Source organism: Lygodium microphyllum, chromosome 12 (assembly GCF_053477565.2).
Source record: "Lygodium microphyllum isolate KBCC chromosome 12, Lygodium_microphyllum_v1.1.10, whole genome shotgun sequence".
NCBI classification, from domain to species: domain Eukaryota; kingdom Viridiplantae; phylum Streptophyta; class Polypodiopsida; order Schizaeales; family Lygodiaceae; genus Lygodium; species Lygodium microphyllum.
This window is the reverse complement of record NC_141146.1, coordinates 142,073,442-143,226,874: the sequence shown is the minus strand read 5'-3', so window position 1 is coordinate 143,226,874 and position 1,153,433 is coordinate 142,073,442. Positions and strand designations below refer to the sequence as shown.

At 41.4% G+C, this 1,153,433-nt stretch overlaps 4 protein-coding genes and 1 pseudogene across 4 annotated transcripts; 2 read left to right on the top strand and 3 right to left on the bottom strand.

Moving 5' to 3' along the window:
- Positions 1–217,553: 217,553 nt before the first annotated feature.
- LOC148028376 (late embryogenesis abundant protein 31-like) lies at positions 217,554–219,452 on the top strand. Its single transcript, XM_087689043.1, has 3 exons — positions 217,554–218,093; positions 218,300–218,494; positions 219,097–219,452. The coding sequence occupies exons 1-3, from the start codon at positions 217,701–217,703 to the stop codon at positions 219,304–219,306; spliced, it is 798 nt and encodes a 265-aa protein (XP_087545169.1). The 5' UTR covers positions 217,554–217,700; the 3' UTR covers positions 219,307–219,452.
- A 223,426-nt stretch (positions 219,453–442,878) lies between these two features.
- Positions 442,879–446,011, top strand: LOC148028375 (protein ALTERED PHOSPHATE STARVATION RESPONSE 1-like). The gene is made up of 4 exons (XM_087690195.1): positions 442,879–443,993; positions 444,104–444,285; positions 444,383–444,606; positions 444,724–446,011. The coding sequence occupies exons 1-4, from the start codon at positions 443,126–443,128 to the stop codon at positions 445,745–445,747; spliced, it is 2,298 nt and encodes a 765-aa protein (XP_087546321.1). The 5' UTR covers positions 442,879–443,125; the 3' UTR covers positions 445,748–446,011.
- Positions 446,012–492,536: 46,525 nt separating this feature from the next.
- Positions 492,537–493,518, bottom strand: LOC148028374 (25S ribosomal RNA; annotated as a pseudogene; the record flags this gene model as incomplete).
- Positions 493,519–833,234: 339,716 nt separating this feature from the next.
- On the bottom strand, positions 833,235–836,549 carry LOC148028373 (pentatricopeptide repeat-containing protein At5g46580, chloroplastic-like). The gene has a single exon (XM_087690194.1). It carries the CDS (start codon positions 836,477–836,479, stop codon positions 834,323–834,325), a length of 2,157 nt encoding a protein of 718 aa, XP_087546320.1. The 5' UTR covers positions 836,480–836,549; the 3' UTR covers positions 833,235–834,322.
- Positions 836,550–1,017,374: 180,825 nt separating this feature from the next.
- On the bottom strand, positions 1,017,375–1,019,242 carry LOC148028372 (uncharacterized). Its single transcript, XM_087689042.1, has 2 exons — positions 1,018,751–1,019,242; positions 1,017,375–1,018,568 (listed from the first exon to the last, which is right to left on the bottom strand). The coding sequence occupies exons 1-2, from the start codon at positions 1,019,000–1,019,002 to the stop codon at positions 1,018,122–1,018,124; spliced, it is 699 nt and encodes a 232-aa protein (XP_087545168.1). The 5' UTR covers positions 1,019,003–1,019,242; the 3' UTR covers positions 1,017,375–1,018,121.
- Between the last annotated feature and the right edge of the window lie 134,191 nt (positions 1,019,243–1,153,433).

Here is a 1,153,433-nt window from a genome sequence, read left to right as displayed (position 1 = left end):
CAAAAAGGATATAGATGCTATAACCCTTCTACTCGTAAGTTTACAGTGAGCAGAGATGTTATTTTTGATGAGATGAGTAGCTAGTATAAACCAGTAAATGTGATTGATGATGTAGATGCACAAAATGGTAATGCTGCACAGAATTCACAGCACCAATCACAAAATATTAGTGGACCTGGAGTGTCCTCTAGCAGTGGTTCATATTCTTCGCCATGGACAGGCAGATTGAGATCAGGAGAATCTCCTCAAAACAATGCAGATAGTGGTATGCAGGTATCACGAAAAGGAAAAGAGAAGGTTGATCAGCCCATGTTTGACGTGAATGCAGGTCACTCTTATGTGGATGGTGAATCCAGTGGCTCAGAACAGAGCATTGATGATGAGTTGGGTATTCCTTCTATTGTTACACCTGGAGTAAGGAAGACCAGGGATGTTTTGAGAGCACCTGGGAGTGAACCTATTTTGCGTAGGTCTACGAGAGCTAGGTATCCTGTGGATAGGCTGAAATATGATGGATTTACAGCCATTCACTATGCATATATGGTCAAAGTGATACAGGAACCAGAACCCACTTCTTTTGAGCAAGCCATGGGAAAAGAAAAATGGGAGAAAGCCATGGATGAAGAAATGGATGCCTTGGAAGCAAATGCTACATGGGAGTTAGTACCTTTGCCTAAAGGTAAGAATGCAATTGGCTGTAAGTGGGTTTATAAGGTGAAGCACAATGCAGATGGTTCTGTGAACAGATACAAGGCAAGATTAGTAGTCAAGGGGTATGCACAAACATATGGCATTGACTATGAAGAAACATTCAGTCCGGTTGCAAGGATGGCAACCGTAAGAGCAGTCATTGCTATGGCTGCATCAAAGGGATGGTCTTTACATCAGATGGATGTAAAGAATGCCTTCTTGCATGGTGATTTGCAAGAAGAGGTCTATATGGAGGTTATGTGCATGCTGTTCATCCTGAGTTTGTTTGCAGGTTGAAGAAAGCCTTGTATGGCTTGAAGCAAGCACCTAGAAAATGGTCTGACAAGATAGGACAGTATCTTGTCACTATTGGCTTTCAGATTTCCAAGGCAGATTTCTCACTTTATGTGAGAAAAACAGAGAAAGGTATTATGCTACTTGTCATTTATGTTGATGATTTGATTATGACAGGTGACAGTGATGAAGATATCCTTCATGTGAAAATGCTATTGAAGCAGAAGTTTGAGATGAAGGATTTGGGAGAGCTGCGTTATTTCTTGGGCATTGAGGTGATTAGATCACCAAGTGGGATACAGCTCTTGCAGAGGTAGTATGGATTGGACATGCTGTCTAAATATGGGATGACAGGCTGTAAGCCTATTTCAGTTCCTTTGGAGCAGAATGTGAAGCTGAGCACAGATGCAGGTGAGCTTTTGGAAGACCCTACTATGTACAGACGCATAGTAGGGAGCTTGATTTATATGACTATTACCAGGCCAGATTTGAGCTATGCTGTTGGATTGGTAAGTCAGTTTATGCAGGCTCCAAGGAAACCGCATTTGGATGCGATTAGATGCATACTCAGGTATGTGAAGTCCACATTGCAGTATGGACTATTTTATGAGACTGGGGTTCAGATACAGCTGCATGGATACACTGATGCTGATTGGGATGGTAGTATTTTTGATAGACGATCTACCAGTGGATATGTGTTCTCTTTTGGGAGTGCTGCAGTCACTTGGAGCAGCAAGAAACAGCCTACAGTTGCCTTGTCGAGCACAGAGGCTGAGTACAGGGGTGCAGCAATGGCTGCATGTGAGGTAGCTTGGTTGCATAAGCTACTTTATGATATGCATCAGCCTACAGATGGGTCAGTTGTCATTTATTGTGACAACATGAGTAATATACACTTGGCAAATAACCCAGTCTATCATGCTAGAACAAAGCACATTGAGGTGCATTATCACTATGTGCGGGAGAGAGTTTTACTAGGTCTTATTGATCTAGTTTATGTCAGCACAGAGGATCAGGTAGCTGACATATTTACGAAGGCATTGGGCGCAGAGAAGCTGCGCAAGTTTAGAGACCTGCTTGGTGTGCAGGAATTGGGATTGAGCTCGAGGGGGAGTGTTGAGATATCAAGCTCCACTTGTGATATGACAGGGTGACCGTTGTGTATTTATGTCACCGACTTGTCAGTTGCAGATACAGGTCGTTCACCGCCCATGAATAATAGCTACATGATAGCTATCCTTATCTACTCTAGTTCGTGGCTCATTTAGTATGCCACCTTAGTTAGTTGAGTTTGGTTTGAGACCCATATATAGGGTTCTTCTATTTCTTTGTATGAGAGTTCTTTTGGCTTACACAACTAAGAAGAGGAAAACTGTTTTCAGCCTCCACCTTTGTGTGTATTCCCCCATTGTGCAAGCAAGAAAGCTACAAGTGAGACTCCTTCCTTCTCTCCCACACTCTTGACAATATATGGCTCTACGAATATCAAGAGTGAGAGAGGAGACGAATGCCCTGCAGTCAATAGCAAAAGCTATTTGAATCGATCAAAATCAATACAAATTATATATAAAATATACTTGAACTTATAAGCCTTACCTTAGGCAACAAAAAACAACGGAGTCAAATAGTTGGACATCCCTTTTCTCCAACATGGGCTTGTCCTCGAGAGATATACTAAGGTAATCCTCCTCAGGTTCTGCAGAAACATTCACAAGTATTTGCCCATACACTTTACCCATCCTCTCGTAGTTGATGGGACCAAGTGATGCAGCTTTCCTCTTGTGAACTTCGTCTTCAGTTTCCAAGACCTCCTGCCTTTTTTCTTTCAAGATAGACTCCTACTGAGTGGCACCCCTTGTAGAGTAAAGATGAGTGATATCCTCGACCTTTGGCTTTTTCCCTTTCCTGGACAATTTCGGGGGAATGTTAAGGATTTCATAGGCTTTTTAATCGGTGGAAGGCAAGGGCCTCAACACTTTATCAAACCTACACTTGATTCTGCTGATCATGCTGAAATCTTTATTCATTAGGATATTTCTATGAGCATGCGCAACAGCAATGTAAGCATCGTTCATGAAATCAATCAGAAAATCTTCTGCCGCCTCTTGTAGAGCAAGAATTGCTAAGAGTTGCCACTTTTTATGAAGACCAGAGACAGTTGCCACTCTAGACAATCTGTCAGAGATTTATTTTACAACTCTTATGAAAACAGCCTTTGGAATCACGTGCTCTGTGGCTCTCTAGGCTTTTCTAATCTCAATGAAACACCTCTACACTGTAGAAGAACCGAGACTTCCTCTTTTTCTTTTGTGGCTTGGGAGGCTCACTAGCTACAGTAGAAGTAGGCTCGGGTGCAATTGGAGGGGATGAATCCTTCACGGGGGAAGTCTCACCCTTTGCTTCTTCAACTTCAGGAGAAGAAACATTCTCTGCACTGAAATGCTTTAACTCCATGGAAGATGCCTAGCCAACACCTGGTGTAGGGGGGATCTTTGTGGCAAAATCCTCTGGGGCCTCTGATGGCCCAGCCTCAGCAATATTTGAAGGGAGTTTCTCCTCAGATTCATCAAATTGTAGCTTCCTTCTACCCCCAGTGTCCTTCCTATCTACATAAACTTTTCTTGCAGTTTGCCTTGTCCTTGCCATGTAGAGGAGGAAATAAAAGAGCCAGAAAGACAAAAGAGAGATAGGAATTTTCTAGAAAATTTGACAAGATAGCATTTGGTTGGTGGGCAACAGGCACGATACGACGCGAGGAGGAACAAACGCGCAAGATAGATCTTAGCATTCGCGCCGTATCGGAGATGAGCACAACAACGCCCGCGAGAAGATAGCAAGATATGACATGAGATGGCAATTACGTAGACCACCGAAGGATTCCCTCGCTCCGTATCGACCAAGCGGCCATGAAATGGCATGAAATAAGGAAACTGGGAAAAACTTTTTTGCACCTTTGCTCTGTATCGAACAACCAGCCACGAAACAGCGCAAAGTGATGAAACTGGGAAAGACGTTTTTGCACCTTTGCTCCGTATCGAACAACCAACCACAAAACGGTGCGAAGTGAGAAAAACGAGAAAGACGTAGAAGCACCCTCACTCCATATCGGGCGAGGGAAACCAATACAATGCGACAGGAGAGGAACACAATAGGCGCAACACTGGGATCGCTTCGTATCGGGCAAGCACGATGTGAGAGCTCGAGAGAATGTAAAGTGTACAAATAAGCAAAAGGTTCCCTTATATATCCTCATCAACCATGCCACGTGTCATGACACGTGTCTCGCATTAATTGTGCCACGTGTCTGCCTAACGTCTATATGCCACGTGTCGACTAACGATCGGGCCATGTGTTTGCCATGTGTTTCATCCCCAAACTTAAAACATGACATATACTTACAAGCAAAAGGGGTATGTTTAGAAAAACTTGGCCCAATTTACAGATGGTCGAGGTAAACCATCACTGGCATGTGAAGGATAGGGAGAAGGTACCACAACTCACTACATCATACTCATCCAGCATGGCAGGGACCATGCCACAACACCCATGGAGGTAGCATTGTTAATAAAGCTCTAATTTAGGTATCGATAAAGAATACGTCACTCATCTCAACATTCACTCGTGTGAAAATGATAGATCAAGCACTCACCCCATAACTTACGTCACTCGTGTCAAGATTGTGGGAGAGAAGGAAGGAGTCTCACTTGTAGCTTTCTTGCTTGCACAATGGGGGAATACACACAAAGGTGGAGGCTGAAAACAGTTTTCCTCTTCTTAGTTGTGTAAGCCAAAAAGAAGTCAAGTACATAGAAATAGAAGAACCCTATATATGGGTCTCAAACCAAACTCAACTAACTAAGGTGGCATACTAACTGAGCCACAAACTAGAGTAGATAAGGATAGCTGTCGTCTAGCTATTATTCATGGGCGGTGTACCAACCACATCTGCAACTGACAAGTCGGTGACATAAATGCACAACGGTCACCCTGGCATATCACGAGTGGAGCTCGATATCTCAACAACTCGATGGATAATAATTGAAACCCATATCTCACACCCGATTTAGAAATCAACAAGAGGGATGGCTCAAAAGGAGTATACCAATGTGCATAGTTGATGGTGCATCAGTGCGTCCCAACCAATCTAGCCTAAGTGCAAGAAGGAAGGCCAAGGAGCCTTATCGTGCAGTGGACCAAACAGAGTAAGGTGTGTAGTGATGATGAAGGATGCTCGTCCCTTGTGTGCATATGTGATGGCAGATCTTGTAAAATTATGTCAATCTTCCATAATCTTGTTGAGAAAGTGAGTGTCTCTATCATTGACTAGCTCTAGGGGACTGCCAAAATGGATAATCATGTTCTCGCATAGGAACAAGGCCACGTTGTTGCCATCATCTAGCTTCACACCACTTTGTCACATAGTCTATACACAAACCAAAATGTATCTGTTCTATTTCCTTCTAATTACAATTTTGATTAGAAAAATGGAAGCATCAGGAAGGTCAATATCATCTTGCTCCTCTTCGTTGCTCTAAGGGATTCGCAACAGATGATCAACCAGGACATGGGAGTGACCGATTTTGATAACCACTTCAAAGTCAAACTCCTAGAATAGAAGGAGCCATCTCGTCATTCTTTCCTTCTTATCTACTTTGGTCATCAGGAAGGATAGGGTCTCATGATCTACTTAGAATTTGAAGTGCATCGATAGTAGGTAGTATCAAAACTTCTATAAATACCATCACTAAGCATTTGAGCTCTGTCACTATATAGTTCCTTTCTCAATCAATTACTTTTTGGCTGGCATAATAAATGGTTGATCTAACTTTGAGGATCCCTTTTGGCATAAGGCTACTCCTAAGCCTTCAACTAACTCATCAATGTGCACATGGAACTCCTTCATCCAATCAAGAGGTTGCAAGATGGGTGCTTTAATCAGACACTATTTCAGGGTGTTGAATGCTTCATCATAATCAATAGTCCATGTAAACTCTACATCTTTCCTTAGGAGCTTATGCAAGGGGATTTCCTTTTGTTGCAAAATGTGCAATGAATCCTTTGTAGTAATAGCCCACATGCCCAAGAAATCCCCTCAATTGTTTGGGGTTGGTTGGCGTTATTAAAGTTGTAATCTTCTCAATCTTCATAGAGTCTGTTGCTATCCCTTGTGCAAAGACAATGTGGCCCAAAAAAACTCCTAAAAGAGACTCCAAAGTCACATTTTTTGGGGTTGAGAGAGATCCTATACTCTCAACATCTGTCAAAGCACTGTTCCAAGTGTCCCCAATGCTCACGGATTAGGCTATAGACAAAAAAATCATCTACGTATACCTCAATGAAATCATGTAGATGGTTTTGGAATGCAGCCATCATCACTCATTGAAAGATAGTGGGAGCATTACAGAGCCCAAACGACATTACTCTGTAAGTATAGGTTCCCCATTCTGTTATGAAGGTTGTTTTGGATTGATCTTCTTTTGTGATCTCAACTTGGTTGTATCCACTAAATCCATCCAAGAGGGAATAAAGCTCATGGCCTACCACTGTGTCCAAAAGTTGGTTTGTAAAAGGAATAGGAAAATGATAATTATTGGTCTTGGAGTTCAAGTTTTGAAATTCCACATATATTCGCAGCTTTCCATTCTTCTAGGGTACTGCCACAATGGGAAAAACCCATTCACTATTGGCCACTAGATAGATAAATGCAGCTTCAAGGATCTTCAACAATTCGGCTTTCACAAAGGCGGAGTAATTTGGATTCATGTGCCTCTATCTTTGCCTCACAAGCTTGGTATCAAGCTCTAGGTCGATGTGATGTTGACATACAGTGGGATCAATCCTTTTTAGATCTTTGTAGGACCATGCAAACATGTCCAAGTTCTCCTTCAAAAGGTCATGCAGGACTAATAGCTCTTCTTCTGGAAGACTGATACCCATCTTCACTCAATATCATTTGCACCCATGAATGTTAATTGCTTTTCACCTTCCACTTTGTAGATGAAGGTCCCATAAGCTGCTTCTGGGTAGAGATCCTGACTCCTTCAAGGGAGTGGTCTCCTCGTATGATGCTCTACTAGAACCAACTTCCTCTTTCGATGAGGGCTGGGCTGACTCCTTGGGATGTTGAAATGGTATCAAGGCTATTTTGGATCTGATGGGAGGGTTATTTATCTCGTAACTCAAGGACTCATCTTCTAAGGATGCCTCCAGGAATGTCACACACAAGAACCTTCAAAGGTTTGTTTCGGCAGGATTATTGGTGGCCATTGGCAAGGTGCATCGTCATCACCCTCTCTTGGGAAGGGTAGATTCGGGTGATAAGAGCCACTACTGAAGGAAGGTTTATTATGCTTAATCCATTTCTTATATATATTTTTCGTATGATGTGATTCATTAGTGAGTCCAAAGGGTACCATTGTCATTTTGTTTGATAACATGGAATCTTCTGCTTCTGTAGCCTCTGAAACTTCTTCCTCATCTATGCCTTCTGTGGGTAGAATAGATTCTTCCAACTCACTCTCATAGTCTTCTTCTTCATTGTCATCTTCATCCTCTTTAGACTCTATTTCCACCTCTGTAGGAGATTTATAAGAGAATAACAAATTCTATATGGTATCATGTGCCTCTACTTCTACATTTGTCTTTGCTTCTACCTCTGTCTTTGTCTATATTATTGCCATGTAATAGGGACAACACTACATCCATGACTCTATCCACTGTCAGAGGTGATTTCAAAATTCAATTTAGGTTCAGGGAGGAGATTTTCACCTATTGACAAAGACTTTTCTTCTTTCAAGACTTAGTTTATAGTGCCCATTGTCAGAGATAGTGCCTATCTTTTCTTGGAAAAGATCTTTTTGATACCTTCTTCATCTTTTAATGTGCCATATGTTAATTCATTGGAAGAGTTTGTGATGACTTCAATGGAAGTGGATCCATGACATTTTTGGGATCTTCAGCACCACTTTGTTAGGTCCTTTGCCTCGGGTTAGGGTTCCTTTAAACCAATCAGTCCATACCCTTGCTTCAAAAAGTCATGGTCTTCCCATAGCAAAGGGTATGAGGTCTTGTAGGAATTTGGTTTTACCACCAGATAGATCAATCAATAGTATCTTCCTACTACGAGGGTTTTCTTCACATATGGGAGAATGCCCAAAGGCTTAATTCTGCTTTGGTCTGCCAGTCTCATAAGCCACTACGTAGTTGCATACCTTATAAACCTAGATATCTCATTGTCACATCCATCATTATGTTTACTGATGAACCTCCATCAATCAATTCATGTGCAATAAAGTATCCTTCAATCCACATGCCAATCTTTGGGGTACCACGATCCAAGAAGGAATTAGCCACATCCACTTCTTTCACACACTCTAGGGCTTTGTTAGACTTAGTTGATGTTAAGGAAGAAATACTTAGGCCATGTCTTCTTGTCAGTATGCTTTTGACAGCTAGGAGACAACATCAACAACTGTCAGAATGTTAGGTTTGGTTTGAAGGTGTCTAGGTCCTTAACTAAGTCATATTTCTTAATATGATCCACAGGCTTATCCAATTGGCTAGGGAATGCGGTAACACCCACTCTTATCTTCTCTCTTTCCTCTAGAAGCAAAAATATATGCACTCCTCCTACTACTAGAGGTACTTCGGCATCCTCTATCTCTTGGACCTATGAACCTGTCTTTGCAACTATCTTTGTATCCTTCTATACTACTGGACGGCTCTATACTATATTGTTTTGCTCTGTATTGTTCTACTTCTCCTTGGGAAGATTGAACTTCACTATTTTGGTAGGGAAATGTTCTCTTTTGGAACTATGGGTTCTCCTTTATTGGCACATGTTATTGCAGCAACTTCCAATTCCACCAAATTGGAGGCAGGTTATTAGGTCATCTATTGGATATCAGGGGTCACAAGAGCCAAATTGGGGCAATCTTTTATAGTGTGCCCTTTTCCTTTGCATCAATGGCATAAGGGTTTGTAGTCCATAGACCTTCTAGGGTTTGGATAGTTTGGTGAGATATGTCCCTTTTCTCCACATTTGTAACACTCCACTTTTGATCTTTGGCCACCGCACTATTGTCCTCTCTGTAACTCTGAGAGGCAAACCACTTGGGTGAAAATTAGCACCAGAATCTCTAGGCTTGGGTCCGATATCTTGAGTTATCATCTTCGATTCCAAAAATTTGAATCTTGCTTCTTTATCATTTTTCCTTCTTTCATGCATCTCCTTTAGAGAGTAGATATCCTCTGTATGGTTCTTCCTTAAATAGTACAAATATAAGGCTCCAAGAATGGTTGGTTTCCAATACATTTAGTGGCTAAATGTCCCACTTTGATGGCACTTTTCACACCATGTATTAGATCTCATCACATCTCTTCCACCTCCTGTAGGACTAGATATGCTGGTGGTATTCACCTTCAGTGTCTACAGCTATTCTATAATCGCATCCATCAACTCCTTGATTTTTTGACTAAATTGGACAAGTAATCCTTCAGATTTTTGCCTTTTGGAGTACTTGTTGTAGGGTTTTGGGAAGCCTTTGTAATCATTGCATAAACTGGTTGCGTTGATCCAAAGTTTCCTTTGTTCTGATTCTAATTTAGAGCTCCTATTGAGACTAGTGGTTGTTGGTTGCAGTGGGTAGGGTTCCACTATTGTTGAGTCGCCATTGGGGGAACTATTTGAGCCCATTGTTGTTGTGGTTTATCATTTGGGGCAATGCCATCTCTACATCCATGGTGGATTTGGTGCACTATACTGCGGCACCATTTGCATTTGAGGGTAGGGGTAGGGAACTATCCTTGGTGCTGCATTTGGTGGGTATACCATTCCTAACATGGGAAGATGTAAGACTCCTCTTCTTGAGGTCATCGACATCCTTGCTTCAATTCATAATATAGTCTTGCACCTTTCACTACAACTTGTAGGTTAACTAGTCTTATTAATTCCACAAACTTATAAAACTCTAGTTGTAGGCCTCTAAAAAACTCCCTTTTGGATGTCTTCATCCAAGTGATGGTGTAATATCCCCATTACTTAGTTTATTTCAATAGACAATGTGCATATACATTCTAAAATTTGATTTATGTTGGAAAAAATTGCACATTTTTAAACTAACTCTAAATATGAAGATAATTGTTATTATTAATGAGGTATTTTATACCAGCTCATGGAAGAAAGACTTGGGAAGCCCTCCTAAGACTAGCTTATTAAAACTATGTTTGTAGTATAGAACAACAAAAAGAACTAGCCTAGTGGATAGTCACTTGGCAGTTAAGTGCACTTGGGTGACGACACTACTAGGATGGGTGGCCTCCCCCTTGAGAAAATTTTCCTACGAGGTAGTGGGAGCTTCTCATGCGCAGCCAACGGCGCCAACGAAGCCTTCATAGCCCATTGCCCGGTATGCCAAGGCCAAGATGCCAAGGTCTATGCCTTGATCACCACCTTGGTCGTGAGCCTTGGAGTGATTCCCCTACCTGACGGCGCGACACATGGTGCTCACCCATGTATTCATAAATTTTTATATTCACGCTACAAAAATGGAGCCCCCTCTCTAACATCATCAATGATGTCATCAAAAACACTAAAAAGCAAGTGTCCTCTCTTTACCCCCCCCCCCCCCCCCCCAAATTACTATATAAATAGGGGTAGAGCATCATGTCGAAACACACAATGACCTGTGCAGAAGTCTCTCTGTTGTTGACGTGACAAATCTCTATTGCAATCAATGAAGCCTCTCTCTCTCTCTCTCCACACCTACATGGAAGCACTGCTCAAATCCATCAAGCTTTTTCCATGGCTCCAAGAGACGTTAAGATGCTGAGCAAGGTCACGCTCAGAGAGCTCCCCAATGCAAGGAAGTAGTCATTGCTAAAGTGCAAGCAGAAGTTAACCCCAAATCCATTCAACTGGAAGGACCGATTATTTCACAACAAAGCCATAAACCGTAATCACGATGGATGACCGAACAGAGATAATCAGGTTTAGTACATAAGAAAAGGATTACTTTTAAGCTATTAACTCTACAATGTAATATTCCCATGGTCCCCCCCCCATGCCTCCCCCCCAATAGGAACACCCCCCCCCCCCCCCCCCCCCCCTTAATGAAAAAAAAAATTATCAACCTTAGTGCAAATTTTTTTATCACTCCCTCTCTCCCCGCCGACAACACGTCGGGGAGAGAGAAAGAGGGAGTGAAGTGAAGTGAGGGGGCATGCAGCCCCCCAGGTGTGGGAGGGGTGGCGGCCGTGCCACCCTCCTCCCCCTCCTATAAAGCATAGCCCTCCCTCCCCCCCAAGTACAGACAGCGCCCCCCTCCCTGCTTCATCAGCTTTTCCCCCCCTTCATTGCAGACTGCAGCAGCTGCGCTTCCTGTGCTTCCGACAGCGATCTTCCCCCCTCCGTTTGGAGTACCGCACACCTCCCCTGGCCATGTTCAAGGAGAACCCCCCTCCCCACTGTCATCCGTGGAACAGAGCCCCTTGGGCATGAGAGAGAAGGAGAGAGAGAAGTGTTGAGAATCAGCAATCACACTCACTAAACAGCCTCTTTGTATGGAGCTTCAGGGTCAAGGATATGCAGGCTAACCTATCCCATATGCACAATGGTGCCTACTGCAGTTTCCTACTTTCCTATAAAGCATTGTACTTGCTTCCTTTTCTTAATGGGATGATAGTACTCTTTTCTTTTCAGTGAAGTGTCAATGTCATTGTCCACATACACAAGATTGTGTTTATGAGTCCAAGTCTCAATCTTGGAACCTAATTCACTTGTGTAACAAACAGTGTCTTTGTCTTCTCCATCATGAGTCCACACTTCTCATTTCATCCTCCATAGCTTCCTGTTTTGCCATGCTCTAGATCCCGCATTTGTCACATGGTATCAGAGCCCAGTTGGGCATGGCATTGCTTCTCTAGCCTCTCTTGATTCCTCTCAACCTCAGTCTAGCTCAATGTCAGCTCATGACTTCATCTCCCAACTCTACTCTCACTGAAGCTTCCATGGCAGCCATAGCCAGCAACACCCTGTCAGATTGAGCTGCTTATATCTCACTCCACAGGTCAAATCTCTTGGAGCTTCCTTCTGGAAAAGTATTCTGCAACTCACAAAGCTTCCCTGTATCACATCAATCCAGGACATTGGACCATCTGGAGCTCAGCATTGTGAAAATCCTCAATCTCTGCTCTGTGTCTGCCATAGCCAGACAGGACCTACCTTACTTGGAGCTTCAATAACTCCTCAACCAGGCCATTTCAGCCCACGATTTCTTCTAGGGAGTTGCTCCTCTACTCAAGGCGATTCATCCTGGCACAAAAATCGACTGCATTACTGCGCCCTAACTCCAGCATTGTGGAAATTGCGGAAATCTGTCAGAATTGCACCTCCGCATAAACCACATGTTTCGCACGTCTGCCATGGCAAGCTTGACAACGTGGCATGTGCAGAATAGGTCCACGAATGGAGTGCAACGAATATCAGCAGATTCGCGTGCATGGAGCCACATTGACTCTACCTTCCCAGGCTTTGCGCGAGAGCCAAGGAATCTTCGGCTCGGTCTCGCCATGGATGGTGTGAACCCATTCGGTCTGCGCTTGACTTCTTACAGTGTGTGGCCTATAGTGCTTGTCAACTACAACATTCCTCCATGGCTTTCTACGAAGAAAGGACATCTCATCCTTAGCTTGCTCGTCCTGGGCCACTACAAAGTAAAAAATATGGACGCGTATCTTCGTCCATTAGTCGATGAGCTTAAGATTTTGTGGGAGGAGGGGGTCACGGTGCAAGATATGAGCAGGCGCGATGGTCGACGATCAGCCAACATTCGAGCCATTCTCATGTGGACGATGCATGACTTTTCGGGATTGGGAGAGTGCTCAGGTGAGCAGACCTTTGTTCTCGCCGGTAATATCTATATTTTATTTCATTCAATCAAGTATTCACTAGGTCGTGGATCGCCTTGCAGGTCTCGTTACCTTAGGTTATCATGCATGTCCATTGTGTGGGCCACAGTTAGACTCCCGAAGGTCACGAACCATGAAGAAGATGGTATATCAAGGACACGCCGCTTTCTTGCTGGAGGATCATGAACTCAGGGAAGGTTTTCTTGGACGACCTCCAGCACGTATGAATGCTGCAAGCTGGTACGAGCTGAAAATGGTAAACCTGGAATCACATCCAAATGGAATGCGACGGTTCTCAGTTTTCTACGAGTTGCCATATTGGACCCACTTACAGGTGAACCACTTGTTGGATCCCATGCATATTTTCAAAAATGTGGGTAGCTTGCTATGGGACCACATCACAGGAAAGAGAGACACTATAGGGTCACGAATGGATTTAAAGGAGGTAGGTAAGATGGAGGTGCTTTGGCCGCAGTCGAGTGCTGAAGGGGGAGTGCAGCTTCCTCGCGCTCCCTGGGTTTTGTCTACCAAAGAAGAGCGCATTGTGAAGCAAGTAATCAAGTCTATCCGCACTCTGACGGGTATGATGCGTTCTCTCAGGTCCGCATTTTCTAAAGATGACCAAATGTCTGGGCTAAAATCCCATGATTGGCATAAGATATGTCAGGTTTGTGAACAAAATGGATTTTCATTAGCGTGGACATTTTGAAATTTGAAAAGTGACCATTATTCTTAATGCTTTCTCATTTGTGGCAGTTTGTCCTACCGATCGCGATCGCGGGATGCCTAACTCCAGAAATTCGCAGGGCCATTTACAAGCTGTCGACTTTGGTGCAATGGATCTCACAGAAAGAGATTAAGACGTCCTCTATTGAATCCGCAAGGCGGGGAGCAGTTGAGACGGTCTGTCCCTTTGAGAAATACCTGCCCACTAGCATGTTCACGATACAAGTTCACCTTCTTGTGCATCTTGTGGACGAAGTGGAGATTGCTGGACCTGTCCATACGCGATGGATGTTCTTCCTGGAGCGCTTCATGAAAACCCTGAAAGGCTTTGTGCGACAACGAGCTCGTCCGGAAGGTAGCATGGCGGAAGGTTGGTTGGTGTCAGAGGTATTAGTGCATATCTCACAATGGCTACCAACGGTGGAACCAGACAATGAAATGCTATGGACGCTGAAGGACGATGACAGGCTGAGTGGAGATGTGGTGGTTGGAAATGGGGTAGAAAAAAGAATGGATGCCTCAATGGAAGAGAAGGTGAATCGATTTTGTATGTTGCACCATGCCTCCATGGAGACGTGGCTCGCCAAGTACCAGATTGCAAGGCAAGATCGAGAGGAAGCGTGAGCTGAATTCCGACGCAGTATGCATCACCGACCGATTCGATATCCCGAAGGCATGGAGGAGATGCCGCGGTTTATGTCAACACGATGGTTGCATGGAGCCTTGACCGCAGCATCCAACGAAGGGACAGAGGTCTCAATGGAGGAGTGGGAGTTCTCGAGGGGATGTAGTCCAAAGGTAATGAGGGGTTTAGAATGTGTCGTATCTAAATTTGCTTGCTACATCTAATTTGAGTGTTTCAATGTGCAGTACAAAATATATAGTGCAGCGTGGTCGCGCGGACGGCATTTTCGGGTGGATCATATTGACAAAATGCGCTCCACAATGGACTGTGGTGTCATGGCAAGGTTTGAGCAAGAGAGCCGGTGACGAGCAACGGATCCGAACACGATTGTGGATGAGATGGAGTATTTTGGGAACTTGTAAAGTATTATTACGGTGGATTACCGTAGCTTCTCCATGATAATATTCGATGTGCAGTGGTTCAAAGTGGTACTTGGACAAGGTCCATCTGGATTTCTCAAAATAGATTCCGAAAAAAATGGATGGATTTGCGCGACACCTTTGTGTTGCCGGCCCATTGTGAACAGGTACAACTAGTCATTTGCTTGCTAATTGTAATACGACATGGTTTATGTCACAATGGTTTGAAGCTGCTTTGTAAGTGTTTGTGAACATGTAATCTTCTATCCAAATCCCCGACAACCTCGATGGTGGTATGTTATACCTTCAACTCCTCGAGGTGCGAGAGTATACGATCAAAGCGATGTTCCAGGCATAGATGAAGAAAATATGCAAATAGAGGGATCGAAATTACAAGGGGTGGAGGCCACCACAAGCTTGGAGCCCGCATCGGCTAACAATGATGGAAATACAGAAGTCGTAGAATTTTTTAAGAATGAGGCAGACTCGTTCTTTTGTGGTGACATGTCTATCGACCTTCCAGTGTATGCAGAGTTGTGTTAGGAGATTAACATGGGACCATAGAATACTTCATTCTTGGAGAATTATATTACTCAATTCGTTGTTTAGATCTTCCATAAAGGTAGATAAGATATGCATTTTTAAGAGGGATTTTTCAAAAATGATTTATATTAATGTGCTTTGTATAGTTTAAATTGATTATTCTAACATCATTTTTTATCTGTGCAGGTATCGACATTTTCAGGATGAGTCGAGGGATGAGCGACGAGGAGTTTCAGGAGATGATGGCACGTATGTCTCCAGATCAGCTCGCGAGATTCAGAGAGATGGCAGATCAGGAGCTGTCTCGTTCTTCGTGAGGGCGCTCTGCTAGATCAGCTTCAGCGCGATCAGATGCTTCAACTTCGAGCAGACGATCTCGACGCTCGCGACTTGGGCCAGAGGGAGGGACTGCGACTGCAGGAGGATCAGGGGGTGCTGCTGTGGAGACACGGACACGGTGTCTCCGTCTCGTCGTTCAGCTGGAGCTCGGTCACCTCCAGGATTTGTCACACCTGTGGGGACGTCCACTCCAGTTACTCCAGCTTTTGCGCAGCCGTCGGCAGATGTCACGCCTTTTGGTGGCACTCCTTTTGGTGGCACCCCCTTTGGTGGCACCCCTTTGAGTGGCACTCCGGGAGAGGGTACCCCCGTTGGTACACCGGATGTACAGGGGTCTCCTGGATATGCCCAGGAGCGTGGACGGAGATGGGAGAGGGCCCATACAAGGCACACTCCTAGGGATTATGGATACCTAGTGGATGGCAGGTCAGGAGCCATCATCATGAATGATGAGGGGAGGAGGGTGGTGGCTCGCATGAGGGAGTTGTGCCAACAAGTTTTTCGGCACAACGTCCTGGATCATTGGAGGAACATACCGGAGGGGAGCAAGGAGTACATAGTAGCATCCTTGCACGAGGAGTTCCCGGTGCCAGCCGCAGTGGATAGATTCTCTATAGGCTGGATGATGGATTGCATGCGTGCATACATGTCACATAGACGATCCGACGCACGCAAGGCAATCAAGAGTGGGGCTCCAAAGCCCGAGTGGTTAGATGCAGACGACTGGCACCGACTGAGGGAGGAGGCTACAAATTCACCAGGACGTTGGAGTCAGCAGCGGGAGGCAGTGAGGGCACGAATCGAGGCCGGATCGGTACATCATCTTGGGAGTGGCGACCACAGGACATATTTGGAGGACTTTGTAAGTTTCTCTTTTGTTTTGCTTATTTGTTTTTTTGAGATATTCTTTGTACTGACAATCATGTTTCTAACAGTTAGCATTTTGTTTTCTTTGCAGCACTCCATTACAAATCGTGATCCGCAAGGCCTTGAGACTCGATATGCAGAGAGGCACGGTCTCAGATCATTGATCCACCGATTGTATAGATGCGGCGGCCCAGTAAGTCACTCATCTTTCTTGTCCGTAGTTACCATGAGATATTTGAATGCATTATTGTATGGTGGATTGATATGTTGTTTCTTTTTCTGCAGAATCTGTTTGATGCTCCTTTGCAGCGGGAAGAGCTTTCGGGGGACGAGGATTTGTAGCTTGCCCTTGGATCCTTAGAGCTCACATACCTTTAGTTTTTAGTCGCCCGATCTATGTAGACATTTTCTATGTATTAGTGATATTGTTTTATGATTGTACCAATCGCATTTTATGTGATATCATGTATTTATTTCATCTATCAGTTTTATGATTTCAGTATACATTCTTTTTGTTTGCAAACGCTTTGTATGCAGCAGTGCAGAAACTATTTTGTATGGCTCTCATACAGCACACAGTGCTATACGTGGCAGGGCAGCTTGCTGCCTTGCCACAAATTTTTTTTTTCTCTGTTACCGTCGCTATTTGCGTCGCAAATTTACTGCACACGTCGCTATATGCGTCGCTATAAGCATCGCAAATTCTCTGTAACCGTCGCTATATGCGCATTTGCGACGCATATAGCGACGTTTCTATGGCGTCGTCAATAACGACACTTTTTGCGACGACGGGGGCAAATTTTGTTGTTTGTATTTTCGTCGCTTTAAACGTCGCTATAAGGTCTATATCTTGTAGTGAGACCTGAGAAGATTGAAGAACGACCGAACGATCCCAAGCTCAAACATCAACACTGACATAGTGTATTTTCACACTGTCATTAACTGTGTCTCTTGACACACTGCATTCTGCTCTTCTACTGATAAAATCTCAGAATTCTGGTATTGATTTGCTGCTGCTCTTGCAACCTCAACATGGGAAAAGATTCTCCAAATGCTCTATTCAAAGGAGTCGGGTTTCACACCTGGCAAACCCGCATCAAGCTCATCTTGATGAAAAAGGGTCTCTGGGCCATCACAAATGGCAAAGAGCAGAAACCTCGGGACGCAGACCTTGCAACTACTTGGCAAAAGAATGATGACAGAGCCCAGGCCATTATCAAACTGGAGCTAGACGACAGTTATATCCATCATGTGGATAACTGTGAGACCTCACAGGATACATGGAAAAGACTTGACACCCTGTTCGGTGCACAATCTAAATCATCAAAGTATGGTCTCCTGATTGAGTTCTTCAGGCTTGAAATGAAGTCTAGTACATCACTTGCCACACATCTTAATTACATGGAAGGACTCCTAACCCAACTTGCAGGAATCAACATTAAAATGGATGAAGATGTTTGCATCGGTGTTCTACTTAAGAGTTTGCCTCCTGAATATAATAATGTATCAACAACTTTAATCAACATGCCAAATCCTGAACTTGTTGATATCCAGGCATCACTGTTAGAAGAAGAAAAGAAGCTAAAAACTAAAGAAGAACCAAGTACCTCTAGAGATGAGCATGCATTATATGTTGGCAACAGGTACAAAGGCAAGAAGGATCAGCTCTTCTGTGACTTCTGCAAAAGGACCGGACACACCGAGAAGTTCTGCCACGCAAGAAAGAGATCCCAAAAGGCCTATCTAGTCGCAGTCAAAGAAGAAGAAGAAAATGGAGCAAAGGAAGAAGAAGATGAAGATGAAGACCACTAGGATCGGAAGGACAAGACTCATCAGTCCTTGTACTCTCATAATTCTGATAGACTGTTTTAATAGCCTTGTATTTTCCTTGCCCTAATGCTTCCTGCCATAAGCTTTGTAAAACTCCTTATGTAACTTGGCATTACAGTCCCTGTACACTTTGTGAGGCCCCTGTTACAGCCTCTGGATGTCCATCATGTTTTGGTGCCCACACTTAGCCTTCTCTGCAACAGCCTCTGGTGTCTACCATGTTTGTGGTGTGCCCACACTTTGTAGGTGGTTCTCACTACAACCTCTACACACCTTGTGCCTTTTTAGTTGTGATTGAGGAGGGGTGTTGAGAATCAGCAATCACACTCACTAAACAGCCTCTTTGTATGGAGCTTCAGGGTCAAGGATATGCAGGCTAACCTATCCCATATGCACAATGGTGTCTACTGCAGTTTCCTACTTTCCTATAAAGCATTGTACTTGCTTCCTTTTCTTAATGGGATGATAGTACTCTTTTCTTTTCAGTGAAGTGTCAATGTCATTGTCCACATACACAAGATTGTGTTTATGAGTCCAAGTCTCAATCTTGGAACCTAATTCACTTGTGTAACAAACAGTGTCTTTGTCTTCTCCATCATGAGTCCACACTTCTCATTTCATCCTCCATAGCTTCCTGTTTTGCCATGCTCTAGATCCCGCATTTGTCACAAGAAGGAGAAGAAGAGAAGGAGAAGAAGGAGAGAAAGAGGGAGAGAGAGAAGGAGAAGAAGAAAAAGGAGAAGAAGAGGAAAAGAAGAAGGAGAGGAAGAAGAGAAGAGAAGGAGAGGGAGTGAGAGAAGGAGAAGAAGAGAAAAAGAAGAAGGAGAGGAATAAGAGAGGGAGAAGAGAAGAGAAGGAGAGGGAGAGAGAGAAGGAGAAGAAGAGAAAAAGAAGAAGAGGAAGAAGAGAGGGAGAGAGGGAAGGAGAAGAAGAGGAAAAGAAGAAGGAGAGGAAGAAGAGAGGGAGAGAAGAAGAGAAGGAGAGGGAGAGAGAGAAGGAGAAGAAGAAGGGAAGAAGAAGGGAAGAAGAAGAAGAAGAGGGAGAGAGAGAGAGTAGGAGAAGGAGAGAAGAAAAGAAGAAGAAGAGGGAGAGAGAGAGTAGGAGAAGAAGAGGAAGAGGAGAGAGAGAGAAGAAGAGAAGGAGAAGAAGAGGAGAGAGAGAGAGTAGGAGAAGAAGAGAAAAAGAAGAAGAAGAGGAAGAGGAGAGAGAGAGAAGAAGAGAAGGAGAGGGAGAGAGGGAAGGAGAAGAAGAGGAAAAGAAGAAGGAGAGGAAGAAGAGAGAGAGAGAAGAAGAGAAGGAGAGGGAGAGAGAGAAGGAGAAGAAGAAGTGAAGAGGAAGGAGAAGAGGGAGAGAGGGAGAAGGAGAAGGAGAAGAAAAAGAGAAGAAGAAGAAGAAGAGGGAGAGAGAGAGTAGGAGAAGGAGAAGGAGAGAAGAAAATAAGAAGAAGAGGGAGAGAGAGAGAAGGAGAAGAAGAAGAAGAAGAAGAAGAAGAAGAAGAAGAAGGAGAGAGAGAGAGAGAGAGAGAGGGTTGGTGAGTGGAGAAGGTGTCGAGGGCTGTGTTTGAGGAGCCGCATTCGAGGAGCCAATCTTCAAGCCACCCCCTCATCGGCGAGGGTCACCTTCTTACAGCCTTCCCTTCCCAAGCCTGTCATCTTGAAGGCCATTAAGGTTAGGACCATCGAAACTTCGCATGGAAAATGGCTCCCAGAAAAGAGAGTCATGGGAAGTGTAAGTGCCAAAGCTACCAATGGTACCGGTAATGCGGGAGAGGCGAGCGAAGCGACCAATGTAACAAATGCCCCTACGATCACGAATCAAACCCAGGTTTTTTAGATATCCTAAGCTTTATAATTAATTCTGTATTATTTCTTGAGGAAGAAATAAAGGGGTAGCTACATGCATGGAACAAGAACGAGTCTTAGGATTTATGTTTACTCTAAGTGCTAGGTTGCATGCATGAAATGGTAGAGTATGGAGTTCGCACAAGTTTATGTGCATGGAATGATAGCTTTTCACACATAGAATGATAAGGCTTTTGCATTATTTCACATAAAATAATAGTTTTTAAACTAGTTCAGTGCATGAATAGTCTTCTAGAATTCATACTTTGCAATCATGATTAAAATAAACACATGAAATGTTAGTTTCCGTTCATAGGATGCAATTGCACCGATGGAAAGAAACCTAGACTTTCATATACACAAGTCACATGAGATCCGATGCATTAGGAATAAGTATTCGTTGTCGGGTATGAAGAGACTTAAAGGTCATTTAGGATGTACAAATATATTAAATGCACCATGTGCATGATGGGTAAGTTTGATTGGAAAATTTTGCATATTACCGCATTAAGAGAAATGGAAGGAACACATGCATCTAGACTGTATCCTGAAGACCTAGATGGAAGTCTTGCATTGCCAAGTGTGTTAACTGAACTTGGTTAGAGGGAGATGAGTAGAGAACTAGATGAAAAAAAAAGACCCTTGGTTGGGTTGTGAATAAGGCATGTCTGTTGCCTTGGTTGACTAGTTAATGCTTTAAGTTAGGGTTAAGATACCATAAGGTAAAACCCAAGGGAAAGAGCAAGTCAAAATAAGTTAACTTGCCAAGAACATTTTCTTGCATGATCTTGTTTGAGATTATTGGGATCTCACCAAGTCGTGAACGATCCAGATCGGACACTGGGAGCATCTGGGAAAAAGATCCAGGATCAGATGCTGGGAGCATCCAGGAAAAAGGAATCATACCTTAGCAGTTGGTCGTACAAACGGCCTCCAAAATGTTTGTGATTGTACACTTAGGTACATTATTTGATCTCCTTTGCTCAAGGAACTAATTCAAGGAAAAACATTTAATGCTTCAGGTTAAAAGCCTGGAGGGAGAGGCAAGAACAGTTACCTCCGACTGTCTTCCTGGCCCTGTCCAAGGGGGTTGTTAGCCGCGCCGGGTATATGGACCTAACCCATCGCGAGAGGTCTCTCCATGGGTGCTGCTTGGAGCGGGAGGATGCTTGGGTGCCAGGGGAGGCTCTGGCTGTAAATTCCTTGCCTCCAAATCCCGCACAAGAGGCCGACGTGACTCGAGATGGGATCTCGAGGCTCGTGTACTAGTCTACGGGCGGAACTTGGAGCAACAATCCTGTAGATTGCTGGGATAGCCTTTGGGCATGATACTTGATGTACTCCGGGATTATGATAAATAAAGAACAAATATTTGAGAAAAAGGAACTTGCTTGACATTGTTTTTGTGTCATTGCCTAAGTTACGTGAAGGAACCAGTGATTAAATTGATTAATTAAGGAAGCTGCTTTTGCATGTCAAATATAATGTGGTAGGTCATTAGGTAACTAAGCAAACTAAGGAAAGTGCGGTGGACGTGACTTGGGTCCGTCCTACAGAAGGGTGGTCTCGGTTAGCTGGGAACTTTTCTCAAATGATGAGATATCGAGACTATGAAGACCTAGTATCAATAGATCTAGAATCCCGATTTATGTTGTTTTAGGGGAAAGGAATGGGACTATGCCCTATGGCGGAGAGATTGAGCTTCGCATCCCTCTCGTTTCCCATTCTCCATGAACCAAGTGCAGCATGAATCTGCTTTGACTCTGTTGTTCCCACACAAAGTGGTTCATCTGGAGCTCGATGCTAGCTACTTCCTAGAGACCTTGCTAATAGGAAAGGAACCCTGACTTCAAGTCGATCCTAAGTGGGAACGGCCAGACACTTCCACTCGGGGCAAGCTCGAGAAGACCTAGATTGCAAACCCTGTGACATTCCTTGCGAGTGCCAGGCGAAACTTTTTAGACCCTCCTCCCGATGGCCTGCTAAGACGTGTCCCACAAGCGGATGAGCAGACACGTTACATACAACTTTCTAATTAGGGATAAGTAAGTCTATTACATAGATTACGATCAATTAGAACACACTTAAACTTACAAAAACATGTTAGAATTATCAATTGCTTTTTAGAAAGGAACACAGGAATTGATGGTTGGAGGGGATAGATTCTATGCATCGCGTACATTGACAAGTGTGTTAAAAATGTCTTATGGTTATGACTACTTTGATTTTTGAATGATGAATTATGTCTCTTATGATTCCGAGCTTGGATAGATGGAGGAGTTATGGATGGTGGTGGTTCAGGACATTGGAGTCCCCAACCCAATGCTCCCTAACACTCTGTGGAGTGTGGAAAAACTCACTTGCCGGTGGGGGTCCTATGCTTCTGAGGGAGGTAGGTGTTTTGTGTGGAAAAACTCACCTACGGGTAGGGGTCCTACACTCCCGAGGGAGGTAGGTATTTTTGGTTTTCGATCACTCGAGCACTTGAGAGGGCAAAGGACTAAGTGATGAGTGCCCCTGTTATGTAGAACGGCTCCTAAGGCTCAAAGAAGCTTAGAGGGGCTCTAAGCTAGTAAATTCCCTATTCACCCCGCGGATAGAGTGCAATTACATACAGCCCAATCCCAAGGGATTGGAAGGTCATATCCCAGGTTGTGGGGGACGGTGTCTTTTGTACCACTCTGTGAAGTGATGGTTGTGGATGTTACTATGAAGTAAAGTATGTGATTTCCCAATTGTTTGTTATGTGCTAAAGATTGAGTTTAACGAACCCACTCTAACAGATTAATAAAAGGAAGATAATTTTATATGTCCAAATAGTGTAGTAGTATGCTTTGCTGATTAGAAAACTAAGAAAGCCCCATCAAGGAAAGTAGGAGGCTTCGATCCTAACGATCGAACACTATGACTAGGTGGATCTGATAAGTCGGGCAACACTAGATAGAGTTGATTAAATCGTGACTCTCCCAATACTGATAGGATTAGTTACCAAGTTTAACATCATTTTAGGGGGACCAGAGCTGAGATTTTACCTCATGGATAGGGGGATCGAGTTACACTCTCCCCTGTCTCTCACTCTCTTTGAACCAAGTGCGGTGCTAACCTCACTCCTACCTTTGATTGATTACAATGTGGTCTTTCTTAGGTAAGTGTTAGATTGTTGTTAGAGGTGACTTGTCCATGCTTCCCCTATGAAGTACAACTAAGATTCCCATGTTCAACTAAGTCACAGGTTTCCCATGGGGAGATGGAATGATGAGGTGCATGGATATGAATTTCAGTCAACTACTAAGAGGACTCCCACCCGGTTTAAGAGAGCTATCTTTATTTTGTTGGCAAGGCACACATCTAGACACAAAGTCTTTTACATCCTGCCATATGCCTTTCCAATGGAAGCTTTTTGAAACTCGATCATATGTTTTGAAGACCCCTAAGTGGCCAGCAATCGGTGAAGAATGCATCTCTTCAAGGATCCTTTGGGTGAAGGGAGAGGCATGGGGAATCACAATACGGCCATGGATCCAAATGAGGCCATTATGGAGCTCATATTGAGTGTTTGAAACTCCTTAATGTGGAGTTCTCCATCTTCTTCCGCTAACCCATGGAAAATGGGCAACGATGCTCCTAATGCTGGAAAATCCGATGTCCCTATTGGAATTGCGATAGGTTGTGCCATGGCTACAACCGAATTGAAAACAGGAGTTTGTGTAGGTATAACTACACCCCCACTTGTTGTGGGTTGATTAACTAGAAGTAGGGAAGTAATAGGACTTCCACTTGCACTCAAAGAGCTTCTTGTAACACTTACGTTACTAGAACCACTACCACTTATGCGCAACGGGCTGCTCCTTTGAGGAGAATAATGACTTACAATCTCCAGCCGCTGTCTAGCCCTCTCAGCATGTTCTGCTTTTTGTATTTCGGCTTGACGGTCCTTGTCAGAGGACATAAACCAACTATTTGGTCCCTAGAAACCCTAGATTCGAGAACCACCACTTGTTCGCGGCTCGCGGCAAACGCACCACTGATGGGACCTAAAATGGGTCGGCACTAACTACGGCACTAGCCGGACCTCATGCCCTCAATAGACAACTGCCTCACGGCCTCGCGAGCTAGGAGCATCTATCAAGGGATACACTATCCTAAACCCTAATTACTGCGTGTTTATATTTTGTAATCCAACGGATGTTTCCTTTCCCTCGTCTCCTTAGAGGGAGATTATACATATATTAGCAATAAATGCCACATATCACAGACACAAGGGCACCCCACCAGCTGATTGCCTTGGCCCTACTGCAACTCTCCTACATCTTGGGGATTGGCTCCTCGAAGCGTTGCTTCCACATGTAGACACATTCAAAACAAACTCCCCTCTTAGTGCCAATATATTTAACATTCCAAGAATGCACTTATCCGTCCCCTTGGACCCACCGTCTAGACCTACCGACAGGTTGCTCACTCTCTCCCTATGTGGGTCAAGTCCTAACGAAACCAAGTGCTATGCATCCATGAGTTTGTAATTGATACCATTTAACAATGCTTGATGTAAATGTGTATATGATTAAGTGCTCAAACAATTGGAAAATAGCCTTGTGCATTGTGCAAATCCATTCTTTTCATATTTCCATACACTAATGCGTAATTGCTGCGATGAGAGAAGATACCGAGCCTTACACTAGTGCCGTATTTCCCTTTATTTAACTTAACGTCATCCTATATGAGTATTTTCCCCTATTTTTCCTTACTTTTTCTTATTTATTATCATTAAAAATGAAAGAAAATTAGCATTATTTCAGAGCTGTGGCTCTTGAGTCCTTAAATAGCAAACATGTAGATTTTATTGGTGTTTTGTTTCATGCTTTTCCCATTTCAAGTCTAAAAAAGCCCATTTTTACTCTAAAAACCATGCTTTTCGGGGTTTTTCGCATTTATTTTCCACACTTTAAGTTTTTTTATTTTTTTTATTATGAAATACTAAAACCAGTAGCAAACAACATGTCCATCAATTTTCAGCCCATATGAACATTGCTAACCTCATCAAATGCAGAAAAAGAGCAATTTTCTTTTTAAAAATGTTATTACCGTGTATCTTTTATTATTTCGGGTTTTGAAACTTGTTGTAGGTCTGCAAATCAGGCCCCGTTTGATGCTTAACCCGTCTCCACATTGCCATCTTCAGCCTACCTTCGGTTTGGAAGCAATCTGGTACCACGTCGGATGAGCATTCATCAACTAGGCTTCATTCTTCTTCACACGCAGGAACTACCCCTTGCAGGAGAGAGAGGGAGGAGAGAGAAAGACTGAAATATGATCTCCACAATCATTTGACACGCAGTCTGGAGCGATGGAGAGCGAAGATCAAGCGTAGAGCAGGCATGTAATCTGTTGGGGGGTTGCTTACAGCCCCCATAACCCATCCTCAATGATGGGAGATGGCACCCTCTTCTTGCATGTCGCGTGAAAATCGGTCCCCCCCCAATAATTTTTTTTTTTTTTTGGGCTCCCTTTAGAGAGCCCCCAAAGGTCATAACCTTTTTGCTCTCCTAAAGTCCTTTCACACTTGACTTTGAACTTGGCCTCTCGGCCACTCCCTCTCCTACGTCCGGTACTCGAATTGAAGTCTGAAAAATCTTGGGCATCCGTCTTGAAGTCCTCCACTACCGAGCATCTCCTAGAGTCCCGTCTGACATGCCAAATAATTATGAAAATTCATCAACTGTTGTCAAGTGGGTCTTTTAAGCCTTTTTCGAGCATTGCCGCTTAAAATTGTACTGATTGCCACCGTCGCCTTCGACGAAGTCTATTTCCATGGATGCTTGGACATGTTCTAAGAGCCCTAATACACTCCGTATGAAGGGTAACATTCATGGAAAGGCTGTTTCATTCTGATAGATAGTGGCAGTACCCATAGTTCTATGAATAAGTCCATCATGGACAAGCTGAATTATATTCCCACAGATTTATAGCAGCCCATTAGAGTTCAAGTGGCCAATGGTGAAGAAGAAATCAGCACACAGATATGCCCACATGTTTCTTTACAGCTGGCTGAAAATTTTGAAGAAAAAATAAACCTAATTACTTTGGAAATGGGGCCCATAGACATTGTACTCGGTTGTGATTGGTTGATGACATTAGGCAGGGTCACTACGGATTTCTCACAGTTATATATGGAGTTTATCTTCAATGGACAACTCATCCATTTACAGGGAATTCCTAGTAGATCAAATTTTCAGCTTATTACTATTCAACAACTCAAAAGGGAGTACAAGAGGTGTTCACAAATATTTGTTTTGCATTTGAATAAAGAGATGCAAGATCAGCCCAATAATTCAGTAAACCATCTAGCCTTGACAGCTCTTCTTGCGGAGTATAGGGATTTGTTTGAGGTGCCTACTTCATTGCCTCCCAAGAGAGCAGTAGATCACCCTATTGATTTGGAGCCCAACTCAAAGACAATCAAAAAGCCACCTTACAGATTATCTAAGTGTGAACAAGAGAAAGTAGCCAAGCAAATCAAGGAACTTCTTGAGATGGGATTCATTGAACCAAGTTCTTCACCTTATGCATCTCCAGTTCTATTAGTCAAAAAGAAAGATGGATATTTTAGAATGTGCATTGACTACAAGGATCTTAATAAGATCACAATGAAGAACAGGTATCTAATACCTAGGATTGATGATTTGCTTGATGAGATCAAGGGGGCTTGATTCTTTACGAAGATTGATTTGAGGTCAGGATATCATCAAATTCTCATGCGAGAGGGTAATGAAGTCAAGACTTCTTTCAGGACACTAATCGAGGACTCTATCATTTCTTAGTGATGCCATTTGGGCTTACAAATGCTCCAGCTACCTTCCAGATCTTGATGAATAAGATTTTGCAGCCTTTCCTCTTTCAGTTTGTCTTAGTGTTCTTTGATGACATTCTGATCTACAGTAAGACTTTACAAGATCACTTAGCACATATGAGGAGGGTTTTTTATGTATTGAGACATCTATTGTTTTTTTGCTAAGGAGAAGAAATGTTCTTTCATGTAGACTGAAGTGGAATACTTGGGACATATTGGTAGTGAAAAAGGGATACAGGCTGATCCCAAGAAGGTGTAGTGTAAAAGATTGGCCAACAAAGATTGGACAACACCCACTACTACTACCTCTCTTAGAGGATTCCTTGGTCTATCTTCATTCCATCGTCGATTCATCAACCATTATGCGGCTATTGCAGCTCCTTTGATTGATAGGTTGAAGAACAAGGCTTTCTTTTGGGATGCTCTTACAGGTAGTAGCTTCAACCAGTTAAAGGGACTCCTTACCTCTGCTCCTATCATAGTATGCTCGGAGTTCTCCAAAGAATTTACCATACAGTGTGATGCTAGTGGCCGTGGCATTGGGGCTGATTTGTTACAGGAGCATGGAGTGATTGCCTTTGAGAGTCGTAAGCTTACAGATAAAGAAATGGCCATGAATGTTTATGACCAGGAGATGTTGGCTATCTTGTATGCAATTAAGAAATGGCACCATTACTTGTATGGCAGCCGATTCAGAGTCCAGAGTGATCACATGGTTATTAAGTATTTCCTCACTTAGTCCAATCTTACTCCTAAGCAGCGTCGATGGGTAGCTACACTACAGAATTATGATTTTGACATCACTCATATGAGGGGCAAAGACAATATAGTGGCTGATTCTCTTTCTCGTATGTGGGCTTGCAAAGTTTCAGCTATGACTAAATTGCATAATGATTGGATTGAAGAACTACAGGAGGCTTACCTTTTGGATGGAGAATTCAACCATATTTTTCAGAAATTACAGCAAGGTCTTATGGAAGAAAACTTGCATCATTAGTTCAAAAATGGCCTTATTTGGTTGAAAGGCAAGATTGTCATTCCTTCTACCTCTTCTTTTACACGGAAAATTATGGAGGAACTACATTCTTCGCCTTTAACTGGACATCTAGGAGTTTTCAAGACCTATGACAAGATCAATAAAAGCTTCTATTGGAAAGGACTATGAAAAGATGTCAAGGACTTTGTCATGAAGTGTATGCCTTGTCAGCAAAATAAGGACATCACCCATAAGCCAGGAGGTTTGTTACAGCCATTACCTATTCCTACAGGTAAATGGACTCACATTACTATGGATTTCATTACTAGCTTGCCTACTACCAAGAAGGGATGGAATAGTATATATGTGGTGGTAGATAGACTCACCAAGGCAGCCCATTTTATTCCAACCAAGATCCAATTTACTGCCTCTCAAGTGGCCAGCTAGTTTATGGAGCAGATTATTAGACTACATGATTACCGTAGGTGATTGTCCATGATAGAGACTCAAAGTTTATGAGTAACTTTTGGTAGGCGATATTTACATCTATGGACACTAAATTGGCTCCATCTACGGCCTATCATCCACAAATTGATGGACAAACAGAAAGAGTTAATAAATGGTTGGAGACTTCTCTTCGCCATTTCTGCTATGATGTCCAAACTTCATGGGATTCTTGGTTACACTTGGCTGAATTTGCTTACAACAACTCTACCCATGCTAGTATTGGATTTTCGCCCTTTGAGGCTCTGTATGGCTACAAGGTGCCCTTACCCACAGTCATCTTTAATGAAAGGATCAACCCTCATGGGAAGGAAGAGTTGGAAAGAATGCAAACCCTTCTTCAGCAATGTAAGATGAATATTAGAAAAGCTCAAGACCAAATGAAGATGCTGATGAAAAGAGGTAGCCTTTAGAGTTCCAAAAAGGAGAGCTCGTCTTACTAAAGGTGCCCAAGGCTGGGTACTCTACATTAAAAGATGGATCTAGTAATAAGCTTGCTCACAGGTTTTATGGCCCCTACCGGATCCTAAAGCGCATTGGAGACTTGGCATACAAATTAGAGCTTCATTCTTCCACAAAGATTCACAATTCTTTCATGTTAGTTAGCTCAAGCCTTTCTATGGTGATCCAGTGGATATAATTGATGAGCTGCCACCTGTTGATGAAGAAGGTCTTATTCAGTACATCCCCAGAGGCTATTATAGGTCAGTGTGACAAGAAGCTTCGATCTTGTTCTGTCATGGAATATTTGATCAAATGGAGAGGTTTACCACCTGAGGAAGCTTCTTCAAGGCCTGATTCTATATTGGATGAGTTTCCTTTCTTAAGGGATACATTAGTGGCTATAGCCTATTAATTATGGAGCTAGTTTTGGTGTAGACAGGATCAGGATAGCACGCTATTTTAGAATTTTTTTTATTATACCTAGTTTTCAGAATTAAGCTATCTACATAGGCTTAAAGTAATCTTCAAGAGCTACGTTTTGATATATGGCACGCCTCATTTGGACCCTTCCACTAGAAGTTATGGCAGATTTGGTCTAGTAGGGTCTATTTACACAGCAAGCTGTCTACTTCATTTTGAGATTATCTATTGAAGATTTTACGACTCCATATACTTTTGAAGTATTCCACATCATGTATATAGCTGAGGCCTACTCTTGTTCTTCAATTTTAGTCCATACGTTGGTCATTTTTCATTCATTTTCCCATTTGTAAAGCTTTAAAAACAGAGTATATATGGCACACCTCATTTGGACCCTTCTACTAGAAGTTATGGTAGATTTGGTCCAGCAGGGTCTATTTACACAGCAAGTTGTCTACTTCATTTTGAGATTATCTATTGAAGTTTTTACGACTCCATATACTTTTGAAGTATTCCACATCATGTATATAGCTAAGGCCTACTCTTGTTCTTCAATTTTAGTCCATATGTTGGTCATTTTTCATTCATTTTCCCATTTGTAAAGCTTTAAAAATAGAGTAGTACTCTATTCTATCCATCCTTTTCTAGTCTTTCAAGTTTGTTTTTTAGGGCAAAAACTTTTGGGAAGGGATGGATTGTAAGAAGCCGGGAATAAGGATTTAGTGTAAAAATAATATTGATGTTATGCCATGTCACACTGACATTGGTATAAAAGGAGAGGAAATGTAATTTTTCATATCTTTTGACACATTAATACAATTACTATCCTTCTCTCCCATCTTGCTCACAGCTTCTATGGCTTCTTTCTCTTTCCTGTCTTTCTCTCTCGAATTCTAGTCTTTCTCTCTCCTTGTCTCTCTCTTTCTGTAGTCTTTCTCTCTCTTCTGTAGTTTTCTCTCTCCTCTTTCTCTCTCTCTAGTTCTCTCTCTGACACCTTGGGTTAGATAGAGTAGCAACTTGAGGTACAATGCATCAAGTTGCAAGGTGTTTGGGGTGTGGAGGCCATGGAAGTGGCCCCTAGCTAGGTGATCTCAACGGGGCCAATGGCCCCACTAACAACAGTCCAAGAGCAACACCCCTAGCCTAACATGTTATAAAAAAGGGAGTGTTAGATGTTGATTACCCCAATAATTGAGACCATAATGATGCTTTAAATGCTAGTATAGCCACACTTTAACTTGATTCATCTCAAGTCTACATTTGATTGATCAAGCACTTGAGTGGCACACTCTTTAGCTCAACTATATGCAATTGTGTGTTCTAATATAAAAGCATAAATGCAAAAGTCAAGGTTACTCTTAATAGAGTTGAGAGTAAGAATGAGTCAAGAGTGAGAGAAAGAGTTTGTTGCCGATGAGAAAATGCCATAATCGAGGAGCCAAGACATGCCATAGTTGAGGAGTGATGGAATGAGCACCAAGGCAATGCATAGCACGTGGTATCACCACCACCACCATCATCTCTCTTATCATCATCACAAGCATGAGCCTTGCCTAGGAGCTGATGTAAGTGCAACTGCATCCTTTTCGTGTGCTCAATCCTAGTTCTATAACCATCAAGATTCCTCTCATAATATTGAGTTCCTTGTTTGAGTATTGGTACACATCTTCTTTGACCTATATGAGTATTAGTCAACATCATGGATTGACCTACCCTATCTCAGCATTGAAATTGTAGTTATTCAAGCCACTTGTGGAAAACCCAAGCCTTCACTCTTGACTCTAGCCTCATACTTGGGCATCTGGAAAGTCCCAAATCTCAATCTATAGTAAAGCACATTCAATCTAGACAAAATTGACCATTGGAATGTTCCTACTTGAGTTGCTCATAGAACCACACCCCATCAATTATAGAACCACTTGAGAGGTGTATTTTAGTTTTACACTTTTTTACATATGGAAGGGTCCCATATGAAGGGTTATTCATAGATTAAATAGGAAGGGATTTGTTTTATTTGGAAAAGAGTCATAAATAAAGATATTTAAATAGAAAAGGGGTGTTCTTTATTTAGGAAATATGGATAAAGGTTTCTTTAAATAGGCCTTGAATGCACGAGACATAGAGAGTTTTCATATAGTGAACCCTTTGAGATTCCTTGCCCTCTTAAGTATCCAACTACTGAAGGCACCATAGCCTACCACTCAAGTAAAGTACTCAATCTTGACCCTTAGGAACCACTAGATCAACTAGGGAAGCTCTTGTATGTCAATAGGACCCTACGCACACTTGCGGTGCAAAAACCCCTTAGGATCCCTACTAGCTTAGATATCTAAGTGACTAAGAGTCGATGCAAACTAATTGGGAATCAATAAGAGCAATAAGGGTGAGAACACATTAGCACAAAAGTCTGTGCACAATCACACTTCAATTGCAAAAGGAAGAAAGCTTGCTTGAGCATAAGGGGACAAATAGGGCTTTAGAAAAATTAATTGATTTATTGAATTTGTAAACAAAATATAACACCAAAAACACCTATAAGAACCAAGAAAGCCTAAGAAGAACCAAATATATCAAAACCTTTAATACAAAACCAACTCGATGAACATAAAAGGAGCCTCACACAGACCTCATTAAGACCCATGCATGCCAATGTAGTCATCAATGAACGTCACAAGATACAAGTAATTGCCAAAAGAGGACATTTGCATGGGACCACAAATATCACTATGCAGTTCTAGTTTATGAATAGCTCTCACTAAATCACCTTTTGAAAATGAAGCATGTTGCATTTTACCCAATATGAAATCTTCACAAATGTGTTTTCCAGGTGCCTCAAGAGTAGGCAATGAATACACCATTTTAGGTTTCTACAAGCACACCAAACTAGCAAAATTCATATGATCAAAATGTGTATGCTCAAGTTTTGCATTTGAAATTACCTACAAATCTACAATTGCACATGCCATGTCTTCCACACATTTACCATAGATGTTGAGCTTGAATGGTCTAGGGTATAGTAAACTAGATATAATAACTATATCACCATGTCAAGAGAGACTACAAACTATATAGAGGCAATCAATAAACTTTGCAATCAAGCCAATCTTGGCAAGTGTTAAAATTGATAGCAAATTATGCTTTTATCTCTATTACATTCAAAGCATCTATTAAGTTTGAAAGTACTACCATTAATAATAGTCACCATTTTTTTTAAACTTTGTTGGCAAGATAAGAGGATTTATTAACACATATCATATTAGAACCCTTAGGGAAAGGCTCAAGAGAGAAGTAAACTGATTATGTAGAGAACCACAAAAGACATGCAAGTAACATATAAAGAGTTACATTAAGTCGATCATGTCGCACTTGAAAAGTGAAGTCAAGGTTTGCAATTGCATTTGTTGTTGAAAAGTCATACTCTTACATTCTACCACTACATTCTCGAATTATGTATTGTTGTGTCACTCGTGATGGATACAATTAGACTAAAGTGCTTTCATAACTTAGATTAGATACATAAAATAGTTTAAGCTTTGTAATGAATGGGGATCACGGGAATATGGCATGGGAACATACCAATCACACTAACGGTATATAAGGTGTAAGAGGGTATTTTGAGGCAGCACAGAATTATCAAGAAACTCTCTTTTCACCTTCTCAAGCTTCCATGGCTTCCTCTTCTTCTTCCTCTTTCCCTCTTTCTCTCTCTTCTTCTTGCCTTTCTCTCTCCTCTCCCTCTTCTTTTGCAGTCCTTTTCTCTCTCTTTCTCCTTAGTTAGGACAGTTAGGTCTTCTTCATTACAAGTGGTATCAGAGCTTTGTCCTTGATCCTTCTCTTTCCTCATAGATTTAGGGCTCTCACAGTTTCCCACAGTTAGAAAGCTCCAGTTACATCTCTTTCATAGGTACACAGGAGTACTCAGGCAGGCTGTCAGCCCTCTTGAAGACTATGGCAGCCTTTCTTGGAGCTTTTCCAAGAACCATGGACAAATCTGGAGGCGCACAGACAAATTTGACAGGTCGTCACTAATTTTCATGCAAGTTTTTTAGGGTTTTGGGCAAAAAGGAGGGCAGCATAGTTAGAGAAGGCCAAAAACTCAGTTACTTTTCAAGAAGACCTTCTCTCTCCTCTTTTCCCAAGCTGCCATGGAAGCTCCAGGTCAAGAAATTTAGAAATTCTGCTCCCCCTCCTCTTCCTCAGCAAGATTTGCTAGTCCTAAGGTGTCCCCCTCAATGGGAGGAGCACATTGAGCAACAGCACCCCTGGTCTAACCCTGCTTGTGGCCCCTAGGAGCAGCCCAAAATTTGCGGCTCAAAAAACAGGCTGCTTCCTGGCCTGCAGGGCAGCCCTCCCAGCTCTCCCCTCCTTCCTAGGTTCAGTCCTGGCCCTTGGCAACTCTTTTGGGCAACATCAAGGACATTTTCCTCAGCCCTTGGACTCCCCTTTGGCACTCAAGAAACCCTGGTGTGGTGCAGTCCATGGCAGCCATGGAATCTTGGCATCAAGCTCAGAAATCTTGAAGATTTTGGCCTCTCCTTGGTCCCCAGGAGTCCATCTTCAACATTGCTCAAGATTTCAGCCATCAAGAAGAACGGGAAGAAGATTACAAGCAAGATTTGAAGGCATGCACTTGTGGGCAGCCATGGCTATGGAGTAGGACCTCAATTTCAGCAAGAACTCTCATGGGGAGGTCCTGAACCATCCTGCCCCAAGCTTGATTTCACCCTTTCTTGAGGAAGCATACCCATTTTGGAGCCATGGAGCATTCGGGATCAAATGGAGCTCTCATGGAGGACTAAGGTGGCATCAGTGGCTGCCTTCTTCTCCAAAAGACTCAAGGTAACTGATTCTTGGCTCTCATTCTCTCCGTTTAAGCCTCTTGTTGAATCCCATCCATTTGTTTGAGAGAATGTATGAGTCCAAGTAGATAATAGGACACCCAGACCTTGAATGCATGCTGATTAATTGTCCCACTCATTTCTCTTTAATCTTATAGTGTTGAAATGGATTTTACTCATGCTGAAGCTTCATTGTGATTATATTTTTCTTACCCATAACCCGTTTGGCTTCTTGTGAATTGGCTGAGCCAAGAAGTGATAAAAAAATCCATTGTATAAGGGTGAGTAGGCAGTGAGTCACTGCCAGTAAGCTCCCTATCCCTATTTCCCATTCCAATTCCATGCACTTCATGAAAAGCCCAAAATTTTGATTTTAGAAATGCATCTCATGTTGGTTGTTTAATTAATAAATGTCTGCCATGTATATTCCGGGTGAGAAAAATCCTGATGCCAGGCAAGGTGGCAAGACAAAAGAGGGGTGACCCCACCTTGCCATCAAAGACCCTGAAGGGGTGCACAACCCGGCCCGGGGGGAACTTTGCCCATCTCCCGGTGATCCGGAGCCCAAATAATTATTGCAGGTGCAAGTACAATCGATGGAATAGCCCGAACCCTGATCACTTGAGCCTACAAACCCCTACATGCATTGGTAATGTCATGAACCTCTTGGTAATGTATGGTGGATGCAATGCAAGAGGGCAGGGTATGCAGTGTGGAACTGGTCTCAGAAATGAGTTATGGATGCAAAGAATGTATGGCTTTATGGGGCATTGAGAGCCACCATTGAGGCCCTGGATGTCTTGGATAAGACCCTCACCATTGGGATAAAGTATGCTCCTTGAGGGAGCCTTTGTAGGATATTGCAGATAGCCAGTCCTATACAGTCAGCCCGCAAGAATTGATTACAGCAAAGACTTCTCATGTGATTGAGCACAAGCTCTATAGATTGATTTGAAGAGGGCATCTTCCCCTTCGATCTGAGCTAAAAATCTCCCCATTCCGCCTACGGTTTGGGAGATACACTCAGTTTTGTGCTCAGAGGTACTGTGGGACAGGTAGCAGTCCTACATAGTCAGCCCACAAAAAATGATTATAGAAAAGCCTTCTCGTGTGACTGAGCATGAGCTCTATAGCTTGATTCAAAGAGGGCATCTTCTCCTTCGATTTGAGCTAAAAATCTCCCCATTCCGCCCTACGGTTTGGGAGATACACTCAATTTTGTGCCCAGAGGTACTGTGGGACAGACAGCAGTCCTACACAGTCTGTCCACAAAAAGTGATTACAGCAAAGCCCTGATCATTTACTGTCGGAGATATTTTTACATAACCTCGTAGAGGGGATCGAGGGATTTCATTTGAATCATAAAGTTTGGCAATCGGAGTTCCCTAGCTCAAGTTATCATCATTTCTGTAACAAGGGGTCTGGTAGACTGCACTTGGGATGGCAGGCCATAAGGGTAAAACAAAGGCCCAGGAGGAATTTCAGCGTGAAATAAGGGACTCCCATGCCTCAATGAACGCTCCTAGCTCAGCCCAGGAGGATCGTGAAGACTTGTTTGAAGAAAGTGGCCCCGAGATAGATCGCTTGTCTCTGCTCAACCAAACCCTATGCCAACATGAGACCCGTCATGCTGAACGACATTGAGAGATGGAGCAACGCCACAAGGAGATGGAAACCCGCCAAGATCAACGTCATTCCGAGATGATGGCCAAGATGGATTTACTCATAGAGCACATGGGCGCCCTCATTCCCGCCATTGTCCCCCCCTCGGATCGACCCAAGGAGTATGTCTCTCCCCGTGAGGCTAACCGCCCTCCCCCCTTGGAGACCGGGCATAGCCCACAAGGTCTTGGTGGTACCCATGGCATCCCCCATAGCACTTATGAGACAGGTGAGCCCTCCACTCGACATGATGAGCCCCTCCTTCCCTCCCTCGTTACGAATCCTTCCAGCCCATCATCGGCACCCCAACTCCCTCGTAACGGAAGCTACTTGCACACTCAAGGGAATGGCTCCAATGCAAACCTTGGGCAGCATGGAATGCACGGAGCGCATGGGCAGCATGCATATGGCAATGGGCAGCATGCACATGGCAATGGGCAGCATGCATATGGCAATGGGCAGCATATATATGGTAATGGGCAGCATGGACATTTTGGACAGCAAGGTCCTAATGGGCAATTTGGTCCTCATGTAATGCATGGGCAGCATGGCCCCCATGGGAATTTTGGACAGCAAGGCATGTATGGGCAGCATGTAGCACATGGCATTCATGGGCAGCCATGCCCAAATGAGCTGCGTGACAAGATCATGTTTACAAAAATTCAATGGGCAATCCTCATCCCCAGCTGAACTAGAGGAATGGACCTCTAAATTGGAAGCCTATTTTCTCATCTACCCCCATACCGATGAAGCAAAGATCATTTTTGCCTCCCTTCACTTAGAAGGTTTTGCCCACACATGGTGGAGATTTGTTCAACGAGAAAACCAACAGTTTCGCGATTGGGAAGAGTTCAAGATGCACATGATCCAAGTTTTTGTCTCCCCGGTGGAAAAAGAACGCTTGGCTAGGCAATGGTATCAGTTTGATCAGCGAAATCTCACCGTGAGGGAGTACACCAACAGTTTATGAACCTATCCATGTATGTTGAGGCAGTTCATGATGAGGCCAAATTGCATAAATACATTTATGGGATGGATGCGCATCTCTCAGCTGATGTAATGGCTCAAAAGCCACCCACCCTATTTGCAGCCATAGAATTGGCCGAACGCTATGGTCGAAAGTACCACCGCAATGAGAGCACGCAGCCCATTGCCGGACAGCAAAGATACCCTATTAGGCAACCCCCATATGATAATAATTATCGCAGCAATAATGCAGGGAATGGCAGCCCCAAAATCCTTACTTACCCCACTTTTAATGCTGAAAGGAAATATGGCAGTTTTGGGACAGCACCACCTTTCAAAAGTGACCCAAAGTATGCTGAAAATAAGGCCAGGAATGGCTTCGGTCCCAACGGCCAAAAATTCATTCCTCTTGAAGTTGTCAAGGATAGAAAAGCCAAAGGCTTGTGTTTCAAATGCGGGGATAAGTACACGACTGATCATGCATCCAAATGCCCCTTTAAGAATGCCACTGTCAAGTTTAATAGCATGTATCTACTGGAAGATAGTGACAAGCTAGAAGAGGACATGCATAACAGCTCTCAAATGATGACACTTGCTGAAAATGCTGAATATGAGGAGGATATTGATCCCTATCAGTTTTATGACTCACCGAACGGGTTCCCTTTTGACCCCGGTGACTGCCCCATTGATGACACGCTTGGGAATGACCCTTGGCACCCCTCATTCACTGCTATATCAGCCTGTTCAATCTCCATGGATGCATGGACGGGCTCTAAGAGTCCGAACACCTTACGGGTGCATGGTAACATTGATGGCAAGAGTGTATACATCCTCATAGATAGTGGCAGCACACACAGCTTTGTAAATAAATCAACTATTAGCCGTTTGGCATGTGTTCCCACTGAATTACAGCAACCCCTTCGGGTTCAAGTGGCCAATGGAAATGAGGAAGTGAGCTCCCATGTATGCACACAAGTGTCTCTCATGCTGGCTGAAAATTACACAACAAAGGTAGACTTGATTACCCTTGATATGGACCCCGTGGATGTTGTATTGGGATGTGATTGGCTTCAGCAGTTGGGAAAAATCTCTATGGACTTCTCTCAGCTGTACATGGAGTTTGTAATGCATGGGCAGCTTGTACACTTGGAGGGAATCAAATAAAATGCAGATTTTCAGCTTATAACAGCAAGACAACTCAAAAAGGAATTCAAGAAGCACTCCCAAATCTTTGTCTTGCATTTGCATAAGGATAATGATGACCAATACACCTTGGGGAAGCAAAATGCAGCACTAAAAGCACTTTTGATTGAGTATGAGGATCTATTTCAGCCTCCCACTACCCTTCCCCCTAAAAGATTGGTGGATCACCCGATTGACTTGGAGCCCCATGCCAAGCCCATCAATAAACTCCCATATAGACTCTCTAAATTTGAGAGAGAGGAAGTAGCAAAGCAAGTCAAGGAGCTCACTGAGATGGGATTCATAGAGCCTAGCTCTTCCCCTTATGCCTCCCCGGTCCTATTGGTTAAGATAAAGGACGGATCTTTCCGGTTGTGCATTGACTACCGTGATCTCAATAAGATCACCGTCAAAAATAGATACCCCATCCCTCGAATTGATGACTTGCTTGATGAACTCAAGGGTGTACGCTACTTCACTAAGATTGATTTGCGATCCGGTTACCACCAAATCAGAATGCGGGCGGGTGATGAAGTCAAAACAGCCTTTCGGACTGTGACCGTGGCTTGTACCATTTCCTTGTCATGCCATTTGGGCTCATAAATGCCCCCGCCACATTTCAGAGCTTAATGAACAAGATATTGCAGCCATGGCTTTTCCAGTTTGTGTTGGTATTCTTTGATGATATACTCATTTATAGCAAGTCAATGCATGAGCACTTGAAGCATGTTAGACAGATTTTTGATGTACTGAGAGAACACTGCCTCTTTGCCAAAGAACGCAAGTGTGTCTTTATGCAAACGGAGATTGAGTACTTAGGACACATCGTTAGTGAAAAAGGCATCGAAGCTGATCCTAGAAAAGTGCAATGTGTCCGGGAGTGGCACACCCCCACTATCACTATCTCCTTGTGCAGTTTTCTTGGTCTCTCCTCCTTTTATAGGAGATTTATTTGCCATTATGCCACAATTGCAGCCCCATTAACAGACGAGCTGAAAAAAGAGGCTTTCCTATGGGATGAATTGGCTGCCCGCAGTTTTCAGGAGCTGAAAGACTTGCTCACTTCAGCCCCCATCCTCATATGCCCCGATTTTTCAAAGGATTTTACCATCCAGTGTGATGCTAGTGGACGGGGTATTGGTGCAGTTTTGCTGCAAGAACATGGGGTAATAGCATTTGAGAGTCGAAAATTGGATGATAAAGAGAGAGAGTTGCATGTCTATGATCAGGAGATGTTGGCAGTCATTCATGCTATCAAAAAGTGGCATCACTACTTCTATGGCAGCAGATTTAAGGTAAAAAGTGACCATCGTGTGCTCAAATATTTCTTGACTCAGCCCAACCTCACTCCCAAACAATGTAGATGGGTGGCGACACTACAAAACTATGACTTTGAGATTACCCACACCCGTGGAAACTATGACTTTGAGATTTCCCACACTACAAAACTATGACTTTGAGATTACCCACACCCATGGAAAGGACAATGTAGTGGCCGATGCACTCTCTCGCATGTGGGCATGTAAGGTCTCATCCATCACTGAACTCCACCATGATTGGATTGAAGAGCTCCAAGAGGCATATTTGCTTGATGCTGAATTCAGCCCTCTTTTCCAGAAATTACAGCAAGGTGTCTTGGATGAGAATCGAATTCAAGATGAAGGACACCTAATGATGTTCTTTAACATGACATTAAAAGGAAGAGCGGCAGTATGGTACCACAGTCTCAAAGCCGGAACTATAACTAGCAGTGCCCAATTCTTTACGGATTTCCATAGAGAGTTTGCCCCTAAGAAGGGTGGAAAATATTAGTTGCGTGTCTTGAATGTAACACGCCAAGAGCCAAATGAGAATGTCCACGCCTATACCAAGAAATTAAAGCAAGTTAAATACTTATATCCCCATTCCAGCGGGGTTGCCTAGTTACAATATTTCCTACATGGATTGGATTTTAATATCCAGGTGCACCTGAGTAGTGTTGCTTTGGCCGGCATTGACACTGCTATTACCCAAGCAAAAGGAGTAGAGTCGCACTTGCAAGTGGCTTATGCAGCAAGGATAAATTGGAATGGTAATAAATTGGCCTTGACCAATGGGAGTCAAGGGGATCCCATGTCAAACATGAATGGGAGAGGAGGGATCATGCCAAATTTGCCTATGTTACAAGCTCCTCCTAGCATGACTATACCCATGGCTAGTCAAGTGGCCTCACTAAATAGTGGGGGCCAACAATGAATCCTAATGTTGTCCTAGTAGGTCAACGGCCAATCCCTAATCAAGTGGTTAGGCCCATGGGATGACAAACTGACGATCCCGCTACAAGTCGAGTGCCTCCAATGTCCTTGGTGAAATTAAGGACATAATGAAGTACTACACCAATATGATCTCTGAACAATATCGAAAAATAGCTGTGGATGTCAAATTCCTTAAGAAGCAACATAATTTGATAGGGAGTCGACACCCTGAAGAGGGTGCCCCCTCAAGATTCAGCTGTAAGTGGTGTGGTGGCCAACATTTCCCTAGGAATTGCCCAAATGTCAAATGTGATATTTGCGGAAAGTCTGGCCACTTAGCTGCTACCTGTTGGAGTAAGATCGGTTCTCTCCAACAAGGAAGTAAACAACCTGGTCTAGTTAACCAACGTGCACAAAGGGAATAATCTCTAGCAAGATAAGGGACCAAGACAAATACTATAACGAGGAAAGGCTGTTGTAGAGGAGTTGCCTCATGGCAGTGGAGTCAGCCTTATTGAGGCTATAGGTGTCAATGATGCTGAAACTTCTAATCTACAAGCCGTAACAAGAGGGCAAAAGATTAAAGAGGGTGATAAAGGAACTGTAAAACCTATTGGGGGAAACCCTAAGCAGGATGCTAGGGAAAAGCGAGTCCAGAATTCGGATATGGAAGGTGGACCTCTAAGACCTGTTGACGGTAAAGTGGATCCTAAGAAGGATAGAGAGGTGCCAAGAAAGAAGACAAAAGTAAAAAAAAAGGCACTAAAATTGGTGGTCCAACGACCAAAGGAAAGAATGTTTGGCGCGAGAAGAGAACTTTGACTAACTACCATGACTTTGACCTAGCAAGTTCTCTTTGCGAAGTCAAACTAGATGTGAATCTCCTGCAATTGATTAAACTTTCTCTAGGAGTACGCAAGGAATTCAAGAAAATCCTGAGTATCGGGTATATAGTAGAATCGTTGGGCATAGCTAGAGTGGGAGAAGATTGGTTTGATCATGCTAAAAAGCATTGCCCTAGGGTTCCAGCGTATGTGGATGGAATATTAGTGGAGCACGCTATCGTGGACATTGGATCCTCTGTCAATATCATAAGTTCAAACTTGATGAAGTAGCTAGGTCTCGAAATTCAAAAAGATGACTCCACACTTCTTAGGATGGCGGATGATAGTCTAAGACAACTGGAAGGTTGCATCACTAAAGTCCACATTACTATTGCAAGAGTGGAATGCTGTCTAGACTTTAGGGTGATAAGGTTTGCAGGACGTCCTAGGTATCGAGTTTTGCTAGGAAGGCCCTAGATTTTACAAACAGACTGTCAAGTCAATATACCCGCTGGTTGAGTGTTTCTAGGTCAAGGTCCCCATCGTGTAATAGTGGATGCTTACCTTGAGTCTCCTCAGAGTAAGAGAGCTCCTTTATCCTCCACTGAACTAGAAACAGTAGATGATCCATCTAATAGTGAGATATCATCGAGCGATGGATCTAAGGAAGGGTCCACTACTACAGAGGATATTTATCAAATAACCTTGAATGAGTTGATAGAGCCTCATGATCGAATAAGAGACGTGGATGTTATTGAGCTGGACCTTGGTATGCCTAATGATTCGTGGCCAATCAAGTTGGGTTCTATGCTCAGTTCGGAAGAGAGAGAGGACTACGTGTCCCCGATTTAGGAGTTCCGTGACATCTTTGCTTGGAGCTATGACGAACTTAGGGGTATTCCTCCCAATCTAGCTGTGCATACTATTCTTGTAAAGGAAGCTACTTGCCTTGTACATCAGAAAGTAAGGCGTATGCCTTTTGAATTAAGGGACGGGTTGTTCGAGGAACTACAGAAGTTGCGGAAAGCGGGTTTGATCTTCCCTGTTTAGCATATTGAATGGTACTCACCAGTTGTGATCAGGAAGAAGAATAATAATTAGATCTGGCTTTGCGTAGATTTTAGAGAGTTGAATAAGCAAACTGTTAAAGATTACTACCCGTTGCCATTTATTGACCAAATTTTGGATCAACTAGCAAATAGGGAAATCTATTCGTTTATGGACTACTTTGCAGGGTAAAACCAAATGGCGATTGCTGAGCAAGACAAGCTAAAAATGACATTTATTACTGTCTTCGGTACCTTTGCGTACCATGTGATGGCATTTGGGTTATGTAATGCACCAGGTTTGTGGCAAAGAACAGCCGACAAGACCTTTGGTGACATTTCCCCTGAGGAATTGAAAGTATTCATTGATGATCTAGGGGGGCAGCTACCGTAAGGGATAGACAATTAATTATCTTACGAAAGTTTTTTTAGCATTGCAGACAATTCTGCATAGCTCTCAACCCACAAAAGTATGTCTTCGGAGTCCCTTATGGGCTCTTGTTAGGCCATGTGGTCAGTTCCATAGGGATTGCAACTGATCTTGAAAAGATCAAGGTCATAGTTGCCATGAGTCCACTGCGTACTCCAAAGGAAGTGCATAGCTTTTTGTCATCGGTAGGATATTATCGGAGGTTTATCAATGCCTTGGCAGAAAGAACGTTGCCACTGACGAAACTATTGTCCTTTAATTGTCAGTTTTCATGGAGTGATGCTTGCAAAGTGTCTTTTGACGATGTAAAGCAGGAGCTTGCCAAAGCATCTATTTTAAAAGTACCAAAAAGGGGTGAAATGTTCTATATATTTTAGCAGCAACTATGTATAGTATCAGCTACTTTTGGCCCAAATTTGGGAGGAAAAGTTGTACCATCTGATGGCTTTTTCTAGTTGGAAGTTGGGCATATCAAAAATTAACTACACCTATATGGAGAAGTTGTGTGTTGCGATGGTTTTTGCGACCAAGAAGTTCAGGAACTACATTCTTTATGAGAGGGTGGTTTTTTATACGAAGGGGGAAGGGCTTCGATTGTTGTTAACCCCAAATTGAGATGGCCCCAGGTCGAGATGGCGGAAAGAGGAAGAAAAAAAGCAGATAAACATGGAAAAAGAGCAAAGACAAGCAGGCGACCCCCAAAACCAAGCCAGGGCAAAAAAGCACAATTTTAAATGAAGGGTGTCTCAAAAAACTCGGAAAACTCTTGTAAAAGAGCGCTAGATCCCTCCTGTGCCAATTGTAAAATACTAGACGGGTGTAGGCTAGAGGCATAAGGATAGAAGAGGGAAATGGAAAAAGGACCTTGCCACAATGGCCGATCATGTAAAAAAACGGATGGGTGCCCATGGGATTTTAGGGTTTGTATATATAAAGTTCAAAAAGTGAATGAGAGCTCATTCTTTGGTGTGTGGCAACAAGAGTCTTCTTCTTCTTCTCTCCTTCTCATCTTCTTGCTTGTGTGTGCTCTTGAGAGAGGGAGTGTGAGAGTGTGAGGGAGTGATTGTGTGAGAGTGAGGGATCAAGAGGGTGAAGCTCTTCACCATCTCCTCTTCTCTTATTCTCTTCCCTTCTCTCTTCTTGCGCATGCGGCTATTGGAGGATGGAGCTTGGAGGTGGAGGAGGCTTGAGGATGCTTGAGCTTGCATTTAGGATCGTGGAGCTACCGGCATGTGTGAGAGAGGAGGCAACTCATATCGACATTAAGGTAAGCTCACTACACTCATAGGATCGACGGTGCGTGGGCTAGGTGAGAGATAGCCATTAGAGCTCGCTTGGAATGCTTGAAACAATAAGCAGTCCGTGGGTCTTGGTGGTTGAGTGAAAGCTCCCACATTTTGGTTCCGTTGTCGGGACCAATAGATTCAAGCTTGAGCACTTGCGCGCCTCATATCAAGCATCGAAGTAAGGGATTCATCCCCGAAATGGAGCTTGAGATAGGTAGGAAGTTTAGGTGTTTTTGATCTTCAAAACAAGTAAGTATTTTGGGTTATTTTGTTTGTTTGATGATTGGAAAACATGGAGAAATCATTTCAGTGTTTTGCTTTCGATTCTTGTTGCATTTAGAGTAGGCTAGGATTAGGAAATCGCACCGGAGAAGGGTAGGGTTTACTATTGCAAAACAGGGAAAAACAGGGCAAAAATCGTGCAAAAAATGACAAAAAGCTCACTTGTGATGCCTAAGATTGGCAAGTGAGTGATTGGAGGCACCAACACTATACCTAGGAAGGGGCATAAAAGCCAAGAGGCCAAGGGAGAGCTCATTTGTGACCATTTCAGTGAGAGAGAGAGAGAGAGAGAGAGAGAGAGAGAGAGAGAGAGAGAGAGAGAGAGAGAGAGAGAGAGAGAGAGAGAGAGAGAGAGAGAGAGAGAGAGAGAGAGAGAGAGAGAGAGAGGTATTGCCCGATTCGATCTGATCGCACCAATGACGAGCCCACCACTCTATCCAGGTATATGAATCCCTTCCCTTACCCCCTTAGGTAGGGTCTGGAGGTTTGTGCCTAATACGATTGAGTAAACCACAAGGAACGATCGAAATCAAACCCGCACTGTCAACGTGCGCCGCACTCGGCCCGTCCGAACGGTCACTTCTGGGCTGAGTCCCAGAATTGGCCCTCGGCCCTATTTCGTTCGGCCCACTCGGCCCAAACCCTAATTGGCCCACTCGGCCCAAACCTACTCGGCCCGCGCCGTCCGAGTCTACCATTCAAACCGTGGACCAATTCGGCCCTCTGCCACGTGTCAAACTCGACCCTCGGCCCACTTCCCTCGGCCCAATTGCCTCGGCCCGTCCAAGCGACCTCGTCCGAATTGACCACTCGGCCTGTCCGAGCCAATTTGTCCGAGTAACTTCGTCCAAGCCCACCTTGTCCAAGTTTCAAATTTGGCCCTCGGCCTATGCGCCTCGGCCCGTCCGAATGACCCACTCGGACCCTGCAATTCGGACCAGTTGGGCTGAGTGTAGAATTTTATCAAATTTTCAGAATTTGACCTGACCCGACTAGAACTCAGCAGTGCAAACTGTCGAAAGCCCTTAGGATGCTCAGAACTTGATTCTGGTACACGGAATAGGAAAAATTGTAGGACACAACCACTTAGCAGCTAGAAGTAGGCAGTCGCTAGACCGAAAGACTTAGACACAAACCGCTGAGTTGTAAAGCCTGATTGGACCAAAAACGAACGAGGCAACATATTAGGGAAACCCTAAACCCTACCAAGACGGCCAAAAAATTGACCAATAAGCCTATCCAGCCCGAAACAATGCGAGAGTGCATAAGACACCTAGAAATTGGTTGCTACACTCACCCTGAGTTTCCGCACTTAAAGTACACTTAAGGAAACTGAAAGCCTCATTGAGCACAAGTGCACAGGAAAAGACACAAACATTGAGTGGCTATAAATTGAGGATTGTATTCAATAATTGAAGGAACTCACCCAAATAAACCACTCAAGGAACCCACCAATAGGAGAGGACCCAAGACATAGACAAACCATCAACGCGCAAAGTAGGACCAAGCAAGGGGACCCAAGACATAGAAAAACCATCAACGTGCAAAGTAGGACCGAGCAAGGGGGGCCGACGAAGTGGATTTGACAAGTCTACTGAACCTGATCGATAGCTTGGTGGAGCATGAGAACTCGGCAATGGCAGAAGAAAGTTCAGACCGCAGATCTAACGAGGAATTCAACTTAGGAGTCTTTCCAGATGCTATTCAGCAGAGCTGGTCAGTAGTTACGAAGCTCATGCCCGGTATGAGCATCGCGGCTGGATAGTAGACACTATCATCACAGACATAGAAGAGGAGAGAAAGCTAGCCCGCAAAGCATTGCAAAGCATGGCTGAATACAATAGGGATCAGTAGGCTAGGAGCCAAAGGCAAAGCATGGAGTTGCGAGAGGTGCAGCGGGTGCTGAACTTGACTGGCAGAAATCGAATGTACTAGGAGAGAGCACTAGAAGGAGACTTAACACTGAGTGAGCTTCTCATGAAGCGGTTGCTCGATAACACGGCTCTGCAGAGCAAAGTGCCACGACTCTAGCGACATCGTTGCTCGTAGGATTAGGAGCAAACTAGGGCTCAAAGAGCCAGTCTAAAATCCCTATTGTTGCCAAGCAACTCGATAAGTACCAACCCCATGACGATCCATACAGCTTTGTTGAGCAGTTTGAGCAAGTCTGCAAAGCCAAAGGCCTCAACGACCTAAGTCAATGCTCTCAAGCATTCGGGCTTTGCTTGGGTGACAAGGGTAGGACGTGGTATATGCGCTTAGATACTGCAGAGCGAGCCAACTTTGATGGCCTCAAGGATCTCTTCATTAAGAGATTTGCCGAGCCCGGATACTCCGATAATCTACTAGTACGCTTGATGAACGTCAAGCAGAAAGAGAAGGAGGACATTCGCAATTACGTGACCCATGTGAGGAGTCTCTTCAAGAGAATCCCTACTGGAGAGCGGCTGACTGAAAGAGTAGTATCAATTGTATTCATCAGCGGGATTCGAAACGAGGAACTATATAAGGCTTTGGCAGGCAACTCGATCTTTCAGCGAGATGCGCTAGCTAAGGTCTTTGAGGAAGCCATCCGAGTTGACGATCAGTTGAAGGAACGAAGCTCTAAGAGCTCGAACTCTGAGCAAACCAACTCGCGAAATTCAGAGAGAGCGCCAGCCTCGAGTTAGCGATCAGCCCCATCATCCCAGGATAAGGGGAAAACCGACGTTGGCTGATGTTAAGATGGAATTAGCAAAGTTGCAAGACATGTTGAGATGACCAATGCACCCACACGTCCAATGCATGTACTATGGCGAAAACCACTTGCCAGCCGAGTATCAAGACCCTAGGTCAAGACCTTGCGCTAACTGTGGTAGGTTTGGTCATGACGTCACGCATTGTAGATTGCCAAGAAGACTTTTATACTCACAACCATACGACCAACCTTACCTAGCAAACAGGCCGCAGCCATTTTTCAAAAGGGGAGCCCCATTGGCCCTCCCTGTGCCTAATGACATCAAGCCGTCTGTTCCTAGGATGGAAATAAATCCTACAGGCATTCGTAGACTGCCTGGTCCTTACGTAACCCATCCACTGAGTGACACTCCTGTCCACTACGTGGAAGAACCAACTGAAGAAGAGACCTACATATACCATTACGTCTTGCATGATGATGAGGGCAACACAATCCTTATGGATTATCGACCAGTGCCGGTGATGGCGTTGGGAAGAGGGCGAGGTAGAGACCTAGGAGGGCAGATGCAGGATCCAATCATTTGTTAGACTTGTGGTCACCCAGGACATGTCTCGTCATGCTGCCCTGAAAGGGAGCAGCAAACAGAGACAAGGCTGACCAAAGATGTGCAAAGTGCGGAATCACTCATCTCTTCGTTGATTGCCCAAAGCGGAAGGCATCTTCTAGTTCAGCCAATGTGCCATCTGTCCCATTGGGGCTATTTGGTGTCGAGAACCTCGATGGGGAGACCACGCCTATCCCATTGCGGGTCATGACCCGTGCCCAAACAAAGCAGGCCGGCATCTCTCTGCCAGGATCTAGCAATCTCGATGCAGTCTCGATAGAAAAGAAGAGCCATACACGGAGGAGGAAGAGGTTGGAAGCTATAATCGCACTAAAAATGGAGAGTGCTACAACTCTACCTACTGGAAAGAAGGTCTTTGACGCAGAGGCAGAGACTTCAGCCCCTAAGATAGCTGCAAAGGGAAGTGCTAAGGTAGGGGAATACCCGCATCTAAAGCGACAGTTAGAGGCCATAGAAAAGGTGAAGGAATGGGTGAAGGAAGCCCAAGAGCATCTAAAAGACGCTGAGCCCATCCTAGAGGACGAAATTGATGACCTCTCTAGCATAAGTACGCCAACCTCACCTCCACAACCAAAGTCGTGAGAAGCAACTGCACCACAAGCAGTGCTGCTAAGGCCAAGCCTCAGTGCTATAGGGCCGCGGTTCAATCACGGCCACTGGTCAGGACGATCCAGGTTAGGAGAGAGACGAGCACCCAACGATCTCCTGACCACGTTGGTGACTACCCTCGTAACACTTAGCCTGGGAGATCTGCTTAGGCAGCATTCCACCCTACGGCAAGATCTTAAGCATTGGGTTGAAGGGTCACGAGAGCAGGTCACGGCAGACTCTCATGACCATGACGCAGAGATGCAAATACCAAGTTTGACGCTGCACTCTATGCCTAAATCCTTACACATCAATGCCTTCTGGGAAGGTTCCAAGATGCATGCGGTCTTACCGGTTGTAGCAGTTCTCCATTGACTTTATAGTCATGAAGGGAGTGGACTACGACATCCTATTAGGCCGACCCTGGATGCGCAACGCTAGAGTCATCGAAGATTGGGGTAACGGCTTGATCTTCCTTGGCAATAGGATGGACACCGTGAGAGTAGAGATGGACACCTAGAAGACCTCACCAGTTGACTTAGATGCCATCTCCGCTATGCTCAAGGGTAATGCTCAGGTCAAGAAGTCCTATGGGCCCTTGACCAAGTATATCCCATGCCCAAAGGATGAGCGGGATTGGATGCACATCCTCGCTACAATCGACCTGCCATTCTCAGATCATGAGGCTTATGAGCAAGCCATCAAAACAATCGGCAAGGATAACGACACACCCTCCGTACCAGTCTGCATGATGGCAGTAATCCTTCATGGGAAACTGAAGCCCGTCAACTTCTAAGTCCCAACCAACAAAAGGGAACTCCAGGAGATACTGGAATACCTAACGGACAAGCTAGTTGCCAATCCAGCTGCAAATTTCAAACCACTCCAGGATCTCTTAGATGAATCCAAGTGGCAATGGACCAGAGTGCATGACTTAAACCTCATGTATAACTGGGCCCTAGTTCCTGACCAACGACAAGAGATATACCAAGCCCTAGGAGATGAAGAGAAGTCTGATGAAGAGGATTCTAACGACGAATACAAAGACTGCCAATCCTTCAGTGATGAAAGTAAGGGTGAGGTAGATACCGTGGAATATGACACTGAAGGACAAGAAATAGAGCAAATACGCGCAGACTCCAAGCCTCAGAAAGAGAGTATCTTTAGGATGGAGCGAGGATTCATGTACATGGAGTGTGATCGCGCCTGGTTGGAACACGTAGGAGCCATAGACCTTGAGCAAGCAAGCCTAGCCCAGCTAGGAATGACATCAGTGCTTAGTACTGAATCACCATCTGAACTGCGCCCACCAGGGGAGACCACCTCTTCTAGCGAAGACGGAGGGTTTGACTCTGAATCGTGACTCTGAATCGGAGGTTAGTTCGGATAGTGATCCAGAAGTCCCTAGGCCGCCCAAAACCAGATGCACCAAGGGGGACCTACCCGTCCACTTGAGGTGCAAACAATTGAGGCAGGAAAAGGAAAAACAACCCAGGGATACACGAATGGAAGAACAGCGAAAACCGTAGGACCTCCCTAAACGATTTACGAAATTCAAAAAAGAGGATAGGATAGTAGTCCTGTTAGGTGCCAAACATCAAGTGCAGACGAGCGAACCAATCAAGGGACCAGCCAAGGTCAAGGAGGTGAACCTAGCCCACGAAGGGGAAACACCCCGACCAGTCTTCATTGCCGATGACTTGACTGATGAAGAAGAAATGAGTCTTGTCGCTCTCTTGCGAGAGTACATAGACATGTTTGCCTGGACTTTAGAAGAGCTTAAGGGGGTAGATCCGAGTGTCGTGACTCACAACATACCCATGATGCCAGACGCAATGCCGATCAAGCAGCGACCGTACCCTATGAATCCAAAACACGCTCATGCTATCAAGGAAGAGATTGCTAAGTTAATGAGAGTGGGATTCATTTATGAAATTGAGCACACAGACTGGGTATCGCCCATAGTCATCGTGATGAAGAAGAATGGAAAAATCCGAGTGTGCGTCAATTGTAAGAAGGTGAGCATTGCTACCAAGAGGGACAACTATCTGTTGCCGTACATCGAGCACATGCTTGAGAGAGTGGCAGGCAAGGAAGCCTACAGTTTTTTGGATGGCTTTTCAGGGTACAACTAGGTGCAAGTGCATCCTGTGGATAGGCCTTTGCCACTGAGTGGGGCGTCTTTGCTTACATAGTCATGCCCTTTGGGTTGACTAATGCACCTACCACTTTCCAATGCCTCATGTGCACCATCTTTAAGGACATGCTTCGCAAGGAGTTAAAAGTCTTTGTCGACGACCTCTGTGTCCACTCCACCTGGATCGAATACTTAGACAAACTCCGAGCAGTCTTGGAGCGGTGTCACTTATATCATCTCTCCTTGAACCCCTTAAAGTGCCAGTTTTGGGTGAAGCATGGATGCATCCTAGGGCATGTGGTGTCAAAGAACGGCATTTCCACTGACTTCTCAAAGGTCAGGGTTATTGTTGACCTTCCACCCCAAACAACTATAAGGGAGTTCAATGCTTCCTAGGCCATATTGGATACTATCGGCAGTTTGTATTGAATTATGCATTGATCGCCAGACCCCTATACAAGATGCTTATTGTCTTCGAATGGACCCAAGAATGCCAACGGGCATACAAAGAGTTGAAGAAGGCTCTAACCACAACACCAATCCTATGAGCCCCAGATTGGACCATTACTTTCCACGTGAATATTGATGCTTCTAAGTTTGCCGTGGGGGCAGTGTTGTGCCAACCTGGCGAACAAAATTTAGACTATCCAGTGAGCTTTGCTAGCAGACAACTCACTGAGACGGAAATGAACTACTCAACGACAGAAAGAGAGGGATTAGCCATGGTATTCGCTGTGAAGAAATTTTGGCATTATCTTTTGGCCACGCCCTTTACCTTCTTCGTGGACCATCAAGCCTTGCTCTATCTAGTAAATAAACCTTGTGCTACAGGACACATAGCTCGATGGCTCCTTCTGCTTCTAGAGTTTGACTTCTCCGTGGTGGTACAGAAGGGAAAACAACATAACATGGCTGATCACATGTCACGCATTCCCACCGGAGAAGCCACTAGACAAGGTGTGTCAAGATTGTGGGAGAGAAGGAAGGAGTCTCACTTGTAGCTTTCTTGCTTGCTCAATGGGGGAAGACACACAAGGGTGGAGGCTGAAAACAGTTTTCCTCTTCTTAGTTGTGTAAGCCAAAAGAACTCTCTTACAAAGAAATAACAGAACCCTATATGGGTCTCAAAACCAAACTCAACTAACTAAGGTGGCATACTAACTGAGCCACGAACTAGAGTAGATAAGGATAGCTATCATGTAGCTATTATTCATCGGCGGTGTACCAACCGCGTCTGCAACTGACAAGTCGGTGACATAAGTACTCAACGGTCACCCTGGCGTATCACGAGTGGAGCTCGATATCTCAACACTCCCCCTCGAGCTCAATCCCAATTCCTGCACACCAAGCAGGTCTCTGAACTTGCGCAGCTTCTCTGCGCCCAATGCCTTCGTGAATATGTCGGCTACCTGATCCTCTGTGCTGACATAAACTAGATCAATAAGACCTAGTAAAACCCTCTCCCGCACATAGTGATAATGCACCTCAATGTGCTTTGTTCTAGCATGATAGACTGGGTTATTTGCCAAATGTATACTGCTCATGTTGTCACAATAAATGACAACCGGCACATCTGTAGGCTGATGCATATCATAAAGTAGCTTATGCAACCAAGCTACCTCACATGCAGCCATTGCTGCACCCCTATACTCGGCCTCTGTGCTCGACAAGGCAACTCTAGGCTGTTTCTTGCTGCTCCAAGTGACTGCAGCACTCCCGAAAGAGAACACATATCCACTGGTAGATCGTCTATCAGAAATGCTACCAGCCCAATCAGCATCAGTGTATCCATGCAACTGTATCTGAACCCCAGTCTCATAAAATAGTCCATACTGCAATGTGGACTTCACATACCTGAGTATGCGTCTAGCCGCATCCAAATGCAGTTTCCTTGGAGCCTGCATAAACTGACTTACCAATCCAACAGCATAGCTCAAATCTGGCCTGGTAATAGTCATATAAATCAAACTTCCTACTATGCGTCTGTACATAGTAGGGTCTTCCAGAAGCTCACCTGCATCTGCGCTCAGCTTCACATTCTGCTCCAAAGGAACTGAAATAGGCTTACAGCCTGTCATCCCATATTTGGACAGCATGTCCAATCCATACTGCCTCTGCAAGAGCTGTATCCCACTTGGTGATCTAATCACCTCAATGCCCAAGAAATAACGCAGCTCTCCCAAATCCTTCATCTCAAACTTCTGCTTCAATAGCATTTTCACATGAAGGATATCTTCATCACTGTCACCTGTCATAATCAAATCATCAACATAAATGACAAGTGGCATAATACCTTTCTCTGTTTTTCTCACATAAAGTGAGAAATCTGCCTTGGAAATCTGAAAGCCAATAGTGACAAGATACTGTCCTATCTTGTCAGACCATGCTCTAGGTGCTTGCTTCAAGCCATACAAAGCTTTCTTCAACCTGCAAACAAACTCAGGATGAACAGCATGCACATAACCTGGTGGCTGCTCCATATAGACCTCTTCTTGCAAATCACCATGCAAGAAGGCATTCTTTACATCCATTTGATGTAAAGACCATCCCTTTGATGCAGCCATAGCAATGACTGCTCTTACGGTTGCCATCCTTGCAACCGGACTGAATGTTTCTTCATAGTCAATGCCATATGTTTGTGCATACCCCTTGACTACTAATCTTGCCTTGTATCTGTTCACAGAACCATCTGCATTGTGCTTCACCTTATAAACCCACTTACAGCCAATTGCATTCTTACCTTTAGGCAAAGGTACCAATTCCCATGTAGCATTTGCTTCCAAGGCATCCATTTCTTCATCCATGGCTTTCTCCCATTTTTCTTTTCCCATGGCTTGCTCAAAAGAAGTGGGTTCTGGTTCCTGTATCACCTTGACCATATATGCATAGTGAATGGCTGTAAATCCATCATATTTCAGCCTATCCACAGGATACCTAACTTTGGTAGACCTGCGCAAAGTGGGTTCACTCCCAGGTGCTCTCAAAACATCCCTGGTCTTCCTTACTCCAGGTGTAACAATAGAAGGAATACCCAACTCATCATCAATGCTCTGTTCTGAGCCACTGGATTCACCATCCACATAAGAGTGACCTGCATTCACATCAAATATGGGCTGATCAACCTTCTCTTTTCCTTTTCATGATACCTGCATACCACTATCTGCATTACTTTGAGAAGATTCTCCCGATCTCAATCTGCCTGTCCATGGCGAAGAATGTGAACCACTGCTAGAGGACGCTCCAGGTCCACTAATATTTTGTGACTGCTGTTGTGAATTCTGTGCAGCATTATCATTTTGTGCATCTACATCATCAATCACATTTACTGGTTTATACCAGCTACTCATCTCATCAAAAACAACATCTCTGCTCACTGTAAACTTACGAGTAGAAGGGTTATAGCATCTATACCCTTTTTGCTGCAGAGAGTAACCAATAAAGATGCACTTCTCAGCTTTTGGATCCAACTTGGATCTCAACTCATCTGGCACATGTACATAGGCAATGCAACCAAAAATTTTCAAATGAGAAATATCTGGTTTCCTACCAGTATACCTCTCCTCTAGAGTCACCTCATGTATTGCTGCAGTGGGAGTCCTGTTCATTATATAGACTGCTGTAGCAACTGCTTCAGCCCAATAAAAATCTGGCAGGTCTTTTTCATTGAGTATGGCACGAGATACCTCTCCAATATGCCTGTTTTTCCTTTCTGCAATTCCATTCTGTTGTGGGGTATGACTGCATGAATATTGCTGCTTTATGCCATGCTCCTGCAGGAACCTTGCAAACTCATTTGAGAGGTACTCTTCCCCTCCATCTGACCTTAGGCATTTTATTTGCAGGCCTGTTTCTTTTTCAACCATAGCTTTAAGAGTTTTGAAATGCCCAAAAACTTCACTTTTCTTTTTCATAAAATACACCCAAACTTTTCTGCTATAGTCATCAATAAAACTGACAAAATAATGATAGCCTCCAAGAGATGTAGCTTTAGTAGTCCACACATCAGAGTGGATTAATTCCAATGGCTTCTTACTCTCTTGAACATGTCTAGGAAATGGTTTCCTTGCCTGTTTTCCAAACTGACAGGCTTCACATACCTTATGCATTTCTGCAACCTTGAATTTAGGCAATCCTGCAACAATGTTTTGGGCCTGCATTGATTTAAGTCGCTGTACATTAACATGACCAATGCGTTTATGCCAAATATCAATATCTGCAACTACACCGGTCCCATGTGCAAACATTGCTGCACTCAATTCAGGCATGTCTGCATCCAATGTAAACATTCTGCCCTTCTTCTTTCCTTTTGCTATCAAGCGACCTTTATTTTTCATATCCTCAACAAAGCATCCATGAGGATTAAATCTGACCTGCAAGCCCTGCTCAACCATTTGACCAACAGAAACCAGATTCTTGGTGATATTCAGGACATGAAATACATCGGACATGTATTTCTTTTTCCCATCCTGCATAGACAAGGGAATTTTTCCAATCTGCACAATAGGATGTGCAGTATCATCACCAGTCTCCACAAATCCTGGTTTTTCCATTTTCCTTGCATCCTCCATCCATTCTGCATGACCTGTCATGTGGTTTGATGCACCTGAGTCAACATACCATACATCATTGCTTTCTTCTGCACTTGTCACAGAATTGTTCATGTGTTGTACAATGAACAAATGCTCATTTCTGTCATCCCCCTGTCTACTAGAAGATGCATAATTTTCTTATTGCAGTTTTCCATTCATGATGTCATTCTGCTTTTTATAGCAGTCTTTAGCCATATGACCCATTTTACCACAGTAGTAGCATTCAACATTACTGTTTGCATTTTGACCTCTTTGCCATCCACCACGACCTCTTTGGCTCCCCCTGCCTCTAGAGTTACCACGTCCTCCTCCATAGGACTAGTTTTCTTGAGTTTGCTGCATATTCTGATTTCTACCACGGCCTCCAAATCGGCCTCCTCTACCTCTGCCTCTACCTCTTCCAGCATTTGAGTAGAAGACAGCTTCTTTTGAAGTTCCTCCTGAAGAAGATGCACCACCATTTTTCTGCTCCTCAGAAATTAGAAGAGCAATCAACTCCTCAAAATCAGGAAATCTTTCACGGACAGAAATGGATGTTCGAAACTATGCATAATCCTTTCCTAGACCATTCAAGATCACAGAAACTAAATCATCATCTTCCACTGGAGACCCAATGGAAGCAAGTGCATCTGCAATCTTCTTTACCTTCATGTGGTAGTCATTGATGCTCATATTTTCTCTTTGCACATTATGCAACTCTTGCTTGAGCTGCATTTTCCTGGCTTGAGTATTTGTACTATACATTTTTGACAAAGTATCCCATGCCTCCTTTGGCGTACTTGCATCCTGAATATGCACAATCATAGAGTCTGAAATACTGATAGACAGCCAGTACATAACTTTCCTGGCTCTCTCATGCCATGCTTTAAATGCCTACATTTGCTGTTGATTGGGAACATCAGGAAGAACTGGTTCTTCTTCATTTCCTGCAACAAATTCCCAATATCCTTTTCCCATAAGGAAATTCGTCATTCTAAACTTCCATGCTTGGAAGTTGTTCTTGCCAAGCTTTTCAGTGACAATCTGTGAGAGAGAATCAGATGCCATTACAGAATACTGCAAAAAATTCTGTCACTGCAAAAAACACAGCTTCACCCTCACAAGGGCAAATCTGCAAAACTGGCGAAAGTGGTATTTGACCACACAGTCACTTCCTAGTGACGATTTTGCATCAACAGGAAACAGGGATGATTCTGTAACTCCCAATGTCTCTGCACACAAGCATACGATGCAATCTCTGTGGTAACTTTTCACCGACCTGTAGAACAGTGGTCGCACAGCATAAAACAGGGCCTTTTCCTGAGTGCGTGCAGAAAACTTCCGCCTTCAAAACAGGCCCCGAAAAAAAACAGGGTCGCCAAGAGCTAAAGCTCTTCCCGTAGCATATACTGCCCTCTTGCTTCAACGCGAAGGGCGTCTCAACCTGAGACAATGCACTCTTGCAATTTTCGGCTGTGCTACCTGCAGAGATCTGCTCCCAAAACAGAAAATGAAAGCAACACTGCTCCTCTTACCAGACCACCGTGAGCTTGGCTTGCTTTCTTGAGCTCCTTACCACGAACAAGGCTCTGATACCATGTCAAGATTGTGGGAGAGAAGGAAGGAGTCTCACTTGTAGCTTTCTTGCTTGCTCAATGGGGGAAGACACACAAGGGTGGAGGCTGAAAACAGTTTTCCTCTTCTTAGTTGTGTAAGCCAAAAGAACTCTCTTACAAAGAAATAGAAGAACCCTATATGGGTCTCAAAACCAAACTCAACTAACTAAGGTGGCATACTAACTGAGCCACGAACTAGAGTAAATAAGGATAGCTATCATGTAGCTATTATTCATCGGCGGTGTACCAACCGCGTCTGCACTGACAAGTCGGTGACATAAGTACTCAACGGTCACCCTGGCGTATCACGAGTGGAGCTCGATATCTCAACAAGGTGTTGATGAAATACTCGACACCCATCTATTTAACCTTTCTAGCGAGAGAGATCTATTTAAGGCTGATCTAACGCCATATTGGACAGATGACATAGTCCAAGTGCTTGAGCACGGACTGCCTGACCGACCGATAGAAAAGTCCGACTTAGGTGATTAATCCTAAACATCCAACCCTATCAGCTGATTGCAAGCCAAATCTATAGGCTGGGGCAAGATGGATTGCCGCGTAGATGTGTTTGCGAGTATGAGACACACGATGCGCTCTCAGAGGCACACAGCGGCATTGCTGGAGGGCACTTTAGCAGGGATACGACAACACAAAAGGTGCTGCAGTCTCAACTGTGGTGGCCCATGCTTTTCCGTGACGCAACACGATTTGTCAAGCACTGTGACGAGTGCGAGCGGACAAAGGTTCCGATTCACAAGGATAAAATGGAATTAACCGTAGTTATTGCTCGACAACCCTTCAAAAAATGGGAAATTGACTTCATTGGACCCATCAGTCCTGCGGCACAATATTTGCAGGCCAAGTACATCATTGTGGCACGGACTACCTCATAAAATGGGCAGAAGCGAGAGCAACACGAAAAAACGATGCTAGAATGAATGGTAAGTTCTTATGGGAGCAAGTGATTTTACGTTTCGGCTGCCCCATCGAACTGGTCAGTGACCAAGGCACACACTTCATCAATGAAGTGATCACGCATCTCCTGTCCACCTTTCTCATCATCCATCACAAATCCTCACCATACTACCCTCAGGCAAATGTCCAGGCCGAATCAATGAATAAGATTCTTGTCAATGTCCTAACCAAGGTTGTCTCTGCTTCACGCAGTGGCTGGGACAACAAGCTGATGGCAGCTTTATGGGCTTACCGCATAGCTTATAAAACGGCTGTTGGTCAAACCCTCTTTAGGCTGACATATGGAACATAAGTGATTCTACCATTAGAATTCTTCGTTCCTAGCCTGAGAATAGCGCTTCAAGAACGATGGAAAGGGAAGGAGGCATGGACACAATGCCTAGTTGAACTCGAATGCCTCTCGAAGACTCATCTTCTAGCCACCCATGCGCTGATCTGTGAGAAAGCCTGATCTAAGAGCTGGTTTGACCAACAGATCAAGTAGCGCGAGTTCGAACAGGGTGACTTAGTGCTCCTCTACTCAATTAAGGGGCATAAGCAAAAAATGAAATTTAGAGGTCTTGGCCCCTTCAAAGTTCGTGCGATCAACTGAACAGGCAATGTCGAACTTGAGACCCTAGACGGTGAAGGAATAGGCTTCTTCAATGGCAGTCATGTCAAGAAGTACTACCCTCCTACACATCCTTTGCATGAGCCATCGATGTTAGAAACGCTTGTCAAAGTACGAGTAGCCACAATCACTGAAATCGACGATGAGGATGAGGAAGCCGTAGAGCCCGCATATCTCCATATCATAGTCACTGCCAACCAAACATGCACTTTTAATGCCCTGATCGATGAGGGAGCAGACTGGAATGTCTTAACTCACGATCATTGGACCCAGCTTGGCAAACCATGACTTCAATGCACCACTGCCAAATTAAGCCCATATGGGGTCCACTCATACGCACTTCTGGGCAAGTGCAGAGCCACCGTCTCTATCGAGTCTGTGACTGTACCACTGATTTTTTACGTATTGCCAGACACTAAAGACGCGGGCACGAAGTCGCTGCTGGGGCGAACTTTCAAAAAGTAGACTCACTGCAATGTTGATTACGAGTTGTAGTGCATCCACCTTGCAATAGGCAACGTTCGCATTGTTACAGCTTTCAGCAAGGGCTGCGCGACCTCATCCAGGGCCACAAAGCCACCGATAGAAACATATGTAGTCAAGTCTAAGGAGGGGATAGTACGCGGTCACCACTCCCTGAATTTCAGAAATTGCAACCCATAGCAGCCAAAGCTAAGGCCCAATAGCCTCGCCTTCAATGGATGCCTAAACAGCCGCAATAGCCACCTAAGAGTCGACGCTCCTACCCTCATAAGACCAGAAACTCTAAACCTAGGAGGCCCAAATACAGTTACAACAATAGATGCGTAATCAGTCAAAGATGGGTCCCCAAAGCCCCCTTGCACGCACAAGGCTACTATGAGGGCAATGCTTGGATATGGATACCTAAGGCCCACATGGCCAAAGGCACCACTCATACGCCAACCTCAAGCTTGATCATCCCAAAAACCGTAATACCTCAAAACCACAAGCCGCAGAGCTTCCCTAATCCCCAACCATCAAGTTCGTCCACACATAAACCCAAGAGAGTCGCCCAAGCCTATAGACCCAAGCGACAACCATCGTCACAAGAGTCATCACCTGCCAAAGTCGATCCGACTTCCCAAATCCATCTTGAAAGCAGCAGGCCGTCACTTGAGGCTGCGGCTAACCCAACCATCGTCCCAACGACCCAATCACAAGATCAAGAACACTCACAACCATAACTTTTCATTGCCAAAGGCTCAAGTCCTACCAAACTCCAACCACTTGCAAGCCTTAGACCCTCTTACGAGAGGAAATCCTTTTTCACACTAGCAGCTGATTTAGTTGAGGAAACAGGGGATGACATGGTGGATTGCATTAAGCGACTGGAAGCCACTTTTGTGTCGCTAGCTCTCGACTGGACTTAGGCCTATTGGATGAATCCTTCGCAACCGAAGTTCAAATGATGCCTTGTTCTTGGGAAACGTTTGAATTTGCATTTGCAAAAGCCGCTACCTCTGTTGCTAAATTTTTCAGCAGTGAGATCTCCAAAGAGCAAGCAATCAAACAATGCCTCATCACGTCATATGATCAGCGAACCACTTTTGCCATCACTAACCAAGAAGTTACAGAGCTGTCAAGACTTGCTGAGACGGAATCCCAGTTCTCAAAGCATTGGTACACTCTTAGGTTGCAATGGGAAGTTGAAGGATACCGAATTATTACCAATGCTGAGCAACACCACACTATTAAAATAGCAGAGTACAACTCCACTTACATTGCGCAAACCTTGTATAGAGTGTTAACCACTCTTCGTGGTCGACCCATGGAAGAGCACATCAAAGGACACCCTTACCTCGATCGCTTGTTGACCGAGGAAGAGTTACACATTGCTAGCCGAGTCAACTCTAGTGACTTTCTAACAGATGTTCTCACATACATCACCCAAGTGGGGATTAAACCCTCTGATCTGGACCACGATGCTCACTTAGAGTACAACCCCCAATTCTATGATTGGCTCCTTCACAAGTAAATCCTACGTGGCCATGCCAAACGCCCTCGCCTTTCTAACTCTACATCCTAGGAAGGATTATTCTTAAGTTGGTGTAACACATAAACATATATTATGAAAAACAAGCAAAAAGTTAAAGGCTGAAAAGGAAAATCTACAGTGGTTCTTAATGAATTCATTCAAAAAGCATAGAGTTTCTCTTTTTTTTTTTCAGCAGTCAGTAATTTACTATGTGGAAAGCACTAATGAAAATTTCAGTTTATGACAAGAACGAAAAATGTCGCAGCAAGACCGAGCCCACCGACTCCCATTCACGGAAGAGGAGAGAACGCAGTACAACATCACCTTGGAGAGCTGCGCCTACAATCAATTGAAATTCCGAACTATTCACAATGTAGAAGGATTAGTGGCCAAGGAAGAGGTGGCCAGGAGAGTCGTGGAAAGTTGCAATTTCAAGAAGTACCTGAAAAGATTCGCACAAGAACCTGACCACATGAGCTATGTGGAATTCCTCAGGTCCTACAACCCTGACAGCGAATGCGGCACCGTCACAGTGGAAAGAGGACAGAATGCCAAGCAAGTATTGGTTCGCTTAACCCTGGCCTTGGTGGAGAAGGCACTAGGACTGGAACCGAAGGTGGAAAAGAAGAAGAAGAGGGATGTATACGCCATGTTAAGGATGAGAAAGGAGGACGTGCTGACAAACGACGGCATCAGTATCCAGGACATCCCCAATGCAGAGACCAGGTTACATGTGAAACTCATACATGCGCTCTTTTCCAGCCAGGACTACAACGCGTTGATGCACCGGATCAACGTATCGATACTGGAGAATGTGGCAGCCCATACCCTGCATGAAGTCGACTAGAATGGCTACGGCGCAAGACCATCGATCAAGCAGCTAGAGCGCTAGCCTTAGGAAGCATGCCCACAGGAGGAGAATCCCTAGCGTCGAAGGCCGTAGAAAGAAAGAGGGCCTCCTCCAAAGCCTCGTTCATCACCTATGGGAGCATCTTAATGGCACTTATCCAGGATGCTGTGAAGGAGGCAGAGGAGGGGGAGGGGGAAACACCCGACAGGTCACCTCCTCATCAACACCAGGAGAGGTCTAGTGATAGGATGAGACTGAGGAAGAAGGGGAAGAACAGAAAAGCAAAAAGCAGGTCAAGGAGACCAAGAAGAAGGCAGTACAAAAGAAAAAGAAAAAGAAAAAGGATGACGAGGGCCGTAGGAAAGAGAAAGAGGACTTAGAGAAGGCCAAGAGAGAGTCCCTTAGGGAGGCCAAGGAGAGGGAGAAGAAGAAAAAATAGGAAGAAGAAAAGAAAAATGAAGAATTACAAAAGGCTAAGAAGGCATCAAAACAGGAGGCAGAGGAGAGAAAAAGAAAGGAAAATGAAGAAAAAGAGAAAAAGAAGGAAGAGCAGAGAAAAGCAGAAGAGGAAAGGCGAAGAAAGGCTGATGAAGAAGAGGAAGAACTAAGAAGGAAGGAGGAAGAGGACCTGGATGAAGCTACATGCTGGTCCATCAAACAACAAAGCACAGCAGATGAACTGGGGAGTTTGAGCCCACATAGAGAAGAAAGGCCTGGGTCAAGCACACATGTGCCGCCCGCTGTCACCGAGGGCAAGGGCAAGGCCCCAATCCACCCAATTCCTACTCTATTGGTGCCTCCCACCAAGCCAACCACCATCACCCCCAGCATCCCCACCAGTGCAGACGTATCAAATCTTGTCACATGGATGCAGTACTTCATTAACAAGGAGATAGCCTAGGGGAAGAGCACCGAAACTACGGCTACAAAGCAAAAGCGGCCGGCCACAGACGCAGAGTCTAGGCAAGATCCTAAATGACAAAAGGTGGAGGCCTCAACAACACCCATCCAAACAATGATGACGTCGCCAGCTAATTACGATGAATACGTCGCCGAGCTACTCTCTCAGTTGGAGAGAGCTAAGGAGGAACGAAAGATAGCTATGACTAAGTTGGTAGCTGAGAAGGAATCAATAGCTACCTTCTAGCTTGACAAAACAAGGGTGATAGCCATGCAGCAAAGGGAGATCGCAGATCTCAAGCAAGAAATAAAGGCTAAGGATGGCAGAGAAGAGCACTGGAGGCAGCAGCTCAAGAATGAAACATAGGAGCTGGTGAAGATGCAAAGAGAACATAAGCTCCTGATAATGCAATATCAAGAGCTCATTGCAAAAACTGCTAAAGTTAAAGAGCTCATGGCTGAGCTCAACGCCAAGGATGAGAAAAGAAAGCAGGACATGGAGGAGCATCAAGAAGAGATTGAGTACCTAACCGATTAGTTGAACTCTGAAAAAGAAGAACAAGAGAGGCTGATCAAGGAATTGGAGGACAGCAAAGGCTCATGATACTAACCCTAAAGCAAGGGGAGAGCATGGAGGAAATGAATAAGAAAGCAGAGGAGTGGGCGGTGCATAATGAAAAGAGGGTGAAGGCACTAGCACGACGCCTTGCTCTGGTAGAAAAGGAAAAGATCATTGCAGAGAGCAAGGCAGAAGCTACCCAAGTGGCCTTCAGTGCCCAACAAAAAGCCTTTCTCAACACCATCATGGACACTATCCGCCTAGAGGAGGGAGAGTCATTGGAGGTGGCACAAAGGAAGCTCAACATTGCACACAGAGCCCTACATGCAGGACTGCAAATGCCACCCCAACCTGCGAAGGTTAGAGGCTGAGGACGAGCAACAAAAATACCTACTGCTGGCCGGCCTAACCCCCCAAGAAGTGGATGCCCTAGGATTTGAAGAGAGAGCACCACAGGGAAACCGGCAAGGGGAGGAAGCCAAACTCGAATTCGACATGCACAGATTCAGAGAAGATGTGATTCAACAACCCCCCTTGCCGCACATTCAAGAATAGCAACCACTTGACCCGCCCCTGGATAGACAAGCCATACTCAAGGAGAGACAGAAAAAATTGGTGGAAGAAGCCAGAAAAAGGCTACAAGCCAAGCCAGTCGTGCAGCCATCTAGATCCCTCCCACCATGCCCCGAGGACCTCCCAGCGCAATTCCACATGGAGCTGGTGGTCTGGGAATGGCAGGAAATCGAAAAGGACCCTTTCTCTTTCAGCTTCCTTATGCTTAATACCTGAGAAGGGTCCTACCGATCAAAGTAATGGAAGAGGTGATCTTGACTGGCAGCCGACTAGGCCAAAAATGGCTGGACGACAGGGCAAAGACCCCCACTCTGTGGAGCACGAAGGAAGCAAAATTTTTGCAAGACAAAGTGTACGAAGTGCCACACACCATAAGGGGCTACAATTGCCAACCCCTCTGGAAAAGGCGAATATGAAATATTAACATGCTCGCCTGGATGGCATTTTGCAACACCCTACCCTATGAGAGGAATGACCCCACATTCATGGTGTATCCTCATAGGGTAGGCGTGGATTTTGTCGCCACCCTCCATGGGCGGCATGACTTCCCCATCATCTACAATTCCAATGCCACCTCCTTCGAGAATGCCCTCCTTTTTGATTTAGGAAGCCTAACCGACTCCATGACGTGCTTCCTCGCAGAATTCTCCTCCTATCCTGACCCTGCTTTTATAACTACATGTAATTGCCTTAGGCTTCTTAAGCTCCTACTCAAGCAAGATCTGGCATTGCCTCCCCTCTTTTTTGATCCCAATGCTATTGATAGTTGTGCTATGGCACGCTTAATGATGAGAGCTAGCCTACTACCTTCCTTTTGCCTAGCTCTCCTAGAGGACATGAGTGACAGCCAATTCACTAGGTGTAATCACCCCTTCCTTTCTGCCACCTCTCTCCACGTCCGCATGAACCTGAAAGGGTACATGCAAAGCCACCAATTTTTGCACAAATCCATCCGCCCTCCTTCCCCCCCTCGTTCAAACAAAGAGGATTAGGCCTAGCTGTCATTCATTCAAAAAAAAAAAACTGACTGGTCAACATCACCCACTTGAAGAAGCACTTATCACCACAAACAGCATGATCACTGCACCTAGGGGTCCTTCAGTTAGGTGTGTCCGGTGGCTTCGGTCGGTCAGCTCCACTCCCAATCCCTAGCCCTTTTTTCTCCCCCACTTCATGCTTAGGGCACATCAAGGGCAGGACACACCTAGGGAGGTAACACTCACATATGGTTAGACCTGTCACCCTAAGCCACTGGCACCACACCCCCTTGCCACAAATGGGGTCCTCAAGTGTGGGACATCACCCAAGCTTGCCTGCGGTTAGACCCACCTCCCCATTCCACTAGCACGAGCACAATTCACCAATATGCTGAGGAAAGCACTCCCCTTAGATAGAGCACTGCACCTTCTCCTTCAAGCACCACAAAAGCGCCAAATCACCAACTTCGGAGGCCCTCGTCAACCCATGACATCCAGGTAGCTGCTCCGACAAACATCATTCTTAAGCTTCCACAAGCACTTGTGTTTACATGTGGCCCTCACCCTTACACCAACCCAACACCGAAGTGCCATGGGATCGGCACCCGTTTAAGAGGGGGTAAATGTTAACCCCAAATCGAGATGGCCCCAGGTCGAGATGGCAAAAAGAGGAAGAAAAAAAGCAGATAAACATGGAAAAAGAGCAAAGACACGCAAGCGACCTCCAAAACCAAGCCAGGGGAAAAAAGCACAATTTTAAATGAAGGGTGCCTCAAAAAACTCAGAAAACTCTTGTAAAAGAGCGCCAGGCTCCCTCCTGTGCCAATTGTAAAATACTAGATGGGTGTAGGCTAGAGGCATAAGGCTAGAAGAGGGAAATGGAAAAAGGACCTTGCCACAATGACTGGTCATGTAAAAAAGGGATGGGTGCCCATGGAATTTTAGGGTTTGTATATATAAAGTTCAAAAAGTGAATGAGAGCTCATTCTTTGGTGTGTGGCAACAAGAGTCTTCTTCTTCTTCTCTCCTTCTCATCTTCTTTCTTGTGTGTGCTCTTGAGAGAGGGAGTGTGAGAGTGTAAGGTAGTGAGTGTGTGAGAGTGAGGGATCAAGAGGGTGAAGCTCTTCACCATCTCCTCTTCTCTTCTTCTCTTCCCTTCTCTCTTCTTGCGTGTGCAGCTATGGAGGATGGAGCTTGGAGGTGGAGGAGGCTTGAGGATGCTTGAGCTTGCATCTAGGATCGTGGAGCTACCGGCATGTGTGAGAGAGAAGGCAACTCATATTGGCATTAAGGTAAGCTCACTACACTCTTAGGATCGAGGGCGTGTGGTCTAGGTGAGAGATAGCCATTAGAGCTCACTTGGAACGCTTGAAACAATAAGCAGTCCATGGGTCTTGGCGGTTGAGCGAAAGCTCTCACAATTGTTGTTGAATAAGTTACAGTCGCCTGATCGTTTAACAAATTGGTTAATCACTTTGCAGGAGTTTGATTACGAGATTTAAGAACAAGCCGCCGAATCTTCAGGGCATTGTCGAGTGTATTGTGGACTTCGGAGAGCCAAAAAAGGTCATGACTGAAGGAAGTGACGTGGAAACATTGTTTAAGATTGATACGACATCTATTCCCTCCTAGTATATTGCTATAATGCACCATCTTTCTACGGGAGAGACTAGAGCTACTCTATCAAAACCCAAGAAGAGGAAGATTAAACAACATGCATTGAAATTTTCCTTCATCGCAGGGACATTATATCAGCAAGGTGTTGATGATATCTATCGCCGATGTGTGATGCCTGATGAGGTTCCCTTCATTTTGGAAGAGTGCCATGACTCTACTTGTGGAGGGCACTTTGCTGGGCAATTGATGGCACAAAAGGCTTTACGAGTCGGTTATTGGTGGCCATCCATCTTCCAGGATTCATTTGACCATGTTAAGAGATGTGATACATGTCAAAGACATGACAACCGAGAGAATAGAAAGTGTCCACTTACGCCTATAATGGCTATCCTTCCATTTGAGAAGTGGGGAATCGATTTTGTGGGACCTATTACCCCATCGTCTACTACTCAGAAAAGATACATTATAGTAGCAATTGATTACTTTACAAAGTGGTCAAAAGCACGGGCGACAAGGTAGGACAATGCAAAAGAGATTGCTAGTTTCGTACTTGAGCAAATCATCTGCCGTTTTGGTCCCCTAAAAGAAATAGTATCGGACTGTGGAACTCACTTTTTGAATAAGGTAATTAGAAGCTTGACTGAAGCATGGATCATTAAGCATAACAAGACGACCTCCTATAAATTGCAAGCCAATGGACAGGTTGAAAGTACTAATAAGCAGCTTGTGGGTATCTTATCAAGATAGTCTCTAAAAAGAAACGGGACTGGGATACAAAATTATATGTGGCTATTTGGGCGTAGAATACAACGTCTAAATGAGCCATTGGCCACACCCCACTCAAATTATTTTACGGGGAGGAGTGTATCTTGCCCTTAGAAATTGAGTTACCGACCATAAGATTTGCAATCAATCATTCTTTGCTTGATGAAGATGCCTTATTTGAGCGGTCTACGACTATAGCCCACTTGGACGAGCTCAAATTGCAAAGTTTGTTTTACCAGGAGGTAGCTAAACGTCGAATGAAGCGGTTGCATGATCTAAAGGCGAAGAAGTATACATTTAAAAAAGGGCAATTAGTTCTATATTACGATGCGCGTAGGGAGCTATTTCCAAGAAAGCTGGAACCTAGATGGGATAGCCCTTATAAGATAGTTCGGATAGGTAAATTATTTCTAAATATGCTAACGCGCTAAATGCATTGCAGGTCCATGCTGGGGCTGATTTGAGACCTACATGAGAGCTTAAATAGATTGACGGGGTGGTTAATCCATTATTTGGAGAACCCATATCTAGAGCAAAGATATCATTAAGGGAGGCTTATCTGGTGGAGCAAGGGATACAAAGTGGTTGAGCAAGAAGACGGTACCTTTGTGTGGGAGATTAAAGTTTTTTGCCATCATTGTTTACAAATTTTGGCGAGCATCCCTATTGAGTTTAATGAAGAAGGTGCGATGGAGTTGTCAGTTCATCCTCTAAATATGTTGAATTTTGATTATCATACTTATGAATAGAGGAGTTCCTGATGGTTGGCTGTGTAAACCCATTGTGGTGGACGTACACGTTATACTTTGATGGAGCGTCCAGGGGGCCTCATAGAAAAGGGAGTGTTGGAGTAGTTATCTGAGATCCCTGACGTAGAGTTACAATGAAATTAGTTACTAATCTCGGTGGGATTCACTAACAACATGGCGGAGTATAAAGCCCTGATTATGGGATTGAATATTGCCAAGAAAGGTGGCATTAGGCAGTTGTTAGTAAAAGGGGATTCCCAGCTGATCTTAAATCAACTTAATGGGACATATACAGTCCGGAATCCTCTCTTTCGTATGTATCATCGCATTGCTATAACCCTGCTTGATGAATTTGAGAGCATATCTCTTTAGGTCATTCCACGTTATTGGAATCAGTTTTTGGATTCATTAGCCAATTTTGCTTATAAGGAGGACCTCTTTTTCCACAGTGGTCCTAGTCCGGATGTTATTGATAATAAGACGGGACATGGTCATTTGTGGGGAATGTTATCAGACCATGCGTTATATGGTAGGTGATGGTTGATATGGGTAATGAGGAGAGTAGCCGAGACCCATCTACCACTATTATCTTAGACCCATAGGTTGATTCGACGACATGTTATGTGTACGCCTCTTGCCGTATATGCAGGAGGTATGGGTCATAACTTGATGCATTTAGTTTAGGGCTAAGCGCCCTGTCTTTCCCCTTGGAGTGGAGCGTGTGTTTGTATATTTGCCTTCTTCCAAGGAGGGATCTCTATGAGGAGGTTTGCTTAATTTCTTTAGGCCAAGAGGGCCAGTTGTTTTTAGGTTTTAATGATCTATTTCCTTGGGCCAGGAGGGCTAGCTGCTTTAAAGTTGGTAATGTGTTATTTCTTTAGGCCAAGAGGGCCATTCGTCTATTTGGTGTGAGTACAATTAATGGTTTTTTGTTGTAGTGATTGCATAATACAGGTTAACAAAGTCGTTGGAGGGAGCCTTTGCTGCGAAGGAGCTTCTTGTGGCCATTCGAGGTGGTTTTATCCCCTTTTCGAGTCTTTTCCCTTAAGCAATTAATGATATATGCATGTGTAAGGGTTACTTTCTTTTGTTTGTTGGGGGACCGGCACTCGAGTCATGAAGTCCCAAGATTAGGCTCTGTATGTCTGGGGGAGGTCTGAGTAGTCGTTGCCTCCTGCAAGGCATTGTCAAGCATTATAAGACCTGTTCTAGATGGGAATTCCAATGACCCTGTTATACTAACCTGCTAGGCAGTTGTTCTAGGAGTTCCTGTTAGTTGTGAGGTAGTTAGAGAAGCCTACTAAAATAATGATGGAAAGAGACAAAACCCTAAATATCTGAAAGACAATATATGAATATACGGAGGTGTGTAAAAAGGGGTTCTAACCCCTATAAAAATAGATATGGAAAGAAAGAAAAATCCTTGAGCTATTGTTTAGCGCCTTGCAAAGGCCTGGTAGGTTCCTGGGGACAAGACAAGACCCGGGGCCGATGCCTTGTCTTTCGAGGGGTGGCATCTAGCTGAAAAACAAAGAATATATGAAGGTTGGAGCAAAAATAAAAGTGAGCGTTAGAAAAGGATTAAGTGTCACCTTGCGCAGGCTTGGTAGGTTTCTTGGGTACCGAGACAGGACCTAAGGCCGATGCCTTACTCTCCTTGGGTCACTACGCTCAGCTCCCTCCTTTTTACACGCCTGAGTATTGAAAATAAGAGGCTAAAGATCCAATGTGCTAAATGACAATATTTGTTGATCAAGCTATAGGAGTCCTCACCTAGTAGGAGCTCCTAGTTGCGTTGTCCTTGGTTAGGTAGGTAGTTCAGACCACCACTAGGAGGATGACCTCTTCGATAGATCTTTTTAGCTTGGTTGTGTTGGAGCAGTTGGTTACTGACTAGCTTTCGACTTTGTGTTAGATTATGCTAGGCCTACTCCTCGTAAAATGCCTTGGTTTTGACAAGGGGTAGGGTGAGAGCTGTGATGTGTTTTATTTTGTATCAATTTGATGCTCTTTGTGGTTGTGTTTATGTGCAAATTTGTTCGTAGAATTCGACGAGCTAAGTCACCCTATCCCATGGTCGCCAATGACACATGATTTTTTATGCTGAGAAGTGCTTAAAAATAGCCAAAAATTCTAAATTTCAGGGGAAAAATAGAATTCGTCGAAGGCAGCAATGGCAATCAGTACGATTTTAAGTGGCAATGCCCAGAAAAGGCTTAAGAGACCCACTTGATGATAGTTGATGAATTTTCATAATTATTTCGCATGTCAAATGGGACCCTAGGAGATGCCTGGCAATGGAGGACTTCAAGACAGACGCCCATGATTTTTTGGACTTCAATTCGAGTACCGGACGTGGAAGAGGGAGTGGCCGGGAGGTCAAGCTCAAAGTCAAGTGTGAAAGGACTTTAGGAGAGCGAAAAGGTTATGACCTTTGGGGGCTCCCAAAAAAAAAAACGAATTTGTGGGGGGGGGGGGGGGGGGGTGTGCCAATTTTCACACGACATGCAGGAAGAGGGCGCCATCTCCAAGCATTGAGGATGGGTTATGGGGGCTGTAAGAAACCCCCCAACCGATTACATGCCTGCTCTACACTTGATCATTGCTCTCCATCACTCCAGATTGTGCATCAAATGACTGCCTGGTTGTGGAGATCAGATTTTAGTATTTCTCTCTCCTCCCTCTCTCTCCTACAAGGGGCAATTCCTACGTGTGAAGAAGAATGAAGCCCGGTTGATGAATACTCGTCCGGCGTGGTACCGAATTGCTTCCAAACCGAAGGTAGGATGAAGATGGCAGCGTGGAGGCGGGCTGAGTATCAAATGGGGCCTGATTTGCAAACGTGCAACAAGTTTCAAAACCCAAAATAATAAAATATACACGATAATGATATTTTTACAAAGAAAATTGCTCTTTTTCCGCATTTGATGAGGTTAACAATGTTCATATGGGCTGAAAATTGATGGACATGTTTTTTTTTGCTGGTTTTAGTCTTTCATAATAAAAAAATCAGAAAATATACACTTAAAGTGTGGAAAATAAATGGAAAAAACTTGAAAAGCATGGTTTTTAGTGAGATTTTTTGGACTTGAAATGGGAAAAGCATGAAACAAAACACCAATAAAATCTACATGTTTGCTATTTTAGGACTCAAGAGCCATAACTCTGAAATAATGCTAATTTCCTTCTATTTTTAATGATAATAAATAAGGAAAAATAGGAAAAAATGCTTTTTAAAAGGGAAAAAAATAGAGAACGGACGATGAAAATTATGGAAAATTATGGATGTGTCTGTGAGTGTGTAATGAGGATAAAGCATGAGGGTTTGCCTTGGGTTATCCCCATTTATATGGTTTTGTGAGTATTTACTACTTATTTCGTGCGAAATACACATGAAATCACCCCTTTACCTATGCAAGGAGGCAAAACCTTTAATGGTAGGGGAGGAGGGAAGTTTGAGTGCTAAAATATGATATCAAATCTGATGTATTTGCTGCATTACTCATATAGGATGACGTTAAGTTAAATAAAGGGAAGTATAGCACGAGTGTAAGGCTCAGTGTTTTCTCTCATTGCAGCAATTACGCGTTAGTGTATGGAAACATGAAAAGAATGGATTTACACAATACACAAGGTTGTTTTCCAATTGTTTGAGCACTTAATCATATACACATTTACATCAAGCATCGTTAAATGGTATCAATTACAAACTCCTGGATGCATAGCACTTGGTTTCTTTAGGACTTGACCCATGTAGAGAGAGAGTGAGCAACCTGGCTATAGGTCTAGACGGTGGGTCCAAGGATGTACAATCTCCCTCTGAGGAGACGGGAAAAAGGGAACATCCATTGGATTACAGACTATAAACGTGCAATAATTAGTGTTTATGATAGTGTATCCCTCAATAGACGCTCCTGGCCCCACGAAGCCGTAGGCAGGGTTGTCTATTGAGGGTATGAGGTCTGGCTAGTGCCTTAGCCAGTGCCGGCCCATTTTAGGTCCCATCAATACTATGAAGCTTGGATTTGGCATTTTTATATACACACTTTGAGGCATGATTATGTGTATACTTTTCCCACACTTAAAACATAAGCCTTTCTCATTTCTTTCTTTGTAAAGATCCATAGGAATAGACTTAGGATTCATGTTGACTGAAATGGATTTAGGCTTGTTGTCCCCTTGTTTGAAGTCAACTCTAGGTCTATTTGCTATCCTAAAATTACTTTGAGGTCTAGAAGCATTGAATGGTGGATAAGTTGGCACCCTTGAGCTCCCATTTGGCACATGATTGCTGCCATAAGTGTTACCAACTTTCCCCTGTTTAAAAACAGTCCTTGGCTATCCAAAACCAGGCTGAAATGAAGATTCTCTTTTATATTTCCTTCCATAGCACTTTGCAAGCTCAATAGCCTTAAAAAGAGAAGTAGGGTTTTGTGCCATGACATTAGCTGATAAAGATGGCTCTAAACCAAACATGTACTTGTGGAGCTTAGCCTCATCACTGATACTTTCTACATACATGGTTGGGTTGAGAAATTGGTTAGTGTACTCTCTTACACTTAGGCCTCTTTGTTTCAAACCATACCATCTCTGTGCCAATTTTTTTTTTAAAGAGGGGAGACAAATACTTCAGCCATAAGTGCCTTGAAAGCTTCCCAATTCTCTACAAGTATGTTTTCCCTTTTTATATACCTCCACCGTGTGGAAAAATCCCTCCAAATTCAAAGAAGAAAAATGAATCTTCATGTCATCAATTTTGGGGAATATGTCAAAGTAAGATTCCATCTTAGAGGTCCACTCTTCTAAATCAGATGGTGAAGATGACTGACCATTAAACTTAGCTAAAATGATCTTGTCCTTCAGCTCTCTTTCATGGAATGGTTGCTATCCCAAAATAGACTGATGAACCCACAAATTGAGATGGAAATCTCCCAATAGGTGGCTGAGAACCACTATGCAATCTTCGTGCTGGTAGAGGACCCCTAAGAAGTTGAGTATTTAGCCCAAAAGCTTGAGAGTTGGCTCTATTTAAACTGCCTAAATAGTCATCATGCCTTTGTGAAGTCTAACATACTTCATATTAGCTATTTGGAATGCCTCTTTGTCCAATAATTCCATGATCATGACCATTTTGGTTAGATGGCTGAAATGGGACTGAAGGCTCACTGTTTGAATAGGCTTTCTCCTTGGCTTCTTTAGATCCCATTTGCATTTGCATTCATTGGGAGAATTGAGCCATAATTTGAGCATTAGATTCCACCAACTTGTCAATAGAAGCCTTTTTTTCAGTCGTTGAATTTACTAACTTCTCAATGGAAGACTTTGTTTGATCAGTAGACAAAACCATTTGCTCCATTCTTGATAGTAGGGCCTCACGACGTTCTCTATGCCTTTTGTTCATGTACGCACAAGGTATCATTGAATATATTGATCTTCCCTTATTGTTGAGGCTCTTCAAGGCTCTCTTGAGGTACATTATCCAACATGGAATCTGTGATTTGCTGAGCATAATCATCATGGACCTTATTTTTACCCTTATGCCCTGCCATAATAGTGCAGTCCTATAGTACCCCCTGTTAGAAAAATGGCTATAACTTTTTCTAGGAAACTCCGATTTCAAAAAATTTTGGTTCAAATTGAAGCTAAGAATGTCCTCTTCAAGATGAGCTATAGCATGCTATAAAAAATTTAGGACAAAAAATTATGGAACTCAATCTCTGTGTCTGAACTGTCTAGGCTTGCACCCTATTTTGACCTGTAAATGCCATGTTTTGACCCTGTAAGGTAAAATAGTAACCCCAAATGGTTACCAGACCTTGTAGAAGACTGATTAGAACCTGTGGGTACCCTGTAGTACCTGCATCTGTACTTCAGTAATGAAGGGTGTACCTATAACAACCTGTAAATGCCCTATAGTGCCCTGCAAAATCTTTGTTTTACCTTTTTTGATCCCGAAGATACTTGAGTCTTTGGAAACTCTTCAATCTTCAATTCTCCACTCACTGTACTTGTGTGATGGATAAAATAGCATGAAAGGCTCCCTACACAGGCTCCGAATCACTGGGAGATGGGCAAATTTATCCCCGTGTCAATTGGTTACACCCCTTCAGGATCTTTGATAGTGAGGGAGGGTCACCTCTCTTTTGTCCCATTATCTCCCCCGGCATCCACCTTTTTCCTTGGTAGGTATATCAACATGGCAATGGTATTCTATTCTAATCAACCAGTATGAAATGTATTGCTGAAATATTCATTCAGCCCTTTTCATGAGATGCAATTGAATGAAATTTGGAAAATTTGGATAAGGAAAGGGTCTTACCAATGCAATTCAGTGACTCACTGATTGCTTTAGTACTTACCCTTTTACAATATTTCAGCTTGGGCAAAAGAATTCAACCAAACAAGTCAAGGTTATGCATCAAACTTGGCAAATGACATCTATGATGAGGTTATGATTGAATCAATACTGAAATTCAATGGAATAGACTGAGATTAATGGAAATAACACTAATCTCTGATCTATTGATCAATTCAGATAATTAATTGATCAATAATCTCTCATCAACAATTGGAAAAGTATTAGCAAGTGGATTATTGAGAGATTTTAGAGATTAAGCAAGAGAAATACATTGATTAAGCTTGAAGAAGATGATAAATGTCAGCACCAATCCCGTTGATGGAAGAATTATTCAAAACCCACCATAAATCCACCATGAATCCACCATGAAGTTTGAAATATCCACTAAATTAGTCCATATGAGCTCCAATATGCTCAAATTTGTGAATAATCAATGCCTCGGGCTTGCTTAAACACTTGAATACCAAAGATTCAAGCCTCTTGAAGAAAAGCCCCAAAATAAACCTTCAATATGAGCTCCAATGTCCTCCACTGGTTGAAATCTTTACAATTTGTTGAACAATCCTCACTGAAATGATGCCATGGGCTGAATTGATGAAGAATCCTCAAGAAATTATTGAAGAATGAGAGCTTGGGCTGAAGTTTTCATGGCTACCCATGGACTATTCATGTAGGGTTTCAAGAGTGAGAGAGGATAAAGAATATAGCCCCATTTTGGAGTCTACACATCAGAGAGTTGAAGTAATCAATGCCAAAACCATTGAGAAGCATTAGTGCTAGAGATTGGCTAAAGATTAGTGAGAAACATGTTGAAAAACAATCAGCGCAAATTTCAGGCCGTTGTTCTGCACACGTGGCTGATCCTCCAGTTAAGAAAATGGTATGCAACCTGTAGCATTTGATGCCTAGAAGGCCATTATGCAAGCCATTGTTGAAGGAGAGCAAGGATCAATGAATAAGGAGAAGATCTTAGTAGCTGAAGGACTCCATGGAAGCTTGGCCAAAGCTTGGAGAAAGAGGAAAGGAAGACCTCTTTTGAAAAGTAACCACAATTTAACCCCAAACTAAGCGTGGTTAACTCTCATTTACCCTAGTTACCTCTAGTTTTGCATAAATTTTAATGACGACCTGCTACTTTAACCATCCCCCACCATATCTGACATTGGAGATCTCAAGATGTAGTCTCTTACTAACTATAGATGGTCTACAACATTCCACTAGTCACTGTCTTGTCCAATACTTGTCTGAAATTGATTTTGATGGAGGAAAATAGAACTGAAAATAGAAGGAAAAATGGATCAAAGACCAATGCTCTGATACCACTTGTCAGAGAGAGAACTACACAGAGAGAAAGAGGAGAGAGAAGACTACAGAAGAGAGAGAAAGAGAGAGAAAGAATACAAGAAGAAAAAGTGAGTGACAAGGAGAGAGAAAGACTAGAATTGGAGAGAGAATGACAAGAAAGAGAAAGAAGCCATAGAAGCTGAGCATGATGGGAGAGAAGGACATTAATTGTATTAATGTGTCAAAAGATATGAAAAATTACATGTCCTCTCCTTTTATACCAATGTCACTGTGACATGTCATAACATCAATATTATTTTTACATTAAATCCTTATTCCTAGTTTCTTACACAAGGCTAGATCCATAAAGGTCATCTTTTTTCCATTTGATCACATAGATCTCATCTGATATATAAGTCAAGACCCCACCAATGTCTAGGCTCGGACACATGGCTTCTCCTCATAATGGGAGCCTTACAACTAAGAGCACCATGGATCATTGGTGACACATTATGAGGGTGGGGCATTGAGCCTATCTAATACCTCCCATCAATGTCCACCCGTAGTAGATGAACTATATCCTTGGCCTAATGCTAAGTCTATGAAGATGAACTCAAAGCAAGTCCTTTGTAAGAGTTTTGGTGAAGATATCTACTCCATTCTCCTCTATTGGATAGTAGATAAGATTTATTATCCCATCCTTTGTCAAATCATCCACATAGTGATATTGGATTTTAACATATTTGATTCATGCATGAAACACTAGATTTTTGACAAATCATACACATAGTGATAGTAGATTTCAATGTGTTTGATTTGTGCATGAAACACAGGATTTTTGGCAATGGTGATGCAACTCTAATTGTCACATCTTAGTATTGTTGGATCTTCATACTACACTCCCATATTGCATAGGTTCCTCCCTAACCATACTACTTCACCATTAGGGAAAAAAACACCTCAAAAAATGAACTTTTGTTAATCATGGGATTAAGAAAAGGGCCAAAGAGAGTTTGCCACGTGTGCAAGAATATGGTATTCTTGTCTCCTCTTTTTTGGAGATAGTAGAGTCTACTTCATGATTCTCTCCTTTTTAGCCAAAATCTCCAAAGTCTGACATGTTTTGGTAGTCCCAAAGTCCTTATTTACTTATAAAATCTAACAAATGACATAATAAAGTTGTTGTGAAGTTAATAATGATTTTTTTGAAAGTCGAGAACTTTTTGGTGCCCGATATATTTTCATTAGTCTTCTTAATATTCATTTTTAGTTCATTCACATTTCTCGGTAAGCTTCTTTCTCTACTTTTTAGTTCATTCATCTTTCTTGATGAGCTTCTTTCTCTGCAAATTTAATTTAAGTATGGCACCTAGAAGACGCTCTTCTTGTTTAGTAAACTCTTGCGTTGTCTATAGCCATAGAGCTGACAAAAATTGGAAGCCAAAGATCTTTAGCATAAATGATTAGGTTGCCATGTGGCCCTCTTGTAAGGACTCTCACTAGGTGAAAAGAAAAAAATAAGAGGATATTAAACATCAGTGGAAGGGACATATCATTTCTTTCAAAATTATACATGAAGGGTGGTTTATCAAATTGCAACATGTTTACATGACAAAGGTTATACACTTGCCTCTCCAAATGAGCGTGTTTCGTAGCAAACACATTGCAAGACTTGACTTGATAACGTATGTATTTTTTTAAAATTTAAGCAAGTACTAATAATGAATTTTGGGTTGTAGATATATTTCTGTCAACAAGTATTGAATGCTAACCTATGGAAAGATTAAGTGGAACCTTCCATGTGATTCATAAGGTGTTCATAAACATTATCTATGCTGATCAAATTGTGGGTTCTTTTATTACTGAGGGAAGGTTTTTTTAATATATTATGCATGTTTCGTGGCTTTGTGGAGGGGAGTTGGAATCAATTAGTGTGATTACCCTATTCAAAATCAACTCAATACATTGCTCCCTTATCCACGACATATATGGGTTAAGGTAATCTTAGCACTACGAGAAAAAATGTAACAAGTTGGTAAACTAAAAAAGGTCCCTAAAAAAACCAACAATATGAAAGAGACTTACATTCACCCCAACTTGAGTATCTTTGAATCTATTGTCATGCAGACATTTGAAAGCACTCTCTTTCCATAAGTATATCTATGACTTTGCAATGGTACTTCTTGTTAGAGAGACTTATATGGTTTTTAAGGATCAACAATATCCTCATATGTGGTGTCCAAGAAGGTAGTCACGAGCCTGCCAGCACTACAAATGGAAACATGTAACTAAAATAGACAATCAAATAAAATAAATAATTAATCAAAAAACAAGAAGTATTCCATTCAACCCACATTCTTCCTCGATCGTGGATACCACTTAGAGAGTTCATGAGGATAATTTCTTTGATGAGTGTATCCGATGTAATGAAAGAAAATATGGTAGTTTGTGATGGAATCAAAAGCTTTGAAAGACATTGCTATGTTTGAACCAGATCTCGAAAATAATTCCACTGATAACAATGGATCAACAATACATACAATTTTAGAGATTTATTGGCTAAGAGATGCAATCAATGCCCTAAAGCTAGTAGCAAAAATAAAGGCATGTTATTTGCAATCAACATCACAATCATTCTATATACTAAAAATTTTGAGAGTCAAAATGTCTTACCTTATGCAACAATAAACTACATAATCTAACAATTAAATATCCTTTTTACAACTAGCATGGACTTGTCCTCAAGAGATATGCTAAGATAGTCCTCTTCCTCAGAAGTGCAAGAAACATTGAAAACCATTTATCCATACACCTCACCCATTCTCTTATAATTAACAAGGCCAAGCACATCGATTTTTCTCCTTGCAAACATCATTCTCGGTTTCTATGACCTCTTGTGTTTTGTCTTCTTGGACAAACTCTTGTTGGGATGTAGTCCTTGTTGGGTATAGATGTATCACTTCCTCGATCTTTGGCCCTTTTGCTTTCCTCGATAATTTTGGGGTTCGTTAAGGATCTCAAAGGCTTTTTTTATCAATAGTGGACAAGGGCCTCAATACCTTGTCGAACATGTACCTTATTTTGCTAATCATATTAAAATCTTTGTTCATCAGGGTGATCTTGTGAGCATAAGCAGCAACAATGTAAGCATAATTCATAAAGTCAATAACAAAGTCTTCAACTGCCTCTTAAAGAGAAAGAATCGCTGCAAGCTATCATTTCTTTTGTAGGCCAAATTTAGTCAACACTCTTGAAAATCTATCAGAATTATGCTCGATAACTTTGATAAAAGCTGTCTTTGGAATGACATGCTCTAAAGCTCTCTGGGCCTTCCTTATCTCAGTAAAACACATCTACATATTTCTCACTAAAATACTTCTACATATAGTAAAACCTATATCTTTTCTTTCTCCTTGGCTTGGAAGGCTCACTTCCTTGAGCACAAGAGGGTCTAAATTGATTTGTTGGCTAACTAAGTACTCTAGGGGAGATTGGAACCTCGGTAGTTGTCTGCTTTTTGTCATTGTCATCACTACTACCTGAGAGAAAATGATAGGAAGAGTAATAAAAAACTATTTGTTGGTATGGTCGATACGACATGGAGAGGATAAGTTGATACAAAATGAGAGCAGCAAAGCCAAATCTTCGCAGGATCCTATTCACGACGTATCATGGAGCAGCTGATACGGTGTGAGCGTGGCAAAGCATAATCTTTGGTACTAGACTTCTCGCTCCGTATCATGGATGAGCTGATATGGTGCAAGAGTGGCACAAAGAAATCTTCATACGGGTCCTCCTCGCTCCGTATCGTGGAGGAGTAAACATACGCGTGCAAAGTATAACCCCCTATAATGTCTTATTTTTTGTGGGACCTTAAACCTATCAAAAAAATTCCAAAAAACTTTCATAAATTTATTAGCCTTTGAAAAAAAATCAAAATTTTTAAAGAATTTTTTGAGCTTGTTTGCTATTTTAAAACTATTTTTAAGTAAAAAGGGCCTATAATGACAAAAAAAACACCCAAAAAACCCAAAATAGGGGTGTTCAGTGAGCTCGAATACCCCCTATTTGGGCCATATCATGATGTGCTATTTTTGGGTGATTTTTTGGTCATTTTAGGCCCTTTTTTGCTTAAAAATAGTTTTAAAATAGCAAACAAGCTCAAAAAAATATATTTTTTTTTAAATTTTTTCAAATCCTAATAACTTTATGGAAAAATTTTGGAAGTTTTTTTATAGGTTTAAGATCTCACAAAAAATAAGACATTACAGGGGGTTGTACTTTGTATGCGCATGTTTACTCCTCCACGATACGCAGTGAGGAGGACCCCTACGGAGATTTCGTTGTGACACTCTTGTGCCATATCAAGTCATCCATGATATGGAGCGAGAAATATAGTACCAAATATCATGCTTTGCCACACCTGCGCCGTATCAACTACTCCACGATACGACATGAATAGGACCTTGCGGAGATTTGGCTTTGCTGCTCTCACGTCGTATCAACTTATCCTCTCAATGTCGTATCGACCATACTAGTGAATAGTTTCTTATTACTCTTCCTGTCATTTTCTCTCAGGCAGCAGTGATGACAAGGACAAAACAGACAACTGCCAAGGTTTCATAGAGTACTTGATCAGCCAATAAATCAATCTAGATCCTCTTTTGCTCAAGGAAGTGATCCTTCCAAGCCAAGGAGAAAGAATATATATTGCATTTTATTGTAGATTGATTTATAAAGGAATCGTATTGTGGATTAAGGGGGAGCAACTTGTCATGCTTTGTAATCCAAAGTGGCATTGAGGTAGAGGGGGGAGGGGGGGAGGGGGTGTTGAGAGTGTATGCATGTGAATCTTCCTAATGCTATAGAGGATAAGAGGAGTTGAGTGTGAATGGTCTTGAGGGAAAGGGGAAATCTTAACCCAAAAAAAGCACAAAGAAATCACAAAAAAGGCCATCATGATATGGCACAAATGGGGAGGTTTGCTTGATGACCCAACCCCCCTATTTGCACCATATTATGATAGCCTATTTTTTGTGATTTTTAAATGCTTTTTTGGGTAGGGTTTCCCCTTTCCCCCTCAAGGCCACCAAAAAATAGGCCATCATGATATGGCACGAATAGGGGGGTTGGGTTGGGTCATCACCCATGGATCATCACCCAACCCCCCTATTCGTGCCATATCATAATGGCCTTTTTTTGGTGCTTTTTTGGGGTCAGGGTTTCCCCTTCCCCTCAAGACCATTCACACTCAGCTTCTCTTATCCCTTACAACATATAAGGAGGATTCTCTTTTCTTTTTTTTCTTAAAAATAGCTTTAAAATAACAAATGAGCTCAAAAATTTCTTAAAAACTTTCCAAAAACTTTTAGAGTATAATGCTTTTATGATTTTTTTTGGATTTTTTAAATAGATGTAAGGTCTTATTAAAAATAAAGATTATAACATTATCAGAGAGTCACATGTGACCATTATCCTAAAGCTTAAAATTTTTTGGGCTATTCCTTTTCTTTTTTTTCTACCTATCATTACATAATCTGGATCCAAAATAGTCTATCTTTTCGAATAGATATTGCATTAGTATATATTTGCTATAGAAATTCTATCTTCTTTAAGAGCTTTAAAAATATATAAGAGATATGAATAGTTATATAATATGTACTAGTGTTCAATGCTATCTTGCTCCCAGCAAGGTGCAAGGGAAGTGAAGCTACCGTGCTTCACTTCCCTATCGCATAGTGTGTAATGCTATCACGAAAATATCACATGCTTTACTCTCCTCTACTCGCAACCCCTCTATCTCTCACCCCTTTTACACCTCCCCCCTCTGTATCCACACTCACTCACTCAATCACTCTCTCCCTCCCTCTCTTGCCCCCTCTCTCTCTCTCTCTCTCTCTCTCTCTCTCTCTCTCTCTCTCTCTCTCTCTCTCTTATACACATGTATAAAAGGCCAGATATACATTTGCATCCAGGAGTACATAGACTCATATATACATGCAATGACCATGCAACAAACTTGTAAACTTGTATCCATACTTGCTCTACACAACAATTAGAAGCTGCTCTAGATGATCCTTGGATGCTACAATGAGAAATAACATTGCCACGATGAAATGAACAACAAATGAAAGATATATGAACCACACCACAAAGTTTAAGTCTATCCAAGCATTACATGTAAACTCTCAGTATTAATAACCAACACAGGTGAAGCAAAGCTTAAAACCAAACTTTGTTCCTAGAGGCTGCGCCAATGACCTTGCACCACAAATTCAAGTATCAACAAACCACAAAGTGTCACTCCTTGATTATGCCTATGCATCTACATCCAAATGTTACAAAATTTTTGAAAATTCCCTAGGGGCCTAACCAAAACAAAGCTTTCTTTTCTTTGAGAAATAACTGGGAAAATTTTCACTCTCTAATATAGCATGGCTAGGTGAAGCAAGCCCCATCGCCACTCTTCATCTTGTTGATGGTACAGGGGACATGATAGTCTTTCCTCTCTTTCTTGCACCTAAAATTTTAGAAGCCCACAACGTAAATGTAAGCACATCTAACAACCAACAAAGACTACTTAACATTAAAACAACAGTACCTAGCCTACCATCCGCAAACCACTCAATAGGCATTTTCATAGCTTGATGTAGCGTCACAAAATAATCAAGGTCTTTAGATTTATATACATCAATCACCCTCTTGGTACTCTATCAGTGTGAGATTGTTGAAACCTCTTATCCTATTCAGCTTCACCCATATACACTTGAAAACGCTAAGTATATCCACAATGTATTCCTCCCTCCCCTGGTGTATGCCTCTCCTTTGTTTGTGATCCCTCTCCCATATAATTTTCACATCTCGTCCTGTCTTTTCTCATACACACACACACACTCTCTCTCTCTCACACACACACACACACACACACACACTCTCTCTCTCTCTCTCTCTCTCTCTCTCTCTCTCTCTCTCTCTCTCTCTCTCTCTCTCTCTCTCTCTCTCTCTCTCTCTCTCTCTCTCTCTCTCTCTCGTATACACATGCATAAAAGGATAGACATGCATTTGCATCTAGGTGTATAGAGACTCACATATGTATGAAATGCCTTTTGTGCACCAAGCTTGTAAACTTTACCCATACATACTTTGCATAATATCTAGAAGCAGTTCTATACGATCCTTGAATGTTACAATTGGAAATAACATTGCATCAAACCATAAACAAAAGACATACGGAATACATATTTTGTATCCTTGAGTGTGACTCTTCTCTCGTATATTTGTTAACCATCCGTCTTTCTCACATCTATCATCCTCATTCCCTCCCTCCTCCCTTGTTATCTTTCTTCTCCCTCCGCAACCTCTATCACTTCCTCCCTCCCACCTTTTCACCTCTTCCTCCCTCCCCTCTTTTATCTCTCTCCTCTACTCTATCTCTCACCCCTTTTACACCTCTCCCCTCTCTATTCACACTCGCTCACTCCCTCCCTCCCTCCCTCCCTCTCTCCCTCTCTCTCTCTCTCTTACACACATATACAAAGGGCCAAATACGCATTTGCATCTAGGAGTACATAGACTCATATATGCATGCAATCAATATGTACCAATATTGTAGTTGCATCCATACTTGCTCTGCGCAAGAGTTAGAAGTAGCTCTACATGATCCTTGGATGTTACAATCAGAAATAACATTGTTACATTGAAACGAACCACAAAGTATCCAAGCATCAAATACAGACTCTCATCAGTATTAACAATCCACAGAAGTGAAGCAAAGCCCAAAACCAAAGCTTGCTCCAGAGCCGATAACTTTGTACCATAAATCCAAGTATCAACAAACCACAAAGTGTCACTTCTTGATTACGCTTATGCATTTACATCCAAATGCTACAAAAATGTTGAAACTTCCCATGGGGACTAACCAAAATGAAGCTTTCTTTTCTTTGAGGAATCACTGGGAAAATTTCCATTCTCCAACACAGTATGCCCAGGTGAAGCAAGTCCCATTGCCACTCTTCGTCTCGGTGATGGTATAGGGGACATAATAGTCTTTCCTTTCTTTCTTGCCCCTAAAATTTTAAAATCCCACAACGTAAATGTGAACACATCTAACAATTAACAAAGATTACTTAACATTAGAATGATTAATAAATGATTACTTAACATCCTTGTACACAATGTTTGTCGTGACATTCACAACGCTTCCATTCTCATCCAGTAAGACCCTCACACCGCATGAGGATTTCACCCTTAAAAATACAACATACAATTGTCTATGTGTAAATAATGGTGTCTTTAAGTAAAGACCAACAACAAACAACATCTGGCCTTGTGACTTATTGATCGTCATAGCAAACGCCAGTCGAACAGGAAATTGCAGGTGCTAGGAATAAAAGTGATCCTAGGAATGAAAACCCGTTCCCCTACATTTGTCCATGTTATTATCTTAGCATCTATCACCTTTTTATTGAATGGCTTACATATCAACCGTGTACCATTACACAAACTTTTTGCTCAATTTAAGTTTCTAAGCAAAATAATAGGTGCATTCATCTTTAGCAACAATAGATGGGGAGGAAATCCACCTCCAAGATATAGTGTATTTAAATACTCTACAGAGTATAAAAATGAGCTATCACCCGTCTCTGCAATTGAATCTGTACTATAGTACTGTATAACTTCTCCTAGCATTGATTGCAATGCACAATGATTCAAAGAAGTGTAATAAAGCATAAGTCACCTTAGTTTAGAGTAGGCTAGGGTTAAGTATAAAAGGTGGAGATGTAACTTGTGGGGGATATTTTTTCCATTTCAAGCAATACATGCTTTGAGGTTCCTTCCTCCCACCAAATAAGAGGCTGCATGCTCTTAGCCATCAAGAAATGGGGTGCATACCATGTCCCACCTTGACATGAGGTAAGGATTCATGTTGCAGCTTACATCTATGATTCTCAGCCTTCCATGGCAATACTATTTCATGCCTAGCTACCTTGGCTATGGCTTCCTTGCAAACATGGTGTATTTCTTGTATTTCTTTGCAAGCATGGTGTAATTCATAAATTTCTAGTTATTTGACTTGATATAAGAACTAGTATATTACATTGGTACCAAAGCATGGACTTTGATCCATGGGAATAGTCATTTTCTTGGAGAATTTAGTCACAGGGATAGGAAACATGTAATTGGAGTACCAAGATTTGGTCACAGGGTTTGGTACACTTCAAACCATAACTAGTGGAAGTGTTCTTCAGCAAGTCGAGACTAAGTTGGTGGAATTTGAAGGATTTTGAAGGAAAAATGGCGGTCTCAAGGCCATTTTAGCAAGTCGTGGTCCATTTGAAAGTCATTTTGGAGTCTTCTTGGACAAAAGGATAACGTACAATGACTAAATGAGGTAAAAGAAGAGTTACTTTTGAGAAGCATACTTTCTCTCTCCTCTTCTCAAGCTTTTCTCCAAGAATCCATGGCTTCCACTACTTCAATCTTCTTCCAATGATCTTTACTCATTTATTAGACACAAGGGCTTGATTCTTTATGCCACAAGTTTCATGTAGAGCAGCCTATCGCTTAGCTTAAGCAATCTTGATCATCCAGGACAAGAGGAACAGTTTGCACAAATTGCGTTGATTTTGAGCCTCTTCTACTCCATGAAAAATTGACCCATTAAGCCTAGCTATGGCTATGGCTATGGCGAGCTTCAACAGGGATTACTCAAGCATTTCAACGAGTATTCAATTCTATTTCCACTCTCTTGATCTTTCTTAACCTTCCAAACAATGGCTATGGCAGATTCATGACAGCAGTGAGTCTTCTTCGGAATTACTTCAACAGATTAGAGAGCTTTTGTTCTAACAAGCATCCTTGAGCTTCTTTAGCATTGAACCAACATTGAAGATTTCTTGCAAGATTAGAGCACTTCTTCTCTTGGAATGAGTCAAATCAAGGCAGCCACTTGAATTCTCAAAATTTTAAATCTTTGAAGCATGTTATCATGGGGCTTTTGGTTCTTGATGCATCCTAAAGCTTCTATGCATGGGATTATATCAAGAATTCATGGTCTTGTAGCAATATTGCAAGAATAGGGCATCTTCTTGGCATTGCAAGTGTATAGGCAGCATATACAAGCTTATGTGCTACAATGGAAGAGTTCTCCATCAATGATTGAAGTCTTCTACCCTTTTGGATACTCATTATTGATTCCCTTTCAAATTTCCAGCCACATTTAGGCTACAAGGATCATTTCTATCAATCTTTTGGATATTGGATCTTTCTTGAAGAGAAATTGGAGTCAATGAGCTACATATTCATTATGGGGATTGTAATTTGAGGATATTCTTGGCTATATCAAGTAGGACTTCAATAATTTCAAGTCTCATACGGGTATTGGAGCCTCCATAATCATTTACTTCAACAATGCAAGAGGTACTTTTTAATTTTTCTCTTAATTCCTTTATAATCCAATTGTTTAAGCCATCCATTTGTTGAAAAGGGATAATTAAGAGTAATCCCATTTGAGAATTACCATTTGATTGCATATAGACCCAACTTAGGGCTGAATGATGTCATGCTGAATTCTTTTCTTCTTACCCAATAAAAAATCAGTGGCCAAATGTTGCTAATTCCTTCCATTTGTTGGAAAATTTGTGCTGATCCTAACCCTGAATTGCTTGATGTGATTGAATGCAATATGGCTAAAAATAAGAATCAATAGGTAAGTGGAATAGAATTGTAAAGCAATGAGTCACTCCTATAGGTATTCCTTACCCATATCCATTTTAATTTAGTCCTATTCCGCATATCATGAAATGGCAAGATTTTGATTTAGCCATGCATATCATGCTTTGATTGATAGAATAATAGATCTTCCATGTATATTCTGACTAAGGAAAAAGGTCGAAGAAGCCGAACGAGATAGCAAGACAAAAGAGAGGTGACCCTCCCTTGCTATTTAGGTCTCCGTAGGGGTGCACAACCTGGCCTGGAAGGAACTTTGCATACCTTTCGGAGTTTCAAAGTCCATTTAGGTTCCTGTCCTGCTATTTTATCCCTCACCACAGGTGGTGGACCATAGAAGACCACTTGGAAAAGAGTGGACGAAGATTTGAAAACTAGGGGTACCAAATAGGGCAGTTTGTGACATCCTTGGGCAGATATAGAGGTCTTTCCAAAAGGTACCTATCAATTGTAGGTGTTTACTGGATACTTATAGGTGCCTTACAGCGCATCATAGGTATATTAATTTCTTTGGAGGTCTATAAGTGATACATGACTCATTTCAGGGGGAAACATGGCCTCTACAGGGTGTTGATAAGTTGTAGAAATTCACTTGACAGGTACACAATTTCTATTACAGAAAATTCTATCATGATCTGATTTTGGATCTTGATAGCTTATTTGAAGAGGGAATGTTAATATTTCATTTGAATCAAAAAATTTTGTAATTGGACATCGGGAGCAAAAGTTATAGCCAATTTTCTAACAGGGGGTCTAGTAGACTAAGGCTAATAGGGGTGCACTGTTTGAGTTGATTTTACCCATATACCCTATTGCAAGCTAAGATCTTGCTAAATTTGGAGTATCCTTGATATATAAGATTCATTTGGATCAATAAACCATTGGCATTGGTGAAACACTAAGCAAGTTATTGACAGCTTTCTTCCCCCATAGTCATTTTGACAGCACCTATCCTTAATGGCCAAACATAAGATAAAAGATCAAGTCATGGAGACCATTCAAGAAGATATCAAAGAATACATCAATGATCAAAACAACACTAATGAATCCCTCAATCATGACCAATAAGATGATGATGTAAGTGTTGGTAATGCTCATAGTGCACAATTGGGTAATGATGGAAATCCCTTGTCTCATGAACCTTTTGAAGATCACATGCTTTCAAGAGAGATGCGTATGCTGAACATTGGGATGCATGATCAATATGAGCAAATTTCCAAATCCTTGGGGAAGATTGAGAACACATCTAACAAAGTGGATAAAGGACTTCAGCAGCTGGTCAAGTTCATGAAGAGTGGATTTGAGGATATAGTAGCAGCTATCAAGGATTTGAAGACTCAAACCACATCTTTTACACCAAATGAACCCACTATTCATATTGAAAATACTTCATCCCAACTCTCCAATATGAAAGGAAAGAGGATTGATCAGCCTATTATGTCAACCTTTGAGAAAGGAGAGCCATCCACATTGAGGAGTACTCATTACCAACCACCAATATCATCAAAGCACCATGCCCATCCTCAATTCAATCCAAGGCGTGAGGCTACTTATGAAGAAGAGGAGGACATAAGAGAAGAAGAGAATGATCAAATAAAGCAAAACAATGCTCTTAAGTTTGTAACAAGCACAATCGTTTCCATTGGTCATTATTGTTGGCCAATTGCTAAGGAGTGAATCCTTCTTTCCGAATGCATGTAGCACTCGATCCGGGATGACTTGGGACTTGGCAAGATCCCCTATATCCTGGGTTAGGGCATACCCTATTAACCCGACTTGGTCAATACCTTAAGTTCATATGTATTCCAATTTATTGGTTTGTCCTTTGCTCCAAGCAATTATCTTTACCCCAGAAAGATACTATATTAGGGCGATTATTCATCCTCTTGCAAGATAACTTGTGTAAGAATCAGCCAACCTCATTCCGAGAATTGGCCATTCCCTTGTGATCCAATCACAATTGTGATCCAATCACAAGATCATACGACTCTGCACTTGTTGCACAAGTGTCCCATCGAACTATGGGACTATTCTACCCATCAAATGGACTCACAAAACAATCTGTTCCTGATTACATTAGGCTGACGTTGTCAGTCCTAGGGTTCCAAGTTCCATATTTTAGGGAAAGATTCTTAGGGACAAACCCTAGATCACTTCTCAAGTATGTTCCGTGTTCCCTACATTCGGTGAATGTGGGCAAGTATTTAGGGTACAGGAGTTTCGGTTTTAGCAATACGTGCGACTAGGTCACGTATTAAATCCTAGTTAGTTCTTTGGAATTGAGTTAACTCTTTCTAAAACGAGTACTCCACGGCTTTAGGTGTTTTAGGTTTATGCCAATTTAACCTATCTACTTTTGAAGATAATTATGCTATCATTTCCATAACACATGACTCATTGTCTACACGTAAATTGATTTTCAGCCTTAACTAAGATCAAAGCATAGGTTAGGTTATAACCTAATTCCAATTTATCATCAAAACTAAAATATTTGATAATTTCTTTTTCGAGGACTTGTGAACAAGATTCATGCTAAAACAGGCAACCTTTTACTAATAATTATGTAGTTGAAAAAATGATAATTGACTAGAGTTATGCAACGTAAGAATCATTTCATGCCTTGCAATTTCCTATGGATTCTTAGCACTTCCTATGATGACTCATTGCGAAGAAGATATGGCCTAATAATGTGACATGCAATTTTATACTTCCATGCCTAACCAGAGTGCACTATCTTAATTCTGTTTTTGTAAATATGGACTAAATGCATATCAAATTTCTGCTCACTTTATTTTTGTTCGTTTTATTGAAAATGCTAATGACTAAATTCCTCCATCGTGAGCTAATTTTTCTAAAGCATTTAAGAAGAAAAATGCATCCTATTTTCAACAATTATCCTCGCACGATTGAATTATAACAGTACCAAATATAAATATTAGGAAGGAAAACCTAGACTTGGGGTGAGATGTCCACGTGGATGCTAGGAGACGATCCTCCTGCAGTTGCGCCTCGGGCTTTCTTAGGAGCCATCGCAAATGCAGCCTCTCCGTCGTGGATGCAGCTTTGCGAACTCCCTTTTGAAATTCCACGGTCCTTTATGAGTTTTCTTTGTTTTTAAATTTCATTGACATTTCCCTCAACCACAAGTTGTTTCATCCTACTCTTGCAATGTGTGATTTTTCTTTACTATTTTTCTTATGTGTTTGGTTTGATTCACCTTACCCCCTCCCCCTCCTGAAATGAGAAGAATCCTTCCTAGGATTAAAGGGTTAGAGGATGTAGTGCCTTCAGTACATAATCGTAGTATTCTCCTTCTGCATGAGCCAAGTGTAGAAATTTGGATTATATTCTAAATTAGCATAACCATCTATATCAAAAGGCAGCTATCTACATGCGTAATGTAAGTGAGGACGTCAAGCAAGAAGTCACTAGAGTCCACTCAGCTAGCAACATGTAACTCCTCCTCAGTGAGGATGTGATCTAAATAAATATGTCCCTTAATGTGTTCTTTGAGGGGTCGATTACGGAGGGTAGTCAACACCCTACCTTCCTTTCGTAGAAGCTCTTTGAAGGGATACTTGTGGAGGAGGGAAGAACCCCACGGAAAGGGTTTTAAAACCTGAAAAGGGGGTATTTTAAAATCCTCCACGAGTAAGGCTCATTAAAGCCATGGGAAAGGGCTTAATGGCCTTTTAAAGATTTACAAGAAAGGGGAAAATGGAATTTGTAAAAGACCCTTATGAGGGCTTTTGGTATGGGGAAAGAAGGTGTCACAAAAAAAACCCTTAACACCCTCTTTTCTTTTACGTCTGGGGGGAAAAAAAACAAGGTATGAAAGGGCTAAAAAGGATATTTTTGCATGGGGAAAAAGGGCCTAAGGGGCCCTTAGGGGGATTTAAGATACGGGGAGAAAAAGGGCTTTTAAGGTAAAACCTTTTGGCGGGGGGGGGAGGGGCTTATAGAGCCCATGAGGGGGGGCTTCCCAAAGGCCTTTAGAAGCTTTCCAAAAGCTTCTGGGAAGCTTCTATGGCCCACGTGGAGGAAGGAGGAGATGCTATGTAATGATGTGTGCTGGCAGACTATAGTCGAATGAGGGCAGTGCGGCGGCAGATGGCGCATTCACGATCGAAGGGAGAGAGAGAGAGGTGGCACTCTGACTAGTAGCGGCTGCTCTATTCAATGACTCCTCCCTCCTCTCATAGCAATACGATGATGACCCGTCTAGCTCTCCCTCTCTACCATGGCCTGGCAGCGTTCTGGCCCTCCTCCATGGTGGTCGTGTCACGTCAACATCCTTCCCTTATGCTCTCACGGAAGCACCTCCGCCGTATCTCCTCAGCCTGCACACCCTCCATTTATATAGGTGGGGGGAGGGGGATTCTCCCCTCCCTGCATGGCATCACGCATGAGCCTCCTCCCTCTAGACCATCCAACAAGGATGCTTAGTCATCCACCCTTCCCTCCCTCTCCCCCAGCACGATAGTCGGCTGGGGGGAGGGAATAAAAAAATTTGTCTAGTTCAAAAAAATATTATACCTATGACCCCTTCTCAAGAGGGAATTCATATGTGGAATGGGTATTTATTTTGGAGTTGTTACATTCTCTCCCCCTCGGAGGAATCGAGATGTCCTCATCTCGAGATAAGCTGGGGATATTGATGGTTGAGAGTGCCTTCATCTATCCAAGTGGCATCCTCTTCGGGATAATCTTTCCACTGGACGAGGCATTCTCTCAAGGTTCTGGATCTCAATTGTCTCTCCCTAATATCTAAGATCCTGTCAGGCCTTAGGCCTTAGTTCAAGGACTCCTTGACTAGGCATTATAACTTGTTGGTCATCAAGTACATGGTTAGGATTAGGTACATACTTCTTCAATAGGCTGATATGGAATACATTATGAACCTTTAGGTTCTCAGGGAGTTGCAATTTATAAGCATATGGAATACCTTGGACTTAGCTTCTTGTAATCTCCTAAGGATAGGGAACTCTTCTTAGGGCGTACACGAATGAAGACCATGTCTCCTTATTTGAAGACTCTATCTTGATGCTTCAAATCCGCATATGCCTTCTGTCTATCCTTGGCAGCTTGGATGTCCTGTCTTATTGACTTTATTTGGTCATCCATCTCTTCCAACATCTACCTTGAAGCTTCAACCCTCAAGGTTGGATCTGAGAAGTTTAGGGGACTTCGATAGTCATGACCATACAATGCTTGGAAAGGGGTCATCTGAATGCTTTGTTGGTAAGAAGCATTGTAGGCAAATTCAACCAAAGGCAAGTATTGAATCCACCTTTTCGGCTCACGACAGCAGTGTGCCCTAAGCATATCCTTGATGACTTGATTTACTCGCTCTGTTTGGCCATCCGTTTGGGGATGGTAAGCTGTGCTAAAACAGAGTTGAGTCCCAATGGCCTCAAAGATAGCTCTCTAGAAGTGTGATGTGAAGAGAGAATCACGATCACTAATGATTCTTCTGGGTAGCCCATGTATCTTGAATATCTCCTTGATAAACAATCTTGCAATGTCTGAGGCTTTAAAGTTTGTCTTTACTGGAATAAGGTGTGCTATCTTAGTTAGCATGTCAACTACAACCATGATGGAGTTGTATCCTCCCTGAACTTGGGGTAGGCCAACAACAAATTCCAATACTGATGAATTCCCATTTCATTTGGGGAATATCAAGTGGTTGCAGCTTCCCTCGCATCTTGACATGTTCGGCTTTGATACGTTGACAAGACAAACACTCGATGACATATTTGAGAACATCACCTTTAAGCCTCTCCCAATGGTAGCTCTTCCTAACTGCATTGAGAGTCTTGGCATAGCCAAGATGTCCTGAGAAAGGGGAATCATGAGCTTCCCACAATATCTTCTGCTTAAGTGACTGGCTTGCTGGTATACACAGCCTCGTTCTATAGTAGACAAGTCCACTATTGATAGAGAATTCATGATACTTAGCCTACAGCTTTTGGCTCTGATCCTTGATAGAGATCTCCCTTAGCATTGTTTGGTAGGCTGGATCATGGCATGCATCCTCTCTAGCTAACTCAAGTATTGGATTGTTTGGCATAGACACTTTTGTAGCTAGAGATCTAGCTATTGATGGATTTTGCAAGATTAGGGAATTAAGAAATGTCTTACGATTGAGTGCATCGGCAACTACATTATCTTTTCCTGGTCGGTACTTGATTTCAAAGTCGTACTCTTCCAGCACTTCAATCCACCGACGTTGCCTCATGTTGAGCTCATTCTGGGTAAAGATCCACTTGAGACTCTTATGATCAGTCACTAGGGTAAACTTGTTACCCAACAGGTAGTGTCTCCAAAGCTTTAGAGCATGGATGACATCTAACAATTCCAGATCATGGGTAGCATAATTCTTCTCATGACTCTTCAGTTTCTTTGAAGAGTAAGCTACCGGGTGACCTTCCTGCATGAGCACACATCCTAAGGCAATTGTGCTAGCATCAATTACTACCTCGAACTCCTTATTGAGGTCTGGAAGCTTTAGGATAGGTGCTGATATCAAACTTTGCTTTAGTCTATCGAAGCTAGTTTGTTCGGGAGTTGACCATGCAATGGATGTTTGCTTCTTTAGTAAGTCCCGTCAAAGGTGCTGCAATCAAAGCATAGTTTTTGATGAAGACCCTATACCATCCTGTCAATCCAAGAAATCTGTGTATTTCTTTGACAGATGTTCGTATTGGCCATTCTAGCACATCTCAACCTTGACTGGGTCCACTGAGATTCCTTCCGCTGATATGATGAATCCCAGATATTCAATCTGACATTTGAAGAATGCACACTTCTTCATCTTAGCATACAGCTTATGTGACCTCATTGTCTCAAGGACAATCCGAAGTTGGGGTTCATGAACTTCTTCCTGTTTAGAATAGACTAGAGTGTTGTCGAAGAAGACGAGTACAAAATCATCAAGATATGGCCTAAAGATATCCTGCATTAACCTGTTCAAGGTGACAGGTGCATTCGTAAGTCCAAATGACATAACTAAGAACTCAAAGTGCCCATATCTTGTGTTGAAGGCTGTCTTTGGGATATCTTCTTCCTTGATCCTTATTTGATAGTAACCTGACCTGAGATCAATCTTGGAGAAGATCTTTACACCCTAAAGACGATCAAGAAGCTCATCTATTCTAGGAATAGGGTACTTGTTCTTGACCATTGATTGATTCAATCCTCTGTAATCAGTACATAGTCGAAGTGTTCCATCTTTCTTTTTCTAGAACAGTACTGGAGCTCCCCATGGTGAACTGCTAGGATGGATGTACCTCTGATCTAGCAGTTGCTTGAGTTGTTCCTTCAGCTCAATTGCTTCTGGTATAGACATTCTATAATGTCTCTTTGCAATTGGCGCAGCTCCTGGTACTAGCTTAATCTCATGATCCACTTCTCTTTGAGGTGGGAGTTCTGTCAACTCTTCAGGGAATATGACCGCGTATTCCTTTAGCCAAGAAGGTCCTTCACTAGACTCTTGCTTCTGATCTAACTTGTTGAGCTTAATCAAGTAGACAGGTAATCCTTTCCTGACTCCTTTTATGATTCGAGATGCTTTGGCCAATTGGATTTTTGGCACTCCAGCCTCACCTTGAGTTGTGACCAAATCCCCTTCAGAGTTTTGAAAGGAAATTTGGCCCTTTCCACAATGAATGTGGGTGTCATTAGGCTTAAGCCAATCCATTCCGAGTAGACACTCATGGATACCTAAATTCATGACTTTGAATTTGACTGAAGTCTTCTTTCCTCCCAGAAAGAATTCCACCTTAGCAGTTTGCCTGGTATAAGTAACCACACGACCATTTGCCAATTCCACAAGCAGGAAAGATGCTTCTACTGTGGCTATTCCTAATCTTTTTGCACAAGATAGTGAGATAAAGGAATGTATACTGCCACAATCAATCAAGGTCTTGAAATTGCTTGGACGGACCTGCCTCTCCCGTCAAATTCGGGCAGCTTAATCTGCTTGAGAAGAAACTTCTTCTCCTGGATTACAGCAATACTTGATGTAGGAGGTGAACTAGGAACCTATACTTGGGGTTGTGCCTGGATAAAGGTTTCTTAACGTTATTACACAATAATCGTTATTGATTTATATTACATCTTCAATTCCGCTATCACCCAAGCAATCTAACCACTTAACTTTTTATCAATTCTCATGCACAATTAGACATTGATAAAAAGAAGTCTTATTTGTATTTATATGGGCATAGCCCTTTCGGAATACAACATGTCTTGCGATGTTAAGCCAACTATTTACATTTAGTTTGGGGAGAATAATGTTGTATTACATTTATCTACAGGAACTGTATAATAGTATGGTTTCGATTCATGGATCTTTAGGAATCGGTAAGTCATTGGAAGTTCAGGGTATCCTTTCCTTTGGAACCCATTCTTCTCATGGCGTCCCAACACTTTAGTCCTGTTGACGGGGATTACATGGGTTACTTCCTCATATACATATGAGTTTAGTTCGACCCTCCGACCTCGAATATGTAAAGTTGAATTTACATGAGCTTCCACAAAAATGAATAGCTTCACGACTTTTGGGTCTTCCAACCACTTGATCCTCTTTAGGTTGATTTGTAGGTATGCAAACCGGTGGGCAGCTATATAGTAGATTCCTGAGACACATGTCCATCTTCGTTCCATGTACAAAGGCCTTGGATTATAGATTCGCTCTAAGATGTTCATCATCTCAACCCTTTGTCAATAATCCGGGGAATGCATCGCAGTCATAAACATGACGCGAAACACTAAGAACCTGTTCCATGCTTCGTAATTCTGCAAGATAGCATTGAAAGTAAGGAAATGTTTGGACAGTAACATTTGCTTTACTTTATCTTATTAAGATTTCATAAAAACAATTCCTTGTTGGTTGGCTCTGATACCAACTGTAACGTGTCCACTCGTATCTTCAAGACACGTCTTAGCAGTCCATCGGAAAGGATGTCTAGAAAGCTCCGCCCAGTACTCCCATGGAATGCTACGAGGTTTGCGATCTAGGACTTTCCGCATCTGCCACGTAGTAAAAGTATTCCGACCGTTCCCACTTAGGACCGACCTGAATTAGGGTTTTCCCTATTGGTCATTTCCTAAGAGCAACTAGCGTCGAACCTGAGCGAACTACTTTACGCAGAAACACCAGGTCCGAAGGGGATTCATGTTGCACTTGGTTCAAGGAGAATTTGAAATGAGAGGGATGCAAAGCTCAACCTCTCTGCCATAAGGTATAGTCCCATTCCGTTCCCCTAGAACAGCGTAAATCGGGATCAGTTAACTCTAGGTCAATGCTCTTGATGTTTGTATTCTCTGAGCGATCTTCTGGCTATCCTTCGTGATTTGAGAAAAGTTCCCGGCCAACCGAGACCACCCATTCAAAGGATGGACCTATGGCCCATCCATTGCACTTTCCTTGGGTTGTTTTAGTTATTTAATTACCTAACACATTTAGTTGGACAATCAGCTTCCTTACTTAACCCATTAAGCATTGGTTCCTTCACATAATCATATCACTTGACATGGAAAAGCAATGTCAAACAAGTTCCTTTTTAAGAGGTTATCACATTTATCTTTGAAATACATAAAGTCCAGCCCGTAGGCTTATCCACAATCCGCCCAAAGGCTATCCAGCAACCCACAGGGATTACCAATCCAAGATTCCATCTGTAGACTAGTATGCGGGCCTCAAGATCCAATCCTGAGTCACATTAGCCTCTTGTGTAGGGCCCGAAAGGCGAGGGATTTATGGCCAAATCCCCCCCGGCACCCAAGCATCCTCCTGCCCCAAGTAGTGCTCAATGGAGAGACCTCTCGCAGTGGGTTCGGTCCACCTTCCCGGCGCGGTTAACAACCCCCTTGGTTAGGGTCAGGCAGGCAATCGGGGGTAACTGAAGTTGCCTCTCCCTTCAGACTTTCAACCTGAAGCATTAGATATCCATTTAACCTTTAATTCTTTGATCAAACAAAGCAAAACAATGCTCTTAAATCTGTAACAAGCACAATCATTTCCATTGGTCGTTATTGTTGGCCAAACACTAAGGAGTGAATCCTTCTTTCCGAATGCATGCAGCACTCGATCCGGGATGACTTATGCCTTGGCAAGATCCCCTATATCCTGGGTTAGGGCATACCCTATTAACCCGACTTGGTCAATACCTTAAGTTCATATGTATTCCAATTTATTGGTTTGTCCTTTGCTCCAAGCAATTATCTTTACCCCAGAAAGATACTATATTAGGGCGATTATTCATCCTCTTGCAAGATAACTTGCGTAAGAATCGGCCAACCTCATTCCGAGAATTGGCCATTCCCTTGTGATCCAATCACAAGATCATACGACTCTACACTTGTTGCACAAGTGTCACATCGAACTATGGGACTATTCTACCCATCAAATGGACTCACAAAACAATCTGTTCCTAATTACATTAGGCTGACGTTGTCAGTCCTAGGGTTCCAAGTTCCATATTTTAGGGAAAGATTCTTAGGGACAAACCCTAGATCACTTCTCAAGTATGTTCCATGTTCTCTACATTCGGTGAATGTGGGCAAGTATTTAGGGTATAGGAGTTTTGCTTTTAGCAATACGTGCGACTAGGTCACGTATTAAATCCTAGTTAGTTCTTTGGAATTGAGTTAACTCTTTCTAAAACGAGTACTCCGCGGCTTTAGGTGTTTTAGGTTTATGCCAATTTAACCTATCTACTTTTGAAGATAATTATGCTATCATTTCCATAACACATGACTCATTGTCTATGCGTAAATTGATTTTCAGCCTTAAGAAAGATCGAGCATAGGTTAGGTTATAACCTAATTCCAATTTATCATCGAAACTAAAATATTTGATAATTTCTTTTTCGAGGGCTTGTGAACAAGATTCATGCTAAAACATGCAACCTTTTACTAATAATTATGTAGTTGAAAAAATGATAATTGACTAGAGTTATGTAACGTAAGAATCATTTCATGCCTTGCAATTTCCTATGGATTCTTAGCACTTCCCATGATGACTCATTGCAAAGAAGATATGGCCTAATAATGTGACATGCAATTTTATACTTCCATGCCTAAACGAAGTGCACTATCTTAATTCTGTTTTTTGTAAATATGGACTAAATGCATATCAATTTTTTGCTCACTTTATTTTTGTTCATTTTATTGAAAATACTAATGATTAAATTCCTCCATTGTGAGCTAATTTTTCTAAAGCATTTAAGAAGAAAAATGCATCCTATTTCCAACAATTATCCTCACACGATTGAATTATAACAGTACCAAATATAAAAATTAGGAAGGAAAACCTGGACTTGGGGTGAGATGTCCACGTGGATGCTAGGAGACGATCCTCCTGCAGTTGCGCCTCGGGCTTTCTTAGGAGCCATCGCAAATGCAGCCTCTCCGTCGTGGATGCAGCTTTGCGAACTCCCATTTGAAATTCCACGATCCTTTATGAGTTTTCTTTTCCTTCCTTTCGTAGAAGCTCTTTGAAGGGATACTTGTGGAGGAGAGAAGAACCCCACGAAAAGGGTTTTAAAACCTGGAAAGGGGGTATTTAAAAATCCTCTGCGCGAGTAAGGCTCATTAAAGCCACGGGAAAGGGGCTTAATGGCCTTTTAAAGATTTACAAGAAAGGGGAAAATGGAAAGTGTAAAAGACCCTTATGAGGGCTTTTGGTATGGGGGAAAGAAGGTGTCACAAAAAAAACCCTTAACACCCTCTTTTCATTTACGTGTGGGGGGAAAAAAAACAAGTTATAAAAGGGCTAAAAAGGGTATTTTTGCATGGGGAAAAAGGGCCTAAGGGGGCCCTTAGGGGGATTTAAGATACGGGGAGAAAAAGGGCTTTTAAGGTAAAACCTTTTGGGGGGCGGGGGGGGGGGGGGGAGGGCTTATATAGCCCATATGGGGGGGGGACTTCCCAAAGGCCTTTAAAAGCTTCCCAAAAGCTTATGGGAAGCTTTTGTGGCCCACGTGGAGGAAAGAGAAGATGCTATGTAATGACGTGTGCTGGCGGAATGAGGGCAGCGCGGCGGGCAGATTGCGTATTCACGATCGAAGGGAGAGAGAGAGGCGGCGCTCTGCCTGGCAGCGACCACTCTATTCAACGACTCCTCCATCCTCTCACAGCAATACGACGATGACCCTTCTAGCTCTCCCTCTCTACCATGGCCTAGCGGCGTTTGGCCCTCCTCCACGGTCGCGTCACGTCAACAGCCTTCCCTTATGCTCTCACGGCAGCGCCTCCGCCATATCTCCTCATCGTGCACACCCTCCATTTATATAGGTGGGGGGGAGGGGGATTCTCCCTTCCCTGTGTGGCATCACGCATGAGCCTCCTCCCTCTAGAGCATCCAACAAGGATGCTTAGATCCACCCTTCCCTCCCTCTCCCCCAACACGAAAGTCGCTGGGGAGAATTAGGGAATTAAAAAAATTGTCTAATTCAGAAAAATATTATCCCTATGACCCCTTTTCAAGAGGGAATTCATATGCGGAATGGGTATTTATTTTGGAGTTATTACAAACTGACAAGGCCAACATCATAGCTCAAGTCTGGCTTTGTGATAGTCATATAAATCAAACTCCCTACTATCCTCCTGAACATAGTAGGGTCTTCTATCTCATCCCCAATATCAGCATTTAGCTTCACATTTTGCTCTAATGGTACTGAAAGAGGCTTACATGCTGTCATACCATACTTGGATAATATATCCAAGCCATATTGCCTTTGGGATAGCTATATACCATCATCACATCTGATCACCTCAATACCAAGAAAGTATCTTAGCTCACCCAAATCTTTCATCTCAAACTTCTTCTTCAAGAAGTCCTTAACTTCAGCAATCCCATTGTCACTGTCACATGTAATAATCAAGTCATCCACATAGATGACTATGATGACCAAACCTACATCTTCCTTTCTTACATAAAGTGAGTGATCAGCATCAGAAATACAAAATCCAATATTGACAAGATACTCTCCAATCTTATCAAACCGTGCTCTAGGTGCTTGCTTTAGCCCATAGAGCACCTTCTTTAACCTGCACACATATGTGGAATGCTCTAAATCCTCATAACCTATTGGCTGCTCCATATACACTTCTTCTTGCAATTCACCATGCAAGAAGGCATTCTTAAGATCCATTTTCTGCAAACTCCAACCTTTGGCTACTACCAAGGCAATCACACACCTAACAGTTGCCATCCTAGCAACTGGACTAAATGTCTCTTCATAATCTATGCCATATGTTTGAGCATAGCCTTTTGCAACTAGCCTAGCCTTATACCTACTAATTAAACCATCTGTATACCTACTAACTCAACCATCTGCATTATGCTTGACTTTGTAAAACCACTTATAGCTAATAACTTTCTTACCCTTAGGTAAGGGCACCAAATCCCAAGTCTTATTGGCTTCTAATGCATCCATCTCCTCATCCATTGCTGCATCCCAATGAGCATGACCAACAGCATCCTCAAAACAAGTGGGCTCAACATCCTCAACTAGTTTCACCATATAAGCATAATGGTGAGCTGTATAACCTTCAAAACCAAATCTTTTAATAGGGTATCTGATCCTGCTAGATCTGCATACCACCGGATCACTCAATGGAGCCTTTACATTACTATGAGCTCTCTATACACCTGGCGTATTTTCTGAAGGAATGCCAAGCTCATCATCCAAACTCTCCGAACCACTAAAATCTCCATCAAATCCCAAATGGCTGGTAGATGTATCATTACCATCTAGCACTTTCTTCTTTCCTTTGTCCTTCCCTACAACACTTATAGATCCACCTGAAGGTGTGGGGGTACTCCTTAGTCTCCCAGACCAAGGGCTCACTGTAGGTGTAGTACCAGAGGATGTTTTTGGTCCACTAAGACTCCGTGATTCTTGTTTATCTTTCTACACATAGCTGTCCTTATCATTATCATAATCCAAAACATCACCAGCAGGTGTATACCAACTTCCCATCTCATCAAAGATAACATCCCTTCTCACTCTGAACTCACCTGTGAAAGGGTTATAACAGTGATACCCTTTCTGCTCTAAAGAGTATCCAATAAAAACTTTTCTGTCTTTGGATCAAGCTTCTTCTGTAGCTCATTTGGCACACAAACGTATGCAACACATCCAAATACTTTCAAGTGCGATATATCAAGCTTCTTGCCAGTGAAGCATTCTTTAGGAGTCATCCCATGAAGTGCAGCTGTGGGAGTTCTGTTCATAATGTAGACAACAGTATGGACAGCCTCGGACCAAAAATGTTTGGGCATATTCTTTTCAGCCATTAATGCCCATGCAACTTCTGCAATATGCCTGTTTTTTCTTTCTACAACACCATTTTGTTGTGGGATATACCTGCAAGTAAATTGCCTCTTTATCCCATGAGTCCTCAAGAAGCCACTGAACTCATTAGAGAGGTACTCTCCCCCTCCATCTGATCTAAAGTACTTTACTTTTAATCATGTTTCTGTTTCAATAGCTACCTTAAAAGATTTGAAATGCTCAAACACATCACTATTTTCCTTCATGAAGTATACCCATAGCTTCCTTGAACAGTCATCAATAAATGTGACAAAGTAATGTTGGGGGTAAAGGCGCCTCTGCCTAGCCGCCTGTGTATTACTACACTAACAGTCACCGCCACTGCACACTGCAGGTGGTGGGTGCCCATCACCATCACTTTATTCTTTATTCTTTTAGTAACAGTTTGAATAAAGGAAGGCCCGGTCACACATTGTGACTGTTGGAGTTCCCATTTCTAGTCTCTCCCTTTCTTGCTCTTGCTCTCTCGCCATAGCTCTCGAGTCCAACATTCGATCTATCACTCCCTTTCAACTAGTATCAAATCTTTGCTTTCCAACTCTTGAGCTTGGTTCATGGCATTCTTAGCATCCCATCAACTCCCTACTTGCATTGGGTCTCCTTCCCGGCAGCCATATCTGACTCCTTCGAGCTTCCGTCACTCCCTAGCTTCCTGAGCACCTTCCCGGCATTGTGGACACCTTCAAGGCATTACATCAGAGGTATTTGATCATTTTCTTCAGGGTTTACTTCAGTTCTCAGGTCTCACAGGCTGTAAACAAGATTGGGGTAGTCACCATTGAAGCTCCCTTGCTTCATATCTCACTTTCCTTTGAACAAGACTTGCTGGAGCTTGTTTGAGGCCTTCCTTGGCTTTAACTGGACCCCTCCAAAGCTTGGCCACCATTTTTTGCAGCCCTAGGACCAGCATTTGTAGTTGGCAGAATCACGCAGCCCTCCCTTATGTATTTTGAGCATTGATAGTCACAACAACAACTCTCCCCCTCCATTGGCACTTGGAAAGGGTCCATTTCGAGTATATGAACATGCTTTGATACTTGGTTTTGATGGTTGATGTGTTGGCATAGCATTTGGACTGATTTAACACTATTTTGGGACTGTCATAACAGTCCACAAGCAGTTTATGATAGTGTTACACTGACATTTGATGCTACAGCTTGTTTGGCATTGTCATTTGATGCTCGGTTGGTCCCGTTTGATGCCCGAATGTTAGGGGAATGTATGCCTATTGTTTGGCAACCATTTGGAGCTGATTTTGGTGCTAAAATTCTCAGTTTTGAACAGTAAATCACAGCCATACACAGTTTTGAAGTCATTTTACTCATGTATACTTATGCCTATGCTTTTCAGGCTATGTTTTGAGCATATATGGTGATGTATTGACACTTGGGGCTCCACATAGAGCTTGGTTTTGATTCGGGATCGTTGGTTGAGCTTGAGCTCACTTTCAAAGCATTTGGATGCTCCACCTTGGACGTACTTGATGTCTTACATGCTTGTGGATGCTACATACGGATGCTCTACTGCCTACATGTTTGGGATGTACTATTGATGTATTGTCTTGGATTTATGTCATTGGCACTGTTTCTTGCCTTGTCTTGAGCTCTTGAGCTCGTATATATAGCTTTTGTGCCAATGGGAGCATTCTTGAATGCTTATCAGACATTGAGCAGGTGGTACTTTTATGCATTGAGCTGTTACATGCTATTGAGCAGTTCCAGAAACTCGAGACTTTGGGACTTATTACCTTTTGGGATGATACATCATATGTCTTGGTTCAGTGTATGCTTATGAGCTAAGTCTCAGTTTTGGATCCGTATCTTTGTGAACTGACACCTACTTGTGTCAAGTCTTGGTAGTGGCAGGAACACTTTGCCCCGTTGCCTGGGGGGTGTGCCTACTCACTGGCAGATGTTTGTATGACATACTTGGGTGTTGGATTCATGCTTATCGACCATCATATGCTTATGCTATGCTCGCATGATGCCGGCTTTGGTCTTGGCAGTATCTGATTGCCTTAGGATCCGATTTTGGCACTGTTGGCTCTCTTTTACTGAAATCTCAAATTTATTACAACAAGCATATTTGTATGGATTGACATGGATTTTTCATGCTAAAACACTCTAAAATGATGTTTTCACTAGTACTTGGTGGGCAGTAGCTTTGGTTCTAATTTCTTCGCCATTTTTCCTCGATTTGGTGATTTTTTGGTCATTTTCTGCAGTAAACAGCAAGCAGTTTTGAACCGTCTACAGTCTTCCAGCCTGCATTATGGCGAGTTTGTCCACTGATCATGCTATTTCAACATCACTAAGCTTGATGGTATGAATTAACCTTATTGGAAGAGCCAGATTTGGCAGGTATTGGTGTAGAAATCGCAGATCAAACCTTTGAGGTTAAGCGGGCATCCACCTGGACTGCAACTATGCTAGATGAGGAATGGCTTGAGCTTGATGAGTTATGCAAGTCCACTATTGTATTGTCTCTCACAAAACAGGTTCACTATTTGAGGAAGAACAGAGTGCATGGAAGTTGTGGGAAAATATAAAAAATCTCTATGACAAGAAAAGTCCAGCGAGTCAGATGTATTGGCTGAAGCAGCTTATGGATCTGCACATGAAGGAGAATGTGACTATGTCTGCTCACTTGAGCCAGTTCCATGCTATACTCAAGAACTTGACTTCGTAGGACATCACTTTTGCAGAGGATGTCACTCCTCTTTTCTTGCTTGGTACTCTTAATGAGTCATGGGATGTATTCCGCACTACATTATGTGCCTCTACTGCTACCTTGAAATTATCTGATGTTGAGAGTGCTCTTCTGCAGGAAGAGGTTAACTGTAAGAATTTGGATGCCTCTCGTGTGTCTCATGCTATGACAGTTAGAGACAGGAATGATGGATATGGAAAGCATGGCAGTGGTAGTGGTCGTGGATGGGATTCTCAGAAATCTCGGTCCAAGTCTCATGGGAAGTCACGTAGCAAATCCCGTGGCAGGAATGCAGATGTTACTTGTCACCATTGTGGGAAAAAGGGTCATATCAGGCCACAATGCCATGAATTGCGCAATGAAAGGCACAAAAATTAGGGGAAAGAAAAAGTGCAGGATAAGTCTTCTGATCGCAGCATAGTACCTGCAAAGTCCAGTGTTAAAATTGAAGAGATCAATGTTATGAAGCCTGAGAATGTTGATGATGATGATTATATCCTAACAGCTTCTTCTAGTGCTTCGCAAATGACAGAGATACACTCTATGTATGCATAGCGTTGGCTCTTGGACTCAGGTGCGTCCTTTCATGTGACACCTTGCCGAGAGTGGTTTCATTCATATCGTACTGTTTCAGGTTCTGTGCGCTTGGGTGATGACAGCTCTCTTGATATTGTGGGCATTGGTGATGTTAGGTTGCAGTTTCCTTCTGGTAGCAATTTTGTTATGCAGGATGTACGTCATGTACCTGCTTTGACACGCAATCTCATGTCAGTTGGATAGCTTGATGATGCAGGATATCATGTATGTTTTGGAGACTTTGCATGGAAGATCACTCGTGGCAGACTTGTGATTGCGAGAGGTGCCAAGGCTGGCAGTCTCTACCCCTTGATTGTATCAGCTTCTTCCCTTGATCATGTTTTGTCTGTGGGTTCTATCCCACATGTGTCTCTTTGGCATGCCCGTTTGGGCTATATGTCTTTGAAGGGAATGAAAATGCTTTCTGGTTTGCAGTAGTTACTGCCCCTTGATTATGCATATTTTGATTCATGTGAGCATTGTCTTTATGGCAGGCAAACTAGGTCTACACATAAGAAGTCTGCTAGGCCACACATGAGTGAGCCCTTGGCATTGGTACATTCGAATGTCTGTGGGCCCATGCCTTGTCAATCTATGGGTGGTGCAAAGTATTTTGTTATGTTTATAGATGATTTTTCACGGAAAGTTTGGGCTTATCCCATTAAGCTGAAATCCGATGTCTTGGTTGTGTTTCAGAGATGGCTTGCATTGGTTGAGAACTAGTCTGGGTATAGTCTAAAATGCCTAAGGACAGATAATGGGGGTGAGTATGTCTCACATGCTTTTGAGCAGTTATGTGATGAGAGGGGTATTAAGCATCAATTGACCACCCCCTACACCCCCCCAGAATGGTTTGATTGAGCAGATGAATAGAACCATCCAGAAGCATGTACGCAGTATGCTTAGCCATGCAGGCCTACCACAGAGCTTTTGGGCTGAGGCAGTTAGTACAGCTATGCATGTCATAAATAGATCACCCTCTAGTGGTTTGGATTTCCAGGTTGCAGAGGAGGTATGGACTCAAAAACCTCCCTCTTATGTGCATCTCCTTGTCTTTGGATGTGAGGCATTTTGCCATGTGCCTAGGGACAAGAGAAGTAAGATGGATCCCAAGAGTGTCAAATGCATTTTCCTTGTTTATGGGGATGCAGGCGAGATGGGTTATCGTCTCTGGGATCCGCAAGCGCGAAAAGTCATCCGCAGTCATGATGTAGACTTCCATGAAGACAAAATGCATAGGCAGTCTGAGAGAGTTATTGAGATCCACAGGGTCATATTTCAGGAGGAGCCGAGGGCTCCTGCACAGCCAGTTGGATAGCCTATAGCTGCAGCAGATGTTCATGGTCAGGGTGTTGGACAGGCAATTGGGTAGGTAACAGAGCCTACCGTGAGATGGTCTACTAGAGACAGACGTCCACCTGATAGATTTTATCCCTCGATGCATTATGTCTTGGTTACAGATGCAGGAGAGCCTTTCACCTATGATGAGGCTATGCGCAGGGGTGACAGTCACTCCTGGGAGAGGGCTATGCAATCTGAGATAGACTCTCTGCATAAGAATGACACTTGGGATTTGGTTTCCTTGCCTACGGGCAAGAAGGCTTTGCCATGCAAGTGGGTGTACAAGCTAAAAAGTACAAGGCGGCATACAAGGCTAGATTGCTAGCAAAGGGTTTTAAGCAGGAGCATGGTGTGGACTTTGACGAGGTCTTTTCTCCTGTGGTTAAGATGACCACCCTGCGCTTAGTCTTGGCTTTGGTTGCTCAGCTTGACTTGGATTTATACCAGATGGATATCAAGATGGCTTTCTTACATGGGGACTTGCATAATGAGATTTATATGGAGCAGCCTAAGGGCTTTGCAGAACCTAGCAGGCAGCATCTAGTGTGCAAATTGAAGAAAAGTATTTATGGCTTGAAACATGCACCTAGGGAGTGGTATCATAAGTTTGATGCCGTTATGCAGTCAAAGGGCTATAATCGGAGTACTATAGATCTGTGTCTTTAAGCCCGTGATGGTTCTTTATTGATTTTGGTACTCTATGTGGATGATATGCTAATAGCACGGAAAGCTCATGATGAGCTAGATGCTCTTAAGGCTCAGCTCAAGAAGAGCTTTGAGATGAAAGATCTAGGACAAGTTGCTCACATACTTGGTATTCGCATTAGACGCGACAGGCATCAGGGACTCCTCTACTTGTCACAGAGGGAATACATTCATAAAGTCCTTGAGCGCTTCCACATGCAGGACGTAAAGCCTATTGGCAGTCTATTGCCTTCTTATGTGAAGGTATCACAGGCTGATTGTTCGTAGACAGATGAGCAAAGGGCTGAGATGGCCAAGATTCCCTATGCATCCACAGTGGGTAGTCTTATGTATGCCATGATAGCCACTCGTCTAGATATTGCCTTTGCAGTTGGTGTTGTGGCACGCTATATGGCTACACCTGGCAAGAAGCATTGGGATGCCGTGAAGGGTATCATAAGGTACTTGAAGGGAACTGTAGATATGTGCATATGCTATGGCAGCCAGGATACAAGAGTCATGGGGTACACTAACTCTGATTATGCAGGACATGCAGATAGTAGGAAGTCCACTTTCGGCTATGTATTCACCTATGCTAGAGGTGTTGTTTCTTGGATGTCTAGGGTGCAGAAATTCACGGCCCTTTCTACTATAGAGGCCAAGTATGTTGCAGTCACCACTGAGGCTTACAAGGAGGCCATTTGGTTGGGTTGTTTAGTTGCTGACCTTGGTATTGATGCTATCCCTACACTGCATTCAGATTCTATGAGTGCTATTTAGTTAGCCAAGAATCCGGTCTTCCATGCGAAGACGAAACACATTGGGGTGAGGTATCACTTCATACGTGGGGTCATTGAGGACAAGTCTGTTGATCTTGTCAAGATCTCGACTGATCAGAATCCTATAGATCTGCTCACAAAAAGCCTCTCTATAGAGAGCTTTGCCTTCCTCAGGAGGTTGATGGGCATGGGATGAGATGACGTCTTTCCTCATCTTGTTGTACATGTGTATATGTTGTACTGTCTTTTTTCTTTTTCTTTTCACTCCTCACTGGGGCAGATTTGCCTTTAAGTGGGAGGTTGTTGGGGGCAAAGGCGCCTTTGCCTAGCTGCCCATGTATCACTACACTGACAGTCACCGCCACTACACACTGCAGGTGGTGGGCGCCCATCACCGTCGCTTTATTCTTGATTCTTTTAGTGATAGTTTGAATAAAGGAAGGCTCGGTCACACATTGTGACTGTTGGAGTTCCCATTTCTAGTCTCTCCCTTTCTTGCTCTTGCTCTCTCGCCATAGCTCTCGAGTCCAACCTTCGATCCGTCGCTCCCTTTCAAGTATTTACTGCCATCAAGAGATACATTCTGTGTAGGCCCCTAAACATCTGTATGTACTACATCAAATATATTTCTACTCACTTGTCTATCATGTAAGAAGGGTTGTCTTGCCTGCTTACCAAACTGGCATGCTTCACAGACTTTATGCAATTTTGCAACTCTAAAAGAAGGAAACCCTGTAACCAATCCTTTGGACTGCATTAATTTCAGCCTTTGCACATTTGCATGTCCAATACCTTTATGCCATATTTCAATATCTGCAACTACTCCTTTTCCTTTAGCATACATAGCAGCATCCATTGTAGGAATTCCAGCATCTAAAGTGAACATTCGGCCAACTCTACTTCCTTTTGCGACCAACCTGCACTTATCATTAAAGTCTTCTACAAAACAACCTTTTGCATTGAATCGGACTTGCAATCCTTGCTCTACCATTTGGCCAACAAATACTAGATTCTTTGTAATTGATGGCACATGTAATACATCTGTCAGACTCTTTGTTTGGCCATCATACAAGGACAAGGAAACCTTTTCAATGTGTGAAATTGGGTGGCATGAATCATCACCCGTTTGCACATAACCTAGGTTTTGTAAGTCATGCATCTCTCCAAACCATTCAACATGACTGGTCATATGATTAGATGCACCTGAATCAACATGCCACACATCATCATGTGTCCCCTTTCCTGTAACTGCATTCATCATATGCTGCATAACAAACAGACACTCATTTTTGTCTTCATTTTGTCGTGAAGACGAGGCATAGTTTCCTTCCTGCAATTTACCACTGCGAATATCATCCTTCTTTGCATAGAAATGGGCTGCAATATGGCCTATTTTGCCACAATAATGGCAAACAATAGAAAATTTTCTAGAACCTCTATTCTGCCATCCAGCTCTTCCTCTAGAGCTCCCCCTACCTCTAAAGTTTCCTCTTTCTCTAGAAACCTGCATTTCACCAAACTGTTGATTGAACCTATTTTGCTAATTATCGCCAACACGTCCCATACCACGGCCTCTCGAAGAGGATCTACCACGTCCCCTTCTTGAACTTGAGTAAAATGCTTGGATCTGTTCACCATTTCTTTCAGACGAATCATCTTGCATATTGATCTCTTCAGTAATCATGAGAGAGATCAGCTCATCAAAATCTGGAAATGGCTTCCGTACATATACTGAAGTAGCAAATGATTTCCATGCCTTCTCATGTTAAGTCCACTCAGAGTGGATGAAACCAAATCATCATCATCCGGCATCGCATCAATCGTTGCTAAAGCATCTACAATGCTCATCACCTTCAACACATACTCATTGACAGACATTTTCCCTTTCTTCAAGGCATTCAACTCTTGCTTGAGTTGAATCTTTTGTGCCTTTGTATTTACTAAAAACATGCTCTCAAAAATTGTCCAAGCTGCATGTGAAGTTTCTGCATTCCTGATATGTCCCAGCATAGTATTATCAATGACTGCAGATAGCCAATACATCACCTTTTTGTCTTTCACATTCCACTCTTTCCATAATTTTAACTCATCTGCAGTCGCTCTGGCTCCTTTTCTTCACCTGAAACAAACTCATAGAGGCCCTTTCCAATGAGGAAGTTCGTCACACAGAACTTCAACGAAGGATAGTTGTTCTTGTCGAGCTTCTCAATAATAAGATTTCCACTGTTCTCTTCCATTATCACAAACAAGGATACAGCACAGCAAGCTAGTCTTCTGCAATCTTTCACAACACGTGCACAACACTACACCAAGCAACCTTTTTCACTGATTGCTCAATAGTACATGCAATCTGCAACCTGTTTGCAGATAAACCTTATGTTTGCTTCTTGCAAACACCTCAAAAATTGTAGATTTGCAATTTGTAACCCCCGCACCCACTTTCGGTCAATACAGTCGAAATCACAGTGTACCCTGAAACTGCTATTCGCAACCTTGCGGCTCTAAAATGGGGCTTGAAATAGCCTCAGACGCCCAAAATAACTGTGGGAAGGCCCTAAAGAGAAAATCTGCATAATATACAGTGATCTACTTGCACACCAAATCTCACAGCAATCTGAGATTTTTGCTCGACCGTGCTTTCGGTGCCTCCATAGGCACTATCTAAGAGAGAGAGTGAAAGAATGTGAGAGCTTCTTACCCGTTGATTGCTTGCTCGAACCTTGCTTCTTCTCCTTCAATTCAACCTTCGAAATCAGCCTCTCTCAGTGGTGGGGCTCTGATACCATATCAAGAATTGCGTGGTGGGAGGATTTGCTTGAGCTGCTGCGCCAAACACACACTATATACACAAGAGGAAGCTCACTCAAGAACATAAGAAGAGAGATGGAGACCAAAACGTTTTCTTGCTAGTTTCTTCTTCTTCTTCCACACACTATACAATGTACACAAAGTATAAATAAGATACAACATAAAGGAAAGTGGCCTACTAAGTCAAACAATGCATAACCGACTACACTAATCGAGTGGTGCTATGTCTTTGCCAGATGTAGGTAGGTGTAACAAACTAAATATAATAAGTGATAAGTCAGTGGCCATGTGAGTATCATAATGACCACCAATGTGCTAAGTATAGACGTGCCGACCCATCTAGCCAAGCGGTCTATCATCAATGTCCGCACGTGTTGAGCTTGCCATCTCAACACAGCCTCATACTGATCAAGTCCTCCTTAATTGTGACCGTTTATTTGACGACTCAATTGTTGTAGCAAGGCATTAAATCTATTAACATTCATTTGAAACTGCAAGAGCAATGTAATATTTTTGTTCAAAATATTAAGTCAACCCTAAACCCCGCACACCCTGTGCAATAAGGCACCCCAAAGTGATCTCCCACATCGTAAAATGTTGACAGTTAAATGCTTCACCCGCACGTGCGATAATAATCCCCATCCACATTGTGCAAATAAGGCCGAGGTTAAAATCCGCAAGCCACACGAGAATACCCCTTATGGAAAGGCAAATGGATAAATGATTAAAGTAGTGCAATTTTTTTTAATTAATTACCCCCTCCCCTCAGCCGATGCATGGTAGGGGGAGAGGGAGTGTGAGAGGGAGTGAGTTAAGTGGAGAAGCATGTGGAGGAGAAGGCATGCAATCATGCCAGGGGGGTGGCTATTCTCCCCCCCCTCCCTTAGCCTATATAACCTCCCCCTTAAGCTTGGGGGAAGGCACGAAGAGTGAGAAGAGGGAGACTCTCCCTGTCATGCAGCCGCCGCCGTCGCCCTGCAATGCCACTCAGCCCGCCAGGCTGCCACCTTCAATGCCACGATTGCCATCATCATCACCCTCATAATCATCATCTTCATCATCATCTTTCCCTTTCCCAATCATTCCCTCCTCCCACGTCATCCTGTAACTCAGAAGCATAGAAGCTTCTAAAAACAAGGTTTCTATAAGCCTTGTTCATCCTCACCACTGCGGGTTTTGCCTAAAACCACATTCTGTAAGGGCCGTGTCCTGCGCAAAATTAAAGATCTCAGGCAGAAAGGGATTCGATACGCGAAAGAGCCAAAGAGGAATTGGTGAACTAGAATTCGACTCATCAATGGCTCCCAAGAAAATGGCGAGAGGTGCTCACGTGGGAGTATCTATCCTGAGCATACACGTGGATATCCCTACGAGCCCCCAAGCCCAGGTTCTTAAAAGAACGATTCCACATTAAAGCAATGCATTAGGCACGTTTAACTTTCATGGAAAGAATGTATTTACGCATGTCTCTAATTCATGTAGTCAAGTTAAAATACATTTGGAAAATTTATCTCCTTGAACGATTTACAAGAGTTAGTGCATGTCGTGCAATTGGGTTGCTTGCATTTCCAAGTTGCAAATCCTAAGCGCATATTGCTTAGGTTTAAAAGATGAAATTGTTTAAATGCATCTTTGATTGGCCGCGAAAAAGAAAAGTGCATAAGGCATTTATGTAGTAATTTTAGGCTACTTGTGGATTCGTATGAGATAATCGTTATTGATGTTATCCAAGAAGTTGCATTGCATGGAAATGAAACCATGAACTTGGTTGTTGCATGTGATGATGCTTGCATTTTAAGACGGATTAAGTCAGCATTAGTCTTATGACATTCATCATACATGAACTTCATTTATCGAAGTTGTATCTAGAAAAGGTTGCATGTCATATTAAAGCCTGAAATTCAATTGCATTAAATGAAAGGTTGTAGGCAAATTTCTTGATGTAAATCTATGTAGGTTTTATGCAAGTTATTCCCCAAATTGTCAATCATCATGATTTTTGCACGAAAAAGAAATGGTCTTTGCAAACCTTATAGTTGCATAGAAGTAAAAGTCTATGATTCGCATACTTGCATGGAATGTTGCATCTTGAATTTATTTATTTGCATCTCTTAGGAAAAGTATTTGCATCTCTTTTAAGATCACTCTTGTTGCAAGACAATTAGATCTTTTTAGGTAGATCACTTGTAATGGTATAAGCCTCAAGGGATTCGTAAAAGCATAACTAGTTGGTACAATGAACACTTCAAAGTGCTAGGTAAGGTTTAGCACATTAAAAATTCTGCCTAGTATCGCACTTGGGATGCCAAGTCGAGACTTTCGAACCCAAAGGTCCTACCCACATTCATGGAATGTTTGGGTTAATTGGATGCCCATACAATAACGATCTAGGGTTTTACCCTAAGGATCGGTCGACCTAATACTAAACTTTCGATTAAGTTTAGAATCCCTAGGGCCAAACGTTATTGGCCTAGTAAGGTTAGGGATTGGGTTGGGTAAGAAGATACCCCAAACCCTACATCTTGACTAAACATACTTCTTGACCAAGGAACATCATTGATGGGAGATTGATCCCACAAGTTAGATGCAACTCCTATGCAACAAGTTGCAACGTTGCATGGCTTTGTGTTTAAGTCACAAGATGGATTTGCCACTCTTTAGAACAAGGGTTGGTAGGATCTAAGTACAAGATAATTTGCAAGGGGATGAGTAGTCATCCTGCTACATCGCCCTTCTTGGGCGGAGTTGCCAAGTTAGGGTAACTATGAATTGCCTAACAAGTTGTCAAATCAAGTTAGAGCGACAAAGTCACTAGGATCTACTGTCTTAGTTAGGGTACCTAAGGTGTTTGCTAATTTGGGTTAATAGGGTATAAACCCTAACCCAAGGATAAAAGGGTAAACAAACAAACCCTTGGGGATCTTGCTAAGTTGCAATCGATCCCGGATTGAATGCTGGATGCATTCGGAGAGAAGGATTCACTCCTTAGCAGTTGGCAAAATAAACGACCACCAGATTGATTGTGTTTGTACAGTTTAGGAGCACTGTTTGTATTGTTTTGCTCAAGGAACTAAAGATGGAAAGATAATTAATGCTTCAGGTTGAAGGCCTGGAGGGAGAGGCAGCATCAATTACCCTCGAATGTCTGCCTGACCCTAACCAAGGGGGTTGTTAGCCACGTCGGGAACGTGGACCGAACCCCCGTGAGAGGTCTCTCCGTTGGGCGCTACTTGGAGCAAGAGGACGCTTGGGTGCCAGGGGGGCTCTGGTCGTAAATCCCTTGCCTCCTGAGTCCTGCACAAGAGGCCGACGTGACTCGGGATTGGATCTTGAGGCCCGCATACTAGTCTACATGCGAAAACTTGGATTAGTAATCCCTGAGGATTGCTGGATTGCCTTCGGGCGGATTATGGATTGCCTTCGGGTGGATTATGGATTAGCCTATGAGCTGGATTATATGATGTATTCCAAAGATAAATAAGATCAATTGTTGTAAAGGAACTTGTTTGACATTGTTTTTCTATGTCAGTGCTAAGATTACGTGAAGGAACCGGTGACTAATTGGATAATTAAGGAAGCTATTTTATGCATGTCCAACTAAATGTGGTAGATAATTAGACAACTAAAGCAACCCTGAGGAAAGTGCGGCGGATGTGGCCATGGGTCCATCCTACGGATGGGTGGTCCCGGTTTGCCGGGCACTTTTCTCGAAGGAAGTCGACATCAAGGAACATTGACCTAGAATCTAGGATACTAAAGTCCCGGTTTATACTGTTTTAGGGGAACAGAATGGTACTATGTCTTATGGGCAGAGAGGTCGAGCTTTGTATCCCTCTCGTTTCCCATTCTCCTTGAACCAAGTCCAGCATGAATCTACTTTGACCTTGACGTTTCTGCGTAAAGTAGTTCGACGGTAGCTACCGCTCTAGGAATTTGACCACTAGGAGAACCCTGATTCAAGACGGTCCTAAGTGGGAACGGCCGGAATGCTTCCACTTCGTGGCAAACTCGGGAAGACCTAGATCGCAAACCCTGCGACATTCCGTGGGAGTGCCAGGTGGCGCTTTCTAGACTCTCTTCCCGATGGGCTGCTAATATGTGTCCTACAGGTGAACAGGTGGACATGTTACAGTTGGTATCAGAGCGAACCAACAAAGGATCTATCTTTTACAAGGAAACTTAATGAGGAGAAGTAGAGCAAATGTTGCTGTTAAGAACATTTCCTTACTTATTGATGCTGTCTTGCAGAGTCACGAAGCGTGGAACAAATTCTTGGTGTTCCAAATTATGTTTAGACCGCAATGCGTGCCTCGAATTATCGATGGAGGATCGATATGATGAATATTCTAGGCCGCATCTACAATCCTTCACCCCTATACGTGTGGAATGGAGATGGACGGGTGATTCAAAAATCTATTACATAGCTACCCACCAATTCGCGTACCTTCGAACCAACTTAAAGAGAATCAAGTGGTTGGAGGACTTAAAGATCGTGAAGCTGTTCATCTTTGTTGAGGCTCATGCAAACACAACCCTACATATCGATAGTCGAAAGGTCAAGCAGAACATGTATGTGTACAAGGAAGTGACCCGAATAATCCCTGCCGACAGGATCAAGGTGTTGGGACGTTAGGAGAAGAATGGGTACCAAAGGAAAGGATACCCTAATCTTCCTATGACCTATTGATTCCGAAAAATCCATGACCCTAATCCATACTATTACTCAATTCCCATAGCTGAATGTAACACAATCTTATTCTCCCTGAATTAATATATTAGCTTGTTCCATTTTCTCGAGAATAATTGTATCCGAAAGGGCTATGTCCATATGAATGAAATAAGACTTCTTTTTATCAATGATTGTCTTGATTGTGAATAAAGAAGTGAAGTGATTTGGTCACTTGGCTAAAAGCTGAAGTGGACATGTAATGTAATGAGAGAAGCGTTTAGCAAGTTTTTAACGTTAAGAATCTCATACCCAGGCACAACCTCAAGTGTAGATCCCTATTCCGACCCCTACACCAAGTACGGCTGTGATTCAGGAAAAGAAGTTTCTTCTCAAGCAAATCAAACCACCTGAATTTGATGGCAAGGGAAGGACCGTCCAAATTGATACGGAGATTTGCATCGAATCCATGGAGGATTACTTCGGAGCGGCAGGTACTGCACTCGCCAATGTGAGGTGTCTGCTAGTCTCAATCCATGGCACACCTTTTAGTAGTCTATCAGTAGGTTTTCCTGTAAATGATGCCGCCCGTGCTCCCTTGGAACATCACGGGGTTGTCACTTAGGCCCTACCGAGTCTACTTCGCAATGGGAGAGTTCCGGCCGAACCCACCTGAAGATTTGGGTTCCTAAAATCGGATGGCTCTCCTAGCAGCCAGCTAGCGTCAATAATTTTGAGTTCCACTTTTTAGAGGATTACTCGATCTGAAGCAGACTTGCCATTGCACTTGGTTCAAAGAGAATGGGAGACGGAGGGGAGTGCGGTACGTCAACCCTCCTGCCCATAAGGCAAAATCCCATTCTGGCCCCCTAAAGCAATGCAAGTTGGTTCTACCTAATGACTACTTGGTCAATTTATTGTCTTCCTATTTCTATTTTCGATGTAGAAAAGCTCCCAGCTAACCAGGACCACCCTTACGCCCACCCGCTTTCCTTTGATGATGGGTCATCTTTAGTTTTTAATTACCTACAACACATTTATTGGAACATATACAACCAGCTTCCTTAATTAGTCCATTAAGTCACATGTTTCTTCACATAATTTATCTCACTAACACGCGTACAATTCGAACAGTAAAGCAAACTTCTTTATTATATTGAAAGTTTATTACAATTTCCATCATTCCGTCCCAGCGAAAGATACACAGAATTCCATAAGGACATTCTGTCCACCAAGATTCCACCCTCATAACTAGTATTTAAGGTTCCAGGATCCCATCCTGGGTCACGAAGGGGCTCGTCAGATTCTTGGAACAATGTAGGATTTACAACCAGGGCCCCCTCTGGCACCTACAATTCCTACTACCCGAGACTATCCCTACTGACAGACCTTTCGCCTACGGAGCCGGTCCAAGCCTCTTGTAGCGATAATCATGACCCCCTTGGAGTAGGGTCTCGCTGCTAGCTTGGGGGTAGCCTAGCGCGATCCTTCCTTTTATTCTGTTTGACAATAATTTCAATCAAAAATCTAGATTCTAGCAAACACAAACAGTCCTTTCAAATATGTATCAAATAATGCAATGACAATCATCCCATCATGTAAATCACAGCTTCACATAGCCAAGGTAGACCTTATCCTAAGGTAACCTTACATTCTAATGAGGATTCTTCTCCCCATAAAGAAGTGTTAAGTACACCTCTTATAACATGTTAAGCAAGGCATGAGTTTTCCATTTGGATTCACTTATCCAACGTAAGCAAAATCCCTTAAGGAAATATATTGTGTCAATAACTCAACGAGATGATCTATAGGATTCCTAAATAGACAATCAGTTTCTATAACCATCACTAATCAATTCTTAACCTCGTCGCATTTTATCATAACTATATTGATTGCGCATAAAGACATATGTACAATAACCTTTGGCAATTAATTCTATCCTGATTCTATGCCTTAGAATCTCAACTATTCCAGCTACAAATCATAGTGATTAATTGTTTTATGCTTGTACTAATATGTTTTTCTAGATGAGTTATTAGTTTAATGTATAAGTGAAGAATATGGAAACTAATATCTTATGTAATTATCTTATATTGTAAAATAATAATCTAATAATGAATAACCTTGTTTGGTAGCATGACGAAATTAGGAACTTCATCTTTACTCGCGCTCGCATTAGCCACACCCGATGTTCCATTTGTAGTGGCAACTCCCGCAACCTCGGGCACTCCCGTATCATTGGCAATACCCGTTGCTTGACCGGTTGTGTTGATCTCCTTGGTTTTTCCACTTCATCGCTTTGGAGCCATCGTCCACGAGGGATTTGAGAGATAGGGAAGGTGGGATAGATTTTAGATGAGAGAGGGTAAGAGAATATGGCTTAGTTAAAGATCGAGACAAGGGATTTGAGCTAACTCTCTTCCTCTCTCTCTCTCTCTCTTTCTCTCTCTCTCTCTCTCTCTCTCTCTCTCTCTCTCTCTCTCTCTCTCTCTCTCTTTAGTTTCTCGCAGCCTCTTGAAGGAGTATTCTTCTTTCTCTCTTCTTTTCTCTCGCACCTCTCGGGGTCTCCTTATGTCTCCCTAAGTGCCCCCCATGCCTCTTATTTATAGTGAATTGGAGAAGAGAGCTTGTGGTTGAGAAGTGGAGCTCCTTGTGGAGGGGGATCTTGGAAAGATCAGTGATCTTATGCTCAGATCATAAATCTGATGGTTCCATTGGCTCTAAAAGAGGGGTAAAAGTCCAAGACACTTGCTTAGAAAGCTCTCAGTTCACTCCTTCTTCTTTTCTCTGTTCGAAGTGTTGTCTACTACCTGTAAATTGTGATAGCGGCGCGCGCAATTTTGCCAGTCACTTTTCTTTATTTTTCTTTTTATAAAATCTTCAAACTAACTAACACATCACTTGTTTTTTTCTTTTAAATGACACCTAGTTCTAGAAATCTCCATATCTCTTTTTTTTTAATTTATAAATTTAAGATAATCTCTAAAATATCTAAAATATTCTAGTCTTGTCCAAAAGTTTAATATTCTTAGACCATCCTTATTACGCATATTAACATTAGTGATTACTATAGCTCATATCTCTTGTTCACATTATAACTTCCATGAAGGGTGGCTACGGCCCTTGTTAATTCATAAGAAATATCGAGTTACAACTCTCGATTTTATTTATTTATTTATTTATTTTAGTTAGTTATTAATGCTAGTTAATTTTTTCTTTAGTTAGTAACCTTACTAACTTATTAATTGAATAACTAACTTTTGAACTAACCAACTAACTTTTATTACCCGGGAATATTACAACCAACCAGGCTATGCTCGCCAAGTTTAAGCTTACCAGCGAAGCAAGACTTTGGTGGAAGCAATGGTGTAGAGACCAAGGGATCTCAGAAGGGTCCATTACTTTTGTCTCTCTTTTGAAGTATGCACCACAAATGGACATGACACAACAGGTGTCGAAGTTTTGTGCCGGATTAAACCCACCCGTAAACACCCGCCTCGAGACAGTGTGCCCAACAGATTCCTTCTTAGGTCGTGGATGCACCTCCCAAGAGGTATGTTTGATATGAAGAGTCACCAGAGCCACTACAGTGACTCTTCATAGCTCACCACTGTCACTTCACTCCAGTCTTTACTTGAGTCTTCAACAGCTACTTCTTTGACTTCTTTTAGCTCTTTTGCACTTGTATTCACATCTTTCCAAGGCTAGAAAACTTTTCCAAGCTACACTCTCATCCAACAGAACACATACAGAGGCATACAGAAGGTCTACAGAAGCTCAACAGAGAGTTATAGAAGGTCAACAGAAAGCATCAGAACCACATAACTCATACCAAAACCATTCCAAACCATCAAAGATCACTCAATAATATTTCAAAAAATCTCAAACCCTATCAATCAATACTCCATCCTTCCATATAGAGAGAAAACAGAACAAAACAAAAGCTCAACAGAAGCTATCAGGACCAAACAGAACATATTAGAACATCAATAGAACTTCACATCTCTACTAATAAACATCATGAGCTTAATAAAACCATTCCAACCTATCCAAAACACTCTTAAACCACTTCCAAACCAATCAATCATCTCATAAAATCAACCATTCAGCTGACTTAGGTTGCTCCTTGAGATGTTGAAATGGGATTAGAGCCGTTTCGGGTTTGGTTTCACGATTAGTTACCTCTTGGCTTGAAGACTCATCTTCTGATGACGCGTCCAGGAATGTCACATAACAGGGACCCTCTGATGCCTGTTGGAATCGTGAGACTGGTGCTTGTTGGCACGGTGCATTATCATCATCTTTTCTTGGCAAGGATGGTTGAGGACGGCATGAGCCACTGCTGAAAGATGGCTTGGTCTTCTTTAACCATTTCTTATAAAGATTTTGCATATGAGAAAATCCATTTACCAGACCAAATGGTACCATCGCCATTCTATCCCACAGCATGAGCTCGTCTGCTTCCGATGCTTCTGGAACTTCTTCTTCATATATATCTTCTTCGGGTGGGATAGACTCTTCCATCTCGCTTTCATAACCTTCTTCTTCAATATCATCTCCATCCTCTTTAGTCTCAGTCTCTGTCTCTGTAGGAGCTCTGTAAGAGAAGAACAGGTTCTCTGTTTCATCTTCTACCTCTGTCTCTAGCTCTGTTATGGCCATGTAACAGGGAGAGCAGTACATCCATACTTCTATCTCACTGTCAGAAGTGATTTCGGAAATCATTCCTGGTTCAGGCAAGAAGTATTCACCCATTGACAGGGACTTTGCATCTTTTGGGAGTTGGCTTACAGTATCCACTGTTAAGGAACATGCCACTGTTTTCTTGGGAAGGATCTGTTTGACAACATCTTCGTCTGCTGATGTTCCATCTGTAGCCTCATTAGGGGAGTCAGAAGATAATTCCAAGGAGGTGGATCCATGTCCTTTTTGAGCACCATATAGCTTCAGCACCACTTTATTAGGTTCTCTACCCAAGGTCAAGGTTCCTTTGAACCAATCCATCCTTGCTCTGGCTTCAAAAAGCCATGGTCTGCCCAGTAATAGGGGGTAGGATGTACCATAAGAGTTTGGCTTCACCACCAGATAGGTTAGCCAATAATCTTTTCCAGCCACCACTGTAGTCTTCACATATGGGAGAATGCCCAAAGGCTTGATTCTGCTCTGATCCACCAGTCTTATGAGCCATTGGGTTGGTTGCACACCTTATAGGCCTAGATCCTTCATTGTCACATCCTCATAATGTTCACTGATGAACCACCATCAATCAGTGCATTTGCAATAAAGTAGCCTTCTATCCACACGCTAGTCTCTGGGGTACCTGGATCTATGAAGGCATTAGCCATGTCCACTTCTTTTACAAGCTCTGGAGCTTTGTTGGACTTTGTTGCTGTTGAGGGAGCAATCCTTAAGCCACGTCTTCTTGTCAGTATACTTTTGGACCTTTTTCAGCAACTGGGAGACAACATCAATAATTGTCGGAATGTGAGGTTTGGTTTAAAGGTATCTAGATCTTTGACCAGATCGTATTCCTTGATAGGATCCACTGGCTTCTCTAACCGGTTAGGGAATGGAGCAACACCCATTTTCATTTTCCTTTTTTCTTCCAACAGGGGCATCATGGGGACTTCTTCTGCCACTTCTGGCACTTCCTCCTCTTCTATCTCCTAGACCTATGGTCCTGTCTCTGGAATTATCTCTGTGACTCTCTGTGGCAATGTGGTGCTCTGTACGACACTGTCTGTTCTGTTCTGTTCTTCTGGTGGAAGATTGAACTTCACTGTTCTGGCAGGAGGATTATTTTCTTTCTGGATAGGTGGTTCCTTCTTCTTTGCACCCGTGATGGCAGTAACTTCCAATTTCACTAAATTGGAGGTAGGCTCTTGGGCCTTGGCCGGATTATCAGTAGCACTGTTTTTCACTGGGGCTGGGCTTGGACAGTCTTTTGCAGTGTGGCCTTCTCCTTTGCATCGACTACATAAGGGCTTGTAATCCACTAACCTTCTGGGATTTCTGTAAAGAGTTCCGCAAGGGCGTCAAAGGCGGCTTCTCCTGCGAGCTCGTTCTCGGCTTTGATTTTTGCTTTCTCTCTTCTCACGTACTTCTGGACTCGTTCTAACGCTTGCCTCTTTATTGCATCATTCATCAGGGGGTTGGCTCCACTATGTTGTTAGTGCTCCACAGAGGGATAACAGAAGGCTTCAATCTCTGGAGGAATCTCTTGCCAACATTTCTTCTACTTCTTCCTTTTCAACGTCTCTAAATTCTGCTTTCATGCCACTGCACAGAGGAAGGTATTCAGTTCTGAAGGTGTCAAAATGCATACGTCTAAGCATTGTAGTGGTATCATCATCATAGTAATGCCAGCTTCTGATGGTTTCAACAGTGTATGTTGTGAAAAACACTCTGTCTACCAACTTCCAGTGGGTTGCCAATTGAACAAACAGAAGATTATCAGTGCACCAAGCATCCCACGTATCTTGCTGTTGAGCATCCATGAACAAATCCCAGCTTTTTTCCTTCTTATTTTTGTGAACCTCCACAGACCAAGACTCCTGAAGCTTCTTCACAATCTCCCACTTGATGATGTCTGGAAACTTCTCAATGAATGCCAAATCTTCCATGGATGGTCATTCTCTCTGTTTCTGCTCTTTAGTTTGTTCCCAAACAGTTTGCCCCACCAAGACGCAAGTTTCTGCTGCTTCAATAGGAAGAGGAAACTGTCCACCACATAGAGCATGCATCATGATGGTGATGTGTTTCCGCCATTGTTGGATGAAATTCTTGTGGAAAGTGGCTTTGATTATGAGAAATTCTAACTCTTCAGTGGAAGAAGGAACTTTACAAACATCCATTGAATTCTTCTCTTCTTGGCAATGCCATTTCCTTCATTTTCAGCCTCTTCTGGTGCTTGTTGATGGCAAGTTTCCCCGGCTGCGCACCAAAAACATGGAGCCCCAAGAGGAACACCAAGGAAAAGGAAATTCCCTTGCAATAAAATCTATCTTGTAACATCAACAAGCTTTTTTATTAGGTTTTATATGATCACAATGAAGAAAAAAACACCAGGCACAACAAATCTTCATGCAACATCATGTAGATCTCCAACGGATTTGATAGAATCAACTATATTCTTCAATATCTTCATAAAATCCATCAATAGAACAAAGAACACAAGAGAATACACCATCTTTGAATGGAAATACATCACATAGTATTCATCTTCAATGTCTTCATAGTCTTCTCTCTCAATCTCTCATATACCATTACACTGTTTTGATAGATTTGACTATCTCTGACTCTCTCTCTCTCTCTCTCCATCAAGAGTACATCATATCCTCACTACAATCACTCAATAATAACCCTCAATAATCCTTCTTAGTTCTTGGATGCACCTCCCAAGAGGTATGTCTGATATGAAGAGTCACCAGAGCCACTACAATGACTCTTCATAGCTCACCACTGTCACTTCACTCCAGTCTTTACTTGAGTCTTCAACAGCTACTTCTTTGACTTCTTTTAGCTCTTTTGCACTTGTATTCATATCTTTCCAAGGCTAGAAAACTTTCCCAAGCTACACTCTCATCCAACAGAACACATACAGAGGCATACAGAGGGTCTACAAAGGCTCATAGAAGCTCAACAGAGAGTTACAGAAGGTCAACAAAAAGCATCAGAACCACACAACTCATATCAAAACCATTCCAAACCATCAAAAATCACTCAATAATCTTTCAAAAAATCCCAAACCCTATCAATCAATACTCCATACTTCCATACAGAGAGAAAACAGAACAAAACAGAAGCTCAACAGAAGCTATCAAGACCAAACAGAACATATCAGAACATCAACAGAACTTCACATCTCTACTAATAAACATCATGAGCTTAATAAAACCATTCCAACCTATCCAAAACACTCTCAAACCACTTCCAAATCAATCAATCATCTCATAAAATCAACCATTCAGCTCTCAAAAACAACAAAAATTAGCCAAAAAATAGGTCATTTCAACACTCAACAATAGTTGGATTACCCCTGGTACAAGGAGGAAATAACTCCATAATGGTAGTCATTGATATGCTAATAAAGTTGCACACCTTATTCTTGTAAAAAACCAATTACAAAGCTTTTGATATTGCTAGGCTTTTCATTAAGCAAAATTTTACGTTATATGGATTACCCCAAAGAATCATTAGTGATCGCGATTCTCTCTTCACCTCAAACTTTTGGAAGAGTTTTTTTGAAGCTCTAGGAACCCAACTCGGCTTCAATACTGCTTACCATCCCCAAACTGATGGTTAAATAGAGTGGGTCAACCAAGTTATTGAGGACATACTAGGGGCTTATTGTAATAGGGAACCCAAATGGTGGATCCAATATCTACCCTTAGTTGAATTTGCCTACAATCCATCATACCATCAAAGTATTCAAATGACTCCTTTTCAGGCACTATATGGGCAGGATTGTGTTACCCCATTGATATTTCCCAATCCTACCCTACGGGTAGAAGCATCTAGGCAAATGCTAGAAGAAATGGATCAACAAGTGAAAGCTATAAGGCAAGATATTCAAGCCGCCAAGGATCAACTGAAGGCATATGATGTCAATCAACAAAGGCAAGAACACATCTTCAAAGAAGGTGATATGGTTTTCCTATGAGTTCACCCAAAGAAAAATTCATTATCTTTGGGGGAATTCAAGAAGCTAAGTCCCATGTATTGTGGGTCACATAAGGTACTAAAGTGTATAGGGCCAAATGCCTACAAGCTAGAACTCCCTAACAACTTGAAAGTATATAATGTATTTCATGTCAGTCTATTAAAAGCATATGTCCCTAACCCAGACCATGTACTTAATGACCAACAAATTGTAATGCCAAGTCAGGGAGTCCCCAAACTTCAACCAGAAAAGATACTTGACATGTGAGAGAAGACTCTAAGAAACAAAACCCCTAGAGAATATCTCGTCTAGTGGAAAGACTACCCTAAAGAGGATGCCACTTGGATTGATCATGAATTGCTATGTAACCAATATCCCTAGTTTCATTCGAGATGGGGACATCTCGACTCCTCTAAGGGGGAAAGGATGTGATATTCTGACTTTAATTTAAAAATTTTCTAACTTTTCAACTCTAAAATCATTAAATAGAGAATACCTCGAGCAAAAAGACTTGAGGATCGTAACCCAACATTTTCTAGATTGACAAGGATTGTAGCTACTCATCACAAAAGTTACCACGTGAATGAGAATTATGAGCCATATTAGTCATTAGTGTCAATGTGTATAGTATGGATGGTCCAAAAATATTAGATTTTTGGACAAGGCTAGCATATTTTAGATATTATTTATTGTAAATATCCTAAAAAGATATGAAAATTTCTAGAACATGATGTCATGTTTAAAAAAAAGCAAGTGGTTTTTTTTCAGCATGTCTTGGAGATTTAATGGGAAAAAAGTGTAATGTGCCCTGTCCAAACATGTTTTAACGGTCCATTGAGAAACGAATCTAAGCGTTGCCACTCGGCACTCCCATGGAATATTCCGAGGTTTGTCACCTAGCATTTCCCGAGTCCGCATCGCAATGGAACGTTCACGGCCCAAACCCACTAGGATCGACATGAAATCCAGGTTCCTAGTGGTCAAGGTCTCTTGATAGCATTCTAACGTCAGGTTTTAGACATCCTACTTTACGCACAGATTACCCAATCCAAAGCAAATCCATACCACACTTGGTTCAAAGAGAATGGAAAGTGAGAGGGATGCGCCGCTCAACCTCTCTGCCCGTAGGGAATAGTCCCATTCCAGTCCCCTAAAACATCATGAATCGGGTTCTAACCTAGCAATGCCTAAGGTTGAATGATGGTAAAAGCTTGTGAGAAGCCTCCTAGTTCTCTGGGTCCACCTTGTTGTAGGATAGACCCATCAGGGGTTCCACCCACCCGCTTTCCTTGATAGCTATAGTTTTCTAATTAGTTCCTATTACATTTATGTGTGACAATCAAAATCAGCTTCTTTATTTAGGCCTTTTAGGGAATGGGGTTCACTTACATAATCTATGGTACAGACATGAATAGAAAGCAAGAAATCCTTTGAAAAAAAAGTTCAAGCAAATTCCTAAACTTATCTTCACATTAATCTTTGTCTCATGCCCATATAGGAGAAATTATGTATCCCTTATGTCCAAAAGAAGTACCCGATCCAAATCACATGGCACCATAATTTTCATCCTTTATCTAGAATAAAATCTTCCAACGCCCTAGACGTTGGGCTCACGGCAGAGTCTACAACTCCATTCCGTTCTAGGCAAGGGGTGTCCAGAGCTCCACTGATCCCAAGCGACCTAAGAGTGAGACACAACTTTTGTGGTTGGCCTTTTTACCACTCGACCTTCAACCCGTGAATCGAGCAGTGCCCTCTTGGGTTGAAATGCGATGCGACCTTGGAGATGATCCACCCACACAAAATATCCTTCCTTAATTAATCCAATTAAGAATCAAACACAATCAAGGAAATCAGCCCTAATATCATTTTCCAAGAAAACATTCCTTTATTCCCATGGAAACTTGTCATCACAGACCCCTACCATGAATTTTTCAACAATCACAAGCACTTGGAATAATCATCCAAACCGCAATGCAACAATCAATTGATTGTAAAAGCATTTAGGGTGTTGTTCAATCAGCCAACAAAACTAATTGTATTTTTTCCAAACAATACAAGAATAGATGCGATAAAAATTCCATCGCATATTCGCTCTCCCCCTTGGAATCAAAGAGCGATTCTATGCAAAATTGACACTAATGCCTTGGCCTGAAGCTTCGTTGCTGGTTGTAGGATTGCCATCCGCATGCAACATTCTTCGCTTGAGGGGCCATTGTCCGCAAGTAGATTCGAGAGATAAGGAATGAATAGATTTTGAGATGGAAGAGCGTAAGAGAAGAGGGCAAAGATTGGGATAGGGGGGAATTGAGCTAACTCTCTCCCTTGCAGCCTCTTGGGGTAACTCCTCTCTCTCTCTCTCTCTCTCTCTCTCTCTCTCTCTCTCTCTCTCTCAAGCCCCTTCTCACAATCTCTTGGAGGGGTATCCTTCTACCTCTCTCTTGCAACCTCTTGGGATCTCCTTGTGCTTCCTTGTGCCCCCCCATGCCTCATATTTATAGTGAATTATAGAAGAGGGGTTGTGGTAGAGAAAGAGAGCTCTTTGTGGATAGGATCTTGGAAAAATCAGTGATCTCATGCTCAAATCATAAATCGGATGGTTCCATTGGCTCCGAAAAGGGAGTAAAACACCAAAAAACTTCATTACTACAAACAATGATCTCAAAAGCTTAATGTGTTGTATGTTCAAGAGATTCAGAGAAATCACTTATTAGTTACTTCCATAACTGATCTTGGTCATAAAGTGAGGTTTACCAAGATAGCTGTGATATCCCAACTTTAATTTAAAAAATTTCTAATTTCTCGTTAAGAAGACAAGGAGTTATCAAGATTTTCTTAATCTTATTTAAACTAATCAAGATTTTCTTTTATTGCGGGCAAAGACCCATGAGACTCCAAGGGAGTTATCCTCAAGTATGAAATTCTTACTTAAATTCAATCCAAACTAATCCCCAAGGAAGAAGGAATCCATGAAGGCTATTGGAAGGTATTGCCACTTATGTTGATTTGTCTCGAAGTTATTTTGCCACTTAGGCTGATTTATCTCGAAGTTATTTTGTCACTTATAGTTATTTTGCTACTTATGCTAAATTTTCTCAATGTTATTATTTTTGGAAAGAAAAGATTTGTCTTGGAAATAAAATTGTTAAGAGTTTATGTATAATGCATTCTAAATAAGATGTCTATGATTGTAAGCTAGGTACTAATCTTTCCTAAAATCATCAGGTTAAAAGATGGATGACTGAGTATAGATCGCCGACTGAGACAGTATTCTGGTGATGAACACAGAATGCCGACTGAGACAATGTTTTTGATGGTGCTAGACCTCCCCAAGGCTAGCGTGAATAAAACCTACTCCAAGGGTTTTTTTTTTTTTCACATTAGTGAGTTTAGACCAATCATGACGTGAAAGGTCTTGTCGTAGGGAACTCTAGTCGGCAAGAGGAGGTGAGGATACCAGGGGGCTCTGGTCATAAACTCCTTAAGCTCTTATGAACTACCAACTATCCTTTGATTTTCAGATTGTGTTCTAGGGGTTCCTATACTAGTTGGGGGATGAAACTTTGAGAGAATAATACTTCGAACAGAAGACATTGTAAAAGTTATTTTTCTTAAAGGAACTATTAAGAAGAAATTTCTTTACTCTCTTTTTGTGGTGTAAATTAAAGGCATATAATGAATTTGTATCAAGAAATAATTCAAGGAAGATGATTTTATATGTTGAACCTAAAGTGATCGTTAATTAAATAACTAAAACTACTCTCTCAAGGGAAGTGGGAGGATGGGGATCCAGACCTATGGCTGGGTGGTCTCGGTAAGTCAAAAGCTTTCCTAAGAAGAAATAAAAATCACACTTGATGGATCATTAGAAACCAGAAAGACTGACTCACATCACTTTAGAATCCGTTAATATTAATTAGCCACTAGTAATAGATTTTACTAGAAAAACTCAAGTCGATCCTCGTGGGAGCGGCCTGAACTTCCACAGCAAAGGGTAGACTCAAGCAAGCCTAGTTAGCAAACTCTGAGGGTTTTATCATAATCCCAGACGGTGCTTTCTAGGACATCTCTTGATGGGCTACCAAGAACGTATCACTGAGGAATAGCTTAGGCAGCATGTTACAATAGCTCTAAAAATTTTGGATAGTGCTAGCAAAGAAGAAATAAGAAATAATATGTACAAGCTAAGTGCTCTTATAGCCACTATTAGTATGGGCATAAGTAAACTTTCACATAAAAGATTTGTTTACATTGCATTTGCAATGTCACCTACCTATAGTAACTTAAAGAAATTAACCACATGAAGCTTGTATGATGGGCAAGCATCAAAGAAAGGCATTTCCACAAGAAAGCTAGAATTGAGTAAATGCTTCATCAGAGTTGTTATATGATACTAACTTGTGTGGTAAAATACCTATTGAAGCCTTGGGGAGATCTTCTTATTTCATCTTGATTGTTGACAACTACAATACGAAGATGTGGGTGTACTTTATTTGTGATGTTAATAAATGATGCCTCATATACCTTAGCAGAACACTGAATTTGCACCATTTTGGAAATAGCAAGGTGCATGCTTAAGGGGATGGGAGTGCCAAGCTAATAATACTACAATAAAAATTCTCAATCAAAGTTACACAAAAACTCTTAATGCTAAAGCTCCTCACGAGGTCTATATTGGCAAGAAATCATCAATCTCTTACTTTAGAACTTTTGGATGTGAACATTATACACATGTTTCAAAGGATGAGTGAAACAAGTTGAAATCGAAAAACAAAAAATGCATCTTTTTGGGTTATAGTGATGGGCAAAAGGCTTACAAATTGTATGGCCAAGAGACAAAGAAGATCATAATGAGCCATGATATGTTGTTCAAGGGGAAACCACATACATTGGAGGAGAATAAAATTTCTTCCATTTTATCATTCAGCGAATAAATATTCCACTATGAACTTGTTCCAAGATTTTTCCCTACCTTCAGGAAGGATGAAGCATCATCTTTGGATGATAAAAAGAAATTCATCAACCTATAATCATGCCACCAAAAAGCCATTTCTATGATGGGTGAAGCAACTCTTTGATGGTAGTAATCCTATGCCCACAAGTGTTGAGGAAAAGCTAGATAAACCAAGGAGGTCTCAAAGAATAGAGGACCAAAGAAAGGCTTCTACTAACATAGTCAATATGGCCTTGGTGGTTTAGATTATGAGAGAAGTAAAGGAGCTAGGAGACTTACAAGAAGCACTTGTTGATCCACCATGGAGAGCAGCTATGAAAGGTGAGTTTGACAACATAATGAAGAATGACACTTGGGAGCTAGTGGATTGGCCAAAAAAGAGGAAGATTATTAGCACCAAATAGGTCTAGAAGGCAAATCATAAGGTTGATGGTAGCTTACAAAAGTACAAAGCTAGATTAGTTGCATAACGATTTTTCATAAGTTGAAGGACTTGATTCTCAAGAATCATATTTTTTAACTACTAAAATGACTACTATTTGTATAGTACTTATAATATAGCTGCTCAGAAGAAGTGGCAAGTTTACCAAATGGATGTTAACTTCATTTTCTTGCATGTTGACCTCAAGGGGGAGGTATATATGGCTCAACCATGAGGCTTTTAGGCTCCCCATTTTGAGAACAAAGTTTGTAAGCTAAAGAAGGAATTTTATGGGTTGAAATAAGGTCCTAGAGCATGGTACCATAGTGGATAGATGAATTCTTTTAAGACTTCAATTTCAATAGATATGCCTCAAATGGTAACTTGTATGTGTATAAGCATGGTGAAAAGTCTATAGTGATTGTCCTATATGTGGATAATCTTTTTATCACAAGTGACTACGACGATATGATCCATCAAACTCGAAAGGATTTGAGCTTTGAGTTTAAAATGATAGACTTGGGATGATTGCACTATTATTTGGGGACTGAAGTCTGGCAAGGTAGGGAAAATCATCATCTCTTAGAAGAAGTATACATGGGAGATCTTGAAAGCATTTTTCATGATCAAGTGTAAGGAGATAGCTATACCTATGGAGGTCAATGTGAAGTTATCCATTGAGGATACATCAATTACACTAGCAAACATTGGGAAGTACAAAAAGTTGGTCAAAATCTCATGTATTTGTACAACATTAGGCCCAGATATCAATTTTATTGTTGTTTTGAGTAAACAAACCATGAGAAAGTCATTGGAAAGATAGGATGCAGGTGCTCTAATACTTGAAGGGAACTCTTGACTATGGTATTACATATAGTTTTGGAAGTTCTCTTACAGGGAACTTTGACTCAAACTAGGTATGTGACACTAATTCTAGGAAATGAGTTTTTGAATATTACTTCTCTTTGGGTTTAGGATCTTCCCTTGGACCAATAAGAAGCAACCAACAATGGCATTGTCTTCCACTAAAGAAGAGTACAATGGAACTTGTTTTGTTCCATGCATTAGGGTGAAAAACGTTTCAAAAACGGAACTTGTAAGAAAATGATAGTTGAGGTTTTAAAAAATTGAACCCTCCAAAATTGGCCATTCAGACGTCATTTATGAGAGAATATATTATTCATTTAAGGGGTCGGCCATTAAATGCCTAAGGATGTTAACTCATGTCAGGGGTCACTTTTCGGCCATTATTCTTTCTTTTTGAATGGTTAAATATTCTACTATCACGTTTCCCACCAAAACCACGCTTCTTTTTTCGTCTGCATTCATTTGAATCATTGTTTTCTCCTCTTCACTTTGTTTCTTAGTTCTTAAAGCAAATTTTACTCTGTCATAAATTTTCTCACCAAAATCATGTCCAGTTCTTACCAGCAGTCTGCATTGGTCTCCCTTCGTCTCCTTTCACAAAATCTTGAGAAGGTGATCAACAATCAAAAGAGTCTCTACACAAAGGACCAACACCACTTACTTGCCAATTGAGCTATAGAGATATGGTCCTCCGTGGACTTGAAATGAGATCATCTCATTAGTTTTTAGCAAACCCAACTAGGTTGGGACATCCAAGCTGCATCTTTACTTTGATCCCTAAGATATCCATTCTGTAAGATTTTTTTTCAGCTAAATCCAATCTTTTTCTTCAATCTCTTCAATTTGATTAATAAGAAAATGGGTAAAAGAGTCCCATGGTGTTGACACAAATTGGTAGGGATAGATATACTAAGGATAAACCTTGATAGAATAGAAAGTGAAAATTTTCACCTTGATCTTGGCACTTGAAAATAGAATATCTTCATTATACAGTGTTGTAATATCAACTTTTTAGCAAGCACTAATGGATAAGACAAGGATAATATATTATAATTAGAAGAAAGGAAGTACTTTGATTTCTAGGAGACAAAAATGTTTCCCTAGTAATAGATTAAAAATGTTTATTATTCAATTTTTGGTCTCTTAAAATATAAAAAACATTAAACAAGTAATAGATAAAAGTATTAGTGATATTGTATATCATATCAACTTTAGGACTAAGAGGATTTTATGTGTGCACGATGCTTCGGAGAATATGAAGGATACAACTTCTTACTTAATATTAGCTCTTGGGAATCTTTTTCTCATCATACCCTCAACTATGATTCTTAATAGCAATATTGGGTTTCAATATCCTCAATTGTGATTCTTATTAGCACTATCAGATTTCAATACCTAAATGGTGGCTTGATGTCATGGGATGATACTACTCATGCTATCATATCTTGGCAAATCTCTTAAGATCTATTCCCTTAATTTGTAGAAAGAAATAGAAAGGACTTGACTCTATTTCTTTCTATCACAACTCTAATTCTAATGCAAACTGATTTTAAAATTGAAAGCATCACTACATTATTGATGCTTTATCCTTGTATATCTTTTTTCAAATGTAATATATCTCAATTTCACCAAAAAAATGACGATCAAAATAATCTTTGTGATTATAGATCTCCTTTACTCTATAGCATTCATGATCTTATTTATTTTTTTAAAATAGTTTAAAGAGTATTATATGATGTTATACAAAGTCCTCTACGTGAAGTAACATGAACTTTTGACAAGTCAATGGAGTTACATAAATAAATTATTAGTGAAGTCATTTATATAATAATATAAATTGTTGATAAATCAATGGAGTTGAATAAATAAGTCATTAGTAGTCAAATTCTTATATGAAACCCATGATAATAGATATAATTATTCAATATCTCTTCAATCTTTTCTATAGCTCAAAAGAATTGAATATACTATTTAGTAAAGATAAACTATATTCCATAATTTTTCAAGAAGATACTCTCTCTAAAATAAAAATATTTTAGTAAATTAATAGAATTATTAGAAAATAAATTATTAAAAATCTATTCTTCTTTGTTTTCGTTGTAGGCTTGCCAAACCTCCATTTTTGGCCTCGAACCTGTGCTCTCCCCAAACCTACATTTGAATTTAAATTTGAATTTGGAAATCATGACTTATTAAGGTCCTTCAATATTGCATGGCGAATGCATGCACAACGAAAATAAAGAAGAAAAAGAAGAGATGCATGACGAAGTTTATTCTAGGGAGTAGGGAGTAGGCGAGTCCAGGGAGCAAGTCACAGATGGTCCATGTGGAGTATGTGATCCAATTGTCCATGCAAGTCGCAGGTGGAGGTTGCAGGTTCTCTCTCTCTCTCTCTCTCTCTCTCTCTCTCTCTCTCTCTCTCTCTCTCTCTCTCTCTCTCTCGATTGATCGATGCCACGGGCCTTCTAACATACACACACACTCTCTCTCTCTCAATGCCCAGGAGAGGGACGAGCCTTCTCTCTCTCTCTCTCTCTCTCTCTCTCTCTCTCTCTCTCTCTCTCTCTCTCTCTCTCTCTCTTTCTCTCTCTTCGCCACATGCTACCTCCCCCACCACCCTGCCCCGCCCCCTGATCGACATGTTTCTCCCCGGAGATAGCCTCGTGGCCTTCCCCCCCTTCCAACACCCGCCCTACCTCGTGGCCCCCCCAAAATACTCATCGCGTCCACACCCCTCCTCGTGGCTCCCGTACCACCTCGCCTCGCCTCCCACACTGCCTTGCCCTGCCGTCCGGTGGACCCCAGTCGCGTCCACACCCCTCCTCGCCCCCCCCCCCCCCCCACGGCCTCGTGCCTCCTATCGTAGTATTATTATATTGATATTAAGTATTATATTATTTGTTATTGTTATTGTTATTATTATATTATTATATAGTTATTATTTTATTATTTTAATTAGTTTAGTTATTATTTAATTTTAGTTTATTTATTATGGTATTATTTTAATTAGATATTGTTAGTTGTATGTATTATTTTTTATTAGTTATATTATATTATATTTGTTATTATTATTCTCATTTTAATTAGTTTAGTTGTTATTTTTATTATTTTCTTAATTTTATTTCTTTAGTTGTTATTCAATTTATTATTATTTTATTAGTATAGATATATATAAAATATAATATAAAGATATTTATTAGTTATTATTATTATTATATTAGTATAGTTAGTATAGATATATATAAAGATAATAAGATGCTATTTTAACTAGTAATTATTATTGTTTTTGTTGTTGTTGTTGTTATTGTTATTGTTATTTTAATTTATTTACTTTAGTTGTTATTGTTATATTATTGTTAATTTCATTTCTTTAGTTGTTGTTCAATTTATTATTATTTTATTAGTATAGATATATATAGAAGATAATATAAATATAATTATTAGTTATTAGTTATTAGTTATTATTATTATTATATTAGTATAGTTAGTATAGATATATATATAAAGAATATATGATGTTATTTTTATTAGTTATTATTATTATTGTTGTTGTTTTTACTATTTTTTTAAATTTTTATTTTTAAAATTAGATTAGTTATTATTTTAATAATTATTTTTTATTTTTTTACTATTGGTATTTAGTTTATTATTAGTTGGTTATTTTATTAGTTATTATTATTATTATATATTTTTTTATTATATTAATATTATTGTTATTATTTGTTGTATTATTATCATATATTATATGTTATATTATATTGTATTTAGATTTAGATTAAATAGAATATAGATATAGATATTAGTTTATTGTTATTATTATTATTTTATATTGATTAATAGCAATTATATATATTAATATAGTTAGTATTAGTATAATTATTATTATTATTTGTTATTATAAAAATATAACTAATAATAATTAGGTATATTTATATATATTTTTAGTTAGTTTATCTTATTACTATTATTCTTGTTGTTATTATTATTCATGTTCGTTCAACTTACATTATTATAGATATAGATAGATATAGAATATATAAGAGAGGAAGATTTAATAATGGGGGAAATACTAACTACACTGTCTGGTATACAAGGTATTAGGGACTTCATTTTTGACCATCAGATTATAATACAAGTTTCCTTTCATCTTCACCTCTCTCTCCAAGCTTTCATGGCTTCTTCCTCTCTCTTTTTGTATTTCTCTCTCCTTTTCTAGTCTTTCTCTCTCCCCGTCACTCTCTTTCTCTCTCTTCTTGTAGTCTTTCGCTCTCTTCTGCACTCACACACACTCTCTTCTCGCTCTCTCTCTTCTCTCTCTCCTCTCCTCTTCTTGAATATAGATATAGATATTAGTTTAGTGTCACTGTTATTCGTTGTATATATTATTAGTTTATTTTATTTTATTAGTAATTAATATGATATGATATGATATTATATTATAATAATTATAATTATAATTAACATGATAAATAGATACTATAATATTAGTTGTATTGTACGTATTATTATGTTATATTTTTTATTATCCAAATTAGTTTATCTATATTTATATTTTATAGTTTATTCATTTAGATATAGATATAGATATATTACATACATACATACATACATACATACATACATACATACATAAATACATATATATATATATATATATATATATATATATATATATATAAGTTTTTAGTTTTTTATTATTATTTGTATCGTATTATTATTATTACTACTATTATTAGTTTTTTTAATTTATTGTATGATATAATATTGATTAATATTATATTATAATTAATATGATAGATATTAGTTAGGAATTATTACTTTAGTTTAATTATTTTAATAATTAGTAGTAATTAGTAATTAATAATATTATTAATTAAACATGATATTGATATAATATTATAATTATACAATATATATAATAGTAAATTAATATTACATTTTAATTTTAATGTAATAGATATCATTTAGTAATTAATTTAATTTAATAACTAATTAGTTAATAATGAATTATCTTATATTTTTTATTTTCTTAAAATATTAGTATTAGTGAATTAGATATTAGTGTTACATTGATTAGTATATATATTAGTATTAGATATTATACTATAATTATGATATAGTATAATAATTATAACATATATACTTTTAATTATTTTTTAAATAATTCGTATGTATATTTAGTTATAATTACTTATATTAGTGATTAGTGATTAGTGATTTTGATTAAGCCTTTGGTTGATGTTGTTGTTGGTGTCTTGGTTACATGTTCGTGAGCAGGCGAGTATTTTTTGCGGTCGTGTGTCTTTTAGGCTATTGTTTTTGTGGTGGTTGCTCAGGTTGGTGGTCTCTCTTCTTCAATGTTGGTTTATGTTAATTGGTTTTGTTACTGGGTTGGTTCATTACGTAGAGGAAGAGATAATGAGAAATTATTAATTATTAATTGAATTGATTATTATTTAATCAATAATAAATTATTAGTTTTGTTGATTGTTGCTTGGTTGTGGACTCTCTTTCTTTTGATGTAGGTGTGGGGGTAGATATATATATATATATATATATATATATATATATATATAAATTAATTGGTATTGATGTAATTGGTTTTGATGGCAACATAGGCGAAGGTTATTAATCAGTCAAATACGGGAAAGAAGGGAAGGGAGTGAGAACAAAGTTGATTGATTGATTAATCATGGAACATGCTCTCTTCTCTATCTATTTTATAATTTGGTAGGTTAGTTATTGGTGGGGTGGTATGTTAGTTTTGTTTATGTTGCTGATAAGTTATGAAGTGGGTTAGTTTTGTTAGTATGTTGCTTGGTTTGGAGAGAGAGAGAGGGGGGGGAGAGCACATCTGCTCTCTTGCTCTCTAATAGATAGGTCGTAGTGTATGAGACCTCTCTCTCTCTCTCTCTCTCTCTCCATTGTTTGAAAACAAATGGATATGGTGATATGTTGTATACATTCGAGTAAGGAAAATAGCTCTCTCTCTCTCTCTCTCTCTCTCTCTCTCCCCCCACTATTTGAAATTTTGATGCGAGTATGTTGCTTGGTTTGGAGAGAGAGAGAGAGAGAGTGTGTGTGTGTGTGTGGGGAGAGCACATCTGTCTCTCTTGCTCTCTAATAGATAGGTCGCAGTGTATGAGATGCGTCTCTCATTCTCTCTCTCTCTCTCTCTCTCTCTCTACCATTTGAAAAAAAATGGATATGGTGATATGTTGTATACATTCAAGTAAGGAAAGTAGCTCTCTCTCTCTCTCTCTCTCTCTCTCTCTCTCTCTCTCTCTCTCTATCATTTGAAAAAAAATGGATATGGTGATATGTTGTATACATTCAAGTAAGGAAAGTAGCTCTCTCTCTCTCTCTCTCTCTCTCTCTCTCTCTCTCTCTCTAGTGATATGGTGATATGTTGTATACATTCAAGTAAGGAAAGTAGCTCTCCCTCTCTCTATACATTTGAGTAAGGAAAGTTGCTCTCTCTCTCTCTCTCCACTGTTTGAAATTTTGATTTGAGTTTAAGATTTAAATTTGGTTTTTGTAGACAAACTCTACGTACATATGTATGTGTGTGTGTCTCTCTCTCTCTCTCTCTCTCTCTCTCTCTCTCTCTCTCTCTCTCTCTCTGCTTTTGAAACTGTGGGGTTTTTTATTAATGTTGGAATATCTTTTATGTTGATTTTTAAACATGGAGTGGAAGATTCTGTACTAACTTTATGATATATATTATATTGTCTATCCTTAAAGGTACGAGAGTGGAGCTAATTTATCATTATATTATAATGTATTGAGAGATAGAAATATCATTTGCCTCATTGATTGCAATTCATGGGGTATTATTAAAAACTTATATTGACACTTTTAAACTTAGGAAGTTGTTTAGTGTGTGAGCTATAGTTTTATCGGAAGGAGTGGGGAGTGTTGCATCATACTAGGGCATGATTTTCTAAGAAAGGATATTGTATGGTGCACACAATACAAACTTAGGTACAACAATTAAAAAGCCAACTCACTAGTCTAATGCACGTGTATTTTATGGAGTGGAAGGTTCTGTAGTAACTTTATAAGATATATGTATTATATTGTTAACCCCTAAAGGTACCAAAGTAGAGCTAAATTATATTATATATTATAATTATAATACTATTTATTTATTCATGATCATGACTTTCATTATTGAGAGGTACAACTATACTTTGCCTCGCTCGTTGTGATTCATGGGGTTAGCATGGATATAATAACACTTAATGGCATTAAAAATCTATTATTCACATTTTTAAACTTAGGAGGTTGTTTAGTGTGTGAACTATAGTTCTAATGGTAGGAGTGGGGATATTGTATGGCGTGCACCATGCAATGTTAGGTACACCAATTAAAAAGCCAACTCACTGGTCATTATGACATTGGGTTCACCAAAAGATCGATCCTCAACTTTGCTCATTGTAATTCATAAGAGGGTATAACTATAAGGATCTTATCTTTGAATTTGTTCACGTGAGGGGGGGTTTGCATCATGAAATGGATACATCCATTGTGACAAAAAAACTCCAAATGCACCTTGAAGACCCACTTGAGTCCTATGTGTGGGATAAACAAATTGAAACCTCACTCCAGATGCTATTTACTATAGCAAATCCTATTGTAATCAATCATATGGTCTAATGCACATGTGTTTTAAATTTAATGCTTTGGAAGTTAATCTAATGTCATCAACACAATATTAGTGAGTTTGGGAATCTCCCAATTCCCATTTTTTGAATACTAAAAAGGTGGCACCCAGATAACATGCCCATAAGTTTCTCAAAACCATATGATGTGACCTATCATTGGAAAGCACTTGAAAAATGGAATCTATTGAGCTATAGAGCACTTAATTTGGAGTTATATTGTTCAAGTTATGACAAATCCAAAGATTTGACCATGTGTCCCAAACTTGTGGAAAATTCCCATATTCCCCAATATGGTGTTCATCTAGGATTTTTCACTATTTCTAAATTTTAAGATAAGATAATAATAGTTTATATGTTGACGCATGTGTTTTGCACAGCATAGAGGACAAAATTGGTTTCTTGAGAGTCATTCATCGCTTGGATGGGCTTGAGAAGTAAGTGAAGGCACTATTTCGACGTCAAAGGGCTTCGATTTCTCTTGGGGAGAGCATTGGTAGTTGTCTACAAAAGGATTGAGAAAGTTTTGAAGGAGAAATACAAAGGGAACCTTTGTGATGGGGTGAGGATACAGGATGAGTTAGAAGAAATCAAGGGTTACATAGGGGAGATATATGACCATGTCTAAAAATATTTGCCACGTATTGGATCCTTGGATGATCATGATGAGAAGATGAAAGATCTTAGTGACATTGCTGGTCGTATAGAGGATGGCGTATGTGAGTTAATTGCTCACAAGAATGAGAGCTTGGTCGCATCGGAGATCGTTTTCCCTGATGTGCAACTTACTTCTTTGAAAGTTTGTCTTAATAGGTTTTTGGCAATGTTAACCCAGATGAATCACCGTGTGGGGTCATGCCCTTACACTCGAGAGCATTGCCCTTGATGTACAACTTGCTTCTTTCGAAGTTTATCTAGATGGGTTTTTGGCAATGTTAACTTGGATGAGTCATCGCATAAGCACATCCTTGAATCCATGCTTTACTTGATATATATAACCTCTGCAATACTTTTTAAATTGAATGAGTTTGTTGTATTTGATTCGATTGATGAAAATCTCCATTTTGAAAAACATTGTCTATCTCTTTCAAATTATTAAAAAATTTTGAACTCATTTTAACAGTTTATTTTTTCATATTTTCACCTTGGTATTCATTCATCTTTAAGCGTCGAACACCTTTGGATCTTCAACACATTCGAGCCTTTGGCAAGACCTGTGTACGGATGTAGACGAATGAACATCCATTAGCAGGGCTTGGAGAGAGAGAGAGAGAGAGAGAGAGAGAGAGAGAGAGAGAGAGAGAGAGAGAGAGAGAGAGAGAGAGAGAGAGAGAGAGAGAGAGAGAGGGGGCATGGGGGGAGAGCAGGTGCTTAGTCGGCCTTTGTTGAGCGATGTGTGCATGTGCTCAAGCCTAGCCATATATGCATTTGGTTATGCATGTTGGGCCTAATACATGTGCATTCTTTCACTTTCGAGTCTAGGATACCCTCGAGACTAACATATCTTCAAGTTTGAGTGATGCTTGCTGGGCCTTTAGTGAGTGTCATGTGCACATGTGGATGAATGGACATCCATTGGAGAGGAATCATTAATTGGATTTTGGCAAGCATTGTGTATGTATGTGCTCATGCATGGTTGTTTACACACGTGTTCATGCATGACTATTCTTTTATCTTTGAGTCCAAGACACTTTCGATTTAGGGTTTTCAGTTGCAAATGTGTTTATCGATTGTGTCTTCAATGGCTTTGAGATTTCTCTATTGGGACTCTTATACTCTATTGAAACTTTTGTGTAGTCATCATGGAACAAAGCAAAGCTATGGACGATGTTCTAGATATATTGCATTTGACTCCATTGAATGCAATCGATTCTATTGAATTAAAGAAAATAGCTACAACATCGTCTCTTCAATGCTTGCTTTCTTGGAGCTATTTGCATGGGTATGAGAGATAGTTATTTTATTTTTATTTGCATCAAGGTATTGTATAATTTTTGGGGAGATAGTCATTTGTGTATTTTGTTGTAGCCAAAATGTGGAGTTTAATAGAGTGAATAAAGTTAATGTGCGAAAGATGAAAGAAATGGCAAGGCAACAAGGAGGGCATGTTATTAAATCCACAAGGACAACAAGGATTCGAAGAAACATAGAGGCTGCTTCAAGTTCTTTGGAGTTTAAATGCCTCAAGACCAAGATGAATGAGTTGATGGAATTGTAGATGGGTTTATCCATACGTGTCAATCATGCACTTGCCATTTACTCTGCAAAGTTGCATGAACAAGCTAAAGGTTTGCATGTTGTTGTGCGTGAGACAAAGCACACCCAAAGTATTCTTCAACAAGTCTCGAGTGGTTTGGGTGGTGAAGTGAGGGAACTTTCAACAATTGTTCTGAGATAAGCAGGTTGATGAATTTGTTGCTGAATGATATGTGGGCATCGTTTTGGGGGCTTGGAGATGACCACGAGCCTGTGATTTGCCAGAGGGGTTGTCGATTATTGTTTGTAATGTGTTCACCTGTTCACTTGCAGGACACGTCTTAGCAGCCCATCGAGAAGAGAGTCTAGAAAGCGCCACCCGGCACTCCCATGGAATGTCACAGGGTTTGCAATCTAGGTCTTCTCGAGTCTACCACGAAGCGAAAGCATTCCGATAGTTCCCACTTAGGACCGACCTGAATCAGGGTTCTCCTACTTTACGCAAAAACGTTAGGGTTGAAGCAGATTCATGCTGCACTTGGTTCAAGGAGAATGGAAAACGAGAGGGATGCAAAGCTTGACCTCTCTGCCCATAAGGCATAGTCCCATTTCGTTCCCCTAAAACAGCATAAATCGGGACTTTAGTATCCTAGATTCTAGGTCAACGTTCCTTGCTGTCGACTTCCTTCGAGAAAAGTTCCTGGCCAACTGGGACCACCCATCCGTAGGACGGACCCATGGCCACATCCACCACACTTTCCTCAAGGTTGTTTTAGTTGTCTAATTACCTACCACATTTAGTTGGACACGCATAAAATAGCTTCCTTAATTATCCAATTAGTCACCGGTTCCTTCACATAATCTTAGCACTGATGTAGAAAAACAATGTCAAACAAGTTCCTTTACAACAATTGATCTTATTTATCTTTGAAATACATCATATAATCCAGCCCGTAGGCTAATCCATAATCTACCCAAAGGCAATCCATAATCCACCTGAAGGCAATCCAATAATCCTCACAGATTACTAATCCAAGTTTCTGCCCCTAGACTAGTATGCAGGCCTTGAGATCCAATCCGGAGTCACGTCGGCCTCTTGTGCAGGACCCAGAAGGCAAGGGATTTAGGGCCAGAGCCCCCCTGGCACCCAAGCATCCTTCTACTCCAAGTAGCGCCCAACTGAGAGATCTCTTGTGGCAGGTTCAGTCCACATTCTCGGCGCGGCTAACAACCCCCTTGGTTAGGGTCAGGCAAACAGTCAGGGGTAACTGATGCTGCCTCTCCCTCCAGGTCTTCAACCTGAAGCATTAATTATCTTTCCATCTTTAGTTCCTTGAGCAAAACAATACAAACAGTGCTCCCAAACTGTACAAACACAATCAATCTAGTGGTCATTTATTTTGCCAACTGCTAAGGAGTGAATCCTTCTCTCTGAATGCATCCAATATTCAATCCGGGATCGATTGCAACTTGGCAAGATCCCCAAGGGTTTTTTTGTTTACCCTTTTATCCTTGGTTTAGGGTTTATACCCTATTAACCCAAATTAGCAAACACCTTAGGTACCCTAGCTAAGAAAGTAGATCCTGGCGACTTTGTCGCTCTAACTTGATTTGTCAACTTGCTAGGCAATTCATAGTTACCCTAACTTGGCAACTCCGCCCAAGAAGGGCGATGTAGCAGGATGACTACTCATCCCCTTGCAAATTATCTTGTACTTAGATCCTACCAACCCTTGTTCTAAAGAGTGGCAAATCCATCTTGTGACTTAAAACAAAGCCATGCGATGTTGCAACTTGTTGCATAGGAGTTGCATCTAACTTGTGGGATCAATCTCCCATCAATGACGTTCCTTGGTCAAGAAGTATGTTTAGTCAAGATGTAGGGTTTGGGGTGTCTTCTTACCCAACCCAATCCCTAACCTTACTAGGCCAATAACGTTTGGCCCTAGGGGTTTTAAACTTAATCGAAAGTTTAGTATTAGGTCGAACGATCCTTAGGGTAAAACCCTAGATCGTTATTGTATGGGCGTCCAATTAACCCAAACATTCCGTGAATGTGGGTAGGACCTTTGGGTTCGAAAGTCTCGACTTGGCATCCCAAGTGTGATACTAGGCAGAATTTTTAACGTGCTAAACCCTACCTAGCACTTTGAAGTGTTCATCATACCGACAAGTTATGCTTTTACGAATCCCTTGAGGGTTATACCATTACAAGTGATCTACCTAAAATGATCTAATTGTCTTGCGACAAGAGTGATCTTAAAAGAGATGCGAATACTTTTCCTAAGAGATGCAAATAAATAAATTCAAGATGTAACATTCCATGCAAGTATGCGAACCATAGATTTTACTTCTATGCAACTATAAGGTTTGCAAAGACAATTTCTTTTCCTTGCAAAAATCATGATGATTGACAATTTGGGGGATAACTTGCATAAAACCTACATAGATTGACATCAAGAACTTTGCCTACAACCTTTCATTTAATGCAATTGAATTTCAGGCTTTAATATGACATGCAACCTTTTTTAGATACAACTTCGATAAATGAAGTTCATGTACGATGAATGTCATAAGACTAATGCTGACTTATTTCATTCTACGGCACTTAATCCGTCTTAAAATGCAAGCATCATCACATGCAACAACCAAGTTCATGGTTTCATTTCCATGCAATGCAACTTCTTGGACAACATCAATAACGATTATCTCATACGAATCCACAAGTAGCCTAAAATTACTACATAAATGCCTTATGCACTTTTCTTTTCCGCGGCCAATCAATGATGCATTTAAACAATTTCATCTTTTAAACCTAAGCAATATGTGCTTAGGATTTGCAACTTGGAAATGCAAGCAACCCAATTGCACGACATGCACTAACTCTTGTAAATCGTTCAAGGAGATAAATTTTCCAAATGTATTTTAACTTGACTACGTGAATTAGAGACATGCGTAAATACATTCTTTCCATGAAAGTTAAAGTGCCTAATGCATTGCTTTAATGCAGAATCGTTCTTTTAAGAACCTGGGCTTGGGGGCCCGTAGGGATGTCCACGCGTATGCTCGGGGTAGAAACTCCCGCGTGAGCGCCTCTCGCCATTTTCTTGGGAGCCATTGACGAGTCGAATTCTGGTTCACCAATTCCTCTTTGGCTCTTTCGCATATCGAATCCCTTTCTGCTCGAGATCTTCAATTTTGTGCAAGACACGGCCCTTACAGAATGTGGTTTTAGGCAAAACCCGCAGTGGTGAGGATGAACAAGGCTTATAGAAGCCTTGTTTTTAGAAGCTTCTATGCTTCTAAGTTACAGGATGACGTGGGAGGAGGGAATGATTGGGAAAGGGAAAGATGACGAAGAAGATGATGATTATGAGGGTGATGATGATGGCGATCGTGGCGTTGAAGGCAGCAGCCTGGCGGGCTGAATGGCATTGCAGTGCAACGATGGCGGCTGCATGATAGGGAGAGTCTCCTTCTTCTCACTCTTCGTGCCTCCCCCCAAGATTAAGGGGGAGGTTATATGGGCTAAGGGGGGGAGAATAGCCACCCCCGTGGCATGATTGCATGCCTTCTCCTCCACGCGCTTCTCCACTTAACTCACTCCCTCTCACACTCCCTCTCCCCCTGCCATGATTCAGCTGAGGGGAGGGGGTAATTAATAAAAAAATTTACACTACTTTAATCATTTATCCATTTGCCTTTTCGTAAGGGGTGTTCTCGTGCGGCTTGCGGATTTTAACCTCGGCCTTATTTGCACAATGCAGATGGGGATTATTATCACACGTGCGGGGTAAGTGTTTAACTGTCAACATTTTACAATGTGGGAGATCACTTTGGGGTACCTTATTGCATGGGGTGTGTGGGGTTTAAGTTTGAACTAATATTTCGAGCGGAAATATTACATTCTCTCCCCCTTAGAGGAATCGAGATGTCCTCATCTCGAGAAGAACTGGGGGTATTGTTGGTTGAGAGTACTTTCATCCATCCAAGTGGCATCCTCTTCGGGATAATCTTTCCACTTTATGAGGTATTCTCTCATGGTTCTGGATCTCAAATGCCTCTCCCTAACATCTAAGATCCTGTCAGGCCGTAGCTCAAGGACTCCTTAGCTAGGCATTACAACTTGTTGATCATCAAGTATGTGTCTAGGGTTAGGCATATACTTCTTCAATAGACTGATATGGAATACATTATGAACCTTTAGGTTCTCAAGGAGTTGCAGTCTATAAGCATTAGGCCCTAAGCACTTGAGAATCTTGTAGGGTCCATAATACCTTGGGACTTAGCTTCCTGCATTCACCTAAGGATAGGAAACTCTTCTTTGGGTGTACACGAATGAAAACCATATCTCCTTCAGCGAAGGATCTATCTTGACATTTCAAGTCCACATAAGCCTTCTGTCTATCCTTGGCGGCTTGGACGTCCTATCTTATTGATTTCATTTGGTCATCCATATCTTCTAGCATTTGTTTTGAGGCTTCAACCCTCAAGGTTGGATCCAAAAATTTTAAAGGACTTCGACAATCATGTCCATACAATGCTTGAAAAGGGGTCATTTGAATGCTTTGTTGATAGGAAGCATTGTAGGCAAACTCAACCAGCGGCAAATATTGGATCCACTTTTTGGGTTCACGGCAGCAGTGTGCCCTTAGCATATCCTCAATGACTTGGTTGACTCATTCCATTTGACCATCGGTTTGGGGATGGTAAGTTGTACTAAAACAGAGCTGAGTCCCAATGGCTTCGAAGATAGCCCTCTAGAAGAGTGATGTGAAGAGAGAGTCACAATCACTAATGATTCTTCTAGGTAACCCATGCAGTTTGAATATCTCCTTGATGAACAACCTTGCAATGTCTGAGGCTTTATAGTTTGTCTTAACAGGAATAAGATGTGCAACCTTGGTGAGCATATCCACCACAATCATAATGGAGTTGTATCCTCCCTGAACTTGGGGTAGGCCAACAACAAAATCCATACTAATGAATTCCCATTTCATTTGGGGAATGTCGAGTCGTTGCAATTTTCCTTGCATTTTGACATGTTCGTCGTTGATGCCTTGATAAGACAAACACTTAGTGACATATTTGAGAACGTTACCTTTAAGCCTTTCCCAATAATAGCTCTTTTTGACTGCATTGAGGGTCTTGGCATAGCCAGGATGTCCTGAAAAAGGGGAGTCATGATCTTCCCAAAGTATTTTCTGCTTGAGTAACTGGCTTGCTGGTATACATAATCTCGTTCTATAGTAGACAAGTCCACTATTGATAGAGAATTCTAGATACTTAGCCTGTAGCTTTGGGTCTTGATCCTTGATAGGGATCTCGTTTAGCATTTTCTGGTAGGTTGGATCATGGCATGCCTCTTCTCTAGCTAGCTCAAGTATTGGGTTGTTTGGCATGGATACCTTTGTGGCTAGAGATCTAGCTATTGATGGATCTTGCAAGATTAGAGAATTTAGAAATGCCTTGTGACTAAGTGCATCGGCAACTACATTCTCCTTTCCTAGCCGATATTTGATTTTAAAATCATATTCCTCTAGGACTTCAATCCATCGACATTGCCTCATATTGAGCTCATTCTGGGTAAAGATCCATTTGAGACTTTTATGATCTGTCATTAGGGTAAACTTGTTACCCAACAGGTAGTGTCTCCAAAGCTTGAGAGCATGGATGGCAGCTAACAACTCTAGATCGTGGGTAGCATAATTCTTCTCACAACTCTTCAGTTTCCTTGAAGATTATGCTACAGGATGACCTTCTTGCATAAGCACACATCCTAAGGCAAGTGTGCTAGCATCAGTTATCACTTCAAACTCCTTACCAAGATTCGGAAGTTTCAGGATAGGTGCTGATACCAAACTTTGCTTTAGTTTATCAAAGCTAGATTGTTCAGCAGTTGACCATACAATTGATGTTTTATTCTTCAGTAGATCGGTCAGTGGCGCTGCAATTAAAGCATAGTTTTTGATAAAGACCCTGTACCATCCTGCCAATCCAAGAAAACTATGTATTTCTTTGACAGTTGTTGGTATTGGCCATTCTAGAACGTCTTTGACCTTGGCCGGATCCACTGAGATTCCTTCCGCTGATACAATGAATCCCAGATATTCAATCTGTCGTTTGAAGAATGCACACTTCTTCTTTTTGGCATAAAGCTTGTGTGCCCTCATTGTCTCAAGGACAATGCGGAGCTAGGGTTCATGATCTTCTTCCTGTTTGGAGTAAACTAAGGTATTGTCGAAGAAGACGAGTACGAAGTCATCAAGATATGGCCTAAAGATATCCTGCATTAGCCTGTTGAAGGTGGCAGGAGCATTTGTCAGTCCGAATGACATGACCAAAAACTCAAAATGCCCATATCTTGTGCTGAATACCGTCTTTGGAATATCCTCTTCCTTGATCCTTATTTGATAATATCCAGATCTGAGATCAATCTTGGAGAAGGTCTTCGCTCCTTGAAGACAGTCAAGAAGTTCATCTATTCTTGGAATAGGATATTTGTTCTTAATGGTTGATTGATTCAACCCTCTATAATCAATACATAGCCGAAGCGTCCCATCTTTCTTCTTCTGGAACAACACTAGAACTCCCCATGGTGAACTGCTAGGATGAATGTAGCTTTGGTATAACAGTTGCTTGAGTTGCTCCTTCAGCTCAATCTCTTCCGGGATGGACATTTTATATGGTCTCTTTGCAATTGGTGTAGCTCTTGGCGCTAGCTTGATTTCATGATCAACTTCCCTTTGAGGTGGAAGTTCTGTCAGCTCTTCAGGAAATATGTCCTGCGTACTCCTTTAGCCATGAAGGTTCTTCACTAGACTCCTGATTCTGATCTAGCTTATTTAGCTTAATCAAATAGACATGTAGCCCTTTTCTAACTCCTTTTATTATCCAAGATGCTTTGGCCAGTTGAATTTTTGACTTACTAGCCTCTCCTTGAGTTGTGACCAATACCCCTTCATAATTTCGAAAGGAAATTTGGCCCTTTTCACAATGAATGTGGCATCATTAGGTTTAAGCCAATCCATTCCGAGCAAAGACTTGTGGATACCTAGGTTCATAACCCTGAATCTGACCGAAGTCGACTTTCCTCCCAGCAGGAATTCCACCTTAGCAGTTTGCCTAGTACAAGTGACCTCACGACCATTTGCTAATTCCACAAGCAAAGTAGGTGCATCTTTTGTGGCTATTCCTAATCTTTTTGCACAAATTGGTGAAATAAAGAAATGCATACTGCCACAATCAATCAAGGTTTTGAAGCCTTTACCTTGATAATCCGATGGTGTCTAAATCACCGAAAACTGGCGATTCGGGCCTTTCTTGTGAAGGGCGGCATGGACTGTTGCCCTCTCAAAGTGTGCTTCCATGGTCGGGTCTTCTTCATCGCACATCTCCCTGTTGGCAACACAAGTGGTTCTTCCTCTGCCCCAGGTGGCGGCTCCTTGGCCACTGGCGGTTCCTTGGAATGGTCCTTGACATTGTCCTCTACCAAGCTTGGGACATTGCCTTTTGAAATGACCGGGCTCATTGCAATGGAAGCAACGGACATTGTAGCCATTACCTTGGGTAGGAACAAAATTATTGACATTGCTAGTCCTAGCTTTCTTCCTTTGTCCCTGGTTTTGACCTTGAACTCTCTTTGCCTGGGATCTATACACTCCTTTGTTTTGATCCTTATAAGACCAAGTCTTGTTATTTCTTGGCCTGGTTTGCACCTCCTTGCAAAAGCTATGGAGTTTGAAAGAGAAAGAAGAAACTCATAAAGACATTGGCCCTGACAAAGAAAAATTGTTACACAAGTGAATTAGGTTCCAAGATTGAGACTTGGACTCATAAATACAATCTTGTGTATTGACAGTGACAAGACACTTTACTGGAAAGAAAAGAGTACTATCATTCCATTAGAAAAATAGTGCAAGTACAATGTTTTATAGGAATTGAGTGGTGGTACTTTCTCCTACTATGTGCATATGGGATTCTAGTGGTCATAAGCCCTCACTGCTCCTTACAAAGGGACTGAAGTAGGTGTGATTGTAAATATCTCAACACCCCTCCTCAATCACAACCAGAAGTACAAAGTGTGTAGAGGCTTTATTGAAAGCAACACCTCCAAAGTGTGGGCACACCATAAACATCGCAAAATGCCAAAGGTTGTCGCAGAAAAGACTAAGTGTGGGTTACCACAAACATGATGGTCATCCAGAGGCTATAACAGGGACCTCACAAAGTGTACAGAGGCTATAGTACAAGGCTAACTAAGGAGTTTACAATTTTATGTCTGAAGCATTAGGTCTAGGAAATACAAAGCTAAAAAAGTCTATCTAAATGGAAGGACTGATGAGGTTTGTCCTTCTCGTGGTGGTCTTCTTCTTCTTCTTCCTTTGCTTTGTTTTCTTCTTCTTCTTTGACTACAACTAGATATGCCTTTTGGGACCTTTTTGTCGCATGGCAAAACTTCTTGGTATGTCCAGTCCTTTTGTAGAAGTCACAAAAGAGCTGATCCCTCTTGCCTTTGTGCCTATTGCCAACATATAATGCATGTTCATCTCTAAAGGTGCTTGGTTATTCCTTAGTTTTTAGCTTCTTTTCCTCCTCTAACAGTGATGCCTGGATATCAACAAGTTTAGGGTTTGGCATGTTGATTAAGATTGTTGATAATCATTAAATTAAAGAGGCAGACTCATAAGTAGAACACCGATGCAAACATCTTCTTCCATTTTAATGTTGATTCCTACAAGTTGGGTTAGAAGTCCTTGCATGTAATTTAAATGTGTGACAAGTGATGTGCTAGACTTCATTTCAAGACTGAAAAACTCAATCAAGAGACCATACTTTGATGATTTATATTGTGCACCAAACAAGGTGTCAAGTCTCTTCCATGTATTTTGTGAAGTCTCACAGTTATCCACATGGTGGATATAGTTGTCATCTAGCTCCAGTTTGATAATGGCATGAGCCTTATCATCATTCTTTTGACCAGTGATAGCAAGGTCCGCATCATGAGGCTTCTTTTCTTTTCCAGTGGTAATGGCCCAAAGGCCCTTCTTCATCAGGATGAGTTTGATGCGGGTCTGCCAGGTGTGAAACCTGATTCCTTTGAAGCGAGAGATTGGAGAGTCATTGCCCATGTTAGATGGCTGAAGAAGCAGGAAATAACTCTAGAATTCTCAGATTTTATAAGTGGAAGAGCAAATTATAGTGTGTCAAGAGACACAAGTAATGACAATGTGAAAACACACTATGTAAAGACTATGTCTAGGTTTACGTCGAACTCAAAACTTCTTAGTTTGGGGTCTTTGATCTTCCTTCAATGAATCCAGGTTCTTCTCCTCCTTGATTTGATGCTGGGATAGTAGATCAGAGTGGCAGTGGTTTCAGATGGCAGGAGAGAGAAAATGATGAGATTTTTGAGCTTGGTGAAGTTTGGCTATGGCTTCATGGATTAGGTTTTTGACCTAGCCCTGGTTTTTTGTTGATTGTGGGAGCTATACTTGATCATTTTTAAACCTTTTTATATGAGGATGAAGCTTACTTAAAGGGCTATCATTGCCCTATGATGGCGACTGAAATCGCGCTGCGAAGAGATGGATCAAAGCATTCGATCAGCATGGGCACAGATTTTGACGGCATGACAAATCTTCAATAATGCTAAAGCATAGAATGGCCAATGTCACACTACCACAGAGAAGCACCTAATGTTGAGGAAGATTTCCTAAAAGACATCATGATGAATGGTGGCCTATAGTGTGAGATCCATAAGCTCTAAGATGCCTAGGTACTGCCTGGCTATGGAGGCCATAGAACAAAACGTAAGAAAACTAACAATGCTGAGTAGTGGATGGTGCAATGTCAAGTTCTGAGATGGTACAGAGAAGCATCAGTAGAAGCATAGGAACACTTCTCCATAAGGAAGCTCAATAAGATTTGATGTGTGGAGTGAGATACAAGAGCCTCAATCTGATAGGGTGCTGGTAGCTATGGTAGCCATGAAGGCAAGCTTGAAGGTGGAGATGGAAAGTGAGTTCATAAGCTGAGACTGAGCTGGGTAGAGATGGACTAGAGGTGAAGAGCTACTAAAATGAGTTAATCCAAGCTTAGATGCACTTTGATATCATGTAAAATATGTGGGAAATAGAGCATGGTAGATGCGGAAGCTATGAAGGTTGAAAGAGAAAGAAGAAACTCATGAAGGCATTGACCCTAACAAAGACAAGTTGTCACACAAGTGAATCAGGTTCCAAGATTGAGACTTGGACTAATAAACACAATCTTGTGTATTGACAGTGACAAGACACTTTACTGGAAAGAAAAGAGTACTATCATTCCATTAGAAAAAGAGTGCAAGTACAATGCTTTATAGGAATTGAGTGGTGGTACTTTCTCCTACTATGTGCATATGGGATTTTGATCCTGAGCCCTCACTGCTCCTTACAAAGGAATTGAAGTAGGTGTGATTGTAAATATCAACAATCATTGCTTGACTCCCTACACATCAAGATTTCTTTTCACTAATAAAATTATTGCATAACATTCACATAACAGATGTACATTAATCAAATACTCTGCATCTAGCTCAATTAAGTTGAGTTCAGTCATATAGCAATAATCAATAGCCCAGCTAGAGTCCCCAAAATCTTATCCAATTTGCATAGGCATACACCTTGCTAGACAATCTTATAGTAAAGAGTAGTAATATATTTGTAATAAAATATTCAGAGTTTGATTTATTTCAGTCAAGTAGCATAGGCATTTCCATAACACTAATGTGCATTTTGTCTAAAACATAGTGCCTGCATCATTATGTTCAAAATTCGACACAATTTTTGAGCAAGAGAGTCCAGCATACACCCCCGTCAGCAAGAGCTAAAAGAATAACACAACAAATGATATAGTTAATGTTGCTGGAATGCACTACATGTTGTATTTTTGCATCTTCAAGCACACCATTGTCCAAATATCTTAGAAGCTTGATTGCTTAAACATACACTGCAATTAATAACACCCTTTTACTATGCAAATAATATATGTTGGTTTTGGTCATTTTGTGTTACACAAATAAGAGCAATTTCCTCTATAAAAGTGAAACATCAAGATTGGCGCAGTATGCATTAGAGGATCAGGCCTATGTGATTAGCAAAGAGTGAGTCTAAAGGTAAGAAACTAAAGATTTTTCCAATTCTATTTTGTCCACTCCAATGGGTCCCATGAGCATAAATTGGCAATAGGGTGATTCTGATCAGCAAGCCCAACAGCTTGTGACCTTTGTACTAGTGCTTTCATTTCCTGATCTTGTCCATCAAACCCTCTTATGAAGCACATGCTATAGTCTTGCAAATGCTTTTCCTAGACCATTGCTCTAAAGGCCTTTGTATAAGCTAATTAGCCCACTAAAACAACAGATAAATGATTGTCACTCAAATGCAGGCCCCTTTTTTCAGTTGGCCTTTTCCAAAAGCTTGGAATAACCCCGAATTTCCTAATCTAGTTCAAGCCATCCCCAAATTTGTGACTTATGTAAGTGCTCTCTGATCAAAACCACCTTGCTTGACTGTAGGACCGGATTGGTCTATGATGTCATGATGATGATAACTATTTTGCTGAAGATGACTAGATGCAAAATAGCTTAGGAAACTTCACTATGTATAATCATGACCACCTACTCAAGTGCTTAAAAACCTCATAAGCTTCCCATCACCATTCATCAATCTGCAAGAAGCCACCCTCTTAGTACCAAAAGCCTCTTGTCTTCTTATCATGGCACCTAGCGTTGGACTACACACATCCTTTTCAACTTCTAGCTTGTTGCTACTATAGTCCCACTATAATACATTTTTTGTCTACTTTTAAATAGAAGCCTACAATCATGAATGACAATGAGAAGCCCTCTCTTGAGGCTTACAGTGACACTATGCCCAAGAAATCTCTCTTTGGGAGGTGGATATGGACCAAGAGCTTCAAGTACTAATTCAAGGCTATTACATATTTGTCACACAAAGAAGATATGCTTAGCAAGGAGTCAAGAACCCTTGAGATGTTGAGAGATTATCCAATGAGTGTGCATAGCTTGATCCTTCCACAAACATCTTTGCAATAGTTGATTAGCTTTGATACCATGATTGGAATCAAGAGAGACAAAGAGGCAAAGGGTTGGAGCAAGAGCTAAGAGTAGTGTGCTCTTTGTCAATCTTAATTCTTTCATCATTATTTATCTAAACACACACTAGTCTACAATACTGCAAAGGAGAGACAGGTCTAACGAATCATCATAGCTAACCATGGTTGAGCAATCAACTCACCTTATTGTAAACCACACATGTGTACAACTAGACTACAACTATAGAGAAGAGTTGGTGGAGCTTGATTCTCAACATGAGGTAGGGGTTGAATCTCTAGCGCGAGACAATAAAAAATTTGATAGCAGCCTTGACCTCTTTGGTCTAGAGGTGCCCCACATCCTCTCTTAAATGATAGGCTCTTATCAAGTACACTGCTCTACTCAACTATTGGTGTGACATCACCTTGTACCATTTGGACATCCTCTAGGGCCATAGGTTCAACCATAGGGTCAAAACTTTGAGAATGTGTTTCCTCAACCTTTGCAATAGACCTCTTGGATCCCATGCAAGGAACTTGATGCTTGTTGGGGGATGGAACATAATGGGTTCTCAATTTAGCAACGAGACGACATAACTTGTATGTGAGCATCAACATGGAATACATGTTTTGCATAAGCGTCTCCAAATGTTGATATATGAGAAGAATTAAGAATACATATCCCAAAAAATAATATCCCATATGTACTAAAGGTATTGGTCAAGAACTCATGCTCATCATCACAATCAATTTCAATGGATATAGTTGTTACTTTCTCTAAATTTAACACTCAAATGTAATGCTCATTCAATAACATGATGCAAATAGAAAGATAAATTTCATGAGCTATTTAGTCATAGACTTACCATTACTTTTATATTCACACTTTGTGTCTATAGTAGCCTAGTGAATATCCAACACACTGGTCATGAAGAATCTCCATGCAGCCCTCATGTGCACATTAGTGGGACTGAGTTCTCTCCACATGTGTGCAAAGCAAAACATGTGGTATGTGTATGCACCACAAGGCAAGGAAAAGAAATTGCATGCAACATTGTGGAAGGATCTTCAGTGCTGGAGGCCACTCTTCCTCCAAAAATTTCAACTTGTTGATCTATGTTTGTATTGATCTAATAACTAACCTCTTAATCTAGGATGGCCTTTGTGAAATCAAACTCCTACTTGGCCACATTTTTGAGCCAAATACACAATATTCAAGACTTTGGATAGAGTTCTATCGTTTCAAAAGCTATAACTTTCCTTAGATAACTATCCCTCACTTGGTCATCTCAACACTTTGTTCTAACCAACCATGCATTTTTCTCTCTAACCCTAGAAAGAAACATCATAAGATAAAATTGAGATGTAGTGAACTCTCCTATCTTTCCTTGAGGGCTCAGTGTTTGTTCCATGATCTATCACTAGAATTGTTGCCTATTAGAATTTGCAACTTGGCCTCTTTAACTTCCCTTCCTTAGGACTGTCCTTCCCTATTCTATTGTGCATCATAACTTTGACCATGACCACCACCTTGGCCTCTTCCATGACCTCTACCTCTGCTAGTAGAGAAAAATATATGTTTAGAATTGTTCTTACTTTTTGAAGAAGAGAAATCCAAGCCAAGTTTCTTATCCTCAAGTATCATCATAGAAATCAAGTTTGTAAACTCAGGTATATCATCCCTCTTATTCATAGATGACTTGAAGCTCTTGTATTCATCTCCAAGTCCATCTAAGCATTCATGCACAAAATCATCATCATCAACTACCACAATGATAGATTCAACAGCTTCCACACCCTTGATCTTCAAGGCATAATCATTAATGGATAGATTCCCTCTTTTCACTTAGTAACACAATATTAGTGAGTTTGGGAATCTCCCAATTCCCATTTTTTTAATACTAAAAAGGTGGCACCCGGATAACATGCCCATAAGTTTCTCAAAACCATATAATGTGACCTATCATTGAAAAGCGCTTGAAAAATGAAACCCATTGAGCTATAGAGTGCTAAATTTGGAGTTAGAATGTTCAAGTTATGAAATATCCAAAGATTTGACAACATGTCCCAAACTTATGAGAAATTCCCATATTCCCTAATATGGTGTTTAGTTCAACTTTGATTTGAGTTGCATCTTTTTGGCCTTTGTGTTTACTTTGAACAATCTTTCTAGATTCTTCCATGCAATAGTGGGGGTATCAAATTTGTGAAAAATAGGCCATCATGCTATCTTTGATACTGAAAGATAGTCAATACATGACTTTACTTTGTGTTTGCTCCTAATCTTTCTTAGCCTTTATTTGTTCTATAGTAGCATTTCATGTATAAACTTCAGGGTGCTACTACCAAGTAATTCCAAACACCTTTTTCCTTTAAGAAATTTATCATCATAGAATTTCATGTAGGATAATTGTTCTTATCAAGCCTCTTGTTGACAAGCTAGTTGAAGTTGTTAAAATTTTTGATAAAACAAATAACCTTGCAAAAAACTACAATTTGGAAGTAAGTTGATACTAGGTGCACCACAACTAAACATGTAGCCTTTTTCACTAACTACACAACAATAATTGTGATCTACAATCTATATGCAGACACCTTCTGTGTGTGTAACCCAACAAATACCTGAAGCCTTATAAATATGAGTTGCAATCTATACATCTATAAATAATTGACACAGCCAAAATTTTAGTATACCCAAAAACTATTATTGGACCACTTGCAGGTCTAAAACAAAGACCAAAATGATATTAAATGCCAAAAATGACAATGGAAAATCCCTAAGGGGCTAGGCCATAATATGTAGACTACTCTTCCTACTTGCTAAGTTTCATTGCAATCCAAGGCAAATCGAGCAAGGTGGAAGAGCTTCTTACCTATTGCTTACTTGCTTGTTTTCAGACTCCAATGCTTTTTTCTCAACCTTTAATCAAGCTTTGCACAACCATGGGATGGCTCTAATACTATGAAAATAAAAAAGGGGGGATAGAGGTGAAGAGACCAAGAGCACACATATAAAAACAATGGAGACTTGAGCACACAGAGAGATAGGGTTGAAATCTTTTCCTTTGTAACAACCCGAAAACAGCACACAAAGAGGGGCTAAAAAGGAAGATTAATAAGGTTGCTAAACCTTAAAATGAAAATAAATCATTGTCAAATTGTCGATGGACTGATCTTCGTTGCCACCTCCTCTCAATTTGTGCCGTCATCGTTTCAAACGATCAATATGCTCAATCCACAACCACAAAACATTACCAATCATCCACTGATGAGGTTGAATCCTCCATGCCACCATTCGTCCAAGGAAGCATTACTCTAGCTTGCGGGAGCTTTGTCCACCTTGCCTCTAACGACTCCTTCTTTTTGCAAGATCTCCATCTCACAAGGAACTCTCCTAGCGCCTCAAGTCTCTAATCAAGATCGATGAAGTTTGGGAGCTAGAGTATGAGGGCTCCATATTCGTGATGGCCCTAAAGAGACGATATTTTGGAGTGGGGAGCATGAAAAGTACTAATGCAATCGTGAATGTGGATAACACACCATCGCATGCAACACCCTTCCAAGTTCTTTTCAAGGTTAAATTCATTCAATATAAAGATTATAATGTAAGCAAAAAGACTTTTTGATATTTGATAAAGAATTTGTAGCTTAAAAAATAGGGAAAAAAATTCAATAGGAAAGGAGTAAAATAGGAACCATTAATTTAGAATTTTATTTTTTGAAAGATAGAATAAGATTGTACGACATCGTAAGGCATTGAATAGTTGCATATAAAATAAATTGATTTTTAAATTTAGAAAGGATCATTATAAAAATCTACAACAATTTAGAAATCAAGTAAACATAGAGAAATATTTTTGCAAACATAGAGAAATTATTTTCTCGACATTGATAAATAATGCAAACATAGAGAAATATTTTACAAACATAGAGAAATATTTTATTGGTATTGATGGGTCATGTAAATTGAATTAACAAAATTAAAGTGGATAATTAAGTTTTTTGAATTGAAGTACCCTCTTTAATAAGACAAAATTTTACCATCACTAATTAAGTCAAAATTATTACATTGTGTACTCATCCATTAGAAATTATCAAATGGGGGAAGTAGCTTTTAGAACCTAGATATTCGAATCAACTCACTTTGCCAACGTAACAAAGTGAAATACGAATCCTAGGTCACGAAGCAATCAAAAATACGATATAATCCTCCTTCTTTGGGAAAATAAAATCCTAAAATTCCTAGGAAAATACTCGCCCTGTTGACTTACATAGCTTTCAAAATTATATATATATTTTTTTGAGATTCCAAGGTTCCAACCTTGTTTCCACAATCTAAGATAAAGTTTAATTGTTTTCCAACACATAGGAGTATAGAAAATAGTCAAGACTCATAATAAGGTTAATTGACCAACCTTTGACAAAAATAGGTCAACGAAGATTACGAGCAAGGACCAAAACAAGTTAGAAAAATTAATACTAACCAAGGGAAGATCCAATGAAGGAAGTCTGATAAGAAGGAAACTTCAAAATTCCGAAGGGAGCTAGGAGAAATCCAAGAAGGGGATAAGAACAAGTTGGATAGAATTGGTGCTAATTGAAAGCCTTACTTTGATTGCCTTCCTATTTTGTATAGAATTATTGCTTGAAAAAGAAGTGCTTGTGTTTGTGAAAGGTGCATACAAGTTTACTTGATATACTTAGAAAGTTTAATTAAATTGATTAAAACCCTAAAGTACCAAATTTATAATACAATAAATGGAAATTGTGCTAGACCTCCCCCAAGGCTACTAGCTGCGGATCCATTTACTAAGAGGGATTGGTTTTGCCACCTCCTCGAAGAGTTCAGAACCTCAATGGCGAGAGGTTTCTCAATAAGGGGATACTTGGGCATGAGGAGTTGAGGCTGCCAAGGGGGCTCTGGCTAGTAAACTCTTAGACTCCTAAGATTCATCCAAACCCCTATGTGACTCAAGATAGACTTTTTGAGGGCCTGGATACTAGTTAGGGGTGAAACTCATGGTAAAGTAAAAGTCTCTAGGTCATTCTTTCATATGGATGTAAGGTGAACACTTGTATAAGATTCTCTATTAAATAAAAAAGTTATTTTTCAAATGATTGTTTCAAATTTTTATGTGTTGTGGCTTAAGTTACGTGAATGAACACTATTATTAAAAGGGAATAATCAAGAAAGTTAATTTTATGTATACAACATAAATATGTTAGGTAAGTAGACAACTAAAACTACACAATTGAGGGAAGTGGAAGGGCATGATTCTTGATGAATCCACCCTAAGGCAGGGTTGTCTCGGTAAGGTGAGAGCTTCTTACAATTTGACGCTTTATAGCATAAGAAACTTTGACCATATAGGATTAGTTAAAACCTTGACTTTGTATTGTTTTAAGAGAACTGAGTGAGAATTTTCCCTACAGGCAAAGGGGTCGATGTACCCATGCTCCCCCTTTTTTCTCACTATTTTTTAAGGGAACTGAGTGAGAATTTTCCCTACAGGCAAAGGGGTTGATGTACCCATGCTCCCCCTTTTTTCTCACTATTTTTGAACCAAGTGTGATACGAGTCAAGAAATCTAGCACAAGTAGTTGCTTGAAGACTGACGCTAGTGAATCTAGATAGGTGATCTTAGTTTACTTAGAACTCAAAATTTTGGTTGATCCTTGTGGGAACGGCCAAGACCTTCCATTGTGAAGTTGACTTGAGAGAGTCTAGGTAGCAAATCTCATGTTATTCAAAAGAGTACCAAGTACCGTCGTCTAGAAAATCATCTCGATGGACCACTAAATCATGCTGTTGAGGATGTCTCAAACATGCACATCAAACATGGCATGAAAGCAGAAGGGAAAAAAAAAAATCATAGATGGGATTTAGAGTTATGAATTTAGGAGCTTATGAGTGCTTGCTAGGGATAGATTGACTAACCCCCAATGACCCTCATATTCATTGCGGGAAACTTCAAATCACATTCCTAGATAAAAAAGGAGAGTTAGTAACCACTTAGGGAAAATCAAGAAATCCTAGAGTCCAACTAGCAAAAGCTTCTTGGATCGTGAAGGGGCTAAGAAAAGGACTATCTATCCACCTAATCAAACTCAATAAGATTGAGAAAGGAAAGGAAGATGAAGAAGAACCATCTTACTTAAGGGAATATGTAGATGTATTCCTCGAAGAGCTGACAAAACTTCCTCCACCAAGAGAAGTTGATCATGAGATTAAGCTAACACTAGGAGCTGCTGCAATAGCAAAGCAACCCTATCATATGTCCATTCTAGATGCCATTGAGTTAAAATAACAACTCAAGTAATTTTTGGACTAATGATACATCATGCCAAGTAATTCACCATGGGGAGTCCCAATGCTGTTCCAAAAGAAGAAGGATGAAACCCTTCATTTGTGCATCGACTACTATGGGCTAAACCAAGTGACAACCAAGAACAAATATCCAATTCCAGGGATAGAAAAATTACTTGACTGTCCTTAAGGTGCAAAGATATTCTCAAAGAGGCTATTATTAGATAAGAATCAAAGAAAAATACATTCCAAAAACTACATTTAACACAAGGTGTGGCCATTATGAATTCATTGTGATGCCTTTTGGATTAACTAATGCACCTGTGACTTTTAACAAGCTAATGCAAGAAATTTTTTGGCCCTATCTTGATGACTTTGTCCTTGTCTTCTTTGATGGCATCCTGACCTACTCAAAGAAAGATGAATATCATGAACCACAACTTTCAGTTGTCCTTGAAATAATGAGGATGCATAAGCTTTATGCCAAGAAGAATAAATGTGCCTTTTAGAGACAAATTGAGTAGCTTGGATTTATAATTTCTGACAAAGGAATTGTGGTAGATCCTATCAAGGTTAAAGATGTGCAAGAATGGTCACTCTCAACAACTATTAAGGAAGTCTGAAGTTTTTTGGGCTTGACAGGATGGTATAGGATTTTTATTAAGGACTATGCCTTGATTACCTTGACTAATTTACTCAATAAGCAGGTTGCCATAGTATGAACTCCCACTGAACAGTCTAGCTTTGAGAAGCTTAAATAGAGCTTGATCACAACTCCTATTTTGAAACTCTTCGACTTCAACCAATAATTTGAAGTTGTCATTGATGCAAGCTCTCTTGCATTAGGTTGTGTACTTGTGCAAGAAGGCCATCCAATATCCTATTCTTCTAGAAAGTTGAAGACTCATGAGAAGAAATATGCTACCCAAGCAAATGAGGAGTCTCTATCCTTGTTGGCTCTCCCCCCCCCACATGATGACATGGCCTGGGAGACTAGCTCTTTGGTAGCCTGGTCAAGTTAAGGCTTGAAACTGTACATTTTGGTATGGGTTTTTACATCGACTATGGAAAAAACATGATCCACTAAGGGAGATCCATTATGGAAAATTCTTTGTTTGTCAGAAATGGAAATTTCTTTATCTTCTTCTTGCTTCTTTGGCAACCTTTGGTGATCATGATCTTCTTGGTGTCTTTGATCTTCTTTGACTCCTTCGTGGTTTTGGTGCCCTCGTCCATTTTGTTGATGTGTGGTAATTCTCATTTAGTCTTCTTGACATAGTCTTTTTGCTTCATGATTTTATGATCGCTTTGACTTGACAAGCTCTCTTTGTTTATTTGTACGCCTTGGCTGGAAGGGTTCTATCTGCTTCCTACCTGAGGATCAAACAACCATCCTGAATAACTTGAGCGCTAGAGGTTCTTCAATGACATTTCTTCGTATGGCATCCCTACCTGTTAAGAAGAATACACTCCACTGATAGTCTATTAACTGGTTATATAAAGCCAAGATACTCCAACAAGCTACAATACTCTATCAATTGAGCCTGTAATTGCTCACTTATAGGTGCTTCATCAATTGCCATCTTTAACTTCTTCTTGCAAGGATCGCCTTTACTTTGAGAAAAGCAAAGAGACCTACGTTGATACCACTATTATAAGATTTGAGATACAGGCTCAAATTTCTTATATATTTAAAAGATATATGGTAAATATTATGCTGGCACAGAAAGAGAACATATGAGAGAAAAGAAAGATGTAGAGAGAGAGAGAGAGATTGAGATATTGACAACACACTAGGGACTGGAAGATGGGCCAGTCCCCCCCTTGTGGAGTTATATTATTGACAAGGAGCAAGCTCCTCCGTTACACATAAACCAATTCTTAACTTGTAGATCTTGGAAAAAAGATCATGATTCCTTGCATGGTATACAACCAACTAGCACTTGCATAACTTGGAAGTTGGCACCTTTTGATCCTTCTTGAGTCTCCCCTTCTCTCCTACACAATGTGTAGGACTTTCCTATTGGAGCTTGATTTCAGCAGAGCTTCTGCAGCACTTGCACCTTCTCTTCTCCTCTTGGAACTTGATTTCAACAGGGCTTCCGCAATACTTACACCTTCTCTTCTCCTTTTGGATGCATGCAAAGTGATGCTTCCTTCACCTCTCCCACACCTAAGGAGAGCCTCCTCTTTTATAGGCTTTCAAGAGCTTCTCTTCTTGGAGAGAGACTTGAGTACCAATATTGGAAAGGTTGATCTTCATGCAAGATGTGGTTGTTCTAGGACCTACTCTGTAGCACCAATTTTGAAATATCTCTCTATGCGTTGCTCAAATGGAAAAACGTCCAACACGAAAGTTGTAGATCTCGTTGTTTTTGATAACCCTAGCATGCCATTTTTAGAGATTGGCTTGCGGGCTATTTTTAGAGATCGACTTTCTATTGCGAGATATTTTAAAAATGGATTCGCCGTGTCTTTTATTTAAAAAAAAACTTTTTAAATTGTACTCTTAACTTGTGGTCCATGCAACCACCTTGAGCCATAGATAAGGAGAGTTCGTTAGATTGCCTTGGGCCTCAACCTTAAGATTGACTTCCCATAAAATCTTGTGTCATCTTTTTAGACCTTAGAAAGAGAAAATCACTTCTCCCCTCACTTCCAAAGGATCACATATCTTGTCTTTATGAGAGAATTACCTCTCTCATCTTTCTTAAAGAAAGAAAAGACCTTAAACCTTGACTTGTAAGGTAGAGGATGACCCCAAATTAATGCAATGCTCATTACACAAAAGTAAACGTTCCCAGACATACCCGGATGCACACATAGATACATATACACAATGCTAATGTCCTTCCTCTTCTTAGAACTCAATCCATCTTCATTTATGTGTAACTCCTTGGTTCTTGTATACACTCTTACACTTGGTAGACACTTCCTTTCCCCTTCATAAGTTGTACTGCATGTACCAAATATCCCCATCATAGTGCTCTGATCACCCCACTAAGTGATGCACTAGGAATACTTGTCTCTAAATGGTCTCATGGCCATGCTAGATCATCATCAATACTTAAAGAAAAGTGAGTCATTAATTTACGGACATAAATTTATTAAATAGAGAATGCATAATAAGCAATCAATTTAGTGACATCCCTCTGGCTTCTAAACAATTGACCTCAACTGTAGAGGGGATAGATAGTCCTTAAGACGATCTGGAAAGTCTTGTAGTTCTCTCTCAGTCATTAACTGAGCATCCAATGGGGGATAATTTAAAACTTAACCAGATACTTCTATAATATCTTACCTAAACTTAGAGTATTATCCTGATGGTGTAAAATTCTTTCAGGCACAAGGAATTCTTCTGTTTCTTGTATGTCAAGTAAATCTTCCTTGATTGGTTCCATTGGAGGTTCTTCAATATAGGGACGTAGAAAAATTATATGGAAAGCATTATGAATGTTCCAATGACTTGGTAGATCCAAAAAAAAAGTCACATAGTTTATCTTTTCTATGATCTTGAAAGGGCCATAATAGCAATTAGGAAGCTTAACCACTTTACACTTTTGACATTTTTGCTTCTTCAAGCGAGCCTTATCAAACTTAAGAAGAGCATACTGTCCCAACTTGAGATCGATGATTATCAGCTTCGTGTTTATGCTTCTCTTGTGTCCTTTGGATAGTAGCTTTTACTTGAGTGAAAGTTGTATCAATGTCTCTAACAAATTCATCTGCTGCAAAGATCTTATCCTTCATAAAAAGAATGGGTGGTAAATGAGGCTTACCATAGATGATCTCAAAGGGTGCCTTACCAGTACTAGAGTGCACCGTATTATTGTATGCAAACTATACTAAATGAAAAATTAACTTTTCCCATTCTCTTTGATTATTAGAGACATAGGATTTCAAAAGGTCCAAAACAATAGAATTAGCACTCTCACTCTGCCCATTTGTTTGAGGATGATAAGAGGATGAAAAATTTAACTTTGTCTCGAGGTTCTTGAAGAGAGCTTGCCAAAAGAGGTTGGTCATATGGGGATCTCGATCACTATAATGGACTTAGGCATGCCATGATGCTTGAAAATATGAGCAATAAATAACTTAGCCATATAATTGGCTTTGATTGTCTTTCACACAAGTGTAAAGTGAGCTTGCTTACTAAATCTATCAATGATAGTCCAGATTGCATCATTGCTTGCTTGTGTTCAAGGAAGCTCCATGAAAAAGTCCATGGCTATACTTTCCCAAGTCTCATTGGGAATAAGTAATGGCTTCAGTAGACTAGGTGGTTTATGCATGTCATACTTTACTTTTTGGCATATCTTTCACTCGTGGACATATCTTTCAATGTCAGCTCTACGAGTGGGCCAAAAGAAATATATTTCCAATGCTTGAATAGTGTGTAGAATACCCCTATGTCCAACATATGGAGATGCATGTGCTTCATCCATTACCTTGTGTCGCAATGGTAATGCTACACAAATTTCTTGATGATGATACAAATAACCATCACGAATCGAGTAAGGTGTAATTGACTAACCTGAGTTAAGCTAATCCCATATGGTTGAGAAGTTAGGATCAGTTTCATATATTTTGGGTAAATCCATGAACTCGTTATGGTAAATAGTTGTGATTGCATTCACTCGAGTTGTCGTGATAGAGCATCTGCTACCAGATTCTTAGTTCCAGATGTGTGAAGGATTTGAAAATGAAACATAGATAAGAAATTTGCCCAACGCATCTGTTTCTCTAAGAGCTTCTTCTAAGTGAGGAAGTATCTTAGACTTTGGTAATATGTTTTAATAACAAAATCTGCACCAAGTAAATAGTGTTTCCATACTTTAAGAGCATGTACCACTACCATAAGCTCTTTCTCATATATTGGAGCATGTAGCTCATGGTACTTGAGGCGTCGTCTCTCAAATGCTACTGCATGAAGCTCTTGGTTGAGCATGGCTCCAAAGAAATCCCCAAAAGCATCACAGTGAACCTCAAAAGGTTTTTGAAGATTTGAAACTATGAGAACTAGTTCTTGAGTCACAAGAAACTTAATTCTTTCAAAGGCTTGTAGTTGCCTTTGATCCCTAGCGAAAAGGCATTCGCTTCTTAGTAAGGGCATGTAGAGGAGATGCAACATATGCAAAACCTCGTATGAAACTCTTGTAGTATGAACATAAACCCAAGAAACTTCTAACTTCATGTACAGAAGTAGATGTAGGCCATTCAACAATGGCTCGAATCTTCTCAAGATCCATTCTCACAAAATTGTGAGAAACAATATGGCCCAAGTAATGAATTTCTGAAAGGAAAAATTCACTCTTCTTAGCATTGATATGTAGTCTATGCTTGCAAAGCTCTTGAAAAACAATAGATATATATTTTCTATGCCCTTCTTAAGACCGTGAAAACATTAAAATGTCATCAAAGAAGGCATCTGTGAACTTTGAGTGAGGTATGAAAATTTTCTCCATCATTCGATTGAATGTGGTAGGTGTATTAGTCAAACCAAATGGCATGACTAAGAACTCGTATAGTCCAAACGTTGTACAAAAAGCTATCTTATGAACATCTTCAAGTGCTATCTGTATCTAGTGATAGCCACTCTTGAGATCAATGTGACTAAATATACTAGCCCCTTGCAACTTATCCAAGATATCATCTATCCTTAGGATAGGAAAAAGATTCTTGATTGTGATCTTGTTCAAAGATCTATAGTCTATGCACATACGGAAAGAACTGTCTTTCTTTTGAACAAGTAAGATTGGAGAGCAGCATGGAGAAGAGCTAGGTTGAACTAACCCTTTTTCCAACAGTCCATTTACTTCTTTTAGGATCTCCTCTTGTTTGTTAACTTGCACTTGCTCGGTAAGGCGGTTGGTTAGGTGGTGAACTGCCTGGGATAATATTGATTGTGTGATCTTTCAGGCACTTAGGAGGTAACTCTCTTGGGAGTGAATCACTAAAACAATCTTCATATTGTTTAACAAAGTCATGTTTGGCTTGATCAATTAAAGAGAGGGGTTCTTTTAAAGTTTGAGACTTAGAAGCATTACTTGGTATTGTGTGTTCATTAGAGGCATCAAGTGCCCTTGAATCATTAGTTTCTTTTTACTCTCTCACAAAAATCATGCACGCAAAAATAACTTTCTTCATTTCTTTAGAAATACTAATATGGCTTACCATCTCTGGCATCAGCGATGCATACTATGTTTTGACCCTTGAATTGAAATGCAAGGGTCTTCTTAACAAAATCAGGAAGAGGTCTAATCTTCTAATGGCAAGGCATGCCTAAGATAACATCATAGTTACCTATGGGTGCAAGTAGAAAATATTCTTGGTCGCAGTAATCCCCAATTCTAAGATTCAACTTCCCTTGAATAAGAGTAGAATTGGTTGTAAGTCCTTCAAATGCCGAACCTGATCCAATTGGTGTTCCCAATTGATCTGGTGGAATTTGTAGCCTTTCAACAGTATCTGTTGACACAAAATTATCTATGGACCCTAGATCAAAGAGTATCAAAACTCATTGATTGTTGAGTGTCCCCCAACCCTTTAAAGTTTTCTTTTCTTCTCATTTGAATGAGTGCTAGCTTGCACATCTGGAATAGAATTTGAGGATGGCGGAGGAGGATCTTTAACCACATTTGCTTCCTTCCTTTTGTGAGGACAATCAAGCTTCATATGCCCTAACTCCCCACAAAGAAAGCACCTTCCTTCCTCTTTGTACTTTTGCATCTCAGAGGGTGAGAGATACTTGCACTTCTTGTTACCCTCTGACCTTGAATATTAGTCATGGGTAAAGGTAGGACTTCTTCAATTAGTTATGTCTCTTGGTTGATCATACAGCTACTCTTGTATAACTCTATAAGAACTCATCTCCAACTTTCGAGATGTAGAAGGTGTATGCAAACTTTCAGCTATGATGGCAGACTCCATCATGTGAGATAAGGTTTCATGTGGATACACCTTCATGGTTTTGTGTAAATGAGGGAGTAGGACAGCTTCAAACTTCCTTTTCTTCTCTTCATCATTGATTTCCATGAAAGAAGTAACCTTGAGAAGAGTAGACCAAAACTTGTCCACATAACTAGTGACCTTTTCATGCTCTTTCTAGCCTGGCCAATCCCACTCCTTCTTGACATCATTCTCAAAATCAGGAGGCAAGAATTGAGCATAAAGATTCTTCTTAAAAATTTCCCAAGTCGTAGGTTTCCTTCCCTCCAAAATGAGAGTCAACCACCAATTGCTAGTAGTGTCTTTCAAATGCATACCTATGTGCCTGAGCTTGGACTTTTATGAGAAATTACCATCAGAAAAAACAACTTCAAATTTCCTAACAAAGGCTAATGCCTTAGCACGATCTCTCTTATTGGAGTAAGAGTCAAACTTTATGTCCTTATCCCTAGAATTGAAAGTCTTAGTCTTCTTAAGCTTGCTCCTCTTATGGTCCCTCTTTGTCCATTTGTAGATTGCACGAGACTTAGAACCAAGAGAGTAGGAACTAGAAGTTGATGAGGAGGAGGAGGAACTTGAGTAATCAAGGGAGTAGCTGGTTGCTGCGGGAGATGACTCCCTCCTTATCCGCCTCACTTGAGGTGAGGTCTTTTTACTCTTCTTGACCCAAGATTCCTTCCTCCTTCTAGGAACCTTCTTAGCAATTGGATGCTTTACACATTCACCATCAATTTATGCAATGGTGTTTCCTCCAGTATCACCATCTTTTGGAGGATTTAGTCCTTCATAAGTATATTCTTCCCTTGCCCTTAAGTTGTCAATCAATTGAGTGCTTCGGGAATCTCCAACAAGCTACGATACTCTGTCAATTAAGCCTGTAATTGCTCACTTGTAGGTGCTTCATTAGTTGCCATCTTTAACTTCTTCTTGCAAGGATCGCCTTTACTTTGAGAAAAGCAAAGAGACCTGCACTGATACCACTGTTATAAGATCTGAGATACACGCTCAAGTTTCTTATATACTAAAAAGATATATGGTAAATATTATGCTAGCACAGAAAGAGAACATATGAGAGAAAAGAAAGATGTAGAGAGAGAGAGAGAGAGAGATTGACAACACACTAGGGACTAGAAGATGGGCTAGTCCCCCCCCTTGTGGAGTTATATTATTGACAAGTAGCAAGCTCCTCCGTTACACATAAACCAGTTCTTAACTTGTAGATCTTGGGAACAAGATCATGGTTCCTTGCACGGTATACAACCGACTAACACTTTCACAACTTGAAATTTGGCACATTTTGATCCTTCTTGAGTCTCCCCTTCTCTCCTACACAATATGTGTAGGGCTTTCCTCTTGGAACTTGATTTCAGCAAAGCTTCTGCAGCACTTGCACCTTCTCTTCTCCTCTTGGAACTTGATTTCAGCAGGGCTTTCGCAGCACTTACACCTTCTCTTCTCGTCTTGGATGCATGCAAAGTGATGCTTCCTTCACCTCTCCCGCACCCAAGGAGAGCCTCCTCTTTTATAGGCTTTCAAGAGCTTCTCTTCTTGGAGAGAGACTTGAGTACCAAGATTGGAAAGGTTGATCTTCATGCAAGATGTGGTTGTTCCAGAACCTACTTTGCAACAACAATTTTGAAATATCTATCAGTGTGTTGCCCGGATGGAAAAACATCCAACACAAAAGTTGTAGATCTCATTGTTTCCAATAACCCTAGCATGTCATTTTTAGATATTGGCTTTATATTGTGAGATATTTTAAAAATGGATTCACCATGTCTTTTTTTTTCAAAATAGCTTTTTAAATTGTACTCTTAACTTGTGGTCCATGCAACCACCTTGAGCCATAGATAAGGAGAGTTCATTAGATTGCCTTGGGCCTCAACCTTAAGATTGACTTCCCACAAAAGCTTACGTCATCTTCTTAGACCTTAGAAAGAGAAAATCGCTTCTCTCCTCACTTCCACATGTTAAGATTGTGGGAGAGAAGGAAGGAGTCTCACTTGTAGCTTTCTTGCTTGCACAATGGGGGAATACACACAAGGGTGGAGGCTGAAAACAGTTTTCCTCTTCTTAGTTGTGTAAGACAAAAGAACTCTCATACAAAGAAATAGAAGAACCCTATATATGGGTCTCAAACCAAACTCAAGTAACTAAGGTGGCATACTAACTGAGTCAGGAACTAGAGTAGATAAGGATAGCTGTCATCTAGCTATTATTCATGGGCGGTGTACCAACCGCATCTGCAACAACTGACAAGTCAGTGACATAAATGCACAACGATTACCCTGGCATATCACGAGTGGAGCTCGATATCTCAACACTCCCCCTCGAGCTCAATCCCAATTCCTGCACACCAAGCAGGTCTCTGAACTTGTGCAGCTTCTCTGCGCCCAATGCCTTCGTGAATATGTCAGCTACCTGATCCTCTGTGCTGACATAAACTAGATCAATAAGACCTAGTAAAACCCTCTCCCGCACATAGTGATAATGCACCTCAATGTGCTTTGTTCTACCATGATAGACTGGGTTATTTGCCAAGTGTATACTGCTCATGTTGTCACAATTAATGACAACTGGCCCATCTGTAGACTGATGCATATCATAAAGTAGCTTACGTAACCAAGCTACCTCACATGCAGCCATTGCTGCACCCCTGTACTCAGCCTCTGTGCTCGACAAGGCAACTGTAGGCTGTTTCTTGCTGCTCCAAGTGACTGCAGCACTCCCAAAAGAGAACACATATCCATTGGTAGATCGTCTATTAGAAATGCTACCAATCTCATAAAATAGTCCATATGCAATGTGGACTTCACATACCTGAGTATACGTCTAGCCGCATCCAAATGCAGTTTCCTTGGAGCCTGCATAAACTGACTTACCAATCCAACAGCATAGCTCAAATCTGGCCTGGTAATAGTCATATAAATCAAGCTTCCTACTATGCGTCTGTACATAGTAGGGTCTTCCAGAAGCTCACCTGCATCTGCGCTCAGCTTCACATTCTGCTCCAAAGGAACTGAAATAGGCTTACAGCCTGTCATCCCATATTTGGATAGCATGTCCAATCCATACTGCCTCTACAAGAGCTGTATCCCACTTGGTGATCTAATCACCTCAAAGCCCAAGAAATAACGCAGCTCTCCCAAATCCTTCATCTCAAACTTCTGCTTCAATAGCATTTTCACATGAAGGATATCTTCATCACTGTCACCTGTCATAATCAAATCATCAACATAAATGACAAGTAGCATAATACCTTTCTCTGTTTTTCTCACATAAAGTGAGAAATCTGCCTTGGAAATCTGAAAGCCAATAGTGACAAGATACTGTCCTATCTTGTCAGACCATGCTCTAAGTGCTTGCTTCAAGCCATACAAGGCTTTCTTCAACCTGCAAACAAACTCAGGATGAACATCATGCACATAACCTGGTGGCTGCTCCATATAGACCTCTTCTTACAAATCACCATGCAAGAAGGCATTCTTTACATCCATCTGATGTAAAGACCATCCCTTTGATGCAGCCATAGCAATGACTGCTCTTACGGTTGCCATCCTTGCAACCGGACTGAATGTTTCTTCATAGTCAATGCCATATGTTTGTGCATATCCCTTGACTACTAATGTTGCCTTGTATCTATTCACAGAACCATCTGCATTGTGCTTCACCTTATAAACCCACTTACAGCCAATTGCATTCTTACCTTTAGGCAAAGGTACCAATTCCCATGTAGCATTTGCTTCCAAGGCATCCATTTCTTCATCCATGGCTTTCTCCCATTTTTCTTTTCCCATGGCTTGCTCAAAAGAAGTGGGTTCTGGTTCCTGTATCACGTTGACCATATATGCATAGTGAATGGCTATAAATCCATCATATTTCAGCCTATCCACAGGATACCTAACTCTGGTTGACCTGCGTAAAGTAGGTTCACTCCCAGGTGCTCTCAAAACATCCCTGGTCTTCCTTACTCCAGGTGTAACAATAGAAGGAATACCCAACTCATCATCAATGCTCTATGCTGAGCCACTGGATTCACCATCCACATAAGAGTGACCTGCATTCACATCAAACATGGGCTGATCTACATTCTCTTTTCCTTTTCGTGACACTTGCATACCACTATTTGCACTGCCTTGAGAAGATTCTCCTGATCTCAATCTGCCTGTCCATGGCGAAGAATGTGAACCACTGTTATTTTGTGACTGCTGCTGTGAATTTTGTGCAGCATTACCATTTTGTGCATCTACATCATCTATCACATTTACTGGTTTATACCAGCTACTCATCTCATCAAAAACAACATCTTTGCTCACTGTAAACTTACGAGTAGAAGGGTTATAACATCTATACCCTTTTTGCTGTGCAGAGAGTAACCAATAAAGATGCACGTCTCAGCTTTTGGATCCAACTTGGATCTCAACTCATCTGGCACATGTACATAGGCAATGCAACCAAAAATTTTCAAATGAGAAATATCTGGTTTCCTACCAGTATACCTCTCCTCTGGAGTCATCCCATGTATTGCTGCAGTGGGAGTCCTGTTCATTATATAGACTGCTGTAGCAACTGCTTCAGCCCAATAAAAATCTGGCACGTCTTTTTCATTGAGCATGGCACGAGATACCTCTCCAATATGCCTGTTTTTCCTTTCTGCAACTCCATTTTGTTGTGGGGTATGACTGCATGAATATTGCTGCTTTATGCCATGCTCCTGTAGGAACCTTGCAAACTCATTTGAGAGGTACTCTCCCCCTCCATCTGACCTTAGGCATTTTATTTGCAGGCCTGTCTCTTTTTTAACCATAGCTTTAAGAGTTTTGAAATGCCCAAAAACTTCACTTTTCTTTTTCATAAAATACACCCAAACTTTTCTGCTATAGTCATCAATAAAACTGACAAAATAATGATAGCCTCCAAGAGATGCAGCTTTAGTAGTCCACACATCAGAGTGGATTAATTCCAATGGCTTCTTACTCTCTTGAACATGTCTAGGAAATGGTTTCCTTGCCTGTTTTCCAAACTGACAGGCTTCACATACCTTATGCATTTCTGCAACCTTGAATTTAGGCAATCCTACAACAATATTTTAGGCCTGCATTGATTTAAGTCGTTGTACATTAACATGACCAATGCGTTTATGCCAGATATCAATATCTGCAACTACACCGGTCCCATGTGCAAACATTGCTGCACTCAATTCAGACATGTCTGCATCCAATGTAAACATTCTGCCCTTCTTCTTTCCTTTTGCTATCAAGCGACCTTTATTTTTCATATCCTCAACAAAGCATCCATGAGGATTAAATCTGACCTGCAAGCCCTGCTCAACCATTTGACCAACAGAAACCAGATTCTTGGTGATATTCGGGACATTAAATACATCGGACATGTATTTCTTTTTCCCATCCTGCATAGACAAAGGAATTTTTCCAATCTGCATAATCAGATGTGCAGTATCATCACCAGTCTCCACAAATCCTGGTTTTTCCATTTTCCTTACATCCTCCATCCATTCTGCATGACCTGTCATGTGGTTTGATGCACCTGAGTCAACATACCATACATCGTTGCTTTCTTCTGCACTTGTCACAGAATTGTTCATGTGCTGCACCATAAACAAATGCTCATTTCTGTCATCACCCTGTCTACTAGAAGATGCATAATTCCCTTGTTGCAGTTTTCCATTCATTATGTCATTCTGCTTTTTATAGCAATCTTTAGCCATATGACCCATTTTACCACAGTAGTAGCATTCAACATTAGTGTTTGCATTTTGGCCTCTTTGCCATCCACCACGACCTCTTTGGCTCCCCTTGCCTCTAGAGTTACCACGTTCTCCTCCATAGGACTGGTTTTCTTGAGTTTGCTGCATATTCTGATTTCTACCATGGCCTCCAAATCGGCCTCCTCTACCTCTGCCTCTACCTCTTCTAGCATTTGAGTAGAAGACAGCTTCTTTTGAAGTTCCTCTGAAGAAGATGCACCACCATTTCTCTGCTCCTCAGAAATTATAAGAGCAATCAACTCCTCAAAATCATGAAATCTTTCACGGACTGAAATGGATGTCCGAAACCGTGCGTAATCCTTTCCTAGACCATTCAAGGTCACAGAAACTAAATCATCATCTTCCACTAGCGACCCAATGGAAGCAAGTGCATCTGCAATCTTCTTCACCTTCATGTGGTAGTCATTGATGCTCATACTTTCTCTTTGCACATTATGCAATTCTTGCTTGAGCTGCATTTTTCTGGCTTGCGTATTTGTGCTATACATTTTTGACAAAGTATCCCATGCCTCCTTTGGCGTACTTGCATCCTGAATATGCACAATCATAGAGTCTGAAATACTGATAGACAGCCAGTACATAACTTTCCTGGCTCTCTCATGCCATGCTTTGAATGCCTGCATTTGCTGTTGATTGGGAACATCAGGAAGAAGTGGTTCTTCTTCATTTCCTGCAACAAATTCCCAATATCCTTTTCCCATAAGGAAATTCGTCATTCTAAACTTCCATGCTTGGAAGTTGTTCTTGTCAAGCTTTTCAGTGACAATCTGTGAAAGAGAATCAGACGCCATTACAGAACACTGCAAAAAATTCTGTCACTGCAAAGAACACAGCTTCAGCCTCACAAGGGCAAATCTGCAAAACTGACGAAAGTGGTATTTGACCACACAGTCACTTCCTAGTGACGATTTTGCATCAACAGACAACAAGGATGATTCTGTAACTCCCAATGTCTCTGCGCACAGGCATACGATGCAATTTCTACAGTAACTTTTCACTGACCTGTAAAACAGTGGCTGCACAGCATAAAACTGGGCTTTTTCCTGAGTGCGTGTGCAGAAGAGTTCCGCCTCCAAAACAGGCCCCGAAATGGCCTCAAATAAAAAAAACCAGGTCGCCAAGGGCTAAAGCCCCCTCTCGCAATATATACTGCCCTCTTGCTTCACCGCAAAGGGCGTCTCAACCTGAGACAATGCACTCTTGTAATTTCTGGCTGTGCTACCTGCAGAGATTTCCTTCCAAAACAGAAAATGAAAGCAACACTGCTCCTCTTACCAGAACGCCGCGAGCTTGGCCTGCTTTCTTGAGCTCCTTACCACAAACAAGGCTCTGATACCATGTCAAGATTGTGGGAGAGAAGGAAGGAGTCTCACTTGTAGCTTTCTTGCTTGCACAATGGGGGAATACACACAAGGGTGGAGGCTGAAAACAGTTTTCCTATTCTTAGTTGTGTAAGCCAAAAGAACTCTCATACAAAGAAATAGAAGAACCCTATATATGGGTCTCAAACCAAACTCAACTAACTAAGGTGGCATACTAACTGAGTCAAGAACTAGAGTAGATAAGGATAGCTGTCATCTAGCTATTATTCATGGGCGGTGTACCAACCGCATCTGCAATTGACAAGTCGGTGACATAAATGCACAACGGTCACCCTGGCATATCACGAGTGGAGCTCGATATCTCAACACCAGAGGATCACATCTCCTGCCTTTCTTAGTGAGAGAATTACCTCTCTCGTCTTTCTTAATGAAAGCTTGACATGTAAGGGAGAGGATGACCCCAAATGAATGCAATGCTCATTACACACAAGTAAACGTTTCCAAGCATCCTTGGATGCACACATAGATACATATATACAATGCTAATGCACTTCCTCTTCTTAGAACTCAATCCATCTTCATTTATGTGTAACTCCTTGGTTCTTGTGTACACTCTTACACTTGGCAGACACTTCCTTCCCCCTTCATAACTTGTACTGCATGTACCAAATATCCCCGTCACAGTGTTTGATCACCCCATTAAGTGATGCACTAGGAATATTGGAATCTAAATGGTCTAGTGGCCATTCTAGATCATCATCAACTCTGAAAGAAAATTGAGTCATTAATTTACTAACATAAATTTATTAAAAAGAGAATGCATAATAAGCAATCAATTTAGTGACACTGTGGCTAATCCCCCTCGAGCATGTAGTTGCTCACATAATCCTCATAGTTTAGGGGGATGACAACCCAATCGATAATACTACCAATCTCTTCATTCAGCCTCCACCTCTCACATGAAAAGGATACACATTGCGTGGTGATATCAAAATAGTTGCTAGATATGGTGGAGACACTTGAAAACAAGAAAACAAAAAACAAAGAGATCCCCTTCATCTCTGTCAAAGTGAAGCAGCAACCAACAATGCATGCTTGTGTCAGGAGACTCTCAACTATTAGAAGATGATCCAAAGGCCATGGTGATGTGTGCCTATGCTAGGAAACCTAGGCCTATTAGAAGATGATCTGAAGAACAAAGAATGCCACATCAATGCACCTTTGTGACAAGGAAACTCTACTTGTCCAAATGGCAAAGAAGGTCACATCGATGCGTGCGTGAGGTATCGCAAACCTTGACTTATCACAAGAAGAAAGGTTTTGTGAATTTGAGAAAAAAAAAATTTCATTGGAGGAATGATGGAGGGACCAATTGTAGAGATTGCAAAGAAGAAGAAATCACACCATTAGCTACCTAGCTTAGCCATGGCTTTGATACCATGTTGAGAATCATGCATCTAGAACTAGATGAGCTATGGTGGATGCAAATCAAACACACAATACATGATTAGAATGAGAAATTGTAACTCAAGTGAATTAGGTTCCAATATAGATTAGCTTGGACTCATAAACACAATCTTGAGTGACTCAAACTGACTGTATCATTACATTGAAAGGAGTGTCAAGTACATGCTTATATAGCTTTTGGATAGTACCAGTGTTCCTCACTGTGCTTATGGGATTTTGGACATCTCTTCCTAGAGCATACATCATTTTTCTATCTTCTAACCTCTTTAGGGCATACATCTAGCCTCTATGGGCAAGCATCATTTGCTATTCTCATGTAACGTGTCCCCCTGTTCGCTTGTGGGACACGTCTTAGCAGCCCATTGGGAAGAGAGTTCAGAAAGCGCCGCCCGGCACTCCCAAGGAATGTCATGGGGTTTGAGATCTAGGTCTTCCCGAGTCTGCCACAAAGCGGAAGCATTCCGGCCGTTCCCACTTAGGACCGACCTGAATTAGGGTTTCCCTAATGGTCAAGTTCCTATGAGGTAGCTAGCGTCGAGCCCCAGATGAACTACTTTGCGCAGAAATGTCAGGGTCGAAGCGGATTTATACTGCACTTGGTTGAAGGAGAATGGGAAACGAGAGGGATGCAAAGCTTGACCTCTCTACCGTAAGGCATAGTCCCATTCCGTTCCCCTAAAACAGTATAAATCAGGACTCTAGCTCTAAAGATTCTAGGTCATTGTTACCTCGCTGTCAATTTCCTTTGAGAAAAATTCTCAACCAACCGGGACCACCCTTTCGTAGGATGGACACAATGTCACATCCACCACATGTTCCTCAGGTTGCTTTATTTATCTAATTACCTATCACATTTAGTTTGACAAGGAAAAACAGCTTCCTTAATTAACCAATTAATCACTGGTTCTTTCACATAACTTGGGTGCTGATATAGAAAAACAATGTCAAACAAGTTCCTTTCAACATTTGATCTTTATTTATCAGTCTTTGGAATACATCAAATAACCTGCCCGAAGGCTATTCCAGCAATCCTCAGGGATCGCTATTCCAAGTTCTGCCCGTTGACTAATATGCGGGCCTCGAGATCCCATCTCGAGTCACGTTGGCCTCTTTGCAGGATTCGGAGGCAAGGGATTTACGGCCAGAGCCCCTATTGGCACCCAAGAGTCCTCCTTCTCCAAATAGCACCCACGGAGAAACCTCTCGCGGCGGGTTCGGTCCACGTACCCGGCGCGGCTAACAACCCCCTTGGATAGGGTCAGGCAGACAGTCGGAGGTAACTGATGTTGCCTCTCCCTCCAGGCTTTCAACCTGAAGCATTAGTTATTTTTCTAGCTTTAGTTCCTTGAGCAAAGAAAATATAAAAAGTGCTCCTAAGTGTACAATCACGAGCATTCCAGTGGTCGTTTATATGGCCAACTGCTAAGGTGTGAATCCTTCTCTTTGAATACATCCAGCATTTGATCCGAGATCAATCGTGACTTGGCAAGATTCCAAGGGTTTCCTAAGCTAAGTTACTTGTTTACCCTTTTTCCTTGGGCTAGGGTTTATACCCTGTTGACTCAAATTGTCAATACCTTAGGTTTTCTTATATTAAGGTCAATAAATCCTGGACAACCCTGTTGTCCTCACTTGATTGGTCAATTGCTTGCTTGGCAACTCGTAACTCCCCTAACTTGGCAAATCAGCCCCAAGGAAGGGTGATGTAGCAGGATGACTGCTCATCCTTTAGAAAATTAGACTTATACTTAGAACTCGCCAAACTTGTTCTAAGGAGTGGCAATACCATTTTGTGATTTAGACACAAAACCATGCGACGTTGTAACTTGTTGCACGAGATAAGTGTCGCACCTAACTTGTGGGATTATTTCTCCCATCACACAGTATTCCTTGGTCAAGAATACCTTTGGTCAAGATGTAGGGTTTGCGAGTCCTCTTGACCCAATCCAACCCTAACCCTACTAGGCCGATAACGCTTTGGCCCTAGGGATCCTAAATTCATACAGAGGTTTGGAATTTGGTCAATTGATCCTTAGGGTGAGAACCCTAGTTTGTTCTTGCACGGGTTATTAGATAGTCCTAACATTTTCGAGAATGTGGGTAGGATCTTTGGGATCGAAAATATTAGGTCGGCAACCCAAGTGCGATGCTAGGCAGAATTTTAATGTAACTTAACCCTACCTAGCACTTTGAGGTGATCCTCATATGCAATCTAATTGTACCTTTATGATTTTCATGTGAGCTACTCAACCATAAGTGGATTACTTAGTTGATCCATCCAATCCATGATTTAAGATGATCTTTCTTTTAAGGATGCAAATACATTCTTCTAAATTTGCAAGTACTTTCCCCTAAAATATGTAAGTAATTGGAAGATAAGTGAGATACATCATTCCATGCAAGTATGCAACTTCAAACCATATACCTTTTGTTTTTATGCAACAGAGATTATTCTTTTCCTTGCCCTATACTATGTTGATCCAACGAAATCAAAGCTTTAATATTTTTAATGAAGATGCATTCAAACTTTGATAAAAGAACTCCATGCATGAGCGAATACCATGAGTCCATCATTAAATTAATCCTTCCTTTAGCACTTAACCTGATCCAAAATGTAACTATCATCGAATGCAATTTGCAAGGTACATAAATCCTTTCCATGCATTTCAACTATTTGAACATCATTTAATGTCCATCTATGATTACCTTAATCGCGAGACACAACCAAGAATTTATTACATAAATGGGTTACGAGTTATATGTCCTATCCTTTGTGTGATGCAACAAGGATGCCTTTGCACAATTCCATCTTTTTACTCATGCATCATGCGTTCAGGATTGCATCTTGGCCACGGAAGTGCAAGCAATTGCAAATGCACGACATGAAACTAAATTTTGTAATCGAGTGAGAAAATAAATTTCCAAATGTATTTAAACTTGCCTACGAGAATTGAACATGCCTAGTGCATCCTTTTGATGTGGAATTAATTTTAGGAACCTAGGCATTAGGAATCGGGGCGTTGTCCACTCGCGTACTTGAGGTGGAAGCTCCCGCGTGTGCTCCTCTCGCCCTTTTGCTTCGGAGCCATTTATGTAGTGAATTTTGTCGCAGCAACTCCCCCTTGGTTTACTCACGTGTTTCGAAGTCTCTCAGTCCGAGATCTCCTCTTCCGCGTAGGACACAGGCCTTGCAGTCACAATTTTTTAAAAATCGGGGAAGGCACGGGAGAACAAGGCTTATGGAGGCTTTAATACAAGCTTCTAATTAGAAGCTTCCAAGCTTCTATCACAAGGAAGTGAGGTGGAGAGAGAAAATGATGAGGGAGATGAAGACGACGATGCTGAAGATGATGATGATGATGGTAATGATGATGAAGATGATGGTGATGATGGTGGTGAAGGTGATGGCAGCAGCAGCGTGGCGGCAGCACGACAGTCCTGGCGATGGCGTGGCAGTGTGGCGGCCTGCACGATGCACGATCCTCTTCTCCCCTTCCCTCTCAAGCTTGAGAGGGGGGTCATATAGTTTGAAGGGGGGGAATAGCCACACACGTGGAAAGTTGCATGCCTCCTCCCCCCCATGCTCTCCTACTCCACACTCAAGCTCCTCTCACACTCCCTCTCCCCCGCCATGCAACGGCGGCTGAAGGGGAGGGGAGCTTATCCATAAAAAAATTTGCCAAAAATTTATCCATTATCCCTTTTTCCCCTTGAAGGGGTGTTCCTGAATGGGCTATGGTTTTTTTTAGCCATGGTCTCTTATGCACAACGCGGACTGGAGTTTGCTAGTGCATGTGGAGGGAGCACTTAGCCCAAAATTTTATTGTTGTGGGAGATTACTTTAAGTTGCTCTTGTGCGGGATGTGCGGGGTCTAGGATCATTAATATTTTATGTGAAAATATTACATTCTCTCCCCCTTAGAGGAATCGAGATGTCCTCATCTCGAAAAGAACTGGGGGTATTGTTGGTTGAGAGTACTTTCATCCATCCAAGTGGCATCCTCTTCAGGATAATCTTTCCACTAGATGAGGTATTGCCTCAAGGTCCTAGATCTCAAATGCCTCTCCCTAACATCTAAGATCTTGTTAGGCCATAGCTTAAGGACTCCTTGGCTAGGCGTTTCAACTTGTTGATCATCAAGCAGGTAACTAGGTTTAGGCACATACTTTTTCAGTAGGCTGATATGGAATACATTATGAACTTTTAGGTTTTCAGGGAGTTGCAGTCTGTAAGCATTAGGCCTTAGGCACTTGAGAATCTTGTAGGGTCCGCAAAACCTTGGACTTAGCTTTTTGCATTCACTCAAGGACAGGGAACTCTTCTTTGGACGTACGTGAATGAAGACCATATCACCTTCAACGAAGGATCTATCTTGACGTTTCAGGTCCGCGTAAGCCTTTTGTTTGTCCTTGCAGCTTGGATGTCCTGTCTTATTGATTTGATTTGGTCATCCATGTCTTCCAGCATCTACTTTGAAGCTTCAACCCTCAAGGTTGGATCTGAAAAGCTTAAAGGACTATGACAATCCTGCCCATACAATGCTTGAAAAGGGGTCATCTGAATGCTTTGTTGGTAGGATGCATTGTAGGCAAACTCGACCAGTGGCAAATATTGAATCCAGTTTTTGGGGTCGTGGCAGCAGTATGCCCTAAACATGTCCTCAATGACTTGGTTGACTCATTCCATTTGACCATCGATTTGGGGATGATAAGCTGTACTAAAATAGAGTTGAGTCCCAATGGCCTTGAAGATAGCCCTCCAGAAATGTGATGTGAAGAGAGAATCATGATCACTAATGATTATTCTGGGTAACCCATGTAGTTTTAATATTTCCTTGATGAATAGCCTTGCGATGTTTGAGGCTTTATAGTTTGTCTTAACAGGGATAAGATGTGCAACCTTGGAGAGCATATCTACTACAACCATAATGGAGTTGTATCCTCCCTGAGCTTGGGGCAGGCCAATAACAAAGTCCATACTAATGAATTCCCATTTCATTTGGGGAATGTCAAGTGGTTGCAATTTCCCTAGCATTTTGACATGTTCGGCCTTAATGTGTTGACAAGACAAACATTCCGTAACATATTTGAGAACATCACCTTTGAGCCTATCCCAATAATAGTTCTTTCTGACCGCATTGAGGGTCTTGGCATAGCCAGGATGTCCCGAGAAAGGGGAGTTATGGGCTTCCCAAAGTATCTTCTGCTTGAGTGATTGGCTTGTCGATATACATAATCTCGTTCTATAGTAGATAAGTCCACTATTGATAGAGAATTCTAGATACTTTTCCTGTAGCTTCGGGTCTTGATCTTTGATGGGGATCTCCCTTAGCAATTTTTGATAGGTTGGGTCATGGCATGCCTCTTCTTTAGCTAGCTCAAGAATTGGGTTGTTTGGCATGGATACCATTGTGGCTAGGGATCTGGCCGTTGATGGATCTTGCAAAATTAGAGAATTCAGAAATGCCTTGCGCTGAGTGCATCGGCAACTACATTCTCCTTTCCAAGCCAGTATTTGATTTCAAAATCATATTCTTCCAGCACTTCAATCCATCAATATTGCCTCATATTGAGCTCATTTTGGGTAAAAATCCATTTAAGACTCTTGTTACCCAGCAAGTAGTGTCTCCAAAGTTTGAGAGCATGTATGACAGCTAACAACTCTAGATCGTGGGTAGCATAGTTCCTTTCATGGCTCTTCAGTTTCCTTGAAGAGTATGCTACGGGATGACCTTCTTGCATAAGCACACATCCTAAGGCAAGTGTGCTAGCATCAGTTATCACTTCAAACTTCTTACTAAGATCTGGAAGTTTCAGGATGGATGTTGATACCAGGCTTTGCTTTAGTTTGTCAAAGTTGGTATGTTCAGCAAGTGACCATACAATTGATACTTGCTTCTTTAGTAGATCAGTCAAAGGCGCTGCAATCAAAGCATAATTTTTGATAAAGACCCTATACCATCATGTCAATCCAAGAAAACTATGTATTTCTTTGACAGTTGTTGGTGTTGGCCATTCCAGAATGTCTCGGATCTAATGAAATTCCTTCCGCTGATACAATGAATCCCAGATATTCAATTTGTCGCTTGAAAAATGCACACTTCTTTTTCTTAGCATAAAGCTTGTGCGCCCTCATTGTCTCAAGGACAATGCGAGCTAGGGTTCATGATCCTCTTCCTGTTTGGAGTAGACTAGGGTATTGTCAAAGAAGACGAGTATGAAGTCATCAAGATAGGGCCTAAAGATATCGTGCATTAACCTGTTGAAGGTAGCAGAAGCATTTGTGAGCCTGAATGACATGACCAGGAACTCAAAGTGTCCATACCTTGTGTTGAATGCCATCTTTGGGATATCTTCTTCCTTGATTCTTATCTGATAATATCCAGACCTGAGATCTATCTTAGAGAAGATATTTGCACCTTGAATACGCTCAAGAAGTTCATCTATTCTTGGAATGGGGTATTTGTTCTTAATGGTTGATTGATTCAACCCTCTGTAGTCAAGCGTTCCATCTTTCTTCTTTTGGAACAGCACTGGAGCTCCCCATGGTGAACTACTAGGACGAATGTAGCCTTGGTCTAATATTTGCTTGAGTTGCTCCTTCAACTCAATCGCTTCTGGGATGGACATCCTATATGGTCTCTTTGCGATTGGTGCAGCTTTTGGCGCTAGCTTGATTTCATGATCGACTTCCCTTTGAGGAGGAAGTTCTGTCAGCTCTTCAGGAAATACGTCTACGTATTCCTTTAACCATGATGGTTATTCCCTAGATTCCTGATTCTGATCTAGCTTATTTAATTTAATCAGATAGACAAGTAGCCCCTTTCTAACTCCTTTTATTATCTGTGTTACTTTGGCCAGTTGAATTTTTGGCTTATGAGCCTCTCCTTAAGTTATGACTAGCTCCCCTTCAAAATTTTGAAAGAAGACTTGGCCCTTTCCATATTGAATGTGGGCATCATTGGGTATTAGCCGATCCATTCCGAGAAAACACTCATGGACACCTAGGTTCATAACCCTGAATCTGACCAAAGTCGACTTTCCACCCAGTAGGAATCTCACCTTACCAGTTTGCCTGGTACAAGTGACCTCATGACCATTTGCTAATACCACAAGTAAGGTAGGTGCATCTGTTGTGGCTATTCCTAATCTTCTTGCACAGACTAGTGAAATGAAGGAATGAGTACTGCCACAATCAATCAAGGTTTTGAAGCTTTTACCTTGATAATCTGATGGGGTTTGAATCACCAAGAATTGGTGATTCGGGCCTTTCTTGTGAAGAGCAGCATGAACCGTTGCCCTCTCAATGTCTGCTTCTATGGATGGGTCTTCTTCATCACACAACCCCTTGTTGGCAACACTAGAGGTTCTCCCTCTGGCCATGATGGTGGCTCCTTGGCCATGGACGGCTCCTTGGAATGGCCCTTGACATTGTCCTTTGCTAAGCTTGGGACATTGCCTTTTAAAGTAACCAGGCTCTTTGCAATGGAAGCAACGGAGATTGCAGCCATTACCTTGGGTAGGAATGAAATTGTTAATAGTGTTGGCCCTAGCTTTCTTTCTCTCTCCTTGATTATGGCCCTGCGCTCTCTTAGCCTGAGACCTATACACTCCCTTGTTCTGATCCTTGTAAGACCAAGTCGTGTTTCTTGGCTTGGTTTGCACCTCCTGTATTATGGGTGCAGCTTGAATGAGCGTGTCTTGAAGGTCTGTTGGGCGCATTGATTCCAGGCGGGTGTTTATAGGTGGATTTAATCCGGCACAAAACTTTGACACCTATTATGTCATATCCATTTGTGGCGCATACTTCAAAAGAGAAACGAACTTTGAATAATGAGCATCAAGGGATAGTCCAAGATGATTTAATTCATAGAATTCATTCATCTTCTGTGTGCGGTAGGCAGGTGGTAGATATCTCCCTCGCACAGCCTTTTTAAGCTTCTCCCAAGTAACTGACCCTTCCGAGATCCCTTGGTCTCTGCACCATTGTTTCCACCAAAGTCTTGCTTCGCTGGTAAGCTTCAGCTTGGTGAGCATAGCTTGGTTAGCGGGTGCAGTACCTGCTGCTTCGAAATAATCCTCCATGGATTTTATCTAGATCTCGACATCAGTTTGGACGGTACCATCGAATTCTAGTGGCCATCCTTCAGATTTTGTCCAAACATTCAAAGTGTAGAAGATGGCATTGTAGTGACCCATTATCTTGCAAGCACTCAGTGATAGCCACACACAAAGAGGGTAGCTCTAACTCAATAGGGAAGATGGCTTGTCATACACTAACTAAAAAGGTGTCTCTTGTCCTGTAGTAGCCATATAAAAGGTTCTATATACCTAGAGGGCCTCAGTAAGTCAATTGCCCCAATCATGGCAATGTGTAGCAAATGTTCTTGTCAGGATTGAGCAGAGAATATGATTGGTAACTTCGACTTGGCTGTTGGCTCTAGAATAGTAGGGTGTGGACTTACGATGGCATATCTTGTAAAGCTTTGTCAACTCATCTATAATCTTGTTTTAGAAAGTGAGTACCTCTATCACTTACTAGCTCTAAGGGACTATCAAAGCAAGTGATGATATTCTCATACAAAAACAAGGCCATGCTATTACCATCATCTCGTTTGAGAGATTTGGCTTCACACCACTTCGTCACATAATCCGTACTACAGACTAAGATGTATTGGTTATACTTCCTTCTGGTTGGCGGGTTGATTGGGCCTATGAAATTGATGCCCCACTTCTTGAAAGGCTTTAGGGGAAGGACAAGTTGTAGTGGCATAGCATTAGATTTAGTAGGCTTTCCCTTTCACTGTGACAGGCATCATAGGGTTTCCAGTAGTCATAGGCATATTTGTGCAATGTAGGCCACAAGTATTCTCTTGCAAATGTCCACCACAGGGCTTGTCATGGCATGATTTTAAAACTATCTCGATCTCTTCTCTTGCAACACATCTCTGTAGCACTTCATCTTTGTCTCTCTTGTATAGAGCACCACCTAACAGAGTATAGGAGGGGAATAATTCCAACAGAAGCTTCTTCTTCCCTCTGTTAGAGATTTTAGGAGGATACTATTGAGTGGCCCAGAGGTTGGCTATATCTATGTACTAGAAAGGGAGTTACAGTTTCAACCAGAAATAGGAAAGCATCAAGGAGTTCTACATTATCTTGCATCTCTTCATCGCTCTAAGGGATACATGACAGATTTGGCCTTTCACATCTACCTTATTCATCTAGAAGGAGAGTGCCTCATGGTCCACATAAAACTTAAAATGCATAGATAGTAGGTCATGTCAAAAATTCTCTAAGGTAAATACCATTGCGAGACACTCTAACTTTGTCATTGTGTAGTTCCTTTCTCAATTAGTGACCTTACGTCTTGCATAGTAGATAGGTTGATCTAACTTTGAGGAACCTTTTTGACATAAGAGCACACCTAACCCTTCTATAGATGCATTAGTGTGCATGTGAAATTCCTCAAACACTACTTCAATAAGACAATGCTTCTTCAGAGTATTGAAAGCTTCTTCACAATTAGTAGTCCAAGTAAACTCTGCATCTTTCCTCAAAGCTTATGCAAGGGAACTTATTTGGTTGCAAAGTGCACAATGAACCATTTTTAATAGCCCATATGGCTAAGAAATCCCCTCAACCATTTGATGTTGATTGGCATAGTTAGAGCTACAATCTTCTCAATCTTGATAGGGTCTGTTTCTATCCCTTGTCTAGAGACAATATGGCCTAGAAGAAGTCCTAAAAAGAGACTTTGAATACACATTTTTTGGGGTTGAGAGAGATCCCATACTCTCGACATCTATCAAAGCACTGCTCTAGGTGTCCCTAATGCTCACAGATTAGGTTGTAAACATAGAAGTCATCGAGGTATACCTCAATAAAATAATACAAAATGGTTTTGGAATGTGGCCATCATCACTCTTTAAAACGTAGTAGGGGTGTTACAAAGCCCAAATGGCATCATTCTGTAAGCATAGGTTCCCCATTCTATCGTGAATTTTATTTTAGATTGATCTTCTTTTGCTATCTGGACTTGGTTGTACCCATTGAATCCATCCAAGAGGGAATAGAGCTCATGTCCAACCATTGTGTCCAACAATTACTCTATGAAAGGAATAGGAAAATGATATTTCTTTGTCTTGGAGTTCAGCTTTTGGAAGTGTACACATATTCACAGCTTTCCAGTCTTCTTGGGTACTACCATGATGGGCAAAACCCAATCACTAATGGCCACTAGATAAATAAAATCAGCTTCAAGGAGCTTCAATAATTCGGCTTTCACTAGGACTGAGTAATTTGTATTCATATGCCTCTATCGTTTCCTCTTAGGTTTGGCATCAAGCTCAAGGTCAATGTGATGGTGACATATCGTGGGATCAATCCCCTTTAGATCTTTATATGACCATGCAAACATTTCCAAGTTCTCCTTCAGTAAGTCATGCAAGACCAAAAACTCCTCTGTTGGAAGATTGATTACCACCTTCAGGTGACATTCAATACCATCTATATCCAGGAAAGTTAATTTCTTTTTACCACCTACTTCGAAGATAAAGGTCCCACAGAATTCTTTTGGGTATAGATCTAAATCCTTCAAGGGAGTGGCCTCCTTGTCTGATGCTCTACTTCTAAAAGAGACTTCTTCCTTCCATGGGGGCTCGTCTGACTCATTGGGATGCTGAAATGATATCATGATTATTTTGAATTTTATGGGAGATTTACTTGTCTTTTGACTCAAGGACTCATCTTCTGAGGAGGCCTCCAGGAGCGTCACATAACAGAAACCATCTGAGTTCTACTTGGGATGTAAGATTAGTGTTTGTTGGCTAGGTGCATTGTAATCATCCTTTCTTGAGAAGGAGAAATTAGGGCGACAAGAGAAACTACTGAAGGAAGGATTATTTTGCTTTTATTTTTACTCACTATATTTTTCTAGCAATAGGCTTTCATGTTGATTCTTACTATGATATCCATTTCTTTGTTAGGCATGTAATGCATGAGCTCCCCTTTGATATACAACAAAAAGTTGAGGTTCTTGATCCATCTATCTCATACTATATGAGAAGTGAGCTTGATGCAAGTGCATTTGACCATTGGTTCAATTCGATTGAGTTTAAAACTTTGGTGCTTCTTCTAATTTCATACAATGAAAAGTAAATAATTTGATATTTTGTTAGATTTTATGAAATCTTGTTTTGCTAGATTATTTAAATATTTTTGTTTTTAGTACTCATTGGAGCGTAATTGGAATAGACTATGTGGAGAGGCAATGTTTCCTCATCAATTCTATGAAAGGAAGCCATGGAAATGCCAAGTTGAAAGTTATATAATCCAAGATCTTATTGATATTTTGATCTTTCTTTTTGTAATTACTCTAAATTTATTGTCTTTCTGGTACAGAGCTATAAAAAGATTGATTGAAATACTAGAGAAAAAGCCTCCCATGCCTTTTGATTTACTTGCAACAATGCAATATAGACAAGAGGCTATAAGGTCTTGATTTGAATGGTTGGAATATAATAAGAAATTTTATTCTATAAACTACCATAAACAAGTTTCATAGTTTTACTTTATATTGTTGATTGCAGTGTCCTCATTAGGATGATAGTCACTCTTGTGGTTGGAGAGTAATTGCAAATACCAGAAGATTGGTTAGGTTTATTTATCTCAATGAAGATAAAATTATAAAGGTAATGTAAAAGATACTAAACTTTAAGATTGAGGTTTGTTGCAAAGTAGTCATTGATGATAATAATATAGTCCATTGTAAAAAATAACAATGAACTAAAAATCTTTTCTTACAAATGTATGATAGTTTACAAGGGATTGCTATACAAGTGAGCATGCTTGGTATATAAGAACAAAGGTCATGAAGTACATAATGGGTAATTGTATGCAACCAACAAGAATGGACAATAGTGGGGCCTTGGACATTGAAGGAGAGGAGATGCATGTAACTGTAGCAGGTGAAGCTATGCCTTCAACACCCAAGGCAACCAAAGCATCAAATAAAGGAAAAAGGACTCCTAAAAAGAATGTCCCTTCTCCTAAGCAAAGTTCTCAAAAAAAGAAGTAGTTATGCCTCATTACTTATAAGCCCATGTGTGTATAAGTCATGGAGATGGTTGTTAAAAATTTTCCACAAAATTTGTACATGTATTTTATATTGATAGTAAAGAGTTCTTTTCTTCAATATCCTTGCATTGTATATTTTTCTCTCTCATTGTTGATATTTGTAATTTTTTTTTTGTAAATGTTTAATAATTAGGAAGTGGAATTAGATATACACCTAAGTGGATATAATATGATATAAAAACTTACTCATTTGTTATTAAGTTGGAATACAAATGAGCATGGTAGTTCAATATCTTCATATTTAAAATCAATCCTCACATGATGTAGCGTACATGATGATCTAATCTTTAGGATTGCAATAATGTCCTCATTGAACCAAACATCAAGATCCACTATAGAATCTTTGCTAAAATTATCAAGATTTTGGTCTAAAGCAACAATACTACCATAATGCCATCTATTACAATAAAAGCAAAGGATCAAATTTTGAGTAGCAATACAGAGTCTTGATCTATATTACATATAATTTTTCCTTCTGTCCTAGTATCCCATCCCTCATCAACAAATTGTTTGACATGATCATATGAAAGCACTCAAAGCTTGGAAAAACGGGTAAAGGAAGGGGGATCCCCATTGGTTGCGCTATATGGGGACGATATAAGAATGATCATAAAAGAATATTCCATTCTCTGCAAGCTCTTTCTTCTCTCTACATTTGTACATTTCTTCTCCAATCAAACCATGCATCACATCAATAACATCAACAATAGACTTGATCGATTGCCATTCCTCAAGATCAGAGGGATAGACATCTACAAGACAAACAAACAAATGTTATAATGGAAAAACTTAAACCAAGTTCAAGAAAAGAAAGACTTTAAGAATCAAGTTCTTAAAATTTGGTCTATACTTTGGAAGATTTGAAGTTCCAGGTTCCAAATATGGCTCTCTATGCATAAATACATATTGCGCCAATATCTCTTTTATGCTATTCTTATTTACTCCAAGCTTGAAATCTCGGATTCTATCCTTCCAAGCAGAAATGAACGAGCTCTCATATCTTCACCTTTTTCCATGTTTTGCATGTTGCATAGTAATCTAACTACTTTTGCTAATGATTGTAGGAATCCATCTTCCATCTTTTTGGAATGAGTTAAATATTGATATGGATGTGATTTGGAAGCTTGGATGCCTTGTTGAAGGTCGAATGTCTGTATCCATAGCAGACAGAGAGAGAGAGAGAGAGAGAGAGAGAGAGAGAGAGAGAGAGAGAGAGAGAGAGAGAGAGAGAGAGAGAGAGAGCTTAGATGGCTTGTTGAAGGTCAAATGTCTGTATCCATAGCAGAGAGAGAGAGAGAGAGAGAGAGAAAGAGAGAGAGAGAGCTTAGATGGCTTATTGAAGGTCGAATGTCTGTATCCATAGCACACACACACAGAGAGAGAGAGAGAGAGAGAGAGAGAGAGAGAGAGAGAGAGAGAGAGAGAGAGAGAGAGAGAGAGAAGACACGAGAGGGACAAAAGAAAGGATGGGAAAAAATATGTGCCAAGCTTTTTACTAATTTGAATTTAGAGTAAACTTTTCATTATCATTAATTTAGACATATCATTAAATAAAAGTGGCCAGGACTGTATATCATTAATGCAAAGAATATCATAATCACAAATATAAGAGGCTAAAAATAGATATTGATAATACAAATTCCTAATATTATATATATATATATATAGTAAAATAATTTTTGCAATTTTTAAAATAGAAGTTCTGTTACAGAGGCTTTGCTCCTGTTGGTCTAGAGTACTCTCTTTTTATCTCCTAAAAGGCATTTTTGAGACCTCGAAACTCCCCTAATGTGTTGAGTGAATAAAGTACGGGAAATGCTGATGTTTCATGGTGCATACCATATAGAGTTCCTAGTTTTTTAAAATTAAAAAGGGACTAGTAGCATGAGGAACCTCGATGCTAGCCCTAAGCAATGAAGCACTATCGTAGGAAAAGAAAATCATGAAACGAATTGTTTTCACACTTTTACGTTGTTGATTTTTAATGAATATTTGTTTGTGCACGATGGTCATATTCACACTTGCATTGATGCACCATATGGTATCATATCTTGGATGCATACACATGTTTGTATGAGTGATGGTTGATGTTGTGAGAGGGTGAGGTATCCCAAGCCATAGGGTTAGATATTTAGTTCCTTAGGGTTTATTTGGTGAGGTCTATATATTATATCCTTGATCATTTAATTGAAAGAGTGGACTTTGTATTGAAAGTGTTTTATGTTCATGGCACATCTTGGGCCAATCCTCGGAGGTGTAGGATAGTCGTAGTGGAGCCGCAGTGATCAACAGAGGGGTGCTCCCTATGTGTATACTACATGGTGTATAACACCAATATGTTTAGGGATTCCCTCTAAGGAGGGGGGAAAGGAATATTTATTGGACTACAAAATCGTGCAAACCATGACTCAAGTCTTTGGATAACTTATACAGATTTGGTCAGAGTTATACACCTTTGTCAAAGAGTACACAAGAGCCTTTGATGACATCGTGAAGCTTTGGCCAAGGGAAGTCAGCCAGAAGATGTGCTTGGTGAACTCTTTGTCAATGACTTGGAAATAAATACGCTATTTTAGGATGAGAAACCCTAAGTCATTGAAGGAGACAAAGGTTCAAGCTGATGGTTATGAGAGGCATATTCAGAGGTGTTGGGAGAACTATTGGAGTTTTCCCCACACCCTTGAAATGCATAAGGATTGGCAACATTTACTGAATGTTAGATCTATTGGAGGTGAAAATGACATGTATACTAGGGAGAATATTAGCATTACACATTAACTATAGAGACCCCAAGGCCCAGGAATCCGGGCCGCCTACTGTAGCCAATCCCATGTTCCAAAGCCATGAGCTAGATGGAAATGGGTGTAGACCTAATAGGAGAAGCAGAGTGGTTAAGCAACCCCTCAGTGGCCTAAGTTTGAACCAAAATCATGTCAATGAGATGATGCCCCAAAACATAGCTGATATGTGCTACCATCTGGAGGCTATCTCAATTATTGAGAGCCAAGGTGATAGGAAACCTAGGGCTTACAATGGTGAAGCCCTAGCTAGAGTTGGATCTAGTAAAAGGATCTGATTTAGGGGAAGTGATAGGTAGCAAGTGAGCCGAGAAAGATTGGTCAACATGAAAGAATGTAAAAATAGAAGGAGTGGTGGCAACCAATCGAGCCATGCAAAGATTAAAAGAAGATGGGTTTTGAGGCCCAAAATATCTTAAAGTGTGGCTGGTGTGTTAGATGAAAGGCAAAGAGTTCCAAGTGGATATACCATGGTTGATTCCCAAGTGGATGAGACCAGAGGACATACTAATACATCTAGCAATGTGCATCACTCTGGGATGCATCATTGTGATGGGCCTAGGATTGAATCCCTACCTACTTTGGGTTGTAGCAATAACATATTCAAAAATCTAAATAGGGAAGGGTCAAATGAGCCAGAACCCATAGATCTCTCTACAGGACATGCCTTTGGGAAGCTCAAACAACTAGTCTATGTGGATGATAAGGCACTTGAGCCCAAAAAGGTTATTCATTTAGCTAATAGCACACAAAAAGGAATAGTCTATATTGATATTATATCAGTAGGGAGGCATGGACTTATGGGTATACAAACAACCCAAGACTAAAACTCAATGATAGAATTCTAGTGGGTTGGCATGCATATGTGGTATAAGGATAGCCCTCACACCTTATGTCACTTTGGTTTAGCTTGGTTAGTCTGATAAGATGCAATTTACATGCCAAATAGACCATATTTGGCTAGAGCGAATTGATCTATGAGGGCCGTTTCCTTTGTCGCAATATCATTTATTTTGTTAAGTCAAGAGGACCATGTGTCTGTCTAGTGCTGATGTAGTTAATGGTTTTTTATTTTAGTGTTGTACTAGACAGATTCAGAGAAACATAGTGGGGCCTTTTGTTGTGCAAAAGCTTTTTGTGGCCAGGTGATGTTCTGCCTTTATGAGTACTTTTCTTTTCTGTTATATGTGTTTATGTACTTAGGGAGAACTGTTCTTTTATTGGGGACCGCCATTCAAGGCATGAAGTCTTAGGTTAGGTTAGGCATATTTGAGGGAGTTTCAAGTAGTTGTCTACCTCCTGTTAAGACATTGTTAGGCAGGAAAGACCTATTTTAGAAGGCAATCCTAGTGACCCTATTCTACTAGCCTGCTAGGCAGATATTCTAGGAGTCTCTACTAGTGCTAGGTAGTTAGAGAAGCTTGCCAAAGTACAAAGAAGAGAAAAATCTGAATATACTTGAAAAATAAAACTACAGAGGTGTGTGAAAAGGGCTTCCAACCCCTCAAAAAAGAATAGAAAAGAAAGGAAAATCTCTAGAGCAGTTGATTATTGCCTTGCAGAGGCTTGGTGGGTTTCTGGGGGGATGAGTCAAATGCCTTGTCTTCCTAGGGGTAGCAGCTAGTCAAAAACAAATAAGGAAGGTTGTAGCGAAAATTAAAGTGAGCAAAAAAGAAATGGATTAAGTGTCACCTCACAAGAGCTTGGTAGATTCTTGGGTACCGAGTCATGACCTAAGGCCAATGCCCTATTCTCCTTGGGTCACTCAATTCTAGGCTCCCTCCTTTTTACACACCTGAGTATGGATATTTTGAAAGACCAATGTGTTACAAGGAACTATCTGATGACCAAGCTATGGGAGTCCTCGCCTAGTAGGAGTTCTTGGTCCAGTTGTCCTTAGTTGGGTAGGTAGTTTAGGGCCACCATTAGGATGACCTCTTTGATGGTTCTTTTTGGCAGTCTGTATTGGAGCAGTTAGTTAGCAACTTGCTCTAGATTTTTGTCAGATTATGCTGGGCCTATCCCTTTAGGATTTTCATACCTTGATTTTATCAAGGGGTAGGGTGAGTGTTGTTTTTATACTTTGTTGAGTTTTTTTTTTTGTGGCAGCTTGATGCTTTTTATAGTTGTTGTTTGTGTAGATCAGATTATGGGATTCAACAAGCTGAGTTGCCCTATCTTGTGGTCGCCAATGAGAGCAGAGTTTAAAGGATATTTTTGAAGTGAAAAAGAGCCCAAGAGGCCGTCAAAGACCAAAGTTTCATGCAAAATGAAACAGTTGCGGATCGATGAGCTAGAGTTTTCCTGGATGGAGTTTAATGCCAAAAACCCAACGCAAGTCTCGATTCATTGATCGGAGTCCGTTTGACCCCCCATTTAATCCCCACAAGGTTTCACATTATGAAGCATCTATATGATCTAGGAATTGAAAATGGCATGACGGTGACCAGGATTATAGATTTTGATGTCACGAAGCTAGTTGTCTAAATGAATCTTGAATCCGAGCTCGTTTGACCCTCCTAAAGCGAAAAAACCACTTATCAAAAAGTGTGAACACACAAATTTGAACCAATTATTTTGAAGCTTAAGTTTAAAGCTTTTTCAAGCTTTGTAGAATGAAAAGACACAAATTATCAAAATGGGGGGAGGGGTGCCGTTTTTTTGGGCCCCCTAAATTGATTGAAAAATGGATTTTTTGGCTGTGCACCATCTTGGGAATCATCAAAGTAGCAAGTTCCATCAATTCTTCACTCAACATTGCTTCATAAATGATCAAATTTGATGCATTCTACAATAAGATCTCATTTTAGTATTTCTCTCTCCTATCTCCTCTTGTGGTTTATTTTCATGAATCAATGTAAAAGAGAGAGAGATAGGCTGAGATAGACATTTTTGGTCGAACTAGGCTCCTTGGAAACCTCAATTCTAATTAGTCTTCTTTGTTGGATTCTTCCTTGGTTACTATGAATTTTTCTTAAATTTTATTAAAATATTTTCTCGCAATCTTTCTCGACCAAAACCTTTGTTCAAGGTTGGTTGATTGGCCTTATTATGCGTCTTGACTATTTTACTAGACTTCTATAGGATACAGTTAAGATTTGCGTTAACTTGTGGAAGCTATATTGGAAACCTTGGAATCTTAAATCCTACCTTCGACACTACGTAAACTAATAAGGGGAGTATTTTCTTTAAGAATTAAGGTTCTATTTCCTCGAAAGAGAATCATATTGGATTTTTCGATTACTTCTCAAACTAGGGTTTGTACTTCACTTCATTATGTTGACAAACCATGTTGATTCAAAAATCCTAGGCTTCTAATGGTTCCGTATGCAATTAAATAATTTCAACTTAACTAATAACAAGTGGGATCTTTTTTAATCAAAGAGGATACTTCTATCAACGAATTTTAATGACCTACTTTTAACTATCTTAATTCACATTTCCCTATGTTCACATGATTCGTAAATGGCAAGAAAGATATATTTGATGCAATTACTTGATTCCTGATTCCTATCAAATTTTGTTAAGGATTTTTTCAATGGACCTTTTTGAGTCAAAAATTGATTTATTTGATGCAATTTGCTTACATGCAATTAAAGTAAGAGTTTATTCAATACATTGTGATGTTGTGTAGTTTATCCTACCCTTCAAAAATTATAATCTAAATTAATAGTTCCTACTTTATTCTAACATTCCTTTCTTATCAAAATGTTAACTTTTCTAATTTGCTAATTAAATTTGGAAGAACATTTGATAAGCCTATAAAATAAACCTATAATTATGTTGCGAGAGATGGCATGTTGTCCACACTCATGACTCCATTTGTAACTCCCACACTCCTACTCCAGAGTATCATCTCTTCGGGACCATTGCGAATATGGAGTCTTCATGCATTAGCCTTTCAAGCTTTGTTGGTCTTGAAGATATGATTGGAAATCTCGAGTGGCTAGGTGGATTCCTTGCAAGATTGGAAAGAGTTGAATTATGGGTATATAAAAGGGAAAATGACATATGTATATGATATCAAATTTTTACACAATAATACAACTTTGTCCTTTATCTCTCTAGCTCTTCCTATCCTTTCATGGCTTCCAACCATCTCTCTCCTTCTTTCTTGTCTTTCGCTCTCCTTTTCTAGTATTTCTCTCTCCTCATCTTGACTTTCTCTCTCCTTGGTATCAAAACATTGCTATTTGATCCATTTTCTCCACTTTTTCTTCATATTCACTCCTAATTTTCATCATAAAAACCAATTTTAGACAAGTACTACAACTACAAGATATGGATAGTAACTAGTAGTGACTTGCAAGACACCTACAATTTGAAGAAGACAAATTTGGAGATATTTGAAGCTGGAAGTGACGTATATGGTAGTGGATGGAAAAAATAGCATGTTCTCATCAAAATCTTAGACCATTTTTAAAGGTATTTTTATTAGAAGAGTGGTAATAGGAGTTAGAGACAACAACAAAAAAGAGCTCTTCTTTTGAAAGTAGGGCTTTCACTTTACTTTTTAGGTTTTTCTCAGAGCTTTCATGAAGTATACTACAAAGATCTCTACTTCTCTTCTTCATCTTTTTTACCAACAATTGCTTGGTCTAATACCTTCTTAGTATCATATTGGAGCCCTAAGAGGAACACCAAGGAAACGGGGATTTTGCTGCAAGAAAATATATATTGTACTATCAACAACCATCTTTTTCATATTTGATACAATATCAACAAAGAAAACAACACCAAGAATAATAAATCTTCACACAACTTCATAGAAACAATTCTCCCACGACTTATTCAGTTGCAAGCATCAAGAAGGAGCTTATGGATGTGATTACAGAACAACTACATATATTGAAGGTGAATACCACCAATATATCCACTTTTGCGGGAGGTGGGAGAGATGTGATGTGTTCTAATACATGGTGTGGAAAGTGCCATCAAGTGGGACATTTAGCCACTAAATGTACCCAAAAATCAACCATCACTGGAGTATTCTGTTCATACTATTTGAGGAAGAACCATATAGAGGATATATACTCTCTAAAGGAGATGCACGATAGAAGAAAGAAAGATGAAGAAGCAAGATTCAACTTGTTGGAATCCAAGATGACCACCCAAGATATCAGACCAAAGCCCAAGGAGTTTGGTCCTAATTTTGATCCAAGGAGGTTTCCCTCTCCGAGTTATAGAGGACAACAGTTTGGCGATGGCCAAAGATCAAAGGTGGAGTATTACAGATGTGAAGAAAAGGGTCATATCTCACTGAATTTTCCAAACTCTAAAAGGTCCATGGACTACAAACCCTTATGCAGTCGATGCAAAGGAGAAGGCCACACTGCAAAAGACTATCCAAGTCCAGCTTCTCTAAAAGCTACTCCTGATACCCAATAGAAGACCCAAGAACTTGCTTCCAATTTGGTGGAATTGGAAGTTGCTGCAATAATGCATGCAAAGAAAGGAGAACCCGCAGTTCCAAAGGAGAACATTCCCTCTGCCAAGACAATGAAGTTCAGTCTTCCTAGGGAGAAACAAAATAGTGTGGTACATAACAATGTAGCATAGAGCACTACAGAGCCACAGAGAGATACAAAGGTAGTTGCAGAGACAGGACCAGAGGTCCAGGAGATAGAGGATGTCAAAGTACCTCCTCAAGGAGAAAAAGCATAGATGTTACTGCCTTTAGAAGAAAAAGGGAAGATAAAAGTGGGTGTGGCCCCATTCCCTAGCCGATTGGAGAAGCCTCTAGATCCTATCAAAGAATATGAAGTCGTCAAAGACCTAGACACTTTTAAACCAAACCTAACATTCTAATGGTTGCTAATGTTGTCTCCTAGCTATCGAAAGAAATTCAAAAGCATATTGACAAGAAAAAGAGGCCTACGGATTGCTCCCTCAATAGCAACCAAGTCCAACAAAGCCCTAGATCTTGGAACCCCAAAGATTGGAATATGGATTGAAGGATACTTTATAACATACACATTGATTGATGGAGACTCATCTCAGTAAATATAATGAAGGATGTGACAATGAAAGATCTTTGTTGCTAGGAAGACCTTGGCTCTTTGAAGCAAGAGCAAGGATGGATTGGTTTCAGAGGAACCCTAACCCTTGGCAGAGGAGCCAACAAAGTGGTGTTGAAGTTATATGGATCACAAAAAGGCAATGGATCCACATCCATCAAGGTCATAACAATCTCCTCCAATGAAGTTACAGATGGTACATTAGGAGATGAAGAAACTGTCAAGTAGTTCTTTCCCAAGAAAACAGAGACACGGTCCTTGACAGTGAGCATTGTAAGCCAACTACTGCCGAAGGAAGCAAAGTCTTTGCAATGGGTGAATACCTCTTGCCTAAAAACCCGAATTGACTTCTGAAATTACCTCTGACAACAAGATAGAAGCATGGATGTACTATTCCCCCTATTACATGGCCGTAGCAAGAGCCAGAGATAGATGTAGAGACTAAGACTGAAGTAGAGGCAGCGGACATAACAGAGTCTATTCTTCTCTTACAGAGCCCCCACAAAGGTAGAAATAGAATCTGAAGAGGATGAAGATAACAATACACAATAAGACTATGAAAGCAAGCTAGAAGAGTTTATTCTCCCTGTAGAAGGCAGAGATGAGAAAGTTCCAGAAGTTGCTGAAGCCTCAGAAGCAGAAAATCCCATGCTATTCGATAGAATGACTCTGGTACCCTTTTGATTGGCTAATGGGTCATGTCATATGCAAAGCCTCTATAAGAAATGGATTAAGAAGAATATGCCTTCCCTCAATAGTGTCTCTTGCAACCCTAATCCACCCCTCTTACAAGAAGATGATGATGATGCACCTTGCTAACAACCCCCAGTTCGACAGCTCAAACAAAACGCAAAATATTCCTATTATGTGATGTTCTTGGATGCATCCTGAGAAGAAGAGTCCTCAAGTCAATAAGTCCTTCAAATTTTTGCATAGGGTTTTGGAAGGCTTCTGTGATCACTATATACACTGGTTGAGTTGATCCAGAGGATCCTCTATTCTGGTTCTGATTCAAAGCTCTTGTTGAGACAAGGATTGTTGATTCTTGTTGGTAGGATTCCAATGTTGTTGAGTCACCATTGGGGTAACTGTCTGAGGCCACTATTGTTGTGGTTGAACCATCATTTGAGGCATTGTCATGTGCGGCCACTCTGGATTCGGTGCACTGTATTGCGGCACTATTTGGATCTGAGGATAGGGATGGGAAATTGTCCCTGGGATTACATTTGGTGGATATGCCATTCTTGGAATGGGAGGAGGTGTTAGAATATCAAGCTCATGCTATTATCCTGCTAGTATGCATGACCGACATTAGTCTTGTCTAGCTGTATCAGCAAGTGTGGGACATTAAATAAGTTGGTGGTCTTAGACCCAGTGTGAATGGTCCTACAAACCTTAGTACTATTGTATACACTTATATTATGTTAGTAGTCTATAAAATAATGGATGATGATGAACGACCTGAAGGTCAGGTTGCTGCTCCATTACATTGTCTCTCTCCCTCTCTCTTCCAATATGGTATCAGAGCCATCATGGATGGGCTCTTGAAGGCATGAAGCTGTGAGAAAGACCTACAACCTGAAGACTCAGGGCAGTGGTTGAAGAGAAGCAGGCTGATAGTGTGCATGCTGTCATTGTATCTGTGAAGGTATGCATTTTGTCATTTTGGGTTGTCATTATACAAGAGGGTTGTTCTGGCCTGTTTGAAGCATTGTAGAGGCTTCATTGAGCACTCAAGAGCAAGCATCAACTATCCTTGTGGAGTATACCTATTGCTGAAACCCCCAAGGCTGCTGGCGTGTTTGCGCCTGATCTTGAATGATCATTTTCTGCTGCTAATGAAGATATCAATCACTACCTAGTTGATCTCTAGCTTGAAAATGCTTCTTGGAAGGTTCTTTGATGCCTTGATGAGCCATTGCTTGGTCTGGAGCTGATGTATGAGCTGGAACGGTGAGCTTCAGATCTGAAATACAGTCCAGGTGTGTTACAAACAGGGAATACACAGCATGTATGTATCTCCAACATGAGATTTGAGCATAGATATGCTTATGCAGACATATGTATTGGTTGGTATGCTTATGAGCTGAAGTCTTCAAATATGGAATTTTTAAATGGCTGGAAACTGTCATTGAATAGGGTAGCATACACTAGAGTCCTCCTAAAGATTTGAAGCCATTTGATGAGCATTTTGAGCTCTACTGAAGTGAGTGTTCATTCAAGAAGCATATGTACTGAGTTTGATGCATTTGGGTTTTATTTTACTGATAAAATATTCAGATCTGAAATTTTATGACAGGCTGAAAACTGTCATAAAACTGTCATCAACATACGCTCATTGACTTGAAGAAATACATGCCTTTTGTTACCTACACGGAGTTGTATGGTATGGGATATGATTATTGAATGCTATGAGCATTGAGATGAGCATTGAAGGCTCTTAAAAACTGAAATATAAATTAGAGAACAAATGCTTTGACAGTGTATTGGCTGGTCATAAACAGTCCATGTACTTTTTGACATTACTTCTTGAAGACAGAGAGTCTGCGAATGCCCGTATGGTCATGTATTGACCTGTACACACAGTGGCATATGTATGAAGTGGCTTGAGGATTTCTTGGGATGAAATACATATTGGTTTGACAGTTTATTGGCTGTATACAATCTGTGAGCAGATTTATGTCACTTATACTTGCTGGATATGCATTGTTTTGTGCCCATATGACTATGTCTAGTTGCCTACATATACTAGCAAATGTCTGGGAAAGTTTGAGGAATGTATGACATGCTTTAAATTGGTTTTTGACAGTAAATTCACTGCTGGTTACTGAAAAATTGCAGGTTTCAGACTGTATATTCTCTTTACTGCAATAAGCTTGCATGACACAGAGTTACAGTACCTGTAAAGTCTATGTACTGAATGATGTACCTATAGGTTATACCACATGTTTATGGATGTTCTTGAGGTTGTAAAGGGCTGAAATTCCCTGGTTTTTTGCAGAGAATAGCTGCAAAAAACTATCATAAACAGTCAAGGACTGAAGTTGGTCTCAGAGTGACTTATTGGCTTGCAGGAAGTCAGGCAGTGTTGACATCATGGCAAATGCAGAAAGAACCGACAACATAACCCAGATTGTGGGTGAAAAGCTTGACAGTAACAATTATGCCATATGGAAGTTTCGCATGGAGAACTTCTTAATAGGGAAAGGCTATTGGGAGTTGGTGACTGGAGCGGAAGCTGAACCTGAGCTCCCAGATCGACCTACGGCTAATTAGAGACGATTACACCGAGCTTGGATAGAAAGAGCTCATAAAGTCTTGCACTGGCTCTCTTTATATATCTCAGATGCCATGGTAATGCAGATAATGAACTACAGCTATCCTAAGGATGCATGGGACATTTTGGTCAAGTATTATGGCGCAACCACAAGTGCTAGGAAGATACAGTTGAAGCAGAAGTTCAACAACATGGAGAGGAAGAGCAGATCTATACAGGATTATGTCACAGAGGTTAAGACCATTGCGGATCAGTTGGCATCTGTTGGTTCACAGGTTGAAGATGAAGACATGGTTGTTGTGACCTTGAATGGCTTGGGGCCTGAGTATAAGTCTTTTGACACTTCTATGTCTGTGTGGGCTGAAATGCCTGATTTCAATGAGCTAGTTGCATTGCTTATCCATGAAGAGGTTAAGATTGGTTTGGCTGCAGGATCTAGCAGTTCTAAAAACAAGGATGCAGTTTTCTATTCCAATCAACGTGGCTGTGGAAACCGTGGTAGAGGCTATGGATTTGGCAGAGGAGGCTAGCAAAATGCATCCTATGGCAATAACAATTAGCAGATATTGAATGCAAGAGGTGGTGGAAACTTTAGAGGCAGGGGGAGATCTAGCCCTAGAGGTAGAGGCTCCTGGCAACAGCAGCGTCCATCTGACAATCCGAACAAGGATAAGGATTGTCATTACTGCGGAAAGTATGGGCATATTGCCAAGGACTACTGGAAGAAGCAGGGCAATCAGAAAGGCAAACAACATGGGCATTTTGCTACATCTAGTCAGGCAGATGATACTTCAGGAGATAGATTGTTTGCCATGCAGTATGTAAAAGATAGAGTTGCTGAAAAATCCACTGATGATGCAGTTTGGTATATTGATTTAGGGGCATCGAACCATATGACTCCTCATGGTGATTGGTTCACTGATATGGTGGTTGAAAAAAATGGCTATGTCTGTACAGGTGATGACACGCAGCATAGCATTGAGCATAAAGGCAAAGTGCCTCTTGTGGTTCATGATGGCAAAAAGAAAAATTTGCATGATGTATTGCATGTTTCTTCGATTATGAAGAACCTACTATCTATTGGTCAAATGATGGAGCAGAACTTGCAGATTAGATTCAACAAGCATGATTGCTTTATTGAAGAGTTTGGTAATGGATGCAAGTTAATAGCTCGTGGTCACATGAATGGCAGAATGTTTACTCTTGATGCTACCTTGCCAGAGCTGAATTTAGCCATGTTTGCCCATGGTTCTAGCACTATCAGAGACTTGGAAATTTGGCACAAGAGAGTGGGGCATGTAAATTTGCAAAGGCTACAAATTATGCAGAAAAAACAGCTTGTTACAGGTTTACCCAAGTTCCAATATTCAGATATTGGTCATGTATGTAATGCTTGCCAGTTTGGTAAACAATCAAGGTTGCCATTTGTCAAGCATGTAAGGCAGAGTACATGTCCGTTGCAGTTAGTGCACTCTGATGTTTGGGGGCCAGCCCATAATGCATCCATGGGAGGCTCGAAGTATTATGTTACATTCATTGATGATTACAGTCGCTATACTTGGTTTTACATTCTGAAGACAAATGATGAGGTGTTTGTTGTTTTTCAGTAGTTTAAAAAGTAGGTTGAAAAGGAATTTGACTGTTATATCTCTTGCTTGAGGTCAGATAGCGGTGGGGAGTATGTGTCAAATGAGTTTGACAACTTTCTGGCTGAAAATGACATACGTAGGCAGCTTACCTGTAGCCACACCCCTCAGCAAAATGGGGTAGCTGAAAGAAAGAACAGGGTCTTGATGGAAGCTACTCGTGCCATGATGAATGAGAAGAAGATGCTACTCTATTATTGGGCTGAGGCTGTTATGACAGCCATGTATATCTTGAATCGGACTCCCACTGCAGGTATTCATGAGATGACACCGTTTGAGAAGCTATATGGCTATAAGCCGGATGTAAGTCACATGAAAGTCTTTGGATGTCTTGCTTATGTGCATATTCCAAATGAAAAAAGGAAGAATATGGATCCAAAAGTGCATAAGTGTGTCTTCATTGGATATTCGCAAGAGAAGAAGGCATACAAATGCTATGATCCCTCTACCAGGGAGACCTTGGTGAGCAGGGATGTTATTTTTGATGAGATGGGTTCTTGGTATGTATCAGCGGAAACAGTGCCATCGGATATGCCTTCCACTCATGTATCTACAGTTGATATGCAACAGAGCACTGCTATGACAGGACCTAGTAGTCAGACAGTATCTCCATGGATAGGGAGATTGAGGAACTCACCATCCACTGTCACCAGTATGTCAGTGAGGGGGAGATATGATGTCACGGACAAAGGAAAAGAGAAAGTTACTGAGGATGTATCTGGGATGATGACACCTAGTAGGATGACTTCTGGATATGAGTCTACTGACACTTTAGACAGTGAACTTGGTATTCCGACTGTCTATACGCCTGGCGCAAGGCAGAGCAGGTACATTCCGCCTCATGAGAGAGGGGAATTGAGCAGTGCACCACAACTTAGACGCTCACAGAGGGTTAGATACCTTGTTGACAGGTTGACATATAGTGGCTACACTACAAAGCATTATGCTTACATGAAAAAAGTGATGGAGATCAAAGGACCAGGTACATATGCTGAAACAGTGGAAAATGAGAACTGGTGTGCAGCTATGGATGAAGAAATGAATGCCTTGGCTAAAAATAAGACATGGGATCTTGTGCCACTGCCTGAAGGGAAAAAGACCATTGGTTGCAAATGGGTCTACAAAATCAAATGCAAGTCAGATGGCAGTGTGGAAAGGTACAAAGCCAGGCTGGTTGCTAAGGGGTATGCCCAACAGTATGGACTTGATTATGAGGAAACATTCACCCTTGTTGCCAAAATGGAAGCCATACGCACTGTGATTGCTTTGGTTGTTGCTAGAGGATGGAAATTACAGCAAATGGACATTAAGAATGCATTTCTTAATGGTGACTTAGCAGAGGATGTCTATATGGTTCAGCTAGAAGGGTATGTTCACCCTAATTTTCAGCATTATGTATGCAAGCTGAAAAAGGCGCTGTATGGGCTGAAGCAGGCTCCGAGAGCTTGTCATGCTAGAATCAGTAACTACTTGCAGAGGTTGGGTTTTACTATTGGTAGGGCTCATCATAGCCTATTTACAAAGAAGACCGACAGTGGCTTGGTAGTGCTGGTCATATATGTTGATGATTTGATCATCACTGGTGATGATGACTTGGGCATACAACATGTAATGAAGATGCTGAAATCTAAATTTGACATGAAAGATCTAGGTGAATTGAAATACTTTTTGGGTATTGAGGTAATCAAGGCTGAAAATGGTTTATGGCTGATGCAGAAACATTATTCTATGGAAATGCTCAAGAAGTATGGCATGGCTGAATGCAAACCATTGGATACACCCCTTGATCAGAATGTCAAGCTGGACATTAGCACTGGAGCTGAAATTCAGGATGTGACTATGTACAGGCAGATGGTTGGAAGTCTGATCTACTTGACCATCACTAGGCCGGATTTGAGTTATGCAGTTGGGCTCATAAGTCAGTTTATGCAGAAGCCCAGGAAGCCACATTTGGATGCTGTTAGGCAGATTATGAGATATGTTAAGTCCACTGTAGATTATGGGGTGTTCTATATGAGAGATAAGCCCTTGAAACTAGTTGGATACACAGATGCAGATTGGGCAGGATGCTCATATGATCGCAGATCTACAAGTGGTTATGCTTTTGGCCTTGGAAGTGGCATGATCAGCTGGAGCAGCAAGAAGCAACCAAAGGTTGCATTGTCTAGCACTGAGGCAGAGTACAGGGGTGCTGCATTGGCAGCATGTGAGATTTCATGGCTGCTCAAGCTTATGGCTGATTTGGATATTCATGTGGATGCTCCAGTGACCTTATTATGTGACAATCTCAGTAGTGTACTCTTGGCAACGAATCCAGTATACCATGCCAGGAAAAAACACATAGAGGTACACTACCATTTTATCAGAGAGATGGTTCTTGCAGGGAGAGTAGATCTTATGCATGTGAAGACTGATGAACAGGTTGCAGATATTTTTACCAAGTCTTTGGGTAAAGATAAGTTTAGTAGTTTTAGATAGCTACTTGGAGTTCATCAGATGATTTGAGCTTGAGGGGGAGTGTTAGAATATCAAGCTCATACTATTCTCTTGCTAGTATGCATGACCGACATTAGTCTTCTCCAGCTGTATCAACAAGTGTGGGACATTAAATAAGTCGGTGGTCTTAGACCCAGTGTGAATGGTCCTACAGACCTTAGTACTATTGTATACACTTATATTATGTTAGTAGTCTATAAAATAATGGATGATGATGAACGACCTGAAGGTCAGGTTGCTGCTCCATTACATTGTCTCTCTCCCTCTCTCTTCCAATAGGAGGTAGGACTCCTCTTCCTGAGGTCATTGACAGCCTTGCTTCAACTTCATCATACAATCTTGCACCTTCCACTGTAGCTTGCAGATTGATTGGTGTTCTCAATTCCACAAACTTGCAACCTTGTGGTTGTAGGCCTCTAAGGAAAACTCCCTTTTGGATGCCTTCATCCAAGTGATAGTTGGTCCATCTCTTCATTATGGATTCCATTCAGGAGACATAAGCTTCTACTCGTTCAACTTAGGTTCATGAACTCCTCTCGCATCTGCTCTTCAAAACCTTCACGTCTAAATTTAGTGAAGAAGGCCAACTTCATGTCATCCCATGTGCCAAAAGTTCCTACTTCTTGTCTCTCATACCATTGAAACGCCGTGCCTTTGAAAGTGGTGGGGAATATCGCCAACCAATGCTCATGGGTTCTAGCATTGTTAGCCACACATGCTACCATAAACTCTTCTACATGAAGATCATGGTTTTCATTGTACTCTCCCTTAAAAATGGAAAATGGGACTACATTTGATGGCCTATCCTCAATATTTCTAGGACGAATCTAACTAGAAAGGGGACCTTGAGTCACCATGGGGACTTCTATAAAGAGTGCTGCTGGGGTGTCAAAGGAGGCTTTACTACTTTCTCGTTCTTGGCATTGATTTTTGCCTTCTCTCTTCTCACGTAGCTTTGGACTCGTTCTAGTGCTTTCCTCTTGACTGTGTCATCATTCATCAGGGAGTTAGCTCCACCTAATTGGTCTATTCTGAACAAAATCAGGGGGGCTTCAATCTCTGGAGGACTCTCTTGCCAATATTTATTCTACTTCCTGCTTTTCTACGTCTTTGAATTCAACTTTCAATCTACTACGGAGAGGAAGATATTCCATTCTGAAAGTGTTAAAACTCATTCTTCTAAGGATTTTTGTGGTGCCATCATCATAGTAATACCAACTTCTGATGGTTTCAATAGTGTATGTTGTGAAGAAAACTCTGTCTACTAGCTTCCATTGGGTTGCTAATTGGACAAACAGGAGATTGTTAGTGAACCATGCGTCCCACGTGTCCTGCTGTTGAGCATCCACGAACAAATTCCAACTCTTTTCTTTCTTGCTTTTGTGAGCCTCCACTGACCACAACTCTCCTAAAGCTTCTTCACAATCTCTCGCTTGATGATAACTTCTCAATGAATGTCAAATCTCCCATGGATGATCATTCTCTCTGTTTCTGCACTTCAATTTTTTCTTGAACAATTTGCTACCAAGATGGATGGACTTCTTGTAAAAAGTGGCATTGGTAATGAGAATCTCCAATTCTTCAGTGATAGAAGGAACTTTGTAAGCATCCATTGAATTCTTCTCTTCTTGGCAATGCCATTTCCTTCATTTTTAGTCTCTTTTGATGCTTGTTGATGGCAATTTCTCTGGCTCCGCACCAAAAACATGGAGCCCCCAGAGGAACACCAATGAAACAGGGATTTTGCTGTAAGAAAATCTATATTTTACTATCAGCAACCATCTTTTTAATATTTGATATAATCTCAACAAAGAAAATAACACCAGGAATAAGAAATCTTCACATAGCTTCATAGAAACAATTCTCCCACGGCTTTAACTTTAACAAAATCCATCATTCTCTTCATATTCTTCATAGAATTATTTGATAGACATTGAAAACACAAAAGAATACTCCAATATTAATGAAAAGATATCACATATGATTCATCTTCAAAGATTCCATAGCTTTCTCTCACAATCTCTCATAGATAGATACATTGTTTAGCATAGAATTGGCCGTCTCTAACTCTCTCTCTCTCTCTCTCTCTATCTCTCTCTCTCTCTCTCTCAATAGTACATTATATCCTCACTAAAATACTCAATAATCACTCACAAGAACCCTTCTTTGGCCGTAAATACCCCTCCCAAGAGGTGTGTATTATATGAAAGGTCACTAGAGCCACTACAGTGACTCTTCACATCTCACTACTGTCACTTTACTCCAATCTTGTCTTGAGTCTTCATCAGCTACTACTTCCACTTCCTTGAGCTCTTTTGAACTTTCATTCACCTCTTTCCAAGGCTGGAAAACTTTCCCAAAGTCATATATACATTCCACATAACACTTACAGAAGTATACAAAACAGAACAAAACAGGAACAAAGGCTCTATAGAAGCTCAACAGAGGGTTACAGAAAGTCAACATAAAGCATAAGAACCACATAAGTCATACTAAAACCATTCCAAACCATCAAAAACCATTCAATGAGCTTTCAAACAGCCTCAAACTTCATCAATCATTACTCCAACCTTCCATACAGAAGAAAAACATAACAAAACAAAAGCTAAAGAAAAGCTATCAAAAACAAATAGAACCTCAACAAAACCTAACAAAGCCTCATCTCTCTACTGAAAAACATCATGAGCTTATCAAAACCATTCCTTCCTTTCCGAAACACTCTCAAACCACTTCCAAAAAAATCAATCATTATATAAAACCATCCATTCAGCCTAGGAAAACAACAAAAATCAACCCAAAAACACAGGTCATTTCAGCATTCAACACATATAGAAATATTGAGCACTATTGTTAAGACATATAACTCAAGATTTGGGACTACCTACCCAACACAATGTGCACTAATTCTATATCTTGTTTTTTCTTCATCTTCATATTTTAAATCATCATCTACTTGACTTTCTTGTAAGTGGACTTCATCTACAAGCCATTGATAACCAATGATGATGGTCCCTACTTCAACCTTTGCAAGCATTTTAGTTTGGAATAGTACACATATCTACAATTGATTAACAATGAGTTTGATCTTTGTTTATATCCTGGAGCTATAATTCTTGAAAAATTATCAATATTTAGACAATTTGATGCCTCAAAAGGCTTGGTCCTTGAGCTATTAGAAGGCATTATTCTGCTCTATAATACTTGTAGGCTACACTTAGACGATTTGATGTCTTAGAAGGCTTGGTTTTTGAGATGTTAGAAGCTTCAGCTTGCATATTTTCATTTTCCTTTACATTAAGCTTTACTTTGCTTCCTTGGCCTTGGTGGTGTGTACAAAAGTTGGCATGTCACTATTCAAAGTAGTAGATCTAATATGAACAACTCTAGGATCTAAAGCCACTAGTGAGATCACATGCTCATCTGAGGTGCATCTAGTTGCTTGCCTTGAATGAACTCTCTCTTCCTAAAGACAATGACAAGATCTTCTTCGATCAATCTATGAACATCCTGCCTAAAGACAATGAGACAGATGTAGAGAGAGAGAAATCGATGTCAAAGCTTCAAGAGACATAAGCGTAGCTATATGAATAAGAAAGCAATACTACAGGCCAACATTGATTGTAGATGATAAGGGACATCAGATGAAAGAAGAAAAGTCATTATTCTCCATATACAAGACCCTACAGGGACATCAGATGATAGAAGCAAATTCCTTCTCCATGTATAGGTCTACTAGCAACTTAACAACAATAATATCAGCTTTTGTAGGGTGCTCATCTATTAGGGTTGAAGGCATCTATTGTTGTGAGATATGACCTATGTTGAGACAACTTATTGCAAAGAATGATATGAATGAGACTTCATTGTGTCTATCTACTTCAAATGATTCTAAAAATGAGAAGGAAGACTCATGCTTGTCTACACCAATCAATAGTTGAATAAAGGAATTAGCATAGAAGCAACCAAGGCATTGGCATTAGAAATGTAGCTAGCATATGGAAAGTCTAAAGACTTGAAATGTGAGGTGACATAGAGAAAGTCAGTTGACCTTGTTTCTGTGGGTTGTGAAAGACAAGCCCATTATTGGTGGGTTCTTAGCTTTGTAAATAGGTCTCAGCACTCATCTTTGTTAACAAGTCTCAACACCAGACATTACAACTTGAGTCAGATTCACTTTCTTCCCTTAGATGTGTACCAACCTACTTCCCATGCTTATTATTGAAGGTTGTGCTAAGCTTGCATCCTCAAAGTTAATGAAAGCAAAACAAATACATACTTTTGATTTCAAAGATTCACTCCCCATGCTCTTAATGGTCCAAACTTACTAAATTCCACCTCTAGTTTAGAAACTGTCACATTGAGAGGAAGATTTTTGACATACATAGCCCTACCATCACCTTTAGCTTCAAGAGAATCTGTATTATCATGTGAGGAACCTATGCCATTTGAGAGTTGTGATATAGCTTATGAGGTTGTGTTCAATGAGGTTGAATGCTCAAGATGGGAAATAGATGACATCATATGCTCAGTATGAGTGGGCATGACTTTGGAACTTTGCACCCTTAGTATTGAAGCATAGGACTTTTTGGGTGCATCTTCTAGCATCTCCTCAGCTGGCTAACACTTGAACTTCCTTTGTTTATGAAAGGGAGACTATTACTTGCTGTGTTTATCTCTCCAAAATTTGACACATAAGACCCCAATTCAAGCCAGAGGAATCAGTCCACAAGCAAAGCTAAACTTGAACAAATTGGAGTAGGGATCTCTCAAGTTACTAAACCCTCAAAAAAAGGAAGAAGTTAGTGTCAAGCATCATTGAAAGGCTGCATAACTTGGAAAAAGGGAAGTTTCTAACCAAGATGTTGCCTAGAATTGTCTCATACATATTTGTTGTCTTGCTTGCCTACCCTGCCCAAATCCAAGCTTTTAGAAATTTCAATGTGTATTCTTTACTTCTCAGTGTCAAACATGACCCTGACACCCATTCCAAGTGTGGATTGTCCACAATCAAAATCCATATAGTGCACATACCGTTTCTCGAAGATGCTCTTTACTACAATAAGCATTCATTTCTCTCTTTCTAAAACTGGTGATCCCACAAAAGGGAAGTTGCGCTCTGAAAATGGTGTTGGGGATAAAGGCGCCTCTGCCTAGCCGCCCGTGTATTACTACACTGACAGTACCCGCCATTGCACATTGCAGGTGGCGGGCACCCGTCACAGTCACTTATTCTTTATTCTTTTAGTGACAGTTTGAATAAAGGAAGGCCCGACACACGTTGCTTGGCATTCTCTTCAGCCTGGATTTGAAGAGCTTCAACCCGAGCTTCAATGACAGCAATGGCACCTTCATTTGCAAGTACGTTTTGATCTCCGCCCTCCTCCCTGAGCTTTCGAACCTTCATCGGCTTCTTCTCGGTTGCATTGGAGCCCCCTTGACCTTGCCAAGTGCCCCTGAGGGCTGTTGTAGATCCCCCAACCCCCAGGAACAGCCATCAGCACAAGTTTTAGTGCATTTTTAGGGGGCTAGGCTGATATGATCCTCGGCATTTCCCTGCTTCTCCTTGGCTTCTCGAAACTCTTGGAAACCTTCCCAAGAATTACTTGACTCCCCCCAGCATTGGTGCTTGACTCCCGGTGATCGATTCGAGTGCTTTCCCCTTTAGCCCTTTTCTATATACATAGTCCCAGGACTATCAAAACAGGGTAGCACTTGACATTTATTGTTTAATGCTTCTTCGCATTGCCTGTTTGATGCCTATTGATGCTCGGTAATGCTCGAATGTTATGGGATGCTATGTCTATGCTTTGGACTGATTTGGAGGAGATTTGAGCATTGTTTGAGCTTCATTTAACAGTAAATTGCTTGCTGTAATACAATGGGATGAAGCTCATTTCCTTGGTGTATGCATTGGTTCATGGATACGGGGTCTTGGAGCTTTGAATGATCATACTGATGTATATGCAGGTTGTCAAATGCTTCTTCTTGGTTCTGGAATGCTTTTGAGCTTGGATTAGGCTCCGAATTGGTCGTATCCAAGCTCCAAATTGGTCGTTCTTCATTGGCATTTGGCTTTAGTTGGCATGCTTTGGACCGGTCTATGCCTTTTATCATGCTTGACATTTAGGCCTCTTACATTTACGCTTTGGTCAGATATGGATGCCACTTGGTTTGCCCATGCTTGACAGTTACTTGGAGCTTCATCTTCAGATATATTTGAGAATTTTGGATCTACTAGGCATTACAGTTGGTTGATAGTTACATGATCTTTGAATGCTTTTAGGCTTATGCTTTATGGTTCTGAGATAGCTTGGGATTTATGCTCCGGATGTACCCTAATGGGCTTTGGCATGTCTGATGCTATGTATTTGATGTATTAGAGTGTTGCTTGCTCTCTTTGCATCTGACTTCACTTCCAGTGGGAGCCTCTTGATATATTTGGATGTACATAGAGTCTTATTTACAGATGAACTTGAGCTTGTGGGACAATTACATGCATTTGCTCTCTTGAGAGATCTATGTCTACAGTTTGTCTATAGTGGGCTGATTTGATACGCCTATTGGGGCAAGCACCTATCCTTGTCACAGGTTTGTCAGTTTTGTATGTTCTTTTGTTTTGCATGATGTACGCCATGTACCTACGTTGACTCGCAGCCTTATGTCAACTAGATAGCTTGATGATGAAGGGTATATTGTGTCTTTTGGAGACTATATATGGAAGATTACTCGTGGCAGGCTTGTACTTGCAAGAGGTGCCAAGTCTGACAGCCTCTATCCCTTAATGGTATCTGGAGCTACATTGGATCATGTCTTGTCTATGGGTTCTATTCCCCATGTATCCCATTGGCATGCTCATTTGGGGCATATGTCTCTTAAAGGAATGAAAATGCTCCGTGCTTTGCAGTATCTTCCACCTTTTGACTCTTTGCATTTTGATTCTTGTGATCATTGTTTGTATGGCATGCAGACTAGAAATACGCATAAAAAGTCTGGTAAGAAACGCATGGGTGAGCCCTTGGCTCTTGTGCACTCAGATGTATGTGGGCCCATGCCCTATCCGTCACTTGGTGGGGCAAAGTACATTGTTACTTTCATAGATGATTACTCACGTAAGGTTTGGGCTTATCCCATAAAGAGAAAGTCCGATGTCTTAGACACATTTTTGCATTGGCTTGCATTGGCAAAGAACTAGTCTCGGAAAATCCTCTAATGCCTAAGGTTAGATAATGGGGATGAGTATGTATCACATGCTTTTGAGTAGTTTTGTGATAAGCGTGGTATTAAGCGTCAGTTGACTGCCCCTTACACCCCACCCCAGAATGGTATGGCAGCTGAGCGCATGAATAGGACCATTTAGGAAAGGGTCCATAGCATGCTTAGCCATGCTGGCTTACCGCAACACTTTTGGGTTGAGGCAGTTACTACTGTAGTGTATCTCATTAACAGGTCGCCTAGTAGTAGCATTGAATTTCAGGTTGCAGAGGAGGTATGGGTAGGCAAGCCCCCCTCTTACCGTCATTTGCGTGTCTTTGGATGTGAGGCATTCTTCCATGTGCCCAAGGACAAATGCAATAAGTTGGATCCTAAAAGTGTCAAATGCATTTTCATTGGTTATGGAGATGCAAGAGAGATGGGTTACCATCTATGGGATCCACAAGCGCAAAAAGTGATCCGCAGCCATGATGTCATCTTTCATGAGAACAAAATGCATATGCAGCCTGAGAAAGTGGTTGAAGTATGAAGAGTTATCTTTCAAGAGAAGCCACATGCTCCCGTTCAGCCTGCTCCACGGTCAGCTAGACAACGCGCAGCATCACTTGATGCTCATGGCCCGGATACTAGACATGCTGATGTTAGACAGGATGTCGGTTAGGCAGCAGAGCCTGGATTGAGACATTGTACTAGATATAGATGACCTCCTGACCGTTTTGCGCCCTCTATGGATCATGTACTGGTTACAGATGTAGGAGAGCCTCTCACTTATGATGAGGCTATGCGCAGGGGTGATTGTCACTCTTGGGAGAGGGCTATGCTGTTTGAGCTTGACTCATTGCATAAGAATCAGACTTGGGATTTTGTTTCCTTACCTCAGGGTAAGAAGTCTTTGCCATGCAAGTGGGTGTACAAGTTGAAAAGTACCCCTAAACACCCCAAGAGGGCATACAAGGCTCGATTGGTTGCTAAGGGCTTTAAGCAGAAGTATGGTGTTGACTTTGATGAAGTCTTTTCTCCTATGGTTGGCCTTGGTTGCACAGCTTGACCTGGACTTGTACCAGATGGATGTCGGCTTTGCAGACTCTAGCAGGGAACACCTAGTGTGCAAGCTAAAGAAGAGTTTATATGGCTTGAAGTAAGCACCTAGGGAATGGTACCATAAGTTTGATGCATTCATGCAGTCACAGGGCTACAATCGCAGTGCTATGGATCTGTGCTTATACACGAAGAAATCCCGTGATGGTTCTTTACTCATTTCAGTACTCTATGTGGATGACATGCTTTTAGCAAGGACAACTCATGAGGAGCTAGATGATTTTAAGGCTCATTCAAGAAGAGCTTTGAGATGAAAGATCTGGGGCAGGCCTCTCATATACTTGGTATGCACATTACATGCGATCAATCTCAAGGACTACTCTATCTGTCACAGAGGGAGTACATTCATAAAGTCCTTAAGCGCTTCTGCATGCATGATGGTAAGCCTATTGGCTGTCCATTACCTTCTCATGTGAAGGTTTCACAAGCTGATTTTCCGTAGAAAGATGACCAAAGGGCCGAGATGGCCAAGATTCCCTATGCATCAGTCGTGGGTAGTCTTATGTATGCCATGATAGCCACTTGTCGAGACATTACTTTTGCAGTTGGGATTGTGGCACGTTATATGGCTACACCTTGCAAGAAACATTGGGATGCCGTGAAGGGTATCATGAGGTACCTAAAGGGCACATCAAATATGTGTCTTTGTTATGGCAGCCAAGCTATAAGAGTTGTGGGATACACTGACTCTAATCATGCAAGACATGCAGATAGTAGGAAGTTCACCTCTAGCTATGTGTTTACTTATGCTGGAGGGGCTATCTCTTGGATGTCCAGGGTGCAGAAGTGTACAGCTCTTTCTACTACAGAGGCCGAGTATATTGCAGCCACAGAGGCTTGCAAGGAGGCTATCTGGTTAAGCCGTTTGATTGCAGACCTTGGTATGATAAATGCTAGGCCTACACTGCATTTGGATTCTATGAGGGCCATTCAGTTGGCCAAAATCCCGGTCTTCCATGTGAAGACAAAACATATTGAGGTGATGTATCACTTCATTCGTGAGGTTGTTGAGGACAGGTTTGTTGACCTTGTCAAGATTCCGATAGAGTAGAATCCTGCAGACTTGCTCACGAAAAGCCTCACTACTAAGCACTTTGCCTTCCTTAGGAGATTGATGGGCATTGGATGAGATGACATATTTTTCCTCATCCTGTTGTACATGTGTACATGTTGTACTATCTTTTCTTTCTTCTCTCTCACACTGGGGCAGATTCGCCTTTAAGTGGGAGATTGTTGGGGGTAAAGGCACCTCTGCCTAGCCACATGTATATTACTACACTGACAGTACCCACCATTGCACATTGCAGGTGGAAGGCGCCCATCACACTCACTTATTCTTTATTCTTCTAGTGACAGTTTGAATAAAGGAAGGCCCGGCCACACATTGTGGTTGTTGGTGTTCCCACTTTTGAGTCTCTCTCTCTCTTGGCTCTTGCTCTCCATCCGCCATAGCTCTTGCCACCAAGCTTCTTCCTCCTGGATTCCACTTTCCTTTCAAATGGGTTTACTCAACTATTTGATGGTTGATATATTGGCATAAGGAAAAGCTACTTGTGTTGGCCCGATTTTGAGTGATGCCATTTTTAAAGTATGTGAATTCGGAGCCAAAGTAGTACAGTTATAGAGAAGGGCTCAGATTGTGACAAGCCTTTCTAGCAATGTAGGTTGGCATGCCTGAGAATCTTAATACCATTTTTAAAGTATGTGAATTTGGAACCAGAAGAGAATAAGGAAATTGAGAAGAATTTATCATCACATTGGACCAATAGGGCATTTGAGAATTCTTCTTTGCACGATAAAATGTAGACCTATATAGAAAGGCATGGCTGTGATTTCAACCTAAGCACACACAATATTGGAGGAATGTTATTTTAGCACAAGAGTAGAGTCAATGCTTATTTTCCCAAGGTATTCCTACTAGAATTTAAGAAAACATCAAGGCATAAAAAGTAATGAGGGCATCAATTCTTAGCTTTGACACTTGCCATGGAGGAAGAGAAAATTGAACTTCAGGTTTCCAACATTGTAGCAACATATTGATGAAACATTACGGTAGCTTGATTGATCTAGTTGCTCTAGGTTATGCTTAGCTAAGGTTGAAGAAGACACAAGTGAAGATGCGGTGGATGGTGATGATGTAGTAGAAGTGTGGCCTAAATTAAAAGATGGCAATGAAGGGGAAGATAATTCTTCTAGTGGTTCAAATTGCTGCCATTAAAGTCTTGCATTCTTGCAAGCATATGTTTTGGCAGCAGATTGTTATGACTTGAAAGTTGAGATTAGAAGCAACACTATCTTGCATTCCATTTAACCTACAAGAATGAGAAAGGCTTTATTGTCAATGGTGTCAAAGGGATTTCAGGACCAAGACGAGAAACCACAAAGAAATAGGCTTACTACTAGATGTCTCTGAGAGATTTGAGGAAGCACAAAGTAGCACATTTATGCATCAATACCATGAATTGGACCTACAAAAATTATTCAACATCAGTTTTGATGATGCAAACTACCTATCTTTGATTGCAAAACTAGGCTTTGCAAAGTAGGTATATCTATAGTGGATGCCGTGAGAATGACCTTCACCAAAATTCAACCATCATTCTAATAGTTTGAGCTATTTGACCAAGCTCTCTAGAGAAGAAAGAGTATAGAGGGCAACTGAATTGCTAAACTTATTGCAAATATTTAGATTGTCAATACCTTTCTTTCCATTAAAGATTGGGAATAGTATTGTACCCTAGAAGACATTGGCATTGAAGGTCTTTGTGGTTCCTAAAAATACTTGAACTCCTTTGGTGAAGAAATCCAACTTCAATAGTAAAGTACTTGCTCCATAGCCTTGTTTTTACAACAATGATGGAAACATAATTTTATCAATGACAATGGATTATGATGCAGTAAATACCTTAGATAGCAAGAGCAATTCTCACATGGTTTTGCTCCTTATCATATGCCACGGGGAAATATTATGAGAACCATAAAAGAAATGGAATCCAATAGGTCAATTGCTCACATGGCTAGCATGATTGATGTATTGGCACATGCACTTATGGATTTCGATGCATCCATGATAGTAGCTGAAGTGATAGATGTCATTTGGATAGAACGAGCACTTGCCCAACACTTGACATCTCATATTGATCACTTGGTATAGCCATGCATCTTAGAACCGCTCATCAATCTTAAATTTTATGGTAATATTGTTTTGCAAGAGGGTTTAACACATGTATACGACAAGCATATGTTGCTTGCATCGATTGCTATGATTAATGCCAATACTCAACAAGACTTACTGCAATCATTGCTAAATTTGTAAATTAGTGAGTATAGATAATCACTCCCTTATGGGCAACATTATCAATATGGGTAGCAATATGACTATAAGCAGCATTTATTTCCTTCTCAGCCACATACTTATCATGAGTACCATGGACATTAGTATGATTATTCTATTGCTGATCTACATGGTGATGATGTGGGAAAATTTGTATCTACATCCAGTAAAGCTTGACATTTAATGAGTGATGAGATTAAAGAGTTGCATGCTCAAGGGTTATGTTATAGGTGTGCTGAACTAATGTACTCCAATTAGAAAGACGTATGCAGAGCAAAAAAATCACAGATATTCTTGGTACTTGAATATTCAAATGAAGAGGATGAAGACAATCATGTTGAAAAAAAAATTGATGTTCATCAAGAGGATGATAAAGAGTTTAAAGTTGTAGCCTATGAAGTTTTTGATGAGGAAGACCATGACCATGGGCTTCTATTTGACTCAATGCTTATGCTTTTGTGGATTTACAAGTACATGCATATTATTTCATGAGTGATAATGCCTATGATTTGGTCGTCATGACTTTAATGTATGGATAGGATGTCACCTTTCCTTTTGACCCAAGACGCTAAGGGCTAGACTTAGCTCTCTATGTGGACTAGCACTACTTTGGGAATAATGTCCTTAACTTCAAGAATTTTGAGTCAATATCATGCTAACTCTAGTAGGCTTTGTTTCACTATAAAATAGATCTGTGTTTTGGGCTAGATTTAATGTTGAATTAATATTAGAGATGTGTGATTATATGGGTTGAAAGTACTTAAAGAAAGCTTTGTCTAGAGCTATAGAATATTTGATTCAGATCGGCCAATCCAAACATGAGGTTTTACTTTGCAAGTGTAAATGTTATTAACATTATTTTGTGAAGGCTAAAGTCAAAGAAGATCAAAGCAAAAGCAAAGTGCAAGTACAAGATTTATTTGGTAGTGGATTATTACTTTAGAACACTTTATTATATTATTTTGGATACTTGTATATTATTTTTGTACGTCATGGACATTAGATTATCATGATTATATTATTTTGTGAGAGCTAGGCTCACTCCCATATATATATTGTATTAAAATTTTCACACTTTTTTAGACTGGCAACTATTGTGTGGATTGCATGTATGGATTTGTGACTAGATTAGTGTAGGTAAGGTCTACTAAATCTAAGGCACAAGTATGCTTCAAGGATTGACCAGCCTAGATCCCACAAAGAGGGTAGGATGCCCAAAAGAGGGTGCAAACCCTAATTCATAGTGGTGGAAACCCTATAATGCAAAATGAGACATAAACTAAACTCTAAAATGCAAAGTGGGGTGCAAACCTTAAAATACAAAGTAGGGTGCAAACCCTAAAATGCAAAAGGGATGCAAAGCTAATCCTAAAATGGTGCACCTAGAGAAATGACTCAACTCTGACCGTAATTTGTGTATATATAAAGGGGGTGGGAGAGTCAATGACTTAGGAGAAACCCTACATAGTGAAAGCCAATGTAGAGTCCAATTAGAAGCGTATGAACTAGTCATGGTGAAGCAACATGAGTTGTTCAAGAAAGCGGTAATGATAGCTTGCATGCCTTAACAGAGAGATTCGAAGAACTTAAGGCCCAATTAGGATTACTTTCCAAACTTTGGAAAGCATGGAGAAAATTCAAGGAATCACCTAATGGTAGAGGGGTTGAACCGAGAATACCTAATTTGGCAACTAACACAAAATGATTAATATGAACAAAAATGTAAGTAACTAATAGGGGCCATGAGCATAGTGGAACACAATATGTAGGGATTCTATAAGACCACCTTGACGAAGCTCACCAATGACTTAGGAGCAGCCCTATACAATGAAAGGTAACATAGATTCCAACTAGAAGCTTGCAAACTAATCATATTGAAGCAATAAGGGTTGTTGAGGAAAGCTGTAATGACAACCTACATGTTTTAGTCCAAGAGTGTTGAAGAACTCAAGGCTTGATTGAGATTGATTTTCAATACTTTGGCAAGCATGGAGAAAATTCAAGGAATCAAATTGATGGTAGAGAGACCAACCAAGAATACCTAATCAGGTAGCCTTGGGGAGTCCATCTATAAGAAATATTCTATATAATGTGCATTCAAAGGATATTAAGAAATACGCTTTCTTTACATGCTATAAGGCCTTAAAATGATCCCTTTTACTAAATTACTAAACTTACAAATTTTTTTCAAATTATAATTTAAAAACCATTTTTGTAAATATAATCTTGTAAATTTTATTAAATATAATACCCTTTCTTTTGAACTCACGTGGTATCTTACATGTTTTATATGGTGGACCCCTTGGATAGGTAGCTAACAAAAAAGGGATATCGAGAACATGAATTTAAGGCAAAGTGATTAATACAACCTAAGCAACTCCAGCAAACCTCTCCCATTGCCCTAGACCCACCTACAATCATGATACCCCCCATGGATCTATTTGATTTACCAAATATTAACATTGGGGAGTCAAAGGACTAGCCAATACCTAAAGAAAGGAAGTCCTACAACTAAAGAAGGCCTACATGCCAATTATATAGACCGTATGAGCTTAGCCACAAAAAGTGATTGAATATTTCATCCCCATGAGCTCTTACCACAACAAGAGGAAGAAAAATCCAAAGAAGACAGTATAGAAATATTAGGAGGGGTAGGAGGCCAATCCTACATTGAAGTTTGTCTTTAAAGTGAATGAGGAGAGCAGATTTAGGAAGCCACTTCCCTTGTGCACTATTTGGTTGCTCATCCCCAAACAGTTGAAAACATTACGGCAAAGTGGTTCAACCACTTAGATGTGGAAGCATATTAGAATTCATGTGAGATTCAAGGAAATAAGGGGAGCTATCTAAAATTGAAGCCTAAGGAAGTATGGCTAGGACTACTGAAATGGAGATACCCTCTTTTTGAAGGCAATACAATGGATTGGGAAACCTTAATCTATTCTTGAAAGAAGGAGTGGGCAAATCCATTCTTTTGTCCCTATCCAAGAAGACATAGACAAGATTATTTAAAAAAAGAACATGGAAGTATAAATTTCCAAGATCCCTAATATTGGAGCAACCCATGTTGATAGAAGGTACAAATTCCAACCTGTTAACCTAATCCCCTCATTTACACATTTTGTGTGAGAGTTTGTTAGCTACCTAGACTCTCCTTCATCACCACCTGCAACTACCTTTGCCTCCTCATCAAGCTCTTCTAGCAACCAGTAACTCCTTATTAAGACATGCTACTGCCACTCTTCTTTGACATCGATGCTACAATTGATATAGTGGCTATGGTTTGTCTTTATTTTTGGGCTCTATTATTGCCAACCTATTGTATCAAGTTACTAGAGGACATAGTGGATAGTAGATTTTCCATGCATTCACACCTATGCCTTCATGAGGCTTCATTGTAGCTACATGATTATGTCAAGGAGTACCTTCTTAGTAAGGGATGTCTTGAGCGCATGTTTAGGCCCATATTTGAGTGATCTATTTCTTTTTTGTGCCTAATCAACTGTTGTTGTGTATTTATTCAAAAAAATATGAGAAAAAGAAGAAAAAAAGAAGGAAAAAAATAAAATAAGAGCACATGCACATTCACTGCATCTAGGGCAACCCCCTAGCCCTTCCCTATGTCACACTCCATGATAGATGTGAGAAAGCACCACACCACAGTCTCCAACCAATTACATCATCAAGTGTGGAACAAGGTTCCAAGTATACTTGGAACTCAATCCATCTCCTAGTTGCATATTATACACACATCACTACCTAGACATGTAGACACACCCTGTAGGGAGAGTACAATAATATGACAAGTATAGTGGATCCCTAAAGGACCCATCAACATTTCTGGCTTGCAAGTACCCTAACGTCATCCATTGATGATAGCTACCAACCTACTCTTTGCTAGAACATGTGTAATTCTATACCACCCATTCATAGATATCTCTTCTTTACATGACCTCCTCATTTCAGGACCTCTCACCAATGACTGAGTTCATTTTGACAAGAGTGCCATGGAAGTGGCACTCAACTAGGAGAGGGACAAATGTTAACTACATGGGACGAGCATTCGATTAGGAGACTAGCACTTGATTAGGAGAGGGGCAAATGATAACCGCATGAAAACAAAGGGTATGAAGGAAAATAAGAAAACCCTAAAGGCCCAAATTCTTTGCAAAAAATTATCATGTTTTTAAATAAACCATTGTATGAAACTCTATAATGAGAGCTCGATTCCCTTCCTTGCAAGTTTTACTTATGATTAAAGGCTAGACTTGTGCAACTCAATTGTAATTGACTAGTGTAAGTTGCATATAAGAGGAATGCTTGATCACAAGGGCCATAAGAGGGCCTGATTGCCCAAGGGGGATAGAAAAATCCTATCCTTGAAAAAGTGTATTTATAGGATGGGATTGAATAGAACAAGCTATTCATGTGTGTGCAAACTACTTTTTCTTGCCTTTTTGCTTTTTGCCATTGTGTGTGTGTGTGTGTGTGTGTGTGTGTATGTGTGTGTGTGTCCTTGCCTTGTGCAACAACATCTTCTTGCACATCAATGGGAAAATGAGATTTGAGAAGGGTTTGGTTTTTCATCTCAAATTTATGCAATTGATCACATTTTATCAAAGGCATGAATTATTATTGATAAAGATAAAGTTACAGTTGAGAACAATGCTCATAGAAGTTGGTTCATAATGCAAAATTATTGGCTAAAATTTCAAAATCCTATGTTCAGGATGTGGCTCTTAAGTTTCAAGTTATTGAGCAATTAAATTTTCAATATCAATAACTCGTCAAAATTCATATCTTGATCCTAACTTGGTCTTTTTATATGGATACAGTAGGCATTTGTGCCCCTTATTTAGCTATACATATGTATATATATAAATATAAATATAAATATGTGTGTGTATGTATGTATGTATGTATGTATGTATGTATGTATGTATATATAAACATACATACATACAATGAGGGCACTTGGTTTGCTATGGTAAGCCACATATGTGGAGCAAAGACCTACCAATGGATGAATGCTTTGACATTTTCTCTCTCATCCTATTTGTCGTAGTGGGTGGGGTCCATTGCAGTAATAACATGTATATGGATTGCAAGTTGCCTTGGTACCAAAGTCCTAATGCAAGTTAATTGACTTGCACAAGGATATGCCCTCATTGAAGTTTTGAAACTAGTTGATTTTTGCGAATGTAAGGGCTATGTCATACGTACTGGTAATGGGGCCATGTCGCACCATAGGGGGGATGGGTGAGTAGGGGGAGGTGAAGTCATGTTACCCCCAATCCAAGCTTCCTAAGTAGATGATTGTAATTGGCATTTAGGGTGATCTCACACATGCTACTTGGCAACTTGATGTACTTTTGGCATGTGAATGCCTTATGGCACCTTGTTTAAGCCTCATACTTTCTAATAGCTATAAAAGGGGCTAGCTTTATGTGTAAGACATTGGAATTTGGCAAAACTTGGCAACGACCAATTTGTATATTGACCTGTAAAATTGTATGGTGGGTGTTTCCACGAAGCTTGTCCAACGCCCATGGTGTCAGCCGGGCGCAGGCATGGAGGTGGAACTTGAAAGCGTTGAGACTTGGAAAGCACGAGGCTCTAACACGTGGAAAGATGCAAGAAAGAATAATCTACCGGCGCGAGACATTTGGAGATACATGTGTCGAGACTGAACTGCTCGGGAGGACTGTACATATCGTGAGGTCGGGACTGCGATGAATCATCCTGGAAAACAGATGCATGAGAGGTTAAGGGAAGGGCATCAATTAATCAGAAGGTTGCACGAGGAGGTATAGTTGGAGATTAATCACGTTTGATCAGCAGCGCACCGTCGATTAGTCGCTGCAGTTTTAGAAAGAGAATATCAAGTTCTATAAGTTGGCCAGGATGAGCCAGCAGGAGCAGCCCCAACGAGCGGCGGCCACATACGGCGATGTGTTCGGAGACGGGGTGGTGAAGGGGGAGGTGGCGGCACAGCCGGTGACGGTGGAGGACGCGGCGCTGATGCAGAGCGCGGAGACGATGGCGCTGGGCGGGACGGACAAGGGCGGGGCGGCGGCGAGCATGCAGGCGGCCGCCGATCGGAACGTGCGCGACCACATCGTGGACCCGACCTCGCACTTCGACGCGGCGGAGCGCGGCTTTGGCATCCGCGAGACGCTGGTGGACGGCCGTGTCCGTCGACAGGAAATCGTTGGCGACCAACCCGTGACTGACCAAGTCTCCTTCGTGCCCACCATCCCGGAGATCGCCGCCTCCAAGGGCGTAACCATCGGCGAGGTACCATCATCATGATCATATCTGTGTATTAATTATTGATCAGCATCTTGCTTCTTCGTACTATCGTCGCCGTTATAATATCGTCGCCGCTTCTCCATACTAATACGTTTCGCCGCTTCTTCATACTGTTAATGTGGCTTCTTCATACTATCATCGCCGCTTCTTCATGCTAGTGATCGTCGTCGCTATCATACTGTGCATTGCAGGCCCTCGAGGAAGCAGCTTCCCACGCTCCCGACCACGTCCTCGACAAGGAGACAGCCCGCGCCATCCAGAGTGCCGAGTCTCGTGCCACCGGCATCCCTTTCGGCTTCAAGCAGGGCCTCGGCGCCACTGCTCAAGCAGCTGCACAGAAAAATGAGCAGCAAGGCCAGCATATCAAGCTGGGCGACGTGCTAGGGGTACTAGTTAAAACCGGCGTCCTGAAAATTCTTCTGCATGTGATCCGGTGTTGCTAATATCGACACAAGTTTTCGACATTGCCCCAAGTGGGCAAAGGGGCTCTTTTCCCTTTGTTTCCTATGTTCAATATCGCGATTCGCACCATTTATAAAGGAAAACATATCTAGCTAGGTAGGGTAAGGGGGCTTGCAACCTTTACCCCGAACTACACCTAGCTAGGTCTGTGGTCCCTTCTTCATAGAAGCTCACGATATTGTCATAGTTCACAATGTGAAAATTATTATAAGATTGTCAACAATTTTCGTATGATAGATGATCTTTGGTAATAGGAAATGGGATCTTATTTCAAAGCATCATGAACTTCTTTGAAGAAGCCACATCATTAATAGGAGGGAGGGGATTGGAAGCACAAAGTTGAACATCATAAGCTCCTTTCTTTTGTACCTAACTCGTAATTCATAGTGGGAAGCAGACCTTTGCATGTGTGATGACAAAATGTAACTAATACATAGGCAGTTAGGGACAAGCACCTTTGACCCCAATAACCTCCCACTTAAAGGTAAATGTTCCCCTAGTATTGATCCATGCCGTAATCATGCAGGATGCCACGAAGAGGATGTTGTTGGACAAGGTGGCCACCTCGGAGGATGTCCAAAAGATGCAGCGCATCGACAAGAAAGATGGGGCCATTGCATCAGCCCTACAAAGCGCTGTCGATGCCAACGCAAGTGCTGATCGTTACCTCGAAGCACAAGCTTATCCCACAGCCCAGCTGCATGAGGAGCAACACGGAACGAAGCATGTCGGCTAGCTTATTCACCCTTGAGCTAATTGGAGCGTTGAGTACTAAATAAACTATCATCCCTTTGTGTATGTTAATTATGGAGTGTACTACTTAATTTGTATGATTGAAATAAAGTCGAATCTTATTGTACTACCTTTGGATGACACAAATAAACTTCAATCTTATTGACATGTTAATTATTGGTCCTCCTATTTAGAGAAGGTCCATACTACTCCATAGTTTTCACCTAGCATGCTTAAAGTTAGTGAAGGAAAGTCGAAAGCCTTTTGCAAGTCTAGAGGATGACTCTTAGTTTTGTACCTTCTCCAGTTTATACTTTCTAAGGTTTTTAATCTTTCAATTCTACTCTCTTATGTATGGATATATATATATATATATATATATCCTTCTTCGTGAGGATGGAAGCTCATGACTCCTTTACAAAGAGCTTAATTCCTTGAAATCATAGGGTGAGCCTTAAATGGAGCATAAATGAATATGGAAAATTTATGCTTTAAACCTTATATTGGATATTAGAGAAAGGAAACAATGTTACATGAGACCTAATCTTGAGTTTGAACTAATAATCAAAGAGGCTCTATCTTAAATTTGAGCCTAAAGTTGTAGCTAGTAATGGGTGGAAATTTGTCCCTCCAAAATGGTGAGGGGTAGAAATAGGACACCCATGCATTTTCTATGGAGATCCAACATGGATCTCTTATACCAATGTTCAAGCTTGACATAGATAACTTTATTCAAAACATGCCTTAAGATTGTGCAAATAAAATGAATGAAGAAGGACGTTTGTCCTTTGAACCTCATAGTAACAAACTTGCATGTATGAGTAGATGCAATTGTACGGCTTGTTAATCGATCAATTGTTACCACAAAGCTCACCCTCAACATGAACCCCTCTAGTAGGCCATCACTCATCCTTGTAATCACCATCCTTGGATGAAGTATCTAAAATAAGTGGCCATAACCATGAGTTGCTTTTGAGTTGTTTACATAAAGCATATATTCCTTTATCGTAAAAATGTATGCTCACATTTCTTGATCACCATTTGTTGGGTGATCAGATTCTACAAAATAAGGTCAAGTAGTGAGATTGTACAAGATAACCTCAATCTCACCATCATCTTCTTGTTTTTCAATTTCATGTACTTTAGACATTTGTGTATTAGTGCACGTTAGCCCTAAGAAATATCCGTTGTCCAACTTGCCACATGTTTGGGGCCTCTAAAATAAATCTCAAAATCATAAAACATTTCCTACTTGGTGAAACTTAAAATGGAGAGCTAAAAGTAGTAAGATGCTGGATCCAAGTTACAACCTTTAGAATTTCCAAGTTCATTTGGAAACTTTCCTTGTTTCTATAGATTTTAAAATGAAGCTTACAAATATATGTCGAGAATTGGCTCTTGGAGTTCTATGCTTTGTGATAAAGAGAACGATGCAAAAATCTTGAAATTGTTGGCAAAATGACTAAATGTGACTACACTTTTTTTCTTTTCTTTTGTAGCGATATACCTCCTCACCCCTTCCCCCTTTTTTTCCACCATAGCTAGATAGCACACACACACCACACACAAACACATACACACACACACACATACACACACAAATCCTCTCTCTCTCTCTCTCTCTCTCTCTCTAAAACAAGACAAAATGGAAGAAAAATGATCAATAGAGAATGTAGCTCTAGTCTAAGAGCTACATAAAAACTCACACACACACACACACACACACACACACACACATCTCTCTCTCTCTCTCTCTCTCTCTCTCTCTCTCTCTCTCTCTCTCTCTCTCTCTCTCTCAACAAGTGTTTCTCTAAGCAAAGAGCTAAGAGATTATGAAACCTTGAAGTAATAGTAAAGATATAGAAGGTATGGGGGGGACTATGAATCTAAGCAAATTGAGGATAAGACAAAAATATCATTAGCTTTTCCTTCATCACAAACATATATATATATATATCATTGTCTTTGCACACTTATGTACGTGCCTCTTTTCCCATGCATTGTGCACCAAGTTACTTTCTCATCTCTCTCTATTCAGTTTTGGAGCTATTTTATAGGATATTTCTTGAAATATTAGGTAAAATTTAAAGCTTGTTATTAATGTTGTACCTTTTACTCTAGGTTAATCAATATACCATGAGCTAGAATATAAGTGTACTAGATGGAATCATAATGTAGCCAATTGTTGGAACATGTAGATTGTTTGACATGTAACTATGACTTATCATTTTCCAAACTATAATATTTAATACCAATTGATGATAAAAGGATAAGTAAGTGATTAGTAATGATTGCTAAGGTATACTCTTATCATTCCCATTCCAATTTCAATTCCATTTTCTTCATTAAAAGGCTTTTCCATTTTTGTCAATTCTTTGAGATGCTTTCATGGAATGCTTAGCCATTTACTCAAAGTAAGATGATTCCCACTGGGGTAAAAGGTGGATGCTACACTACAAAATAAAGGCCCTATCACTACAACAGAAACGAGGCATAGACGCGCATGTTAGATGCACAAAGTCGGGCGCATCTATCATTGCGTCTATATGTGCGTGTAAAAGAGCGTGTAAATAGACGCGAATTTTGCGTCTATATATCCGCGTAAATAGACGCGAATATAGACGCGTCTTCAGACGCGTAACTATTTAACCACCTGAAATTGGACTTAATATAATAACAAAACCAGAGTTAATAATTATTTTTGCATTGCTCTCTAATGAATGGCAGTTCCTCCAGTTGACAAGCCGGATATAAGTAATTAGCGGCAAGCGATAGAAACCTTATTATACAATTAGTAGCAAGCATTGCATGTATCTCGTAATTTCTCTACTTGAAGATGATAAAAAATACTTCATTTTTACTATGGAAAATTCAATTTAGCTTTAAACTTGACTATTGATTCTTGAGTATGCACGTGTGCGCATGATATTTTCCATAGAATGAAAAATACACATTGAATCATTAAGCAAATTAAGTATGTTACAGTGAATGATCCATCTCATCTTCAATGAGATCAGCCCTTGCTAAACTATCTACTTCTAGGTCTATGTTACCAAGAGGTAACGAAACAAATAAGTCTATCACACTATCAGATGTGTTGCTATATTGCTCAATAACTTCATCAATATCATCAATCACATTATTGTCCTCTTCTGTGTTTCCTTGAACATCCTCGCGAGGTTCATCTTGTACTATATTACGCATATCATCCATTATGGTGTCATCATGTACATCATAATTAATTGTTGGATTGTCATCTGCTATCTCTATGTCGATAATATTACCATATATTGATTTTGAACGATTAGATATAGGGATGACATACCACCATCGGTTATTGTTTACCATTGGATGATACACAACCTGTATTTGAAAAACAAAAGCAAGAAACTTAAATACTTATTATATTGTGTATGTGTATCACATGTATATATATATAAAAATTAGCTTTTGCATATATACCTGCTCGTATTGTTGAGGTAGTACTAATGTGTCATTCTTGTTTTGGTGAAATTTTGTAGAGTCAATGATTACAAAACCACTTAGATGACGTCTGATTGTGCGATGCTCACCATTTGTTACCACTTTTTTAAACCACTTCACATCCAGTACATATATAAAGAATCGTCTGAAGTCAAGCTTCAGAATATCTTGGATCAAGCCACGATAACCTTCCATGGTACCATTGGCATCCTCGAAGTGAGCAAGGACACCACAATCTTGGGTATTTCTCTTTTCATCTATACGTTGAGTTTGAAGATGTTTACCCTCACACCAAATAGCATTGAATAATGTGCACTAGTAGTAAAAGATTAAAATCAAACATGTCAATTTTTTATATAAAATATAACTTATAGAAACAAATTAATTGATAGTATGTCTCACCTTTGATAAGCAACCTTGTGCGTATTCCCACTCTTCTTGAGATATATTAATTTCCTCCTCTTTTTCCATTCTCTCCATTTCCTCATGTAACCAATCTATATCAATATGACGTGGGAGCGCATTTAGATGATCTGGAAATGAGACATTACGTCCATATCTGGTGCGAAATGCTTGTCTTTCACTTTTTCTTTTGCCCTTGCTTCATTATATACTGTCACCCATTTGCTCATTACATTACTATTGAGCACACAAAAACTATTTAACTTACGAAGTTCTTCTTTTGTTAGCACTTTACTCATTCCTTTTCCTTGAGGTATTATAGAGGTCATCCTCAAGTCTTCATCATCTTTCCATAGTCGTGGTTGAGAGGGGTCCACTTCAGCAAGATATTCCGAGATATAAACAAGGGATGATTGCACTAACCAACCCTCAACCATGCTTCCCTCAGGCCGTGCTTTTTGCCTCACAAAATCTTTCAAGGTTTTCATGAAGCGCTCAAGAAAAGACATCCACCTTGCATGAACTGCCCCACAAAGTGCGATCTCATCAATCAAATGTACGAGTAAATGTAATTGAGTAGTCAAAATGGATCGATGAAAAATTTCCTCCACCAAACAAACCACCTCAACAGATAATACTCGAGCATCTTGCAATGTGTTTGGATCAATTTCCTTCGAGCTTACGTATCTGTCAGGATGTATTTGACAATTGTTTATTTTTGTGTAGAAATTCAAATATATATAATGAAAAAATACAATGTATACACACCTCACAAGCTCTCCCATCTTGTAAATGATATCACGTACATCTTTGGATACACAATGGGATATGCTAGTAGGAAGTACGAACTGAATGTAAACAATATTCATATATCAAATGATTAGTTGAGGAAAAAGTCATCGTACCCCAAAGTTTACACATAGTTACTCCACTAATTACTATATTCATGGTTAGAGATACCCTTACTTGAATCATTTTGTGCCAATCGTGGGACTTCAAACCAGATAGTTGCTCCACACCTCTTTTCTTTTTCTTTATCAAGGCTCCCTTGAGGCATCTCATACATCCTGTGGGTGTTCAAAAGCTACATATTTGTTCCTTCACTATTTTTTCCTCGTTCTTTGACAACATCCAAGGTGCGTGGGGTAGCTCAATCTTTCCTTTGGGTCCAATGCGTGGCCAAGCTTGTCTCATGCGACCGATATTACGTAAATCCTCCCTTACATTGACTGAATCGCGAGCCCCTATCAAGTGATCCCATAATGTAGATACAACATTTTTAAATATGTGCATGGGGTCCAACAGGTGATTGATCTTGAGTTCAGCCCAATACGAAAGATAAAAAAATATAGAGAACCTAACAAACAAACAATATATTATGTAAACAATTCATCATGCTAAATACTTTAAAGTCAATCGAGAGAAATGCACTTCTTACTAACTCATGCCAAGTGGAGGGTGGCTGTCGGCATTAATCCATCTCTCCTTCCAATCTCGAATGGTTAGAGATTGTGGAGTCATTCCATTAGTAGGGAGAACATATTTGGGATGGTCAATAGGAAGAAATCGATAATGATTGTCGTAGATAACCTTCTTTAAATGTGCCAGCCTAGAGGAAACTAGAGAGGGACCGCAAATAGGACATGCATGATATCCTGATGTGGTTAAACCTGAACAAACAAGTAAATTAATAAAATGCAATTGATTCAAGTCTTGAATTTCAAATATAGAGTTATATACATGTACCTGAACACTCTCAATATCCTGGAAAGTCATGCATGGTCCACAACAACATGGCCTTCAACGTGAAATCTCTAGAGGATGTAGATGCGCTTGTATCTTGCACCTCAATACCTTTCCATAACATTTCTAACTCTTCAATCAAAGGCTCTAAGTAAATGTCCATGTTTTTTACCTTGTGCTTTCTAGGAATCAAAAGGGACAACATTACATGTCCCTTTTTAATTGCCATGGATGGAGGAATATTATAGTTCACCAATACCACTGGCCATACACTGTATGATGTGCTTTTAATGCCAAATGGATTGATTCCATCCATACCTAAACCAAATCTCAAATTTCTTGGCTCTTCTTTGAAAACGGGCCACAAATTATCTATATGTTGCCATGCCGGTGTGTTTGCAGGGATCCTCCATTTTCCATCACTTGAACGATGACTAGCATGCCATGACATGAGCTTTCCAATAGACTTACACTTGAACATAAGTTAAATACGTGGAACAATCGGAAAATGTTGCAAAACCTTACGAGGCACATCCATTGACTTCATCTCCACTTCGTATCTTGATTCGCCACAAATAGGACACTCTCGTGCGAACTCATGAATCCCATGAAATAAGACACATTGGTTTTTGGGAAGTAGTGCCATGCAAAGACGTCAGAGGCATTCTAGACATGACGCTGAATACCTCGTCTGCTGTGGGAGAGCGGCCAATGTGTCTGGTCATCTCTCCCATGAAATCTTCCTTACTAGGAAAACCTCCAAAAAATGCATTGACCCCTCTGCCGAACAAGCCTAATGTATCATTCATGCGATCCAAATCCAGTTCATTGCTAGATGAACCAGGATGCGACATCTGTAAAAAAAAACACAGAAAAAAGACAAATTCGTACAATTTCAAAAATAAAAAATTATTTTTTATCAGAGCTGGCTGGCACCTGTATAACCGCGTCTAAAATGCAGGATAGACGCACTCTCAGACGCATTCCTATAGTCAACCCTCTGGTCAGAGCGTGTGTATATCCGCATCTAAGATGCAGTATAGACACGCTATCAGATGCGATTCCTGAGTCAATGCTTCTCGCGCGCATGTATCCTCGCGTGTGAAATGGAGAATACACGTGCTTGGAGACGCGAATCTGAAGTCAAAGATTCTGGCTAGGGCATGTGTATTCCCGCATCTCACATGCAGGATACATGCGCCTGGAGACGTGACTCTGAAGTCAAAGCTTTTTCTGTGCAGAGCGCGTGTATTCTCGCATCTCTGACGCAGAATACGCGCGCTCTGAGATGCGGCCGCAAACGCAATGACAGCAAACTAGCTTCGCCTCTATCCCTACATCTGTACTGAAATTTAGATGCGCTGGCAAACGCGCTCAGTCAGCTGATTTCAGTCCGATGATCGCCATTCATGATTTATTTGTGCTATACAAAATGCAATCATAGATCCTAATACAGAGAGAGAGAGAGAGAGAGAGAGAGAGAGAGAGAGAGAGAGAGAGAAAGAGAGAGAGGACTCACCTTGGGTGTTTGGTGTGGTGGGTGGTGGCGCTTCTTCCTTCTCATTCTTTCTCTCCTTGGTGAGTTACTCTCCCTTGATGCTTGCTTGCTGCTTGTTGTCTCCTCCCTTTGCTTCTTCTTCCTCTTGTTCTCCTCTCTCTTGTTTTCTCTTTCTTCCTCTCCTTGGCTTTCCTTTTTTCCCTCTTGTCTCTTTGAAGTGAAAGAAGAGGTGAATCATGAGGAGATGAGGCATGAAGAGACTGCATGTCGGCTAAACTCGAGCTTCAGAATGCGCAAAAAATACAGGAAAGGAAAGGCGCAGTTTGAAAAGAAATGATTCAAGTATCTTTTGAATTTTGACGTTTGCGTCTATTTTCCATGTATATGCGCGTCTAAGTTTACGTAAACGCGCTGATAGACGTGAAGTTAGACGCGTAAATAGACGCAAATTTAGACACGTAGGTAAACACAGATATAGATGTGCATTTAGCTTTTGTAATGAATTTTTGTTTTTAAGATAAGTTTTGATAGTAAGTTCTTATCATAAGTTTTTATGTATTTATGATAAGTTTTGTGTATTTAAAATTGAGATCTTAGAATAATTAATACGCCAGCTTGAAGTTTTTATGTAAACATATGAATGACAAATATTTTGATGTTGTCATGAATTAGGTTTAATCATGTCGTCATCATCACCTAGTGCGGTGCATGCTGATGAGTCAACGAGCACATCCTCAAGTGAGGATGAAACATTACATCTTCATAATCGAGATGCATGGCTACGACAAAAAATTAAATGCATGTGTGATCATTGTCAAGGGTGTATTTTTCAAGCACGTCGAGTTGCAATGTCACACCTCAGCATGTATGGAGAATGGGACCGAGAAAAATCACCGGTATTCATTGTTTTTTTTTAACAGGATTGCTAGTCTATGTTACTCAATATATATCAACGTACATGAAACTCCCTTTTGTGGTTGAGCAGGATGCGGTGCCACATCCTCAGATGCTCCCTTCCAGGCGTCGAGAGGCTGCAAAATGTCGACACGAGGAGGCAGAGTCTTCAAGAAGAGTGGAGACTAACGACCATGATAGTAGCCCTCATGAAATGCCCCATCAAGTTGTAGAGGATGAGATTTTGGACAACATGGTACACCATCTATTTTCGCAACCGGTTCAGGGAGAAGGTCACTCTACAAAGCTAGATAATCCACTATACATAGCGTCATCTACTCCGTTGAATGAAGGTTGTACGTACTTCGTTCTTCGTGCGTCCCTCGAGATACTTAACTTGCAAACAATTTATGGATGGAGTAATGTCAGTTTGAATGCATTATTGAAGTAGGTATCAATTCAGTTTGGCTTATGAATCATAATATTAATTGTTCTATTTTGAAATCAGACACAAATATATGTTGGTGGTTTTTTTACTCACTTTTAAAAATATATGTAGGTTATTATCACAAATGCTTCCAAAAGGAAACAAATTGCCAACTAAGAGAGAGCAAGCAAGACATTACTTGACATCTCTGGGAGGCATCGATTATGTCAAGATCCATGCATATGTCATTTTTTGTCTAAACTCCAATTGCAGATACTCCATGTGCAGCACCTGTACATGCATCAGCTGAAGCACAAGCATAAGCCGACGCACGTGCATTTGCAGAAGCACGTACATCTAGCAAGGCAGAGGGTAGTCGACAGAGAGGGAGGAGGAAGAGTCGAGGGGAAGGACGAGGCTTGTGTGGGGGTTGCCTAGGAGGTGGTGAGCGATCACCCTCACCAGAAGATCACGTAGAGGAGCCTGTACGCCAGTACTATAGAGTTACAGATACTGGTGGCATCTTCCATGATGATGAAGGAAGGGATGTAATGGCGTACATGAGGAGCGTCGTGCATGCGACGTATAAAGATTGTTTCATTTACTTCAAAAATCAAAAAAGCAGCTTGTGGCAGGAGGTATTGAGAGCAGTCCATAGGAGGTATCCAAATCTTGAGGGTCAGCGATTCTCGAATGATTGGGGACGCACAAAAGTGAGGGATTTGCTTCACAACAAAAGATCCCACCTCATGACACGCGCCAGGGACTCACTGCGGAGACAGGAGGAGGGGCGTGGAGCCTATAGCCAACCACCTATGTGCCACCGCATAGAGTGGAAGAAAGCCAAGAAGAAAGCAGCAGAGAAAGTGAAGAGTCGCCAGCACGCAGAGGCGCGACGCATCCAAATGGAAACCATGGGATCTTCGCATTACGGATCGGGCGGCAGAGAGTCGTGGGAGGCAGAGTTTGTAAGTATATTTTGATTTCTAGTTTTTTAAAATTTATATTTCTTTCAATTCTTTATATAATTTTTTCTAATACATTGTGTCTCATAATTTTTTGTATATATCATAATTGTTTTGTAGACTACTATCGTTGGTAGGATACCTACTCCTAGAGAGGTAGGTTACTATCGAGGCCATAACTGCACAGCCACATGGCTTCACTTCCATGAGGAGGGTCTCATCACTGAGGACCAATACAACCGGGCTATAAGGATTCGACAGCCAGAGGAGGTATGTTTTTCTTACTTTCCTATTAAAAGTATAGCTAATTATAACTTTTTCTCCACCATGTGTACTTAAGAAACCTTGATCTTTTGTGTGTGTAGGCGAACCCCAATGTGGAGCATAGTGAGGAGGGGGATAGCGACGCTAGTAGCCATGGTGGTGCTAGCGAAGATGTTTCTTCTTCAAATTCGTAGAGGAGCACCATACCTCCTCTATGGCCTTGTTTTCTTGTATATCTATTATCCATCTTTGAGCCTATTACTTGCGTCCATGCTTTAGGTCGCAAGCACTTAAACTCCCCATGTAAATGCTTTTTATCTATAATGAATATATAGACTTTTGTTTCCAGTACATGGATTTTTTATCTGGTTTTTTTTATCTATAATGAATACATGGACTTTTTATCTATAATGTTTTTTATCTATAACGAATACATCTAGTATATATATAAAAAATCGCCTAAAGTCAAGCTTCAAAATATATTGGATCAAGCCACAATAACCTTCCATGGTGTCATTGGTATCCTGGAAGTTTGCAAGGATACCACAATCCTGGGTATTTCTCTTATCATCTATACGTTGAGTTCGAAAATGTTTGCCTTCACACCAAATAGCATTGAACAATGTGCACTAGTAGTACATTGTTGAGATCATATTAATGATTTAGTTAAAGATGAAACATGTGAAATTATTATATCATATATAACTAAAGATAATTTAATTATAAGTATGTCTCACCTTTGATAAGAAACCTCGTGATGCGTATTCCCACTCCTCTTGCGATATATCCATCGCCTCTTCTTTTTCCATCTTCTCCATTTCTTCATGTAGCCAATCTATATCAATATGACGTGGAAGCACACTTAAATGTTCTGGATATGGGACATTACGTCCATGTCTAGCACGAAATGCTTGCCTTTCGCTTACTCTTCTTGCCCTTGCTTCTTTATATAGTGTCACCCATTTGCTCATTACTTCGCTATTAAACACACAAAATACATTTAACTTATGAAGTTCCTCTTTCATTAGCACTTTGCTCCTTCCTTTTCCTTGAGGTATTATAGAGGTCATCCTCAAATCTTCATCATCTTTCCATAGTTGTGGTAAAGAGGGGTCCACTTTAGTAAGATATTCAGAGATTTGTACAAGGAATTATTGCACTAACCAACCCTCAGCCATGACTCCCTCGGGCCGTGCATTTTGCCTTACAAAATCTTTCAGGGTTTTCATAAAGCGCTCTAGAAAAAACATCCACCTTGCATGAACTACCCCACAAATTGCGATCTCATCAATCAGATGTACGAGTAAGTGTACTTGAGTAGTCAAAATGGAGTGAGAAAAAATTTCCTCCACCAAACAAACCACCTCAATGGACAATACTAGAGCCTCTTCAACGTATTTGGATTGATTTCCTTCAAACTCACAAATCTACCAACATGCAATTGAGAACGATGATTAGTTTTGTCCATAAATTCAAGCGGGTTTACTATGTGATATACGTAATATGTAAACTAAAAAATAAGTATAAAGTATACATACCTCGCGAGCTCACCCATCTTGTAAATGATATCACGCACATCTTTCGAAACACAATGGGATATGCTAGTAGGAAGGATGAACTGTATGTAAATATTCATACATTGTTAATTAGTCTACATAGTTACTCCACTAATTAATATATTTATGGCTATGAAAATCCTTACCTGAATCATTTTGTGCCAATCGTGAGACTTTAAACTGGATAGTTTCTTCACACCTCTTTTCTTTTTCTTTATGAAGGCTCCCTTGAGGCATCTCATATATCATGTGGGAGTTCGAAAGCTACATATCTGCTGCTTCACCATCTTTTCTTCGGTCTTCGACAACATCCAAGGTGCACGCGGTAACTCGATCTTTCCTCTGGGTCCGATGCGTGGCCAAGCTCGTCTCATACGTCCAATGCTACGTAAATCCTCCCTTACATTGACAGAATCACGAGCCCCGATTAAGTGATCCCATAATGTAGAGGCAACATTCTTGAATATATGTATGGGGTCCAACAGGTGATTGATCTTGAGTTCAGTCCAATATGGGAGACAAAAAAATATAGAGAATCTAAGGCACAAACTATATATTATTTCTTGTTCTCATAATGGAGTGTAGTTTAAAGACAAACAAAAGAAGTAAACTAGTTACCGACTCATGCTGAGTGGAGGATGATCATTGGCGTGTGTCCAAGTATCCTTCCAATCTTGAATGGTCAGAGATTGTGGAGTTCTTCCATTAGTGGGGGATGCATATTTGGGGTGGTCAATAGGAAGAAAACGATGATGATTATCATAGATAACCTTCTTCAAGCATGTCGGTCTAGAAGAAACCAGAGAGGGACCGCAAATTGGACATGCATGATATCTTGATCTAGTTAAACCTGTAAAAATAAGTGGATTAATGATGACATATATTTGATTAAGAGTAAGAATGAATAAAATAGAGTATGCAACTACCTGAACACTCTCCATAGCCTGGAAAGTCATGCATGGTCCACAATAACATGCCCTTTAAAGTGAAATCTCTAGAGGACAATGATGCACTCACATCTTGCACCTCAGTACCTCTCCATAGCATTTCTAGCTCCTCAATCAAAGGCTCTAAGTAAACGTCCATGTTTTTTACTTTGTGTTTTCCAAGAATCAAAAGGGACAACATTACATATCTTTTTTTTATTGCCATGGACGGAGGGATATTATAGTTCACCAATACCACTGGCCATACACTATATGAGGTGCTTTTGATGCCAAATGGATTTATTCCATCTAATCCTAGACCAAATCTCAAATTTCTAGGCTCTTCTTTGAAAGTTGGCCACAAATTGTCTACATGTTGCCAAGCTGGTGTGTCTGAAAGAATTCTCCACTTTCCATCACTTGAATGGTGACTAGCATGCCATGACATGAGTCTCGCAATAGATTCACACTTAAACATAAGTTGAATACATGGAATAATAGGAAAATGTCGCAAAACCTTACGAAGCACATCCATTGATTTCATCTCCTGGTTGTATCTTGGTTCACCACAAATAGGACACTATTGTGCAGATGTATGATCCCCACGAAACAAGATGCAATCATTGATACATGCATGGATTTTAACGTAATGGAGACCTCCAAGATATGTTAAGAAACACCTTGCTTGCTCCCTTCTAGTTGGTAATTTCTTTCCATTTTGAAGCATTTGTGACAATAACCTACATATATAGTGCAAACAGAGTTAATAAACTGCGAATATTGTCTAGAAGCATTTATGAATTAATATCAAATAATACATACTTCAATAATGCATTCAAGCTAGCATTACTCCATCCATAAATGGTTTGTAAGTTCAGTATCTTGAGAGATGCACGTAGAATGGAGTAGGTGCAACCTTCGTACAATGGAGTTTTCGACGCTATGTGTAGTGGGTCATCTGTCTCTCTAGTGGCGCCCTCCCCTCCAACCTCATGGGAAAATAAATGGTGCACTTTGTTGTCCAAAATCTCTTCCTCCAAAACTTGATGGGGCATTTGAAGAGGGCTTCTATCATCGTCATCAGTCTCTACTCTTCTTGAGGACTCTGCCTCCTTGTGTCGATGCTTCGCAGCCTCTCGACACCCTGGAGGGACCATTTGAGGATGTGTTACCGCATCCTACTCAATTAAAAAAAAGAAAGTTTCGTTTAATGGTGAAGACGCAACATAGACCAATAATATTTGTGCAAATAAATCAATAAAAATTACTGGGTCTTTTTCTTGGTCCCACTCTCCGTACATGCTGAGGTGTGACATTGTGATTCGACGTACTCGAAAAAAACATCCTCGACAACATTCACACATACATTTGATTTTCCATCATAGCCAAGCGTCTCGATTGTGAAGACACAATGTCTCATCCTCACTGGAGGATGTACTGTTTGTTGACTCAGCATGTCCCATACTAGTAGAAGATGACGACATAATTACACCTGAATCATAAGGACATATATGATTTCATTTTGTATATATGTCATATTCCCTAAATGCAGTGATACTTACAACATGGAGGCAAACATTTTGATATTGAAAGACTAGGAAAGTCATGTCATGTTGATCCAAAAACAACCAAAAGCTAGCATCTAATCAGTTTAATTGTAACTACGCGTCTATCAGCGCGTGTAATATGTCTTATCTGCGCATATACACGCCGGAAAGCGAAAACAACTTACTATTTTGACTCCGCAATTACACACGCTTACAGACGTGCCACGCAAATATTTTAAAAAAATTAAAAAATTATGGCTTTCTTTTCAAACCAGTGCTTTCCTGCATTTTTTGCGTGTTTTCTGCAGTTCGAGCTCGACATCACTAATCATGTCTATATATCACTTCATGAAGACAATGAGGAAAGGAAATAAGAATAAAAAGAGGATAGGAGGAAGGAAGAGCCAAAGAGTAAAGAACAAGAGCCAAACAGCAAGGAAGAGAAGAAGATTCAAGCAACTTACCAAGGGAAGGGAGAAGGAGGACAAGGAGCTTGCAACCTAGCTGCCACTTGTTGGAACAAGTAAAGAAGGTGAGTTGTTCTTCTCTCTCTCAATCTTGTTTGCTTTCTCTGTCTGTTTGTCTCTCTCTCTCTCTTTTTACATGCTATAGACTGTCATCTATGGAGGTTTTTTTGCGTGTTTTTTATAAAAGTTTGCAAAATATGGTCCGACTGTGCGCGTCTCAGCGCGTCTAGATGACAGTGTAGATGCAGGTATAGACGCGAAAATAGACGCGATGATAGACACACACAGAGACGCATATATAGATGCAGCATGTAATATGTTTTATCTGCACAGGGTAATATGATTTTTGCTTGTGTAGATGTGGAATCCTGGATCTTCCAGCACTGATCTTGAGTTGGAACGCATGAACAACACCTTAGCGGAGTTTTCTAGAGGTGTTAGTAGCTTTTTTGGAGGTTTTCCAAACAAGGAGCAATTCATGGGGGGAGATGACTAATTATCTTGGTCGCCCTCCCACTGTAGAGAAGGTTTTCAGTGTCATGTCTAGGACACCTATCACATCTTTACCTAGCACTGCCGCACAAACACCAAACCTTAGCAAACCAAACCTTGGTACACCTCTACTAACAGGTACTCCATGCATTATGCATACACATAGATCAGCTGATGCATAGGGATCAGCTGAAGTACATGGATCGGCCAAAGCACGTGCATCGAGTGAGGTAGAGGGTAGTGCCCGTCGAGGGAGGAGGGAGAGTCGTGCTGGAGGACGAGGAGGTCGAGGGCTTTGTGAGGGTTGCCTAGGAGATGGCTCTCGATCACCCTCACCGGGAAATGAGAGAGATGAGCCTCCACAAATGTACTACTTTGTCACTGATGTTGGTGGTATCTTGCATAACCCTGAGGGGAGGGAAGTGATAGCCTACTTGAGGAGTGTCGTGCATGCCACATACAAAGATTGCATGATTCCCTTCAAGCACCAAAAAAATGGTTTGTGGCAAGAGGTGCTACGGGCAGTACATAGAAGGTACCCTAATCTCGAGAATTCACGATTCTCAGATGATTGGGGACGGTCAAAGAGGTGAGAGACGCGCTTCATAACAAGAGGTCTCACCTTATGACGTGCGCCAAGGAGTCACTGTGCGGAGACAAGAGCAGGGGCGCCCTAGATATGGCCAACCACCCAATTGCCACCACAGGGAGTGGAAAGAGGCCAAGAAGAGAGCAGCAGAGAAAAGGACAAGTCGCCAACATGCAGAGACGCGACGTATCCAGATGGCAACCATGGGATCGTCGCATTATGGATCAGGTGGCAGGGAGTCACGGGAGGCTGAGTTTGTAAATATTATTTGATTTCTTTTTTTTAAATTAAGTTTTGTAATTTGTTTCAATTCATTATGTAGTGTGTTCTAATACGTTGTATGTTCAAATTGTTTTGTAGTATCATATCATTGGAAGGATGCCTACTCCTAGAGAGGTAGGCTACCATCGAGGTCATAACTGGGTGTTCACTTGGCAACATTTCTACGAGAAGGGACTCATCATGGAGGAGCAATATAATCGTGCCATGAGGATTCCACAACCAGAAGAGGTATGTTTTATTTTTTACATGAAAAGTATAGGTAACTCTAATTTATTGTTTGTAATGGTATTTATATACCTTAATCCTTTGTGTAGGCGAACCGTGATGCAGTTGAGGATAGCGAAGGGGGGACTAGCAGTAGCGGTGGTGGCAGTGGCAGTGGCACAGGCAGCGGTGGTGATAGCGACGATGATGCCTCTTCTGAGGAGATGTAGAGGAGCCCCATGCATGCATGCCTCCCCTTGGCTTGTAGTTTTCATTTTTGATATGTATTACTTTCAGCTAGTGCTTGTGACCATGACCATGCTTGAGGTCACAAGCACTAGAACTCATCATGTAAAAACGTTTCATCTATATATATGAAATTTCGTGTTCTACATACATTGTTTTGTTTTCAGTACAAAAATCTTCGAAATAATATTTCTCTATTTTCCCTAAGCATACAATTTGATGTTGATGGGGGGAAAAAAAAAACCATACCTCTGTTTTGCCGTCTAAATTGCAGAAAAAATACACATCTATTATCGTCAAAAACTTGCAGAGTACACGCTTTTTTAGATGCGCAGTTACATGCATGTATAGACGCATAATATGAATATATCCACTTTTTTATAAATATAATTATATATTTACGAAGCGCGTCAATAGGTGTGTCTATATGCACGTGTAGGTTTTACTATAAGCACACTTTTAGACGCGAAATTTTAGACGCGGTAATAAACGCGCCCGACATTTTTAAACACAGTTCAAATATTGCGTCCACAGGCGCGTCTATGGAGCCTTTTTGTTGTAGTGCTAGGGGAGAGACTGGAGAAAAGAAATTTAAACCTCTCTCACTCTTTAGGATCTCAAAGAGATGTAACAAATCGGCACTAGGGAAACTTTGCACATCTCCTAATGATTTAGAGCCCTTCATTACAGGGGAATGGGGACATAGTGACGCTGGTTTGCGATGAAAAATAGCGGCATCACTATTTTCATCGCAAATAGCGTGGCTAAATTAATTAGCCACACTAATAGCGACGCAGATAGCGACATCGACAAAAAACAAAGTGTTGAAAACCCGAGTGCAGACATTTTTGAGAGAGAGCGAAAGAGAGAGTGAGAAAGTTTGTCGCCTTGAGAGGGAGAGGGAGAGGAAGAGGAAAAGAGAGAGAATGAGAGCTCCTCACCATCGCCACCGCCACCACCACCATCGCCATACGACATGAAGAAGAGGGAGAAGTGCACAAGAAGGGAGAAAGAAGGGGCGTCGCGAAGAGATGGCAGAAAATAAGTCATCCTCAAGCCTTTGTGGTAGGTACATTACCTCTTCTTACTTTGTTTTTGTGTTTTCTTCCTTTCTTTTTTTGTTTTTCTTTATAATAAGATACATTGAAAGAGAGAGAGGAAGAGAGGAGAGAAGGGAGGGAGAAGAAGGAAGGAAGAGAATGAGAGAATGAGAGAGAGAAAATGAGAAAATGAGAGAGAGTGAGAGAGGAAAAGAGAAACAACATATGAAGGAAGGGAGATGAAGAGAGGAAGAGAGAGAGAAAGGGGGGAAGGATAACAAAGAGAGAGGAAGAGAGAAATGAGGAATGAAGAGAGGGAGAGAGGAAAATGAGTGAGAGAAACAACGAGGGGAGGAGAGAAACAAAGAGAGAGGCAACAAAGAAAGAGAAAGAGAGAAAGAAAGAGAGGGGGAGAGAAAAAGAAATGAAAAATGAAGAAAGAGGTGGAAGAAAAGAGTGGGTTAAGGAGAGGAAGGAGAGTGAAAAGAAAAGAAAGAGAGAAAGAGGGAGAAAAAGGAATGGAGCTAGGGAGAAAAAGAGAATAATAAATAGAGCAAGAGAGACGAAGAGAGAGGAATGGAAACAGTGAGAGAATTAGAGAGAATGTAATCATAGTAAAATAAAGGGAGACACAAAGAGAGGTGGGGAGAGAGGGTCTTTCAATGTCCTTATTTAATAAGTTTTTATTTTTTATCTTTCATTTTAATCATAACAAGACAGGTTGAGTGAGAGTGAAGAGGAAAAGAGAAAGAAACAAAGAGAAGAAGGGAGGGAAAGAAAAAGAAAAAAGAAGCGAGAGTGGGAGGAAATATGGGGGAGAGAAAGAAACATTGAGAGAGAGAGAGAGAGAGAGAGAGAGTGAGTGAGTGATGAAGGGAGGCAAATAGAAAAAGAGAAAGAGGGATACGGAGAGAAACAAAGAAGGATGAGGGAGCCAAATAGACAAAGAGAGATGGATGGAGGGAAGCAAATAAAGGGAAAGGGAGAGAAAGAGGAGTAGAGATTAAAATGGAGGAAGATCACCAATGAGGGAAACAAAAACCTATTGTTTGCCATAACATAGACCAAATGGAAAATGATGATGGTCGTGATGTCCCAGATCGCGAGGTGTATCTTAATCAACATATCCTGTGTCCTTGCACTCAATGCAAGCTGGCAATTAGATGAAAGTGTCACTTGTCTATGCAACACGTATGACTCTTTGGCAAGTTTCAATCGGAGATCATTGACGAGGTAATCTTAGACTTTGAGCGAACGATAAGAAAAGTGTGTATCAATCATGCTTTACATTCACAAAGTAATTGAATATCATATACAAAAATATTAGACGTCTCCACTTCGTTGATTTTTTGAACTCTATTATAAAATAAGAAACATTTCTTATGCTCTTCAACTGATTTTTATCAGGTTGCTAAAGTATCATATATTACCACCTAGAAACACAATGTTTGAGTCTTGTGATGATGATGTACAATTGGTGTTACAAAAGCTTGGCAACATGGACTACAACAACATTCATGCATGTGTCAATGATTGTGTGATGTTTCGAGGAGACTATGGGACTATGAAGACAAGTCCAAAGTGTGGTGCTCACAGGTACCAACACAACTTGCAAGGGCAAACCATCCCTCAGAAGTTTCTGAGACACTTTTCATTTATACCGTGTATACGTAACATGTTTCGTATGTCGGGAATGGCGAGCTTTTGACAACATGGCATGTGTAAAATAGATCCACAGATGGAGTCCAACGAATATCAATAGATTCACGCGAATGGAGCCACATTGACTCCACCTTTCTAGGCTTTGCACGAGAGCCAAGGAATCTTCGACTCGGTCTTACTATGGATGGCTTTCTACGAAGAAAGGACACCTGATCCTTAGCTTTCTCATTCTTGGGTACTACAAAGAACATGGACGTCTACCTCCATCCATTAGTTGATAAGCTTAAGTTTTTGTGGGAGAAGAGGGTCGCTGTGGAAGATATAAGCATGTATGATGGGCGATGATCCACCAATATATGAGCTATTCTTATATGGACTATGCATGACTTTTCAGGATTCGGGGAGTGCTCATGTAAGTGGACTCGTTCAAGTTTATGATATCTAACATAGCTCATTCAAGTTTGTGTTGACTAGATAGGGGTGATACAACAGGTCCAATTACCTTAGATTATCATGCATGTCCATTGTGTGGGCCACAGTTAGACTCCCAAAGATCACGGACCACGAAGAAGATGATATATCAAGGACATGTCGCTTTCTTACCGAAGGGTCATGAACTAAGGAAAGGTTTTCTTAGACGACCTCCAGCATGAATGAATGATCAAAGCTGATATGAGTTGAAAATGGTTCACAAGGAGTCACATCTAAGCAGAATGTGACGGTTCTCAATTTTCTACAAGTTGCTGTATTGGACACACTTAAAAATTAACCATTTGTTGGATCCCATGTGTATTTTGAAGAATTTGAGAAGTTTATTATAGAACCACATCATAGGAAAGAGAGACACTATAGGGACACGAATGGATTTGAAGGAGGCATACAAGATGGAGGCACTTTGGCCACAATCGAGCATCGATGGTCACTTGCAACTACCTTGCGCTCCTTGAGTCCTGTATACTAAAGAAGAGCGCAAATCGTGAAGCAAATTATCAGGTCTATCCACACCCCAATAGATATGATGTGTTTCCTCAGGTCTGCTTTCTCTAAAGACGACCAGCTCTATCAAGGCTAAAATCCCATGACTTGCATAAGTTATATCAGGTTTTTCTTGATGTTGATTGCAAGTAGCCTCAATATTTCAATATAAGTGTCTACTCGATGTTCATAATGCTTTTCCATCAATGTGACAATTTGTACTGCTGATCGCAATTGTGAGATGCCTCACTCCGAAAATATACAAGGTGATTCATAGGTTGTTGAATTTAGTGCAATGGATCTCATAGAAGGATGTCAAGACATCTTGTATTGAATCTACAAGGCGGGGAGTAGTGGAGACAGTCTGTTTCTTTGAGAGGTACCTGTCCACAAGCATGCTCACGACACAAACTCACCTCCTAGTGCATCTTGTAGATGAAGTGGATATTGAGAGACATGTCCATATGCGATGGATGTTCTTCGTGGAGCACTTCATGAAAACCCTGAAGGGGTTTGTACGACAACAAGCTCGGCCAAAAGGTAGCATGGTTGAAGGTTGGCTAGTGTCAGAGACATTAGTGCATATTTCAGAGTGGCTACGACGGTGGATTCAGACAATAGTATGATATGGTCACTGAAGGATGATGATAGCCCGATGATAGACTGATCAAAAATGTGGTGGTTGGAAATGAAGTAGAAAAAATGATGAATACTGCCATGGAGAAAGTGAATCGTTTTTGTATGTTGCATCATGCATCCTTGGAGAAGTGGCTCGCTAGGTACGAGCAGGCCAGAAATGATCGAGAAGAAGTACGATTGAAATTCTGACATAGTACATGCCATCGATCAATTCGATATCCTGAGAGCATGAAGTAGATCTCGTGGTTTATGTCTATACGAGCGGTGGTTACATGAAGCTTTGATCACAGCTTCTTGCGAACGGGTGGAGGTCTCTATTGAGGAGTGAGAATTCTTGAGGAAATGTAGTCTGAAGGTGACTGTATGCTTTATTTGTTGTCGTATCTAGATTTCATGCGCAAAAACTAATCTAACCATTTTGGTGTACAATATAAAATCTACAGAGTATGGCGTGGTCGCACAGGCAACATTTTCGTATTGAGCACATCGACAAAATGTGCTTCACAACGAATTGTGGTTTCATGGCAAAGTTCAAGCAAGAGAGTTGATAGCGGGCCATGGATCCGAATACCATGGTAGATGAGATGGAGTATTTTGGAAACTTGCGAAGTGTTATCTCTGTGGATTACTATAACTTCTCCGGGATCGTATTTGACGTATAGTGGTTTAAAGTGGTATTGGAAGGAGCTAGGGCAATCATTCGGCGAGGTCCATTTGGATTTCTCGAAATAGATTATGAGAAAAGATGGATGGATCTACACGACACGTTTGTCATACCACATCATTGTGAACAAGTGCATGACCTATTTTTTAAATTTTTCCACAACACGAAACAATAAAAAATTTTGATTTACTCTTATATGTCATATTGGAGAGGTAATCTTCTATCCAAATCCCCAACAATCTCGATGGTGGTATGTTGTGACATCAACACCTCGGAGTGCACGAGTGTATGACGAAAGCAATGTTCCCAGCGTAGATGTGGAGAGTATGCATGTGGAGGAGTCATTATTGCGGGGGGTGGAGGGCGAAGAGGGCTCGGAGCATGTAGGGGAGGCACGCACGGCTAACGTAGATAAAGAGACAAGAGACTAAGAAATGTTTGAGAATGAAGTGGACTCCTCTTTCTGTGGTGACCGATCTATAGACCTTCCAGTGTATGCCGAGCTATCCTAGGAGATTGATATGGGGCCATAAGCTGAGTCATATTTGCATTTGCTTACTCAATTAATTGATGATTCACTTTTAAGGGTACTTTAGTATATGTGTTTTGATTAGTAGCATTTTTTCTAGAGTTATATTTTCGTGCTTTACCTAAATCTTTATACTGATTATGCTAACATCATTTTTTGTTTGTGCAAGTTATCTTTGACGATACCCAAAGAACAAGATGAGTAGAGGGATGACCGATGAGGAGTTGCATGAGATATTTACACATATGTCTACGGATCAAATGGTCCGATTTAGAGATATGGCAGACCAGGAGAGCTGTCACGGACATTGTCAGGTCGTTCTGTGAGGTCTACTTTGACGCGCTCTGATGTTTCGATTTCCAATAGACGAGGTCGACGCTCTAGACTAGTCTCGGATGGAGGGAGTGGTTTTGGGGGGTGGTGCAAAGATATGGATGTTGTTAGCCCATGGTCGATTCTAGAGAGGGTTGCTACTCCTTGCTCTTGTACCAATTCTAGAGAGGGTGGCTTAGGTGGGTGTTGTGGAGGCACCGATGCAATATCTCCATCTAATCCCTCGATTTGGTAGATACTTGTTGCCTCCAAGATTTGTCATGCCTATAGTAGGAACATCTACTCCCACAACTTCAGGTTTTGTTTAGTTGTCCGTAGTAGGTAGGTGGCACCCCTATGGGTGCTACCCTGAGGGATACTACCCTTGCAGGCACGCCAAATATATAGGGGTCTCCTGGTTATGCCCATAAGTGTGGTCATAGCAGGTGGGAGAGGTCACACCTTAGACATATCCCAATAGGGGTCTCCTAGTTATGCCCATAAGTGTGGTCATAGCAAGTGGGAGAGGTCACACCTTAGACATATCCCAATAGGATACAGCTACCTCGTAGATGATAGGATAGGTGCTCTAATCATGAATGATGAGGGGAGGAGGGTGATGTCTCACATGAGGGAGTTGTGCCAACAAGTATTTAGGCACAAAATCCTGGACCATTGGAAGAATATACCCGAGGGGAGCAAGGACTATGTAGTGGCATCCTTGCATGAGGAGTTTCTAGTACCTGCGTTGATAGAGAGGTTCTCCACTAGGTGGATGATGGAGTGTATGCGTGCGTATATGTCACACAAACGATCAGATGCACACAAGGAAATTAAGAATGGTGCCTCATAACACAAGTGGCTAGATGCAAAGGATTGACAGAGACTCAAGGAGGAGGCCATAGATTCTCCGGGATGATGGCAGCAATAGGAGGCAACGTGAGGGCACGATTGGAGGCGGGGGTAGTGTATCATCTGGGGAGTGGCGGCCACAGGACTTATCTAGAGGACTTTGTAAGTTTTTTTTTGTTCTTATCGCTTTCTTATTTGGAATGTCACTTGTGCTAACAATCTTTTTTCTAACAATGCTATTCTATCACAGAGACTAAAGGAGGAGGCCATAGATTCTCCGAGATGATGGCAACAGGCAGCAGGAGGAGGCAACATGAGGGCACGATTGGAGGCATGGGTAGTGCATCATTTGGGAAGTGGCGGCCATAAGACTTATCTAGAGGACTTTATAAGTTTTCTTTTATTTATTCTTGCTTTTTTATTTAGAATGTCACTTGTGCTAACAATCTTGTTTCTAACAATGCTATTCTATTTTCTTTACATCACTCTATCACAAACTATGATTCCACAGGTTTGGAGACTCGATATGTAGAGAGACATGGTCTCACTATACTTATTGATAGATTATATGCACGTTGTCGTATTGTTGCGCATTCGAGGTGTGTAAACCACCCAAAAGTTGTGCATGGGATTTGGTACTTTGTACATATTTAGTTGTTGTGATTACATTTATTCTCTGCGTATGAGTATAGTAGCGAGTATGAAGGGTTGCTTTCAGTCTATGTTGAACAGGGTCAAGGAGAGAAGACATTACAATTATTCAAACAAATGCATGAGGAGGATATCTCTTTGGATAGTATCACACTTGTCTGTGCTTTAAAAGCTTGTGGCAACATGGTGGTTGTTGATAAAGGCCAGGAAGTCCATATGGAAATTGTAATGAAACATCTTGAGAATGACATTTTTATTGGCAACACTTTGGTTGACACGTATGCCAAATGTGATTCCCTTTCCAAGGCGTTAAACATTTTTGACAGTCTGCCAGTCCAAGATGTTGCATCTTTTAATGCAATGATAAAAGGATGTGGCACAAATTTAGATGGTAACCAAACCATAGATCTCTTCAAGTGTATGCAAGAAAAGGGATGTTGTCATGTTCACATGCTTGTTGGGTGCATGCAGTCATGCGAATTTGGTATGTGAGGGCCGAAATATTTTCAAGTTGACGACAAATAATTACGGCATTACACTCATAGTAGATCACTATACTTGTTTGGTTGAACTTCAGAGGGAATTCAAGAAATGATGTCTTCCTCACCTTCTAAAGATATGTGGATATGGGCTTTTTCTGGTTCATAAAAAGAAAACAAAAGGGGAAAAGAAAACATGAATGAAGAGGCTAAAGAGGGGATTTTGAAAAGCTAAAGAAGGAGGGAAAAGGAGGCTAATACTATGAGGAGTTCAGAGAGGGAACAGGGGAGCCACGCTTTAGGGAAAAGGAGCCCATTTTGGGGGGGGAAAAGCTAATCTGAAATGAAGAAAGGAGGATGATACTCTGCAGCTGAAAAAGGGGAATTACACTGGAAATAGAAAAGAAGAAAACGAAGACATCTATGGCAGAGGAGAAGAAAAAGCGCTGGAAGGCAAAGACAGAGTGCTAAAGTCGTAGCTCAAGAGAAGAGGAATTACGGATGGTAAATGTACATGTGGAAGGGATGAATCTCTCATGCATATAATTTGGAAAAATCTGTGTGGCAAAAGGGAGTATGGCGGCAGGTCTACCTCACCTTGGTTCTCTAGTGAATGAACAGGAGGCTATAGAATTCTGCATCTTTGATAGTATGCAACTCAGAAGCAGTCCAAGATACTTGCCTATCAATCCACACGACTCTTCACATTGCAAGCAATTTGAGAAGCTTGCACCAAATCGCCTTTTGATGAAGTTAGAGTGAGTCACTTGGTCAGAAATAGCTCGTAAGGTGCACTGGTTTTGGGGAGTGCTAAAGTCGGATAGAAGAGAGAGAGGATTGGAGGATTGAAACAGGGGTAGCAGGGAGCTTGCAGAACCGGCAATACATGGAGATATAGGATTGAGTAGAAAGAGTTAAAAGGACGAAGTATGGTCATGGCCATTCATCTGCAATGGTTGCCAACTATGATCGCAGATCTGTAGAGGATGGAATGTGGAGGAAGAGACGACGCTAGAAAAAGCGGGAGGAAGAGGGGACCCTTGTAAGGAAGAGGCAGATTCAGGTTATTGTCCAGTTCCAATCTTTGCAAGCTTTCATGGCACAACAGATCAAAGATTTATAGAATTACCCCAATCTGGACTATTTACAGAAACTTCCTTAATAAACAGTGGTGTTTCCATGACTTCACATTGGCATTCTAACAGCCTAAGATCTCAGTCTGGTGTTGTGGGCGAACATAGTAGAATTGCAGGGTGCACAAAGAGAAAAACGTCAAAACTGTGGGAACAGTGGACGAGCACCTTGGAATACTGTGTATGGTAGTGGTGACCAGATAGGATCCGTTCCAAACAGAATTATACATGAAGCTGAAAGGGCTTATCGTGGATCCTGATCTGGGCATACCCTTGGATCTGCTTGATATTAGTGTCTATAACCCTCCAAAGATGAAGATGCCTATGGATCCTGAGGATGAAGATTTACTTCGTGATGATGAAAAACTGCCATCTGAAAAATCTGAGAGCATACGGAATAAAAAAACAGGCTTGATAGAAAAGCAAGCAAAGGAGTCGAAGGATGATCCTCTGCCCTGAATAGAGGGGAAGAAAACGACGAAAGAGCTGAAGACTGTGAACCTAAGTAAATTGGTTAGTGAAGCTGTTTCTGCTATTTGTGAGGCAAAACTAAAAAGCTTAGACATCAATGCAACTGTACAGATGCAAATTTCTTGAGAAGTCTGGACTCTAGTATCAAGCGCAACACTGCCGTAATAAAGAGACTGAAACAAATCAATGAAGATCAGAGAGAGAGAGAGCTCGACCTCCTCTCATCTTCCTTTACATGAACAGGATGACGATAATAATGATGAAGCACGCAATGTTTATCATACAAAGATGAAGATGAAGGCAATCACTAGGCCATCAGAATTCCCTTCTGTATGAGGCCAAGGGTCTCTAACTCATCATTGTCTACCTGAACCATATTCCTCCTTGGAAGCCCTTCACACACAGAGGCAGGACACCATGGCATGATCTCTGATGGATGCCTTTATACGGATATTGGTGTTCACTTCGATTTTAGCACACACCTGTACTTCTCTGTCTGATCTATCTACTTGACTCTGAACTGAATAGTGCAGAATATTTGTAAAAACATAAACCCATAACTATAATACAGAACAGTCCAGAACTTGTTACTGTGTGGAAAATTGGACAATGTATGTGGAAATATGTCCATGGGATTTTATTCACTAAAGATCTTGAAACTGTTATCTACAGCTTAATCATTCATAAGAGTTAATGATGTTGCAAACTTATCGGATATAACAGAGGAAGATGTCATCCCTTGCTCTATTTCGGAGGGTGGATTTTGGATGCTTAATCGGAAAGTTCTGAATGTTGCTGTTATACAGTTACACTTTTATGCAACCATTATTGGCTGATTGTCAGGATTGCTGAAGAATAAAGACCTTTTTGTGGAAAGACACGGAAGGCCTTGGTCCAAAAAGTAAAACAGAGTTGACATCATTTTCTCATCTTGATTATTTTCTTGATTGATCTTCTATCCTGAAATTAGTCAGGATCCTCTATGGTTGCGACATTGCTTTCACAAACCCTTCGACATCTTTGGTGAACCCGACGTGAAAGCGTCGCAGAAATTTCAGGATGGGAGATACTTCAGCCTCTATTTCAGCTTCTTCTACAACTCCAGCTGTGTCTACTTCAGCTCCATCAATGACTGCTGCGTCAAGTACTTCAACGGAGGATCTAAAACAGATTTTGCAGAATATGTCCATGTATATGCAGCTCCAAAATCAGCAAACACAATTGTATATGCAGCAACAACAACAATTGCATCAACAGCAATTGTCTCAGCAAAGGCAACTCTATTCGGAGCAGGAGAATGCAAACAGTGCGACTAAGGCTATTGAAGCAGTTGAGAGTGAGAAGAAGCTATTTGACGGGCGTAATGTTTCAGCATATTTGAAGACATATGAGATCAAGATGGGGTTTTTTGGAGTTCCTGTTGGACTTATGAGTAAGTACTTCCTTCCTCTTGTCACACCTGCTTTGAGGACAAAGGTGACTGATCTTTTTATTCAAAATACAGATTGGCAAGATTTTAAGAAGGCTCTAAAAGAAGAATACTTCCTTGAGGACTTTGGTATGGCTACTCGGCGGTCATTCCGAGAGTGGGTCTACATGCCAAACAAAGGTCTTGCTGCTTCGGAGTTGATTCGAGAATTCGAAGAGAGGTATAGTCAGCTTGATGCTATTGAACAAAGAGCATTGGATGTTGGAAAAGTTGAGCTTTTCTTGCAAAGCTGCAGATCCTGCTCTTCAAGAAGAATTGGGTGAGCTTCTTGAAGATCGCACGAAGCCTATGGGTCTTAAAACTGATTGGCAGGATGCTCAGGATGCAGTCTCAACTTTGACCAAGAGGAGGATATGGAAGACTCGCCTACAGAATGGTTCCATGACACCTACACCATCATCTGCTCCTATGCCTACTTCTATCCCTGTTATTTCTTCTCCTCCTCAGCCAGTTTCTTGGCCTATGCCAGTGCCTACTGTTTCTACTCCACCTATTCCTCCTGTTCCACGACCAATGCCTACACCTTCTGCTCCAAAACCATCCGCTCCATCGGTGCCTACTTCTCTTGATGACATAATCAAAGGCATCACAGATTTGACACTTGAGTCAGTCAAAGCGGAGTTGGTGGGTAAGTTGAAGGAGCAGTTTGCTTCAACTGTGCCTACTACTTCTTCTAGTGCTCCTACTGCACCTAGGAGTGCTCCTAGTGCACCTAGGAGAGATCGGAGATGTATTTGGTGTGATAGTACGGAGCATCAGCATTGCAGGGATTGTGACTCTTTCCAGGATGCAAGGAGGCAGAATTTGGTATATTGGGGGCAAGATGGTAAGATTTGGTTGACTGAGACAGGAGCTCCACTTGCTACCAACTTTGGTAAAGGTGGAATGAAGAAGTTAGTGGAGGACATGGCTGCGCGTACTTCTTATGTGACAGCTAGAGGTGATGCTTCTGCATATGGAGTACAGATTGAGAAGGGATCAGAGACTCAGTCCGCACTATGGACTTATGCTATGGAGACTGCAAACAAGGGGAAAATTCAGCAAACTGTTTTGACTAGTGCAGGCTCTAGCATCAGATCAGAGATAGGTTGGGACTCGCCTGTTGACAGGTATTCTATTTATGCTTATTTGGCTAAATCTCATGGTGCAGATGTATTTGTTGAGGAGAAGCGTAAGAGGGATGAAGAAAATCCAAGTACAGCTAAGAAGACTAGAGGGGGTGAGTTTGTTACTCCACCTACTGCAGGACCGTCTTCAAGACCAGGGCCAGATCGACAGATGGAGGATGCTCAAAAGAGAGAAAAGAGGCAAGAGCCTAGAGAGAGAAAGCAACCAGGATTCAGATTGATGTCCGATATTGAGACATCTATAGATATGAAGAAAATCTTTAATGATAAGATACTTGGCAGTGAGGTGACTTTCACTATTTCTGAGATTTTGGGCATCTCAAAAAGAGAGTTTCAGGATCAGTTTCAGGAGGTCCTGAAGAGGAAAAGACATGCATTGGCTACCACTGATACACAGGGAGTTTTGATTGGAGAGTTGGATGACGATGATGATGAGGTTATGGTTGATAATGCTTCTGTTTTTCCGCAGGTAGAGAAGAGGGTTCAGCCTATGCATTATGCTGAAATTGATGAGCCTGTTTTGATACCGCGTAGTCACTTCTCGCGGAGCCATTGCGCTAGGGCAACTACAGAGACGATGGTAAAGGTTGGAGAGAAACAGGTGCCTTATGTTGCATTGGTTGATCATGGTTCAGAGATTAATCTCATTGTTCGTGGAGTTTATGAGAGTAACAGATGGCCTATGGATGTAGAGCATGGGTGGCGTATGAGAGCCGCCAATAATACTGCAGGTGATTTATATGCTGCTTGCCCTAGTGTCAGGGTTTCTATTGGTGATATAGAGGAGGATTTTCATTTCTTTGTGCAGGATTCATGCTCTTATCCCATAATTCTTGGTCAGCCATTCATTACAGAGATGCGCAAGGAAACAAAGGTTATGGATGATGGATCTGCTTATGCACGGATTCGCAGTAAAGATGGTATGAGAGCAGTTCAGTTTATGACTGTATGTGTGAACCATGTTAGAAACAGAGATACTCTCAGAGATGCACCCTTACCCACTGTTAGGGATTCGGGTTTTCATTAGGTACCGCCGTTTCGCGAGACGACGGTGGTACAGAGGAGAGGAGATTGGAGTTCTCGCCTCCTGGCAGCAGTGTTTTCTCCTCCGATTATGTTGGGATTTCAGCAAACAGTTCAATGAGTTATCAAAAGACTTCTAGGTTGCCTAGAGCTGCCAGGCAGTATATATGCAGGAAGGAGAAAAATTTTAAAAATGCAGGAATTTTGGAGGATGATGAGCACATAGATGGTATGTATGACAGTGTGATTTGTGCAGATACGATGACAGAGATGGGAGATATGCTGAAAACTGATATGCTGAATTGTCATGGTAATGTATTAGTGCAATCCCTGGACATGTTTCATGAAATTGCAGATTTTATGTCACAGATTGAGTCAGAGGCTGAGGTAACTCAGCAAAGAGTGTTGAGTGCTGAAGAAATTCAGCAAACAGAGTTTCCAGCTGGTTATGATCAGCTTTCAGAGAGACAGAGGGCTGAAAATTTTCAGCCAACAGAGTTTACTGCTGAAATATTTCAGCATTCAGAGTTTGGGGCTGTTTCTATGCAGTCCATAGAGCAGAGGGCTGAGAATATTCAGCCATTGGAGTGCAGAATTGCTGATTTACAGCAAGGTTTATGTAATGCAGAAGAGCATAATGAAGCCAGGGTTGACACAAAATACAAAACTGTGGATAAGAAGGTGAAGCCGGTTGCTGTACCGCTTCCACCTGACAGTGATCAGCAAATAGAGAGGGCTGCTAAACAGCAAATTTTGAGGAATCCGGAGAAATATTGGTCATAAATTTTCAGCAGAGACACTTGCTGAATTGAAAATTGGAAATGGTGATTTCTTGTTACCCATGGAGAAGCAATGCTTTCAGGATATGCTTGAGCGTCATGGAAGGGGATTTGCTTTTGTCCCACATGAGATTGGATGTGTGAATCCTGATATTGTTGCTCCTATGGTCATTTTTACTATTCCTCATATCCCATGGAATCTCCGACCTATTCCAGTGCCTAAAGCACATTTGCCAAAGCTGATTGATTTATTGAATGAGAAAATCAGAATGGGAATCCTTGAGCATTCATCTGCACCATACTCAAACAGGTGGTTTACAGTTCCAAAGAAGAATGGTACTCTCCGATTTATTCAGGACATGCAGCAAGTGAACAGAGTTACTATCAGGAATGTTGGTATAGGTCCAGTTGTGGATGAGTTTGCAGAGGCATTTGCTGGACGTGCCATCTATTCTTTGGGTGATTTGTATTCAGGATATGATCAATTTCAGCTGGTTTTGGAAAGCAGGGACATAACCACCATGAGAACTCCTATTGGGCTTGTGAGGATGTGTACCTTGCCTCAAGGTGCCACTAATTCTGTTGCGCATATGATGAATGCCATGCATAAGGTCCTTCGTGATTACATACCTCAGCTTACTATGCCTTTCTTGGATGATGTGCCCATTAAGGGGTGTGCAGAAGAAGAGAAGAATGAGAGCCTAAATGAGCAGGGATGCAGATACTTTGTGGCTGATCATATTTCAGCATGTGAGAAGATTTTGGCCAGGTTAGAAGAAGTGAACTTGACACTTTCAGGGCAAAAATCTGTTTTTGGAGTGAATGAGGTTGTCATTGTTGGGCATATGTGTGGATATTATGGCAGGAAACCCTCACCTGATAAGGTGAATGCTATAGGCAAGATTGCAGAGTATTGTTCTACCACTTCAGAGGTACGGAGATTCATTGGTGCTTGTGTGTTTTATATGATTTGGATACCTCATTTTGCACACATTGCAGATTGTTTGTATCAGCTGCTTCGAAAGGGGCAGAAATTCTATTGGGATGAGAGCCACACTAAAGCCATGCGGAAATTGAAGAAGTTATTGCAGAATGCTCCTACTCTCAAGAAAGCGGATTATAATTGTGATAGGCCTATTGTATTGACAGTTGACACTAGTCCAATTGGCATAGGTTGGGCTGTGGGTCAAGATGATGCAGATGGAAATAGGTATGCTATTCGGTTTGGGGCGAAAGTCCTAAACGAGAGACAGAGGAGATATCCGCAAATCAAGAGGGAGTTATTGGGGATTGTCACGGCTCTCAAATGTGACAAGGAGTACTTTATTGGAGCTTTAGTTGTGGTAGAGACAGATTGCTTGCCATTGATTGGTATGATCACGAGTTGCTCTACTCCGGATATAGCTATGTTGAGATGGATTGCATACATCAAGTCATTAAATCCGGAATTTAAACACATAGCAGGGAAGGATAATCCAGTGGCAGATATGTTGTCTAGAGCCAGATATGATGATGAGGAGACTCTACTTGCAGAAGAGGATGATGCAGAAATTTCAGCCACTATGGTTGATCATGTTTGTCATGTCTATGATATTGTGGCTTTCACAGAAGAACTTTATGTTGGAGATTGGTTGCAGATTGGCAGGTACCTTAGTACACTAAGCAAAAGAGATGAATGGACAGATGAAGAGTTCAAGAAGATCAGAAGGAAAGCCTATGGTTATTTTCTCAAGGACGGATTTCTTTGGAAGCATCCGAAGAAAAGAGGTGGATTACCTTTGCGGGTTGTCTACGATAGAGAGACACAGTTACAAGTGATGAGAGAGTTTCATGAGAGTCCTTGGGCTGGTCATAGAGGAGTATGGGCTACTTATGAGAAAATCAAGGAGAAATATTGGTGGAAAGGCATGTACAGAGATGTTTCTCACTTTGTTGAGACTTGCAGAGACTGCCAGATGTATTCAGTAGTGCGTCATAGAGATGAGCTTCATCCGACCTATCCGCTATGCATTCATTATAAGTGGGTAGTTGATTTGGTTACCATGCCTATGGGTCTATGGCAGATGAGATACATTGTTTTGGCTAGAGAGGATCTTACTAATCATGTTAAGGGCAGATCTTTGAGAACGAAGACCACTAGTGCAGTGTGTAAGTTCTTATTGGAGGAAATTTTCTGCAGGTATGGTTGTGTGGGTAAGATCACTGCGGATCGTGGTGAATTGGATGCAGATGAAGCTAGGGAGTTTTTCTCTCAGCTAGGAATTAAATTGGCTCTAACCACAGCATACAATCTAGAGGGAAATGGAAAGAGTGAAAGAGGGCATCCGCCGATAGTGAAAGCATTAGCCAAAGCATGCAGAGGACGGATTGGAGAATGGCCAAGACTTTTATCATTTGCTTTATGGGCTGATCGTACGACTCATAGTGTTACCACAGGATATATGCCTGCAGAGTTTATGTATGGTCAGAAACCTATTATTGTCAAGATTGTGGGAGAGAAGGAAGGAGTCTCGCTTAAAGCTTTCTTGCTTGCACAATGGGGGAAGACACACAAGGGTGGAGGCTGAAAACAGTTTTCCTCTTCTTAGTTGTGTAAGCCAAAAGAACTCAAGTACAAAGAAATAGAAGAACCCTATATATGGGTCTCAAACCAAACTCAACTAACTAAGGTGGCATACTAACTGAGCCACGAACTAGAGTAGATAAGGATAGCTATCATGTAGCTATTATTCATGGGCGGTGTACCAACCACGTCTGCAACTGACAAGTCGGTGACATAAATACACAACGGTCACCCTGGCGTATCACGAGTGGAGCTCGATATCTCAACACTCCCCCTCGAGCTCAATCCCAATTCCTGCACACCAAGCAGGTCTCTGAACTTGCGCAGCTTCTCTGCGCCCAATGCCTTCGTGAATATGTCAGCTACCTGATCTTCTGTGCTGACATAAACTAGATCAATAAGACCTAGTAAAACCCTCTCTCGCACATAGTGATAATGCACCTCAATGTGCTTTGTTCTAGCATGATAGACTGGGTTATTTGCCAAGTGTATACTACTCATGTTGTCACAATAAATGACAACTGGTCCATCTGTAGACTAATGCATATCATAAAGTAGCTTATGCAACCAAGCTACCTCACATGCAGCCATTGCTGCACCCCTGTACTCAGCCTCTGTGCTCGACAAGGTAACTGTAGGTTGTTTCTTGCTGCTCCAAGTGACTGCAGCACTCCCAAAAGAGAACACATATCCACTGGTAGATCGTCTATCAGAAATACTACCAGCCCAATCAGCATCAGTGTATCCATGCAACTGTATCTGAACCCCAGTCTCATAAAATAGTCCATACTGCAATGTGGACTTCACATACCTGAGTATGCGTCTAGCCGCATCCAAATGTGGTTTCCTTGGAGCCTGCATAAACTGACTTACCAATCCAACAACATAGCTCAAATCTGGCCTGGTAATAGTCATATAAATCAAACTTCCTACTATGCGTCTGTACATAGTAGGGTCTTCTAGAAGCTCACCTGCATCTGTGTTCAGCTTCACATTCTGCTCCAAAGGAACTGAAATAGGCTTACAGCCTGTCATCCCATATTTGGACAGCATGTCCAATCCATATTGCCTCTGCAAGAGCTGTATCCCACTTGGTGATCTAATCACCTCAATGCCCAAGAAATAACGCAGCTCTCCCAAATCCTTCATCTCAAACTTCTGCTTCAATAGCATTTTCACATGAAGGATATCTTCATCACTGTCACCTGTCATAATCAAATCATCAACATAAATGACAAGTAGCATAATACCTTTCTCTGTTTTTCTCACATAAAGTGAGAAATCTGCCTTGGAAATCTGAAAGCCAATAGTGACAAGATACTGTCCTATCTTGTCAGACCATGCTCTAGGTGCCTGCTTCAAGCCATACAAGGCTTTCTTCAACCTGCAAACAAACTCAGGATGAACAGCATGCACATAACCTGGTGGCTGCTCCATATATACCTCTTCTTGCAAATCACCATGCAAGAAGGCATTCTTTACATCCATCTGATGTAAAGACCATCCCTTTGATGCAGCCATAGCAATGACTGCTCTTACGGTTGCCATCCTTGCAACCGGACTAAATGTTTCTTCATAGTCAATGCCATATGTTTGTGCATACCCCTTGACTACTAATCTTGCCTTGTATCTATTCACAGAACCATCAGCATTGTGCTTCACCTTATAAACCCACTTACAGCCAATTGCATTCTTACCTTTAGGCAAAGGTACTAACTCCCATGTAGCATTTGCTTCCAAGGCATCCATTTCTTCATCCATGGCTTTCTCCCATTTTTCTTTTCCCATGGCTTGCTCAAAAGATGTGGGTTCTGGTTCCTGTATCACTTTGACCATATATGCATAGTGAATGGCTGTAAATCCATCATATTTCAGTCTATCCACAGGATACCTAGCTCTCGTAGACCTGCGCAAAGTAGGTTCACTCCCAGGTGCTCTCAAAACATCCCTGGTCTTCCTTACTCCAGGTGTAACAATAGAAGGAATACCCAACTCATCATCAATGCTCTGTTCTGAGCCACTGGATTCACCATCCACATAAGAGTGACCTGCATTCACATCAAACATGGGCTGATCAACCTTCTCTTTTCCTTTTCGTGATACCTGCATACCACTATCTGCATTACTTTGAGAAGATTCTCCTGATCTCAATCTGCCTGTCCATGGCGAAGAATGTGAACCACTACTAGAGGACGCTCCAGGTCCACTAATATTTTGTGACTGCTGCTGTGAATTTTGTGCAGCATTACCATTTTGTGCATCTTCATCATCAATCACATTTATTGGTTTATACCAGCTACTCATCTCATCAAAAATAACATCTCTGCTCACTGTAAACTTACGAGTAGAAGGGTTATAGCATCTATACCCTTTTTGCTGCAGAGAGTAACCAATAAAGATGCACTTATCAGCTTTTGGATCCAACTTGGATCTCAGCTCATCTGGCACATGTACATAGGCAATGCAACCAAAAATTTTCAAATGAGAAATATCTGGTTTCCTACCAGTATACCTCTCCTCTGGAGTCATTCCATGTATTGCTGCAGTGGGAGTCCTGTTCATTATGTAGACTGCTGTAGCAACTGCTTCAGCCCAATAAAAATCTGGCAAGTCTTTTTCATTGAGCATGGCACGAGATACCTCTCCAATATGCATGTTTTTCCTTTCTGCAATTCCATTCTGTTGTGGGGTATAACTGCATGAATATTGCTGCTTTATGCCATGCTCCTGCAGGAACCTTGCAAACTCATTTGAGAGGTACTCTCCCCCTCCATCTGACCTTAGGCATTTTATTTGCAGACCTGTTTCTTTTTCAGCCATAGCTTTAAGAGTTTTGAAATGCCCAAAAACTTCACTTTTCTTTTTCATAAAATACACCCAAACTTTTCTGCTATAGTCATCAATAAAAGTGACAAAATAATGACAGCCTCCAAGAGATGCAGCTTTAGTAGTCCACACATCAGAGTGGATTAATTCCAATGGCTTCTCACTCTCTTGAACATGTCTAGGAAATGGTTTCCTTGCCTGTTTTCCAAACTGACAGGCTTCACATACCTTATGCATTTCTGCAACCTTGAATTTCGGCAAACCTGCAACAATATTTTGGGCCTGCATTGATTTAAGTCGCTGTACATTAACATGACCAATGCGTTTATGCCAGATATCAATATCTGCAACTACACCGGTCCCATGTGCAAACATTGCTGCACTCAATTCAGACATGTCTGCATCCAACGTAAACATTCTGCCCTTCTTCTTTCCTTTTGCTATCAAGCAACCTTTATTTTTCATATCCTCAACAAAGCATCCATGAGGATTAAACCTGACCTGCAAGCCCTGCTCAACCATTTGACCAACAGAAACCAGATTCTTGGTGATATTCGGAACATGAAATACATCGGAGAGGTATTTCTTTTTCCCATCCTGCATAGACAAAGGAATTTTTCCAATCTGCACAATAGGATGTGCAGTATCATCACCAGTCTCCACAAATCCTGGTTTTTCCATTTTCCTTGCATCCTCCATCCATTCTGCATGACCTGTCATGTGGTTTGACGCACCTGAGTCGACATACCATACATCGTTGCTTTCTTCTGTACTTGTCACAGAATTGTTCATGTGCTGCACCATAAACAGATGCTCATTTCTGTCATCACCCTGTCTACTAGAAGATGCATAATTTCCTTGTTGCAGTTTTCCATTCATGATGTCATTCTTCTTTTTGTAGCAGTCTTTAGCCATATGATCCATTTTACCACAATAGTAGCATTCAACATTACTGTTTGCATTTTGGCCTCTTTGCCATCCACCACGACCTCTTTGGCTCCCCCTGCCTCTAGAGTTACCACGTCCTCCTCCATAGGACTGATTTTCTTGAGTTTGATGCATACTCTGATTTCTACCACGGCCTCCAAATCGGCCTCCTCTACCTCTGCCTCTACCTCTTCCAGCATTTGAGTAGAAGACAGCTTCTTTTGAAGTTCCTCCTGAAGAAGATGCACCACCATTTCTCTGCTCCTCAGAAATTAGAAGAGCAATCAACTCCTCAAAGTCAGGAAATCTTTCACGAACGGAAATGGATGTTCGAAACTGTGCATAATCCTTTCCTAGACCATTCAAGGTCACGGAAACTAAATCATCATCTTCCACTGGCGACCCAATGGAAGCAAGTGCATCTGCAATCTTCTTCACCTTCATGTGGTAGTCATTGATGCTCATATTTTCTCTTTGCACATTATGCAACTCTTGCTTGAGCTGCATTTTCCTGGCTTGTGTATTTGTGCTATACATTTTTGACAGAGTATCCCATGCCTCCTTTGGCGTACTTGCATCCTGAATATGCACAATCATAGAGTCTGAAATGCTGATAGACAGCCAGTACATAACTTTCCTGGCTCTCTCATGCCATGTTTTAAATGCCTGCATTTGCTGTTGATTGGGAACATCAGGAAGAACTGGTTCTTCTTCATTTCCTGCAACAAATTCCCAATATCCTTTTCCCATAAGGAAATTCGTCATTCTAAACTTCCATGCCTGGAAGTTGTTCTTGTCAAGCTTTTCTGTGACAATCTGTGAAAGAGAATCAGACGCCATTACAGAATACTGCAAGAAATTCTGTTACTGCAAAAAACACAGCTTCACCCTCACAAGGGCAAATCTGCAAAACTGGCGAAAGTGGTATTTGACCACACAGTCACTTCCTAGTGACGATTTTGCATAAACAGGAACCAAGGATGATTCTGAAACTCCCAATGTCTCTGTGCACAAGCATACGATGCAATTTCTACAGTAACTTTTCACCGACCTGTAGAACAGTGGCTGCACAGCATAAAACTGAGCCTTTTCCTGAGTGCGTGCAGAAAACTTCCGTCTGCAAAACAGGCCCCGAAATGGCCTCAAATCAAAAAAACAAGGTCGCCAAGGGCTAAAGCCCTTTCCCGCAGCATATACTGCTTTCTTGCTTCACCGCGAAGGGCGTCTCAACCTGAGACAATGCACTCCTACAATTTCCGGCTGTGCTACCTGCAGAGATCTGCTCCCAAAACAGAAAATGAAAGCAACACTGCTCCTCTTACCAGACCACCGCGAGCTTGGCTTGCTTTCTTGAGCTCCTTACCACGAACAAGGCTCTGATACCATGTCAAGATTGTGGGAGAGAAGGAAGGAGTCTCGCTTGAAGTTTTCTTGCTTGCACAATGGGGGAAGACATACAAGGGTGGAGGCTGAAAACAGTTTTCCTCTTCTTAGTTGTGTAAGCCAAAAGAACTCAAGTACAAAGAAATAGAAGAACCCTATATATGGGTCTCAAACCAAACTCAACTAACTAAGGTGGCATACTAACTGAGCCACAAACTAGAGTAGATAAGGATAGCTATCATGTAGCTATTATTCATGGGCGGTGTACCAACCGCGTCTGCAACTGACAAGTCGGTGACATAAATACACAACGGTCACCCTGGCGTATCACGAGTGGAGCTCGATATCTCAACAATTATGCCGATTGAGACTTGTTCTTTGACTTGGTCAGTTTTACCTTGGCAGGAGGATTTGACGAGAGAGGAGCTCTTAGCTCTTCGGATTCGACAGTTGGAGAGGAGACCTGAGGATATTCAGCTAGCTATTGACAGGTTGAAGGTTGCTAGACTAAGAAATAAGGACAAGTTTGACAGCAGGCATCGTTTGCGACCAAGAGCAATAGAAGAGGGAGATTGGGTATTGGTGTTTGATAGCAGTCTTGAAAATCAGCATACTGCACTTCGGAAGATGGTGAAAAGATGGTTTGGGCCATACATAGTTAGACATGTTTTTGATAATGCAACATATGAGCTGACTGAATTGGATGGGACAGTGCTTAGAGTGCCTATTGCTGGAAAAAGAATCAAGATTTTCAAGAAAAGAGATGATGAGGATTATGCATTGGAAGAATTTTCAAGAGAAGAGCAATGACAAGAAACTCCAATGGAAGAGACAGATGATATGGCTGATAATCTTGTTGATCTACCGAAAATGCATAACGAAGAGATTGATTTGTTTGTGGATCTTGATGATAATGATCATGGGTAGTTGGCCCATCCGGAGGATGCGCAGGATTAGAGGGGGTGGATGTCGTATTGTTGCGCATTCGAGGTGTGTAAACCACCCAAAAGTTGTGCATGGGATTTGGTACTTTGTACATATTTAGTTGTTGTGATTACATTTATTCTCTGCGTATGAGTATAGTAGCGAGTATGAAGGGTTGCTTTCAGTCTATGTTGAACAGGGTCAAGGAGAGAAGACATTACAATTATTCAAACAAATGCATGAGGAGGATATCTCTTTGGATAGTATCACACTTGTCTGTGCTTTAAAAGCTTGTGGCAACATGGTGGTTGTTGATAAAGGCCAGGAAGTCCATATGGAAATTGTAATGAAACATCTTGAGAATGACATTTTTATTGGCAACACTTTGGTTGACACGTATGCCAAATGTGATTCCCTTTCCAAGGCGTTAAACATTTTTGACAGTCTGCCAGTCCAAGATGTTGCATCTTTTAATGCAATGATAAAAGGATGTGGCACAAATTTAGATGGTAACCAAACCATAGATCTCTTCAAGTGTATGCAAGAAAAGGGATGTTGTCATGTTCACATGCTTGTTGGGTGCATGCAGTCATGCGAATTTGGTATGTGAGGGCCGAAATATTTTCAAGTTGACGACAAATAATTACGGCATTACACTCATAGTAGATCACTATACTTGTTTGGTTGAACTTCAGAGGGAATTCAGGAAATGATGTCTTCCTCACCTTCTAAAGATATGTGGATATGGGCTTTTTCTGGTTCATAAAAAGAAAACAAAAGGGGAAAAGAAAACATGAATGAAGAGGCTAAAGAGGGGATTTTGAAAAGCTAAAGAAGGAGGGAAAAGGAGGCTAATACTATGAGGAGTTCAGAGAGGGAACAGGGGAGCCACGCTTTAGGGAAAAGGAGCCCATTTTGGGGGGGGAAAAGCTAATCTGAAATGAAGAAAGGAGGATGATACTCTGCAGCTGAAAAAGGGGAATTACACTGGAAATAGAAAAGAAGAAAACGAAGACATCTATGGCAGAGGAGAAGAAAAAGCGCTGGAAGGCAAAGACAGAGTGCTAAAGTCGTAGCTCAAGAGAAGAGGAATTACGGATGGTAAATGTACATGTGGAAGGGATGAATCTCTCATGCATATAATTTGGAAAAATCTGTGTGGCAAAAGGGAGTATGGCGGCAGGTCTACCTCACCTTGGTTCTCTAGTGAATGAACAGGAGGCTATAGAATTCTGCATCTTTGATAGTATGCAACTCAGAAGCAGTCCAAGATACTTGCCTATCAATCCACACGACTCTTCACATTGCAAGCAATTTGAGAAGCTTGCACCAAATCGCCTTTTGATGAAGTTAGAGTGAGTCACTTGGTCAGAAATAGCTCGTAAGGTGCACTGGTTTTGGGGAGTGCTAAAGTCGGATAGAAGAGAGAGAGGATTGGAGGATTGAAACAGGGGTAGCAGGGAGCTTGCAGAACCGGCAATACATGGAGATATAGGATTGAGCAGAAAGAGTTAAAAGGACGAAGTATGGTCATGGCCATTCATCTGCAATGGTTGCCAACTATGATCGCAGATCTGTAGAGGATGGAATGTGGAGGAAGAGACGACGCTAGAAAAAGCGGGAGGAAGAGGGGACCCTTGTAAGGAAGAGGCAGATTCAGGTTATTGTCTAGTTCCAATCTTTGCAAGCTTTCATGGCACAACAGATCCAAGATTTATAGAATTACCCCAATCTGGACTATTTACAGAAACTTCCTTAATAAACAGTGGTGTTTCCATGACTTCACATTGGCATTCTAACAGCCTAAGATCTCAGTCTGGTGTTGTGGGCGAACATAGTAGAATTGCAGGGCGCACAAAGAGAAAAACGTCAAAACTGTGGGAACAGTGGACGAGCACCTTGGAATACTGTGTATGGTAGTGGTGACCAGATAGGATCCGTTCCAAACAGAATTATACATGAAGCTGAAAGGGCTTATCGTGGATCCTGATCTGGGCATACCCTTGGATCTGCTTGATATTAGTGTCTATAACCCTCCAAAGATGAAGATGCCTATGGATCCTGAGGATGAAGATTTACTTCGTGATGATGAAAAACTGCCATTTGAAAAATCTGAGAGCATACGGAATAAAAAAACAGGCTTGACAGAAAAGCAAGCAAAGGAGTCGAAGGACGATCCTCTGCGCTGAATAGAGGGGAAGAAAACGACGAAAGAGCTGAAGGCTGTGAACCTAAGTAAATTGGTTAGTGAAGCTGTTTTTGCTATTTGTGAGGCAAAACTAAAAAGCTCAGACATCAATGCAACTGTACAGATGCAAATTTCTTGAGAAGTCTGGACTCTAGTATCAAGCGCAACACTGCCGTAATAAAGAGACTGAAACAAATCAATGAAGATCAGAGAGAGAGAGAGCTCGACCTCCTCTCATCTTCCTTTACATGAACAGGATGACGATAATAATGATGAAGCACGCAATGTTTATCATACAAAGATGAAGATGAAGGCAATCACTAGGCCATCAGAATTCCCTTCTGTATGAGGCCAAGGGTCTCTAACTCATCATTGTCTACCTGAACCATATTCCTCCTTGGAAGCCCTTCACACACAGAGGCATGACACCATGGCATGATCTCTGATGGATGCCTTTATACGAATATTGGTGTTCACTTCGATTTTAGCACACACCTATACTTCTCTGTCTGATCTATCTACTTGACTCTGAACTGAATAGTGCAGAATATTTGTAAAAACATAAACCCATAACTATAATACAGAACAGTCCAGAACTTGTTACTGTGTGGAAAATTGGACAATGTATGTGGAAATATGTCCATGGGATTTTATTCACTGAAGATCTTGAAACTGTTATCTACAGCGTAATCATTCATAAGAGTTAATGATGTTGCAAACTTATCGGATATAACAGAGGAAGATGTCATCCCTTGCTCTATTTCGGAGGGTGGATTTTGGATTCTTAATCGGAAAGTTCTGAATGTTGCTGTTATACAGTTACACTTTTATGCAACCATTATTGGCTGATTGTCAGGATTGCTGAAGAATAAAGACCTTTTTGTGGAAAGACACGGAAGGCCTTGGTCCAAAAAGTAAAACAGAGTTGACATCATTTTCTCATCTTGATTATTTGCTTGATTGATCTTCTATCCTGAAATTAGTCAGGATCCTCTGTGGTTGCGACATTGCTTTCACAAACCCTTCGACAACGTGGCAACCCAATATGTCAATCCTCTTTCTTATTGGTAGTCAATAGGGGACTAATTGTCTAGCTATTCATTTTGCAGAGTCCATTTCGATGCTCCTTTGCGTCGGGACGAGCTTTCAGATATAGTGAGGATTTGTAGTTATCAGTCTTATGGTTTTAAGTAGTTTTTACACCCTCTTGACGACGATTGTGTATCCAACATGTAATTGCTTTGTAGAATATTACAAGGACATGGTGCTATAGGTGGTAAGGAAAGTTGCCCTGCCACAACTTTTTTTTTCTGTAACCATCGCTATTTGCATCGCAAATTTACTATACGCATTGTTATTAGCATTGCAAATAGTGTCACTTTTGTGACACTAATTATTACGATGTTAATTGTGACACTGATTGTGATGCTAATAGCAATGCAAATAGCGACACCCTCTACGACAAATTTGTAGGGATGCTTTTAGTGATGACAAGGGTAATTTTTTTTATAAACATTTGCGTTGCTTTGAATGTCGGTATGAGGCCTATATCATGTAGTTCTTGCAAATACCATCTCCTATCATTTTATCTCTCACACATGTACTTCAATGTGGCACATTCATCCTAATTGTGTTTGGAGCTGTAGAAGGTCAAACAAGGTAATTAACAATTTTTCATAAACATAAAAGAGAATCTATAAGTTTTTATGGCTTAATTTAAATGTAGAGCTTAAATGATTTTTTAAACACTTGTTGTGGCTTCAAAATGCACTAAAAATTTTTATAATCGAAGTTTTGTAGATCCATTAATAATCATTTTAGTGATTGGGTGGAGCTCTCTAGAGAACACTAAGCAAACTAGGAAAATATTGTAAGAAATTCTATCTTGTATCATCAACAAGCATGTCTTTTATTCTTCAAGAGACCACAAGAACAAAACAACACCAAGAACAAAAAATCTACATGCATCATCACAAAATGAATCTCCCATGGGTTTATCTTCAACAAAACATAGCATATTCTTCATACCAACCATAAACTAAGAATGAAATACACAAAGAAGTACTCATTGGTGAATGGAATCCATCACATAGTCTTCATTATTCATTATCATCTTGTCTCTATCTCTCTTATATATACAATGTTTTTTCATAAAAAATGGCTCTCTCTCATACAAGATCTCTTTCACATATACTCTCACTTAATAATGCATTAGATTACAATAGAATAACCCTCAATAATCCTCTCTTGGTCGTGGAATTTTCCTCCAAAAGGTATGTCTAATTGAAAGAGGCACAGGAGCCACTACAGTGACTCTTCACAGTCCACACTATAATTATCACTTCAACTCTTTATTCCAATCTCTTTATCAACTACTTTTTCATTCGAGCTAGCTAATTTTGAGCTTTTAATATTTTCCTTCCAAGATTGAAAAAATTTCACAAGGTAAGCATTCATCCCATAGAGTACTCACAAAAGCAAACAGAAGCCAACAAAAGACATACAGAAACTCAATAGTACAAAATCCTAATACATCATATCACTACTTTGCTAACTTGCTAGGATGTACATACTTTTTCTTAAATTTCATACTAAGCCTAAGTCTTTCCAATTATCTGTGCTCATCCATAAAGTATGTAGGAACATTGTGAAGAAACTGAAAATAGCACATGTGTTCCATCAAGATAACAAAGCGAGTAGGGAATGCTTGAGTAAAGTGATACAACACATCCATCTGAGCTATTGACACATCCGCATGAGGATTGATAAGAAGAGGAGGGATAGACTTCCTTGTGTTCATATGAAATTACTAGTACATAAAAGCCAAGTACTGATAAAAATGAGCATCCAAGCACATCGAAACATCTTCTGATTGGGCATATGCTCAAGCAAACTGGAGATAGAAAGTTGAATACGTGGACAAAGTCTCCCATGATCCTAAAATGTCAGACGAATTAAAAGTGGTCTTGGTAATGAATCTTTAAGGTCCACTACCGATGACAAAGTATATCATTATTGAACCCACTAGTACCCATAACTGATGGTGGATGAAGATTTATATAATCAATAGACTGAGATAATGGAATCATAGTCGAACAATGGAGATGGGGATAGAATAAATCATAAAAATTAGGAATGTGAAGAAATAGGAATGTTGGAAAGGGATGAAAAGAAAACAAAAATATTTGAAGAGATTCTATGAAAAAGGTGGATGGGACAGGCAGAGCAATAGGAGGACTAGGAGGAGTAGGTGTAACAGTAGGTTCAGAAATGAATGGGTAAGGGGTAAATACATGGATATGAGGAGGTGTTGCAGGGTTAAAGGTGAGCATAGGGATTGTATCATGATTAGTATTAACAAGGGAGATATAAATAGGGAGGAGTTGGAAAATCTTTTAATAGAAAAGAAGATCAACAAGATTGGATGGAGAAACAGAAGATCAATAGTGAAATTCTTAAAGAAGTCTAAGTGAATAAAGGATTTCTAGCAATATAGAAAAGAACTTTTGAGCATGCAAAGGCTTGATATTAGATTTATAGAATGTATTCCACCACCAAGATTGGACCATCACATCCTCCTCCAAAGATGAATACCAATTATGAACTTTATACCACAAGTCATTTGGATATATGTTTGCAAACCATATGAAAGGCTAAGCTCCATAGAGTGAACATAAAGGGATGCATATATAATAACATATCCTGCATAAAGGTTTATATCCTCCTTATAATTAAGGATTTGCAAGTCTCCTATGAGATACATGAATGGCATCAAGTATACCTCATGGTAAACTAGATCATCTATGGCATGATCAAAATTTGATTTAAGTAAATCAACTGACCAATGGTTATGCCATCCATCTTTTGGTGGTTCCAAGTCAATAGTGATCAAAGACATATACATGATGAACCTCTACTAATTGTCTTTTGATCCAAAAGGTAGAGGGAGGTGACACAAGATCAACATAGCGAAGAGAATTTGCATGTAAACAATCCATGCCCTACTAAAGACATTCCAAGTTAGCAGAAAGATCTTCACACAACTTGGCTTGCTGCTTTAAGTTTTGCAGCTCCTTGTGAAAGATGTAACAAAAGGGACTAGAGAAGCACAAGGAGGAACATAAAGTAGACGCTTTGCATTGTAACTTCTCAATTGTCTTTTGTTGTGATGCAACAATTTACTAGAATGTTGCAACTCACTCTCACAATTACTAAGTTTAGAAGCTAAAAGAACCATTTGAGACACAACAAAATCACACTCCTTTGTAAGTGAGCTTTGAACATTCTTTACACCAACTACCTTGTCCTATCAACAAACGAATACCATCTTTATGAGAATCTAATAGAGTTATAGCCTTGGTCATTTGTTTGTGAATGTCACTCAAGGCAGCTTGTTCTAAGGCTAACTCCTCCAAAGCTTTGCTTAGTTGACTAGTCAAGGAATCCACCTTGTCTTGTAAAGAGGTGTAAACTCTTATATATATAGCTTGGAGAGATGAAGTTATTGTTTTTTCTAAAGTAGCATGGACACTAGAGACCATCTGTGAGATCATTGGTCCAAATAACACTATTTGTAAGGATGTTGGAGTTTGAGGATCAAGTTTCCCTTCCATTTGTGTTGCAAACAAGTTGGTGTAGGAAAGGAATGAAGGAAGGGAACTAGTAGAAGCAACATGCATAGGAACCTATACAGTAGAAGGATTAGAAATAGGAGCAAAATAGGAAGGAACTTGTATTTGAGAATGCTCATCTTCATCATCAGAATTCTCTTACATTGGAGGAGAAGAAGGAACTGAAGATGGAGGTTGGGCAAGAATAGCAGCAAGATTAGGAACAAGGACTCCACCTGGGGAAGATGCAAAGGTGATTAGCTTATGAAAAAAAAACCCATAAGGTACATTAATCGGTTGGCCTTTTTGGACTTTTTGGAAATGGTGGTCTATCTTGGTGAGGAGAAATGCCCAATTAAATTTAGCTCCAGCCAAAATTTTGATAGAAGCAATGAACAACTATTTTAACATGCATTTGGGTGCTAGCTTACCAATCACAAAATGGTCTTGCAAGAATTGACAAAGTTGCTTTCATAAAGGGAAAGAAATCATAGCCAGTGATACACCTAAATTGCTAATGACCTTGCTTGGCATCAATGGTATAAGGGTTTCCTTTTCTAAGACCTCCACAATCTACTCATTAGATTACAGATGAGCACCAATAGGGATAGGTGGAGTAGAGTGGGGCAAGCAAAGACAACTCCTCATTGAGGTTATCAGAGGAGATATGAAAATCACGGCCATACACTAATCCTTGATGACACTTATAAGAAGCGAGAAAAGAATAACAAAGTTTCACACCCACTGACAGAAACTTTAGAGCCACAATATCACACAGACCTATGTGACGCATACAATCAGCCTCTAGCTAGAGATTATAATCGTGAATTGTCAATGGGATATACTAAACCGCGATCGGTGGGGGGAGGTGTTATTCAGACTACATAGGATATACCACACACACTCACACAAACCAAGAAGGGAAGGGAAATTTTCGCAAAAAAATAGACCACCATCAAGACAAAAATTAGAAGAAGATGAAAAGTAGGCAGGAATAGACCAAACATCCCCAGGCAATCTATAGTCTATATAAGAATTTTGATATGACCTATGCACATATGCGACTAAAAGCTTCATGCTGTGCAAACAATCAGTCACCATAATCCCCATAGTCAAACACTTAAAATCAAATAACGTAGAAGGCATACCACACCCCAAACACTCAGTAGACCATACATATCAAAATAAACTCACACTAGAATCACTAACTAAAAATTAGGGTGGACATGGACTGATAAGACTAACCTCAACGATGACTGGTAATCCCATCCCTGTATGTGTAGTTTGTAAGCCTATAGTGTGGTGTAGTGGATGAAGCTAATCAAATTAATTTTTTTGTGGAAAAAGTTATTCAATGGTTCATTTTAATTTAAACAAGTAATGCATAGTGAGTTCAAAATTAGCATATTCCAAACCCCACTCAGACTCAAACTCAACAAGGGTCTCTACAATGTTGTTCATTGTTACAATTTCATGATGTTTGGGCAAAGTATAAGCATGCATGATGGTGAGATGAATTTTATTTACAAATTTGTGTGTATGTAGCATGTGTACACGTGCACATGTAATAGTAGGGGTTTATTTCAATTTACAAAAATTACGTGGGTTATGGTGGTGCACTGTGCTTGTGCAATGGTGAGGGTTCCTTTTACAAATTAATGGTTGGGTTGATTTTAATTAAAACTTTAAAAGGTGCTTTCTGATAATTAGGTAGCACAATGGTTAGATGACTTTTATTTATAATTAAAATGTGTGTTATGATGCATGTGAAGGAATGAAAGAAAAAGAACATAGCGACATGTGAGACATGCATACATATTGACGGCACATCGGTAATGAAGATGCAAATCCCACAAACACACATCGTCCAAAAAATCTACGAAAAGGAAGAACATATGGATGAGTAGCAATTAGTCATCCTCGTGGATGGTAAACAAAAACAAAACAATGGCTAGTACAAATGTAAAAAAGAAAAGAAAAAAACCAATCGTGTGGTGGGTGTATGTGTAGTGATATGTGTTTTCATGTGTCTTGTATTTGGTTTCATGTGTCTTGTATTTGGCTTGGTTTTGTTTTGCGTATCTTTTTTCTTTGATTTTAAAATGTGAATTCATGATGTGGGTTTTGTTTTGTTTTTTTAAATAATGTTAAATATTCATGTCTTTGTAGTTTTTTCCCATTTGTATGTTTTTCTAAACTTACGTTGTTTAAGTTGGTTTATTTGTGGGTTTTTATTGTTAGTTTTTTTATTTTTTAAAAATTTTAATTTTTATGTTATTATTATTATTTGCTTTTTTCGTTACAAGTGAATTTTGAAAATTTTGAAAATGGACTAATATAGGGGACATATATGGGAATGTTGTTTTTTTAATAAAATGATTTTTTAAAGATTTTTTTTAAAAAATATATTGATTTCAACTTCTTTTTTAAAATTTTATGGTTTTTAATAGTCTTTCGTGATTTTTTCATTTATGGTTTTTGAATTTTTTTTCCAAAAACTTTTTGATTTGTATTTTTAAAATAATTGTATGCTTTTTTTATTTGTTTAAATGTGAAAAATATGTGACTTAATGGATTCCTCACCAGCTATCAGCGTGTGAAAGCATGATCAGACCAGACATGCGTCCTCACATTTGAATAACAACAAATCCACACACATGGATGACGGGAAGGAAATCCAAATCCCGCATGTGAATGAGCAATGAAAGAAAATCCACGGGTGGAACTATATGGGAACAGGAGCGCGCACACTACAAAGCATGCAAGCACGAATTCATATGAGCTACTACAGAGAATATCCCGACACATGGACAGGGGAGAGTTTGGTGACACATGCGGGTGTTGCCTGTTTGCAATCAAAACAGGGGTTGACAGGGGGTGGTTGTGTTTGCAGGTTGTGGTGATGGTGGGGGGAGGATGGCAGGAATAGGGTACCGGTGGGAGGGGTGGTGGGAATGGTGGAAGGTTGTTTTGGAGGGGAAGAGAGCGGTTTGGGAGAGGAGAGGGTGGTTGTGGAGGGTGGTGGAGGGAGGGAGGTTGAAGGCAGGGGGAGGAGCATATTGGTGGAGGTGGAGAAGATGGAGCAGCGGCGGTGTTGTGGTGGCATCCAGGGGCGACCGTACGGGTAGTGCAGATGGCAGCGACGTTGAGGTAGGCAATGTTGGTGGTCCTTGCGGGTTGGCAAGCCAGGAGGCACCCCAGGCAACGACAGGGCAGGGCGAGATGAGGGAGGAGGGAAGAGGGTAGGGAGGATGAGGTTGAAGGGGATCCATGGCGGTTTAGAGGGAGGTGGCTGGGAGGAGGGAGGCGAAGGAGGAGATGAGAAGAGGAAGTAGGAGGTGGAGATGGAGGGAGAAGAAGAGAATAAGGAAGGGACGAGAACGGAAGGGGTAGAGAGGGGAGTAGGCGAGCAACGCAGGGAGATGGGAGAAAGAGAGAGAAAGAGGGAGATGGAGGGACTCGGGGGGGAGGCGTGAAGGGACGAGAACGGAAGGGGTAGAGAGGGGAGTAGGCGAGCAACGCAGGGAGATGGGAGAAAGGGAGAGAAAGAGGGAGATGGAGGGACTCGGGGGGGGAGGCGTGTCGGACAGAGAGAGAGAGAGAGAGAGAGAGAGAGAGAGAGAGAGAGGAGGGGGGAGCCTCGAGGGTTGGTTATGGGTGGATGGGAGATTGTTTGCTTTTTCTTTAAAAGTTTTTTTTGGGTGTTTATTTTTTGTTGTGTTTTTTCAATCTTTTAAAGGCATGTCTCTCTTGGCTCCCCTTTGCATGTGTGATGCATAAGGCGGGGTAAAAAAATTTGCAATGGCAATATCAATACATAAGGTAGGGGCATGCACAAGGCATACACAATATGTCAGACATGACGACGTGTGATATGGGTGAAATACGATCATTCATGTGAGAACACGAGGAATCAACACACACAAAATCACAAAAATTTTAATTTTAAAAAATATGTCCATAAAGTGCAAAGAAAAGGAAAATGGGCATAGCAACAAGGTAAATGGCAGGGACAACTCGAACGATGCATCTGGCACCAAAAAGGTGCACTTGCATGGAAAATTGGTAAAGAATATGCACGTAAGTAAAATTAGATATTAATAATGGAAAACATGTTCGCTAGAATAGTATAAAAAAAGAAAAAATATCTAGTTTGATGAGCCACATATGCCTATCAAGTCAAAACACAGTTTTGATTAGAATATAGCTCACTCACATGGAAAAAAGGCATAGATGGAAAAGAAAAAGACCCATAAGCATGCAAAAATTAATAACAACCAATCCATGCATCGGAATTGTTGAGAAATCACTCTTTCAATCTAATTACTTCAATTAGGGTTTCATCACCTACTGATAGCCCCAAAAAGAGCTAGGTGCCCACATTCTAGAGTGCCATCCTAGAGTGAATAGTGGGGTGTGACTCTAGACTCGTGCCTATATATAGGCCTTTCTTCACTAAGTTCACCACATCTCTTGGTCACTTTTCCTCTCTCCACCCTCAATCATTCTTTTGAAACTTTCTCTCTCCCCATTCTTCTCTCCTCTCTCTAGCCCTTCCACTACCCTCACACCCCTTCAAGAGAACATTGTGGTTTGTGGCTCGTGGCTCTTCTCCATCACCATCTTCTCCCTTAGCTTCAGGTGCCATCACACTTTGTGTTTGAAGCTTCCCCAACTAGGCATCATCACCTCCATCCTAGGTGTTATCTTTCTCATCCTTTAGGCACCATTTATAATTCTATTTGGCTATCTGGAGAGTGCCTCCACATTTGTCATCATCTCTACCAACTTGGTGTCAACTACTCTCCTTCTTGGGATCACCCATAGGCATTTGACATCAAGATTTTCAGCCTCTGATCCTTGCCTTTGACTGTCAGGAGGCTTCCCCGCTTTGCATTTTCCACTCTCAGGCATATGCTCCACTCTAGCGACCTTCCTTCACATAGGCATAAGCGTTCTAACTCCTATACCTTGCCTTTTGTAGCTCACCACCTTTAGGGATTTGCACTTGTAGCCTTGGCCACTCCTGGCTCCAAAGGAATGTGCTTTGCTCCCTCCATAGCTAATGATCATCTTCTTCTTCCTTGATGGCATCAAAGGATTGCGCTTCACTCCCTCGACAACACCTATCCTACACCTTCTAGTGATTACTTTGATACCCCACTGCCTAGATGATTGTGTTTCACTCCCTTCACTATGCAAATTTCCTATAGGCATTGCCACTTGATTCAAACAGGCTAGTATAGTCATCTTCTAAGCTTCTACATCATTGGAGTATATGAATCTACCCCAAGGCATTGGTTGTGCCAACTCTCCCTTCTAGGCCACAAAGTTTATTCTAGAGATTCGGCTTTTAGATTTTTATGCTTAAGGTAATAAGATACATCCTAAGTCCTTTCGATCCATAGGAGGATCACTTGGTACCTCGAACTCCTTATGGACGACCACCACAATGCACTATGGAAGTTGGTTCTACTCTTCTAGGGTGTTAGGAATGCCACCTTGACAACTTGTGGTTCTGCAATTTTCTCCATCAAGAGACAATGATTGTTGGATATTGTCCCCTCAACAGTCTCCTCCTGAGAGACAATGGCTATTCGACTCCTTCCATTACTTCGGCTCTGCAGTTCACTCCATTGCGAGACACTGACTATTGCCCACCATTCGCTTAGCATAAGTCTCATCTTTCCCCACCCTCTACTCCTCAGGTTTGAGAGACCACCTCTACGATTTCTTCAACACCCCAGATACCTTCTTCTACACAATCAACGACCCTTCCTTTGTGATCAAATGATTTGGAATTTGTGATCCATGAGTTTTTAGATTCCCTATCTCTCACATAGGGGGATGTTCTTTCCATGCCCTTAGAGGTGGCTTCTACTTCTTCTTCAACTTTAGAGGGGGCCCCTCCCTCTCCACACTTAGAGGGGGTAACTACTCCTCATGAAGTTCTTCACCCACCATTTACTCTTTGGGGATGGCTATCTTTGAGTAGTCATTTCTCCTCTTGATACCCATGATCTTCATCAAGTACCGCCTAGATGGAGGCCTTGGAGATTTAGGAGTCACTTGTTGACAAGGCCTTCATATTCCTTCCAACATGGAGTTATGGAACTAGTGGTTTTTCTCTCAAGGTTGAGTTTCGAGTTCTTCAATTCATCTTGTCTACTGTTCTTTACTACATGTTACCTTTCAAGTGGGAATATTGGATCTTTAGGATCCTCTACATCTTCTCCTTACCTCTCTTTACTCCTCTTCTTTAATCCCATTTTGGGCATAGGAGGGGGTGAGAAACACTCTTTCGAGCTAGTCGCTTTAGTTAGGGTTTCAAGGCTATGCGCCTAAATTCTAAGGCACCATCCTAGAGTGATCAAAGGGGCACCACCCTAGATAGATTGTGCCCATATATAGGCCATCCCTCACAAAGTTCACCAAACCTCTTAGTCACTTTTTCTCTCTCCATCCTTAATCATTCTTTTGACACTTTCTCTCCCCCATTCTTCTCTTGTCGCTTTAGCCCTTCCATTTTTCACACCCCTTCAAGAGGACATTATGGTTTGTGGCTCGTGGCTCTTTTCCATCACCATCTTCTCCCTTAGTTTTAGGTGCCATCACCCTTTGTGTTTGGAGCTTCCCTAGCTAAGTGTCATCATGTCCATCCTAGGTGTCAGTAGGGATTAGCATATGATCTTGGGTTTTCTATAGGGTCAAATAGTTTAGGAAATCATAGGACATAGCATACTAAGGGTGGTGGTGTTAACGAGGTGTTAACCCTCCAACAAACAAGGTGGAAAATCCAAAAAATCTAAAGCAAAAGACAAGGCCAAGGCACAAGTGAAACAGAAGACAAAGGCACGCCAAGATGAATTTGGAAACACAAGAAGTGTAGAAAAATCCTAAATTAAGGAGAAAGGAGCACAAGAAAAAACACAAGTCAATACTTTTGTAAAAGAGTGCAAGGTGCACTATGATTTATTTTAAGAGCGTTGGGCTCTCACACATGCAAATTGTAAAGGTAGATGGGCGGTAGGGAAGGAAGCTAGAAAGATAGGAGGACAATGGGAAAAAGGGCCTAAGGCCACGACCGGCCATGTAAAAAAGGGGATAAGGGGACGACCGCCTAAAAGGGATTTAGGGTTTTGTATATAAAGTTCAAAAAGTGAATGAGAGCTCATTCTTTGGTGTGTGGCAAAGTGGACTCCTCTTCTTCTCTCCTTCTCTTCTCTTGCTTGCTTGCTTGTGAGGGTTTGAGGGAGGGAATGTGAGTGAGTGAGGAAGTAAGTGTGTGAGGGTGAGGGATCTTGGAGGTGAAGCCCTCCACCATCTCCTCTCTTCTTCTTCTTCTTCTTCTTCTTCTTCTTCTTCTCTCGTCTAGCACATGGCTATGGAGGATGGAGCTTGGAGGATGTTTGAGCTTGCATCATGAATCGTGGAGCTATCGGAGTGCTTGAGAGAGAAAGCAACTCAATCGGGTATCAAGGTAAGCTCACTACACTTGTAGAGAGGGAGAGCGCATCGGCTATGTGAGAGGTAGCCATTAGTGCTCGCTTGAAACACTTGAACGAATAAGCAGTCCATAGGTCTTGGTAGTTGAGGATGAGCTCCCAACATTTTGGTTCTAGTGCCAGGACAAACAGATTCAAGCTTGAGTAGTTGCGCGCTTCAAATCGAGCATCGAAGCAAGGGTTTCATCCCTGAACGGGAGCTTGAGATAGTTAGGAAGTTTGGGATTTTTAATCTTCATAGCAAGTAAGTATTTTGGTTATTTTGATGGTTGGATGAATAGGAGAGTAGGAGAAATCACTTCAGTACTTTGCTTTTGATTCTTGTTGTATTTAGAGTAGGTTAAGGTTAAGAGATCGGTTGGAAAAGCATAGGGTTTGATGTTATAAAATAGGCCCAAACATGGCATAAATCAAGAAAAATGGGAAGAAAGAGTGCTCAAGGGGACTAAGGTCGACGAGTGAGAGAGTGGGAGTGGCAAGAACTTTGCTGGGAAGGGGTTTAATAGCCAAGAGGCCAAGGGAGAGCTCATTTGAAACCCTGGTTGTGAGAGAGAGAGAGAGAGAGAGAGAGAGCTCCATTGCATGGATCCACTTTGATCTTGCCGTTGACAAGTTTGTTGCCCACTACAGGTATACCCACACCTTCTCCTTCATGGATAGATAGGATTTGAAAGTGTTTGGCAAGTGTGAAGCTCAGAATCACTCAATGTGACAAATTTTTCGTCATTTCAGAAAAAATGCACCACGTTCGGCCTGTCCAAGCAGCTCAACCCTGGGCCGCGAGTCCCAAAATCGGCCCTCAGCCCACTTGTCCTCAGCTGTTTGGCTCATGGGGGTACATTCAGACATATAGTCACTTGGCCTCGTCCGAGTCATCCACTTGGCCATACTAGGTACTCACCCCTCGGCCATTCGGCCTATCCAAACCCTATATTCGGCCTTGATCCACTCATACCTCATGCTATTCAACCCGGCCAATTCAGCCCACTTTCACTCGGTCTTTGGTCACTCGGCCCATTGGAGTCAATCACTCGACCCCCTGCAATTCGGACCTGTTGGGCCGAATCTGATTTTTTTCCAAATTTTTAAAATTTGGACCATACCCATCTAGGCACTGACCGTGCGAACCTTTGAAGGCCACACAGACACTTGAAACACGTTTCTGACACAAGAAATAGAGGAACCGAAAAAACACAAACATAAAGGCGATGCTAGTCAACTATCTAGCAACCCAATCTGTTAGCGGCATTAAGCGGAGTCATAGATCCCAAACGAATCTTGACTGAGCGGGAGGCATAGCGAAAACCCTATAAACTAATGAGGACGACCAGAAATTGAACATACAAGCCTATCACACCAAACCCATAAATGAGAGTGCAAGAGCCGCTCTTAGATACTTTGTTTTCTCACTTAGAAAAGCTAAAAGCCTGATTGTGCACAATGCACGGAAAAGAAGACACACACACGCACAGAGTGAGGGTAAGTTTAGGATTGTTTGTAATTAAGAAAAGGAACTCACTTAGACATAAAAGCTTGAAGCAACCCACAATTAAGAGAAGATCCCAAGACTTAGACGAGTGATCTAATTCCCAAAAAGTAGGACTGAGCGAAGGACACAACTGAAAAGCCGGACGTAGCAAGGACTGACACTATCGAGGAAGTGTATCTATCGGACCTCATCAACCTAATTGACAACTTGGCAGAACATGAAGTCTTAGACATGAAAGAGGGCAGCTCATGCTGTAGAAGCAATGAATAACTTGACCTGGGAGACTTTCCTGAGGCGATCCAGCAATTAGTGAGAAAATATGATGCTCAAACCTGGCTAGAACACTGTAGCAAACCTACAAAGGACATCATAGTAGATCTTGAGGAGGAGAGGAAGCTAGCATGCAAGGCTCTGCCAGGCATAGTCGTGTACAACCAGTATCAGAAAACTAGGAGCTTACGCTAGAGCATGGAAATGTGAGTGATCCAGAGAGTGCTAGCCCTTGCAGGCAGAAATCAGACAGAGAGCGAGAGAGCACTAGAAGGAGACCTCACGTTGAGCGACTTTTTGGACGAAGCAGCTACTAGATAACACGACAATGGAGTAGAGTGCTGCAGCGTTAGCAACATCTCTACTGGAAATGTTAGGATTCAACCAAGGCTCTAAGAGCCAATAAAAAATTCCCATGGTAGCAAAGCAAGTGGTGGACAAATACCAAGCAAACGACGACCCGTACAGTTTTGTGGAGCAATTCGAGCAGGTCTATGGTTGGGTGATAAGGGTCGAAGTTGGTACACGAGTCTGGATGCTACAAAGTGTGCCAATTTCAATGACCTAAAAAATCTCTTCATTAAGAGATTTTTCAAACCTAGATTCTCCAATAACCTGTTAGTACGACTTATGAATGTCAAGCAGAGAGAGAAAGAGGACATTCGAGATTACGTGACCCATGTGAGGAGCCTCTTCAAGAGGATCCCTATGGGCAAGAGGCCAACTAAAAGAGCAGTGTCCATGGTATTCATTAATGGAATACGAAGTGAAGAGCTCTACAAAGCCTTGCCCGGCAACTCAAGCTTGCAGCGAGATGCACTGACAAGGGTCTTTAAAGAAGCTATTAGAGTGGACAATTAGCTCAAGGAGAGAAGCTCAAACTGCTCGAATCTCGAGAAGAGTCCAGCGCCAAGAATTCCGAGAGGGCCTCAACGCCAAATCGCAAGAGATGATGAGTCGACCAATGCACCCACATGTCCAATGCATGCATTATGGCAAAAACCACATACCAGCCGAGTTTCAGGACCCTAGCTCACGACCTTGCACTAATTGTTGTAGATTTTTCCATGTTTCCATGCATTGTCGACTGCCTCGGAGACTCCCATACTCACAGCCTTACAGTCAACCCTACCTTGCGAACAAGTAGCCAAACTTCTTTGGAAGGGTAGCCCCATTGGCCCTCCTAGCACCTAACGACGCTAAGCCAACCATCCCTAGGATGGACATAAACCCTACAGGTATCTCTAGACCACCTTGACCCTACATAACCCATCCATCGAGTGATACTCCAGTCCACTATGTGGAGGAGCTGAAAGGCGATGAGCCTTATGTAAATCCTTATGTATCATATGATGAAGAAGGCAACACAATATGGAATACCGACCAATATCAGTGATGGTGTTAGGTAGAGGGAGGGGAAGAGGCCTAGGAGGGCAGACACGAGAGCCTCACGGTCACCTAGGACACATTTCTTCATGCTGCCCTGAGAGGGAGCAAGCTAATAGAGACAAGGCTGACCTAAGATGTGTGGAGTGTAGAGTCACTCATCTCTTTGTCGATTTCCCTAGAAGGAAGCCATCCTCTAGTTTGGCAAACAAGCCATCGATTCCATTGGGGTTGTTCGATGTTGAGGCACTCGATGGGGAGGCCACACCCATCTCATTGCATGTCATGATCTGTGCACAAACAAAGTAGGATGGCATATCATTGCCATGGCCTAGCAATCTTGATGCAACCTCAATCAAAAAAAAGAGTCAAAGATGGAGGAAGAGGAGACCAGATGCTAAGGTCACACTCAAAGCCGAAAGTGCCACGACATTACCTACTGGACAGAAGGTCACTGACAGAGAGGCAAAAACGTCAGCTCTGAAGACGGCTGCGATGGGAAGTGCTAGGGTTGGGGAGTACCCCAACCCAAAGTGCCAAATTGAAGCCATCAAAGGTGAAGGAGTGGGTGAAATAAGTCCAAGAGCACCTCAAAGACGCTGAGCCCATACTAGAAGATGAGATGGATGATCTCTCAAGCATAAGCACATCAGTCCCAACACCACAACTAAGATCGAGGGATGCGACTACACCTCAAGCAGTGCCACTTAACAAAGTCTAAATGCTACGGGCCAGAAAATTAGTCAGGGCAAGTAGCTAGTAACCTCCTTAATACATTGATGACCACCCCTATGACTCTAAGCTTAGGAGAAATGCTTAGGCAGCATCCAACGCTATGGCAAGAACTGAAATAGTGGGTTGAAGAATCGAATGAGCAAGCTACCGTAGACTTGCATGAGCATGACGTGAAAACACAAATACCTAGCCTAATGCTACACTCCGTACCTAAGTCCTTGCACGTGAGTGCCTTTTGGGAAGGTACAGAGATGCATGCAATCTTGGCAGTCTTAGCTCTTAGAGATGTCACAAGAAAGGGAATTGTAGACACAGGAGCAGGAGTTAGTGTGCTAAGCCATGTACTACTCCAAACTTGGGGTAACCTATCGGTCGAGACTGCTAGGTTTAACGTCACACTGGCCAACAAAATGAAGGTGAAACCATTCGGCGTGTTAAAAAATTGGCTAGTGAAGATAGCAGGAGTCCAATTCTCTATTGACTTTATAGTCACGAAGGGAGTGGACTACAACATCTTGCTAGGCTACTAACCCTAGATGCGCAACGTGAGAGTCATAGAAGACTAGGGCAATGGTCTCATCTTCTTAGGCAATTGAACAGAGGCTGTAAGAGTAGAGATGGACACTTGGAAGGCTATGCTGGTTGACCTAAATGCCATGTCTACCATGCTAAAGGGTGATGGCCAGATTAGGAAATCCTATGGGGCCTTAACCAAGTATATCCCATGCCGCCCTGAGGACGAGCGAGACTAGATGCATATTCTTGCTACCATCGACCTGCTGTTCTCAGACAATGAGGAGTACGAACAAGCCATCAAGGCAATTGGAAAGCCCAAGGACACACCCTTAGTACCAATCTGCATGATAGCTGGAAGCTTACATGAAAAGCCCAACCCTGTCACATTCCAAGTCTTGAACAATAGATGAGAGCTCCTGGAAATCCTAGGATATCTGACCGACAAGTCAGATGGCAATCCAACAACTAATCTCAAGTCACTCCACAATCTCTTCGACGAGCTTAAATGGTGATGGTCTAAGGTGCACAATTTAAACTTGAGGTACAATTGGGCTTTTGTCCCCGACCAACAAGAAGAGACGTACTAGAACTTGGAGAATGATGAGCAATTAGACAAAAATAGCTTTGACGAAAAATATGAAGACTGTTATTTCTTCAGTGATGAGAGCGAAGGGGAAATAGATACTATAGAATACGACACTGGGGTGTGTAATCGAAAAAATACGAGCTGACTCCAAATCACACAAGCAGAACGCCTTTAGGATAGAGAAAGGAGTCATGCGTAGGGACTATGATTGAACCTGGTTGGAGCACATAGGTGCAATTGACTATTAGTAGGCAAGCCTAGCCCAACCGAGTGATGCACCACTACTAAGAATGGACTCACCTTCTGAGATGCGACCACCAAGAGAGACTCCCTCTTCTAGCAAAGACAGAGAGTTTGATTTTGAGTCGGAAGTCATCTCAGATAGTGATCCTGAGATACCTCAAGCTAGGCGCACCAAGGGGAACCTATCTATCCACTTAAGACACTGACAATTAAGGGAGGAACAACGAAGGCTGCCTAATGAAATGCAGATGACAGAAGAGCAGCAAAACCTACAAGGCTTACCAAAGTGATTTATGAAATGCAAAAAAGGAGATAGGGTGGTGATCTTGCTAAATGACAAGGGCAAGCAAGCGAACCAATCAAAGGACCCACCAAGGTCAAAGAGGTCAATTTAGCCAGGGAAGGGAAGCTACCACAATCCGTCTTTATAGCCAATGACTTGACTGAGGAAGAGGAAGCAAGTCTCATTACTCTCTTACAAGAGTATGTAGATGTCTTTGCTTGGTCCCTAGAAGAGCTCAAAGGAGTAGACCCAAGTGTAGTGACTCACAACATACCCATGACACCTGATGCAACGCCGGTCAAGCAATGACCGTATCCCATGAATCCAAAGCATGCCCATGCCATCAAGGAAGAAATTGAAAAGCTAATGAGAGTAGGATTCATCTACCAAATTAAACACACGGACTAGGTTTCTCCCATAGTCATCGTATTAAAGAAGAATAGAAAGATTAGAGTGTGTGTCAATTACAAGAAGGTAAACACGACTATGAAGAGAGATAATTATCCATTGCCATACACCGAGCACATGCTCAAGAAAGTGGATGGCAAAGAGGCCTACAGTTTTCTAGACAGATTTTTGGGTACAATCAAGTGCAAGTGCATCCTAAGATCGCATTCACCACTAGATGGGGCGTCTTTGCCTACATAATCATGCCTTTTGTGTTGACTAACGTGCCAGCTACCTTCCAACGACTGATGTGTACGATATTCAAAGACATGCCTAGGAAGGAGTTAGAGGTCTTTGTGGATGACTTGTGTGTTCACTCTACTTGGAGGGAACACTTAGACGAGCGGTCTTTGAATAGAGTCAACTATATCGTCTCTCATTGAATCTCTTGAAGTGCCAGTTTTGGGTGAAGCATGGATGCATCCTAGGACACGTAGTGTCAAAGAACGGCATTGCCACATATTTCTCAAAGATCAGGGTCATTGTTGATCTTCCACCCCCAAGATTACAAGGGCGTTCAGTGCTTCCTAGGCCATACAGGGTATTATCACGACAATTCATGTTGAACTATGCATTGATTGCTAGACTCTATATAAGTTGTTGATCAAATTCGAATGAACCAAGGAATGCCAATGCACATATGAGGAATTGAAAAAGGCTCTGACCATGGCACCAATTCTACAAGCCCTAGATTGGACACTCACGTCCCATGTGCACATTGACGCTTCGAAATTTGCCGTAGGAATTGTGAGAGCAGAATTTTGATGCCGAGAAGTGCTTAAAAATAGCTAAAAATTACGAATATCAAAGGAAAAATATTCAACGTCGAAGGCGGTGGCTCGATCTAGGACGATTTTAAGCGGCAAAGTGCTTTAAAGGCGCCCGAGCCACACTTGTTGATTTTTCATAATTTTTCAGACTGTCTTGCAGGTTGACAAGAGTTACCGGCCAATGCGGGATGCAGAGTCAGACGCCCATGATTTTTCAGAGCTCAATTCGGAGTCCGGACGGGGAAGGAGTCAAGAAACCGGGCAAGATACGAAAAGGTGGACATTGGAGTGGCCAAATGTAAGTGACCTTTGGGGGGGAACATGCAATATTTTATGCCAAACCAAATCATGGCATTTCTTGGAGGCACAAAACCTGGGGAGAGGGCGCCATTAGAGAGTGCCAAAAATTGCGCTTGGAGGATGGGACATGGATCATGCTACCTGAATACAACCCCACCAAGTGATCATTGCCCTTTAATCCCCTCTAGATGCTGATCATTTCACCGTGCTTGGCTCCTCTGATGGTGGTCTCTATGAAGATCTCTGATTTCAGTCTTTCTCTCTCCTCCCTCTCTCTCCCCTAAGGGCAGATTCATATGGTGAAGAAGAAGAAGAAGAATGGATGACGGATGCTTATCCAATGAAGACCGGATTGCTCCGTGGTTTAAGAGGAATGAAGATTGCTGATTGTAGACTGTCATGGGCATTAATGGCTGCTGGAAATCAGTCTCGAGACATGGCAAATAAAAATTCGCAACCCGCAAAGAACAGTAATTTCATTTTTACAAAGGAAATTGATGTTTTATGCAATTTGCTTCATGAGTACTTGTTCCCATGGGATGATTATGCATTATGTTGTTGTTTGCTATGAGTTTGATCAGTTTATGCTCAGAAAATCAGAAAATCATAAGTGTTGTGACTGAAATTAATAGTGTAAAACCCATAAAACACGCGAAATATGGAAAAATTGGGTGTTTTTGGGATATAAATGGAAAATATATTGAGACACACCAACTAAATTTGTATTTTTGCTCCAAATGAACCTAAGGGCCACATCCCACAACTCATTTTGTATTTTTAGTTATTTAATATTGCAAAAAAATACAAGAAAAATAGGAAAAACCCATTGAAAATAGGGAAAAAATGGATTTTGAGTGCCGAAAATTAAGGAAAAATAAGAACCATGTTTGCGAATGTGTGTGGGGTCTGAAGTATGAGGTTTAGCCTCAGTTCAGCCCTACCTTTATGTTTTAGTGAGTTTTTATTACTTTTCATACAATAAAAACATGGAAATGAACCCTAAACCGATCAATAATGCACAACCTAAACGGGTGAGGGGGTAGAGTGTATAAAAGGTGTTTAAATGCTGAATGAAATGATGAAAATCTTGTTGGTTTTTATGCATACCATTTAGGTTGGTCGATAATTAAAAATTAAGAACCTAGTAGCACGAGGGTTTCTCGGTGCTAGGTTCATGCAACGTGGCAATTACGCGTCAGAGAAATTCATTGAAAGAATGCTTTTGCAATAAGCACAATGCTGATTTTTCTTTGTTTTGGCACATGGACATTCATAATTTGCATGAAGCATAAAATGATAAAAGGTATCAGACAATACCTCCTGGATGCATAGCACCTATATTCTCTAGATTGTGACCAACGTTGAGTGAGTAAGGTTGTCCTAAGCTGTAGGTAGACGTGGATCTAGGGGAAAGAAAGTGAGGAAAATCGTACATTCCTGAATACGATCAATTGGTATCTTGAGTGGAAATATGTGTGATATTGTTTTTATGTTTAGCGACACATCGAGGGGCCAATCCCCAAGGTGTAGGAGAGTCGCAATGAGGTAGCGGCAGTCAGCTGTGGGAGGACCTCCTATGTTTGTACTTCGTGCTATTAGGCAATGTGCTAGGGACTCCCTCTAAGGAGTGTTAATTGGGTTAGAGTTGGACTAGGAGACGTGATACAAACGCAAGATGTTTAGGAAGATGATGTATGTGTCATCCACGCTTCTGGCCGCGAGGCCGTGGGGTTGTTGAGCGCATGATAGAGGTCCGGCTAGTGCATGAGCCAGTGCCGGCCCGTTTTAGGTCCCATCAAATTGTGTTGTGACAACCTGGTGAACACGACCAAGACTACCCAGTAAGCTTTGATGGCAGCCAATTCACTGAGACCGAAATGAATTACTCAACAACGGAGAGAGAGGGTTTGGCCATGGTATCTGCTATAAAGAAATTTAGGCATTATATTTTGGCTACGTCTTTTACCTTCTTTAACGACCATCAAGCCTTGTTATATCTTGTTAATAAACCCTGTGCTACAGAATGCATCACTCGATGGCTACTTCTGCTTTTAGAATTTGACTTCTCTGTGGTGGTATGTAAAGGGAATCAACACTAGATGGCTAACCATATGTCTCGCATCCCCACGGGAGAAGCTGCTGGACAAGGCATTGTGGACAAACTGCCGGACGCGCATCTATTTCACTTATCCAACGAAAAAAAATTATTTAGGGCCGACATGACGCCGTATTGGGAAGATGACATAGTCCAAGTGCTTGAGCAGACTACTTGAATGACCAATAGAAAATGCCCCAACTTAGGCGGCTCATCCTGAAAATCCAACCCTATCAGCTCTGATAGTAGACCAACTCTACAGGTTGGGGCAAGATGGGTTGCTGCATAGATATGTGTGTGGGTATGAAATGCAGGATGAACTCACAGACGCACACAATGGAATCGCAGGAGAACACTTCAGTGGGACACACGACAGCATGTAAGGTGCTACAGTCCCAGCTGTGGTGGCCCACTCTTTTCCAAGATGCAACACGATTCGTAAGGTGTTGTGATGAGTGCCAACGAACCAAGGTCCCTATTCGTAAGGATCACATGGAGCTAACCCAATCATTGCAAGACAAGCCTTTGAGAAATGGGGAATTGATTTCATCGGACCCATTAGTCCCGGCACACAGTATTCACAAGCTAAATACATCATTGTTGCCATCGATTATCTAACAAAATGGACAAAAGCATGCACTACGAAAAGAAACAACACTTGGACCACTGCCAAGTTCTTATGGGAGCAAGTGTTCTCTTGATTCGGTTGCCCCATCGAACTTGTTAGTGACCAAGGCACACACTTCATCAACGAAGTGATAGCTCATCTCCTATCCACCTTCCTAATCATCTATAATTGGAAGTCTTCGCCTTATTACCCTCAAGAAAACAGCCAAGCTGAATCCACAAATAAAATATTTCTGAATGTCCTGACCAAGGTAGTCTCTCTGCTTCACGCAGTGACTGGGATAACAAGTTGATGGCGGCCTTGTGGGTCTACCGCATGGCTCATAAAACGACTGTGGGTCAGACTCCCTTTAGGCTGATATATGGAACTGAAGCAAATTTACCCTTAGAGTTATTTATCCCTAGCCTGAGGGTAGCCCTTCAAGAGAGATGGGATGGGAAGGAGGCATGGACGAAATGCCTGGTTGAGCTCAAACGCTTATCAGAAACTCGGCTTCTAGCCACCCATGTGCTAATATGCAAGAAGGCAAGATGCAAAAGCTAGTTTGATAAGCATGTCAAGCAGCGAGACTTTGAAAGAGGTGACTTAGTACTGCTATACTCAGTCAGACATATACTGCTATACTCAGTCAGACATAAACAAAAAATGAAATTTCGGAGGCTAGGTCCTTTCAAAGTTTGAACCATTAGTCGAACTAGCAACATAGAACTCGAAACCCTAGAAGGTGAGGGCACATGCTTCTTAAATGGCAATCACATAAAGAAGTACTTCCCTCCCATGGACCCACTATATGAGCCCCCAATTCTAGCATCCCCTGTCAAAGTATGAGTAGCCACTATCATTGAGATGGACGATGAGGATTAGGAAGCAATAGAACCAACTTACCTAAGCATAACAATCATTGCTAAGCACATATGCACCATCAATGCATTGATCGATGAGGGAGCCGACTGTAATGTCTTGACTTATGATCATTGGACCCAAATTTGCAAACCAAAGTTACATCCCACTAATGCTAAGCTCAGCTCATATGGGGGGGCCAATCATATGCACTCTTGGGAAAGTGCAAGCCTGTAGTTTCTATCGAGTCTAAAAGCATGCCAGTGATCTTCTATGTGCTGCCTCTAAGACTAAATATGTAGGCACAAAGTCGCTATTAGGATGAACCCTTAAGAAGCAAGCTCATTGCAATGTCGACTACGAGTTGCATCATATCCACTTAGCCACATGCAACATCCACATAGTTACAGCTTTTAGCAAGGGTGCCATGACTCCTTCCAAGTCCACAAAGCCACTAGTAGAGAACCCCACTTAGCCACATGCAACATCCACATAGTTACAGCTTTCAGCAAGGGTGCCATGACTCCTTCCAAGTGAGTGTGACATGAGTAGGTTGGTGTCAATGAGGTTTTAGTCAAGGGCTTAGTGTAACTGATTTGGAGAGGTAGAGTGTGAAAGATTTTAATGAAGTAGTTTGTGAAGAGGCTAGGTGTGAATGGACTCTATTGACTTAGCTTTTAACCTTAGTGATAAGGTTAATGAATAAGCTTTTGGATAAGATAAAAAATCTTATCACAACATGAATGGTCGTTTGACATTGATTTCGATAGCAGTATAGAGAACGGCGCCGATTTGCTGAAGTCGACCTCTGTAATAGCAACCCTTAGTAGGATCACCAAGCTTTAGAGCTTCAAGCTCTATCACTTCTTCTCTATCTCTTTCTATTATAGCTCATAATTTCGCCTAGTTGGATTAAGTTGCCAGGTCGCTGAAGCTCCTTATGGCTCTCTTTTGCCTCGTCTACACTTCTTTTTTGGAGTGGCCGTTGTGAAGATTGATTTGTTGTATGTATGCAACAACCAAACAATTACAAGATCCGAACTTGATGGTGATATTGAAGAGCTATGCTTCAAAGATGATGACCCTTTGTAATAAGCTTTGATCTCTTCTTCACAATTTCTTGAACTGCAACACTTCCAAAAACTTGTCAAAGCCTCAATACTTGAACCTCCTAATCTTGAAATGAAGAGCAAACATTGGATGACTTTGAGAGATGGAGAGAATGAGAGAATGAGAGAGAGGAAGATTGGGAAAGTGCACACACGCTAGCCAACTAGCTTGGTCGGCCATGGCTTTGATACCATGTTGAGAAACACAAATCTAGAACTAGTTAGCTATGGTGGACACAAATCAAAGCACATGATACATTATCAGAATGAGAGATTTTAACTCAAGTGAATTAGGTTCCAAGATAGATTAGCTTGGACTCATAAAGATAGTCTTGAGTAACTCAAATTAATAGTTCCATTTTTTTTAAATGAGTGTCAAGTACATGCCTTTATAGCTTTTTTGGATAGTAGCATTCTCCTCATGTGCATATGGGATTCTGAACATCTCTTCCTAGAGAATACCTCATTTGCCTATCTTCCATACAAAGCCACTTATGGGCAAGCCTCTTTTGGGCACACATTCAACCTCTATGGGCATACATCTGGCCTTTATGGCCAAGATTCATTTGCTATTCTCAACACTCATCACTTGTAATCAGATTCCAATATCCTTTTCTAGTAAAAAAATTCTCCATGCAAAATTTCCATACTGCATAATTATTGTTATCTAGCTTTTCACCCACTATCTGTGTGGTATTGTTTGTTCTATCAACATTTGCCATGTTTGCAGCTCTATGCCTTTAGTGAAATATTCAAGTTGTTAATGCCTGACTATGATAGATTATTTGGTCACTCCTCAAGTAATTGCTTGCAATATTTCTTTACCGATCCTAACTTTGATATGCACAGTGGGCATGGCAACAAGTATTTTGCTAGCTAATTTTGTTTATAACATCAGTGCCAACATTGTTCTAGATTGTGTAAAGAAGATCCTTTAACCTTGGGATTTTATCAATTCTATGATAACATCTACTAGTTTTTGAGTACTTATTTATATTGTGAGTTGTGCTTGGGGTCCTCAGAGGTCCCAAAGGTGTTGGGTGATCAACCAGATCAATAGTAGTCATTAGATCACTTCTCATCCATGATAGATATCATAGTGAGAGCAAGGTCTTTTCCATTAGTAAATCCATCCTTAATCTGAGTAAGGAGTTTCTCATTAGTCAAGAGTCTAAGGTCATCCTTAGTTCTACCATTTTCCATAAGAAGGGTCACAAATCCCTATCATCATGAAGATCATACTTGAGAGTGTCACTTGATTCCGAAGATGCATAGAAGATACACGATTCTTCTTGGTCTCCCTTGCTTCAAGAAATTGATAACATGTAAAAAAGTTGCTCCTAATTTCCCTTTCTTCAAGTGAAGAGAGTGACTAACAACCTATCCAAAAGATGCTCCTTAGCCCTATTACTACTCAAGAGATCAACCTGCGTCAATAGTGTTGAGACTCCCTTAATCCCTAGGATAGTTGTGGGTGCCTTGACAAAACTTCTTCAATACTTGGATACAAAGGTTGTAGAACATCCTTCACTTTATTTGAGTGGCTTAAGAAGAGGGGTAAGAAATAGACTCATGACTATTGAAGATCACGAGATTGAGTTAAGGAAATATAATGCTTCATGTGGAGCTTAAAGCACAAGGAGTTAAGTCTTGAATGCCATAAAGGCCATGGAAGACCAAAAGAAGGGATTGAAGCAAAGCCCTTCCATGAAAGCATTAGCCAATCTTATGACCACGTTTTGCAAAACTGCAACTCAATGGTAGTTGCCTTACTTAGGATGCTTTGAAGAATTAGGCCAAAAGAAGATTTTAGTCCATAGAAGCTAAGGAGGAGAGATTTTTTGTCCAAGACTGCAAGAAAGCTTCAAGAAAAAGCTTGGAAAGATTGTAGAAAAGGCTCTTCTTCAAAATGTGACCAAGATTAACACCTCTATATTCTTGTAACTTCTAATTTTGACCAAGTGCCTTCAAAATACCTTAAAATTGTAAAATGACCTACTATATTTGGTTATTTGTCTCCAACTTTTGTCCAAGAATCCATTAACGCCTTCAAGTCTCCAAATTTTTTCTAGGACTCCATTAATGCCTTCAAGTCTACTATCTTCTTTGCTTATAAGACCATTGGTCACTCAGATGCTTCTTGTCATGTCTATACCTACTATACCTGAAGGTCTATAGACTTTCTAAATGAAAAATGGAGAAATAAGCTTGAAAAAGGATTGAAAATGGATCCAAAACTTAGCTTTGATAATACTTGTAAAGGAGTGAACTAGAAGAGAGAGATAAAGAAATACTATATGAGAATAAAGAAAAGAAGATTGTAGAGGAGAGAATAAGTCTGGATGAGGAGAGAAATACTAGAACTAGAGAGAAAAAGACATGAAGAGAGAGAGAGAGAGAGAAGCCATGAAAGTTGAGAGAGAAGCTATAAGATTAAGAGACTTTTGTATTATTGAATGTCAAAAAATAAAATTCTATTACACCTTAAATATTAGCCAATGTAGCCAATATTATTCTCAATTATTATTTTTCCACTCTTGTATAAGGTGCTCATTTGAAGCCAATGTACATTGAATTTTCTTGTGCACTTATGTATTTGTAGATGGATGCTGTCGAGGTGTAGCATGTGGAGGCAGCTCAAGAACCTATGAGGAGTGAAGGCACTCCTAATGCTCCTCCACATGAGCCTAGGAGGAGTGAAGGTATCCCTAGTGATATGCTTTTAGATTTTCTTTCTCAAGTGGGACAAAAGCATCTAATACCATGAGTATCCTCGATGTTTTCCAATATTGTCTCTAATGGAGGAATGGATCAGGGCCTCACGAGAGTAGTTTAAGGAGCAAGAGCTCACTTTTGCAAAGAAGACATCTGCTAGAGAGGTTCATATTGAGGGCTTTCGGTATGTTCATATCAATGATGTATTTCCTAAAAAACCCCTAAGTAAAGGATTCAATAGGGTAGTGTTGAGGATTCACAAGGAAATGAAAAATGTAGATTTACAGTGCTCTACACATAATCAAAAGTACCATATCATGAAGTACTTTCATGGATTTGTTTGCTTTCTACATGTGTTGCAAGAGGATGATGAGAAAGAGCTTGTCCAAGACCCAGAAGGTACACAATAGCCTATTGAAATGAAGACTAATAGATATGGCTAGTGAGAGGGAGCAAAGTGATCAATTGGATGTTAAAGCTTTGAGAAGGAAGAACGTAGAGGTGGATTCAGTTAATAACAAGAAGAGGTTGAGGAGGATGATACTAGTGATATTTTTACCACTTTTCTATCCACCTTCCCTATTTTCAAAAGGTAGTATCTTCTTCTGTCTCATATCTAAGACCTTTTTAACATTAGGGAAGACTACTGTCTAGCCATCATTGCACAAAATCTGGAAACACATTCCAACATTAGGGTTGACTTAAACCCTAGACCGGGATAAGTATCTTCTTGTGGATTCAAATTTCAAGGATACAAAATACTACTCCATAGTAAAGACTTTGACCATGATATATAAGAATGCACTTCGATATAAGTCAACTCTTTCTTTAGAGGAAGAGTTTGAAGCAACACAGAGATAATTGAATGTAGCTCACTTGGGTAGAGCAGACAAGGACTTGACTCCTAAGTCTTTGCAAATTGGCCAATCAAGCATCTAGATATGGAGTGAGAAGTTGCTAGTTTTAGATGAAAATCAAAAGGTTTGTTTTATAAGTTATCTTCATTGGGATACCATATTGATTTCCATAAGAATTTAACTATAATTCACTAGATATGTTTGCTATTTTTTTAGCTTTTTTAATGCAAGGATGGGTTCTTTGGCCATGTATCCACCAAAGGAAGGGAGGTTTAGGCAAGGATTCTACCTTGGGCAATTATCAAAGACCTCACATTTCCAAAGTTTGTTGTTTTCCATCCAAAGTTCTCAAGGGACGATACAAAATTTCTTTTTTTACATTGAAGATTCTATCAAGATATCTTGGAGAGTATTTAGGTGGAACACAAATAAAATAATGTTTTTGGAGAAATGGGAAGATCCATGAATTTTAGTTCAAGGCCATGGTTGCCACGTGGGATGTGGTAAATATCACATAACATATGCAATCTTTGGCTTTATGAATAGGATCAAGGATCCAAAGTGTGCTTTTAAAATATGGAAAAAAAAACCTACTTAGAATTAGATCAATTCTAAAAATTGATGAACAAGCCTTAAAAGAACTAGAGCAACAATTACATAATGAAGATGGGCCATCTTCAAAGAGGCCACACGTAGAGGAGTGAGCTTGAGCATTGTATTGTCACTTTACCAAGAAGTTGTGTTTTTCAAAAAAATGAGATATGTTCTACTATATAAAGATCATCAAAAAATTTAATAAGTATTCCTTTGTGTCAATATCTCTCCACAACTCCTCAAGTATTTATTCTATTGTGTAAGGGCTTATGATAACAATTGTTTATAGGTATCTAAGCCTTTCCTTATCTTTGTCTCGTTTGTTGCTACATAGTGTGTTCCATTGTTGCATTATAATTCTCACATGATTCCTTTTTTCTTTGTCTCTCCAAACATTACATTGCTTTGTTGATTTTAGATGTTCTTAGTGCTTCTTTTTTGTTTGTTTGATGGATAAGCTTTCTATAGGTCCACTAACATGATTCTTACAAAATATTAGCTTTCTCTACTCCTCCACCATGTCTTGTATGGTTTAAATAACAAGTATGAGTTTGATAATGGGTTTTCTCCATACTTTGAGTTAACCACATTGATAGGCTACCATATTCTTTGTCAAACTAGGGGATGTGATTGTATATATAATGTGCTATCAAAGCATAAGAAAGCATGCTAGATTAGTGATACACTTTCAATTAAGTGATTATCAAACATTATGATGACAACATATCCTCAAGGGGTGCATCTATAAGAAATCATCTATATAATGTGCATTCAAAGGGTTTTAAGAAATACCCTTTATACCCTTTCTTTGCATGCTTTAGGCCATAAAATGGCTCCTTTTACTTTACTAAACTTATCTATTTATTACAAATTGTAGTTTAAATTTTATTTTTGTAATTATAATCTTGTAAAATTTTCCAAATAAAATACCCCTTCTTTTGTATCTTACATATTCTACAAGGTGCACCCCTTGAAACATACCATGTAGTGAGTAATGTATTGATCTATCCATACACTAACCATTGACTTTTTAAACTCCACCAATGATGTTTCAAAGGCTTGATAGTCATGTGAGTTCCATACCTGCATATTACAAAACTTAAATATTATATATAAAGACTTCCAAATGTTCGTCTTATGTGATCATGCTTCACTACTGTCACCATGGTCAATAACCACATTATGGATGCATTTCCACCTATCGAATTCTCTGAGTGAATGTGTTACTTGATAAGGATTATTTGAGGGCGGTATAGATAAAAAACTTTTTACTTTCATACATCCAATGGAAAGTTCCTTTGGCATGTCTCAACCATCTTTTTACATTTTCTCATCTTTTTCAATTTTCACGCTTTCACCATGTAAACCAATGTTTTCAACCAATGCAATTGCCTTAATCTACACAGACCTAGGTCACATTGTCCAAGCAAAATGTATATAGGAGAAAACTAATTTCCTAACAATCTTGTGCAGACCATGTATTGCACAAATATAGACTCTATACAAGGGAAGATCCAAAATTGCTCCAAGATCTAGATCTTTGAGGTGCTTATCATGCATCCTTTTCCAATTCTTTTATCAAGATCCTTTGTAGCACACATGCAATATATGCATGCATTCTTTGAATTGGCTCCTTTCAAGACATTGTATGTGCACTTTGGGGTTTTTTGATCACTTGTTAGATACCACTCTACGTTGAATCTTCTAAATCCTTCCATATCTAATACATGAGCCACATCATAATGCAAAGGAATAACATGAATATGGTGGATATAACATTTTAAATGCCACACTTTGTTAGCATGATACTAGGCATTCCATCAGATGTAATGATCTTGTTGTTGCAAAGTTAGATCAAGTGGTGGAGCAGATGGTTCAATCAAATGCTAAAACCAAGGAAGTCATGGAGCAAATGGCCCATTCTACTAGGAACTCCTTGGAGAAATTTTATTTTTCTACTAAAGGATCTTTGGATAAGCTTAGTGCTCAAATATCCATGCTTATGCCAACACAAAAGGAAGACAAAGAGAGTAGAGATAAACAATTGTTTCAATAGTCATTTCAGCCTTCACATCCCAATCCATAGCATGGTATCATTTGAAAGGACAATATCCCATGTACCACTTATGAGATTAGGGAGTCAACTTTTAGGGATGATGAGAAAATTTTGAGCATTCATGCATCTAACCCTCCCCCAAGATCTAAAAGTCAACCACCTATTCTTCCAAGGAGATTTCAAACTAACTATCACAAAAGTGCTTCTAATCTTTCACCTCCTATTGGTAGCTATATAGACACATATCCCCAAGAATCAAATAGACAATAAGGCTTTTTAGAAAGGGGGCTTTGTGATAAGATAATGATGACTAAATATAGTGGCCATTCATCTTCATCTATAGATTTGGAGGAGTGGACTTCAAAGTTAGAGTCTTACCTTGACATCTTCCCTAGCTTTGATGATTACAAGATCTACTTTACCTTGAGGGCTTTGCTTATACATGGTGGAGATACATAAAAAGAGAGGACTAGCAAGCTCATAGTTAGGAGGATTTCAAAGCAAAGATGGCTCAAGTGTTTGTATTTCCCATAGAGAAAGAGAAATTAGATAGGAGATGGTATCAGTTGGCACCAAAGAAGCATATCTATTAGAGAGTATGACAACCAATTCTTGAACCTTGCCATGTATATTGAGAGTGTGAGAAATTATGCAAAATTTCATAAGTACATTTATGGTGGTCTGAGGCTTATTTGTCAACTAATGCTATCATCCAAAATTTTGCCACATTATTCTAGGCTAAGCTAGCTTAGAGGTATGCTTGTTAAGTACAGGAAGGATATCCCTATGCAGGCTTCTTTTGGACAACAAAGGGCTATTAATAGATAGGGAAACTTTGGTGGCAATTATGGTGAGTCTAACACTTCATTTGGTAGACCCAAAGTTCCCACATATCCTACATTTAATCGGTGAGTAGACCTAAGAATAATTCAACAAATGGTATACCTATGGATTCTTTTAGAGAGTGCAAAGAGAAGGGTCTATGTTTCAACTATGGTGAAAGGTACATGGCTGACCATGCATCCAAGTGCACTTATAAGAATGCCAAAGATAATAACTATAACATGATTGTACTTGAGGATGTTGATGATAAAGTAATTGAGGAACCAATTGTGGATGCACAAGATGAATTTGAAGATCATGATGAGGATCTTGAGCAAATCAGTCTTATGACCTAACAAATGGATTTCAATTTGACCCTAGTAGAAATTCAAGGAGCTTCTAGAGATGGGTTTCATTGAGTCTAATTTTTCACAATATGCTTTATCAGTCTTGTTAATGAAGAAGAAAGATGGATCCTTTACGACATGTATAGACTTCATGGATCTAAACAAGATCACCCCATGAAGAACATGTATCCAAATCTTAGAGTGGATGATTTTCTTGATGAGATCAAGGGGCTAAGTTCTTTACCAAGATTGACTTGAGATTAGGATATCATTAGATTTGCATGCTAGAGGGTGAGATCAAGGGGGCTAAGTTATTTACCAAGATTGACTTGAGATCAAGATATCATTAGATATACATGCTAGAGGGTGATGAAATTCAAATAGCATATCATGGGTTCTATCATATCTTGGTAATGCCAATGAACAAGATTTTGCAGTCTTTCCTCTTTAAGTTTGGTCTAGTGTTCTTTGATGACATACTGATTTGCATTAAGACATTTGAGAACCATTTGTCACATATGATGAAGGTCTCTAATGTGTTAGATACTACAGACTCTTTGCTAAGGAGAAAAAGTGCTCATTTATGTAGATAGAGGTGGAGTACTTAGGCCACATTGTCAATGAGAAAGGGATAGAGGCTAACCCTAAGAAAGTGTAGTGTATTAGAGATTGCCCAACACCTACCAGTACTACTTCTCTTAGAAGATTTCTTAGTTTATCATCATTCTACTACAAGTACACAAAGCATTACGTGACTATATCAGCTCCTTTGATTGACAACTTGAAAAAGAAAGCTTTATTTTGGGACGTCCTTGTAGATAGATGCTTTAATTAGTTACAGAAACTTTCCACTTTTTCTCCTATTTTAGTATAGCAATATATTTCTAGGGAGTTTACCATATAGCGTGATACTAGTGGCAAAGGCATAGGGGTTGTATTGTTATAGGAGCATGTAGTCATTACCTTTGAGAGTCGTAAGCTCACAAATAAAGAGATGGCTATGAATGTGTATGATAAAGAGATGTTGGCTATTCTTCATGCGATTAAGAAGTGGTACCACTATTTGTATAGTGGCCATTTTAGATTCAAAAGTGATTATAGGGTCCTAAAGTACTTCCTTACCTAGTCAAAATTCACTCCTAAGCAGCACAATTGGGTGGCTATCCTACAAAATTATGATTTTGACATCACTCATACATGGACCAAGAATAACATAGTGGTTGATTCTCTTTCAAGGATGTGGGCATGCAAAGTTTCAGCTATGACTAAGCTAGATAGTGATTACATTAAAGAGATACAATAAGTCTAACTTTTGAATGAAGAGCTCAATGATATATTTTAGAAATTACAGTAAGTATTAATGGAGGAAAACTCATATTTCTAGCTTCAGAATAGCCTTCTCTAGCTCAATAGCAGGATTCTTATTCTCTCTACTTCTTCCTTCAAGCTAAAATTTAAAGAGAAGATGCATTATTTTTCTATAGTTGGATATTTTGGAGTGTTTAAAACCGATGATAAAATCAGTAAAAGCTATTATTGGAAGGGATTGTGGAAGGATATGAAGGATTATATCATAAAGTGCATTCCATGCTAATAGAATAATGTAATACTTCCGCACAATTAAAAATTAGTTGGTTAGTTCGAAAGTTAGTTAGTCATTTAATAAGTTAGTAAGGTTACTAACTAAAGTAAAAACTAATTAACATCAATAACTAACCATTTTTATTTAATTAAAATTTAAAAAATAAGAGTTGTAATTCGACTTTTTTCCTAAATTGACAAGGATTGTAGCCACTCTTCACGAAAGTTATAGGTGAACGAGAGTTATGAGCCATATAAATCACTAGTGTTAATGTGTATAGTATGAATGGTTCAAAAATATTGGATTTTTGGGCAAAACTAGCATATTTTATATATTTTAGATATTAATTATTGTAAATATCTTAAAAAGCTATGGAGATTTCTAGAACAGGATGTCATGTTTAAAAAAAATAAGTGGGTTTTTCATCTTGTTTTGGAGATTTACTACAAAAAAAGAAGGATTGGCAAAATCACGCGTGTCGCGATCGCAGTTTACAAGTAGTAAACACCACTTTGAATAGGGAGAAGAAGAAGGAGTGATTAGGAAGATTTCTAACCAAGTGTCTTGAAGTTTTACCCCCCTTTCAGAGCCAACAGAACTATCAAAATTGTGATTTGAGCATCAGATTGTTGATTTTTCCAAGATCCCCTCCACAAAGAGCTCTTCTTCTCAGTCATAACCCTTCTTCTCTTGTTTAGCTATAAATATGAGGCATGGGGAGCAGTTAGAAAAGCAGAAGGAGACCTGAAGAGGCTAGAGAGAGAGGTAGAGAGAGGAAATTAGAAGAATACCCCTCCAAGAGATTGAGAGAGAGAGAGAGAGAGAGAAAGAGAGAGGAGTTACCCCGAGAGGCTACGAGGGAGAGAGTTAGCTCAATTCCCCCTATCTCAGTCTTCGACTAAGCCATCTTCTCTTATGCTCTCCCATCTCAAATCCATTCTTCTTTGTTTATCTCTCGAATCCACTTGTGGATGATGGTCCCCCAAAGTGAAAGAGCTCTCCAAACGTTGAAACTCCCACCAGAATCAACGAGACCGTGAACCAAGGGACCACAACTACAAGAAATGCATCTATTATGAATCAGGTGTACCCCGTTGTATTAGGGAAAAGAAATCGGAAGAAAAGAACGTTTGTATTAATTATCGCAACTTAATTGAGCTTGTTTTGAGATAATGAGCATACTAGGAAAAATTTTTTCATTGCATTCATCTCAGGTGATCAATAAAAATTGCACTTAGAAGCTGTTAAATTGCATGGAAATTTCATGCTAATATATATATATATATATATATATACATATATATGTATATATATATATACATATATATGTATATATATATATACATATATATGTATATATATATATATATGAAAAGTTTCAAGAATACATATTAAACTGCAATTGCGCCATATAGATTTTATGCATCCGCATCCATTTGCTTGGTTGAAATAATAGGAAATCCTATTACATCTCACAAAACATAGATTGAAATTGTGATAGAATATGAGTTGGAAGGATTCTTCTCAAGGCCCATCTTGCTTGAAGTTGAAATGAATTCAAAGTTCTTAAGTAGCTTTATGAATTATGCGACAAATACATAGGGGTTCGTTACAGGGAAGCCAATGTCCCAAATTGCAATCAATATTACAAGGATAATCCTTCATTCAAAAGAATGAGGAAATTAAATTAGGTTATCTTTGGAAATCTCAGACGATAACGGGGATAAAGCCGAGAATAGATGTTATCTCGTCAAATCAAAATTTCCTTCGACAGAGAGAACAAACAATTGTCTAATATATATTGTGCACTTCTGCTTGTATTTGTACTTAGGAGAACCTGTTTGGAAAAGGAGTCATCTAACAAAGGAATTGATAAGAAGAAAATCTTTCAAATTGGATTCACGTTGAAACACCTGGGAAAGGCGTGTTGAGCACCCCCATCTAGCCACCAACCCTATCCAAGGGGGTTTTTGATAGCCACATCGGGAATGTGGACCGAACCTCTCATGAGAGGTCTCTTTGTAGAAACATCTGTTCGTCGGAGGATGCTCAGGTGCCATGGGGGCTTTGGCTATAAATCCCCCACCTCTAGGTCCTTCTCAAATGGTCTATGTGACTCCAGAAGGAATCTCAAGGCCCTGTAACTAGTGCAAGGGCTAAAACTTGGAGGAAAATAAGATGCATCCTTACAAATTGTGGGAATCGTCCTATGGATGAGATTTGTATCTCAGTTGAAATTTTAATATAAGTTTACTTTCAAGGAATTTGTCTAATATGTTTTTGTGCCAATGCATAAAATTACATAAAGGAAAATGTGACTAACATGTTAATTAAGGAAGCTACTTTATGTGTTACCACTAATGTGTGCTCTGATAAGTAAGAAACTAAAGCTATCAAGGGAAGCTGGTGGGTGGAACCCCTGACGGGTCCGTCCTATGGCAAGGTAGTCCTAGAGAACTGGGAGGCTTCTCAACATTCAAATCCCGATGACGCATTGACATTAGATAATGTAGGGTAAAACCCTGGCTCATATCATTTTAGGGGACCGGAATGGGACTTTACGCTATGGATAGAGAGGTCGAGCGATGCATCCCTCTCATTTTCGATTCTCTTTGAACCAAGTGCGATATGAGTCCGCCTTGGTTTAGATGCTCTACGCAAAGTAGACCGTCTAAAGACCAATGCTAGAAGGTTGTAGAATGACTTGTTGACCATTAGAAACCTAGGAAGATTCAGGTCGATTCTAATATGGTTGACCGATACATTTTGTTGCTGAGTAGGCTCGGGAGTCGCTAAATGACAAACCTTGTGACATTCATAGGAGTGCCAAGCATGTTAATTAAGGAAGCTACTTTATGTGTTACCACTAATGTGTGCTCTGATAAGTAAGAAACTAAAGCTATCAAGGGAAGCTGGTGGGTGGAACCCCTGACGGGTCCGTCCTATGGCAAGGTAGTCCTAGAGAACTGGGAGGCTTCTCAACATTCAAATCCCGATGACGCATTGACATTAGATAATGTAGGGTAAAACCCTGGCTCATATCATTTTAGGGGACCGGAATGGGACTTTACGCTATGGATAGAGAGGTCGAGCGATGCATCCCTCTCATTTTCGATTCTCTTTGAACCAAGTGCGATATGAGTCCGCCTTGGTTTAGATGCTCTACGCAAAGTAGACCGTCTGAAGACCAATGCTAGAAGGTTGTAGAATGACTTGTTGACCATTAGAAACCTAGGAAGATTCAGGTCGATTCTAATATGGTTGACCGATACATTTTGTTGCTGAATAGGCTCGGGAGTCGCTAAATGACAAACCTTGTGACATTCATAGGAGTGCCAAGCATGTTAATTAAGGAAGCTACTTTATGTGTTACCACTAATGTGTGCTCTAATAAGTAAGAAACTAAAGCTATCAAGGGAAGCTGGTGGGTGGAACCCCTGACGGGTCCGTCCTATGGCAAGGTAGTCCTAGAGAACTGGGAGGCTTCTCAACATTCAAATCCCGATGACGCATTGACATTAGATAATGTAGGGTAAAACCCTGGCTCATATCATTTTAGGGGACCGGAATGGGACTTTACGCTATGGATAGAGAGGTCGAGCGATGCATCCCTCTCATTTTCGATTCTCTTTGAACCAAGTGCGATATGAGTCCGCCTTGGTTTAGATGCTCTACGCAAAGTAGACCGTCTAAAGACCAATGCTAGAAGGTTGTAGAATGACTTGTTGACCATTAGAAACCTAGGAAGATTCAGGTCGATTCTAATATGGTTGACCGATACATTTTGTTGCTGAGTAGGCTCGGGAGTCGCTAAATGACAAACCTTGTGACATTCATAGGAGTGCCAAGCAGCATCTTTTAGATTAGACTCGCGATGGACTACTAAAACGTGTCACAAACTAGGCACATTACAAATAAGGATAGCACTCATAAGCCAAGTGGTTTATTATAGCTATTGCCTATTTGTGAAGGAAAGTGTACATATATAACCATGGTGTTATGAAGTGCATTGGGAGATAGTAGAATAGGAGAGAGAAGACTATAAATGAGAGAAAAATATCAGAAAAATAGAAAAAAAGTAGAGAGAAGTGAGAAACACTAGAATAAGAGAGAGAAACATAGAAAAGAAAAGAAGATTTAGTCATGAAAGTTGTGAGGAGAGAGATGAAACAAAAAAGACTTGGATTTATGTCCAAAGTGAGTACAAAATGATTAGTACCTTTACCTTTTATACTTTCCCTTATGTACCCTATTTCTCATCTCTTACATTCCATCCCCACTCAAAAGAAGTTTTTGTCCTAAAAAACATTGGTGGAATTTTTACAATGGCTGAATGTAAAGGGAATTAGAGTACTGCAATGTTACAAGTGGCTATAAAAATAGGAAAATCACTAGTATATACTAAGTAATGGATGGAATCAAAAGTGAAAAATTAAATAGAACATATGGACATCCACTCTTAATGATAAAACTAAGAACTATACTACCATAACTCCAAGAAAAGACATATGCAAACAATAGGTAGCACTACAAACCTTGCTATAGTAGAACCAAGATATCTTTTGATTGGCATATTCAAATCAAGTGTGCTATAAGTCAAAAGAAAGCTCATTGGAAAAACTTTAGTCCATATAGTGTTGCTACTCTATAATCAAATTAGAAGTGAAACTAAGACAAAGCAGAGAGTTGTCCACAAATTGTTTGTAGTAAAACAAGAGATAAAATGACTAGTTTTCAACCAAATAAACCTCTGAAAGATAAAGATGTGGATCCTAATATGGATGCTAGCCTAATGAAGATGAAAAAATCCATCCCATAACCTCCTAGATCAAAATTTATGCCATCATAAATAATGATCAAGAGGAGAAAACCTATCATCAAACTCATAATATTGACCATGCAGGTCAAACGGGTAGGAAGAAAGATCCCCATAATCATATCCATCATCCATTAGATTATAGCCATTATGAATCTCATGTATATCCATCCTCATTATTAGCATACCAATCATCAAAATCATTATTCAAGTCTTCACAACCATAATCATATGCATATCACTCATCTTCTAGTTGGTGTAGATCCTGATTGAGTGTGAGCTAAAGCATATTCTCAACTAATTTATCATAAGCGTGATCAAGAACTTCAGAGTCTTCATTTTCTTCATGCTCATATCCTTACACTAATGTTTCATAAGGATGCTCACTTATTAAGTGATCTTCATATACATTTTCTTCTTCTTGATGATCTTCTTGTTGCTGATCATCTTGGTCTTCTTCATATGGTTGGACTTCATGATCTTCATCTTGATCATTAGCCTCATTAGCCTCTTCAATGATCTTCCTCTTGCCCATCATAAAACCCATTGTCCACTTTAGCATCATCATTACTTGAAGAAACAAAGAATTTAGCACTGCATTTATTTATTTTCATTGACTTTCTATCCAAGATTAATGGAATAATCCTCTTCATCTTGGCTTTTTAAAAGTTTACTTATTGTCCATGGTTTAATTTTGCAGATTTAGACATAAGGCCATCATCTAAATGCCTCAAAGAAGTCATCACATCTTCTAGAGTAGGCTGAACACTATCCTTGAAGTGATTGCACCAAGTACCAATCAATGCAAGCATTTTCTTTTTCCATGCAACATGCTTCAACAGAAGATTTATAGCCATCTCTACACACTTGCAAATATCCTCATGGTAAATACAAAGACAGATCAAAATGTAGGTAACATATTCCTTTATTTTGGTAGAACATTCCTCTTGAAGTTTTACCAATGAAAGTATACTAATATCCAAAATTTCCCGTGCTAGCTATCTTTCTAATGAAGCCCATGATCGCCACCTAATAACTAGTGGAGATGTACGAACCATCATAGCCTAGTAATTAGCATCAATCTTAGCAAAGAGAGTGGAAAGCAGTACCAATATATATTCTAATTGCTAATCAAATGACTAATTAAGCAATGATACAAATCAATACATCCCTGCCTTTTGAAGAGACTAAAGAAGAGTAGTACCAATGCTGCAAAAATACTCCATTAATGCCCACAAATCAGCTTGAATCCCCAGTCGATCCATGGTTAGTAATCCCAACAACATTTTTTAAGCTTCCACATTACATATACATCCCTATAAGATACTATTATCATAGAGATTGATAAGACCTTGCATTACACCTTGCTGAACCAACTAAGATGTAGTTTTAACTCATGGATAAATACTTGCTCAATAAAACTCACATCTAGCACTTCCAATTCGATTTGAGAGTCATCATAAGTCGTGAAAGTATGTGCCAAAGTACCCATAATTTTTTCCAAAGGAATATCCATCCTATTAGATCCAGCATCTCTAACAAGATTCATAATACTCTATTTCCTTGCTTGTGAAGAGTGCAATCCTACAGTACTTATAGTTACTCAATCAACCATAACTTTTGACTAAAAGCTGCGATCAACAAAATTCTCAATTCAAATATAAGATAATGATTTCTCTTTGGAAAAGCACTTAATAGTAAATTTCAATGCATGTCAAAAAAGATATATTAGCCCAAAATTGGCTGACTAAAACTATCCACAACCTATCATATTTGAATGAGCTTGTAAGAGGTCTATAAATCAACATTTTTCCCTGTTTAATCTTATAAACTCATTGATAGAGTTGAGGGCACTCTGTAGAATATCAAATCATCAATTTATGATCAATTAAAATCAAATAACGTCCTAGACCACCCATTTTAATGATTGCAATGAAGGAGTAATGTCCTGAAATCACTATATGAATTGAATCACTGCCAAGATGAGTCAACCAATGTCAACATGAACATTTGCAATGCCAACATAAACATCATCTTAGCATAACAAGCAATGGTCTATCATTCAAGAGCTCAAAAAAGAGTAATGGCTTCCATCTTGATGCCATCAAGAGCCCCATAATGTTGCTTCAAAATTAAATCCCATGGCTCCATAATCTTCAATCTTACCAAGGTTGAAGAGCCTTACTCAAAGAAAGACAATAATGTTGTTGAACTGATAGCTATGGTTGAAGCTTATCATTGAGAATTCAGCATTAGAGAATGCCTCTTGATAGTTCAATTATTGAGAAATTTGAAAAAGAAAATATTTGATGATTCCCTACTTAATTAGCAAAAGAAGCTCTACGTTGCTTCAATGGAAGAGAACTAACCTTCAATCTTCAATGTATGAGCTCTAATGTTGGCCATGAAGAAGGAAACCATGTAGAATCCTTGTAATATAAATAATTTAGCTCTTTTTGTGCTTTACAAACAAATAATGTCAAGCTTGAAGAAGAATCCCCAAAGTTATCCTCCATGGAAGCTGGCAATGTTGAAGGAAGCTCCAATGTCTCTTATCTTGAGCAAATCTTGGAAAGACCTTACTGTAAGTAAATTCTGTGATAGTAAAGAAGTAAAACTCCCTTAAATATGTAGAGATTTACTGAAAATTTAATGGTTGTTCATGACTTGCACCATTAGGATTTCAAAGGAATAAGAGATGAAGAAAGGAGCTTGAATGAAGATTATTTTGGTCATGAAATGAGTGATTATCCCTGTTGAAGAAGGTATAGATCTTTGGAGCATGCCACATGACCTAAAATGGAAAGCTGTAGTGCTGGAAAACTAGCAAAATTTGCATTGAATTGCTACTGCACACATGGTAAGGATAGTCATTATCATTGGTTATCACTCAGATCCCTAGGGTGAGAAGAATCAATAGAGAACAATGGTTGATGGTCCTAATACCTAGGAAGAAGAATCTTGAACAAAATCAACCATGTCAATTGAAGGAAACTTGTAGGAAGAAGAAGAATTATCTTTCTCCACAAAGTAACCACAATTTATTCTCCTCTAAGTCTGATTAATCCCTATTTTACCAAGTTGCCTTCAAAATATCCTATAATGGATACACGATTTACCATTTTAGCCATAGTTTGGCTAAGATCTTTGTCAGAGCTCCAAATTAGTCTCTCCTTCAAGTAGAATGCTTGCACAAGTACCTGCCATCTAGCTCCTACACCTGCTATCCAAGATTAAATGGTGGAAAATTGGAGAAAATATGTCTGAAAATAAGAAAATCAAATGGATCAAAAGCCTCATCTCTAATACCACTTGTCATGAAGTGAATTAGGAGAGAGAAGATTGTTGAATGAGAGAGAAAGATTACAATAAGAGAGAGAAAGTAGAGAGAGGTGTGAGAAACACTACAAGAAGAGAGAGAAACACAGAAAAGGAAAGATGTTAGCCCATGAAAGCTGTGAGGAGAGAGATGAAACAAAAATAGACTTGTACTGATGTCAAAACTAAGTACAAAATGATTAGTACTTTCTCCTTTTATACATGTCCTTATGTACCCTATTTCCCATCTCTTACACATGGATTTTATTACTGGCTTAACTACAACTAAAAAGGGATAGAACAACATATATGTGGTGGTAGATAGACTTACCAAGGAAGCCCATTTTATTCCCACACGAAGACATAGTTCATTGCATCACATGTTGCTATTCAATTCACGAAGCTATCTTAAAATTACATGAATTACCACAGGTAATTGTGTTTAACAGGAATACAAAGTTCATGAGAAACTTTTGACATGCCGTATTCAACTTCATGGGTACTAAGTTGGCTCATCCTACAGCCTATCATCTTTGCAAACTAATGGCTAGATAAAAAGAGTAAATTAGTGGTTAGAGACCTACCTTCACCATTTTTATCATGATGTGCATCATGCATGGGATTCTTGGTTGTACTTTGCTAAGTTTGCTTATAATAGCTCTACCCATGCTAGTATCGAAGTTTCACCCTTTAAGGCTTTGTTTTGCTACAAAGTGTCCCTTTCCACAGTCATTTTGAGTAAGAAGATAAACCCTCATGGGAAAGAGAAATTACAGAGGATGCACACCCTTCTTCAGTAGTGCAAAGTGAATCTTAGGAGAGCCCAAGAGTAGATGAAGATGTATGTTGATGATGAGAAGAGATGCTACACAAAGTTTCAGGAAGGAGAGTCCTTAAAAGATGGTTCCAAAATAACAAACTTGTTCACAAGTTTTATGGATTCTATAGGATCTTAAAGTGTATAGGAGACTTCGCATATAGACTAGAACTACCATCTATCACTAAGATTCATAATGCGTTTCATGTCAATCAACTCAAACCATTTTATGGCACCCATGGGGATGTAGTAGATGAGTTGCCTTCCATTGATGAAGAAGATCTCATAATGTACATCTATGAGGAGATCATAGGACAACATAAGAAGAAGTTTTGCTTTAGATTTCTCACTGAGTAATTGATTAAATGGAGAGTTTTTCCACTTGAGGAAGCTTCTTAGAGGCCTAATTCTATTTTCAATGAGTTTCCATACTTACGAGATGCATTAGGACTAAAGCATAGCTCTACATGGGCCAGTTTTGGTGTTGATAGGAGTTAGATAGTTTTCTATTTTAGAATAATTTTTATTTTATCTCATTTGTAAAAAAATACCATCTAAATCATCAATGTAATTTTGGGACCTAAAACAAGCTCGACATTGGCTATAAGCACTAGCCGGTCCTCTCTATACTCAAAAAACCACACCCCCTTGGCCTCACGGCCAGGAGCGCATAAGGGACACACTGTCCGAACTGTTATCGATCATGAATCTCGCGTTTGGTTTGAATTCTAATCCAATGGTTAAGCCCCATACTCCTCAAAGGGAGTCCTTACACATAGATTGGTATAAAATACCTCATAAGTACAAACAAAAGGAGACACCCCTCTGGCTGAATGTCATGACTCCAACCACTACAGCTCTCATACACATCGAGGATTGGCCCCTTGATGTGCCGCTAACACAAATGACATAGGCATAAAAAACTCCACTCTTATTTTAGAATGTTCCATGAGATAAGATATTTTCTCACTTAATAGTTTCCCAAGGAACCCAAACACCTAACCCTACAACTTGGGTATCTCACAACTCAGTGTGGGTCATATGTATAAGAAACCAATTGCAATGCATCCATGAATTACCATGTGATATACACAATGCAAGTATGAATTCCATAGTGCTCAAACATTTTATGATTTATAAATCAGCATTGTGAAGTGCAACAACCATTTCTTTCAATGATTTTAGCCTACACGTCATGCTATGTTACTAAGGGTTAGCACCGAGCATCCTCGTGCTGCTTGACCCTCTTAAACTTAATTTATAAATGTCCTATATGGTATGCACAAACAAATATATTAGAATTTCCAATGTTCTTAGCAACTAATCAACATCAAAACCCCCCTTCACCCTATCATATAGGTTCTGCATCACTGATAGGTGTAAAGAGCAATTTTTTCATGTGTTTTTCTTGTAAAAAGTGGAAAATGTTGAACTGAGGCTTATCCCTCATGCTACAGCTATGCCATACATTCACGAACATAAAGCATATTTTTTCTTACTTTTCTAATGCAAAAAAACTAAAATTTCCCAATTTTTTACTATTTTTTATTTATTTAAATAAAAATTATATTTTTTGTTTGTGGATTGGGACTAATCGTAATTATTGAGCATTGATTTTATATTCATTTCCACTCCATATGAACCCCAAAATCACAACAAAACCAAAATTTATCATTTCTATAAAAATCGTATAATTGCAGGTTTTGTATTTTTCGATATAAATTGTTAAGTGACTAAATTTTTTGGTTTTCTTCAAAATTTCCAATAAATTTTAGCATTTTAAATCAAAGGAATCCATTTACAAACAATTTCATTAAACATATTTCATGAACCGAATGAAATGATTGCTTACACATAGAAACTCGATTTTGGAGGCGCGTATTTAATGTTTGAGAGCCTAGTGACACTCATTTATGGCTGCTGACACTCTCTCCAACTCTGATTTACAAAATTGGACAATTTTGGGGGAATGTTAAGGATCTCAAAGGCCTTTTTATTAGTAGTGGGCAAGGGCCTCAATACCTTGTGGAACCTATACCTGATTCTGCTGACCATACTAAAATCTTTGTTCATCAAGGTGATCCTATGAGCATGAGTAGCAACAATGTAAGCATCATTCATAACGTCAATAATGATATCTTTAGTTTCCTCTTGAAGACAAAGAAACGCTACAAGCTACCATTTCTTTTGAAGGCCAGTTTCAGTCGACACTTGATAATCTATTAGAAATATCCTTGATAACTCTAATAAAAGTTGTCTTTGGAATAACATGCTATGTAGCTCTTTGGGCCTTCCTTGTCTCATTAAAATAGTTCTGCATATAGTAAAACCTAGACCTTCTTTTTCTCCTTGGCTTGTAAGGCTCGCTTCCTTGAGTAGAAGAGGGTCTAGCTTGATAGGTTGGCTTATTAGATGCTTTAGGGGAGGTTGAAATGTTAGTAGTACTCACTATCAATCATGTACAAATTTTTTTTGAAGCACAAGACATGGAAAAGGATTTATGAAAAGCAATGCTCGTGATGAGCTATTCAATCAGTTTTTTTAATGACAGTTTCAAAAATGAATACTAAAGATGACAATGAAACTTGAGAATTCATAGTATTTTTTAAGATAGAAAAGTACAAAGCTATCTCTCAAGAGCTTTTACATATTTCTCCTTCTCAAGGATATTTCCTCTATAATAATGTAGAAATTTTATTCTTTTGTAGCCAACTATGTTTTCTATATCAGTTTGATATATGGCCAAAGCATAAGATGAGAGGGCCAAAAAATATCTTGCTCTAGAAGTAGAGAAATTAGGACCATAACCAAAAATCCTAATTGCTACTATCTTCTCCAAAGACATCACCTTGTGCACATTATATTGTAAACTAGAGAAACCAAGTAGCCTTGTTAGTGCCTTAATACATAGTATAGGCCATATTGCTTTCTCTAAGAAGATGTTATGGAATACTAAGAAAACATGAGGATTAATCCTTGCCAAGTAATGGCCAAGTGCAACATCTTTCAATGCACTACCACCATCTCTTGACCCTTTCTCATGTCCCAAGAAGTTATCAAAACCTTCCATATTTAACTACAAAAAAGATGAATATCAAATAAAAGTGAAAATCAAACATATCAATGTATCTTACAAAATTGGGGATAATAGTACCAATTGGTATTCATCATACTCTAGCTTAGTTGTATTCCATATATTAATTGTTGTGATGATGATGTCTCATTGGTATCTTACAATTCTTTAACATACTTTGATTGCTCTCTTCCAAAATTGGAAATTCCAAGTTGATCTTGAAGACAGTTAAACTCCTCATTAGTAATCCCTAACTCTTTCTCAACATCCTTTACCTTGTTGAAACAAAGAGAAAGGACATCCCTTGCATCAATAAACTTGTCATATGCAAATTTACTGTCTAGTTTAAGCAACTTTTCATTTGATTCATTTTCAACATCAACTTCTAGGGGCTGGCAACAGCATTGCTAATCAAGTGACAGCATTTTGGAGGTGTTTGGCAATAGGTGACTGCATTAAATGCAAGATGAGCAAGTAGTAGGCAGAATTTTGGATTTTCTCATGAAGAAAATCAGATTTCTCTCATCTTGGCTTTCTCTCACCTTCTCCAACCCATTCTCAGGAGATCTCAACATTTCTTAGTCATTTTGAACAAATCTCAACCAAATTTTGGTGGACAGCAAAGATATCTCTGCTTAAACCCTAAATTTTTGCAGAAATTAGGGTTTAGCAGCCACCTTGGGACCCATGCCAATAGGAGAAGGCATAATACGCTGCAATCAGCACCTAAAATTCATGGAATTGACAAGGATTTCAGATGCCACGCCATCCATTGTGCATTGGGCAACATTTGGCCAATTGGTGGTTCCATTTGTGCAATTCTTGGGTGAAAATAAAGGGGCAATTGGCCCAAATTGCTTGTTGATTGTATATACAACAAGGAGCATCAAAAGCCTCTGCAATGATTACTAAATAATAATCATCCCTAAGATTAAAGAGCCTTTGGATTTCTGATAGTAGTATGTATTTGTTGTCCTTAGTAGGAAAAGTTAGAAGAGAAGGAATAACATAGAAAGAAGAGGAGTCAATCACAATATCTACATTTGCATGGATTTCTTTAATAATGGTTTCACCTTTGAATTGGGTGACATGTAGTTTGTCAGCAATATATGCTTCTTGTTGAGGGTCCAAACATTCCTTTGCATCCTTCTCATTTGGCACCTCATCCAAAAGGCAAAAGCTAGAAGATTTTGCTACCTCCAATTTTTGTTCATTAGATTTAATAGGATATTTCACAAGTTTCTTTTGACATAAGCTTGCATTTCCTAGAATGAGCAGAACAAAACACATTTCTTGCACAAAACGTGTTGAGAGAATGAGCTTCGCACTTCCTTGTAAATAATGACTTCTCTGAAAGTGAGGTCCCAATAGGTATATGAACATATTCCTTTGTATCCTTTTCAACCACAGGCAATGCTAGACTTTCAAACTCGAAAAACTCCTCCACAAATTTTTTTTTGCAAGAATTCACCACATTGTCAATATCCCAATCAAGGTTAAAAATATCATTTGCAATTGCATAGTAAAATAACTCCATGCCATTCTAAAGAAGAAAGTCTAGGAGCCTTTCTGAGGGAGAAACCTCTTTGATTTGAGATAACCCAAGAACCCTCAATGGTGACTCACCTTTGCCTAGAATTTCTTAGGCATTCCCACACTTGCTATTGAGCAAGAAGAAGAAGTAGAGGGAATTTTAGGAGAAAAGGTAGCCCAAACTAAACCCCTTGACCCTGAAGACAACCTTCTTATTTTTCTCTTTAGTGTATCGACATTTGGAAAACCTTGAATATCTTTTGCATTAGACATCGTAGGGCCCACGATGATACACCACAAGAAGAAGAGCTTGACCACAAGGAAAATGTATTCTTGCTTTGTATTGTACAATGTCAATACGGTACAAAAACAAACTTGTGCGCCTAATGAACAACACTCCTTGCTTCATATCCTCCTTCAAAAAACAAGTGAAAGAAAAAATCAATTAAAATAGGAAAGAAGATTTGGAGATAGCTCAAAAGGACTAGGATAATTAAGGTGCAAGATCTAGTAAAAAAGCATATGAAGGCCTTGCCACTTGTATTTATATAAAACTAGGTGGCCTTGCCATGTGGACGGCCATGTGGATGGAGATAGAAAACCCTAGCCAATTATATAATGCCATGTGTCACGGGCCACATTAACTATATAAGATGAGCCGTGGTTTATGTGGCTCATTTTAGTCATCTAGCAATGGCATGCCCGATGAGCCATCCACAATACAATGTGAAGAGTCCTCCTATGAAGCTTCTCAACCTTGCCTCTCGCTGTGTATCCAAACCTCCATCCTTAGAAATGCAAGTTGCAGTGTGCTTGCAATGTTTCTTGTTATCCTAGACAGCTCTCTCCAATACTCCCAAGTAATGTTCACCTATTTTCCTATATGGTTTCCTAAAAAGTGTCTAGCTTTTGAGCCTCCCATTGAGACATCAACTAAGACATCTCTTATTTTTCCTAAAAGTGTTAGATCTTTTCTTAAGTGAACTTAACCTCAATGAAAACCCATTTTCAAGAGTATTGTCGCACATTTGTCAATACACTCATTTGATAAAGACAAGGGCTTAATTGAGTATGCATTGTTAAGATGCAACCTAAGAAGTTTGTCAATTATTCTAATCTTTGCATGCAAAGTACAAATATGTATGTGTCTAAGAGGAATTGAAAGAATGGGATCCCACATGTCTTCTATGTTTTTAAATTTACTAAATTGAGTATGCATTGTGTCGAGATGCAACCTAAGAAGTTTGTCAATTGTTATAATCTCTCCATGCAAAGTATAAATATGAACATTTCTAGGAGGAATTGAAAGAATGGGATCCTATACGTCTTCTATGTTTTTAAATTTACTTAAATCTATAGAGTCTCTAGTTGGGGCTCTGCTTGCAAGGTAAAGTTGCTCCGATCTTTAGACCCAAACTTTCTATGCAATAAACACAAGGATATTTTGCATTTGCCCCATTACATATTCCAAGCATACATTTGATAGTTTCTAAGTTAGCACTCATATTCCATTCCACATTAAGATTATGAACCCATCAACCAACAACATTTCTTCCTCACTTTGAGACTTAATAATGTTTGGAATACTTGTATGAGTAAGCAATCATTTCAATGTTTGATGATTCTCAATTAGTAACGTGAGTTGCACCAACCCACCAAATCTCCATCTTAGATTGGAACTTATGTATTGGTGCTTGGCCCCTACCATTGCTATAGTCCAATACCCTGTTCATGATGCAAATGCCGACTCTTTCAATCTTTTGTTCTTTTTGAATCCATGCTTCATCTAACTTCAAGGCAAACTTCAAAACATTGCGATATTCCTCTACTATGAGTCTATACATGTGGACCATTGCAATTTGTACTCTTTTTAGATCAACCCATATATTGTTAAATGCATTGTATTCAAAAATAGATTTTTTTTTTGGCTTTTCATATGGCATGGACCCTTTAATATGAATGTATTCCCCAAAAACATGTCAAATCTTACCATTTATAGTAGTCTTTACAATTGATATTGCAAGGGCTTGAGGCAATCCAAATATACTTATTCTATTATATTTAAGATTTTTAAATCATAATCTAGGCATAACACGATAACCTTTTCGATTAATACCCAAATATCACATATCTCTACAATTTCATTTGGTCTTATTGTATCCTTTAAGTCCTTTATTAATTCTTTGAGAGTTGGGCCTCTCAAATCCACATTCTGAGGTCACTTAAGTGTTGATAGCTATGCAAGTTCAGTCCATCATACCATATTTGAACCCCAACACATGACAGCTAGGTCCTTAGCTATCACTAGTGTGTGCTTTGTAAATAAGTGACCATGCATACTAACTCTAGTTAGTGTGTGCACGGTCACTTTAGACCTTCTTTAGTTGTCCTTTGATTTTCAATGTGTGATGGAATAATGAAGAGAAGAAGAGAGTATACTACTCTTTGAGCTTTTGCCCCTTCATCTATCTCTCTCTCAACTTGAACATGGTATTAGAGCCATGAATCCATGAGGCTTTGAAGCCTAAGTGTTGGGGGTAAAGGCACCTTCGCCTAGCTGCTCGTGTATTACTACACTAATAGTACCCCCTTCTGCACACTACAGGCAACAAGCATCCATCACCGTTACTTCATTCTTTATTCTTTTAGTGAGAGATGAATAAAGGGAAGGCCGGTCACACATTGTGACCATTGGAGTTTCCACATTGTGAGTCTCTCTCTCTCTCTTGCTCTTGCTCTCCCACCATAGCTCTCCTATGCAAGCTTCGATTCTTCTCACCTTTCAATTGGTATGATAGCATGGTTGCTTGAGCATTCAAGCTTGGTCCATGACTCCTTCAGCATTCATTGAATCCCTACACCATTTGTGCATTCTCCCGACAACCATATCCAACTCCTTCGAGCTCTGATTACTCTCTGGCTTCCCGAGCACCTACCCGGCCCATTTGGGTACCCTCAAGGCATTCCTTCAGAGGTATTGAAGCATTATTTTGAGTGTTTATCTCAGTTTGCAAAGTACAGTAGGAAGGGACAGCCATAACTCCAACCATTGGAGCTCCCCCATTTCATATCTTGGCTACTGCCTGATTAGGCTTGACAAGGCTTTGTGTAGGCCTTCTTTAGGCCCTACTTGAGCCCCCCTTCCACCCCATTAATGCCATGTGGACCATCAGCATACCAACAACATCAGCCCTATTTGTGCCAGTTTGAAGACCTGCCAAAAATTCTTTTTTTGCTTCAGCCCTCCCTTGGCACTCATTAGCAGCGTGAAAACACTTCATTTGGCACTTGGGAGCACCCCCTTGATGCTCGGCATTGGTGGTTATCATTGGCATTTATTTTTGGACTAATTTATCTCAGTCTAGGACTATTTTCCATAGTCCACAGGCAGCCACAAACAGTGTTAGATCAGCACTTTATGTTTATGCTTGGTTGGCATTGACATTTGATGCATGGTTGTTCCAAATGGTCCCCGAATGTTAGGGGAATGTATGCCTATTGATTGGCCATCATTTGGAGATGATTTAGAGGCCTAAAATGTTCAATTTTACACATAAATCATTGTTATACACTCCAGGGCTAAAGCTTATTTAGCCACTTTATGCTTTGCCTATTGGTCATGGGTACTTCTTGGGTGTTTCATATGACTATTGGGATGTAAATGAAGGTTGGAAAATGCTTTGGATGGTTCTAGAATGTATTTTGAGCCTTGTTTGAGCTCCATACTGGTTGGAATTTACTTGACATTGGTCTACACTAGCATTCTTTGTGACAGAGGTTATACCTATGGTCTATGTATGACCCGTTGGTACATGCATCAAAGATCAGTTGAAAATATTGACGAAGAGTGGTTATAAGAGATGGTGATGTGTTATTGAATATGATTTTTAATTTTTTATGTTAATGTTTGTATTACTGCATCATTTTATATAGATGCAAACATCCACCCCTTTACCGCCCATTGGCTAAAGAAGGAGTAGGACCCAATATAAGGTGGTCCATGATGCAGTTATAAAGGAGTAGGACCCCCATTGGCTAAAGAAGCATGAGGAGTTCGAGGTAGAAATTAGCAGCACTGATTGGGACTTTTTGTCAAATTGCATATTTTATGTTTAGGATAGTAACCACTATTCACAACATGAATGAATGAGATACACACATGTGAGTGGCCCTAAACCATAGGCCCTTAACATTTTCCAATGTGCTTATTGCCTCTATTGTCTCTAATATCTTTGATTGTTTGCAATAGCCTTTCCAAAAAAACGCGAGGCAATATGTGCACATTGATTGTCATCTCATGAAAATGACAAGCATGGTAGAGGAGGAGATTTTGTGAGCCATATCTTGTACAAACAGGTATGCAATTCACCATTTTCTCATATGTCTAGGATGCCTTTATGTGCTAAATGTTACCCTCCTGAATAAATGTATTTGAGACCTTGATATAGAATGTATATAGGTTGGCACAAAAGGGGTTGTCCATACCTCGTATCTAGACCTTGTTCGTGAAGCAAGAATGCTAGGATAGGCTAGCCACATATCTATTTTTGACAAGTTAACTAATGATACAAAGGCATGGGTGCAAGCACTCAGAAATCTAGCACCCATTCATGCATGGTACAAGGCTCTGTTGATTACTCTTACCAATGTCATGTGGAAGGTAGGTAGTTCTTCAAGATGATTTAATTGTTCAGTTCATCCTAAGGTATTTTTTCTCAATGCAATAATGTTGTTCGCAATTACCAAGTGGGGACAAGTATGATATGGCAGTGCAGCCAATCGAACAAAAACGGATGCACCTCTTTGACTTTGAGTTTAGAACTAAGTGGGGCAAAGCATACCATGGTGTTAAGGAAAATATTATTAAGAAAACTTGACATTGGTTAACAGTCGTAGAGCCTAGGCTTAGAGAGAAGTGGTATCAATAAGTTGTTACCTTTCTATACTTATCTATCATATATATTCAAACTACATTGGTCCAAAGTAGTAATACTTTTATAATTGCATAATTGTCTCATGGTTGGAGTGGGGTTCCAATTTTGGGAGTGTTTTGAATGAGGAGAGATTATACACATTGGCATCCTCAAAGCTACACTAGGCAGATCGTGTAAGGATATTGAAGGCAATGGATAATTTTGACAAGAAAATTCAAACATTGATGGGTATGCTGAATGCAAGTTATTCTTGTTCGTCTATACTATCTGCATTGTAAGTTCAATACATTATTTTTTTTAATGACATAACTTTGATTTGATAAAATGAAAACAAAAAGAGAAAATGTTTCACATCATCTTCCATGATTTCAAGCCAGATGAAGATATAAAGTCATAGAAGTCATCCAAGTTGGCAGCATGGAGAATTTTGTATAGGTAAATCACAATATCCTTCTCTAATAGCATATTTGTGATGCTATCTTGGCAATCCATTCTAAAAATATAATGGTGACTTTATTTCACATGTTCATGTATGAGAAAATGGAAAGGGGGGCTATACAAACTTTTTTGGGAGAATGCAAGGACTAGGTGGACATGCAGAATGATTGTTGCATGTTTGAGGATTACTAGATAGAGCTGGAGTGGGATGAGGAAGTGTACCAAAAATACCCTATCTTCCTCAACTACCCAGAAGGTGAATACCCCTCCAATGAGAAAGGTTTTTACTAGAAATACTCAAGGGGAAAAAAATGCAAGAGACACAAGGTTGCAAGGCCATGGTAAGTAAAATGACTTGCATTATTAGGAGTATATTGGCTTGTTGTCTCCTATCAAAGAGACTATGGTCAGTTTATAGGAAACTGATATCAGTAGTACGGTAGTCAAAAAAGGAAAACAAAAGAGTAATTAGACAACATTGTCAAAGAAAGGCCAAAGGGGAGATTGGCCCTCATCACCAATCAATTTGGTTTCTCCACACCCCAAGGGTTTGATGTTTTAAATAACTATAGCTAAGATATCTCTTGTATTCGTGTGGTGAAAATAAATCACTAAACATGAATCTTAACCACATGATCTTGTATGCCCCTTGATTAATACCATTGAAGAGCATGTCACAATCTCATCGGTGCAATGAACAACACACTTGAGTAGTAAAGGAAAGACAATTGGAGGTTGCAAGTTTACCGTCTATTAGATGTTCATCCAAATTGTTCTAAAGGATCTATATTATTCCATCTGGAGCCCCAAGAGAGACACCAAGGGGGTTTCTACTGCAAGAAAATCTATCTTGTAACATCAACAAGCTTTTGTTTCATTCTTTTGAGAACCACAACAAGGAAAATAACAAATCTTCACGCAGCATCATAGTAGATATCTCCCACAGATTTAATAGAATTAGCTATAATCTTCGACATCTTCATAGAATTCATCAATAGAACAAGAAACACAAAAGAATACACCATTTTTGAATGGAAATAATCACATAGTATTCATCTTCATTGTCTTCATATTTTTCTCTCTCAATCTCTCATTGACAAACACATTGTTTTGATAGATTTGGCTATCTCTGACTCTCTCTCTCTCTCTCTGTCAATAAATAGTACATCATCTCCTTACTAAAACACTCAATAATCACTCTCAATAAGCCTTCTTAGGTCATGTATGCACCTCCTAAGAGGCATGGGAGGTATGAAAGGGCACCAGAGCCACTACAATGTCTCTTCATAGCTCACTACTGTCACTTCACTTCAGTCTGCTCTTGAGTCTTCAACAACTGCTTCTTCCATTTGTTTTAGCTATTTTGAACTTAGATTCATCCTTTCCAAAAGTTAGAAAATTTTCCCAAAGTCACACATACATTCTATAGAACACTTACAGAAGATCTACAGAATAGAACAAAACAGAGATAGAGGCTCTACAGAAGCTCATCAGAGGGTTATAAAATGTCAATAGAGAACATTAGAACCTCATAACTCATACTAAAACCATTCCAAAATATAAAAAACTATTCAAAATATTTCAACATTCATCAATCATCAATCCATGCTTCATACAGAAGAAAATCAGAACAAAACAAAAGCTAAACAAAAGGTATCATAACCAATCAGAACCTATCAGAACGTCACAGAGCTTCATATTTCTACTAAAAATCATCATGAGCTTCCAAAACATAATCAATATCATCCAAAGAACTCTCAAACATTTTCAAAACAACTAATCATCACTCAAAATCCATCAAAATCAACCATTCAGGCCTTAAAAATAATAAAAATCAATTAAAAACTCTAGTCATTTCAGCATTCAACATATCCCCACAATTAGAAAGGAAGTGTCCTTGCGACCCAAGGAAAAGAAGAATATAAGTTCAGTAAAGATCTCAATTCAATCTTATGTCTTCAACAACACTTTATAAAATCATCCAATCACACGACCCCAACTTATCACCTGTATCTAAGAAAGAATACAACTAAAGGAAAACACCATTATGCATTAACACATTGTATAAACAATAGAAAGTCATGAAAAAATCGTAAAGGATATAAGAGGTTCCTCAGCTTTGCATCGTAGGCTTTCCATCCACCATCACCATCAGTGTCAATAGTCGAAAAGAGAGCTCTTGAACAAATCCATTATTCAACCAGCGTGAACTCATTTCATAAAAATTAATACAGCACAAACACAAAACAACCATCTGAATGGCACCTCCAAAAGAGAGATATAGCATTAAAAAGCATTAAAAATACATCCAGTGGTATCAGTGAAGATGATTCCTCTTGAAAGCTTGATGATTACGAAAATGATCCATGGATAAGGATTCATCTACAAAAGATTTTGGAGGATTCTGAAAGAATTGAAGGCAACACATCCTTTCTAGCAAAACGAGGTATTTGCTAGGTAGACAAAAGGCATGGAAATATAGGACATCTAGTTGTTGGGAATCAATGTTCGCATTGACATTCATACAAAGCTTGGGAATGACCTTTTGATCGTTAAGGGAATGCCTATGCATATATGCTAGGTACCAAGCAAAATGGGCTGTCAATCTCACAGAAGGATCTAGAGATTGTGAATATTGTTGGGAAAAATGGAGATAATTTTGGTACGCTTGACTAGCAGTTGTCAAGTCCCATGGAATTAATAGCCAATTAATCTGTGGTCCCGTAAGAGAATCAATTGAGCTCCATCCTCTTCTTCTTGGAATCTGCTGATCAAATCCTTCATACCCACTAACCAACTGAGGGGGTTGAGAAATAGAAGTGGTAGGAGATGGAAGAGGAATGAGTAAAAGAAGATGAAGAGATGGGTAGGCAAAATCATAAAATGAGGAATAAGCTAAAGAAGGATTAGCTGAAAATTTAGGCAAATTAGTTAAGAAAGGTGTTAGTTGATAAGTAGAAAAAGTAGAAGGTATATGGATAGATGGGGAAGGTAGATACATATAAGACAGCAGCATGGTATCCAAAGTTATAGAATCTTCAAAGACCATACGGACAACTTCTGTCAACAAATCAAAAGACCAGGCTCCACTCCAACCATCCTCTGGAAGACTTAGATCCATCGTTGAGAGCTTAATATAGAAGGCCAACTTCTGTAGCGCTGATAGTGGACAAAAAAGGAACATACTCCTGAAATTGCTCTAATGTAGACCATAATAAATCCATCCTCGATTGCAATCTTTCCACTTTAGCTTGAAACAATGGACATAACATGGCCTGTCTCTGGAGAACTGCCAAGTCCGCAAGGGTCAAAGAATGAACTAGTTGCACAATAGGGCTCTATGAAGAAGAACGTGGCTGGATCAATTGCTCGTTAAGGTGCTGAATTTGGTTTCGGCTTTGTTCTATGGTGGTATTGGCTATCTTAAGATCCTCTATCTGGGTGGCTAGCAAAGCTTGAAGCTCATGAGATTCTTTCAACAATCTATCTCGTTCCTTAGTTACATTAACCACTTGAGTGTTAGTGTCAGCCAACTGAGTGTGCAAACTAGAAATTTTCATTTTTTGAGCATCAATGATCTTATTCTATTGCTCCATTTGGGTACAAAGATCAAAAAAGCATTCATGAGTAGAAGGTAGCTCTGCATTTGCTTTTGTCAGCTCTTCTTTGGTTTGTTGGACTTCATCATAGCAAGAGGAATAGAGATGTTGGATACATGCAGTCACTGAGAGCTCAATAGAACAATGAACATCTTGGCATAGGAAGGGAATTGCATCTCCAGTTACCAAGCGTTGCATTGAAGGGATGAAAATCTCTAGAGTACCCTCACGATGTGCTTTGAAAATATTCGGCGTTGTGAGGAAAACTGGTAGGTGACTGCTAGATTGATCAGGAACAGAGGTTGGAGGAGGAGCTGGGGCGGATTCAACCACTCGTTTTAAGTGTTTCCTCTGAACTACCACAGGAGGGTTAGGATCAAGATCCTCAATGACGACATCAAAGTGTTCAGTGGGGGGAGGAGCATCCGGTGGATCAACTGTCAAGGTAGGAACTTCCTTCGAAGGGGCGACATATGCCAAAAAGACAGAAAGGTAGGAACCAAATGTAACATTAGTTACATTGCCCCTGGTAGCTCTGACAAAGTGTTGATCCATTTTGGACATAAGGAAGGAACTCCAATCAATCATTATGCCTTTTAACATGATTCTAGAACTCCTTTGAAAGGTAATTAGAGGGTGTCTTGGTAGGCATAAACCTATCCTGAAGGAACTGACATAGCTACTTCCACACAGGATTGGAGATCATGGGGACACTGATACCAGAAGTGGTAAGAACCTTCTTGGGATCCAACACATCCTGTGTCTGTTTTTGCAACAATTTAAGGATATTCTCATTTGAGAACAGTTGTCTAGAAGTAGGGAAAGAGTCTCCCTGATAGGGTAAAGACAGAGCCTTGCCCAAACTTTTAGGTGTCAATTGGACAATTGTTCCTCGAACAGGACCAGACCTCTTACTATAAGAGTCTAGAAACTGATCACAAGTATCAGTATCCTTTGGAATGAGTGGTAATGAGAGTGCGATGAACTTGGCTAAGCCTACTTTGCCAATAAGTTCGGACTCTAGCAATAAAGAATAATCGTGAGAGACCAATGGGATGTACTGGAGTGGAGGAGGAGCTTGAGGCTCCATTCAGATAGATTATACACACCACACATACAGAGACAATAATACGGAATGCATGCAAAACAACAAAATATCCATAAAAAAGAAATCGACCAGAATAAGCACACACAGACGTGACTAATCGACTGACCACCCCAAACAATCCACATCCTAGAAAAAATTCGGCATGACCTCTACACATGCGACCAAAAGCTTCAAGCTATGCAACAACATGCACGCGAGACCCTGTATCAGGCAAAAAAGAAAACTACAGATCGCATCCATAATCGTATCATACAATCAAACCATAATACCTCAATAATCCACTCAGGACGTAACCAGAACTTCTGTAAACAATGACAACGTTGTCGTCGTGTTAAGGGCTGAAGGTCTACCACCAGGGCTTAGTGCAGAAGAGGAGTATGGGATTCAAAGTTCAGGAAGGAGAAATAGATTGGGGTTTAATAAGATCCGGGATTTAGAAATGATTTAGATATGGAAGAAGAATTCAAGCTTTTTCTCTATGTATTTAACTTACATGAACGGAAGAAATAACTCTATCTTGATTACATCAAATGCTTCTGGATACATACATCATAACATAAAGGATAATTTCAGATTCTCAATCCAAATATGAATATCAAATGCAAGTTCTAATGGCTTTTATTTCAAGTACAAAGATGGATTTCAACTCTTTGGGACAAGTATTATGTTGATAGACTTCAAATACATTCAAGATTTGGGCCAATGGTACATGAAATGCATTGAAGGAGCATAATTTTAGCCTCAGCCCTGTTTTAAAACAGAAAATTCCAGCCCATAATCAAGCTCAAAATGAGTGTATAAACTCATGAAGAAGCACCTCTAATCATTAATGAACAAAATCCTGATGAAAAGAGGTCATTTCCTTCCATTACAACCACATAAATCTCTTGTTTGCTCATAAAAATGGACAAGAACAGTGGGCTGCCCTGTTTATGACTGGTTATTTCAGCCCATACACCTTCAAAATCCTCACCCTTTGCTTGCCCCAAAGTCACTCAAGTACTTGGGTACAAGTTGGGCTTCATTGGACCAAGAATGAGGTAGACAAAATGAGAGAAGTCGTGCATAAGAGCAGGCTGAATACTTTTCTCTCAGATTTTCCCCTTTTATAAACTGTTATAACATGCATTTTCGTCATGCCAAATGCACATATAAGTGGAGCTCTCACCGTGTTTACATCTTCAGCTTCTGGTCCTCTTGATCTCCAGTTTGCATGCTCCAAAGCATGCACCATAGCTTCAGCTTTCTCCAGTTGTGCTCAGGCTGTGTAGCCCGCTTTTTGTGCCGAAAAATGCAGGCTGCTCCTTGCTCAGGCCCAGGTCACTTTTTGACCTACTCAGGTCACTTGCTGGTCACTTTAGTCTATTACTTCAGGTCCCCTGTGGACCTAGTGGACTTTTGGCAACTTTTGGCAATTTTCTTGAGTTTTGATCATATTTTTGTTCCTGAATCAATGTGATTTATCCTGCAGACTGTCAATTACTTCCAAATGACCAAGTTGTAGGTTCCCATAGACTTATTTTTCATCAATATACATGGTATAAGTGAAAATTATATGCTAAATACAAAAGAACTTATGTAACTAAGTTGGTTTTTGGGTAACAATGTCTGAATTTTGTATGCAAATTCCTCATTTAACTCCTAGTGAAGTTCTTCTATGTTCATAAGAATCCCATGATTTATATGATGAACAGTAAACCCTTTGACAACGCGAAAGACTGCATGTACCCATCCCACGAAGCGCATTTATTGAAAAGGGAAAAAAAAGGGCAATGAGGGGAATGATTTTAATAAAGGGTTCGTTTTAATAAATTATTAATAATGGGTGAATTTTTATTAGGTTGTAAACCTTAATAAAAAAACGACGATTCCTTCTTAAAATATTAATTACAAATTATTAGGGTGAAACAATGATTTTAACGAATCCCGAACTTTGATACCCAGACTCAGGTCTCTAAATGCAGATTCATTAATTAAAAATTAAGTGTGTGTTTAGCACTTTTTGTGTAGTGCATGCACTTGTGACGGCGGGTTTATTTTAATAAACTTAGATGTGTCTGTAGCGCACAAAGCGCATGATAAGTGAACGGTTGGTTCATTTGTAATTATTTAAAAAAATGTGTGTTTAGTGTGAGTGCACGTGGAAAAGTGGGTGATTTAACTTCATTTTAACCATTAATCGTGGTTAAGGGGTGACCAAAAAAATACATAAAGTAAAAAATATAAATACCTAACAGGGGTGTGTATGCAAGAGACTGAGTGTGCACGAATGGATCCCAAGATGCAATGAGTCCAACAAAAAAGTAAAAGCCACTACTACTGAAAAAAAAATGAAACGCCTAATTCTTTAAAAAAAAGAAATATAAAGGCGAGGATAGTTGGGTCATATTTGTTTTGATTAATTTGGATTAGTGTTTGTTTGTTATTATCAATTTTATTGTTATTTATGTGTTTTTTTTCATGGTTTGTGTTTTTTTTTAAATTTTATGTTTAATTTATTATGCTTTTTTTAAAACACAAATTTAACAACTAGCTTTCAACAATCAACCCTGAGTGAAAATTGAACCATTAGGCTTCAACAATGGATCTATATTTTTCAGTAATTTTTTAGCTTATTTTTGAAATTTAAAATGAAATTTCTATGAATCTAGAGAAAAAATTAACATTTTGGCCTTAAAATAATAGGGTGATCATGTGTCAAGGCTTTTTCAACTTATAAAAATATTCAAAAAGTAGTCAAATGCATTTAAGATGGAATTTTCTAAATTTAATTTGATTTTTATTGTTTTTAATTGAATTTTTAATTAATTTAAAGGATTTAAATTTTTTGCAATTAATTCTCTGTATTATAACTAGCAAGATAAACCACAAAATTTTCCGATTTAGTGAGGAAAATTTTAGCTTTTTTTTATTGAATTTTTATGAATTTTTTAAGGATTTTAGGTGTTTTTTTTTCCTTTTTTTTCGTGTGTTGATGGATTTGTGAACAATAAAAGAAGATACCCGGGCTGCATGTGAACAGCTACATATGAACGGATGGGCGAACACCACCGCAAGAAGAAGACCGAACGCGTGTCCTCGCACGTGAAGACGTATGGATGATTCTCGGACATGACACGAGCGCACCTGCGACGCGCGCGAACACATGCACGAAGACCCGCAAGCAATGCGGGTGGACAAGGTGGCAGTGGGGACGCGTTGTGCACGAAAAGGGAGGTAGGGTGGGCGGCAGGGTGTCTACGGAAGTGGTAGAGATGTCAGTAGGGGAACGGGGGCTGAAGAGGAGGTCCTGCGAGTTGTTCCACGGAGAACGGTGGTTCGGCGGATGTCAATAGGGGAACGGGGGCTACCAGAGGGGGGGGATGGGAATAGGGGCTGAGGAGGGGGGTGTGAAGAGCGTGGGTAATGGGCAGGGTAGGGGCAAAGGGGGACAATGGGCAGGGGTCAAAGGGGAATGGGCAGGGGTCAAAGGGGGGGAATGTGGAGGCGTGGGCAGGGGTCAAAAAGGGACAATGGGGAGGGGTGGGCAAGGGCCAAAAAGGGACAATGGGGAGGGGTGGGTAGGGGTCAGAACGGACAACGGGGGGAAGGCAAAGACAACGGCCGCCTTTGGGGGGGGGGGGGGGGGGGGGGGGGGGGCGAAGATGGGGGGAGGGGAGGACAACGACCCCCAGGGGGTAGCGAGGAAGATGGCGGGGGGGAGGACAACAGCCGCCGGGGGGTGGCGAGGAAGATGGCGAGAGGGTGGTGGCGAATGGCAACACGATGGGGCGGTGGCGATGCTAGGGAGGCGATAGTGTGGCTGGGGAGGAGGATAAGGAGGAGAAGAAGAAGAAGAAGAAGAAGAAGAAGGAGAAAGAAGAAAGAGAAGAAGGAAGGAGAAGATGGTGAGAGAAGAAGAAGAAGCAGGGAGAGAGGGGAGAGAGAAGAAGAAGAGAGAGAGAAAGAAAAGGAGAGAGAGAAGAAGGGAAGGGGGGAACCGTCGAGAGGGAGGGTATTTTGAATTTTTTAAATTAAAAAAACAATAATGAAAAAATCATAAATAAAGAGAAAAATAATAATAATAAACCCCTCGTCTCGTGCTTATGCATGGGGCGAGGTAAAAAAATTTGCAGTGGCGGGAAGCAACGGGAGCGGGGACGGCGATGGGGAAGGCGCGGACACCACGGGGGCGGTGCGAGGCACATAAAAGCAAAAACACACGTGTTCACACGCGAGGCGAGGCGTGTGGGGACACAACAAAACAAAGAAATTTTAATAACATACAAACCATGAGCTGGAATGCAATGTGGTAAAAAGGAAAACTATGCCGAAAGGGGAGGGGGAGACTACAGAAAAGTACAACAGGGTGTTCGAGATCAAGTCAGGGTATTCACATGGAAAAAATGCAAAAATCAGGCTCGAAAATGCATACAACAAATAATATTGAAAAATCTGTTTGCCGAATTGAAACATGGAAAAAAGAAAAGTGGTGAGAAAAGTCATGCCGGATAGGCCTATCAGGGCAGAACATCGTTCCGACAGAGATAAGGCCCGGTCACCTAGAAAAAACCAAAAAAGGTCCCTCGAAACGGACGCGAAAATTAATAAAAAATATCTGGGCACCGAAACGAAGGGCAATAAAGAGGAAAAATGTCCACGGGAAGGGAATTTTTAGGGTGAGCACAATAAAATGCATATCCCAAGGGAATAAGGAGGGGTTCACATGCGAAAAAGGCAAAAATTGACCCCAAAAACGCATACGAAAATTAATATCGAAAAATCCATCAGCCAGAACGAAGTGAGGAAAGAAGAAAAAAGGTGCAAAAATTTGTGCCCAACAATCCTATCACATCAGAACATAGTGCCGAGCAAGAGAAACCCCGTGCGCATGGAAAAAAATCAAAAATCGAATCTGAAACGGGATTAAAAAATTAATAGCGAATGAGCCGTGCACTAGAATGGAGGGCAAGAAAAAGAAAAAATGTCAAGACGTATATAATTGTCAGGGATGTCACATCAAATTGCAGTTCGGATGGGGTTAGGAGGCATTCACATGGAAAAAAACCAAAAAAATGAGCTCGAAAACACCAATAAAAATTAATAACAAAAAATTTAGGGGGCAAAACAGGGCAGAGGGAAAAGAAGAAAGGTGCAAGAAGCGTGGACGGACAAGGCTATCCAGTCAGAATTGAATTCTGAGGAGAATAGGGCAGGTTCACATGGAAAAATGTCAAAAACGTATGCAAAAAAGGCACGAAATCACACAAAAATTAATTGCGTACAAACCGTACGTCAAAATGATAGGGTGAAAAAGGAAAAAATGTCATGTGGTAGGTGTAGAACAGGACTGTCACATCAGATTAGCATTCTGAAACAATAAAGGAGTGTTTTCATAGAAAACGACCAAAACACCGTTTTTTTTTTTAAACCATACAAACCGCCTCAAGGAAAGGTAGACAAGGGTTGGTGGGTGGGCAAGGGACCCATTAAGGTAAAAGGAAAATATGGGATAGACGCAAATTCTGTGAATCACAAATGCAAGATGTATGCTCGGTAGACGCATAGGGACGCGTTCCCATACTTAAAACCTGACTGGGCAAGGGTAAATGATGCTGCATGTGTTAAGATGGCAAGCTCAACACGTGCGGACATTGATGATGGACCGCCTAGCTAGATGGGTCCGCACATCTACACTTAGCACGTTGATGGTCATTATGATACTCACATGGCCACTAACTTATCACTTATTATATTTAGTTTGTTACACCTACCTACTGTAAGAAGTTGGGAATAGTTAGAATGTTGACAATATGCCATGTCACACAGACATTGGTATATAAGGAGAGAAGTTGTAATTTTTCATATCTTTTTGACATATCAATACAATTACAATCTTTCTCTCCCTTCTTGCTCACAGCTTCTATGGCTTCCTCATCTTTCCTGTCTTTCTCTCTCTAAATCTAGTCTTTCTCTCTCCTCGTCACTCTTATTCTTTCTCTTCATGCAGTCTTTCTCTCTCCTCAGCAGTCTTTCTCTCTCCTCTTTCTCTCTCCCTGGTTCTCTCTCTGACAAGTGGTATCAGAGCCTTGGTTCTTGGTCCCAGTTAGTCCCTCATTTTCACCTAGTTACAACTTTCTAGTTACGTGGAATTTTGAGTCACAGGTACACAAGTACGGAAGCAGTAGGGGAGTTTTCCAAAGCATCTCTGGACCACAAGGACTACATGCAGAAGCATTAATAACAGCTTTCTTGGACTCCACACAAGCTATGTCAGGAAGTTTGATCAAATTTGAAGGCATGGAGACAAAATGGCAGCTCGTTTTCCAACTTTGAGGTGAAATTTTAGGGTTCTTTTTGGGAAAAATCTACACAGGAGTTAAGGGAGAGTTAGACCACTGCTACTTTTCAAAGAGAAGTCTTCTTCTACCTCCTTCAAGATTTCTTGAGAGCTCCCATGGAGGACCTCTTGCTTCTATCTTTCTCCCATGACTCCCATGACCGAAAGGCAGTCGAAGAAGCCAATCGGAGCTCTCAACTGCATCGAGCAATCCGTGTCTCCTCTTTGTGTGCCAATGAGAACTGGTGCCATCACGTATAGACACTGGATTTACATACTCCACTACAGGAGAAACTTCAAGATCATCCTCGCCTTCTCTTGCAGCAGTACCTTCACAGTTGACTGCGCCTGATCCTACTGGTGCTGCTTCTGCATTGCCGAGATCATCCTCGCCTTCTCTTGCAGCAGTACCTCCGCACGTGTGACTGCACCTGATCCTGCTAGTGTTGCTTTTCTTGGTCATTTTGAGTTGGTGTGCGGTCCCTTATACTGAATTCAAACACAACGTTGAGAGTGCATTTATGCCAAGGCCTGAAACCCCAACAATGGCAAAGCCATGCTGCCTACTGTTCCTCTCCGATCCAGCACCTCTCTGTCCATCTGGTGAACTTCCTTCTGCGGCTGTTGGTGGGCTATCAGTAACCTCTTGAACATGCATCTCATAACGACACAAAGGACACGACCTGTGCAATGCCAACCATGGTAATATGCAATCAGAATGATACAGATGTTTACAAGGCATCTCTCTTACCTTCCCTCCGAGCTGAAAAGCTTCCTTGCAAACTGCACAGTGAAGTTCATCCACGTTCGTCAAGGAATTGATTTCTGGTAGCTGTGCAAGGCTGAAATCCACCAGCACGACATTGTCCCCTGCGTTCTTGAGCGCATCGTAGAACTCTTGAGAAGAGTTTATGTCAGTTCCAGGAGAGATTGACTTGGTATATGTCAGCACACATGATCAGATAGCTGACATTTTCACAAAGGCATTGTGTGCAGAGAAGCTTCGAAAGTTTTGAAGCTTACTTGGAGTTGCAGAGATAGAGTTGAGCTTGAGGGGGAGTGTTGAGATGGCAAGCTCAACACGTGCATACATTGATGATGGACCGCCTGGCTAGATGGGTCCGCACATCTACACTTAGCACGTTGGTGGTCATTATGATACTCACATGGCCACTGACTTATCACTTATTATATTTAGTTTGTTACACCTACCTAAAGCTAGCAAAGAATAGCATCAGTCGATTAGTATAGTTGGTTATACACTGTTTGACTTAGTAGGCCACTTTCATTTATGTTGTATCTTATCTATACTTTGTGTACATTGTATAGTGTGTGGAAGAAGCAGAAGAAACCAGCAAGAAAACGTTTTGGCCTCCATCTCTCTTCTTGTGTTCTTGAGTGAGCTTCCTCTTGTGTATACAGAGTGTGTTTGGCATCGGAGCTCAAGCAAATCCCCCCACCACGTGATTCTTGACAGCATGAACACAAGACCTTTCATCGGATTGTACTGTAACATCCCCACACTTAAAACATTTACCATCACGTACAAACAAAAAGGGTAGGGTTAGATAAACTTGGCCCGTTTTGCCCGGAGTTACAGTTGACCGTTGACGTTGCGTTCTGTGTCACAATCGATGGTAGGAGGTACACAGATGTCATCACAGCATATGTTCAACGGGGCAGGGACCACACAACAGCACCCAAGGAGGTAGCTTTGCTAATGAAAGCACAAGAAACCCGATGATGATGATGAAGGTTGCACTCAATGCACAGTCACTCAAATGGAAAGGGAGAAACAATCGCTCACCCCATAACTCATATCGCTCGAGTGAATAATGAAGAAAACCCGCATCCCACACCTGATTTAGAAATCGATAAGGAAAATGGGACAGAAGAAGTATGCCAGGGTGCACAGTTGATGGTGCATTTGTGCATCCAACCCCGTCTAGCATAGGTGCAAGCAGAAAGGTCGAGGAGCCTTGTTGTGAAGTGTATAGAAGAGGGTGGCATGTCCTGTGATGATGGCAGAGACCCGTCCCGTGTATGCATAGGAAAATAAAAATGTATATGACTTCAATTGTCGTAACATTCCTCAACCTCACCTCTTGGAATTGATTGAGGAGAAACACCAATCACACTCAGCCCATCCTTTGTCTCATGCTCTGTTGAAAGCTATAGAGGATAGGCCATTCCTGAAACCCATTGATGTAATCCTCATAGTCACTTGTACAAAGGTTGTATGCCGTGTGCACATTTGATGGTGCAACTATGCATCCCACCCTCTTGTGCCGACATACTGTGTGAGAAGGAAGGCCAGGGAGCCTTATAGTGCAGTGCACAGTAACAGGTCGTGCTTTGTGCCTTGAGAGGCCCATCCCATGCATGCAACACCCCATTCACACATTGCACCTCTCATTTGAATTGAAGGGAAAGGACTGGTCACTCATCCCACCCTCTGTCTCACACTCACTGATAGATACAAAGGGTAGACCATACTCACATCGCCATCCGGTTAGGATGAAAACTCACATCACTCAGGGGATTGTCGATGAAGTTCGATGCATCTATTGATGAAGAGGCATACCCAGGGAGGTAGCCAACAGATCGAAACTTGATTTTATCTATAGAGCATGTCGTCTTTGGAAAAGGTAGTATGTCTTAGGGAGTCAGTCCTTCGAATGAGACTGCTAATCCAGCGCACCAAGGGAGGTGGCTCTGGAAAGTTGCATCTGAAAAGGTTTAGCTAGTGATTCAATTGTTCTGGACTGCAGGGTGTTGCCACCTTTTCCACAGCCAACTTCTCGTCCAAGGGTGTTTATCGCCTTGTCTTGAAACGAGGCCTGCTATGATAGGGAATTGCTTCCTTTTCTCTCATAGCAATTTGTTTGTTTGTTTTTTATTTTTTCTTTTTCTTTTTTATTTTAATAAAGAGAATGGTAGAAATACCATATAACATTAGATAAGAGGGGAGGTGTCTGGTAGGGGCTAGCAGAACAAGATCGCCTCATGAGGAAGATCATAAGGGCTATCATAAGCACAAGGAGAAGGACAGTGCGATGCTCACAAGGAAAAGGGTGCGTCGACTGTGATTGTTAGGATCCCCACGGAGGGAAGTACTTCTTGAGGCAATAGCCATTGATCAGAAAGGGATCATCAGAGGCATCAACGGCCTGCACTTGGATAAAGCCATTAAGATTAACGGCAAGTACCTTATAGGGACCCATCCAACGTTGTTGAAGCTTGCTAGGAAACTTTCCAATTCATGAATCATAGGCCAGGACAATATCACCTTCTTTGAACTCCTTGTGCTTGATGAAGCTATCATGATAGGCCTTGCATCGTGCTTGAGTGGTTTCCATGCACTGCATGGCCATCCACCAAATCTAATTAAACATTCAAATTCAACAAGTGACACTGGAGGGACTCATAATCTCTGAGGCATTCTTTAACTGCCACTCGCAAAGAGAGCAACTCCAGCTCAACAAGGAAGACAGCTTCTGTGCCATACACCAACTGCAAAGGATCTTGTCCTGTAGCAACCTTGTAAGAGATTCTGTATGCCTAGAGGGCCTCTATACGTTGATCATCCCAATCGTAGCAATGTGCAGCAATCGTCCTTGTCAAGATCGAGCAGAGGATGCGATTCGTGACTTTAACTTGGCCATTGGCTCTGGGGTAATAAGAAGTGGACTTGGATGGTAGATCTTATACAATTCTATCAACTCCTCCATGATCTTGTCAAGGAAATGAGTATCTTGGTCACTTACACGAACAAGGCCACGCTATTAATATCATCCCGCTTCAGAGTTTAGCTTCACACCACTTTGTGACATAATCTGTACATACCATGATATATCTGTTCTGCTTCCATTTGGTGGGCGGATCAATGAGACCCACAAAATTAATCCCCCAATTCTTGAACGGTTTTAGGAAAAGGATAGGTTTCAGTGGCATGGCACTTGTTTTGGTGGGTTTTCCCATTCGCTGACAAGCATTGCATCTCTTGTAGTAGTCATAGGCATCCTTGTGGAGGATCAGCACCAACCAGTATCCTGGCGACCAGAGCCTTTCTGGATGTTGCTTCTCCTGCCCAACACATGGTTCATCATGGCATGCTTTCAATAGTATGCCGATTTCATCTCCTGCAACACATCTTCACAACACTTCATCTTTTCCTTTCTTGTACAGTGCACCGCCTCACAAGGTGTAGGGGGCTGATTCCAATAGAAGCTTCTTCTTCTCACAGCTTGAGATGCTAGGAGGATACTGTTGAGTTGCTAGGAGGTTGGCTATGTCTACATACCAAGGAGTAACTGTTTTGACTAGAAACAAGGAAGCATCAGGAAGGTCTGGACCATCATGTTCCTCTTCTACAGTTTGGGGATCCGTGACAGATGATCGGCTAGGACATGGGAACGGTCGGGCTTAGTGATCACTTCAAAATTGAACTCTTAGAACATGAGCAACTATCTCACCATTTTTCCTTTAACATCTACTTTGTTCATCAGGAAGGACAGGGCTTCATGGTCCATGTAGAACTCGAAATGCGTTGACAGTCGATAGCGTTGAAACTTCTCCAATGCAAACACCATTGCTAAGCACTCATGCTCTGTCATTGTGTAGTTTCGCTCTCGGTCAATTACTTTTCGACTTGCATAATATATTGGTTGATCTAATTTAGAGGGGCCCTTTTGACATAAGATAGCACCTAGCCCTTCAACTAATGCATCTGTGTGCACGTGGAACTCCTTTCTCCAATCAGGAGGCTGCAGGATGGGTGCTCTGATGAGGCACTGTTTTAGGGTATTAAAGGCTTCTTTGCAATCATCGGTCCGAAGGAAATCCACATCTTTCCTTAGGAGCTTGTGTAGAGGGGCTTCCTTGGTTGCAAAATGTGCAATAAATCTTCTGTAGTAGCCCACATGGCCAAGAAATCCTCTCAATTGCTTGAGGTTTGTTAGTGCTGTCAAGGCGGCAATCTTCTCAATCTTCATCAGGTTTGTTGCAATCCCTTGTGCGATAAAGACAATATGGCCGAGAAGAACTCCTGATGAGACGCCAAAGACACATTTTTCGAGGTTGAGAGAGATCCCATACTCTTGGCATCTGTCAAAACATTGCTCTAGGTGTCCCCAATACTCACAGATTAGGCTATAGACATAGAAGTCATCGAGATACACCTCAATGAAATCATGTAGATGGTTCTGGAAGGTAGCCATCATTACTCTTTGGAAGGTAGCAGGAGCATTACAGAACCCAAATTGCATCACTCTTTAGGCATAGGTCCCCCATTCTATGGTGAAGGTTGTTTTGGATTGGTCCTCCTCTGCGATTTGGACATCCGCTGAATCCATCCAAGAGGGAATAGAGCTCATGGCCTGCCACTGTGTCCAACAGTTGGTATGTGAAAGGGATAGGGAAATGATCCTTCTTTGTCTTTGAGTTGAACTTTCAAAAGTCCACACATATTCAAAGTTTCCTGTTCTTCTTGGGTACAACCACAATGAGCGAAACCCATTCACTATTAGCCATGGGATAAATGAACTCGGCTTCAAGAAGCTTCAATAATTCAGCCTTTACTAGAGCTGAATAATAAGGATTCATACGCTTTGTCTCTGCCTCACAAGTTTGGCATCAGACTCTAGATCGATGTGGTGTTGACAAACTGTAGGGTCAATCCCCTTTAGGTCTTTGTACGACCAAGTAAACATGTCTAAGTTCTCCTTTACTAGGTCTTGCAAGACCACTAGTTCTTCTTCTGGAAGATTGAGACCCACTTTCAGGTAACATTTAGTACCATCAATATCCAAGAATGTCACTTTCCTTTCACCTTCCACTTTGTGGATAAATGTCCCACGGATTGCTTCTGGATAGAGATCTGAATCTTTCAAGGGAGTAGTGTCATCATCTAATGTTCCACTAGAACTAGTCCCCTCCTTTTGAACAGATGACTCATTTTCTGTTGAGATTGCTAGAAGGGTATCAAAGCTTTGTTTGTTTCTATGTGAGTGGTGATTTCTTTTGGACTTAGGGATTCATCTTCAGAGGATGCGTCTAGGAATGTCACATAGCATGGACCTTCTATAGGCCATGGCTCTGATGGCTCTGGCTTCTATTGTGACAAGGGGCATCATCATCATCTTTTCTCCAGAATGAATGGCCAGGGCAACAGGAGCCACTGGTGAACTTAATTTTTATACCTTTGATCCATTGCTTATGTAGGTTTTGCATATTTTGTGGTCCATTGGTCAACCCAAATGGAACCATGGTCATTCCATCCAACACCTCGAGATCTTCGGCCTCCGAGTTCTTTGTAGGGACATTAATAAGATTGTCCGCTTTCAGAAGAACTTTTTCATTTGCACTTTTATAACCTACTTCATTTTCTTCCTCATCATTTTCATCCTCTTCCTCTAAAGTCTCTGTCTCTACTTTTGTAGAGGCTCTGTAGGAGAAGAACATATCCTCCAACTCTGTGTCTACTTCTGCTTTTGACTTTGTCTCTGGCTCTGTCCCTATCTTTGACTTTGCTTCTGCCTTTGTGACTACCATATAACAAGGAGAACAGTACATTCATGCTTCTATTTTGCTGTTAGAGGTGATTTCAGAAGTCAATTCGAGTCGAGGTAGGAGGTATTCTCCCATTGACAAAGACTTTGCTTCTCTTGGTAGTTGGCTTACAGTGCCCACTGTTAGGGACTGTGCCTCTGTTTTCTTGGGAAAGATCTGTTTAACAACCTCTTTGTCTCCTAATGTACCATCTGTTACTTCATTGGAGGAGTCTGTTATGACTTCGATGGATGTGAATCCATTACCTTTTTGCGATCCATACAATTTCAACACCGCTTTATTAGGTCCTCTGCCTAGGGTTAGGGTTCCTTTGAACTAGTCTGTCTTGGCCCTTTCTTCGAAAAGCCAAGATCTTCCCAGCACAGCAGAGGGTACAAGGTCCCATAAGAATTTGTTTTGACCACCAAATATGTTAGCCAATAGTCTCTTCTTGCAAGGGTCATTTTTATGTATGGGAGGATGCCCAACGGTTTGATTCTACTTTGATCTGCCAATCTAATAAGCCACTGGGTAGGTTGAATTCCTTGCAAACCTAGATCCTTCATTTTCATATCTATCATTATGTTTATTGATAAGCCTCTATCAATCATTGCATCTGAAATAAAGCATCCTTCTATCCATACACTAATCTCTAGGGTTCCAGGATCCAGGAAGGCGTTAGCCATATCTACTTCCTTCACAGGTTCTGAGGCTTTGTTGGACTTTGTTGTTGTTGGGGGAGCAATCCTTAGGTTGCGTCTTCTTATCAAGTTGCTTTTAAATCTCTTTCAACAACTAGGAGACAATAACTGTCGAAATGTTAGGTTTTGTTTAAAGGTGTCTAGGTCTTTGACCAAATCATACTCTTTGATAGGATCCACAGGCTTTTCCAATCAGCTAGGAAATGGGGCCACACCCACTTTTATCTTCCCTTTTTCTTCCAGAAGCGGAAACATATGGGCTTCTTCATAATGAAGAGGGACTTCCACATCCTCTATTTTCTGGACCTCTTGTCCTATCTCTGCTTCTGTCTCTGTAGCTCTCTATGGCTTTGTAGTGTTCTGTACTTCCTTATTCTAGATTGCATTGTTCTGTTTTTCCCGAGGGAGGTTGAACTTCACAGTCTTGGCAGAAGGAACGTTCTCTTTTTGAACTACGGGTTCTCCCTTCTTTGCTCGCGTTATTGCAGCCACTTTCAATTCCAGCAAATTGGAAGCAGGTTCTTGGGTCTTTTGTTGGGTATCAGAAGTAGATTTCACAGGGGCTGGACTTGGACAATCTTTTGTAGTGTGGTCTTCTCCTTTGCATCGATTGTGTAAGGACTTGTAATCCACATATCTTCTAGGGTTTGGACAATTCGGTGAGATATGACCATTTTCTCCACATCTTGTAACATTCCACCTTTGATCTTTGACCATCCCCAGTAGGCTGTCGTCCTCTGTAACTTTGAGAGGGAAAACTTCTTGGACCAAAATTAGGATGAAACTCCCTAGGCTTTGGTCCAATGTCCTACGTTGTCATTTTTTATTCTAGCAAGTTGAATCTTGCGTTTTCATCTTTCTGTCTTTGTTCCTGCATCTCTTTCAGAGGAGCAGATATCCTCTGTATGGTTCATCCTCAAATAGTATGAACAGAAGGCTCCAGGAATGGTTGGTTTTCAAGTACATTCAATGGCTAAATGTCCCTCTTGATGGCACTTTTTGCACCATGTATTAGAAAGCATCACATCTCTCCCACCTTTCGCAGGAGTGGATATATTGGTTGTATTCACCTTCAGCGTTTGTAGCTGCTCTGTAATCACATCCAAAGCTCTTTCTTGATACTTGCGATGGACAGGTAGTCCTTTAGATTTTCACCTCCTAGACTACTTGTAGTAGGGTTTTGGGAAGCTTCTGTAATTACTGCATACATGGGTCGGGTTGATCTAGGAGGTCCTCTCTTTTGATTGTGATTCAAAGCTCCTGTTGATACTTAAGGTTGTTGATTCCAGTCGGTAGGATTCCACTATTGTTGAGTCACCATTGGAGGAACTGTTTGAGACCATTGCTGTTGTGGTTGAACCATCATTTGAGGCATTGTTGTTTACGGCCACTGTGGATTAGGTACATTGTACTGCGGCACTGTTTGCATCTAGGGATAGGGGTAGGCACGAGGGGTTCACTCATAATAAAGAAGACATGTTACCTGCACTCAAGGACTTATTAAAAAACCCCTATTTATGAAGCTTGTAAGACTAATATATCCCCCTATTTAAGCTTATAAGATATATACATGTATGACTTTTTATGTATCTCCTTTCTTAAATGTAAGTTTTCATAGAACATATACTAACTTTCTTTTTAAAATTTGGAGTTATCCTAAGCAATTAAAAGTATCAAAATGGTCATATCACAAAGTGATTTATGTAGTGACACTTGGATACCATCAAAGTATGTGTCACAATGTTTTTGAGTGTCCGTGCCCCCTTACCACATGAGGAGAGAGAGTAGGGGAATCGAACCCCTTTATAATTAAAGTGACTACACCAAGCGAACACCAAGCTCTCTTTGGAAGAAGGGGAGTTGAATCTCTCTACCAAAACCATAGGAGAGTGCCAACTCCCTCCCTCCCACACTATGATTAATTCAATAACCCTACTAAGGTCTCTTGTATGCCATGGATAAACCAATCTATGGAGAGAGGTGATCAAATGCATCCCCCCTTCTTTTTTCCCTCTATCCCTTCCTTAAATTTAAGTTCAATACAGGAAATTAAGAGGGGTCTACCTCTAATGTATACGCTTAAGTGTCCCCTTCCAAAAAACCCCCTCCCTTACACTCACGTGATACCATACAATATCTATAGTGAACCCCCCGAGGGGGTAGGGAACTGTCCCTATGACTGCATTTGGGGAGTATAACATTCCTGGCATGGGAGGAGGTAAGACTCCTCTTCTTGTAGTCATTACAACCTTGCTTCAACTTCGTCATACAGTCTTGCACCTTCCACTGCAACTTTGCAAATTGACTGGTCTTCTTAATTCCATGAACTTGCGAACTTTTGGTTGTAGGCCTTTGAGGAATACTCCTTTCTGGATGCCTTCATCCAAATGATGATTGGTCCATCTCTTCAGGATGGATTCCATTCACAAGACATAAGCTTCTACTCTTTCTCTAGAGGACTTACTTAGGTTCATGAACTCCTCTCGCATCCGCTCCTCAAAACCTTCATGCCTGAATTTAGTGAGAAAGGCCAGTCCCGTGTGCCAAAAGTTCCTGCTGCTTGTCTGTCATACCATTGAGATACCACACCCTTGAAAGTGGCGGGGAATATCACTAACCAATGCTTAGGGGTTCTAGAATTATTAGCCACATATACTACCATAAATTCTCCTACATGAAGATCGGGGTTTTCATTGTACTCTCCCTTAAAAATTGTCAATGGGACTACATTTGTTGGCATGTCATCAATATTTCCAGGATGAATCTGACTAGGAAGGGAACCTTGAGTCGCCATAGGGACTTTTGTAAAGAGTGCTTTTAGGGTGTCAAAGGAGGCTTCTGCTGCAAGCTCATTCTCAGCCTTGATTCTTGCATTCTCTCTTCTCACGTACCTCTAGACTTGTTCTAATGCTTGCCTCTTGATTGCATCATTCATCAAGGGGTTGGCTCCAAATAGTTGGTTTGTACTCAATAGAATAGAATCAGAGAGGGGCTTCAGTCTCTGGAGGATTCTCTGGCCAACGTCTCTTCTACTTCCTTCTTTTTAGCATCTCTAAATTCAGCTTTCAAACCACTACAGAGGGGGAGATATTCCGTTCTGACAGTATCAAAACTCATTCTTCTTAGGATCATTGTTGTGCCATCATTATAATAATGCCAGCTTTTGATGGTTTCAATATTGTATGTTGTAAAGAACACTCTATCTACCAACTTCCAGTGGGTTACTAAATGGAAAAACAGAACACTAAGCATCCCACGTATCTTGCTATTGTCAGAACACTAAGCATCCCATGTATCTTGCTGTTGAGCATCCACGAACAAATTCCAACTCTTTTCTTTCTTGTTTTCGTGAACCTCCACTGACCATGACTCCTGAAGCTTCTTTACAATCTTCCACTTGATGATGTTTGGAAACTTCTCAATGAATGCCAAATCTTCCATGGATGGTTACTCTCTCTGTTTCTACTCTTCAGTTTGTTCCCAAACAATTTTCCACCAAGATGCACGTCTCTATTGCTTCAACATAAAGAGGAAATAGTCCACCACATAAAGCTTGCATCATGATGGTAATATGTTTCTGCTATTGTGGGATGAACTTCTTGTAGAAATTGGCTTTGATAATAAGAATCTCCAACTCTTCAGTGGAAGAAGGAACTTTGAAAGCGTCCATTAAATTTTCCTCTTCTTGGCAATGCCATTTCCTTCATTTTCAGCCTCTTCTGATGCTTGTTGATAGCAAGTTTCCCCGGCTGCACACCAAAAACATGGAGCCCCAAGAGAGACACCAAGGAAAATGGGTTTCTACTATAAGAAAATCTATCTTGTAACATCAACAAACTTTTGTTTCATTCTTTTGAGAACCACAACAAGGAAAAGAACAAATCTTCATGCAACATCATAGTAGATATCTCCCACGGATTTAATAGAATTAGTTATAATCTTTAACATCTTCATAGAATCCGTCAATAGCACAAGAAACACAAAGTAATATACCATTTTTGAATGGAAATAATCATATAGTATTCATCTTCATTGTCTTCATATTTTTCTCTCTCAATCTTTCATAGACAGACACATTGTTTTGATAGAATTGGATCTCTCTCTCTCTCTCTCTCTCTCTCTCTCTCTCTCTCTCTCTCTCTCTCTCAATCAATCAATCAATAGTGCATCATCTCCTTACTACAATGATCAATAATCACTCTCAATAGTCCTTCTTAGGTCATGGATGCACCTCCCAAGAGGCATGGGAGGTATGAAAGGGCACTAGTGCCACTATAGTGTCTCTTCATAGCTCACTACAGAGCCTTCAATAGTTGCTTCTTCCATTTGTTTTAGCTCTTTTGAACTTAGATTCATCCTTTCCAAAAGTTAGAAAACTTTCCCAAAGTCACACATACATTCTATAGAACACTTACGGAATATCTACAAAACAGAATAGAACAGAGACAGAGGCTCTATAGAAGCTCATCAAGCTCATCAGAGGGCTAGAAAAGGTCAACAGAGAACATCAGAACCTCATAACTCATACTAAAACCATTCCAAAATATCAAAAACTATTCAATAAGCTTTCAAAAGATTTCAACCTTCATCAATCATCAATCCATGCTTCATATAGAAGAAAATCAGAACAAAATAGAAGCTAAACAGAAGGTGTTAGAACCAATCAGAACCTCAACAGAACCTATCAGAACATCACAGAGCTTCATATTTCTACTAAAAATCATCATGAGCTTCCAAAACATAATCAATATCATCCAAAAAAACTCTCAAAAATTTCTAAAACAACTAATCATCACTCAAAATCCATCAAAATCAACCATTCAAGCCTCAAAAACAACAAAAATCAAATAAAAAATCTAGTCATTTCAGCATTCAACACCATCTCTTGACATGTCTCCAATAGAATTGATTTGTAATGAAATGCACCATCAAGGAGGTCCATATCATTGGCATGGATAGAAGGATAGAGCAGGTTTGTACAAATCTTGCGATGGATAGGCTTACCTTACACACCACTATAGAGAGATATGAAACAACAACAGGAAGCGATGAGGGGATAGCTGGGGACATGGCATTCCATTCCATTGAAACACATATTATAAAGCACCAAGATGGTAAGCTCGGTTCTACAAAAAACTCATTATGTGAAATAATTTAAACCTTCTTCATCATTAAAGCAACAACAACAATGTTTTGTACTGTGCAGAGGGTGAAAGAACTAAAGGTCTTGATCTGTAGTCATAGCAGATGTGGCTTGTATGCATAGAGGTAAAGAACAATGCTCCTGAATTTCACATGCTGTGATCTAATGACATGAGAGCTTATAAACATTCTATCATTACATGATATCAATAGTGATGTTTCTTCCTATGTAATAGGGAAGGAAAGAATGCAAGAACACGGACTAGCAGCACCAACAAGGGACGTGGAAGCTACCAGTAAACAAGCGTCACTCATGATTTTTTTCCCCATAATACAATTTCAATAAGGATTATCTACCTTTTTGTAGAGGGGATATAATTCAACATTATGAACCTACAATTGTGGAGGATGTGCCAGCCACACACATAGGTGAATAAATGTGTCTCAAGAATATTATCTATAGTAACATTCAAAAAGAAGAATATGTTGTTAATAGTGAGGTCTATGTGTAGAGGTTGATACTACTCATAGTCACTTGGAAGCCCCCTTGCAAAACATTGTCTCCCATGTCATTAGATGGTGAAGATGGAGTGGCATACTATTATCTATGACCCATTTGAGACAAGAAATGCATTATGAAGTGATCAGCTAGGCGATGCATTCTCCTAATTGGTAGAGGCTTTGGAGGAGGTCAACCAACACAAAATGATCAAGGTTTACGAAGAAACCACAAACACAATATGTGATATCATGGTGATTTGTCTCCCCAAAGATAGTGTCATGCATGGATTGGGGGATGAAATTCCATCATGGAACTCCCATACTGAGGCAGATTTAGTCGATGCCATGCATATGGCTGATCACGTACTCAAGGACACAAGGATGTTGATTTTCCTTGTCACAACACACTCCATGTTGGAGCTCATTGAGCACGTTCTAGAGGATGGACACTACCAAATGGAGTTAGAAGAAAAGTGTTGGGCCTTACACATGGTACAAGTTATTCATTGCGAGATACTATCTTGTCATTGGAGGTAGAGAGGTGAGAATTTTAAAGTCACAATATGGTCATGTTGGTTACTATTTACATATCACACTTACTAGCTCCATTCAGTAAGTGCAATTGCTACAATTAGTACTTCATGATTTAAATGCAAGTACATGTGATATATATTCTAACATAAATGTGATCAGATGTTAGTTATGATGGAATTATCCCTCTGTAATTCACAAAAGATGATATTACTATGGATGAATGGGTGCAAGATACATCAGAATCCCTAGTAAGAGGTTAGTATGAGATCCAAGGATGTTAATTTACTACAAAGATGTTTTATAGGCATTTAGTAGATTCTAAATCCCTTATACCAATACCACGTAGTACTTTAGGTGGCATGCAACATGGCAAGGTTTTTTGGAGCTCATTTTTTCTCGGGGAAGTTACTATATGTGTGTCCTCTACATCACGTGCATTCAAGGCCTATTTATAAATATCCTTATCTATAACTTTTTCATGAATAAAACATAACCCTTTTCTATTAAATCTCTAAATAACACTTTTATATTACACCCTTTTATATATAAAAAATGTATAAAATTGGTATTTTAAAAATACCTTATTTTGAACCCACGTGATGCAACATATATTCATGAGTAACTTACCCGAGCATTTTTGCAAACTTACACAAAGGAAGGGACATCATTTTAGATTGCAATTTTGGACATAGTGACCTTGTATTAGTAGCACTAGGTTGCAATAGATGAAAGTGCTCCACAAGTGTGTATGTCAACTATAATAAGGTATCTTGGATAGAAGTTGACATCATTTGATGGTTATATTGCTCTTGCCACTATGTATATATAGAAAATGTTGTGAGATTAGCTTGTAAAATACACATGTCTCCTTTAAATGAATGGGTACCAAAACTAAAAAGACTAATGCTAAGATTGATGAATAAGAGAAATTATTTATTACCATGATGACACGGTCACCATTTTCTCATCATCTGAACATCAATATCACTAGACTAATCTTCATTGTCATCATTGTGATTATCAACCTCCTCGAATGAGTCACATGCAGCATTGTTATCACCATCACCAGGACTCACAAATGAGGACATGAACTCCTTTATGAGAATCATATAGCTGCATTCATCAAAGTTGAGGGGGGAGAGAGGAGCATCGGTATGCTCAAGTGAATGTGGAAAAGGAAACATTACAAACAATGAATTCCAAGGCTGTATAAGAGCCTTAAACCATGGCTATTAAGGCTTTTATGTCTCATAATCAACCATTCATCACATTGCAAAGAGAGAGAGAGAGAGAGAGAGAGAGAGAGAGAGAGAGAGAGAGAGAGAGAGAGAGAGAGAGAGAGAGAGAGAGAGAGAGAGAGAGAGAGAGAGAGAGAGAGAGAGAGAGAGAGGGAGGGAAGAGGAAAGAGGAAAGAGAAGTAAGTAGGGAGAGAGAAAGAGAATCAAATATTTTGACTAAAATGAAAAGACAAAGAGAAGCCTTTGCCATGTACACCTGGATGCCTTCAAAATAGAATTTGAGCCTTGATCTTCAAGAAAAAGTCCCTACAATTGGTAGATAGCTTACTGCAAGAACAAGCCCTATTGAACAAAAAATACCATAACTCCTCATAGAGTAGTCCAAATGGGGCATGAAACATTGGTGGGTGAAAATGAGCAACCGGGCACATGATGCTACGTGGGGTCAAGTGGGGTAACATGTAAAGCTCATTTTTTTGTCTTTTTAACACCTACCCATAGTGGGAGTCAGGTTGATAGGTGGAAATCCCAAGTGGTACCATGCATGTTTGGCATGTGGTTGTGATATTTTAGTTTTGTGACACATGCCTCATGCAGAAAGAGGTATCCTCATACAGGGAACACGTTCTCGCTTCCAATTTTGAGTCCCTGAATGGAATTTTACGTGGTAGGGGGCATGTTTGCCATCTAGCAACTAAGGGGAAGTAGGGGGATAGCTTGGTAAAATAGGGGAAAAAGCAAAAACGTGAGGAGTTTTTTTTTTAGAAAAGAGAGGGAGAAGGGTTCTACACAAGACAATTAACGAGCAAGAGAGAGAGAGAGAGAGAGAGAGAGAGAGAGAGAGAGAGAGAGAGAGAGAGAGAGAGAGAGAGAGAGAGAGAGGAATCTTGCAGTCTGAAGTGAAGGGAGAAATTTGAAGAAAGAAGTCGTGCAGCGCTAAAGTTATCTGAGCCGTGAAGCATGATGGCAGTATATTAAAGATGGGGCTGTTGAAGCCAATTGGCTGATGCAAGTTCTCAGTTTTTAGATGATGGCAATAAGATTCTTCCTTTTATCTTGTTTTCTTCTACTGCTACATGGGGCACAAAGTATGCAAAGCTGTTTTGATGTATGGATATGAGTGAGAGACAGCAGAGGGCTGTTCTTCATCATGTTGAGAGTGATGTATGTTAGTTGTTTGTGTGAGGCGTCTTGTTAGGAGAGAAGAATGGAAGTAAAGGATCTCTACATCTAAAACTGGGTATGTGGCAAAGAATATGTATTATGGGTAGGTGTTGAATGCACGGACTTAAGTTAGTGGAAATTCGAAAGGATTTGCAGCTACTAGGAGAATGATGAATTAGAGCTCATAACGTTCGAAACTCCGCAACTCTTCATCAATGCAAGATATACTGAAATGTATCTGCTATTATGCTGAAATGATAATCTGAAATCAAAGAAAGTGTCCTTCCATTTGCAAGTTTGTGCTTCTTGGAGCAAAGGAGTTATGTGTTTGTTGTATAGAGCAGCAGTGTATTTCTACAGTGCTCTATGAGGAAACTTTGATGCTGTGTGAGGCAACATGTGAATTCAACAGCATCTACACCACCAACTTGGTGAATTTAGGAGCATCTACACCACCAACTTGGTTTCCCATGAAAGTCATCATGATTATCCATTGCTATATCAGTGTAAACTCTGTTTTGTTGCAGTAATGGAATGTCTACAACAGTGAAATGCTTGTAACAGCTGAATTGGCATGAAAATTCGCCGCATAAAGCTTTGGTTACCTACGTTTTTTGTTGTATTTATGTGTGCTCTGAGAACAGAAGAAGGGAAAGGATCTACGACTAATTTTACCCTGCTTGATGCAACCATGCTTTGTGGGGCAGTTTCTGCATGGGCTGCCATCCCTAAAAAATACGAGTTGGGTGAATCTGAAAGCTTGTGTTGTTAGAGTCTCAGCCATGGTTGTTTCCGCAGCATTAGATTCTCTCTAAACATGGTAAATTTTGAGCTTGAAGGTTTAAACTGCTTAAGCGTTGAGTTGAAGTCTCAATGAGGAGTGAGTGATCAGGATTACTTGACCATGTGTTCAGTGGTGCTATCTCGTGGGTTTTGTTGAGTGGAGATCCTCGGTCTTTATCTTGTGGTATTGTCTTGGGGGTTGTTAGAGGCCGACTACCTAATTCACCTACCAACGTGTCAAACCATAGCTCTCAAAGATTACTAAGAGCAGCCGATAAGTGCTAAAATGGAGCGGATTAATGCAAATTTTATGTGGGAATTTAAAGTCGACAGAAGCAGAACATGAAGTTTCGACAATTTTAGAGATCGAGGAAGACGAAATTGCAAAACTTCAGATGTTGTGGTGATTGCAGATTTTTTGTAAAAAAATTTTATAGCCGGATTGAAGAGAGAGAGTTTTTTGGCCATTCGGGATGTCAAGTCGGTCAAGCAAGATTTTACAGATTCAAAATTGGGCATCGATGGACGATGGACGATGGACGATGGACGTTGGACATTTCAAAGGTTGAAGTTTACCAACCAAATGGGCAAGTAAATTGGGCATGGCCCTTTGGGGGTCCAATGGCCTCCCAAAAATATTTCGTGATGAGGGGGGAGGGGGACGTTTTTTCAAACGGCGTTGAAAAAAAATGACATCCCCCCTCTTAGCGATGATTTGGGGGAGAGAGGGCTATGCAGCCTATGAAGAAACCTACCAATCAAAGCAAGGCAATGAATTCCTACAAATTTTCACTCCTCATTGCCGCTCTCAGATCAAACAATGGTTGCCCGGTGGAGAAGTTGAAAAATCAGCCTTTCTCTCTCCTCCCTCCTCTCTTCTCTTGATAGTTGTTCACATGCATGATTCTATAGAAGAAGGGGAAGGAGTTGGATGCAAGATGTTGATGGAATAATGGAATCGGAGCGGAGTAGATCATAGATCAGAGTTAGAGAGAGCGTCAACGTCCTCCCAACCATTAAGTACGCACCTCCAAAACCGAGTTTCTATACGTAAGCAATCATTTTATTTGGTTCATGAAAGATGTTTGATGAAATTGTTTGTAAACGGAGTCCTTTGATTGAAAATGCTGAAATTTATCAAAAAACATTGAAGAAAACCAAAAAACTTAGTCACTTAACAATTTATATCAAAACATGCAAAACCTACAATTATGCAGTTTTCATATAAATGATAAATTTTGGGGGTTTTGTTGAGATTTTGAAGTTCATATGGAGTGGAAATGAATATAAAATCAATGCTTAGTAATTGTGATCAATCCCAATCCATAAATCAAAAATATCAAAATTTTTATTTAAATAAATAAAAAATAGTGAAAAATTGAAAATTTTTAGTTTTTTGCGCTAAAATTTAAGGAAATATATGCTTTATGTTCGTGAACATATAACATGGTTGTAGCATGAGGAATAAGCCTCAATTTAGCCTTTTCTTCATGTTAAAGTCTGTAGTTTCCACTTTTTATAAGAAAAACACATGAAAAAACTGCTCTTTACACCTATCAATGATGCACAACCTAAACGATAGGGGGAAGGGGGGTTTTGATGCTAATTAGTTGCTGTGAATATTGGAAATTATGATCTATTTCTTTGTGCATACCATATAGGACATTTATAAATTAAGTTTAAGAGGGTCAAGCAGCACAAGGATGCTTGATGCTGACACTTAGCAACGCAGCATGACGTGTAGGTTGAAATCATTGAAAGAAATAGTTGTTGGACTTCACAACGTTGATTTATAAATCATAAAATGTTTGAGCAATATGGCATTCACACTTGCATTGCGCCTATCACATGGTAATTCATGGATGCATTGCAATTGGTTTCTTATACATATGACTCACGCTAAGTTGTGAGATACCTAAGCTATAGGGTTAGGCGTTAGGGTTCCTTGGAAAACTGTTAAGTAAGAAAATATCTTATCTCATGGACTGTTCTAAAATAAGAGTGGAGTTTGTAACGCCTGTGTTATTTGTGTCAGCGGTGCATAGCGGGGCCAATCCTTGAGGTGTAGGAGAGCTGCAGTGGAACCATTGCATTTAGTCGGAGGGGTGCCTCCTTTTGTTTGTGCTTACGAGGTATTTTATACCAATCTATGTGTAGGGATTCCCTCTGAGGAGTGTGAGGCTTAACCGTTGGACTACCATTCAAACCAAATGCAAGACTCACGATAATAGTTAGGACAGTGTGTCCCTTATACACTCCTAGTTGCGAGGCCGTGAGGGTGTGGTTTTTTGAGTATAGAGAGGCCCAGCTAGTGCTTATAGCTATGTTGGGTCCATTTTAGGTCCCGACACGTGGTGTGTTTGCTAGGAGCTGCTAATAAGTGGCGGCTTTCAAATCTCGGTCCATTGGGGACTCACAAGACCATCAAGCCAAGCTTCAAAAGCAAGAAAGAGTTGAGCGAGCTAGACGACATGCCAAAATAAATAGAAGATCTTAGTAACCTAGCTCAACGCATAGTCTGTTAGGGAGAGGAAGCTCTAGTACTTCCCCCCTTCCAATCAGTCTGTCCACTTTGAGTGGAGTGATGGCTTTAGTGAATCCGGTCGTTACCATTGCAGCGCAACCCATTGCAATTTCTGCTAGGACGGCGGACTTGTTAGCCTTAGGGTTTCCTCTACCCATTTTTAATGGGTTAGCAAAGGAAGATGCAAAACTTCACAAGAATGAATTCCAAAAGTTAATGTTTAACTGTCCAATTCAAGATGAGGGACACTTAATGATGTTCTTCAACATGACTCTGAAAGGATAATGAGTTGCAACGTGGTATCATAGCCTAGAGGTTGGAACCATAACTACGATTGACTTATTCTTTGTGGCCTTTGAAAGAGAGTTTGCCCCTGAAAGGGGAGGTCAACATTGGCTATGTGTCCTCAATGTTACATGTCAAGAACCTCGCGAGAATGTATGTGGGTATGCCAAGAATCTAAAAGAGGTATTTCGTAAGTTGAAAACATATATTCCTATTCCAGCTACTGCTCAATTGCAATACTTTTTGAATGGGCTAGACTTTAACATTCAAGTGTAGTTGAGCAGTATTGCTCTTGTCGACATTGATATGGCTATTACACGAGCAAAAGAGGTAGAATTGCGATTACAAGCGGCTTATGCCTCTAGGGAAAATTGGAATCCCAACTTAGGGTTTGGAAATACTTTAGTGGTGATGAATGGAGTTCAAGGGATGCCCATGAGTCCTCCTAATGGGAGAGGAAGCATAGTTCCAAATGTGCCCATGCTGCCAGGTCCTCCTAGTGTGACCATGCCTATGAGTAGTCATATGGCTACACCAACTGTTGGAAGCCCAATGATAAATCCTATCGTTGTTCCTAGGGAATCAACAATAAATCCCTAATCAAGTGATTAGGCCAATGGAACGATAGGTATACGATCGCGGCTATGAGTCAAATGCCTCAAATGTTCCTTTCGAAGTTAAGGATATGATGAAGCATTATACTAATATGATGAGCGAACAATATAGACAAATAGCTGTTGATGTCAATTTCATTAAGAAGAAGCAAAATTTGATGGGGACTCGACACCCTAAAGAGGATGACCCCTCAAGATTCAGCTGTAAGTGGTATGGTGGCCAACATTTCCCTAGGAATTGTCCAAATGTTAAGTGTGACATATTGGAAAATCTGGCCATTTAGCTAGTACCTATTGGAGTAAGATTAGCTCTCTATGGCAAGAAAGTAAAAAACTAGGTCCAATTAATCATTGAGCCCAAGGGAATGATCTCCAACAAGATGAAGGACCGAAACAAATATTACAAAGAGGGAAAGCTATGGTAGAGGAGCAACCTAGTGGCAGTGGAGTTAGCCTTATAGAAGTTGTTTGTGTCAATGGCATTAAAACTTCTAATCTACAAGTTATTAAGAGAGGTCAAAAGGGTAAAGAAGTCAAAAAAGCCAAGGCAAAACTTGTGGAGCGAAACCCCAAGCAAGATGATAAGGGGACACAAGTCCTTAATCCCAATATGGAAGGCGGGCCTCTCAAGACCGTAGATGGTAAAGTTGACACCAAGAAGGATAAGGAGTCGCCAAAGAAGAAGGCAAAAGCTAAGAAAGAAGCACCAAAGCCGATTCAAAGACCAAAGGAGAGAATGGTCTGGCGACAAAAATGAGCTCTTTCTAGCTATCATGAATTTGATTTAGCGAGTTCTCTTTGCGCAATTAAGTCGGATATAAATCTTTTACAGTTGATTAATTTGTCTCCAAGAGTGTGTAAGGAATTTAAGAAGATCCTATGCACTAGGTATATTGTTCAACCCTTGGGAATAACACAAGTAGGAGATGATTGGTTTGAGAATGTTGAAAAGTATTGCTCGAGGGTAGTAGCATATGTTGATGGAATATTAGTGGACCATGCTATTGTGTATCAAGATTGTGGGAGAGAAGGAACGAGTCTCACTTGTAGCTTTCTTGCTTGCACAATGGGGGAATACACACAGAGGTGGAGGCTGAAAACAGTTTTCCTCTTCTTAGTTGTGTAAGCCAAAAAGAACTTTTATACAAAGAAATAGAAGAACCCTATATATGGGTCTCAAACCAAACTCAACTAACTAAGGTGGCATACTAACTGAGCCACGAACTAGAGTAGATAAGGATAGCTGTCATCTAGCTATTATTCATGGGCGGTGTACCAACTGCATCTGCAACTAACAAGTCGGTGACATAAATGCACAACGGTCACCTTGGCATATCACGAGTGGAGCTCGATATCTCAACACTCCCCCTCGAGCTCAATCCCAATTCCTGCACACCAAGCAGGTCTCTGAACTTGCGCAGCTTCTCTGCGCCCAATGCCTTCGTAAATATGTCAGCTACCTAATCCTCTGTGCTGACATAAACTAGATCAATAAAACCTAGTAAAACCCTCTCCCGCACATAGTGATAATGCACCTCAATGTGCTTTGTTCTAGCATGATAGACTGGGTTATTTGCCAAGTGTATACTACTCATGTTGTCACAATAAATGACAACTGGCCCATCTGTAGGCTGATGCATATCATAAAGTAGCTTATGCAACCAAGCTACCTCATATGCAGCCATTGCTGCACCCCTGTACTCAGCCTCTATGCTCGACAAGGCAACTGTAGGCTGTTTCTTGCTGCTCCAAGTGACTGCAGTACTCCCAAAAGAGAACACATATCCACTAGTAGATCGTCTATCAGAAATACTACCAGCCCAATCAGCATCAGTGTATCCATGCAACTGTATCTGAACCCCAGTCTCATAAAGTAGTCCATACTGCAATGTGGACTTCACATACCTGAGTATGCATCTAGCCGCATCCAAATGCGGTTTCCTTGGAGCCTGCATAAACTGACTTACCAAACCAACAACATAGCTCAAATCTGGCCTAGTAATAGTCATATAAATCAAACTTCCTACTATGCGTCTGTACATAGTAGGGTCTTCCAAAAGCTTACCTGCATCTGCGCCGCTCAGCTTCACATTCTGCTCCAAAGGAACTGAAATAGGCTTACAGCCTGTCATCCCATATTTGGACAGCATGTCTAATCCATACTGCCTCTGCAAGAGCTGTATCCCACTTGGTGATCTAATCACCTCAATGCCCAAGAAATAACGCAACTCTCCCAAATCCTTCATCTCAAACTTCTGCTTCAATAGCATTTTCACATGAAGGATATCTTCATCACTGTCACCTGTCATAATCAAATCATCAACATAAATGACAAGTAGCATAATACATTTCTCTGTTTTTCTCACATAAAGTGAGAAATCTGCCTTGGAAATCTGAAAGCCAATAGTGACAAGATACTGTCCTATCTTGTCAGACCATGCTCTAGGTGCTTGCTTCAAGCCATACAATGCTTTCTTCAACCTGCAAACAAACTCAGGATGAAGAGCATGCACATAACCTGGTGGCTCCTCCATATATACCTCTTCTTGCAAATCACCATGCAAGAAGGCATTCTTTACATCCATCTGATGTAAAGACCATTCCTTTGATGCAGCCATAGCAATGACTGCTCTTATGGTTGCCATCCTTGTAATGGGACTGAATGTTTCTTCATAATCAATGCCATATGTTTGTGCATACCCCTTGACTACTAATCTTGCTTTGTATCTGTTCACAGAACCATTTGCATTGTGCTTCACCTTATAAACCCACTTACAGCCAATTGCATTCTTACCTTTAGGCAAAGGTACCAATTCCCATGTAGCATTTGCTTCCAAGGCATCCATTTCTTCATCCATGGATTTCTCTCATTTTTCTTTTCCCATGGCTTGCTCAAAAGAAGTGGGTTCTGGTTCCTGTATCACTTTGACCATACAAGCATAGTGAATGGCTGTAAATCCATCATATTTCAGCCTATCCATAGGATACCTAGCTCTGCTAGACCTGCGCAAAGTAGGTTCACTCCCAGGTGCTCTCAAAACATCCCTAATCTTCCTTACTCCAAGTGTAACAATAGAAGGAATACCCAACTCATCATCAATGCTATGTTCTGAGCCACTGGATTCACCATCCACATAAGAGTGACCTGCATTCACATCAAACATGGGCTGATCTACCTTCTCTTTTCCTTTTCGTGATACCTGTATACCACTATCTACATTGCTTTGAGAAGATTCTCCTGATCTCAATCTGCCTGTCCATGGCGAAGAATGTGAACCACTGCTAGAGGACGCTCCGGGTCCACTAATATTTTGTGACTGCTGCTGTGAATTCTGTGCAGCATTACCATTTTGTGCATCTACATCATTAATCACATTTACTGGTTTATACCAGCTACTCATCTCATCAAAAACAACATCTCTGCTCACTGTAAACTTACGAGTAGAAGGGTTATAGCATCTATACCCTTTCTGCTGCAAAGAGTAACCAATAAAGATGCACTTCTCAGCTTTTGGATCCAACTTGGATCTCAACTCATCTGGCACATGAACATAGGCAATGCAACCAAAAATTTTCAAATGAGAAATATCTGGTTTCCTACCAGTATACCTCTCCTCTGGAGTCATCCCATGTATTACTGCAGTGAGAGTCCTGTTCATTATGTAGACTGCTGTAGCAACTGCCTCAGCCCAATAAAAATTTGGCAGGTCTTTTTCATTGAGCATGGCACGAGATACCTCTCCAATATGCCTGTTTTTCCTTTCTGCAATTCCATTTTGTTGTGGGGTATGACTGCATGAATATTGCTGCTTTATGCCATGCTCCTGCAGGAACCTTGCAAACTCATTTCAGAGGTACTCTCCCCCTCCATCTGACCTTAGGCATTTTATTTGCAGGCCTGTTTCTTTTTCAACCATAGCTTTAAGAGTTTTGAAATACCCAAAAACTTCACTTTTCTTTTTCATAAAATACACCCAAACTTTTCTGCTATAGTCATCAATAAAAGTGACAAAATAATGATAGCCTCCAAGAGATGCAGCTTTAGTAGTCCACACATCAGAGTGGATTAATTCCAATGGCTTCTTACTCTCTTGAACACGTCTAGGAAATGGTTTCCTTGCCTGTTTTCCAAACTGACAAGCTTCACATACCTTATGCATTTCTGTAACCTTGAATTTAGGCAATCCTGCAACAATATTTTGGGCCTACATTGATTTAAGTCGCTGTACATTAACATGACCAATGCGTTAACATTCTGCCCTTCTTCTTTCATTTTGCTATCAAGCGACCTTTATTTTTCATATCCTCAACAAAGCATCCATGAGGATTAAATCTGACCTACAAGCCTTGCTCAACCATTTGACTAACAAAAACCAGATTTTTGGTGATATTCGGGACATGAAATACATCGGACAGGTATTTCTTTTTTCCATCATGCATAGACAAAGGAATTTTTCCAATCTGCACAATAGGATGTGCAGTATCATCACCAGTCTCCACAAATCCTGGTTTTTCCATTTTCCTTGCATCCTCCATCCATTCTGCATGATCTGTCATGTGGTTTGATGCACCTAAGTCAACATATCATACATCGTTGCTTTCTTCTGCACTTGTCACAGAATTATTCATGTGCTGCACCATAAACAAATGCTCATTTCTGTCATCACCCTGTCTACTAGAAGATGCATAATTCCCTTGTTGCAGTTTTCCATTCATGATGTCATTCTGCTTTTTATAGCAGTCTTTAGCCATGTGACCCATTTTACCACAGTAATAGCATTCAACATTACTGTTTGCATTTTGGCCTCTTTGCCATCCACCACGACCTCTTTGGCTTCCCCTGCCTCTAGAGTTACCACGTCCTCCTCCAGTTTGCTGCATATTCTGATTTCTACCATGGCCTCCAAATCGGCCTCCTCTACCTCTGCCTCTACCTCTTCCAGCATTTGAGTAGAAGACAGCTTCTTTTGAAGTTCCTCCTGAAGAAGATGCACCACCATTTCTCTGCTCCTCAGAAATTAGAAGAGCAATCAACTCCTCAAAATCAGGAAATCTTTCACGGATGGAAATGGATGTTCGGAACTGTGCATAATCCTTTCCTAGACCATTCAAGGTCACTGAGACTAAATCATCATCTTTCACTGGCGACCCAATGGAAGCAAGTGCATCTGCAATCTTCTTCACCTTCATGTGGTAGTCATTGATGCTCATACTTTCTCTTTGCACATTGTGCAACTCTTGCTTGAGCTGCATTTTCCTGGCTTGCGTATTTGTGCTATACATTTTTGACAAAGTATCCCATGCCTCCTTTAGCGTACTTGCATCATGAATATGCACAATCATAGAGTCTGAAATGCTGATAGACAGCCAATACATAACTTTCCTGGCTCTCTCATGCCATGCTTTAAATGCCTGCATTTGCTGTTGATTGGGAACATCAGGAAGAACTGGTTCTTCTTCATTTCCTGCAACAAATTTCCAATATCCTTTTCCCATACAGAAATTCGTCATTCTAAACTTCCATGCTTGGAAGTTTTTATGTCAAGCTTTTCAGTTACAATCTGTGAAAGAGAATCAGACGCCATTACAGAACACTGCAAAAAATTATGTCACTGCAAAAAACACAGCTTCACCCTCACAAGGGCAAATCTGCAAAACTGGCGAAAGTGGTATTTGACCACATAGTCACTTCCTAGTGACGATTTTGCATAAACAGGAACCAAGGATGATTCTGTAACTGCCAATGTCTCTGCACACAAGCATACGATGCAATTTCTGTGGTAACTTTTCACCGACCTGTAGAACAATGGTCGCACAGCATAAAACAGGGCATTTTCCTGAGTGCATGCAGAAAACTTCCGCCTCTAAAACAAGCCCCGAAATGGCCTCAAATCAAAAAAAAGGGTCAAAGAGCTAAAGCCCTTGCCCGCAGCATATACTGCCCTCTTGCTTCACCGCGAAGGGCGTATCAACGTGAGACAATGCACTCCTGCACTTTCCGGCTGTGCTACCTGTAGAGACTTGCTCCCAAACCAGAAAAATGAAAGCAACACTGGTCTTCTTACCAGAACACCGCGAACTTGGCTTGCTTTCTTGAGCTCCTTACCACGAACAAGACTCTGATACCATGTCAAGATTGTGGGAGAGAAGAGTCTCACTTGTAGCTTTCTTGCTTGCACAATGGGGGAATACACACAGAGGTGGAGGCTGAAAACAGTTTTCCTCTTCTTAGTTGTGTAAGCCAAAAAGAACTTTTATACAAAGAAATAGAAGAACCCTATATATGGGTCTCAAACCAAACTCAACTAACTAAGGTGGCATACTAACTGAGCCACGAACTAGAGTAGATAAGGATAGCTGTCATCTAGCTATTATTCATGGGCGGTGTACCAACTGCATCTGCAACTAACAAGTCGGTGACATAAATGCACAACGGTCACCCTGGCATATCACGAGTGGAGCTCGATATCTCAACATTGTGGACATAGGATTCTCTATCAACATTATGAGTTCAAAATTGATGGAGAGAATGAGATTAGAAATAAAAAAAGATGCCTCCACAATCCTCCGAATGGCTAATGACAGTTTAAGACAACCCGAAGGTTGCATTACTAAAGTCCATGTGACCATTTCCAATGTAGAATACATTCTGGACTTTAGGGTCATTAGGTTTGCAAGGTGACCTAGCTATCAAGTATTGCTAGGTAGGCCATGGATCTTACAAGCAAACTGTCAGGTTGATATACTTGTTGGTTGATTGATCTTTGGTCCAGGTGCTAAATGTGTAGTAGTAGATGCCTATCATCCTGAATCTCCTCAAAGTGAGAGAGTTCCTTTATCTTCGTCAAAGTTTGATACGCTAGATGCTCCATCTGCTAGTGAGATGTCATCAAGTGATGAATCCAATGAGGGGTCCACTACAAAAGAGATCTACCAAGTGACTTTGAATGAGCCAATAGAGGCTCAGGAGAGGATAAGGGATGCAGATGTAATTGAGCTCAACCTTGGTACGATGAATGATTCATGGCCAATTAAATTAGGGTCTATGCTTAGTTCAGAGAAAAGGAAGGACTATGTGTCCTTGATTCAAGAATTTCGCGATATTTTTGCTTGGAGTTATGATGAGCTAAGAGGCATTTCTCCCAGCCTTGCTATTCATACGATTCCTTTGAATCAAGGTAGCTGCCCTGTGCGACAGAAAGTAATGTGTATGCCTTTTGAATTAAGGGAAGGGCTATTCAAAGAATTGACAAAGCTATGAAAGGTTGGTCTGATATTTTCGCTTCAACAACACACAAAATGGTGTTCACTAGTTGTTATCAGGAAGAAGAATAATAATCAAATTCGGCTTTGCGTAGACTTCAGAGAGCTTAATAAGCAGATGGTTAAGGATTACTACCCGTTGCCTTTCATTGATTAGATTTTGGATCAGTTAGCGAGTAGGAAAATCTATTCGTTTATGGATTGCTTTGCTGGACATAACCAGATCGCTATTGCAAAGAAAGATAAATTGAAAACGACACTTATTACTATCTTCGATACCTTTGCATATCATGTGATGGCCTTTGGTCTCTATGCAATGCTCCTGGGTCTTGGCAACGAATGGCTAATAAAACCTTTGGTGATATCTCCCGAGAAGAGTTAAAAGTTTTTATTGATGATCTAGGGATAGCCACCACAAGGAACGACAACTGGTTATTTTGAGGAAATGTTTTGAGCATTGTAGATATTTTTGCTTTGTTATTAACCCTAGAAAGTGCGTATTTGGAGTGCCCTATGGGTTGTTACTCAGCCATGTGGTTAGTTTAGCTGGACTAACCCTGAAAAGATAAAGGTTATAGTCTCTATGAGCCCAACGTGTACTCGAAAAGAGGTGCATAACTTTCTGTCATAATGGGATATTATTGAAGATTTATCAATGCACTAGTGGAAAGAGTGTTGCCATTTTGACAAACCTCCTGCCTCTTAACTGTCTGTTTGAGTGGAATGAAGCCCATCAAGTATCCTTTGAGGATGTGAAGCAAGAATCAGCAAAAGTGCCAATCCTAAAAGCATCCAGAAGAGGTGAACTTTTCTACATATTTTTAACAGCCACAATACATAGTATAAGCTCTGTTTAGCTCAAATTTGGGAAGAGAAATGGTATCATCCAATTGCCTTTGCTAGTAGGAAGTTGGGGATATTTGAAGTTAACTATATGTACATGGAGAAATTGTGCCTTGGGATGGTCTTTGCAACAAAGAAATTTAGGCATAATATTCTCTATGAGAAGGTAGTATTCTTTATGAAGGTGGAAGGACTCAGATTGTTGCTGAACAAGTTGCAGCCGCCTAACCATTTAGCAAAGTGGTTAATCACTTTACAAGAGTTCAATTATGAGATTAGGAGCAAGCCACCAAAGCTATAGGGTATTGTGGAATGTCTTGTGGATTTCAGGGAGCCAAAGGAAATTCTGGCTGAGGGAAGTGATATTGAGGGTCTATTTAAAATTGATACAGCTTCCATCCCTTCCTGATATGCGGCTATAATGCATTATTTATCTACAGGAGGATTTGGGGCTGCTTTATCATAGTTTGAAAAGAGAAAGATCAAGAAACAAGCATTATGCTTTTCAATTATTGTAGGTGTCTTGTATCGGAGAGGAGTAGATAAAATCTATCATCGTTTTGTAGTACCCGATGAGATATCATTTATTCTTGAGGAGTGCCATGATTCAGTATGTGGGGGACACTTTGTTGGCCGGCTCATCGCCCAAAAAGCTCTCTGTGTGCTGGATATTGGTGGCCATCGATTTTCCAAGATGCTTTCAGTTATGTTAAGTGCTATGATGTCTGTCAAAGACACGATGTGAGGGAAAATCGTAGGCGACCTCTAAATCCCATTTTGGTTATATTACCCTTTGAAAAATTGGGTATTGATTCTGTGGGACCAATATACCCTTCATCAACTATGCAAAAGTGGTATATTATTGTAACGGACTACTTTACAAAGCAGTATGAAGCTCAAGCAATGGTGAAGGACAATGCTGCTAAGGAGACAGTTAGTTTCATTATGGAGCAAATTGTTTGCCTTTTCGGTCCACCGAAGGAGATTGTGTTTGATCGAGGGACACACGTCTTGAATAAGGTTATAGTGGCCATGACTGAAGCTTTGAAGATTAAGAACAATAAGACTACCCCATATAATCCTCAAGCGAACGGTCAGGTTGAGAGTACAAATAAACAACTGGTGGAAATCTTGTCGAAGATTGTATTAGAAAGCAAGCGCGATTGAGATAAGAAATTATATGTGGCAGTGTGGGCTTATAACATGACATTCAAGAGAGCCATATGCCACACCTCATTCAAGTTAGTATATGGGGAGGAGTGCATTTTTCCATTAGAAATAGAGCTCCCCATTGTGCATTTTTCCCTCAATCATTCCTTGGGAGAGGAAGAAGCATTATAGGAATGGCATACGTCTCTGGCACATCTTGATGAGATTCAGTTGCAAGCTTTACTACATCAAGAAGTAGGGAAGAGAAGAATGAAAGCCCTTCATGATCTTTGGGCTAAGAAGTACAAATTTGCGAAAGGTCAGTATATTTAGTGATGTATTACGATGCTCATTGGGAGCTCTTTCCAAGAAAATTAGAATCCAAATGGGATGGATCATAAAGATTGTATGTTTAGGAAAGAATGGCTCTACGACCCTTCTAGCAGATTTGTAGGGGGTAGAGTTTACGACTAAAGTTAACTTTAATAAGTTGAAGCCTTACTATGTGTAAGGGTTGACATTGGGCTTGGTGCACGTGCACGTCCTTCAAGATTCAGCTTTAACATGCAGTAGGTATCAAGACAAGCAGATGGGACGCATCATTCCCTATCTGAAGTATTCGTACCTTGAGCAATGGTACCATCAAGGTTGAGTGATCTGGTGGATCAAAGGGTATCAGGTTATTGAGTGGTAAGACAAATCCTTTATGTGGGAAATTAAGGTATATTGCCATCATTGTCAAAACAACTTCTGACTAGCATTTCTATCGAGTTCAACGAAGGAGCGATTGTGCATGTAACGCATCCTCTCTCTTGCCTTGATTTTGATTATCATAAGTACGAGTGAGCTTATTATTATGGTGTGGCCTATCAATGAAGCCTGAGTTTATACTCTGTATTTTGATGGAGCTTCTAGAGGGCCCCCTAAACACATGAGCATTGGTGTGGTCATTATATAGATTCCCGACGTAGGGTTGTCATGAAGATGGGAGTCTACTTAGGACCCTCTTTTACTAATAATATGGCAGAATACAAGGCCTTGATCATGGGGCTTAATGTAGCTCAATGTGGTGGTATCCGCTGATTATTGGTTAAAGGTGACTCGAAGTTAGTAATCAATCAACTAAATGGTACCTATAGTGTGTGGGATCCCATCTTACGGATGTATCGTCGTCCAGCCTTGGATATGTTACATATCTTTGAGACAGTGACTTGTCAGTTAGTTCCTCGACAATGGAATCACTTTGCGAATTCCTTGGCTAACTATGCAATGTACTTCGCTCCGGTTCCATTATCCCATCAGCATCTCACATCCAACTCCTTCCCCTACTTCCATAGAATCATGTGTGTGAATAGCCATCAAGAGAGGAGAAATGAGGGAGGAGAGAGAAAGATTGATTCTTCAACTTCTCCACCGGGGGTAGCCATTTTTCAATCTAAGACTAGTGATGAAGAGTGAAAATTTGTAGGAATTCATTGCCTTGCTCTAATTGGTAGGTTTCTTTAGCCCCCTCTCCCCCAAATCATCACCAAGAGGGGGGGTGTTGTTTTTTTTCAATGCCATTTGAAAAAACGCCCCTCTCATCAGAATTTTTTTTGGGAGGCCATTGGCCCCCTAAAGGTCCATGCCCAATTTACCTGCCCATTTGGTTGGTCAACTTCAACCTTTGAAATGTCCGACCTCTCACATCTCATTGTCGAACGCCCCATTTTGAGTCCATAAAATAAGGAACAAATGTCTAGAAGAGAGCAGGTTCAAATATGACCTATGGAGAGAGATCCAGGAGCTTCAAGTTGACAGGGTGCTGCTGGCTATGGCTGCCATGGAAGCTTCAGTGAGGATAGAGGTAAGAAATGGAACCATGAGCTGGACTTGAGCTGACCTGAGGTTAAGAGGGACTGAGAGAGCATATAAGGGAGTTATGCCATGCCCAACTGGGCTCTGATACCATGTGAGAAATGCGGGATCTAGAGCATGGCAAAGGCGGAAGCTATGGAGGATGGAATATGAAGATACTACTCATGTTGACATTGACAAGGAAGACAACTGTTACACAAGTGAATTAGGTTTCAAGATTGAGACTTGAACTCATAAATACAATCTTGTGTAGGACTGACAATGACACAGAGACTTGACAGAAAGAGACAAGTACTATTCTGCCACAAAAAATATACTCAACAAAACACAAGAACATTTCTCACCCTATCCCATGACAGAATCAAGGCATGAGAATCCACGAGGGATAGGCCCAACATAATCTGACAGAAATCGAGAGTGAGTCGCTAACCAATTGCTTTAACATGGACTAGCTAAAAAACTTATCAAAGAGGTGATCCTAGTGGTGGTCTGAACTTCCTACCTAACTTATGACAACTGGACCAAGACCTCCTACTAGGCGAGGACTCCTATAGCCTGGTCATCATATTTTTCTTGTAACACATTTCCTTCCAAGGTTTCCAGACTCAGGTGTGTAAAAAGGATGGAGCTGAGCATAGAGCAACCCAATGAGAATATGGTATTGGCCTCAGGTGTCTTGACTCGGCACCCAAGAACCTACCAAGCTCTCGCGAGATGACAATCCTTTTCTTTCTCTCACTTTTATTTTCGCTCCAACCTTCCTTATTTCTTTATTTCAGCTAGCTGCTACCCCTAGGAAGAGCAAGGCAGCATCAGACTCATCCATAGGAACCCACCAAGCCTCCGCAAGGCGATAATCAACTACTTGTAGGAATTTCCTTTCTTTTTCTTTTTCTTTTCTTATTGAGGGGTTAGAACCCCTTTTTACATACCTCTGTAATTTTTATCTTTAAATATATTCAGAACTTGCTCTTCTTTGCTATTTTAGCAGGCTTCTCTAACTGCCTCACACTAGCAGGGACTGCTCAGAGAGCTACCTAGCAAGCAAGAAGGACAGTGTCACAAAGACTACCCTCTATCACAGGTCTTTAATGCCTGACAATGTCCTAATAGGAGGTAGACTGCTACTCAAATCTCCCCCAAATATATCTAACCAACCCCTAGAACTTCATGCCTTGATTGTCGGCCCTCACAAACAAAAAGAAAATAACCCCCACATACACATATAACATTATCATCTTAAGGGAAAAACTCAAAGAGGCAACGATACCACCTGGAATGGCCACAAGAAGCTTCTCTGCAGCAAAGGCTCCCTCCAGGCACTTCATCCAACATGTGTGATGCAACCACTAAAACAAAAAACCATTAAGCATACATACACCAAACAGACGTATGGCCCTCTTGGCCTTATGAAATAAAAAATTTTACTACCATTCAACATAGCGTACTGCTAAACCAATCCCTTAGTCCTAACATTACTCTACTAAAGCACAAAACTAACCAAAGATAAAACCTCTTAGGCCCTACACTAAGTACATCAAGTTATTAGCTAACCCCCCTGCATAAATAGCAAGGAGTGTTCGATGAATATGACGATATACAATCATATACATCCATGACAAAGTAGGAAGGTGCTCACTTGCTACTACCTGAATCATAACCCAAACTAACCATCGACGGCCAAAATATGGCATGTCAACAAGAAGACCCCAAAGTAATCCAGGGCTAATGTTAGGAGGTAATTGTAAGGGATCCTCTGGACCACAATTGAAAAAGCAACATAAAGATGCAACATTGAAGAATAGACATAAAAAATAGTCATAAGCACAATATAAATATGAAGGAGCCAACTTTCTTACAATACATTTGGTTATATTAAAGAAAAAGGTATTGGCATTCCAAAAAAGAGGGATTAGACCATGTCCTTCAAAATTTGTGAGGGCCAACTTGTTTGGTTCATAGAATGAAAGAGATCACATCCTTAATTGCACAACTTGGTATAAGGAAATCCTTTTTGTTATTTTCCATAGAGTTCTTTGAAAGTTTTCCTTCTTTCATAGACTAGTTTTACAACATACGTGCCCTATCTAGGTCACCTTGTCTGGCTCATTTGAGTGGCTTAATTGTGAGTTGTAAGGTTGGTTGAGGCTGTGGACAAAAAGAATTTATGTTTCACTTGCTTCTTCTAATGGAATTTTGAAATCTAAGAGGAGAGTATATTGTGGATTATAAAAAATAATCTAGTTGTAGTAATCGTGATGAAGAGATTACATTTTTTTGGTCTCACAATAATAAGACATCATTGACATTGAGATTTTGCATTAATAAAATTGAAGATAATGCTAATGGGGTGAAACCTACTATACCAATTAACCATATGGATTTTTATGTATCCCTACAGGCCCATTGAGCATCTTCCAATGAAGCCTGATAGGCTTGCCAAGATATTGTCAAAATTTGACAGACTATGTAACCCTAGCAAAACCACTATATATATAAGACCCTAGCCACATTTTTCACTTTTCCAGCTTCCAAGTCAGTCTCTTGGGGAGTGCACTCTTCTTAGTTGAAGAACTCTCTTACATGACAAAACCTCAAGAGTATTTCAAGCATTAACTGCATGGTTCTAAGAATCTTTCAATAAGCCACCTTCCATTCTTTGCATATGGATACTTAAGGAACCAAAGCATATGCAAACAAGATTAGGTTACTTGTTCTAGTGAGAGAAAGAGATAATCCTTTATTGTGTGCTAGTCTTGGCTCTTGTTTTTAAATGAATGTTGGGCAATCACAAAGTGCTTTATATACTGAGTATTTGGTCCTTTCATGGACTCTATGTATCTTATATTAAGCATTGGGTTAGAGAATAACAATAAAACATATGTGAACTCTTTTTAGTGGGCTAACATCCTAACTTGGGTAATGCTAATTCATGGTAAGGTTATTGTTTGATGCTATTTGGACTATGTTATCGCTAACTGGGCAAAATTAGTTATTTAGCATTTTCTTATCATTTGTTTAAACATATGTTTTAATATTATGCTTATTGCTTGTAGTCTATATGCACAAATTGCTTATTAATTACTTATGCAAATTATGTGTCTATGCATATTCATGTGGTACAAAAGCTATCAATATTCATAGTATTATTGCATGTTTACTTATGTAATGCATATTCTTAAGGTATCAAAGCTATCAATATTCATATAATTATTGCATGTTTACTTATCTTTTTCATAATTCTTTCATATCACATGCATTATCCGTTCATTAAAAGTAGATAAAAAAATTCTTCTAAGTTTTCATTTTAACACAAAAATGAATCATGTTGTGTGTATTGTCAAAATGATATAGTATTGGCATATACATGTAAGTATATGTTGTTTATTTTTTATTACACTTAATTTTTATGTTTAAGATTGAGTGTTTAAATAATTGATCATTCCATGGATTGTTGTATGTGACATGCCCGCTATAAGACATCCTCAATAGCATGATGTAGTGGTCCATCAAGAGGGTTTTCTAGGCAACACCACCCAATACTCTTTCGAATAACATGAGTTTTGTTGCCTAGACTCTCTCAAGTCCACTTTGCAATTGAAGGTCTTGACTATTCCCATAAGAATCGACTTGAATTTTATGCTCTAAGTAAACTAAGGTCTCCTATTCAAATTAACTAGTGTTAGTCTTCAAGCATTTGCTTGCGCTAGATTGCCCATGACTCGTATTACACTTGGTTCAAGGAGAGTGAGAAATGAGAGGGAGTATGGTTGCGCCAATCCCTCTACCCTTAGGGAAAAGTCTCACTCCGTTCCCCCTAAAACGATACGGAGTCAAGGTTCTAATTGATTCCATGTAGTCAATGTTCTCTATACTATAATGCATCAAATCATAAAAAAGCTCTCGGCTTACCAAGATTACCTTGCCTTAGGGTGGATTTGTTAAGAATCTCATCCACTTGCTTCCTTCGATTAGATAGTTTTAGTTATCTACTTACCTAACACATTTATGTTGTACATATAAAATCAACTTTATTAAATAGTCCTCTTAGTCATAGTGTTTGTTTACGTAACTTAAGTCACTTTTTATACAAGCATTCACCCTTTGCCCATACAGAAGAACAACCCGAAGGCCTTTATTTTTACCAAGATTTCTACCCCTAACTAGTACTGGGGCCCCCAAGAAGTGCATCCTAAGTCACATAGGATTTTCGACTATTCCTAGGAGTCTAAGAGTTTTCTAGCCAGAGACCCCCTAGCACCATCAACTTCTCCTATCCAAGGATCCCCCTACAAAGTGACCTCTCACCATCAGAGTCAGTCCAAGCTATCTGAGGTGGAAAAACCAATCCCCCTTGGAAAAGGAATCCATATCTCACCTTGAGGAAGGTCTAGCATGTTTTTCTTTTATCCTGTTGTAAATTTGGTGTGTTGGGATTTTGATCAATCCAATCAAACTCCTAAGTGCATCAAATAAACTTGTATACACCAATTGCAAGCATAAGCAATTCTTTTGTTAGCAACATTTCCACATAAAAAGGGAGGCAATAAGAGTAAGATTTTAACCTAGTTGCAATCCTTTCCAACTTAGTTTTGTCCTCCTCCCTTGTCTCCCCCCTTTGATTTTTCCTAGTTTTCCTTTGGATTTTTCTAGCTTCCCTTTGAATTCTCAATCCCAATTAGTCGTTTTATTGGATCCTTCATTGGTTTTTTATTAATTTCTCCAAAATATTTTGGCATTTGCTCTCACAATCTTCTGCGGCCTAAGGTTGAGGTTGGTTGATTGACCGTATTATGAGTCTTAACTATTTTTCTAGACTCCCATGTGTTGGAAAATAGTTAAATTTTGCCTTAGCTTGTGAAAACTACATTGGAAGTTTTGCATTAGCTTGTGAAAATTACATTGGAAACTTGGAATCTTGATTTTTATTCTAGAAGCTATGTAAGTCAACAAGGATGAGTATTTTCCCTAGGAATGTTAGACTTCTATTTTCTCAAAGAATAATTATATTGTCTTTTCAATTACTTCATGAACTAGGGTTTGTACCTCACTTTATCAACTTGACAAACTAAGTTGATTTCAAATATCCTAGGCTACTAATAGCTACGTGTGCACCTCAATAATTTCTAATGATTATGTATATAAATTAATAATTTTGACTTAATTAATAATAATGAGATTTTCTCTATTAAAAAGGGTACTTCTACTCAATAAATTTGATGTCCTACTTTTAACTCTCTTAATTCACCTTTCTCTATATTTACATGACTTGTAAATGCCAAGAAAACTATTTCTCTATCTTTACATAATTTGTGAATGCCAAGAAAATGTTTCTCTATGTTAACATGATTTATCAATACTAAGAAAATCATTCCTAATGCAATTACTTGATTCCTAATTTATTGTGGATTTCTCTAATGGATCTCGATGCCCTTTATTTATATGCAACTAAAGAAGAGTTTAATTCAATTTAATTCAATGCATTGCGATGTCATGCAATTTATCTTATCTTTTAAAAATTAAAATCTAAATGAATCTTTTTCACTTTATTCTATCATTTCTTTCTTGTTGACTTTTTATTTTTTCCTATTTGTTAATCTATAGATTTTTCAACAAATATTAAAAGACCTTTTATTAAGGTTCCTAATCCTTATAATAAATGAATATTAACATATGAAAGAACCTAGGTTTGAGTTGTGTGCAACTATGTGTTATCCACATTCGTGACCGTATTTGTAACTCTCGTGCTTCTTGCTCTAGAGTATCGTCTTTTTGGGGTCATTGCCAATAGGGATCCTTGTATGCTAATTTCCGAGCTTTGTTGGTCTTGATCAAAAGCCTTGAGTAGCTAGGTGGGTTCCTTGTAAGACAGAGACTTCATAGAGGGAAGAAGGGGTCGCTCCATGGGTGCTAGAGGCAAGAGGGTGGACAAAGCTTCCACAAACTAGACTGGTGCTCTCCTATGAGGGGGTCATCAATGATGATGGTCTCTACTTGTTCTCCTTTCTCCTTCTCTTTATTATCCTTCCCTTTCTCCTCCCTCTTATCTCTTCTCGATTACTTCTTCCTATCCCCTTGTTCTTCTCTTATTTTCCTACTCTTCTTCTTCATTCCTCCTCCTCCTCCTCCTCCTCCTCCTCCTCCTCCTCCTCTCTCCTCTCTCCTCTCTCCTCTCTCCTCTCTCCTCTCTCCTATGCATTGTGGCTACTGAAAATATATAAAAAACCTCACCCCTTTTGGGTGCTTTTAGGACTGGCACTTTAGCCAATTCCTACTTCACATCCTCGAAGGATACTTAACATGGATCACTCCAAACAAACAGACAATTAAAAGATACTAGATTCGTCAATGGCAACATTCTTTCTGCCAATGCATTAATAAATCATCGACAATATCCCACTAATGACAAAAAGCTATGCACTTCTTTAGGAGTACATGGCGGACTCATAACAACAATAACCTTTATCTTTTCAAGATCGGTCACAATACTAGTTGAACTAACCACATGACCCATAGGGCACTCCAAAGATGCACTTCTTGGGTTAAGATCAATGCAAAACTGTTTGCAATGCTCAAAACACTTCCTTAAAATAATCAGCATTCTTTCCCTTATGGTGGCTACCCCCTGATCATCGATAAAGATTTTTAGCTCCTCGGGGGACATATCACCAAAAGTCTTATCAAATGTACGTTGGCAAGAACCCGGTGCATTGCATAGTCCAAATGCCATCACATGATATGCAAAGGTACCAAATACAACAATAAATGTCGTTTTCAGCTTATCTTCCTCTACAACAACCATTTGGTTATATCTAGCAAAGCAATCCATAAATGAATAGACATCCCTACCCACTAACTAATCTAGAATTTGATCAATGAATGGTAGCAAATAATAATCTTTAACTTTCTGTTTATTGAGCTCTCTAAAATCTATGCAAAGCCAGATTTATATTATTCTTTTTCCTGATAACCACTGGCAAACACCACTCTGTGTGTTGTACATGAAATATTAAGCTAGCCTTATGAAATTTTTGTAACTCCTCAAATAGTTTGTCCCTTAGCTCAAAAGGCATATGCCTCACTTTCTGCCACACAAGATGGCTACCTTCCTTCAAAGGAATAGTATGCACAACTAAACTAGGGGGAATACCCCTTAGCTCATCATAACTCCAAGCAAAGTTATCACGGAATTCTTAGATCAAGTACACATAGTCCCTCCTCTGTTCTAGACCAGAATAGCCCCTAATTTAATAGGTAGTGGATCATTCAACCTTTTGAGATCTAGCTCAATCACATCCGCATCTCTTATCCTATCTTGAGCTTCAATTGACTCATTTAGAGTCACCTAGTATATATCCTCTATAGTGAACCCCTCTTTTGATTCATCGCTTGATGAAGTCTCACTACCAGATGGTTCCTCTAATGCATCTAATTATGACGAGGGTAAAGGAGCTCTCTCACTTTGAGGTGACTCAGGACATGATCTACTACCACATGACTGGCACCTTTGCCAAAAATCAAACAACCAACAGGTATATTCACTTGACAATCGGATCGCAAGATCCATGGCCTTCCTAACAATACTTGATAGCTCGGTCGTCCTGCAAAAAGAAAAACCCTAAATTCTATAGTGCATTCCACACTCGTAACAGTCACATGGACTTTGGTAATGCAACCTTCAGGTTGTCTTAAACTGTCATCATCCATTTGAAGAATTGTGGAGGCATCCTTTCGGATTTCTAATCCCAGTCTTTTCATCAATTCCAAACTCATGATGTTGACGTAGGATCCCATGTCTACAATAGCATGATCTACTAATATTCCATCGACATATGCTGCTACCCATGGGCAATGCTTTTCAGCATGCTCGAACCAATCCTCTCCCACATGGGATATTGCCAAGGGCTCAATGATTTACCAATGCAAAGAACTTTTTAAAATTCTTTACGCACTTCTGGAGATAACTTGATCAATTGCAAGAGGTTCACATCATGCTTTACATCACAAAGAGAACTCACTAAATCAAACTCATAATAATTAGCAATGGTTCTCTTCTCCCGCCAGACCATTCTCTCCTTTGGCCTTTGAACTGGCTTTGGTGCTTCCTTCTTGGCTTTTACCTTCTTCGTTGGCAACTCGTTTTGAGGGTCACCTTTGCCATCAGCAACTTTTAGAGGACCGATTTTTACATTAGGGTTAAGGACTTGCATCCCTTTATCATCTTGTTTAGGGTTAAGGACTTGCATACCTTTATCATCTTGTTTAGGGTTTACCTCAGTAGGTTTTACATTATCCCTAATTCCTTCTTTAACATTTTTCCCTCTTGTAATGGCTCACAAATGAGAAGCTTTAATGTTATTGACACTCACAGCTTCAATAAGGCTGATACCACTACCACTAGGCAACTCTTCTATAGTAGCTTTCCCTCTTTGCAATATTTGCTTTGGTCCATCATCCTGCTGGAGATTATTCCCTTATGCTCGATGATTGATTGGACATGGATGCCTACTCCCTTGCTCGAGAGAACTAATCTTACTCCAACAAGTACTAGCTAGATGGTCAGACTTCCCACATATGTCACATTTAACATTAGGGCAATTCCTAGGGAAATGTTGGCCACCACACCACTTACAATTGAATCTTGAGGAGGTACCCTCTTCAGAGTGTCGACTCGCTATCGAATTCTGCTATTTTTTTAGAAAATTGACATCAATAGCTATTTTCCTTTATTGTTTAGTGATCATGTGGGTATAATGCTTCATCATATCCTTAACTTTGCTAAGGAAATTTGATGCACTAGATTCGTAGCCACCATCCATCAGCCTATTTATTATTTGACTTCCTTTATTTAGTGAAGCCATCTGACTAGCCATTGGCATGGTCACACTGGGAGGAGTTGGTAGCAAGGGCACATTTTGTATTATGCTTTCTCTCCCATTTGGGTTAGTCATAGCTATCCCTTGACTTCCATTGGTCAATGCCAAATTATTTCTAGGAACTAGACCTACATTAAGATTGGCTCTAGAGGCATAGACCGCTTGTAGTCGAGATTCTACTTCCTCTACTCATCTAATAGTAGTGTCTATATTTGGCAAGGTGACATTGCTCAGCTGCACATGAATATTGAAGTACAAACCATGCAAAAAATATTGCAATTGGGTAGCTAACGGGATAGGGATATAGGCTTGCAATTTGTGAAAGACCTCTTTTAATTTCTTGGCATATGCTCGGATATCCTCATGTGCTTTTGACATATCACATTTAGTACACATAGCCAATATTGACCACCCCTTTCAGGCACAAATTCCCTTCAAAAGGCTACGTAAAATAAATCAATAGTGGTTATGGTTCCGGCCTCTAGGCCCTGATACCATACTGCAGCTCTTCCCTTGAGAGTTATGTTAAAGAACATCATTAAATGACCTTCATCTTGGATACGACAATTGAATATCAACTTTTGAAACTCCCTAATGTGGAGATTCGCATCTTTCTCTACAAACCCATTAAATATGGGTAGGGGGAAACCTAAGGCTGAAAAATCCGACATTCCAACAGGAATTGCGATAGGCTGCACCATAACGACGATTGGATTTGCAATAGAATTTGGTGAACGTGGGTTCACACTCGCACTTGATATAAGCTGACTTACTGGGGGAAGGGGAGCACTAGAGCTTCCTCCTCCCAATGGACTACTTGTGGCTCTATGATCACTAGATCCACTCCCTCGTAGGAATATTGGACTACTACATTGTGAGGGGAATACCTCCTCAAGTTCTCAGCACGTCACCTAGCTTTTTCTTGCTTTTGGATTTCAATTAGATGGTGTTTATCAGTAAACAAGGGATCAATCTCAGTGTCCTTTGGTATAAACTAGCCAAATGGTCCCTAGATAACTGAGATTCGAGGACCAACACTTATAAGCAGCTCCCAACAAATGCACCACCTGTCGGGACCCAAAATGGGCCCGCCGACACTGACTCTCTAGGCACTAGCCAGGCATCTCTACACTCAAAGAGCACACCCTCTCAACCTCGCAACCACGAGCATCTAAGGGACACACTGCCCTAACTTCTATCATAAATTTTGCATTTGTTTTGGATTATAATCCAACGATTAAGCCTTCCCCACACTCCTCAAAGGGAGTCCCTACACATACCGGTGTAAAACACCATGTCAGCATAAACGAGGAGACACCCCTTGGCTGAATGTTGTGCCCCCATTGTGGCTCTCCTACACCTCAGTGATTGGCCCCTCGATGCACTGCTAATACAAATTGCATGTACGTCACAAAATCCACTCTTATTTTCAAACACTCCAAGAGATATAGATATTTTCCTCACTAAATAGTCCCTAAGGAAACCAATCGTCCAAACCTACAACTTAGGATATCTCACATACTCAACGTAGGTCATATGCATGAATACAATTGCAATGTATCCAGTAATGAAACCGTGAGTTGTGTGCAATGCAATTGTGTGTGAACCATAGTGCTCAATCATTTTATCATTTAGAAAGCAGCATTGTGAGGTGCAAAGACATTTCTTTCAATGATTTTAATCTACACGTAATGCTGCGTTGCTGAGGGTCAGCACTAAGCATTCTCATGCTGCTAGACCCTCTTAAACTTAAACCATAAATGTCCTATATGCCATGCATCAGCAAAATATCAGAATTTAAAATATTATCAGGAATTAGTCACCCTCAAAACCCCTCCTTCTCCCTATTGCTTAGGTTATGCATGCGTTGATAGGTGTATGAAGCATTTTTTATGTGGTTTTCTTTATAAAAGCGATAAAGACTCCACTTTAACACAAAGACAAGGCTGAACTGAGGCTCATCCCTCATGCTCCAGTCATGTCACACATCTACATACATAAATCTTTTTTTTTCGAATGCAAAAAGCTTAATTCTGTTCTCTTTTTTCTATTTTTTCTTATTTATTTATGCATAAAATATGATATTTTCTAGTTTGTACTAATCATATGTACTGAGAAATAATTTTATATCATTTTTTATTCCACACAAACCCCATAAACACCACAAAAGCCCCAAAATTAACCACTTTCCTTAAAACCGCATAGTCACGGGTTTTGCGGGTTTATGTATAAATTATTATGTGACTAATGTTTTTTATTTTCTTCAACATCTTTGATAGATTACAGCATTAACAACGAAAGACAACCATTTCCAAAAAAATTTAACTAAAATCTATCATAAAACAAGTACAACAATCGCTTATGCATAAGAACACACTTTTTGAGACTCGTATTTCAAGGTTGGAAAGCCGTTGATGCTATTTCTTGGCCACTGACTCTCTTCCACAGTTCGATCTACGATCCTTTGTGCTCCAACAACATCACTCCATCAGCATCTTTCATCAAGCCCCACCCCCTTCCCTCAAAGAATCAAGCATATGAACGGGCAGTAAGAGGAGAGAGGAAAGACAAAGTTTAAGAAATTAAATTTTCATTTTCTTGATCATATTTCACATTCTTACAGTCAAAATCTTGCTCTTGGCATGTAAATCAGGCTTCCATCTCTCTCTCTCTCTTGATCGGGGTGTATTGAAGAGGTACAAATCCATCCAAAAATTGGGCACAAAACAAAAAACGCCCCCTCCTCCTATCGGGCAAGAATTTGCATGTTTTTTTCATTTATATTTTATTTCATGTCATTTATTAAATGTCCAAATTGAAAAAATAACTTTCACACTACTTTGCGAGGGTTTTTGACTTGTTTAGAGGGGCAAATGGACTTGGAATTGCAATCCGACTGGATAGCTGGCTCCATGACATCAAAATCTATAATCCTTGATCCCATCATGCACTTTTCGACTCCTAAATCACATAGCTGCTTTAGAGTGCTAAACCTTGCTGGGATTAAATGGGGGGTCAAATGACCTTTGATCGACGAACAAAACTTGCATTGGATTCCTGGTGTCAAAGTCCACTTAGGAAAACTCTAGCTTGACCATTAGCCACTGCTCAATTTTCATGAAATTTTGGTCCTTGATGCTCTGTGGCCACTTTTTTGCTCCAAGAATGGGCTCAAACGCTTTAAAAACGGGTCTCTCTCTCTCTCTCTCTCTCTCTCTCTCTCTCTCTCTCTCTCTCTCTCTCTCTCTCTCTCTCTCTCTCTCTCTCTCTCTCTCTCTCTCTCTCTCTCTCTCTCTCTCTCTCTCTCTCTCTCTCTCTCTCTCTCTCTCTTGTGTAGCAATAACAATTGACATATGAAAGAATGAAAAGATTGACTGGCCTTTTGCCTAAGCCTTTGGCTAAGGCTTTGTAGCCTTAACTAAGGCTAATAATGGTCTTATCATTGCATACTTGGCTAGATTGGAGCCGTTGAGGAGCGGACAAGTGGTAGCATGAAGGCTTTGACTTTTTTAATGAAGGCAACATGCTGTTTATTGCATAGTGATTATTATGAAGGCAATCGTAATCAATTGATCAAGAGGGTTCGATCGCGATGATGATGAGGCAATTGGTGGCGACAAGTCTGAGATTGTTCGGTTCGATGACTAATCAATAGTTTGTTTTTTTTTTAAAGAAGCTGGGAATAAAAATTAGTGTTAATAACATTGATATTATGCCATGTCACACTGACATTGGTATAAAAGGAGAGAAGATGTAATTTTTCATATCTTTTTTTGACACAATAATACAATTACAGACTTTCTCTCCCTTCTTGCTCACAGCTTCTATGGCTGCCCCTTCTTTCCTGTCTTTCTCTCTCTAAATCTAATCTTTCTCTCTCCTCGTCACTCTTCTTCTCTCTCTTCCTGCAGTCTTTCTCTCTCTTCTGAAGTCTTCTCTCTCCTCTTTCTCTCTCCCTAGTTCTCTCTCTGACAAGTGGTATCAGAGCTTGAGTCTTTGATCCATTCTTTTCTTCCATTTTCAGTCCCATTTTCCTATTTCAAAATCAATTTTAGACAAAAATGGTACAAGGCAGTGACTAGTGGAGTGCTGAGGACATCTACAGTTAGTAAGAGACTGCATCTAGAGATATCCAAGGTCAGATATGGCAGATAATGGCTTAAATGGCAGGCCGTCATCAAATTTTATGCAAAATTGGAGGTAATTAGGGTAAAAGATGGTTAACCAGGCTTAGTTTGGGAACAAACTGTGGTTACTTTGAAAAGAGGGAGTTCTCTTTCCCCTTTCCTGGAGTTTCCTGCAGGTTTCATGGAAGTTCAGCACCAAGATCTGTTCATCTCTCTCAAACCCCTGATCTTCTTGGCCAACAATTACCTGGAATAGATCCCTCTCTTCATGAGCTTCAAGATGAGCACAAGATTGCTCCAGTTTGGCTCAGCTATGGAGCCAGGAACAGCCCCGAAAATTGTGGCGCAATTTTCAGGATGATTCCAATCTGCTCTCTGCTCAGGTTGCTCCTCCCTCAGGCCTTGGCACTCTCTCTGATCTTTTGGCAAGCATAAAGCTTCAGCAAAGTGGAGATATTCAGCCTTCTTCAAGGTTCTTCAACCCTTCCTAAACCCTAGGTAAACAGTCCATGGCAGCCATGAAAGCTTCAGCCCAACCTTCCAATTTTCAACAATTTCTTGAAGATTCTTCATCCTTTTAGCCCTGGGATCATCTCAGCAAGGATTCTTCAACAAATTGCAAGGATTAAGCACGAAATGGTTAAAGATTGAAGCTCAAGAGCTTCTATGGAGCAAAAATTTGGGGGAAACGTGTTTAATGCTTCAATTTCAAGCATTTGAGGCTCCAAGATTGTTCCTAAGTACCGAATAAACAAGCCTTGCGGATTATTTTACTAACATTGGACAACCGGGGGCTCTATCAAGCATATGAGATTGATCAAGTCATCCTCAGCCATGTCAAAGGTACTCTTTTTCAATTCTTAATCTCTCTCATTAATCCAATTGCTGAGCTTAATCCATTTGATTGAGAGATTAAAGAATTGAACATTATTCATCAAATTCTCAGCTAACCTTTGCTTGAATCCATCTATTCATGAATGCAATGCTTGCTTTATGCATATTAGTTCCAATCAGTGAATTAGAGGCTTCAATCTGAAATTTCAGCATAATACTTGAATCCCATTGACTGAATCCATTGATTGATGAATTTGTTTACTCTAATCCAATTGATTGGCTGAATTTCTTTTGCCCAAGTTGAAATATTGTAAAAGGGTAAGTAATAGCAATCAGTGAGTCACTGAATTGCATTGGTAAGACCCTTCTCCTATCCCAAATTTTCAAAATCTTATTCAATTGCATCTCATGAAAGGCTGAATGAATATTTCAGAAATGCATATCATGCTGATTGCTTAGAACACTAGCCTCTGCCATGTTGATATTACCACCAAGGAAAAAGGTGGATGCCGGGGGAGATAGTGGGACAAAAGAGAGGTGACCCTCCCTCACTATCGAAGATCCCGGACGGGTGCAACCAACCGACCCGAGGGGAACTTTGCCCACCTCCTGGTGATTCGGAGCCCGTGTAGGGAGCCTGTCATGCCGTTTTATCCCTCACACAGGTACAATGAGTGAAGAATTGAAGATTGAAGACTTTCCAAGGGCTCAAGTACCTACAGGACCAAAACAGGGTAAAACAGGGAATTTGCAGGTCACTTATAGGGTACTTACAGGTGGTTACAGGTACACCATTCATTACTGAAGCACAGGTGCAGGTACTACAAGGTACCAACAGGTCCTATATACCCTTTTGCAGGGTCTGGTAGCCATATGGGGTTACTATCTTGCATTACAAGGTCAAAACAGGGCACTTACAGGTCTAGACAGGGTGCAGGACTGGACAGTTTAGACTCTAAAATCCAGCTACAGAATTTTCTATCCTAAACATGTTATAGCGTGCTATAGCTCATCTTGAAGAGGGCATTCTTAGCTTCAATTTGCACTAAAAAGTTCTGAAATCAGAGCTTCCTATCAAAAGTTATAGCCGTTTTTCTGACAGGGGGTACTGCAGAACTGCACTAATATGGCAGGACATAAAGGCAAAAATAAGGTCCAGGAAGATTATGCTCAACAAATCAGGGATTCCATGATGGATAGTACACTTCAAGAGAACCCTGAAGAGCTTCAACAACAAGGAGAAGTCAGTATACTCAATAATACTTTGTGTGCCCATGAACAAAGACATAGGGAACGACATGAGGCCATCTTGTCAAGAATGGAGCAGATGGTTCTATCTACTGATCAAACCAAGGCTTCTATTGATAAGTTGGTGGAATCCAATGAACAACTTATGGCACAAATTTCTAAATTCATGCAGTTGCAAATGGCATCAAGAGAAGTTAATGAGAAGGCTTGTTCAAACAGTGGCCCTTCAGTCCCACTTCAGCCATCTAACCAAAATGGTCATGGAAATGGGATTATTGGAAGAAGAGGCATTCCAAATAGTCAGTATGAAGTAGGAGAAGCTTCACAGAGGCATGACGACTATTTGGGTAGTTTGAATGGGGCCAATACTCAAGCTTTTGGACTGCATACTCAAAATTCTAGGGGTGCTCTACCAGGAAGATTACATAGTAATTCTCAGCCACCTGTTAGAAGATTTCTGTCTCAATTTGGAGGCTCCGTACTTGGTAATCCTGATCAGCCAATTTTGGGATAGCAACCCTTTCATGAAAGGGAGTTTAAGGACAAAATTGTTTTAGTCAAATTTAATGGCCAGTCATCTTCACCATCTGATTTAGAGGAATGGACCTCTAAGATGGAGTCCTACTTTGATATATACCCTAAAACTGATGATATAAAGATTCACTTTGCTTCCTTGCATCTAGAAGGATTTGCCCATACTTGGTGGAGGTATATCAAGAAAGAAAATATACTTGTAGAGAATTGGGAAGCTTTCAAGGCACTTATGGCTGAAGTCTTTGTTTCGCCTCTTGAGAAAGAGAAGTTAGCATGGAGATGGTATGGTTTGGAACAAAGGGGCCTAAGTGTAAGAGAGTATACAAACCAATTCCTCAACTTGACCATGTATGTGGAAAGCTTCAGTGTCATGAGGCTAAGCTTCACAAGTTTATGTATGGTCTGGAGCCATCTTTATCAGCTGATGTTATGGCACAAAATCCTACTTCACTTTTTAAGGCTATTGAGCTTGCGGAGCACTATGGAACAAAGTATAGAAAAGAATCTTCATTTCAGCCTGGTTTTAGATAGCCAAGGACTATTTTAAAGCAGGGACAAGTTGGTAACACTTATGGTAGTAATCATGTGCCTAATGGGAGCTTACGGATACTAACTTATCCTCCATTTAATGTTTCTAGGCCTCAAAGTAATTTCAGGACACCAAACAGTCCAAAAGTTGATTTCAAACAGGGGGATAGCAAATCTAAGTCCATTTCAGCTAATACAAATCCCAGATCTATTCCCATGGATCTTTACAAGGAAAGGAAGGACAAAGGCTTATGTTTCAAGTGTGGGGAAAAGTATACACCTGATCATGCTTCAAAGTGTGTATACAAAAATGCCAAACCTAAGCTTCAGAGTATGTTGGTTTTTGAGGATTTTGAAGATGACATAGATGAAGCTAATGCAGTGGCATTTAATGCTGAAAATGAAGATCTTGAGGAGGAAGTTGAACAGGAGTACTTTTATGATCCAGCCGACTCTTTTCATTTCGATCCAGGTGAAAATGTTCCGTTTGACCCTGGTGGATCTTGTGATGAGTCGCTTGCTGCCGCTAATTGTTCTATCTCTATGGATGCTTGGACGGGATCTAAGAGCCCTAATACACTTCGTATGAAGGGAAGCATATGTGGAAAGCCAGTGTTCATCCTGATAGACAGTGGTAGTACTCATAGTTTTGTGAATAAGTCCATCATGGACAAGTTAAATTGTGTTCCCACAGACTTACAGCAGCCTATTAGAGTTCAAGTGGCTAATGGTGAAGAAGAAATCAGCACATAGATTTACCCACAGGTTTCTTTGCAGTTGGCTGAAAATTTTGAAGCCAAAGTAAACCTGATCACTCTGGAAATGGGGCCTATAGATATTGTACTCGGTTGTGATTGGTTGATGACATTAGCCAGGATCACTATGGATTTCTCACAGTTATATATGGAGTTTTTCTCCAATGGACAGCTTATCCATTTACAGGGAATTCCTAGTAGATCAGATTTTCAGCTTATCACCATTCAACAACTCAAAAGAGAGTACAAGAAGTGCTCACAAATATTTGTTTTGCATTTGAATAAAGAAACACAGGATCAACCCAATAATTCAACAAACCATCCAGCCTTGACAGCTCTTCTTGAGGAGTATAGAGATGTGTTTGAAGTACCTACTTCATTGCCTCCTAAGAGAGCAGTGGATCACCCCATTGATTTGGAGCCCAACTCAAAGATAATTAATAGGCCACCTTACAGATTATCAAAGTGTGAACAAGAGGAAGTAGCCAAGCAAATCAAAGAACTTCTTGAAATGGGATTCATCAAACCAAGTTCTTCACCTTACGCATCTCCAGTTCTGTTAGTCAAAAAGAAAGATGGATCTTTCAAAATGTGCATTGACTATAGGGATCTCAATAAGATCACAGTGAAGAACATGTATCCTATAACCAGGATTGATGATTTGCTTGATGAGCTTAAGGGGGCTCGATTCTTTACGAAGATTGATTTGAGATCAGGGTATCATCAGATTCGCATGCGAGAGGGTGATGAAGTCAAGACTGCTTTCAGGACTAATCGTGGGCTCTATCATTTCTTGGTGATGCCATTTGGGCTTACAAACGCTCCAGCTACCTTTCAAAGCCTGATGAATAAGATCTTGCAACCTTTCCTCTTTCATTTTGTCTTGGTGTTCTTTGATGACATCTTGATCTATAGCAAGACTTTACAGGATCATTTGGCACATATGAGGAGGGTTTTTGATGTATTGAGACATCATAGGCTTTTTGCTAAGGAGAAGAAGTGCTCTTTCATGCAGACTAAAGTGGAATACCTGGGACATATTGTCAGTGAAAAAGGAATACAGGCTGATCCCAAGAAGGTGCAATGCATAAGATATTGGCCAACGCCTACTACTACTATCTTAGAGGATTCCTTGGTCTATCTTCATTCTATCGCCGATTTATAAAGCATTATGCGGCAATTGTAGCTCCTTTGACTGATAGGTTGAAGAAGGAGGCTTGCTTTTGGGATGCTCTTGCTGATAGCAACTTCAACCAGTTAAAGGAACTCCTTACTTTTGCTCCTATCTTAGTATGCTCGGATTTCTCCAAAGAGTTTACTATACAGTGTGATGCTAGTGGCCATGGCATTGGGGTTGTTTTGCTTCAGGAGCATGGAGTAATTGCATTTGAGAGCGTAAGCTTACAGATAAGGAAATGGCTATGGATGTTTATGACCAGGAGATGTTGGCTATCCTACATGCGATCAAGAAGTGGCACCATTACTTATATGGCAGTTGATTCAGAGTACATAGTGATCACCGGGTACTCAAGTATTTCCTTACTCAGTCAAATCTCACTCCAAAGCAACGTCGTTGGGTAGCTACATTACAAAATTATGATTTTGACATCACTCATACAAGGGGCAAAGATAACATAGTGGCTGATTCTCTTTCTCGTATGTGGGCCTGCAAAGTTTCAGCTATGATAGAATTACATAATAATTGGATTGAAGAACTACAGGAGGCCTATCTTTTAGATGAGGAATTCAGCCAAATCTTTCAGAAACTACAGCAAGGTCTTATGGAATAAAACTCGCATTACCAGCTTAAAAATGGTCTTGGTGGAAAGGCAAGATTGTTATTCCCTCTACTTCTTCTTTTAAGCGAAAAATTATGGAGGAGTTACATTCTTCGCCTCTAGCTGGACACTTAGGAGTTTTCAAGACCTATGACAGGATCAGCAAAAGCTTTTATTGGAAAGGACTGTGAAAAGATGTCAAGGACTTTGTTATGAAGTGTATGCCTTGTCAGCAAAATAAGGACAGCACCCATAAGCCAGGAGGTTTGTTATAGCCATTGCCTATTCCTACAAGTAAATGGACTCATATTACTATGGATTTCATTACTGGCTTACCTACTACCAAGAAGAAGTGGCCAACCATTTATGGAGCATATTTTTAGACTACATGGATTACCGCAGGTGATTGTCCATGATAGAGACTCAAAGTTTATGAGTAACTTTTGGCAGGCGGTATTTACATCTATGGGCACTAAATTGGCTCCATCTACGGCTTATCATCCTCAAACTGATGGACAGTCAGAGAGAGTTAATAAATGGTTGGAGACTTATCTTCGCCATTTTTGCTATGATGTCCAAACCTCATGGGATTCTTGGTTACACTTGGCTGAGTTTGCTTATAACAATTCCACTCATGCGAGCATAGGAGTTTCACCCTTTGAGGCTTTGTATGGTTACAAGGTGCCCTTACCCACAGTCATCTTTAATGAAAAGACCAATCCTCATGGGAAGGAGGAGTTGGAAAGAATGCAGACCCTTCTTCAGCAATGCAAGGTGAATCTAAGGAAGGCTCAAGATCAAATGAAGATGTATGCTGATGAGAAGAGGAGGCCTTTAGAGTTCCAAGAAGGAGAGCTGGTTTTGTTGAAGGTGCCCAAATCCAAGTACTCTACATTAAAAGATGGATCTAGTAATAAGCTTGCCCACAGGTTTTATGGCCCTTACAGGATCCTCAAGCGAATTGGAGATTTGGCATACAAACTAGAGCTTCCCTCTTCTACAAAGATTCATAACGTCTTCCATGTTAGTCACCTCAAGCCCTATTATGGTGATCCAGTGGATATAGTTGATGAGTTGCCACCCATTGATGAAGATGGTCTTATTCAGTACATCCCAGAGGCTGTTATAGGTCAGTTTGAAAAGAATCTTCGATCACGTTCTATTGTGGAATATTTGATCAAATGGAGAGTTTTACCATCTGAAGAGGCTTCTTGGAGACCTGATTCTATATTCGATGAGTATCCATACTTGAGGGAGACATTGGTGGCTAAAGCCTATTGCTTATGGAGCTAGTAATGATGCAGACTAGTTCAAGACAGCACGTTGTTTTAGAACATTTTTTATCGTACCTAATTTTCAGAGTTAAGCTATCTATATGGGCTTAAAGTACTCTTCAAGAGCTTCGTTTTGATATATGGTACATCCCATTTGGACACTTCTATCAAAAGTTATGGCAGATTTGGTCCAACAGGGACTGTTTACTCAGCAAGCTGTCTACTTTGTTCTAGGATTATTTGTTGAAGACTTTATGGCTCCATTTGCTTCTGAAGTATTTCAAATCATGTATCACTTTCGTTCTTCAAATTCAGCTCATGTAGTGGTCATCTTTCATTCATTTCCCATTTGTAAAGCTGTAAAACAGAGTAGTACTATGTTCTATCCATCTTCTTTCTAGTTGTTTCTAGGTTTGTTTTTTAGGACAAAAACTTTTGGAAAGGGATGGATTGTAAGAAGCTGGGAATAAAAAATTAGTGTTAATAACATTGATATTATGCCATGTCACACTAACATTGGTATAAAAGGAGAGAAGATGTAATTTTTCATATCTTTTTTTGACACAATAATACAATTACAGACTTTCTCTCCCTTCTTGCTCACAGCTTCTATGGCTTCCCCTTCTTTCCTGTCTTTCTCTCTCTAAATCTAGTCTTTCTCTCTCCTCATTACTCTTCTTCTCTCTCTTCCTGCAGTCTTTCTCTCTCTTCTGCAATCTTCTCTCTCCCCAGTTCTCTCTCTGACATTTTTCTTCTTCTTCTTTTGGTTTTGAAAGGTTAAGGTTAATACTCTTATTAACCTCCCCCTTTAAACCCCCTTCATGCACGATTGTCAGGTCATGATATCATTTTTCCCTTAGAGGAATTAAGATGTTCATCTCAAAGTTAGGAAATAAGTTAGATTGTAGAACTTGTGGATTAGAACCCATCACACTTTTGTTGCGCTACTTTGACTACACAAACATCAAAAGTTCAAGGCGATTTAATGACAACACCTAGAACCAATGCTACTATTGCAAATTTTTAAGCAAAATTGTACACAATTGGCACATTGTTACCAACTTTTTACATTAAATTAATGCAGATGCAGTGCTCGTTATCGCTATTTTTGGAGGCCGTGTCTTTGCAGTGTCAGTACAAGGAAGTTCTTATAGGAGAAGAAGGTGGAGTTTTAGATAAATTCTGATAGATTTACTTATTGAATCTGCATGATTTAGAACTAAACCCTACTGCTACGTCCTGATCATCATCATCATTTACATTGATAATTTGGTAATGATCTGCAAGGGCGATCATTAGATTATTGATTATTATTGAGATCCCTTTGGGGAGGTGTTAATTATCAGGTAATTGGAAAGCTTGAACCTTTCCTCAACCAACATAGAATTTTTCAATGAGATGGTCAAATTGTCAAGGCAAAAACTATTAAGGGACCGTCGCTTTGTATCCCTATCATTAGTATAATAGAATATCTCTTGCATTGAGGGTCTTCATCATTGTCCACGCTTGAGGATTCTTTACTTGACTTAGCACAATATACGAAGATTTGGAAGTCTAAGGAATTGCATAAGGCTTGTAAGCTGGAGGTGTTCTTTTGAATGTAGGATTAATTAATTGAAAGTTTTATTTTTTTAGTAAAATGAAGAAAAAAGAAAGGAATGGCGCCAAAACAAGGAGGATAGGAGAGGTCATGAAGATGAAGAGATGGCACCATCATGCTATGGGGAAGATGGAGAGAGGGAGAGTAAAAGGAGGCTACGATTGATGTAGAGGAGGATTAGGAAAGGGGAAGAAAGCACATAGATGGGCAATTCGAGAAGAGGGAGAGAGGGAGAGATCGTTAAAATCTGAAGGAGGGCGTCATCATCTTCTTAGCGCCATCATCTCCTTGAACTCCATATTCTTGAACGCCATCAATTAGAGAGAGGGAGGGAGATAGGAAGCTTCCCAAGCCATCAAAACAAGAGGTTTGCAAAAGAACTGTAATTGGGGAAGAGTAAGAGAGGAGCATCGAAGCCAATGGCTTGTAGGAAACCATCACCATGTCTTGTCCTCCAATCTCAAATTTGGAGCTTCAATGTACCCCCTTCTTCTGAAGTGATAGGGTAGGAGAATTGTATGTTGCCTTCCAATCACTACTCTAGTTCGCTCCTAATTCTGTGGATAAATGATGGAGATATTGAATTACTCTCCTCCCCCCTCTTAGTTGTCAACATGAAACTATGGAGGCTAAGCTCTTAAGCTTAAAATTAATCAAGATTAAGTCTTAAGAGAGTTATAAGTGGCTATTTCCATGGCAACAATGCAATTCGAGCTCGCTATTTGGAATGACTAGATAGACTTCCCTTGGTTGGACTGTAAAGGACACAGCTCCCAAAAAATCAATTATGATTCTCGTACTTTATGTAAGTGCCTTAACTCGTTTAACAGAAAAAAGTGATTCCGTATAAATATTTATTTGGTTTATAATTTTTAGAAAATATCTTTATATCTCAATTTCAACTCTGTATAGTTTTTAGAATTTATGTAGGTCTGATTTTATATTTTAAAAATTAAAAATAGTAAAAAATGCTTTAAAATAGCTTTAAAATGGTATAGATAAACTTTTATAAAATATTTTGTTGAACAATTATGAGATGTAATATTTTTATAATGAATTATATATTGCTAAAAGTATTTTAACTTTTTTCAAAATTTTTGAAAGATGTTTAATATGTCTTAAAATCAAAAATAGTTATTTTACATGAAAATTAGAGTATTTTTTTATAAAAATCATGTTTTTAATTCAAAAAAATTAAGATCTTCTATAGAAAACCTAAGAATATAGTTTTGGGTGTTTTATAAAAATTTCTTGAGATTAGAGAAAAATAAATTAATTTTATATTATTACTTTGAACATTATTAATATAAAATATAGTATGTCTAACTTTATGCAAATTAAAAGTGTAGACGAGGTATTAAGTTATATACTTTGAACATTATTAATATAAAATATAGTATGTCTAACTTTATGCAAATTAAAAGTGTAGACGAGGTATTAAGTTATATCATATTGAAAAAGGGAAATGTTTTTAAAAGAAAATTAGAGTTTATGGGTTTGAGGAATGTTAGTTGATTTGATAATAATAGGAATCAGATAGAATTATTGGGTCTATGCTCTGAAGTTAATTCCTCAAGGGATAAATATCCTAAGTTGCTTATTTTAGTGTCCAATATACAAAGATAGAGACAAAGTGCGAGAATATGCAAGTTTATTGAGTTCTCGATATTAGATTAGTTGGACTACTACGAACAAGTGTCGTAACTATTGAGGAAGGCTAGGATAAATCATAAAAAATAGTTATCAATATCACATATTCAGTGCAACAACTCCTAAAAGTTGGCTTGACAACCTGGTTAAAAGTGGCTTGGTCTTTGGCCGGTCATGTAATGATTACAAGGACACGGTAGAATAGTCACTATAAGGTAGTTCTTATTACAAGTACAGGTTTTATTACATATTATGAAGATCTTTCTAAGATTTCTAATCATCTTCAAGATTTTAGTGGGCTCTAGTCCTTCATGACCAAACTAGGGATGTTGTTTACATAGGATATCTTCATCCATCCAAGTGGCATCCTCCTTAGGATAGCCTTTCCATTGGATGAGATATTCCATGATGGTTCTGCTTTGGAGGGTACGTTCTTTCACATCATGTTTTTTTTCAAGTTCAAGCTCTAGGACTCCTTGGCTTGGCATTACAACTTATTGATCATCAAGAATATGATCAGGATTGGGTATATAATATTTTAGAAGGCTAACATAAAATACATTGTGAACTTTTAATTGTTTAGAAAGTTGTAACTTGTAAGTATAGAGTCCCCGCAATATATTAAACTTAGCTTCTTGAATTTCCCCAAGGATAAAGAGCTCTTCTTAGGACGAACACGAACAAAAACCATGTCTCCTTCCTTGAAGATCCGTTCTTATCTTCCTAGATCAACATATCTTTTCTAATAGCCTTATTTTGTTCATCCATCTCTTCCAATATCTTCTTGGAAGCTTCTATCTTTTGGGTAGGATGCCTTGGAATGGGGTCATATAGATGCTTTGATGATAGGATGCCTTATAGGAAAACTCCACCAAAGGTGGGTATTGTATCCAATGTTTAGGTTCCATGCAACATTAAGTTCTAAGTATGTCTTCGATGACTTGGTTAACGCATTTAGTTTGCCCATCAGTTTGTGGATAATAAATGGTGCTGAAACAAAGTCGGATACTAATGGCCTCAAATAAGCTCTTCCAAAAATGAGAAGTGAACAGAGAATCACAATCACTTATGATCCTTTTAGGTAATCCATATAGCCTAAAGATCTCCTTCTTAAATATTCTTGAAATATTTGAAGCCTTGTAGTTGGTTTTGATTGGCATAAGGTGAGCAATCTTAATTAGTATATCCACAATCACTAGGATTGAATTGTATCCTCCTTGGACATAGGGTAATTCAACTACAAAATCCATACTGATGAATTTCCACTTTATTTGTGGGATATCAAGTGGTTAGAGCTTTTCTAGCATCTTAATGCACTCAATTTTTACCAATTGGTAGCTCAAGCATTTGGTGACATCTTTAAACACATCTCCTTTGAGCTTTTCCCAATGGAAGCTTCTCCTTATAGTGTTGAGAGTCTTTGCATAGCCTAGATGTCCTAAGAAAGGGGAATCATGGGCCTCCCAAAGGATCTTCTTCTTGAGATGTTGACTCCTTGGGATGCACAGCCTTATCTTAAAGTAGACTAGTCATCCTTCTGTAGATAAGTTGAAATACTTGAACTTGAACTTAGGTTTTATCTCCTTGGATAGGATCTCTTTTATCATATGTTGATACTTTGGATCCTTACCTACTTCTTCTTTCACCATTTCTATGATCACATTACTGGGCATTGACACCATTACTATTAGAGATCTTACCTTAGAGGGTTCTTCTGAGATAAGGGCATTGAGAAATGCTTTATGGCTTAGGGCATTTGCAACAACATTCTCCTTACCTAGCTTATACTTAATCTCAAAGTCATACCGTTTCAAGACTTCTATCCGTCCTCCTTGCCTCATGTTTAAATCTGGCTAAGTGCATGGTTGATGACTAAGGTAAACTTGCTACCAAGCAAATAGTGTGTCTATAATTTGAGAGCATGAACTATAGCAAGTAGCACGAGATCATGGGTAGCATAATTTTTCTCATGAGTCTTCAAATTTCTAGAAGAATAGGCTATCAAATGGTCTACTTGCATAAGTATGCAACCCAATGCAAGAGAGCTTGCATCAGTGACATCTTCAAATGCCTAGCTCAAGTTAGATAGTTTCAAGATAGGAGCTATGATCAAGCTTTGTTCAAGCTTTCTAAAGCTAGACTATTTAGTGGGAGTCCACACAATAGCAACGTGCTTCTTGAGTAAGTTAGTCAATCAAGGCATAGTCCTTGATAAAAATCTTATACCATCCTATCAAGCCCAAAAAACTTTAGACTTCCTTAATGGTTGTTGGGGGCGTCCATTCTTGTACACCTTTAACCTTGGCAAGATCTACCACAATCCCTTTGTGAGGGACTATAAATCCAAGATACTCAATCTTCTCTTGAATAAGGCACATTTCTTCTTCTTGGCATAAATTTAGTCCACGGTAGTTGATGGATAAATGGAGGATTCTATCCTTCTTCTTTTGGAACAACACCGGGGCTCCCCATGGTGAATTACTTGGCATGATATATCCTTAGTCCAAATTTTTCTTGAGTTGTTCTTTTAACTCGATGGCTTCTAGAATAGAGATACAATAGGGTTTCTTTGCTACTGGAGTAGCTCCTAGTGCTAGCTTAATCTCATAGTCAACTTCTCTTGGTGGGGAGAAGTTTTGTCAACTCTTCCAGAAACACATATGCATATTCCTTTAACTAGGATGGTTCTTCTTCAAGTTTCTTTCCTTACTCAATCTTTTCAAGTTTGATTGGGTACATAGGTAGTCCTTTTCTTAGCCCTTTCACAATCTAAGAAGATTTTTCCAATTGGATTCTAGGGTTTTCGGCTTCTCCCTGAATGGTTATTAACTCTCCTTTTCTGATCTAAGAATGTGATTTGACCTTTCCCATAATGAATATGAGTGTCTTTGGGGATTAGCCAATCCATCCCTAGCAAACATTCATAAGCTCCTAGATTCATAACTCTGAATCCCACATTGGAAATATTATCTCCTAAGTTAAAGTCTACTATTCTAGTCTACTAAGCAAAAATTAAGCATATCACAATAAGACTATAACTACAATAAGAAATCTTTTCAAAAGCATCGGCTTTGGTCGTCGGGGTCCCGATCCTTATCTTCTAACCGGTTAACTTAGTATCGATAATGTAAGATGATTCACCTTGCCTAACTTACCCATTACATTTTGCTTCTCTAAGCATTGCACCAGTTGGACTGGCATATTTAACCTTCGACCTGACTTACCACCTATGTGTCCTTTATGCTCGGTCATTCCAAATAACACTTAGATACAAGTATAGTATTTATTTCTAGTCTTTTTGCACACTTTGGTGAGATAAAGGAGTGGGTGCTTCTATTGAGAAACAAAAAATGATGTATGCTCCAGGAAGAGATGTCCTGAATCCCATATGCACAGTGAGGAGAGTGGAGAAGTTGGAAAGCTACAAAAGCATGTACTTGGTTCACTTTTTAAATGCAATGCTATTGTACTTTGTACTTAGAGTCTATAACTCTATCCACTCAAGATTATGTTTATGAGTCCAAGCTAACTTGGAACCTAATTCACTTGAGTGAAAGTATGTGTCTAGTCATCAGTTTTCACTTGAAACTTAATTCACTTGAGTGAAAGTATGTGTCTAGTCATCAGTCCAAGCTAATCTATCTTGGAACCTAATTCACTTGAGTGAAAGTATGTGTCTAGTCATCAGTCTTCATGTCTCTTGCTTATGAGTTTAAGCCTCCATAGCTAAACTGTGTTCAAGTTCCATGTTTCTCAACATGGTATCAGAGCTATGGTGAGCTCAAATTAGCTCTTCTCCCTGCTCCTCCAACTTGTCATAGCTCATTTACATTAAGAATTCATAAAGCTCCTAATTTTTTTCTCATTCCAGTGTCTGTCATCTTGATCTGAGTTTGAACTCAGTCTCCAAGCAAAGATTTCAGCAAGAGGAAGGTTTGAGAAACCTAAGCATCAACATCAAGAGCTCTTCATTCAAGACATAGTATCTATTGATACTCAAATAGTGCTTTTTGGCACCTGAATTTTTAGCTTACTCAAAAGTAACTCACCTTCTAATTCCTATTTCGAAGATTAGTCTCAGTTTGTGTAATGATTTAAAGTCACATTGATCAAATCCCTTGTAAATCTCAATCTTCTTGTAAAAGGATAGACATTGCCCGAGAATTCTCGTAGTAAGACCTCCTACTAAGATGATTGAACTAGAGCAGATAGAAAAGTTCAATGGTGAAGGTTTTCACGCCTGAAAGGAGAAAACCATGTACCATATCATGAGGAAAGACCTCTGGGATCTCTTTGAAGAAGATGATGCAGATGACAAGAAAGAAGATGCTAAAGAGGAAGATGATGTAGAAGACCAACCTAAAACAAAGGCATGGAAGAAGGTGAACAAAAAAGCTATAGGTATTATTGCCTGGGGTCTATAAAATGATGTATTACACCACATCTTTGGCATCAGGCATGCAAAGAAGGCATGGGAAGAACTTGACAAGACCTTTAGTACACAAGCAAAGAACTCAAAGGTAAAATTACTTATGCAGTTTTATAAGTTGGATGTAAAAGACAGCTCATCTATGACTATACACATCAATAAGTTCAAGAGCCTTAAAACTCAACTAGCAACTCTTAAAAAGAACATTGATGAGGATGAGGCAATAGCAGTGCTACTTGCCTGTGTTAATCATGAACCATATGAGAACCTTGTTTCAACACTAAGTAATGTTCTCAGTCTCTCACTTAAAGATATTGAGCACTCTCTCCTTGATGAAGAGAACAAACTAAAGAACAAGAATGCAAAAGATGGTATTCCATCATCTAGGGAAAATCTCTTATACACCAAAGGAGCTACTGGACCCAAAGAAAGAAGTCGAGGATTCAACACCGACAACAAAAGTCGGATGACATGTCATTATTGTGGTAAGACTGGCCATATAGCCAGTGAATGTTTTCACAAGAAAAGAGCACAGCAGATACAAAATGATCACCACCAAAACCAATTCATGAATGAAGAAGAAGAAGAAGAAGAAGAAGGTGCTTCCGCTACCATCAACAACTCTAACATATTGTTCTAAGGAATTCGTTCCCATTGTGGATCTCTATGTTTCCCTTAGTGGATTTGCTTTGTAAAAACCCTTGCCAAAGATGTAAATTCTCAAGCTTTAACTTGACTAGGCTGCCTATGAGCTAGTCTCCTAGGCCATGTTATCATGTAGGAGGGGCAAAAGCCATCAAGTGTAGGGACTCGTCATTTGAGGGGGGGTGTTGAGAAATAACAAATGATGTATTCTCCAGGAAGAGATGTCCTGAATCCCATATGCATAGTGAGGAGAGTGGAGAAGTTAAAAAGCTATAAAAGCATGTACTTGGTTCACTTTTTTAATGCAATGCTATTGTATTTTGTACTTAGAGTCTCTAACTCTATCCACTCAAGATTGTGTTTATGAGTCCAAGCTAATCTATCTTGGAACCTAATTCACTTTAGTGAAATTTTGTGTCTAGTCATTAGTCTTCATGTCTCTTGCTTATGAGTTCAAGCCTCCATAGCTAGACTGTGTTCAAGATCCATGTTTTTCAACAGCTTTCACAGTCAATCAAAATCTTAAATACTCTACCTTGATAGGTTGCTAGAGTCTAGATCACTAATCACTAGCAATTTGGGCCCTTCTTGTTGAGAGCAGCATGTATTGTTGCTCTTTTCATGTCCGCTTCTAAAGTGGGATCTTTACCTTCATATATTCCATTGTCTTTTCCCTTAAAAAGACCTAACTTAAGACATTGTCTCTTGAAGTGGAGGCCAAGTTTGTTACAAATGGAAACACCTTGGTGTCTCTTTGTTTTGTATCATAAGGACAAAGCTTCCAACTATACTTGTCTTGGCCTTCTTCCTTTGATTGGTCTAGTATTATCCTCGGCTCCTTTTGACACATCCTCGCAGTCCTTTGTATGCAGAACTCTGTCCCCAAAATTTTCCACTCTTGGATATTATTTAGAGCTCCTGGATAATGGGTCTTGCTCGAATTAATGCATCTTGTAAGTTGGATGGGCACATTACTTTGAGATAGGTATCCAATGGAGGGTTTAACCCATGATAAAACTTTGATACTTGTTGGATGATGTCCATGGGCAAGGCATACTTCAAAAGGAATAGAAATCTAGAATAGTAGGCTTCCAACCTCAATCTAGAATGCTTCAAACTAAAGAATCAGTTCATCTTTAAGGTGTTGTATGTTGGTGGGAGGTATCACTTGTGTACAACTTCCTTCAGCTTTTCCCAAGTGATGGTTGCTTCCAAAACCTCTTGGTCCTTGCACCATTGCTTCAACCAAAGTCTAGCTTCACTTGTCAACTTTAGCTTAGCTATCATTGTGTCTGATTAAGAGAAGCAATGCCTATAGCAGTAAAGTAATCCTCCATAGATTCACTCCAAATGTTCACTTCAAACTCGACATCCTTTCCTTTACCATCAAACTCAGTTGTTTTATTTTTTTGAGAAAGAATTTCTTCTTTTTCTCTTCAATTGGGGTAAGCATAGACAATGGAGGGTGTAATACCTTGGGATTATTAACATTCTCAAGATTAGATGTATGTTGTGTATGCTTATAACTTTAGTCTCTCTCTAAGATTTTCAATAATTGAATCACGAGTTTTAAATTTATAACATAAGTATAATACAAAGTACACAATCTTGTAAGAATTTAAGATTGTTTTATTATTCATGAATGTAATAGTGCTAGTCAGATTTCTTTATTACATCAAATAGAGATAATTGAGATCAAGCTAGGAATATTTTTGGGTTACAATTATTCTAATTGTGAATGGAAAATACATCCATAACTTTTGTAGGTTGGTGGTTCATCAAATATATTTAGGACTTTGTATCCTATGAGAATATTTGGGAAACCATCTGTACAATAATTATTGCAGTGTGAGTGCCCTGAAATGGCAACATGCTTGACTAGAAGAATGTGGAGTACTTAATCATAAAGATAATGGTCTTGGCGAATCCCTTCTCCGTCTATGTTGAGGATGGGATTTAAGCACAGGTCTTTAAAGATAAATAGCTTAACAACTTAAGGTCTTCCATCCGCTTGATTATTTTAGTTATTTTGAAGTTAGACAAGTTGATTAGCATTGATGAAGTAATAGATTCTGCTTTGCATCCACCGATGCTCTCAATACAATGGCAAGGGATTATACATATGCTCCAAGCTTCTCATGAAGCAATCCCACCAATCAAATTCAAGGAAATGCATTCCAAAGGGAAACATTGATATTATGAAAGATATTCCATCGATTGTTAGGGATGAATCATATTTATATCAAAAAAATTCTTAAACAAGGTTGCAAACAAATCTTTATATGCATTAATTCAATTTTTTTCTCTGATATCATATGTGACGTGCCTACTTTGAGACATCCTCAACAACACAATTTAGTGGTCCATTGAGAGGTTTTTCTAGGTGACACCACTCGATACTCTTTTGAATAACAAGGTTTGTTACCTAGACTATCTCGAGTCCACTTTGCAAGGGAAAGTCTTGGCCGTTCCCACGACAATAGACCTAAATTTCAAGATCTAAGTAAACTAAGGTCTCCTATTCACATTAATTAGCATCATTCTTCTTCAAGCAACCCTCCAAGGCAGCAAAACCAATCCCCCTTGGAAAAAGGATCCAAAGAGCTAGTCTTAGGGAACATCTAGAGCACTTTTTTTTAATCATGTTGTAAATTTGGTACATTAGGGTTTTGATCCATTCAATCAAAATTTCTTCTAAGTGCATCAAGTAACCTTGTATACACCAATTGCAAGCACAAGTAATTCTTTTTCAAGCAATATTTCTACACAAATATAGAGTCAATAAGAGTAAGATCTCAACCTAGTTGCAACCCTTTCCAACATCCTCTTGTTCCCCCCCCCTCTCCCTTGGATTTTTCCTAGTTTTTCTTTGAATTTTTCTAGGTTTCTTTTGAAATATTGATCTCAATTAATCCTCTTTATCGGATCCTTCCTTGGTCTTTTATTAATTTCTCCAACGTGTTTTGGCCTTTTCTCACAATCTTCTTCAACCTAACCTTTATTGAAGGTTGGTTGATTGACCTTATTACGAGTCTTAACTACTTTTCTAAACTCCAGTGTATTGGAAAATAGTTAAAATTTGTCTTAGTTTGTGGAAACTAAGTTGGGACCTTGGAATCTTGATTTTTACTTTGGAAGCTGTGTAAGTCAATAGGTCGAGTATTTTTCCTATGAATTTTAGACTTCTATTTTCTCGAAGAAGAATTATATTGTCTTTTCGATTGCTTCATGAACTAGGGTTTGTACCTCACTTTATCAAGTTGACAAAGTGAGTCAATTTCAAAGATCCTAAGCTTTTAATAGCTACATGCACAACTCAGTAATTTCCAATGGTTATGTATGCAAATTAATCATTTCAATTTAATTAATAACAATGAGATTTTCTCTATTAAAGATGATACTTCTACTCAAAAAATTTAATGACCTACTTTTAGCTATCTTAATTCACCTGTCCCTATATTTACATGACTCATAAATACCAAGAAAACTATTTCTCTATGTTTACATAATTTGTAAATGCCAAATTACATTATTGATGCAATCACTTGATTCCTAATTTGTTGTGGATTTTTTTAATGGATATTTCTCAATTAAAATTTGATTTATTTTGATTCTCTTTGTTTATATGCAACTAAAGAAGAGTTTCATTCAATACATTGCAATGTCGTGTAATTTATCTTGTCTTTCAAAAATTAAAATCTAAATAAATATTTCCATTTTATTTCAACATTCTTTTCGTATGGACTTCTTATTTTTTCCTATTTGCTAAGTTATAGATTTTTCAACGAATATTGAAATACCTTTTGTTAATGTTTTTAATCCTTGTAATAAATAAATATTAACCTACGAAAGAACCTGGGGTTGAGTTACGTGTGACTATGTGTTATCCATGTTTGCGATCGTTTTTGTAACTCCCCACTCGAGTGTATCATATCTTCAAAGCCATTGCCAATAGGGAGTTCTCATATGCTAGCTTTTGAGCCTTGTCAATCTTGATTGGAAACCTCAAGCAGCCTGATGGATTCCTTGTGAGACATAGACTTTGTTGAGGGAAGAAGGGGTCCTTCCATGGGTGCTAGCAAGAGGGTAGACGAAGCTTTTGCAAACTAGAGTGGTTCTCTCCTATGTGGGGGTTGTCAATGATGGTGGTCTCCTCTTGTTCTCCTCAATCTTCATTTCTTCTATTATCCTTCCCTTCCTCCTCCCTCCTATCTCTTCTCTATTACTTCTTCATACCCCCTCCTCCTCCTCCTCCTCCTCCTCCTCCTCCTCTGTGTGTGTGTGTGTGTGTGTGTGTGTGTGTGTGTGTGTGTGTGTGTGTGTGTGTGTGTGTGTGTGTGTGTGTGTGTGTGTGTGTGTGTGTGTGTGTGTGTGTGTGTGTGTGTGTGTGTGTGTGTGTGTGTGTGTGTGTGTGTGTGTGTGTGTGTGTGTGTGTGTGTGTGTGTGTGTGTGTGTGTGTGTGTGTGTGTGTGTGTGTGTGTGTGTGTGTGTGTGTGTGTGTGTGTGTGTGTGTGTGTGTGTGTGTGTGTGTGTGTGTGTGTGTGTGTGTGTGTGTGTGTGTGTGTGTGTGTGTGTGTGTGTGTGTGTGTGTGTGTGTGTGTGTGTGTGTGTGTGTGTGTGGTAACAATTGATACACAGAAGAATGAAAAGACTAACTAGACTTTGCCTAAGCCTTTGGCTAAGGCTTTATAGCCTTAACTAAGGCTAGTAATGGTCTTATCATTGTGTGCTTGGCTCGATTGGAGTGTCTAAGTGGACGAGTAGTAGCATGGAAGCTTTGATGATACTAATGAAGGTGAGAGGCTGTTATCACATAGTGATGATGACAAGGAAGTTGTTTGATCGTGATGAACTCGGGGTCATTTAGTTTGATGACCAGTCACGGCAGTTTGTTTATTCTCTTTTCTCTTTTTTTTTGAAATGTTAAGTTTAATAACCTTATTAACCTCCCCTTTTTAAACCCCCTTCACATGCGACTCTCGGGTCATGAAATTTTATCAATAATTTGTTTGTTTATTTTTCAATTTGTTTCATGGATTGTTTCACATATTACTTGTTTGTTTGTTTCATTCTATTATAAACTTGCATTGTAACTTGTAGCTAATAATATTATAGATCATTCATTGATTACTAGCTTGTTACCTCCATGTGCACTGTACTATCTGAGAATATGAGGGTACCATGTCCCCCATTTTCAAAGATAATTGATGCTTCTTCCTCAAGCAAACATAATGTAAAGTCAAGTCCTAGCTACAAAAAAAAATCACCAAGGATAGAGTGGGAATTTATCAGCAGAAACCTATTGGGTTGATATATGCATTGGGAGTGTAATTTTTGTCATGTCATGAAGCTTGCTAGTGCACCTTGCATTAAAGATCATTTCCTTGACAGTGTAGAGAAGTCCATGTGTGTGTGTCAATACCCAACCCTTCCAAACAAGTTGCCAAAATTACAAGCACTATGAAAGTAAGAATAAAGTGAATATCTATCAAGCCTCTCTCCATGAGAGTTTTTATGTGACACAATTAGAAGAAGCACTGATGGCATTGGCTAGGGCTATCTTTTTTTCCATCCATGAAATGACAACTGTGGATAATGATCACTAGAAATATACATGGAAGAAAATTGGGGAGCTTGATATTGGCTTTTCCTCGTTCTCTTATCACTCAATACGACATAATGTTCTTGATAATTGCCTCAAAATGACGTAATGTTCTTGATAATTGCCATTCAGATTGAAGGATCTGGTTGAAAGGGTCATTTTATGAAACTTGGGTTTAACTAGATATATTATTGTATTGGATGGTTGAAGAAAACATTAGTAAATATCATGTTGGTTTCATGAAGGAAGAGAACATTCCTAAAAGCCATAGATAGCACTGGAAAAATTAAATCAAGAGATTAAATTGCAAAGATATATTATTGTATTGGATGGTTGAAGAAAACATTAGTAAACATCATGTTGGTTTCATCAAGGAAGGTAACATCTTAAAAGCCATAAATAGCATAGGAAAAATTAAATCAAGAGAGTATATTGTAGAGATTTTATGCAAAACCATTGAAAAGATAGCCTATCATCATGTGATGCAAGTTGTTATGGATAATGCAAAGAACTATAAAAATGTAGCTAGGTTTGAAGAAGAGAGATATCCGAAGAGCACATCTACTCATTATTACAACACTCGCTTGATTAATCTAGGATTTTAAAACTTGTGTGAAAAGGAGGATAAAACTTGGTTTGCTAGCATTATTGATGATTGTAGGAGAATTTTCAAGTTTGTTCTCAAGAGAAGTTAAGTACTTGACATTTACCTAATTTGGATGTCATGCATACTAAAGAATCCTACAAAGACACGATTTTGTACCCACTTTTATACATTGGAGCCCTTACTTCAAAACAAGGGTGCTATGATAGAGATACTCTTGTGTATGGACATACACAATTAGGAGGCTTAGCAAAGTGTATAAGTGAGGGATAAGGCTATTGAATTGCATTTTAATTATTTAAACAAGGACAACTGGTGGTATTTTATGGTTGATACATATCATGTAATGATGCTCATCATGTATGCCATACATAATATGGATGAAGGGGTGGTTAACATAGAAAAAGTATAGATGGCATGGTGAACAATGTAATAGAGTTTAGAGTTTCGTGAGGAGATTAAAAACTCCATTGCAAAGCCCTAACAAAAACCGTTCAAGGCATCTCAAAGAAAGATATCGTTAAAATATGTTCAAAGGAGATAGGTTGCAACCCATACACTATTACATAGTGTCTTGTACCTATTAAATCTTGAGTATTGGGGCCTAGATTTGTGGAGCAACAATGAGATACTTGTAGACTTCTATACTATGATGAACACATTCTATGTGGAGAGTGAGGCAGTACCTAAAGAATATGTCAAGGTGATCTCTAGATTCAAGCTAAGAGAAGGTTCATTTTCTAATCCATTTGTGTAAGAGATGGCCAAAGATAAATTAGCATGGAGGTGATGGACCACACATGTCCACATTTGAGACCCATCATATTCATATACTAGCATAATACACTAGCAACTCTAACTTGGAGTGAAATTGAAACGCATGTAAACATGTGTGCAAAACTATTCGAAATAGATTTGGAAAACAAGGTCAAGAAGTTAGTACATATGTATTGCAATGAAAGATCTTGTACATTATTAAGAGCAGTGATTGTGAGGAGGGTGTGCCCCTATGAATGTGCAATTATGGCGACGTTTGAGATGAAGGCATCAATCTCCAATGGAATCAATCATTTTAAGAGAAAGAGACACACCACTAGAATAAGGTTCAAATGAATCTAGAGGTAATGGATGCGGACATTAAGGAGCATCTTGCTCATTGGATGACTCAATCCCAAACAATATTCGGCGTCAAGTTGAAATAAGATTATGCAACCATGGATTAGCTTTGAAGCTTCAAATCTTCTTTGGCATTGATGTAAACAACTTTAAATATTATAAATGATTGACCTATGGATATTTAAAGTTTTTTACAATAATAAGTTTACAATGTTGCACTTAACTTACGAAATGAAAGAAGTAATTATTATTTTTATAATTGATAGATTTTAAAAGCCGCCCATTTATAAAGCATCAAAATTTCATATTACTTGTCATTTAGTGTTTGTACAAATGAGATTACACATAGGTATTAATCAAATAGGTTGTAGATAGCCTTAGGAGATCTCTTTTGATCTCCCTCTTGACATTGTGTATAAGATATTTGAAAGATCTTATACAAAACTTGGGGAAAAATAGTACTACAAGTAGGACACTTATTTTTGAGAATCATTTTTTGAACTAGGAAAAAAAGCCTACATAACAAAAACTATGAGCATGTTTCCCTATCAAATGGCTAAAAACAACCACACAAATGTTTCTTGAGCACATGGGGGCATCTATATTTTTCACGATGACCTGGGGATTGAGTATGGTGTTAATGAGGTGGCCTCATGATAATGCTCCTTGAGAAGCACCCTCCACAATGTGATACTCCACATACTCAGTTATCCTTATGAGTGTCTCAGTTCCCTCCTCAATGTGGATATGCACTTATGGGTGATATTTGAGACAATAGGACTTGTTGAAACTCCATTTCTCTTGGGTCAAGTTATTTATCAATGCCTCTTTTATTAGATCCAAGTCCAATGTTGTACCTTGTAGTGCCAATTATGATCTCTTATGATTGTCATGTTATGCATCTATATGTCCTCAATGGAATGGTGGGTCTCCTTTGATGAGAAGTCCACCGGCTAACCCATCACAAAGTGCATATATAGCATCTTTGCTAGGTACAAGAGGGAGTCATTCTTATGAAGAGATTGGCAAAAAACCTCAAGAGCTATGAGCTTACCATTCTCCCTAATAATATCATGAAGACATTTCCTCATTAATAGCATATATAGTATCTTTGCTAGGTATAAGGGGGAGTTTTGTTTTTTTAAGATTAGCTAAAAACCTCAAGAGATATGCACTTAGAGTTCTCCCTAATACCATCATGAAGATATCTAGTCACTTTCCATCACCCTTTCTTTTATTAACATTCGAGCATGGCCAGCAAGGTGTCTTGACCATTTTAGTAGTCATTGCTTTCTTAATCTCTTCCACTACATGTGAGCTAGATTAACCCATTGTGAGAGTCATTGAGGTGTGTGTTAAGCTTTCCTTCCATTCAATACAACTTGTTAACTCTTCATGCACTCACATGACTTTCAATTGCATTCATTTTACACTCTCTCTTCATTGTCTTCATTCTCATTTCTCGCCCATTGCCAATATTTGGCCTCAATTATATTGTCTCCTTAATAGATAGAGATTTTGTGTCATGCTTTAAAATTTTGATAAGAAGATGTCATCTAATTATGAGCGACCATATCCATAATGTAATGAAGTACAAGTTACCACAACGAGAGATAGAAAATAGGTTACCACAATGAAAGATACATTAACAGTTAGCACAACTACAAACTCCAACTCTTGAACAAATTACAAATAAGGAACTGCAACTCTTTAACAATGAGAGATAGAAAACAAGTTAAAACAATGACAAGTTAGCATAACAAATGATAGCTTGGCATAATGAGATATAATTTAGTGCAAGTTACCACAACAAATGACAAGTTAGTGTAATAAGATGTAGATTCTTAGAGATAAAAATTATATACTATGACTCTTTAAAATATTGTAGTCCATAGAGTATAAGTTCTTACCAAAAAACATTACCTATTTTGAAGTCTCCATGGATTACAAGCTATATAGACTCTAAAAATTGATCGATTATTTTACAAAATGCAAAGAGAGATTGCATAGGTAGGGCTATTCAGAGAGGGGGAGACAAGATAGGGCTAAGCTCTACGAGCAATCTAAGTAGCTTTGCAAGATCAATGTGGCACTCAACCCTCATGAAATCCCCAAAATCTGCAAAGGACATTAGTAGGCCATATCCTCTATCAAGTTATAATCCCTTGCCTTTCATACTATCATGTGCATGATTTCTTTATTTGGTGTATCTCTCAACTCCCTATGCAATGTAAGAATTAGCTGACACCAAATCTCAACAAGGCAAATGATGAGACAATCCATTGCATACATGTCAAAATCCTTATTATAGGTGGATTGGTATAATGGGTCATATATCTTGAGTGCAATCCATTGCCTTATTCTTTCCAATTGTCCTTTTTTTGGCACTCATCTATGGCATACACATCCTCATCATGCAATCCACCTTGCCAATTGAGAGCTGGTCTTACCATGCCTAAAATAAGTATTAAACCCTAGTCTATGACGCCTACACTAGGGGTATTATCTCTTGTGAATTCTAGTACTATGTTATTTTCATGAAAGCATGTATGGGTGGCACCAATACTATGCTCATCAACAAGTGCATGAATATTGTTTGGCATGTTGTCAACAACACCCAAGATCCTAGCTCTCATGTCTGCATTGGGCTCCATGTTAAGATCAATTTTGAAATTGAATTAAGGCTTGTGGTAGACCTCAATTGTTCTTCTATATTTACATTGCTAGTAAGGGTCCCGCATAAGTATGTAATTTAGTGTACCACCATTAAAGAGGGGAAAGACAATAATCCAAGGGGGCTCATAAGTAAAGTCAATGCATCACACAAGCTTGCATTGAGCTTCTACATCCCATAATCCACCTAGAATTGCTATAGCTAAGCATCATTGGAGCCCTTTCCCATTTTGGTGCAATACTTCACATTTGAAGAAAAATAAGAAATGTTGTCTATTGTAACTTCAACGTGCTCTAAAAAGTCACATTGTCTTATAACCTTGCCAACCTTGATGGCATTGAATGGAACACCAATTTTTAGCATACATTGATGATTTTGCAACATGTGCATAATAGTTCTTTCCATGAAGGATCAACATGCTATCTTATGGGACTAAAACTAGGGCTTTTACTTTGGAAGAGAAGTTTCACTTGATAGATCCTTCACCTCCTTTGAGCATGTCCCCTCCTCTCTCCATTTCATATTTCACAACACTTAACTTCTCCTCTAAGATGGCCTTTGGTGCTAGCTCCCTAAGATCTTCAAGCATCTTGCATGCATTTTCAAATAGTACACAACAAAGGTACAATTTCTTCTTGGGATCGCAAATCTTATCAAAGTACAAAAATAATAAAAACCCAAAAATATTCACTTAAGTGCTCCAAAAATAATAATCCACCATCAAATAAATCTAACACTTGTGCTTTTTTTACCTTCTTTAACCTTAGCCTTCACAAAATATTGTTGACATTAAAGACTGAAAGTATTGCCAAGGAGACTTATGAAATTATTTATTATGTTGAGAATTTGGGGATGCCGAATTGGGTTGGTCTCATGTACGACAAGTTAATGGCTGAGATCAAGATCTCAAAATCTAAGAAGGTTTTTCAAAAATCTAGGATGGGTTGTTTTTTGGCAGGTTTGTATGAATACGCTTGGGTTTTGTATCCCAAACTAATTACTGAATATTTTCTTAAATTGGATGTCCATTCTTTGTCAGAGAATGCACTAGAAACATAGGTCAAAGATGCTGCTTCTCATCAAGATGAGTGCTATTCCCGTGGCACTCACATTGAAGGTAGACACAAAATCTAGGAAGAGTCAACGTAGTAGTCCTAATGGTGGAAGAATGAGTATTGTTGAGAAATAACTGGTACTGAGGATGATGATGGTGTTCTTGCTTATGGTATTGATGTTGTTGTTAATATTATGTTAGATGGCAATGATATTGTCAATGATTCAACTTTAAAGACAATTGGGTTGTTGCTGGGTTGTTGCTTGGAAGTATATTGACTCGTGACACTTCTTATGGGATAATTTATGAATGGGAAGGAAAATAAATTAAAGGTTATAGAAGATGGAAGACTTGGTGGTGAAGTAGAAGGAATGGCTCTGGAGTGTCCACAAACTTGTTATACTTGAAAAGGAAACACTTACGTGCAATCACTTCCTAAGGGAAAGTGCTAGTCTTTCATTCGTTTACAAGACATATAATATTATTGGTTTGGAAGATGGATCAAACTTGAAATGTTGACCCACACTTGAGGATCCAAATTTGTGAATAGGATATGGTACAAGTATACTGTGAGTGCACATGCATAACTAGTCAAATGCTTAGGTAGAAGACGACTCCACGGGTTCTTCTATTGGTGGTGGGCTAATGAAACAAGGAATCTTGCACTACTAAAGATGGAAAGAAGTAGCATTGTCAAGAGAAATTGGAGTTATTGATGAAGATGTTTGAGAAACACCATGAGGGAGATGGACAAAATATGGTGGAGTCCAATCTAATTAAGAATTTGAAGCACATGGTTGTTCGTTGGATCAAACACCATAGGGGGATGAATGAAGTGGAAAGGGGGAAAACGTAAGTAACTCAGGGAGACATGTCTAGCCAAGGTGACCTGAGACTCCCTACATATGTCCTGACCTTGATGTGCCCTGGATAAATGTGAAGGAAAATAGGAAAAGGACTAGGGGGTTAGTGATGGAGCTTGCCAGCCAGGCCCACCAAATGTATCCAACTTGAGGACCCCTAGGTGCAATGTAGTGCATGTGAGTGAATATATATTTCTTTTATTTTCTCTTCTCTTCCTCTTTTTGGTTTTTTTCATCTCTCTCTCTCTCTCTCTCTCTTCTTCTTTTCCCGTTCTTTTTTGTGTGTTTTTTCCTTCTACTCTCTTTTCTCTCTTTCTTGAATAATACAATGTCAAACAACTTGGCTAGCAACCTTACAAAATCATAGTGGAAATATGAAAGGTCTAAAATTTGACAAGGAGATAGTAAACCTAGCTCACAAGAATGGAGCTATGCAGACGGGTGTGCACAATGAAGATTAAGTATTGAGCTCGGGCATTCAGCCATGCACTGCCCAATGTGGAACATAGGCACCAAATGATGCTTCTCTTGCTCTACCTTACTCATTTGCAAGAGCTTCTCATTCTCGATAGTCTAAATGCCAATGTTGCCATGAACATATACATAAGTGAGTCATAACATTATATCCTCTAGGTTGCCATATAATGGTGAGCAACATAAACATCATATGTCAACCTGTTTATGATATACCTTAGTCTTGTTGACCTACATACTTGTGGATCACTCTTTGGCCCCTTTAGAACAACCCTAGTTTTTCTTACACCAAGTGTACAAATAACTAGGATACCAAACTCCCCATCCCTACTCTAAACTAAACCATTAGCCTCACCATCTACATGTGAATAGCCTATAGAAACATCTGATACACCAAGTGACACAACCACTTTTTATTTTCCCTTTTGTGATGCATTTCATGCATGTATAAGAGTGCTATTCACACATAATCTACCACTCCATGGTTTCTTAGTAGACTTATTATAAGAGGACACTTCTAGCCCACTTAATGTCTATGACTATGAATCCACATTTTCTGCAATCGCCTTTTCTTTTACCTCATCTACAACAATCTATTTTTTAGTAATATACCAACTAATCATCTCATCAAACTAGACGTCTATACTCACCTTTAACTTGTATCTAACTAGATTATAACATTTGTAACCCTTTTGCTCAAGGGAATAGCCAATAAATATACACTTTTTAGCTTTTGGATCCATTTTCTTTCTTAGCTCATTAGAAACATGTACATATGTAATGTAACCAAATACTTTAATGTGTGACAAATCTAGTTCCTTGCTAGTAAACTTCTCCTCTGGTTTCACATCATGTAATGTAGTAGTGAGAGTTATGTTTATAATATACACAACTATAGAGACACCTTCAACCTTATAATAATGAGATATATTATTTTCAACCCATCAAGGCTCATGCAATTTCTATGATGTGCATGTTCTTTCTTTCAATAACATCATTCTATTGTGGAGTGTATTTGCATGTAAAGTGCCTTTGAATTCCATGATATTTTGGAAAAATATTGAATTCATTGGAGGGGTACTCTCCACCTCCATTAGATCTTAGGCACTTAATCTACACACTTGTTTGTTTCTCAACCACATTTTTAAAATCCTAAAAGTAAGAGAATACCTCACTTTTCTCCTTCATGAAATATACCCATACCTATGTTGTATGATCATCAATAAAGGTTACATAATGCTTACATCTAGCCATTAATGTAATACTTGTAGGATCCCACATATCCGGATGTACAATATCAAGTAAATACCTACTTCCATATTTATCATGAGGAAATGTATGCCTTGCCTATTTTCCAAGTTGACTTGCTTTACAAACTTTCTACATATCAACCACTTTAAACTTGGGCAAGCCAGTCACAAATTAACATGACTGCATATTCTTCAACTACATCTAGATAACCAATATGTTTGTGCCAAATGTCAATATTATCCATAACTCCTATAACTTGTGCAAACATAATAGCCTTTAGCTCGAGTAAATTTGCATCCAAGGTAAACATTCTTCCCACACACTTGCATTTTGCAACTAGTTTGCATCCATTCCTAAAATCTTCTACAAATGAGCCATTCTGATTAAACTTTACTTGCAATTCCTACTCAACCATTTGCCTAATAGAAACTAACTTATTTGTGATGTTAGGCATGTGCAGCACATCAATCAAATACTGAGCTTTTCCTATAGAAATTACATGGCACAACACACAAAATCTGAGCAAGGAGTAAAGAACACATAGCAAATATGAGAAGAATAGAGACTGCTTTAATTTCAAATGAACTGATACAAAGATGGCTCTGTCCACCCATGTGCTTCCACTGTGAAGATTAGATGGTGATCCAAATAGATGATAGACAAAGATCTTAAGGGTTGCTGGAAGAACTCTGACTTGTAAAAGATAGATTGATGATGGCTTTAGAGGGGTATTCCTTTTATAGCCTAGGAAGGTAGTCTGTTCGGCACGTCCAACCGTATTATGGACCTTCCCTAGTCGACCAGGGAATATCGAGGAAATATTCTCTTTATCATTGGGTCGAGGGCATTGCCCTTGGATCCCCACCAGGGTCGCTTTCATAGCCCTCAGACCCCAAAATAGGTGCCCCTGATAACTCCCATACCCGCAACTCGATGCATTGTGTCTCAAGGTGCTATCAGCATAACTGCTCTATCTAACCCAAAGGCTAGATCCGCAAAGGTCACCTTTTTGCCATTCGGTCACATAGACCTCACTTGACATACAAGTTAGGACCCACCCAATGTTTGTGCTCACACATGGCTTCTCCTCATAACTTAGAGCACCATGGATCGTTCTTGGCACCTTACAAGGGTGGGGTATCAAGTATATTTAACAACCATCTTGTATAGATAATGAGACACTCCCAACACGAGCGATAGGATATGCACTGTATTGTCGCATGTTTCCACAAAGTTAGGCATTTTGAGAATTTTTCATTTCTCTAAACCATTTTATTCTCCATGAGACATCATATGGTTAGAGGCATCTAAATCCAAATTCCATACATCATCAATCGTTACTATTGATACATCTATATTTATTGTATTTATCATGTGGTTATATTTCACATGAAATTTTGGGGGAGGAGGAGGCTCCGAGGGTCAACCCCCCCCTTAAAGTCCTTTTTCACCTTCCTCTCTTGGGCGGCATGCCATATATTTTGCCATCCAATGTCCAAATCACGATCTACAATTTTTTGCATGTTCATCTGAGACTCCCACACTACGTAGCACTTATCTTTGCTAGTCCCACTACTCGAAAGAATTTGCAAAAATATGGAATCAATATGGGGTTCACCTACAAATGTAACTTTAAAACCCATCTCCCCAAGAGCGTTTTAAAATGTTTCATCTGCCTTTGGAGCTTCTACTCAGGTCATGTTCTAACTTTAAAATTGTTAATTTTGTACACTTCAGTCATTTTATTTGGCCTAAAAAACCACTCTCAAATCCAAAGAGAGATTCCAATAACAATATCTCATCTAAACAGAACGTTGTTGATTATTGTAGACAATACACTAGGTTTCCCCTAAATCTAAGTGAGTTAGTAAGGACTCAATCCCTCTCCTTCTAGGTTCTCGATAGCACTTGATAAATCCCTTACCCATAAATTTAAAGTACCTAAGTGAAATGTGTGCTTGGTAGGCACCGACAAACCATCTACTTAACTTTTCATATCTTTCCATAAAATAGAAGAATAGCCCACATGAAGAAAAATCATGATAATGAGCACAAATAGAGTCCATATGTAGAGCCACTTTGGCTTTGAAGAATCTCTTATGAGATTGAAAATAGCCATTCTCCTTGCATTGTTGACCTTATGCATGTTGGAAACCAAGGTAGTAATTAAAGCTTCAACCTCGATTGATTTCTCCTTGACATGGGCAATGTATGTTCGTACCTTCAGACTTGGATGACACATTAATGTGCTCTTGCTATAGCACACCCCCTCTTTTCCCATGCATGCATCCTCGGGAAGGACATCCCCTTCGCATTTGTAGAGATGGAATACATATACAAAAATGTTTCCTACCAAACCTTCCCGTTCAAGATCCACCTAACCAAGAAGTTCATTTACACCTAGTGAAAATTCTTATTTGTAGAGATAAGGAAGGCACAATTGTCCTAATTTTAAGAAGAAATATTTTCATAATTTCATGAATATATTAATATTTTTAGAGCATGGATGTTTTAGAGAAAGGTACTTTCTAACTCTAATATTAAGACTTGGAAAAGAAGAATGGTGCTGCAAGTCTAGGGAAAAAAAGTATTTCCATAAGTCCTCAATATATTAGTACCTTAAAGTGTGGAATTTTTGAAAAAAGAAATCTCTTAACTCTAAGATCAAGACTTGGAAAAGAAGAACAGAATGGATGTAGACATCTTCTAGAAAGCTAAATATGGTACTTTGAAGATGCACAATGAGCAAATTTGCAACAAATTTCATGCTTAGTAATTGTATGATCTCGCTCTTTGTATGGTCTACAAAAGAGTTGAAGAATTGGTTTTGATGCACTTTTTTTAGGAATGTCCTCAAATTACACTAATATGGTGCATGGTTAAGAAGTGGGTGGAAATTAAATTCCCATGGCAAGATGAGGGCAAGATAAATCAAGTTTTTCTTTGATGATCATAGGGAACTAAATGAAGAATATTTCAAAGTATGGAACTTGCTTAACACATGTGAAGATCAAGCTCATTGGAGGTTTAGAAATGACAATGTGCATGCAAGATATCATTCATTGTTAAATTGGCTAATCTACAAAGTAAATGCAAGAATGGGATCATTATGTTCTTAAGGGGCTCAGAAACAAGGAAAATGGCTTATAAAATACCCTTAAAGGGGTTGGTCAAAATCAATGTCCCTATCTTGTTTTAGTTGTTTTTGGGTTGCCTTTGGGTAAGATGCATCTTTGATTATGTGTTATATCACTTCTTTAACATAGTGACACATTACAAAAGATCCTACATGTAGGCTAAGTTATGCAAACCATGTCTAATATTTTGAAGGAAAAAGGAAAGAGCCTACTATTGCTTAGAACTTATCAAAGCAATAGTGTTGCTGCTTGTGGTTTGTAAAACGTATTATCATCTTGATGTGCAAAAACTTACCCTTAAAATAACCTATTGTTGATTAGGAATCACCAAGCAACAACATTGTGGCTTGTGATCTCAATCAATATGTTGATGTTTACTTTCATCTTGTAAACCGCACAACCCTCAATTGAATTCCAATGTAAACAATAACGACTTATTTGAAATCCATCCTATATTTGAAACACTTGTCTCCAAAATCTACTAAAATAGTTATATTGTGTTTTTCTTGGAAGTTTTTTATCATGCTAATGGTAGGAGCCAAAACAAGTTTTCAACACCTCGATTTTTTATCAACTTTGAGTAACTACAAAGCCTTTGGAAGTCTACCCACCACCACAATCATTACAATTATATGGTGCATTTAAATTCAATAGGAACATCATAACATCTTATGTGGGCACATATACTATTGGGAAGGATATCATCATATTAAAATACTACACGTAGTGGAGAACACACCTCTTTGTTTGAGATTGAGCTCCAATTAATAATTTCTTTGTAATTGACATATTGAGTTCGAGACAAGTGTCTTTACATCATGAATGTTTGCCCACGTAGGCTAACCTTGAATAAACATTTAAAAGTTAGTTTCAAACTCATCTTGAGCCATGTGAAAATGTGAAGTTTAATCTTTCCAAAGCTTGTCAAGTATTCAACCAAGAATCATTGTAGGATTCCATATTTTAATGAAGTCCTAAAAACATTCTTATTGAAAGTAAAGACTTTCCCCTTTGGCAAGGCAATGAATAAAGTATTAATTTTTGGGTTGGCTTAGATGTCTGTGTAGCACAATGCTTTATATTTAAATGCTTAAGCCCTCATTATTGCAATAGGTTTTAGTTTGACTATAGAAAAGAGGGCACCTTTACAATAAACAAGTCCTTGAGAAGATTACAAACACAACCTTTTTGTTCTTTGGGAACTAAAGGTAGAAAGGTAATGTTACATGAATGAAGGTAAAAAATATTGCTTTTAATTCTACATCTTGGCTTGATTTCTAATACATATTGTAGCTCTACAAGAGGTTATTCATGACATAACTTAGTCATGAATGTGAGCAAAACATGCTTACTAGCATGATGATCATGAATACATTGTTACTAGAACAAGATCCAAACTAGGATATCAAGGACTTACATTGTCCAAGCAATTTTTTTCTCCAAAACTACTAATTTGTTGATAAAATTTTAGTTAAACACAAGTTTCAACTTTATGGCATAAATCTTAATGGCAAGCACTCAAGAACTATATATGCTTCCCCTTAGTTGAGGTGTTAGATACATTTGTGTATATGGACAACATAATGGTTTCTCATCCTTATGATTGCTCAACCTAAAACTTTAATAGTATATTCATGTTATAGTATATTATTGACCTAAAACAATATCCCAAACTAACAAAATGTATCAAGAGTACAAAAAAGCAATCAACATTTTTTGCTCTATTCTTATGTTCAAGGCAATGCACTTGGACTATTTCCTCAAACCATCGAAGAATTACATATGTACATAGCATTTAACATTTTCCTTCCTTGTAGAGCATCAGTAATGAACTATGTCAATCACTAGATTACAATAATGTCTTTCTTCTTTTCCCTTTTTAGAGAGACTAGTAGTTGACATGATGTTTGTTGTAATTCCAAATGTTGTTGATAGGGTAGTTGAATGCTCAAAGAGATTCCAAATACTAATAAGTCTAGTAATCTATCCATTGGAAAATTCCCAGTAGGACCTCTCTAAGCTAGTGATTAATGAACCAGAGAGATTAGCTCTACCTCTATCAACTTGATCATTCCCAGGGGAATCACACCAAACTATAAAGCTATCTTAACTTGACCTATATCATGCTTTCATGCTTGTTTGATTGTGTATGCATTGAAGTGAAAACAATACAAAAACTCAAAACTTAAAACTTAGAACTTCTTGCTTAAACAATCAATGGGTCAATATTGTAGATGTATCTTGGTTTTTGGGGTGATTGATTATATATGCATTAAAAAATGGAAATTGAGAAAAAATTTAAGAAAATAAAAACTCAAAACACAATACTCAAACTAATCATAGTCAAATAATTTGTGTAACACTAGTGTGGATTGAAAATGCATTGTCCTTATCATGGTTGTTTCATACACCCTACACTCACTCCTCACTCACTCATCTTAAGATCACTCGTCTTAAGTTTACTTGTCTTAGGATCAATCATGCTAAGTTCACTTATCTTAGGATCAATCATATTAAGTTCACTTGTCTTAGATTCACTCATCTTAAGTTTTCTTGTCTTAGGATCAATTGTTGAGATGTTTGCAATCACACCTAATGTAGCCTCTTTGTCTGAGGTAGTTTGGATTGAAGACATGCAGGCTATAGGAATCCCATATGCACAGACAGGGAAAATTGTACCCATCTAACAACTATAAAGCATTGTACTTGACTACCACTTTTCAGATAGAATGAATACAATGTCATGATGCTTTGTACTTTCAGTTAAGTGTCTTGTCTTTGTTAGTCCTACACAAGATTGTGTTTAAGAGTTCAAGTTGCCATCTTGGAACCTAATTCACTTGTGTAACATTTGTGGTCTTCAGTCCTTGGTCAACGTCGTCATGAGTTTAGTCTATGCTTACAAGCTGCCATAGCCATGCTCTAGATCTACATCTGTCACATGGTATCAGAGCCCAATCGAGCATGGCACTGCTTTTCCAGCCTCTCTTGGTTCCTCTCAATCTCTACCCTGCACACAACCAGCTCAGGATCAATGTATGACTTCATTTTCTCAACTTCATCTTCAGTCAAGCGTGTGGCAACCATAACCAAATAGCATATAGCCCTGATTGAGCTCTTAGATATTGCAATAGAGGCATTATTTCTACATGCTTCCTTATAAGGAATTGTCCCTATCTTCAAGGCGCTTCATCTTGTCATGACAAATGTCAGCATTGTGTGCCATAGCACTTGGCATTGCAAAGATTGTACCTTGCTATTAGAAAGACGATAGCAGACTCTCGTACAGCTGAATCCTCCTGTATGCAATGTGAGATGCCCTGCAACCATAGGACTTTGGAAGCTTGGGTTATAAGCTTCCTCCTCACCAAATCATTCGCGCCATTGCTACCTATACGAGCTGCTGTAAACAAAAAAATAGTTGCCTCTCTGTCAGAAACCCTAGTCCTCCATAGCCACAAGCACCAAAAGCTCATAATTGTCATCATTTCTTTATTCTCCTTAGTCCAAGAAACTTACTATCAATGTGGTCTATTATCATATTAAAAACCCAACAAATCAGCAAGAAAGGGAAGTTGTGAAGATTCTTTGAAGATCATCAAGTCAAGCTCAAGCTCCTCCTGTACTTCATCTTCTCACTCTTTCTTTACTCCATTTGGCCAAGCCAACTACTACTACTAAGATCTGCTGATCAGATTTATCCATCACATCAACAAGGAGGGACTCAAGTTGAAGGGGTCACATCAAACATCAAGCAAAAAACATCAAATTTCAAACTAGTATCTTTTGATACTACACTACCATTGCTTGTGTCTTTTGACACATTAGGTTTCAACTCTTTTTGCTGGTAAAAGTCAAGGATTTGAAGTTGAGTTTCAATGCTTCTCATGAAGAGTAACATGTATCCTATGGCCCATTTACACTACATAGAAGATGTTACTCTACTTACATGAAGACATGGAGTGACCTATATCCAAATGACATTAATGTATCCATTTGAAGACTTTGAAGACATGAAAATGCAAAAGTTTGAAGACATTTCTGTTGCCTCAAAAATTGTACCTTTGGTTGAGGGGGACCATAAAGAAAAGAACCAAATGACTAATGCAAGCAAAGTCCATGAAAATGATGACCATGAAGGAAAGATCAAAGAGAAAAAGAATAAGAAGAAGAAGAAGCGGAAAAATCATGAAGACTCTGAAGCGGCAAAGCAAAGTGAAGAACAAGTACATGATTAAAAAAGAGCAAGCTGGACTACATCGACATGTGCAATAAATTGCAAGAGAAATGCTGAAAACTGCAAGGGCCTGCAGGTCCTTGATCCAAATTTTTGCTGACTTTTTTAGCCTTGTAATGTCTAGCCCAAATGTCTTTATCATAATCTTGTAAACTCCTCATGTAGCCATGTACTACAGCCTCTGTACACTTTATGAGGCCCCTGCTACAGCCTCTGGATATCCATCATGTTTGTGGTACCCACACTTAGCCTTTTTCTGCGACAACCTTTGGTGTTTTGCCATGTTTATGGTGTGCCCACACTTTGCAGGTGTTGCTTTCACTAAAGCCTCTACACACTTTGTACTTTCTGGTTGCGATTGAGGAGGGGTGTTGAGATATTTGCAATCACACCTAATGTAGCCTCTTTGTATGAGGTAGTTTGGACTGAAGACATGTAGGCTGCAGGAATCCCGTATGCACAAAGAGGGAAAATTGTACCCATCCAACAACTATAAAACATTGTACTTGACTACCACTTTTCAAATAGAATGAGCCTCCTATACCCTTAGCCTCACTAGTGCACAAGATTGTCCATCATCTTCAACTTATCTCCTTCACCTCCATAGCTACCCTCTCTTGCAAACCCTGGAGGACTTAGGGAGGACAAAGGAGGCCATATCTGCTCCTGCTTTCTTTTGGAGATCCCTTCTCCACATTAGGGCACAGCTGCTCATCAAGTTTGCCCCCAACATTGTCCACAACTGAGCCCGACATTACGCGTTTTCCAGAACAGGCACAGTTTTTTGTCAGCATGTCATTCATACCACTATGTAAGCAGCAGGCGACGCAATCCCAGCAACCACCTTGGGGCTTTGATAGCCTCCCTAGTGGGATATCCTCATATAAAAGGGTTCCTGAAAATTTGCTCTACAGAGAGAGATCTCTAACAAACCCTAATTGTGTACCCTATGGTATCCATAGCCAGTAAGCTCTAAACTTGGCATTTTTCACCTTTTTCACTCTGAGCTTTATTAAACAATGATTCTAATCACTAAAGCATCTTCTATGAACCTTATTTGAAATCTAAAAGACATGCTCGATGGACATCGCTAAGTGCATTGGGAAGCCGACTTCCAACCTGCTTTCATTCAAGCATTTCACTAAGCTTGACATTAGTGTTTCTAAACACTAATCATTAATCATCTAATCATTTGCTTGCTGGGTATTTACTAAATCTAGTGAGTGTTATTTTGTCAACTTCCTCTTCTTATATTGTTGTAAGGTTATGTGTACAATTATAAATGCATAGACCATCATACACTAGATTTGTATTGCATATCTTGAGTGACTTTGATTCAAGTACACTAGTCAATGTAATCAAAAGGATGAGTGTCATTGTACTCTCCTCAGAATCATCAGCAAACAAGCATTGAGATCATAGACCGACCTTGTCCAACACAAGCTTCATCCACTAAGCCATACCACAAGGAGGAGCTTGAAGTTCAGTCTAGGTTTACCTCATTAAAACCTAAAAAGACTATTAAACCTCGAAAGAAGATTGCACATAAGAAAGGACCACCACAGTCATACTTTGAACTATTACATTTGTATGATTTTCAGCCTTTCTCCTCATTACAACTTTGATTTCAATTGTTTGATTTGCTTCAGTATTCAGTGGCAAGTTTGTAAGGGAATAGACACTACCCTTGTCTTAACAAGTGATAAGACCTTCCCAATGGCCACAACATATGCTGATGTCCATCCTTAAATTTGAAAGTTTGATGGCAAAGATTTCCACCCATGGCAGGTACTTATAAAGTACAAAATGATGGAGAGAGGGTATTGGCCTCTCATTCAAGGCACTAGAGTTGTAGACTTTGCAAATCTAGTTGATGTAGAGGATGACCAACCTGCCCAAGCCATCATAATGTTACACTTAGATGAGTCCCTGATTCATCATGTTGATCAACTAAACACTGCTAAAGAAAAATGGGATGAGCTTGAAAAGCTCTATGGAGCCACTGGTAAAAATACTAAAATCTTCCTTAAAATTGAATTCTTTAGCTTGGAATATAGATCAAGAGAAGATTTGGGAAAATTCATCTCTCACATGAAGGGACTTATGGCACAACTTGCCTCTGTACAAGCTCTAATACATGAAGAAGATGCTATTGCTATTCTCCTAAAAGTCTCCTAAAAGCTGTAAAACAAGTGTTTCCTACTCTTGTAACCACTCTTACCAACATTCCAAACCCTACATTGGCAAGTACCATTCAATCCTGTTTGGATGAAGAAAAGAGGAACCACAAAAAAAGCAGCAATAGTCAGACATCTTCAACTTCCCGTGATCAAGTATTGCTACATGCAGTTCTCACTAGATGTTCTTTCTGTATAAGAAAAAATGACATCTTGTAAACAACTGTTGAAAGAAGTATCCCAAGAAAATGAAATGTAACAAATGCAAGAAGACAGGGCATATCACTAGTAAATGCCCCAACACTCCTGATGTACCCAAAGAATTGCTGGCCAACTATGCCTCCAATCCATCTGAAGATCGATTGTTTTAACTCTTTAAATCATCTACGTAAAACACTCTTGTAAGCCTGATTTATAAAGGCATCCCGGGGGGGAAGGGGGACATCTTACATGCCTTGTAATCCAATGCCACCCTGGCATTGAGGGGGGGTGTTAGAAGATAGGCATAGGAACCCACTGTAAGCAAGGATGTATGAGGGTAGATGGGTGTGAATAGCCTTAGGGACAGGAAAAACCCTAACCCTAGCTTGGCAGAGGCTATATAAATAGCCTATGGGTCACTATCAAATTTGAGATAGAGTGTACCCAAGTTGTACCTTGAGCAACTTAATAAACAAGAATTTGTTCTTGTACTTTGAGCCTCTTTCTCCCTCTTGTGCACACATTCCAATGCTACAACTCTGATTTTTTCCACGCATTCCATTTTCTCCTTGTCTCCTCCACCATTTGTTTCCTTCTTTCTCTCAATGTCGCCTTTCTTTCTGCAGAGATGTTTGTGAGTTGCTACTCTTCAAGCCTCGAGGAAGGAAGTGGTGGGACAAGCTCTTTTTCATGTGGTCCCATTTCAAAGTTCACACCCACCACCCTCTGTCGGCTTGTCTCTTACTGCTCTTCTTCAAGGAACCTAAGTACATCCACTTCCTATGAGGTTAGGCCTGCCAATAGGAGATAATGGTGTTGTTCTTCCAAGATTGGGCCAACTCCACTAGGTTGTGGTGGCATCTACAGTCTGCCCTTCAGTGCCCTACAAGCCATCCCTAGTTTCTTTTTCATTGCCTCAATGGACTCTCCCTCCTCTGCCTAGGTGACGTCCAATAGGGTTTCTAGGAAGGCACGCTGTTGGGCATGGAAGCTCACTTGGGCGGCCTCCGCTTTGCTTTTGACGAGTTTTTTTTTTTGGCTTGAGTGAGGCGGCGTGCCAAGGCTTTGACCCTTCTGCCCTCTTGTTCATATCTTTGAGGCTTTCCCCGTACCTCTGGGCTAGCACTGTCAACCTTTGTTCTTGATCTTCCATTTCTGCCCTTAGCTTTTGCTGCTCTTCTTGTGCCGAGGTAGCCTCTTGGGTTAGTTTCTCCACCTCTCTTTCATTCCTACGAGCTCTTTCCTCCCTCAACTCCTCCAGCTCTTCTGTGGCTTTAGTGACTTTCTCCATTTGAGCTTGTAGACCTTCGTAGAGTGCCACAATCTCTTCATTATGCTGTCGCAGATGTCGTGTGGCCTTGATCTCTCCGTTCAAGAGCACCTGCCATTCAACTTTTGTCTCTTCCTTAGCTTATAACTGCTCTTTCAGCTCATTGACTTCCCTTTGGGCCATGGCCATTTGGCGTGTTCTTTCCAACTGGAATGCTGCCATGGCCTCCTTTTTAGCTTCAAGCTCTGCTACAGTGGTTCTCTTCTACTCCTTGCCGAGGAGCTCTTTGATGTACTCATCATATTCTTCAGGTGGCCTCTCTATCGTGAGGATGGAGGTTGTAGAGCCTACCACCTTTTGCCTCTTAGGGTCTAGCCTTGACTTGACGTCTGCCGTAGCCGGCCTTTTGGTTCCTACCATGGGGGGTTCCTTCTCCTACTCCTTGGCCCATTTCTTTATTCACAAAGTATTGGACCCAAGCCATTAGGTTGTTGGCATCCACCTCGGTCATAGAACTAGGAGTGGAGATGGTGGAGGTGATGGTAGGCGTCAAGAGGGTGGGTATGGGGGTGATCAGGGGACCTTGCCTTGCCTTCCTGCACTACAAGTGGCAAGAACTCGACACATAGGCGCTTGAGCTCACCCCTTCAGCTCTGATGGGGCTCCCGAGTTCCAGCTCATCATGCTTGGACTATTGCTCAATGGACCTGCACGTGTGGCAAGGGCCATGACTTCCTCCTCTTTTTTTCTCAGCTCGTCCTCCTCCTCTTCTTGCTTTCTCTTCTTTTCCTCCTCGGCCTTTCTGGACTCCCTACGGGCCTTTTGCAAGTCTGTCTTTTCTTGTTTCCTCGTCTCCTCTTCTTGTTCTTGTGCAATTTTCTTTTTCGTCTTCCTAGCCGGCTAGTTTGCTCTTCTTCTTCCTTGCTTTCTTCTTCTTTGCTCAACATCCTTTCATTGGACTGTGTCTCCCATTCCTAGTGAGGTGGTGACTTGCTTTTAGTGTTTCATCCACCCCTTCTCCTCCTTCTTCTTGCCCCTGTCCCAAGGCTTCCTTGATGATCACGATGACCCCATGGAATCCAATGGTTGCAGCCTTTGAAGATGTTTAACTTTGGTGGCAGGAGATTCTCCTCCGGCAGGCTGTCCTCTCATTGCCAAGGCTTTTGTTGAGGTCTCAATATTCTTCCTCACAAACCCGTTGAGGTTCACCTCATCTGGTGACCTTGCTGCGACACTCTCTAGCAGGGAAACATTGATGCGGCTCATTATGGTGTTGTATCTTTGGCTAGAAAACAATGCGTGCACCATCTTAGCTTGGAATTGGATTTTGGGGTCAGGAATATCCTTCAAGCTGATGTCGTCGTTGGTGTGAACCTTTACCTTGTCCATCCCTACCAAGGCATATACATCTCTTTTCGCGTTTCTTTCTACTTTGTTTGCCAGGTGGCCCAATGCCTTTTCCACAAGCTCCAGGGTCAATTCAATTTGCAATTGGCGAGTTTCCTCTCCCTCATGCACAGTTATGGTGCTGCGGTTTCTATGGAAAGTCCTCAAGAACTCTGCACATTGAAAGTAGTCCACCCTCGGCTCACTGCTTCCACGTATTTCTGCAGATTACATTGCTCGATGATCTACCTCACTGCCCGTTCTTCAATGGCCACATCTTCTAGGTTGAAGATATGTTGGAATTTGAACCCGTTGAAGGCTCGTGTTTCCATTGAAAGCCCATATTCTTCCTCTGGAAAAGGCAGCTTGATGGCCTTTTCTTGGCTTGCATGGTGGGTGCCTGTCATGAAGCCATATTCACCATTAGTGTTTTTCATAATAATTACAAGCAACGAGAAACAACTACATACTTGCCGAACTGAAATGTTTGAGTGCAGAAGTAAACTTTTTCCTTCCAGTGGTCTATTGTTTTCACTTTTATTGACATTTTCCTCAACCACAAGTTGTTTCATCCTACTCTTGCAATGTGTGCTTTTTTTAAAAATTTTGTTTTCCTTATGTGTTTGGTTTGATTCACCTTAATAGTTTTCCTTATGTGTTTGGTTTGATTCACCTTACCCTTTCCCCCCTGAAATGAGAAGAATCCTTCCTACGATTGAAGGGTTAGAGGATGAAGGGCCTTCAGCAAATCGTCTTAGTGTTCTACTTCTGCATGAGCCGGGCATAGAATTCGGATTATATTCTAAATTAGCATAGCCATCTAAATCGAAAGGGCGGATGCCCACATGCGTAATGTAAGTGAGAACGTCAAGTAAGAAGTCATCGGAGTCCAATCGGCTAGCAACATGCAACTCCTCCTCAATGAGGATGCAATCTAAATGAGGATGTCCCACAATGTGTTCCTCGAGGGGTCGATTACAGAGGGTAGTCAATACTCTATATGAAGTTGGGGCTACATAGGTGGGATCGTACTCCGATGCCTTGATTGCGTGTCTTTGCTCAACATTGGTCATTATTTGGCATCCCTCTAGCTCCCATTGCAGTCGTAGAGCATACCATTTCTACAAGAAGGAGGAACTGTTGTCCATAAGTTGTTGTAAGTTCTCAATTTCGTGGTTTGTGGCCTTGATCATATTCCTGCTATATGACGTAATGAGACACTGTTTGATTGCTTGTTCCTTGGATAACTCGGTTGCAATTAACTCCTCAGCTGCTTCAGAAGCTTTAACAAATACGAATTCAGACTCCTCCCAAGAGCAAGGGAGTGTTCATACTTTTGTTGCTATAGGATCTTCCAAGAGGCCTAAGTCTAGTAGATCATAGCTTTTAACCAACAACATGAAAGTAGTGTCCAAGCGTCGGAGGCAAGCAACCAAGTCATCCCTAGTATTTTTGGCTAAATCCACAACCAAGGTTAGAATTGATTGCCGCTCATAACAGGGTCTAAGCTCGATAGGTGGTTGAGGTTTGATAGCGCTACAGAGGTCAGCAGCTAATGTGTGTCGCTTGGTTTGCTCGTGAGGTTGTAGCTTGGCCTTATGTTTGATGGGCGCAGTCGTGGCTACAGTTGATGTGCTACTCAATGCATTTGAGAGTTGAGGAGGGGCATCACAGGGACTAGATGTGGTCAGTTTGTTAGTAACAGGTTGCGATTTTGGGTGGTATATTGGCATATGCCCTGCTAAGCTAGGCTTTAGAGGTTCCATGGATTTAGCGGCTCGAGTCGCTTGTGGTTTGAGTGGTTTTGATGGGATGTTTTGTGTGGTCAAGCTTGAAGATGGCGTTTCAATAGTGCCTTTGGATGTTTGGGCTTTAGGTAGCCAAATCCATGTGTTACCCACATAGTAGCCTTGCACTTGCAACAAGGTCTTGGGGACCCATCGCGGCTGCATCGATGTTTATGGTTCGCCCTTGGCTTCCAAGATTTTGGGTGCAGATGGTTAGCTTGGCAAGGCCATGGGTTTCTATTCCTAGGTGGCGCTCCCTATTTAGGTACCCATTCGAACTGGGGTTCATGGGCTTCAATGTTGGTTCTAGTGGGTTGCTAACCTCGAGGCTGGGTGGGTTGTGACGAGTCACGACCCCCCTCCTTAGACTTGGCACGGTGGGTTTCTCTACTAGTGGATTTGTGGATTTGGAAAGAGTCACACCGCCCTTGCTAAAAGCTGTAACTATGCAAAAGTTGCCCATGGCTATGCAAAAGCTGTAACTATGCAAAAGTTGCCCATGGCTAGGTGGATACACTGTGGCTGATAGTTAACATTGCAATGAGTTTGCTTCTTGAAAGTTCGTCCTAACAGTGATTCTGTGCCTACATTCTTAGTGTTGGGCAACACATAGAATCCTATCGGCATGCTTTCAGACTTGATAGAAACTGTAACCTTGCACTTTCCTAACAGCGTGTAGGTTTGGCCTCCATAAGGGGTGAGATTAGCATTAGTGGGCTGCAACTATGGTTTGCCAAATTGGGTCCAATGGTCATGAGTCAATATATTAGAATCAGCTCCCTTATCGATCAATGCGTTGATGGTGCATGTGTGTTTAGCAGTGACTGTCATGTGTAGGTAAGCTAGTGGTACCGCTTCCTCATCCTCACCATCCACCTCAGTGATAGTGGCTACTCGTACGTGGACAGGGGGTGCTAGCATTGGGGGCTCATGCAATGAATGCATGGGAGGGAAATACTTATTTATGCAGCTGCCATTAAAGAAGCCTATGCCCTCACCCTTTAAGGTTTCTAGTTCGACGTTGCCAGTTCGGCTGATGGTTCGAACCTTAAAAGGTCCTAGCCCCCAGAACTTGAGCTTTTTCTTATATCCCTTGACTGAGTATAGTAGTACTAAGTCACCCTATTCGAAGCTACACTGCTTGACATGCTTGTCAAACCAGCTTTTGCATCTTGCCTTCTCGCATATGAGTGCATGGGTGGCTAGAAGTTGGGTTTCTATTAAGCCGTTCAAGTTGAATCAAGCATTCTGTCCATGCCCCCCCTTCCCATCCCATCTTTCTTAAAGGGTGATCCTAAGGCTTGGTATGAAGATTTCCAAGGGAAGAATTTCCTATGTACCATATGTCAATCTAAAGGGGGTCTATCCTACAGCTGTCTTGTAAGCCGTGCTATAGGCCCACAAGGCCGCCATCAATTTGTTATCTCAATCACTACATGAAGCAGAGATAACCTTGGTCAGGACTTTTACTAGGATTTTATTTGTTGATTCAGCTTGACCGTTTTCATGTGGGTAATAAGGTGAGGATTTTCGATGGATGATTAGGAAGGAGGACAAGAGATGAGCTATTACTTCGTTGATGAAGTGTGTGCCCTGATCGCTGACTAGTTCGATGGGGTAGTTGAATCGTGAGATCAGTTACTCCCATAGAAACTTAGCAGTGATCCTAGCATCATTCTTTCTCGTAGCTTGTGTTTCTGCCCATTTGGTTAGATAGTCGATGGCCACAATGATGTTTTTAGCTTGTGAATATTGTGCCGCGGGACTAATGGATAAGATAAAGCCAATCCTCCATTTCTCGAAAGGTTGTCATACGATAATTGGGATTAGCTCCATGCGATCTTTACGGATATGGACTTTAATTCGTTGGCACTCATCACAATGCTTCATGAATTGCATCACATCTCAAAAGAGGGATTGCAGTACTTTGCGAGCTGTCATGTCTCCACTACCGAAATCTCCTCTTGCGACTCTGTCGTGTGTCTCTATCAGTACGTCATGCATCTCATACTCACACACGCATGTGCGTAGTAACCCGTCTTGTCCCAGCCTGTAAAGTTGGCTAGCTATCAATTGATAGGGTTGGATTTTCATGATAAGCTGCCTAAGCTAGGCCTTTTCTATTGGTTGTTCCGGTAGTCCGTGTTCAAGCACTTGAAATATGCCATTTGCCTAATATGGCGTCATGTCAGCTCTAAACAAATCTCTTTCGATGGATAAGCGGAATAGATGCGCACTTGGTAGTTTGTCCACAATGCCTTGTCCAGTCGCTTCTCCCATGGTGACCTGTCTTTGTACGATTGCTCCTAATTCTCCTGGTTCTAACAATTCCCTTCTTGTTGGTCGAGGAGTAAGGCCCAGTTGTACTTCAAGTTCAAATCGTGTACCTTGGACCATCGCCATTCAGGCTCATCCAAGAGATCTTCAAGTGGCTTAAGGTTCTTGCTAGATTGCCAGCCAACTTATCGGTTAAGTACCCTAGGATCTCTTGGAGCTTGCGTCTATTGTTTGGGACTCGGAATGCAACATGAGTGGGTCTTCCACATAGACTCCCGGTCATCATGAAGACTAGCACTGAAGGTGTGTCCTTGAACTTATCAGTTGCCTTAATAGCTTGTTCGTACCCCTCAGTATCTGAGAATGGTAGGTCGATGGTAGCAAGAATGTGCATCTAGTCTCACTTGTCCTCAGGGCACGAGATATACTTGGTAAGAGCCCCATAAGATCCCCTAGTCTTGTCATCGCCCTTCAGCATGGTGGAGATGGTGTTGAGGTCAATTGGTGTGGTCTTCCACATGTCTATCTCAACTCTCACAACTTCTTCTCAATTGCCTAAGAAGATAAGACCATTGCCCCAGTCTTCTATGACTCTTGTGTTGCGCATCTAGGGTCGGCCTAGCAGGATGTCATAGTCCAATCCCTTCATGACTATGGAGTCAACAGAGAATTGGATGCCTGCAATCTTTACTGGCCAATTTTTCAACACTCCGAAGGACTTCACCTTCATTCCATTTGCCAATGTCACGTTAAATCTAGTAGTCTCGACCGGTGGGTCATCCCAAGTTTAGAGTACCACATGGCTTAGTACACTCACTCTTGCCCTTGTGTCCACAATCCCCTTTTTGGTGACATCTCCCAGTGCTAGGACTGCTAGGACTACATGCATTTTTGTGCCTTCCCAAAAGGCGTTGACATGCAGGGATTTAGGTATAGAGTGCAGCATCAGGCTCGGTATTTGAGTTTCCTAAGCTTAGAGTGCTGTCTAAGTAGGTTTCCTAAGCTTAGAGTTACTGGGGTGGTCACGAGTGTATTGAGGAGGTTGCTAGTCACTCGCCTATCTTCTAGGTCTGTGGTTCTTGGCCAATGGCCTTGATTATTTTGCTGGCCTGAAGCATTTAGACTTTGTCCAGGTGGCCCAACTTGTGGTTCCGTCCTCTCACTTGATTTTGGTTGTGGGAGAGAGATTGGGGTGCCTATGCTTGAGAGATTGTCGATCTCGTCCTCCACTATGGGCTCAGTGTCCTTTAGGTGATCCTGGGCCTTCCTCACCCATTCTTTCTCCTTCTTGATGGCTTTGAGTTGGTGCTTCGGGTTGGGGTACTCCTCGACCTTAGCACTTCGCTTGTTAGATGTTTGAGGTGCCGACGTCCCTTCTTCTACGTCAATGACTTTTCCTCCAATCAGCAATGTCGTAGCACTTTTGGTTTTGAGGGTGACCTTGGTGTCTAGACTCTTCCTCCTTCATCTCCGAATCTTCTTTTCAACTGAGGTTGCGTCAAGGTTGCTAGGCCCTGGCAATGATATGCCAGCCTGCTTCGTTTGCGCACGTGTCATGACATGCAATGAGATAGGTATGGCCTCCCTGTTGAGTGTCTCGACGCCGAACAACCCCAATGGAACTGATGGCTCAGCTGCCGAACTAGAGGATGGCCTCTACCTAGGGCAATTGACAAAGAGATGGATGATTCCACACTCATCGCATCTCAGGTCAGCCTTATCTCTATTTTCTTGCTCCCTCTCGGGGCAGCGCGAAGAAATGTGTCCTAGGTGACCGCAACTCCAACACACGATTGGTTCTTGGGTTTGCCCTCCTAGACCTCTGCCTCTCCCTCTACCCAACTCCATCACTGATACTAGTCGATAGTCCATGAGGACATCACTGCCTTCCTCATCATATGATACATATGGGTTTACATAAGGCTCATCGTTGCTAGGCTCGTCCACATAGTGGACTGGAGCATCACTTGATGGATGGGTCACGTAGGGTCCATGCAGTCTAGTGGACTGGAGCATCACTTGATGGATGGGTCACGTAGGGTCCATGCAGTCTAGGGATACCTATGGGATTGATCTCCATCCTAGGGATGGTCAATTTAGCATCATTCGATGCTAGGAGAGCCAACGAGGCTCCCCTTCAAAAGAAATTCGGTGGCTTGTTTGCAAGGTGGAGTTGACCATAAGGCTACGAGTATGGTAGCATCTAAGGTAATTGACAATGCATGGTGTCATGGCTGAACCTACCACAATTTGCACTAGGTCGTGACCTAGCATCCTGACACTCAATTGGAAAGCGGTTTCTGCCACAATGCACACATTGGACGCATGGGCGCGTTGGTCATCTCATCATCTTCTATAGTTTGGCTATGTCCATCCTAATCTCTACTAGCTCTTGTCTCAACTCAATGCCCTTCCCTTTGTCCTGAGTGCTTGAGTTTGCTCTCTCACTCAACCTTGAGGCTCTCTTGGAACTCCTAGCACTGGACTTTTCCTGATTCACGCCTCTGGAGCCTCTTTCATTGAGCTGGTCATCCACTCTAATAGCTTCTCGCTACAAGCTTGAGTTGCCGGCCAAGGCTTTGTAGAGTGCTTCGCTTCATATCCCGTTGATGAATACCATGGATACCGCTTTTTCAGTTGATCTCTCACCCATGGGAATTCTCTTGAAGAGGCTCCTCACGTGGGTCACATAGTCTTGAATATCCTCTCTCTCTTTCTACTTGACGTTCATAAGTCACACCAACAAGTTATCGGAGTGGGTTCGAAAAATCTCTTAATGAATAGATTTTTCAAGCCATTGAAATTGGTACACTCTGCAGCATCTAGACTTGTGTACCAGATCTTTCCTTGTCGCCTAAGCACAGTCCGAAGGCTTGGGAGCGTTGAGTAGGATTGGTGAGGTCGTTAGCCTTACAGACATACTCAAACTACTCCACAAAGCTGTATGGGTCATCAATTGCTTTGGTATTTATCCAGCTGCTTCACTACCATAGGGATTTTCGATTGGCTCCTAGAGCCTTGGTTGACTCCCAACCCTATCAATAGCGATGTTGCCAGAGCTACGACACTTTCTTCGGTAGCCGTGTCATCTAGCAGCTGCTTTGTCAAGAACTCATCAGTGTGAGGTCTCCTTCTAGCTCTCTCGCTTTCTGACCAATTTCGGCCTACTAGAGCTAGCACTCTCTGAATTTCTCGCATTTCTAAACGCTGGCATAAGTTCCTAGTTTGCCGATCTTGGTTGTATGCAGCTAGAGAGCTCTATGGGCCAATTTCTTTCCTCCTCTAGATTTGTTATGATGTCCTCGACTAGTCTACCGCGGTGTTCTAGCCGGGTTTGCACGTCGTATTTGTACACTAACTATTGGACAACCTCAGGAAAGTCTCCTAGGTTAAGCTCCTCATTGCTTCTACGCCCTGAGCTACCCTCTTCCATGTCGAGAGCTTCCCATTTTGCCAAGTTGTCGATCAAGTTGATAAGGTCCAGTAGATCCACTTCCACAATAGTGCATATTCTTGCTGCGTCCGACTTTTTGGCTGTGGACTTCACTTGGGTCTACTTTTGGGGATTCGATCACTCGTCTATGTCTTTGGGTCTTCTCTTACTAGTGGGTTTCTTCAAGTTCTTAAGTCTGGGCGAGTTCCTTATTAATTATAACCGGTGCTCAACTTACCCTCACTCTGTGCGTATATGCGTGTCTGTGTTCTTTTTTGTGCGCTGTGCGAAATCAGGCTTTTAGCTCTTTCCAAGTGTACTTTGAGTGATGGAATTCAGAGTGAGTGAGAAAACAACACATATGTAGCTCTGACGTCTGTGTCTACGGGTTGGCTTGATAGGGTCGTGTGTTCGGTTCCTAGCTGTTCTAGTCGACTTCTAGCATTTTCTGCTGCGCTATCCCATTCGGCTCGTTCAGGGTCGAGTTGGGGTCTTACAATTAGCCCAGAACACTAGACACCATTTTAGACTATTCGGCCACAATTTCTAGGTCTGTAGCAACCTGTGAGGTGCTTGGTGGGTTCTTCCGATGTGGGTCGCGCTTCTCGTTAGCCGAGATTTGTCAAATTCCTAGATTTTCTTTCTCAGGTTGTCCGATTTACCAATGTCCAATTTTGAAAATCAGATGTCCGATTTACCAATGTCTGATTTTGGGGATCGGACAGGGTTGGGTCCTGTGTGTCTGATTGGATAGCTTGAGTTGGTCCAATTCTAGGAGTCCGATCCTAGGGATCAGACATCCTATGCGATAGGTGTCCAACTTTAGAGTGTCCAATTCTGGACACTCCAATTCTCGATGTTCGATGCGATAGGTGTCCGATTTTAGAGTGTCCAATTCTGGATGTTCCGATTGCAGCGATCGGACGGCCGAGCGTCCCATTGAACGGCTAAGTGTCTGATCAGATGGAAGTGGTGTGTTTGATTCCTCCTCATCTGATTCTCGAAATCGGACGAAAGTGGTGTATCCAATTGTCACGATCAGACGAGTCGAGCATCCAATTGGACGGGTTGTTTGGTTCAATTTGGAGTTGGTCTGATTTTCAAAATTGGACAGGGGTGTCCGATCGGACCAGGTGGGTTTGTCCGATTATGATTCTAGGAATCAGACATCGTGGAAGGTGTCTGATTCCACCAGTCAAAGTGCATGTCAATCACCTTTTTGCCCCAAATCCTCACCTAAACATCGCTAGCACCTATAAAGACTTTAAGGAATCAAGAGGAGTATAGACCAGGGGCATCCTATACCTGGATCTCACTGGAAGCCCTGATATGCTCTGATCAATGTGACATAGGCCTAGGCCTGCAAGCTCTCTCTCTCTCACACACACATACACAAATCTAGAACTGTAAACAAGGTTTTCCGTGGTCACCTAGGACATTAAACCCTAGCTAGTCAGCACCTCAGTCCTTGCAATCACTCTTCCTATGACTCCAAGACAGTAGAGCCCTCTTCTTTTCCCATTTTTACCTGTTATTACCTTGTTCAGGACTATTTTATAGCAGTGAACTTCAAGCTTCCCACTATGATTTCTCCTTCCTATCCTACTCCAAATGCAACAAAAATCAAAAGCAAAGTACTGAATCGATTTTTTCTACTCAACTAATCATAAAAAACTAGAAATACTTACTTGTAGCATGGATTAAAGCCCAAAACTTCCTATCTATCTCAAGCTCTGGTTCGAGGATGAAACCCTTACTTTAATGCTCAACTTGAAGCATGCAAGCACTCAAGCTTGAATCCATTAGACCCAGCAACAGAACCAAAATGTAGAGGCAAGCTCAAGCTCAACTGCCAAGACCCACGGACCGCTTATTGTTCAAGTGTTTCAAACGAGCACTAATGGCTACCTCTCACATAGCTGACGCGTTATCCTTCTCTACAAGTGTCGTGAGCTTACCTTGATGCCCGATTGGGCTGCTTCCTCTCTCAAGCACTCCAATAGCTCCACCATTCTTAATGCAATCTCAAGCATCCTCAAGCCTTCACCTCCAAGCTCCATCCTCCATAGCTGCACACAAGATAAGAGAAGAGAAGAGAAGAAGAGAGGAGATGATGGAGAGCTTCACCTCCTTGATCCCTCACTCTCACACACTCACTCCCTCACACTCTCACACTTCCTCCCTCAAGCACACACAAGCAAGCAAGAGAAGAGAAGAAGAGAAGAAGGTGAGTCTATTGTTGCCACAAACAAAAAGAATGAGCTCACATTCATCTTTTGAACTTTATATACAAAGCCCTAAATCCCATTTGGACGGTCATCCCCTTTTTACATGGCCAATCATAGACTAGGCTATTTTTTCCATTGTTCTCCTATCTTCCTAACTTCCTTCCTACATCCCATCTACATTTACAATTTGCACAAGTAGAGCCCGATGCTCTTAAACTAAATGATGGTGCACCTTGCGCTCTTTTACAAAAGTATTGACTTGCGATTTTTCTTGAGCACCTCTTCTTGATTTAGGACTTTTTCACACTTCTTATGTTTCCCGATTTTTCTTGGCGTGCCTTCGTTCTCCATTTGGATTTTGCCTTGGCCCTGTCTTCTGCTTTAGATTTTCTGGATTTTCCACCTTGTTCGTTTGAGGGTTAACACAAGGCTACCACATGTATCCAACTTGAGGACCCCTAGGTGCAATGCAGTGCAGGTGAGAGCATATATATTTCTTCTCTTCTCTTTTCTCTTCCTTTTCTTGGTTATTTTTCCTCTCTCTCTCTCTCTCTCTCTCTCTCTCTCTCTCTCTCTCTCTCTCTCTCTCTCTCTCTCTCTCTCTCTCTCTCTCTCTCTCTCTCTCTCTCTTATTTCCCACCTCCTCTTCTACTCTCTTTTCTCTCTTACTTGAATAATACAATGTTAGACAACTCGGTTAGCAACCTTACGAAACCAAAGTGGAAGTATGAAAGGTTTAGAGGTTGACAAGAAGATAGTAAACTTGACTCATGAGAATGGAGCTATGCACAGGGTGTACAAGATGAAGATTAAGTATTGAGCTTGGGCATTCAGTCATGCACTGCCTAGTGGAACATAGGAACCAAATGATGCTTCTCTTGCTCTACCTTACTCATTTGCTTTATGACTTCTCCGATGACTACATTCAATGGTGGATCCCACATCTACCTTCAATGTGAGTGCCATGAGAATGGAACTCATCTTGGAGGTTGATAATGTTAAGAGATTTTTGTGAAGGCTAAGGTTAAAGGAGGTCAATAAAGTACGTGTTGGATTTATTTAGCTCTCATTGTGGTAACTTATTTTCTATCTCTCATTATGCTAACTTGTACTTCAGTACATTGTGGATATAGTTGCTCATAATTAGAAGATATATTCTTATCAATTTGTTAAAGTGTGACACAAAATCTCTATCGATTAAGGAGACAATGTAGCTTAGGGCAAATATTGGCAATGGGCGAGAAATGAGAATGATGGCAATGAAGAGAGGGTGTAAAATGAGTGTGCTCTTGTCGCATATAAAAGAGTATAGTTATTTTGTTTAGTGACTCCATTTTGTTATGGATGATATGGGATGGTGAGTTCATGATGAATCCCAAAATTATTATAATAATCCTGAAACTCATTTGAGGTGTATTATCCTTCATTATACACTCATAGAACCTTAATCCTTAAATGCTTATTCTTCGCATCTTCTTTATATACTTGAAACTTTGAAAACAATTAAGACTTCTTTGTAAGAAAATATGCCACAATATATCTTAAGTAATCATCTATTAAAACCATGAAATATTTTGCTCCTATGAGAGAAGTGGGATTAATAGGACCACAAATATCAGAGTGTACACTTTGAAGAGGTTATGTAAAGGAATGGAATTTAGATTAAGGATGGTGAGTGGCTTTGGTGAGAGCACAAGATTGATAGAAGGGAAGATGTGATGGAGGATGAGATAGAGATGATGGGATGCCTAGGACAAGTTCTTTATGGACAAGTTGTGGCCAAAGGACAAGTTGAGTGGCATGACTAAGTTAGTGCCATAAAAGAGACTTGACATGAGCTTATAGAGGAGAGTGATGTGGAATTAGCAAAAGTGTTAGCAAAAGATTTAGGGATTCAATAAAGAGTGTAAAGCCTACCTAATTTGGGGCAAGTAAGTTTGATAGAAGGTGAAATTAACTAGAGATACATGGTCTTTGAAGAAGTGAGCAGTAAGAGAGGCATGAGAAGTGAACTCGTTTATGTTAAGAAGATTATTCTTGAGAATTGGAATATAATAAACCTTGTGTACCTTATTGATGTGGTTGGATGGAAGCTTCACTTAAATGATACCATATCATTTAGTGGGAGAGTGTGTGGAAAGTAGAGTAAACTACAAGCAGTGATTTCATTACTATACTTGATACATTGAATGGAGTAGGTGAGCACCCTTTTCTTATATCTAAGATATTTACAATGAGGATCATTATAGGATCCCTTTGTCAACATGTCACATATCCTTATCTCTATACAACAAATATCGTATCCTACTACACTTCTATCCTAACATTGTGAAGCGTCAATTAATCATGCTAGATGGCATTTGATATCTTAGGAAGTATTGACACTACCAAAAAGAAATGGGGGACTAGATCTAGAACCACTCCTCTCTAAATCCTAAAGAGTGGCATTTGGCATGCTTAAGATGTTGGAGTCCACCTAGCCATGGGGTATGATTGCCAGGGAGAACATTAGCAATAAGATGATTGCGGGGGGGTGCAATGGAGCAACTTAAATTGGAATACAAATTACATGCTCTTGGAATCAAACTCCATGTTCTTGCTTCTAAGATAATGCAAGGCCTAGTTGATGCATGATGGTTGGTCTTGCATACCTCAAGTGAACTATTGAAAGAAGTAGGAATGGTGACATGTCATTACCATAATTAATTTGGCTATACCTAGGAGCATTTATGGATTTCTCCCCCTCATGATATTTGAGGCAAGTATCCCTAAAACCATCTCTAAAAGGGAAAGGTGAAGAGACATATGGGATCTTGGCAAACATGAGTTTAAACCTCTTGATGAGTTTATCTTCAAGCTATCAAAGAAGGAAATTGATTGGCTAAAATAAATGCTTCTTAAGGCAAGGACAAGTGGCCCTTCCAATTGCCAATTTAGATAAGATTTTGAAATTTGTAGAAAATGGGAAAGACAAACCAACTTGCGACTATAGGAGAGAGAAAACCTAAGAGTCTTAAGTCAATGCCTTGCTTCCTAAAAGTGAAAGGAGAGTGGAAACATCATAGTGTACATGGAGGGCTCGAATAGTAAGGGCTTGGATAAGCATCCCATCCCTTATATTGAATTGGCTACTTTAGGCTCTTGTCTAAAGATCGAGATAATGTAAGTCACAAATATGTCATAATTCTTATCCACTTAGTTGTAGACAAAAGGAATCTTTACCTAATTTAATAGAGCATTACAAGGTGGTGATATAGCTTTGGAACAAAGTCAGCATTGGGTTAAGCAAGCTCATCTGAATGCAGGGATTGGAATGTGGAAAAACCTTCTTGGAGATATAGTTAAGGCTATCTCCAAAGATTTGGAAAATGGTCATAGCACTTGTTATAAATGATATTTGGAATTTCAAAAATAGGTAGTTTCTCCAAAAGGATAAGAACCTAGAAGGGTGAGAATGAGGTCTTGTTGAGAACTTATTCTCAAGAGCTCCCAACTACTACTAATTTCTAGTCCAAAGATCCTCCACAAATCCAACCCACACAACCTTAGCAAGTAGATAATGCTTCTAACCCCAAGCCCAACACCAAGGACCATTCCCCCAAGGTTCTATCCCCTACCCAAGTCCCTACAAAGTTCATAGGTTTGGATAAGCCTTCTCCTTCAAGAATGCAGCCCCTGGAGTCCAAATAGTTCAGTGATGATCATAATAAGGAGAATCAAACTCCAAGCGGTGCAATCAAGATAGGTGGTGGTAAGTCCTTTAGAGAACCATCGTTAAGCAACTTGCAAGGACCCTACTGCTAATTGACAACTCCAATTTAAAAAAATTGAATTCCAAGATGCCCTTGACATTGTGTGTTGAAGTTCATAGGGGCTCCCCCAATCTCAAGTTTTTTGCATGGAATGTGAGAGGCTTTTTTCTCAAACCTCTGCAAGCAATTAATCTCCAAGAGGTTAAACTTGATATTGATACCTATGCTAAACTTCACTTTCCCAAGTTTTCTCTAAAATGTCTCTATTACCAAGGCAAAGCAATGGGAGTTTCTGAAGGCTCAAATCCAAGGTTGCCCAACCCTTTTGGCAGGTGATTGGAATATGACATTAGCGATGTTGACTAGTCCCATAGGGTTGACTACATGATTTTAGTGTGGAGAGACTCCTAGGATGAAATGTGTCAAGTTTGTGACCTTGGGGATGTAGTAATTATGTGCATTAATGACAAGTCTCTATCATTTACTTGGCATAACCACCATTGGGGTTCTACTTGTAGAGCTAGAAGGTTGGATTGGTTTTATGCCTCCTTGGTTGGTGGCTATTATCTTCAAATGGTTGCTCTATTCATGTCCACTGATGATAAGTTACACGGACTTGATTGTCTTACCTAGAGTGCTGTGATGAAGGCTTGGTTTATATAGAAATAGTTATAGGGGAGGCTTTCATTAGATTCTAGTGAGGCTCTTGTAGCTTCACAGAGGGGCTCGAAGCACAAGAAGTCAAAGACCTAGTGTTACCCCACACTCAAAAGAAAGGTCATTTAGGGAAGGACTACAAAAAGTTAGTGGCTTCTCGAAAGAAGAAGGAGAAGAAGATGATGTGGGATGTGGACTATTCTGATGAGTCATCATCTGCCTCAGACTCAAACTCTGATCCTCTGACCAAGGAGAAGTCCAAGGCGTGGATAGAGATCAGCTTTTTCAAGTTGCGGAAAAAGATTGATGGCCCCTTCCTCGGCTGCTTTCTAGTGGTGGTGATGACAATGGCCTCCCTCACAACTCTCTTGTGCCAGAGAGGGAGTGTGAGAGGGTGGTGAGATGGCCTAGACTTCCCTAGTGCATCGATTGAAGTCTAGCAGGTTCAAATCCTAGAGCCAAGATTGACATCTAGGTTCATGATGGGATGTTTATTTCATAGAAAGTAGGATTGATTCCTAGTCATGAACTCACATGAGGGGACACTTTGGCGGCCTGGCCAAAGGCGGGGAATCCATTGTCACATATGTTCCAAAGGCATTTTTGATAGGATGGTCATGTATGCTATTGAGAGACATTGGGACACACACGGAGATATGCTATCATCTTCTCTATTTTCAGAAGCTGGTATGATCGACATCGACATTAGGTTCTCTCTGAGGCACCTTGGTGGTGGCTTGATCACCCACTACTTGGGTATCCATGGTTCTACTTGGTGGTTGTATGTTGTATGGTTTATGATTCATTCTCATTATACCATTCTATTGTATCAGATCACCCATGATCTGAGAGAGGGTGTTAGCAGATATGTCAGTTCATGTGTAAGTCTGTGCATTCGAAGACTAGGCACGTTATTTAAGATATTCTAGGAATTTTTAATGGTCTTTATTTTGGTCATATTGAGCATTTATTTTTACTGTCAAACATGATCATATTGAGGACATATTTTTGTCCTATATATTCAAGCTCCTCCTTCTGACTCAGCCACTCATTTGCCATCACACATGTGGAGACTCCATGGAGAGAGGAGCCAGTGCCGGTGCCCACATAGCCAGTGACTCACTATTGTATGTGACTATCTATATGGATTCCATTTCCTGAGCATACATCCGAGTTCTCATCTATATTGTGTTCTTCAATGTCCTTTCTTTCCCTTTCTCTTTTATCTTGTGTTTCAGCAGTTTATTACAGCATTTGTTTACGCTTCCATTGTTGCTCCACTTTTGACAATATCAGCTACACCCTACAAAGAAAGATCGTAGATACATCGCATGCTTGGTAGAAGGCACAAAAACTGTAGCAAGATCACGTTCTTCATGACAAATTTGCTCCAAATAGCAACTTAGATATGGTCTCCTCTTGTCAAGGTCTTTGCGTCCCCACTTAGGCGATGATATCGTGTGAGAGTGTGCAATGAAAGAGAGAGACAAACACAAAGAGAAGAGTGAGATAGCAAGAGAGAAAAGAATGAAGTGATAATTAGCACTGAATGTGAAGAGTATTGCTATGATAGGTTAGAATCAACAAGCCTCTCCCCCCCCCCCCAACCCCCAATTCAATACCTCCCTTCTAAGTAATCATGAGGAGGCTAAAGAAGCTTGGGCCATTGCTAGAAATTCACCGATCACCCCTAACTTCTAGTGGGCAGAGATGTCTTGATGCTCTAACTTTCATTCTGAATTCAAAAAGAAAGTGGCTACCCATTGTAGGAGGGATTTTGAAGCGGCCTCTCATATCATGTATGAAGATACATTCTGAGCACTCTCCAAGAAGCTCATGACAATGACCCCTTTCTTTAAGGACTCCTCCTTGAAGTGGAGGTGTTCATGAAGCTCCAAGAACTCCACTCAATCTAGATAGCCAATGTGCAGATAAAAGTTTCTTTTTTTATTCTCTTAAACTAAAGAATCATAATGAGCTAATCTCGACTATAAAGAATCGAGATGACATCCTGCACTCTGATGAAAAAGCTATCACCTGCATTTTTTAGCAACACTTGGTCGCAATTGTGGGAATCACTTGATTTAGAAGGCTATGATGCATGGCTAAAGTAATTCCTATCTAATGTTGTTACCCCTATTCCCCATGAGGTAGCTCTCCTTGCAAAATGTCCATTCTCTATGAATGAAATTCAATTAATAGTCTCTAGCATGAAGGTTGGCAAAGCGCTAGTTTTTGATGGAAGTCTTTCAAGCCCTCAGGGACTATTGCGGTGATGACTTAGTGGCTATGCTAAATCATCTCAGATCATCTGCAATGATGCTCAGCTCCTTCAATCAGGGGCTAATTGGCTGGGAAGTCTCCCCCACATACGAAGGTCTCCAATCTTGGAGACCACTCATAATATTGAATTGTTCCTACAAATTTAGTGATGTTGGGGGTAAAGGTGCCTCTGCCTAGCCGCCCGTGTATTACTACACTAACAGTACCTGCCACTGCACACTACAGGTGGCGGGTGCCCATCACAGTCACTTATTCTTTATTATTTTAGTGATAGTTCGAATAAAGGGAGGCCCAGCCACACATTGTGGTTGTTGGGGGAGTTCCCACTTTGAGTTTCTCTCTCTCTCTTGCTCTTGCTCTCCATCTGCCATAGCTCTCACCGCCAAGCTTCTTCCTCTTGGGTTCTACTTCCCTTTTAACTGGTTTCAGAGCAAAGGCATTGGAGCTTGCATGGCATTCTCTTCAGCCTAGATTTGAAGAGCTTCAACTTGAGCTTCAATGGCAGCCATGGCACCTTCATTTGCAATTATGTTTTGATCTCCTGTCTCCTCCCTGATCTTCCTGGCCTTCATTTGGCACCTTGCAGGGCTGTATTGGAGGCCCTTGATCATTGCCAATTGCTTAGTAGCACTATTGAAGACTCCCTAGCTCCCAAAAGTAGCCAACGCAAAACGTGGCACATTTTTAGGGGACTGGGTTGATCCACTTGTGGCATTTCCAGCTCCTTCCCCGACTTCCTGGCATTGTTTGCAAGATTCTTGATCATTTTTGGACTCCCCAGCATTGGTTCTTGGCTCCCGACGATCGATATGAGTGCTTCCACTTTTAGCCATTGCTGTATACACAGTCCCAGGACTATCTAAAATAGGGCAACACTTGACATTTGATGTTTGATGCTTCTTGGCATTGCCCGTTTGATGCCTATTGATGCCCGATGATGCCCGAATGTTATGGGATGCTATGTCTATGCTTTGGGACTGATTTGGAGCAAATTTGGGCACCGATTGAGCTTCATTTGACAGTGAATATGCTGTTGTAATACAATGGGCTGAAGGTCGTTTACTTGGTGTATGCATTGGTTCTTGGATACAGGGTGCTTACCAGCGATTTGAATGATCATACCGATGTATTTGGAGATTGTCAAATGCTTTTTTTTTTGTTGATTCCAAAATGCTTTTGAGCTTGGATTAGACTCCGTCTTAGTCATCATTCACTGGCATTTGGATTGAGTTGGCATGCTTTGGACCAGTTTATGCCTATTGCCACTGCTTGACATTTAGGCCTCTTGCATTTATGCTTTGGTCAGATATGGCCGCCACTTGGTTTGCCCATGCATGACAGCCACTCGGAGCTTTATCTTTGGATGTATTTGAGAATTTTGGACCTACAAGGCATTACATTTGGTTGTCAGTTACATGCTTTTTGAATGCTTTCAGGCTTATGCCTTATGGGTTTGAGATAGCTTGGGATTTATGCTCCGAATGTACCCAACTAGGATTTGGAATGTCTGATGCTATGTACTCAATGTATTTGAGCGTTGCTTGCTCTATTTGCATTTGACTTTACTTCTAGTGGGAGCCTCTTGGCATATTCGGATGTACATAGAGTTTTTCTCACACTTGAGCTTGAGCTTGTGGGACAGTTACATGCATTTGCTCTCTTGAGAGCTTTATGTCTGCAGTTAGTTTGTAGTGGGCTAATTTGATACGCCTATTGGGGTAGGCACCTATCTATGTCACAGGTTTGTCAGTTTTGTATACATCTTGGATGGTTATGCATTGAGCTTCTTGCTCTATCAGTTGCGCTTGTGCTTGGTCTCTTCTCTTACCCCAAGACCCATTACATGTATGACTTCTAGACCTATGAGATCTATCTTGCCTGACAGGTTATTGGTTTGATAGTTCTTGGTACCTTCTTGCCCCTTGACACTCACTGTTGGATGTATCTTGCTACCTGGCAATTGTAGTGACATATGTATCAGTGATTGCTTCACTTTGGGACATTTTTACATACTGCTGTAATTTATTCCAACAAGTTGAAATCTGCAGATTTCGAGCACTTGTATGAGGGTAATGCTTATTGTTTGTTGTTATCTTGGTCATATTTGGTGGACATGTGGTTCTCTTGGTGATATCCACTATTTCAGCCAGTTTTAGTAGTGATTTTAGTGCATTTTCTGCTAATTACAGCAACACACAATTTTGCATTTTTGCTTTGATTTGGGACAATATGGCTGGTCATCTGAAAGACACAGCTCTCTTTAACATTGCCAAGTTGGATGGTACCAACTATGGGTATTGGAAGTCCCATATATAGCAGGTTTTACAGCAACCTACAATTTTGCATTTTTGCTTTGATTTGGGACAGTATGGCTAGTCATCTGAAAGACACAACTCTCTTTAACATTGCCAAGTTGGATGGTACCAACTATGGGTATTGGAAGTCCTAGATATGGCAGGTTTTGGTGCAAAAGTTGCAGATTAAACCATTGCATTTCAAGGGTGCTAAACCAGAAGATATGGATGCTGATGTTTGGATGGAAGTTGATGAGTAATGCAAGTCTACCATTATTTTGTCACTCTAGAAGAGGTCCATCATAATGTTGTTGAAGATGAGAATTAGAGTGCATGGGACTTATGGGAGAAGATTCCGGAGCTTTATGCACAACAGAGTCCTACGTCATAGATGTATTGGCTGAAGCAATTAATGGACCTTCACATGAAGGAGGGGACATCCCTATCATCTCATTTCAACCAGTTTCATGCTATCTTAAAGAATCTGTTGTCACTGGGTATTGAGTTCAAAGAAAACTTGCACTTGTTGTTTCTACTTGGCACCTTGCCTGAATCATGGGATGTCTTTCATACTGCCATATGCACGAACAAGCTTGATGGGCTGAAAATCAAAGATGAGAGTGCTTTATTGACTAAGAAAATCAACACGAAAAACAATGATGCTTCCCGCTCTTCACATGCATTGACCGTTAGATGTGGCAGACATGGCAGGCATGATAATGATCATAAGGGCAAGGACTCTCAGAAGTCCAGGTCAAAGTTACGTGGCCGCAGTAAGTCCCGTGAGTGAAAGTCTAATCTTACATGTCATTATTGTGGGAAAGCAGGACATATTAGGCCGTAGTGCCATAAGATGCGTGTTTACCGCAGCACAGAGGAGCAGGAAATGGAAAAAGAGAAAAAAGGAAAAGGCGTCTTAACTGGCAACTAAACCCGGGGAAAAATTAAATGCACGGGCACGATTCTCAAGAAGTCTTGGAGTCGCCCAAGGAGAGTAAAAGAATAAAAAGCGCACCATTAAGTGCGAAAACACTTCCAAAACCTTGTAAAAGAGCGCCAGGCTCACTCCTGTGCAAATTGTATGCATTAGTTGGGGATAGGATAGACTAGAACGGTGGGAAATGAGGAAATGGGCCTAGGCTAATGGCCGGCCATGTAAAAAAGGGGGATGACCGCCCATGAAAAATAGGGCATGTATATAAAGTTGAAAAGTGAATGGGAAGCTCATTCTTGTGTGTGGCCAAAGCTTCTTCTTCTTCTTCTCTTGTTTCTTGCCTTCTTGCTTGTGCTTGAGAGAGGGATTGAGAGAGTGTGAGGGAGTGAGGGAGTGATTGTGTGAGAGTGAGGGATCTTGGAGAAGAAGCTCTCCATCTTCTCTCTTCATTTTCTCCTCCTCTCTTGTCTTCTCTTGTCTCGCACGTGGCTATGGAGGATGAAGCTCATGGAGAGGGATTGAGGTTGCTTGAGCTTGCCTCAAGGATCGTGGAGCTACCGGTGTGCAAGAAAGAGGAGGGTACTCGATTGAGCATCAAGGTAAGCTCACTACACCCGTAAGGTAGGCATTGCGCATCGGCTATGTGAGAGGTAGCCATGGCCGCTCGATTCGAAACACTTGAGAAATAAGTGGTCCATAGGTCTTGAGGTAGAGCTTGAAGCTCCCCTCCATTTTGGTTCCGTTGCTGGGACCGACAGAATCGAGCCTTGAGTGCCGCGCGCATCAGATCGAGCATGGAAGTAGGGTTTGCAGCCTGGACCAGTGCTCGAGATAACTAGGAGATTTAGGAGGGTTTAATCCTTGGAACAAGTAAGTATTTGGGTTTGTTGGAAGCATTAGATTAGGACTACTGTTCTGCATTTCTATTTTTCATATTGGTTGCACTAGATTAAGGTTAGATTAGGGTAAGAAAAGAGAAAACAAAGGTTCTGGCTGCTGCTGGAAACAGGAAAACAGGGGAACAGATTCAAGTTTCTGGGTGAAACAGGGACCAGATTCAAGGTTTGCAGTGCTGAGAAAGGACCTTAAGAGGCTTGGGAGGCCAGGACAAACCTCATTTCTTTAGTTAGCCTTGTGTGTGTGTGTGTGTGTGTGTGTGAGAGAGAGAGAGAGAGAGAGAGCTTCTGGTTCACAGGACGAGGAAACACGACCCCGATTCTAGGTGCCATCGATTCGTGCCGCTCCAGGTGAGTCCGGTGTTTTCCAATAGTGCTCTAATCAGATATGGGAAGTCTGTGGTGATTGAGTGCAGCATGCATTAGGAAGGATTCAAACGCGCCGGAATCGCGCCCGCCGCCGACGCGGTCGGCGGACCAACTCGCAGTGGTCCGATCCCCAGAATCGAACCACCCGAGTCCTGTCAATCGACCATCCGACTGAGAGAGTCGGACCAAACCGGTCTGATTCTCAAGAATTGGACCAACCCGATCGGACGTGCCACATGGCACTCAGACTGCCCATTAGAATCGGACCATTGGAGCCGAACTCGAACCAGTCCATAGTCAGACCACTTCGAAAGTAGGACCACCCTCCTGGTCCGATTCCCAGAATCAGACCACCAGGGTTGGAGGATCCCCAGAATCGGACCAACCCCGTCTGACTGCTAGAGTCGGACCAGACCGGTCCGATTACAAGAATCAGACCGTCCGACTCCCAGAGTCGGACCAGCTCTATCCGATTCCCAGAATCGGACCATCTTGCCAGAAGAAAAAGATAAGGATCTTTTGCTGGCCTTGCCACAGACCTGACCCCAGGACGCAACCCTGAACACCCCCAAGACCCAGTTTGACCATTAGAACCTCAGAGACTAATCGAACTTAGGATGCGAAAAGACCGTAGAATAGCCGGGAACCGAGTTTGGAACTCAAATTAGGCTGGGAACGTGGGTAGAAACAAGGTGGAGTTTGCATTAAACGCTTTCTGCGTCGGAACTTCACTCTTGTGCTCCACTAAACCTGCACAGCAAGGAAAAAGAAAAGCCTATTTTCGCACCAAGCACCACGAAAGCACTAAGCACAACGTGTGAGTAAGGATCGCCGCTGCTTTCGAATAATAAGGAACACATCTGGATATCTAATAACATTAAGGAACCCACTAGTAGGAGAAGACCCCAAGACTTAGACAAGTGCCTGAGCGCCCTACTAGTAGTACCTGGAGAGAACACGAAGACACGGGAAGCAACAAGATAGAGGAGTGGAAGCTGCCGGAGCTGATTGGATTCATTGACAACCTCGTGGAGCTAGAAGCAGAAACAATGTCAGGATCAAGAGGTGAACAAGGGGAAGACCAATTAGACTTAGGAGAATTTCCAACCTCGTTCCAGGAACTGGTCCACAACTACGATCTACTCACCAGGACCGTGATCCAAGGTAGATATGTAGAGGAAGTGGTGGCTAACCTGGAAGAAGAGAGAAGAGCTATCAAGAGAGCGCTGGAAGGCATAATTACCTACAACCATGAGCAAAGGGCTAGAAGGCTGCAGCAAGACGTGGATATGTACGAGGCTAGACGAGTACTAGACCTAGCTGGGGCAGCTAAGTCCGAACCAAACGTGGAGAGGGAACGGGTAGCAGAGGCTGGCATGACTTTGAGTGAACTGGTGGCAAAGCGACTCATGGACAATACATTCGTGGAACAGAGTGCTACTGCCCTAGCCACCATGCTACTGTCAGGATTGGGAGTCACGCAAGGGGCTAAAGGCAGGCTAGAATCCCCATAGTAGCAAAACAACTAGCTCGATACGAACCTAGCAGTGACCTGTGCAGCTTCATGGAGCAGCTCGAGCAAGTATGTGAGGTGAACGGTCTTACTGACCCTGCGCAGCGAGCTCAAGCCTTCGGCCTGTGCTTAGGCGACAAGGGGAGGACCTGGTACTCTAGTCTGGATGACGCAGAACGTACAAACTTCGCTCGCCTTAAGGGCCTCTTCATCAAGAGGTTTTCGGAGGCAGGGTATTCGGATAACCTCATTGTTAGGTTGATGAATATCAGTCAAAGGGAGAAGGAGGACGTTAGGGATTATGTCACTTAGGTGCGCAGCCTCTACAAGAGAATCCCTGCCAATGAGCGACCTACCGAGAGGGCAGTGTCTACAATGTTCATGAACGGGATTTGGAGTGAGGAGCTCTACAAGGCTTTGGCCAATAACTCCACCTTACAACGAGACGTGCTACCGAGAGAATCCCTGCCAATGAGCGACCTACCGAGAGGGTAGTGTCTACAGTGTTCATGAACAGGATTCGGAGTGAGGAGCTCTACAAGGCTTTGGCCAGTAACTCCACCTTACAACGAGACGTGCTAGCTCGAGTCTTCGAGGAGACAATATGCATAGATGATCAACTCAGGGAACGTAGCATGAGGATCACCAACCGAGATAGTGCAAGCCAGAGGAACCCTGAGAGATCAACCACCTTGGGGGAAAAAGCAACTACTAGCGCACAGGACAAGGGAAAGAGTGTAGACCACGACCAAGGGATGACAGAGATGAGAATGGAGATTGCACGGTTGCAAGAGCTCATTAAAAAGCCTGTGAGATCGCACGTACAATGTGTGTACTGCGGCGGCAATCACCTCCCAGTTGAGTGCCAAGATCCTAGATCTCGGCCATACTCAAATTGCGGTAGATTCGGGCATGATGCACCGCATTGCAGAATGCCGAGGAGATTCCCATACACGCAGCAGTACAACCCACCATACTTAGGTAATAGGCCACCTAATTTCTTCAGCAGGGGAACCTAGTTAGCTCTTCCAGCACCAACTGACTCAAGACTTGCCGTGCCTAGCATGAAGATGAACCCAACCGATATACCCAGGCCACCAGGGCCTTTTGTGACTCACCCACCTAGTGATGCTCCTGTTCACTTTGTGGAGGAGCCTAATGAGGAAGAGACATATATCAATCCATACATATCCTAGACGAGGAGGGAAACCTAGTCCTGATGGACTATCGGCCAGTGCCGGTGATGGCTTTAGGAAGAGGACGAGGCAAAGGCTTTGGAGGGCCTAGCCAGGATCCAGTCACATGCTAGACTTGCGGCCACCCAGGCCACATTTCATCACGCTGCCCAAAGCGAGAACAAGCTAACAAAGACAAAGCGGATCTCCGATGCGCAGAGTGTGGAATCACCCATCTCTTTCTTGATTGTTCTAGGCGGAAGCCATCAATGAGCGCTGCCAACATGCCATCGGTGCGTTTGGGGCTCTTTGGAGTGGAAACTTTTGGTAGTGAGGATACGCCCATCCCACTACATGCTATGACGCGAGCTCAAACGAAACAAGCAAGCATCTCCTTACCAGGCCCAAGTAACCTTGATGCAACCTCAATGGGGAAGAAAAGCCGGAGGAGATGGAAAAAGAGAATCGATGCAAACATAACCCTTAAAACCGAGGAAACGACTACACTAGTAACGAGAAAGAAGGTCACAGACGCAGAGGTAGAGACCTCGACTCCTAAGACAGCAGCGCTAGGGAGTGCCAAGGTAGGGGAATATCCCCACCCCAAACGGCAACTTGAGGCTATAGCCAAGGTCAAGGAATGGGTCAAGGATGCCCAAAAGCACTTCGAGGATGCTGAACCCATATTGGAAGCCCCTATGGACGACTTCTCCAGTGTTAGCACACCAGTCTCACCCTCAAAACCACAGGCTGGGAGCATACCTACACCACTAGGAGCAACTTAGCAGCAAGGCCAGGGGGAAACTTACCAGGGCAGACAGAATGCATGGCCTAGAACTGCTAGCCTCAGAGGAAGACAAGGGTCTGGTAGCCTCCTCACAACCTTGCTATCCACTCCAGTAACTCTAAGCTTGGAGGATCTGCTCAGGCAAAATCACTCCTTGTGGCAGGAGTTAAAAGACTCGATCGAGGGACACGCAGGACTTGCGGGTGCTGATCCGCAAGATCATGATGCAGTTACACGGATCCCAAGTCTAACTATACACTAAGATCCTAAGTCTTTGCACATCAATGCTTTTTGGAAAGGCACTAAAATGCACGCAGTTTTGCCCGTCCTAGCCTTAGGAGACATGATTCGAAAAGGAATTGTAGACACAGGCACCGGTGTTAGTGTGCTAAACCATGCGGTCCTAGAGGCATGGAAAAACCCTCATGTAGAGACTGCTAGATTCAATGTCACGCTAGCAAATGGAATGAGGGTAAGACCATTTGGGATCTTAAAGAATTGGCCAGTAAAGATTGCCGGTGTGCAATTTTCGGTAAACTTCATTGTCATGAAGGGAGTGGATTACGACATACTATTAGGCCGACCTTGGATAAGGAATGCACGAGTCATAGAGGACTGGGGCAATGGATTGATTTTCCTAGGGAACAGAACTAGTGCAGTGAGGGTAGAGATGGACACTTGGACGACGACACCTCTTGACCTTGCTGCCATCTCGACTATGCTAAAAGGCGATACTCAAACGACCAAGCCCTATGAATCGCTCGCTAGATATATTCCTTGCCCTAAGGATGAGAGGGATTGGATGCACGTTTTGGCAACCATTGATCTACCATTCTCGGATGAGGAAGGACCACATCAGCAGGCTGCTAAAGCCGCAACCATGCCAACTGAGGAGCCAGTTGTGCCGCTTTGCATGATGGCAGGAAGCTCACTCAACCCAGGCAAACCGGCCTCGTCCCGCATCCCCAACAACAAATTAGAGTTTCAGGAAATCGTAGAGTATCTAACCGATAAATTGGATGGCAATTTGGCTACTAACTTAAAACCTCTACGTGACCTTTTAGCTAAACCAGAATGAAAATGGACCAAGGTCCACGACCTGAACTTGTTATATAACTGGGCTTTAGTTACTGACGACAAGAAGATTGAAGAGGGAAGCTTAGGGGATGATGAGCAGTCAGAAGGACAGGACCCGAATGATGAGGAGTATGAGGACTGTCACTCTACGGGAGAAGAGAGTGAAGAAGAGGTAGACACAATAGAGTACGACACGGAGGGAAAAGCGATAGAACAAATCAGGGCAGACTTGAGGCCTAGGAAAGAAGGGATCAGTCGGAATGAAAAATGAGTCATGCTAATGGAGTGTGACAGATCCTGGCTAGAACGAATAGGAGCCGTGGATTACGAGCAAGCCGGAGTAGCACAACCATGGGTAATCCCAGTGCTCAAGACAGATGCACCTACGGAACTATGACCCTCTGGGGAAACACCTTCCTCAAGTGAGGGATGCGAGTTCAACTCATAGTCGGAAGTTAGCACTGAGAGTGATCCCAAGATACCGCAACCCTCTAAGGTCAAATGCACCAAGGGAGACTTGCCAGTCCACCTGAGGTGCAGGAGGCTAAAAGAGGAGGCCAGGAAGCAAGCAAGGGACTCAGAAGCGGAAAGGCAGAGGAAACCACAGGATCTACCCAAACGGTTTACAAAATTTAAAAAGGGTGACAGAGTGGTGATTCTGTTAGGTGCAAAAAGACAAGCTCAGACTAGTGAACCGATCGAGGGACCCGCCAAAGTCAAAGAGGTTAACTTGGCTGGGAAAGATGAAAAACCAAGACCGGTGTTCGTTGCAGATGACTTGGGGAAGGAGGAAGAGACCAAACTCGTTGCGCTCCTGCAAGAGTACATTGACATATTTGCCTAGACATTGGACGAACTTAAGGGAGTTGACCCTAGGGTCGTGACTCATAACATCCCAATGGTTCCAGATGCAGTGCCAACGAAACAACGACCTTACCCCATGAATCCCAAGCATGCCCATGCAGTGAAGGAGGAGATTGATAAACTCATGAGGGCAGGTTTCATATATGAGATCGAGCACACGGACTGGGTATCACCTATCGTGATTGTCATGAAGAAAAATGGAAAAATCCGAGTGTGCGTGAACTACAAAAAAGTGAATGCCGCTACGAAAAGGGATAACTATCCTTTACCTTACACCGAGCACATGCTTGAGAGGGTAGCAGGGAAGGAAGCCTATAGTTTTCCTGATGGTTTCTCGGGTTACAATCAAGTGCAAGTGCACCCCAACGACAGGCACAAGACTACCTTTGCCACGGAATGGGGCGTGTTCGCCTACATTGTCATGCCTTTTGGGCTAATGAATGCACCTGCAACTTTCCAACGCCTAATGTGCACTATCTTTAATGACATGCTTAGGCTCGAATTGGAAGTGTTCGTAGACGACCTATGTTTACACTCTAGTTGGGCCGAACACTTGGAGAATTTGAGAGCTGTCTTTGAAAGGTGTAGGCTGTACCACCTCTTGTTGAACCCCTTAAAGTGCTAGTTCTGGGTAAAACACGGATGCATCTTAGGGCACGTAGTGTCAAGGAACGACATTGCTACTGACTTTTCCAAAGTCAGAGTCATTGTTGACCTACCGCCACCCGATAACTACAAGGGAGTTCAGTGCTTCTTGGGACACACTGGATATTATCGACGATTTGTGCTAAATTATGCACTAATAACTAGACCATTGTACAAGCTATTGATAGTCTTTGAGTGGACGGAGGAATGCCAGTGCACATATGAGGAGTTGAAAAAGGCTCTTACGACTGCACCAATCTTGCGAGCCCCAGACTGGAACGTAACGTTTCATGTGCACATAGACGCCTCTAAGTTCGCTATTGGAGCCATGCTATGCCAGCCTGGTGAGCATAACTTGGATTACCCGGTGAGTTTTGCCAGCAGGCAGCTCATAGAGACCGAGATGAACTATTCCACGACAGAAAGGGAGGGGTTGGCCATGGTATTTACGGTAAAGAAATGTAGGCATTACCTGTTGGCCACTCCCTTTGTCTTCTTTGTTGACCATCAAGCCCTACTGTATCTTGTGAACAAGACTTGCGCTACGGGGCGCATAGCTAGATGGTTACTCCTTTTACTGGAGTTTGACTTCTCTGTGGTTGTACGCAAAGGAAAGCAGCACTATATGGCTGACCACATGTCCCACATACCCACAGGAGAAGCTGCTGGGCAAGGCTTGCCTGACAATTTGCCGGATGCCCATCTCTTTAACTTGTCTAGTGAGAGAGAATTATTTAAAGCTGATCTGATGCCGTATTGGGCCGATGACATAGTGCAAGTACTAGAAAATGGATTACCAGAGTGACCCATTGAGAAGGCCAGGCTGAAAAGACTTATCTTGAAAATCCAGCCATACCAACTGATAGCTGGCCAACTCTACAGGTTGGGACAAGACGGTTTATTGCGCAGATACATATGTGAGCATGAGATGCATGACGCATTGAGCGAAGCACATGGCGGAATCGCTGGAGGACACTTTAGCGTGGACACAACAGCCCGAAAGGTGCTACAATCCCAGCTATGGTGGCCCACCCTATTCCGCGATGTAGCTAAATTTGTAAAGCACTACGATGAGTGCCAAAGGACCAAAGTGCCTGTGCGAAAGGACAAGATGGAGTTGACCCCTGTCATAGCCCGACAACCCTTCGAAAAATGGGGCATCGATTTTATTGGACCTATCAGTCCTACAGCACAATATTCCCAAGCTCGATACATCATAGTGGCGATCGACTATCTAACGAAATGGACAGAGGCACGAGCCACGAGGAAGAACGATGCTAGGACCACCACAAAGTTCTTGTGGGAGCAGGTCATTTCACGGTTTGGCTGTCCAATCGAACTTGTAAGCGACCAAGGCACACACTTCATTAATGAAGTGATTGCCCACTTGCTCTCTACCTTCCTAATAATTCATCGGAAGTCCTCTCCCTATTATCCTCAGGCTAATGGCCAAGCCGAATCCACAAATAAAATCCTAGTCAACGTGCTTACAAAAGTCGTGTCTACTTCAAGAAGTGATTGGGACAACAAGCTAATGGTGGCCTTGTGGGCCTATCGCACAGCTTATAAAACGGTTGTAGGATAGACGCCCTTTAGGCTGACGTACGGAACTGAAGCCATTTTACCCTTAGAATTCTTCCTCCCTAGCTTGAGGCTAGCAGTCCAGGAGCGTTGGGAGGGAAGAGAGGCTTGGACCAACCGCTTGATGGAACTCGAGCGCTTAACGAAGACCCGACTCCTCGCCACTCACTCTCTGATTTGTGAAAAGGCTCGACGAAAGATGTGGTTTGACAAGCATGTCAAGTAACGAGACTTCGAACAAGGGGACCTTGTTCTGTTGTACTCGGTAAAAGGACATAAACAGAAGATGAAGTTTTGGGGGCTAGGGTCTTTCAGAGTCCGCATGATTGGTAGGACCGGGAATGTCGAGTTGGAGACACTTGATGGTGAAGGAATAGGCTTTTTTAACGGCAACCGCATTAAGAAGTACTATCCTCCTTCACATCCATTACATGAGCCACCCATGCTAGAACCCCCATTGAACGTCTGCATGGCTACTGTAACTGACCTTACAGATCAGGACGAAGAAGCAGTGGCACCGGCGTACCTGCGGATCACAATCGCAGCAGGAGCGGTGTGTTCTTTCGAAGCCTTGATTGATGAAGGTGCCAACTACAACATCTTGACGCATGACCATTGGACACGCATTGGTCAACCACAACTACAGCCCACTAACGCTAAACTCACCCCGTTTGGGGGTACCGCTTACCCACTCCTAGGGAAGTGCAAGGTGGTCGTTTCCATCGAGTCTGAAAGTTTACTAGCCTCCTTCCATGTGTTACCTGACACTAAAGGAGCTGGTAATGTGTCACTATTGGGTCGCACTTTCAAGAAGCAAACCAACTGTAATGTGGATTACAACCTAAACCGCATACATCTTGCTATCGGCAATGTGCACATAGTGACGACCTTCAACAAGGGCTGTCTTAATTCCTCCACCTTTACGAAGCCACCGGTAGGTACCCCTACGACCACGCTTCAGTCCGAGTCTGAACAGATGGAAACTATGGCCTCGTGCCGGGCTCTCGACCCCAGGCCCAAACCCACCAAGAGAGCTCACAAGGCCAAAGAGTCCAAGTTTCTATGGGTGCCAAAACGGCAAAAACCACATCCGGGTAGACCACCCAAGTATGATCCTAACGTCAAAATTATCAATCGTCCCGACCTAAGAGACAGTCTAGGCGCTATCGCCGTAGACACACAACCACACCGCGCTGGATTCCCAAAGATCTCTTGCGGGCACAAGGATACTATGAGGGCAATCCCTGGATTTGGGTGCCTAAAAATGGCAAGCTAAGAAGCTCATCTACAAGCAATCTCACCCTAATGAAAGAGGCTTGTACAAGTGGCGCCCAGAACATAGTCAGCAAGCCATGGCCAGCTGTGGCTATCAAGTCTCAGCTCATCTATCGACCAAAGCAAATGCCACAGGCCTTAAACCTACCTAATCCAGAGAACTTAAAAACCACTATGACTGCTCACTCAGAACCTAGCACAATCCCCATGCCTCCGCAGCTTCCTGCAGCACCTCAAAGTGCTTCCGAGTGCAAGGCCCAACCCGTGACACCGATGAGGGAGTCTCAACTATCCAGTCTAGTTGCACCACCCCCGCCAGCGGGTCTTAAACCTTCATATGCGATACGACCTTTCCTCTCTTTGGCTAAGGACCTTGCCGCAACTTCTGGGGATGACTTAATAACCTGCATTCAAATGTTAGACGAAACTTTCACTACATTTGCTAGAAGCTACGAGAGGCTAGACCTAGGCCTTCTTGACGAAACGCTTGCTTCGGATGTTCGTGCATTACCATGCACTTGGGAGGAATACGAACTTATGACCACTAAAGTTCCCAAAATTGCTGCCGAACTGATAGCAAACGACGAAATCTCGAAGGATCAAGCTGCCCTCAAAAGACTTATCACTTCGTATCGTAAGCCTCCTCGTTCTGCTCCTGAACAGGAGTTGCACGAGCTCACGCAGATGGCAAGCTCACCTTCCACATTCTTGCAGCAGTGGTTTACGCTAAGGATCCAATGGGAGAAAAAAGGTTGTCGAATAATGACCAATGCTAAGCAACGCAGGGCAGTTAAACTATCGAATATGACCCCATTTATGTGGCACCTATCTCGTTTAGGGTCTTGGCCATCACCCGTAATCAGCATTTGGACGACCATGTGCTCGCCCACCCCTACATTGACCAATTCCTCACCGAGGAGGAATTACATGTTGCCAGTTGCCTCAATACTGGAGATCTCTTCCACGATGTTTTGACCTACATTTCCCAAGTCTCCATCCAACCATCTACTCTTGATTGTCATGCCCAACTCGAATACAATCCAAGCTTCTATGATTGGCTATTGGCTAGGTAAGTCAACCCACGCGAAACAGCGCTTACCTCATCCTTCCTGTGCTAATCCTAGGAAGGATTCCTTGAAAGATCCCCGACAGAGGGGGGGAGCAATGTGAGCACGAGCAGAGCAAAAATGAAAAGTTATGCTATCTAGCTAGCAGATTGTTATAATTAAGTAAGTTTCTATGGAAGAATACTGCAAAGTAAAACAATAGCAATGGTCAAGCCTCTAAGCAAGTATACCCATTTTGGGCACATACAATTTTCTCTCAAATTGAGTTTGGATTAGAAATAAGCCGATTGTTAGGCATTAATGTTGGCATGATGTACTGACAGGTCACCACCATGGCAGGACAAGACAAAGGTGGCAAACTCCCATTCTTTGAAGAAGAGATGACCAAGTTCGGCATCAGCATCGAGACGCGAGGATTCAGTCAGTTCACTTTCAAGCACACACTGAATCTGGACGAGGCCATCCTGGAGGAACCTGTGATCAAAGACTTGGTGGACAGATGCCACCTCCACAAGTACGTGGAAAAGGTGGGGCAGGCCGTGGATTACAGCATGTGGACATCGTACTCAATCTTGTGTTCTTTATGGATTATGCTCTTGCTCACCATGCAGATTTTGTGCTGCTCAACATGGACCTTGACAAAGCCTATGACTGTGTTAGTTGGTGATTCATAGAAGGTGTCATGGATGCCTTGCACTTCGGTCTTGTGTTCTTTGGAATGGTAAGTGCCCAACTTACTAATGCCTCTACTTCATTCAACATCAATGGCAACTTCTCTAGGACCTTCCAACTTAGGAGATCTATTAGCTAGGGCTGCCCCCTTGCACCTCTCATGTTTGCCTTGATTACAGCTTCCCTCTCGCTTGCTAGCAGATCTATTCGCTAGGGCTGCCCCTTTGCGCCTCTCATGTTTGCCTTGATTACAGCTCCCCTCTCGCTTGCTAGAAGATCTATTCGCTAGGGCTACCCCCTCATGCCTCTCCTATTTTCCTTGATTACAGCTCCTCTCTTGCGCAATATCGACAAGAGACACCAGGAAGGGGCCATTAGGGGACTCCCACTCCTAATGGGTATTTTTTGGCCGCTCAGATTTTTGTTGATGACAATGCATTGATGGTCACTGTTGACAAGGAATCGATGGATGGCCTACTTGCGATTCACTTATATTTTGCTTCCTTGTTTGCTTCAGTGATTAATTGCTTTAAAACAGAGCTAATCCTTCTCTCATGGAAGGAGCTCGAGGGATGGTTAATGGCCTATGGCTTTAAGGTTGTTAAGACTAGGTGAGGTGATTCGCTACTTGAGTTCCCAAATAAGGGTGGGTCTTATCGCCAAAGCAGAGATTTGATCGGTGGCAAATAGAAACTACAAGTTAAAATCAAGAAATGATCCTCCTTCTCCTTGACCCTTGTTGCAAGCAAAAGTACACTTTTTAAGAGCATTTTGACCTTGACCATAGTGTACACAAATCTTCACAGTTGCAGGTGGAAAAACTCTTCTACTAGTTTCTATGAGCTAGAGACAATGTTCAATCTTATCATCAAATTGGATGGGAACTGCCGTGTGTGGATATAACATAGATGGGGGTGGTAGTCTTGAGCCCCTTGTCGACAAAGTTTCTAGGCTCTCCTTTCAGATACTAAAGAGGGATGATGGGATTCAACCATGGGCTATCATCCTCCATTCTTGGCTCCTTGGTACTCAAGTCCATGAGTATCTATGGACGGAAGTGGGTTGGTGGGATGTCCCCTACTCCTACCACCCTCCAATCAAGCTTCCCCACCTTGACATCACGTAGGCATTGGTGAGATCATGGTAATCAATCCGCCTAGAAATCAATGCCTAATAGGCATGGTGATCATTCTCTTCGTTCATTTATTTGGCTTACTGCCTTTCCCTTTGACCCCCCCTCCGTCGAATAGCTCTAGTTGATCGCAATGCCAAGTAGCTTGGCAAATCCATCCTTAAGGTCTTTAGGTTTGGGAATAAATGTGTTCCTTTCACTCCAACCAATGGTGCCCGTCAGATGAGGTGGTGGTTCAATTTAACCTATCAACACACGAGACCTAGTGGGTTGAGCAGGTGCTCACTAATCTAAGAGAAGATAGACTCACATCAGTGGTTCCCTGCCTTAGTTGGATCCACCTTAGATTCTTCGGTCAGTCATGTGGGCAAACCATCTGTCTTTTCCAAGTGCTATAAGGATTTTCATGCACCCTCTCCACTTGTCCTGTTTTCCCTTTGTGACAAATGGTGCAGGCATTGCCCTAAGGTAAAACCTTCCACCTGGAAGCACAAGTTCAAGAGATTGTGGAAAGCATCTCCCCCCTTTAGGCTCAAATTTCTACGATGTAGGATCATCATATAAAAAAAAGTCTTGCTCATGGCCAAGTTGGCCAAAATAATCTCTATTAGCGCCATGTGCCCGTTTTGTAAAAGAGCTGAAGAAGACAAGAAGCATGTGTTTTGGGATTGTCCTCACTCTGCTACAATGTGGGTCAAGGTTAAGCAATTGCTAGGGAAAGCTCATCTAAAGTTTGATTTTGGTCTTATGGTAGCCCTCTTTGGTGATTAGCAGACTGTAGATACTTTGTCATGGAAGCTCATTAGTTTGCTCTCAGTAGTTACAATCAAGTTCCTTTGGTCCTAAAGGAATGGCATTGTCTTTAGAAATGGCTCAAGGAAACTCCTTGTTGAAAATGGAAGACCTAAGAACGAAAATCTAGATTCTTTTGATGAACATGAAATCCAAGCATTGGATCTTCAGCCTAGGCCGATTGCATTTGTCATGATGTTGTGCTTACTTTACTTCTGATCTTAATACAAAGGAACCACATTATACCTTTAGTCAAAGCTTGAAGGTCTTGGGTACTATCCAGCCACATCTTGAGGATGTTGTAAATATATGCTCATATTACAGCTCGTACTTTTTTGCATTTAACAACAAACATGGATGTGTCCATGGAAAAGACGATTCTATTTGAAAAGGGAAAAACATTTGTAGGTTCTGACGGAAACTTGTTAAAGGTTACCCTAGTCTAGTCTACACGAGGCGACGGTTACTGTCAATTGGCCTTGTGGGGCGGGGGGGCCCGGGGGGTTTGGGCCCTGGGGGGGACCCCCTTTTAGAGAAACAGCTTGAAAGTTCTTAGTTCAGACAGAATTTTCAAACATATATTCTTGATCGGCATATTCGACGTTGATTTTGGAGTATATTGAATAAAAGCAGTAATCAGTATTTAAAAAAAAGCATCGCGTCCGAGAGATTATCCGATTTGGCGGAGGTGGCAGCAGACTGCCACGTCACAAAAAGGCGTGTTGCGCTGGCGGCGCTACGGCAAGGAGCTGACAATCTTACCTAGCGATGGTTTTTCCGATTTTAACTCTGGTATTTGAACCAATCGTTATCACGAACCAATTCATGGGGGGTGACCTCGCGAAGGCCACGGCCCACGAATCACGAGCAGCGTGGTAGTAGTGGCATGCGGCGGCACGGCAGCTGGTTTGGGTGGAGGCAGGCAAAGTGTGTAGGAACGTCAATTTTGGAAATTGGAAAAGCCTTGAAATGGTTAAAATTTAAAAATAAAAATTCTATTGTCTAAATTCTAAATTAAAATTATATTGTCTAAATTCTAAATATTTGGGGGGGGCGGGGTGGCGGCCCGAGAGAGGAGAGAAGGGATTGGAAAGGTACAAAAGACCTGTGAAAAATCGTAAATGATGGTATAAATTGGTATAACTTTGGGGGTGGGGGGGGCATGACCGTTGAGGCTATGTGTGAAAAGGTTACGTTATCGAGGCGACAGGTGAAGGGACGCTCTCCTCTTTTGAAGGCAAGACGGGCAGGCAGAGACGCTCAGACGTAGAGAAGAGGACTAAACTACGCGGGTAACCAAGTTTATGCTCGATTTTTAATACGACGGCAAGACAAGGGGCGGCTAAAGGGAGGAGAAACTGGTTGTAGGTAAAGACAGCATATCGACGAGAGCAGCTAATTGAGCGCCATTAAGCGTCGTGCTCTAGCCTCCCAATTCTGAGAGAGAGAGAGAGAGAGAGAGAGAGAGAGAGAGAGAGAGCGCACCAGACTACCCACCGCCATGGGTTGCATCCACTCGAGGCCCAGCGATGAGGACGTGGTGAGGCGGTTTCGAGCGCGGAAGAGGTTCATGAAGCAGGCCGTGATGCACCGCCAGGCCTTCGCCACAGCTCACTACGCCTACCTCTACGCCTTGCGCAACACCGGAGCTGCCCTGAGGCAGTTCGCAGAGGGCGAGTCAGTGAAGGACGCCACAAGCAGCGGTATCAGTAATGCCGGCGGCGGCCATGGCGGCCTGCTAGAACCCCCGCCTCCCCCGCCGCCGGGCCTCCTCTCCTCGTCTTCACTATACTCTACGTCGGCGGCGACCTCCGCTCCGGCTGGTGCAAATATTCGCGACGAGCCCGGCTCCACCTCCACGTCAGACGGTCTCTCCCCGAGCTTGACTTCTTCCAGCGGGCAGCGGGACGGCTCAGCGGCTGACACGTGGTCACCGGGCTCTTCCTCAAAGCGGAGCGAGACCCCACCTCCTCCGTCTCCACAGAAGTCCTCCTCGTGGGACTTCTTCAATCCCTTCCGCCCCTCCAGCCCGCCTTTCCAGTTAATCAACGAGCAGCGCAAGTCCAGTAACCGAGCCAGAGCCAGCACCGGCAGCTTCTACGCCGGGGAGGGTGCCTCTAATCCTGCCGCCATGGCCGGCTTCGAGGAGGACGAGGAGGACGCCTACCGCCGCCATAGCAGCGCTGTTGCGCGCTGGGAGCACAGCAACCGTGAAGCAGCCCGAGCTGGCGGCGATAAGGACTTGCTGGACATGGTGAAAGAGCTGGACGAGTGGTTCCTCAAAGCTTCCTCCAGCGGCACCTCCGTGTCAAAGGTCTTGGAAACTCGAAAGGGCCATTTCTTGGCGGTTTTTCCCGAAATTAAGAAGAGTGGGTCCATCTCTTTCTCTTTCTAGAGCTTTGCCCATGTGTGCATGGCATCTATTATACGTCCACGGAATCTCGAGTAAATTACTAACGATGTATCGTTACTTATGCAGGTACTGGCGTTGGCCATTCGTCTCATATGTTTATGAGCTCCCTCCCGTGGCATTGGTCCAAAACCACCTCGTACTCTACTGAGGACCTCGATAAGGTTGTGGATTCCGACTCTATGGGTAGCCATGCCCTTACACTCGAAAGGCTCTGCGCCTGGGAGAAAAAGCTCTTCAACGAAGTTAAGGTATAACGTTCGTCGTGCTTCGATAATAAAATTAAAGCAATGTAGGGTGTAGCACTCTCTGCCTCGATTCTAACTATCCTTTTACGTGCTTAACTAGTCTGGCGAGGTTTTGAGGACCGAGCATCAGAAGAAATGCACCCTACTGAGGCATCAAGAAGCCAAAGGAGAAGACAGCAGTGTCGTGGACAAAACCAGAGCAGCAATCAAGCGTTTGCATTCGCTTATTCTGGTGGCGTCTCAAGCGGTGGAGTCGACGACTGCTGCGATCAAGAAGCTGAGGGACGAGGAGCTGTATCCGCAGCTGGTAGAACTGGCGCAAGGGTATGTTCATTTCATTGCGCGTCCTCGTCGAATTTGTCGGTAATGCGTGGGTTATGTGGATGAATGTTAAGAATCTGGCGCGCTAATTCGGATATCCATTATCCATGGCCGCCACAGGTTGACATATATGTGGAGGGTGGTGCACGAGTGCCACGCGCAGCAGAAGCAGGTGGCGCGTCAGTTCAAGAACCTGGACGCCTTAATGGCGAGCCGAGAAGGGGAGGAGGCGACGACAGAGTATCATCGCCATGCGACGGTGGAGCTGGAGAAGGAGCTGAGCAACTGGTACGACTGCTTCTGCAAGCTGGTGGCAAGCCACAGGGAGTACGTCACGGCTCTGAATGGCTGGGCACGCTTGAGTGTGCTGGACGCGAGCATGCTCGACGAAGCCGCGAACAAAGAGAACGAGTACAACTCGATGATGATGCAACAGCAGCAGGAATATGGCTATCCCGATAGCTACACCGCGCAATATACTAACAGCAGTTCGGCCAGTGTACCGGCTAATAAGCACGTGACCCCCAAGGTCCTGAGGCTGTGCGAGGAGTGGCAGAAGGCCATGGACAGGCTTCCGGACAAGGTCGCGTCCGAAGCGATCAAGAGCCTGGTGGCGGTGGTGCACGCGCTGGTGGTGCAGCAGGCGGAGGAGCTCCGGCAGAAGAAGAAAACGGAGCGCCTGGGCAAGCGCCTGGAGAAGAAGCTGGCCAGCCTCCAGAGCGCCGAGCGGAAGCAGTCGGAAGCGCCCCCGCCGGCAGCCAGCAGGAAGTCGAGCCAGCCGGAGAATCCCACGCAGGAAGGCGAATATAATAACCAGGAGTACTCGTACTCCTACTTCGAAGAGGAGAGCCTCAGCACCGACGAGTCCGAGCGCATGACCGAGGACTCCAGCAGCATCGCCGCTTACCAGGGGGTTACTGGCCGCGACCCCTTGGTTGACCGGAAGGCGGAGGTGGACGCCCTCCGCAAGAAACTCGAGGAACAGCGCGTCAAGCAGGCCAAGTGTGTCCAGGATACACGCGTCCTCACGATGAACAGCCTGCAGACCGGGTTACCGGGAGTCTTCGAGGCCATGACCGGCTTCTCCGCCGTGTGCGGCCAGGCGTTCCAAGCTCTCTGCGACGCCGCGGAGACTGGTGAATAAATTTTTGAAAAAATCTCTCTTCTAACTCTCTATATAATAATTACTGTGGTAAATTTTCTTGTTTCTACCGTGGCGTTCTTATTCCAGCCCAGGGGGAAAAAAGTCCCAACTCTCCTGCCCATAAATATCAAGATTTTGTAGTAGAAAACTCACTCGTAGGGCGCCGCGGGGGCCCACGACCTATTCGACTTTTTGAGGAGAGAAGCTACTAACGTAGCTCTCGAGATTGTACATATGAAGGTGGTGAAAGGTCTTGGTCTTTAGCAGCATATATTCGTGTATTCCATGTGTGGTTATTTTGGTCTCGGTTTTGGGTCGGTGTGTGAGGGAGGGAGAGCATCCTTGCAACGTGTGTACCGACGCACTCGCGCTCAGGAGAGCATCCTTGCAACGTGTGTACCGACGCACTCGCGCTCACCTTTCGTGCCGTGTGTGTTCGATCACTTCATTGTTTTCTTAAGAGTTTCCAACCCTGGCGCGGGAGTACCACCTTGAGAAGAGTGCGGTCGATTTCGACAAGCGGTTTCTCGATGTTCCTGCAAAAAATGAAGTTCTTTAGAGTGAAATATTTAGACAAGCTGGCTAGGGCAAAATAGATAGACTGAAATGAAAGACAGGTAGTTCTCACTACAGTTTGCAAGCACTTGGTAAAGAAACAACCCATTTTCCCTAAGTAGTTATCGGGTTGTGCCAAGTTGTGGACTATATGTAGTTTAGGACCATTTTTGAAAGAAATCGCTCGAGGTTGCAACTCATGTACATGACCCACACCTATCATCTATGCGATCAAACCACTTGAGCTAATGCCCCAATTAGTAAAGTAGATGCTTTTCCTTGCCACACTATTGGTTGTTAGCTCCACCTTATCTCATGTTGGATGTTTGCTCGAGAAGTTAGCGCCCCCTTTTTCTTAAATATAAAAAGGTGAGTGTAATTGTGATGATTAGTTACTTTTTTTAAAAGCCTTTAGATAATTTGAAACAATAGTTTGATGTCTATTGTTAGAAAAATTTACCGTGCATCTCATTTGAGATGCTATGATACATTACTTCTTTCTAATCTTTCTCAAGACGCCAAGAGTATCTGATCTTTCTCAAGACATCGAGTGTCCCTTACAATGCTTGCGAAAAGCATTTCATTTTCATCCATGCCAATCCTATTCTTGTCGTGCCAAATGTTTGTAATGACTATGGTTGTGATTGTATTCTAGAGTTTTAGTGATTCCTTGAGTCATCCTCTATCCCCAAACAAAGCTAAGTTTTAGTGATTCCTCAAGTCATCCTTGATACCCAAAGAAAGCTATTTTTCTCTTGATTGCAGCATTAATTCTTGCATAATGAACCCAATCCTTGACTCTTTGCCCTACTACCTACCTACACATTTACACAGTACCTACACATTTACACAGTTGGATAGTGCAACAGGGCAAGTCGTCCTCTATCCAAAAAGAAAGCTATTTGTCTCTTGAACCTACAGAGTTGGATAGAGGAAAACCTACCTACACATTTACACAGTACCTACACATTTACACAGTTGGATAGTGCAACAGGGCAAGTCGTCCTCTATCCAAAAAGAAAGCTATTTGTCTCTTGAACCTACAGAGTTGGATAGTGCAACAGGGGAAGTCATCCTCTATCCACAAAGAAAGCTATTTGTCTCTTGATTGCAACATCAAGTCTTGCATAATGACTTTGCCCTACTACCTACGCAGTTGGCCAGCGGCACTACAAGACATGAATGAATTTTTCGGTCCCAAGACATAATGGGTACCTTCATGAACTTATGCTCGATCCTTCATACTTAACTTCTTAGAGCACTTTCCATAGCTCAACATTCCAACTTGTGGCTCTCATTATATTCCAGAGTTTCAGCGGTTCCTCAAGTCATCCTCTATCCCCAAAGAAAGGTATGTCTCTTGATTGCAGCATGAAGTCTTGCATAATGAACCCAATCCTTAGAGTTGTGCTACAAGGCAAGTCATCCTCTATTGCCTAAAGAAACCTATTTGTCTCTTAATTGCAATATTAAGTCTTGCAGAACGAGCCCAATCCTTGAGTAGTGCCACAAGGCAAGTCATCCTCTATCCCCAAAGAAAGCTATTTGTCTCTTGATTGCAACATCAAGTCTTGCTTAATGAACCCAATCCTTAACTCTTTGCGCTACTACCTACACAGTTGGGCAGTGTGCTACAACACGTCTCCAGAATATAATCAAAGCCACGAGTTGAACACTGAGTTATGGAAAGTGCTCTAAGAAGTTACGCATGTCTGATACCAAGTGTTAAGATGGAACAAGCTTACAACTCAAGTTCGGGCCAAAATACAAGCTTTTCTAACTCCCCCAAACGTGCAAGGAGCCTTTTTGAAGGTAACATGAAAGTTTTTGGTGCTCACGCAAGAGCCAAGGGTGGAAACCCCGGCCCTCCCTATAACCCCCTCACCTCTGGAAACCCCGGCCCTCCCTATAACCCCCTCACCTCTCAACCCAAGAAGAAACTAATCCCCCCCCCCCCCCCCCCCCCCCCCCCCCCCACCCCCCTCACTTTTTCACTCAAGTCACTCACCTTCCCTCTTATATTTTCTGATGGGATGCCTCGAGCCACTTAACCATGCCCAAGCGTGATGCGCAACAGCCCCGTGCCGTGTCGCCACCAAGGAGAACCAAGCCTCCTACATGCGTAACTTCTTAGAGCACTTTCCATAACTCAGTGTTCAACTTGTGGCTTTGATTATATTCTGGAGTTTCAGTGATTCTTGAAGTCATCATTCCCAAACAAAGCTATGTCTCTTGATTGCAACGTTAAGTCTTGCATAATGAATCCAATCCTTGACCCTTTGCCATACTATCTACACAATTGGGTAGTGCCACAAGGCATGTAAAAGGGATTCTTTGGTCCCAAGACATAATAGCGTTCAACTTGTGGCTTTGATTATATTCTAGAGTTTTAGAGATTCCTCAAGTCATCCTCTATTCCCAAAGAAAGCTATGTCTCTTGATTGTAGCATTAAGTCTTGCATAATGAAACTCAATTCTTGACTCCTTGCCCTACTACCTACACAGTTGGGCAGTGCCACAAGGCATGTGGAATGTATTCTTTGGTCCCAAGACATAATGGGTACCTTCATAAACTTGTGCTCAATCACTCATGCTTAACTTTTGAGAGCACACTTTCCATAGCTTGATGTTCAACTTGTTGGAATGGGTGCTTCCAAGCCGCTTGGAGCATTAAGAAATGGTCATTTTTCTTTCGTAATCTTTTTTGTTTTTCATTATTACCACCTTTTCCTTGGTCCATGTTGCCAAAGTTTTAATCATAGGCTTTCTTACAAAAACATATATAGTAGGCAAATTATCTCTTCTAGTCTATATCTATACCTATAGTTTATATTATAGTTGTGATTCTTGAACCTCCATAGGTCCTTCCAAATTTGACAAATGTCTAAAAATTCCCAAATAGAAAGTTAAAAAAAGAAATTAAACTTTTCTAAATGAAAAAAAATCAATTTCCCTCTTTGATAGACTCAAGCTCCTTAATGATGGAGGCGCGTTGGCGTGCACACACACACAACACACACACAAGAGCAATGTTTTTCCCCTTCCCTCTCTCATAGAGAACCAACTCTCTCTCTCTCTCTCTCTCTCTCTCTCTCTCATGAAACTGTATCGAATTTTTTGGGGGTGACAGGGAAAGGAAATAAAGAGGGGTGGGTGCACATAGGGTAGGGTGGGGCCTTGTCTCTTTTCGCCCACTACCACTAAGAAGGTGGTTGTGAAGCTCCAGGATAAGGATAAAATTGACCCTTACCACATACAATTCCATCATTTCCATTGCTTGAGAAAAAGAGCTTCAAGACTTGCTTTATGCTTCATAATTTGCAGTAGTAGCCATGGTTAGATCAGAGTCTATAGGCTTCCTCTCTTTGTCTCTTCATAGTAGTAAGCACCCATAGCAGTTGGGGGCTGGGCAAGGTAGAAGAGAGGGGTGTCAATGGGCACGGCAAGGAGGAGAGAGAGAGAGAGAGAGAGAGAGAGAGAGAGAGAGAGAGGGAGGGAGGGAGGGAGAGGAAAGCGAGCAGCACGATAACTTCACTTTCTTGATGAAGTAGCTTTGTGTGAGCTATCATGAAGTAGCCTAGCAAACATATTCCTTTGCAAAGCTAGGTGGCCTCATAGTTATTACTAAGGTTAACTTGTTGGTTACTTGGTCAATCTCTATTATGAAATCAATCATGCTTGGTTGCCAGAGATCAATTCATCTCTATGAAGGCCTTTTCTATGTAAGGCTATGTACATCCAGAGATTCCTCTTCATAGGGGGCAAACTATCTTTGAAAGCAAAGGGTAAGAGTCAAATGTGTTGTCTAAGAGATGTATTTCCTCCTCTCAACATTTCTTGGCCAATTGAGTTTTAATAGCGGATTTTCAACTCTTTAACAGTGAGTTGGCTCTCATTCAAGAGCAAACTTTAAAATCCATATTGGCTAAAGCACGTCTTTCCATTGTAGTCCTGCCCACTTTCCCTTTGTTGGTGTGGCCTCTTTCATCTAGTGAGTGATTATATGAAACCAAGGGAGGTCCATTTCCACTTTGAGAACAAGTTTGAAGGCTAATTGAGATTCCTTGTTGCTCATAACTTCTACTCATAGTTCTCCATTCTCTCTAGAGTCACATAATAGGGATCATGCTGCAATATTGCTAGCTAGAAGAGTTTGCATATCTCTAGAAAAATCACAAGCCTTCCTTTCTAGAGAATCTTATTAAGCTTTAGTGAAGGAATTGGCCTCCACTTCAGCAAGCCTCCATTCAAAATTCTGCCCCTTTTTGCTATGCTGTGTAATTTCTACATCATCTAGTCCTCCACCTTTAAAAGAGTTACAGGGAACACCTTTGGTTTTGAATGCTTATCCTAGATCACATGAAACTTGGTAGAATAGATTATAGATATCAAATAAAGCATCAACATTTTTCTTATGCCATGGCCTCAACTATGTTAGAATTGTCATAAGCAAGCAAGGACACCACAATCTTGGGTATTTCTCTTTTCATCTATATGTTGAGTTCGAAGATGTTTACCCTCACACCAAATAGCATTGAATAATGTGCACTAGTAGTAAAAGATTAAGATCAAACATGTCAATTTTTTATATAAAATATAACTTATAGAAACAAATTAATTGATAGTATGTCTCACCTTTGATAAGCAACCTTGTGCGTATTCCCACTCTTCTTGAGATATATTAATTTCCTCCTCTTTTTCCATTCTCTCCATTTCCTCATATAACCAATCTATATCAATATGACGTGGGAGCGCATTTAGATGATCTGGAAATGAGACATTACGTCCATATCTGGTGCGAAATGCTTGTCTTTCGCTTTTTTTTCTTACCCTTGCTTCATTATATAGTGTCACCCATTTGCTCATTACATCACTATTGAGCACACAAAAACTATTTAACTTACGAAGTTCTTCTTTTGTTAGCATGTCTGTAGTAGATAGCATGTTGTCTATTGTTTACAAGTGCCTTTTCTTGGAGTTATGGTGGTCCAGTTCTTAGCCTTCTCATCTACAAAGGATATACATATGGTCTAGCAAATTTTCAACTCTTGATTCCATGTATTGCATCCTAGATATGGAATGTAAAGGATGGCAAATAGGTTATATAAGGTACATGTATAAAAGCTAGGAGGACCAGTCATTTTAAACCAATTGGAATATAGTACAAGTTTTTTTCTTGCTTTATCTCTCTCCTCCAACTTTCATGGTTATCATCTTCCTTCATTTCCTGTGTTTTTCTCTCTTCTTCTAGTGTTTCTCTCACCTCCTTCCTCTTTCTCTTTCTTTTTGTACTCTTTCTCTTTCCTTGAACTATCTTCTCTCCTATCTTTCTCTCTCCTAGTTCACTTCATGACATATACACATCAAGGAGGCTTTTTATGTGAAATACTCCAAGCTTCAATACATTCCTGAAGAGCAGCCGATTGTTCGTGTTGATCTCTTGTATCCTTATTTAAAGCCAGTTCTCGTAACCTTTATTCAAGTTCCAAGCAAGTATTTCGGGATTAAGTTTTGAAAATGTTCATTTTTCCTTGTAAATTTATATGTTTTTTCCTTTTTCTGTCTTATGCCATCAACACGACATAAGGTCTATTTATTATATGTATAACTATATTGTATCGTTTGTTGATAGCATATAGTACTAAATGGCATGCACTTACAAAAATAAGTGTAATGGAAAAGGTCAAGTGAACCCTTATACTATCCAAGCTTTGCTAGAGGTTTCAAGGTTTTCCAAGCCATTTAGTTACTTGCTAGAAAGGATTCCTATAGTTTAGTTTCCACAAAAATCCTTATGTTAGTAGGTGAGTAATGTGTTAGAACCTACCCCTAGGAGTAAGGGTAGACAAGGAGGCATTGAGGTAAGTGGTTGGGCTTGATATAACAACATGGGTTGGGAAGGCTTGTGCAATCCCAGTAGCTAGTAGTTGAAGGTAAGTATATACTAATGTTGTGCATGGTAGGCTTTCCACTAGAAGAAGTCTCCAATGATATCCAACTAGCAACTAGTTTGTTCTTCATGAATATGTATCCCCTTTCATTTAACCTCAAGAAAGTTTTACTCAAGGTTTACAAGAATATATTTCCCAATTTGACATACTATTTCAACAAGATTTTCCAAAAGAATAAAAAGGTTCATTATGATTTTAATCTTCTTAATGAAGGGCTTGCATGTTATAAGCCTACATTTTTGTCCAATATCTCCAATCAAGCATGTGGGTGCATTACAACATTTCCCTACTCCGCTTTTTTTAGGGGTTATATTGTGTCATAAATAAGACCTTTCAAAGCATCACAAAACAATAGAGGAAACTAACACCAAACCAAAAAAGGATTTGCAAAAATTGGACATGTATAGAAACTAGTAGAAAAATTTAATGGCCCTACAATATCCCAAACTTCAATAAATGTGAAGTATTGTAATGAAGAGCTATTAGGGCACATCATCACAATACCATGCTTTTACAAGAAACACTAACCAAGCATACCACAAGAAAGACCACTTTCACTTGTTCATAGATGCACCCAAATCAAACTTAAAATAGTACTTTACTTAGGACCTTTCCAAATGGAAAAGTCTATATTTGTCTTTAGACAAGAATGTTTGAGTGTCTTCACCAAGATACGGAATCTTCTATGATTCTCGAACTTGTGTGATTCTTGATGAGCTTCTCACAAAGTTTAGAAAGATTACACTAGAAATTTTCACAAGGCTCAAGGTGCCTTTACAAATAAACCCAAACTATTTTTACAATATTATCTTAAGTGAGTAAGAATGCATGAGATAAATACATTTTCTACATAGTAAATACCTCTAGTATAAAATAATCATATTGGAGGTCAACTCTACTCCCTAATAGGTGGGACAAATAGTTTTTATGTTCCCCCACAATAGCCCAATATTAATCTAGCAAATGTCACATCGTTTCTCTTCATGATATATAAAACACTAGATTGTAATGATTATGGTGGTGGGTAGACTTCCAAAGTATTGTGAGGAAATCAAATATTAATAAAACCAAAGGTTTAAAGAAACCTATTTTCTTCCTACCACTGGCATGGGGAACAATTATCGAGGGAAAAAACCAAACGCTTTTTAGTAAATTCTTGTAGATAAGTGTTTCAAAGAGGAAATGCATTAAGAAGTCAAGAGACCATGGTTTACTTGAAATTCAACAAAGGCTTTTGAGTGTAGTTTTTAATGGTAAGAGTAAAAACCTTCATAGTGGGTGAGGTCTTAGTTCTAAGTGCTTGTGTAGGTACATCAAGATGATGCCAAATTGTACAAGACCATAGCTCAAACTATTACTCCTCATGTTTTGATGGGTCTCACACCAAAAATACATTCATTCCTTTTTTAACCTCACCTTAAGAACTTTGGCTATCACCAAATTATGCTTTGAACATGTATAAATCAAGGTGACAGAATCAAGTTATTAATATCAAGAGGTCCACATGAACTAGAGAAGTCTTCAATATGAAGAGACTTAAATGAACTAAGAATATATACCATCAAGCACTTCAACTTAAAATACTAACAAAAACCTTCTATTGGATCATGCTTGTCCTTTGGTTGCCCAACTTTGAAGCCATTATATTTCATTTCCAAAACTATTTTTCCTTGAAAACTCTCTATCTTTCTGCATTACTCCTCATAAAGATTCATTGAGGAGCTAGAATATGAATTGCATTCTTTGTTTAAATGTCAAAGGTAGCTTTTCTTCTCTTCTAATGTCTCTTCCTTCCAACCACCAAGCTTTGATTTTCTATCATATCTATCTACAAGAATGCCCCTTGGATAATTGTCCTCCCCATTTATTGTATCAATGATGAGGACAATATACTTTAGGCAAAGCAAATGCTTGGCGTGCATGAAGTCTTTTCTATAGCTATAAAGTGAACAAGAAACCTACAACAATGAAGCATGAAGAATGATGTCAAATAAAGCATACCAAAGGTTCAAATTCCAATTCTAACACTAGTGAATACTTTATTTGCAAAATATAAACATACAAACCAAACATCATGCAAAGCTCTTTATATAAATGTGGCCATTAACAAGCATAGAATCAATACATCCAAGTTTTCACCAGTAATGAGAGTAGTAAATTTTAAATTTTCAAAAGAATGACTTAGACGCTATGGAATTAAATATTTCAACTATTATTTTAATCTCACATCTACTAGATCAAACTTCATAGCATTACACAAATAGTCTTTCCCATTAGATTTGCAAAGATTCCTTATATTTTAATAATAGATGACCTAGCTAGAAAACTATAGTATGCTTTGCAAATTGCTATAGGCTTACTCGCAACCTTGTTTTATTATAAACATTTGCTGATGGAATCTTCTCATGGGCACCCTTGAAATTTTAATTCCCGACTTTATTTCAATATTCAATCACTAATCTCTTATTTCTCTCTTCTCCAAAATTGGTTGTTGTTATTCACACTTTCACTCCTCTAACGTAAGACACATTTCAAGGACACATGAATATCGAAAGAACTATTACCCAAGAACACGATTAAGGACTTGGAAGAAAAGGATAAGAACAATATGGTCACATGCTCTTTCTCAAAGGCTTAACTCAATACTATGGAGAATTGTCATGAACAAGGTCCCTACATGTGAAAGGATAGCTAAGTTTAGCAATATACTAGTGTTGTGTGGAATGTGTGGGCCGCATGAAGAGTGTACATAACATCTCTTTTGGGGTTCTGTGGAAGTAAAAGGAATTTGGAAATCTCTTAGTAAGTGGGTGAGAAGGCAAGACTGCAAGCAAACATGGATGTGAGCGGAGCATTGTTTGGAGACTATGGTCAACTTCAAGAGGTTATAGCATCACATTGAAATGACATCAAAGCTATCATAATTAGGGCTATCTAGAATCACCAAAACTTTGGTTTTTGGAAAATAGTTAGATACATATCCCTTACTAGGTTTTTGGGAAAATAGCTAGATATGTGATCCTTAGTATTCAACTTTGTAAATCATAGATTTTGATATGTTGAAAGTTTTACGTAAAAAGGCCTCTATTTTTAGAGCCTTTTATAAAGCTTTAAAGAAAAGGGGCAAGAGACTAACAAGAGGCATAGAGATTCCTCTATGAAGATAGCAGATTGTATTAATTTTGTCACCTCAATGCAATAGTAGAGAATTGGGGAATCTCTCAAGTTCCACTTTCAAATAAGGAATAAAGATTTGACCAAGTGGTTAATTTTTAACCCCATATTTGAGAGTGGAACTTGGGGGGATTGCTTATACAGTATCTAGGAAAAATTTCATGTTCAAGTAAAGGGATAAGATTTGACCATGTGTCCAAATATTAATCACATTAGGAATTCCCAAACTTTATGAAAATTTCCAAATATAGTAAAACTGAAATATATTTTGACGGGCTTATCCGAATCAAGTGTACTATGAGTCAAAAGAAAGTTCATTTGACATACTCTCAGTCCATATAGGTGTTGCTCCTCTTAAGCAAATTAAAATTAAAACCGAGCCAAAATAGTAAGCTGTTTGTGAACTGCTCGCAGTAGAACATGGGCTAAAATGACTAGGTTTTAGCCAAATAAAGTTTATAAATATAAATATTTGTATCCCAATATGAATGACGGTCTAATAAAGATGCAAAGACCATCTCATATCCTCTTAGATCAAAAGGTATACCAACATAATAATGATCAAAAGTGAGAAAATTGTCATCAATCTCATGATCTAGACCACTCAAGTCAAATGGGTAGGAAGAAGGATCCCCATAATCACATCCATAATCATATCCATATTACATCACATCATAACCATCATCAACTCCATATACATCCACATTGTCAACATTCCAATCATCAAAACTAGTATATCACTCTTCTTGTGGTTGGTGTAGAGCATGATTGAGTATAAACTGATGCATATCCTCAACGAGACTATCATAAGAGTGATCAAAAGCATCAAAATATTTAGATTCAGCATATCCATAATCTTCCTCAAATGGTCCATGTAGTTTCTCACTTAGGAATCCTCATATGCATTGTCCTCTCCTAGTTCATCTTCTTACTAGTCATCTTGGTCATCTTCTTGTTCTTCATCTTTCTCATTGGCTTCATCATCATCATTAATACCTTAGACAAACAAAGTATTCAACATTACATTTGTTTAAATCCCATTGATATGATGTCCAAGCTCATTGGAGTAACCATCTCTATCATCACATTGTACCAAGTATACATGCTATCCATAATCTACTTCATTCTTAGCATGAGCTACCTCTTTACATTGACCAGGATCATAATGCTCCAAGGAAAAAATCACATCTTGTAGAGAAGGCTGAATTTTACTCTCATGACTACACCAAGTGGCAATCAATGTAAGCATTTACTTTTTCAATTCATCATTCTTTAGTAAAAATTAATTGCCGTCTCCACACAAGCATGAAGATTTTCATTGTAGGTACAAAGAGGAAGCAATATGAAACCAACATATTCTTTGGTCTTGGTTGAGCCTCTCTTAAAGACTCTTGACCAATGAATTCATGCCTACATTTGCGATTGTCCATGCTAATTGTCCTTCCAACAATGAAGCCCATGACCGCTTCTTAACCAATGGAGGTGTACAAATTATCATGGTCCACTGATTAGCATCAATCTTTACAATAAGAGTGGAGATTAATACCACCACATATTCTCATTACTGTTGAGATGACTAGTTAAGTAATGATACAAGCAAATGTATTACATCCTTGCCTTGAAAAGATCACAAAAGAGTAGTACCACTGCTCCAAAAATACGTCGATGGTGCCAATAAATTAGTTTGAACCTCTAGATTGACCATGGTTAATAGTCCAACTATTATTCTTTTGGCTTCCACATTACATATACATCCTTGGAAAATAATAGTGTCATAAAGACCGATGAGGGTTTGCTTAACACTTTTGTAGTACCAACTAAGAAACATGAGATTTTAGTTGGTAGACAAAGCACTTGTTCTATCATACTCACATCTATTACCTCTTTTGCCATTTTAGAGTCATCAAAAGTCATAATTGCATGCACCAAAGTATCCATTATGTCAACTAAGGGAATATCTATTTTGTTAGTATCAATCTTTCTAATAATGCCTATGATACTTTGTTTCCCTGCCATTTAGAATGTATTCTTGTAGTACCTAATGTCACTAAATCAACCATAACTTTTGCTAGAAAGCCTCATCGATGAACTTCTTGATTCAAATCAAACCTTACTTTGCCCTTTTCAAAAGAGCACATAATCCCTCAATTTAGATTAGGAGAGGAAAAGTTATAACCCAAAGTTGGTTGATAGAAAGTATCTAGAGCCAAATGAGCATGTAAGAGATCTGTGGATCCAACTTTGATCATGTTTAACCTTGTAGGCTCACTGTTAGAGCTGAGGAAACTCTGTAGGATATTGGCACACTAGTATATGATCTATGGGAGGCAATTAAAGATCCATATCACGCATCTTAAATGATTGTTATGAGTTGACTAATGTCCTATAAATCATTGTGTGTTTTCAAATCAATGTTTTTAACCGATTATTTTTGGCCGTTTCAAATGACTAAGGCTTCATTCTTCTGGTGAGTCCTTTTCACACCCATTTTTATTCATGACTCAGACACATACTATTTACCTACTTCGAGACTTATCAACAATAATATTCATTATTGTGTTGAGTTTTGTTGCTCGGTTTGGGACATTACATCTCTAAATTACTCTTTGTACATGTTAAAAAATGTCATTAAATAATAATGAGCACAAGTGCTAAACTTACATGTCTTGAGGTGAACTTCTCAAGGGGTGCTTCATGGGTGTGAAGATGGTCATAATCATATCATCCAGCATGGCCAACTACCATGAAGTGAGGAGAGTGGCCTTGAGGTAAAGGTAACTAATGGCATAGAAGCTGGGGCCAAGCTATGGTTGTCAAAGAGGGAAATTTGACTTATGTCATAGATGGATTACATATAAATAAGTGTATGTGGCCAAGTTTACACATAGTAGAAAGAAAAGTGCTTCATTCTTATAGCTGTACATGTTGATTCACAACCTTACTTGTAATTAGTAGTGCATATCCTTTAATTATGGAATACTTATTGATCCATAAATCACCCATTACTATTGCACCTATGTGTCATCCAAGATTTTGTCCAAATTGCTCCTATTTCAAGTTTCCCATATTTGATAAGTAGTATGCAAGGGTAGATGTAGTAATCAAATGTTGTCTAGATGTGCAATTGTTTCCCCATGCTTGCAATCAAGTAAAGTTGGAGTAGCATCATATTCCACTCGATGATATTTAATATGTGCACATCTCCAAGTCCAAGCATCTATCTTTAGAAAACTCTATCGATGGGATTGATTAAGTAAAAACTATAATGTTGTACATTAATTCACATGATGCATGTAACTAAATAAGCTATAGTAAATATTAGTATACCCAGTTGTAGTTGCCACACATTCAAAGGAAGAAAAAGAGGAGGAGAAATGAGGAGGAAAGGAATTCAATTCTCATGACCATGTGATAAGCCTTGCTCATCATTTGATGGAAAGAAAGGAAAGTTGTTAGCAAGCTAGGGGAAGCAAAAGAGGCTAGCTTGGAAAAGCCCATGAGCTTGGACATAGGCATATTTTTGGTTGGTATAATTGTAATGGTAGCAAATGTGCACTTAGACACCACTCAAGCAATCATGTGCATAATAAATCTCTCTCTCTCTCTCTCTCTCTCTATATATATATATATATATATATATATATATATATATATATATATATCTATCTATCTATCTATCTAAGACACCACCCAAGCAATCATGTGCATAATAAATCTCTCTCTCTCTCTCTCTCTCTATATATATATATATATATATATATATATATATATATATATATATATATATATATATATATATATATATATATCTATCTATCTATCTAAGACACCACTCAAGCAATCATGTGCATAATAAATCTCTATCTATCTATCTATCTATCTATCTATCTATCTATCTATCTATCTATCTATCTATCTATCTCTCTCTCTCTCTCTCTCTCTCTCTCTCTCTCTCTCTCTCTCTCTCTCTCTCTCTATCTATCTATCTATCTATCTATCTCTCTCTCTCTCTCTCTCTCTCTCTCTCTCTCTCTCTCTCTCTCTCTCTCTCTCTCTCTCTCTCTCTCTCTCTCTCTCTCTCTCTCTCTCTCTCTCTCTCTCTCTCTCTCTCTCTCTCTCTCTCTCTCTCTATCTATCTATCTATCTATCTATCTAAGACACCACTCATGCACATGAAATCTATCTATCTATCTAAGACACCACTCAAGCAATCATGTGCATAATAAATCTCTCTCTCTCTCTCTCTCTCTCTCTCTCTCTCTCTCTCTCTCTCTCTCTCTCTCTCTCTCTCTCTCTCTCTCTCTCTCTCTCTCTCTCTCTCTCTCTCTCTCTCTCTCTATCTATCTATCTATCTATCTATCTATCTATCTATCTATCTATCTATCTATCTATCTAAGACACCACTCAAGCAATCATGTGCATAATCTCTCTCTCTCTCTCTCTCTATCTAAGACACCACTCATGCACATGGAATCTATCTATCTATCTAAGACACCACTCAAGCAATCATGTGCATAATAAATCTCTCTCTCTCTCTCTCTCTCTCTCTCTCTCTCTCTCTCTCTATCTATCTATCTATCTATCTATCTATCTATCTATCTATCTATCTATCTATCTATCTATCTATCTATCTATCTATCTATCTATCTATCTAAGACACCACTCAAGCAATCATGTGCATAATCTCTCTCTCTCTCTCTCTCTCTCTCTCTCTCTCTCTCTCTATCTAAGACACCACTCAAGCAATCATGTGCATAATAAATCTCTCTCTCTCTCTCTCTCTCTCTCTCTCTCTCTCTCTCTCTCTCTCTTTATCTATCTATCTATCTATCTATCTACACACACAGATACACACATACACACATGCACATACACACATAGATTGACTATCTATCTATCTATCTATCTATCTATCTATCTATCTATCTATCTATCTATCTATCTATCTATCTATCTATCTATCTATCCATCCATCCATCCATCCATCCATCCATCCATCCATCCATCCATCCACATGCACACACAGACGCATGCCACATGTGTATGCGCGCGCGCGCGCGCACACACACACACACACACACACACACACACACACACACACACACACACACACACACACACACACACACACACACACACAGAGGCTAGTCAGTATGATTACTCTCTTCGATCCCATTTAAATGTGTCATCTCATCTCCCTTTGGCATCATGCCTTGCTTATGGCACATGTAACGTAACTCAAATATTGAAGAAGTCTTTGCAACTCCAGCTCACCTCGATTTCAATGCAGTGCTGATGTTGCTAAAAATTGAGGTTTATCAAGTGAGTTGTTAACTTTGAAAAAAAAACATAACTATTTTTAAAGAGATGTTTTTAGAGTTCACAATCTTTGTCGTGCTAACTATAATATGACAAATTACCTCCAAAATCTAAGGAAAATTGCGAATGGTTCAATGTTGAAGGTTTTTTAATCAACTTTGAAAAATATTTCCATGAAAATTACACTTTTCTAAATTGAAATTTTAATGTGATTTTCCCATTTTAATGAAGACACACACACACATATTATTGTAATATAGCTGACATGTGCATAATACAATTAAAATAAGCTACACATGCATAGTATAGTAAGAGTATGTAAAGTAACGAGAGGAAAATAGCACACAAATGAAAAAAGAATCCCCAAATTGAACATAAATAGAAACTCATAGAAAATTTAAAGGCCCTAAATTATCCCAAACTTTAGTTTGAAGTAATTTGTCAAAGAACTATGGGAGCACATCAACCATTAGCATAGCATGCCCTTATAGGTAATACCAATAAAACCTACCACAAGAAATAGTACTTTCACTATTTCAAAGACACACCTAAATACTACTCAAATTTATAGTACCTTTCTAAATGGAAAAGTCTCATTTTATTTTTAGACAAGAATGTTTGAGTAACTTAACTAAAATTTAGAATATCCCACAATCCTTGATTGGAATCCATTTTACATGATCCTTGGTTGAACTTCTCATAAGCTCTAGAAAGATTAAACCTACAATTTTCACATGGCTATTGAAATTATCTTAGTTCTAATAAGTGGAAATCTAGTAGCGTAGGAGCTATCTTCACTATGGTGGAAAGGGGCCCAAGTTTGGTGGAACTACTTAAATGACTAGTGGTATTTTAGATGAGTGTTTGTAACGTGCCCCCTAACAATTGTCTAAGCACGTTTTTAGCAGTACATCGAGAAACATATCTAAGCGTCGATGCCCGGCGCTCCCATGGAATGTTTCGGGGTTTGCCACCTAGGGTTTTGCGAGTTCGCCTCGCAATAGAACGTTCATGACTGATGAGCCCACTAGGATCGACCTAAAATCTGGGTTCCTAGTTGCCAAGGTCTCCTAATAGCATTCTAGCGTCGGATCTTGGGCATCCTACTTTACATGGAGATACCCAGGCCGAAGCAGACCCATGTCGCACTTGGTTCATGGGAAACGAGAGGGATGTGCCGCTCAACCTCTCTGCCCGTAGGGCATAGTCCCATTCCAGTCCCCTAAAATGACATGAATCAGGTTCTAACTTGCTATAACCTAAAGATCGTACAACCGTAGAACCTTCTGAGAAGCCTCCCGGTCTTCTAGGACCACCCTTCTGTAGGACGGCATGGTTTCACCTACCCGCTTCCCTCAATTGCGCATCTTGAATCTACATTTTTAGATGCATCCCTATTATGTGGTGCAATTGGGGCTATCCATGATGCCATGCAAATCTAGATGCAAGTCTTTCTTGAGTTGATGATATGATGCAGGATCCCCATTCATGATTTTTTTTTTAGTGCATTTATGCAATTCATAAGGCGTGACCTAAGTATTTAAATGCAAGTGCACATGAGTTCGTTGTAAATGTGAGTTAATTCACTCCAATGGTCTACATGATGCAATTGACCTATATGGAATATTTATGCACACGAGCAATCTATGATGCATTTGCGAAATTTCAAACCTAATACTTGACTTAACTACTGCAACAACCCGTAGATGCTTAATCTATTTAGGACAATTCATGGTTATTAAGCCCTTTCAACTACCTTTCAAGCTATGCAAGTTATGTGATGCGAGGTATGACTTCTTCCTAATGATTTCCATGCCTAAATATTTGATTTCAAGTACTAGACACGGTAGTGGTACCTGGTTTTGGAGTGTCGAATTAGCGTTTACGCCCGATAACCCGTTCATGTTGATGGTGGGGTCCTTGCCCGATCCTTCTTCCATAGTCACGGATTTTCCAATTACTTGGGAGAGTTTATGCTTTGGGGCCATTTCAAAGCTTGGAATGCATCCTTCACTCCTCTCGAAGGACTCTTTGGTGCTGGAGTTCCCTATGCCTTGTCTTGACTTTTGCGATCTCCTTGTCAATTAACGGAAATCGATGGAGAGATCTCGAGAAGTGTTGATAGGGAGAGAGGGTGCTCGAAGCTTCGTCCAAGTAAGGAATTGTCTTTGGGCCCCTTCTCTGTCTCTGTCTCTCTTCCTCTCTTACTCTAGGTTCCCCTTCCCTCTCTTCTCTCTCTCTCTCTCTCTCTCTCTCTCTCTCTCTCTCTCTCATACTCTCCTTCACTACCTCTCCCTCTCCTTCTCTCCTTCACAAGTTGGTAGCAGGGGGGAATTTATAAGGGAAAGATGGTAATAGTTGGGGAGAAAAGAAGAGAATTCTTTTGTCGTGCTTGCTTAAGGAGGGGAGGGGGGCTTTATAGGGGAAGGAAAGAAGGGTATTATAGGGGGTATTGACATGGGGCCTCCTCCCTCTGCAGTTTTAATCTTTTGGATCCTATTTGTCTTCTATTCTCCAAATCCTTTGCTCTATCATCATTATTATTCAAAGCTACTACAATATGTTCAAAACTCTTATAAGATCTATTTAAGTTTGAAGAAGAAGATAAATCAAGATAAAGAAGGCTTCCAACATCAGGGAGTTTATTATGCTCATCTCTTTAAATGACATAATCATTATCTTCTTCTAATCTCCAATCTCTTCACTAGTAGTGGATTTCTCCACTTATTCTACCAAAGTGAACATATTCACTAAAAGAGTGGCTTTATCCACTAAGAAGGACCTTGTTTCAACTTTGATGATGTTTAACATGGAGTGAAAGAAGGATTATCTCATGAAATTTAATGGAGTCAATTACCACACTTCATTTGTAAACATAAAGTTTTCTCTCATCAAGAAAGGGTGGTGGAATGTCAAGATTGTGGGAGAGAAGGAAGCAGTCTCACTTGTAGCTTTCTTGCTTGCACAATGGGGGAATACACACAAAGGTGGAGGTTGAAAACAGTTTTCCTCTTCTTGGTTGTATAAGCCAAAAAGAAGTCAAGTACATAGAAATAGAAGAACCCTATATATGGTTTGAGCAAGTACATAGAAATAGAAGAACCCTATATATGGGTCTCAAACCAAACTCAACTAACTAAGGTGGCATACTAACTGAGCCACGAACTAGAGTAGATAAGGATAGCTATCATCTAGCTATTATTCATGGGTGGTGTACCAACCGCATCTGCACAACTGACAAGTCGGTGACATAAATGCACAACGGTCACCCTGGCATATCACGAGTGGAGCTCGATATCTCAACACTCCCCCTCGAGCTCAATCCCAATTCCTGCACACCAAGCAGGTCTCTGAACTTGCACAACTTCTCTGTGCCCAATGCCTTCGTAAATATGTCAGCTACCTGATCCTCTGTGCTGACATAAACTAGATCAATAAGACCTAGTAAAACCCTCTCCCGCACATAGTGATAATGCACCTCAATGTGCTTTGTTCTAGCATGATAGACTAGGTTATTTGCCAAGCGTATACTACTCATGTTGTCACAATAAATGACAACTGGCCCATCTGTAGGCTGATGCATATCATAAAGTAGCTTATACAACCAAGCTACCTCACATGCACCCATTGCTGCGCCCCTGTACTCAGCCTCTATGCTCGACAAGGCAATTGTAGGCTGTTTCTTGCTACTCCAAGTGACTGTAGCACTCCCAAAAGAGAACACATATCCACTAGTAGATCGTCTATCAGAAATACTACCAGCCCAATCAGCATCAGTGTATCCATGCAACTGTATCTAAACCCCAGTCTCAAAAAGTATTCCATACTGCAATGTGGACTTCACATACCTGAGTATGCGTCTAGCCGCATCCAAATGCGGTTTCCTTGGAGCCTGCATAAATTGACTTACCAATCCAACAACATAGCTTAAATCTGGCCTGGTAATAGTCATATAAATCAAACTTTCTACTATGCGTCTGTACATAGTATGGTCTTCCAGAAGCTCACCTGCATCTGCGCTCAGCTTCACATTCTGCTCCAAAGGAACTGAAATAGGCTTACAGCCTGTCATCCCATATTTGGACAGCATGTCCAATCCATACTGCCTCTGCAAGAGCCGTATCCCACTTGATGATCTAATCACCTCAATGCCCAAGAAATAACGCAACTCTCCCAAATCCTTCATCTCAAACTTCTGCTTCAATAGCATTTTTACATGAAGGATATCTTCATCATTGTCACCTGTCATAATCAAATCATCAACATAAATGACAAGTAGCATAATACCTTTCTCTGTTTTTCTCACATAAAGTGAGAAATCTGCCTTGGAAATTTGAAAGCCAATAGTGACAAGATACTGTCCTATCTTGTCAGACCTGCAAACAAACTCAAGATGAACAGCATGCATATAACCTTGTGGCTGTTCCATATATACCTCTTCTTGCAAATCACCATGCAAGAAGGCATTCTTTACATCCATCTGATGTAAAGACCATTCCTTTGATGCAGCCATAGCAATGACTGCTCTTACGATTGCCATCCTTGCAACCGGGCTGAATGTTTCTTCATAATCAATGCCATATGTTTGTGCATACCCCTTGACTACTAATCTTGCCTTGTATCTGTTCACAGAACCATCTGCATTGTGCTTCACCTTATAAACCCACTTACAGCCAATTGCATTCTTACCTTTAGGCAAAGGTACCAATTCCCATGTAGCATTTGCTTCCAAGGCATCCATTTCTTCATCCATGGCTTTCTCCCATTTTTCTTTTCCCATGGCTTGCTCAAAAGAAGTGGGTTCTGGTTCCTGTATCACTTTGACCATATATGCATAGTGAATGGCTGTAAATCCATCATATTTCAGCCTATCCACAGGATACCTAGCTTTGGTAGACCTGTGCAAAGTAGTTCACTCCCAGGTGCTCTCAAAACATCCCTGGTCTTCCTTACTTCAGGTGTAACAATAGAAGGAATACCCAACTCATCATCAATGCTCTGTTCTGAGCCACTGGATTCACCATCCACATAAGAGTGACTTGCATTCACATCAAACATGGGCTGATCTACCTTCTCTTTTCCTTTTCGTGATACCTAAATACCACTATCTGCATTGCTTTGAGAAGATTGTCCTCATCTCAATCTGCCTGTCCATGGCGAAGAATGTGAACTACTGCTAGAGGACGCTCCAGGTCCACTAATATTTTGTGACTGCTGTTGTGAATTCTGTGCAGCATTACCATTTTGTGCATCTACATCATCAATCACATTTATGGTTTATACCAGCTACTCATCTCATAAAAAACATTATCTTTGCTCACTGTAAACTTACGAGTAGAAGGGTTATAGCATCTATACCCTTTCTGCAGAGAGTAACCAATAAAGATGCATTTCTCAGCTTTTGGATCCAACTTGGATCTCAACTCATCTGGCACATGAACATAAGCAATGCAACCAAAAATCTTCAAATGAGAAATATCTGGTTTCCTACCAGTATACCTCTCCTCTGGAGTCATCCCATGTATTGCTGCAGTGGGAGTCCTGTTCATTATGTAGATTGCTGTAGCAACTGCTTCAGCCCAGTAAAAATCTGGCAAGTCTTTTTCATTGAGCATGGCACGAGATACCTCTCCAATATGCCTGTTTTTTCTTTCTGCAATTCCATTTTGTTGTGGGGTATGACTGCATGAATATTGCTGCTTTATGCCATGCTCTTGCAGGAACCTTGCAAACTCATTTGAGAGGTACTCTCCCCCTCCATCTGACCTTAGGCATTTTATTTGCAGGCCTGTTTCTCTTTCAACCATAGCTTTAAGAGTTTTGAAATGCCCAAAAACTTCACTTTTCTTTTTCATAAAATACACCCAAACTTTTCTGCTATAGTCATCAATAAAAGTGACAAAATAATGACAGCCTCCAAGAGATGCAGCTTTAGTAGTTCACACATCAGAGTGGATTAATTCCAATGGCTTCTTACTCTCTTGAACATGTCTAGGAAATGGTTTCCTTGCTTGTTTTCCAAATTGACAGGCTTCACATACCTTATGCATTTCTGCAACCTTGAATTTAGGCAATCCTGCAACAATATTTTGGGCCTGCATTGATTTAAGTCATTGTACATTAACATGACCAATGTGTTTATGCCAGATATCAATATCTGTAACTACACCGGTCCCATGTGCAAACATTGCTACACTCAATTCAGGCATGTCTGCATCCAACGTAAACATTCTGCCCTTCTTCTTTCCTTTTGCTATCAAGTGACCTTTATTTTTCATATCCTCAACAAAGCATACTGAAAAGCTTGACAAGAACAACTTCCAAGCATGGAAGTTTAGAATGACGAATTTCCTTATGGGAAAAGGATATTGGAAATTTGTTGCAGGAAATGAAGAAGAACCAATTCTTCCTGATGTACCCAATCAACAGCAAATGCAGGCATTTAAAGCATGGCATGAGAGAGCCAGGAAAGTTATGTACTGGCTGTCTATCAGCATTTCAGACTCTATGATTGTGCATATTCAAGATGCAAGTACGCCAAAGGAGGCATGGGATACTTTGTCAAAAATGTATAGCACAAATACGCAAGCCAGGAAAATGCAGCTTAAGCAAGAGTTGCACAATGCGCAAAGAGAAAGTATGAGCATCAATGACTACCACATGAAGGTGAAGAAGATTGCAGATGCACTTGCTTCCATTGGGTCGCCAGTGGAAGATGATGATTTAGTTTTTGTGACCTTGAATGGTCTAGGCAAGGATTATGCACAGTTCCGAACATCCATTTCTGTTCGTGAAAGATTTCCTGATTTTAAGGAGTTGATTGCTCTTCTAATTTCTGAGGAGCAAAGAAATGGTGGTGCATCCTCTTCAGGAGGAACTTCAAAAGAAGCTGTTTTCTACTCAAATGCTGGAAGAGATAGAGGGAGAGGTAGAGGAGGCCGATCTGGAGGCCGTGGTAGAAATCAGAATATGCAGCAAACTCAAGAAAACCAGTCCTATGGAGGAGGACGTGGTAACTCTAGAGGCAGGGGGAGCCAAAGAGGTCGTGGTGGATGGCAAAGAGGCCAAAATGCAAACAGTAATGTTGAATACTACTACTGGGGTAAAATGAGTCATATGGCTAAAGACTGCTATAAAAAGCAGAATGACATCATGAATGGAAAATTGCAACAAGGAAATTATGCATCTTCTAGTAGACAGGGTGATGACAGAAATGAGCATTTGTTTATGGTGGAGCACATGAACAATTCTGTGACAAGTGCAGAAGAAAGCAACAATGTATGGTATGTTGACTCAGGTGCATCAAACCACATGACAGGTCATGCAGAATGGATGCAGGATGCAAGGAAAATGGAAAAACCAGGATTTGTGGAGACTGGTGATGATACTGCACATCCTATTGTGCAGATTGGAAAATTCCTTTGTCTATGCAGGATGGAAAAAAGAAACACCTGTCCGATGTATTTCATGTCCCGAATATCACCAAGAATCTGGTTTCTGTTGGTCAAATGGTTGAGCAGGGCTTGCAGGTCAGATTTAATCCTCACAGGCAATAAGGATGATTCTGTAACTCCCAATGTCTCTGCGCACAGGCATACGATGCAATTTCTACAATAACTTTTCACCGACCTGTAGAACAGCGGTCACACAGCATAAAACTGGGCCTTTTTCTGAGTGCGGCAGAAAACTTCCACCTCCAAAATGGGCCCCGAAATGGCCTCAAATAAAAAAAACAAAGCAACCAGGGGCTAAAGCCTTCTCCCATAGCATATACTGCCCTCCTGCTACACCGCGAAGGGCGTCTCAATCTGAGACAATGCACTCTTGCACTTCCGGCTGTGCTACCTGCTGCAGAGACTTGCTCCCAGAACAGAAAAATGAAAGCAGCACTGGTCCTCTTACCAGAACACCGCGAACTTGGCTGGCTTTCTTGAGCTCCTTACCACGAACAAGGCTCTGATACCATGTCAAGATTGTGGGAGAGAAGGAAGGAGTCTCACTTGTAGCTTTCTTGCTTGCACAATGGGAAAATACACACAAAGGTGGAGGCTAAAAACAGTTTTCCTCTTCTTAGTTGTGTAAGCCAAAAAGAAGTCAAGTACATAGAAATAAACGAACCCTATATATGGGTCTCAAACCAAACTCAACTAACTAAGGTGGCATACTAACTGAGCCACGAACTAGAGTAGATAAGGATAGCTGTCATCTAGCTATTATTCATGGGCGGTGTACCAACTGCATCTGCACAACTGACAAGTCGGTGACATAAATGCACAACGGTCACCCTGGCATATCATGAGTGGAGCTCGATATCTCAACATGGAACACTGTCAATGGGAAGGGAAAATGCTTTAGAAATTAAAAAGAAAAGGAAATATGGATCACCAATAAAGAAAATGCACTAGCCACAGTGGTGCTTAGTATGGATGACAATTATGTTCCCCACATTTGTGATTGTAACACCTCCTTGAAGAAACATTTGGTGCTCAAGAAAAGGGTACATTGATGTATCTATTTATTGGGTTATTTAGTCTTGGTATGGATCTTGAATGCCATTTTCAACCTTTTCAAACCTCATGAAGAGTCTAACTTCTTAGATCATCAAGTGAAGGGAAGACTATCTTTGAGGAAGTCTCAATTGCAATTCTATCAAAGTGTATCCCACCAAACTGTCGTAACCTACATTTGAGGAAGTCTCCATTGCAGTTTTATTGAAGAGTCTTCCACCAAATTGTCATAACTTATATCTAAGAAAGTCTCCATTGTAGTTCTATTGAAGAGTCTCCCACCAAACTACGCAACCTTGTTACCAAATATCTATTTGAGAATCCTCTATCTATGAAGAGGAAAGAAGACTTGAAAAGAATGACAATTACATGGATGCACCTATGTATGTGAAGAATGTATCTAGTTCAAGATCCAAGGGCAAGAATTCTTGCAACCACTGTGGTAAGATTGGACATTTAGAGAAGGGCTACCCCTTTCAAAATGAAGTGCTCCATGTGTGGCAAGATTGGGGATTCATCTCATTGTAGCTTCAAGAAGGAAGAGCAAGAAAATATAGTTGAAGAGATTGAAGATAATGAAGAGGCCAATGCTGTCACAATTGTTGGTCATGATAATTGTGAATATGATTGGGCTTTTTAGATTTTTCTTTTGTAGTATCAATAAAATGTCCCCACTTTTGTAATAGTTTTTTGGTCAAACCATCCTTGTAATAGTAGCTTATTAGCGAAGTTGCCACACTCAATGCTTTCTTGGAATAGTAGTCAAGTTATAAGACTAAAGTAGGCATACTTGGAATAGTAGGCAAGTTAAAAGACCAAGCTCACATACTTGGAATAGCAACCAAGTTGTAAGACCAAGCAAGCATACTTGGAGTAGTACTTTGATAGTAGTAATATACATTTTTATTTTGGTAGTCAAGGTGTGAGAATATTGGTCAAATGGAACTAGTCTAAAGTGGAGAGTATTGAAATTATCCTAGTTCCAATAGTGGAAATCTAGTAGCATAGGAATTGTCTCCATTATGTGGAAAGGAGAGCCAAGTTTGGTGGAACCAATTTGGTAGCTAATGGTATTTTCTACAATGGTTTTCTCAGTAGTTGGTTTGGCTCTCAACACTTTGTATTTTTCTATAAAAGAGGCCTCAACACATGGATAACCAATCATCCTTACTTTTTGCTCCCATTGTCTCTCATTACACTTGTCAAATGTGTCCTTGTCGATTCATAGCTTGATCTCTACTCTAATTTCCAACCTCAAGGTGCCTTGGAAATAAGTCCCATCCCTTTCCATAAGACCATATTGAGTGGGTGAGAATTCATGAGGTAACAATATTTTTTATAAACCAATTTTTCTAAGTATAAAACAATCATTAAATGGATGCTTAACCTTAAAAAAGAGGTTCCCTCTCATAGATGGGACATTTAGATAGTGTTTAATGTCCTCCATAGTAGCTCATATAAAATATAGCAAATGTTACATGTCCCTCTTCATTATATACAATTGAAGCACCAAAATTATAATGATTGTGGTGGTGGGTAGATTACCAAATTATTCTAGGAAAATAAAATATTATTAAAACCCAAATTTTAAACAAACATGTTTGGTTTCTACCACTAGCATTGGGAATAGTTATCAATGAAAAACTAGAGAATTTTTAGTACATGTTTGGAGACAAGTGTTTCAAAGAGGAGATGCATTAAAAAAATCAAGAGACTACGGTTTACCTCAAGATTCAAACAAAGATTCTTGAGTGTAGTTAAAAGAAAAAAGTGCAAAAATATTCATATTGGTTGAGGTCTTTCTTCACATTAGTTATATAGGTACATCAAAATAATGGTACATTTTATAATACCATGAGCTCACACTATATTGCTTTTGTTTTCATGAGTCTCACTCAAATCTATTTCTTTATTTTTTACCTCACCTTAAGAACTTTAATTCTCACCAAAATTACAAATATTGAAAGTATCTAAATTATGGTGGCAAAATCAAGATATTAGTATTAAGAGATGTAGATGAACAAAGGCAACAACTTAGTATGAAGAGACTTGACAATCGAGTACATGTCATTGAAAGCAATTCAACTTAAAGATCCTAACAAAAATATTTTGATTGGATCATGTTTTTCCTTTGGTTTCCCACTTTTGAAGCTATTGTAATTCCTTCAAAAAACTCCTCCAAGCTCTTTAGTATTTCTACACTGCTCCTCATAAGGATTAATTGAGGAGAACTTGACTTGCACTTTTTTGTTTAAATGTCAAAGGTAAGTTTCCTTGTTCTTCAAATCCGTCCAACCACCGTGTAATGCACTCTCAACAAGAATGACCCTTTAGATAATTATCCTTCCCAATTACCGCATCAATAGGGAATGTTTGGCGTTGATGAAATTTTGTTTTTAGCTAAACCTACAATAGTGAAGCATGAAAAATAATGCCAAATAAGGCAAATCAAAGTCTCAAATTCCAATAGTAACACTAGTGAATACTTTCTTTAAAAACACAAACATAAATGTCATTCAAAGTTCTCCATGTCAATGTGCTTTGTAGCTATGGCATCTCCATTTAAAATGTTGTAAAGTGTACTCCCCTATGTCATGCCTACAATGTCATGTAAATAAAAATAGCTCCATATGTATCTCTTCTTTTATTTTGCAAGATATATATTTATTAATGGGGTAAGAAGCCTATAAGCATCAATTACTCACATTGATATTTCCAAACTTCCTTTGGTAGGAATGGAAGAATGCTCGTCAACAAGCATACAATTAATCTACCCAAGTTTTCACTAGCACCAAGTAAAATTTACAACTTGCAAATCATAATGTAGAAGCTATGAACTTCAACATTTCAACTTATATTTTAAACTTATATCTTCAAGGAAAACCTTTATAACATTTCAAATAATCTTTCCCATTATATTTTGAAAGACTCCTTATATTCTAATAGTAGACAACCTTACAAGAAAACTATAATCTTCATTGCATATTGCCATAGCCTTACTCTTAACATCATTTCATTGTAAATATTGCCTTCTTTCTTATTGATTCTTGCATATCTCTAGAAAGATTTTGATGGGATCTTCTTATAAACACCCTTGAAATTGAAATTCCCAACTTATGTGGCACAATGAATAAATGAAAACATGTTCAATGTAGGAAAGCTTTCATTATATTTAAAAGATCTTAAGATACATACAAAACACGGCTAGACTATCAATATGCCACTCTTTTCCCACTATTTACCTCCCTTGATCTTGCTCATTAAATGGAGTTGCCCTTATCTTATGTGAAACTATAAGTAGATTGTGTTTCATTCTCCACAAAACTTCCCAAACTTGACACATGCCCAAACCACATTTTCAAATTTGAATTGCGTTTTCCCTCTCTCTCATAGAATGAAGGCTCCTTAATGGAGGCAGTGTGTGTATGTGTGTGTGTGGGGCAATGAAACATTTCCCCCTATCTCTTTCACATAGGCTCCCACAGTGCTCACTCTTAAAGGAAGGAGCTCCACATACGCTCTTGTAGGTGTTCCAACTTGCTCATTAGAGGAAGGAGCTCCACATAGGCTCCTGCAGAATCAGAGAGAGAGAGAGAGAGAGAGAGAGAGAGAGAGAGAGAGAGAGAGAGAGAGAGAGAGAGAGAGAGAGAGAGAGAGAGAGAGAGAGAGAGAGAGAGAGAGAGAGAGAGAGAGAGAGAGAGAGAGAGAGAGAGAGAGAGAGAGAGAGAGAGAGAGAGAGAGAGAGAGAGAGAGAGAGAGAGAGAGAAGAGGAAAGAGAGAAGAGGAAAAAAGGAAAAGCTGAGAGGGAGAGAGAAAAGTGAAGTTGCCATGCGATAGGTAAGTGAAGTTGTCATGTGACCTCTTTTGTGGTAGGGAAGCTTCCACAAAGTGGCATAGTGTTCCACATGCACGTGAAGCACTCAATGAATGCTAGTACAATTTGTTAAGATATAAATGGTCCTTGAGGTTTGAAACAAGGACTCCTCATTTGAAACAATTTAAGAAATTGCTGGGATTGTCAATTTATTAAATATAGTATCAACATTAATGTTGTAAGCTAAGAGGACTAGGAATTAATAGGTCCAAACAAAAATAAAATTCCATAATATAACAAAATCTAGGACTACCTTACTCCTCTTGGATCTATAAGGTGTGGATCCAACTTAAAGTGTATGCATATCCATGGCATGTTATCATCCTTAGCATGTTATCATCCTTGGCCTTTATGTTGATCATATTTCCATGAAAAATCAAATAATAGAATCAATTACCATTCTAAGAACGTTTTTGCTCAAACCTTTTATTATATTGAGAATTGGGTTTGTGTTAAAGAAACCAAGATCAAACCATTTCAATCACACTAGCAATTGTAAGGGACTAGTATAGTTTGGATTTGCATCCAGAAAACTAGGTGAGCTCCTAGTTGTGCTTTTGGATACAAAGTGATTAGGTTTTGCAATGAGGGTCTCTTATTTCAATATGGGAGGGTAGTTATTTACACATGATAAAATAATGAAATGTAAGTTTGAAATTTTGAATTAACGACTCAATCTTTTCATATATTTGAAACATTATGAATCATTCCAAATCTTAGATTGATTCTCCCAACTAATTTCTAGACAACTTAAAGGGGTTTGACTGTAGGATTGCTAGAAAGAACTTAAGCATACATTGATGTTCCCTTGTACTTATTTTCTTGCATGTTTGAAACCCTTCCAGTCCTGAATAAGAGAACTTAAATAGCATGTGCAAAATCACGAGATGTAAGCTCCTTTCAAATCTTTGTAAGTGGCTTGGAACTACTCTATTCTTGCTAGAGATGTGGGGGGATATGGCCTCCCTAATCAAGGCAGTGTTCTTGATAACTTTGATACTTAATGGATTAAAAGCTTATTCTTCACAAGTCCTTATTGTGCTTACTCACATTAAAGTAAACTATGCATTCACTTTGATTAACTAGCCTATGGAAAACTTGGTTTGAGTACAAGTACTTGATTTCCTTCTTATCTAGTCCGAACACATCCTTAGCCTAGTCCCACTAGGGATGTCACTTTGGTTATATCTAGAAGAGATTCTTTCTTTATGGATTCCTTAGGAATGTGAGTAGAAAGACTAGCACTAACTTAAAGCCAATTCAAAATCTCTAGGAATAACCTACTTCTTACAACTTTAAGTTGGCCATTAAAAAAATGTCATCAAGTATAAAATTTCTCAAGTGGCCTTAGAAAAAAATAAATTCCTCCCCTAAGTTTTACTATAGAAGATACATTTTCCTTTCAAAAGATTGATAAGAGATGGATGATTAGTTGCACTCCTCATGTATATAGAACTTCATGGTATCTAAGCCTCAATTATCCAATGTGAGTAGGCCCCCATTATTTGACATGGCATAATTCTAATATAGATAGAACTTCGTGGTATTTGGGGCCCCATTATCTAATGTGATTATGTCCCCATTATCTAATGTGATTCTATGGAAAAACATGTTAACATCTAGTTAGACTAGAGAAAGGGTTCCTTAAAGGTTAGAAATAAGTGAAGAAAGAGGTATTCAAAGATTTTCTCACAAGCTTATATTCACTACATTCAGGTCCAACATAAAAAAACATGAGGAGCTAACCTTCCAAGAATACATCCAACATTAAAAGAAGGGGGATCCAACCTCTATAATAGGTGTGGTAAGTAAGATATCTAACTTGGAGGAACATGGGCAATTTGTTTCCAAACTCATCCAAAATAATATTCCAAAACTTGGTGAAACCCTCTAAAAATTGTTTAGCACCATTAGTATAACCCAATGACTATACTTAAGGACCAAATTCCTAAACCAAAACAATTTTTATATATATGTTTTCTTAGAGATGGTAAATTTACTAAACAATCGACATGCATTTGTTTGCAATGCATGTGAATTTGGTAGATGTTTCCTTGGATTGTTTTTTACCACATGAATGTGAGTGATTTCTTCCTAACACGATGTTCATTCTAGTACACATATAATGGCAAATCTTTCAAAATTCATGTGCTTTGATGGGAAATATTTCAAAATTTGCATGCATTTGTTTGCAAAAGCACTTACAACTTCTAGGCCTAGGCAGGTCTAAAGAACAAGGTGCCTTCGAAAGCATCTTGCCCCTCATTCAATAAAATTGGAATAATCCCTTCAAATGGAAAAACTAACATGTTTCTACCAATGTAAATGTCCCCAACTAGTTTGAGCACAAGAATCCATAAAGATTTGGGTTGGCACATGCCAGATTTATGTGTTAATTTTCAAAGTTTTTATTTCTATACTAAACAATACAAAAATGATAGACAGTGCCAATACTTCTTCATTAATTTGATCTCTTTCAAATCTACAAATGTGTCAAACAAGCAAACCATCCATGACAAAAGAGTTTACTATACAATGGCAAGGAAAATGGATTGAATACCTAATAAGTTTGTTGTCTTATGCCACTCCATCTATACTTTACCTACAAATTCAAGAGCAATAGAAGCACCTTCAACTTTCCTTTGCAAAAATCTTATGTTGTCTCAATGTGAGAAGGACTTCACAGACATGCTGTAAATGATCCTTTATATTCTTGCTATATATGAGGATATCATCAAAGAATACCAAGACAAATCTATATAAGAATGGTTGTAAAACCTTGTTCTTGAGAGCTTGGAAAGTAGTAGGTGCATTGGAAAGCCCAAATTGTATAAGCAAAAAATGATAGAGACTCCTTTGTGTTCTAAATGCTATTTTGTACTCATCACTTTCCTTCATCTTGATTTAGTGGTAATCTCACCTCAAGTCGATCTTGATAAACACCTTTGCACCCTTGAGTTCATCCAACAAATCATCAATGCTATTTATGGTGGATTATTATTTTTAGAGTACTTCAATGATTATTTTTGGGAACTTACACTATTTTTTGTGCTTCAAGGACATAGATTATCATGGATGTATTATTTTGTGAGAGCTAGGCTCACTCTTGTGTACATTGTATATATCTTGCAGATTGTATTTGTCACACCCACAAATGTTGTATGGGTTGTCCACATGTATTTGTGATTAAATTGGTCTAAGATTGGTTTATTTAGACTAAGGTACAAGCATGTGATGAGGATTGACCGACCTAAACTCCATAAAGGGGATAGGATGCCCAAAAGAGGGTATGAATTCTAATTCATAGGGGTGGAAACCTTAAAATGCAAAAGGTGTGCAAACCCTAATTCATAGAGGTGCAAATCCTAAAACACAAAGCGAGATGCAAACCTTAATCTTAAAATAGTGTGCCGTCCTAGAGAGATGACCTAACCCTAACCCTAAATTGTGTCTATATAAGGGTGGGAGGTCTCAATTGTATTTACCCTTTTGGTATATCGATGTCGTAGAAGCTCTATCAGTGCCATGTTGAAACTTTATATTCTATTCTTTCATTCTATTATCTTGTCTCCATTGTTGAGAGTGAATGAGAGAGAGTGTGGAGAGGTGTGGAGAGAGAGGGACTGAGAGAAGGTAAAGATTTTTATTGTCTTCTATATCTTCTTTTTCTTCTCACTAGCTTCTCGACTCATTGGTGTACTTGGTGGTGGATGCAAAGGAGCAACGACATTGGATTGTGTTGACTATGGTCCTAGAACCATCTTTGGACCTTCAAGATTTTGGACTACAATGCAAGAAGGTAAGTTGGTGAGTTCACTACATCTTGAAGATAGTCTTATGTTCTTGCTTTCTTGGTTTGGAGAGAAAAATACACGGTTAGTTAGACTAGAGTGTTGAGAGACAAGGTGAAAGATTGTCGCTAAAGCAAGTTGCAACTTTTGAAACAATAGAAGTCTGTCCAAAGTTTCGACTATTGGTGCATCTTGCTCAACATTTTGGTTTCATTGCTGGGACCTAGGACGATGCAACCATCAAGATTTTCACAATTCTATCGTGTGGCAAAATAGGAGGCTTGTGCATGGGCGTGGATGGGATCGATGGGATACCAATTGTCTGCATTTGTGACTAGCATTTTGAAATCCATATAGCTAGGTTAGGAAGGCCGAATTGAAAGGAACTGTTTTGTTGAATTAAGATTAAAGCAATAGGAATTGTTATGCTAGGAAATAATACAACACTCAAACTCAAAAACACAAAAAAACTAAAAAAAACACAAAAATACAGAAATGTAAAATGCAAAACTCAAACTTTTCTTGCTTAAGAAAACCGCACAACATCTGTTGAATTGAATAGGAAGTAACAAAACAGAGGGAAGAAGTGAAGGTGAAGGGCCCGAAGTATGCTGCCACCTTATCAAGATGAGAATGATGGATAGTAACAATAGCATGAGAAGTAATAAGGAAGGAAAGGATCATCAGAGGTATTGAAAACCTACACTTAGTCAGAGCTATTAGGGTTGACAATGAGTACCTTGTAGGGACCCATCCACTGCTATTGGAGCTTTCCTAGAAACAGTGTGAATCATAGGCGAGGACTAGGTTACCTTTCTTGAATTCTTTGTGCTTGTTGAAGCTAACATGGTAAGCCTTTTGTCAAGCCTGTGTGGCTTCCATATACTATAGGGCCATCTTGCGAGTCTTGTCCAAACATTCCAAGTGTAGGAGATAGCATTGTAGGGATTCATCATCTCCAAAGTGCTCTATGATAGCCACTTGCAAAGAGGGTAGTTCTAGCTCAATAGGAAAGATGGCTTTTGTGCCATACACTAGCTCAAAATGTGTCTATCCTATAGTAGCCTTATGGGAGGTTCTGTATATCCAAAGGGCCTCTATAAGTCAATCATCCCAGTTGCAACCATGTGTACTAATTGTTCTTATCAAGATCAAACATAGAATGCGGTTAATAAATTCAACTTGGCCATTGGCTTTGGGTTAGTAAGGTGTGGACTTGCAATGGAAGATATTGTAAAGCTATGTCATCAGCTCTTCCATAATCTTGTTTAGAAAATGAGTGTCTCTATCATTTACAAGCTCTAAGTGATTGCTAAAGCTGGTAATAATATTCTCGTATAAGAATAGAGCCATGTTATTGCTATCATCACGCTTGAGAGCTTTGGCTTCACACCACTTTGTCACATAATCTGTACATACCAAGGTGTATCAATTGTGCTTCCTTTTGGTTAGAGGATTGATTGGGCCCATTAATTCGATGCTCCACTTCTTGAATGGCTTTAGGGAAAGGATGGGTTGTAGTGGCATGGTACTAGATTTGGTAGGCTTTCCCCGTCTATTGACAAGCATTTAGGTAGTGTAGGCCACCAATAACCTATGAGCAGAGTTTTCTAGTTGTCACTTCTCCCACAAAATGTCTACCATAGGTCTCATCATGATATGTTTTTAGCACTATCCTGATCTCATCTCTTGCAGCACATCTCCATAGCACTTCATCTTTGCATTGGGAAAAAAATGAACTCACAAATGGGCCTTTTAGCCTCGCCCTCTCTCCTCCTTAAAATAAGGCAAAAAGGAGAGAAGAATAGTAAAATAATCCTCCTCTCTCTCCACTTTTGCAATCTCGTTTTGCCTTTTTTATATTATCTACAAAGATATACTCAGATTTCTTCTCTCTCCTCATTCAAGAAGTCTTTTTCAACCAAATTTTATATTAAAAAAGGAGTTAGTTACAGGAGCGTGGTGCTTTGTTTTCAATGCAAAATGATTAGTATATACGAGGTAATTGATTTTTTAATCGTTAACAAGGAAAATGAAATTTCGAAAGTTTCTTTTAAGATATTTTGGGGATTTTTTATATCCTAGCTTTTGGTAAAAAAACAAACCAACTGGTCAAATTTTGTGTTTTTTGGAGATGTTTTTGGAGGCAAAATAAAAATATTTAAATACGAAAAGTCTTGGACATCCCTACCCTCTGAGCTATTTCCCCCCATATTTATGCTCTCTCATGGCTCTATTGTGACCTCTTCTTTGTGTTTATGCAACCTTCATTATAACAGAGTGAATTACTTACACTCTCCTTTCCCTTGGCACCTTTGTGTGCCTCTCTGTGCATCTCCACTCTACCTCTTGTGGCAACCAAGTAGGCTCCCTATTTCTATTAATAGTAAAATGAATACAGGAAAAAAGGAGTTGCATATTGAGGTAGAGATTGAATATGCCCCATTATTCAAAAGTACCCAACGTACCAGTGTCAACCCTCAGGTTTTGCAGAGTTACAAGCAAATGGGATTGAAACATGTGGATTTGTGGGGGAATCTACCCAATTGACCCCTTAAACAATAGGCCTCCAACTTTCTTAAGAATCACAAATTTGCTGAAGTATGTGTGCAAGGGTGAAAATGGGTTATAATAGGTGGCTTAATGATCAGGCGTTCAAAGTATTTACACCTTGCCAAGCAACCATAAAAAATTGCCATGATGTGATCACTGCACATCAACTTCATATACAACAGCTCATAGGACAAGTGGTACAACTGAATGACACTATAATGCAACAAAACAATCAAATTATTTCAATGCAGGACACTATCCATGACATTGGTATCTCATATGAGGAGGCAAAGGCACAATTGGACGACTTGAGAAAGATCAACAACAAGCTAACACAGGAGCGCAAATGAAAGAAGAAGCCAATCAATGAGTTAATTGTGAATAGTGGCCAGTGAAAGCGACGTATCAAAGCATGTAAGGTAGCTCAGAAAGAGAACCTAGGTGAGGGTGAGGTTGGATTGTGTATTAGTAGATTGCTGAAGGCAAGTACATTGGAAAACACTTTGAGCAATCGTAAGTTTAAGGCTGTGAAGGAAAAAGTGATTGAGTGCACATTAAAAGATGTGTCAAATGAGTTCTCAGCTGTGGATACACAACCTATTTGTGACAGGGCCGGCATTAGCACAACGACTTACTCAAAGATATTCAAAGGTGTGAAGGCTAGGTTTGGTTGTGTGCAAGAGAAATAGAATCGTGCCTCTTCCTCAACCTTCAAAGTTAATAGAGGCCTGGTGGCAATTTAATACAAAGGTTTTGGAGTTGATAGGAGATCCATGCATGTTCAATGGGACCAAAAATGCATATGAGGTGAAGTTCACCGAACTCAATAATTACTATTTAGATTTGAATAAGGTGCAGTCAGCAATGGTAATGTACTACAATATGTTTGTTGAGGAATGTAATGGTAAATTGCAGTTTGTTATAAAATTAGATGAAAGTGAGGTCGTCAAAGGAGTAAAGCTTGAAAGAGTTAGTGTAACTCTGATGAATAGAGCTTTACAATTCGACAAGAACAACCCAGGGAACTTTAGTGTTCAATCTGAGTGCCATGTGTGGTGGCTTTCTGCATTTGAAGTTCCTAAGGAAACATTTGAGGTGTTGCAGCTATTCTTTATGCACACAAGCATTCCAAGCATAATCAATCGTTAGGAACATGGTGAGATGCTCTCGATTGACGGGTATGGTCAATACTTGGTTGAATGGCATCTTGCAGGAGACTTGAAAACTTTAAAATGCATGTGTGGAATCTCCAATGGTGAAAATACAAAGAATCCATGCCTATATTGCTTGATAGAGAGGGTGGAAGGAAAGGATAGAAAGAAAAATTGGCAAAAGGTGACAAGTGCTGCACCGATACGCAATAGAGAAGATCCCACTTGGAAGCCCATCTTCAACATTCCCTTGGGTTGTATTCACATTTGTTCATTGCATGCTTTTGTTAGAATCATGGAGAAACTTGTATATGAATACATTTGCTTTGCTTATAGGATGCAACCAAAAAAAGAAGCCATTGCAACGTGTAGGAATGTGGAGCGAGTGCTATCAGAAATTGGGCTACACAAGCATCAAGTGACGATTGAAAAAGATGAGAAGAGATCAGGAAAATCTGGTAACTTGCCAAAAAAGCCTTGCTTTGGAGGAGCAAAGGCTAGGAAGTTTCTCTCAGTACCCATCAATGAGGAAGGGAATGTCATGGTTCGTAGGCCATGTGGTGCACAGATTGGATGCTATATGCTCGCGTAGTGAACGCCGGAAGGTCCCCAAGAACAAAAGAACTCTACTTTTTGCATAAAACTCAAGGTAGAAAGCATGCACGACATGAATAAGAGACCAATTGTGTGCAATCTCCCCCCATGCCTTATGTGAGCGCTCCACAAAGCATGTATTTTATGTATTAATCATCTTCAAGCTCAAATAATAGCCCAAATTACAAAATAGCATGCTTTTGGCTTTTGAGTTTGCTTTAGCAAAAAAATAGAAATAAAGCTAATGGGCAGCGCCCAAAGAGTCAGGCATACCCAATACAATGTCCAAATACAAATATCATACTCGTGCGCCCATGCGTATATAAAATAATAAATAAATATCCAACGCCTTAATAAATAGGCGCGACAAAATATAGGCGCCATGCCTAAGGTATGCGCCCATCAAAATGTAAGTGATAACTCGAATACACGCTATCCTCCAATGCTTTCCTCCGCCACTACTGCTATCTCTACACATCAACTGAAGCATTCACAATCATTAGTAAAATAATACAATTAAACTGACAAAAGTGAATACCTAGTAGTCTTCAGCTACATAAATAAATCAACTGGTTAGAAATCAATCCTAACCTTAATTTATTACGGGTGCGCACTCTAAACTCATAAACGTTTATTAATTTAATATGTATTTTGTGGAATCACCCGCTATGGAATCACCCATGTACACACTAAATTAATGAAACATCCGAAAAGGATAGGCATCTCCATCAACTTCTCGCACAAAAAATCCACTTTGTGTATGAGCCCCGGTCAACAAAGTTTACAGAATCCACTGTAAAACCTCACGGAATCCACCGTGGCACGGAATCCACCGTGAAATATGCCTCCTGGCATCATACCCCTGGGGTGGGATAGCAATTCTCCTCAATTGCTATTAGCTCAATGTGGAGCTAACAGAGTGGGGAAAGCATTTAAGTCTCTAGCGTGCATCCATTGGGCTTCTTCAAGAGGATGGTTTTTAAATTTGACCAAATATCTAGAATATCTACGGCCAGTTCTAGTGGTTATAAAGTCAGTGTCTATGATAGCTTCAGGTTCAAGTATTTCAGTCTCTTCATCTAGCAAATGTGGGTTTTCATAAACAGGGTGTACAGGTAGTTGACCTCTAAAGGGTCGTAATAAACTAATGTGAAAGGTGTTGTGAATTTTCCAGTGAGGTGGTAGTTCTAACTTGAATGCATTGTCATTGATTTTGTGAATGATCTTAAATGGTCCATAGAATCTAGGTACTAATTTCACAACTGGGTGTTTATCTACACTTTGTAATCTACGTTTCTCTATTCTTAACCAAACATAGTCATGAACTTTGAAATTCATGGCCTGTCTTTTCTTATTGGCTTGTTTTGTATATGATTGCTAGGCTTTGGCAATCATGTCTTTAACCTCATAAAAAATAGTAGCGTGCATGTTAGCAATATCATCAGCACTCTGAATTCTATTTGATAAAGATGCAACAGGTGTAGACAATCTATAACCATAAATGACTTCAAACGGTGCTTTCTTTGTAGCTGTGTGTGGCCTATTGTTATATGCAAACTGCAGTAAATGTAAATGTGTGTCCCATGTCTGTGGTTTAGAAATAGTGTAAGCACGTAAAAGATCTAAAATAGTAATGTTAGTGGCTTCTATTTGTCCATTAGTTTCAGGATGAAATGCAGATGAGAAATCAATATTTGTTCCTAGGTTAGCAAACAAAGTAATCCAAAAGTTATTACAAAATCTAGAATCACGGTGAGAAATAATAACTTTTGGTAATCCATGATTAGTGAAAACAGTTTTCAAAAACAATTGTGCTGCCTGAGATGTTGTTAAAGTTTTCTTACATGGAATGAAATATGCTTGTTTACTAAACCTGTCTACTATAGTCCAAATCATATCATGGTTAGCTTTAGTATTAGGTAAACCAGTAATAAAGTCCATAGAAATCTGTTCCCATGATCTGGATGGAATAGATAAATGCATAAGTAAACCATCTTGTTTACCATGATGTCTCTTAACTCTTTGACAAACCAAACATTCAGAAACAAAATTAGATACATCAATGTCCATATGTGGCCAATAAAAATCTTCAGTCAATGTACGTAAAGTAGATATGATACCTCTATGACCTTGATATGGAGGACAATGAATCTCATTCAAAACAAAAGATCTAAATGGTATTGTAACATATAATCTCTTTTCATAAAACATGAATCCATCATTGTAAGACAGTGAATCAATAGGAATCCAGTTATTTTCAACTAATTTATTCCAATCAGCATGAAAAGTGATGTCCTGATGATAAGTATCTTTCATAGGGGTTAGAGAATCAAATGATATAACAGAGATATTATGAATGGTCGGTCTTCTACTTAATGCATCGGCCACTACATTTTCTTTACCTGGTTGATATTGGATAAGGGGATGAAAACTCTGAATAAAAGCTGCCCCTTTGATATGTCGGTCAAATATTTGGGGTTGATTAAGAAGATGTCTAATACTTTGTTGGTTAGTCTTAATCATAAACTCAGAACCCATTAAGTAATGTTTCCATTGTCTTAAAGCTTGTACAACAGCTAACAATTCTTTATCATATGTGGAATATTTAAGTTCGGATGGTTTCAGTTTACAACTAGAATAGGCTATGGGATGATTATCTTGCATAAGTACGGCTCCTATTCCAGATCCGCTAGCATCAGTAACTACTAAAAAGAATGGTCTATTAAAATCAGGTAGTTGTAATACAGGAGCATGGGTTAATGCATGTTTCAATAAATCAAAAGATTTCTGTTGATTGTCAGACCAATGATAAACAATACATTTCTTTAAAAGTTTAGTCAAAGGCAAAGCAAGTAATGAAAAATTTTGCACAAACTTCCTGTAAAAACTAGCAAGACCAAGAAAAGAACGTAACTCATGCACATTTTTGGGTATAGGCCAGTTCAATATTGCTTCTATCTTCTTAGGGTCAACCTTAATACCTTCTGATGACACAATATGACCTAGATATTCAATTTCTGTTTGAAAAAACTCACTCTTTTCCGGATTAGCATACAATTGGTTATCTTTTAACAACTTGAAAACCAAAGACAGATGTTCATAATGCTCTTTCTCATTTTTACTGAATACCAAGATATCATCAAAGAATACTATAACACAATGCTGATATTTCAAAAATATGCGGTTCATCATTCTACTAAATGTAGCAGGTGCGTTAGTCAATCCAAAAGGCATCACTAGAAATTCATAATGACCAAATTGTGTTCTAAATGCAGTCTTGAATATGTCAGATTTATCTAATCTCACCTGATGATAACCAGATTTAAGATCTATTTTACTAAATATGACAGAATCTTGTAGTTTATCCATAAGATCATCGACCCTAGGAATTGGATATCTATTCTTTACAGTAATCTTATTTAGGGCACGATAATCAATGCATATACGATAAGTATTATTCTTCTTCTTTACCAACAAGACAGGTGCGCCAAATGGAGAACTAATAGGTCTAATTAATCCTCAGTTTAATAATTCCTCAACTTGATTTTGAATTTCTTTTTGTTCAATCTGGTTATGCCTATATGGTGCTTTACATGGTGGTTGTGTACCAGGAACTAAATCTATTTTGTGGTCTTCAGGACGTGAAGGAGGTAGTCTAGGTGGTAGATCTTCAGCAAAACAATCTTTAAATTGTGCAAGGAATTCTTTATGCTTAGGGTGCATATGTTTTTCTTTGGCTTGAAGTTCATTCACCCAAATTAGATAAGATTTACTAGTTTTACATAATACACATTTAGCTTGAGTATGAGTAAGTAGTGGGAAAGCATTAGATGCATGCATACCATACAATGTAATATGTTTTCCTTGAAAATGAATTTTAATTAAATGCATGGAATAATCTATGTCAGGATTATGCTGATGACGCCAAGGCATACCTAAGATAATATCACTAGACTGTAATGGTACAACTAGAAAATTTCTTCTTTCAGTGTATTCACCAATTTGAATTTCTAAATCATGCACCTCTTGTGTTCCATTATACCTTGTGCCTAAGAATGCTGCTTTAATGCGATAATGCATAGGAACAGTTTGTAATTTCAATTCTTTCACTAACTTTGCAGAAATAAAATCATGTGTACTACCATCATCATGCAAAATAATCTTTTCTTTTCCATGCACTAAACATTTCATTGTCAACAAAGAATGTGGAGTTGGCATACCTGGTAAAGTATCCGAAGGAGTAGTAATGTCGTCCTCATCTTCCGTAAAGTTAGGCATTTCCTCATGTTCTTCATCTTCCATTGCTCCAAGATAGTTGATATGGAAAAGTGGCTTTTTCGATTGGCAATTGGCTGCTAGATGTCCAGGTTGATGGCATTTGTAACACACTATAGGTTTGGCTTTAGATACATTGTTTGCAATGGCAGGAAGTCTAGGAATATTAGGATTTGGCTATGAAGATGGCTTAGGGTTTTGATTGGTATTTGATGGCAAAGCAGGTGGTTTTGTCCAAGACTTACGGAAAGATGATGAAGGAAATCGACTTTGATTGAATCTTCTAAAACTTGAATTGAATTGCTTTGAGCCATAGTTACCATTTGCTTGAAATTGTTGTAGGCGCTTGTCTCTTCCTCGAAGCTTGTCTTCAGTGTCATGAGCTAAAGAAATTGCATCTTCAAGAGTTGTAGGCTTGAACATATTGACTTCAGTGTAGTAATGCCCAAGTAATCCCGACATATACTTGCGCTTATGAGTTGCTTCAGGTACGTCTTCAAGCATGCGTAGTTGGAGTAAGGCATTCCAAAAGCATTCGGTGTATTGGGAAATAGGCTCACGATCTCTTTGCTGAAGAAGGTCCCATTGGTTTATGGCTTTTTCATGGAATTGTGGAGGAAGGAAATTCTGCATAAACTTCTTCTTGAAACTCTCCCAGGTAGTGGGACAATCTATACTCTTACGAACCATGGTCCACCAAAGAGATGCTCTATCCACTAAATGATTAGTGACACACTTGATTTTATCTTTTTTAGCATATGTCTCTTCATGAAAGTAATCATCAAATTGACTGATGAATGCAAGAACAGTCTTTCCATCTCGAATGCCATTGAAAGTACGAAATTTGAAATTTCTTTTACTTATCTTTGTTTCTTTGCGGATGGATTGAGCTTTGAAAGTTGCATCAATGGTTCATCGAATAAGATCTTCGGGTTGTGGTCCATCTTTGTCAGTAGTCGATCTTTGTAAATTGGCCAATTGAACTTGCAAGGCTTGCCGGGCAATTTGTTCTTCGTCCAACTGCATCATAATTAAATCCAATTTTTGTTCCATCGTGGGTTCAGGAAGATCGCCTTCAGCCATTAAAGCATCCATATTTTGTTCCGTCATCCTGTAAAAATTCAAAAGACCTCACACTCTCAAAATCCAATTAGCGGGATGTGTAGCTCAAAGTCAGGCGTACAAGGCTTATAGATTTTTGTTTGGATTTCACGGTCTTCGACTTTTGCGGTTGCGGGGTTTAAAATCTTCGTAAATTCTGCGTATGACCTTCTGCGTGTGTTGAAACTGGTTCAGCAAGTCTGCGTATGTGAACAGAGTCTTCCAGGAAACAACTTTGCAGTTTAGTGCTTTTGCGCAAGAACAGTCCTTATGGGAGTTTTTGGCATAAGTTAGTTCCGACTTTTGGTGACTTGACTGACTCGCAAAGTTGCAGAACTTATGAAACTTGATCAACTTGAAGATTGTTGTGACTTTAGACTTGCTTGACTAAGCTTAAAGCTTAGTCTGCTTGGAAACGACGAATTTTAGGGGGGGCGTTTTTCAGCCGTAGAATTCACGCTGAGGTCCTCCTGATGCGCCGATTTTAAAAATTGATGAGCTAAGCTTTTTAGAAGCTTAGCCTTGAAGCTTTTAAGCTTTATGGAAGATATGAAACTTATCTCTGATCTTCTGAGAAGACGACTTGATAGAAGGAGATTTTAACGTGGTCCTCGGCCTCCTTAGGCCGGTCCTTCACGATCAGAGGCTGTAGACAGAGGTTCTTGACCGCCAGGAATCCACCCATATCGACCATTCGTGATGAGACTGACCGTAGACTTCGATCGTTCCAGGAGCTCCGCCTTCGCGCAAGATGGGTAGTGATTGGAAGCTCTCGATCTCAGCTTCGCTCTGATACCATTGGTGCACAGATCGGATGCTGTATGCTCGCGTAGTGAATGCCGGAAGGTCCCCAAGAACAAAAGAACTCTACTTTTTGCACAAAACTCAAGGTAGAAAGCATGCACGACATGAACAAGAGACCAATTGGGTGCAATCTCCCCCATGCCTTGTGTGAGCGCTCCACAAAGCATGCATTTTATGTATTAATCATCTTCAAGCTCAAATAATAGCCCAAATTACAAAATAGCACGCTTTTGGCATTTGAGTTTGCTTTAGCACAAAAATAGAAATAAAGCTAATGGGCGGGCGTCCAAAGAGTCAGGCATACCCAATACAATGTCCAAATACAAATATCATACTCGTGCGCCCATGCATATAAAAAATAAAAAATAAATATCCAACGCCTTAATAAATAGGCGCGACAAAATATAGGCGCCATGCCTAAGGTATGCGCCTATCAAAATATAAGTGATAACTCGAATACACGCTATCCTCCAATGCTTTCCTCCACCACTAGTGCTATCTCTACACATCAGCTGAAGCATTCACAATCGTTAGTAAAATAATACAATTAAACCGACAAAAGTGAATAGCTAGCAGTCTTCAGCTACATAAATAAATCAACTGGTTAGAAATCAATCCTAATCTTAATTTATTATGAGTGCGCACTCTAAACTCATAAAAAATTATTAATTTAATATGTATTTTGCGGAATCACCCGCTATGGAATCACCCATGTACACACTAAATTAATGAAACGCCCGAAAAGGATAGGCATCCCCATCAACTTCTCGCACAAAGAATCCACTTTGTGTATAAGCCCCGATCAACAAAGTTTACGGAATCCACCGTAAAACCTCACGGAATCCACCGTGAAATATGCCTCCTGGCATCATCGTAGGACTACGATGGGTGGAAAAAGGTACATTTTGCAGTTCCTGATCGTAGGCCGCAGGACTACGATGGGTGGAAAAAGTTACATGTTGCAGTTCCTAATCGTAGGCCGCAGGACTACGATGGGTGGAAAAAGTTACATTTTGCAGTTCCTGATTGAAGTAATGGAGGAAAAACAAGATTAGCCAAAGCTAAGGTTTGGATAAGTCTTAACAAATTGTCTCCCTTACTTTGCAAGATGGTGTTTAACAATGAAGATAAGCAAGAATTTATCAATGCTGTGCATAGCTTCTACGAAAACATGGTGGAAGCATGGGGCAAAAGCTCTATCACACATTACATGGTGTGTACTAAGTTAATATTTTAAAATTGTATAAATTGTATTACTATTGAGCATAGTTTTACTGATGTGTGATATGTGTTTTTGTAGCATATCCTTGAGACACATGGGCCATACTTTGCAAAAAAGAGAAGCATCAGAATTTGATCCACACAAGGGATGGAAATTTCACATTGGATAGCGCGTGGTGCATACCAAAGAAAAACTAATCATGGTGGAGGGGTGAATGGTAGCAATCCAATGATCCAATTGCTATCTTGGTGGTATAGGATTATAGTAGCAGATGAAACTAAACTCATGCAAAAGAGAGCAAATGAAAGTGCTCATGAATCGGCTGCAGACATGATGGAATCATGTCGTGTCACTAAACGAGTTCGTTATGAAGCCTCAAGTGCCAAAGAAAACCATGCCAAGTGGCTAGAAACAAGGCTTTGACAAGGCAGCAAATGGGTTCGAAAAGAGCTAAGATAGTAAGATGAACAATGTGAGTCAGTGTGAATGCAATTCATAGTTTAAGAGAGAAAGAGAGAGTGTGCATCTATGTGAATGAGTCTCACAGTTTAGGGTTATATAAAAGAGGGTTTCACTTTCTATCTTATTCATTGAGTTCTCACATCTCTTGTGCAGGAAAGAAGGCTAGGTCTAAGGTAGTTGCAAATAAGCTTCCGCTCACAGCTCCATATTGTGTTCAACACCTTGGAGCATCTACTAGCTCAGATGCACCCCCTTCTCAACCTAATCCACCTTCCTCAAGTCGCCCTCATAAGGGTCCTCCTCAGCATCCCCACAAGAAACACAAGTGGAAGCTAGGTACAGTGGCCTTGAGAGAAATTAGAAGCTATCAACGCTCTTTTGATATCATCATTCCAAAGGTGAGCTTCTCGAGACTTGTTCGGGAGATTGTGCAAGACCTCTATCACATAGAAAGCAGGAGGTGGTTTTTGGCACAAGGTCATGATAGACCTGATCGCTTCACAAAAGAATGTCTTCATGCTCTACAGTGTGCTGCAAAGGCCTTTTTAGTTGACTTGATGACTGATGCTCAACGTTGTGCAATACATGCGAAGCGCATCACTGTAACTCCCAAGGACTTCCAACTTGTAAGAAATCTTCTAGCAGTGAAGGATGCATTTGTTCCAATGGAATGAACACAGTTTGCAATGTTATCTTTTTTGGCATAGTGTTATCCTTGTGCATTGGACATATGACTATGTCCCAGTGCAAAACTATTGTATACGCCCTTAAAATATGAATTAAAATTTTACACTTGTCCTTCGCTCTCAACTTTGACTATGCATCTTCACTGTATTTTCAATTCTTACTTACAGTTTTTGTTAGCACTGTCAATTTCAATAGGAATAACATGCAAAAATTTGCCATTTCTTGTTGTAGACTTTACTCCTAATGCCTTTGTATAGTCTATGTGGTGCGAAGTTTCTAAGGGCCAGTAGTCACGATGTTGATTTCATAATTATCAATCCATCCATAATTTTGGTGTGGGATAATTTTTAAAATACTAAACTATATCGGAATGCGACGAAACTTCACACGTGAACTTGTTAGGTGGCCAAGAGTCCAATTTTTTTTTGGAAAAAAAAGTACGTGCAGACCCCTGGTTTGAAGTCTCGTATCTGGAGCCACTTTCTTGGCCCCACCCCACCCCACCCCACCCCACCCCACCCCACCCCACCCCACCTCACCTCACCTCATCCCCCCACGACACGGCACACCTTCCCCCCCAAGAAAACATCGCTCCACCCAACCCCTCCCTCCCCCCCTCCCCCACCCCCCCCCCCCCCCAACGACATGGCACAACCCACCTCACCCCACCCCACCCCACCCCACCCCACCCCACCCCACCCCACCCCACCCCTCCTCACCTCACCTCACCTCACCCCCCATGACATGGAAGTCCCCCTAAAAAAGCACCGCTCCATCCATGCCACCCCACCGCACCTCAAAAAACCCCTCTCAACCCACCCCACCTCAACCCCCCACGACATGCACACCCCCTCCCACCTCACCATGAAAAACCCCACTCCACCCAACCCCCCCACGACATGCACACCCCCTCCCACCCAACCCCTCGTCTCACCACGACATGGCACAATCTCGCGCCCCCCCCGACAACATGGCAATCCCCCTCAAAAAACCCCACTCCACCCAAGTTCCTCCCCCACGACATGGCAATCCCCCTCAAAAAAACCTTGCACCTTCCACGCCATCCCACTACACCTCAGAAAACCCCACTCAACCCACCCTGTCACCCTCCCCCTCCCCCCACAACATGGCACACTCCCCCCCAACCCCCTCAAAAAAACCCCGCTCCATCCACACCACCCTACCGTACCTCGAAAAGCCCCGCTCAACCCACCCCATGACACGCCACACCCCCACCCCACCTCACTCCCCATGACACAATGCATCCCCCCTAAAAAAACCCTCTCCACCCAACCCCTTGCCCCCTCACGACATTGCACAATCCCCCCTCCCCCTCCAAAAAACCCCACTCCACCCAAGCGTCCCTCCCTCCCCCCCTTCCCCCTCCCCAATGACATGGCAATCCCCCTTAAAAAACCTCGCTCCATCCACACCACCCCACCGCACCTCAAAAAACCCCGCTTCATCCACACCACCCCACCGGACCTCAAAAAGCCCCGCTCAACCCACCCCACCCCACCTCACCCCCCCATGACACGGCACACCCCCTCCACCCCACCTCACCCCCCGACGACATGGTGCATCCCCTCCCCCCCCCCATCCCACCTCAAAAAACCCCTCTCAACCCATCCCACCTCACCCCCCCATGACACGGCGCACCATCCCTAAAAAAACCCCACTCCACCCTATCTACCCCCCCAATGATACGGCAACCCCCGCCCCCCCTCAACAAACCCTGCTCCACCCAAGCCCCTCCCCCCCTACGACACGGCATGCCTCGTGCTCCACTGAACCATGCCCCACTGCACACAACCCCCTCCCACAACATGGAACCAACCCCCCCCACGACATGGCACACCCTCCCTCTTGAGAAACCCTGCTCCACAATGACATGGCACATGCCCCACTGCACACAACCCCCTCCCACGAACACAAGGGAATTCCAAAGAGCTCTTGTATACTCACAAAGTGGCATGAGAGAGCTCAAGAGCAAGGCATGGCACCATGCCATGCCATTCATGCCACGGAGGACGCGACTTAACGCAAACCCTAAACCCCGTGCACATGGAGGCAATGCACAAAAGATTGAATGCCATCGCGTGCCATTTCTAACACGAAGGGCAAGCATCCACGTGAAGAACAACCCCGTGCACACATAGGCGATGATGTAGAAAAGATCGAGTCATAGAATATGTGCCATGGAGGACACGTGCCGACATCATGCCACAAGGTGATGGGGGAGAGGGGGGCATGCCACGACATGCCATTCATACCATAGAGGACCCGTGTCCACGCGAGCACTAAACCCCGCACACATAAGATTCATAGAATTCATGCCATGGACGAGCTTGGAATGCCATCTGGTACCCTTTATGACACCGAGGGCGAGCATCCACACGAAGAGAACCTCACGCACATAAAGGCAACGAGGTACAAAAGATTAAGTCATAGAATCCACGTCGGGCGGGGCGCATGTCCATGTGAAGAGAACCCCACGCACGTGGAGGCGACACATAGAAGATCTGAGTCTTAGAATCCATGCCATAGCGGGCGGACTTGAAATTCTATGGATGCCGACGAGGCGAGACAAAAATGAAAACCACACTAACGCAAGTGAGCCAAGGCAGGGAATGTGAAGAGAAGGCGATCAAACTGCCCACATGAGCTAGGCTAGATTGGGTGCACGGTGTGCACGAGGACTTGGGGGCGTGCCATGACATAGAAGGGCCGAGGCTAAGAAAACCCCATTGAACCGAGCGAAAGGGGGACAAATCAGTGCGGCGACGGGCTGAATCTCAGTGGATTGTAACAGCAAGGCTACTCTGCCACTTACAATACCTGGCCACATATTTAAGTCATCTACAAAGGATTCATCTCCCCGATCATTTGGAATTTCCATTCAGAGTCCTCGAGGTGACCACTTCTAGCACCTCGAGGGAGACTCTCGACACATGCTAATGAGTAACAACCGGGGAGGTAGAGAGTGCCGCATCTAGCATGGATTCTAACTTAGAGACGTTCAGTCATAATCCTACACATGGTAGCTTCGCGCCACTGGCTTTTCAACCAAGCGCAATGATCAATTATGTGAATCAACGGTTCCTTCTCGTACTAAGTTGAATTACTATTGCGGCACCGCTCATCAATAGGGTAAAACTAACCTATCTCACGACGGTCTGAACCCAGCTCACATTCCCTATTAGTGGGTGAATAATCCAACACTTGGCGAATTCTGCTTTGCAATGACATGAAGAGCCGACATCGAAGGATCAAGAAGCAACGTTGCTATGAACACTTGGCTGCCACAAGCCAGTTATCCCTGTGGTAACTTTTCTGACACCTTTAGCTTCAAATTATGAAACACTAAAGGATCGATAGGCCATGCTTTCACAGTTTGTATTGGTACTGAAAATCAAAATCAAATGAGCTTTTACCCTTTTGTTCCACACGAGATTTCTGTTCTCGTTGAGCTCATCTTAGGACACCTGCGTTATCTTTTAACAGATGTGCTGTCCCAACCAAACTCCCCACCTGACAATGTCTTCCGCCTGGATCGGCACATGAGCATGCCTTAAGACCAGAAGCAGGGGCCGATCCCCGCCTCCACCTCATGGATTAAGTAAAATAACATTAAAAGTAGTGGTATTTCACTTGCGCCAAAGGCTCCCACTTATTCTACACCTCTTAAGTCATTTCACAAAGTCAGACTAGAGTCAAGCTCAACAGGATCTTCTTTCCCCCGCTGATTCTTCCAAGTCCGTTCCCTTGGCTGTGGTTTCGCTAGATCGTAGATAGGGACAGTGGGAATCTTGTTAATCCATTCATGCGTGTCACTAATTAGATGACGACGCACTTGGCTACCTTAAGAGAGTCATAGTTACTCCCGCCGTTTACCCGCGCTTGGTTGAATTTTTTCACTTTGACATTCAGAGCACTGGGCAGAAATCGAAAAGTGGCTCCAGACGCCAGACTTCAAACCAGGGGTCTGTAGGTAATTTTTTTTTAAAAAAAAAGGGCTCTTGGCCATCTAACAAGTGCGTGTGTGAGGTTTCGTCACATTCCGATACAAGGTTATGGATTTACGATCACACGATGGACAGTGCGTATGAAGTTGCATTAACCCGATTTTGGGGTTTAAATGGGTTAAAATTTCATTCTTCTTCTCATTTTCACATCTTGATTTCTTTGCTTCCTCCAAGCAAGCATGTTCCCGTTTTGGCCACGGGAAGACATCACACCAAGGCCACCTAAAGCACAAGGTGGAGCCTCTTCTAGTGCATCAATAGGTGCTCCCTGTAGAGCACGAGGACCACCATAGAAGAAGAGGAGATGGAAACTGGGCACTGTCGCCCTTTGAGAGATAAGGAGAATCCAATGCGAATACGAGCTTCTCATCCCGAAAAGTTCTTTTCATAAAGTTGTTTGAGAAGTCATGCAAGACTTGGAGCTGAAAGGGATGGGAAGATTTTGGGCACGAGTGTGAGATGGCCCACCAGCAGAAATGTGGACTGCTGCATCCATGGACGCCCTACAAACCACTACAGAGGGGTTTCTCATCGAGTTGTTTGATGATACATAGCTTGCAGCCATCCATGAAAAGCATGTTAAATCACAGATAAAGGCATGAAATTTATCATTCAGCTTCAACACAGCAAGGGGACTTCGCCATAGTTTACTAGATTAACGATGCAAGGTTTGTAATGAGTGTTGCAGAGCCATAACATCTTGGAAGTTGGAATATTTATTTATATATACATGATATCTCATGCGATGTGTACTGAATTCAAATAATTAAGTAAAGTTGTTTTGTTTTGTTTCTTGAAACGCATGACTCTTAATTTTTGTTTAACGTACAAACGCATCAAAAGTAGTAATACGTATGGATACAAGTTACATTATTGCTTATACACAATCTCAAGTACAGTACTACACGTTGAATTATGTTGATATATGTAGATGTGTCATTCATGTACCACACATTATCGTCACACTTACACAATTGCAAGTGCAGTACTATGCGTTGAATTATGTTAACATATGCGAATGTGCCATTCACGTACCACACATTATCGTCACACTTATACGAACCACAGATTTATTTAATATTTATTTGTAGGGACAAAGTAAAGTATCTTATATTCATCAAGAAAAATACATGTGATGGCTGTTAGTGATGGTAGATTCAAAAAGCCGATAGCCAACAAGAACTCTCAATTGTTCCTTGGCTTTTCATCGGTGGAGAGGAGGGGCTAGCTTTCGATAAAAATATAAGTTCCTTCTTTTCTTCAAAAATGATGCGCTTCCCCTTTAGCTCTTTCTCTAGGAGAAGCGGATCCGACACTTTAGTGAGGCCGCCTAATGTCACAAGTACACACATTGCTCTACCCTGCGTTTGGTCAAACAAGTAAAGAAGCTTTGACCGCTTGATTAGCACCAACTTCTCCAAGCTAGATGTCACAGGTATCGCTCGAAAAGGTCCAAACTTGGTCAAAGCTCAAATTTTCATGATTATTTCTTGCCCTCATGGTGAGCACTTCTTATGGAAGACCACCAAATCTACAACAAGGTTATCGATATACTCCTTAAGAGCTAAATCCTTGCATCAATCCGCATGTCGAGCTCCTCCTTGCCTTTATGCAAACTCATCTATATACAGTATGTCCTGAATGACAAAGTCAAATCAAATAATATATTTAGCGACTAACCTAGAGCTATTAGAAAGAGATGAAACTTGATTGTAGGGTGTGTCGGGTCCCCCAGAGTCCACCGGTGAAATCTTGGCAAAAAATGATACCTGTAGCTGCCCTGTCTGAAGTCTGACATCTGGGGCCACTTTCTGGCATCTTGGCCAAAAATGATGCGTGCAGCTGCCCTGGCGTCTGGGGCCACTTTCTAGCCAAAATGATGCCTGTAGCTGCCCTGTCCGAAGTCCGGCGTCTGTGGTCACTTTCTGGCTAGAAAGTGGCCCCAGATGCCAGACTTCGGACAGGGCAGCTGGCTGTAGGCATCATTTTTGGCCAAGATTTCACCGGTGGACTTCGGGGGACTCGATGCACCCTATCATCAAGTTTCATTACATAAAAATATATGGTAGTTAGAAATCTCACCTTCTCTAGATCATCTTGTATCTTCATTTCCTCGTGTGTCAGGGAGGCACCTCTTTGGGCAGAGGGATCTACAAACTCCTTGGTAGGAAGCTGGGGCCTTGGTCCAAATAAATCATGATGTAGTGCTTCAAATTCAGCATCGGACACAAGGTAATCTTTTTCAACTGAGGTAATATGCTCCTGTGGTGCTATGATCGCACTCACAATATCTAAGCTTGTGCCATCATATCTTTCAATCTTTGCTATTGTTGGATGCACATCCATGTAATCATAATAGATCAGGTCTTCCATTGAATCCTTGACTAGGATAGAAAACAAATCTTCTTCCTTCATTTCCAAGTATTGCAGTACATCTGATAGAAGCAATTATTGTACACCATCTACTTCAATGGGTGTCAAGGAGGCAAGGTTGGGTTTGTTGACTTGTGGCTGTTCTGAAGAAGATGGCACCATGAGAGCCAACCCTTGCTCTGTCACCACTCAATGTTCCTCTTCAACATTTATGATCTCTTCAATTGGTTCTTCTCCCATGTATGTGATAGAAACAACCTGTGGACTTGTATCTTTATCGCTCTCCTCCTTTAGGGTGTATCCAATGCAAGGAGGTAAGTTGCTAATGCGCAATCACACTTCACGAGATCCAAAGGTGATGTACTTGGTGCACTTCCCATGGGAATAGTGCATACTCTATGCAAAGGATCCACATGGGCCAGACACCTGTTCACCACTTTTGGTGATTCTTCCCTGTCTGAAATACCATGAGCTATTCCAGAGGCACCCAAGTCATGTCAGATCCCTCGATGGAGTATGTGCATGTAGTAATGGTCCTCACAAAGTCTTCCAAAACCTGAAGGGGGGGATTCAGCGATGAGATCACACTTTCAAGGTTGAAGTTCTTAGAGAAAACCTGGAATATCTCGTCACTTTGTTTGGCAAAGATAGTCTCGTGGATCCACTCATCAAAGTGTGCGCGATCATCCATCGTAGCAGGTAGGAGGGATGTGGTGGATATAAAGAGATGAAGAGAGAAAGTGTGAAATGAAATAATGAAACAAGAACTAAACTAGTTCTACCTTAAAAACCTTAAGTTTTAAACCATTAAGGGTTGTTCGCATACGATATCTAGTTATGGCTTTACTTACATCTTTGTAAAGTTTACATGCATATGTAAATGTGTTGATGTGGAAAGTGTATAACAAGTGTATGATTTTACATAAATACCATAATTTTTAAATATTGCAAGTTTGTAAGCGACAATATTCAATTGGCAAAAAAAATCCAAAAACTTATAGGTGTTGGATATTACAACTTGTGGTGTTGGGATTTTTAGGGAGACTCTACAATTTCTAAAATATGTGGAGCCACACACTTTCCGCTGGTAACAGTATCCTCAGCTCGGCTTCGAATTTTCCTACCATCTAGTTTAAAATAGAAGCTAATAGGCGGATTCTGCATTAACATTGTAATTTCCTAGCGCATTATACTCAAGGGCCAATCATCCTCCATTTGCAACACTTGGGGCTCACGGCCCTCACAAATGACAGTAACATCCACAACTACACTTTCACACATGTCTTGATCAAGATACAACCATTTACCCTTGAGCATCCTCCATCTACGATACTTGAACACTAGGTATAAAGTTTGTTGTGCGACAAAGTACCTATAATGGGAAAGGAAAGTTAGCCGATTCATCTTGTTGCCAGGTGGCACCTACGCAAAGGGATGAGCACCTTAAATGGTTCTTCGTCAATGTGCGGCACGTTCCTAATAATTGTCTTAGGCGGAAGGTCGATGGGGATGCCTATCCTTTTCGGGCATCGATGTAAGTGTGAACGTGGGTGATACCATTTTATCCACACAAGTATTAACATCTTTGTGAATTAATTATCATATGGAATTCTAAATTAATTGATTTATGTGGCTAGCTGCAATTATTCAATTGGTTATTATTCTAACATGATTTTTTGAATTTTTGGCAACTGATGTGTAGAGCAAGGTGAATTGGAAAGGCGCATCACGCGCAAGCATTTCAAAGATGATTTTCTTAAGAATTTATTTGGTAATTATTGGATTATTGTATTAGACGCATCGCTATTTCTTATAAAGCGTGCGCACAGTCTCTATGTAAATATTTATTAGCAAAATAGATTTTTAGAAGATATGTCCAATAAAATATTAATAGTTCTAGAGATTTGTAAGATGCATAATTGCTAGCATCTATTAAGTCAGATTACTCTATCTCTTTTCTAGTACACTCAAACTTTCTATGCAAAGAGTGATTGTAAAGGGCCTAAATCTTGGGCAAAGAAGATTTCATAATATTATTATCAATACGGCATGAAGGGAGCTGCCCACTTCATGTCGGGGGAAGATTGTATCCAATCTTGTGTCATTTCATCTTACTTTACCCTCTCTTTTAGTCTATTTTTAATTTCTTATGATTCATATGCAACTTTATGAGTAAAAGAGAGAAAGAGGGAGCTTCTTTCATTCGCTACGCGCAAACCACGTATCCGTCGTTCGCAATAGTGGTATCAGGGCCAAGCCTACCTCTTGGGCTTCCAATTGCCTACCCTCTGGCATGAAGGCAAGCCCTCTTCTGCAAACGGCCTCTACGGTCCGTCTCATCGTGAACCGACTACACGACTGGATTCCCAGGCCTTAAAAACCCCCAACCCCTCTATCACAGTCAAGAAATTCTGTTATTTTCTCAGAAATTGAAGAAGACCCACTCCCACATCATGGAGCCATGTTTCGTGAAGAACTGGAGCTTCAAGGTGATTAGCAAGCTTAATTAAAGGCTAATTCAAAGCTTTGCTTAAGTTTAATCAAGAGCTTAAGCTCAATTTTGATTAAGTGGGGGGGCATTTTTTTGCCATCATGGCAACATCCACAATGTCCTCTTATCCTAAATCGTCAAGTTTTTTAAGGCTTAAAGCCTTATTAAGCAAATTACATTACCACTTACATAATCAACTTCATCTTCTCTTACTCCATGTCATACATAGACTCGGCAAATCTTCACAAGTCACAGCTGACTATCTCTTCCATAGAGGCAGTTCTCGTGCAGTTCTTTCCAGCTTCATAATTTTCACAAAATTCACATAAAAAATTCCTGCCTTTCTTGCCTACTTCTATCCATAATTTCTTGTCCAAAGACCACATAAAATTTTGGTCTTACACGCCAACATTATTCAATGACAAGCAAGGCGTCTTTTCATTTGCAAGGCATCCTAAATCTCCCGATTTCTCCATCAAGCAATCATGTCACACAAAGGGCCATCCGACACTACCAATTTTGACTCTACATCACCGCTTCCTGAGCCAACCCTGGAGCAACTTATGGATTTAATGCATGTGGGCAAGTTTGAGGATGGCGTTTGAGTAGTGCCTTTGGATGTTTGGGATTTAGGTAGCCAAATCTAGGTGTTACCCACATAGTAGCCTTGTGCTTGCAACAAGGCCTTGGGGAGCCATTGTGGCTTGACCATACGCTGATGTTTATAGTTTTGTCTCGGCCTCCTAGGTTTCGGGTACGGATCCTTAGTCCTACGAGGACACGGGTTTCTATTCCTAGGTTGCGCTGTTTGTTTAGGTACCCATTTGAACCAAGGTTCATGGGCTTCAATGTTGGTTCTAGTGGGTGTCTAGCCTCAAGGATGGGTCGGTTGTGATAAGTCCCCATCCCCCTCTTGAGACTTGGCAGTGGGTTTCTCTATCGGTGGCTCAGTGGACTTGAAAAGAGACACACCGCCCTTGTTGCTAAAAGCTGTAACTATGTAGACGTTACCCATGGCTAGTAGGTGGATACGCTGCGACGCATAGTCAACATGGCAAGTGGCTTTCTTCTTGAAACTTTTTCCTAACAGCAATTCCATGCCTACATTCTTAGTGTTGGGAAACACATAGAAGATTATTGGCATGATTTTAGTCTCGATAGAAATTACAACCTTGCACTTTTCCAAAAGTGCATAGGGTTGGCCTCTGTAAGGGGTGAGATTAGCATTAATGGGTTGCAACTACGGTTTGCCAATTTGGGTCCAATGGTCATGAGTCAAGATGTTAAAATCGGCTCCCTCATCGATCAATGCATTGATGGTGCATGTGCGTTTAGTAGTGACCATCATGCATAGGTAAGCTGGTGGTACTGCTTCCTCATCCTCACCATCCAACTCAGTGATAGTGGCTACTCGTACATAGATGGGGGGTGCTAGCATTGGGGGCTCATGTAATGGGTGTGCGGGAGGGAAATACTTCTTTATGCGGCTGCCATTAAAGAAGCCTATGCTCTCACCCTCTAGGGTTTCCAGCTTGATGTTGCTAGTTTGGCTGATGGTTCAAACCTTAAAAGGTCCTAGCCCTCGAAGCTTCAGCTTTTGCTTATGTCCCACAACAATACTAAGTCACCCTGTTCAAAGTTGAGCTGCTTGACATGCTTGTTAAAGCAGGGTCTTGCCTTCTTGCATATGAGTGCATGGGTGGCTAGAAGTCGGGTTTCCATTAAGCGTTCGAGTTTAGTCAAGCATTCTATCCATGCCCCCTTTCCATCCCATATTTCTTGAAGGCTGAATTTCATATCCTTTGGTTGATGACCCTTGTATATTGATCACTCTTCACTCTAGGGGGTTTGCTGGGTTTGAGTCACGTCTACGCTCACGTAAGAGGGTTGGTGATTCTCGGTAGGACATTGGGACACTTTTTACTCTGCTTACGAAAGGTTTTTTTCCCTAGATTTATCATCTTTTATTTTATGTTGTTGTGTTACACAGTTTGGGCACTTATCATGTTTTACACCTTTCGGGTTTGAACATACTCTAACAACCCTAATGTTTAAGGGTTGTACTTTGTGTTTGCATCTTACACTCTTTGATTATTGCATTGGGTATTGTGCTATCATTCTCATACGCTCTCCTCATTGTCAAGTGTACTCTCAGCTGAGCTTGAGCTGTGATCACTGTGCACTCTCTTCCCTTTCACAAACTTGAATGTATCAACATTATCCATGCCCCCTTTCCATCCCATATTTCTTGAAGGCCATATGTCAATCTAACGAGGGTCTGTCCTACCGCCGTCTTGTAAGCCGTGCGATAGGCCCACAAGGCTACCATCAATTTGTTATCCCAATCATTGCATGACACAGAGACGACCTTGGTCAAGACGTTTACCATGATTTTATTTGTTGACTCGGCTTGATCATTTGCCTGAGGGTAGTAAGGTGAGGATTTTTGATGGATGATTAGGAAGGAGGACATGAGGTGAGCTATCACTTCATTGATGAAGTGTGTGCATAACTAATTCGATGGGGCAGCCGATTCATGAGATCACTTGCTCCCATAGGAACTTAGCGGTGGTCCTAGCATCATTTTTTCTCATAGCTCATGCTTCTGCCCATTTGGTTAGATAGTTGGTGGCCACAATGATGTACTTAGCCTGTGAACATTGTGTCGCAGGACTAATGGGTCCAACGAAGTAAAATCCCCCATTTCTTGAAGGGCTGTCGTGCGATAATTGGGGTTAGCTTTATGCAATCTTTACGGATAGGGACTTTAGTTTGTTGGCACTCATCACAATGCTTCACGAATTGCATCGCATCTCGGGAAGAGGGTAGGCCACCACAGGTGGGACTGCAGTACCTTGCGAGCTGTCACATCTCCACTGAAATGTCCTGTAATTCCATCGTGTGCCTCTGTCAGTACATCATGCATCTCATGTTCATACACGCATCTGCACAGCAACCCATCTAGCCCTAATCTGTAAAGTTGGACAGCTATCAATTGATAGGGTTTGGTTTTCAAGATAAGCCGCCTAAGGCGGGCCTTTTCTATCGGTTGTTCTAGTAGCCCATACTGATGCACGTGAACTATGTCGTTTGCCCAATACAGTGTCAAGTCAGCTTTAAGCAAATCTTTTTCGTTGGATAAGTGGAATAGGTGTGCATCCGGCAGTTCATCCTCAATGCCTTGTCTTGCCACTTCTCCCATGGGGATATGAGACAGATGGTCAGCCATGTAATGTTTCGTCTCTTTACACACTACCACGGAGAAGTCAAATTCCAAAAGCAGAAGAAGCCATTAACACAATATTAGTGAGTTTGGGGATCTCCCAATTCCCATTTTTTGAATACTAAAAAGGTGGCACCCGGATAACATGCCCATAAGTTTCCCAAAACCATATGATGTGACCTATCATTGGAAAGTGCTTGAAAAATGGAATCTATTGAGCTATAGAGTGCTCAATTTGGAGTTATAGTGTTCAAGTTATGACAAATCCAAAGATTTGACCACGTGTCCCAAACTTATGGGAAATTCCCATATTCCCCAATATGGTGTTCATTTGGCAATGCGCCTTGTGGTGCATGGTTTATTAACCAGATACAACAAGACTTGATGGTCAACAAAGAAAGTAAAAGGCGTAGCCAAAAGATAATGTCGAAATTTCTTCACTGCAAATACCATGGCCAAGCCCTCTATTTCTATTGTCGAGTAATTAATTTTAGTCTTAGTGAGTTGTCTGCTAGCAAAACTCACTGGATAATCCAGGTTGTGTTCACTAGGTTGGCACAATACAGCTCCTACGGCAAATTTCAAAGCATCGATGTGTACATGGAACGTGAGTGTCCAATTTGGGGCTCATAGTATCACATAAGTGGTTAGAGCCTTTTTTAGTTCCTCATACACGCGTTGGCACTCCGCGATTTGAATACAATCAACAGCTTATATAGAGGTCTAGCAATCAATGTGTAGTTTAACATAAATTGTCGATAGTACCCGATATGTCCTAAGAAGCACTGAACTCCCTTGTAATCAGCTGGGGGTGGAAGATTGACAATGACCTTGATCTTCAAGAAATCTGTGGCAATGCCATTCTTTGACACCACATGTCCTAGGATACATCCATGCTTCACCCAGAACTGGCATTTCAAGGGGTTCAATGAGAGGCGATACAACTAACATCGTTCAAAGACCACTTGGAGCCTATTTAAGTGTTCTTTCCAAGTAGAGTGAACATACAAGTCGTCCATGAAGACTTCTAATTCCTTCCTCAGTATGTATTTGAATATTGTACACATAAGTTGTTGGAAAGTGGCTGGTGCGTTAGTCAATCCAAAAGGCATGATGGTGTAGGCAAAGACTCCCCATTCAGTGGCGAATGCCATCTCATGCCTATCGTTAGGATGCACTTGCACCTGATTGTACCAAGAGAACCTGTCTAGAAAATTGTAGGCCTCCTTGGCAACTACTCTCTCAAGCATGTGCTCTATGTACGACAGTGGGCACTTATCTCTCTTCGTAGATGCGTTACCTTCTTGTAATTGACATACACTCTAATCTTTCCATTCTTCTTTAGTACGATAACTATGGGGGAAACCTAGTCCATGTGTTCAATTTCACATATGAATCTTGCTCTCATTAGCTTGTCAATTTCTTCCTTGATAGCATAGGTGTGCTTCAGATTCATAGGATATGGTCACTGTTTGGGTATGTTGTGGGTCACCACACTAGGGTCCACCCCTTTAAGTTCTTCTAGGGACCAAGCAAACACATCTATACACTCTCGCAAGAGAGTAATGAGACTTGCCTCATCCTGCTCAACCAAATCATTGGCTATAAAGATAGGTTGTGGGATTTCCCCCTCCTTGGTGGCTAAATTGACCTCCTTGACCTTGGCGGGTCCCTTGATTGGTTTGCTTGCTTGCCCTTGCTATTTTGCTCCTAGCAAGATCACCACCCTATCTCCCTTTTTGAACTTCATGCACCGTTTTGGTAGATCTTGTAGTTTTTGTTGTTCCTATGTCCGTGTTTCTTTGCTCAGCATTTGTCATTTCTCCCTTAATTGTCGAAATTGTAGGTGAATGTGTAGGTCCCCCTTAGTGCATCTAGTCTTGGGAGGCCAAGTTATTTCAGGATCACTATCTGAGTTGACTTCCAATTTGGAATCAAACTCTCTGTCTTTGCTAGAAGAGGGGATCTCTCCTAGCAGTCATAGCTCAAAAGGTGAGTTTGTTTGCAGCAGTGGTGCATCATTTGGTGGGGCTAGGCCTACCTTCTCGTAGTCAATTGCACCTATGTTCTCCAACCAAGTTTGATTGCAATCCTTACGTCTGACTCCATCTCTAAGCGCACTTTGCTTGCGTGGTCTCAGGTCTACTTTTATTTGTTCGATTACATGTCGTAGTCTAGGATAATGATTTCCTTTTTTCTCTCACTATTAAAGGAACAACAGTCCTCATACTCGTCGTCAGAGATATCTTCATTAGGTTGCTCTTGATTCTCCTAGTTCTGACTACTCCCTTCTTGTTGGTCGAGAAGTAAGGCCCAATTGTAATTCAAGTTCAAATCGTGTACCTTGGACCATTGCCATTCAGGCTCATCCAGGATATCTTGGAGTGGCTTAAGGTTCGTTGCTAGATTGCCAATCAACTTATTGGTTCAGTATCCTAGGATCTCCTGGAGCTCGTGTCTATTACTCGGGACTCAGAATGCATCCTCAGTGGGTCTTCCATGTAGATTCCTAGTCATCATGTAGATTGGAACTAAAGGCATGCCCTTACACCTATCAGTTTCCTTGATGGTCTGTTTGTAATCCTTAGTATCTGAGAATAGTAGGTCGATGGTAGCAAGAACGTGCATCCAACCTCGCTCATCCTCAAGGCATGGGATATACTTTGTAAGAGATCCATAGGATCCCTTGGTTTGTCCATAGCCATTCAGCATGGTGGAGATGGTGACTAGGTTGATTGGCATAGTCTTGCAAGTGTCCATCTCTACTCTCATAGCTTCTGTTCGATTATCTAAGAAGATAAGACAGTTTCCCTAGTCTTCTATGACTCTCGCGTTGCAGATCTAGGGTCGGCCTAGCAAGATGTCATAGTCTACTCCCTTCATGACTATGAAATATACAGAGAACTGAATCCCCACAATCTTCATTGGCCAAATTTTCAACACTTCAAACGGGTTTACCTTCATTCCATTTGCCAATGCGACGTTAAATCTAGCAATCTCGACTGGTGGGTTGCCCCAAGTTTGGAGTACCGCATGAATTAGCACACTCAGTCCTACCCCCATGTCCAAGATTCCCTTCCTGGTGACGTCCCCCAGTGCTAAGACTGGTAGGATTGCATGCATTTCCATGCCTTCTCAAAAGGCGTTAACGTGTAGGGATTTGGGCATGGAGTGCAGCCTCAGACTCGGTATTTGAGTTTCTACATCATGCTTAGGTAAATCTGTGACAACTGGCTCATTTGGTTCTTTGACCCATTGCTTAAGCTCTTGCCATAGCATTGGGTGCTGCCTAAGCAGGTTGCCTAAGCTCAGAGTACTGGAGTGATCACGAGTGTACTCAGGAGGTTGCTAGTCACTCACCTCTCTTCTAGGTCTATTGTTCTTGGCCAATGGACCTGATTAATTTTCCGGCTTGGGGTAGTCAGCAAGTGGCCCAGATTTTGTGGTTCCCTCGTCTCTCTTGGTTTTGGTTGTGGGAGAGAGACTGGGGTGCCTATGCTTGAGAGATCATTGATCTCATCCTCTAATATGGGCTCAACATATTTTAGGTGCTCCTAGGCCTCCCTCACCCATTCTTTCACCTTCTTGATGGCACTTTCCTTTTCAGTCATCTGAGGTGTCGACGTCTCTTCTTTTGAATCAATGACTTTCTCTCCAATTGGCAGAGTCATGGCGCTTTTGGTTTTGAGGGTGACCTTAGCATCTAGTCTCTTCTTCCTTTGTCTCTGACTCTTTTTTCCAATTGAGGTTTCATTAAGGTTGCTGGGTCCTGGCAACGATATGCCAGCCTTCTTCGTTTGTGCACGGGTCATGACATGCAAGGGGATAGGTGTGGCCTCCCTGTCGAGTGTCTCGAAACCAAACAACCCCAATGGAACCGATGGCTCGTTTGGTGAACTAGAGAATGGTCTCCACCTAGGGCAGTCGACAAAGAGATGAGTGATTCCACACTTAGCGCATCTCAAGTCAGCCTTATCTCTGTTTTCTTGCTCCCTCTCGGGGCAGTGTGAAGAAATGTGTTCTGGGTGACTACAAGTCCATTGGCTCTTGGGCTTGCCCTCTTAGGCCCGTGCCTCTCCCTCGTCCAAATTCCATCACTGGTATTGGTCTATAGTCTATGAGGATAGCATTGCCTTCCTCATCGTATGACACGTAAGGGCTTGCATACAGCTCATCATGACTTGGCTCATCCACATAGTGGACTACAGTATCACTCGGTGGATGGATCACATAGGGTCCAAGTGGTCTAGAGATATCCGTAGGATTTATTTCCATCCTAGGGATGGTCAGTTTAGTATCATTTACTACTAGAAGAGGCAATGGGGCTCCCCTTCTAAAGAAGTTGGGTGGCCTGTTAGCAAGGTGGGATTAACCATAAGGTTGCGGGTACGGGAGCCTCCGAGGTAATTGACAATGCATGGTGTCATGGCCAAACCTACCACAATTAGCACAAGGTCGTGACCTAGGGTCCTAGCACTCAATTGGCAAGTGGTTTTCACCACAGTGCACACATTGGATGTATGGGTGCATTGGCTGTCTCATCATCTCTCGTAGTTTGGCTATGTCCATCCTAATCTTAGCTAACTATTGTCCCTACTCAATGCCCTTCCCTTTGTCCTGAGTGCTTGAGTCTACTATCTCACTTGGTGCTAAGGCTCTCTCAGAGCTTGTGGCGCTAGAATCTTCTTGATTTGAGCCTTTGGAGCTTCTTTTCTTGAGCTCATCATCCACTCTAATAGCTTTTTCAAAGACCCTTGCCAGTGCATCTCGCTACAAGCTTGAGTTGCCAGCCAAGGCTTTGTAGAGCTCCTCGCTTCATATTCCATTGACAAATATAGTGGATATGGCCCTTTCGATTGGTCTCTAACCCATGGGGATTCTCTTAAAGAGGCTCCTCATGTGGGTCATGTAATCTTGAATATCCTCTTTCTCTTTTTTCTTGATGTTCATAAGTCGCACTAGTAGGTTATCGGAGTATCCAGGTTCGAAAAATCTCTTAATGAAGAGATTTTTCAAGCCATAGAAATCGGTACGCTTTGCAGCGTCTAGGCTCGTGTACCAGGTTCCTACCCTTGTCACCTAAGCACAGTTCGAAGGCTTGGAAGTGCTGAATAGGATTACTAAGGTTGTTGGCCTCGCAGATCTGCTTGAACTGTTCCACAAAGTTGTATGGGTTGTCGATAGCTTTGTATTTGTCCAGCTGTTTTGCTACCACATGAATTTTTAATTGGCTCCTGGAGCCTTGGTTGACTCCCAACCTTGTCAATAGCGATGTTGCCAATGCTGTAACGCTTTGTTCTGTGGCCGTGCTATCTAGCAGCCACTTTGTCAGAAGCTCACTCAATGTAAGATCTTCTTTTAGCTCTCTCTCGCTCTCTGATCAATTCCTGCCTGCTAGGGCTAGCACTCTCTGGATCTCTCGCATTTCTAAACTCTGGCATAAGTTCCTAGTTTGCTGGTCCTAGTTGTACACGGCTAGACCTTGCAGAGCCCTGCGGGCTAGCTTCCTCTCCTCCTCTAGGTCTACTATGATGCCCTCTACCGGCCTACCATATGAGCCTCCACTAGTCGGCCAGGGAATATTCTAGGGAATATTTTCTTTACCATCGGGCCGGGGGCGCTGCTCCCGGACCCCCGCCTTTGATATAAAAGTCAAGTGATGTGACCTAAAATGGGCTAGCACTGGCTATGGCACTAGTTGGACCTCATGCTCATGACACACAAACACCCTCGCAGACCAGGAGCGTCAATCTAAGGCTGAAGGACAAACTGCCCTAAAGCTTAATTCTTGCATTTATAGTTTATAGTCCATCATTTCCCTAAAACTCCTCAAAGGGAGAACCCAAAGTATATAGGCATAACACCTCGTCACACACACATAGGAGACACTCCACCGACTAATAGTCAGAGCCCCACTGCAGCTCTCCTACATCGCAGGGATTGGCCCTTTGATGCACTGCTAAACATATAGCATAAACAAGCACAAATTCCTCTCAAGGTACCAATATTATACGTTCTAGGATGTACCATTCCTCACTACAATTTCCCCTTAGGACCCAACGGCTAACCTACAACTTAGGACATCCTCTCATACTCATCGTTGGTCACAACCTAAGGAAGACAGGTGCCATGCATCCAGAAGGGTTTTCTGATACCTTTTAATTATTATGCTTAATGCAAATCGTGTATGGCTATGTGCTCAGACAAAAGAAATACGAGCATCGTGCATAGTGCATAAAGCATTCTTTCCATGAATTTTACTAGTGCGTGCTGCGTTGAAAGGAGGCACCGAGCCATACACTCATGCTACCATCCTCTTTATTAAAACCGTTTCCTATATGCCAAGTGCAATACATAATCAAATCTTTTCTTTATCTTTCAGTGTTTCAGCCCCTCTTCATCCAACTCTTAGCATTTTGCATCATTGATCGGTTAGATAGGGTTTCTATGCATTTCTCCCTTTTAAAAGAATGATAAATACACACAAAACATAGAAACGGGGACAAATCGAGGCCAACCTCCTTCTTTTCCATCATTATACATTGCACAAACATAGATATTATTTTTCCTAATTTTCTTCAGCCCGTTTCCTATTTTTCCCTAATTTTAAACCCATTTTTCCCCATTTTTGGCCATTTTTTCCTATTTTTCTTTGATAAATAATGACTGAAAATGAAAATTGATTGTGGCCTGTGGCCCTTAGGTTCATTGATAGAAAAAACTCAGATTTAGTTGGTGTGACATATCATATTTCTCATTTATATAGCAAAAAATCCAAATTTACTCTTAAAACGCGTGTTTTTTATGTATTTTAACACCAATTCTGGCCATGTAGCCTTATATTTTCTAATTTTCAGGTTGCAAACAATTGAAACTCATGGTGAACAATATCATAATGAACTTTCATCCCATATGAACAAGATGTCTGTTGAGTGTTGAAATGACTTGTTTTTTGGCTGATTTTTGTTGTTTTTGAGAGCTGAATGGTTGATTTTATGAGATGATTGATTGATTTGGAAGTGGTTTGAGAATGTTTTGGATAATATTGATTGTGTTTTGAAAGTTCATGATGTTTGTTGATGGTTCTGTGATGTTCTGATAGGTTCTGATTGGTTCTGTATACCTTCTGTTTTGTTCTGTTTTGGTCTGTTTTGTTCTGATTGTCTTCTGAAAGGAGGGAAGGAGTATTGATTGATGAAGAATGAGATATTGTGAAAGTTTATTGAATAGTTTTTGAGAGTTTGGAATGATTTGAGAATGAGTTATGAGGTTTTGATGACCTTCTGTAACCTTCTGTAGGTCTTCTGTAGAGCTTCTGTTTCTGTTCTGTTTCTGTTCTGTTCTGTACTGTAGCTGTTCTGTAGACTGTTCTGTATGCTTCTGTAAGTGTTCTGTGGAATATATGTGTGACTTTGGGAAAGTTTTCTAGCCTTGGAAAGAGGTGAATACAAGTGAAAAAGAGCTGAAAGAAGTGGAAGAAGTAGCTGCTGAAGACTCAAGAAAAGACTAGAGTGAAGTGATAGTAGTGAGCTGTGAAGAGACACTGTAGTGGCTCTGGTGACCCTTCATATCAGACATACCTCTTGGGAGGGGTATCCACGACCTAAGAGTGATTATTGAGAGTGATTTTGAGAGATTGTAGTGAGGACATGATGTATTATTGATGGAGTGAGAGAGAGAGAGTCAGAGATAGCCAATTCTACTCAAACAGAGTGATTGTATATGAGAGATTGAGAGAGAAGACTATGAAGATATTGAAGATGAATACTATGTGATGTATTTCCATTCAAAGATGGTATACTTCTTTGCTTTCTTTGTTCCATTGATGGATTTTGTGAAGATGTTGAAGAATATGGTTGATTCTATTAAAAACCGTGGGAGATTTACATGATGCTGCATGAAGATTTGTTGTGCCTGGTGTTCTTTTCTTCATTGTGATCATATGAACCATGATAAACAAGCTTGTTGATGTTACAAGATAGATTTTCTTGCAAGAGAATTTCCTTTTCCTTGGTGTTCCTCTCGGGGCTCCATGTTTTTGGTGCGCAGCCGAGGAATCTTGCCATCAACAAGCACCGGAAGAGGCTGAAAATGAAGGAAATGGCATTGCCAAGAAGAGAAGAATTCAATGGATGTTTGTAAAGTTCCTTCTTCCACTGAAGAGTTGGAATTCCTCATAATCAAAGCCACTTTCCACAAGAAGTTCATCCCACAATGGCGGAAATACATCACCATCATGATGCATGCTCTATGTGGTGGACAGTTTCCTCTTCCTGTTGAAGCAGCAGAAACTTGCATCTTGGTGGCAAACTGTTTGGGAACAAACTGAAGAGCAGAAACAGAGAGGATGACCATCCATGGAAGATTTGGCATTCATTGAAAAGTTTCCAGACAACATCAAGTGGGAGATTGTGAAGAAGCTTCAGGAGTCTTGGTCTGTAGAGGTTCACAAAGATAAGAAGGAAAAGAGTTGGAATTTGTTCGTGGATGCTCAACAGCAAGATACATGGGATGCTTGGTGTACTGATAATCTTCTGTTTGTTCAATTAGCAACCCACTGGAAGCTGGTAGACAGAGCGTTTTTCACAACATACACTGTTGAAACCATCAGAAGCTGGCATTACTATGATGATGGCACCACCACAATGCTCAGACGTATGCATTTTGACACCTTCAGAACCGAATACCTTCCTCTGTGCAGTGGCATGAAAGCAGAATTTAGGGACGTTGAAAAGAAAGAAGTAGAAGAAATGTTGGCAAGAGAGTCCTCCAGAGACTGAAGCCTTCTGTTAACCCTCTGTGGAGCACTAACAACATAGTGGAGCCAACCCCCTGATGAATGACGCAATAAAAAGGCAAGCGTTAGAACGAGTCCAGAGGTACGTGAGAAGAGAGAAAGCAAGGATCAGAGCCGAGAGCGAGCTCGCAGCAGAAGCCGCCTTTGACGCCCTTGCGGAACTCTTTACAGAAGTCCCAATGGCACATCAAGCCCTTCCTCCTCCTGCTGGAGGTCCACTTCCAAGCCAGATTCGTCCTGGAAATATTGATGACAGACCAGCGAATGTAGTCCCATTGCCAGTTTTTAAGGGAGAGTACAATGAAGACCCCGATCTTCATGTAGCAGAGTTTATGGTAGCATGTGTGGCTAACAATGCCAGAACCCCTGAGCATTGGTTGGCAATATTCCCCGCCACTTTCAAGGGCGCGGCGTTTCAGTGGTATGAGAGACAAGCAGCAGGAACTTTTGGCACATGGGACGACCTGAAGTTGGCCTTCCTCACTAAATTCAGGCGTGAAGGTTTTGAAGAGCGGATGCGAGAGGAATTTATGAACCTAAGTCAGTCCTCTGGAGAAAGAGTAGAAGCTTATGTCTCACGAATGGAATCCATCCTGAAGAGATGGACTAACCATAATCTAGATGATGGCATTCAGAAGGGAGTGTTTCTCAGAGGATTACAACCAGAAGTCTGTAAGTTTGTGGAGCTGCAAAGACCAGCCACCCTGCAAGCTGCAACAGAAGGTGCAAGACTGTACGATGAAGTGGAAGCTAGATTAGCGATGAATACAGGAAGAGGAGTCCTACCTCCTCTGATGTCAGGAATGATGTATCCACCAAATGCAGTCCCAGGGACTGTTCCCTATCCCTACCAACAGATGCCCTCGGTATCACAGTACAGTGCACCAAATCCACAATGGCCACAATCCATGCCTCAAATGATGGTTCAACCACAACAACAATGGTCCCAACCAATTTCTTCATTATCAAATCAGCAGCAACAGTGGAACCCTACCAACTGGGGTCAACAGCCAATAGTTCAAACAGGAGCACTGAATCAGAACCAGAACAGAGACCCCTCTGTACCAGCCCAACCAGTTTATGCAGTGATTACAGAGACTCCTCAAAACCCTCCTGCCAGAACGCCAGGAGGAGAAAGCTTGAAGGATTATTTATCTAACTCAGTTGCAAACATAAAAAAGGAGTTGATGGATGTGATTACAGAACAACTACAGACGTTGAAAGTGAATACCGCAAGCATATCCAATGTTGCGGGAGCAGGAAGAGATGTGATGCGGTCAAATACTTGGTGTGGTAAGTGTCATCAAGCAGGCCATTTAGCCACTGAATGTACACGGAAACCAACCATCCTTGGAGCCTTCTGTTCCTACTGTTTGCGGAAGAACCATACAGAGGACATTTGCTCTCTGAAGGAGATGCATGATAGGAGAAGGAAGGAAGAAGACGCAAGATTTAACTTGCTGGAATCCAAAATGACAACACAAGATATTGGACCCAAGCCTAGAGAGTTTGGTCCTAATTTCGGACCCAGAAGATTTCCCTCTCAAAGTTACAGAGGAAGACAGTCTGGCGGTGGTCAGAGATCAGAAGTGGAGTGTTACAGATGCGGAGAAAAGGGATACATTTCACCAAATTGTCCAAATCCTCGAAGGTCAGTGGATTACAAGCCCTTATGCAGTCGATGCAAAGGAGAAGGCCACACAGCAAAAGACTGTCCAAGCCCAGCCCCAGTGAAAAACAGTGTTACTGATAGTCCGTCCAAGGCCCAAGAGCCTACCTCCAATTTAGTGGAATTGGAAGTTGCTGCCATCACGCGTGCAAAGCAGAAGGAACCACCTATCCAGAAAGAAAATAACCCTCCTGCCAGAACAGTGAAGTTCAATCTTCCACCAGAAGAACAGAACAGAACAGAGCCTAACAGTGCCGTACAGAGCCCTACAGTGCCACAAAGAGTTACAGAGACAGTTACAGAGGCAGGACCAGAGGTCCAGGATACAGAAAAGGAGGACGTGCCACAAGTGGCAGAAGAAGTTCCTATAATTCCTCTGTTGGAAGAAAGAGGGAAAATGAAAATGGGTGTTGCCCCATTCCCTAACCGATTAGAGAAGGCAGTGGATCCTATTAAGGAATACGATCTAGTTAGAGATCTAGAAACCTTTAGACCAAACCTCACATTTCGACAATTATTGATGTTGTCTCCCAGTTGCCGGAAAAGATTCAAAAGTATACTGACAAAAAGACGTGGTTTAAGGATTGCTCCCTCAACAGTGACAAAGTCCAACAAGGCTCCAGAGCCTGTAAAAGAAGTGGATGTGGCTAATGCTTTTCTAGATCCAGGTACTCTAGAGACTGGCGTGTGGATAGAAGGCTGCTTCATTGCAAATGCACTGATTGATGGTGGTTCATCAGTGAACATTATGACGGATGTGACGATGAAGGATCTAGGCCTACAAGGTGTGCAACCCACCCAATGGCTCATCAGACTGGCGGATCAGAGTAGAATCAAGCCTTTGGGCATTCTCCCATATGTGAAGACTACAGTGGCTGGAAAAGATTATTGGCTAACCTATCTGGTGGTGAAGCCAAACTCTTATGGTACATCCTATCCTCTGTTACTGGGCAGACCATGGCTTTTTGAAGCCAGAGCAAGGACGGATTGGTTCAAAGGAACCTTGACCTTGGGTAGAGGACCCAACAAAGTGGTGCTGAAACTGTATGGTTCTCAAAAAGGACATGGATCCACCTCCTTGGAATTATCTTCTGATTCCCCTAAAGAGGCTACAGATGGAACATCAGCAGACGAAGATGCTATAAAACAGATCCTTCCCAAGAAAACAGTGGTACATTCCTTAACAGTGGATACTGTAAGCCGACTTCCAAAAGATGCAAAGCCATTATCAATGGGTGAATATTTCCTGCCTGAACCAGAAATGACTTCTGAAATCACTTCTGATAGTGAGATAGAAGCATGGATGTACTGCTCTCCCTGTTACATGGCCACAGCAGAAGCAGAAGCAGAAGCAGAAGCAGAGACAGAAGCAGAAGCAGAAGCAGAGACAGAAGCAGACGTAGAGACAGAGACAGAGACAGAAGAGGATGGATATGATATGGACGAAGAAGATTATGAAAGTGAAATGGAAGAGTCTATCCCACCTGAAGAGGATACATTTGAAGAAGAAGTTCCAGAAGCTTCAGAAACAGACGAGCTCATGCTATGGGACAGAATGGCGATGGTACCATTTGGTCTGGTAAATGGATCTTCTCATATGCAAAACTTTTATAAGGGATGGATTAAGAAGAACAAGCCGTCTTTCAAGAGTGGCTCCTGCCGTCCTAACCCATCCTTGCCAAAGAAAGATGATGATGATGCACCGTGCCAACAAGCACCAGTCCCACCAACCCAACAGGCATCAGAGGGTCCCTGTTATGAGACGTTCCTGGATGTATCTTCAGAAGATGAGTCCTCAAGCCAAGAGGTAATTAATTTTGACACCAAACCTGAAACAGCTCTTATCCCATTCCAACATCTTAAGGAGCAACCTAAGTCTCTACCAAAAGAAGAAATTGGTTCTAGTGGGACATCAGAAGAGGACACCACTCCCTTGAAGGAGTCGGATCTGTATCCAGAAGCAGTCCGCGGGACCTTCATTCGTGAAGTAGAAGGTGAAAGGCAGTTAACCTTTGTGGATTCAGAAGGCACTGAACGCCACTTGAAGGTGGGTAGCAGCCTCCCAGAAGAGGAGTTGTCAACCTTGTACAACTTGTTGAAAGAGAATTTGGACGTGTTTGCGTGGTCCTATAAAGACCTAAAGGGGATTGATCCCACAATATGTCAACATCATATTGACTTGGAGCCTGATGCCAAGCCAGTACGGCAACGACAGAGGCGAATGAACCCGAATTATTCCACATTGGTGAAAGCGGAGCTGCTGAAGCTTCTGGAAGCCGAGTTCATCTATCCAGTGGCAAATAGTGAATGGGTTTCACCCATCGTGGTTGTACCCAAGAAGAATGGCAAATTGCGAATATGTGTGGATTTCTGAAAGCTTAATTCCAAGATGAAGAAGGATCATTTTCCTATCCCTTTCACAGACCAACTGTTGGACACAGTGGCAGGACATGAACTTTATTCTCTTCTGGATGGATTCAGCGGATACAACCAAGTGCAGATCGCAGAAGAAGACCAGTCCAAAACAACCTTCACCACAGAATGGGGGACCTATGCTTACCGAGTGATGCCATTTGGGCTCTGCAATGCCCCTGCTACTTTCCAACGAGTCATGATGGCCGCATTTCAAAATCATCTGCACGACTTTATTGAGGTATATTTGGATGACTTCTGTGTCTATAGCTTGATCAGTGAACACTGGGGACATTTGGAACAATGCTTTGACCGATGCCGGGAGTATGGGATTTCCCTCAACCCCGACAAATGCATCTTTGGGGTTTCTTCTGGAGTTCTGTTGGGCCACATTGTCTCAGCACAAGGGATATCAACAGACCCTGCAAAGATCGAAAAGATCGCAGCTCTGGCAGCACCCACCAACCTCAAACAGTTGAGGGGATTCCTAGGCCATGTGGGTTACTACAGAAGGTTCATAGCTCATTTTGCAACAAAGGCAACTTCCTTGCACAAGCTTCTGAGGAAAGATGCAGAGTTTACTTGGACGGAAGAATGTGACAAAGCCTTCCACACTCTGAAGCAGTGTCTGATAGAGGCACCCATTCTGCAACCTCCTGATTGGACGAAAGAGCTCCATGTACACACTGATGCATCGATTGAAGGCTTAGGTGCTGTCCTCTGCCAGAAGGGCTCCTCGAAGTTGGATCAACCGATCTATTATGCAAGCCGAAAAGTCACTGATAGGGAACGGAACTATACAGTGACCAAGCTGGAGTGCTTGGCAATGGTGTTTGCCTTGGAAAAGTTTCGCCATTACCTCCTATCTACCCACTTTAAATTTTATGTGGATCATGAGGCCCTGTCCTTCTTGATGAACAAAGCAGATGTGAAGGGACGATTGATGAGATGGCTCCTTTTATTCCAGGAGTTCGACTTTGAGGTGATTACTAAGCCTGGTCGTTCCCATGTTTTGGCTGATCATCTGTCGCGTATCCCACAAACTGCAGACAAGGAGCAAGATGATCCAGACCTCCCTGATGCTTCCTTATTCTTGGTAGAAACTGTCACTCCCTGGTATGCGGACATTGCCAATCTGCTGGCAACCCAACAGTACCCTCCTGGTATCTCTAGTCGGGAAAGGAAGAAGCTCATGTTAGAATCAGCCCCCTACACCCTGCTAGGCGGTGCACTGTACAAGAAAGGCAAAGATGAAATGCTCAGAAGATGTGTTGCAGGAGATGAGATTGGGATTGTTCTGAAGGCTTGCCACGACGAGCCATGTGGAGGTCACTTTGTAGGAGAAGCTACGACCAGTAAGGCTCTGCTAGCAGGTTATTAGTGGCCTACAATTCACAAAGATTCCTATGATTATTGTAAAAGATGTGATGCTTGTCAAAGAATGGGGAAACCCACGTGGACAAGTGCCATGCCATTGCAACCTATCCTTCCTTTGAAGCCGTTTGAGAAGTGGGGCATTGACTTCGTAGGTCCGATCGATCCTCCTACCAGAAGGAAACAGAACCGATACATCCTCGTATGTACGGATTATATCACAAAGTGGTGTGAAGCTAAAGCCCTAAAGCGGGACGATGGTAACAGCGTGGCCCTGTTCATGTACGAGAATATCATCACCCGTTTTGGCAGTCCCTTAGAGCTGGTAAGTGACAGAGGCACTCATTTCCTTAACAAAGTCATGGAAGAGTTGACAGAGTTGTATAAGATCCGCCATCGCAAGTCCACTCCTTATTACCCCAGAGCCAACGGCCAAGTCGAAGTCACCAATCGCATCCTCTGCTCGATTCTGACAAGAACAATTGCTGCACATCGTCGTGATTGGGACGATCGACTTACAGAGGCCCTCTGGGCGTACAGAACCTCCCATAAAGCAGCAACGAGACAGACACCCTTCCAGCTGGTGTATGGTACAGAAGCAGTTTTTCCTGTTGAATTGGAACTACCCTCTTTGAGAGTGGCTATCAAAGAGCGTTTGGGGGATGATGATTCACTGCAACGTCATCTCCTGCACTTGGAATGTTTGGACGAAATTCGTCGGATGGCTCTATAGTGCATGGAAGCCACGCAAGCTCGACGCAAGGCTTACCATGACAGCTTCATCAAGCACAAGGAGTTCAAAGAAGGTGATTTGGTCCTAGCCTATGATTCACGATTTGGCAAGTTTCCTGGCAAGCTCCAATAGCGGTGGATGGGCCCCTACAAGGTACTTGCAGTCAACCCTAATGGTTCTGTTCAAGTGCAGACCGTTGATGCCTCTGATGATCCCTTTCTGATCAATGGATATCGCCTGAAGAAGTACTTCCCTCCTTGGGGATCTTGACAATTACGGACACTTGATCCTTCCCCTCGTTGGCACGGCACTGTACTTCTTATGATGCTACTTCTGATAGCCGTTCTTCAATCACTCCTGCTGAAGTGGATGCAACCCTCTGTCCCCTCCAAACCCCCTTCTAGTCTTGATTTCTTATCCTCTATTTTCCACTAGCAACAGTGGCGAGGTGGGTTCTGACAAATGGTCTCTCTACCATTCCCTTGCTCAATATTGAAAAGAAAAAAAAAAACATATCGGTCATGGGAGAAAAGGACTAAGGTCCCTGTCATGCCGACCTATTCTTCGAGAAAAGGTGGAAACACCCTCGGGAATAGGGGAAAATAAGAAAAAGAAAAAGAAAAAACCAAAGAAGAAAAAGAAAAAAAAACAAAACAAATCTGTTATGAGAGAAAAGGAAGCAATTCCCTGTCATAGCAGGCCTCGTTCCAAGAAAAGGTGATAAACACCCTTAGGCGAGAAGCTGGCTGTGGAAAAGGTGGTAACACCCAGCAGTCCAGAAAGTGGATTCATTAATTGATATCCCTAGGATCCAATTCCGACGCTGCCTCCCTTGGTACGCTGTGTCATGGGTCTCTCTGCAAAGTGACTAACTGTCCTCTAGCAGACGACATATTCCTATCCAACACAATGTTCGATTTGATGGCTACCTCCCTGGGTACGCCTCTTCAACAACTGACGAAGCGATCTTCATCGACAACCCCTTGAGTGATGTGAGCTTTCATCCTAACCGGATGGGGAAGTGAGTACGGTTGCCCTCTGTATCTATCAACAGAGAGTGAGACAGAGGGTGGGGCGAGAGACCAATCTTTTCCCTTCAAATCAAATGAGAGGTGAGAAGTGTGAATGAAGTGTTGCACGCACGGGATGGGCCTCTCAATGCACAAAGCACAATTTGTTTCTGTGCACTGCACTATAAGGCTCCCTGGCCTTCATTCTTGCACTGTATGCCGGCACAGGGCGGGATGCACAGTTGCACCATCAAATGCGCACAAGGCATACAACCTTTGCACAAGCGACTATGAGGATTACATCAATGGGTTTCAGGAAAAGGCTGCCCTCCTGTATCTATCCACAGAGCGTGAGACAGAGGGTGGGTTGAGTGTGACTGGAGTTTCTTCAATCAAATACCGAGAGGTGAGATTGAGGGACGTTACGACACTTGGAGTCAGGTATGTTCCACTTTCCCTATGCACCCACGGGATGGGTTTTTACCGTCAACACAAGACACGTCACCCTGTTCTGTACACGGCACTGTAAGGCTCCCTTGCCTTCCTCCTTGCACCTATGCCAGACGGGTTGGACGCACTAATGCACCATCAACTGTGCACCCTGGCATACTCTTTTTGCACTATTTTCCCCTTGTTGATTCCTCAACTGGGTATGAGTTATGGGTTTTAATCATTCTTCCTCAAGTGATATTAGTCATGGGGCGAGTGACTGTTCTTTCATTCCAATTGAGTGACTGTGAGTTGAGTGTAGTATCCCTCATCATCATCGACGAATTTCCTGTGATTCCTTCCATCAGCTACCTCCCTGGGTGCTGCCGCGTGGTCCCTGCCATGACGGACGTGCGCTGTGAAGATGCCTTGGTCCCTCCAGCGCCGACAACCACACTGGACGTGCCGTCGACACTCAACTTTGATTCTTGACGAAACGGGCCAAGTTTTTCTAACCCTACAACTTCTGTTTCTTAGTGATGGTCATGTTTTAAGTGTGGGGAAGTTAGTGGATGGTCTGTGGCGTGGTCCTAGGTCCCTGTTGTTCGGTTAACCCTATCCGTTAAAGGTCTTAAGTGTGGGGACGCGTCCCTGCGCGTCTCCCGTGCATATTTTTCTGCATATGCCTTACCCTGCTCATGCATATATGCCATGACTTGCTTTTACCCTTATGGGATCCCTTTCCACCCATCCGGTTATGTTTCACCCACCCTTGGGGCTGTTTCCTTGCAGTTTTCCTTTATTCTTTGATTTTGAGGTCTTTCCATGTGAATGCACCCTACGTTCACCAAAGTCCCCATCCAACCATATAGCCCTGTTCCTCTCTTTGAACTGATCATTTTTTCTTTTTACCTACCCCTGTTCCGGTGCACGGTTTTTGAGTTATTAATTTTTGAAGCATTTTACGCAATTTAGACGGTTTTCCATGTGAACGTGCTTTTCTTGCTTCCGAATCATGCTCTGACATCATAGCCCTGACTAGCGCTTTTCCCCTGACATTTTTCCTTTTTATTCCGCATCATTTCGATACATGGTTTGTCCGTTATTAATTTTCCGAGTTTTCACGACTTTTTCGTGTGTATTTTTGACATTTTTCCATGTGAACTTGCCCTATTTGCATCGGAATTCCAATTTGATTTGACAGCCGTGTCCCCTGTGCCTTCCCCCACCTTTTTCCTTTTTCCTCCCTCCTTTTTCGACTTCTGGATTTTTACTTATTAATTTTTAAATGAGTTTTCGGGCGTATTTTTGGAGTTTTTCACATGTGAATCCCTCCTATTTCCGCCGAAACTGCGTTTTAACGTGATAACCCTGTGCCACCATTCCTGCGGACATTTTTCCTTCTTCGTGCATGTCTTTCCGGTGAACGGTTTGTTCGATATTAATTTCCGATCCCATTTTCGGGTTTATTTTTTGGGTTTTTCCCATGTGAACGCGTCTTCTCTCAGTCGGGATTATGTTTTGATGAGATAGGATTGTCGGGCACATCTTTCTGCACAGTTTTCCTTTTTTCTGCACCTCATTCCGATGCACGGATCTTTCGATATTAATTTTTAAATTGCGTTTTTGGTTCGTTTTTTGTGTTTTTTGCACGTGACCGCCCTTTACCCCTCCCGGAACCCCCGTCCCGTATTTTCCTTGTTTTCCCCCTGTCGTCCAGCCCACTTTTTGTTTTTACGCTATGTCGTTTCGACGTCCGGATTGGGAGTTATTAATTTTTCTTTATTTTTACGTTTTTTTCTCGCGCCCGTTTTGCGTGTGAACGTGCCCTTTTTCGATTTTACGCGTCTCCACGCGCCCCGGTCGTGTCCGCGTAACCCGTACCGTCTTCCCCGCGCCATTTCAATCCCGTCACGGCAAATTTTTTTACCCTGCCCCGCGCACGCGCGCGGGACGGGGGTACCCCCCCATGGGCCCCCCCACCCCTTCCCCCCCCAACTGCCCACCCCATGGCCCCCCCCATGGGCCCCCCCACCCCTTCCCCCCCAACTGCCCACCCCATGGCCCCCCCCATGGGCCCCCCCACCCTTTCCCCCCACCTGCCCACCCCATGGCCCCCCCCATGGGCCCCCCCCACCCCTTCGCCCCCCAACTGCCCACCCCTTGCCCAACCGCCCTTCTCAATCTCTCTTTCTCTCTCTTTCTTTCTCTCTCTCTCTCTCTTTCTTTCTCTCTCTCCTCCTGCGTTCTCCTTCTCCCAGCCTCCACCCGACTTCTCTCCTTCTTCTTCTCCACCTACCCCCCCGTGACCTCCCCTCCTTCGCCTCCTACCCCCCGTGCAGCCCTCCCCTCCTTCGCCTCCTTCGCCTCCTACCCCCCGTGCAGCCCTCGCCTCTCCAGCGCCTCCCTCGCCCCCCCAGCGAGCCTCCTTCCCTCGTCTTCTTCTCCTCGCCTTCTCCTCCCTCGCCCCCCAGCACCCCCCCAGCGCCCTCCCCCGCCACCTCCTCCCACAGCAGCGCCCCCCCGCCATTCCGCTTCTCCCCGTACTCCCCCCCGCCCTTCTGCCGCCTCCCGTTGCGCTCCGTCGCCGCCCCCCATTGCAGCCCGTCGCCGCCGTCGTCCTCCCGACCGCAGCCGCCGTTGTGACCCTGTCGCCGCCCTCGTGCCTCCTCGCCCTCGACAGAGCCGCCGCCGTCGTGCCTCCTGGCCCTGTGGACAGCCGCCGCCTCTGCCCTCCTGGGTGTCGGCCGCCCAGTGCAGGAGGCGGCCAGTTTCCCGCCTTCCCCCCATACCCCACCCACCCATTCAAACCCACCCCCCACTAGCCCCCCTTCCCACCTACTAACCCATTACCCCCCTTCTACACCCCCATTCCCCCACACATAACCCTTCTTACCTCCAACGCCCCCATTCACACCCCTTCCCTACCCTCCCATTACACACCTAACCCTTCCCCTTACCCTCTCTAAACCCCCCTTCCCCCTTTGCAACCAGACCCGCAACCCGCAACGCACTACACCTCCCTCTAAGCCCCCTGTCCCACACACAACCCCCTACCCCCCACCTAGCCCCCTGTCCCACGCTGCAGCCTCGCTGCACAGCGGCACCACCGCAACCCCCTCCATCAACCCCAGTCCCACCTGCAAACACCCTTGAGCTGTCAACACACGCGCAGGTGTGTACGCCCGAGTGCGTGATCGCGGTTGCTTGTGCATGCTCGTGTGCGGGATCGAGTGTGGAAGATCATTAGTCCGTTGCTGCCACGCAGCTGTCACGCAGCCTGTTGCTGGGTATTTTTCCCATATTTTTCATTACCACACCCGTAACGTTTTTTTTTTCCATTTAAATAACACCTAAAAAAAACACACAAAAACATTGAAAAATATAAATAAATCATTAAAAAACCACTTTCTATTCTGAAAAATTACAGAAAATCTAGAAACCTTTCCTTTTATTTTTGCAATCCATGGCCCTCTTTTTCTCAACCTTTAAATTTCAGAAAAAAATATTTTTGCCTATTTTAAAATTTCAAAATCTTTCAAAATACCCAAAAATATGCTAAAAATTCATTTAAAATACTAAAAAAATTCAAATTAATTTCTGAAAAATTCCTAACCCTTCCCTTCACATTTTTATTTATTTTTGGTATCTTTTTCTTAGCTCTCATAATATTTAATTTTCCCCCTAAATTCCTTAAACATACAATACAATAATCAATCAAACCTTTTTCCTTCAACACACCAACTAACCGTCTAGCGAAAAAATCCAGATATTTTTGGCTAGCGGAGAAGCGCATTCTTTGCATTTTCATACACACCCCTTCCAGGTATTTATTTTATGTGCTTTATTTATTTTTCATTTCCCCCTTAATCACAAATTAATTGTTAAAATGAACCCTTTAATTCACCCACAGTTTCCACGCGCATTCGCGCTAAACACACATCTTTTTTAATTAAAATCAACCAGCCGTTCACTTAGCACGCGCTACGTGCGCTAAAGAGGCACTTTAATTTTTTTAAATTAAAAGAACCAGCCGTCACATGAGCACGCGCTGGCAAAAAAGCGCTCCACATCACCTTAATTTGTAATCAATGAATTGCATTTAGAGACCCAGTCGGGAATCGAAGTCCGGGAATCGCATTAAAGCACCGTTTTAACCTAATAATTGGTAATTAAATACCTAATAAGGAACCACCGTTTTCTTGTTAAGGTTTATCACCTAATAAAAATTCACCCATTTTTTAATAATTGATTAAAATCAACCCTTCATTAAGTTAATTCCCCCTCACTGCACTTACTTCCTTTTTTTTTTTTTAATGAACCGTTTCGTGGGATGGGTATGCGCAGTCATTAGTGTTATTTTCCATGGTCCAGTCTTGGTTCTATCACAGATGTCGTATTGATATGTGTCGGATATGGTATGGTTTTGGTTTCCTGTCTTAGTTACGGTTACGGGTACGGTATGCAGTTTTTTTTCTTTTATTGCCTGATACGGGGTTCAGGGTGTTTGTCTGATGCATTGCATGAAGCTTTCGGTCGCATTTGTCTCAAGGTCATGTCAATTTTTTTCTAGGATGTGGTTTGCTTGGGGTTAGTAGGTCGAGTCACGTTTGATTGGTAATTCTCTTATCCTTGGTTTTTTGTCTGTTGCTTTGCAGGCATTCTCCTTGATTGTCTGTGTTTGTGGTGTGTGTGTAACCATCTGAATGGCGCCTTCTCATGCTCCTCCCCCTATCCAGTACGTCCCATTAGTTAGTAGGGATTACTCGTCCCTACTTACTTTTGAGCCCCTCACGAAGGCGGGACTTGCTGCTTTTGTGGCCACTCCTTTTCCATTGCTTCCAGAGGATCCGTCCTTATGTGATGAGTTCCTGGCCTCTTACAGCAAGAAGACAGGCGTAGTCCAAGGAATGTCTATGACTTTGACGTCTCGAGGCTTAGGGAAGGATCTGTCTCTACCCTTCAAAGGAGAACCTTTTGTGACCACTCGTCAGCTCTTTTCTAATGAAGAGATTCTCAAGCTGTTGCAGAAGCCATGCAAGAAGGCATTCTTAACATCCATTTGCTGCAAACTCCAACCTTTGGCTACTGCCAAGGCAATCACACACCTAACAGTTTCCATCCTAGCAACTTAACTGAATGTCTCTTCATAATCTATGCCATATGTTTGAGCATAGCCTTTTGCAACCAACCTAACCTTATACCTGCTAACTGAACCATCTGCATTATGCTTGACTTTGCAAACCCACTTACAGCCAATAGCTTTCTTACCCTTAGGTAAGGGTACCAAATCCCAAGTCTTATTGGCTTCTAATGCAGCCATCTCCTCATCCATTGCTGCATCCCAACGAGCATGACCAATGGCATCCTCAAAATAAGTGGGCTCAATGTCCTCAACTAGTTTCACTATATAAGCATAATGGTGAGCTTCTTAACCTTCAAAACCAAATCTTTTAAGAGGGTATCTGACCTTGCTAGATCAACATACCATCGGATCACTCAATGGAGCCTTTACATTACTATGAGCTCTCTGTACACCTGGTGTCTTGACTAAAGGAATGCCAAGCTCATCATCCAAACTCTCTGAACCACTGGAATCTTCATCAAATCCCAAATGTTTGTTAGATGCATCATTACCATCCAGCACTTTCTTCTTTCCTTTGTCCTTCCCTGCAACACTTATAGATCCACCTTAAGATGTGGGGCTACTCCTTAGTCTCCCAGACCAAGGGCTCACTGTAGGTATAATACCAGATGATGTTTCTGGTCCACTAAGACTCTGTGATTCTTGTTTTTCTTTCTGCACATAACTGTCATAATCATCATCATCATCTAATACATCACCAATAGGTGCATACCAGCTGCCCATCTCATGGAAGATAACATCCCTGCTCACTCTAAACTTGCCTGTGATAGGGTTATAACATCGATACCCTTTCTGCTCTAAAGAGTACCCAATAAAAATACATTTTTCAACCTTTGGATCAAGCTTCTTCCATAGCTCATCTGGCACATGAACATATGCAACACATCAAAATACCTTCAAGTGCGATACATCGGGCTTCTTGCCAGTAAAGCACTCTTCAGGAGTCATCCCATGAACTGCAGCTGTGGGAGTTCTGTTCATAATGTAGATAGCAGTATGGACAGCCTCAGACCAAAAATGTTTGGGCATATTCTTTTCAGCCATTAATGCCCATGCGACTTGTGCCTTAAAAGATTTGAAGTGCTCAAACACATCACTCTTTTCCTTCATGAAGTATACCCATAGCTTCCATGAACAGTCATCAATAAATGTGACAAAGTATTTGCTACCACCAAGGGATACATTTTGTGTAGACCCCCAAACATCTGTATATACTACATCAAGTATATTTTTGTCACTTCTCTATCATGCGAGAAGGGTTGTCTCGCCTGCTTACCAAACTGGCATGCTTCACAGACTTTATGCAATTTTGCAACTCTAAAAGAAGGCAACCCTTTAACCAATCCTCTGGACTGCATTAATTTCAGCCTTTGCACATTTTCATATTCAATACGTTTATGCCATATTTCAATATCCGCAACTACTCCTTTTTCTTTAGCATACATAGTAGCATCCATTGCAAGAATTCGAGCATCTAAAGTGAACATTGGGCCAACTCTACTTCCTTTTGCAACCAACCTGCACTTATCATTAAAGTCTTCTACAAAATGACATTTTGCATTGAATCGGATTTGCAACCCTTGCTCTACCATTTGGCCAACAGACACTAGATTCTTTGTAATTGATGGCACATGTAATACATCTGTCAGACTCTTTGTCTAGACATCATACAAGGACAAGGGAACCTTTCCAATGTGTGAAATTGGGTGGCATGAATCATCACTCGTCTGCACATAACCTAGGTTTTGTAAGTCATGCATCTCTCCAAACCATTCAACATGACTGGTCATATGATTAAATACACCTGAATCAACATACCATACATCATCATGTGTCCTCTTTCCTGTAACTGCATTCATCATATGCTGCATAACAAATAGACGCTCATCTTTGTCTTCATTCTGTCGTGAAGATGATGTATAGTTTCCTCTGCCTCTAGAAACTTGCATTTCACCAAATTGTTGATTGAACCTATGTTGTTGGTTATCGCTAGCACGTCCCATACCACGGCCTCTCGAAGAGGATCTACCACATCCCCTTCCTGAACTCGAGTAAATTGCTTGGACCTGTTCACCATTTCTTTTAGACGAATCACCCTGCATATTGATCTCTTTAGTAATCATGAGAGAGATCAGCTCATTAAAATCTGAAAATGGCTTTCATACATATACTGCAGTAACACATGATTTTCATGCCTTCTCGTTGTTAAGACCACTCAGAGTGGATGAAACCAAATCATCATCATCCGGCATTGCATTACTTGCTGCTAAAGTATCTGCAATGCTCCTCACCTTCAACACATACTCATTGACATACACTTTCCCTTTCTTCAAGGCATTTAACTCTTGCTTGAGTTGAATCTTTCATGCCTTTGTATTTACTGAAAACATGCTCTCAAAAATTATCCAAGTTGCATGTGAAGTTTTTGCATTTCTGATATGTCCTAGCATAGTATTATCAATGATTGCAGATAGCCAGTACATCACATTTTTGTCTTTCTCATTCCACTCTTTCCATGCTTTTAACTCATATGATGTCGGAGGGATACCCAGCTCTGGCTCCTTTTCTTCACTTGAAACAAACTCATAAAGGCCCTTTTGAATGAGGAAGTTTGTCACACGAAACTTCCATAAAGGGTAGTTTTTCTTGTCGAGCTTCTCAATAATGGGATTTCCACTATTCTCTGCCATTATCACAAACAAGGATACAATACAGCAAGCTAGTCTTCTGCAATCTTTCACAACACATGCACAACAATACACCAAGCAACCTTTTTTACTAATTGCTCAATAGTACATGTAATCTGCAACCTGTTTGTAGATAAACCTTATGTTTGCTTCTTACAAACACCTAAAAAATTACAGATTCGAAATTTGTAACATGTGCACCCACTTTTGGTCAATACAGCCGAAATCACAGTGTACCCTCCTGAAACTGCTGTCTGCAACCTTCCGGCTCTAAAATGGGACTTGAAATGACCTCAGATGCCCAAAATAACTGCGGGTAAGCCTTAAAGGACTTATCTGTAGAATATACAGTGATTTTCTCCCACACCAAATCTCACAGCAATCTGAGATTTTTGCTCGACCTTGATTCCGGTGCCTCCACAGGCACTATCCAAGAGAGAGAGTGGAAGAATGGGAGAGCTTCTTACCCGTTACTTGCTTTCTCGAACCTTGTTTCTTCTCCTTCACTTCAACCTTCAAAATTAGCCTCTTTTAGTGGCGCGGCTCTAATTCTATGTCAAGAATTGCATGATGGGGGATGTGCTTAAGCTGTTGCGCCAAACACACACTGTATACACAAGAGCAAGCTTACTCAAGAAGACAAGAAGAGAGATGGAGGCCAAAACGTTTTCTTGCTGGTTTCTTCTTCTTCTTCCACACACTATACAATGTACACAAAGTATAGATAAGATACAACATAAAGGAAAGTGGCATTCTAAGTCAAACAATGTATAACCAACTACATTAATCGACTGGCGTTATATCTTTGCCAGCTGTACGTAGGTGTAACAAACTAAATATAACAAGTGATAAGTTAGTGGCCATGTGAGTATCATAATGACCACAAATGTGCTAAGTGTAGATGTGCGGACTCATCTAGCCAAGCGGTCCATTATCAATGTCCACACGTGTTGAGCTTGCCATCTCAACAGGCTTGACAGGGTTATGTGTTTAGTTCTTACACTATCTCGTTTGGCTCGGTCAGGGTCGAGTTGGGGTCTTGCAATCAGGCCCCAACACCAAACACCCTTTTAGACAATTCAACCACAATCTCTAGGTTTGTAACTACATATGAGATGTTCGGTGGGTTCTTTCAGTGCGGGTCACGCTTCTCGTTAGATGGGGTTTGTCAATTTCCCAGATTCTCTCACTCAAGGTGTGTCCGATTTACCAGTGTTTGATTCTAGGGATCGGATAAGTTCCAGTCTGATTGTCACTATTGAATAGGTGTGCATCTGATCTAACAATTTAAGCTGGTCCAATTCTAGTAGTTCGATTATCGTGGGTCCGATCTTCGTGTATCCGATTTTGGGAATCCGATCCTATGAATCAGACGTCTAATTTGATAGGTGTCCGATTTTGGGGTGTTTGATTTCGGATGGTCCAATTATGGAATCAGACAAGATGGGTTGGTCTGAATTTGTGGTCTGATCATCACGATTGGACGGTCCGAGTCCAAGTAGTCCAATTATGGGTTGGTTCGATTTTTGTGCATCTGAGCGTCGCGATCGGATGGGTCGAGCATTTGATTAGATAGGTTGTGTGTCTAATTATGGGTTGTCCTATTTTCAAAATTAGATAGGGTGTCCAATCGGACCACGTAGGTTTGTCCAAGTGGTCTGACTCTAGGAATTAGATAGGTCGCTCGGTTGACTTTGGAAATGGAACAAGTTGCTCGGTTCATGACTCTAGGAATCGGGGACTGTGGGGGGCATCCGATTTCGCCAGCCGAAAATTGTGTCGATCATTTATTTGCCCAAAACTTGAAAGATAGATGTTGCTACTAGCTACTAGAACTTCTAGGAATTAAGGAAGCGTGTAGGCCAAGGGCTTTCCATACCTGAATGTCATTGAAAGTCTCGATATGCTCCGATCGACTTGATCTAGACTTGGACCAAGATCTTCCTCTCTCTCTCTCTCTATCAGCAAGCCAAAACTGTAAATGAGTTTTTCCCTGGTCACCCAGGACCTTAAGCCCTCACTAGCCTGCACCTTAGCCTTCCCAATCACTCAACCTTTGACTCCGACACATCTGAGCACTCTCTTGTTTTCATTTTTCTGTGTAATTGCCCTGTTCAGGATTGTTTTATAGCAAGGAACTTTAAGCTTCCCTCTCTAATTTCTCCTACCTATCCTACTCTAAATGCAACAAAAATCAAAAGCAGGGTATTGAATGGATTTCTCCTACTCAACCAATCATGAAAAACCAAAAATAGTTACTTGTAGTACATATTAAAACCCAAAACCTCCTATCTATCCTCAAGCTCCAGTTTGGGGGTGAAACCCTTACTTCGATGCTCAATTTGAAGCACGCAAGTGCTCAAGCTTGAATCCATTGGTCCTGACAAGGGATCCAAAATGTAGAGGCGAGCACAAGCTCTTCCGCCAAGACCGACAGACCACTTATTGTTCAAGCGTTTCAAGCAAGCACTAATGACTACCTCTCACATAGCCAACATGCTATCCCTCTCTATGAGTGTAGTGAGCTTATCTTGATGCCGGATTGAGTTGCTTCCTCTCTCAAGCACTTCAATAGCTCCACAATTCTTGATGCAAGCTCAAACATCGTCAAGCCTCCACCTCCAAGCTCCATCCTCCATAGCCACGTGCAAAACAAGAGAAGAGAGAGGATGGTGGAGAGCTTCACCTCCTTGATCCCTCACCCTCACACTCTCACACTCCCTCCCTCAAGCACACACAAGAACACAAAGAGAAGAGAAGGAGAGAAGAAGAAGAGTCCACTTTGCTACACACCAAAAGAATGAGCTCTCATTCACTTTTTGAACTTTATATACAAAGCCCTAAATCCCATTTGGGCGGTCATCCCCTTTTTACATGATTGGTCGTAGCCTAGGTCCTTTTTCCCATTGTCCTTCTATCTTCCTAGCTTCCTTCTTACCACCCACCTACATTTACAATTTGCACAGGTCAGAGCCCAATGCTCTTAAAATAATTCATGATGCACTTTGCGCTCTTTTACAGAAGTATTGATTTGCGCTTTTTCTTGAGTGCCTCTCTCCTCGATTTAGGACTTTTTCACACTTCTTATGATTCCCAATTTTTCTTGGCGTGCCTTCGTTCTCCATTCCACTTTTTCCTTGGCTTTGTCTTCTGCTTTAAATTTTATGGATTTTGCACCTTGTTCATTTGAGGGTTACTAGCTGAGTTTGGCATTAGTGGGATGTAGTTGTGGTTTGCCGATTTGAAGCCAATGATCGTGATGGATATTAAAGTCGGCTCCCTTATCGATCAATGAATTGAAGGTATGTGCTTTCTTGGCAGTGACCATTATGGTTAGGTAAGCTGGCTCTATGGCTTCCTCATCCTCATTGTCTATCTCAGTGAAGTGGCCACTCGTACATTGGCAGGGGATTATAGCAGTGTTGTCCTCGATGCTACATGAGTAGCAGTCCTTATATTCGCTCTTGTCACTGAAGGAATAACAATCCTTGTATTCATCATGAGAATAATCCTCATCTGATTGCTCATCATCTCCTAGGTCTTGATGCGGCATTCCCTTTTTATCGATGACTAAGGCCTGATTGTACATTAAGTTCACGTTGTGCACTGTAGTACACCACCACTTGGGTTCATCCAAGAGATTGTTGAGAGGTTTCAAGTTAGCAGCAGGGTTGCTAGCTAACTTGCATGTCGGGTACTCCAAGACCTCTTGAAGTTCTAGCCTATTTCTAGGGACATAGAGCATGACATGTTTGGATTGCCTGTAAGGGCTTCTGGCCATCATGTAGAGTGGCAATGTAGGCTCCTTCTTGGGCACTCTCTCTTTCTTTGCAGCTTGTGTGTACTCCTCTTCCTCATCTGAGAATGGCAGATTAATTGTAGCAAGTACATGCATCCAATCTTGCTCCTTTGGGAAGGGGATATACTTTGTGAGTGTCCCGTAAGTTTCTAATCTGCACGTCACCCTTCAACATGGTGGAGATGGCATCTAGGTCGACTGATGTGGTCTTCCATGTTTCCATCTCTACTCTCACTACTTTTGTTCGATTGCCCAAGAAGATTGAACCGTTGCCCCAGTCTTCCATGACCCGTGCATTGTGCATCCATGGCCGATCTAACAGGATGTCATAGTCAACTCCCTTCATGACTATAAAGTCAATAGAGAATTGGATTCTTGTGATCTTCAAGGGCCAGTTCTTTAACACTCCAAATGGCTACACTTGTAATAAATTGGCTAGGGTGATACTGAGCCTAGCATTCTCAACAGGCAGATTACACCAGTCGTGGAGTACTGTATAGCTCGACACACTAACTCCTGCCCCTGTACCTACAATTCCCTTTCTCATGGTGTCTCCCAAAAGATTGCATGTCTTTTGATGCCTTGCCAGAAAGCATTGACGTGCAAGGACTTGGGCACTGAGTGCATCGTCAGACTGGGTATTTGGGTTACTGCATTGTGATCATGTAGATCAGCTCCCCCTTGCCCCATTGGTCCTTTAACCCACTACTTCAGTTCCCACCATAGTGTCATATGCTGCCTAAGCAGATCTCCTAAGCTTAGAGTCATCGGGGTGGCCAGTAGTGTGGTGAGGAGGCTATTGACTGCTTGCCTCTCTCCTAGTTCTACGTTTCTTAGCCAATGGCCTTGACTTGTTTGCTATCCCATAGCGTATAGGCTCTATTTAAGCAGCACTGCTTGTGGCACATTTGCGTCTCTCAACTTTGGTTGTGGAGGTGAGATTGGTGTGCTTACACTTGAGAGATCATCAATCTCATCTTCCGATATGGGCTCAACATCCTTTAGGTGCTCCTAGGCTTCTTTCACCCACTCCTTGACCTTTTTGATGGCCTCGAGTTGGCGCTTTGGGTTAGTGGGGTACTCCTCAACCTTCGCATTCCCCTTCTTAGCCATCTTTGGGGCTGACATTTTTGCCTTTATGTCTGTCACCCTTTTTTCTGTAGGTAGCGTCATGGCACTCTCTATTTTTAGCATCACCTTTGAGTTGGCTTTCTTTCTCCTTCGCCTCCAACTTTTCTTTTCGATTGAGGCTGCATCTAAGTTGCTAGGTCTAGGTAGTGATATGCCAGCCTGCTTTGTCTGCATGCGGGTCATGACATGCAATGGGATGGGTGTGTCCTCTTCGTTAAATGTCTCAACTCCAAACAGTCCAAGTGGTATAGATGGCTCATTTTCCAAATTAGAGGGTGGTCTTTGTCTTAGGAATTTGGCAAACAGGTGAGCGATTCCACACTCTAGGCATCTAAGATCAGCCTTTTTCTGATTAGCCTGCTTCCATTTTGGACAGCATGAGGAGATATATCCTGGGTGTCCACAAGTTCATCACGAGATTGGTTCTTCGGTCTACCCTCCAAAGCCTCTGCCTCTACCTCTACCTAATGCCATCACTAGTACTAGTCGGTAGTCCATAAGGACTGCATTGCCCTTGTTGTCATACAACACATAAGGGTGCACATAAGGATCTTCGTCATTTGGCTCCTCCACACAGTGGATTGGCACTTGGTGGATGGGTTATGTAGGGTCTAGGTGGCCTAGGTATGCTTGTAGGGTTTATCTCCATCTTAGGAATGGCTAGTTTGACATCATTAGGTGCTGGGAGAGCCAATGGGATCTCCTTTCAAAGAAGTTTGGCAGCCCATTCACTAGGTATGGTTGATTATATGGTTGCGAGTACGAGAGTCTCCTCAGCAGTCTGCAATGCATGGCATCGTGGCCAAACCTACCACAATTGACATAGTGTCAGGACCTCAGGTCCTGACACTCGATTAGTAGGTGGTTTCTGCCACAATATACGAATTGAACATGAGGGCATGTTGGTCATCTCATCATTTCTTGTAATTTGGCTAGATCCATCTTCATCTCCGCTAGCTCTTATGACTTGTGTCAGTGCCCTTGCCTTTATCCTGAGTACTTGGGATTGATCTTTTGCTTGACGTTGAAACTCTCTCATAGTTTCCAACATTAGTCTCCTTTTGGGCCGAGCTCTTGGAGCTTCTCTCCTTGAATTGGTCGTTCACTTTGATTGCCTCGTCAAAGACCCTAGCTAGCATGTCTCGTTGCAAGCTTGAATTGCTTGCCAAGGCCTTATAGAGTTCCTCACTTCCTATCCCATTGATGAGAAGAATGTGGACACTACTCTCTCGGTTGGTTGCTCTCCAGTAGGGATTCTCTTGAAGAGACTTTACACGTGGGTGACTTAGTCTCTTATGTCAGCCTTAGTAGAAGGTTGTCAGAGAACCCAGGCTTAGAGAATCTCTTAATGAAGAGACTCTTGAGGTTGTTGAAGTCAGTCCGCTCGACAACATCTAGACTTGTGTACTAGATCCTACCCTTATCTCCTAAGAATAGTCCAGAAGCTTGTGATCCACTGAGTCAGATTGGTGAGGCTGTTGGCCTCGCAGACTTGCTCAAACTGCTCTACAAAGCTATATGGGTCATTGCTTGGTTGGTACTTATCTAGTTGCTTCATACTAGCAGGATTTTAGACTGGCTCTTGGAGCCTTGAGTAACCCCTAATCCTACAAGCAACGAGGTTGCCATCGCAGTGGCACTTCGCACGAGGAGGAAGGGTTGTCTAATAGTCTCTTCGTAAAGAAGCTCGCTTAGCATGAGATTGCATTCTAAATCTCTTTCCCTCTTTGCATCAAGGCCTGTCCTATTTTTGCCTGCTAGGGCTAGCACTCGCTGAATCTCACACATTTCTATGCTCTGCCGCAAGCTTCTGCCTTGTTGTTCTTGATTGTAGGTCACTATGCTCTACAAAGCTTCCCGCACTAGTCTCCTCTCCTCTTTGAGGTCTAATAAGATATCCTTGGATGTCCTACCGTGGTGGTCGGTCGGGGTCTATAGATTGTAATTGGAGACTAGTTGCTGGATTTTTGTGAAGAAACCGCCTAGGTTGAGCGACTCGTTCCGTCCGTAGTTAATTCTTGTCTCTGCCATGTTTGCAATCTCGTGCTCCACTAGGTTGTTGATGAGATTGATCAAGTCGGGTAGCTCCACTCCTCCAATGGTGTCAGTTCGTATCTTGGTCCTACACTTAGGGTTCTCGATCACCCGGCTATGTTTAGGGTCTTCTCCTACTAGTGGGTTTGTTTTGATGGTTAGGTTTGAGTGAGTTCCTTATTATTTACAAACACTCTTCAACTTAAACTCACTTGGTGGATGTGTGAGCGTGCTCTCTTTCGTGCACTGTGAAAATTTAGGCTTTCGGCTTTTCAGTGCACTTCAAGTGATAAAATCGATGTGGGGTGCGAATGAAGAATATAAAATGCAACTCATGCTATTCCCTTTTTTGTTTGTAGCCTAATGTGGCTCTAGGTGTGTTCCTTGGTTGCTCGTAATAATTATCTAGGGTCTCTACTACTCCCCTTTGCTTGGTCAGGGTAATTCTATAGTCCATGAGTTAGTTTTGGGATCAATTCTGACTGGTTCTGGTCAGAGGTTGGTAAATTTTCCCTAGTTTTGTTCTGCCCTATTGGTCTGATTCCCAGAGTTAGACGGTCCATGATTTTAGTGGTTTGACTAGTCCAAAATAGTCCAAATGGCATGTTCGCCTATTTGATTCTCAGAATCGGACAGGGGTGAGTTGTCCGAGAGGTGATGTGGTAGGTCCAATCCTAAGTGCCCAATTTTGAAAATTAGACAAGGTGGTTTGAGTGTTCGAATGGCGTGTCCGATGGTCTTGGTCCCGACTGACTAGTCATGTCTACTAACTGGTGGTTCGATTTTGGGAGTCAGACGTGGACTGTTGGTTCACCGACTGCGATGGGTGCAAAAACAAATGCCAGTGCGATCGATGCTGGAGATTCCTAGGGTTCATTGCCTAACGTGTAACCTTTCAGAACCAATGATTAGAACACGAGGCATCTAGACTGAAGGATCAAACTCAAAACCAGTATGCTCGATTCATTCTATACACCTGTAGCTCTCTCTCTCTCATTGAAGTGCAAAGATGAGCTCTTCCCTCTATTGGTTTTGGACTTCTACCAACCTCAATCTTCCAACTCCATATATTGCATGCATTAAACCCTAGAACTTATTCTTTTCCTTATTCTTTTCCTTGTTCTACGTGTTTCACAACAGCAAAACTCTACTATTTTCCTCCAAATTATTGGTCCTAATCTACTCTAAATGCAATAGAAATTCAAAACAAAAAATAGAAATGCTTTCTCCTACTTGCCTAATCACTAATAACACAAAATACTTACTTTTTTTGAAGATTAAACTCCCAAATCTCCTACCTACAAAGAGCACTGGTGAATCCTATTTTGACACTCGATTCAAAGCATGCAAGTGCTCAAGCTTGAATCCATTTGTCTTGGCAATGGAACCAAAATGTAAAGGTGAGCTCAACCGCCAAGACCCATAGACCCCTTATTATTTTAAGTGTTTCAAGCTGAGCACTAATGGCTACCTCTCACATAGCTGACATGCTATCTCTCTCTACAAGTGTAGCAAGCTTACCTCCATGCCTGATCGAGTTGCCTTCTCTCCCAAGCACTCCGGTAGCTCCATGATCCAAGTGCAAGCTTCAAGCGAGTAGCTCCATTGCTGCGAGCAAGAGAAGAGAAGAGAAGAAGAGAGGAGAAGATGGAGAGCTTCTCGACCACGATCCCTCACCCTCACACACTCACTCCCTCACACACCCACACTCCCTCTCTCAAGCATAAGCTCAAGCAAGCAAGAAAGAATAAGAAGAAGAAGAAGGAGAAGAAGAGAACTACTTTTGGCCACACACAAGAATGAGCTCTCATTCACTTTTTGGAGTTTATATATATGCCTTAAAATCCCTTGGGCACCCATTCCTTTTTTATGTGACGGTCATTGTGACAAGGTTTTCTTTTCTATTTCCATTCTACTTGCCCTATTCACTTTAGCCTATGCTTGTCTACCTTTTACATTTTGCATAGGAGTGATCCTGGTGCTCTTTTACAATAGTTTTTAGGGTGCCTTGCATTTAAAAATGCACTTTTTCCTTTGACTTGATTTTTGAGGCTGCCCTTGCGCCTTGCTTGTTCTCCATCCTGCTTCTTCCATTGCATCCGTATTTTACCTCTTTCCTCAAGTTGGGGTTAACAAGACCCCCAAATACTAACAACGTTGGACCCTCCAATAATTATGAGTAAATACTCATTGGTATATATACTTTTTGTAATAGATAGTTTTTGTAATTGTTACCTTGTAAAAACATTGTGTACAAATTTTGTATTTTGAATTTTAATAATCAAAATAGAATATAGTCACTTTTTATTTACACATCTAGAAGTCTTGTCCCAAACATGTTATGGAGTATCAATCATTTTCTCAATTATGAACACTTTGTATCAATTGTGTATACGTCAATTTCTTAATCATGTTCTTTGTATGCTTCTCTATAATGTCCTAAATTATATATTTTAAAATCATACATTTAGTATATACTTAATAAAATTTAGAAATATAATAAATATATTCAATAACTATTATATTTGTTACATATATAATTAATAAAAATATAATTAAATAAATGTTTTATTGATTGAATTAGACCACACATTAATTGATTTAATAATTCTTTAACTAAGTATTTTACCATACATTAATTGTTTTCATGAGTCTTCAATTGAATATTTTCTCCATTTAACATTTGTCTTTGCAATCCCTCATCTCATAGACTAGTTAGACATGATTCCACTCTGTAATCCTAGATTTTATAAGGGAATGTTTTTAAATACTAAATAATATTTTTTCACATGAAGTATGATTTTATAGGAAATAATTGTATGAAAGAATTATTTTCACTAATCACTTGTTTAATCCAATAGAATAAACCATCTATTTGATGACATGTTCTCATGTTATTATGGCTTGTATTTTACCCATATTTTTGAGGCCATTATATAACTGTCCAATAGTTCTTGTATTATATTGAAAAATTAACAATAAGTTTCCATCTATCTTTTGTATAGTAAATGCTACAATTATTTAATCAACACTTCCATTAAGCCCGTGCATAATATGAAGGTTAAAACACTATGTCGTGGCATATAAAACTACATTGTAGACATTCCCAAAAACATATTAACTCACATGATGTAGCTTATTTTGTTTGTATTTTCCCATTTAAAAGGAAGGAATGAATTATCTATCTATTGACTATTGATTCTAGAATGAGGATATAATGAAAAATGAATTTTTGGCAGTAAATATAGTGTATAATCAATTGTTATTTTTCCCACTCTTAAAAAAAAGAGAATGAATCTTGTATTTGTATTAATACCTCATTAATACAACCTATGCATAAAAATCAATTCATACTTGTTGTGTAGCTCACACATATTAGCATCTTTTATTGATAATCTAGGTAGTAGAATCCATTCCTACTTCTTGTGTTGCTCACATACTCAATGACCTCATATTTTTATTGTTGTTTATAGATGTTCTTTCTCCTTATGCAGATATACAAAAATAAAAAGAAAAAAAGAAATGACAAAATGGTAGCAAGTCAACACAAGGGGTGAACTATATGATGGGGTGCACCATCACATTATGTGATGGTAGATTGAACATGTTTTGATGCATACCTTAACAACTTCCCCTTCTATGTCCCCTTCAATGTATGCCTACAACATACAATGCAACTTGTAGAAAGGTATGGCAATAATAGAGAAGAGAAGGTGATATAACTTCTCAGTTGCCTTGCCTTAAAAGGGTAGAAAGGGATAGGCTACTTCATGATGTTGAGGAGAAAATGAAAATTTGAATATGATATCCATGACTTGAAAGTTTATAACCTCAAATGATGAAACAAGGTGACAACCTAATTCTTTATGTTTTGTCAAAGACATTACATTCTTTGTTACCAATACTTCGACCTTTCTTCCTAGTTTTGCAAATTTTCATGCAAACCTATAAAAAAGACCATGTTACATGAATATTCAATCTTGAACCCTTATTGGCAATATTTTGTTGTGCAGTCCCTCGGGTAAGTTACTCATGAATATATGTGTGCATCACGTGGGTTCAAAATAAGGTAATTTTAAAATACCATTTTTATACATATTTTACATACAGAAGGATATAATATAAAGGGGTTATTTAGAGATTGAATAGAAAAGGGTTATGTTTTATTCGAAAATAACTCATAGATAATGATATTTATAAATAGGCCTTGAACACACGTGATGTAGAGGATATACATATAGTAACTTCCTCGAGTGCAGTCCATTTCTACCAATAAATACAATGGTGGTTGTGCAAGGGGATACAATGGTGGTTGTGCAAGGGGATACAATTGGTGATTGTGCAAGTGTTTGATAATAGGAAATACCATTAAATATGGGATGAAAGAATGGTAAAGGTTGAGTAATAGAGAGTCAATAGTGCATCATGTAGGGTATTCATAGCTCTTTACTAGGTGCTCTAGGAGTGTCCATCATAGGATAGATTGATGCATATGTAGGAACAAATTATTTATAGTGTTGAGGTACTTGTCCATTCTTGATTGTGCTTCCTAGATTGCATGAGTGGCATTTGGATGGCACATTGTATGCATGCTATTTTCCATATCATGTTGCTATCAAACATGGAGGGTATTCAAGGTTTTGTTTAAATTTTCCATGTTCCCATAATTCATGAAAGTTGGAGGATTTTTCTTTGGTAACTTGTGTTGTTTTGAGATATGTTCTCTAAAGTAGGATACAATTCAATAAATAGATTGAGTTTGACATCTTATTCAGATCACATGAAGAAATGATTTCTTAAAGACCATAACATGTGATCTAGGTTCCCCTAACCTTCAGGTCTTATTTTTCTAAAGGATATATTCCATGACAATGTGTTCTCAATAGGCTCCTTTAGTACCGAACTTTAATAGCAAACATGAACACTTCCTCTATTTGTTATCATATTCATGTCATTGTATATATAATTATAGCTTAAGTTAAAGTTCTTAGCATATAAATCTAGATAAGAAATATTTACATTTTCACAACCATTACATGTTTTCCATATTCACATACTCTTACTATACATGATGCTATTAATGACCTTGCTTCACTCCCCTTGACCTTTGTAACTCCAACCATGCCCATTTGAGACTTCAATTGTCCTACCCACATTCTTTGTGTAATTATGCCTTGGAAGTATGATTCCTCACTTATAAACATTCACTATCACTTGAAAACATCATTGTTAATGATTTTCTTGGTGGTTGTTACCTAATCATGCCAACCACATTGCATATAAGACGATGTTTCTAAATTGGCACTATTTCTAGGTCTTCTTCAATTGAATGGCATAGACCCAAATTAAAATATCCTCTTAATTAATATATTTTGGAATGAGTGGATTTCTCTAAAAGAAAACCAAATAAATGGGAAAAATACTGTAAGAAAATCTATATTGTCACACCAACAAGCTTGTTCTTCATGCTTCAAAGAAACCACATGAAGAAAAAGAACACCAAGAACATGAAACCTCTACACAACATCATCGAATGAATCTCCCACAAATTTATCACAACAAATCTTCAACTTATCTTCATTATTATGTAAAAATTACCAAGAAAACACAAAAATCTCTCAATTTTGAATGGAATTGATCAAATAAGATTCATTATTCATGATTCATAATTCATAGTCTTCTTCATTCATTCTCTCAATCTCTCATAAATACAATGTTTTGCATAGAAAAATAGCTATCTTTTCTCAATCTTTCTCACACATATGCTCTTAATCACCCATACATCATAATCCTCATCTAATAAAATAGAACAATACTCAATAATCATCTCTTGGTCGTGCATACACCTCTCAAGAGGTATGCTTGATCTGAAGAGGCGCCAGAGATAATATAGTGTCCCTTCAAAGCTCATTAGTGTCATTGTCACTTTAGTCTTCACTTCAAGTGTTCAACAACTACTCTTCCTTAAAGCTAGTTGTTTTTGAGCTTGTATTTATCCTTTTACAAATTTGGAAAACATCCCCAAGCTAAATCTGTATGCATCAGAACACTTAATTACTACAGAAGCATACAAAGGCTTATAGAAGGCATAGTACAGAAGCTCATGAGAATACTATAGAAAATCAACAGAGAGCATCAAAACTATATAGCTCAAAGAAAAACCAATCCAACTTCACAAAAAACATTCAACATATACTAAGTCATTCTCAAACCCAAAAATTCACAATCTCAACCTCTTAAATAAAAAGAAAATAGACCAAAATAGGCCTATCAAACCAATTAGTGGTCAAATAACACACATGAGCATATCACAAATCATTCAAAACCACCACGAGCTAATTAAACATATTCACCCCATCCCAAAAACCCCAAAATACCTTTAAAACCATTCAAACCCATCAATGCCGCTGCAAAATCAATCATTCAACACCTAAAAAGTAACAAAAAAAAACAAAAAATTCAATCATTTCAGTCCTCAACATATCCCCACACTTAATTAGGGAGCATTCTCGCAACCTTGGAAAAAGAGAATAAAAGCTCAAAACACTAGCTAATCACTTTGACTTCATCTACAACAACAACACTCCCCAACAAACCACTACTCTATCCAATCTTCAAGTTAACTTGGATCTAAACAAAGATATGATAGGCAAAAAACATTAACCATCAAGCAATCCTTAACTTAGCAAAATATAATCTAATAAACTATTAAAGGATATAAGAGGTTCTTCAATTCCAATATAGCCCTTCAAAACCTCAAACTATCCATAACTAGTAATTTAGCAATCAGGATCAACTTCAAAGTTGAATCATGACCCCATCATATCCTACATAAACACTCGCACAATAGATAATAGAACACACATCTCAATGGCATTCCCAAAAAGAAAAACAAGATTTCCATTGAAGCTCATAAAAAGGAAGATACAATTATGAAAAGATCCATCAATGGAGATGATTCCTCTTAAAAGTTTGCTCATGTTTGAATCTATCCACATATAGATTTTCATCCCAAAAAATATTGGGAGGATTCTAAAGTATTGTAGACAACACATTTGCTCCATAAGGATAATAAATTTGGTAGGAAAACAATAAGCATAAAAGTATAAAATATCAAACAGTTGACTATCAATTTCCACATTAGGATTGGCACACAACTAGGTATTACCTTTGCATTAGCATGGGAATTTTTGGGCGTAAAAGCCATATACCAAACAAAGCGTGTACTCAATCTCACTGAAGGAACTATTAACTGATAATATATATTTGCAAACTAAAGATAGTTATGCTAGGCATTGTAAGGAACAATCCAATCTACTGAAATAACATGTCAATTAATTGGAGGACTTATCATGAATCATTTTGGTTCCAACCTCTTTGTCTTGGAATTTGAGAATCAAACCTTGAGTAGCCAACTAACCAATTGAGGTGGACCATGGATAAAGGAACTAAATAGAGGAAGAGGAATAAGAGATAAGGGATGAAGTGGTGAAAAGTCATAAAATGATGAAAAAGATAACAATAGAGAATCGCATATAGGAACTGAATAAGACAAAAATAGAGTTAATAAATATGGTGGAAAGCTACATAATATTGAAGGGCAAGGCATAGGATCACAAGGAGTAAGTGAAAAAGGATGGTGTATAATGAAAATACAATGATTGAAGATAGGAATGTGAGGATCAGTTTGGGCTTGGAATAAAAGAGAAGGAATGATCTAAGGTTTTTACTAAAGGAGTGAAAAGCAGGCTTCAAATCTATGGGCAAATTGCTAATAATACATGAAAGAGAAAGTATTGCAAGACCTAGAGAAGATCACTGGCTTTATTAGCTTCAAAGAAAGAAGGATCAAAATGGAAATTTTTGGAAATATAAGCTAGAAGATCCCCATTCAATTGGTTAGTTTTTTTGGACACAAGTAGAGGCTTTCAACTAACATTGGTTCAATGAAATAGAATCCACGAGAGCATGTTAGGATATCTCAAAAAAACTAGTCACTTTGGAAGAATATCCCTAGAAGATCTCATTCATCTTCAACTCCAAAGAATGAACATATAAAGTAGCTTAAAGAACCAATCCCCCACATACCAAGAAAGATCCTCCTGATCAGGAATCAAAAGGTCACCTCATATATACATATAGGATAGTAAAATTGTGCCAAGTGTCACAAAATCCTTAGAAGCCATTCTAGTCACATTTTCAAGAAGATCTGATGATCAAGTATCAACCCACCCATCCTTAGGAGGAGACAAATCCATTATAGACAAAGTTTTAATGTAGAATGCGAATTTGTGCTATTAATAAATGAATAAAAGAGTGATCTAGTGGGATGATGTTGTTGACATACTGCTCAAAATATGGCCAAAGGAGTTCCATCTTGGATTGAAGTCTCTCCACCTTCACTTGAAATAATGGGCATAACACTATACTATATTGAAGGGAAGCCAAGTAGGTTGGAGAAAGAGATGGTACTATAGGATCAATAGGATTTGGTGGAATAGAGTGATAATAGATTGATTGTTTTTGCAACTCCTTGCTTTTGTTAGTTTGAATGTCAACTGTGGACTTGGCTATCTATAATCATCTATCTGTGCAGTGATCAAGGCTTGAAGCTCTTGGACTTTCCAAGAAAGGCTATCCCTCTCCTCAGTGATAGTTGTCAATTGAGTTGTACTATCAGTGAGTTATGGCTTCAAAGAGGAGATGTTAGCCTTTTGAGTTTCCAATAGCTTAGTAGCTTGATCCATCTGGTTAAAAAGATATATCAAAGTCTCTTTTGTAGATCTTAATTTAGCTATGGCTTTATGTGACTCATCCTTAGTCCTTTGAAAATTCTCATAAAAGGAAGACTACAACGATTGAATGCAGGCTATGATTATTAATTCAACAGAGCTATGAAGATCTTTGCATAAAAAAGGGAATGGCATCACCTGCCACAAGATGATGGAGGGAAGATCTTGAAGCAAGAATAGTAACTAGAGGTACTAACTCTAGTATGGTTTTGCAACCCACTTCAAATGGTTGTATTGGATCACCATAGGGGCCAAAGAGTCATGGGATTCCTCTGCAATAGAAATGGTATTCTCAATAGGTCTAGGATGATTTACAAAGGGGGATCTTTAGGAGGTGGAAGTAGATTCTTTGAAGGGATATAATAGGTAATGAGAACATGCAAATAAGAGCGATATATCATATTGGTTACAAGACATTGAGGGACTTTCAAGATATTTTTATCCATCTTTGTAATGAGACAAGAACTCCTATCAATATTTGCACCTCTAAGCACCATTCTAGAAGCAATGAATAACTCCTTAGATAGGTAAATTGTAGGAGTTTTGGATGACATAAAATTGTTGTAAAGGAACATGCAAACTTTCTGCCAAAAGGGATCCAAAATAATGGAAACACGGACACTCGAAGTAGTGATAACTCATTTGAAGTCCAATGTGTCTTGGGTTTGTTTCTATAGTAGCTTCATATGTCCTCATTGGCCAAGAGCTAATGGGCTACTAAAAAGGATTCCCCATGGTAGGGAAGAGACAGACCCTTTGGGGGTCATCATGATTGTTAACCCCAAGCCAAGAAGGCGGAAGAATGAATGAAAAAGTGGGAAGAAGATGAAAGAGGAGCAAAGAAACCCAGTCGGCCTCTAAAGATAAGCCAGGGCCAAAAGAATAATTTTAAATAAAAAGCGCCTAAAAACTCCAAAAACTCTTGTAAAAGAGCGCCAGGTTCCCTTCTGTGCCACTTGTAAAAGAATAGATGGGTATAGGCTTAGGGCATGAAGCAAGAAGAAGGAATTAGAAAAAGGGACCTTGCCACAATGACCAGTCATGTATAAAGGGATGGGCACCCACGGGGTTTTAGGGTTTGTATATATAAAGTCCAAAAAGTGAATGGAAGCTCATTCTTTGGTGTGTGGCTAACAAGAGCTCTTCTCTTCTTCTCTTCTTCTCCTCTTCTTGCTTGTGTGTGCTCTTGAGAGAGGGAGTGTGAGAGGGTGAGAGGGTGAGTGTGTGAGAGTGAGGGATCAAGAGGGTGAAGCTCTCCACCATCCCCCTCTTCTCTTCTTCTCTTCTCTTCCCTTCTCTTGCACGTGTGGCTATGGTGGATGGAGCTTGGAGATGGAGTAGGCTTGAGGATGCTTGAGCTAACATCTAGGATCGTGAAGCTACTGGTGTGTGCAAGAGAGAAGGCAACTCATATCGGCATCAAGGTAAGCTCACTACACTCCTAGGATCGATGGCGCATCGGGTATGTGAGAGGTAGCCATTAGAGCTTGCTTGGAACACTTGAAGCAATAAGCGGCCTGTGGGTCTTGGCGGCGGTTAAGCGAAAGCTTCCACATTTTGGTTCCATTGCCGGGACCAACGGATTCAAGCTTGAGCGCTTGTGCGTCCCATATCGAGCATCGAAGTAAGGGATACATCCCCCAAACAGAGCTTGAGATAGGTAGGAAGGTTGGGTGTTTTGATCTTCGAAACAAGTAAGTATTTTGGGTTAGTTAATTTGTTTGATGATTGGAAAACAAGGAGAAATAGTTTCAGTTTGTTGCTTTCGACTTTCGTTGCATTTAGTGTAGGATAGGATTAGGAAATCGAACTGGGGAAGGGTAGGGTTTACTGTTGCAAAACAGGGTAAAACAGGGCATAAATCATGTAAAAAAATGGCAAAAATCTTGCTTGGGATGCTTAACGTCGGTAATTGAGTGATTGGGAGCGTTAAAGCCTTACCCGAGGGGGGGGGTTTAAGAGCCAAGAGACCAAGGGAGAGCTCACTTGCAACCATTGCAGTGAGAGAGGGAGAGAGAGAGAGAGAGCCCCCGCAAGGATTCGATTCGATCTCGTCATTGGAGAGCCTATCGCTCACCCCAGGTATGCCAATCACTTTCCTTGGTGCCTTAGCCAGGATTTGGAAGCTTGTGCTTGGAATGATTGCCTGACTCATGAGATTTGATCGAAATCGTCATCGTGCGGCATTCGTCGCTCCGCGTTCAGCCCCTCCGAGCGGCCTTTGTTAGGCCGAGTCTCAGACTCGGCCCTCGGATCCGGCCATTCCGACCTCGACCCGAAAAACCCTAATCGACCCTGGGCCCTTTGTCCACTCGGCCCGTCCGAGTGGCGGCACTGGGCCTTTTGACCAACTCGATACTCGGCCCGAAGTCCACTTGGCCCCATTCACCAGTTCAGCCCTCGGCCCAGGACGCGACTCGGCCCTCGGCCCAACATTTGACTCGGCCCGTTTGAGTCACTCACTTGGACCTCGGCCCGCGAAAAACTTTTTGTACTCAGACCAGTGCAATTCGGCCCGTCCGAGTCACCCACTCGGCCCCTATAACTCGGGCCGTTTGGGCTGAGTGTGTATTTGCCTCAATTTCTCAGAAGTTTGACCTGACCCAGCTAGAGCTCAGCAGCACAAACCGCCGTAAGCCCTCCTGATGCTCAAAACCTGATTCTGGCACATGGAATAGACAAAATCATAAGGCATAGCCGCTTAGTGGTATGAGTGGGCTATCACGATACCTAGAAACCTAGAGACCTATGGGCAACCCGTTGAGCCATAAAACCCTGATTGGACTCAAAAACGACAAGGCAACGTAACTGAAAAGCCCTAGATCCCATTTAGATGGCCAGAGAATTGATTGACAAAGCCTATCAGGCCAAAACAAAACGAGGGTGTGTAAGATGCTTAGAGGCTGTTTGCTGCACTCACCTTGAAGTTTCGCACTTGAAGTGCACATAAGGAAAACTGAAAGCCTGATTGAGCACAAGTGCACTAGGAAGAACACATGCACGGAGTGAAGATAAATTGAGGACTATATTTAATAAGTCAAGGAACTCACTCAGATAAGCCGCTCAAGGAACCCACGAATAGGAGAGAACCCACAAATAGAGACAAACCATCAACATGCGAAGTAGAACCAAGCAAGTGGCGCAAACGAAGGGGATTTGACAAACCTACTCAACCTGATCGATAGCTTGGCGAAGCACGAGAACTCGACTATGGTAGAGGAAAGCTCAGACCGTAGGTCTAACAAGGAACTCAACTTAGGCGTCTTCCCAGAGGCTATTCAGCAAGCTGGTCAGTAGCTACGATGCGCATGGCCGGTATGAGCACCGCAGTTGGACAGCAGATGCTATCATCGCAGACTTAGAGGAAGAGAGGAAGCTGCAAAGCATAGCCGCATACAATAGAGACCAGCATGCCATGAGTTAAAGGCAAAGCATAGAGTTGTGTGAGGTGTAGCGAGTGCTGAACTTAGCCGGAAGAAACCAAACGGATCACGAGAGAGCCCTAGAAGGAGACTTAATGCTAAGCGAGCTTCTCATGAAGCGATTGTTAGACAACACCACAGCAGAGCAAAGTGTTGCAGCATTGGCGACCTCACTACTGGCAGGGTTAGGAGCAACCCAAGGCTCTAAGAGTTGGTCTAAAATCCCAATAGTCGCAAAGCAGCTCGACAAGTACCAACCCCACGACGACTCGTCCAGCTTTGTAGAGCAATTTGAGCAAGTCTGCGAAGCCAACGACCTCAGTGACCTGACTCAGTGCTCTCAAGCATTTGGGCTCTGCTTAGGTGACAAGGGCGGGACCTGGTATACAAGCTTAGATGCTGCAGAGCGATCAAATTTCAATAGCCTCAAGAACCTCTTCATTAAGAGATTTTCCAAGCCTGGATACTTCGAAAATCTGCTAGTATGACTGATGAATGTCCAGTAAAAAGAGAAGAAGGACATTCGCGATTATGTAACCCATGTGAGGAGCCCCTTTAAGAGAATCCCTACAGGCCAGCAACCGACTGAAAGAGAAGTTTCAACTGTGTTCATCAAAGCAGAATTCGAAATGAGGAACTGTATAGGGCTTTGGCAGCCAACTCGAGCTTGCAGCGAGACACGCTAGCAAGGGTTTTTGAGGAAGCTATTAGGGTTGATGATCCATTGAAAGAGAGGAGCTCCAGGAGCTCCAACTCAGAAGAAGCCATCTCAGGAAGCTCGGAAAGAGCATCGGCCTCTAGTGAGTGACTAGCCCCATCATCCCAAGATAAGGGAAAGGCAACCAAAACGAACCAAGACTTGGTTGATATCAAGATGGAGATAGTCAAGCTACAAGACCTGTGGCGATGACCAACACGGCCACACGTCCAATGTGTGTACTATGGTAGAAACCATTTGCCGGCCGAGTGTCAAGACCCTCGGTCGAGACCTTGCGCTAATTGTGGCAGATTCGGTCACAACATTGTGCATTGCAAATTGGCCAGGAGACTTCCGGACTCCCAACCATACGGCCAGCCTTACCTAGCGAATAGGCCACAGCCACTCTTCGGAAGGGGAGCCCCATTGGCCCTTCCTGCACCTAACGACATTAAGCCGGCTGTCCCTAGGGTGGACATAAACCCTACAGGTATACCTAGGCCGCCCGGTCCCTATGTGACCCATCCATCGAGTGATGCTCCAGTCCACTATGTGGAAGAGCCAAATGAGGAAGAGACTAAGGTGTGTTGAGTGTGGAATCACCCACCTCTTTGCCTATTGCCCAAAGCGGAAACCTTCTGCAAGTTCAGTCAACGCGCACCATCTGTTCCATTGGGGTTGTTTGATATCGAGAACCTTGATGGAGAGGCCACACCCATCCCGTTGCAGGTCATGACCCATGCCCAGACGAAGCATGCTGGCATATCACTATCGGGGCCCAGCAACCTTGATGTAGCCTTGATAGGGAAGAAGAGTCGCATGCAAAGGAAGAAGAGGTCAGAGGCTAAGATCACACTCAAAAATGAGAGTGCTACAACTCTGCTTGTTGGAAAGGTGGTCACAGACGCAGAGAGGTAGAAACTTCAGCCCCCAAGATGGCCAAAAAGGGAAGTGCCAAGGTGGGGGAGTACCTGCATTTGAAGTGCCAACTTGAGGCCATAGAGAAAGTGAAGGACTGGGTAAAAGAGGCCCAAGAGCACTTAAGGGATGCTAAGCCCATCCTAGAAGACGAGATCGATGATCTCACCAGCATGAGCACGGCGGTCTCACCCCTCAGGAGATGCAAGCGCACTGTAGGCAGTACCCCTTAAGCCAAGCCTTGATGCTGCAGGCCCACAAATCCGTCACGGCCATTGGCTAGGACAACCTGGTGTAGGAGAGGGATGAGCAACCGACAGCCTCCTCACCATGCTAGTGACCACCTCTATGATGTTGAGCCTAGGATACTTGCTTAAGCAGCATCCCACCCTATGGCAAGTCCTCAAGCACAGTGGGTTGAAAGGTCACGAGAGCAAGCTGCGGATCTATGTGATCAGGATGCAAAAATGCAGATAGCAAGTCTAACGCTGCACTCTGTGCCAAAATCCTTGCACGTTAATGCTTTTTGGGAAGGCACTGAGATGCATTTACCAGTCCTAGCCTTAGGCGACACAACGAGAAAGGGGATCATAGACACGGGAGCCGGGGTTAGTGTGCTGAGCCACGCAGTACTACAGACTTGGGGAAACCCACCTGTTGAGACGGCTCAGTTTAATGTCACATTAGCAAATGACATGAGAGTGAAACCATTCGGGATATGTCAAGAATCGCGTGGTGGGGGGACTTGCTCAAGATGTTGCGCCGAACACACACAGAATGCACAAGGAGAAGCTCACTCAAGAGACAAGAAGAGAGATGGAGGCCAAAACGTTTTCTTGCTGGTTTCTTCTTCTTCTTCCACACACTTTACAATGTACACAAAGTATAGATAAGAGACAACATAAAGGAAAGTGGCCTACTAAGTCAAACAATGCATAACCGACTACACTAGTCGACTGGCGCTATAACTATGCCAGCTGTAAATAGGTGTAACAACCTGAATATAATAAGTAATGAGTCAATGGCCATGTGAGTCATAATGACCACCGACGTGCTAAGTGTAGACGTGTGGACCCGTCTAACCAGGCGGTCCATCATTAATGTTCGCATGTGTTGAGCTTGTCATCTCAACACTCCCCCTCAAGCTCAACTGCATCTCAGCAACTCCAAGTAAGCTTTGAAACTTTTGAAGCTTCTCTGTACCCAATGCCTTCGTGAAGATGTCAGCTATCTGATCTGTGTGCTGACATACATCAAGTCAATCTCACCTGGTAGTACCTTCTCTCTCACAAAGTGGTAGTGTACCTCAATATGTTTTGTCATGGCATGGAACACAGGGTTCCTAGCCAACTGTATACCGCTCATGTTGTCACAATAAATGACAATTGGACCTTCCACCTGCACATCTAAATCAGCCAATAACTTTTGCAGCCATACTACCTCACATGCTGCAACAGCAACACCTCTATACTCAGCCTCTATACTCGACAAAGCAACTATAGATTGCTTTTTACTGCTCCAAGTAACTGCTCCACTACCAAGAGAGAACATGTATCCACTAGTAGATCTTCTATCAGACATACTACCAGCCCAATCTGCATCTGTGTATCCAAACACCTGTACATCTATACTTGCCTCATAGAAAAGTCCATAATGTAATGTGGACTTCACATATCTCAATATGCATCTGACTGCATCCAAATGTGGCTTTCTAGGTACTTGCATAAACTAACTCACAAGACCAACAACATAGCTCAAGTCTGGCCTTGTAATGGTCATGTAGATCAAACTCCCCACTATCCTCTTGAACATAGTAGGGTCTTCTATCTCATCCCCAACATTAGCACTCAACTTTACATTCTGCTCCAACGAGACTGAAAGTGGTTTGCATGCTATCATACCATACTTGGACAACATATCCAAGCCATACTGTCTTTGGGACAGCCATATACCATCATCACATCTGATCACCTCAATGCCAAGAAAGTACCTTAGATCACCTAAATCCTTCATCTCAAACTTCTTCTTCAGAAAGTCCTTGACTTCAGCAATCCCACTATCACTATCACCTGTAATAATCAAGTCATCTACATAGATGACTATGATGACCAAACCTGCATCTCCCTTTCTCACATAAAGTGAGTGATCAGCATCAGAAACATAAAAGCCAATATTAACAAGATACTCTCTGATCTTATCAGACCATGCTCTAGGTACTTGCTTGAGCCCATAGAGCGCCTTCTTCAACCTGCACACATACGTGGGATGCTCTAAATTTTCATAACCTGCTAGCTGATCCATATACACTTCTTCCTGTAAATCACCATGCAAGAAGGCATTCTTCACATCCATTTGCTGCAACCTCCAACCTTTCGCTACTGCTAAAGCAATCACACATTTGACAGTTGCCATCCTAGCAACTAGACTGAAGGTTTCTTCATAATCTATGCCATATATCTAGGCATAGCCTTTTGCAACCAGCCTAGCTTTGTACCTACTAATAGAACCATCCGCATTGTGCTTAATCTTATAAACCCACTCATGTCCAATAGGTTTCTTGCCCTTCGGCAATGATACTAGATCCCAAGTCTTATTGTCCTCTAATGCAGCCATCTCCTCATCCATTGCTGCATCCCAATGAGCATGACCAACAGCCTCCTCAAAACATGTGGGCTCAACATCCTCAATCACTTTCACCATATAAGCATAATAGTGGGCTACATAACCTTCAAAACCAAATCTGTTAACAGGGTATCTCACCCTGCTAGATCTATGTACCACTGGATCACTCAATGGAGTTGTTACATTGATGCGTGCTCTTTGCACACTTGGAGTCCTCACTGAAGGAATGCCAAGCTCATCATCCAAGCTCTCTGAGCCACTAGAGTCTCCATCAAGAATTGTATCAATGCCATCTGACACTTTATTCTTTCATTTTTCTTTACCTATAGTGCTGCTAGATGCACCTGAAGATGTAGAGCTACTCCTTAGTCTCCTAGACCAAAGACTACCAGATGATGTCTCTGGTCCACTAAGAGTCCATGATTCTTGCTTTTTAGACTGCACATGAGTGTTATAATCATCATCATCATCCAATGCATCACCACTAGATGCATACCAACTGCTCATTTCATCAAAGATAACATCCCTGCTCACTCTGAATTTACATGTGACAGGGTTATAACAACGATACCCTTTCTGCTCTAAAGAGTATCCAATAAAAACACATTTTTTTGCCTTTGGATCAAGCTTCTTTCGTAGCTCATCTAGCACATGAACATATGCAACACAGCCAAATACCTTCAAGTGCGATACATTAGGCTTCTTGCCAGTAAAGCATTCTTCAAGAGTCATACCATGAACTGCAGCTGTGGGAGTTCTGCTCATAATATAAATAGTAGTATGAACAGCCTCAAATAAAAAATGCTTAGGCATATTCTTTTCAGCCATCAAGGCGCGTGCAACTTCTGCAATATGCCTGTTTTTCCTTTTTGCAACCCCATTTTGCTGTGGGGTATACCTGCATGTGAACTGTCTCTTTATCCCATGAGGCCTCAAAAAATAATTGAACTCATTCGAGAGGTACTCTCCCCCTCCATCTGACCTCAAGCACTTTACTTTCAAGCCTGTTTCTCTTTCAACTGCAGCCTTGAAAGTTCTAAAGTGCTCAAACGCTTCACTCTTTTCCTGCATAAAATATACCCACAGCTTTCTAGAACAATCATCAATGAATGTGACAAAGTATGAACTACCTCCAAGAGATACATTTTGTGTAGGCCCCCAAATATCTGTATGCACAACATCAAGGATATTTCTGCTTACATCTCTGCCATGTGAAAAGGGTTGTCTTGCCTACTTACCAAATTGACATGCTTCACATACCTTATGAAATTCTACAATTCTAAACGTAGGAAAACCTGTAACCAACCCTTTGGATTGCATTAATTTCAGCCTTTGTACATTTGCATGTCCAATGAGTTTGTGCCAAATTTCAATATCTGCAACAACACCTTTTCCTTTAGCATACATAGCAGCATTCATAGTAGGAATTCCAACATCCAAAGTAAACATACGTCCAACTCTACTTCCCTTTGCAACCAACCTGCACTTGTCATTGAAGTCTTCTACAAAGCAACCCTTTGCATTAAATCTGACTTGCAGCCCTTGCTCTACCATTTGACCGAATGACACCAAGTTCTTTGTAATAGATGGCACATGCAATACATTTGAAAGACTCTTTGTCTTACCATCATGCAAGGACAAGGTAACTTTTCCAATGTGTGAAATTGGGTGGCATGAATCATCACCCATTTGCACATAACCTGTATTTTGCAAATCCTGCATCTCTCCAAACCATTCTGCATGGCTAGTCATATGATTGGATGTACTTGAATCAACATACCAAACATCATCATGTGTTCCCTTTCCTATAACAGCATTCAGTATATGTTGCATAACAAATAGACGTTCATTTTTGTCTTCATTCTGACGTGAAGACGATGCATAGTTTTCTTGCTGCAACTTACCACTGCGAATATCATCTTTCTTAGCATAAGATTGGGCTGCAATATGACCTGTTTTGCCACAGTAGTGACACACAATACCAGAGTTGTTAGAACCTCTGTTCTGCCATCCACCTCTTCCTCTAAAGCTCCCCCTGCCTCTAAAGTTACCACGACCTCATGAAACATGCATATTGCCAAATTGCTGATTCAATTTGTTTTGCTGGTTATCACTGCCACGTCCTGTACCACGGCCTCTTGAAGAGGATCTACCACATCCCCTTCCTGAACTCGAGTAAAATGCTTGGACCTGTTCACCATTTCTTTCAGACGAATCACCCTGCATATTGATCTCTTCAGTAATCATGAGAGAGATCAGCTCATCAAAATCTGGAAATGGCTTCCGTACATATACTGAAGTAACAAATGATTTCCATGCTTTCTCATTGTTAAGGCCACTCAGAGTGGATGAAACCAAATCATCATCATCCTACATTGCATCAATCGCTGCTAAAGCATCTGCAATGCTCCTCACCTTCAACATATACTCATTGATAGACATTTTTCCTTTCTTCAAGGCATTCAACTCTTGCTTGAGTTGAATCTTTCGTGCCTTTGTGTTTACTGAAAACATACTCTCAAAAATTGTCCAAGCTGCATGTGAAGTTTCTGCATTCCTGATATGTCCCAGCATAGTATTATCAATTACTGTAGATAGCCAGTACATCACCTTTTTGTCTTTCGCATTCCACTCTTTCCATGCTTTTAACTCATCTGCAGTCGCCGGCTCTAGCTTCTTTTCTTCACCTGAGACAAACTCATAAAGGCCCTTTCCAATGAGGAAGTTCGTCACACGGAACTTCCATGAAGGGTAGTTGTTCTTGTCGAGCTTCTCAATAATGGGATTTCCATTGTTCTATGCCATTATCACAAACAAGGATATAGCACAACAAGCTAGTCTTCTGCAATCTTCCACAACACGTTCACAATAATACGCCAAGAAATCTTTTTCATTGATTGCTCAACAATACATGTAATCTGCAACCTGTTTATAGATAAACCTTATGTTTGCTTCCTGCAAACACCTCAAAAATTACAGAATCGCAATTTGTAACGTGTGCATCCACTTTCAATCAATACAGCCGAAATCACAGTATCTACAGAATATATAGTGCTCTGCTCGCACACCAAATCTCACAGCAATCTGAGATTTTTTGCTCGACCCTGCTTTCGGTGCCTCCACAGGCACTATCTAAGAGAGAGAGTGGAAGGATGGGAGAGCTTCTTACCCGTGGCTTGCTTGCTCAAACCTTGCTTATTCTCCTTCACTTTAGCCTTCGAAATCAGCCTCTCTCAGTGGTGCGACTCTGATACCATGTCAAGAATCGCGTGGTGGGGAGACTTGCTCAAGATGTTGCGCCGAACACATACAGAATGCACAAGGAGAAGCTCACTCAAGAAACAAGAAGAGAGATGGAGGCCAAAACGTTTTCTTGCTGGTTTCTTCTTCTTCTTCCACACAGTTTACAATGTACACAAAGTATAGATAAGATACAACATAAAGGAAAGTGGCCTACTAAGTCAAATAATGCATAACCGGCTAGACTAGTCGACTAGCGCTATAACTATGCCAGCTGTAAATAGGTGTAACAACTTGAATGTAATAAGTAATGAGTCAGTGGCCATGTGAGAGTCATAATGACCATCGACGTGCTAAGTGTACACGTATGGACCCATCTAACCAGACGGTCCATCATTAATGTCCTCATGTGTTGAACTTGTCATCTCAATAGGATACTCAAAAACTGGCTAGTGAAAGTCGTAGGTGTCCAGTTCTCTGTCGACTTTATAGTCATGAAGGGGGTGGACTACGATGTCTTGTTAGGCCAACCCTGGATGCAAAATGCTAGGGTTATCGAAGATTGGGATAACGGCTTGATATTCTTAGGCAACACAACGGAAGCTGTGAGGGTAGAGATGGATACTTGGAAGACCTCACCAGTCAACTTGGATGCCATCTCCATGATGCTGAAGGGTGACGATCAAGTCAAGAAGTCTTATGGGTCCTTGACCAAGTATATCCCATGCCCAGAGGATGAGCGGGATCGGATGCATGTCCTTGCTATGGTCGATCTACTATTCTTGGATCATGAGGCATATGAGCAAGCCATCAAGATGATGGGCACGACTGATGGCACGCCCTCTGTACTAGTTTGCATGATGGAAGGAACCCTTCTAGGGAAACCTAAGCCCGTCACCTTCCAAGTGCCAAGAAACAAGCGAGAACTCCAGGAGGCTCTGGAATACTTAATAGACAAGTTGGTTGACAATTCAGTAGCAAACCTCAAACCACTCCAGGATCTCTTAGGCGAATCCAAGTGGCAATGGACCAGGGTGCATGACTTGAACCTTATGTACAACTGGGCCTTAGTCCCCGATCAAGGACAAGAGATATGCCAAGCCCTAGGAGACGATGTGCAGTTTGATGCAGAGGACTCTGACAAGGAGTACGAAGACTAGCAATCCTTCAGTGATGGAAGTGAGGGTGAGATAGACACAATAGAATACAACACTGAGGGACATGAAATAGAACAAATACGGGTGGACTCCAAGCCACAAAACAGAAGTGCCTACATGATAGAGCAAGGAATCATGCACATAAATTGTGATTGCACCTAGTTAGAACACATAGGATTCATAGACCTTGAGCAAGTAGGCCTAGCGCAACCAGGAGTGACACCAATGCTTAGGGCAGAATCACCATCGAAACTGCGACCACCAGGGGAGTGTGAAAAATGCGAGATCTAGAGCATGGCAAAGGCGTAAGCTATGGAGGATGGAAGATGAAGATACTACTCATGTTGACATTGACAAAGAAGACAACTGTTACACAAGTGAATTAGGTTTCAAGATTGAGACTTGAACTCATAAACACAATCTTGTGTAGGACTGACAATGACACAGTGACTTGACAGAAAGAGACAAGTACTATTGCATTATCTTCATATGAAAGTGATAGTTAAGTACATCATTATATAGGATTGCTTGGTAGCACATTTCATCACTGTGCCTATGGGATCTGTCTCTCTTCCTAGAATGAACTGTACCTTCCTAGCCTAGTTGTTCCATACAAAGGGGCATACATAGGGTGTGATTGGCAGATTCTCAACACCCCTCCTCAATCGCAACCTGAAAGTACAAAGTGTGTAGAGGCTTTAGTGAGAGCAGTACCTGCAAAGTGTGGGCATACCACAAACATGGCAAAAAACACCAGAGGCTGTCGCAGAAAAGGCTAAGTGTGGGTACCATAAACATGGTGGACATCCAGAGGCTGTAACAGGGGCCTCACAAAGTGTACAGAGGCTGTAGTACAAGGCTACATGAGGAGTTTACAAAGCTTATGAAAGGAACATTAAGGCAGGTACAATGCTTTTAAAACAGAAAATGAGAGACAAGGACCGATAGGCCCTTGTGGTCTTTTTCAGCATATGCTATTTCTTTGTCAGCATCATGGAAAATCTTCTTATCTTTCTTCTCTTCTTCATGATCTTCTTGGTCTGCTCCTTTATTGACTTTGCTTGTAGCATTTTTGAGTTTGCTCTTCCAGTTGTCCCCCCCAAGCAAAGTGGTAGACATGTCTTCAGAATCTTCAAATGGATTCATTGATTTCTCTTTGGTGTAGGTAGCTCCATTTCCTTCTGCAAGTAGAGTAAGAACATCTTCTATGTCATGTAAATAAGCAACACAAGTCATGTTACTCTTCATGAAGTGTATCCACATAGAAATCTTCCTGATTTTCATTGATATGACCAAGAATCAGCTTCAAATCTGAGATAAATCAGTAAGAGTGTTGTACTCAAGTGTATCAAAGGATACAAGAAAAATAGTGTCAAATAACACTTGATAAGTATCAATAGATACTGTTCTTGATGAGCCTGATGTTGATGCTGGATCTTCTTGAACCTTCTTCTTGTTGATTTTGATGTTTTGATTTCTTGCTGAAGACTGAGTTTTGGAGTAGATCAGAGTAGCAAAACCTTCAGTTGATTGAAAAGCTACTATTACTCAAGTCTATGAGAGGTCTTCAAATCTTCAATGGTCTTTAAGTGCTTCAATGCTTCAGAGATCTCCCCTCCTTGATTTGATGGACAAATGTTGTTGGAGACTAATCAAATCAGTGAATCAAAGTGGCAGGGTTTAGCTTGACTCAAGCCAATAAGGAAAATCGAGTGAAATGGAAGCTTGGAAAAAATGGCTATGGAGTCCCACAGTTAGGGTTTTCAGCTTGACTGGTTTTCGACTTGGCGCAGCTCGTAGGACGGATTATTCGGCGTGCTAGTTGATGAGAAGCAAGCCTATGGGGTAAGCTTCAAAAGCCCTAAGGCCGCAGGGTACATCGCGCAGCGCAGAGGTAGAATCAGACGTACGACCAGCACAGGCGCAGATCTGGACAGCAATCATGACTCTGAGCAATGCTGGAGCATAGACGGACCAATGTCAGACTGTGATGTACCAGGAGGCTTCGCCCTGACCTAGAGAAGATATTCATAGAAGAAATCGTGAGGAGATAAGGTCTGTAGAGGAAGATATGGAGGCTCCAAGTACTGCAGGTCCAGTTTGGCTATGGCTGCCAAGGGGTAGAGAGTGAAAATGAAGTTGGAGATTAAGTCAAACACTTGAGCTGAGCTGGATAGAGATCATGAGAGACTGAGGGAGCAGAGAGAGGACCTGAAACATGCTAAGCCATGCTCAGCTGCGCTCTGATACCATGTGAAAAATGCGAGATCTAGAGCATGGCAAAGGCGTAAGCTATGGAGGATGGAAGATGAAGATACTACTCATGTTGACATTGACAAAGAAGACAACTGTTACACAAGTGAATTAGGTTTCAAGATTGAGACTTGAACTCATAAACACAATCTTGTGTAGGACTGACAATGACACAGTGACTTGATAGAAAGAGACAAGTACTATTGCATTATCTTCATATGAAAGTGATAGTCAAGTACATCATTATATAGGATTGCTTGGTAGCACATTTCATCACTGTGCCTATGGGATCTGTCTCTCTTCCTAGAATGAACTGTACCTTCCTAGCCTAGTTGTTCCATACAAAGGGGCATACATAGGGTGTGATTGGCAGATTCTCAACAGGGAGACCCCCTCTTCTAGCGAAGATGGCGAGTTCGACTCTGAGTCAGAGGTAAGCTCGGATAGTGACCCGAAAATACCTAGGCCGCCTAAGATCCAACGCACCAACATGGACCTACTCGTCCACTTGAGGCACAGATGATTGAAGCAGGGAAGGGTGAACCAACCTAGGGACACACGAACAGACGAACAGTGGAAACCACATGACCTCCCTAAACGATTTACGAAATTCAAGAAAGGGGATAGAGTAGTGATCTTGTTAGGTGCCAAACGGCAAGGGCAAATGAGCGAACCCATCGAGGGTCTAGCCAGGGTCAAAGAGGTGAACTTAGCCCAAGAAGGGGAGACAACCAACCAGCCTTGATTGTTGATGAATTGATTGAGGAAAAAGAAACAAGTCTTGTCGCTCTCTTTTGAGAGTACGTAGACGTATTCGCATGGTCCTTGGAAGACCTTAAAGGGGTAGACTCGAGTGTAGTGACTCACAATATACCCATGACACCAAACATAGCGCCGATAAAGCAACGACCATACCCAATGAATCCAAAGCACACTCATGCTGTCAAGGAAGCGATTGATAAGCTGATGAGAGCAGGATTCATTTACGAAATTGATCACAGGGACTGGGTATCACCCATAGTCATCGTGATGAAGAAAAACGGACTAGGCCAATTGCTCCTCTGAGACTGTCATGATCTGGGCTCCTAGTTCGGCCATTGCAACGTGGCTTTCACACCAACATTGTTCAAATTGACTTCAACCCTTTGATTGTCATTTTAGTTGCTCTATCTCTAAGAGATTTGGTTGGCAGAGCACATCATTAAATGTTACAGTTAAGCATAGTTCGTCGGCTTCCTCATCAGAGATGAGTCACATGCGTTCATGGAGGATCCTGTTATAGTGCTCGTCAAGATGTTCTTGCTCTTCCCAGGATAAGGGAAATGGCAAGTATTCTTTAAGCTTCTCTTTAGGGAATGCGCCCATGTCTGCCATGACATAGACACGTGCGAACACTTTGAGCTTAGCATCCAACTCGGTTAGCATTCTGCAACACTTCTGTGTTTAACGAGGGCTTGCTCGGTTGCTATCTCATGCAAGGTTCTAGGAGTTTGCCTAGGCTTTAGCATAGCTGGGGGCTCATGCCTAGATGAGCAAGATTGGGCAACACTAGGATTTCTTATGCTCTTAGGGTTTCCATGTTTCTCTTGAGGCTTCGTTATTGTATCATGGTTCTCCTTGGATGTGATTGGTATAAATTTGTCACCCTATTGTGAGAGCACTGTATCCACTTTTGATTGTTCAATGCGAGTTCTGTTGTCAGTGGATTGAGTGTTGCAAGAAATTGTTGATGGTAATGACTGCTTTGATTTTTCAGAGCACACGTATGTGTCTGAGGTTTCAATGCTACTAGAAGAGGCATCAATGGGGTCATTGGTGGATGGACTCGATGCTTTATTCCTTAGCTCTCTAGCGCTCTTGGTGTCAATGTTCTTGGGGTCCACAACCACCTATAATTGCTGTTGTCTTCGCTATCTTTTCCTCTTTTTCTTGGTTAGTGAAGGTGTATCTCTCAATGACTCAGGACCCTGGACTAGGTCAACCGTTGATGTGCTTGGTTGGGCCTCAGCATTCTCTATCTCTAGTGTGTCCTTAAGGGACATAGTCGTGGCCTGCTGAATAGCCTCGCTAGGTTGTGAGGATACAATTGCCTCTCTTTTTGGAGAGTCTAGATCTTCACTTTTGTTTAACTCCTCCAGCCTAGACTTTAGGCACTTTGGAAGTGCTGGAGTTGTCAATGAAGTTGATGGTGACACCTCCTCCACAGGTGAACTACTAAGGACACATTTCGCAAGGGGCATTGTCACGGCCAAGGGCTGTGACTGCCGTGATCCCTGATTGGAAGTAGTAGCAGCTAGTTCAGTGGACTTGCTATTATTGGTGGATTGCGGTGTCAAGTCCTTAGGTCGATTGGAAGTGATCGTGTCTTTTGTTGCCCTTAGAGCATTCACTTGTGTAGATCAAGTATCAGTTGAGCTAGCCACGGTGGATTGCACATGCATATCCTTAGGTTGAGAGCTAAGGGTGGTGTCATTTCTTGCCTCTTGGACATTTGGAAGCTGTGATGTAGGTAGAGATTGGGATTGAGTAGTCGCACTTGATGACTGTTGTGCTTCCTGTGTCTGTTTAGGGGAAGAGGGTGTAAGAGACTTGGGACTCCTAAGTGGCTTGGACACTGGCTGGGAGATTTGCTCGTGGTTGTTAGATGATTTTGCTATTTGCTTTGTTGAGCATTTAACCTTGCCATAAGCAGTGTTGAGCCTATGATGCCTGCTATCCTCTTGGGGAATCAAAGGCTCCTTGGGAATTAGTGTCTTTTGCGTATCCTCAATGATTACATCTGATATCTGCTTGTTAAACACGCCAGGTTGAGGATTTACCCTCCTATTGGTCCCGTTTGGTTTCTTGATTTCAACCATGAGGGGCTCGGTCACTCCACTGTTGTTGACTCAAGACTTGGTTTTTTGTTTAGATCTCCTCCTACGCTTCTTTGCTCTTGATACGATCTGGCCTTCAGTCGACAAGGGAGGTTTAGCAAGGGGTTTTGGCACCTAAATCCATTGGTTACCTGCGTAATACCCTTGAGCACGTAGCAATGCTTTGGATATCCATCGTGGCATTGTGCTGACCCTCCATCGATGCCTTCGTCTATAAGGCTTGGGCTTCTTTTGGGGTCTTCTACGATATTTGTAAGTCCAAAGCCCGTCCTTGGCATTGTCTCTTGACCTTCTTGTTTCAGGCATGGCCTCACTCACTGGTTCTCGTTGTTTGACCTGTGCTTGTATCAACTCTTCCAACAAGTCCTTGCTCTCGTTAGCAAGCTTGACTGTTATGTCAGCACCCTCTTTGCGTTTCCCTCGAGGTTCGATGAGGTCACCCTTGCTAAAGGTTGTGACTATCCTCACACCCGATAGTGTCAAGTGCATCCTCTATGCTACATAGTCGGCCTCACACTTGATTGCCCTTTTGAAAGGTCTTCCTAGGAGGGTTTCCTTCCCGTAATTAGCACTATTTGGAGGTACATGAAATAGGATAGGCAAGCTTTCAGTTTCAATTGTCACAAGGATTTTGCACTTTCCTATGAGTGCTTGTCGGTGTCCCCCATAAGGGCTAAGAGTTGCATTAGTCGGTGTGAGCTCTAGTTGGCCTAGTAGGGTCCATGATTCATAGGTCAAGATATTAAAATCTACTCCTTCATCAATCAGAGCATTGATAATATGCTCTCTTTTCGCGGCGAGTTTGATCCTAAGATAAGTAGGTGGTACTATGTCTTCGTCTTCCGAGTCTTGGCTTGTAAATTTGAGCCTTTTGACAAATGCCCTTGAGTCCCCAAGTGCACAATCAGATGTGGATTCTCCACTAATGTCTTGGATCATCAGTGCAGTGCTATTCCAGGAGCATCTATCGTTAGGACTGTCATATCTAGTCATTCTCATTGTTGTAGCTTGATGTTGTTGCTTTCTGCTTTGACTAGATGCAGTCCAAATGCAATACATATGTGTTTTTGCAGTGTGGCCTTTTTGCCCTTGTTGGCTAGATTGGCCCATTGATGTTCTAGGGTCTCTGTTTCTCTCTGTTTGGGTATGGGCTTTTGGTTGCTCTTTTGTAAGTGAGACTCCATGCTCGTGTAGAGCCATTAATACACTATGGTCCAATTTGGAGGACCTGTCACGACGCGCATTTTCTCTCCAACCTACTTGGGGGAGGTGCGCAAGGGGCAGAGCCCCCTCTACGGGGGTCTGGGGGAGGCAGTCCCCTTGGCCCGCAGCGTCGTTACGGTAAATGCCATACGTGAATTGAAAGACCGTTTATAGCCAAAATTTGAACTACTTGCTCTAAAATTCAGCCCAGTGATCGATCGATGATATGGTTTCGGCTCTCTATGGTCTCTCGGTTAGTTTTAGGGTCTCACACTCTACAAGGTGGTCCGATTGTGAAAATCAGACAAGGTGGTCCAATTGTGGGACTCGGACAGGGTGGTCAAATTTTACTTAGGTCCGATTTCCCTAGTCAGACAAGGGGGTTTGACTATTGCAATGGGTCGAGTGGTCTGCTTGGTCCGATTTTCACGCTCTAGGATCAATGGTCTGATTTTGGCACTCGGTCCGATTCTGGGACTAGGACATGTGGTCTGATTTTGAGACTGGGTCCGATTCTGGTAGTGGTCCGATTCTGGGAATTGAATCGAATAGGGTGGTCCAATTCTAGCAATCGGATGGTTCGACTCCCGAAATTGAATGGTCTGATTCTGGGAATTAGACGGACTAGTCTGACGGCATAGACGACGGCCCGCGGGTTGTGCGTGATGCCTCAAGGTCAATGCCTACTCCACAGAATCATCCTTGCCTTCCAAATAGGTGCAAAACAATACAAGGAACTACCAGGCATACCTGGAATCAATGTGGCACTCGAATCGATCGGCACTTCAATGATCTCCCCGCTGCTTCCTCACACACACACACACACTCTCTCTCTCCCTAGATCTCAAGCTCACTCTCTTCTCAGAAGGAAGAATGTCAAATGTGGTGTTTCCTGGTTCCCTAGGCCTTTTATTGCCCCATCCCAGCCTACTGTAACCTCAGAAACTAATCCCTCACACTCTTCCAGTCAGAAACTTGAATCTGTGCCCCTATTTCCCTGTTTCCAGTAGTAGCAGAACCCTTTCTGTTTTCCTTCTTTTTCCTATCCTAATCTTAACCTAATGCAACCAAAATCAAAACTAGAGATGGAGATGGATGGTCCTACTCTAATATTCAACAACAAATCAAAATACTTACTTGCTCCAAGGATTAAAACCTCTTAAATCTCCTAACTATCTCGAGCACCGGTTCAAGCTGCAAACCCTACTTCTATGCTCGATTCGATGCGCACGGCGCTCAAGTCTCGATTTTGTCGGTCCCAGCAATGGAACCAAAATGGAGGGGAGCTAGAAGCTCTACCCCGAGACCTACAGACCGCTTATTGATCAAGCGTTTCAAGCCGAGCGGCCATGGCTATCTCTCACATAGCCGACGCGCAATGCCTACCTTACAAGTGTAGTGAGCTTACCTTGATGCTCGATCGAGTTCCCTCCTCTCTCTTGCACTCCGGTAGCTCCACGATCCTTACGACAAGCTCAAGCAACCTCAAGCCCTCTTTGTCAAGCTCCATCCTCCATAGCCGCGCGAGAGAAGAGAAGAGAAGAGAAGAAGAGAAGATGGGGAGCTTCTTCTCCACGATCCCTCACTCTCACACACTCACTCCCTCACACTCCCTCAATCCCTCACTCAAGCACAAGCAAGAAGGCAAGAAACAAGAGAAGAAGAAGAAGCTTTGGCCACACACAAGAATGAGCTTCTCATTCACTTTTCAACTTTATATACAAAACCCTAAATCCCTTTTGGGCGGTCATCCCCTTATCCCCTTTTTACATGGCCGGCCATGGCCTAGGCCCTTTTTTCCATTGTCCTCCTATCTTCCTAGCTTCCTTCCTACCGCCCATATACCTTTACAAATTGCATGGGTGAGAGCCCGGTGCTCCTTAAATTAAATCATGATGCGCTTGTGCTCTTTTACAAAAGTATTGACTTGCACTTTTCCTTGTGTGTCTTTCTCCCTTATTCGGGACTTTTTTGCGCTTCTTGTGTTTCTAGATTTTCCTTGTGTGCCTTTGTCTTCCATTTCACTTTTCCTTGGCCTTTTTCTTCCACTTTAGCTTTTTCAGATTGTCCACCTTGTTCGTCTGACGGTTAACATTACCCCCTCCTAGACGAGTGCTAGTCCCATGGCACTCACCGTCGTAGGTAGCAGGCTTTGGCATGCACTGAAGACGTGGGTGGAAGGGACATCGGTGGTTGCCGTGGAGGAGTGTTGGTGGTGGTGTGGAGAAAGGTCGTTGGGGGCACATTGGTGGCCTAGGTGGCTAGTGGTAGGGTTGTTGGAGTTGGTGGTAGGGCTGTTCTTTGTTGGGGATTGCATTGATGGCCAGCACAAGTGTTGGTTTGTTGGGGATTCTGTACATGACGATTCTTGGCGAGCTTGTAGGATGATAAAGGATAAGAATTTAGAGTTGGGTATCGATAAAGAGCGAACGACACTTTCATTTGAGTCTTCAATACCTGTAGTTGAAAACCTCTCATAGGTGGTCTCTCCCTAGGGGTAGTGCTAGTCTTCTCTATCGTGCACAAGACATAGTTCAATTATTTTGGGAGATAGATCGAACTCTAAGCAAGCTGAGAGTATTAACCTGCACTTGAGGACCCAAACTGTGTATATATTTTGATGCAGTTATTATGTGAGTTCTCGTGCATACTTAGATATTACGTAGTTAGAAGACTGCGAGCTGGTTTCTCGCAACAATGTGTGGATAAAGCAAAGTTGTCCATGTTGAGAAGAAATACACGTGAAGGTGTATGAGACATCATTTGCATTGTGACTACACGACGTAGCATAATTGAACACAGGGACACTGCACTTTTGGTAGCTAGGAGCTAGTGGACTTTCTTGATGAGGACGGTGTACTTTTCATGGCCATTCGTGCAGTGCTTACCACAATTGAATGCAATGGTATTAAGGTAGAGTGCAAGAGGGAATCGTGCAAATGGGTCAAGGTGACAGGTCTAACCATAGGCGAGACAAGATCCCTAGGTATGTCCTGCCCTTGATGTGCCCTGAACAATTGTGGGTGATGCTAAAGGGCTAGGGGACTAGGGACAGAGCTAGCCGACCAAGGTCACTGGACGCACCTAATTTAAGGACCCCTAAGTGTTGTGCTGTGATCGTGGGTGCTTCATATATTTTCATTTTTTTTCTTTTCTTTCCTTTTCTTTTTTTCTTTTCCGTTTTCTTTTTCTTGTGCTTTTTTTTTTCTCTTTTTTTTTTGGACTTGCCTGAGTACAACCATTGCAATATGTTGAGGCTATTAGCCTTTCAATGCATTGGGGAATGCCAAGCTTCGAAGGCTCAGGAAATGGATATTACAGTGATGATTGTGCCCTAGCCTCGTTGTTAGAGAAGCAATCATTGAGATGGGGAGATACACTTGAGATATTGCAACCCTCTTTGGAATGTGCGATGTTGGTACAATTGGGGTAATAGCTGCTGTGAGTGCGCGGCGCAGAGTGTAACCCAGAAAGAGGAAGTGGTTAAGATCATGCTTTGGGCCATGTGATGTGGGCACTCGCACGGGTGATTTTTTCTTTCGACAGCGTGGCTTTGTCGTGGCTCTTTGTGGGGTCGGTGGTCTTGCACAGTGACTTAGGCATTGAACACTTTTGCACAAAGACCTATGTCATCCTGCATCCACTTGTCACTTCATGAGAGAACATGCACGGCACATGCCGCAACTATAATAAACTAATGCAACACAAGGAGATATCACTTATCTGAATTCCATGGTGTTGACTTAGATACTTATCACCTGCACTTGAGTAGCTTTTTCTTTTGCTAAAGATGTGAAATATATTAAATGCAAATATGAAAAGTTTGTATAATCGGGGAACATGTCAACACTTAACCATTTAAAGACAAAAAGTCATGGCCAGGTAGCATTTGATAAGCCTTTTATACAACATGGGGCTACTCTATTTGTACGAGTTGGGGCGAGTCTGGGTGGTCAGGTGACTAAGGCTGTGCTGGTGAGGGGTTCCTATGAGGCTGGGTCAGGGAAAATGTTGGCCGGGACCTAAATGGTGTAGTCCCTTGTTGCAACTGTTTCCAGAATGCTTTTAAACAATGCGTCAAATTCTTGCTTGTCTCAAGCTGCCCTCTCCTCTTTTGAGCACTTGGTGCCCAAGCGTCTGGTGGGAGCCTGCACGACTGGTGTTGCCATGCCCCATGTGCTCCCTTGAGCTTATATTTCCTAGGCCTTGGGATTTTTTGGCCTACGTCCGGGGCGGTGTTGCTTGGGGCCTCGTTTCTTTGTATACCTTTTAAGGGTAGGTACGTAGCGTTTCGGCAGAGGAGCTTATGCTACATGCTCTCTTCGATGGTGAATAGTGTCCTTGCAAGCTAGCTGCACTAGGTGCTCCATGTCAGCTACCGTAGGGGGACCTACAATATGCAAACCAAGGATTAGGCCTTGAGGCAGGATAAAACTATTCGCATGGAAGGGATTATACAGTGGGTTATCAAGTGCACATGATGAGAAGGGGAGAGGTGAGGCATGTAGTGTTTGTTGTAAAGGGATGGCCCCCATGATGATGTTCATTTGGCCTCCAGCCATTAGTAGATCTTGGCTCATGCTAAGTTGTGTGGACTGGTTGTCATGGAGTGGGGCAGGGCTCATCCTCGGAAGGATAGACTGAAAAGGGGGAAAGGTGTATAGAAAGGGACGGTACCTTGTCTACACCATCAGAGATGTTGGTCAGGGCTTCCTATGGTGGTAATGAGGGTTGCATACCCTCCACTTGGAGGCGGGAATGGTCTCACAACTTCTAAATGTGTGGTGAGAGGAGGACCTGAGGAGCTTAGCCTGTTGAACCCAACTCTTCTCCCTGTGCTTGACTATCATTGCTTGTGTGTGTTGATATTGTCTATACAAGGTCACAAAAGTCATTGTTTATTTATATACATATCTACGAATCCATATCACTTCACGAGGATAAAAGCTAGTTGTAGAACTCTGGATTGTACTTGAGTGTGGCACATGCATCTAGTACTCGTGGCAGCTTACTCAATATCGATAGATATTTTGCAACATTGAGTAGCATGGAACCTTGTCCGAGTCTACTGGCAACATGTAACTCCTCCTCACTGAGAACCTTATCAGAAAGAGAGTTCTCTTGGCTAGTTTCAGCTAAGTCTGTACCCCGAATGGCAGCCAGTACTCGAAAGGAAGTTGGTGCTACATAGGTTGGGTCTCTTTGAGACCGCCATTTGGCCAATCGCTCCTCTGAGACTGTCATGATCTGGGCTCCTAGTTGGGCCATTGCAACACGGTTTTCACACCAACGTTGTTCAAATTGACTTCGACCCTCTGATTGTTGCTTTAGTTGCTCTATCTCTAAGAGATTTGGTTGGCAGAGCACATCATTGAATGTTACAGTTAAGCATAGTTCATCGGCTTCCTCGTCAGAGATGAGTCACATGCATTCATGCAGGATCCTATTATAGTGCTCGTCAAGATGTTCTTGCTCTTCCCAGGATAAGGGAAATGGCAAGTATTCTTCAAGCTGCTCTTTAGGGAATGCGCCCATGTCTGCCAGGACATAGACACGTGCGAACACTTTGAGCTTAGCATCCAACTTGGTTAAGCATTCTATGACACTTCTATGTTCAGCTCGGTTGCTATCTCATGCAAGATTCTAGGATTTTGCCTAGACTTTAGCGTTTCTCCTGAGGCTTCATTATTGCATCATGGTTCTCCTTGGATGTGACTGGTATAAATTTGTCACCCTGTTGTGACAATGCTGTATCCACGCTTGATTGGTCAATGCGAGTTCTGTTGTCGGTGGATTGAGTGTTGCAAGCAACCGTTGATGGTAACGACTGCTTTGATTTTTTAGAGCACATGGATGTGTCTAAGGTTTCACCAGTACTAGGAGAGGCATCAATGGCGTCATTGGTGGATGGACTCGATGCTTTATTCCTCAGCTCTCTAGCTCTTGGTGTCAATGTTCTTGGGGTCCACAACCACCTATAACTGCTGTTGTTTTCGTTGTTTTTTCCTCTTTGACCTTGGACTAGGTCAACCATTGATGTGCTTGGTTGGGCCTCAGTATTCTCTTTCTCTAGTGTGTCCTTATGGGACATAGCCGTGGCCTGCTGAATAGCCTCGCTAGGTTGTGAGGGTATAACTGCCTCCCTTTTTGGAGAGTCTAGCTCTTCCCTTCTGTTTAACTCCTCCAACCTAGACTTCAGGTGCTTTGGAAGTGCTGGAGTTGTCAATGAAGTTGGTTGTGACACCTCCTCCATAGGTGAACTACTAAGGACACGTTCCGTAAGGGGCATTGTCATGGCCAAGGGCTGTGACTGCCGTGATCCCTGATTGGAAGTAGTAGCAGCTAGTTCAGTGGACTTGCTATTATTGGTGGATTGCGGTGTCAAGTCCTTACGTCAATTGGAAGTGATCGTGTCTTTTGTTGCCCTTAGAGCATTCACTTGCGTAGATCGAGTATCAATTGAGCTAGCCACAGTGGATTGCATAGTCATATCCTTAGGTTGAGAGCTAAGGGTGGTGTCTATCCTGCCTCTTGGACATTTGGAAGCTATGATGTAGGTAGAGATTGGGATTGAGTAGGGCACTTGACGACTGTTGTGCTTCCTGTTTCCATTTAGGGGAAGAGGGTGTAGGAGAATTGTGACTCCTAAGTGGCTTTGATAGTGGCTGGGAGATTTGGTCATAGCTGTTAGATGATTTTGCTATTTGCTTTATTGAGAATTTAACCTTGCCATGAGCAATATTGAGCCTATGATGCCTGCAGGGCTATTACTGTAAATGCCATACATGAATTGAAAGACCGTTTATAACCAAATTTTGAACTATTTGCTCTAAAATTTAGCCCAGTGATCGATCTATGATATGGTTTCGGCTCTATATGGTCTCTCGATCAATTTCAGGGTCTCACACTCTACAAGGTGGTCTGATTGTGGGACTCAGACAGGGTGGTGAAATTTTACTTAGGTCCGATTTCCCTAGTCGGACAGGGAGGTTCGACTATTGCAATGGGTCGAGTGGTCTGCTTGGTCCGATTTTCACACTAGGACCAATGGTCCGATTTTGGCACTGGGTCCAATTCTGGGACTAGGACATGTGGTCCGATTCTGGAAATCGGATCAGACAGGGTGGTCTGATTCTAGCAGTTGGACGGTTCGACTCCCGAAATTGAATGGTTCGATTTTGGGAATCGGACGGACTGGTCAGACAACGTGGACGACGGCCCGCGGGTTGCACGTGATGCCTCAAGGTCAATGCCTACTCCAGGGAATTGTCCCGTGCCTTCCAAATAGGCGCAAAACAATACAAGGAACTACCAGGCATACCTGGAATCAATGTGGCACTTGAATCGATCGGCGCTTCAATGATCTCCCCGCTGCTTCCTCACTCTCTTTCTCTCTCTCTCTCTCCCTGGATCTCAAGCCCACTCTCTCAAAAGGCAGAATGTCAAATGTGTTGTTTCCTGGTTCCCTAGGCCTCTTATTGCCCCATCCCAGCCTACTGTAACCTCAAAAACTAATCCCTCACACTCTTCCAGTCAGAAATTTGAATCTGTGCCCCTATTTCCTTATTTCCAGTAGCAGCAGCAGAACCCTTTCTATTTTCCTTCTTTTTCCTATCCTAATCTTAACCTAATGCAACCAAAATCAAAACCAGATATGGAGATGGATGGTCCTACTCTAATATTCAACAACAAATCAAAATACTTACTTGCTCCAAGGATTAAAACCTCCTAAATCTCCTAACCATCTCGAGTACCAGTTCAGGCTGCAAACCCTACTTCTATGCTCGATTCGATGTGCACGGCACTCAAGTTTTGATTCCGTCGGTCACGGCAACGAAACCAAAATGGAGGGGAGATATGAAGCTCTACCCCGAGACCTACGGACTGCTTATTGATCAAGCGTTTCAAGCCGAGCGGCCATGGCTACCTCTCACATAGCCGATGCGCAATGCCTACCTTACAAGTGTAGTGAGCTTACCTTGATGCTCGATCGAGTTCCCTCCTCTCTCTTGCACTCCGGTAGCTCCACGATCCTTACGGCAAGCTCAAGAAACCTCAAGCCCTCTTTGTCAAGCTCCATCCTCCATAGCTGCGCGAGAGAAGAGAAGAGAAGAGAAGAAGAGAAGATGGGGAGCTTCTTCTCCACGATCCCTCACTCTCATACACTCGCTCCCTCACATTCCCTCAATCCCTCACTGAAGCACAAGTAAGAAGGTAAGAAACAAGAGAAGAAGAAGAAGAAGAAGCTTTGGCCACACACAAGAATGAGCTTCTCATTCACTTTTCAACTTTATATACAAAACCCTAAATCCCTTTTGGGCGATCATCCCCTTATCCCCTTTTTTACATGGCCGGCTAGGCCCTTTTTCCCATTGTCCTCCTATCTTCCTAGCTTCCTTCTTACTGCCCATCTACCTTAACAAATTGCATGGGTGAGAGCCTGGTACTCCTTAAATTAAATCACAATGCGCTTGAGCTCTTTTACAAAAGTATTGACTTGTGCTTTTCCTTGTGCGTCTTTCTCCCTTATTTGGGACTTTTCTGCACTTCTTGGGTTTCTAGATTTTCCTTGTGCCCCTTTGTCTTCTGTTTCACTTTTCCTTGGCCTTTTTCTTCTGCTTTAGCTTTTCTAGATTTTCCACCTTGTTCGTCTAATGGTTAACAAGAAGGCAAGACTGAGGCGACTTATTCTCAAAATCCAACCCTACCAGTTGATAGCAGGCTAGTTGTATTGCTTAGGGCAAGATGGACTGCTACACAGATGCGTGTGCGAACATGAGATGCATGACGTGCTCTCAGAGGCACACCGTGGGATTGCTTGTGGACACTTTAGCGGAGACGCAACAGTCCGCAAGGTGTTGCAGTCTCAGCTATGGTGGCCAACGATGTTTTGTGATGCTGCATGACTTGTTAAGCATTGTGATGAATGTCAACAGACGAAAGTCCTGATTCGCAAGGATAAAATGGAGTTGACCCCAATCATTGCATGACAACCCTTCGAAAAATGGGGAATCGACTTCATAGGACCCATGAGCCCCGCTGCACAGTATTCTCAGGTAAAATACATCATTCTGGCCACAGACTACCTAAAGAAGTGGGCAGAGGCAAGGGCAACACCAAAAAATGATGCTCGAACGGCTGGCAAGTTCTTGTGGGAGCAAGTGATCTCATGATTCAGATGCCCCATCGAACTAGTCAATGACCAGGGGACACACTTCATCAATGAAGTGATAGCTCATCTTCTATCCACCTTCCTAATTATCCATCGAAAATCCTCCCCATACTACCCTCCAGCAAACGGCCAAGCAGAATCCATGAATAAGATTCTTGTCAATGTCCTAACCAAGGTAGTCTCGGCCTCATGCGGTGATTAGGATAACAAGCTGATGGTAGCCTTGTGGGCTTACCGCACATCTTACAAAACGGTTGTCGGACAAACCCCCTTTAGGTTGACTTATGGAACCGAAGTAATTCTCCCCGTAGAATTCTTCATGCCTAGTCTGCGAATTGCACTTCAGGAGTGATGGGAAGGAAAGGAGGCATGGATGCAAGTGATGGGACCTAAACCGGGCCAGCACTGGCTCATGCACTAGTGGGACCTCTATCATGCGCTCAACAACCCCATGGCCTTGCGGCTAGGAGCGTGGATGACACATACATCATCTTCCTAAACATCTTGCGTTTGTATCACGTCTTGTAATCCAACTCTCACCCAATTAACACTCCTCGGAGGGAGTCTCTACACATTGCCAAATAGCACGAAGTACAAACATAGGAGGTCCTCTAACGGCTGACTGCCGCTACCTCACTGCGACTCTCCTACACCTTGGGGATTGGCCCCTCGATGCATCGCTAAACATATATAGCACATTATCGCACACATTTCCACTCAAGGTACCAATTGATTGGATCCAGGAATGTACTGTTTTCCTCACTTCCTTTTCCCTAGGACCCAATGCTTAGCCTACAGCTTGGACAACCTTACTCACTCAATGTTGGTCATGTCTCTAGAAAGCAATTGCCATGCATCCAGGAGGTATTGTCTCATACATTTTAAATTTCTTTATGATTCATGCAAATTGTGAATGTCGACGTGCTCAAACAATTAAGAAAATTAGCATTGGTGCACATGTGGAAAACATTTCTTTCAATGATTTTAACTATCACTCGTATGCGGCGTTGCATGAACCTAGCACTGAGAAACCCTCGTGCTACTAGGTCCTTAATTTTCAATTATCGACCAACCTAAATGGTATGCATAAAAACCAGCAAGCTTTTCATCATTTCATTCAGCATTTAAACACCTTTTATACACTCTACCCCCTCACCCGTTTAGGTTGTGCATTGTTGATCGGTTCAGGGTTCATTTTCCACATTTTTATTGTATGAAAAGCAATAAAGACTCACTAAAACATAAAATAGGGCTGAACTGAGGCTAAATCTCATACTTTAGACCCCCCATACATCCAAAAATATGAATCTTATTTTTCCTTAATTTTCGGCATTCAAAATCCATTTTTCCCTTATTTTTTCCATTTTTCCTATTTTTCTTGTATTTTTTTCAATATTAAATGACTGAAAATTCAAAATGAGTTATGGGTTGTGGCCCTTAGGTTCATTTGCAGCAAAAACACAACTTTAGTTGGTGTGTCTTATTACATTTTCCATTTATATCTCAAAAACACCCAATTTTCCCATATTTTGCGTATTTTATGGGTTTTACACTATTAATTTCATCCACAACACTTATGATTTTTTGATTTTCTAAGCATAAACAGTTGGAAGACATTGCAAACAACATTATAATGCATAATTATCCCATGGGAACAAGTATTCATGAAGCAAATTGCATAAAAACACCATTTTCCTTTGTAAAAATGAGATTACCGTTCTTTGCGGGTTATGGGTTTTTATTTGCCATATCTCTGGACTGGTTTCCAGCCACCATTAATACTCATGACAGTCCACAATCAGCAATCTTCAATCTTCTTACACCACGGAGCAATCCGATCTTCATTGGACAAGCATCCATCATCCATTCTTCTTCTTCTTCTTCACCACATGAATCCACCCTTAGATGAGAGAGGGAGGAGAGAGAAAGACTGAAATCAGAATTCTTCACAGAGACCACCATTTCTCAGGCGAGAGGCGGCGATATGATCAGCAGGGAGAAGGTAGACAAGGCCAATGATGATTTGCATAGGTTGTGTGTAGCAGGCAAGTTGCCTCTCTCCATCCCATGGCGTGATTTTCGGCACCATCTGTTCCTCACGTTTTTTTCTTCTTCTCATGCCCACGATTCTTCATATTGCATGCCTTTTGGTTGGGGGGTTAAAATTTCCCCAAAGGGCACCCCCCCTTTGGTCCATGTTGTGGCCACCCTTTCAAATCTTGACCATTTCTTGGCCATTTCCCCGTTCGGACTCGGAATTGAGCTATGAAAAATGCTGTGCGTTTGGCTTGGCATCCCGCATTGGCCAGTAGCTCTTGTCAACCTGCACGACTATCTGAAAAATTATGAAAAATCAACAAGTGTTGCTCGGGCGCCTTTAAAGCACTTTGGCACTTAAAATCGTCCTAGATCGAGCCGCCGCCTTCGATGTTGAATATTTTTCCCTTGATATTCATACTTTTTAGCTATTTTTAAGCACTTCTCGGCCCCAAAATTCTGCTCTCATTGGCGACCATGGGATAGGGCGACTCAGCCCGTCGAATCCACGAACATATCTACACATAACAACCAAAGGAAGCATCAAGCTGATACAAAATAGATACACACTACACACAACACAATGCTCACCCTACCCCCTGACAAAACCAAGGCATGACATCCACAAGGAGTAGGCCTAGCATAATCTGATAGAAGATTCGAAGCTAGTCACTAACCAACTGCTCCAACATGCCCAAACTAAAAAGAACTAGCAAAGAGGTCGTCCTAAGTGGTGGTCTGAACTGCCTACCTAACTAAGGACAACACAACCAGGAGCTCCTACTAGGCGAGGACTCCTATAGCCTGATCAGGAAGTATTTTCTTTCAGCACATTTCTTCTTTTAGGGTTTTTATGTTTCATACTCGGGTATGTAAAAAGGAGGGAGCTGAGCGTAGTGACCCAAGGAGGACATGGCATCGGTCCCAGGACCTGTCTCGGTACCCAAGAACCTACCGAGCCCTCGCAAGGCAACACTTAATACTTTTCTGACACTCACTTTTATTTTCGCTCCAACCTTCCTTATTTTTTTCTGTTCCAGCAAGAAGCCACCCCTAGGAAGACAAGGCATCGGCCCTGAGTTTGACTCGTCCCTAGGAACCTACCAGGCCTTCGCAAGGCAATGATCAACTGCATACAAGATTTTTTCCTTGTATTTTCTTTGATAGGGGTTAGAACCCCTTTTTACACACCTTCGTATATATATTTATTGTCTTTAAGTTATTCAGGGTTTCCTTCCCTTTTTATCATAATCATTTTTCTCCTGGCAAGCTTCTCTAACGACCTCACAACTAACAAGAGCACCTAGAACGGCTGCCTAGCAGGCTAGCAGAACAGGGACACTAGGACTCCCTACTAAAACAGGTCTTCTGATGCTTGACAATGTCTTTACAGGAGGCAATGACTACTCAGACCGCCCTCCAACATCCTAACCAAAAACTCGGGACTTCATGCATTGGACGCCGGTCCCCAACAAGAAATGAAAAACCCCCCTTAACAAGCACAACAACCACAGTACTCATAAAGGAAAGATATCACCTGGATAGGGCCACAAGAAGCTTCCACGCAACAAAAGGCTCCTTCCAAGCTCGTCTTCAAACCTGTCTAGCACAGAACTCAAACAAGAAACCAATAACTGCACCCGCACTAAACAGACAACTGGCCCTCTTGGCCTAATGAAATTAAGCATTCAAAACCTCGCAACACTGGCCCTCTTGGCCTAATGAGATCAAACAGAATAACACCTACACATCCCTCCCTGGAAGAATCCAGATATACAATAATAAGCTCCTTTCCAAGGAGAAAAAATAGGCTCGTAGCCCTAAACTAAATGCATAAGGTTATGACCCATCCCTCCTGCATAAATAGCAAGAGGCGTACGCATAATATATTGTCTAATTAACCTATGGGTCCCAGATAATAATGGTAGACTGGTCTCGGCTACTCGTTGCATCACCCATATCAACCATCGTCTGCCATATATTGCATGTTCTGATAACATACCCCACAAGCGATCGGGTCGTGTTTCATCATTGATCACAATATCCGAACTAGGATCACAATTAAAGAAGAGATCTTCTTCATAAGCAAGATTTGCCAATGAATCCGCAAACTGATTCCAGTAACGTGGGATCAGCTGAAAAGAAACTCTCTCAAACTCCTCAAGTAGGGTCATGGCAGTTCGATGATACATACAAAGAGTGGGATTCCACACTGTGTATGTCCCATCTAGCTGATTCAGGATCAACTGGGAATCCCCTTTTACTAACAACTGACGAATAACACCTTGCTTGGCAATATGTAGTCCCATAATCAAGGCTTTATACTCCACCATATTGTTAGTGAATCCTACCCCGAGATAAGCAGCTAACTTCATTGTAACTCTACATCGGGGATCTTGGATTACTACTTCAACGCTCCCTTTTTTATTAGGGCCCCTGGATGCTCCATCAAAATATAGTGTATACGTCCACAATTGGTTTACATAGCCGGCCATCACAAACCCCTCTATTCGTAGTTATGATAGTCAAAGTTTAACATATTGAGAGGATGAACTGACGGCTCCATCCCACCTTCTTCATTGAAGTCAACAGGGATACTCGTCAACACTCGTAGGCAGTGATGGCAAAAGACTTTGATCTCCCACACAAAGGTTCCGTCTTCTTGCTTAATCACTTTATATCCTTTGCTCCACCAGATGAGTTTCCCCTGATGGTATCTTTGCTCCAGATATGGGTGCTCCAAATAAGGGATTAACCGACCCATCAACCATCTTTTAAACTCTTCCGCAGGTCTCAGATCATCCCGAGCATGGACCTGCAATGCATTTTCTTTGTATTAACAGACTTGGAAATAGTAAGGTTTAATCTTATTAAGATTAACCTTATTCTTAAACTCTACTCCCTGTAGATCAGCTAATAGGGCTGTAGACCTATTTTTCCCTAACCGGACAATCTTGTAGGGTCCATCCCATTTAGGTTCCAACTTTCTTGGGAACAGCTCCCTGCGCGCATCATAATATAAAACTAGTTGTCCTTTCTTAAAGGTATACTTCTTCGCTTTCAGGTCATGCAACTGTTTCATACGACGTTTAGCCACCTCTTGGTGTAACAGGCTTTGAAACTTAAGTTCATCTAGGTGTGCTAAAGTCATAAATTGCTCTAATAGGGTGTCTTCACTACCCAAAGAATGGTTTATTGCGAATCTAATGGTCGAAAACTCAATTTCTAAGGGTAAAACGCACTCCTCGCCATAAACTAGTTTGAACGGCGTGTGGCCAGTGGCTCGCTTGAACGTGGTATTATATGCCCATACTGCCACATATAGCTTCTTATCCCAGTCGCGTTTCTTTTCAGATACGACCTTCGATAGGATACCCACAAGCTGCTTGTTGGTACTTTCAACCTGCCCATTTGCCTATGGATTATAAGGAGTCATTTTGTTGTGCTTGATTTGCCAAGCCTCAGTCAAGCTTTTGATCACCTTATTCAGAAAATGGGTTCTGCGATCCGACACTAATTCTTTAGGTGGACCAAAACGGCATATTATCTGCTCTAAAAGGAAACTAGCAGTTTCTTTAGCATCATCTTTCCTTGTTGCATGTGCTTCTGACCACTTTGTGAAGTAGTCAGTTGCTACAATAATATACCTCTTTTGCGCAGTCGACAACGGAGTAATAGGACCGACAAAGTCTATTCCCCACTTTTCAAATGGAAGTATCGCCATAATAGGGGTGAGTGGTCTTTTCCTATTCTCTCGACTATCATGTCGTTGACAAATATCGCATCTCTTAACATATGCAAGTGCATCCTGGAAGATGGCAGGCCACCAGTAACCTGCTCTTAAAGCCTTTTGTGCTGTAAACCGTCCAGCAAAATGGCCTCCACAAGCGGAATCATGGCACTCTTTCAAAATGAATGGCACCTCATCACGCATCACACATCAGCGATAGATGTCATCAACCCCTTGCCGATATAATGTACCTACGATCAAGGCAAACTTTAATGCATGCTGCTTAATTTTCCTTCTCTTAGCTTTAGATAGTTCGGATCCAGCCTCTCCTGTCGATAAATAATGCGTTATTGCAGCATACCAGGAGGGAATAGACGCCGTATCTATCTTAAATAATGACTCCATGTCACTACCTTCAGCCACAGATTCTTTCAGCTCCCCAAAGTCCACAAGACATTCCACAATACCATGTAACCTTGGTGGCTTACTCCTGATCTCATAATCGAACTCCTGCAAAGTGATTAACCACTTCGCTAGACGATCAGGCGGCTGCAGCTTATTCATCAATAATCGAAGCCCCTCCACTTTCGTATAAAGCACAACTTTCTCATAGAGAATATAATGAAGACCATCGCCAGACACAACTTCTCCATGTAGGTATAATTGATCTCTGAAATGCCCAATTTTCGACTAGCAAAGGCTATTGGATGATACCACTTCTCTTCCCAAATTTGGGCTAAACAACACAGCTGATACTATGCATGGTGGCTGCTGAAAATATATAGAACACCTCACCTCTTTTAGGTGCTTTTAAAACGGGCGCTTTTACTAGCTCCTGTTTCACATCCTCAAAAGCTACCTTACAAGGGTCACTCCACACAAACAAATAGCTAAAGGATAATAGATTTGTAAGCAGCAACGTTCTTTCTGCCAAGGCATTTATGAATCTACGGTAATAACCAACCGAAGACAGAAAGCTATGAACTTCTTTCGGAGTGCGTGGTGGACCCATGGCAACTATGACTTTGAACTTCTCGGGATCTGTCGCAATTCCTACCGAACTGACCACATGGCCCAATAAGAGCCCATAAGGTACGCCAAAAACGCACTTCTGTGGGTTTAAAGCGATGCAAAATTGTTTGCAGCGCTCAAAGCATTTCCTTAAAATGACCAACTGCCTTTCTCTCACGGTGGCGGCTCCTAAGTCATCAATAAACACCTTCAACTCTTCAGGGGATATGTCACCGAATGTCTTATCTGCTATTCATTGCCACGAACCATGTGCATTGCATAAACCAAAGGCCATCACATGGTACACAAAAGTACCAAAGACAGTAATAAAAGTTGTTTTCAACTTGTCCTCTTCTGAAATTGCCATCTGGTTGTATCCTGCAAAGCAATCCATAAACGAATATATCTCCCTACCTGCTAATTGATCCAAAATCTGGTCAATGAATGGCAACGGGTAGTAATCCTTAACCGTCTGCTTATTCAGCTCTCTAAAGTCTACACACAATGGGATTTGATTATTTTTCTTCTTTCTGATCACAACTGACAAGCACCATTCCGTGTGTTGCACAGGAAAAATCAAACCCGCTTTCTGAAGCTTCTGTAATTCTTCAAACAGCCTGTCCCTCAATTCAAAAGGCATACGTCTTACTTTCTGTCGTACAGGGCGACTTCCTTCCTTCAACGGAATTGTATGAACAGCCAAGCTAGGAGGAATACCTCTCAGCTCGTCATAACTCCAAGCAAAGATATCACAAAATTCTTGAATTAGGGACACATAGTCCTCCCTTTCTGCTGAGCTAAGCATAGAACCTAATTTAATTGGCCACGAATCATTTGGCGTGCCAAGGTCTAGCTCGATAACATCTGCATCTCTTATATGATCTTGGGCCTCTATCGGCTCGTTCAAAGTGATCTAATAGATGTCTTCCATGGTGGATCCCTCTTTGGACTCATCACTCGATGATGTCTCACTGGCAGATAAATCCTTTAATGTCTCCAATTCTGTAGAAGATAGAGGAGCTCTCTCACTCTGCGGGGACTCAGGATAGGCATCAATCACCACGCGCTGAGCACCTCTGCCGAATATCAGCCGACCGGCAGGTATATCCACTTGGCAGTCCGCTTGCAAGATCCAAGGTCATCCAAGTAATACTTGGTAACTTGGACGCCCTGCAAAATGAATTACCCTAAAGTCCAATAGGCATTCTACATTTGCAACAGTGACATGGACCTTAGTAATGTAGCCTTCCGGCTATCTCAAACTATCATCCGCCATTTTGAGAATTGTGGAGGTATCTTTTCGGATCGCAAGACCCAACCTTTCCATCAGTTCAGAACTCATAATGTTAACAGATGATCCCGTGTCGACAATGGCATAGTCTACTAATATCCCATCGACATAGGCTACAACCCTTGGGCAATGCTTCTCAGCATGCTCGAACCAGTCATCACCAACTCGCGCAATACCCAAAGGTTCTACGATATACCCGGTACGCAGGATCTTTCTAAATTCCTTGCGTACTCCTGGGGAAAGCTTAATAAGCTGTAAAAGATTCACATCGGGCTTGACTTCGCAAAGAGACCTCGCCAAATCGAATTCATGATAGTTCGGTAGAGTTCGCTTTTCACGCCAAATCATCCGCTCTTTAGGTCGCTGAACCAGCTTTATTGCCTCTTTTTTAACTTTCACCTTCTTCCTCAGTGGTTTCTTATCCTTCTTAACATCGGCTTTACTCTCCACAGGCTTGGGAGGTCCCCTTCCATGGCAGGATCCAGAACTTGCGTTCCTTTGTCGCCCTTCTTAGGGTTTCCGTCGACAGGCTTATCCTTGTCGGCCTCTCTGCCCTTTTGACCTCTTGTAAGGATAGCTCGCAGATTAGAGGTTTCAGCGTCATTCACGCACACAGCCTCAATCAAACTAACCCCACTACCACTAGACAGTCCCTCCACTGTAGTCTTTGGTCGTTGGAGTATTTGTTTAGGCCCGTCTTCTCGCTGGGAATCATTTCCTTGCGCACGATGATTAACACGCCCTGGTTGCCGACTACCTCGCTGGAGGGAACTAATCTTACTCCAGCAAGTGGTTGCTAAATGGCCGGATTTTCCACAGATGTTGCACTTGACATTTGGGCAATTTCATGGATAATGTTGACCAACACACCATTTGCAGCTAAACCTCAAAGGTGCACCCTCATCTGGGTATCTAGTTCCTATCAAATTTTGTTGTTTTTTAAGGAAGTTAACATCAACGGCAATTAGTCGATACTGCTCCGTAATCATGTCGGTATAATGCTTCATCATGTCCTTAACCTTGCCAAGAACATTGGAAGCACTCGACTCGTAGCCTTGATCATTACCCTGTCGTTCCATTGGCCTAACAATTTGATTAGGCACTGGTTGTTGAACCACAGGCATGGTATTAGGATTAACTCCCTGGCCTCCACCATTTGGAGCCATTTGACTGCCCGTAGGCATCGACATGCTAGGGGGAGTTGGTAATAAAGGCACATTCTGCATCATGTTCCCTCTCCCATTAGGATTAGCCATTGCTATCCCTTGGCTATCACTACCATTGGCCGTCGCCATATTATTTCCAAATGCTAGACCCATATTCGGATTGCATCGAGAGGCATAGGCTGCTTGTAGTCGGGATTCCACTTCTTGTGCTCGTGTAATGGCAGTATCTATATCCCCCAAAGGGACACTGCTCAACTGCAATTGGATATTAAAGTCCAAACCATGCAGAAAATATTGGAATTGGGCAGCTGCGGGGATAGGAACAGAGGTGTCTAACTTACGGAAAACCTCTTTTAGTTTCTTCGCATAAGCATGAATATCCTCGTGTGGTTCTTGGCGGGTCACGTTAAGTACATGCAACCAATATTGCCCACCCCTTTCAGGGGCAAACTCCCTTCGGAAAGCTCCATAAAATGCATCAATATTCAATATGGTTCCGGCTTCTAAACCATGATACCATATAGCAGCTCTTCCTTTGAGAGTCATGTTGAAGAACATCATTAAATGTCCTTCTTCTTGGATACGACAGTTAAACATCAGCTTTTGAAACTCCCTGATGTGGAGTTTCGCATCTTCCTCAACTAGCCCATTAAAAATGGGTAGCAGGTAACCTAAAGCCGGCAAATCCTTCGTTCCTGCAGGAATTGCAATAGGCTGAGCCATGAAGGAAATTGGATTTGCACTAGGAATAGGGGACGATGGAGTTGCACCTCCCGCACTTGATGTAGACTAGCTTATGGAAGAAAGGGGAGCACTAGAGCTTCCACCTTCTCCTAATTTACTGCTTGTGGCACCAAGACCACTAGCTCCACTCCCTCGTAAGGGTTCAACACCCCTACGCTTAGGGGAATATCTCCTAAAAATTTCAACACGTCACCTAGCTCTTTCGTCTCTCTCCTGCTTTTGGACTTTGGCTAAACGATGCTTATCGATGAATAATGGATCAGTCTCACTATCCTTTGGCATAAACTGCTAACTGGTCCCTAGACAACCAGGATTCGAGGACCGCCACTTCTAAGCGGCTCCCGGCAGACGCACCATTGATGGGACCTAAACCGGGCCGGCATTGGCTCATGCACTAGTTGCTGATACCTCACTGTGACTCTCCTACACCTTGGGGATTGGCCCCTCGATGCGTCGCTAAACATATATAGCACATTATCGCACACATTTCCACTCAAGGTACCAATTGATCGAATCCAGGAATGTACCATTTTTCTCACTTCCTTTTCCCTAGGACCCAATGCTTAGCCTACAGCTTGGACAACCTTACTCACTCAATGTTGGTCATGTCTCTAGAAAGCAATTGCCATGCATCCATGAGGTATTGTCTGATACATTTTAAATTTCTTTATGATTCATGCAAATTGTGAATGTCCATGTGCTCAAACAATTAAGGAAATCAGCATTGGTGCACATGTGGAAAACATTTCTTTCAATGATTTTAACTATCACTCGTATGCGGCGTTGCATGAACCTAGCACCGAGAAACCCTCCTGCTACTAGGTTCTTAATTTTCAATTATCGACCAACCTAAATGGTATGCATAAAAACCAGAAAGCTTTTCATCATTTCATTGAGCATTTAAACACCTTTTATACACTCTACCCCCTCACCCGTTTAGATTGTGCATCATTGATCGGTTTAGGGTTCATTTTCCACATTTTTATTGTATGAAAAGCAATAAAGACTCACTAAAACATAAAGGTAGGACTGAACTGAGGCTAAACCTCATACTTCAGACCCCCCATACATCCAAAAATATGCATCTTATTTTTCCTTAATTTTCGGTACTCAAAATCTATTTTTCTCTTATTTTTTTCCATTTTCCCTATTTTTCTTGTATTTTTTTTCAATATTAAATGACTAAAAATTCAAAATGAGCTATGGGCTGTGGCCCTTAGGTTCATTTGCAGCAAAAACACAACTTTAGTTGGTGTGTCTTATTACATTTTCCATTTATATCTCAAAAACACCCAATTTTCCCATATTTTGTGTATTTTACGGGTTTTACACTATTAATTTCATCCACAACACTTATGATTTTCTGATTTTCTGAGCATAAACAATTGGAAGACATTGCAAATAACATTATAATGCATAATCATCCCATGGGAACAAGTATTCATGAAGCGAATTACATAAAAACACCATTTTCCTTTGTAAAAATGAGATTACCGTTCTTTGTGGGTTGCAGGTTTTTATTTGCCATATCTCGGGACTGGTTTCCAGCCACCATTAATGCATGACAGTCCACAATCAGCAATCTTCAATCTTCTTACACCACGGAGCAATCCGGTCTTCATTGGACAAGCATCCATCATCCATTCTTCTTCTTCTTCTTCACCACATGAATCTACCCTTAGATGAGAGAGAGGGAGGAGAGAGAAAGACTGAAATCAGAATTCTTCACAGAGACCACCATTTCTCAGGCGAGCGGCGGCGATATGATCAGTAGGGAGAAGGTAGACAAGGCAAGTTGGCTCTCTCCATCCCATGGCGTGATTTTCGGCGCCATCTATTCCTCACGTTTTTTTCTTCTTCTCATGCCCACGATTCTTCATATTGCATGCCTTTTGGTTGGGGGGTTAAAATTCCCCCAAAGGGCACCCCCCCTTTGGTCTATGTTGTGGCCACCCTTTCAAATCTTGACCATTTCTTGGCCATTTCCCCGTCCGAACTCAGAATTGAGCTCTGAAAAATCCTGGGCATCCGGCTTGGCATCCCCCATTGGCCAGTAGCTCTTGTCAACCCGCACAACTGTCTGAAAAATTATGAAAAATCAACAAGTGCCACTCGGGCGCCTTTAAAGCACTTTGGCGCTTAAAATCGTCCTAGATCGAGCCGCTGCCTTCGACGTTGAATATTTTTCCCTTGATATTCATAATTTTTAGCTATTTTTAAGTACTTCTCGGCCCCAAAATTCCGCTCTCAGCAAGGCCTAGCTGAGCTTGAATGCCTCTCAAAGACTCGCCTTCTAGCCACTCAAGCACTCATATGTGAGAAGGCACGACGTAAGAGCTGGTTTGACAAGCATGTCAAGCAACGCAACTTCGAACAAGGTGACTTAGTTCTCCTATACTCAGTTAAGGGACATAAGCAAAAAATGAAGTTTAGGGGTCTTGGACCTTTCAGAGTCCGTGCGATCAGCCGAACGGGCAACGTTGAGCTCAAGACTCTAGACGATGACGGAATAGGCTTCTTCAATGGAAGACGTGTCAAGAAATACTATCCTCCCACGCCTCCTTTGCATGAGCCACCAATTTTGGAACCACCTGTCAAAGTACGAGTAGCTGCCATCACCAAAATCGATCACGAGGATGAGGAAACCGTGGAGCCTACATACCTATACATCACGGTCACTGCCAAGCGAACATACGTCTTCGATGCCTTAATTGACAAGGGACCGGACTTCAATGTCTTGACTCATGATCATTGGACCCAACTTGGTAAACCACCACTACAACCTAATAATGCTAAATTAAGCCCATATGGGGGCTGTTCGTACGCACTTCTTGGCAAGTGCAGGGCCACCGTTTTTATCGAGTCTGAAACTATACCAATAATCTTCTACGTACAACCAGATGCCAAGGATGCAGGCACGAAAACGCTGCTAGGGTGATCCTTCAAGAAGCAAACTCATTGCAATGTTGATTATGAGTTGCAATGCATTCACCTCATCGTAGGTAACATCCGCATTAAGACAGCTTTCAATAAGGGCTGCGTGATGGAACAATCCGCACGGCCACCGGTAGAACTATTAGCAGCCAAATCTAAGGAGAAGTGTAGTGCTCAACCACCACCCACCACCTCTCAAGGCCCACTGCTCGTGGTAGCAAAAGCTAAGGCTCAATAGCCTAGTGTCCAATGGAGGCCTAAACAATCGCAACCGCCGCCTAGGAGTCATTGCACACAACCTCAGAAGACCCGAAGCTCTAAACCTAGGACACCAAGGTATAATTACAAAAATCGGCGCATAATTAGACAAAGGTGGGTCCCTAAAGCCGTCCTGTACGTGCAAGGCTACTATGAGGGAAATGCCTGGATATGGATCCCTAATGATTACATGGCAAAGAACACCACTCGTACGCTACCCCCAAGCCTGATCACCCCCAGCCCCATAGAACCTCAAAACCATAAACCGTAGTGCGCCCTAGGCCCACATCCATCAAGCTCATCCATACACATGCCCAAGAGAGTTGAACAAGCCTATCGACCCAAACGGCAGACAGCGTCACAAGAGCCATCATGCGCTAAAACCCATCGGACTACAATGATCCAATCTGAAGGAAGCTATCCATAAGAAGTAGATGCTACTCCCCCGGCCCTAAGTCAGCGGCCCTAAGTCAAGAAGCCCAACCGAAACCTCAAAAGCACCCGCAACCACAACTATCCATTTTCAAAGGCTCTAGTGCTATCAAACCCCAACCACTAGTACATCTTAAACCCTCCTACTAGCGGAAATCATTTTTGACACTGGCCTCAGATCTAGCCAAAGATACAGGGGATGACATGGTTGAGTGCATTAGGCGGCTCGATGCCACCTTCAGAGAGCTAGCTCTGAGCTATGACCACTTGGACTTAGGCTTGTTGCCTGAACCTTTTGCAACTGAAGTTTGTATGATGCCTTGTTCTTGGGAGACGTTTGAACTTGCCTTCGCAAAGGCAACAAACTCCGCTGCTGTATTTCTCAATAGTGAGATCTCTAAAGAGCAAGCCCTCAAACAGCACCTCATCACGTCATACGATCAACGAACCACTTCTGCCATCACCAACCGACGAAATTGCAAAATTATCTAAACTTGCTGAGACTGAATCCCCATTCTTGCGGCATTGCTACACTCTTAGGTTGCAATGGGAAGTAGAGGGATGCCAAATCATGACAAATGCTAAGCAGTGCCACGCAATCAAAACAATGGAGTACGACCCCACTTATATTGCTCCAACCTCATATAGAGTGTTAACCTCTCTTTGGGACCACCCCCTAGAAGAGCACATCAAGGGACACCCTTACCTTGATCACCTACTGACTGAGGAAGAGCTACATATTGCTAGCTGGAGTGCCTTAGGTGACGTTCTAACAGATGTTCTCACTTACATTACACACGTTGGCACTCGCCCCTTTGTTCTCGACTGCGTAGCTCAGTTAGAATACAACCCTGATTTCTACACTTGGTTCCTATGCCGGTAACTCCTGACCCATTGCTGAATGACCTCAACCTCCAAAACCTTCAATCCTAGGAAGGATTCTTCTCGAGCTGGGAGGAGGGGAAGGGGAGTGAGGTGAATCAATTAAAACCAATGGAAATCAAGCAAAACACATAAGCACGTAAACAACGAGGGAGGTAGGAAAATGCCAAGAGAATTTTGAAATAAAGGGCAAAAAGTTAAAGACCAAAGGGAAGACTCCACATTGGATAGAATTTTAATGCTTTCATTCAATAAACATATAGAGTCTTTCTTTCTAGACTATGACTTTTCTTGCAAATTATTAAATGTAGAAGCACTAATGGAAACTTGGGATTATGACAGGAATAAAAGATGTCGCAGCAAGACTGTGCCCACCGACTTCCGTTCACGGAAGAGGAAAGAGCGTAGTACAACATCACTTTGGAGAGCCACGCCTACAACCAGCTTAAGTTCCGAACCATTCACAACGTAGAGGGTGTGGTGGCCAAGGAGGAAGTGGCCAGGAAAGTCATCAAACAATGCAACTTCACCAAGTATCTCGACAAATTTGAGCAAGAACATGACCACACAAAGTGTGTGGAGTTCCTCAGGTCTTACGACCCTGACAATGAGTGTGGCACCGTCACGGTAGGAAGGATAGAAAATGCCAAACAGGTACAGGTTTGCTTAATCCCTGCCTTGGTAGAGAAGGCATTGGGATTGGAGCCAAAGATAGAGAAGAAGCAGAAGAAGCCATGCTGAAAATGAGAAAGGAGGACGTGCTAACAAACGACGGCATCAGCATCCAGAACATCCCTGATGCGGAAGCCAGATTGCACGCAAAACTAGTACACGCGCTCTTCTCCAACCAGCGCTACAACACCTTAATGCATCGAATTAGCATGCCTATGCTGGAGAACATAGCGGCCCACACCCTGCATGAAGTCCACTAGAACGGTTATGTGTGCAAAACTATCGACCAGGCAGCTAAAGCACTGACTTTAGGAAGCGCACCAGTAGGAGGAGAGTCCCTAGCTTCCAAGGCCACAAAAAGAAAGAAGGCCTCGTCCAAGGCCTTGTTTATTGCCTATGGAAGCATTTTGACTGCGCTCATCTAGGAGGCAGTGAAAGAGACATAGGATGGAGAAGAAGGGGAAGGAGAAACGCCTAACAAGTCACCCGCTCACCAGGACCAAGAGAGGTCCAGCAACAGGACCGAAACTGATAAGGAAGGCCAGAGGCAAGAAGAACAATCGGGCAAAAAGCAGGCCAAGGAACCCAAGAAGAAGACATCGCAAAAGAAAAAGAAGCCGGATGAAGGCCACAGGAAGGAGAAAGAGGATTTGGAAAAGGCAAAAAGAAAATCCCTCAAGGAGGCCGAGGAGAGGGAGAAGAAGAAGAAACAAGAAGAAGAAAAAACAAAAGAAGACAACAAGAGGGCTAAGAAGGTGTCAAAACATGAGGCCGAGAAGAGAAAAAGAGAAGAGTAGGAAGAAAAAGGGAAACTGGCAGTAGTGCAAGGCTGTGATCTGGGAGCTTGGAGCCCGCTGAGGGAAGAAGGGCCTAGCTCTAGCACGCAGGTACCAAAAGTCACGCTGCTCGTTGTCTTTGAAGGCAAAGGCAAGGCCCTCCTCCATCCTATCCCCACCCTCATGGTGCCCTCCACTGAACCAACCACCCTCACCCCTAGCATCCCTACCAGCATGGAGGTTTCCAACTTCGTGGCCTGGATGCAATATTTCATCAATAAAGAAATGGCCTAGGGAAAGAGCACGAAAACCACGACCACGGGGCAAAAGAGACCAGCTGCAAATGCTGAGTCGAGACAGGACTAGAAGCATCCGAGAGTGGAAGCCTAGACCACCCCAACCCACGCAACAATGATGCCACCAGCCAATTACGATGAATACGTTGCTGAGTTGCTCTCCCAATTGGAGTGGGCAAAGGAGGAAAAAAGAATGGTTGTGGGTGAGTTGGTGGCGGAAAAGGAGTCAGTAGCCGCTTTCCAGCTTGAAAAAACTCACACAATAGCTATGCAACAACGACAGATCCCATACCTCAAGCAGGAATTAAAAGCCAAGGAAGACATGGAAGAAAGCTACAAGCAGTGGCTTGAGGATGAGAATTAAGAACTGGTGTAAATGCAGTGGGAATATAAGCTCCTCCTGATGCAACATGGAGAATTGGAGGCGAAAACCGCCAACATCAAGCAAATGATGGAGGAATTAAACACCAAAGAGGAGGAGAGAAAGCAAGAGAGGGAGCAGCAGCAAAAGGAGATCTGACCGATCAACTACACTTGGGAAGGCAAGAGCACGAGACTATGAGCAGAGAACTCAAAGCCCAGGAGCAGAAGCTTGTAACCCTGGCATAGAAGTAAGGAGAAAGCATGGAGGGGATGAACAAAAGAGCATAGGAATGGGCAGTACAAAACGAGAAACGGGTGAAGACACTAGCATGGCGCCTTGCTTTGGTGGAGAAAGAAAAAATCCTTGCAGAAAGTAAAGTAGATGCTGCCCAGACAGCCTTCAGTGCCCAACAACAGGCCTTCCTCAACACATTGCTGGACACGACCCGCCCAAAGGAAAAGGAGTCATTGGAGGTGGTGCAGAAAAAAATGAGCATCACACGCAGAGCCCTGCATGCGGGGCTATAGATGCCACCCCAACCTGTGGAGGTTAGGCTAAGCTTAGAAGAGCAATGAAAGTACCTACTACTGGATGGCCTAACCCCCCAGGAATTGGACGCACTAGGCTTTGACGAAGAAAATTAGTTAAGGAAACTAGGAGGCAGTTAAGAGCCAAACCATTTGTGTAGCCATCCGCACCCCTTCCACCATGCCCCGATGACCTCCTGACTGGATTCCACGTGGAGCTGGTGATTTGGAAACGGCAAGAAAAAGAAAAAGACCCATTCACCTTCAGATTCCTCATGCCTAACAGCCTACGGAGGGTCCTTAATGGCTGGAAGAAAGGGAGAGGACCCCCACTCTGTGGGGAAGGGAAGAAGCAAAGTTTTGGCAAGACAATGTGTTCGAAATACCACATACTGTACAGGGCTACAATTGCCAACCCCTATGGAGGAGGCGAGTGTGGGATATTAGCATGCTTGCCTAGATGGCCTTTTGTAACACCTTGCCCTATGAGAGGAATGACCCCACATTCATGGCATATCCTCATAGGGTAGGTGTGGATTTTGTTGCCACCCTCCATGGGCGTCATGATTTTCCCATCATCTACAACTCCAATGCCGCCTCCTTCAAACATGCCCTCCTTTTTGACTTAGGAAGCCTAAATGATTCCATGACACATTTTCTCGCGGACTTCTCTTCATGCCCCCATCCAGCCTTTATAACTACTTGTAAATATATTAGGCTACTTAAGCTACTACTCAAGCGGGACCCGACCCCACAAGAGCGTGGCTTGCCACCCCTCTTTTTTTACCCTAACGCCATTCACAACTGTGCCATGGCGCATTTAATGATGAGAAAGTTCAAAAAGTGAATGGAAGCTCATTCTTTGGTGTGTGGCTAACAAGAGCTCTTCTCTTCTTCTCCTCTTCTTGCTTGTGTGTGCTCTTGAGAGAGGGAGTGTGAGAGGGTGAGTGTGTGAGAGTGAGGGATCAAGAGGGTGAAGCTCTCTACCATCCCCCTCTTCTCTTCTTCTCTTCTCTTCCCTTCTCTTGTGCGCACGGCTATGGTGGATGGAGCTTGGAGATGGAGGAGGCTTGAGGATGCTTGAGCTAGCATCTAGGATCATGGAGCTACCGGTGTGTGCAAGAGAGAAGGCAACTCATATCGGCATCAAGGTAATCTCATTACACTCGTAGAATCGACGACGCATCGGCTATGTGAGAGGTAGCCATTAGAGCTCGCTTGGAATGCTTGAAGCAATAAGTGGTCCATGGGTCTTGGTGGTTGAGCGAAAGCTCCCACAATGATAGTAGTATCCCTAATAGAACCTACATGCTTGGTGTATGAAGAGAGAAAGGTATCACATAAAGTAAGATCCTGAGAGATAAATGACAAGGTACAACCCACAAAAGAAAATAAACTAGCCTTTTGGATAAGATCTAATTGAAGAAATAAAGAGTAATCCTTGGAAACTAGGAAACATACTTGACATGAGACAGTTAGGGTGCCATTTAGATTATCACAAAACACACACACCATAGACACAAAGATTCTTGTTGCAGAAGAGCCAACAAGATAGATAGGATTTCCATCAAGGAATTTCTTGTACACAATATTACAAAACCAAGCCACATCCTAGGAAAAATTTGACATGATTTATACACATGCAACCAAAAGCTTCATGATATGCATGCAATCAAGTACCCTGGTTCCCGTATCAAGAAATAAAACAAAAGGAACTACAAAAACCATAACCCTAACAATACAAGTGTTACCATCAAAAGACCAATGATCAATTAAGCCATAACACCTTGACATCACAGGACTAAAGACCACAAATACAAAGACTCATTGAAAGATTGCATCACCCACAATCCCTCGTAGCATGTTCATGAATTAGGTGATAAATGTGTAGTGTGGATGGATTAAAGTTCAATGTTGAGTTGATTTGAATCAAGTATTATCAAGGAGTGATTTTTTTCTTAACTAATAAATTTTAGAAAAGAAAAAGATAGTTCCTTGATTATGCCATACAAAATTATTAAGTTTGGCATGGTGCATTAAGCATACTTGGGACTTCAAACATGACTAGTCTCTAAATGCAAAATTCATTATTACATTATAGTGTGTGGAGCAATTTTTGGCCAGCATGTGCATGAGTGACAACTGGTTGATTTTATTAAAAATTACAAGGGTCTATTTAGTGCACAAAGCGCATGTAATGTAAATGGTTGGTTCCTTTTAATCTATGTTAAATATATATTGAGCACAAATACACATGGAAAAGAGGATCATTTTAGGAATTAAATGTGTGTTTGAATGTGCAAGAAAAAAGGAGAGAGGGTGTGTGAATAAACCCTAATTTGAAAGGCATGGTGAAAAATATTAATGGACAATTGTGCCATCAACAAGATCACAAGATCAATTAGAAAAATGTAGCATCCCCCCGTGCATAAGAACGCCCCCCTCCTTTTAATTTTTTTTAAAAATTAACTTAAATTTTTTTTACCTCTCTCTCTCTCCCCGCCGACATCATGTCGAGGAGAGAGAGAGAGAGAGAGGGAGTAAGAGAGGGTGAGGGGGGCATGCACCCCCCAGGTGGAGGGGTGGCGGCCGTTAAACAGCCATCTCCCCCCTCGTAAACCACCCCCTCCCCACTATTTAAGGGGAGCCCCCCGCGCCCCCCCCCCCCCCCCCCCCCCCCGTGGTCAGGAGCAATGCCGCCCCCCTCCGCTTGACAGCAGTGCCACCCCCCTCTGCCTGATAGTAAACCCCCTGCTGAGAGCGGAATTTAGATGACGGAAAGTGCTTAAAAATAGCTAAAAATCATGGATATCAAGCGAAAAATATTCAATGTCAAAGGCGGTGGCTCGATCTAGGACGATTTTAAGCATAAGCAGTCGACGGGCACCCAAGTGACACCTCCGGATTTTTAGTAATTTTTTTGTCAGTTAGGACAGGATGTGAGAGCTGCAAGCCTGTCCGGGATGCCGAGGCGGACGCCCAAAAATTTACAGCACGTCAATCGGAGCTCGTACGCGGAAGTTGGCCCAAAACCGGCCGGGGTGCCCAAAAAGGGGGCCAAATTTGAAATTTGAAAGGGTGTGATTAGTGGGGGGTGCCCTTTGGCCCCTCCACCCCCCTAAATTTTTCGTGGGGGGGAAGGAAGTGCCGTGCAGGCAACGGCGCGAAAAAAACGCGCCTCCCCCCCCCCCCCCCCCCCCCCCCAATCATGATCATGCTTGACAAACAAGCTATGGAGTGCATTATGCCAGGCTTCTACCTTTATCATACGCTCTATGTCGCTTCAATCCACGCAGGGAATGGTGGCCTGTAGAGGGAGAGAGAAAATCAGTATTTCTCTCTCCTCCCTCTCTCTCTTCTAAGGGGGAATTCATGTGGGAAGGAGAAGGAAGAAGAAAGAATGATGGAGGCTTGTCCGGCACGGATCGGATTGCTCCACGGGCTGGAAATGGTGATTGGTGATTGTGCTGGATATGAAGTGCTGCTCATTTCCGAATCTACAGCCATGGACATGAAACCCGAAACACGCAAATAAGCGGTAATTTAAAATTTTCAAAGGAAATTTGAGCTTTTATGGCTTTTGATGGATGAAATGTTGTTCATGTGGGATAAAAATTGTTCATATTGCTGTTTTCTATGAGTTCTTGCTGGTCATAATAAAAAAATCAGAAAAATATGCATCTTGTGGTTCAAAATAATATGCTAAAACACGTAAAACATGAGAAAACAAGGGAAAATGATGGTTTTTTGGCATAAAAATGGGAAAGTAAATAGGAACATCAACTAAACTTTCATTTTTCTACAAGAAGGAACTAAGGGCCACAGCCCATAACCTGTTTTGAATTTTTAGTAATTAAATAATGCAAGAAAATAAGGGAAAATACAAGAAAATGGTGGAAAACCCCTAAAAAATAGGGAAAAAATACATTTTGGGTTCCGAAAAATAAGGATAAATAAGAGCAATGTTTGTGAATGTTTGTGGGGACTGAAGCATGAGGATTTGCCTTAGTTCAACCCCACCTTCTTGTTCTAGTGTGTCTTTTTTTATTTTTTTTCACATAAAATGATGTCAAAATACCCTATAAATCCATTCAACGATGCACTATTTAAACGGGGAAGGGTAGAGGAGTTGAAATATGTCTAAATGCCGTGTGAAATGATGGGGAAGTTGCTGATTTCCATGCATAGCATTTAGGACGGATGATAATTAAAATTAAGAGCTTAGTAGCACGAGGATCACCTCGGTGCTAGGCCCATGCAACGAAGCACGATCGGTAGTTGGAAACCATTAAAAGGATGTTTTTGCACTTGTGCACAATACTGTTTTGCTAAATGTTTGAGCACTAGGCATCCACCAAATGCATAGAGCATGAAAAGAATTTAAAAGTATCGGTGATCAGCTCCTGGACATGCATTGCAATTGGTTTATTAGAACATGACTTACGTTGAGAGGCAGTGAGGTACCCATGCGGTAGGTAGACGGGGATCCTAAAGGGGAAATTAAGTAAGGACACTGGTACATTCCTGGACACGTTTATTTGGTACCTTGAGCGACTTTTGTGCGATGTGTCTATTTGTTGAGCGACGCACTGAGGGGCCAAACCCCAAGGTGTAGGAGAGTCGCAGAGGGTTGACGGCATTCAGCCATAGGAGGAACCCCATGTGTATGTGATTCGAGCCTTTTGGCTATGTGAAAGGGACTCCCTCTGAGGAGTAATATTGGGTTAGGATCAGTTGGACTACAACGTATTACAAACGCAATGTTTAGGAAGGCAGAGATTTTGATAGACGCTCCTGGCCGCGAGGCCGAGGGGTTGTCTTGTGCGTAGTGACGAGGCTCGGCTAGTGCATGAGCCAGTGCCAGCCCGTTTTTTGGTCCATCAATGGTGCGTCTGCCGGGAGCCGCTTAAAAGTGGCAGTTCTCGAATCCTGGTTGTTTAGGGACCAACTAGCAGTTTATGCCAAAGGATACTGAGATTGATCCGTTATTTATTGATAAGCATCGTCTAGCAGAAATCCAAAAGCAAGAAAGAGACGAGAGAGCTAGGCGACGTGCTGAAATTTTTAGGAGATATTCCCCTAAGCGTAGCGGTGTTGAACCCTTACGAGGGAGTGGATCTAGTGGTCTTAGTACCACAAGCAGTAAGTTAGGAGAAGGTGGAAGCTCTAGTGCTCCCCTTCCTGCTATAAGCCAGTCCACGTCAAGTGCGGGAGGTGTAACCCCACCGTCCCCCATTCCTAGTGCAAATCCGATCCGCGTCATGGCGTAGCCTATTGCAATTCCAGCAGGAACGACGGATTTGCCGGCTCTAGGTTACCCGCTACCCATTTTTAATGGGCTAGTTGAGGAAGATGCGGAACTCCACATTAGGGAGTTTCAAAAGCTGATGTTTAACTGTCGCATCGAAGAAGAAGGACATTTAATGATGTTCTTCAATATGACTCTCAAAGGAAGAGCCGCTATATGGTATCATGGTTTAGAGGCCGGAACCATATTGAACATTGATGCATTTTATGGAGCTTTTCGAAGGGAGTTTGCCCCTGAAAGGGGTGGGCAATATTGGTTGCGTGTACTCAACATGACCTGCCAAGAACCACACGAGGATATTCGTGCTTATGCGAAGAAGATAAAAGAGGTTTTTCGTAAGTTGGACACCTCTATTCCTATCCCCGCAGCTGCCCAATTGCAATATTTCCTACATGGTTTGGACTTTAATATCCAATTGCAGTTGAGTAGTGTCCCCTTGGGGGATATAGATACTGCCATTACACGAGCACAAGATGTGGAATCCCGACTACAAGCAACCTATGCTTCTCGAGGCAATTCGAATATGGGTTTAGTATTGGGAAACAATATGGCAATAGCCAATGGCAGTAGTGGTCAAGGGATGGCGATGGCTAACCCTAATGGGAGAGGAAACATGATGCAGAATGTCCCTTTATTACCAGCTCCCCCTAGCATGTCGATGCCTACGGGCAATCAAATGGTCCAAATGGTGGAGGCCAGGCGGTCAATTCTAGCACCATGCCTGTGGCTCAACAACCAGTGCCAAATCGAATTGTTAAGCCGATGGAACGACATGGTAATGACCAAGGCTATGAGTCGAGTTCTTCTAATGTTCTTGGCGAGGTTAAGGACATGATGAAGCATTATACCGACATGATTACGGAGCAGTATCGGCAAATAGCCGTTGATGTCAACTTCCTTAAAAAACAACAAAATTTGATAGGAAGTAGATACCCAGAGGAGGGTGCACCTTCGAGGTTTAGTTGCAAATGGTGTGGTGGGCAGCATTATCCAAGAAATTGCCCAAATGTTAAGTGCGACATTTGTGGAAAATCCGGCCATTTAGCAGCTACTTGCTGGAGTAAGATCAGTTCCCTCCAGCGAGGAAGTCGGCAACCAGGGCCCGTTAATCATCGTGCCCAAGGAAGTGATTCCCAGCGAGAAGATGGGCCTAAACAAATACTTCAACGACCCAAGACTACAGTGGAGGAGCTACCAAGTGGTAGTGGGGTTAGTTTGATTGAGGCTGTACGCGTTAACGATGCTGAAACCTCTAATCTGCGAGCTGTCCTTACAAGAGGTCAAAAGGGTAGAGAAGCCGACAAGGATAAGCCTGTCGACGGAAACCCTAAACAAGGCGACAAAGGAATGCAAGTTTTGGATCCTGCCATGGAAGGGGGACCTTTGAAGCCCGTGGAAAGTAAAGCCAATAAGGAACCATCAAAGAAGAAGGTGAAAGTTAAAAAAGAGGCAATAAAGCCGGTTCAGCGACCTAAAGAGCGGATGGTTTGGCGTGAAAAGCGAGCTCTATCGAACTATCATGAATTCGATTTGGCGAGCTCTCTTTGCGAAGTCAAGTCGGATGTGAATCTCTTACAGCTTATTAAGCTTTCCCCAGGAGTACGCAAGGAATTTAGAAAGATCCTATGTACCGGGTATATCGTAGAACCTTTGGGTATTGCGCGAGTTGGTGATGACTGGTTCGAGCATGCTGAGAAGCATTGCCCAAGGGTTGCAGCCTATGTCGATGGGATATTAGTAGATTATGCCATTGTCGACACTGGATCATCTGTTAACATTATGAGTTCTGAACTGATGGAAAGGTTGGGTCTTGCGATACAGAAAGATACCTCCACAATTCTCAGAATGGCAGATGATAGTTTGAGACAGCCAGAAGGCTGCATTACTAAGGTCCATGTCACTGTTGCAAATGTAGAATGCCTGTTGGACTTTAGGGTGATTCGTTTTGCAGGCCGGCCAAGTTACCAAGTATTACTCGGACGACCTTGGATCTTGCAAGCGGATTGCCAAGTGGATATACCCGCTGGTTGACTGATATTCGGCAGAGGTGCCCAGCGTGTGGTGGTTGATGCTTATCCTGAGTCCCCGCAGAGTGAGAGAGCTCCTCTATCTTCTACAGAATTGGAGACATTAGAAGATTTATCTGCCAGTGAGACATCATCGAGTGATGAGTCCAAAGAGGGATCCACCATGGAAGACATCTATCAGATCACTTTGAATGAGCCGATAGAGGGCCAAGAACGTATAAGAGATGCAGATGTTATCGAGCTAGACCTTGGTACGCTTGGTGATTCGCGGCCAATCAAATTAGGTTCTATGCTCAGCACAGCAGAAAGGGAGGACTATGTGGCCTTGATCCAGGAATTCCGTGATATTTTTGCCTGGACTTATGATGAGTTGAGAGGCATTCCTCCTAGTCTTGCTGTTCATACAATTCCATTGAAAGAGGGCAGTCGTCCTGTACGGCAGAAAGTAAGGCGTATGCCTTTCGAACTGAGGGACGGCCTGTTTGAAGAGTTACAAAAGCTTCGAAAAGCGGGTTTGATTTTTCCTGTGCAACACACGGAATGGTGTTCGCCAGTTGTGATTAGAAAGAAGAAGAATAATCAAATCCGTTTATGTGTAGACTTTAGGGAGCTGAATAAGCAGACAGTTAAGGACTACTACCCGTTGCCATTTATTGACCAGATTTTGGATCAATTAGCGGGTAGGGAGATATATTCGTTTATGGATTGCTTTGCAGGATACAACCAAATGGCAATTGCAGAAGAGGACAAGTTGAAAACAACGTTTATCACTGTATTTGGTACTTTTGCGTACCATGTGATGGCCTTTGGTTTATGCAATGCGCCTGGTTCGTGGCAACGAATAGCAGATAAGACATTCGGTGACATATCCCCTGAAGAGTTGAAGGTGTTTATTGATGACTTAGGGGCTGCCACCGTGAGAGAAAGGCAGTTGATCATTCTAAGAAAATGCTTTGAGCGCTGTAGACAATTTTGCATCGCCCTAAACCCACGGAAGTGTGTTTTTGGAGTACCTTATGGGCTATTGCTAGGTCATGTGGTCAGTTCCATAGGAATTGCGACAGACCCCGAGAAGGTTAAAGTTATAGTTGCCATGGGTCCACCACGCACTTCGAAGGAAGTTCATAGCTTTCTGTCTTCGGTTGGTTACTACCGTAGATTCATCAACGCCTTAGCAGAAAGAACGTTGCCGCTTACAAATTTTTTGTCCTTTAGCTGTTCGTTTGTATGGGGTGACCCTTGTAAGGTAGCATTCGAGGATGTGAAACAAGAGCTAGCAAGAGCGCCCGTTTTAAAAGCACCTAAAAGAGGTGAGGTGTTTTATATATTTTCAGCAGCCACCATGTATAGTATCAGCTGCTGTTTAGCCCAAATTTGGGAAGAGAAGTGGTACCACCCGATTGCTTTTGCCAGTCGAAAGCTAGGGGTATCCGAAATCAACTATACTTACATGGAGAAATTGTGTCTAGCGATGGTCTTTGGGACCAAGAAATTCAGGCATTACATTCTCTATGAGAAAGTCGTGCTTTATACGAAGGCGGAGGGACTTCGATTATTGATGAATAAGCTACAGCCGCCTGATCGTCTAGCAAAGTGGTTAATCACTTTGCAGGAATTTGATTATGAAATCAAGAGTAAGCCACCAAGGTTGCAAGGCATCGTGGAATGTCTTGTGGACTTTGGGGAGCCGAAAGAATCTGTGGCTGAAGGTAGTGACATGGAGTTGTTATTCAAAATAGATACGGCATCTATTCCCTCCTGGTATGCTGCAATAACGCATTATTTATCGACAGGAGAGGTGGGATCCGAATTATCTAAAGCTGAGAGAAGGAAAATTAAGCAGCAAGCGTTAAAGTTTGCTTTGATTGCAGGTACATTATATCGGCAAGGGGTTGATGACATCTATCGCCGGTGTGTGATGCCTGACGAGGTGCCATTCATTTTGGAAGAGTGCCATGATTCTACTTGCGGTGGCCATTTTGCTGGACGGCTTACAGCACAAAAGGCTTTAAGAGCAGGTTATTGGTGGCCTGCCATCTTCCAGGATGCATTTGCGTATGTTAAGCGATGCGATATTTGCCAACGACATGATAGTCGAGAGAATTGGAAACGACCACTCACCCCTATTATGGCGATACTTCCATTTGAGAAGTGGGGAATAGACTTTGTGGGTCCTATTACTCCGTCATCGACTACACAAAAGAGGTACATCATTGTAGCAACTGACTACTTCACAAAGTGGTCAGAAGCATGTGCAACAAGGAAAGATGATGCTAAAGAAACTGCTAGTTTCCTTTTAGAGCAGATAATATGCCGTTTTGGTCCGCCGAAAGAATTAGTGTCGGACCGCGGAACCCATTTCCTGAATAAGGTGATTAAAGGTTTGACAGAGATGTGGCAAATCAAGCATAATAAGACAACCCCATATAATCCGCAAGCTAATGGGCAAGTTGAAAGCACCAACAAGCAGCTTGTGGGCATCCTGTCCAAAATTGTGTCGGAAAAGAAACGGGATTGGGATAAAAAGTTATACGTGGCAGTGTGGGCTTATAATACGACCTTTAAATGAGCCACTGGCCATACCCCGTTCAAGCTAGTATATGGGGAGGAGTGTGTCTTGCCTTTAGAGATTGAGCTGCCGACTATTCGGTTTGCCATCAATCATTCTTTGAGCAATGAAGATGCACTTTTTGAGCGTTTAACGACACTGGCACATTTAGATGAGCTTAAGTTGCAGAGCTTATTGCAGCAAGAAGTGGCGAAGTGCCGAATGAAGCAGCTACACGACCTCAAAGCCAAGAAATACACCTTCAAGAAAGGACAGCTTGTTCTGTATTATGATGCACGACGTGAATTATTTCCAGACAAGCTAGAGCCCAAATGGGATGGGCCCTATAGGATCGTTAGAATAGGAAGGAATAAATCCACAGTTTTGTTAGCTGACCTTGAGGGGATAGAATTTAAAAATAAGGTTAATCTTAATAAGATTAAACCTTATTACTTTTGATTGCACTAATGCTATGACTGCCTTGCAGGTCTAGGAGAGATCGATCAAACATCTGCAAGGAAATCGTGATAGAGGTTGATGGGTCGTCTGATCCCTTATTTAGAACACCCATATTTAGAACAGAGGTATCATCAGGGAAAGCTCATTTGGTGGAGCAAAGGATACAAGGTGATTGAGCAAGAAGGCGGGACATTTATTTGGGAGATGCTGAATTTTGATTACCATAATTACGAGTAGAGTTCAGGATGGCAGGATATGTAAACCCTTTATGGACGTACACCTTGTACTTTGATGGGGCGTCCAGGGGTCCATGCAAAAAAGGAAGTGTAGGAGTTGTCATCCGAGACCCCCGACGACGCATTGTCATGAAGTTAGCTGCTTATCTCGGGGCGAATTTTACCAATAGTATGGCAGAATACAAAGCCCTGATTATGGGTTTGAATATTGTGAAGAAGGGTGGTATCCGCTAGTTGTTGGTGAAAGGGGACTCTCAGTTGGTTTTAAATCAACTCAATGGGACGTACATGGTACGAAACCCCATCCTTTGTATGTACCATCATACTGCCATAGCCCTGCTAGACGAATTCGATAGAGTGCCTTTTCAGCTGATTCCACGGAATTGGAATCAGTTTGCCGATTCTTTGGCTAATCTTGCGTATGAAGAGGACCTCTTCTTTAATTGTGGCCCTTGTCCCGATATATCTATTGATGGTGAGACAGGACCTGGTCGTTTGTGGGGTATGCTTTCTGAACATGCCCTCTTTGGCAGACGATGGTTGATTTGGGTGATGCAGAGGGTAAGCGAGGCTCATCTGCCCTTATTATGTGGGACGCATAGACTGATTAGACGACATGTGATGCGAACACCTCTTGCGATATATGCAGGAGGGATAGGTCATAATTTAATGCACTTAGTTTAGGGCTACGAGCCTTTGTTCCCCTGGGAATAGTATGCTTTGATGTCTATCATGGTTGTTTCCAAGTGGATGTTCTGCATAGTATTGTTTTATTTCATTAGGCCAAGAGGGCCGATGCAGTTTTGTAGTAAAGTGTTTGATTTCATTAGGCCAAGAGGGCCATTTCCCTGTCTAGTGCGGGTGCGTTTAATTGGGTTTTGTTTAAGTGTTGTGCTGGATAGGTTTTGTGTTTCGTGGAATTTGGTGGAGCCTGGAGGAGCCTTTGCTGCGATGGAAGCTTCTTGTGGTCAATCCAGGTGATATTTCTCCTTTACGAGTACCTTTCTTTCCTGTTATATGTGTATTTGTACTTGTCGAGGGGATCCATTTTTGTTGGGAAGTCGGCAACCAAGGCATGAAGTTCTAGGTTTAGGCTAAGTATGTTTGAGGGAGGTCGGAGTAGTCATTGCCTCCTGCAAAGACATTGTTAGACATCGAAAGACCTGTGTTAGCAGGAAGTCCTAGTGGCCCTGTTTTGCTAGCCTGCTAGAGGCAGCCGTTCTAGGAGTTCTTGTTCGTCGTGAGGCAGTTAGAGAAGCCTGCCAGAAGATAATAATGATGATGCCCAGAAACTCTGTACATCCTAAGAGATGAATATAAATACGAAGGTGTGTAAAAAGGGGTTCTAACCCCTCTCAAAGTAAAGAAAAGAAAAGAAATGAAAATGTGTAAGCAGTTGATCATTGCCTTGCGAGAGCCTGGTAGGTTCTTGGGGATGAATCAGACCCGGGGCCGATACCTTGTCTTCCTAGGGGTGGCTTCTTACCAAATATAATACCAAAACAAGGACGGTTGGAGCAAAAATAAAAGTGAGCGGGAGAAAAGGATTAAGTGTCGCCTTGCGAGGGCTTGGTAGGTTCTTGGGTGCCGAGACAGGTCCTGAGGCTGCTGCCCTGTTCTCCTTGGGTCACTACGCTCAGCTCCCTCCTTTTTACATGCCAAGTATGTTCATCCAATAACAACCCTAAAAGAAGAAATGTACTGAAAGAAAATACTCTTTGATCAGGCTATAGGAGTCCTCGCCTTGCAGGATCTCCTAGTTGTGTTGTCTTTAGTTGGTAAGTAGTGCAGACTACCATTTAGGGCAACCTCTTTGATAGGTTTTTTTTAGTTTGGCTGTGTTGGAGCAGCTGGTTCGTGACTCACTTCGGATCTTCTATTAGATGATGCTAGGCCTATTCCTTGTGGATGTCATGCCTTGGTTCTGTCCAGGGGTAGGGGGAGCATTGTGCTGAGTTTTATTATATATTTGTTTTGTATCAGTTTGATGCTTCTTTGGTTGTTTATGTGCAGATATGTTCGTGGATTCGACGGGCTGAGTCGCCCTATCCCGTGGTCGCCAATGAGAGCGGAATTTAGGTGACGGCAAGTGCTTAAAAATAGCTAAAAATCATGGATATCAAGTGAAAAATATTCAATGTCAAAGGCCGCGGCTCCATCTAGGACGATTTTAAGCATAAGCAGTCGACGGGCGCCTAAGTGACACCTCTGGATTTTTAGTAATTTTTCTGTCAGTCAGGACAGGATGTGGGAGCTGCAAGCCTGTCCGGGATGCCGAGGCGGACGCCCAGAAATTTACAACACGTCAATCGGAGCTCGTACGCGGAAGTTGGCCCAAAACCGGCCGGGGTGCCCAAAAAGGGGGCCAAATTTGAAATTTGAAAGGGTGTGATTAGTGGGGGGTGCCCTTTGGCCCCTCCACCCCCCTAAATTTTTCATGGGGGGGAAGGAAGTGCCGTGCAGGCAACGACGCGAAAAAAACGCGCCCCCCCCCCCCCCAATCATGATCATGCTTGACAAATAAGCTATGGAGTGCATTATGCCAGGCTTCTACCTTTATCATACGCTCTATGTCGCTTCAATCCGCGCAGGGAATGGTGGCCTGTAGAGGGAGAGAGAAAATCAGTCTTTCTCTCTCCTCCCTCTCTCTCTTCTAAGGGGGAATTCATGTGGGAAGGAGAAGGAAGAAGAAAGAATGATGGAGGCTTGTCCGGCATGGATCGGATTGCTCCACGGGCTGGAAATGGTGATTGGTGATTGTGCTGGACATGAAGTGCTGCTCATTTCCGAATCTACAGCCATGGACATGAAACCCGAAACACGCAAATAAGCGGTAATTTAAAATTTTCAAAGGAAATTTGAGCTTTTATGGCTTTTGATGGATGAAATGTTGTTCATGTGGGATAAAAATTGTTCATATTGCTGTTTTCTATGAGTTCTTGCTGGTCATAATAAAAAAATCAGAAAAATATGCATCTTGTGGTTCAAAATAATATGCTAAAATACGTAAAACATGAGAAAACAAGGGAAAATGATGGTTTTTTGGCATAAAAATGGAAAAGTAAATAGGAACATCAACTAAACTTTCATTTTTCTGCAAGAAGGAACTAAGGGCCACAGCCCATAACCTGTTTTGAATTTTCAGTAATTAAATAACGCAAAAAAAGGAAAAATACAAGAAAATGGTGGAAAAACCCTAAAAAATAGGGAAAAAATACATTTTGGGTTTCGAAAAATAAGGATAAATAAGAGCAATGTTTGTGAATGTTTGTGGGGACTGAATCATGAGGATTTGCCTCAGTTCAACCCCACCTTCTTGTTCTAGTGTGTCTTTTTCCGTTTTTTTCACATAAAATGATGTCAAAATACCCTATAAATCCATTCAATGATGCACTATTTAAACGGGGAAGGGTAGAGGAGTTGAAATATGTCTAAATGCCGTGTGAAATGATGGGGAAGTTGCTGATTTCCATGCATAGCATTTAGGACGGATGATAATTAAAATTAAGAGCTTAGTAGCACGAGGATCACCTCGGTGCTAGGCCCATGCAACGAAGCACGATCGGTAGTTGGAAACCATTAAAAGGATGTTTTTGCACTTGTGCACAATACTGTTTTGCTAAATGTTTGAGCACTAGGCATCCACCAAATGCATAGAGCATGAAAAGAATTTAAAAGTATCGGTGATCAGCTCCTGGACATGCATTGCAATTGGTTTATTAGAACATGACTTACGTTGAGAGGCAGTGAGGTACCCATGCGGTAGGTAGACGGGGATCCTAAAGGGGAAATTAAGTAAGGACACTGGTACATTCCTGGACACGTTTATTTGGTACCTTGAGCGACTTTTGTGCGATATGTCTATTTGTTGAGCGATGCACTGAGGGGCCAATCCCCAAGGTGTAGGAGAATCGCAGAGGGTTGACGGCATTCAGCCGTAGGAGGAACCCCATGTGTATGTGATTCGAGCCTTTTGGCTATGTGAAAGGGACTCCCTCTGAGGAGTAATATTGGGTTAGGATCAGTTGGACTACAACGTATTACAAATGCAATGTTTAGGAAGGCAGAGATTTTGATAGATGCTCCTGGCCGCGAGGCCGAGGGGTTGTCTTGTGCGTAGCGATGAGGCTCGGCTAGTGCATGAGCCAGTGCCGGCCCGTTTTTTGGTCCATCACCTGCCCCGCCTGAAATCGCCGCCTCCCTCATCATCGTCATCATCTTCGTCTTCCTCCCCATCCTCAGCTCGATGCCGTCAGGATCCCCCTGTTAGAAGATAGGAAATAAAAGAAAAAAAAAATCTTTTGAGAAGCTTCCACAAAAAACTTGCTAGGGGATGTTTCACCCGCAGACCGTGGAAGGCCACAACTCGCTTGTGAAGGGAGTTCTCTTGCGAGAAGGAAGGACTACCAGTTTGCCAAGAATTTCAGCACACCCCCCACCTGCCCGACTTATTCTCAAGTCCCGATTGCGATGGCCCCCAAGCGCCACACAAGAGGAGCACACACGGGAGTAAGAGGAGCACATGTAAGAGTCCCCACCCGAAGTGCAGGAATCAATAATACCCCTCCTGCGGATGTTCAGGTTCCATCAAATTCACCCTTTTTCATTTCCACATGATATGGGTGCATTAAGTTAATTGCATTATGAGAACGCTTTGCTTTTAAAAAGATCATAGGGATGTTCGGAAAAGTGTTAAATTGAATGACAAGGTACTTATAATCCTTGCACCATCATGATGGAAGGTTGTTGCATTTTTGAGTATACAGCTCAGGTGTTAAAAGATGCACTTATGCAATAATGTCCTAGTTGCATCGTGCACATAGGTTAAATATATATTGCAATGCTCATGTGCATTGGAAGGTTTGCATTGGGTAACTTACATTGGCAAGAATGAGTTATGTTGTACACAATGCATTTGTGCAATAAAAAAAATCCCTCCTGATGACCATAAATAGGTTGATTCATGGAAGGATGAATAGGTAATTGCTATGGAGAAGAATACAAGGTTTATATTTTTGCATAAGAAATTGCATTCTATTTCGCGTGACTTGCATGGGAAAGGAAAAGATTATGTTTTTATTTCAATATCATTGTAACTGTACATAGCATAACTTGCATGCATAAGCAACTTGCACACATAAGTAAATGTATGAAAAGGAAAAGGGTTATATTTCATTTGATGAAAAGCATATAATACGCATGAAATGACAATCACATTCAATATGAAAGATAGGTTAAGTTAAGTTAAAATGTTGCTTAGTATTGCGCTTGTAGAGTTAATCCAGCATTCTCGTGCTTAGATCGTTCTATGTTGCGAGTAGGAGAGGGTACCAAGGCTTAGGACACGGGTACTAGTAATATCGACAAAGGGATGTAATTCCTCAAGATAGGCATTGCTACCTATCTTGTGCAACTAGTCCACAAGGTCAGATGCTATTGCGACTAAATCATAAGATGCTATTACTACGTCATAGGCCAAGGGAGGTGAGATCTAATTACTAGTTAGATTCGTCAAGGGGTCGAGTAGTCGCCTTAATACAACTCTCTCTCTTGGGGACCGATTTGTCAAACTTAGGGAAATTGTGAATTGTCAAGAAGCAAATTGACCAACCGAGGACGATGGGGTTGTCTAAGATCTAATTGACTATAGTACAGGGAGACCTAATGTAAGGATAATTGGGGTCGGTAGGGTACAAACCCTAACCCAAAGGAAAAGGGAAAACAAGCCACCTAGCTTGCAAAGCCCTTGGAATCTCACCAAGTCGCGAAGATCGAATACTGGGAGTATTCAAGAAAAAGGAATCACACCTTAGCAGTTGGTCGTACAAACGACCATAGAAATGATCGTGATTGTACATTTAGGTACATTGTTTGAACTTCTTTGCTCAAGGAACTAATTCAAGGCCAAACACTTAATGCTTCAGGTTAATAGCCTCGAGGGAGAGGCAGGTTTAGTTACCTCCGACTGTCTGCCTGGCCCTATCAAAGGGGGTTGTTAGCTGCATCGGGTACATGGACCGAACCCGCCGTGAGAGGTCTCTCCATGGGTGCTGCTTGCAGCGGGAGGATTCTTGGGTGCCAAGAGAGGCTCTGGCTGTAAATTCCTTGCCTCCGGATCTCGCACAAGAGGCTTATGTGACGCGAGATGGGATCTCGAGGCCCATGTACTAGTCTACAGGTGAAACTTGGAGCAGCAATCCTGTTGATTGCTAGGATAGCCTTCGGGCATGATACTTGATGTATTCCAAGACTATGATAAATAAAGGTCAAATATTTGAAAAAGAAACTTGCTTGACATTGTTTTTTTGATGTCAATGCCTAAGTTACATGAAGAAACCCGTGTTTAAATTGATTAATTAAGGAAGCTGCCTTTGCATGTCAAAGATAATGTGGTAGGTAATTAGATAACTAAGCAACCTGAGGAAAGTGCGGTGGATGTGACTTGGGTCCGTCCTACAGAAGGGTGGTCTCGATTAACTGGGAACTTTTCTCAAAAGACATGATAACGAGACTATGAAGACCTAGAGTCAGTAGAGTTAGAATCTCGATTTATGCTGTTTTAGGGGAGCAGAATGGGACTATGCCTTATGGGCAGAAAGGTTGAGCTTTGCATCCCTCTCGTTTCCCATTCTCCATGAGCCAAGTGTAGCATAAATCCGCTTTGACTCTGTTGTTCCTACGCAAAGTGGTTCATCTGGAGCTTGAGGCTAGCTACTTCTTAGAGACTTGGCTGATAGGAAAGAAATCCTGTCGGTCCTAAGTGGGAACGGCCGGATACTTCTACTTTGGGACAGACTCGGGAAGACCTAGATCGCAAAACCTATGGCATTCCTTGCGAGTGCCAGGTGGCGCTTTCTAGACTCTCTTCCCAATGGGCTGCTAAGACATGTACCACAAGTGGACAAGCGAACACGTTACAAAAAAAACCTATGGAATGAGAGCATAATAGAAAATTTTTGGTTTGTTGTACTTTTTTTAAATTTTTAAAATGTTTTTTGGATGTAATTTTGAAAGTGTGTATATGTATTTTTGTGGTTTTTTAATTTTTTATTTGTGTGTGTGTATATATATGTTTTCATTTATTTAATGATTAAATACATGTATTTAATAATTTGCAAAAAATGAATGTGTGAGTCATGGGATTTAATGGTAGCTACCCAAGCTGACTACATGTAAACATGGGCTTTGCGGCATGGGTGAATCAATACACGCATCCTTACATGTGAGTAACAATCAAGAATCCACACACACGTGCAACCATAAAAATTGTGTATTTTCAACTACAAAGGTCACGTATAGGATGGTAATGGCAATCCCATGTGCGAATATAAATAAACATGCATACCAAATTTTGGTAGGCATGAGCTTGTGCAAGAATAGGGGCCATCCATGTGCATTTGCAGGGTGTTGATATTTCATGTTTTTGTCACGTGGGAAGGAGGGCAGGACAAAGGATTTAGGGGGGTGGGGTGGAAAAGGGGATGGGGAAAATTAATGACAAAAAATCCATCTATCAAAATAGAGGACCATCAAAGGAAAAATGTCTAGTTTGAAGAGTTACATAGGGATGTCAAGTCAGAACACATTTCCAACAAGAATAGAGTGTATTCACATGGAAAAAGGGCTAAAACACAATTGAAAAATACGTGAAAACATGAAAAATATATAATTTTGTGACTCACAGATTAGCTATTATTAATTTTTCCATGTGAATACGATCTATTCTCATTGGAAATCTATGTAGTCAAAGGGGAGGAAAAGGGCTCTAAGGTCAAATTGTAGATAAAAAAGATGGGTTCATGTGTAACCATATTCGATTCATAGAAAATATTTAAAATTTTAATAAAAAATAAATCATAACTTGAAACATGGAGATATAAAAAGGAAAAGTATTTGGTCCAAAGGAAGAACATGCTTGGGATGTCAAATTCTAGTTTCTATCACGCAAGAATGGGTTCACATGGTAGGTTAGAAAAACAAAAAGCATGTAAAATAAGGGAGGAAAAGCCCTTGAGGATGGGGTATACCATGATAGGTAGGAGGGGAAAGGAACCCAGCAGGGCACCAAAATGAGATAATAGCAATCAAATATTGGCAGGAGGCATTATCACGAGTTTGTGCAGAAATGCATGAAGAGATGCATTCCCACACTTGAAACCTTAATGGACTGATTTAGGACAATCAACAAGGGCCTACACATTGACACATGACCTAACCCCTTGCATCCCCACATTTATGACATGACATACACATAGACATGCAAGAGTAGGGTTAGAAACACTTGGCCCAAAATGTGGTTGAAAGTCATTAATGTGTGAACTATCGAAGTCTCTCCTTGTCGTTCCAAGGGTTGCCATCAACTATAGAAGGCATCAAAGCTTGTCATAGCATGTGTCAACATGGTTAGGACCATGCAATAGTACGCAAGGAGGCACCAATGTGAAGGAAGATTGTCAGTTTGTTGTCAATGAATCATGTAACTCTCAGGATCACTGATAACTTAGGTTGAGGATGATAGAGCAGGCACTCGCTCCATGTACACGCATCACTCAAAGAGGGATGATAGAAACCCATATCTCACATCAGATTTAGAAATTAACAAGAGGAAGGATGAAGAGGGAGTATGCCAGCATGCACAATTGAAGGTGCATCAGTGTATTCCATCATGTCTGGCATAGCTACAAGAAGGATGACCAGGGAGCCTTGTAGTGCAATACACAGAACAAAGAGACATGCCATGTTGTGATTGCAAAGGCCCATCTCGGGTATACATAGGAAAATGAGAACGTGCTTGAGCATTAGGTTGCCATAACATTCCTCAAACCTCATCTCTCTCTTGGTGGAAATAGAAGGTTTGTCACTCTCTATCTCCCCTCTATCTCATGCTCTATTGATGGATATAGGAGGGAAACCTATTTCTTAACACCCATTAACAGAATCCCCACTATCACTTGTGCAAAGGGTATATGCCTTGCATGCAATTGATGGAGCATTTGTGCATTTTCCTTGTGTGTGAGAAGGAAGACCAAGGAGCCTTATAGTGTTCTGTATAGAATAGATCATGCATTGTGCATTGAGAGGCCCAATCCATGTATGCAACACTCCATTTACATAATGCTCACCTCTCATTTCGATTGAAGAAAAAAGATTGGTCACTCACCCCACCCTTTTCTCACGCTCTATTGATGAATATAGAGGGTAACCCATACTCACATTTCCATCTTGTTAGGATGAAAGCTCACATCACTCAAGGGTTTTCAATAAATACCAGCTTTGTCTTGTTGAAAATATCAAATATCTATGCTAAGGAGGAGGTGCACCTAGGGATGTAGCTAATAAATTAGAAACTTGGATTGGATTAAGATCTTTTATCTGCTATAGGAGTTAGATTGTCTCTAGAAGCACATGGACATAGCACATCGAGGTGGCTTTGGGTGTGTATCCTAGAAATATCATCAGAAGGTGTAATGTTTCTAGACTCTAGGATGTCACCACCTTTTCCATAGCCAGCTTCTCCCTTAAGGGTGCTTGCCACGTTTTCTTGGAGCAAGGTTTGTTATAACATGAAATTTCTTCCTTTTTTCTCATAATAATTTATTAAGTTTATATTTACTTATTATTATTATTACTTCTATTATTATAAGGACAAGAATACCCGTGTTTAGAACCATCCACACCATATCTATTAGATTGGAAGGAAAGATGACAAAACATGGGAGGAGCTAGAATATAGGGTACATAGAAGTCATCTGCTTTATCAATGGAATCCAAATGATAATGGCTATCTAAAACAACATGAGAAGAATTAAAGAGTGATACAAAAAGGGAATAGAAGTTGTCATTTGTGATTGTCAGGACCCTGAGCGAGGGAAATACTTCTTCAAGCGATAGCCATTGATTAGAAAGGCATCACTAGAGGCGTTTATGGCTTGTATTTGCATAGAGCGATTAGGAAGGAGGGATGGAGTATTGATTGATAGGGTTTGAGATTGTTTGAAAGCCTATTGAGTGATTTTTGATAGTTTGGAATGGTTTTGGTATGAGTTATGTGGTTTTGATGCTTTCTATTGACCTTCTGTAACTCTCTGATGAGCTTCTGATGAGCTATAGAGGCCCATTCAATGTTTTTGGAGCTTGCTAAGAAACTTACCAAAGAGTGAATTATAAGTCAAGACGAGATCACCTTTCTTGAATTCCTTTTTCTTGATGAAGCTAAACTTTGCATCGAGCCTGCATGGCTCCCATGCATTATAAGGCCATCTTGCAAGTCTTTTCTAGACATTCCAAGTGCAGAAGATGACATTGTAGGGACTTAACATCTCCTACTTGCTCTATGATAGCCACTCACAAAGAGGGGAGTTCTATGTCAATCAAAAAAATAGCTTATGTATCGTATACCAAATAGAAAGATGTCTATCCTGTTATAGGTTTATGAGAGGTTCTATATATCCGAAGGGCTTTTGTAACTCTATCATCCCAATCACAACAACATGTGGCAATCATCCTTATTAGAGTTGAGTAGAGGATACCATTGGTAACTTTGACTTGGCCATTGGCTTTGGGAGAGTAGGGTGTGGACTTTTAATGGTGGATCTTGTAGATCTCAGTTACCTCCTCCATAATCTTATTAAAAAAGTGAGTGCCACAATCATTTACTAACTCCAAGGGATTTGCAAAGCAAGTGATAATATTCTTGTACACTGACAAAGTCATGTTGTTGCCATCATCTTGCTTGAGAGCTTAGGCTTCACACCACTTCAATACATAGTTTGTATAGACTAGGATGCATTTGTTCTACTTCCTTTTGGTTGGAGGGTCGATTGGCCCCAAAAATTGATGTCCCATTTCTTGAATGGATTCAAGGAGAAAGTTTTAGTTATAGCGGCATTGCACTGGTTTTAGTGGACTTTCTCTTTCATTGATAGGCATCACAATGCTTACAGTAATCATGGGTATCATTTTGGAGAGTAGGCTATGAGTATCCTATGGAGTAAACCTTTCCTGTCTATTTCTTCTCCTACAAAGTATCCACCACATGGCTCATCATGGCATGCCTTCAAGGCAATTGCAATCTAATCTCCTCATACACATCTCTATGGCTTTTTGTCTTTATCTTTCTTGTATTATACCACCTATTAGGGTGTGGGGTTATTATACCACCTAGCAAGGAGGGTACTATTGTGCGGCGAAGGGTTTGGCAATGTCTACATACCATGGGGTCACACTTTCTACTAAAAACAAAGCTATATTAGGAAGGTTTGGATCATCTTGTGTCTCTTCTACACTTTGAGGGATTTAAGATGGATGATTGCTAGGACATGGGAGCAACCAGGTCTAGTGACCACTTCAAAAACAAACTCTTAGAGAACAAGGAGCCATCTCATCATTCTACCATTTATATTAGCATTTCTCATCAAGAAGAACATAGCCTCATGATCCACAAAGAACTTGAAATACATTGATGCCAAAACTTCTCTAGGGCAAACACCATCACTAAAACACTCAAGCTTGTTCATTGTATTGTTCCTTTCCTAATAAGTTACTTTCCAACTTTCATAATAAATGGGTTGGTCCAACTTCATGGAGCCTTTCCGACAAAGAATATCACCTAGCCCTTCGATGGATGTATCAATGTGCACATGGAATTCCTTTGTTCAATTAGGAAGTTGCAAGATAGATGCTTTGATCAGGCATTGCTTCAGGGTATTCAAAGCTTCTTCACAATCACTTGTCCAAATAAACTCTACATCTTTCATGGGAAGCTTCTGTAGGGGGGTTGCCTCAGTGGAAAAATGTGCAATGCATCTCCTATAGTAGCCCACATGGCTAAGAAATCCTCTCAATTGCTTTAGAGTGATTGGTGCAGTTAGGGCTGCAATCTTTTCAATCTTTGCAGGATCTGTTGCTATCCCTTGTGCCGAATCAATGTGTCCCAACAGAGCTCCCAAGGAGACTCCAAAGATGCATTTGTTGGGGTTGAGGGAGATTTCATACTCCTGGCATCACTCAAAGAATTGCTTCAAAAGTGTCCCCAATGTTGGAAAGTAAACTAAAGATACATAAATCATCAAGATGAAATCATGTAGATGGTTTTGAAATGTGATCATCATGAGTAATTGGAAGGTAGTAGGGGCATTACAAAGCCTAAAAGACAACATCACCTGTAGGCATAAGTACTCCATTTTGTTGTGAAAGTTGACTTAGACTAGTCTTCTTCTACAATCTGTACTTGATTATATCCACTAAAACCATTCAGTAATGAATATAGTCAATGTTAGCAATTTTATCTAACAACAAATGATTAGTGAAGGGGACATGGAAATGATATTTATTTGCTTTGGGGTTCATCTTATGGAAATCCACACAGATTCAGAGCTTTCCATTCTTCTTGGATACAACTACAATGGGTGAAACCCACCTGCTATTAGTCACTATGTAGATGAATTTAGATTCTAAGAGTTTGAGAAAATTTATCTTAACTAGGGAAAAATAATTGGGATTCATATGTTTCTGACACTATCATACAAGATTGACATTAGGTTCTAGGTCGATGTGATGTTGATATACAATAGAATCAATCTCCTTTAAGAATTTATAAGACTAAGTGAACACATCCAAGTTCTTCAACAAGTTATGAAGAATCAATTGCTCCTCTTCTAGAAGACTATTGCCCACTTTGAGATGTCTTTTCATACCATCTACATCAATAAAAGTCAACTTATTTTTTATTTTCTACCTCTATGCTGATGAAGGTTCCATGGACTACTTCTAGATACAGATCCTCCTTCAAGGGACTAGCTTCTTCCTATGATTCTCTACTAGAGCCATCATTCTCTACTTTTGCTTGTGACTCTTCTAATCATTTTGGATGCTAAAATGGTACGAGGGCTTGGATTGTAGAATAATCACTTCTTGAATTGAGAACTCATTTTCAAAGGATGCATCCATGAATGTAACATGATAGGGACCTTCTGAGGTTCTTTTGTAATGTGTCCACCTGTTCCCTTCAGGACACGTCTTAGCAGTCCATCGGAAAGGAGTTCTAGAAAGCTCCGCCTAGTACTCCCATGGAATGTCACAAGGTTTGCGATCTAGGACTTTCGGTGTCTGCCACGTAGCGGAAGTATTCTGGCCACTCCCACTTAGGACCGACCAGAATCAGGGTTTTCCCTAATGGTCATTTCCTAAACGGAAACTAGCGTCGAACCCCGAGTGAACTACTTTACATAGAAATGCCAAGGCCGAAGCGGATTCACACTGCACTAAGGCATAGCCCCATTCTATTCCCCTAAAATAGCGTAACTCGGGATTATTATAACTTAGACTCTAGGTCAGCGCCCTTGCTGTTCGTGTGCTTTGAAACGATCTTCTTGCTGTCATTTATGATTGAGAAAAGTTCCCGGAGAACCGGGACCACCCATCCGTAGGACGAACCCTTGGCCACATCCACTGCACTTTCCTCAGGTTGTTTTAGTTGTCTAACTATCTACCACATTTAGTTGGACATGCATCAAGCAGCTTCCTTAATTAGCCATTAGGCACTAGTTCCTTCATGTAATCTTAATACTTGACATAGAAAAACAGTGTCAAACAAGTTCCTTTTCAACAGGTTATCATATTTATCTTTGGAATACATTTATAAAGTCCATCCCGTAGGCTTATTCATAATCCGCCCGAAGGCTATCCAGCAATCCACAAGGATTACTAATCCAAGATTCCGCCCGTAGACTAGTATGCGGACCTCGAGATCCAATCTCGAATCACATTGGCCTCTTATGCAAGGCCCGGAAGGTGAGGGATTTACGGCCAGAGCCCCCCTTGGCACCCAAGCGTCCTCCTGCTCCAAGTAGCACTCAACGGAGAGACCTCTCGCGGCGGGTTCAGTCCACCTTCCCGGGGCGGCTAACAACCCCCTTGGTTAGGGTCAGGTAGACAGTCGGGGGTAACTGAGGTTGCCTCTCCCTTCAGGCCTTCAACCTGAAACATTAGATATCTTTTCATCTTTTAATTCCTTGAGCAAACAAAGCAAAGAGTGCTCTCTGAACTGATTTACAAGCACAATCATTTCCACTGGTCGTTATTTTTGTCCAACTGCTAAGGAGTGAATCTTTCTCTCCGAAAGCATCCAGCACTCGATCCGGGATCAATTGCGACTCGGCAAGATCCCCAAGGGTTTGTTTGTTAACCCATATGTCCTTGGATTAGGGCCGTACCCTATTAACCCAACTTAACCAATACCTTAAGTTCTATTAGCAGTAAATATGTTATTCCAAATTACTTATTGGTTTTTTGCTTCAAAGCAATTATCTAATCCCCTTATCTTGGTCCTTTTCCCAAGAAAGAGGCTATGTCAAGATGACTACTCATCCTCTTGCAAGATAAACTTGCGCAAGAATCTGCCAATCTCATTCCGAGGAATTGGCCATTCCCTTGTGATCAAACCACAAGATCGTGCAACTCTGCAACTTGTTGCACAAGTGTTGCATCTAATCCATGGGACTATTTTACCCCTCGAATGGCGTATTCTAATCATGAAATCATGATTAGATAGGAAACAGGGTTAGGGTGTCTTCCTATCCAATTTATTTCCGATTGCACTAGGCCGAATCCATCGGTCCTAGAGTTCCAACTCAATCCGAGTTTCATCTTTTTAATCGAGCGATCCTTAGGGTAGAAACCCTAGATCATTTCTTGTGAACATGTCCTATTGTCCCTACATTCCGTGAATGTGGGCAAGTCTTTAGGGTATGAGAGTTTCAGCTTGGCAATAAGAGCGACTAGGTCACGTCCTCAACATGCTAAACCCTAGTTAGCACTTGGGGTATGTTGCATCGATTTAACCATTTCTAAGCGAATCCTTTGCGGTTTAGGTGTTTAGGGCAAAACTATTACGATACCATTCTCGTAAGCACACGATTCATTGGCTATGAATGATTAGATTTACAAACCCTAGCTTTACCGGCTAAGCTCCAAGCGCATGTTAAGGTATGACACAATTTCTATTGATCCTTCTAGAACATGCATTCAAGATTCCAGCTACTAAGCTTTAGGGTTTTATGTTAAAACGAACCATGCAGCCTTTTCCTAATTTTCATTTATGAATGAATTATTCGTATGCTGAATGAGCATTACATAACCTTTTGTAACTACTTACGTAATTGATTTGAGTTTTATGCCAACTGACTAAAGTTTAATCTACTTCGTGCAGCCCTAGAATCATTTCCATGCCTTGCAAATTCCTACGATTGTTAGCAATCTTTCTTAATGAATTATTGCGAAGAAGAGATGTCTAATAATGCGACATGCGATTTAATCTTTCCATGCATAATCGAAGTGTACTACAATAATTTCGACTTTGAAATGATGGTCATTAGTTGATCTAAAATCATTACTTTGTAATGCATAAAAACAATTTGTTAAGAATGCATAGATGTCTTATGTCCTTCTCTCGTTTGTTTCTTTGAGAAATACAAATGACCGATTCATCAATTGTGAGTTATTTCCCCTAAGATAGCCAATGTTTTTCAATCGTAAAAGTACATCTTACTTTCGTGAATTAACCATGCATAATTACAATATTACGACATAAATCAAAAATAGGAAGAAAAACATGGACTTGTGGTGAAATGTCCACATGGATGTTAGGAGATGATCCTCCTGCAGTTGCGCCTTGTGCCTTTTTAGAGGCCATTGCAAATGCGACCTTCTTGCCTTGGCAGCAGACTTATGATCTTGGCCTGTCTCCCTCACACGTGCAATTCCCTTTGAGATTCGGCTTCCTTGACTGATGCACCGTCTTGTGGAATTGGGCTTTCGAAGACCTTATAGGCTTCCTCCTCGAAGCTTAAGAGGGGGAAGGAAATTTGGGATTTCAGAGGGTTCAAAAGGGAAGGGCCTTTTAATTTGGTTAGAAAAATAGGCTTGTGAGAGTTGCAATAGGAAAGATGGTTTTTGAATCCGGTGGTTAGAGTGAACTTAAGGAGAACCAATGGAAAATAGGGTTTGAAACCTACTAATATGGCTTGTGTAGGAATGCAATGGGAGGCTTTAAAAGGAAACGGGGTTAAAAGCCTTGTGGAAATTCTATGAAAAGGGCTTAAAAATCTGGGCTAGGTGAATTATGGGGAGAGCAAGGGGGGAAAGGCTTAATTCATAAGGATGCAAGGGGAAAGACCTTAATTCCGAGGGGTGTAAAGACCGCACAAGAAGGGCCAATGGAAAAGGGTTTTTAAGAAACCCAAAAGTAATAAAAACCCACTTGAGAAGGCAATGGAAAAGGGGTTTTAAAGAAACTCGGGGATAAATGGCCCAAAAGGGGCTTGTATGGAAAATTCCATGGGAAGGGTTGCTTAAATCTGGGGGGGGGGGGGGGGGGGGGGGTTTATAAAAACTGCTTGGAAAGGGCTTATGAAAATCCACAGGAAGGGGGGTTTAAATGGACCACGGGAAGGGGGCCTTGGAGGAGGCCCTTGGAAGCTTTCAAGAAGCTTCTTGAAGCTTCTGTAGACGTGGTGAAACCACGTGGTAGAGTATGGCGGCTGAATGTACAGCTGGCGACGTCCCACTTTAGCCGGTGGCTTCATGAGCCCAGGCGGCAGCTTTCTCCTCCTCACAACTACCACCCAGCGACATTGCTCTCCACTCTCTCTCTCTCGACACGGCCTGGCGACTACTTCTTCCTCCTCCACGCCTGATTGCTTTCAATCAGCCTCACGATTCTATTTTCCTTCCTCCTTCACCCCTTAGAGGGGGGAGGTATTTATAGGAAGAGGGGGGGCTAAGGGCTTCCTTCCACATATTGCCTTGCGTGGCTATCCCCCCTGCCACTTCTCTCCTTCCCATTTCAGTCATCCCCTTCCCTCAGCTACGCTTCGGTGCTGGGGGAAGGAAATAAAAAAAAATTACACTAAATATATCATTATCTCTTGACCTCCTCCTAAGAGGAGGTTCTTATGAAGATATGCGGGTTTTTTTAAAATCTTAGTCTCGATTTTTTTTTTGCCAATGGAGGGTCATAAAGAACGCACCGTTTGTATCTTTGATGCCAGAATTGTCATTGCATGCGGCTCGTAATATTTTCAGCAGAAATATTACATTCTCTCCCCCTTGGAGGAATCGAGATGTCCTCATCTCGAGATAAACTGGGGATATTGATAGTTGAGAGTGCTTTCATCTATCCAAGTGGCATCCTCCTCAGGATAATCTTTCCACTGGACGAGGCATTCTCTCATGGTTCTGGATCTTAGTTGTCTCTCCCTAACATCTAAGATCCTGTCAGGCTATAGTTCAAGGACTCCTTGACTAGGCATTACAACTTGTTGATCATCAAGGACATGGTTAGGATTAGGTACATACTTCTTCAATAGGCTGATATGGAATACATTATGAACCTTTAGGTTCTCAAGGAGTTGCAGTCTATAAGCATTAGGTCCTAGGCACTTGAGGATTTTGTATGGTCCACAATACCTTGGACTTAGCTTCTTGCACTCTCCTAAGGATACGAAACTCTTCTTTGGGCGTACACGAATGAAGACCATGTCTCCTTCCTTGAAGATTCTATCTTGACACTTCAAATCCGCATATGCCTTCTATCTATCCTTGGCGGCTTGGATGTCCTGTCTTATTGACTTTACTTGGTCATCCATCTCTTCCAACATTTGCCTTGAAGCTTCAACCCTCAAGGTTGGATCTGAGAAGTTTAGGGGACTTCGACAGTCATGACCATACAATGCTTGAAAAGGGGCCATCTGAATGCTTTGTTGGTAAGAAGCATTGTAGGAAAATTCAACCAAATGCAAGTATTGAATCCACCTTTTTGGTTCACGACAGCAGTGTGCCCTAAGCATATCCTCGATGACTTGATTTAATCGCTCAATTTGGCCATCAATTTGGGGATGGTAAGCTATGCTAAAACAGAGCTGAGTCCCAATGGCTTCAAAGATAGCTCTCCAGAAATGTGATGTGAAGAGAGAATCATGATCACTAATGATTCTCCTGGTAGCCCATGTTGCTTGAATATCTCCTTGATAAACAACCTTGCAATATCTGAGGCTTTATAGTTTGTCTTTACCAGAATAAGGTGTGCAACCTTAGTAAGCATATCAACCACAACCATGATGGAGTTGTATCCTCCCTGAACTTTGGGTAGGCCAATGACAAAGTCCATACTGATGAATTTCCATTTCATTTGGGGAATGTCAAGTGGTTGTAGCTTTCCTGGCATTTTGACACATTCGGTTTTGATACGTTGACAAGACAAATACTCAGTGACATATTTGAGAATGTCACCTTTAAGCCTCTCCCAATAGTAGCTCTTCCTAACTGCATTGAGAGTCTTGGTGTAGCCAGGATGTCCTGAGAAAGGGGAATCATGAGCTTCCCACAATATCTTCTGCTTAAGTGACTAGCTTGATGGTATACATAATCTCGTTCTATAGTAGACAAGTCCACTATTGATAGAGAATTCATGATACTTAGCCTGTAGCTTTTGATCCTGGTCCTTGATAGGGATCTCCCTTAGCATCTTTTGATGGGATGGATCATGGCATGCTTCCTCTCTAGCTAGCTCAAGTATTGGGTTGTTTGGCATGGATACCTTTGTGGCTAGAGATTTCTTCTCATGGCTCTTGAGTTTCCTTGAAGAGTATGCTACAGGATGACCTTCTTGCATGAGCACACATCCTAAGGCAAGCGTGCTAGCATCAATTAGAACTTCAAACTCCTTACTGAGGTCTAGAAGTTTTAAGATAGGTGCTGATACCAAACTTTGCTTCAATCTATCAAAGCTAGATTGTTCGGCAGCTGACCATGCAATGGATGTTTGCTTCTTCAGTAAGTCCATCAGAGGTGCTGCAATCAAAGCATAATTTTTTATGAAGACCCTATACCATCCTATCAATCCAAGAAAGCTGTGTATTTCTTTGACAATTGTTGGTATTGGCCATTCTAGAACATCTCTGAATTTGGCCGGGTCCATTGAGATTCTTTCCGCTGATACGATGAATCCCAGATATTCAATCTGACGTTTGAAGAATGCACATTTCTTCATCTTAGCATACAGCTTGTGTGACCTCATTGTCTCAAGGACAACCCGAAGTTGGGGTTCATGATCTTCCTCCTATTTGAAGTAGACTAAAGTGTCATCGAAGAAGACGAGCATGAAGTCATCAAGATATGGCCTAAAGATATCCTACATTAACTTGTTGAAGGTGGCAGGCGCATTCATAAGCCCGAATGACATAACTAGGAACTCAAAGTGTCCATATCTTGTGTTGAAGGCCGTCTTTGGAATATCTTCTTCCTTGATTCTTATCTGATAGTAACCAGACTTGAGATCAATCTTGGAGAAGATCTTCGCACCCTGAAGAAGATCAAGAAGCTTATCTATTCTAGGAATAGGGTACTTGTTCTTGACAGTTGATTGATTTAACCCTCTGTAATCAATACACAGTTGAAGCGTTCCATCTTTCTTTTTCTGGAACAATACTGGAGCTCCCAATGGTGAACTGCTAGGATGGATGTAGTCCTCTGATCTAGCAGTTGCTTGAGTTGTTCCTTCAGCTCAATTGCTTCCGGGATGGACATTCTATAAGGTCTCTTTGCAATTGACGTAGCTCCTGGCACTAGCTTGATCTCATGATCCACTTCTCTTTGAGGCGGGAGTTCTGTTAACTCTTCAGGAAATACGTCCGTGTATTCCTTTAGCCATGAAGGCCCTTCACTAGACTCCTACTTTTAATCTAACTTATTGAGCTTAATCAAGTAAACAGGTAGTCCCTTTCTGACTCCCTTTATAATCCGAGATGCTTTGGCCAATTGAATTTTTGGCTTTCTAGCCTCACCTTGAGTTGTGACCAATTCCCCTTTAGAGTTCCAAAATGAAATTTGGCCCTTTCCACAATGGATGTGGGCGTCATTAGGTTTAAGCCAATCCATTCTGAGTAGACACTCATGGATACCTAGGTTAATGACTCTGAATTTGATCGAAGTCGTCTTTCCTCCCAGAAAGAATTTCACCTTAGCAGTTTGCCTGGTACAAGGGACCTCACAACCATTTGCTAATTCCACAAGCAAGGTAGGTGCTTCTACTGTGGCTATTCCTAATCTTCTTGCACAAGCTGGTGAGATAAAGGAATGTGTACTGCCACAATCAATCAAGGTCTTGAAACCTTTATCTTGATAGTCTGACGGTGTCTGAATCACCAAGAACTGGCGATTCGGGCCTTTCTTGTGTAGAGCGGCATGGATTGTCACCCTTTCAAACTCAGCTTCCATGGTGGGATCTTCTTCTTTGCACATTTCCCTATTGACAACACAAGAGGTTCTTCCTCTGCCTTGGGTAGCGGCTCCCTGGCCACGGCCAGTTCCTTGGAAAGGTGCTTGGCGATGTCCTCCTCCAAGATTGGGACATTGCCTCTTGAAATGACCGGGCTCATTGCAGTGGAAACAATGGAGGTTTCGACCATTGCTTTGGGTAGGGACAAAGTTATTGACATTATTAGTCCTTGCTTTCTTTCTTTGTCCCCGATTCTAACCATGAACTCTCTTCATTTGAGGCCTATATGCTCCTCTGTTTGGGTCATTATAAGACCAAGTTTTGTTACTTCGTGGCCTAGCTTGCACCTCCTGAATTATAGGCGTGGCTCGAATGAGTGCGTCTTGTAGATCTAATGGGCGCATAGATTCGAGACGGGTTTTCACTGGTGGGTTTAAACCAGCACAAAATTTTGACACCTGCTGTGTCATGTCCATCTGTGGCACATACTTAAGAAGTGAGACGAATTTAGAGTAGTATGCGTCAAGAGTGAGTCCTAGCTGTTTCAGCTCGTAGAACTCATTCATTTTCTGTGTGCAATACGCAAGTGGTAAGTATCTTCCTTGCACGGCTTTCTTCAGTTTTTCCCAGGTAACGCATCCTTTTGCAATCCCTTGATCTGTGCACCATTGCTTCCACCAAAGCCTGGCTTCACCGGTGAGCTTTAGCTTGGCGAGCATAGCCTGGTTGGTGGATGCAGTACCGGCTGCTTCAAAGTAATTCTCCATGGATTCTATCCAAATCTCAGCATTCGCTTGGACAGACCTGCCTTTCCCGTCAAATTCAGGCGGCTTAATTTGCTTGAGAAGAAACTTCTTCTCCTGGATTACATCAGTACTTGATGTAGGAGGCGAACTGGGAATCTGTACTTGGGGTTGTGCCTGGATAAAGGATTCTTAACGTTATAGCTCGCTAATCGTTATGATTTATATTTCATACCCAATTCAGCTATCAACCAATAATCCTTAACTTTTTATCAATTCACATGAACATGACAGACACTGATAAAAAGAAGTCTTATTGCATTTATATGGGCATAACCCTTTTGGAATACAATATTTCTTGGGATGATAGGGCAACTGTTTACATTTAGTTTGGGGAGAATAATGTTGTATTACATTTATCTACGGGAACTAGATAATAGTATGGTTTTGGGTCATGGATCTTCAGGAATCGGTAAGTCATCGGAAGATTAGGGTATCCTTTCCTTTGGAACCCATTCTTCTCATAGCGGCCCAACACCTTGATCCTATTGGCGGGGATTACACGGGTCACTTCCTCATATACATATGAGTTCAGCTCAACCCTCCGACCTCGAATATGTAAAGTTGAGTTTACGTGAGCCTCCACAAAAATGAACAGCTTCACGATCTTCAGGTCTTACAACCACTTGATCCTCTTTAGGTTGGTTTGAAGGTATGCAAATTGGTGGGTAGCTATATAATAGATTCTTGAGTCATCTGTCCATCTCCGTTCCATGTACAAAGGCGATGGATTATAGATTCAATCTAAGATGTTCATCATTTCAACCCTTTGTCGATAATCCGGGGAATGCATCGCGGTCATAAACATGACTCGGAACACTAAGAACCTGTGTGTCTGCCACGTAGCAGAAGTATTCTAGCCATTCCCACTTAGGACCGACCTGAATCAAGGTTTTCCCTAATGGTCATTTTCTAAACGATAACTAGCGTCAAACCCACAGGGATTATTAATCCAAGATTCCACCCGTAGACTAGTATGCGGGCCTCGAGATCCAATCTCGAATCACGTTGGCCTCTTGTGCAAGGCCTGGAAGGTGAGGGATTTACGGCCAGAGCCCCCCGTGGCACCCAAGCGTCCTCCTGCTCCAAGTAGCGCTCAACGGTGGAGAGACCTCTCGCGGCGGGTTCAGTCCACCTTCCCGGCGTGGCTAACAACCCCCTTGGTTAGGGTCAGGCAGACAGTCGGGGGTAATTGAGGCTGCCTCTCCCTTCAGGCCTTCAACCTGAAGCATTAGATATCTTTTTATCTTTTAATTCCTTGAGCAAACAAAGCAAAGAGTGCTCTCTAAACTGATTTACAAGCACAATCATTTCCAGTGGTCGTTATTTTTGGCCAATTGCTAAGGAGTGAATCCTTCTCTCCGAATGCATCCAGCACTCGACCCGGGATCAATTGTGACTCGGAAAGATCCCCAAGGGTTTGTTTGTTAACCTGTATATCCTTGGGTTAGGGCCTTACCCTATTAACCTAACTTAACCAATACCTTAAGTTCTATTAGCAGTAAATATGTTATTCCAAATTACTAATTGGTCTTTTGCTTCCAAGCAATTATCTAATCCCCTTAACTTGGTCCTTTTCCCAAGAAAGGTGCTATGTCAGGATGACTACTCATCCTCTTGCAAGATAAACTTATGCAACAATATTCCAATCTCATTTCGAGGAATTAGCCATTCCCTTGTGATCAAACCACAAGATCATGCAACTCTGCAACTTATTGCACAAGTGTCGCATCTAATCCATGGGACTATTTTACCCATCGAATGGTGTTAATCCCAAGTTGAGATGGCAGAAAAATGGAGGAAAACCCCAAGTTGAGATGGCAGAAAAATGTAGGAAAAAGCAAAAGAAAGATGGAAAAATAGCAAAGACACGTAGGCGGCCTCTAAAGATGAGCTGGGGCAAAAATCACAACCTTAAATGAAAAAGCACCTCTAAAAATTTGGGGAACTCTTGTAAAAGAGTGCCAAGCTCCCTCCTATGCCAATTGTAAAATATTAGATGGGTGTAGGCTAGAGGCACAAAGCCAGAAGAGGAAAATGGAAAAAGGACCTTACCATAATGGCTGGTCATGTAAAAAAGGGATGGGTGCCCATGGGATTTTAGGGTTTGTATATATAAAGTTCAAAAAGTGAATAAGAGATCATTCTTTGGTGTGTGGCAAAAGGAGTCTTCTTCTTCTTCTCTCCTTCTCACCTTCTTGCTTGTGTGTGCTCTTGAGAGAGGGAGTGTAAGAGTATGAGGGAGTGAGTGTATGTAAGAGTGAGGGATCAAGAGGGTGAAGCTCTTCACCATCTCCTCTTCTCTTCTTCTCTTCCCTTCTCTCTTCTTGCGCGCACGGCTATGGAGGATGGAGCGTGGAGGTGGAGGAGGATTGAGGATGCTTGAGCTAGCATCTAGGATCGTGGAGCTACCGGTGTGTGGGAGAGAGGAGGCAACTCATATCAGCACTAAGGTAAGCTCACTACACTCATAGGATCGACGGCGCGTCGGCTAGGTGAGAGATAGCCATTAGAGCTCGCTTGGAACGCTTGAAATAATAAGCGGTCCATGGGTCTTAGCAGTTGAGCGAAAGCTTCCACATTTTGGTTCCCTTTCTAGGACCAATGGATTCAAGCTTGAGCACTTGCGCGCCTCATATCGAGCATCGAAGTAAGGGATTCATCGCCGAAACGGAGTTTGAGATAGGTAGGAAGTTTGGGTGTTTTTGATCTTCAAAACAAGTAAGTATTTTGGATTATTTTGTTTGTTTGATGATTAGGAAACATAGAGAAATCATTTCAGTATTTTTCTTTCGATTCTTGTTGCATTTAGAGTAGGACAGGATTAGGAAATCGCACCAGAGAAGGGTAGGGTTTACTATTGCGAAACAGGGAAAAACAAGGTAAAAAACATGCAAAAATGGCAAAAAGCTTACTTTTGATACCTAAGATCTACAAGTGAGTGATTGGGGCATCAAGGCCATACCCGGGAAGGGGTATAAGAGCCAAGAGGCCAAGGGAGGACTCATTTGCAATCATTTCAGTGTGAAAGAAAGAGAGAGAGAGAGAGAGAGAGAGAGAGAGAGAGCTACTGCCCGATTCGATTTGATCACACCAACGACGAGCCCACCACTCTATCCAGGTATATGAATCCCTTCTCTTACCCCGTTAGGTAGGATCTGGAGGTTTGTGCCTGGTATGATTGAGTGAAGCATAAGAAACGATCGAAATCAAACTCGCGCTGTTTACGTACGCTGCACTCGGCCCATCCGAACGATCACTTCTGGGCCGAGTCCAAGAATCGGCCCTCGGCCCCTTGCCATTCGGCCCATCCGGCCAAAACTCTAATCAGCCCACTCGGCCCAAACCTACTCGGCCCATCCGAGTCTACCATTTGGACCATGGAAAAATTTGGCCCTCTGCCACGTGTCAAACTCGACCCTCGGCCCACTCGCCTCGGACCATCCAAGCAACCTTGTCCGAATCAACCACTCGGCCCGTCCGAGCCAATCCGTGCGAGTGACCTCGTCCAAGTCGGCTCCTTGGCCCGTCCGAGTCCACCCTGCACAAGTCCCAAATTCCGCCCTCAGCCCATGTGCCTCGACCCCCGTCCGAGTAACCCACTCGGACCCTGCAATTCAGACCAGTTGGGCCGAGTGTATATTTTCACCAAATTTTCAAAAAATTTGACCTGACCCAGCTAGAGCTCAGCAATGCAAACTGTTGAAAGCCCTTAGGACGCTCAGAACTTGATTCTGGCACACGGAATAGGCAAAATCATAGGGTGCTTCCGCTTAGTAGCTAGAAGTGGGCAGTTGCAAGACCCAGGGGCTTAGGCGCAAACTGCTGAGGTGTAAAGCCTGATTGGACCAAAATGAACGAGGTAACATATTGGAGAAACCCTAAACTCTGCCAAGACGGCCATAAAATTGACCAACAAGCCTATTTGGCCCAAAACAACGCGAGAGTGCGTAAGACGTCTAGAAATTGGTTGCTGCACTTACCCTGAATTTCTGCACTTGAAGTACATTTAAGAAAACTGAAATCCTGATTGAGCACAAGTGCACAGGGAAAGACACATTGAGTGGCCATAAATTGAGGACTGTATTAAATAACTGAAGGAACTCACCCAGATAAACCACTCAAGGAACCTACCAGTAGGAGAGAAGCCAATACATAGACAAACCATCAACGCGCAAAAGTAGGACCAAGTGAGGGACGCCGACGAAGTGGATTTGACAAGTCTACTGAACTTGATCGATAGCTTGGTGGAGCGCGATAACTCGATAATGGCAGAAGAAAGTTCAAACCGTAGATCTAACGAGGAATTTGACTTAGAAGCCTTTCCAGATACTATTCAGCAGAAGCTGGTCAATAGTTACGACGTTCATGCTTGGTATGAGCACTGCGGTAGGATAGCAGATGCTATCATCGCAGATCTAGAAGAGGAGAGACAGTTGGCCCGCAAAGCATTGCAAAGCATGGCTGAGTACAATAGGGATCAGCAGGCTAGGAGCCAAAGGCAAGGCATGGAGTTGCGAGAGGTGCAGCGGGTGCTAAACTTGGCTGGCAGAAATCAAACGGACCATGAGAGAGCACTAGAAGGAGACTTAACACTGAGTGAGCTTCTCATGAAGCGACTGCTCGATAACACGGCTGCAGAGTAAAGTGCCATGGCTCTAGCGACATCACTGCTCGCAGGATTAGGAGCAAACGAGGGCTCAAAGAGCCAAGCTAAAATCCCTATTGTTGCTAAGCAACTCGATAAGTACCAACCCCATGACGATCCATACAGTTTTGTTGAGCAGTTTGAGCAAGTCTGCGAAGCCAACGGCCTCAACGACCTGACTCAACACTCTCAAGCGTTCGGGCTTTGCTTGGGTGACAAGGGTAGGATGTGGTATACGAGCTTAGATAACGCAGAGCGAGCCAACTTCGATGGCCTCAAGGATCTCTTCATTAAGAGATTTTCCGAGCTTGGATACTCCGATAATCTACCAGTATGCTTGATGAATGTCAAGCAAAAAGAGAAGGAGGATATTCGCGATTACGTGACCCATGTGCGGAGTCTCTTCAAGAGAATCCCTACTGGAGAGCGACCGACTGAAAGAGTAGTATCAACTGTATTCATCAGCGGGATTCAGAACGAGGAACTATACAAGGCTTTGGTAGGCAACTCGAGCTTGCAGTGAGACACGCTAGCCAGGGTCTTCGAGGAAGCCATCCAAGTTGACGATCAGCTGAAGGAGCGAAGCTCCAGAAATGCGAACCTAGAAGAGACCAACTCGCAAAGCTCAGAGAGAGCATCAGCCTTGAGTGAGCGATCAACCCCATCATCCCAGGATAAGGGTAAAACCATCGAAACAAACCAAGACTTGGCTGACGTTAGGATGGAATTAGCCAAGTTGCAAGACATGTTGAGACGACCAACGCGCCCACACATCCAATGCGTGTACTGTGGCGAAAACCACTTGCCAGCCGAGTGTCAAGACCCTAGGTCAAGACCTTGCACTAATTGCGGTAGGTTCGGTCATGACATCGCGCATTGTAGATTGCCAAGGAGACTTCCATACTCACAACCAGACAACCAGCCTTACCTAGTGAACAAGCCGCATCCATTTTTCGGAAGGGGAGCCCCATTGGCCCTCCATGTGCCTAACGACATTAAGTCGGCTGTTCCTAGGATGAAAATAAACCTTACAGGTATTCCTAGACTGCCTGGTCCTTGCGTAACCCATTCACCGAGTGACGCTCTTGTCCACTATGTGGAAGAACCAAACGAGGAAGAAGCTTACATATGCCCTTACGTCTCGCATGACGATGAGGGCAATGCTGTCCTCATGGATTATCGCCCCGTACCGGTGAGGGTGTTAGGAAGAGGACGAGGTAAAGGCCTAGGAGGGTAGACGCAGGAGGCCAATCACCTGTTGGACTTGTGGTCACCCAGGTCATGTCTCATCACACTGCCCTAAAAGGGAGCAGCAAAATAGAGACAAGGCGGACCAAAGGTGTGCTGAGTGCAGAATCACCCATCTCTTCGTCAATTGCCCAAGGTGAAAGTCGTCGTCTAGCTCAGCCAATGAGCCATCTGTCCCATTGGGGTTGTTTGGTATCGAGAACCATGATGAGGAGGCCACGCCGATTCCATTGCGGGTCATGACCCGTGCCCAAACAAAGTAGGCCGGCATCTCTCCGTGAGGACCTAGCAATCTCGATGCAGCCTCGATAGGGAAGAAGAGCCGTAGACGGTGGAGGAAGAAGTCGGAAGCTAAAATTGCACTAAAAACGGAGAGTGCTACAACCCTACCAGCTGGAAAGAAGGTCTAGAGACGCAGAAGTAGAGACGTCATCCCCGAAGATGACCGAAAAGGGAAGTGCTAAGGTAGGGGAATACCCGCATCCGAAGCGACAATTACAGGCCATAGAAAAGATGAAGGAATCCCAAGAACATCTAAAAGATGTTGAGCCCATCATAGAGGATGGGATTGATGATCTCTCTAGCATAAGTACTCCAACCTCGCCTCCACAACCAAAGTCAAGAGAAGCAACTGCACCACAAACGGTGCCGCTAAGGCCAAACCTCGGTACTGCTACAGGGCCGCGGTTCAATCACGGCCACTGGTCAGGACAATCCAGGTTAGGGGAGAGACGAACACCCAACGACCTAATAATCACGTTGGTGACTACCCCTGTAACACTTAGCCTGGGAGATCTGCTTAGGTAGCATCCCACCCTATGGCAAGATCTTAAGCAGTGGGTTGAAGGGCCACAAGGGCAGGTCACAGCAGACCCTCATGACCACGATGCAGAGACGCAAATACCAAGTTTGACGCTGCACTCTATGCCTAAATCCTTGCACGTCAATGCCTTCTGGGAAGGTTCCGAGATGCATGCGGTCTTACCAATTTTAGCCCTAGGCGATACAACGAGGAAGGGAATCGTGGATACGGGGGCTGGGGTTAGTGTGCTTAGCCACGCATTGCTTCAGACTTGGGGAAACCCACTTGTTGAGATTGCTAGGTTTAATGTCACACTAGCGAACGGTATGAGAGTCAAGCCATTCGGGGTGCTTAAGAATTGGCTAGTGAAGATCGCAGGTGTCCAGTTCTCCGTTGACTTTATAGTCATGAAGGGAGTGGACTACGACATCCTATTAGGCCGCCCCTGGATGCGCAATGCTAGAGTCATCAAAGATTGGGGTAATGGCTTGATCTTCCTTGGCAATAGGAAGGACGCTGTGAGAGTAGAGATGGACACCTGGAAGACCTCGCCAGTCGACTTAGATGCCATCTCTGCTATGCTCAAGCGTAATGCTCCAGTCAAGGAGTCCTATGGGCCCTTGACCAAGTATATCCCATGCCCAGAGGATGAGCGGGATTGGATGCATGTCCTTGCTACAATCCACTTGCCATTCTCTGATCACGAGGCGTATGAGCAAGCCATCAAAATAATCAGCAAGGCTAACGACACACCCTCTGTACCAGTCTGCATGATGACAGGAAGCCTTCGGGGGAAACCGAAGCCCGTTAGCTCCCAAGTCCCAACCAACAAAAGGGAACTCCATGAGATACTGGAATACCTAACGGACAAGCTAGCTGGCAATCCAACTGCAAATTTCAAACCACTCCATGATCTCTTGAATGAATCAAAATGGCAATGGACCAGAGTGCACGACTTGAACCTCATGTATAACTGGGCCCTGGTTCCTGACCAATGACTAGGGAGATACCAAGCCCTAGGAGATGACGAGCAGTCTGATGACAAGAATTCCAACGATGAATACGAAGACTGCCAATCCTTTAGTGATGAAAGTGAGGGCGAGGTAGATACTGTGGAATACGACACTGAAGGACAAGAAATAGAGCAAGTACGAGCAGACTCCAAGCCACAGAAAAGGAGTATCTTCAAGATGGAGCAAGGAGACATGCACGTGGAATGTGATCGCGCCTAGTTGGAACACGTAGGAGCCATAGACCTTGAGCAAGCAGGACTAGCCCAGCCAGGAATGACATCAGTATTTAGGACTGAATCACCATCCGAACTGCGCCCACCAGGGGAGACCACCTCTTCTAGCGAAGACGAAGGGTTCGACTCTGAATCGGAGGTTAGTTCGGATAGTGATCTAGAGATCCCTAGGCCGCCCACAACCAAATGTGCCAAGGGGGACCTACCTGTCCACCTGAGGCATAGACAATTAAGACAGGAAAAGGAAAACAACCCAAGGATACTCGAACGGAAGAACAACAAAAACCGCAGGACCTCCCTAAACGATTTACGAAATTCAAAAAAGGGGATAGGGTGGTAGTTCTGTTAGGTGCCAAACATCAAGCACAGACAAGCGAACCAATCGAGGGACCAACCAAGGTCAAAAGGAGGTGGACCTAGCCCAAGAAGGGGAAGCACCCCGACCAGTCTTCATTGCCGATGACTTAACTAGTGAAGAAGAAATGAGTCTTGTCGCTCTCTTGCAAGAGTTTATAGATGTGTTTGCCTGGTCCTTAGAAGAGCTTAAGGGGGTAGATCCGAGTGTCATGACTCACAACATACCCATGACACCGGTCAAGCAACGACCGTACCCTATGAATCCAAAACATGCTCATGCGGTCAAGGAAGAGATTGATAAGCTGATGAGAGCAGGATTCATTTATGAAATTGAGCACACATACTAGGTATCACCCATAGTCATCATGATGAAGAAGAATGGAAAAATCCTAGTGTGCGTCAATTACAAGAAGGTAAACGCTGCCACCAAGAGGGACAACTATCCGTTGCCATACACCGAGCACATGCTTAAGAGAGTGGCAGGCAAGGAAGCTTACAGTTTTCTGGACGGCTTCTCAGGGTACAACCAGGTGCAAGTGCATCCTGCGGACAGGCATAAGATTGCCTTTGCCACTGTGAGTGGGGTGTCTTTGCTTACATGGTCATGCCCTTTGGGTTGACTAATGCCCCTGCCACTTTTCAACGCCTCATGTGCACCATCTTTAAAGACATGCTTCGCAAGGAGTTAGAAGTCTTTATCGACAACCTCTATGTCCACTTGACCTGGATCGAACACTTAGACAAACTCCGGGCAGTTTTCAAGCGGTGTCGTTTATATCGTCTCTCCTTGAACCCCTTGAAGTGCTAGTTTTGGGTGAAGCATGGATGCATCCTAGGGCATGTGGTGTCGAAGAACGGCATTACCACTGACTTCTCGAAGGTTAGGGTCATTGTTGACCTTCCACCCCCAACCAACTACAAGGGAGTTCAATGCTTCCTAGGCCATACTGCATACTATCGACGGTTTGTACTGAATTATGCGTTGATTGCCAGACCCTTGTACAAGCTGCTTATTGTATTCGAATGGACTGAAGCATGCTAGCGGGCATATGAAGAATTGAAGAAGGCTCTAACCACAGCACCAATCCTATGAGCCCCAAATTAGACCACTGCCTTTCATGTGCACATCGATGCTTCTAATTTTTCTGTGGGGGCAGTGTTGTGCCAACCTGGCGAACACAATTTAGACTATCGAGTGAGCTTTGCTAGCAGGCAACTCACTAAGATGGAAATGAATTACTTGATGACGGAAAGAGAGGGATTAGCCATGGTATTCACTGTGAAGAAATTCTGGCATTACCTTTTGGCCGCGCCCTTTACCTTCTTTGTGGACCATCAAGCCTTGCTCTATCTAGTAAACAAACCTTGTGCTACAGGACGCATAGCTCGATGGGTCCTTCTTCTTTTAGAGTTTGACTTCTCCGTAGTGGTACGGAAGGGAAAACAGCATTACATGGCTGATCACATGTCATGCATTCCCACCGGAGAAGCCGTTGGACAAGGTGTTATTGATGAACTGCCCGATGCCCATCTGTTTAACCTTTCCAGCAAGAGAGATCTATTTAAGGCTGATCTAAGACGTATTGGGTAGATGACATAGTCCAAGTGCTTGAGCACGAACTGCCTAATCGATCAATAGAAAAAGCCCAACTTAGGCGATTAATCCTTGAGATCCAGCCCTATCAGGTGATTGCAGGCCAACTCTATAGGCTGGGGCAAGACGGATTGTTGCGTAGATGCATGTGTGAATATGAGATGCACAATGTGCTCTCAGAAGCGCACGGCGGCATTGCCGGAGGGCACTTTAGTGGAGACACGACATCACGAAAAGTGTTGCAGTCTCAACTGTGGTGGCCCACGCTTTTCCGCGACACAACACGATTTGTCAAGCACTGTGACGAGTGCCAGCGGGGACGAAGGTCCCAATTCGCAAAGATCAAATGGAATTAATCCCAGTTATTGCTCGACAACCCTTTGAAAAATGGGGAATTTATTTTATTGGACCCATCAGTCCTGCGGCACAATATTCACATGCCAAGTACATCATTGTGGCCACGGATTACCTCACTAAATGGGTAGAAGTGCAAGCGACACGAAAAAATGATGCTAGAACGACGACTAAGTTCTTATGGGAGCAAGTGATTTCACGATTTGGCTGCCCCATCAAATTGGTCGGTGACCAAGGCACGCACTTCATCAATGAAGCGATCGCGCATCTCTTGTCCACCTTCCTCATCATCCATCGCAAATCCTCGCCATACTATCCTCAAGCGAATGGCCAAGTCGAATCAACGAATAAGATTCATGTCAATGTCCTAACCAAGGTTATCTCTGCTTCATGCAATGACTGGGACAACAAGTTGATGGCAACTCTGTGGGCTTATTGAACAGCTTATAAAATGGCTGTCAGTCAAACCCCCTTTAGATAGACATATGGAACAGAAGCGGTTCTACCATTAGAGTTCTTCCTAGCCTGAGAATAGCGCTTCAAGAAAGATGGGAAGGGAAGGAGGCATGGACGCAACGACTAGTTGAGCTCGAACGCCTCTCGTAGACTCACCACCCATGCACTGATCTGTGAGAAAGCCCAATGCAAGAGCTGGTTTGACCAGCACATCAAGCAGTGCGAGTTCGAGCAGGGTGACTTAGTGCTCCTCTACTCAGTTAAGGGGCATAAGCAAAAAATGAAATTTAGAGGTCTTGGACCCTTCAAAGTTCGTGCAATTAGCCAAATAGGCAATGTCGAACTTGAGACCCTAAACGGTGAAGGAATAGGCTTCTTCAATGGCAGTCACGTCAAGAAGTACTACCCCCCTATGCATCCTTTGCATGAGCCACCGATGTTAGAACCGCTTATCAACGTACGAGTAGCCACAATCACTGAAATCGACGACGAGGATGAGGAGGCCTTAGAATCCGCATACCTCCGTATCACGGTCATGGCAAAACAAACATGTGCTTTCAATGCCTTGATCGACGAGGGAGTAGACTTTAATGTCTTAATCCATGATCATTGGACTCAACTTGGCAAACCACAACTTCAACCCACCACTGCCAAATTAAGCCCATATGGGGCCCATTCCTACGCACTACTTGGCAAGTGCAAAGCAGCCATCTCTATCGAGTCTGAGACTATTCCAATGATTTTTTACGTGTTGCCAAACACTAAAAATGCAGGCACAGAGTCACTGTTGGGCCCATCTTCAAAAAGTAGACCCACTGCAATGTTGACTACGTGTCGCAGTGCATCCACCTCGCATTAGGCAACGTTCACATTGTTATAACTTTCACCAAGGGCTGCGCAACCTCATCACGGGCCACCAAGCCACTGATAGAAACATCTGTAGGCAAGTCTAAGGAGAGGGGTAGTGCACGGCCGCCACCCCCCGAGCTTCATAGACCGCAACCCATAGCAGCCAAAGCTAAGGCCCCACAGCCTTGCCTTCAATGGATGCCTAAACAACCGCAACAGCCGCCTAGGAATCGATGCTCCTACCCTCATAAGACCAGAAAATCTAAACCTGGGAGGCCCTAACGCAGTTACAGGAATAGACGTATAATCAGTCAAAGATGGATCCCCAAGGCCCTCTTGCACGCACAAGGCTACTATGAGGGCAATGCTTGGCTATGGATACCTAAGGCCCACATGGCCAGAGGCACCACTCGTATGCCAGCCTCAAGCTTGATCATTCCAAAAACCGTAGAACCTCGAAACCACAAGCCGCAGAGCTTCCCCGACCTGCAACCATCAAGTTTATCCATGTGCAAACCCATGCGAGTCGCCCAAGCCTGTCGACCCAAGCGACAACCACCATCTCAAGAGTCACCACCTGCCAGAGTCGATCTGACTTTCCAAATCCATCCTGAAAGCAACAGGCCGTCACTCGAGGATGTTGCTAACACAGCCTTCGTCCCAACGACCCAATTGCAAGCTCAAGAACACTCATCATTGCAACTTTCCATTGCCAAAGGCTCAAGTCCTACCAAACCTCAACCACCCGCAGGCCTTAGGCCCTCTTACGAGAGGAAATCCTTTCTCTCACTAGTAGCTGATTTAGCTGAAGAAAAAGGGGACGACATGGTGGATTGCATTAAGCGACTGGACGGCGCCACTTTTGTGTTGCTAGCTCTGAGCTACTATCGCCTCGACTTAGGCCTATTGGATGGAATCCTTCGCAGTCGAAGTTCAAACGATGCCTTGTTCTTGGGAAATGTTTGAATTCGCATTTGCAAAAGCCGCTACCTCTGCTGCTAAGTTGCTCAGCAGTGAGATCTCAAAAGAGCAAGCAATCAAACGCCTCATCACGTCATATGATCAGCAAACCACTTCTGCCATCACTGACCAAGAAGTGGTAGAGCTGTCAAAACTTGCTTGGACGAAATCCCAGTTCCTAAGACATTGGTACGCTCTTAGGTTGGAATGGGAAGTTGAAGGATGCCGAATAATTACCAATGCTGAGCAGCGTCACGCTATCAAAACAGCAGAGTACGACCCCACATATGCCACGCCAACCTCATATCGAGTGTTAATCACTCTGAGGGGCTGTCCTATAGAAGAACACATCAAAGGACACCCCTACCTCAACCGCTTGTTGACCAAGGAGGAGTTACACATTGCTAGCCACGTCAACTGGGTGACTTCCTAACTGATGTTCTCACATACATCACCCAAGTGGGGATTAAAACCTCTGACCTGGACCGCGAAGCCCATTTGGAATACAACCCCAATTTCTATACTTGGCTCCTTCATAAGTAGCCCCTACACCTCCATGTCAAAAGCCCTTCACCTTCTAACCCTAAATCCTAGGAAGGATTCTTCTCAAACTGGAAGGGGAGGGGGTAAATGAATCAGATCAGAATCAGTAAATCAAATCAAAGTCAGTGAAGCACGTAGACATACATTGTGAAAAATGGGTGGGGTAGGAAAAGGGCATGAAAACTTTGAATTAAAGGGCAAAAAGTCAAAGTCTAAAAAAGGGAATCTTCATTAGATCTTAATGAATTCATTCAAAAGCATAGAGTTTTTTTCTTTTTCAGTAATTATTATGTCGCAAGCACTAATGAACATTACAGTTTATGACAGGAACAAAAAATGTCGCGGCAGGACCGAGCCCACCGACTCCCCTTCACGGAGGAGGAGAGAATATGATATAGCATCAACCTGGAGAGCCGCGCCTACAATCAATTGAAATTCCAAACTATTCACAATTTAGAAGAATTAGTGGCCAAGGAAGAGGCGGCCAGGAGAGTCGTGGAAAGCTGCAACTTCAAGAAGTACCTGGAAAGTTTCGCACAAGAACCCGACCACATGAGTTGTGTGGAATTTCTCAGGTCCTACAACCCTGACAGCGAATGCGGCACCATCACAGTGGAAAGAGGACAGAATGCTAAGCGAGTATAGGTTCGTCTAACCCCGGCCTTGGTGGAGAAGGCACTGGGACTGGAACCAAAGGTGTAAAAGAAGCAGAAGAGAGATGTATATGCCATGCTGGGGATGAGAAAGGAGGACGTGCTGATGAACGACGGCATTAGTATCCAGGACATCCCCAATGCAGAGACTAGGTTACAAGCGAAATTCATACATGCACTCTTCTCCAGCCAGCGCTACAACACGTTGATGCACCGGATCAACATACCAATACTGGAAAATGTGGCAGCCCAAACCCTGGACAAAGTCGCCTAGAATGGCTACGTGCGCAAGACCATCGACCAGGCAGCGCGAGCGCTAGCCTTAGGAAGCATACCGGCAGGAGGAGAATCCCCAGTGTCAAAGGCCACAGAAAGAAAGAGGGCTTCCTCCAAAGCCTCGTTCATCGCCTATGGGGGCATCTTAACGGTGCTTATCTAGGAGGCCGTGAAGGAAGCAGAAGAGGGGGAGGGGGAAACACCCGACAGATCACCTCCTCATCAACACCAGGAGAGGTCCAGTGATAGGACGGAGACCGAGGAAGAAGGGGAAGAATAGAAAAGAAAAAAGTAGGTCAAGGAGACCAAGAAAAAAGCAGCGCAAAAGAAAAAGAAATAGGATGAAGGCCATAGGAAGGAGAAGGAAGACTTGGAGAAAGCGAAAAGACAATCCCTTAGGGAGGCAGAGGAGAGAGAAAGGAAAAGGAAGCAGGAGGAAGAAGAAACAACAGAACAAGTCAGGCAGGCTAAAAAGGAGTCAAAGCAAGAGGTTGAAAGGAGAAGAAGAGAAGAGCAGGAGGAAAAAGAAAAACTAGAGGAAGAATACAAAAAGGCCGAAGAGGAAAGGAAAAGAAGAGTCGCGGAGGAGGAAGAGGAGTTAAGAAGAAAGGAGGAGGAGGACCTGGCCGAGGCTACACGCCGGTCCATCGAGCAACAGTGCAGGGCAAATGACCCAGAAGCCTGGAATCAGCCAAGGGAAGAAGGGCCTAGCTCCAGCATGCAGGCACCAAAACCCGCACCCCCGCAGTTCCAGAAGGAAAAGGCAAAGCACCCCTCCATCCTATCCCCACCCTCATGGCACCCCCTACTGAACCCACTATGCTCACCCTTAGCATCCCCACCAGCTTGGAAGTGTCCAACCTGGTGGCCTGGATGCAATACTTCATCAGTAAAGAAATGGCCCTAGGGAAGAGCACGGAAACCATGACCACGCAACCAAAAAGGCCAGCTGCAGATGTAGAATCGAGGCAGGACCAGAAGCATCCGCGGATGGAGGCCTCGACCACCCCCACCCACACAACAATGATGCCAGCAGCCAGTTACGACGAATACGTCGCTGAGCTGCTCTCCCAATTGGAGAGAGCGAAGGAGGAAAAAAGAATGGCGGTGGCCAAGTTGGTGACAAAAAAAGAGTTAGTGGCGGCCTTCCAACTGGAGAAAACCCGCATCATTGCCATGCAACAATGCCAAATATTTGGACTCAAGCAGGAATTGAAAGTAAAAGAGGACAAGGAAGAAAGCTACAAATAGCAGTTGGAGGACGAGAATCAAGAACTTGTGTAGATGCAGCGGGAATACAAGCTCCTCCTGATGCAATATAAGGAGCTGGAGTCAAAGACCGCCACCATTGAGCAGATGATGGAGGAATTGAACGCTAAAGAAGAGGAGAGAAGACAAGAGAGAGAGAAACAACGAAAGGAGATCGAGTCCATGACCGATCAATTATGCCTCGGGAAGAAAGAGCAAGACAGCATGAGCAAAGAGCTCAGGGCCCAGGAGCAGAAGCTCGTAACCCTAGCACAAAAGCAGGGGGAGAGCATGGAAGGAATGAGCAAAAGGGCCGAGGAATGGGCCACACAGAACGAGAAACGAGTGAAGGCACTAGCGCGGCATCTCGCCTTGGTGGAGAAAGAAAAAATATTGGCAGAAAGCAAAGCGGACGCCGCCCAGACAGCCTTCACTACCCAGTAACAGGACTTCCTCAACACGCTACTGGACACAACTCAACTAGAGGGAAAGGAGACGTTGGAGGTGGTGCAAAAGAAACTGGGCATCGCACGCAGAGCCCTCCATGCAGGGCTACAAATGCCATCCCAACCTGTGGAGGTTAGGCTGGGCTTAGAAGAGCAGCAAAAGTGTCTACTACTGGCCGGCCTAACCCCCCAGGAGGCAGATGCCCTCGGCTTTGAAAAAAGAGCACCACAAGAAAATCGACAGGGGGAGGAAGCCAAACTCGAAGTCAACATGAACAGATTCAGAGAATATGTAATCCCGCAGCCCCCCTCGCCACACGATCAGGAATAGCAACAACTCGACCCACCCCTAGACAGACAAGCCACCCTTAAGGAGCGACGGAAAAAGCTGGTGGAAGAAGCCAGAAAAAGGTTGCAGGCCAAGCCAGTCATGCGGCCATCTGCATCCCTCCCACCATGCCCCGAAGACCTCCCAACGCAATTCCACGCAGAGCTAGTGGTCTGGGAACGGCAAGAAATCGAAAAGGACCCTTTCTCTTTCAGCTTCTTTATGCCTGACAGCCTGAGAAGGGTCCTGCCGATCAAAGTAATGGAGGAGGTGATCGCGGCTAGCAGCCGGCTAGGCCAAAAATGGCTGGATGACACGGCAAGGACCCCCACTCTGTGGGGCATGGAGGAAGCTGAATTTTGGCAAGACAAGGTGTACGAAGTGCCACACACAGTAAGGGGCTATGACTGCCAACCCCTCTGGAGAAGGCGAATATGTAATACCAACGTGCTCGCCTGGATGGCATTTTGTAACACCCTACCCTACGAGCGGAACGACCCCACGTTCATGGCGTATCCTCGTAGGGTAGGCGTGGATTTTGTCGCCACCCTCCATGGGAGGCATGACCTCCCCGTCATCTATAATTCCAATGCCACCTCCTTCGAGGACGCTCTACTTTTTGATTTAGGAAGCCTAACAGCCTCCATGACGTGTTTCCTCTCATTGAATTCTCATCTTGTCCAGATCCCACTTTCATAACCACATGTAATTACCTTAGGCTCCTTAAGCTCCTACTTAAGCAAGATCCAGCACCCCAAGAAAACGGCTTGCCTCCCCTCTTTTTTGATCCTAATGCTATTGATAGCTGCATTATGACCCGCGTAATGATGAGAGCTAGCCTACTACCTTCCTTTTGCCTAGCTCTCCTAGAGAATATGAGTGACAGCCAATTCACTAGGTGTAATCACCCCTTCCTATCCACCACCTCTCTCCACATCCACATGAACCTGAAAGGGTACATGCAAAGCCACCAATTTTTACACAAATCCATCCGCCCTCCCTTCCCCCTCATTCCGATGATGAGAATTAGACTTGGCTGTCATACTCTTGATGTAATACTATCCCTAAATGTATTTTAAAAAAAAGGCACAATCACTGCACCTAGGGGTCCTTAAGTTAGGCATGTCTAGTGGCCTCGGTCGGCTGGCTCTGCTCCTAACCCCCTAGCTCTTTTTGCTCCCCCACGTCACGCTTAGGGCACATCAAGGGCAGGACACACCTAGGGAGGTAACACTCGCCTATGGTTAAACCTGTCACCCTAAGCCACTGGCACCACACCCCCTTGGCACAAATGGGGTCCTCAAGTGTGGGACATCACCCGGGCTTGCCTGCAGTTAGACCCACCTCCCCATTCCATTAGCACAAGCACACTGCACCAACACACTGAGGAAAGCACTCCCCTTAGGTAGAGCACCACACCTTCTTCTTCAGGCACACCAAAACGCCAAACCACCAACTTCGGAGGCCCTTATCCACCCATGACATCCAGTGAGCTGCTCCGATGAACATCATTCTTGAGCTTCCACAAGCACCTGAGTCTACATGTGGCCCTCACCCTTACACCAACGCCAAAGTGCCATGGGACTGGCACCCGTCTAGGAGGGTGGTAATGTTAACCCCAAGTCGAGATGGCGGAAAAATGGAGGAAAAAGCAAAAGGAAGATGGAAAAATAGCAAAGATACGCAAGCGGCCTCTAAAGATGAACCGGGGAAAAAATCGCAACCTTAAATGAAAAAGCGCCTCTAAAAACTCGGGGAACACTTGCAAAAGAGCGCCAGGCTCCCTCCTGTGCCAATTGTAAAATATTAGATGGGTGTAGGCTAGAGGCACAAAGCCAGAAGAGGGAAATGGAAAAAGGACCTTGCCACAATGGACGGTCATGTAAAAAAGGGATGGGTGTCCATGAGATTTTAGGGCTTGTATATATAAAGTTCAAAAAGTGAATAAGAGATCATTCTTTGGTGTGTGGCAAAAGGAGTCTTCTTCTTCTTCTCTCCTTCTCACCTTCTTGCTTGTGTGTGCTCTTGAGAGAGGGAGTGTGAGAGTGTGAGGGAGTGAGTGTGTGTGAGTGAGGGATCAAGAGGGTGAGGCTCTTCACCATCTCCTCTTCTCTTCCCTTCTCTCTTCTTGCATGCACGGCTATGGAGGATGGAGCGTGGAGGTGGAGGAGGATTGAGGATGCTTGAGCTAGCATCTAGGATCGTGGAGCTACCGGTGTGTTGGAAAGAGGAGGAAACTCATATTGGCACTAAGCTAAGCTCACTACACTCGTAGGATCGACGGCGGTGAGAGATTGGAGCCCCAAGAGGAATGCCAAGGAAAAGGGAATTCTCTTGCAAGAAAATCTATCTTGTAACATCAACAAGCTTTTTTATTATGTTTCATATGATCACAATGAAGAAAAGAACACCAGGCACAACAAATCTTCATGCAGCATCATGTAAATCTCCCACGGATTTGATAGAATCAACCATATTCTTCAATATCTTCATAGAATCCATCAATATAACAAAGAAAGCAAATGAATACACCATCTTTGAATGGAAATACATCACATAGTATTCATCTTCAATATCTTCATAGTCTTCTCTCTCAATCTCTCATATACAATCACTCTATTTCAGTAGAATTGACTATCTCTGACTCTCTCTCTCTCTCTCCATCAATAATACATCATATCCTCACTACAATCTCTCAAAATCACTCTCAATAATTCTTCTTAGGTCGTGGATACCCCTCCCAAGAGGTATGTCTAATATGAAGAGTCACCAGAGCCACTACAGTGTCCTTTCAAAGCTCACTACTATCACTTCACTCTAGTCTTCACTTGAGTCTTCAGCAGCTACTTCTTTCAGCTCTTTTGCACTTGTATTCACCTCTTTCCAAGGCTAGAAAACTTTCCCAAGCTACACTCTCATCCAACAGAACACATACAGAAGCATACAGAACAGTCACAGAACAGTACCAGAACATCTACAGTACAGAACAGAACAGAGACAGAAGCTCTACAGAAGACCTACAGAAGGTTACAGAAGGTCATCAAAACCACATAACTCGTACTCAAACCATTCCAAACTCTCAAAAACTATTAAATAAGCTTTCACAAGATCTCAATCTTCATCAATCAATACTCCATCCCTCCTTACAGAAGACAATCAGAACAAAACAGAACAAAACAGAAGCTATATAGAACCAATCAGAACCTATCAGAACATCACAGAACCACTAATAAACATCACGAACTTCCAAAATACAATCAATATCATCCAAAACACTCTCAAACCACTTCCAAACCAATCAATCATCTCATAAAATCAACCATTCAGCTCTCAAAAACAACAAAAATCAGCCAAAAAACAAGTCATTTCAACACTCAACATATCCCCACACTTAATAAGGAAGCGTCCTCGCGACCCAGGAAAAAAAAGGAATACAAGTGCATTTGAAATTGCAACTTTGATCTTCAATATCTCTTCAAAAAGAATCCATCCACCACGACCTCAACTTATCACCTGTATCTGATATAAAAATACAAAGAAAGGAAAACCCTTTATACAGTAACACTTCTTATCAAACTAAAAAATCACAACAAATTTATAAAGGATATAAGAGTTTTCTTCTTCTTCTTCTTCTGCATCATCTTCAACTCTCCAACCACGACCCCATCACGACAATTCTCCAAAATGTAGCTCGCACAAAATCCAATCCAATAGGAAACCACCACGTTCGTATTACATAAATGAACTCACAACACAAACACTACACACAACACAACCATCTGAATGACTCCTCCAAAAAGAGAGCTTTTCATTAAAAAGCATCCACCATACATTGGAAAGGTATCAATGAAGATGATCCCTCTTGAAAGATTGATGAAAATACAATATATCCAGCTGCTGGGAATCAATGCTCACATTGACATTCATGCACAACTTTGGAATAGGCTTGGAATCATTATGAGAGTGCATATGCATATATGCCAGGTACCAATCAAAGTGAGCAGTTAATCGCACTGAAGGATCTGAAGACTGTAAATACTACGAGCAAAATGAACATAGTTTTGATAAGCTTGATTGGCAGCTGTCCATTCTCCTAGAATTACTAGCCAATTGATCTGAGATCCTGTAAGGGAATCATTCGAACTCCATCCCCTTCTTCTGGAAATCTGATTATCAAACCCGTCATAGTCACTAACCAACTGAGGTGGTTGAGATATAGAAGTGTTAGGTGAGGGTAGTGGAATAAGGAAAAGTGGATGAAGTGAAGGATAGGCAAAATCATAAAAGGAAGAATGATTTAAAGAAGGAGTGGCAGAAATTTGTAGGGAATCACTAAGGAAGGGTGTTAACTAATAAATAGGAATGGTGGAGGGTACATGAATGGATGGAGAAGGACATGGTGGAGAAGGGGAAAATACTCTATCCTCAATAAAGGAACAATATGTAAAAATGGGAATTTGAGGGAAAGATGAAGGTTGGAAAAGAAGGGGTAAAATAGTTGTGGAATTAGTTTGACGAAGGGAAAGATATATATCATATCGGTGAGCCATTTGTTGGTAATACAAGAGGGTAGGAACAGAAGGTCCTAAGAGAGATCTTCTATGATAGGCATCAAAGAAGGTAGAATCAAACGGATTATGTTTTGAAAGATAGGCTAAGAGATCTATCCTCAGTTGATTAGTACTCTGGGCATAGGTAGGGGCTGTGTTTTGTCTTTGATTCAGGACCACAGAATCAATCATGGTATGCCAGGAATTATCATGACAATCAGCCACTTTGGAGGAGTAACCCTGAAACATGTCAGATATGTGCAACTCCAAATGGTTGACATAGAAAACAGCTTGTAGAACCACATCCCCCACATACCAAGCCATATCCACCTCATCTGGAATTAACAAGTCGCCTCGTAGATACATGTAGGACATCAACATGGTATCTGTCATGACAGAATCTTCAAACACCATCCTTACTACCTCTGTCAACAACTCAGCAGACCAAGCCCCAGTCCATCCATCCTCTGGAAGAGGTAAATCCATCGTGGAAAGCTTCATGTAGAAAACCAACTTTTGTAATTGGTAGTGAACAAAGAAAGAATGGTCTGGTTGAACATATTCCTGAAACTGCTCAAATGTAGACCATAACAAGTCCATTCTGGACTGCAATCTTTCCACTTTATCTTGGAATAGAGGACACAAAGTAGCCTATCTCTGAAGAGTAGCCAAGTCCTGCTGTGAAAGAGAAGGGATCAAGGGAACATTAGGGCTTGGAGGAACAGACCGTGACTTTGCCAGTTGATCTTGCAATTGCTTGATTTGGGAGGCTTGGGATGCCACTGTGTCATTAGCAGTCTGTAAGGCTGAAAGTTTGTCATCTAAGAGAGTTTGGAACTCTTGCGCTTCTCTGGACATCCTCTCCTTCTCCTCTGAAAGGTTAGTAACCTCTGATTGAGCCTCTAGTAACTGGATCTTCAAAGAAGAGATCTCATCTCTTTGAGTGGCAACCAGTAGGGTTTGTTATTCCATCTGCTTAAACAAATCTGCTAGGGTATCCTTAGCAGAAGCTAACTCGGATGTTGCCTTATGCAACTGGTCCTTAGACTGCATGAGTTCTTCATAAAAGGACGCATACAGCTGTTGAACATAGGCTGTCACTGACAATTCAATGGAACTCTAAATATCTTTACAGAGGAAAGGAATTGCATCTCCTGAGACTAGACTGTTCAGTGAGGGAACTGATATGTCCAATGATCCTTCTCGATGTGCTCTGAACAGGTTATTACAAGTGAGATACCCAGGGAGATCACTACCAGAGGTAGCAGGAATGGACACTGAAGGAAGTACTGAAGGAGCTTTATCCGCTACCTGCTTCAAGCGTTTGCGCTGGATGACCAGGGGAGGCGGAGAATCATCATCCTCTATATCAATGGGTTCTGACTCATCTGAAGGTGGAGGAGGAGGTACTGGATCTGATGGAGGAGGTGGAGGCACACTCTTCTATAAACCTGAATAGGTTAAGAAGGCAGACAAATATGATCCATACGTGACATTGGTAACATTACCCCTGGTGACTTTGACGAAATGTTGATCCATTTTAGTGAGGAGGTAAGTGCTCCAATCAATAGCAACTCCTTTCAACACCATCCTGGAAGCTGTGAAAAGCTCTTTGGACAAGTACTGGGATGGCGTTTTGGCAGGCATAAACCTGTCCTGGAGAAACTGACAAACCATCTTCCATACGGGATCAGTGATCATAGAAAAGGAAACTCCTGAAGAGTTTATCACCTTCTTAACATCCAGCATTTCCCTTGTTTGCTTTTGCAACAGCTTCAAAATCTCTTCATTAGAGAAAAGCTGACGAGTGGTAACAAAAGGTTCACCTTTGGAGGGAAGAGACAGAGCCTTCCCTAGGCCTCGAGATGTCAAAGTCATAGAAATTCCCTTGACTAGTCCCATCTTCTTGCTGTAGGAGGCCAGAAACTCATCACATAACGACGGATCCTCGGGAAGCAATGGAAAGGAGGTAGCCACAAAAGCAGCGAGTCCCGCCTTCGTGAGAGGCTCAAAAGTGAGTAGGGAAGAGTAATCCCTACTAACTAGTGGGACGTACTGGATAGGGGGAGGAGCGTGAGAAGGCGCCATTCAGATGGGTACACACACCACAAACACAGGCAATCAAGGAGAATGCCTGCAAAGCAACATACAAAAAACCAAGGATAAGAGAACAACCAAAACAATAAAACGTGACTCGACCAACTAACCCCAAGCAAACCACAATCTAGAAAAAATTCGACATGACCTCTAGACATATGCGACCGAAAGCTTCATGCTATGCATCAAACAAACACCCAAATCCCCGTATCAGGCAATAAAAGAAAAAACTACACACCGTACCCTTAACCGTAACAAAGACAGTAAACCAAAACATCACCACAACCTACACATATCAAGACTACATCGTGGATAAACCAGTGTTTGACCATGGAAAGAATTCGAATGACTGCGCATACCCATCCCACGAAACCGGGTTCGTTAAAAAGGGGAATTTAAGTGCAGTGAGGGGGAATTAATTTAATGAAGGGTTTATTTTAATAAATTATTAAGAATGGGTGAATTTTTATTAAGTGATAAACCTTAGCAAGAAAACGGCAGTTCCTTCTTAAAAATTTAATTACCAATTATTAGGTGAAAACGGTGCTTTAATTCGAATCCCGGACTTCGATACCCAGACTGGGTCTCTAAATGCAAGTTCATTTATTACAAATTAAGGTGATGTGGAGCGCTTTTTTGCCAACGCGTGCTCTTATGACGGCTGGTTCATTTTAATTAAAAATATTAAAGAACCTCTTTAGCGCACTTAGCGCATGCGAAGTGAACGGCGGGTTTATTTTAATTTAAAAAAATGGTGTGTTTAGCACGAATGCGCGTGGAAACTGTGGGTGAATAAATATGTCATTTTAACAATTAATTTGTGATTAAGGAAAAAATGAAAATAAACAAAGCACATAAAATAAATACCTGGAAGGGGTGTGTATGCAATGGCCTAAATGCGCACGGAAGAGTCCCCCAAAAGGAGTGAATCCAGTAAAAGAAAAGTAAAGACCACTGACGAAACAACAAAGACAAAACCTTAGTGGATGTGTCGATTTTTATGAGTAGATTGGTTTTATTGTATGAGGATTTATTATTTTGTTGACTTAATTTTATATGGTATTGGGTTGGAATTATATGTGGGTTGGGGATGGTTTTAAAATCTGGTTTGGTTAATGGATATTAGGAGGTGTGGTTAGTGGAGTTACGTGTGTTTTTTTTTTTTTTGGATTTGTGTGTGAATAAATGGTATGTGGTTATGTATTCAATTTGTTTTTTTTTTTAAAGGAAGAATAATGAAAGATGGATAGGGGATGAAGTAAAAAGAAAGTTACAGCCAGGTAGAAAATATCTACAATTGAAGGTATAAAAATAAAATTGGGATTTTTATGGTAAAGTTGTGTGTGCGTGGGGTCTGTTGTGTATTGTTTTGTTTGGTTTGTTTTGTTTTTGTAGTTGTTGTTGTTTTGGTTTGTTTTGTTTTTTTTTTTAAAGTTAATGTGAAATAGGGGTATCGGATATAAAAATATTTTAAAGTGAAAAGAGATGGAACAAGGTCGGGGAGGGTGGGTGGAAGGTGCTGGAATCTATTAGAATTTTTGCTGTATTTTTCACCAATTTTAAATGAATTTTCTACATTTTTAAGGTAATTTGAGAAGAAATGGGCAAATATGGAATTTTTTGTAATTTTGGGGGTTGAAATTTCCAGCTGAAAAATTTTCAAAAATTTACAGAAAGTGAAGGGAATGTTTAATTTTTTTTTTGAAATTTTATTGAGTGAAAATTAATGTATAAATTAATTAAATCAGAAAAATCAGAAAAATCAGCTTAGTTTGGTAAGTAAGGTCAAAGTAAGTCAGCTAAGGCATGGAAGTCAGGGTAAGTCATATAAGTCAAGCTAGGTTAGGTCAGGTTAGTCAAATGGAAGTAGGTTAGTCTGGGTTAAGTCAGATAAGTAAATTAAGGCAAGTTAGTGGAGACTAACCTAAATGGGGTTAGTGGAACTTAGGTTGGGTTAGACTAACCTAGGGTGGGGTTAACTAACTAGGGAGTGGGGGTTAACTAAGGTGGGTTAGACTAACCTAGGATGGGTTAGGTTGACTAAAGTTGGGTTAAACTAACCTAGGGTTGGTTAGGTTGACTAAAGTTGGGATAGACTAACCTAATCAAGGTGAGTGTAGACTAAGTAGGATTAGTGTGATTAATGAAAATTAATTAAGGCAAAGAAGGTTAGTAGAACTAACCTGCAGTTAGTGGAAAGGAGGAGGAGGAGGAGGAGGTAGAGGGTGGAAGGGCGGCGACGGCGGCGGAGTGGGTGGCGGAGTCGGCAACCCAGGCGGCCCTGGCGGCAGCGAGACGGACGTCGAGCGGCAAGACGCTAGCGCACGAGGCGGCAGGGACAGGTGACTGGAGTGCAGCGCCACAGGGCGACGGGCGCACGGCGGCGACAAGGCGTGGGCAGGGGCGAAGACGGCGACGCTCGGGCCGTCGACGGGCGTGACGACGGATGTCGGCAGGGTGCAGAGCCGTCAGCGGCGGCTGTAGAGGGCGGCAGGGAGGAGGGAGGGAGGCCCACGATGCAGGGTGCCAAGGTGGGGAGGAGGCACGACAGGAGGAGTGTGGTGGAGAGGAGGGCCCACGAGGAGGGGGCGAGCGGGCAGGAGGCAGGAGGGCAGGTGGCAGCAGGGCGCCGTGGTGGGGAGGAAGGGGGCGCCCGGGCGAGGAGAAGAGGGAGGGGAAGGAGAGGAGGAGTAGGGAAGAAGGGAGGAGGAGGGGAGGGTGAAGAAGAGGAAATGGAGGTGAAGGAGATGGAGGGGGGAGCAACAACGCAGGGAGCAGGAGAGAAAGAGAGGGAGGGAAGGCAATTGGGATGGGGAGGGGTCGGGAAGAGAGAAGGTGGGGATAGAGAAGGACATGGGGGGGGGGGGGGGGGGGGTGGGGTGGGAAGGAATAGGGGGGGTGCCTAGGGGTGGGAATGGGCGGGGTGCCCAGGGGGTGGGAAGGGGGGTAGGGTAGGGTAGGACGATGGGCAGGGCCCAAAGGGGGAAAATGGGCGGGGGGTCCCATAAAGGAGAGGCGTACCCCCCCGTCCCGCGCGTGTGCGCGAGGTGGGGGTAAAAAAATTTGCCATGACGGGATTGAAAAGGCGACCGGCTGCGGGAACGAGACACGCGGATGCAACCGGGGCGCGTTAAGACGCGTAAAATCGAAAAAGGGTGCGTTCACGCGCGGGACGGGGCGCGTAAAAACACATAAAAATAAAGAAAAATTAATAACTCCCAATCCGGACGTTAAAAAAAATGTTGTAAAAACAAAAAGTGGGCAGGACGGCAAGGGGAAGACAGGAAAAATGTGCAACGGGAGTTCTGGGGGGGTAAAGGGCGGTCACGTGCAAAAATCACAAAAAACGTATCAAAAAACGCAATTAAAAATTAATATTAGAAAATCCGTGCATCGGAACAAAGTGAAAGAAAAAGAAAAAATGCGCAAAGAGACGTGCCCGACAATCCTATCACATCAAAACATAGTTCCGACTGAGATAAGACGCGTTCACGTGGAAAAAACCCAAAAAACAAAGCCGAAAATGGGATCGAAAATTAATATCGAACGAACCGTTCACCGGAATGACATGCAGTAAGAAGGAAAAATGTCCGCAGGAAGGAATAGCACAAGGTTTTCACGTTGAACTGCAGTTCCGGTGGAAGTAGGAGGGGTTCACATGCAAAAGACACCAAAAATACGCCCGAAAACTCATTGAAAAATTAATAATTAAAAATTCGAAAGTCGAAAGAGGGGGGAGGAAAAAGGAAAAAGGTGGGAGAAGGCACGGGGGACACAGCTGTCAAATCAAATTGGAATTCCCATGCAAACAGGGTAGGTTCACATGGAAAAATGTCAAAAAGACGCACGAAAAAGTCTTTAAAACCTGGAAAATTAATAATGGACAAACCGTGCATCAAAATGACACAGAGTAAAAAGGAAAAATGTCAGGGGAAAAGTGATTGTCAAGGCTATGATGTCAGATCACAATTCTGAAGCAAGAAAAACACGTTCACATGGAAAACCATCTAATTTGCGCAAAATGCTTCAAAAATTAATAACTCGAAAACCGTGCACCAGAACAAGGGTAGGTAAAAAGGAAAAATGGTCAATTCAGAGGGAGGAACATGGCTATAAGGTTGGATTTAGACTTTGGTGAACGTAGGGTACATTCACATGGCAGGACCTCAAAATCAGGGAATGAAGGAAAACTGCAAGGGAACAGCCCCAAGGGTGGGTGGAACATGAACGATGAGGGGTGAAGGGACCCCATCAGGGTAACAGCGAGTCATGGCATACATGGATGAATAGGTTGAGGCATATGCAGAAGGGTATGCAATATAGACGCGCAGGAACGCGTCCCCACACTTAAGACCTTAACGGATAGGGTTAACCAAGCAACAGGGACCTAGGACCACACCACAAATTATCCACTAACTTTCCCACACTTAAAACATGACCGTCACGGAGAAACAGAAGGTGTAGGGTTAGAAAAACTTGGCCCATGTTGTTGAGGATCACTGTTGATTGTCAATGGCACGTCCTGTGTTGTTGTCGGCTGCTGGAGGTACCAAGGCATCTTCTCAGCACACGTCCGTCATGGAAGGGACCACGCGGAAGCACCCAGGGAGGTGGCTAATGGAAGGAATCGCAGGAAATTCGTCGATGATGAGGGATATTGCACTCAACTCACAATCACTCAAATGGAATGAAAGAACAGTCACTCGCCCCATGACTAATATCACTCGAGGAAAAATGATTGAAACCCATATCTCGTACCCGGTTTAGAAATCGACAGGGGAATGGTGCAGAGGGAGTACGCCAGGGTGCACAGTTGATGGTGCATTAGTACGTCCAACCCATCCGGCATAAGTGCAAGGAGGAAGGCAAGGGAGCCTTACAGTGCAGTGTACAGAACAGGGTGATGTGTCTTGTGATGACGGTAAAGACCCATCCCGTGGGTGCATAGGGAAACGGGAACATACCTGACTCCAAGTGTCGGAACGTCCCTCAATCTCACCTCTCGGTAATTGATTGAAGAAACTCCAGTCACACTCAACCCACCCTCTGTCTCACGCTCTATTGATAGATACATGAGGGCAGCCATGTCCTGAAACCCATTGATGTAATCCTCACAATCACTTGTGCAAAGGTTGTATGCCTTGTGCGCATTTGATGGTGCAACTGTGCGTCCCGCCCTGTGCCGGCATACGGTGCGAGAAGGAAGGCCAGGGAGCCTTATGGTGCAGTGTACAGAAACAAATTGTGCTTTGTGCATTGAGAGGCCCATCCCATGGGTGCAACACTTCATTTACACTACTCACCTCTCATTTGATTTGAAGGGAAAAGACTGGTCTCTCGCCCCACCCTCTGTCTCACTCTCTGTTGATAGTTACAGAGGGAAACCATACTCACTTTCCCATCCGGTTAGGATGAAAGCTCACGTCACTCGATTGTTTGTCGATGAAGATCGCGTCATCAGTTGTTGTTGAAGAGGCGTACCCAGGGAGGTAGCCATCGAATCGAACGTTGAGTTGGATAGAACATGGCGTCTGCTAGAGGATAGTTAGACACTCTGCAGAGAGATCCAGGACACAACGTACCAAGGGAGGCAGCTTCGGAATTGGATCCTGGGGATATCAATTGATGAATCCACTTTCTCGACTGCTGGGTGTTCCCACCTTTTCCACAGCCAGCTTCCCGCCCAAGGGTGTTTGCCACCTTTTCTTGGAACGAGGCCTGCTATGACAGGGAATTGCTTCATTTTCTCCCATAACAGATTTTTTTTTTCTTGTTTTTTTTTTGTTCTTTTTTTTTTTCTTGTTCTCCTACTCCCGAGGGTGTTTCCACCTTTTCTCGAAGAATAGGTCGGCATGAGAGGGACCTAAGTCCTTTTCTCCCATGACCGATATGTATATATATATATATATATATATATATATATATATATATATATATATATATATCTTTTTTTTCTCTTCGAATTAAACAAGGGAATGGTAAAAATACCATTTGTCAGAACCCACCTCGCCACTGTCGCTGGTGGAAAATAGAGGATAAGAGATCAAGGCTGGAAGGTGGAGTTGAGGGGACAGAGGGTTATGTCCACCTCATCAGGAGTGGCTGAAGAACGGCTATCAGAAATAGCATCATAAGAGTGATAGTGCCATGCCAATGAGGGAAAGGATCAAGTGACCATGATTGTCAAGATCCCCAAGGAGGAAAATACTTCTTCAGGCGATATCCATTAATCAGGAAGGGATCATCAGAGGCATCAACGGTCTGCACTTGGACAGAGCCATTAGGGTTGACGGCAAGTACCTTATAGGGGCCCATCCACCGCTATTGGAGCTTGCCAGGAAACTTGCCAAATCGTGAATCATAGGCTAGGACCAAATCACCTTCTTTGAACTCCTTGTGCTTGATGAAGCTGTCATGGTAAGCCTTACGTCGAGCTTGCGTGGCTTCCATGCACTGTAGAGCCATCCTACGAGTTTCGTCCAAACATTCCAGGTGCAGGAGACGGCATTGCAGTGAATCATCGTCCCCCAAACGCTCTTTGATAGCCACTCTCAAAGAGCATAATTCCAGTTCAATAGGGAAAACAGCTTCTGTACCATACACCAGCTGGAAGAGTGTCTGTCCTGTTGCTGCTTTATGGGAGGTTCTGTACGCCTAGAGGGCCTCTGTAAGTCGATCATCCCAATCACGACGATGTGCGGCAATTGTTCTTGTCAGAATCGAGCAGAGGATGCGATTGATGACTTCGACTTGGCCGTTGGCTCTGGGCTAATAAGGAGTGGACTTTCGATGGCGGATCTTATACAACTCTGTCAACTCTTCCATGACTTTGTTAAGGAAATGAGTGCCTCTGTCACTTACCAGCTCTAAGGGATTGCCAAAACGGGTGATGATATTCTCGCACATGAACAGGGCCACGCTGTTACCATCGTCCCGCTTTAGGGCTTTAGCTTCACACCACTTTGTGACATAATCCGTACATACGAGGATGTATCGGTTCTGCTTCCTTCTGGTGGGAGGATCGATCGGACCTACGAAGTCAATGCCCCACTTCTCAAATGGTTTTAAAGGAAGAATAGGCTGCAATGGCATGGCACTTGTCTTGGTGGGTTTCCCCATTCTCTGACAAGCATCACATCTTTTACAGTAATCATAGGCATCCTTATGAATGGTAGGCCACTAGTAACCTGCTAGCAGAGCCTTCCTGGCTGTAGCTTCTCCTGCAAAGTGACCCCCACATGGCTCGTCATGGCAAGCCTTCTGAACAATCCCAATCTCATCTCCTGCAACACATCGTCGGAGCACTTCATCTTTGCCTTTCTTGTACAGTGCACCGCCTAGCAGGGTGTAGGGGACTGATTGTAACATAAGCTTCTTCCTTTCCTGACTAGAAATACCAGGAGGGTACTGTTGGGTTGCCAGTAGATTGGCAATGTCTGCATACCAGGGAGTTACAGTTTCTACCAGGAATAGGGAAGCATCAGGAAGGTCTGGATCATCCTGCTCCTCGTCTGCAGTCTGTGGGATACGCGACAGATGATCAGCCAGAACATGGGAACGACTAGGCTTGGTAATTACCTCAAAGTCGAACTCCTAGAATAGAAGGAGCCATCTCATCATTCGTTCTTTCACATCTGCTTTGTTCATTAGGAAGGACAGGGCCTCATGATCCACATAAAATTTAAAGTGGGTAGACAGGAGGTAGTGGCGAAACTTTTCTAGGGCAAACACCATTGCCAAGCACTCCAGCTCTGTCACTGTGTAGTTCTGTTCCCTATCAGTGACTTTTCGGCTTGCGTAATAGATCGGTTGATCGAGCTTTGAGGAACCCTTTTGGTAGATAACTGCGCCTAAGCCTTCAATAGATGCATCAGTATGTACATGAAACTCCTTCGTCCAATCAGGAGGTTGCAGAATGGGTGCCTCAATCAAACACTACTTCAGAGTGTTGAAGGCTTTGACACATTCTTCCGTCCAAGTAAACTCTGCATCTTTCCTCAGAAGCTTGTGCAAGGAGGTTGCCTTTGTTGCGAAATGGACTATGAACCTTCTGTTAACCCACATGGCCGAGGAATCCCCTCAACTGTTTGAGGTTGGTGGGTGCTGTCAAAGCTACAATCCTTTCGATCTTTGTAGGGTCTGTTGATATCCCTTGTGCAGAGACAATGTGGCCCAACAGAACTCCAGAAGAGACCCCAAAGATGCATTTGTCGGGGTTGAGGGAAATCCCATACTCCCGGCATCGATCAAAGCATTGTTCTAGGTGTCCCCAGTGTTTTCGGATCAAACTATAGACACAGAAGTCATCCAAATATACCTCAATAAAGTCGTGCAAATGATTTTGAAATGCGGCCATCATGACTCGCTGGAAAGTAGCAGGGGCATTGCAGAGCCCAAACGGCATCACTCGGTAAGCATAGGTCCCCCATTCTGTGGTGAAGGTTGTTTTGGACTGGTCTTCTTCTGCGATTTGGACTTGGTTGTATCCACTGAATCCATCCAGAAGGGAATAAAGCTCATGTCCTGCCACTGTGTCCAACAGTTGGTCTGTGAAAGGAATCGGAAAGTGATCCTTCTTGGTCTTGGAATTGAGCTTTCAAAAATCCACACAGATTCACAGTTTGCCATTCATCTTGGGTACCACCACGATGGGTGAAACCCATTCACTATTTGCCACTGGATAGATGAACTCGGCTTCCAGAAGCTTCAGCAGCTCTACTTTCACCAATGTGGAATAATTCGGGTTCATTCGCCTCTTTCGTTGCCGTACTGGCTTGGCATCAGGCTCCAAGTCAATATGATGTTGACATATTGTGGGATCAATCCCCTTTAGGACTTTGTAGGACCATGCAAACACGTCCAAATTTTCTTTCAACAAGTTGTACAAAGTTGACAACTCCTCTTCTGGGAGGCTGCTACCCACCTTCAAGTGGCATTCAATGCCTTTTGCATCCACAAAAGTTAACTGCCTTTCACCTTCTACTTCATGGATGAAGGTCCCACGGACTGCTTCTGGGTACAGATCCGACTCCTTCAAGGGAGTGATTTCCTCTTCTGATGTCCCACTAGACCCAACTTCTTCTTTTTGGTGGAGACAGGGTGCTCCTTGAGATGTTGAAATGGGATTAGGGCCGTTTCGGGTTTGGTTTCAAAATTAATTACCTCTTGGCTTGAAGACTCATCTTCTGATGACGCGTCCAAGAACGTCACATAACAGGGACCCTCTGATTCCTATTGGGTTTGTGGGACTGGTGCTTGTTGGCACGGTGCATCATCATCATCTTTTCTTGGCAAAGATGGGTTAGGACGACATAAGCCACTATTGAAAAACGGCTTATTCTTCTTAATCCATTTCGTATAAAGATTTTGCATATGAGAAGATCCATTTACCAGACCAAATGGTACCATTGCCATTCTGTCCCATAGCATGAGCTCGTCTGCTTCTAATGCTTCTGGAACTTCTTCTTCAAATGTATCCTCTATAGTGGGATAGATTCTTCTGGCTCACTTTCATAACCTTCTTCGTCCATATCATATTCATCCTCTTCTGTCTCTATCTCTGTCTCTGCTTCTGCTTCTGCTTCTGTCTCTGTAGGAGCTCTGTAAGAGAAGAACAGGTTCTCTATTTCATCTTCTGCCTCTGTGTCTGTCTCTGCTATGGCCATGTAACAGGGAGAGCAGTACATCCATGCTTCTATCTCACTGTTAGAAGTGATTTCGGAAATCGTTCCTGGTTCAGGCAGGAAGTATTCACCCATTGATAATGGCTTTGCATCTTTTGGAAGTCGGCTTACAGTATCCACTATTAAGGAACGTGCCACTGTTTTCTTGGGAAGGATCTATTTGACAGCATCTTCATCTGCTGATGTTCCATCTGTAGCCTCATTAGGGGAGTCAGAAGATAATTCCAAGGAGGTAGATCCATGTCCTTTTTGAGAACCATATAGCTTCAGCACCACTTTATTGGGTCCTCTAGCCAAGGTCAAGGTTCCTTTGAACCAATCCGTCCTTGCTCGGGCTTCAAAAATCCATGGTCTGCCTAGTAACAGAGGGTAGGATGTACCATAAGAGTTTGGCTTCACCACCAGATAGGTTAGCCAATAATCTTTTCCAGCCACTGTAGTCTTCACATATGGCAGAATGCCCAAAGGCTTGATTCTGCTCTGATCCGCCAGTCTAATGAGCCATTGGGTGGGTTGCACACCTTGTAGGCCTAGATCCTTCATTGTCACATCCGTCATAATGTTTACTGATGAACCTCCATCAATCAGTGCATTTGCAATAAAGCAGCCTTCTATCCACACGCCAGTCTCTGGGGTACCCGGATCTAGGAAGGCGTTAGCTACGTCCACTTCTTTGACAGGCTCTGGAGCTTTGTTGGACTTTGTTGCTGTTGAGGGAGCAATTCTTAAGCCACGTCTTCTTGTCAGTATACTTTTAAACCTTTTTCGGAAATTGGGAGACAACATCAATAATTGTCGGAATGTAAGGTTTGGTTTAAAGGTATCTAGATCTCTAACCAGATCGTATTCCTTAATAGGATCCACTGGCTTCTCTAACCAGTTAGGGAATGGGGCAACACCCATTTTCATTTTCCCTCTTTCTTCCAACAGAGGAATTATGGGAACTTCTTCCGCCACTTGCGGCACCTCCGCCTCCTCTGTCTCCTGGACCTCTGGTCCTGTCTCTGGAACTGTCTCTGTAACTCTCTGTGGCACTGTAATGCTCTGTACGGCACTGTCAGGCTCTGTTCTGTTCTGTTCTTCTGGTGGAAGGTTGAACGTCACTATTCTGGCAGGAGGATTGTTTTCTTTCTGGATAGATGGTTCCTTCTTCTTTGTACGCGTGATGGCAGCAACTTGCAATTCCACTAAATTGGAGGTAGGCTCTTGGGCCTTGGCCGGACTATCAGTAGCACTGTTTTTCACTGGGGCTGGGCTTGGGCAATCCTTTGCAGTGTGGCCTTCTCCTTTGCATCGACTGCATAAGGGCTTGTAATCCACTGACCTTCTGGGATTTGGACAATTTGGTGAGATGTGTCCCTTTTCTCCGCATCTGTAACACTCCACTTCTGATCTCTGACCACCGCCAGACTGTCTTCCTTTGTAACTTTGGGATGGAAATCTTCTGGGTCCAAAATTAGGACCAAACTCTCTAGGCTTGGGTCCAATATCCTGTGTTGTCCTTTTGGATTCCAACAAGTTGAATCGTGCATCTTCTTCCTTCCTTCTCCTATCATGCATCTCCTTCAGAGAGCAAATGTCCTCTGTATGGTTCTTCCGCAAACAATAGGAATAGAAGGCTCCAGGAATGGTTGGTTTTCGTGTACATTCAGTGGCTAAATGGCCTGCTTGATGACACTTACCACACCAAGTATTTGACCGCATCACATCTCTTCCTGCTCCTGCAACGTTGGATATGCTAGCGGTATTCACTTTCAGCGTCTGCAACTGCTCTGTAATCACATCCATCAATTCCTTTTTTATGTTTGCAAAACTGAGTTGGATAAGTAATCCTTCAAGCTTTCTCCTCCGGAGGTACTGGCAGTAGGGTTTTGAGAAATCTCTGTAATCACTGCATAAATAGGTTGGGCTGGTGCAGAAGGGTCTTTGTTCTGATTCTGATTCAGAGCTCCTGTTTGAACTATTGGCTGTTGGCTCCAGTTGGTAGGGTTCCACTGTTGCTGATTTGGCATTGGGAAAATTGGTTGGGACCATTGTTGTTGTGGTTGAACCATCATTTGAGGCATTGATTGTGGCCACTGTGGATTTGGTGCACTGTACTGTGATACTGAGGGCATCTCTTGGTAGGGGTAGGGGACAGTCCCTGGGACTGCATTTGGTGGGTACATCATTCCTGGCATCAGAGAAGGTAGGACTCCTCTTCCTGGATTCATCACCAATCTAGCTTCCACTTCATCATACAGTCTTGCACTTTTTGTTGCAGCTTGCAGTGTGGTTGGTCTTTGCAGCTCCACAAACTTACAGACTTCTGGTTGTAATCCTCTGAGAAAAACCCCCTTCTGAATGCCATCATCTAGATTATGGTTAGTCCATCTCTTCAGGATGGATTCCATTTGTGAGACATAAGCTTCCACTCTTTCTCCAGAGGACTGACTTAGGTTCATTAATTCCTCTCGCATCTGCTCTTCAAAACCTTCATGCCTAAATTTAGTGAGAAAGGCCAACTTCAGGTCGTCCCATGTGCCAAAAGTTCCTGTTGCTTGTCTCTCATACCATTGAAATGCCGTGCCCTTGAAAGTGGCGGGGAATATTGCTAACCAATGCTTAGGGGTTCTGGCATTATTAGCCACACATGCTACCATAAACTCTGCTACATGAAGATCGGGGTCTTCATTGTACTCTCCCTTAAAAATTGGCAATGGAACTACATTCGCTGGCCTATCATCAATATTTCCAGGGCAGATCTGGCTTGGAAGTGGACCTCCAGTAGGAGGAGGAAGGGCTTGATGTGCCATTGGGACTTCTGTAAATAGTTCCGCAAGGGCGTCAAAGGCGGCTTCTGCTACGAGCTCGTTCTCGGCTTTGATTTTTTCTTTCTCTCTTCTCACGTACCTCTGGACTCGTTCTAACGCTTGCCTCTTTATTGCGTCATTCATCAGGGGGTTGGCTCCACTATGTTGTTAGTGCTTCTCAGAGGGTTAACAGAAGGCTTCAGTCTCTAGAGGACTGTCTTGCCAACATTTCTTCTACTTCTTCCTTTTCAACATCTCTGAATTCTGCTTTCATGCCACTGCACAGAGGAAGATATTCGGTTCTGAAGGTGTCAAAATGCATACGTCTGAGCATTGTGGTGGTGCCATCATCATAGTAATGCCAGCTTCTGATGGTTTCAACAGTGTATGTTGTAAAGAACACTCTGTCTACCAACTTCCAGTGGGTTGCCAATTGAACAAACAGAAGATTATCAGTGCACCAAGCATCCCATGTATCTTGCTGTTGAGCATCCACGAACAAATTCCAATTCTTTTCCTTCTTGTCTCTGTGAACCTCCACAGCCCAAGACTCTTGAAGCTTCTTCACAATCTCCCACTTGATGATGTCTGGAAACTTCTCAATGAATGCCAAATCTTCCATGGATGGTCATTCTCTCTATTTCTACTCTTCAATTTGTTCCCAAGCAGTTTGCCACCAAGATGCAAGTTTCTGCTGCTTCAATAGGAAGAGGAAACTGTCCACCACATAGAGCATGCATCATGATGGTGATGTGTTTCTGCCATTGTGGGATGAACTTCTTGTGGAAAGTGGCTTTGATTATGAGAAATTACAACTCTTCAGTGGAAGAAGGAACTTTACAAACATCCATTGAATTCTTCTCTTCTTGGCAATGCCATTTCCTTCATTTTTCACCTCTTCTGGTGCTTGTTGATGGCAAGTTTCCCCGGCTGCGCACCAAAAACATGGAGCCCCAAGAGGAACACCAAGGAAAAGGGAATTCTCTTGCAAGAAAATCTATCTTGTAACATCAACAAGCTTTTTTATTATGTTTCATATGAGCACAATGAAGAAAAGAACACCAGGCATAACAAATCTTCATGCAGCATCATGTAAATCTCCCACGGATTTGATAGAATCAACCATATTCTTCAATATCTTCATAGAATCCATCAATATAACAAAGAAAGCAAAGGAATAAACCATCTTTGAATGGAAATACATCACATAGTATTCATCTTCAATATCTTCATAGTCTTCTCTCTCAATCTCTCATATACAATCACTCTATTTCAATAGAATTGACTATCTCTGACTCTCTCTCTCTCTCTCCATCAATAATACATCATATCCTCACTACAATCTCTCAAAATCACTCTCAATAATCCTTCTTAGGTCGTGGATACCCCTCCCAAGAGGTATGTCTGATATGAAGAGTCATCAGAGCCACTACAATGTCCTTTCATAGCTCACTACTGTCACTTCACTCTAGTCTTCACTTGAGTCTTCAGCAGCTACTTCTTTAAGCTCTTTTGCACTTGTATTCACCTCTTTCCAAGGCTAGAAAACTTTCCTAAGCTACACTCTCATCCAACAGAACACATACAGAAGCATACAGAACAGTCACAGAACAGTACCAGAACAGCTACAGTACAGAACAGAACAAAGACAGAAGCTCTACAGAAGACCTACAGAAGGTTACAGAAGGTCATCAAAACCACATAAATCGTACTCAAACCATTCCAAACTCTCAAAAACTATTCAATAAGCTTTCACAAGATCTCATCCAAAACACTCTCAAACCACTTCCAAACCAATCAATCATCTCATAAAATCAACCATTCAGCTCTCAAAAACAACAAAAATCATCCAAAAAACAAGTCATTTCAACACTCAACAGAGATAGCCATTAGAGCTCCTTGGAATGCTTGAAACAATAAGCAGTCCGTGGGTCTTGGCGGTTGAGTGAAAGCTCCCACAAATGGCATCTTCTAATCACGAAATCATGATTAGATAGGAAACAGGGTTAGGATGTCTTCCTATCCAATTCATTTCCGATTGCACTAGGCCGAATCCGTCGGTCCTAGAGTTCCAACTCAATCGGAGTTCCATCTTTTTAATCAAGCGATCCTTAGGATAGAAACCCTAGATCGTTTTTTGCGAACATGTCCTATTGTCTCTACATTCCGTGAATGTGGGCAAGTCGTTAGGGTATGAGAGTTTCAGCTTGGCAATAAGAGCGACTAGGTCACGTCCTCAACATGCTAAACCCTAGTTAGCACTTTGGGTACGTTGCATCGATTTAACCATTTCTAAGCGAATCCTTTGTGGTTTAGGTGTTTAGGGTAAAACTATTACGATACCATTCTCGTAAGCACACGATTCATTGGCTATGAATGATTAGATTTACAAACCCTAGCTTTACCGGCTAAGCTCCAAGCGCATGTTAAGTTACGACACAATTTCTATTGATCCTTCTAGAACATGCATTCAAGATTCTAGCTACTAAGCTTTAGGGCTTTATATTAAGACGAACCATGCAGCCTTTTCCTAATTTTCATTTATGAATGAATTATTCGTATGCTGAATGAGCATTACACAACCTTTCGTAACTACTTACGTAATTGATTTGAGTTTTATGCCAACTGACTAAAGTTTAATCTACTTCATGCAGCCCTAGAATCATTTCCATGCCTTGCAAATTCCTACGATTGTTAGCAATCTTCTTTAATGAATTATTGTGAAGAAGAGATGTCTAATAATGCGACATGCGATTTAATCTTTCCATGCATAATCGAAGTGTACTACAATAATTTTGACTTTGAAATAATGGTCATTAGTTGATCTAAAATCGTTACCTTGTAATGCATAAAAACAATTTGTTAAGAATGCATAGACGTCTTATGTCCTTCTCTCGTTTGTTTCTTTGAGAAATACAAATGACCGATTCATCAATTGTGAGTTATTTCCCTAAGATAGCCAATGTTTTTCAATCGTAAAAGTGCATCTTACTTTCGTGAATTAACCATGCATAATTACAATATTACGACTAAATCAAAAATAGGAAGAAAAACATGGACTTGTGGTGAAATGTCCACATGGATGTTAGGAGATGATCCTCCTACGGTTGCGCCTTGTGCCTTTTTAGGGGCCATCGCGAATTCGACCTTCTTGCCTTGGCCGCAGACTTATGATCTTGGCCCATCTCCCTTGCACGCGCAATTCCCTTTGAGATTCAGCTTCCTTGACCGATGCACTGCCTTGTGGAATTGGGATTTGGAAGACATTATAGGCTTCCTCCTCGAAGCTTAAGAGGGGAAGGAAATTTGGGCTTTCAGAGGGTTCAAAAGGAAAGGGCCTTTTAATTCGGTTAGAAAAATAGGCTTGTGGGAGTTGCAATAGGAAAGATGGTTTTTGAATCCGGTGGTTAGAGTGGACTTAAGGAGAACCAACGGAAAAGAGGGTATAAAACCTACTAATATGGCGTGTGTAGGAATGCAATGGGAGGCTTTAAAAGGAAACATGGTTAAAAGCCTTGTGGAAATGCTATGAAAAGGGCTTAAATATTTGGGCTAGGTGACTTATGGGGAGACCAAGGGGGGAAAGGCTTAATTCATGAGGATGCAAGGGGAAAGACCTTAATTCCGGCGATGTAAAGACCACACAAGAAGGGCCAATGGAAAAGGGTTTTTAAGAAACCCAGAAGTAATAAAAACCCAGTTGAGAAGGCAATAGAAAAGGGGTTTTAAAGAAAACCGGGGGTAAATGGCCCAAAAGGGCTTGTATGGGAAATGAAGGGGGGCTTGGAGGAGGCCCTTAGAAGATTTCAATAAGCTTCTTGAAGCTTCTGTAGACATGGTGAAACCACATGGTAGAGTATGGCGGCCAAATCTGTAGCTGGCGACGTCCCGCTTCAGCCAGCGGCTTCATGAGCCAAGCGGCAGCTCTCTCCTCCTCACGACTACCACACGGTGACGTTGCTCTCCACTCTCTCTCTCTCGACATGGCCTGGCAACTACTTCTTCCTCCTCCATGCCTGATTGCTTTCAATCAGCCTCACGGTTCTATTTTCCTCCCTCCTTCACCCCTTAGAGGGGGGAGGTATTTATAGGAAGAGGGGGGGTAAGGGCTTCCTTCCACGTATTGCCTTGCATGCCTATCCCCCCCTGCCACCTCTCTGCATCCCATTTCAGTCATCCCCTTCCCTCAGCCATGCTTTGGTTGGGGGAAGGAAATTAAAAAAATTGCACTAAATATATCATTATCTCTTGATCTCCTCCCAAGAGGAGGTTCTTATGAAGATATGCGGGTTTTTATTAAACCTTAGTCTCGATATTTTTTTTTTTGCCAGTGAAGGGTCATAAAGATCGCACTGTTCATATCTTTGATGCCAGAATTGTCATTGCATGCAGCTCGTAATATTTTCAGCAGAAATATTACATCTTTGTTGCTAAAGGGTTGGTGCCTATTGGTATGGTTCATTATCATCATCATTCCTTCTAGAAATTGGTGGTGTAGGATGACAATAGCCATTGGTAAAGGAGATTGTTATTTGTTTCATCCACTTTGTATACATCCTCTATATATGTTGCGGACCTTTCATAAGCCCCAAAGGGACCATTGTCATTCTATCCAATAATAGGGGCTCTTCATCCTTTGAAGCCTCTATCAATTCCTCCTCATGGACATCCTCTTCAAGTTGTAGGGATTATTACTCATCATTGTTTCATTATGTTTATCTTTGGATTCATCATCTTCCTCTTCAAGCTCCATCTGTGCTTCTGTAGGGGCATTGCCAAATAAGAATAGGCTCTCAGTTTCAGCTTCAGTTTCTATCTCTGGCTTTGGCGTGGCCATGTAACATGGAGAACAATACATCCATGCTTCTATCTTGTTGTCTCAAAGTGGATTTCAAAAGTAATTTTTGGTTCAGGTAAGAGGTATTCACCCATCAATAATGACTTTACATCTTTTGGGAGATGGCTTACAATGCCCACTTTTAGGGACTATGCCTCAGGTTTCTTTGGGAAAATTTACTTGACAATGTCTTCTTCTCTTGATGTCCCATCTGATGTTTCATTTAAGAGTTATATGAGACTTCTATGGAGGTTGATCCATGTCCTTTCTATAAACCATAGAGCTTCAACACCACTTTGTTGGGTCCTTTGCCTTGGTTAGGGTTCCTTTGAACAAATTAGTCATTGCTTGTGCTTCAAATAGCCATGCTTTTTTGAGCAATAGTGGGTAACAAATTCCATAAGAGTTTGGCTTCACCACTAAGTACGTCAACTAGTAATCTCTTCCTACAAATTTTGTCTTAACATAAGGAAGGATACCTAGAGGCTTGATTCTACTTTGATTTGCTAGTTTGATGAGACATTGAGTTGGCTACATCTCTTGTAGGCCCAAATCTTTTATTTTGTCACATCCATCATGATGTTCACTGAAGAGCCTCCATCGATCAATGCACTTGTGATGAATCATCCTTCTATTTAGATGCTAGTCCCTCGAGGAGTGCTATGATCTGAGAAGGCATTGGCCAGATCCACTTCTTTCATAGGCTTTGGGGCCTTATTGGTTTTGGTAGTAGTTGCAAGGTTAGCAATCCTTATGGCACATCTTCATGTGAGAATTCATTTGGATCTCTTTCTACAATAGTATCAATACTTTTTGGAATGTCAAATTAAGATAGAAGGTATCTAAGTCTTTCACCAAGTCATACTCTTTTATGGGATCCACTGGCTTCTCCAACTGCTAGTAGGGAATAGGACAAACCCACTTTGATTTTTCCTCATTTGTCAATCAATGGCTACATCACCACATCTTCCATTATTGTAGATACATCCACCCCTTCCATCTCTTGGATCTTTAGTTCTTTTTTCTGGATTGTCTTTGTATCCTTTTGTGGTACAGGAGTGATTTGCACTATAATGTCCTATATTGTGTTTCTCTATGCCTCTATTGCTACCTTGAACTTGACAATTTTTTTAGGTGAACCATTTACATTTGGAACCATAGGCTCTCTTTTGTTGGCTCATGTTATTGCAGCTACTTCTAATTCTACTAAGTTAGAGGCACATTTCTAATTTTTTTGTTAATTATCTGTGGCATTAGCCTTGATAGGGGATGTGATTGGGACATTTAGCAGTGTGGCCTTCTCCTTTGCATTGACTAAATAGAGGCTTTAGTGCATTAACTAAAAAGAGGCTTGTAATCCATAGATCCTCTAGTTTTTGGATAGTTTGGGGAAATGTGAACTTTCTCTCCACATCTACAATATTATACTTCAGATCTCTATCCACCACTAGACTGTCTTCCTTTGTAACATTGGAAGGGGAATATCCTTGGACCAAAATTAGGACCAAAACCTTTTGGCTTTGGGCCAATGTCTAGGGTTGTCATCTTAGGTTCCCTAGCATGTGTTGAACCTTGCTTCTTCATCTTTCTTCCTTTTATCATGCATCTTGTTTAGAGAGTAGATGTCCTCTATGTGGTTTTTTCTCAAGAAATAAGAACAAAAGGCTCCAAGGATGGTTGACTTTTGGGTACATTGAGTGGCTAAATGTCCTGGTTGATGACACTTTTCACACCAAGTATTTGATTGCATGACATCTCTTCTTGCTCTTATAGTGTTTGATAGGATGGGAGTATTTTCTGCTAGTGTTAGTAACTGTTAATCACATATATGAGCTTCTTCTTAATATTTGCAACTCAGTTCGACAAGTAATACTTCAAAATTTCTCATTGTGGAACATTTGTAGTAGGGTTTTGGGGAGTCTTTGTAATCATTGCATAGATTGGTTGGGTTTGATACAAAGGATCCTCTATTTTGATTTTGGTTCAAAGCTCCTATTTTAGACTATTGGCTATTGATTCTAGTTGGTAGGGTTCCATTGTTGTTGCGGATTTTTCTTTGGAAGAATTATTTCAAGCTACTATTGTTGTGGTCGAACCATCATTTGAGACACTATCTATGGGCAATGTGGATTTGGTATACTATACTTACTATTGGTATCTGTGGGTAGGGGAAGGAAACAATTCTTGGGACTACATTTGGTCGATACACCATTCCTAGCATTGGAGGAGGTAGGACTCCTCTTTTGGAGTTGATAGTAAATATTGCTTCAACTTCATCATATAGTCTTACGTCTTTCACTATAGTTTACAGATTAGCTAGTCTTCTTAGTTCCATGAACCTTCCAACTTGTGGTTGAAGACCTCTCATAAAAACTCCCTTTTGGATGCCTTCATTCAAGTTATGGTTGGTCCATCTCTTTAGTAGGGATTCTATTCTAGAGATGTATGCTTCCACCTGTTCTCAAGAGGACTCACTCAAATTCATGAACTCCTCCTACATTTGCTCTTTAAAGCCTTCATGCTTGAATTTGGTGAGAAAGGCAACCTGTGTTGAAAGTTCTTGTCGTTTGTTTCTCATACCATTGAAATACTGCACCTTTGAAAGTGGTGGGGAGGAACATCATCAACCAATGCTCTAGGATTCGAGCATTGTTGCCTACATAGACTATACCATGAACTCAACTATATGAAGATTGGGGTCTTCATTGTACTCTCCCTTGAAAATTGGTAATGAAACTATCTTTCTGGCCTATCATCAACATTTCCAAGATAGATTTGGTTAGAAAGGGAGCCTTGATTCACCATTGGGACTTGTGTGAAGAGTACTACAAGGGTGTCAAAGGAGGCTTCTCTTGCTAGCTCATTCTCAGCTTTGACTTTTCCCTTCTCTCTTCTCATGTATCTCTGGATTCGTTCTAGTGCTTGCCTCGTTATCATGTCATTCATTAGGGAGTTGGTTCTACCTAGTTTGTTGGTGCTTTATAGAAGAGACACAGAGGAGCTTTAGTCTTTGGAGGACTCATTGTTCAATATTTTTTATACTTATTTCTTTTCATAGTCGAATTTTACTTTCATGCCATTATAGAGGGGAAGATATTCTATTCTGAAAGTATCAAAATTCATTCTTTTGAGAATTTCCACACTGTTATTGTTTTGTTAGTATCAACTTTGAGGAGGCTCAATGTCATAGGTTGTGAATAACACTCTATCTACTAGCTTCCATTGGGTTGCCAATTGGACAAACAGAAGGTTGTTAGTGTACCAAGAATTCCACATGTCTTATGGTTGCACATCCATGAACAACAAGACATTCCACATATCTTGTTAGTGTGCCAGGCATTCCATGTGTCTTATTATTGTACATCCATGAACAAGTCCCAAATCTTTTCCTTCTCATTCTTGTGAATCTCTATTGACCATGACTTTTGGAGCTTCCTCACATAATCTTCCACTTTGAATAATGTTTGGAAACTTTTCAATAAAAGCCAAATATTCCATTGATGTTTATTCTTTTCGTTTCTTCTCATTCAATTTTTTCCCAAATAAGCTTGTACAAAAATGTACATCTCTGTTGCTTCTCTAGATAGGAGAAATAGTTTGCCACACAAGGCTTACATCAAGATAGCATTATGCTCTCGCCATTGGGGAATGAGTCTTTTGAAGAAAGTGGTTTTGCCTATGAATTCTACCAATTTTTTTGCAATACTTGAAATCTTACAATCTTTTGTGCTTCTTTTTCTCTTCAATAGTATCGTTTCCTTCATTTCCTGCCTCGTGTAGGTGCTTATTGATGGTGGCAGTTCTCCTTGGCTGTATACCAAAATATGGAGTTCTCTAAAGAGCACCAATGAAACAAGGAAAATACTATGAATTCTCTATGCAGCATCATAGAATGAATCTCCCACAAATTTATCATAATAAATCTTCAACATATATTTATTATTATCCATCAAGGACCAAGAAAATACAAAACTCTACTCAATATTGAATGGAGTTGATCACATAAGCTTCATCATTATCATGATTCATAGTCTTCTTCCTTTACTATCTCATAATCTCTCATAGATGAAATGTTACTTACATAGAAAAATGGCTATTTTTTCTCAATCTCTCTCTCACATATGCTATCAATCACTTATACATCATAATCTCTATCACATATATACATCATAATCTCTCTCTCACATATGGATGTATAAGCTAGACTTTTTCCTTAAATATAGTTGTTTTAAAGCTTTTATTCATACCTTTCCAAGATTATAAAGTATCCCTAAGCTAAACATTCATCCATTAGAACATTTACAAAAGCATATAGAGGCTTACAAAAGCTTATGAAAATATTATATAAGTTCGATAGAAAGTATAATTACTATATAGATCAAACCAAAACCAATCCAACTCCACAAAAACCATTTGACACATACTAAACCACACTCAAATCCAACAATTCATAATCTCAAACTCTCAATCAAAAAGAAAATAGACCAAAACAGAGGCAAAATAGGCTTATTAAAAGTAAATAATGGTTAATTAAATAAAACAAATAAGCATATCACAAATCATTAAAAAACCACCATGAGCTAATCAAATATATTAAATCCATGCCAATACACTCCAAAATACCTCAAACACCATTCAAACAATAAATTCTAGCACAAAATCAATCATTAACTACCCAAAAAACAACAAAAAATCCAATCATTTCAATCCTCAACAATGAGATTAACATAGATAAGTCAAGAAAAGGACTAAATGGGTAGGTTTTCTCAAAAGACTCACAAGAAAATACAATGACAATAGTAAATTAGTAAGAAGAAATAAAATTGAACCTTTTAGATAGAACCAAGCCTACTACTATAATGGTTGTGTCCAAGCTAGTTTGCCAATTCTTAAAAAAGTGACATGTAAACTAGCATATTCTTTGTGTGTGTGTGTGTGCATATGCATACATGTGTTTGTTTGTGAAAAATAATAGCTACTATTATAATTTGTATTGATATTAATAGCATCCTTCACAAGGCTATAGGTCATTGCATAACAACTTTGCTTCACTTGCTTAACCCATTAGGTTGCTCATGTCTATCCTTGCTTCACTTGAAAGTATCTATTCATAGTGTTATGTGATTTGTGGTATACATCACTTTACTTTGTGACACGTATGTGTGTGCGTACAAGCGCACATGCATGCGCGCCCGCGCGCACACACACACACACACACCGAGGCTAGATAGGTGAACATGTGAGTTCGATCCAAGGTGTAGTTTAAGCACATGTCTTTGTTGTAACTCAACCATTAATTGAGATCATAGTAGGGATATAATGAATCTTCTTATCTAAAGTTCCTTCTCCACCTTACTATTGGCAAGTTCATCCCTCAGATACTAGTGTCAATGAATGGTGTTATGTAGGAAAAAAGATGCAAGTCACTTAGGGGGTTAGGTCTAACATTGGGCAAGTGAAAGCTTTCTCAATATGTTGTACCTTGAGGGATAGGATGTATTGACAATGCTAAGAAAAAGTAAATCATTAAGAAGAATATAAGAATATGTATGTATGCATGCATGCATGCATGCATGCATGTATGTATGTATGTATGTATGTATGTATGTATGTATGTATGTATGTATGTATGTATGTATGTATGTATGTATGTATGTATGTATGTATGTATGTATGCATGCATGCATGTATGTATGTATGTATGTATATATGTATGTATGGGTGTGTACATGTATACATACATACACATATGTGTTGGAAAACATGATTGAGATAAGAGAATGAGAGTAATATACGAGAAAAAATAGAAGAAAAGGAATGAACTATAATGGCATGAAAGGGACTTGATTGATTTTGATGGTTGCAAGTATATTGTTCAATAGCTTTTTAGATTAGACACACATCTCCCTCTTTGCTTATTGGATATAATTCCTTATATGTGATTGTGGCACAACCTTTAGTACCATACATTTTAGCCACCCCCCCCCCCCCCCCCTTGGTACTAGCTTACCCTTTACATAACTGCACCCAAAGATGTAGGTTTTCCCCCCTTGAATGCTTGCAAGGCCTCTACTTGATACAATGCAAAATAAAATGTAGGCAACTTTTACAAAATACCTTTAGAATATTCTTCATAAGATGGTGAAGATTCTTGTACAGTGATTGCCTTTTGGTTCGTTGATGGTGTGTCCAACAGTTGTTGCATTCTGCACATTGGTTTTCCTTTGTTCCAAAATACTTACTCTTTGTGTGCATTTTTCCTATAGATCTTGCAAAGAATTCTCGAAGAAGAAACTTTGTTATAAAGTGTAGTTATTGCAAGTCTCGTTGTAGAGACTTGGGCTTTCTCCTTACGTTTACCTTCTTTCTCAGATAGAGTGGCTTCAAGTGCATTGAGTTTTCTATCATGTAAATGCCTTAGTGTTGAAACCACTTGTTCATACCCTTTGTTGTGTTTGTCCACGTTGTTAAGTAGTGTTGTAATTTTTTCATCCTTTTCTACATCTTTGCCTATCGAAGATGGATGTACTTTTAGACTTTAATTTTTTAAAAATTAATGATGTCAAGGAATCATATTGGTTTAGATCAAGCCAAAAAAATTTCATTAATAGATTAATCTTATAATTTTTTTCTTGAGAGCCAAATATATTATCTAGCTTGCCCCATGCCCCCTTCCTTTGCACTTTTAATTCATGATATGTGGTGTATGGCATCATCAAATAGACCCCAAGCTATTATCATGGGAGCTTTGTTGTTTTTCCCTCCTCCACATTGGCTCATTAGGATCTTCATGATCTTCAAAAATCTCCCAAATGTCTTTCTCATTAGATGATTCATGGTCATCATTTTCCAAGTGTAGATTGCCATTGAATTTTTCCACTACTTTGATTTTGAACATTTTGGGAATGGAGAGGTCTTAGCAATGACTCACAGGGGATAGTGTTTGACTTTGATTTACAAATAGATGAAGTTTTTCATTAAAGTATAAAAGGATTTGTCTTTAGAGGAGTGTGAATAACCCTTTGTGCTATTTATCATAACTAATTTGTCTTTTAGACAACTATGAATACTACTCTTTTACATATGATGGATAGATTTAAGCATAGGTAGTGTAAATCTAGTTTACAAATATTTTTGTGTGGTTGTAGCTTGAGGGAACATTCTATAGGTGAACAAATATGAAAATGAATTGTTTTAATTCTTACAATGTGTGGAAAAAACTTAAACCAAACCAACTTCAAAGGAGAGAGAGTGAATGAGGGCTTTAGGTTTTAATACTTATTAGAAAGAAGAAGCATAAAGAAGAAGGAATCATGGAGCAAAGAGTAGCCAAAAAATAGCATCAGCATCATGAAGGATATTAGCATGTATTGTTGATAAGTGCTGGCCAACAACATCTTCAACCAATAAGCAATCAAGTTAGAGCTTCAAGCATAAAGGATTTTAGCATGTACCGATGACAAATGTTCGACCAATAAGCAATGAAGTTAGAGCTTCAAGATCTCTCTCTTCTCTTCCTTTTCTCTTTAACTCTCTTGTTTGATGTAGAGAGCAAGATCCCAACTTGTTAAGGAAGTAGCCCTTGAGCTTCTAAAAGAAGCAAGCCCCTAGCTTATTGTTGGAAATACTTGCTAGAGAAAACTAGCTCACTATCAGTGCAATGGCAGTGTGTTGAGACTAGGTTTGAATCCTAGGCCAAATACAAGAAGATTTCAATAATTGGATAGACCAGAGGTCATCCATCACTTTAAGGTTTTGGGGGCTAGATGGCTAGCCCAATTATGGAAAACTATTGGTTAAGTTCTTATTGGCATGAACAATACTAGGATGGGTGACCTCTTGGGAAGGGGAGGTATAGGGCCCCCACCTACTTTCTAACTTGGTATGCTAGATATGCTCAATGCCCCACCCTCATAAGGTGCCACAAATGATCCATGGTGATCTAAGTTGTAAGGTCCCCATTATGAGGAGAAGCCATGTGTGAGCACATACATTGGTGGGTGGATCTAGACTTGTATGTCAGATGAAATCTATATGACTGGATGGCAAAAAGTTAACCTTTGTAGATCTAGCCTTTGGATTAGATAGAGCAGTTATGGTAGAGCAACTTGAGGAATAATGCATTGAGTTGCGGGGTGTGGGAGTTATCATTGGCCCCTATTTCGGGATCCAAGGGTTGTGGAAGTGCCCCTTGGCTAGGGGTCTTAGACTTGCCAACTAGACTACCTTCCCAAGCTATAAAAGGAAGATCTCTCTAAAGGCATCGTCAATCTATCTTTCACCCAGTCAGAGTTCTTCCAACTATCCTAAGCTCTTCATCTATCATCTTTCTAGATCACCATATAAGCTTCAAAATGGAAGCATAGGGGTGGATAGAGCCATCTTTGTATCAATTCATGTGAAATCAAAACTGTCTTTGTTCTTCTCATATTTACTATGTGTTCTCTACTCCTTGCTTTGATTCTATCCATTGTGCCATGTAATTTCTACACTTATGCCTTCAAGTTGCCCCTCATCTTGTCTTGAAAAGCAAGACCTAAGTTTAACTCAAGCATCCCCTTATGCAAGCAATAGCTGGTGCGGACCTCCAGCAAGTAGAGCATGTGTAACCCTTCGAGTTTCTACCTTTCTCTTCTTCTTGATTAAAGAAAAAGGATTGAAACTCAAACACAATGGCAAGCTGTATCTCAAGAATAGTGGCCTTCTCCAATAAGCTTTGTAACTTCCAACCTTCAAACTCCACTCCAAGATCTTCTTGAATAATAGCACCTCCAATGATTGAGCTTCTTGAGCTTTGAATGGCAGCCATGGAAGCTTCCACAACCTCAAAAGCCCTAGGAAAGAGGCTTTGATACCATTTTGAAAAACATAGTTGAGGCAAGAGAATGAGAGTAAACTATGAGGGAATCTAGAATAACAAGGATGAAACCATAATGGCATGAAAGATACTTGATTGATTTTGATGGTTGTAAGTATATTATTTTATAGCTTTTCAACTTAGACACTATTCCTACCTTGTCTCAATAGAAGTGAAAGCAAATATTCAATTTGAATTTTTTTAACATTTCATTACCTCTCTTCATTTTTATTTTTCTTCTTCTTCTCCTTATTGGTTACTCACTCACTCTTCAAATTTTTTGAATTCACATACTATTCTTATTCAAAGTTACAAATTATATCTCTAGCTATGGATCAATCATCCAATGATCCTTGCAACACTATTAAAAGAGCTCTTTATTATCTTCGTGTTGAGTTAGAACATGAGTATGAACCGATCAGGAAAATAACAAAACAAAATATTGTTTTAGAATTCATGAAACACATGTTTTGATTTGAAGGGAAGGAATATCTTGATCTTTGGTTGGATGAAACATTATGCCCCAAAAGATCCTATAAAAAATAGTACTCATCCTTTTTATGATAGTTCTTCAGTGATGTGATTTATTATTAGTGATAGTTATAATGGATTTTTAGGCTATACATTTAATCTTATTGATGTTATTAAATTGGAAAATCACTTCCTAATCTTATGGATTTTTGGGCTATACATTTAGTTTTATTATAGAGAAGGATGTGCTGAAATTGGAGAATCACTTGTTAACAAAGCATAGAGATGAGCTGTTGCAAAAACTACATGATTGTCAATAGAAGAATCATTCCTTAGAGAAATGCATCAAAGCACATTAAAAAAACAAACTATTTTAGGCCTTCGAAATCAACAAAGATATATCAAGAATATTGAGTATCTCAAACGAGGAGGATATGGTTGCAATAAAAGAATCCAAGCAATAAGATATATCTTTTTACTTATGAAATATTGAATATAACTTTGCTCTAATAGTGTCTAAGTTATAATATTGATCTTGTTTAGGTCTCTTCTTCAACCAAATGTAAGTGATAGAGATTCTTCAAAGGCATCTCAATTTTATTATCATCTCTTGTCCTCAATAATCCCAAATGATATTCTTGAGAAGAAAAAGCTCAAAAAAGTAAAGAGATATTGCTTGGATTCTTTTATTAGATATCATTCTTGTTGAAATATTGAGAATGCATGCTATGGAGGATCACTGATGAGCAAATAAACAATCATAATAAGGCATAAGCATTGACAAAGAAGAACAACTAATATTATCCAAGCATAATGCAAGAACAACTGAATAATAATGGTTGATGGAATGAGTGTGGGGATGAGTGCCTTTTATAGGCTTACAGTAGGTGGTATTGGTAGGTGGAGATAGGTGGAAAGTGACCATGGTATTCACCAACTGTGGTTTTAATAAACCATGCATACATGACCTATCTAAGGCTTCATTTGCAGTCTGTTTCTTTGCCTTGTTTGTTCTCAATAAGGAGGCTTTGGTGGATGTGATTGCACATTTCTCAACAATTCTTTGGATTTCGAGCTAGTGCTGAAGACTTTGGAAAATATTGGTATTAGTTGATATGGAATGCATATAGACAAAATTTTCAGATTAATGCAATCAAATATAAAACAAGGTCAGGTGCAAAATTGTTTACTTCTAAGGCCATCTATGGTGAAAACTATCAAATAAAGGGTAAATGGCATGGTGATTGAAGTTTTGGGTGATTCTTTCCATATCAAGGCTAGCTTCACGAGCAAGAAGAAAGGGCTTGTTTACAATGAGTTTAATAACATTTACCTTGATCTACCTACCCTACAATGTTTAACGATTGGATTCTATGATTTTTCTTTAGAAGAGGCACAAGGAGTAGCCAAGTTTGCGATTAAACTTGATGGAAGTGAGATTTTAAAGTGTACAAAAATAAAAAGAGTCTTCATTACTTTGATGAATAGAGCCCTTTCATCAAGATACTGCATTGATTCAATGTTATTTAGTGTTCAATCTAAATACAATATATAATGATTAAGAGCTTTTGAAGTAGACAAAGGATTTTGATATATTTTATTGCATTTTTCATTAAGCTTCAATACCACCTGATGTGATTAAGATCCAATAAGCATGAGAAAAGCTATTTATCGAGCAATTTGGAAACTATAAGGTTGAATGGCACATAGCTAGTGACGTAGAGACACTTAAATGCATGTACAATGTGTCTAAAGGAGCAAATTCTAGATATCTCTATCTATATTGCATCTCCCCCTAGCAACACAATGAGCTCAAGCAACTAGAATATAGCCCTCTTCACGCATATCAAAGACCCATAATTCAAGCTAATTTTAGATATTCCTTTGGCCAATGCTTATATACGTACACTTCATACACTCTATAGAATAATAAAAAATCTCTCTCATATTTATATAGGGTTTTCTTAGAAGCTAAAACCCTTATCAATTAGACAAAATGCTATAACAAAGATTGAGAAAGTTTTATCTGCAAATCAACACATGGAGGTAATGTTGTTATTGAACCGGATCTTCAAAAGCCCGAGGATGGAAATTATGTCCCAAAACAAAACTCTATTGGTAGGGTGAAGGCTAGATGGTTTCTAGGCTTTCATGGAAAGCTTGGTAAGTTTAACTTGAGAAATGGATGTTCATTCATCAAATATAATCCATGGAAATCCCTACATATTATAGTTAAGGATCACACTAATAATAGATAGGTTTGAAATAGAAAAACTAAAATTTGAAAAACACTAGATAAATATTTTTTAATTGTGATAAAATTGATTGGAAAGATGATGATTTCAAAGACTAATTGAACCTTTTTAAAAATACAATGATAGAAGCTTAGGGTAATCAACACTTCACTCACTATATGGAAATAATTTCTTATATTTGTATGGTAAGAAGTTGCTACGCTTCTTTATTGTCTAACTCAAATAACATTTCTAAATAAATTTCTTTATTTTTTGACTGTGCAGTATATTGTATACAATCATGCTCATATTTTATCAAATAGTATGGAAGTCTATCTATCTAGTTAACCCAAGGCATGAAAAAATAACGTTATCAAGCAAAAAAAAAAAAACTCTAGGCACACAAGACACAAAGGAGGATGAGTCAGAGAAAACTGTTTATTAGAGGTATTTCAATGGTTTTATAGACAAATTTGGTATAAATTGAAGTTAAAGATACAACCACATCATGCAATATATATAATTTTGAAAACCATAAAAATGGTTACAAAAAAAAGAAAGAGGAATATCTAAAATCTTATACAAAGCAATGATTTTCAAAATAGTTACAAACTGGAAAAAAGAGAAGGCACAAGATGGGTTTCAAGAAACCCTTGATTCTTTAAGATCTTTTAGCTAGTATAGAGGAATCCTTAGCTTTATCCCGCTCAATAAGGTCTCTACATTTCAAAAACTCTTACTTTTTGTAGTGTGGAAGAAGCTTAAAATATTTTGCATATTTCATACAAGAGAGTAAACATGAGCTAAGAACTCCAAAGTATCCAGCTCTAGACCCACTATAACCAGGCATGTAGCCAAAAACCCTTATGGCTTCTTCCTTCTCTACCAAAATTATCTTCTCCACTCCTTTATTGAAAACTTCAAATCCAATGACTTTGCAAGCATATTTTAAAGCCATCATTTGGAAAACTTGGAGAGCTTGAGAATATATTATGATAAATTGCAATAGTTTGATTAATTAAGTTTCCAATATAGTGGCCAAGTCCTTGGTTTTTCCAAGCTTCAGTGGTCTAGAGTCCTTAGCTCTTCCAAGAAAGTTATCAGGATCTTCAATTTTAATCTATATATAAGAAACAAAAAAGGTTTTCTTATCAATAGATGAAAAGTCTTAAAGTCACTTATATTTAATACCTACTATTAAGCTTAGGAAGATCTTGAAAATATCTTTAATACCTTTGGACTTTCATCGCCTTCAAGAAGGCTCTCATTGTAGAGATTTATTGAGTGCTTTGGCTTCTCCTCTGATTGTTTCTTTAGTGTGTCTTCATATCCCATGCCCTTAATGCCAATATTTTTTTGCACCTCCAAGAACTCTTCTATTATGGTGGGTATCCCCTTCTTTTCATATTCTACAATCTCATTGATACATGTGTACAAGGCCATGGGGCTATCTTGAAAATTGTCTCCCTCAATATCTAGAGCTACTAGTAGGCAAAGTTCATAACTTATGAAATCCTTATCAATTTGGCCTCACACTGCTAGAACTGCTAAGTAATAATCTTCTATGAGATTAAAAAGATATTGAATATCATTGAGAAATACATATCTTTTTTTATTGATGAGATAGGTAGAAAATATAGGGATACAATCCAAGGGGCCTTCTTCAATCTCTGTAGTCAATTCCATCTCCTCTTCTTCTACCTTTGTAGTGTTTTAACTCTTGAATATAACAAGATCAAAACCTTGCACTAGCTGGTTGTCAACATCCTCTTGAAATATCTTTACCTTTTCTTCAACCTCCTTATCTATATATGTTTCATCTTCTCCTTTGTTCTCTTGCACTTTCTCTAAAGAAGAATCCTCCATATATTGGAGGAACACAAGAAAACATGTGCCATTTTAAATCAAAAGATAATGATGTAAGGCAACTTATTCCATGCCTTCTAAACTCTTTGTCAATAAGATACTACATAGTAATCAAAGTTATCTTGGAAAAATTGGTTGCTTGGATCACATAATTAAAATGAACATAATTATCAATTGTGAGAGACTCTCCATGCCTAAAATAGAACTCTCCATACTCCTTAAGCTTCTCATCAATATCTCTCAACAACTCTTGCAAATCAAAAAATATATTAAGCATCTCTCTACTGTACATAAGTTTAGATGAGTTCCCTATTTTCTATAGGAAATCAAAATGCTTATCATCAAAATTATCCTATAGCTCCTCTTGCTTGATTACCTCAAGGGATAGCTTTCTCTTTGACATCCTAAAATCATGCAAAAGTAGGTAATATGCAAATCATACCCTTAACAAGCAAAAAAAATTGAACAATCAAGTTGTAAGTTAGAAACCTAAGCCCTAATATATGAAATGCAAGTTTAGTAGTAGGCACCAAACAATAGAATAATTGAATTTGTGTTTCATATGACATGCACCTTGGCAACAAATTGGAAATTCTGGTATTATGCAATCACAAGTGATGAAAATCAAATTTTATCTCAAAGAACATAAGGCTTGGCATATGAAAGGTGATTTTAAAAGCAAGCAAGAGTTAACAACATAGCTACATTCGCATTTCATATGAAATTTTGGTAGGCACTTTGACAAACTTAATGGTTTGATAAAATACAATCATAAGTGATGAAATCACAAGTAGAGGTGAAAAAATTATATCCTATTTGACATGAGAGGAGAAATTAGTTGTTTTAGCCACTTACAATGTTTGATTGTATATGGTTATCTTTGCCTTGGATAGAGCACAAGGGAGCCTAGCTTTAGTTTAATGGAGATAGAAGAGATTACAGGTGAAAATGGTTTATGATTGCGAGATGTTGCTTTTAAAGGACTCCCAAAAGATATTTAACTCAAAAATTGTGCCAAAATGGATGTTTCTCACCCAAAAAGGTAGCGCTTACTTTTTTTCTATTTTTAAGGCTACTCTTAGTGTAACGTGTTGGGTCCTTGACACGTTTTAGTAGTCCAGTGTGATCTAAAAGACGCTGCCTAACGCTCCCACAGAATATCACGGGGTTTGTCGGATAGCGAATCCCGAGTCTACTTCACAACGAAGCGTGTTGGGGAATCTTGTTAGGATAGATATGAATCTTTCTGGGTTTCTAACGGCGGTCAAGTCGTACTATAGCCTTCTAGCGTTAGTCTTCAGATGATCTACTTTGTGCAGAGCATCTAAACTGAGGCAAAATCATATCGCACTTGGTTCAAAGAGAATGGGAAACAAGAGAGATGCATTGCTGACGTCTCTAGCCATAGGGTAAAGTCCCATTCTGGTCCCCCAAAACGATATGAGCCAAGGTTCTACCCTACATTATCTAAGGTGAATACATCATCGCGATTTGAATGTTGAGAAGCCTCTCAATTTTCTGGGACCACCCTACCATAGGACAAGCCCATCGGGGTTCTATCCACCCACTTCCCTTGATAGCTTTAGTTTTCTACTTACCTAAGGGCACATTAGTGGTGATACATTCAAGTAGCTTCCTTAATTAGCCCGTTAGTCACATGTTCCTTTACGTAATTTATACGTTGACATGAAAATAGTTCAAAAAAAATCTTGAAAAGTAAAGTTCCATATTAAAATTTCCAACTAAGATACAAATCACATCCATAGGACAATTCCCGCAATCGATAAGGATACATCTTATTACCCTCCAAGTTTTCGCCCTTGCACTAGTAATAAGGCCTCAAGAATCCATCTCAAGTCAAATAGATCACTTGAGTAGGATCCGGAGGTAGGGAATTTATATCCATAGCTCCCCCTAGCATCCAAGCGTCCTCCTACGATGAAACTAATCCATGGAGAGACATCTCGTGGTGGGTTCGGTCCATGTTCCCATCACTGTTATTTAGAACCCCCTTGGATTGGGTTGGCGGCCAGCTGGGGGTGGTTTACCACACCCTCCATGAATTTAACTTGATTCATTATACCAGTTTCTTATGAGAGTTTGGGTCAAACAATCCTTTCACAGATAGTTCTCCTAAAATAATAAGCGCAAAAATAGTAATGTGGGTGAGTGCTCAGAACACCTACTAAGGTGGAGTTCCTTTTTGAACGCTTAGCATTCAACCTTCAGATTTTTCTTGCCTTGGTATCAACTGCAATGGCCCTTTGTGGGGTAGGGAATACCCTTGTTCCATCCTTCATTCTTATGTGCTCATCCATTTCCTCTATCATTTTCTTGGAAGCTTCTACCCTTAAGGTAGGATCTAAAAAATTCAATGGAGTATGACACTCATGCCCATACAATGCTTGAAAAGGTGTCATTTGAATGCTCTGATGGTAGGAAGCATTATAAGTGAACTCTACCAATGGTAGATATTGGATCCATTTCTTGGGTTCGCGGCAGCAATATGCTCTAAGAATATCTTCAATGACTTGGTTGACTCTTTCTATTTGGCCATTAGTTTGAGGGTGATAGGCTATATTGAAACCAATTTGAGTCCCAATAGCCTCAAATATTCCTCTCCAGAAGTGAGATGTGAAGAGGGAGTCACGGTCACTAATGATCCTTCTGGGCAACCCATGGAGTCTGATATATCTCCTTGATGAATAATCTGGCGATGTCTGCAGCTTTATAGTTTGTCTTGACTAGAATGAGATGTGCAACCTTGGTAAGTATATCTACTATAGCCATAATTGAATTGTATCCTCCTTGAACTGAAAGGCAACGCTATAACAAAGTCCATGCTGATAAATTCCCACTTCATTTGGGGAATGTCAAGAGGTTGTAGCTTCTCGAGCATCTTGACATGCTTTGCCTTAATGCGCTAGCAAAGACAAACATTCTGTGACATATTTGAGTACATCTCCCTTAAGTCTTTCCCAATGGTAGCTCTTCCTGACCGTGTTGGACATATTCGGGATGGCCTGAAAAGGGGGAGTCATGTGCTTCCCAGAGTATTCTCTGTTTGAGTCTCTTGCTTGAGGGAATGCATAATCTTGTCCTAAAATAGGCAAGTCCCCCATTGACAGAGAATTCTTGATACTTGATCTTAAATCTTGGATTTTGGTCATTTTCCAAAATCTCCTTTATCATCTTCAAATATTCTGGGTCATGACTGGCTTCCTCCTTAGCTAATTCAAGGATAGGTTTACTAGGCATTGACACCATAGTCACTAGTGATTCCGCCATTGAAGGTTTCTCCTTAATAAGAGAGTTGAGGAACACCTTGAGACTTAAGGCTAATTCAAGCCATTGAAGGTTTCTCCTTAGCTAATTCAAGGATAGGTTTACTAGGCATTGACACCATAGTCGCTAGTGATTCCACCATTGAAGGTTTCTCCTTAATAAGAGAGTTGAGGAACACCTTGAGACTTAAGGCATTAGCGGCCACATTCTCTTTACTAGGTCTATACCTGATTTCAAAGTCATATTCTTGTAGAACCTCAATCCAATGATGATGCCTCATATTGAGGTCAGCCTGGGTGAAGATCCATTTGAGGCTCTTGTGGTCTGTGACCAAAGAGACCTTATTGCCAAGAAAATAGTGTCTCCAAATTTTGAGAGCATGAATAACTACTAGCAACTCTAGGTCATGAGTAGCATAATTCTTTTCATGGGTTTTTAGCTTCCTCGAAGAATATGCTATAGGATGTCTTTCTTGCATTAGTACATAGCCTAGTGCAAGTGAGCTAGCATCCGCGACAACTTCAAATTCCTTGTTCAATTCTGGGATTTTCAAAATTGGTATTGTCACTAAGCTATGCTTGAGTATATCAAAACTTGATTGTTCATTGGACATCTACACTATAGCAACCTGCTTTTTTAATAGATTTGTGAGGGGAGCTGTGATTAAGGCATAGTCCTTAATGAAGATCCTATACCAACCTCTTAATCCAAGACAACTACACACTTCTTTGATAGTGGTTGGTGGAGGCCACTCTTGGACATCCTTAACCTTTGTAGGGTCTTCAAAGATTCCTTCTTGTGGCACAATAAATCCAAGATATTTGATCTGTCTCTTGAGAAAGTCATACTTTTTCTTCTTAGCATAGAGCTTGTGTTTCCTCATGGTCTTAAAGACAATGAAAACTTGGGTTTCATGATGCTCCTCTTCCTTGGAATAAACCAAGGTGTCATCAAAGAAGACAAGTACAAAATCATCAAGATATGGTCTAAAAATGTCATGCATTAGCCTATTAAATGTGGCAAGGGCATTAGTCAATCCAAAGGAATTTACTGTGAATTCAAAATGACCATATCTAGTATTGAATGCCGTCTTAGGAATATCTTCATCCTTGACACAGATCTGGTAGTATCCTGACCTCAAATCAAATTTGGAGAAGATTTTTTATCCCTGCAATTGATCAAGTAACTCATCTATCCTTGGGATAGGATACTTATTTTTTATAGTTACTTGGTTCATGCCTCTATAATTGATGCAAAGATGAAGTGTACCATCCTTCTTCTTCTAGAACAAGACTAGAGCCCCCCAAGGAGAATTGTTGGGGCGTATGTACCCTTGGTCCAATAGCTATTTGAGTTGTTCTTTTAACTCAATAGCTTCAAGAATGGACATCTTGTAGAGTCTTTTTGCAAGCTAGTGCAGTACCTAGTATTAGCTTAATCTCATGATCCACTTCCCTAGGCACTAATAATTCTTTAAATTCTTTTGGAAGTACATCTACGTACTCTTTTAACCATGACAGTTCTTCATTGGAGTCCTCTACCTGTTTTGTCTTGTTTAGCTTGATCAGATAGATGGGTAATACTTTCCTTATTCCTTGAGCTATTCGCGTTGCCTTGGCTAGATGGATGTTTGGTTTACCAGTTTCTCCTTGAGTTGTAACTAACTCACCTTTAGGATTCCAAAAGGAGACTTGGCCCTTCCCACAATGGATGTGAGTGTCATTGGGGATTAGCTTGGGGATTAGCCAATCTATCCTGAGTAGGCCCTCATGGACTCCTAGATTCATTACCCTGAACTTAACAAATGTGGGCTCTTTCCGAGTAGAAATTTCAACTTAGCGATTTGTCTAGTGCAAGTAATTTGTCGCCCATTTGCTAATTCAACAAGTAAAGTAGGTCTTGCTATAGTGGCTATTCCTAACCTTCTTGCACAAGTTGGTGAAATGAAGGAATGAGTACTGCCACAGTCAATCAGTTTTGAAGTTCTTACCTTGGTAATTTGATGGAGTTTGGATCATCAAAAATTGGCGATTCAAGCCCTTTTTATGGAGAACAGCATGAATTGATGCCCTCTCAATCTCAGTTTCCATGGATGGGTCTTCTTCTTCATTGATGTCCTTAATGGTGATATTGGAAGTTTTTTCCCTTCCAATTGCTACATCACCCGAAGCCATGGGTAGCCCTAGCTTGGTCACTGAATTTTTCTTGACGACAATCTTTGCCAAGTTTGAGACATTCTCTTTTGAAGTGACTAGGTTCCTTGTAGTAAAAACATGCAAGCTTTGGTTACTTCTCTGAGTGGGGACAAAGCCACTAATTGCAATTGCCCTCAGCTTCTTCCATTGACCTTGACTCTGTCCTTGTGCTCTTTTAAATTGCACCTTTAACATCCCTAGATTCTGGTCTTTGTGAGACTAGGGTCTATTATTCCTAGATTTTGGTTGGACTTCTTGGGCAATGGGTCCCGCTCTTATCAATGCATCTTGTAAATCCGAAGGACTCATTGATTCCAATCGAGTGTTCATTGGTGGATTCAGCCCATCACAGAACTTAGAGACTTGTTGGGAAATACTCATTGTCGGGGCGTATTTTAACAAGGAGACAAATTTTGAGTAGTATACGCCTCCAAAGACAAGCCCAATTGTTTCAAATTAAATAACTCATTCATCTTTTGAGTTGTGTATGCAAGTAGTATGTACCTTCCTTGCACTACTTCTTTTAGCTTATCCCAAGTTACCGTGTTTTTCGTGACTGGTTGATCTTTACACCACTGCTTCCACCAAAGCCTAGCTTCGCCGGTAAGTTTGAGCTTGGCAATCATAGCCTGGTTTGCAGGTGTTGTTCCTGATGCACTGAAGTAATTCTCCATGGATTCAATCCATACTTTGGCATTGGCTTCAACAGTCTTCCCTTTCCCATCAAATTCTGGTGGTTTGATTTGTTTGAGAAGGAACTTCTTCTCTTGTGCCTCTGCCGGGCTTAGTGCTAAAATAAGATTCTGATTTTGTGTTTGGGTTTGTATCTGATTATTCAATTTAAAATTTTTTGTTAGGATTACATTTACACATCTCTTCACAATTTATCTCAATGCACATATTATTTTTCATCAATACTGTGCAACAAGTCAGATAATCATAAAATTCTCATTTATCCATAAAGAAGCATAAGCCTCAAGTACAATTATTTGGGGATAGATAGAGATAGGCTAGGATGATTTTTCTTTCAAGGAATACATCAGTGCCATGTTAATAATTCTTTATTGGATTCAGCTACAACACCATATTGGGGAATATGGGAATTTTCCATAAGTTTGGAACATGTGGTCAAATATTTGGATTTATCCTAACTTGAACACTATAACTCCAAATCGAACACTCTATAGCTCAATAGATTCCATTTTTCAAGCGCTTTCCAATGATAGGCCACATCATATTGTTTTGACAAACTTATGGGCATGTTATCCAGGTGCCACCTTTTTAGTATTCAAAAAATGGGAATTGGGAGATTCCCAAACTCACTAATATTGTGTTCTATAGGGACAACATAGTAATATGGGTTTGGGGAATGAATTCTCAAGAAGTGATAAGTCATGGGAGGTTCAAGAAATCCCTATTTTTGATAGCCATGACATTTGTTTTGCCCCATTACTTTAATTCTATTCGCCAGCAAGACTTTGACCACCTCCTCATAGATGTAGTGAGTCTATTCTACCTACCGGCATCCGATGTGTAGGATCCAATTCACACGTGTCTCATGGAAGATAAATAATTTGATAATATTCAAGTCCTCCAACCATTTTAGTCTCTTCAGATTGTTTTGAAGATAGGCAAGCCGGTTGGCATCTATGTAGCAGAATCCTACACTCCAAGTCTAATGCCTTTCCTCGTATAATAGTGAAGGGTTGTAGAGGCGATCTAGGATCCCCATCATATTAGTTCTTCTGTGATAACTTGAAGAATTCATAGCCATCCTGAGCATGATGAGAAATATGAGGAATCTACTCCATGCCTCATAGGTTTGGAAGCAACAACAGTCCACAAGTGAGTAAAAGAAAAAGGTTTTCTAGTGAAAACATCACTTCACTCTTCCTAATTTCTTCTTATCTTGATTGTGTTGTCGGGTTCTCGATACATTTTAGTAGTCCATCGAGATCTAAAAGATGCTGCCTAAAACTCTCACAAAATGTCATAGGGTTTATCAGATAACGAATCCTAAGTCTACTCCGCAATGAAGCGTACCGGCCAACCCTATTTTAGGATCAACCTAAATCTTTATGGGTTTCTCATGGTCAAGTCCTACTACATCCCTCTAGCATCGATCTTCAGATGGTCTACTTTGCATAGAGCATCTAAACCGAGGTGGACTCATATCGCATCTAGTTCAAAGAGAATGGAAAACGAGAGGGGTGCATCGCTCAACCTCTCTACCCGTAGGGTAAAGTCCCATTTTGGTCCGCTAAAATGATATGAGCCAAGGTTCTACCCTACATTATCTAAGATTAATACATCATCGTGATTTGAATGTTGAGAAGCCTCCCAATTTTTTGGGACCACCCTACCATAGGATGAGCATTAGGGGGGTTCCGTCCACCCACTTTCCTTGATAGCTTTAGTTTTCTACTTACCTAAGGGCACATTATGTCAAGATTGTGGGAGAGAAGGAAGGAGTCTCACTTGTAGCTTTCTTGCTTGCACAATGGGGGAATACACACAAGGGTGAAGGCTGAAAACAGTTTTCCTCTTCTTAGTTGTGTAAGCCAAAAGAACTCAAGTACAAAGAAATAGAAGAACCCTCTATATGGGTCTCAAAACCAAACTCAACTAACTAAGGTGGCATACTAACTGAGCCACGAACTAGAGTAGATAAGGATAGCTATCATGTAGCTATTATTCAGGGGCGGTGTACCAACCGCATCTGCAACTGACAAGTCGGTGACATAAATACACAACGGTCACCCTGGCGTATCACGAGTGGAGCTCGATATCTCAACACTCCCCCTCGAGCTCAATCCCAATTCCTGCACACCAAGCAGGTCTCTGAACTTGCGCAGCTTCTCTGCGCCCAATGCCTTCGTGAATATGTCAGCTACCTGATCCTCTGTGCTGACATAAACTAGATCAATAAGACCTAGTAAAACCCTCTCTCGCACATAGTGATAATGCACCTCAATGTGCTTTGTTCTAGCATGATAGACTGGGTTATTTGCCAAGTGTATACTACTCATGTTGTCACAATAAATGACAACTGGCCCATCTGTAGACTGATGCATATCATAAAGTAGCTTATGCAACCAAGCTACCTCACATGCAGCCATTGCTGCACCCCTGTACTCAGCCTCTGTGCTCGACAAGGCAACTGTAGGCTGTTTCTTGCTGCTCCAAGTGACTGCAGCACTCCCAAAAGAGAACACATATCCACTGGTAGATCGTCTATGAGAAATACTACCAGCCCAATCAGCATCAGTGTATCCATGCAACTGTATCTGAACCCCAGTCTCATAAAATAGTCCATACTGCAATGTGGACTTCACATACCTGAGTATGCGTCTAGCCGCATCCAAATGTGGTTTCCTTGGAGCCTGCATAAACTGACTTACCAATCCAACAGCATAGCTCAAATCTGGCCTGGTAATAGTCATATAAATCAAACTTCCTACTATGCGTCTGTACATAGTAGGGTCTTCCAGAAGCTCACCTGGATCTGCGCTCAGCTTCACATTCTGCTCCAAAGGAACTGAAATAGGCTTACAGCCTGTCATCCCATATTTGGACAGCATGTCCAATCCATACTGCCTCTGCAAGAGCTGTATCCCACTTGGTGATCTAATCACCTCAATGCCCAAGAAATAACGCAGCTCTCCCAAATCCTTCATCTCAAACTTCTGCCTCAATAGCATTTTCACATGAAGGATATCTTCATCACTGTCACCTGTCATAATCAAATCATCAACATAAATGACAAGTAGCATAATACCTTTCTCTATTTTTCTCACATAAAGTGAGAAATCTGCCTTGGAAATCTGAAAGCCAATAGTGACAAGATATTGTCCTATCTTGTCAGACCATGCTCTAGGTGCTTGCTTCAAGGCATACAAAGCTTTCTTCAACCTGCAAACAAACTCAGGATGAACAGCATGCACATAACCTGGTGGCTGCTCCATATAGACCTCTTCTTGCAAATCACCATGCAAGAAGGCATTCTTTACATCCATCTGATGTAAAGACCATCCCTTTGATGCAGCCATACCAATGACTGCTCTTACGGTTGCCATCCTTGCAACCGGACTGAATGTTTCTTCATAGTCAATGCCATATGTTTGTGCATACCCCTTGACTACTAATCTTGCCTTGTATCTGTTCACAGAACCATCAGCATTGTGCTTCACCTTATAAACCCACTTACAGCCAATTGCATTCTTACCTTTAGGCAAAGGTACCAATTCCCATGTAGCGTTTGCTTCCAAGGCATCCATTTCTTCATCCATGGCTTTCTCCCATTTTTCTTTTCCCATGGCTTGCTCAAAAGAAGTGGGTTCTGGTTCATGTATCACCTTGACCATATATGCATAGTGAATGGCTGTAAATCCATCATATTTCAGCCTATCCACAGGATACCTAACTCTGGTAGACCTGCGCAAAGTGGGTTCACTCCCAGGTGCTCTCAAAACATCCCTGGTCTTCCTTACTCCAGGTGTAACAATAGAAGGAATACCCAACTCATTATCAATGCTCTGTTCTGAGCCACTGGATTCACCATCCACATAAGAGTGACCTGCATTCACATCAAACATGGGCTGATCAACCTTCTCTTTTCCTTTTCGTGATACCTACATACCACTATCTGCATTACTTTGAGAAGATTCTCCTGATCTCAATCTGCCTGTCCATGGCGAAGAGTGTGAACCACTACTAGAGGACGCTCCAGGTCCACTAATATTTTGTGACTGCTGCTGTGAATTCTGTGCAGCATTACCATTTTGTGCATCTACATCATCAATCACATTTACTCGTTTATACCAGCTACTCATCTCATCAAAAACAACATCTCTGCTCACTGTAAACTTACGAGTAGAAGGGTTATAGCATCTATACCCTTTTTGCTGCAGAGAGTAACCAATAAAGATGCACTTCTCAGCTTTTGGATCCAACTTGGATCTCAACTCATCTGGCACATGTACATAGGCAATGCAACCAAAAATTTTCAAATGAGAAATATCTGGTTTCCTACCAGTATACCTCTCCTCTGGAGTCATTCCATGTATTGCTGCAGTGGGAGTCCTGTTCATTATGTAAACTGCTGTAGCAACTGCTTCAGCCCAATAAAAATCTGGCAAGTCTTTTTCATTGAGCATGGCACGAGATACCTCTCCAATATGCCTGTTTTTCCTTTCTGCAATTCCATTTTGTTGTGGGGTATAACTGCATGAATATTGCTGCTTTATGCCATGCTCCTGCAAGAACTTTGCAAACTCATTTGAGAGGTACTCTCCCCCTCCATATGACCTCAGGCATTTTATTTGCAGACCTGTTTCTTTTTCAGCCATAGCTTTAAGGGTTTTAAAATGCCCAAAAACTTCACTTTTCTTTTTCATAAAATACACCCAAACTTTTCTGCTATAGTCATCAATAAAAGTGACAAAATAATGACAGCCTCCAAGAGATGCAGCTTTAGTAGTCCACACATCAGAGTGGATTAATTCCAATGGCTTCTCACTCTCTTGAACATGTCTAGGAAATGGTTTCCTTGCCTGTTTTCCAAACTGACAGGCTTCACATACCTTATGCATTTCTGCAACCTTGAACTTAGGCAATCCTGCAACAATATTTTGGGCCTGCATTGATTTAAGTCGCTGTACATTAACATGACCAATGCGTTTATGCCAGATATCAATATCTGCAACTACACCGGTCCCATGTGCAAACATTGCTGCACTCAATTCAGACATGTCTGCATCCAACGTAAACATTCTGCCCTTCTTCTTTCCTTTTGCTATCAAGCGACCTTTATTTTTCATATCCTCAACAAAGCATCCATGAGGATTAAATCTGACCTGCAAGCCCTGCTCAACCATTTGACCAACAGAAACCAGATTCTTGGTGATATTCGGGACATGAAATACATCGGACAGGTATTTCTTTTTCCCATCCTGCATAGACAAGGGAATTTTTCCAATCTGCACAATAGGATGTGCAGTATCATCACCAGTCTCCACAAATCCTGGTTTTTCCATTTTCCTTGCATCCTCCATCCATTCTGCATGACCTGTCATGTGGTTTGATGCACCTGAGTCAACATACCATACATCATTGCTTTCTTCTGCACTTGTCACAGAATTGTTCATGTGCTGCACCATGAACAAATGCTCATTTCTGTCATCACCCTGTCTACTAGAAGATGCATAATTCCCTTGTTGCAGTTTTCCATTCATGATGTCATTCTGCTTTTTATAGCAGTCTTTAGCCATATGACCCATTTTACCACAGTAGTAGCATTCAATATTACTGTTTGCATTTTGACCTCTTTGCCATCCACCACGACCTCTTTGGCTCCCCCTGCCTCTAGAGTTACCACGTCCTCCTCCATAGGACTCGTTTTCTTGAGTCTGCTGCATATTCTGATTTCTGCCACGGCCTCCAAATCGGCCTCCTCTACCTCTGCCTCTACCTCTTCCAGCATTTGAGTAGAAGACAGCTTCTTTTGAAGTTCCTCCTGAAGAAGATGCACCACCATTTCTCTGTTCCTCAGAAATTAGAAGAGCAATCAACTCCTCAAAATCAAGAAATCTTTCACGAACTGAAATGGATGTCCGAAACTGTGCATAATCCTTTCCTAGACCATTCAAGGTCACAGAAACTAAATCATCATCTTCCACTGGCGACCCAATGGAAGCAAGTGCATCTGCAATCTTCTTCACCTTCATGTGGTAGTCATTGATGCTCATATTTTCTCTTTGCACATTGTGCAACTCTTGCTTGAGCTGCATTTTCCTGGCTTGTGTATTTGTGCTATACATCTTTAACAGAGTATCCCATGCCTCCTTTGGCGTACTTGCATCCTGAATATGCACAATCATAGAGTCTGAAATGCTGATAGACAGCCAGTACATAACTTTCCTGGCTCTCTCATGCCATGCTTTAAATGCCTGCATTTGCTGTTGATTGGGAACATCAGGAAGAACTGGTTCTTCTTCATTTCCTGCAACAAATTCCCAATATCCTTTTCCCATAAGGAAATTCGTCATTCTAAACTTCCATGCCTGGAAGTTGTTCTTGTCAAGCTTTTCAGTGACAATCTGTGAAAGAGAATCAGACGCCATTACAGAACACTACAAAAAATTCTATCACTGCAAAAAACACAGCTTCACCCTCACAAGGGCAAATCTGCAAAACTGGCGAAAGTGGTATTTGACCACACAGTCACTTCCTAGTGACGATTTTGCATCAACAGGCAACAGGGATGATTCTGTAACTCCCAATGTCTCTGCGCACAAGCATACGATGCAATTTCTACAGAAACTTTTCACCGACCTGTAGAACAGTGGCTGCACAGCATAAAACTGGGCCTTTTCCTGAGTGCGTGCAGAAAACTTCCGCCTCCAAAACAGGCCCCGAAATGGCCTCAAATCAAAAAAACAGGGTCGCCAAGAGCTAAAGCTCTTACCCGCAGCATATACTGCCCTCTTGCTTCACCGCGAAGGGCGTCTCAACCTGAGACAATGCACTCCTGCACTTTCCGGCTGTGCTACCTGTAGAGATCTGCTCCCAAAATAGAAAATGAAAGCAACACTGCTCCTCTTACCAGAACACCGTGAGCTTGGCTTGCTTTCTTGAGCTCCTTACCACGAACAAGGCTCTGATACCATGTCAAGATTGTGGGAGAGAAGGAAGGAGTCTCACTTGTAGCTTTCTTGCTTGCACAATGGGGGAATACACACAAGGGTGAAGGCTGAAAACAGTTTTCCTCTTCTTAGTTGTGTAAGCCAAAAGAACTCAAGTACAAAGAAATAGAAGAACCCTCTATATGGGTCTCAAAACCAAACTCAACTAACTAAGGTGGCATACTAACTGAGCCACGAACTAGAGTAGATAAGGATAGCTATCATGTAGCTATTATTCAGGGGCGGTGTACCAACCGCATCTGCAACTGACAAGTCGGTGACATAAATACACAACTGTCACCCTGGCGTATCACGAGTGGAGCTCGATATCTCAACACATTAGTGGCAACACATTCAAGCAGCTTCCTTAGTTAACCTCTTAGTCACGTGTTCCTTTATGTAACTTATGCATTGACATGAAAATAGTTCAAGCAAATTCTTGAAAAGTAAAACTCCATATTAAAAATTTCAATTGAGATACAAATCCTGTCAATACGATGATTCTCGCAATTCGTAATGATGTGTCTTATTATCCTCCAAGTTTTCGCCCTTGCACTAGTAACAAGGCCTCGAGAATCCATCTCTAATCACATAGATCACTTGAGTAGGACCTGGAGGTAGGGAATTTACTGCCAGATTCCCCCTTGGCATCCAAGCATCCTCCTACAATCAAACTAATACACGGAGAGACCTCTCGTGGCGGGTTCAATCCATATTCTTGCCACGGTTATTTAGAACCCCCTTGGATAGGGTTGACAGCTAGTTGGGGCTGGTTTGGCATGCCCTCCATGAATTTAACTTGATTCATTATACTAGTTTCTTATGAGAGCTTGGGTCAAATAATCCTTCCACAGACAATGCTCCTAAAATTACAAGCACGGATAGTAATGTGGGTGAGTGCTCAGAACAGCTGCTAAGGTGGAGTTCCTTTTTGAATGCTTAGTGATGGACCTAAAAACGGGCCGGCACTGGCTCATGCACTAGCCGGGCCTCGTCACTACGCACAAGACAACCCCTCGGTCTCGCGGCCAGGAGCGTCTATCAAAATCTATGCCTTCCTAAACATTGCGTTTGTAATACGTTGTAGTCCAACTGATCCTAACCCAATATTACTCCTCAAAGGGAGTCCCTTTCACATAGCCAAAAGGCTCGAATCACATACACATGGGGTTCCTTGAGAGCAGAATTTAGGTGACGGAAAGTGCTTAAAAATAGCTAAAAATTATGAATATCAAGGGAAAAATATTCAATGTCAAAGGCGGCGGCTCGATCTAGGACGATTTTAAGTGTCAAAGTGCTTTAAAGGCGCCCGAGCGACACTTGTTGATTTTTCATAATTTTTCAGACGGGTTGGCAAGCGTTACTGGCCAATGTGGGATGCTAAGCCGGACGCCCAGGATTTTTCAGAGCTCAATTCGGAGTCCGGACGGGGAAATGGCCAAGGAAACGGTCAAGATATGAAAAGGTGGACACTTGGGAGGCCAAATTTGAGCATGCCTTTTGAGTTTGGACCCCCCCCAAAAATTTTATGCACCTTATGAAGCAAAAAACGTGGAGAGAGAATGAAGAGACATGAAAAAACGTGATCAACAGAGGGCGCCATTTTTTTCGCCATGGATGGAGAGAGGGCATCATGGCTGCTGCAAACAACCCCCCCAATGGATTATGGGGCTTCATTCCCCTCTGTCTATGGACTCTATCGCCGCCTCTCGCCCGAGAAATGGTGGTCTCTATGAAGAATTCTAATTTCAGTCTTTCTCTCTCCTCCCTCTCTCTTCTAAAGGCAAGTTCATGTGGGAAGAAGAAGGAAGAAGAAAGAATGATGGAGGCTTGTCCGGCATGGATCGGATTGCTCCACGGGCTGGAAATGGTGATTGGTGATGGTGCTGGATATGAAGTGCTGCTGATTTCCAAATCTACAGCCATGGACATGAAACCCGAAACACGCAAATAAGCGGTAATTTAAAATTTTCAAAGGAAATTTGAGCTTTTATGGCTTTTGATGGATGAAATGTTGTTCATGTGGGATAAAAACTGTTCATGTTGCTATTTTCTATGAGTTCTTGCTGGTCATAATCAAAAAATCAGAAAAATATGCATTTTGTGGTTCAAGATAATACATTAAAACACGAAAAACATGAAAAATCAAGGGAAAATGATGGGTTTTGGCATAAAAATGGGGAAGTAAATAGGAACATCAACTAAACTTTCATTTTTCTGCAAGAAGGAACTAAGGGCCACAGCCCATAACCTGTTTTGAATTTTCAGTGATTAAATAATGCAGGAAAATAAGGGAAAATACAAGAAAATGGTGAAAAAACCCTAAAAAATAGGGGAAAAATGCATTTTGGGTTCCAAAAAATAAGGATAAATAAGAACAATATTTGTGAATGTTTGTGGGGACTGAAGCATGAGGATTTGCCTCAGTTCAACCCCACCTTCTTGTTCTAGTGTGTCTTTTTCCGGTTTTTTTCAAAATAAAATGATGAGAAAATACCCTATTAACCTATCCAATGATGCACTATTTAAACGGGGAAGAGTAGAGGAGTTGAAATATGTCTAAATGCCGTGTGAGATGATGGGAAAGTTGCTGATTTCTATGCATAGCATTTAGGACGGATGATAATTAAAATTAAGAGCTTAGTAGCACGAGGATCACCTCGGTGCTAGGCCCATGCAACGAAGCACGAACGGTAGGTGGAAACCATTAAAAGAATGGTTTTGCACTTGTGCACGATACTGTTTGCTAAATGTTTGAGCACTAGGCATCTACCAAATGCATGGAGTATGAAAAAGAATTTAAAAGTATCAGTGATCAGCTCCTGGACATGCATTGCAATTGGTTTATGAGGATATGACCTACGTTGAGAGGCAGTGAGATACCCATGCTGTAGGCTAGTCGTGGGATCCTAAAGGGGAAAGAGAAGTAAGGACAATGGTACATTCCTGGACATGCTTATTTGGTACCTTGAGCGACTTGTGTGCGAAATGTCTATATGTTGAGCGACGCATCGAGGGGCCAATCCCCAAGGTGTAGGAGAGTCGCAGAGGGTTGACGGCATTCAGCCGTAGGAGCAACCCCATGTGTATGTGATTCGAGCCTTTTGGCTATGTGAAAGGGACTCCTTCTGAAGAGTAATATTGGGTTAGGATCAGTTGGACTACAACGTATTACAAACGCAATGTTTAGGAAGGCAGAGATTTTGATAGACGCTCCTGGCCGTGAGGCCGAGGGGTTGTCTTGTGCGTATGATGAGGCCCGGCTAGTGCATGAGCTAGTGCCGGCCCGTTTTTTGGTCCATCATTCCTCCTACAGCTGAATGCCGTCAACCCTCTGCGACTCTCCTACACCTTGGGGATTGGCCCCTCAGTGCGTCGCTCAACAAATAAACACATCGCACAAAAGTCGCTCAAGGTACCAAATAAGCGTATCCAGGAATGTACCATTTTCCTTACTTGCTTTCCCCTTTAGGACCCGCGTCTACCTACAGCATGGGTACCTCACTGCCTCTCATCATAGGTCAAGTTCCAATAAACCAATTGCAATGCATGTCCAGGAGCTGATCACTGATACTTTTAAATTCTTTTCATGCTCTATGCATTTGGTGGATGCCTAGTGCTCAAACATTTAGCAAACAGTATCGTGCACAAGTGCAAAAACATTCTTTTAATGGTTTTCAACTACCGTTCGTGCTTCGTTGCATGGGCTTAGCACTGAGGTGATCCTCGTGCTACTAAGCTCTTAATTTTAATTATTACCCGTCCTAAATGCTATGCATAGAAATCAGCCACTTTCCCATCATCTCACACGGCATTTAGACATATTTTAACTTCTCTACCCTTCCCCGTTTAAATATTGCGTCGTTGGATAGGTTTATAGGGTATTTTGACATCATTTTATGTGTAGAAAGCGGAAAAAGACACACTAGAACAAGAAGGGGGGTTGAACTGAGGCAAATCCTCATGCTTCAGTCCCCACAAATATTCACAAACATTGTTCTTATTTATCCTTATTTTTCGAAACCCAAAATGTATTTTTTCCCTATTTTTTAGGGCTTTTCCACCCTTTTCTTGTATTTTCCCTTATTTTTCTGCATTATTTAATTACTGAAAATTCAAAACAGGTTATGGGCTATGGCCCTTAGTTCCTTCTTGCAGAAAAATGAAAGTTTAGTTGATGTTCCTATTTACTTCCCCCTTCTTATGCCAAAAAACCATCATTTTCCCTTGACTTTTCATGTTTTACGTGTTTTAATGTATTATTTTGAACCACAAGATGCATATTTTTCTGATTTTCTGATTATGACCAGCAATAACTCATGAAAGACAGCAACATACATAATTTTTAGCCCACATGAACAACATTTCATCAATCAAAAACTATAGAATCTCAAATTTCCTTTGAAAATTTTAAATTACCGCTTATTTGCGTGTTTCGGGTTTCATGTCCATGGCTGCAAATTTGAAAATCGGCAGCACTTCATGTCCAGCACAATCACCAATCACCATTTCCAGCCCGTGGAGCAATCCGATTCATGCCGGACAAGCCTCCACCATTCTTTCTTCTTCCTTCTTCTCCCCACATGAACTTGCCTTTAGAAGAGAGAGAGGGAGGAGAGAGAAAGACTGAAATCAGAGATCTTCAAAGAGAGCATCATTTGACGGACGAAGGGCGACGAAATGATTGCCATCCAAGAGGGAATGAGGGGCAATGATCATTGATAGGGGTTACTTGCAGGCTGGAGATGGCATCATCATCCATGGAGCGCAAATTTCGGGCGCAGTATGGAGCCTTCATCCTCCCCTTTCTCTCACCACGATTTGATGCTAACTTTCATGTGGCATTTTAAGTTTGGGCTCCCAAAGGTCACTTGCCCATTTGGCCAAACTTTGGTCCACCTCTTCGTATCTTGACCGGTTTCTTGGCCATTTCCCCGTCCGGACTCGGAATCGAGCTCTGAAAAATCCTGGGCGTCCGGCTTAGCATCCCGCATTGGCCAGTAGCTCGTGTCAACCTGCACGACTGTCTGAAAAATTATGAAAAATCAACAAGTGTCGCTCGGGCACCTTTAAAGCACTTTGACGCTTAAAATGGTCCTAGATCGAGCCGCCGCCTTTGACAGTGAATATTTTTCCCTTGATATTCATAATTTTTAGCTATTTTTAAGCACTTCCCGTCACCTAAATTCCGCTCTCATTAGCGACCACGGGATAGGGCGACTCAGCCCGTCGAATCCACGAACATATCTGCACATAAACAACCAAAGAAGCATCAAACTGATACAAAACAAATATATAATAAAACTCAGCACAATGCTCCCCCTACCCCTAGACAGAACCAAGGCATGATGTCCACAAGGAGTAGGCCTAGCATCATCTAATAGAAGATCCGAAGTGAGTCACTAACCAGCTTCTCCAACACAGCCAAACTAAAAAAAACTATCAAAGAGGTTGCCCGAAGTGGTAGTCTGCACTACTTACCAACTAAAGACAACACAACTAGGAGCTCCTGCTAGGCGAGGACTCCTATAGCCTGATCAAAGAGTATTTTCTTTCAGTACATGTCTTCTTTTAGGGTTCATATTGGATGAACATACTTGGGCATGTAAAAAGGAGGGAGCTGAGCGTAGTGACCCAAGGAGAACAGGGCATCAGCCTCAGGACCTGTCTCGGCACCCAAGAACCTACCAAGCCCTCGCAAGGCGACACTTAATCCTTTTTTAACGCTCACTTTTATTTTCGCTCCAACCTTCCTTGTTGTGGTATTATATTTGGCAAGAAGCCACCCCTAGGAAGACAAGGTATCGGCCCCGGGTCTGATTCGTTCCCAAGAACCTACCAGGCCTTCGCAAGGCAATGATCAACTGCTTATATATTTTCATTTCTTTTCTTTTCTTTTCTTCGAGAGGGGTTAGAACCCCTTTTTACACACCTTCGTATCGATATTCATCTTCTAGGATGTACAAAGTTTCTTGCATCATCATTATTATCTTCTGGCAGGCTTCTCTAACTGCCTCACTACTAACAAGAACTCCTAGAACGGCTGCCTAGCAGGCTAGCAGAACAGGGCCACTAAGACTTCCTTCTAAAACAGGTCTTTCAATGTCTAACAATGTCTTTGCAGGAGGCAATGACTACTCCGACCTCCCTCAAACATACTCAACCTCAACCTGGGACTTCATGCCTTGGTTGCCGGTCCCCAACAAAAATGTATCCCCTCGACAAGTACAAATACACATATAACAGGAAAGAAAGGTACTCGTAAAGGAGAGGTATCACCTGGATTGGCCACAAGAAGCTTCCATCGATGCCGCGACAAAGGCTCCCTCCAAGCTTGCCTTCAAACCTGTCTAGCACATCACTTAAAACAAAAACCCGATTAAACGCACCCGCACTAGACAGGGATATGGCCCTCTTGGCCTAATGAAATCAGACATGACTTTGCTACAAAACTGAATCGGCCCTCTTGGCCTAATGAAATCAAACAATACTACGCAGAACATCCCCCTGGAAACAACTATGATAGACATCAAAGCATACTATTCCCAGGGGAACAAAGGCTTGTAGCCCTAAACTAAGTGCATTAAATTATGCAAGAGGTGTTCGCATCACATGTCGTCGAATCAGTCTATGGGTCCAAGATAATAAAGGCAGATGAGTCTCGCTTACCCTCTGCATCACCCAGATCAACCATCGTCTGCCAAAGAGGGCATGTTCAGAAAGCATACCCCACAAACGACCAGGTCCTGTCTCACCATCAATAGATATATCGGGACAAGGGCCACAATTAAAGAAGAGGTCTTCTTCATACGCAAAATTAGCCAAAGAATCGGCAAACTGATTCCAATTCCGTGGAATCAGCTGAAAAGACACTCTATCGAATTCGTCTAGTAGGGCTATGGCAGTATGATGGTACATACAAAGGATGGGGTTTCGTACATGTATGTCCCATTGAGTTGATTTAAAACCAACTGAGAGTTCCCTTTCACCAACAACTGGCGGATACCACCCTTCTTTGCAATATTCAAACCCATAATCAGGGCTTTGTATTCTGCCATATTATTGGTAAAATTCACCCCGAGATAAGCAGCTAACTTCATGACAATGCGTCGTCGGGGGTCTCGGATGACAACTCCTACACTTTCTTTTTTGCATGGATCCCTAGACGCCCCATCAAAGTACAATGTGTATGTCCATAAAGGGTTTACATATCCTGCCATCTTGAACTCTACTCGTAATTATGGTAATCGAAATTCAGCATATTCAATGGGTGGACTGTATGTTCCATCCCTCCATCATCATTGAATTCAACAGGGATGCTCGTCAAAATTTGTAGGCAGTGGTGGCAGAAGACCTTGATCTCCCAAATAAATGTCCCGCCTTCTTGCTCAATCACCTTGTATCCTTTGCTCCACCAAATGAGCTTTCCCTGATGATACCTCTGTTCTAAATATGGGTGTTCTAAATAAGGGATCAGACGACCCATCAACCTCTATCACGATTTCCTTGCAGATGTTTGATCGATCTCTCCTAAACCTGCAAGGCAGTCATAGCATTAGTGCAATCAGAAGTAATAAGGTTTAATCTTATTAAGATTAACCTTATTTTTAAATTCTATCCCCTCAAGGTCAGCTAACAAAACTGTGGATTTATTCTTTCCTATCCTAATGATCCTATAGGGCCCATCCCATTTGGGCTCTAGCTTGCCTGGAAATAATTCACGTCGTGCATCATATTACAGAACAAGCTGTCCTTTCTTGAAGGTGTATTTCTTGGCTTTGATGTCGTGCAACTACTTCATTCGGCGCTTCGCCACTTCTTGGTGCAATAAGCTCTGCAACTTAAGCTCATCTAAATGTGCCAATGTCGTCAAGCGCTCAAAAAGTGCGTCTTCATCACTCAAAGAATGATTGATGGCAAACCGAATAGTCAGCAGCTCAATTTCTAAAGGCAAGACACACTCCTCCCCATATACTAACTTGAACGGGGTATGGCCAGTGGCTCGTTTGAAGGTCGTATTATAAGCCCACACTGCCACGTATAACTTTTTATCCCAATCCCGTTTCTTTTCCGACACAATTTTAGACAGGATGCCTACAAGCTGCTTGTTGGTGCTTTCAACTTGGCCATTGGCTTGCAGATTATATGGGGTTGTCTTGTTATGCTTGATTTGCCACATCTCTATCAAACCTTTAATCACCTTATTCAGGAAATGGGTTCCGCGGTCCGACACTAATTCTTTCGGCAAACCAAACCGGCATATTATCTGCTCTAAAAGGAAACTAGCAGTTTCTTTAGCATCATCTTTCCTTGTTGCACGTGCTTCTGACCACTTTGTGAAGTAGTCAGTTGCGACAATGATGTACCTCTTTTGCGTAGTCGACGACGGAGTAATAGGACCCACAAAGTCTATTCCCCACTTCTCAAATGGAAGTATCGCCATAATAGGGGTGAGTGGTCATTTCCTATTCTCTCGACTATCATGTCGTTGGCAAATATCGCATCTCTTAACATACGCAAACGCATCCTGGAAGATGGCAGGCCACCAATAACCTGCTCTTAAAGCCTTTTGTGATGTAAGCCGTCCAGCAAAATGGCCACTGCAAGCAGAATCATGGCATTCTTCCAAAATAAATGGCACCTTGTCAGGCATCACACACCGGCGATAGATATCATCAACCCCTTGCCGATATAATGTACCTGCGATCAAAGCAAACTTTAACGCTTGCTGCTTAATTTTCCTTCTCTCAGCTTTAGATAGTTCAGATCCCGCCTCTCCCGTTGATAAATAATGCGTTATTGCAGCATACCAGGAGGGAATAGATGCCGTATCTATTTTAAACAACAACTCCATGTCACTACCTTCAGCCACAGATTCTTTCGGCTCCCCAAAGTCCACAAGACATTCCACGATGCCTTGCAACCTTGGTGGCTTACTCTTGATTTCATAATCAAATTCCTGCAAAGTGATCAACCACTTTGCTAGACGATCAGGCGACTATAGCTTATTCATCAATAGTCGAAGTCCCTCCGCCTTCGTATAAAGCACGACTTTCTCATAGAGAATATAATGCCTGAATTTCTTGGTCCCAAAGACCATCGCTAGACACAATTTCTCCATGTAAGTATAGTTGATTTCGGATATCCCCAACTTCCGGCTAGCAAAAGCAATCGGGTGGTACCACTTCTCTTCCCAAATTTGGGCTAAACAGTAGCTGATACTATACATGGTGGCTGCTGAAAATATATAGAACACCTCACCTCTTTTAGGTGCTTTTAAAACGGGCGCTCTTGCTAGCTCTTGTTTCACATCCTCGAATGCTACCTTACAAGGGTCACCCCATACAAACGAACAGCTAAAGGACAATAAATTTGTAAGCGGCAACGTTCTTTCTGCTAAGGCGTTGATGAATCTACGATAGTAACCAACCGAAGACAGAAAGCTATGAACCTCTTTCGGAGTGCATGGTGGACCCATGGCAACTATAACTTTGACCTTCTCGGGGTCTGTCGCAATTCCTTTTGAACTGACCACATGACCCAGCAATAGTCCATAAGGTACTCCAAAAACACACTTCCGTGGGTTTAAGGCAATGCAAAATTGTCTACAGCGCTCAAAGCATTTTCTTAGAATGATCAACTGCCTTTCTCTCACGGTGGCGGCCCCTAAGTCATCAATAAACACCTTCAACTCTTCAGGGGATATGTCACCGAATGTCTTATCTGCTGTTCGTTGCCACGAACTAGGCGCATTGCATAAACCAAAGGCCATCACATGGTACGCAAAAGTTCCAAATACAGTGATGAAAGTTGTTTTCAACTTGTCCTCTTCTGCAATTGCCATTTGGTTGTATCCTGCAAAGCAATCCATAAAGGAATATATCTCCGTACCCACTAATTGATCCAAAATCTGGTCAATAAATGGCAACGGGTAGTAGTCCTTAACTGTCTGCTTATTCAGCTCCCTAAAATCTACACATAAACGGATTTGATTATTCTTCTTCTTTCTAATCACAACTGGCGAACACCATTCCGTGTGTTGCACAGGAAAAATCAAACTTGCTTTTCGAAGCTTCTGTAACTCTTCAAACAACCCGTCCCTCAGTTCGAAAGGCATACGCCTTACTTTCTGCCGTACAGGACGACTGCCCTCTTTCAACGGAATTGTATGAACAGCAAGACTAGGAGGGATGCCTCTCAACTCATCATAACTCCAGGCAAAGATATCACAGAATTCCTGGATCAAGGCCACATAGTCCTCCCTTTCTACTGAGCTGAGCATAGAACCTAATTTGATTGGCCGCAAATCATCAGGCGTACCAAGGTCTAGCTCGATAACATCTGCATCTCTTATACGATCTTGGGCCTCTATCGGCTCGTTCAAAGTGATTTGATAGATGTCTTCCGTGGTGGATCCCTCTTTGGACTCATCACTCGATGATGTCTCACTGGCAGATAAGTCTTCTAATGTCTCCAATTCTATAGAAGATAGAGGAGCTCTCTCACTCTGCGGGGACTCAGGATAAGCATCAACCACCACACGCTGGGCACCTCTGTCGAATATTAGCCGACCGGCGGGTATATCCACTTGGCAGTCCGCTTGCAAGATCCAAGGTCGTCCGAGTAATACTTGGTAACTTGGACGCCCTGCAAAACGAATCACCCTAAAGTCCAACAGGCATTCTACATTTGCAACAGTGACATGGACCTTAGTAATGCAACCTTCTGGCTGTCTCAAACTATCATCTGCCATTCTGAGAATTGTGGAGGTATCTTTCTGGATCGCAAGACCCAACCTTTCCATCAGTTCAGAACTCATAATGTTAACAGATGATCCCGTGTCGACAATGGCATAATCTACTAATATCCCATCGACATAGGCTGCAACCCTTGGGCAATGCTTCTCAGCATGCTCGAACCAGTCATCACCAACTCGCGCAATACCCAAAGGTTCTACGATATACCCGGTACGTAGGATCTTTCTAAATTCCTTGCGTACTCCTGGGGAAAGCTTAATAAGCTGTAAAAGATTCACATCCGGCTTGACTTCGCAAAGAGAGCTCGCTAAATCGAATTCATGATAGTTTGATAGAGCTCGCTTTTCACGCCAAACCATCCGGTCTTTAGGTCGCTGAACCGGCTTTATTGCCTCTTTCTTAACTTTCACCTTCTTCTTTGGTGGTTCCTTATCGGCTTTACTTTCTATGGGCTTCAAAGGTCCCCCTTCCATGGTAGGATCCAAAACTTGCGTCCCTTTGTCGCCTTGTTTAGGGTTTCCATCGACAGGCTTATCCTTGTCAGCCTCTCGACCCTTTTGACCTCTTGTAAGCACAGCTCGCAAATTAGAGGTTTCAGCATCATTAACGCGTACAGCCTCAATCAAACTAACCCCACTACCACTTGGTAGCTCCTCCACTGTAGTCTTTGGTCGTTGAAGTATTTATTTAGGCCCGTCCTCTCGCTGGGAATCATTTCCTTGGGCACGATGATTAACAGGCCCTGGTTGCCGACTTCCTCGCTGGAGGGAACTGATCTTACTCCAGCAAGTAGCTGCTAAATGGCCGGATTTTCCATAGATGTCGCACTTAACATTCGGGCAATTCCTTGGATAGTGCTGCCCACCACACCATTTGCAACTAAACCTCGAAGGTGCACCCTCCCCTGGGTATCTACTTCCTATCAAATTTTGTTGTTTTTTAAGGAAGTTGACATCAACGACTATTTGTCGATACTGCTCCGTAATCATGTCGGTATAATGCTTCATCATGTCCTTAACCTCGCCAAGAACATTGGAAGAACTCGAATCATAGCCTTGGTCATTACCATGTCGTTCCATCGGCCTAACAATTCGATTACGCATAGGTTGTTGAGCCACCGGCATGGTGTTAGAATTGACCACCTGGCCTCCACCACTTGGAGCCATTTGACTGCCCGTAGGCATCGATATGCTAGGGGGAGCTGGTAATAAAGGCACATTCTGCATCATGTTTCCTCTCCCATTAGGGTTAGCCATCGATATCCCTTGGCCATTATTGCCATTGGCCATTGCCACATTATTTCCCAATACTAAACCCATGTTCGAATTGCCTCGAGAAGCATAGGCTGCTTGCAGTCGGGATTCCACCTCTTGTGCTCGTGTAATGGCAGTATCTATATCCCCCAAGGGGACACTACTCAACTGCAATTGGATATTAAAGTCCAAACCATGTAGGAAATATTGCAATTGGGTAGCTGCGGGGATAGGAATAGAGGTGTCCAACTTACGGAAAACCTCTCTTATCTTCTTCGCATAAGCACGAATATCCTCGTGTGGTTCTTGGCGGGTCACGTTGAGTACGCACAACCAATATTGCCCACCCCTTTCAGGGGCAAACTCCCTTCGAAAAGCTCCATAAAATGCATCAATGTTCAATATGGTTCCGGGTTCTAAACCATGATACCATATAGCGGCTCTTCCTTTTAGAGTCATATTGAAGAACATCATTAAATGTCCTTCTTCTTGGATACGACAGTTAAACATCAGCTTTTGAAACTCCCTAATGTGGAGTTCCGCATCTTCCTCAACTAGCCCATTAAAAATGGGTAGCGGGTAACCTAGAGCCGGCAAATCCGTCGTTCCTGCTGGAATTGCAATAGGCTGTGCCATGACAAGGATTGGATTTGCACTAGGAATAGGGGACGGTGGGGTTACACCTCCCGTACTTGACGTAGACTGGCTTATAGAAAGAAGGGGAGCACTAGAGCTTCCACCTTCTCCTAACTTACTGCTTGTGGTACTAAGACCACTAGATCCACTCCCTCATAAGGGTTCAGCACCGCTACGCTTAGGGGAATATCTCCTAAAAATTTCAGCACGTCGCCTAGCTCTTTCGTCTCTTTCTTGCTTTTGGATTTCTGCTAGACGATGCTTATCAATAAATAACGGATCAATCTCAGTATCCTTTGGCATAAACTGCTAGTTGGTCCCTAAACAACCACGATTCGAGAACTGCCACTTTTAAGCGGCTACCGGCAGACGCACCACTGATGGACCTAAAAACGGGCCGGCACTGGCTCATGCACTAGCCGGGCCTCGTCACTACGCCCAAGACAACCCCTCGGCCTCGCGGCCAGGAGCGTCTATCAAAATCTCTGCCTTCCTAAACATTGCGTTTGTAATACGTTGTAGTCCAACTGATCCTAACCCAATATTACTCCTCAGAGGGAGTCCCTTTCACATAGCCAAAAGGCTCGAATCACATACACATGGGGTTCCTCCTACGGCTGAATGCCGTCAACCCTCTGCGACTCTCCTACACCTTGGGGATTGGCCCCTCAGTGCGTCGCTCAACAAATAAACACATCGCACAAAAGTCGCTCAAGGTACCAAATAAGCGTATCCAGGAATGTACCATTTTCCTTACTTGCTTTCCCCTTTGGGACCCGCGTCTACCTACAGCATGGGTACCTCACTGCCTCTCATCGTAGGTCAAGTTCCAATAAACCAATTGCAATGCATGTCCAGGAGCTGATCACTGATACTTTTAAATTCTTTTCATGCTCTATGCATTTGGTGGATGCCTAGTGCTCAAACATTTAGCAAACAGTATCGTGCACAAGTGCAAAAACATTCTTTTAATGGTTTTCAACTACCGTTCGTGCTTCGTTGCATGGGCTTAGCACTGAGGTGATCCTCGTGCTACTAAGCTCTTAATTTTAATTATTACCCGTCCTAAATGCTATGCATAGAAATCAGCCACTTTCCCATCATCTCACACGGCATTTAGACATATTTCAACTTCTCTACCCTTCCCCGTTTAAATATTGCGTCGTTGGATAGGTTTATAGGGTATTTTGACATCATTTTATGTGTAGAAAGCGGAAAAAGACACAGTAGAACAAGAAGGGGGGTTGAACTGAGGTAAATCCTCATACTTCAGTCCCCACAAACATTCACAAACATTGTTCTTATTTATCCTTATTTTTCGAAACCCAAAATGTATTTTTTCCCTATTTTTTAGGGTTTTTCCACCCTTTTCTTGTATTTTTTCTTATTTTTCTGCATTATTTAATTACTAAAAATTCAAAACAGGTTATGGGCTGTGGCCCTTAGTTCCTTCTTGCAGAAAAATGAAAGTTTAGTTGATGTTCCTATTTACTTCCCCCTTCTTATGCCAAAAAACCATCATTTTCCCTTGATTTTTCATGTTTTACGTGTTTTAATGTATTATTTTGAACCACAAGATGCATATTTTTCTGATTATGACCAGCAAGAACTCATGAAAAACAGCAACATACATAATTTTTAGCCCACATGAACAACATTTCATCAATCAAAAACTATAGAATCTCAAATTTCCTTTGAAAATTTTAAATTACCGCTTATTTGCGTGTTTCGGGTTTCATGTCCATGGCTGCAAATTTGGAAATCGGTAGCACTTCATGTCTAGCACAATCACCAATCACCATTTCCAGCCCATGGAGCAATCCGATCCACGCCGGACAAGCCTCCACCATTCTTTCTTCTTCCTTCTTCTCCCCACATGAACTTGCCTTTAGAAGAGAGAGAGGGAGGAGAGAGAAAGACTGAAATCAGAGATCTTCAAAGAGAGCATCATTTGACGGGCGAAGGGCGACGAAATGATTGGCATCCAGGAGGGAATGAGGGGCAATGATCATTGATAGGGGTTACTTGCAGGCTGGAGATGGCATCATCATCCATGGAGCGCAAATTTCGGGCGCAGTATGGCGCCTTCATCCTCCCCTTTCTCTCACCACGATTTGATGCTAACTTTCATGTGGCATTTTAAGTTTGGGCTCCCAAAGGTCACTTGCCCATTTGGCCAAACTTTGGTCCACCTCTTCGTATCTTGACCGGTTTCTTGGCCATTTCCCCGTCCAGACTTGGAATCGAGCTCTGAAAAATCCTGGGCGTCCGGCTTAGCATCCCGCATTGGCCAGTAGCTCGTGTCAACCCGCACGACTGTCTGAAAAATTATGAAAAATCAACAAGTGTCGCTCGGGCACCTTTAAAGCACTTTGACGCTTAAAATGGTCCTAGATCGAGCCGCCGCCTTTGACAGTGAATATTTTTCCCTTGATATTCATAATTTTTAGCTATTTTTAAGCACTTCCCGTCACCTAAATTCCGCTCTCACTTAGCATTCAACCTTCAAATTTTTCTTGCCTTGGTATCAATTGCAATGGCCCTTTATGGGGTAGAGAATACCCTTGTTCCATCTTTCATTCTTATGCGATAATAATGAGAATTTACGCAATTGGTCTTACATCAGCAACACCCATTAGTTTCCGATTGGTAAATTTTTTCTACGTTCTATAGCTCATGGGTTGGGTTTTTAGCAAGATCTTAGATAATCCAATCTAAGATCTTCAAGGACTGTTTGAGGATGGCTACATCCTCTTGAGACTCTATTATGAATTTTTCAATCTCACTCCAACTTCCGTTAAGATTTTATTTACTCTAGGGTTCCATGATGGAAATCTTTCGTTCAATCCTCTTGTGAGGGTAAAGATAACCTAGTTCATTTTAGTTAGCTCTTGTCCAATTTCAAGTTTTAGGTACGATATTTGACTAGTGAAGAGGATCCTTCCCTTGACGTTTGATGTGTCAATTTAAATGGTATCATGCCTAGAAAATATTTTTAGAGGGATTCTTGAATCTAGTAATGGTTGATGATAGGGTTTGATTTTCTCACTGATGTTGGTTTAACTAAAACTAACTTAGCTTTGTAACGTCTTTCGTTCTACCTTGTGGTTGAATTCTTGGTTTACCATGGTCAAAAGAATGTCTTGGCAAATGTCCTTTCTACAATCCATCTTTAGTACAAATTACGATGAAGGCCACGTCCTATGCGCATTACAATCAAAACTATATTTACAATATCGAAAAAAATCAGGATACAAGTTCTAACACCCTTGAGAGCAAATGCTTTCCATGTAATGTGCATTCCTTCACGATTATTGTGGAGATGCAAGCTATTTTTTCTAAGCACGCCTTGATATTCCATCCCTTACAATAATTCAATTTCAGAATTCTAAAGATGCATCTTACAACCAAAAATATATTGGCATGTACACCTAGGAGTGCAACTTTACGAGTCAAAGATGAAGAATTTTAACTCTTTCTATGAGTTACTTAACACATATATCTACTCCTCGTGTGTGGCTTCATGCAAAAGTTGCTAGCTGTGTGGTTTTATGGGTGAGAATGACCCATGAATTATAGGTAGCTCTTCTGCCAAAACAACTCTAATTTCATGTACCAATTTAATATTCAATTTTTACTCAACAAATTCTTGAATTGTTTGATAAAAATCCAATATACATACTTCTATGGACTCATTTTCAGCCTAATTTTCAGTATGAGCAGCTGTATATATTTTAGCCAATACATCAGTAGTAATCAGTCCAAAAAAAATGGTCGAAATATCTTCATTTTCAGCCATCATGTCATAAGTTTTCAGCACCCTTTTTACATGGCATAAATGTTTTCTTTCATCTTTATTCATGGCTAGAAGAGACTTATAACAGCCCATACTATTGGCTATAGATACATACATATTTGCTAGAGACACACTTTCTGTAGCATAAGGAGGTTCAATATTTTTACATGACACATACCATAGCCTTCTTTTACAGCAGTGCAGCCCAAAAACCCTTGAATTCTTGGGCATTAAGAGGCATAGGATAATCACATAGTTTTTGTTTTGATGATGGTTAAGACACACAGTAAGAAATTGGATAGCTCGTTCATTATCCTTGCTTCAGATTCGAGCATAGGAAGAACCATCATCAAGAGCTTTTGTTTCCAAGCGGGCTTCAGAAATGTAAGGTTGCCCAAGAATGATAGGGTAACTACAAGAGTCTTGAACAAAAAAATAAAATTGTCTTTTATGTCTCCAATAGTTACATGCACATTAGGACATGCAGCATATAACTCTCTAGAAGAGTTGTTTGCAGCTCTCATTTGCCAACTTGGATCCACATCTATGGGCCATTCGCCGCTTTCATAGAGACTCCATGATGTTTATCTCAGAACCATGGTCTAAGAGTGCAATACATGGTGTTTCTTTTTCTCCAATTTTGATGACTGTCTCTGTTGTTGCTCTTGCCCAATGAGTTCGGGAGTAGTGACTGCTTGGAATGCATCGGGCTTCTTCCTCATCATGCATGTGTTGTAAATGAAATTCTTTCTGAGAGATGGGCTACCCAACTGGTTTGGACCAGCCAACCATTACATTTTTAGCCTTCACTTCTTTAATTTTTTCATCCATGCTTTCTTTATCTTCAGCTTCAATTGCTGCAATTAACTCTTTAATTGCTTCAAGCTGAATTCCTTGTGCAGTCAGCTTCTCTTCATCCTACACAAAGACTCGAAGAGCTTGCAAAAAAGCATGCACTGTTTCTTCAGCATCATCACCAACATATTGCCTTTTTCTTTTGATTACATTAATAATTACATCATGAAATTCACGTTTGGAAATTCCAAGAATTTCACCTAAGGTGAACTCAATTTTACTTCCTAGAATTCGTTCTTCTAGAACTCGTTTGAGATCGGTTGCAAATTCTATGTCAGACTGCAATTTGTAGCTTGGCTCCTTGCCTTTCTTCTTTCCTTCTGTCTTCTTTGTTTGTGGCGCATCTTCCATCTCTTGATCTGGGGTCATATTTTCAGCAAGTTTTGGTTGTTCAGGTGTTCTTCTAGTTACCCGTTTCGGAGGGCCGGAAGAGGAAGGCCTTGGTTCATCTTCTCTTCTTCTCTTTTCTTCAATAAAGACTTCTTTATGATTGACGTCAGCCAAATGTGCAAAGGCAACCAGTTATTCCTCAAATGCACTGACTGGCGTTAGTCAAATCATTTTTGGATACTTTGCCGCATTCCCTTTGATCTAATGCTTGCATCCATACTTTAGATTGCACACTAGCTTTACATGCTTTAAAATTTGATGTAGTTGACTCAATTTGCAGCCCATAGGTAGCTGCATCGATTGCTGCGTAGGCATTCTTTACAGCTAGATCTTCTAATCTTTTCTTCATTCTACCATTGCCAAAATTTGGCTCTAGTGGAATACCAATTTTAGCTGCATGATTTTTTCCATCTTTCCAAAAGGCAAGCTTTTGTGCTTCAGCCTCACGGAAGGCAGAACACTCCCTCTTGTCATGTTGTTGGTGGCTATCACACCAAATACAGTGCCTCTTATAGCCTTTTCTCATGGGTCTTTGAGTTGATGATCGTCCTCATTCTTCAACTTTGACATCCAGCTTCTCCACCTTGGAGCTAATTTTTGTAAGATTCAGATGAAGGTCACACATGCTTTTAATGAGTTTATCCATGACATCATTTTTAGAAGGAACAAAATAAGAAAGAGTTGGTTTATTAGTCAAAGGAATAGGGGATTTTGAAGATGGAACAAGCTCTATCAATGGAAATGTCGAGTTTGAAGTAGAGTCCAATCTTAGTCACATCCGCTCTCTTCGAGCAATCATGTTAATTGCATCAGTAACATCTGTCCATGCAGTCTTGACTCCTGATTTGGAGGTAGCATCTTCTAGGCCATCATCAAGCTTCTCTTGTAGAATGGGATCTGCAGCCTTAAGGAATATATCAATCTTCTGACCTTCCATACTTTGTTGGTATTTAGCATCAAGTTATCTAAATTTACTTTCAAACTCATGGTGTAAAGCTGTTGCACCTAAACCTTTATTGGGTTTCTCAACCCGATCAATGAAACTTTTCTTCATCATTAGGCTAGAATCTTCTAAGAATAATTCTTTGCGTAGGGATTTTTTAAATGCAGCCCAATTCTTATCTCGCTGAAAAAGACCATGGATTCTTTCTTGAAGACCATGCTTGGCTAGTCTGGAAAAATAGCGACTCCATGCATGTTGCGGTACACCAAAGAAGAGCATTTTCTCAACATACAAGTGAATGAAAATAGAGACATTTTGACCATTAAATTGTTTTAATTTCCACCCAACTTTCTCTAGGGCCTTGATAGCTGTGGAATCAATCTTCTCTTTGTCTTGCCTTTGTTGTTGTTGTTGCAATATTTGGATTTGTTGTTGTAATATTTGGATTTATTGTTGTTGAGTCTGTTGCATTATGCACATCAATTGTTGTAGAGTATCTCCTGAAGAATCCCCCATCTTAGAGTTCTCTTACACCAACCTTCATGTTGGGTTCACTAATGTCGCAACGTATAGAGTTGAAGGTCACCATAGGGGTTTGGCAAGAAAACTAAACAAGATAGATAAAGATGTGTATTCAAGAGATAAGTAGATTACAGTGAATGTTTAAAGGTTCAAGAGGTACTTCACAGTCAATCACAAGGGTTTGAGAGAGAAGAATGTATGGGGGTTCAAGAGCTTAGACTCCAAAGATGGTAGAGATAAGAGAAGGGTTCTAGGTTTCAAGCCAAGTTCTTGAAGATGTTAATAGAACTTTCAACTACATGTTCTTAGAAAAGATCACAATAGTATTATCTCATAAGTTCTAACTCAAATCAAGCTTGTTTTCTTGACTATAAGAGCAATCACAAGTTATAAAATCAAGTACAATATGGTGTCATGTATCATAAACAACTCTGCATCCCATCATTCAGACATGATGCCATAGCATGAATCAACTTTGCATGATTACATTAGGGGGCAAAGAGACTTGCTTCAAGAGAGCTTCAAATTGAGTTCCTGATAAGGATAAGCTACCACAACCAAGAAATAAGAGAAAAAGCTCCTCTTAATTCAACTCAAAGCATCTATGAATGATCTACAAACATTGCCCTGCCATAGGGGCACATAATACTTGCATATTTTGACAAAATATTTTCTGTAGAGTAAAAAATGAATTAAAAGAACATTGTTGTAGCTAATCCTCTAAATATGGCTGAATATATAAGCCCCAAATCAGTCCAAATATCTTCTAGAATTCACATTTGATGATAGCATAAACTTCCCCTAACACGGTGTCGGTGCGTTTGGTGTCAAAAGTCTACCACGGGGGTAAGAGACATCAGGGTGAAGGGAGGTTCAAGGAGAGGAGTTTTCTAGGCTGTGGTTTGCTTGGGGATAGTTGGTCGAGTCACGTTTTATCGTTTTGGTTGCTATCTTATCCTTGGTTTTTGTCTGTTGCTTTGCAGGCATTCTCCTTGATTGTCTGTGTTTGTGGTGTGTGTGTAACCATCTGAATGGCGCCTTCTCACGCTCCTCCCCCTATCCAATATGTCCCACTGGTCAGTAGGGATTACTCTTCCCTACTCACTTTTGAGCCTCTCACGAAGGCGGGACTCACACCTTTCGTGGCTACCTCCTTTCCATTGCTTCCAAAGGATCCATCGATGTGTGACGAGTTTCTGGCCTCCTACAGCAAGCAGTCGAGACTGGTCCAGGGTACTTCCATGACTTTGATACCTCGAGGCCTAGGGAAGGCTCTGTCTCTTCCCTCCAAAGGTGAACCCTTTATCACAACTCGCCAGCTTTTCTCTAACGAAGAGATTTTGAAGCTGTTACAAAAACAGACCAGGGAAATTCTGGATGTTAAGAAGGTTTATGCCTGCAAAAACGCCATCCCATTACTTGTCCAAAGAGCTCTTTACAGCTTCAAGGATGGTGTTAAAAGGAGTAGCTATTGATTGGAGCACTTACCTACTCACCAAGATGGATCAACATTTCTCAAAGTCACCAGGGGCAATGTTACCAATGTCACCTATGGATCGTACTTATCTGCCTTCTTGACCTACTCAGGTTTACAGAAGAGTGTGTCTCCACCTCCTCCATCTGATCCAGTACCTCCTCCTCCACCTTCATATGAGTTAGAACCAATTGATATAGAGGATTTGGATTCTCCTCCTCCCCTGGTCATACAGCGCAAACGCTTGAAGCGGGTAGCAGATAAAGCTCCTTCAGTTCTTCCTTCAGTGCCCATTCCTGCTACCTCTGGCAGTGATCTCCCTGGGTATCTCACATGTAATAACCTGTTCAGAGCACATCGAGAAGGTTCATTGGATATATCACTCCCCTCACTGAACAGCCTAGTATCGAGAGATGCCATTCCTTTCCTATGTAAAGACATTCAGAGTTCCATTGAACTGTCAGTGAGACAGCCTGTGTTCAACAGCTGTACGCTTCCTTTTATGAAGAGCTGATGCAGTCTAAGGACCAGTTGCATAAGGCAATATCTGAGTTAGCCTCTACTAAGGATACCCTAGCAGATTTGTTTAAGCAGATGGAGCAACAAACCCACCTGATTGCAACCCAACGAGATGAGATATCTTCTTTGAAGATTCAGTTAATAGAGGCTCAATCAGAGGTTACTAGAATCTCAGAGGAGAAGGAGAGGATGTCCAAAGAAGCGCAAGATTTCCAAACTCTTTTAGATGTCAAACTTTCAGCCTTACAGACTGCTAATGACACAGTGGAATCACAAGCTTCCCAAATCAAGCAATTGCAAGATCAACTGGCAAAGTCACGGTCTGTTCCTCCAAGCCCTAATGTTCCCTTGATCCCTTTTCTCTCACAACAGGACTTGGCAGCTCTTCAGAGACAAGCTACCTTGTGTCTTCTCTTCCAAGATAAAGTGGAAAGATTGCAGTCTAGGATGGATCTGCTATGGTCTTCATTTGACCAATTCCAGGAATATGTTCCTCCAGACCATTCTTTCTTTGTCCACTATCAATTACAGAAGTTGGCCTTCTACATGAAGGCCAACTTTCCACGATGGATTTATCTCTTCCAAAGGATGGTTGGAGTGGGGCTTGGTCTCCTGAGTTGCTGACAGAGGTGGTCCGTATGGTGTTTGAAGATTCTATCACGACCGATACCATGTTGATGTCATATATGTATCTACGAGGAGACTTGTTGATCCCAGATGAAGTGGATATGGCTTGGTATGTGGGAGACGTGGTTTTACAAGCTGTTTTGTATGTCAACCGTTTGGAGTTGCGAATAGATGACATGTTTCAGAGTTACTTCTCCAAAGTGGCTACTTGCCCTGATAATTCCTGGCATACCATGATTGATTCTGTGGTCCTGAATCAAAGACAGAACACAGCCCCTACCTATGTTCAGAGCACTAATCAACTGAGGGTGGATCTCTTAGTTTATCTTTCCAAACATAATCCATTTGATTCTACCTTTTTTTATGCCTATCAGAGAAGATCTATCTTAGGTCCTTCTGTTCCTACCCTACTGTATTACCAACAAATGGCTCACCGTTATGATATATATCTTTTCCTCTATCAAACTAATTCCACAACCATCTTACCCCTTCTTTTCCAACCTCAATCTTTTCCTCAAATTCCCATATTTACATACTGTTCTTTTATCGAGGATAGAGTATTTTCCCCTTCTCCACCATGTCCTTCTCCATCCATTCATGTACCTTCTACCTTTCCTATTTATCAATTAACACCCTTCCTAAGTGATTCCCTACAATTTTTAGCCACTCCTTCTTTAAATTATTCTTTCTTTTATGATTTTGCCTACCCCTCTCTTCATCCACTTTTCCTTATTTCACTTCCATCTCCTGCCACTTCTATATCTCAACCACCTCAGTTGGTTAGTGACTATGACGGGTTTGATCATCAGATTTCCAGAAGAAGGGGATGGAGCTCGAATGATTCTCTTACAGGACCTCAGATAAACTGGCTAATAATTCCAGGAGAATGGACAGCTGCCAGTCAAGCATACCAGAACTATATTCATTTTGCTCAGCAGTATTCTCAATCTGCAGATCCTTCTGTGCGCTTAACTGCTCATTTTGCTTGGTACCTGGCGTATATGCATAGGCATTCTCATAATGATTCAAAGCCTATTCCAAAGTTGTCCATGAATGTCAATGTGAGCATTGATTCTTAGCAACTGGATATATTGTACTTTCATGCCCTTTGTTTGCCTAGCAGATACCTTGTCTTGTTGGAAAGGATGTGCTGCCTGCAGTTTTTTCAGAATCCTCCCAAGACATTTGTAGATGAATCCTTGTCTATGGATCGTTTCTGAAATCACCAATCTTTCAAGAGGGATCATCTTCATTGATACATTTTCCAATGTATGGTGGATGATTTTTAATGATAAAACTCTCTTTTTGGAGGAGTCATTCAGATGGTTGTGTTGTGTGTAGTGTTTGTGTTGTGGGTTAATTTATGTAATAAGATCGTGGTGGTTACTTATTGGATTGGCTTTCGTGCGAGCTACATTTTGGAGAATTGTGGTGATGGGGTCGTGGTTGGATGGACTGTTTTTGAAGAGATATTGAAGATCAAAGTTGAGCTTTTGAATGAACTTGTATTCTCTTTTTCCTGGGTCGTGAGGACGCTTCCTTATTAAGTGTGGGGATATGTTGAGTGTTGAAATGACCTGTTTTTTGGCTGATTTTTGTTGTTTTTGAGAGCTGAATGGTTGATTTTATGAGATGATTGATTGGTTTGGAAGTGGTTTGAGAGTGTTTTGGATGATATTGATTATGTTTTGGAAGCTCATGATGTTTATTAGTAGAGATATGAGGTTCTGATATGTTCTGATTGGTTCTGTATACCTTCTGTATAGCTTTTTTTTTGTTCTGATTGTCTTCTGTATGAAGCATGGATTGATGATTGATGAAGATTGAGATCTTGTGAAAGCTTATTGAATAGTTTTTGAGAGTTTGGAATGGTTTTGGTATGAATTATGTGGTTTTGATGACCTTCTGTAACCTTTTGTAGATCTTCTGTAGAGCTTTTGTCTCTGTACTGTAGCTGTTCTGGTGCTGTACTGTGACTGTTCTGTAGACCTTCTGTATGTGTTCTATTGGATGAGAGTGTAGCTTGGGAAAGTTTTCTAGCCTTCGAAAGAGGTGAATAAAAGTGCAAAAGAGCTAAAAGAAGTGAAAGAAGTAGCTGCTGAAGACTCAAGTAAAGACTGGAGTGAAGTGACAGTAGTGAGCTATGAAAGGACACTGTAGTGGCTCTGGTGACTCTTCATATCAGACATGCCTCTTGGGAGGGTTATCCACGACCGAAGAAGGATTATTGTGAGTGATTATGAGATATTGTAGTGAGGATATGATGTATTATTGATGGAGAGAGAGAGAGAGAGTCAGAGATAGCCAATTCTACTAAAACAGAGTGATTGTATATGAGAGATTGAGAGAGAAGACTATGAAGATATTGAAGATGAATACTATGTGATGTATTTCCATTACAAGATGGTGTATTCCTTTGCTTTCTTTGTTCTATTGATGGATTTTGTGAAGATATTGAAGAATATGGTTGATTCTATCAAATCCGTGGGAGATCTACATGATGTTGCATGAAGATTTGTTGTGCCTGGTGTTCTTTTCTTCATTGTGATCATATGAAACCTAATAAACAAGCTTGTTGATGTTACAAGATAGATTTTCTTGCAAGAGAATTCCCTTTTCCTTGGTGTTCCTCTTGGGGCTCCACTTCCACAATTTCTACCAAATTTGCAACCAAATTAGTAATGCCTTTACCCTTATCTTGATTCTTCAAAGAAGTACCTTCTCTTGAGCAATCCTTTTCGTAATGACCCTCACAACTGCACTTGGCACATAAGGGAGCATAGTCCTTTCATTTCTTCTCATTTGGGCAGAACCTAGCTACATGTCCAGGTTGTTCACATCTCCAACAAACCACTCTTGTTCCTGCATTGTTATTGTTCCTTATAAAATTAGGATTTCTATAGGGTGACGGTCGCCTCTCATTTCCAGAATACCCTCCTTGTCCCGATTCCTTAGCACTGGGGGTGCTCCCTGAGTAGGCATACCTCTCGGCATAAATGGCCTATTAGGAGGACCTATTGGATAAGTCACATTTTGACTATCCATATAATTATAATTTGTTTGCATTTGGGTTGCTTGTTGCCATAAATGGCTCTGTTTAATCCAACATTGATCCTCCACATGATTATTTCTCAAACAATACCCACAAAACAAATTTCTTGGTTGATAAAGCACCACTCTACTTGGCGTAGGACATTTTGTCCTAAGTGTCCAAAACCATGGCATTTCCCACACCACGTATTAGTCCTTTGGGGTGTGGAATTTCCCTAACTAGATACTTGAGTTGAACTTGTCACAGTAGTGGGTTGACTGACAGCATAAACTCCCTTCACATTGGGATTTACTTCTGCTAAAATCTCTTTCTTCATATCTGCCAATGATTTAGCTATTAACTCAACCACCTTAAACTCATCTAAACTCCATCCTCCAAGTGCAATAATTGTCAATGGGGGAGGAGATATTGGGGGTACCATGTATGGATTTAGTCCTTAATATGGTATTGATGATGGTGCAACCCCCACACTTGTCATATAAGTAGCATGAGGAGCTACTAGAGCTCCTGCATATGGTGCACTAGTTGCCATAGAGGGTGACATACGTGAGGGAACTAATCCAGGATTGTTATATAATCCTTTCCTCCTCAGTTTTCCTAATTGCACCTCTTCCCACCAATGTGCCTCTGTCTTTGCATCTGCTACATTAGCTAGTTGTTTAAGGCTTATGTGCTCCCTGACAATCTCTTGCAATCCTTCAATAAACTTCCATTTTTTCTGCATATCCTCTAAAGGAGCATTTTTCCCCATCTTTATAATTAATGTTTCCATCTTTTCAATATAATGCTCCATAGTTTCTCCTGGGGTTTGTGTTGAATAATCAAATTATAACCCCAAACAGTCTTGAAACCCTTGCCATCTAAACTTAGTTAGGAATGCACCTCTTAACATCGCGTAAATCGCCCGAGTGACGTCAGGAAGATTTCCATACCACAAAGCTGCTTCATCCTTCAAAGTGGCTGGAAATATATGCAACTTTTGATCATCATCAATGATCTCATTCGCTATACATGTAACTTCAAACCGTTGGACATGCATATCTGGATCATCATCCCGATGGCTAGAGTATTGAGTGAAGTTGGTAAGCCGCACAGATGCTCTCACAGCCATATAGAATGATCTTAGTACCTCCTCTAGATCTTCAAAGATTGGAACTTGTTCTTTTTAAGACCCCAATATTCTGCAAGACTATAGATACTATTATCTTCTATCGTACGTTCAACAAATTCTTCATTTATTTCTAATATATCCTACTGTTTCAATGGAGAACTTATCAAACCCCGCAAAATCACCATTTTGAGCCTCTTCTTTTGCTTCTTCTTCCTTCTTATCACTAGTAGTTGACCCCTTCTTTGAGCTACCGTTATTGGTACCACTCGTTCCCTCGGAGCTTCCTGCTTGCTTCTCCCAATCGTAATCTGACGCAATTCTAACAAAAGACGGCTCCCCAGTGATTTTTCCAATTTCTAGTGATAATTTCTAGTGCACTGCTACCAAGACAATTCCCTTTGCTTCATCTTGAAACATCCAATTCCAAGTGCATAATTACTCAATGTCAACCCACAGTTCAGGTCCAAAATTCTTACCCCCATCTACCAAATCGGTATCCCTTGCCTGACAATGATACGTTGTATGGCCTTGGGCAATTCAGGAAAGAAGTTTCGCAAAAAAACTTCGTTATAATGGTACATCAGAACCCTGATAGCTTAGATCAATACTTTGTTAAGTAAGTTTCAAGATAATCAGTCAAATCCTACAGCATGGTCAAATAGGTGCAAGATTCTAATCCTAGGCTCTATAGCTTCTCCACATCTCTCAGAGGAGAATCGTTATATGTTGCTCCTGCCAAATGTGTGGCGGTTTGTTATTTTCCCCTTTTGGGATGTTGAACTTTAAAGAGAGTATGGTTTCAAATGATTAAATAATCTTCTAGATCTTCCCCTCAGTTTCTATTCCTTTTTAATGCCTCATCTTTGACTTACAATTTATTTCCTTGTTACTTATGTTTCAGATTAACAAAAAGCCACCCCCTCTTCTCCTTAATTAACATGCTTGCCCCTCCCGGCAAACGCACCAAAAATGACCCCCCCCCAAGAAGCCCCTAGATACATGGGCAAAATGACTATGTATGAAGCCATTGTATTAATTAAGGTTTTAGTATAGGCAATTATGTCTTCTTTACTCTTAAATTACCCACATAAAATTATCATTTCATTTATCTCTGTAGTCCAACTATCAACCAATAATAACTTTCTTTATTTATTTACTATCCTTTTATCATTACCATTTAACCTCTCAATTTGAACTACAACTCATAGATTATAAACTTCAATAAACTCAAGAATTAAATCAGAGAAAGAAATTATTTTAAAACTCTTATTTCATCCATAATCTTTTTTAATACTTTAATATAAACCATAATATCCACTAATTATCATTTTAACCTCCCTGAACATCATTTTACAAAAGAAGTATCTACAAATGGAATCCATTCTTCATAAAAATCTAGGAGCATGTTCTACACAGAAAATAAACTATAGTCTCTTTTTACTTCATCTCTTAATTCCTTCATTGCCAAAGAGTTATTAATTTTCTATTATTACAGTCTAAAAAAATAAAAAATATTAATAAAAAATATATCTGACCATCAATTATCAAACACAAATAATTATTCATTCATCATGGTACATGTAGTTGATATACCAATTTACAACCATAAATTCCTCCATTTCCTCTTAATATTCACTAATCATTACTAAAAAATACCAAAAAACTGTTATTTTCACACTTAAAAATTCAACAACTTAAATTCCAAACATCCATTTCACCTAATATTTCATGAGTGAATTAATTACCATATAACTCAACTTTTTTTTAAAGATTTTATCCCTAATCTTCCATTAATACCCTTAGTTATCACTAATTAGGGCAAAAAACAACTATTTTTAGCACTAATATGCATATATCTCTCATTAAACTCATTTTCAGGATATGAGATTTCAGTTTTAGGCTCTTCTTAATGTTTTATTACTATTTTTAAACTCATCTCTCATTAACATCATGAATAATTCTTAATTTTCTCTAATTAAGGTCAAAAAATGCAATTTTTACCCTAATTTCAATCATTCCTTTATCGTTTTAATGCATCTAATGCAAGAAATTTGTTTATTTTGTTCCATTTCATCCTCAAAAATCAAAAACTATATAGATATGATCACAAAATATCAATTATTTCCATTTGTTTATCAAATTTCAATGAAAATCAACATACTCGATTAACCAAGTAATTAGAGTTGTTCCATTGTATTCGAGAGTGTTCTTGCTTGCTCCTCCACTCCCTTCACTTCCAGAAATTAGCAAACTTCTTAATCTTTCACTCCTCTCACTAATCCTCTCTAAATCTTGTAGAAATTCTCTCTCTCAGTACCCAAGAATGGTTGCCAAGAATGGAATGAGGCTGAAGGAGATGCAAGAGGAGATCCTAACTCTCAGCTTCTAAATCCTCCCCTAGCACTGCTCAAATACGGCTTTACATCCCTATGTTTAATTAAAATTTATGAAAAATAATACATAATGCAGAGCCGAAACTCTTCAGTTTAGCCAAAAAATAGTGTAAAAATGGCAAAAAATGAGTTATCAAGAGTAAATTACTATTTGTAAATTAAATGACTTTGGAGAGAGAGAGAGAGAGAGAGGAAGAGTGGGTGAGTTATTGTGGAGAGAGAGTTGGGACCACCAACAAAGCATTCTCATGCAAAAAATGAATAATGAAACACAAAACTTAGAGATTGGTTTGACTTAGTTTTATGTAGTTTTAAAAGTTTGTTGTCGCATTTCATGATACATCAGGAATTATGAATTATGAAACTAGTTTTACGTAGTTTTGAAAGTTTTGTGAATTATGACAATATCATAAGTGTAAGCGTTTGCAAGAAGAGAGGGACCGAACACCTAGATAGGTCAGTAGTCTGCTAGTGCAATTGCTCCCAGCTAGATTTGTGGTCTTTCCCTTAGAGAAGTTCATGATTTTGAATAGTATGGGGAAAAACGAGAATATTCCCAGCCAAATACTTCATTGAAATTATCAAAAGCTCACCTTGAGGGACAACATAATAGGCAACATGACGTTTAAGGGAGTGATGTCTATTAAACAATGGGATTTTGATGTTCTAGATGCATTGTTTTGGAAAAAAAAAATCGAATGTTTTAAATGTGAATTCATTAGTTTTTTCGTTAAAGTGACATGTGAAACGCGATTTTATGAACTGTGAAGCGGTTTGGATCATTGTTTTTGCATTTCATGAGTTGTGAATGTTTATACTTAATTTTTTTAAGCAATCTTTCTTTAGTCTTCTCGATATGAGAAAATGTGGATTGGTATATTATGCCCTTAGTTTTAATTTTTTTATTTCTGGATTTATTTTTGTGAGTGATCAAGATGACTAAAAGGAAGGTTTCTTTAGAGGAAATGGAGGAGGATCTGGAGGATACTTGTGATGAAAAGCTCTTTGATTTTCTTCATGCAACTGGAAATTCATCTAGATTTATTTACATTAGAGATATGCTTAATATTCCCTTTGATTTGCAAGAGCTCTTGAAGAATCTTGAAGATAAACTAAAGAATTTTAGGGAGTTTTATGATAGACATGTGGAAGGCCTAAAGATTGAGGGATTTGTCAATTATAGCAATGTAATGGAAGCTACAAAGGCTGCTAGAAAAACTTTGCAAACAAGATTTAGCCTTATTGATGAGAAATTCAAGAAGTGGAAAGCATATTGCCCATTTCATCAGAATCGACATCAATGTCTTCTTGTACAGAAAGATGTTGGATTTATTGTATATCTTCAATATATGGATAGTTGTTCTTCAGATACAATACAAGAGAAGAAGATAGAGGATATTGCATGCAAAGACAAAGAAGTTGAAGAGAAGGGAAAAATGTTTCAAGAGGATATTGAGAACCAATCAGTGCAGGGATTTGATGTTGCTTTGTTTAAAAGTGAGAACATTACAAAAGTGGAAGAAAATGAGATAGAGTTGAGTTCAAAGATTGAAATAGGTCCTCTTGAATGTGTCCCAACATTTCCCAGTTATCTCATCAACAAAAAGAGATATGTATTGATAAATGATATTCAACACCTTTTTTATCTTAGAGAAGATTACTGCTTGGCAATCCTTCTAGAATGGGGTCACAATGATAAGAATTTTATAGGTTAGGAAGAGAAATTGCTAGCAACTCTTGATGTTGAGGGAGAGAATTTTCAAGATAGCTCTATAGCCTTGCATTCTTGTATTAATCAGATCGTGGAATATGAAAAGGGGGGGATACATATAGAGGAAGAGTTCTTACAAATTTAGTAGAGACTTGGTATTGATAACATGGTGTATGAATAGAAACTGAAGTCTCCATTAGAGGAGAAACCAAAAAGTTCAATAAATCTATATGATGGTAGTCTTCTTGAAGAAGATGAAAACCCTAAGGTATGAAAGATAATTCTAAGATATCCATTGTGACTTATATTAGAGTATGTTATGCATTATGGACAAATATTATTGGATATTTATCTACTAACATCTTATACTATTGTGGTTTATTGTGCAAATAGAAATTGAAGATGCATACAACTTTCTTAGAAGAGTCGAGGGCTCAAGGCCATTGAAGCTTGAAAGTCAAGGACTTGGTCATTATATTGGAAGCTTAAATAATCAAACAGTTGCAATTTATCATAGTAGGTTATCAAGCTCTCCAAGCTTACCAATAGCGACTTTGAAAGCTATCTCCAAGGTGATTGGATCTCAAGCTTTCAATAGAGGTTCAGACAAGATAATTTTGGTAGAGAAGGAAGAAGCTGTAAGAGTTTTTGTATTCATGCTTGGATACAATGGATCTACGGCAGGATACTTTGGAGTTATTGGCTCTTATTTGATCTCCCATATAGGAGATGCTAAGAATTTGAAGCTCCTTCCAAGCTATAGGAAACAAGAGTTCCTAAAATGTAGAGGTCTCATCGAGTGGGATGAAACAAAATATTCCTTTAGAGGACCTAGTTAATTCCTTGAAACTAAAGACTCTTTTGAAATAATAGAGTCAGACTAAAAGATGTTAAGGGTTTCTTGAAACCCATATTTTTCCATCTCTTTGTCTAGTTTCTAACCATTCTGAATCTCTTTACTTTGCACAAGAGTTTAAATATCCCTCTTTTCTTCTTTGGGTAACAGTGGATACAATCCTTGCCAAAGATGATGTATTACATGATGCGGTTGTGTATTTGAGCTTGAATTTGTGTCAAATTTGTTTGTAGAACCATTGAAATACCTTTAATAAACTGTTTGCTTTGTATCTTCCACCTCCATGTCTTGTGTATCTAAAGTATTTTGTTCTTGCTTGATAATGTGATTTTTCCATACCTTGGATTGACCAGATAGATAGAGACCCAAATTTCTTGATAAAATATGGAGCATGGTTGTATAAAGTATGATGCATAGTTAACAGATAAAGAAATTCAATTAAAAAACCCTATATGATTCAAACAATAAAGAGATATACATATACAAACTTCTTACCATATAGTGAGTGAAATGTTGATTGCTGCAAGCTTCTGTCATTGCCTTTTTTAAAAGGTTCAATTGGTTTTTGAAGTCTTTGAGATCATCATCATTCCACTCAGTTTTATCACAATTAAAAAATACATTTTCTAGTGTTTCCCAAACATTGACTTTTCTGTTCTAAGCTTGTCCATTATCAGCATGATCCTTAACTGCATTATGTAGGCACTTCCACTGATTGTATCTAATAGTTGAGCCACCATTCCTAGAGTTTATCTTACCAAGTCTCCCATGAAAGTGTAGGAACCTTCTAGACTTCACTCCACCAATAGATGGCTTTTTGGGGACACAATTGCAATCCTTAGACTTTTGAAGATTTGGTTCAATAACAATATTACCACCATGCAAACCAATTGCAAATTAGACTTTTTCAATCTTTGTTATAGTATCTGTTATAGCTGATAATGGCTTCAGCTTCCATGCAAATCATATATAAAGATGAACAAGCTTTTTAATTATCCTACAAATCATGAAGTGTGCAAATATGGGCATTCACTAAAGGAATATCTAGGATTGGTTTAAACTATGGATTCTTGTTGTGCCTAGAGGGAGCCCTATTCCAATTGCTTGATTTCAACTCTATGGGGTTGGGGACATGCAATATAAGAAAGGAGATCTAGAGTTGGCTCCCTTTGATATGGTACATACATTTAAGTGTCTTTAAGTCACCAGCTATGTGCCACTCAATCTTATAGTTCCCAAATCCTTCAACAAATATCTCTTCTCCTGCTTGTTTCCTCTTAATAACATCAGGTATTGGTGTTTGATGAAAAACCCGATACAATATATCAAAATCCTCTATATCTACTTCGAATGCTCCTAGCCACCAGATGTTGTGTTCCGATTGAACAATAAATGACATTGAATGATTGCAATGATATTAATGAAAGTGCTCTATTCATCAAGGTTATAGAGACCCTCTCTAGTTTTGTACATTTTAGAATCTCACTTTCATCAAGTTTAACCATAAATCTAGCTACTCCTTGTGCCTCTTCTAGTGATAAGTCATAGAATCTAATCATTAAACATTGTAAGGTGATTCACTCTCTATCTAATACTTCTAACCACAGATGGCCTTGGAAGTATACAATTATGTACTTGTCCTTGCTTCATATTTGACTATAAAAGCTGGAAAAGTTGTATGATTACTGTAAAAGATGTGATGCTTGTCAGCGAATGGGGAAGCCCACCAAAACAAGTGCCATGCCACTGCAACCCATTCTTCCCCTAAAGCCGTTCGAGAAGTGGGGGATTGATTTTGTGGGTCCCATTGATCCACCTACCAGACGGAAGCAGAACAGATACATCTTAGTATGTACGGATTATGTCACAAAGTGGTGTGACACTAAAGCCCTGAAGCGGGATGATGGTAATAGTGTAGCTCTGTTCATATACGAGAAAATTATCACTCATTTTGGCAGTCCCCTTGAGCTAGTAAGTGACAGAGGTACTCATTTCCTTAACAAAATCATGGAGGAGCTGACAGAGCTGTATAAGATCCGCCATTGCAAGTCCACTCCTTACTACCCCAGAGCCAATGGCCAAGTTGAAGTTACCAATCACATCCTCTGCTTGATTCTGACAAGAATGATTGCCGCACATCGTCTCGACTTGGATGATCGACTTACAGAGGCCCTCTGGGCATACAAAACCTCCCATAAGGTAGCCACAGCACAGACCCCTTTCCAGCTAGTGTATGGGACAGAAGCCATCTTTCCTGTTGAACTGGAATTGCCCTCTTTGCAAGTGGCAGTTAAAGAACGCTTGGAAGATAATGAGTCACTTCAACGTCCTCTCCTGCACTTGGAATGCTTGGATGAGATACGGTGGATGGCCCTACAGTGCATGGAAACCACTCAAGCGCGACACAAGGCCTATCATGACAGTTTCATCAAGCACAAGGAGTTCAAAGAAGGTGATCTTGTCCTAGCCTATGATTCGAGGTTTGGTAAGTTTCCTGGCAAGCTTCAACAACAGTGGATGGGCTCGTACAAGGTACTTGATGTCAATCCTAATGGCTCTGTTCAGGTGCAGACCATTGATGCCTCTGATGTCATCTGAAGATGTACTTTCCTCCCTAGGGATCTTGACAATCATAATCGACCTACCCTTTCCCTTTTGGGCAGTGCACTGTCCTTCTCGTCGTGTTTGTCATAGCCCTTATGATTCTCCTCATGAGGCAGACTTGTTCTCCTAACCCCTCGTAGAAACATCTCAACCCGACCTTGTTCTCTTCTCGTCTGATCCAACAATGGTGGTGAGGTTGGTCCTGACATATGGTATGTCTACCATTTTCTTTCTTAACGAAAAAAAGGGAAAAAAAAGAAAAAAAAACAAACAAAACTATTATGGGAGAAAAGGAAGAAATTCCATGTCATAACAGGCCTCGTTCCAAGAAAATGTGAAAACGCCCTTGGGCGAGAAGCTGACTGTGGAAAAGGTGGTAACACCCCGCAGTTCAAGATAGTTGACTCACCAGCAGAACCTCTTCAGAAAGTAATTCGAAGCCGCCTCCCTTGGTGCGCTATCTCTGCAATATCAGTCTGTCTGCCCTTCTTAACAGACGACTCTTCTTACAAGTCATTGAAGTATGAGATTTGTAGGTTACCTCCCTAGATACGCCTCGTCTTCAAGATCCTGCTGACAACAATAGCCGTCATCATGATCTTCATCACCAACCCCTTGAGTGATATGAGCTTTCATCCTAACAGGATGGGGATGTGCGTATGGGCTGCCCTCTATATCTATCAAAGAGTGAGACAGAGGGTGGGGTGAGTGACCAGTCTTTCCCTTTAAATCAAATGCGAGGTGAGATGTCTGAACGGAGTGTTGCACGCACAAGATGGGCCTCTCAATGCACAATGCATGATTTGTTCCTGTGCACTGCACCATAAGGCTCCCTGGCCTTCCTTCTTGCACTGTATGCCGACACAAGTGGGATGCACAGTTGCACCATCAAAAGGGCACAAGGCATATGCCCTCTGCACAAGTGACAATGAGGATTACATCAATGGGTTTCATGAATGGGTTGCCTTCTGTATCTTTCAACAAAGCATGAGACAGAGGGTGGGCTGAGTGTGACTGATGTTTCTTCAATCAATTATCGAGGGGTGAGGATTGAGGGACGTTACGACAATTGGAGTCAAGTACATTCTCATTTCCCTCTGCACCCAACGAGATGGAACTTTGTCATAAGCATGGGACACGTCACTCTGTTCTGTACACTACACTGCAAGGCTCCCTGGCCTTCCTCCTTGCACCTATGCCAAAGGGGTTGGACGCACTAATGCACCATCAATTGTGCACCTTGGCATACTCTCTCTGTACCATTCCTTTGTCGACTCCTAAATCGGGTGTGCACTTTGGATTTTCATCATTACTTGAGTGATGTTAGTAATGGGGCGAGTGACTGTTCTTTCATTCCATTTGAGTGATCGTGAGTTGAGTGTAATATCCCTCGTCATTGACGACTTTCCTGCAATTCCTTCAACCAGCTACGTCCTTGGGTGCTACCGCGTGGTCCCTGCCACGAAGGACGATGGACGTGAGCAGTGAAGACATCTGGGTACCTCCTACAGCCGACAATGATACAAGACGCAACCTCGATAGTCGACATTCCTCCTCGGCAATATGGGCCAAGTTTTTCTAACCCTACACCTTCTGTTTCTCAGTGATGGTTATGTCTTAAGTGTGGGGACGTTCATGGCTGGTCTGATGTGTGGTCCTAGATCCTTGATTTTGTTTTACCCTTCCTGCTAAGGTTTTAAGTGTGGGGACGCGTCCCTGCGCGTCTATACTGTATACCCCCATATATATACCCTATTATAATCATGCATATATGCCTTGACTTCATTTTAACCTGATGGGGTCCCTTCTCCACTCCTCCATTCTATTTCACCCTATCCCTCGGGTTGTTCTTTGACCGTTTTTCTTTATTCTTTGTTTTGTGATTTTTCCATATGAATGTACCCTACGTCCACCAAAATCCCAATCCAACCTTAGAATCATGTTCATCCCTTCGAGTTGCCTATTTTTCCTTTTTACCAACCCCTGTTCCGACAGACGGTTCTACAGTTATTAATTTTTGAAGCAATTCCCGTAAATTGGATGATTCTCCATATGAACGCGTCTTTATTGCTTCGAAACCCTGATCTGATATCCTAGCCCTGTCCTACCCCTTTCCCCTGATATTTTTTATTTTTACTCCGTGTCATTCCAATGCACGGTTCATCTCTTATTAATTTTTGCAGGTTTTCGGGCCCTTTTTCGTGCCTATTTTTCAAATTTTTCCATGTGAACCTACCCTATTTTCACCAGAATTCCAGTTTAATTTGACAGTCGTGTCCTGCCAGCTTTTCCCCCACTTTTTCCTTTTTCCTCCACCCTCTTCCAACTATCCGATTTTTAGTTATCAATTTTTCCAAGTGTTTTCGGATGTGTTTTTTGTGTTTTTTCCATATGAACCCCTCCTAATCCCTTCCAATTGCGTTTTTAGTTATCAATTTTTCCTTTTTACCAACCCCTGTTCCGACAGACGGTTCTACAGTTATTAATTTTTGAAGCAATTCTCGTAAATTTGACGATTTTCCATGTGAACGCATCTTTATTGCTTCGAAACCCTGATCTGATGTCCTAGCCCTGTCCTACCCCTTTCCCCTGATATTTTTTCTTTTTACTCCGTGTCATTCCAATGCACGGTTCATCTCTTATTAATTTTTGCAGGTTTTCGGGCCCTTTTTCGTGCCTATTTTTCACATTTTTCCATGTGAACCTGCCCTATTTTCACCAGAATTCCGGTTTAATTTGACAATCGTGTCCTGCCAGCTTTTCTCCCACTTTTTCCTTTTTCCTCCACCCTCTTCCAACTATCCGATTTTTAGTTATCAATTTTTCCAAGTGTTTTCGGATGTGTTTTTTGTGTTTTTTCCATATGAACCCCTCCTAATCCCTTCCAATTGCGTTTTGATGCACCAGATCTATGAATCCCTTTCTTTCAGACATTTTTCCTTTTTACTGTCCTCTATTCCGGTGCACGGTTCTTCCCATATTAATTTTCGAGTCCATTTTCGAGTCAGTTTTTGGGGTTTTTTCCATGTGAACGCATCCTATCTCGATCAAAACTGTGTTTTGCCATGATAGAGTTGTTGCAAACATTGTTCTGCACATTTTTCCTTCTTTCCGCACTCCGTTTTGATAAGCAAATTTTCCGATATTAATACTTGTATGTGTTTTCGGGTTTTTTTAATGTTTTTCTCATGTGAACACCCTGGTTTTTCTCCGGAACCTGTGTTGCATGTTTCTGTCATTTTCCCCTTGTCTCTCAGCACATTTTTCCTTCTTAACGATTTTTTGATCCAATGTACGGTTTGGGTTTTATTAATTTTTCTTCCTTTTTGTCGTGTGCCTGCGTTTCTCGTGTCGTGCGTGAATGCGCCTGTTTCTGGTTTTACGTGCCTCAGGACACCCCTGGCATCTGTGGCTCCCGCATCACCGTCCCTGCCCCGTTTGATCTCGTCATTGCAAAATTTTTTACCCCCGTCTTGCGCGCATGCAAATTTTTTTACCCCCACCTGCGCATGCGCGCAAGACGGGAATGCGTTCTTTTGCACACCCATATTCAATTTATTTTTATTTATTTAAATTTTTTTAAAAAAATCAAACACACCATAAACCAAATATACAAAATAAATAAAACTAATATTTTTATTTAAAAAAACAACTAACTAACAAAACCACGAAAAAAAATTGAAGAAAAACAAAAGAAACAAACACACCAAAGAAGAAAAAAAGTAGGGAAAGAGATTAAAAAACAATATAACAAACAACCACCCCACAACACATTAAACTACACGAAAGAAAAAATAACTAAATTTAAACATTTTCCAATATATATATATATTTTAAAAACCAACTGCTTACCTGTGACGTGCCGGCTCGCGTCCTCCATTCCCCTCGTCCCTCCGTCAGCAGACCGCGCCTTCTCCTCCTCACTCTCGGTCTCGTCGCCCATCCTCCACCCTGCCACCTCGCTCATTGGTGCCCTCGCTGCCCGCCTCGGTCATCGGCGTCTCGTTCGTGGCCATGGCGCTACGCATCTGCAGCCGCTCGAAGTAGAGCACCTGCACCACCAACTACACTGGTAGTAGCCGCTCGTTCTGGGCCGCGTACGTGCAAGCCTCCTGCATCGATCGTCATCGTCGCTGTCCTCTGCCGTGGTCAGTGTCGACTGCCACGCTCCTCTCCCTTCTCCTTCTTCTCCACCCGCTAGCTTTCCGCTACCAGCGTTCGTCTCCCGCCCATACCTCCTCCTCTCCGCCACCACCAGTCCTCTTCTTCTTCTTCTTCTTCTCCTCCTCCTCCTCCTTCGCCATGCGCAGCCAACATCCCTCTCCCCCCTGGTTAATTAAATTAACTAACCCTAGTTATAACTAACTACCCCTAGTTATCTTAACTAACCATAGTTTCAACTGACTAACATTACTTAACCTAACTAATATTACTTCCACAGATTACACAGACTAACATTACTTACACTAACTTACATACATTACTTACACAGACTAACCTAACTTCCCAAACTAAACTCACCTAACTAACTTAATTGATTTAACATACTAACTTAACTTAATTGACTTTCTCAAATTAAGCTAACCTAATTAACTTAACATACTCAGTCACCTAATTCACTTAGGTTACCCCCTTACAGCCCCCGTTTTTTCCCCTTCTCTGTTGTCTTCCCGCTGTGTACGGGTGTGCTAGCAGGCGTTCACGCGCCAGGACGCGCTTCTGACTTGTCAGTGCGGTGGAGTGTTGCAGTCAACCGCTCACACACAGTCATCCTCCGTTGTTCACACGCAGCTCGGGTACCGCCTTTTATTTTCAAACACGCAAAATACATAAAAATACAAAAAAAAAAACATAAAACACATAAAAGTTCCAAAATTTCATTTAAAATTCAAAAAAATTGCAAAAAAAAATCAAAAAAATTTCCAATATTGCTGAAATCATTTGGAGTATTTTTTTAAAATGGAAATTTAAGAAAATAAATTGTAAAAAATTCAAAATTTGAAAATCCCTTCAAAAATACATGCAAAATGAGTAAAATTCATTGAAAATTAGTAAAAATTTAGAAATAAATCCAAATAAATTCCCAAAAATTCCACAAACCCCCTTGCCCCTTTTTCCACTAAAATCTCAATTAGAAAATGCTTCCATAAATGGCCAAAATATTATTTGAAGCCAAAAATCCTAAATTTAATACTTTTTTTCATGAAAATTTATTTTAAATTCCAAAAATCAGCTGAAAAATCATGGATAAATTACAACACATTGTTGACACTTGCTGGATTGCTGAAATCCCACCCTTACACTTCACAATATATTCATGTGTCCTATATTCTGTTTTAATTATTTTAAAAAATATATTAAAAATATTTTTAAAAAAAATCCACATACTATACACAATACGAACACACCTAAAATTCAAAGGTGTAAAAAAAAACAAACAATAAAATAAAAAATAATAAAATAATAAAAATCCAACAAAAACACTAAGGTACTTTATTTTTTTCAATCAGTGGTGTTTTTTTTTTACTGGATTCCTTGCATTTGGGGACTACTCCGTGCACCTTCAGTCCATTGCATACACACCCCTACTAGGTATTTATTTTTTAAGTTTTATTTATTTTCATCATCCCTTAACCACAATTAATTGCTAAAATGAACTATATTCACCCACTTTTCCACGGGCGCTCGCGCTAAACACACAATTTCTAATAATTAAAAATAAACCAGCCATTCACTTTGCATGTGCTACGTGCGCTTAAGAGACACCTTAATTTTTAATAAAAATGAACCAACCGTCACAAAAAAACACGCGCTGGCAAAAAAGTGCTCCACATCACCATTAATTTCTAATTAATGAATTTGCATTTAGAGACCCCAGTCTGGGAATCGCAGTCCGGGTTTTGATAAAGCACTGCTTCATCCTATTAATTTGTAATTAAAATTTTAAGAAGGAACCGTCGTTTTCTTATTAAGGTTTATCACCTAATAAAATGTCACCCATTGTTAATAATTTTTTAAAATGAACCCTTCATTAAAACCATTTCCCCTCACTGCACTTTTTTTCTCCCTTTTAATAAACCCTCTTCATGGGATGGCCGCGTAAAGTCCTCTTAGCTGAAATTGTTAATCAAAGTTATGGTTAGGTCCTAATGTAGATTTTTATGGTATTATGGTTTACTTATGTGTTACGATTACGGGTACGGTTTGTAGTTTTTTTCTCTTTTGTGCCTGATATGGGGTTTTGGGTGCCTGTTTATTGCATCGCATGAAGTTTTTGTTTGCATATGTGTAGAGGTCATACCGAATTTTTTCTAGGATGTGGGTTGTTTGGGGTGGTAAATTGGTTAGTTACGTATATATGTGTGTGTCCTTTTTTTGCTTGATTTCTTTTTTATAGCTATTTTGGTTGTTTTTCTAGCATTCTTTGTGATTATATGCGTTGTGGTGTGTGTATTTTCCATCTGAATGGCGCCTTATGCTCCTCCTCCTATCCAGTATGTCCCGCTGATCAGTAGGGATTATTATTCCCTACTGGCTTTTGAGCCTATAGAGAAAGCAGGACTTGCGACTTTCGTGGCTGCTTCATTCCCATTGATTCCAGATGATCCATCCCTGTGTGATGAGTCTCTTGCATCATACAGCAAGAAGTCGGGCCTCGTTCATGGTGCTTCCATGGTGTTGACACCTCGAGGGTTAGGGAAGGCTTTGTCTCTTCCCTACAAAGGAGATCCCTTTGTTACAGCTAGACAATTATTCTCCAACGATGAGATTTTGAAGCTGTTACAGAAGCGGAACAAAGAGATTCTGGATGTCAAGAAAGGGATAAACACTTCAAGAGTATCTTTTTCCATGATCATTGATCCTCTTTGGAAGTTAGTCTGCCAGTTCCTCCAAGACAGGTTTATGCCTACCAAAACACCATCCCATTATTTGTCTAAAGAACTCTTCACAGTTTCCAGGATGGTGTTAAGAGGGGTGGCTATTGATTGGAGTACTTACCTACTTACAAAGATGGACCAACATTTTGTCAAAGTAACCAAAGGGAATGTCATAAATCTCACCTATGGTTCCTACTTATATATTTTCTTGACATACTCAGGCCTAAAGAAGGGTGTGCTTCCACCTCCTCCATCTAATCCAGTACCTCTCCCTCCACCTTTAGAAGAGTCAGAACCTATTGACATAGAGGATCTTGATTCCCCTCCTCCATTGGTTATTCAGCAGAAGCGCTTGAAGCGTGTGGCAGATAATTTGTTCAGTCCCTTCACTGAACAACTTAGTATCAGGAGATGCTATTCCATTCCTTTGTAATGACATCCAAAGTTCGATTGAACTTTCAGTGTGACAGCTTGTGTTCAACAGTTGTATGCTTCTTTCTATGAAGAAGTGATGCAGTCCAAAGACCAGTTGCATAAGGCAACCTCAGAGTTAGCCTCTGCTAAAGACACACTTGCAGATCTGTTTAAGCAGATGGAGTAGCTGACCCAAATGATTGAGATCCAGAGAGAAGAAATATCTTCTTTGAAGATTCAATTAACAGAAGCTCAGTCAGAGGTCACTAAAATCTCAGAGGAGAAAGAGAGGATGTCCAAAGAAGCTCAAGAGTTTCAGACTCTTTTAGATACAAAACTATTAGCCTTACAAACTTCTCATAACACAGTGGAATCACAAGTTTCCCAAATTAAGTAGTTGCAAGACCAGCTGGCACAGTCACGGTCTGTTTCTCCAAGCCCCAATGTTCCTATTATTCATTCTATCTCTAAGCAGGACTTTGCAGTTCTCTAGAGACAAGCTACATTGTGTCCATTGTTTCAAGATAAAGTGAAAATATTGCAGTCCAGGATGGATTTGTTATGGTCTAACTTTGAGCACTTTCAGGAGTATATTCCTCCAGACCATTCTTTCTTTGTGCACTATCAATTTGCAGAAGTTGGCATTCTATATGAAGCTTTCAACGATGGATCTTCCTCTTCCAGAGGATGGTTGGAGTGGGGCTTGGTCTCTTGATTTGCTGACAGAAGTGGTCCGTATGGTTTTTGAAGATTCTGTGATGACGAATACCATGTTGCTATCTTACATGTATCTACGAGGTGATCTATTGATTCCAGATGATGTACATATGGCCTGGTATGTGGGGACATGGTTTTGCAAGCTGTCTTGTATGTCAACTATTTGGAGTTGCGGATAGATGACATGTTCCAGTGTTATTCTTCAAAAGTGGCTACTTGCCCTGACAATTCATGGCACTCAATGATTGATTTTTTGGTCATGAATCAACGTCAGAATACAGCTTCTACCTATGTGCAGAGCACTAATCAACTGAGGGTAGATCTCCTAGCTTATCTTTCCAAAAACCATCCATTTGATTCATCCTTTTTTTAAGCCTACCAGAGAAGATCTATCTTAGGTCCCTCTGTTCCTAGCCTATTATACTATCAACAAATGGCTCATCGCTATGATACTTATCTTTCCCTTTATCAAACTAATTTAGCAACAATCTTACCTCTTCTTTTTCAACCTCAGGGTTTTCCTCAAATTCCTATATTTACTTATTATTCTTTTATCGAAGATATAGTTTTTTCCCCTTCTCCACCATGCCCTTCTCCATCTATCCATATACCTTCTACTTTTCCTGTTTATCAATTGACACCTTTCCTAACTGATTCACTTAAACTTTCAGCCACTCCTTCTTTATCTTATTCCTCCTTTTATGATTTTTCCTACCCATCTCTTCATCCTCTTTTACTTATTCCACTTCCATCTCCTGCCACTTCTATATCTCAACCCCCTTAGTTGGTTAGTGAATACGAAGGATTTGATCAACAGATTCCAAGAAGAAGAGGATGGAGCTCGACTGATTCTCTCACAGGACCACAGATAAACTGGCCAATAATTCCAGGGGACTGGACTACTGCTAGTCAAGCATACCAGAATTACCTTCATTTTTCTCACCAATATTCACAATCTCTAGATCCTTCAGTGAGATTAACAACTCATTTTGCTTGGTATCTAGCATACATGCATAGGCATTCCCATAATGATCAAAAGGCCATTCCAAAGCTTTGTATGAATGTCAATGTGAACATTTATTCCCAACAATTGGATGTCATATATTTTCATACCCTATGTCTACCTAGCAGATACCTTGTTTTGCTAGAAAGGATATGCTGCCTGCAGTTCTTTCAAAATCCTCCAAAGACATTTGTGGATGAGTCCTTTTTCATGGATCGTTTTCGAAACCACCAAACCTTCAAAAGGGATCACCTTCATTGATACCTTTGCAATGTATTGTGGAAGATTATTAATTATATATATCTCTCTTTTTGGAGGTGTCATTCAAATGGTTGTGCTAGTGTTTGTGTGTGTTGTAATAATTGTATGTGATGAGATCATGCTGATTGAGAATAATTTATTCGAGAGCTCTTTTCAAACTATTGATGGTGGATGGAAAGCATATGGTGGAAAGCTGAAGAAGAACCTCTTATATCCTTTACAAAGTTGTTATGATTTTTAAATGATTATCAAATGAGTTAATGAATAACGAAATTTTTCTTTAGTAGTATTTTCTATCAGATATAGGTGATAAGTTGGGGTCGTGGTTTGGCGAGATTATTGAAGATACTACAGAAGATAAAATTAAGCTCTTTAGTGAGCTTATATTCTTCTTTTCCTTAGTTCGCGAGGACGCTTCTTTTCTAAGTGTGGGGATATGTTGAGAGTGGAAAAAGATTGAAATTTTGACTGATTTTTATTGTTTTTTAGGACTGGATGATTGATTTTTGATGGATTTAGAGTTATGTATGGTTGTTAAAGGAAGTGTTTGAGAGTGTTTTGGATGATATTGATTATGTTTTGGAAGTTTATGATGATGATTTTCAGTAGAGATATGAAGCTCTGTAATGTTCTGATAGGTTCTGTTGAGGTTCTGATTGGTTCTGTATAGCTTCTATTTTGTTCTAATTTTCTTCTATATGAAGCATGGATTGATTATTGATGAAGATTGAGATCTTTTGGAAGCCTATCGAATAGTTTTTTATAGTTTGGAATGGTTTGAGTATGAGTTATGAGGTTGTGATGACCTTCTGTAACCCTCTGTAGACCTTATGTAGAGCCTCTGTATATGCTCTGTCTCTACTCTGTAACTGTTCTGTAGTTGCTCTGGTACTGTACTGTACTATTCTGTAGACCTTCTATAAGTGATCTGTAGAATGTATGTGTGACTTTGGGAAAGTTTTCTAACTTTTGGAAGGGATGAATCTAAGTTCAAAAGATCTAAAATAAATGGAAGAAGCAACTGCTGAAGACTGAAGAGAAGACTGAGTGACAGTGACAGTAGTAAGCTATGAAGAGACACTGTAGTGGCTCTGGTGCCTCTTCATATCATCATACATACATCTTGGGAGGCGCATCCACGACCTAAGAAGGATTATTGAGAGTTATTATGAGAGTATTGTAGTGAGGATATGATGTACTATTGATAGAGAGAGAGAGAGAGAGAGGGAGCCAGAGATAGTCAATTCTATCAAAACAGTGTAACTGTATATAAGAGATTGAGAGAGAAAACTATGAAGACATTGAAGATGAATACTATGTGATTGATTTCCATTCAAAGATGGTGTATTCTTTTGTGTTCATTGTTCTATTGATGGATTCTATAAAGGTGTTGAAGATTATGGTTGATTTTATCAAATCCGTGGGAGATATCTACTATGATGTTGTGTGAAGAATTGATGTTTTCTTTATTTTGGTTATCAAAAGAATGAAATAAAAGCTTGTTGATGTTACAAGATAGATTTTCTTGCAGTAGAATCCCCTTTTCCTTGGTGTTCCTCTTGGGGCTCCACTCCAGGAGGCATCAAATCGTGGATTTGAGGGGGCACAAAAAAATTTGCGTCCCCCCTGTCGTAGGAAAAAAACGTTTTTTTTTCCCTTCATTATTAGCTTAAGCTTTAAGGTTTTTAAAAAACTAGTTCTAGCTTGTTGGTTTCACATTACTCGGAAGTGGATTTTTTAGTTTTGAGGGGGCAAATGACATCAGAACCGAGATCCATCTGGACGGGTGGTTTCGTGACGTCGAAATCTACAAAGTTGAGCCCCGTCACGCTCTTCTCCGCTTCCAAATTCAGTAGCTACTTCACAACCCTGAACCTTGCAGGGATCAAATGGGGGATCAAACAACCTCGAAATGGAGATCCAAGACTTGCGTTGGATTCCTGACGTCATTTCGCATCTAGGAAAACTCCAGCTTGACCATCCGCCATCGTTTGATTTCCATGGAAATAAGTACTAGCGCTTTAGAGACTTGCCGCTTAAAATCATACTGATTGCCACCATCGCCTTCAACGAACTCTATTTTTCCCGTGATATTCGTAATTTTTGGCTATTTTTAAGCACTTCTCGGCATCAAAAATCATCTGTCAAAGGTCTTTATGAGTTTTTTTCAGGTGAAAAAAATGAGCCAGAGCTGGGTATCCCTCCGACTGCAGATGAGTTAAAAGCATGGAAAGAGTGTAATGTGAAAGACAAAAAGGTGATGTATTGGTTATCTTCAGTCATTGATAATACGATGTTGGGGCATATCAGGAATGCATAAACTTCACATGTAGCTTGGACAATTTTTGAAAACATATTTTCAGTAAATACAAAGGCACGAAAGATTCAACTCAAGCAAGAGTTGAATGCCTTGAAGAAAGGAAAAATGTCTGTCAATGAGTATGTGTTGAAGGTGAGGAGCATTGCAGATGCTTTAGCAGTGATTGATGCAATGCTGGATGATGAAGATTTGGTTTCATCCACTCTGAGTGGCCTTAACAATGAGAAGGCATGGAAATCATTTGTTACTTCAGTATATGTACGGAAGCCATTTAACACCATATTGGGGAATATGAAAAATTTCCATAAGTTTGGGACACATGGTCAAATCTTTGGATTTGTCATAACTTAAACACTATAACTCCAAGTCCAGTGCTATATAGCTCAATAAATTCCATTTTTCAAACACTTTCCAATGATAGGTCACATCATATGGTTTTGAGAAACTTATGGGCATGTTATCCGAGTGACACCTTTTTAATATTCAAAAAATGGGAATTGGGAGATTTCCAAAATCACTAATATTATGTTAGTTTCGGATTTTGGTGAGCTAGTCTCTCTCATTATTACTGAAGAGATCAATATGTAGGGTGATTCGTCTGAAAGAAATGGTGAACATTAGGAGAAATATGGACTCTCTTTTTTGCCCCTTAAGGAGTGAATAAACAAATATAGGCCTAACCAATGAGAGAGCTGGGATTCCAGATTCATGTAACATGAATCTTCTAGCCATATCTTGGACCAAATCTTCCCTCAGCAATAAAATAAGGGAAAAGGGGAGTACAAAGCTGTCACTTCTTGGAAGTTTGTGCCTCGAATTTTCATTTTCTTATTTTTTATGTTTGACTTTTCTTTTCTCCCCTTTTCAGTTTCCCCCTCTTTTTTAGGCGGAACTCAAATTTGTCATATCTCTTTCCCCGCTTCTTCTTTCCTGACGAAATTTTACAGCCTCACTGTTTCTTGCCATGTCTGTAACCCTGTAAAATTTCATTTGATTTGCACAAGCACAGAGAGAGATTAATGTGTTTCATGAGAGCAGAGCTTGTTTTACCAAAGCCCTAAGATTCTCTTCACAAAACTCTACAGGTATATTTTTCTCTTCCATAGATGTTCTATGGTAAAGTTTTATCTCGTTTGGAGAAAACCTGTGCAAGTTATGTGCATTCTCTGACATGTAATTTCTTTTGTTTTGATGCTCTAGGAGTCTCTTACAGTCAATAATAGTGACATTTTGAATACTCAACTTCTTCTTCAACATCTTAGGGTTTCTCTGTAAACAAAGTTACAGGTATATTGTCTTGTTTTTTTGTTGCTCCACTGTTAAATTTTATCTCGTTTAGACAAAATGTATACAAGTTACATGCATACTGAGATTTCCTTTGTTTTTTTACTCCAAGAATCTCCGAGGGTGAAGAACAATGATTTATTAAGAACTCAACTTCTACAACATCTTTGGGATTTTGAACACTCAACTTCTTCTTCAACATCTTAGGGTTTCTCTGTAAACAAAGTTACAGGTATATTGTCTTGTTTTTTTGTTGCTCCACTGTTAAATTTTATCTCGTTTAGACAAAATGTATACAAGTTACATGCATACTGAGCTTTCCTTTGTTTTTTTACTCCAAGAATCTCCGAGGGTGAAGAACAATGATTTATTAAGAACTCAACTTCTACAACATCTTTGGGATTTTGAACACTCAACTTCTTCTTCAACATCTTAGGGTTTCTCTGTAAACAAAGTTACAGGTATATTGTCTTGTTTTTTTGTTGCTCCACTGTTAAATTTTATCTCGTTTAGACAAAATGTATACAAGTTACATGCATACTGAGCTTTCCTTTGTTTTTTTACTCCAAGAATCTCCGAGGGTGAAGAACAATGATTTATTAAGAACTCAACTTCTACAATATCTTTGGGATTTTTTGCAGAGAAAGCCACAGGTATATTGCCATTTTTTACTACTGTTCCATGGTTATAATTTCAACGCATTTGGACAAAGCCTATATAAGTTATATGTATGTGTTGACCCAATATTTCTTTTGTTTTTGTACTACAGGAATCTGTCAGTGAAGGAACAATGGTCTTGCTATAAGTCAACTTCTTGTTCAACATATCTAGGGATCTTTGTGAAAGAAATTACAGGTACAATGTTTCTTTTTTAAATTGATCCATTTAAATTTAATTTCATTTGGAGATAACATTTGCAAATTATACACATGTTAATAGGTAACTTTTGTATTTGGTTGTTACAGATGTCTTCACGGAGGAAAAATATCAGTAGCATACTTGCAGTGGAGGTCTTCAATAGGAAAGATAATGGCGGTAATTGGATTTGTGATAAGTATTATAAGTTGGATTGGATTTTGATGCACCCAAGTACTCGAGGGAGTTTCAAGGTCAAGCGCAAGGATGTTGCAAACCCTAGCAAACATTGGAAAGGTAGAATTCTAGAGTTCAGAAAAGTGTTTAATGGCACAAGTGCAGTAACAGAAGTGTTGATTCAACATGTTTATACGCATAAACAAATCTCTGTACACGACGAGAACAACATTGCAAATTATAAACAAAATAGTAAGTTGTTAAATTTTATCATTGATTATTCTTTTGTATCAGAGTTGTTTTTAAAAGTCTTTGCAGTATTCTAATTCAGTCTTGTTTGATTGACAGCTCTATATCCATCGACTTTGCATGAATGGCAGAATGTGGAATGTTTAAGCGGCAAGATACATGTTTGGCATGAAGAGATAGGTTCTTTGATCTATGATAATACCTCTACAAGTCAACTTGCCACTCAAAATATCTTTTTTTATAATTCATTGTATGTGGTAGAAAGCCAGAGATTGCAGCATGTCCCATTGCCGCCATTGTCTAGTGGTGAATGGTTCATTGGTAGCTTGGAGTTGTCAAGAGCTTGCAAGTCGAAGATAAAATCTGACATCAATAGTGCTATGAAACCCACCACAGGCTCCAAAGATGTGCATCTTAATTGGTTTATTCCATTCTCATTGTTTGCACATTTGTTTGGTTCATGTGATGTTTTGAAGAAAACAAAGATTACTTATCAATGCAAGTGTCCATCCGAGGAATGGATGAGTCAGCTATTGGGTGAGTCTTGGGAAGTCAAAAGAACACATTTTGATGAGACGATTGAGTGCAGGGTCAACCAATCTGATATTACATTCAGGTAAAACTTTTTTACTACTTTGCATACCTTGATTTAATTGACATAGGTCTCGCTTAGATGAATTGTTATGTTAGTCGCATTGATCACTTACCATTATTTTTGTTTTTATTACAGGTATTTCATTGCTAGACAAACTCTGTGCGTTCGCTTTCGATATAGAAGATGGCGACTTTTGCGAGGGGAGTGGATCAGCTTGGATCAAGATATCCGAGATGACACACATACAGCGCTCGTAGATGTGGTAATCTTGTGGAGTGGTCATAATCCTTTCGTAGTCAGTGCAGAGAGTCATTGGCCCATTTATTTTCTGAGACAAGAAATCCAATTAATGTCTAGTGAGCCCCTCTACAACTTCTATTTCAAGTTAGATAATAGAAAAGTCAGGACTCGTAGTGAGCAATCCATGACATGTAAACAATGTGCTTCTCCACATATCCTTGAGATAGTGGAATCCTTGTAAAAAAACTTTATAAAGAGCGAATACATACCTTTTTTGAACTTCTGAGTACTTTAAATTTTAGTTTACTATGATCCAAGCGTGCGATAATACATACTGTAATTACTCAATCGTGCAGTTAAAAATCATAATTAAATTGCAGGTTAGAGGTCTATAATCTAGAGAATATTGTCTTTGCACAATGATATATTGTAGCGCATCTCTGCTGCTCGTTTATTACATTTTAATATTAAATTGGATCCAAAGGGAATTTCAAGGCCTTTTAGATTTATTTTCTTTAAAAAATTATATATTTTCTCTCGTTAGACTTGAATATACTCAGCGACCCAAACATATTCGAGGATATAATAATGTAGAACGAAGCATTTGTCTGTATGAGTAATTTTAACAGTGACTTTAAAGTACTGAAATAAAGAAACTAAGGTAAGAGTTTTAATTTGAAACTTTAGAATTAATAACTTTATAAAGAACCTTTATTTAAAACCCTAGACACATAAAAGCTATAACTCCAAACTCATTTTCGCTTTCATTCTCCACTTCCCTACACTTGTGCTCTCATTCCTTCTCTCTTTGTGTGCCATGGCTACCACTCCCGCCTTCGCCGCATGGATCAGTTCCACATGCTACGCGCACATAGGGGACCAGATATACCCTAGGTTTTGCGTGACCTTGAGTCTAGAGAGCTCGCTTTCCGCTGTAGACCCTGACTCTAGTATACTAGCATCGTTTTGTGATGCAGTGAACCCTCTCACTTGCTCTTTTCCTGACTCCACTCTCAGGTGGGTTCCCATGGATTTTTTGTATAGTTTGTGTGCCGGATCCAGCCATGCAAAGGTGATAAGTCGAGCCCTGGTGCATGTGGGGCAACATCTCCGCGCTAGAGCAGTGCCCACCTCGTCACAGGACCACGTCACGATGGATCTCATTGAGAGGGATGCCGCCTTTGCCATATATGTTATGTGCACTGAGGTGCAAGAGGACAGTGACGAGGACATCGACGCACCCTCTCGGCCACTATTAGAGTACTTTGAGAGGGAGCCTGAGGAGATCACTCTCGATCTGAGTGTTGAGGCAGCACAGAGCCTGGCCATTGTGCACCCACCTCCCTGCCCTGATGAGATGCCCACGAGCGAAGAGCCACCCCTCTCTTCTCTCCATGTTATCACCATCGAGGGGGTGGAATATCTACTCATGCAGGATGTGCTAGAGTTGTTGGAGCTTAGGGAAGAAGAACTATACTGTATCATGGTGCGTGATGCACCTAGTGATTTCATAGATTTTGATTTACAGGATGCCCCACCACATGTTGATGAGGTGGCTCGTTATGATGGCACGAGCATCGATGACATCTCTGCCATTGTGAGCATCCAGGAGCAGATTGAGGATGCGGCGCCACAGTATCAGATCTCTGATGAGGAGTTCGAGCGGTTGCAGGAAAGCCTTTTTGGTCCTCGACCCGACTATGCAGTGCCTACCCAGGAGAGAGACGAGGGCAGCCCAGTGGCAGGAGCAGACCTGGATGCTCCATTACAGCGGCAGATAGATGATGCAGAGAAGGTAATGTTCTCGGTTTCATATGAAACTTAACCAGTAGGGCCTCTAGGGCATCGGGAGCACACACATGTGTTTTTGTCGGGATCGGGCCCCCAGAAGTGCCCTGGCCGGAGGCTCGATGCCCTAGAGGCCCTACTGGTTAAGTTTCATATGAATATGATTTATATATCTTCAGCACACTCCATGCATAGTGAGTCTGATACTGAACTTGTGTGTTGCAGGAGATTGTCTATATAGATGAGTTTTCATCTAGGCAGGGTGGCCGATCTGGTAGCCAAGGAAGGGTGCAAGACTCGACATTGAAGGAGTATGTTGGGCAGCTTGTCAACGACATTATTGTATTTCATAAGACATGCTCCCCTGCTTTTGCAGAGAACTTCTTGAAGTTGAGGGCACTAACAAAGGCTGGGCCCTTCAAGACCATCCCGACCAACTCCAGCCTGGAGAAAGTAGTGTTGCTTCGACGTTCGAAGCTTCTCTACTTATTCACGAGTACTAGGTCTGGCCCACTTTTCTCCATGGTGGCCCGTGGCATGGTTGCCGGTGTTGAAGACCCCACTGTCATTAGACAGGAACTATTGGGGCAAAATGTATTGTTGCCTATGATCAAGAATAGCTCTGACCATGGGGAGCCTAGCTCCAAGAAGCCTAGGAGAGAATAGATGTACTTATTGCCTACTGATATCGCATCACTGATGTAGTGCACTTTGTAATCTTCTCTTCAAGTAATGAAAACTGATGTTTGTTGGATTCGCGTGCAATGTAGTTTGTGATACGTGTCATTTACTGTTTTTTTTTACTTGAATGTTACATTTATTTATCGAATTTATACGTAACACGATTCGTACCCTAAATTTAATACACAGTGCTTTATCGAATTCGTGCGCAACATGTATTTGTTCGAACGCATGTAACGATAACTCAACGACGTAAATAAAATAAATATCAAGTGACTAAACAAAAATAAGACGCGCCAAAAACTTTGTATTTGTATTAATAATAATTTTACATGGGGTCCATTAGGACCAAGGCTTTACAAAATGTCTTCAGAAGCTACATTCCATGTGCTTTTGAGTTTGTACACCTCTATCCTTGCTGACCTCCGCGAGGACTATCTTTCCATCGCCGAAAGAACCTGATTATCCGCAGATCCCTCTCGGTGACAGTGACCCTCCTTGCATGCACCGCTGCATAGACTGATTCTCCAAATAAGTCGACGAGGTAGGCTTCAGCAGCTTCTTGTAGTGTGAGGAGGGCCTGGGCAGTCCAGCGATCCGGTTGTTTCGCACGTGATGTGTTTGGAAACTGGTTCCTGTTGTTCATGATCAATATGCCCTCCATGATCTCCCGCACCAACTTTTGGAATGGAGCCTTCGGTATCAGGAGGTGAGTGGTCTTCTGGTAGTGGCGGATCTCGCGAAGAGCCACTGTGCCTGGCTTCCATCGACGCTTGCGATGCTGGCGTGGTGGTGGTGGTGGTGGAGCTGGAGGACGTGGCTGCCGTATGGAATTTCCAGGGGGGTATCTCCGGGCCGCTTGCTTGGTGCGTACCATGTCTTCTAGGAGAGAGAACTCAGAACTCAAAAGTGAAATGTGTAAAATGAGGTGAAACTTTAAACTTATAGCCAAACTTTTCAAAAACCCTAAAATTTCAATTAATGAATCCACGCTTAGGAAAAATATCACCAGTGCTCCGATTCACATGAAATTTTACCTGTAGGCTCCTCAAGGACACATCAACCATCCAAAATTTTTTTGGCCCCAACAGAAGCCTCTGGATCACCTGTCCGGAGGCTCGCGTCTGGGGCCCTGAATCCCCAGATTCAGGGCCCCAAACGCGAGCCTCCGGACAGGTGACCCAGAGGCTTCTGATGGGGCCAAATTTTTAATATAAATGAGTTTTTCTAATGCCCAGCATGAGGGTGAAGTTTCACCAGATTCCGATTTATAAATTTGACGGTTCAATCTTTTTTTGAAAATGCGTTAACTGCATTATACTGCACTGATAATGTATTGTCAACCTCGCAACTGTAGATTAAATGTATTGATAATGAGTGTGTGCAACTGCAGATTAAATGTATTGTCAACCTCGCAATGCGAAACATTGGAAACTTAAAAATTGACAAAAAATAAATCATGGGCAAAATGGAATATCGCATCAGATATACTGTTGCCAAACCACTAAATATAGTAAGGATATAGTGCATCGGCCCATGTACAACTGATCACCGACGTGTACGTGGTTGCACATTGAATTTATCCTCAACAAAACTACTTACAAAATTGGAAACTTGAAAATTCACACAATGCGAAACATGGTCAAAATAGAATATCACATATTGGATTTAGCATTGCGAAACTATGAAATACACGGTAGATAGTGCATCGCACCAAGTACGACTAGAGCTAGGGAAAATTTAGCTCCATTTTGCAGGCCACTACTATCAAATACTTGAAGGTCTATTGGAAAGATAACCCAAAACTAAGATCCTTACAATCTACAACCAAACCTGAGCTAAAAACATAGATCCAATTACAAGGTAGCTTCTCAAAGCATATTGTTGACATTAAGATTAAATGCATCCTTGTTATTGCGGATCCTGCGAACAAGAACCAGATCTATGGGCTTAATAGTGATACGTCGGGCATGAATGGCTAAAAGTTGACCATCACTCATTAGATCAATCAAGTAGCTTTCAACTGCTTCTTGGAGAGCAAGCAAGGCTTGGCTTGACCATCGCCCCACATTCCTTGCCTGGTTCCTCGAAAAGAACTTGTGATGATGCCCTGACTGTAGATCTTGCAGTATTTCTCACACCAACCTGGAGAATGGTGCCTTAGGAATAATCAAGTCGGCACTCTTCTGGAATTTCCTTATCTCGCGTAGCGCAGCTGTGCCTGGTCTCCATCTTCGCTTTTTATGTGTTGGAGGGCGTGTATTACGAGTTGGAGCAGTAGTGGGAGGTGGAGCAGCTGGAGCATGTGGACCACCATTTCTGGACAATGGCGAACCATCATTATCGACCATACTAGGGCCACCATTGTTGGCCACAGTAGCGCCACCATTATTGGCTGCAGTAGGGCCACCGTTATCGGTCACCAGGGGATCTTTGTCACTCACAGTACGCTCACTAGATTCGGAAGAGTGTTGAGCTCTTGCTCTCGCAGGCGCCTTTTTGATAGGAAGCTTGGAACGTGCCATGGCTGTGATAATGAAGGATAGAAAGGTGGAGGGTAGAGTGGAGAGCAATGGGAAAAAATGAAAGGAGAGACGACTTAAATACGAAACTTTCAAACTTACTGTGGTGTAAATGAATTTTAAATTTATCATTTCATTTCATTTCTCCACCCCATCCCTACCTCTCTCTATCTCCTGACACCCCCCTCATGCCCCCCCTCTCTCTCTAGGCCAATGAATGTTCCAATGTTTAGAATTTTCATATCTTTGTCTTGGGATTTCAAAATGGACTTTTCATAATTAAAAAACAAAGTTCGAAATCGACTTTGAAAAATATAGTGACAAACCTTTGAAATTTTAAAGAAAATTTATAAGACATCTCATGTTAGAGATATGAGTATTGATGTGTCATATCCTTGGGACTTGTGCTCTCTTGCGGACTCTAAATGCATCAAAATTATTATCTTTATCTAGGTCTCCATTTTTTGCCATCTCTCTCTTGGGTTGCCAACCATTCTGCGTGCCGTTGTCTAGCTGTGCTGTTTTCATATCTTGCTTTTCTCACTTCATATATTGCCCTACTTATAGATTCTGCTTGAGATGTTTTGGACTTCTTTTCTTTTTCCTCGTATCGTATCTCTAGTCTCCTATACCACCATTGGAATAATTGCCTCATAGAATTGGAATCATTGATGCCACCTCCATGATCAGTTGCCTTTTGAAAAGCACAGCGAGCTTGCCAGTGAGATCTTTCCATGCCTTGAGTTGACCATATTGCCAAACTTCCTTGATCTGCAAAGTATGGACCATGTGCTTCAAGTATATCCTGCACAAGAAAAGAGATTAGAAACACAAAGTAATTCGAAATGATGATTTTTTTTTGCAATGGTGATAATACTGACCATGTAGTGTGTTATGCTATTTGTAGTCCATGCCTCCACCATGGACTTATGAAATTTAGCAGCTGTCTCTTTAAATGCATTGGCATCACCATCCATAAACCCCAACTTCTGTAAGAGAGCTGCTAATCTATCTAGGTGTATCCACACTTCTGCCTTCGCAATCCTCGTTCGTCCCCCATTGCTCCAATCTGAAACAGCAAGGTGCAACTTTTTCCATGCTTCGTACTTCTCTGGTTGTTTTACTAGTATATTGCCTTCCTCATCTCGAGGTGGAGATAAAAACTTCCTAGCCTTGGGTCCGCCAAAGCATGGTTTACAAGGAACATTTCCACTCTTCCCCGATTTTTTCTCGTCCTTTTTTATTTCTACTTGGCCTCCGTGCAATCCAACTTCAGAGAGGACTTGTTCTACCTTCTTGCATGTAGCATCAGATTCTGACACGGGCTGCATCTTGTATGCAAAGCATATATATTCATATACTAGCTTCTCAATTATTCTAACCAAACAATGCAATGTGCAAAAGTGAACCCTTGTTAGTGGTATTTCCAAAATAGGGCGCCAGTTTGGATCCACTGGAATTAGCATTCCATTTCTCATGACTTTCTGATCACGTGTCGGAGCACCCTGTTGTCCTGCCTTGGCAAGCCATTCTTTCTTTCCATCTTTCCCTTTCTTCCTAGTTTGCATGCAGTATATGCACGGAAATTTTGCATTTGCTGCATTTGATAAACCAAACATACAATTCAATGTTTTTAAATCACCTGCAAGATGCCATTCAACTTGATAGTCCCCAAACCCCTCAACATGTAAAACTGCTCCATTATTTTGCTGTTGAATAACACTGGGTATATTAGTGAGGTTAAAAAAAACTTTAAGTACTTCATGGTCCTCCTTTGGTACTTCAAATGCTGCAAGCCACCATATTTCATTCTCCGATTGTACACTGAAGTATAAAGGATGTTTTTCATCGATGTTGGGATCCAATGCTCGATTCATAAGTGTTATACTCACACGCTCAAGTTTTTGCCCCTTGATAATCTCACTCTCATCAAGTTTGAGGACAAACTTAAGCTTGCCTCTACATTCTTCCATAGACATATTGTAAAACTTGACCATAGCAATCTGAACCCTACATATATCCAATACAAAGTTGTTGGATGCATTCAATACAAAGGCAACTTCTTTGGAACCATACTTCAATATGTGTGTGTGTTCCAGATGCGTAGGCTCACCAATTAGTTCTAAAACTTTCTCATTTAGTTGTTTTCGAGCCTTCTTCACGTGAAATGGTTTTGGCAGAGGCATTACTCGCTTAGTATTGAAGACTTGCTTAAAACCTGTATCCAATTGTTGATAGAGCATACTATATGACTCAGAACTCATTCCCACCTTGTCACATAATCCCTGAGCATCTGTAGCAGTAAACAAGTTGCTCACATCCCTAAGACGTTCACTAGCAACACCATCCACAATGTCCCTGAATTTACGATTTTCCAATGCATTTTTTACCATATTCTTGCTAAGGACTTTGGCAATAGTATCATTCTCTGCATGAGGAAACATATTTCTCATTGTAGTAGATTGAGCATATATCCGTCTATGATATTGTCCACTTCCTTTGGCTAATTGGCCAATTGGTTTAACGGATCGGATGCGCCGACGTGCCCCTTTGGTTTTTAAAGTGGGCCCAATCTCCAAAGTTTTTGTGAGCTTCCTCTCTATGTTTTGATTCTCCTTCTCCAAGTCATTGACTTTAGACTGTAACTCCATATTCTGCACGTGTGTAGCATGCATAGCATCTTCAATGACAGACATTGCTTGTTGTAGGTTCTGGTTCTCTCTATCCTTCTCAGCCAATAATCTATCCTTTTCCATCAAAGACTGCATATTCCCTTGTAATCTTGTCTGCATATTTGTCAAGGTTTGATGAGCCCCTGCTATTCCTTGTGTGACAAGTCTGCATGTGTATCCATACAATCCTTCATTGCCTTCACAAGCAAACTTTACAAATGATGTAAGCCCTTCAAATTGTGGTGGCCTTCGAGTGAGTGGATCAGGTGGATAAATGCACCCATCAACCCAAAGGTCCACATTTTTTTTCCCTGCATTTCTTTCTTGTTGCATCCTGCATCTTATTGCATCATCTCTTTCCACAGTTCTTTTGAACATTGGTGCATATTCATCCTCCAATTGAAAGTGAATATCTCTCTTTCTCTTGGTACATCCTGCACCTGCATTCTGCAAAAAAAAAAGTATGCAAATGTTAACTTGGATTAACATTCAAATAGCAGAACTACACCCCTTTGATTCACTATATCTGTGTTTTTTTTAAAACCCAGTTGGTTCTTGTCTCTTTCTCTTGCTTTCAGTCTTGATAGACCCTAATCAACCCCTAATCAGCCTGTAATCTTGGCTTTTAATCTACCTCTAATTAGCATCAAATCTTATCTTCTGTTCTATCCAAAATATTCTCTCTCTCTCTCTCTCTCTCTCTCAACAAAAATTCATCAAGGAAACCCTAAACACATTCATACTGAAGCTTGGCTAGTGGAAAACAATAACATCATCTTATCTTCTACCCTAATTTACTATCTGTCACTCTATCACTTATTTTCTTTGTTCATCTCACACAGTCCTCTCTGTCCCCCCCCTTCTCCCCTCCTCTCTCTCTCTCTCTCTCTCTCTCTCTCTCTCTCTCTATGAATTGATGCTTAAGGACTGAACAACAACTGTGAAGAATAATAACATCACAAAGATTTAAAAAATAAAGATACCTCCATTATCACTGGATTGCTTGTAGTATAGACTGTTGAAGACGGAGATTTCTTACTGCATATTTCTGAAGAGGAAGATGGCTTGTAGCAGGGTAGAGTGTGTTGTAGATAGAGATTCTTTGATTTCAACAAATGGTATCAAAACTACTCCTCAATGCTACTTCAGAAGAACTCGTATGCAAGAAACCATATTCTGGAGGGAAAGAGAAGAATGCACAAAATTTGGGACAAAACTAGAGCTTTCTGAGGGAATGAAAAAATGCCCAGAAATAGGTATATACTTGTCCAAAAAAGACGAAAATTTACAAGGAAACTCTTGAGTCAAAAAGGTGTCTCTGGGTAAAAAATAATCTTAAAATATGATGTGTACGTCATTTTATATCGTTTTTTAACTTCCGCCCTTTTAAGAAGCGAGAATGAGAATGATTGAAAAGTCATGAGGGCACTAAAGAGGGCATTAAAGAGTCATGAGGGCATTAAAGAATGATTGGCTGCGTTTTTAGAAAAAATAGAATTGTATTTTTTTAGTTATGAGGATTTTGAGAAAAAGTGACCTTATCCTGCAGTTTGGGAATAAAATAATAGGTGAAATCTATTGAAAACACAAAAACGAGATTTTCTTGATTGTAGAAGATCTCTTTTTATAATATTATTTTGGAATCTCTTTTTAGAGAGAGAGAGGTGAGAGAAACCCCTTAAGGGGCAAAAAAGAGAGTCCATATTTCTCCTAATGCATGTGCAAGCATTTTACTCAAGTTCAGGAAGGGGACGTAGTAGATCCTCTTCGAGAGGCCATGCTATGGGACGTGCTGGTGATAACCAGCAAAATAAGCTCAATTAACAGTTTGGTGAAATGAAGGTTTTTGAATAGGAAACTTTAGAGGCAGAGGGAGCTCTAGAGGAAGAGGTGGATGGCAGAATAGAGGTTCTGGAAATTCTACTATTGTTTGCCATTATTGTGGCAAAACAGGCCATATTGCAGTCCATTGCTATACAAAGAAGGATGATATTCGCAGTGGTAAATTGCAGCAAGGAAACTATTCATCGTCTTCATGACAGAATGAAGACAAAAATGAGTGTTTGTTTGTTATGCAGCATATGATGAATGCAGTTACAGGAAAGGGGACACATGATGATGTATGGTATGTCGATTCAGGTGCATCTAATCATATGACCAGTCATGTTGAATGGTTTGGAGAGATGCAAGACTTACAAAACCCAGGTTATGTGCAAATGGGTGATGATTCATGCCACCCAATTTCACACATTGAAAAGGTTCCCTTGTCCTTGTATGATGGCCAGTCAAAGAGTCTGACAAATGTATTATATGTGCCATCAATTACAAAGAATCTAGTGTCTGTTGGCCAAATGGTAGAGCAGGGATTGCAAGTCCGATCCAATGCAAAAGGTTGTTTTGTAGAAGATTTTAATGATAAGTGCAGGTTTGTCGCAAAAGGAAGTAGAGTTGGCCGAATGTTCACTTTAGATGCTAGAATTCTTGCAATGGATGCTGCTATGTATGCTAAAGGAAAGGGAGTAGTTGCAGATATAATGCACAGTCCATAGGATTGGTTACAGGGTTGCCTTCTTTTAGAGTTTCAGAATTGCATAAAGTCAAAGAAGCATGCCAGTTTGGTAAGCAGGGAAGACAACCCTTCTCACATGGTAGAGAAGTGAGTAGAAAAATACTTGATGTAGTGCATAGAGATGTTTGGGGACCTACACAGAATGTATCTCTTGGTGACAACAAATACTTTGTCACATTTATTGATGACTGTTCAAGGAAGTTATGGGTATACTTCATGAAGGAAAAAAGTGATGTGTTTGAGCACTTCAAATCTTTTAAGGCAACTGTTGAAACAAAAACAGGCTTAAATGTAAAGTGCTTGAGATCAGATGGAGGGGGAGAGTACCTCTCTAATGAGTTCAATGGTTTCTTGAGGACTCATGGGATAAAGAGGAAATTTACTTGCAGGTATACCCCACAGCAAAATGGTGTTGCAGAAAAAAAAAACAGGCATATTGCAGAAGTTACATGGGCATTAATGGCTGAAAAGAATATGCCCAAAAAATTTTGGTCTAAGGCTGTCCATACTGTTGTCTACATTATGAACAGAACTCCCACAACTGCATAGTTAATGGGATGACTCCTGAAGAGTGCTTTACTCGCAAGAAGCCCGATGTATCGCACTTGAAGGTATTTGGATGTGTTGCATATATTTATGTGCCAGATGAGCTACGGAAGAAGCTTGATCCAAAGACTGAAAAATGTATTTTTATTGGGTACTCTTTAGACTAGAAAGGGTACCGCTGTGATAACCCTGTCATAGGTGAGTTCAGAGTGAGCAAGGATGTTATCTTTGATGAGATGGGCAGCTGGTATGCACCTACTGGTGATGCATTAGATGATGATAATGATCAGGACAGCTATATGCAAAAAGAAAAACAAGAATCACAAAGTCTTAGTGGATCAGAAACATCATCTGGTATTATACCTACAGTAAGCCCTTGTTCTGGGAGACTAAGGAGTAGTCCTACATCTTCATGTGGATCTATAAGTGTTGCTGGGAAGGACAAAGGAAAGAAGAAAGTGTTGGATGGTAATGATGCATCTACCAGTCATTTGGGATTTGATGGAGATTCTAGTGGTTCGGAGAGTTTGGATGATGAGCTTGGCATTCCTTCAGTCAGGACACTAGGTGTACAGAGAGCTCATAGTAATGTAGAGGCTCCATTGAGTGATTCGGTGGTATGCAGATCTAGTAGGGTCAAATACCCTATTAAAAGATTTGGTTTTGAAGGTTATGCAGCTCACCATTATGCTTATATGGTGAAACTAGTTGAGGATGTTGAGCCCACCTGTTTTGAGAATGCTGATTGGTCATGCTCGTTGGGATGCATCACAATGGATGAGGAGATGGCTGCATTAGAAGCCAATAAGACTTGGGATTTGGTACCCTTATCTAAGGGTAATAAATCTATTGGTTGTAAGTGGGTTTACAAAGTCAAGCATAATGCAGACGATTCAATTAGTAGGTATAAGGCTAGGCTGGTTGCAAAAATCTATGCTCAAACATATGGCATAGATTATGACGAGACATTCAGTCCAGATCCTAGGATGGCAATTGTTAGGTGTGTGATTGCCTTGGCAGCAGCCAAAGGTTGGAGTTTGCAGCAAATGGATGTTAAGAATGCCTTCTTACATGGTGAATTGCAAGAAGAAGTGTATATGGAGCAGCCAACAGGTTATGAGGATATAGAGCATCCCACATATGTGTGCAGGTTAAAGAAGGCGCTCTATTGGTTGAAGTAAGCACCTAGAGCATGGTCTGACAAGATTGGAGAGTATCTTGTCAATATTGGATTTTGTATTTCTGATGCTGATCACTCACTTTATGTGAGAAAGGGAGATGCAAGTTTGGTCATTATAGTCATTATGCAGATGACTTGATTATTACAGGTGACAATGACAATGGGATTACTGAAGTTAAGGACTTCTTGAAGAAGAAGTTTGAGATGAAAGATTTGGGTGAGCTAAGATACTTTCTTGGTATTGAGATGATCAAATGTGATGATGGTATATGGCTATCCCAAAGGCAGTATGGCTTGGATATGTTATCCAAGTATGGTATGACAACATGTAAGCCTCTTTCAGTACCATTGGAGAAAAATGTGAAGTTGAGTGCTAATGTTGGGGATGAGATAGAAGACCCTACTATGTTCAAGAAGATAGTTGGGAGTTTGATTTACATGACTATCACGAGGCCAGACTTGAGCTATGCTATTGGCCTTGTCAGTCAGTTTATGCAAATGCCTCGAAAGCCTCATTTGGATGCAGTTAGATGTATATTAAGGTATGTGAAGTCCACTTTACATTATGGACTTTTTTATGAGGCAGGTAAGGATGTATAGGACTTTAGATACACAAATGCAGATTGGGCTAGTAGCATGTCAGATAGAAGATCTACTAGTGGATTCATGTTTTCCCTTGGTAGTACAGCAGTTACATAGAGTAGCAAAAATAAACCTTCAGTTTCTTTATCGAGTACAAAAGTTGAGTATAGAGGTGCTGCTATGGTAGCATGTGAGGTGGTATGGCTGCAAAATTTATTAGGTGATTTGGATGTACAAGGAGATGGTCTAGTTGTCATTCATTGTGACAACATGAACAACATATAGTTAGCTAGGAATCCAATGTTCCATGCTAGGACAACACACAATGAGTTGCACTACCACTTTGTGAGAGAGAAGGTACTTGCAGGAGAGACTGACTTGGTATATGTTAGCATACACGATCAGATAGCTAATATTTTCACAAAGGCATTGGGTGTAGAGAAGCTTCGAAAGTTCCGAAGCTTACTTGGAGTTGCAGAGATAGAGTTGAGCTTGATGGGGAGTGTTGAGATGGCAACACATGCAGACATTGATGATGGACCGCTTGGCTACATGAGTCAGCACATCTACACTTAGCATGTTGGTGGTCATTATGATACTCACATGGCCACTGACTTATCACGTATTATATTTAGTTTTGTTACACCTACGTACAACTAGCAAAGATATAGCGCCATTCGATTGGTGTAGTTTGTTATGCATTGTTTGACTTATTAGGCCACTTTCCTTTATGTTGTATCTTATCTATACTTTGTGTACATTGTATAGTGTATGGAAGAAGAAGAAGAAATTAGTAAGAAAACGTTTTGGCCTCCATCTCTCTTCTTGTGTTCTTAAGTGAGCTTCCTTTTGTGTATACAGTGTGTGTTTGGTGCAACAGCTCAAGCAAGTCCCCCGACCACACGATTCTTGACAATAGTGCACATAACAGAATGATGTGTCTTGTGATGATGGTAGAGGCCCATCCCATGTGTGCTGAGAGAAATAGAAATGTACCTAATTGCAGTGGTCATAACATCCCTCGAACCTCATATCTCAATTAATTAAAGGGAAAATCCATCACATTCAGCCTCCCCTCTGTCTCATGCTCTATTGATGAATACCGGAGGACAATCCAGTTCTTTACACCCCTTGATTTGATTCTCATTGCCACTTGTGTGAAAGTTGTATGCCTTTTGTGCTCAATTGATGGTGCAATAGTGCATCCCACCTTGTGCTGACATATGTGCAAGAAGGAAGGCCATGGAGCCTTATAGTACCGTGCATATAGGAATAGAGCATGCGTCGTGCATTGAGAAACCCAACCTATGTATGCAATGCTCCATTCACACATCTTACCTCTCATTTGGATTTAAAGGGCAAGGACTGGTCACTCACCTCGCCCTCTGTCTCATGCTCTATTGAGAGATTTGGAAGGAAACCCATACTTACATCCCCACCCAGTTAGAATGAAAGCTCACATTACTCAAAAGGTTGTCGATGAAGATTACATTGGACTTATAGAGGATGTCAAAGTTTGCCTGTTGATGGAAAGATGTACCCAAGGAGATAGCCTACAAATTAGGAACTTTTTGTAACTAAAGGAGGTTACATTTGTTGGAGGAGTCAGATGCTCACAGAGAGTCATAGGACACAATGCACCAAGAGAGGTGGCTTCGAAACTGGATCCTAGAAGTTTGATTAAGGAATCAACTAGTTTGGACTACGGGGTGTTACTACCTTTTTCACATCCATCTTTCTGCCCAAGGGTGTTTGTCACATTTTCTTGGATATCGAGGCATGTTATGACATAGAATTTCTTCCTTTTCTCCCATAGCAGTGTTGTTTTTTGTTTTTTTTCTTTCTATTTCTTTTTCCCTATTCTTGAGGGTGTTTCCACCTTTTCTCAAAGAGTAGGTCGGCATGACAAGAACCAAAGTCCTTTTCGCCCATATCCTTTTTTTTTTCATTTTTTCTTTTTGTTCACAAGGCTAGAACATTACTTATCAGAATCACCCATGCCACCTTTATAAGTTTAAACGAGAAGACATAGTAGGGGCGGGAGGTCGAATTGAGGGGAAGGTGTCATCCATCTCATCAAAAGCAAAATGATGGCTATCAGTAGTAGCAATATGCAAAGAAGTACCAATCGAAATGCAAGGGATGGATGTGATTGTCAGGATTCCCAAAGGAGGGACTATAGTGACTCATTATCTCTAAAGTACTCAGTGAGAGTCATGCACAAAGAGGATAGCCCTAAATCAATATGAATGTGTTGTACACCAACTGAAAATGTGTTTGTCATGTAGTAGCCTTATGGGAAGTTCTATACACCCAAGTACTCAGTGATAACCATGTGCAAAGAGGGTAGCTCTAACTCAAAAGGAAAGACGGCTTCTATGCCCTACACCAACTGAAAAGGTGTCTTTCCTATAGTAGTAGCCTTATGGGAAGTTTTCTACACCCAGAGAGCCTATGTAAGTTGATCATCCCAATCACAGTGATGTGCAGCAATCATCCTTGTTAAAAAGAATGCGGTTGGTAACTTCAACTTGGTCGTTGGCTCATTTTCATGTTGCTTTAATTAGTAAATTAGCCTAGTTTAGACTGGAGTATAAAAGGAAAGAGGGTGCCAATGTAAATCATGTTTTAATCATTTTCCACATCTCCACTTCTTGGAGCTTGAAGGTAATTCCTTCCCCACCATTGTAAGGGGTGAGTTCCTTGCAGCATCCATCATCAATTGATTCTCAAGCTTCCATGGCTCCAACATCTCTTGTAATTCTTGTTTGTAAGACATCTTGAATAAGAAATGGCAATCTATGGTTTCCAACATTTCTTGTTAATTCAACATTTCTTATTAGTCTTGTGTAAATTTCCATTGAAGTGGTAACCTTCATTTCAATTGGTATCAGAGCATGGACTTTGATCCATGGGAAGAGTCATTTTCATGGAGAATTTAGCCATAGGGATAGGTAGCAGGTAACTGGAGTACCAAGATTTTGTCATGGGGTCTCGGTACAGTTCAAACCGTGACTAGTCAGAGTTCTCTGAAACAAGTCAAGATTAATTTTGGAGGTTTCTTGAAGAAGATCTTGAGGAAGATGGAGATTCTTGGCCGAAATAGCAAGTCGTGTCAAATGGAGGCCCATTTTGAAGGTTTTGACCCTAACTGGAGTCTAAACTGGGATTACAAGAGTTAAACCTTGATTACTTTTTGGAAACTCGCTTCTCTCTCTTCTTCCTCTCAAGCTTTCATGGTGGATCTTGGCTTCTTCCTTCTCCCATGACCTTCAAAGGATCAAATGACCTACAAGACAGGAATCTTCACTGTGTAAGCTCTCAATAGAGTAGCTTAGTGCTTAGCTTAGGGACTTTTCATTTTCATGTACAAGAGGATGTGTTTGCAATTTTTGTGTTGAACACATCCCCCCTCCTTCACGAAAATTTTCAGCCAATACAAGCTTTGATAGTCATTCTTCAACGTTTTCAGCTAGTGTATAGAGCTATTTCACACTCTCTTGATCATTCTTGATCTCTCAAACCCTGGCTATGGCAAATTTATGAAAGCAATGGGCTTTCTTTGAAATTTCTTCAAAAGATCAAAGGGATTTTACTCTATCAAGCTTCTTGGAGCTTCCTCAACACTCAAGGGACATTGATCCATTCTTGGACTTGAAGCTTCAAGAATAGTTGGCTATGGAGTCAAAATAGGATAGCAAGCTTTAAGAATCCAATTCTTGGATTATTCTCTTCCATTTCATGGGGCTTTTGCTCTAAATCACTCCAGGGATCTCTCATCTACTTCAAGCATGCAATATTTTTGAAGAATGCAATCAATGTATTCAAGATTGAAGCCCAATCTTCTCTTGAACTACAAGTATGACATGGAATTGAAGAATTTCATTTGAAATATTCATCAAATAGGCATCTCATTTCAGGTATTATCATCTGCATTATGCTTGACTTTGTAAACCCACTTATAGCCAATAGCTTTCTTACCCTTAGGCAAGGGTACCAAATCCCAAGTCTTATTGGTTCCAATGCAGCCATCTCCTCATCCATTGTTGCATCCCAATGAGCATTACCAACAGCATCCTTAAAACAAGTGGGCTCAACATCCTCATCTAGTTTCACCATATAAGCATAATGGTGAGCTGCATAACTTTCAAAGCCAAATCTTTTTACAGGATATCTGACCCTGCTAGACCTGCATACCATTGGGTCACTCAATGGAGCCTTTACATTACTATGAGCTCTATGTTCACCTATTTTCCTAACTGAAGGAATACAAAGATCATCATCCAAACTCTCTGAACCACTAGAATCTCCATCAAAACCCAAATGACTAGTAGATGCATCATTACTATCTAGCACTTTCTTCTTTTCTTTGTCTTTGCCTGCAACACTTATAGATACACCTGAAGATGTGCGGCTACTCCTTAGTCTCCCAGACCAAGGGCTCACTATAGATGTAGTACCAGATGATGTTTCTGGTCCACTAAGACTCCATGATTCTTGCTTTTATTTTTGCACATAGCTATCATGATCATTATCATCATCTAATGCATTACTAGCAGGTGCATACCAAATGTTCATCTCATCAAAAATAGCATCCTTGCTCACTCTAAACTCACATGTGACAGGGTTATAACAGTGATACCCTTTCTAATCTAAAGAGTACCCAATAAAAATACATTTTTTAGCCTTTGGATCAAGCTTCTTTCATAGCTCATCTGGCACATGAACATATGCAACACATCCAAATACCTTCAAGTGTGATATGTCAGACTTCTTGCCAGTAAAGCATTCTTAGGAGTCATCCCATGAACTGCAGCTGTGGGAGTTCTGTTCATAATGTAGACAACAGTATGGATAGCCTCAGACAAAAAAAAAATTTGCACATATTCTTTTCAGCCATTAATGCATGTGCTACTTCTGCAATATGCCTATTTTTTCTTTCTGCAACCCCATTTTGTTGTGGGGTATACCTACAAGTAAATTGCCTATTTATCCCATGAGTCCTCAAGAAGCCACTAAACTCATTAGAGAGGTACTATCCCCCTCCATCTAATCTCAAGCACTTCACTTTTAAGCTTGTTTCTGTTTCAACAGTTGCCTTAAAAGATTTAAAGTGCCCAAACACATCACTCTTCTCCTTCATGAAGTATACCCATAACTTCCTTGAACAATCATCAATAAATGTGACAAAGTGTTTGCTACCACCAAGAGATGCATTTTTTGTAGGCCCCCAAACATCTATATGCACTATATAAAGTATTTTTCTACTCACTTCTCTGTCATGCGAGAAGGGTTGTCTTGCATGCTTACCAATCTGGCATGCTTCACAGACTTTATGCAATTATGCAACTCTATTTCAATATCTACAACTACTCCTTTTCCTTTAGCATACATAGCAGCATCAATTGCAGGAATTCCAGCATCTAAAGTGAACATGCGGCCAACTCTACTTCCTTTTGCGACCAACTTGCACTTATCATCAAAGTCTTCTACAAAACAACATTTTGCATTGAATCGAACCTACAACCCCTGCTCTACTATTTGGCCAACAGACACTAGATTCTTTGTGATTAATGGCACATGTAATACATCTGTCTAACTCTTTGTCTGGCCATCATACAAGGACAAGGGAACCTTTCCAATGTGTGAAATTGGATGGTATGAATCATCACCCATCTACACATAACCTAGATTTTGTAAGTCCTGCATCTCTCCAAACCATTCAACATGACTAGTCATATGATTAGATGCACCTGAATCGACATACAATACATCATCATGTGTCTCCTTTCCTGTAACTGCATTCATCATATGCTGCATAACAAACAGATGCTCATTTTTGTCTTCATTCTATCGTAAAGACGATGCATAGTTTTCTTGCTACAATTTACCACTATGAATATCATCCTTCTTAGCATAACAATGGGCTGCAATATGACCTATCTTGCCACAACAATGGCAAACAATAGCAGAATTTACAGAACCTATATTATGCCATCCACCTCTTTCTCTAGAGCTCCCCCTACCTCTAAAGTTTCCTCGACCTCCTGAAACTTGCATTTCACTAAATTCTTGATTAAATCTATTTTGTTGTGGTTATCGCCAGCACGTCCCATACTACAGCCTCTTGAAGAGGATCTACCACGTCCCCTTCCTGAACTTGAGTAAAATTCTTGGACTTGCTTAGCATTTTTTTCAGATGAGTCACCTTGCATATTGATCTCTTCAGTAATCATGAGGGAGATCGGCTCATTAAAATCTAGAAATGGCTTGCCTATATATACTAAAGTAACAAATGATTTTCATGCCTTCTCATTATTGAGTCCACTTAAAGTGGATGAAACCAAATCATCATCATTAGGAATTGCATCAATCACTGCTAAAGCATCTGCAATGCTCCTCACCTTCAATACATAATCATTGATAAACATTTTTCATTTCTTCAATGTATTCAACTCTTGCTTGAGTTGAATCTTTGGTGTCTTTGTATTTACTGAAAACATGTTCTCAAAAATTGTCCAAGCTGCATGTGAAGTTTATGCATTCCTGATATGTCCCAGCATAGTATTATCAATGACTGCAAATAGCCAGTACATCACCTTTTTTTCTTTTGCATTCCACTCTTTCCATGCCTTTAATTCATCTACAGTCGGAGGGAGCTCTAGCTCCTTTTCTTCACCTGAAACAAAATCATAAAGGCCCTTTCCAATGAGAAAATTCGTCACACGGAACTTCCACGAAGGGTAGTTGTTCTTATCAAGCTTCTCAATAATGGGATTTCCACTATTCTCTGCTATTATCACAAAAAAGAATACAACACAGCAAGCTAGTCTTCTGCAGCCTTTCACAACAAGTGTACAGCAATACACCAAGCAACCTTTTTCACTGATTGCTCAATAGTACATGTAATCTGGAACCTTTTTGCTGATGAACCTTATGTTTGCTTCTTGGAAAACACCTCAAAAATTACAGATTCGAAATCTGTAACCTATGCACCCACTTTCGGTCAATACAGCCGTGGCTCTAAAACGGGGCCTAAAACGATCTCAGATTGCCAACAAGAACTGTGGATAAGCCCTAAAGGTGTAGAATATACAATGCTCTGCTTGCACACCAAATCTCATTGCAATCTGAGATTTTCACTCTCCCCTACTTTTGGTATCTCCACAGGCACTATCCAAGAGAGAGTGTGTAAGAATGGGAGAGCTTCTTACCCATTGCTTGCTTGCTAGAACCTTGCTTCTTCTTCTTTACTTCAACCTTCAAAATCAGCCTCTCTCAGTGATGCGGCTCTGATAACATGTCAAGAATCGTGTGGTGGGGGGACTTACTTGAGCTACTACGCCAAACACACACTGTATACATAAGAGGAAGCTCACTCAAGAATACAAGAAGAGAGATGGAGGCCAAAACGTTTTCTTGCTGGTTTCTTCTTTTTCTTTCACACACTATATAATGTACACAAAGTATAGATAAGATACAACATAAAGGAAAGTTTTCTACTAAGTCAAATAGTGCATAACAAACTACACCAATCGACTGGCGCTATATCTTTGCCAGCTGTAGGTAGGTGTAACAAACTAAATATAATACATGATAAGTCAGTGGCCATGTGAGTATCATAATGACCACCAACGTGTTAAGTGTAGACGTGCAGAGTCATCTAGCCAGGTGGTCCATCATCAATGTCTGCACATGTTGAGCTTGCCATCTCAATAACTATACTATAAGGCTCCCTAACCTTCCTTCTTAGACTTATGCAAGAGGGGTTCAGGCACACTGATGTACCATAAATTGTGCACGTTGGCATACTTCCTCTGCATTATTCTCGTTGTCAATTGTGACATGTCTTAAGTGTGGGAGCATAAGGGTACAGGTCATGGTCAAGTGTTAGGCCCATGTTGATTAGTCAAACTAATCTGTTCACATTTTAAGCATGGAGACGTGTCCTTGCACATCTCTTTTGCATACATTCATGAACCCCGTACTAATTGATCCTTAAAATATGTCATGTTTCCTTTATTCTCAGTTGAGGTCCCTTTCTAACCCACCCATCCTATTCTTATCCATTCATGCAGTTTTCTCTTGTCCTTTCAATTATTTTATCATTTTGCTAATCTTCCATGTGAACACAGTCTATGCTTACCAAAAGTGGAATCTGCCCTTATAACCTTGTTCATCCCTTCGAATGGCCTCTTTTTCTTTTTACTTTCCTCTATTTTGAGCAATGTTCCTTAGTTATTTATTAATTTTTGAAAAAGTTTATGCAAATCGGATGTGTTTCCATTCAAACATGCCTTTTTCAAATCGAAATTGCAATTTGATATGATAGCACTGCTCTTCTCTCTTTCTCAAATACTTTTCTTTTTTACATCCCCTCTTTCCAATGCACGATTGGTTGTTATGTATGTTTGCATATTTGCATGTTTTTTAACGTGATTTTTGCTATTTTTCCATGTGAACATGCTCTAATCTCATTAGAATGGCAATCTGTCTGGATAGACTCAAGATGTTAGTCCCCTCCAACATTTTTCCTTTTTCCTTCTCCTCATTCCGGTCCACTGAATTTTTTATTGTGTTTTCCTATGTATTTTTGTGTATTTTCCACGCAAACACGTCTTTTTTCCACCAGAATCATGTTCTAACTTAATAGCCTTGTCAAACATCATTTTCCAAAACTTTTTTCCTCTTTGTTACCCCTTGTTTTGCCTTATGGATTTTCTGGAATTAATTTTTGTTTCGATTTTTCTGTGTGTTTTTCTTGTAAACCACCCTGTTTGTCAATCAAAACCATGTTTCGACTTGATTGCCTATCCATCTTGTCAACCCGAATATTTTTCCTTCTTGTGCATTCCATTCTGACTTTTTAACTTTTTTGTTATTAATTTTTTATTGTGTGTTTTCATTTCTTCTTTTTTCTACACTTCGTTTCAGTTGACCAATTTTTGGTTATGAATGTTTATATGTATTTTGTTACTTTTTTCATGTAAATGCCGATTTTTGCCCCCATCCCCCAAATTTTACCCCCCACCCCCAAATCGGGTCCTAATAGATGATTTTTGATACCGAGATGTGCTTAAAAATAGCCAAAAAATTCCGAATTTCAGGGAAAAATAGACTTCGTCGAAGGCAGTGGTTGCAATCAGTATAATTTTAAGCGGCAAGTCCCTAGAGCGCTAGTGCTTATTTGCATGAAAAATAAAACGGTGGCAGATGGCCGAGCTGGAGTTTTTATAGATGCAAAACGACGTTAGGAATCTAACGCAAGTCTCGGATCTCCATTCCGAGGTCGTTGATCCCCCATTTAATCCCTCCAAGGTTCAGGGTTATGAAGCGGCTACTAGATTTGGAAGCTGGGAAGAGTGTGACGGGACCCACCTTTGTAGATTTCAATGTCACGAAACCACCCGTCTAGACGGATCTTAATTCCGACGTCTTTTGCCCTCTCAAAACTGGAAAAGCCACTTGCCGGAAGTGTAAAAGCACAAGCTATGAACTAGATACTTTATGTTTTAAAGCTTAAGCTTGAGCTTAATGACAAGAAATGAAACGCCATGGGGGGTGGGGGGAGGGGGGGGCTCTTTTTTTTTGGCACCTCCCATCTTGGCAATGATTGGCCATTTTCTGATCTACACACACACAGAGAGAGAGAGAGAGAGAGAGAGAGAGAGAGAGAGAGAGAGAGAGAGAGAGAGAGAGAGAGAGAGAGAGAGAGAGAGAGAGAGAGAGAGAGAGAGAATCCTCTTGGACCTGAGATGCCTCTATTCTTCGCTCTCCATCTCCAGAATCTGATCAAGAATTGATGCACTAAGCAAAGAGATAAAAAACCAATCTTTCTCTCTCCTCCCTTTCTTTCCTGGATAGAGGTACTTCATGTGGCAAGAATCAAGAAGAGGATCGGGAGATGGATGCTTGTCCGGGAGGCACCAGATTGTTCCAAGATGCTGAGGAGGCTAAAGGCTGAAGATCTATGCTGAAATCCATGGCTCGTTGATCAATACATAGACCCAATTAATTATTCAAAAAACCCGAAACATGGAAAAAGACAGTATGCTCTATTTTATGAAAGAATTTTGCTTGTTTTTTATCGTTCATGGTCTAAATGGTGTGCATATGGGCTGAAATTTTATTTGAATGCTCCTTGCATTATGTTTGAGGGTTGCAATCACTGTTATGCAGAACCCGTATTGATTTACAACAATTATAAATTTTCAAAACCTGAAAAAGCACTAATTTTGATGGAAATTGATAGCTTTTTCTTTTTGAGTGGGGAAAAATGAGTGGACATGGGATAAAATAAGAAAAAATATTGAGTTTTAGTTCAAATGATCACTCATTAGAAAAAAATGAAAAAATACCTATTTTCTATTAAAAATAAATATGAAAAATAGAAGAAAAAGGGAAAAAAAGAAATTCTTGCGTTAAAAAAATTTTGGAAAAATATGTATGTGAATGTCCGACGAGGCTGAAGCATGAGGTTAAGCCTCAGTTTGGCCTTTTCCTTTGCATTAAAGTGCATATTTATTGCTTTTACATACAAAAAATGACATGAAAAACCCTCTACACATATGCACCGTAGCAAAATTTAAATGGTGACGGGGAGGATGATGTTATACAATAGCTTAAGCATTGAAATAATACAAAGTCTGATTGTTCTCTTTATGCATAACATTTAGGATGCGGTTTATTTGAAAATAATGGATCTAGCAGCATGGGTTTTGCCTTGGTGCTGAACGAAGCATTGCATATTAGCGAAAATTCATTAAAAGGGTTGTTTTTGCACAACACATAGGCTAATTTTAAACCATGATTGTTTGTGCACAATCATCCACTTTTGCATGAATCATATACACATGGTATCTATTCTTGGCATGCATAGCACTTGGTTGAATGATAAATGATCCACGTTGGAGAGAGTAAGGCACCCAAGCTGTAGGTCTAGATGGTGGGTCCAAGGGGACAAGTAAGTGAGGACTAGTACATTCCTGGAACGATATAATATTGGTACCAAGAGCAGAGTCTGTTTCATATGTGTTATATGTGTTAGCGACACATCGAGGGGCCAATCCCCAAGGTGTAGAAGGGTCGCAGTGGGGCTGCAGCAATCAGCCGAGGGGTGCCTTCTATGTTGTTCTATGTGGTGAATTACACCAAAATGTGTAGGGTCTCCCTCTGAGGAGTCTGATAAGGTTAAGGGTTGGACTATAAACACGATACAAATGCAAAATGTACATACGATGGCAGGGTAATGTGTCCTGTAGTAGACACTCCTAACCGTGAGGCCGTGGGGTTGTCTTGTGCATGTCACAGGTCCGGCTAGCGCTATAGCTAGTGCCGGCCCATTTTAGGTCCCATCAGTGGTGCATCTATCGGGAGCTACCTATACGTGGCGGTCTCCGAATCTAGGTTGTAAAGGGACCTAAGTTTATAATTTCCATTAGAAGTGTACTAAGCTAACCATAAAATGGGGTTTGTTCAAGGATGGAAAACCTTGGCTTTCCCTATACAAAACTTATTGATGGACTTAGTTAGTTATGTAGAGCATGAGTCCTCTACAGAAGATGATCTAGGTGATGAGAAGAGCAACCAGTTAGTGGTTACCCCATCCTCTAATGAGATGGCATGGGCCGAGGTTCACCTTGTTGTGGTCTCTACCCAAGAGAAATCATGTATAATCATCCGTCAACCTAGAGGGCATGGAACAAGTATGTTGGAAGCTATGGCGGTCATGGCATCAACAAGTGGTTATGCTAAAGCTGTAGTGCCATGGGAAAAACTCGGCATATAGTGGAGTGCAGTATCACAAGGATATTAGAAGACCTAGCTGTAAAGGGAAAGCCATTGCTTAAAAGGCACAGTCCCCGAGTCCTAAGTGCTAAGGATAAGTTTGCTTTTGATGAGGGGCAGAAGCTCTTAGATAAATTCATCATGGAACTGCCTAGGAAGGGGAAAGATATGGAAGATCCTCTGAGAAAGGATCGGAATGACATGCTAGGAGCTATATGCTTCCCTAAACCACTTTATGAGTTGGCGAATAGGGAAGTTCACGGAGGCAATGACCTTTCAACACTAGTAAAGGTGGAAGTGGACAAAATTGACGACCCTAATACACTAATACTAGGTCAAGAGGAATATGAGGATTTTAATGGCCCAGTGCTAATCCCAAAGGAAAGGACTAAATGCCCTCCTCCTTATAGGGATCTCCCAGTGTGTCATGGGTTGGTTAATGAGGATTCGATGGTGCATTTACGAGAATACGGCCTAACTTGCCTTGCAAGTGGGTATGATGATATTCATCGGATGCTCGTTTTCTCAAGTACCCTAAAGGGAGAAGCTAGAAAATGGTACTGGAGCCTCCCAAGGGGGTCTATTAAATCCTTTGAGGAGTTGAGTGATCGATTTTTAGATGAATATGAGAAGAAGGTGCCTATGGACCCAAGTTTTAAGGTAGCTAATGCAGATTAGGCACGAGTCCTATCCTTATGTTAAACAATACGCTGGAGCCTTTCATGATCTTCTAAGGCTTTGGCCAAGAAGAGCTACTGCATTGCCAAGTGATGTGCTATGTGAGCTCTTTTTGAGTGGCTTAGAGATTAACATGCAAATCCAAGTGGGAATGCGGAATCCTAAGTCGTTAAGGGAAGAAAAGATGCAACCCATTGATTATGAGGGACATATTCAAAGATGTTGGGAAAACTTTTGGAATTTTCCCCGCTTAGTACAAGTGCATCCTAGCTTCCAACCATTTCTACAAGGAGATAGCTCACTTGTTGATACCAAGGCAGCAATAGTAGGGATAATATACCCCTTGGGGATGAAAAGATTCCAAGCCTAGTAAGTCCCATCAAGTCTTGCAATGCTCCCATGAGAGGTAGTTGCGATGGCGGCATTGATAGGACCATCAGGCCTATGAGTATAAATAAGTGTGATGTGAGTGGTCCTAGTTGTGCTGCTAGTAAGGCTCTTGAGAAGCCTTTTCAGTTTAGTGATTAATCATGCTTTCGAGTAGATGCTATTCCTTTTAGTAAAAACATGGTTCCTATAGCTAAGCAATTGTAGAGTGGACAAAAGCAAGTTAAGACCTCTCATATGAAGAAGATGCATGATGCCAAAGGTCCACCTATACTAAATAGAAGTCATAAGGATGTGAGGCCATCTGGCTATAGCAATAAATCCACAATGAGTCCATTGGACCAATGTGGGCAATCAAGGCATCCTAAGAATGCAAGAAGGGATGTGAGATGGGTTTGGAAACCCAAGATCTCTCAAAATGTGGATGGTGCGTTAGATACAAGGTCAATAATACCATGCATATATATTGTGATCAATTCCCATGTAGGTGTGATAAAAGGCCATAATGATACATCTGACAATATGCACCGCCCTAGAATACAGTCATGTGGTGGGTCTCAGATTGAAACCCTACCTAGTTTTGGTTGCAACACTGACTTATGTCAAAACCCAAATAGGGAAGGTTTGAATGAGCACCAAGCTGTGATTCTTTCTACTGAAGGAGCCTCTAAGTTGCTTGAACGACCAATTCAGTTGGATGACAATAAATGTGGGACATGCGAGCCCCGCTAGTGGATTTACAAAAGCCTAAGATCAAGCCTTGAGCTGCATGGCATGAGTAGCATGGGGCTCACCCTCCAATTGTTGCTATCCTTGGTATCCTGGTTAGTTTGATAGGATGTGATGTATATGTCAAGATGACCCTGTATTGCATGGATAAGAATGACCTATCCATCTTTAGGCCAAGAGGGCCAACTAGTTTGCAGTGAAATGTGCTATTTCTTTAGGCCAAGAGGGCCATTCATCTATTTGGTACGGGTACAGTTAATGGGTTTTTGTTGTAGTGATTGCATCATACAGGTTGAGGAAGTCGCTAGAGGGAGCCTTTGCTATGAAGGAGCTTCTTGTGGCCATTCCAAGTGGTTTCGTCCCCTTTTCGAGTCTTTTTCCCTAATCAATTAATGATATATGTGCGTGTAAGGGTTACCTTCTTTTGTTTGTTGGGGACCGGCACTCGAGGCATGTAGTCCTAGGTTTAGGTTCTGTATGTCTGGGGGAGGTCTGAGTAGTCATTGCCTCCTACAAAGGCATTGTCAAGCATTGAAAGACCTATTTTAGATGGTAATTCTAGTGACACTGTTCTGCCGACCTGCTAGGCGGCTATTCTAGGAGTTCCTGTTAGTTTTGAGGTAGTTAGAAAAGCCTACTAAAATAATGATGGAAAGAGGCAAAACCCTAAATATCTAAAAGATAATATATGAATATACAGAGGTGTGTAAAAAGGGGTTCTAACCCCTATAAAAGTAGAAAAGAAAAGAAAAGAAAAATCCTTGAGCTGTTGTTTATCGCCTTGCGAAGTCCTGGTAGGTTCTTGGGGACGAGACAAGACCCAGGGCCAATGCTTTGTCTTCCTAGGGGTGGCATCCAGCTAAGAAAAACAAAGAATATAAGAAGGTTGGAGTGAAAATAAAAGTGAGCAGAAGATACAAAAGGAAAATGAATAGTGTCGCCTTGCGAGGGCTTGGTAGGTTCTTGGGTACCGAGACAGGACCTGAGACCGATGCCCTGTTCTCCTTGGGTCACTATGCTCAGCTCCCTCCTTTTTACACGTCCAAGTATGGAAAATTCGAGGCTAAAAGGCCCAATGTGCTAAAAGATAATATTTGTTGACCAAGCTAGGAGTTCTCGCCTAGTAGAAGCTCCTAGTTGAGTTGTCATTAGTTAGGTAGGGAGTGCAGACCACCACTTAGGATGACCTCTTTGATAGTTCTTTTTAGCTTGGCTGTGCTCGAGCAGTTGGTTAGCCATTAGCTAGGGTTTTCTGTCAGATTATGCTAAGCCTACTCCTCGTGGATTTCATGCCTTGGTTTTGTCAAGGGGTGGGATGAGAGTTGTGATGTGTTTTCGAGTATATCTATTTTGTATCTTTGGTTGTGTTTATGTGCAGACCTGTTCGTAGGATTCGATGGGCTAAGTCGCCCTATCCCATGGTCGCCAATGACAGATGATTTCTTATGCCAAGAAGTGCTTAAAAATAACTAAAAATTTTGAATTTTAGGGGAAAAATAGACTTCGTCAAAGGTGACGGTTGCAATCAGTATGATTTTAAGTGGCAAGTCCCTAGAGCGCTAGTGCTTATTTGCATGAAAAATAAAACGATGGCGGATGGCCGAGCTAGAGTTATCCTAGATGCAAAATGACGTCAAGAATCCAATGCAAGTCTCGGATCTCCATTCCGAGGTCGTTTGATCCTCCATTTAATCCCCGCAAGGTTCAGGGTTGTGAAGCGGCTACTAGATCTGGAAGCTAGGAAGAGTGTGATGGGGCCCAGATTTGTAGATTTCGATGTCAAGGAACCACTTGTCCAGACGGATCTCAATTCTGATGTCATTTGCCCCCTCAAAACTGGAAAAACCACTTGCCGGAAGTGTGAAAGCACAAGCTATGAGCTAGATACTTTATGTTTTAAAGCTTAAGCTTGAGCTTAATGACAAGAAATGAAACGCCATGGAGGCCACTTTTTTTTGGCACCTCCCATCTTGGCAATGATTGGCCATTTTCAGATCTACATATATATATATATATATATATATATATATATATATATATATATAGAGAGAGAGAGAGAGAGAGAGAGAGAGAATCCTCTTGGGCCTAAGATGCCTCTATTCTTCACCCTCCATCGCCAGAATCTGATCAAGAATTGATGCACTAAGCAAAGAGATAAAAAACCACTCTTTCTCTCTCCTCCCTCTTTCTCCTGCATAGAGGTAATATACGTGGCAAGAATCAAGAAGAGGATCGGGAGATGGATGCTTGTCCGAGAGGCACTAGATTGTTCCAAGAGGCTGAGGAGGCTGAAGGCTAAAGATCTATGCTGAAATCCATGGCTGGTTGGTCAATACACAGTCCCAATTAATTATTCAAAAAACCCGAAACACCCAAAAAGGCGGTATGCTCTATTTTATGAAAGAATTTTGCTTGTTTTTTATTGTTCATGGTCTAAATGGTATGCATATGGGCTGAAATTTTATTTGAATGTTCCTTGCATTATGTTTGAGGGCTGCAATCACTATTATGCAGAACCCGTGTTGATTTACAGTAATTAAAATTTTTCAAAACAGGAAAAAGCACTAATTTTGATGGAACTTGATAGTTTTTTTTATTTTGAGTGGGAAAAAATGAGTGGACATGGGATAAAATAAGGAAAAATATTGAGTTTAGTTCAAATTATCAGCCATTTAAAAAAAACCAAAAAATACCTATTTTCTATTAAGAGTAAATAGAAAAAATAGAAGAAAAATGGAAAAAAAGATTTATTGCCTTCGAAAAATATTGAAAAAATAAGATCTATGTATGTGAATGTCCGACAGGCTGAAGCATGAGGTTAAGCCTGAGTTTGGCCTTGTCCTTTGTGTTAAAGTGAGTATTTATTGCTTTTATATACAAAAAATGACATGAAAAACTATCTACACCTATGCACCACAGCAAAATTTAAATGTTGAGGGGGAGGATGATGTTATACAATAGTTTAAGCACTGAAATAATACAAAGTCTGATTGTTCTCTTTATGCATAAAATTTAGGATACAGTTTATTTGAAAATAATGGATCTAGCAGCATGGGGTTAGCCTTGGTGCTAGGTTCCAGCAACGAAGCATTGCGTAATAGCAGAAATTCATTAAAAGGGCTATTTTGGCACGACACGTAGGCTAATTTTAAACCATAATTGTTTGTGCACAATCATCCACTTTTGCGTGAATCATATACACATGGTACCTATTCCTGGCATGCATAGCACTTGGTTGAATGATAAATGACCCACGTTGGAGAGAGTAAGGCACCCAAGCTGTAGGCCTAGATGGTGGATCCAAGGGGACAAGTAAGTGAGGACTGGTACATTCCTGGAACGATATAATATTGGTACCAAGAGCGGATTCTATTTCATATCTGTTATATGTGTTAGCGACACATCGAGGGGCCAATCCCCAAGGTGTAGGAGGGTCGTAGTGGAGCCGCGATAATCAGCCGAGGGGTGCCTCCTATATTGTTTTACGTGGTGAATAACACCAAAATGTGTGGGATCTCCCTCTGAGGAGTCTGAGAAGGTTAAGGGTTGGACTATAAACATGATACAAATGCAAAATGTACGTATGATGGCAGGGCAATGTGTCCTATAGACGCTCCTAACCGTGAGGCCGTGGAGTTGTCTTGTGCATGTTAGAGGTCCGACTAGTGCTATAGCTAGTGCCGGCCCATTTTAGGTCCCATCAAGTCCCCACCTCCACATTTGGGCCCTCCATCCCTCATTGAGAAAGGTCAACGAGGTTGTTATATTGGAAGAGAGGGAGAAACAGCGAGTGGAGCAGAACCATGAGCCTTCAGCTCATCTTCATTTTCTTTCTATTATTCATTTTCTTAGTCACACACTAAAAGAGAGAGTAACACTAGGTTTGATCAACCATCATCTAACTATGGTTAGGTCAAGTCTACCGACTTATTCAATGACACACACATGTACAGCTATATCCAGCTAATGTCGGTAAGTCACACAGACATAAACAGAGATGGGATGGAGCTTGATTTCCAGCTTGATTTCCAACACTCCCCCTCAATCTCAAACCATCTACAATATTCCAAGTAGCTACCTAAATAGATGAACTTTTCTTTACCATTGATTTGGTAAAGATATACGCTACACCTGGTCTTCAGTCTTCACATGCATCAAGTCAATCTGCTCTACTAGTACCATTTCTCTGATGAAATGGTAATGAACTTCAATGTGTTTAGATCTTACATGGTAGACAGGATTGCTTGCAAGCATCACGCTACTAAGATTATCACAATGCAGCTTCACTTTGATGTCCAAGAGTAACCCCAAGTCATTCATTAACTTCAGCAAAACCAAACAGCTTCACAGGCTACTAAGGCCACAGCCCTATACTTATCTTCTGTACTAGACAATGCAATTGTAGGTTGTTTTTTACTTTGTGAGTTGATCATGCTGCTACCCAATCCAAATGCATAGCCATTGGTTGACCTCCTATCATAGGCAAAACTAGCCCAGTCAGCGTCAGTATACCCTATCAAGTCAAGGGGTTTTCCATATGCATAAATTAGCCCATAATCTATAGTACCCTTTACATATCTCATGATCCTCCTAACCGCATCCAAATGTGTCTTACGAGGCTTCTGCATGAGCTAACTAATCATCCCCATAGCATAACTCAAGTCAGGTCAAGTAGATTAAGCTTTCCACCATTTATCTATACATGGTTACATTCTCAATTTCTATCCCAACATCAATTTGCAGCTTGACATTTTGGTCTAGGGGTGTATCCATAGCCTTACATTCAGCCATACCATATTTTTGTAACATATCATAAGCATACCGCTTCTGTAACAACCATATGCCTTGAGGCGTAGACACTACCTCAATTCCCAGAAAGTATTTCAACTCACCAAGATCTTTGACTTTGAATTCAGCCTGCAACAATGATTTAATTTTAGCAATCCCATTCTCATCATCTCCAGTGATGATTAAATCATCTACATAAACAACCAGAAACACATAGCCATGATTTGTCTTCTTCACAAATAAATTGTGATCTGCATCATCCAACTTAAATTCATGCTGCTATAAATAGCTGCTAATTTGAGTATTCCATGCTCTAGGTGCCTATTTCAGCCCATATAATGCTTTTTTTAGTTTGCATACATGTGTAGGATAGTCCGGATGCAGATAGCCTTCAGGCTACTCCATATAAACTTATTCCTGCAAATCACCATTCAGAAATGAACTTTTCACATCCATTTGCCATAACTTCCAGCCTTTAGACACTGCCAATGCAATGATGTTCTAACAGTTGACATTTTAGCCATAGGGTTGAAAGTCTCCTCATAATCAAGGCCGTACTGTTGTGCATATCCCTTTGCAACCAACCTAGCCTTGTAGTGCTCCAATGGCCCATCTGACTTGCATTTATACTTGTACACCCATTTACAGTCAATGGGGACTTTTCCTTCAGGCAACTGAACCAATTTCCATGTTTCATTTTCAGCCAAAGCTGAATACTCTTCGTCCATAGCAACACACTAGTTCTCATCTGCAACTACCTTATCAAACTTAGTAGATTCTTTGAAACATGTCACCTTAGACATATAGGCATAATGAGGGGCTGAATATCCATTGTATGTATACCTATCAACTGGTCTTCTGACCCTCTCAAATCTCCTTAATTTTGGCTCACTCTAGGCTTTCCTCTCATGAGGCGGTACATATCGATTCTCCCTTGCACCAGGTGTCATAAAAAAAGGAATCTCCAACTCACTATCCAAGCTATCATTGTTGGACGACTCATAACTTGCAATAAGTGGACCTGTTACATCCTCAAACATCTTTTCTTTTCCCTTATCCAATCTCCCCCTCACTGACATGTCTGTGTCAGTGGACGTAGGAGTGCGATTCTGCAATCGTTCTGACCAAGGGCCTACTATAGATGACACATCACCTATCGGACCACTCATAGATGTACTAACTGCAAGGGTATTTTCAGCATTACTAGTGTTGGGTGATCCATCTGTAGCCACTGCAAGAGAATTCCCATACCATGAACCCAGCTCGTCAAAAACATCTCTGCTTATCAACATCTCATGAGTAGATAGCACATAGTATTTATAAGCTTTAATGTCTTGTGTGTAACCCAAAAACATGCTCTTGACAACTTTGGGATCCAATTTCTTCCTCTTTTCATTAGGAATATGTGTGTACGCAATGCAGCCAAATACATTTAAGTGCCTAATGTCAAGCTTATGACCATATAACCTCTCATAAGGTGTTACATCATGAATCCCTGTTGTAGGAGTTCTATTTAGCACATATACAATAGTCACCACTGCTTCAGCCCAGTAAGCATTAGGCAAACACTTTTCATTCAACATAGCTTTAGTTGACTCCATCAGTACCCTATTTTTCCTCTCTGCTACACCATTTTCCTACAGTGTATAGCTATAAGTACATGTCTTCCGATCCCGTACTTTGCAAGATATATGTCAAAATCCCATGAGACATATTCTCTGCCTCCATCTGACCTAAGACAAGAAATATATCATCCCAACTCATTTTCTACATGCTTCTTGAAATCTCTGAATGCATCAAACACTTCATCTTTATGTTTCAATATGTACAGCCAAGTCTACCTGCTAAAATCATCAATGAAAGATACATAGTAATGAGCACCACCAAATGAAGCATTATGTGACGAACCCCAAACATCAAAGTGCATTAACTGCAAAGGTCTCAAACTATTCTTGACATGCTTCATAAAGGGAAACCTTGCCTACTTTCCAAATTGTTATGCAGGATATACATGGCCAAAGTCATCATACTTGAATTTGGGCAATCCAAGTACTACTTCCTTCTATTGCATAGATTTCAGCTTTTGAACATTAAAATGGCCAATCCTCTTATGCCAAATCTCAACATCCTGTATAGCACCCTCATCATGTGCAAACATGGCTACCTTAAGTTCTAGAATGGATGCGTCCAAGGTAAACATCCTGCCATCCCATTTGCCTCTAGCAATTAATTTGCAATCATTATCGTATTCTTCAATAAAGCATCCATCTTTGTTAAACCTCACCTGCAGGTTCTATTCTGCCATCTGTCCAACTAACAAAAGATTCTTTGTGATTGATGCTACATGTAGTACATCATGCAGGCTCTTTTTCTTGCCATCAGGCATTATCAACGAAACAACTCCTGTGTGTTGAATATCATGTTGGGTGTCATCTCCAATACACACATAACCATGTGATCCTGCAACCAACTCATCGAACCACTCTCTGTGGGGTGTCATATGGCTAGAAGCCCTAGATTCAATGTACCATCTCTCATCTCTGCTCTCCCTAGGTGCATTCTTGGACACATGCTATATGGCAAAAAATCTATAACCCTAATCATCATGAGCACCGCTAGATGATGCATAATTCCCATATCTTCCTTTAGCTTTCATGTTTGCATGTATCTTATGGCAATCCTTGGCAGTGTACCTTATCTTCCATAGTAATGACAATCTTTATCCCTGTTGGATTCATCATTTGACTGCCATGATCCACCACCTCTGCCCCCACAGGATGATCTCTCCCTGCCTCTAAAGCCGCCAAGTGGCCCTATGTATTTGTGTGATGCCAATTACTCTGTTGCTGCTATCCATAGGTGTTTCGAGTGTCTGCACGACCTTGAAAAGAGCCACGACCTCTGCCACCTCTGCCACACTGGCTAGAATAAAGGACAATGTCTCTGCTTTGAGATGTACTAGAACCTGTGTTCAGGCCAAGCTTCACTTCTTCATGCAACAACAAGGCAAGCAACTCATCCCAATAAGGGGGTTTAGCTCTAACAGAAATAGAAGTGTCAAATGCTTTGTACTCTTTGCCAAGTCCATTTAGAGTGACTGCTATCATATCATCTTTAGACACTGCAAATCCAATAGTGGCAAGCTGGTCCACTATGGTCTTAATCTCCGTCGTGTAGGCCTGGATGGTTTTGCCATTCCTAGACATGTTGTTAAATTGTTGCTTTAATTGTATATTCCTGGCATATGTTACATTTTCATAGTTCTTCATGAGTATGTCCCAAGCATCTTTTGGGGAATCACATCCATTGATCTGTATTACCATAGCATCAGACATACATAAGGAAAACCAATATAGCACTTTGCATGCTCTCTATGTCCACTATTTATGAGCTCTTCTCTAATTATGTGTCGGCAACCGTTCAGGCAACTCAGGTTCAGCTTTATCACCAGTGCATAGGTCTTAGTAACCTCTATTGACCAAGAAATCCTTCATACAAAACTTCCACATGGAAACTTTATTGTTATCCAAATTTTCACCAATAATTTGTGTAATGTTATCAGTGCCCTGTGCATTTGCCATGTTGCAACAAACTATGTCTGATTTGACTTCTTGCAGACAACAAGTGCGACTGACTAACTGTAGTCTTTGACTATTTATGACAGTCTTTGGCAACAAGTTTAGTGCTAAAAATAGGGTATTTCAATCCATTAACATCTCATAACCATCCACAAACATTGAGCATAACATGTAGGTACATCCCTCAATACATAGACCATGTAGTTTCTGCATACTTTGTATCATGCAACCTTACTGTCAGAGTACATACATGCAATCTGAAATCTGTAAACTATAAGTGACCAACAGTTGATTCAAAGCCAAAATCAAGGTGTATACAAGTCATACATGCTCCAAAACTTAATAGACATCTGTTAGTACATGTAGCAATCCAAATATAACCGTACGGACACAAATCAATGCATAACCAGCAAGTACAAGTGTCAAAACTCCTGTTCACTGGCTGTAATTAGCAAATGTTCATCAAAACACAAGGTATCTTAGTCCAAAACCTCCTCATGATGTCATGTACATTTGCCACCATACATGAGAATCAATTCATAAACTTGTCAGCTCTCAACAGTGTCCCGTCTTCAAGAGCTAGTGTTATACATTGCATTTACTATTCATAGCCATCCAAGACCATGTCAAGACATTTGTTTCAGCCCAAGACATTTACATTCAATTCCCTTCTTGATCCACAAGACATTTGCATGCCATGCCTACCAAGTCATATAGTAGACATAAGCTAACCAAAGTCATCTAATGTTCCAAGACCATTAAGCGATTACTACCCACAAATTTTGACAGTTTTCCAACTAGTAAAAAAAAAACTCTTAGATCTGAGTATTTTGACTAAAGATTCCAACTCATAAGTATTACAACCAATCCATATGTCTATATGAGCATATCTATGCTCCAATGAAGCCTTCCAAGCATGTCAAAAGGCTCCAGATTCTTTCCAATGCCAAGTGAGTGGGACTGGGAGTCACCCAAAATACCCAGATCCAAACAAAGCTACCCATAGTTACCAAGCAACTCGATAAATATCAAGCAATAAATGACCCCTATAGCTCCATTGTGAGTAGTTTGAATACGCGTGCAAGGCTAACATGTTGGAAATCAAGTTGGAAATCAAGTTCCACCTTGTCTCTCTTTATGTCTATTTGACTTACCGACATTAGTTGGGGATGCAGCTGTACATGTGTGTGTCATTGAGTAAGTTGGTAGACTTGGCCTAACCATAGTTAGATGAATGTTACTCAAACCTAGTGTAACTCTCTCTTTCAATGTGCGACTAAGAAAATGAATAATGAGAAGATAATGAAGATGAGCTGAAGGCTCATGGTTCTCCTCCACTTCCTGTCTCTCCCTCTCTTCCAATATGGTATCAGAGCCATGATAGGTGGGCTCTCTAGAGTAGGAGAGGCACTAAAGAAGACCTAAAGAAAGTGAAGATCATGGCATTTTGAAGCACAAGCAGGCTGCCATTGTTCTTGAAAGGTAGGCATTGGTTCATTGTGGTTCCCATTTGTTCAAGTGTTGGTCATGACTTGTTGGGGAGTTTTTCTAAGGCTTGTTTAAGAACCATAGTGCTTAAACATAGTGCTGATCACAACCACCATATGCATTTGATTCGTGAGAAGAAGCTCAGACCTATTCATGCCAATTGCGCCTGTTGAACAAATTTGAATGTTGGCTACAAAATCATCATGTGGAGCACTTGTCAATTGGCATAGAGCTTGAATGCACACCTTAGAAGGTACTTGAAGGGTGTACTAAGCAAATGCCTTTGTGAGAGCTCATCCATGAGCTATAATAGGGAATTATAAATCTAAAATATATCTTGAACTATTGTACATAGACAATATATATAACAATGATGTTGTCAGGGCTGGTCCACTTTGCTTGGCACTAGTGTTGTCTAGCAAGCACTTTGTGAGCAGCTTATCACTATAAGGTTTGCTTCTAAGTCTCTCTCCCTATCGCCATTTCCTCTCACTCTATTTCTACCTAAGATGGCTAGGATCATGTGAACCTCATTGAGCTCTCTCTCCTCACATGACCTCAAAGCTTGTTGCTCCTGGTTATAGATTGCTATGCACTATAGTGTGATCCTTCCTAGCCTCCTCTCCTCTCCTCAAGATCAACTATGCTATCGGCTGCAAATCTTTCATGATGTGTTATCCTTGTCTGCCAGCCATATTGCATGATAAGTTACTTGATGTCATTTAGGTACCCTACTATGTCAAGGCCAAGGTCCATGTCAAGGTCATTCTCATTTGAGTTGGTACTTGCCATGGTAGTTATCTCATGGCCCACTAGTGTTTCTATGAGGTTGACTAGACCGGCTAGACTTGTGTCTCTAATCTTGGATAGTCCTTTCTTCCCTCAATGGTCTAATGGTTCTATCTTCCCTAGATCTTTGTCTCTGGTGTCTTAGGTCACTCGTTCGATTTTTAGGGTTGTACTCCTACTAGCGGGTCCATTTCTTAGCTTAATCCCCATTAGTGTGTTCCTTATTAGCCCAATCAATCTGCAAGTGTATACACACATACACTTGAGCAGTGTGACTCAATGTGAGATGTGTGAAATCAAGCTTTCCAATTTTCACATGCACTTAGTATCTATGATGCAGGGTGCAATCTTCGATGAACCCAATCACATCCAATTAGTTTCATGCAGTTGCAGCTCTTTCACATGAATCGTGATTACTCCTAATAGTTGATTTTGGGTCCCTCGTGGGTTTTAAGAGGTGGTCTGATGGGTGATCAGACCAAATAGTCAAATTACTACTAATAATAAGATAAATAAGGCACTAATAGACCTAAGATAGATCTGTGATGATAAGCATTAAAAAAAGATGAATCAAAAGGAGGTTGTTTTGAAAGGTGGGCTAAGAGGTAGGTATCACATGAGCAGAAGCTTTGTTTTGATGCTAGTTCAGGATCACAAAATCAATCATTGTATGCCAAGAATTCTCAGGACAATTAGCCACTTTGGAGAAATATATCTAAAACATCCGATCTATTTACAACTCCAAATGTATGACATACAAAATAGCTTGTAATACTACATACCCCACATACCAAGCCAAGTCTTCATCATCTAGGATCTACAAATCGTCGTGCAAATACATGTAAGACATAAGCATGGTATTTGTAGTCATAGAATCCTCAAAAACCATTTGGACCACTTCAATTACCAATTCAAAAGACCAAGCTCCACTCCAACCATCCTTTGGAAGAGGCAAATCCATCATGGAAAGCTTAATATAGAATACCAACTTATGTTGTTGATAATACATAAAAAAGGAGTGATCCAGAGGAACAAACTCTTGGAACTGATCAAATGAAGACCACAACAAGTCCATTTTTGACTGAAGCCTTTCTACCTTGGCTTGGAATAAAGCACAAAATGTGGCATTTATTTGAAGGATAAGGACTCTATGAAGTGGAATGAGACTAAGCCAATTGTTCCTTAAGCTGTTGAATCTGAGTATTGCTTTGATCTAGGATAGTATTAGGTCACTTGAGCTCTTCTGTCTAGACAGCATTGAATAGGAATTGAAATTGGAGGAGTGGGAATTGGTACTAATTCAGCCACTCTCTTAAGATGCTTCCTCTGAATGACCATATGAGGGAAAGGATCAGCATCCTTAATGATAGCATCATCATCTTTAGTAGGAGGAGGAGGAACCTCTGGAGGATAAACTAGTAATGTGGGAATTTCCTTCACAAGGACAATATACATCAGGAAGACAAAAAGGTGAGAACCAAATGTGACATTAGTCACATTACCCTGCGTGGCTCTGATAAAATGATGATCCATCTTGGCTAGGAGATATGAACTCCAATCAATGGTGATACCATTCACCACCATGGGGGAAGCTATAAATAACTCCTTCAAAAGATAAGTAGAAGGGGTTTTGACAGGCATAAACCTATCGTGAAGGAATTGGCATAAATGTTTCCAATCAGGATTGGAAATCATGGATACACTAACTCTTTCCTAAAGTAGTGATAACCCTCTTAGGATCCAAGACATCCTATGTATGCTTATGTAACAGCTTTAGAATATCCTCATTAGAGAATAGTTGATGAGCAGTAGGAAAAGGTTCCCTACAATATGGTAAAGAAAGAGCTTTGCCCAAGATCTTAGGCATCATGTGAATAATTGTACCACAAATAGGGCTAGAGACCTCTTATTGTAAGAGGCTAAGAGCTGGTCACACATGTCAAAATCAACTGGGATAAGTGACAATGAAAGTGTTACAAATTTAGATAACCCAACCTTAGCAATACGGTCCAAATCCAGCAACAATTAATCCTGCAACACCAAGGGAACATATACTAGACCAAGGGAGGAGTATGAGGTGGCATTCAGATGGTTCACACACACACCACACTCACACATAGACAATCACAAGGAATGCATGCAAAACAAAAAAATAACAACAAATAAGATCTCGACAACAAAAATTCACACAAACCTCACCGACTGACTAACCACCCCAAGCAATCCACATCCTAGAAAAATTTTGGCATGACCTCTGCACTTATGCGATCAAAAGCTTCATGCTATGCATATAAACAAGCACCCAATATCCCTATAATCAAACAATCCAAATAAAATATAATCAAATCACACCATGTCCCTGACTCTAATCAAATGACCAACCAAAAAAAAACTAGACTAAACAAAACCACAATCGACTGATAACCAAACCTCAACTAATTAAGACAATCAATAGGGACTATGACTGACAAACACGTCACCCACCCCACTGAGGGCTTCATTGGAAAAGGGAATTGTGCAACATGAGAAAAAATTGGAAATTTAATTGAATGTTTGTTTTACAAATTAATTAACAAGGAATGAATTCTTTATTAGGTAATAAACCTTAATAAGAAAATGGCAGTTCATCTTATCCATTAAAAAACTTATTAAGTTTTACAGTGCTTATTAACATCCTTGGACTATGTCCCGACTCAGGGTCTCTAAATGCAAGTTCATTTTTTACAAATTAGTGCGTGTGTAGCACTTTTTTTTAGTGTGTAATAAATTAAAAATCTATGTTTGGCACACGAAGTGCGTGCTACGTGAACAGTTGGTTTATTTTAATTAATTAATATGTGCATTTAGTGCGTATGCACATGAAAAATGTGGTTAACTGGTTTCTCTTAATAATTAATTGTGATGTTTGGTGCAAAAAGGAAAATAAGGAGAGGAACAGGGTACCTAGAGGAGGGTGTGAATGCAAATAAATCTGAATGTGCACTAAAATCAATTGATAGAAGGAGAAAGGAGCACGATCAAAATTGCATTCAAAATACACTTTGGCTAGCCAGGTGCAAAGTGAGTGTAAATAGCAACCAACGTGCTACCACACGGACAAGAGCACATGCGTGTGAATGATCATGAAGCACAAACATGCTTACTAACACCAAAATCCCACATGCACACGGGCCTGATGGAGTCAACATGCGGATGTCACATGGTGGATAAGTCATTCGCATGGTGGAGAGGTAAGAACAAGTGGGAGAAGGGTAAAAAGGGGGAAGGGGGGGAAGGGGGGTTGGTGTATATTAAGGTTGGTGGGGGGATAGTAGGCTGGCAGTGGCAGCAGCATCAAACAGCACAATGCCAACAGCAACAATATGGCAACCAATGCGGTGGTGGTGGCGTACATAAGAACTGGCAGTAGGCGGGAGGAGATAGAAGCAGCAAGAGAAGGGAGAGAAGAAGAGGAGGAGGAGGAGAAGGCGAAAGTGAGGAAGGAGAAGAAGAAGGGGCGGGAGGGGAGAATATGGAGGGAGGAAGGCGAAAGGAAGGAAGGTGGAGAGAAGAAGGAATTAGGAGGGGAGATGAAGGAGGAGGGAGGATGGAGATGGAATGCAGGGGGGAGAGAGAGAGAGAGAGAGAGAGAGAGAGAGAGAGAGAGAGAGAGAGAGAGAGAGAGAGAGAGAGAGAGAGAGAGAGAGAGAGAGGAAGGAAGGTGGAGAGAAGAAGGAAGTAGGAGGGGAGATGAAGGAGGAGGGAGGATGGAGATGGAACGCAAGAGGGAGAGAGAGAGAGAGAGAGAGAGAGAGAGAGAGAGAGAGAGAAAGAGAGAGAAAGAGAGAGAGGAGGGAAGGGAGGGTCAAGGTGATGGTTTAGGGGGGAGGGATTTTTTAATAAAATTATTTTTAGTTGTTAATTAGTATTATTATTATTAGGATTATGAGTTGTTTTTTGTTTTTTTTCTAAATATAAAGTGTGTCCCCTCATGTCCCGTGTATGAATACGGGTGGGGGATAAAAAATTTGCACTAACGGGAATGATCAAGGGTGGGTAAGAATTTGAACGACTAACTGCCACACCGCAAAGGAAAAAAACGTGTATTGAGGCAAAAATTGATCATTGACGTGACATGAAGGGTGAAAATTCAAAATTAAATGAAAAATTTAATTAAGAGAGATCGAGGCATCAAATATCAAGATGTCGTAAAAAGTAAAATTGGGCAAGGCAATGGGGGGGAATGTTATGGATAATGTGATCGATGAATTTGGCAACAAAGAGGGAGGGTTTGTGTGGAAAAATATGAAAAATAAATCACGAAAAATCATACAAAAATTAATTGTGAAAAATCACTTAGTCATCGTGGAATGAAATGCAAAAAAAAAGAAAAAAATTTCGTAATGAGGAGTCGAATAGGCCTATCATGTAAGAATGTAGTTCCAATGAGAAGAAGACCCATTCATATAGAAAATAAAATAAAATAAAACCTAAAAATGGAACTGGAAATTAATTAAAAAATTAAAAAGTCAAAATGGATTACAGCAAGAAGGAAAAATGTGTGGAGGATCATCCCATGGCTACCCTCTCCATCTTAACATCTTTCAGAATCTGATACTCATCCATCTTTAATGTAAAGTTCAATATGCCATTTGTCTCTGCATGTGAGATGTTGTAAAATTCAACCATTCGAACGTGTAATATCTCCAAATCCATGAAGATATTGTTGTATTTGCCATAGACAACGAGACCTTGTTTTGCCTAAAACTCTCCATTGATGTGATAGGGCTTTCCAACATACTCCTCATGCTTTAAGTTAAGATATTTCCAAAGTCTCCAGATTGTTGCAGTTGTGGGCAAGAGCTTTGGCTTAGTATCCTATTATTTAAATGAACTTGTAACCTCTTTTTGTAAGAAACCATAGCCATTGCAACTTATACCACTCTCATCCATAGCACTCTGTATACCCTCCACAGAAACCATGTTCTAGCTCACAAATCGCTCAACAACTTGCCTCTGCACTACCTTAAACTTATTCTCCTGTATGAGTTCTTCTGCAATCTTTGAGATAACAAGTGCTTAAGTCACTTTGCAAGGTTGACATTGGGGTTACAATTTTCCTTGTTTGGTTGTAGCACATCCCTAAATAAGAGGGACAATGTAAAGCAAGGAGACATAATAACAAAAAAGTATAGAATAGTAAGACAAGAGATTCCTAACTTGATAGCCCTTATTCATTTCTTCATACCTCCAAAGCCCACTTTCAAATCCTCTATGTTCTTTCATTCTCGTTTCCTTTGTCGAGGGCCAAGCAATGTTTGCTTCTGTCTCAAAATTTGCAGCTGCTTGTTCATCCTTTCTATCTCTTGTTGTTGGGCTTTGATCTTTTCTTTTTGGAGGTTGCATTTTGCCTTTACGTTATTGATGGTTCTGCTCTTGATGTGCATCATTGCACTCCATTGTAGGTGTTGTAGAGATAGCTTTGCAATAGGCGAGAAGGCCATTCTTGCCATCTCGGACGAACCTAAGAGGGTAGTCGAGTTTGAAAAGGGTGGGGTGCTAATAGTGTGAGGATCTATGGGATAAAGAGAACCATCACACCAAAGGTCAACATGCTTTGCTCCTCCCTCACATAGTTGCTTCTTCATTGTTTCTGAGTTGTAATTTCCTTCCCTACTTTTTTGTAATGGGGCATAAACATTCTCTACATCTATATGGAGGTGATACTTGGCATTGGTATTGAGAGGAGATTGTTGCATGTTTGTGTCCGCCATTCACCTATGTGTGGTGGATTCTGTGAGTTTGTATCTGCCATTGTGCCTACGTGTGGTGGATTTTGCACCATTGCTACAAAAGCGGGAAAGGCTTTAGAAGAAACTCTCACTTTTCTAAATTTTTGAATTTGGGGCATTTAATGATGTTTCTTTCAAGAAGCTGATTCAGTATCTTGACCATTTGGTACAAATGGGGACACTTCTTGGCCCAAAAATGAGAAAATGTGCCATTTTTCTAGAGAGAGAAAGTCTAAGGTTGTATTTTCTTAGAGGGCCTATTTTTTACCACTAAAATTCTCTAATGTGACTTTTACTAGGGCTGAGAAATTTGGATTCATGTGCCTCTATCTTTGCCTCATGGCTTGGCATCAGGCTCTAGGTCAATGTGATGCTGACACACCATGGGATCAATCCCCTTTAAAACTTTGTATGACCATGAAAACATGTCCAAATTCTCCTCCACAAGGTCATGCAAGACCGACAACTCTAATTTTGGAAGATTAATACCCACCTTCACGTAGCATTCAATACCTTCTACATCCACAAACATTAATTGCTAATCACCTTCCACTTCACGAATGAATGTCCCACGGACTACTTCTGGGTAGAGATTCGACTCCTTCAAGGGAGTGGTCTCCTTATTTAAGGCTCCGCTAGAACTGACTCCTTCTTTTAGTGAGGATTCTACTTGCTCCTTAGGATGATAAAATGGTATCAATGCTATTTTAGGTTTGGTTTGGAAATCAATTACCTCTTGGCTTGAGGACTCTTCTTATGAGGATGCATCCATGAATATTATATAAGAGAGGCCCTCTAAATTCCATTTGGGTTGTGGGACTAATAGTTGTTGGCACGGTGCATTGCCATTATCCTTTCTCAAAAAGGGTGGATTAGGGTGACAAGAGCCAACACTGAAGGAAGGATTATTCTACTTAATCCATTTCTTATGGATATTTTGCATATAATGTGACTCATTAGCCAGTCCAAAGGGTACCAGATTCATTCTATCTAACAGTGTGGGATCTTCTGCTTCTGAGGCTTCTGAGACCTCGCCCTCTTTATTGAAAAGGGTGGATTAGGGTGACAAGAGCCACTACTGAAGGAAGTCTTATTCTGCTTAATCCATTTCTTATGGATATTTTGCATATGATGTGACTCATTAGCCAGTCCAAAGGGTACTAGAGTCATTCTATCTAACAACATGGGATCTTCTGCTTCTTTTGAGGCTTCTGGGACCTCGTCCTCATTTGTGCCTTCTTGAGTAGGATAGATTCTTCCATCTCATTGTCATAGTCTTCTTCTACACTCTCATTTTCATCCTCTTCAAACTTTGTTTCCACCTCTGTTGTAGGGACTTTGTAAGAGAACAAATTCTCTATTGTATCTTCTACCTCTACTTCTGCATTTGTCTCTGCTTTTGTCTATGGCTTTGCTTTTGTCTCTGTCTCTATCTCTACTACCATCTCTGTTATGGCCATGTAACGGGGAGAATAGTACATCCATGCCTCTATCTCACTGCCAGAGGTGATTTCAAAAGTCATTTCAGGTTCAGGAGGAGATATTTACCCATTGACAAAGACCTTGCTTCTTTTGGGAGTGGTCTTTCAATGCCCACTGTCAGGGATTATGCCTTTACTTTCTTGGGAAATATCTATTTGATAGCTTCTTTGTCTCCTAATGTGCCATTTGTTACTTCATTGGAAGAGTCTATTAAGACTTCAATGGAAGTGGATGTTACCTTTTTTTTATCCATACAACTTCAGCACCACTTTGTTAGGTCCTCTGCCTAGGGTTAGGCCTTTGAACCAATCCATCCATACTAGCCCTTGCTTCAAAAAGCCATGGTCTTCCTAGCATAGGAGACGATATGAGGTCCCATAGGATTTTGGTTTTACCACTAGATAATTCAGTCAATAGTCTCTTCCTTGTGAGGGTTGTCTTCACATATGGGAGAATGCCCAAAGTCTTAATTCTACTTTTGTCTGTCAATCTAATAAGCCACTACATATGCTACATACCTTTTAAGCCTACATCCTTCATTGTCACATATGTCAATATGTTCACTGATAAACCTCCATCAATCAATGCATCCACTATAAAGCATCCTTCAATCCACATGCCAATCTCTAGGGTACCAAGATCCAAGAAGGTGTTAGCCACATCCACTTCTTTCATAGGCTCTAAGGCTTTGTTGGACTTAGGAACAGTGGTAGGAGCAATCCTTGGGCCACTTCTTCTTGTCAATACACTTTTGAATTTCTTTTGATAGCTAAGAGACAACATCATCAACTATAAGAATGTTAGGTTTGGTTTAAAGGTGTCTAAGTCTTTAACTAAGTCATAATTTTTTATAGAATCCACGAGCTTCTCCAATCGGCTAGGAAATGTGGCAACACCCACTTTTGTCTTCCCTCTTTCTTTTAGAAGCGGTAACATTTTCACTTCTACTACTATTGGAGGTACTTTTGCCTCCTCTATCTCTTGGACCTCTAGTCCTATCTCTGTAACCATCTTTGTATCCTTCTATACTATTGGGTAGCTCTGTGTATTGTACCATTCTGTTCTATATCATTCTATTTCTCCTTGGAAAGGTTGAACTTCATTGTTTTGGCAAAAGGAACATTCTCTTTTGGAGCTGTAGGTTCTCTTTTCTTGGCACGTGTTATTGTAGCAACTTCCGATTCCACTAAGTTGGAGGAAGATTCTTGGGTCTTCTATTGGGTATGAGTGGTAGCTTTCATAGGAGCTGGATGATTAGGGCAGTCTTTTGCAGTATGGCCTTCTCCTTTGCATCAACTGCATAAGGGTTTGTAGTCCATGGACCTTCTAGGGTTTAGGCAACTTGGTGGGATATTGTAGAGGGAGCTCACTCTCAACCGCCAAGACCCACAGACCGCTTATTATTTCAAGCATTTCAAGTGAGCTCTAATGGCTATCTCTCTCCTTGATGCCGGTATGAATACCTTGATGAGTGTAGTGAGCTTACCTTGATAACGGTATGAGTTGCCTCCTCTCTTGCACACACCGATAGCTCCACGATCCTAGATGCTAGCTCAAACATCCTCTAGCCTCCTCCATCTCCAAGCTCCATCCACCATAGCCGCACGTGCGAGAAAAGAGAAGAGAAGAGAAGAGGAGATGGTGAAGAGCTTCACCCTCTTGATCCCTCACTCCCACACACTCACTCTCTCACACTCTCACACTCCCTCTCTCAAGAGCACACACAAGCAAGGAGAACAGAAGAAGAGAAGAAGAAGAGAAGAAGAGAAGAACCCTTGTTAGCCACACACCAAAGAATGAGCTTCCATTCACTTTTTAAACTTTATATACAAGCCATAAAATCCCATGGACACCCATCCCTTTTTTACATGACCGGCTGTTGTGGCAAGGTCCTTTCTCTATTTCCTCTTCTAGCCTTATGCCTCTAGTCTACACCCGTCTAATATTTTTACAGTTGGCACAGGAGGGAGCCTGGCACTCTTTTACACGAGTTTTTGGAGCTTTTTAGGGCGCCTTTCATTTAAAATTACGCTTTTGGCCCCAACTTAGCTTTAGAGGCCGCCTGCGTGTCTTTGCTCTTTTTCCATCCTTTTTCCGCTTTTTCATTCATTTTTCCGCCTTTTTGACTTGGGGTTAACATTACCCCCCTCCGAGGGCGGGTGCCAGTCCCATGGCACTTTTGGCTGCTATTGGGGTTTAATAAACACTTGGCAAAGTAGTCGTGTGAGGGTAGGGCCACATGTAAACTCGGGTGCTTGTGAAAGCTTGGTCATGATGTTTGTTGGAGAAGCCAAATGGATAGCAAGTGGATGTCGGGGGCCTCCGAAGTCGGTGGTTTGTCACCTTTGTGATGCCTGAAAGGAAAAGGTGTGATGCTCTACCTAAGGGGGTGTCTATCTTATTGTGTAGTGCATTGTGCTCATGCTGGTGGAATAGGCAGTTGGGTCTAACCACAGGCTAGCCTAGGGGATGTCCCACACTTGAGGATCCCATTCGTGCAAAGGGAGGTGCGGTGCAAGTAGCTTAGGGTGACAGGTCTAACCATAGGCAAGTGTTACCTCCCTAGGTATGTCTTGCCCTTGATGGGCCCTAAGCATGAAGTGGGGGAGCAAAAAGGGCTAGGGGGTTAGGAGTGGAGCTAGTCGACTGAAGCTATCGGGCACGCCTAACTTGAGGACCCCTAGGTGCAGTGATCATGCTTTATGTGGTGCTAAGTGCTTCTGCAAGTGAGTTGTTTTGTCCATTCCGTGTGTAATGTTCTTCTTGCTTTTCCTTTCATGCTTTTCTTTTTCTTTCTTTCTTCTTCTTTTTTTTAAATAATAGTATTACAGTAGTAGAATGACAGCCAGTTCCTAATTCTCATCATCTGAATTAGGCGGAGAAGGGGATCAGATGGATTTTCTCAAAAATTGATAGCTTTTCATGTATCCTTTCAGATTCATGCGGACGTGGAGGGAGGTGGTGGAGAGGAAAGGATGATTGCATCTAGTGAATTGGCTATCGTTCATATCTTCCAGGAGAGCTAGGCAAAAAGAGGGAAGGAGGCTAGCCCTCATCATCAAACGTGCCATGGCATAGCTATCGATGGCATTAGGGTCAAAGAAGAGGGGAGACAGGCCACGTTCTTGTGGAGTCGGGTCCTGCTTAAGTAATAATTTAAGTAACCTAAGATAATTACATGTAGTTACGAAAGCTGGATCAGGGCATGAAGAGAAATCCGCGAGGAAATGCATCATGGAGTTATCCAACCTTTTCGAGTTGAAGAGGAGGGCATGTTCAAAGGAGATAACATTAGAGTTGTAGATGATAGGAAAACCATAACGCCCATGGAGGGTGGCATCAAAATCCACACCTACCCTACGAGGGTATGCCATGAACGTGGGGTTGTTCCTCTTGTAGGGAAGGGTGTTGCAAAAAGCCATCCAGGCAAGCATGCTGATGTCGCACACCCACCTCCTCCATAGGGGTTGGAAATTATATCCTTGTATGGTATGTGGTACTTCAAACACTTTGTTTTACCAAAACTCAACTTCTTCATTTCCCCAAAGAGTGGGGGTCTTCTCTCTTTCCTCTAGCCACTTCTGTCCTAGTCAGCTACCAATCGTGATCACCTCCTCCATCACCTTGAGTGGTAAGACCCTCTGCAGGCTGTTGGGCATGAGGAAGCTGAAGGTGAATGGGTATTTTTCTCTTTCGTGCTACTCCCAAACTACCTGCTCTGCGTGGAATCCAGCAAGAATGTCATCAGGGCACTGTGGGAGGGGTGCGAATGGTTGCACGACTAGCTTGGCCCTTAGTTGCTTTCTAGTTTCTTCGACTAACTTTCTCCATCTTTCCTTGAGTGCGGCTTGTCTCTCTGCAGATGGATCAACTTCTTGTTGCTCTTGGGAATGCGGCGAGGGGGGTTGTGGGATCACCTCTTCTCTGAATCTCCCCATATCGAATTCAAGCTCAGCCTCCTCCTCCCCGTGCCAGTCTCCTTGTTGTGCTTCTTCTTTAAAGCCCATTTGTATCAATTTCCTAGGGGGTTAGGCTGGCCAATAGTAGGAAATTTTGTTGCTCTTCTAGGCTCAGCCTAACCTCCGCACATTGGGGTGGCATCTGCAGCCCTATGTCAGAGCTCTGCGTGCGATACTGATTTTTTTCTATACCACCTCCAATGACTCTCCTTCTTCTAGGTAGTTGGTGTCCATTAGTGTGTTAATGAAGGCCTTTTGCTGGGCACTGAAGGCTGTCTGGGCAGCTTCTGATTTGCTCTCTGTGAGGATCTTTTCTTTCTCTACTAGAGCGAGGTGTCATGCCAGTGTCTTCACCCTTTTTTCGTTCTACACTTCCCATTCCTCTACTCTCTTATTCAACTCTTCCATGCTCTCTCCCTGCTTCTGCACCAGGTTTACAAGCTTTTGCTATTGATCTTTCAGTTCCGTGCTCATGTTCTCTTACTCTTTCTTTCCCAAGTGTAGCTGATCGGTCATAGACTCTATCTCCTTTTGCTATTGCTCCATCTCCTACTTTCTCTCTTCTTCTTTGGCATTCAATTCCTCCATTATTTGCTCAATGTTGACAGTTTTTGCCTCCAATTTCCCATGTTGCATCAGGAGAAGCTTATACTCTCTCTACATCTACACCAATTCTTGAGTTTCATCCTCCAGCCACCGCTGCTTATAGCTCTCCTCCATGTCCTCCTTGGCCTTCAATTCTTGTTTGAGATCAGAGATCTCTCTTTGCTGCATGGCTATTATGTGGGTCTTTTCAAGCCAGAATGTAGCTACCGACTCCTTTTTTGCCACCAACTCAGCCAGAACTATCTTTTTTTCCTCCTTAGCCTTCTCCAGTTGGGAGAGCAGCTCGGTGGTGTACTCATCGCAATTGGCTGGTGGTGTCACTGTTGTGTGGATTGGAGTGGTCGAGGCCTCCACTTTCTGACATTTTTGGTCATGTCTCAACTCAGCATCTGTGGCTGGTCTCTTTTGCCCCATGGCCGTGGTCTATGTACTCTTTTCCTGGGCCATTTCTTTATTAATAAAATACTGCATCCATGCCATGAAGTTGGAGACATCTATGCTGGTGGGGATGCTAGGGGTGAGGGTGGTTGGTTCGGTGGGAGGCACCATGAGGGTAGGGATAGGGTGGATAAGGGCCTTGCCTTTGCCTTCAAGGACAGCGAGCAGTGTGATTTCTGGTACGTGCATGCTGGAACCAAGTCCTTCTTCCCTCAACGGGCTCAAGGCTCCTAGATCATCGGCCCTACTCTGCTGCTCAATTAATCGGCGTGTAGCTTTGGCCAAGTCCTCCTCCTCCTTCCTTCTCAGTTCCTCTTCTTCCTCGCCAGGTCTTCTTTGCCTTTCTTCTTCGGTTTTCCTGTGCTCTTCCTCCAATTTCTCTTTTTCTTCCTTTTCTTTCCTTTTTCTCTCCTCGGCCTCCTGTTTTGACACCTTTTTAGCCTTGTTAACTTCATCCTTTGCCTTTTCTTCTTCCTATTTCTTCTTCTTCCTCCTCTCCTCTGCCTCCTTGAGGGATTCTCTTTTTGCCATCTCCAAATCCTCTTTCTCCTTCTTGCAGCCTTCATCCTGCTTCTTTTTCTTTTGTGTCGTCTTCTTCTTGTGTTTCTTGGCCTGCTTTTTGCCCAATTGTTCTTCTTGTTCCTGCTCTTCCTCATCATTCTCGGTCCTGTCACTGGACCTCTCTTGATACTGGTGAGGGGGTGACCTGTCTGGCGTTTCTCCTTCTTTTGCACCTTGTGTCTCCTTCACTGCCTCCTAGATGAGCGCAGTCAAAATGCTTCCATAGCCAATGAATGAGGCCTTGGGCGAGTCCTTCTTTCTTTCTATGGCCTTGGAAGCTGGGGACTCTCCACCTATTGATGTACTTCCTAAAGCTAGTGCTTTAGCCGCCTGGTCAATGGTTTTGCGTACATATCCATTCCAGTCGACTTCATCCAAGGTGTGAGCTGCTACATTCTCCAGCACATGCATGCTGATTTGATGCATTAAGGAGTTGTAGCGCTGGCTGGAGAAGAGCGCATGCACTAGCTTTGCTTGTAGTCTGGCTTCCACATCAGGAATGTCCTGGATGCTGATACCGTCATTAGTTAGCACATCCTCCCTTTTTATTTTCAGCATGGCATAAACATCCCTCTTATGCTTTTTCTCTATCTTCGGCTCCAATCCCAATGCTTTCTCCACCAAGGCTGGGTTTAAGTGAACCTGCACATGTTTAGCATTTTCTCCCCTTCCCACCATCACGGTGCCGCACTCTTAGTCAGGGTCGTATATCCTGAGAAACTCCACACACTTCGTGTGGTCAGGCTCTTGCACAAATTGCTCAAGATACTTGGTGAGGTTGCACTAGTCGATAACTCTCTTGGCCGCTTCCTCCTTGGCCACCACACCCTCTATGTCATGAATGGTTCGGAACTTGAGCTGGTTGTAGGCGTGGTTTTCGAGGGTGATGCGGTATTGCGTTCTTTCCTCCTCCATGAACGAAAGTCGGGTGGCGCGGTCTTGCTGCGACATCTTTTGTTCCTGTCATGATCCCAAGTTTCCATTAGTGCTTTCAAAATAATAATTTGCTGGAAAAGAAAGACTCTATATGTTTATTGAATGAAAGCATTAAAATTCAACCCAATGTAGAATCTTCCCTTCATACTTTAACTTTTTGCCCTTTATTTCAAAGTTCTCGTGCCATTTTTCCTAGCTCGCTCGTTTTTTACGTGTTTGTGCGCTTTGCTTGATTTTCCTTGGTTTTAATTTGATTCACCTCACCCCCCTCCCCTTCCAGCTCAAGAAGAATCCTTCCTAGGATTGAAGGTTAGGAGGTCAAGGGCATTCTGCAATGGATCTAGGAGTTACCGACATAGAAACCAAGTATAGAAATCGAGGTTTTACTCTAACTGAGCTTTGCGGTCTAGATCAAAAGATCGAATGCCCACGTGTGTGATGTAAGTGAGAACATCTGTTAGAAAGTCACCGGAAGCGATGCGGCTAGCAATATGTAACTCTTCCTCAGTCAATAGGCGATCAAGGTAAGGGCGTCCTTTGATGTGCTCTTCCATGGGTTAGCCACGAAGAGTGGTTAACACTCTATATGAGGTTGGCGCAACATAAGTAGGATCATACTCTGCTGTTTTGATTGCGCGGTGCTACTCAGCGTTTGTCATGACTTGGCACCCTTCAACTTCCCATTGCAACCTAAGAGTGTACCAGTGCCTCAAGAATGGGGATTCAGTATCAGCAAGTTTTGATAATTCTATAATTTCTTGGTCAATGATGGTAGAAGTGGTTCGCTATCATATGACATGATGAGGCGTTGTTTGAGGGCTTGCTCTTTGGAGATCTCGCTTTGAGCAATTCAGAAGCAGCGGAGTTAGCTGCTTTTGCAAAGGCAAGTTCAAACATCTCCCAAGAACAAGGCATTGTACGACCTTCAGTTGCAAAGGGTTCGGGCAACAGGCCTAAGTCCAACCGATCGTAGCTCAGAGCTAGCTCTTTGAAAATGGCATCTAGTCATCTAATGCAATCAACCACATCATCCCTCATATCTTCGGCTAGATATGAGGCCAGTGTCAAAAATGATTTTCACTCATAGGAGGGTTTAAGATGTGGTGCTGGTGGTTGGGGTTTGATAGCACTAGAGTCTTTGACAATGAATAGTTACGGTTGCAGGTGTTCTTGAGATTGTAGTTGGACCTCTTGGATTAGGGCTGGGGAAGTAGCAGCGACATTCGATGGACTGCTGCCTTCAGAATGGATCAAGGTAGTCGGATTGGCTCTAGCGGGTGATGACTCATGTGACGATGTCTATCATTTGGGCCGATAGGCTTGTTCGACTCTCTTAGGCATGTGCATGGATGAGCTTGATGGATGTGGGTCTAGAAAACGCTGCAGCTTATGGTTTTGAGGTTCTATGGGACTTGGGGTGATCAAGCTTGAGGGCGGCGTACGAGTGGTGCCTTTGGCTGTGTGGGCTTTAGGGATCCATATCCAGGCATTTCCCTCATAGTATCCTTGTGCGTGCAAGAGGGCTTTAGGGACCCATCTTTGCTTGATCATGCATTGATTTCTGTGACTGCGCCTTGGTTTCCTAGGTTTAGAGTTTCGGGTCTAATGAGGATGTGTGCGTCGATCCTAGGCGGTGGTTGCGGCTATTTAGGCTTCCATTGAAGCCTAGGTTGTTGGGCCTTAGCTTTTTCTGCTATGAGCAGCGGTTCTTGAGAATTGGTGGGTGGTGGTCGAACAGTACCCCCTCCTTAGATTTGGCTACTAATACTTCTACATGTGGCCTTCCGAACTGTGATGAGGTTGCGCAGCCCTTGCTGAAAGCTGTAACAATGTGGATGTTGCCTATGGCGAGGTGGATGCGCTGCAACTCATAATCAATGTTGTAATGAGTTTGCTTTTTGAAGGTTCGCCCTAGCAGCAACTCCTTGCCTGCATCTTTGGTGTTTGGCAACACGTAGAATATCATTGGTACAGTCTCAGACTCGATAGAAATGGCGGCTCTGCACTTGCCGATAAGTGCATATGAGCGGCCCCCATATGGGCTTAATTTGGCATTAGTGGGATGTAATGGTGGTTTGCCAAGTTGGGTCTAATGATCGTGAGTCAAGACATTGAAGTCTGCTCCCTTGTCAATCAAGGCATTGAAGGCGCATGTTCTCTTGGCAGTGACTGTGATGTGCAGGTATGTAGGCTCTAGGGCTTCCTCATCCTCATCATCGATTTTAGTGATTGTGGCTATTCGTACTTTGACAGGCGGTTCCAACATTGGTGGCTCATGCAAAGGATACGTGGGAGGGTAGTACTTCTGGGCAAGACTACCATTGAAGAACCTATTCCCTCTCCGTCTAGAGTCTCGAGCTCGACATTGCCCGTTTAGCTGATTGCACGAACTTTGAAAGGTCCAAGACCTCTAAACTTCATTTTTTTATTATGCCCCTTAACTGAGTATAGGAGCACTAAGTCGAGGGCGATGAAGTCGTGCTGCTTGACCTGCTTGTCAAACCAGAACTTCCATCGTGCCTTCTCACATATGAGCGCATGAGTGGCTAGAAGACAAGTCTCTGAGAGGCATTCGAGTTTAACTAGGCATTGCGTCCATGCCTCCTTTCCTTCCCATCATTCCTAAAGTGCTATTCTTAGGCTAGGCATGAAGAATTCTACAAGGAGAATTGCTTTGGTTCCATAGGTCAACCTAAAGGAGGTCTAGCTGACAGCCATTTTATAAGTTGTGTGGTAAGTCCACAAGGCTGCCATCAACTTGTTATCCCAGTCGTTGCACGAGGCAGAGACTACCTTGGTCAGGATGTTGACAAGAATCTTATGCGTGGATTCTGCCTGGCCATTTGCTTGAGGGTAGTATGGAGAGGATTTACGATGGATAATTAGGAAGGTGGATAGGAGATGCATTATCACTTCATTGATGAAGTGTGTGCCCTGGTCACTGACTAGTTCGATGGGGTAGCCAAATCGTGAGATTACTTGCTCCCATAAGAACTTGGCAGACATTCGAGCATCGTTCTTTCGTGTTGCTCTCGCTTATGTCTATTTCGTTAAGTAGTATGTGGCCACAATGATGTATTTGGCCCGCAAATACTGTGTAGTGGGGCTAATGGGTCCTATGAAGTCGTATGGCCGATAGTATCCCGTCGTATGGCCTAAGAAGCATTGGACTCCCTTATAGTTGATTGGGGGTGGAAGGTCAACAATAACCCTGACTTTCGAGAGGTCAGTGGCAATGCCATTCTTTGACACCACGTGGCCTAGGATGCATCCATGCTTCACCCAAAATTGGCATTTTAAGGGGTTCAAGGAGAGATGATATAGGTGACATCGCTCAAAGATTGCTTGGAGTTTGTCTAAGTGTTCCATCTAGGTCGAGTGAATACAGAGGTCATCGACAAAGACTTCCAACTCTTTGTAAAGCATGTCTTTAAATATGGTGTACATGAGGTGTTGGAAAGTGGCAGGGGCATTAGTCAACCCGAAAGGCATGACTATGTAAGCAAAGACACCCCACTCAATGGCGAAGGCAATCTTATGCCTGTTGACAGGATGCACTTACACCTGATTGTATCCTGAGAAGCCATCCAGAAAACTGTAGGCATCCTTGTCCACCACTCTTTCAAGCATGTGCTTGGTGTATGGCAATGGGTAATTGTCCCTCTTAGTAGCAGCATTCACCTTCTTGTAATTGACGCACACTCTGATTTTTTTGTTTTTTTTCATCACGATGACTGTGGATAATACCCAGTCCGTGTGCTCAATTTCGTAAATGAATCCCGCTCTCATCAGCTTATCAATCTCTTCCTTGACAACATGAGCGTTTTTTGGATTCATAGGGTATGGTCGCTGCTTCACCAGCGTTGCGCCTGGTGTCATGGGTATATTATGAGTCACTATACTTGGATCTACCCCTTTGAGCTCTTCCAAGGACCAAGCGAATACATCTACGTACTCTTGCAAGAGAGCGACAAGACTCGTTTCTTCTTCCTTAGTCAAGTCATCGGTAATGAAGATTGGTCGGGGTGTCTCTCCTTCCGGGGCTAGGTTCACCTCCTTGACCTTGGCTAGTCCCTCAATTGGTTCGCTCATTTTCCCTTACCGTTTGGCACCCAACAAGATCACTACCCTATCTCCTTTCTTGAATTTTGTAAATCTTTTAGGGATGTCCTGTGGTTTTCGTTGTTCTTCTGTTCGTGTGTCCCTGGATTGTTTCACCCTTTCCTGCTTCAATTGTTTGCGCCTCACAGGTGGATGGGTAGGTCCCCCTTGGTATGTTGGGTCTTGGGCGGCCTAGGTATTTCTAGGTCGCTATCCGAACTTACCTCCGACTTAAAGTCGAACTCCCCGTCTTTGCTAGAAGAGGTGGTCTCCCCTGGTGGTCGCAATTCATATGGTGATTCTTTCCTAAGCACTGGTGTCATTCCTAGTTGGGCTAGGCCTGCTTGCTCAAAGTCTATGGCTCCTACGTGTTCTAACTAGGCACGATCACAATCCATGCGCATGACCCCTCGCTCTATCCTAAAGTCACTCTTTTTTTGTGGCTTGGAGTCTGCCCGTATTTGTTCTATTTCATGTCCCTCAGTGTCATATTCTATGGTATCTATCTCACCCTCATTTTCGTCACTGAAGGATTGGCAGTCTTTGTACTCGTCATTAGAGTCCTCTGTGTCAAACTGCTCGTCGTCTCCTAGGGCTTGGTATATCTCTTTTTGTTGATCAGGCACTAGGGCCCAATTATACATGAGGTTTAAGTCATGCACCCTGGTCCATTGCCACTTGGATTCATCTAAGAGATCTTGGAGTGGTTTGAAGTTTGTTGTTGGATTGTCAGCTAGCTTGTCCATTAAGTATTCCAGAATCTCCTGGAGTTCTCTTTTGTTGTTTGGCACTTGGAAGGTAACGGGCTTAGGTCTCCCACGAAGAGTTCCTGCCATCATGCAAACTAGTACAAAGGGCGTGCCATTAGACTTGCCCATCATCTTGATGGCTTGCTCATATGCCTCATGATCCGAGAACGACAGGTCGATTGTAGCAAGGACATGCATCCAATCTCGTTCATCCTCTAGGCATGGGATATACTTGGTCAAGGGCCCATAAGACTTCTTGACTTGAGCGTTACCCTTGAGCATCGCGGAGATATCATCCAAGTTGACTGGTGAGGTCTTCCAAGTGTCCATCTCTACCCTCACAGCTTCCGTTCTATTGCCTAAGAAGATCAAGCCATTACCCCAATCTTCGATAACTCTAGCATTGCACATCCAAGGTCGGCCTAATAGGATATCGTAGTCCACTCCCTTCATGACTATAAAGTCCACAAAGAACTAGACATCTGCGATTTTCACTAGCCAGTTTTTAAGTACCCTAAATGGCTTCACTCTCATGCCGTTTGCTAATGTGACATTAAACCGAGCGGTCTTGACAAGTGGGTTTCCCCAAGTCTGAAGTACTACGTGGCTCAACACACTAACCCCAGCTCTCGTATCTACGATTCCCTTTCTCATCGTGTCGCCTAGGGCTAGGACCGGTAATACTACATGCATCTCAGTGCCTTCCCAAAAAGCATTAACGTGCAAGGATTTTGGCACAGAGTGCAGTGTTAGACTCGGTATTTGTGTTTTTGCATCATGGTCGTGCAGATCACCAGCTTGTTCTTGTGACCCCTCAACCCACTGCTTCAGGTCTTGCCATAGGGTGGGATGCTGCTTAAGCAGGTCTCCCAAGCTTAACGCCACAAGGGTGGTCACTAGCGTGGTAAGGAGGCCGTTGACTGCTTGTCTCTCTCCTAAATCATATTGTCCTGGCCAATGGCCGTGACTAATTTGCGGGCCTACAGCATCAAGGCTTGGCCTAAGCAGTGCTGCTTGTGGTGCGGTCGCATCTCCTGACTTTGGTCGAGGGGGTGAGACTGGCGTGCTTATGTTGGGGAGATCACCGATCTCATCTCTAGGATGGGCTCAGCGTCCCTTAAGTGCTCTTGGGCCTCTTTCACCCAGTCCTTCACTTTCTCTACGGCCTCTAGTTGGCGCTTCGAATGCGGGTATTCCCCTACCTTGGTACTTCCCTTTTCAGCCATCTTAGGGGCTGAAGTTTATGCCTCTGCGTCCATGACCTTCTTTTCAATAGGCAGAGTTGTAGCACTCTCAATTTTCAATGCAATCTTAGCTTCTCGCCTCTTCTTTCTCCACCTGCGGCTCTTCTTTCCTATCGAGGCTGCATCGAGGTTGCTAGGTCGTGGCAATGATATGCCGGCCTGCTTCGTCTGGGCATGGGTCATGACCCGCAATGGGATAGGTGTGGCTTCCCCATCAAGGTTCTCGACACCAAACAGCCCCAATGGATAGATGGTACATTGGTTGAACTTGAAGAAGGTTTCTTCTTTGGGCAATCGACGAAGAGATGGGTGATTCCGCACTCAACATACCTTAGGTCAGCTTTGTCTCTGTTATACTGCTTCCTCTTAGGGCAACGTGATGAGACATGACCTAGGTGACCACAAGTCCAACAGATGATTGGATCCTGCGTCTACCCTCCTAGGCCTCTACCTCGTCTTCTCCCTAATGCCATCACCGGTACTGGTCGATAGTCCATAAGGACTGCGTTGCCCTCATCGTCATGAGAGACGTAAGGGTATACGTAAGTCTCTTCCTCATTTGGCTCTTCCACATAGTGGACTGGAGCATCACTTGGTGGATGGGTCACGTAGGGACCAGGCGGTCTAGGTATGCCTGTAGGGTTTACGTCCATCCTAGGAAAAGCTGGCTTAATGTCGTTAGGTGTAGGAAGGGCCAATGGGGCTCCCCTTCCGAAGAGTGGTTGTGGCCTATTCGCTAGGTAAGGCTGGCCATATGGTTGCAAGTACTGAAGTCTTCTCGGCAATCTGCAATGCGTGACATCATGACCGAACCTGCCAAAGTTAGCGCAAGGTCTTGACCTAGGATCTTGACACTCAGCTGGCAAGTGGTTTTTTCCACATTACATGCATTGGACATGTGGGCACGTTGGTCGTCTCAACATGTCTTGCAGCTTGGCTATCTCCATCTTGACATCAGCCAAGTCTTGGTTTGTCTCGGTGGCTTTCCCCTTATCTTGGGATGATGGGACTGATCGTTCACTAGAGGCTAACACTCTCTCTGAACTTCGTGAGTTGGTTTCTTCTGAGTTTGAGCTCCTGGAGCTCCGCTCTTTCAATTGATCGTCAACTCTGATGGCTTCCTCAAAAACCCTAGCTAGCGCATCTCGCTGCAAGCTGGAGTTGCCTGCCAAAGCCATATACAGTTCCTCGTTTCGAATTCCATTGATGAATACAGTTGAAACTGCTCTTTCAATCAGTCGTTCGCCCGTAGGGATTCTCTTGAAGAGACTCCTCACATGGATTACGTAATCGCGAATGTCCTCCTTCTCTTTCTACTTGACATTCATCAGTCGTACTAGCAGATTGTCGGAGTATCCATGCTCGACAAATCTCTTGATGAATAGATTATTGAGGCCATTGAAGTTGGCTCGCTCTGCGGCAACTAAGCTTGTATACCAATTCCTACCCTTGTCACCTAAGCAGAGCCCGAACGCTTGAGAGCACTGAGTCAGGTCGTTGAGGCCATTGGCTTCGCAGACCTACTCAAACTGCTCTACAAAGCTATATGGATCGTCGTGGGGTTGGTGCTTGTCAAGTTGCTTTGCGATATTGGGATTTTAGACTAGCTCTTAGAGCCTTGGGTTGCTATTAATCCTGCCAGCAGTGATGTCGCCAATGCTGCGACACTTTGCTCTGTTGCGATGTTGTCTAGCAGTCGCTTCATGAGAAGCTCACTCAACGTTAAGTCTTCTTCTAGGGCTCTCTCGTGATTCGTTTGGTTTCTACCAGCTAAGTTTAGCACCCGCTGCACCTCATGAAACTTCGTGCTTTGCCTTTGGCTCCTAGTTTGCTGGTCTCTATTGTATTTGACTATGCTTTGCAATGCCTTATGGGCTAGCTTTCTCTCTTCTTCTAATTCTATGATAATAGCATCTGTTGTCCTACCGGGTGCTCATTTCGGGCATGCGCATCGTAGCTACTGACTAGCTGCTGAATAGCCTATGGGAAGACGCCTAAGTCGAGTTCCTCGTTAGACCTGCGGTCTGAGCTTTCTTCTGCCATAGTCGAGTTCTCATGCTCCCCCAAGCTATCGATCAGGTTGAGTAGGTTTGTCAAATCCACTTCATTGGCACCGCTTGCTTGGTCCTACTTCCTGTGTTGATGGTTTGTCTACGTCTTTGGGTCCTCTCCTATTGGTGGATTCCTTGAGTGGTTTATCTGAGTGAGTTCCTTGACTTATTAAATACAATCCTCAATTTATCTCCACTCAGTGTGTGTGTTCTTTCCAGTGCACTTGTGCTCAATCAAGCTTTCAGTTTTCCTTAAGTGTACTTCAAGTGCGCGGAAATTCAAGGTGAGTGCGGCAAACAATCTCTAAGCGTCTTACGCACTCTCTCTTTGTTTTGGGCCTAATAGGCTTTGCCGATCAATTCTCTGGCCATCTTGACGGGGTTTAGGGTTTTTCCATTACGTTGCCTTGCTCGTTTTTTGGTCCAATCGGGGTTTTATGGCTTAGTAGATTGCCTCTAAGTCTCTAGGTCTCGCGACAGCCTACTCAAGCTGCTAAGTGGCTGCGCCTTACGATTTTGTCTATTCCGTGCGCCAAAATCAAGTTCTGAGCGTCAAGAGGACTTGCGACAGCTTGGGCTACTGAGCTCTAGCCAGGTCAGGTCAAATTTTTAAAAATTTGAGACAAATTCACACTCGGCCCAACTGGTCCGAATTGCAGGGGCCGAGTGGGTGATTCGGACAGGCCAAGGCACATGGGCCAAGGGCCGAATCACACTAGTCTGAGGGCCGAACTTTTCGCAAGCCGAGGGCCGAGTCTGTGTTGTTTGAACGGGGTCGCTCGGACGGGCCAAGGGCTAAATCGGGTCTTGGGCCGAGGGCCGAGTTGGTCAATGGGGTCGACTGCTGTCACTCGGACAGGCCGAGTAGACTTTGCATCGAGTCAGCCGAATGGCAAGGGCTGAGGGCCGATTCTAGGACTCGGCCTAGAAATGGCCGCTCGGACGGGCCGAATGCGACACGATGAATGCAGTGCCACGACGATTTCAATCAAATCTCACGATTTAGACAATCACTCCAAGCACAAACTTCCAGATCCTAACTAGGGTGCCAAGAGAAGTGATTGGTATACCTGAGGTGAGAGGTAGGCTCTCCGATGACGAGATCGAATCGAATCTTTGCGTGGGCTCTCTCTCTCTCTCTCTCTCTCTCTCTCTCTCTCTCTCTCTTTACAATAGTTGCAAATGAGCTCTCCCTTGGCCTCTTGGCTCTTAAACCCCTTCCCAGGTAAGGTTTTGACGCTCCCAATCACTCACTTGCCGACATTAAGCATCCCAAGCAAGCTTTTTGCCTTTTTTTTTGCATGATTTATGCCCTATTTTGCAACGGTAAACCCTACCCTTTCCCGATTCGATTTCCTAATCCTATCCTACACTAAATGCAACAAGAATCAAAAGCAACAAACTGAAATGATTTCTCCATGTTTTCCAATCATCAAACAAACAAACTGATCCAAAATACTTACTTGTTTCGAAGATCAAAACACCCAAACTTCCTACCTATCTCAAGCTCCGTTTCGGGGATGAATCCCTTACTTCGATGCTCAATATGAGGTGCACAAGCGCTCAAGCTTGAATCCTTGGTCTCGGCAAACGGAATCAAAAATGTAGAGGGAGCTCATGCTCAATCGCCAAGACCCACGGACCGCTTATTGTTTCAAGCATTTCAAGCGAGCTCTAATGGCTATCTCTCACCTAGCCAACGCATCATCGATCCTACGAGTGTAGTGAGCTTACCTTGATGCTGATATGAGTTGCCTCCTCTCTCGCACACACCGGTAGCTCCACAATCCTAGATGCTAGCTCAAGCATCCTCAAGCCTCCTCCATCTCCAAGCTCCATCCACCATAGCCGCATGCATGAGAAAAGAGAATAGAAGAGAAGAGAAGAAGAGAAGAGGAGATGATGAAGAGCTCTTGATCCCTCACTCCCACACACTCACTCTCTCACACTCTCACACTCTCTCTCTCAAGAGCACACACAAGGAAGGAGAAGAGAAGAAGAGAAGAAGAAGAGAACCCTTGTTAGCCACACACCAAAGAATGAGCTTCCATTCACTTTTTGAACTTTATATACAAGCCATAAAATCCCATGGGCACCCATCCCTTTTTTACATGACCGGCCGTTGTGGCAAGGTCCTTTCTCTATTTCCTCTTCTAGCCTTATGCCTCTAGTCTACACCCATCTAATATTTTACACTTGGCACAGGAGGAAGCCTGGCGCTCTTTTACACGAGTTTTTGGAGTTTTTTAGGGCGCCTTTCATTTAAAATTATGCTTTTGGCCCCAGCTTAGCTTTAGAGGCTGTCTATGTTGGGGGTAAAGGCGCCTCCGCCGTGCCGCCCCGTGTATTACTACACTGACAGTACCCACCACTGCACACTGCAGGTGGCGGGCGCCCGTCACGTCACTTTATTCTTTATTCTTTTAGTGACAGTTTGAATAAAGGAAGGCCCGGTCACACATTGTGACTGTTGGAGTTCCCATTTCTTGTCTCTCTCTTTCTTGCTCTTGCTCTCCCGCCATAGCTCGCGTGCAAGCTTCGATCCTTCTCACCTTTCAACTGGTATCAGAGCTTGGCATTCTCTTGCTCGAGCTCGACTCGGTGCTTCCCGACCTTTGCATCGACTTGCTTCACGCATTGGGTCTCCATCCCGGCAGCCATAGCCGACCTCTCGAGCTCCTGACTCTCCCCGGCTTCCCGAGCTCCATCCCGGCCTTCTTGAGCTTCATCAGGGCCTTGCCCTTGAGGTATTGCTTCAGCATTTGCAGGCATTTGAGTGTATTCTCAGTTTGAAACAGGGCAAGAACAAAGGGCAGCCACTCTTCTTGAGCTCCATAGCTCATATCTTCCCTCCCCTTTGCATTGGGCCTTCATGGCTTGGTATGTGCCTACCTTGGGCCATCATTGAGCCCCGCCAACCATCATAACTCCACGTGATTGGTAGCAGCACTCGAGGCCTCAACACGCTGAATATGGCGCCCATTTTTCAGACTTTGACCTCCACGTTTTACAGCTGAATGCTTTGTTGCTCATGGAGCACTCATCATTGGCCTATTTGGAGGGCATTTGAGCCATTTTTGGATGTCATTTTGATGCTTTGGCTTGACATTGAGGTTGGGAGCTGATCATTCTCAGTTTTGAAACTGTCATTCACTGCATAACAATGCTGGAAACAGGGCAGCACCCCTGACACTGACATTTGTTGGTTATGCCTCATTCCATTGGAGCTATTTGATGCCCGTATGCAGTCTACTTCCTACCCGGATGTATTGGGGATGTATGCATTTGCTTTGACCACGATTTTGGCTTGAATTTGGGGCTGAAATCTATTGTTTAGAATAGTAAATACATGCTGGAATAATAGTGGGATGAAGGTACATTACATGCTTTGGCACTTACCTACCGATACCGGATGTATGCTTTGAGCTTTGGCATGATGTCTCTGACATTTGGGGACGACTTGGAGCGATTTTGGCTTGAATACGGGGCTGAAATCTACTGTTTAGAATAGTAAATACATGCTGGAATAACAGTGGGCTGAAGGTACTTTACATGCTTTGGCACTTACCTACCGATACCGGATGTATGCTTTGAGCTTTGGCATGATGTCTCTGACATTTGGGGACGACTTGGAGCATATGTATGAGATTATGGGATGCTTTTGAGATTCGCATTAGCTCCGTCTTCACTGGCATTTGGACCGACTTGGCATGCTCGTGGACCGCCTATGCCTCATGTCTCTGCTTGACAGTTAGGCTTTTGCATTACATGCTTTGGTTCGTGACATATGCTATTTGGTTCGTGTATGCCATACCGACATTTGGAGCTTGGATTTGGATGTATTTGAGCATTCCCGGCTTACTTGATCACTGATCTTGGTTGCTATTTGGATGTCATTGAGTTGACCGAGAGCTTATTTGGGCTTATGTATTGCTTCATGGTTAATACGACCGGTGCTTCATGTATGTCATGCTCTCTTGGATGCACTTGATGCATTGACAGGGTCACTTATCACTGGTGCTTTCTCTTGGGTTGTTTGAGCTTCTGAGCTCGCTTTGTACGCCTTTTGTGCCAGTGGGAGCATTTTACATGCTTGCTTGACCTTTGACAGTTGCATGCTATTGGAGCACTTACATGTATTTGGAGCAGTTTATGTCTTGAGCAGCTACATACGCATTGAGACTTTGGGATCATACTCCGATCTTTATGGATATGCATTGATGTACTCTTGGTTCACAGGATGCTTATGAGCTGAGTCTCATATTTGGATCTTTCTCTTTGAGCAGACACCTATTTGTGTCAGGTTTTGGCAGTTACAGGAACACTTTGCCTAGAGTATCTGGGGGTGTGCCTTTCATTGGCAGATGTTATTTTGACATGCTTCGGTGTTGAGCTCATGTTCTTTTCATTGTCATTGGCCTTGCTTATGTCCGTTTCATGCCGGCTTTGGACCTAGCATTGTTTGCTTGACATTGGATCCTATTTTGGGACAGTTTGCTCTCTAGACTGCATACCTGCAATTTATTACAGCAAGCAGTTATTGGTGGACTAAGGTGTACTTTTCATGCTGAAATATCCTGATTTGGTGTACCGCACCTAGTACTAAGTGGGCAGCAACTTTTGGCACACTTTGCTCGCCCTTTGGACCTCGTTTTGGTCATTTTTGGGCAGTTTCTGCAGTAAAACAGCAAGCAGTTTTGAACTGTTTGGGCATTTCCAGCCTGCATAATGGCGTCATCTTCGCATGATAGTGCCATCTTTAACATTACAAAGTTGGATGGTATCAACTACTCTTATTGGAAGAGTCAAATTTGGCAGGTCTTGGTGTAGAAATCTCAAATTAAGCCACTTTGGTTGAGTGGGGAGCAGCCTGAAACTATGGACAATGACGACTGGCTTGAACTTGATGAGCTATGCAAGTCCACGATTGTATTGTCTCTCACTGAACAGGTACATTATAATGTATTTAAGGAAGCACAGAGTGCATGGGATCTATGGAATAAGATCAAGAATCTTTATGATAAGAAAAGTCCGGCAAGTCAGATGTACTGGTTGAAGCAGCTTATGGATCTGCACATGAAGGATAATGCGACTATGTCTGCTCACTTGAGCCAGTTCCATGCTATACTGAAGAACTTGACTTCGCAGGATATCACCTTTGGAGAGAAAGTAACTCCTCTTTTCTTGCTTGGGACTCTGAATGAGTCATGGGATGTATTCCGCATTGCTCTTTGTGCCTCTAGTGCTACTCTAAAATTGGCAGATGTTGAGAGTGCTCTTCTTCAGGAAGAGGTGAATCGCAAAAACTTGGATGCCTCTCGTGGTAGTCATGCTTTGACAATTAGAGGCAGGAATGACAGGAATGATTGTGGTAATAACCGTGGCCGTGACTCGCAGAAGGGTCGGTCTAAATCTCGTGGCAAGTCGCGTAGTAAGTCGCGTGGGCGCAATGCAAATGTCACTTGTCATCATTGTGGGAAAAAGGGCCATATTAGACCACAGTGTCATGAGTTGCACAATGAGAAGCGCAAGGATAAGGGAAAAGATAAAGTGTAGGAGAAGTCCTCTGATCGCAGCATAGTACCTGCGAAGTCCAGCGTCAAGATTGAGGAAATTAATGTCACGCAGACTGAGGAGTCCGATGGTGGTGATGAGTTTATACTTGCAGCTAGTTCTTCTGATGCTTCACACTTGACTAAGACATCTAGTATGTATGCACAGTGCTGGTTATTGGATTCAGGAGCATCCTTCCATGTGATGCCTTACCATGAGTGGTTCCACTCTTACCGCATTATATCTGGTTCAGTCAGACTTGGAGACGACAGGTCTCTTGACATTGTGGGCATGGGTGATATTCAGTTGCAGTTTTCCACTGGCAGTTCATTTTTGCTTAGAGATGTACGTCATGTACCTGCACTTACGCGCAGTCTTATGTCTGCAGGACAGCTGGATGATGCAGGATTTCATATATATTTTGGGGATTCTGCCTGGAAGATTACTCGTGGCAGACTTGTGCTTGCTAGAGGCGCCAAGGCTCGCAGCCTCTATCCTCTTGTTGTATCTGGGCCCTCAGTTGACCATGTTTTGGCAGTGGGTTCTATCCCACATGTATCACTTTGGCATGCTCGTTTAGGGCACATGTCTTTGAAGGGAATGAAAATGTTATCTGGTTTGCAGTATCTTCCGCCTTTGGATTATGCATGTTTTGACTCGTGTGATCATTGTCTTTATGGTAAGCAGAATAGGTCTACGCATAAGAAATCGGGTAGGCCATGCATGAGTGAGCCCTTAGCATTGGTGCATTCCGATGTTTGTGGGCCTATGCCTTGCATGTCTATGGGTGGCGCGAAGTACTTTGTTACCTTCATTGATGATTTTTCTAGGAAAGTGTGGGCTTATCCCATAAAGCAAAAGTCCGATGTCTTGGCAGTCTTTCAGCGTTGGCTTGCTCTTGTTGAGAACCAGACTGGGTATAGGCTGAAATGCCTTAGGACTGACAATGGGGGAGAATATGCCTCGCATGCTTTTGAGCAGTTTTGTGATGATAGGGGTATTAAGCATCAGTTGACCGCCCCTTACACCCCACCCCAGAATGGTTTGGCTGAGCGCATGAACAGGACTATTCAGGAGCGTGTGCGCTCTATGCTTAGCCATGCAGGCCTACCCCAGATTTTTTGGGCTGAGGCAGTTAGTACGGCAGTGCATGTCATAAACCGATCGCCTTCCAGTGGATTGGATTTCCAGGTTGCAGAGGAAGTTTAGGCTGGTAAGCCACCCTCTTATGCGCATCTCCGTGTCTTTGGATGTGAGGCATTCTGCCATGTGCCCAAGGACAAGAGGAGTAAATTGGATCCAAAGAGCATTAAATGCATATTCCTTGGCTATGGTGAGTCAGGAGAGATGGGCTATCGCCTATGGGATCCGCAAGCGTGGAAAATAGTACGCAGCCATGATGTCGTCTTCCATGAAGACAAGATGCACAAGCAACCTGAGAAGGTGGTTGAGATTCGCAGAGTGATCTTTCAGGAGGAGCCTAGAGCTCCAGCACAGCCAATAGTACAGCCTGCAGCAGTTCCTCCACAGGGCCAGGGTATTGGACAGGCAGTTAGACAGGCAGCAAAGCCTGCGGTGAGACGGTCTGCTAGAGACAAACGTCCACCTGACAGATTTCAGCCCTCTATGCATTATGTTTTGGTTACAGATGCAGGAGAGCCTTTCACTTATGATGAGGCTATGCGCAGGGGTGACAGTCACTCCTGGGAGAGGGCTATGCAGTCTGAGATAGACTCCCTGCATAAGAATGAGACTTGGGATTTGGTTGCCTTGCCTAAGGGCAAGAAGGCTTTGCCATGCAAGTGGGTGTACAAGCTGAAAAGTATCCCTGGACACCCCAAGCCGGCATACAAGGCTAGATTGGTAGCAAAGGGTTTTAAGCAGGAACATGGTGTGGACTTTGATGAGGTCTTCTCTCCTGTGGTTAAGATGACCACCCTGCGCTTAGTCTTGGCTTTGGTTGCACAGCTTGACTTAGATCTATATCAGATGGATGTCAAGACGGCTTTTCTACATGGGGACTTGCATGATGAGATCTATATGGATCAGCCTAAGGGCTTTGCAGAACCTGGCAGGGAGCACCTAGTGTGCAAGTTGAAGAAGAGCTTGTATGGCTTGAAACAGGCACCTAGGGAATGGTATCATAAGTTTGATGCCTTTATGCAGTCACAGGGCTACAGCAGGAGTGCTATGGATCCGTGTCTTTACAGGAAGAAAGCCCGTGATGGCAGTTTGCTTACCTTGGTACTCTATGTTGATGATATGCTGATAGCAGGGAAAGCTCATGATGAGCTAGATGCTCTTAAATCTCAACTGAAGAAGAGCTTTGAGATGAAGGATTTGGGACAGGCCTCACATATACTTGGGATGCGCATTAAGCGCGATAGGCATCAGGGGCTTTTGTATCTCTCACAGCGGGAGTACATTCATAAAGTCCTTGAGCGCTTCCGCATGCAGGACGTAAAGCCTATTGGCTGTCCATTACCTTCTTATGTGAAGGTATCACAGGCCGATTGTCCGCAGACAGATGAGCAGAGGGCCGAGATGGCCAAGATCCCTTATGCTTCAGCCGTAGGTAGTTTGATGTATGCCATGATAGCCACTCGTCCAGATATTGCACATGCAGTTGGTGTTGTGGCACGCTATATGGCTACACCTGGCAGCAGACATTGGGATGCCGTGAAGGGTATCATGAGGTACCTGAAGGGCACAGCAGATATGTGTATTTGCTATGGCAGCCAGGATACAGGGGTCGTGGGGTACACTGACTCTGATTATGCAGGACATGCAGATAGTAGGAAGTCCACTTCTGGCTATGTATTCACCTATGCTGGAGGGGCTGTCTCTTGGATGTCCAGGGTTCAGAAGTGTACGGCTTTGTCTACCACTGAGGCTGAGTATGTTGCAGCCACTGAGGCTTGCAAGGAGGCCATATGGCTAGGCCGTCTAGTTGCTGACCTTGGGATTGATGCTATACCTACACTGCATTCGGATTCTATGAGTGTCATTCAGTTGGCTAAGAATACGGTCTTCCATGCGAAGACAAAACACATTGAGGTGAGGTATCACTTCATACGTGGTGTTGTGGAGGACAAGTCTGTTGACCTTGTCAAGATCTCCACTGACGAGAATCCTGCAGATCTGCTCACGAAAAGCCTCACTACTGAGCGCTTTGCCTTCCTCAGGAGATTGATGGGCATTGGATGAGATGTTGCCTTTCCTCATCCCTTGTACCTATATACATTTGTACTGTCTTTTCTTTTTTCTTTTCTCTCTCACTAGGGCAGATTCACCTTTAAGTGGGAGGTTGTTGGGGGTAAAGGCACCTCCGCCGTGCCGCCCCGTGTATTACTACACTGACAGTACCCGCCACTGCACACTGCAGGTGGCGGGCGCCCGTCACGTCACTTTATTCTTTATTCTTTTAGTGACAGTTTGAATAAAGGAAGGCCCGGTCACACATTGTGACTGTTGGAGTTCCCATTCCTTGTCTCTCTCTTTCTTGCTCTTGCTCTCCCGCCATAGCTCGCGTGCAAGCTTCGATCCTTCTCACCTTTCAGTCTACGTATCTTTGCTCTTTTTCCATTCTTTTTTTGCTTTTTCATTCATTTTTTTGCCTTCTTGACTTGGGGTTAACAGATATGTCCCTTTTCTTATCCATAACACTCCACTTCTGATCTTTGGCCGCACTGACAAACTATTTTCCTCTATAACTTTGAGATGGAAACCTCCATGGGCCGAAATTAATACCAAACTCTCTAGGCTTTAGTCCAATATCATGGGTGGTCATCTTGGATTCCAACATTTTGTTGGGAGGCGGACTCGAGAAACCCTAGTTAACAAACCCCGTAACATTCCATGGGAGTGCTGGATGGCATTGCTTAGATTCATCTCTCGATGGACCACTAAAAACATGCCTAGACAGCCGATAGGTAGGCACGTTACAGTTGGTATCAGAGTGAAACTTTGTAATGATATATGATTGATTAATGTATGGTTCGTAGGCATATCCTAAACAGAACAACCTAAGTGGTATGGCTTGATTGTTAGGCACCTTCTGCACCCACAAATGCTGACATGCAAGAGAAGAAATTCCTTCTCAAGCAAGTTAAGGCACCAAAATTTGGTGGAGAAGGGATAGACGTCGTAGCAGAGGTGGAGATATGGATTGAGTCTATGGATGATTATTTCTCTACTTCAAGGACTGCTTCTACCAATCAAGCAATGATAGCCAAACTTAAGTTAATTGGCCAATTCGAATATGGTGGAAGCAATGATGCAAAGATCAAGGTATTTCTGAAGTCATTATCACTTGGGCTCAGCTGAAAGATGTTGTATGCGGATGATACATTCCGTCAACCTATGAGACTTTGAGGATGAATGAATTTTTCAAGCTCAAGCAGCTAGAATTAACCATGAAAGCCTACTACTCGAAGTTTGTAACCCTACTAAAATACACACTGCCTATGGATATTGCGCAACAAGTATCCAAGTTTTGCCATGGCCTAAACACTCCTCTAAACCACCATTTGGAAGCAATGCATGCAACGGACTTGCAAGATGCATTACTTCAAGCAAAGGCAATCATTCAAGAACTTAAACTGGGCAAATGTGACAAAGATTATTCTTGATATCAAGACAAGAGATGCCACACGTGCAGAGAGATAGGGCACATCTATAGGAGATGCCCCTATCATCAATGCTTCCATTGCAATGAGCTAGGGCACATCCTAGAAGACTGACCTGATGTAAGTCTAGAAGACATTGAGCCTCTAAGAAAACGAGGGTACACAAGTGCAGTATATGGATACATAGAGGAATTAGATGAAGACGAAGACCTAGAACCCACTACACCCCTTTAGGATGATTAGAAAATCCTAGAAATTTTATCGACACATAATACAACTTATATTGGGAATAAATCCTACTCTTGTACCTACGGTTAATTGCAATAATATGAGTTGCACTACTTGAGTCATTAAGAGTAGCACAGCGGACGCATGGTAGGTCCTAACCCACAGGCCTTAAGCCCCGCTAATGCTTGTCTTCCCCAATTCTTCTGAGATGAGGACATCTCGAGTTCTCTAAGGGAAGAGGATGTAATATCCCCTCCTACGTAGGAACCCAAATTTTAGGTCAATCCTAGTGGGTTCGGCCACGAACGTTCTGTTACAAGGCAGACTCGACAAACCCTAGGCAACAAACCCCATAACATTCCATGGGAGTGCCGAGTGGCATCGCTTAGATTCATCTCTTGATGGACCGCTAAAAACATGCCTGGTTACAATTTTCATGACCAACACTAATACCACAAGTCCCAAACTCGGTGGACTATGTATATGCATTGCCAAACATGCTACCTTGTGACTTAGGCATCGTGCCAACATTATTATACATAGGATTTATATTCCACTTACCATACCTAGGTACATTGGGCCTTGTGTACCATCTATAGGTGGTTGCATTTGGCCCTTGCATCCCCATGGCTAAAGCATTATCAACCATTGCTCGAAAAACCAAACCACAGACAAAGGATACGCAGTGCCTCACATTAGCATGCATGTCTTGCTATCTAAAAAGCATTGGATTGGCACTTCCAAGTTCTTTGCATATGCATTTATTGCCCCACTATAATCATTTGCTTATGGTCATTATCCACATTTGAAATATCATGCTATTGCATTGGCTCTTCCTTTGGTACATCCTACTGCCCTAAAGCTCTAGAGGACAATTTTCTTTTTTTGCCTTTGATGCCCACTTTAAAGGGGTTCAAAAAGGCCATAAACCACGGATCCTTTCCCAATTGCATAAACATTTCAGCTCTATTGTCCTCAACTAATTTTTAAACTAGTCATCAAATTCCTCTTCCTTTTACAATTCATCAACTTCAACATGCATAGAATGGACTATGTTTTGGTCTACACTAACATTTTCATGTGGTTGCCCATTTTGAGTGCCTTGTCTAAGATTAGGTATAATTGCATTTTTCCTACATTCTGTGAATTTTAAGACAAAGAGGAATGATCATTGCTTGATCCCATCTCACTGTATAAAGACATTCTCATTGTAATGCTTAACTAATTACAAAACTCGGCACTAAAGTATTGCTTCTAGCTTCCAATCAAGTGCCACAAGCCCACCAAATCCAAGGAGTTGATGGTATCCCAAAAACAAAACAATGAAAATCAACCAATCCTTTTGTGAAATGGGTGGCAGATGACTTGATTTAGCATTAAATGCAACAAGCATAAAATTCACATAAACTGAAAACACAAACACCACTTAATCTTAGACATTGGACATATGATTGGCCCCAAAACTAGCACCTCTTTTGGTATTTTTTTAATGTATATTGTGAAATTTTGAAGTACACTAAGATCCAATCTAATCTCCTTCAAGTTTCAATACATCTTGCTATCCATAGCAACCAACAAGCCTTTGAAACCAATTTTTCCCTTAGTTTACTTGGAAATTTAATATTCAATTTGCTCCTTGAAGACAAATTCTACCCCAAATTTAATGTTGGCTTGTTAATCTCTTGCGATTCTCTAAAATCCCTAAATTTTGCTTAATTTCAAGTACTAGGCCCCAAATTCTAAGCACCCTTCAGTAAACCATACTTTTTGTATAAATTAAGATTTAGGAGTAAAAATTATTAAATTCCACCCTCATGAGGGTTAATTTGGTTGAGATCTCTTGAGATAATGGCTAAGAGAATAGTGAGAAAGCTATAGAGAGGAGAGAGAGAGAGAGAGAGAGAGAAAGAAGGAGATTTCAAAGTTTCATTATCAAAATTGGCTAAATTTTAATGTTGCCTTGTTGGGAATGGCTAATTGAATACAATCAAACCCACACTAGAGCCCAAAGTGCAATCAAAAGTCTCTAGGATAATCAACCTCAGTGTCTCTAGCCTCTAGCCATCCTTGATCAACTGTTGCTTGTCTCTATGCACTCTCAATGGTTGGAGCAACCTCCTTTATAGATGCTTGTAGTAACTTAGCCTCTCACCTCCCTTTAAATTCTTAGAGGGTTGGAATGAGGTTGCATGGGAAGGTTTTGCCAAATGGGAACCCTCTAATTTCATTTTAAAGCGATTTCCAACTAAATTAATTCTCAAATTTTACTTGTAAAATTTAATTAAATGGTTAATTATTTCTCATAAAAATAATTTTACCAACCAACAATTAGCTACGCAAGCCATCTTGAGCAAATTAATTAATATCTAGTTTCTAGTGTCACCACCACTAACATTAATGGTTAATAAAATATTATAGGCCAAATTTTGTCACGAGATACCATCAAGTACAAATACCACCGAATACATGACCACTATAACTTATTCCAATTTTTATCTTTGATATGCAAACCTCTCAAGGTCCTTGGTCCATCATTGTGAAATAACTAACTTGCAAATCACATGTATCTCACATTTGCACATTTGATTAACAACTGTTCAAATGCTATGCAAAACATCCCCATGATAGCACCCCTCTCCAAAGCAACAACTATTCAAAATTTCACATTCCCATGATAGCACCCCTCTCCAAAGCAACAAAAGCATGTTGTTTGCTACTAAACTAACATGGTAACCTCCCCTCTAAATGAAAATAAGCTTTATGCTTAAGAAACATAGGGGTCATATGATCAAATGGGACAAGTGACACTAATGTTTAAGTTTGTAGGGCACTCGCCACACCATTGAGCTTTGGAGATAACTTGTAGAGAATAGTCCCCATAATATGGGCTTCAAGAAGGGAAAATTGTAAGTTGCAAAGCTAATCCTATAGTTGGGTCACCTTGAGAAGAACTAATTGAATTGTATCAATTGCCCCAAACCTAATATCATGTAATTGTCCATAGAGGGTCACAACTCACATTCAACAAAGCCTTGTACATAAGTTGTAACTTCTCCCACATCTTGAAAGATGTTCCACAAGAGGGAACCACCAAAAGACCTTTTTGGAGATGCACTGAAGAAGAGCTAAGTATACCCAAGCATAGTCACTATCCCAAGTATGAATTGTCTCCTAATAGTTGTCTTCATAACAATCATCTTGAATAGGAGAGGGCTTCCAAGGATGCTAGGTTGCTCTTGAAACAACATGCCATAGGTGCTTCTACAAAAACCAAGCTTTCACAATAGCAATCTAGGTGAGATAGTCAGGTTTCTTAAGTTTATCAATAGTGTAGCAACTTGGAGGAGCCATTGAGGTAAAATGCAAATAATACGAAAGAAGATAAGTGATGTGAGAGAGAGAGAGATGCACTTTCAAGTGCACATCCCAACACCAAGAATTCAATAGTTCAAGCAAAACACTTCAAAGAACACATAAGATAAGAACAAATGTGAAGAGTGTAGTGACAAAAGCATGACAATTGAAATGTGTGAGATGTGCGAAGTGTAGTGACACAAGCATGACACTTTAAATATGTGATCCATACTTGGAATGTGTTTGGATCAAGCTAAAAATGCAAAAAACTAGTCAGAAACGTAGATTAAAGGATATTAGATCTACAAAAAATGGTTAAAATCGACTACAAAACTAGAAAACCATCAATAGCAAATGCCAAAACAACAACTTTGCAAGGTTTGTAGCAAAAACCCAAGCTGGAATAGGCCGCCCAAAGGCTAAAAACTATCACTTGGGCTTGCTTGGATTAGGACAATTGAGCCTGCTTTGCACAATGGATACAATCCTGGCCTTTAAGTTATCTATAGTTAATAAATGTGAAGCTAGCATTGTATACAAACATAAGACTCACCAAAACCCACCAAGGGAAATTGGAACCATAGCATGTCACAAGAGCAGCACGATTAAAGTTGGATGGATAAAGAACATATGAATACTAGGAATGCTTAATCTAAAACTCAACATTCTATTCCCGCCATGCCAATTATAAATAATTATTCTTCCAAAACTTAACATTCTATTATACACAAGTAGACAACATAACTTTAATAACATATGAATATTGACGCTTAATCCTAAAATTAACATTCTATTCTTACCATGCCTATCATAAAGAATTTCAACACCCTTTTGATTACACTATTGATGAACAAGTTCAACATAATCCTCCTTTTGCTAAATCAAAAGATGAGGCAAAAGCTGAATCAAAAGCAGGGCCATTAGGAGCTAGCCAAGTTAAATTAAAGTCAACAACAATAATGGCCAATATGTTAGCACAAAACCATGTTGCTAGATCAGCACAGAACCAGAAGGAGGACTCCTTTATACTACAACAGAGTACGGAGCAAAGCATGTCTAGAAATACAAGAGAATGCCCCTTTGTTGATAGTTTGAGATGTGCTTTTTTTTTTCTTAGTCCAGTGATTTGTTGAGAGACTTTGATCTATAAATCTGTCGAATTGTCCGATCATGATGCCTTTTTTAAACACTTAACATCTCTAACTATTCTATAGAGAGAATTCCTTTTCTAAACACTATTATTTTATTATTCTTTGGAGTTGTCGTAACTTGGGCCCACCATCATGCTATACTTGTGGGTTTAAAGTAAGAAGCGATTTACACGACTGGGTAAATTCTTAGGGTGACAATAAATACGTACTTGATACATCGTAACTCCAAATACATGCATCAGTTTATGGTATCTCCTGTACTCCCCCTACATTATTAACAGCTCATACTTGTTTCAATAGAGCCTTTCAGTGGAATGTTCTGGTCCTCCCTCCCCCATTCCTAGGGAGAAATTTAGCAACTAGTTCTGGTAGGAGATGCCATGAAGCGTGAACCCGTTTAATGAGCTATCTAGGATTGAAGAGATATCCCAAGTAATTAACCTTATATTCTTTTCCAAATCTATACTATTGAATGCCCATATGGCTGCAATTAAATAATATTTCATTTTGGTTGTTGACATCTTCATCATTGTTTTTATTAAGTTCAGCTTTAATAGAGGAGTCTATTTTGATTAACTTATTTATAGATCTGTTTTCTTTTCCGTCCATTGTATACAAAACATTTTCTACTTAAGACTTTATTTTGGCTTTTTTACTTCATACTGTAGGGTGGATCTTCCAACTAGTTGGCATCAAATCTCCTTGAAAAATATTGTGAATTCCAATGAAGGAAGGTGACCTAACAAGGGTCACCTATCAAACAAATTATATAAAGCTTGGCTAGCTTATTTCTAGGTTTCCACACTCTAGGCCTTTAGTTGTTGTTATCTAGCACTAGGTGTATTAGGACCTGGATTTGTTTTGCAATGGTCACATGCTTGTGGGCCAAAGGAGGACTCATTTTCCCGCCCATAGGTTCTTATGGCCATGAGCTTTATGCTAAACATGAACCAAAACGAATACCTTATAAAGCCATTTGTCAAGATATAACCCTTCTTTATTTGTGATATTTTTGTTTGAGCCAATTTATGGGCATTTTAATGTTGATTGGTACAACTAATTAATAAGCTAAACCCATGTTGTGAGTCATTTCAACTCCAAGATAAACACGTACACTTAGGAAATCTGTTGGACAAGCATTTTGAGTGTGGCGCTTAAAGCAAGTCCCTATTCAGCTCCTTAAAAACTCATATTCATGACTATCAAAAAGTTACTTGCGAATAAGGGGAATCAAATAGGAATGAACTTACCTTTTCTCGCACTCCTATTTTCTTATAGAAGTTTGTATAAGAAGGATTAGTATATGAAGTGGTTGCATTCACAGGAGTAGTGGTTTTGGCTACATTTACTACAAGAGAAGGAGTAGTACTTACAGTAGTGTCTATATGAGCATTCAATAATGCATGAAGAAGTGTATCTGCAAGAGCTTGGTCCCAGTGTGGATTGATAGGAACAAACTCATCATCAACAACATTGTCGTCGTCTTCATCTAAGGATGAAAGAGTATAGGATGCCTATCTTTGAAAATTTGCTTGATCACGGAAGTACCATGCAAGTAATTCATGAGTCGGCATATTGGGAGGATGTTGATCGATGCTTTCCCCCATTAAGCAAGAGTCAAGTCGAGCATCTAGACTTTGATGAGTTTGGCTTTTCTATTGATCCATAGGCAAAATACATAGGGATATATGATCAAGTACTTGATTAGTTTCTCGTTGCCTTCAAAGCCTTTCAAACATTAGGTCATCAATTTGATCAAAAGCAACTTTTTGTGTGCCATATGGCCATTACCAATGGATTGTCCTTCCTTTTGGGATAAAAACTACTCCCACATATTTCCAAGGGTGGACAAACTCAATTCTGGATAAATTTGGTTTTTGTTTGGTGTATATTGATGACATCTTGGTTTTTTCTGAGACAATCAAGGATCATATTGATCATATGTATTAGTTTGCTAAAGTATGGGAAGTTATATGTCCGACCACTTGACACAATCAAGAAGAAAGCATTGGGTGCTTTCATCTGATTTCATTATAATTTTATGTCCTTTATCCTTAGAGGAGTTTATGCCTTCTACTACTCTAGGGATTGCTAAAGACATGCATATGAAGATCATTCTATATCGAACTACTAGATGAGCTGAAGAGGCTTTCATATGTAACCCCATGGTTCTAATGTGTAACACAAGAAAATCAGGAAGATATGGGTCATCCATAGGAATTACTGTGTTCATTCCTCTCGCAAGTCAAGCGTAAACTAAGCCCATTTACAATCCTTAAATAGTTTCAAACATCGAATGCAACGTGGCGAATGGTCGTTCTTCTTGTGGATACGCCATTCGAGTTTACTTGTGTTAGCCTTGAGATGTATCATATTTTGAAAATGATATACCCATGAGTGTTTTGGACCCAAAAAATACAAAGGGATGTGCTTTTTGGGGAAGAGGTGGGGTGGAGTGCACGAGTGGTTATGTGCCTCTTTCCCTTTTCTCTCTTGTCCAATCTCTTTTTGGTGGTGCAAAAAGTTGTTCTCTCTCCTCTCTCCTCTGTCTTTTGTGCAGAAATTCTTCTTTTCCCTTTTTTTTCTTGTATAATGGTCGAAGCTATGGATGAAGATGATGAAGATAACGAATCAATTCATTATTAAGTGGAAAATTTATGGTTTCTTTTCAGTTTTGAGATTAATGGCTCAGCCATGTGCATAGATTTTGCATGCTTCTACCTTGGTTTCATGTTCATTTCCTGCCGTGGGAGGGTTGCTGTCAGAAGGACTAAGAACAACAAATTCACATGCTTATCTTCAGCTAAAGTATCTCCTACTGTAAGTATACCCTGATCTTAAATGTAGACAATTGAAGCCTTGAATTTAAAGAGCTGATTTTCTCCAGGAATATAGGTAGCACTGATCTTTGGTAAGATCCATTTAGAGCTTGGATGTGATTCATCAACAATGATCGTAGAATTTCCAATACATCTATATCGCTCAGACAGAGTTTTAAAAGCAAAGCTAAACACATTACCACCAACCTGTGAGAAAGCCATTAGGATTTACGAGACAGACAAAATACGCTCAAACGTGGCTTAACATGGCACACCAACCTCACAGCCTAAACTCGAGCTATCCATATGTGTCACTAACAACCTTACTTCTCTCAAGGGAATAGTGTTCTTTGGCTCTAATACCAACTCATAGAGAGCGCGCACAGCAAAAGCGCAACACATCAAACTAAGTAGACAGCTCACCAATGAAAGCACAACTTAGAGGGAGACATTGAGGAGAAGGCACTTGAGGCTTTTGTATTCAATGTATTCGATAATCAGAGATGAATTAAATGGGAGTATTTATAGGCTTCTGAGAAGGAGAACAATCATTGTAGGGAGTGAGTGGAGCATCTTTGAGTGCGCTCTGACTCATACAACAATGCCCTTAGTGCGCAGAGAGAATATGTTACATCATTACAAAAGAAAGGAATAAGTTACGCTTGACGTGACAAAAGGTCTGCAATAGTATTGTGAATGCTAGAAATGTGTTGAAAGGTTACATCCAAGGAATCAAAGAAAAGGGGCCACCGAAGTAGACGTTCATTCCCTATTTCATTTGGGGCTTTTGGTACATGTTGTAGATCTGTCCATATAGTAAAGGAAAAATTTCTATAAAAATCCTAAAAGCCTTTATAGCTTTAATCATGGCCAGGATTTCACATTGATATGATGGATAATTATTTTGCGTGGCATTGAAAATTCCTAATGCATAATGGCAAATTTGGAGAGTGGACGGAGAGGTTGTCGCATCTTCTTCACAAAGACATGCACCCCAACTGAAATTGGAAGCATCCGTGTAGAGGATTTAGGGGAAGTCCAATTGGCAGACGAAGAGGAGGTAGATGCTTAATAAGTTTCTTTATGTTTTGTACAGCAAGTGTTTGGAGAGAGTCCCAATGGAATTGGTTTTTCCAAAGGAGAGGATAAAGATCCTTGGCATAGATGGCTAAATTTGGAGTAGAGGAATTTATCCAATTTAAGCATCCAAGCAATTGTTGTAATTGTTTGACATTAGTAAAAACATCAGGAATTTCTAGAACCTTTTTCAAAACATGATCTTCGTAGGGTAATAGTGCCTTGATGAATCTCCAATCCAAGAAATTCCACTAAAGAAGTAAACCTAATGGATTTTGTTGGAGAAAGGACCATGCCCTCATCTTCCACTGCTTTAGCAAACTGCTACAGATGATCAATATGATCCTTGATTGTCTCAAAAAAAGCCAAGATGTCATCAATATACACCAAACAAAAAGAAAATGTATCCAGAACTGAGTCTATCCACCCTTGGAAATATGTGGGAGCGGTTTTGATCCCAAAAGGAATGATAGTCCATTGGTAATGGCCATGTGGCACATAAAAACCAATTTTAAGCCTATCTTCTATTTTTAAGGGGAGTTGCCACCAAAACCCTGATTTAAGATCAAACTTACTGAAAATACGAACCTTTTTTATTTTCTTGATTAACAAATCATTTAAAGGTATAGGATGTCCATGGCCAATTAAATATTTATTGAGAGGCTTATAGTTAATGACCATATGCTTTTTCCCCCTTTTCTACTCTCAGTGTTTAGTTACATAGAAAGCTTGGCATGCCCAAGGAGAATTGCTGGGTTCAATCAGTCCTTTGTCAAGCAGGGTGCTAATTTCTTCCTTGCATAATAGCAAGTCTTCTTCCTTCATTCCAAAATGTACTACCTTAGTGGGTACTGCATTGGGTTGTTATGGAAGTGAATGGCATATGACACTCTTTTTTCCTTAAACATAAGGGGATCTTCATGTATAAAAGTCTTCAAATGATCCATTACCTGTTGGATTTCTTAAGTGTATTTTTGTTTTTCCTCATTGAACCATTTTTTTGTAGCGGCTTCTTTGGTCTTTGGCAAAGCTTCAGCTATAGAATACACACTATGACCAATTTTAGGCAGTAAAGGCATATCTCCCTTTTTTCCCAAATAAGAAACTATAACATGGTCAGCACAGAAGGTGTAAGGAACAAGATGATGTAAAATATATGTACCAATCAATAAATCATATCTCATATGTTTCATCAGCTGAATCTCAATAGGCACCTTAATCAAACCAAGCTAAAGATAGGCTTGTGTTACATGAATGAGAGTAACTTTTTTATTGTTTTGACAGTTCTACTATAATAGGTGAAGTAGTTTTGATACAATTTGGTGGAAAGAGCTCAAAAGGAGCTATAGTAAGGCTAAAGCTTGTATCTAATAGTGCATCCACATAGAGAGGAAACTGGGGCATATTTTTTAGATGAACACCAATAATTGGGATAGGTCCACCGGTGTTTAATGCATTTACCTTATGTATCTAAGTTGGAATCAACCGAGTTTGATTGACTAGTTTGACTGCCGTCTCTATTGCAGCAATTTGTAGTTATTGGAGAATGATGCAATTTTATCACTTATCTAATTGGTATTTAGAATCTCCAAGAGTGATGGGACCTAAAATGGGCCGACACTGGCTATGGCACTAGCCGGACCTCATACACAACAAACAACACCACCACACACATGGCCTCGCAGGCCAAGAGCATCTGTGATAACTAAATGCACACTAGATACTTCTATTATTGTGTTTGTAGCTGGATAAGATTCCAATGGTACCTTTCCCAAAAACCCCTCAGAGGGGGTATCCCACACATATTGGCAATAAGTGCCACGTATCACACACATAAGGGAATCACCTCCAGCTAATTGCAGCTCTCCTACATCATGGGGATTGGCCCCTAGATGCGCTGCTTTTACATATAAATACATTCGCACAAAACTTCTCTCTTTGTCAGTGAGATCCAGGAGATACCATGCTTCTTACCAATAATTTTTCCCAAGAAACGAACGACTAACCTACGGCAAGGGAAGTCTCACCCTCTCAAGAATGGGTCAACTATAATTCAAACAATTGCTATGCATTTTCAAGAGTTGATACCACATGTATGATCAATGCAATAGTGGATGTCTCATTATGCACAAACACTTATGTTTCAAAATCATCCTATGTGCTAGTGCGAAAACAGTCTTTCCATGAATTCCAACTAATGTGTATATATGCTTCGTTGCAAGAATCTAGCAATAAGGCGAACCTTATACTACTAGATCCCTTATTTCCAAATAGACCGTTTCCTAAATGCTATGCATTAAAAAAAACAATCAGAATTTGTATTATTTCAGCCCTCAAACTGTTACACAAAATCCTACTCCCCCTCACCGCTTAAATTTTGCTTCGTTGCATAGGTGTATAGAGATTGTTTTGTCATGGTTTAGTGCATCAAAAGCAATAAATCACACATTGAGACAAAAAGAATGAGCAAACTGAGGCCAAACCTCATGCTTTGCCCCTCCATACATCCACAACCACTTATTATATTTTTCCATATTTTTCTAAGGCACATTACTAATTTTCTCTCATTTTTTCCTATTTTTCCAATAAAAATAATGATGTATTTTCATATCTATGGCTCTTGATTCTTAAAACAACAAAAATACAGATTTTATCGCCATTTTATCCCATGTATATTGGTTTATCCCACCCGAAAACACCAAAAATCTCATTTTTCTCATAAAAATCGTGTTTCACATGTTTTTAAAAATTATTTCCAGCATTTTGACTTTATGTTTTCTGATTTTTTCATCATAGAAGCATAGAAAAAAATAGGAAACAACATTTGTGCCAATTTTCACTCCATAAGAATAACATTAACTCAATCAATTGTCAAAACCAAACAGTTTTCCTTTGTAAAATAGAATTACCGGGTTTTTCCTTCTTTGCGGATTTTAGAATTTGATGCGGGATTGCAAATCAGCCCTCATTCAATGCTCAGTCCACCTCCGAATAGCAAACTCCAGCCCTCCACCAATCTGGGAGTGATCCGGTACCATGTCGGACAAGCGGTCTTCAATAGATCTTCAATCTCCTTCATGGGCATGAACTGCCTCTTAAGAGGAGAGAGAGGGAGGAGAGAAAAATACTGCTTTTCTATCTCAGCAACCGGGCAGCCATTCGAGGATCAGAAACAAGCGATGAGGAGTGAAGATAGAGTGCAGACAAGGCATCCAATCAGTTGGGGGGTTGCTTTTAGGCTCCCCAACCCCCCTCTCCATCAATCGTGGCCATGGCGCCCTCCATCTCTACTGCTACCGAAAAAAATGCCCCCCCCCCCCCACGAATTCGTTTTTTAATTGGAGCTCCCAAAGGGAGCACCCAAAAGACATAACATTTGGACTCTCTAAAGTCTATTTCCACTTGCCCTTTTGGGTCTTGCCCCCCCGGGCACTCCCTCTTCCTCATCCGGTATTCGATTCGCGGTCCCAAAAATCCTGGGCGTGCATCTTGAAGTCTCGCACTGCTAGGTATTCCCCAGATTCTCGTCTGACATGCCAAAAAATTGTGAAATTTCACCAACCACCGTCTAGTGAGTCTTTTAAGCACTTTTGGGCCTTGTCGCTTAAAATTGTACTGATTGCCACCGCCACCTTCGACGAAGTCTATTTTTCCCCAAAAATTTGGAATTTTCAGCTATTTTTTAAGCCGTTCTTGGTGTCAAAAATCATCTGTCAAAGAGCTAAGTCAACAATTATGGAGCTCACCCTATTTTCGCATATTTTGGGGCTACTAGTTGTATTAGCGAGATTGATATTCAACGACTTCCTTAGCAGTCTAATCAACTATTCGAATCGTTATGGGTTTCAATCAATTTCTGCCAGTGGTCTCGCTAGGATATGAGAAACGTGAATCTAGTAGCCCCAATGAGATGTCCAAAGAGAAACATCCATATTGGAGTGGACAACTTGTTGAAACTATTTCGTTCAGTGGGAATCTTGTGTTCATTCTTGGGTAGAGCTGTGAAACTATCAACTCTCTTATTCTACTTGTTTCAAGATTATTGCAATTTTGAGAAATAGTCAATTTGGGCCTTTAGTCTCTAGGCACATCAAAACCGCATAGGTTCACTGTCAAGAATTGCGTGGTGGGGGGACTTGCTTGAGCTACTGCACCAAACATGCACTATATACACAAGAGGAAGCTCACTCAAGAACACAAGAAGAGAGATGGAGGCCAAAACGTTTTCTTGTGAAATTCTTCTTCTTCTTCCACACACTATACAATGTACACAAAGTATAGATAAGATACAACATAAAGGAAAGTGGCCTATGAATTCAAACAGTGCATAACAGACTACACTAATCGACTGGTGCTATATCTTTGCAAGTAAATTGCCTCTTTATCCCATAAGTCCTCAAGAAGCCACTAAACTCATTAGAGAGGTACTCTCCCCCTCCATCTGATCTCAGGCACTTAACTTTCAAGCATATTTTTGTTTCAACAGCTGCCTTGAAAGATTTAAACTGCTCAAATACATCACTCTTTTCCTTCATGAAATATTCCCATAGCTTCCTTGAACAGTCATCATCAATAAATGTGACAAAGTATTTGTTGTTGCCACCAAGAAATACATTATTTGTAGGCTCCCAAACATCTGTATGCACTACATCAAGTATATTTCTGCTCACTTCTCTATCATGCAAAAAGGATTATCTCATCTGCTTACCAAACTGGCATGCTTCACGGATTTTATGAAATTCTGCAACTCTAAAAGAATGCAACTATGTAACCAACCCGTTGAATTGCATTAATTTTAGCCTTTGCACATTTGCATATCCAATATATTTATGCCATATTTCAATGTCTACAACCACTCCTTTTCCTTTAGCATACATAGAAGCATCCATTACACGAGTTCCAACATCTAAAGTAAACATGTGGCCAACTCTACTTCCTTCTGTGACCAACCTACACTTATCATTAAAGTCTTCTACAAAACAACATTTTGCATTGAATCGAACCTGCAACCCTTGCTTTACCATTTGGCCAACAGGCACTAGATTCTTTGTGATTGATGACACATGTAATACATCTGTCAAACTCTTTGTTTGGCCATCATGCAAGGACAAGGGAATATTTCCAATGTGTGAAATTGGGTGGCATGAATCATCACCCATCTACACATAACTTGGAGTTTGTAAGTCTTGTATCTCTCCAAACCATTCAACATGATTGGTTATATGATTAGATACACCAGAATTGACATACCATACATCATCATGTGTCCCCTTTCCTGTAACTGCATTCATCATATACTGCATAACAAACATACGCTCATTTTTGTCTTCATTATGTCGTAAAGATGATGCATAGTTTCCTTGCTGCAATTTACCACTGCGAATATCATCCTTCTTAGCATAACAATGGATTGCAATATGACATGTTTTTCCACAATAATGGTAAACAATAGCAGAATTTCCACAACCTCTATTCTGCCAACCACCTCTTCCTCTAGAACTCCCCCTGCCTCTAAATTGTTATCGGCCTCCTGAAAACTGCATTTCACTAGATTGCTAATTGAACCTCTTTTGTTGGTTATCGCCAGCACGTCCCATACCATGGCCTCCCGAAAAGGATCTACCACATCCCCTTTCTAAACTTGAGTAAAATGCTTGGACTTGTTCACCATTTCTTTCAGATAAGTCACACTGCATATTGATCTCTTCGGTAATCATGAGAGAGACCAGCTCATCAAAATCTAGAAATGGCTTTTGTATGTATACAGAAGTGACAAATGATTTTCATGCCTTCTCATTATTAAGACCACTCAAAGTGGATGAAACCAGATCATCATCATCAGACATTGCATCAATCGCTGCTAAAGCATCTGCAATGCTCCTTACCTTCAAAACATACTCATTGACAAACATTTTTCCTTTCTTCAAGGTATTCAACTCTTGCTTGAGTTGAATCTTTCGTGCCTTTGTGTTTACTGAAAACATGTTCTCAAAAATTGTCCAAGCTACATGTGAAGTTTTTGCATTCCTAATATGTCCCAGCATAGTATTATCAATGACTACAGATAGCCAATACATCACCTTTTTGTATTTTGCATTCCATTCTTTCCATGCCTTTAATTCATCTGCACAATCGAAGAGATACTCAACTTTGGCTCCTTTTATTCACCTGAAACAAACTCATAAAGGCCCTTTCCAATGAGAAAGCTCGTCACACAAAACTTCCATGAAGAGTACTTGTTCTTGTCGAGCTTCTCAATAATAGGATTTCCACCGTTTTCTGCCATTATCACAAAAAATGATATAATATAGGAAGCTAGTCTTCTGCAACCTTTCAAAACAAGTGCACATCAATACACCAAGCAACCTTTTTCACTGATTGCTCAATAGTATATGTAATCTGCAAGCTATTTGTAGATAAACCTTATGTTTCCTTTCTAGCAAACACCTCAAAAATTAGAGATTCGAAATTTGTAACCTGTGCATCCTCTTTCGGTCAATGCAACCGAAATCACAGTATACCCTGAAACTGCTGTCCATAACCGTCCACAACCTTGTGGCTCTAAAATGGAGCCTGAAACGGCCTCAAATGCCCAAAAAAACTGCGAACATCTGCAGAATATATAGTGCTCTGCTTGCACACTAAATCTCACAACAATCTGAGATTTTCACTCTACCCTGTTTCCGGTGCCTCCACAAGCGCTATCCAAGAGAAAGTGTGAAAGAATGGAAGAGCTTCTTACATATTGCTTGCTTGCTTGAACCTTGCTTCCTTTCCTTCACTTCAGCCTTTAAAATCAGTCTCTCTCAATGGCGCAGCTCTGATACCATGTCAAGAATCGCGTGGTGGGGGGACTTACTTGAGTTGCTACACCAAACACATATTGTATACACAAGAGGAAGCTCGCTCAAGAACACAAGAAGAGAGATGGAGGCCAAAACATTTTCTTGTTGATTTCTTCTTATTCTTCCACATACTATACAATGTACACAAAGTATAGATAAGATACAACATAAAGGAAAGTAGCCTACCAAGTCAAACAGTGCATAACAGACTACACTCATCAACTGACACTATATCTTTGGTAGCTATAGGTAGGTGTAACAAACTAAATATAATAAGTGATAAGTCAGTGGCCATGTGAGTATCATAATGACCACCAATGTGCTAAGTGTAGACATGCAGACCCATCTAGCTAGGTGGTCCATCATTAATGTCCACACGTGTTGAGCTTGTCCTCTCAACATTCACCAGGGTGGAGCACGGTCTGCCACCTGATCACCCGCTACACCTACTCTGTGGTTTCCCCATTGAGTTTCAGTGCTCTTTAAACCATGCATAGAATAGTTGCCTATTACATGGCTTTCTAACCTAACTTTATTAATATTTTATTTTATCTGCAAGCTGGCTGCAAAAGAAAACTCCTCTCATCTTCACGGTGGGAGTCTAGGTGAGACTCAACCTACCTCGTAGACTAGCTTTCAGTCAACCCATTTGCATAATGTTGGCTTTTTTAAAACTTATTTCTAGGTGATCACATCACATTGATAACCGTAAATCACCACTATCAGGTTTTCGCCTTAAATCATTATTTTATGTAATTTCCTAGTCTTTCTATTTGTAGTCGTTACTTTAAGCAATTTCCTAATTTTTGTATTTTCCCCAAGGTCTTGGTCCTTATCTTCTGACCGATTAACTCAATGTCCAGAATGTAAGATGATTCGCCATTGCTTTAAACTGATAGGATGCTTAAAAGGTGGTTAAAGTATTTTGTAAAGTTAAGAAAGATTTGTAACCATATTTCTTTTTCAATAATGAGAATAAACCAAGCTAAAACACATAACAAGGAACCACATCCCCAGAATATGAAGCGTCGAGACGATAAGCCTAACATTGTTGCTAGGTGATCTAAGCAAATCGCCCACTTGCCTTAACATACCTAGCTAGACAATCTAGCAAGGTGATGAACCAAGGCCTCAAGGGCTGCCATTGGCATAAGTGCAATTTTGATAGTTTTAGGTATGATTGTAATTTTTAATATTATTATGATTTTTTATTGGTTATTTTAATGTGTTAAATGTATAATTGACCCAAGAGGAAAAGTAAAGTCTCCAAATGAAGAAGATAGAAAATTTTTACATCTAAGACATTTTTGCACTATGAGACTAGGTTCTTAGATTGGTTATTTCCAATTCTTAATGATCTATATCGGTCAAAAATTGAACACATGTGGAAGTTAAAGCCTCTAGCATTATTACCCAACCTTCCAAGCTATAGATGCGAGTTCGATTCCCGCATTTTTGCCAATACCTTGCATCTTAACATTATATTTCTAAATTATTTCATGTTGAAAAGTTGAGTCTTTATGTTCTCACATAGAGCCAAAATTAGGTTTGTCTACTACAACCATGCATCAATTTTAATAGGGAGGGTTTATCAAGCCCTCATTTTTACGTGTTGTCAGTCTAGCAAGTCAATATGTAACCATTTTTTTGATGAGATACTTTAAAAATAAATTTACCATAGTCACACACATATTTGCAACTTGTTTATTTTTTTATGTGATAATGGAGTTAACTCTTCGGGGTGGAACCAAACCACGTCCACAAAATGCCAATACCAAGCAGATGCTTTTAAGGATTAACCATTGGTTTGTGGTCTCATCCTCACCAAACTCATTGGCGCTTCCAAATCGTTAAAATGCAAGCTCTCAAAAACATAGTGTTGAAGGTGTGAAATAGGAGTTTACAAAGAAGCACTAGATTCGCAGGAGTGCAGCTCGATAGCGCATTTGTTTTGGGTACAAAATGTTGCATGTTCAAATTCGGCCATCCCTATCTTTTGTGTGTTTACAACAAATTGTCAATACTTTGGTGGGCAAAAACACGTAGCAATCATGACAATTTGAAGCTATATCATGTCAATAAAGAATTCTTGATATTTTCATTTTTATTACTCAATCCATATTTAGGTATCCATTGTATTCATACTCTGAATTTCTTTCAAATAGGCAACTTGGTTTTGCGATCCCCATTGCAATATGGGGAACTAATCAATCGAAGACCATCCCTAATATTCTTCTATGGTCTATATATGCAATCCATTTTAGGCTTTATTTATATCGTTAACATATCCTTTTTCTAAGTCATCTTGATGGAGAATAATTTGATATTATATTCCCAATTGGAAATTAGGAAAGTAGCTTTGAAAATGCAATAAAAAGGTCAGAAGACAAGTAAAAAGAATAGCTAATTTGTTTCCATCTTGCAATGGATGATTTATTTGAATGAAAGTAACTAATATTGCTTCTTTTTTTAACTCATAGTATTAGGTAGTTGGTTGGGTAAAGGCCAACCAAGCCTACGATGCTTAGTTGATCTTTTTGGATGACCAACCACACTGGGACTGGGATACAACCCAAACTCCGCCTGGAGGCAACAGTGGGAAATCTTAGACAATGGGCGAAAGCTTGATCCAGCAATATTGTGTGGGTGAGTGAAGAACATTAGCCACTAAAGTCGAAACTGCATGCAATTCTAAGTCTATATTTTCCCCAGCCAAGTCATGGCTTGGAGCACCCTCATGTCTACACTTTTGGGATCAATTTCTTTTTTGGGAGGATGGACAGGGCGATTCAAGTGAAATCCTATGGGGTTTTGACGTACTTCTATCCTCGACAAATAGCCCAACATTAAAAGCTTAGTCAGAGCTTATGGTTATGCATAACTTTTTTATTTCATTTACATTCTTTTTAAAAAAATATGGCTATGGATCTTTCTTAACTTTACAAAATACTTTAACCAAACAGGTCGAGTCTTCAAATGAAAGCAGGTCAAGTTCAATAGGAACCTCGATTGGCTAACGTCAACCTAAACAAAAACACGCCAAGAAAACCAACACTTAATCAGTCCAAGAGATCTTGTGTTATACAAGCGTAAGGTAAGGCGAATCCAAACAACAAACAAAACACAACCATGATTCATTTATAGGATTTGAACCCGGTTCGAAGCCATTCCTTTGATACCACTGGCAAATTCTATCGTTTCCACTGCTCAAGTTTTCTTACAATCCATAAACACGTGCAGCTCCATCCCCGACCGTTATCACTCAATAGGTCTCATCCACAAACAATTCAGTATAATGGCTTCAAACCACTTCAACATGAAGAAGTTCAAGTGCTCAATCGAAATTCGATCATTCTTCCAATGATACCCTAGAGATCTTCTACCTTGGGGTAGGGTCTCAAGATTCACAAAAGCAAAAAAAAATGCCGTGACTGAAGCAAGTGAACCCTCGTATACATAAGGTTACCCTACATATAGAGTCAAAAGTAAATCATTAATTAGATCATGCCATGTTTTCCTTTTCAAAGGGAAAAGAAATTGAAACCGCAAATATATATTTCTGAAGTCATATATGGGCAATTAGAGTTGAAAAGAGCAATCAAATACAAAAAACAATTTCAAAACCAAGAGAGATCTAAAACCATGTTGGAAAAGTGTGGAGCACAGAAGGAAAGAGACCGTGCCAATAAATCTATTAAGGTGCCCATACATATAGAGTCAAAAGTAAATCATTAATTAGACCATGCCATGTTTTTCTTTTCAAAGGGAAAAGGAATTGAAACCGCAAATATATATTTCCGAAGCCATGTATGGGCAATTAGAGTTGAAAAGAGCAATCAAATACAAAAACCAATACCAAAACCAAGAGAGATCTAAAACCATGTTGGAAAAGTGTGGAGCAACGGAAGGAAAGAGACCGTTGCCAATAAATCTGTTGTAAATACAATGAACAAAAAACACAAGAATACAAAATAACTTAAAAAGAATAGACTCGAGAAATGAAATCCATAGGCTAAGGCTCATGTGTATTGGCCAGCCAACAAAGTGTTGCACTCTCCCTCTCCAACACAAAAGCAAGCATGTTGATGGATGAGTATCTGATGAATGAATGACAATGGAGGACAGACTGCGTAAAAATAGACAGAAATAAATACAACAATTATGACTAGTCAACCAGCATATAATGTGAGCCAAGCATACTAATCAGTTACATTTGAAGCACTGGACTCAAAAATTAAATATGACTAGAGGCTAAAGCAACTAGGATAAACACTTTGGCACCCATGTACATTGCTAACAACTACTTAGCTGGATTTCATCATCAATGGACTACATCAAAATTCACCTGTTATGATCTTCCATCCGATTTTCTGGCACCCTTGAATCCTTGGAGTTTTCTTCAAGGGTTGTTCGCAACTTTTGAGTTTTCTCTTCAGTGAATTGTTCCCCTTTGGTGCTCCCTTTTTATACTTCTTTGTCCTTTAGCCACACTCAAGGTTCTAACAGGGCATGTTAGTAACATGTTTTCCTCTGTCTTATCATATGGTCATCTCTTGTTCGTGAATCCCTGCTAGATTTTGGCAAGAACATATGGATCTTTGATAGGGAACATTTCCTAAAGTTCAATGGCACACCACAAAAACTGTTCTCTCTTCTTATTTGCATGCTGGGCAACACTTTGACTTGCATGGACAGTTTCTACAAGAGGACATTTGTTGGCAGGGTAACCACTTTACAAGCCTACTGAGCCAATTTTACAGCATTTATTGATGTGGGCCACTTTTCCAACCTGCAGGTTGGGTTGTGGACAGATCAACGAACACTCCCTATTTATAAGGCTGGTCTTCATCGTTGCATGTTGTGAAAGATTCAGCGTCCTGTCCCAGCTGTTGTGATGAACCTTCCAGCCACTATTGTCATTTTCTCTCTCATCCTCTCCTTGCTATTTTCCAGCCCAACATCCTCATTGGCATGGCCAGTCCACACTTGCAGGCACTGATTATATGCAGCCTTTCTTGCATTTTCATATCAGAGACTGGTCCCTTCATCACCATTTGTGTTTTCTCTCTCTCTCTCTTTGTGTTCTCTCTTGCTTCCATGTTGCGCACTTACATTTCATTCATCATCATTCATTCATGCTCTGAGTTTCTGAGTTCATTGTTAGTGTTTGTAGTACACACTCTGGTTGTCTTATCTGTGAACCCATGCCTTACCGTGTTCATGTCTGGCCAACCTGCTTTTCAAGTCCTGTCCTGCCACATTTGTTGCTTTGTGATTGCCTATACAGCCTCTGCACTCATCATTCTATTCATTTTGAGTGAAGAGAGGGAGATATGGAGCCACCATAATCAAGGCATGCAATAACATTAAATTACCATGCAGTAAAGCCTAATTTTACTCCATCAAAACAGCCCAAAAAGAGTTATCTGCGTAAAAGGCTCTTGTTTTCAGCCAGTACGACAAATGCCCCAAAATTCACCCATAAGAAGGACATGTTGTGGGCACCCCATTCTCCAACTCCCTCAGGTCGTCCAAGTGATCACTCAGGTTCATTCTTCTTCCTCTCCTCTAGCACATGGTGGATGCTGCCCTTCCATGTGGTAGTTCCTATCTTGGAGTAGCTGTCACTCACACTGAAACTGCCACCCACACTGCTAGAATTGTCACCAGTATCTGCTGGCTGCCACCCAGCCCATAGAAGCAAATGCCCACCTGCATTGTCAGATTCTGCCCCTCCTAGAGGCTGCCATCCATCTCTGGTGCTGTCGTCACCCCATCCTGGAGAGTCATCATAAGTGTCTTCTGTTGCTGCCCGTCCAGCCAGTCACCCACCTCCTGAAGGCTGTCATCATCTCAGACAATCTGCTGATTGCTGCATTAACAACAGTTGCCTCACCTTGAGCTGCCTCTTAACAACGAGCTACCACCCTCTTGCAACAGACTCGTGTTTTGCTGCTGCTGCCCCTGGAGATCACTGTTCATCAACATCAGCTAAAAAAGACTGCATTCCACTACCATCACCGCTGCCCACATTCATCCAGTGTCTTGTTAGACATCCTACTACTCAGAATAGTGTGTTTCTCTCCCTCTCCACTGACTCCTTAGCTCTCCTCAACCCCATTCCTGGAGACACAAAGGCCTTAGATTTCATTCATCATTGAGTCTCTAAGTTTCTGAGTTCATTCACTGCTAGTGTTTGTCATACACTCAATTGTCTCCATTGCAAATCCTACCATTTCCTTACAAGAGACACATGGAGCATTGCTGCTTGTTACACACATAGCCTTGGACACTTGATTGTGTACTTTGTTCTCATGCTTATGCAATGGGTTCAATTGCCTGTTGTTATTATCTCTGAGTTCTCTATTTGCTTTTGCTATTTAGTGTATTGTGTTCATGTCTATGTTTTATGCTTTCTAATGCATTTGCAGCTTGCTATCCCTCTTCTTTTTATCATCACTGGAATCAATACCATGTACTCATGTTCCTCATCAAATTCCTTTATTAGGACTAAAGAGAGCCATAGACCCACTCCTTAAGGAAGATGGTGATGTCTCCTAAAGAAACAAATTAGTCATTCATAAAACTAAAGGACAATAAATCAAACTTTTAAGCACAATGAAACCAAATTGAAATTCAGCGTAACTCACAACATGCAGAACTAAAATGCTCCAACATTCAAGCAACTTTGCCCTAATTACTAAAGCAGTAAATCAGTCTCTATTTTGCCACCTGAACCTTCAATGCATGCTCTTCCAATCTGTCAAACTTTGCCCTAATCCTTCTACTTATTGTTGCTCTCAGCAACGACAACCTGTTATGCAACAATACTGTCCTAGTGCATTCTAGTACTGAGTGCATATGCAAAGCAACAAACTGACCCAATCTCTTCCCCATTTGATGTAAAAACACAAACAGGGGTTTGCAGCATACCCAAAACAGCCCAGATTCAACACACACACACAGTGTTCTGAACAGATCGGTAACATGATGCCAGAATAGATGGCACACAGCACATTTGCTGATCCAAATCAGCCAAAAGATGCTTGGTGTTAAATGCTTCTGTCTTGGCAAAAATGATGCCCTATGATCTACATGCAATATATTGCCGCCTGCAGGTCCTGGTGTTCAATCAACCATAGCTAGAAATGGTCCCAGCTACAGAATGGATCTCTGTGATGGTCCGCCGGCCCTTGGAAACCCCTGTCGGGTACGTCCACAACCCCTAGGAGGCATCCAATGAGCCCACGACACGTCACATTACAACACAGCCTCCCAACTCGACACACACAACTCAACACAACACGGCACCAAAGTTTGCAGAATGGCTCATCTTGAGGGCAAAGCTCATATTCATAGAGGAACTATGTACAGGACAAGTCGAAGGCACAGAGCATCATGGGTCACAAGTGAGGGCTGGTGCTATCAACACGCATCCAAGCTTGACTTGAGGGCCCATCTTGAGGCCAAAGCTTATTATTCATACAGGAGGACTATGTACAAGACAACCTAGGAGCATAGAGCATCATGGTTCGCAAGTGAGGGCTGGCACTATCACAGCACGACTTGAGGACCCATTTGGAGGGCAGAGCTCAGTGTTAGCCCTCACCTGCGAACCATGATGCTCTGTGCCTTCGGCTTGTCTTGCACATAGTCCCCCTCTATGAATATGAGCTCACGGGGTGCTTGGATGCGTGTTGATAGCGCTAACCCCAACCTGCGAACCATAATACTCTATGCCTTTGGCTTGTCTTGTACATAGTCCCCTCTATGAATATGAGCTTTGCCCTCAAGATGGGCCATTCTACAAACTTTGGTGTCGTGTCGTGTTGAGTTATACGTGTCGAGTTGGGAAGCCGTGTTGTAACACGATGCATCGCAAGCTCACAGGATGCCTCCTAGAGGTCGCAAACACACCCCACAGGGGAAAAGAATCAACTAAGTCTATGTATGTACAAAGCTGAAATACACATATAATATCCAACCCCCATCATCTGGTGGCAATGAGCAAACTGCTCGGATAGAAGACCCTTCGTGAGAAGGTCTACAGGGTTATCATCTGTATGTACCTTGACAAGCTCAATGCCCTTGCTGTCAAGTATATCCCTGATAAAGTGATACTTCACCTATATGTGCTTTATCTTTGCGTGAAAGACAAGATTCCGTGCTAGCATGATAGCACTCTGACTGTCACCATGGAGGATAGGAACCTCTATAATACCATGCTCTCTCACCAGATGTCAAAGCTATAAAGCCTCTTTGCATGCTGTCATCTGCTGCCTTCTTGGCGTATAAGCAGTGATCAACTTGAGAACGATAAAATCCCTAAGATTGCATGAATGTATCAAATTTGTGATACCATTCTCGTGGTGCCTACTTCAGCCCATACAAACTCTTGTGAAGTTTACATACCATGTGCTCTTTTTCCTTTGCAGCAAAACCTTCAAGCTGCTACATATAGATCTCCTCATGTAGATCACCATGTAAGAAGGCAATTTTTACATCCATCTGTATAAGTTTCATATCTTCAGATGCAACCAAGCCCAAGATGGTTCGCAAAGTAGTCATTTTGACTACACGAGAAAAGATTTCATCAAAATCAATTCCATGTTCTTGCTTGTACCCTTTAGCAACCAAGCGTGCCTTGTACTTTGGCAAAGAACCAGAAGTGACTTTCATTTTGTAAACCCATTTGCAAGATAGCACTTTTTGTCCTTTTGGCAAAGGTACCAAATCCCAAGTGCTATTCTTCATGAGGGATTCCATCTCTGATATCATTGCTTTGTGCCATTTCTTACTATCCTATCTGTCCATTGCTTCCTAGAAGCATGACGGTTCATCACAATCTGTTAACATGACATAATCAACCATATAGTTTACACCAGGAACAAATCTATCTAGCTGTCTTTGCACTCTGGTCGACCTACGGACCTAGTGGTCAAGATTTGCTGGCTGTTCAGCCTGCAAATCTGCATTAACAGCTTGTTGTTTTGCAGGTTCAGCATGCTGTACAGTTGGTTCAAATTGTTCCAAAGGCACATGTTCTTGCTGAATTTGTGGGACATCATGGGCAAGATCCTGTTGATCATTTTCAGCATCATTCCCTACATTTTCAAGGACATTTACAGCAGGTATTTGCTACTGACTAACGGGCATTCTTTGCTGTTCTATTGGTACATCCTCCCAGAATACAACCCTTCTGACCTCCTCTATTCTTTCGGGCTGTTTGTGCATGCGATCTTCCCAAAAGATAACATCATTGCTGCATACTACTTTTCTTCTCTCAGAATCCCATAATCGATACCCCATCTCACCTTCATCACCATATCCTAGGAAAATACATTTACAAGATTGGCTCAAGTTTGTTGCGTAACTACATGGTCACGCACACTAGATACATGCAAAGGATACAAGGTATCACTTTTGTACCCCCTGGCAACAATGTGAGAACCCTTACAGATTTTCCATTTAATATCCCCAAAGATGGCGTGATAGCCTTCATCATCTACTTGCCCTATGCTTATCAAGCTCTTCTTGAGCTGAGGTACATGTCTCACATTATGCAACACAAACACGAATGCCTGCAATTTTACATGCATAGTTATTCCCCAAGTGGACAACACCACGTACACCACCATTGTAGTCAGAGAACCACTCATGATGTGGTGTGACATGAAAGGACGCACCTGAATCAAGTATCCAAGTATGCATATCATCCTCAGAATTTGCAATCAATGCATGTGCACTCAAAGAAGAAGTACGGAGTACATCACCATCACTGTTATTATCATGAGTAACTACATTAACCTCTTTTATTTTCACATTACTCTTCTTTGCAGGCTTGCTATCCTTGTTTTCAGCCTTGTTGGCTGCAGTGTTTTTGTTTTTACCCTTCTCTTTCTTCAATTGAAAATAATCCTGTTTGTAGTGCCCTTTTTTGCCACAATGATGGCACTCCACAATTTCTCCACGAGATTTGTTGCATGCTCTGTTTTCAAAACTGCCCTTATGCTGAAATCTGCCTCTAGTGTATAATGCATTAGAAGACTTGTGTGCTGAGTTATTCTGCCTATTGAGTTCTTCCATTAGCAAAGAACTTTCCACATCAAACTATAACAGCTGAGCATTCGAATCACTCAAAGCTATCCTAAAAGTATCCCAACTTTCAAGCAAAGTACATAGCAAGAAAGTAGCCTTGAACTCTTCATCAATATGAAAATCTAAAGCAGTCAACTGACTGAAAATTGAGTTAAACTCATTCAAATGTACAGACATGGCTGTACCTTCTTTCATGCGAAAGTCCATTAGTTTTTTTAGCAAATAAACCTTGTTGGCTGCACTTTTCTAAGCATACAATTCTTCAAGCCTTTGCCACATTGCATATGCTGAATTCAGCTTCTCAATGTTAAAGAGCAAGTTGTCTGACACTGAGAGCTCAATAGTAGAGTAGGCAAGCTCGTCCAAGTCATCCCACTCATCTTATTCCATGTCTGCTGGTGTGATTCTCTTTGTTTTGATAGGCTTTACATGTTTCTTCTGCACCAAGACATTGTAGCATTGTTTTTGCCAAATTGCAAAATTATGTGCACTCTCAAGCTTCTTAATGTGCAAAAGATTACTGCTGTCACTGTTTCCAGCCATAATTTGCAATCCCAAATTGACTCACTAGTCACCAAAGGCAAGCCCAAATGTGACACAAGTAACCACGGTACACAAAAGTACCAACCAGCAATGAAAATCTTGAGAATGCAGAAATTTCAGATCTGCAAATAGATTTTCAGAATTAAAAGATGTCTATTGCTGCACTTCTCAATTAATTACTGACACATTTAGAGACCAAATCACCAGTTACATGTGAAATCCGCAAAATTTCATTGCAATTTCTGCTTTGAAGGCATTCTCCGGGACAAATTTGACAATTTTGATCAAAATCCCCAAATTTTTAGAGGAAATCCATCCAAAATGCATCAATACATGTACCCAAGTGCATATCCTGGGCAATTCTTGCACAAATTGATGAAATTCTATGAAATCCCCAATTTTCTCGGGTCTGGTGTGCATAAATTTCAGTGAAGCTGAATAAAATTCACTAAAATGTGAAAAGCCCCAAAATTTCCCGGGCAAATGTGCACCAATTTTGCAATTTCTGAGTCAAATTGTCCAGTTTTGCATCAAAGTTTCCAAATCCGAGAAAAGCCCCAATTTTTCAGGTCAAGCTTGCATACTATGCATGTGTGTGCGAACACCCAGTTGTGGGAGGGGAACAAATTTGAAATATTTAAAAAAATGGCAGAGATTTGACTATCGACTCATGACCCGTGGCCCGTTTCATCACGGGTGACCTGTCAAACACGTCGCAGCCTGTCCCGTTGTGATGCAATAGCATCTTCTTTGCATATATTTCAAGTTGGCTTATGTATTTTGGGGAATCACCCACATGCACATTAAATTAACACGACGCCCGAAAAGCACAGATGTCCTCATCAGCTTCTCGCACAAGAAATCCACCTTGTGTACGAGCCCCGAAAAATAAATATAGTTTTATGGAATCCACCGCAAAACCTCACGGAATCCACAGTGGAATAAAACAGAATGACTGTCTCAGCTCCCATACAGCCTGAATCAGAAAGGAGGTGAAAGCAACAGTTTTTTGTCATTTTACTTCTCTCTTGGGCATGCAAAATCCCATGCAGATTTTTCCCTATTGAATAATAAGTGACCTGCCCAAAGTCTCATTTTAGCTGCCCAGCTTTAAATTTAAAGGTCTGCCCAAACTTCAAGTTTTTAAGACCCTTGCCCACACTATGATCCAAACTTCCACATTAAGCTTTAAAACCACCCTCTTGGCCCTTAATTCAAAGTTTCATATTCTAACCTTTAGAATTATAAATTCCAAAGCCCTAATTGTCTTCTACCACTAATAAAATGCCCATTGTGCCCAGAGGCAAGAGTAAAATCACATGCTTGTGAGATGAGAGCCATAGGCATCTCCCTACTACAAGTACACTCCAAGAGAAATGGGTGCACATTATAAACTCCTTAACAAAGCTAGAGAAATCTAGCCTTCTCAATCATATTATAAATGCTAGTAAGAAGGATGTACAGTTACACAGACTCTATCTAGCAGCCACAAGTAGCTCCCTATAGTTGTTTCACCAAATAACTGAATCCATCAAAAGAATTATCCTCCTATCTGTGTCGAGGTAAAGCGTGTAAAATATCTCACAAGAACAAGTCAAATCTCTGCATGGGCCTCGCTATTTTGAAAGAATGATTATAACCTGCTGACTAGGTGGCAGGGGTTACAAAACTGTTGTGGGCCTCAGACACAAGTACGATGAACACGCATGGAAGACAAGAGACTCTGACTATAAATGCACTTTGGGTGAGAATCAGGTCACCAGTGTCTAATAATGCTCCAATCAGGTTAGACTTATTCAATAATCAAGTTGGCCACATAAATTCCCTAAACTACTTAAGATGTTGAAGTCTACTCAAAAAATCAGAAACTACTGTCAACTCACAGCAAGCCTGCCACACTCTTCCCCACAAAGACTGCAATTACCTCAGTAACACCACTTCAGGAAAGCATTGCCGGACGAGATCCTAGATGGATCCACACCCCTGAACCTCAACCCCATAGAGGTTGCTGAGACTAGAGATAAAACTCCAGCAAGAACTCCATCTGAGTGTCTGAAGTTTAGCAGAAGCCTCTGTTACCCACTGGGCACTTGCTGTCCATCTGGTACTACGAGCCATCTTAAGACTGCAGACCTGGAGGCTGTTGCAAGTGAATCTAAACATGCAGAAAACTCGTAGAGTCTTAAGGCCTCATGGGAGATACCATGTAGTCTCCCCTACTGAGTTCAAATCTGGGTGGTACTAGGTCTGTTGAAACCACTGGCATTGCCCTAACTATAACCTACTGGCCACTTCCAAATCAAACTGGTACTCCACTTGCATTTGAAGAAAAGAAGAGACTGGAAAATGAATGGCCAGTGGTGAAGAAGCCAAGTCCGTAGAGCAACCTTGAGGAAATATGCTGAATATTATCCTGCAACCATTGTCTGTAAGTTACAGTATACCTGAGATGATCAAAGCTAAGAAACATTAAAATTGGATTGAGAATGTAGCAATACAATACATCCCGTCAATCTTTGTGCTGCAAGCATAAGCTAAAACAAGAAGTGGATTAAAACTCACCTTTGTTGATTGGTTTCATCAAGTTTACAAAGAAAAAAGCAAACAAAACTGATCCCACAATAAACTGAAACTATGCTGAGTATAATACAGAAGGCAGCATGCAGATCTGATGTATAGCAAGATATGCGATGACTATTTTATTGAAGTAACACCTACACACCACCATAACCCCACACCACTGTGGAAAATCAGAGTGGAAGCAAAGATTGAAGTGTGCACAAGAGGGAGAGAAGAGCTCACAAGTACAAAACAAAGTCTTGCTTATTCAGTTGCTCATGAAAGTACAACTTGGGTCACTCTCACTCACAAGTTGATGTAGACCCATGGACTGTTTATATAGCCCTTGCTGGGTAGGGTTAGTGCTTCCCCTTCCCCTCAGGACCATTCACACTCAGCTACCCTTATCCCCTCCACTATAAGGAGAGTTCACATACTTACATTCTCAACACCCCCCCCTCAATGCCAGGTGGCATTGATACCCCCCCTTAGTCTATAATGAGATGCCTTTATAAATCAGGCTACAAAAGATGGTTATAGGTAAAGAGTTTACAAGACTCAAAAGAGTCGATCTTCAGTGGATTGGGAGGCAAAGTTAGCCTCCAATTCCTTAGGTGGTTCTGGAACACTGGGACACTTACTAGTGATATGCCCAGTCTTTTTGCATTTATTACACTTCATTTTTTCAGGGTACTTCTTCCAGCAATTACTTACAATATGCCCTTTTTTATGACAGAAGGAACACTTTGTAGAAACTATATGGACTAACACTTGCTCACGGAAAGTAAATGTTGAAGAGCGTTCGTTATGATTCCTCTTCTCTTCATCTAGACATGACTGGATAGTACTTACCAAAGTTGGATTTGGAATATTGGTAAGGGTAGTAACAAGGGTTGGAAATACCTTTACAGACTTCAAAAGGATAGCAATGGCATCTTCATCATGAATTAGTGCTTGAACAGAGACCAGCTGTGCCATGAGCCCCTTCATATGTGAAATAAACTTACTTAGATCTTCTCCTTGTTTATACTCCAAGCTAAAAAATTCAATCTTTAGAAAAATCTAGTTCTTCCCTGTAGCATCATAGAGTCTTTCAAGCTCATCCCACTTTTCCTTGGCTGTGGAGAGTTGGTCAATATGATGAATTAAGGATTCATCCAAATGAAGCATGATGATGGCCTGAGCTCTTTCATCGTCTTCTACATCAAGGAGGTTTGATGGGTCAATAACTTGGGTCCCTTTTATGAAGGGCTAGAAGCCCCGTTCCATCATTTTATATTTTACCAGAACTTGCTAGGGATGGAAATCTTTTCCATTAAACTTGCGGATTTGAGGCCTTATATCTGCATAGGCCATGGCCATTATAGAAAGGTCTTACCTATTGCCTTAGGCAATGGCAGTGTCTAGTCCTTTACAGGTGGCCAAGTATGAACCAAATAACAAAATTGATAGCCCTATAAATGATAACCAACTTTAAAGCTGTAAGGATGAAAAAAGTTGAAAATCATACATATGTAATGTCTCAAGGTAAGATTTTGGCGGTCTTGTCCTTCGAACAACCCCTAATTTAAGTTTTATTGTTTTCCTAGGTTTCAATGAGGTGAACTTTGACTGGACTTTTGACTCCACCCCACCATGTGGTTTAGTGTACGAAAATTTGGTTGGGCAAGGTCGATTAATGACTTCGACACTTGGTGAAAAGTCCGAGAAAATCTCAATCACATCAATATTCATGTTTCAACAGAAGACAGTAGTACTAATGTCACTAAATGCATTTTCAGTGCTTAGAAGCACTCATCTCAAGATTGAGATGTTTAGGTATTCACCTTGTCACGCTTGGTGAGATACTTGACTCATTACCAGTGTTGAGAGCAAGCTTCTCAGTGAGCTTTTGATGTCCTTCAAGTGTTGAAGCTATTCAGAAATCAAAAATACACTTTATAGGATAGCTTCAATGATTAAAATCACTGTTAATGATTCCCCAATTGAAAAAAGTAAAAAATAGCTTGAAGCTTCTTGGCTATGGCTGCCAGAAAACCCACAATTAGGGTTTTGGTCACAGCAGCCAATAGAGAAGGAATTAGAGCAAGCCCTCTTAGGTGAAGATAGTCCACTATAGGGGCTACAATAGCTCTATGATAGCCGGGAAGATTGCACCACCTATAGGTCACGCCATGCTCTGGGACTTCACGCTGCCAAAACTGTGCCGATTTTTCTAGTACCTAAGCAATGCTACCCACCACGTCGCCTAATCCCCGCCTTTAATGTGCCACGCTGAAGCGCCCTGAGCTAGGGAGAAGATCTCCAGAAGGAATCAGGAGCTGAAATGCTCTCCTTTGCGGGCAAAAGTTCTTCTTGTGCACTTAGGTATGTAAAGAGACTGAGGGAAGCTGAAGGATCAGAGATGGCTCTGATACCATGTGGAAAATCAGAGTGGCAACAAAGATTGAAGTGTGCACAAGAGGGAAAGAAGAGCTCACAAGTACAAGAACAAGTCTTGCTTATTCAGTTGCTCATGAAAGTACAACTTGGGTCACTCTCACTCACAAGTTGATGTAAACCCATGGGCTGTTTATATAGCCCCAGCTGGCTAGGGTTAGGGTTTCCCCTTCCCCTCAGGACCATTCACACTCAGCCTTATCCCCTCCACTGTAAGGAGAGTTCACATGCTTACATTCTCAACAACCACAAAACTCCACTACACCAGTGTTGATCTGACTCAAGATTCTACCACTGTCAACTGTCTAATGAATTCAATCCAATGCCTCTAGCCTGCAATCTGGTCCACACTGCCGTCCGCCCATGCTTTGACCCCAATGTGTCTTTCGATTTGTACAGATTATGATCATAGTATTTACATATGCACTTCATCTGTCTGGCATCAAGTAATTAAGGAAAGGGAGACAGAGAGATACACTAATGCTTTATTTGCATTCTCTACCTTACCCATCATAACAAAAAAAGGACAGAATGATTTTTTACTTTCATGACGCAAGATCTAATTACACATCAAGTCCTGCTGTTATAAGCAGCAATGATAGGTCCACAATAGGAAGCAATGAATAGCTGTCATGACTTAGCTTTCTAGTTTGAATACTCCATGCAATCTATCAAAACTAGTGGAGAACTGAATGCATAAGCAAGCCACCCCGTACTTAACAATTCCAAGTAAGCTCATACAAAAATGGTACAACCTGGGACACCATCAATAGCGGCAGAATAAGAAACAATAACTCAACAAGAGATCGTAACATTCAGTGAAGAGGTATCATGGGAGTCCTGGTAGTCCTGTTGTAGACTTGCAAGACGTTAGAGCAAATCTGTAACATACCTTGTCATGTGAAGCTAAATCTCATTGCAATTTTGTGTCCTTAAAAGATTCCTTGCACGTTTACAAATAAATATATCATGCTTTTTAAACCGAAACAATTGAACTCTCAGGATTTGACATCATAGGGCATATACTCTTCTATCAGATAAAGAAGCAACCCTTTAAACCTTTATACCCACGGTACTATTTTTAACACTTCATTTGCTACCAGTGGCATCAGCTGATAAAAGCCATGCCTTAACATCAGATGCATTTGCAGCAAGCCAACCAGATCTGCTCTCCTCAAAAGGAGCATTCATCTCCTGGAGAGATCTCAAAATGAAAGTGCTCATCACTGGTGCAGATTCATCAAATGTTGTCTGAGCGCCCACACCCACTTCAATACTCAAAACGTGGGGGAGCTCAGACCCCTGCTGTAAAGTGGAACGCAGGCTGCTTATCCAACTTTGCAAAGCAGATCTTGCGGCTCCAAATGACAGAGTCCGCAGTTTGAGACACCATTCTATAGGGGACCGTAATTGCAATTCTTTATAGACCCCGCATGAGACTGCAAAAGCAAGCACATGATGAGCTCGATCGGCCATACCTTTCACCCAGCATAAGTCCATCAGTAAGTTGCAAAATGGCTGCCTGCATTCCTCAGAGGCACCACTCAGCATTGCTTGGGCATCCTTTTTCATCTTTTCTTGGGTATAATCCTCTCGGCACAGATTCTCTACAAAATGTCTAAGCTTAGGGTACACCAGGCCAATCCTTTCAAGAATTGCTGAGCCCTCCTCATGCCCCACCTCCTCACACATGACAAATGCGGAAAGCAAGGCTCCTCCCATCTTGTGATCCAGAGGTGCATACAATGCCTGGGCTTCATCAAACAGCTCAATAACACCCGGAAAGTCTTTTAGCTTGCTGTAGCCGTGGATAAGTGCCATGTATACTGGTATATCAATTTTTTGGCCCTTGCTGACCATTTGCTTGGTAATTCGCCTTCCTTCTTCAACCTTACCACCCTTCACATACATATCAACCAAAATCCTCCACGTCCAATCATCTGGTTGGCATGTTTTTGAATTTAAAACCTCATTGAAGACTCTCTCTCCCTCCTCTATTTTTCCAAACTGAGCACAGATGGTCAGCATAGAGTTGTAAACCACTGCATCCACAGCCCATCCTTCTGTGTTGATCTTTTCAAACACCTCATATGCTTCATCAAAGTTCTTTGACTTTGTGAATGCCCTAAATAAAAGGCTTAGTGTTATTGGAGACGGCTTCAACCCATGGCTCAGCAAGTCAGAGAAGAGTTGCTTGACCTGCCTCGATCTACCTGCTGTACCTAGCAAGGATATCGTTGAGTTGTAAGTCACAACATTGGGGATAATATTGGCAGCCAGCATATCACTGTACACCTCCATCATCTTTTTGTAGTTCCTCTGCATGCCATGCAGCTTGATGATCTGGGAGTAAGCGACTGCATCCAGAGGTACAACCTCCTCCTGCATTTTTGAGCACAAATCCACTGCTTCCTGCATTCTTCCAGCCTTTGCCAATACTTCAATCACAGCACAGTATGTCACAACATCTGGCGAGCATCCAGCTTCCTGCATTCTTGTAAACAATTGCAGGGCCTCTGAAGTCTTGCCACATCGAACAGCAAAGCTGATGATGGTGGAATAAGTAACATTGTCAGGACTGATGCCACTCTTAGGCATTTCATCCATTAGATCCTTTCCCATCTCCCATAACTCAGCCTTTCTTAAGACATTGAGCATCACGTTGTAGCAGAAGACGTTCAGGCTGAAGGATTTGGATTTCAGCCAGTTGAAGAAAAGGTTGGCCTTGCGCCAGTGCCGGACCGAACTGAGTACAGCGACGATATCTTTGGAGTTAAGATTGTCGACACATTCAAGGGCGGCGGCGATGCTCTCTTCAGACTCTTCGGCATTTTCCAACAGCCTCAGCACATTATTGACAACAGATGAGCCGTATCGGACAGTGCCGGGAAGGGATTTATTCCTGCCAGAGGCGAAGTCTCTTGCCTTGCGTCTAGAAGGGGAAGTCCATAGACGGGGAGGAGTTGAGCCGTCCAAGAAATCCTCAGCATGAGGGCGCAGCTGCTCTGCGAGAGAGGGCCTCTTCTGCCGACGTGAGGCGCGCGAACCCGCCGGGGTTGAAACGTCCAAGGGCTCATTCAGGAGGGGTTCCGGATGCGACTTCGAGACTGATGAGGAGGGCGAAGAAGCTGGAGGAGGAGGAGGAGGAGGAGGAGGAGGCGAGGCTGTGCTGCTTGTGCCAATACAGTTACGGATTGGGATGTAGGGGGCTGGGCCTATCGACGCCGCGCCAGCCGCCATGGCCATGTAGCTTGAAGGAACTGGAAGCAGCTAGCACACAAACGTAACAACAGACTCCATTCCTTTCCTTATCCAATTAAGGTCCTTATATATGGACACCTCCACTTTCAGAATACCTACATGTCGGTCATAAGAAATAGTCTTTAAAATCCCCGTAGATGAGCCAGTAAAATATTCACGTTCATCGTAGCATCGTACACCATACCATTAGGTGCTTTCCAAGCCTACATTGTAGGTTTTTTTTTTTAATCTAGGGAGAAATATGAAAAAAAAAACGAATTTCTACTTATTAAAGGAGCTTCCTCTCAAAATAGCCTTCTCTCAAGAGTGGGTCCCTACAAGCATTCTTCAAACTTCTCATTGCTGCATGACAACATAGTTGAGATTTTCCTTTCAAAAGGGATGAGCAAGTCTCCCTCAGCAAAACCAGCCATTTTTTAGATCACATGCTCTACATTCAATGTATGTGTCAGTTTCGCCCAACCTACCTCGAAGGAACCACACTATTGCATTGGTTGTGCAAGAAATCAAGGACACTGAGGAATAGAGGTTGTTGCAGAATTTGGGATGAGAACTCCTCCAAACTAGTGTGACTATCAGATGAAGCTCTTGCAAGGATGAAGAGGAAGTGAAGTTGGAAGAAATTGAGGGAGCCAAAAAGGAGGTTGTGAGCTTGGTGGAAGAGCTGACCTAGATAAGGACATGTGCTAAACAAGTGGAGAAGTTGTTGGGATTGAGGTAGAGGCCACCAATGTTGCAAATAGAACATAGGGAGGAGGGCACAACACCTTCTATGCTATTGAATCAAAGCTTGAGTTTGCATAGGGCCACCAAAACCCCCCACCACCTGTGTTGAGCCTCACCCCAAACCATCGCCCAAGAGTTGCAAAACGATGACCTACCCTTGAGTGCATTTCACGCCCTCTCCTTGATACCGAGCTATGGGTGCAAATCTACCTCCATCATTATTATTGTGTGCAAGGACCAAGTAGATTATCATTGACTACATCACTGAGGACCTCTTTCTTCAAACTTCTCCTACCTACATCATATATTCCCTACCACCATTGTCTACATCAATCACCTATAAAATACATCGGTTGGAAAAAGTAAATATGGTAGACAATGTGGTGTTGGATATGCCTCTACCCATGCAATGTTAAGTGGTGGACTAAAAGGATCCCTTGCAACATGATTGAGATTTTATTTTGAAAAAGGAATAAGCCATCTATGCTGAACTCTCTCTTAGTAGTGAGTTACTAACTATATGCACTAGGACCCATGCAAGTGCGGGTCATTAGGGTGCCTATAAAGTGATGCTATCGTACCCCCTCCCCCTTTGTCCCTCTCTCTTTCTCACATACTCTTCCTTTCTCCCCCTTTCTCTCTCACACCTTCCCCCATTAACTAGACCCTGAACTCAATTGCTAAGGAGCATTGGGTTAGGGATCCCAATGTGCTAAAGCACCATAATCTATAAGTTATTCGATTGTTACAAGGACGAGACCATAAGATAATATATTCCATCACATATCAAATATATGGATAACCATAATCATAAAAACCATGTTGTTAACATTGTTGTACACATGCCATGCATAGAAACTGTCATTCTTGAACTCATATTATCTTCCTAAGAATAAAATATGACTTGTAATATTTATTTTAGTGTTTCATAAGTTCACTTTTAAGGATTTTATAGCTAAGATAATTTATGAAGTGGAAAACCCAATTTTAAGTACATTTTGCACTATTTCGACTTTATTCTTTTATTTCCTATTAGGTGTTGTGATCATCCTTATGAGTTTAATTAAGAGAGAATGAGAATTTCAAAGAATAATTTTAGAATAATCATAAATTTAACTTAATTACTATCCTCGTCCCATTCATTGTTCCATGGAATCACTGCAACTACAAGTTAGGATGCAACCACTTTGTCTTCAAACAGCCTCATTTTGAGCCTCAACTTTAGTGGCCATCTCATTATTGATAGGAGCTCATGTGCTCTCTTTGAGGCCATAGGAATTTATGGGAGTTCATTATGCTCTCTCTATGTCTCTTCAAGGCCACATAGGAATTGTCTTCAAGCACATCTTCACAATCACATGTGCAAATTACCTTTTCAATTTATGTATATTATCACTTAAGAGCAGAGAAGAACCAAGCAACTCCCATGAATTTTCTCTACTTGTTTCGAAGTCATTTGGATCTTCCAATCATCTCCATGGTTGAATTAGTAGAAACAAGGACTAGAGTAAGTGAGGAGAGGTTACACACAATGTGAATGGACTTAACTATGATGTAGCACCTGACTATTAGATTTTGCCAATTATGGACAATGCCCAATGTGGTGTGGACACTTATTAAAGTGTCGGTGTAGTGTGTGTACACCTAGTGTCTTGGAAATTTAAAGTAGTGACACTAGGCTCTAAAGTAAATAAACCTAACTCTAGTTAGTTGGTGGAAAGCTAGTTAGGTCAATCCTTGTACTTTCCCCCTATCTTTCAGTTTAGCAAGTACACTCTACTCTCTTCCTTCATCTCACACTGTCATTGTCTCTCATTTCTCTCTCCTCCATAGATGGTGCCATTTCTCACATTAATGTTTATTATGGGAATAAAGAAATGCTAGTAAAGAGAGCCCAGTAGTAGGAAATGCTATAAGAGATTGCTCTTAGTACAAAACATGAAGTTTAGCATGCATAATATGATCGTAATCCTTGTGATGAGTAGAATAGGATGCTCTAAGGGTTCATCATCATTGTTAAATGGCTTGATTTAAAATGTGTGGGTTTTTTTCGTATTTTAACATTACGAATTAAGTTTTGCCAAGTATACTTGTGTTCAGTAATGAGCTAATGTGTAAATATGACAAGCATTTAATGATTTCATTAATGAAATCACTTATCCAATATTTTTGGCACATTAATAAAATTGCTTTGAGATGCACACTACTTGTATTGTGTAGTAGGGGCATTACATCAAAAATCCATCACCTTGCTACCTACCTTGAGCCCTACTATTCAAGCAGACCAGTAAAAAAAATAGCCACTCTTATTGGCAATCACAAAGCAAGGCTTGGACGAGGAGATTCTACATGAAGGAGCATATAAGGAGCCAAAGTATCAAAGAGTGAGTCTACCATGGCACCCTAGAGCTTGTATGTCAAGTCATTTCTCAAGACAAGGAATATAAAATACTTTTGGTCAAAGTACCTTAAGGTGGAAGTTTGGACAAGGAATGAGCCAAGACAAAAGACTATCATGCAAGCAACGACTGTCTTCACTACTAAGATTTGTCTTTATGTCTCAAAAGGATAAGAGCTAATGGCCAAAATCTTATGGGAGGTTCATGACAGGCCAATTTGCTAATATAATTCACAAAATCTATCATTAGTCACCATTGAAAAGAGATGTTCTGCGATATGCAACCAAATGCCTAACTTGCCAAAAGGTTGAAAGAATCAAAAAGCCTAGGGAACTATGGTCCTTGGATATTCCACATATGAAATAGGAGTCAATAAGTACGGACTTTGTGGTTGGATTATTGACTACTACTTGTAGATATGATTCTATGATGGTAGTGGTGGATGGATTGCACACTTGATTCTAGTCAGGACTATATACAAGTCTTTGTCAATCAATGAGGTATTATATGGACTACCAAGAAGCATAGTCAATTATAAGGACTCTAATTACCCCTCAAAGTTCTAGACCTACTTATTTCAAGCCATTGGGACTCAATTGTGCTTTAGTACCATATATCATCCACTAAGAGAGTGAACCAAACTATTGAGGATATCTTAAGATCTTATTGTGGCAAAGAATCAACATGATAGATTGAGCATCTATCTCTTATGGAATTTGCCTACAAGAAAAGCTACACAAGATTGGCAAGAATCTTATTAAACCTTGAAAGATCCGTATGAACATTCATGGTTTTACTAAGGGCAAAATCAGAAAAATGTCACTATTCTTAGGGAAATATAAGAAGCTTAGTCCAAGGTATTATGGTCCATATGAAGTAACCAAGGTAATGGAACAATAACCTTATAAGCTTAATCTTCCATCCCATTTCACAATTCATAACATATTTCGTGTACATGTACTTAAACCCTATATGCCTCATCCCAAACATAACTTTATGACGAGCAAATAATAATGCCTACCCAAGGAATCCTTGAGAATGTAACTTTAAGAAAATCTTGGAGACAAGAAAAAAATCTTTAAGGAGTTGAATCCTAAGGGAACACCATGTATAATGGAAGGATTTCCTTGAAGAGGATGCCACTTGGGTCGATGAAACAACTTTTACAAAAGAGCACCTCCCCTCTCGAGATAAAGATGTCTCGATTTACCTAAGGAGAGGATATAATGTCTCCATTATCCAATACAACTCAATAAACGATGTGCATCTCAAAACAAGTCAACTAATGTATGAAAAATATTGAAAAAGTGATTTAGTTAATAAAATATGAATACTTGTCACATTTGCATATTAGCCCATTATTAAACATAGTTATACTTAGCAAAATTCAACATATAATGTTAAAATATGGAAAGCCCCCGCACATTTTAAATCAAACCATTTAACTTTGAACACATAAAAATGAATAGTGTAGACAAAAAATTGCTTAGTCTACAGTTCTATAATATGTTAATTCAACACCAAGAGCACACTAAGTAAGACCTTACACACAAGGAGAACAAGGAAAAAAATATTAATTCAACACCAAGAGCACATTAAGACCTTACACACAAGGAGAACAAGGAAAAAAATCTTAATTCAACACCAATAGCACACTAGAACTTACAACAAGAAGAACAAGGACAAAAGAGCTATTGGAACAAGGAAAAAATAAGGAGAAGGAAAAAGCAATTTAGAGTGGAAAAAGGAGATTCAAATTTGGCTTTGGCGCAAAAATAGATGAGCCTAAAATAGGCATGCTTTTTGAAGGAAAGTATGCTCAAAGACCAAATAAAAAAAGAAAATCAAAACAAGCGAAGGGGGGAGAAAAGCAAATCATGCTCTTCTCCCTAAATATCTATGTAAAGCTTCCATATTGGGCAAAAAACCATGGATGTTGTGAATCAAACCAAACCCTTGGAGCACCCTATTCTACTCTTCACAAGGAATCTGGTCATGCAATGCATGCTAAGCTTCATGCTATGTGCTGAGAGAAATCTTGTATAACATCTCTTACTATCGGTGCCCTCTTTGTAGGCATTTCTTTATTTTTTGTGATGTAACACCATTTTAGGGGGCTAGAGCTAAGATTTTACCTTATGGGCAAAGGGGTGTGTGAGTGATATTAGCTCTACTCCTAGACTATTGTTAAGGGCAACATGTCCAAGCTTTGCCTCTGAAGTAGAACGAGGATTCCCATGGTTAACTAAGTCTCTAGAGTAGAACGAGGATTCCCATGCTTAACTAAGTTTGATGTTTCTTGAGGGAAGACTAGGCAATAATGTGCATGGACACAAATTTCGGTCAAGTACTAAATGACTCCTCTAGGTTAATTAGAGGAGACACATCACAATTGGCTATTCTTGTACAATACTATATAGTTGTAGGAAGCAAGGATACCGATCACAATGACTATTGAAGATGGTGGGGGTTGCAAATAGAGGTATAGGGATAAATAGTAGTAAGAGGAGTTGCAAATAATGGCTTAAGGCTAAATAGAGAATAGGATGATAATAAGATTTGTAGAAGGTGATCGAGAGGGAGAGAGAGCTAAAAATTTGAGCAAGATATTCCCTAGAGAATTGAGACTCATGTAAGATTGAGGCAGATCAAAGAAGCTCTTCCTCTTTGTCTTATTCTCTCTCCTACTATGGGAACTTGATGTGCTCTCTGTGTGTGTGTGTGTGTGTGTGTGTGTGTGTGTAGTAACAAATTGTCCTTTTTTTTCATATTTTCACTTCCATATGCTTATATAGCATGTATATTACCAAGTCTCCTTCTCCATCATGTTTGTGGGTGCATGGGTTGTCGAGCCCAAATAGGCTTCTACTCTCATGGCAGCTATGATTTGAAGCCATTTGTTTGTTGTGGGTGATGAAGATGGGGGTAATCATGGTGATGATAAAGAAGGCAATGAAGAAGTTGGTGTGGGTGGAGATGACGACGACATAGAGCACAACAGCTATCTTCATTATCTTCTCCTTTTTCTCCTCTTATTATTATTTATTATTATTTTACCTTCACATTTACAAGTCTTCATTTATGTAGGCTTTAGCATAGGCTTTTTTACATTTTCTCGATCTTGATGGTATACTCATTGTTGGGAACTAAAGGCCGCATGTGCCTAGCTGCCTACATTTACTTGTACTTACAGTTTGCACACATGTATATTACAGGTGATGGCCACTCTCATCACTGCCACTTTATTCTTTATTTTCACAATGATAATAGAATAAGGGAAGGTAGGTTACACATTATGACTAGTGGAGTTCCCACACACCGATCTCTCTCTTCTTTGCTTGAACCTCCATAGCTCTTGCTTCCACTCGTGCTTCCTTACTTCACATTTCAATGGGTATTAGAGCAAGCATTCGAGGAGTTTCATTAGTCTTTGCTTCAATTGATAAGAGAGCTTTAGTTCAAGCTTTCATGGCTACCCCAACCCTTCACTCCCGAGGTATGTCTTGACTTCCCCCTTCGTCAAGGCTTGTTTTCAACATTTTTTCCAGCTTCCGAAGGATCCATAGAGCATTGATTAGTGATTACTGAAGTAAAGAGTAGTTGAAGAAGGCCCTATATCACTAGCCATAAATTTTTGCATTGATTTTTAGCATCATGTCCTTGCATTGACAGCTCCTACCTTAGACATTGGTTGGCTCCTTCATGCTTGGCAACTCTTTGGTATACTTCTAGGCATTAAATGGCTTATTCTTGAGCACTCTTTGAAGAGGTTTTGCTCAACCAATGTCTCATAGTTTGGTACATGTCTATAGTAATACCCTATGGACAGCATACATTAAGTTCCATAGATGGTATTTTGATGCTCGAATGTTGATTTGATGCTTGGCAAAGCTTCTTGGATTATTTAGAGCCCAAATAGCTCAGCATTTGAAGGTTCCTTTTCTATAGCAATGTTTGGACAGTAAGCATTCACTGTGAAGGATTCCATATTTGCTTCCGGTGGGAGCCATTTGTACTTTGATTGTAGAGCTTGGTTCATTTAAGTCGATGGGAAACTCTTTTATGTTCTCTTAGTTTACACACACACTATCAATGTAGAGCTGCATTGGCTATGGGCTGATTTGCTTTTGAGTTTGGATACCGTATATCTATCATTGTCATTGGGTTGTCAATAGTGTTGGCTGATACCTTGGATGTTTTGACAGTTCTTTGAACTTGGTTGTTACACTGATAGCATTTTACATCCTAGTTGCTACATGGACCTCCCTACCAGTGGCAACTTATTCTTTTGGTCATTTGCCTATAGATGTATGGTCATTTACTGTAGTGGGAGCTTATCCTTTTATTCATTTGCCTACAGGCGTATTGTCATTTGCTACAATTTTATGGACAGCCATGCTAAAATTGTTTTTGAGCAGTTTCTTTGAGAGCAAACACTTTGTTTGAACACTCTAGTGCTTTATGCTTATGGATAGCAATGTACTGGCTCAAGCTTATTCTTGAGCACTCTTTGAAGAGGTTTTGCTCAACCAATGTCTCATAGTTTGGTACATGTCTATAGTAATACCCTATGGACAGCATACATTAAGTTCCATAGATGGTATTTTGATGATCGAATGTTGATTTGATGCTTGGCAAAGCTTCTTGGATTATTTAGAGCCCAAATAGCTCAGCATTTGAAGGTTCCTTTTCTATAGCAATGTTTGGACAGTAAGCATTCACTGTGAAGGATTCCATATTTGCTTCCGGTGGGAGCCATTTGTACTTTGATTGTAGAGCTTGGTTCATTTGAGTCGATGGGAAACTCTTTTATGTTCTCTTAGTTTACACACACACTATCAATGTAGAGCTGCATTGGCTATGGGCTGATTTGCTTTTGAGTTTGGATACCGTATATCTATCATTGTCATTGGGTTGTCAATAGTGTTGGCTGATACCTTGGATGTTTTGACAGTTCTTTGAACTTGGTTGTTACACTGATAGCATTTTACATCCTAGTTGCTACATGGACCTCCCTACCAGTGGCAACTTATTCTTTTGGTCATTTGCCTATAGATGTATGGTCATTTACTGTAGTGGGAGCTTATCCTTTTATTCATTTGCCTACAGACGTATTGTCATTTGCTACAATTTTATGGACAGCCATGCTAAAATTGTTTTTGAGCAGTTTCTTTGAGAGCAAACACTTTGTTTGAACACTCTAGTGCTTTATGCTTATGGATAGCAATGTACTGGCTCAAGCTTATTCTTGAGCACTCTTTGAAGAGGTTTTGCTCAACCAATGTCTCATAGTTTGGTACATGTCTATAGTAATACCCTATGGACAGCATACATTAAGTTCCATAGATGGTATTTTGATGCTCGAATGTTGATTTGATGCTTGGCAAAGCTTCTTGGATTATTTAGAGCCCAAATAGCTCAGCATTTTAAGGTTCCTTTTCTATAGCAATGTTTGGACAGTAAGCATTCACTGTGAAGGATTCCATATTTGCTTCCGGTGGGAGCCATTTGTACTTTGATTGTAGAGCTTGGTTCATTTGAGTCGATGGGAAACTCTTTTATGTTCTCTTAGTTTACACACACACTATCAATGTAGAGCTGCATTGGCTATGGGCTGATTTGCTTTTGAGTTTGGATACCGTATATCTATCATTGTCATTGGGTTGTCAATAGTGTTGGCTGATATCTTGGATGTTTTGACAGTTCTTTGAACTTGGTTGTTACACTGATAGCATTTTACATCCTAGTTGCTACATGGACCTCCCTACCAGTGGCAACTTATTCTTTTGGTCATTTGCCTATAGATGTATGGTCATTTACTGTAGTGGGAGCTTATCCTTTTATTCATTTGCCTACAGACGTATTGTCATTTGCTACAATTTTATGGACAGCCATGCTAAAATTGTTTTTGAGCAGTTTCTTTGAGAGCAAACACTTTGTTTGAACACTCTAGTGCTTTATGCTTATGGATAGCAATGTACTGGCTCAATCACTTTCTTGTTGTACTCTCTTTGGCTAAATTTTGGGGCTGATTTGTAGTTATTATAGTAGCCCATGGTCGAATACATTTCATACTAGTATGAGTACTAATCCTTATGAAGATGGCTATAAATGCAATGATGTAGAGAGTGCTTCACTTATAGAAAAAGTGAATAGGAAGAATATTGACACATCCCATACCTCTCATGCACTTATAGTGAGAGGCAAAAATGGTGGAAATGGGAATAATAATCATAGTAGAGGTACGTTGCACAAGAGTTTAAATATCCCTCTTTTCTTCTTTGGGTAACAGTGGATATAGTCCTTGCCAAAGATGATGTATTACATGATGTGGTTGTGTATTTGAGCTTGAATTTGTGTCAAATTTGTTTGTAGAACCATTGAAATACCTCTAATAAACTGTTTGCTTTGTATCTTCCACCTCCATGTCTTGTGTATCTAAAGTATTTTTTTCTTGCTTGATAATGTGGTTTTTCCATACCTTGGGTTGACCAGATAGATAGAGACCCAAATTTCTTGATAAAATATGGGCATGGTTGTATAAAATATGCTGCATAGTTAACAGATAAAGAAATTCAATTAAAAAACCCTATATGATTCAAACAATAAAGAGATATACATATGCAAACTTCTTACCATATAGTGAGTGAAATGTTGATTGCCGCAAGCTTCTGTCATTGCCTTTTTAAAAAGGTTCAATTGGTTTTTGAAGTCTTTGAGATCATCATCATTCCACTTAGTTTTATCACAATAAAAGAATACTTTTTCTAGTGTTTCCCAAACATTGGCTTTTCTATTCTGAGCTTGTCCATTATCAGCATGATCCTTAACTGCATTATGTAGGCACTTCCACTGATTGTATCTAATAGTTGAGCCACCATTCCTAGAGTTTATCTTACCAAGTCTCCCATGAAAGTCTAGGAACCTTTAGCCTTCACTCCACCAATAGATGGCTTTTTGGGGACACAATTGCAATCCTTAGACTTTTGAAGATTTGGTTCAATAACAATATTACCACCATGCAAACCAATTGCAGATTAGACTTTTTCAATCTTTGTTATAGTATCTGTTATAGTTGATAATGGCTTTAGCTTTCATGCAATCATATATAAAGATGAACAAGCTTTTTAATTATCCTACAAAGCATGAAGTGTACAAATATGGGCATTCACTAAAGGAATATCTAGGATTGGTTTAAACTATGGATCCTTGTTGTGCCTAGAGGGAGCTCTATTCCGATTGCTTGAGTTCAACTCTATGGGGTTGGGGACATGCAATATAAGCAAGGAGATCTAGAGTTGGCTCCCTTTGATATGGTACATACATTTAAGTGTCTTTAAGTCACCAGCTATGTGCCACTCAATCTTATAGTTCCCAAATCCTTCAACCAATATCTCTTCTCCTGCTTGTTGCCTCTTAATAACATCAGGTATTGGTGTTTGATGAAAAACCCGATACAATATATCAAAATCCTCTATATCTACTTCGAATGCTCCTAGCCACTAGATGTTGTGTTCCGATTGAACAATAAATGACATTGAATGATTGCAATGATATGAATGAAAGTGCTCTATTCATCAAGGTTATAGAGACCCTCTCTAGTTTTGTACATTTTAGAATCTCACTTTCATCAAGTTTAACCATAAATCTAGCTACTCCTTGTGCCTCTTCTAGTGATAAGTCATAGAATCTAATCATTAAACATTGTAAGGTGGGCAAGTAAATGAAAATATTTTTAAATTCACTGAATACAACTTTCTTTTTCTTGCTCTTGAAGCTAGCCTTGATATGGAAAGGCTCACCTAGAATCTTCATCACTTTGTTATTCACTCTCTATCTAATAGTTCTAACCACAGATGGCCTTGGAAGTATACAATTACATACTTGTCCTTGCTTCATATTTGACTATAAAAGCTGAAAAAGTTGTATATAAACATCTCGACTGATACCAATATTATCTAGTGTCTTCTGCACTAACTCACTATTCAAAGAATGATCCTTTATAAATGACTCCAAGCATTGTTTCTTTGCCTTTTTAAATTTCTTCTTCTCCAAAATATCTTTTGAAAATACTGAAGGAAGATGATGATAATAAAACTTAGATGCTTTCAAAGAATCTCTTTCACTTGCATTCAGTTGAAGCAAAGACCTAAACAAAATCAACATCACAAAATCAATACAATTAATTATAAATAAAGTCATATTCCATATGTTTAAAGTGAAAAAAAATGTACATTGCTACTTGGATTCTTTTACTACAACCACATCCTCCTCGTCTAAGACTCTCAATATTTCTAAGAGCCTTTTGTCAATTTCAAAGGCCTAAAATAGTTTGCTTTTGTTGATAAGATTTGATGCATTTCTCCAAAACATGTTAGACTTTGGACATTTTAGCTAAAAAGGAGGAGAGAATCATGAAATGGACTATACTATCTCCAAAAAAGAGGAGACAATAATACCATATTCTTGTACATATGGCAAAATCTCTTTCGTCTTTTTCTTAATTCCTTGTCGATCAAACTTTTTTTTTTTTTGAAGTGTTTTTTACCCTAACAAGGAATTAGTACCATTAGTAAGCTTCTTGACCACACTATGGACTCACAAGTGGAGTTAATGAGCATGAAATTGGAATTAGATGAGATCAATCATATATTGTTGAATGCAAGGATGGTAGGGTTTTTAAGCAATAATCTCATAGACCTCATCCAATATAGACTCTTTGATGACATACACTTGCTTATAATAGGAGCTCATATGGAACCAGACTCTATTAAACAAAATGGGCAATGTGTCAAGCCAAATAAACCAAGATAAAGTACCCCTCATAGCCTCCTCGTAGCCAACCAACTTGAGAAATGTCAAGCCTAGGATGATCCATACAGCTTCACTGAACAATTTGAGAAAGTGTACAAGATAGATAACCTCACTGAGAATGAAGAAGAAAATGCAGTCCTTGTGGACTATCACTTGAAGGGAGCTCTTGTTCAACGGCCAAAACCCACGCACCGCTTATTACTTCAAGTGTTCCAAGTCGAGCACTAATGGCTACCTTTCACATAGCTGACGTGCTATATATCTCTACGGGTGTAGTGAGCTTACCTCCATGCCGATCGAGTTACCTCTCCTGCGCACTCCAGTAGCTCCACGATCCAAGTGCAAGCTTTAAGCAATCTCCATCCTCAAGCTCCATGCTCCAAGCTCCATTGCCACAAGCAAGACAAGACAAGAGAAGAGGAGAGGAGAGGAGAAGATGGAGAGCTTCTCCTCCCCGATCCCTCACCCTCACACACTCACTCCCTCACACTCTCACACTCCCTCTCTCAAGCACAAGCTCAAGCTAGCAAGAAGAAGAAGAAGAAGAAGGAGAAGAGAAGAGCCACTTTTGGCCACACACAAGAATGAGCTTCTCATTCACTTTTCAACTTTATATACAAAACCCTAAATCCCTTTTGGGCGGTCATCCCCTTATCTCCTTTTTTACATGGCTGGTCATGGCCTAGGCCATTTTTCCCATTGTCCTCCTATCTTCCTATCTTCCTTCCCATCGCCTATCTACCTTTACAAATTGCATGGGTGAGAGCCCGTCGCTCTTTAAATTAAATCATGATGCGCTCGTGCTCTTTTACAAAAGTATTGACTTGCGCTTTTTTCCTTTATTTAGGACTTTTTTGCACTTCTTGTGTTTCCATATTTTTATTGGCGTGCCTTCGTTTTCCATTTCTCTTTTGCCTTGGCCTTTGTCTTTTGCTTTAGATTTTTCAGATTTTCCACCTTGTTTACCTGAGGGTTAACATTACCCTCCTCCTCCTAGACGAGTGCCAACCCCATGGCACTCACCATCGTAGGTAGCAAGATTTAGCATGTATCGAAGACGTGGGTGGCAAGGACATATGTGGTTGCCTTGGAGGATTTCTGGTGGTGGGCAGATGAAGGTCGTTGGGGCCACATTGTTCGCGTGGGTAGCTAGTGGTAGGGTGGTTGGAGTTGGGGGTAGGGTTGTTCGGTGTTGGGAATTGCGTTGGGTTGGCACAAGTATCGGTTTTTGGGGATTCTGCACATGACGATTCTTGGTGAGTCTTCAATACCTACAATTGAAAACCTCTCATATGTGGTTCTCTCCTTCGGGGTAGTGCTAGTCTTCTTTATCATGGATAAGACATAGTTCAATTAGTTTGGGAGATAGGTTGAACTCTAAGCAAGTTGAGAGTATTGTCCTACACTTAAGGACCCAAACTACGCATATATTTTGGTGCAGATGTTATGTGAGTGCTCGTGCATACTTAGATATTACGTAGTTAGAAGACCGTGGGCTGGTTCCTCGTAACGACATGTGGATAAAGCAAAGTTGTCCATGTTGAGAAGAAGTACACACGAAGGTGTATGAGACATCCTTTGCGTTGGGACAACACGATGTAGCATAATCAAACACATTGACACCGAACTTTCGGTAGCTCGTAGCTACTGGGCTTGCTTAAAGTACGGTGTACTTTTCATGGCCATTCGTGCAGTGCTTACCACAATCGATTGCAATGATACTGAAGCGGAGTGCAAAAAGGAATCGTGAAAATGGGTCAAGGCGATAGGTCTAACCATAGGCGAGACAAGCTCCCTAAGTATGTCCTACCCTTGATGTGCCCTGAACAATTGTGGGGGATAGGTAGAGGGCTAGGGGACTAGGGACGGAGCCAGCCGACCAAGGTCACTGGGCGTACCTAATTTGGACCCTAGGTGTCATGTTGTGATTGTGAGTGCTTTTTTTCTTCTTCTTTTTTTAAATAATAACATGAGTACAACCATTGCAATACGTTGAGGCTATCAGCCTTCCAATTGGATCGAGAAATGTCCAGATTCCAAGGCTATGAAACTGCATATTACAACGATGATTGTGTCCTAGTCTCGTTGCTAGAGGAACATTTGTTGAGGTGGGGAGATACATTGGATATCTTGCAAACCTCTTTGTAATGTGCGATGTTGGTACACTTGAGGTAACAGCTGCCATGAGTGCCAGGTGTAGAGTTTGACTCAGAAAGAGAAAGTGGCCACTAATCATGCTTTGGGTCATGCGATGTGGGCGATCGGCAAGGGTGATTTTTGCTTTCGGCGGTGTGGCTTTGTCATGGCTGTTTGTGAGGTTGGTGGTCTTGTGGTGACTTGGGCATTGAACACTTTCGTACAAAGACCCGTGTCATCCTGCACATCCACTTGACACTTCGCGAGAGTATATGCAAGTCACATGCATCAATTATAATGAACAGAGGCAACACAAAAAGATATTACTTTATCAAAATCCTATGGTGCTGACTGCGATGCATATCATCGGCGCTTGTTAAAGACATGACATATATTAGTAGTAGGTAAGGGAGGTTTATACAGTTGGGGAGCCTGCCCCTTGAACCATTGAAGGACAAAAAGTCATGACAAAATGGCATTTGGAAAGCAGCTTATACACATAGGGCCTATTCTATTTGTATGAGGCATGGTGAATTTGGGTGATCAGACGACAAGGGCTGTGCCGGTGGTGGGCTCCTGTTAGGCTAGGCGGGGAAGATATCGGCCAGGACCCGAATGGTGTAGTCCCTGGCCGTAGCTGTTTCAAGAATGCTTTTAAACAATTCATCAAATTCCCACTTGTCTCTAGCTGCCTTTTCCTTTTTCGAACACCTGGTGCCCAAACGTCTGGTGGGGGTCTACACGGCCGGTATTGCCACACCTCGAGTACTCCCTTGAGCCTTCGTCCTCTTGGCTTGGGGAGTTTTTGGCATGCGTCCTGGGCAGTGTCTCTTGGGGTCTCTTTTCGATGCTTACCTCTTTAGAATAGGCACATAGCATTCTGGTGGGGGTGCTAGTGCCTTATGCTCCATCCAATGACGGAGAGCTTCCTTGCAGGCTAGCTGCATTGTGTGCTCCATGACAGCTACTGTGGGGGAATTTGTAAAATGTGAACCAAGGATAGGCTTTGAGGCAGGATAGAATTATTTGCATAAAAGGGATTAAACAATGGATTATCAAGTGCATATGACGAGGAGGGTTGAGGTGAGGCATGCAACGTCCCCTATGATGATATTTGTCATGCTTCGACTGCGGGGCGTATTCCAGCCAATTAGCAGATCATGGCTTAGGCTAAGTTGTGTGGACTAGCTGTGATGGAGTGGAGTAAGGCTCGTCCTCAGAAGGATAGACCAAAAAAAGGAGAAAGGCGTGTAGAAGGGGATGGCACCCTGTCTGTGTCCTCAGAGGTGTTGGTCAGGGCTTCCTATGGCGGTAATGAGGGTTGCATGCCCTCCACCTGGAGGCGAGAATGGTCACACAGCTTCTAGATGGGTGGTGAGAGGAGGACCTAAGGAGCTCAGCCTATCAAACCCAAACTCTTCTTCCTGCGCTTGACTATCATTGCTTATGTATGTTGGTATTATCTATACACGGTCACAAGACTCATTGTTTATTTATGTACATATTGACGAATCCATGTCACTTCATGAGGATAAAAACCAATTGTAGAACTCAAGATTATACTAGAGGTGGCATACGCATCCAGTACTCGTGGTAGCTTACTCAATAACAATAGATATTTTGCAACATCGAGTAGCATGGTACCTTGTCTGAGTCTACTAGCAACATGTAACTCCTCCTCAGTGAGAACCTTATCAACCAAATAGTTCTCTTGGCTAGTTCCAGCTAAGTCCATACCCCGAATGGCAGTCAGTACTCGAAAGGAAGTCGATGTCACATAGGTTGGGTCTCTTTGAGACCGCCATTTGGCCAATCGCTCCTTTGAGACTTTGGGCTCCTAGCTTGGCCATTGTAATGCGGTTTTCAAACCAACATTTTTCAAATTGACTTTGACTCTCTGATTGTTGCTTTAGTTTCTCTATCTCTAAGAGATTTGGTTGGCAGAGCACATCATTGAATGTCACAATTAAGCGTAGTTCGTCGTCTTCCTCATAAAAAATGAGTCACATGCGTTCATGCAAGAGCCTACCATAGTGCACATCAAGGTGTTCTTGCTCTTCCCAGGATAGGGAAAATGGCAAGTATTCTTCGAGCTGCTCCCTAGGGTATGCGCCCATGTCTATAAGGACGTAGACACGTGCGAACACTTTGAGCTTAGCATTTAACTCAGTTAAGCATTCTGCGACACTTCTATGTTCGATGAGGGCTTGCTCAGTTGCTATTTTATGCACGATTCTAGGAGTTTTCCTAGGCTTTAGCATAGCTGGGGGCTCAGGCCTAGATGAGCAAGATTGGTCAATGCTAGGATTGCTTATGCTCTCAGGGTTTCCATGTTTCTCCTAAGGCCTTGCTGCTATTGTGTCATGGTTCTCTTTGGATGTGACCGGTATAGTCTTGTCCCCCTATTGTGACAGTGTTGTATCCACTCTTGATTGGTCAATGCAAGTTTTGTTGTCGGTGGATTGAGTGTTGCAAGCAACCATTGAGGGTAATGGTTGCTTTGATTTATTAGAATGCATGGGTGTGTCTGAGGTTTCACCGCTATTAGGAGAGATGGCAATGGGTTCATTAGCGGATGGGCTTAATGCTTTATTCATTAGCTCTTCGGCACTCTTGGTCTCAATCTTCTTGGTATCTTCGGCCACTAGCAGCCGCTGTTGTTATCATTGTTTGTTCCTCTTTTTCTTGGACAATTGCGATGTCTCCTTTAAGGACTCAAGACCTTGAACTAGGTCAATTTTTGATGTGTTTGGTTGGGCCTCATCATTTTCTTTCTCTAGTGTGTCTTTATGGGACATGGTTGCGGCCTGCTAGATAGCTTTGCTAGGTTGTGAGAGTACAATTGCCTCTCTATGGAGAGTGTAGCTCTTCAACTAATTTCCCTCTCTTTAGCTCCTCAATCCTAGTCTTTAGGTGCTTTGGAAGTGGTGGTGTTGTCAAGGATGTTGGTTGTGACACGTCCTCCACAGGTGAATTGCTAAGGACACGTTTCGCAAGGGGCATTGTCACGGCCAAGGGCTATGATCCTTGATTGGAAGTAGTAGCAGCTAGTTCAGCAGATTGGCCACTATTGGTAGGCTGCAGTGTCAAGTCCTTAATCAGATCAGAAGTGGTAGTGTCTTTGGTTGCCCTTTGCGCATTCACCTGTGCAGATCGAGCATTAGTTGAGCTAGTCACGATGGACTGCACAGGTATATCCTTAGGCTGAGAGCTAAGGGTGGTGTCATGCCCCACATTTTGGCCATTTGGAAGCTCAGATGGAGATAGAGATTGGGATTGAGTAGCCACACTCGACGACTGTTGTTGTGCTTATTGTGTCTGTTTACGAAAAGAGAGTGTAGGAAACTTGGGAATCCTAAGTGGCTTTGACCTTGACTGGAAGATTTTCTCATGGCAGTTAGATGATTGTGCCATTTGCTTTGTTGAGCATTTACCCTTGCCATGAGCAATGTTGTGCCTATGATGCATGTTATCCTCTTGGAAAATCAAAGGCTCCCTGGGTACTAGTGGCTTTTGCTTACCCTCAACGATTACATCTAATATCTGCTGTCAAACACGCTAAGCGGAGGATCTACCCTTCGAATAGTCCCGTTCTGTTTCTTGATTTCGATCGTGAGGGGCTCGGTCACTCCAACGTTTTTGACTCGAGACTTGGTTTTTCGTTTAGATTTCCTCCTGTGCTTCTTCGCTCTTGATACGGTCTGGCCTTCAACTGACAAAGTTGGTTTAGCCGGGGGTTTTGGCACCCAAATCCATTGGTTACCTATGTAATATCCTTGAGCTCTTCCACCACCTTGATCGGTAAAACCCTACACAAGTTAGTGAGGAACTAGAAGCTTAGGTCGAAGGGGTTTCTTGAGGTCTCCTATTGTTCCCAAATCACCAAATCAGTATATGGAAGCTTGCTGGGACAATATCCTGGCTTAGAGGTGTCCCCTTGTTGTTGGTCTTCTGGCCGTGGTGGGGAGGGAGGCTATGGGACTAATTCATCTTCATGAGGTCCCATCTCGAAGTTCAATCTAGCCTCTTTCTCTTGTCAAGCTTCCTACTGTGCCCCTTCGACGAACCCTAATGCATCCACTTCTTTTGGGGTCAGGCCTGCTTGCAACAGATACTTTCTCTGTTCTTCGAAGCTTAGGCGGACTTCCACTAGTTGCGTCGGCATCTCCAGCCCTGCCTTCAAGGCCTATGTGTAATCCCAAGCTTCTTTTTAATTGTCTTAATGGCCTCCCTTTCCTCTGTCTAAGTGACATCGAGTAGCATATTGAGGAAGGCACGTTGCTGGGCCTTAAAAACTCATGTGGATGGCCATTGCTCTCCTTTTGACCAATATTTTGTCTTTCTCCACTGAGCTAGGTGATGCATCATGAATTTAACTCTTCTTTCATTCTGATTGGCCCATTCTTCCACTCTCCTATTAATGTCCTCAAGGCTTTTCCCCCGCCTCTGAGCTAGCACTGTCAGCCTCCGTTCTTGATCTTCCATTTCTCCTCTTAGCTTCTACTGCCCTTCTTGTGCCAAGGCTGCCTCTTGTGTCAAAATTTCCACCTCTTTTCATACATGCATGCTCTTTCCTCCCTCAGCACCTCTAGTTCCTCTGTGGCTTTAGTGATCTTTTTCATTTCAGCTTCTTGTAGATCTTCATAGAGCCCCACAATTTCTTCATTGTGTCTTCACAGGTGTTGTATGGCCTTGGTTTCTTCATCCAATCTTGCCTACCATTTGGCTTCTATATACTCTTTAGCCTATAGTTGCTCCTTCAGCTCATTAACTTTCCTTTGGGCCATGGCTATTTGGTGTGTTTTCTCCAATTGAAGTGCAGTGTTAACCCTCAAATGAACAAGGTGGAAAATCTAAAAAATCTAAAGCAGAAGACAAAGCCAAGGCAAAAGCGGAATGGAGAACAAAGGCACGCCAAGAAAAATCAGGAAACACAAGAAGTGTGAAAATTTCCGGGTAGTAAGGAGTGGACTTGCGATGGCAGATCTTATACAGCTCTTTCAGCTCCTCCATGATTTTGTTAACGAAATGAGTACCTCTATCACTTACCAACTCAAGGGGACTGCCAAAATGAGTGATAATATTCTCGTACATGAGCAGGGCTACACTGTTACCATCATCCCGCTTCAGGGCTTTAGCGTCACACCACTTTGTGACATAATCCGTACATACTAAGATGTATCTGTTCTGCTTCCATCTGGTAGGTGGATCAATGGGACCTACAAAATCAATCCCCCACTTCTCGAATGGCTTTAGGGGAAGAATGGGTTGTAGTGGCATGGCCCTTGTTTTGGTGGGCTTCCCCATTCGCTAACAAGCATCACATCTTTTACAGTAATCATATGCATTCTTGTGGAGGGTCAGCCACCAGTATCCCGCTAACAGAGCCTTCCTGGCCGTCGCTTCTCCTGCGAAGTGTCCACCACATGGTTCATCATGGCATGCTTTCAATACTATGCCGATTTCATCCCCTGCAACACATCTTCGCAATACTTCATCTTTGCCTCTCTTGTACAGTGCATCGCCTAGCAAGGTGTAGGGGGCTGATTCTAACAGAAGCTTTTTCTTCTCGCGGCTTGAGATGCCAGGAGGAGACTGTTGAGTTGCTAGGAGGTTGGCTATGTCTACATACCAGGGAGTGACTGTTTCAACTAGAAACAAGGAAGCATCAGGAAGGTCTGGATCATCCTGTTCCTCGTCTTCTGTTTGAGGGATCCGTGACAGATGATCGGCTAGGACATGGGAACGGCCAGGCTTAGTGACCACTTCAAAATCAAACTCCTGGAATAGGAGCAACCACCTCATCAGTCGTCCTTTAACATCTGCTTTGTTCATCAAGAAGGGCAGGGCTTCATGATCCACGTAGAACTTGAAATGCATTGACAATAGATAGTGTCGAAACTTCTCTAGTGCAAACATCATTGCTAAGCATTCAAGCTCTGTCATTGTATAGTTCCGTTCCCTATCAGTGACCTTTTGACTTCTATAATATATTGGATGATCTAATTTAGAGGGGCCCTTTTGACATAGGACAGCACCTAGCCCTTCAACTGATGCATCTGTGTGCACATGGAACTCCTTTGTCCAATTAGGAGGTTGTAAAATAGGTGCTTGGATAAGGCATTGTTTTAGGGTATTAAAGGCTTCTTCATAGTCATCCGTCCAAAGGAAATCTGCATCTTTCCTTAGGAGCTTGTGTAGAGGGACTACCTTGGTTGCAAAATGTGCAATAAATCTTCTGTAGTAGCCCACATGGCCAAGAAATCCTCTCAATTGCTTGAGGTTTATTGGTGCTGTCAAAGCAGAAATCTTCTCAATCTTCGCCAGGTCTGTTGCAATCCCTTGTGCAGAAAAAATATGGCCTAGAAGAAATCCCGAGGAGGAGACACCAAAGACACATTTTTCGGGGTTGAGAGAAATCCCATACTTGCGGCATATGTCAAAACATTGCTCTAGGTGTCCCCAGTGCTCACAGATCAAACTATAGACACAAAAGTCATCAAGATACACCTCAATGAAATCATGCAAATGATTCTGGAAGGCAGCCATCATTACTCGTTGGAAGGTGGCAGGAGCATTACAGAGCCCAAATGGCATCACTCTATAGGTATAGGTCCCCCATTTTGTGGTGAAGGTTGTTTTGGATTGGTCCTCTTCTACGATTTGGACTTGATTATATCCGCTGAATCCATCTAAGAGGGAATACAGCTCGTGGTTGCCACTGTGTCCAACAGTTGGTCTGTAAAAGGGATAGGGAAATTATCCTTCTTCGTCTTCGAATTGAGCTTTCAAAAGTCGACACATATTCGAAGTTTCCCGTTCTTCTTGGGTACTACCACAATGGGTGAAACCCATTCACTGTTAGCCACGGGATAAATGAACTCTACTTCAAGAAGTTTCAATAATTCAGCCTTCACCAGAGCAGAATAATTAGAATTCATACGCCTTTGTCTTTGCCTTACAAGTTTGGCATCAGGCTCTAGGTCAATGTGATGTTGGCATACTATGGGATCAATTCCCTTTAGATCTTTATATGACCAAGCAAACACATCTAAGTTCTCCTTTAGTAGATCTCGTACGACTACTAGTTCTCCTTTTGGAAGATTGAGGCCCACTTTCAGGTGACATTCAGTACCGTCAGTATCCAAGAACGTTACTTGTCTTTCACCTTCCACTTCACGGATAAATATCCCACGAATTGCTTCTCGATATAGGTCTGAATCTTTCAAGAGAATAGTATCCTCGTCTGATGTTCCACTAGAACGAGTGTCCTCCTTCTGAATAGATGACTCGTTTGTCTATTTAGGTTGCTAGAAGGGTATCAGAGCTTTGTTTGCTTCTGTGTGAGTGGTAATTTCTTCTGGACTTAGGTATTCATCTTCAGAGGATGCGTCTAGGAATGTCACATAGCATGGACCTTCTAGGGGCCGTGGCTTTGAGGGCTTTGGCTTCTATTGATAGGGGGCATCATCATCATCTTTTCTCTAGACTGAATGGTCAGGGCGACAGGAGCCACTGGTGAACTTAATTTTTATGCTTTTAATCCATTGCTTATACAGATTCTGCATACTTTGTGGTCCATTGATCAACCCAAATGGAACCATGGTCATTCCATCCAGCACCATGAGATCTTTGACCTCTGAGGTCTCTGTAGGGACATTGACAAGATCATTCGCTATCAGAGGAAATTCTTCATCTGCACTTTCATAACCTGCTTTGTTTTCTTCATCTGCACTTGCATAACCTGCTTCTGTAGAGGCTCTGTAGGAGAAGAATAGATCTTCTTCTTCTGCATTTGCTTCTGCTTCTATCACAGCTTCTGACTCTACTTCTGGCTCTAGCTCTGGCTCTCTATCTGTTACTGTCTCTGTGACTGTCTCTGTATCCGCTGTGTCTTTGTTCTGCCTCTACTCTGTCTCTGTATCTGTTTTACTGCTCTGTATTTGTTCTGCCTCTGCTCTATCTCTGCGACTGTCATGTAATAGGGAGAACAGTACATCCACGCTTCTATTTTACTGTCAGAGGTGATTTCAGAAGTTAATTCTAGTTGAGGCAGGAGGTATTCTCCCATAAACAAGGATTTTGCTTCCCTTGGCAATGTGCCCATTGTTAGGGAGTGTGCCTCAGTTTTCTTAGGAAAGATCTACTTAACAGCCTCTTCATCTCCTATTGTACCATCTGTTACCTCATTGGAGGAGTCAGTTATGACTTCAATGGATGTGGATCCATTGCCTTTTTGCAATCCATATAGCTTTAACACCACTTTGTTGGGTCCTCTGCCTAGGGTCAGGGTTCCTTTAAACCAGTCCACCCTGGCTCTTGCTTCAAAAAGCCAAGGTCTTCCCAACAACAGAGGAAATGAGATCCCATAAGAATTTGGTTTGACCACTAAATATGTCATCCAATAGTCTCTTCTTGCAAGGGTTGTTTTGACGTATGGGAGGATGCCCAACGGTTTGATTCTACTTTGGTCCGCCAATCTGATAAGCCATTGTGTAGGTTGAATTCCTTGCAACCCTAAGTCCTTCATTGTCACATCCGTCATTATGTTTACTGATGAGCCTCCATCAATCAATGCATCTGAAATAAAGCACCCTTCTATCCATACACTAATCTCTGGGGTTCCAGGATCTAGGAAGGCATTAGCCACATCTGCTTCCTTTACAGGCTCTGGGGCCTGATTGGTCTTGGTCGTTGTTGAAGGAGAGATCCTTAGTCCATGTCTTCTTGTCAAGATGCTTTTGAATTTCTTTCAACAGCTAGGAGATAGCATCAGTAACTGTCAAAATGTTAAGTTTGGTTTAAAAGTGTTTAGGTCTTTGACCAAGTCATAATATTTGATAGGATCCACAAGCTTCTCCAGTCAACTAGAGAATGGGGCTACACCCATTTTCATCTTTCCTTTTTCGTCTAATAATTGTAGCATCGGCACTTCTTTTTTTTTGACTAGGCTTGGACAGTCCTTTGCAGTGTGGCCTTCTCCTTTGCATCGGCTGCATAAGGGCTTGTAGTCCACAGATCGTCTAGGGTTCGGACAATTCGGGGAGATATGTCCCTTTTCTCCACACCTGTAACATTCCACCTCTGATCTCTGACCACCGCCAGACTATCATCCTTTGTAACATTGAGAGGGAAACCTCCTTGGACCGAAATTAGGACCAAACTCCCTAGGCTTTGGTTCAATATCCTGTGTTGTCATTTTAGATTCCAGCAAGTTGAATCTTGCATTTTCATCCTTCTGTCTTCGTTCATGCATCTCTTTCAGAGAGCAAATATCATCTATATGGTTCTTCCGCAAACAATAGGAATAGAAGGCTCCAGGAATGGTTGGTTTTCGGGTACATTTAGTGGCCAAATGTCCCGCTTGATGACACTTTCTGCACCATGTATTAGAGTGCATCACATCTCTTCCAGCCCCCCGCACGAGTGGATATATTGGCGGTATTCACCTTCAACGTCTGTAGCTACTCTGTAATCATATCCAGAAGCTCTTTCTTGATGCTTGCAACTGAGTTGGATAAGTAGTCCTTCAGATTTTCACCTCCTGAAGTACTTTTAGTAGGGTTTTGGGAAGCTTCTATAATTATTGCATATACTGGTTGGGTCGATCCAGAGGGTCCTCTATTCCGGTTTTGATTCAGAGCTCCTGTTGAGACTTGGGGTTGTTGATTCCAGTTGGTAGGATTCCATTGTTGTTGAGTCGCCATTGGAGGAACTGTTTGAGGCCACTGTTGTTGTGGTTGAACCATCATTTGAGACACTGTCGTCTGTGGTGACCACAGTGGATTAGGTGCATTATACTGCGGCACTGTTTGCATCTGGGGATAGGGGTAGGGAACTGTCCCTGGGACTGCATTTGGTGGGTATACCACTCCTAACATGGGAGAAGGTAAGACTCCTCTTCCTGGAGTCATTGACAGCATTGCTCCAACTTCATCATATAATCTTGCACCTTCCACTGCAGCTTGCAAATTGACTAGTCTTCTCAATTCCACGAACTTGCAAACTTCTGGTTGTAGGCCTTTGAGAAACACTTCTTTCTGAATACCTTTGTCCAAATGATGGTTAGTCCATCTCTTTAGGATGGATTCCATTTGCGAGACATAAGCTTCTACTCTTTCTCCAGAGAACTGACTTAGATTCATGAACTCCTCTCGCATCCGCTCTTTAAAACCTTCACGCCTGAATTTAGTGAGGAAGGCCAGCTTCAGGTCGTCCCATGTGCCAAAAGTTCCTACTGCTTGTCTCTCATACCACTGAAACGCCACGCCCTTGAAAGTGGTGGGGAATATTGCTAACCAATGCTTAGGGGTTCTGGCATTGTTAGCCACACATGCTACCATGAACTCTGTTACATGAAGATCAAGGTCTTCATTGTACTCTCCCTTAAAAAATGGCAATGGGACTACATTTGCTGGCCTGTCATCAATATTTCCAGGACGAATCTGACTAGGAAGGGGACCTTGAGTTGCCATGGGGACTTCTGTAAAGAGTGCTTTAAGGTTGTCAAAGGAAGCTTCTGCTGTTGCGAGCTCATTCTCAACTTTGATTTTTGCCTTCTCTCTTCTTATGTACCTCTGGACTTGTTCTAATGCTTGCCTCTTGATTGCGTCATTCATCAGGGGGGTTGGCTCCAACCAGTTGGTCTGTACTCAACAGGATAGTATTAGAGAAGGGCTTCAGTCTCTGGGGGATTCTCTAGCCAACATCTCCTCTACTTCCTTCTTTTCAACATCTCTGAATTTGGCTTTCAAACCACTACAGAGGGGGAGATATTCCATTCTGAAAGTATCAAAACTCTTTCTTCTTAGGATTGTTGTTGTGCCATTATAATAATGCCAGCTTCTGAGGGTTTCAACAGTGTATGTTGTGAAAAACACTCTGTTTACCAACTTCCAGTGGGTTGCTAATTGGACAAACAGAAGATTGTCACTGTAGCAAGCATCCCACGTATCTTGCTATTGAGTATCCACGAACAAATTCCAACTCTTTTCCTTCTTGTTTTCGTGAACCTCCACTGACCATGACTCCTGAAGCTTCTTTACAATATCCCACTTCATGATGTCTAGAAACTTCTCAATGAATGCCAAATCTTCCATGGATAGTCATTCTCTCTATTTTTGCTCTTCAGTTTGTTCCCAAACAGTTTGCCACCAAGATGCAAGTTTTTGCTGCTTCAACAAGAAGAGGAAACAGTTCACCACATAGAGCATGCATCATGATGGTGATATGTTTCCGCCATTGTGGGATGAACTTCTTGTGGAAAGTGGCTTCGATAATGAGAATCTCCAACTCTTCAGTGGAAGAAGGAACTTTGCAAACATCCATTGAATTCTCCTCTTCTTGGCAATGCCGTTTCCTTCATTTTCAGCCTCTTCTGATGCTTGTTGATGGCAAGTTTCCCCAGTTGTGCACCAAAAACATGAAAAATAGAGGACCCTGCCACGGCTATAATATCGAACACAAACAAGGGCAAAAGAACCTTCAAATTCTATGAGTGGGCTGAGCCCATGATCCCAAAACTGCAAACATATCTCTTAAAAGAAACCATATCCATAATGATATAAAACAACAACACTGTCATCTTCATCACTTTCATCATTATCTTCCATAGCTTTTAGAAATAAAGAATGAAGAGAGAGAGAAAGAGAAAGGGGAGCAGAGCCAAATACAAATATTTTGCACACCCAAGAGAAGAGAACGTGTGTTCTGAGGAAAGAGAGGGAGAGAAAGAGACACACAACCACTCGTGTCCTCAATCCACCCTTTCACCCAAAAAGCACACCTCTCAATATTTTATTATTTCTTTGATTTTTTTTAATACATTTAATATTATAAGACCTTTGGCCTTTAATTTTGAGTATTTCTACCCTTTACAAATGCATGCACGTAACACTTTTGTGTATACCATTTATTTATGATGGTGGATGTGGATGTGGCCCCCTCATGTAAGTGTGTATTTTAGTGATTTTGGAACAATGTAAATGTTATCCCCTTTACAAAAGATGAAATTGTAATATGTGCATGGACATTTTTGTGCCTTGTTTTTATGCTTCTTTGGGTGTCACCATATTCCTCCCACACTGAAATGTGAAGCGTCCTTGCGAACCTTGTCAAAGAAGAACCACTGTCTAACACAAAACATTTCCAAAATTGTTAGTAAAACAACTTTGATCATAAGGCCTAGCCATGGTAGGGTATGGGACTCCAAACCATGGCTAGCAGAGTAAGGAAACTCGTGCCTCGGTTACTCCCACACTGAAAAACTTGTATACTCTCCAAAAGATAGGGTTCTGTCCAACTGTAAAGGCCTAGTGCTGTTTTTTACATGTCTCATGAAAGGAAACCGTGCCTGCTTCCCAAACTGACATGCAGGGCATACATGACCAAAATCATTATACTTGAATTTAGGTAATCCAAGTACTACTTCTTTCTGCTGCATAGATTTCAGCTTTTGTACATTGACATGTCTGATTCTCTTGTGCCAGATCTCTACATCTCTGATGGCACTCTCATCATGAGCAAACATCTAAGTGCATGTCTTAATAAGCTAAAGCGAGCTTCACTAAGAGCTTTTGTGAAGATGTCTGCAACCATTTGATCACTAGGACAATGCTCCACCATAATGGAACCTTTCTTGACTTCATGTCAAACATAATGATAATGAATAGCAATATGCTTTGATTTACTATGTTGTATATAGTCTTTGGTAAGACTAATAGCACTTTGGTTATCGCATCGAAGAGGTGTACTAGATGATGAAGGATGTCCCAAATCTGCAAGTAGTTGTCGAAGCCAAACTAGCTCGTGAGCTGCTAATGATGCAGCAACATATTCGGCTTCAGTTGTAGAAACCGCAACACATTGTTGTTTCTTGCTGGACCAAGAAACCAAACATCCATTTACAAAGAAACAATTCCCACTTGTAGATCGCATGGATAAGTGTGAACTTGCCCAATCAGCTTCTGTATATCCAATAAGGTCAAGAGAAGTTGAAGAAGATAAAGAAGAATCCTCTCGACGACGATAAATAAGACCAAATTCCTTAGTACCCTTGAGGTACTTAAGAATACGTTTTGCAGAATGGTCGCTTCCAAAGTAAACATCCTGCCATCCCTTCTGCCCTTGGCAATTAGCTTGCAGCCATTTCCACACTCCTCAATGAAACACCCATGTCATGGGGAGTGGGTTTTTTGGGGTTGGGTGGAGCGAGATTTTTTAAAAATAAGAGTTGGGGGAGAGAGGGTGTGTGTGATATCGTGGTGGAGTGGAGGTTGTTGGAGGTTGGGTGTAGGGGTTGTGTTGCGATTTTTACAAGAGGATGTGTATGCCATATCGTGGGGGAGTGGGGTTTTTTGGGGTTGGACAAAGCGAGGTTTTTTGAAAGGTGGTTGGGGGGAAAACAGCGTGCCATGTTGTGGTGGGGGAGTGGGGTTTTTTCTGGTTGGGTGGAGTGGGATTTTTGGGAAGGAGGAGGGGATGATGTGCCATATTGTGGTACACAAGGAATCATGAGCACAACTCCTCCATTTCAATGGAGAAATAAATAAAACTCCATCATGTAGCTCCAAAGGGGCACTTGAGAAAATAGGGTTTAATTGTATATGTAGCTTTATGTATCTTCGGATGTGGGGGTTTATCTTTATGTATCTTCTCATGGAGTATCTAATAGTGTTGTTATATATGAATGTAAAGTGAAAACTCTTGAAATCTTAGCTTTGAGAGAGTGGTAAAGAGTTGTCACTTTTGAATGTTAACAATGGACTAGGAGGGTTACTAAGCTTTGATCCTTTTAGATTCTTAAATTTTTTTTCCTTTTAGTCTATCTTATCATTTTTCTTGATGGTTGTTGTTTGGAGGAAAAAGAAAAAGAAGAAGAAAGGGATGGCATCAATATATGCTAGAAGGAGAGGTTGATGGTGATCATGGGTGGAGGAAAGCACCACATGTAGAAAAGTAGGGTGGTAATATTAAGGTATTATAAATAAGTTAGAAGGGCTAAGGGGTGGAAGGAAGTGCCACAATTGAAGGGGCAAATGAGGAAGGGGGTAAGATGAAACGTAAGAACAAGGGTGCTTAATTAATTTAATATTCATATTAATATTTTATTTTAAAAATTAGGTTAAGGATCGAGGGGGATATGATAGGATAAGGAAAGAAACACATGGCTACCATGTGGAGGATGAGGGAGAGAGGGACAAATAGATGAAGAATGTCTCCTAACAAATTCTACACAAATTCTGCATGGCCGATCATCGTGCAGGGAGATCGAAACTGGGAACAGAGAAACACAAAAAAGAAACATGTGAGCCATCGATCAAAATGGTAGACGCAGATGGTGCCGTCCCCTCTTTCTTTCTCTTCTTCATCATCTTCTTCTTCCCTGTGCTTCTACTTCTTCTTCTTCTTTCGTGTCTTCTGCTAGACCCTTGGGCCGCCTGGTGAAGGAAACCTAAAGCTTGAAGGAGGGCGAGTGGTGTTGGTTGTGGCTTGCCTTGACTTCGATGCACGTAGCCTTGTGACGCCTATCCAACAATAATAGAGTGCCATTATTTATGCTAAGGGGGATGGAGAAGAACTGTGGCAACCTGCCTGGTGTGTCACAAAAGCTCTTTCGTAATGCGAATTCGCTACTGCGGATGGTACATGGTGGAGGAAAAATCAGGTCAGAGAGCCACAAGGGGGATCCGCAAGGTTGTGTCTAGAAAGTGAAAAACCGTATGGAATCTCTGACCAAAATCCACAATTTTTACTTGGAGGCCACAACCCACATGAGGTTCTGGCCAAGAAGCACCGACCGACATAGGGCGAAAAGCTCTGACGGCAAATTGTGCAAAGGATGCTGGTTAGGGCAGATCGAGCACATACACCTGCACATGCAGCATCAACATGTATGTAAGAAGATGTGGAGGAGGCCTTGTCTTTCCTTCCTACAATCCAAAACCCCTCTGTTGCCCTGTGCTACTGCTTCACCCTGTTCTTCTTCTTCCCTCTAATTCTTCTTCCTTATTTCTGTTTCTTCTTCTGTCTCGTTGCTAAAATCGGTCAAGATCTCTCTCTCTCTCTCTCTCTCTCTCTCTCGTGGCCATGGCCATGGCCATCCCCATCATCATGGCTACAGAGACTCGCCCTCCCCCAATCATCCTTCGTCGTCCGATCCCTTATCGATCCGATAGCCCTCACTTGCCCAAACACTTACGGTTAACTTTCAGCGTGTGGATTCCTCCTTTGGACTGAATGGATAAGGAAGAAGAGGAAGGAGAAGAAGAGAAAGGCGTACGAAGATCTCATCCTCTTCTCTTGTTCTCTATTTCCCTTCGAATGAGTGAAGGTACATCCTCTCTACACAGTGGCCCTCTTCCACCTTTCCTTCAAGCCCCTCTATTTGCAGCTTCAAAGATCAGTTCTTTCCCGGCCAGTGCACCAAAAATGGAGGACCCTGCCACAGCTATAATATTGAACACAAACCAGGGCAAAAGAACCTTCAAATTCTATGAGTGGGCTGAGCCCATGATCCCAAAACTGCAAACATATCTCTTAAAAGAAACCATATCCATAATGATATAAAACAACACTATCATCTTCATCACTTTCATCATTATCTTCCATAGCTTTTAGAAATAAAGAATGAAGAGAGAGAGAAAGAGAAAGGGGAGCAGAGCCAAATACAAATATTTTGCACACCCAAGAGAAGAGAACGTTCTGAGGAAAGAGAGGGAGAGAAAGAGACACACAACCACTCGTGTCCTCAATCCACCCTTTCACCCAAAAAGCACACCTCTCAATATTTTATTATTTCTTTGAATTTTTTTTATACATTTGATATTATAAGACCTTTGGCCTTTAATTTTGAGTATTCCTACCCTTTACAAATGCATGCACGTAACACTTTTGTGTATACCATTTATTTATGATGGTGGATGTGGATTGGCCCCCTCATGTAAGTGTGTATTTTAGTGATTTTGGAACAATGTAAATGTTATCCCCTTTACAAAAGATGAAATTGTGATATGTGCATGGACATTTTTGTGCCTTGTTTTTATGCTTCTTTGGGTGTCATCATGGAGGATGGGGAATGAAGAGAGAGGAGGGGAGATTGCTAATCTACTCCTTAAGAGGAATATGATGGCTCCAATCTTGTAGAATATGGTGGAGAATTGAAGAAACTGGTTTTTAATATTTCTCTCTCCTCCCTCTCTCTCCTGCATAGAGGCAATTCATGTGCAAGAAATCAAGAAGAAGAGGGGCTGAAGGATGCTTGTCCGGCTGTGATCGGATTGCTTCAAGATGAAGAGGAGGCTGAGGAAAGAGGTTCAACACTAAAGAATGGTTGCTGGTCCAGTCTGTGGGCTGCCTAGAATAATCATTAAAAAACCCGCAACACGCAAGACACGCGGTACGCTCCAATTTTACAAAGAAATAGGCTTGTTTTTGTTGTTTCATGGTTCAAATGTTGTTCATATGCAATGAATTTTTGTTTGAATCTTTTTTGCATCATCTTTGAGGGCTGTAACTACAAAAATACAGAACCCATAATGATTTAGAGCCGTTATTAATTCCTTGAAACCCGTAAAATGTCATTTTTAATGGAAATTAGTGGTTTTTTTCGATTTTGAGTTGGAAGAAAGGAATGGAAATGGGATAAAATCAAAGAAAATATTAAATCAAAATAATAAGCCAACACCAATAAATAAGAAAATACCTATTTTTCATGAATAATAAATAGGAAAAAATAGCAAAAATAGATAAAATTTGGATTTTCGCACTCAAAAAATATGGAAAAATAAGATTTATGTGCGTGAATTTTTGGCGAGGTTAAAGCATGAGGTCAAGCCTCAGTTTGGCCTCGTCCTTTGTGTTATAGTACGTGTTTATTATTTTATACATACAAAAATGATACAAAACAACCATTTACACCTATGCACCGCAACAACACCTAAACGGTAAGGGGAGGAAGTTTGTGCGAGGATCTAATTGTTGAAAAGATACAAATTTGATTTTCCTCTTTGTGCATAGCATTTATGGATCACTCCATAATTAAATATAGGCGACTAGTAGGACGGAAGTTCCAGTGCTAGTCCCTAAAGCAGCGCGACACGTAACAGTTAGTTAAACTTCATGAAAGGGTTACTTTTCGCACCTCACATGGCTAGTTTTTTAATCATAAAATGGTTGTGCACAATCGTCATACACCTTGCATCAAGTATGCCACATGGTATCTCCTGGAATGCATTGCAATTGATCGATAAACTTTGACCAACGCTGAGAGGATATGAAACCTAAGCTGTAGGGTTAGATGGGCGCTTCCATTGGGAAAAGTTTTGTGAGGCAAATCAAAATCTCCTAGAACGCTGAATTATGAAAGAGTGGAGTTTGTGCGAATGTTATATGTGTTAGTGACGCATCTTGGGGCCAATCCCTAAGGTGTAGGAGAGTTGCAGTGGAGCCGCGGCAATTAGCCGAGAGGTGCTTCCCTATGTGTGTATTACGAGGCATTATGCCTATATGTTATGGGATCTTCCTCTGAGGAGAAGGCAAGGTAAAACGTTGGACTACATATTGGATACAAATGCAAAATCGTCATAAGCATTTAGTGCAAAGTAAGTTTTAGACACTCCTGGCTCGGGAGGCCGTGTGGTGGGGTTGTCTGTCATATGCACGAGGTTCGGCTAGTGCCATAGCCAGTGCCGGCCCATTTTAGTTCCCATTAGTGATGCATCTTCCGAGAGCCACCAACAAGTGGTGGTTCTCGAATCTAGGGTTTTTAGGGACCAAATAGTTGGTTTATGTCCTCTGACAAGGACCGTCAAGCCAAAATACAAAAAGCAGAATGTGCTGAGAGGGCTAGACGGCGGTTGGAGATTGTAAAATGCTATTCTCTTCAAAGGAGCAGCCCGTTACGCATAAGTGGAAGTGGTTCTAGTAACCTAGGTGTTATGAGTAGCTCTTCGAGTGCAAGTGGAAGTCTTGGTACTTCCCTATTTCCAGTTAATCAACCCACAAGAAGTGGGGGTGTAGTATTGCCTACACAAACTCCTGTTGTCAATCCAGTTGTAGCCATGGCACAACCTATCGCAATTCTAGTAGGTACACTAGATTTACCGGCATTAGGAGCACCATTGCCCATTTTCCATGGGTTAACAGAAGAAGATGGAGAACTCCACATTAAGGAGTTTCAAACGCTCATGTTCAACTATCAAATCCAAGACGAAGGACACCTAATGATGTTCTTCAACATGACGTTAAAAGGAAGAGCGGCAGTGTGGTATCACGGTCTAGAAGCCGGAACTATAACTAACAATGCCCAATTCTTTACGGCTTTCCATAGGGAGTTTGCCCCTGAGAAGGGTGGACAATATTGGTTGCGTGTTCTGAATGTAACACGCCAAGAGCCAAATGAGAATGTCCAGGCATATGCCAAGAAACTAAAGCAAGTTCTTCGCAAAATTAACACTTATATTCCTATTCTAGTGGCTGCACAGTTGCAATATTTGCTACATGGATTGGATTTTAATATCCAAGTGCAGTTGAGTAGTGTTGCTTTGGCCGATATTGACACTGCCATTACATGTAGCAAGGATAAATTAGAATGGTAATAATTTGGCCTTGACCAATGGGAGTCAAGGGGACCCCATGTTAAATACGGGTGGCAGAGGGAGTATTATGTCAAATTTGCCTATGTTACCAGCTCCTCCTAGCATGACTATGCCTATGGCTAGTCAGGCGGCCTCACTAAATAGTGGTGGAAACCAAACAATGAATCCTAATGTTGTCCTAGTTGGTCAGCGACTAATTCCTAATCAAGTGGTTAGGCCCATGGGGCGACATACTGATGATTGCAGCGATGAGTCGAGTGCTTCTAATGTCCTTGGTGAAGTTAAGGACATGATGAAGCACTACATCGATATGATCTCTGAACAATATCAACAAATAGTTGTGGATGTCAATTTCCTTAAGAAGCAACATAATTTGATAGGGAGCCGACGCCCTGAAGAGGGTGGCCCCTCAAGATTCAACTGTAAGTGGTGTGGTGGCCAACATTTCCCTAGGAATTGCTCGAATGTCAAATGTGATATTTGCGAGAAGTCTGGCCACTTAGCTGCTACCTGTTGGAGTAAGATAAGTTCTCTCCAACAAGGGAGTAAACAACCAGGTCCAGTTAACCATCGCGCACAAGGGAATAATCCTCAGCAAGATGATGGACCAAGGCAAATACTACAAAGAGGAAAGGCTGTTGTAGAGGAGTTACCTTATGGTAGTGGAGTCAGCCTTATTGAGGCTGTACATGTCAATGATGCTGAAACTTCTAATCTACAAGCCATAACAAGAGGTCAAAAGATTAAAGAGGGTGACAAAGAAATTGTAAAACTTGTCGAGGGAAGCCCTAAGCAAGATGCTAGTGAAAAGCAAGTCCTGAATCCTAATAAGGAAGGTGGACTGTTAAGACCTGTTGGCAGTAAAGTCGATCCCGAGGAGGGTAAAGGATTGCCAAGAAAGAAGGTAAAGGCTAGAAAAGAGGCACCAAAGCTGATGGAAAGACCAAAGGGGAGAATGGTTTGGCACGAGAAGAGAACTTTTGCTAATTACCACGACTTTGATCTAGCAAGTTCCCTTTGCGAAGTCAAACTAGACGTGAATCTTCTACAATTGATTAAACTTTCTCCAGGAGTATGCAAGGAATTCAAGAAAATCCTACATATAGGGTATATAGTAGAACCTTTGGGCATAGCTAGCTAGAGTGGGGGAAGATTGGTTCGATCATGTTGAAAAGCATTGCCCTAGGGTTACAACATATGTGGATGGAACATTAATGGAGCACGCTATTGCGGACACTGGATCCTCTGTCCTTCTGTCAATATCATAAGTTCAGACTTGATGGAGAGGTTAGGTTTAGAGATCCAAAAAGACAGCTCCACACTTCTTAGGATGGCTGATGATAGTCTAAGACAACCAGAAGGTTGCATTACTAAGGTCCACGTTACAGTTGCGAGCGTGGAATGCTATCTGGACTTTAGGGTGATAAGGTTTGCAGGACGTCCTAGCTATCGAGTTTTGCTAAGCAGGCCATGGATTCTACGGACAGAATGTCAAGTCGATATACCTGCTGGTCGAATGATTCTAGGTCGAGGTGCCCATTGAGTAATAGTGGATGCTTACCCTGAGTCTCCTCAGAGTGAGAGAGCTCCACTATCCTCCACTGAACTAGAAACAGTAGATAATCCATCTGGTAGTGAGACGTCATCGAGCGATGGATCTAAGGGTCCACTACAAAGGATATTTATCAGATAACCTTGAATGAGCCGATAGAGCCTCATGATCAAATAAGAGACGCGGACGTTATTGAGCTGGATCTTGGCACGCTAAATGATTCGCGGCCAATTAAATTAGGGTTTATGCTCAGTTTGGAAGAAAGAGAGGATTATGTGTCCTTAATTTGAGAGTTCCGCGATATCTTTGCTTGGAGCTATGATGAACTTCGGGGTATTCCTCCTAGTCTAGCTGTACATACTATTCCTATAAAGGAAGGTACCCGCCCTGTACGCCAGAAAGTAAGGCGTATGCCTTTTGAATTAAGGGAAGGGTTGTACGAGGAACTACAGAAGTTGCAGAAAGCAGGTTTGATCTTCCCTGTTCAGCATACTGAATGGTGCTTACCAGTTGTGATCAGGAAGAAAAAGAATAATCAAATCCGTCTTTGTGTAGACTTTAGAGAGCTGAATAAGCAGATTGTTAAATTATCGAGGGGTGAGGATTGAGGGACGTTATGACAATTGGAGTCAAGTACATTCTCATTTCCCTGTGCACCCAACGGGATGGGTTTTTGTCATAAGCATGGGATGCGCACTCTGTTCTGTACACTACACTGCAAGGCTCCCTGGCCTTCCTCCTTGCACCTATGCCAGAGGGGTTGGACGCACTGATGCGCCATCAATTGTGCACCCTGGCATACTCTCTCTGCACCATTCCTTTGTCGATTCCTGAACCGGGTGTGCAGTTCGAGTTTTCATCATTATTTCCTCGAGTGATGTTAGTAATGGGGTGAGTGACTGTTCTTTCATTCCATTTGAGTGATCGTGAGTTGAGTGCAATATCCCTGGTCATCGACGACTTTCCTACGATTCCTTCAACCAGCTACGTCCCTGGGTGCTACCGCATGGTCCCTGCCACGAAGGACGACGGACGTGAGCTGTGAAGACATCTGGGTACCTCCTACAACCGACAACGATACAAGACGCAACCTCGATAGTCGACATTCCTCCTCGGCAATATGGGCCAAGTTTTTCTAACCCTACACCTTCTGTTTCTCAGTGACTGTTATGCCTTAAGTGTGGGGACGTTCGTGGTTGGTCTGATGTGTGGTACTGGGTCCTTGATGTTTGGTTTACCCTTCCTGCTAAGGTTTTAAGTGTGGGGACGCGTCCCTGCGTACAAGACGCAACCTCGATAGTCGACATTCCTCCTCGACAATATGGGCCAAGTTTTTCTAACCATACACCTTCTATTTCTCAGTGACGGTTATGTCTTAAGTGTGGGGACGTTCATGGTTGGTCTAATGTATGGTACTAGGTCCTTGATGTTCGGTTTACCCTTCCTACTAAGGTTTTAAGTGTGGGGACGCGTCCCTGCGCGTCTATGCTGCATACCCCCATACATATACCCTATTATGATCATGCATGTATGCCCTGACTTCATTTTAACCTGATGGGATCCCTTCTCCACTCCTCCATTCTATTTCACCCTATCCCTGGGGTTGTTCCTTGATCGTTTTTCTTTATCCTTTATTTTGTGATTTTTCCATATGAATGCACTCTATGTTCACCAGAATCCCAATCCAACCTTACAATCCTATTTGTCCCTTTGAACTGCCTATTTTTCCTTTTTACCAACCCCTGTTCTCACAGGCGGTTCTACAGTTATTAATTTTTGAAGCAATTCCCGTAAATTGGATGATTTTTCATGTGAACGCATGTTTATTGCTTCAAATCCCTGATCTGACGTCCTAGCCCTGTCCTACCCCTTTCCCCTGATATTTTTTCTTTTTACTCCGTGTCATTCTGATGCACGGTTCATCCGTTATTAATTTTTGCGGGTTTTCGAGCCATTTTTCGTGCCTATTTTTCATATTTTTCCATGTGAACCTGCCCTATTTTCACCAGAATTCCAGTTTAATTTGACATCGGTGTCGTACCAACCATTTTCCCACTTTTTTCTTTTTCCCCACCCTCTTTCAACTATTGGATTTTTAGTTATTAACTTTTTCGAGTGTTTTCGGGTGTGTTTTTTGTGTTTTTCCCATATGAACCCCTCCTAGTTCCCTTCCAACTACGTTTTGATGCACCAACTCTGTGAATCCCTTTCCTTTGGACATTTTTCCTTTTTACTGTCCTCTATTCCGGTACACGGTTTTTCCCATATTACTTTTCGAGTCCATTTTCGGGTTTGTTTTTGGGGATTTTCCCATGTGAACGCATCCTATCTCGATCAAAACTCTATTTTGCCATGATACAGTTGTTGTAAACATTGTTCTGCACATTTTTCCTTCTTTTCGCTTTTCATTCCGATGCGCAAATTTTCCGATATTAATGCTTGTATGTGTTTTTAGGCTTTTATTATGTTTTTCCCATGTGAACACCGTGATTTTTCTCCGGAACCCGTGTTGTATGTTTCTGTCATTTTCCTCTTGTCTCTCGTCACATTTTTCCTTCTTACGATTTTTCGATCCGACGTACGGTTTGGGTTTTATTAATCTTTCTTCCTTTTTGCCGTATGCCCGCGTTTCTCGTGTCACGCGTGAATGCGCCTGTTTCTAGTTTTATGATCCTCGGGATGCCCCTGTGGCGTCGGTGGCTCGTGCATCGCCATCCTTGCCCCGTTTGATCCTGTCATTGCAAATTTTTTACCCTCGCCCGCGCATGCACGCGAGATGAGGGTGTGTTCTTTTGCACACCCATATTCAATTTATTTTTATTTATTAAAAAAAATAAAAAAATCAAACACACAACAAATCAAATACACAAAATAAAAAAAACTATTTTTTTAATAAAAAAACAACTAACAAACAAAACCACGAAAAAAAAAGGAAGAAAAACAAAAGAACAAACACACCAAAGAAGAAAAAAAACAAGGAAAGAGATTTAAAAAACAATATAACAAACAACCACCCCACAACACATTAAATTACTCGAAAGAAAAAACAACTAAATTTAAACATTTCCCAATATATAATTTTTAAATAAAAAAACCAACTACTTACCTGCGACGTGCCGCCTCACGTCCTCCATTCCCCTCGTCCCTTCGTCAGCAGACCATGCCTTCTCCTCCTCACTCTCGGTCTCGCCGCCCATCCTCCACCGTGCCACCTCGCTCGATGGCGCCCTCGCCGCCCGCCTCGGTCGTCGGTGTCTCGTCCGTGGCCATGGCGCTGCACATCTGTTGCCGCTCGAAGTAGAGCACCTGCACCACCAGCTGCACCGGCAGCCACTCGTTCTAGGCAGTGTGCGTGCAAGCCTCCTGCATCGGTCGTCGTCGTTGCTGTCCTTCGCCGTGGTCATTGCGACTGCCACACTCCTCTCCCTATTCCTTCCTCTCTACCCGCCAGCTTTCCGCCGCCAGCGCTCCTCTCCTGCCCGTACCTCCTCCTCTCCGCTACCACCAGTCCTCTTCCTCCTCCTCCTTGCGCGGCCAACATCCCTCTCCCCCCTAGTTAGTTAAATTAACTAACCCCTAGTTAGATTAACTAACCCTAGTTACATCTAACTAACCCTACTTATAACTAACTACCCCTAGTTATCTTAACTAACCATAGTTTCAACTAACTAACCTTAGTTACCCTAAACTAACCTTAGTTTACACTAACTAACCATAGTTTCAACGGACTAACATTACTTAACCTAACTAACATTACTTCTACAGATTACACAGACTAACATTACTTACACTAACTTACATTACTTACACAGACTAACCTGACTCCAACTAACCTAACTTCCCAAACTAAACTCACCTAACTAACTTAATTGATTTAACACACTAAACTTATTTGATGTCAGAGAGAGAACCAGAGAGAGAGAAAGAGGAGAGAGAAAGACTGCAGAGGAGAGAGAAAGACTGCAGGAAGGGAGAGAATAAGAGTGACGAGGAGAGAGAAAGACTAGATTTAGAGAGAGAAAGACAAGAAAGATGAGGAAACCATAGAAGCTGTGAGCAAGAAGGGAGAGAAAGACTGTAATTGTATTAATGTGTCAAAAAGATATGAAAAATTACATCTTCTCTCCTTTTATACCAATGTCAGTGTGACATGGCATATTATCAATCATTTTTAACTCTTATTTGCTATTCCCAGCTTCTTACAATCCATCCCTTCCCAAAAGTTTTTGTCCTAAAAAACAAACCTAGAAACAACTAGAGAGGAGATGGATAGAACAGAGTACTACTCTGTTTTACAGCTTTACAAATGGGAAATGAATGAAGAATGACCATTACAAGAGCTGAATTTGAAGAACGGAAGTAAGGCCCAACTATGTACATGATTTGAAGTACTTCGGAAGCTAATGGAGCCATAAAATCTTCAACAAATAGTCCCAGAACAAAGTAGACAGCTTGCTGAATAAACAGTCCATGCTGGACCAAATCTGCCATAACTTTTGATAGAAGTGTCCAAATGAGATGTACCATATATCAAAACGAAGCTCTTGAAGAGTACTTTAAGCCCATGTAGATAGCTTGATTATGAAAATTAGATACGATAAAAACTGTTCTAAAATAGCGTGCTGTCCTGAACCAGTTTGCATCAATACTAGCTCCATAAGCAATAGGCTTCAGCCACCAATGTCTCCCTCAAGTATGGATACTCATCCAATATAGAATCAGGTCTCCAAGAAGCCTCTTCAGAGAGTAAACCTCTCCATTTGATCAAATATTCCACAATAGAGCGTGATCAAAGCTTCTTTTCGCGCTGACCTATAACAGCCTCTGGGATGTACTGAACAAGACCATCTTCATCAATAAGTGGCAGCTCATCAACTATATCCACTGGATCACCATAATAGGGCTTGAGCTGACTAACATGGAAGACGTTATGAATCTTTGTAGAAGAGGGAAGCTCTAGTTTGTATGCCAAATCTCCAATCCGTTTAAGGATCCTGTAAGGGCCATAAAACCTGTGGGCAAGCTTATTACTGGATCCATCTTTCAACGTAGAGTACTTGGATTTGGGCACCTTCAACAAAACCAGCTCTCCTTCTTGAAACTCTAAAGGCCTCCTCTTCTCATCAGCATACATCTTCATTTGATCTTGAGCCTTCCTTAGATTCACCTTGCATTGCTAAAGAAGGGTCTACATTCTTTCCAACTCTTCCTTCCCATGAGGATTGATCTTTTCATTAAAAATGACTGTGGATAAGGGCACCTTGTAACCATAAAAAGCCTCAAAGGGTGAAACTCCTATGCTCGCATGAGTGGAATTGTTATAAGCAAACTCAGCCAGATGTAACCAAGAATCCCATGCGGTTTGGACATCATAGCAAAAATGACAAAGATAAGTCTCCAACCATTTATTAACTCTCTCTGTTTGTCCATCAGTTTGGGGATGATGAGCTATAGATGGAGCTAACTTAGTGCCCATAGATGTAAATACCGCTTGCCAAAAGTTACTCATAAACTTTGAGTCCCTATCATGAACAATCACCTGCGGTAATCCATGTAGTCTAAAAATATGCTCCATAAACTGATTGGCCACTTGAGAAGCAGTAAACTGAATTTTTGTTGGGACAAAATGAGCTGCTTTGGTGAGTCTGTCAACCACCACATAAATACTATTCCACCCCTTCTTGGTAGTAGGTAAGCCAGTGATAAAGTCCATAGTAATATGGGTCCATTTACCCGTAGGAATAGGCAATGGATGTAACAAACCTCCTGGCTTATGGGTGCTATCCTTATTTTGCTGACAAGGCATACACTGCATAGCGAAGTCCTTGACATCTTTCCACAGTCCTTTCCAATAAAAGCTCTTGCTGATCCTGTCACAAGTCTTGAAAACTCACAAGTGTCCAACTAAAGGCGAAGAATGTAACTCCTCCATAATTTTCCGCTTGAAAGAAGAAGTAGAGGGAATAACAATCTTGCCCTTCCACCAAATAAGACCATTTTTAAGCTGGTAATGCGAGTTTTCTTCCATAAGACCTTGATGTAATTTTTGAAAGATTTGGCTGAATTCCTCATCTAAAAGATAGGCCTCCTGTAGTTCTTCAATCCAATCATTATGTAGTTCTGTCATGGCTGGCACTTTGCAGGCCCACATACGAGAAAGAGAATCAGCCACTATGTTATCTTTGCCCCTTGTATGAGTGATGTCAAAGTCATAATTCTGTTATGTAGCTACCCATCGTCGTTGCTTTGGAGTGAGATTTGACTGAGTAAAGAAATACTTGAGTACCCGATGATCACTATGTACTCTGAATCGGCTGCCATATAAGTAATGGTGCCATTTCTTGATTGCATGCAGGATAGCTAACATTTCCTGGTCATAAACATTCATGGCCATCTCCTTATCTGTAAGCTTACGGCTCTCAAATGCAATTACTCCATGCTCCTGAAGCAAAACAGCCCCAATACCACGGCCACTAGCATCACACTGTATAGTAAACTCTTTGGAGAAATCCGGGCATACTAGGATAGGAGCAGAAGTAAGTAGTTTCTTTAACTGGTTGAAGCTGCTATCTGCAAGAGCATCCCAAAAGAAAGCCTCTTTCTTCAACCTGTCAGTCAAAGGAGCTGCAATTGCCGCATAATGCTTTATAAATCGGCGATAGAATGAAGATAGACCAAGAAATCCTCTAAGAGAGGTAGTAGTAGTAGGCATTGGCCAATCTCTTATGCATTGCACCTTCTTGGGATCAGCCTATATTCCTTTTTCATTTACTATATGCCCCAAGTATTCCACTTCAGTCTGCATAAAAGAACACTTCTTCTCCTTAGCAAAAAGCCTATGATGTCTCAACACATTAAAAACCTTCCTCATATGTGACAAATGATCTTGTAAAGTCTTGCTATAGATCAAAATGTCATCAAAGAACACCAAGACAAACTGAAAGAGGAAAGGTTGCAAGATCTTATTCATCAGGCTTTGAAAGGTAGCTGGAGCGTTTGTAAGCCCAAATGGCATCACCAAGAAATGATAGAGCCCACGATCAGTCCTAAAAGCAGTCTTGACTTCATCACCCTCTCTTATGCGAATCTGATGATACCCTGATCTCAAATCAATCTTCGTGAAGAATCGAGCCCCCTTAAGCTCATCAAGCAAATCATCAATCCTGGGTATAGGATACCTGTTCTTCACTGTTATCTTATTGAGATCCCTGTAGTCAATGCACATTCTGAAAGTTTATCCATCTTTCTTTTTGACGAACAGGACTGGAGATGCATAAGGTAAAGAACTTGGTTCAATGAATCCCATTTCAAGAAGCTCTTTGATTTGCTTAGCTACTTCCACTTGTCAGAGAGAGAACCAGAGAGAGAGAAAGAGGAGAGAGAAAGACTGCAGAGGAGAGAGAAATACTGTAGGAAGGGAGAGAATAAGAGTGACGAGGAGAGAGAAATACTAGATTTAGAGAGAGAAAGGCAAGAAAGATGAGGAAGCCATAGAAGCTGTGAGCAAGAAGGGAGAGAAAGACTGTAATTGAAAAGATATGAAAAATTACATCTTCTCTCCTTTTATACCAATGTCAGTGTGACATGGTATATTATCAATCATTTTTAACTCTTATTTGCTATTCTCAGCTTCTTACATTTGACTTTCTCAAATTAAGCTAACCTAATTAACTTAACCTACTCAGTCACCTAATTCACTTAGGTTACTCCCTTACAACCCCCATTTTTGCCCCTTCTCCTCCGTTGTCTTCCCGCTGTGCATGTGTGTGCTAGCAAGCGTTCATGTGCGAGGACGTGCTTTCAACTTGTCCGTGCGGTAGAGTGTTGCAGTCAGGCGTTCACACATAGTCATCCTCCGTTGTTCACACGCAGCTCGCGTACCGCCTTTTATTTTCAAACCCGCAAAAAACATAAAAATACATAAAAAATAAACATAAAACACATAAAAATTCCAAAAATTCATTTAAAATTCAAAAAAATTACAATTTTTTTAAAAAAATTTCCAATATTACTAAAATCATTTGGAATATTTTTTTAAGTGGAAATTTAAGAAAATAAATTGCAAAAAATTTAAAATTTGAAAATTCCTTCAAAAATACATGCAAAATGAGTAAAATTCATTAAAAAATAGTAAAAATTTAGAAATAAATCCAAAAAAATTCCAAAAATTTTCACAAACCCCCTTGCCCCTTTTGCCACTAAATTCTCAATTAGAAAATGCTTCCATAAATGGCCAAAATATTATTTGAAACCAAAAATCCTAAATTTAATACTTTTTCTCATGAAAATTTATTTTAAATTCCAAAAATCAGTTGAAAAATCATGGATAAATTACAACACATTGTTGACACTTGCTGGATTGCTGAAATCCCACCCTTACACTTGACAATATATTCATGTGTCCTATATTCCGTTTTAATTATTTTAAAAAATATATTAAAAATAAATTTCAAAAAAATCCACATACTATACACAATATAAACACACCTAAAATTCAAAGATGAAAAAAAACCATAAACAAACAATAAAATAAAAAATAAAAAAATAATAAAAATCCAACGAAAACACTAAGGTGCTTTATTTTTTTCAATCAGTGGTGTTTGTTTTTTTACTGGATTCCTTGCATTTGGGGCTACTCTGTGCGCCTTCAGTCCATTGCATACACACCCCTACTAGGTATTTATTTTTTAATTTTTATTAATTTTTATCATCCCTTAACCACAATTAATTGCTAAAATGAACTATATTCACCCACTTTTCCATGCACGCTCGTGCTAAACACACAGTTTTTAATAATTAAAAATCAACCAGCCATTCACTTTGCATGCGCTACGTGCGCTTAAGAGGCACCTTAAATTTTAATAAAAATAAACTAGCTGTCACAAAAAACACGCGCTGGCAAAAAGGCGCTCCACATCACCATTAATTTCTAATTAATGAATTTGCATTTAGAGACCCCAGTCTAGGAATCGCAGTTCGGGTTTCGATAAAGCACTGCTTCATCCTAATAATTTGTAATTAAAATTTTAAGAAGGAATCGCCGTTTTCTTATTAAGGTTTATCACCTAATAAAATGTCACCCATTGTTAATAATTTCTTAAAATGAACCCTTCATTAGAACCATTTTCCCTCACTGCACTTTTTTTCTCCCTTTTAATAAATCCGCTTCGTGGGATGGGCGCGTAAAGTCCTCTTAGCTGAAATTATTGGTCAAAGTTATGGTTAGGTCCTGATGTAGATTTTTATGGTATTATGGTTTGCTTATGTGTTACGATTACGAGTACGGTTTGTAGTTTTTTTCTCTTTTGTGCTTGATACAGGATTTTAGGTGCTTGTTTGTTGTATCGCATGAAGTTTTCAGTCGCATATGTGTAGAGGTCATGCCGAATTTTTTCTAGGATGTGGGTTGTTTGGGGTGGTAAATTGGTTAGTTACGTATATATGTGTGTGTCATTCTTTTGCTTGATTTCTTTTTTATAGCTATTTTGGTTGTTTTGCAAGCATTCTTTGTGATTGTCTGTGTTGTGGTGTGTGTGTTTTTCATCTGAATGGCGCCTTACGCTCCTCTTCCTATCCAGTATGTCCTGCTGATCAGTAGGGATTATTCTTCCCTACTGGCTTTTGAGCCAATAGAGAAAGCAGGACTTGTGACTTTCGTGGCTGCTTCATTCCCATTGATTCCAGATGATCCATCCCTATGTGATGAGTTTCTTGCATCATACAGCAAGAAGTCGGGCCTCGTTCATGGTGCTTCCATGGTGTTGACACCTCGAGGGTTAGGGAAGGCTTTGTCTCTTCCCTACAAAGGAGAGCCCTTTGTTACAGCTAGACAATTATTCTCCAACGATGAGATTTTGAAGCTGTTACAGAAGCGGAACAAAGAGATTCTGGATGTCAAGAAAGTGATAAACACTTCAGGAGTATATTTTTCCATGATCATTGATCCTCTTTGGAAGTTAGTCTACCAGTTCCTCCAAGACAGGTTTATGCTTGCCAAAACACCATCCCATTATTTATCTAAAGAACTCTTCACAGCTTCCAGGATGGTGTTAAAAGGGGTGGCTATTGATTGGAGTACTTACCTGCTTACAAAGATGGACCAACATTTTGTCAAAGTAACCAGAGGGAATGTCACAAATGTTACCTATGGTTCCTACTTATATGCTTTCTTGACATACTCAAGACTAAAGAAGGGTGTGCTTCCACCTCCTCCATCTGATCCAGTACCTCCCCCTCCACCTTCAGAAGAGTCAGAACCTATTGACATAGAGGATCTTGATTCCCCTCCTCCATTAGTCATTCAGCGGAAGCGCTTGAAGCGTGTGGCAGATAAAACTCCCTCAGTTCTTCCTTCAGTCACAATTCCTGCTACATCTGTAAGTGACCTCCCTGCCTACCTTACATGCAATAATTTGTTCAGGGCACATAGAGAGGGTTCTTTCGAAATATCAGTCCCTTCACTGAACAATTTAGTATCAGGAGATGCTATTCCATTCCTTTGTAATGACATCCAAAGTTCGATTGAACTTTCAGTGATGACAGCTTGCATTCAACAGTTGTATGCTTCTTTCTATGAAGAACTGATGCAGCCCAAAGACCAGTTTCATAAGGCAACCTCAGAGTTAGCCTCTGCTAAAGACACTCTTGCAGATTTGTTTAAGAAAATGGAGCAGCAGACCCAAATGATTGAGATCCAGAGAGAAGAAATATCTTCTTTGAAGATTCAGTTAACAGAAGCTTAGTCAGAGGTCACTAAAATCTCAGAGGAGAAAGAGAGGATGTCCAAAGAAGCTCAAGAGTTTCAGGCTCTTTTAGATGCAAAACTGTCAGCCTTACAGATTGCTCATAACACAGTGGAATCACAAGCTTCTCAAATTAAGAAGTTGCAAGACCAACTGGCACAGTCACGGAATATTCCTCCAAGCCCCAATGTTCCTATTATTCCTTCTATCTCTAAGCACGACTTTGCAGTTCTCCAGAGACAGGCCACATTGTGTCCATTGTTTCAAGATAAAGTGGAAAGATTGCAGTCCAGGATGGATTTGTTATGGTCGACCTTTGAGCACTTTCAGGAGTATGTTCCTCCGGACCATTCTTTCTTTGTCCACTATCAATTGCAGAAGTTGGCCTTCTATATGAAGATTTCAACGATGGATCTTGCTCTTCCAGAGGATGGTTGGAGTGGGGCTTGGTCTCCTGATTTGCTGACAGAAGTGGTCCATATGGCTTTTGAAGATTCTGTGGCGACGAATACCATGTTGCTATCTTACATGTATCTACGAGGTGATCTATTGATTCTAGATGATGTACATATGGCCTAGTATGTGGGGGACGTGGTTTTGCAAGCTGTCTTGTATGTCAACTATTTGGAGTTGCGAATAGATGACATGTTCCAGTGTTATTCTTCAAAAGTGGCTACTTGCCCTAACAATTCATGGCACTCAATGATTGATTTTGTGGTCCTGAATCAACGTCAGAATACAGCTTCTACCTATGTGCAGAGCACTACCCAACTGAGTGTGGATCTCCTAGCTTATCTTTCCAAAAACCATCCATTTGATTCATCCTTTTTTGAAGCCTACCAGAGAAGATTTGTCTTAGGTCCCTCTGTTCCTAGCCTATTATACTATCAAAAAATGGCTCATCGCTATGATACTTATCTTTCCCTTTATCAAACCAATTCAGCAGTAATCTTACCTCTTATTTTTCAACCTCAGGGTTTTACTCAAATTTCTATATTTACCTATTGTTCTTTTATCGAAGATAGAGTTTTTTCCCCTTCTCCACCATGCCCTTCTCCATCTTTCCATATACCTTCTACTTTTCCTGTTTATCAATTGACACCTTTCCTAACTGATTCACTTAAATTTTCAGCCACTCCTTCTTTATCTTATTCCTCATTTTATGATTTTTCCTACCCATCTCTTCATCCTCTTTTACTTATTCCACTTCCATCTCCTGCCACTTCTATTTCTCAACCCCCTCAGTTGGTTAGTGAATACAAAGGATTTGATTAGCAGATTCCAAGAAGAAGAGGATGGAGCTCGACTGATTCTCTCACAAGACCATAGATAAACTGGCCAATAATTCCAGGGGATTGGACTACTGCTAGTCAAGCATACCAGAATTACTTTCATTTTGCTCACCAATATTCACAATGTCTAGATCCTTCAGTGAGATTAACAACTCATTTTGCTTGGTATCTAGCATACATGCATAGGCATTCCCATAATGATCAAAAGGCCATTCCAAAGCTTTGTATAAATGTCAATGTGAACATTGATTCCCAACAGTTGGTTATCCTATATTTTCATGCTCTATGTCTACCTAGCAAATACCTTATTTTGCTAGAAAGGATATACTACCTACTGTTCTTTCAAAATCCTCCAAAGACATTTGTGGATGAGTCATTTTCCATGGATCGTTTTCAAAACCACCAAGCCTTCAAAAGGGATCACCTTCATTGATACCTTTGCAATGTATTGTGGATGATTCTTAATGATATATATATCTCTTTTTAGAGGTGTCATTCAGATGGTCGTGTTAGTATTTGTGTGTGTTGTAATAATTGTATGTGATGAGATCGTGCTGATTGAGAATAATTTGTTCGAGAGCTCTTTTCAAACTATTGATGGTGAATGGAAAGCATATGGTGGAAAGCTGAAGAAGAACCTCTTATATCCTTTACAAATTTGTTATGATTTTCAAATGATTATCAAATGAGTTAATGAATAACAAAGTTTTCCTTTAGTAGTATTTTCTATCAGATACAGGTGATAAGTTGGGGTCGTGGTTTGGCGAGATTATTGAAGATACTACAGAAGATAAAATTGAGCTCTTTAGTGAACTTATATTCTTCTTTTCCTTAGGTCGCGAGGACTCTTCCTTTCTAAGTGTGGGGATATGTTGAGAGTGGAAAAAGATTGAAATTTTGACTGATTTTTGTTATTTTTTAGGACTGAATGATTGATTTTTGATGGATTTAGAGTGATGTATGGTTGTTAAAGGAAGTGTTTGAGAGTGTTTTGGATGGTATTGATTATGTTTTGGAAGTTTATGATGATGATTTTCAGTAGAGATATGAAGCTCTATAATGTTCTGATAGGTTCTATTGAGGTTTTGATTGGTTCTGTATACCTTATGTATAGCTTCTTTTTTGTTCTGATTTTCTTTTGTATGAAGCATGGATTGATGATTGATGAAGATTGAGATCTTTTAGAAGCCTATTGAATAGTTTTTGATAGTTTGGAATGGTTTAAGTATGAGTTATGAGGTTCTGATGACCGCCTTCTATCTGTATATGCTCTGTCTCTGCTCTGTAAGTGTTCTGTAGCTGCTTTGGTACTGTACTGTACTGTTCTATAGACCTTCTGTAAGTGATCTGTAGAATGTATGTGTGACTTTGGGAAAGTTTTCTAACTTTTGGAAAGGATGAATCTAAGTTCAAAAGATCTAAAACAAATGGAAGAATCAGCTATGCTGAAGACTGAAGAGAAGACTGAGTGACAGTGACAGTAGTGAGCTGTGAAGAGATACTGTAGTGGCTTTGGTGCCTCTTCATATCAGACATACCTCTTGGGAGGTGCATCCACGACCTAAGAAGGATTATTGAGAGTTATTATGAGAGTATTGGAGTGAGGATATGATGTACTATTGATAGAGAGAGAGAGATGGAGCCAGAGATAGTCAATTCTATCAAAACAGTGTAACTGTATATGAGAGATTGAGAGAGAAAACTATGAAGACATTGAAGATGAATACTATGTGATTGATTTCCATTCAAAGATGGTGTATTCTTTTGTGTTCATTGTTCTATTGATGGATTCTATGAAGATGTTGAAGGTTATGGTTGATTTTATCAAATCCGTGGGAGATATCTACTATGATGCTGCTTGAAGAATTGTTGTTTTCTTTGTTTTGGTTATCAAAAGAATGAAATAAAAGCTTATTGATGTTACAAGATAGATTTTCTTGCAGTAGAATCCCCTTTTCCTTGGTGTTCCTCTTGGGGCTCCACTCCAGGAGGCATCAAATTGTGGATTTGAGGGGGCGCAAAAAAATTTGTGTCCCCCCCTGTCGTATGAAAAAAAAGTTTTTTTTTTCCCTTCATTATTAGCTTAAGCTTTAAAGTTTTTAAAAAACTAGTTCTAGCTTATTGGTTTCACACTACTCGGAAGTGGATTTTTTAGTTTTGAGGGGGAAAATGACATCGGAATCGAGATCCATCTGGACGGACGGTTTCATGACATCGAAATCTACAAAGTTAAGCCCCGTCACGCTCTTCTCGGCTTCCAAATCTAGTAGCTGCTTCACAACCCTGAACCTTGCGGGGATTAAATGGGGGATCAAACGACCTCAGAATGGAGATCCAAGACTTGCGTTGGATTCATGACGTCATTTCCATCTAGGAAAAATCTAGCTCGGCCATCCGTCATCGATTGATTTTCATGGAAATAAGCTCTAGCGCTTTAGGGACTTGCCGCTTAAAATCATACTGATTGCCACCACCGCCTTCGATGAAGTCTATTTTTCCCCTGATATTCGTAATTTTTGGCTATTTTAAAACACTTCTCGGCATAAAAAATCATCTGTCAAAGGTCTTTATGAGTTTGTTTCAGGTGAAGAAAAGGAGCCAAAGCTGGGTATCCCTCACTGCAGATGAGTTAAAAGCATGGAAAGAGTGGAATGCGAAAGATAAAAAGGTGATATACTGGTTATCTTCAGTCATTGATAATACGATGTTGGGGCATATCAGGAATGCAAAAACTTCACATGTAGCTTGGATAATTTTTGAAAACATGTTTTCAGTAAATACAAAGGCACGAAAGATTCAACTCAAGCAAGAGTTGAATGCCTTGAAGAAAGAGAAAATGTATGTCAATGAGTATGTGTTGAAGGTGAGGAGCATTGCAGATGCTTTAGCAGCGATTGATGCAATGTTGGATGATGATGATTTGGTTTCATCCACTTTGAGTGGCCTTAACAATGAGAAGGCATGAAAATCATTTGTTACTTCAGTATATGTATAGAAGCCATTTCCAGATTTTGATGAGCTGATCTCTCTCATGATTACTGAAGAGATCAATATGTAGGGTGATTCGTCTGAAAGAAATGGTGAACATGTGCAAGCATTTTACTCGAGTTCAGGAAGGGGACGTGGTAGATCCTCTTCAAGTGGTCATGGCATGGGACGTGCTGGCGATAACCAGCAAAACAGGTTCAATCAACAGTTTGGTGAAATGCAGGTTTCTAAAGGCAGAGGAAACTTTAGAGGCAGAGGGAGCTCTAGAGAAAGAGGTGGATGGCAGAATAGAGGTTCTGGAAATTCTGCTATTGTTTGCCATTATTGTGGCAAAATAGGCCATATTGCAGTCCATTGCTATGCAAAGAAGGATGATATTCGCAGTGGTGAATTGCAGCAAGGAAACTATCCATCGTCTTCACGACAGAATGAAGACAAAAATGAGCGTCTGTTTTATGCAGCATATGATGAATGCAATTACAGGAAAGGGGACACATGATGATGTATGGTATGTCGATTCAGGTGCATCTAATCATATGACCAGTCATGTTGAATGGTTTGGAGAGATGCAGGACTTACAAAACCCAGGTTATGTGTAAACGGGTAATGATTCATGCCACCCAATTTCACACATTGGAAAGGTTCCCTTGTCCTTGTATGATGGCCAGACAAAGAGTTTGACATATGTATTACATGTGTCATCAATTACAAAGAATCTAGTGTCTATTGGCCAAATGGTAGAGCAGGGATTGCAGGTCCGTCCAATGCAAAAGGTTGTTTTGTAGAAGACTTTAATGATAAGTGCAAGTTCATCGCAAAAGAAAGTAGAGTTGGCCGAATGTTCACTTTAGATGCTGGAATTCTTGCAATGGATGCTGCTATGTATGCTAAAGGAAAAGGAGTAGTTGCAGATATTGAAATATGGTATAAACGTATTGGACATACAAATGTGCAAAGGCTGAAATTAATGCAGTCCATAGGATTGGTTACAGGGTTGCCTTCTTTTAGAGTTTCAGAATTGCATAAAGTCTGTGAAGCATGCCAGTTTGGTAAGCAGGCAAGACAGCCCTTCTCGCATGATAGAGAAGTGAGTAGAAAAATACTTGATGTAGTGCATACAGATGTTTGGGGGCCTACACAGAATGTATCTCTTGGTGGTAGCAAATACTTTGTCACATTTATTGATGACTGTTCAAGGAAGTTATGGGTATACTTCATGAAGGAAAAAAGTGACGTATTTGAGCACTTCAAATCTTTTAAGGCAGCTGTTGAAACATAAATAGGCTTAAAAGTAAAGTGCTTGAGATCAGATGAAGGGGGAGAGTACCTCTCTAATGAGTTCAGTGGTTTCTTGAGGACTCATGGGATAAAGAGGTAATTTACTTGCAGGTATACCCCACAGCAAAATGGTGTTGCAGAAAGGAAAAACATGCATATTGTAGAAGTTACATGGGCATTAATGGCTGAAAAGAATATGCCCAAACATTTTTGGTCTAAGGCTATCCATACTGCTGTCTACATTACGAACAAAACTCCCATAGCTCTGCAGTTCATGGGATGACTCCTGAAGAGTGCTTTACTGACAAGAAGCCCGATGTATCGCACTTGAAGGTATTTGGATGTGTTGCATATGTTAATGTGCCAGATGAGCTACGGAAGAAGCTTGATCCAAAGATTGAAAAATGTATTTTTATTGGGTACTCTTTAGAGCAAAAAGGGTATCGCTGTTATAACCCTGTCACAGGTGAGTTCAGAGTGAGCAGGAATATTATCTTTAATGAGATGGCAGCTGGTATGCACCTACTGGTGATGTATTAGATGATGATAATGATCAGGACAGCTATGTGCAAAAAAAAAACAAGAATCACAGAGTCTTAGTGGACCAGAAACATCATCTAGTACTATACCTACAGTGAGCCCTTGGTTTGGGGGGAGACTAAGGAGTAGTCCCACATCTTCATGTGGATCTATAAGTGTTGTAGGGAAGGACAAAGGAAAGAAGAAAGTGTTGGATGGTAATGATGCATCTACCAGTCATTTGGGATTTGATGGAGATTCTAGTGGTTTGGAGAGCTTCGCATTCCTTCAATCAGGACACCAGGTGTATAGAGAGCTCATAGTAATGTAGAGGCTCCATTGAGTGATCCGGTGGTATGCAGATCTAGTAGGGTCAAATACCCTGTTAAAAGATTTGGTTTTGAAGGTTATGCAGCTCACCATTATGCTTACATGGTGAAGCTACTTGAGGATGTTGAGCCCATCTGTTTTGAGGATGTTGTTGGTCATGCTCATTGGGATGCAACAATGGATGAGAAGATGGCTGCATTAGAAGCCAATAAGACTTGGGATTTGGTAACCTTACCTAAGGGTAAGAAAGCTATTGGTTGTAAGTGGGTTTACAAAGTCAAGCATAATGCAGATGGTTCAATTAGTAGGTATAAGGCTAGGCTGGTTGCAAAAGGCTATGCTCAAACATATGGCATAGATTATGACGAGACATTTAGTCCAGTTCCTAGGATGGTAATTGTTAGGTGTGTGATTGCCTTAGCAGCAACCAAAGGTTGGAGTTTGTAGCAAATGGATGTTAAGAATGCCTTCTTACATGGTGAATTGCAAGAAGAAGTGTATATGGAGTAGCCAGCAGGTTATAAGGATATAGAGCATCCCACATATGTATGCAGGTTAAAGAAGGCGCTCTATGGGCTGAAGCAAGCACCTAGAGCATGGTTTGACAAGATTGGAGAGTATCTTGTCAATATTGGATTTTTATTTCTGATGATGATCACTCACTTTATGTGAGAAAGGGAGATGCAGGATTGGTCATCATAGTCATCTATGTGGATGACTTGATTATTACAGGTGACAGTGACAATGGGATTGCTGAAGTTAAGGACTTCTTGAAGAAGAAGTTTAAGATGAAAGATTTGGGTGAGCTGAGATACTTTCTTGGTATTGAAGTGATCAGATGTGATGATGGTATATGGCTATCCCAAAGGCAGTATGGCTTGGATATGTTATCCAAGTATGGTATGACAACATGTAAGCCTCTTTCAGTACCATTGGAGCAAAATGTGAAGTTGAGTGCTGATGTTGGGGATGAGATAGAAGACCCTACTATGTTCAAGAGGATAGTAGGGAGTTTGATTTACATGACGATCACAAGGCCAGACTTGAGCTACGCTGTTGGCCTTGTCAGTCAGTTTATGCATATGCCTCGAAAGCCTCATTTGGATGCAGTTAGATGTATATTTTATTAGGTTATTTGGACATGTAGGGAGATGGTCTAGCACCCTCTGCATTGTTTGATGTAAATCCACAAGCACATGAGGAGTTGGAAAAGATGGAGCCCCTTATGAAGCAATGCAAGGACAACATTCATAAAGCTCAAGAGACAATGAAGGTCTATGCGGATGAGAAAAAAAGACATGTGGAGTTTGAGAAAGATGAATGGGTATTTTTGAAGGTTCCCAAGTCATGTTATGCTTCTCTTAAAGGAGGACACAACAAACTTGCTCATAGGTTTTATGGTCCTTATCGTATTGTCAAGTGAGCTGGGGATCTTGCTTATCAACTAGAGTTACCTTCAAACACAAGAATCTATAATGTCTTTCATGTGTCTCAACTTAAAAAGTATGTGGGACGTCAAATTCAAGTTATTGAAGATTTACCTCCCTTGGATGATGATGGTTTGATAATCTATGAGCCCGATAAGATTATTGGCAAGTAGGAGAAGGTTCTATGAAACCATATTTTTGTGGAATACCTTATCAAATGGAAGGGTTTTCCTATTGAAGAGTCTTCATGGCAACAAGCATCATATTTGGAACAATTTCCATGGCTTAAGCAAGAGGACAATTCATAAACAAGGCAGTAAACAACTTGATGTATTAAATTTCTGTGAGAAAGTAAATTTTCTTATCGGCATCAAAATTTGTAATCATCCTTGTAATTTGTTCCTAGTTCAGCTTTAAGGACAAAGCTCTTTTAGGCTGGGATGGCTTGTAATGAAGCATAAGTCACCTTAGTCTAGAGTAGGCTAGGGTTAAGTATAAAAGGTGGAGATGTAACTTGTGGGGGATCTTTTTTCTATTTTAAAACAATACATGCTTTGAGGTTCCTTCCTCCCACTATCCAAGAGGGCGCATGCTCTTAGCCACCAAGATATGGGGTGCATACCATGTCCCACCTTGACATGAGGTGAGTATTCATGTTGCAGCTCACATCTATGATTCTTAGCCTTCCATGGCAATATTAATTCATGCCTAGCTACCTTGGCTATGGCTTCTTTGCAAGCATGGTGAATTTCTTGTATTTCTTTGTAAGCAATGCGTATTTCATAAATTTCCAATTATTTGATTTGCTGTGAGAACTAGCATATTACAAGTTAGAGGTTAAGAAATTCTTTAGCATCATTGAAAGGAAAATGCATGGGTTTATGCTATGGGCTGATCAATCAACAATGCAAGGAGTAATAATTCCATCAATTTCAATGGGCTGATTTATCAATCAATTCATGCTTGGTATTCATGATTCATTTCCTCAATACTTTGAACATTATGGTTCAATCAATTCAATGTTGAAATTGAAGCTCAATGCAAGAGTACTCTACTTAACCTCTCCTTCAGCAATAGGAAATGCAATAACAATTGAATGAGGAGTTGGAGAGATTAAAGAAGAGTAGTAGGAATACCTCTTTGAATGATTGAAGAAAAAGACGTTTCTTGAGTCAATCCTCAGTCACAAAGATTGATAGACCTTCTTCTTGAATCCAACATTTGATCAAGAGAAGAATAGACTCCATAATCCCACACATTAGCTCCAAATTTGATCCAAGAATGGAGTCTAGATCAAGTCTTCAGCTCCAATGAATAGTATAGATGATAATACCTGAAATGAGATGCCTATTTGATGAATATTTCAAATGAAATTCTTCAATTCCATGTCATACTTGTAGTTCAAGAGAAGATTGGGCTTCAATCTTGAATACATTGATTGCATTCTTCAAAAATATTGAATGCTTGAAGTAGATGAGAGATCCCTGGAGTGATTTAGAGCAAAAGCCCCATGAAGTGGAAGAGAATAATCCAAGAATTGGATTCTTAAAGCTTGCTATCCTATTTTGACTCCATAGCCAACTATTCTTGAAGCTTCAAGTCCAAGAATAGATCAATGTCCCTTGAGTGTTGAGGAAGCTCCAAGAAGCTTGATAGAGTAAAATCCCTTTGATATTTTGAAGAAATTTCAAAGAAATCCCATTGCTTTCATAAATCTGCCATAGCCAGGGTTTGAGAGATCAAGAATGATCAAGAGAGTGTGAAATAGCTCTATACACTAGCTGAAAACCTTGAAGAACGACTATCAAAGCTTGTTAAAAGCTTGTATTGGCTGAAAATTTTCGTGAAGGAGGGGGGATGTGTTCAACACAAACATTGCAAACACATCCTCTTGTACATGAAAATGAAAAGTCCCTAAGCTAAGCACTAAGCTACTCTATTGAGAGCTTACACAGTGAAGATTCCTGTCTTGTATTTGATCCTTTGAAGGTCATGGGAGAAGGAAGAAGCCAAGATCCACCATGAAAGCTTGAGAGGAAGAAGAGAGAGAAGCTAGTCCCCAAAAAGTAATCAAGGTTTAACTCTTGTAATCCCAGTTTAGACTCCGGTTAGGGTCAAAACCTTCAAAATGGATCTCCATTTGACCACGACCTGCTATTTCGGCCGCGAGTCTCCATCTTCCTCAAGAGCTTCTTCAAGAAACCTTCAAAATTAATCTTGACTTGTTGCAAAGAACTCTGACTAGTCACGGTTTGAACTGTACCAAGACCCCATGACAAAATCTTGGTACTCCAGTTACCTGCTACCTGTCCCTATGGCTAAATTCTCCATGAAAATGACTCTTCCCATGGATCAAAGTCCATGCTCTGATACCAATTGAAATGAAGGTTACCACTTCAGTGGAAATTTACACAAGACTAATAAGAAATGCTGAATTAACAAGAAATGTTGGAAACCATAGATTGCCATTTCTTATTCAAGATGTCTTACAAACAAGAATTACAAGAGATGTTGGAGCCATCGAAGCTTGAGAATCAATTGATGATGGATGTTGCAAGGAACTCACCCCTTACAATGGTGGGGAAGGATTTACCTTCAAGCTCCAAGAAGTGGAGATGTGGAAAATGATTAAAACATGATTTACATTGGCACCCTCTTGCCTTTTATACTCGAGTCTAAACTAGGCTAATTTACTAATTAAAGCAACATGAAAATTGCTTTATTATAGCTTGTCAGTGGATAGGAAAGCCTACCAAAACTAGCAATATGCCACTACAGCCCATCCCTTCCCTAAGGCCGTTCAAGAAGTGGAGTGTCAACTTTGTGGGGCTGATCAATCCGCCAACCAGAAGAAAGAAGAACATATACATTTTGGTCTATACGTATTACCTAACAAAGTGGTGCAAAGCTAAAGCTCTCAAATGAGATGAATGCAATAGTGTGGCCCTATTTTTATACGAGAATATTATCACTTGCTTTGATAGTCCCTTAGAGCTGGTAAGTGATAGAGGTACTTACTTTCTCAACAAGATTATGTAAGAGCTAATAGAGCTTTACAAGATACGCCATCACAAGTCCACACCCTACTACCCAGAGCCAATGGCCAAGTTGAAGTTACCAACCGCATTCTTTTTGACAAGGATGATTGCTGCACATCACTGTGATTGGGATGATAAACTTACATAGGCTCTCTGGGTGTAGAAAACTTCCCATAAGGCTACAACTATAGGAAAGACACCTTTTCAGTTGGTGTAGGGTATAGAAGCCATCTTTCCTTTTGAGATAGAGCTACCCTCTTTGCATGTGGTTATCACTGAGTACTTGGGTGTATAGAACTTTCCATAAGGCTACTACATGAAAAACACATTTTCAGTTGGTGTACAGCACATTCATATTGATTTAGGGCTACCCTCTTTGTGCATGACTCTCACTGAGTGCTTTAGAGATAATGAGTCACTACCGTCCCTCCTTTGGGAATCCTGACAATCACATCCATCCCTTGCATGTCGATTGGTACTTCTTTGCATATTGCTACTACTGATAGCCATCATTTTCCTTTTGATGAGATGGATGACACCTTCCCCTCAATTCGACCTCCCCTCCCTACTATGCCTTCTCGTTTAAACTTGTAAAGATGGCATGGATGATTCTGATAAGTAATGTTCTAGCCTTGTGAACAAAAAGAAAAAAAAGAAAAAAAAATGGATATGGGCGAAAAGGACTTTGGTTCTTGCCATGCCGACCTACTCTTTGAGAAAAGGTGGAAACACCCTCAAGAATAGGGAAAAAGAAATAGAAAGAAAAAAAACAAAAGACAACACTGCTATGGGAGAAAAGGAAGAAAGTCTATGTCATAACATGCCTCGATATCCAAGAAAATGTGACAAACACCCTTGGGCAGAAAGATGGCTGTGAAAAAGGTGGTAACACCCTGTAGTCCAAACTAGTTGATTCCTTAATCAAACTTCTAGGACCCAGTTTCGAAGCCATCTCTCTTAATGCATTGTGTCCTATGACTCTCTGTGAGCATCTGACTCCTCCAACAAATGTAACCTCCTTTAGTTACAACAAGTTCCTAATTTGTAGGCTACCTCCTTGGGTACATCTTTCCATCAACAGACAAACTTTGACATCCTCTATAAGTCCAAGCTAATCTTCATCGACAACCCTTTGAGTAATGTGAGCTTTCATTCTAATTGGGTGCGGATATAAGTATGGGTTTCCTTCCAAATCTCTCAATAGAGCATGAGACAGAGGGCGAGGTGAGTGACCAGTCCTTGCACTTTAAATCCAAATGAGAGGTAAGATGTGTGAATGGAGCATTGCATGCATAGGTTGGGTTTCTCAATGCACGATGCTCTATTCCTATATTCATACTATAAGGCTCCATGGCCTTCCTTCTTGCATATATGTCAGCATGAGGCGGGATGCACTATTGCACCATCAATTGAGCACAAAAGGCATACAACTTTCACACAAATGGCAATGAGAATCAAATCAAGGGGTGTAAGGAACTGGATTGCCCTCCGGTATTCATCAATAGAGCATGAGACAGAGGGGAGGCTGAATGTGATGGATTTTCCCTTCAATTAATTGAGATGTGAGGTTCGAGGGACGTTATGACCACTGCAATTAGGTACATTTCTGTTTCTCTATGCACACATGGGATTGGCCTCTGCCATCATCACAAGACACATCATTTTGCTATGTGCACTATTGTCAAGAATTGTGTGGTGGGGGGACTTGCTTGAGCTGTTGCGCCAAACACACACTGTATACACAAAAGGAAGCTCACTCAAGAACACAAGAAGAGAGATGGAGGCCAAAACGTTTTTTTGCTAATTTCTTCTTCTTCTTCCACACATTATACAATGTACACAAAATATAGATAAGATACAACATAAAGGAAAGTGGCCTAGTAAGTCAAACAGTGCATAACAAACTACACCAATCGACTAGCGCTATATCTTTGCTAGTTGTACGTAGGTGTAACAAAACTAAATATAATACGTGATAAGTCAGTGGCCATGTGAGTATCATAATGACCACCAACATGCTAAGTGTAGACGTGCGGACTCATGTAGCCAAGCGGTCCATCATCAATGTCCGCACGTGTTGAGCTTGCTATCTCAACACTCCCCCTCAAGCTCAACTCTATCTCTACAACTCCTGAAACTTTCGAAGCTTCTCTACATCCAATGCGTTTGTGAAAATGTCAGCTATCTGATTGTGTATGCTGATATATACCAAGTCAATCTCTTCTGCAAGTACCTTCTCTCTCACAAAGTGGTAGTGCAACTCATTGTGTGTTGTCCTAGCATGGAACACTGGATTCCTAGCTAACTATATGTTGTTCATGTTGTCACAATGAATGACAACTAGACCATCTCCTTGTACATCCAAATCACCTAATAACTTTTGCAGCCATACCACCTCACATGCTACCATAGCAGCACCTCTATACTCAACTTTTATACTCGATAAAAGGTTGCTTTTTGCTACTCTATGTAACTGCTGCACTACCAAGGGAAAACATGAATCCACTAGTAGATCTTCTGTCTTGCTACTAGCCTAATCTGCATTTGTGTATCCAAAGTCCTATACATCCTTACCTGCCTCATAAAAAATTCCATAATGTAAAGTGGACTTCGCATATCTCAATATATGTCTAACTGCATCCAAATGAAGCTTTTTAGGCATCTGCATAAACTGACTGACAAGGCCAATAGCATAGCTCAAGTCTAGCCTTGTGATAGTCATGTAAATCAAACTCCCTACTATCCTCCTGAACATAGTAGGGTCTTCTATCTCATCCCCAATGTCAGCACTCAACTTCACATTTTTCTCCAATGGTACTGAAAGAGGCTTACATGTTGTCATACCATACTTGGATAACATATCCAAGCCATACTGCCTTTGTGATAGCCATATACCATCATCAGATCCGATCCCCTCAATACCAAGAAAGTATCTTAGCTTACCCAAATCCTTCATCTCAAACTTCTTCTTCAAGAAGTCCTTAACTTCAGCAATCACATTGTCACTGTCACCTATAATAATCAAGTCATCTGCATAATGACTATGATGACCAAAATTGCATCTCCCTTTCTCACATAAAGTGAGTGATCAGCATCAGAAATACAAAATCCAATATTGACAAGATACTCTCCAATCTTGTCAGACCATGCTCTAGGTGCTTGTTTCAACCAATAGAGTGCCTTCTTAAACCTGCACACATATGTGGGATGCTCTAAATCCTCATAACCTACTAGTTGCTCCATATACACTTCTTCTTGCAATTCACCATGCAAGAAGGCATTCTTAACATCCATTTGCTGCAAACTCCGACCTTTGGCTGCTGCCAAGGCAATCACACACGTGACAGTTGCCATCCTAGCAACTGGACTGAATGTCTCTTCATAATCTATGCCATATATTTGAGCATAGCCTTTTTCAACCAGCCTAGCCTTATACCTACTAACTAAACCATCTTCATTATGCTTGACTTTGTAAATCCACTTACATCCAATAGCTTTCTTACCCTTAGGCAAGGGTACCAAATCCCAAGTCTTATTGGTTCCAATGCAGCCATCTCCTCATCCATTGTTGCATCCCAATGAGCATGACCAACATCATCCTCAAAACAAGTGGGCTCAACATCCTCATCTACTTTCACCATATAAGCATAATGGTGAGCTGCATAACTTTTAAAGCCAAATCTTTTAACAGGGTATCTGACCCTGCTAGACCTGCATACCATTGGGTCACTCAATGGAGCCTTTACATTACTATGAGCTCTATGTTCACCTATTTTTCTGACTGAAGGAATACAAAGATCATCATCCAAACTCTCTGAACCATTAGAATCTCCATCAAAACCCAAATGACTAGTAGATGCATCATTACTATCTAGCACTTTCTTCTTTCCTTTGTCTTTGCCTGCAACACTTATAGATACACCTGAAGATGTGGGGCTACTCCTTAGTCTCCCAGACCAAGGGCTCACTATAGGTGTAGTACCAGATGATGTTTCTGGTCCACTAAGACTCCGTGATTCTTGCTTTTATTTCTGCACATAGCTATCATGATCATTATCATCATCTAATACATTACTAGCAGGTACATACCAAATGTTCATCTCATCAAAAATAGCATCCCTGCTCACTCTAAACTCACCTGTGATTGATAGGGTTATAATAGTGATACCCTTTCTACTCTAAAGAGTACCCAATAAAAATACATTTTTTAGCCTTTAGATCAAGCTTCTTTCGTAGCTCATCTGGCACATGAACATATGCAACACATCCAAATACCTTCAAGTGTGATATGTCAGACTTCTTGCCAGTAAAGTATTCTTCAGGAGTCATCCCATGAACTGCAGCTGTGGGAGTTCTATTCATAATTTAGACAATAGTATGGATAGCCTCAGACCAAAAATGTTTGCACATATTCTTTTCAGCCATTAATGCCCGTGCCACTTCTACAATATGCCTATTTTTTCTTTCTGCAACCCCATTTTGTTGTGGGGTATACCTACAAGTAAATTGCATATTTATCCCATGAGTCCTCAAGAAGCCACTAAACTCATTAGAGAGGTACTCTCCCCCTCCATTTGATCTCAAGCACTTCACTTTTAAGCTTGTTTCTGTTTCAATAGTTGCCTTAAAAGATTTAAAGTGCTCAAACACATCACTCTTCTCCTTCATGAAGTATACCCATAACTTCCTTGAACAATCATTAATAAATGTGACAAAGTGTTTGCTGCCACCAAGAGATACATTCTGTGTAGGCCCCCAAACATCTGTATGGACTATATCAAGTATTTTTCTACTCACTTCTTTGTCATGCAAGAAGGGTTGTCTTGCCTGCTTACCAATCTGGCATGCTTCACAGACTTTATGCAATTATGCAACTCTAAATGAAGGCAATCCTGTAACCAATCCTCTGGACTGCATTAATTTCAGCCTTTCCATTTGTATGTCCAATACGTTTATGCCATATTTCAATATTTGCAACTACTCCTTTTCCTTTAGCATACATAGCAGCATCCATTGCAGGAATTCCAGCATCTAAAGTGAATATGCGGCCAACTCTACTTCCTTTTGCGACCAACCTGCACTTATCATTAAAGTCTTCTACAAAACAACCTTTTGCATTGGATCGAACCTACAACCCCTACTCTACCGTTTGGTCAACAGACACTAGATTCTTTGTGATTGATGGCACATGTAATACATATGTCTAACTCTTTGTTTGGCCATCACACAAGGACAAGGGAACCTTTCCAATGTGTGAAATTGGATAGTATGAATCATCACCCGTCTACACATAACCTAGATTTTGTAAGTCCTGCATCTCTCCAAACCATTCAACATGACTGGTCATATGATTAGATACACCTGAATCGACATACAATGCATCATCATGTGTCTCTTTACCTGTAACTGCATTCATCATATGCTGCATAACAAACAAATGCTCATTTTTGTCTTCATTCTATCGTGAAGATGATGCATAGTTTTCTTGCTGCAATTTACCACTATGAATATCATCCTTCTTAGCATAACAATGGGCTGCAATATGACCTATCTTGCCACAACAATGGCAAACAATAGCAGAATTTCCTCGGGGGGTTCACTATATATATATTCTCTATATAATGTGCGTTCATGGCCTATTTATAAATGTCCTAATCTTTGAATTTTTCTTGAATAAAACACAACCCTTTTCTATTCAATCTGCAAGTAACCCCTTTATATGATACCCTTTTGTATGTTAAAAATGTATAAAATTGGTGTTTTAAAAACCCCTTATTTTGAATTCACGTTATATATGCATATATTCATGAGTGAACCCCTCGAGAGAATTTCCAGAACCTATATTATGCCATCCACCTCTTCCTCTAGAGCTCCCCCTGCCTCTAAAGTTTCCTCGGCTTCCTGAAACTTGCATTTCACTAAATTGTTGATTGAACCTGTTTTGTTGTGGTTATCGCCAGCACGTCCCATACCACGGCCTCTTCCCCTTCCTGAACTTGAGTAAAATTCTTGGACTTGCTCAGCATTTTTTTCAGATGAGTCACCGTGCATATTGATCTCTTCAATAATCATGAGAGAGATCAGCTCATTAAAATCTAGAAATGGCTTGCCTATATATACTGAACTAACAAATGATTTTCATGCCTTCTCATTATTGAGTCCACTCAAAGTGGATGAAACCAAATCATCATCATCAGGAATTGCATCAATCACTGCTAAAGCATCTGCAATGCTCCTCACTTTCAATACATACTCATTGATAAACATTTTTCATTTCTTCAATGTATTCAAGTCTTGCTTAAGTTGAATCTTTCGTGCTTTTGTATTTACTGAAAACATGTTCTCAAAAATTGTCCAAGCTGCATGTGAAGTTTTTGCATTCCTAATATGTCCCAGCATAGTATTATCAATGACTGCAGATAGCCAGTACATCACCTTTTTTCTTTTGCATTCCACTCTTTCCATGCCTTTAATTCATCTGCAGTCGGAGGGATACCCAGCTCTAGCTCCTTTTCTTCACCTGAAACAAACTCATAAAGGCCCTTTCCAATGAGGAAATTCGTCACAGGGAACTTCCATGAAGGGTAGTTGTTCTTGTCGAGCTTCTCAATAATGGGATTTCTACTATTCTCTGCTATTATCACAAAAAAGGATACAACACAGGAAGCTAGTCTTCTGCAGTCTTTCACAACAAGTGCATAGCAATACATCAAGCAACCTTTTTCAATGATTGCTCAATAGTATATGTAATCTACAACCTGTTTGTAGATGAACCTTATGTTTTCTTCCTGGAAAACACCTCAAAAATTACAGATTCGAAATTTGTAACTTGTGCACCCACTTTCGGTCAATACAGTCGAAATCACTATGTACCTTGAAATTGCTATCCACAACTTTGTGGCTCTAAAGCGGGGCCTAAAACGACCTCAGATTGCCAAAAAGAAGTGTGGATAATCCCTAAAGGTGTAGAATATACAATGCTTTGCTTGCACACCAAATCTCATAGCAATCTGAGATTTTCACTCTACCCTACTTCCGGTGTCTCCTTTGGCACTATCCAAGAGAGAGTGTGTAAGAATGGGAGAGCTTCTTACCCATTGCTTGCTTGCTAGAACCTTGCTTCTTCTTCTTTACTTCAACCTTCAAAATCAGCCTCTCTCAGTGGCGCAGCGCTGATAACATGTCAAGAATCGTGTGGTGGGGGGACTTGCTTGAGCTACTACGCCAAACACACACTGTATACATAAGAGGAAGCTCACTCAAGAACACAAGAAGAGAGATGGAGACCAAAACGTTTTCTTGTTGATTTCTTCTTCTTCTTCCACACACTATACAATGTACACAAAGTATAGATAAGATACAACATAAAGGAAAGTTTCCTACTAAGTCAGACAATGCATAACAGACTACGCCAATCGACTAGCGCTATATCTTTGCCAGCTGTAGGTAGGTGTAACAAACTAAATACAATACGTGACAAGTTAGTGGCCATATGAGTATCATAATGACCACCAACGTGTTAAGTGTAAATGTGCGGACTCATCTAGCAAGGTGGTCCATCATCAATGTCTACATGTGTTGAGCTTGCCATCTCAATAACTATACTATAGGGCTCCCTAGCCTTCCTTCTTAGACTTATGCAAGAGGGATTCAGGCGCACTGATTTACCATAAATTGTGCACGTTGGCATACTTCCTCTGCATTATTCTCGTTGTCAATTGTGACATGTCTTAAGTGTGGGAGCATAAGGGTACGGGTCATGGTCAAGTGTTAGGCCCATGTTGATTAGTCAAACTAATCTGTTCACATTTTAAGCATGGAGACGTGTCCTTGCACATCTCGTTTGCATACATTCATGAACACCCTACTAATTGATCCTTAAAATATGTCATGTTTTCTCTATTCTCGGTTGAGGTCCCTTTCTAACCCACCCATCCTATTCTTATCCATTCATGTAGTTTTCTCTTGTCCTTTCAGTTATTTTATCATTTTGCTAATCTTCCATGTGAACACAGTCTATGCTCACCGAAATCGGAATCTAACCTTATAGCCTTCCTAACCAAGATAAGTTGGTTGATTCATATGAAATATTTAAAGTGAGGGTTTGAATTGATGTTATGAAAAAGGAATGTTTTCCTGGCTGATAATGATAGGATGATTGCTTGGTCATGTACTTACATAAAAGTTCTTCTACCCTCATGGGCGGATTTTTGGTTGCACAGCACTAAACCTTCCCCAAGGTTAGTGGTGGAAGCCCTTCAAGATCGTGCTGGAGGCTAGGACCAATTGTAGATGCAAGAGGTCTCTCCATAGGGAGGATGCTAGCTAGGAGATAATAAGGGTGATAGGAGGCTCTAGCCATAAATCCCTTGGGTTTATGGAGGACTAGCCTAGCCTAGGATGGACTTCTTAGAAGGCCCTAAACCCCATATAGACCCCCCCCCAAGCTTGAGGGGGGATCGTGGAGCTACCCGCCGCCTTCCTTGTTCATCCCTTCGAATGGCCTCTTTTTCTTTTTACTTCCCTCTATTTTGAGCAATGTTCCTTGGTTATTTATTAATTTTTGAAAAAGTTTATGCAAATCGTATGTGTTTCCATGCAAACATGCCTTTTTCAAATCGGAATTGCAGTTTGATATGATAGCATTGCTCTTCTCTCTTTCTCAAATACTTTTCTTTTTTACATCCCCTCTTTCCAATGCACGATTGGTTGTTATGTATGTTTGCATATTTTCATGTTTTTTAACGTGATTTTTGCTATTTTTCCATCTGAACATGCTATTTTCTCATTAGAATGGCATTCTGTCTGGATAGACTCCAGGTGTTAGTCCCTTCGAACATTTTTCCTTTTTCCTTCTCCTCATTCCGGTCAACTGAATTTTTGTTATTAATTTTTTATTGTGTTTTCCTATGTATTTTTGTGTCTTTTCCACGCAAACACATCTTTTTTCCACCAGAATCACGTTCTAACTTAATAGCCTTGTCAAACACCATTTTCCAAAACTTTTTTCCTCTTTGTTACCCCTTGTTTTGCCTTATGGATTTTCTAGAATTAATTTTTGTTTCAATTTTTCTGTGTGTTTTTCTTGTAAACCACCCTGTTTGTCAATCAAAACCATGTTTCGACTTGATTGCCTATCCGTCTTGTCAACCCAAATCTTTTTCCTTCTTGTGCATTCCATTCTGACTTTTTAACTTTTTGTTATTAAATTTGTATTATGTTTTTTGAGCTTTATTTTTGTTGTTTTTTCCATGTGAACATGTCCTATTCTTGTCAAGAACTGTGTTTTGTCTTCATAGCCCTGTGTGGCACCTTTGTCTATACATTTCTTATTTTTTCCACACTTCGTTTCAGTTGCCCAATTTTTGGTTATTAATGTTTATATGTATTTTGTTAATTTTTTCATGTAAATGCCGATTTTTGCCCCCATCCCCCAAAATTTGCCCCCAAATTTTGACCTCCCCACCCTCTCCAAATTTGACCTCCATCCCCCAGATTTTACCCCCACCCCCAAATTGGGTCCTGATACATGATTTTTGATGCTGAGAAGTCCTTAAAAATAGCCAAAAAATTTTGAATTTCAGGGGAAAATAGACTTCGTCGAAGGCGGCGGTTGCAATCAGTACGATTTTAAGCGGCAAGTCCCTAGAGCGCTAGTGCTTATTTGCATGAAAAATAAAACGGTGGCGGATGGCCGAGCTGGAGTTTTCCTAGATGCAAAACGACGTTAGGAATCTAATGCAAGTCTCGGATCTCCATTCCGAGGTCGTTTGATCCCCCCATTTAATCCCTGCAAGGTTCAGGGTTGTGAAGCGGCTACTGGATCTAGAAGCTGGGAAGAGTGTGACGGGACCCACCTTTGTAGATTTCAACGTCACGAAACCACCCATCTAGACGGATCTTAATTCCGACATCGTTTGTCATGTCAAAACTGGAAAAGCCACTTGTCGGAAGTGTAAAAGCACAAGTTATGAACTAGGTACTTTATGTTTTAAAGCTTAAGCTTGCTTAAGCTTGAGCTTAATGACAAGAAATGAAACGCCATCGGGGGGGGGGGGGGGGGGGGGGCTCTTTTTTTTGGCACCTCCCATCTTGGCAATGATTGGCCATTTTCTGATCTACACAAGAGAGAGAGAGAGAGAGAGAGAGAGAGAGAGAGAGAGAGAGAGAGAGAGAGAGAGAGAGAGAGAGAGAGAGAGAGAGAGAGAGAGAGAGAGAGAGAGAGAGAGAGAGAGAGAGAGAGAGAGAGAAAGAGAATCCTCTTGGGCTTGAGATGCCTCTATTCTTCGCTCTCCATCTCCAGAATCTGATCAAGAATTGATGCACTAAGCAAAGAGATAAAAAACCAATCTTTCTCTCTCCTCCCTTTCTTTCCTACATAGAGGTACTTCATGTGGCAAGAATCAAGAAGAGGATCGGGAGATGGATGCTTGTCCGGGAGGCACCAGATTGTTCCAAGAGGCTGAGGAGGCTGAAGGCTAAAGATCTATGCTAAAATCCATGGCTTGTTTATCGATACACTGTCCCAATTAATTATTCAAAAAACCCGAAATATGCAAAGGCAGTATGCTCTATTTTATGAAAGAATTTTGCTTGTTTTTTATCGTTCATTGTCTAAATGGTCTCCATATGGGCTGAAATTTTATTTGAATGTTCCTTGCATTATGTTTGAGGATTGCAATCACTGTTATGCAGAACCTGTATTGATTTAAAGCAATTATAAATTTTCAAAACCTGAAAAAGCACTAATTTTGATTGAAATTGATAGTTTTTTCTTTTTGAGTGGAGAAAAATGAGTGGACATGGGATAAAATAAGAAAAAATATTGAGTTTCAGTTCAAATGATCACTCATTAGAAAAAAATGAATAAATACCTATTTTTATTAAAAATAAATATAGAAAATAGAAGAAAAATGGAAAAAAATAATTTCTTGCGTTTGAAAAAAATTGGAAAAATAAGATCTATGTATGTGAATGTCTGACAGGACTGAAGCATGAGGTTAAGCCTCAGTTTGGCCTTTTCCTTTGTATTAAAGTGCGTATTTATTGCTTTTACATACAAAAAATAACATGAAAAACCCTCTACACATATGCATCGCAGCAAAATTTAAACGGCGAGGGGGAGGATGATGCTATAAAATAGCTTAAGCGTTGAAATAATACAAAATCTGATTGTTCTCTTTATGCATAACATTTAGGATGCGGTTTATTTGAAAATAATGGATCTAGCAGCATGGGGGTCGCCTTGGTGCTAAGTTTCGAGAATGAAGCATTGCGTATTAGCAAAAATTCATTAAAAGGGTTGTTTTTGCACAACACATAGGCTAATTTTAAACTATAATTGTTTGTGCACAATCATCCACTTTTGCATGAATCATATACACATGGTATCTATTCTTGGCATGCATAACAATTGGTTGAATAATAAATGACCCACGTTGGAGATAGTAAGGCACCCAAACTGTAGGTCTAGACGGTGGGTCCAAGGGGACAAGTAAGTGAGGACTAGTACATTCCTAGAATGATATAATATTGGTACCAAGAGCAGAGTCTGTTTCATATGTGTTATATGTGTTAGCGACGCATCGAGGGGCTTAACCCAAGGTGTAGGAGGGTCGTAGTGGGGCCGCGGCAATCAGCCAAGGGGTGCCTCCTATGTTGTTCTATGTGGTGAATTACACCAAAATGTGTAGGGTCTCCCTCTGAGGAGTCTGATAAGGTTAAGGGTTGGACTATAAACACGATACAAATGCAAATTGTACATACGATGGCAGGGCAATGTGTCCTATAGTAGACACTCCTAACCGCGTGGCCGTGGGGTTGTCTTGTGCATGTCACAGGTCCGGCTAGTGCTATAGCTAGTGCCGGCCCATTTTAGGTCCCATCAGTGGTGCATCTGTCGGGAGCTACCTATAAGTGGCGGTCTCCGAATCTAGGTTGTAAAGGGACCTAAGTTTATAATTTCCATTAGAAGTGTGCTAAGCTAACCATAAAATGGGGTTTCTTCAAGGATGGAAAACCTTGGCTTTCCCTATACAAAAATTACTGATGGACTTAGTTAGTTATGTAGAGCATGTGTCCTCTACAGAAGATGATCTAGGTGATGAGAAGAGTAACCAATTAGTGGTTACCCCATCCTCTAATGCGATGGCATGGGCCGAGGTTCGCCTTGTTGTGGTATCTACCCAAGAGAAATCATGTATAACCATCCATCAACCTAGAGGGCATGCAACAAGTATGTTGGAAGCTATGGCGGTCATGGCATCAACAAGTGGTTATGCTAAAGCTGTAGTGCGATGGGAAAAACTCGGCATACAGTGGAGTGTAGTTATGGATGAAACATCCCATGCAGTGGGGCATCGTGCCAAAATTTTAGGTATCACAAGGATGTTAGAAGACCTAGCTGTAAAGGGAAAGCCATTGCTTAAAAGGCACAGCCCCCAGGTCCTAAGTGCTAAGGATAAGTTTGCTTTTGATGAGGGGCAGAAGCTCCTAGATAAATTCATCATGGAACTGCCTAGGAAGGGGAAAGATATGGAGGATCCTCTAAGAAAGGATCATAATGACATGCTAGGAGCTATATGCCTCCCTAAACCACTTTATGAGTTGGCGGATAGGGAAGTTCATGGAGGCAATGACTTTTCAACACTAGTAAAGGTGGAAGTGGAAAAAATTGAAGACCCTAATACACTAGTACTAGATCAAGAGGAATATGAGGATTTTAATGGCCCAGTGCTAATCCCAAAGGAAAGGACTAAATGCCCTCCTCCTTATAGGGATCTCCCAGTGTGTCACGGGTTGGTTAATGAGGATTCGATGGTGCATTTACGAGAATACGGCCTAACTTGCCTTGCAAGTGGGTATGATGATATTCATCGGATGCTCGTTTTCTCAAGTACCCTAAAGGGAGAAGCTAGAAAATGGTACTGGAGCCTCCCAAGGGGGTCTATTAAATCCTTTGAGGAGTTGAGTGATCGATTTTTAGATGAATATGAGAAGAAGGTGCCTATGAACCCAAGTTTTAGGGCAGCTGATGTAGATTAGGCACGAGTCCTATCCTTATGTTAAAGAATACGCTAGAGCCTTTCATGATCTTCTGAGGCTTTGGCCAAGAAGAGCTACCGCATTGCCAAGTGATGTGCTATGTGAGCTCTTTTTGAGTGGCTTAGAGATTAACATGCAAATCCAAGTGGGAATGCGGAATCCTAAGTCGTTAAGGGAAGAAAAGATGCAAGCCATTGATTATGAGGGACATATTCAAAGATGTTGGGAAAACTTTTGGAGTTTTCCCCGGTTAGTACAAGTGCATCCTAGCTTCCAACCATTTCTACAAGGAGATAGCTCACTTGTTGTTACCAAGGCAGCCTATGAGGGGAACCTTGGTAGCCAAAATCTCCAAGGAGAAAATGGAAATAGTAGGGATAATATACCCCTTGGGGATGAAAAGATTCCAAGCCCAGTAAGTCCCATCAAGTCTTGCAATGCTCCCATGAGAGGTAGTTGCAATGGCGGCATTGATAGGAACATCGGGCCTATGAGTATGAATAAGTGTGTTGTGAGTGGTCCTAGTTGTGCTGCTAGTAAGGCTCTTGAGAAGCCTTTTCAGTTTAGTAATGAATCATGCTTTCGAGTAGATGCTATTCCTTTTAGTAAAAGCATGGTTCCTATGGCTAAGCAATTGCAAAGTGGACAAAAGCAAGTAAAGACCTCTCGTATGAAGAAGATGCATGATGCCAAAGGTCCACCTATACTAAATAGAAATCATAAGGATGTGAGGCCATCTGGCTATAGCAATAAATCCACAATGAGTCATAAGAATGCAAAGTTATCTGTCGAGGATACATCAGCACTAGCAGACATTGGGAGGTATAGGAGGTTCTGATCTACTTGTATAACACCAGACCAGATATCAGTTTTGTTGTTGGTGTTTTGAGCAGGTTCTCAAACAAACCTCATGAGAGTCATTGGAAGGCTGGGATGCGGGTGCTCAGATACTTGAAGAAAACTCTTGACTACGGTATCACATACAGTTTCGGAACTTCTCTTGTGGGGAACTGTGACTCAGATTGGGCAGGAGACAGTGATTCCAGGAAGTCAGTTTCTGGTTATTGTTTCTCTTTGGGTTCAGTAATTTTCTCTTGGATTAGTAAGAAGCAGCCAACAGTGGCATTGTCTTCTACAGAAGCAGAGTACAAGGCAGCTTGTTTTGCTGCATGTGAAGCAGTATGGTTGAGAAGGATTCTATGGCATATGGAAGTGCAAGATGAAGAACTAACTGTGCTGAGATGTGACAATCAGAGTTGCATCGCCATTGCCAAAAATCCAGTGTTTCATGCATGCACCAAACATATAGAGATCCAGTATCACTATGTGCGTGATTTGATGGAGGATGGGATAGTGGAACTAGTCTACTGTCCAACAGAGGAGAATGGAGCATATATCTTCACCAAAGCACTTATGAAGGATCTGGTTCAAGTTCATCTTCAAAGACTCGGCATTGGGCCGAGGAGATAGTTCACCTATGGGTGGACATTGAGGGGAGGTGTTAGATATGATCAATGCCCCACTCTCATTAGGTGCTACCAATGATCCATGGTGCTCAAAGTTGTAAGGCCCCCATTATGAGAAGAAGCCAAATGTGAGCCCAGACATTGGTTGAGTCCTGACTTGTATATCAGATGAGGTCTATGTGACCGGATGGCAAAAAGGTGATCGTTGTGGGTGTAATCTTTGGGTTAGACGGAGTAGTTAAGCTGGTAGCAACTTGAGGCGCATTGCATCGAGTTGCAGGGTAAGGGAGTTAAAAGGGGCCCCTATTGTGGGGTCCGGGGGCCGCGGAAGCGGCCCCTGGCTGGGGGGGTCTCAGGGGGGCCAGCGCCCCCGGCTCGATGGTAAAGGGAATATTCCCTGGAATATTCCTTGGCCAACTAGTGGAGGCTTATATGGTAGGTCGGTCAGGCCAACCTTATGGCCTTCACAGGCTATAAAAGCTAAACCCCTTCACAGCCATCCATCACTCATCTTTCACCCAGTCAAAGTTGTTGTTCTAGCTAGCCTTAAGCTCTTCACCTATCTTCTGTCTAGATCGCCATCTAAGCTTCACACAGTGGAAGCGCACGGGTGGACAGAGCCATCTTTGTATCAGTTGTTTGGAGTTAAAGAATTTACTGATTCTGCTCTTATCTGTTGTGTACTCTCTATCTCTTTCTCAGATTCTGTTCGCTGCGCCATGTAATATTTTACATGGTATCAGAGCCCAGGAGGCTCTAGAGATCGGAGAGTGTGCAAGAGGCAAAGGCTTTAACAGCAAAGAGGAACTATGTCGACTTCCGAAAGCGGTTCTGGTGCATGAGGAAGCGGTGCAAGAGGTGGTGTTGCTGTACCGGCTATTCAAACACTGAGGATTCGTCCACCAACCTTCAGCGAAGGCAAGTTAGATGGTACAAACTACACCTTGTGGAAGTTCAAAATTACAACTATCCTTGATTCTTATGAGCTTCTGGAGACTGTGTTGGGGACTGACGCAGAACCATAGCCTACCCCCGACCCATCAAATCCTAGTGTGATGATTCCTCCGAATGCAGATCTTCTACGAGCTTGGAAATGAAGGAATGCAGATGCATTGTGTGCCTTAGTTATAAGCTATTCTGACAGTGTTCTGACTTTGATTCATTATACAACCAAAGCGTCAGAGGCTTGGAATGTACTAAGGAGTCAATATGAAACACGAAACCAAACAAGGATTCAAAACTTGGAGAATCAACTAGCAGCAGAGAAGTTTGCTGAAGGAGAGACGGTTGAAGCATTCATCACTCGGATTAAGAATCTGCGCGACCAGATGGCTGGCGCTGGGATACAAAAGACTAGCGAAGAGCTAGCTCGGAGGTGTCTTCGGATTTGTCCACAAAAGTTTGACGGACTAGTAACTGCCCTTAATACTCAGGTGAGACCTCAAGCTTTGACTTTTGAGGAGTTTTGTGCATTATTAATGGAGGAGGAGTTGAGGCTGAAAGCCCGAGAAGGAAGCAACAATGGACATGCTGCATTCTCTGCCAATGCAAAAGGCAAAGGTGGTTCCTCCACCAAAAATGATGGTGACAAAAAGAAGAACGGCGGAAAGAAGAAGTTTCAAGGAGAGTGCTTCTACTGCAAGAAGAAAGGACATGCAATTGCAGATTGTCGTGTCAAGAAGGCAGATGAAAAGAATGGTACCCTTAAAAGTAAAGGGAAAGAGGCAGCCAATACGGCTGAAGCAGAGCTGGAATTATTCATGGCAACCATTGAGGAAGTGTGCTCCTCGACGCAAGAAGAATCTACCACTGACTCATGGGTGTTGGATAGTGGGGCCTCCCGTCACATGACCAAAAAGAAAGGTCTATACAGTTCTATGCAGCCTCTACAAGAATCCATCACTGTGACGGTTGGAAATGATGCTAAATGCCCTGCTGCGGGCACAGGTACTATTTCTTTTGTTGCTCCAAATGGTGAAGTAAAAAAGCTTTCAAATGTGTTGTATGTTCCCGAAATAAGGAGAAATCTCTTATCAGTTGCTGTCATAATTGATCTTGGTCATGAAGTGAGGTTCAAGAAGACAGGTGCAGAAATTCTTGATAGTGCTGGCACAATTGTTGGCAAAGGAGAAAGAAGGAACAACCTGTATGAGCTAAGTGCTCTTACAGCCACCGCTGGAGTGGGCACAAGTAAGCTTTGGCATGAAAGGTTTGGACACATCGGATTTGCAGTGTTGAAGGAGATGTAAAAGCAAGGTATGGTTGCTCACCTACCTACAATAACTGAATTGAAGGAACCATGTGAAGCTTGTATGATGGGCAAGCAACAGAGAAAGGCATTTCCACAAGAAAGCAAGAATAGAGCACAGGCTCCTCTAGAGTTGGTGCATGCTGATTTGTGTGGTAAGATGCCTACACAGGCCTTGGGGGGATCTTCTTATTTTATGTTGATTGTCGACGACTACAATAGGAAGATGTGGGTGTACTTCCTTTGTGATAAGGCTCAAGCTTTTGGTAAGTTTAAAGAATGGCTAAAACTTGAAACAGGGAAAAGTGTGAAGAAATTTAGAACAGATGGCGGTGATGAGTTCAACTCAAAGGAGTTTGAAGGCTTTTGCAAGAGCAAAGGGATCAAGCCTCAATTGATAACGCCTCACACACCTCAGCAGAATGGTGTTGTGGAACGCAGGAATCGCACCATTGTGGAGATGGCAAGATGCATGCTAACTGGCAAGGGATTGCCTAACCATTTTTGGGCTTAAGCTGTTAATACTGCAGTCTACATTCTAAATCGGAGCTATACAAAGGCTCTCAAGGGAAAAACACTTCATGAGGCTTACACTGGTAAGAAACCATCTGTCTCACATTTCAGAATTTTTGGATGTGAATGTTATGCACATGTTCCAGATGAGAAGAGAAACAAGTTAAAACCAAAAAGTAGAAAATGTATCTTCTTGGGTTATAGTGATGAGCAGAAGGCTTACAAATTATATGACCAAGAGGCAAAGAAGATCATCGTGAGCCATGATGTGGTGTTCAAGGAGGAGCCACATACAGTGGAGGAGGAGAAGGCAAGTTCTTCCACTTTATCATCAAGCGAAGAAGTAGTCCACTATGAACCTGTCCCGAGAGCTATCCCTAACCTTAAGGAGGAGGAAGCATCATCTTCAGATGATGAGGAAAAAGTTCACCAACCTGACATCACCCCACCGGAAAAGCCATTGCCGCACTGGGTGAAGCAGCTCTATGACCACAATAATCCTATGCCTACATCTGTTGAGGAGAAGGAGACGGGACCAAGGAGGTCTCAGAGAATAGAGGAGCAAAGGAGGGCTTCTGCTCACATAGTCAATATGGCCTTGATGGTTGAGATTATGAGAGAAGTAAAGGAGCCAACTAACTTAGAAGAAGCACTTGCAGATCCATCATGGAAGGCTGCTATGCAGGCGGAGTATGACAGCATAATGAAGAATGACACTTGGGAGCTAATGGATCGACTAGCAAAGCGGAAGGTTATTGGCACCAAGTGGATCTGGAAGGTAAAGTACAAGGCTGATGGTACCTTAGAAAAGTACAAAGCTAGACTGGTTGCCCGAGGATTTTCACAAGTTGAAGGGTTTGATTTTCAAGAGTCATTTGCCCCACTGCCAGAATGACCACTATTCGCACAGTACTTGCAGTGGCTGCCCACAAGAAGTGGCCAGTGTACCAAATGGATGTTAAGTCAGTGTTCTTAAATGGTGACCTCAAGGAGGAGGTGTACGTGGCTCAGCCACCAGGGTTTGAGGCCCCCCATTCTGAGAACAAAGTGTGTAAGCTGAAGAAGGCATTATATGGGCTGAAACAAGCCCCCAGAGCATGGTACCACCGGATAGATAAGTTCTTTTTAAACCTAAACTTCAAAAGATGCGCCTCAGATGCTAACTTGTATGTTTACAGGGATGGTAAAAAATCTGTAGTGATTGTCCTATATGTGGACAACCTTCTTATTACAGGTGACTATGAAGATATGATCAACCAAACTCGAAAAGCTTTGAGTTCTGAGTTTGAAATGACAGACTTGGGCTTGCTGCACTATTGTTTGGGGATTGAAGTCTGGCAAGAGCCAGGAAAGATCTTCATCTCTCTCAGAAGAAGTATGCATGGGAGATCTTGAAGCATTTGGCATGACCGAGTGCAAGGAGATAGCTACACCTATGGAGGTGAATGCAAAGTTATTCGTCGAGGATACATCAGCACTAGTAGACATTGGGAGATATAGGAGGTTGGTCGGTAGTCTGATCTACTTGAATACCAGACCAGATATCAGTTTTGCTGTTGGTGTTTTGAGCAGGTTCTCAAACAAACCTCATGAGAGTCATTGGAAGGCTGGGATGCGGGTGCTCAGATACTTGAAGAAAACTCTTGACCATGGTATCACATACAGTTTCAGAACTTCTCTTGTGGGGAACTGTGACTCAGATTGGGCAGGAGACAGTGATTCCAGGAAGTCAGTTTCTGGTTATTGTTTCTCTTTGGGTTCAGGAATTTTCTCTTGGATTAGTAAGAAGCAGCCAATAGTGGCATTGTCTTCTACCGAAGCAGAGTACAAGGCAGCTTGTTTTGCTGCATGTGAAGCAGTATGGTTGAGAAGGATTCTATGGCATATGGGAGTGCAGGATGAAGAACCAACTGTGCTGAGATGTGACAATCAGAGTTGCATCGCCATTGCCAAAAATCTAGTGTTTCATGCACGCACCAAACATATAGAGATCCAGTATCACTATGTGCATGATTTGATGGAGGATGGGATAGTGGAACTGGTCTACTGTCCAACAGAGGAGAATGGAGCAGATATCTTCACCAAAGCACTTACGAAGGATCTGCTTCAAGTTCATCTTCAGAGACTCGGCATTGGGCCGAGGAGATAGTTCACCTATGGGTGGACATTGGGGGGGGTGTTAGATATGATCAATGCCCCACTCTCATTAGGTGCTACCAAAGTTGTAAGGCCCCCATTATGAGGAGAAGCCAAATGTGAGCCCGGACATTGGTTGAGTCCTAACTTGTATATCAGATGAGGTCTATGTGATCGGATGGCAAAAAGGTGATCGTTGTGGGTCTAATCTTTGGGTTAGATGGAGTGGTTAAGCTGGTAGCAACTCGAGGCACATTGCATCGAGTTGCGGGGTAAGGGATTTACAAGGGGCCCCTATTGTGGGGTCCAGGGGCCGCGGAAGCGGCCCCTGGCTGGGGGGGTCCCAGGGGGGACTAGCAGCCAGGGGCAGCACCCCCGGCCCGATGGTAAAGAGAATATTCCCTGGAATATTCCCTGGCGGACTAGTGGAGGCTTATATGGTAAGTCGGTCAGGCCAACCTCACGGCCTTCAGAGGCTATAAAAGCTAAACCCCTTCATAGCCATCCATCACTCATCTTTCACCCAGTCAGAGTTGTTGTTCCAGCTAGCCTTAAGCTCTTCACCTATCTTCTGTCTAGATCGCCATCTAAGCTTCACACAGTGGAAGCGCACGGGTGGACAGAGCCATCTTTGTATCAGTTGTTTGGAGTTAAAGAATTTACTGATTCTCCTCTTATCTGTTGTGTACTCTCTATCTCTTTCTCAGATTATGTTCGCTGCGCCGTGTAATATTTCACAGTAATACACGTGGCAAGAATCAAGAAGAGGATCGGGAGATGGATGCTTGTCCGGGAGGCACTAGATTGTTCCAAGAGGCTAAGGAGGCTGAAGGCTGAAGATCTATGCTGAAATCCATGGCTGGTTGGTTGATACACAGTCCCAATTAATTATTCAAAAAACTCAAAACATGCAAAAAGGCGGTATGCTCTAAAATATGGAAGAATTTTGCTTGTTTTTTATCGTTCATGGTCTAAATGGTGTGCCTATGGGCTGAAATTTTATTTGAATGTTTCTTGCATTATGTTTGAGGGCTGCAATCACTATTATGCAGAACCCGTATTGATTTACAGTAATTATAAATTTTCAAAACGGGAAAAAACACTAATTTTAATGGAAGTTGATAGTTTTTTTTATTTTGAGTGGAAAAAAATGAGTGGACATGGGATAAAATAAGAAAAAATGCTAAGTTTAGTTCAAATGATCAACCATTAAAAAAAAACCAAAAAATACCTATTTTCTATTAAGAATAAATAGGAAAAATAGAAAAAAGGGAAAAAAAGATTCATTTCGTTAAAAAAAAATTGGAAAAATAAGATCTATATATGTGAATGTCCGATGGGGCTGAAGCATGAGATTAAGCCTCAGTTTGGCCTTGTCCTTTGTGTTAAAGTGTGTATTTATTGCTTTTATATACAAAAAATGACATGAAAAACCCTCTACACCTATGTACCGTAGCAAAATTTAAACGTTGAGGGGGAGGATGATGTTATACAATAGTTTAAGCACTGAAATAATATAAAGTCTGATTGTTCTCTTTATGCATAACATTTAGGATGTAATTTATTTGAAAATAATGGATCTAGCAGCACGGGGTTAGCCTTGGTGCTAGGTTCCGGCAACGAAGCATTGCGTAATAGTGAAAATTCATTAAAAGGGCTATTTTTGCATAGCACATAGGCTAATTTTAAACCATAATTGTTTGTACACAATCATCCACTTTTTCATGAATCATATACACATGGTATCTATTCCTGGCATGCATAGCACTTGGTTGAATGATAAATGACCCACGTTAGAGAGAGTAAGGCACCCAAGCTGTAGGTCTAGACGCTGGATCCAAGGGGACAAGTAAGTGAGGACTGGTACATTCCTGGAACGATATAATATTGGTACCAAGAGCGGAGTCTATTTCATATGTGTTATATGTGTTAGCGATGCATCGAGGGGCCAATCCCCAAGGTGTAGGAGGGTCGCAGTGGGGCCACGGCAATCAGCCAAGGGGGTGCCTCCTATGTTGTTCTATGTGGTGAACAACACCAAAATGTGTGGGATCTCCCTCTGAGGAGTCTGAGAAGGTTAAGGGTTAGACTATAAACACGATACAAATGCAAAATGTACGTATGATGGTAGGGCAATGTGTCTTGTAGATGCTCCTAACTGTGAAGCCGTGGAGTTGTCTTGTGCATGTCAGAGGTCCGGCTAGTGCTATAGCCAGTGCCGGCCCATTTTAGGTCCCATCAAGTCCCCATCTCCACATTTGGGCCCTCTATCCCTCATTGAGCAAGGTCAACGAGGTTGTTATATTGGGAGGGAGAAAGAGAGAGTGGAGTAGAACCATGAGCCTTCAGCTCATCTTCATTATCTTTCCATTATTCATTTTCTTAGTCACACACTAAAAGAGAGAGTAACACTAGGTTTGATCAACCATCATCTAACTATGGTTAGGTCAAGACTACCGACTTATTCAATGACACACACATGTACAACTGTATCCAGCTAATGTCGGTAAGTCACACAGACATAAACAGAGATGGGGTGGAGCTTGATTTCCAACTTGATTTCCAACAATCCCCCTCAAGCTCAAACCATCTACAATATTCCAAGTAGCTGCCTAAATAGATGAACTTTTCTTTACCAACTGATTTGGTAAAGATATACGCTACCTGGTCTTCAGTCTTCACATGCATCAAGTCAATCTGCTCTGCTAGTACCATTTCTCTGATGAAATGGTAATGAACTTCAATGTGTCTAGATCTTGCATGGTAGACAAGATTGCTTGCAAGCATCACGCTACTAAGATTATCACAATGCAGCTTCACTTTGATGTCCAAGAGTAACCCCAAGTCATTCATTAACTTCAGCAAAACCAAACAGCTTCACAGGCCACTAAGGCTGCACCCCTATACTCATCTTCTGTACTAGACAATGCAATTGTAGGTTGTTTTTTACTTTGTGAGTTGATCATGTTGCTACCCAATCCAAATGCATAGCCATTGGTTGACCTCCTATCATAGGCACAACTAGCCCAGTCACAGCATCGGTATACCCTATCAAGTCAAGGGGTTTTCCATATGCATAAAACAGCCCATAATCTATAGTACCCTTTACATATCTCATGATCCTCCTAACTGCATCCAAATGCATCTTGCGAGGCTTCTGCATGAGCTGACTGATCATCCCCATAGCATAACTCAAGTCAGGTCAAGTAGATTAAGCTTTCCACTATCTGTCTATACATGGTTACATTCTCAATTTCTGTCCCAACATCAATTTGCAACTTGACATTTTGGTCCAGGGGTGTATCCATAGCCTTACATTCAGCCATACCATATTTTTGTAACATGTCATAAGCATACCGCTTCTGTAACAACCATATGCCTTGAGGCGTAGACACTACCTCAATTCCCATAAAGTATTTCAACTCACCAAGATCTTTGACTTTGAATTCAGCCTGCAACAATGATTTAATTTTAGCAATCCCATTCTCATCATCTCCAGTGATGATTAAATCATCTACATAAACAACCAGAAACACATAGCCATGATTTGTCTTCTTCACAAATAAATTGTGAAATGCATCACCCAATTTAAATTCATGCTGCTATAGATAGCTACTAATTTGAGTATTCCATGCTCTAGGTGCCTGTTTCAGCCCATATAATGCCTTTTTTAGTTTGCATACATGTGTAGGATAGTCCCGATGCAGATAGCCTTCAGGATACTCCATATAAACTTATTCCTGCAAATCACCATTCAGAAAGGAAAATTTCACATCCATTTGCCATAACTTCCAGCCTTTAGACGCTGCCAATGCAATGATGTTCTAACAGTTGCCATTTTAGCCATAGGGTTGAAAGTCTCCTCATAGTCAAGGCCGTACTGTTGTGCATATCCCTTTGCAACCAACCTGGCCTTGTAGTGCTCCAATGACCCATCTGACTTGCATTTAGTCTTGTACACCCATTTGCAGCCAATGGGGACTTTTCCTTCAGGCAACTGAACCAATTCCCATGTTTCATTTTCAGCCAAAGCTGAATACTCTTCGTCCATAGCAACACACTAGTTCTCATGTGTAACTACCTTATCAAACTTAGTGGATTCTTTGAAACCTATCACCTTAGTCATATAGGCATAATGAGGGGCTGAATATCCATTGTATGTATACTTGTCAACTGGTTTTCTGACCCTCTTAGATCTCCTCAATTTTGGCTCACTCTAGGCTTTCCTCTCATGAGGCGGTACATACCGATTCTGCCTTGCACCAGGCATCATAACAAAAGAAATCCTCAACTCACTGTCCAAGCTATCATTGTTGGACAACTCATAACTTGCAATAAGTGGACCTGTTACATCCTCAAACATCTTTTCTTTTCCCTTATCCAATCTCCCCCTCACTGACATGTCTGTGTCAGTGGACGTAGGAGTGCGATTTTGCAATCGTTTTGACCAAGGGCCTATTGTAGATGACACATCACCTGTCAGACCACTCATAGATGTACTAACTGCAAGGGTATTTTTAGCATTACTAGTGTTGGGTGATCCATCTGTAGCCACTACAAGAGAATTCCCATACCATGAAGCCAGCTCGTCAAAAACATCTCTGCTTATCAACTCTCATGAGTAGACAGCACATAGCATTTCTAAGCTTTAATGTCCTGTGCGTAACCCAAAAACATGCTCTTGACAACTTTGGGATCCAATTTCTTCCTCTTTTCATTAGGAATATGTGTGTACGCAATGCAGCCAAATACCTTTAAGTGCCTAATGTCAAGCTTATGACCATACAACCTCTCATAAGGTGTTACATCATGAATCCCTGTTATAGGAGTTCTATTCAGCACATAGTAGTCACCACTGCTTCAGCCCAGTAAGCATTAGGCAAACACTTTTCATTCAACATAGCTTTAGCTGACTCCATCAGTACCCTATTTTTCCTCTCTGCTACACCATTTTGCTACAGTGTATAGCTATAAGTACATGTCTTCCAATCCCATACTTTGCAAGATATATGTCAAAATCTCGTGAGACATATTATCTACCTCCATCTGACCTAAGACAAGAAATATAGCATCCCAACTCATTTTCTACATGCTTCTTGAAATCTCTGAATTCATCAAACACTTCATCTTTATGTTTCAATATGTACAGCCAAGTGTACCTGCTAAAATCATCAATGAAAGATACATAGTAATGAGCACCACCAAATGAAGCATTATGCGACGGACCCCAAACATCAAAGTGCATTAACTGTAAAGGTCTCAAACTATTCTTGACATGCTTCATAAAGGGAAACCTTGCCTACTTTCCAAATTGTTATACAGGATATACATGGCCAAAGTCATCATACTTGAATTTGGGCAATCCAAGTACCACTTCCTTCTATTGCATAGATTTCAGCTTTTGAACATTAAAATGGCCAATCCTCTTATGCCAAATCTCAACATCTCGTATAGCACCCTCATCATGTGCAAACATGGCTACCTTAAGTTCTAGAATCGATGCGTCCAAGATAAACATCCTGCCATCCCATTTGCCTCTAGCAATTAATTTGCAATCATTACCGTATTCTTCAATAAAGCATCCATCTTTGTTAAACCTCACCTGCAGGTTCTATTCTGCCATCTGTCCAACTAACAAAAGATTCTTTGTGATTGACGCTAGATGTAGTACATCATGCAGGCTCTTTTTCTTGCCATCAGGCATCATCAACGGAACAACTCCAGTGTGTTGAATATCATGTTGGGTGTCATCCCCAGTACACACATAACCATGTGAACCTGCAACCAACTCATCGAACCACTCTCTGTGGGGTGTCATATGGTTAGAAGCCCTAGAGTCAATGTACCATCTCTCATCTCTGCTCTGCCCAGGTGCATTCTTGGACACATGCTATATGGCAAAAAATCTATAACCCTGATCATCATGAGCACCGCTAGATGATGTATAATTCCCATGTTGTCTTCCTTTAGCTTTCATATTTGCATGTATTTTATGACAATCCTTAGCAGTGTGCCCATATCTTCCATAGTAATGACAATCTTTATCCCTGTTGGATTGATAATTTGACTGCCATGATCCACCACCTCTGCCACGGGATGATCTCTCCCTGCCTCTAAAGCCGCTGTAAACGCCCCGAACAACGTAGTATGCTTAACAATTATGATATTTGCTTGTTTTCGAGATTTAATAGAAAAGAGAATGAACACTTAAAGCTGAAAATGAAAATTACTCACAAAATTACAGCCATAAAAATGTAAAAGTAATGGAGACAAGATTGAGGGTTGAAGATGGGCAACCCCCCCCCCCCGAAGGAATGTATTTCTGCTCAACCCAAGTCCCTTAGGGAAGAGCTCAGTTACAATCAACCTGAGAGTGAGAAGAAGTAATTCTCACTCTCACAAGATCATGCAAAGATGTACAAACACACATGCATTATCTATTATGCAATGATAAGAACTGATTTCTTTACAGTATGAGAGAAGAAAAAGGGGAATTCAGCCTTTCTCCATCGTTGATCAGCAGTACAGGGATAGAGCTTGCTTCTTGTAGCTAAAATGGAAGAAAGAGCTCAAGAAGGAGGTGCTGTAATGAATTTACAGGCTTGTTGTCTTGTAAAACAGCAGTGATAGAAGAGGGAATATGGAGGAATTTGATAATGGAGAAGTGGGGGATGATGATGGGGATGGATGGGGCCAGTTTCTGGCTATCTGTGGGTGTTGTACATGAGTTTACAGCAAAGAAAAATGATGCTCAATGAAGAAAAAACGAGCTCTTATTTATAGGAGAGGGGAGAGCTAGTACAAAAGGGGAAAGTGGAGTAGCACAAGACAAGTGTCCAGCCACATGTCATGAGATGTGACAAGTGGTGGGACACTTGGAAACTTGTGTGACAAGTGTCTTGACACTTGTCTCTTCTTTATGGCCTTCCTTTTTGGGTTGAATACTGTCAAGAATAGAAACAACCAAATTTAGTAAGCACAGTCAGAGTACAGAACTTACTATTTTTAGAATGACATCCCTATTTTTTAGGACTAGCATTTTTAGGCTAATTCGAGGCTCCTAAAATTTAGGGACCTCCTAAAATTTAGGGATCTCCTAGAATTTAGGGACCCCCCAATATGGGTATCATATGAAAGCTTTTTCCGTGTACATCGCAAAAATGGTATCCGAATCTTCATGTGACTTTCCTATGCAAAGAAATGTGCATTTCAAGCTTTCAGCCCACACATGCACATTATACAAGCATTTCATGATCATGCCATCTTGTTGATTGTAACTGTCTGTTCTGGTGGATCTAGCCCACACTTCAAGGCATCAATCCTTTCTGTGTGCGAGTCTAACCCTGATATGCGTGAGTTCTAGTCACAGGCGCCCAATCGGGTCATATAGGTGGAAGTGTGAACTATCTTTTCTCTAACCCACCGTGTGGGTCCACCATAACCTGTGACCACTCATCAGTGGCCAGCTCCAATGCACTTTTCTTTATATCTAATTAGTGCAAAGGAAATAAATTTAATAAATCATTATATAGATAAATTAATGAAAAAGGATACAAATTCTGTTTCTATAGAGTTGTGACAGCCCTCTGGCTTTTATTCAGCTGTCCTCAGCTGAAAATCTTCTTGATATTGTTGTAGAATATTTGGGTAATCCTTCATGAATTTTTCATCTACCCATTGTGCATCTGTGGTGGGTAGATTCTTGAATTTTAGCAAGAATTTTCGTGTCACAAGGCCACTTCTCGTGGTTCGATCCTTGAGAAACAAAATCTTTTCAGGTTCCAAGAGTTGCTCTGTTTCTTCAACTTCTGGGGGATCTTCAGTAATGGGTTCCTTTGGTTCTGGTCCTATGTAAGGTTTTAGCAAACTTACATGAAAAGCATTGTGTATTTTCCAATGAGTAGGAAGCTCAAGTCGATAAGAAACTTCATTTATTTTCTCAATCACTTTGAAGGGTCCAAAGTATCTACTAGAGAGCTTTGGAAAAGATGAATTTTGACCAGAACCTTGTTTGAGCCTGCTTTTATCAAACTTTAGCAAGACATATTGACCTTTTTCAAAAGCCAAAGGTCTTCTTCGTTTATCTGCTTGCTTCTTTTGTCGCTCTTGCGCAACTTTGATAGTGGCTCGAACTTGATCCATTATTGTTTTTAAATCTGAAGCAAACTCATCAGCAGCAAAAATCTTATCTTTAGTGCGAATAATTGGAGGAGGAATCACTTTACCCTGTACTATTTCATTTGGAGCTTTCCCTGTGGATGAGTGCACTGTATTGTTGTAAGCAAACTCCAATAATGGAAGATATTTCTCCCATTGTGACTTATGTTCACTAACATAAGCTTTCAACATATCCAAAAGAGTGAGATTCATCACCTCTGTTTGGCCGTCAGTTTGAGGATGAAAAGCTGAGGAGAACTTTAAAGTGGTTCCCAAATTCTCAAATAAAGCACGCCAAAAGTTACTTGTGAATTTGGAGTCTCTATCTGAAATGATCTCAGAAGGCATACCATGTAATCTGAAGATATGTTGAATGAAAAGTCTTGCAACTTGTGCGGATTTCAATGTTTTATGACATGGAATAAAATGTGATTGTTTGCTGAATCTATCAATTATGACCCAAATCATATCATGACCTTGAGGTGTTCTTGGAATACCTGAGATGAAATCCATTGTGATAGATTCCCATAGATCTTTGGGCACTGGAAGAGGTTGCAACAATCCTGGAATCTTTTGCCTATCATATTTGGATTTTTGGCATACCAGACAAGCCTCAATGAAGTTATGTGTATCTTTTCGTAATGTTGGCCAATAAAAGTAGCGCTCAATTGCACTTAGAGTGGCTGCCCTCCCTCTATGCCCTGCATAAGGGGGTTCATGACTTTCTTTAAGCACCTTTTGTCGAACAGGAAGAGTGACACAAAGGCGATTGTTCATGAGAAGGTAACCATCTTTGATGGAATAATCTGGATGAGAACCTCCTTGCTGTAAATTTGACCAAATTGCTGCAAAATCAGTATCTTCATCATAAGTATTCTTCATCGTTTGAAAATCTTCATGATGAGCCACTGTAATAGTTGCAATGCGAGGCACTCTAGAAAGTGCATCAGCAACTACATTTTGTTTCCCTGGAGTGTACATAATTTGAAAATGAAACATAGACAAGAAATTTTCCCATCTTGCATGTTTCTCCTGCAAATGCTTTTGAGTCTTGAAATACTTCAAGCTTTGATGATCGGTTTTAATAAGGAATTCATTGCCTAAAAGATAATGTTTCCATATCTTTAAAGCATGAACCACTGCTAAGAGCTCCTTTTCATAAATGTCATACCTTTTCTCCACATCATTTAGACGGCGGCTTTCAAAGGCTACGGCATGGCCTTCTTGATTTAGCACTGCACCAATACAATCACCGCAAGCATCTGCTTCCACCACAAATGGTTTTACCAGATCTGGAATGATAAGAACAGGTCCAAAAGTAAGAGCTGTTTTCAGCCTTGTGAAGGCTGCCTTCTCTTTTTCCTTCCATTGGAAAGAGATCTTCTTCTTTGTAAGGTCATGAAGTGGAGAAGCCATATGTGCAAAATGCTTGATGAAGCGGCGGTAATAAGAACATAAGCCAAGAAACGATCGCACCTCATATACATCACGAAGATGAGGCCATTCTTGGATTATCCTGATCTTTTCAGGATCCATCTGAATCCCTTCAAAAGAGATGACATGCCCAAGGTAATTTATTTTATGCATGAAAAATTCACTCTTTTTACCATTTACCAAGAGTTGATTTTGTTGTAGTAATTGTAGAACAATTTCCAAGTGTTGATGATGCTCCTCTTCATTCTTGCTAAAGACAAGAATATCATCAAAGAAAGTACCAACATATTGTCGATGCTCTCTAAAGATGCGCTCCATCATTCGATTAAAGGTGGCTGGTGCATTGGTTAATCCGAAAGGAACCACCAAGAATTCATAAAGACCGTATGAAGTGCGGAAAGCAGTTTTGTGTACATCTTGTGGTATTACCCTAATTTGATGATAACCACTCTTTAAATCAATGCGGCTGAAAACCTTTGAGCCTCCTAGACGATCCAAAATGTCGTCAATTCTGGGAATAGGAAACCGATTCTTCACGATGATTTTGTTGAGGGCTCGATAATCAATGCACATCCTAAATGTGCCATCTTTCTTTTGAACAAGAAGAACCGGTGAACAAAATGGTGAGCTACTTGGCCTAATTAGCCCACGGTTGAGTAGGTCTTCGACTTGCTTTCTGATTTCTTCTTGTTGAGGATGGCTCACACGGTATGGTGCTATATTAGGAGGAGAACTGCCCGGGATAATATCAATATGATGGTCTTCTGGCCTTTCTGGGGGAAGCTGATAAGGAAGATCTTCCAAAAAACAATCTTTATACTTTTCCAAGAGCTGAAGTTGCTCTTGGTTTTCAGCATTCATATTATCTTTTACATCAGTGACATAAAGCAGACAACATTGAACACAATCCTTAATTGCTCTAGAGACTTGCATATGGCTTACCATAGGTATGGTGTCTCCAGAAACTCCAGCTTGGATCTCGTACTTCTTGCCTTTGTTGGTGAGTTCTACCTTCTTTTTCTGAGAGAAGATGGTTGAATCTATTCTATGATTCCAGGGCATGCCAAGAATCACATCGCAACCATCAAGGTCTCCGATACAGAAGGTATCTTCGTCACTGTAGCCTTGAATTTGAAACTTGAGCTTGCCAATGTAGGGTATCACAGTCTTCATTGTGTCACCTTGCAACTGTCCCCAAGCTTTTAATAATTTGCGCGTCTCTGGAGTGTGAGTTGTGTTTGCAACTACATCACTGATAGCATTGATTTTCACTGGCGACTTAGGCTTGTTGTCAGAAACCTTGCTTTGTCCCTTGTTTGGACATTGCTTCGCTATGTGGCCTGTTTGTCCACATTTAAAGCACTTCCCTTCTTTCATGAAGCGTTGCTTTTCTTCTTCGGAAAATTGCTTTGCTTGTGGGTATAGATTGGAGCGAAATTGAGGAGCATTAGGAGGTGCATAGGGCTTCATCTTCTTTTGATTTGATGGCTGCTTTTGCCACTGTTTTTGTCCTTCATTTGGGGCTGAATACTCCTCATCATCAGCTACTCTCTTCTTATCATTCTTTTGGAATGATTTGTTGCCATTGTGCTCCATTTCCCATGTCTCAGCATGGTCAATGAGTTCCCTGAGATTGATCTTCTTTTCAAGTTGAGATAGTGACTTAGTCTTCTTCTTCTTCTTATGCCTTCGTCCATGCTCGGATCTTGAGGTTGAAGATGATGAAGTGCTTGATGGGGATGAAGATGGAGACGAGGGTGAAGAATGTTGACGCCTTTGACGATGATGAGGTCTTCCACGAGAAGGGTGTGACTCTTCATTACTAGAAGAGGATCCATCAGAATAGGCGCCAGATGACTTTGAAGAAGAGGATGAGCTTCGACGCGATCTCTTTCTTTGTCTTGAAGTAGAATGGGACTGCCTCTTAGAAGTAGTTGGACTTCTTGATCGGCTCCTTTCATTGGTATGGCTTTGTCTCCTTGAAGTAGATGGGCTTCTTTCCTTGAATTATTTGGGATTCTCAATTTTTTCTAGTTTGAGAAGTTGCTCACGAATTTGCTGATTCTCCTCTCTAAGACTTTGAATGGCTTGAAGGATAGCACTCGATTGATCCATTGAGACTAAATTAAAAAAAATATGCTCACGCACTCAATGCAAGGGCTGAAAACAAACAAACTTATAGTTGTAAGCACTACCAGTGTTGGGGGTGAGGACCGAGCCAAAGCTCTGATACCACTGTAAACGCCCCGAACAACGTAGTATGCTTAACAATTATGATATTTGCTTGTTTTCGAGATTTAATAGAAAAGAGAATGAACACTTAAAGCTGAAAATGAAAATTACTCACAAAATTACAGCCATAAAAATGTAAAAGTAATGGAGACAAGATTGAGGGTTGAAGATGGGCAACCCCCCCCCCCCCCCCCCCCCCGAAGGAATGTATTTCTGCTCAACCCAAGTCCCTTAGGGAAGAGCTCAGTTACAATCAACCTGAGAGTGAGAAGAAGTAATTCTCACTCTCACAAGATCATGCAAAGATGTACAAACACACATGCATTATCTATTATGCAATGATAAGAACTGATTTCTTTACAGTATGAGAGAAGAAAAAGGGGAATTCAGCCTTTCTCCATCGTTGATCAGCAGTACAGGGATAGAGCTTGCTTCTTGTAGCTAAAATGGAAGAAAGAGCTCAAGAAGGAGGTGCTGTAATGAATTTACAGGCTTGTTGTCTTGTAAAACAGCAGTGATAGAAGAGGGAATATGGAGGAATTTGATAATGGAGAAGTGGGGGATGATGATGGGGATGGATGGGGCCAGTTTCTGGCTATCTGTGGGTGTTGTACATGAGTTTACAGCAAAGAAAAATGATGCTCAATGAAGAAAAAACGAGCTCTTATTTATAGGAGAGGGGAGAGCTAGTACAAAAGGGGAAAGTGGAGTAGCACAAGACAAGTGTCCAGCCACATGTCATGAGATGTGACAAGTGGTGGGACACTTGGAAACTTGTGTGACAAGTGTCTTGACACTTGTCTCTTCTTTATGGCCTTCCTTTTTGGGTTGAATACTGTCAAGAATAGAAACAACCAAATTTAGTAAGCACAGTCAGAGTACAGAACTTACTATTTTTAGAATGACATCCCTATTTTTTAGGACTAGCATTTTTAGGCTAATTCGAGGCTCCTAAAATTTAGGGACCTCCTAAAATTTAGGGATCTCCTAGAATTTAGGGACCCCCCAATATGGGTATCATATGAAAGCTTTTTCCGTGTACATCGCAAAAATGGTATCCGAATCTTCATGTGACTTTCCTATGCAAAGAAATGTGCATTTCAAGCTTTCAGCCCACACATGCACATTATACAAGCATTTCATGATCATGCCATCTTGTTGATTGTAACTGTCTGTTCTGGTGGATCTAGCCCACACTTCAAGGCATCAATCCTTTCTGTGTGCGAGTCTAACCCTGATATGCGTGAGTTCTAGTCACAGGCCCCCAATCGGGTCATATAGGTGGAAGTGTGAACTATCTTTTCTCTAACCCACCATGTGGGTCCACCATAACCTGTGACCACTCATCAGTGGCCAGCTCCAATGCACTTTTCTTTATATCTAATTAGTGCAAAGGAAATAAATTTAATAAATCATTATATAGATAAATTAATGAAAAAGGATACAAATTCTGTTTCTATAGAGTTGTGACAGCCGCCAAGTGGCCCTATGTATTTGTGTGATGCCAATTACTTTGTTGTTGCTATCCATAGGTGTTTCGAGTGTCTGCACGACCTTGGAAAGAGCCACTACCTCTGCCACCTCTGCCACACTAGCTAGAATAAAGGACAGGGTCTCTGCTTTGAGATGTACTAGAACCTGTGTTCATCCCAAGCTTCACTTCTTCATGCAACAGCAGGGCAAGCAACTCATCCCAATAAGGGGGTTTAGCTCTAACAGAAATACAAGTGTCAAATGCTTTGTACTCTTTGCCAAGTCCATTTAGAGTGACTGCTATCATATCATCTTTAGACACTGCAGATCCAATAGTGGCAAGCTGGTCCGCTATGGTCTTAATCTCCGTCGTGTAGGCCTGGATGGTTCTGCCATTCCTAGACATGTTGTGAAATTGTTGCTTTAATTGTATATTCCTGGCATATGTTACATTTCCATAGTTCTTCATGAGTATGTCCCAAGCATCTTTCGAGGAATCACATCCATTGGTCTGTATTACCATAGCATCAGATATACATAAGGAAAACCAATGTAGCACTTTGCATGCTCTCTATGTCCACTATTTATGAGCTCTTCTCTGATTATGTGTCGGCAACCATTCAGGCAACTCAGGTTCAGCTTTATCACCAGTGCATAGATCTTAGTAACCTCTATTGACCAAGAAATCCTTCATACAAAACTTCCACATTGAAATTTTATTGTTATCCAAATTTTCACCAATAATCTGTGTAATGTTATCAGTGCCTTGTGCATTTTCCATGTTGCAACAAACTATGTCTGATCTGACTTCTTGCAGCCAACAAGTCCGACTGACTAACTATAGTCTTTGACTATTTATGACAGTTTTTGGCAACAAGTTCACTACTAAAAATAGGGTATTATAATCCATTGACATCTCATAACCATCCACAAACATGTGGCATAACATGTAGGTACATCCCTCAATACATAGACCATGTAGTTTCTACATACTTTGTATCATGCAACCTTACTGTCAGAGTACATACATGCAATCTGAAATCTGTAAACTATAAGTGACCAACAGCTAATTCAAACCTAAAATCGAGGTTTATACAAGTCATACATGCTCCAAAACTTAATAGACATCTGCTAGTACATGTAGCAGTCCAAATATGACCATACGGGCACAAATCAATGCGTAACTAGCAAGTACAAGTGTCAAAACTCCTGTTCACATGCTGTAATTAGAAAATGTTCATCAAAACACAAGGTATCTTAGTCCAAAACCTCCTCAAGATGTCATGTACATTTTCCACCATACATGAGAATCAATGCATAAACTTGTCAGCTCCCAACAGTGTCCTGTCTTCAAGAGCCAGTGTTATACATTGCATTTACTATTCATAGCCATCCAAGACCATGTCAAGACATTTGTTTCAACCCAAGACATTTACATTCAATTCCCTTCTTGATCCATAAGACATTTGCATGCCATGCCTACCAAGTCATATAGTAGACATAAGCTAACCAAAGTCATCTAATGTTCCAAGACCATTAAGTGCTTACTACCCACAAATTTTGACAGTTTTCCAACTAGTAAAAAAAAAACTCTTAGATCTGAGTATTTTGACTAAAGATTCCAACTCATAAGTATTACAACCAATAGATATGTCTATATGAGCATATCTATGCTCCAATGAAGCCTTCCAAGCATGTCAAAAGGCTCTGGATTCTTTCCAATGAGGTTGGGAGTCACCAAAATACCCAGATCCAAACAAAGATACCCATAGTTACCAAGCAACTTGATAAATATCAAGCAAGAAATGACCCCTATAGCTCCATTGAGTAGTTTGAATACGCATGCAAGGCTAACATGTTGGAAATCAAGTTGGAAATCAAGCTCCACCTTGTCTCTCTTTATGTATGTGTGACTTACCGACATTAGTTGGGGATGCAGCTGTACATGTGTGTGTCATTGAGTAAGTTGGTTGACTTGGCCTAACCATAGTTAGATGATGGTTAGTCAAACCTAGTGTAACTCTCTCTTTCAATGTGCGACTAAGAAAATGAATGATGAGAAGATAATGAAGATGAGCTGAAGGCTCATGGTTCTCCTCCACTTCTTGTCTCTCCCTCTCTTCCAATATGGTATCAGAGCCATGATAGGTGGGCTCTCTAGAGTAGGAGAGGCACTAAAGAAGACCTAAAGAAAGTGAAGATCATGGCATTCTGAAGCACAAGCAGGCTACCATTGTTCTTGAAAGGTAGGCATTGGTTCATTGTGTTTCCCATTTGTTCAAGTGTTGGTCATGACTTGTTGGGGAGTCTTCTAAGGCTTGTTTAAGAACCATATTGTTGATCACAACCACCATATGCATTTGATTCGTGGAGAAGAAGCTCAGGACCTATTCATGCCAATTGCGCCTATTGGACAGATTTAAATTTTGGCTACAAAATCATCATGTGTAGCACTTGTCAATTGGCATAGAGCTTGAATGCACACCTTAGAAGGTACTTGAAGGGTGTGCTAAGCAAATGCCTTTGTGGGAGCTCATCCATTAGCTATAATAGGGAATTATAAATCTAAAATATAGCTTGAACTATTGTACATAAATAATATACATAACAATGATGTTGTTAGGGCTGGTCCACTTTGCTTGGCACTAGTGTTGTCTAGCAACCGCTTTGTGAGCAGCTTGCTCACTATAAGGTTTGCTTCTAAGTCTCTCTCCCTATCGGCATTTCCTCTCGCTCTATTTCTACCTAAGATGGCTAGGATCATGTGAACCTCATTGAGCTCTCTCTCCTCACATGACCTCAAAGCTTGTTGCTCTTGGTTATAGCTTGCTATGCACTATAGTGTGATCCTTCCTAGCCTCCTCTCCTCTCCTCAAGATCAACTATGCTATCGGCTGCAGATCTTTCATGATGTGTTATCCTTGTCTGCCAGTCATATTGCATGATAAGTTACTTGATGTCATTTAGGTACCCTACTATGTCAAGGTCAAGGTCCATGTCGAGGTCATTCTCATTTGAGTTGGTACTTGCCATGGTAGTTATCTCATGGCCCACTAGTGTTTCTATGAGGTTGACTAGACCGGCTAGTCTTGTGTCTCTAATCTTGGATAGTCCTTTCTTCCCTCAATGGTCTAATGGTTCTATCTTCCCTAGATCTTTGTCTCTGGTGTCTTAGGTCACTCGTCTGATTTTTAGGGTTGTACTCCTACTGGCGGGTCCATTTCTTAGCTTAATCCCCATTAGTGTGTTCCTTATTAATCCAATCAATCTGCAAGTGTATACACACTTGTACACTTGAACAGTGTGACTCGATGTGAGATGTGTGAAATCAAGCTTTCCAATTTTCACATGCACTTAGTGTCTATGATCCAGGGTGCAATCTTCGATGAACCCAATCACATCCAATTAGTTTCATGCAATTGCAGCTCTTTCACATGAATCGTGATTACTCCTAATAGTTGATTTTGGGTCCCTCATGGGTTTTAAGAGGTGGTTTGATGGGTGATCAGACCAAACAGTCAAATTACTGCTAATAATAAGATAAATAAGGCACTAATAGACCTAAGATAGATCTGTGATGATAAACATTAAAAAAAGATGAATCAAAAGGAGGTTGTTTTGAAAGCTGGGCTAAGAGGTCCACCCTCAGTTGGTAGGTATCACATGAGCAGAAGCTTTGTTTTGATGCTAGTTTAGGATCACAAAATCAATCATTGTATGCCAAGAATTCTCAAGACAATTAGCCACTTTGGAGGAATATATCTGAAACATCAGATCTATTTACAACTCCAAATGTATGACATACAAAACAGCTTGTAATAATACATACCCCACATACCAAGCCAAGTCTTCATTATCTAGGATCTACAAATCGCCTTGCAAATACATGTAAGACATAAGCATGGTATTTGTAGTCATAGAATCCTCAAAAAGCATTCGGACCACTTCAATTACCAATTCAAAAGACCAAGCTCCACTCCAACCATTCTCTAGAAGAGGCAAATCCATAATGGAAAGCTTAATATAGAATGCCAACTTATGTTCTTGATAATACACAAAAAAGGAGTGATCCAGAGGAACAAACTCTTGGAACTGATCAAATGAAGACCACAACAAGTCCATTTTTGACTGAAGCCTTTCTACCTTGGCTTGGAATAAAGCGCATAATGTGGCATTTATTTGAAGGATAGCTAAATCTGTAGGGGATAAGGAAGGAACTGGCTGCACATAAGGACTCTATGAAGTAGAACGAGACTAAGCCAATTGTTCCTTAAGCTGTTGAATCTGAGTATTGCTTTGATCTAGGATAGTATTAGGTCACTTGAGCTCTTCTGTCTAGGCAGCATTGAATAGGAATTGAAATTGGAGTAGTGGGAATTGGTACTAATTTAGCCACTCGCTTAAGATGCTTCCTCTGAATGACCATATGAGGGAAAGGATCAGCATCCTTAATGATATCATCATCATCTTTATTAGGAGGAGGAGGAACCTCTAGAGGATAAACTAGTAGTGTGGGAATTTCCTTCGCAGGGACAATATATGTCAAGAAGACAAAAAGGTGAGAACCAAATGTGATATTAGTCACATTACCCCGCGTGGCTATGATAAAATGATGATCCATCTTGGCTAGGAGATATGAACTCCAATCAATGGTGATACCTTTCACCACCATGGGGGAAGCTATAAATAACTCCTTCAAAAGATAATTAGAAGGGGTTTTGGCAGGCATAAACCTATCGTGAAGGAACTGGCATAAATGTTTCCAGTCAGGATTGGAAATCATGGATACACTAACTCTCTCCTGAAGTAGTGATAACCCTCTTAGGATCCAAGACATCCTATGTCTGCTTATGTAATAGCTTTAGAATATCCTCATTAGAGAATAGTTGATGAGCAGTAGGAAAAGGTTCCCTACGATATGGTAAAGAAAGAGCTTTGCCCAAGATCTTAGGCATCATGTGAATAATTGTACCACGAACAGGGCCAGAGACCTCTTATTGTAAGAGGCTAAGAGCTGGTTACACATGTCAGGAATCAACTGGGATAAGTGACAGTGAAAGTGTTACAAATTTAGATAAACCAACCTTAGCAATACGGTCCAAATCCAGCAACAATTAATCCTGCAACACTAAGGGAACATATACTAGACCGAGGGAGGAGTATGAGGTGGCATTCAGATGGTTCACACACACACCACACTCACACATAGACAATCACAAGGAATGCATGCAAAACAAAAAATAATAGCAAATAAGATCTCGACAACAAAAATTCACACAAACCTCACTGACTGACTAACCACCCCAAGCAATCCACATCCTAGAAAAATTTCGGCATGACCTCTACACTTATGCGATCAAAATCTTCATGCTATGCATATAACCAAGCACCCAATATCCCTATAATCAGACAATCCAAATAAAATATGATCAAATCACACTATGTCCCTGACTCCAATCAAATGACCAACCAAAAAAAAACTAGACTAAACAAAACCACAATCGACTGATAACCAAACCTCAACTAATTAAGACAGTCAATAGGGACTATGACTGACAAACACATCACCCATCCCACAGAGGGCTTCATTGAAAAAGGGAATTGTGCAACATGAGGAAAAATTGGAAATTTAATTGAATGTTTGTTTTACAAATTAATTAACAAGGAATGAATTTTTTATTAGGTAATAAACATTAATAAGAAAATGGCATTTCATCTTATCCATTAAAAAACTTATTAAGTTTTACAATGCTTATTAATGTCCTTGGACTATGTCCCGACTCAGGGTCTCTAAATGCAAGTTCATTTTTTACAAATTAGTGCGTGTGTAGCACTTTTTTTAAGTGTGTGCACTTGTGATGGCGGGTAGATTTTATCATAAATTAAAAAGTTGTGTTTGGCACATGAAGTGCATGCGACGTGAATAGTTGGTTTATTTTAATTAATTAATATGTGCATTCAGTGCATATGCACATGAAAAATGTGGTTAACTGGTTTCTCTTAATAATTAATTGTGATGTTTGGTGCAAAAAGGAAAATAAGGAGAGGAACAGGGTACCTAGAGGAGGGTGTGAATGGAAATAAATCTGAATGTGCACTAAAATCAATTGATAGGAGGAGAAAGGAGCATGATCAAAATTGCATCCAAAATACACTTTGGCTAGCCAGGTGCAAAGTGAGTGTGAATAGCAACCAACGTGCTACCACACGGACAAGAGCACATGCGTGTGAATGATCATGAAGCACAAACACGCTTACTAACACCAAAATCCCACATGCGCACGGGCCTGATGAAGTCAACATGCGGATGTCACATGGTGGATAAGTCATTCGCATGGTGGAGAGGTAAGAACAAGTGGGAGGAGGGTAAAAAGGGGGAGGGGGGGTGGTGTATATTAAGGTTGGTGGGGGGATAGTAGGTTGGCGGTGGCAGCAGCATCAAACAACACAATGCCAACAACAATAGTATGGCAACTGATGCGGTGGTGGTGGCGTACATAAGAACCGGCAGTAGGCAGGAGGAGATAGAAGCAACGAGAGAAGGGAGAGAAAAAGAAAAGGAGGAGGAGGAGGCAAAAGTGAGGAAGGAGAAGAAGAAGGGGCATGAGGGGAGAATATGGAGGGAGGAAGGCGAAATGAAGGAAGGTGGAGAGAAGGAACTAGGAGGGGAGATGAAGGAGGAGAGAGAGAGAGAGAGAGAGAGAGAGAGAGAGAGAGAGAGAGAGAGAGAGAGAGAGAGAGAGAGAGAGAGAGAGAGAGAGAGAGAGAGGGGGGGGGGAAGGGAGGGTCAAGGTGATGGTTTGGGGGGGAGGGATTTTTTAATAAAATTCTTTTTGGTTGTTAATAAGTATTATTACTATTAGGATTACGAGTTGTTTTTTGTTTTTTTTTCTAAATATAAAGTGTGTCCCCTCATGTCCCGTGTATGAATACGGGCAGGGGATAAAAAAAATTGCACTAACAAGAATGATCAAGGGCGGGTAAGAATTTGAACAACTAACTGCCACACCGCAAAGGCCAAAAACGTGTATTGAGGCAAAAATTGATCATTGACGCGACATGTGCAAGCGTGAAAATTCAAAATTAAATAGAAAATTTAATTAGGAGAGATCCAGGCATCAAATATCAAGATGTCGTATAAAGTAAAATTGGGGGGAATGTCATGGATAATGTGATCGATGCATTTGGCAACAAAGAGGGAGGGTTCATGTGGAAACATATGAAAAATCAATCACGAAAAATCATACGAAAATTAATTGTGAAAAATCACTCAGTCATCATGGAATGAAATGCAAAAAAAAAAAGAAAAATTGTCCGTAATGAGGAGTCAAATAGGCCTATCATGTTAGAATGTAGTTCCAATGAGAAGAAGACCCATTCATATAGAAAAAACAATAAAATAAAACCTAAAAATGGAATGGGAAATTAATTAAAAATTTAAAAAGTCAAAATGGATTACAGCAAGAGGGAAAAATGTGTGGAGGATCATCCCATGGCTACCCTCTCCATCTTAACATCTTTCAGAATCTGATACTCATCCATCTTTAATGTAAAGTTCAATATGCCATTTGTCTCTGCATGTGAGATGTTGTAAAATTCAACCATTCGAACATGTAATATCTCCAAATCCATGAAGATATTGTTGTATTCGCCATAGACAACCAGACCCTGTTTTGCCTAAAACTCTCCATTGATGTGATAAGGCTTTCCAACATACTCCTCATGCTTCAAGTTAAGATATTTCCAAAGTCTCCAGTCTTGACTTGAGGACTCATCTTATGAGGATGCATCCAGGAATATTATATAACAAAGGCCCTCTAAATTCCATTTGGGTTGTGGGACTAATAGTGTTGGCACGGTGCATTGTCATTATCCTTTCTAAAAAAGGGTGGATTAGGGTGACAAGAGCCAACACTGAAGGAAGGATTATTCTACTTAATCCATTTCTTATGGATATTTTGCATATAATGTGACTCATTAGCAAGTCCAAAGGGTACCAGAGTCATTCTATCTAATAGTATGGGATCTTCTGCTTCTGAGGCTTCTGGGACCTCACCCTCTTTATTGAAAAGGGTGGATTAAGGTGACAAGAGCCACTACTAAAGGAAGTCTTATTCTACTTAATCCATTTCTTATGGATATTTTGCATATGATGTGACTCATTAGCCGGTCCCTAAAGGGTACTAGAGTCATTCTATCTAACAACATGGGATCTTCTGCTTCTTCTGAGGCTTCTAGGACCTCGTCCTCATTTGTGCCTTCTTGAGTAGGATAGATTCTTCCATCTCATTGTCATAGTCTTCTTCTACACTCTCATCTTCATCCTCTTCAAACTTTGTTTCCACCTCTCTTGTAGGGGCTTTGTAAGAGAACAGATTCTCTATTGTATCTTCTACCTCTACTTCTGCATTTGTCTCTGCTTCTGTTTATGGCTTTGCTTTTTTCTTTGTCTCTATCTCTACTACCATCTCTATTACGGCCATGTAACAAGGAGAATAGTACATCCATGCCTCTATCTCACTGCTAGAGGTGATTTCAAAAGTCATTTCAAGTTCAGGAAGTAGGAGCTATTCACCCATTCACAAAGACCTTGCTTATTTTGGGAGTGGTCTTTCAATGCCCACTGTCAGGGATTGTGCCTTTATTTTCTTGGGAAATATCTATTTGATAGCTTCTTTGTCTCCTAATGTGCCATTTGTTACTTCATTGGAATAGTCTATTAAGACTTCAATGGAAGTGGATCTGTTACCTTTTTTTAATCCATACAACTTCAGCACCACTTCGTTAGGTCCTCTGCCTAGGGTTAGGCCTTTGAACCAATCCATCCGTGCTAGCCCTTGCTTCAAAAAGCCATGGTCTTCCTAGCATAGGAGAGGATATGAGGTCCCATAGGATTTTGGTTTTACCACTAGATAATTCAGTCAATAGTCTCTTCCTTGCGAGGGTTGTCTTCACATATGGGAGAATGCCCAAAGTCTTAATTTTACTTTGGTCTGTCAATCTAATAAGCCACAACATAGGCTACATATATGTCAATATCACTGATGAACCTCCATCAATCAATGCATCTGCTATAAAGCATCCTTCAATCCACATGCCAATCTCTAGGGTACCAAGATCCAAGAAGGTATTAGCCACATCCACTTCTTTCACAGGATTTGAGGCTTTGTTGGACTTAGGAACAGTGGTAGGAGCAATCTTTGGGCCACGTCTTCTTGTCAATACACTTTTGAATTTCTTTTGATAGCTAAGAGACAACATCAGCAACTATTAGAATGTTAGATTTGGTTTAAAGGTGTCTAAGTCTTTATCTAAGTCATAATTTTTTATAGAATCCATGAGCTTCTCCAATCGGCTAGGAAATGGGGCAACACCCACTTTTGTCTTTCCTCTTTCTTCTAGAAGCGGTAACATTTTCACTTCTTCTACTATTGGAGGTACTTTTGCGTCCTCTATCTCTTGGACCTCTAGTCCTATCTATGTAACCATCTTTGTATCCTTCTATACTATTGGGTAGCTCTGTGTAATGTACCATTCTGTTCTATATCATTCTATTTCTCCTTGGAAAGATTGAACTTCATTGTTTTGGCAGAAGGAACATTCTCTTTTGGAGCTGTAGATTCTCTTTTCTTAGCACGTGTTATTGTAGTAACTTTCGATTCCACTAAGTTGGAGGAAGATTCTTGGGGCTTCTATTGGGTATGAGTGGTAGCTTTCATAGAAGCTGGATGTTTAGGGCAGTCTTTTGCAGTATGGCCTTCTCCTTTGCATCAACTGCATAAGGGTTTGTAGTCCATGGACCTTCTAGGGTTTAGACAACTTGGTGGGATATTGTAGAGGGAGCTCACTCTCAACCGCCAAGACCCACGGACCGCTTATTGTTTCAAGCATTTCAAGCGAGCTCTAATGGCTATCTCTCACCTTGATGCCGGTATGAATACCTTGATGAGTCTAAAGCTAGTGCTTTAGCCGCCTGGTCAATGGTTTTGCATACATATCCATTCCAGTCGACTTCATTCAAGGTTTGAGCTGCTACATTCTCCAACACATGCATGCTGATTCAATGCATTAAGGAGTTGTAGCGCTGGCTGGAGAAGAGCGTGTGCACTAGCTTCGCTTGCAGTCTGGCTTCCGCATCAGGAATGTCCTGGATGCTGATACCGTCATAAATTAGCACATCCTTCCTTTTCATTTTCAGCATGGCATAAACATCCCTCTTATGCTTTTTCTCTATCTTCAACTCCAATCCCAATGCCTTCTCCACCAAGGCTAGGTTTAAGTGAACGTGCACCTGTTTAGCATTTTCTCCCCTTCCCACCATCACGGTGCCACACTTCTGGTCAGGGTCGTATGTCCTGAGAAACTCCACACACTTCGTGTGGTCAGGATCTTGCGCAAATTTCTCAAGATACTTGGTGAGGTTGCACTACTTGATGACTCTCTTGGCCGCTTCCTTCTTGGACACCACACCCTCTATGTTATGAATGGTGGAACTTGAGCTAGTTGTGGGCGTGGTTTTCGAGCGTGATGCGGTATTGCATTCTTTCCTCCTCCGTGAATGGAAGTCGGTGGGCGCGGTCTTGCTGCGACATCTTATGTTCCTATTATGATCCCAAGTTTCCATTAGTGCTTTCAAAATAATAATTTGCTAGAAAAGTCATAATTTGCTGGAAAAGAAAGACTCTATATGTTTATTGAATGAAAGCATTAAAATCCAATCCAATGTAGAATCTTCCCTTCAGACTTTAACTTTTTGCCCTTTATTTCAAAGTTCTCATGCCATTTTTCCTACCTCGCTCGTTGTTTACATGTTTATCCGTTTAGCTTGATTTTCCTTGGTTTTAATTTGATTCACCTCACCCCCCTCCCCTTCCAGCTCGAGAAGAATCCTTCCTAGGATTGAAGGTTAGGAGATCAAGGGCATTCTGCAATGGGTCTAGGAGTTACCGGCGTAGAAACCAAGTGTAGAAATCGAGGTTGTACTCTAACTGAGCTTCACGGTCTAGATCAAAAGGTTGAATGCCCACGTGTGTGATGTAAGTGAGAACATCTATTAGAAAGTCACCGAAAGCAACGCGGCTAGCAATATGTAACTCTTCCTCAAACAATAGGCAATCGAGGTAAGGGCATCCTTTGATGTGCTCTTCCATGGGTCGGCCACGAAGAGTGGTTAACACTCTAGACGAGGTTGGCATGACGTAAGAAAGATCGTACTCCGTTGTTTTGATTGCGTGGTGCTACTCAGCATTTGTCATGACTTGGCACCCTTCAACTTTCCATTGCAACCTAAGAGTGTACCAGTGCCTCAAGGATGGGGATTCAGTATCAGCAAGTTTTGATAATTTTGTAATTTCTTGGTCAGTGATGGCAGAAGTGGTTCGCTGATCACATGACATGATGAGGGGCTGTTTGAGGGCTTGCTCTTTGGAGATGTCACTGTTGAGCAATTCAACAGCGGAGTTAGCTGCTTTTGCAAAGGCAAGTTCAAACGTCTCCCAAGAACAAGGCATCGTACGAACTTCAGTTGCAAAGGGTTCGGGCATCAGGCCTAAGTCCAAGGGGTCGTAGCTCAGAGCTAGCTCTCTGAAAGTGGCATCTAGTCATCTAATGCAATCAACCACGTCATCCCCCGTATCTTCAGCTAGATTTGAGGCCAGTATCAAAAATGATTTTTACTCATAGGAGGGTTTAAGACATGGTGTTGGTTGGCTGGGGTTTGATAGCACTAGAGTCTTTGACAATGAATAGTTGCAGTTGCAGGTGTTCTTGAGATTGTGGTTGGACCTCTTGGATTAGGGCTGGGGAAGTAGCAGCGACGTCTGATGGACTGCTGTCTTCAAAATGGATCAGGGTAGTCGAATTGGCTCTAGCGGGTGATGACTCATGTGATGATATCTGTTGTTTGGGCCGATAGGCTTGTTCAACTCTCTTGGGCATGTACGTGGATGAGCTTGATGGATGTGGGTCTGGAAAGCATTGCGGCTTATGGTTTTGAGGTTCTTTGGGACTTGGGGTGATCAAGCTTGAGGGTGGTGTACGAGTGGTGCCTTTGGCCATGTGGGCTTTAGGGATCCATATCCATGCATTTCCCTCATAGTAGCCTTGTGCTTGCAAGAGGGACTTAGGGACCCATCTTTACTTGATCATGTGTCGATTTCTGTGACTGCGCCTTGGTTTCCTAGGTTTAGAGTTTCGGGTCTTATGAGGATGTGTGTGTCGACTCCTAGGCGGCGGTTGCGGCTGTTTAAGCTTCCATTGAAACCTAGGCTGTTGGGCCTTAGCTTTTGCTGCTATGAGCAGCGATTCTTGAGAATTGGTGATGAGTGGTGGCCGAGCACTACCCCCTCCTTAGATTTGGCTGCTAATACTTCTATCTGTGGCCTTGCAGACTGTGATGAGGTCACGCAGCCCTTGTTGAAAGCCATAACAATGCGAACATTGCCTATGGCAAGGTGGATGCACTGCAACTCATAATCAACATTGTAATGAGTTTGCTTTTTGAAGGTTTGCCCTAGCAGCGACTCCTTGCCTGCGTCTTTGGTGTTTGGCAACACGTAGAAGATCATTGGTACAGTCTTAGACTCGATAGAAATAGCGGCTCTGCACTTGCCGAGAAGTGCGTATGAGCGGCCCCCATATGGGCTTAATTTGGCATTAGTGGGCTGTAATGGTGGTTTGCCAAGTTGGGTCCAATGATCGTGAGTCAAGACATTGAAGTCTGCTCCCTCATCAATCAAGGCATTGAAGGCACATGTTCTCTTGGCAATGACCGTGATGTACAGGTATGCGGGCTCTACGGCTTCCTCATCCTCATCATCAATTTCAGTGATTGTGGCTACTCGTACTTTGACATGCGGTTCCAACATTGGTGGCTCATGCAAAGGATGCATGGGAAGGTAGTACTTCTTGACACGACTACCATTGAAGAAGCCTATTCCCTCGCCGTCTAGAGTCTCGAGCTCGACGTTGCCCTCGGCTAATTGCACGAACTTTGAAAGGTCTAAGACCTCTAAACTTCATTTTTTGCTTATGCCCCTTGACTGAGTATAGGAGCACTAAGTTGCCCTGTTCGAAGTCGTGCTGCTTGACGTGCTTGTCAAACCAGCTCTTCCATCGTGCCTTCTCACATATGAGCGCATGAGTGGCTAGAAGACGAGTCTCCGAGAGGCATTCGAGTTCAACTAGGCATTGCATCCATACCTCCTTTCCTTCCCATCGTTCCTGAAGTGCTATTATCAGGCTAGGCACGAAGAATTCTACAGGGAGAATTGCTTTGGTTCCGTAGGTCAACCTAAAGAGGGTGTGGCCGACAGCCATTTTATAAGCTGTGCAGTAAGCCCACAAGGCTGCCATCAGCTTGTTATCCCAGTCGCTGCGCGAGGCAGAGACTACCTTGGTCAAGACGTTGACAAGAATCTTATTCGTGGATTCTGCCTGGCCATTTGCTTGAGGGTAGTATGGAGAGAATTTATGATGGATAATTAGGAAGGTGGATAGGAGATGCGCTATCACTTCATTGATGAAGTGTGTGTCCTGGTCACTGACTAGTTCGATGGGGCAGCCAAATCATGAGATTACCTGCTCCCATAAGAACTTGGCAGTTGTTCGAGCATCTTTCTTTCATGTTGCTCTTGCCTCTGTCCATTTTTTTAGGTAGTACGTGGCCACAATGACGTATTTGGCATGCGAATACTATGTAGTGGGACTGATGGGTCCTATGAAGTCGTATGGCCGATAGTATCCCGTCGTATGGCCTAAGAAGCATTGGAATCCCTTATAGTTGATTGGGGGTGGAAGGTCAACAATAACCCTGACTTTCGAGAAGTCAGTGGCAATGTCGTTCTTCGAAACCACGTGGCCTAGGATGCATCCATGCTTCACCCAAAACTGGCATTTTAAGGGGTTCAAGGAGGGACGATATAGGCAACATCGCTCAAAGACTGCTTGGAGTTTGTCTAAGTGTTCCATCTAGGTCGAGTGAACGCAGAGGTCATCGACAAAGACTTTCAACTCTTTGTGAAGCATGTATTTAAATATGGTGCACATGAGGCGTTGGAAAGTGGCAGGGGCATTAGTCAACCCGAAAGGCATGACTATGTAAGCAAAGACACCCCACTCAGTGGCGAAGGCAGTCTTATGCCTATCGGCAGGATGTACTTGCACCTGATTGTATCCTAAGAAGCCATCCAGAAAACTATAGGCCTCCTTGCCTGCCACTCTTTCAAGCATGTGCTTGGTGTATGGCAATGGGTAATTGTCCCTCTTAGTAGTAGCGTTTACCTTCTTGTAATTGACGCACTCTCTAATTTTTCCATTTTTTTTCATCACGATGATTGTGGGTGATACCCAATACATGTGCTCAATTTCGTAAATGAATCTTGCTCTCATCAGCTTATCAATCTCTTCCTTGACAGCATGAGCGTGTTTTGGATTCATAGGGTATGGTCGCTGCTTCACCGACGTTGCGTCTGGTGTCATGGGTATATTATGAGTCACTACACTTGGATCTACCCCTTTGAGCTCTTCCAAGGACCAAGCGAATACATCTACGTACTCTTGCAAGAGAGCGACAAGACTCGTTTCTTCTTCCTCAGTCAAGTCATCGGCAATGAAGACTAGTCGGAGTGTCTCCCCTTCTTGGGCTAGGTTCACCTCCTTGACCTTGGCTAGTCCCTCGATTGGTTCGCTCATTTGCCCTTGTCGTTTGGCACCCAACAGGATCACTACCCTATCTCATTTCTTGAATTTCGTAAATCTTTTAGGGAGGTCCCGCGGTTTTCATTGTTCTTCTGTTCGTGTGTCCCTGGATTGTTTCACCCTTTCCTGCTTCAATCGTTTGCGCCTCACAGGTGGACGGGTAAGTCCCCCTTGGTGCGTCGGGTCTTGGGCAGCCTAGGTATTTCTGGGTCTCTATCCGAACTTACCTCTAACTTAGAGTCGAACTCCCCGTCTTTGCTAGAAGAGGTGGTCTCCCTTGGTGGTCGTAGTTCAGATGGTGATTTTTTCCTAAGCACTAGTGTCGTTCCTAGTTGGGCTAGGCCTGCTTGCTCAAAGTCTATGGCTCCTATGTATTCTAACCAGGCGCGATCACAATCCATGCACATGACCCCTCGCTCTATCCTAAAGTCACTCTTTTTTTGTGGCTTGGAGTCTGCCCGTATTTGTTCTATTTCATGTCCCTCAGTGTCGTATTCTACGGTATCTATCTCACCCTCACTTTCGTCACTGAAGGATTTACAGTCTTTATACTCGTCGTTAGAGTCCTCTACGTCAGACTGCTCGTCATCTCCTAGGGCTTGGTATATCTCTTGTCGTTGATCAGGCACTAGGGCCCAGTTGTACATGAGGTTTAAGTCATGCACCCTGGTCCATTGCCACTTGGACTCATCTAAGAGATCTTGGAGTGGTTTGAAGTTTGTTGCTGGATTGTCAGCTAGCTTGTCCATTAAGTATTCCAGAATCTCCTGGAGTTCTCTTTTGTTGTTTAGCACTTGGAAGGTGACGGGCTTAGGTCTCCCACGAAGGGTTTCTGCCATCATGCAAACTAGTACGGAGGGCGTGCTGTTAGACTTGCCCATCATCTTGATGGCTTGCTCATATCTCATGATCCGAGAACGATAGGTCGATTGTAGCAAGGACATGCATCCAATCTCATTCATCCTCTAGGCATGGGATATACTTGGTCAAGGCCCCTTAAGACTTCTTGACTTGAGCATTACCCTTGAGCATCGCGGAGATGGCATCCAAGTCGACTGGTGAGGTCTTCCAAGTGTCTATCTCTACCCTCACAGCTTCCGTTCTATTGCCTAGGAAGATCAAGCCGTTACCCCAATCTTTGATAACTCTGGCATTGCGCATCCAAGGTCGGCCTAATAGGATATCGTAGTCCACTCCCTTCATGACTATAAAGTCCACAGAGAACTGGACACCTGCAATTTTCACTGGCGAAAACTGAGCAGTCTCGACAGGTGGGTTTCCCCAATTCTGAAGTACTGCATGGCTCAGCACACTAACCTCAGCTCTCGTATCTGTGATCCCCTTTCTCGTCATGTCGCCTAGGGCTAGGACCGGTAATACTACATGCATCTCGGTGCCTTCCCAGAAAGCATTAACGTGCAAGGATTTTGGCACAGAGTGCAGCTTTAGACTCGGTATTTGTGTTTTTGCATCATGGTCGTGCAGATCAACAGCTTGTTCTTGTGACCCCTCAACCCACTACTTCAGGTCTTGCAATAGGGTGGGATGCTGCTTAAGCAGGTCTCCCAAGCTTAACATCACAGGGGTGGTCACTAGCATGGTAAGGAGGTCGTTGGCTGCTCAACTCTCTCCTAAATCAGATTGTCCTGGCCAATGGCTGTGAGGACTGATTTGCGGGCCTAGAGCATCAAGGCTTGGCCTAAGCGGTGATGCTTATGGTGCGATCGCATATCTTGACTTTGGTCAAGGGGGTGAAACTAGCATGCTTATGCTCGGGAGATCATCGATCTCATCCTCTAGGATGGGCTCAGTGTCCCTTAAGTGTTCTTGGGCCTCTTTCACCCAGTCCACTTTCTCTATGGCCTCTAGTTGGCACTTTAAATGCGGGTATTCCCTTACCTTGGCACTTCCCTTTTCGGCAGTCTTAGGGGCTAAAGTTTCTGCCTCTGCGTTCATGACCTTCTTTCCAATAGGCAGAGTTGTATCACTCTCAGTTTTGTTGAGATATCGAGCTCCACTCGTGATACGCCAGGGTGACCGTTGTGTATTTATGTCACCGACTTGTCAGTTGCAGACGCGGTTGGTACACCGCCCATGAATAATAGCTACATGATAGCTATCCTTATCTACTCTAGTTCGTGGCTCAGTTAGTATGCCACCTTAGTTAGTTGAGTTTGGTTTGAGACCCATATATAGGGTTCTTCTATTTCTTTGTATGAGAGTTCTTTTGGCTTACACAACTAAGAAGAGGAAAACTGTTTTCAGCCTCCACCTCTGTGTGTATTCCCCCATTGTGCAAGCAAGAAAGCTACAAGTGAGACTCCTTCCTTCTCTCCCACAATCTTGACATGGTATCAGAGCCTTGTTCGTGGTAAGGAGCTCAAGAAAGCAAGCCAAGCTCGCGGTGGTCTGGTAAGAGGAGCAGTGTTGCTTTCATTTTCTGTTTTGGGAGCAGATCTCTACAGGTAGCACAACCGGAAAGTGCCGGAGTGCATTGTCTCAGGTTGAGACGCCCTTCGCGGTGAAGCAAGAGGGCAGTATATGCTGCGGGTAAGGGCTTTAGCCCTTGGCGACCCTGTTTTTTTTATTTGAGGCCATTTCGGGGCCTGTTTTGGAGGCGGAAGTTTTCTGCACGTACTCAGGAAAATGCCCAGTTTTATGCTGTGCAGCCACTATTCTACAGGTCGGTGAAAAGTTACTGTAGAAATTGCATCGTATGCTTGTGCGCAGAGACATTGGGAGTTACAGAATCATCCTTGGTTCCTGTTTATGCAAAATCGTCACTAGAAAGTGACTGTATGGTCAAATACCACTTTCGCCAGTTTTGCAGATTTGCCCTTGTGAGGGTGAAGCTGTGTTTTTTGCAGTGACAGAATTTTTTGCAGTGTTCTGTAATGGCGTCTGATTCTCTTTCACAGATTGTCACTGAAAAGCTTGACAAGAACAACTTCCAAGCATGGAAGTTTAGAATGACGAATTTCCTCATGGGAAAAGGATATTGGGAATTTGTTGCAGGAAATGAAGAAGAACCAGTTCTTCCTGATGTTCCCAATCAACAGCAAATGCAGGCATTTAAAGCATGGCATGAGAGAGCCAGGAAAGTTATGTATTGGCTGTCTATCAGCATTTCAGACTCTATGATTGTGCATATTCAGGATGCAAGTACGCCAAAGGAGGCATGGGATACTTTGTCAAAAATGTATAGCACAAATACGCAAGCCAGGAAAATGCAGCTCAAGCAAGAGTTGCATAATGTGCAAAGAGAAAATATGAGCATCAATGACTACCACATGAAGGTGAAGAAGATTGCAGATGCACTTGCTTCCATTGGGTCGCCAGTGGAAGATGATGATTTAGTCTCTGTGACCTTGAATGGTCTAGGAAAGGATTATGCACAGTTTCGGACATCCATTTCAGTTCGTGAAAGATTTCCTGATTTTGAGGAGTGATTGCTCTTCTAATTTCTGAGGAGCAAAGAAATGGTGGTGCATCTTCTTCAAGAGGAACTTCAAAAGAAGCTGTCTTCTACTCAAATGCTGGAAGAGGTAGAGGCAGAGGTAGAGGAGGCCGATTCGGAGGCCGTGGTAGAAATCAGAATATGCAGCAAACTCAAGAAAACCAGTCCTATGGAGGAGGACGTGGTAACTCTAGAGACAGGGGGAGCCAAAGAGGTCGTGGTGGATGGCAAAGAGGACAAAATGCAAACAGTAATGTTGAATGCTACTACTGTGGTAAAATGGGTTATATGGCTAAAGACTGCTATAAAAAGCAGAATGACATCATGAATGGAAAACTGCAACAAGGGAATTATGCATCTTCTAGTAGACAGGGTGATGACAGAAATGAGCACTTGTTTATGGTGCAGCACATGAACAATTCTGTGACAAGTGCAGAAGAAAGCAATGATGTATGGTATGTTGACTCAGGTGCATCAAACCACATGACAGGTCATGCAGAATGGATGGAGGATGCAAGAAAAATGGAAAAACCAGGATTTGTGGAGACTGGTGATGATACTGCACATCCTATTGTGCATATTGGAAAAATTCCTTTGTCTATGCAGGATGGGAAAAAGAAATACATGTCCGATGTATTTCATGTTCCCAATATCACCAAGAATCTGGTTTCTGTTGGTCAAATGGTTGAGCAGGGCTTGCAGGTCATATTTAATCCTCATGGATGCTTTGTTGAGGATATGAAAAATAAAGGTCGCTTGATAGCAAAAGGAAAGAAGAAGGGCAGAATGTTTACATTGGATGCAGACATGTCTGAATTGAGTGCAGCAATGTTTGCACATGGGACCGGTGTAGTTGCAGATATTGATATCTGGCATAAACGCATTGGTCATGTTAATGTACAGCGACTTAAATCAATGCAGGCCCAAAATATTATTGCAGGATTGCCCAAATTCAAGGTTGCAGAAATGCATAAGGTATGTGAAGCCTGTCAGTTTGGAAAACAGGCAAGGAAACCATTTCCTAGACATGTTCAAGAGAGTGAGAAGCCATTGGAATTAATCCACTCTGATGTGTGGACTACTAAAGCTACATCTCTTGGAGGCTGTCATTATTTTGTCACTTTTATTGATGACTATAGTAGAAAAGTTTGGGTGTATTTTATGAAAAAGAAAAGTGAAGTTTTTGGGCATTTCAAAACTCTTAAAGCTATGGTTGAAAAAGAAACAGGCCTGCAGATAAAATGCCTAAGGTCAGATGGAGGGGGAGAGTACCTCTCAAATGAGTTTGCAAGGTTCCTGCAGGAGCATGGCATAAAGCAGCAATATTCATGCAGTCATACCCCACAACAAAATGGAATTGCAGAAAGGAAAAACAGGCATATTGGAGAGGTATCTCGTGCCATGCTCAATGAAAAGGACTTGCCAGATTTTTATTGGGCTGAAGCAGTTGCTACAGCAGTCTACATAATGAACAGGACTCCCACTGCAGCAATACATGGAATGACTCCAGAGGAGAGGTATACTGGTAGGAAACCAGATATTTCTCATTTGAAAATTTTTGGTTGCATTGCCTATGTACATGTGCCAGATGAGTTGAGATCCAAGTTGGATCCAAAAGCTGAGAAGTGCATCTTTATTGGTTACTCTCTGCAGCAAAAAGGGTATAGATGCTATAACCCTTCTACTCGTAAGTTTACAGTGAGCAGAGATGTTGTTTTTGATGAGATGAGTAGCTGGTATAAACCAGTAAATGTGATTGATGATGTAGATGCACAAAATGGTAATGCTGCACAGAATTCACAGCAGCAGTCACAAAATATTAGTGGACCTGGAGCGTCCTCTAGCAGTGGTTCACATTCTTTGCCATGGACAAGCAGATTGAGATCAGGAGAATCTTCTCAAAGTAATGCAGATAGTGGTATGCAAGTATCACGAAAAGGAAAAGAGAAGGTTGATCAGCCCATGTTTGATGTGAATGCAGGTCACTCTTACGTGGATGGTGAATCCAGTGGCTCAGAACAGAGCATTGATGATGAGTTGGGTATTCCTTCTATTGTTACACCTGGAGTAAGGAAGACCAGGGATGTTTTGAGAGCACCTGGGAGTGAACCCACTTTGCGCAGGTCTACCAGAGTTAGGTCCTGTGGATAGGCTGAAATATGATGGATTTACAGCCATTCACTATGCATATATGGTCAAGGTGATACAGGAACCAGAACCCACTTCTTTTGAGCAAGCCATGGGAAAAGAAAAATGGGAGAAAGCCATGGATGAAGAAATGGATGCCTTGGAAGCAAATGCTACATGGGAATTGGTACCTTTGCCTAAAGGTAAGAATGCAATTGGCTGTAAGTGGGTTTATAAGGTGAAGCACAATGCAGATGGTTCTGTGAACAGATATAAGGCAAGATTAGTAGTCAAGGGGTATGCACAAACATATGGCATTGACTATGAAGAAACATTCAGTCCGGTTGCAAGGATGGCAACCGTAAGAGCAGTCATTGCTATGGCTGCATCAAAGGGATGGTCTTTACATCAGATGGATGTAAAGAATGCCTTCTTGCATGGTGATTTGCAAGAAGAGGTCTATATGGAGCAGCCACCAGGTTATGTGCATGCTGTTCATCCTAAGTTTGTTTGCAGGTTGAAGAAAGCTTTGTATGGCTTGAAGCAAGCACCTAGAGCATGGTCTGACAAGATAGGACAGTATCTTGTCACTATTGGCTTTCAGATTTCCAAGGCAGATTTCTCACTTTATGTGAGAAAAATAGAGAAAGGTATTATGCTACTTGTCATTTATGTTGATGATTTGATTATGACAGGTGACAATGATGAAGATATCCTTCATGTGAAAATGCTATTGAAGCAGAAGTTTGAGATGAAGGATTTGGGAGAGCTGCGTTATTTCTTGGGCATTGAGGTGATTAGATCACCAAGTGGGATACAGCTCTTGCAGAGGCAGTATGGATTGGACATGCTGTCCAAATATGGGATGACAGGCTATAAGCCTATTTCAGTTCCTTTGGAGCAGAATGTGAAGTTAAGCGCAGATGCAGGTGAGCTTCTGGAAGACCCTACTATGTACAGACGCATAGTAGGAAGCTTGATTTATATGACTATTACCAGGCCAGATTTGAGCTATGCTATTGGATTGGTAAGTCAGTTTATGCAGGCTCCAAGGAAATCGCATTTGGATGCGGCTAGACGCATACTCAGGTATGTGAAGTCCACATTGCAGTATGGACTATTTTATGAGACTGGGGTTCAGATACAGCTGCATGGATACACTGATGCTGATTGGGCTGGTAGTATTTCTGATAGACGATCTACCAGTGGATATGTGTTCTCTTTTGGGAGTGCTGCAGTCACTTGGAGTAGCAAGAAACAGCCTACAGTTGCCTTGTCGAGCACAGAGGCTGAGTACAGGGGTGCAGCAATGGCTGCATGTGAGGTAGCTTGGTTGCATAAGCTACTTTATGATATGCATCAGTCTACAGATGGGCCAGTTGTCATTTATTGTGACAACATGAGTAGTATACACTTGGCAAATAACCCAGTCTATCATGTTAGAACAAAACACATTGAGGTGCATTATCACTATGTGCGGGAGAGGGTTTTACTAGGTCTTATTGATCTAGTTTATGTCAGCACAGAGGATCAGGTAGCTGACATATTTACGAAGGCATTGGGCGCAGAGAAGCTGCACAAGTTCAGAGACCTGCTTGGTGTGCAGGAATTGGGATTGAGCTCGAGAGGGAGTGTTGATATATCGAGCTCCACTCGTGATACGCCAGGGTGACCGTTGTGTATTTATGTCACCGACTTGTCAGTTGCAGACGCGGTTGGTACACCGCCCATGAATAATAGCTACATGATAGCTATCCTTATCTACTCTAGTTCATGGCTCAGTTAGTATGCCACCTTAGTTAGTTGAGTTTGGTTTGAGACCCATATATAGGGTTCTTCTATTTCTTTGTATGAGAGTTCTTTTGGCTTACACAACTAAGAAGAGGAAAACTGTTTTCAACCTCCACCTCTGTGTGTATTCCCCCATTGTGCAAGCAAGAAAGCTACAAGTGAGACTCCTTTCTTCTCTCCCACAATCTTGACAAGTTTTTAGTGCAATCTTAGCTTCCGACCTCTTCTTTCTCCACATACGGCTCTTCTTCCCTATCGAGGCTACATCGAGGTTGCTAGGTCCTGGCAATGATATGCCGGCCTGCTTCGTTTGGGCACGGGTCATGACCCGCAATGGGATAGGTGTGGCCTCCCCATCGAGGTTCTTGACACCAAACAGCCCCAATGGGACAGATGGTACGTTGGTTGAACTTGAAGAAGGTTTTTGCTTTGGGCAATTGACAAAGAGATGGGTGATTCCGCACTCAATGCACCTTAGGTCAGCTTTGTCTCTGTTCTGCTACTTCCTCTCAAGGCAACGTGATGAGACATGATCTAGGTGACCACAAGTCCAACAGATGATTGGATCCTACATCTGCCCTCCTAGGCCTCTACCTCGTCCTCTCCCTAACGCCATCACCGGTCATGGTCGATAGTCCATAAGGACTGCATTTCCCTCATCGTCGTGAGAGATGTAAGGGTATACGTAAGTCTCTTCCTCATTTGTCTCTTCCACGTAGTGGACTGGAGCGTCACTCGGTGGATGGGTCACGTAGGGACTAGGCGGTCTAGGTATGCCTGTAGGGTTTACATCCATCCTAGGAAAAGCGGGCTTAATGTCATTAGGTGCAGGAAGGGCCAATGGGGCTCCCCTTCCGAAGAGTGGGTGCGGCCTGTTCGCTAGGTAAGGCTGGCCGTATGGTTGCGAGTATTGATGTCTTCTCGGCAATTTGCAATGCACGACGTCGTGATTGGACCTACCGCAGTTAGCACAAGGTCTCAACCTAGGATCTTGACACTCGGCTGGCAAGTAGTTTTCGCCATAGTACATGCATTGGACGTGTGGGCACATTGATCATCTCAACATGTCTTGCAGCTTAGCTATCTCCATCTTGACATCAGTCAAGTCTTGGTTTGTCTCGGTGGCTTTCCCCTTATCTTGGGATGATGGGACTGATCGTTCACTAGAGGCTGACGCTCTCTCTGAACTTCACGAGTTGGTTTCTTCTGAGTTTGAGCTCCTGGAGCTCCGCTCTTTTAGTTGATCGTCAACTCTGATGGCTTCCTCAAAAACTCTAGCTAGCGTGTCTATTCGAAACGAGCTACTACAGAATAGCCTATGGGAAGATCAATGTTGCAAGTGGTTTTCGGCTGGCAAGTGGTTTTTGCCACAGTACCTGTGGTCTAAGCTTTCTTCTACCATAGTCGAGTTCTTGTGCTCCACCAAGCTATTGATCATGTTGAGTAGGTTTGTCAAATCCACTTCGTTGGCGCCGCTTGCTTGGTCCTACTTTGCGTGTTGATGGTTTGTCTACGTCTTTGGGTCCTCTTCTATTGGTGGATTCCTTGAGTGGTTTATCTGAGTGAGTTCCTTGACTTATTAAATACAATCCTCAATTTATCTCCACTCAGTGTGTGTGTTCTTTCCAGTGCACTTGTGCTCAATCAGGCTTTCAGTTTTCCTTAAGTGTACTTCAAGTGCGGAAATTCAAGGTGAGTGTGGCAAACAATCTCTAACCGTCTTACGCACTCTCACTTTGTTTTGGGCCTGATAGGCTTTTTGATCAATTCTCTGGCCATCTTGATGAGGTTTAGGGTTTTTTTGTTATGTTGCCTTGCTCGTTTTTTGGTCCAATCAAGGTTTTATGGCTTAGCAGATTGCCTCCAGGTCTCTAGGTCTCGCGACAACCTACTCAAGCTGCTAAGCGGCTGCGCCTTACGGTTTTGTCTATTCCGTGTGCCAAAATCAAGTTCTGAGCATCATGAGGACTTGTGACAGTTTGGGCTACTGAGCTCTAGTTGGGTCAGGTCAAATTTTTAAAAATTTGAGACAAATTCACACTCAGCCCAACTGGTCCGAATTGCAGGGGCTGAGTGGGTGATTCGGACGGGCTGAGGCACATGGGCCGAGGGCCGAATCACACTGGTCTAAGGGCCAAACTTTTCGCGGGCTGAGGGCCGAGTCTTGTCTTTTAGACGAGGTCGCTCAACCGGGCTGAGGGCCGAATCGAGTCTTGGGCCGAGGGCCGAGTTAGTCAATGGGGTCGAGTGCCGTCACTCGGATGGCGGGCCAAGTAGACTTTGGGCCGAGCCGACCGAATGGCAAGGGCTGAGGACCGATTCTGGGACTCGGCCCAAAAACAGCCGCTCGGATGGGCCGAACACGACACGATGAATGCAGTGCCACGACGATTTCAATCAAATCTCACGATTTAGACAATCACTCCAAGCACAAACTTCCAGATCCTAACTAGGGTGCCAAGGGAAGTGATTGGTATACCTTTCTCTCTCTCTCTCTCTCTCTCTCTCTCTCTCTCTCTCTCTCTCTCTCTCTCTCTCTCTCTCTCTCTCTCTCTCTCTCTCTCTCTCTCTCTCTCTCTCTCTCTCTCTCTCTCTCTCTCATTGCAATGGTTGCAAATGAGCTCTCCCTTCGCCTCTTGGCTCTTAAAACCCTTCCGAGGTAAGGTTTTGATGCTCACAATCACTCACTTGCCGACATTAAGCATCCCAAGCAAGCTTTTTGCCTTTTTTTTTTGCATGATTTATGCCATGTTTTGCAATGGTAAACCCTACCCTTTCCCGATTCGATTTCCTAATCCTATCCTACACTAAATGTAACAAGAATCGAAAGTAACAAACTGAAATGATTTCTCCATGTTTTTCAATCATCAAACAAACTAACTAACCCAAAATACTTACTTGTTTCGAAGATCAAAACACCCAAACTTCCTACCTATCTCAAGCTCCGTTTCGGGGATGAATCCCTTACTTCGATGCTCAATATGAGGCGTGTAAGCGCTCAAGCTTGAATCCGTTGGTCTCGGCAACAGAACCAAAAATGTAGAGGGAGCTCACGCTCAACCGCCAAGACCCACGGACCGCTTATTGTTTCAAGCGTTTCAAGCGAGCTCTAATGGCTATCTCTCACCTAGCCAACGCGTCATCGATCCTACGAGTGTAGTGAGCTTAACTTGATGCCGATATGAGTTGCCTCCTCTCTCGCACACACCTATAGCTCCACGATCCTAGATGCTAGCTCAAGCATCCTCAAGCCTCCTCCATCTCCAAGCTCCATCCACCATAGCCGCACGCGCGAGAAAAGAGAATAGAAGAGAAGAGAAGAAGAGAAGAGGAGATGGTGAAGAGCTTCACCCTCTTGATCCCTCACTCCCACACACTCACTCTCTCACACTCCCTCTCTCAAGAGCACACACAAGCAAGGAGAAGAGAAGAAGAGAAGAAGAAGAGAACCCTTGTTAGCCACACACCAAAGAATGAGCTTCCATTCACTTTTTTAACTTTATATACAAGCCATAAAATCCCATGGGCACCCATCCCTTTTTTACATGATCGGCCGTTGTGGCAAGGCCCTTTCTCTATTTTCTCTTTTAGCCTTATGCCTCTAGTCTACACCCGTCTAATATTTTACACTTGGCACAGGAGGGAGCCTGGCGCTCTTTTACACAAGTTTTTGGAGTTTTTTAGGGCGCCTTTCATTTAAAATTACACTTTTGGTCCCAGCTTAGCTTTAGAGGCTGCCTACGTGTCTTTGCTCTTTTTCCATCCTTTTTTTGCTTTTTCATTTATTTTTCCGCCTTCTTGACTTGGGGTTAACAGATATGTCCCTTTTCTCATCCGTAACACTCCACTTCTGATCTTTGGCCACACTGACAAACTATTGTCCTCTGTAACTTTGAGATGGAAACCTCCATGGGTCGAAATTAATACCAAAATCTCTAGGCTTTAGTCCAATATCATGGATGGTCATCTTGGATTCCAACATTTCATTGGGAGGCGGACTCGAGAAACCCTAGTTAACAAACCCCATAACATTCCATGGGAGTGCTGGATGGCATTGCTTAGATTCATCTCTCGATGGACCACTAAAAACATGCCTAGACAATCGATAGGTAGGCACGTTACAGTTGGTATCAGAGTGAAACTTCGTAATGATATATGATTGATTAATGTATGGTTCGTAGGCATATCCTAAACAGAATAACCTAAGTGGTATGGCTTGATTGTCAGGCACCTTCTGCACCCACGAATGCTGACATGCAAGAGAAGAAATTCCTTCTCAAGCAAGTTAAGGCACCCGAATTTTGTGGAGAAGGGATAGACATCGTAGTAGAGGTGGAGATATGGATTGAGTCTATGGATGATTATTTCTCTGCTTCAAGGACTGCTTCTACCAATCAAGCAATGATAGCCAAACTTAAGTTAGTTGGCCAACTCAAATATGGTGGAAGCAATGATATAAAGATCAAGGTATTTCTAAAGTCATTGTCACTTGGGCTCAGCTGAAAGATGTTGTATGCAGACGATACGTTCCATTAACCTATGAGACTTTGAGGATGAATGAATTTTTCAAGCTCAAGCAGCTGGAATTAACCATGAAAGCCTACTACTCAAAGTTTGTAACCCTACTAAAATACACACTGCCTATGGATATTGTGCAACAAGTATCCAAGTTTTGCCATGGCCTAAACACTCCTCTAAACCACCATGTGGAAGCAATGCATGCAACGGACTTGCAAGATGCATTACTTCAAGCAAAGGCAATCGTTCAAGAACTTAAACTAGGCAAATGTGACAAAGATGATTCCTGATATCAAGACAAGAGATGCCACACATATGGAGAGATAGGGCACATCTATAGGAGATGTCCCTACCGTCAATGCTTCCATTGCAATGAGCTAGGGCACATCCTAGCAAACAGCCTTGATGTAAGTCCAGAAGACATTGAGCCTCTAAGAAAACGAGGCTACACAAGTGCAGTATATGGATACATAGAGGAATTAGATGAAGACAAAGACCTAGAACCCACTACACCCCTTTAGGATGATTCGAAAATCCTAGAAATTTTATCGACACATAATACAACTTATATTGGGAATAAATCCTACTCTTGTACCTACGATTAATTGCAATAATATGAGTTGCACTACTTGAGTCATTAAGAGTAGCACAGCGGACACATGGTAGGTCCTAACCCACATGCCTTAAGCCCCGCTAATGCTTGTCTTCCCCAATTCTTTTGAGATGAGGACATCTTGAGTTCTCTAAGGGGACGAGGATGTAATATCCCCTCCTGCATAGGAACCCAAATTTTAGGTCGATTGGTTTTCCGAGCAATGGTTGATAATGCTTAACCATGGGGATGCAAGGGCCAAATGCAACCACCTATAGATGGTACACAAGGCCCAATGTACTTAGGTATGGTAAGTGGAATATAAATCCTATGTATAATAATGTTGGCACGATGCCTAAGTCACAGGGTAGTATGTTTGGCAATGCATATACATAGACCACCGGGTTTGGGACTTGTGGTATTAGTGTTGGTCATGAAAATTCTAACCAGGCATGTTTTTAGCGATACGTCAAGAGATGAATCTAAGCGATGCCGCTCAACACTCCCATGGAATGTTATGGGGTTTGTTGCCTACGGTTTGTCGAGTTTGCCTCGCAACAGAACGTTCGTGGCTGAACCCGCAATGTATGAAAAGTAAAAATCAATGTTCTTGCTTCCTTGTAGTATTCTTAACTCTAGCCATAGCTCAACAAATCAACTACAATAGCATGTTATCAACCAACTTGGATACCAATGTATGAAAAGTAAAAATCAATGAATCAAACAAAATGAAGGACTATACATCTCATTTCATTTTATAGATAAAAGAAACCAAACACAAAACATATGAAATGTAAAGACCAGTGGAACAATGAACCCTATAATGAAATTCACGTTTCACATGACAGAGCTTCAAGATACACACAAACCACTCAGACCACAACATTTTAGCCATCAGAGACAAAGACCAGGCAGAAAACATGTGAAACATGAGTTTAAATCAATGGAATTAGAAATTGGGTAATTATACTCGCGTTTCATATGATATTCAAAAGTCAAGCCACTACAGACAGAGACGAGAAAGTAAGCATATGAAATGTCGGTTTAAGTCAATGGAATTAGAAATTGGGCAACTGATCTCGCATTTCATATGACATGAGAAAGTCATATGCATTAAATGTGACATTTCAACATAACAATGAAGGATGTTAGTCAAGGTCATATTTCATTTGATAATTTATTAGAAAAAGATTACAAAATGTAGATTTATGGAAGCAAACCTATCTAATTGCTTAAATTTTTCTTTTTGGAGTATGGATTTCTCGCAATAGAGGGGTTGGACCTTGCTAGAATGCTCTTGCTAGATCTTGAAAGCTTGATGTATTCCAAAAAAAATGAGGTTGTCTTGGAATGAAAAAATGAAAATAAATATTTACTAGAAGGATTGGGGTTAAATCTTGAGTTAGCATTGTAATTATTGATTAATGTGGTACTTGTAGAATGTGGTCTCATTAATCACTTTTTTTAGGCCCAAAAAGAATTTGCATATGCTAAGTGTAATAAGTGCCCCCCCCCCCCCCCCTTTTCCATGTCCCATAGGACCCCCCCTAAATAATTAAATTACTTCAATTTTTTTTACTCCCCCTCCCTGTCGATGCCACCAACTGGTGGGAGGGAGGGGGAGCAGGAAACGATGATGATGAGGAAAACGATGATAATGATGGGGAGGAGGGGCACACGTGTGCCACCTCCCTCCCCTCCCCACTATCCCTTTCGCCAACTCAATGTTGGCATGGTGGGCCAATCTGGTCGCCCAGGTGGAGGGTAAGAAGAGGGGTTCCACTCCCCCACCCTTAATACCCCTCCTCCTCCCTATAAAACCCCCCCTGGTGGAAGGAATCAAAAAAACCCCCCTCTATCAAACCATGAAGAGAGAGAGACACAAAGAGAGAGAGAGAGAGAGAGAGAGAGAGAGAGAGAGTCTTTGAGAGAGGTAGAGAGAGAGTCTCTGAGAGAGAGGGAGAGAGAGAAAGTGGAAACTTCTAGAGGTTTCCAACTCCAACCCCCTTGAGAAGGGTTCCCGTGCACTAACCTTCGCAAGGAGCAAGCCGTCTACCTAGGATGCACGTGCAAGGAGCGAATTCAAATTACCTTGATCAGAGAGTGTTCGAATCTTCAAATGGCTCCAAAGCAAAAATTGCCTCACATCGATGGAAAACCCACAAACCTCAATGGAATTACTGATCAAGGCGGTATGACAAACAACAACTCAAGTTCAGGTGTAGATAATACATCCTTGAATAATCAAGTGCTATCGATTTAAAATTTTCCTATAAAGTAAATAGTAGTTAAAGAAAATAGATCGACTTACAAAATATCATACTTCCTTGCATTCAAATGGTCTATTGAGGTGATAATGTTTTATTGCATAAAATTTGAATAAATTGGTCCATGAAATTAGAGTTTTTTCGGCAGAAGAACTACCTATAATTCATGGGTCATTCTCACCCATAAAACCACACAGCTAGCAACTTTTGCATGAAGCCACACACGAGGAGTAGATATATGTGTTAAGCAACTCATAGAAAGAGTTAAAATTCTTCATCTTTGACTCGTAAAGTTGTACTCGTAGGTGTACGTGCCAATATCCTTTTGGTTGTAAGATGCATCTTTAGAATTCTAAAATTGAATTATTGTAAGGGATGGAATATCAAGGCGTGCTTAGAAAAAATAGCTTGCATCTCCACAATAATCGTGAAGGAATGCACATTACATGGAAAGCATTTGCTCTCAAGGGTGTTAGAACTTGTATCCTGATTTTTTTCGATATCATAAATATAGTTTTGATTGTACTGTGCATAGGACATGGTCTTCATCGTAATTTGTACTAAATATGGCTTGTAGAAAGGACATTCGCCAAGACATTCTTTTCACCATGGTTAACCAAGAATTCAACCAAAGGTAGAACGAAAGACGTTACAAAGCTAATTTAGTTTTAGTTAAACCAACATTAGCGAGAAAATCAAACCCTATCATCAACCGTTACTAGATTCAAGAATCCCTCTTAAAAAAATTTCTAGGCATGATACCATTTAAATTGACACATCAAATGTCAAGGGAAGGATCCTCTTCACTAGTCAAATATCGTACCTAAAACTTGAAATTGGACAAGAGCTAGCTAAAATGAACTAGGTTACCTTTACCCTCGCAAGAGGATTGAACGAAAGATTTCCATCATGGAACCCTAGAGTAAATAAAATCTTAACGGAAGTTGGAGTGAGATTGAAAATTTCATAATAGAGTCTCAAGAGGATGGAGCCACCCTCAAACGGTCCTTGAGGATCTTAGATTGGATTATCTAAGATCTTGCTAAAAACCCATTGCAACACAATATTAGTGAGTTTGGGAATCTCCCAATTCCCATTTTTTGAATACTAAAAAGGTGGAGTGTTGAAGTTATGATAAATCCAAAGATTTGACCATGTGTCCCAAGCTTATGGGAAATTCCCATATTCCCCAATATGGTGTTTTGCTAAAAACCCAACCCATGAGCTATAGAACCTAGAAAAAATTTACCAACCGGAAACTAATGGGTGTTGCTGATGTAAGACCAATTGCGTAAATTCTCATTACTATCGCATAATAATGAAGGATGGAACAAGGATATTCTCTACCCCACAGAGGGTCGTTGCAATTGATACCAATGCAAGAAAAATTTGAAGGTTGAATGCTAAGCATTCAAAAAGGAACTCCACCTTAGCAGGTATTCTGAGCACTCACCCACATTACTATCTGTGCTTGTAATTTTAGGAGCACTGTTTGTGGAAGGATTGTTTGACCCAAGCTCTCATAAGAAACTAGTATAATGAATCAAGTTAAATTCATGGAGGGCACGCCAAACCAGCCTCAACTGGCCGCCAACCCTATCCAAGGGGTTCTAAATAACCGTGACAAGAATATGGATCGAACCCGCCATGAGAGGTCTCTCCGTGCATTAGTTTGATCGTAGGAGGATGCTTGGATGCCAAGGGGGAATCTGGCAGTAAATTCCCTACCTCTAGGTCCTACTCAAGTGATCTATGTGACTAGAGATGGATTCTCGAGGCCCTGTTACTAGTGCAAGGGCGAAAACTTGGAGGATAATAAGACGCATCATTACGAATTGCAGGAATCGTCCTATTGATAGGATTTGTATCTCAATTGAAAATTTTAATATGGAGTTTTACTTTTCAAGAATTTGCTTGAGCTGTTTTCATGTCAATGCATAAATTACATAAAGGAACACGTGATTAACAGGTTAACTAAGGAAGCTGCTTGAATTTGTTGCCACTAATGTGCCCTTAGGTAAGTAGAAAACTAAAGCTATCAAGGAAAGCGGGTGGACGGAACCCCCCTAACGCTCATCCTACGGTAGGGTGGTCCCAGAAAACTGGGAGGCTTCTCAACATTCAAATTGCGATGACATATTAACCTTAGATAATGTAGGGTAGAACCTTGGCTCATATCGTTTTAGCGGACCAAAAAAAGACTTTACCCTACGAGTAGAGAGGTTGAGTGATGCACCCCTCTCGTTTTCCATTCTCTTTGAAATAGGTGCGATATGAGTCCACCTCGGTTTAGATGCTCTACGCAAAGTAGACCATCTGGAGACTGATGCTAGAGGGATGTAGTAGGACTTGACCATGAGAAACCCATAAAGATTTAGGTTGATCCTAAAATAGGGTTGGCCGGTACGCTTCATTCCGGAGTAGACTTAGGATTCGCTATCTGATAAACCCTGTGACATTTCATGGGAGTTCTAGGTAGCATCTTTTAGATCCCGATGGACTACTAAAATGTATCAAGAACCCGACAACACAATCAAGATAAGAAGAAATCAGGAAGAGTGAAGTGATGTTTTCACTAGAAAACATTTTTCTTTTACTCACTTGTGGACTGTTGTTGCTTCCAGACCTACGAGGCATGGAGTAGATTCCTCATATTTCTCATCATACTCAGGATAGCTATGAATTCTTCAAGTTATCACAGAAGAACCGATATGATGGGGATCCTAGATCACCTCTACAACCCCTCATTATTATACGAGAAAAGGCATTGGACTTGGAGTGTAGGATTCTACTACATAGATGCCAACTAGCTTGCCTATCTTCAAAACAATCTGAAGAGACTAAAATGGTTGGAGGACTTGAAGATTATCAAATTATTTATCTTCCATGAGGCACGTGTGAATTGGATCCTACACATCGGACGATGATAGGTAGAACAGACTCACTACATCTATGAGGAGGTGGTCAAAGTCTTGCCGGCGAATAGAATTAAAGTAATGGGGCGAAATAAACGTCATGGCTATCAAAAATAGGGATTTCTTGAACCTCCCATGACTTATCACTTCCTGAGAATTCATTCCCCAAACCCATATTACTATGTTGTCCCTATAGAACACAATATTAGTGAGTTTGGGAATCTCCCAATTCCCATTTTTTGAATACTAAAAAAGTGGCATCTGGATAACATGCCCATAAGTTTGTCAAAACAATATGATGTGACCTATCATAGGAAAGCGCTTGAAAAATGGAATCTATTGAGCTATAGAGTGCTTGATTTGGAGTTCTAGTGTTCAAGTTATGATAAATCCAAAGATTTGACCACATGTTCCAAACTTATGGGAAATTCCCATATTCCCCAATATGGTGTTGTAGCTGAATCCAATAAAGAATTATTAACATGGTGTTGATGTATTCCTTGAAAGAAAAATCATCCCAGCCTATCTCTATCTATCCCCAAATAATTGTACTTGAGGCTTATGCTTCTTTATGGATAAATGAGAATTTTATGATTACCTGACTTGTTGCACAATATTGATGAAAAATAATAGCTCACTTGCACTAGGCTATGTACTAATGCAAGAAAGACATCCTATAGCATATTCTTCGAGGAAGCTAAAACCCAATGAAAAGAATTATGCTACTCATGACCTAGAGTTGCTAGTAGTTATTCATGCTCTCAAACTTTGGAGACACTATTTTCTTGGCAATAAGTTCTCTTTGGTCACAAAACACAAGAGCCTCAAATGGATCTTCACCCAGGCTAACCTCAATATGAGGCATCATCGTTGGATTGAGATTCTACAAGAATATGACTTTGAAATCAGGTATAGACCTAGTAAAGAGAATGTGGCCGCTAATGCCTTAAGTCTCAAGGTGTTCCTCAACTCTCTTATTAAGGGGAAACCTTCAATGGAGAAATCACTAGCGACTATGGTGTCAATGCCTAGTAACCCTATCCTTGAATTAGCTAAGGAGGAAGCCAGTCATGACCCAGAATATTTGAAGATGATAAAGGAGGTTTTGGAAAATGACCAAAATCCAAGATTTAAGATCAAGTATCAAGAATTCTCTGTCAATGGGGGACTTTCCTATTTTAGGACAAGATTATGCATTCCCTCAAGTAAGAGACTCAAACAGAGAATACTCTGGGAAGCACATGACTCCCCCTTTTCAGGCCATCCCGAATATGTCAAGACCCTCAACACAGTCAGGAAGAGCTACCATTGGGAAAGACTTAAGGGAGATGTACTCAAATATGTCACGGAATGTTTGTCTTGCTATAGCACATTAAGGCAGAGCATGTCAAGATGCTCGAGAAGCTACAACCTCTTGACATTCCCCAAATGAAGTGGGAATTTATCAGCATGGACTTTGTTATTGGGTTACCTTTCAGTTCAAGGAGAATACAATTCAATTATGGTTATAGTAGATATACTTACCAAGGTTGCACATCTCATTCCATTCAAGACAAACTATAAAGCTGCAGGCATTGCCAGATTATTCATCAAGGAGATATTCGGACTCCATGGGTTGCCCAGAAGGATCATTAGTGACCACAAATCCCTCTTCACATCTCACTTCTAGAGAGGAATATTTGAGGCTATTGGGACTCAAATTTGTTTCAATATAGCCTATCATCCTCAAACTAATGGCCAAATAGAAAGAGTCAACCAAGTCATTGAAGATATTCTTAGAGCATATTGTTGCCGCGAACCCAAGAAATGGATCCAATATCTACAATTGGTAGAGTTCACTTATAATGCTTCCTACCACCAGAGCATTCAAATGACACCTTTTCAAGCATTGTATGGGCATGAGTGTCGTACTCCATTGAATTTTTTAGATCCTACCTTAAGGGTAAAAGCTTCCAAGAAAATGATAGAGGAAATGGATGAGCAAGTCAAGGCCATCAGACAAGACATTAGAGTTGCCAAGGATAGGCAGAAAGCTTATGCAGATCTGAATAGACAAGAACGGCTCTTCAAAGAAGGAGATATGGTTTTTATTCGTGTACGACCCAAGAAGAGCTCCTTATCATTGGGAGAGTTTAAAAAGCTAAGTCCAAGGTATTGCGGACCCTACACAATCCTCAAGTGCCTAGGGCCCAAAGCCTACAAACTCCAAATCCTTGAGAACGTAGAGGTTCACAAAGTATTTCATGTTAGCCTACTAAAGAAATATGTATCCAACCCTAGTCATGTACTCAATGATCAACAAGTTGTAATGCCAAGCCAAGGAGTCCTTGAGCTCTAGCCAGATAGAATCTTGGACATTTAGGAGAAGCAATTGAGGAGTAGAACTCTTAGAGAGTACCTCATCCAATGGAAGGACTATCCAGAAGAAGATGCCACATGGATTGATGAGAGTACCCTCAACCAACAATAACCCTATTCGAGATGAGGACATCTCGATCCCTTAAGGGGGGAAGGATGTAATAACCTCCCTCTTTTTTATGTCCCATAAGACACCCCCTAAATAATTAAATTACTTCAATTTTTTGTTACTCCCCCTCCCTATCGACACCACCAACTGGCAGGAGGGAGGGGAATTAGGAAACAAATGATGATGAGGATGACGATGATAACGATGGTGAGGAGAGGCACACGTGTGTCACCTCCCTCCCCTCCCCACTATCCCTTTCGCCAACTCAGTGTTGGTATGGCGGCGGGCCAATATGGCAGCCCAAGTGGAGGGTAAGGAGAGGGGGTCCTTCACACCCCCCCCCCCCATAATACCCCTCCTCCTCCCTATAAAACCCCCCCTAGAAGTAATCGAACCCCCTATCAAACCACGTAGAGAGAGACACACAGAGAGAGAGAGAGAGAGAGAGAGTCTTTGAGAGAGATAGAGAGAGAGAGTCTCTGAGAGAGAGGGGGAGAGAGAGAGAGAGGAAACTTCTAGAAGTTTCCAACTCCAACCCCCCTTGAGAAGGGTTCCCATGCACTAACCTTCACAAGGAGCAAGCCATCTACCTAAGATGCATGTGCAAGGAGCGAATTCAAATTGCCTTGATTGGAGAGTGTTTGAATCTTTAAATGGCCCCCAGGGAAAAATTGCATCGCGCCGACGGAAAACCCACAAATCTTAACGAAACTACCGGTCAAGGCGGTATGACAAACAACAACTTCGATTCGGGTGTAGATAATACATCCTTGAATAATCAAGTGCTATCGATATATTTTTTTTCTATGAAGCAAATAGTAGTTAAAGGAGATAGATTCGACTTACGAAATATCATATTTCATTGTATTGAAATGGTCTATTGAGGTGATCATGTTTTATTGCATAAAAATTGAATAAATTGGTGCATAAAATTAGAGTTATTTCAGCAAAAGAGATACTTGTAATTCATGGGTCATTCTCACCCATGAAACAACACAACTAGCAATGCTTGCATAAAGCCACACAAGAGGAGTAGATATATGTGCTAAGTAACTCATAGAAAGAGTTAAAATTATTCATCTTTGACTCATAAAGTTGTACTCCTAGGTGTACGTGCCAATATCTTTTTGGTTGTAAGATGCATCTTTAGACTTCTAAAATCGAATTATTGTAAGGGATGGAATATCAAGGCGTGCTTAGAAGAAATAGCTTGCATCCCCACAATAAGCATGAAGGAATTTTCATTACATGGAAAACATTTGCTCTCAAGGGTGTTAAAGCTCGTATCTTGATTTTTCCCAATATCATAGATATAGTTTTGATTGTACTGCGTATAGGACATTGTTTTCATTGTAATTTGTACTAAAGCTGGCTTGTAGAAAGGACATTTGCGAGGACATTCTTTCGATCGTAGTAAACTAAGAATTCAACCACAAGGTAGAACGAAAAACATTACAAAGCTAAGTTAGTTTTAGTTGAACCAACATTAGTGAGAAAATCAAACCCTATCATCAGCCATTACTAGATTCAAGAATCCCTCTATGCAAACTTTCTAGGCATGATACCATTTAAATTGACACATCAAATGTCAAAGGAAGGATCCTCTTCACTAGTCAAATATCATACCTAAAACTTGCAATTGGACAAGAGCTAACTAAAATGAACTAGGTTACATTTACCCTCGCACAAGAGGATTGAACGAAAGATTTCCATCATGGAACCCTTGAGTAAAGAAACTCTTAACGGAAGTTGGAGCGAGATTGAAAAATTCATAATAGAATCTCAAGAGGATGGAGCTGCCCTCAAAAGGTCCTTGAGGATCTTAGATTAGATTATCTAAGATCTTGTTGAAAACCCAACCCATGAGCTATAGAACCTAGAAAAAATTTACCGACCGGAAACTAATGGGTGTTGCTAAGTGGATGTAAGACTAATTGCGTAAATTCTCGTTCTTATCACATAAGAATGAAGGATGGAACAAGGGTATTCCCTACCCCACAAAGGGCCATTGCAGTTGATACCAAGGCAAGAAAAATCTGAAGGTTGAATGCTAAGCGTTCAAAAAGGAACTCCACCTTGGTAGGTGTTCTGAGCACTCGCCCACATTACTATTTTTGTGCTTGTTATTTTAGAAGAACTGTCTGTGAAAGGATTGTTTGACCCAAGCTCTCATAAGAAACTGGTATAATGAATCAAGTTAAATTCATGGAGGGTGCGCTAAACCACCCCCAGCTAGCTGCCAACCCAATCCAAGGGGGTTCTAAATAACTGTGATGGGAATATGGACCGAACCCACCACGAGAGGTCTCTTCGTGGATTAGTTTCATCGTAGGAGGACGCTTGGATGCTAGGGGGAGCTATGGCTATAAATTCCCTACCTCCGAGTCCTACTCAAGTAATCTATCTGACTTGAGATGGATTCTTGAGGCCCTATTACTAGTTCAAGGGTGAAAACTTGGAGGATAATAAGATGTATCCTTATCGATTGCAGGAATCATCCTGTGGATGGGATTTTTATCTTAGTTGGAAAGTTTAATATGGAGTTTTACTTTTCAAGAATTTTTCTAAATTATTTTCATGTCAACGTATAAATTACGTAAAGGAACATGTGACTAATGGGTTAATTAAGGAAGCTACTTGAATTTATCGCCACTAATGTACCCTTAGGTAAGTAGAAAACTAAAGCTATCAAGGGAAGTGGGTAGATAGAACCCCGATGGGCTTGTCCTATGGCAGGGTGGTCCCAAAACATTGGGAGGCTTCTCAACATTCAAATCGCAATGACGTATTCACCTTAGATAATGTAGGGTAGAACCTTGGCTCATATCATTTTGGGGGACCAGAATGGGACTTTACCCTATGGCTAGAGAGGTCAAGCAATGCATCTCTCTTGTTTCTCATTCTCTTTGAACCAAGTGCAATATGATTCTGCCTCAGTTTAGATGCTTTGCACAAAGTAGATCATCTGAGACTGACGCTAGAAGGCTGTAGTATGACTTGACCGTTAGAAACCCAAAAAGATTCATGTCTATCCTAACAAGATTCCCCAACACGCTTGGTTGCGGAGTAGACTTGGGATTCGCTATCCAACAAACCTTGTGATATTCTGTGGGAGCGCTAGGCAGCGTCTTTTAGATCATGCTGGACTACTAAAACGTGTCAAGGACCCCCAACACGTTACACTAAGAGTAGCCTTAAAAATAGGAAAAAAGTAAGCGCTACCTTTTTGGGTGAGAATCATCCATTTTGGCACAATTTTTGAGTTAACTATCTTTTGGGAGTCCTTTAAAAGCAACATCTCGCAATCATCAACCATTTTCACTCGTAATCTCTTCTATCTCCATTAAACTAAATCTAGGCTCTCTTGTGCTCTATCCAAGGCAAAGGTAACCATATACAATCAAACATTGTAAGTGGCTAAAACAACTAATTTCTCCTCTCATGTCAAATAGGATATAATTTTTTCACCTCTACTTGTGATTTCATCACTTATGATTGTATTTTATCAAACCATTAAGTTTGCGAAAGTGCCTACCAAAGTTTCATATGAAATGCGAATGTAGCTATGTTGTTAACTCTTGCTTGCTTTTAAAATCACCTTTCATATGTCAAGCCTTAGGTTCTTTTGAGATAAAATTTGAATTTCATCACTTGTGATTGCATAATACCAGAATTTCTAGTTTGTTGCCAAGGTGCATGTCATATGAAACACAAATTCAATTATTCTATTGTTTGGTGCCTACTACTAAACTTGCATTTCATATATTAGGGCTTAGGTTTCTAACATACAACTTGATTGCTCAAATTTTTTTGCTTGTTAAGGGTATGATTTGCATATTACCTACTTTTGCATGATTTTAGGATGTCAAAGAGAAAGCTATCCCTTGAGGGAATGAAGCAAGAGGAGCTATAGGATAATTGTGATGATAAGCATTTTGATTTCCTATAGAAAATAGGGAACTCGTCTAAATTTATGTACAGTAGAGAGATGCTTAATATATTTTTCGATTTGCAAGAGCTGTTGAGAGATCTTGATGAGAAGCTTAAGGAGTATGGAGAGTTCTATTTTAGGCATGCATAGTCTCTCACAATTGATAATTATGTTCATTTTAATGATGTGATCTAAGCAACCAATGCTTCCAAGATAACTTTGATTACCATGTATTATCTTATTGACAAAGAGTTTAGAAGGCATGGAATAAGTTGCCTTACATCATTATCTTTTGATTTAAAATGGCACATGTTTTCTTGTGTTCCTCCAATATATGGAGGATTCTTCTTTAGAGAAAGTGCAAGAGAACAAGGAAGAAGATGAAACATATATAGATAAGGAGGTTGAAGAAAAGGTAAAGATATTTCAAGAGGATGTTGACAACCAGCTAGTGCAAGATTTTGATCTTGTTATATTCAAGAGTTAGAGCACTACAAAGGTAGAAGAAGAGGAGATGGAATTGAGTACAGAGATTGAAGAAGGCCCTTTGGATTGTATCCCTATATTTTCTACCTATCTCATCAATAAAAAAAGATATGTATTTCTCAATGATATTCAATATCTGTTTAATCTCATAGAAGATTATTGCTTAGCCGTTCTAGCAGTGTGGGGCCAAATTGATAAGGATTTCATAAGTTATGAACTTTGCCTACTAGTAGCTCTAGATATTGAGGGAGAGAATTTTCAAGATAGCCCCATGGCCTTGTACACATGTATCAATGAGATTGTAGAATATGAAAAGAAGGGGATACCCACCATAGTAGAAGAGTTCTTAGAGGTGCAAAAAAATATTGGCATTAAGGGCATGGGATATGAAGACACACTAAAGAAACAATCAGAGGAGAAGCCAAAGCACTCAATAAATCTGTACAATGAGAGCACTTATAGAAGCCAAAGCACTCAATAAATCTATCCAAATGCATTTATAGATATCTCTAAATGCATTTATAAATCTATCTATAAATCTGTACAATGAGAACCTTCTTGAAGATGATGAAAGTCCAAAGGTATTAACGATATTTTCAAGATCTTCCTAAGCTTAATAGTAGGTATTAAATATAAGTAACTTTAAGACTTTTCATCTATTGATAAGAAAACCTTTTTTGTTTCTTATATATAGATTAAAATTGAAGATCCCGATAACTTTCTTGGAAGAGCTAAGGACTCTAGACCACTGAAGCTTGGAAAAACCAAGGACTTGGCCACTATATTGGAAACTTAATTAATCAAACTATTGCAATTTATCATAATATATTCTCAAGCTCTCCAAGTTTTCCAAATGATGGCTTTAAAATCTACTTGCAAAGTCATTGGATTTGAAGTTTTCAATAAAGGAGTGGAGAAGATGATTTTGGTAGAGAAGGAAGAAGCCATAAGGGTTTTTGGCTACATGCCTGGTTATAGTGGGTCTAGAGCTGGATACTTTGGAGTTCTTAGCTCATGTTTACTCTCTTGTATGAAATATGCAAAATATTTTAAGCTTCTTCCACGCTACAAAAAGTAAGAGTTTTTGAAATGTAGAGACCTTATTGAGTGGGATAAAGCTAAGGATTCCTCTATACTGGCTAAAAGATCTTAAAGAATCAAGGGTTTCTTGAAACCCTCTTTTGCCTTCTCTTTTTTTCAGTTTGTCCATTTCTAAAGTTAAACTTACCAAGCTTTCCATGAAAGCCTAGAAACCATCTAGCCTTCACCCTACCAATAGATTTTTGTTTTGGGACATAATTTCCATCCTCGGGCTTTTGAAGATCCGGTTCAATAACAACATTACCTCCATGTGTTCATTGCAAATAAAACTTTCTCAATCTTGGTTATAGCATTTTGTCTAACTAATAAGGGTTTTAGCTTCTAAGAAAACCCTATATAAGTATGAGATATTTTTTATTATTCTATAGAGTGTATGAAGTGTACGTATATAAGCATTGGCCAAAGGAATATCTAAAATTGGCTTGAATTATGGGTCTTTGATATGCATGAAGAGGGCTATATTCTAGTTGCTTGAGCTCAGTTGTGCTGCTGGGGGGAGATGCAATATAGATAGAGATATAGATAGATGAGATACAATGAGCTCAGTTGTACTGCTGGGAGGAGAAGCCAAAGCACTCAATAAATCTGTCCAAAGCACTCAATAAATGCATTTAAGTGTCTCTACATCACTAGCTATGTGCCATTCAACCTTATAGTTTCCAAATCCCTCAATAAATAGCTTTTCTCATGCTTATTGGCTCTTAATCACATCAGGTGGTATTGAAGTTTAATGAAAAATGCAATACAATATATCAATATCCTTTGTCTACTTCAAAAGCTCTTAATCATTATATATTGTATTCAAATTGAACACTAAATAACATTGAATCAATGCACTAACTTGATGAACGGGCTCTATTCATCAAAGTAATGAAGACTCTTTTTATTTTTGTACACTTTAAAATCTCACTTCCATCAAGTTTAATCGCAAACTTGGCTACTCCTTGTGCCTCTTCTAAAGAAAAATCATAGAATCCAATCGTTAAACATTGTAGGGTAGGTAGATCAAGGTAAATGTTATTAAACTCATTGTAAACAAGCCCTTTCTTCTTGCTCGTGAAGCTAGCCTTGATATGGAAAGAATCACCCAAAACTTCAATCACCATGCCATTTACCCTTTATTTGATAGTTTTCACCATAGATGGCCTTAGAAGTAAACAATTTTGCACCTGACCTTGTTTTATATTTGATTGCATTAAGCTGAAAATTTTGTCTATATGCATTCCATCAACTAATACCAATATTTTCCAAAGTCTTCAGCACTAGCTCGAAATCCAAGAATTGTTGAGAAATGTGCAATCACATCCACCAAAGCCTCTTTGTTGAGAACAAACAAGGCAAAGAAACAGACTGCAAATAAAGCCTTAGATAGGTCATGTATGCATGGTTTATTAAAACCAGAGTTGATGAATACCATAGTCACTTTCCACCTATCTCCACTTACCAATACCACCTACTGTAAGCCTATAAAAGGCACTCATCCCCACACTCATTCCATCAACCATTATTATTCAGTTCTTCTTGCATTATGCTTGGATAATATTAGTTGTTCTTCTTTGTCAATGCTTATGCCTTATTATGATTGTTTATTTGCTCATCAATGATCCTCCATAGCATGCATTCTCAATATTTTAACAAGAATGATATCTAATAAAAGAATCCAAGCAATATCTCTTTACTTTTTTGAGATTTTTCTTCTCAAGAATATCATTTGGGATTATCGAGGACAAGAGATGATAATAAAATTGAGATGCCTTTGAAGAATCTCTCTCACTTACATTTGGTTGAAGAAGAGACCTGAACAATATCAATATTATAACTTAGACACTATTAGAAGCAAAGTTATATTCAATACTTCATAAGTAAAAAGATATATTTTATTGCTTGGATTCTTTTATTGCAACCATCTCCTCCTCGTTTGAGATACTCAATATTCTTGAGATATCTTTGTTGATTTCGAAGGCCTAAAATAGTTTGTTTTTTTTAATGTGCTTTGATGCATTTCTCTAAGGAATGATTCTTCTATTGACAATCATGTAGTTTTTGCAACAACTCATCTCTATGCTTTGTTAACAAGTGATTCTCCAATTTAAGCACATCTTTCTCTATAATAAAACTAAATGTATAGCCCAAAAATCCATAATAGTATGAAGTGATTTTCCAATTTAATAACATCAATAAGATTAAATATATAGCCTAAAAATCCATTATAACTATCACTAATAATGAATCACATCACTGAAGAACTATCATAAAAAGGATGAGTACTATTTTTTATAGGATCTTTGGGGCATAATGTTTCATCCAACCAAAGATCAAGATATTCCTTCCCTTCAAATCAAAACATGTGTTTCATGAATTCTAAAACAATATTTTGTTTCGTTATTTTCGTGATCGGTTCATACTCATGTTCTAACTCAACACGAAGATAATAAAGAGCTCTTTTAATAGTGTTGCAAGGATCATTGGATGATTGATCCATAGCTAGAGATATAATTTGTAACTTTGAATAAGAATAGTATGTGAATTCAAAAAATTTGAAGAGTGAGTGAGTAACCAATAAGGAGAAGAAGAAGGAAAATAAAAATGAAGAGAGGTAATGAAATGTCAAAAAAATTCAAATTGAATATTTTCTTTCACTTCTATCGAGACAAGGTAGGAATAGTGTCTAAGTTGAAAAGCTATAAAATAATATACTTACAACCATCAAAATCAATCAAGTATCTTTCATGCCATTATGGTTTCATCCTTGTTATTCTAGTTTCCCTCATAGTCTACTCTCATTCTCTTGCGTCAACTATGTTTTTCAAAATGGTATCAAAGCCTCTTTCCTAGGGCTTTTGAGGTTGTGGAAGCTTCCATGGCTGCCATTCAAAGCTCAAGAAGCTCAATCATTGGAGGTGCTATTATTCAAGAAGATCTTGGAGTGGAGTTTGAAGGTTGGAAGTTACAAAGATTATTGGAGAAGGCCACTATTCTTGAGAGATAGCTTGCCATTGTGTTTGAGTTTCAATCCTTTTTCTTTAATCAAGAAGAAGATAAAGGTAGAAACTCGAAGGGTTACACATGCTCTACTTGCTGGAGGTCCACACCATCTATTGCTTGCACAAGGGGATGCTTGAGTTAAACTTAGGTCTTGCTTTTCAAGACAAGATGAGGGGCAACTAGAAGGCATAAGTGTAGAAATTACATGGCACAATGGATAGAATCAAAGCAAGGAGTAGAGAACACATAGTAAATATGAGAAGAACAAAGACAGTTTTAATTTCACATGAATTGACACAAAGATGGCTTTGTCCACCCCTATGCTTCCATTTTGAAGCTTAGATGGCGATGTAGAAAGATGATAGATGAAGAGCTTAGGATAGTTGGAAGAACTCTGACTGGGTGAAAGATAGATTAACGATGGCTTTAGAGAGATCTTCCTTTTATAGCTTGGGAAGGTAGTCTAGTTGGCAAGTCTGAGACCCCTAGCCAAGGGCCGCTTCCACAACCCTTGGATCCCAAAATAGGGGCCAATGATAACTCCCACACCCCGCAACTCAATGCATTATTTCTCAAGTTGCTACTAGCATAACTACTCTATCTAATCCAAAGGCTAGATCTACAAAGGTTAACTTTTTGCCATCTAGTCACATAGATTTCATCTGACATACAAGTCTAGATCCACCCCCCAATGTCTGTGCTCACACATGGCTTCTCCTCATAATGGGACCTTATAACTTAGATCACCATGGATCATTTGTGGCACCTTATGAGGGTGGGGCATTGAGCATATCTAGCATACCAAGTTAGAAAGTAGGTGGGGCCCTACCCTATACCTCCCCTTCCCAAGAGGTCACCCATCCTAGTATTGTTCATGCCAATAAGCACTTAACCAATAGTTTTCCATAATTGGGCTATCCATCTAGCCCCCAAAACCTTAAAGTGATGGATAACCTCTGGTCTATCCAATTATTGAAATCTTCTTGTATTTGGCCTAGGATTCAAACCTAGTCTCAACACACTGCCATTGCACTAATAGTTTTCTCTAGCAAGTATTTCCAACAATAAGCTAGGGGCTTGCTTCTTTTAGAAGCTCAAGGGCTACTTCCTCAACAAGTTGGGATCTTGCTCTCTACATCAAAGATAGAGAGTTAAAGAGAAAAGGAAGAGAAGAGAGAGATCTTGAAGCTCTAACTTCATTGCTTATTGGTCGAACATGTCATCAGTACATGCCAACATCCTTTATGCTTGAAGCTCTAACTTCATTGCTTATTAGTTGAAGATGTTGTTGGCCAGCACTTATCAACAATACATGCTAATATCCTTCATGATGCTGATGCTATTTTTTGGCTACTCTTTGCTCCATGATTCCTTCTTCTTTATGCTTCTTCTTTCTAATCTTATCTTCTAAGGTTATTAAACATTAAAACCTAAAGCCCTCATTCACTCTCTCTCCTTTTAAGTTGGTTTGGTTTAAGTTTTGTCCACGCATTGTAACAATTAAAACAATTCATTTTCATATTTGTTCACCTATAGAATGTTCCCTCAAGCTACAACCACATAAAAATATTTGTAAACTAGATTTACAGTGGAAAAATTCAATGGCAATGGGTTCTACACTTGGAAAATGATGACCATGAATCATCTAATGAGAAAGACATTTGGGAGATTTTTGAAGATCATGAAGATTGATAATGCCATACACCACATATCATGATTTAAAAGTGCAAAGGAATGGGGCATGGGGCAAGCTAGATAATATATTTGGCTCTCAAGCAAAAAATTATAAGATTAATCTATTAATGAAATTTTTTTGGCTTGATCTAAACCAATATGATTCCTTGACATCATTAATTTTTTAAAAATTAAAGTCTAAAAGTACATCCATCTTCGATAGGCAAAGATGTAGAAAAGGATGAAACAATTACAACACTACTTAACAACGTGGACAAACACAACAAAGGGTATGGACAAGTGGTTTCAACACTAAGGCATTTACATGATATAAAACTCAATGCACTTGAAGCACTCTGTCTGAGAAAGAAGGTAAACGTAAGGAGAAAGCCCAAGACTCTACAACGAGCCTTGCAATAACTACACTTTATAACAAAGTTTCTTCTTCGAGAATTCTTTGCAAGATCTACAGGAAAAATGCACACAATGAGTAAGTATGTTGGAACAAAGGAAAACCAATGTGTAGAATGCAACAACTTTTGGACACACCATCAAAGATTATTCGAATCAAAAGGCAATCACTGTACAAGAATCTTCACCATCTTATGAAGAATATTCTAAAGGTATTTTGTAAAAGTTGCCTACATTTTATTTTGCATTGTATCATGTAGAGGCCTTGCAAGCATTCAAGGGGGGAAACCTACATCTTTAGGTGCAGTTATGTACAGGGTAAGCTAGTACCAAGCGGGGGGGGGGGGGGGGGGGGGACTAAAATGTATGGTACTAAAGGTTGTGCTACAATCACATATAAGGAATTATATCCAATAAGCAAAGAGGGAGATGTGTGTCTAATCTAAAAAGCTATTGAACAATATACTTGCAACCATCGAAATCAATCAAGTCCCTTTCATGCCATTATAGTTCATTCCTTTTCTTCTATTTTTTCTCATATATTACTCTCATTCTCTTATCTCAATCATGTTTTCCAACACATATGTGTATGTATGTATACATGTACACACCCATACATACATACATACATACATATTCTTATATTCTTCTTAATGATTTACTTTTTCTTAGCATTGGCAATATATCCTATCCCTCAAGGTACAACATATTGAGAAAGCTTTCACTTGCCCAATGTTAGACCTAACCCCCTAAGTCACTTGCATCTTCTTTTCTACATAACACCATTCATTGACACTAGTATCCGAGGGATGAACTTGCTAATAGTAAGGTGGAGAAGGAACTTTAGATAAGAAGATTCATTATATCCCTACTATGATCTCAATTAATGGTTGAGTTACAACAAAGACGTGCTTAAACTACACCTTGGATCGAACTCACATGTTCACCTATCTAGCCTCGGGTGGGTGGGTGGGTGTGTGTGTGTGTGTGTGTGTGTGTGTGCGTGTGCGTGTGCGTGTGCGTGTGCGTGTGCGTGTGCGTGTGCGCGCGCGCGCGCGTGCGTGTGCGTGTGCGTGTGTGTCCGTGCGCACGTGTGCATGCGTGCGTGGGTGCGTGCGTGCGTGCGTGCATGCGCGTGTGTGCATGCGCATGCGTGTCACAAAGTAAAGTGATGTATACCACAAATCACATAACACTATGAATAGATACTTTCAAGTGAAGCAAGGATAGACACAAGCAACCTAATGGGTTAAGCAAGTGAAGAAAAGTTGTTATGCAATGACCTATAGCCTTGTGAAGGATGCTATTAATATCAATAAAAATTAAAATAGTAGCTATTATTTTTCACAAACAAACACATGCATGCATATGCACACACACACACACACAAAGAATATGCTAGTTTGCATGTCACTTTTTTAAGAATTGGCAAACTAGCTTGTACACAACCATTATAGTAGTAGGCTTGGTTCTATCTAAAAGGTTCAATTTTATTTCTTCTTACTACTTTACTATTGTCATTGTATTTTCTTTTGAGTCTTTTGAGAAAACCTACCCATTTAGTCCTTTTCTTGACTTATGTATGTTAATCTCATTGTTGAGGATTGAAATGATTGGATTTTTTGTTGTTTTTTGTTGCTTTTTGGGTAGTTAATGATTGATTTTGTGCTAGAATTGATTGTTTGAATGGTGTTTGAGGTATTTTCGAGTGTATTGGCATGGATTTAATATATTTGATTAGCTCATGGTGGTTTTTGAATGATTTGTGATATGCTTATTTGTTTTATTTAATTAACCATTATTTACTTTTGATAAGCCTATTTTGCCTCTGTTTTGGTCTATTTTCTTTTTGATTGAGATGTTGAGATTACGAATTGTTGGATTTGAGTGTGGTTTAAATGGTTTTTGTGGAGTTGGATTGGTTTTGGTTTGATCTATATAGTAATTATACTTTCTATCGAACTTATATAATATTTTCATAAGCTTTTGTAAGCCTCTATATGCTTTTGTGAATGTTCTAATGGATGAATGTTTAGCTTAGGGATACTTTATAATCTTGGAAAGGTATGAATAAAAGATTTAAAACAACTATATTTAAGGAAAATTTCTAGCTTATACATCCATATGTGTGAGAGAGATTATGATGTATAAGTGATTGATAGCATATGTGAGAGAGAGATTGAGAAAAATAGCCATTTTTCTATGTAAATAACATTGCATCTATGAGAGATTATGAGATAGTAAAGGAAGAAGACTATGAATCATGATAATGATGAAGCTTATGTGATCAACTTCATTCAATATTGAGTAGAGTTTTGTATTTTCTTGGTCCTTGATGGATAATAATAAATATATGTTGAATATTTATTGTGATAAATTTGTGGGAGATTCATTCTATGATGCTGCATAGAGAATTCATGGTATTTTCCTTATTTCTTTGGTGCTCTTTAGAGAACTCCATATTTTGGTATACAGCAAAGGAGAACTGCCACCATCAATAAGCACCTACATGAGGCACGAAATGAAGGAAATGATACTATTGAAGAGAAAAAGAAGCACAAAATATTGTAAGATTTCAAGTACTGCAAAAAAATTGGTAGAATTCATAGGCAAAACCAGCCTTGTGTGGCAAACTGTTTCTCCTATCTAGAGAAGCAACAGAGATGTACATTTTTGTACCAACTTATTTGGGAAAAAATTGAATGAGAAGAAACAAAAAGAATAAACATCAATGGAATATTTGGCTTTCATTGAAAAGTTTCCAAGTGGAAGATTATGTGAGGAAGCTCCAAAAGTCATGGTCAGTAGAGATTCACAAGAATGAGAAGGAAAAGAGTTGGGACTTGTTCATGGATGTACAATAATAAGACACATGGAATGCCTGGTACACTAACAAGACACGTGGAATGTCTTGTTGTTCATGGATGTACAACCATAAGACATGTGGAATGCTTGGTACACTAACAACCTTCTGTTTGTCCAATTGGAAACCCAATGGAAGCTTGTAGATAGAGTGTTCTTCACAACCTATGACATTGAGCCTCCTCAAAGTTGATACTAACAAAACAATAACATTGTGGAAATTCTCAAAAGAATGAATTTTGATACTTTCAGAATAGAATATCTTCCCCTCTATAATGGCATGAAAGGAAAATTCGACTATGAAAAGAAATAAGTATAAAAAATATTGAGCAATGAGTCCTCCAAAGACTAAAGCTCCTCTGTGTCTCTTCTATAAAGCACCAACAAACTAGATAGAACCAATTCCCTGATGAATGACATGATAATGAGGCAAGCACTAGAACGAATCCAGAGATACATGAGAAGAGAGAAGGAAAAAGTCAAAGCTGAGAATGAGCTAGCAAGAGAAGCCTCCTTTGACACCCTTGTAGTACTCTTCACACAAGTCCCAGTGGTGAATCAAGGCCCCCTTCCTAACCAAATCTATCTTGGAAATGTTGATGATAGGCCACGAAAGATAGTTTCATTACCAATTTTCAAGGGAGAGTACAATGAAGACCCAATCTTCATATAGTTGAGTTCATGGTATATTCTATGTAGCCAACAATGCTCAAATCCTAGAGCATTGGTTGATGATGTTCCTCCCCACCACTTTCAAAGGTGCAATATTTCAATGGTATGAGAAACAAACAACAAGAACTTTCAACACAGGTTGCCTTTCTCACCAAATTCAATCATGAAGGCTTTAAAGAGCAAATGCAGGAGGAGTTCATGAATTTGAGTGAGTCCTCTTGAGAACAGGTGGAAGCATACGTCTCTAGAATAGAATCCCTACTAAAGAGATAGACCAACCATAACTTGAATGAAGGCATCCAAAAGGGAGTTTTTATGAGAGGCCTTCAACCACAAGTTGGAAGATTCATGGAATTAAGAAGACTAACTAATCTGTAAACTATAGTGAAAGATGTAAGACTATATGATGAAGTTGAAGCAATAAATATTTACTATGAACTCCAAAAGAGGAGTCCTACCTCCTCCAATGCTAGGAATGGTGTATCGACCAAATATAGTCCCAAGAATTGTTTCCTAACCCTACCCAGAGATACCAATAGTACCTAAGTATAGTATACCAAATCCACGTTGCCCATAGACAGTGTCTCAAATGATGGTTCGACCACAACAATAGTAGCCTGAAATAATTCTTCCAAAGAAAAATCCGCAACAACAATGAAAACCTACCAACTAGAATCAATAGCCAATAGTCTAAAATAGGAGCTCTGAACCAAAATAAAAATAGAGGATTCTTTGTATCAAACCCAACCAATGTATGCAATGATTACAAAGACTCCCCAAAACCCTACTACAAGTGTTCCACAAGGAGAAATTTTGAAGTATTACTTGTCGAGCTGAGTTGCAAATATTAAGAAGAAGCTCATATATGTGATTAACAATTACTAACACTAGCAAAAAATACTCCCATCCTATCAAACACTATAAGAGCAAGAAGAGATGTCATGCAATCAAATACTTGGTGTGAAAAGTGTCATCAAGCAAGACATTTAGCCATTCAATGTACCCAAAAGTCAACCATCCTTGGAGCCTTTTGTTCTTATTTCTTGAGAAAGAACCACATAGAGGACATCTACTCTCTAAACAAGATGCATGATAAAAGGAAGAAAGATGAAGAAGCAAGGTTCAACGCATGCTAGGGAACCTAAGATGACAACCCTAGACACTGGCCCAAAGCCAAAAGGTTTTGGTCCTAATTTTGGTCCAAGGATATTCCCCTCTCAATGTTACAAAGGAAGACAATCTAGTGATGGATAGAGATCTGAAGTATAATATTGTAGATGTGGAGAGAAAGCTCACATTTCCCCAAACTATCCAAAACTTGGAGGATCTATGGATTACAAACCTCTTTTTAGTTAATGCAACAAGCCTCTTTTTAGTCAATGCAAAGGAGAAGGCCACACTGCTAAATGTCCCAATCACATGCCCTATCAAGGCTAATGCCACAGATAATTAACAAAAGAATTAGAAATCTGCCTCTAACTTAGTAGAATTAGAATTGCAATAACAAGAGCCAACAAAAGAGAACCTATGGTTCCAAATGGAAACGGTTCACCTAAAAAAATTGTAAAGTTCAAGGTAGTGGAGCCCCGAGAGGAACACCAAGGAAAAGGGAATTCTCTTGCAAGAAAATCTATCTTGTAACATCAACAAGCTTGTTTATTATGTTTCATATGATCACAATGAAGAAAAGAACACCAGGCACAACAAATCTTCATGCAGCATCATGTAAATCTCCCACGGTTTTTTTAATAGAATCAACCATATTCTTCAACATCTTCACAAAATCCATCAATAGAACAAAGAAAGCAAAGAAGTACACCATCTTTGAATGGAAATACATCACATAGTATTCATCTTCAATATCTTCATAGTCTTCTCTCTCAATCTCTCATATACAATCACTCTGTTTCAATAGAATTGGCTATCTCTGACTCTCTCTCACACACTCCATCAATAGTACATCATATCCTCACTACAATCTCTCAAAATTACTCTCAATAATCACTCTTAGGTCGTGGATACCCCTCCCAAGAGGTATGTCTGATATGAAGGGTCACCAGAGCCACTACAGTGTCTCTTCACAGCTCACTACTGTCACTTCACTCTAGTCTTCTCTTGAGTCTTCAACAGCTACTTCTTCCACTTCTTTCAGCTCTTTTGCACTTGTATTCACCTCTTTCCAAGGCTAGAAAACTTTCCCCAAAGTCACACATACATTCCACAGAACACTTACAGAACAGTCTACAGAACAGTACCAGAACAGTTACAGTACAGAACAGAACAGAACAGAAGCTCTACAGAAGACCTACAGAAGGTTACAGAAGGTCATCAAAACCTCATAACTCACTCTCAACCAATTCCAAACTCTCACAAACCATTCAATAAACTTTCACAATATCTCATTCTTCATCAATCAATACTCCTTCCCTCCTTACAGAAGACAATCAGAACAAAACAGACCAAAACAGAACAAAACAGAAGGTATACAGAACCATTCAGAACCTATCAGAACATCACAGAACCACCAACAAACATCATGATCTTCCAAAACACAATCAATATCATCCAAAACACTCTCAATACTCTTCCAAATCAATCAATCATCCCATAAAATCAACCATTCAGCTCTCAAAAACAACAAAAATCAGCCAAAAAACAAGTCATTTCAACACTCAACATATCCCCACACTTAATAAGGAAGCGCCCTCGCAACCTAGGAAAAAGGTAATACAAGTTCATTGAAAAGCTCAACTTTGATCTTCATTACCTTCTTACAAAGAATCCATCCACCACGACCCCAACTTATAACCTGTTTCTGATATAAAAATACAAAGAAAGGAAAACTCTATTTACATTAACACCTCTTATCAAACTAAAAATCACCACAAATTTGTAAAGGATATAAGAGTTTGCTTCTTCTTTTTCATCTTCATCTTCTTCAACTCTCCAACCACGACCTCATCTCGACAAATCTCCAAAACAGAGCTCGTACACAAAATCCAATAGGAAACCACCACGTTCGTTTGACATAAATGAACTCACAACACAAACACTAATACACAACCATCTGAATGACTTCTTCAAAAAGAAGAGTTTGGCATTAAATAGCTTGCACCATACATTGGAAAGGTATCAATGAAGATGATCCCTCTTAAAAGATTGATGTTGTCGGAATCGATCCATAGATAAGGATTCATCTACAAAGTTTTTAGGAGGATTTTGGAAAAATTGGAGACAGCACATCCTTTCCAACAGGACCAGGTATCTGCTAGGCAAACAGAGGGCATGAAAATACAGTATCTCCAGCTGTTGGGAATCAATGCTAACATTGACATTCATGCACAACTTTGGAATAGGCTTTGAATCAGTATGAGAATGCCTATGCATATACGCCAGGTACCAAGCAAAGTGAGCAGTTAATCTCACTGAGGGATCTGCAGACTGTGAATATTGTTGGGCAAAATGAACATAGTTTTGATAAGCATGACTGGAAGCTGTCCATTCCCCTGGAATTACTGGCCAATTAATCTGCGGTCCTGTAAGGCAATCATCCGAACTCCATCCCCTTCTTCTAGAAATCTGAGTATCAAAACCGGCACAGTCACTAACCAACTGAGGTGGTTGAGATATGGAAGTGTTAGGAGAGGGTAATGGAATAAGGGAAAGTGGATGTAGGGAAGGATAGGAAAAATCATAAAAAGAAGAAAAGGTTAAAGAAGGAGTGGCAGAAATTTGTAAGGAATCACTAAGGAACGGTGTTAACTGATAAATAGGAAATGTGGAGGGTACATTTATGAGGGGTGAAGGACAAGGTGGAGAAGGGGAAAATACCCTATCCTCAATAAAGGAACAGTAAGTGAAAATAGGAATTTGAGGGAAATTGGAAGGTTGGAAAAGAAGTGGTAAAATTACTGTGGAATTAGTTTGACAAAGGGAAAAATATATAGCAGAGCGGTGAGCCAATTGTTGGTAATAAAGGAGGGTAGGAACAGAAGGTCCCAAGAGAGATCGTCTATGATAGGCATCAAAGAAGATAGCATCAAATGGATTATGTTTGGAAAGATAGGTGAAGAGATCCATCCGCAGTTGGTTAGTACTCTGTACAAAGGTAGGAGCTGTGTTTTGTCTTTGATTGAGGACCACTGACTCAATCATGGGATGCCACGAATTATCCTGACAATGAGCTACTTTGGAGGAATAACTCTGAAACATATCAGCTATGCGCAACTCCAAATGATTGACATATAGAACAGCCTGTAAGACCACATCCCCCACATACCATGCTATATCTATCTCATCTGGAATTAACAAATCTCCTCGGAGATACATATATGACATCAGCATGGTGTCTGGCGTGACAGAATCTTCAAAGAGCATTCTGACTACCTCTGTCAACAACTCAGCAGACCAAGCCCCACTCCAGCCATCCTCGGGAAAAGGTAAATCCATCGTGGAAAGCTTCATATAGAAGACCAACTTCTGCAAGTGATAGTGGACAAAGAAAGAATGGTCTGGTAAGACATATTCCTGAAACTGTTCAAAGGTAGACCATAACAAGTCCATTCTGGACTGCAATCTTTCCACTTTGTCTTGGAATAGAGGGCACAAAGTAGCCTGTCTCTGTAGGGCAGCCAAGTCCTGCTGTGAAAGAGAAGGAATTAATGAAACAGGAGGGCTTGGAGGAACAGAGCGGGACTTTGCAAGCTGATCTTGCAACTGCTGGATTTGGAAGGCTTGGTTGGCCATTGTGTCATTAGCCATCTGTAAAGCTAAAAGCTTGTCATCTAAAAGAACTTGGAATTCTTTCGCTTCACTGGACATCCTCTCCTTCTCTGCTGAAAGGCTAGTAACCTGTGACTGAGCCTCGAATAACTGGGTCTTTAATGAAGAAATCTCATCGCTTTGAGTGGCAACCAGTTGGGTTTGCTGTTCCATTTGCTTAAATAGATCTGCTAGGGTATCCTTAGCAGAAGCTAACTCAGATGTTGCCTTATGCAACTGGTCTTTGGACTGCATGAGCTCCTCATAGAAAGATGCGTACAGCTGTTGAACACAGGCTGTCACTGACAACTCAATGGAACTTTGAATATCCTTGCAGAGGAAAGGAATGGCATCTCCTGAAACGAGACTGTTCAGGGAAGGAACTGAGATCTCCAAGGATCCTTCTCTATGTGCTCGGAACAGATTATTGCAAGTGAGATACCCAGGGAGTTCACTGCCAGAAGTAGCAGGGATAGGCACTGAGGGAAGTACAGCAGGGGCTTTGTCCGCTACCCGCTTCAAGCGTTTACGCTGTATGACCAGGGGAGGCGGAGAATCATCATCCTCTATGTCAATAGGTGCTGACTCTTCTGAAGGTGGAGGAGGAGGTACTGGATCTGATGGAGGAGGTAGAGGCACAGTCTTCTATAAACCTGAATAGGTCAAGAAGGCAGACAAATATGATCCGTAGGTAACATTGGTAACATTACCCCTCGTGACTTTAACAAAATGCTGATCCATCTTAGTAAGGAGGTATGTGCTCCAATCAATGGCAACTCCTTTTAGCACCATCCTGGAAGCTGTGAAAAGCTCTTTGGACAAATAGTGGGACGGCGTTTTGGCAGGCATGAACCTGTCCTGAAGGAACTGGCACATCGTCTTCCAGACGGGATCAGTAATCATAGAAAACGAAACTCCTGAAGAGTTTATCACTTTCTTAACATCAAGGACTTCCCTTGTCTGCTTCTGCAACAGTTTGAGAATCTCATCATTAGAGAAGAGCTGACGAGTGGTCACAAAAGGTTCTCCTTTGGAGGGTAAGGACAGAGCCTTCCCTAAGCCTCGAGACGTCAATGTCATAGACATGCCTTGGACTACTCCTGTCTTCTTGCTGTAAGAGGCCAGGAACTCATCACATACGGACGGATCCTCTGGAAGTAATGGAAAAGGAGTGGCCACAAAAGCAGCAAGTCCTGCCTTCGTGAGGGGCTCAAAAGTAAGTAGGGACGAGTAATCCCTACTAACTAATGGGACGTACTGGATAGGGGGAGGAGCATGAGAAGGCGCCATTCAGATGGTTACACACACACCACAAACACAGACAATCAAAGAGAATGCCTGCAAACCAACAGACAAAAACCAAGGATAAGAGGATTACCAAATAAAACGTGACCCGACCTACTAATCCCAAGCAAACCACATCCTAGAAAAAATTTGATATGACCTCGAGACAAATGCGACCGAAAGCTTCATGCGATGCATCAGACAAACACCCTGAACCCCGTATCAGGCAATAAAAGAAAAAAACTACATACCGTACCCGTAACCGTAACTAAGACAGGAAACCAGAACCATACCATAGTAATACAACATCTGTGATAGAACCAAGACTGGACCATGGAAAATAATACTAAGAACTGCGTATACCCATCCCACGAAACGGTTCATTAAAAAAAGGATTAAATGCAGTGAGGGGGGATTTAATTTAATTAAGGGTTGATTTTAATCATTTATTAAAAATGGGTGAATTTTTATTAGGTGATAAACCTTAATAAGAAAACGGCGGTTCCTTATTATAAATTTAATTACCAATTATTAGGTTAAGCGGTGCAGTTATTCGATTCCCGGACTTCGATTCCCGACTGGGTCTCTAAATGCAATTCATTGATTATAATTAAGGTGATGTGGAGCGCTTTTTTACCAGCGCGTGCTCATGTGACGGCTGGTTTATTTTAATTAAAAAAAAATATGTGTGTTTAGCGCGAATGCGCGTGGAAACGGTGGGTGAATTAAAGGGTTTATTTTAACAATTAATTGTGATTAAGGGGGAAAATAAATAAATAAATAACATAAAATAAATACCTGAAAGGGTGTGTATGTAATGCAGGAATGCGCACGGAAGAGTCCCAGTAAAGGAAAAGCAAAAAGCACTGATGAAACAACAATGAGAACACCTTAGCAGATGTGTTAAGTTGGTTTATGTTGGTGTTGTTATTTTTATTTATTTTATTTTATTTTTAGTTGTGATTTTTTATGTTGGAATAAATGGAAAATGAGCAAGGGAGGTGAGGGGAATTTTTTAGAATGTTTTTAGAATTTTTTAGAATTTTTTACAATTTTTAAAATGATTTTTCCATATTTTTTTGGCAATTTAGGGGTAATTTTAGGAAAGATGGATTTTCTGTAATTATAGGAAAGGCAATTCTGAGCAGACAAAGGTCCAAAAATTGGCAACTGACAGAAGGAATTTTTAGAAATTTTTCTAAAATTTTTTATGGAAAAATTAATGAAGTGATTAATTAAGTCACCTAAATCACATTAATCACATTAGTCATAAGTCAGGTTAGTCATGTTAGTCAGGTAAGTCTACCTAGGTTAGTCGGGTAAGTCTACCTAGGTTAGTCTGGTAAGTCAAGTGTGATTAGGTAGGTTCTAACTAACCTAGTCAGGTAAATCAAGTGTGATTTGGTAGGTTCTAACTAACCTAGTCAGGTAAATCAAGTGTGATTTGGTAGGTTCTAACTAACCTAGTCAGGTAAATCAAGTGTGATTTGGTTAGTTAGTGTTAATGATTAATGTGACTTAGGTTAGTTGATTAGTTATACCAAGGAAGGTTAGAAGCTAACCTTAGGTAGGGGTGGTGGGGAAGAAGGGAGGAGGGAGTGGTGCAGGCGGCGATTCGAAGGCGGCGAACGCGGCGAGCAGAGGGCACCGGCGGCGCGGTTCAGCGCAGGCGTGGGCGGGCACAGCGACGGGGCGGCGACGGCGCGACGTGCTGGAGGAGTACGACAGCGGCTGGAGGAGAGGAGGACGGCGCTGGAGGGTGGAGGCGAGGGTGGAGGGGAAGAAGAGGAGAAGGGCAGAGAGGAGAAGGAGGAGTAGGAGGAGGGGAGGAGGAAGGAGAGGGAGGAGGGAGATGGAGGAGAGAGAAGGACAGGAGGTGGAAATGGAGGGCAGCGTGAGGAAGGAGAGAAGGAGGGGAGGAAGAAGTAGAGGGAGGAGGGAGATGGAGGAGAGAGAAGGACAGGAGGTGGAAATGGAGGGCAGCGTGAGGAAGGAGAGAAGGAGGGGAGGAAGAAGTAGAGGGAGGAGAAGGAGGAGGGAAGGAGGAAGGAGAAGGTCGTGCACGCACAGAGAGAGAGAGAGAGAGAGAGAGAGTGGGTGGAGATGGAGGGAGTCGTGGGCAGGAGAGAAGGGAGAGGATACGCAAAGAGAAAGAGAGAGAGAGAGAAGAGAGAAAGAAAGAGAAAGAGAGAGAAGAGAGAGAGAAGGGACGGTTGGCGGGAGGGGGTGGCCGTTGGTTTTTTTTTTAATTATTATTTTTTTTTTGTTTTTTAAATAAAAGGTGGGCGGGCAGGGGAAAGGGAGGATGGGCGGGGTCAAGAGGGGGCGGATCCCCGTCCCGCGCACGTCCGCGGGGCGGGGTAAAAAGAAATTTGCCGTGACGGGATTGAAACGACGCTGGGATGACGGTACGGGGTATGCGGACACGACCGGGGCGCGTGGAGACACGTTAAATCGAAAAAGGGCGCGTTCATGCACAAAACGGGCGCGAGAAAAACGGAAAAGTAAAGAAAAATTAATAACTCCCAATCCAGATGTCAAAACGAAATATCGTAAAAACGAAAAGTGGGTAGGACGACAGGGGGGAAACAAGAAAAATACGGGACGGGGGTTCCGGGAGGGGTAAAGGGCAGTCACGTGCAAAAAACACAAAAAACGAACCAAAAACGCAATTTAAAAATTAATATCGAAAGATTCGTGCATCGGAATGAGGTGCAGAAAAAAGGAAAACTGTGCAGAAAGATGTGCCCGACAATCCTATCACGTCAAAACATAATTCCAACTGAGATAAGACGCGTTCACATGGGAAAAACCCAAAAAATAAATCCGAAAATGGGATCGGAAATTAATATCGGACAAACCATTCACCGGAATGACATGCAGTAAGAAGGAAAAATGTCCACAGAAAGGAGTGGCACAGGGTTATCACGTTAAACCGCAGTTCCGATGGAAGGAGGAGGGGTTCATTTGCAAAAAACTCCAAAAATATTCCCGAAAACTCATTTAAAATTTAATAAGTAAAAATCCAGAAGTCGAAAAAGGGTAGAGGAAAAAGGAAAAAGGTAGGGGAAGGCACGGGGGACACGGCTGTCAAGTCAAATTGGAATTCCGATGCAAATAGGGCAGGTTCACATGGAAAAATGTCAAAAATACACATGAAAAAGGCGCGAAAAACCCGGAAAATTAATAACGGACAAACCGTGTATCGGAATGATGCGGAATAAAAAGGAAAAATGTTAGGGGAAAAGCGTTGGTCAGGGCTATGACGTCAGATCACGGTTCCGAAGCAAGAAAAGTGCGTTCACATGGAAAACCGGCTAAATTGTGCAAAATGCTTCAAAAATTAATAACTCAAAAACCGTGCACCGGAATAGGGGTAGGTAAAAAGGAAAAATGATCAGTTCAAAGAGAGGAACAAGGCTATAAGGTTGGATTTGGATTTTGGTGAACGTAGGATGCATTCACAGGACAGGACCGCAAAATCAGGGAATGAAGGAAAACTGCAAGGAAATAGCACCAAGGGTGGGTGGAACGTAACCGGGCGGGTGGGAAGGGACCCCAAGAGGGTAAAAGCAAATCATGGTATACATGCATGAGCAAGATAAGGCATATGCAGAAGGGTATGCAATATAGACGCGCAGGGACGCGTCCCCACACTTAAGACCTTAACGGATAGGGTTAACCGAACAACAGGGACCTAAGACCACGCCACAGACCATCCACTAACTTCCCCACACTTAAAACATGACCAGCACGAAGAAACCAAAGTGTAGGGTTAGAAAAACTTGGCACGTTTCGTCAAGAATCAAGGTTGAGTATCGATGGCACGTCCAATGTGGTTGTTGGCGCTAGAGGAACCAAGGCATCTCTACAGCACACGTTCGTCATGGCAGGGACCACGCGGCCGTACCCAGGGAGGTAGCTGATGGAAGGAATCGCAGGAAATTCGTCGATGATGAGGGATACTACACTCAACTCATAGTCACTCAATTGGAATGAAAGAACAGTCACTCGCCCCATGACTAATATCACTCGAAGAAGAATGATTGAAACCCATATCTCATACCCGGTTGAGGAATCAACAAGAGGGAATGGTGCAGAAAGAGTATGCCAGGGTGCACAGTTGATGGTGCAGTTGTGCGTCCAACCCGGCTGGCATAGGTGCAAGGAGGAAGGCAAGGGAGCCTTATGGTGCCGTGTACAGAACAGGGTGACGTGTCTTGTGATGACGGTAAAGACCCATCCCGTGGGTGCATAGGGAAAGTGGAACATACCTGACTCCAAGTGTCATAACGTCCCTCAATCTCACCTCTCGGTAATTGATTAAAGAAACTCCAGTCACACTCAACCCACCCTCTGTCTCACGCTCTGTTGATAGATACAGAAGGGTAGCCTTTTCCTGAAACCCATTGATGTAATCCTCACAGTCACTTGTGCAAAGGGTGTATGCCTTGTGCGCATTTGATGGTGCAACTGTGCATCCCGCCCTGTGTCGGCATACGGTGCAAGAAGGAAGGCCAGGAAGCCTTATAATGCAGTGCACAGAAACAAATTGTGCTTTGTGCATTGAGAGGCCCATCCCGTGCGTGCAACACTCCATTCACACTTCTCACCCCTCATTTGATTTGAAGGGAAAAAACTGGTCTCTCACCCCACCCTCTGTCTCACTCTCTGTTGATAGATACAAGAGGGCAGCCGTACTCACTTCCCCATCCGGTTAGGATGAAAGCTCACATCACTAAAGGGGTTGTCGATGAAGATCGCGTCAGCAGTTGTGGAAGAGGCGTACCCAGGGAGGTAGCCATCAAATTCGAACATTGTATTGGATAGGAACATGTCGTCTGCTAGAGGACAGTTAGTCACTTTGCAAAGAGACCCATGACACAGCGTACCAAGGGAGGCAGCTTCGGAAGTGGATCCTAGGGATATCAATTAATGAATCTGCTTTCTGGACTGCTGGGTGTTACCACCTTTTCCACAGCCAGCTTCTCGCCCAAGGGTGTTTACCACCTTTTCTTTGAACGAGGCCTGCTATGACAGGGAATTGCTTCCTTTTCTCTCATAACAGATTTGTTTGTTTGTTTTTTTGTTTTTCTTCTTTGTTTTTTTCTTTACTTTTGCTTATTTTCCCCTATTCCCGAGGGTGTTTCCACCTTTTCTCGAAGAATAGGTCGGCATGACAGGGACCTAAGTCCTTTTCTCCCATGACCGATATGTTTTGGTTTTTTTTTTTTTTTTTTTGCGAATAGAGCAAGAGAATGGTAGAACTACCATTTGTCAGAACCCACCTCGCCACTGATGCTGGTGGAAAATAGAGGACAAGAGATCAAGGCTGGAAGGGGGGTTTGAGGGGACAGAGAGTTGCGTCCACTTCATCAGGAGTGTTTGAAGAACGGCTATCAGAAGTAGCATCATAAGAAGTACAGTGCCGTGCCAACGAGGGAAAGGATCAAGGGTCCGTAATTGTCAAGATCCCCAAGGAGGGAAGTACTTCTTCAGGCGATATCCATTGATCAGAAAGGGATCATCAGAGGCATCCAAGGTCTGTACTTGGACAGAACCATTAGGGTTAACTGCAAGTACCTTATAGGGGCCCATCCACCGCTGTTGGAGCTTGCCAAGAAACTTGCCAAATCGTGAATCATAGACTAGGACCAAATCACCTTCTTTGAACTCCTTGTGCTTGATGAAGCTGTCATGGTAAGCCTTACGTCGAGCTTGCGTGGCTTCCATGCACTGTAGAGCCATCCGACGAATTTCGTCCAAACATTCCAAGTGCAGGAGACGGCGTTGCAGTGAATCATCTTCCCCCAAACGCTCTTTGATAGCCACTCTCAAAGAGGGTAGTTCCAGTTCAACAGGAAAAACAGCTTCTGTACCATACACCAGCTGGAAAGGTGTCTGTCCCGTTGCTGCTTTATGGGAGGTTCTGTACGCCCAGAGGGCCTCTGTAAGTCGATCGTCCCAATCACGACGATGTGCGGCAATTGTTCTTGTCAGAATCGAGCAGAGGATGAGATTGGTGACTTCGACTTGGCCGTTGGCTCTAGGGTAATAAGGAGTGGACTTGCGATGGCGGATCTTATACAACTCTGTCAACTCTTCCATGACTTTGTTGAGGAAATGAGTGCCTCTATCACTTACCAGCTCTAAGGGACTACCAAAACGGGTGATGATATTCTCGTACATGAACAGGGCCACACTGTTACCATCGTCCCGCTTTAGGGCTTTAGCTTCACACCACTTTGTGACATAATCCGTACATACAAGGATGTATCGGTTCTGTTTCCTTCTGGTAGGAGGATCGATTGGACCTACGAAGTCGATGCCCCACTTCTCAAACGGCTTCAAAGGAAGGATAGGTTGTAGTGGCATGGCACTTGTCTTGGTGGGTTTTCCCATTCTTTGACAAGCATCACATCTTTTACAGTAATCATAGGAATCTTTGTGGATGGTAGGCCACCAATATCCTGCTAGCAGAGCCTTCCTGGCTGTAGCTTCTCCTACAAAGTGACCTCCACATGGCTCGTCGTGGCAAGCCTTCAAAACAATCCCAAGCTCTTCTCCTGCAACACATCTTCTGAGCACTTCATCTTTGCCCTTCTTGTACAGTGCTCCGCCTAGCAAGGTGTATGGGGCTGATTCTAGCATAAGCTTCTTCCTTTCCCGACTAGAGATACCAGGAGGGTACTGTTGGGTTGCCAGCAGATTGGCAATGTCCGCATACCAAGGAGTGACAGTTTCTACCAAGAATAAGGAAGCATCAGGGAGGTCTGGATCATCCTGCTCCTCGTCTGCTGTTTGTGGGATACGCGACAGATGATCAGCCAGAACATGGGAACGACCAGGCTTAGTAATCACCTCAAAGTCGAACTCCTGGAATAAAAGGAGCCATCTCATCAATCGTCCTTTCACATCTGCTTTGTTCATTAAGAAGGATAGGGCCTCATGATCCACATAAAATTTAAAGTGGGTGGATAGGAGGTAGTGGCGAAACTTCTCCAGGGCAAACACCATTGCCAAGCACTCCAGCTCTGTCACTGTATAGTTCCGTTCCCTATCAGTGACTTTTCGGCTTGCATAATAGATCGGTTGATCCAACTTTGAGGAGCCCTTTTGGCAGAGGACAGCACCTAAGCCTTCAATTGATGCATCAGTGTGTACGTGGAACTCTTTCGTCCAATCAGGAGGTTGCAGGATGGGCGCCTCTATCAGACACTGCTTCAGAGTGTGGAAGGCTTTGTCACATTCTTCCGTCCAAGTAAACTCTGCATCTTTCCTCAGAAGCTTGTGCAAGGAAGTTGCCTTTGTCGCAAAATGGGCTATGAACCTTCTGTAGTAACCCACATGGCCTAGGAATCCCCTCAACTGTTTGAGGTTTATGGGTGCTGTCAGAGCTGCGATCTTTTCGATCTTTGCAGGGTCTGTTGATATCCCTTGTGCTGAGACAATGTGGCCCAACAAGACTCCAGAAGAGACCCCAAAGATGCATTTGTCGGGGTTGAGGGAAATCCCATACTCCCGGCATCGATCAAAGCATTGCTCCAAATGTTCCCAGTGTTCACGGATCAAGCTATAGACACAGAAGTCATCCAAATATACCTCAATAAAGTCATGCAGATGATTCTGAAATGCAGCCATCATGACTCGTTGGAAAGTAGCAGGGGCATTGCAGAGCCCAAATGGCATCACTCGATAAGCGTAGGTCCCCCATTCTGTGGTGAAGGTTGTTTTGGACTGGTCTTCTTCTGCGATCTGCACTTGGTTGTATCCGCTGAATCCATCCAGAAGAGAATAAAGTTCATGTCCTGCCACTGTGTCCAACAGTTGGTCTGTGAAAGGGATTGGAAAGTGATCCTTCTTTGTCTTGGAATTAAGCTTTCGAAAATCCACACATATTCGCAATTTGCCATTCTTCTTGGGTACAACCACGATGGGTGAAACCCATTCACTATTTGCCACTGGATAGATGAACTCGGCTTCCAGAAGCTTCAGCAGCTCCGCTTTCACCAATGTGGAATAATTCGGGTTCATTCGCCTCTGTCGTTGCCGTACTGGCTTGGCATCAGGCTCCAAGTCAATATGATGTTGACATATTGTGGGATCAATCCCCTTTAGGTCTTTGTAGGACCACGCAAACACATCCAAATTCTCTTTCAACAAGTTGTACAAAGTTGACAACTCCTCTTCTGGGAGACTGCTACCCACCTTCAAGTGGCGTTCAGTGCCTTCTGAATCCACAAAGGTTAACTGCCTTTCACCTTCTACTTCACGGATGAAGGTCCCGCGGACTGCTTCTGGGTAGAGATCCGACTCCTTCAAGGGAGTGGTGTCCTCTTCTGATGTCCCACTGGAACCAATTTCTTCTTTTGGTGGAGACTTAGGTTGCTCCTTAAGATGTTGAAATGGGATAAGAGCCGTTTCGGATTTGATGTCAAAATTAATTACCTCTTGGCTTGAGGACTCATCTTCTGAAGATAACACATCCAGGAACGTCACATAACAGGGACCCTCTAATTTCTGTTGGGTTTGTCGGACTGGTGCTTGTTGGCACGGTGCATCATCATCATCTTTCTTTGGCAAGGATGGGTTAGGACGGTAGGAGCCACTCTTGAAAGACGGCTTGCTCTTCTTAATCCATTTCTTATAAAGGTTTTGCATATGAGATGATCCATTTACTAGACCAAATGGTACCATTGCCATTCTGTCCCATAGCATGAGCTCATCGGCTTCTGATGCTTCTGGAACTTCTCCCTCAAATGTATCCTCTTCAAGTGGGATAGATTCTTCTGGCTCACTTTCATAATCTTCTTCGTCCATATCATATCCATCCTCTTCTGTCTCTGTCTCTGTTTCTGCTTCTGTCTCTGTTTCTGCTTCTGCTTCTGCTTCTGCTTCTGCTTCTGCTTCTGCTTCTGTCTCTGTAGGAGCTCTGTAACAGAAGAACAGATTCTCTGATTCCTCTCCTGCCTCTGTCTCTGGCTCTGCTATGGCCATATAACAGGGAGAGCAGTACATCCATGCTTCTATCTCACTGTCAGAAGTGATTTCCGAAGTCATTTCTGGTTCAGGCAAGAAGTATTCACCCATTGATAATGGCTTTGCATCTTTTGGAAGTCGGCTTACAGTATCCACTGTTAAGGAATGTGCCACTGTTTTCTTGGGAAGGATCTGTTTGACAGCATCTTCGTCTGCTGACGTTCCATCTGTAGCCTCTTTAGGGGAATCAGAAGATAATTCCAAGGAGGTGGATCCATGTCCTTTTTGAGAACCATACAGTTTCAGCACCACTTTGTTGGGTCCTCGACCCAAGGTCAAGGTTCCTTTAAACCAATCCGTCCTTGCTCGGGCTTCAAAAAGCCATGGTCTGCCCAGTAACAGAGGATAGGATGTACCATAAGAGTTTGGCTTCACCACCAAATAGGTTAGCCAATAATCTTTTCCAGCCACTGTAGTCTTCACATATGGAAGAATGCCCAAAGGCTTGATTCTACTCTGATCCGCTAGTCTGATGAGCCATTGGGTTGGTTGCACACCTTGTAGGCCTAGATCCTTCATTGTCACATCCGTCATAATGTTCACTGATGAACCACCATCAATCAGTGCATTTGCAATGAAGCAGCCTTCTATCCATACGCCAGTCTCTGGAGTACCTAGATCTAGGAAAGCGTTAGCCACATCCACTTCTTTTACAGGCTCTGGAGCCTTGTTGGACTTTGTTACTGTTGAGGGAGCAATCCTTAAGCCACGTCTTTTTGTCAGTATACTTTTGAACCTTTTCCGGCAACTGGGAGACAACATCAATAATTGTCGGAATGTGAGGTTTGGTTTAAAGGTATCTAGATCTCTAACCAGATCGTATTCCTTAATAGGATCCACTGGCTTCTCTAACCGATTAGGGAATGGGGCAACACCCATTTTCATTTTCCCTCTTTCTTCCATCAGAGGAATTACAGGAGCTTCTTCTGCCACTTATGGCACTTCCTCCTCTTCTGTATCCTGGACCTCTGGTCCTGCCTCTGTAACTGTCTCTGTAACTCTCTGTGGCACTGTAGTGCTCTGTACGGCACTGTTAGGCTCTGTTCTGTTCTGTTCTTCTGGTGGAAGATTGAACTTCACTGTTCTGGCAGGAGGGTTATTTTCTTTCTGGATAGGTGGTTCCTTCTGCTTTGCACGCGTGATGGCAGCAACTTCCAATTCCACTAAATTGGAGGTAGGCTCTTGGACCTTGGACGGACTATCAGTAGCACTGTTTTTCACTGGGGCTGGGCTTGGACAGTCTTTTGCAGTGTGGCCTTCTCCTTTGCATCGACTGCATAAGGGCTTGTAATCCACCGACCTTCAAGGATTTGGACAATTTGGTGAAATGTGTCCCTTTTCCCCGCATCTATAACACTCCACTTCTGATCTCTGACCACCGCCAGACTGTCTTCCTCTATAACTTTGGGAAGGAAATCTTCTGGGTCCGAAATTAGGACCAAACTCTCTAGGCTTGGGTCCAATATCTTGTGTTGTCATTTTGGATTCCAGCAAGTTAAATCTTGCGTCTTCTTCCTTTCTTCTCCTGTCATGCATCTCCTTCAGGGAGCAAATGTCCTCTGTATGGTTCTTCCGCAAACAGTAGGAACAGAAGGCTCCAGGGATGGTTGGTTTCCGTGTACATTCAGTGGCTAAATGGCCTGCTTGATGACACTTACCACACCAAGTATTTGACCGCATCACATCTCTTCCTGTTCCTGCAACGTTGGATATGCTAGCAGTATTCACTTTCAACGTCTGTAGTTGTTCTGTAATCACATCCATCAACTCCTTTTTAATGTTTGCAACTGAGTTGGATAAGTAGTCCTTCAAGCTTTCTCCTCCGGACGTACTGGCAGGAGGGTTTTGAGGAGTCTCTATAATCACTGCATAAATGGGTTGGGCTGGTACAGAGGGGTCTCTGTTCTGGTTCTGATTCAGAGCTCCTGTTTGAACTGTTGGCTGTTGACTCCAGTTGGTAGGGTTCCACTGTTGCTGCTGATTTTGCATTGAGGAGATTGGTTGGGACCATTGTTGTTGTGGTTGAGCCATCATTTGAGGCATGGATTGTGGCCACTGTGGATTTGGTGCACTGTACTGTGATACCGTGGGCATCTGTTGGTAAGGATAGGGAACAGTCCCTGGAACTGCATTTGGTGGGTACATCATTCCTGGCACCAGAGAAGGTAGGACTCCTCTTCCTGTATTCATTGCTAATCTAGCTTCCACTTCATCGTACAGTCTGGCACCTTCTGTTGCAGCTTGCAGGGTGGCTGGTCTTTGCAGCTCCACAAACTTACGGACTTCTGGTTGTAATCCTCTGAGAAACACTCCCTTCTGAATGCCATCATCTAGATTATGGTTAGTCCACCTCTTCAGGATGGATTCCATTCGTGAGACATATGCTTCCACTCTTTCTCCAGAGGACTGACTTAGGTTCATAAATTCCTCTCTCATCTGCTCTTCAAAGCCTTCACGCCTGAATTTAGTGAGGAAGGCCAACTTCAGGTCGTCCCATGTGCCAAAAGTTCCTGCTGCTTGTCTCTCATACCACTGAAACGCCGCGCCCTTGAAAGTGGCGGGGAATATCGCTAACCAATGCTCAGGGGTTCTGGCATTGTTAGCCACACACGCTACCATAAACTCTGCTACATGAAGATCGGGGTCTTCATTGTACTCTCCCTTAAAAACTGGCAATGGGACTACATTCGCTGGTCTATCATCAATATTTCCAGGACGGATTTGGCTTGGAAGTGGACCTCCAGCAGGAGGAGGAAGGGCTTGATGTGCCATTGGGACTTCTGTAAAGAGTTCCGCAAGGGCGTCAAACGCAGCTTCTGCTGCGAGCTCGCTCTCGGCTCTGATTCTTGCTTTCTCTCTTCTCACGTACCTCTGGACTCGTTCCAACGCTTGCCTTTTTATTGCGTCATTCATCAGGGGGTTGACTCCACTATGTTGTTAGTGCTCCACAGAGGGTTAACAGAAGGCTTCAGTCTCTGGAGGACTCTCTTGCCAACATTTCTTCTACTTCTTTCCTCTCAACGTCCCTAAATTCTGCTTTCATGCCACTGCACAGAGGAAGGTATTCGGTTCTGAAGGTATCAAAATGCATACGTCTGAGCATTGTGGTGGTGCCATCATCATAGTAATGCCAACTTCTAATGGTTTCAATAGTGTATGTTGTGAAAAACACTCTGTCTACCAACTTCCAGTGGGTTGCTAATTGAACAAACAGGAGATTATCAGTACACCAAGCATCCCATGTATCTTGCTGTTGAGCATCCACGAACAAATTCCAACTCTTTTCCTTCTTGTCTTTGTGAACCTCTACAGACCAAGACTCTTGAAGCTTCTTCACAATCTCCCACTTGATGTTGTCTGGAAACTTCTCAATGAATTCCAAATCTTCCATGGATGTTCATTCTCTCTGTTTTTTCTCTTCAGTTTGTTCCCAAACAGTTTGCCACCAAGATGCAAGTTTCTGCTGCTTCAATAGGAAGAGGAAACTGTCCACCACATAGAGCATGCATCATGATGGTGATGTGTTTCCGCCATTGTGGGATGAACTTCTTGTGAAAAGTGGCTTTGATTATGAGAAATTCCAACTCTTCCGTAGAAGAAGGAACTTTACAATCATCCATTGAATTCTTCTCTTCTTGGCAATGCCATTTCCTTCATTTTCAGCCTCTTTTGGTGCTTGTTGATGGCAAGTTTCCCCGGCTGCGCACCAAAAACATGGAGCCCCGAGAGGAACACCAAGGAAAAGGGAATTCTCTTGCAAGAAAATCTATCTTGTAACATCAACAAGCTTGTTTATTATGTTTCATATGATCACAATGAAGAAAAGAACACCAGGCACAACAAATCTTCATGCAACATCATGTAAATCTCCCACGGTTTTTTTAATAGAAACAACCATATTCTTCAACATCTTCACAAAATCCATCAATAGAACAAAGAAAGCAAAGAAGTACACCATCTTTGAATGGAAATACATCACATAGTATTCATCTTCAATATCTTCATAGTCTTCTCTCTCAATCTCTCATATACAATCACTCTGTTTCAATAGAATTGGCTATCTCTGACTCTCTCTCACACACTCCATCAATAGTACATCATATCCTCACTACAATCTCTCAAAATTACTCTCAATAATCACTCTTAGGTCGTGGATACCCCTCCCAAGAGGTATGTCTGATATGAAGGGTCACCAGAGCCACTACAGTGTCTCTTCACAGCTCACTACTGTCACTTCACTCTAGTCTTCTCTTGAGTCTTCAACAGCTACTTCTTCCACTTCTTTCAGCTCTTTTGCACTTGTATTCACCTCTTTCCAAGGCTAGAAAACTTTCCCCAAAATCACACATACATTCCACAGAACACTTACAGAACAGTCTACAGAACAGTACCAGAACAGAACAGAACAGAAGCTCTACAGAAGACCTACAGAAGGTTACAGAAGGTCATCAAAACCTCATAACTCACTCTCAACCCATTCCAAACTCTCACAAACCATTCAATAAACTTTCACAATATCTCATTCTTCATCAATCAATACTCCTTCCCTCCTTACAGAAGACAATCAGAACAAAACAGACCAAAACAGAACAAAACAGAAGGTATACAGAACCATTCAGAACCTATCAGAACATCACAGAACCACCAACAAACATCATGATCTTCCAAAACACAATCAATATCATCCAAAACACTCTCAATCCTCTTCCAAATCAATCAATCATCCCATAAAATCAACCATTCAGCTCTCAAAAACAACAAAAATCAGCCAAAAAACAAGTCATTTCAACACTCAACAGGTAGCAATAGAGGCATAGAGCAACACAATATAGGACAGTATAGTGCAAATCACTCATGTACCACAAAAGGGTACAAAGACAATCCATAAAAAAGAGCTAAAGATCCAAGAGATGGAAGGGGTGGATGTATCTACAGTAATGGAAGATGTGGTGATGTAGCCATTGATTGACAAATGAGGAAAAATCAAAGTGGGTTTGTCCCATTCCCTACTAGTAGTTGGAGAAGTCAGTGGATCCCATAAAAGAGTATGACTTGGTGAAAGACCTAGATACCTTCTATCTTAATTTGACATTCCAAAAACTATTGATACTATTGTAGAAAGAGATCCAAATGAATTCTCACATGAAGATGTGCCATAAGGATTGCTAACCTTGCAACTACTACCAAAACCAATAAGGCCCCAAAGCCTATGAAAGAAGTGGATGTGGCCAATGCCTTCTCAGATCATAGCACTCCTCAAGGGACTAGCATCTAAATAGAAGGATGATTCATCACAAGTGCATTGATCGATGGAGGCTCTTCAATGAACATCATGATGGATGTGACAAAATGAAAGATTTGGGCCTACAAGAGATGTAGCCGACTCAATGTCTCATCAAACTAGCAAATCAAAGTAGAATCAAGCCTCTAGGTATCCTTCCTTATGTTAACACAAAATTTGTAGGAAGAGATTACTAGTTGATGTACTTAATGGTGAAGCCAAACTCTTATGGAATCCCTTACCCACTATTGCTCAAAAAAGCATGGCTATTTGAAGCACAAGCAATGACTAATTTGTTTAGAGGAACCCTAACCAGGGCAAAGGACCCAACAAAGTGGTGTTGAAGCTCTATGGTTTATAGAAAGGACATGGATCCACCTCCATAGAAGTCTCATCTAACTCTTAAATGAAACATCAGATGGGACATCAAGAGAAGAAGACATTGTCAAGTAAATTTTCCCAAAGAAACCTGAGGCATAGTCCCTAAAAGAGGGCATTGTAAGCCATCTCCCAAAAGATGTAAAGTCATTATTGATGGGTGAATACCTCTTACCTGAACCAAAAATTGCTTTTGAAATCCACTTTGAGACAACAAGATAGAAGCATGGATGTATTGTTCTCCATGTTACATGGCCACGGCAAAGCCAGAGATAGAAACTGAAGCTGAAACTGAGAGCCTATTCTTATTTGGCAATGCCCCTACAGAAGCACAGATGGAGCTTGAAGAGGAAGATGATGAATCCAAAGATGAACATAATGAAACAATGATGAGTAAGAATCCCTACAACTTGAAGAGGATGTCCATAAGGAGGACTTGACAGAGGCTTCAAAGGATGAAGAGCCCCTATTATTGGATAGAATGGCAATGGTCCCTTGGGGGCTTATGAAAGATTTGCAACATATATAGAGGATGTATACAAAGTGGAAGAAACAAATAACAATCTCCTTTACCAATGGCTATTGTCATCCTACACCACCAATTTCTAGAAGGGATGATGATGATAATGAACCATACCAATAGGCACCAACCCTTTAGCAACAAAGAACCTCAGAAGGTCCCTATCATGTTACATTCATGTATGCATCCTTTGAAAATGGGTTCTCAATTCAAGAAGTGAGTATTCTAAAATCCAAGCCCTCGTACCATTTTAGCATCCAAAATGATTAGAAGAGTCACAACCAAAAGTAGAGAATGATTGCTCTAGCAGAGAATCATAGGAAGAAGCTAGTCCCTTGAAGGAGGATCTATATCTAGAAGTAGTCCATGGAACCTTCATCAGCATAGAGGTAGAAAATAAAAAATAAGTTGACTTTTATTGATGTAGATGGTATGAAAAGACATCTCAAAGTGGGCAATAGTCTTCTAGAAGAGGAGCAATTGATTCTTCATAACTTATTGAAGAACTTGGATGTGTTCACTTAGTCTTATAAATTCTTAAAGGAGATCGATTCTATTGTATATCAACATCACATCGACCTAGAACCTAATGTCAATCTTGTATGATAGTGTCAGAAATATATGAATCCCAATTATTTTTCCCTAGTTAAGATAAATTTTCTCAAACTCTTAGAAGCTAAATTCATCTACATAGTGACTAATAGCAGGTGGGTTTCACCCATTGTAGTTGTATCCAAGAAGAATGGAAAGCTCTGAATCTATGTGGATTTCCATAAGATGAACCCCAAAGCAAATAAATATCATTTCCATGTCCCCTTCACTAATCATTTGTTGTTAGATAAAATGGCTAACATTGACTATATTCATTACTGGATGGTTTTAGTGGATATAATCAAGTACAGATTGTGGAAGAAGACTAGTCTAAGTCAATTTTCACAACAAAATGGAGTGCTTATGCCTACAGGTGATGTTGTTTTTTGGGCTTTGTAATACCCCTATTACCTTCCAATTACTCATGATGATCACATTTCAAAACCATCTACATGATTTCATCTTGATGATTTATGTATCTTTAGTTTACTTTCCAGCATTGGGGACACTTTTGAAGCAATTCTTGAGTGATGCCAGGAGTATGAAATCTCCCTCAACCCCAACAAATGCATCTTTGGAGTCTCCTTGGGAGCTCTGTTGGTCCACATTGATTCGGCACAAGGGATAACAACAAATCTTGCAAAGATTGAAAAGATTGCAGCCCTAATTGCACCAATCACTCTAAAGCAATTGAGAGGATTTCTTAGCCATGTGGGCTACTATAGGAGATGCATTGCACGTTTTTCCGCTGAGGCAACCCCCCCTACAGAAGCTTCCCATGAAAGATGTAGAGTTTATTCGGACAAGTGATTATGAAGAAGCTTTGAATACCCTGAAGCAATGCCTGATCAAAGCATCTATCTTGTAACCTCCTAATTGAACAAAGGAATTCCATGTGCACATTGATACATCCATTGAAGGGCTAGGTGATATTCTTTGTCAGAAAGGCTCCATGAAGTTGGACCAACCCATTTATTATGAAAGTTGGAAAGTAACTTATTAGGAAAGGAACTATACAATGAAAAAGCTTGAGTGCTTTAGCGATGGTGTTTGCCCTAGAGAAGTTTTGGCATCAATGTATTTCAAGTTCTTTGTGGATCATGAGGCTGTCAAGAATTATGTGGTGGGGGGACTTGCTCGAGATGCTGCACCGAACACACACAGAATTCACAAGGAGAAGCTCACTCAAGAGACAAGAAGAAAGATGGAGGCCAAAACGTTTTCTTGTTGGTTTCTTCTTCTTCTTCCACACACTTTACAATGTACACAAAGTATAGATAGATACAACATAAAGAAAAGTGGCCTACTAAGTCAAACAATGCATAACTGACTACACTAGTCGACTGGCGCTATAACTATGCCAGTTGTAAATAGGTGTAATAACCTGAATATAATAAGTAATGAGTCAATGGCCATGTGAGAGTCATTATGACCACCGACGTGCTAAGTGTAGACGTGTGGACCCATCTAACCAAGCGGTCCATCATTAATGTCCGCATGTGCTGAGCTTGTCATCTCAACACTCCCCCTCAAGCTCAACTACATCTCTACAACTCCAAGTAAGCTTCGAAACTTTTGAAGCTTCTCTGTACCCAATGCCTTCGTGAAGATGTTAGCTATCTGATCCTGTGTGCTGACATACATCAAGTCAATCTCACCTGCTAGTACCTTCTCTCTCACAAAGTGGTAGTGTACCTCAATATGTTTTGTCATGGCATGGAACACAGGGCTCATGTTGTCACAATAAATGACAATTGGAACTTCCACTTACACATCTAAATCAGCTAATAACTTTTGCAACAGCAGCACCTCTATACTCAGTCTCTATACTCGACAAAGCAATTGTAGATTGCTTTTTGCTGCTCCAAGTAACTGTTGCACTACCAAGAGAGAACATGTATCCGCTTGTAGATCTTCTATCAGACATACTACCAGCCCAATCTGCATCTGTGTATCCAAAAACCTGTACATCTGTACCTACCTCATAGAAAAGTCCATAATGTAATGTGGACTTCACATATCTCAATATGCGTCTGACTGCATCCAAATTTGGCTTTCTAGGTACTTGCATAAACTGACTCACAAGACCAACAGCGTAGCTCAAGTCTGGCCTTGTAATGGTCATGTAGATCAAACTCCCCACTATCCTCCTGAACATAGTAGGGTCTTCTATCTCATCCTCGACATCAGCACTCAACTTTACATTCTACTCCAACGGGACTGAAAGTGGTTTGCATGCTGTCATACCATACTTGGACAACATATCCAAGCCATACTGTCTTTGGGACAGCCATATACCATCATCATATTTGATCACCTCAATGCCAAGGAAGTACCTTAGCTCACCTAAATCCTTCATCTCAAACTTCTTCTTCAAAAATTCCTTAACTTCAGCAATCCCACTATCACTATCACCTGTAATAATCAAGTCATCCACATAGATGACTATGATGACCCAACCTGCATCTCCCTTTCTCACATAAAGTGAGTGATCAACGTCAGAAACATAAAAGCCAATATTGACAAGATACTCTTTGATCTTGTCAGACCATGCTCTAGGTGCTTGCTTGAGCCCATAGAGTGCCTTCTTCAACCTGCACACATACATGGGATGCTCTAAATCTTCATAACCTGCTGGCTGATCCATATATGCTTCTTCTTGCAAATCACCATGCAAGAAGGCTTTCTTCACATCCATTTGCTCCAACCTCCAACCTTTGGCTACTGCCAAAGCAATCACACATCTGACAGTTGCCATCCTAGCAACTAGACTAAAGGTTTCTTCATAATCTATGCCATACGTCTGGGCATAGCCTTTTGCAACCAGCCTAGCTTTGTACCTACTAATAGAACCATCTGCATTGTGCTTAATCTTATAAACCCACTTACATCCAATAGCTTTCTTGCCCTTCGGCAATGATACTAGATCCCAAGTCTTATTGGCCTCTAATGCAACCATCTCCTCATCCATTGTTGCATCCCAATGAGCATGACCAACAGCCTCCTCAAAACATGTGGGCTCAACATCCTCAATCACTTTCATCATATAAGCATAATGATGAGCTACATAACCTTCAAAACCAAATATGTTAATAGGGTATCTCACCCTGCTAGACATGCGTACCACTGGATCACTCAATGGAGTCTTTGCATTAACGCGTGCTCTCTGCACACCTGGAATCCTCACTGAAGGAATGCCAAGCTCATCATCCAAGCTCTCTGAGCCACTGGAGTCTCTGTCAAGAATTGCATCAATGCCATCTGACACTTTATTCTTTCCTTTGTCTTTACCTGTAGTGCTACTAGATGCACCTGAAGATGTAGAGCTACTCCTTAGTCTCCCAGACCAAGGACTACCAGATGATGTCTCTGGTCCACTAAGAGTTCGTGATTCTTGCTTTTCAGCCTGCACATGAGTGTCATGATCATCATCATCATCCAATGCATCACCACTAGATACATACCAACTGCTCATTTCATCAAAGATGACATCCCTGCTCACTCTGAACTTACATCTGACAGGGTTATAACAATGATACCCTTTCTGCTCTAAAGAGTATCCAATAAAAACACATTTTTTAGCCTTTGGATCAAGCTTCTTCCGTAGCTCATCTGGCACATGAATGTATGCAACACAGCCAAATACCTTCAAGTGCGATACATTAGGCTTCTTGCTAGTAAAGCATTCTTCAAGAGTCATACCATGAACTACAGCTTTGGGAGTTCTATTCATAATATAAACAGCAGTATGAACAGCCTCAGACCAAAAATGCTTAGGCATATTCTTTTCAGCCAATCAAGGAGCGTGCAACTTTTGCAATATGTATGTTTTTCCTTTCTGCAACCCCATTTTGCTATGGGGTATACCTGCATGTGAACTATCTCTTTATCCCATGAGACCTCAGAAAATGAATGAACTCATTTGAGAGGTACTCTCCCCCTCCATCTAACCTCAAGCACTTTACTCTCAAGCATGTTTCTCTTTCAACTGCAGCCTTGAAAGTTCTAAAGTGCTCAAACGCTTCAATCTTTTCCTTCATAAAATATACCCACAGCTTTCTAGAACAATCGTCAATGAATGTGACAAAGTATGAACTGCCTCCAAGAGATACATTTTGTGTAGGCCCCCAAATATATGTATGCACAACATCAAGGATATTTCTGCTTACATCTCTGTCATGTGAAAAGGGTTGTCTTGCCTACTTACCAAACTGACATGCTTCGCATACCTTATGAAATTCTGTAATTCTAAATGTAGGCAAACCTGTAACCAACCCTTTGGACTGCATTAATTTCAGCCTTTGTACATTTGCATGTCCAATGCGTTTGTGCCAAATTTCAATATCTGCAACAACACCTTTTCCTTTAGCATACATAGAAGCATTCATAGTAGGAATTCCAGCATCCAGAGTAAACATACGTCCAATTCTACTTCCCTTTGCAACCAACCTACACTTGTCATTGAAGTCTTATACAAAGTAGCTCTTTGCATTAAATCTGACTTGCAGCCCTTGCTCTAGACTGACACCAAGTTCTTTGTAATAGATGGCACATGTAATACATCTGAAAGACTCTTTGTCTTACCATCATGCAAGGACAAGGGAACTTTTCCAATGTGTGAAATTGGGTGGTATGAATCATCACCCGTCTGCACATAACCTGTATTTTGCAAATCCTGCATCTCTCCAAACCATTCTGCATGGCTGGTTATATGATTGGATGCACCTGAATCAACATACCAAACATCATCATGTGTTCCCTTTCCTGTAACAGCATTCAGCATATGCTGCATAACAAACAGACATTCATTTTTGTCTTCATTTTGTCGTGAAGACGATGCATAGTTTCCTTGCTGCAACTTACCATTGCGAATATCATCTTTCTTAGCATAATTGGGCTGCAATATGACTTGTTTTGCCACAGTAGTGACACACAATACCAAAGTTGTTAGAACCTCTGTTCTGCTATCCACCTCTTCCTCTAAATCTCCCCCTGCCTCTAAAGTTACCACGACCTCCTGAAACCTGTATATCGCCAAATTGCTGATTCAATCTATTTTGCAGGTTGTCACTACCACGTCCTGTACCATGGCCTCTTGAAGAGGATCTACCACGTCCCCTTCCTGAACTCGAGTAAAATGCTTGGACCTGTTCACCATTTCTTTCAGAATGAATCACCCTGCATATTGATCTCTTCAGTAATCATGAGAGAGATCGGCTCATCAAAATCTGGAAATGGCTTTCGTACATATACTGAAGTAACAAATGATTTCCATGCTTTCTCATTGTTAAGGCCACTCAGAGTGGACGAAACCAAAATCATCATCATCCGGCATTGCATCAATCGATGCTGCTAAAGCATCTGCAATGCTCCTCACTTTCAACACATACTCATTGACAGACATTTTCCCTTTCTTCAAGGCATTCAACTCTTGCTTGAGTTGAATCTTTCGTGCCTTTGTGTTTACTGAAAACATACTCTCAAAAATCGTCCAAGCTGCATGTGAAGTTTCTGCATTCCTGATATGTCCCAGCATAGTATTATCAATTACTACAGATAACCAGTACATCACCTTTTTTTCTTTCGCATTCCACTCTTTCCATGCTTTTAACTCATCTGCAGTCGGAGGGATACCCAGCTCTGGCTCCTTTTCTTCACCTGAGACAAACTCATAAAGGCCCTTTCCAATGAGGAAGTTCGTCACATGGAACTTCCATGAAGGGTAGTTGTTCTTGTCGAGCTTCTCAATAATGGGATTTCCACTGTTCTCTGCCATTATCACAAACAAGGATATAGCACAGCAAGCTAGTCTTCTGCAATCTTCCACAACACGTGCACAGTAATACACCAAGCAACCTTTTCACTGATTGCTCAACAATACATGTAATCTATAACCTATTTACAGATAAACCTTATGTTTGCTTCCTGCAAACACCTCAAAAATTACAGATTCGCAATCTGCTTCTTGCCCTACCCTTCCTTATCAGTCTCGGTCCTGTCACTGGACCTCTCTTGGTCCTAGTGAGGGGGTGACCTGTCAGGCATTTCTCCTTCCCTTTCTTCTGCATCCTATGTCTCTTTCACTACCTCCTAGATGAGCGCAGTCAAAATGCTTCCATAGGCAATAAACGAGGCCTTGGATGAGGCCTTCTTTCTTTCCGTGGCCTTGGAAGCTAGGGACTCTCCTCCTGCTGGTGTGCTTCCTAAAGCTAGTGCTTTAACTTCCTGGTCGATAGTTTTGCGCACATAACCATTCCAGTCGACTTCATGCAGGGTGTGGGCCGCTATGTTCTCCAGCATAGGCATGTTGATTCGATGCATTAAGGCATTGTAGTGTTGGCTGGAGAAGAGCACGTGTACTAGTTTTGCTTGCAATCTGGCTTCCGCATCAGGGATGTCCTGGATGATGATGTTGTCGTTTTTTAGCACGTCCTCCTTTCTCATTTTCAGCATGGCGTACACATCCCTCTTCTGCTTCTTCTCTATCTTTGGCTCTAGTCCCAATGCCTTCTCCACTAAGGCAGGGGTTAAGCGAACTTGTACATGTTTGGCCTTTTCTCTCCTTCCTACTGTGACGGTGCCACACTCATTGTCAGGGTCGTAAGACTTGAGGAACTCCACACACTTTGTGTGGTCATGTTCTTGCACGAATTTGTCGAGATACTTGGTGAAGTTGCATTGTTTGATGACTTTCCTGGCCGCTTCCTCCTTGGCCACCACACCCTCTACGTTGTGAATGGTTCAGAACTTAAGCTGGTTGTAGGCGTGGCTCTCTAGAGTGATGCTCTACTGCGCTCTTTCCTCTTCCATGAACGGAAGTCGATGGGCACGGTCTTGCTGCGACATCTTTTGTTCCTGTCATAATCCCAAGTTTCCATTAGTGCTTCCACATTTAACAATTCGCAAGAAAAGGCATAGTCTAGAAAGAAAGACTCTATATGTTTATTGAATGAAAGCATTAAAATCCTATCCAATGTGGAGTCTTCCCTTCCATCTTTAACTTTTTGCCCTTTATTTCAAAATTCTCTTGGCATTTTCCTACCTCACTCGTTGTTTACGTGCTTATGTGTTTTGCTTGATTTCCATTGGTTTTAATTGATTCACCTCACTCCCCTTCCCCTCCTCCCAGCTCGAGAAGAATCCTTCCTAGGATTGAAGGTTTTGGAGGTTGAGGTCATTCGGAAATGGGTCAAGAGTTACCGGCATAGGAACCAAGTGTAGAAATTGGGATTGTATTCTAACTGAGCTACACGGTCGAGATCAAAGGGGCAAGTGCCAACGTGTGTAATGTAAGTGAGAACATCTGTTAGAAAGTCACCCGAGGCACTGCGGCTAGCAATATGTAGCTCTTCCTCAGTCAGTAGGCGATCGAGGTAAGGGTGTCCCTTGATGTGCTCTTCTAGGGGGTGGTTGCAAAGAGAGGTTAACACTCTATATGAGGTTGGCACGATATAAGTGGGGTCGTACTCCGTTGTTTTGATTGCGCGCGCTGCTCAATGTTTGTCATGATTTGGCATCCCTCTACTTCCCATTGCAACCTAAGAGTGTACCAATGCCGCAAGAATGGGGATTCAGTCTCAGCAAGTTTGGATAATTCCGCAATTTCTTGGTCAATGATGGCAGAAGTGGTTCGCTGATCATATGACGTGATGAGGCGCTGTTTGAGGGCTTGCTCTTTAGAGATCTCACTATTGAGCAATACAGCAGCGGAGATTGCTGCCTTTGTGAAGGCAAGTTCAAACATCTCCCAAGAACAAGGCATCGTATGGACTTCGGTTGCAAAAGGTTTGGGCAACAAGCCTAAGTCCAAGCGATCGTAGCTCAAAGCTAGCTCTCTAAAGGTGGCATCAAGCCGTCTAATGCACTCAACCACGTCATCCCCTATATCTTTGGCTAGATCTAAGGCCAGTGTCAAAAATGATTTCTACTCGTAGGAGGGTTTAAGACGTGTTGGTGGTTGGGGTTTGATAGCATTAGAGCCTTTGACAATGGATAGTTGTGGTTGCGGGTGCTTTTGAGGTTTTGGTTGGGCTTCCTAGCTTACGGGGGAGTAGTAGCTACTTCTAATGTACGACTTCCTTCAGATTGGATAATTGTAGTCATATGGGTTCTAACGCATGATGGCTCTTGTGACGTTGTTTGTCATTTGGGTCGATAGGCTTGTTCAACTCTCTTGGGCATGTGTATGGATGAGCTTGATGGATGTGGGCCTAGGGCGCACTGCGGTTTATGGTCCACACGCGACATTCTTCGCTTGGGGGCCATCATCCACAAGTAGATTCAAGAAATAAAGAAGGCAAAATAGATTCGAGATAGGAGAGTGTGAGAGAAGATGGCTTAGTCGAAGACCGAGATAGGGAAAAATTGAACTAACTCTCTCCCTTGCAACCTCTCCAGATAACTCCTCTCTCTCTCTCTCTCTCTCTCTCTCTCTCTCTCTCTCTCTCTCTCTCTCTCTCTCTCTCTCTCTCTCTCTCTCTCTCTCTCTCTCTCTCTCTCTCTCTCTCTCTCTCTCTCTCTCTCGCTCTCTCTCTCTCTCCCTCCCTCCCTCCCTCCCTCCCTCCCTCCCTCCCTCCCTCCCTCCCTCCCTCCCTCTCTCTCTCTCTCTCTCTCTCTCTCTCTCTCTCTCTCTCTCTCTCTCTCTCTCTCTCTCTCTCTCTCTCTCTCTCTCTCTCTCTCTCTCTCAACCTCCTCATAATCTTTTGGAGGTGTATCCTTCTCTCTAACTCTCTCCCGCAGCCTCTCGGGGTCTCCTTATGCTTCTTGTGCCTCCCCATGCCTCATATTTATAGTGAATTAGAGAAGAGGCTTGTGGCTGAGAAGAGGAGCTCTTTGTGGAGAGGGATCTTGGAAGAATCAGTGATCTGAAGCTCAAATCATAAATCTGATGGTTCCATTGGCTCCGAAAGGGGGGTAAAACTCCAAGACACTTGCTTAGAAAGCTCTCAGTTCACTCCTTCTTTTCTCTATTCGAAGTGTTGTTTTCTGTTCGAAGTGCTGATTTCGCAAATCCCTCTCTTTATTTTTTCCCTTTTTATAAAATCTCCAAACTAACTAAAACATCACTTGTCTTTTCTTTTAAATGACATCCAATTCTAGAAATCTCCATATCTTTTTAGGATAATATCTAAAATATCTAGAATATGCTAGTTTTGCCCAAAATCTAATATTTTTGGACCATCCAAACTATACACATTAATACTAGTGATTAATATAGCTCATAAGTCTCGTTCACATTGTAACTTCCGTGAAGGGTGGCTACGATCCTTGTCAATCCGAGAAAAATATCGAATTTATGACTCTCAATTTTTTCAACATATATTTTTACTTAAATTAAAAATCCTTAATTATTAATGTTAATTAGTTTTTTTTACTTTAGTTAATCTTTAGTTAGTAATCTTACTAACTTATTAATTGACTAACTAACTTTCGAACTAACCAACTAATTTTTAATTGTGTGGAAATATTACATTGAGGTCATCATTGAGGTCGAAAACTCGCCATATCCTAATGCATGTTTTGTATCTAAGAGGGTGGTCACTTTTCCAAGAAATGTACAAAGAAGATCAAGAGCTCGAAGTCATCACTGCAAAAAAGAGAGCAAGCACAGTTTGCTACTTACCAAAACGAGTCTATACTACAAGATGCAATTGAGAGTGAGAAAGCTAAAGGCAAACAAAGTGTTGAGAGCATCAAAGCGCAATCAAACGATAAGAAGGGTATGTCGTAAGCTCAAATTGTAGCTACCATCTAGGAAAAATTTGCAAATAAAGAAAATATCTCACCCACAGGGTCTTGGAAACCCTACAACACAAATCAAAGGGTATAATGGCAAGAGGAATATATCCCTTAAAAAGCTCACATGTAAGCCTCTAGTTGACCATAAATATTTTTCTACCCTCAACGATGGAGAAGATATGGAGGATGATTTCTAAAATCTACATTTAATATGGCCACTACTTTCATGAAATACATTGCAATATCATGGAACATGAGGGGGATGCACTCCCATAAGAGAAAGGATGTCCTTTGTTCCCTACTAAAGAGGAGGAAGCCTGACATAATAGTCTTGCAAGAAACAAAGCTAAGGAAAAAGTACATCAGATACAGTTTGCCAAATATAGTCTATTCTTAAATTGTCAAGGTCAAGGGAGAAGAGGGGTAATGTTTCTTGTCATCCAATGCTTTGAGGCCCAAGAAATATGGGCAAGAGGGGATGACAACTATGTTGTAATAGAGTACACACATTATTCACTAAATGCCTTTGTTGTATATTCCCCTAATGTCTCAAATGATCGCATCATGCTCTAGACTAAACTGAAGGAGAAAATCAAGGATTCAAACACAATGTTGCCTGATAGCTGGAACATGACCACCTACCTAGCCTATCGCACACATGGCAATGGAAACTAGCTCAAGCAAGAGATGGAGAGTTGGTGGAAATTAGAGAGAACATGAGCTTGTTGATGTCACCACACTTGCTTAGAATAAGAATGCTTTGCCTCATACATGGCACAATAGATAGATCTAAAGCAACTGGAGGGCAACTCACCTAGACTAGATCTATCTCTCGAAGAATGGATGGTGAGCAACACCTCAATCAAGTTTCTACACACTCACCAAATTCACATCATCAAACCATTTGTCAACTTTTCTCACACTAAAGTGCCATTTAGTCAACAATTTTGGTAATGATCCTCCTACATTTGGATTCAATCTTTCCTTTTTAAGAGATGCTTCCTTTGTGAAGGCATCATAGGTGTAATGAAGCATTCAACCATGAAAAGAAATCTAACTAAAACTGAAGTAGACATGAAATAACAAAAGAACTATTGCACCAAGATATCTTCCATGTATTAATGATGAGAGCTCCAAAAATACATGACGACCATGGCTGATGCTTCATCTAGCAAGAAGGAAGCTAACATCAAGAAAGTAAAACAACAAAACTTAGTGAATGAGCCAAAAGATGTCTTCTCTTAGCCTTTTGCCTTCTTTATCCTAACTCCTCCTCTCCAAAGTTAAGGGTACATTTACATAGGCAAGGGCTGGAAATTACAAGGTATGGAATTAGCATGATTTCAAAGTACAAAAATATCAAGGTATTTTCTTTCATGACGAACCATCCCGTCCTAAGATGGTTTTGTCCTTAAAACCAAGGATAAATGGACCAAATCCAAGCCAAGGATGATAGTAATCATGTCCATGTAGCTCTGATATGATAGGAAAGCACTTTCCATATAAGAGAGACCTTTATGTATACCAAATTGTGAGTAAACTAGCTGCTGTCCAAACAGGGCTGATTTACAAAAACTGTCATAACTTTTGATAGAGTGGTCCAAATGACACATATGAAGTATAGAAATGAAGTATACAATCCCTAATATCAGCGTATAATGTCAAAATCAATTTTTGATAAAGTCAGGACAGTTTTATTGCCAACAGTAATATCTCACAGCAAGTTGTCCCTACACAGTCTATCATGTCTCATCTTGCAATAACCAAGGAAAATCATTCACATAAGTGGATGGTTGCCAAGAAGATTCCTCTATATATAGGCTCTTCCACTTAATGAGGTACTCAATAAGACTCCTTTTTCATGACTCCTTTTTCATTCTTGCCTGCCCTTTCCCTTCTAGGCCTAGAGTTTGGCTCAATCTGTTCGATTGCTCTCCCTTCAGTGTCATATGCTATCGTGTTTAACTCCTCTTCACTCTCGTCCATCTCATAGCAACATCGCTTGTACCTCTCATCATCAAAATCTTGCCCCCTTCAATTGCTCGTCATCCCCCAAGTTTTCCTCTCCAATCTCCTCTTCGTTGATGATTAAAGCCCAATTGTATAATAGGTTAAGATAGTGAATTTTGGTCCATTTCCATTCAAGCCGAGCCAAGAGATCACTTAGGGGTTTTAAATTAGCCGCCTTGTTGCCTTTAAGTTTATTGGTCAAGCACTCTACGATTGAGCCAAACGTATCACATGACTCCTTTTTCACTTAATGAGCATATGACACTGAAGGGAGAGCAATCGAACAGATTGAGCCAAACTCTAGGCCTAGAAGGGAAAGGGCAGGCAAGAATGAAAAAGGAGTCATGTGATACCTATGCTCATGTGATACGTGTTTTTATAGCAAAATTCAGCAAGGTGGATCCAACGATCCCATCAAGCTTGTGTGTCATGATAATAATGCCTAAGGTACACTTCCACCCAGTGATTGACTCTCTCCGTTTGCCCATCGGTTTGGGGGTGATAGGCTGTACTAGGAGTGAGAAAAGTACCTATAGAAGAGAATAGAATTCTCCAAAAGTTGCCCATGAATTTTGTATCTCTATCCAATACTATTCTCATTGGCATACCATGCAGCTTGAACACACCTTCCATAAATTGCTCAGCCACTTGCCTTGCTGAATATTGTATTTTGGTTGGAATAAAGTGGGCTGATTTAGTCAATCTATCAACAACCACATAGATACTATTCCATCCATGACTAGTAGTAGGTAATCCCATTATAAAGTCCATGGAAATGTCGGTCCATTTTCCCGTAGGAATAGGTAAAGGCTGAAGGAGTCCGGCTGGTAATAAAGTGGAGTCCTTATTTTATTGGCACTCTAAACACTTGGATACATGCTCCTTGACGTCCTTCCAGAAACCCTTCCAAGAAAAACTTTTATGGACCTTGTCAAAGGTCTTGAAAAGACCCAAATGACCAACCATTGGTGATGAGTGCATCTCATGGAGCACTTTCAGCTTGAATTTACTGTTAGGAACCAAGTACACTTTACCATAAGAGTCCATTATGCACTTTGAAATTTGGAAATTCTTCATCATGTCCTTACTGTAATTTCTGTAAAATCTGGACAACATGCTCATCCAGCACATATTCTTCTTGGATGTCATTTATCCAATCCTTATAAATTGTAGACACTGCATGCCCATATTCTTCTTGGGGCTGATCATCTCCATTTTCTTCTTCTCAACACCATGTAAAGTTACTTGTTGTCCACACCATTGAAATTCCATTTCCAGCTTGTTAAGATACATAGTAAATCTGCCCAAAGATTTCAGCCAATTGCAGCCAAGTATAATGTCAATGGGACCCATTTCTAATGCGATCAAACTCACTGATGTAGTACACAATGGAGATAGAATAATAGGAACATTTGGGCAGCATTGATTGCTATTTTCAAAGTCTCCATTTTCCACTTGGTGGATTTTGAGGGAAGAAGGCATATCATGTGTACTCAATTTCAATCCATTGAGTGATTTGGGATTAATAAAGCTATGTGTGCTGCACGTATCAATGAGTATGTGAGCGGTCCTTCCATTGATTTGGCCTTTGAGGCGTAGGGTATTGTCCCCTCTTGAACCACTCCATGCGTCATTTGATATGGAACATAGCGAGGGATGTAAATCAGTCCAAGAATCATCCATGTAATGACCACCTGGATCAAAAGAAAAGCCATCCATTGGGTCATAAAACTCGTCATGGATACTCTCTTCATTTTCATGCATCTCTTCTTGAGCAGTAGAGCCTTCAAGCTGTGCTAGACTTCCCTCAATAGGTTCAACATCAGAATCATCTTCAAAAATCATACTAACCTTCAAATTCTTAGCCTTACACTTGGACTTATGGTCGGGTGACCATTTTTCCCCGCACTTGAAGCATAGTCCTTTGGCATACATTTCTTTAAGCTTGTCATTAGACACATGCTTGCCTTGAATAGGGGCTAAAATTTTGACACTAATATCAGTCATTTTTCCATCAAACTTATTTTCATCATTAGATCTAAAATTGCTGCCCTTCTTTGGTCCATAAACAGTGGGAAAAGTTGGTATCTTGCTGTAGGTATTGCTGTGACATTTATTGGCTTCCCACCATGCCGAAAATCAGTCCTTACATGCCCATAATGGCCTGATGTCTTTGGGAATTGTATAGGCTGAAATAAATGCCATGTTTTTGGTTGGAAACTCTTGTATTTCTGTCCATAACACTCATCCAATTGAATGGCAGCTTGCAAAGATGTAGGCTTCATGGCTCCAACTTCGAATGATAAGGTAGACTCCAAACCAAATATATATTTGTTCAATTTAGCACTATCGGAAACTCCATGAACATACATTGAAAGGTTTAAAAACTGATTTGAATACTCTCTAACCAAGAGACCACGTTGCTCAAGGGTGTACCATTTCTTTTCCAAGAGCTCTTTTTCAATGGGAGAGACGAAAACTTCAATCATAGCATTCTTTAGTGCTTCCCAAGATAAGAAGTCATGCCCGATTCTTGTCATATATCTCCACCAAGTATATGCATGGCCTTCTAAATGAAGGGCTGCAAACTTCACTTTGGCATTTTCGGGCCTTGGATAAAGGGAAAAGTACATCTGCAATTTGTCAAACCACTCCTCCAAATCCGTGGGTGAAGAATTCTCTCCTTTGAAATTTGTAATGACAATTTTCTCTTTATACTCTCTCTCACATTGAGGTGGCTGCCCATTGTGGTGCTGCTATCCATTATGGTGTTGCTATCCAAAAGAGTTACCAAATGAGCCTTGCCTAGGAAATTCATTATTCCAAGTTCCTTGTGCATATGGTGTTTGCTCTCCATACTGCATACCATAACCTTGTGGTTGGAAATAATGTCCTTGAGGCTGAAAATAAGTGTTGCCAATATTGGAAGGTTGTCCATGGTACCCTTGATGTTGTCCATGCATAGGAGTTTTAAATGGTGGTTGTTGCCCACTGTTTTGTTGAGGCCAACCATGATTGGATAAAGGGCTTGGCCTATTAGGCTGAACTTGAGTATAAGGATTGTGTTGTTGCTGTCCATAGGAGTTTGGGGCTGAATTCACATGCCCTTGTTCATGCCCACCAATATTTAGTTGAGGATAGAATTGTTTATAAAATGGATTGCAATTATGGATGTCCTCTTCATGCCTAGAGCTTGCTTGAACCCTATCGTGTGGATCTTGCCCATGTGGCTGAGAATAGGCCTTTGATTGATGAGGCTGAGGCTGAAATGAAGTGGGTTGAATAAAATCTTTAGCCTTTGACGATTTTCCAATCTCAAATTGTCCTACCACCTTTGGAGTAGAGGGTTTGGGTTGCTCTTCAGCCAAAGGAGGGTTTGGAACATTGGGACCAGCTGTAGGCAACATCTTTTCACTAAAGATAGCCACTAACTTGTCAATACCCATCCTCATACCATCAAAGCCTGATTTCATCTCTTTAATATCATTTGAGAGTTGTTGTAGGCTGTTAGAGTTCATGGAAGCATGGGACATCTCAACTCCATTCATTGGTTGATTGATAGGAGAATGAGTGGAGCTTAGATCAACCTCTTCATTCTCATAATGCATGTGGCATATAGCTTCTTGAGGGGTTTCATGTTCATGCTTATGTTGGTATTCTCTCTGTTCTTCATTGATGGTCTCCAAAATAGGATCCTTTTTCTTATTCCTTGCCATGAGTAACTTCATGTCCTGTATATACAGCAGAAGAAAACTCAAATATCTTGAGTTCTAGTGCTCCGAATAACAAACTCTTTGGCTCTGCCTTAAGCTTGAGAAACCCCCTTTCTAATGAACTATCAAGTGTTGAAAGTAGTCGAGTACAAAAAACTTTGTAAACAGTTTATTGTAGCTGTCTAGAAATTCTTGCAACCTGTGAATGCTCTGTTTTGATCATTTAATGACTTGTACCTTCAATTTTCATGCATGTAGCAAGTGTGTAGATCTATAAGGAAACTCCATACATTTGCCAAAGCTGAAAATACACTCTGCAATAACCAAAATGGTTGAATAATCCACTGTAGATTGCAAGATTAATGGGACCCTGTTTGTATACCCTGTCCCAAAACCTCAATGCTGATCCAATGTCCAAAATACCATGTTGTCATGTCAATGAAACAAAAAGAGCAAACAATTCAATATCAAGGTTAGGTAAATGAAATGAGAATTTGAGGCACTTGGAAGTGATTATTTCAGTGAATGAGAGTGATTATGCAATGATCAATCACTAAAATGGCTCTATGGATTTCCCATGAAATGCATTTGATAGAATGGATGGGATTCTTTATCATTTTAATCCCTCTTTCATAAATTGGACTTAGCTCAGCAAGAGGATTTAAAGAGAGATTAAAAATGATTAGAGTACCTCTTAAGCTGGTAGGAGAAGAGTATTGTTGTTGACGAAGGAATCTCCCACAAATAGAGCTTGGCTTCAGCAAATAGAGCTTGACTTCAGCTTCTATTAATCCAAGAAATCCCCATTTTAGCTTTTCAATGCTAATATCCAGCTTCTTGATCAAGAATCTTCATGAAGAGTGCTCCCATGAACCATTGGACCCAAATTTTGATGAAGAAGGCTTCAATAGAGATGCCACTTGAGTTGAAGATGCTGATTACTCTTCATTGTATGAAGTAGGCTTCAAAGAAACTTCAAAATTTGAAAGATAATTCCCTTCCTTCAAATGACATTTGCTGCCCTTCCATGAATCCTTCAAGAATCCACTCCATTCTTCCACAATGGTGGGAAATCCATGCAATGTTGGTACTATCCTTTGTGTAGAGGCTTCAGGTAGTGAAATTGACCAAAAGCTCCATGATCTTGATAAGAAATTTGTGAAAATAAGCTTGCTGTCCAAAACTGTCAATAATAGGGTTCCATGGGAGAGAGAAGAGTCCACAATAGAGAGAAATATTGCCAAAGCTTGAAGGAGATCACTTGTCAAGTGGTACAGAGCATGAATCATAAGCAACTTGAGCTCCATAGCTCATCTTTAGCAAGAAATAGGCAAGAATATGCAGCAGGCGCAATTCACGCTCCTGTCTACTGCTGTGTTCCTGGACAGAAATGAAGCATATGGTGCCATTCCACCATTCCATTGAAAGCTTGAGGGATGGAGGACAAGGCTACGAAGTCCTTTTGCATGATAGAAGTCATGGGCAAGAGATCTTGCTCAGCCTTTGGCCATGGATTCTTGAGAGAAGCTTGAAGGAAAAAAGGAAGAAACCCCTGTTCTTGAAAAGTAACTCAAGTTTGAACCAAACTAAGTCTTGTAACCTTCCTTTTGTCCAACTTACCCCAATTTTTGGTCCAAAACTTGGTCACGAGTTGCCAAATTGGTTGGAGCCCGCCATTGTCCACTGGTTCATGCCAAGAACCTCCATCTTAGTCACGGTTTGTAAGAGTTCTCCATGTCAGGCCACAGTTATGGAAGAACTAACTCTTGTGATTGAATTTAACTGCGGTTTTCACTCCCTAGTCACTGCAACTAAATCTATTGCATGAAAATGACTTCTGACAAGATCTAAACTAATGCTCTGATTCCAATGTAATGAAGCATTCAACCAAGAAAAGAAATCTAACTAAAACTGAAAGACATGAAATAACAAAAGAACTATTGCACCAAATATCTTCCATGTATTAATGATGAGAGCTCCAAAAATACATGACAGCCATGGCTGATGCTTCATCTAGCAAGAAGGAAGCTAACATCAAGAAAGTAAAACAACAAAACTTAGTGAATGAGCCAAAAGATGTCTTCTCTTAGCCTTTTGCCTTCTTTATCCTAACTCCTCCTCTCCAAAGTTAAGGGTACATTTACATAAGCAAGGGCTGAGTTTACAAGGGCTGAAAATTACAAGGTATGGAATTAGCATGATTCCAAAGTACAAAAATATCAAGGTATTTTCTTTCATGACAATAGGAATGGTGGATAGCATGCAACAACTCCAACACCAAATCCACTCGATAGATGGAAAGCAACAACTAAAGGGATCACACACCTAGCAAAAGCTAGAGGAAGATGGTTGGCAAGACAAAGATGTAAGCTGTCTACACACACGGTTCAATGCAAAAGGGTTGTCCTCAAAGGTCTTGTACTACAACTAAGGATAGAATTCTGCATCAGCTATTTAGAAAATGCCAAAGTGCAACTGAAAGGAAAATGGACACTCATGCGAGATGCCTCCAACAAATTCTCTCTTGATGCCCTCAAGACTAAGAAACAAAGAGGGCAAATAACCACGATAAAGGATGAAGATGGGAGAATACTAAATAGCGAGGAGACCATTGGTGCCTTCATTTGACATTTATCCTCTGCAGTGGGTATGCCACTAGAAAAGAGCCCCAATTATCAACAAAGGCTACAAGCTTTTCTACATGTGGAACCGCAAATCATCTCACAAGAGGAAGCCTTGCTTCTAGAAAGGCCATTCTCTAGAGGGAAAATATGCTATGTAGTTTAAAAAATGAAACACAAGAAATCACATAGCATTGATGGACTACCAACAATAAAAGTGTTCCAAACAATTTGGGAATGTTGTGTTGAGGATGTCACTAAATTATTAAACCTCGTCTCAACAAGACTTCTTTCCAAAAGAGCTCAACAAAGGGCTAATTTAACTAATCACTAAGTTACCAAATAGAAGAAGGATTATGTAAGGGCACCCATTGACTATGATGAATATCATTTACAACATTATGGCCCAATGCATGGCCAACAAGATCAAGTACCTAATGGGCAAGTCCCTCCATCCAATGTAGCATGGTTTCATCCAAGGTCATAGGATCCACGACGCCATTCTTAATCTCATATTCTCCATGGATCTTACCTCAATTTCATGCACAAATTTTGTCCTAAGAAACATGGATTTTGCAAAAGGTTGTGATCAAATAGGCTAGGAATTTATCACACAAATCATGAAGTACATGGGGTTTGGGAATGTCTCTTGAGAATGACAACTATCCTCTTCTTAGACGCATCTACTATAATCAACATCAATGCCAAGATGTCTACTCCATCTAACCTTTCTCAATCAATACGACAAGGATGCCCAATAGCTCCGCTCTATTTCATTATTACAAATCCTCTTCTAAGGAATTTGGACAAGAAAATGCAACAAGGAGTAATAAAGGGGCTTCCACACAATCAAACAAACAAATTCTTAGCACAATCCTTTGCAAATGACAACTACATATTGTCAAGGCAAAGAAGAAGTCAGTCAACAACTTAGTTGACACATCAAGGGTTCTTTGAGCTATCCAACTCAAAGATAAGCATCATCAAAACTAAGTCAATAGTCTCCCTCTATTGGAAAGAACTAGAGCCCTAGCTCCTTGACCTTGAATTTAAGGTAATCCCCCTTAGACAAGTCTTTCAATACTTAGGGCACCCTATGGGAGTGGCCATCACAATGAAACAAAGGGCTAATTGACTATCAAATAAAGTGAAAGGTAAGCTAATCAAGTGGAAAGCCAAGCCAATCACTTTCAAGGGTAGACTATTGGTTATTAAGGTTCTTGCTTCTATGTTCATCTATGTTCATTTATCTATCCTTAATTTTATGTATCAACAAAGCCTTCTAAAAGAGAGTGGAGTAGGAGCTAAGCTCAATATTGTGGGATAAGGAGGATAAAAGAGGATGGAGATCCATTGCTTGGGCACAAGTGACCATAAAAGGGTGGTTTGGGTCTCCTTGATCTCAAAGTCAAGGCAAGACACTTATTCTTCAACAACATAAAAAGAATGGACCTAATACAACTGTGGATAATCGTAAAGAAGGGATGGCTAAATTCACAAATGAAAGGGGGAACCCCCCTATAATGGAGTGGATAGATCCATTAATGGCAAGTCAACAAATGAAACTTTCTTGATCGCAAGTAGGCAAGGCAATGGCAAATGTTTAGCCTATTTCAAACCTACTAAAAAGATTCAAAAAACAAAAAGGGTGATCAACATTAACACAATTAATCTTTCTCTACAAGAAAGCCTATGACCCCCCCCCCCCCCCCCAAATACTTCCCTTAAAAGAGAGGCCACACATGGCTAAGAGAATGATCGAGAAAGGAATCATCTCTCATGGGCCTACTAGAAAGGTTCAAAAGACGAAAGGGGCAATCCCCCCATATTTCCTTGGAAAGAGAGGCCACACAACACTAAGAGAATGATTGAGAAAGGAATTGTCCAATGGGGAGATGTTTTGAACAATAAAAAGTTTGATACAATGACATTGAAGAAATCAAAACCAAAATTCACCAATGCGAGTAGATGGATGCAAGACATGCTCTCAAGGAAGAGAGACAATTAGCCCACATCCAATACTATTTTTCAAGCTAACTTGACAAAATTCCTAAAGACCCCACAAGAAAGCCATTAAAGGAGTGGGGATGAGACAAGGACTTTGTTGTTAAAGACCCTTAGCACATAGTCATGCTACTCCCAATGGAAGCAACTATCAAAAGAGTGGCCAAATCAAAGTGTTAATAACCTTTCAACCTTCAAAAATATTTGGAATTTAGTTCAAATTTTTAAGGTGGGATTCACAAGTTTACGAAAGGCTTGTCTAAATACAATACTTATCAAGTCCTTTTGATGAATCCTAAGTGATGCCTTATATCCCTTAGTCTTCATAATCGATCTTATTTGTGCTAAAGGGCTTGTAAACATTTATTTGATTAATAGAAGTTACATTTTTTAACAAAACATCAACAAGGTAGTCACCAAATACATAAAACAACCAATGTAAGCTCATGATTTTTCAACTACAAACACTTGAGGAGACACTAGTAGTTTAGATAAAAGCAATTTGGTGACATAACTTCATTATACTCAAAAGTAATTCAAAAAGATAAGGATGGCAAAGCATGTTTGATGGCCAAGCAACTAAAGTAGTTTCCAAAATAGAGCAACAATTGTACAAAGACTTCTCTAAAGAAAGTACATAATAGTATCGATGATAGAGTAGTTACTCAAGCTTTGGAAATATCTAACAACTTGATATTTGGCAACAATGTTTTCTAAACAAAGCTAAAGAGTATAAAAAGTTCAACTAATTACATTAGCTTATTTTAAACAAAAGCAACAAGTAAATCATCAATTCAATTCATAATAATTGAGAATGGTATTAAACAACTTGAAGAAGTCTACACAATTAAGCAAATATGGCATCATGGAGCTATGCAAGCAAACTATCATGGACATTATAAAACACATGCTAAAGATACAGGTATATCATCAATTCACAATAATTGAGAATGGCAATAAACAACTTGAAGAAGTCTACACAACTAAGCAAATATGGCATCATGGAGCTAAGCTCGAGCTAAGTAAACTATCATGGACATTATAAAACACATGCTAAAGATAGAGGTACCTAAGCCTTTTCAAGTTGAAGTCAACAAGATAATGCACATTTCCTTAAATAGGACATAAAAGAAAGGAGCATCTCAAAAGATTAGATGCGAATACAATTCCATACTTTAAATAAGGATCATGAGACTTAAAACATACTTGTCAACTATGAGCAATGTTTGTGGAGTAACCATATTTTCTATTAATGGGAAATAAAGTCCTCTACATTGTCTTCAAACAAGTAGAAATCCATCCTCTAAATTATCTTCAAACAAGTAGAAATCCATCCTACACCTACATCAAATGCTCAAGTTACTATAAAGGAGAGAGATCTCAAATGGTAAAACCCTAGAACACATCTTCAATTAGCACAAGGGGAACCAACCAACAACACTTTGATTAGAACAATGTATCTCTAATAGAGAAAGCCACCTACTAATGCACGTCAAAAGTCATACAACAAAGAAAAGTAATAACCCAAGCTACATGGCAAGCGTAAAGAACCATGTGCTTCCATGCCCACAAACCATATAAAGATTTATTACAAATATCTACAAGAGCTCATTAGGCATGGTGTCCCAAAGATAAGAGTAATTTGTTCTACACGGAACATGTGTGCAAACATTTTTTCCAAAGATCTTGCAATAATTCCCCCATATAGCAATCAGCAAGGCAAAGGAAAGGACACTTGATTTCACTTACACCACCATGGAACTTGAAGGACAGTTTGTACTACTTAAGGTGTTAAATACACTAACGTTGTTTGAAGCATCAGCCATTGATGGAAACATAAAGAGCAAACGGATGAATATCAAAAGAGATCCATAACTTCTTACTTAAAAGATTAGCCTTGCTGGATTGCCTTACTTTCATGGTGTTGACAACTTAGCAAAAGCCAGAAGGACTAACGGTGAAGCCATCTCATCTCAGATAGCCTCATACAGCAGGAGCCAGTACCGACCCAGCAGTCATCTGAGTCTACACGAGCAAGTAGTTAATCAGAGCATTATCGCTCGGAGCAAAGAGCGTCAATGAATCGTTTGTCACCCTCGCATCAGCTGCAACTTCCATCGCGCGGCCTCGAGTAAAGGGACGCACATGCACGGAGAATCGCAGCAAGCTTTGCTCATCAAAGGCCGGCAGAGGTTCACCTGAGCTTGAGGATACTGGTCTTGCTTTTATCATCTGATGAGGACCTTGCTCGGGCAGGGGCATTCGGCCGCCTCCTCTTCTGCAGTGGCCGAGGAGAGCCTGTCTGCGCCAGGGCATCAGCCACGACCGAAACCCTGGCTCGGGACACAATCCTCTCCTGCTCGCATGCCTGAGGTTCCTTGTCGTCTTGCACCTTGGAAGGCGAATATTGCAATGGCGATGGCGACGACGAGGCAGCAACAGCAGCAGAAGCTGCGGCCACTTCTAGTCCTCCCTGATCCTGCTCTTCCGTGGACTGCGCAGACGTTTGAGTCACGCATCGGCTCAAACCGACCCAACCAACAGTTACGTCTAAGGCCGCCTGTTCCGCTGCTACCAAGCTTTTCTTCTGAGGCTTCTTGCGGCCACTCGAGGGACCCTGATCTTTACTCCCATAATTGTCCTGCGCACCATATACAAGGGCATCAACATGATGCCACCCTATACCCCGCTTAAGACTATGCACCGGCATGACCATTCATGCGCTACTTAAGAGAATGCACAGGGGACGCAATGGCCTTGCACAGGAGACGACATCATATACGCACATAAGTCGTTATTGTATGCAGTAATGTTAGCACATACCTTGAGAGGGCTCAGAACGTCGGTTATGTCCTGCAGGGGGACGCGGGGGAAGCCTTCTGGCAAGGGAGATCTGTTCTCTCCCGATGGCAAAGCATCTAAAGCATGATGGTGATGGTGATGATGATGGAGATGGTGAGGGCACACGTTTTCTTTACCATGAGCGCGCCTCCTGCTCACAGAAGCCCGCTTCGGCCCTCGACGTCGCGGGCCCTGCCCCTCCTCAGTGGCAGTACTGTCGTGGTGCACCTCCATAGCTAGCTAGCTAGCTCGCTCGCTCGCTCTCTCTCTCTCTCTCTCTCTCTCTCTCTCTCTCTCTCTCTCTCTCTCGGTGGCCCGATCCTGACCCGGTTCAACGGTCCTCACTGCGTGAGAAGGTAAGAGTGAGCACATGCCTTGCCTTTTCACAGGCTTTCAAGGCGCCAAAGAAGAAGCTTCTTCTGGTTTTTGAAATTCAAAACTAGTGCTAAGTGGTCGTTCCATCTTGTTGTAACTTGACACGCCCCCCCGCCCCCAATTTCAAAAATTTTCCACAACGCTCTCAAGTTGTGGATTTCTCTCTCATCCACCTCAAAAACCAACAATTCCCGAAACTAGGCGGCCTATCCACGGCCTTTACCATTGTGACGCCTCAGGACTAGGATTGTGACGAGAGGGTATCATGAGGATGAGATTATGAGGCTGATTTATCCTCATACCCTCTCCACATACCCTCATACGAGGGTATCATGAGGATGAGAGTATGAGGGTGAATTATCCTCATACCCTCTCCACAAGACCAACCAAATTAGCTCTCTCTAGTGGTCAAATTGTCGTGCTTTACACATGTAACCATACCACAAATGGAGGGTGCAAATGACATCGGGTCTATTCAACTAGGTCCTCTAGGTTGCTATTTAGAGTAGTTTTTTAAACATGTGCGCCAATCAAGTGCCAAGTCACCCAATTTAACTAGCTTTGTGTGAATAACATAAGATCTCCCCATGGTTTTCAGGGAGACCCCAGTTCAACTGGGAGAAACATGACACATCAAAAAAACAATAAACTAAGTATGTCTTTTCCCCCTCACAATACCTCATCTCCGCAGGGTTTCAAGGGTGTAGAGATCGGGATGGAGCCGAATTGAACACTTCAACATTGATGCACGAAAATAGAAAATCCTTATTCATAAAATGGGTGGGTGAGGTTTGTGTAGCTACTGAACTTTCATTTGAGAATTGTTTTGTTTTTTATTCCAAAGAAGTTCCATCAAACTAGAATGGATTGAGGAGGGTATTCTAATCAAGACTTTGTTTTCCTTTAGACATAATACCTCTCATATATAACCAGCCACAATTGCATTAGTTAATGAAACTATCTTATAACCTTTTTTTACTAACCCTCCATTTAGCGCACATGACTAACCACAATTAGGGGGTTTTTGTAAGTCTAGCAATAGAAAGATCGGCACAAAACTTAGTTTAGAGAGGAGAATGCATAGCCAATTAGCACATGCCCATCTCAACACAATAGAGTGTTTTAAGAGGGGTTTCACATAGTAGTTTGAAAAGTACACCTCAAAATAATAAAACTCTAAGAATGAGGTGCCCAACACTTCAACTCATGCAGTTCAAAGTAGATGATAAGTAGATGACATAGATAGTTGATTGAAATGAACTCACAATCAGGTAGACAATAGCAAAAGCAAACAATGAGTGACAATAGAAGTGATTGAACACACTAAACGTTAAGATGTAGTGGACCAACTTTGTAGAATACACCAACTTGATCCAGTGTGGTTGGATTTTTCCAAATCTGCCATCAAAGCTAGGTATATCATGCAGTCCGTGAAATACTAGAAAAGTAGCTAGCTGAGATGAAGTGCCTATAGTTCAGCATAGAATGAGAATCTTCTCAATCCCAATGGTGAGAGTGTGGAGAGTGATCTTAGAAATATTTTCTCTTTTTACATCAGCAAAGGTTAACAACTCAATTCGAAGTTATTGGACTTTGAATTCTACACTATTCTGGGAGGCTCAATATTTGAGAATAAATAAGAGCTCAAAAGTAGGAGTACTTTTTGACCAATCATATCCACATGTAAAGTAGGATATCTAAAGTGAAATATATTTATTGAGATGCCTACTATCATGTCATTATTATCTCATATATTTATTGAGATGCCTATTATCACGTCATTATTATCTCATATCAATTATGCTTCCATTGAAAGCCACCGTGTGCTAGTTAACAGTCTCTTGTATGCTAGTTAATAGGGTTGTTTATAGTAACCAATATGGTAATAAGCATTATAAACTTATAAATAGTTGTATGCTAGTTAGCATAGTTTGTTTGGATGCTAACTTATATGCTTATTAGTAGTTGTATGCTAATTAGCAGTTGGTGACTGCTAGCAAGTTTCCTATATGCTACTTAGTAGCTAATTTTTATCCCCCTCCCCCCCCCCCCCCCTCAAAGTACAAAAGTGTGCTTGCATACTCCAAGCTTGGTCCTAAAAATATTGGAGTTATCTGGTCCAAGCAACTTTGTGAAGATATCTGCAACTTGATAATGTGTGGGGAAACGAATCAAATCAATGTCTTGATTCAACACCTTCTCTCAAGTGAGGTGGTAATGTATCTCGATATATTTGGTCATGGCATGCAGTATAGGAATTTTGGCATGGTAGATGCTTGAGAGATTATCACAAAGACTTTAGTTGACCCTTCAATTGGTACACCAATATTTGCAAGCATTATTCTCAACCATACTTACATTAAATCTCTTTAAGATATCATTAACATACTTACATTGACAAAGAGAAATCTGATTTACATCTCTTAGGACTTCAAGCCCAATAAATTATTTTAACTCGCCAAGATCTTTCATATCATATTCCATTTCCAACTTATGATTGCATCCATGCTTACAAGACTACTACTAGTGAGTATGACATCATCAACATAGAGAATGATCAATGTAGTATCCACAACTTCATTCTTAATGTAGAGATTAGGATCATTATTGCTATTCCAAAATCCATGAGATTGCATAAGAAAGAGATGATCGTGGTGTACCAAGATCTAGGGGATTGCTTTAGCCCATATATTAGACTTCCTTAGCTTGCATACCATGTATAGATGGTTGGCATCTACATATGCTTGTGGTTGTTGCATGTAAACTTCTTCCTACAAGTCTCAACTTAAAAAAGTATTTTTTACATCCATTTGGTATATGGTCCATGCATAATGAGTACAAGAGCAATCACAAGTCTATCGCTTGTCATTTTTGCAACCGAGAAAGGGTTTCATTATAATCTTCTCATACATTTAAGCAAATCCTTTAGCACATAATCTGGCCTTGTATCTATTGATTGTACCATCATCATTTAACTTGACTTTGTACACCCACTTACATCTAACGGCCTTCTTACCCTCTAGTAGGTCAGCAAGTTCCCATGTGTGGTTGTCCATAAGAGCTTTGTACTCTTCATCCATGGCTAAATTCTATTATTTATTTATGCATGCTTCATTGTACAACCGAATTCAATGATAGAATAGACTTTTGACATGAATGCTACATGTCTAGTAGCAAGATTGGCACTTTAGGTAAGCTACTCCGAGGGATGAGTAACTCTTATAGACCTTCTAAGAGGTAGTTGTGTTGAAATTTCAATTACATTCTTTGGTTACTCTTCTAAAAACACATTCTAAAATATGGTTGCTAGGTAACTTATATTTATAATGTGAAGTTACTGGGGTTGAGTACCACCTCTCATCTTCATCAAAAGCAACATCTCTCGAGACAAAATACTTCTTAGAATCGGGATTATACAATCTATACCTTTTGGAATAAATAGAATAACCATTAAAAATGCATCTTTCACACTTAGGATCAAGTTTTCTTCTCAACTTATCATCAATATACCTATATGCAATACAACCAAATACTCTAAGATAAGATATATTGGGTCTTCTACCTATATATGCCTCTTCTAGAGTAATATTGGTTAGTGCTTCTATGGGATGCCTATTCATGACATATAATGAAGTATTCACAACTTCAGCCCAATATGCATTTGGAAGATCAACATCATTTAACATAGACCTAGCATGCTCAACAATAACTCGGTTCTTCCTCTCTACGTCCCTATTTTGTAGAGGGATATACCTACAAGTGTATTGCCTTTCTATGCCATTTTTCCAACAAAATTCTTTGAATTCATTTGAGATAAGCTCCCCTTCCCTTCTAGTTGATCTTAGAACTTGATATATGCATTATATTCCTTCTCTACCATTGCTTTGAACTCTTGAAACTTAGAAAATGCTTTAGATTTCTAACCGATGGGATAAATCCATACCTTCGTTGAGAAGTCATCAACATAATTGATGGGATAAATCCATACCTTCCTGAGAAGTCATCAATAAAATTGATGAAATACTTATAGCCTCCTAAAGGTGTTGTTTGAGTTGGCCCCCATATGTCTATACGGATGATTTCAAGTCTTTGCTTTGCTCCATAGGTACTATTCTTGCTCCATAGGTACTATTCTTGAACCTTGTTCTTTGTTGCTTCCCAAAGTAACATGTATGGTTGTCTCCATTGAACTAGATGTTGGGGTGAAAGGCCCTTGGGCCTGCTCATGTACAGTGACCGCCCATATTCTTTATTCATATATATGAGATGGTGCAATAAGGCTGTCATATATCATTCTTGACAACACCTACATTGTGTGTGCTCTTCTCTCCCGCATCTTCCTCTTCTCCTTCTCCATTGCCATTGCATCCTCTTCAACTGGTATTAGAGATTTGGATCAAAGCTCGATCATGGAGCTTAGCCCAGCATTACTTCAGCCCGGATTGAAGACCTAGAGCTTGGAGCTTCAATGCTAGCCATGGCTTCTTCCCCCCAACGTAAGATTTCATCTCCCGCCTCTCCCCGGCCCTCATAAGCTCTTTACAGGTATTCCTTGGCTTCATTGGGCACCTTATATGCCCCCATTTTCCCTCTTATCCTCAACATAACTAGTAGGCCCCACAGTAGCAGCTCACGTTTTTTTGTGCCTATTTCAAAATCTGGCTCAAAAATCCCATTTTTTCTCATATCTCAAGCATCCGGAACCCGATTTAGGCAAGGTAAGAGTCTACTGGGGGTTTTGGCATGCTCTGGACACAATGGCAATGTCAGATTTGCCAAATTTTGATCACAATTCTTTTTGCAACAGATATGAGTTGATTTACAACAAGAAAATGTCATGCTCTTAGCTTATATGATGCTCCAGAGGCTTGGTATTTGATGCCTAGATGCTTTGGGAATGTTTGCTCAATGTTTTGAGATGCTTTGGGACTTGGTTTGAGCTTCCATAGCTTGATTTATGTAGGGATTTATTGTTGTACGTTGTTTGGGCACCCGGCAAGGTTTTATCAGGGACGGCTTATGCATAATGCTCTTTGTTGACATTCGGGTGTCCTGTTGGATGTATTGATGCTTGGTCACCATGGTTTATGCCCGGATATGCTATTTGAGAGCTATTGAGCCTTGATTTGGATACATACACTTCGTTCTTGGTTGGGATTTATGCTATCTTGGTTGACAAGTTACTTTACCTCCAGTTTGGTTATACCTATGGTCTACAAGTGCTCCCGACTACTCGGGATGATATGTTGATGTATTTGGATGATGCCACTTTGATGTTTGTGCTCTCATATGCTTCTTGAGAAAATAGTAGAGCTCAAAACTTGGTTCACCGTCATTTTCTTTGCAGCTGGCATTTCACTTGACAAGGTTTATGCCCCGTGCTACCTATTATGGGACTGATGCCTGATGTGGATGCTTTTGGTAGAGTATGGCAGATGTTTAGGCTTGAATCGACTTGCATTTGAGAATTTTGTGGAGCAGTTTGCATTTGGTCAACTTATCACTTATGTAGGTTGGATGCTATTTGGCCGTTAATGCCCCGATTATGAATCTTGGATTTATAACTTGGATACAGATACATGTTTGAGCAGTGCTTGCTCCATTGTCTTGGCAATTGGTTATTGAGCTTTCATTACTCATTAAATCTTGGTTCTTTGCGGGTTACTCCTTGATTAGTGGACTTCTTGACAATGATTGGGTTTAACAATTATGGCTTTATTGCTTCTGTGTTGCCTAGCTTCTTGATGGAACCTAAAATGGGCCGGCACTGGCTATAGCACTAGCCGGACCTCATGCTCATGACACACAAATACCCTCACGGCCTTGCGGACCAGGAGCATCAATCTAATGCTGAAGGACAAACTGCCCTAAAGCTTAATTCTTGTGTTTATAGTTTATAGTCCAACATTTCCCTAAAACTCCTCAGAGGGAGATCCCAAAGTACTTAGGCATAACACCTCGTCACACACATATAGGAGGCACTCCACCGACTAATAGTCGGAGCCCCACTGCAGCTCTCCTACATCTCAGGGATTGGCCCCTTGATGCGCTGCTAGACATATAACACAAACGAGCACAAACTCCTCTCAAGGTACCAATATTTTACGTTCCAGGATGTACCATTCCTCACAACAATTTCCCTTTAGGACCCAACAACTAACCTATAGCTTAGGATATCCTCTCACACTCATCGTCGGTCTCAACCTAAGTAAGACAAGTGCCATGCATCCATGAGGTTTTTCTGATACATTTTAATTATTATGCTTAATGCAAATCGTGTATGGCTATGTGCTCAAACAAAAGAAAAATGAGCATGGTGCATGGTGCATAAAGCATTCTTTCCATGAATTTTACTAGTGCGTGCTGCGTTGAAAGGAGGCACCAAGCCATGTGCTCATGCTACCATCCTCTTTATTTAAACCGTTTTCTATATGCCAAGTGCAATGTATAAATCAAATCTTTTCTTTATCTTTCAATTTTTCAGCCCCTTTTCATCGAACTCTTAGCATTTTGCATCATTGATTAGTTAGATAGGGTTTCTATGCAATTTTTTCCCTTTTTAAAAGAACGATAAATACGCACAAAACATAGAAATGGGGACAAACAGAGGCCAACCTCGTGCTTTGCCATCGTTGTACATTGCACAAATATAGATATAATTTTTCCTAATTTTCCTCAGCCCGTTTTCTTTTTTCCCTAATTTTAAACCCATTTTTTCCATTTTTAGGTATTTTTCTCTATTTTTCTTTAATAAATAATGACTGAAAATAAAAATTGATTGTGGGCTGTGGCCCTTAGGTCCATTGACAGGAAAAACTCAGATTTAGTTGGTGTGACATATCATATTTCTCATTTATATAGCAAAAACCCAATTTTACCCTTAAAACGCGTATTTTTCATGTATTTTAACACTAATTCCGGCCATGTAGCCTTATGTTTTCTGATTTTCAGAGCATAAACTGATCAAACTCATGGAAAATAATGTCATAAAGAACTTTCATCCCATATGAACAAGATTTCATAAAGCAAATAACATAAAAATATCATTTTTCTTCATAAAAATAGCATTACCGCTTATTTTCAGGTCTCGGTTTCTTGGTCTTGATTACGGGACTGATTTTCAGCATGCATTTAATGCTCAGCATCTTCAAGAATAGCACTCTTCATGTCTTCATCCATCCGGAAGCAATCCGGTCTCATCCGGACAAGCTTTCCTCCACCATTCTTCATTGCCTTCTTCCACACAAGAACAGCCCCTTAAGGGAGAGAGAGAGGGAGGAGAGAGAAAGACTAGATTTCCATCTCTTCATTCCCACAGCCATTTCATGGGCGAAGATAGGCGATATGACCGGCAAGAAAGGAAAAGATCAGCCCCATGATCGGTTGCATGGGTTGCTTTCAGCCTACATAGTCCATCTCCATCATGAGAGGGCGCAAAAAACGGCCGCCATGTTGCTCCACGTTTTTTCTTCATCCCTCATTCTCTCTCCACGTTTTTTTGATCAAGAGGTGCATAAAATTTTGGGGGGGAGGGTCCAAACTCAAAAGGCATGCCCAATTTTGGCCTCCCAAGTATCCACATTTTCATATCTTGACCATTTTGTGGCCATTTCCCCGTCCGGACTCCGAATCGAGCTCTGAAAAATCTTGGGCATCCGGCTTGACATCCCGCATTGGTCAATAACTCTTGACAATCCGCACGGCAGTCTGAAAAATTATCAAAAATCAACAAGTGTCGCTTGGGCGCCTTTAAAGCACTTTGACGCTTAAAATCATCCTAGGTCGAGCCGTCGCCTTCGACGTTGAATATTTTTCCCTTGATATTCGTAATTTTTAGCTATTTTTAAGTACTTCTCGGCATCAAAATTCCGCTCTCATTGGCGACCATGGGATAGGGCGACTCAGCCCTCGAATCCCACAGTAGATCTGCACAAAACAACCAAAGGAAGCATCAAGCTAATACAAAATAGATACATACTAAACACAGCACAATGCTCACCCTACCCCCTGACAAAACCAAGGCATGACATCCACAAGGAGTAGGCCTAGCATAATCTGATAAAAGGTCCGAAGCTAATCACTAACTAACTGCTCCAATACGGCCAAACTAAAAAGAACTGTCAAAGAGGTTGCCCTAAGTGGTGGTCTGAACTACTTACCTAACTAAGGACAACACAACCAGGAGCTCCTACTAGGCGAGGACTCCTATAGTCTGATCAAGAAGTATTTTCTTGTAACACATTTCTTCTTTTAGGATTTTTATTTTATTGACATACTTGGGCATGTAAAAAGGAGGGAGCTAAGCGTAGTGACCTAAGGAGAACAGGGCATCGGGCTCAGGACCTGTCTCGGTACCCAAGAACCTACCAAGCCCTCGCAAGGCGACACTTAATCCTTTTCTGACGCTCACTTTTATTTTCCCTCCAACCTTCCTTAATTTTTTCTTTTCTAGCAAGATGCCACCCCTAGGAAGACAAGGCATCGGCCCCGGGTCTGACTCGTCCCTAGGAAGACAAGGCATCGGCCCCGGATCAGACTCGTCCCCAGGAACCTACCAGGCCGTTGCAAGGTGATGATCAACTGCTTATAAATTTTTATTTCTTTTCTTTTCTTTGATAGGGGTTAGAACCCCTTTTTACACACCTTTGTATATTTTTACTGTCTTTAAGATATTCAAAGTTTCTTTTCCTTTATCATCATTTTTTTTTTCTTTTGGCGGGCTTCTCTAACTGCCTCACAACTGAGCAAGAACTCCTAGAACGGCCGCCTAGTAGGCTAGCAGAACAAGGTCACTAGGACTCCCTTCTAAAACGGGTCTTTTGATGCCTGACAATGTCTTTACAGGAGGTAACGACTACTCAGACCTCCCTCAAACATACTGAACCTAAACTTGGGACTTCATGCCTTGGACGCCGGTCCCCAATAAGAAACGAAAACCCCCCTTACAAGTACACAAACACATATAACATAATAACCACAGTACTCATAAAGGAGAGATATCACCTGGATAGGGCCACAAGAAGCTTTCACGCAACAAAAGGCTCCTTCCAAGCTCTTCTTCGAACCTGTCTAGCACAAAACTAAAACAAGAAACCATTAACCGCACCTGCACTAAACAGAAAACTGGCCCTCTTGGCTAATGAAATAAAACAGTAAAACCTCGTAAAACTGGCCCTCTTGGCCTAATGAGATCAAACAGAATAGCACCTACACATCCTTCCTTGGAATAGCATAGATATACAATAATAGGCTCCTTTCCAAGGAGGAAAAACAGGCTCGTAGCCCTAAACTAAATGCATAAGGTTATGACCCATCCCTCCTGCATATATAGCAAGAGGCGTACGCATAACATGTTGTCTAATCAACCTATGGGTCCAATATAATAATGGTAGATTGGTCTCGGCTATTCTTTGCATTACCCATATCAACCATCGTCTGCCATATATTGCATGCTCTGATAACATTCCCCACAAGCGACCGGGTCCTGTTTCATCATTGATCACAATATCCAGACTAGGACCACAGTTAAAGAAAAGGTCTTCCTCATAAGCAAGATTTGCCAAAGAATCTGCAAACTGATTCCAGTAACGTGGAATCAGCTGAAAATACACTCTCTCAAGCTCTGCAAGTAGGGTCATAGTAGTCCGATGATACATACAAAGAATGGGATTCCGCACTGTGTATGTTCCATCTAGCTGATTCAGGATCAACTGGGAATCCCCTTTTACTAACAACCGACGAATACCACCTTGTTTGGCAATATGCAGTCCTATAATCAAGGCTTTATACTCTGCCATATTGTTAGTGAATCCTACCCCGAGATAAGCAACTATCTTCATCATAACTCTACGTCGGGGATCTCGAATTACTCCTCCAACACTCTCTTTTTTATTAGGGCCCCTAGACGCTCCGTCAAAATATAATGTGTACGTCCACAATGGGTTTACACAGCCTACCATCACAAACTCCTCTACTCGTAATTATGGTAATCAAAGTTTAGCATGTTGAGAGGATGAACTGATGGCTCCATCCCACCTTCTTCATTGAACCCAATAGGGATACTTGTCAACAGTCATAAGCAGTGATGGCAGAAGACTTTAATCTCCCACACAAAGGTTCCGTCTTCTTGCTCAATCACTTTATATCCTTTGCTCCACCAGATGAGTTTCCCCTGATGGTATCTCTACTCTAGATATGGGTGCTCCAAATAAGGGATTAACTGACCCATCAACCGACTTTAAGCTCTTTCCCGCAGGTCTCAAATTATCCCCAGCCTGGACCTGCAATGCATTTCTTTTGTATTAGCATACTTAGAAATAATAAGGTTTAATCTTATTAAGATTAACCTTATTTTTAAATTCTACTCCCTGTAGATCAGCTAATAGGGCCGTAGACCTGTTCTTCCCTAACCTAACAATCTTGTAGGGGCCATCCCATTTAGGTTCCAGCTTCCCTGGAAATAGCTCCCTACGCGCATCGTAATATAGAACTAATTGGCCCTTTTTAAAGGTATATTTCTTCGCTCTAAGGTCATGCAACTGCTTCATCTGATGTTTGGCTACCTCCTGGTGTAGTAAGCTCTGCAACTTTAGCTCATCCAGGTGGGCTATAGTCGTGAAACGTTCAAAAAGGGAATCCTCATCCCCCAAAGAATGGTTAATTGCAAACTGTATGGTTGGCAATTCGATTTCGAGGGGTAACACACACTCTTCCCCATAAACCAATTTAAATGGAGTATGGCCGGTAGCTCGCTTGAACGTTGTATTGTACGCCCATATTGCCACATACAACTTCTTGTCCCAGTCTCGTTTCTTCTCGGAGACTATCTTAGACAAGATCTCCACAAGCTGTTTATTAGTACTCTCAACTTGCCCATTTGCTTGCGGATTATAAGGAGTCATTTTATTGTGCTTGATTTGCCAAGCTTCAGTCAAGCTTTTGATCACTTTATTTAGAAAATGGGTTCCACGATCCGACACTAATTCTTTTGGGAGACCGAAACGGCAGATAATCTGCTCGAAAAGGAAACTTGTAGTCTCTTTTGCATTGTCCTGCCTCGTCGCCCGCGCTTCTGACCATTTTGTAAAATAATCAGTTGCTACTATAATATACCTCTTCTGGGTAGTAGACGATGGAGTAATAGGACCCACAAAGTCAATGCCCCACTTCTCAAATGGAAGGATAGCCATGATAGGCGTAAGTGGACGTTTTCTATTCTCTCTACTGTCATGCCTTTGACAGGTATCGCATCTCTTTACATACTCAAAAGAATCTTGGAAGATGGATGGCCACCAATATCCAGCTCGTAAAGCTTTCTGCGCCGTCAACCGTCCCCCAAAGTGCCCTCCACATGCAGAGTCATGACACTCCTCCAAGATGAAAGGAACCTTGTCAGGCATCACACATCGGCGGTAGATATCATCAACACCTTGCCGATATAGGGTCCCTGCGATCAAGGAAAACTTCAATGCCTGTTGTTTGATTTTTCTCTTTTCAGACTTTGACAAACTAGTTCCCGTCTCTCCTGTTGATAGATAGTGTGTAATAGCAGCATACTAAGATGGGATAGAAGCTATATCAATTTTAAACATTTTCTCAATATCACTTCCTTCAGCCAAAATCTCTTTCGGCTCCCCGAAATCCACAAGGCATTCCACAATACCCTGCAACCTCGGTGTCTTACTCTTAATCTCATAATCAAACTCCTGCAAAGTGATTAACCACTTTGCCAAACGATCAGGCGGTTGTAGCTTGTTCATAAGCAATCTAAGTCCTTCCGCCTTCATATAGAACACTACCTTTTCATAGAGGATGTAGTGCCTAAATTTCTTAGTCCCAAAGACCATCGCAAGACACAACTTCTCCATGTAGGTATAATTGATCTCTGAAATGCCCAATTTTCGACTAGCAAAAGCTATCGGATGATACCACTTTTCCTCCCAATTTTGGGCTAAACAGCTGATACTATGCATAGTGGCTGTGCTGAAAATATATAGAACACCTCACCCCTTTTAGGTGCCTTTAAAACGGGTGCTTTTACTAGCTCTTGTTTCACATACTCGAAAGCTACCTTACAAGGGTCGCTCCATTCAAATGAACAAGTAAAGGATAATAAATTCGTTAATAGCAACGTTCTTTCTGCCAAGGCATTGATGAACCTTCGATAGTACCCTATTGATGACAAAAAGCTATGAACCTCTTTTGGAGTGCGTGGTGGACTCATAGCAACTATAACCTTGATCTTTTCAGGGTCAGTTGCTATTCCTACTGAATTGACCACATGGCCCAGCAATAGCCCATAAGGTACTCCAAAGATACACTTCCATGGGTTAAGAGCAATGCAAAATTGTCTGCAACGCTCAATGCACTTCCTTAAGATAACCAACATCCTTTTCCTTACAATGGCTGCCCCCAGGTCATCAATAAATACTTTCAACTCATTTGGGGAAATGTCACGAAAGGTCTTGTCTGTTGTTCGTTGCCACGATCCAGGTGCATTGCATAAACCAAAGGCCATCAATGGTACGCAAAAGTACCAAAGACCGTAATAAAAGTGGTTTTCAACTTGTCCTCTTCTGCAATTGCCATCTGGTTGTATCCTGCAAAGCAATCCATGAACGAATATATCTCCCTACCTGCTAATTGATCCAAAATCCGGTCAATAAATCACAATGGGTAGTAATCTTTAATCGTCAGCTTATTCAGCTCTCTAAAATCCACACATAATCGGATCTGGTTATTTTTCTTCTTCCTGATAACAACTGGTGAACACCATTCTGTGTGTTGTACAGGGAAGATTAACCCAGCTTTCCTTAACTTTTGTAACTCCTCAAACATCCCTTCCCTCAATTCAAAAGGCATACGCCTTACCTTCTGACGCACAGGATGACTGCCATCTTTTACAGGAATAGTATGAACAGCTAGGCTGGGAGGGATGCCTCTTAGCTCATCATAACTCCAAGCAAAGATATCGTGGAATTCTTGAATCAAGGACACATAGTCCTCCCTTTCTACTGAACTAAGCATGGAACCTAATTTAATTGGCCGCGAATCATTCGGTGTGCCAAGGTCTAACTCAATCACATCCGCATCTCTTATCCTATCTTGTGGCTCTATCGGCTCATTTAGAGTTATCTGATAGATATCCTCTGTAGTGGACCCCTCTTTAGATTCATCGCTGGATGATGTCTCACTACCAGATGGATCGTCTGCTGTCTCTAATTCAGTAGAGGATAAAGGAGCTCTCTCACTTTGAGGAGACTCAGGATAAGCATCGACTACTACTCGATTAGCACCTCTACCTAGAACCACTCGATCGACGGGTATATCGACTTGACAGTTTGTTCGTAAGATCCAAGGCCTACCTAACAAAACTCGATAGCTAGGACGTCCTGCAAATCTTATCACCCTAAAGTCCAAGAAACATTCTATACTCGCAACTGTAACATGGACCTTGGTAATGCAACCTTCTGGTTGTCTTAAACTATCATCAGCCATCCTAAGGAGGGTGGAGTTGTCTTTCTGGATGCCTAGACCCAACCTCTCCATCAACTCTGAACTCATGATATTGACAGAGGATCCAATGTCTACAATGGCATGTTCTGCTAATATTCCATCCACATAAGCTGGAACCCTAGGGCAGTTTTTTTCAGTATGATCAAACCAATCTTCCCCTACTCGTGCTATGCCCAAAGGTTCTACAATATACCCAATACGCAGGATCTTCTTAAATTCCTTGCGTACTCTTGGAGATAATTTGATCAATTGCAAGAGGTTCACATCTGGTTTGACTTCACAAAGAGAATTTGCTAAATCAAAATCATGATAAGTAGCCAAAGCTCTCTTTTCTCGCCAAACCATCCTCTCTTTTGGTCTTTGGATCGGTTTTGGTGCTTCTTTCTTGGTTCTTGCCTTCTTTCTTGGCACTTACTCATCCTTCTTAGGGTCAACTTTCTTGTCAACCGACCTTAGCGGTCCCCCTTCCATGCTAGGACTCTGGACTTGTGTCCCCTTATCCCCTTGCTTAAGGTTTGCCTCAACCAGTTTTGCATTATCTTTATCAACCTCTTTAGCCTTTTGGCCTCTTGTCACGGCTCTTAAGTTAGAGGTTTCAGCATCATTGACTCGTACAGCCTCAATAAGGCTAACTCCGTTGCCTTGTGGCAACTCTTCTATAGTTGTTTCTCCCTTCTGCAATATTTGCCTGGGTGCATCATTCTGCTGCAAGTTATTTCCTTGCGCTCTATGATTCACTGGGCCTGGTTGTTTACTCCCTTGTTGGAGGGAACTAATCTTACTCCAACAGGTAGCAGCTAAATGGCCCGACTTCCCACAAATATCACATTTCACATTTGGACAGTTTCTGGGGAAGTGTTGTCCACCACACCATTTACAATTGAATCTAGAGGGTCCACCCTCTTTAGGGCGTCGACTCCCTATCAAATTTTGTTGCTTCTTCAAGAAATTAATGTCGATGGCTATTTGTCGATATTGCTCGGAAATCATATCGGTATAATGCTTCATCATGTCCTTAACTTTGCCAAGGACATTAGATGCACTTACTCGTAGCCTCGGTCGTCGACCCGTCGTTCCATTGGCCTAACAATCTGATTTGGCATTGGCTGTTGACCCACAGGAACAACATTAGAACTCGAAACTTGGCCTTCAACATTTGATGGAGCCAACTGACTTGCCATATGCATAGTCACACTGGGAGGAGCCGGTAGTAAAGGTATATTCGAAACCACACTCCCTCTCCCATTAGGGTTAGTCATAGGCATCCCTTGACTTCCATTCGTCAATGATGGATTGCCGCCAGGTACTAAACCCCCATTAACATTCATTCGAGAGGAGTAGGCCGTTTGTAATATTGCTTCTACTCCCTCTGCCCGCATAATAGCGGTGTCTATATCTGCCAAGGCCACACTGCTCAATTGTACTTGGATATTAAAGTCCAACCCATGCAAAAAATATTGCAATTAGGCAGCTGGCGGAATGGGAATGTAAGTTTGCAACTTACGAAATACTTCCTTCAACTTCTTGGCATATGCTTTCACATTCTCATGAGGATCTTGACGTGTTACATTCAAGACCCGCAACCAATATTGGCCACCTCTTTCAGGGGCATATTCTGCTCGGAAAGCTGCATAGAATTGATCAATGGTGGTTATGGTTCCAGACTCTATGCTATGATACCATACCGCAGCCCTTCCTTTTAATGTCATATTGAAGAACATCATAAGATGTCCCTCGTCTTGGATGCGATAATTGAACATCAATCTTTGAAATTCACAAATGTGAAATTCTGCATCCTCTTCCGCTAACCCATTAAAAATTGGTAATGGAACTCCTAAGGCTGGTAAATCCGGCATCCCTATAGGAATCACAATAGGTTGTGCCATGGTGACAATCGGATTAGCAGTAGGAGCTTGAAGTGACGGATTCACACCCCCCACTTGAAGTGGGTAGACTTGGTGGAGGAGAGGAAGAACTTACGCTTCCTCACGCACCTAACGGAATATGTGGAGCAGCTGGGTGACTAGGACCACTGCTTCATATACGTAGTGGGCTACTCCTTTGAGATGAATAACGGCTTACGATCTCTAACCGCCGCCTAGCCCTCTCAACACGTTCTGCTTTTTTGATTTCGGCTTGAGGGTCCTTGTCAGAGGACATAAACCAACTTTCTTTTGGTCCCTAGAAACCCTAGATCCGAAAACCACCACTTATAAGCATCTCCTGGCAGACGCACCACAGATGGAACCTAAAATGGGCCGGCACTGGCTATAGCACTAGCCGGACCTCATGCTCATGACACATAAACACCCTCACGACCTCGCAGACCAGGAGCGTCAATCTAATGCTGAAGGACAAACTGCCCTAAAGCTTAATTCATGTGTTTATAGTTTATAGTCCAACATTTTCCTAAAACTCCTCAGAGGGAGATCCCAAAGTACTTAGGCATAACACCTCGTCACACACATATAGGAGGCACTCCACTGACTAATAGTCGGAGCCCCACTGCAGCTCTCCTACATCTCAAGGATTGGCCCCTTGATGCGCTGCTAGACATATAACACAAACGGGCACAAACTCCTCTCAAGGTACCAATATTTTACGTTCCAGGATGTACCATTCCTCACAAAAATTTTCCTTTAGGACCCAACAACTAACCTATAGCTTAGGACATCCTCTCACACTTATCGTTGGTCTCAACCTAAGTAAGACAAGTGCCATGCATCGATGAGGTTTTTCTGATACCTTTTAATTATTATGCTTAATGCAAATCGTGTATAGCTATGTGCTCAAACAAAAGAAAAATGAGCATGGTGCATGGTGCATAAAGCATTCTTTCCATGAATTTTACTAGCGCGTGCTGCGTTGAAAGGAGGCACCGAGTCATGTGCTCATGCTACAATCCTCTTTATTTAAACCGTTTCCTATATGCCAAGTGCAATGCATAAATCAAATCTTTTCTTTATCTTTCAATGTTTCAGCCCCTTTTCATCGAACTCTTAGCATTTTGCATCATTGATTAGTTAGATAGGGTTTCTGTGCATTTTTTCCCTTTTTAAAAGAACGATAAATATGCACAAAACATAGAAATGGGGACAAACTGAGGCCAACCTCGTGATTTGCCATCGTTATACATTGCACAAACATAGATATAATTTTTCCTAATTTTCCTCAGCCCGTTTTTTTTTTTCCCTAATTTTAAACCCATTTTTCCCATCTTTAGATATTTTTCTCTATTTTTCTTTAATAAATAATGACTGAAAATGAAAATTGATTGTGGGCTGTGGCCCTTAAGTTTATTGACAGGAAAAACTCAGATTTAGTTGGTGTGACATATCATATTTCTCATTTATATAGCAAAAATCCAATTTTACCCTTAAAACGCATGTTTTTCATGTATTTTAACACTAATTCCGGCCATGTAGCCTTATGTTTTCTAATTTTCAGAGCATTAATTGATCAAACTCATGTCAAACAATGTCATAAAGAACTTTCATTCCATATGAACAAGATTTTATAAAGCAAATAACATAAAAATATCATTTTTCTTCATAAAAATAGCATTACCGCTTATTTTCAGGTCTTGGTTTCTTGGTCTTGATTACGGGATTGATTTCCAGCATGCATTTAATACTCAGCATCTTCAAGAACAGCACTCTTCATGTCTTCATCCATCCGGAAGCAATCCGGTCTCATCCGGACAAGCTTTCCTCCACCATTCTTCATTGCCTTCTTCCACACAAGAACAGCCCCTTAAGGGAGAGAGAGAGGGAGGAGAGAGAAAGACTAGATTTCCATCTCTTCATTCCCACAGCCATTTCATGGGCGAAGATAGGCGATAAGACCGGCAAGAAAGGAAAAGATCAGCCCCATGATCGGTTGTATGGGTTGCTTTCAGCCTGCATACTCCATCTCCATCATGAGAGGGCGCAAAAAACGGCCGCCATGTTGCTCCACGTTTTTTCTTCATCCCTCATTCTCTCTCCACATTTTTTTGATCAAGAGGTGCATAAATTTTTTTTTGGGGGGGGGGGGGGGGGGGGGGGGGCGAGGAAGGGGTCCAAACTCAAAAGGCATGCCCAATTTTGGCCTCCCAAGTGTCCACCTTTTCATATCTTGACCATTTTGTGGCCATTTTCCCATCCGGACTCTGAATCGAGCTCTGAAAAATCCTAGGCGTCCAGCTTGACATCCCGCATTGGTCGGTAACTCTTGACAACCCGCACGGCAGTGTCGCTCGGGCGCCTTTAAGGCACTTTGACGCTTAAAATCGTCCTAGGTCGAGGCGCCGCCTTCGACGTTGAATATTTTTCCCTTGATATTCATAATTTTTAGCTATTTTTAAGCACTTCTCGACATCAAAATTCCGCTCTCACTTCTATGCTAGTTGGGTTGCTTTTGCCCATACAAGTCAAAGAGCAGTTGTTTCTGTGTTGCCTAGCTTCTATGCTAGTTGGGTTGCTTTTGTCCATACAAGTCAGAGAGCAGTTGCTCTTGATCCTTACCTAGCTATGTACTTTGTCTACTACCATGCACTTTACAGAGCCACTTATTTGGATGTTATTGTACAGATACTTGGGCTTTTCATGGAGCTTGATTCTTGTAGGATTTTTTGCCTCTTGCCAGTCTTGGCTTTACCTAGATGGCATTATTTACTGCAGAGCTATGCTTATGCATATGGTTATGGACTGATTTCATGGCTAAATACCGTATGCTCTATGACAGATGTCTTATGCTTTACCATATTGTGGTTGGTTATGTCAAGCAGTTGTCTATGACTCTTCTTCATGTGGGAGCTTTTACATCCTTGGTTGATGTCTTTATGTCCTCCTATCCGTTGAGGTTTCATGAGCCTTTGCAGTATGCTTCTACCATTGATGTACTAGTAGATGATTGTCTTTATGAGCAGGTTCCCTCTGTTGGGACAGCCCTTGACTCCTTGAGCTTTGTGGATGCTATATATAGCCCTATTCATGATGACTTGGATTCCTTGTCATCTTCTACAGGTTCTTTAGCTAAATATGTTGTATGCTTCCATTGTGGAGAGCTTGGGCATGTTAAAAGAAAATGTTTTAGATGGATTAGAAAGCAACAGAGAAAGAGACGAACTCGACATGAGCAGAGAGTCAGTGATGCAACAGGTGATACCATTCTTTCTAGTGGTGAGGTACATGCAGTTACCCATGATGATGCAGTTGAGCATGTCCTCCTGTCATCTAGTTTACATACAACTTTCTTGCTCAATGATACGGCCTATGCCTCAAATTGGCTATGGAACTCTAAGGCATCTTGTCATGTTACCCCTCATAGAGCATGGTTCTCTTCATATAGGGAGGTTGACATACGTATTAATTTGGGCCTTGAGCAGACTTATGCTATTGTTGGTACATGGGACATACACCTAGCTTTGCCTGATGGGACTTCTCTTGTGCTCCATGATGTATTACATGTTCCTATGCTTAGTAAGAGCTTGATGTTTATCCGTCAGTTGCATGATGCAAGCTACTCTATTTCTCTTCAGGATAGGTCATGGAAGATCTGTCATGGTTGCTTGGTTTTGGCTAGAGGTTCTAGAGTTCGTTCTCACTACTAATGTATGTCTCTCATGTGGGAGATTCTATGGTTGCAGTTATCCGGATACCACATGCATTGTTATGGCATTATTGCCTAGGCCATATGCACCATAGAGAGATGGAGATCTTGTCTTGTTCAGACTCATTGCTGCCTTTTATGTCACATGCATATCTTGATGCTTGCCCTGATTGTTCTTATGGTCCTTGCAGAGCCCCTTTGGGTCATGGTGATTGTGAGAGGCATGATGCTCTAGATCTTGTCAATTCTGCAGTATATGGACCTATGCCTACCCAAGCACTTGGTGGAGCTTCGCATTTGTGATCTTCGTGGATCATGCTACCCACCACGTTTGGGCTTTTCCCTTGGTACAGATTGAGGATGCCGCAGTTATGCTTGATAGGTTTATGGATTCTGCTGGTTGCAGGCCTAGTTGCTTGCAAATGGATTATGAGAGTCACACTATCTCTCCCAATTTTTAGTCCTATTGTTAGCAGTCTGGCATTGATTTCCTATGCCCACGGTATTACGGGATTGCTCATGGCATGTGCCTAACCTTACAGGCAAAGGTCGCTTCTATGCTTGCCACAGTTGGGTTGTCTTATGGCTTTTCGACGGAGGCCCTTATGACGGCAGTCTATTTGGTTAGTAGGACACTGTGCTTTCGTATTACACCCCATGAGGCATGGAGGGGCATGAGACCCTCCTATGATTACTTGAGGATGTTTGGCTGCTGCCAGGCATTTGTATGTATGGCAGATATGGCTATGTCACACTGATGTATCTTCCTTGGTTATGGAGATGGTGACTTTCAAGCTTATAGGTTATGGATCCTCTTGAATGATTTCCATCACTTGGTCTTTCCTTTTGTTTTTGGCCATTAGGGATAATTGTTATCAAAGATGACTATTCCAAAGAAAACTGACAATATCTTGCTTAATATTGCACCAATCCCAATGATTTCTTGACCCAAAGGAAGCTCATATAGTGGGGATATTCTAGATTTGTTAAGATCTTAGCTTGCAAGAGGGGTAATAGGTGTAATGACCTCAAATAATGCACTCTTGTCAGCCTATCTAGGTGCAGCCCCACTATACCAGCTGTCAGAAAAACTATTATAACTTTTGCTCCCAATGTACGATTACTAAATTTTTTAGTTCAAATCAAAGTTTGAAATCCCCTCTTCGAATCAAGATATCAAGCTCTTAGATTAGATCATGACAGAAAATTCTGTAGCTGAAATTGTGTACCTGTCCTATGAATTCCTGCACCCTATAAATACCCTGTGAATGCCTTGTTTTACCCTGAATTATCTCTTGGAGTACTTGTGAACACCCAAAATACTTAGTAGACTTGTGATGGATTTTAGGACACCTGTAGGTATCCAAGAAACACTTGTAACTAATAGGTAGCTGTGGGAATTGATAAGTAATTACCCTGTCACTTGTAGTAATCAAGAGGGCTAAATGACCATGTTCTCTTGTTGCTGAATGTCTATAACATCTGTGAATTGTTGATCTTACTAAAATACCACTGTCAATTCTTGGCTCAAGAGATGTACTTGCACCTAAATGGAAAAAAATGTGTGGGATCCGTGACTTGAGGGGTGTGCAAATTTCCCTCTCAAGTTGGTTTGTGCTCCCCTTCAGGGTCCTTATCAGTAGGGGAGGGTCACCTCACTTTTGTCCTATCAACTCGCTCGACATCCACTTTTCCTCATGGGTATAGACATGGCAAGGTATATGCTAAGGCTAAGAAAGCAGTGATGATATGCAATAGGCTGAAAAGAATTCATTCATCCCTTTAATGATATACAAGTGGAAGTAGGAAATTGATCAAAATGGAAAAGGATAGGGATAGTATTGCCCTTTCTTGCAGTGACTCACTGCATACAATGAATTTCACTTACCATTTGATTTTTACTTTCAAGCATATTGCAATCAATCACATTCAAGCAACCAAAGTCAAGGCGAGGTATAAAATTTCAGCAAATGAAAAAGATTAGCATGGACTGATTTTAAGTGGGCAGGATGAAGAAAATTTATCATAGCCACATTCAGCCCCCTAAGTTGGGTCTATATGCACTTAGTTATCAATTTCAAAATAGGATTACTCTTAATTCTCTCTTTTTTAGCAAATGGATGGCTTAAGCATTTGGAATCAAAGGGAATTAAGAGCAATATGTAGTAGTACCTCTTTCATTGTTGAAGGTAGATGATTATTGAAGCTCCAACAACCATATGAGACTTGAAAAGCTTGATCTCCAGTTTAAAGTGACCAAGAATAGCTTCAATTTGTAATTCCTAGGATGAATATTTAGCGCATAAACTTCAATTCTTCTCCAATAAAGCTCCCATGACCATAAGCTTGATGGAGATGATCCTTATGAGCTCCAAATGTGACTGAAAACTGAAGGGAAATCAATGATGAACCTTCCGAGAGAGTAGAAGACTTCAAATCATGAAAAAGATCTCTCCCATTGAAGTAGTTGAACTTGCATAAGTTGTCCATATACTTGCAACATCAAAATCAAGCTCCATTCTTGCAATGTTGAAACAAGACCTTCAAATTTTAGCAAAATCCAATGCCTAGAATCCTTAGGAGGCATCAAGAGCCAAAAACCCCATGATTCCAATCTTGAAAGACAAAATTTTTTGAAAGAATCAAGTGGTTGCCTATTTGCCCCAAATCAAGAGAAGATGATGCTCGAATCTTGCTTGAAATCCTCAATGTAGACCCAATGTGTGTTGTAGATGCTTCCCCTTGACCATTGGAAGCTAAAAGGCATCAATAAGAAGCCAAATCTTCAAGAAATTGAAGGAATCTTCATGCTATCGATTTTCAGCCATGGGTAGGGTTTTGAAGCTCCAAGAATTCAAGAGAGAGAGTGATGAAGTTTGCTTCTATCATGCTGTAGACTTGGAAGAGAGTGTGTAAGTGAACTTAAGAGGCTAGAAGATAAGCTTGGCCTTCATTTTTGCTCACATTGATGAAGAAGCGTGTCTTCAAAAAACTAGCGTAAATAGTCCATGAACCTACCCGTTTACTTCATGATTAAAATGAGGCTTAAGCAAGGCATATAGCTACTCTATAGCGAGCTTACGACATGAAGAATTGATCTGTGGTAGTCATTTGGACCATCAGGGCATTGGGGAAGAGATAGAAGCAATATCTTGGCTATGGAGTTGTAGAGAAGCCTACAGGAAGAAGAAAGAAGAGAGAGAAACTCTCTTTTTACAAAAGTAACCCTTGTTTTAGTTCATTCTTAATCCATGTTAACTGCACTTAACTCAAGGATCTCTAAAATGTCATGAAAGAGAGCCATGACCTGCTATTTTCACCATAGATCCTCTAGTTTCTTCATGTCCAACTCCAATAACCTCCATATTAGTGACGACTTGATGCAGATAACCATGGCCAGTCATGGTTTTAACTATGTCAACCACTGTAAATAAATCTTGTACTCCAGTTACCTGTCACTTGTTCCTATGACTAAATTTTCCAAAGAAAATGACACTTTCCATGGATCAAAATCCACGCTCTGATACCAATGTAAAATAGCTAATTCTCACAGCAAGAAAAATAACTAAAAATACAAGAAATACACCATATTTTCCAAGAAACCATAGCCAAGGTGGCTAGGCATGAAATTATATTGCCCATGGAAGGCTGAGAATCATAGATGAATGCTGCAACATGAATACTCACCTCATACCAAGGTGGGACATGGTATGCACCCCATGATCTTGGTGGCTAAGAGTATGCACCCTCTTAGATGGTGGGAGGAAGGAAACCTCAAAACATGTTGTCTTCAAAATGGCAAAAAGGTCCTTAACATGTTACATCTCCACCTTTTATACTTAACCCTAGCCTACCCTAGACTAAGGCATTTATGCTTTTGTGGGAGCTTTCGCTCAACCGCCAAGACCCACGGACCGCTTATTATTCAAGCGTTCCAAGCCGAGCACTAATGGCCACCTCTCACATAGCTGACGCGCCAACCATATCTATGGGTGTAGTGAGCTTACCTCCATGTCGATCGAGTTACCTCCTCTCCCGCGCACTCCGGTAGCTCCACGATCCAAGTGCAAGCTTCAAGCAAGCTCCATCCTCAAGCTCCACGCTCCAAGCTCCATTGCCGCAAGCAAGACAATAGAAGAGAAGAGAAGAGAAGAAGAGAGGAGAAGATGGAGAGCTTCTTCTCCTCGGTCCGTCACCCTCACACACTCATTCCCTCACACTCTCACACTCCCTCTCTCAAGCACAAGCTCAAACAAGCAAGAAGAAGAAGAAGAAGAAGAAGAAGAAGAAGAAGAAGAAGAAGAAGAAGAAGAAGAAGAAGAAGAAGAAGAAGAAGAAGAGAGCCACTTTTTGCCACACACAAGAATGAGCTTCTCATTCACTTTTCAATTTTATATACAAAACCCTAAATCCCTTTTGGGCGGCCATCCCCTTTTTCCCTTTTTTACATGGTCGCCGTAGGCTAGGCCCCTTTTTCCCATTGTTCTTCTATCTTCCTAGCTTCCTTTCCACTGCCCGTCTACATTTACAAATGGCACGGGTGAGAGCCCGGCGCTCCTTGAATTAAATCATGATGCGCTTGCGCTCTTTTACAAAAGTTTTGACTTGCGCTTTTCCTTGTGCGCCTTTCTCCCTTATTTAGGACTCTTCTCCTTGTGCGTCTTTGTCTTCCGTTTCTCTTTGCCTTGGCCTTTATCTTTGTCTTCTGCTTTAGCTTTTCCGGATTTTCCACCTTCGTTCGTTTGAGGGTTAACATTACTCCCCTCCTAGACAAGTGCTAGTCCCATGGTACTCACCGTCGTAGGTAGCAAGCGTTTAGCATGCACCGAAGACATGGGTGGCAAGTACGTCTGTGGTTGCCATGGCGATGTGTTGGTACTGGTGGGGAGGAAGGTCATTGGGGGCACATTGGTGGGTTGAGTGGTAGGTGGTGGGACAATGGGAGTTGGTGGTAGGGTTGTGCTTTGGGGGGGTTGCACTGATGGAGTACAAGTGGCGGTTTGTTGGGGATTCTGTACATGCCGATTCTTGGCAGGCTTATAGAGTGATAAGGATAGGAATTCAGAGTTGAGTGTTGATGAAGAGCGAACGACACCTTTGTTGGAGTCTGAAATACCTGCAATTGAAAACCCCTCATGTGGTCTCTCCCTAAGGGGTAGAGCTAGTCTTTGTATTGTGCACAAGACATATTTTGATTAGTTTGGGAGACAGGTCGAACTCTAAGCAAGCTGAGAGTATTGTCCTGCACTTGAGGACCCAAACTGTGTATACACTTTGGTGCAGATGGTTCCTTGTATAGCAATGGGTCAGTGAAGCAAGGGGCTAAGTTGATGGAAAAATTTATCGATGAAGACAGAGAGTACACTTGAAGATTACTTGAGACATCATTATGGTCGTGTTAAGGCAATGTAGCATAATTGAGCTCCTTGATGTCTTATCTTTTGGTAGCTAGTGGCTACTTGTAGTGCTTGAAAAGTATGGTGTACTTTTCCATTGTCTTTCATGCCTTGCTTATCACTGTTGATTGTAATGGCATTGAGATGGAGTGCAAAAGAATTGTGCAAGTGGTTCAGGGTGACAGGTCTAACCATAGGTGAGGCGAGCTCTCAGGTATGTCTTGCCCTTAATGTGCCCTGAATAATTGTGGGGGATGTACAAAGGGCTAGGGGATTAGGGACGGAGCCAGCCGACCAAGGTCACTGGACGTACCTAATTTGAGAACCCCTAGGTGCGATGCTGTGATCGTGTGTGCTTTTTTTCTTTTTTCTTTTCCTTTTTTTTTCTTTTCTTTTCTTTCTTTCTTTCTCTTTTTTTTTTTTTGGTAGAAAAAATGAATACAATCAATGCCATACATTGAGGCTATTAGCCTTTCATTTGGATTGAGAAATGTTGGGATCCAAAGGCTATGAAGAATGAATATTACAGAGATGATTGTGTCACCAGCCTTGATGCTAGAGGAACTATTGTCGAGATGAAGAGATACACTAGAGATTTGCAAACCTCTTTATAACATGTGAGACTTCGAACAATTGAGGTAGTACTTGGAGTGAGCTGTGCATGGATAAGGGCAGAGCATCTTGCAAATTGAATCCTGGATGATGCAGAGACGTTCGCCCTTGTTGAGAGTGTGGCTCCTACCCGAACATAGAGTTTGGCCAAGAAGGAGGAGGTAATCGATGATTGTGCTTCGGCCATGCTCAGTTGCAATATGTGCTTTCTGCAGAGGTGTCCTTGGGTTCTCATCCAGTGGCGTTTCCGTCATGGCTTTTGTTTTTTTTGGTATTCCTGTCACTTCCTCCATAATGGTTCTTTATGGGGTTGGTGGTCTTGTGGTGACTTGGATCTTAGACGCTTCTAAACATTGACCTATGTCATTCTGCATTCACTTGGAAAGGCGTGAGAGTACATGCAAGTCATATGCTTCAACCATAATGAAAATGTCCAGCTAAACAAGACATCGCCAACCTGAATCCCTTAGTTACACTTGGTCATCATTGCTCATGGGGTGTGTTGGCCTTTCCTTCTTTTGGTATTATTTACACAGTCACAAAATACGTTGTTTATTTATGTACATGTTCATGAAACCATGTCACTCCATGAGGATAAAAACCAATTGTAGAACTCAGGATTGTATTGGAGCATGGCACATACATCCAGTACTCGTGGGCAGCTTACTCAATACCGATAGATATTTTGCAACATCGAGTAGCATCGAACCTTGTCCAAGTCTACTAGCAACATGTAACTCCTCCTCAGTGAGAACCTTATCAAATAGAGAGTTCTCTTGGCTAGGTTCAGCTAAGCTCGTGCCCCAAATGGCCATCAGCACACTCGAAGGGAAGTTGGTGCGACATAGGTTGGGTCTCTTTGAGACCGCCATTTGGCCAATCGCTCCTCTGAGATTGTCATGATCTGGGCTCCTAGTTCGGCCATTGCAACGCGGTTTTCACACCAACGCTGCTCAAATCAACTCTGACTTGCTGACAGTCGCTTTAGTTGCTCTATGTCTACGAGATTCGGTTGGCAGAGCACTTCATTGAATGTGACGGTTAAGCGCAGTTCGTAAGTTTCCTCACCCGAGATGAGTCGCAATCGTTCATGTAGGAGCCTGCTATAGTGCTCATCAAGGTGTTCCTGCTCTTCCCAAGATAAAGGGAAGGGCAAGTAATCTCCAAGCTGCTCCTTGGGGATTGTGCCCATGTCTGCAAGTATGTAAACTCGTGCAAACACCTTGAGCTTAGCATCCAACTTAGTTAAGCATTCTGTGACACTTCTATGTTCAATGAGGGCTTGCTTGGTTGCTATCTCATGCAAAGTTCTAAGGGTTTCCTTAGGCTTTAGCATAGCTGGGGGCTCAGGCCTAGATGAGCAAGATTGGTCAATGCCAGGGTTGCTTATGCCCTCGGGGTTTCCATGTTTCCCCTGAGGCTTTGTTATTGTGTCATGGTTCTCATTAGATGTGATTGGTATAAATTTATCACCCTGCTGTGACAGTGTTGTATCCACTCTTGATTGGTCAATGTGAGTTTTGTTGTCGGTGGATTGAGTGTTGCAAGCAACTATTGATGGTAACAACTGCTTTGATTTTTCAGAACACACGGGTGTGTCTGAGGTTTCACCGCCATTAAGAGAGACATCAATGGGTTCATTGGTGGATGGACTCGATGCTTTATTCCTCAGCTCTCCAGCACTCTTGGTCTCAATGTTCTTGGGGTCCACAACCACCTGTATTTGCTATTTTTTTCGCTGTTTTCTCCTCTTTTTCTTGGTCAGTGAAGGTGCATCTCTTAATGACTCAAGACCCTGAACTAGGTCAGTCGTTGATGTGCTTGGTTGGGCCTCAACTTTCCCCTTCTCTGGTGTGTCCTCATGGGACGCAGCTCCGACCTGTTGGACAGCCTTGCTAGGTTGGTTGGTCAGATGCAACATCTCCTTGGCCACATCTCTGAGAGGTTTCTCGTCAAGCCTAGGCTTTAGGTGCTTTGAAAGTGCTGGAGTTGTCAAGGATACTAGCTGCGGCACCTCCTTCCCAGGTGAACTGCTAAGGACACATTTTGCAAGGGGCATTGTCACGGCCAAGGGCTATGACTGCTATGATCCCTGATTGGAAGTAGTAGCGGCTAATCCAGTGGGCTGGCTACTCTTGGTGGATTGCGATGTCAAGTCCCTAGGGCAATTGGAAGTGGTCGTGTCTTTTGTTTCCATTTGAACATTCACCTGTGTAGATCAAGCACGAGTTGATCTAGTTACCTTAGATTGCATAGGCATATCCTTGGGCCGAGAGCTATAGATGGTGTCATGTCCCACCTCGTGGACATTTGGAAGCTTAGATGGAGATGGAGATTTGGATTGAGCAGCTGCACTTGACGAGTGTTATGCTTCCCGTGTCCGTTTAGGGGAAGAGGGTGTAGGAGACTTGGGACTCCTAAGTGGCTTTGACACTAGTTGAATGATTTGCTCAAGGCTATTAGACGATTGTGCCATTTGCTTTGTTGAGCGATCAGCCTTACCATGAGCAATGTTGTGCCTATAATGCCTGTTATCCTCTTGGAAAATCAAAGGCTCTTTGGGTACTAATGGCTTTTGTGCACGCTCACTGGCTACATATGACATCTGCTTATTAAGCATGCTAGGTTGAGGCTCTTTCTTTCGAACACTCATGTCTAGTTTCTTGTCTCGAGACCTAGAGTTTCTCTTAGGTTTCCTCCTGTGCTTCGTTGCTTTTGATGCACTTTGGCCTTCAGCTGATAGAGGTGGTTTAGCAGGGGATTTTGGTACCCAAATCCATTGGTTACCTACGTAGTACCCTTGAGCACGTAGCAACGCTTTGGATATCCATCGCGGCATTGTGCTGACCCTCCATCGATGCCTGCATCTATAAGGATTGGGCTTCTTTTGGGGTCTTCTACGATATTTGTAAGTCCAAAGCCCATCCTTGGCATTGTTTCTTGACCTTCTTGTTCCAGGCATGGCCACACTCACTGGTTCTCGTTGTTCGACCTGTGCTTGCGTCAGTTTTTCCAACAAGTAATTGCTCTCGTTAGTAGGCTTGACTATTACGTCAGCACCTTCCTTGCCTTTCCCTCGAGGTTTGATGAGGTCACCCTTACTAAAGGTTGTGACTATCCTCACACCCGGTAGTGTCAGGTGTATCCTTTGTGCTACATAGTCGGCCTCACACTTGGTCGCCCTTTTGAAGGGTCTCCCTAGGAGGGTTTCTTTCCCGCAGCTAGCACTATTTGGAGGAACATGAAATAGGATAGGAAAGCTCTCAGTTTCAATTGTTGCAAGGATATTGGACTTCCCTATGAGTGATTGTGGAGGTCCCCCATAAGGGCTAAGAGTTGCATTAGTCGGTGTCAGCTCTGGTTGGCCTAGTAGGTCCATAATTCATAGGTCAAGATGTTAAAATCTGCTCCTTCATCAATCAGAGCATCAATAGTATGCTCTCTTTTTGCGGTGAGTTTGACCCTAAGATAAGCAGGTGGTACTATGTCTTCATCTTCTGGGTCCTGGCTTGTAAATTTAAGCCTTCCGAAAGATGCCCTTGAGTCCCTACTTGCATGACTAGACGTGGATTCTCCACCAATATCTTGGGTTGTCTGTGCAGTGTTACTCAAGGTACATCTCTCGTCAAGAGTGTTGTGTCTAGTCATCTTGGCATTTGTAGCTTGATGATGTTGCATTTCGCTCTGACTAGACATGGTATGAACACAATGTCTTCGTGTTCTCGTGGTGTGGCCTTTTTGCCCTTGATGGCTAGATTGGCCCATTGATGTTCTAGGGTCTCTGTTTCTTTCTATTTGGGTATGGGCTTTTGGTTGCTCTTTTGCAAGTGAGAATCCATGCTCGTGTAGAGCCATTACTATACTAAGGTCCAATTTGGAGGACCTATCACGGTGCGTGCTTTCTCTCCAACCTACTTGGGGGAGGTGCGGAGGGGGCAGAGCCCCCTCTGTAGGGGTCCGGGGGGGCAGTCCCCCCAGCCCGCTGGGCCGTTACAGTAGACACCATGTGCAATTTGGAGGACCGTTTATAGCCAAATTTTGAACTATTTGCTCTAAGTTTTAGCCTAGTGACGGATTTGTGATGTGCCTTTAGCTCTACGTAGCCTTTGGGGTCAATTTCGGGGTTTAGATGCGTCAAAATTTGTGTTCTAGATACCTGTCTGATTTTGACAAATTTTTGTCCGATTTTCAGGAGTCCGATTATCAGAATCGAATGTCCGATTCTGGGTGGTTCGATCGGCCCAGTGGTCTGATTTTGGTCACGTCCGATTCTGGGAGTCGGATTGAAAAAGTGGTCCAATTTTCAGAGTGGTCCAATTCTGGGAATCGGATCGGGCAGGGTGGTCAAATTGCCTCAATCGGACGAGCGTTTGATCAAACAGGATGGTCTGAGTGGTCCGAGTCCAAGTGTCCAAGTGGTTAGATTTCCAAAATCAAACGAGTTAGTTCGAGTGGTCCGATCGGACAGGATGGTCCGATTGGACGAGCGGATTGTGGTCCAATTCTGGGTGGTCCGATTCTGGACTGGTTCGATTCTGAACCGGTCCGATTCTGGACCGGTCCGATTCTGGACCGGTCCGATTCTGAAACTCGGACGGCCTGGTCCGATTATGGACTGGTCCGATTCTGGGACTCGGACGGCCTGGTCCGACTACGCGGTCGACGGCCCGCGAGTTGCATGCGATGCCTCTAGACTGACGTCTACTACACCGAATCATCTAGCGTCTTCTAGATAAGTACAAAACACTACAAGGAAGTGCCAGACATGCCTGGAATCACTATGGTGCTTGAATCAAACGGCACTCCAAGGATCTGTGCCCCTATTTTCGTGTTTTAGCCTGTTATACATCAATAGAAAACCCTACTATTTGTTTCTTTTTCTTTGTTTTTTCCTATCCTAAATGCATACAAATCACAAAGTAAATACCTACACTACTCCATCTCACAACATAAATCTCAAAAATGCAAAAAAACCTACTTGCCAAGGAGATCGAATACCATCTTCAACCCCCTCCCTTCCTACCTATCTAAGCACCAGTTCGAGGAAAGCCCTTACTTCGATGCTCGATTCGAAGCACGCAAGCGCTCAAGGCTTGAATCTGTTGGTCCCGGCAACGGAACCAAAATGTGGGAGCTTTCGCTCAACCGCCAAGACCCACGGACCGCTTATTGTTCAAGCGTTCCAAGCCGAGCACTAATGGCCACCTCTCACATAGCCGACACGCCAACCATATCTATGGGTGTAGTGAGCTTACCTCCATGCCGATCGAGTTACCTCCTCTTCCGCATACTCCGGTAGCTCCACGATCCAAGTGCAAGCTTCAAGCAAGCTCCATCCTCAAGCTCCACGCTCCAAGCTCCATTGCCGCGAGCAAGAGAAGAGAAGATAAGAGAAGAGAAGAAGAGAGGAGAAGATGGAGAGCTTCTCCTCCTTGGTCCCTCACCCTCATACACTCACTCCCTCACACTCTCACACTCCCTCTCTCAAGCACAAGCTCAAGCAAGCAAGAAGAAGAAGAAGAAGAAGAAGAGGAGAGCCACTTTTTGCCACACACAAGAATGAGCTTCTCATTCACTTTTCAGCTTTATATACAAAACCCTAAATCCCTTTTGGGCGGTCATCCCCTTTTCCCTTTTTTTACATGGCCGGCCGTAGCCTAGGCCCCTTTTTCCCATTGTTCTTCTATTTTCCTAGCTTCCTTTCAACCGCCCGTCTACATTTACAAATTGCCGGGTTAAATCGTACAAGCCTTTATTGGGGACTCCTGCTGATCTTCGTACTTGCTGTTTCATTCTCTTATTATTTTTTCAATTAAATATTGAAATGATTTATCAACATTGATTGGGAATTACTGACATACCAACCACTTATGACTGTTCATGTAAGCCTTTCCAATCGTAACTGGTTGGTCAAAAGCCGGCACTCCTTGAATTAAACCATGATGCGCTTGCGCTCTTTTACAAAAGTTTTGACTTGCGCTTTTCCTTGTGCGCCTTTCTCCCTTATTTAGGACTCTTCTCCTTGTGCGTCTTTGTCTTCCGTTTCTCTTTGCCTTGGCCTTTGTCTTTGTCTTCTGCTTTAGCTTTTTCGGATTTTCCACCTTCGTTCGTTTGAGGGTTAGTAGCTTTATTACAAATGCACAACCCTTTTCATTACAAAGGTAGAGTATGTTTCAACCATTGAGACTTGCAACAAGGAGGCTCTCTAGTTAGGCCGTTTGTTTGTAGACCTTGGTGTACTGATGTGGTCCTTATAATGTATTTGGATTCTATAAGTGCCATCCAATTGGCCAAGAATTCGGTCTTCCATCGAAGATAAAGCACATTGAGGTGTGCTCTCACTTCATTCAAGAGGTGGTAGAGAGCAAGTCTTTTGAGCTTTTGTCAAGATCTCAACTGATGAGAATCCTATAGATCTGCTCATCACTAAAAGTCTCTTAATGGAAAATATTGCCTTCCTTAGGAAGATGATGGGTATAGGATGAGATAATGTCTATTCGTCATCTTGTTGTACTTTATACACATTTATACTTTGCCACTTTTTTCTTGTTCTCTCCTCACTAGGGGCATATTTACCTTTAAGTGGGAGGTTATCGATGGTAAAGATTCTTGTGCCTAATCACCTGCATATTCATTACATCGACAATACTCACATACCTATACATTGCAAGTGGTGGGTGCCCACCATCATTGTCACTTCATTCTTTAATTCTTTCAGTGACATTTGAATAAAGGAAGGCCGGTCACACATTATGACTATTGGAGTTTCCACATACGATGTCTCTCTCTCTTGCTCTCTTGCTCCATTCACCATAGCTCTTGCTTTTGCTTGTCTGCTTCCATTCGGGCTCTATCTTTCACCATTGGAGGCTTGTAGAGGGGGAAAAATAATAATGTTTTTTATACAACTACCTAATTAGGTGACAATCTATTGTGGTCAATTTGGAATTGCCAATGAGATAGATGCCCTTTATTAAGTATAGACCCAAACCTTGGAACTTGAGCTTATGTTTATGAAGCGCTTGATGTAATATAGGAGCACATGGTCACTCTCATTAAAATCATCTTGCTTCGTATGTTTATTAAATAATTGCTTGCTCGTAGCATTATGAATATCATTTCATGAGTGGCTAATAGGAGGTCCCGTTCAAGTGTTCTTATTTGGTGAGACCATTAGTTAAGTCAGTTCATTCCCATCACTCATTAATAGCCACATAATGTTTGGAAATAAGGAACTCTGTGAGCATGGAATGGTTGGTCTCATGGGTCTATTGGCTAGCCAATATCTTATAGGCCATATGGTAGGCCCACAATGCAATAGTGAGATTGCGCTCCTAGTTCCAACGAGGGGCTTCAAATGTCTTACTGAGGAGTGATACCAACATCTTGTTAGTGGACTCTACCCTAACAATTAGTCTAAGTGTGATACGGGGAACATGAAAGGTATTAATAATATGCCCAAAACATATCATTGAGAAAGTAGGAACCTTGATTGTTGGTCGATTCCAATTGGCAACCAAAGTGTAAAATAATGCTCTCACATAGGAACTTAGATAGTGGTTCTTGCTTCTTTAAAATCTTTGGCTTATACCATTCTATGAGGTAATTTGTGGCTACTAGGATGTGGCAAGCCTGCATATCCTTGGCAAGTTGGCAATAAGGTGATTGGGTCCAACAAAGTTTATCCCCCATTTCTTGAACAATGTCTAGCTATGGTAATCAAGAATTTCATCCTATCCTTGTTTTAGAGGTCCCTTGAAGTGTTGACACTCATTGCATTTCTTAAAATACAAGGTAGCATCCTTGAAGGGTATAGACCACCACCATTGTGCTCACAAGATCTTGCTAGCTGTGATTGTATCATTGAAATGGCCTTCACCTATGCTAGTGTGACCTTGCTAAGGATGGATGGGTAATCATTTCTCACACACACTATTGAAGGATTCCATATTGCCCTTGTATATAGTTGATTGGATATCAATTGATATGGCCAAATCTTTAGCAATAAACATCAAAGTTTGTCCTCCTCTACCACGGGTCTTCCAAGCCAACCTTATTTCAATATTTTTGTAATATTTATTGTCCAAATAGGGATTAAGATAAGAATGGAAGATGTGGGAATCATGGTTAAATAAGAAAACAATAAGAAGAGTCAGATATTTAGGAGATAGTCTCTACTCTATTGGAAGGCTCACCATGACTAAATACAAGAGGTGACATGCCATAAAGTGTTGTTTCCCTTTCATATCAACAACTTGGAAATCAAACTCTAGAAGAAGCAACATGCATCATGTAATTTTTCATGTGTTTTCATGGTTCATTTACTAAGTAAAATAGGTGCCTAACGATCTAGCAAGAAGGTGAACCATGTGGCTAGGAGGTAGTGACAAAACTTCTTAACAACATGCATTACTACAAACCCCTCATATTTTGTTGTAGTATAGTTAATCAATTCATAAAACTAATGGAGTAATAAATTTTATGGTCTCCAAGTTGATACTAGATAAGCCCAATAGTGAACTTGAAGGTATCAATATAGACACAAAAGGTTATTTGTAGTAGTGTGGACTTATAAGAAAATGGATGTTGGACAAGGAAACATTTATATATTTATATGTTAGTTGGCACTTGGGAGTCCACTCAAGCTTGACCAAGAGCTTGTAAAGGGGTTAGGTAAGTGATGTAAAGTCTAAGATAAATTACAGACAATGAAACCTTTAGATAAATATGGTTTAGCTAATTGGGATTCCAAATTAAATGTGGCCAAAATCTTGTAAAGGGGTCAAGTAAGTGATGGAAAGTCTAAGATAAATTACCTATAATAACCAACATGGCCCATGAATCATTGAACCTACTTGTAGTTTGTGGGGGAGACAAAGTCACCATGACCTTCATCTTAGATGTACTAATGGATATCCCATTTTTAGGAGCTATATACTTGAAGCTACTCCATGTTGTACTTGAAATTAACACTTGAGAGAGTTGATGCTTAGAAATTTTGATACTATAAGAAAATAACTAATACATTAACGGTGTTCCTACCATTTGGTGTTAATGCAAAGATCATCTAAAAAACATTGAGGAACTCGTTGAGCATAGGTTTGAAGATAGTGAGCTTAACTTTTGGAAAGTAAATGGAGCATTTGTTAGACCAAATAACATGATGCCAGAGCAAAGCTACAAGCTTTGGCTCTTACTATGCGATTGACAACATGCTCAACGTAGGGAAATTGATAGTGGTCCTTTTCCATTGACTTTCTTATAGTTGATGCAGATGAAGATTTTTCCATGCTTCTTTAGCACTACGACAATTAGAGTTACCTAGTCTATGTGTCTATTTTATAAACAAACTCTATGCCATCTTTCAACTTTTTAAATTTCTCCTTGACTTGCACAGCATAACTAGGATTCATTAGATAATACCATTGTTTAACCAAGCTTGGCTTGTAGATCCATTGGGATGGTTTTGTAAGGGCCTATGGGATTCCCTTCATGTTTGAGTAAATCCAATGCAGATACACCTCTAAATTCCTTTGACAAGGTGAGGCTCTTCTTTAAGATTGAATATATGTATATATACTATATCTTTATTTTTGTTGTAGGCTCAGTGATCTTTGAACCTCCACAAGCCTTCCCCAATTGCCCAAACCTTTTCAAATTTGAATTAGCTTTTTGAAACATTAAAAAAAACGCAACACGATGGAAGGGGGCCAAGTAGGGTAGTAGAGAGGGGTGTCTTGGGTGACACAGTGATGCATCGGTATGCTAGTGGTGAGATGGCATGGCGAGCCACAAGCAATGAGTGGTAGGAGAGATACACCAATAGTGTGGCATAGATGTGTGGTGGGTGATGGATTTTGACGGATAGGAAAGCAATGGCTTCCAATGGACAGTGATCCAACGTAAGGCAATATATACATATAAAAGAAAAAATGGAGAGAGAGAGAGAGAGAGAGAGAGAGAGAGAGAGAGAGAGAGAGAGAGAGAGAGAGAGAGAGAGAGAGAGAGAGAGAGAGAGAGAGAGAGAGAGAGAGAGAGAGAAGCAAGGGAAGCAAAGTTGTGTGATAGCGCATCAACTTCACTTTTGTCACTTCATTCATTGCCATGAAGCACACAAGGAATGATACTCTATGTGTGTGTGTGTGTGTGTTATAGAATATTAGTATTTGCCTTCCTCTATGTAATATTGATATTGTATAACTTAGTGGGTCCATTGTGCAGAGCGATAGTTTGCATCTTCAAGTCTTCTTTCTTGAATCATGTGAAATGGGTTGTCACACTATGACTAGGTACCTCATCATCAAAGGTGATCTTCATCAGTTCGCTCTTGCAACTTTGGTTTTCTTTGGGTCTACTTTTCCATTTCAAGATTTGGTTGAACTAGTTGTTGAATTGGTAGTTGGGATATTTCCAAGGAGGGGGATGCTAGTTGGTTGGGCGCATAACCAAATTTATAAGTGACACCTTCAAAATCTGCCACTCTATTCTTGTCTATCTTTGTAGCTTCTCTCACATATAGATTGATGGAAGAAGCTTTCTTTTGGAATACTATAGCCACGAAGAGCTTCAATGAGCTAAAAAGTCTTCTTATTTTAGCACCTATTTTAGTGTGCCCACACTTTTCCAAGGAGTTCACCATATTTGTTGATGCTAGTGGTCATAGTATTGGGATAGTTTTATGTTAGGATCATGGTGTTATTGCTTATGAAAGTAGGAAGCTGGATGATAAATAAAGGAAACTCCACGTCTATGAGCAAGAAATGTTAGCAATTCTTCATGCCATTAAGAAGTGGCATCACTCATTAATGGCAACCATTTCAAAGTTAAGAGTGACCACTGAGTGCTAAAGTATCTTCTTTCATAGCCTAATCTCTCTCCCAAACAAAGAAGGTGTTAGCTACACTACAAGGCTATGACTTTGATATTTCCTATATGGTAGGCAAAGATAATGTAGTGGAGATGCATTATCTAGGATGTGGGCATGTTCCGTTTCTACTAGGTCTATCCTACACAAAGATTGGCTCCACGACATTCAGGGAGAATATTTGTTGGATGAGCACATTGCCAATATAATGAAGAAATTACTACTGGGCAATGAATCTAAAATTTCAAATTTCAAATGGAAAAATGGACTTCTTTGGTTCAAAGGGAGAGTGTACTTGACTCCTTATAGAAATCATTTAAGTAATTCATATTATAGGAGATGCATTATTCTCCTTTGGCAAGGCATATTGGATTGTTTAATACCTTTGTTATCACCATAGAATGGGGAGCTAGTCTCCTCAATTACTTCTTCACTAGCATGAGAAAGGACAATGTCTTCTTTTCCTCTCGCGTGTGAGCTTTTTTTCCTCATGATTTCTATTAGGGGATGTAGGTTCCCTTGTTCCTCTCCTATATCCTATGACCCAAGTAATGGAGAATAAATTACAAATTAGTCATAAATTTAGGTGTAGTCAATTCTTGATGTCTAAGGGGGTATCTCAACCCATCTTTTAAATTGTAAATGGCCGTATCCATTTTCTCATTTGGATGTAACATTATGGTTATCTCTCTTTGGCTTTGACCAATGTTAATGAGGTATGAGGGAATCTTAGAGCTTGGTATCAAGGTTATTGCTCCTATGGGAAGCAATTTGGGTTCTATTTGGTTCTCCTCTTCCCATACCTTCTCCTTATCTACCCAAGGAGGCTTTAGAATGCCTAGGATATGCATCCACTAATCATCCTCATCTAGACTTGAAAAGTTAGGCCAAAAATATGCCAAAGGATTTCTCAAGGTTTGAGTTGGTGCTCTAATTAATGGTATGATTGGTTATTTTGGATTGATCCATGCCAATTGACCCATGCCAAGCACTAGAGGCAATGGAAATTCTCCATGTAAGAATATCTATGTTCATTGATTCATCTCTATTCTTGAGATAAGCTATGTCAAATGCCTAGTCATGCAACAAGCTTGTCTACCACATCCATGAGAATCCCACGATGGCATCATATTTGAAATTCTTTACAACTAAAAACATGAGTGTGAACCTCAAGGTTCCTATCTTGATTGGCAAGCCACGATGTACTTCTATGGGTTGGACACAAGGGTCATTGACTACCCTAAGGAAGAAGTACGCTCTTAATAAGGGAGGGTTTACACCCTATCATGCTCTTGTGTTAATAATGGACGACCTTTGTGCTATGTCCAACAATTTTGTGGCCCCATTACACGAGTCTCCTTTGTTTTTCCCTAAGTTACCTTGATAGGAATGGAGTCTTTTAGCCTAGGTTGCTTGAAGGATGAACTTTTTGATAGCTTATTTTCTGATAGAATCATGGTTGTTGGGACTTGTTCAATGTGCATTACTAGTTTTATTTTTTTTGGGCTTGTACTAACTCTTTCTAAGGAGGATTTCCCCAAGTTTTAAGGACCCTATCACTTAGAATAATGGCAGTAGCTCTTGTGTTAATGATGGATGATACTTGTGATGTGTCAATACTTCAACACATGCGGACATTGATGATGGACTGCTTGGCTAGATGGGTCCGCATGTCTATACTTAGCACATCAGTGGTCATTATGATCCTCGCATGGCCATTGACTTATCACTTATTATATATAGTTTGTTGCACCTACCTACATTTAGCATAGCTATAGTGCCAGTTGATTAGTATAGTCAGTTATGCATAGTTTGACTTAATAGGCCACTTTTCTTTATGTTGTATCTTATCTATACTTTGTGTATATTGTATTGTGTGTGGAATAAGAATAAAAAACCAGCAAGAAAATATTTTGGCCTCCCTCTGTAATAAAGCAAAGTAATGCCTTAGCCAATATTTAGCCTTAGGTCTAGGGTTAGATATAAAAGGCTAAGTTGTAACTTGCCAAGCATCTTTTGCTAATTCTAAACTTTTTTTTAAAAGGTTTCCACCTCCCACCATCCATTGAGGGTGCATACTCTTTGGCCACCATGGCATTGGGGTGGATACCATGCCCCTCCATAATATGAGGAGGATATAATGCTGCAGCCTCTGATTGATGATTCTTAGCCATTGTATCAATTAGTAATATCATTCATGGCAGTTTGGATACCTTGGCTATGGGTTTCTTGGCATTATGTGTATTTCTTATATTTTTAGTATTTTAGTTTGCTGTGGAAATTAGCTTCTTTACAATGGAATTAGAGCCTTCAATTTGATTCTTGGTAAGGTTGTTTTCAAGCCTAGATCCGGTTAATTTACCACCAACACCATCCAAGGTAATGGGAGTTCAAGATTTGGTTACAAGACTTGGTACAATTCAAATTGTGACTAGTCAATCAGGGTTTCTTGCAATTAGTCTTTACCAATTTTAGAGCTATTGGAGAAGATTTAAAGAAGAAATGGCAGGTTTTTGGACATTTTAGCAGCTCGTGGTCAAGAAGAGCTCCATTTTGGAGGTTCTTGGTATAATTGAGGTTACCAAAGTTTAGGAAAAGTTTAAACGGGATTGCTTTTTGCTAATCAATGGTTTTTCTCTTCTCTCTTAGCTGGTACCAAGCTTTTAGAGCTCAAATCTTGCTAAGATTTTTCATCCCTATCAAGATCTTCATCAACTGGGTACACCATCTCATTCTTCACTTCATTTGGAGCATTTGGAGTAGCCTATTGATTAGAGATGGAGTAGTTTAGCCATGATGTTGGAGCAACATATTTAGCGTGATTTTTGTTGCAAATTTTGGGTTGTCTTTTGGTCATCTTCTATAATTGAGATCTCATCTGTGATGGCTAATGATTGTCCTTTGGGACTTCTTGAAGCTTCTTCCACAATTAGATGACATTCTTCCAATAATACTTTAGGATTCAAGGTTAGCAATGCATTTTCTCTTCTCTTTTTATTGAGTATTTAGGATAGCAGTGAATTTCTTCAATATTCCATGGGTCTTTCACTTCTTTAAGTTCCCGAAAGCATTCTCTTGCTTAATCCTTTAAAGATTAAACCATTTCCTTCTCTTCAAGCTTCTTCCAAATCCTAGCTATGGTAGATCTTAGATAGCTTACAAATCTTGGCAATTTCTTGATATTTGAGTGAATTTTGGTACTCTTTGGCTTCATGAAGGAGAAGACAAGCATCTACATTCATTATTGACTCGACATTGGAGCTTCTTGGAATGACTTGAAGCAAAATTTTCATTCCAATTTGGGGAAAAATAGGACTGCCACAAATTTCTTAAAATTTTTGCTTCAATGAGGCTGAAACCATGGGGTTTATGATGTTTACAACCCAAGAAAGGTGGGAATAGAGACATACCACCAAGATTTGGCCAAAATTGAGGCATATCATCAAGATTGGTGGCATTTTCACTCTCTTGGATACGTAAATGAATGGTATCTTCATAAATTCTTTGTCTCTATCAAGAATTTGTACTTCTTTATTACTCATAGGCTCTCCTCTAATGGTGATTTGTAACGTGCCTGCTCCTCAAATCACGGGACATGTCTTAGTAGTCCATCGAGAGATATATTTAGAAGACGCCTCCCGGCACTCCCAAGGAATGACACGGGCTTGCCAACTAGGGTCTCTCGAGTCTGCCCCGCAACGGAACTAATCCGGCCGTTCCCATTAGGATCAACCTGAAGTTCGGGTTCCTAGTCAACATTGTCTGAGGTCATAGACCGCGACTTTTTCCTAACATTTCCTATAACATCTCCTTTGAGGAAAGCTCTCGACTAACCGAGACCACCCTTCCGTAGGATAGACCCATTGGTCACATCCACCACGCTTCCCTTGAGGGTTGTTTTAGTTATCTAATTACCTACCACGTTATGCTTGACACATAAAAACAACTTCCTTAATTAACCCATTAGTCACAAGTTCCTTTACGTAATTTAGGCCACAGACACTGTTTACCACAGCATAGAGGAATGGAAAATGGAGCAGAAGTGCAGGAAAAATGGAAGAAGGAGACAACCAAGAAGGCACATGACAAAGGAAGGAAAAGGCATCCTGGATGGAGGTCAGACCCTGAAAATTTGAATGATTTGAATGACGGTGTCACCTTGAGAAAAGAAAAGAATAAATGCGTGCCATTAAATATGAAGGCACTCCTGAATCCTTGTAAAAAGAGCGCCAGGCTCACTCCTATGCAAATTGTATGCATTAGTAGGAACGAGATAAGTTAGAATGGTGGGAAATAGGAGAAAAGGGCCTAGGCTAATAGCCAGCCATGTAAAAAGTAGGGATGACCGCCCAAAAGATAGGGCATGTATATAAAGTTCAAAAGTGAATGAGAAGCTCATTCTTGGGTGTGGCTAAAGCTTCTTCTCCTTCTTCTCTTGTTTCTTACCTTCATGCTTGTGCTTGAGTGAGGGATTGAGGGAGTGTGAGGGAGTGAGGGAGTGAGTGTGTGAGAGTGAGGGATCGTGGAGAAGAAGTTTCCCATCTTCTCTCTTCATCTTCCCTTCCCTTCTTCTCTTCTCTTGTCTCGCGCGGCTATGGAGGATGGAGCTTGACAGAGGGGGCTTGAGGTTGCTTGAGCTTGCCACAAGGATCATGGAGCTACCGGAGTGCAAGAGAGAGGAGGGAACTCAATCGAGCATCAAGGTAAGCTCACTACACCCGCTAGGTAGGCATTGCGCGTTGGCTATGTGAGAGGTAGCCATGGCCGCTCGGCTTGAAACACTTGATCAATAAGCGGTCCGTAGATCTCGGGGTAGAGCTCCATAGCTCCTCTCCATTTTGTTCCGTTGCCGGGACCGACGGAATTGAGCCTTGAGCGCCATGCGCATCGAATAGAGCATAGCAGTAGGGTTTGCAGCCTGAACCGATGCTCGAGATAGTTAGGATATTTAGGAGGTTTTAATCCCTGGAGCAAGCAAGCATTTTGATTTGCTATTGAATGTTAGAGTAGGACCATCTATCTCTATCTTTGTTTTTGATTTCTGTTGCATCAGGTTAAGTGTAGGATAGGAAAAAGAAGGGATAGAAGGGTTTTGCTGCTCTGTTGAGATAGGGAAGTTGGGGCACAAATTCAGACATCTGGCTGGAAGAGTGTGCGAGATCAATCTCTGAGTCTACAGTAGGTTGAGATTAGGTAATAAGGGGCCCAGGGAACCAGGGGATGCCACATTTGACATTCTGTCTTCCGAGAAGACTGTGAGCCTGAGAGCAAGGGAGAGAGCTAGAGAGAGAGAGCTGTAGGAAATCGAGAAGTGCTTATCGATTTTGAGCGCCCCATTGCTTCGAGGTATGCTAGACGGTTCCCCTTTGTTGCTCGCATCTATCTGGAAGGCATGGCATGATTCGATAGAGTAGACATTGACCTAGAGGCATCGCACGCAACTTGTGGGCCGTCATCCGCACCGTCGAACCAGTGCGTCCGAGTCCTAGAATAGGACTGTCCGATTTCAAGAGTTGAATAGTCCAACTCCCATAATCAGACCAGTCGAAAAATGGACCATTGGTCTAATCCAACTCTTATAATCGGACTAGTCGAAAATCGGACTGTTGGTCCGATCCGATTCCTATAATCGGACCAACCCACCAAAGTCAGGTCACTTGTCCTAGTCCCGAACTTGGACCGCTCGACCCATTGCAATAGTCGGACCACCCACGTCCGACTAGGGAAGTCGGGCCTGAGTAAAATCGGACCCGCTCCTCCGATCGCCATAATCAGACCAGCTTGTTCGATTCCCAGAATCGGACCACCATCCCGTCCGATTCCCAAAATCGGACCAGTTCACCAGAGTTTGAATAGAAGGTTTTTAAACTTGTCCCACAGTCCTGGGCACCTTGGTCACATCTCTGCTCCCCCAGGGAACCCAGTTTAACCTTGGAAGCTAGAGGCCAGACAGGGTGATCGAAGATTCACCCCAAACAGCTGGACACTGGACATACCAAATTTGGAATTGGACGTGACGTTCGGTGACCAACCAACCAACTAACCCTGAAGCAGAATAGAGCATGCAGCAGGGTCTTTCAGTAAAACTTTAGATCGGCCAGAACCTGCGCTTAGAGCCACATCAGGCTACGAACGTAAGGGATAGGGTGGAGTCTACATTGGGCATTTCGTGCATCCTCACCTCACCTTTTGATTTCATCACCTATGGTGCACTACAAGGAAAAGAAAAGCCTATTTTCGCACGAAGCACTAGAAAGCACGAAGCACAAGTTGTGGATAAGATTGACGACGGTTTTCAATAACAAGGAGCTCATCAGAAAACAGAATAACATCAAGGAACCCATTACTAGGAGAAGATCCCAAAACATAGCTAGCTACTAGAGAACCCCATTAGTAGGGCCCTAAGCGGACACGAAGATCCGGACGAGGATCGGAACTATCAGAACCTGATCAGTAGGGCCCTAAGAGGACACAAAGATCCAGAAGGCAACAACATAGAGGATCGGACGCTGATGGAGTTACTCAAGGTGATCGACGACCTTGTGGAGCTAGAAGTGGGAGCAATGTCAGGATCACAAGGCGGACAAGGAGAGGGTTGACTGGATTGACTGGACTTGGGAGAATTCCCAGTCATGGTGCAGGAGTTAGTCAACGAGTATGACTTGTTGGCTAGGATGGTAGTTTAGGGTAGGCCAGTAGAGGAAGTGGTAGCAACCCTAGAAGAGGAAAGAAAGGTGATCAGAAGGGCACTAGAGAGCATGATCGCCTATAACCACGAGAAAAAGGCTAGGAAACTCCAACAAGATGTGGATATGTATGAGACCTGGCGTGTGCTAGCCCTGGTTGGAGTAGCCAAAGCAGGACCAAATGCAGTGAGACCAGGCGTGTGTGATATGTATGAGACCCGGCGTGTGCTAGACCCGGCATGTGCTAGCCCTGGTTGGAGCAGCCAAAGCAGGACCAAATGCAGTGAGAGAGCGGGCACTGGAGGCTGACTTATCATTAAGTGAACTTGTAGCCAGGTAGCTCATGGACAACATGTCTGCCCGCTGAGCAAAGTGCAACAGCCTTAGCCACAGCATTAATCTTGGGATTAGGGGTCACGCAAGGGGCAAAGGGGCAATCTAGGATCCCTGTAGTGGCAAAACAACTAGACAAGTATGAACCTAGCAACGACCCATATAGATTTTGTAAAATATTACACGGCGCAACGAACAGAATCTGAGATAGAGATAGAGAGTACACAACAGAAAAGAGGAGAATCACTAAATTCTTTAGGTCCAAACAACTGATACAAAGATGGCTCTGTCCACCCGTGTGCTTCCACTGTGTGAAGCTTAGATGGCGATCTAGACAAAAGATAGGTGAAGAGCTTAAGGCTAGTTGGAACAACAACTTTGACTGGGTGAAAGATGAGTGATCGATGGCTGTGAAGGGGTTTATCTTTTATAGCCCGCGAAGGTCGTTAGGTCAGCTTGATCGACCTACCATATGAGTCTCCACTAGTCGACCAGGGAATATTCCAGGGAATATTCCCTTTACCATCGGGCCTCGGACCCCACAATAGGGCCCCCTTTTAACTCCCTTACCCCGCAACTCGATGCAATGCGCCTCGAGTTGCTACCAGCTTAACCACTCCGTCTAACCCAAAGATTAGACCCACAACGGTCACCTTTTTGCCATCCAGTCACATAGACCTCATCTGATATACAAGTCAGGACTCAACCAATGTCCGGGCTCACATTTGGCTTCTCCTCATAATGGGGGCCTTACAACTTTGAGCACCATGGATCATTGGTAGCATCTAATAAGGGTGGGGCATTGATCATATCTAACAGCTTTGTGGAGTAGTTCAAACAAGTTTGTGAAGCAAACGGCCTCACAGACCTTGCGCAACACTCTCAAGCTTTTGGGTTGTGCTTAGGTGATAAGGGGAGGGTTTGGTACACTAGTCTAGATGCAGCCGAGCGTATGAACTTTGCCCATCTTAAAGATCATTTTATCAAGAGGTTCTTAGAGGCAGGATACTCTGACAACCTCATCGTCCGGTTGATGGAATGTCAGTCAAAGGGAAAAGGAGGACGTAAGAGACTATGTCACTCATGTACGTAAAGTCTTCAAGAGGATCCCGGCCAATGAGCGACCTAATGAGAAGGCTGTGTCTACAGTGTTTATAAACGGAATCCGAAGCGAGGAACTCTACAAGGCCTTGGCTAGTAACTCCACCCTACACAGAGATGTGGTAGCTAGGGTTTTTGAAGAAGCAATAAGGGTGGACGATCAGCTTAGGGAGCAAAGCATGAGGAACTCCAATCGGGGCGGTACAAGCCAAAGAGCTTTAGAGTGAGCAACGACGTCGTGAGAGAGAGAGAACTCTAGCATACGAGATAAGGGAAAGGATGTTGACCAAGGCCAGGACCTGGCTGAGGTGAGAATGGAGCTTGCACGATTGCAAGAACAAATAAGGAAGCCTACGCGGACTCACGTGCAATGTATACACTGTGGTGGAAACCACCTCCCAGCCAAGTGTCAAGATCCTAGATCTAGACCATGTTCGAACTGTGGTAGGTTCGGTCATGATGCGTTGCACTGTAGATTGCCAGGAGGTTCCCATATGCGCAGCAATACAACCCTCCATACCTAGGCAACATGCCATCTAACTTCCTTGGCAGGGGAGCCTAGCTGGTGCTTCCAGCACCAAATGATGCAAGACCAGCCATCCCTAGGCTAGAGATGAACCCAACAGGCATACCCAGACCACCAGGACCCTACATAACCCAACCACTGAGTGACGCTCCTGTTCACTATGTGGAAGAACCTAGTGAAAAAGAAAGCTGCGTGAACCCATACATCTCCTATGACGAGGAAGGCAATCCAGTCCTGACGGACTATCGACCGGTACCAGTGATGGCACTGGTCAGAGAAAGAGGTAGAGGCTTTGGAGGACCAAGCCAAGATCTAATCTCATGTTGGACTTGCGGTCATCCAGGCCATATCTCATCATGCTGCCCGGAAAGGGAACATGCAAACCAGGACAAGGTTGACCTTCGATGCGCCGAGTGTGGGATCACACACCTGTTTCTTGACTGCCCTAGACGGAAACCATCAGCCAGTTCTGCCAATGTGCCCTCCGTGCCCTTGGGACTATTTGGTGTGGAGACCTTTGGTGGGGAGGACATGCCCATCCCACTGCATGTCATGACACGAGCACAAACAAAACGAACAGGCATCTCGCTGAATGGACCAAGTAACCTGGATGCAACCTCGTTGGGAAAGAAAAGCCAGAGGAGAAGGAGAAAGAGAACATACATAAAGATTACCCTTAAGACTGAGGAAGCTACAACCTTAGTGGTAGGAAAGGGGGTTACTGATGCCGAGACAGAGACCTCAGCTCCTAAGACGGTAGAACTAGGGAGTGCCAAGGTAGGAGAATACCCCCATCCCAGACGACAACTCAAGGCTATAGCCAAAGTTAAGGAGTGGGTCAAGGACGCCCAAGAACACCTTAAAGATGTAGAACCCATACTGGAGAATCCAATGGAAGACCTGTCTAGTGTGAGCATACCCGCTTCACCATCGCGACCTCAATTGGGAAATGCACCCACACCACAAGAGATGCCACAGAGGCAAGACCAGGGAGAAGCTTGTCAACAAGCTAACCATGACATATGGCCAAATAATGGTGACCAAGGAGGAAGCCAAATACCCAGCAACCTCCTCACCACCTTAGTAACCACCCCAGTGACAGTGAGCCTGGGAGCTTTGCTTAAGCAGCACCCTCCATTATGGCAAGAATTAAGGCACTGGGTGGAGGGAAAGGGGGAGCATGCTGCCCCCACTGACTTGCAAGAGCAGGACGCAGTCATGCAAATTCCAAGCCTAACGCTGCACTCAGCTCCAAGGTTACTACACATCAATGCTTTCTGGGAAGGCACAAAGATGCATGCAGTCCTACCTATCTTAGCCTTGGGGGATGCAACATGGAAAGGAATTGTAGACACCGGCGCCGGGGTCAATGTCTTGAGCCACGCAACTCTATAGGCCTGGGAAACCCACCTGTGGAAGCGGCTAGGTTTAATGTTACATTGGCCAACGGAATGAAGGTCAGACCATTCGGGGTCTTAAAAAACTTGCCAATGAAGGTCGCAAGAGTGCAGTTTTTTGTGAACTTCATTGTCACGAAGGGTCTGGACTACAACATACTGCTAGGCCGACCCTGGATGAGGAATACGTGAGTTGTTGAAGATTGGGGAAACAACCTCATCTCCTTGGGGAATAGGATGAAAGCAGTAAGGGTTGAGATGGACACCTAGAAGACTACCCCAGAGCCGACCTCGATGCTATCTCGACCATACTAAAAGGTGATGCCCAGGCAAGCAAGCCCTATGGGACTTGACCAAGTACATCCCCTGCCCTAAGGACGAGAGGGATTGTATGCATGTCTTGGCAACCGTTGACCTACCATTCTCAGATGAGGAAGAGCTGTATAAGCAAGCTGCTAAATCATCAAGCATGCCATCAAAGGAGCCCACTGTGCCACTCTGTATGATGGGAAGAAGCTCACGGGACCTAGGGAGTCTGGTCTCATTCCACATCCCCACCAACAAGCTCGAGCTTTAGGAAATCGTAGAGTGCTTGACCAATAAACTTAAAGGCAACAAGGCGGCTAATTTAAAATCCCTAAGTGATCTCTTGGCTCGGCTTGAATGGAAATGGACCAAAATTCACTATCTTAACCTATTATACAATTGGGCTTTAATCATCAACGAAGAGGAGATTGGAGAGGAAAACTTGGGGGATGACGAGCAATTGAAGGGGGCAAGATTTTGATGATGAGAGGTACAAGCGCTGTTGCTATGAGATGGACGAGAGTGAAGAGGAGTTAAACACGATAGCATATGACACTGAAGGGAGAGCAATCGAACAGATTGAGCCAAACTCTAGGCCTAGAAGGGAAAGGGCAGGCAAGAATGAAAAAGGAGTCATGTGGATGGAGTGCGATAGGACCTGGATGGAGCACATGGGAGCCATGGATTATGAGCAAGCAGGGGTGGTGCAATCGCTAGTAGCCCCAATACTGAAGATGGATTCACCTACTGAACTACGACCCCCTAGCGAAACTCCTTCCTCAAGCGAGGGATGTGAGTTTAACTCGGAGTCTGAAGTCAGTACAGAGAGTGATCCCGAAATACCCCAACCCTCTAAGGTCAGACGCACCAAAGGGGACTTGCAGTCCACTTAAGGCACAGACGGATAAAGGAGGAGGCCACGAAGCAAACTAAAGACTCAGAAGCAGAGAGGCAAAAGAAGCTGCATGACCTCCCCAAACGCTTCACGAAGTTTAAAAAGGGTGATAGAGTGGTGGTTTTGCTAGGAGCAAAGAGACAAGGGCAAGCCAGTGAACCAATTGAGGGACCTGCCAGGGTCAAGGAAGTCAACCTGGCAGGGGAAGGCAAGAAGCCTCGACCTATGTTCATTGCTGACGACTTGACCAAGGAGGAGGAGGCTAGACCGGTTGCTCTCCTGCAAGAGTATGTCAATGTGTTTGCCTGGTTCTTGGAGGAAATGAGAGGAGTCGATCCTAGGGTTGTGACCCATAATATTCCAATGGTTCCAGAAGCAGTGCCAATGAAGCAGTGACCTTACCCTATGAAGCCCAAACATGCCCATGCAGTGAAGGAAGAAATCGATAAGCTCATGAAGGCAAGATTTATATATGAGATCGAGCACATGGATTGGGTATCGCCCATAGTGATCGTTATGAAAAAGAACGGTAAAATTTGGGTGTGCATGAATTACAAGAAGGTGAATGCCACTACGAAGAGGGATAACTACCCCTTGCCATATATCGAGCACATGCTAGAGAGGGTGGCAGGCAAAGAAGCTTGCATCTTCCTGGATGGTTTTTTCTGGCTATAATCAAGTGCAAGTGCACCCTGACGACAGGCACAAGACTGCCTTTGCCACGGAGTGGGGTGTATTCGCTTACATCGTTATGTCCTTTGGGCTAATGAATGCACCTGCAACCTTCCAACGATTAATGTGCACGATCTTCAAGGATATGCTATGACGCGAGTTAGAGGTGTTCATAGACGACTTGTGCATACACTCTAAGTGGACCGAACACTTAGAGAGGTTGAGAGCTGTCTTCAGTTATACAAACTCTTGCTGAACCCCTTGAAGTGCCAGTTCTGGGTGAAGCACACGGATGCATCCTAGGGCATGTAGTGTCAAGGAATGGTATTGCCACCGACTTCTCAAAAGTTAGGGCCATTGTCGACCTCCCATCACCCATCAACTACAAGGGCATTCAGTGTTTCTTAGGCCACACGGGATACTACCGGTGCTTTGTACTGAACTACGCGCTGATTGCTAGACCATTGTACAAGCTGCTGATTGTATTCGAGTGGACTGAGGAATGCCAATGTGTGTATGAAAAGTTAAAGAAGGCTCTCACCATTGCACCAATCTTGCAAGCCCCAGACTGGAGTGTAACATTCCATGTACACATAGATGCCTCCAAGTTTGCTATCGGAGCCGTTCTATGCCAGCCTGGTGAACATAGTCTTGATTACCCTGTGAGCTTTGCTAGCAGGCAGCTCACCGAAAAGGAGATGAACTATTCCACTACAGAAAGGGAAGGGCTAGCCATGGTGTTTGCCGTAAAGAAATTTAGGCATTACCTGTTGGCCACACCCTTCGTCTTTTTCGTTGACCATCAAGCCTTGCTGTATCTTGTGAACAAGCCGTGCGCTACAGGTCACATATATAACAAGATGGTTACTTCTCCTATTGGAGTTTGATTTCTCGGTGGTTGTACGTAAGGGAAAGCAGCACTACATGGCAAATCACATGTCCCGCATACCCACATGGGAAGCTGCCGAACAAGGCATACTTGACGACTTACCGAACGCGCATCTCTTTGGCCTATCTAGCAAAGGGGACTTGTTTAGGGCGGATTTGACGCCATATTGGGCCGATGATGTTGTCCAAGTGCTAGAAAATGGTCTGCCTGAGAGGCCTATTGAGAAAGCCAGGCTAAGGAGACTTATCTTAAAAATCCAGCCATACCAACTGATCGCTGGCCAACTCTATAGGTTGGGACATGATGGGTTGCTGCACAAATGTGTGTGCGAGCAGGAGATGCACGATGTATTGAGAGAGGAGCATGGCGGGATAGCTGGCGGTCACTTTAGTGGGGATACGATTGCCCGTAAGGTGCTTCAATCCCAACTATGGTGGCCGACCCTATTCCGTGATGCCACTAAATTTGTCAAACACTGCGATGAGTGCGAGAGGACTAAGGTGCCCATGCACAAAGATAAGATGGAGTTGACCTCCGTAATAGCGTGATAGCCCTTTGAAAAATGGGGCATTGACTTCATCGCACCTATCAGTCCTACGTCGCAATACTCCCAGGCACGCTACATCATTATGGTAACGGATTACCTGACGAAGTGGGCGGAGGCAAGAGCCATTAGAAAGAACGATGCTAGGACCACTGTGAAGTTCCTGTGGGAATAGGTCTTTTCACGGTTTGGTTGTCCAATCGAACTAGTGAGTGATCAAGGCACGCACTTCATTAATGAAGTAATATCCCACCTGCTCTCAACCTTCCTAATCATTCATAGAAGGTCCTCTCCCTACTATCCTCAAGAAAATGGCCAAGCACAGTCCACAAATAAAATCCTAGTCAACGTGCTTACTAAGGTAGTATCCACATCACGAAGAGATTGGGATAATAAACTGATGGCGGCCTTGTGGGCCTATCAGACAGCTTATAAGACGGCTGTCGGACAAATGTCCCTTAGGCTGACCTATGGAATGGAGGCCATTCTACCTTTAGAGTTCTTTGTCCCTAGCTTTAGAATAGCAGCACAGGAGCGTTGGGAGGGAAGAGAGGCTGTGACTAACTGCTTAGTGGAGCTAGAGCATCTCACAAAGACTCAACTTTTAGCCACCCACACTCTAATCTGTGAGAAGGCACGACGAAAGCTATGGTTTGACAAGCATGTCAACCAGTGCAACTTTGATCAAGGGGACCTTGTCCTACTCTACTTGGTTAAAGGTCACAAACAGAAAATGAAATTTCGAGGACTAGGACCTTTCCGGGTGCATGCAATTAGTAGAACGGGCAATGTCGAGTTGGAGATGCTCAAAGGGAAAGGAATAGGCTTCTTCAATGGCAGTCGCATGAAAAAGTACTATCCTCCTTCCCATCCATTGCACGATCCACCGATGTGTGAAGCTCCTATCAACGTTTATGTGGCCACAATTACCGAACTAACAGATCAAGATGAAGAAGCAGTAGCACTTGCCTACCTACGAATCACGGTCACTGTAGAATGGACGTATTCTTTTGATGCCCTGATCGACGAATGTGCCGATCGTAATATCTGGACACATGACCATTGGACACGCATTGGTCAGCCTAAATTACAGCCCACAAACGCGAAACTTAGCCCATTTGGGGACAACACTTACCCTCTCTTAGGAAAATGCCAAGTGGCTGTCTCTGTCGAGTTTGAAAGTGTCCTAGTTGTCTATTATGTGTTACCAAACACTAAGGGGGCCGGTGATAAATCACTACTAGGCCACACTTTCAAAAGGCAGACAAAGTGCAATGTGGACCACAACCTAGATTGCATCCATCTGGCCGTAGGCAATGTGCGCATAGTAACTACTTTCAGCAAGGGCCATCTTGCGCCTTCTACAGCTGTAGAGCCACCGATAGAGACCCCCACGACCAAGCCTAAGGAGAAGGGCATGGATATCTTACCCCGTGCTCCAACCGCCAGAAGCAAACCCACGCAAGCCATTCACATGGCCAAAAAGCCCACGCGCATATGGGTGCCAAAACAACGAGGGCCACCTTCTAGTGGTAGACTGCATAAACACGCTCCTAAATGCAAAAACTATCAATCGCAACCTAAGAGGCAGCCCAGATGCTATCGACATAGGTGCACCACCAAGCCATGATGGATATCGAAAGATCTCCTGCGAGCACAAGGATACTATGAGGGCAACCCCTGGATATGGGTGCCTAAGGGTAGACACCCAAGAAGCTCAACTCTGAGCAACCCCACTCTAGCTAGGACAGGCTGGTATAGGCAAAGCACAAGTCGCAAAGAATGTCAAACTAGCACCAGTGATGATTAAGGGCCCCCAACACATTCATTGTCCCAAATCGGATGTCCCAACACCATCCAGGTAGAGGAGGGTTTCCTCGGTGCTAGGTTTGTGCAACGCCGCATAAGAACGGTAGTTGAAAATCATTGAAAGGATGTTTTCCGCATGTGCACAATATTGATTTCATAATTGTTTGAGCACTTAGCATCCACACTATGCATAAGTCATGGAAATATTTAAAAGTATCAGAAATCCTGGATGCACAGCAATTGTTTTCATTAGGACCTTGACCCACGTTGAGTGAGAGACAGGACACCCTAAGCCATAGGCTAGTTGTGGGGTCTAGGGGAAAGAGAAGTAAGGACAATGGTACATTCCTGTATACGATTAAATGGTACATTGAGTGGATTTTGTGCGAAATGTTTATATGCTGAGCGATGCATCTAGGGGCCAATCCCCAAGGTGTAGGAGAGTCGCAGAGGGTTGACGGCATTCAGCCGTAGGAGGAACCCCATGTGTATGTGATTCGAGCCTTTTGGCTATGTGAAAGGGACTCCCTCTGAGGAGTAATATTGGATTAGGATCAGTTGGACTACAATGTATTACAAATGCAATGTTTAGGAAGGCAGAGATTTTGATAGACGCTCCTGGCCGTGAGGCCGAGGTGTTGTCTTTGCGTAGTGACGAGGCCCGGCTAGTGCATGAGCCAGTGCCGGCCCGTTTTTAGGTCCATCAACACATAATTAAGCCCAGGTTCTAAGCGTTAAAAATTAATTTAGGAATTATTTCTCGTGGAAGGGATGAAAAGATTGATGTCATGCATAGGATTTTGTTTACTCTAAGAACTAAGTTGCATGCGCGAAACGGTAGAGGTTGGAATTCGCATAAGATTTACTTACATAAAATGATAAGGTTATTGCCTTACTTCACATAAAATGATAGCTTTTTGCCCCAGTTCAGTGCATGAATAGTCATTTAGAATTCACATTTCACAATCATGGTTAAGCGAAACACATGAAATGTTAATTTCTGTTCATGAGGTACACTTGCATCGTTAGACAAAATCCTCGACTTTCATAGACGCAAGTCACATGTGATCCAATGCATTAGGAATGTGTATAATTTCCTACTAATTGTTTTATCGATCTTAGTGTGGACTATCGCAAATGGATACGCTCCTAGCTTAGTTGAAGCTGGCGACCTAACCCTAAATGGATTGTTGACCCAAGTTATGCTCGGCAGTTTAAAAGGTTGCAAATCCCTTAAGCAAGTGTTTTTGATACATCCAATTAAAAATTCTGATTGTGCATGCAATGGGATTGCGATGCCTTGAAGCAAGAGATTGTGCATTCAACTGTTTGTTAATGTGGTTTTGGATGTTAACCCAAGGGGGGAGTGTTTGACGATTTCATGGCTGGGTCTAAGATGACTGATTGCCATGGAAACGAAAGGGATGTTTTCCCTAGCAATTGTTACTATGATGTTTGCTTCAGCTATGGTTGATTTCCTAAAGGGATAAATAAGGAAGGATGGCGCTAGCTACCCCCACGAGCCACCAAACCCTAACCAAGGGGGTTATGAATCCACACCGGGAATGTGGACCGAACCTGCCACAAGAGGTCTCTCCGTGGAAATCACTTGGCGTAGGAGGACGCTTGGGTGCCAGTGGGGGCTCTGGTTGTAAATCCCAATGCCTCCGAGCCCTACACAAGTGTTCTACGTGACTCGAGATGGGATCTCGAGGTCTTGATACTAGTTACAAGGCGAAATCTTGGAAGGATAAACCCTCGAGTTTGATTGCCGAAAGATGGAAGGATTTTTCTACGGAGGCAGAAAGGAGTACTTAATTCTCCTATATGGGCAAGAGACACACATTAATCCGAATATAAGTTAAGGAAGTGTTTGACCTTGTTTTATCTTGTCTTCGTATTTGTGGCCTAAATTACGTAAAGGAACTTGTGACTAACGGGTTAATTAAGGAAGCTGCTTTTATGTGTCAAGCATAACGTGGTAGGTAATTAGATAACTAAGACAACTCTCGAGGGAAGCGTGGTGGATGTGACCAATGGGTCTATCCTACGGAAGGGTGGTCTCGGTTAGCCGAGAGATTTCCTCAAAGGAAATGTTAACGAGAAATATTAGGAAAAAGCCGGTCTATGACCTTAGACAATGTTGACTAGAAACCCGGACTTCAGGTCGATCCTAGTGGGAACGGCCGGATAAGTTCCGTTGCGAGGCAGACTTGAGAGACCCTAGTTGGCAAACCCCGTGTCATTCCTTGGGAGTGCCGGGCGGCATTTTCTAGATATATCTCTTGATGGTCTGCTAAGACGTGTCCCGCGATTTGAGGAGCGGGCACATTACAGTTGGTATCAGAGCAAAACTTCTTAATGATGCATGATTGATTAATGTTCAAATCATAGACATATCCTACATAACCTAAATGGTATGGCTTGATTTTCAGGCACCTTCTGCACCCACAAATGCTGACATGCAAGAGAAGAACTACCTTCTCAAGCAAATTAAGCCACCCGACTTTGATGGCAAGGGATGGACTGTTCAAGTTGACGCCAAGATCTGGATTGAGTCCATGGAGGACTATTTTAAGGCAGCAGGAACTGCACCTACTAACCAAACCATGCTCGCCAAACTTAAGCTTACAGGCGAAGCGAGACTTTGATGGAAACAGTGGTGCAGAGACCAAGCAATCTCAAAGGGGACAGTCACTTGGGATAAGCTTAAGGAAGCTGTGCGAGGAAGGTATCTGCCACCTGCCTACCGCACACAAAAGATGAATGAATTCTACGACTTGAAGCAGCTAGGATTATCCCTTGAAGCATACTATTCAAAGTTTGTTTCACTCCTAAAGTATACACCCCCAATGGATATGACACAACAGGTATCAAAGTTTTGTGCTGGGTTAAATCCACCCATAAACACTCGACTAGAATCAATGCGCCCAACGGACTTGCAAGACGCATTACTCCGAGCGAATCCAATTGTCCAAGAACTTAAATCAGGCAACTATGATGAAGATGACTCACGAGATCAAGACAAGAGGTGCCACAAGTGCGGAGAGGTAGGACACATCCGTAAAAGATGTCCCAACCGCCGATGTTTCCACTGCAATGAACTAGGACACATCCAAACAGATTGTCCTGAGTTGAACCCTGAGAATCAAGAACGTACGGTCAAACGAATCCATCTAAACTCTACTTTTGGGTCATATTATGAATCACATGATGATGAAGGCCTGGAGCCGATTGTAACCTTTGAGGATGACTGGATATCCTAGGAAGATATACTTGAGGTAATAAGTCTTGTACTTGGAATAAAACCTATTAAACCCCATGAGTTGTGGCAAGTTGTTATTTTAAGATGAGAATTTGAGTAATCAGAGTTGTGCAGCGAAAGCGTGATGGGACCTAACCCATAGGTTTTAGAACCCAATCATAAATGGTTATCAATGAACCCTAAGCGCATTCGAGATGAGGACATCTCAATTCCTCTAAGGGGGAGAGGATGTAATAATGTCCCCGTGCCCATAGGAACCCTCCCCCCCCCCCCTTTTTCTTTTCTTTTTTTTCAAAATTTTTTATCCCTCTCCCTCCCCCCCGACAATACGTCAGGGAGAGAGAGAGAGGGAGTGAAGTAGGAAAGGGGGGTGCATGCCGCCCAGGTGGCGGCTTACAGCTAGGCCCCCCCTTAAAAGCCCACCCTCCTCCTCCTCGTCAGCAGGGCTCCCCCCCCCCATTGCTGCAGAAGTTCCCCTCCCCCTTGTTGCTCTGCAGAAGTTCCCCCGGAAGCGTAGGGGCCCAAGCCACCAATAGTGCTGGAGGGCCGAGCGGAACAACCAGCGCAGCACACAAGAATCAAGCCCAGGTTCTAAGCGTTAAAAATTAATTTAGGAATTATTTCTCGTGGAAGGGATGAAAAGATTGATGTCATGCATAGGATTTTGTTTACTCTAAGAACTAAGTTGCATGCGCGAAACTGTAGAGGTTGGAATTCGCATAAGATTTACTTACATAAAATGATAAGGTTATTGCCTTACTTCACATAAAATGATAGCTTTTTGCCCCAGTTCAGTGCATGAATAGTCATTTAGAATTCACATTTCACAATCATGGTTAAGCGAAACACATGAAATGTTAATTTCTATTCATGAGATACACTTGCATCGTTAGACAAAACCCTCGACTTTCATAGACGCAAGTCACATGTGATCCAGTGCATTAGGAATGTGTATAATTTCCTACGAATTGTTTTATCGATCTTAGTGTGGACTATCGCAAATGGATACGCTCCTAGCTTAGTTGAAGCTGGTGACCTAACCCTAAATGGATTGTTGACCCAAGTTATGCTCGGCAGTTTAAAAAGGTTGCAAATCCCTTAAGCAAGTGTTTTTGATACATCCAATTGAAAATTCTGATTGTGCATGCAATGGGATTGCGATGCCTTGAAGCAAGAGATTGTGCATTCAACTGTTTGTTAATGTGGTTTTGGATGTTAACCCAAGGGGGGAGTGTTTGATGATTTCATGGCTAGGTGTAAGATGACTGATTGCCATGGAAACGAAAGGGATGTTTTCCCTAGCAATTGTTACTATGATGTTTGCTTCAGCTATGGTTGATTTCCTAAAGGGATAAATAAGGAAGGATGGCGCTAGCTACCCCCCACGAGCCACCAAACCCTAACCAAGGGGGTTATGAATCCACACCGGGAATGTGGACCGAACCTGCCACAAGAGGTCTCTCCGTGGAAATCACTTGGCATAGGAGGACGCTTGGGTGCCAGTGGGGGCTCTGGCTGTAAATCCCAATGCCTCCGAGCCCTACACAAGTGTTCTACGTGACTCGAGATGGGATCTCGAGGTCTTGATACTAGTTACAATGCAAAATCTTGGAAGGATAAACCCTCGGGTTCGATTGCCGGAAGACGGAATGATTTTTCTACGGAGGCAGAAAGGAGTACTTAATTCTCCCGTATGTGCAAGAGACACACATTAATCCGAAGATAAGTTAAGGAAGTGTTTGATCTTGTTTTATCTTGTCTTCATATCTATGGCCTAAATTACGTAAGGAACCTGTGACTAACGGGTTAATTATGGAAGCTGCTTTTATGTGTCAAGCATAACATGGTAGGTAATTAGATAACTAAAACAATCCTCAAGGGAAGCATGGTGGATGTGACCAATGGGTCTATCCTACGGAAGGGTGGTCTCGATTAGCCGAGAGCTTTCCTCAAAGAAAATGTTAACAAGAAATGTTAGGAAAAAGCCAGCCTATGACCTTAGACAATATTGACTAGGAACCCGGACTTCAGGTCGATCCTAGTGGGAACGGTCGGATAAGTTCTATTACGAGGCAGGCTCGAGAGACCCTAGTTGGCAAACCCTGTGTCATTCCTTGGGGGTGCCAGGCGGCGTCTTCTAGATATATCTCTCGATGGTTTGCTAAGACGTGTCCCACGATTTGAGAAGCGGGCACGTTATAACGAAAGTCGCAGAGACAGAACAGAGATAGAACATATACAAAGCGGAAACAGATACAGAGACAGTCACAGAAGCATATACAGAGACAATAATAGACACAGAGACAGAGCAGATAGAGAATATATACAGAGTAGAAACAGAGACAAAAGTAGAAGCAGATGCAAATGCAGAGGCAGAAGATCTATTCTTCTCCTACAGAGCCTCTACAGAAGCAGAGACAGAGCCTCCAAAGGAAGAGGATGAAAATAATGAGGAAGAAAATGAAGTAGGTTATGAAAGTGCAGATAAAGAATTTCCTCTAATAACGGATGATCTTGTTGACGTCCCTATAGAGACCTCAGAGGCCGAAGATCTCAAGGTGTTGGATAGAATGACCATGGTTCCATTTGGATTGGCCAATGGACCATAAAATATGTAGAATCTGTATAAGTAATGGATTAAAAGCATAAAAATTAAGTTCACCAGTGCCTCCTATTGCCTTGATTGTTTAGTCCAGAGAAAAGATGATGATGATGCCCCTTGTCAATAGAAGCCAAAGCCCTCAGAGCCATGGCCTCTAGAAGGTTCGTGCTATGTGACATTCCTGGACGCATCCTCTGAAGATGAATACCTAAGTCCAGAAGAAATTACCACTCACACAGAAGCAAACCAAGCTTTGATACCCTTCTAGCAAGCTCAATAGACAAATGAGTCATCTGTTCAGAAGGAGGACACTGGTTCTAGTGGAATATCAGATGATGACACTATTCTCTTGAAAGAGTCAGACCTCTATCCAGAAGAAATCCATGGGATGTTTATTTGTGAAGTGGAAGGTGAAAGACAAGTGACGTTCTTGGATACTGATGGTACTGAACATCACCTGAAAGTGGGTCTCAATCTTCCAGAAGAAGAACTAGTGGTCTTGCAAGACCTACTAAAGGAAAACTTAGACGTGTTTGCTTAGTCGTACAAAGATCTAAAGGGGATTGATCCCACAGTATGCTAGCATCACATTGACCTAGAGCCTGATGCCAAATTTGTAAGGCAAAGACAAAGGCGTATGAATTCTAATTACTTTGCTCTGGTGAAGGCTGATTTATTGAAACTTCTTAAAGCAGAGTTCATTTATCCCGTGGCTAACAGTGAATGGGTGGTAGTACCCAAGAAGAATGGGAAACTTTGAATATGTGTAGACTTTCGAAAGCTGTCAATTCGAAGATGAAGGATCATTTCCCTATCCCTTTTACATACCAATTATTAAACACAGTGGTAGGCCATGAGCTCTATTCCCTCTTGGATGGATTCAGCGGATATAACCAAGTCCAAATCGCAGAAGAGGACCAATCCAAAACAACATTCACCATAGAATGGGGGACCTATGCCTATAGAGTGATGCCATTTGGGCTCTGTAATGCTCTTGCCACCTTCCAATGAGTAATGATGGCTGCCTTCCAGAATCATTTGCATGATTTTATTGAGGTGTATCTTGATGACTTTTGTGTCTATAACTTAATCCGTGAGCACTGGTGACACCTAGAGCAATGTTTTGAGAGATGCCGAGATTATGGGATTTCTCTCAACCCCGGCAAATGTGTCTTTGGTGTCTCATCAGGAGTTCTTTTGGGCCATATTGTCTCTGCACAAGGGATTGAAACAGACCCGGCAAAGATTGAAAAGATTGCTGCCTTAATAACACCAACAAACCTCAAGCAATTGAGAGGATTTATTGGCCATGTAGGTTACTACAGAAGATTTATTGCACATTTTGGAACTAAGGCAGCCCCTTTGCACAAGCTCCTAAAGAAAGATGTGGATTTTCTTTGGAGGACTGATGACTGTGAAGAAGCCTTTAATACCATAAAATAGTGCCTTATCCAAGCACCTATCTTACAGCCTCCTGACTAGATGAAGGAGTTCCATGTGCACCTAGATGCATCAGTTGAAGGGCTAGGTGATGTCCTATGTCAAAAGGGCCCCTCTAAATTAGATCAGCCAATTTATTATACAAGCTGAAAGGTCACTGACAGGGAACGGAACTACACAGTGATAGAGCTTGAATGCTTAGAAATGGTATTTGCATTGGAGAAGTTTCGATACTATCTATTGTCAATGCATTTTAAGTTCTACATGGATCATGAAGCCTTGTCCTTCCTGATGAACAAAGCAGATGTTAAAGGACGACTGATGAGATGGTTACTCCTATTCTAGGAGTTCGACTTTGAAGTGGTCACTAAGCCTGGCCATTCCCATGTTCTAGTTGATCATCTATCACTAATCCCTCAAACAGAAGAAGAGGAACAGGATGATCCAGACCTTCCTGATGCTTCCTTGTTTCTAGTTGAAGCAATTACTCCCTGGTATGTAAACATAGCCAATCTCCTCACAACTCAATAGTCTCCTCCTAGCATCTCAAGCCGTGAGAAGAAGAAGCTTCTGTTAGAATCAGCCCCCTACACTTTGCTAGGCAGTGCACTGTACAAGAGAGGCAAAGATGAAGTGCTACGCGAAGATGTGTTGCAGGGGATGAAATCGGCATAGTATTGAAAGCATGCCATGACAAACCATGTGGTGGACACTTCGCAGGAGAAGCGACAACTAAGAAAGCTCTGTTAGCAGGATACTGGTGATGACCAACCCTCCACAAGGATACATATGACTACTGCAAGAGATGTGATGCTTGTCAGTGAATGGGAAAACCCACCAAAACAAGTGCTATGCCACTGCAACCTATTCTTCCCCTAGAGCCGTTTGAGAAGTGGGGGATTGATTTTGTGGGTTCCATTGATCCACTTAGTAGACAGAAGTAGAATAGATACATCTTAGTATGTACGGATTATGTCACAAAGTGGTATGAAGCTAAAGCTCTAAAGCGGGACGATGGTAACAGTGTAGCCCTGTTCATGTATGAGAATATTATCACCCATTTTGGCAGTCCCCTCGAGCTGGTAAGTGATAGAGGTACTCATTTCCTTAACAAAATCATGGAGGAGCTGACGGAGCTGTATAAGATCCGCCATCGCAAGTCCACTCCCTACTACCCCAGAGCCAATGGCTAAGTTGAAGTCACCAATCGCATCCTCTACTTGATCCTTACAAGAACGATTGCCGCACATCATCACGACTGGGACGATCGACTTATAGAGGCCCTCTCGGCATGTAGAACCTCCCATAAGGTAGCTACAGGACATACCCCTTTTCAGCTAGTGTATGGTACAAAAGCCGTCTTCCTTGTTGAGCTTGAATTGCCCTCTTTGCGAGTGGCAGTTAAAGAACGCTTAGGAGATGATGAGTCACTACAATGCTGCCTCCTATACTTGGAATGCTTGGATGAGATACGGCGAATGGCTCTACAGTGCATGGAAACCACTCAAGCGTGATGCAAAGCCTATCATGACAGTTTCATCAAGCACAAGGAGTTCAAAGAAGGTGATCTTGTCCTAGCCTATGATTCGAGATTTGGCAAGTTTTCTGGCAAGCTTCAACAAAGGTGGATGGGCCCGTACAAGGTACTTGCTGTCAATCTTAATGGCTCTATTCAGGTGCAAACCATTGATGCCTCTGATGATCCTTTCCTGATCAATGACTATCGTCTGAAGAAGTACTTCCCTCCCTGGGGATCTTGACAATCACAGTCGACCTACCCTCTCCCTTTTGGGCATCACACTATCATTCTCCTCGTGCTTCTGATAGCCCTTATGATTCTCCTCAGAAGGCGGTCTCGTGTTCTGCTAGCCCCTCGCAGATACATCTCAACCGGACTTTGTTCTCTTCTCATCTGATCCAACAACAGTGGCGAGGTTGGTCCTGACACATGGTATTTCTACCATTCTCTTTCTTCACGAAAAAAAGAAATAAAAAAAAACAAAAATAAAAAAACAGACAAAATTGTTATGGGAGAAAATGAAGAAATTCCTTGTCATAACGGGCCTTGTTCCAAGAAAAGGTGAAAACACCCTTGGGCGGAAAGCTGACTATGGAAAAGGTGGTAACACCCCGTAGTTCAGGATAACTGATTCATCAACAGAACGTTTCCAGCAAGTAATTTGAAGCCACCTCCCTTGGTGCGCTGTCTCTGCAATATCAGTTCCTCTGTCCTTCTTAACAGACGACTTTTCTTACAAATCATTAAAGTACGAGACTTGTTGGCTACCTCCCTAGGTGTGCCTTGTCTTCAAGGTCCTGATGATAACAATAGCCGATCTGATCTTCATCACCAACCCCTTGAGTGATGCAAGCTTTCATCCTAACAGGATGGGGACGTGAGTATGGGCTGCCCTCTGTATCTTTCAACAGAGTGTAAGACAGAGGGTGGGGTGAGTGACCAGTCTTTTCCTTCAAATTAAATGAGAGGTGAGATGTGTGAACGGAGTGTTGCATGCACGGGTTGGGCCTCTCAATGCACAATGCACGATCTGTTCTTGTGCACTGCACCATAAGGCTCCCTGGCCTTCCTTCTTGCATTGTATGCCAGCATAGGGTGGAATGTACAATTGCACCATCAATTGCGCACAAGGCATACAACCTCTGCACAAGTGACAGTGAGGATTACATCAATGGGTTTCAGGAATGGGCTGCCTTCCTGTATCTTTCAATAGAGCATGAGACAGAGGGTGGGCTGAGTGTGATGGATGTTTCTTCAATCAATTATCAAGAGGTGAGGATTGAGGGACGTTGCGACCATTGGATTCAGGTACGTTCTCATTTCCCTCTGCACCCACAGGATGGGTCTCTACCATCAGCACAGGACACATCACTCTGTTCTGTACACTGCACTGCAAGGCTCCCTGGCCTTCCTCCTTATGCCTATGCCAGACGGGTTGGACGCACTGAACCACCATCAATTGTGCACCCTGGCATGCTCCCTCTACACCACCCCTTTGTCGATTCCTAAACCGGGTGTGAGCTCTGGGTTTCATCATTATTTCCTCGAGTGATGTTAGTAATGGGGCAAGTGATTGCTCTTTCATTCCATTTGAGTGATCGTGAGTTGAGTGTCATATCCCTCGTCATCGACGAATTTCCTGCGATTCTTTCAACCAGCTACCTCCTTGGGTGTTACTGCGTGGTCCCTGCCACAAAGGACCTATGCTGTGAAGACACCTTGGTACCTCCTGCAACCGACAATGATACAAGACGGAACCTCGATAGTCGACATTACTTCTCGGCAATATGGGCCAAGTTTTTCTAACCCTACACCTTATGTTTCTCAGTGACGGTCATGTCTTAAGTGTGGGGACGTTCGTGGTTGGTCTGATGTGTGGTATTAGGTCCTTGATGTTCGGTTTACCCTTCCTGTTAAGGTTTTAAGTGTGGGGACGTGTCCCTGCGCATCTATGTTGCATATCCCCATGCATATATCTTGCTATGATCATGCATTTACTCCATGACTTCATTTTACTCTGATGGGGTCCCTTCCCCACTCCTCCATTCTATTTCACCTTGTCCTCAAGGCTGTTTCTTGCCCGTTTTCCTTTATCCTTTGTTTTGCGATTTTTTCATGTGAATGCACCTATGTTCACTAAGAATCACATCCAACCTTATAGCCCTATTTGTCCCTTCGAACTGCCCATTTTTCCTTTTTACCAATCCCTGTTCCGACAGACGATTCTTGAGTTATTAATTTTTGAAGCAATTCCCATAAATTGAACGGTTTTCCATGTGAACACGCCTATTTTTGGTTTTATGTGCCTCGGGATGCTCCGGTGGCCTCTGTGACTTGCGTATCGCTGTCCCCGCCCCATCTAATCCCATCAATGTAAAAAAAAAATACCCCCACCCCGCACATGCGCGCGGGACGGAGGTGCGCTTATTTTTAACACCCGTACCATATTTTTAACCACAACAAAAGAAAAACAACAACAAAAACAACTACATAATACAACCCCACCAAACAAAACAAACATTTTTTAAAAAACAAACAAAATAAAACAAAACAACAAAATAAAACAAATAATAATAATAAAACAAAAACAAAAACACTAAGGTGCTTTATTTTTTCCAATCAGTGGTTTTTGCTTTTTTGACTGGATTCCTTGCATTTGGGACTACTTAGTGCGCCTTCAGTCTCTTGCATACACACCCCTATCAGGTATTTATTTTTTGTGCTTTATTCATTTTGATCATCCCTTAACCATAGTTAATTATTAAAATGAACTATATTCATCCACTTTTTCATGTGCGTTCGTGCTAAACACACATTTTTTTAATAATTAAAAATCAACCAGCCATTCACTTTGCATGCATTACGTGCGCTTCAGAGGCACTTTAATTTTTAATAAAAATAAACCAACCGTCACAAAAAAGCACGCGTTGATAAAAAAGCACTCCACGTCACCATTAATTTTTAATTAATGAATTTGCATTCAGAGACACCAGTCTGGGTATCGAAATCCGGGTTTCGTTAAAGCATTGTTTCACCTTAATAAATTATAATTAAAATTTTAAGAAGAAACCGCCATTTTCTTATTAAGATTTACAACCTAATAAAATTTCACCCATTATTAATAATTTCTTAAAATGAACCCTTAATTAAAATCATTTCCCGTCACTATACTTTTTTCCCTTTTTAATACGCACGCTTCGTGGGATGGGCCACATATAGTCCTTTAAGTTGAAATTGTTGGTCAAAGTTATGGTTAGGTCCTGTGATTAGGTTTCTGAGGTATTATGGCCTGCTTATGTGATACGATTATGGGTGCGGTTTGTAGTTTTTCTTCTTTTTTGCCTGATACGAGGACTTGGGTGACTGTTTGTTACATCGCATGAAGTTTTCGGTCGCATATGTGTAGAGGTCATACCGAATTTTTTCTAGGATGTGGGTTGTTTGGGGTGGTAAATTGGTTAGTTACATCTGTGTGTGTACTTCTTTTGATTGATTTCTTTTTTATAGCTATTTGGTTGTTTTGCAGGCATTCTTTGTAATTGTCTGTATTTGTGGTGTGTATGTGTTTTCCATCTGAATGGCGCCTCATGCTCCTCCTCCTATCCAGTATGTCCCGTTGATTAGTAGGGATTATTCTTCCCTATTGGCTTTTGAGCCTATAGCGAAAGCAAGCCTTGCAACTTTCATGGCTGCTTCACTCCCACTGATTCCAGATGATCCAGCTCTGTGTGATGAATTTCTTGCATCATACAATAAGAAATTGGGCCAATTTGTGGTGTTTCCATGGTATTGACACCTAGAGGGTTAGGGAAGGCTTTGTCTCTTCCCTGCAAAGGAGAACCCTTTGTTACAGCCAGACAATTATTCTCCAATGATGAAATTTTCAAGCTGTTACAGAAGCAGACCAAAGAGGTTCTAAATGTCAAGAAGGTGATTAACACTTCAGGAGTGTCTTTTTCCATGATCACTGATCCTCTTTGGAAGCTAGTCTGCCAATTCCTCCAAGACAGGTTTATGCCTGCCAAAACACCATCTCATTATTTGTCCAAAGAGCTCTTCACAGCTTCCAGGATGGTGTTAAAAGGGGTTGCTATTGGTTGGAGTACTTACCTGCTTACGAAGATGTACCAACATTTTGTCAAAGTGACCAGAGGAAATTTCACAAATGTCACTTATGGCTCCTATTTATATGCTTTCTTAACATACTCAGGCCTTAAGAAGGGTGTGCTTCCCCCTCCTCCATCTGATCCAGTTCCTCCCCCTCCACCTTCAGAGGATTCAGAACATATTGACATAGAGGATCTTGATTCCCTCCTCCGTTGGTCATTCAGCGGAAGCGCTTGAAGCGTGTAGCAGATAAAACTCCCTTAGTCATTCCCTCAGTAACAGTTCCTGCTACTTCTGGCAGTGACCTCCCTGTCTACCTTACATGCAACAATTTATTCAGGGCACATAGAGAGGGTTCTTTGGAAATATCAATTCCTTCACTGAATAGTTTAGTGTCAGAAGATGCTATTCCATTCCTTTGTAATGACATCCATAGTTCTATTGAACTCTCAGTGACAGCTTGTGTTCTCAACAGTTATATGCTTCTTTCTATGAAGAATTGATGTAGTCCAAAGACCAATTGCATAAGGCAGCCATAGAGTTAGCCTCTACTAAAGACACTCTTGCTGATGTGTTTAAGCAGATGGAGCAGCAGACCCAAATGATTGAGATCCAGAGAGAAGAATATCTTCTTTGAAGATTCAATTAACAAAATCTCAGTCAGAGGTCACTAGAGTTTCGGAAGAGAAAGAGAAAATATCCAAAGAAGCTCAAGAGTTTCAGACTCTTTTAGATACAAAACTGTCAACTTTACAGACTGCTCATAATACATTGGAATCACAAGCTTCCCAGATTAAGCAGTTGCAGGACCAACTACGCAGCCATGGTCCATTCCTCTAAGCCCTAATATCCCTATGATTCCTTCTATCTCTCAGCAGGACTTGGCAGTTCTCCAGAGACAAGCCACATTATGTCCATTGTTTCAAGATAAAGTGGAAAGATTGCAGTCCAAGATGGATTTGTTATGGTCTACATTTGAGCACTTTCAGGAGTATGTTCCTCCGGACCATTCCTTCTTTGTCCACTATTAGTTGCAGAAGTTGGCCTTCTATATGAAGCTTTCAATGATGGATCTCCCTCTTCTAGAGGATGGTTGGAGTGGGGCTTGGTCTTCTGATTTGCTGATAGAAGTTGTCCGTATGGTTTTTGAAGATTCTGTGACGAGGGATACCATGTTGCTGTCTTACATGTATCTATGAGGTGATTTGTTGATTTCAGATGATGTAGATCTGGCTTGGTATGTGGGGGATGTGGTTTTACAAGCTGTCTTATATGTCAACTATTTGGAGTTGAGGATAGATGACATGTTCCAGTGTTATTCTTCTAAAGTGGCTACTTGCCTTGACACTTCACGACATTCAATGATTGATTCTGTGGTCCTAAATCAACGTCAGAATATAGCTTCTACTTATGTGTAGAGCACTAACCAACTGAGGGTGTATCTCCTAGCTTATCTTTCCGAGAACCATCCATTTGATTCATCCTTCTTTGATGCCTACCAGAGATGATCTGTTTTAGGTTCCTCTGTTCCTAGCCTATCGTACTATTAACAAATGGCCCATTGCTATGATACTTATTTTTCCCTTTATCAATCCAACTCACAGCTATCTTATCTCTCCTTTTCCAACCTCAGGGTTTTTTCCTCAAATTCCTATATTTACCTATTGTTCTTTCATTGAAGATTGAGTCTTTTTCCCTTCTCCGCCATGCCCTTCTCCATCTATCCATATACCTTCTACTTTTCCTGCTTATCAATTGACACCTTTCCTAACTGATTCACTTAAATTATCAGCCACTCCTTCTTTAGCTTATTCCTCCTTTTATGATTTTGTCTACCCATCTCTTCATCCTCTTTTACTTGTTCCACTTCCATCTCCTGCCACTTCTATTTCTCAACCCCCTCAGTTGGTTAGTGGGTACGAAGGATTTGATCAGCAGATTCCACGAAGAAGAGGATGGAGCTCAATTGATTCTCTTACGGGACCATAGATTAGCTGGCCATTAATTCCAAGGGACTGAACAACTGCTAGTCAAGCATAACAGAATTACCTCCATTTTGCTCACCAATATTCACAATCTCTAGATCTGTCAATGAGATTGACAGCTCATTTTGCTTGGTATCTAGCATATATGCACAGGCATTCCCATAACGATCAAATGGCCATTACAAAGCTTTGTATGAATGTCAATGTGAATATTGATTCCCAACAGTTGGATGTCCTATATTTTCATGCCCTATGTCTACCTAGTAGATACCTTGTTTTGCTAGAAAGGATGTGCTGCCTTCAGTTCTTTCAAAATCCTCCAAAGACATTTGTGGATGAGTCCTTCTCCATGGATCGTTTTCGTAATCACTAAGTCTTCAAAAGAGATCACCTTCATTGATGCCTTTGCAATGTATTTTGGATGATTCTTAATGATATATATCTCTTTTTGGAGGTGTCATTCAAATGGTTGTGTTTGTGTGTGTGTTGTAATAATTTGTATGTGATGAGTTCGTGTTGGTTGAATAATTTATTCGAGAGATCTTTTCAACTATTGATGGTGGATGGAAATCCTATGGTGGAAAGCTGAAGAACCTCTTATATCCTTTACAAATTTGTTATGACTTTTAATTGATTATCAGATGTGTTAATGAATAACAAAGTTTTCCTTTAGTAGTATTTTTTCTAGAGATACAGATGATAAGTTGGGGTCGTGGTTTGGCGAGATTATTGAAGATATTGAAGAAGATCAAAATTGAGCTCTTTAATAAACTTATATTCTTCTTTTCCTTAGGTCGCGAGGACGCTTCCTTTCTAAGTGTGGGGATATGTTGAGAGTGAAAAAAGACTGAATTTTTTACTGATTTTTGTTGTTTTTGAGGTCTAAATGATTGATTTTTGATGGATTTAGAGTGATGTATGGTTATTAATGGAAGTGTTTGAGAGTGTTTTGGATGATATTGATTATGTTTTGGAAGCTCATTATGTTTTTTAGTGGAGATATGAAGCTCTGTGATGTTCTGATAGGTCCTGATTGGTTCTGATACCTTCTGTATACCTTCTGTTTTGTTTTGATTTTCTTCTGTATGAAGCATGGATTGATGATTGATGAAGGTTGAAATATTTTGAAAGCTTATTGAATAGTTTTTTATAGTTTGGAATGGTTTTAGTACGAGTTATGAGGATATGATGTTCTCTGATGACCTTCTGTAACCCTCTGTAGAGCCTCTGTCTCTGCTCTGTATCTGTTCTGTATCTGCTCTGGTTCTGTACTGTACTGTTTTGCAGATCTTCTGTAAGTGTTCTGTAGAATGTTTGTATGACTTTGGGAAAGTTTTATAACTTTTGGAAAGGATGAATCTAAGTTCAAAAGAGCTAAAACAAATGGAAAAAGTAGCTGCTAAAGACTGAAGTGAAGTGACAGTAGTGAGCAATGAAGAGACACTGTAGTGGCTCTGGTGTCTCTTCACATCAAACATACCTCTTGGGAGGTGCATCCACGACTTAAGAAGGATTATTGAGAGTCATTATTAGAGTATTGTAGTGAGGAGATGATGTATTATTGATAGAGAGAGAGAGAGAGAGAGAGCTAGAGATAGTCAATTCTATCAAAACAATGTAACTGTATATGAGAGATTGAGAGAGAAAACTATGAAGATATTGAAGATGAATACCATGTGATTGATTTCCATTCAAAAATTGTGTATTCTTTTATGTTCATTGTTCTATTGATGGATTCTATGAAGATGTTGAAGATTATGGTTGATTTTATCAAATCCGTGAGAGATATCTACTATGATGCTGCGTGAAGAATTGTTGTTTTCTTTGTTTTGGTCATCAAAAGAATGAAATAAAAGCTTGTTGATGTTACAAGATAGATTTTCTTGTAGTAGAATCCCCATTTCCTTGGTGTTCCTCTTAGGGCTTCAGAAATACCCTGCACCTCTTCCATTGTTTGTTCCAATGTAACTTCAAGCATCTATGCTCTCTAAATGGTCTGAGATACTATTGCACAACTACCAATCACTATCAAATTGGATGTATATATACCTAAACTTAAAATTTACATGGGCTCCGAGACTTGAGAGGTATGTAAAGTTCCTCCTCAAGCCGATTGGTGCACCCCTTTAGGGTCATAATTAGGAAGGGAGGGTTACCTCTCTATTGAATTCCTAACTCACCTAGCATCCACTTTGTCCTCGTGGGAATGAACATGGCAAGTACATGCTATTTGGCTAAGAAAACAATGATGCTATGCGTTGACTTAAAAAATATATATTTGGATCTTTTAATGAAATGCAAGTGGAAAATAAGAATTGATTGAATTGGAATGGGTATTACCCTTTGTTAGTGACTCATTACTTTATATGGATCCCACTTACCATTTCCACTAATATTTTCAGTCATGCAGCATCAATGATCAGCCACAACAAATCAAATTTCATTTTTGGTACAAAATGTTGGCAATGAATCAATGCTTGTAATCAATTTTGACACTAATCATGAGTGAACAAGATACATAAATATGAAACAATCACAATCAAACCTATGTTAGCTCTATATGCTCTTTACTATCAAGTTTCATGATCGATTACTCTTAATCTCCCCTTTTCAACAATAGGATAAGCTCAACAATAGGATAAGAAGAGATATTAAAAGCATTAAGTAATAAGAATACCTCTTCTTATTGATGATGAAGACTAATGAATGGGCTTCAATTAATCAATCCTCCATATAATCCATTCCCAAATTAGTCAAGATTGAGTGCCATAGGGGAGGAGAGAAGAGGGAGAGAGAGAGAGGAAGAGAAGAAAAGAAGAAGGGAAGATGGAGAGAAGAGGGAGAGAGAGAAAAAGAAAAGAAAAGAAGAAGAAGGGAAGAAGGAGAGAAGTGAGAGAAGAGAGAAGGAGAAGAAGAAGAAGGAGAAGAGGGAAGAGAGAGAGTAGTGGAAGAGAAGGAGAGAAGAGAAAGAAGGAAGAGAGAGAAGAGGAGGGAGAGAGAGAGAGAGAGAGAAGAGGAGGAGAGAAGGAGAAGGGAAGAAGAAGGAGAGGGAAAGAGAAGAGAGAGTAGTGGAAGAGAAGAGAGAAGAGAAAGAAGGAATAGAGAGAAGAGGAGGAGAGAGTGAGAAGAGGAGGAGAAGAAAGGAGTTAGTGAAAGAAGAAAAAGAAGAGATTCAAAGGTTAAGACCGTCCAAGTGATGCTGCTAGCACACCAAATGTCCCTCCGTCCCCAAATTAAAACGAGGTTTTTTAAGGATCTAGGCCCTATGCTTACATATTTTAAGATCTTACATTCATTTAAGGAAACATGAGAGTAGACTTACATGATAGGGTTGCATGCATGAAATAATGAGAAATGGATTTCGGCATAGGTTTACACACATGAAATGATAGGGTTTTTACAATATTTCACATAAGATAATAGGCTTCCACCCAATCTAGTACATGAACAGTTATCTAGGATTCATGGTTCGCGCATGTGATTACAATGAACACATGAAATAATAGTTTCCGTTCTTAGCATACAAATGCACAAATGCATGGAAATTTAGGCTTTCATGTACTTAAGCCACACAAATACATGCATATTAGGATTAAAAAGTCATCGACTAAATGTGAAGAGAGTTAAGGATCGTAGATTGTGTCAGTTTATTAAACGATCCTTATGCACGGGAGATGAGTTTGATGGTAAAATTCTGCATAGCATCGCACTGAGAGAGGATGGAAAGAATGTATGACAAGTCTTGCAATATATTTAATGCGTTTTAAAGATTACCAAGTATGTTAAAAGACTTGCAAAGAATCGAGGATTCACAACTTGGAACCCTAGAATAAAACCCAATGGAAAGAGAGATTCAAAATAAGTTGAGTGATTAAACACACATGCTCGTGAGTTATTTTTAATGATCTTGTCTTAGATTATTGAAGTGGATACCCTCCTAGTTTAAGCTAGGCTAGTAAGATGACTCTAAATGGAATGTTGATCAAGGCTTATGCTTGGTTGTTTTGAAAAGGATATTTCTAAGTGAATTGGCTGGTTGCTTTGGTAAGAGGAGATCCTACTAAGGACAAGTGGTTTATAAGCAAAGTGATTGCTTGATGTAGAAAATGATATTTTCTTGATTGGAAATGATAGGCTCGTTTTGCCTTAGTTGTGATGGATTCATAAAAGGATCAATTAAGGAAGGATGGCGCTAGCTACCCCCTACGAACCGCCAAACCCTAACCAAGGGGCTTGTGAATCCGCGCCAGGAATGTGGACCGAACCCACCACGAGAGGTCTCTCTGTGGAAATCACTTGGCGTAGGAGGACGCTTGGGTGCCAGTGGGGGCTCTGGCCGTAAATCCCAATGCCTCCGAGCCCTATACAAGTGTTCTACATGACTCGAGATGGGATCTCGAGGCCTTGATACTAGTTACAAGGCGGAATCTTGGAAGGATAAACCTTCAGGTTTTATTGCCGAGAGACGGAAGGATTTTTCTGTGGAGGTAGAAAGGAACACTTAATTCTCCTATATGGACGGGAGACAAACATTAATCCAAAGATAAGTTAAGGAAGTGTTTGATCTTGTTTTATCTTGTCTTCTGTCTGTAGAGGAGCTACGAAGCTCTACCCTGAGACCTACGGACCGCTTATTGATCAAGCGTTTCAAGCCGAGCAGCCATGGCTACCTCTCACATAGCCGACACACAATGCCTACCTAGTGGGTGTAGTGAGCTTACCTTGATGATCGATCGAGTTCCCTCCTCTCTCTTGCACTCCTGTAGCTCCACGATCCTTGTGGCAAGCTCAAGCAAGCTCAAGCCCCCTCCGTCAAGCTCCATCCTCCATAGCCGCACAAGACAAGAGAAGAGAAGAAGGGAAGGAAAGATGAAGAGAGAAGATGGGGAGCTTCTTCTCCCGATCCCTCACTCTCACACACTCACTCCCTCACTCCCTCAATCCCTCACTCAAGCACAAGCATGAAGGTAAGAAACAAGAGAAGAAAGAGAAGAAGCTTTAGGCACACCCAAGAATGAGCTTCTCATTCACTTTTGAACTTTATATACATGCCCTACCTTTTGGGCCGTCATCCCCACTTTTTACATGGCCAGTCATTAGCCTAGGCCCTTTTCTCCTATTTCCCACCGTTCTAACTTATCCCGTTCTCACTAATGCATACAATTTGCACAGGAGTGAACCCGGTGCTCTTTTTACAAGGATTCGAGAGCACCTTCATATTTAATGGCGCGCTTTTACTCTTTTCTTTTCTAGCCCCATGGCACTGGGGTGGGGAGCAGCATGCTAAGTGGAATTAGCGGGCAGATGACCATAATAAAAAAGGTGGTGCTGTGAAAGAGACATGATGGGGTGTTGATTCCTGATGATTTGGAGAGATTTCGGCTTGCTTTGATCTTCATAAAAATTCTCGGCCTTTGTTACATAGTTGGAATTTGTTGTCGGCGATGACTGTCAAAATTGGGGCTCCGTAAGCAATTGAAGAACACGTGGTTCCAAGATCTATGCCAATGGCCCCGACTGAGTTACGAACAGCCTGCAAGAGAAGGTTGTGCACTCCCTAAGGGGTGTCTCTATCTCCCGGTGAGGTGTAAGTGCATGTGCAGTGGAACTGGGAGATGGGTCTAACCTTGGGCAAGCCCTCAGTAATGTCCCACACTTGAGGACCCAGTTCATGTGTTGTTGGAGGTGCAGTGCAGAGCTTAGGGTGACAGGTCTAGAAGTCCTGCCCTTGATGTGCCCTAAGTGTGAAGTGGGGAGAGGGGCTAGGGGTAAACCCTAAGTGGGGTGAGCAAAGTGAGGCTTTGTGCCTTTGTCTTGCTTTCTTTTCTTTCCTTTCTTTCCTTTCCTTTTCTTTTATTTTATTTTCTTTTTTTTAAAAGACTGTATACATAGAAGGCATTTTGGCTAGTGCTGATCACCTTCAGCCGAAGCACGGGGTGGTCGTAGGCATTGGGATAGAAAGGCATGGCTTTGGAGATATTCTTTAATAGCAGCCCGGGCCTTCAAAGGTGTGGATGACAAAAAGGGATGGTTACACCTCGTGAAGCGGATGTCATTCATATTTTCTAAGAGTTCTAAGCAAAAAGAGGGAAGTAGGGTTGCCCTCATCATTAATCTAGTCATAGCCCTACTGTCTATTCCTAGATTGATGTCAAAAAAGAGGGGGGGAAGGTGGGCTTCCTCAGCGGTAGGCTTCTGCATTAATAGGAATTTGATCAGCCTAAGATAATTGCAAGTGGTTAGGAAAGCGGGATCCGGGCAAGAGGAGAAGTCTGCGAGGAAGCAGTTGATGGATGGAAGGATATCCTCTACTCTAAAAACTAGGCATTCCTCGAGAGTTCGGGCATTTACATTATATATTCTAGGAAAATCAAAATCCCCATGAATAGTGCGGTCATAATCCACTCCATGCCGACGGGGGTAGGGCATGTAGGTGGGGTCATTTCGTTCCTCGGGGAGTGAGCTATAGAAGGCGGTCCAAGCGTCAAAATTGGCATCCCAAATCCTACTCCGCCACTTTGACTGCGCCTCGTAGCCTTGGATGGATTTGGGAATCTGGTTCACCTTGTCCTACCAGTAATCTGCGGGCTCTTGCCTCCACTTGGTTATAATAAGGCTCCTCTCTTCCATCCATCTATTCTCCAGGTCATTGGCCAGGTCCTTGATCTTGGATAGGATGCTTAGAGGCAATGCACGGTCCAACAAGCATGGATAGAAAAATGACAGCTCAAATGGTCTCGTCTCGAACTCCCGGTCACACCAGATGATCAATTCCTAAGGCCAATCGATAGGGTTGGGGTCCCCTCGTAGTGGTACCGGCTCGTCAGAGAATTGTCTGGGTAGTGGCCATGCTCTGCGTTGTGCATCCTCTGCCAGCTCCTACCTCCTTTGTCTAGCTGCCATAATGCGCTCAGGCATGTGGGCATCTTCAGGCTCATCTGGCGGGAGGTCTAGTAGAAGCGGATTGGGCATTTTTCGTTGTTCTTCTTCGGCCTTCTGCTCCAAGTTTGGGCCCTCCTCAGTATTCTGTTCGGCCACTACTGGGGTCATTTGTGGTGGTGGTGCGGGCTGCTCCTGTTCTTTAAACCCCAGTTCCTTGAGCTCAATGGTGGAGAGGCTAGCACGGCGCAGATAGTGGAATTGCTGCTCCTTGGTGAGTCCCGTGCCGGTGGGGAGCTCCCACTCCTGAAGGCCATATCTTAGCACTCGGGTAGTCAACTCCAGCTTCCTTCTCACCCTCTCCACTGAATCATCACCATGTGTTTGGGTAACATGTAGCACGGTGCTGAGAAAGGCTTGCCTCTGTGCGTTGGTGCATACATCGGCTGCTTCAGCCCTGGATTCGACAAGCACTCTCTCACACTCAGCCACTACCAACCGCTCCGTTAACTGCCTAATTCTTTCAAAGTTGTTCTCTTCCCATCGTTGGCCCTTTCATCCATCTTTCTTCTTTCCTTTTCCAGCTCACTTGCCAGTGTGGTTACCACCTACTGTTGTTTCATTAAGGCCTAGAGTTGGTGCCACTCCCTGGACTTCTGAAGTCAGGTGTTCTTCACGGTGATTTCTTTGGCTTGATTTGCAATATTGAATTTCTATTCTGTCTTAGTGATTAGTTCTGACCTTTTCTACGCTAGCTGCTCATAGCTCTGGATCTCCGCAATGTGCAATCTTCGTTGCATGAAGGCCATGGCCATGAGGGCCCTTGTGTCTTCCTTGGCAACTTCCAATGTACCTTGCAGTCGTTGTGCCTCCTGCTGTTGTTCTTGTGCTTCTGCTGTGAGGGTTGCCGGTCGTTTCCGTGCTAGGAACTCTATCTCTCTCTCCAGCCTATCTTGTTCCTCGAGTTCATACTGTAGCTTTGCCATGGTATTCTCTTGCCACTCGCTCAACTTACCCTCTTGAGTTGCCAACGGTCCATACCCTTCCAGTCTAGCCGTTCTCTGTTCTAGGTCAACATATTGCTACACTAGCAACTTTAAGCTCCACTGCTCGGCCACCAGGTTTTGTTCTTTGTCCTCTAGCCTCTGTCTCAGGCGGTTTTCGTTATCCTGGGCCATCCAAAATCTGGTCAATAAATGGCAACGGGTAGTAGTCCTTAACTGTCTGCTTATTCAGCTCTCTAAAGTCTACACACAATCGGATTTGATTATTCTTCTTCTTTCTGATCACAACCGGCGAACACCATTCCGTGTGTTGCACAGGAAAAATCAAACCCGCTTTTTGAAGCTTCTGTAACTCTTCAAACAGCCCGTTCCTCAGTTCGAAAGGCATATGCCTTACTTTCTGTCGTACAGGACGACTGCCCTCTCTCAGCGGAATTGTATGAATAGCAAGACTAGGAGGAATGCCTCTCAACTCATCATAACTCTAGGCAAAGATATCCCGGAATTCCTGGATCAAGGCCACATAATCCTCCCTTTCTGCTGTGCTGAGCATAGAACCTAATTTGATTGGCCGTGAATCATCAGGCATACCAAGGTCTAGCTCGATAACATCTGCATCTCTTGTATGATCTTGGCCCTCTATCGGCTCGTTCAAAGTGATCTGATAGATGTCTTCCGTGGTGGATCCCTCTTTGGACTCATCACTCAATGATGTCTCATTGGCAGATAAATCCTCTAATGTCTCCAATTCTGTAGAAGATAGAGGAGCTCTCTCACTCTGCGGGGACTCAGGATAAGCATCAACCACCACACGCTAGGCACCTCTGCCGAATATTAGTCGACCGGCGGGTATATCTACTTGGCAGTCCGCTTGCAAGATCCAAGGTCATCTGAGTAATACTTGGTAACTTGGACAGCCTGCAAAACAAATCACCCTAAAGTCCAACATGCATTCTACATTTGCAACAGTGACATGGACCTTAGTAATGCAGCCTTCCGGCTGTCTCAAACTATCATCTGCCATTCTGAGAATTGTGGAGGTATCTTTCTGGATCGCAAGACCCAACCTTTCCATCAGTTCAGAACTCATAATGTTAACAGATGATCCCTTGTCGACAATGGCATAATCTACTAATATCCCATCAACATAGGCTGCAACCCTTGGGCAATGCTTCTCAGCATGCTCGAACCAGTCATCACCAACTCGCGCAATACCCAAAGGTTCTATGATATACCCGGTACGTAGGATCTTTCTAAATTCCTTGCGTACTCCTGGGGAAAGCTTAATAAGCTGTAAAGGATTCACATCCGGCTTGACTTCACAAAGAGAGCTCGCCAAATCGAATTCATGATAGTTCGATAGAGCTCGCTTTTCACGCCAAACCATCCGCTCTTTAGGTCGCTGAACCGGCTTTATTGCCTCTTTCTTAACTTTCACCTTCTTCTTTGGTGGTTCCTTATCGGCTTTACTCTCTACGGGCTTCAAAGGTCCCCCTTCCATGGCAGGATCCAAAACTTGCGTTCCTTTGTCGCCTTGTTTAGGGTTTCCGTCGACAGGCTTATCCTTGTCGGCTTCTCTACCCTTTTGACCTCTTGTAAGAACAGCTCACAGATTAGAGGTTTCAGCATCATTAACGCGTACAGCCTCAATCAAACTAACCCCACTACCACTTGGTAGCTCCTCCACTGTAGTCTTTGGTCGTTGAAGTATTTGTTTTGGCCCATCTTCTCGCTGGGAATCATTTCCTTGCGCACGATGATTAACATGCCCTAGCTGCCGACTACCTCGCTGGAGGGAATTGATCTTACTCCAGCAAGTAGCTGCTAAATGGCCGGATTTTCCACAGATGTCGCACTTAACATTTGGGCAATTTCTTGGATAGTGTTGCCCACCACACCATTTGCAACTAAACCTCGAAGGCGCACCCTCCTCTGGGTATCTACTTCCTATCAAATTTTGTTGTTTTTTAAGGAAGTTGACATCAACGGCTATTTGTCGATACTGCTTCGTAATCATATCGGTATAATGCTTCATCATGTCCTTAACCTCGCCAAGAACATTGGAAGTGCTCGACTCATAGCCTTGGTCATTACCATGTCGTTCCATCGGCCTAACAATTTGGTTAGGCACTGGTTGTTGAGCCACAGGCATGGTATTGGAATTGCCACCACTTGGAGCCATTTGACTACCCGTAGGCATCGATATGCTAGGGGGAGCTGGTAATAAAGGGACGTTCTGCATCATGTTCCCTCTCCCATTAGGGTTAGCCATCGCTATCCCTTGGTTCCCCGGCTGCGCACCAAAAACATGGAGCCCCAAGAGGAACACCAAGGAAAAGGGAATCTTGTAACATCAACAAGATTTTATTTCTCCCATGGATTTGATAGAATCAACCATAATCTTCAACATCTTCATAGAATCCATCAATAGAAGAATGAACATAAAAGAATACACCATTTATGAATGAAAATCAATCACATAGTATTCATCTTCAATATCTTCATAGTTTTCTCTCTCAATCTCTCATATACAGTTACACTGTTTTGATAGAATTGACTATCTCTGGCTCTCTCTCTCTCTCTCTCTCTCTATCAATAATACATCATCTCCTCACTACAATACTCTAATAATGACTCTCAATAATCCTTCTTAAGTCGTGGATGCACCTCCCAAGAGGTATGTCTGATGTGAAGAGGTACCAGAGCCACTACAGTGTCTCTTCATAGCTCACTACTGTCACTTCACTTCAGTCTTCAGTAGTTGCTTCTTCCATTTGTTTTAGCTCTTTTGAACTTAGATTCATCATTTCCAAAAGTTAGAAAACTTTCCCAAAGTCATACATACATTCTACAAAACACTTATAGAAGATCTACAAAATAGTACAGTACAAGACTAGAGCAGATACATAATAGATACAGAGCAGAGATAGAGGCTCTATAGAAGGTTTACAGAGGGTTACAGAAGGTCATCAGAGAACATCATATCCTCATGACTCATACTAAAACCATTCCAAACTATAAAAAATTATTCAATAAGCTTGCAAAAGATTTCAGCCTTCATCAATCATCAATCCAAGCTTCATACAGAAGAAAATCAGAACAAAATAGAAGGTATATCAGAACCAATCAGAACCTATCAGAACATCACATAGCTTAATATCTCCACTAAAAATCATAATGAGCTTCCAAAACATAATCAATATCATCCAAAACACTCTCAAACATTTCCAGTAACAAACATACATAACTCTAAATCCATCAAAAATCAATCATTCAGACCTAAAAAATAACAAAAATCAGTAAAAAATTCAGTCTTTTTCCACTCTCAACAATTTCTTACTCTCTTGATACCTACAAGTTGCTACAATTCTCACAGGTTTTCACAGCAGGTGCCCACTATTTTATAGTTCTATCTTGGGCCCTATAGGTTCCCAATAACCCTTTCCAAGTTTCTACAAGTGTTTATAGGGTTTTTTGTTACATAGGGAGCTCCTACAAGTCCAAATAGGGCATTTACAGGTAGTAGACAGGGTGCAAGGAACTTCTGTATAACATTAAAGTTCTAATTACATAAAAGTTTGTATTGATCCATAATTAGAGCTTGATAACTCTTACATATAGAAGGGATAATAAGCTTTTTTTTGAATAAAAAATCTTGTCAATTTGATATCAAGGGGTCAATATATTTTAGTTCTATTGACAGTGGGTGTAGTTGGAAACAACATAACATGGTAACACTATTTATCATTATTTCACTTAAAGCATTCATTCCAAGTTGAAACCTCTTTAAATTTCATATATTCCCACCTCATAAGCTTCCAATTGAGTTATAGAGCACTTGGATTGGATCTATATTTGGGGAGAAGCAAAGGATTTACTAATAGGCAAGCCACTATTACAACACTTTTCTTTCAATGGTTAGGAACAAGAAGAAGGACCTTATTTTAGAAGCAATGAATGATGATATCAGAGAGTTTCACGATGGTATAAACTATGAGGCACATGTAGTCAATGACTACTTGTTATTATCCAAAGAGTTGGGACACATGAATGAATGGATTTTTAAGGAATTTAAGAAATTGAATGAAGAATTGACATAAATTAATGAAGGGTTGATGTAAGGAGTGGCACAATAAATTACAGCAAAGCAATACATCTCTATTTGAAGAGCTTATTTCAACCATAAGAAACATGGACATTACATCACAAAGAGAATCCCAACCTATTGTGGTGACCCTCATAGGGTCTCTCATGATGCCAATCTGGCCCATATTAATAAGGAAAGTACTTAGCTTAATATACCTACCTTTGAAGGAGGTGAACCATCAAAAGTGAGGGGTAACTTCTTTTCATCACAAGCTCACGACAAGACCCCAATTCAGTAGCCCTAAAGATGATCATACACATGCAGATTAATAAGATTACATTAGGCTGAATGAAGATTATCGTGGATGTGACCCCGTTTATAAATTTTCTACCATTTGTCCAGTATTGTGCCTAAAGGGAATGTAGTCAATAACCAAGCTTATGTTGATGGGAGGAATGATGGAAGAAGATCAGCCCAAGATTATTCAAGTAAGGAGCATATCTCAAATGGTTAGCCCCCATCATTGGGTTTTGGACAATCCTCCCTTAGGCAACATACTTGGAATAAGGATTCATGGAGACAACACTCTTATGGGCAGCCAAGTAGCAATTTGCAGCCATCTTCCAATTAGGAGGACGAAGAAAAGATCAATGTCACCAACTTCAAGGGGAAAAATTATTCTCCTTCATGAGAGAGGCAAGTCCAAGAGTAAGCCACAAAGTAAGAAGGATGTGCAATGCTTATTTTATAATAAAAAAAGACATATAAAGAAGGATTGCTACAAGTGGAAGAACCAACAAAAATGTTAAAATCATAATAAGGATGTTGATAAAAAGGAAGAGAAGTCAAAGGCAAAGATAGAAGAGGTTAACAATGATGATGGAGATGTCTTATATGTTTCCTCTTTTGGTGATATATTCTGGCTTGCCATGAATAAAGGCATATCATAAAATTGGATTTTGGACTGAAAAGCATCATTCCATGTCACTCTACATAGAGAGTGGCTCATTACTTATGATACTAGGAGACGAGGATGCATTGGTGTTAGTAATAACTAATAATGTGGCATTATTGGTACAGGGATGTATTGGCCAATGGATCTTCTTTTGCATTTGCATTCTAGAATGGAGTAAGAGAGTATTAAACATCTTGATGATTGTGCTTTTACAGGATGATCTTTGGAAATCATATACGTAACAAAATGTCTCTTGTTGTTGCCAAAGGAGGGCATAAATCTAGTACTTTGTATCCTTTGTATGTTTCTAAGGTTAAAGACCATGTCAGTGAATAGCCATCGATTTCCTTATGGCATCACTATTTGGGATAATGTCAATTACTAGAGTGAAAGGTTTGTGCTGCTAGAATTATCTTACCTGTCTGAAACTTGCTATCTTTATTTTTGTGAGCGTTGTCTTTTTGGCAGACAAGCTAAATTCTCATATAAGAAATGATGGTACTAGAAGATCATAGACCTTTTATTTCCTTCATAGTTATTTGTGTGGGTCTATGCCTATGATCTCATTGGGTGGAGCTTCATATTCAATCATATTCATAGATGATGCCACTAGGAATGTTTGCACTTACCCTCTTTGTAAAAAGAGCGATGTGCTAGATGCATACCAAAAGATATTGCCATTTGTAGGGAATCAATTGAGCAAAAGAATAAAGTTCTTAAGATTAAAAATTGTGGTGGTGATGGGACCTAAAATGGGCCGGCACTAGCTATAGCACTAGCCGGACCTCTGACATACACAAGACAACCCCATGGCCTTGCGGTCAAGAGCGTTTACAAGACACATTGCCCTGCCATCGTACGTACATTTTGTGTTTGTATCGTGTTTATAGTCCAACTCTTAACATTCTCAGACTCCTCAGAGGGAGACCCTACACATTTTGGTGTAATCCACCACATAGAACAACATAGGAGGCGCCCCTCGGTTGATTGCCGCGGCTCCACTGCGACCCTCCTACACCTTGGGGACTGGCCCCTTGATGCATTGCTAACACATATAACACATATGAAATAGAATCCACTCTTGGTACCAATATTATATCGTTCTAGGAATGTACCAGTCCTCACTTACTTGTCCCCTTTCACCCACCGTCTAGACCTACAGCAGCTTGGATGCCTTACTCTCTCCAGCGTGGGTCATTTATAATACAACCAATTGCTATGCATACTAGGAATAGATACCATGTGTATATGATTCATGCAATGGTGGATGCTTTATTGTGCACAAACAATTATGGTATAAAATCAGCCTATATGTCATGCAAAAACAACCCTTTTAACGAATTTTTGGTAACACGCAATGCTTCGTTGTAGGAACCTAGCACCAAGGCAACCCTCGTGCTGCTAGATCCATTATTTCTAAATAAACCGCATCATAAATGTTATGCATAAAGAGAACAATCAGACTTTTTATTATTTCAATGCTTAAACTGATGTATAACATCATCCTCCCCCTCATCGTTTAAATTTTGTTGCGGTGTATAGGTGTAGAGGTTCTTTTATGTCATTTTTTGTATGTAAAAGCAATAAACACACACTTTAACACAAAGGACAAGGGCCAAACTGAGGCTTAACCTCATGCTTCAGCCCCGTCAAACATTCACATACATAGATCTTATTTTTTTATTTTTTTCGAATGCAAGAAACCCATTTTTTTCCATTTTTTCTCTATTTTTCCTATTCATTTTTAATAGAGAAGAGGTATTTTCTAGTCTTTTTCTGATGACTCATCATTGGAACTGAAACTCAGCATTTTCCCTTATTTTATTCCATGTCCATTCATTTTTACCCACTCAAAATCAAAGAAACTATCAATTTCCATCAAAATTAGTGTTTTTTCGGGTTTTGAAAATTGGTAATTGCTGTAAATCAATACGGCTTCTACATAACAGTGATTGCAACCCTCAAACATAATGCAAATAACATTCAAATAAAATTTCAGCCCATGTGCATACCATTTAGACCATGAACGATAAAAAACAAGCAAAATTCTTTCATAAAATAGAGCATACCACCTTTTTGCATGTTTCGGGTTTTTTGAATAATTAATTGGGATTGTGTATCGACCAACCATCCATGGATTTCAAGCATAGATCTTCAGCCTTTAGCCTTCTCGGCCTCTTGGAACAATTCGGTGCCTCTCGGACAAGCATCCATCTCCCGATTCTCTTGATTCTTGCCACATGAAGTGCCTCTACACAAGAGAGAGAAAGAGGAGAGAGAAATATTGAGTTCTGATCTCTATAATCGGGCAGCCATTCCATGCACAGCCTGGAGCAATGAGGAGCAAAGATTGAATGTAGATAAGCCATCCGGTCAGTTGGGGGGTTGTTTGCAGGCCCCATAGCCCCCTCTCCATCAAGCATTGAAAAATGGCGCATTCTCCTTGCTCACGCCCGAAAAAAATGGCCGCCCCTCCCCCATAAATTCATTTTTTTTGGGCTCCCCCCAAAAGTCATGGCTTTTGGGCTCTCTTAAGTCCTTTCCCACTTAACCTTTTGGGCTTGGCCTCTCGGGCACTCCCTCTTCCTCGTTTGTTGTCCAATTTGAAGTTTGAAAAATTTTGGCAGTTCGTCTTGAAGTCTGCTGGGCATCTCCCAAGGTCTCTTCTGACATGCCAAAAAATTATGAAAACTCACCAAATGTCATCTAGTGGGTCTTTTAAGCACTTTCGGGCATTGTCGCTTAAAATCATACTGATTGCAACCGCTGCCTTCGACGAAGTCTATTTTTTCCTTGAAATTCAAAATTTTTGGCTATTTTTAAGCACTTCTCGGCATAAATAATCATCTATCATTGGCGACCATGGGATAGGGCGACTTAGCCCGTCGAATCCCATGAATAGATCTGCACATAAACACAACCACAAAGAGCATCAAGCTGATACAAAAAAGATACACATCAAAGCACAACATAGCTCTCACCCTACCCCCTGTCAAAACCAAGGCATGAAATACACGAGGAGTAGGCCTAGCATAATCTGGCAGAAAACCCAAGCTAGTCACTAACCAACTGCTCCAACACAGCCAAGCTAAAAAGAACAATCAAAGAGGTTATCCTAAGTGGTGGTCTGAACTACCTACCTAACTAAGGACAACTCAACTAGGAGCTCCTACTAGGTGAGAACTCCTATAGCCTGATCAAGAAATAGTTTCTTTTAGCACATTGCTCTTTTAGCCTATTATTTTCTATACTCGGGCATGTAAAAAGGAGGGAGCTGAGCGTAGTGACCCAAGGAGAATAGGGCATTGGCCTCAGGTCTTGTCTTGGTACCCAAGAACCTACCAAGCACTCGCAAGGCGACACTAAATCCTTTTCTAATGCTCACTTTTATTTTCCTTCCAACCTTCTTGTATTCTTTGTTTTTCAGCTAGATGCCACCCCTTGGAAGACAAGGCATTGGCCCCCGGTCGTGTCTCGTCCCCAGGAACCTACCAAGCCTTCACAAGGCGATAAACAATAGCTCAATGATTTTTCATTCTTTCATTTTCTATTTTTATAGGGGTTAGAACCCCCTTTTTACACACCTTCGTATATTCATATATTGTCTTTCAGATATTTAGGGTTTTGCCTCTTTCCATCATTATTTTAGTAGGCTTCTCTAATTGTCTCACAACTAACAGAAAATCCTAGAATGGCCACCTAGCAGGTCAATAGAACAGGGTCACTAGAATTGCCTTCTAAAACAGGTTTTTCAATGCCTCACAATGCCTTTGCAGGAGGCAATGACTACTCAGACCTCCCCCAAACATACAGAGCCTAAACCTGGGACTTTATGCCTCGAGTGCCGGTCCCCAACAAACAAAAGAAAGTAACACTTACACGCACATATATCATTAATTGCTTAAGGAAAAAGCTCGAAAAGGGGACGAAACCACCTGGAATGGCCACGAGAAGCTCCTTCGCAGCAAAGGCTCACTCCAGCAACTTCGTCAACCTGTATAATGCAATCATTACAACAAAAAACCATTAATTATACCTGCACCAAACAGACATAGGGCCCTCTTGGCCCAAAGAAATGGTACATTTCACTGCAAACTAGTTGGCCCTCCTGGCCTAAAGAAATCAAACATGACACAACAAAACTAACTGGCCCTCCTAGCCTAAGGAAATAGATCATTAAAACCTTAAAACAATTGGCCCTCCTGGCCTAAAGAAATCAAGCAAACCAGCTCATATAGCTTCCTCCTTGGAAGAAGGCGGATATACAAAAATACGCCCCATTCCAAGGGGAAAAATAGGGTTCTCATCCCTAAACTAAATGCATAAAGTTGTGACCTATACCTCCTGCATATATAGCAAGAGGCGTATGGATAATATGTCGTTTGATCAACCTATGGGTCTAGGACAATAGTGGTAGATGGGTCTCGGCCACTCTTCGCATTACCCATATCAACCATCGCCTACCATATAACGTGTGGTCTGATAACATTCGCCACAAGCGACCAGGTCCTATCTCATTATCAATAATAACATATGGACTAGGACCATAGTTGAAGAAGAGGTCCTCTTCATAAGAAAAATTAGCTAAGGAATCCACAAACTGATTCCAATAATGTGGAATGAGCTGAAGAGATATGCTCTCAAATTCAGGGTTATAGCAGTTCGATGATACATACGAAGGATGGGATTCCGGACTGTATATGTCCCATTGAGTTGATTTAAGATCACATGGGAATCCCCCTTTACCAAAAACTGCCGAATACCACCTTTCTTGGCAATATTCAGTCCCATTATCAAGGCTTTATACTCCGCCATGTTGTTAGTGAATCCTACCCCGAGATAAACAGTTAATTTCATTGCAACTCTACGTTGGGGATCTCAGATAACTACTCCAACACTCCCTTTTTTATTAGGCCCCTGGGACGCTCCATCAAAGTATAACGTGTACGTCCATAATGGGTTTACATAGCCAGCCATCAGGAACTCCCCTATTCGTAATGATGATAATCAAAATTCAACATATTTAGATGATGAACTGATGGCTCCATCCCGGAACCTTCATTAAACTCAACAGGGATGCTTGTCAAAATCTGCAAATAGTGATGGCAGAAAACTTTGATCTCCCACACAAAGGTACCATCTTCTTGCTCAATCACTTTGTATCCCTTGCTCCACCAGATAAGCTTCCCCTAATGATATCTTTGCTCTAGATATGGATGCTTCAAATAAGGGATTAACCGCCCCATCAACTAGTTTAAGCTCTCCTACAAGTCTCAAATCAACCCCAGCATAGACCTGCAATGCATTTAGCGCGTTAGCATATTAAGAAATAATAAGGTTTAATCTTATGAAGATTAACCTTATTCTTAAATTCCACTCCCTATAGATTAGCTAATAAAGCTGTGGACTTATTTTTACCTAACCGAACTATCTTGTAAGGGCCATTCCATCTAAGTTCCAGCTTTCCTGGAAATAGCTCCCTACGTGTATCGTAGTGTAGAACTAACTGCCCTTTCTTAAATATATATTTCTTCCCTTTTAGATCATGCAACCGCTTCATCCGACGTTTAGTCACCTCTTGGTGCAACAAACTCTGCAATTTAAGTTCATCCAAGTGGGCTATAGTCATAAAACACTTGAATAGGGCATTTTCATCACCCAAAGAATGATTGATTGCAAATCTTATGGTTGGAAACTCAATTTATTAGGGCAAGACACACTCCTCCCCATAAACTAATTTGAATGGGGTGTGGCCAGTGGCTCGCTTAAACATCATGTTGTACTCCCATACTACCACGCACAACTTCTTATCCCAATCCCATTTCTTTGCCGATATAACCTTGGACAGGATACCCATGAGCTACTTATTGGTACTTTCAACTTGTCCATTTGCTTGCGAATTATAGGGGATTGTCTTGTTATGCTTAATTTTTCAAGCTTCAGTCAGACTCTTAATTACCTTGTTCAAAAAATGGGTTCCATGGTCCGATAATATTTTCTTTGGTGGACCAAAATGGCAAATGATATTCTCAAGTAGGAAAATGGGAGTCTCTTTTGCATTGTTCTGCCTTGTCGCCCGTGCTTCTGACCACTTTGTAAAGTAATCAGTTTGCTACTATAATGTATCTTTTCTAAGTAGTAGACGACGGGGTAATAGGTCCCACAAAATCGATGCCCACTTCTCAAATGGAATGGTAGCCATAATCGACGTAAGTGGACGCTTCCTATTCTCTCTATTGTTATGTCCTTGACATGTATCACATCTCCTGACATAGTCAAATGAATCCTGGAAGATGGACGGCCACCAATACCTAGCTCTTAAAGCCTTCTATGCCGTTACTGCCCAGCAAAGTGCCCTCCACAAGCGGAGTCATAGCACTCTTCCAATATAAAAGGAACCTCGTCAGGCATTACACATCGGCGACAGATATCATCAACACCCTGTCAATATAGTGTTCTTGCGATCAAGGAAAATTTCAATGCATGCTATTTAAGTTTCCTCTTCTCCGATTTTGATAAAGTAGCTCCAATCTCTCCCGTAGAAAGATAGTGCGTTATAGCAACATACATGGAGGGAATAGATGCCATATCAATCTTGAACAAAGTTTCCATGTCCCTTCCTTTAGCCGAGACCTCTTTTTGCTCTCCGAAATCCACAAGACACTCTACAATGCCCTGAAGCTTCGGCGGCTTACTGTTAATCTAATAATCAAATTCCTGCAAAGTGATTAACCACTTTTCTAAATGATCAGGCTGTAACTTATTCACGAAGCCCTTCCGCCTTGGTATAAAAAACCACCTTCTCATAAAGAATGTAGTGCCTGAACTTTTTGGTTGCAAATACCATTGCAAGGCACAACTTCTCCATATAGGTGTAGTTACTTTCTGATATACCCAACTTCCGACTAGCAAAAGCTATCGGATGATACAACTTCTCCTCCCAAATTTGGGATAAGTAGTACCTAATACTATACATTGTTGCTGCTTAAAATATAAAGAACATTTCGCCCCTTTTAGGTGCTTTTAAATCAGGTGCCTTGGCAAGCTCCTACTTCACATCGTCAAAAGATACTTTGCAAGCATCACTCCATGCAAACTGATAGTTAAAGGACAATAGGTTCTTTGCGGCAACATTCTTTCTGCTAAGGCATTGATAAACCTCCAATAATACCCTATCGATGATAGAAAGCTATGCACTTCCTTTGGAGTACGTGGCAGACTCATGGTGATTATGAGCTTGATTTTTTTAGGGTCAGTCGCAATCCCTACGGAATTGAACACATGGCCTAACAATAACCCATAAGGCACTCCAAAGATGCACTTCCGTGGGTTGAGAGCTATGCAAAATTGTTTGCAACACTCCAAACACTTTCGCAAAATAATCAACTACCTTTCTCTTATGGTGGCTGCTCCCAGGTCATCAATGAATACTTTCAACTCCTCCGGGGAGATGTCACCAAAGGTCTTGTCGGCTGTTCTTTGCCATGAACCAGGTGCATTACATAACCCAAATGCCATCACATGGTACGCAAAGGTACCGAAGACAGTGATAAATGTCATTTTCAGCTTGTCTTGCTCAGCAATCGCCATTTGGTTATACCCTGCAAAGCAATCCATGAACGAATATATTTCCGTACCCACCAATTGATCCAAAATTTGGTCAATAAACGAAAACAGGTAGTAATCTTTAACAGTCTGTTTATTTAGCTCTCTAAAGTCTACACAAAGATGGATTTGATGATTCTTTTTCTTTCTAATCACAATTGGCAAACACCATTCAGTATGCTGAATTGGGAAGATCAAACCCGCCTTCTGCAACTTCAATTAGCCCATCCCTTAGTTCAAAAGGCATACACCTTACTTTTTGATGTACAGGGCGGGTACCTTTCTTTATAGGAATGGTATGCACAGCCAGACTAGGAAGAATACCCCTAAGTTTGTCATAGCTCCAAGCAAAGATGTCGCGAAACCCTGAATCAGGGATACATATTCCTCTCTCTCTTTTGAACTGAGCATGGAACCTAATTTGATTGGCTGCGAATCATTAGGTGTGCCAAGGTCCAAATTAATAACGTCCGCATCTCTTATTCGATCTTGAGGATCTATCGGGTCATTCAAGGTTATCTGATAAATATTCTCTGTAGTGGACCCTTCTTTAGATCCATCACTCGATGACGTCTCACTACCAGATGGATCATCTATTATTTCTAGTTCAATGGAGGATAATGGAGCTCTCTCACTTTGAGGAGACTCAGGGTAAGCATCCACTATTACACGATAGGCACCTCGACCTAGAATCACTCGACCAACGGGTATATCGAATTGACAGTCTGTCCATAGAATCCATGGCCTGTCTAGCAAAACTCGATAGTTAGGACATCCTGCAAACCTTATCACCCTAAAGTCCAGATAGCATTCCACGCTCGCAACTGTAATGAGGACTTTAGTGATGCAACCTTCTGGTTGTCTTAGACTGTTAACCCTCAAACGAACGAAGGTGGAAAATTCGGAAAAGCTAAAGTAGAAGACAAAGACAAAGGCCAAGGCAAAGAGAAACGGAAGACAAAGACGCACAAGGAGAAGAGCCCTAAATAAGGGAGAAAGGCGCACAAGGAAAAGCGCAAGTCAAAACTTTTGTAAAAGAGTGCGAGTGCATCATGGTTTAATTCAAGGAGCACCAGGCTCTCACCCGTGCAATTTGTAAATGTAGACGGGTGGTGGAAAGGAAGCTAGGAAGATAGAAGGGCAATGGGAAAAAGGGCCTAGGCTATGGCCGGCCATGTAAAAAAAGGGAAAAGGGGGATGACCGCCCAAAAGGGATTTAGGGTTTTGTATATAAAGTTGAAAAGTGAATGAAAAGCTCATTCTTGTGTGTGGCCAAAAGTAGCTCTCCTCTTCTTCTTCTTCTTCTTGTTCTTGCTTGCTTGAAGCTTGTGCTTGAGAGAGGGAGTGTGAGAGTGTGACGGAGTGAGTGTGTGAGGGTGAGGGATTGTGGGGTGGAGAAGCTCTCCATCTTCTTCTCTCTTCTTCTCTTCTCTTCTCTTCTCTTGTCTTGCTCACGGCAATGGAGCTTGGAGCTTGGAGTGGGAGGATCAAGCTTGCTTGAAGCTTGCACTTGGATCGTGGAGCTACTGGAGTGCGCGGGAGAGGAGGTAACTCGAACGACACAGAGGTAAGCTCACTACACCCGTAGATATGGATGGCATGTCGGTTATGTGAGAGGTAGCCATTAGTGCTCGGCTTGGAACGCTTGAAACAATAAGCGGTCAGTGGGTCTTGGCGGTTGAGTGAAAGCTCCCACATTTTGGTTCCATTTGCCGGGACCAACGAATTCAAGCCTTGAGCGCTTGTGCGCTTTGAATCGAGCATTGGAGTAGGGTTTTCCCCGAACCGGTGCTTGAGATAGGTAGGAAGTGAGGGGGGTTGAAGATGGTATTCGATCTCCTTGGCAAGTAGGTTTTTTGATTTTTTGAGATTTATGTTGTGAGATGGAGTAGTGTAGGTATTTACTTTGTGATTTGGATGCATTTAGGATAGAAAAAAACAAAGAAAAAGAAGCAAACAGTAGGGTTTTCTGTTGCTGTATAATAGGCTAAAACAGGGAAATAGGGGCATAGATCCTTGGAGTGCCGTTTGATTCGAGCACCACAGTGATTCCAGGTGTATCTGGCATTTTCTTGTAGTGTTTTGCACCTATCTGGAAGGTGCTGGACGATTTGGTGAGGTAGACGTCAGTCTAGAGGCATTGCGTGCAACTCACGGGCCGTCGGCTGCGCAGTCGGACCAGGCCGCCCGAGTCCCAAAATTGGACCACTAGAATCAGACAAGTCCAGAATCGGACCACCAGTGGACCAGTCCAGAATTAGACCAGTCCAGAATCGGACCACCCTATCCAATCCGATTCCCAGAATCGGACATGACCAAAGTCGGACCACTGGGCCGATCAGACCACCCAGAATCGGACGTCTGATTCTGGAAAATCGGACATATGAGAATTGGACAGAAAACTGTCAAAATCGGACATGTATCTAGAACACAAATTTTGACACATCTAAACCCCAAGATTGACCCCAAAGTCTACATAGAGCTAAAGGCACATCATAGATCCATCACCGGGCTAAAACTTAGAGCAAGTAGTTCAAAATTTGGCTATAAATGGTCCTCCAAATCTCGCATGGTGTTTACCATAACGGCTCTGCCCCCTCTGCACCTCCCCCAAGTAGGTTGGAGAGAAAACGTGTGCTGTGACACAGGTCCTCCAAATTAGACCCTAGTGTAGTAATGGCTCTACACGAGCATGGATCCTCACTTGTAAAAGACCAAACAAAAGCCCATACCCGAACAGAGAGAAATAGAGACCCGAGAACCTCAACGGGCCAATCTAGCCATCTAGGGCAAAAAGGCCACACCACAAGAACACATGTACATTGTGTTCAAATTGCGTTTAGTCAAAGCAGCATGCAACATCATCAAGCTATCAATGCGAGGATGACTAGACATGATAGTCCTGATGATAGATGTACCTTGAGCAGCGCTGCACAAATGAGCCAAGACCTCAGTAGAGAATCCACATTTGACTGTGCAGTTAGGGACTCAAAGGCATTTGTCAAAAGACTTAAATTTACAAGCCAAGACCCGGAAGATGAAGACATAGTACCACGTGCTTATCTTAGGGTCAAACTCATCGCAAAAAGAGAGCATAGTGTTGATGCTCTCATTGATGAAGGAACAGATTTCAATATCTTGACTTACGAAGCATGGACTCTACTAGGTCAACCAGAGCTCAAACCGACTGATGCAACTCTTAGCCCTTATGGGGACATCCACAAGCACTCATAGGGAAGTGCAAAATCCTTGCGACAATTGAAACGGAAAGCTTGCCTATTCTATTTCATGTTCCTCCAAACAGTGCTAGTTGCTGGAAAGAAACCCTCCTAGGTAGACCCTTCAAAAGGGCGACCAAGTGTGAGGCTGACTATGTAGCACAGAGGATACACCTGACACTACCGGGTGTGAGGATAGTCATGACCTTTAGCAAGGGTGACCTCATTGAACCTCGAGGGAAAGGCAAGCAAGGTGCTGACATAACAGTTAAGCCTGCTGACGAGAGCAAGGACTTGTTGGAAGAGTTAATACAAGCACAAGTCGAACAACGAGAACCAGTGAGTGAGGCCATGCCGGAAACAAAAAGGTCAGGAGACAATGCCAAGGACGGCCTTTGGACTTACAAATATCATAGAAGACCCCAAAAGAAGCCCAAGCCTTATGGACAAAGGCATCGATGGAGAGTCAGCACAACGCCGCGATGGATATCCAAAGCGTTGCTATGTGCTCAAGGGTATTATGCAGGCAATCGATGGATTTGGGTACCAAAACCCCCTGTTAAACCTCCTTTGTCGACTGAAGGCTAGGACGTACCAAGAGCAAAGAAGCGTAGGAGGAGATCTAAACGAAAAACCAAGTCCCAAGTCAAAAACAGTGGAGAGACCAAGCCCCTCATGGTCAAAATCAAGAAACCCAATGAGACCAATTGGAGGGTAGATCCTCAGCCTAGTGTGCTTGACAAGCAGATATCAGATGTAATCATTGAGGATACACAAAAGCCACTAGTGCCCAAGGAGCCTGTGATTCCCTAAGAGGATAGCAGGCATCATAGGCATAACATTGCTCATGGCAAGGTTAAATGCTCAATAAAGCAAATAGAAAAATCATCTAACAGCCACGAGCAAATCTCCCAACCAGTGTCAAAGCCACTTAAGAGTCCCAAGTGTCCTACACCCTCTTCCCCTAAACGGACACGGGAAGCACAACACTCATCAAGTGCGGCTACTCAATCCCAATCTCTACCTACATCAGAGCTTCCAAATATCCAAGAGGTGGGACACAACACCCCCCTTAGCTCTCAACCTAAGGATATGCCTGTGCAATCCAACGTGGCTAGCTCAACTGATACTCGATCCACACAAGTGAATGCTCTAAGAGCAATGACCACTTCCAATTGCCCTAAGGACTTGGCACCGCAATCCACCAAGGGTAGCCAACCCACTAAACTAGCTGCTACTACTTCCAATCAGGGATCACAGCAGTCGCAACCCTTAGCTGTGACAGTGTCCCTTGTGAAACGTGTCCTTAGTAGTTTACCTGTGGAGGAGGTGTCGCAACCAAATCCCTCGACAACTCCAGCACTTTCAAAGTGCCTAAAGCCTAGGTTGGAGGAGTTAAACACAAGGGAGTTGGTTGAAAAGCTAGACTCTCCGAAAAGGGAGGTAGTTGTGCTCTCACAACCTAGCGAGGCTATTCAGTAGGCCACGGCCATGTCCCATAAGGAGACACTAGAGAAAGAGAATGCTGAGGCCCAACCAAGCACATCAACGGTTGATCTAGTCCAGTGTCCTGAGTCGTTGAGCGATGCACCTTCACTGACCAGGAAAAAGAGGAGAAAACAACGAAGGCAATAGCAATCACAGGTGGTTGTGGACCCCAAGAGCATTGAGACCAAGAGTGATGGAGAACTGGGGAATAAAGCATCAAGTCCATCCACCAATGAACCCATTGATGTCTCTCCTGATAGCAGTGAAACCTCAGTCACATCTGTGTGCTCTGAAAAATCAAAGCAGCCGTTGCCATCAACAGTTGCTTTCAACACTCAATCCACTGACAATAGAACTCACATCGATCAATCAAGAGTGGATACAACGTCGTCACAACAGGGTGACAAATCTATACCAGTCACATCCGCGAAGAACCATGACAAAATAGCAGCAAAACCATAGGAAAAACGCACAATCCCTAAGAGCATAAGCAATCCTAGCGTTGACCAATCTTGCTCATCTAGGCCTTAGCCCCCCAGCTATGCTAAGGCCTAGGCAAACTCCTAGAACCTTGCATGAGATGGCAACCGAGCAAGCCCTCGCGGAACATAGAAGTGTCACAGAATGCTTAACCGAGTTGGATGCTAAGCTCAAAGTGTTTGCACATGTTTACGTCCTTGCGGACATGGGCGCATTCCTTAAGGAGCAACTCGAAGAATACTTACCATTCCCCTTATCTTGGGAAGAGCAAGAACATCTTGACGAGCACTATAACAAGCTCTTACATGAACGCATGCGACTCATCTCTGATGAGGAAGCCGACGAACTGCGCTTAACTATCATGTTCAATGAAGTGCTCTGCCGACCGAATCTCGTAGACATAGAGCAACTAAAGCGACTAACAAAGGGTCGAAGTCAATTTGAACAGCGTTGGTGTGAGAACCGCGTTGCAATGGCCAAACTAGGGGCTCGGATAATGACAGTCTCTGAGGAGCGATCGGCCATATGGTGGTCTCAAAGAGACCCAACCTATGTGGCATCAACTTCCCTTCGAGTGCTAATTGGCATTCGGGGTACGGACTTAGCTGGAACTAGCCTAAAGAGCCCTTTGATTGATAAGGTTCTCACTGAGGAGGAGTTACACATTGCCAGTAGACTCGGACAAGGTTCCATGCTGCTCGATGCGGCAAAATATCTATCGGTACTAAGTAAGCTGCCACCACGAGTGCTGGATGCGTGTGCCACACTCCAGTACAATCCTGAGTTCTACAATTGGTTCTTATCCTCGTGAAGTGACATGGATTCATAAATATGTATATAAATAAACACTGATTTTTGTGTCACCATGTATAAACAATATCAACACACACAAGCAATGATAGTCAAGTGCAGGGAGAAGAGTTGGGTCTGACAGGCTAAGCTTCTCAAGTCCTCTCATCACGCATTTAAAAGCCGTGTGACCATCCCCACCTCCAAGTGAAGGGCATGCAACCCACATTACTGCCATAGGAAGCCTTGACCAACAACTCTGATGGTGTAGACAGGGTATAGTCCCTTTCTATACACCTTCTTCCCTTTTCGGTCTATCCTTCCAAGGAGGGGCCCTGCCTAAATCCATGACCACCAGCCAAGGTAACTTGGCATGAACCAAGATCTACTAATGGCAAGAGGCTAAATATACATCACTGGGGCCATCCCTCTACAACAAGCACTGCATGCCCCACCCCACCCCTTCTCGTCCTATGCGCTTGATAATCTGCACTATAATCCCTTACATATGAATGGTCTTATCATGTGATAAATCCTAATCCTTGATTCGCATCTTACAGGCCCCCCGCGAGGAAAACATGGAGAACCAAGAGCAACTAGCTTGTAAGGACGCTCTCCATAGTCGACGGGAACATGTAGCACATGCCCCTTCGCCGGTGCGCTACGTGCCCACTCTTAAAAGGTACGCCAAGAAACGCGGCCCCAAGCGACACTGCCCCGGACGAACGTCGAAGAATCCACGTGCCAGGGGAGCGGACGCTCGAGGAGGCGCACACAATGTGGCAACACCAATGGCACAAACCCCCAACGTACGCTCGGGCACCAGATGCTCAAGGGCAAAAAGGGCAGCTCGAGATAGGGCAGAATTTAATGAATTGTTTAAAGACATTCTAGAAACGGTGGTGGCTCGGGACTACACCATTCATGTCCCAGCCGACATGTTCCCTGCCCAACCCCATGGGAGCCCTGCACCAGCAGAGTCCCAGTCACCCGACCACCCAGACTCGCCCCGCCTCGTACAAATAGAGCAGCCCCATGTTGCATAAAGGCTTATCAAATGCTACCTGACCAGGACTTTTTTCCTTTAAATGGTTCAGTGTTGACATGTTCCCGAATTATACAAACTTTTCAGATCTGCGTTTAATATATTTCATCTTTAGTAAAAGAAAAAGCTAATCAAGCGCAGGTGATAAATATCTAAGTCAACACCATAGAACTCAGATAAGTGCATGTACTCTCATAAAGTGACAAGTGGATACAGGATGATACATGTCTTTGTGCGAAAGTGTTCAATGTCCGATCACCGCAAGACTATCGACCCCACAAAGAGCCGCGACAAAGCCACACTGCCGAAAGCAAAAACCACCCTTGCCGACCGCACACATCGCATAGCCCAAAGCACATTCATGGGCTACGCTCTCTTTCTGGGTCAAGCTCTATAGTTGGCTCACGAAAGTCGTTACCTCAATTGTACCAACATTGCATGTGTCGCAAGGAGGTTTGCAATATCTCAAGTGTATCTTCCCATCTCAATAACTGCTTCTCTAACAACGAGGCTAGGACACAATCATCATTGTAATATCCATTTCTTGAGCCTTCGAAGCTTGACATTTTCCAACCTACTAAAAGGCTGATAGCCTCAACATATTGCAATGGTTGTACTCAGGCAAGTCAAAAAAAAAAAGAGAAATGAGAAAAAAGAAAGAAAGAAAGAAAGAAAGAAAAAAACACAAGAAAAAGCAACAAAAAAAAAGAAAACAAAAAAGAGAGAAAAAAGAAAAAGAAAAAGAAAAAGAAAAAGAAAAAAACAAAGAAAAGAAATGAACGAAAGGAAGCACCCACAATCACAGCACAGTACCTAGGGGTCCTCAAATTAGGTACGTCCAGTGACCTTGATCGACTGGTTCCGTCCCTAGTCCCCTAGCCCTTTAGCATCACCCACAATTGTTCAGGGCACATCAAGGGCAGGACATACCTAGGGAGCTTGTCTCGCCTGTGGTTAGACCTGTTACCCTGACCCACTTGCACAATTCCCTCTTGCACTCTGCCTTAATACCATTGCAATCAATTGTCATAAGCACTGCACGATTGGCCATGAAATGTACACCGTCCTTATCAAGCAAGTCCAATAGCTTCCAGCTACCAAAAGTGCGGTGTCCCTGAATTCAATTATGCTACGTCATGCAGTCACAATGCAAAGGATGTCTCATATACCTTCACGTATACTTCTTCTCAACATGGACAACTTTGCTTCATCAACACATTGTTATGAGAAACTAGCCCGCGGTCTTCTAACTACGTAATATCTAAGTATGCACGAGCACTCACATAATATCTACACCAAAGTATATACACAGTTTGGGTCCTCAAGTGCAGGACACTACTCTCAGCTTGCTTAGAGTTCGACCTGTCTCCCAAACTAATCAAAATATGTCTTGTGTACGATAAAAAGACTAGCACTACCCCTTAGGGAGAGACCACATGAGAGGTTTTCAATTGCAGGTGTTGAAGATTCCAATGAAGGTATCGCTGCCTCTTCATCAACACTCAACTCTGAATTCCTATCCTTATCACCCTGTAAGCCTGCCAAGAATCAGCATGTACAGAATCCCCAACAAACCGCCACTTGTACTCCATCAGTGCACCCCCCCAAAGAACAACCCTACCACCAACTCCCATTGCCCTACCACCTACCACTTAACCCACCAACATGCCCCCAACGACCTTCCTCCCCACCACTACCAACACTCCACCATGGCAACCACAGACGTCCTTGCCACCCACATCTTCGGTGCATGCTAACGCTTGCTACCTATGATGGTGAGTGCCATGGGACTGGCACTCGTCTAGGAGGGGGTAATGTTAACCCTCAAACGAACGAAGATGGAAAATCCAGAAAATCTAAAGTAGAAGACAAAGACAAAGGCCAAGGCAAAGAGAAACGGAAGATAAAGACGCACAAGGAGAAGAGCCCTAAATAAGGGAGAAAGGCGTACAAGGAAAAGCGCAAGTTAAAACTTTTGTAAAAGAGCGCCAGTGCATCATGGTTTAATTCAAGGAGCACCAGGCTCTCACCCGTGCAATTTGTAAATGTAGACGGGCGGTGGAAAGGAAGCTAGGAAGATAGAAGGACAATGGGAAAAAGGGCCTAGGCTATGGCCGGCCATGTAAAAAAAGGGAAAAGGGGGATGACCGCCCAAAAGGGATTTAAGGTTTTGTATATAAAGTTGAAAAGTGAATGAAAAGCTCATTCTTGTGTGTGGCCAAAAGTAGCTCTCCTCTTCTTCTTCTTCTTCTTGTTCTTGCTTGCTTGAAGCTTGTGCTTGAGAGAGGGAGTGTGAGAGTGTGACGGAGTGAGTGTGTGAGGGTGAGGGATCGTGGGGTGGAGAAGCTCTCCATCTTCTCCTCTCTTCTTCTCTTCTCTTCTCTTCTCTTGTCTTGCTCACGGCAATGGAGCTTGGAGCTTGGAGTGGGAGGATCGAGCTTGCTTGAAGCTTGCACTTGGATCGTGGAGCTACCGGAGTGCGCGGGAGAAGAGGTAACTCAAACGGCACAGAGGTAAGCTCACTATACCCATAGATATGGATGGCACGTCGGTTATGTAAGAGGTAGCCATTAGTGCTCGGCTTGGAACGCTTGAAACAATAAGCGGTCCGTGGGTCTTGGCGGTTGAGTGAAAGCTCCCACATAGACTATCATCAGCCATCCTAAGAAGTGTGGAGCCATTTTTTGGGATCTCTAGACCTAATCTCTCCATCAAATTTGAACTCATGATATTGATGGAGGATCTAGTGTTCACGATAGAATGCTCCACTAATATTCCATCCACATACGCTGGAACTTTAGGGCAATGCTTTTTAGCATGATTGAATCAATCTTCTCCCACTCTAGCTATGCCCAAAGGTTCTACAATATACCCTATACGTAGGATTTTCTTGAATTCCTTGCGTACTCCTGGAGAAAGTTTAATCAATTGTAGGAGATTTACGTTTGGTTTAACTTCGCAAAGAGAACTTGCTAGGTCAAAGTCGTGGTAGTTAGCCAAAGTTCTCTTCTCGCGCCAAACCATTCTCTCCTTTGGTATTTCAATCGGCTTTAGTGCCTCTTTTTTAGCCTTTACCTTCTTTCTTGGCAATCCTTTATCCTTCTCGGGATCAACTTTACTACCAACAGGTCTTAAAGATCCACCTTTAAGACCTTTACTACCAACAAGTCTTAAAGGTACACCTTTCATATCAGGATTCAGAACTCACTTTTCCCTAGCATCTTGCTTAGGGCTTCCCTCGATAGGTTTTACAATTCCTTTGTCACCCTCTTTGATCTTTTGACCTCTTGTTACGGCTCGTAGATTAGAATTTTCAGCATCATTGACACATACGGCCTCAATAAGGCTGACTCCACTGCCATGAGGCAACTCCTCTATAGTAGCCTTTCCTCGTTGCACTATTTGTCTTGGTCCCTCATCTTGCTGGAGATTATTCACTTGTGTGCGATGGTTAACTGGACCTGGTTGTTTACTCCCTTGTTGGAGAGAACTGATCTTACTCCAACATGTAGCAGCTAAGTGGCCAGACTTTTCACAAATATCGCATTTAACATTCGAGCAATTCCTAGGCAAATGTTGGCCACCACACCACTTATAGCTCAATCTTGAGGGGGCACCCTCTTCAGGGCATTGACTCCTTATCAAATTCTGTTGCTTCTTAAGAAAATTGACGTCCACAGCTATTTGTCTGTATTGTTCAGAAATCATATTGGTATAGTGCTTCTTCATGTCCTTAACTTCGCCAAGGACATTAGAGGCACTCGACTCATAGCCGTGATCATCTATCTGTCGTCCCATCGGCCTAACTACTTGATTAGAAATTGGCCGCCGCTGACCTACTGGGATAACATTAGGATTCATTATTTGGCTTCCACCACTTAGTGGGCCTATCTGACTAGCCAGAGGCATAGTCATACTAAGGGGAGCTGGTAACATAGGTAAATTTGGCACGATACTCCCTCTCCCATTCGCATTTGACATGGGGTCACCTTGGCTCCCATTGGTCAAGGCCAAATTATTACTATTCCAAATTATTACCATTCGCATTTGACATGGGGTCACCTTGGCTCCCATTGGTCAAGGCCAAATTATTACCATTCCAAATTATCATTGCTGCATAAGCTGCTTGCAAGCGTGACTCTACTCCTTCTGCTTGGGTAATAACAGTGTGAATGTCGGCCAAAGCGACACTACTAAGCTGCACTTGGATATTAAAATCCAATGTAAGAAATATTGCAACTGTGGAGCCGCTAGAATGGGAATATAAGCATTAAGTTTGTGAAGAACTTGCTTTAGTTTCTTGGTATAGGCATGGACATTCTCATTTGGTTCTTGACATGTTACATTCAAGACATGAAACCAATACTGCCCACCCTTCTCAGGAGAAAAATCTCTATAGAAAGCCGTAAAGAATTGGGCATTGCTAGTTATGGTTTCAACTTCTAGACCGTGATACCATACTGTCGCTCTTTCTTTTAATATCATGTTGAAGAACATCATTAGGTATCCTTCGTCTTGGATCCGATAGTTGAACATGAGTGTTTGGAACTCCTTAATATGGAATTCTCCATCTACTTCTGCTAACCCATGGAAAATGGGCAAAGGTGCTCCCAATGCCAGTAAATCTAGTGTCCCTTGTGGAATTGTGATGGGTTGTGCCATGGCTACAACCGGATTGACAACGGGAGTTTGTGTAGGTGCAACTACACCCCCACTTGAAGTGGGTTGATTAACTAGAAGAAGGGAAGTACTAAGATTTCCACTTACACTTAAAGAGCTACCCGTAAAACTTAGGTTACTAGAACCACTACCACTTATGCGTAACGGGCTGCTCCTTTGAGGAGAATAGTGTCTTACAATCTCCAATCACCGTCTAGCCCTCTCAGCATGTTCTGCTTTTTGTATTTTGGCTGGACGGTCCTTGTCAGAGGACATAAACCGAATATTTGGTCCTTAGAAATCCTAGATTCGAGAACCACCACTTGTTGGCAGCTCCCGACAGACGCACCACTGATGGGACCTAAAATGGGCCAACACTGGCTATAGCACTAGTCGGACCTCTGACATGCACAAGACAACCCCACGACCTTGCGGTAAGGAGCATCTACAAGACACATTGCCCTGCCATCGTACGTACATTTTGCATTTGTATCGTGTTTATATTCCAACTCTTAACCTTCTCAGACTCCTCAGAGGGAGACCCTACACATTTTGGTGTAATCCACCACGTAGAACAACATAGGAGGCACCTCTCAGTTGATTACCGTGGCCCCATTGCGACCCTCCTACACCTTGGGGATTGGCCCCTTGATGTGTCGCTAACACATATAACACATACGAAACAGACTCCACTCTTGGTACCAATATTATATCATTCCAGGAATGTACCAGTCCTCACTTACTTGTCACCTTGGACCCACCGTCTAGACCTACAGCTTGGATGCCTTACTCTCTCCAGTGTGGGTCATTTATAATACAACCAATTGCTATGCATACCAAGAATAGATACCATGTGTATATGATTCATGCAATGGTGGATGCTTTATTGTGCACAAACAATTATGGTATAAAATCAACCTATGTGTGTCGTGCAAAAATAGCCTTTTTAATGAATTTCCGCTAATATGCAATGCTTTGTTGTAGGAACCTAGCACCAAGGCAACCCTCGTGCTGCTAGATCCATTATTTCTAAATAAACCGCATCATAAATGTTACACATAAAGAGAAAAATTAGACTTTTTATTATTTCAACGCTTAAACTAATGTATAACATCATCCTCCCCCTCACCGTTTAAATTTTGCTGCGGTGCATAGGTGTAGAGGTTCTTTTATGTCATTTTTTGTATGTACACACTTTAACACAAAGGACAAGGGCCAAACTGATGCTTAACCTCATGCTTCAGCCCTGTTAGACATTCACATACATAGATCTTATTTTTTTATTTTTTTGGAACGCAAGAAGCCCATTTTTTTCAAATTTTTCTCTATTTTTCCTATTCATTTTTAATAGAGAAGAGGTATTTTCTAGTTTTTTTCTGATGACTGATCATTGGAACTAAAACTCAGCATTTTCCCTTATTTTATCCCATGTCCAATCATTTTTTCCCACTCAAAATCAAAGAAACTATCAATTTCCATCAAAATTAGTGTTTTTTCGGGTTTTGAAAATTTGTAATTGCTGTAAACCAATACGGGTTTTGCATAATAGTGATTATAGCCCTCAAACATAATGCAAGGAACATCCAAATAAAATTTCAGCCCATGTGTGCACCATTTAGACCATGAACGATAAAAAACAAGCAAAATTCTTTCATAAAATAGAGCATACCACCTTTTTGCGTGTTTCGGGTTTTTTGAATAATTAATTAGGACTGTGTATCGACCAATTAGCCATGGATTTCAGCATAGATCTTTAGCCTTTAGCCTCCTCAGCCTCTTGGAACAATCCGGTGCCTCTCGGACAAGCATCCATCTCTCGATTCTCTTCTTGATTCTTGCCACATGAAGTGCCTTTATGCAGGAGAGAGAAAGAGGAGAGAGAAAGATTGAATTCTGATCTCCACAACCGGGCAGCCATTCCACACATGGTCTGGAGTGATGAGGAGCAAAGATTGAATGTAGATAAGCCATCCGGTCAGTTGGGGGAGTTGTTTATAGGCCCCATAGCCCCCTCTCCATCAAGGGTTGAAAAATGGCTCCTTCTCCCTGCTCACGCAAAATCCCCCCCCTCCCCCGTGATACACCTGCACTCATTACGCATTCAACACGGCACAGAAAGGTAACACGATATGAGCTCAAGGTATACTCTTATATTATTCAATCCAAAAGCGGGACAACATAGACACATCCCAGGACTACACCCTCGTGACGCCGCACATAAGAGGGTTCACCACTGGGCATAGGGAATCACACGTAGAGTGGAAACAAGGCAGGGCTTTGAGTCACTACTACTCCCTATATAGGTGCAATCGGTAGCAACGGCATGGTATAGCTACAAAGCCCTTACACTCACCCCCGCTTTTACTGGATTGCTGACCTCAGCAATCTAAGGGTAGCGTTTGTTATTTAACTCATCCGGGGTCTTAACGCAGCTTTTCCTATCAAGCTGGTCAGTGTTTGCCGGTCTAAGGGACTGCGGGGTCTTAACACAGTCTATGTTATCAGACTGGCCAGTGTCTGCCGCACTAGGATGTCGGGGCTTTTTATTTACTGGAGTTGTTTTTTGGATGGTTGCTACCATGCGGGTCCACCCTCGACTCGATTACATTTGAGGAGTGGGGCACGTGTGGGTCTATGCTTGAGAACCGCATTATTTGTTGAAGTACTGGAAAGGCTCAAGGGTCGTTGGAAGGAGCTGGGGGGTTCTCCTCGAGCCAAAGGGCAAAGGCATCATTTCCACGTTCGCGGGCCTCTGCTTCTGAGATCCAAGTGGCCTCCTTGAGTGGATGCCCGCACCACTTGGTGAGGTATTCGGGGAAGCCTCTTTGTTCCCGGTGTCGGAGGAAGGCTTCTACTTCGAAGGGACCGTTGGAATGGAGCATTGGTACGCGCCGTCCCCATTGGTTGTCGGGATAGAACCTGCACAGAAGACGAGCATGAAATGCGTTATGAACACAAACATTGTCTGGCAGGTCTAGCTTGTAGGTGACTTCGTTCAGCACTTGAGTGATTCGGTAGGGTCCATAGTAACTGTGATTGAATTTGGGGGTCATGTTTTTGGGAAGTGACATATTCTTAGAGCTCACTAGGACCATGTCTCCTTTGGCGAATAGTACAGTCTTTCTCTTTTTGTTTGCTTGCTCTGTCATGGTGATCTTGCTTTGCTCTAGGCTTTGTTTAGCTGCTGCATTGCGGTCTCTCCATTTCTTCAAGAATTCTTCTGCATCTTGATCTTCTGCTTTGGCCGCTCCGGATGCTAAGGCCAACGGTGTTATGACTTCTTTTCCTGTTGCTAACTCGAAGGGAGTGTACCCGATTGTTGAGTGTATGGAGCTATTATAGTGGAGTTCCAAAACATCAAGGTACAATGCCCAATCTTTCTGGTCCACTCGGGCATAGCTTCGGAGATAATCTTCGATGCCTTGGTTGACTCGTTCTGTCTGTCCATCTGTCTCTGGGTGGAAGGATGATGAGAATCTCAATTGTGTTTCCAGAGTCTTGAAGAGTTCCTTCCACATGTCGCTCATGAATCTTCCATATCTATCTGATACAATAGCCAGCGGTAAGCCATGAAGTTTGAATACATGTGTGAAGAAGAGGCGTGCTACCTCCTTGGCGTTCAGTGGTGGTTTGGCTGGGATGAAGTGAGCTTGTTTGGAAAAATAGTCCACCACTACAAAGATGATTGTGTACCCATGGGACTCAGGTAGTTCCACAATGAAGTCCATGCTGATGACGTCCCAAGGGCGGCTGGGTACTGGTAATGGCTGTAGTAGACCTGCTGGTCTTGATCGTGGTGCTTTGACCATTTGGCAAGTGGGGCAAGTTTTGATGTAGTCTATTACTTCTTCCTTCATGTTTGGCCAGAAGAACTGCTTCCTGAGGGCCTCCAAGGTTTTGCTTTGCCCTTTGTGTCATCCAATCTTGCCATCATGTATCTCATGCAGTATTAGTTTCTTCAATTCCACATTGTTGGGGATATACAAGCTCTTGCCTAGAAAGAGGATACCTTCCTCTAAGGTATACATTCCGTGTGGGGTCTTCTTTGCTTCCACATCTTTGATTATTTTGTGCATTTCTTGTCTTGCTCTAGGGCCTCTTTGACGAGTTCTATGAAGTTGGTGCTGACCACACTGACAGGTTTTAGGTCTGCTTTCCAGCTCAATGCATCTGCTATCTTGTTCGTGGAGCCGGGTTTGTGTTTAATCTCCAGGTCAAATTCGGTTAGGAAGTCTAGCCAGCGGAATTGCTTTGCTGATAACTTGGGCTGAGATTGGAAGTATTTGAGGGAGATGTTGTCGATGAAGATGACTGTATGCTTGTCTTGAACGTAATGCTTCCATTTTCTAAGGCAGTGTATGACTGCCAACATTTCCTTCTCATGTGTGCTCCACCTTGTTTCAGCACCGGTGAACTTCTTTGACTCATAAGCAATGGGGTGACCCTCCTGTACCAGGACACCTCCTATGCCGTAGTCGGATGCATCTGTGGAAATTTCAAAGGGTTTGGTAAAGTTTGGCACCTTTAGGACAGGAGTTTGGCTCATGCACTTCTTCATCTGCTCAAAGGCTTCCTGTTGCGCATTCCCCCATGTAAAAGGGTGATCTTCCTTGGTGAGGTGGGAGAGGGGGGCAGTGATGAGGCTGTAATCTTTTATAAATCTTCGGCAAAATATTGTGAAGACGAGGAACTCCTGCACTTCTCTTACATTCTTGAGTACGGGCCATCTTTGGACGGCTTCCACCTTCTTAGGATCCACTTTGATTCCATTTGCTCCTACAATAAATCCTAAGAACTCCAACTCTTTTACTACAAACTCACATTTTTCGGGCTTGACATATAACTGATGCTGCCGCAGTTTCTCAAAAACTCGACATAGGTGCTGCTTATGTTCTTCTAATGTTTTGCTGTAGACTAGGAGGTCATCTATGTAGATAATGACAAAGATATCTATCTCCGGTCTAAAGACTCCATCCATGAGGCCACAAAATGTGCCTGGCCCATTGCTTAGGCTGAATCCTAGTACTAGCCACTCAAAACTACCATATCGGGTACGAAATGCTGTTTTGGGGATATCTTCTTCTGCTATGCGGATTTGGTGGTATCTGGATCTAAGGTCAATTCGGCTAAAGTACTTGGCCCCGTGTAACCTATCTAAGAGATCCTCTACTAGGGGCATGGGGTATTTGTTTTTTATGGTGATTTTGTTAAGGGCCCTATAATCTACATAGAGTCTGAGTCCCCCATCCTTCTTCTTTACAAATAGCACTAGGGCACCAAAGGGGGATTTGCTAGGGCAGATGAATCCTTGTTCTTCTAATTCATGCAGTTGCTTCTTCAGTTCCATTAGTTCGGTGTGATTCATGCGATAGGGAGCTCGGGCTAGTGGGGTCGACTCGGGGATTAGCTCAATTTTGTGATCTACATCTCGCCTGGGTGGTAGACCCTTGGGCAGCTCGGCTGGCATCACATCTTTAAACTCTTCCAGTATTTCTGCCACCTCTGTTTTCTTGTTCTGGTGTTTGGGTTTCTTGCCACTTTCTTCTTCTTCAATCGATCGGATCATGCATAGATAGACCATTCTCCTTGTTTGACTGATTTTTCGACTTGCTTGGCACTGCAAGTCATGATACGTGGCCTGATAACGGTCCCTTGGACTGGTACACTTTGGGTCTGGCCCTTTGGTTGGGTTGTAGTCTGCTTCATTGTTTGGCAAGCTACTCCTGGCTTATTTTCCTTCATTTGCACTTTGATTGGGGTCCTGCCAGGCAGTTGCATTCTTTCACATGGTACTCTGACGCCTTCTCCTTGCATATCTAACATCATTTCATTTACACCTTTACCAAACATTGCAATGACATACTTGTCATAGAATTCCAATCCCAGTATCACTTCAAAATCATCCATGGGGATTACTAAGAAGTTGAGTTTCGCCTTCCACTTGTCGGCTGCTACTTGGACTGCAAAGACTTGTTTCACCTCCTTGGCTTCTCCTTGTGCGAATGTCACTGTTAGTCCTTCTGGGGCCTTTGACAATTTTAGTCCATGTTTGGCTGCACACCCTGGTGTCATGAAGTTGTGTGTTGCTCCTGTGTCCACCATGATGGGTTGGTTACTCTCGCCCACTTGGCCTTTGATGTATAGATGATGGACTGCTGCTACTCCGGCTGCCAAGCATTGGGGTCGGGCGCTAACTGACCCTACCCTTGGGTGGTCCATGCTTTCTTCACTCCCACTAGGGATTTCCTAGATTCACGGTGGTTGTAGTTCTTCTCCTCCATATGCACTAGTTGCATTCACCCTTGATCCACTTGACGAAGCTGTATCTTATATTGGGCATCTGTTTTGGTAGTGTGGACCCCCGCATTTGAAGCATCTGATTCCGACGGACGGGCTTGGGGGTCTCCACCATGACATGTTTGATCCTGCTGGCCCATATGATGTACTAGGGGTTGGCCTGTAGTGATTGTTTCCCCATCTTCCTGCTGCTCCTCTCGGTACTAAGGTAGTTTGTGATACGGCCGTGGTGGTCGTGTTGTTTTGGCTCCTTGTATCTGTGAATGCCCCTCTAGGAGCATTGGGCCTCTGGTTCCATGAGTTGTTGTTGTTGAAGGTGTTGTTGAAGTTGTTGTTGAACCTGTTTTGATTTCCTTGTGCTATTCTTCTGCCTTCCAGGTCCACCAGTCGTTCGGCCATTCTCATGGCTTCTGCTAAGCTTGTTGGCTCCTGTCTCTCCACATCTCTTCTCGCCCATTCTTGCATCCCAAACAAAAATCCATGTAGCTTAGTATCTGTATCCATGTTTGGTAGCTGCAGCATGATCTGCCTATATTTGCTGACATATTCTTTCATCTTTCCTTGTGTTTGCTTGAGGTTCCTCCATTCATCTCTCACTTTGAATTTCTCCAGCTTTGGAATAAAGTAGTCCTTCAGTTCTTCCTGGAGCTCTTCCCACGAACAGATTGTGTGGCCCTGCTCTTGTTCTAGCAAGTACCAACTGGCAGCGTCCTCCTCCAAGTAAATGGCTGCCACCTCCGCGTTCCTGTCTTCAGTAATTCGTGAATACTTTAAGTACCTGTCCACCTCTGCGATCCACTTCTTCAGAACCAAACCATCCCTCTCTCCCTTGTACTTGGCGGGTTGGGGCATCTTGAATTTTCCATAATCATCTTCTGAACTACTGCTATCTCCCTCTTCTTTGCGATGGTGCTTCTTCTCCTTCTTCTTGTCTTTCTTTTTGCTTCCTAATTCTACTACTTTCTCCTTCTCCTTCCTTGTATCTTGCGCCCTCCTAGATGTCTCGTCTCTACCCGTTCTATCCATCTCCTCTTGCATTCGGTGTCTTCTCTCCTCTTCTTGTTGTTGAATCACCCATTCTCTATAGCCCTGCTCTACTTCTAGTTTTTTCCTCCTTTCTTCCTCCTCTTCTTTCATCTGCATGTTCCTCCATATTGATTCTAGCATGCCTGACATACCATCTAACTGTCTTTCTAGTCCGGCCACTTTCTCCTCCTGGGCCACTCTCCATTCTTGTCCCCTACTCTTCTTTCTCTCCTCCAGTGTTGGGAGGGTGATGTTCTCCCTTTCGTCCTCCATGTGGTTGGTGGTGGTGTCGACGCGGGGAGGCCGCGTTTCGCCAGTGGTGGTGTGGGTCGTGCCATCGGGAAGCCGCGTCATGTCTTCAGATGGTGGGATGTCGCAGTTGGGGCGTCACGCCGGGGCGACGCGTCGGGGGGCATCGCGACGTGGGGCGACGCGACGTGGGTCGGTGCGACATGGGGCGATGTGATGTGGGGCGTCGCGACGTGGGGCGACACGATGTGGGGCGTCGCGACGTGGGGCGACACGACGCGGGGCGTCGCGCTGTGGGTCGTTACAACTTCGATCTCTTCGGGGCACTGGATCCTTTCTCCTGCTTCCATGAGCACTCCTTCACTCCGAGCAAGAGTTGCTCTGATACCAAGTGTGATAAACCTGCACTCGTTACGCACTCAACACGGCACAGAAAGGTAACACGATATGAGCTCAACGTATACTCTTGTATTATTCAATCCAAAAGCGGGACAACATAGACACATCCCAGGACTACACCCTCGTGACGCCGCACATAAGAGGGTTCACCACTGGGCATAGGGAATCACACGTAGAGTGGAAACAAGGTAAGGATTTGAGTCACTACTACTCCCTATGTAGGTGCAATCGGTAGCAACGGCATGGTATAGCTACAAAGCCCTTACACCCCCCCCCCCCCCCCCCAAATCATTTTTTTTGGGCTCCCAAAGGGAGCCCCCAAAAGTCATGACTTTTGGGCTCTCTTAAGTCCTTTCCCACTTGACCTTTTGGCCTTGGCCTCTGATGGACCTAAAAACGGGCCGGCACTGGCTCATGCACTAGCCGGACCTCGTCACTACGCACAAGACAACCCCTCGGCCTCGCGGCGAGGAGCGTCTATCAAAATCTCTGCCTTCCTAAGCATTGCGTTTGTAATACGTTGTAGTCCAACTGATCCTAACCCAATATTACTCCTCAGAGGGAGTCCCTTTCACATAGCCAAAAGGCTCGAATCACATACACATGGGGTTCCTCCTACAGCTGAATGCCGTCAACCCCTTGCGACTCTCCTACACCTTGGGGATTGGCCCCTCGATGCGTCGCTCAACATTTAAACATTTCGCACAAACGTCACTCAAGGTACCAAATAAACGTATCCAGGAATGTACCATTTCCCTCACTTGCTGTCCCCTATAACCCTCGTCTATCCTACAGCATAGGAACCTCACGCTCTCAACGGTGGGTCACAGGCCTACTGAAAACAATTGCTATGCATATCCAGGAGCTGACTCTGATACTTTTAATTTCCTCTAAATGATCATGCAAAGAGGTGGATGCCTAGTGCTCAAACATTTTAAAAACCACCAGCGTGCAAGTGCAAAACATCTCTTTCATGCTTTTCTTTCTAACCGCTTTGTGCTTCGCTGCAACACCTAGCACCGAAGTGATCTTCGTGCTACTAGGTTTTAATTTTTATCATTATTATTCCGTCCTAGATGCAATGCATATAAAATCAGCAAATTATTCCTCATGCTCAGCGGCATTTAACCATTTTTCCACAACTCTACCCTCCCCCGCTGATAGTGCATCATTGCATTCATTTCTTTTAGGGTTTCCTTGTCATTTTATGTGGAGAAAGGAAGGAAACACGCACTAAAACATATAAACAAGGCTGAACTGAAGCATAACTTCATGCCCCAGCCTTGCTATACATCAACAAACATAAATCCTATTTTTCTGTATTTTTCGTAGCCCCAAATGTATTTTTCCCCTATTTTTCATGGTGTTTTTATCATTTTTCCCCATTTTCTTCATTTTCTTGTATTTTTTAAATTGCTGAAAATTGAAACCAGTTTGTGGGCTGTGGCCCTTAGTTCATTTGCAACAAAATTGAAAGATTAGTTGATGTGTATCGACGGTTTTCCCCATTTATACGCCCAAAACCCTTGTTTTTCCCCATTTTTCATGGTTTTCGGGTTTCTTGACATTACTTCAAGCCATGAAATGCATGTTTTTCATAATTTCTGGTTATAAACAGTAAGAACTCAGAAGAATCAGCAACATAATCAAATCTTAGTCCATATGAACGGCATTCCATCAATCAAAAGCATAAAACACTAAATTTCCTTTGTAATTTTTTAGTTTACCGCTTAAACGCGTGTTTCGGGTTTTGTGTCCATGGCTGTAGATTTGGAAAACAGCAACCCTTCATGTCCAGCAACATCACAAATCACCATTCTCAGCCCGTGTAGCAATCCGGTCCATGCCGGACAAGCCTCCATCATTCTTTCTTCATTGCTCCTTCTTCCCACATGATCTTCCTCTTAGAAGAGAGAGAGGGAGGAGAGAGAAAGACTAGAATCAGAAATTTCAAACCAGGCCATCATTCCACGGGCGAAGGGCGGCGATATGATCAGCATACGGAGGGGATTCACTGCCAATGATCACTCGGGGGGGTTGTGTGCAGGCTGAAGATTGCAAGATCAACATGATGGCGCAAATTTCGGGCGCAGTTTCTCCACGCTTCCTCCACGTTTTTTTGTCATGCCATCTCTCCCAAACTTTTCATGTGACATTTAAATTTGGGCCCCAAGGGTCACTTGCCCATTTTGGCCAAATTTTGTCCACCTCTTCAAATCTTGACCGGTTTGTTGGCCCTTTCCCCGTCCGGACTCGGAATCGAGCTCTGAAAAATCCTGGGCGTCTGGCTTAGCATCCCGCATTGGCCAGTAGCTTGTGTCAACCCGCACGACTGTCTGAAAAATTATGAAAAATCACCAAGTGTCGCTCGGGCGCCGTTAAAGCACTTTGGCGCTTAAAATCGTCCTAGATCGAGCCGCCGCCTTCGACAGTGAATATTTTTCCCTTGATCTTCATAATTTTTAGCTATTTTTAAGCACTTGCCGTCTCCTAAATTCCGCTCTCATTGGCGACCACGGGATAGGGCGACTCAGCCCGTCGAATCCACGATCATATCTGCACATAAACAACCAAAGAAGCATCAAACTGATACAAAACAATTATCATCATAAAACTCAGCACAATGCTTCCCCTACCCCTAGACAGAACCAAGGCATGACAGCCACAAGGCTAGCATCATCTAATAGAAGATCCGAAGCAAGTCACTAACCAACTGCTCCAACACAGCCAAACTAAAAAGAACTGCCAAAGAGGTTGCCCTAAGTGGTAGTCTCAACTACTGACCAACTAAAGACAACACAACTAGGAGCTCCTACAAGGCGAGGACTCCTATAGCCTGAGTAAAGGATAGTTTCTTTCAGTACATGTCTTCTTTTAGGATTTTTATTGGATGAACATACTTGGGCATGTAAAAAGGAGGGAGCTGAGCGTAGTGACCCAAGGAGAACAGGGCATCGGTCTCAGGACCTGTCTCGGCACCCAAGAACCTACCAAGCCCTCGCAAGGCGACACTGAATCCTTTTCTAACGCTCACTTTTATTTTCGCTCCAACCTTCCTGGTTTTGATATTATTTTTTCCAGCAAGAAGCCACCCCTAGGAAGACAAGGTATCGGCCCCGGGTCTGACTCGTCCCCAGGAACCTACCAGGCCTTCGCAAGGCAATGATCAACTGCTTATATATTTTCATTTCTTTTCTCCTCTTCTTTGATAGGGGTTAGAACCCCTTTTTACACACCTTCGTATTTATATTCATCGTTTGGGATGTTCAGGGTTTCTTGGCATCATCATTATTATCCTCTAGCAGGCTTCTCTAACTGCCTCACTACTAACAAGAACTCCTAGAACGGCTGCCTAGCAGGTTAGCAGAACAGAGCCACTAGGGCTTCCTTCTAAAACAGATCTTTTAATGTCTAACAATGTCTTTACAGGAGGCAATGACTACTCCGACCTCCCTCAAACATACTTAGCCTAAACCTGGGACTTCATGCCTTGGTTGCCGGTCCCCAAAAAAAAAAGATCCCCTCGACAAGTACAAATACACATATACCAGGAAAGAAAGGTACTCGTAAAGGAGAAATATCACCTGGAGTGGCCACAAGAAGCTTCCATCGCAGCAAAGGCTCCTCCAGGCTCCACCAAATTCCACTAACCACGAAACCTGTCCAGCACAACACTCAACAAAAACCCAATTAAACGCACCCGCACTAGACAGGAAAATGGCCCTCTTGGCCTAATGAAATCAGACATGACTTTGCTACAAAACTGAATCGGCCCTCTTGGCCTAATGAAATCAAACAATACTATGCATAACATCCTCCTGGAAACAACCATGATAGACATCAAAGCATACTATTCCCAGGGGAACAGGGCTTGTAGCCCTAAACTAGGTGCAGTAGATTATGACCTATCCCTCCTGCGTATATCGCAAGAGGTGTTCGCATCACATGTCATCGAATCAGTCTGTGGGTCCGAGATAATAAAGGCAGATGAGTCTCGCTTACCCTCTGCATCACCCAAATCAACCATCGTCTGCCAAAGAGGGCATGTTCAGAAAGCATACCCCACAAACGACCAGGTCCTGTCTCACCATCAATAGATATATCGGGACAAGGGCCACAATTAAAGAAGAGGTCCTCTTCATACGCAAGATTAGCCAATGAATCGGCAAACTGATTCCAATTCCGTGGAATCAGCTGAAAAGACACTCTATCGAATTCGTCTAGCAGGGCTATGGCAGTGTGATGGTACATACAAAGGATCGGGTTCCGCACCATGTACGTCCCATTGAGTTGATTTAAAACCAACTGAGAGTCCCCTTTCACCAACAACTGGCGGATACCCCCCTTTTTTGCAATATTCAAACCCATGATCAGGGCTTTGTATTCGGCCATATTATTAGTAAAATTCGCCCCGAGATAAGCAGCTAACTTCATGACAATGCGTCGTCGGGGGTCTCGGATGACAACTCCTACACTTCCTTTTTTGCATGCACCCCTGGACGCCCCATCAAAGTACAAGGTGTACGTCCATAAAGGGTTTACATATTCTGCCATCCTGAACTCTACTCGTAATTATGGTAATCGAAATTCAGCATATTCAACGGGTGGACTGTAGGCTCCATCCCTCCATCATCATTGAATTCAACAGGGATGCTCGTCAAAAGTTGTAGGCAATGATGGCAGAAGACCTTGATTTCCCAAATAAATGTCCCGCCTTCTTGCTCAATCACCTTGTATCCTTTGCTCCACCAAATGAGCTTTCCCTGATGATATCTCTGTTCCAAATATGGGTGTTCTAAATAAGGGATCAGCCGACCCATCAACCTCTATCACAATTTCCTTGCAGATGCTTGATCAATCGTGCCTAGACCTGCAAGGCAGTCATAGCATTAGTGCAATCAGAAATAATAAGGTTTAATCTTATTAAGATTAACCTTATTTTTAAATTCTATCCCCTCAAGGTCAGCTAACAACACTGTAGATTTATTCTTTCCTATTCTAATGATCTTATAGGGCCCATCCCATTTGGGTTCTAGCTTGCCTGGGAATAATTCACGTCGTGCGTCATAATACAGAACAAGCTGTCCTTTCTTGAAGGTGTATTTCTTGGCTTTAAGGTCGTGTAGCTTCTTCATTCGGCGCTTCGCCACTTCTTGGTGCAATAAGCTCTGCAACTTAAGCTCATCTAAATGTGCCAAGGTCGTCAAGCGCTCAAAAAGAGAGTCTTCATCGCTCAAAGAATGATTGATGGCAAATCGAATAGTCGGCAGCTCAATTTCTAAAGGCAAGACACACTCCTCCCCATATACTAACTTGAACGGGGTATGGCCAGTGGCTCGTTTGAAGGTCGTATTATAGGCCCACACTGCCACGTATAACTTTTTATCCCAATCCCGTTTCTTTTCCGACACAATTTTGGACAGGATGCCCACAAGCTGCTTGTTGGTGCTTTCAACCTAACCATTGGCTTGCGGATTATATGGGGTTGTCTTGTTATGCTTGATGTTCCACAACTCTGTCAAACCTTTGATCACCTTATTCAGGAAATGAGTTCCGCGGTCCGACACTAATTCTTTCGGCGGACCAAACCGGCATATTATCTGCTCTAAAAGGAAACTAGCAGTTTCTTTAGCATCATCTTTCCTTGTTGCACGTGCTTCTGACCACTTTGTGAAGTAGTCAGTTGCTACAATGATGTACCGCTTTTGCGTAGTCGATGACGGAGTAATAGGACCCACAAAGTCTATTCCCCACTTCTCAAATGGAAGTATCGCCATAATAGGGGTGAGTGGTCGTTTCCTATTCTCTCGACTATCATGTCGTTGGCAAATATCGCATCGCTTAACATACGCAAACGCATCCTGGAAGATGGCAGGCCACCAATAACCTGCTCTTAAAGCCTTTTGTGCTGTAAGCCGTCCAGCAAAATGGCCACCGCAAGCAGAATCATGGCACTCCTCCAAAATGAATGGCACCTCATCAGGCATCACACATCGGCGATAGATATCATCAACCCCTTGCCGATATAATGTACCTGCGATCAAAGCAAACTTTAACGCTTGCTGCTTAATTTTCCTTTTCTCAGCCTTAGATAATTCGGATCCCGTCTCTCCTGTTGATAAATAATGCGTTATTGCAGCATACCAGGAGGGAATAGATGCCGTATCTATTTTAAATATCATCTCCATGTCACTACCTTCAGCCACATATTCTTTCGGCTCCCCAAAGTCCACTAGACATTCCACGATGCCTTGCAACCTTGGTGGCTTACTCTTGATTTCATAATCAAATTCCTGCAAAGTGATTAACCACTTCGCTAAACGATCAGGCGGCTGTAACTTATTCATCAATAGTCGAAGTCCCTCCGCCTTCGTATAAAGTACGACTTTCTCATAGAGAATGTAATGCCTGAATTTCTTGGTCCCAAAGACCATCGCTAGACACAGCTTCTCCATGTAGGTGTAATTGATTTCGGATACCCCCAGCTTCCGACTAGCAAAAGCAATCGGGTGGTACCACTTCTCTTCCCAAATTTGGGCTAAACAGCAGCTGATACTATACATGGTGGCTGCTGAGAATATATAGAACACCTCACCTCTTTTAGGTGCTTTTAAAACGGGCGCTCTTGCTAGCTCTTGTTTCACATCCTCGAATGCTACCTTACAAGGGTCACCCCATACAAACGAACAGCTAAAGGACAATAAATTTGTAAGTGGCAACGTTCTTTCTGCTAAGGCGTTAATGAATCTACGGTAATAACCAACCGAAGACAGAAAGCTATGAACTTCTTTCGGAGTGCGTGGTGGACCCATGGCAACTATAACTTTGACCTTCTCGGGGTCTGTCGCAATTCCTACCGAACTGACCACATGACCCAGCAATAGCCCATAAGGTACTCCAAAAGCACACTTCCGTGGGTTTAGGGCGATGCAAAATTGTCTACAGCGCTCAAAGCATTTTCTCAGAATGATCAACTGCCTTTCTCTCACGGTGGCGGCCCCTAAGTCATCAATAAACACCCTCAACTCGTCAGGGGATATGTCACCGAATGTCTTATCAGCTGTTCGTTGCCACGAACCAGGCGCATTGCATAAACCAAAAGCCATCACGTGGTAAGCAAAAGTGCCAAATACAGTGATAAAAGTTGTTTTCAACTTGTCCTCTTCTGCAATTGCCATTTGGTTGTATCCTGCAAAGCAATCCATAAACGAATATATCTCCCTACCCGCTAATTGATCCAAAATCTGGTCAATAAATGGCAACGGGTAGTAGTCCTTAACTGTCTGCTTATTCAGCTCCCTAAAGTCTACACATAAACGGATCTGATTATTCTTCTTCTTTCTAATCACAACTGGCGAACACCATTCCGTGTGTTGCACAGGAAAAATCAAACCCGCTTTTCGAAGCTTCTCTAACTCCTCAAACAGCCCGTCCCTCAATTCGAAAGGCATACGCCTTACTTTCTGCCGTACAGGACGACTGCCCTCTTTCAACGGAATTGTATGAACAGCAAGACTGGGAGGAATGCCTCTCAACTCATCATAACTCCAGGCAAAGATATCACGGAATTCCTGGATCAAGGCCACATAGTCCTCCCTTTCTGCTGAGCTGAGCATAGAGCCTAATTTGATTGGCCGCGAATCATCAAGCGTACCAAGGTCTAGCTCGCTAACATCTGCATCTCTTATACGATCTTGGGCCTCTATCGGCTCGTTCAAAGTGATCTGATAGATGTCCTCCGTGGTGGATCCCTCTTTGGACTCATCACTCGATGATGTCTCACTGCCAGATAAATCTTCTAATGTCTCCAATTCTGTAGAAGATAGAGGAGCTCTTTCACTCTGCGGGGACTCAGGATAAGCATCAACCACCACACGCTGGGCACCTCTGCCGAATATTAATCGACCGGCAGGTATATCAACTTGGCAATCCGCTTGCAAGATCCAAGGTCGTCCAAGTAATACTTGGTAACTTGGCCGCCCTGCAAAACGAATCACCCTAAAGTCCAACATGCATTCTACATTTGCAACAGTGACATGGACCTTAGTAATGCAGCCTTCCGGCTGTCTCAAACTGTCATCTGCCATTCTGAGAATTGTGGAAGTATCTTTCTGAATCGCAAGACCCAACCTTTCCATCAGTTCAGAACTCATAATGTTAACAGATGATCCCGTGTCGACAATGGCATAATCTACTAATATCCCATCGACATAGGCTGCAACCCTTGGGCAATGCTTCTCAGCATGCTCAAACCAGTCATCACCAACTCGCGCAATACCCAAAGGTTCTACGATATACCCGGTACGTAGGATCTTTCTAAATTTCTTACGTACTCCTGGGGAAAGCTTAATAAGCTGCAAAAGGTTCACATCCGGCTTGACTTCGCAAAGAGAGCCCGCCAAATCGAATTCATGATAGTTCGAAAGAGCTCGCTTTTCACGCCAAATCATCCGCTCTTTAGGTCGCTGAGCTGGCTTTATTGCCTCTTTCTTAACTTTCACCTTCTTCTTTGGTGGTTCCTTATCGGCTTTACTCTCTACGGGCTTCAAAGGTCCCCCTTCTAGGGCAGGATCCAAAACTTGCGTTCCTTTGTCGCCTTGTTTAGGGTTTTCGTCGACAGGCTTATCCATGTCGGCTTCTCTACCCTTTTTACCTCTTGTAAGGACAGCTCGTAGATTAGAGGTTTCAGCATCATTAACGCGTACAGCCTCAATCAAACTAACCCCACTACCACTTGGTAGTTCTTCCACCGTCGTCTTTGGTCGTTGAAGTATTTGTTTAGGCCCATTTTCTGGCTGGGAGTCATTTCCTTGGGCACGATGATTAACAGGCCCTGGTTGCCGACTACCACGCTGGAGGGAACTGATCTTACTCCAGCAAGTAGCTGCTAGATGGCCAGATTTTCCACAAATGTCGCACTTAACATTTGGGCAATTTCTTGGATAGTGCTGCCCGCCACACCATTTACAACTAAACCTCGAAGGTGCACCCTCCTCTGGGTATCTACTTCCTATTAAATTTTGTTGTTTTTTAAGGAAGTTGACATCAACGGCTATTTGTCGATACTGCTCCGTAATCATGTCGGTATAATGCTTCATCATGTCCTTAACCTCGCCAAGAACATTGGAAGAACTCGACTCATAACCTTGGTCATTACCGTGTCTTTCAATCGGCCTAACAATTCGATTAGGCACAGGCTGTTGAGTCACAGGCATGGTATTGGAATTGACCGCCTGGCCTCCACTACTTGGAGCCATTTGACTGCCCGTAGGCATCGACATGCTAGGGGGAGCTGGTAATAAAGGCACATTCTGCATCATGTTCCCTCTCCCATTAGGATTAGCCATCGCTATCCCTTGGCCACTACTGCCATTGGCTATTGCCATATTGTTTCCCAATACTAAACCCATGTTCGAATTGCCTCTAGAAGCATAGGCTGCTTGTAGTCGGGATTCCACCTCTTGTGCTCGTGTAATGGCAGTATCTATATCCCCCAAGGGGACACTACTCAACTGCAATTGGATGTTAAAGTCCAAACCATGTAGGAAATATTGCAATTGGGCAGCTGCGGGGATAGGAATAGAGGTGTCCAACTTACGGAAGACCTCTTTTATCTTCTTCGCATAAGCACGAATATCCTCGTGTGGATCTTGGCGAGTCACGTTGAGTACACGCAACCAATATTGCCCACCCCTTTCAGGGGCAAACTCCCTTCGAAAAGCTCCATAAAATGCATCAATGTTCAATATGGTTCCGGCTTCTAAACCATGATACCATATAGCAGCTCTTCCTTTGAGAGTCATGTTGAAGAACATCATTAAATGCCCTTCTTCTTGAATGCGGCAGTTAAACATCAGCTTTTGAAACTCCCTAATGTGGAGTTCCGCATCTTCCTCAACTAGCCCATTAAAAATGGGTAGCGGGTAACCTAGAGCCGGCAAATCCGTCGTTCCTGCTGGAATTGCAATAGGCTGCGCCATGACGAGGATTGGATTTGCACTAGGAATAGGGAACGGTGGGGTTACACCTCCCGCAATTGACGTGGACTGACTTATAGAAGAAAGGGGAGCACTAGAGCTTCCACCTTCTCCTAACTTACTGCTTGTGGTCCTAAGACCACTAGATCCACTCCCTCGTAAGGGTTCAGCACTGCTACGCTTAGGGGAATATCTCCTAAAGATTTCAGCACGTCGCCTAGCTCTCTCATCTCTTTCTTGCTTTTGGATTTCTGCTAGACGATGCTTATCACTAAATAACGGATCAAGCTCAGTATCCTCTGGCATAAACTACTAGTTGGTCCTTAAACAACCAGGATTCGAGAACCGCCACTTTTAAGCAGCTCCCGGCAGACGCACCACTGATGGACCTAAAAACGGGCCGGCACTGGCTCATGCACTAGCCGGACCTCGTCACTACGCACAAGACAACCCCTCGGCCTCGCGGCCAGGAGCGTCTATCAAAATCTCTGCCTTCCTAAGCATTGCGTTTGTAATACGTTGTAGTCCAACTGATCCTAACCCAATATTACTCCTCAGAGGGAGTCCCTTTCACATAGCCAAAAGGCTCGAATCACATACACATGGGGTTCCTCCTACGGCTGAATGCCGTCAACCCCTTGCGACTCTCCTACACCTTGGGGATTGGCCCCTCGATGCGTCGCTCAACATTTAAACATTTCGCACAAACGTCACTCAAGGTACCAAATAAACGTATCCAGGAATGTACCATTTCCCTCACTTGCTGTCCCCTATAACCCTCGTCTATCCTACAGCATAGGAACCTCACGCTCTCAACGGTGGGTCACAGGCCTACTGAAAACAATTGCTATGCATATCCAGGAGCTGACTCTGATACTTTTAATTTCCTCTAAATGATCATGCAAAGAGGTGGATGCCTAGTGCTCAAACATTTTAAAAACCACCAGCGTGCAAGTGCAAAACATCTCTTTCATGCTTTTCTTTCTAACCGCTTTGTGCTTCGCTGCAACACCTAGCACCGAAGTGATCTTCGTGCTACTAGGTTTTAATTTTTATCATTATTATTCCGTCCTAGATGCAATGCATATAAAATCAGCAAATTATTCCTCATGCTCAGCGGCATTTAACCATTTTTCCACAACTCTACCCTCCCCCGCTGATAGTGCATCATTGCATTCATTTCTTTTAGGGTTTCCTTGTCATTTTATGTGGAGAAAGGAAGGAAACACGCACTAAAACATATAAACAAGGCTGAACTGAAGCATAACTTCATGCCCCAGCCTTGCTATACATCAACAAACATAAATCCTATTTTTCTGTATTTTTCGTAGCCCCAAATGTATTTTTCCCCTATTTTTCATGGTGTTTTTATCATTTTTCCCCATTTTCTTCATTTTCTTGTATTTTTTAAATTGCTGAAAATTGAAACCAGTTTGTGGGCTGTGGCCCTTAGTTCATTTGCAACAAAATTGAAAGATTAGTTGATGTGTATCGACGGTTTTCCCCATTTATACGCCCAAAACCCTTGTTTTTCCCCATTTTTCATGGTTTTCGGGTTTCTTGACATTACTTCAAGCCATGAAATGCATGTTTTTCATAATTTCTGGTTATAAACAGTAAGAACTCAGAAGAATCAGCAACATAATCAAATCTTAGTCCATATGAACGGCATTCCATCAATCAAAAGCATAAAACACTAAATTTCCTTTGTAATTTTTTAGTTTACCGCTTAAACGCGTGTTTCGGGTTTTGTGTCCATGGCTGTAGATTTGGAAAACAGCAACCCTTCATGTCCAGCAACATCACAAATCACCATTCTCAGCCCGTGTAGCAATCCGGTCCATGCCGGACAAGCCTCCATCATTCTTTCTTCATTGCTCCTTCTTCCCACATGATCTTCCTCTTAGAAGAGAGAGAGGGAGGAGAGAGAAAGACTAGAATCAGAAATTTCAAACCAGGCCATCATTCCACGGGCGAAGGGCGGCGATATGATCAGCATACGGAGGGGATTCACTGCCAATGATCACTCGGGGGGGTTGTGTGCAGGCTGAAGATTGCAAGATCAACATGATGGCGCAAATTTCGGGCGCAGTTTCTCCACGCTTCCTCCACGTTTTTTTGTCATGCCATCTCTCCCAAACTTTTCATGTGACATTTAAATTTGGGCCCCAAGGGTCACTTGCCCATTTTGGCCAAATTTTGTCCACCTCTTCAAATCTTGACCGGTTTGTTGGCCATTTCCCCGTCCGGACTCGGAATCGAGCTCTGAAAAATCCTGGGCGCCTGGCTTAGCATCCCGCATTGGCCAGTAGCTTGTGTCAACCCGCACGACTGTCTGAAAAATTATGAAAAATCACCAAGTGTCGCTCGGGCGCCGTTAAAGCACTTTGGCGCTTAAAATCGTCCTAGATCGAGCCGCCGCCTTCGACAGTGAATATTTTTCCCTTGATCTTCATAATTTTTAGCTATTTTTAAGCACTTGCCGTCTCCTAAATTCCGCTCTCAGCCTCCCGGGCACTCCCTCTTCCTTGTTCGATGTCCAATTTGAAGTCTGAAAAATTCTGGTAGTTTGTCTTAAAGTCTTGCACTGCTGACCATCTCCCAGGGTCTCGTTTGACATGCCAAAAAATTATGAAAATTCACCAACTGTCGTCAAGTGGGTCTTTTAAGCACTTTCAGGTATTGCGATTAAAATCATATTGATTGCAACCGTCCCCTTTGACGAAGTCTATTTTTTCCCTGAAATATAAGAAATTTTGGCTTTTTTAAAGCACTTCTCGGCATCAAAAATCATATGTTAGGTGGATATATCTCTCATGCCTTTACAAACTTTTGTGCACACTATGGTATCAAAAGAGAATTGATAGCTCTTGAAAATCTTGCTCAAAATGATGTGTCTAAAAAGATGAACATGGCCATTCAGGGAAAATTTCATAGGAATATGCTTTATAATATCAATCTCACTAATGGGTTTTAGGCTCAAGCTATAAGACATTAGTTTACTTGATCAAAAGGTCTCCTAGTAAGCCATTAGTTGATAGAATTTAAGAGGATTTTTGGTTTGGAAAGAGACCTAGTTATGATTACTTGCATGTCTTTGGTTATGAAGCATTTACGCATGTACCTAAGGACAAGCAAAGTAAGCTTGATCCTAAGTCTAATAAGTGTATATTTCTTGGATATGGGGAGAAATGGGCTATTGCTTATGGAATCCTAAGTCTAAGAATATAATATGCAGTGAATATATCATTTTTAAGGAGGATAATATGTATAGCCAGTCCATTAAAATCCTTTGAGATCCACAAGGTAGTATTCAGGAAGGATAAACAATCATCAAATGAGTAGTATGTATAGCCTATTTCACCTGATATAAGGCTTGGATAATTAGCTAATGCTGAGGTGGGAGTGCCATAGGCAAGTGTAGAACATCACGCTTTAGAGAATAGATAGGTGGGATAGTGAGGCTCTCCTATTGAGCCGATCTATGAGGGTTTCTAGGCCACAAATAGATACAAATCATCTCTAGACTATATCACGGTTACAAATTGCAATGAGCTTTTTAATTTTGTTGATATCATGATTACATATGAGAATCATAAGTGAAAGAAGGCAATGCTGTTAGAGATAGATTCTTTAGTAAAAAATGGGAGTTACTTCATTTTCCTAAGCACAAACTTTCATTGCCGACAAGTGGGTCTACAAGTTGAAGGTAACTGATATATTGCCTAAATAGAAGGCAAGGTTAGTGGCCACGAGCTTTAGGTAAGAGAAGGGGATGAGCTTTGATAAGATTTTCTCAACAATAATCAAGATGACCACCCTTCATACGGTACTTGCATTAGTTGCTAAGAAAGACATGGAACTTGTTAAGATGGATGTAAAGATAGCTTTCTTACATGGAGGTTTGCATGAGGAGGTTTCTATGCAACAATCTAAAGGCTTTGTTATGGAAGGCAAAGAAAACTTGTTGTATAAGCTATATAATATCTTATATGATTTGAAACAAGCTCCTAGTGAATGATGTCATAAGTTTAATGTCTTATTGGTCTCAGGGGTACATTAGAGGCGAGACTAATTATTGCCTATGCACACTAGGTAGGATATGGATCTTAGCCTTATGATCATGATTATCTATATGGATGACATGTTGATGTTGGGAAGTCAGTGATGGATATGGATGCACTAAAAAAATCTCACATGAAACCTTTGACATGAAGGAGTTAAAGAATGCTACTCACATTCTTGGCATTCACATTATGTAGGATGTAGATTAGAAGATTCTCTATTTCTCTCAAACAGAATACATTGGGAGAATATTGGAGCATTTCAATATGGAGAGGGGGAAGGCAATTATTATTCCATTGCCTCCATATTTAAAACTTAGCCAAGGGGGTAGTCCAAGTTAGATGAGTAGAAGGTTGAAATGGCTAAGGTTTCTTATGCATCCATAGTTGGTAACTTGATGTATGCCATGATTGCTATACATATAGACATTGTCTATAAAATGGGAGTGTGGGAAACCCTACAAAGAAACATTGGAAGGCAATATTATGAGATAATTGAATGGCACTAGAGCTACGTGCATATGCTTCCAAAGAAAGGATACATCTATATAGGCTAATTTTGTAGGGTGCATAGACTCTAAGAGGTCTAATATAGGTCTTGTCTTTACTTTCATAGGTGGTAAAATATCTTGGGTCTCTTGATTGTAGCCATATATGAATTTAACTATCACTAAGGTTGGGTATTTTGCAACCATTGAGGCCTACAAGAAGGAATGTATATGGCTTACTCATCTAGTGGTAGATTTGAGCATTGTAGGAAAGTTGGCTACATTGCATTGTGATAGTCAGAGTTAGTTGGCATGGAACACTCCATTTCATGCAAAGACAAAGAATATTGAGGCGAAATATCACTCCATCAAGAAGGCTATTGAGGAAAAGTGCAATACACCTACATTGATCTTGTTAAGGTCCATACATTCCATGTAGATCTTCCCACAAAGAGTTCACATTTTGAGCACTTTGCATACTATAGAGTACTGATGGGCATCGGGTAATATCTTTACTTTCTTCTTATACTCCCATAAAGGCATACCAAAGTTTAAGTTATTGGGGTAAGGGCCAATGACCAATGGCTAGTCAGGCACCCCTTGTATAAGTGGGAGGTTATTGGGGTAAGGGCCAATGGCCAATAGTTGAGCACATACCCATTGTATAAGTATACATTGCACAATCATATATAAGTAAAGATAACAAGGTATAGTGGTACCATTCATTGTACCCACTAAACTCTTTTGTGTTTGCTTCCTCCCTCTTAGACCATCTTGCAGTCCATAGCTTTGACTCAGTATCCCACCATTGTTTCTTGCTCATTATTCTTATTTGTAGTGGATTATATAAGCCTAGTGCATTATATAATCCAATTAACTTAGTTTGGCCCAAGTTTGTAATGGTTTAAGATAGTTGGTGTTTATCCAAAAGAAGCACAATTAGGCTAGGTACTTAAGGGATAACTATCAATAATAGATCAAGTGTTGCCTTAATTCAGAAGCTAAACTTTCAATTGACCTCAAGAGTTGACAAACTTGAGATTAAGTGAATAGAGAAGACTAAAGCCTCATTGATTGCTATGGATCCAATAGAAAACAATGGGACTTGGAAGAGAAGGTTTAAGGTCACATTGAGAGCCACCTCTTTTCATGTATTAAACCTTATGTTATCGAGAATTTCAGCTAGCAAACTATGAACTAAGTGTAGGGTTAATGAATAAATGAGGATATCCCCTTTTATGCCTTTTTTGTAGAAGGGAAGAAGGGAGGATCAAAAACTTGTTTTGGGAATGTTGGGAAGAGAAACAAGAATGGGAGCAACTTATGAAAAGCTTTGAGGACCTTTTTGACAAGGACAACTTTGGTTATATGGATATAATCATGCACAATAGCCTTATTGAGGTGCATGGGCTTTTATTGAAGTTTGACATTAATAAGCTCAATGGCGAAGCATGTGCTCTACCTAAGAGCTAGGGAAGAGCCTCTAGCTTCTTGTTGTTTACATGCAATGAGCATACGTAGCTTACAGTTGGTGAAGTTGAATGTGATTGGAAAATTTTGATAATTTAATACTACCCAATAATTCTTTGATAAAGGCACTAATTCTTTGCAACAGTGTTCAAAAAGTGACTTTGATAATAGGCATTTAACTAGATGTAGATGAGTGTAATAAGCAACTAGTAGACTATTGACTAGTCACAAGTAGAGAGTCATTCTTTCATTAAAAAACCTAGAGAGTGAAACAAGTTATAAAGAGTTGATTCAACACTTAAATACAATGAATGATGGCTAGAACGAACTCACAATCATATACACAAATATGGAGTATTTAGAATGAGGAGTAAAAAGTTGTAATATACCCTCACAAACCCCAACCCCTTATTCTTCTTATGTTTAGTTAAGTTTCTTAAATATATTTTTAGCTCTCTCTCCATCCTTTGGAGCTACTATGTTGTGTTGTGTTGAGAGAGAGAGAGAGAGAGAGAGAGAGAGAGAGAGAGAGAGAGAGAGAGAGAGAGAGAGAGAGAGAGAGAGAGAGAGAGAGAGAGAGAGAGAGAGAGAGAGAGAGAGAGAGAGAGAGAGAGAGAGAGAGAGAGAGAGAGAGAGAGAGAGAGAGAGAGAGAGAGGTGTCATGTGGCTTTGAATATAGACATTAAAATTCAAATATGACTTGATTGAAGTGATCGAATAGGAAGTACATTACATTTCCCATCTTACATGCTATGGAAAAGAGAATAGAGACTAGAGGACATTATCTAAGCCTAAATGTATGAAGTCTAGGGCTAAGAGTGAAGAAGTGAAAAAAGTAGGAGTGCTTTGTAAGTTGTGTGAGGAAGAATAGGGGAAGAGATGAAGAGGAGGAATAGCACAAGTAGTAATGGAATGAAGAAGGCAACCAATAAAATATTGAGAAATGACAAATGATGTATACTCTAGGAAGAGATGCCCAAAATCCCATATGCACAGTGAGGAGAGTGGAACAACCCAACGTCTATAAAGCATTGTACTTGACTATCACTTTCATAATGATGAATACAATATCATGATGCTTTCCTCTTTTAGTTAGTGTCATTGTCATTGTCAATCCAATACACAAGATTTTCTTTATGATTCCAAGCTTCCATCTTGGAACCTAATTCACTTGTGCAACAATTGTCTACTCATTGTCCATGTCAACATGAATTTAGTCTTCACCTTCCAACCTCCATAGCTCCTACCATGCTCTAGATCCAACATTTTTACATGGTATCAGAACTCAGCTGAGCATGGCATAACTCCCCTCTCTGCTCTCTCAGTCCCTCTTAACCTCAGGCTAGCTCAAATCTAGCTCATGGTTCCATTTCTCATTTCCATCTCCACTTGACCTTGTGGCAACCATAGCCAAAACAACACCTACGTGACTTTGAGCTTCTAGATCTCTCAAACCAGAGCATATCTCTTCAAGCTCTCTTCTCGAGATCTCTCCCTTGACTCCCTGGGTAACTTTCTATCACTTCAAATAATGACATTGCCATCACCATAGGCTAACTGAAGCTCTACCTCTAAGCTTTCTCCAGCTTAGAGGGTTCCCTAAATGATCTCTTGTGTGAGCTAAAATATGAGAAAAACTAGTTGGGTACAGAAACCCTAACTATGGACTCCATAACCAAGTTTTCTCAAGGTCATAAAACCTTTCACTTTCTTACTCCTCTCAATCCATTGAAGACTCTATCACTTTGGTCTTATTGAGCACTTAATTTCAAGCAAAGCATCACACTAAATTAGCAAGCAAGAAGAAGATCAAGCATCAACATCTAACATTGAGCTCCAAGATAGTATCTTTTTAATACTCATGTAGTGTTGTTTAACACTAATCATCTTATGTCTCTTAACACATTGAATTATAACTCTTTTTCCTGGTGGACGATTTGCTGCTGATTAAAAATGGTAGAGCTTGAACAAATAGCAAAGTTCAATGGAGAAGGCTTCCATGTCTGGAAGGAAAAGACCATGTACCACCTCATGAGGAAAGACCTTTGGGATCTCTTTGAAGATGATGAAGGTGATGCAGATGGCGGGAAAGAAGATTCAAAAAGCAGGATCCTTGCAGTAGCTCCACCAAAAACCAAAGAATGGAAGAAGATGAATAGCAAGGCACCAGGCATCATTTCTTGGGGACTACGTGATGATGTGCTACATCATATCTCTGCATCAGAGATACTAGAATTGCTTGGGAGGAACTTGATAAGATTTTTGGTACCCAAGCAAAGAATTCAAAGGTAAAAGTACTCATGCAATTTTATAAACTAGATATAAAAGATAGTACTTCCATGACCATACACATTAACAAGTTCAAGAGCCTAAAAACCTAGCTTGCAACTCATAAGATGAAGCAATAGCCATACTACTTGCAAGTGTAAATAAGGATCCATATGAGAATCTTGTGTCCACCCTAAGTAATGTTCCAAGTCTCTCACTTAAAGATATTGAGCACTCACTACTTGATGGAGAAAGCAAAGTTAAAAGCAAGGATGCAAAGGAACACACCACCAACGACAGTCTCTTGTACAACAAAGGCACTTATAGAGCAAAAGGCCGTGGTCGAGGTCTTAGCACCAACAACAACAAGGATCGGATTATATGTCATTACTGTAGCAATACTGGCCATATAGCTAGTGAATGTTTCCACAAGAAAAGACCACAACAGATGCAGAATGATCACAACTAGAACCGATTCATGAATGAAGAAGAAGAAGAAGATGCTTCTGCTACCATCAATAACTCTGACAGATTGTTCTAAAGATTTTTCATTGTATCTTTCATAGTTTTTTCCATAGTGGATCTTTATTTTTCCCTTAGTGGATTTTCTTTGTAAAAACCCTTGCCAAAGATGTAAAGTTTCAAGCTTTAGTTTGATTAGGCTACCTATGAGCTAGTCTCTCAGGCCATATCAACATGTAGGGGGGGCAAAAGCCAGCAAGTGTAGGGACTCATCATTTGAGGAGGAGTGTTGAGAAATGACAAATGATGTATGCTCCAAGAAGAGATGTCTTGAATCCCATATGCACAGTGAGGAGAGTGGAACAACCCAACTTCTATAAAGCATTGTACTTGACTATCACATTCATAATGATGAATACAATATCATGATGCTTTCCTCTTTCAGTTAATGTCATTGTCATTGTCAGTCCAATACAAAAGATTATCTTTATGAGTCCAAGTTTCCATCTTGGAACCTAATTCACTTTTGTAACTGTTGTCTACTCATTGTCCATGTCAACATGAATTATAAATTGAGGAAAATATGAACTAGAAGTAGGTCTATTATTGTCCCAAATCTTCTTCTATAAATTCAATAATATCAAGAGGCATGTATGGATTGCATACTTCATACTTATGGGTGGCTATCTGAGCACTATTGTATGATGAAAAATACTATTATAGACTAATGCAAATACAAAAGCTTAAAACAACTCACTACTATCATAAATTTCTACTCTAAGTTTATGTAGTTTTCTGAAAGAAGAGACATAGTGGATTGGTTTGATTCTTTCTTGAACCACTAGTGGGTTGCAAAACTGATATATAAGGTTGAAATGAGGGATCTTTGGTAATTCAGTGTAGTGTTTATTGTGTGTATACAAGCTCAATAAGTTTAGGTTGTTCTTATGTATGAACAAGATGGCTTTAGATCTACAAAAATATTTTTTACTATCTAGACTTTCGTATGGTGAAGTATATGTATGTAGGGATAATCACAGTTGAATATAAGGTGAGAAATAGTCTTAGAAGTTGATCCACGCATGCACGCACACATGCATGCACGTGCGTGCACGTGTACACACACACACACACACATGCACGCACGCATGCACACACGCACTCACGCATGCGCACGCGCGCGCGCGCGCACACACACACACACACACACACACACACACAGAGTTAACTGGTAGACGAATAAGGTGGAAAATCTAGAAAAGCTAAAGTAGAAGACAAAGGCCAAGGCAAAGTGAAACAGAAGACAAAGGCACATAAGGAAAATCTAGAAACACACACACACACACACACACACACACACACACACACACACACACACACACACACACACACACACACACAGAGTTAACTGGTAGACGAATAAGGTGGAAAATCTAGAAAAGCTAAAGTAGAAGACAAAGGCCAAGGCAAAGTGAAACAGAAGACAAAGGCACATAAGGAAAATCTAGAAACACAAGAAGTGCAGAAAAGTCCTAAATAAGGGAGAAAGGTGCACAAGGAAGAGTGCAAGTCAATATTTTGTAAAAGAGCGCAAGCGCATTATGAATTAATTTAAGGAGCGCCGGGCTCTCACCCATGCAATTTGTAAAGGTAGATGGGCGGTAGGAAGGAAGCTAGGAAGATAGAAGGATAATGGGAAAAAGGGCCTAGGCCACGGCCGGCCATGTCAAAAAGGGGATAAGGGGATGACCGCCCAAAAGGGATTTAGGGTTTTGTATATAAAGTTGAAAAGTGAATGAGAAACTCATTCTTGTGCGTGGCCAAAAGTGGCTCTCTTCTTCTTCTTCTTCTTCTTCTTCTTCTCCTTCTTGCTTGCTTGAGCTTGTGCTTGAGAGAGGGACTGTGAGACTGTGAGGTAGTGAGTGTGTGAGGGCGAGGGACCGGGGAGGAGAAGCTCTCCATCTTCTCCTCTCTTCTTCTCTTCTCTTCTCTTCTCTTCTCTTCTCTTCTCTTGCTTGTGGCTATGGAGCTTGGAGCATGGAGCTTGAGGATGGAGCTTGCTTGAAGCTTGCACTTGGATTGTGGAGCTATCGGAGTGCGCGGGAGAGGAGGTAACTAGATCGGCATGGAGGTAAGCTCACTACACCCGTAGATATGGATGGCGCGTCGGCTATGTGAGAGGTAGCCATTAGTGCTTGGCTTGGAACGCTTGAAGCAATAAGCGGTCCGTGGGTCTTGGCGGTTGAGCGAAAGCTCCCACATTTTGGTTCTGTTGTTGGGACCAAAGGATTCAAGCCTTGAGCGCTTGGACGTTTCAAATCAAGCATCGAAGTAAGGGTTTTTTTCGAACCGGTGCTTGAGGTAGATAGGTAGGAAGCGAGGCAGTTTGAAGAGGTATTCAATCTCCTTAGCAAGTAGGTTTTTGGTTTTTTGAATTTGGAAAAGCATGTTGGATTAGGGTAGTTATTTGCTTTGTGATTTGGGTGCATTAGGGTAGGAAAAAACAAAGAAAAAGAAGAAAAACAAGCATTAGGGTTTTTGCTGTCATAACAAGGCATGAGGGTTTGATTTGGTTGCTGATTTGTATTTTGGAGTTTATTGGCTATTCCAGGTATATACAACTCTTCCCCTCCATCCATAGCTTTGATCTGGAGGTGTGTATGATAGGCCATGACTTGAATCGTGGGTTTCGAGCGATTTAGCATTGCGCCTGCAAAAATGGTGTTGCACTCGGCCCGTCCGAGTGATGACCATTTTGGGTTGAGTCCCAAAATAGGCCCTCGGCCTACTACCGCTCGGCCCACTTGACTCGGCCCTCGGCCCACTCGGCCACTCGGCCCTCGAACAACCACACTTGGACTGGCCGAATTTGACATTTGGACTAGTTACATTCGGCCCTTGGCCCTCGAACATGCCGAATTGGGCACTCGGCCCCTGGCCCTCGAACATGCCGAATTGGGCACTCGGCCCCTGCAATTCGGACCTGCTGGGCTGAATTTAGATTTTTTCAAATTTTAACCTGTAGATAGTGAAACTAACCGAGAGACCATATAGAGCCGAAACCATATCATAGATCGATCACTGGGCTGAAACTTAGAGCAAGTAGTTCAAAATTTGGCTATAAACGGTTCTTCAAATCATGTATGGTATTTACCGTAACGGCCCTGCGGGCCGGGGGGGACTTCCCCCCTGGACCCCCGCAGAGGGGGCTCTGCCCCCTCCGCACCTCCCCCAAGCAGGTTGGAGAGAAAACATGCACCATGATAGGCCCTCCAAATTAGATCCTAGTGTAGTAATGGCTCTACACGAGCATGGATTCTCACTTACAAAAGAGCAACCAAAAGCCCATACCCGAACAGAGACAAACAGAGACCCTAGAACCTCAATGGGCTAATCTAGCCAACAAGGGCAAAAAGGCCAAACTGCAAAAACACATATGTGTTGCATTCAGACTGCATCTAGTCAAAGTGGAAAGCAACAATAGCGAGAATGACTAGATATGGCAGTCCTGACGATAGATGCTCCTTGAATAGCACTACACTGACAATTCAAGACATCAATGGAGAATCCACATCTAGTCGTGCAGTTGGGGACTCAAGGGCATTTGTCAGAAGGCTTAAATTTACAAGCCAAGATCCGGAAGACGAAGACATAGTACCACCTACTTATCATAGGATCAAACTCACCGCAAAAAGAGAGCATAATATCGATGCTCTGATTGATGAAGGAGCAGATTTTAATATATTGACCTATGAATCATGACCCTACTAGGCCAACCAGAGCTCACACTTACTAATGCAACTCTTAGCCCTTATGGGGGACACCCACAAGCACTCATAGGGAAGTGCAAAATCCTTGCGAGAATTGAAACTGAAAGCTTACCTATCCTATTTCATGTTCCTCCAAATAGTGCTAATTGCAGAAAGGAAACCCTCCTAGGAAGACCCTTCAAAAGGGCCCTTGGCACACACACACGCACATGCACACGCACGCACACACACACACACACACACACACACACACACACACACACACACACACACACACACACACACACACACACACACACACACACACACACACACACACACACACACACAGAGTTAACCGATAGACGAACAAGGTGGAAAATCTGGAAAAGCTAAAGCAGAAGACAAAGGCCAAGGTAAAGTGAAACGGAAGACAAATCTCTCTTCTTCTTCTTCTTCTTGTTCTTGCTTGCTTGAGCTTGTGCTTGAGAGACGGAGTGTGAGAGTGTGAGGGAGTGAGTGTGTGAGGGCAAGGGACCGGGGAGGAGAAGCTCTCCATCTTCTCCTCTCTTCTTCTATTCTCTTCTCTTCTCTTGTCTTGCTCGTGGCTATGGAGCTTGGAGCGTGGAGCTTGATGATGGAGCTTTCTTGAAGCTTGCAATTAGATTGTGGAGCTATCGGAGTGCGTGGGAGAGGAGATAACTCGATCCGCATGGAGGTAAGCTCACTACACTTGTAGATATGGATGGTGCGTCGGCTATGTGAGAGGTAGCAAATAGTACTCGGCTTGGAACGCTTGAAGCAATAAGCAGTCTGTGGGTCTTGGCGGTTGAGCGAAAGCTCCCACACACACACACACACACACACACACACACACACACACACACACACATACACACCCAAACTTATTTTGGAAGAAAAATCTTATGGAATATATGGCTTTTGTGATTATGTTTTGAGCATATATGATTCCTTATATTTGGATCTACATACCAGAGAGAGAGAGAGAGAGGTCCACTTCACACACCCCCTTCTCTCTTTTTTACACTATCCTATCTTAGGTGCCGTGCCCCCTTCCCCTAATTCCTCTTAATTACTCTCATGTATTGCTATCCCTAATAACTCTCCCTCTCAAACCTATCTCGTCATTCTCGATCCTAAAAATCAAAATCACCTTTCCCTTGCAACTTTTCACCAAGATCCATTGAAGGATTCATTGGAATACTCAAGTGTAGATAGTGTACAATCTACCTTATAAGAAGTTTAATTTGATGGAAATGACCAATCTTCAACTCATTGAAGATCATATAATTCCCATCCACACACATAATTCAATGGCACCCAAGGGATGCCTAATAGTGGGAAAGAGCTAATGGATGAGGGTATTTTGAGCAAGCCTATAGATAACAAAATGTCTTATCAACATATGGTAAGTTAACACATGTGATTTATTTGGTGTGTGACCATTTTTAACAGTTAAAACCAAAATAAATTGCAATTGCATTAATGGTATTACCAAAAATAGAAAACTATTTAGATAAGTTACTTCTACCAAAATTTAGATTTTATTTTTTTATTAAAGAAAAAATTGATTTCTTTTATTCAAATTGTAAGAAACATTTTTGGTTATGGTTGTTTCTTGCCTATGCTTATGGATTCTAAGGCATTGTTCCATGCTTGTGTAGCTAGTTACTAAAGAAGGAATTACAATTGGACTCCCCAAACCAACAATAATTTGTTGCATCCAAAGAGATGTTGGAATAATTGAGTTGCTTGTATCCATTGGTAGCAGAAGCCAAGAGGTAAGATAGTCCATCATGTAGTAGACACAATTCTCTATAGTGATGTAGGAGGAGCTAAGTGTGGCTCTAAGCTAGTAAATCTCTCTTATAGTTCTTTGATGAGAGTGTGATCCCCCATGCTCTTGACCTAGACTTGGTAGAAGGCCTTATTCTAGACACAAATAAAATTCGATCTTGGTGACTATGTGTACAATAGCTTGTTAATCCTTATCTCTCTACTTTTGACATAACACGATGATGATCTTTGATCAAATTATTATGTTGCATCCCATGAGAATTTAGTTCATGTAGTCAAGGAATACCAATTGATCAAATGGATCATGCTATTTTTACATCCTAGGCACTTACATTGGTAACCTTGCTATTGAACTTTGAAGACTTCAATGAATCTAAGGACTTTACTTAATATGAGTTTCCATCTTTGAAGGAACTCACTTAAAGTGTGAAGTCCCTATTACTTGGTTGCATCATTTTCTAGGATCAAATTTTTTATGAAAAAGTAACCCAAGTCATCCCACTTGATTGAATAATCATTCTTGGTAGGTGGAAGGAGAACATAGAAGGGAGGATAGAGCCTCCAACTATTTATAGAATCTTATGACTTATATCCTCATTTTTCAATCTTAAGACCAAACATTTTCACCTTTGGTGAGCCTATAAAAAGCCTAGAACCCATGGTAAATAAGGAGTAGCACATATATGCCAAGTCCAAATACATGTATAGATTGTGTTATAGATAAAAAGTCCAATTAACATTTCCATAACAGGTGTTCTTTTTTAGAAAATCTTTAGGTACTTCAATTTTTTTAATGATCCATAGAGCCATGTGAATAAAATAGGAGTTTTATTGCCCCATTATTATATGATAATATGATGAGGTTATTTTCTACCCTTGAATATACGACTGGTAAAAAAATTTGGTTATGTGACACATGATCCTCTTGATAGAGGGAAGGAAGGTATGATAAAACCTTTGGATATAAGGATAGTAAAATGACTTGTGGTAGTCATGGTGAAGAGAAGGAAGGCATATGAGTGGATGGTACATTGGCCAATTGTTTCTCTTACATGGATTTTGCTAGAGATAAGTGTTCTCTTACTAAACTAAGAAGGCCCAAATAAAGAGTTGATAGTATCCTCTAGGTGAAGCTACATTTTTGCATGGAATAATCACAAAAAAAACTTCTAGATAGAGAGTTATAGTCAAGATGGTCAAGCTATAGTTTAAGCTAAAAAAGAATCTTGAGAAGGATTTATGAGGATTGAGTATGAGGTTTATCCAAGAATGCTAAGATTTTAGAATGAGATTTATTTTTATCAATGTGCTAATAGAGCCATTTTTAAATCCTATCACAAGGGACTTGTGATTGTATTCTAGAAATGAGTTGGTTTGTATCTAATAACATCTATATCCATTCTGCAAAGGTGCTAATTATCTTTAAGAATCATTGAGAAGAGAAAGTGCATGCCTAAGGAATGAGTATAGCAAACCATTTACCACAGAGATTATTGTCCCATCATTTCCACTTTAAGTTTTTGGACGATGTGGTTGTGTGTTTATCATCCTAGTTTGATAATGAATTTTACAAAGTGGAATCTAAGAAAACTTTTTAGAAATGGAAGGGCATTAGAAGGATTTTTTGAAATGGGTTGGAAATAGTTTTTACATGATCGAATGTTTTCCTTATTAAATTTTCTAGAATGGCTAGAAATTAGTAAAGAAACTTTATGGTTGAGGCATGAATAAATCATGTAAGTACTACAATTGGAGTAGTGAGTCATCAACCCCAAATTTAAATTTTTTCTTTTATTAAGGGAAACTAAACTTATCTAAAATCTAGTTATTGTTAGACTAGAAGTATCCAAATGGGTCCCAAAAAAAGTCAACATTTTCAAAACGTGAAAATGTCTCATCTAAATTGAGAAGGAGAAGAACAAAAAGAAGAAGAAAATAACCCTTATTCTCATGTGTTCCTTTCGTCCTCTCCATTTGCAAATGTCTATCTAACCCTTGCTTTTTGTAACTCTCAAGACAATTTAATAAATTTTTACTCTTTATCCTCTAGTCATGTTTGAATGTCTCCATTTCTATTTTCCTTCTAATGTTCTTAACAATATGATTAAAATCTCTTATTTGTGTCCTTACCCTTTCAATTTTAATCACACAACGATAATATTTGAACAACCAACAAAGGTTGCAATCCCCATTCACCCATGTTTTAGATTTGGCACATACAAGGACACATGTCCAAGTTGCTCACAGTTTCAACAATTAATGAAATCTTTAAACTATGTTGGTGCTCTTCCCCTTTCTTGCCCTAACATCATGACAAATGGGTAATCCATGAGGACAGTGTTACCATCCTCATTGTAGGTGATATATGGATTGGTATACTCCTCATCTTTTATTAACTCTTTCATGTAATGGACTGGAGTCGAGACTAGAGTATCACTTTGGAGGATGAGTGATAATCGAGACAAGGATTCGAGGTATGTGTGAAATGTGAATTACTTGTCTCTTTCTACTACTAGTTTCTATTTAACATGAGTTAACAAAGCCAACTATAGAGGTCTAGGATAGTATGGTGCTCTATTCTATTGCAAGTGTGCATTATTATCATCTTTTTTCTTGATGCCCCCATATTTAGGCCCATGAAGGGCGACTCATTGGGCTCAATTGAGATTGCCCAATTTGCATCCAACTATCATGCATCAAAATGTCATAATTAGATCCCTCACCAATGATAATGTCAAGGGAACACTCTCTTTTCATAATAATTTTGATCCATAGATGTATTCACCTCAAAAAATTAGTCATATTATAATTTTATGGTATGTTAGTCAGATACTAGGAGTATGGTAGGTCTAACTTGCATGAAATAAGGAGAAAGTCAATTTTGGTACATTAAAATAATGGGAGAAGGGAAAATAACGTAGGAGTGGAAAAAGAAATTTTGATGACCCTCGTTGAGTATCCTTGTCTTCTAGGGTCACCACCAAGCAATTCATAAATGTAATGGAACAATCTCTATGACTTTGTGGTGAGTTTTTATGGTTTATGTTTCAAGGTTCATGGCATATGATCCCTCCCATAGAAGACACAGAAATATCAAGCTCACCACATAGTTCTTAGTGAGCTACATACTACATAGTTCTTAGTGAGCTACGTACAATAGAGAATGCAGCTTGGAATACTATGCCTTCCCTTTCAAAGGTTAGTTCAAAAAATCTATGATCACTAGGCTATAGACATGCGTCATCTCACAAAATCTCGCACTTCAAAAGATTGTTGAAGACTTTCTTAGCAGATTATTTAAAGATGCATATTTTCTTGTAGCCCATGTCCACAGGGTGGCATTGATGCTCAAAGATTTTGACAGCTTCGGCCAATTGTAACACCAATATGATAGGCCTTTGAATCTTGTGGAGATCTCAGACTGTTGCATGTAGAAAATTCTTATTATCCCACCTCTTCATTGATGACAAGTTGGGTCAAGATCTCCCATCTTCCATGAGAGGGACATATGCTTACAAAGAGTACTAACGATGGAAGAGCCTAAGCCTAGAATAAAGCATGACAGACCTTGTTGATGCTACAAAGAGCACAAGTAGCATCCTAGATTGACCCTCGAACAAAGCCCCAACCCATCAAGCCCCATGAGCATATCTAGCCCAATAAGCATGAGTCCCAAGCCCTAGCCCTAGGCCCAAATATGAGTCCTATGAACCTAAACCCAGCCCCATGCCCAAGTGTCCTCGGCCCACAAGGTGGAGC

Coding starts and splice junctions, on each gene's coding strand:
- LOC148028375 (XM_087690195.1), top strand. CDS start 443,126: ATGGGTTGCATCCACTCGAGGCCCAGCGATGAGGACGTGGTGAGGCGG. Junction 443,994..444,103: donor TTTTCCCGAAATTAAGAAGA/GTGGGTCCATCT, acceptor TTACTTATGCAG/GTACTGGCGTTGGCCATTCG. Junction 444,286..444,382: donor AGCTCTTCAACGAAGTTAAG/GTATAACGTTCG, acceptor GTGCTTAACTAG/TCTGGCGAGGTTTTGAGGAC.
- LOC148028373 (XM_087690194.1), bottom strand. CDS start 836,479: ATGGCCATGGCGGCTGGCGCGGCGTCGATAGGCCCAGCCCCCTACATC.
- LOC148028372 (XM_087689042.1), bottom strand. CDS start 1,019,002: ATGGAGGTGCACCACGACAGTACTGCCACTGAGGAGGGGCAGGGCCCG. Junction 1,018,569..1,018,750: donor ACGTTCTGAGCCCTCTCAAG/GTATGTGCTAAC, acceptor TATGGTGCGCAG/GACAATTATGGGAGTAAAGA.
- LOC148028376 (XM_087689043.1), top strand. CDS start 217,701: ATGAGCCAGCAGGAGCAGCCCCAACGAGCGGCGGCCACATACGGCGAT. Junction 218,094..218,299: donor AGGGCGTAACCATCGGCGAG/GTACCATCATCA, acceptor TGTGCATTGCAG/GCCCTCGAGGAAGCAGCTTC. Junction 218,495..219,096: donor AGCTGGGCGACGTGCTAGGG/GTACTAGTTAAA, acceptor GTAATCATGCAG/GATGCCACGAAGAGGATGTT.